This window comes from Chiloscyllium punctatum, chromosome 5 (assembly GCF_047496795.1).
Source record: "Chiloscyllium punctatum isolate Juve2018m chromosome 5, sChiPun1.3, whole genome shotgun sequence".
Lineage (NCBI taxonomy): Eukaryota > Metazoa > Chordata > Chondrichthyes > Orectolobiformes > Hemiscylliidae > Chiloscyllium > Chiloscyllium punctatum.
Genome location: NC_092743.1, coordinates 102,162,294 through 103,259,537, shown reverse-complemented (window position 1 = coordinate 103,259,537; position 1,097,244 = coordinate 102,162,294). Strand labels below are relative to the sequence as shown.

At 39.9% G+C, this 1,097,244-nt stretch overlaps 10 protein-coding genes, 2 long non-coding RNA genes and 2 pseudogenes across 29 annotated transcripts; 5 read left to right on the top strand and 9 right to left on the bottom strand.

Moving 5' to 3' along the window:
- Positions 1-17,488: 17,488 nt before the first annotated feature.
- fam83a (family with sequence similarity 83 member A) lies at positions 17,489-26,835 on the top strand. The gene is made up of 4 exons (XM_072570901.1): positions 17,489-18,047; positions 20,736-20,903; positions 23,057-23,181; positions 24,480-26,835. Exons 1-4 carry the CDS (start codon positions 17,529-17,531, stop codon positions 25,105-25,107), a joined length of 1,440 nt encoding a protein of 479 aa, XP_072427002.1. The 5' UTR covers positions 17,489-17,528; the 3' UTR covers positions 25,108-26,835.
- A 6,217-nt stretch (positions 26,836-33,052) lies between these two features.
- c5h8orf76 (chromosome 5 C8orf76 homolog) lies at positions 33,053-50,179 on the bottom strand. 2 transcript variants are annotated; one of them, XM_072570903.1, is made up of 6 exons: positions 50,012-50,179; positions 47,464-47,559; positions 46,961-47,104; positions 45,505-46,052; positions 42,696-42,823; positions 33,053-33,772 (listed from the first exon to the last, which is right to left on the bottom strand). In XM_072570903.1, the coding sequence occupies exons 1-6, from the start codon at positions 50,123-50,125 to the stop codon at positions 33,738-33,740; spliced, it is 1,065 nt and encodes a 354-aa protein (XP_072427004.1). In that variant the 5' UTR covers positions 50,126-50,179; the 3' UTR covers positions 33,053-33,737. The 2 variants fall into 2 exon arrangements, with proteins under 2 accessions (XP_072427004.1, XP_072427003.1); XM_072570902.1 differs by having other exon boundaries at positions 42,691-42,823; positions 50,012-50,178.
- Positions 50,180-53,285: 3,106 nt separating this feature from the next.
- LOC140477289 (zinc fingers and homeoboxes protein 1-like) lies at positions 53,286-79,219 on the bottom strand. Of its 7 annotated transcripts, XM_072570899.1 has the most exons (4): positions 75,326-75,344; positions 70,590-72,130; positions 62,719-65,560; positions 53,286-55,682 (listed from the first exon to the last, which is right to left on the bottom strand). In XM_072570899.1, exon 3 carries the CDS (start codon positions 65,433-65,435, stop codon positions 62,721-62,723), a length of 2,715 nt encoding a protein of 904 aa, XP_072427000.1. In that variant the 5' UTR covers positions 65,436-65,560; positions 70,590-72,130; positions 75,326-75,344; the 3' UTR covers positions 53,286-55,682; positions 62,719-62,720. The 7 variants fall into 7 exon arrangements, with proteins under 7 accessions (XP_072427000.1, XP_072426994.1, XP_072427001.1 ...); XM_072570893.1 differs by lacking the exons at positions 70,590-72,130; positions 75,326-75,344 and adding an exon at positions 79,102-79,219; XM_072570900.1 differs by lacking the exons at positions 70,590-72,130; positions 75,326-75,344 and adding an exon at positions 79,102-79,219 and having other exon boundaries at positions 62,820-65,560.
- A 7,373-nt stretch (positions 79,220-86,592) lies between these two features.
- LOC140477288 (ATPase family AAA domain-containing protein 2-like) lies at positions 86,593-157,024 on the bottom strand. 6 transcript variants are annotated; one of them, XM_072570887.1, is made up of 29 exons: positions 156,493-157,024; positions 148,431-148,570; positions 148,154-148,197; positions 146,776-146,944; positions 146,581-146,689; positions 142,462-142,552; positions 141,324-141,428; positions 140,417-140,531; positions 139,866-139,979; positions 133,066-133,174; positions 132,119-132,234; positions 125,152-125,326; positions 123,821-123,909; positions 122,718-122,877; positions 121,735-121,825; positions 121,229-121,540; positions 119,574-119,703; positions 109,058-109,244; positions 106,898-107,083; positions 106,237-106,372; positions 105,723-105,919; positions 104,312-104,471; positions 102,961-103,083; positions 102,556-102,705; positions 96,375-96,809; positions 89,265-89,395; positions 88,657-88,785; positions 87,705-87,785; positions 86,593-86,886 (listed from the first exon to the last, which is right to left on the bottom strand). In XM_072570887.1, the coding sequence occupies exons 1-28, from the start codon at positions 156,622-156,624 to the stop codon at positions 87,729-87,731; spliced, it is 4,092 nt and encodes a 1,363-aa protein (XP_072426988.1). In that variant the 5' UTR covers positions 156,625-157,024; the 3' UTR covers positions 86,593-86,886; positions 87,705-87,728. The 6 variants fall into 6 exon arrangements, with proteins under 6 accessions (XP_072426988.1, XP_072426992.1, XP_072426989.1 ...); XM_072570891.1 differs by having other exon boundaries at positions 87,705-87,771; XM_072570888.1 differs by having other exon boundaries at positions 96,375-96,806.
- Positions 157,025-166,202: 9,178 nt separating this feature from the next.
- ntaq1 (N-terminal glutamine amidase 1) lies at positions 166,203-197,864 on the top strand. Of its 2 annotated transcripts, none has more exons than XM_072570884.1 (6): positions 166,203-166,462; positions 170,033-170,132; positions 176,749-176,799; positions 183,040-183,188; positions 184,776-184,900; positions 197,756-197,864. In XM_072570884.1, the coding sequence occupies exons 1-6, from the start codon at positions 166,362-166,364 to the stop codon at positions 197,827-197,829; spliced, it is 600 nt and encodes a 199-aa protein (XP_072426985.1). In that variant the 5' UTR covers positions 166,203-166,361; the 3' UTR covers positions 197,830-197,864. The 2 variants fall into 2 exon arrangements, with proteins under 2 accessions (XP_072426985.1, XP_072426984.1); XM_072570883.1 differs by lacking the exon at positions 197,756-197,864 and adding an exon at positions 185,960-186,559.
- Positions 197,755-218,373, bottom strand: fbxo32 (F-box protein 32). Its single transcript, XM_072570882.1, has 9 exons — positions 217,315-218,373; positions 212,900-213,012; positions 206,060-206,109; positions 205,864-205,956; positions 201,919-202,012; positions 200,544-200,728; positions 198,835-199,017; positions 198,593-198,736; positions 197,755-197,870 (listed from the first exon to the last, which is right to left on the bottom strand). The coding sequence occupies exons 1-9, from the start codon at positions 217,425-217,427 to the stop codon at positions 197,781-197,783; spliced, it is 1,065 nt and encodes a 354-aa protein (XP_072426983.1). The 5' UTR covers positions 217,428-218,373; the 3' UTR covers positions 197,755-197,780.
- A 63,088-nt stretch (positions 218,374-281,461) lies between these two features.
- LOC140477285 (kelch-like protein 38) lies at positions 281,462-300,530 on the bottom strand. Its single transcript, XM_072570881.1, has 5 exons — positions 300,325-300,530; positions 294,812-296,168; positions 289,041-289,146; positions 287,843-288,128; positions 281,462-284,261 (listed from the first exon to the last, which is right to left on the bottom strand). Exons 1-5 carry the CDS (start codon positions 300,354-300,356, stop codon positions 284,258-284,260), a joined length of 1,785 nt encoding a protein of 594 aa, XP_072426982.1. The 5' UTR covers positions 300,357-300,530; the 3' UTR covers positions 281,462-284,257.
- Positions 300,531-314,621: 14,091 nt separating this feature from the next.
- LOC140477284 (annexin A13-like) lies at positions 314,622-371,055 on the bottom strand. Of its 2 annotated transcripts, none has more exons than XM_072570879.1 (11): positions 370,929-371,055; positions 338,854-338,929; positions 329,039-329,133; positions 328,319-328,489; positions 327,115-327,148; positions 324,456-324,535; positions 322,713-322,781; positions 322,171-322,272; positions 319,653-319,728; positions 316,595-316,707; positions 314,622-315,337 (listed from the first exon to the last, which is right to left on the bottom strand). In XM_072570879.1, exons 1-11 carry the CDS (start codon positions 370,956-370,958, stop codon positions 315,218-315,220), a joined length of 966 nt encoding a protein of 321 aa, XP_072426980.1. In that variant the 5' UTR covers positions 370,959-371,055; the 3' UTR covers positions 314,622-315,217. The 2 variants fall into 2 exon arrangements, with proteins under 2 accessions (XP_072426980.1, XP_072426981.1); XM_072570880.1 differs by lacking the exon at positions 370,929-371,055 and adding an exon at positions 344,975-345,013.
- Positions 371,056-371,207: 152 nt separating this feature from the next.
- Positions 371,208-422,911, top strand: fam91a1 (family with sequence similarity 91 member A1). Of its 2 annotated transcripts, none has more exons than XM_072570878.1 (24): positions 371,208-371,498; positions 378,236-378,320; positions 379,486-379,637; positions 380,914-380,971; positions 384,319-384,386; positions 385,123-385,236; positions 386,887-386,977; positions 390,593-390,655; positions 392,805-392,911; positions 395,394-395,432; positions 397,051-397,163; positions 399,072-399,184; positions 399,646-399,758; positions 400,177-400,263; positions 403,243-403,366; positions 407,286-407,434; positions 409,365-409,499; positions 409,624-409,737; positions 410,595-410,667; positions 410,787-410,939; positions 413,783-413,890; positions 414,971-415,094; positions 419,033-419,102; positions 420,484-422,911. In XM_072570878.1, the coding sequence occupies exons 1-24, from the start codon at positions 371,427-371,429 to the stop codon at positions 420,661-420,663; spliced, it is 2,505 nt and encodes an 834-aa protein (XP_072426979.1). In that variant the 5' UTR covers positions 371,208-371,426; the 3' UTR covers positions 420,664-422,911. The 2 variants fall into 2 exon arrangements, with proteins under 2 accessions (XP_072426979.1, XP_072426978.1); XM_072570877.1 differs by having other exon boundaries at positions 399,072-399,190.
- A 7,788-nt stretch (positions 422,912-430,699) lies between these two features.
- On the top strand, positions 430,700-457,518 carry LOC140476802 (cytosolic non-specific dipeptidase-like; annotated as a pseudogene).
- Positions 457,519-464,283: 6,765 nt separating this feature from the next.
- Positions 464,284-959,237, top strand: znf407 (zinc finger protein 407). The gene is made up of 10 exons (XM_072570875.1): positions 464,284-464,439; positions 466,655-468,513; positions 492,164-497,628; positions 524,618-524,732; positions 675,333-675,407; positions 763,123-763,289; positions 789,281-789,364; positions 791,768-791,888; positions 827,631-827,809; positions 956,316-959,237. Exons 3-10 carry the CDS (start codon positions 492,243-492,245, stop codon positions 957,680-957,682), a joined length of 7,494 nt encoding a protein of 2,497 aa, XP_072426976.1. The 5' UTR covers positions 464,284-464,439; positions 466,655-468,513; positions 492,164-492,242; the 3' UTR covers positions 957,683-959,237.
- On the bottom strand, positions 528,609-560,025 carry LOC140477282 (uncharacterized). 3 transcript variants are annotated; one of them, XR_011960700.1, is made up of 4 exons: positions 560,002-560,025; positions 534,844-534,880; positions 532,351-532,591; positions 528,609-529,248 (listed from the first exon to the last, which is right to left on the bottom strand). It is a non-coding gene; the product is annotated as an uncharacterized lncRNA (long non-coding RNA). The 3 variants fall into 3 exon arrangements; XR_011960702.1 differs by lacking the exon at positions 560,002-560,025 and adding an exon at positions 549,694-549,777; XR_011960701.1 differs by lacking the exon at positions 560,002-560,025 and adding an exon at positions 538,539-538,626.
- Positions 959,238-1,043,785: 84,548 nt separating the features above from the next.
- Positions 1,043,786-1,065,678, bottom strand: LOC140477279 (uncharacterized). The gene is made up of 3 exons (XR_011960698.1): positions 1,065,457-1,065,678; positions 1,054,576-1,054,702; positions 1,043,786-1,045,549 (listed from the first exon to the last, which is right to left on the bottom strand). It is a non-coding gene; the product is annotated as an uncharacterized lncRNA (long non-coding RNA).
- A 3,572-nt stretch (positions 1,065,679-1,069,250) lies between these two features.
- Positions 1,069,251-1,071,169, bottom strand: LOC140476801 (prostaglandin reductase 3-like; annotated as a pseudogene).
- Between the last annotated feature and the right edge of the window lie 26,075 nt (positions 1,071,170-1,097,244).

Here is a 1,097,244-nt window from a genome sequence, read left to right as displayed (position 1 = left end):
ATTCACAGTATAGATACATTTAAGGGAAGTTAGGTAAAACACAAGGGCGAAAGAAATAATATGATATGCTAATAAGTAGTTTTGCAGGAGGATTGCATAGGTGGTGAAGGTCAGATAGACAAGTTTGGCCAAATGGATGTTTCTGTAGCTGCACCAAAGGAAGAGGAGGAAGGAAAAATGATACTGAGGAGGAAGATCTGAAGCCTTTCATCCCCTATCCACCCCCATCTTGTACAAAGAGGAAGATAATTACCAACCCCGCTCCAAATATCATTTTACATAGCTTGGTGTTAATTTTTATGTGATTATTTGACTGAATCATCCTGGGATACTTGACAACGTTGTCATTTTTAAAGTTCCTTTACAAGTTAAATTTTATCTAGCATTCCAAGCGAAACTCCATCAATGAACACATCAATCTGGATCCCATCTATCAACCTCTGAGAAAAAGAACCGGAAATGACATCACCCACACCTGAAGAAACCAAGACCCATAAATAGAAAGTGGGACATTACACCATCGCTTCACCAGAGGCTCACTGATGATGTTACCTAGTATGGTGATGAAACATCTGAAAATGAACCTTCCAGCTCAGCGAGCAAACTTACATCCAGAACCTCAACCTGAGCTACAAATCTCAAAAATTGCTCAGTCAATTTTTTTTGAGACGCTGGAATGATTTACTGTGTTGATTTCTAAATTTATCAACCACTTTACATCCACATTTGTGATTAGGATTGGAATAGCATACTTTCATTATGTACTTGTCTCAAAAGTCCCTTATCCTATTTCATCCCAAATTAGAGGAGAAAGACGTCAAAAGGAATTGATTAAGTATGTGGAAGGAAACAAAGATGAAGTGAAATGGAGGAGAGTTGGACTAAATGGATTGATCTTTGGAAGAACTGGTGCAGACTCATAGATAAAATGGCCAATTCTGTGCTGTACTATTCTCTAAACCTAAAGACTCAATACACTGTATATGTGAGTTAACATCAGCTGGATCATAATGCTAATGTTATTTCTAGACCAGTTAGATCCCAGACAGAAACCTGGTTTGAGAGTCTTTTTTATTCATCATTTTGGTTTAACAAAGTGATTTCTCACTGAAACCTAAGCACTCAATGCTGCACATTCTAATTTAATAATAAAATAAAAGTTTATTTCCAAAAGAAATGAAGATTAAATGGAATAAACCAAATTACATAATTATAATTCAAAATTTTAAACACACAGTACATGTATACTCCTGTTAATCCCAAAACATTATGAGTTGAAAAGAAACAAAACAGATTTTGTATCCAAAACACCCGTAATACAATACTCATACCAGCAGGGTTCCTTTATCTAACAGCTTGGTAGGTTTAGTCCACTTGGTGACTTTTAACTTTGAGAATGGAACTGCAGACTGTTTTTCCCAGGAACTGTCATAAACCTGACCTTAAATGTTCTCAGCCTTAGTAACCTCTTTACGATTTTATCCTAATACTTCTGGCATGGGTCTAACACTAAGTCATCACTCTTAAGGTAACCTAGGTTACTATATATTTTCCCTTAAATATATCCGATACTGCCAATCCCCTGCCAAGGACTTCACAGGATTGCCCAAAAACACAAAAGTAAAACTGAAACTAAAAGGCTCCCTTTCTAAGTTGTTTGTTTAGATTACTTATAGTGTGGAAACAGGCCCTTCGGCCCAACAAGTCCACACCGCCCCGCCGAAGCGTAACCCACCCATACCCCTACATCTATATCTACCCCTTACCTAACACTAGGGGCAATTTAGCATGGCCAATTCACCTGACCTGCACATCTTTGGAGTGTGGGAGGAAACCGGAGCACCCGGAAGAAACCCACGCAGACACGGGGAGAACGTGCAAACTCCACACAGTCAGTCGCCTGAGGCAGGAATTGAACCCAGGTCTCTGGCGCTGTGAGGCAGCAGTGCTAACCACTGTGCCACCGTGCCGCCCTTGTTTCCCTTAAGCTTAAAAAATATATTGAAAAGTCTCCAGCAAACCTTGCTGAGTCACAAAACAATCTAAGGTAAAACACACAATCCATTTGTGGTGTACATAAACCCATCCACTCTAAAGCCAGGCCTCAAAAAGTATTTTAAAGTAACTCACCATGGCTAAAGAAATATTTGCAAGTTAATTATTAACTTAAGACACACAGAAAACCCATAGGTTACAAACTCAAATTTATAAATCCAAACTTAAGAATAAGTATAGTTAAATTTATGCATGTAAATCACACCATTGATATCATGCTACTTCTTTTGCAAATCACAGTGTACCTATGTCGTTTGGTTCTTGATTATTTTATGAGTGAGAATAATTTCTCCCATGTACTCTATTCAGACCCCTCATGATTTCAGAATCATTGATCAAATCCAATCTTCTCTAGCCCCCCCTCAACCAACTCTTCTACAAGGAAAGCATCCCCAACTTAGCTAACCTATCCTAATAGCTGAGATTTCCTATGCCTGGAGCTATGCCCATAAACCGCTTTAGCACTGTCCAAAACATGCACATCTTTCCTAAAGTATGGCACCCAGAACTGTATTCCAGCTGAGGTATAATCAGTGTCCCACATATGTTCCAAACAGCCTCCATGCTGTTATGCCTCTCTCTCTAGGTTCTGTCTGATTTTTCCTGCCAAGGTCATGTGCAGTAGCACCTTCTAAATTTGGATTAACCTGGTGAAAGTGAGGACGGCAGATGCCGGAGATTAGTGTCAAGAGTGTGGGGCTGGAAAAGCAGAGCAGGTCAGGCAGCATCCGAAGAGCAGGACAGTCAATGTTTCAGGCAAAAGCCCTTCATCAAGAATGAGGCTAGATTTGGAGTCAACTGATATGTGCAGACCTTCAAGTGGCTGCACATGTGAAGAATATTGGCCCCCTTCCTATTAATAAGGCTTAGAAGATTATATGCTTTCTTCAAAGAGCTCTTTCTACTTCTCATGCCTGCTTTAATTAATTATGCACCCAGGTCTTCTCTCTACTCCTGCACATCCTTTAGTATAGTACCCTTTATTAACTGCTTCTTCATGTTCTTTGTTTGTTACCTTATACTTTTCAGCATTAAAATTCATCTTCCACCTATCCACTCACTCCAATGTATCAAAACATTTTTGACGTTCTTCACTGTCCTCAGAGTTTACAATTCTTCCAAGTCTTGTGTTGTCTGCAAACTTTGAAGTTGTTCCATGTACACCAAGATCTAGACTCGTTAAATATCTCAAGAAAGAAACAGAGTTTCCCATACTGACCCCTGGATGAAAATCCCCTACAAACTTTACTCTAACCTAAAAAGTTATGATTTATTACTCTTTCCTATCTGAGACAATTTTAGATCCACCTTGCTGCTGTCCCTTTTATTCTATGACCTATAACTTTCCTCACAAGCCTGTTGTATGGGATTATATCAAGTGCCTTTTGAAAGCCCTTTGCACCAACAGCCTTGTCTTCAGCAGCCTTCTTTTTTAGGGGTTAAAAAGTACTAGCAAGTTCATTAAACACGATTTCCCTTCAACAAACCAATTCTGACTCTTCTGAATTAACCCACGTTTTTCTATGTGACTTTATTTTATCCCTCATAATCGTTTTGAGGAGTTTTCCCAATAATGAGTTAAACTGACTGGCCTGTAATTGTTGTGTTTATCTTTATAACCTTTTTTGAGCAAAGGTGTAACGTTTGTAATTCCTCAGTTTTCTACCACTACTCCCAAGTCTAGGGAGGATTGAAAGATGACTGACAGTGTGTCTGTACTTTCCACTCTTATTTCCTTTAATATCCTTGCTGCATCCCATCCAGTCCAAGCACCTTGTCATCTTTAAGTACTGATTTATCTAACTGAACCTCAATGCCTCATCCTTATCAATTTTAAATCCTTATAGGGACTGAGTTTTCTTCTCTGTTACCACAGCCTTGACAACATCTGCATTTAACAACTCAGCCATGCCTCTTGCTTTCATGTCTCAACTAGTTTCTGGTCTCTAAACAGCCCCACTCTTCCTTTAATCAATCTTTACTGTTGATGCACTTAGAGAAGAATTTGGGATTTCCCTTTATACTAGCTGCCAGCATTTTGCATAATCGTTTTTTTTTACTTGTTTTTTTTTCATTTCCCCTCTGAACCTTTTGGGTTCAACTTGGTTTTCAATGGTATTTATGACCTGACACCTGTCATCAGCATCCTTTTTCTTCTTTAATTTACTTTCTGTCCCCTTTTTCATCAGGGAACTGTGAATTTGTTTATCCCACCTTTCCCTTGGGAGGGAACATACCCCTTTGAAGATATCCCATTATTTAGCCATTGTTCTTCCTGCCAACTTATAGTTCCAGTCCAACCTTTCTTGTCCCGTTGGATTGGCTGTCCATTGTTTGATCGTTCTTACTCTGGATTGACCAATTCATTTTCTGCTGTCATCTAAACCTTATGATGCAATGATCACTGTCCCTGAAATTGTCCCTGTTTCACCACTGTCACTTGATCTACTTGACCCACTTCATTTCCAAGAACCAAGTCAACAGTGCTTCTTTTTTTGTTTGAAATATGCTGCTGTCGGAAATTCCCCGAGCATAATCTAAGAACACTAGCCTCTCACTCTTCCTTATACCATCACTATCGCAGTCTCGAGACAGGTTATTAAAGACAAAGGCCCTATTATAACTATGGCGTATACTCCTCTCTGTAAATTCTTACAAATTAGCTCCTCCACATCCTTCCCACTCTCTGGTGGTCTATAGATTGCACCAAGCAATGTAATTGCACACTCTTAATCCTTGGATCTAGCCAAATCAGTGCTGTTTCTGAATTTTAAACATTCTTTTTCTTCAGTATGGCAATGAGTTAATTAACCAAAATCCCCAACCTTCCTCATTTTTTTTCCCTTTTCTGTGTTTTTATAACCAGGAATATTTAACACACAAAGCTGCCTTTCCTTGGACTCGGTCTCTGTTTTTGTCACAACTAGTTTTGTTTTTACTCTAGTGATGGAGAGGGATAAGTGTGCACTGCAGGGCAAGAGTTATAGCTGGGGGCAGGGAAATTATGATGCGGTGAGGCACGACTTAGGATGCTTGGCTTGGAAAAGTAGGCTTCAAGGCAAGGGCGCAATTGATATGTGGAGCTTGTACAAGGAGCAGCTATTGAGTGTCCTTGATAAGTATGTACCTGTCAGGCAGGGAGGAAAGGGTTGTGTGAGGGAGCCGTGGTTTAATAAGGAATTGGAATCCCTTGTTAAAGGGAAGAGGGCGGCCTATGTAAAGATGAGGTGTGAAGGTTCAATTGGGGCGATTGAGAGTTATAAGGTAGCCAGGAAGGATCTGAAGAGAGAGCTAGGAGCAGCAAGGAGGGGACATGAAAAGTCCTTAGTTGGTAGGATTAGAGAAAACCCAAAGGCTTTCTATAGGTATGTCAGGAATAAAAGAATGACTAGGGTAGGAATAGGTCCAGTCAAGGACAGTAGTGGGAAGTTGTGTGTGGAGGCTGAAGAGATTGGGGAGACACTGAATGAATACTTTTCGTCAGTATTCACACAGGAACAGGACATTGTTGCCGATGTGAATACTGAGTCACAATTAATTAGAATGGACGGCTTTGAGGTATGTAGGGAAGAGGTGTTGGAAATTCTGGAAAGGGTGAAAATAGATTAGTCCCCTGGGCCTGATGGCATTTATCCTAGGATTCTCTGGGAAGCAAGGGAGGAGATTGCAGAGCCATTGGCCTTGATTTTTATGTCTTTGTTGTCTACAGAAATAGTGCCAGAAGACTGGAGGATAGCAAATGTGGTTCCCTTGTTCAAGGAGGGGAGTAGGGATAACCCTAGTAACTATAGACCAGTGAGCCTCACTTCTGTTGTGGGCAAAGTCTTAGAGAGAATTGTAAGGGATAGGGTTTATGAACATCTGGATAGGAATAATGTGATCAAGGATAGTCAGCATGGTTTTGTGAAGGGCAGATCGTGTCTCACAAACCTTATTGAATTCTTTGAGAAGGTGACTAAGGAGGTGGACGAGGCTAAAGCGGTAGATTTGGTGTATATGGATTTTAGTAAGGCGTTTGATAAGATTCCCCATGGTAGGCTGCTGCAAACAATATGGAGGTATGGCATTGAGGGTGAGTTGGAGGTTTGGATTAGGAATTGGCTGGCTGGAAGAAGACAGAGGATAGTAGTTGATGGTAAAGGTTCATCTTGGAGTGCAGTTACTAGCGGTGTTCCACAAGGATCTGTTTTGGGACCATTGCTGTTTGTCATTTTTATAAATGACCTGGAGGAGGGGCTAGAAGGTTGGGTGAGCAAGTTTGCGGATGATACGAAAGTCGGTGGAGTTGTTGACAGTGAGGAAGGATGTGTCAGGTTACAGCAGGATATACATAAGCTGCAGAGGTGGGCAGAAAGGTGGCAAATGGAGTTCAATGTAGGTAAGTGTGAGGTGCTTCACTTTGGTATGAGTAAGAAAAAGATGGGGTACTGGGCTAATGGTTGGATACTTGGTAGTGTGGATGAGCAGAGGGATCTTGGTGTCCATGTCCACAGATCTCTGAAAGTTGCCACCCAAGTAAATAGTGCGGTGAAGAAGACATATGGCGTACTGGCTTTTATTGGTAGAGGAATTGAGTTCCGGAGTCCTGAGGTCATGTTGCAGTTGTATAAGACTCTGGTGTGGCCGCATCTGGAGTATTGTGTGCAGTTTTGGTCACCATACTATAGGAAGGATGTGGAGGCACTAGAACAGGTGCAGAGAAGGTTTACCAGGATGTTGCCTGGTATGGTAGGAAGATTGTATGAGGAAAGGCTGAGGCACTTGGGGCTGTTTTCATTGGAGAAAAGAAGGTTTGGGGGTGACTTGATAGAGGTGTACAAGATGATTAGGGGTTTAGATAGGGTTGACCATGAGAACCTTTTTCCACGTATGGAGTCAGCTATTACGAGGGGGCACAGCTTTAAATTAAGGGGTGGTAGGTATAGGACAGATGTTAGGGGTAGATTCTTTACTCAGCGAGTCGTGAGTTCATGGAATGCCCTGCCAGTAACAGTGGTGGACTGTCCCTCTTTATGGGCATTTAAACGGGCATTGGATAGGCATATGGAGGATAGTGGGCTAGTGTAGGTTAGGTGGGCTTGGATCGGTGCAACATCGAGGGCCAAAGGGCCTGTACTGCACTGTATTTTTCTATATTCTATATTCTATCAACATTATACCCTGTGCTTATAACTTGTTGGTCTTATTTCCACATATGGATGGCTACATAATTAAAAGGGATATGGGCCAAATGCTGGTAAATGGGACTAGATCAGTTTAGTTCTATCTGATTGGCTCGGACAAGTTGGGCCAAAGGGTGTGTTTCCATGCTATGACTCTGACTATACACATTCACACACATGCACAGTAAACCTGATGTGGACGTCATTAGTCTCTCCCTTGACCCTCTCTTCACCTGTTACCTTTCAATTCTCAACTTTAGAGTTACCTGCCTCTCCCAGCAATCTGGTATTACATTATAATATTCTCTACTGGATCACAAACCCCTGCTGAGTTAGTTTAAACTCTCCCCTCCCCTTGAGCTAAATAGTCTCAAATAGAACAAACCAGTTACGTTCTTGCAGTTCTTTATTATATTTTGTGATGTTCAGTTCATGTGGTTCCTCACACCATCCCCATTTAGCTCACTGTTACTCAAGCATCTTACAATTCCACGGACGACAATGAGATGATTTGGGTAGTGATGTTGAGTACACTTTGACAACAAAAGCAGTGTCTGTCAGTCAGAGCTCTGCACAGGTGCTCCCTCCCGAGATTTCTATCCATCAGCTTCTTGGTGTGAAGCAGTGAAAGCATTTTTGATTTCAGGCTCGACTTCCCCATGGGCTTTGGGAGCATGAGGCTGGCACTTGTTAGAATTATGCCCAGAAAATGCAGTCTTCCCAGAAGATGCCTCTCAATTGGCCACCTCTACATTTGCCAACCAGTTAAGAACCGCACACTTCTATTGACAGGCTAATCAGAGAACTAGCAGTTCTAAAGCCTTGACACCTGCAACTGGTAGAGGCATACACTGCTGAGGCAAGTCAGACACTGTCAGATTGCAGAAACGTGGAGACACACACTAGAGATTTTAAACTCAGTGAAGTCACTTGCCCACAGCTACCAAGACCATCACTGCAGAGGTGGATACAGAGTCATCTGTAGATGCCTGTTTGTATTTGCAAAAGCATATTCCATCTGGAAAATGCATACATCTTGGGAACGGTTCCTTCAATTTGTGCTTTAACTGGCTTTTGCTGCTGATGGGCATGGAATTATCACCAACCTTCCCAACCAACCCCAGAGGCTGCATCCGTAAAAAAATAGATCAGAGGGCAGATCTACTAGTCACAAGAAATTATCACCACGTCAGCCACCCACCCCCAGTACCCACACCTGTCTATCGCACTTTAATCCACTGACTGGCTCTTGAATTTCAGCATTCATGCCAAAGTTGCGCAAGAGGATAAACATCGATGACAAGAATGTGAAGGAGATAATTTAAGATTAGTGTGTGTGTTTTTTTTAAGATCTCAATGTCAGCAAGTTGCACCATCAGAGCTATTTCTTTAATTCAGCCCTCATGCACTTTCAGCCTCAGTAACTCTTCCAAACCAATTGCTTCAGTTACATAATCTGCATTCCCATTCCAAAAGTCAACAGAAATTTAACAAAAATAATAGTAAAAGTTAATTGTGTGTCCTGTGGTTTCTCATCAGGTGAGCACTTGTGGTGCTGAGCTATTAAAAAGCCCAGGAAGGACCCAGATTTGAGCTCAATTGTGCTGACTTGGCTGGCTAATCTCATTGGAGTGACAGTCAGGTTCTTAGTGATATGGTGCCTGTAGGCATTAGTTGAGAGCACCATAAAATCTGGTTGTGGTGGTCTCCAAGCGTGAAATTCTGCGAACAATCGGGGCCTAGACTTGCTCAATAAGAGCAGCTTAGGCAAGGAACAAGGGTCGTTTGTAGCCCATTGGAATTGTACCCCTGCAAGAAAATGAGTGAGGAAAAATTAGATGTTGGAAAAGTAGAAATTGGTGCAAGTTAGGATTTAGACATCAAAGGTTTGAATGAACACAATTTTAAGAAGGATGCAAGATGGGAGCTGGCGAGAAGGTCAAGAGAATAGTTAAGTCTGGGGTTAAAAAGAATAGACAAAGGTTTCAGCAGCTCTTGAACTGAAGTAGTGGGTAAATAGAAAGTTAACATAACTCAATTTAAATATTGCAACATTTCTAAATAGTGTTCTGTTCCTTTTCATCTCAGTCAAGTGTCTAAAATGGAAATTTCACATGCAGAGTGTTAATTATACAGGAATAGCTTTAAAAGGAGAATTTTGGGAGCAGTTCACTGACTCAGAGTCTTAGCCCACGCAGATGAATGTTGAGAGGATGCCAATTAATACATTTTGTAGAGTTTGTATGATATCAAACTAACTAAATCCTTCTTTATATCCTTTATGACCTTGAGGCAAACTTTAAATACTACATAAAAAGTTTAAACCTGTCAGTACAGACATACGTCAGTTACATAAGTGATTGGCAAAGGAGTGGCTGTAATTAATTAAAGCTTCTTAGAGCAAGAATAGAGTGCTGTATGTAAACAGACATCTTCCCATTAAAGGAATGTAAAAGCAATTCGGATTTAATGGAGCAATCTTTCAGAACTGTTGAGACAAATATATTTTAATCCACAAATTCCTTTGTTTCCATAGAGAAGGACATTTTAATGAATAATTCATTTGTGTGATATTTTGCCCTGGAGCACCAGGTTTAAGAATAGCATTGTGAGCCACAGTAGATGACAATTGAATAATAATAAAACATAGTCTCCAGCTTGGCCTTGATATTTCCACTTCGGGGCATCACCCAATAATATGATGTCAGGTTACAAATGGAGACTTTTAGCAACAAGCTCTACCACTCTCGACCCCTCCAATGTCTCTAAATTATAAGATTGATTATTCAATGAGTCACAATGTTCTTCAATTAAACCTTGGGAAGTCATTATCTTAAACCCTCATCACAGATTCCAAACCCTCAGTACAAACACCCACATTTGCCAAACAGACTGTTCATGACCTTGTTGTCCTATATGACCTTGAGCCAATCACCCAGCTTCATATTCTCTTCATCACAAAGACCATATTTCAACCTCCATTACATCCCTGACTACAAGGGTGCCTCAATTTACCTGCTGTTGAAACTCATCCATACATTTTTAAATCTCCAAACTGAGCTATTCCAAAGTTCCCTCGCTGCCCTCCTATCTTTTACCATCCGAAACCTGAGCTCACTGAAACCTATTGCACAGATTACAACTCACACCAGGTGCTGTTCACTCATTGCCCCATGCTCACTGACCAACACTGGGTTCCAGTCAAAGAAAAGCTTGCATTTACATAGCATCTTTCACAATTTCAGGATATCCTGAAGCACTTTACAAACATTAATTTTATTTTTGATGTGCAGTCACTGTTTAGGGAATTTTGTAACCAATTTGAATATAGCAAGCTCCCACAAATAACAATATGATAATAATCAGCTAACAGGTTGATGTTTCCACAAATTCTGCCCAAACTGTGGCCCTTTTAAGAAATTATTTCTTTTTTCCAGTTTCTCAAATTCAATTTCGCATCATTGAATATATTACCCTGCTACAAGCCTATGAGACACTGCCATGTGATAGTTCTTTAGAAAGCAATTTTGAGAAATAATTTGTTTTAAGAAATATTCTTTGTTCCATTTGGTAAGACTGCTGAAAATAGAGTGATCAAAAATAACACATATTAATCAGAATGTTTAGTCTACCACCCACATATGGCTCAATTTTTAATAATACAAAATGACACTAACAAATGAGGCTGTAAATCGGTTTTCAGTTTTGTTGTTGTACTTTAGTTCTGCTGTAAATCAAGAAAAATGTTGAAAATGTTCCTTTTAAGCACTTTAGCTTAATTTTGGAGTCAGCTTAAAGGACTTACAAATGAGCATTACTAATGGTGATTACTTCATTCTGGGGATGGGCTAGAGGGATTAGTTTTGCCTGGGGCTTGATAAAATGGTCATTAAACCAATATAAAAGATTGTAGAAACTTGATTTGCACAGAATGTAACTTGCGCTCAGAATTCTGTGATAGCTTACACTCAGATACTACTAAGAAAAAGTGTCAATCTAAACATCCAGATCAATCTCTGTTTCAGTGATGTTGATTGAAGGATAAGAATATCTAGCAGTGAAGTGTCATCCCTATTACCTGCTGTGGGAGGTTACTTCTGCTATCCTGATAGTAGTTAACATCCCACCCCATGCGGAAGCGAAGAGCACACTTGATGAAATACACACCTCCACAAAAAGCCTTAAGATGGAATACCCCAAGGCTTTGTTCATTGTGGCCAGTGACTTCAACCAAGCCAACCTCAAGAGTATGCTATGAGGATACCACTAACACCTCTCCTGTCCCACCAGAGGCCCAAACACCCTGGACCATTGCTACATAACCATCAATGACGCCTACTGCTCCAATCCTCACCCACATTTTAGTTAATCAGATTATCAGGCATAGCTTGTTCTCCTAGTTTACAAATAGAAACTGAAGCGTGAAGATCTGGTACAGAAAGTTGTATTGTGCTGGTCTGAGAAAACGGATGAGCTCCTATGTGACTGCTTGGAGTCGATGGACTAGTCCATATTTAAGAATTCAGAAACCAACTTAAATGAGTGTGCCACTAACTCACAGGCTTCATCAGTAAGTGTGTAGAGTACTGCGTGCCAAAGAAGTTAATTCCAGTGTTCCCCAACTGGAAACCATGGATGAACCGAAAGATTCCTTTCTGAAGTCCCAGTCTGAGGCATTCAAATCAGGTGACCCTGATACATACAGGAAATCTAGGTACAATTTTCACAAAACAATCAGGCACTGGTTGACCAAGAGACAATGTTAGACTAAACTAGAGTCCCAGACTAACCACACAAACACATGTCGACTGTGGCAAGGCCTACAGGATTTAACAAGCTACAAAGTGAAGTCAAGCAGATCACTGACAATAACACATCCCTCCCCAATGAGCTCAACGCATTCTGTGCTCATTTTGAACAAAAGGTCAGTGAATTGGTGTCATCTGCCCTGACAGTCTTGGGTGTACCTGTACCCACAGTCACTGCCACAGACGTTAGATCAGCCTTCTTGAACCCACGGAAAGTGACTGGCCCAGATGGAGTCCATAGTGTTACAACACGGGGTAAACCCTCTTGCTTAATTTAAAACCAGCAACACAGAAAAGATTTATCCCGTGCAGTAATCTGTAAACATTTGAGTGGTCAAGAACTACTTAAAGTAAAAACTAACAACTTTATTTCTTAAAGTATAACAGAGAATAATTAACTAACAAGTATTTACAATTCTTTCCCTTACCCTAACTTGTACCTTCCCTTCTATAATACTAGTCCGATAAACCCCCCAATTAAGACTTACAGAAAAATTCAAATTTTAAAACTAGCCAGCGGTCGAATCTTCTCTTTATTTTTGTTGGTAAATTGGCTCTCCAGGACAGTGTTGAGGATTTTCTCTTTACAAACATCTTCTCTAGACAGGTACCTATCAGAGAGTTCTGACTAGCAATCTAGCTGTTGGCCTGGTGGCAGTTCTACTCCCAACTATTCAATTTTTCCCAGTCTTATACCCCAAAGCATCGGATTGTGTCATTGGCTTGTCACTATACTCAATTGAAACTTGATTGGAACTTGGTATTTTTCGGCGTGTAATTTAAATTGATTGGCGGAATTTGAATCTGTTCTGTCATTTCCAAGCAACTAGCTACCCCAGTTGCTGGAGCACATGTTACATTGTGTCTTATTGAGAACAGTTGGTGTTTTCACGGCTAGCTTTTATCTCTTAAAGGTACAGTACACCCACATCTACGTAACACCTCCCCCCTTAAGAAAAAAAATTAACCATCATAATGAAAAGATGGCTTCATTTCTTTTTCTCTACTTTTTAACACATTACCCTAACATACAGATAACTTTAATATAAGTTCACCTTAACATCTTCCCATAAACTGAGTAGATTCATTTGGGGCATCCCCTAATGGCAAACAATACGAAAGGATACGTTTATCCCAATCATTTGGGTAATCCTGACAATATGCTCTCAACATAGTCTTCAAGGTCTGATGCCACCTTTCTATACATATAAAACATTAAATGAAGACAAATTTAATCTAAACACGATTAGTTAAATCTGCGATAACACATCTGCGCTTACATTCTTCCAACCTACAACATGTATGATTTTTAAATTAAAAGTCTGTAACTTAATTCTCCAATGAAATAGTCTCATATTCTTGTCTTTAAAGCATTCCATGAAAGTAAGTGAATTGTGATCTGTGTACACAACTGTCTCTGACACATTGTGACACACACATTAAAATGTTGTAAAGCCAGTAACAAACTCAATAGTTCCTTGTCAATTGTGGAGTATTTCCTCTGCTGGATGTTGAGCTTCTTCAAAAAGTAACCAACTGACAGTTCAATCCTATCCTCATCTTCCAGTAGGAGTACAGCTCCAACTCCGATGTCACTAGCATCGATGGCAACTTTAAAAGGTTTTGAAAATTTTGGTGTAGCTAAAACTGGTTTTGGTGGTCAATACTGATTTCAAATGGTCAAATGCCTCCTGGCATGGTTCTGTCCACTGAAACTTTATGTTCTTCTTCAGCAAATCGGTTAATGGTGTCAGTATACTGCTAAAGTTTGGAACAAACTTCCGATAGAATCTGCTGAGTCCTAAGAATTGAAGCACCTCTTTCTTCGAGGTTGGTCGTAGAAATTCCTCAATGGCCTTTGTCTTTGTGTTCTGTGGGGTCAACCTTCCAAGACCGATATTATGTCCCAAGAAAGTCATCTCTGCTTTCGTGAATTCCGTTTTATTTAAGTTTATCACCAGTTTTGCTTCTCGTAGTCGTTTAAAGAGCTCTGCCAAATGCACCATGTGATGTTTCCAGGATTACCTAAAGATCACTACATCGTCCAAATAGACTGCACAGTTTTGTTAACCCAGCCACAACTCTGTTCATGAGTGTTTGGAATGTGCAGGTGCGCTCTTCATTCCAAAGGGCATCACTTTAAACTGATATAGCCCATTTGCAGTTACAAATGCAGAAATTTCTTTCACCGTCTCTGATAAAGGTCCCCGGCAGTAACCATGCATTAAGTCCAACTTGGTGATGCAACCAACTTTCTCAATACAGTCCTCCAATCTAGGAATTGGAAATCAGTCCGATTTTGTAATGGCGCTGACCTTCCGATAATCACCACAGAATAGTTGAGTCCCATCTAGTTTGGGAACTAAGACAATCGGCGAACTCCACTCACTCTGGCGTGCTTTGATGATGTCCTTGTCGAGCATGTGTCCACCTCCATCTGGACCTGTCTGGCTTTGAAAGGATTAAACTGATAAGGGTGTTGTTTTATCGGAGCAGTGTTCCCTTCTTCATGTACAATAGCATTAGTCCTTCCATTCTGATTCTTACATATGTCCTTATACTGCAGTAACAAATCTTTCAACTGCGTTCTATGCTCCTGAGACAGATAACTTACTAACCTATTCCATTCCTCAAGGACTTCTTCATTTTAAAATCTATTTTGAGACACATCAAAATCCACATCATCTGGATTTGATTCTTCACTCTGTGGGGTTGTAACTAACACCTAATTCTTTAGTTCTTTCTCTCTAGTATAATATGGTTTCAACATGTTCACATGACATACTCAATACCTTTTATACCCTATCTGATATTTTTATTAGATAGTTCACCTGATAGACTCAACTGTTTCTCAATCACTAAACCTGGCTTTGAAGGGTTGTCCTATCACTGGTAACAGTACTAACGTGTTTTCCCCTTGGGAAAATGTCCGAGTCTCAGAACTTTTATCTGCCACCTGCTTCATTCTGCACTGTGCCCTCTTTCGGTGCTGTTTCGCTAACTCACCTACTCGACTTAGTCTCTCCCTTACCTTTGATAGACAATCTAATTGTGAAATCTCCTACTTTAGTCCTGTCAATCTTTCTTTAATTAATTTCAAAGGGCCTCTCACTTCATGACCGAATATTAGCTCACAGGGAGTAAACTGAGTAGATGCATTTGGGGCATTCCCTAATGGCAAACAATACGAATAGGATATATTTATCCCAATCATTTGGGTAATCCTGACAATATGCTCTCAACATAGTCTTCAAGGTCTGATGCCACCTTTCTAAAGCTCCCTGGGATTCAGGATGATACACACTGGATTTAAAGTGCTGTATACCTAAGCTATCCATAACCTCCTTAAACAGCATAACAGTAAAATATGACCTTTGGTCCGCATGAATCTCTCTGGCTAGCCAATACCATGTGAAGAAAGCTGTTAACTCCTCTACCTCATTTTTTGCTCTGATACTCCGTAATGGAATTGCCTCCTGAAATCTGGTAGACAATTATGGTTAACAAGTACTGGTTTGCAGTTTTAGTTCTCGGGAGGGGACCTACACAAGCAATGATAACCGACATGAAAGGTTCTTCAAATGCAGGAATTCGCAACAAAGATGCTAGTTTTATTACCGCCTATGGCTTACCTACCATTTGGCATGTATGACACGTATAGCAAAAGTTAATCACATCCTTGTACATTCCAGGCCAATAAAATGTTTTTGTACCTTACCCTGAATCTTTCGTACCCCTAGGTGACCTCCTACGGGTAGCTCATGTGCTACCTGTAACACTTCCTGTCTGCACGCTACTGGCAACATAATCTGATGCACTTTGGCCCACTTCTCCTCTGCATTAACCTGCCGCGGTCTCCATTTCCACCTAAGGATTCTATCTTTCAGATAACAACTCTCCAGAATACTCTCTGCCTCCTTTTTGGAATACGCATCCACATATATATCTTTTATTGTCTTGTTTTGTTGTTGCAAGTCTCAGCCTTTCAGGACTAAACACTTCTGTCGGACCCTTGTCTGTTCAGGCTTTTCCTGCACCATTATGTCAAACAGGGTGTCCACCAACTGAACCTCAGCTCCTTCATCCTTCTCTTTACTTTTCACTTTGTGCTCTGATTTATGGTAGTGGGATCTGGTCACCACACAATCTGGGAAAATAGCAGGATATTTCTGTTTTAACTCCTCAGTTTCTTGGTCTTCCCTGGACTTCTCCACAGCAAGGGGTGTCACTACCATCTTGGATCCTAGCAAATCATTCCCATGAACAAACTGAATTCCTGGAACTGACATTCTGTCAATCACTCCCACAGTAGCTTCCCTAGTCTTGAGTTTCCAACCTGATCTTACATAGGGGAATGCTAAATTTCTGTCCATCTATCCCATATATTACCACATTCTCAAGTAACAGATCAGAAAGAATGCATATTTGCTCATCTCTTACGATCAGCGATTGGTTAGATCCTGTATCTCTCAAAATGATAACTTATTGTCCTTCTCCCCTGTTCTTTCTGAGTAAACTTTACCCACAGAGGTTAATTCTTCATAGAGAATGTAAAGAGGGACAACAAATACAAATGCACAGTGTGACAAATAAAACTTGATGCATAGAGATAGAGAGAGACAGAGAGATTGTATACAGTATACAAAAGGCATTAAAACGGACCTGAGGAAGGTGAAGAAACACATAGAGACTTAGGGATAGTAAATCACAAGTTCAAGCTGAGACATAAGTAACAATCATAGTTACAGCTACAGTCAATAGAAAAAAAACCCCTGCACCTATAAAGCACTTTTCTTGACCTCTGGGCATCCCAACATGCTTTATAGACATTTAAATACAATTGAAGCTTTGTCACTGTCATAATGAAGGAGACAGATCAACAAATTTTCACACATTAAAGTCCCCAAAAAACAATGTGATAACAATGAAATAATCTGTTTTTGTGATGTTGATTGAAAGATAAATATCGCACTGGATAGCAAGGCTAGCCCCCACTGCTCTTCTTCAAAACTATACCATGGGATCCCTTACATTCCTGATGAAGGGCCTATGCCCGAAATGTCAATTCTCCTGCACCTCGAATGCTGCCTGACCTGCTGTGCTTTTCAAGCACCACACTCTCAAACCTGAGTGGTCTTTGTTAAAGATCTCAACCAAGAGATGGCACCTCAGACAGTACAGAACTCTCTCAGAACTGCACAGAAAATATCTGAGAAGTCTGAGTGCACAAATAACCCAGAATTCCAACATAAATGTTGAAAAAAATGCCAGAGAAAGAAAGGTAACATAAGATGATTTGTTCTTATGAATTTATCCAAAGTGACAGCTACCCAGTGCTATCTTGAGCATGTAATTATCCTGATTCAGTACTTGCCTTAAGGTAAGGCAGCATAATTCTCTTGTTTACACATAATTGCATGCCTTAGCTTAATGACTACTCTCTTGCATTAATTCAGCATTTAGTATAGCTAGCAGAGAGCTGTGGACCCAGCCACAAGCATTAATGATGAATACACAAAGTTACCGGAAAACCAATTGGTATGAATCAAAAAAAGTTGGCAAGATCAAGAGGCGACTGGAAGCGGTTAAAAACCCCTGGATGTCTGCGCCTGAGTTTGACCTGAGCTACAATGAAAGCATAAGGTTGGCAACAGATGCCTTGCTGGACGCTGGCACTGAGGCTTATGATAGTGTGTTGGCTGAAGAAGGAGAGGTGAGCTTCCTATCTCCTTCTGAAATACAATACATTATGAGTAATCCTAAGGAGCCCCTCCAACCTGAGCTACCACCATTAGAAGGGGGACAAAGCAAACCTGGGGCACCAGATGCTTCTTCTGACCTGACTGGCACTTACTTTCCACTCAACTCGGACAGCAATGGACCAATGCTGGAACAAGGTTGGCCAATGGCAGACAAAAAATATTACCTGAAGGGACCCTCAAACATCAAAGTTTACTTTCAGACTGCAAAATCACAGAGCATCAAAAATATTTTACGCTTCTACATCAGTCAAGCTATTGAGGTAATTCCTGTACTACATTGCAATTCAGTAATGTTTGTTTATTGTGAATCAAGAATGGCTCAGAATGTGTTGGCTATATTGAAGATAAGTTAAATTGTCATGCTATTATTACTGCTTAAACATCCAGCAACTTGTGATAAGGAAGAGTAATTCTGACACTTATGAATGATTACAAGTAGCTGGTGGTTTGCTTTGCTTGACCTTGTGAATAGGGGATCATGTCCACAATCTCCGCTTGAGCATCACGAAATTGTAAAAGTACCTCAGAACGTTGGATCTGTCACCCAACAATGCAAGGACCCCCTCAATGATGAGGTTTACGTTTCTGTAGTGTCACTCAACAGCTCTCACCCTGAAAGGGTACAATTTTAATTGGAATCCCGTTCCACAGCCTGTAAATTGTTCTGTTTTAAAATGTATTATTTTAAAATAATCTTACTTTTCCTTTCAGTCTTTATTTCTGATATCACAACATAATGTCTCTTCCCTTTTAACCGAAGTAAAATATTATGGAAGCTGGAAATCTGAAACAAGTACAGAGAATGCTAGAGAAACTAAGAATGCATCTGTAGCGACAGAAAAATTGAGTTAACATTTCAAGACTAGTAAAACTAAAGAAACTTTCTCCCTTCAGAGATGCTGGCAGACATGTTGAGTTTCTCCAGTATTCTCTGTGTTTGTTTCTCTCCTTCCTTCTGTTCATTTATCTGCCTGTATCAGATTTGATCTGTATCTGATTCACATAATTTATTTTTTTCATTTTTTTTTTCTCTGTGTTGTTTCTGTGTTTCTTTCTCAATCCATAAGTCTCACCAGTTAAAGAGATGGGGCTGCTCTTCCCATCAGAGTGCTGAATGGACCTCTCTAACCTTAAGTAATGTTGATCTTGTTTTGTGTACCTCCTGTGCAGCTGTAATCTTGTATGCCTCACTCTGTCTAATCACTCTATGGTCTACATGTCCTTGTTTGCTATGATCTGCCTGTACTGCTCACAAATCAAAACTTTTCACTGTACTTAGGTACATGTGACTACAATAAATCTAATCAAATCAAATTCACTGAGATCCCAGAAGTCCTATTCCCCTATCCCTTTGCAGCTTGCACTTCTAGCAAGTTATCAAGTCCTCACCTTGATCCTAAATGGCATCCCAGCCTATTCTTAAATTGTGCTCCCTGATTCTAGGGGAAATATCTTCCCTGTGTCTACATCTCCTTTAAGTATAGGTTCCAGTGAGATCACATCCTATCTGTTGAAATTCTTGACAAAACAGCTTGCCCTATCTCTCTTCATAGGACAGTTCCACAATCCTAGGAACGTCTGGCAACCTTTATTGCACTTCCTCTATGACAATAATATATTTCTCAGATAAGGAGGCCAAAACTGTATACAGTACTACAGGTGCAATCTAACCAAGCTCTTGAATGTTTGAAACAAGACTTCACTGTTCTTGGACTCAATCCATTTGCGATAAAGACTAATATTCTATGAGCTTTCCTAATATCTTGCTGCACTTCCATGTAAACCCTCAATGACTTATTGACAAGGACAGAAAGGTCCCTTTGCACATCTACAGTCTCTAACTTCTCACCACTTAAAAATATTCTGCACATCTGTTCTTCCTACCAAAGTGAATAACCTCATATTTATCCATTGGATATCCAAGTGATTTGGGAAGATGAAGAGTTGAAGGAAATTATTCTTAATGAGGTTGTACTGGAGGAATTAGTGGGACTGTAAGTTGAAAAGTAAGGCTCTGGAACCTGAATGTCTACATCTCAGAATGTTGAAGGGGATGGCAAAAGAGACAGTCAATGGATTGGTAATGATTTTCCAAAATTTCATAGATTCTGGAATAATTCCTGCAGATGTATTTCTATTTCTATTTATTGAGCTTTGAGTGAGTTATTAGGTATTGAAAATATTGATGTTAACTAACAGTACTGTCTTTATCATGATTTCTTCACCATTCTCTGCTTTTCTACTCCACCAAAACTCTTCATAGTTTTGATAATCTCTATTAAATCTCCTCATAACAGCAATATCAGAACAAAAGTCTTAGAAACTGGAGTAGGTCATTCGGCCTTCAAGCCTGTACCACTATTCAGTAAGATCAGCTCCACCTTCCTGTTCTCCCACTCTCCCAAAACTCATAGTGCTTGATTCACTTTTCTATCAAAAATGTATTGAATTGAGCCTTCAACAAGTTTGATAATCCAATCTCCATTGCTTTCTATGAAAGAGATTCGCACAGACCAATGGCCAGATGATTGAAAAAGTTCTCCTCCTCTCCCTTTTAAAAAGATCTCTAAATTCTGAACTGTGTTAGTTTTACCAAAGAGAAAACATGTTCCAGATATCCATCCTATCCACTTTCGCCAAGATCTTATATATTTCAACAAGATCCCTCTCATTTTACTAAACTCCAATGAGTACAAGCCGGAACTGTTCTTCATAAGTTGAGCTTTTCTTCCCAGAAATGAACTAAGTGAACCTCTGAACTCCTTGCATTAAAGTCCAATGGTCCATTTGCCTTCCCAATCAATTGCTGCCACTATACGTTGACATTTTGTGGTTCGTATACCAGGGCACGTAGACCCCTTTGTACCACCACCCTCAGCTTTTCCAGTCTCTCGCCATAAGTGTGGAAGTTAAAGTATCAAATGAGATTCTAACTTCCTTTCCCCCAGCTAATAGCTATCGTGATGGACATATTCACTGATGTTGATATCTTCTGTGATGTCCTGGAAGCAGCCAACAAGCGGGATGTCATTGTTTACATTCTACTAGATCAACACTCTTTACAATACTTCATTGAAATGTGTGAAAAACTCCAGATAACAAGCAGTCACTTAACGGTAAGTGCTTTGTCAGCTTTATATTCAACAATAAAATAATCCAGTTGAATTCTACATAATCCATGTTTATATATGCTCATATGTGCATAATGGACACTTGGTTGTCTCTCTTTGTCCATCTGCTTCAGGTGGTGGAGGCGTGGTCAGGCCACAGCTTGGGATCGTCAGGCAGGTGGCTGGAGTACTGATTCTTATTGGGGGAGTGGGTTGTTAGTCCAAGGTGGGGTAAGGGTTGAGGGATGTTGGGTCTTATGTGTGGGAGAGAGTACCAATCCTGGGGATATTCAGACCATTGGATGGGAAGAGGAAGGGTTGCATCATTTCTGGTAGTGGGTTGAGGTCAGGCCAGAAATGGGGGTTATCAGTTCTGGGAGAGTCTGAGTTGTGAGGGCTTGGTGTTAGTCAGGATTAGTTCAGAGTGCTATGGGTGAAATTGGGCTTGATTGCAGGGGAGAGTGTTTGGTTGTGGGGTCTTGGATATGGGCTAAGAGCTGGGGGGGGGGGGGGGGGGGTGGGGATGGGGTATAGTTTGGGGAGTCATTGGTAATTTGGAACTTCAGTTTAATAGTTACCCAGGATTTAAGTAGCATCTTTAACCTCAATGTTTTCCCAGGTAACTATTAAATTACGTGAGTTGGATCCCTCCAAAGTTTACAACTTTAATGGTAGCTATGATGTGGAGGTGCCAGTGTTGAACTAGGGTGGACAAAATCAGAAGTCACACAACACCAGATTATAGTCGAACAGGTTTATTTGAAACCACACAAGCTTTCGAAGCACAATTTTGAATTACTTATTACGCGTTCTCATATACACACTCTTTCACACAAAGGCACACACACAAACACACCCACACAGACTCTCTCTCTCTCTCATATATACACACACACATACATGACACACACATCTATGGGCTGAATCATTTCATCCAAGATGTTTGTTTATTTGCAGGTACATTCTATTGTGTTCAAAAAGCACAAAATTCGGAGTCACTGTCAGTCAATGTGGCATCTTATAAATTCCAGCTTTCAGAATGAAACCAGCCTGCTTCTAGATTAAAACTCAGACAGATTATGAACAATGCCTCACAATGTCTAGGATGTGGCCTGAGATGTTACTGTATATTCCTATCGCTCTGCCTGATTGTCATGACAGCACAGCACTGATGTTGACTTTATAAACACTTTATACACTAACACTCTTGGTCACCTGCAGAGATATTATTTGACACCCCACTCATACCAGCTGTATGATCTCTTGATCTCTCTGCCTATAAACTCTGTGTCTGCCCTGCTTTCTCATAGAACCTGATGAAAGCTTGTGTGGTTTCAAATAAACCTGTTGGACTATAACCTGGTGTTGTGTGACTTCTGACTTTGTACAACTTTAACAGATTGATTGTTTTGGAAGGTTCTAGATGCAAGAGATTTGCCATTGGAAAACTGAATTTGTCAATTCCTAGAGCTTGCTGCATCTGGAATCCCAAAGTGTAACTTCAATCTGAGCTGCTCCAAAGACTTTCCATTATTGGAATTTTTGGACCGCTCTCTTTCTGTTGTTGTTTGACCTGCTAGTATTTCCAGTATTTTCTGTTTTAACAGAGGCTTCAATTGAGTAGCTTTTGAAAACACAGAGTAATTACAACAGCTAAAAATATGCATTTATATAATGTTTTTAATGCAATATACTATCCCATGGTGCTTCCTGAAGTATTATGATGCAAAATCTGACACTGAGCCACATAAGGTGGTGTTAGGACTAGTGACCAGGAGCTTAGTCAAGGCTTTACATATCTTAAATAAAGAAAGACAGAATGACATAGATGTTTAAGGAGGGATATCCAAGAGTAGTGGCCTCAGCAGCTGAAGATGTGACCACCCAATAGTGGAGTGACTAAAATCAGGGGATAATGAACAGAACAAAGTGGAGGAACACAGACATCTGAGAATGTATATACCAGAGGAGTCTACGGAGTGGAATAAACCACTCAAAAGCTAGCAAATAATTGAAATACGATGTGTCAACCACAGGTGTTACTTTCACAAACTTCTTGGTATATAGGGTTGACAATAATCCATTTCTTGTGTTGTTCAAATATAAACATTGCTGTCACCTTCTCTCGATGAATGAACTCTTTCTCTCTCGTGTTTCAGAATATAGAAATCAGGCATGTGTCTGGTGACCTCTACTGTTCAAAATCTGGAAAGAAATTTTCAGGCCAAGTTCAGGAAAAGTTTACCATTATTGACTGCTTACATGTGCTATCGGGGTCCTACAGGTGAGTGGGAAGATATTCAGCCACTACAGTCACTGTGTTTATAAACAGTGCATGTAGAACAAAGTAGGTATGATTAATATTTCAAACACTCCAGGACTGTCCGGGACTAAAAGAATTATTTCAGTTTGTAAACTCCTCTAAGCTGCAACTCTCCAAGACCTCAATGCTACCCTCAGTCTGTACTACAAGCAGCCTGGGTGAAAAATCATTGTAACGCTGGACAAAATTTTGTTGAATTTAATTTCTCAATATTTCTGTCTATTTGTTATTTGAGTTGGCAGAACAACTATGTTGGCTTCAGAGTTAAAAGTCAATACATGAGGTAACCACTCCCTGATTAGCAAACGAGGAGCAGGCCTTAGGTGGACAGACATGTCAAGTGACCAATACTTATTCTGGGGGGGGGGGGGGGGGGTGGGGTGGGGGGTTCAGGAGAGGGAATGTAGGAAGCAAGAGAGAGTCATATCCTGAGACCTCCAGGAATGTTTTCAACCAGAACTGGCAAACCAATATGGGGCTTTGTGACACAGTAAGTCAAGCCATTTTGGAAATGGTGACTCCAAATGGGTAATTCTTCAGAGTGTTGCAAGGTGCTGCTATTTGGTGAGGAGGCATTCATTTGTTAGTCTGTACATTTGCCCTCAAATGGCACTTTTTTTTATAGATGAAGCAAGTAATAAAAACTTGCTTCATCTGGCAGTATTTATTGGATTTTTTTCAATATTCTAAATCAAAAGTTTGGTCAAACAGACAAGTTTTTGAAAACATCCTAGAGGAGGAGCAACAGTTTGAGAGGTGGAGAGGTTTAGGGACAGAATTCCAGAGCAGTTGATGTCATGACAACCAATAGCTGAACAATGGAAATTAGGGATGCTCAAGAGGCAGGATTGGACGAGTGGAGATGCCTTTAGGGGTTATGGGGCAGTTTTTCCTTTAGGGATATTGGTTTGCCAGGGCTCTGGGGAGAGATTCCACACTGCCTTTCAAAATAAGGGTTTTGTCTTCTTGACAAAATGTCTTGCTGATGGTTTTATTTTGCCATCTCATACAAAAATACACTTCTGACAGTATAGCACTTCTTTAGCGTTGCACTGGAACAGCCAGCCTGGATCTTATGCTTAAGCCCTGGAGTGGGACTTGAACACACAACCTTTGAACTCAAAAGGAAAATGGAGAACCTATGCTGCAAAAATGATAAAGGAGCATATTTGCTTTAGATTTTTGTGTTAACAAATTGTAAGCATTTCATTTGAATCAATTTTTAAATTTATTTTTTCTCTCAATTTCTGCTTTTACAGTTTTACTTGGTTATCAGGGCAGGTGCACAGGAATTTCATCACTCTCTTTTCAGGACACATTGTTGAAAGTTTTGATGAAGAATTTCGCAGGCTCTTTTCTCAGTCTAAGCCAGTAAATGAATTCAGTTCAAAGCAAGCATTACCTCACAGCCTTCCAAGAAGCTCAGTGAAAACCAGCAGCGGACCAATAATCATGTGGCCAGGAAGTCACAACACCCTTTCAAATACTTTGAGCAGCCTATCCAGTTCCAGCCAGCGCTCAATCAACACCCTTCACTTCACCAAAGGTGAGAACCTTCACAACCAGAAACACAACAGCAGAGCTGCCGCTCAGTATAGGCTGTTGTACACACCGCTTCTCCAGGAAAGGAACTATCCCTTCCAAGTTGACTGCCACCTTAATGAAATACCAAAGCCAACTATGAATTCTAATCGCATCAACACACTAAGAGCTCAGAGGGAGGAACTACAGAGTGTATCACGACTATTATCTTTCAGGCAACATTACATGCTGACAGACACCAAACTCTTGTTCAACCTGGAGCAAACCCACAGAGGAAAATACTCAATGGAAGCCCCATTCAGACTGAATAATCTAGCTAATCCCAAGTATTTCAACAATAGATAGGACAAGCATTTTGACCGATGAAAATGATTGTTTGCAGATGTAGTTGAAGACAATCTAGTTTAATCTAAGAAAAATGATGGCCCAAATCTCCCAGCTGTTGGATTATCAGGAATCAGACACACAACCTACCATCTGGAACCCATGCAAGTTCCAATTTAATGACTCCATTGGCATTGTCCAACAAGTCTGAACTTCCAGTAAGAAAATCCCCTGCTCCCTGGGACCCTCTGCCTAGGTCTCTGAATCAGAGTTAGAATTGGAGACTTTGGATAGTCCTGACTGACCAAACTAAGCAATTACACAAGAGCTGTTCGGCAAAAAAAAATCCTAATTAAGTCCCTTTTCAATTATCTCAGTGTACATCTGTTTCCATCTCTGTCCTTATACAAGTCAGTTGTTTTCTCTCGTTCTACATCTGTGAAAATGGCTGTTTCTGATGCTGGTGTTTAGTTGCCTTGGGCACATGTTCCCAATGAGTGGTAGAGATCAGTGCCAGTCTTGTCTCAGTTTCACGAAGGCCAGAAGTTCAAGAGTTCAAATCCCATTCTAAAGACTTGAGCAGGAATGCTATCAGTCAAAGATGGTAAACCCTGCTTGTTGACCCAGCTAGATGTTAAGGATCCCACGACACTACATAAGAAGAAGTAAAGACATTATTCAGTGTCCTGGTCAACATTTATCATCAAAATGTACTGTCTGTGCATCATTACATTGTTTACTGCGTTGCATTTCTTAGAATAGCAACCACACTTCAAAAGGATTCTGCAATGTTACCACAAAAGCTGTCTTTCTCTCTATCCTTTACTAGTCCTTTGTGTATTATGATTTTCAGTACTTTTCACTCCATTTTTGGCAGCCAAAGTACTTCTATCTTGAGCTGTTTCTCTCTTTCTGACTATATTTACAATTTGCTTTCTGTATCCCAAATTCTATTTGTACATGATTCTCTTCCTTGTGTATTTTGCAAGTGATTGCGCTTCTGTCTGTAGCAAAGACTTTTAATGCATCGTGTATTTGTTTCTCTTTCTGCCCAGTGTTCAACCCACTCACTTTTTATACACAATGAACAACATATGACTAGGGATTAACATATTGGCCAATATCTGGTGTAGTAGATATCTACTAATTTAGGTATGAAATCTGAAGCAGCCTTGTTTCTTATGGCTTAATGTAGTTTGATTCATCTGCCTAGGGATTGGAATGAGAAAAGCAAGAACCAAAAATTTTGACCATGCTAATGCTCAAGTGAGGTACTAAAATATTACATCCAATCAGTAATGAATAATGGATATGAAGCTTGGTGCATTAAAATAATAATCAATGGCTTTGAAATTAGATGCTTAAGAAGGATTCTAAGTGTAAGCTGGGTGGAGAGAAGAACTAAAGAGCATCGAGAGAGGCTGGAAAAGCAAAAAAATTCTTAAATTATATCAACAGAAGTCAAATGTAGGTTTCCAAACATGCTTTCCATGCAGAAGAGTTGGAGCCTCATCACCACTAGGGGGCAAAGCAGTAGAAGATCAATTGGCCAACTGGGAAGCAAGTCACTAGACTGCATTAAAAATCCATGTAACCAGGACATCAAAAATATCAGCATCTGCTGTTGCTAAGATTAGAAAGTTTGGAAGACCCATGGCCACCTATGCCACTCAACATGCACTTCGATAATGACAATGAATCACCAATATCAAGTAGTCAAAGCAATTAATTGTGATTAAAATAACCAACTTTCTGGCTGTTTCTTCTGGTCTCTGTTGTGATTGTGATGAATTGTGAACATGTTTTATATCATGATAGAAGGTTAACAAAGAACTCCATTATTGCAGCACAAAACATTCATTAGAATCGTTATTTGATGGAGGTGAAGCAACTAAAATGTGATTCTTCAGCACAACATAAGATTATATCCCCACAATCAGTATCAGAATGTCTTATTGCAACTTCACTTCATGTATTGATCTGGTAAATCGATAGTGCATCTCGTTTTACAAATTATTGATATTTACTACTGTGTTTTCCATAAAAAACAAGGTTGCTTTCCTATTTTGAATTCATAACTTTTAAGTTTGTTGTTAGTTTCTCAGGTAAGGCAATTTGATATCAGGTACCTTCAATGAGTTCTGAGTCCAACTACAAGGAGACACATTAGAACAGATCAGACTGATCCAACTCTCTCCTCACACAAAAAGCTATTTAGTGCTTCCTGGGACTAAGAAAGAAAGAACTTGAATTTCCAAAGTGCCATTCATAATCTTGGGACATCCAAAAGCACTTTACACCTAATGAAGCACTTTTGAAGTGTGGTCAGCATCATAACGTAGGACACCTGCATTCCCTGGATATGCAACCTTAGAAACTTGAAGTATCCACCTGGCAGTGGACAGAGCTTTACACTTACTTGAAATACAACAGTGCAGCACTTGCTCAATTATTTGAGTAAATTTCTCAGGTGGGACTTGAGGTTGTGACACTCTCACCTTGATTCCAGTCCCCACTCCAGAAATGCAACCACACGATCCAGGCTCTAGTACTGAGGAAATGCTGCACTGTTAGACACATCATCTTTTGGATGAGATGTTGGAAGTGGGATTGCACTGGATGGTTACCTGTTACTCGATGGAATGAACTTCTTCCACACTTTAATTTCTAAATAAACTGAAGACCCAACTGTCTCATTGAGATAGATGCAAAAAACTCCTTGGCACTATTTTGAATAATATTGGGTTGGGGATTTCTACTCCCTGCTTTCTTACCTAATTTGAAACAGACCAACTTGACATTAACTCATTGATGTTTGTGAGAACTTGCTGTGTGCAAATTGTTTGCCGTACTTCCCCAGAACGGTGACTACACATTGTCTCAAAGTGCTTTCTGGACATACTGTGGTCGTGAAAGGCACTGAATAAATGTAACACTCTCCGTTTGGTAAACAACTGTCACCATACCCCGTCAGCATCTCACTCCCTACCCACATACTGCTGGAAATATCAGGAAACCGTGAGGTTACATAATAGGTTTATGTTTATAAGGAAAAAAAAAGAGATATTTTTCTAGAAATACAGTATATCACATCAAGTCAGATATCAGTTTAATTGAATGGGTCTGAGGAACAGGCACAGGGAATGATGACTATCATAAAACATATGCATCAGATACATATACAGGATTTACCATGGAAACAGTCCAATGAAGCTTTGTTAAATTGGTTTCTGAGAAGCTGAGTAAATTGGGTCTATATTCTGTAGAGCTTAGAAGAATGATGTGATCTCATTGGAATTATCAAAATTCTGAAAGAGCCAGACAGAGTAAACACCGAGAAGTTGTTTCCCCTGGCTAGGGAATCTAGAACATAGGGTCTAATGTTCAATATAAGAGGTTGATAATTTAGACACAGGAGAAAGGTTCTGTTGGAGGGTTGTGAGAACCTTTGGAATTTTCTATCCCAGAAGGTTGTGGACACCCCATTATTGAACATATTTAAGTCTGAGGTAGACAAGCATTTGGAAATCTTCAGGATATGGGAAGCAGGTGGGAAAAAGAAGATGAAGTAAACCATTAACCATGATCATACTGAAGGACAGATCAGGCTAGAGGGACTAAATTATCTACTCTTGCTCCTATTTCTTATGTGATGCTATTTCAAAGCTATTAAAAATACAGTGTTAAAAACCCCTATCCTAATTTGAAATGGGGGAAGAATCACTAGACTTAGCATTGGAAAACATGAAATATTTTATCCTACTTCAGTAGCATTTTTTGAACACAAGTATCTGTAACCCCAATATGAGGAATTCTCCATTTTACTGTACAATAAAGATTTTTGAAGACAGCTCATATTGGTACCTATACATCACTGTGCTTTAATATCCTAATTTCAGCATTTATGCACTGCACCACCACAAACCATAGGCCCTTTGACAATACTTTCCAAATTCTGGTCTCGATCACTGAGAAAGATAAGGCCAATAGATGTATGGAATATCACCACATGAAAGCCACTTACCATCCTGAATTGGAAATATATCATCATCCCTTTAGTGTTGCTGGGTTAAAGTCTTTGAACTCTCTCTCTAAAAGTACCTGGGGCACATGAACTGCAGTGGTTCAAAAAGGCAGTTCACCAGAAACACTATTTGGACTGGGGTGTACAAAGTTAAAAATCACACAACACCAGGTTATAGTCCAACAGGTTTAATTGGAAGCTCCTGGTGTTGTGTCCTTTTTAACTTTGTACACCAGAAACACAGTATTGTTATTTTGCAGGAGGAGGCCATTTGGTCCATCGTGCCTCCATCGGTTCTATCATCTAGTGTCAATCTCCTCGCTTTTCTCCATATGCTTGCACTCCATTTCTATCCAAATAATCATCCAAAACCCTCTTGAATGCCTCAACTGAAACTGCTTCCACACATTTCCAGACAGTGCATTTCATACTCTAATTATTTGCTGTAACACACTTTAAAAAAAATCACATCCTTGGTTTTGTTTGCATATCAATTTGAATCGCCGCCCTCCTCCTTTTTACTGTTACGAAAGGGAACAGCTTCTCCCTATCTACTGATCCAGCCCACTCATTATTTTGAAAACCTCTATCAAATCTGTTCACAGCCTTCTTTTTTCAAAGAAGAACAGTGTCAGCTTCTTTGATCTATCCTCATAACTGAAGTTTCCCATTCCTGGAACCATTCTTTTGTGCACTGTCCAATACATTCACATATTTCCTACAATGTAGCATCCACAAATATTCATTGATAAAAAATAATTATTTGTGGATTAAGTAATGACTATGGTAGTTTTTGTGGATTGTTGAGAATCATATTTCTTTCCTTGGAAATATCCGCAATCATGGGGAACCTTATCAAATGCCTTGCTAAAATCCATGTACACCACATCCACTGCTCTACATTCATCAATGTTTTTTGTCACATCCCCAAGGAATTCAATAAGGTTTGTGAGGCATGCCTGCCCCTCATAAAGCCATGCTGACTATCTCTAATCAAACTATGGTTTTCCAAGTAATCATAAATCCTGTCTCTCAGAATCCTCTCCAATAATTTGCCCACCAGAGATGTAAAACTGACTGGTCTGCAATTCCCAGGATTGTCCCAATTCCCTTTCTCCAACAAGAGAGTAACGTTTGCCACCCTCCAATCATCTGGCACTATTCCACTGGACAGTGAGGGCACAAAGATCACTGCCAAAAGTGCAGCAATCTCTTCCCTTGCTTACAGTTGTAACCTTGGGTATATTCTGATCGGCTCAGGGGACTTATATAACCTGATGTTTTTCAAAATTTTCAGCACATGTTCCTTCTTAACATCAACCTGTTTGAGCATATCAGCCTGTTTCATGCTGTCCTCACAAATGAAAGGGGCCCTCTCAGTCGTGAATACTGAAGCTAAGTATTCATAAAGGACCTTTTCTACCTCCTCTGACTCCAGGCACAAGTTCCCTCCATGATCCTTGACTTGCCCTACCCTCACTCTGGCCATACTCTGGTTCCTCATATAAGTGTAGAATGCCTTAGGATTTTCCTTAATCCTACCCGCTAAAACATTTTCATGCCCCCTTCTAGCTGTCCTAAGTCCAATCTTCAGTTCCTTCCGGACTACCTTGTAACCCTCTAGAGCCCTGTCTGATCCCTTGCCTCCTCAACTTAAGAAAGCTTCCTTCTTCTTGACCAGATGTCCCACATCCCTTATCACCCAAGGTTCCTTTATTCTACTATCCTTTCCTTGCCTCAGTGAGACAAACCTATCCAGCACTATCAGCAAGTGCTCCCTAAATAACCTCCACATTTCTGTCACGCATCTTCCCAAGAACATCTGTTCCCAGCTTATGCTCTACAGTTCCTACCTAATATCATTGTAATACCCCATCCCCCAATTAAATACTTTCCCATACTGTCTGCTCCTCTCCCTCGCCATGACTATAGTAAAGGTCTGGGAGTTGTGACCACTATCACCAAAATGCTCTCCCACAGAGATCTGACACCTAGCCTGGTTTATTGCCAAGCACCAAGTCCAATATTGCCTCCCCTTTAGTCAGCTTACCTACATATTGAGTCAGGAATCCTCCCTGGACATACCTGACAAAAATGCTCCATCCAAATTATTTGAACTAAGGAGAAGGGAAGTTAAGGTCACCCATGACAACAACCCAATTATTTCTGCACCTTTCCAAAATCAACCTTCCCTACCACCAGAATAATTTAAACCATCCTGAAGAGCTCTATCAAACCTCCTGCTGAGGACATTGGTGCCCTCCAGTTCAACAACCCATCCTTCTTGTACAGGTTACACCTTCCCCAGAAGGTATCCCAATGATCCACATATCTGAAACCCTCTCTCCTACACCAGACCTGCAGCCACATATTGATCTGTACTTCACATTCTTAAATCCCCTCTTTTTGGAAACATGTGCTGCATACAGTAATAAAAATACAAGCTATGGTTATGTGAGCAATAAATCTGGATTCTAATGACTCTTTCTAAAAAGAATATTGATAGCATCCAATTATTTACTTAAAATCATAGTCTCATAGAGATGTATAGCATGGAAACAGACTTTTCGGTCCAACTCATCCATGCCAATCAAATATCCGAACCTAATCTAGTCCCATTTGCCAGCACCTGCCCCATATCCCGCTAAATCCTTCCTATTCATATACATATCCAAATGCCTTTTAAATGCGGTAATTATACCAGCCTCCACCACTTATTCTGGCAGCTCATTCCATACACGCACCACCTTCTGCATGAAAAAGTTGCCCCTTAGGTCCCCTTTAAATTTTTCCCCTCTCACCCTAAACCTATGCCCTCTAGTGCTGGATTCCCCGATCCCAGGGAAAAGACTTTGTCTATTTATCCTATCCATGCCCCTCATAATTTTGTAAACCTCTATAAGGTCACCCCTCAGCCTCTGAGGCACCAGGGACAACAGCCGCAGCCTATTCAGCCTCTCCCTATAGCTCAAAGCCTCCAACTCTGGCAAGAAAATTAATTTTTCAAACATCTGGGTTACAGTCACAATATGAGCAGAGATACAATCATGTTTTTGTGGTATTGAAGTCGTCCTTATTTTTAGCATGATGGAAAATACATCAGGCTGGCTGATTTGGGTTGAATAACATCATTCAACAGTAACATGGGACTAAATTTCCCAAATAAATGCCCTATCTCTGAAATGCAATTACTGTGCAACTTAAATATCTATGAAGTACAATGTTGCAAATATTTCCACCATATGAAAGTAGATATATTTGACGTAATATATAGCACAGAAACAGACCCTTCAGTCCAATTCATACAGGCTGACCAGACATCTCAATCTGACCTAGTCCCATTTGTCAGCATTTGGTCCATATGCCTCCAAACCCCTCCCATTCACATACCCTCCCAGACGCCTTTTAAATATCATAATTGTACCCGTTTCCACCACCTCCTCCGACAGCTCAGACACCTTCTTTGTGAAACAATTATTTCTCAGGTCCTTTTTCAATCTTTCCCCTCTCACTGTAAACCTATATCCTCTAGTTTTCGAATCCCCCACCCTCAGAAAAAGACCTTCACCTATTCTCCTATCCATGCCTCTCGTGATTTTATAAACCTCTTTAAGTCATAGATTCTGCAAATCATACCTACAAGGGATTGCAGAAAGATATTTCTGAAAGTTCTTAACCTCACAACTCAGCTGTTCCAACACACTCCTGGCCAAGCCTCACCATTCCTAAACTTTAAGAATAGGGATGAAGTTTCACAAAGATTCTCTCCTCAAGGCTGAACTTACATTTGACAAAAAGAGATGAAAACAAGAATATTTGAAATGATTTTAGGAAACTCTCAGGACACTGGTACAGTTAACGAAAAACCAGGATATATGGTCACATTATCTACTGATGTACTTATGTTAAGATGACATAGATACAAATGAAATCATGAAGAAATACTAGAAAATGATAAAACAGCTTTAATTTAGAGAAACTAACTTTTCCTATAGTTAGAAAAATATGAATAAAACTAAAATTTTAAGAAGATAAAAATAGTGAAAGAGTAATGCTCTTCCAGCATATCTTAAATATAAAAGTTAACATCACAGATATGAACATTTCTCTGCACATTATTGTGAAGCCATAGTGCTTATATCAGAACTTCTACAGCTACAAAAATCACATCATAGCTGTCAGATGATTTCAGAAACTGGATTCCAATGTGGAAAAACAGAGGTATGTGAAACCAGCGAGATACAAGCGAGACGGGATATGGAACTCACTCCTAAAGTCTGCAGAGATAAGATGGCTTGTCGAGTTTTGTCAAATGTACGATTAGCATTTTCACCATTCTGTTGCAAGCAGGTCTGGTTTTCTTTCAGCCAAGTGGCCTCTGCTTGAGTTTCTTCATCATCCACTATAAACACAAGATCACTTTCGTAATCCTTGGCAGAGATCAATGTAATTCAGCGACATTTTTAAACTTCTCAGCCTGTTTTACTTCCACATGGGACAGCAGAAGGATTCATATCGGAGCTTTTTAAACCACCTCTGCTCAAAGTCGGAGCCTGACTCAATGGCAACACAGTTCAGTGAGGATGAACTGGAAAGTGATGCAGGCTTTTCAGTCTCTGCATCATTTTTAAACCTGTCCAGCAGCAGGTCCTCCGCCATCACCTGAGAGAGCAAACAAAGGATGAATATTTACATTAAAAACAAAATACTGTACTTACAATATAAATTTCATAGAATCATATTACAGAGGTGGGAGTATGGCTCATTGTCCTCACTATGGCTCTTTGAAAGAGCTTTCTAATTAGTCCTATCACAAGCCTTTTCCTCATAGCTCTGCAAATTTCCTTCTTTCAAGTATTTATCCAAATCCTTTATAGAAGTTGCAACTGAATCTGTTCTCCGTATCCTGCCTAATAGCACATTCCCAATCGTAACGATTGTACATTAGAACCAGTGCCTTTTGCTCTTTTTGCTAATTACCCTGAATGTGGGATCATGTTCAAAAGCAACTGAGATCAGTGAGTGGTGAAAACAGCCTCTTTATTGAGTGTCTGCAGTGGCTCAGTTCGAGGTGGCAATGGAATCCAAAATAGCTATACAGTAGCCTTTTTATACAGTTTTTACATATACTAAAATTTTAGCACTATGGTGTCACATAGTTAGTTGATTAGATTAGATTCCCTACAGTGTGGAGACAGGCTCTTTGGCCCAATAGTTGTATCTATTACACATACATTTGCATGACATCTGTCATGCGGATGCAGGAGTTATGCACTTGCTAAATGAAGGCTGTTACAACTGATGGGATTAGAATATCTGTCTGGTCTGGGCTTGCACAATTAAGAGGCATTCGGCCTTTTGTCTTCAAAGTTAGTAATGTTAGTAAAAATACTAGGCCTATATGATATAGGTAAGTAAAAAAATTATACGTGTACTAACAAAAGTATACAGGGTATAAAACTGATCTCCCATAGTTGGGGCATGAGATTTTATCTATTATTGCCGGTTTTTGACAGTTCCTACACATTCATGCACGCGGTTTCACGGAAGTGCTGTTTTGAAAGTAAGTTCCTTAAAAGGGGGTAGCGGCCCTATTTAATACATGTTTAAAAAGTATAAATCCGTACATTAGTATAAGATGGAAGCCCTAAGTAAAAGTTAGAAATAAAGGTACAGTGTTATAGAAATAGGTAGTGTATAAGGAAATTTTAAAGAGATAAAAAGCAGCAGGTTGTAGGGATAAGCTGGTGGAAACAATTTGATGTCCTGCAGCCTATTCAGGTCCTGAGAGATGGTTACTAAAGGGTAATTAATATTATAATCTTTCCATCGTTTCAACTGAGTTATGGAGTCACGATGATGAGAAAGTCATTGTTCTGAGTAGGTTACAATATTAGCATTTATTCAGGGGTCTTCTTTGACATAGGAACATGTCTAAACACTGCTTGCACCATGGGGCCAATAAGAAGTGAAAGGTGTAAAAAACAGTAATGGGTTGGCAGCCTAGGAAAGAAAGTTTAATTTATCTTGTAAGAGTAAAATGTACTAACAAAGCACAGTTTAATGAATGAAAGAATGGAAACGTGGTATTGTAAACAGTCAGCACTTGTGAGTGATTTAGTAAGCAGAATCATAATACAATATCTTATACTGAATAACAGACAGCAACATCTCAATTTTAAAATGTTTATCCTTGTTAACCAGGATCCTGTTGGCTTTTCCACTAGATCAAGACTGATTTTCTCTTGATATCAAAAGTCAATGATTGAGACTCTGCAGCCTTTTTGGAGTACAGAATTTCAAAGATTCACCACGTGAAGAAGTGCCACATTATCTCAGCCATAGATGTCTTACCCATTATTCTAAGAGTTGAAAAATGCCGTGCTGGAAAAACACAGCAGGCCAGGCAGCATCCTCGGATGCTGTCTGGCCTGCTGTGTTTTTCCAGCATCACATTTTTCAACTCTGGTACTCCAGCATCTGCAGTCCTCACTTTCTCTTCCATTATTCTAAGACTTTACGACTGGTCTGAACTCAGAGAAAACATCAGTCCTGCACTTACCATCAAGAATTTTTAATGATTTAATAAGATTGCTTCTTACTCTTAGGACATGATGAAGGAAATGAAGGAACAGAAGTGGAGATATGGATTTCAAAAGGAAATTGAATGAATATTGAGGGAAATAAGTTTATAGGGCTAGGGCAGAGTGATTGGAGGTGGGACAGGCATGGGGTGGGGGTGGTGGTGGGGAAGAATAGGACTGACCAGTTTGTACTACAGACAGCCAGTGTGGACTGGATGTACGGACTCTCTCAAATTGGCTCTTATACTTAACAGCAGTGTAATGTGTAAAATAAAGCAGTTGCCTCTCTAACCAACCACAGAATTGAACCACGTGAAATGTAGAAAAGGGTTTGAGGGAGGTGACATCCTACTGGTGTTGTTGTGGCTTATCAATCCAGAGAACCATGTAATGTTCTGAGGACCTGGGTTCAAATCCCACCACAGCAGGTGGTAGAATTTGAATTCAATAAAACATCTGCAATTAAGAGTCTAATGCCCTTTAGGGAAGGACAATTTTCCTTTAAGGAAAATGCCATTCTTACTTGGTCTAAAAGTGACTCCAGACCCACAGCAATGTGGCTGATTCTTAATTGCCCTCTAGACAATTATGGATAGGCAATAAATGCCAGCCTAGCCAGTGACACTGTAATTCTGATCACGAATAAAGCAACTCACTATATGTTGTTACCACCTGGTTTCAGCTGTGGATCACCCTTTGCAACATTTCCTATATAGCTGTGAACAGTATATTCTGTAACATTTCCCACATTCATGTCTCTCAAACTATAGCTCTGATTAGGGTTAACTAAAAATCACTGCTGCAAATGGGCAGAAGTTATCACTGTTGCAAAAGAAAAGCAGATTCAGAGAAATTTTGTCAGTGTGAAATCTGCGTCATTCCAGAGCTTAAAAGGTTTCATTTTGAGGTTGTATAACCTCAACTTACATTTCCTTTACTTGTAAGGCTCGAGATGTTCTAATTTGGTCTTTTACAATGATCAAGGGATTCAGCTGGGCTGATAAAAATACTACTTCCTCAGCCAGGGGCCGGGGGTGAAGTCCAGAACAAAGACGAATAATTTTAAAAGATGAGCTAATTATTTAGTGGTGAAATATCCATACACAGATTAGTGGGAACATGGAACTCATTCATCAAAAGGCTTAGCATTCAAAATTCTCTTGACTTCTGTCTTGAATATACTTAATTTACTGAACATCCCAGGGTAGGGAATTCTAACAGTCTACAACAACCGCAGCGATTTCAGTCCTAAATGGCTGATCCCTTATCTTGAGTTTATGATGCCTAGTGTAATGGATTTGACATAAAATATAATTGACAGCTGCAGAAAGAAATTGGCACAAATGACAAATGCTTCAAGGGAAACTATAAAGCTGTCCTAAAAGATCCTGTCAAGATAAGGCTGATCAGATCTCAGGCAAGTTTTTGAACTCTTGCTTGTACTTTGAAATAAACTGGACAGCAGTTTTCAACCATTTTAAAATTTTTAATGTATTTCAAGTGCAAAATTCTCAAAATGCCCTCTAGCAACAAGTTCTCGTCTTGCAAGAAGCTCACTGGTTTTTGATGAGATAGTCAAATCCTGAAGCCAGTAGTAAATCAATGGTGTTGTTCACTGCCTACATCTCTGACCCCCAACCGAAATGTTGTGTCATCATCACTGCACTGAAGCAACAGGAGGTCTTTGTGAGGGTGCTGTGAATTAAGGATGTTTTGTATTTAAAAAATGACAATGATATTCCTTTGACAAGGTTAAATCACAGAATTATTACATCGTCAAATCTGGTCATTTGTCCATGTATCTGCACCAGATCTTTGAATAAGCAACTCACTTAGTGCAATTCCCAGGCCTTCACACAATGAACCTGCATGTTTCCTTTCCAGGTTAACAGTCTAGTTCCCTACAGAATGCTTCATTTAAACCTGTCTCCACTGCACAGTCTTCAACAGTGCATTCAACATCTTAACAACTCATGGCATTGAAAGTCTTCTCAAAGTACTTTTGGTTCATCTGCCAATTATTTTAAATCTGTGCCTTCATATTCTCAATCCTTTTACAAGTGGGAAAAGTTTCTCCCTATCTATTCTATCTAGATGCCTCATTATTTTGAATACCTCTACCAATTTTCCCCTCAACCTCAACTCAATCTTCTTTTCTATACAGAAAACATTCCTAACTTCTCAAATCTACTTTCACAACTGAGGCTCCTCATCCCTGGAATTTTTCTCATGAATGTTTACATCCCATGCATAAAAATGGAGCTACTGTAATTGAAGTACAGAATAAACTCTTTTATTTAGAGATCAGGCCAAAGAAATTCCTGTCTCTTGCACAGGACAAACTTGAAGCTTTGCTAAACTGCACTATACTGTTTGCTAATACACTGTGCTCATATCCAAATTCCCTGGTGCATATTAGATCAAATTACATACACATGTTTTGGGGCCATGACAGTTTGATACGGTCTAAAAGGAATTGTACATTCTGTTCTCCAGCCTGAGCTTTAAACTATCCAACACAAAGAAACCACACCAAATGTGCACTACATGTCTTGACTATTCTATCCTTTAGAATTAATAGGATCTCCCAATGGATTTGACATAAAATATAATTAAACAAGAGAAACATTGGTTTTGTAGAAAATATCACAAAGATGGATTTGAATTCATCTAATATCTCTTCACATCCCGCAGAAACATCGCAAAGACTTAATGTACTATGACTCACTTTCAATAGCAAAGACTCATTATCTCAATAAATTTTGTATGCTGCAATTGCCCACAAGCAACAAATAAAATGGTTCGTCTGATGATATCAGGACAGGGAGGAAGAAAACACTACTTTGTAATAGATCTTAACATATGTCTAGAAATATCAACCAAATAACAGCATTTCTGACAGAGCAGCAAACCCTCAGTACAGCATGTTAATGTTAATCTCAGTCAATTGCCTGTACTTGTCTTTTCATTCATAGGATTTAGGCTTCACTTACTTGACCAGCATTTATTGACCATTCTTTATTACATTTGAGGAGGTGGTCAGGAGTGAATTCTCTTCTTTAACCACTGCAGTCCTTAGGATGTAGGGATATCATACTGCTATTAGGAAAAGGGTTCTATGATTTTGACCAGTATCAATGAAGGAACAGTGATATCATTTCAAGTCAGAATGGTGTGTGGATTGGAAGGGAACTTGACATGGTGATGTCAATGTGCATTTGTTGCCTTTATCATTCTAGGTGGTAGATGTTATGGATTTGGAAGGTGTTATCGAAGGTGAGTTTCTGCAGCATATTTTGTAGACAGTACACACTGCTGCAGAGGAAGCAAATGTAAAAGATGGCGGATGTGTTGCCAATCAAGCAGGCTGCTTTGTCTATTAGGATTCCATTACACTCCAATTTGTGCCTTGTGGATGGTGGACAGGCTATGAGGAGTTAGGACATGAGTTACTTGCTGCAGAATTATGAGCTTCTGACCTGCGCTAATAACAGTTTATAGTCCAGTTCAGTTTCTGATTATTGTTAACCCCCAGAATGTTGATAGTGGGAGATTCAGTTTTAGTAATGTCATAGAATGTCAAAGGTAAATGGATGAGTGAGTGAGCAAGATACACACGAATCATCTGACCCAGTGCCAAGTCAATCATGAGCTGAGCCAAGCTGAAGTGTAAAGGTGTGCAAAAATCTACAAAACATTTGCAATCTTTTCAAATGGTGGGCAAACCATGAGCCACTGTAAAACATTTGGCCACATGTAAGGGAGTTTTTATGACTTACCTGGCTCCAAGAACTTTACTTAGATTAGGCTGAGTGAAGTGGGGCTGGGGCTGTTTTCCCTGGAACGTCAGAGGCTGAGGGGTGATCTTATAGAGGTTTATAAAATCATGAGGGGCACGGATAGGGTAAATAGACAAAGTCTTTTCCCTAGGTTGGGGGAGTCCAGAACTAGAGGGCATGGGTTTAGGGTGAGGGGGAAAAAAAATTAAAAGGGACCTAAGTGGCAATTTTTTTCACATAGAGGGTGGTGCGTGCATGGAATGAGCTGCTAGAGGAAGTGGTGGAGGCTGGCACAATTACAACATTTATATCTGGATGGGTATATGAATAGGAAGGTGTTAGAGGGATATGGGCAAATGGGACTAGATTAGGTTAGGATATGTGGTCGGCATGGACGAGTTAGACTGAATGGCCTGTTTCCATGATGTCTATCTCTATGACTCTGGGCTATCTTCATTCTCAGGATGTGGTGTAATGGCAAGAGCAACACTTGCTAACTCTCCCTGGTTTCTCCGAGTCCACATGGGTAAGCATTGTAAGTTTCTTTGTGAATCATCACGGTGAGTTAGAATTTTTTTTAAGAATTCAAATTAGCAGGAGATAAAGGCTTTGTTTTCTCAATTATTCAGCAAAGCCTCTAAATTGCTCGCCCAGTAACATTACCACTAGGCTAACCTAATTCCTGATGAAGGGCTTTTGCCCAAAACGTCGACTCTCCTGCTGCCTGACCTGCTGGGCTTTTCCAACACCACACACATGCTGTCATATAATTTAGTACTTGGATAAATTAACTGACAGACGGTCACATGATTCCTTGTGGCCAGTCACACTTGCTTGACAATATTTGATCAGAGCTGGTCATAAAGAGGTGACCGAAAACTTAAACCTGTCAAGTATTTTCACCAGGGAGAAAAAAAGGTTCATGCAAAGACAAAATCACATTCCAGTGAGTCTCAGAGAGGCACTCTGATACTGTGACATACCCTCAGATGGTTACAGTTTTGAGCTCATTCCTCCACCTGTCAGTGAGGCAAGTTTGTAGTCAATGTGCATAAGTAACATATTCCACATCTTTGCAACCTCAACTCAAAACTAGGAAGTTTTAACAGTTTATCAATCAATTAAAAGATTATCCCATGTACTATTCTAGAATTGGTATGGAATCAACTAAAACTACTGGATTAAAGCAGACTTTAAACCCCACCACAACCATTAAAAACATGAAAATTTGGGTCCACAGCTAATGCATATCTGCTATTACTATTTACTGTCTTTCAACACAATAGTAGTATTAATCAATCAACATCTAATAGAGTCATAGAGATGTACAGCATGGAAACAGACCCTTCGGTCCAATCTGTTCATGCTGACCTGATATCCCAATCCAATCTAGTCCCACCTACCAGCACCCGGCCCATATCCCTCCAAACCCTTCCTATTCATATACCCATCCAAATGCCTCTTAAATGTTGCAACTGTACCAGCCTCCACCACATCCTCTGGCAGCTCATTCCATACACGTACCACCCTCTGCGTGAAAAAGTTGCCCCTTAGGCCTCTTTTATATCTTTCCCCTTTCACCCTAAACCTATGCCCTCTAGTTCTGGACTCCCCCACCCCAGGGAAAAGACTTTGTCTATTTATCCTATCTATGCCCCTCATAATTTTGTAAACCTCTATAAAAGGTTAACCCTCAGCCCCAGACACTCCAGGGAAAACAGCCCCAGCCTGTTCAGCCTCTCCCGAAAGCTCAAATCCTCCAACCTTGACAACATCCCTGTAAGTCTTATCTGAACCCTTTCAAGTGTCACAACATCTTTCCGGTAGGAAGGAGACCAGAATTGCATGTAATATTCCAACAGTGGCCTAACCAATGTCCTGTACAGCCACAACATGACCTCCCAACTCCTGTACTCAACACTCTGACCAATAAAGGAAAGCATACCAAACACCTTCTTCACTACCCTATCAATATGTTATTCAGCAACAAATACACAATAAAACATCAGAAATGCTTATCTAATTAAGAACATTACAGTTTTAAAGAACCGGACAAGGCAGGACTCCATTCAGTGCATCATGCCTATGCTGACACTTTCAAAGTGCTTTCCAATTAGTTCCACTCCCTTTGCTCTTTCCCTGTAACCTTGCAGGTTTGTTTTCTTCTTCAAACCTTATCTAATTCCCTTCCAAATATTACTATTGCATTTGCTTTTACTAACCTTTCAGGCAGTGCACTTTAGATCACAAAACACATTACATTAACAAAATTCTCATCTCCCTCCAGCTTACTTTGCCAATTATCTTATTCTGGTGACCCTGGTTACTGCTCCATTATGACAGGAAATAGTTTTTCACCATCTATTATATCAAAGCACCATTCAATTTTGAACAGCCCAGGTGGATCACATTTTAGCTTTTTCTGCTTTGCAGAGCGTAACTCTAACTTCTCGAGTTACTCCAAGTCAGTGCTGGCTAGTGTTTTAGAAACGTTTGACATCACTAATTTGTTTTTTGTACTCTCTACAAAAGCTTTGTTGAACTGTTCAGTATTTATTATCATAATTACAGTATCTTCTTCAATGTAGCACCAGATGAAGTTAACCTTTGCACAAAATGGGTTTGGATGAAGATTAATTTTGCTCCAGAAAACCAAGCCTATTATTTTCATATTACAACATTGAACAATTTCTTAATTTAATACAGTATCCTAGTCTCAACACTTAAATGCAATCTACCATGGTGCCTGTAGAAATCTGTCCTTGGGATTTTATCTTGAGGGTCTCAAAGCACTAATCTGGAAATAAATTTTTTCACTAAACCATTTTAAAAACGGATATTACACTGAATTTGTTGACCTGTTTTTAAGAAAGCACAGCTCAACAACTTGCATTTATACAAGTTATACATTATACTTTAATGTCGTAAATTTGTAATGTGTTATGTTGTTCCCAGATCTTTCATAAGTGTGATTATCAGACACCGAGGCCATTTAAAAGAGATGTTTGATCAAAAGGGATCAAATCTTTCGTCAAAAAGGTCGGTTTTAAAAAGCATCTGGGGGGCTAGAGGTTTAGAGAGAAAATGCCAGCGTTTAGTTTCGACATCTGTGGTTAATGAATAGGAATCCCAAGTCTCATGATGTGTCCAAACACAGGACATAGAAATTTACACAACTTACTTACACTGTTTATAGAAATATAAAACATCAAGCTACCTTACTTATTGCATTCAGCGCCTCTTCACTCAACTCCAGATTGCCAAGTTCCTGCTTGATCTCCTGTTGGACAGTTAGGTTCCTCTCTAAGACGAAGGAGGCCTGTTGTGCCTTTACCATCTGCAACAGAAGTCTGCACACAGATGGGTTTCACTGGTTAATTTTTCATATTGTAAAGCAAACTGCAGCATGTAGTTAATAACACCTAAAATTCACAGTTCAACCTCATTAGTACCAGAGAGAACTCATCTCAGAATGGCTAAAATTTGGTTTTGTCTTTGGACCCCTATTATAACCTTTAAGCCTTAGCTACTGAATCCATTCCTTTCCCTCCTGCCAATGGTGTTCAGACTGATGCAAACTGTTTTCCACCCTAGCTGTCCTTTGGATCAAGGTGAGCTTCCAACCATATTTCTGTGCCTTTGCTATGATCACCTGTTTCCATCTCCACAATACTGCCCATCTCCTCAGTTTATCAGCTGCTGAAACCCACACTACTGCCTTCACTACTTCTCGACTACTCCAACACAGCCTTAACCAGTCTCCTACATGCTATGCTTTGCAAACCTGAGGTTATCCTAAATGCTGCTTTTTAATGTCCTGATTTCCTGTTGACTATGCTCACTGACCTATTTACTCCAAGTCAAATAATGTCTTAATTTTAATACTTATATCCTTCCTTTTAAAACTTCTCACGGCTTTGCCTAGCCTTATCACTTAATCTTCTCCAGCCCTGCAAACCCTCCATAATGTCTGATCTTTGATTCCTTTGCACTACAAAAATCTACTTACCTTTGAATTAAAAATGCTCAAAGACCCCACCACCAGAGGCAGACAGAGCTGTGAGAAAACAATTTCCCCATTTCTGTCCTAAAAGCAGAAAAGGTGATCCCGAATTTTCATCTAGACCTACCTTCAAGCCTGTTACCTGCATTTTCCATGGCTAATCCACCTAATTTGCACATTCTTGGATCTATGGGCGATTTAGCCTGGCCAACCAACCTAACCTGCACATCTGTGGACCGTGGCAGAAACTGGAGCACTCAGAGGAAATCCAGGCAGGGGAGAATATGCAAACTTAACAAATTGCTCGAGGCTGGAATTTAACCAGAGTCCCTGGCACTGTGAAACAGTGGTGCTGACAACCACTGATCCACTGTGTCGCCCATGAAGAACTACACATTTTCATACTTAATACTCTATCTGCCAAATGTCTGCCCACTCACTTAACCTATCTATAATCAGGTTAATCTTTACAACATATTTTCCTACCTACGCTGGTAACTTCAGCCACCATGATTTTGACACTATACTTCCTGCTGCCTCAGGAAAGCAGCCAACATAATAAAAAACTCTGCCAACCCTGGTTATACTCTCTGCCATCTTCTTCTACTGGAAAGGGGATACAAAAGTTTAAAAACATGTACCAACAGGTTCAAGAATAGCTTCTTTCCCAATGTTATCAGACCTCTCATATATTAGGGATGGTTTTTCTTTGAACGTTCTCTACAGCTGTCACACTATACTCTGCATTCTATTACCCTTATGTATTAATGTAAGGCATGATTTGTCTGCATATTACGCTAAATCATACTTTTCATTGTACCTTGGTACATGTGACAATAATAAATCAAATTAAATCAAAAATCCCTCATGTAAATCACCAACATAAATTGAAAAAAGTTGACAGTCAGCATGTACACCCGGAGGACTGTACTCATCATATTCTGTCAATTTGAAAAAGACTGTCCACAAATACTTTGTTTTCTGCCAGCTAGCCAATTTTCACTCTTTGCTAATAAGTTAGCCCTGCACCCTGAGCTCTTAATTTATGGTGTAAGATCTTTGTTGGACCTTGTCAAATGCTTTTGGAAACCCAAATACAATAGATCAACACACTTCATTTTACTAACAGCACCTTGCTCCTTCAAAGAATTTAAATAAATTAGTTGGACATTACTGCCATTTCACAAAATCATGCTGATTTTTCCTGATTACTGAGTTTTTCAAACTGCCCAGTTATAATCTCAATGATTGATTCCATCATTTCCCTCATATATGACACGCTAATAGGTCTAAATTTTCACTCTTTCTACCTTCCTCCTTCCTTGAATAAAAGAGTCATATTAGTTATTTTCCGAGTGGAACCTTTCCAGAATCTACATTTAGATTAGATTACTTACAGTGTGGAAACAGGCCCTTCAGCCCAACAAGTCCACACCGACCCGCCGAAGCGCAACCCACCCATACCGCTACATTTACCCCTTACCTAACACTACGGGCAATTTAGCATGGCCAATTCACCTGACCTGCATATCTTTGGACTGTGGGAGGAAACCGGAGCACCCGGAGGAAACCCACGCAGACACGGGGAGAATGTGCAAACTCTACTCTGTGCAATCCCCTGAGGCGGGAATTGAACCCCGGTCTCTGGCACTGTGAGGCAGCAGTGCTAACCACTGTGCCACCGTGCCACCCATAAAGCCACTAATAACAAGATAATTGTTAATCCAAAGCAGTCAAGCTGAGCCAGAAAGAGGACAATTTTATTTATATAGTCAAATTGAAATATTCAAAAAATAAGCCCTGAAGAAGGGCTTATGCCCAAAACATTGATTCTCCTGCTCCTTGGATGCTGCCTGACCTACTGCACTTTTCCAGCAACACATTTTTCAGCTCTGATCTCCAGCAACTGCAGTCCTCACTTTCTCCAAATTGAAATATTTGACATTCGTTTCCTGCTTTTCTTTTTCATTTCTCAATTTTTCATTCACTGTTATTTTCTTTTAGCTCATTCGTCTGTTACATATTTACCTCGCTCTTACAAAGGAGGAACATGCGAACAGCCACAGATCCTTCAACTGCTGCCCTCTTTTGGAATCGACTTCAGTGCTATCACCAACAACTGAATAAACAGAGACTACATTGCCTCCTCCACATGACTGCTTTAAATTTCTTGTAGACGTTAGGCCAGAGTTTTCCACCTTGAATGCATTCCTGATGAGGTTTATTCGCCTTTCACAATTCACTTGCACGCAAGGGTTTTTGCTTAATGGTTCAGCTTGTGCACAGTCAGTTTTGGTTTTAGATGTTGCTGTTTCTATAGTTGACTTTTCTAATATTTTAAGGCAATATCCTTCCTTACAGACTGGGACAACTGACATTGTCGCAGACAGTAAGACTTGAGCATGACCAAGGTAACACTCAGCTAGCTTCTTCCAGTACCATGGATTGAGTGTGTGCACGGAAATTAACTGTTGTAAGCAGCTGAGCTCTTCAGACAGGTTTCCAGCATTATGATAGATGAGAATATCCAGGTTAAGAACTGTAGTGAGATGGTCTGTGTTGGTTATCTCAGATCTCTAGTAGACACAGAGTAAAAATAGCAACAGATTAGAATGAAGAAAATATCTAAGTTATTAATATATATAAAAACCACAAGTGGCTTAATGTTGAATTACATTTGCATTTATCTTCTATACAAAATGCCATTTAGCCTACTGTGCCATGCCAACACTCTGTAGAAGAGCTATCCAATTAGTCACAATCCCACTGCTTTCCCATAGCTAGGCAAGTTTCTTTTTTATTACACAATTATCACACATTTTGCCTAACTGCATTTACAATCCACTGAGTTTATTGTTGTAATGGAGGAAATGGAATTCAAGGTCGCACAAAAAGCAACAGAATACTGACCAGATAAATTTGGTACAGTCATGCTGGTTGAGAGTTAAATGTTGGCTTGGACACCAAAAATTGTCCTGCTCTTCCTGTATCCATGGGATACAAAAACAGAAATTGTTGAAAAAACTCAACTGGTCTGGCAGCATGTGTAGACAAAGTAGGGTTCTGAAGAAGGTCCCTAGACCGAAACTTTAACTCTATATTCTCTCCCCAGATGCTGCTACACCTGCTGCATTTTCTCAGACATTTCTGTTCTTGCTTCTGATTTTCATCATCCTCAGTATTTTTGTTTTATTTTGGCTATCCATGGGATATCTGACATTCACCTGAGGGGGTAGAAGGGGCTTTGGTCTAACAGCTCCAAAAGGTGAAGCTGAGAACAATGCATCAGTCTGAGTGTCAGCTTGGATTATATGCTCAAATCTCATCGTGGAACATGAAACCCAGATCTTCTGACTCAAAGGTGAGAAATGTTACCTGCTGAATTGCAGTTGACATTTCAGTGTTCTGTGATACAAACCCTGTATTTTTGATTACAAACACTGCTTCATAACACTGCGAAATTTAAAATGATGTTTAGACCAACCAATGTTTGTGCTATATCCAAGGCATCATCAGATCTGCCAAGAAAGCAAAGGCATCGAGCTCGGGCCTCCTGTAGATCTCTTCTGAGAGCAATATTTGATTCTGGAACAAGTGCCAGGCTACTGGAGTATTCACACAATGCTTTCTGGGAAAGAAAAGGTGCAGTAAAGTACGCATTTTACAGTATCTTGTGATCAAGTCGTTGTTTACAATTATCAATGCAACTGTTATTAAAAGCTGTCACAGCCAAACTCCATCTTCAACAAAAATCTACATATCCCCTAGAAACAAGTGTGCATTGTGCCCCACAATTAAAACTTTGTCGACAATGTTCTATGTAATGCACCACAGCCATCCCGATTATGGTAGCGAGATGACGGTGTACTTCCAACATTTCTGCACTCCACTGTTCTAAAGTTGAAATTGGCCTTTGAAAAAAATAGTAGTATTACAGGTTAACTGAACTTTCCTTGGTTAAGGCAAACTTTCCAGGTTCTTGGATACCTGATAATCCTGATGCTTGAATGCCAGATCGCCACGAAACTTCAGTGCAGTCAGCTTCTCCACATCATCAGCTATGCAGATTTCACCCCAGAACCACTACAAGATATCAGAGGCAATACACACTGAAACTGAAGCAGAGTTTTTTCTAAAATAAAGTCTACTGCAGAGTTATTAATTGATGGCAGTTTGTGACATAGACATTGCTGGTAGGTTTTCACATCAGCCAACTCAACTTTCAAAAATCAAAGAATATAAAAATTAATATAGTTTTAACATAACAAATGCTATATTAGCTGTTAGAAACATTGCTTGAGACTCAGGTGGATATCGAGTCTCATTCTAAATACATTCTTTAGGAAGGTCTTAAAGTGGGTGCAGGGGAGATTTATTAGCATGTTTAAGAGGGATGCTAGACATCAATTATATTCAGAGACATTAGAAACTAGGATCATTCTGCTTAGAACAGAATAATTTAATGGAAGCAGGCATTCCAAATTATTAAGAATTTTTGACAGGAGCAACTAAGGAAAATCTGTTTTCACTACCAGGAAGACATTTTTTATTTTTAGATTATGCGAAACTTGAAAGGGTTCAGAATACATTTACAAGGATATTGCCAGGTTTGGAGAGTTTGAGCTATAGGGAGTGGCTGAATAATTTGGATGCTGTTTTCCCTGGAACGCTGGAGGCTGAGGAGTGACCTTATAGAGGTTTATAAAATCATAAGGGGCATGGGTAGCATAAATAGACATGGTTTTTTTCCCCTGGGGTGGAGGAATCCAGAATTAGAGGGTGTAGTTTTAAGGCGAGAGGGGAAAGATTTAAAAGGGCATATGGAGCAAATTTTTCATGCAGAGGGTGGTGCGTGTATGGAATGAGCGGCCAGAGGAAGTAATGGAGACTGGTACAATTACAACATTTAAAAGGCATCTGGATGGGTATATGAATAGGAAGGGTTTAGAGGGACGCAGGCCAAAAGTTGGCAAATTGGACTAGTTTAATTTAGGATATCTAGTCAACATGGACAGGTTGGAGCAAAGGGTTTGTTTTCATGTTGTATGTCTCTATGTCTTGCAACTCTGTTAACTATGCTAAAACAAATGTCCTGTGTATCCACTCCAAGGTCCTCTTTAAGTATCATACCTATATTAGGAAACAATACCAGAGTTCCAAGTTGTGTTTTATAAAAGGGCAATTTTTATGTTAAAATGATAGTTGACAAATGGACCATTCTTTCTTTATGCAGCAAGTTGTTAAGATCTGAAATGTACCACTTGAAAGGGTAGTGAAAGCAAATTCAAGAATAACTTTAGAAAGAGAATGAGATAAATATTTCAAAGGAAATATTTGCCAAACTGTGGTGGAAAGTGCAGGGGAATAGAAGTAATTGTCAAGCTTCTTCAATAGCTAGCACATGCATGATGGACTGAATGGCCTCTTGTTTTACTGTTTGAGTTTTATGACTCATTTAGACAAACTACAGTAGAAATTATTGTATTCAAAGACATGAGGTCAAATGGATTTTTTTCAGTCAAATTTCTTCAAAAAGCACTAGTAATTAAAATAAAACCTAACAACCAGCCAAATTTGCATGCTATCAAACAGAATTTGTGCTGGAGAATATTACCTGGATAATCTGAACTTCTATTTGACAATTCCTCTGCTCCTCAGAACCCTCCAAATGCTCCAGGTCCTTTGACAAGAAATCCTACCTAACCTTTCTGTAACTAAAGAACCAAGCTCTAAGCATTCACACTGACAACTACCTCTCTTTGACCCACTAACCAGGTTTGTACCTCCTACAAACCACCTACCATCTCATCTATATCCCAATATTCCATAGGGAGTAGCTGGAGTGAATACTTGGGTGCATTTTAGAGGCAGCCAAATAACAACAATGGTGTTTTATTCAAGAAGCATATTCGCAGTCCGAAAACTGCGTTATAGTGTAGCTTACATCAAAGAGCCAATAAACAAGCATACAAACATGACAATCGCATGGTAATCAAAACAGACAAATGAATTCAGCGCGTAAAGGGAAGTGCAGAACAGAATGTTAACGGACAGAAATGTTGAATTTAAATTATGAATAGTCCTAAAATTACAGTCACTGAAACCCCCAGGAGGGAGCAGGGAATACTTGTTATTGCTGATTAATTTCAGAAATGACGCCTCTAGTAAGGTTTAAGAGTAGTGTGGCGTAAATTGATAAATGGGCTGTTCTTTGGTTATAACCTCTACTCACTGATGTCACATCTGACATTGACTTAAGGTTTAGAATTTGCTCCAGAATAGTTCGGAAAGATTGAAGGCATTTTGAGGAAGGCTATAATTTAGATCATTAATAGTTACGTTCCTGTAGTATCTGTTTGTTTGTCTCGTCACGACTGAACTAACACCCCCAGCCCTCCACAGCAGAAAGGTTTAAAGTTGTCTCCAGGGCTCGTTCCAATCTGGTTTCCAGTCGGACGACAATATGTGCAACGCACACTGCCTATGAACTCCCGCTCGGGGCAATAGGTCGCCAATTAAATTCGAAACTTCTCACCCGAGGCTCGCAGAGTTTGGCTTTGTATGTTCCGAGCTTTATCCCGGACACCATCTTCCTTTCCCGATACGATTCAAAGACGGAATCATCAAACTCGCAGCCGAAATCCTCCATCTTTCTCACCCAAATGTACCGAGGAACCGCTTCCCCCGCAGCAGAGCAGCACCCGGGTTCCGCTTCCTTTAATTCCCCTCCCCAGCTCAACCCCTCTTCAATCATTCCTGATGAAGCGTGTATGCTCGAAACAGACTCTTCTGCTCCGCGGACGCTGCCTGACCGGCTGTAGTTTTCCAGCGCCACACTTTTTTGACCTTGTTCAATCAAGTCCGCTTGACTTAAAGTTTATTCGGCCTGCAAAGCCCAGGAGACTCAAAACAATTTTGAACTGGCGCCCACTAGATCTTTACAGATTGTCAGGGACTGAACTTCTGACAGATTGCCCTGTTCACTGGGACCTGTCCAAAACCTCTCTAGTAGTCGAGATTCTAGATGGTTGCTTAAACAGAAAAAAATCCTTTCCGAACTTCCAAGTCACTAAAGAACTTAACCAATTACTGCCACTGACTTCCCTCACCCAAACATCCAACTGTCCCCCATGACCTCAGGCTCCCTCCAACCCAATCCTAACTACCTTTTAACGCACCTGCCAGTCTACCTGTTTACTTCACTCGCTCTATCCACTTCGGCACCTACTCATTCATGTAGCATCCTGAAAATCTTTGGAAGATTGGAATGCTTACTAGAATTAGGCAGTATCCTTGATGGAGATCAGAGCTGAAAATGTGTTGCTGGAAAAGCGCAGCAGGTCAGGCAACATACAAGGAACAGGAGAATCGACATTTCGGGCATAAGCCCTTCTTCAGGAATGAGGAAAGTGTGTCCAGCAGGCTAAGATAAAAGGTAGGGAGGAGGGACTTGGGGGAGGGGCGTTGGAAATGCGATAGGTGGAAAGAGGTCAAGGTGAGGGTGATAGGCCGGAGGGGGTGGGGACGGAGAGGTCAGGAAGAAGATTGCAGGTTAGGAAGGCGGTGCTGAGTTCAAGGGATTTGACTGAGACAAGGTGGGGGGGAGGGGAAGTGAGGAAACTGGAGAAATCAGAGTTCATCCCTTGTGGTTGGAGGGTTCCTAGGCGGAAGATGAGGTGCTCTTCCTCCAACCGTAGTGTTGCTATGGTCTGGCGATGGAGGAGTCCAAGGACCTGCGTGTCCTTGGTGGAGTGGGAGGGGGAGTTGAAGTGTTGAGCTACGGGGTGGTTGGTTGGTTCAGGTGTCCCAGAGGTGTTCTCTGAAACGTTCCGTAAGTAGGCGGCCTGTCTCCCCAATATAGAGGAGGCCACATCGGGTGCAGCGGATGCAGTAGATGATGTGTGTGGAAGTGCAGGTGAATTTATGGCGGAGATGGAAGTATCCCTTGGGGCCTTGGAGGGAAGTAAGGGGGGAGGTGTGGGTGCAGGTTTTGCATTTCTCGCGGTTGCAGGGTAAAGGTGCCGGGAGTGGAGGTTGGGTTGGTGGGGGGTGAGGACCTGACGAGGGAGTCACGGAGAGAGTGGTCTTTTTCTTGGACTAAGGGGGAACAGGACCGTGTTGAGGTATGCAGAGATGAGTTCGGTGGGGCAAGAGCACCTATGTTCGGGACACCACCCATGCCCTCCATCTCCTCCATGATTTACGCTTCCCCGATCCCCAACGCCTTATCTTCACCATGGACATCCAGTTCCTGTACACCTCCATCCCCCATCACGAAGGACTCAAAGCCCTCCACTTCTTCCTTTCCCGCCGTACCAACCGGTACCCTACCACTGACACCCTCTTTCGACTGACTGAACTGGTCCGCACCCTGAACAACTTCTCTTTCCAATCCTCCCACTTCCTCCAAACCAAAGGAGTAGCCATGGGCACCCGCATGGGCCCCACCTATGCCTGCCTCGTCGTAGGATATGTGGAACAGTCCATCTTCCGCAGCTACACTAGCACCACCCCCCACCTTTTCCTCCGCTACATCGATGACTGTATCGGCGCTGCCTCGTGCTCCCACGAGGAGGTTGAACAGTTCATCCACTTTACCAACACCTTCCACCCTGACCTCAAATTCACCTGGACCATCTCAGACTCCTCCCTCCCCTTCCTAGACCTTTCCATTTCTATCTCGGGCGACCGAATCAACACCAACATTTACTATAAACCGACTGACTCCCACAGCTACCTAGACTACACCTCCTCCCACTCTGCCTCCTGTAAAAACGCCATCCCATATTCCCAATTCCTTTGTCTCTGCCGCATCTGCTCCCAGGAGGACCAGTTCCAAAACCGTACAACCCAGATGGCTTCCTTCTTCAAGGACCGCAATTTCCCCCCAGACGTGGTCGACGATGCCCTCCACCGCATCTCTTCCACTTCACGCTCCTCCGCCCTTGAGCCCCACCCCTCCAACCGCCACCAGGACAGAAACCCACTGGTCCTCACCTACCACCCCACCAACCTCCATGTACAGCGTATCATCCGCCGTCATTTCCGCCACCTCCAAACGGACCCCACCACCAGGGATATATTTCCCTTCCCTCCCCTATCAGCGTTCCAAAAAGACCACTCCTTCCATGACTCCCTCGTCAGGTCCACACCCCCCACCAACCCAATCTCCACTCCCGGCACCTTCCTCTGCAACCGCAAGAAATGCAAAACCCGCGCCCACACCTTCCCCCTTACCTCCCTCCAAGGCCCCAAAGGAAACTTCCATATCCGCCACAAATTCACCTGCACCTCCACACACATCATCTCAGGAAAAGTCACATTAAATCTGATTTCTCTTCACAGGTGATGTTAGACCTGCTGAGCTTTTCCATCAATTTGTTTTTGTTGTTCTTTGCATTCTTTTCTCCAAAACAATCACTATTCAAAACAGGCCAGTACTGGTCTACAGAAATGCAAGCAGTTATCAGTTTACATTTCAAGGAAGTCTTATGAAAATAAATCTCGCTGACCATCGACTTTCCAACAACCTGTTTTAAAGAAACCACTCCAGGTATTTCTACAAATCTTGAAGTAAACCCATTTTCCCACAATTCTTCAAACCTCAAGTTGTCCAAGCAATATTAAATATAGAACATCTCTGTGACAATGGCTTAGCAAGCCTCAAAAAATGAATACATTACATGTAAAGGAAGAGTAAGTGTAAAGGAACATGTAAATGAGTTTTTTTTAGTCTTTTATCTTTGTTGCAGTTGAACAGAAGGCAAAAACAAAACTAAATCCAACAACACTTTAAAATGAAGATTTATTTTGAAATGTGTCAAGTTCACATAATACAATCATTGTAGTCAATGGAAAAGAACTTGTCAAACCTACATAAAACCTAAACATCAAGACAGTAGACAGCTAAATGATATCAATGTAAAAACATTAGCTGCAAGAATAACAGATTAAATAAGTTTGTATAAAAATCTCCAATGACCCAGATAACGGCACATTTAGGTTTCCTAGAAAGCTATCAATGGCATGGATGCTGGCTGATAATGTCAGATATTCATATTTTTTCAAAATTTGTTTCAAATCTTTGCTGATCATTTTTGATGTGATTGTTCTCAGAACCTTACAGACAATGTGGTTCAACAAACAAAATAGCACATAAGCCAAAATAAAAAGAGTGAAGTTGTTATTTATTAGATGTTGGCAATTTGCTGATTCACCTACATGCTGGTTAATTCTTGTTGGTGGAGCAGTTGTACATGGATTTTTGAGCAGTGTCAAAACTAAATGTACCTACATCACGAGGTTACCTATCAAGAAATTTGGATTAGAAGAAAAAAAAACATTAATTAATGATGTATGAAGGTTTCTAAAACATTGATTTAATATATAGTTGTGACCTGTAAAAACTTTCAAAATGCATTTTCTGTCAGTCTTATGGAGTACAGCTAGAAGGGAAAGTTCTGACATTGCCTCTATTCAACAATGCTTGGTCTTAAGATTTCACTGTTCAGAACCACAGTGACATTTATTAAAGTTTTTAAAAAATATAGGATACTAAACCATTACAATTTAGGCAACTAGCACTCTGCACAAATTAACAACTGTGATGCTAGCAAGCCCTAAATAACATCTGGCGCAGCATCTCCCAAACAGTGTTTGGAAAAGCTGTACAAATTGCACTAGTATTGTGCTAAATTAAGTCTTCACTACATTTAAAAACTCAAACATTGTTCATATATTTTAAATCTGAAAATTTGACCAAGACCAATGATTTTATCATGATGCATTTAAAGAATTCATGCTGTACTAGCATTCTTGGTGAATATTAAAAAAAGTAAATATAATGCTAAACCGCTTTGAAGAGTCACTTGTGCAGCTCCAAACTAACTTGATTGGGGGCTTGTATGTGCCTGTAGTAGTTGAACAACCAAAGTTCAAACAAATAATCAAGCTTTCAAAAATTTAACATCCAGTACTTGTATAATAAATGTGCAAATGATTCTTTAGCATTATAAAAATGCATATTCACCAGGACCAGCCAATACTGTAATCATGATCCAATTTTTTAAAAAAAAAGATCAATATTTCTACAGAAATAGAAAAACCATATCTAAATCTAAGTACACATGTTAACTGTTTTACCTTACCTAGTGCTGTAAATGTATCATTGTTAGTTTTGGAAAAAAATCTAAAACAAACATTATTGAAGTGGATGAAGCACAAATGGCAATTGTTTTCATAAGCCAAGATAAACTAAATGCAAATAACTATAGTGGTGATTTTCTAACACTATATAGATATTTTTATATATATATATATATATATATATATATATATAAAGCATAACCAATCTACTTGGATGCTCTCCTCACTGTACTCATACCATAAAGTACAATAAATAGCGTGAAAAATTAGAACTGGACATTGATTTATTCAAACCACAGCTTGCAACCCCCTTATTCAATGCTTACAATATTTAAATACTATATATTATATAAATGTAGTATTGTATATATAGAAGCAGCAATTTCCTAATTTCAGAATACAAAATCACTTTTGCAAAAGATACTGAAAAATGCTAGCGACTGTGCATATGGCTTCTGAAAATATTTGGGGAGAAACATATCGCTCACTTTGTCCATATGTACAATGTCTATGTAAATGTCAGTATCTACGAAAGCTCAAAACATGAAATTGAACAAATATGTTTTCCAAAGCATATACAAAAAGTACCATGCATAATTAAGTCAAATAAATCAGTTTGCATTTTTTTAAAAACTGATTAATGGTTGTTTTAAATTAATTCTGAAATGTCATTTGATTACTCAAAGCTTATTGAAACTGCCTAGTATCCTAGGAAGGCAGATACTATATGACACTTGAGCCAAATGTTGGGAAATGCAAAAGCTTGCTCGAAAAATGTGCAAATGTGATCAGGCACATCTCACTAAAAATGTAGTAAAATCCCAACTGTACAAATTTGTTTCAAAACAATGTACAAAAAACATTTCTGCTTCTTTATTAAAACTTTGGCACTATGGAAATTTAGAAAACCTTTATTATACTAAGAAATAAAATATGTGGTGCGTGGATATTTCTTTATGGAACTAATTTTGCAACTCAGAAAAGATAACTACAGCTGAGGATTCTCTGCTTTAATTCTTTGACTCAAGCAACCGATGGTGCCTTTCCCATGTCTGTGGTTCCTACAGAGAAGAAAACACAGTAGTTTAATAGGTTTTTGAGAAAACATTATTGACGCTATTTGTACATCCATCAATTAAAATGAACATGTAGACCGTAGCAGTCCCTTCTACAAGATTATAGATAACAACTAAGTTTTTGATGACAGGTTACAGTCATGCTCAAATTTGTAGTTATTAACATTTCTAAGATTCAGTTGGACAAGATTATTCAGTCTGCTGTGAAGAACTCCCTCCCACATACATTGTTTTCCCTTTCACATTCAGCCTACCCTATTATCTGTTGCTATTTAGCCTGCCAGTATACCTAGTTGTTGGGATATAACAGTGTAATATGCTTTCATATACATATTGATTAACATGGAACACCATTAGGAAACAGGGCTAGATTACTTCCACTGTACAATTAAATTCAGTTCCAATACTGATAATGCACACAAATTGCATAGCTTACTGGAGCCTGAGGGAGTCTTTAAGATTGCCATTCAAATGAGGAAAGACAATGCTGAATCTGTTACAAGCCTGATGGAAAAGTTGAATCCTGGGAGATACAGGTTCAAAAAAGTTGGAAAATATAGAAATTTGACACTGTCACAATCAGGGAGTGGGCTTCATTAAAAATATGAAAGAAGCTTCTTATGAAACATTTACGAAACAATGCTGGTTTTGAGTACAAAAACAAATTTGCTGGAAAAGCTCAGCATGTCTGGCAGCACCTGTGGAGAGAAATCAGAGTTAACGTTTTAGATTGGGTGACCCTTTCTCAGAATACATTGGCAAAATTCTATGAACTTAATCAATAACCATTACAGATTTTCACCATTAATTTTCATATTTATAGCTTATATCTAAGAATCAGAATTTGTGCAAACTGATTAACTAGGGAGAAAAAACAAATTTCAGAAATACCCTAGTTACCAGCGCATCGTGTAATTTTAAGATTGGTGAATACCTATTTTTTCAGCAAAGAACTTAGTTTCCAAGGACTGTTGTTCCCATTCCAGTAAAACACTGATAATTGAAACATATTTATACTACCTGTGAATTAGACTCCATTTATTTTGTCTGCATTCACACACAAAGTCACCAAGACACCTCTCTAACCACATCGAAAGCACTCAGAGCAATTATGGACACTAAAGTTTGTGAAGTATCATGATGAACATAGAGGGGATTTCAGACTACGTTTACGATAATTAATTGTGGACTCAAAGTTTTAAATTACAAGTAGGGATCACACACATTATATTCTTTTGAATGTTGAAGGTTATGGGTGATTTGATCATGATTTTCGTGTTATTAAAAAGGGGAACAGATAGGGTGGATGGAAGGAAATTTTTTCCACTGGTTGGGGAGTCTAGGACTATGGGCCAGAGCTAAAAATTAGAGCTAGATCTTTTTGGAGTGAAGTAAAGAAACACACTAAGAGTGGTAGATATTTGGAAAATGCTAAATTTATTTAAAATAGATTACATTGATAATCTATTTGGTTACAAAAATCTAAGTAAGGATGAAGTCAGTATATTCTGTTAGATCACAAATCACACATGATATAATTGAATGGGGTAACAAATTTAAGGAGGGGTTAAATGGCTCCATCCCTCCAGACAAGTCCATTCCAAGGTCTCTAAAAGTTGCGTCTACAATTGAAAACAATAGATCTTGCATAATATTTCAATCATGAGGAAAAATCTCAGTTAATGGATTAAATTATGACTTCCTACTAGATAACTACAAACAATAGTTAAATAAATAAAAAATTGTTTGTATAAACACAACCTATCAGCAGTATAATACAAAGACCACCAACCTTCACTTACATAAGTTACAAAAATAATTTTTATTTTGTTCAAACATAATGCAGCATTTCCATCAAACACACTATCTCCATTTTAAAAGAATGCAGGTCCCCCAAAACTCTTCCAAAATTCACAATTCACATAAGCCAGTTCTTTACAACATTTAAGACTACAGAATACAAGCTTTGACCTAAAAGTAGACTCTTACTTTCTTGGAAGTATTTACTGGATAAGAACTAGAAGTGAAATCCAAGCTGACAGTCTACCACCACAAGTATTTGTGTGTGTGGCAACCAGATATTATTGATGTTGTCTGAGATCTGCTAAGCCAACAGCTGAACCACAATCAAGGCTGACATTTTCTTGTCAGTTTTGTATATGTTCCAATTGATCCAATAGGAAGCAACTGTACAATGTATTAACAAGATAGCAGTCTCAGTTATCAAAATCTGTCACAACTTGAAATGTATGAGCCATATTAGTGATCTCCTTCTCTCCTGTCTTTGGATGGCAGACTGGATTGGGGGGCGGGGGAGGTGAGTAGAGAAGAAATGGCAACAATGACAAGTGATGAAGCCACTGCAAAACTAGGAGTTCAAATGATAACCAGGGAGGCTGGTTTTCAAATTTCAAATCAAAAATTGTGCAAGAACATTTGTTAAAAGTTTTAAGACAACTTTGTCTTGTGTATAGTATTATGAATTAAATCAGTATCTATAGTTATTTCTCACTGAAGAATATTTCAATGATAGATCTACAAAGTGTACGAATTTCAGGATATCAAAAACCCAACTTTAAGATCCACTTTCTGAAGTTAGCCAAGGATTAAAAAAATTAAAATAAAGCAACTTGCAAATTGCAATGTGTAAGAAAACCTCCTTCCAAATGCTCTAATGGTTACAAAATAAATTGAAAATTAATTTTTACCTCAAGTAATTTGCTAGAAATTCAAATTTGTTATTAAAGGGATTTTGAGGAATATTTAATGTGCTAAACTTGACCAAATGTTATCTGATGTCTTTTGGGCCCAAAACAAAAGCAATGCAAATCAGAGCCCAGAGACCCAAAAAGGTTATAGCAAGTCTATTTCAGATTTCATTTGCATGTTGCATCAGATGCCACATGGGTATGTAAGGCAGTACACCAACTTGAAGATGACCAATTTTGGGCTGACTACTTCACTGGCTGCAGTCTTCAAACATGTCAGAATGGAAGGCAAAGTAATATAAGAGAATGGACTGAACAATGCACGTTATGCTGAGCAGCTGGGAGAAATATACTGCTGATTCCCACAGGTTATTTATTGAAAAAGATTTTTTTTCACTAAGGCTCTCACAAACCCCTGAGATAGCAGTAGGATCCAAAATCCTGAATGGAGGCCATATATTGGTAGCTAATGAATTTCCAGGAGAGGTCCTTAAATGTTCTTCATTGACATATCAAAAAAGGACCTAAAGTCTATTTATATTTTAGATGACTAACTGAAATCCAGGTTCAGGTTCAAGATAGGACAGCCTGGTGGAATTGGTCTTCTCCATCCACAAAAAACTAATCAAGAAAGAGAAACAGAGGGGCAGAGAGAGATGGAGAGAGAAACAGACAGACAGAGAGAGAGACAAAGAGACAGGCAGAGAGAGAGAGAGAGAGAGAGAGAGAGAAAGAGACAGACAGGTTCAATAGGCCAAATGGTACTGTATCATACCAAAAGATTGACAGACAGATAGGAAGCAAGCGCATTTCTGATGCGCTGGATAGTAATGAAATGGGACCCATGTTTGCAGAACAAAATGAAATAAATTTATTGTTCCTTCCAAAAAAGAAGACATAAAGGTTGGTAAAGTTTCATTATTAGTGGTCAACATGCATATCCTCTACAAATGTACTCTCAACTGAAACAGAGATATAAAGATTTACAACTGTTAAAGCAGGTAATAAATGGGTTCTTTACATTTTTTTGTGTACGTGTTCCATCTATGTATTTTCATAGATATTTCTCATGTTTAGTGCCAAAGATCACACTGTAGGCAAGTCCTTGTTCTATGATACATCTAATATCCAGTCATGAAGGGAGCGCAAAGATTGAGGTTAGAGAATCTTGCTTCTTGGATATGTCACAGGGCTTCTTATGATCCGAACTTCAGAAAATAGCAAATGAAATGTCCTTATTTACAGTATACATGGCTCCAAACCACTAGTTTGGAAGAATTATTCAGCAGTAAAGGGAACCTTACTGTAAAATTACAGAACCAGTTAAGAGTCAACCACACTGCTGATCTGGAGTCACATGTCGGAAAGATCTGGTAGAAATGGCAGTTTCCTTCAAAACGGCCATTAGTTAACCAGATGAGTTTGTAAACTACAGTCAATATCAGTCATCATCATGATTAGAGATTTGCTTTATATCCCATACTTTAGGAACAGAATTCAATTTAAATTAGTCACCATGCCTCAAAGTATTCATCTGATCCACTGGATTTCTACTCTATCACCATCGTCACTGGCTCTCTGCAGTTTGGATTATTTTTAGATTTCTAATGCATACCTGACATTTCCCCCAACTTTATTTGGACCAACATGTATGTGTCTCAACATTATTTACGCATTGGGGCTTCTTGAGTCTCTTGGAGAGAGTATTCAGGAATATCCCAATGGTCTCAGAAATAATGCTGAATTGGGAAGCACAATCTTAAAATATACCCCCGGTATATCTTGAGGTTCAAACAGAAAAATTGAAATAAGTAGTGTAATATCTGATGGCCCACTTACATATACGTTTGTTTGGAGCAGCTACAAGTATTTGGCGAACAATCAAATAATTGGAGACTTGATAAATTTTTAGTTTACAATCATAGTACACAATTCTAAATTGATAGATATCAGTTCATATTTTCAAAATAAAATGTGTCTAATTGAATCCCATGATATGGATTCTATCCATAGTGGACGCTGCATGCCCATAAGCTGAACTGTAGAGTCAGAGATGTACAGCATGGAAACAGACCCTTCGGTCCAACCTGTCCACGCCAACCAGATATCCAAACCCAATCCCAAATGCCTCTTAAATGTTGCAATTGTACCAGCCTCCACCACATCCTCTGGCAGCTCATTCCATACACGTACCACCCTCTGCGTGAAAAAGTTGCCCCTTTGGTCTCTTTTATATCTTTCCCCTCTCACCCTAAACCTATGCCCTCTAGTTCTGGATTCCCCGACCCCAGGAAAAGACTTTGTCTATTTATCCTATCCATGCCCCTCATAATTTTGTAACCTTTATAAGGTCACCCCTCAGCCTCCGATGCTCCAGGGAAAGCAGCCCCAGCCTGTTCAGCCTCTCCCTATAGCTCAAATCCTCCAACCTTCGCAACATCCTTGTAAATCTTTTCTGAACCTTTTCAAGTTTCACAACATCTTTCTGATAGGAAGGAGACCAAAATTGCATGCAATATTCCAACAGTGGCCTAACCAATGTCCTGTACAGCCGCAACACGACCTCCCAACTCCTGTACTCAATACTCTGACCAATAAAGGAAAGCATATCAAAAGTGACAATGTTTATATTCAGTACATATAGATTAAAATTTTGATTGCACTCCTACCAAACACAAGATCAATAAAAAAAAACCACAGCAGCTGCAATTTTTGAGAAGATTTGTAGCTCAGCTTGTCAGTTTGCTCACTGAGTTGGTAGATTTGTTCTCAGACATTTTGTTACCATACTAGATATCATCAGTGAGCTGCTGACGAAGCACTGGTGTTCTATCCCACTTTCTATTTATGTGTTTTGGTCTGTTGTGGTGGTAATATCACCTCCAGTTCTGTTTTTGAGACGTTGGTAAATGGGATCCAAATCTATATATGTTTGATAATGGAGTTCCAGTTTGAATGCCAGACCTCTTGGAATACCCGTGCGTGTCTTTGTTTAGCTTGAACCAGTGTTGATGTATTATCCCAGCCGAACTGGTGTCCCTCTTCATCTGTGCGTATGGATACCAGTGATAGTTGGTGCTCCTGCTGGCTAGTGTTTTGCCGGTTTGTCCAATGTAATATTTGTTGCAGTCCTTGCAGTGTATTTTGTGTATGATGTTCGTTCTGCTGGTTGTTGGTACAGAGCCCTTTAAATTCATGCTGTGATGCATGCAACAAATATTACATTGGACAAACCGGCAAAAAACTAGCCAGCAGGATACGTGAGCACCAACTAGTCACCAAACGACATGACCAACTATCACTGGTATTCATACACACAGACGAAGAGGGACACCAGTTCGATTGGGACAATAAATCCATTCTGAGACAGCCTAAAGAAAGACATGCACAGGAATTCCAAGAGGCCTGGTATTCAAACCGGAACTCCATTAACAAACAGATTTTGCCATTTAGCAACCTCTCAGAAACAGAACTGCAAGTGATAGCACCCACCACAACAAACCCAAGACATAAAAATTGCAAGCAGGACAGAACACCAATGCTTCATCAGAGGCTCACTGATAATGTTACCTACTATTGTGACAAAATGTCGGAGAACAAATCAACCAGTTCAGCGAACAAACTTGTATCTCATACCACAAAGCAATTAACTGCACATGCTCTTCATTGTTTGCAGAATAGAAAAGATCTAATCATTTCCAGTATCTAGGTCCATTCAAACAGATGGAGTAAAAGCTATCCTCAGATCTGTTAAAAGTTCCAGGTGACACAAATTCTAAAAGGGTATGTAGTTGTAACTGATATGGTTTCTCAGACAAAACTATCCATGCGGTACAACATCTAAAAGTGGTGATATAATTCATTTTGCAAATCAGGAAGTGCAATGGAGTTGCAGGGACAGTTTTCGATAGTAACTTACACTTGTGCCCTCTTAATTCAACTGCGTGATCCCAAATTAAACATTATTTTAAATTCGATATGCAATATTACTTTAATATGCAGACACCCAAGTATCTGTCAAAAAATGTAAATGTAATATCAATTGGTTTACTCCATGAGATGCTTTAAGTCACTTATTCAAAAGCCATTCAATTGTAAAATGTTCTACTGTATTATATGTATTTCTATCCTGAATTAATATTTTGATAGAATAACACAGGAATTAATAAAGCAAATGATTCACTCAAAGTCGGCAGCATCAAAAGTGTTTAGATAAACATTCTCCTTTCAGTATTACACTGAAGTATAATTTCTAAATGCGGTTCTACATCGGTTTCAAGTGAACATAAAAAAAAGTTATTTCCATAACTCACATTCATATTTTTGAATTCTCTATAGAGAATTGATCATCTGCTTCCATTACTTGGTTGTGTTTTTGTGAAGGAGGCTTCCATGCATCACTGCTACCACTTACATCAGAGGCATCATCCTCATCTTCCTGGCTAGCATTCTCTTCCCCAGGCCAATCTTCATCCTCTTCAAGTGCTTCATTTTTCTCATCATCACCAGGGTACTGTCCATCTGAATTATTGCTCTCAGAAGCTCCACTTTCTGTTTGCCTTTGTACAAACCATTCCCTAATGCTCTCATAACTCATTGATGATCTTGCAACAAGATCGTCAAGGTCCTCTTCATTTAAATATTTGTGTTTCAAATAGTACTGTTCAAGAACATTTTTTCCTGAAGAAGCGTGGCTTGAAGATACTTTGCTGGTTGATATTGCGCTCCAGCTGTTTGCCCTTCCAGTACCTCTGAGCCTTCCTCTTCCTCGTGATCTACCTCTTGATCGACCTCTGCCTTTATACTTTTTGTAGTACACATGGGTTTGACCATTTTGGCTGTCCACATTTCCAGTTTGATAGTAGTAGTACCACTTCAGGTTTCCATTTTTCCAAGCATATCTGGTATCTCCAAACCAACTTACTATATCAGTTCTGGCCAGTCCACTCTCTGCTGCTAATCGGTCATATTCCTCTGGGGAGGGCCACTGTGTGCGAACAAATGCACTTTTAAGGAGATGTAGTTGCTCTGGAGTTTTCTTATATAACCTACTAGCTGCAGCAGCCATTACCCTTGGTATTGCTAGTCCACTTGCCAAAGATGTAGTATGAATTTGTCCATAACTGGATTTGGCAGATACCCCTTCAGACTCTTTGCCTTTAATGTCAACCTCACTTCCAACTGCTTTTCCATTCTCCTCGTTTTTGTCTTCGGAACTTTTAGCTTTCCTTCGTTCACAGAACCAGACATCAATCTCCCTCCTTGTGAGTTTTGTATCAGTCCTTAGCTTGTTAACCTCATCGTCAGTAGGAAACGGATTTAAAAGGAAACTTTCTTCGAGGAGATGAAGCTGCTCTACTGTTTTCTCTTTGAACTTTTGTGGAGTAAAATCAGGGAAAGCATTCCGCCCATGTTTGCGCTGTTGATTTATTACAAGGGATTCTGGTGTTGTTTCATCACCAGAATCTAAAACAATAGTACTACTGACCTCAGGAACATTGACATTTTGATTACATCTCGAGTTCCTGTGATTATATCTCGTGTCACTGAACCACTTCTTTATATCACCCCTTGAAAGGCCAGTTACTTGTATAATTCGAGCAATCTCTGCATCACTGGGAAATGCATTCCTATTGAAACTGGCTTTTAGTTCTGTCAGTTGCTCTTTTGTCTTCTTGAGGCGAACACCATATGGATCAGTGGCTGGGGCAGAAACAAGAGAACCTCCTTGTGTAGCAATCTGAGGAAACTGTGCATTGTTTGCCCGTTTTGCTTCTGGACCTGTGTCTCCTTCCTGTGCTCTGCGTTTTTGCCACTGAGGCATTTGATTTGCAACTCCTGCAACACTGACTGTAAGTGGAGAATTTCCAGCAATTGCATTTGTATTAGCAACCTGTGCTAAGACAATGCCCGGCTGGCCAACTATCTGACAAGGCTGAAGAATGTGTTGCAATCCATTAGCAGATGTTGAAATCTGTGCTGGTATGACAGTAATTGTTTGTGGTATAGTGTGCACACGTCCATTGAAAAGTTTCTTCTTGGCATCATCCACCTCCTCTGGGGTCCAACTGATGCCATGCTTGAGGCGCTGAGCCGTGAACCAGATTTTAATCTGTTCCTCTGCATATTTTGTCTGAGTCTTTAGTGTTGCAACTTCTGATGGTGTGGGATAAGGAAATTTGTTGAAGGAGTTCACAAGGTGAGTATTTACATCCATATTAGTGTTATAAGTTGGAATGCTATTTACAGGTATCATAACTTTTGGAACAAAATTAGTTGCTGGAGATGATATCACTTGACTTACACCTACTGAATCAAGTATTACTCCATTTGTTTCCTGGTTAATACAAATTCTACTGGTATTGGTCGATCCAGAGACTGAGTTGGTCCCCAGTGTCTCATTGTTTTCGTGATCAGCAGTAAATTCATCTACTAAACTAGAAGATAAAGAAATTCTTTTGGTCTCAGTTTTATTTTTAATCATTTTCATAATTGGAGTTTTACTTATTGAAATTCCTGTTGGGGTACTTTCAGTGTTTTCTGCCTGGTCTTCATTTGCAGAACCACTACTGCTACTTGATTCTTCAACAGTCTGTTCAAAGACAGTTTGATTATTGTGTTTTACCATTTTAAGCTTAAAGTTAATTTCACCTGAATGGTATCTGGCATTGTGATCATTTAGAGTATCATATCTTTTGGTTGTAAAATTACATTCCACACAGAAGTAGGATGGATTAAGAATGACATTTGGGTGCTTTGAGTCAACATGCAAAGTAAATTCATTCAAGTCCTGTGTTTCAAAAGTGCAATATTTACATTCATAGCCTCCTTCAAGTCTCTTAATTTGGATATCTTGCACTTCTTTTTCTGGAAGATTCTCATCATCGATTACTGCACCATCTGCTGTCAAGCTCTCATCAGAAATATCTGGAGGCAGATCAACTGTAATCATGTCCAATTCTGGGTCTTGGTCCAGGATCTCACTGGCAGGAACCATGCAAGGAATTTTAGATTTCCTTTTACTGGCCATGCTCAGTGGTAAAAAAATTGAATGTTTTTTCAACAACTACAGCACCACTGGAAATTGATCTATTTTCACTGATATTGTGCTGATGCACTTTCCCACAGGCAGTAGCTCTATCACATGGTATTCACCTGTAAATAAAAGTAAAGAAAACATAACTTTGGGATTATAAATAAAAATTGTTTAACTGTATTGAAATTCAAGACCATCATTTTGATGCATTACATAGGAATATAAATGCATTAAAGATTGAAGTTTCCTGATCTCAACAGCATTCATATGACACGAAAGATCACATATTTAGCTACAGAAAGGGAGGGCAATTTTAAAAGCTATTGTCAATGTATTCCATCAATTTCCTTGCAGGTTGCTTGTAGTACATCTACAAAAAAAAAATCACTGAAGCACATGGGAGACATTTAAGTCCAAATTCAAAGAAGAATCAAATGACTGACTCAGAGCATTTGAGGGTTTGAGATTTGAGGGGAAAGAGTACAGAAACGGAAGCTATGTAACCAAGGAAAATCATAAATTATTTAGGTTTTTTGCTCCTGGTTTTTTTTCACAAATAGAAGGAACACTGCAAGGCTGTTAGAGGACTTCAGTGGTTCAATGGCTGCCCTAATAAGTATACTTAGTCTTTTACTTGATTATACAACTACAAAACAATTCTTTTCAACATTTAAAAACAGCAAGCCCCTCAAAAATCAATGAGGTAAATGATATTCTTTTATGATATTGATTGAGGAATAAAGAATGACCAGGACAGATGAGAGAATAAAGTCACAGAAAAATCAGAGCACAGTAAGTAGTCATATGGTCAACGGATCCGATCCCAGCCTATGTAAGAGCAATTTAACTTGTCTCATTTTTGTTAATCCTACAAATGTTTCCCTTTAATGGCTTATCCAATTCCTTTTTGATAGCCACAACTCACCAGCCTTCATCAGTGTAAAGAACTGCATTCCAGATGTTAACCACTTGCTGTGCAAAAATGTTTCTCCCCCCAATACTGCATTTGATTCTTTTCACAACTGTTTTATGTTTGTCCCCTCTGATTGTTGGCCATTCTCCCAATCAGAACAGGTTCTCTTGCACAACTCTTTTTAGAACACAGAACATAGAACAGTACAGCACAGAACAGGCCCTTCAGCTCACAATGTTGTGCCGACCATTGATCCTCATGTAAGGTAAACCTGATGTACGAACCCTCAAATTTCGGTGACCATATTAATGTCCAGCAGTCCCTTAAATATCCCCAATGACCTCGCTTCCATAACTGCTGCTGGCAATGCATTCCATGCTTTCACAACTCTTTGCGTAAAGAACCCGCCTTTCCGCCAAACAGCTTAAAACTATGACCCCTCGTGTTAACAATTTCTGCCCTGGGAAAATGTCTCTGGCTATCAACTCTATCTATGCCTCTCATTACTCTACACCTCAATTAGGTCCCCTCTCTTCCTTCTTTTTTTCCAATGAAAAAGTCCGAGCTCAGTCAACCTCTCTTCGTAAGATAAGCCCTCCATTCCAGGCAGCATCCTGGTAAACCTCCTCGGAACCCTCTCCAAAGCATCCACATCTTTCTTATAATAGGGCGACCAGAACTGGACACAGTATTCCAAGTGCAGTCTAACCAAAGTTTTATAGAGTTATAGAACATAGAACATTACAGCGCAGTACAGACTCTTCAGCCCTCAGTGTTACGCTGCCCTGTCATACTAATCTGAAGCCCATCCCACATACACTATTCCATGTATGTCCATTTGCCTGTCCAATGATGACTTAAATGCACTTAAACTTGGCGAATCTACTACCGATGCAGGCAAAGCATTCCATACCCTTACTACTCTGAGTAAAGAAACTACCTCTGAAATCTGTCTTATACCTATCTCCCCTCACTTTAAAGTTGTGTCCCCTCATGTTTGCCGTCCCCATACTTGGAAAATGGCTCTCTCTGTCCACCCTATCTAACCCTCTGATTATCTTGTATGTCTCTAAGTCACCTCTCAAGCTTCTTCTCTCTAACGAGAACAGCCTCAAGGCCCTCAGCCTTTCCTCGCAAGACATTCCTTCCATACCAGGCAACATCCTAGTAAATCTCCTCTGCACCCTTTCCAAAGCTTCCACATCCTTCTTATAATGCGGTGACCAGAATTGTACACAATACTCCAAGTGTGGCGTACCAGAGCTTTGTACAGCTGCAGCATATCCTCCTGGTTCCGGAACTCAATCCCTCTATTAATAAAGGCCAAAAAACTGTATGCCTTCTTAACAACCGTGTCAATCTGGGTGGCAACTTTCAGGGATCTGTGTACATGGTCACAGAGATCTCTCTGCTCATCTGCACTCCCAAGAATCCTACCATTAGCCCAGTACTTTGCATTCCAATTACTCCCGCCAAAGTGTATCACCTCACACTTATCCACATGAAACTCCATTTGCTACCTCTCAGCCCAGCTCTGCATCCTATGTCTCTCTGCAACCCAATACATCCTTCGTCACTATCCACAACTCCACCGACCTTGGTGTCGTCCGCAAATTTATTAACCCACCCTTCTAAGTCCTCATCCAGGTCATTTATAAAAATGATGAACAGCAGTGGACCCAACACCGACCCTTGCGGTACGCCGCTAGTAACTGGACACCAAGATGAACATGTTCCATCAACCACAACCCTCTCTGTTTTCTTTCAGCAAGCCAATTACTGATCCAAACTGCTATGTCTCCCACAATCCCATTCCCCCGCATTTTGTATAATAGCCTACTGTGGGGAACCTTATCGAACGCCTTGCTGAAATCCATATACACCACATCAACCGGTTTACTCTCATCTACCTGTTTGGTCACTTTGTCAAAAAATTCAATAAGATTCGTTAGGCATGACCTACCCTTCACAAAACCTTGCTGACGGTCCCTGATCAGATGAATCTTTTCCAGATGGTTATAAATCCTTTTTCAAACACTTTACCAACAACTGAAGTGAGATTCATTGGCCTGTAGTTACCAGGGTTGTCTCTACTACCCTTTTTGAACAAGGAAACCACATTTGCTATCCTCCAGTCCTCAGGCACCATTCCTGTAGACAATAATGATTTGAAGATCAATGCCAAAGGCACTGCAATCTCTTCCCTTGCTTCCCAGAGGATCCTAGGATAGATCCCATCTGGCCCAGGGAACTTGTCTATTTTCACACTCTGTAGTATTTCTAATACCTCTTCCTTGTGAACCTCAATCTCTTCTAGTCTAGATAAAAGTATCTCTGCAACAAGATCTCACGGTTCTTAAGCTCAATCCCCCTGTTAATGAAAGCCAAAACACCATATGTTTTCTTAACAACCCTGTCCATTTGGGTGGCAATTTTAAGGGATCTATGTACCTGCACACCAAGATCCCACTGATTCTTCACACTGCCAAGAATCCTGTCTTTAATCCTGTACTCAACTTTCAAGTTCGACCTACCAAAATGCATCACTTCGCATTTATCCAGGTTGAACTCCATCTGCCACCTCTCAGCCCATCTCTGCATCCTGTCAACATCACGCTGCAACCTACAACAGTCCTCTATACTGTCAACGACACCTCCAACCTTTGCGTCATCTGCAAACTTGCTAACCCATCCTTCAATTTCCTCATCAAAGTCATTAATAAAAATTACAAAGCATAGAGGGCCAAGAACAGAGTCCTGTGGAACACCATTGACCACTGACTTCCAGGCAGAAAACTTTCCTTCCACCACCACTCGCTGTCTTCTGTCGACCAGCCAATTCTGTATCCCGACAGCTAAATTTCCCTGTATCCCATTCCTCCTTACCTTCTGAACGAGCCTACCATGGGAACCTTATCAAATGCCTTGCTGAAGTCCATATACACCACATCCACCGCTCGATCCTCATCAACTTGTCTAGTGACATCCTCAAAGAACTCAATAAGATTCGTGAGGCATGACCTGCCCCTCACAAAGCCGTGCTGACTGCATTTAATCCAGCCATGCTCTTCCAGATGGTCATAAATCCTATCCCTCAGAATCCTTTCTAACACCTTGCAGACGACAGACGTGAGTCTGACTGGTCTGTAATTGCCAGGGATTTTCCTACTTTCTTTCCGGAAGAGAGGAATTATATTTGCCTCCCTCCAGTCCTCAGGTATGACTCCAGTGGAGAGCGAGGATGCAAAGATCTTCGCAAGCGGCAAAGCAATCACATTTCTCGCTTCCCAAAGCAGCCAAGGACAAATCTGGTCTGGCCCTGGCGACTTGTTAATCTTAATGTTTGTCAAAATTTTCAGCACATCAGCTTCCTCAATCTCTATCTGTTCCAGCATGCTTACCTGCTCCTCAATGGTTTCATTCACTTCAAGGTCCTTTTCATTCGTAAAGACAGAAGCAAAACTCATTTAGGGCTTCCCCTACCTCCTCAGACTCTATACACAAGTTCCCTATGCTATCCCTGATCATAATTTTTGAGCTCATAAATTTTGTACACCTCTATCAAGACTCCTATCAAACTTTTTTTCTTAAAATGAGAATCCCCAGCTTTTTCCAATCTATCTACTTAACTAGAGTCTCTCATCCTCAAAACCATTATCAAAAAATCTTTCTAAACAACGACCAGGTTTTAACTGGATAATGTCAATAGATGTTTGGTTTAATGTTCTAAGTGTACAGAATGAGTCATGGATTAAACACCTCATCTGAAAAGGAAACACATCCAACATCTGTCTCTTACTAATGCATCGAAGTACTAGCCCAGATTATGTGGCCATGTCACTGGAACAGTCCTTGAATCTTTGTTTGACACTCTGAGTCAGAAGTGACAGTGGCAGTATTGAGCTGAGCTTCAAGAACACAAACAGAGCATCGAAGACAAGTCCCTATTTCCACAATGTTTCCAGAAAATGGGAGTCCTTTACTACTTTAAGAAAAGTTCTCTAATAAGAAAAATAACACAAGTGTGGCTTTAATTTGAATGCAACCTTAAAAATAAGATGAGAGCTCCATTTAGAGTTATCTATCAATGGTGTTAGCACACATCCTCGTCAACCACTGCAGCAAATAAAGTTGCAAAATATGTGATCCTTGCCAAAAAAAAGTTGATTCAAAATAATTACGGGAGTTTAGAAGTAATGCATAAAAGTCTAAGGATTAATTTAGCATAAATTTACCAATGTGCAAACCGAGTCAAATATATAGAGATTCTGGTATGACAGGTCACTTGATTTCATCCCCAGCTGAATATGACGTATTCAGATTACATACTGTTAGAAGTAAAAATTTATTGTCTTGTTAATCCATAATAAAAGAAAAACAAAGGTATAAACAAACTTTGCAGAAAAGTGAAAGACAAGGAGTAGGGTATTCATCCCATTGGGTCCAGTATACCGTTCGATATGATTAAGGCTGATCGACTATTTCAATGGCATACGTTGCTCTCTCACCATATCCCTCAATATGTTTAGTTTCTAAAACTCTATTTCTCCATTAAGCACAGAGATTTGACCTCCACAGCCTTCTATGATAGAGAATTCCAAAGGTTCATCACACTCACTGGAGAAATTTCTTTTCATCTCAGTCTGAAATGGCTCAACCCATATCCCGAGACTTTGATCCCTTGCTCTGGACCACTCTAGCCAGCGAAACCTCCTCCCTACAGCCTATTTAAATTGTGTGTCTCTCAATGGGATCCCCTCAAAGTAATAACAATTATAATAGTAATTGTATTTTGTAAAATACATATCAAGCTGATTTTTCCACTGGCCAGATCGTCATTATACCCGATTGGATTAGAAGTGTATATGGGAACGCTGTGGAATGCTGATCTTAGTAGACTCGGAATTAATTTCCTGCTAACTGAGTTTTGAATTTAAGTGATCTGAATACAATTCCCCGCAGTTTAACAAATACATAGAATAGTGATTAGGATATTGAACTAATCCAGTAGTGTAAAGGCTAAACTCATGATACACAGGCATCTGTGTGAAATTAAAATGTAGTTAATGAGTTAACTAAGTCTGGAATTAAAAAACTAGTATCAGTGACAGTGACCATAAAACTGATGTAAAAGCCCACCTGGATCACCAATATCCTGCACAGAAGGTGTGCCATCATTATCTTTGCTGCTCAACATGTGACTCCAGACTCACAGCAATGTGGTCAACTCTGAACTACTCTCTGGAACAGCTGAGGAATTCACTCAGTTGTCAAGAGTGTGGTTAACCAGTACTACTTCAATGATAATCAGGGATGGACAATAAATGCTGGCCTGACTAGTGACATCCACATCCTGTTAATTAATGAGAAATGTTTACTAATATCACAGAGATATGACTACACTTAGCTGCTCTATCAATTGTACAATGTTTTCATTTGGGACTATAACTAATTTATGAATTCAATGGATTAATTTAGGAGAATTTCTGAATGACACCAGAAGCAAGTTACTAATAAGTATGTACGTTTTAATTAGATATCTAGGAAGAAAGTGTTTAAGATATTTTTAAAGTAACACTATTGTGATTTTTGCAAACACAAAAACTCAACGGAACTTCAAAATTCCAAACAGCTAATTTTTGCTAAAGAACATTACACACCAGTGAGTCACAGACCTCAAAGTCAGAAAAACAGATTACTCACGACTTGTTAGATTCTTCATGAGAAATGGTACAAATTCTATATTCCATAGCCCCCCTTGAACTATTTCCCAGACCTTGAGAAACATGGTACAGATAAAAACACACTTATTCAATTTATGACCCAGTATGAAATACAGTTAACTTATAACTGAATGTATAGTGCAATAATTTCCTTGTTAAAAATCACAACACCAAGCTTGCAGAGATTACTCTCACAGACAAGTACACAATCATTCACAAAATAACAGCATACAAGTAAGCATCAAATTATTTGGAGCAGGGTCTCAATTTCATTCTTGCAAAAATGGTGACTTACCATAGGGTATGCACTTAAGAATAGTAAATTGGAGGATTGATAGTTACGTCAAATTTACAATTTCAGAAATTCAATAGTGTTTTCATTTCTTCCCTAGATACGAAGGATTTAAACACCTCTTGTAAGTATAGGTACCAGTATTTAGGTGCTGTACATGTAATTACTCCTTATATGACAATTCTGAGCAAGCAGTTAAAATTGGATGTGAGACTTAATCACCAAGGTTTCAACATCTTTCTGCAAGTTCATATTTTAACCCACTCTTCAGAGTGGGAAGATAATTGGCTTGAATTCAGGTGTGGTGATCATGACTTAACCCCTATTTGCCTTCAACAGAATGTGGTCTGCTCCCTTGTAATATGGAACCTAACAGGAGTTATATCTCAGCAGCCCTGCTTTGCGATTGTGTCACTTTGATGTATCTGCATGGCAGCAACTTTATGGCTTTCTTGCCAAACCATTTTGGCAGGAAGAAGTGTGGAGCCAGAACAGGTCCAAAATTGGATACAAAATTGGCTAGAAAGGCAGGACATAGAGAGTGGTGGAGGAGAATTGCATTTCAGACTGAAGGCTTGTAACCAGAAGTGTGCCGCAGGAATCGGTGCGAGGTCCACTGCCTTTTGTCATCTATATAAATGATTTGGATGTGAATGTAGGAAGTATGGTTAGTAAGTTTGCAGATGACACCAAAACTGGTGGTGTAATGCACAGCAAAGGTGGTCACCTCAGAGTACAACAGGACCTTGATGAGATGAGCCAATGGCCGAGGAGAGTCAGATGGAGTTTAATCCAGATAAACGTGAGGTGCTACATGTTGGTTGTGCAAATTAGGGCAGGACTTATACACTTAATGGTTAGGTCCTGGGAAATTTTGTTGAAGAAAGTGGAGTTGCTAGTGAAGGTGGCGTTTGGTACGCTTGCCATTACTGGTCAGCGCATTGACTATTGAAGTTGAGAGGTAATGTTGCAACTATACAGGACATTAATTAAGTGACTTTTCAAATGCTGCATGCAATTCTGGTCTTTGCTATAGGAAGAATGTTGTGAAACTTGAAACGGTTCAGAAACAATTTAGAAAAATGTTGCTAAGGTTGGAGGGCTTGAGCTATAAGGAGAGGCTGAATACACTGGGGCTATTTTCTCTATGGGGTTGGAGGCCAAGGGGTGACCTCATAGGGTTTATAAAATAATGAAAGGCATGAATAGGATGAATAGCCAAGGTCTTTTCCCCAGTGTAAGGGAGTCCAGTGTAGAGGGCATAGGTTTAAGGTGCGAGAGAAAAGATTTTTTTTAGATTAGATTAGATTAGATTAGATTAGATTAGATTAGATTAGATTACTTACAGTGTGGAAACAGGCCCTTCGGCCCAACAAGTCCACACCGCCCCGCCGAAGCGTACCCACCCCTTACCTAACACTACGGGCAATTTAGCATGGCCAATTCACCTGACCTGCACATCTTTGGACTGTGGGAGGAAGCCGGAGCACCCAGAGGAAACCCACGCAGACACGGGGAGAACGTGCAAACTCCACACAGTCAGTCGCCTGAGGTGGGAATTGAACCCAGGTCTCCGGCGCTGTGAGGCAGCAGTGCTAACCACTGTGCCACCGTGCCGCCCACCAAGGGACCTAAGGTGCATCTTTTTCATGCAAAGGATGGTGCGTGAATGAGCTGCCAGAGGAAGTGGTGGAGGCTGGTACAATTACAACATTTAAAAAGCATCTGGATAGGTATGTGAATAGGATGGGTTCAAAGGGATATGGGTCAAACGTTGGCAAATGGGACTAGATTAATTTAGGATATCTGGTCGTCATGGACGAGTTGGACAGAGGGGTCTGTTTCTGTTCTGTACATCTCTATGGCTCTAAAAGTCCAGGCTTTATTCAACCATAAAATTCTCTCAAACTCTTCATTGTACTTCCCTAACTCCTTCTGTCTCCAGTGGCGGCACTGTATCACTCAACATTTTGCTTTTGCTTCAGCTGCCAAATCTTATGCAGCGAGGCTCTTGAATATAGCTTGCCACAATCCCCATGATTTCAATTTAGTGTAAGTATTCTTGCACTTTACATGGCACGTGAATAATGCCACCAATTTTGGAAAGCCCTAAAACACACAAAGATATTCTCTGATGTTTAACCAAAATGTCTGAATGATTAGAACACACAAGCAGTCATCCAGTTTGGAAGCATCATTGCCCTGAAGCATAGTCTAAAACCAGCCAGTATTCTACAAAAACAAATCTTCAACTGGATCTTAAATTAATTGCTGTCAATGTATCTTGAGAGCATTGTCAGTTTCCACTTTCACTTCCCAGAGATACATCTGTACTAAAAAAACATAGTTATTCTAGCCATTAGACCACAGCTACATTGAGAGTGACGCTATCAAAACGCAGGCTGAGATACAACTCTTGTTAGGTCTCACATCACAAGAGAAATTAACCTTTTCTTCGAGAGAAAATTAGTGAGAGGTGAATATTTGGCTAGAGATTTAAATCTAGAATTTATTTGGACTTCAGGATCATCATTAGCACCACATAAAAAGTACAGCCAACACAACAACCAAAATACCAATATTCAATTTAACTTTCATCACCTCCCATCAAGTAATAAATGATCAGAGGTACAACAATATGTATTGTGCTTGCAAGTTCTAGCAAAACAAAGAGAAAAATGAATATGAGACAAAGATGAACACAGGATAAGGTGTTAAAGTCTCCAAACCATTGCAAAATTCTTGGCACCTCACAAAAGACACCATCTCATATTCAATGATCTGACTGAATTATTATTCTCCTGAAAGTTTCATTCATTTCCAAACATTTTTGTCCAGCTTTGAAAAGAAGCCATAAAATTGCAAGGCATTTTCAGAGAAAATAAAAATCAAAAATAAAGCTTCTACTCAGTACCTGCTCTTTGTGGAGTCAAGATTGTGCTGCTTGCTCTCTCACCTTTGAGGCCATTCTTGTCAGTCATGAGTTTCACAGCTGCTTTCAGTCCTTTGTTATGTTCTGACTAATGCTTACATTCTCTCTCTCCTTACTCAGTTCCAGTAGATAGTTTCTGCTTGCCTAATCCCAGACGACATTAGCTAGAGTCAGGGCAAGGCAAGCAATGCACTGATTTTCTTAACAGCACATTAACACCCCACCAACCCCTGTCCCAGAGGAATCACAATTCCAACATTCAATAAAGGATGAAGTGACCCTATAAAACAAAAGAAAAAAAAGGAGAAAAACACAAACAAACAGCCAGAGAACAATAAATCAATACAGAATTGTTGGACAATGGATAAGTATTCACTGCAGGAGGGAGGAACAAACCAGGTGGAAAAATATAGTACAGAAAACTGGGGGAATGCTCAGAAATCAGACACAACCTTGTTTTGGTACTTGACCATTTGGGTGTGATATGTGCTTTGTTCAAAATGGCTAGATTAGGATTACAAAAAACTCTCAAATTTCCTTTCATTTGATTTACACTTGTGTTTGGCTCTATTATTGGCTGTCTACACTGTCACAAAAATCTCAAATTCCTATCTGTCTGCTACATATTTTAAGTTTAAAAATGCTTGGAATTTGCAAGTTTGAAAATAAATCACCAAATTGAATGATCATACAAAATGTAGTCAAACATTCATGAGTAGACAAGGTCTTTTCCCTGGGGTGGGAGAGTCCAGAATTAGATGGCATAGGTTTAGGGTGACAGGGGAAAGATTTACCAGGGACCGAAGGGACAACTTTTTTCACACAGTGGGTGGTGAGTGTATGGAATGAGCTGCCAGATAAAGTGGAGGAGACTGGGACAATTACAACATTTAAAAGGCATGTGGATGGGTATATGAACAGGAAGGGTTTAGAGGGATATGGACCAAATGCTGGTAAATGGGACTAGATGAATTTAAGATATAAGGTGGACATGGACAAGTCGAACTGAAGAGTCAGTATCTATGCTGTATATCTCTGTGAATCCATAACTCTATTATATTCAGATTGGTGAGTTTGTGTCACTGCTCTGACTTTTCAACTTGATCAACTAAGCTCAAATGTCAAACAAAACATGCAGGTAAAAACAATGACTGCAGATGCTGGAAACCAGATTCTGCATTAGTGGTGCTGGAAGAGCACAGCAGTTCAGGCAGCATCCAAGGAGCAGCGAAATCGATGTTTCGGGCAAAAGCCCTTCATCAGGAATCTGATGAAGGGCTTTTGCCCAAAACGTCGATTTCGCTTCTCCTTGGATGCTGCCTGAACTGCTGTGCTCTTCCAGCACCACTAATCCAGAAACAAAACATGCAATTTGGTTCTGAAATCATTCTACCCTAATAAGAAGTCACAAAAACCATGACAAGGCTTCCATTTTTGCTGAATTGCATAGTTTTTTGGACAACTTCACATCAAAATTATAGATTGTTTATTTGCAAGTTCCAACACAAACCAATCTGAAACACCTTCAATCAACCCCACGTAAATGAAAATAAAATGGTGCTTCAATGATTTTCATTAGCACAATTCAGGTTCAAAAGACAAATGCTCAACATTCAAGAGATTGCATTTATATAGACAGATTGACACAACAGAATGTCCCAAGCTGCTTCAGAGGAATGCTATCAAGGACATTAGCATGTTCCTTCTAGAAAGTGCAAACCCTCCAAAATTTTGTTTGGCATTATAACATGATGCATTAATATAGTTCTTTTTAAAGTTAATTATCTTAAGATACTTCAGAGTCACATTATCTGAGGACTAAAATAAAGCGCGTAAGGCAACGAGTGCCCAACACCAGCCCCTTCAAATCATGACTACCATCGACACCACTAACTGCTGGCTCAAAGTGGAGAGGATCGCACATATCAAACCTGTTGGACAGAGCACAGTGAGTGAAGATTGGGGACAATATTTCATCCTCACTAACACTCGACACTGGAGCCCCCCATGGGTGTGTACTCAGCCCCCCACTGTACTCATTACAAACCCATGACTGTGTTGCCAAATATCAGACTAACGCCACTAACAAGTTCACTGATGACACCACCATAGTTGGTCGAATTTCAGATGGCGACAAAACAGACTACAGAAGGGAGGTGGAAGACCTGGAAAAATGATACACTGGGAACAACCTAGATCTCAATGCTGGCAAAACCAAGGAACTCATCAGTTACTTTTGGCAGGACGTAACTCATGCCCTCCTACACATTAACAGCACAGAGATAGAACAAGTGGAGAGTGTCAAGCTCCTGGGAGTGGTCATCCACAACAAACTTTCTTGGACTCTTCATGTGGATGCACTGGTTACAAAGGCCCAAAAATGTATTTTCTTCCTCAGGCAGCTGTGGAAATTTGGCATGATGGCAAATATCCTTGCCAACTTTTATAGGTGCGCCAGAGAGCATTCTGTCTGGATGTATCATTACCTGGTAATGGCAACTGTACCATTTAAGATCAGAGACAGTTACAGAGAGTGATGAACTCGGCCTCGACATTCATAAAGGCCAACCTCCCATCTATAGAATCCATCCACCAGGCCCGCTGTCAAGGAAAGGCCGCCAGCATTCTCAGAGATCCATTCCACGCTGGCAACGTTTTTCTACAACCTCTACCATCGGACAGAAAGTACAGAAGCATGAACACGCACCAGCCGATTTCAAAACAGTTTCTACCCTACTGTTGTTGAATACTGAATGGACTCGACCTCTTAACATTCACCTGTACCCGTGTTTTTGTTTTTGCTGCTGTTTACCTATCACTTACTTATCTATGCTCCTTAACTGTGATCTACCTGTATTGCTTGCAAGACAAAGCTTTTCACTATGCGTCAGTACACTTGACAATAAATTCAATTCAATAAAACCTGGTGATGTGTGATTCTTAACTTTGTATACACCAATCTAACACTGGCACCTCCAAATTAAGGCAATAAGGGTAGCTTGGTCAAGGAGGTTTACTTTACTGTACTGTACTATACTTTGTATACACAATTTGTAAACACAAATAACGATATGGCAAGAGAGACCGATCGGCCCGTCGTGTTCGTTCCAGCTCTTTAAAAAGTCCTACCTCCTTCCTTTAGCTCTTTTTGATGGAAAATTAAGCAGCTCCCGTTGCAACGTTCAAGTTTTTTTGGGGGGATCGAAAACACGATCCTCTGTCCAGCCCCTCCTCAGTGTAAGCAACTTGAAGGCGATAAACAGAGCGCACCCACACGAACAGGGAGACCGGCTGCAATGTGAACAGCCAGCACCGAGAAAGGACAAGGTGTGGGGAATGTTTTCCAGCCATAGGGCGGGGGTGGGGGGGGGTGTGTAGCTGCCTGTCAGGAATCGGGGTGGTGGAGGTGGTCCACTCATCCCCCGCCTCCCCCGAGTTTATTGTTCTTCTTATGATCGGCGTGGGGACCGTTCCACTGGCGGCTGCTCGAGTCGCGGCCAGTCGGCTTCCGCGAGCTGGTGGCAGTTGACGCTCGCGCGGGGCGGGCGGTTGTTACCCCCTCCCCGGCCGTCAATGAGCTCGAGCTCGAGCTCTCCCACCGCCAAACAAACCGTCAGAGCCTGACCGCGGGCCAGGCCAGCAAACCGACAACGGCCCTAACCGATGACATTTACCAGCTACGGGGAAAGCACCGACATCAACCTCCTGCCCATCTGCTACGACCGGCCTCTCCTTTTAACCCAATATATGTCGCGCCCAATTCTCTTCTCTCTCTCTGCCCGTTCGGTGTGGTAGCATACCTGACTCCCCGAAACCGTTTCAAATTCATTGTTCCCCTACCGGCCTTTCCGATTTATCGGTATCGCTCTTCCATTAAACGACTCATTAATTTTTATATATATATATCGGGGGAGCGGATAACGCAGACGCTCTGACGTCATCGGCGCGCGACTCGCATGTCGGCCGTAAATTGGATCGTGGTTTGGTTTTATCAACACATTCGCTTTTCCTCTGTAAAACATTCCTTTTTCCTCGACCGGATTGAAGAGGGGAACAAAGTGCCCACTGAAGCAGAGGACAGCACAATGAGATACTGTAATTCAACGATAATGGAATTAGTAGGAATTCCTTGTGATGACTTGTCGTGAACTATCAGCTGGAGCGCCGTCACCAGTACGGCAGCCGAGTGATGCGATCGTCAGTTTTTGTCTCTATTCCTTGTGCTTTAGCGCAACAGTGGTCGTTAGAGGGGGGAGGGGTTTAATAGAGTCTAAGTGTTTTCAAATGACTGGAAGATTGTAAGTTTTCATCTGTATTTTGATAACCAATGTAAAATATCGCAGAAAAGATATAGAACACGGAAACCGACCCCTCGATCTAACTCATTCATAACGACCAGATATCCTAAAGTAAGCTAGTCCCATTTGACCCATATCCACCCATCCACATGCCTTTTAAATGTTGCAATTGTACCAGCCTCCACCACTGCCTGAGACACCAAACTCTTCCAGTTACATTGATGACTACATTAGTGCAGCGTCCCAAACCTGGGCTGAATTGGAGCAACTAATCAACTTCGTCCACAACTTCCACCCCACCCTCAAATTCACTTCGTCCATCTTATACACCTCCCTCCCCCTTCTTGACCTGTCCATTTCTATCTCCAGGCTGATGTTTATCACAAACCCCGATTCCCATAAGTACCTGGACTACACCTCCTCCCACCCAGTATCCTGGAAAAACTCCATCTCATTCTCCCAATTCCTCTGCCACATCTGCTCAGACAAGGAAACATTCCACTCGCGAGCATCCAGATTTCTACCTATTTCGAATGTGCTTTTCCTCCCTGTCATTCAGACAGCCTTCCAACTCCATGCCCTGTTCCACTGCTCTAACCCCAACCCCCAACAACGCAATAAAGACAGAATCGCCCATGTCCTCACCTATCACTCCACCAGTCTCTGCATTATCCTTAAACAATTCCACCAACTCCAAGTAGACTCTGCCCCAAGAACATCTTCCCCTCCCCTCCCCTCCCCACCCCTTTCTGCCTTTGGCAAGGACTGTACCCTTCGCCAGTTCTTGGTTTGCACCACTCTCCCCACCGACTCCCCAGGTACCTTCCCCTGCAACCAGAAAAAACAAAACCTGCCAGTACGCCATCACCCCCTCACCTCCATCCAGGGGCCCAAAGAGTCCTTCCACATGAGACAGAGGTCCACCTGCCTCTCTTCCAAACTACTTTACAACATCAGGTGATCCCGACGTGGTCTTCTCCACATTGGGGAGACCAAACATAAACTTAGAGAACAGTTTGGTGAGCATCGCAGCCGGGCCCGCAGGGGCCAACCGGTCCTCCCAGTCACGGCCCATGTTAATTCCCCTTCCCACTCCCTTTCCAATATGACCATCCTTGGCCTCCTCCACTGCCACAACAAACCACACCACAAATTGGAGGAACAACACGTTCCACATTCTTCCGCCTGTTCAGCCTATAATGCAGAGGACTCAACATGGATTTCTCCAATTTCAAAAAAAAACCTCCCTTCGAATCCAGATTCCCTCCCACCAACTAGATTCATTCCTCCCATACCCTCTCTCTGCCTTCACTTATCCCCACTTCACTACTGTGCACCCACCACCCTCTATCTACAGCTCTCCCTACACCCACCCCCCGTCCTGAAGGGTTACATCCAGAACATAGACTTCCCCACCTCCTGATGTCACCTGGCTTGCTGTGTTCTTCCAGCCTGCTGTGTGCTACTTATGGATTTCATACATGTACCATCCTCTGCACGCAAAAGTTGCCCCTTAGGTCCCTTTTAAGTCTTTCCCTTCTCACCTTAGACCTATGTCTTCTAGTTTTGGACACCATTCTCTTCCCCCGCCCCCATCCAGGTAAAAGACCTTGTCTATTTACCCTATTCATGCCCCCGTGATTTTATAAATCTTTATAAAGTCACTTCTAGATTAGATTAGATTACAGTGTGGAAACCAGCCTCAGACACTCCAAGCAAAATAGCCAGTGTATTCAGTTTCTGCCTTTATAAATCTTTTCTCTTTCAAGTGTTGCAACATCATTCCAAAGGAGGGAGATCAGAATTGCACGTAGTATTCCAGTAATGGCCTAACCAATGTTTCGTTAAGTTGCAACATCACCTTCCAAGTCCTTGATGAAATTGCGCGGGTATCAGTTTTTGGCAAATACATTGTATAGGTGTTCTTCTTCCTCTTTTTGTAGTTCTGGTGTGCTGCAGTGTGTTGTGGCCCTTCTGAATAGTGTCTTGATGTGTGTTGGGGTGGTTGCTTTCATAGTTCAGAACTTGGTCTGTGTGTGTGGCTTTCCTGTATACCTTTGTGCTGAATTCTCCGTTCGGTGTTCTCTGTACCATCACGTATAGGAATGGGAGTCAGTTATTCTTTTCTTCCTCTCTCGTGAATTGGATTCCTGTGAGTGTGGCGTTGATGATCCGGTGTGTATTCTCTATTTCTGTGTTTTTAATGATTACAAAGGTGTCATCCACATATCTGACCCAGAGTTTGGGTTGAATTTGCGGTAAGACTGTTCTAATCTTTGCATTACCGCAAAGTCCAGAGATCGGTGAGCCCATGGGTGAGCCGTTGATTTGTTTGTATATCTGGTTGTTGAATATGAAGTGTATTGTGAGGCACAGGTCCAGTAGTTTAAGTATGCCATCTTTGTTGATAGGTTCAACATCCTGTTGTCTGTTCTGTATGTCCAGCAGGTTGGCTATTGTTTCTCTGACTAGGGTTTTGTCGATAGAGGTGAAATTTCATCAACAAATGCCTAAGGGAAAGACAACGGAACGAGGACATGCCGCAACCCAAAGGACTAGCCACACTACCATACATCAGGAGCATTTCCGAACTGACAGCCAGACTACTGCGACCACTAGGACTCATAACAGCACACAAACCAACAGCCACTCTCAGACAACAACTCACGAGAATGAAGGACCCGATACCCAGCATGAGCAAAACCAATGTAGTGTACAAAATCCCATGCAAGGACTGCACAAAACACTACATAGGACAAACAAGAAGACAGCTAATGATCCGCATCCATGAACACCAACTAGCCACAAAACAACACGACCAGCTATCCTTAGTAGCCACACATGCAGATGACAAGCAACATGCATTCGACTGGGACAACACTACTATTATAGGGCAAGCCAAACAGAGAACAGCCAGGGAATTCCTAGAGGCATGGCACTCATCCACAGATTCTGTCAACAAACACATCGACCTGGACCCAATATACCGGCCACTGCAGTGGACAGCTGGAAGTGACAACCGGAAGCGGCAGAGACAAACCACTATAAATGCCGGAGGAAACATCACAGAAGCGCTTCAGAGGAGGGTCCCAAGCATTAATTAAACTCCATCTGCCACTCCTCAGCCCATTGGCCCATCTCATCAATATATTGAAAATTCTGAAATAAAAACATGCTGGAGATGCTCAGTAGGTCAGTGGAAAGAGAGAAGGAGCCATTTTGGGTCCAATGTGTCATTAAAGACAGCCATACTGGACTCGAAACCTTAACCATTTCTCTCTCATGACTTTTCTCCAACACTTTTGTTTTTATGACAAATTTCAGAAATATGGCAAGGAACCCAGTAGGGTGTGGAGCAAGCATTTGTTTAAGCACAGTTATGATGAAATGGGTTACCTGAAAAAGGGTGAAAGATTAATGGAGGTTAAAACTTTGCAGGGCAAAGTGCAAAAACTAACAGGGTTGAGGCTGTAGGAGAAAGAGAGTAAAATTAATTGGGTAGCCGTTTCAAACAGCAAGCATAAGTGCCATGTTTTTCTTGTTTGTCATTGTATGATTCTATAAAAACTAGGAGCATTAATATGCCATTCCACCCTACTCTGCCATTCTGGATGACCATGCCTGATCCTTTGTCTCAAACCCCATATTCCCACTTTCTCTCCCTCACCATGATGCTCAAGTTTTCCTTTCATCCTTTGTATTCAATTGTCTTATTCTCCCATTTTCTTTTGCTGGAACTGAACAAATGGCAGATCTAACCTTTCTAAAAAAAACATTGTTATCGTGCTTTCATATTTAAAGGTTTATGTAAAGCTTTAAAATAAACTATTCAATGTAGAACTGGATTTTCTGCACAAGGAGTGATACATAATGCTATAGCTGCCCTCCATGCTTTACATATGTAAAAATCCTTACTTAATTAGTTTGCTTTGTTTCAGGTTGCACAGCACAACATTCTAAACAAGCCAAAGATAAGCACTGAATTTTGTCTCAATAGTGCTAAACAACATAATTAAGGCAAATGGAATGTTGTTTATTGCAAAGGGAGTAAAATGAATACCATCTCTGCAGCACAGTTTGTCCACATTTGAAAAATGATATAACTAATAGAAGCAGCTTGGAAAAAGTTAACGCAACTAAAAGACTTATCTTTGGAGGAAGCTTGGAACAGATTAGGCTTGTACCATTTGAGTTTAAAAGAATGAGAATAATCAAGGGAATTGGATTGGACAGATAATACCCAAAGGATATTTCTTCTTGTAGGCCAGACTAAAACTAGGGATATGGTTTAAGAATGAGGTTTCCCTTTTAAAGCAGCTGAAGAGGGTCGTTAAGACATCTAGAGGAAGCAGTATCTTAAATTTATTCAAGGTTGAGTTAGGTACACAAGGGAGTAGAGTTAAGGAGGGTAAATAGGAAGTAGAGATGAGACCATAACTAGATAAGCCATAGTTCGTGGAGTAGGCTCAAAGGATCAAATGCTGTACTCCTGAACTAAAGTCCTATGTAAAGGGATAGTTAGAAATTTATGTGAAATGACCATCACTTGCAAAATATCTCTGCACGTTCACCCAATTGGACAGGATAGGACTAGATATTTACTACTTGCTGTACTGTCATTTCTGTAGAGAGGTTTAAAGGACCAATGAGGGGAGAAAAACTAATTGTCCAAAGGGGATATTTTAAAAATATTATAAATTCAAAACTTGTTCAAATCTTTAATTTTTAAAAGCTATACACAAACTGGGCTTTAAGTATCAATTTCAGTTGCACTCAATACATACTGAAACTACTTCAGTTTATGCACTAAGTGTCTTGTGTAGTTGAGCACTAAAATCCAAGAACAATCTCATTCAAAGATCTGACCAAAGTTTTCAGATTTCATTTGTACTGATTCAATAAATAAAATTCATCATCCTATTCTCTGGATACATATACAATGAATAAGCAGTGAATAGACAATAAAACACTTTAAATGGTCTGCAACTAGAAATATGGAGACCTAAGCTCTGGAATGAAGTATGGAGAGGGATGCATTTCACTGGGCAAAGTCCAGAAACATTTCTGCAGCAACGCACAGTGCTTCCTTGAATTCATTTCCATTGCAAATCTGTTACAGCATTTTAGTTTTACTATTCTGACTTTAGTCAGTAAAGGGATCCAAAAATTTTACCCGAGCAAACAATGGAAGAAGGTTTACATACTAGTGTGCAAAACAGCCAAGAAAGAAACATTTTATCCCATATTACTGAAGTCACTTATAAAAGCAGATATATAAACGCATTTTTTTCTTAAGAAAATGTACCATACTTGCAGGAGAGACTTCTTGTTTGTGATGGTTCCACTGTGTTGCTGGTGATGTGCATTTAACATTAGAGTATGTTCCAATGTGCTTCAGTACATGAAAGTCTGATTCACTATTGACATCAAATGATTACTATTTCACCAATGACAAGTGTCATAATGAAGCTGCTTGATTCATGTTAATCGATCTTTTGTTATAGCAAAGGTTTTGTTAGAGCAATGTCTTACCCCAGATACAACCAATCAAATGTGTCAAATTTTGCTCCACGTGAGCATAGTTAACAGGATATAAACCATTTGAAATGTGGTAAATTGACCAGCAGTCTTGCTGTTTTGGTGGGCTGTAAAGGCAAGAAATTAGAATATAAAAAAACAACTCAAGCTCTTGCTTGAAAATAAAGCATTTCAGTGGCATGACTGTTCAATTCTTTAGGCCTGTTTTTCTGATTTGCATTGCGAATTTTATTCTTGCATAAGTTATGTGTCATCATTGCTGTCAACATTGATAAATCAATAAGGGAGTAGAAATACTGTTGACATGAATATTGAAATTCAAGAATACTAGAAATTCATCTGATGGTGAATGAAAGGCTTGGATAGCAAAAGATGAAGATTGCTCGGAAAGAAAATCATTGGTACAGTTTAAGGAAAGAAAGGACCAGACTATCAGGATTCTCAGAAGCAAGCCATTTAAACCCTGGCTTCTGTTAGTCTTTGAAACAGCTGTTAATTAGTCCCACTCACATTCTTTCTCTATAGTCCTGCACTGTTTACTTTATAATTTATGAAGTATTTATTCTTTATTTAGTTTTTTTTTAATTCACATGGGACTTGCTTCAATTGTTGGCCAGCATTTATTGACCATTTTTAGTTGTCCTTATTGATGGTGAGTGCTCTTGTTGAACAGCTGTCATTCATGTGCTGTAGGTACAGCCACAAATCTGTTAGGGAAGAATTATGGATTTTACCTCAGCGATAGTGAACGAATGGTAGCATATTTCCAAAGTCAGGATGGTGAGTGACTTGGAAGGAAACATGCAGGTGGTGGTATTCCCATGTATCTGCTGGCTTATTTTTCCAAATGGTCATGGGTTTAGAGGGTGCAAAGGATCTTTGGTGAATTTGTAGATAACACTGCTGCTGCTGAGTGTCAGTGATGGAGGAAGTGGATGTTTGTGAATATGGTGCCATTCAATCAATCCTATTTTAATTTTGCAAGTTATTTCAACTAGAGATGCTCAGTACTATACGTGCATGTTCAAATGGAAAAACTACCATTGGATAGTTCTCACCTGTACAAATCAAAGGAAATTAACTCCAGCTTCACAGATTTCCATGGGAACCCATCATTCACTTAAAGTTGCAATTTTCAGGAATGCAACTGCGAACACTTACTTTACCTAGTTTAGCATCTAATCACAAAGATAGAAGGTGTGAAGCATGAAATCGTTGCAGAGTTGTTGCCATAAATAACATCAGAAGGGAGGTAAAGATGAGGCACTTAAAGATTCTGGACAAAGCATGACAGCTCTTTCATAGAAGTAATTGTTTGAATGGTCTTATTTGTGCTGAAAGATTTGAAGTGAATACTCTTAAATAAATGAGCTATAAACAAGTATTAAATGTTGCACTAGATATATGTAAGAAAGAGAATATTGCAGTTTCTGTAGGTCTTGTAATGCATATAAATTCACAAATTTAAAATTTATTCTTTACATAAAATTACAAAAGATCAAGGTAATGTGGCAAAACATTTGTGTATAAACTTTTCATTTTCTTCTAGGATATGTACATTCAAACAAAAAAATCATCTGTCAACAAAAAAAATTGTTCAATTGAAAGACTGGTTTTACATTTTATGTTACAAACATTCAAAAATATAAAAATTGGAACAAAACAATTGGAAACTGGTACAATGAACAACATTATTTGCAAGCAGAAGATTCAAATTTGGCTTAGCTTCCTCACTTCTTTCTCCATTTCCTATAGGCAGTGAAAAAGAAAAAAAAAAATCACATCATTCAAAGTGCCCTAGATACCCATATCATCCAGGTAGGAGACACTTGAATGCATTACGCAAGAGGTTATAAAAAGACAGATTTCGCTCTTCAAGGTAACCTTTGCATCAAGGTTCAATATCTACAGATAACCAAATAAATTTTCCAAATATGTATCATTTACATATTAATTTTGATAGTGAGCATCATTAACTTAATTATCTGTATAGGATATCATAGTTGAGCCTGGTTTTGTGTCAATTCTAGTAGATTGCTGAGCAATGTTCAGGATTGGGAATCCTGCTCAATTTCTTTGCTAACCAAAGCCACTAAAAGTTGATTTCTGCACATTTACTACTGCGCAGCAGAGACTGATTGACTCATACAAAACCATGTATGAACCTGGGAGTTTTCTGGTCCAAGTGACTCTGACTAATGTTTTATTTTGAAATCGCCGGGGGCAGGGGGAAGCAAAAAGACATTTACACTATCTGGCTCAATTGGTGTTGCTAAAATTATTAAAACACTTGTGCATAATGAGATTCAAAAGTACTTCAGAATGAGGAAACAGGTGAAAAAAATTGATAAAAAAGGTGGGTGAGGCTTAGTTGGAAGGTTTAAGCATAGATAAATTTCCCAAACACTCACGTAAACATAATTAGATAACAGTTATCATCAAGGCAAATGCAAGAAAATATTATTGGAATAACTGAAAGTTTGATCTAAGAAATGATTTTGTAATTACTTAACAGATATAAATCAGATGATGCTGGTATCAGAAGGATGGATGACTGAAAATCTTACCAGTGAGTTCCACAGGTGTCTGTGCTAGGACCTCTTAATATTTTCATAAACTCTTTGGAGCAAGGGCCTGAAACACATTAGCTAAATCTAAAGTTGATATGATCTCCAATACTGAAAAACTTACATTCAACTTAATAACTACTTTTCACCAGTATCGACTGCTGAAATTCACTTTTCACAATTTGATTATTCCAATCCTAACTGAGTTAGGCTCACATCTTCTGTTAATTTGAGGTCATACAAACTCTACTATCCTATTTCCAAAATTGAGCCAAGTCCTACTCACCCACTACCTTGATACTCAATGATCTAAACTAGCTCAGCAAAATCTTGATTTCAAAAGTTCCTATCCATGCTCCCAAATCCCCCTCATGATTTCACCTCTTACTGTCTGTGCAATCTCCTCCAGCACTACAATCCTCAAAGCAAAAATTGGAATAAGAAACTTTGGCTCAATCCATTTTTCCATGGTAGCCATGGCTTCAGCTGTTTAAGAGTACCTAACTCAAATTTCCTCCGTCTCTGATCAAGCTTTGTGTCACCCATCCTAATGTCTCCTACTTCAACTCAGTAAATTTTCAGCATATATTGTTCCTGAAATGCAATTTAGGTGTCTAAAGTCATTACATCAATTATTGCATAGGATTATCTTAATTAGGACTTGAGTCTATTTGAATTCAGTTCATAGATAAGATATAACAGGTAGGCTCAAAAGAGTTGGCCTCTGAAAAAGCCACAGAAATAAATATTTGAATGAATACAAAGTTGGTTATTTATAGAGAGTAAGCATTTTCAAATGTATAAGAGTGAAGCAGAGTTTTGTCACTTGTGGCACTATGAAAATTCATCTTTGATTTCACACATACCATGTTAACACATCCAGGCTTATGTAGCTTTAATAGTTTTAAGTAGAGAAACTTTTTCTTCAAAGATGAAAGGTGTTGTGACTTACCTGTACCAGCAGAGTCTTGTCAAACTCTTTACGGTGGTTGTAGATGCATTGACTGAGCACGGCATACAATTTTTCAAGCTGATTTACAGTGAATCCCTCTGTTTTCTGAGTAACTTGTTTCCAGAGATTCTGCATACAAACCAGATTAAAGAAACATTTAAACAGTCAATGGCGAATTCATTACTCAAGAATATTTTGCAGCATTGACTGCATTTCTACATATGTTTGAACAATGGAATTAGAAGCACATTAACTTCCCCCAGCTACTAGCAGTATTGATATTACAAATATAAAGGAGCAATATATATATTACGAGTGATGGGAATAACAAATACTTGAAACTGCTAGACAAATGAATGAACAAGATAGCCAATACACTCCGCAGTAAACTCCACCATTTGAAAACATCTCTTGTAAGAAGTTTAAGTGTTTAACAGGAATCATTTTTTTAAAAGAAATTCTGTATTCATGAACAAATCCAAGCAATTAACATTCATTCATTTGAAGAGATGATGTCTCTAGAGACAAAGAACTACCCAAGGGATTAAAAGTTGAAATAGTAATTATTTTTAAAATGGAATGTTGAAATATTCCATACCACAATTTACCTTCAGCCTTTCGTGATCAACAATTACAGGTGGTATATGTTCAGAAAGAACCTCCATTGCTTTCTCCACATTAATATGCTGTTGCTGTTCCACCTGAGCATGTCTGCTGCGGGTCATATGTAACAGTGCATCTGTGTGGGGACATAATTATTAACACTTTGTAAAAGTGTTCCTCATTTATGTGGAATCTTGGCAATCATATTTATAACACTCAAACTCAACAACCAAAGCACTGGCCATCTTATATTCCTTACATTCTTCATTGTGAGAATGTTATAAAAATTGTGGGGTTAAGACACCAGATTCAGTCCCTTAGTTTCAATGTGATGGGGGGAAAAGTAACAACTACCCAGTAATTTCATATTGTGCATAATAAATTAACTTTTATGGGGAGGTGGACTGCAAGCACTGCTGGGCTGAAGGTCCCAATGAATTCTGGACCTTGGCAAATCCATGGCATTAGGCAGGGAGGATGGAGGAGTGAAATTTCAAGTCCAAAACAGGGAGGAAGAAATGGAGTTGCTGCTGTTTAGAAGGAACTGCCTCAAATACAGTATTCCCCTTGCCACCTTTTAAAATTATTTAAAAAAAAACAAACATTTGCGTATTCTTGGATGCAAAATGCTGGGGTTAAGTGAGGTTTAGTTTATCATGTATTTATCGATGGGGAGACAGTGGTAAAGTGGGAATGTCACTGGACTCGCAATTCAGACGCATAGGCTAATGCTCTGGGAACAGAGGTTTAAATCCCACCATGATATTGAGTGGAATTTGAATTCAATTAATAAATTTGAAAATGAAAGCTGGAAGTGATCATGAAATTATCATCAATTGTCATAAGTAGTCCAATTCACTAACGTCCTTTAGAGAAGGAAATCTGCTACTCTTTTCCATTCTATCCTACATCGGATTCTAGATCCACACTAAATGCTTGATTTTCAGAGTTGTGGATATGTTCACCGAGCTGGGAAGTTGATTCTTAACTGCCCTCTGAAATGGCATAAAAAGCCACTCAGTAAAGGGAAATGAGGGATGATTATAAAATTTGACTTTATCAGAAATGCTCATTTCCATGAAAGAAAAGATTACGTTTGTATTACAGAGGTAAACTGAGCGCTTATTCCGCTGCTGCCATTGCCAACCCCCACTAAACAGATGTTTAGCAGGAACATGTGAAATCGAGCCCAATTAAATGACACTAGAAGATTACCTCTAGCAAACCTTTCTGGTTGTAGGGAGGCAAAGAGGAAAAGAAAAAAAAAGAACACTTTTTAACCACCTCAAAAGGTAACTAATCATCTGCGATTGCAATATAAAATGGAAAATGACACCATTATAAAAGATTCTGGATTAGTGGTGCTGGAAGAGCACAGCAGTTCAGGCAGCATCCAAGTAGCTTCGAAATCGACGTTTCGGGCAAAAGCCCTTCATCAGGAATAAAGGCAGTGAGCCTGAAGCGTGGAGAGATAAGCTAGAGGAGGGTGGGGGTGGGGAGAAAGTAGCATAGAGTACAATGGGTGACTGGGGGAGGGGATGAAGGTGATAGGTCAAGGAGGAGAGGGTGGAGTGGATAGGTGGTAAAGAAGATAGGCAGGTAGGACAAGTCCGGACAAGTCATGGAGACAGTTACTGAGCTGGAAGTTTAGAACTAGGGTGAGGTGGGGGAAGGGGAAATGAGGAAACTGTTGAAGTCCATATTGATGCCTTGGGGTTGAAGTGTTCCGAGGCGGAAGATGAGGTGTTCTTCTACCAGGCATCTGGTGGTGGGGGAGCGGAGGCGGCCCAGGACCTCCGTGTCCTCGGCAGAGTGGGAGGGGGAGTTGAATTGTTGTGTCACGGGACGGTGTGGTTGATTGGTGCGGGTGTCCCGGAGATGTTCCCTAAAGCGCTCTGCTAGGAGGCGCCCAGTCTCCCCAATGTAGAGGAGACCGCATCGGGAGCAACGGATACAATAAATGATATTAGTGGATGTGCAAGTAAAACTTTGATGGATGTGGAAGGCTCCTTTAGGGCCTTGGATAGAGGTGAGGGAGGAGGTGTGGGCGCAGGTTTTACAGTTCCTGCGGTGGCAGGGGAAAGTGCCAAGATTGGAGGGTGGGTTGTTTGGGGGCGTGGACCTGACCAGGTAGTCGCGGAGGGAACGGTCTTTGGGGAAGGCGGAAAGGGGTGGGGAGGGAAATATATCCCTGGTAGTGGGGTCTGGAGGTGGTGGAAATGTCGGATGATTTGGTTTATGCGAAGGTTGGTGGGGTGGAAGGTGAGCACCAGGGGCGTTCTGTCAACCAGCAGAGTTCGGACTCGAACAGGACAAACAGTACAAACTACAGATTCAAAAACACCAGCAACAGTTCTCCTTCAAGATCCTCCGCTCCACGCTTGCAGCAATGCGCCGGCACCTCAGCTCTCTCCAGTCAGCCCTGCCTCAGCTGAGGGTCACACTCTCTCAGAATTGCAAAGGACCCACTCTGTACTACATCCTCAGGAGAATTCATACTCTCAACAAACAGTATTTCAATTCCATCTCAAACATCAAAAACTGTAAGTACAACAAACTTTTATCCACCTACCTCCATAACCAGCGCTCCTCAAACATTCCAGAACATTTCCCTGGCCTCGGAACCTATTCCACCATTAGCCATGTGGCTGATGCAGCTACCACCCCCATGCTGATTGATTATGTCACTTCCGCCCTCATCATGGCCACTCCCACAACCACTTCCACCCCACTGTCACTATCCCAACCCCCCAGACCCCAAGGGGAACACTACCCCTGCTCATGACTCAACCACCATTCCCCCCACCATCACACCCACTCCAGTTACAGGTTCCGCCCCCACTCCTAGCTCTACACCCACACCAGATCCCAGCTCCCAGCCCTGCCGAGTTTTCACCATACCCCCAGACCTCCCCCTCACGGAGGACGAACGATCAGTCCTCAGCAAAGGGCTCACCTTCATCCCCCTCCATCCACACATCAGTGAGTTTAATACACGCCATGATGTCGAACAATTCTTCCGTCGCCTCCACTTCCGAGCTTACTTTCACAATCAGGACTCCCGCCCCCTTCAGAGGACCCCTTCGCCCACCTCCAACACACTGCATCCACCCCGCTGGACACCCCACGCTGGCCGATTACCTGCCCTCGACCTCTTCATTTCCAACTGCCGCCGGGACATTAACCGCCTCAACCTGTCTACCTCCCTCCCCCACTCCAACCTCTCACCCTCAACGCGCAGCCATCCAATCCCTCTGCTCCAATCCCAACCTCACCATCAAGCCAGCGGATAAAGGGGGCGCAGTGGTAGTCTGGCGCACTGATCTCTACACCGCTGAAGCCAAACGTCAACTCGAGGACACCTCTTCCTACTGCCCCCTCGACCATGACCCCACCCTTCATCACCAAACCATCATCTCCCAGACCATACAGAACCTCATCACCTCAGGAGATCTCCCACCCACAGCTTCCAACCTCATAGTCCGGGAACCCCGCACTGCCCGGTTCTACCTCCTTCCCAAGATCCACAAGCCTGACCACCCTGGCCGACCCGTTGTCTCAGCATGCTCCTGCCCCACTGAACTCATCTCTACCTACCTTGACACTGTCCTATCCCCCCTAGTCCAGGAACTCCCCACATACGTTCGAGACACCACCCACGCCCTCCACCTCCTCCAAGACTTCCGTTTCCCAGGCCCCCAACGCCTCATCTTCACCATGGATATCCAATCGCTCTACACCTCTATCCGCCATGACCAGGGCCTCCAAGCCCCCCGTTTTTTCCTCTCCCGACGTCCCCAACAGTACCCTTCCACCGACACTCTCATTCGTTTGGCCGAACTGGTCCTCGCCCTTAACAATTTTTCCTTTGAATCCTCCCACTTCCTCCAGACCAAAGGGGTAGCCATGGGCACACGTATGGGCCCCAGCTATGCCTGTCTCTTTGGTGGCTACGTAGAGGAGTTGATCTTCCATAGTTACACCAGCACCACTCCCCACCTCTTCCTCCGCTACATTGATGACTGCATTGGCGCAACCTCGTGCTCCCGCGAGGAGGTTGAGCAATTCATCAACTTCACCAACACATTCCACCCTGACCTTAAATTTAACTGGACCATCTCTGACACCTCCCTCCCCTTCCCGGACCCCTCCATCTCCATTAGTGACGACCGACTTGACATTGACATTTTTTACAAACCCACCGACTCCCACAGCTACCTGGATTACACCTCTTCCCACCCTACCTCTTGCAAAAATGCCATCCCGTATTCCCAATTCCTCCGCCTCTGCCGGATCTGCTCCCAGGAGGACCAGTTCCACCACAGAACACAACAGATGGCCTCCTTCTTTAGAGACTGCAATTTCCCTTCCCACGTGGTTAAAGATGCCCTCCAATGCATTTCGGCTACATCCCGCACCTCCACCCTCAGACCCCACCCCTCCAACCATAACAAGGACAGAACGCCCCTGGTGCTCACCTTCCACCCCACCAACCTTCGCATAAACCTAATCATCCGCCGACATTTCCACCACCTCCAAACAGACCCCACCACCAGGGATATATTTCCCTCCCCACCCCTTTCCGCCTTCCCCAAAGACCGTTCCCTCCGCGACTACCTGGTCAGGTCCACGCCCCCAAACAACCCACCCTCCAATCTTGGCACTTTCCCCTGCCACCGCAGGAACTGTAAAACCTGCGCCCACACCTCCTCCCTCACCTCTATCCAAGGCCCTAAAGGAGCCTTCCACATCCATCAAAGTTTTACTTGCACATCCACTAATATCATTTATTGTATCCGTTGCTCCCGATGCGGTCTCCTCTACTTTGGGGAGACTGGGCGCCTCCTAGCAGAGCGCTTTAGGGAACATCTCCGGGACACCCGCACCAATCAACCACACCGTCCCGTGACACAACAATTCAACTCCCCCTCCCACTCTGCCGAGGACACGGAGGTCCTGGGCCTCCTTCGCCGCCGCTCCCTCACCACCAGATGCCTGGAGGAAGAACGCCTCATCTTCCGCCTCGGAACACTTCAACCCCAAGGCATCAATATGGACTTCAACAGTTTCCTCATTTCCCCTTCCCCCACCTCACCCTAGTTCTAAACTTCCAGCTCAGTAACTGTCTCCATGACTTGTCCGGACTTGTCCTACCTGCCTATCTTCTTTTCCACCTATCCACTCCACCCTCTCCTCCTTGACCTATCACCTTCATCCCCTCCCCCAGTCACCCATTGTACTCTATGCTACTTTCTCCCCACCCCCACCCTCCTCTAGCTTATCTCTCCACGCTTCAGGCTCACTGCCTTTATTCCTGATGAAGGGCTTTTGCCCGAAACGTCGATTTCGAAGCTACTTGGATGCTGCCTGAACTGCTGTGCTCTTCCAGCACCACTAATCCAGAATCTGGTTTCCAGCATCTGCAGTCATTGTTATTACCATTATAAAAGAGCTGTAATGTCTGCACAATATTGAAGAAAAAAGAAAATCTATACTTAAAAAGATTTTTAAAAAGGTGGCACAAAGTAGGATACCCATAATCCATTTACAAATATTTTAGCAAGATATTGCACAGCCGTATAGCTGTGCCTTGAGAGTTGCAGATCTCAGCAAAATCACACTGTTCAGCCTTGGGGAATGTGGGGAGGGGGAGAAATGTTGGCTTTAATTCTAGGATGCTCCACTGCTTCAACCTTGCTGCCTCCAAAGCTAAAAAGGAAATGAAAAGATAGGCCACATGGTTTCATTTTACCCCATTCATAGGTCACCCTGACTCTGGCTTCCCATTTCTTCCAGGTGCCTATGGCCTCACTAATTTCCCCAATTCGCCTGACTCAAGGGAGAAATCTGGAACTTTGATCACCCGGCAAAGAGACATTAAAGAGTAAGTAAGTAATCTGGAGCCAAGTACATTAGCAATCATAGAAACAGAAGAAGTTCCTGCCTTAGAAGTTCAGGTGCACTGACCTAGACAAATTAGGCATTGGAAATATTCAGAATAGTTAAGTCCATAGCCCAACAGATAGCATTCGAGTACATGTTGGAAATCCGCAGACAGCTTGTCAGTGAAGATGTCTGGAGTACTGGGCTTGGAAGTTATTCTTAATCAATGGCTGACAATGGCCTGTGGTTTCATTCAGTTAAGTCTATTTTATTAACTTTTTGATGGCTGCCAGAGGAAAAGATGTTAAATCCCTAATATGTGCTCAACAAGCCCAAAATAATGAGTCCTGAATTTCATTTCGGTGGAAATGCAAGAGGCTTAAAATGCAATTGTTACTCAAGAATACAATCAAACAACTCGAACTGAAACTCTGATTAAGATTGCAAAAATAAAATTATAAAAACAAATGACCTTGCAGCTACTTTGGTTCCTTTCACGACCTCAGTATGTCGCAGATAATATAACTTACTTCTGAAGCACTGTTACTTCAAGCTAGGTTTAAAAGGAAGAGGAGTGGCATAGTGGTAACATCACAGGTCTAGTAACCCAAAATCAAGCTAATGTTGGTGACAATTGAATTCAATAAAAAGCTGGAATAAGAGACTAATCGAACAGGGACACCTAAAAAAAAAGTGTCAATTGTCATCAAAATCCATTTGTTTACTAATGTCCATTAGGGAGGGATATTTGTCATTCATTTTTGTCTGATTTGAGATTCACAGCAGTGTGACTGTTTCTTAACTGCCTGTGGGAAATTAGGGATGGGCAACAAATACTAGCCTAGCCAAATAATGTCTAATTCCATGGATGGAAAACATCAGCAGCCAAGTTCTGAACAAAAGGCCCCACAAATACCAACGATTCGGTCTTGATGAATTATTTAAGGCATAAATATTGGCTTTGCCAGAAGTCTCCTGCTCTTTGAACAACGCCTTATGACTTTTTTAATTCGCTTTTAACATATTCACTCTTTTAGTACTTTGTGTGTATAGATGATATAGGGACACTACTTTTCAACATGCATGTCAGATTCGTAATGTCATTTTGCTATTTCCATACTTGAATTGTACCGACTATAAATGTGATTTAACTGGCTCTCTGTTGGAAGAAAAGCTCAAAAATAAATAAATACATATATATAACTCATACACAAACTATAAAAAACACAGACCTGCAGAACGTTGTTTATCAGTCTTCTTTTCCATGTATTCACTTGACTCAAGTTGCTGTTTTTTAACACAACTTCCTCCACCCAGTTCACTTACTTCCAATTTTGCTTCATTAGAAGAAAGCATTTTCTTCTTGTACATATTCACACCAACAGAGATCAGTTCACCATCAGACTGGACTTCAATAAATTCCTTTGTCATTGTTTTCATGCAGCCATTGTAGAGACTTTGGTCTTGCTGAGTTTCCCTGGAGCAATCTCCATTGTAGTCTGTTTGAGCTTTAACTGAATCATTGTCATTTTCTATTCTCTCAGTGGTGTTATCACCAATACCATCCTCTGCATTTTTGATATTTGGTGAAGACCTCTTGCACTTGTTGGCATGTACATCACAATCCCAGTGATTAGACCTACGAAGTTTCTTCTTCGACTGAACTGCTTAAACAATATATCATGATATGTCAGAACAACTCAGGTTCCCCCACGACAAATAGAACATATATACAATCATCCTTTACGTTTTATTGTAATTCATTCATGGGACAAAGGTACTGCTATATGGGACAGTATTTAATGCCCATCCCTCATTACCCTTCAGAATGTGATGTGCTGCCACCTTAAATCAGTGCAGTCCATTTGTTGCAATAATTTACAGACTCTGACCTGCTCTTGTTGCCAGAGTTTTATTTGGCAAGTCCAGTTCAGTTTCTGCTCAAGGGCAGCCCTCAATGTTATGTATTGTGATTTCTAAACATCACTCCATTTTTAACAGAGGCATATATAATGACCAAGTTTGAATGAAACTAAACGAATGAGTCTTTTCTTTATAAAGCATTTCTTATATCAAAATGAAAGGATGTTTTACTAGGTTGTACCTGCAGATGGACTTCTTTCTGGAATTTATAAAGTGTTTTCAATAAGTTGGGAAAGAAACTTTTTTTGGGGTTTAATGTTAATTCCAAATTTTACTTGTTATTTAAAAAGAATCTGAAGCTTTGCAAAAATCACTACACACTTCCTTGGTTTAGGTGTTTTCAATCAATCAGATTGAATTTTATTATTCTGGCCATCTTATGCACATACAGCATCATCTACAGTTTGGACTGCAGCCTTTCCTTTCTTCACAAATGACTGACTCATTGTCCATTCGTCACCCTTGAGTACTTGACCTAAAACAGTTTTGCTCATAACTGAGTTTAGACAGCATGGGGTTATCCAATCACAGAATAGTGAAAGGTAGGTCTTCCAAACTAGGGTCAGTAGTATATTGGTCAAAAAGCAGGAATTCTCACCAACCTTTCCTTGTATCAACATGTACTTGCGACAATTGTAGCAATGCTGCTGCCGCCCAGCTATGAAGAACTAAACTGGGACAGGTTACATGAATGAAAATCAAGATAGTTCAATTACACACTGCTTACCAACTAACGTCATTGTGGGACAGCACAACCTTGTATAATTTTATAGCCATATGTATTAACATCCAATAATTCACACTGAAGGATAGTGCTTTATTGCAATATTTGACTTTAGTGATTGGAATGACATAATCCAGGTGGACCTCAAAATTCGAATTCCTTGACTGGACCAGGTTAACAGCCCCAATCAGGAAGCCCTGGCTGACATATAAACAGGAGTGTCAGAGATTCTGTTCATTCTAGATGCAGGCTCTGAGTTAGTAGGGTCAGTGTCATGTAAATAAAGAGCGACTTGGTGACAGGATAACTGCCCTCTTGAATTATTTCAGTGGCTACAACAGAAAAACAAACCCCTGTAGAGATTCCTCACTTTGAGGTGGGGAAAGCATTTCTAACATTGTGCTGCTATTTGGGAAGCTAGACTCATTTGATCCTGTCGAAAACTGTGCCCAGTATATGGAAAGTATGCATCATTTTTTTTCCTGGAGAAATTACACTGGGGCAGATGAAAACCAACAAGTAATTATCCTGAAAAATTGTGGAGCCACAACATTTTTGGTTATTAGGAGCCTAACTTTCCCTAAGGCACTAGATATGAAAACCTGTTAAGTTGATGGATTTAGTTGAGGAATACCACAACCCCAAGCCTCCTCTAATTCTGAGATGCTATTGGTTTTACCTGGCAGTTAGGGAACATGGGGAATCTGTTTTGAGATATTTGACAAAGTTAAGATGACTGACAGAGGAAAGTGATCTGGGTTTAACCTTAACTAAGATGTTGGAGACTGTTAGTATTTGAATTAATGAAGTTATCATGCAAAAGCACCTATAGCTGAAGACCAACTGGACTTCAAACAAACACTATAACTGGCTTAGTCATTAAAATATTTGCAGGTTTGTTACAGGATATGCAGGTGGAAGTGGACACCCTCACTAGTTCAAGTGAGCTTGGGAAACTCCATTTTACTGAAGGAAATTACATTGCCTCACTCAGGACATATCCTGAACCAAAGGATTGTAGGCCAGCCCACAGTAAAACCCTAAAAACAAAGCTAAGCCTCAGTCAAACAGTTAGCATTTTCTTGAGGATCTGGGCCAGCAGGCCATTGTAATTGCTGCCAGTATGCGGGCCTGAGATAGGAAAAGAGTCCCACTAGGCCTGAATTGAGTAAAAGAACTCATAGGCTGGTATCCAGCAAAACGTACACCCTGGAAAGTCCACCTACAGCCTTTTGGTTCTGATTTGGATGTTGCTAAGCAATTTAACTGTTCCAATCAAAATACATGTCTGGTATAATGGTCATCCAGTTTTAATGGAAGTCTGTTATCAGCACAGCTGTATCAGTGATTGCAGAACCAGTCTAACAAAATTTGCTCTGACTCCAATCCTTAAGTTTACTCAAGACCTTGACCAGGCTGAGAACCTCTACTGGTGAACCCCTACACATTAAGGGTACAACTTCGGTTCTGGTCTCTTATGAGAAGCAGCTGATTCAGTTACCACTGATTATAATAAAAAGCTCGGGCCCAAGCTTGATGGGGTGAAATTGGTTGAGAAAGATTAATTTGATTGGCTGCCTAAGTGAAGTCCCAGTTAAATACTGGAAGTTTTTTTCAGGAAGGTTTAGGGAATATTAAAGGGCCCCGTGCCACTTTGCATGTTAACCAAGAAGCCATTCCACAATTCTGCAAGGAGTAGCCTTACATACAAAAATAGAGGCAGGAATCAGGAGGACGTGCTAATATTCAGGAGGCTGCAAACCAAAGAAATCATCAAACCAATACAGTCTGTGGAATGGGCAGCACCAGTCTCACCAACTGTGACGCCAGACAGTTCACCTTTGAGCGATTTCAAACGAATGAAGAACCACTTATTGCAGCTGGATAAATACCCAATCCCTTGCAAAATTAGTGGGGCTCCTCACAAAGCAGAGTAACTGCCATTCGTACCTGCAATTGCCAAAGTATGAGTACCTGTAAGGGTTTGTACTTATACACGATAACTGCCATTTAAGGTATCATCAACCTGTGCCATTTTCCAGCAGACGATGGAGAAGATTTTAACCAGGTCTATTCCAGGTCATCATTTAGCTGAATGACGTGCTTAGAGAACTTGGACATAGTGCTTAAACTTTTCTTCAAGGCAGGTGTACACCTTAGATGGGAAAAACATGTTCCAGGCAACACAAGTAACCTACTTGGGCTACAGAGTCGACAAAACCAGGTTACACCTATTAGAAGATAAAGTGAGGATTATCAAAGGTGTTCCAGCTCCCACATTTGTGCAGGAGCTTAAATCTTTCCTTGGGTTGGTGAATTATTACAGAAAATTCATACATAACTTAGTCTCCATCCTAGCACCCTTATATCTGCTATTGAGAAAGGGTCTGCTTTGGAAATGGTCATGTAGTCAAGATGTAGCCTTTAGGGAAGTGAAGAAGCAGCTGTCATCATCTAAGGTACTGACACTATACAATCCAAAGAGAAATGTGGTGCTGACATGTGATGCCTCCCCATACGTTATTGGGGTGGAATCAGCTCAGCTGTGGCCCTGCAGAGAGGAACGCTTGATAGCATATGCTTCCTGGATTTGGCCAAGGCTGAATGAAGATAAGCCCAGATTGAAAAGGAAAGTCTGGCAGTCATCTTTGCTGTGAGAAAGTTCCACCAGTACTTTTATGCACATAAATTTGTAATAGTAACAGACCATAAACCCCTGCTCGAGCTACCTAAAGAGGACAGGGCCTTGCTGCCCATAGCTCAGGTCCAATTTAGCAGGGCTTTTATTCAGAGTGTATACAAATACAATTCGAACATATCCAGGAAGCCAAGTGGCAAATGCAGATGCCTTAAGCTACCTACCACTGGCTGATTAACCACCAGTGGTGCTACTACTAGAGAAGTCCATACTAGTTGAGTCCATACTAGTTTTGAACTTTCTGGACACCCTTCCAGTCACTGCTGACAATGTCAGACTATGGATACAAAAAGATCCAATCCTGGCAAAACTAAAACAGCTGTTAGTGATAGAGGAAACAAAAGGGTCATCACAACCAGAATCAAAACCTTTCTGGATCATGTGAGACCAGGTCATCATAGAGGATGGCATATTATTATAGGGAGCAAGTGTGATTGTCCTGAGCAAAGTTCATCGCCAAATACTTGTTGAACTCCACTAGGGTCATCTAGGAGTTTCCAAAATGAAGATGTTGGTGAGAAGTTCACGAGGGGCCAGTATTAGATGCTGACATAGCCATGTTGGTGGGGCAATGCCAACATGGACAAAAGTTATCACCAGCAGCTCCCCCACATTCATGGCAATGACTGGGTAAACCTTGGATTCGATTACACATTGACTCTGCTGGATCTTTCATGGGCTCTATGTTCTTAATCCTCATGGAGACCTATTCAAAGTGGCTGGGCTTGCATAAAGTTTATTTGTCAAACACGAGGACAATGACTGAAAAGCTGAAAGCTTTTGCAATACAGACTCTGGGGTGGGTTGGTCACAGACAAGAGGCTATCATTTACCAGCAGTGAATTTGAGTATTTCCTCAAGTCGAATAGCATTTGGCATGGAAGGACAGTAACATATCATCCATCTTCCAATCTGGCAGAAAGAGCAGTCCAAGTTTTGAAGGCAGACTTAAAGAAACAGCCTACAGCTTCACTGGATACCAAACTGCCCCAGTTCTTTTTGATTATAAGATCACCCCTCTCAACTACAGAAATAGCTCCTGGATCTTCCTGGACCTGGGTGAAGGAGGGTGAAAGAACATCAGGAATGCCAATGCTGGACACACGACTCCTCTCAGCAAAAGAGACAGTTTATTTTAGGGGATGAAGATTGGTGTCCAAACCACAGAAATGCAGGCATGGGTAAGAGGCATTGTCAACACGAGGTCAAGTGACATACAAAAGTTAGAGTAGCAGAGATGGTCCTAAACAAGCATTTGGACCATATGAAAACTACCACCTCTCAAACAGGGCAGGAGCAAAACATACCCAGTCCCTCAGAATATTCAGTAAGCTGTCTGAACTATGGGTTCTCCCCCGCTGAATGAAGAAATATCGGATGATGAGATGGACATTGCAGACGTCACAATCTTGACACCATTACCGCCTAAGGATGATGAATTTCTTCAGAGATGTTCTAGGTGCACGATGGTCCCGCCAGTATCTGAGGCAGAGTCGGAGTCAGAGGAACTGAACCTGTTGCGAAAATGCCCCAGAAGCTTCAGGAAAAAAAGAATGGGCCTACATCCTAGGACTTAGAGGGGGAGAAGTGTTGTGACTGGAATGAGAACAGCTAAGTGGACCGCAGAATAAGTTCCTTGACTAAACCAGATTAACAGCCCCAATCAGGGAACCCCAGCTGACAGGTATAAACAGGAGTGTCAGGGATTCTGTTCACTTGAGCAGGCTCTGAGCTAGCAGCATCAGTGTCATGTACTAAGCGTGTGTAAATAAACAGTGACTTGGGACAGGATACTTGCCTTCATGGAGTTATTTCAATGACAAGTCATTTACTGAGATAAAAATTGCGTTTCCTATCAATTTAAAATGCTTCACTGAAATTCAGGTTTTCAAATACCTCAAGTGACCGCAACAGGTTTTCAAAATCACAAGGATTTAGTAAACTACAGATGCCTCAATCACAAACTTAAATTAGCAAGAGCCAGTAAGATTTGAAAATTACAGGAAAGGAAAACATTTAAAGAATGCAGGTTGATTTTAGCAGATTACCAAGAACTCCATGGACTTACCTCTAGGGACTGAAGGGGTGCTTGCAGCAACTGGTGTGGGCATTTCAACTCTTTGTTCAGAAGTTTCAAGGCAGTTTTTTTTATTTTCTGTTGTGGAATTCTTTGGTTGCACATGATAAAACGTGGGTGCAAATTTGGAAGAATAGCAACCTGTGAGAACAAAAGTATTAACATTTGGATATTATATGCAAGTTAAAATGCATTCTTTTTCAGTAAATGCATGGGTTTGCATTATAGATGCTGGCATACTATCAGCACTCAAATGTTAACAACCACGAGATTTACTTTACTGACAGGCTATTTCTTACGGCACAATGTGTCAACTGTTACACTTGCTGCTGCAAGCAATTGATGGAACATGACTAGCATTAAAGCAAAAGGGCTTAATAATAGAAAATGATGTACCTCTATTCTTTCGTGATTCTTGAATTTCTTCACAGAGCTTTTCAAATTCTTCATCAAGTTCTGATTTCATAATTGCATTGGCAGTGTCTTTCAAAGCACAGGCTCGGTGTCTAATCATACGATCTAGGACAACAATATTCCATTTATCATTTTGGAGAAGCAAAAGCAACCTACTTTTAATTTCTATTCCATTTTGATCGGAGGCAGAGATGGGGTAACAACAGTTATGTTATTAGAAATCCAGAGACCTGGACCGATAACGTTCCACAGCCATGTTATAAAATCCCAGTGTGGTAGCTGGGAAATTGATGATCAGTTACTTAAATAAACTAGGAACAAAAGCCAGTGCCAAATAACAGGATTCTTTTCATAAAACTTATCTGGTTTATTTATGCCCAGCAGGGAAGTAAATCTGCCATTCTTAACCCACCTACATGCGACTCCAGACTCTCTCAATGTGCGTGACTCTCAATGGTCCTCCAAAAATGATCTAAGTCAGCCAGGAAGTGGTTCTTTGTGACCTTAGAGGGAAATTAGCAACTAGCCAATAACTACAAACATTGTGAACAAAATGTCAGATTTGTGAATGAATTAAAGCAATTCTTCAAATACAGAAGTTTAATCAATTAAATATCAGTTTTAAGTAGTCCTCCAGACTATCCATTTGAACTGAAATTGATCTGCCAAGCAATAATGTACTGTTTAACAGCTACAAACTAGACAACCACAGAAAATGCATTGCCAATTAAAAGTTACAAAATGACTTTTATACTGCAGTAATATATTTTGCATTGCTGAAACTCATTACATTCCAGGCACAATTCCTACCCTACAGACAATTCAGGTGTGTACAATTTTCCTGCTCATATCATACTTTGCAGAAAGTGCAACCTATTCACTATGCTTCCATTTCACAGGCTCTCAGATCCATTTACTATGTTGATCTTTGCATTCAAATCCATTCAAAGCTTTTCTTGACTTTGTTGCTAAAATGGTTCAGCACTATAATCTTTCAGAATATTCAATTTCTTTGATTCTAGTCTACTGCATCACTGCCTAATCTTGCTGAACTAATGTTGTTATTGCTATTGCCAAGTCTTAGCATACACCACCCCTCTCCCATAGCCCCTCCCTGACTTCTTTCAAGGCCATCCTTAAAATCCATCTTTGACAATGCTTTGGTCACTCCTCCTGAAAACTCATCTTTGATTCAATGTCACAACTGCAGTTCCTCTAGCATTTTCATTTTTATTCCAGTTCCATTCTTGCCCGAAAGTAGAACTGCTCCCTTTAAACTGGACAACTTGGAATTTCTTTTCCAAAAGATTAGATTCTCTTATTTGTTTCTCACCTGAAGGGTCTCGATCAGGATTGTACTCCAGTGCATTATTGCAGATCAACTCTATGTCTTGAAGATATGCCTTTACAGTCATGTACCTGTGTAGGTCAATCTTTGACATAATAGTGGAAAGGTCCATTGGTTGTTTGATAACAGTGCAGTAATCTGAAACCTAACAGAGAAACAGAAAACTTTAACTAATTGTACACTTCAAGAGATAATATGCAAAATGTTTACACAATTTATTCTCGACTAAATTCAAGAGCTGACAATCAGACTGGACATACTCTGAACACAAAGCAACAAAGTCTCAACATTTGTGAGGGATGCATTCCTGGAGCATATCAGAGTGGGTGAATTTTGCAAACTACAAAAACAGCTAGCTGCACATGTGCAAGATGTGATCGATGACACGTGACAGTTTACTTCCAGAAAAGTGCGGATGAATAAATACTGAAGTCACAGTATGTTATAAAACGTACAGTATTACACATAAGCTAATTCCGAAGGGCAGAGGTAAACTATTTTTAAATCCTCTGTGGTACAGTCAAGCTAAATTATTCCCCTCCAAAATGATTCACAGTACTTTCATTCATCTTAGGTATTTAATGCGAATTTATTAAGTAGTTGAATTACCTTTTTTTCAAAATGGCAAGAGTGAACTCACTCTACCTCATTTCCAGAGAAAAGAGAATGACGATCACAAGGATGGCCTTGAAAGAAGTGAAGGAGGGGCTATGGGAGAGGGGTGATGTATTTTAAGACTTGGGCTTAGCAAGTCAATGTTAAGTATGGTCAGGAAAATTAAGACAAGATGTAGACAGTGGTGAGAGTACACAATTGCATGTTTCGAAGCTTGTTAATTCATAGATATATGGGACAAATGCAGGTTAGTTAAGGAATGCCAACTTTCATTAATGGATGATTCTCCAATTTGCAACGGTGTTCTCCAGGGGCCAGCATTGAGACTCTCGCTTTACCTGATCAATATTAATGACCTCTGTATGCTGGGTAAAACTTCCTTGTTTGCAGGTGATTCAAAACTTGAAGATATTGTGAAATGTTAGAGAGATCATATAAAAATCCCTCCAACTTGTCTGTCCTTGTGAATGTGGCAATGGTTTCAGGTGAAAGATAAAATTCAGAGAAATAGGAGGTGATTCATTTTGCTTGGAAGAATAAGAAGCAACAATATAAAACAAAGTGTAAATTTCTACTTTGGATATCTGGAGGTCAAGCAAAGCCCCTTGTGAATGCAACATCTGTTTTTTCAAGAAAGCCAAAATACTCCACCTTGCCTTAAATTCCACTGACAATGCGACAAAAAGTGAAAGAGAATTTTTTCAATTATACAAACTTGGAATTAATATTTGGTCAGTGTTTAATGGGAAAACATGCTCCACTGAATGTCAGTGATTTTTACCTCCTCGACATCAACAGGTTTTGTGAACACTTTGAAACGCTTGTCATTTGCCAGCCTATGAGTCACATCACGGAGGAAAAGCCTCAGCTCCCGTAGAGTGCCTTCTTCCTCCTCTTCTAGTTGTTTCACCTCTTCCTTGGAGAGGTGTCGTGGTTCTGATGGTGGTGCTAGTGGAAGGACCTCCAAAGCCTGAAGGACTAAAACAAAAGCAACTTCAAATTGATCTAATAGTATGATCAATTATACAAAGTGAATATTTATTTAATAGTAAGTAGAACAAAACAACTAGGAAACATTTTAAAATTGTACTTCAGGTTGTAAACTCAGTACATTGAATTTTCAAGCTTAGAAAGTGCCAAATTTAAAAAAATGTTGAGAAACAGTATCTGAAACATATTTTTAATTTGATTGAGGTACTTAGTAAAATAAAAATATGTTTCAGATACGAAGTACCTCAATCACGTGTGTACGAGTTATTCTAATTACTCCTTTAAGCAACACAACTCTGACTTACCAGCCTTTTGTTTGGAGGGTGGGGCTTTTGCAGCCTGTTTCAATATCAGCTCTTCAAAGAACTTCTTTCGTTCTTCACGGCTTGGAAGCCCAACATCAAAAACTTCTCCATAATGACAGACAAATATCTTTTTTACCTAAAAAGACAAAAGGATTATTTAAGAGATGAAATATTACATCTCAAACTCTAATCATGCCTAATCAAACAGACTTGAGGATCTGAGTGCAGTTGACCCACGAGACCAATATTCGTTAACCTAAGTGCAACAATTTAATCCAATCCTTCTTTCCACACTCATTACTGTCTTTACATAAAATGAATTTAATGGACCTAATCAAAATGCTGTTGAAAAATTTACTTCCTTGCAATAGTCAGGTTATGAAACTGGATAAAGTACAAATCAAGTATTGTGGTGAAATTACTTAGTAATATCATTAAACAAAGAAAAGCAAAACTAAAACCACGCTCAATAAACCCTAGATGAATATGTTAGAATAGCTAGAATACTATTCATTGTTCATCCATGAAGATAAAAACAAATTTCTCACAAAATATCAACCTGATTAAAGCTAAATTAACTAAGATATAGATCATAAACTATGTCAGATAAATAAAAGTTGTTCATGATTTTAAAAAAAAACACTATTATATAAGAACTCACGTCTTCTGCCAGTTCACTGTGCGGGACATCACATGTTGCCAGTAGCAAGATGGGGGTAAATGTGGGAATGTCCTGAAGTAATGTAATGAACGTGGCTCTCATGGTCTCTCCAACTGATTCCCACCACTGATCAACATGCGGAATATATACGATACTTGGGGCTGTTCTTCGGGCTTCTCTAAATAGCTAACAGAATTGAGGTAATACTATAAAATAAATTTACGTACAAGGACAACACACCGTACAATCTCTTAAAATCTAGAAATGCACTTGAGTTTCTGCAATAAAGGAGGACACACACACACAACAAAAAGAAAAAGGCTATCTCCAACTAGCAATACCTACATTTTCCTCCAGCAGCATCATATTTAGATTCTTTCAGAGCTTATTGAACCTTTCTTCTTTACCTATGTAACTGACAGGACCAGATGCCATTTAATAAAACTTCAAAGTTTGGTAGAAGATTTGTAGCTCGGGTGCTCGTTGTTGTGGTTCTGTTCTCCGAGCTGGGAATTTGTCTTGCAAATGTTTCGTCCCCTGTCTAGGTGACATCCTCAGTGCTTGGGAGCCTCCTGTGAAGCGCTTCTGTGCTGTTTTTTCCGGTATTTATAGTGGCCTGTCTCTGCCGCTTCCGGTTGTCAGTTTGAGCTGTCCACTGTAGTGGCCGGTATATTGGGTCCAGGTCGATGTGTTTGTTGACAGAATCTGTGGATGAGTGCCATGCCTCTAGGAATTCCCTGGCTGTTCTCTGTTTGGCTTGCCCTATAATGGTAGTGTTGTCCCAGTCGAATTCATGTTGCTTGTCGTCTGTGTGTGGGGCTACTAAGGATAGCTGGTCGTGTCGTTTCGTGGCTAGTTGGTGTTCGTGTATACGGATCGTTAACTGTCTTCCTGTTTGTCTGATGTCGTGTTTTCTGCAGTCCTTGCATGGGATTTTGTACACTACATTAGTTTTGCTCATGTTGGGTATCGGGTCCTTTGTTCTGGTGAGTTGTTGTCTGAGCGTGGCTGTTGGTTTGTGTGCTGTTATGAGTCCTAGTGGTCGCAGTAGTCTGGCTGTCAGTTCAGAAATGCTCCTGATGAATGGTAGTGTGGCTAGTCCTTTGGGTTGCGGCATGTCCTCGTAATACATACTTAAAAATACATTATTTCTTTAGCCCTTACTGAAATGCCAGAGAGAAATCAAAAAATCTTGACGAGACACATTAGTAGAAGATAAAGATGTTAGCATTCATATTGCATTGAATATGTTTGTTGTCAAATGCTACACCTGTTCAGTAAATAACGTACAAAGAGACTGGTCAAAACTTAGCTACTGTTCTGAATAACGATCAAAGCGACTGGCTAGAATTGAGAGAAAAATCTTGATCAACAATCTGCACCTGCAAATGCAGGTTACATATTCTTCTACAACACAGCTTCAGACGTTCACCTTCCACAGGAATCATGAGCATTTATAAAAATTTCTGAACATAAGAAATATAAATGAAACATTCGTTTTCAAAACTTTTTGAAGTTATTCTGCTAGCTTAGTACAAATTCCTCTACCAACTCCCTTCCCTCTCCTGGTCGACAAAGGTTTAAGTATTGCTGGTGGGGAAGATTTAAAAATGAAAACTTCTTGAAAAAACCTTCAATTTTGATCAGAATGAAGGCACTAACCTTAGAAGATATTTACTTCATTCAATTTGTACAAGTTTGCCAAATTGGGAAAATATTACTATGATTGGATATTTTCACACGAAGTTACACAACAAAGTATGTGGCAGGCTTATGAAGAACACATTTTGTCATTTGGAGACACAAACAATCGGTAATAGTAACTTTGAAAACAAAAAGCTCCAAGCAACGTTTATTTTGGATGATAAGTATCATCTTCACTGATCTAAAGAAAAGGATAAGACACCCAGAGAGGACAAAAAAAAAGCAATGTTACAAGATGAACGATTTCATAATTGTGACTTTATGAATTCATTCTACAAAGACTGAATTTAGTTCATAAAATAATTCAATTGAACAGTTTATAGCCACTTTACGAGAAGCATGCAATAACCTGAAATGTCTAATTTGTTTGATAACTTTATTTTTCCATGGTAAGCAAGAAACAACATCCCCACTAAAAACACGTATTCAGATTATTTCAACCATACAGAATCTTACCATTGCGCAGGTTTCCTCAGGTGATGTGGCACTGACGCCATACAATACTGGAAGGTCTAGCCGATGCACAGTGTATTTCTCCAAATTGTGAAGCAGTGCAGGGGCAAGATGTGAACTCTGACCTGAACCTGGTTTTCCAGACAGCAATAGCCTCGGTCTGTAGGAGGTTGGTTGGTGATAGGCACACCTAATAAAAAAATTTAAATACTGAAAAAAAGATCATATTTACTGCTCAACTGAAACTTTAAAATATTGTATAGTTTTGCATGATAAAGCTAAACGGTCTTTAAATTGTTTACAAGGAATCTTACAAAATGGCTACCAGAAGCCACATGACAGTTTTTGGTGATTGGAACCAGACTATTCTTTCTCAAGACCCACAAGAAACCTTTTGAAATTCAAATAAACATTTCTAAGAGTAAATAAACTCATTAACAATGGCTTCTCTGGAGATGTGAATAGCTATTTCTATCTCACCAAAACTTGAAAGAATGGCAACCATTCAAGTTAATGACTGGGACACTTAAAAGTTCATTTCTGTACTCCAGGCTAGCCTAATACCTAATATGGAAACACGAGTCAATAGTTTGAGATAACAGCCATTTTTGAACTGCATAAAATTTTCAGCTGTGAACAACCATTTTTGTGCAGAGATTGCATGAGAACTTGCGAAGATAGCTCTAGCCATCACTCTCAACAGAATCAGTGAACTTCATGTGAAAGTTTGGTTCTCTATGTGACACCAAGAGCAACAAACAAATGCATAGCATTCTTCCATGTTCTGCTAAAAAGAAGTTCAGGTTAGTTTAATAATCAAAGAACCAGAAAGGATAAAGGGCTTTCATTCACATCTTGATTTTGATCTACCTACTTATTCTACACACAAAGAAACAAAAATCCAACTATTCAACAACAAAAGCAATCACAGTGGCTAAATCAGATTTCATGTTTCAACCCTTGCCTCCAAGAAATTGCAAAGCACTTGACAATAAATGGATTAGTGTTGAAATGTAGTCCTCTTTTTGTTGGGAAACAGGGTCGGCAGTTTGCACACAGTAAGGTGCAACCAACAGAATGAGAAAAGTGCTTAGTTCATCTGTTTTTGGTGGGGTTCAGATAAACGCTGCCCAATGTGCCAAGAAAGATTTCCAACTCTATCTTGAGTAAAGATATTTCTGAGCAGACAGACAAAGCCTTGGTCGAATATCACAGCGGAAAGACATGAACTCCAAAACAAAGTACCACATTGGAATGGTTAAAGTGGACATACAAATTATAACAAATCAAATGTTCTCAGAAGATATGAATAAATACTAACAAAAAAGAATAAAAGGTCAGATTAATAAAATTCAGTAAATAATAAAATAAAATAAAATACCAAGTAAATTATTTAAATTTTGACAACATATTTCTTTAAAAAAAGGTTGGTTGGCTGGCTAGCATGGGGTTTAAAATAAGGCCAATAGCACAATACCTTTTGGAGCTGAGATGGACTTAGGACCTGCCTCTTTGCCCTACTCTTAAGAGAATGGCAATGGCAAACAACCACTGACAAGAAATAAAAAACTGCCAAAAAAATTTGTATAAATGTTTTGGATGTGAATGTAGGAGGGTTGGTTAGTAAGTTTGGAGATGACATTAAAAAAAATTAGTGTAGTGAACTCAAAAGAAAATTATCTCAGAGTACAACAGGACCATGATCAGATCGGCTCATGGGTCAAGCAATGAATGGCACATAGAGTTTAATTTAGACAAATGCAAGAGGTTGCCTTTTTGGTATGGCAAACCAGGGCAGGAGTTATCAAGTTAGTGGGAGGGCCTGGGGAGTGTTGCTGAACAAAGAATCCTAGGGGTACAGGTATACAGTTCCTTGAAAATAAAACTGCAAATAGACAGGGTGGTGAAGGTATTGTTTGGGACGCTTGCCTTCATTGAGAATAAGGGTCGAGACATTGTGACTGTACAGGACACTTGTTAGGCCACGTTTGGAATATTGCGTTCAATTCTGGTCTCCCTGCTATAGGAAGGATATTGTGAAACTTGAAAGGGTTCAGTAAAGATTTACAAGGATGCTGCCAGGGTGGAGGGCTGGAGCTATAGGGAGAGGCTGAATAGGCTATGCCTATTGTCCCCGCAGCATTGGAAGTTGAGGGGTGACTTTATAGGAGGTTTATAAACCTCCTGAGAGGCATGGATAGGGTAAATAGCCAAAGTCTTTTTCCTAGAGCGGGGAAAGTCCAAAACTAGAGGGCATAGGTTTGTTAGAGAGAAAAGATTCAAAAAGAACATTAGGAGTAACTTTTGCATGCAGTGGGTGGTAGGTGTACGAAAGAAGCTGCTGGAAGAACAACATTTAAAAGGCATCTTGATGGTATATGAATGGGAAGGTTTCAGAGGGATATGAGCCAAATGGGATTAGGTCAAATTAGGATGCCTGGTGCTGTGCTGTTTGACTCAAACAACTCAGAATGAAGGCTTATAGGTAATGAGCCATGGACAGAGTCATACATCAAGGAAATAGACCCTTCAGTCCAACTAGTCCACGACAAACATGTTTGCAAACTAAACTAGGCCCACCTGTCTGCATTTGGTCCATATCCTCGCTAATCATGTACTTATCCAAATGTCTTTTAAACACTAACTGTACCTGCATACAACAGTTCCTCTGAAAGTTCATTCCACTGTGGGAGAAAAAAGTTGCCCCTCATATCCTTTTTAAATTTTCTCCTCACCTTAAAAGTGTGCTCCCTTGTCTTAAACTCCCCCTGCTTAGGGAAAAGACCTTTGTTACTCACCTGATCCATGGTCTTCATGATTTTGTAAACCTCTTAAGCTCACACCAGAACCTCATATACCCCAGTGAATGAAGTCCTAACCCATCAGCCTCTTCGTTCTAACTCAAACCCTCCAGTCCCAGCAGCATCTTTGTAAAGCTTTTCTGAACTCTTTCAAGCTTAATAATATCTTTCATATAACCGGGCAACCCAGAACTGCAGAAAGTACTCCAGAAAAGGCCTCACCAACATCTTGTACAACCTTAACATAAACGTTCCAACTCCTAAAGTCAGAAGGCCTGAGTAAAGAAGTGTGCAAAACACCTTAACCACCCTATCTACCTGTGCCGCAAATTTCAAAAGAATTATATACCTAACCCTTGTTCAACAAAACTTCCCAAGGCCCTAACATTAACTACACAGTCCTGCCATTGTTTGCGTTACGACACAGGGTAAGTCCTCCTGCCTAAAGTTAAACCAGCAACACAGAAAAGATTTATCCCATGCAGTAATCTGTGAAAATTCAAGAGGCCAAAAACGATTTCAAGTAAAAATTAACAACTTTATTTCTTGAAATATAACTGAGAATAATTAACTATTAACAACTCCTTCCTCTAACCTACCTTTTATCTTCCCTTCTATAATACTAGTCCAATTAAATACCCCCGATTAAGATTTCCCAAAAATTCAAGTTTTCAAAACCAGCCAGCTGTCGAACCTTCTATTTGGATCTTCCGGTGTCTTACTTTCTTCTTCTTAGGGATTATGCTTCACAGGTCATGGATTGATAAAGGTACCTTTAAGACAGCTACTTTTAGGGCAGTCTCTATATGCTGCTGACTTGGCAGCTCTCCCAACTGTTCAATTTCCCACAGTGGTATACCTGCAAAGCATCAGATTGTGTCATTGGTTTTTAAGATTGTCAATGTACCAAATTCAAACTTGACTGGAATTTGGTATTGTTTGGGTATAATTTAAACTGATTGGCCTAATTCGAATCTGGTTTTGTCTCTAGGCAACCAGCGACACTAACTGTTGGACCACATGCTACATTGTATCTCGATGAGAACACTTGGTGTTGTCAGGTAATTCTGCTTCCTTTGAACTTTCTTAAAGATATAGTACATCCACATCTTCATAACACGTCTCCCCTTAAGAAAAAATGAACCATCATAATGAAAAGATGGCTTCATTATATATTCTATTTTATTAAACACATTATCCTAACATAGATAAATTTAATACAAATTCACCTTAACTTGTTTCCATATGATTATTAAATAAATAAAGATCTCATCTGAACTCAGTTAAATCTGCGATAACTTATATGTAATTACATTTTTACGACCCGCAACATGATTTTGAAATTAAAAGTCTGTAACATAAGATTTCAATGAAATAGTCTCATATTCTTGTTTTTAAAGCAATCTAAGACTGTAAGCAGATTGTGATTCATGTACACAACCGTGTGACACATTGAGTTTGGTACTGGCCTTACAACATTTTAATGTTTGTCGCGAGCATAGTTCTTTCTCAATCATGGAATATTTCCTCTGGTAGACGTTGATGATTTTTGAAAAATAACCAACTGGCAGTTCCATCCCAGCCTCATCTTCCAAGAGTACAGCTCCAACTCCAATGTCACTAGCATCGATGGCGACTTCAAAAGGTTTTGAAAAGTCTGGTGTAGCTAAAACTGGTTTTGGTGGTTAATACTGATTTCAAATGATCGAATGCTTCCTGGTATTGTTCTGTCCACCATAACTTTGTGCTCTTATTCAGCAAAAAATCAGTTAATGGTGTCAGTACACTGAAGAAGTTTGGAACAAACCTCCAATAGAATCCGCTGAGTCCCAAGAATTGAAGCACCTCTTTCTTAGAGGTTGATCATGGAAATTCCTCAATAGCTTTTGCCTTTGCTTTCCACAGGGTCTACTGGCATGACTGATGTTATGTCCCAAGAACATCACCTCTGCTTTCATAACTTCAGTTTTATTTAAGCTGATCAGCAGATTTGCCTGTATAGTTTGTTAACCCAGCCACAACTCTGTTCAAGAGTCTTTGGAATGTGGCGGATGAGTTCTTCATTCCAAAAGGGCATCACTTTAAACTGATATTGCCCATTTGTGGTTACAAATGTAGAAATTTGTTTCACCGTCTCTGATAAAGGTCCCCGGCAGTAACCATGCATTAAGTCCAACTTGGTGACAAAACTGGCTTTCAGACTTTCTTGATACAGTCCTCCAATCTAGAAATTGGATAAGAATCCGATTTTGTAATGGCGTTGACCTTCCGATAATCCATGCAGAATCGTTCAGTCCCATCAAGTTTGGGAGCTAAGACGATTGGCATACTCCACTTGCTCTGGCTTGGTTTGATGATGTCCTCGTCGAGCACGGCCTCCACCTCCATCTGGACCCGTCTGACTTTGAAAGAATTAAGCCGATAGGGTTGTTGTTTTATCGGAGCAGTATTTCTTACGTCTACTTCATGTACAATAGCATTAGTCCTCCCCATCGGATTCTTACATATGTCTTTATACTGCAGTCACAAATCTCTCAGCTGCGTTCTATGCTCCTGAGACAGATAACTTGCTAACCCATCCCACTCAAGGACTTCATTTTTTAATCTATTTTGAGGCACATCAAAATCCACATCATCTGGATTTGATTCCTCACTCTGTGGGGTAGTAACTAACACCTGTTTCTTTAGATCTTTCTCTCTAATGTAAGACGCTTTCAGCATGTTCACAAGACATACTCAATACCTTTTTTCCCCTATCTGGCATTTTTACTCGATAGTTCACCTGACTCAACTTTTCTCAATCACTAAAACTGGCTTTGAAGGGATCTCCCATGACTGGTGACAGTACTAATAAGTTATCCCCTCAAGGAAATGTCAGAGTCTCAGAGCTTTTATCTGCCACCTGCTTCATTCAATACTGTGCCTTCTTTAGGTGCTGTTTAGCTAACTCACCTACTCTATTTAGTTTCTTCCTCACCTCCGGTACATAATCTAACTGTGAGGTCTCAGACTTTGGTCCTGGCAACTTTAATTTCATAAGACCTCTCATTTCATGCCCAAAAATTTACTCAAAGGGAATGAACGGAGTAGATTTGTTTGGGGCATCCCTAATGGCAAACAATACAAATAGGATACCTTTATCCCAAACATTCGGTTAATCCTGACAGTATGTTCTCAACATGGTCTTCAAGGTCTGATGCCATCTTTTGAAAGCTCCCTGGGATTCAGGATAATACACACTGGATTTAAATTGCTGTGTACCTAAGCTATCCATAACCTTAAACAACCTAGTAGTAAATATTGACCCTTGGTCTGACTTTCTCTCTCTTGGTAGCCCATACCGCGTGAAGAGAGCTACTAACTCCTCTCCCACCTTTTTTGCCTTGACACTCCATCATGGAATTGCCTCCAGAAATCTGGTAGACACATCCATTATGGTTAACAAGTACTAGTTCCCACTTTTAGTTTTCAGGAGGGGACCTATACAATCAATTATAACCCACATGGAATGTTCTTCAAATGCGGGAATTGGCAACAAAGGTGCTGGTTGTATTACCGCCTGTGGCTTACCTACCATTTGGTATGTATGACACTTACGGCAAAAGTTAACCTCATCCTTGTGCATTCCAGGCCAATAAAAATGTTTTTGTACCTTAGCCTGAGTCTTTCGTACCCCTCAGTGACCTCCTATAGCTACCTGTAACACTTCCTGTCTGTATGCTAGCGGCAACACAATCTGGTGCACTTCGGCCCACTTCTCCTCTGCATTAACCTGTCACGGTTTCCATTTCCACCTTAGGATTCTATCTTTCATATAACTCTCCAGAATACTCTCTGCCTCCTTTGAAGAATACACATCCACACATATATCTTTTATTGTCTTGTCATGTTGTTGCAAGTGTCTTAGCCTTTCAGGACTAAACACTTCCGTCTGACCCTTGCCTGTTCAGGTTTTTCCTGCACTATTACATCAAACAAGGTGTCCTCTAACTGAACCTCACTTCCTTCACCTTTCCCTTTACTTTTCACTTCGTGCTGTGACTTACGATAGTGGCACCTGGTTACCACACAGTCTGGGAAAATACAGAATAGTTCTATTTTAACTCCTCGGTTTCTTGGTCTTCTCAACAACAAGGGTCGCTCCCACTTTGGCTCCTGCCAAATCATTGCCAAGAACAAACTGAGTTCCAATCACTCCCACTGTAACTTCCACAGTCTTGAGTTGCCACTTACATAGGGGAACGCTAAATTTCTGTCCATCTATCCCATAAATTATCACACTCTCAGGTAACAGATCAGAAAGAGTGCATGTTAGCTCACACCTTACTGTCAGCGACTAGTTAGACCTTGTATCTCTCAAAATTATAACTTCCGGTCCTCCTTCCCCGTTTTTTTGGGGAGTAAACTTTAGAAAGAATTTGCCTCTATGGATAGAGATCAGGTACTAACTCCATACCCAGCCCCTGCCTAGGCTGTGCACTCTCCTGCAGCTCCTCATCTCTTCTTGGGGTCTCCTTTTCTATCTTTACAGGTTTAGCTTCTTTTATCACATCTTTTCCCAAAGACCAGCAATGTGTCTGTTTGCCCCACCTTCTGGCAATGAAACCACATTTTCCCAGTGCCCTTGTGAAACCACCAGCATTGTAATTTTCCATGTCCCACCCCATTACAGTGAAAATACTTGACGCCTTTCACTTCCTCTACTGGCTCCTGTGGTAATTCTTATCAGTGCTCTCTACTCTTGGTTTCGTAGTGTAGGATCTCCCCTTCTCCCAACTTCTATCCCTCTCAGGACGAAATTCTGGCTGGAATCTTGTCTTATGCACCAACATGTACTCATCTGCTGCCCTTCTCACTTCCTGAACTTTCTGTTCCGCCACTCGAATTCTTACCATCTCTGGAAGTGAGGTTTTAAACTCCTCTAACAGAATAATCTCAGAGCCTCAAAGGTCTTATCTGTTTTCAAAGCACGCATCCAAATGACGTTTAATTCTTTCAAATTCAACAGAAGTCTGACCTGGTTCCTTTGTTTCTGAACTGCTGACTACATGCTTCTGGTACCAATTCATAAGCACTTAAAATAACCTGTTTAACCTCTTCATAATCTCTTGACACCTCATCTGAAAGCGAGGCAAATCCTTCACTAGCTCTGCGTCCCTGTTTAGTCTAAACTAGCATTTCCCATAAATCCTCGGACCACTCCAGCTGCCTAGTCAATTTTTCAAATGAAATAAAGGAGGCTTCAGTAGCTTTCTCATCAAAATGTGGCAGAGTTTTGACATATTTGCATACATCACTACCTTCTCTTTTAATCTCCATCTTGTTAACTTGACTTTGCTGATTAAGTCGCAACTTATCAAGTTCAAATTCTCGCTCATTTTGCTCAGCTAAGAGCGTTCTCTCTCTTTTTTTCTCCCTGTCTTTATCTTCTAAATTTTACTCAATTGTAATTTGTTTTTCTACCTCTACTGCACTTGTCTGTTTCTCTGACACACCCAAGTGTTTGAGTAACTCCATTACAATTTCAGCTTTACTTTTGTCCTTGGTTAAACAAATGTTGACGTCACCAAAATTAAACAAATAGTCTCACCTACGTTTTATTCAAAGATCTAGGACACTAAACTGCAAGTGTTTAAATCTGCAAGGATTTTTCATACCCTCCAAACTATTCAAATTTGTCTAAACCAATTCAAATCCCAAATCCAAGACCCAAACTGTTAAAGTTGTGGACAAAAGACCCCCAGCTGTTTAAATCCCAGCGACAAGCCCCTAAACTGTAATATGACACGGTGTAAACCCTTCAGCTTAATTTAAACCAGCAACACAGAAAAGATTTATCCCATGCAGTAATCTACGAAGATTCAAGAGGCCAAGTAAAAATTAACAAATTTCTCAAAGTATAACAGAATATTTAACAGCTATTTACAACTCCTTCCTTTAACCCATCTTTTAGCTTCCCTTCTCCATTACTAATCCAATAATGGTTTGGGGGGGTTAAGATTTCCCAAAAGTTCAAGTCTCCAAAACCAGCCAGCTATCGAATCTTCTATTTGGATCTTCCTGTGTCTTTTTTTCTTCTTAGGGATTATGCTTCACAGGTCATGGATGGATAAAGGTACGTCTACAAGAGCTATTTTGCAGGTAGTCTCTACTTGCTGGTGGCATGACAGTTCTCCTCCCAACTGTTCAGTTTTCCCTGGTCTTATACCTCCAAAGCATCGGATTGTGTCATTGGTTTTAAAGATTGTCAATATGCCAAATTCAAACTGGATTGGAATTTGGTATTTTTGGGGGTATAATTTAAACTGATGGGCCTAATTCAAATCTTTTTTCTCCAGGCAACCAGCTACATACCTGCTGGACCATATGCTACACTGTATCTTGTTAAGAACACTTGGTGCTGTCAGATAGATCTGCTAGCTTTTAACTTTCTTAAAAAGGTACAGTACGCCCACATCTTCATAACATTCGTTTTACCAAAATGCAATACCTTGCATTTATCCAAGTTACACACCATCTGCCACTCCTCAGCTCATTGACCCAATTGATCTTTGTATTGTTAGATAATCTTCTTCATCATCCACTGTACCACCATTTTTTTATGTCACCCTCAAACTTACTAACCATGCCTTCTAAATTCTTATCCCAATCATTTATATCAATGACAAACAAAAGTGGACCCAGTATCAATCCTTCTGGAACACTACTGGTGGACACAGGCCAGGGGATGATGGGAAACTGCAACTCACTGCCTGTAAGGGTGCTAGAGGCAGAAATCCCCATAACATTTATGAAGTATTTACATGTGCATGTGTGATGCACAAACAAACAAGACTGTGAGCCAACTGGAATATCAGATTAGAATAGTTTGCTGCTTTTCACAGTCAGTTTGCTTGAACACAGTTCATTCAATCTGTGTCAGACTAGGAAGCTTTCAAAACCAGAGGACAAAGACATAAAATGATGAAATTTGGGGTGAGTTAACGATCAAAGTGAAAGAAGATTGCAGAAGATTTTGTAGATATATTAAAAAAGGTAAGAGAGAAGCAAGGGTAGACATTTTACAGCAATTCAAATGAGGCTGGAGAAACAGAAATGGGGGACAAAGAAATGGCATCAATCTTCACAGCAAAAGACACCAGAAGCATGCCAGAACTTCAAGAGAGTCAAGGGCAGAGGTAAGTATAGTGACCGTCACTAAGGAGGTAGTGCTGGGAAAGCTGCAAGGTCTAAAGCTGCGTAAATTACCATCAGATGGACTACACCCCAGTGTTCTGAAGGAGATAACTGAGGAGATTGAGGCGGCATTGGTAGTGAACATTCAGCAATACTTGAGTCAGGGAAGGTCCCAGAGGATGTGTCTTCTGGCAAAGAACACCTACTGGATCACAAAGGTTAAGCACAAAACATTCTAAAACTATTAGATATATTTACCTTCATTATCTTAAACATAAATTCAGATCTCTCACTTTCTTACCAAGTCTCAAAATCAAGATCTGGGTGTGAAGGGGTGTTCTGTTCCTAGTTCTATGTTTGCACAAGTTTTGAGTCAACTCCTGAAAAAAAGTCTACAACTCTAAAGCCCATTTGTTTTGCCCCTATAAATGCTCTAAATTGGTTATAGCCAGAAAAGTTGATGACAAAAATCCACACATAATATTCATTTCTTATGGGTCAGTAAAGATAGGCTACAGAATGTAAATAGCGTAACAATATACCTGTTGTAACAGAGGAAATACCCATTATGGCCCTGCTTGTTAGGCGATTTCTGAAGTTGGCCATTTTCAAAAACAGATGGACCTTCATCATCACTGTAAATGCCATCATTTAGTATATGATTTAATCCATCTGTTGAAAGGAGAAACCACATCAGTGATGTTATTGATTTCAACAAACACATTTTCTCCTGTGTATCCCTCAAGCCCAAAACGTAATACAGTCATCAATCAATCTACCAGCTGAAAATAAACATTTTATAACATATCCCCTGCAGACACAGATCCTCTATTTTATAGTAATAACACCACACATACATGCTGCATCTTTAATAGATCATAGATTCCACAGCACTCCCGTGTGAGAGAGAGAGGGGGGGGGGGGGGAAGAGAGAGAGAGAGAGAGAGAGAGAGAGAGAGAGAGAGAGAGAGAGAGAGAGAGAGAGAGAGAGAGAGAGAGAGAGAGAGAGAGAGAGAGAGAGAGAGAGAGAGAGAGAGAGAGAGAGACTGAGGGAGAGATGGAGACTGAGGGAGAGATGGAGACTGAGGGAGAGATGGAGACTGAGGGAGAGATGGAGACTGAGGGAGAGATGGAGACTGAGGGAGAGATGGAGACTGAGGGAGAGATATCCAGAGCTTTGGAACTAGGCACTTAATGCCTTTTTCAAGTCTGAGTGTCTTGTTCAGCCATGACGGAGATCCAAGATCTTTGTGTGGGCCAACAGTTATGCTGGCTGGCTAATGGCAGTTAATTAGCAGTGTTTTTCGGACAATTTGATGGCTTCACCATTACTTGCATCAATACAATTTTTTATTCTCAAGTTTTGACTTTCTGAATTCAAATTCTTAAACAGCTGTAGAAGAAATTGAGACAAAGATATAATTTCCTGGAAAAGCTGAGTAGGCCTGGCAGCATCAGTGGAGGGAAATCAGAATTAAAGCTTCTTCAGAACAGTTCCGAGGAAGGTTCACTCAAGCCAAAAATGTTTATTTCAATTTCTCTCCACAGAGGCCGCCAGATCTGCTGAGCTTTCCAGCAATTTGTCTTCTTGTCTCCAATTTACAGCATGTGCATTTTTTTCATAAAGGAAACTGAGTTGGGTTCTCTGGGTTAGTTGTTCAATAGCATAACCACAACAACTAGAACAGAGTGGCAAAAGGAAACCCCATCAGTATTCAAAGAAGACTGAATAACTGGTGGTGAAAGCTTGTAGCTTCTGTGGGTTGAGGGAGAGTGGGTGGGCTACAGTGTAAAACAGTGTTCTCTTTTCCTACATACAACTTTATCATTATGCTTGTCTGTTTACAGTGATCCTGACACCAAGAGAAGTCTTAATTCAGACATATTTGCATTTATATTGTTAATCTGCCTAACTCTTTGCATTGCAAAGTTTGTGTCGAGAGAGGCATATATCAAACTCTTTAAAACCATACAAATATTAAAATAGGAAGAAGCCAGTTGGTGAAATATAAATGCTGCTGCAGGATGCAAGTTTGCTGCTGTGATAATGTGTTTTTAATCTTTGCTTCACTTTATGTTTGGACATGGAATTAATTTGCTGTCATTTCACTCGAACTCTGCATCTCAGTCCTACCAACAATGAGAAGACCACCTATGATAACATGTGGGCCAAATGATCTGGGTGTGTAATTCTCACCGATCCTGCCATTTTTAAAATCTTCCTCTGCATGTGGAAAAATCTTTTTCAAAGTTGCTAGAATTCGACTGCAGGTGTTTTCTAGGAGTGGCCTGATAACAAATGATAGCGCTTGTCCAGGCGAAGCCACCATCCGCTGAGAAGCAGGCACTATTTTTTGCATGGCCACTACAAAATCTTGCGCTTTTATGTTGATAGTAGATACATCTAGTTGCAATTTCTCATTGATGACATAGATCTGTGGATAACGACGACGCAAGGCACAGAGTGCTGCTTCAGCACATACAGATTTAATATCAGCACCACAATAACCTATGAACAAAATAGATTTGAGTTGACACCTGCAGGACTGATAATGTGAGATTACATAGATACATGAGACGAAACACTCCATAACATTGCTCACAAATGAAGCAGTACTGTTCATTAGGCAAATTTCAGCCAAGCACACAAACATTCAAGTGTGGATAAGTGCACCTCAAGTACATAGCCAGTTTATTACTCACCTACACACTTTTCAGCTAATTCTTGGAGAAATGCATCAGATGGCTTTGGATTCCAGTCCCTGGTATGAATCTTCAGTATCTCTTTACGAGCCTATGGATCAAATTGAAAAGAAAAACAGAATAATTTCATTTAAAAATTGATGGATTAATAAAACAGAAAATTCTGTTTCTAATGAAAACTGATTTCACATCTGTACAAATAACATTTTATTACATTCACAAGTAACTGAAAACAGTCTGTTCTGACATAACGCGATAGTTCCACTCCCATGCAATCCCATGTTATAAGAAAACCATGTAAGAGCAGCACCATTTAAACTAATGAGACGGTAATCAAGTTACAACCCATAAAGCTAAAGAAAGTTTGTGTTCTACAAATAATGGTCCAAATTCTTCAACTGTGCTATACCCAATTAGTGTTGAAGAAACACACTATAGCAGAACAGACCGTGAATTGCTTTGCATGCGCCGAAATGTTAAAACACTAAAATCCATGTCAGAAAATCAAGTGAACAGTGCCAACACGAGTAAAGCAATAAATGTACATGTAATCCAGGCAAAACAGAATTCACACTTTCTAACCATTGTAATCTCTCATCCACAATCAAGTGTCCTATGAATCCATTTGTAAAAAGCCACAAAGCTCCTGTATCTTAACCATGCTCTGAACATCAGGCAATCTTGAGCAGAATTTAGCTGCAAACGTTAAGTAAAGATTTTCTACTGATAACCAGAGTTATCTACCGGAACACCACCATAATCAAAACTTATCATTCATAACAGGACTGGGATATGTTTCTTGTTCATTGTTGCCCAGTTACATTTGAGGAATTCCAATAAAATGAAACAAACTTACAACAGTAACAAAAGTTACATGAGGCCAACTACAATCTTCAAATTTTAGTAAGCAAAATTATTAACTTGAAAATTAATCTAATCCATTAGTCATAAAAAGTTGCAAATAGAACAAGTTGTGCACATACATTTTTGTCAGGGAGGCCAAAAAGAAATTCTCTGTCAAATCGTCCAGGACGTCTTAAAGCAGGATCAATTGAATCCAGTCTATTTGTTGCCCCTATTACCACAATTTCACCTCTGCCATCCAATCCATCCATCAGTGCTAGCAAGGTTGAAACTATAGAACTGAAGAAAAATGAACATTAAAATTACATTACAGTAAAAATGTAAGAAATAGTTCAAGCTGAGATTTTAGTGCAAAAACATGTTGCAAGGGAATAAAGTTTTTGGATTTATTAAATAAAAACTACATTCAGAAAAATGTAGAATTTTTGGTCTTCTGTTGAAAGCACCAAAAAAAAAACCAAAATGCATCCCGTAATTGTGTGAAAAAAGTTCACAAATTTATGATCAAATGTGCCTTCATACCCCATATTAGTTTCTTAATAAATACGGAGGTCATGCTTCAGACCAGAGGAAAGAACAAAGCAAGCTAAGTTTAGTGAAATAAGGAGTGGACAAAATGGAAAAATAAACATCAAAATCTAAAAAAAATAAACTTAAATGACAACAGTTATGCCCATCCAAGTTAATTTTTCTTTGAATAGTACAAATAATACCAATCAAATTAATGTGAATAACAACCCCTCAAGTAAGCCCCTCCATTCAAGATGACCATAACTGATCAGTGAATTGCATTTTTCCACTTCTCTCTTATTCAACTCCCTTAGTGCATGAAAATCTAGGAGTCAGTTTTGAATGTACTTGACGAGTAAGCACGCACAGCTCACAGGATGGAGAATTTCTAATACACTCAAACCTTTGAATGAAAACCTTTCCTCTCCTCAGTTCTAAATGGCCAACCCCTAATTCTATGATTACAATCCTTGGAATCAGACTCTCCAGGTGGTGGAAAAACCTCACAACATCAACTCTGTCAAACCCAATAAGATTTCTATAGCGAAGATATACACAGCTTCAGCAATTCCACTCCAGTTCAGTCAAAAGACATTAAGTAACAAAATAGGTTTCATGCTGCATAACATTACGAAGGAATCGGATTACCATACTAACAATGGTGCTGATGATTTACAAACCGGTTGAAAGGACCAATCCTTAGTATCCTTACCTGTGTATCTGATCTTGCCTGCTGGAACGAACAGGGGCTAAGCCATCTACTTCATCAAAGAAAATAATTGAAGGACGCATAAGATAGGCCTTTAAAAAAAAGAAGTTACCAGATCAAACTTCAAGAAGATACGACAGAAAGGACTGTCTGAAAACAACTGTAATGGACAATGCAAATGCTTGGATTCGAGAAAATTTAGTAGTGATAATGCTCAAGGTCCAGTTGTGGATCAACTTTTATTCTAAAAATATTTATGATTTGAATCTGAACACAGAAAACGCAACAATTTGCTATTGATACAAAGATAGGGAGCTTGGCATAGATAAATAAGGCTAAACATGGGGTTTATACATAAATTTTATTATGCCTATTTAATGGTCAATGTTTACATCACTATTGTGCAGTTTTAGGCATGTAATTACAAATAACATGTAAGCCACAAAGAAAACTGTACAGACTTATCAGGATGATGCCAAAAGATAGGAAACTAGTTATTATGAGTGATGGACAATACCAGGACTATTTCCACAATAACTAAAAAAAAACTAAAAAATGAAAACTACTTTAAGTCAAACACCTTTATAAACAGGATACGAAAATTACAATGGGATCCTGAGCTTTATCAATTGGGGCACAGAGTACAAACGCAAGGAGGTTACGCTAAACCTGTTTAAAGGCAGTCACCCAACCTCAGCTGGAACACAGCATGCAATTTCAGACACCACATTTTAGGAAAGATGGGAGGGCATAAGAGAAGATGCAGCAAAAATTTCCCAAGTGAGTGATTTGGCTACATGAGCAAATTACAGCTGCTCATGTAGTTCTTCTAACAGAAGAAAGGGTAAAGCAAATTTGGTACAGGTGCTCAAAGTCATGATGATTTAAACAATGTAAACAGCGAGGAACTGTTTCAAACAGGGAACAAGGAGAATTATCCTTGCAATGAATTGGCACGGGCACCATGTGCCAAAAAGACAACTCCTGTGGTGTAACCATACTTTGGTTTTCAAGTGTATGAAGAAGGGAAAAAGATGGAATGGGAAGCCACTTGCACTCGGTTTCAGTAAGATTTCTGCCACTAACCGATACCTGTAACAGAAAGCTACAAGCCAGCCCAAAAACTGAGCCTTACCTCATCTAACCTGTGGAGGTGGGAAAGGAATTCTCCCTTTCGCAATATCAACAGATTTAAAGGCTACCTGCCCTACCAGCACAGGTCTTGGTTAAATTCTACATCAAATGCTGCATCGCAGCTCAAAAACAAATTAATCTTTTTTCAAATAATGTAAGCTTAATCATAATGTGGAAATAGGATCAAGATTTCTAATTACCTGATCAAAAAGTAATCGTAACTGTCGCTCAGATTCTCCTACCCATTTACTGAGACAGTCTGCACCCTTTCGCATGAAGAAAGATACCCTTCGGTCTCCCTGGCTACATTCATTGGCCAGAGCTCGGGCAACAAGGGTTTTCCCAGTTCCAGGCGGGCCATAGAATAAGCAGCCTCTACAAATTGAAACATAAGCAACTTGTAAAAGTAATATTTTTGTGCCTAGTGTTTACAAAAGAAAAAATATTAAAATGTTCTGATAGATCATTTTAGCCACTGCTGCATTCCTCTAGAAGTAACTTGGATAATTGCTGATAAGGAAACAGCATGACGCAAATAGCTTTACTACAAATCAAGAGTTACAGAAATTATAACAATCACTTCTCCATTTTTATTGCATTATTTTAAGTAGATTATTAAATGATTGTACTTAATTAGTTACTCTCAATATCCGTACACATGCACTTGTTTCTTTTATCACAGATTCCAATCAATGTTGTGGGAGCTCTATTACAATTATAGTGAAATGGACTATCAATATTCAACTTCCTTCATTTGGCTTCAATATCAGATTTTTACATATTAGAAACAGTTTTATAAAAGGACACTGCTCACTTAAAATTACTGCTTTAAACACCAGATTAGCTCCGGTAACACACGTGGAATATACAAAATAAGATGCAATGGAATTACAATTTTAAATTGAGGCACAAATTCAGAGGCAGCAATAAATTTGCATCTGTTGTTTTACACACACTTGCATGTTAACTTCACATGGAGATGAAAGGTTGCTTGCAGAGCAATTTTAAAAAGACAATGGAACTAGACTTGGAATAAACAAACAAACCATATTTCAGTAGCTAGCTTTGAATAACAAGGATGACAGCATGGACTGATAACAGGAAGGATACTGAAAGTGGCTTTCTCCTTCTCTCAAGCTCAAAACAAGCCGATGAAAAAAAAACTTTGGGAAAAAGAAAACACTGAGAAATCAAGGTTATCCACAGCCTTTACCACTCCTGAGGAAACAAGACGACAACTGAACTGTTCAGGACTCAAGCTTCACTCTTAATGGCAGTGACCACATCTACAGCAAGTGCTGGTTACTGGAAGAACTCTGGATCAGAATTGATGATCTGGAATCTGAGCTTCAAACACTGCAGTACATTTGGGAGGGGGAGATACCTGGATGTTTTGTTTCAGGAGGCAGTCACGCCTGGTAGATTAAGTGATTCAAAGTCAGTTAATGATCAGGGACAACAGGGTGTGACTGTGAGCGAGGCAGGTAGGGAATTCTGAGTTCAGGAGTGGAAGAGCCTCAGCTCTTGACCTTGTCATAGAGATGTCCAGACCTTTTGGTCCAACCTGACCAGATATCCCAACCCAACCTAGTCCCACCTGCAAGCACCCGGCCCATATCCCTCCAAACCCTTCCTATTCATATACCCATTCCAATTGCCTCTTAAATGTTGCAATTGTACCAGCCTCCACCACTTCCTCTGGCAGCTCATTCCATACACATACCACCCTCTGCGTGAAAAAGTTGCTCCTTAGGTCTCTTTTATATCTTTCCCCTCTCACCCTAAACCTATGCCCTCTAGTTCTGGACTCGCCAGCGCCAGGGAAAAGACTGTTTATTTATCCTATCCATACCCCTCATAATTGTGTAAACCTCTATAAGGTCACCCCTCAGCCTCTGACCCTCCAGGGAAAACAACCCCAGCCTGTTCAGCCTTTCCCAATAGCTCAAATCTTCCAATCCTGGCAACATCCTAGTAAATCTTTTCTGAACCCTTTCAAGTTTCACAATCTTCCAAAAGTAGCCTAACCACTGTCCTGTACAGCCGCAACATGACCTCCCAACTTCTGTACTCAATAGTCTGACCAAGAAAGGAAAATCATACCAAACGCCTTCTTCACTATCCTATCTACCTGCGACTCCACTTTCAAGGAGCTATGAACCTGCACTCCAAGGTCTCTTTGTTCAGCAACACTCCCTAGGACCTTACCATTAAGTGTACAAGTCCTGCTAAGATTTGCTTTCCAAAAATGCAGCACCTTGCATTTATTCGCGTTAAACGCCACCTGCCACTTATGACCAATCTGATCAAGATCCTGTTGTAATTGGAGGTAACCTTCTTCGCTGTCCACTACACCTCCAATTTTGGTGTCATCAGCAAGCTTACTAACTGTACCTCTTATGCTCACATCCAAATCATTTATGTAAATGACAAAAACTGGAGGACCCAGCACCGATCCTTGTGGTACTTCACTGGTCACAGGCCTACAGTCTGAAAAACAACCCTCCACCACCACCCTCTGTCTTCTACCTTTCAGCCAGTTCTGTATCCAAATGGCGAGTTCTCCCTTTATTCCATATGACCTAGCCTTGCTAACCAGTCTCCCATGGGAACCTTGTCGAACGCCTTACTGCAGTCCATATAGATCACATCTTCCGCTCTTCCCTCATCAATCCTCTTTGTTACTACTTCAAAAACTACATCAAGTTTGCGAGACATGATTTCCCACGCACAAAGCCATGTTGACTATCCCGAATCAGTCCTTGCCTTTCCAAATACATGTACATCCCTGTCCCTCAGGATTCCCTCCGACAACATGCCCACCACTGACATCAGGCTCGCTGGTCTATAGTTCCCTGGCTTGTCCTTACTACTCTTCTTAAAGAGTGGCAACCTCCAGTCTTCCAGCACCTCACCTGTGACTATCGATAACCCAACAGGTATGAGATTTTTACTCCCTGCACGGATGAGGAAAAGGGCTGTGGACAGGATGAGCCAGCTGACCATGGCATCATGGTGCAAAAGGCCAATCAAGAGGGGGGCGCAGAAAGACATGTTGTCATAGGGAACTCTATAATTAGGGGACAGATAATATCCTTTGCGAGCCAGATCGGGGGTCCCACACAGTGTGTTGCCTGCCCAGTGCCAGAGTGCAGGACATCTCCGACCTGCTTGAAAGTATATTGGAGAGGATCCAGTTGTTGTGGTCCTCGTTGGCACTAACTGCAATACTGAGGGAGGTTTGGACCATCTTTTGGTTGAGATATACAAGTCTCATTTGGATTAAAAAAATAATCCATAGCAGTATTTGAAAAAGAGCAGGGGTGGTTTTTCCCTCTATTCATAGCCATTACATGAGGAATGAGGACTTATTTGGAGATTATCAAGCACTAGGAAGGAAATTGAAGACCAGGTCCGCACGGGTCATAACCTCTGGATTACTGCCAAGTCACATGCTAATTGGCAAAGGGATAAGAAAATTAGGGAAGTAAACACATGGCTAAGAGATTGGTGTGGGAAAGAGGAATTCAATTTCATGGGATATTGGTCTCAATTTTGGAACTGGAGGGATCCACCTGAACCAGGTCTTCTGCCAAAGGATAAGTTGGGTGGTCACGAGGACTTTAAACTTGTGAGGTGGGGCGTGGGGTGGGTTAACAGAGTGTGGAGTCAAGTAGAAAGATAAGTAGCAGGTTACCATGTGTGCAGGGTTTAAGTTCAAGGCAGGCTAGAAATGAAGCAAAAAGGAATGATAACTTAGGAAATATTACTGGAAACCATGAGGATAAGAAAATTAGCATTAAGGCGCTTTATCTAAATGCTCATAGTATTCGTAACAAAGCAAATGAATTAATGGCACAAATCATCATGGGTGATTATGATGTGGTAGGCATCACAGATGTGGTTGCAGGGGGTTCAGGACTGGCAGTTTAACATTCAAGGATTTACAACTTATCAAAATGACAGGGAGACAGGCGGGGGGGGGGGGGGGTTGCCTTGTTAGTTAAGAATGAGATTAAATCTATGGCACTGAATGACATAGGGTCAGATGACATGGAGTCTGTGAGAATGGTGTTAAGGAACTGCAAAAGGGGGGGGGGAAAAACCATAATGGGAGTTACGTACATACCTCCCTGCAATGGTCAGAACCAGGGATGCAAGATGTACCAGGAAATAGATAGGGCATGTCAGAAAGGCAAAGTCACGGTGATCATGGGGGACTTCAATATGCAGGTGGACTGATGAATAACGTTGCCAGTAGTTCCAAAGAAGGGGAATTAATGGAATGTTTACAGGATAGCTTTTTGAAACAGCTCGTTATGGAGCCCACAAGGAAGTAGGCTTTTCCAGACTTAGTTCTACGTAATGAGCCAGACTTTATAAAAGATCTTAAAGTAAGGGAAAAGTTAGGAGGCAACAATCATAATATGGTAGCGTTCAGACTGCAGTTTGAAACAGTTAAATAAAGGTAATTACAGGGGCATGAGAGAGGACTGACGAAAATCGACTGGATGCATAGCCTCAAATGGTAAGAGTTTCTGGGTGTAACTGAGGACACAGTACAAAGGTTCATCCCAAAGAAAAAAACGATTAGCACTTGGAAATCAGAAGATTGGGAAGACTACAAAAACAAACAGAGGATAACAAAGAGAAATAAGGAAGGAGAGGATCAAATATGAAGGTAAGCTAACCAGTAATATTAGAAATGATAGTAAAAGTTTCTTTCAATGCATAAGAAACAAACGAGAGGCAGAAGCAGAAATTGGGCCACTTCAAATTGATACTGGAAGGCTAGTGCTGGGAGATAAGGAAACAGTTGAAGAACTTAATAAGTACTTTGTGTCCATCTTCACAGTGAAAGACAGCAATAATATTCCAACAGTTAAGGAGAGTCAGGGGGCAGAGTTGCGTATGGTAGCCATTACAAAAGAGAAAGTGCTAGAAAAGCTAAAAAGGTCTAAAAATCGATAAATCTCCTGGCCTCGATGGGCTACATCCAAGAGTTCAAAGGGAGGTGGCTGAGGAAGTAGCAGAGGTGTTAGTTGTGATCTTTCAAAAATCAATGGAGTCAGGGAAAGCCCCAGATTGGAAAATCGCTGTTGTAACCCCCCTTGCTCAAGAAAGGATCCAGACAAAAGATGGAAAGTCATAGGCCGATTAGCCTAACCTCGGTTGTGGGTAAAATTTTAGAATCCATCATTAAGGATGAGATTTCTAAATGCTTGGAAGTGCAGGGTCGGATTAGAACAAGTCAGCATGGATTTACTAAGGACAGGTCGTGCCTGACAAACTTGTTAGAATTCTTTGAAGAGGTAACAAATAAGGAAACCCAGTGGATGGTATCTACCTATACTTCCAAAAGGCCTTTGATAAGGTGCCTCATAGAAGGCTGCTGAGTAAGGGGAGGGGGCCCATGGTGTTTAAGGCAAGCTGCTGGCATGGATTGGGGATTGGCTATCTGACAGAAGGCAGAGAGTTGGAATAAAAGGTTCTTTTTCGGAATGACAGCTGGTGACAAGTAGGATCTCACAGGGTTCAGTGTTGGGGCTGCAGCAGTTCACTTTATATATTAATGATCTGGATGAAGGGACTGGGGACATTCTGGTGAAGTTAGATGGACAGGCAGGTAGTACTGAGGTGGTGGGGAGGCTGCCGAAAGATTTAAACAGTTTAGGAGAGTGGTCCAGAAACTGGCTGATGAAATCAACATGAGCAAGTGCGAGGTCTTGCACTTTGGGAAAAAAAGTATAGGCATAGACTATTTTTTAAACTGAGAAAATTCATAAAGCCAAAGTACAAAGGGATCTGGGAATGCTAGTTCAGGATTCCCTAAAGGTTGACATACAGGTTGAGTCCATGATTAAGAAAGCAAATGTAATGTTGTCATTTATCTCAACAGGGTTGGAATATAAAAGCAGCGATGTGCATCTGAGACTTTATAAAGCTCGAGTTAGGACCCATTTAGAATACAGGAAGGACATACTGGCACTGGAGCAGAGATTCACACAGATGATCCCTGGAATAGTAGGCCTAACATATGATGAATGGCTGAGGATCCTGGGATTGTATTCATTAGAGTTTAGACGGTTGAGGGGAGATCTAATAGAAACTTACAAGATAATGCATGGCTTAGAAAGGGTGGACGCCAGGAAATTGTTTCTGTTAGGCAGGGAGACTAGGACCCATCGGCACAGTCTTAAAATTAGAACTGGTCAATTTGGAACGGAAATGAGGAGACATTCCTTCAGCCAGAGTGTGGTGGGCCTGGGGAATTCATTGCTGCGGAGCGCAGTGGAGGCCGGGATGTTGGGTGTCTTCAAGGCAGAGGTTGATAATTCCTTGCAAGATCAAGAATTTAAGGGCTATGGGAAGAGTGCGGCTAAGTGGAATTGAAACGCCCATCAGCCATGATTAAATGGCGGAGTGGACTCGTTGGGCAGAATGGCCTTGCTTCCACTATGTCTTATGATCTTTACTTAATTCAAGAACTCTAAATAGCTTTTGCCTTTCCCTTCTTTGCCATATATGATACCGATCCCTTTTTTTTGAAAGCTTATCACCTGTGTTCATGTTGTAATTTCTGATTTTTCTCACATTCACATTGTAATGAAATTCCATTCTCTTTTACTCAAGAGAACATTGGAATTAGTTCTTTCATTTTGATATGGTTCACTCAGATTAATTGATGTGTGATAACTACATAATAAATAAAGAGAAATTAATATATTTGCTGAAACTGACCAAAAGTGGGTTAAAAACCAGAAGGCTGTTCACCTCTCCTCACCCTGTTTCACACAGTCACACAAAATATGATCAATCAGCTGGAATTTGGAATTGTGAACACAATTCTATATCAAGGGAAAATCAACAACAGTTCACTATCAGCTGGATTTGCCTATTTACAGCAACAGACTTACAAGGGACAAGTCATGTTAGTAGGTAAAATGACAATGTTTCCCAGATCATTGACTACCTGTGACTATTATCAAGTGGAAGATTAGAAAGTAATGCAGTTTAGCACAGCAAGATCAAGTATAAAATTAAAAAAATCGAAAATAATTTGTACCTTTCTTGTTCAACGTAGCAACTCCCAAATTTCAACTAACCATCTCAGTCCATATAAAACAGCATTAAAGACAGTGGGAGAGTAAACTGATATTTATGTACCTTGGAGGTTGAATTTTAAATCTCTCAAATACTTCAGGATAAAGCAATGGAAAAACCACCATCTCCTTCAGCGCAGCAATATGGCTTGAAAGTCCTCCCACACTACTGAAATGTACCTAAGAATATATAACAGAAACAAATACCACTTTTACTGGTAACAGTTGTCCTAAATGTGCTTTCTTCCCGCACTTTGGTCAACTAGAAGAAACTGATTGACCTTATCCAAAACATTCTTAGACATCTCCTGATTCATGCTTTAAAATTCAAAGCATAGCATACCAGCCTTCATGTGCTCATTTTGCACTTCCAAAATCAAGATAGTGTTCACAAAACTGCTATTTAATCAGTTTCTAATGTACATAGTTGTCCATTTTACACACTGGGCATTTAATTGATAATTGCAACTCAATTTGTTAGCATTGCATGACACTGGAAAACAGTATGGTCAGCATGGAATATTTTCCCAATTCAGCTCTCAAGGTTTTAATGTCTATAGCATTACAGTGGTGAGCTTTCATTGTAGATAAATCGGCAACAATCTGACTATTAACCATATAGAATCTTACAGTACAGGAGGCCACCATTTAATCCAGCTTGTACTAGCCCTTGTGCTCTCCAAACACACCATTCTTTATTGTCAATATATACATGACAAAGAACTGCAGATGTTAGAAATCAAACAAAACAGAAATTGCTGGGAAAAAATAATGAGCTGAGAGAAAACTGCAAGAAGTCTCAGCAAAAAAGATACACAACAACTAAAAGCCCGTTGTGTTCCTAGTACTTCAATGGAAATAAAGTGGCCAAAAATCAATGGATGAATACAAATTCCAATTCATACATATCATTTAATCTGACAACAGTTGGTGACTAACTTGCTAAGTTCGTGTGTAAGAAATGGAGTGATGGAAAGACTTAAGGAACTAATGAAACTTTTCTTCACTTACAGAAGTGTCAATTTGCATTGGATCCACATCTGCCAGGCTAGCACCGATTTTCATTCGATCTTTACGAATTCCTTTCAAATCATCTTTCCTAACATTTAGTGGAAGACATCTGGAAGTAAAAACAATTTTAAACAGGGGGGTGGTTGACAGAAAGTGTGCCTTCCCATGCTTGCACACGTAACTGTAAACAGTTACATTAGTGGGATAATCTTAGAAGGAAAAACACAAACCACATTGCATTGTGCACCACTTCATCTTAGGCAACTAACTGTACCGGCAGGAAGTGACAGTCGTTAGCAGTATTCCACAAAAACAGCCAGCAAAATTCAAACTTCTGGAAACCATTGGGAAATAGTTTTATCTCCATTTTAGCCGTGCTAATTCAGAAGTCAAAACTGTTGTCTAATTTCGCAAAGTTTTTAAATTAAATCTTTCTCATCTATGATGCATAAACAGAGAATTTCACCATCCTTCAAATACCATCACTGAATGTCCCACTGATAACATCCGGAGTTACTACTGACCTGAAAATGAACTCGACTCACTTACAAAACTGGTTTAGAAGCCTTTGAATTTTGCATTAACTCACTCCCCCACTCCCCAAAGCCTATCCATTATCTACAAGGCACAAGTCAGGACTATGATGGGATACTCCCTACTTGTCTGGAAGAGTGCAGCTCCAACAATACACAAGAAGCTTAACACTATCCGGGACAAAAGCAGCTTACTTGACTGAGTTCACATGTACACTCAGTCCCTCCACTACCTACATTCAATAGGAGCAATATGACCATTATCAAGGCCCCAAAATAATGGCCATCTAGGACAAGGAAAACAGACACACAGGAACACACCACTTGCAAGTTCCCCTCCATTCACCATTCTGACTTGGAAATACTTTATCATCGCAGAGTCAAACTCTTAGGTCTCCTTCCCAAGCAGTATTGTGGATCTGTAACAAATGGTTGGCAGCAGATAAAAACAGCTGTTCACCACCTAAGTCTCAAGGACAACAGAGGACTGGCAATAAATCGTGGGCCACCTAATGATTTCCTCATTCTGTGAATGAAAGCAAAACAAAAAAGTAGAAACTGCTGGAAATATTCAAGCTAGACAGCATCTGTGGAGACAGCAATAGAGTTACACAGCGGCCTTACACTTGTGCCAGACCTGAAGAATATGTTCAATTATGCTGCTTGTCTTGCTTAAAACTTCAGATTTACAACATTCATAACAATTTGCTTTTCATAAAGCATAAATGCCCTTTTATTCAAGAAAAATAAGTGTTGTGGATTGCCCCGATTTTGACAACGCTATAAAATGACGGAAGCCTCAAGTTCTCAAGTACTTAAAAGAATGAAATGATAAACCCAAAATGGATGAAGTGGATAAAATTTTCAGTTCTACGGTTTCCATTTTGAGAGCAAAGGCAAATGTAGCAGCATCATAATTGTACTGGTGATAAACAAACATTATGAACAGATGGACTCAGCAAGTCAGTAAGCCAATGTTTCATTTTCCACAGAAATCAGAAGGGGAGGGACTGGTGATTCTTACAGCAGATTTGAAATTTAAGACTTGTGCCATTCTGGACTTAGAGAACAGCAATGACTTATGTATACTATAGCTGGTGTGGTATTCAGAAGAATAAATTGCAGGATGGCATGTCTTAGAAGGCAGCCATTTGAGAATCCTTCAGATTACCAAATGATTTTAGCTAGGGAATAGGAATGGGTCACTGTGTGCATCAAGGGAGGTAAGGATTCTGGAATTGTCCAACACCCACAGGGTCTTAAAATGCAATGAGTACAGCAAGAGATCTGGGTGACAAAGGAAGGTTAATTCAAATCAACACTATGGCAAAAGATGCTATGCAAAAGATAGAACGGCTGAAAACAAAGAAACTGTAAAAGATGTTTGTGGGAGACTGTATAGAAACACTGGAGTCGATAGAAAACAGAAAAGAGATGGGGAGGAGGAGAGAAGAGAATCAAGCAGAATAAAAACAGGCTTCCCACTCGCTATTATCAATTTTACATTACCAACCAAAACATACTTGACCCATAATTTTGGTTGCATTGAAAAGGAAAAGCTCGTAAATATGCATGAGGGTAACGAATAAAGAACAAAAAAAAAGTCAATATGTAAGCCCATTACTGTTTCAAGCTTAATATCCAGTTCTAAGAGATCACCTTGCCCAACATTGCCACAGATGCCGGGAGACTTGTGCAAATCTAGGAATGCAATTTCTGTGGATAAAATGTTTTCCCTGATGCTTGTGGAATAAAGACTTTTTCCACAGGACCACTGGAGACATTTTCCATATTTTGCTTCAGGTAATGATGGGACAAAGACTGCCAAAAGACATCAAAGACAGATAATCTAACCAAGCACTGCTCCAGGAGATACTTTTCAATTGTCAATCAGCAATTACTCTGATTTAACAAAGCCATGCAAGCTAAGGCGGCTTCAATAGAATGAGATGAAATTAAGAGTACAAATCCAAAAGACTGCAACTTTGAAGACTAATGTGGAAGTAACAAGAGGACGATTTAAACTACAAGCTATTGGAGCAGAACACCGCCATTCAGTCCATCCAATCCACTTAAGTATAATATATTCAGTCCTGCAATGTCCTACCTTCTCAGATCCCTGCAGATTGTTCCTTTTCAAAACAACCCCCAATTCCATCTTGCATGTCTTAATTGAACCTACCTCTACCACACCCTCAGACAGTGTATTCCAGACCTAACTTGTTTTGTTCTTGCATGTTTTAATAATTTCTCTACATCTGGATTCTCTTGGTATTTGGAAGAATGGAAAGAGTAATCCAAGATGGGTGAAGAATATAGTAAAGCCATGGTAAGGTCCTACATGGGAGGCTGATAATGATGGTAAAAGCACATGGGATTCAAGGTATATAAACAAGTTAGATCCAAAATTGACTTTCTGGTTGGAATCAGAGGGTGGTAGTAGAAAGCTGTTTGTGTGACTGGAAGCCAATGCATAGTGACATACCCCAGGGAGCAGTTTTGGGTCCTTTATTATTTATGATATATAAAGGCTACATAGAAGAAAATATGGGGAATGATAAGCAATTAATTAGCTTGGTGGTTTACATTGTGGAAGGAGGCCTTAAGTTACAAGAGGATACAGATGGATTGTTCAGATGGGCAGATCAGTGGCAGAAGGAACTTGACTATGATCAGTGTGATAAAATGCACTTTTGAAGAAGCAACAAGACAAAGGAGCACTCAGTGAATAGCAGGACACAAGGAAGCTCAGAGGAAGTGGGACCTTAGGGTGTTTATCCACAATCCCTGAAGGTGGATATTACGGCAGTTAAGGTCGCATACAGGACACTTGCATTTAACAGTCATAGCATAGATTATTAGCACCGGGGGGTGATATTGCAGCTACACTAAACTTTGATTACACAACAGCTGAAGTACTGTATGCAGTTCTGGTCACTGCACTATAGCAAGAATGTGACTGCATTGGAGGAGTGCAGAGGTGATTTACCACTGGAGATAGAGCAATTTAGCTATGAAGAGGGGCTGCATAAAGCTCAAGTTGTTTTCTAAAGAGCAGAGAAAGCTGAATGGGGACCTAATTGAGGTGTACAAGATTATGACAGGCAGAGACATGGTGGATAGAAAGTAGCTACTTCCCTTAGCTGAAGGATGAATAACAAGACCACATAATTTCAAAAGGTGAAAGCAGGAGCTTGAGGTGATTTGAGGAGTTTTATTTCACCCAGAGGGTGGTGTAAGTCTGGAATGCATTGTTGGGGAGATTAGTTCAGGTTGGAAACTTCACAACCTTTAAAAGGTACTTGGATGAGTACTTGAAATTAGATTAGGTTAGATTCCCTACAGTGTGGAAACAGGCCCTTCGGCCCAACTAGTCCACACCGACCCTCTGAAGAGTAATGCACCCAGATCTATTTCTATAACACTATGGGCAATTTAGCATGGCCAATTCACCTGACCTGCACATCTTTGGATTGTGGGAGGAAACCGGAGCACCCGGAAGAAACCCACGCAGACATGGGGAGAATGCGTAAACTCCAAACAGACAGTTGTCAGAGGCTGGAATTTAACCTGGGACCCAGGTGCTGTGAGGCAGCAGTGCTAACCACTGTGCCACCGTGCCGCCTTGACTTCTCATTCAAAACTCTGGGCCAAATGCTGGAAAATGGGATGAATATAGATTTAGCATAGTTTTTGTCAATGCAGCTTCTATGAATCCAGGACAGCAGGAAAAGCAGGACAGGTTTTAAAAGTTGCCATTTTGAGAACAAAGGCAAATGGGTTTAATAACTTACCGAACATCCTAGACATTACAGTTGGTAAGCAAACACTATGAATAAGTGGACAGAACATAAGACAATATGCAAATGTTTTCTTTTCAACAGAAATTTTAAATGGAGGGATTGGTGACTCTTAGGAATTGTTTGGAATCTAAGCCATATGCCATTCTGATTTACACTTTCATGAATGGAAAGATTTTCTTCTTAATTATTCTGTCCAGACTTCTCATGATTATGAATACTTCAATCAGGCCTCCTCTCCAAGAGAAACAAGCCGAAACTTCTCTTAATTATCTTCATAACTGAAATCCCTCATCCTTGGAACAATTCTTGCATACCTTCCAAAGCGCAGAACGGAATACAACAGTTCGGATATGGCCTAAAACAGTGTTATACAAGTTCAATGCAACTACCTTTCTCTTGGTCTGTGTCACTGTTAATAAAGCCAAGGCACTGTATGTGTCAACTGGCTCAACCTACCATCTTTAATAACTTGAGCACATATACATCCAATTCTCATTGAGGTACATTTCTGAAGGGATGATGATCAATGTCCTCCCTACTAAAAAGGTAATGCCTCACATTTCTCCATATTGCACCTCACCTGCCAGCTATCAACCAGTGCAAATTGTCTATGTCCTTTTTAGGTTCTACACTATCCTTTGCACAGTTCACAACGCTTCCACATTTCATTTTGTCCTCGAATATAGAAATCATGCTCTGTACACCAAGGTCTTGATCATCACAAAAAGGAAGGGTGGAGTGGAACTCCACTCTAAATTTTTCCCAGGCTGAAAACATTGATTAAACATTACGGTGCTTTCTGGCACTCCGTCAATATCTGTGCCTACAAGAAAAAACATATCGGACTTCCAAATCATTAAGCAATTCAATCCACTTGCAAAAGGCATTGAAATTGTCTGGCACTCCTCCAAATGGATTTTGTACAGTTCACTGTCACAGGTCATTTGAACATGTGACGTACCAAGTTTCTGACACATTTTGGGACCAATGAATCTTGGTTTGTCTCCATGAAAAGGATGCTATATTGTCACTGTTACCTTAGAAATACAATTGCTTTGAAGTTTACAGCAATGTAAAAAGGTCTACATCGTGTTTTATAAAGTCTCCAGAACACGTTAAAGTAATTCACAAATGATTATATTGAATTTCAGTGACACATTTGCAAAGGTCAGTCACATCTGAATTCAACAGGAGTCAGATGCTAAGATTCTAATGTCATGGACCATGGAAGACAAACATGAAAAAACAAAGCCCATACAGCTTAATGCTCCAATGTGAGTGGAGTGAAGAAGTTTTAGCTTTTCATTCAGATAAATATGTGTCATACTTAATAAAATTGTATTGACAGCAACTTTGAAGGAATGGAAAAAAGATAGTGTTTCTCTATTAACCCAAAACTTCAAAGCATTTTAGTTCATTCAAAAGTTTTGAATTTTCTGTAAAGATTTCCTTTTGCTTCTCAACAAGGCATAAGTGAGTTTTTCTATGAGCTACGTCAGTACTTATGAAACATTATCTAATTTTTGTATATTTTTATCATTCCTCAAAGTAATACCTCAGAGCTATTTTTTCTCTGTTGAAATTCTTATTTGTCCTTTGATCCTAACACCTCCCTTCATTTGTCTTCCTGTGCCAACTTGAGCCAGTTGCAAGTGTACTTGTTTCTCACCATAAATACAGAAACTCACCCTATGAAAAAACCGTTCACAACAAATTCTGTTAAGTGATGCAGAATTATGAGCAAATTCATAGCATCAACTACTGCCAACTAAATTTCCAGACAAAACTCACCAGCAACAATCAGCCTCTTAGAATTCCAATGTATCCTTCAGTTACACAAAAAAACAAATCTTTTTAAAACTATTAACTTCACTGTATATCAACATTACTTCAACCCACTAACCATTTTTATATTTTTCAAGTGATCGCCAGCAGTAACAGGGATGATTTATATTCAAACACAAAGTGCTACAGTTATGATGATGCAAGGTTTTTTAAAATAAGAATCAAATGACATCATAAAATGAAATCTTTTAGTTCTAACTACATTTAAATATCAATCCAAAAAAGGTTACAACTAAAAAATGAAATTTCACACACGTTCTAATTAAAACCACATATGGATTGGTAGTGGTAAATCTACCCACATTTTCATTGGCAATAATTATAATCACAATGACACTGACCCTCATTATGGTTTGCACTTCAATGCATTACAGGCTGATAATTTGTCAACAAGTGCCAAGTGAACAAGCTGTTAGCAAAATAAAGTTTTTATCCCAAACTTATTCCAAACCATCTTTCTTCTGGCTCCACACTCAACTAACAATATGTTTGGAAAGACTGTACTTTATAAAATATCCAATTTACTGCTCTAAGAATTAAAGCAAAAGAAAAATTACTGATTTTGGAACAAAACAACTGTCCATTTTACATGTCTCTATTCCTAAAATGCACAACATACCTCAGAAGTGTTTTGTTCCTTGCTGGGTTCCTTCTTCTCTCAAAACACTCTTCCTCATCAGAGGAAGAGGAAGAGGAGGTGGTGGAATCACTGCTGTGTATTGCCTGTCTTCGTCTTCAATAACAAAAAAAAAAGTGTGTAAGCAGACTAAAATGTTTCATGCACAGCGGTTATATTCTTAAAAAAAATCCTGTATATCTTTGAACTTCTCGCCTACACCAACTAGTACAAGACCACGTGCAAGGGTAGCACTTCAGAGATCCTCAGACAGCTCTTTAGAATTTTTAAGATTAAAATCATATTGATCCCAATATTCATTGTTTCTTTCGTCATATGATAGAGCTGCACAATTTACAAAATAGAAATGCAAAGTCATATAGTCTTAATATACCACATTATATATTTTATTGGCAAGGTTATTCATTCAGGATCAAGCAGAGGACAAACAAAGTAATTATCTGCATTAAAAGGTAGCTTGAATCCAATTACTAGGACAGGCTGTTACCCAAAGACTGAAGTATTATATTGCAGATTTTAATTCCATTACAAACCTGTTCATTTTTCTCTTGCAGTAAGGACTTCGTGAACCAGAAGTACCAAAACGAAATCTTTGCCTTACAGGAGAAGCTGGACCACGATAAAATATTGTGCATTTTCTTTTAGGCTCTGGTACAAAACAAAAGTGAAACAATTGAATTTTAGTATGTGCACACTAAAGACTGAAGATTTTCCCAAACATTTATGTATAAGACAGATTGACATTACCTACTAGTTGGCAATTTCTATGCATACAACCAAAAGATAATTATTTTCAGGATTTCACTGCTTTTATTTAACAGAAAGATGTAATACAGATTAAATATATCAATCTTTCAAAAACAAGATCTAGCTGCACTGCTGTCAAGAAGAAAAAAAAGTACAAAAAGGTGATTTAATACTACTTACTTTTACAATCATTGGAGTCATTGAGAGAAAGCTATCTAAACTCGAGGACTTTTTATTCTCAATAGGTTCTCTGTTAGTCTTACACCACTCACAGGACTACAGTGACGGTTGTGTAATGTGTATACAGATGGTTTTTTTTGTATATGCATCAGAGTTGTTGAAACAATCTAATATAAAATCTATTTTATGATGTTCAGATCTATGACAGTAAAAACAGACTTAATAACAAAAGCACAAACTGTAAACATTCTGAAGATGCCAGCACGATAAAGCCATTCCAGCCCCTTCATCTGCAAAGTATGATGATGATGATGGCAAAAAGCTTATGGGCACCTAATTATTTCATTTGGAGGATGAGTAATGTCATTACTGTTGAAAGGTAAATTCCAGCAGCCTTCTGTAGATTGCATCAAGGAAGCACAAGAAGCCAAAAAGACTACTACGAAAAGAAAAATATTAAAATACTGTCTGTGGGAGAAGACAAAATAAAAATGGAGAAAAGCATATCTTCACCTGGAGCTTGGCACTGCACAACAGCCTTCCTCTGACGCAAATAGTAGCGCTTTGGCATGTCTTCCTCATCTTCTCTATCTTCAGTCTCCTCCTCTTCAGATAATTCTATTGCAACAGGTTTAGGGATTAATTATTTGTTAATTCAACATCTACCGTGAGGAAAGACAGACCACATATTAATTCCTCAATATCTCAGTTCATGACTCTCATCAGGCTTGTAACATCAAAAGATGGAAAAATACAATATCATGTTCCTAATGAGGATTGTCTGAAAGAAAACGCATACAAGAAATTCAGCCATTTAAGGATAGATTGTCCCCCTCCCACCAAAGTTAATTGCTCAAAATATCGTGCAAATCATAGTACAGGTAAAACTAAAGTTAGAAAAGATGGGAAAAGTGATTAATGAAGAATGCTTTGTTAAATGACTTTTATTCTCTTATTTTGTGTAAAATTTGATTTCACCTGGTCACTGAAACATACTTCAAATATTGATTTAAAAATTTTTATTTTTACATTTAAGCCTGCCAGGAAAGGTAAACCTACATTATTGTTTGCAATAATTAATTTAAGAAGGTACTAGAGAAATTAACAGGACTGAAAATTGATAAATCCCCTAGACATGACAGTCCACATCTGTGTTGAACGAAGTGGTTGGAGAGATAGTGTTTGGGTTGATGATCATCTTCCACAATTCTATAGATCCTGCAATGTTCCTCCAGATTGGAAGATAGCATATGTAACCCCACTATTTAAAGAAAGAAAGAAACTGGGAAACAACAGACCCATTCGCCCAACATCACTACTAAAGGAAATGCTAATATATTACAAAAGACATGACAACTAGATACTGGAAAAAAAAATTCGATAGGATGGTGTCAATATGGATTTATGAAATGGAACTCGTATTTCACAGAACATTGTCAAATTTATCTTCGTATAATTAAAATATAAACAATATACTGCAGATATTAGAACTCTGAAGTTGAAACAGAAAGTGCTGGAGAAACTCAATATGTTGGCAGCATTTGTGTAGAGAGAAACCACTGATACTGTTTTTCTCTCCACAAATACTGGAAGACCAGTTGAGTTTCTCCAACATTTTCTATTTTGTATAACAAAACCTGTGAACACCTACCTCCACTCCCATCCTCACGACCTTCTGTTGTTTCTTCATCTATTGTCTGAACGGTCCTCTTTTTCACACGTGAATACATATCCAGATTTTCCTTCAAAGCAAAAAAGACAGTATCAGATTCAAACCTTGAAAATATTTTACCCTTTGATAAGATAGTCTTGGTCTTCAGCTCAATGGTTTACTTTTGTAAGAGTAACTGAGTTTGGAAAATAAAAATCAATGTATGAAGCACTGCCGAAATTAAACAAAACTCATTCCATAGAGTACAACTGAGCTTCCAACTTCCAATGTTAAAAAAAACCCCTCAGCACAGCCAAGGCGACAAAAGATGGTCCAGATCAACTCTAGCATGCTTGCCAGTATACATGGGTATTTAAACCAGCGTGTACATGATTCAATACCAAGGCAGGTAGAAAAGTATATTATGGAGACGTCATAAGGAAGGTAGGGATACAGACAGGTTGAGTAACAGGGCAGATGAAGTTTTCATCTGAGGACTGTCAGATTACAGAGGAGGATGTGCTGGATGTCTTGAAATGGGTAACGGTGGATAAATCCCCAGGGCCTGATCAGGTGTACCTGAGAACTCTGTGGGAAGCTAGAGAAGTAATTGCTGGGCCTCTTGCTGAGATATTTGTATCACTGATAGTCACAGGTGAGGTGCCGGAAGACTGGAGGTTGGCAAACGTGGTGCCACTGTTTAAGAAGGGCGGTAAGGACAAGCCAGGGAACTATAAGCCAGTGAGCCTGACTTCGGTGGTGGGCAAGTTGTTGGAGGGAATCCTGAGGGACAGGATGTACATTTATTTGGAAAGGCAAGGACTGATTCGGGATAGTCAACATGGCTTCGTGCGTGGGAAATCATCTCTCACAAACTTGATGTAGTTTTTTGAAGTAGTAACAAAGAGGATCGATGAAGGCAGAACAGTAGATGCAATCTATATGGACTTCAGCAAGGCGTTCGACAAGGTTCCCAATGGGAGACTGATTTGCAAGGCTAGGTCACATGAAATAAAGGGAGAATGAGCCATTTGGATGCAGAACTGGCTCAAAGGTAGAAGACAGAGTGGTGGTGGAGGGTTGTTTTTCAGACTGTAGGCCTATGACCAGTGGAGTACCACAAAGATCGATGCTGGGTCCTCTACTTTTTGTCATTTACATAAATGTTTGGATGCTCGTGACCAGATGGGCCAATAGGCTGAGGAGTGGCAGATGGAGTTTAATTCAGATAAATGCGAGGTGCTGCATTTTGGGAAAGCAAATCTTAGCAGGACTTGTACACTTAATGGTAAGGTCCTAGGGAGCATAGCTGAACAAAAAGACCTTGGAGTGCAGGTTCATAGCTCCTTCAAAGTGGAGTCACAGGTAGATAGGATAGTGAAGAGGGCGTTTCGTATGCTCTCTTTTATTGGTCAGAGTATTGAGTACAAGAGTCGGGAGGTCATGTTGCAGCTGTACAGGACATTGGTTAGGCCACTGTTGGAACATTGCGTGCAATTCTGGTCTCCTTCCTATCAGAAAGATGTTGTGAAACTTGAAAGGGTTCAGAAAAGATTTACAAGGATGTTGCCAGGGTTGGAGGATTTGAGCTATGAGGAAGAGGCTGAACAGGCTGGGGCTGTTTTCCCTGGAGCATCAGAGGCTGAGGGGTGACCTTATAGAGGTTTATAAAAATTATGAGGGGCATGGATAGAGTAAATAGACAAAGTCTTTTCCCTGGGATCGGGAGTCCAGAACTAGAGGGCATTTGTTTAGGGTGAGAGGGGAAAAATATAAAAGAGACCTAAGGGCAACTTTTTCATGCAGAGGGTGGTACATGTATGAAATGTGCTGCCAGAGGATGTGGTGGAGGCTGGTACAATTGCAACATTTAAGAGGCATTTGGATGGATATATGAATAGGAAGGGTTTGAAGGAACATGGGCCGGGTGCTAGCAGGTGGGACTAGGTTGGGTTGGAATATCTGGTCGGACCGAAGGGTCTGTTTCTATGCTGTACATCTCTATGACTCTAAGTGTGCATTTTGGCAGGAAGAACAAAAAACACAGAGCATTACTTAAGCAGAGAATGTGCAACGATGTTATGCAGCCAGAGAGATTTAGGTATCCTGCTACATGAAAAACAAAAAGCATTAGGATGCAGGTACTGTATGTGAATTAAGACTAATTACAAGGAGAGTTGCAGTTTTGGTCTCCTTATTTAGTTTTATTTAAGTACATGAGACTCGGGTCAGAGGTTTACTAGATTAATATCCAGAACAAGAAGTTTGTCTTAGGAAGAAAAGTTTGGTAGGCTGGCTTGTTTCCATTAGAGTTTAGAAACGTGAGGGGTGACTTGATTGAAAATGTCAAAGATCTTGAATATCCTTTACAAGATGGGCATAAAATGATCACTTTAGAACAAAGGGAAAATAAATTACCCTTTCAGGACAGTGATGAGTAGAATGTTTTTCCTCTCAGAGGGCTGTGCAACTTCAGAACACTGCCTCAGAAGTCAGAGTCATTATCTATGTATGTATGGAAAATAGTTAAAGTCTTGTTAGGCAGGAGAATCAAGGTTTTTTTTGGAGTGTGGGGGTAGCAAAGGTAGGTGGGAATGTAAAATTTGAAAAACCAACCAGCATGAGCTTATATATCAGTGGAGCAGGCTGCAGAAGCCTAATTTTGTTCCTATTCCACACCTGTATGTTCCAAGTTTTTGTATGTGTCATGCAGTTGGTTCCCTTTCCCCCCTAAATAACTATCATGTCCAATTTATCAATACATCAATCAGGCAAAAGTTCAAAGTTTTTGAGAAGATTTGTAGCTCGAGTGCTCGTTGTTGTGGTTCTGTTCGTCGAGCTGGGAATTGGTGTTGCAGATGTTTCATCCCCTGTCTAGGTCACATCCTCAGTGCTTGGGAGTCTCCTGTGAAACGCTTCTGTGATGTTTCCTCCGGCATTTATAGTGGTTTGTCTCTGCTGCTTCCAGTTGTCAGTTCCAGCTGTCCACTGCAGTGGCCGGTATATTGGGTCCAGGTCGATGTGTTTGTTGACAGAATCTGTGGATGAGTGCCATGCCTCTAGGAATTCCCTGGCTGTTCTCTGTTTGGCTTGTCCTATAATAGTAGTGTTGCCCCAGTCGAATTCATGTTGCTTGTCATCTGCGTGTGTGGCTACTAAGGATAGTTGGTCATGTCGTTTCGTGGCTATTTGGTGTTCATGGATGCGGATCGTTAGCAGTCTTCCTGTTTGTCCTATGTAGTGTTTTGTGCAGACCTTGCATGGGATTTTGTACACTACGTTGATTTTGCTCATGCTGAGTATCGGGTCCTTCGTTCTGGTGAGTTGTTGTCTGAGAGTGGCTGTTGGTTTGTGTGCTGTTATGTGTCCTAGTGGTCGCACTAGCCTGGCTGTCAGTTCAGAAATGCTCTTGATGTATGGTGGTGTGGCTAGTCCTTTGGGTTGCAGTATGTCCTTGTTCCGTTGTCTTTCCATTAGGCATCTGTTGATGAAATTGCAGGGGTATCCGTTTTTGGCAAATACATTGTATAGGTATTCTTCTTCCTCTTTTTGTAGTTCTGGTGTACTGCAGTGTGTTGTGGCCCTTTTGAACAGTGTCTTGATGCAACTTCTTTTCATGCAAGGACTGCACAAAACACTACATAGGGAAGATAGCTAAAGATCCGCATCCATGAACACCAACTAGCCACAAAACGACACAACCAGCTATCCTTAGTAGCCACACACTCAGTTGACAAGCAACATGAGTTCGACTGGGACAACACTATTATAGGACAAGCCAAACAGAGAACAGCCAGGGAATTCCTAGAGGCATGGCACTCATCCACAGATTCAATCAAAAAGCACATCGACCTGGACCCAATATACCGACCATTGCAACAGACAGCTGGAACTGACAACCGGAAGCAGCAGAGACAAACTACTATAAATGCCGGAGGAAACGTCACAGAAGCACTTCACAGGAGGCTCCCAAGCACTGAGAATGTCACCTAGACAGGGGACGAAACATCTGCAACACAAATTCCCAGCTCGGCGAACAGATCCACAACAGGTAAAAGTTCAATCTGGTCTCATTCAGACAGTTACAAGTTACATTTCAAATACTTAAGTCAGGCTTACTTCATCATCTTCTGTATCATTAAGGTCTCTTAAATCATTTAATTCTCTCATTCTTTGACGACGCAGTTTCTTCATGTCATCCATTTTCTGCAAAACAGCTTCAGCAGTACTGTCCAACAAATGTTTCCAGGTTAGACTCCAGTAATGCGTTAGAGACATTAATTGTTGAATCATGATCCTTTCCCCCATACTTACTTTGTTATTAATTTATCAAAGAGTACAGATTGGTTTAGTGTACTGTAGCGATTTCTTCGAAGTCTACAACTACGGCGCACTTCTGTGTCAGCACCTTCACACACTCTGTCATCAACTTCCATTCCAACTCTGTTACCACGACGTGATCCTGCACATGCAGGTGCATTCACTAGAGAGGACATGACCATTATGTTACAAAGGAAAACATGACTACACAACTTAATTTCACACTTTGCTTCCCTGGTTGATTCAAGATGGCTTTGCAACATACATATAGTATTGATAGCATAGCAAATGGTCATTTTGATGTCAAGCTGATGTTTTACCCAAACACTATTCTTAACCATTAAAGAGGTTTCTCACAAATTCCCAGTTCATGGCCCCTTGATCTGGTCTCACCCAACAAATGGGAAATCTTTCTTATTGTACCCCATCACATTTTTTTCATAATCTGAAAGACTTCTACCAAGCCTCTTACCTGTCTGGTACAGAATAATAACCAATAAACAATGAGCAAATGGACTCCCAGTCGAACTGGTAACCTTGCATCTTCTCTCGAAAAGATGCTGTGATATTGGTCTCCTCTTCAATTTCTACCACTCATATCCTCAATCACATTTTGTGATCTCTAATTTTGCTATTTCAATTGTTTCTGACTGACCTCCTATCCATGAATTTAAACAAGCTCGCCTCATACAAAATTCTGTTGCCCAAATCCCAACCCAGAACAAGTTCTTTTCATTCATTTGCCTACATTGTTTGCTCGTCTACCAAAAGTAGACATTTAAAATTGAGTGTTCAAATCACTCTATGATCATGACTTGGCCCACTTGAAATATTTTCCAACCTTCTGCCAAATATGGCACTCCTACATTCACCCCATCTCATTTTGTGCTAGCAACAGCAGTTACCTAGGCTGTAAATGTTGGAAATTCCTCTATTTGCCTCACTTCTCCATTAAGGACATTCAGTGCTTTGAACAAGATATTAATCATCCAAACCTATCTGCTTCATTGGCTTACTGTCAAACATGGTCTGATTACACTGCTGTGAAATGGCTTTGGAATATTTCCTATGTTATAGACATTTAATAAATGCACACTGCTGTTGTTCTTTATGATCCAGACCTGACCCCAATTATTCAACAGTATCACGCAGTGTCTTTAGGATAGTAGATAGAATTTAATTGACAAAACAGTTGGCAGCAAGCCCAAACCCAATTACTAAATTTTCAGCATTATTTCTGCACAGTACATATTTCACACAAAGATTGCATTCTCCTAATAAGTTTTATTTTAGCAATGATCCCAGCAGAGTTAAAATACCTCCACCTGAGCAACACATTAGTGAAAGAAAATGATAAAAAAAATTGATGTACCTTCTTTGTCATTATTTTTGTTGACTTGCTGTCTAACAGATTGCCTGCAGAGAAGAGTGATTAAATAGAAGTGAAAAATTATACATTCTTGGGGTTTTCTGAACTTGAATAAATGCATTGTATATCAGTAGCAAAGAAACAAAATGGCGCTCTCTGGTGGCAACAAATACATTCCAAAAGTTGCAACACAAAAACAATTGAACTATAGAACAGTACAATGCACGTAAATCATAGTACCTCAAAAGCATAAACACAATGTATACAGCCAACATTTTACCTGGTAAAATGTCGTAATTTCATCCCATTGTCATTACAGCTCGAATCTAAGGTTGTGTCAGTTTGCAATCGACTTTTCCTTTTCAAAACAGGAGACAGATTACCATTGCAGTTTTCCTTCACACCATTGGACAAGTAACTCTAGAGTGAAAGAATTACATTGAATACCGGATGAAATTCACAAAACTTCGACAAATATCTGTTACCAGACAGGCTAATATATATCCTACGAATCTAAAATGGCTGGAAACTAAGAAATAATTCATGAACAGCAAGTCCAGAAAGTAGGGATGAGAGTTTTTACATTTTGTTCAGTTCTTTAAGTCTCTAGCACATGTAAAACCATGAGCTAGGGGAAATCACCCATTGCACAGAGATCCTGTAATTTTTACCATTACATCAGCATTGTCATGTTTCAGAACTATTTTTACAAAAAGCATTTGGGGAAATTTCTTTTTCTGACATTTGGCTCTGGGGAAAACAATTTTAAATCTTTTAAGAATGCACTGATTTGTAAACCAAAGCTTAACTTAATTGGACTCCTTAACCTTTCTGCCAATTTCATTTACTTTAACTCAACCAAACCTCAGTTTTCTGTAAAGCAGGCTGCACTGTTCAAGTCCTGTTCACCGACAATCCCGGCTTGCTTAACTACCTTGGCTCCAAGTCAAATAATATTGCAATTGAACATTTCTGACTTGTTTTCATACTCCTCCATTGCATCATATCATCTTACCGTTCATCTCCTATTGCCTCACAACCAAACATGTGGTTCTGTCTGTCTATGAAGTGTAAATGGAAAAGACAAAAATAATTCTTGTTTTTGAATGAGAATCTGTCACACCAAAAGATGTGACTGATCAGGTATTGTAGGAATATCCCTCGGCTGAGAAAATTAGTAAAAGGGAATTAATCAAATTAAGGAATCCACTAACCCAGGGTAGTACAGCATGCTCAATATTTACTTTGTTATGCAGAGATTTGGGCCTAGATATTAGGAACAATGGCAAAATCTTGAACCTGCTGCATGATTAAACTCATTTGTGCATGTGATGAGATAACCAGCAAAATATTAAAACTTCACAATCGTTCAATTTTTTGCTTGCAATCATGTTTAAAGGAAGTAACCAGAGACAAAACTTCAGATATTAATATTGGGTTCAATTCAGGGAAACGTTCCAAACTGTGATTCCATCAAAGCTACAAAAAGGCAATATTCAGTGGGCTCCTGTATGTTGATGCCTGTGTCCTGTGATCATACTACGACAGACCCAGACTATGGTGAATTAATTCTTAAGGGCTGACAAAAATCTTGGTCTTGAAATCAGTTTTTCGAAGACTGTGGTTAGATTTCATCTAGAGCCTGGCGAACACAAACACCAGACATAATCATTGACAGCACCTACTTCAAGGCTGTGGAAAAGTTTGCAAATTGGTAAAGCACTCTCTAGGGATGCTACTACTGAGGTTTTTGCATAAATTTGGAAAGGACATGTGGGGTTGGAGGCTTAGGGGTAACCTTGTAGAGGTTAATAAATCACAAGGGGCATGGATAGGGTAAAACGACAAGGATTAGGGCAAGAGGGGAAAGATATAAAAGGAACCTAAGGGGCAACTTTTTCACTCAGGGGGTGCACAGAATGAGCTGCCAGAGGAAGTGGTGGAGGCTGGTGCAATTACAATATTTAAAAAGATGTCTGAATGGGTATATGAATAGGAAGGGTTTAGAGGATATGGGCCAAGTAATAGCAAATGGAACTAGATTAATTCAGGATATCTGGTTGGCATGGACAAGTTGGACTGAAAAGTCTGTTTTCATACTGTATATCTTTCTAACTCTATGGCCTATGGCCAACTCCAATATTACACCTACAAGCTTCATAGTTTGGACTTTAGTTTTCAGTTTAATGCTATCAGGTCACTGTCCCCACCGTTGGGCTAAATGATACAGCATCTTGACTGCCCTATAAGTACCACAAATTTCTGGAATGCTTCCAAAGTCACCAGAGGCTGTCATAAGAATTTGATGACAGAGGAAAACCAGAAATGATTCATCATGCAGGACTCAACAGCATGGAGACCATCCTGCAGAAAATTCACTTGAAGGCAATATTTATTGCATGGATGAACACAGATTTTCATTGGGCAACGTCTCAGGACAAAATACTTCAGGTGCTTAGTATAAATATTACAAGACATAAGAAAAAAAAAATTCTTAAACTTCTGCATTGCAGACCACCTCACTTGAGTAACCTCCTACAGCTGTCTAGCCCATATGGCAGCCAGCACTGAAATTTGATTCTGTATGTTTTGAGAAGTGTCTGCACCAAAATTGCAGCATCCAACATGTCCAAGAAGATGATCAACGATGGCACAGATGCAGAAGTTCCTCCAAAGGACCAACAATAACAGTAAGAACTGGTCATCTCTGATGATCTCGCATCAAGCCCTTCAGTCATGAGGGTATCCACAGAAGATTAAAAAAAATTTACAGCTTAGAACTATTCAAACAATGAGGAGTCTACCACACTGAAGCTTCAGGTCTCATTTTTGAGACAGGCCAGGGTTGGGGCTTAGGAGCTGGCCTGCCTTCAGTTCCACATGCAAACATTTTTTTTCCAAAATACAATTTTGTTTGGTGTCACCACCTTGAAACACTGCTGCAAAGCCACTTATAGAATCATACAGTATGGAAACAGAACCATCGGACCAGTCAGTCCATGCCAACCGTAAACTCAAACTAAAGTAGCCCCACCTGCTAGCTTGTAGTCCATAGCCCTCGAAACCTTTTCTAATCATGTACTTATCTAAAGTAGCTTTTAAAAATTGTAACCGTATCTGCATCCACCACTTCATTCCACACTCAAACTATCCTTGGTGTAAAAATATTGCTCTTTATATCTTTTTTTAAAACCTCTCCCCTGAAGTAGTTGACCCCTAGTGTTGAAACTCCCCCATCCTCGAAAAAAAGACACCTCCCATTAACTCTATCTATACCCCTTGTGATTCTATAACCTCCTATATGGTCACCTCTCAATGTCTTATGCTCCAATTAAGAAAATCCCAGCCTTTCTTTATAACTCAAACCTTCCATTCCTGGCAACAGGCTGATAAACCTCTTCTGAACTCTCTCTCTCTCTCTCACTGAATAATATCCTTCCTATAACAGGGTGACCAGAACTGGACACAGTACTCCAGATGACGCCTCATCAACGACCTGTTCAACCTTGTAACTCACGCTACCTTGAATGCAACTGGCAGGCACTAAGATGCGTTTCGGGAATATCAAATTTGCAAAAAGGGCCTCAAACAGGAGTGTAGCTATTTGTTTGCAATACAACACAGAGGTATCAGTTGCAAGTGTCATCTTTCTCTAAATTTATCAAAACTTGGTGCACTTTCCACATGCATATGCTACTTCACATATTTAATGCCTTGTTGCCAGATTTATACATGATTAAATCCCAAGGAAAAGAAGTACAGCATCCAACGTCAAGGTAATAGTGCATTTTCAGAGCTGTGGGAATATAATTGTGCAGAGCAGCAGAAATATTCACCTCAGTAAAATAAAATCTAAATAACTCAAACTTACATCACTTGGTATTGACTCAGACTTATATATATAAATATATAAAAATCTAGATTGATGCCAGTACACAAGTACTACGTTATGTGCATGATGAAGTTGGGAACCGGAAATGGTGGGGTGGGAATGGGATGTTTGCACGGGCGGAGGTGCCACCATTCACATGAATTGTTAATGGAGACTCCACCCGCACTCTTAGATGGGTGTAAACACATTCAATTCGATTGTTTCAAAGAACAACTGGAGGGAGTATTCCATGTTCTGGCCTACATTTATCCTCAAACAGTATAACTAACAGATTACCAACATTAAATTTGATAATTTAGTTAATAATTGAGTCCAAGCCACAAAGAGAATTACAATTTTGCACCCTTGAACCTGCTATCATCCAAGGAGGTTTAGAGTAATCAAGATCTGCTTCAATAACAGATGCTCAGAGTCTTGCAGGAACAACTGCTGCCATGAATGGAAAGGTCATCGACAGCAGCCCCAAATTCAGAACAGGCATTTTCACTATAGACTAGCTCAAATTGCTTGCAGAGGTCAAGAATCAAAATCTCCAAATGTAGTAGAAAGCAGCTAGTACTGCCTTAAAGGACTGACTATTTTTTGATCTTGAAAATTAATTTGGAATGGTTTTTGTGAGTAAATCAAAAGTAGCAGATTAAAAAATACAAGAGCCACAGAAAAGACTTGTACTTACAGACCATATACCATGAAGACAATTGTGTAAGAGGAGATGAGAGCGAGTGGTCAACTATGGACTAGAGGGGCATCCTCTTCAGAATGTAGTTTAGATTAGATTCCCTACAGTGTGGAAACAGGCCACACCAACCCTCCAAAGTGTAACCCACCCAGGCCCATTCCCTACCCTTTATTTATCACTAATACATCCAAAACTATGGGCAATTTAGCATGGCCAATTCACCTGACCTGGACATAATTGGATTATGGGAGGAAACCGGAGCACCCAGAGAAAACCTACAGATACTGGAGAATGCGCAACCTCCATACAGACAGTCGCCCGAGGCTGGAATTGAACCCAGGTTCCTGGCACTGTGAGCTGTCCTTTGCTGGAAGTGGGCAAAACAGAGAAGGGACTTAGAAATACAGTGGAAATCAGATTATCTGAATAGGATAGGTGGGCACTACTTTGTTTGGATAGTCGATTGTTCAGAAAAATCAATTAAATGCCTTTCCTCTGGGGCTTGGAGTTTTAAAGTCTGCTCCCTATTCAAGAGACTGCAGCAGCACACATTGTGAGACACCCTGCTCCCAACCACCCTGCCCTGCAACCTAGTCCAAATCCCCCACACCCCATCCAACCCAGTTCAACACTGCCCCCGCCCCCCAGCACAAAGCGTGCAAGTCCCCACCCCCTCTCCGGGGCATCCGGCCTGCACACCAACAATAAGACTGCTGCTGCAACTGCCTTTATGGGGTAAGTCTCCAAATAACGCACAGACACAGCCACACACAACTTTTTACTGCAAATTTTTCACAGGTTCCACGTTTGCCCTGTACAGGACAATGTTGGAGAGACCCTCAAAAATCAATTGGTGGTATATCATTTTCCATACATACCTAAATCTAAAATCCAGCACCACCAATCATTTAGTACTATACTGAAATATCAACCTAGGTGCTAGAAAATTAGGAGAGTTAAGTTAGGAACTGCAACAGGCTATTGGATAACCTGAATAATGTACAGTACATAGCAGTGCAAAATATTACTGAAACAAAGTTTGTTTCAAAATGAAAGGAATGAAGTGTAATGGCAAAGTGTTACATATCATTACACAAACTCATGGAGATCAATAATTTAACTTTTTTTCATTGATGGGATATGGCCCAGCATTTACTGCCCATATCTAACTGCCCACGGATAGACGTGGAACCACCTCCTTGAACTGCTACTGTCCTTGGGGTGTAAGAACACACTGTTGTGAGGAAGGACGTTTAAGAATTTTGACTGAACTAAAACTAAGGAACAACAGTGCATATTCAAGACAGGACAGTGGGTGAGTTGGCTGACAAATCATGTATCTGCTATTCTTTTAGGTGGAAGAGGTCACAACTTTGGAAGGTATTTTCAAATGAGTCTTGGTGAATTGTTCCAGTGCACCTTTAGATAATACACTCTGCAGCCAGTGTGCCAATGGCAAAGCCACGAGTGTTCCAGATGGGAGGATAAATCTCTGAATAAGGGGCTGCACATTTAAGACACAGATGAGATGGAATTTTTATTTTGGCAGTGAACCTGTACAATTCTTTACCAGAGCTACCAAATCTGGGTCATTTTTAATTGGAATGGGAATCAACAGTTCTAGGGAAAAGGAAGAAAATAGAGTCGAAGATTATCAGATCATCCACGATCTCTTGAATGATGGAACAGACTCTATGTGCTCAATGGCCTACATCTACTCCTTCATGTTGTTATGAATTAAACCTAGATTCAGAAATGAAATAACAAATCAGCATTCCCTTTGGCTCTACCTAAATAGAGTGGAATGAAGTACAGATAGCTGCTGTAGGGCACTGGTCTGACAACATCTGGTATATGGCGCATAGTTTTCACATCCATAATATGGATGAACTACTTCCCTTGGCATCAGCACATCGAAGGTTCATCGGTTTGGTCCTTCTGGATTTAGAAGGATAAAAGCTACAAGATTCTGAAAGGGGTTAACCTGGTAGACAGAAATGTATTCTGGTCAGGGAACAACATGGACAAAACTAAAGATAAGTGGTCAACCATTTAAGTCAGATAAAAGAGAAAGATCAAAACAGAGGATTATGAATCTTTTAAATTCTCTATCCTAGGAGTTGCAATCATTCCATGACACAGCATATCATCTAGATGTATAAAATAATGACAGGGTGGACTTGAAGAAACTTTCCCCTTGATGGAGGAATTAATGACTGGGGGTAAGGGGCAAAAAAATGTTTAGAGGATCTAAAGATTTTCTTCTTTAGAGAAGAAAAACGTTTTCACCCAGAAAATAATGGGAATCTGGAACTCACTACCTGTAAAATCATAGAGGCAGAAATTCTGAGAACATTCCATGAGTATTCAGGTGTGCAATTGTGCTGCCAAGACATACAAGGCTATACACAAATGCAGGAAACAGGAATTACAATAGTTAGGTGGTTGTTTTTGACCAGCACAGACAAGTTGGGCCAAAGGGACTTTTTCTGTGTAGATGTCTAATGCTTATTTAGAGTTCATACTGAAAGCCAGCCAAATTCACATTAAACAGCAGAGCACGTCCATCTGTTTATCTGCTGCGCCTACTACTTATCTTACGGTCCATCTAAGAATGAAGAGTAGGCCATGCAAACCCTCAAGCCTGTGCCACCATCTGAAAAGATTATAGCTTATCCACATGAGGCCTGAACTCTACTTTCCAATCTACTCCCCTTTGGAACCTTGCAGTGCCTAGTCAAGAATCTGGATTAGTGGTGCTGGAAGAGCACAGCAGTTCAGGCAGCATCCAAGGATTTCGCTGCTCTTTGGATGCTGCCTGAACTGCTGTGCTCTTCCAGTACCACTAATCCAGAATGTGGTTTCCAGCATCTGCAGTCATTGTTTTTACCTAGTCAAGAATCTGTCTAGCTCAACTTAGAGAAAGTTAAACTAACCAGCCTCCACTGTGATTTTGTAAAGTGAGAGAAAAGTGTCAATGTGTTAAGTTGATCAGTTAGTGATCCTACTTAGTAAGTGATAGTATTTGAATAAGTACTTCGATAGTTGCAAAACACTTGAGATGCAGTGGCCATGATAAAATTTATACAAGTGTTTCTCGGCCGAGGGAAAAGAGTGAAATTCGAGGGTCTCTGCAGTTGGATAGAGGACTTTCTCAGGAGCTGAGAATGCTGGGACATCCGCACCTCCATTACCAACAAGAAAAATCATCGGGAGCAGCGGCACGGAAGAATGCAAAATGTCAAAAATAAACTCCGAGACGAGACAGACCGCAGGAGGAAGTGGACTAACAACGTAGGGAGATTCAGACACATGAAATAAAGAAGACTTGCAACCGATGAAATTCGGCCAACCCCCTTCGGTCCATGTGACAGACTCGTCGTTGTTATTAACCCAAAAAAGTGTGAAAAGCAAATACGTGTTTTAAAAAAAAAATCATCCCTCCCCCACCACCACCACCAGATTGTTGATTCGCTCGTTTTTGCCAAACAAGCGAGCTCGGTTATTATTTAGAAAGAAACATGTCTCTAATGAAATCATCAAATAAATAAATACAGCAAACTGCGCCACTGCCCCGCCCACCCACACCACCGTAAACTAGAGTGACTCATTCCGCCAACCACCCGCTCGCCCAGATATCATTTACAAGACAACCGCCGGTTGACAATCATTTATCCAGGGCCGGGGATGAGGGAAAAAAAACAGTCGGACGCTCCGGCCTCTCTTCACAGGCGCAGAGGTTTCCGTTTGGTGTCAGTCGGGCTCACTTACCGCCTCAGCCCGGCTCCGTTTGCTGCCAGGGGCCGGGGATGTGGGCGGCAGCGAGCTATCGCTCTTATCCAAGACGATGAACTCGGAGCTGGAATCCAGACTGAGCAACGCACCACTCCGCAGCATCACCATCCTGACGGTGTTTCACTTGCCCCTCAGCTGGACTCCGGGGAAGTAAAATGTGCGGCGGGACAGATGGCTCTCACTGGGTTTGCGCCTGCGCATCCCCCTCCGACCGTTACTCTCGCGCCCCGGCCGTTGGAAATTCTGGCGCCAAAACTTTCCCGCGCTGTCCACATACGCAGGCAGTAGCCACAGCGTCCTTCCACCAGCGAAATTAGTTTCCTTCTAATTCGGGCTGGCTATAGAAAGTCAAAGTAAAAATAAAACCGACGACAATTCAGTTATTTGATGCAGCTTATTAATGTATTTATTTCCCATCGAAAGGTTGAATCGCCTGCTCCTCTCTTAACGCGGATTGATTTGGTTTAGTTTAACTCGTCCGCCTGGCTTCCTTTTTTGCTAAAGAGACCGAGCCCCACCCCTTTCTCGCTCCCATTGGTCAGCGTCTCAGCCAATCGGAGCCTGGTAATGTTACGTGATCGCGACCGTTCCCAACGTCTCAGGATGAAGTTCTCCACAAATATCTTCTGTCACGCAGAAGCCCATTACATCAATGCAATGACAGTGAAGCATTCGCAAATACTTTTTCAGCCAGTATGGATCAATACTTTTGATCCATCTCCAACTCGTCATGAGGTCCCTAGTCTTCAGCTAATTAATGATTCATTCCATGTGATATCAAGAAGCAGCCGAAAACGTTGGCTACTGCAAAGGCTATAAGCATTGACAAAATTCCACCAATAGTACTCAAGACCTCTCTCCCAGAACAGGCAGCCTCTCTAGCCAAGTCCTTCCAGTGCAGTTAGTGCTGCCAACTGAAAACAAAAAAAATGCTGGAAATCACAGCATCAGTGGAGAGAGACAAAGCTAACTTTTGAGGCTAGATGAGCCCACATCTAGACTCAAAACATTACCTTGCTCTCCCTCCGTGGTGCTGCCTTACCCACTGATGTCAAGCATTTTTTTCAGTACAAATAACAGCATCTGCAGTACTTTGCTCCTAAATAGTACTAGCATCTACCTGACATCATGGAATATTTTCCAGATATATGCTCTCGATCACCAGTAGAATGATGGAAGATTAACAGAGATTTCAGATGACACTTATTCAACAATAACCTCCTCACTGATGCTCAGTTTGGGTTCCATCAGGGTCAACTGGTTCCTGCCTTCATTAGAGGGGGGTCTTGAATAAAAGGAACATTTGTTGGCTTGGAGAGAATGGAGTGTATGAATACAACACCATTTCAAATTGCACCAGGGTGACAGGAGGGCTTTATCCTTTCTTTCCAAAGTAGTAACCGCTACTCGTAAAAATATGTGTGCCCAATTGGATGTTAACAAGTAAAGCCCATTATGGACAATGCAAGCCATAGCAGGAAGACTTTTTTTATTTAACCTATTTTCTACTCAACCTGTTTAGAAATGTTATTACATAAAGTGTGGAACAAGTGGGACTTGAACCCAGGCCTCCTGGTCTAGGGGTAGGGACACTACCACTGCACCACAAGAGGGTCCAGACAGAAACGCACTTTTTAAAACAAAATTTCATTGATCCAAACAACAACTGTTCCAATATTGTAAAATTCCTTAAACCCCTTGGCAAAGACAAATTCAGTAAAATAGATTGTCTCATATGCAATTTGGCAGCAGAAAGAAATCCAGCATTATTCTTCCGAGAGAGTTACAATACTATGCCTTTAAGAGATGTATTTTGTCCTTTTTTTAAATGAAGAAAGGTTGAGAGAGATGTACCGAGAGTCTCGTCAAAGTCATTAAAGTAAACAGCATGTGAGGTCTTGGGGATTTTTTTTAAAAGTTGGAACAATAGCAGCAGCCTGAATGTGTGGAGTCAAACTCCCACACATCCAGGATTTTTAGTTTTAGTTTTCTGAAGTTGCTAGGGTCTTGAAGCTGGATGTGAAAGCGCTTATTCCACTCTCTGTTACGGTAAAAGCAGGGATTCTCTTCAGGCTACTAGAATTGCATGTGAGAATTTGCTTTTGCCAAGGGTGTGTTAATGGGATGTTAGCATAGAATAAAGAAAAGAACAAAGAAAATTTACAGCTCAGGAACAGGCCCTTCGGCCCTCCAAGCCTGAGCCAATCCAAATATACTGTCTAAACCTGTCACCCAATTCCTAAGCATCTGTATCCCTCTACTCCCCACCTACTCATGCATCTGTCCAGACGCATCTTAAATGAATCTACCATGCCTACCTCTACTACCTCTGCTGGCAACACGTTCCAGACACCCACCACCCTCTGTATAAAGTACTCGCTGTGTGTATGCTCCTTAAACATTTCACCTCTCACCTTGAAAGCGTGACCTCTCCTTATTGAAATCCTTCACCCTGGGAAAAAGCTTATCTCCATCTACCCTGTCTATACCCTTCATGATTTTGAAAACCTCAATCAGGTACCCCTACTCAACCTCTCTTCATAGCTAGCACCTTCCATACCAGCAATATCCTAGTAAACCTTCTCTGCACCCTCTCCAAAGCGTCCACATCCTTTTAGTAATGTGACGACCAGAACTGTACATAGTATTCTAAATGCAGCCGAACCAATGTCTTGTTCAATTTTAACATGACCTGCCAGCTCTTATACTCAATACCCCGTCCAATGAAGGCAAGCAAACCATATGCCTTCTTGACCACTCTATTCACCTGTGCAGCAACCTTCAGGGTACAATGGACCAGCACTCCCAGATCTCTCTGTTCATCGACTTTTCCCAAGGCTCCTCCGTTCATTGTATAATTCACTCCAGAATTCGACTTGCCTAAATGCATTACCTCCATCTGCCACTTTTCCACCCAATTCTCCAGTCTATCCATATTCTCCTGTATTCTTGGACAGTCCCTTATGCTTTCTGCTACTCCATCAATCTTCGTGTCATCTGCAAACTTGCTGATCATACCAACAGTGCTCTCTTCCAGATCATTTATGTATATCACAAACAACAGTGGCCCCAACACTGATCCCTGTGGAAGACCACTGGTCACCTTTCTCCATTTTGAGAAACTCCCTTCAACTACTACTCTCTAGCTCCTGTTGCTCAACCAGTTCTTTATCCACCTACCTAGAACACACTGCACACCATATGACTTCACTTTCTCTATTAGTTTACCATGGGGAACCTTATCAAATGCCTTACTAAAGTCCATGTGTATGACATCAACAGCCCTTCCTTCATCTATCAACTTGGTCACTTCCTCTGTAGTTACCCGGAATATCCCTACTACCTTTCTTGTACAAGGGGACAACATGACCAACCTTCCAGTCGTCCGGCACCTCACCTGTGTTTAAGGATGCCACAAAGATATCTGTTAGAGCCCCAGTTATTTCCTCTCTCGCCTCCATCAGCAACCTGGGATAGATCAGTAACTACAGATCAGTGGTGGGAAAATTGCTGGAGAAGGTACTGAGGGATAAGATCTATTTATATTTCGAAAAACATGCTTTTGTTCGGGAGAGATCATGCCTTACCAACTTAATAGAGTTCTTTGAGGAAGTGACCAAGTTGATAGATGAAGGAAGGGCTGTTGATGACATACACATGGACTTTAGTAAGGTGTTTGATAAGGCTGCTGACAACCCGCCCTCAACCTCTTCATTTTCAACTGCCGCCAAGACATTAACCACCTCAACCTGTCTACCCCACTCCAACCTCTCACCCTCACAACGCGCAGCCCTCTACTCCATCTGCTCCAATCCTAACCTCACCATCAAGCCAGCAGATAAAGGGGGTTCAGTGGTAGTCTGGTGCACTGACCTCTGCACCGCTGAAGCCAGACGCCAACTCGAGGACACCTCCTACCGCCCCCTCGACCATGACCCCACCCCCCATCACTAAATCATCATCTCCCAGACCATACAGAACCTCATCACCTCAGGAGATTTCCCACCCACAGCTTCCAACTCATAGTCTGGGAACGCCGCATTGCCCAGTTCTACCTCCTTCCCAAGATCCACAAGCCTGACAACCCTGGCCGACCCATTGTCTCAGCATGCTCCTGCCCCACTGAACTCATCTCTACCTACCTCGACACTGTCCTATCCCCCCAGTCCAGGAACTCGCCACATACATTCGAGACACCATCCATACCCTCCATCTTCTCCAAGACTTCTGTTTCCCCGGCCCACAACACCTCATCTTCGCCATGGATATCCAATCTCTCTACATCTCCATCCGCCCTCCGTTTCTTCCTCTCCCGACATCCCCAGCAGTACCCTTCCACCGTCATTCTCATTCGTTTGGTCAAACTGGTCCTCACCCTTAACAATTTCTCCTTCAAATCCTCCCATTTCCGCCAGACCAAAGGGTAGCCATGGACACTAGTATGGGCCCCAGCTATGTCTGTCTCTTTGTTGGCTACGTAGAACAGTCCATCTTCCATAGTTACACCAGCACCACTCCCCACCTCTTCCTCCGCTACATTGATGACTGCATTGGTGCCACCTCGTGCTCCCGCGAGGATGTTGAGCAATTCATCAACTTCACCAACACATTCCACCATGACCTTAAATTTACCTGGATCATCTCTGACACTTCCCTCCCCTTCCTGGACCTCTCCATCTCCATTAATGACGACCGACTTGACACCGACATTTTTTACAAACCCACCGACTCCCACAGCTACCTGGACTACACCTCTTCCCATCCTACCTCCTGCAAAAATGCCATCCCGTATTCCCAATTCCTCCGCCTCCACTGTATCTGCTCCCAGGAGGACCAGTTCCACCACAGAACACACCAGATGGCCTCCTTCTTTAGAGACCGCAATTTCCCTTCCCATGTGGTTAAAGATGCCCTCCAACGCATCTCGTCCACGTCCCACACCTCTGTCCTCAGACCCCGCCCCTCCAACCGTAACAAGGACAGAACCCTCCCTGGTGCTCACCTTCCACCCTACCAACCTTCGCAAAAACCAAATCATCCGCCAACATTTCCGCCACCTCCAAACGGACCCCACCACCAGGGATATATTTCCCTCCCACCTTCTGCAAAGACTGTTCCCTCTGTGACTACCTGGTCAGGTCCACTCCCCCCAACAACCCACCCTCCCATCCTGGCACCTTCCCCTGCCACTGCAGGAATTGCAAAACCTGCGCCCACACCTCCTCCCTCACCTCTATCCAAGGCCCTAAAGGAGCCTTCCACATCCAAAGTTTTACCTGCACATCCACCAATATCATTTATTGTGTCCGTTGCTCCCGATGCGGTCTTCTCTACATTGGGGAGACTGGACGCCTCCTGGCACAGTGCTTTAGGGAACATCTCTGGGACACCCACACCAATAAACCACACCGCCCTGTGACCCAACATTTCAACTCCCCCTCCCACTCAGCCGAGGACATGGAGGTCCTGGGCCTCCTTCAACGTCGCTCCCTCACCACCCAACGCCTGGAGGAAGAATGCCTCATCTTCTGCTTCGGAACACTTCAACCCCAGGGCATCAATGTGGACTTCATCAGTTTCCTCATTTCCCCTTCCCCCCAGTTCCAAACATCTGGCTCAGCACCGTCCCCATGTCCTACCTGCCTATCTTCTTTTCCACCTAACCATTCCACCCTCCTCTCTGACCTATCACCTTCATCCCCACCCCCACTCACCTATTGTACTCTATGCTACTTTCTCCCCACCCCCACCCCCACCCTCCTCTCATTTATCTCTCCACCCTTCAGGCACTCTGCCTGTATTTCTGATGAAGGGCTTTTGCCCGAAACGTTGATTTTCCTGCTCCTCGGATGCTGCTTGAACTGCTGTGCTTTTCCAGCACCACTCTACTCCAGAATGTGTAAATAAAGGGTGACTTGGTGACAGGATATCAGCTTTCATGGAATTATTTCAACTACCCATTTTGTTTGCATCAACCATACCTGCAAGGTCATCAGCCATTTCATTTGTTTCTCTACTTTCTCAAATGAAATGAGAAAGACTCTACATCCTTCTTAGAAATATTCCACAATTGAGAAGTTTGATGTTGCCACATTTCAACATTTATATTTCCAGTAATGTGGCTCAGACAATTGTACATAATGATCATAAATGCTGAACATTTTTGGAAAAATTTAAAGATAAAATACCAGACTGTCTACATGGAATTTGTTGTTACAGCCATTTAATTTAAAAATTATATATGTGGAAGGATGAGAGAATGTAATTGCTGACATATTGTCATGATTTTAACGAAGGGAGATGCAGATGTTTGGTGGTGGAAGAAACTGATCTAAATGGACTGAATGTTTGCATGTTCAGAGACAATAAAGTATTGTATTGTAGTTCTGTGGAAGCCTGATTCCATCCATTCATGCTGCTTCTATTGTTCCAACATTTTAGAAAACCTTAATCCTCACAAGCTATATACTTTATTAGCTTGGAAGAGACAGTTTGCCACCTTTTGGCTTAAAACCCCTTTTCAAAACAAGAGCAAAATACACAAATTTTATTGTCACAGTTTTCTAATCAACTCGTTGTTACACGTCTTTGGAGCAGGTGGGTCTTGAATCCAAGCCTCTCTGTCCAGGTGTAGGGACATGATGGCCCTCTAAATAAATATTAAGTAAAATACTTAAATGCGGAAAAAAACTGTCTGAATAATGGTGACCTTGGAACTATTTGATAGTTTTTAAAAAAATCTATTTTACTTTGTCCTTCAAAGAAGGAAATCTGCTATCATTGCCTGCCTGGGCTACATGTGACTTCAGATCCATAGTAATATGGTTGACTTTTAACTGGATTCTGAAACAGCTTCCATGCTACTCAGTCATCAAGAAGGCAGTTTACTATCAGCTTCTCAAGGGCATTTGAGAGGGACAATAAATACTGTTCTTGTCAGGGATCACATTTCCATAAATAGCATTATAGAATGGTACAGCACAGAAACAGACCCTTCGGTCCAACCAGTCCATGCCTGAACATAATCCCAAACTAAACTAGTCCCACCTCCCTATTCCTAACTCAAATCCCTTCAAACCTTTCCAATCCATGTACTTATCAAATGCCTTTTAAATGTTACAATTTTACCCATATCGACTACATCCTCAGGAATTCATTCCACACAAAAACCACCCTCTGTGTAAAAAGATTTGCCCCACGTCTTTTTTAAATCTCTCTCTTCTAACCTTAAAAATGTGCCCCCTTGTCTTGAAATTCCCCATCCAAGAGAAAATACAACTATCATCGACTCTACCTATACCCCATGTTATATTATATACTTATGTAAGGTCACCTCCCAACTTCTTATGCTCCTGTGAAAAATGTCCCAGCCTATTCATACTTTCTTTATAAGTTTATAATTTTAAAAAGATACACTGTAGATGCAATTTCACACAAATCCCGAACTGCTCTTTTAATGATTTTTTTATTTTCCTGCAAAGTTGGAATAGTGTGTAATGGTGGAATTCAATAGCTAATTTGACAAGGAATTGGATAATACTTGGAAGAGAAATGTGCAGAGCTGGGGGAACAGCTTAATGAGAATCATTTGGATAGCTCCTTCAAAGGGATTGCAATAGCAGGATGAGTTGAATAACCTCCTGTGTTGTATAATTTAATGCTACTGGATACCCAAAGCTGTGCAATTTTTAAGGAATTGACCAAGATCAGACCTTTCAATTCCTACCGCCAAAGTCTTTGACTGCCCTTTTTCACTATAATCAGGGTGGTGCTTTTTTTCCCCCAATAGCCATTATATTACAGCACACTTTGTTTTAACCAGCCCCTTATGAACCAGGACTCTCAATAAACCGCCACAAATTGCATGCCTCAAATATAGGAAGTTTACTGTCTTATCACAATCTCCGAGTAGACAGTTGAAGGTATAAGTGAGAGGACTCTCTGCCGATAAGTCTTTTTAAATACAAAATTGCATCATTATTTAAATGATTTATGCTGCAAATAAAGTATATATGTATACCCCCTGCATTACATTTCTTTAATTTAGTGTGTTTTTACATTGATTAAGTGGACCTCTTGATCAACCGTAATATTTAATCAACTAGCACATTCCTGGTCCCATAAATACCGGTTAATAAAAAGTTTGCTGTAATTAGTTTTTCATCCTGTCTAACTCAGTCCCACTGTAAGGTAATTAACATATAATCTAAATTAACCGGTGTAGTACTGTGGAGGTACTATTTTCAGAGGAGGCATCATAAGGGTCCCATCTATCCGAAATGTCAATTCTCCTGTTCCTCGGATGCTGCCTGACCTGCTGTGCTTTTCCAGCATCACATTCCCAACTCTGATTTCCAATGATTGCTTTTATTAAAAAAGTTCCACTGCTCTTCTTTCATTGAACTCTAAAAAATACACATTCAGAATTCTTCCAATTCAAGTCTGCAAAATTTATTACACATGAAGCCACCATAACACTAAGTATTTTGGGATATCCTGAGATTACAATATGCTCAGGGGTGACTGGTGTAGTGGTAATATCATAACTACTCCAGAAACCGTTTTAATGCACTGGAAACATAACTAAGTTTCACTCAATTCGTTTCATGAATACATAGGGAATTTAAAGCTAGTTTCAATAATAGTTATCATGTCAACTATCATTGTTTGAAAAAAAAACTCATTCTTTAGGGAAGGAAATTTGGTACCCTAACCTAGTTACCCACATGTGACTACACAGGTCCTCTGGAATGGCCTATTTTAAAGGCACCTGGGATAGGCAACAAATGCAAGCCTCAGTTCTGATACCCACATCCCATGACGGAATAAAATAATTTAAAGTATTCCATTGTTTTACCAAATAATCTTAGTTCCTCCTTTTCATTCAACCTCATATTTGTCAATAAACTTGCCAGTTTTCTTAAATACCCATGTTTATTCAGTTGTCCTCCTTTTTATTTGGCTCTACTTTCCCCTTTGATTTCAGTATCTTAGGAATCACTGCTTGGCGTCCAATTGTTTCTTAAATAGTCCTCATTCAGAAACTAATCTTCAACTGTAAAGTTCCAGGCATCAATAAGACAGTTTTTCAATCAACATATTTGCCGATCATTAAAGCACACCTCTGGGCCCAAAGGAAGGGCCACTACAAAACAAGACCCCTAATCCTGTATGTTCTCAAAATTTCTGAATGTCGTGGTTTGAACACGCAACCTTGTGACACTTTTCAAGCACACTACTATTGCCCCACGAACCTACATTTAAATTATGAATCTGCTTGCACATTTCCATGAACATCACATCTTGAAGTATGACTTGAGCCCGACCTTTCAATCCAGAGGTAGAGACATCACCACTACACCCACAGAATTGACTACAGCAACTGAGGGAAAACGTGAATAAATCCAAACCCTTGACCCCCCCAAAACAACCTAAGGCAATTCATATTGATAATTGATAAAAGTGCACGTTCGTTTAATACTGCAGAGGAGCGAATGCAAATACTGTTTTGCAAGGCTGACAGACTTTAACTCGAAAACAACAACTTTACGTCTGGAGACATCAACCGGCTTCATGCAAGTAACGAAAGCTGCGCGCGCAGCAAGCGTTCCGACTTTACGTCACTGGGTAGGCGGAGCGGTCTGTCGATGTGCACCTGCTATTCCACTCCGTCTTCCTGCTTTAATCCTAATCCCCGGTGAATAGTTCCTACGGCTGCAATCACGTTGATTCTTACCTTGAGCTAGATTGGTTTGAATGAATTCGCTGTTTAGTATATCGAATGAAAATTTAGGTGTCCTGCAGTTTAGCTTCTAAATTTCATTTGTTGTTGTTGCGAAGTTGTTATGAGTAGCCCAAACCCTAACCCTGAGAGGTTAGACCCAGGAGGTAAGAGCCAGATCCCAGCCATTCTAAAGGAAGACTGTGTCTACACCAGCTGTTATTGGTAAGCAGGCCTGTCAAATGTCACTGTGGAAAAATAGTTTCAATTATTCAATGTGGGTGTAGATCCCACAAATTGTGCGGCATTTTCTCTGAAATTAAACATAAGTTATGTTATCAGTGTATTTTGTAAGAGTAAAATTTGTTGTGATCTGAGGTCCACTGCCTGAGAGAGCAGAGGAAACAGATATGACTTTCAAAAGGCATTGGACAAATATTTGAAAGGAAAATTTTCAACGCTATGATAGAAGGAGGAAGTAGGATCGATCAGGTTATTTTTTACAAAATTGCCGGCCGAGCTGAATGGTCTCCTGCCTGTAATATTCCTGAAATGTTACCTCCAACCAATCACGCAGAAGTGTGTACTGCAGATGCTGGAGATTAGAGTCAAGATTCGAGTGTTGCTGGAAAAGCACAGCCGGTCAGGCAGCATCTGAGGAGCAGGAAAATAGACGTTTCGAGCAAAAGCGGAAAGCAAAAGCAAATACGTCGATTTTCCTGCTCCTCGGCTGCTGCCTGACCGGCTGTGCTTTTCCAGCACCTCACTAATCTTGACCTCCAACCAATCCCTTGACAGCTTTTGATTTATTTCTCCTTGTTGCGGGGAGGTCAGCTGTTTGGACCCTATGTTCTGGTATCTCCCCCCAAAACCGATATGCTTCTCTCCCTCTTTGATCATGTCTTCAGTGACATGTTCGATTTTTGTTTTTACTGGGTGGTCAATTTCAAATTTTACTTGATAATCACACCTTAAATTATTTTATTCTGTAAATGTAATATGTAACTACGTTTTGTTGTTGTAAGTTTTAAGGCCATACGACATAGAAGCAGAAATTAGGCCATTCAGCCCATCAAGTCTGCTCCACCATTCAATCATGGCTGATAAGTTTCTTCTTCCCATTCTACCGCATTCTCCCCATAACCTTTGATCCCCTTCATACTCAAGACCCTATCTATCTCAGTCTTAAATTTACTCAATGACCTGATCTCCACAGCCTTCTGTGGCAATGAATTCCATAGATTCACCACTGTCTGGCTGACATAGTTTCTCCTTATCTCCATTCTAAAAGGTCTCAGGCCCTCAGGTCCTAGACTCTCCTACCAAGGGAAACATCTTGTAACATCTATTCTGTCCAGGCCTTTCAGTATTCTGTATGTTTCAATTAGATACCAACTCCTTCTTCTAAACTCCAAGTATAAACTCAGAGTCCTCAAACATTTCTCATACGTTAAGCTTTTCATTTCTGGGACCATTCTCATGAACGTCCTCTGACATGCTCTCGGGCCAGTACATCCTCCCAGAGATATGTGGCTGAAAACTGCTCACAATACTCCAAATGTGGTCTGATCAGAACCTTGTAGAGATTCAGAAGTACATCCCTGCTTTTATATTCAAGTTGTTTCAAAATAAATGCCATCATTGCATCTGCCTTCCTAACTATTGACTCAACGTGCAGGTTTACATTGAGAGAATCCTGGACTAGAACTCCCAAGTCTCTTTGCACTTCAGACTTCTGAATTTTTTCATCATTTAGAAAATAGTTCACACCTCTATTCTTCCTATCAAAGTTCTTGACTTCAGCTTTCCCACGTTGTACTTCATCTGCCACTTCTTTGCCCACTCTCCTAATCTATCCAAATCCTTCTGCAGTCTCCTTGCCTACTCAATGTTACCTGTGCCTCTACCTATCTTTTGTATTGTCTGCAAACTTAGCCAAAAAGCCCTCATTTCCTTCATCTAGATCATTAATGTATAAAGTGAAAAGATGTCCCAACACTGAGTCTTGTGGAACATCACTTGTTACCAGCTGCCATTCTGAGAAGGACTCTTTTATCCCCACTCTGCTTTCTGCCAGACAGCCAGGCTTCTATCTCTGTATTTGTCTGCACCTGCCTTCCCTGATAGGGTTTCTCTCCAACCAAGCATGGAGGATTTTCACATGATTTTGTTCTTGCTGCTATGGCAGTTTAGGTCCTCCTGTTCAAATGTTCTGAGCTGAAATTAGGAATATGCAATATAATTGGATAAGTGTACTTTTTCTTTTGAAGGATTATTTATAATTTACTTTTAGGACTAAAAAATTGTTTACAGTCAATCTGGCCTTTAACACCACTAAAGTGTAATCAGCACTGAGCAAGCTATATTTGTTATGTTGTTAGTAGTTAAATTATGATTGAAAATATTTTAGCATTATTCTAGTAGATTGTAAATTCCATTTTGTAGTTTATTTGTATTTATTTTCTTTAGAGTCTCATTTCCAAAGCAGCATATTTCATTTTCATGTGGAAAAGACAGGTTCAGACTCACCTCTGATGTGACCCTTGGGTCCAGAGTAGGCTGCTAGCATCTTCTACCCTCATACAATTACCGGAAAATGAGGCACCAAAATAGCACCAGTACTTCCACAGACTGAGCCCAGCCATGAGAACAGCTTTCAAAAAACAAAGAGAAAGCAAAACCTACTTTGTACTTATGATTTGTAGAATATTACAGAACTGAAGGAGGCTGTTCAGCTTGTCATTGTCTGTGCTTGCTCTTTCAAAAAGTATTCTGCTTGGTGCTCCAGCCTTTTTTTGTCTGTAACCCTGTAAATTCCTCATTCTTGCGTATGTGTCCAAATCCTATTAAAAATTATTTTTGAACTCAGCTTCTACTACCTTTTCTGTGGTTGAGTATTACAGATTCTGACAGCTCTCAGAGTAGAAATATTTCCCTTCATGCCCCCCCCTGCCTCATTAACCAATAAGTTTAAATCTATAAACTCTGGCTAATGACTCATTTCTCAGAAGCAATTACACTTTTTATTGATCCTCTCAAAACCTCATCATCTTAGATTCCACTTTTAAATTGTTCATGGGGACAGCTGGCTAGGGCAGTATTTGTTGTCCATCCTTAATTTCCTGTTAAGAATGTGAAGGTGTGCCATGTTCTTGAACCGCTGCATCGCTTGTTTTGTGGGTACACCCATACTGCTGAAGTTCCAGTATTTTCATTCAGCAACATTGAAGAAACAGTGCTATGGTTTCATGTCAGGAAGGTAAGTGGCTTGGATTAGCACTTGCAGGTGGTAGTATTCCCAAGCATCTGTTGCCTTTATCCTTCCAGGTGGGAGAGGTTGGAAGGTGCTGTCAAAAGAGCTTGGTGATTTGTTGTAGTGCATTTGTAGGTGGTACACACTGCTACTGTGCATCAGGGGTGAAGAGAAGTAACTTTAAGTGTAATGGATATGATACTAATCAAGTGGGCTGCTTTGTTGTGGGTGGTGTCAAGCTTCTTGAGCATTTTTGGAGCTGCATCAAGCCAAGTAAATGGTGAGTGTTTCCTGATGTGCCATGTAGATGGTGGACAGGCTTTGAGCAGCTTGAAAGTGAGTAACTTGCTGCAAAATTTGCATTTAGTCATCTCTTAATCTTCTCTGTTCTAGAGAGACAGTCCTGACTTTTCCAACCCTACCTCACATCATACATAAGTCTTTCCTGATTGGTGCCCAGAATATTTCAAATTGTAGCATTTGATTTAGAATAAAATATTTTTGCAATGAATGTTAACATTTATATTAAAATACTTCCTTAGTGAAGAAAATATATGGAAACTTTGTGAATACATAAAGAACAGAAGACAACATCCTCTGGAAGAATGGTATACTGTTTTCATATCAAACGACCAAAAGATGGTAAGTGCAGTCCACAAATGAGTGTACATTTTCTCAGTCCAAGGTGCAAGATTTTCACCAAATTCCTCTTTTGCCTGTATCATAGAAACACAGAACTGTTGCAGCACCAAAGGACATCTTTTAGCCCAACATGTCTGCGCTCGCTGTCTGGTTAAACAGTACATTTCATGCTGCTCACCTACCTTCACCTTGTACTTGCACACTCTTCCTTTTCAGATAATAATCCGATTTCCTCTTGAGAGGCTCACTTGATCCTGCTTCCACCAAGCTGTCAGGCAGCACATTCCAGATCTTAACCACTCGATCTGTAACAGCGTTTCTCCTCATGTTTGAATTGTTGCTTTCTTTAATTTAAATCTGTGTCCTGTTGTTCTCACTCCTTCCACCAGTGGGAACAGTGTTATTTACCCCAATTTTCCCTGCATTAGCTCAATTATCAGCCGGAGTTAATCAAATTGCATGCATAAGAATAAATTATTCACAAAAAAGCAGTGCTCTCCTTCCAGATTTTGTGCTTCGGTGAATGCTGTAGAACTTGAACACGCACCATCCTGACTGCCAAGTTAAAATGCTGTCCACTTTAATCAAGGTTGATATCTAACTGGGTGCTTCAAAAAACTGAATAATTGAAATCATAATCAGAATAAATATTGTAAGCTGAACATTTTGTTAAAATAGCAATAATTCTTGAGGTAAATTCATTTTTGTTATCTTGTAAAATTAACCAGCACAATGAGGAAAATCTGCACACATCCAACAGAGTATTGTATGGTAAAATTTGAAATCATCCACTTGGGTGAGAAAAGTGGATTCATGTTTTAAAGTTGAAGTAGACATTTATAGATTAGGGAAACTTTGTGGTGAGGAGTACATGGAAAGAAGCCTGTAAACAAATTGCAAAAAGTTAACATGTAATTACAGCAAGCCAACAGGAAGGCAAATTGAATGTTTGCCTTTATAGCATGCAGGTTAGAGTAGAAGAGTAGAGAAGTCTTGCTGTAATTATGTAGTACTTTGTAAGATCACACTAGGTGCACTATGTATAGTTTGGTTTCTATACTGAAGGAAGAATATATTTGCCCCAGAGTTGGTATGGAGAAGCTGAACAGATTCATTCCTGGAATGGAGTCAATTCTTTGAGGAAACATTGAATAGAATGGGCCTGTATTATCTGGACTTTTGAAGACTGAGAGGTTATCTCATTGAAATGCATAAAATTCTGAGAGTTTAGCACTGTGGGTGCAGAAAAGCTGTTTTCTCATAGCTGTAGAATCAAGAATGAGGATAAGTCTCAGGATATGGAGTTGGCCATTTCAATCTGAGATAAGGAGGCATTTTCTTATCCAAAGGGTTGTGAATCTTTGAAACTTTCTACTTTAGAGATGTGGAAATTATCAGTCAAGGAGTATAGAGAGATGGAGAAAGATAGATTTTTAAAGAGGTTTGGGACCGCTTCAGGAAGGTGCAGTTGAAGTAGAACATTGATTATGATCATAATCTGATTATGGTGATGGTGAAGCACGTTCAAAGACCCAAATGGTCTATTCCTGCCCTTATTTCTTGTAAAGTTTTCCATCACGATGGGACAGAACAGCTATGAATTGGTTTCTACTCAGCAGCAAGGACAATTGGGACCAGTGTTTGACATAGCCTCTAGTTTTGTGTGATTTGGTGTCGATTTTGTTTTTGTTTTAAAATGATTCCATGAAGTGCTTTGAGGCATTTTGTTACAGTAAATCGACTACACGAACTCAAGTTGCTGCTATCACGAACACAAGTTGCTGCTATTCATCCTGGATCTTTTTTTTACATACAATAAAATACAAGAACAAGGAAGTTATGCAAAAGTCTACAAATGATTAGTTAGGTCCCAACTGGAATGTTTGTCTGCCTGATTCTGAAACCCACCTTCAGGAAGGATGGAAAGATATTAGAGATGGGGCAGTGAAAATTTATTGGATTTCTGTCACAGGATAAGAGCTTCACTGACATAGAGTGACTAGAGAAACACCATTGTTCTCCTTAGAGCAGAAAAAGCTCTGTGAAAGTGAACAGAAGGGTTAATAAATAGGAAGAGTTTTGGTAACATAAATGAGGAGAAATGTTTCACTGGCAGGAGGGTAAATAACAAGAGAAAAGTTTAATATAATTGACAATTTTTGCGGCAAGTTGTTGTGATCTGGAATGCACTGCATGAAAATTAGACTATCTACAGTGTGGAAACAGGCCATTCAGCCCAACAAGTCCACACCAACCCTCCGAAAGTAACCCACCCAGACCCATTTCCTTCTGACTGATGCACCTTTCACTATAGGTAATTTATCATGGCCAATTCAACTAACCTGCACATCTTTGGATTGTGGGAGGAAACTCACACAGACACTGGGATAATACGCAAATTCCACACACCTGAGGCAGGAATTGAACCCAGGTTCCTGGTGCTGTGAGGCAGCAGTGCTAACCACTGAGCCACCATGCTGCAGATGTAAAAAGTAGATTCAGTGAAAATTTTCAAAAGGTAATTGGCCAAAATCTTGAATGGTAAATCTTTGCAGGGCTATGGAGGAAAGGCAGTGGGTGTGAGACGAATTGAATTGCTGTTTCATAGAGATTGCACAGATATAATGACCTGAACAGCCACCTGTACTCTTTCATCTACAAACTTGTACATGACACATTCAGTGAACTCTCTGCTTATTCAGCACATTAAAAGGATCAAGTGCCCAAAATAACCACTTAATTTAAATACAAAACACTTCATTGTTAAACTTCATTGTTTGGAAATGGACAACGAGTCTGAGATAAGCGTGCTCTGAAAGACCTAATCTCACATTACACTGCAGTTCCCCACTAAACCAGCAGAGGGATTCCCATTTTAACTCCCCTCTCAATCAGATTAGTGAAAATATACAAGCCGGAAAGGAGGAGGTCTTGTGCAGTGGGTAGTGTCGCTGCCTCTGACTTAAAAATTCTGAGCACCCATCCATCCACAGGGCCTGGTGGCCAAGGAATGCACATTTATAATCTGAGTACCAACCTGCAATTCTTTCTAACACTGGATTGTATTATGTAATAGAGGGAAATTGAGAAACAAATTTGTAAGGGGATCTCAGTTATCTGTAAGAATAATAGGGTAGCTATGGTAGGGGATTTTAATTTTCCAAACATAGACTGGGACTGCCATACTATTAAGGGTTTAGATGGAGAGGAATTTGTTAAGTGTGTACAAGAAAATTTTCTCATTCAGTATGTGGATGTACCGATGAGAGAAGGTGCAAATCTTTACCTACTCTTGGGAAATGAGACAGGGCAGGTGACTGAGGTGTCAGTGGGGGAGCACTTTGGAGACAGCGACCATCAGTTTTAAAATAGTGATGGAAAAGGATAGACCAGATCTAAAATTGAAGTTCTAAATTGAAGGAAGGCTAATTTTGACGGTATTAGGCAAGAACTTTCAAAATCTGATTGGGGGCAGATGTTCACAGGTAAAGAGATGGCTGGAAAATGGGAAGCCTTCAGAAATGAGATAACAAGAGTCCAGAGACAGTATATTCCTATTAGGGTGAAAGGAAAGGCTGGTAGGTATAGGGAATGCTGGATGACTAAAGAAATTGAGGGTTTGGTTAAGAAAAAGAGGGAAGCATATGTCAGGTATAGACAGGATAGATCGAGTGAATCCTTAGAAGAGTACGAAGGCAGTAGAAGTATACTTAAGAGGGAAATCAGGAGGACAAAAAGGGGAAATGAGATAGCTTTCGCAAATAGAGTTAAGGAGAATTCAAAGGGTTTTTACAAATACATTAAGGACAAAAGGGTAACTAGGGAGAGAATGGGCCCTTCAAAAATCTGCAACGCAGCCTTTGTGTGGAGCCACAGAAGATGGGGGAGATATTAAACGAGTATTTTGCATCATTGTTTCCTTGGAAAAGGACATGGAAGATATAGAATGTAGGGAAATAGATGGTGACATCTTGAAAAATGTCCATATTACAGAAGAGGAAGTGTTGGATGTCTTGAAACACACAAAAGTGGATAAATCCCCAGGACCTGATCAGGTGTACCCTAGAACTGTGTGGGAAGCTAGGCAAGTGATTGCTGGGCCCTTTGCTGAGATATTTGTATCATCGATAGTCACAAGTGTGGTGCCGGAAGACTGGAGATTGGCTAACATCGTACCACTCTTTAAGAAAGGTGGTAAGGACAAGCCAGGGAACTATAAACTATAAACTATAAACCATTGAGCCTGACATTGATGGTGGGCAAGTTGTTGGAGGGAATGCTTAGGGACAGGATGTACATGTATTTGGAAAGGCAAGGGCTGATTAGGGACATCAGCATGACTTTGTGCATGGGAAATCATGTCTCACAAACTTGATTGAGTTTTTTGAAGAAGTAACAAAGAGGATTGGTGAGGGCAGAGCGGTAGATATGATCTATATGGACTTCAGTAAGGTGTTCGACAAGGTTCCTCGTGGGAGCAAAGTTAGATCTTATGGAATACAGAGATAACTTTCCTTTTGGATATAGACCTGGCTCAAAGGTAGAAGACAGAGGGTTGTTTTTCAGACTGGAGGCCTGTGACCAGTGGAGTGCCACAAGGATCAGTGCTGGGTCCACTACTTTTTGTCATTTATATAAATGATTTGGATGTGAGCCTAAGAGGTATAGTTAGTAAGTTTGCAGATGACACCAAAATTGGAGGTGTAGTGGACAGCGAAGAAGGTTACCTCAGATTACAATGGGATCTTGACCAGGTGGGCCAATGTCATAGAGTCATAGTCATAAAGATGTACAGCATGGAAACAGACCCTTTGGTCCAAATCGTCCATGCTGACTAGATATCCCAACCCATCTAGTCCCATCTGCCAGCACCTGGCCCCATATCCCTCCAAACCCTTCCTATTCATGTACCCATCAATATGCCTTTTAAATGTTGCAATTGTATTAGCCTCCACCACTTCCTCTGGCAGCTCATTACATACAAGTGCTACCCTCTGTGTGACCAGGTGAGAAGTGGCAGATGGAGTTTAATTTAGTTAAATGCGAGGTGCTGCGTTTTGGGAAAGCAAATCTTAGCTGGACTTATACACAATGGTAAGGTCCTGGGGAGTGTTGCTGAACAAAGAGACCTTGGAGTGCAGGTTCATAGCTCCTTGAAAGTGGAGTCCCAGGTAGATAGGATAGTGAAGAAGGCGTTTGGTATGCTTTCCTTTATTGATCAGAGTATTGAGTACAGGAGTTGGGAAGTCATGTTGCAGCTGTACAAAACATTGGTTAGGCCACTTTTGGAATATTGCATGCAATTCTGGTCTCCTTCCTATTGGAAGGATGTTGTGAAACTTGAAAGGGTTCAGAAAAGATTTACAAAGATGTTGCCAGGGTTGGAGGATTTGAGCTTTTGGGAGAGGCTGAATAGGTTGGGGCTGTTCTCCTTGGAGCGTCGGAGGCTGAGGGGTAACCTTATGGAGGTTTATAAAATCATGGGGAGCATGGATAGGATAAATAGACAAAGTCTTTTCCCTGGGTGCAGGAGTCCAGAACTAGAGGGCATAGATTTAGGGTGAGAGGGGAAAGATATAAAAGAGACCTAAGGGGCAACCTTTTCACACAGAGGGTAGCACTTGTATGTAATGAGCTGCCAGAGGAAGTGGTGGAGGCTAATACAATTGCAACATTTAAAAGGCATCTTGATGGGTACATGAATAGGAAGGGTTTGGAGGGATATGGACCAGGTGCTGGCAGATGGGACTAGATGGGTTGGGATATCTAGTCAGCATGGACGATTTGGACCAAAGGGTCTGTTTGCATGCTGTACATCTTTATGACTATGACTCTATGACATGCCAATGGCAGGCAGTAAAGTGGGAGAGATTCATAATCAACCATGAAATAAGATTATTGCAGCATCTTCCAGGATGGTGTTGGACCATGGCAACATTTTGCAAGCTGTCTCCAGCAGATCTTACTCTTACACATCTTTTATTCCCCTAAACCTTTTGTATGGTTTGATCTGCCTGTACTGCACGCAAAACAAAACATTTCACTGTACCTGCGTACATGAGACAATAATCAATCAAATCAAAAATTGCATGTGTTGCAGCCGCTTGAATGAGTTTCTTCTGTTCATTCTTTCATGGAAAGTGGGAGTTTTCTGATAAGACCAGCATTTGTTGCCCTTCTCTAATTGCACTTGAACTGAATTTAGAGGACAGTTAATATTTAGCAACGACATTGCTGTGATCTGGAGTCACATGTGGACCAGAAAGATGGCAGATTTCCTTTCCTAAAGAACATCAGTGAACCAGATGGGTTTTTAAAAATGAGAATTGACACTATTCCTCATGCTCATTGTTACAACACGAGCTTTATTTTCCAGAGTTTATTTATTGGTAGTAAATTCTACCAGCTGCCATGATGCGATTCGAAAGACATTAACATAGGCCTGTGGATTACTAGTTCAGTGACGTTACCACCATGCGACCATTATCCAAAATGATCTAATCAACATATTACTGGCATGATAGCGTGGTTACATAATTACCATGTCAAATCAAAGAATTGGATAATTGTTTTTGTCCAACTTGCAATTTGTTCTGTTTATTTCATTACTCCAAAGGTGCCCATCTGGAGTCAGCAGTCTGGCAGTGGAGATCAGCCTGTAATCTGGGTAAGTGATTCTTTTGTAAATCAATATTTATAGCTACACTTTCAATGGCATAAGAATTTTTCAGTCCTTTACTTTTAAAGTGTATTGGTCTTTTTCTGGCTTGTTCTATTACAGGAGTAGGCCATTGAGCCCATTGTACCTGTGCTGGCCCATTGAAAGACCTAGCCCCACACCCCAGCTCATTCCCCATTAACCTTGTAAATTAAATATTTTCAGGTAAATTTCCAAATGCTTTTTCAAAGTTTCAACGGAATCTGATTCCACCTAAGTTTAATCTTAATATCACATCTTAATATTCCTCTGAGTGAAGACATTTTCCTCATTTTCCTCTTTTGCCAATTAATTTAAATCTCGTCACTGATCCAGAGAAAATGGCTTCTCCCAACAGTTCTCACAATTGTTATACCTTCCTTTAATCTTCTCTAAGAAAAATATCCTAGCTCCTCCAAACTGTGCGAATAACTTTGCATAAGTTACATTCTTAAGCTCCGTTCTTGACTGTACAAGTGAATTTAAAAATGTGGTAATTATTAAAACTTTTTTTGTAAAAGCTCTTTTCTCTGATCACTCAATAGAAAGATGTACAAGAATCTGACTACTCCTTGGCCAAAAAATACCATACTGAAAGGCAAGGTTTTCTTTTAGGTATAAATTTATACAGCAGCGGTGACAGTGGTTTGTGTACATACAGTGTCTTTAGTGCAGGAAAAATGCCTCACAAAGTGTGGCCAAGCTGACGCAAGAGATATTGGAAGAGGTGATTTAAAGCTTGTTCAAAGAAATGGGCTTTAAGAATTGACTAAAAGAGAACAAGATAGAGAAGTTTAGGAAAAGAATTGCTGAGATCAAGTCTGAGACAGTTTAAAATAAGGCTCACAATGGAAGGTCAGGAGGAGTACTGGACTTACAGAAACCATCGTGAGAGGTTCGTAATGTTCCAGGAGGATTATGGAACTGGAGAAAGTTCCAGATGTAGGGAGGTCTTGCTATTAAAAGGTTGAAACAGACTCGTGGGACTTTTAAGTTTGAGGCTTGTGGTTTTAGGAGCAGTTGTACGTCAATACAGAGTGTTAAGTGAGAGGTAGTTGGTGTGGGATAGATTGTTGATAGCCTTAGGTGTGCTGAACTGTTTGGAGGATGTGAGAGGAAGTCAAGTTAATTGGATAGCTTGACAAAGGAATGAATGAAGGTTTTGGCAGCAGGTAGTCTAAAGCAAGGGAGGAGATGGGCAACGTCACAGCAATGGAAATGGACAGTTTTTGGTTTGAGCTAGAACAGTGATTTTGGAACTACAAACCTGCATATACAGAAAACCGACAAACACTGACCAAATACTTAACTATACCAGCAACCATCCCAACACACACAAACGAAGCTGTATCAGAACACTTATTCCAATGAGCCATCTCACACTGCAGCACAGACAAACTTCGGAAAACAGAGGAAAACCACCTATACAACGTATTCAAGAAGAATGGATACTCAAAAATACAGTGTGCAGATTCCTCAAGAACAAACCATGACAAGCAGACCAAACACAGCCAGAAATCCTAACCACCTTACCATACATCAAAGAAGTTTCAGAAATGACAGCCAGACTACTAAGACCCCTCGGAATCCTAGTAGCACACAAACCCACCAGCACTCTCCAATAAAAACTCACAAACTTAAAAGACCCAGTACAACCCATGGACAAAACCAACTTTGTCTACAAAATCCCATGCAAGGACAAACAGGAAGAAAGTTAGCCACCAGGATACACGAACACCAGCTAGCCACAAAAAGACACAACCTTCTCTCCCTCGTAGCCCTACACATGGATGAAAAAAAACACCATTTCGACTGGGACAACACATCTACCCTGGGACAGGCTAAACAAAGACATGCCAGAGAATTCCTAGAGGCCTGGCACTCCAACCACAAGGCCATAAACAAACACATAGATCTAGATACCATCTATCAACCCCTCAGAAAACGAACAGGAAATGACATCACCACAAACCCCAGGAACCACATCCAGGACAAACATATAAATAGAAAGCAGGAGACAACAGCTTCGCTTCACTTGGAGGTCGCCACTGATGATGTTACCTAGCCAGGTAATGAAATGTCTGGATATCAAACCTACAGCTCAGCGAGCAAACCTACACCCTAAAGTGATTATGGAATGGGTTGAAATTGGTGGAGAGCTACAGTTTGTGATGGGCTCCAAAGGCGAGCTTTTCGTTTTCCCAGTGTTTAAATGACTAAATTGCTGTGCTATCAAGACTGGATATCAGAAAATACAGGTTAATGAATGGGTTAAGACAAGTGGTGGAAGGATAAAGCTGAGCCAAAATGCATGTAATGTAGGAACATCAACAGGCAATTTGTGCACAGCAAGCTCCAACAAACAAAAATGTGATAATTACCAGACAATGTGAGTTACTGAAGAATAAGACTTGGAGCAGAAGGATTTGGCCGGTTGTCTGCTCAGTCATTCAGTGAGACCATGGCTAATCTGATAGTCCTGAATTCCACTTTACTCGTTTTACTCAATCTCTTGATTCCCCTAATGATTAAAAAAATCTGTCTCTCTCAACCTTGAATATATTTAATGACCCATCCTCATCAGCTCTCTGAGTAAAGACTCTTGAGAGAAGAAATTGCTCGTCGTCTGTGCTTTAAATGGGCAGCCCCTTACCCCTTACTTGCAGATGGTGATGTTTTCTGGTCCTAGCCTCTTCCACAAGGGAGAACAACCTCTCCAAATCTAACTTATCAAATTCTCTTAAACATCTTATTTATTTCAATAATGTTACCCTAGGCACCAGGGAGAACGCCACTATCCTTCTTCAAAATACATTATTGGAGCTGCTGTTTTTCAGCTAAGGCAGAACTGAGGGCATTTTGCCCTCTCAAGGAGACTCAACAAATCCTTTTGCACAATGTTACCGAGAAACAGAAAGTAGATGAGGATTAGATTACTATTAGATTAGATTAGATTACTTACAGTGTGGAAACAGGCCCTTCGGCCCAACAAGTCCACACCGCCCTGCCGAAGCGCAACCCAACCATACCCCTACATTTACCCTTTACCTAACACTACGGGCAATTTAGCGTGGTCAATTCACCTGACCCTGCACATCTTTGGACTGTGGGAGGAAACCGGAGCACCCGGAGGAAACCCACGCAGACACGGGGAGAACGTGCAAACTCCACACAGTCAGTCGCCTGAGTCGGGAATTGAACCCAGGTCTCTGGCGCTGTGAGGCAGCAGTGCTAACCACTGTGCCACCGTAGATTCCTCAGTGAAGGGAGTTCTGAGATATTTAAATTGGTAAATACCACTTAAGTTCAAATAAATGGTGCTAGAGTAGATGTTGCTCCAGCTCTTACAATATTAAATACTATAAGATCTAGGAGCAGATGTAGGCCATTCGCCCCATCAAGTCGGCTCTGCCATTCAATGAAATTATGACTGATCTGATAACCTTCGGAGCTACTTTCCTGCTTTTTCCTCAACCCTTGATTCTCTTACCGAAAGGAAATCTGTCTGTCTATTTCAGTCTTGAATAGTGCTAATGACCCAGTCTCTGCAGTAAAGAATTCTACAGATTCACTACCCTCTAAGAGAAGAAATTCCTTCTTATCTCTGTCTTACCTAGACAATGTATTACTTTGAGATTATGCCCTCTGATTCTAGACTCTTCAACCAAGAGGAAACAACCTCTCCACATGTACAATGTGAAGCCCCCTAAGAATTTTATATCTTTCAATAAAATCGCCTCTCATTCTTGTCAACACTAATGAGTATAAGCATGATCTACTCAACCTATCCTCATAAAATCCCTTCATACCTGGGATCAACTGAGTGAACCTCTCTGGAATGTCTCCACTGTCAGTATATCTTTATTTAGATAATGTCAATGCAGAATTGTAAAAAGAAGGGTTGTTGATAATACAGATGGTTAGGTAAGAGTGGAACCAAGTGAGGTCTGTCACACTCAGCTCTTCCACATTGAAGACACCGAGAAGCTGAGATTGATGAGAAGAGGAATAGACTATGCCTCCAGAGGATGCTAGAGGACAACTTTACAAAGGGTCGTTTCAGCACGCTGGCAGGGCAAAATTCATATTCAAGACATTCAACCATGAAAGTATGGAGAAAACAGACACAGATTTGGAAACTGACAATGTTTGTTGATTTTGGAGACAAAAGGGAAGTTGGAGTTAGAATAGTAGTTTGCTCAGATAAAAATAAACCAGAGCAAATAGCAATACAGTGCTCAAAAATGATTTAAGCTGTTTTCTGAAACAAAATAAGATTCTTTAAGGCCTTTTATCAGACTTCTAACTGTATCTGGGAGAAGTGTCTATCCTTAACTCCCTCCAACTGTTACCCTCTCTCAATAACACCATCCAAGACCATAGGATTCGTTTTACACTCCCCTGACAACATTCTGTACTACCCCACAATCATCTCTTTCAAATCCTCCAATTTTGCTCGATTATCAGATTGCTTTTTTGACATTCAATACCAAGAAGACTAAAGCCATTGATTCAGACTCTGCGCAAACCTCCATTTAATAGCTACTGACTCCATTGCTCTCACTGACAACAGTCAGAGCCAATCTGTTTGCAGCCCCTGTACAAATTTGCATCTGGTCCAATTAACCTATTATCCTTGTGTTCGCTGACCTACATTGTCTGTTCGTCAGACAAAATCTTTGAATTTTTCATTCTTATTGTCACCCCCTGCATGGCCTTATCCTCTCCCTGTCTTTCAAATCTCTTCCAACCCCGTGACACTCTTGGAAATCTGTGCTCTTCATCATTCCATCTTTGCTGATGTTTTCTTTATCATGCTTTGCAATTCCCTCTGAATATCTCTTCCTCTTGTTACCTTGCTTTTAAAGGTAGTCTTTAAGTCTCATCTTTTTGGCCCAGCTTAGGTCACCTAAGTGTGGCTTGGGGCCATACTTTGTTTTATAATGGTCCCGTGAAGAGCCTTGGGACATTTCATCACATTAAAGGTGTTTTATATGTATAAGTTGTTGTATAATTCATTGTAACACAAAATCGAATTCCACCTTATATATGACATAACTCTGGCAAAATTAATTGAGAACCCAGCCAGATTTCAGCCAATTTCAAGCCACAATTTAGACTGACACTTCCGTGTGGAATAGTAAATACAGCTTTGATTCTTCTTTGTCTACCTAATGTTTATGTGCACAGACAAAATATAGACATATTTCACAATATTAGTTTGTATAAATCTATGTACATCATATTGAGGTCCCATCTACCAGTTCAGGTGAATCTCTAAAGATTCCTAGGCAGTACTGAAAGCTAAGTGAGCATTTCTTATTACATCTTGGCAAACCTTCCACCCTCAACCAATAACATTTTTTTATAGCGCATTTAATATTGTAAAACTTCACTGTAGGGCTTATTAGCCAAAATTGGAAATGAGTGAGATAGGAAGATATTAGAACAGGGGATCAAAACATTTATCAAAGAGCAAGGTTGTTAGAAGCATCTTAGAGGAGGAGGGAGAAATCGAAGGATTTGCAGAGGAAATTTCAGAGATTAGGGCCTAGGTGCTGATGGCAAGGCCTCCAATGGTAGGACAGTTAAAATTAGAGAAGTGTAAGAGCCCAGATTGAATGCACACATACACCTCTGAGGAATGTAATACTGGAAGACAATAGAGATAGAGAGAAGATGAAGGGCTTTTGCCCTGAAACGTCGATTTTCCTGCTCCTCGGATGCTGCCTGACCTGCTGTACTTTTCCAGCACCACTCTAATCTAGACCCCATAGATAGAGAGAGGCAAGACTCTGGGGGCATGCAAACATAAGAACAGCACTGTGGATGTATCTATACCAGATGGACTGCAGCCATTTAAAATAGTGGCTTCTCAAAGGCAATGAGGGATGGGTAACGAATGCTGAGCTAGTGATGCTTACAGAACATGAAAGAATTTTTAAAAATAGAGTTTTAAAATCGAAGTATGCTGGGCCAAGTTTCTGAGTAGGTCAGGATGCAAAGCATTTCTTCCTGTAACAGTTATGACTTTTAATTCCGTAACTAATTGTGCAAATGCTATGGGATATTTTGATGACAGAAACACCTGGTAAGTATGTGTTACAGTAGTATATAATTCATAAATGTGTAATGCCAAATATAGAGTTTGTAATCTGATGTTCTGGTCGAGCAAACATCAATAATAATAATAATAATATTTTAAATTAGGATTACCATGTTATCCTACTTCATGATTGTGGAGGACAGCACTGTGAGATCTATGACCTGGATACAACACTTCCATTTCCATGTCCTTTCGATACTTACGTGAAAGAAGCCTTCAGATCTGAAGATCTCATCAGACCAGCTTTTAGAAGGTGAGATAAGCTGCTGTTTAAGAAGTGGTTCTCCGATTAGTTCTTCACAGTTTTTCAGTGTTCATAGTTGAAGATCTTATGACCATTACTAACCATGGAGACAATAAGCTGGAAAATGCAATTGACCTAAAGGATAAAGCTCAACCCTGCGGCCTGTATATTAGAGCCAAACCTCAAAGGAGTGAATTGAAAATGCTTCTACATGCAAAGGAAGAATTTTGAAACCAACTTCTACAAATGGCTAGCCAGATCAATGTAAATTTTAAATCTGAGATGATGTATTTTTGTGAATCGAAGCAAATAAGGAAAATGGGCAAAAGTGGGGTAGACAGTTTTTGATCACTGATCAGCTGTATCTCACTAAATTGTAAAATAGGCTTGAGGGGCTGAATGGCCTCTATCTGTTCCTGTGGTCTTGTAAGTGCGAAGTGAGTTGTGTTTGATGCAGATGATCCATGCCCAAATAACTAAATGTACAACTGTTTAAGCCCATGCGTGAAAGAGTGGCTATTTGGTAAGGGTACTGTAGGATACGTTTGCCATAGACCATCAAATCATATGGCAGCAAGGAATCATTAACTCAAAATGCAAACAAGCTCTTAATGATCAATTAATTACTTTTTAAAATGGACTCACTGCTGTAATATAGGAAATAAAGTAGTCAATTGATGCACAATAAGCACACCTGAACAGCAACACAATAATATCACTAGATAATCTGTTTTTAGCTCTCTTGGTTGAGGGACATCAAAAAGCCAGGGATAATGCTTATGTTTTTTAATCAATCTGTTCGGACATATTATCACACAGGTGGGACTTGAACTCATGCCTTCTTACCCAGAATTAGGGATGCTACCATTGCACCACCATCTTTTCTGATTTTCCTGAAATAGCAGAAGTTTTTTACACCTAAAGGAATAGACAAGACTTCTGCTTAAGACTGTCCTATTATACAGCACTCCTGGCAGCGTAGCACTCTCTCAGAACTTCAGTGGGACAGTCATCCTAAAACCTTGCTCTCTGGCGTGGGATTTGAACCCATAATTTCCAAACTCCGAGGGAAGTATGGAACCAGAACTGACAAGGGTTTGGGTGAATGCCAAGATGCTAAGAAAAATAATTCTGAATGGAGAGAAATGAGAAAAAGAAGGCAAATTTCCAACTAACAATAGCTTCTGCCATCTTTCCTTTATCTGACATTTTCATAGTCAGCTTTTTTTTCCTTATTTTGTTGCTTTCTTGGCTTTGCCCCAATTATTGCAACATTTTAGTCCTGTGACAGCTCTCTAGCATGTGAAGCCCCCTGTGGTCTAGATGAAAAATTATAATGAAAATTATCCTCCAGACCATATCAATGAATATTTGAAAGTGGAGACTACTTTGATTCAGATGAACTTAGTGGTGGTTTTTTCACCTCACTCCAATCTTCCACAGTGATCAATGCAAAAAAAAGCAGATTGTTTCCTTCTGTCTTGTGTTTTCGAAGCATTTCATCTGACAGAGAAAAATATTTGAGATTAAAAAAATCAATGTGACAAAAGACAATAAAATATAATTCAGCAAATGGTATTGTTGTTCTTGGTTCAGAAAAATGAGAGTGCTACGAGCAGATCTGTACCTGAAGACATTTGCTTCAGATCGATCTCATATGAAAGATGTTAATGGAACATGGCGCATGACTCCTCCACCATATCCTTGTATTCAAACGTCAGGTCAGTGAAATAAGATGTGTTTAAACCTTTATCACGATGCACCAAAATGGATAATGCATGCTTTCTAATGGAGTTTTCAAATGTTACCTGGCTTATAGTTGTCACTTAATCTTATTGGTTCATGGGATGTGGGTGTTGGCTATGACAGTATGTATTTTCTGTCTCTAACTACATTTGAGAAGATGGTGGCTTGTCTTCCTGAACTGCTGCAGTCTATGTATGTAGGGACACACGCAATGTTGTTGGGAAGGGATTCCCACAATTTTGACCCAGTGATAGTGAAGCAACAATGATGATTTTTCAAGGCAGGTAGTGTGTGCACTCAAAGGGAACTTGCGAGTGATGGTGTTCTCATGCATCTGCTGCTGTTTTCTTTCTAGATGGTAGATGTTCTGCTGGAGAATGAGTCTTGACTAATTGCTGCAATGCATCTTGTCTGTAGTACACATTGATGCCATTGTGCATTAGTGGTAAAAGGATCCAATTTTGATGGTGGTAGAAGAGGTGCTGCCAATCAGGCTACTTTATCTGGGCAAATATCAAGCTTTTCAACTGTTGTTAGAGCTGCTCCTATTCAAGCCCAGTATTCCATCACACTAGTGACTTGTGCACTGCCAACAGGCTTTTGGGGAATCAGGAGATGAATTACTCACCAAAGAATTCCCAGCCTCCAACCCACTTGTGTAGCAAATTGAAAAAATTGATGTGACCAGTCCATGGTCCAGTTAAGTTTCTGGTCAAAGGTGGACACTACCTTCAATATTTTGGGTGGCATTTTCTTGTTATGTTTCCTAATGTGATGTGACCATAGGGTCAGAATTCAGGTGTGTTCATGAGGATTGAAGAGTTGTGGACATTTTTATTTCTTACAGTAAAATGCTATTTGATTTTTGGTTACGGGCATATTTAGTAGAGGATTGCAAAAGCATAAAGGTTTATGATAAATAAGGAACATCTGTTCCAATGGCTGGAGGATCATTTTAATAGGTTGTTTACAATTTTGGTGCTTTGTCTTTTAAAACTTGCATCATTTAACCTGTAACTTTGGTTCATATTTAGAGTCAAAGATGAACTTGGATGATTTTATCAGTATGACTCCTACCATTGGATGGGGTGATGTCTATACCTTTCCAGAATTTGTCCAACAATTTGGAAGTTCAAAATTATAATATTTAAAAGAAAAAATCTTCAAAGATTCCAGTTTTTTAGACCTTGCCCTATGAGAAGACTGCATAAGAGAGACATTAATATTCCTCCAAAAAGCAGAATTCTTGGGTGTTTGAAGTTTCCAAAAGCCTCAAAATGGACAGTAAGGAGTACGAATAATGACAAAAAAAAATGAAGCTGAGTGAGAGGTGGATACAAAAGAAAATCAAATTCAAACTTGATACTGGAAATGATGATTCTGTCGACCTCATAAATCAGAAACATTGCTCAAGAATGAATCCTTAACATAACAAGGAGAGAATGTAATGAACTGTTTGCAATAGATACGTGCTTTATCTTTAACCGTAGAGCACATCATTGTGCAGACTGTTCCTTCTTACTTTAATATCGCAAGAGTAAAGAACACCAATAATATCTGATGATTGTGGAATCCTGCAAAATATTGTTGATCCACAAAGCAAAATAGTTCAATAAATCATTTTAAGGCTTAAAGATTGTTTTCTGTTATTTATACTGTTAATATTTATTAGATAGCATTTGTCGATGTTTTGTTACTAGGGTTGAGATGTCCAAGTTATTAGATGTGTTTCCCCATTGTAACCTGCTGTGAAGTTGCTGTTAGATCACAAACGTCTCCAGCATGAAAGCAGTACATTCATCCCATCAGGCCTGTGCTGTCAGAACGTCTCTCCTGCTATTTCCTTGAGCCCTGCAAATATCTTACCTTCAGGTACTTATCCAATTGACCTTAAAAAGCTGCAGTTGAACCTGCCATGACCACACTCTCAGGCAGCACGTTCCAAATTCTAACCATAACAATGTTTTTCCTCATATCACCTTTGATAAAACTTTTAAGTCGCTGTTGGCTTGTTCTCAATTCTTCTACCAATGGAAAGAGTTGCTCTATATCTACTCTGTCCAGATCCCTCATGAAACTCAAGTTGTTTGAAAAATTGGGTGGCACAGTGACTCAGTGATCAGCATTGCTGCTTCACAGTGCCAGGGATCCAGGTTTGATTCCAACCTCAGGCAACTGGCTGTATGGAGTTTGCGCATTCTCCCCGTGTCAGCATGGGTGTCCTCAGGGTGCTCCAGTTTCTTCCCACAGTGCAAAGATTAGATGGATTGGCCATGTTAAATTGCCTGTAGTGTTCAGGGATGTGCAAGCTAGGTGGATTAACCATGGCAAATGCAGGGTTACAGGGATAGGGTAGAGTTTGGTGGTCCTGGCTGGGACGCTGTTACGAGAGTCAGTGTAGACTTGAAGGGCTGAATGGCCTGCTTCCACCCTGTAGGGTTCTGTGAACTAAATGTATGGTTTTGGCCTGAAGATCTGAAGGACAGCTTCTCCAACGGCGGCATTCCCTCTGGTATGTCAATTTTGCTTTTTGAGAATTAAATGCACAACTATTTGACTTGAAGATGAGCCTGCTACCTACTAATCCACATGGGGGTAAAGGTGAAAGGGTGGCTGCATACACTGATACTGACAGAGAAATATTTGATGACTGACGAATGCGAAATGTAGGAGAATGAGTCTGGGTGGGATGTTCTCCAGAGGGTCGGTGAGGACTTATTGGGCGAAGTGGCCTGTTTCCACACTGTAGGCATTCTATTCTCTACAGTAATTTGTTCACATTTATAATCTGATATTAAATGTTGAAGAAAATTTCTTGAGGGCTTTCAAGTTATAATAGGTCTTTGAACTTGAAATTAAACATGAGTAGATATGCCAGTGTATTCCAAACAATATAGGTCATCTAATGTATACCAGAAAGGTGTCACCTGTGGTTGTGAGTAGAACTCTTTCTGTTTAGTCTAAACATTGTGGGTTCAAGTCCCATTGCTCAGACTTCAGCACAACAAAGTACACTGAAAATGTAGAGTAATACAGTACTGAGGGAGTATAGCTCTAATGGGTGAGGTGTTAAACTGTTACCGTCTTTGTTTGCAGGTAGATGTAAAAGATCGGTGAATATATTCACAGAAGGGCAGTGGGTATTCCTTATTGTCCTGGCTAATATTTATCTCTCAAACAAAAATCTCAGAAGCAGATTATCTGGTCAATATTACATTGCTACCTGGGAACTTGCTATATGCAAATTGTTGGCTGTATTTCCTACAGTATAATAGGAACTACATATTAGTGGTTGTAAGTTGTCATATAAATGCAAATCTTTCTTTAAAAGTCCCTCACATGGAGCATATGGCCAGACATATTGCTTATGCAGGAGAAAGTGAGGACTGCAGATGCTGGAGATCAGAGCTGAAAAATGTGTTGCTGGAAAAGCGCAGGGCTTATGCCTGAAACGTCGATTCTCCTACTCCTTGGATGCTGCCTGACCTGCTGCGCTTTTCCAGCAACACATTTTTCAGCATATTGCTTATGCATCCTGCTGAGGGCACTATAATCCCCTGGAAAATTCCCATTATCTCCATCCCTACCAGCCCCATCCCCCTCACTGTTATTCTGACTTCAAGGCATATGTGCCAGGTGAAAGCTAAGTGAACTGCACTTAGAACCTTTATTAAATAGCAGAGAGGAATTCTGGATTGTGCAGCTGTCTGCTATTTGAAGTTGTTCCATGTTCTGGAGATTTCACTTGTTGCTAGCCAGCCACTATCCCTTCAAGTAAACAGTTTATAAAACTGCAAACAGTATGACAAAAACAGCTTGCTTCTGTCTTCTGTTCACAGTGTGTCTCAGAATTAAAGGATAGTCTGGAATAACTTTGCAAATTGGGAGTCATTTTTTTATTTAATTATTCATTAATATAATGTGGGCATCACTGACTTGGCCAGTAGTTATTGCCCATCCCTAATTCCCTTGTCAAGAGGGTAGTGAGTCACTTACTTGAACCGCTTACATTGTAAAGTTATTTCCATGGTGGTGTTAAGAAGGCTGTTCCAGGACTTTGTCCCCGCATAATGCAGGCATGGTGGCATACTTCCAACTTGCAATTTTGTTCCCATAAATTTTCTTATTTGTTCATTCTTGGTATGCGAGCATTGCTGGTAAAGCTGACACTTATTATCCATCCCATGTTCCCCTTCTTAAAACATAACTGGGTGGCTTGAAAGTTCATTTCAGAGGGCTTCAGTAGTCGAATAAAGATTCAAAATTTCAAAGAACATATCTACTTTTGATTCTGTGCCTCAATACATGAACCTCACTGATTGTTTTGTATTTTATAAGCCCTGTTAAAATTTGCTACGACTTTTAACAACTTGTGAATCTGTACTCTCCTATCTTTGTTCCTCTAATCTCTTTAGACTCGTTTACCAAAAGATATTTGTTCTTATTTCTCCTACCAAACCATATCACACTTATCCATAATATAATTCATTTTTCTTTTACACACCTCTTCTGCAAATACCTACCAACTAAACCACACTGGAAACCCAGTTCAGGAAAATGTCTCAACGACAACTTCTCAATGGCAATTAAAAATGGGGAATAAATGCTGACCTGGCCAGTAATTTTTACATCCTATAAATTAATAATTGAACAAAGATGTCTTTTTTGTGAATTTTCTTGGATGAATCCTAATTTGCAACCTTATAAACTGGGAACAGTTGTGGTCTCCACATTGTAAAATATATTGAGAGTCACTGAGAAGGTCCATGAAAGACTAAAAGGATAATAATCAGAACCTAAAGGCTTACTAGGAAAGATTGAAAGCTGAGGGGAACTCTAAGCATAGAGCTTTAAAATTATGAAGAATTGATAAAGAATATGTAGAGCTTGAGGTCTAGACAGCTGAAAAAAAAGTCCCTCAGAATCTGGGCATTGTTCTATGGTCAACAGGCTAGAATTGGAGGGCAGATGATTTTTTTTAACATGGCCAGTTGCTTTGGTCTGTAATACACTATCTGAAAGGGTGATGGAAGCAAATTCAATAATGAACTTTAAAAGGAAAATAAATGAATAATTGAAAGAAATCAATTTACAGAGGGAGACTCTTTCAAAGTGCCAACACAAGCACTAAGAATGGATTGACCAACTCCTATACTTAAAGATTCTGTGGTTCTAACTTTGGGGGATTTTGATTCTGTCCATAACTTAAGAGATCTATTGACATGGATTTTGTCATCATCTGATGTCTATCAATAAACTGATAGGCCCATCACTTACTCAACTCTCTCTCTCATTCTAGATATAGTTATAGGTATCTGCTACTGTATGTTTATAATAAGAAAAGAATAATTCAAGTTAACAAGCATAGCTAACAAAAGCTTTGTGTTAGCAGTCCCAAAATTTCCACTGCTCCCTTCAACAGTCCTGTTCTAAGCCTTGGAATGTTTCACTTCCTAAAGACATTATGCAGATGTTTCTTTTCTGGCACACATCCTCAGCTTAGGCACTCACTATCACTGGTGATATTTGTTCATACTGAATGATCTCACACTCACGTGCCTTGCATTAGAAAACAGCACGCTTTGTGTCTCTGTCTTCTTAAACTGTCCTGTGCCACAGTTGGTTTGCAGATTTCTTTCAAGAAAGAAATGGTGAATTAATTGAGTGTTTTTTTTGTTACCAAGTTCATTCATTTTTGTTCTTGACAGTTCATGACACTAAAATATTACCTGGGACTTATTTGAGCAATAAGTTACCATTCCTTTAATTCAACTGCATCATTCTGTACTAGACTAGGAGATTTGGCAAACTGAGACTGGATAAGTGAGACAGAGGTCTTAAGTGTAGTAATAGTGTCCCTGGTCTCAGACAGAAGATCTGGGTTTGTGTCCCATTGTGGGATTGTTGAGCAAGGAAGGTGAGTTCATAATGTAGCCAAAATGGTTGAGCATCAACCTACCAAGAGTTTTAACACACACCAATGGCAGGTGGTAAGAACAGGCAAGATTCCTGGTCAGCCATGTGATGGATAGAAAATTGGATCCTCTATGTTCGCTAATCATCACTCTGAGATACAACATGTATATAAAAGTGGATAATGTTTCAACATCCCAGACTCCTTGTGATCTGTAATGCATCACCATTACAAGAGATGTGATTTTCTGAAACCTAGACTATCTTCTGTCAGGTGTTTCAAATCAGACTTAACAGCCCTCTTGTGGTGCAGTGGTAGTGTCCCTTGCAATGGACTAGGTCCTGGCCCAGGTTCAAGTCACATCAGCTCCAGAGGTGTTTAATAACATATATGAACAGATGGATTTCAAAAAAAAAGTTTAAATAAAAAAAGTGTTCAGTTGCATGTAAATTGATCAATTTGAGCCACTGTGTGGTTGATGAGGGAGCAGCTTGTGATTTAAAATAAATCTATTGGACTATAACCTGGTGTCGTGTGACTTCTAACTTTGATCACTTGGAGAACATGGATGATTTACAGATGGTGGTTAATAAATAAAAAAGAAATAGCATGATGATGGGGAAAGAATACATTCAGTTATGTGTGGGAGCACTTCTGGATATAAAAATAATGTGTTCAGAAGTGCAGTGGTAGTGTTCCTGTCTCTCAGCCAGGAGAGAAAGTGAGGATTGCAGATGCTGGAGATCAGAATCAAGAGTGTGTTGCTGGGAAAGCACAGCAGGTCAGGCTGCATCCGAGGAGCAGGTGAAGCCCTTCATCAGAAAACTGGGCCAGGAGACCCAGGTTCAAGTCCCACCTCCTCCAGTGGTATGTGATAATACATCTGAACATGCTGATTAGAAAATTAAAGAAAAATAATATGTTCAGAACACCAACCAGGATAATGCATCAACATTTCAAGTGCATCAGTCATAAAAGTGCCTGTGTATTGCCCTCCCTGAGCAGAAATAGCAGGATTTGAGGACATAAGTAAAGCAAGGCTGACATGGCAATGCATACTGAGGGGGTTCTTCGCCATTGGAGGTACTATTTTTGGGATGAGACCTAAAACTCAACCACTCACTCAGGTGGGTATAAAATATCCCATATTTGACAAGCAGAGGAGTTCATCTCCTGCCTCCTGACCAATATTTGTCCCTCATGTGATATCACTAAAGAGCATTTTGATCCTTATGCAGATTCCTGTATGCAAATTGACTGCCAGGTTTCCTATGACAGCAATCACACTTCAGAATCTTGTCCCCAGAAGGGCAGCACAGTGGTTAGCACTGCTGCCTCACAGTACCAGGAACCTGGGTTCAATTCCCACCTCAGGCAACTGTCTGTGTGGAGTTTGCACATTCTCCCAGTGTCTGTGTGGGTTTCCTGCAGGTGCTCTGGTTTCCTCCCACTGTCCAAATGCGTGAAGGTTAGGTGATTCGGCCATGCTAAATTGCCCATAGTGTTAGGTGCATTAATCAGGGGTGAATGTAGGGGAACGGGTCTGGGTGGTTTGCTCTTCGGAGGGGTGGTGTGGACTTGTTGGGCCGAAGGGTCTGTTCCAACACTGTAGGGAATCTAATCTAAAAATACTTTCTTGGGGGTGTGAATTGCTTTGGTTCATCCAATAGTCATGAAAAGTGCAGTATAAATGCAATGTATAAAAACATCTCAAGCTGCCTCTCAGGAGGAGCATTATTTAAATAAGATTTGACATTGCTTTGCAAAAGAAGGTGGCCAAAAGTTTGATCAAGGTACATTTAAAAGGAGGGTCTTAAAAGTGGAAAGGTTTAAGGAGAGAATTAGAGTTTTTACTTGAGTGGCTAAAGGCATGGCCATCAATGATGGTGCAATGGAAATCGGAATTGTGCGAGAAACTAAAGAGATAGTAAAACGTAGGGGCCTCAGTGGAAGGTTGTAGAGAGAGAGAGAGAGAGAGAGAGAGAGAGAGAGAGAGAGATTTAACAATCAAGATATTCCCAGCCAGGAATCAGTGTATGTCAACAGGCACAGAGGTGATAGATGAACAGGACTTGGTCAGTTTTAGGACACAGACTTAAACTCAGTTTTTAATGCCCTTTAATTTCAAGTACCTTCCCAGTCCATATTTATTATTTGCCTCCACCACATAGCAAGACCTTGGTATAGTCTTATATACCAGTGAGTTTCTAAAATTCTTTCAGCATATTGCATACATTTTGATGACTAACTTGACAATCCTGCAAAATCCAAAGGAGATTGTAAGCTTTTAGTCAAGAACTTCTGCAGCTGTCAGATACGTGAACTTATCACAAATATTTTTGCAAATGAAATTTCCCCCTTTAGTTTACACAATACTAGAATTAAATCTTTGTGAAACACCATGTTTAAATTTATTTTTGAAGCATGATGGAAGTTAATTTCAATCACAATTATAAACAAGTGTTCTCCATTCGAAACTTAACTCCGAATGATCAAATGTGCCATCACACAATTTGTAAAATTGTGCTCTGCAGCAAGGAGTTTACAAAATGCAGTATTGTTACTAGAGAGAGTGTTGCACCATCAGAAAAAGGCTGAAAGTGTGCAGACAGGAGCTAGTGGAATTAGAAGAATGTGAAAAACTCGTTAATGACTGCATAATATTACCCAGAAAAGTACAGCAGAGGCCAAATGGCTCAACATGTCCATGCTGATTTTTATGTTCCAAAACAGCCTTCTCCTACTCAAACTTATTTCATCTCACCTCATCGACTTCTAGTTCTTTCTCACTCATTTACTTATGTAACATCTTAAATACATCTGATATTTTCTTCAGCCAGTTCATTTAACACCATTCTCTGGTTAAGGTTGCTCCTCCTAAATTTCCCTGTCATATTGGAGACTCTTATATTTGTCACACTCAGGAGCATTTACACATTTGACAGCCCTACATGATTGCTGGAACAAATTAATCATTTGTCCGATAAGGGAAGCACCTTGTAAACTCAGTACTTGAGTTATTTCTCTGGGGATACTGTTGGTGTCTCACTGGAGGTTAAATCAAGTGTTGATCAGGCAAATGTCTAAAATTTCCAGACCGACATCGCTAGTTACAGAAATGTGTATGTAAATTTTGTAAAGATAATTCAAAACTCAGACCCACTAAATTTTGAAGATATCAATTTATTAAAAAGATATCAATTAAAAATTTACAAAAAAGTATTTTACATCAGAGTATAGTGCTACTAATTTACAGATGTTCAAAAGCTTACAATGTGTCTCTGCAGAGACTATATGTAAAGTCAACGCAAATGCATCATTGTTTAACATGCAAAAATACAAGTTATGCTTCAACTATACTAGAGGTTTGGGTAGAAAATTCCTGAGATTAAAAAAAACAGGAAGATTAACATCTGGAGCTGCATTCACCAACTCCATGTATAAAAATAGCATTGTAGTGATTAGATAGAAACTTGAACAAAGCAGCAAACTGCTATCTCTGAAAATCAGGAACAGGTTTCCTCTTAAAACAGAAATCACTGAAATCAAGTAACAGCACTGAACTTAAATGCATGTTTTAATCTTCGATTCATAAATCACCACTTAAAATCATTCCTTGCCATGGCCAAAAGAAATCCAGCAATTGCAGTGTGAAATCTTTTTTTCAGGAAAATTTCACCTGATGAGGGATTCAAGATTTACCAGCGCAATTGTAATATCTTGCTTTCTCAAACACTGACATCCACTACAGTGTTTCAGGATCACCATTATGTGACCTAATGACCTCCTACCACTTGGAGAACATGCTGATCATTATCTGAACTAAGTGGACTACCCACCCAAATGCAGTGTTGTATCGGAATCAGTGTAGTACAGGATACACAATAGAAAGCTTAGATTGTAAAGTAACAAATGCAATTTTTAAAACAAGACAACTCTGATGGAACTGAAACACACAGATCCAAAATTGGCTGTGAATTCCCTCCCATCTGATTTACACTATTACACAAAGTAAAGGCTTATAAAGGGGTTAAAGTTGGACATCAATCTCAACCAATATACCCCTAACCACATGTTTACACCAAATAAGCCATATTCCAATTAAACAAAGCAAAATACTGTTGATGAAAGATAATTGACCTAAAACTTGTCAACTGTGTTTCTCTGTCTGCAGCACTATCTAATCTGTTGATTACTTCCAGACAAAACAAGAGGAGCCATTTATCCTCCTGAGCCTGTTCCACCATTCGATGAGATCATGGCCGATCTACAACCTAGTTCCACGTACTGCCTTTTCCCCATATGTTTGGCCAACAAAATATTCTTCACCTCAGGATTAAGCTTAACAATTAAGCTAGCATCAACAGGCTTTTATGGAAGAGAGTTTTAAACTTCTATGACCTTGTGTGAACAAGTATTTCCCATTTTTGTTTCTGAAAGTTCTTGAAAGTTTTTAGACTATAGCCTTCGTTCTCGACTCGGCAACTAGTAGAAATAGTTGATCTTTATCTATCCCATGATTCTCAATATGTTGAAAACTTTAATCAGATCATCCGTTAAACTTGGAAAAGGTGAACTCAAAATTCACTTCCAGAATTTGGTTGGTGATGATTATTTTCAATCATAATACCAACTGTTAACTTGCTCAAAGTATAGCCAACACAGCTCTTGCATTCCAAATTGCAAATAGCACTCTGTGGATAGAAAAGTAAATAATGTCAATAGTTCCTGTTTGAATGTATTGCTGAACACAGGTTATATTTAAAAAAGAATGTAGCTTCAGTTTCCACTATTCAGCATGAACCTACAAGCAAGTCTTCCTCTTAGGCTTACTGCCATCAGTTTATATATAAACAAGCTGCGATTGCATAAAGCTTGACATAATTGAAGGTCAAATGTATATCTACATTTCATTTAATACAGTGAATTGTGTAAATAGGTTACGGTTATACAGTGGTCATCTATGGTTAGTAATAACAGTATGGTAAACTGTACAATAGTACCATTGTTGTCTTTACCAAAGCCAGTGTAACAAACTGAGAATGTGTAAACTAAATAATCACATTCCGTGAGCACCATTTTTCATAAAAGCTCTGACATTCTTCCAATGCCCATGTTATTCCGATATGCAGACTGGAACAATTTTATGCAGAAACTAACAAAAAGATGTCTTCAATTTAGTCTGTTGTCTACACTAACAGGAAGTGGGTTATGATGGTAGTTGATGGTGAGCGAAGTCTGTCCATTGTACCATTACTTTGGCATAGATGGAAGGGCTGCCAACTCTCTTTGGAACGTATTTTTAGAGATATCATATGACCACTAGCTGTCAAACACCCACCCTGACCCAACCAAACCATCATTATGGTATCATCACACAGCAAATCAGAAAACAAGTAGTCTCTTTGAACCCGGATTGGATAGCTCTTGACTGCCAGTCAGTCAATCTACCATTTTTACACCTATGATTTTTATCAAAAAGTTATCAGAAGTTTTCAAAGAAAACAGGGGTAAGAATACAACCATTTTCTGCCAGCAAAATTTGCCCGATGTAACATGCTGGAGTTTAGCCTTCAGTTCCTGGTGAGTTAACGACAATCCCAGTGAATTGGTGGACTATTAGTGGTTGAAAATGGAACTAAAGTGTTGTAGTCACTTGACTGGGCACAGCATTGTACACAGACTTGTTACCCAAGATTATTATCTTGCACACATCAGGACAGGTGCAAGAATGCCCAATTTCAAAGGGAGCAAGAATTTAAACTGGATGAAAAGAGGGCACTGATATTCTTATGCAGCATATATTGTTGTTCCCTTAGAAATTTCGTAATTTTGTGCCTGTCCGGATAAGTGTAAGATGAAAATCTTACAGTAGGTCTCTCATTTTCAGCAATAAATTGTGCCTAAGGTTCATCCAATTTCATCCTCTATTACTGATACTTCCTGGAGAGAAATATTTCCACCAGATCTCTATACCTGCTCCCCCTCCTTGATCAGGTCAGCTGGCAACCAACTGCTTACTGCATGTATTAAATAAAGATTGTCAGAAAGATGCATTGGACCTCCCGTATGAAATCATAATTACAATCACTCCCTTACTCACTTCTTGTTACTTCTCCATTATTGCACTATGTACAATTCCCTCACTCCAGACTGCCAACATCTTTAACAGTATACAGCATGGGAAGAAAATTATCAATCCAGCACCCACTTTACAATCTAACGTAACTATCAGATATTATAAAAAAAGTACAAAAACAAAATTGAAAGGATAACTGCGACGCTAACCACAATTTAAAAGTTCTTACAGCAGAACGGAGCACGACTCAAGTTGTTGTCAAGCAGTTGCCGCCCCCCCCCCCCCCCCCTCACTGCCAATACCAATAATCAAACAGAATTGCTTTCAGTTGCATTCATATTACTCAGTGATGTCTCCATACTAATTATGGGAAAGCGGAATACAATCAACTTGCAATTCGGAGGAAATAGTATCCCAAGCAGTGAGATAAGCATAAGCCAGTTTGAGTGTAAAATGGTTCCACACCTCAAATGGGTAGCACTGACCTGACTGGGCTTTCTGTGCATTACTCCCATTAAACCTGTCAATCCCATTTTAGAAGAAAATATATTCGAATGCTTGTTGCATTCCCGTGATGCTCTATAACCTATTTGACAGCATGATCTGACTTTATTGTTCAGGCAAAAAGCATTGTTTCAGTAACTTTCTGCTCAGGATATCCTATAGGATATTTACAAACTACAGATAATTTTATATTTAAAAAAAGACTTAATCCACCTCTGTCAGCTTCACTGTACAAAAGGAGGTATAAATATTAATGTACATTATTTACACATTTAAAAGCAAAGTACACAAAGTCAATAGATCTCAAATCCCAATGGAAATTTGTTTTCACAGTGGGAGTCCTCTGGAATCTCCATATTCAGAACTTGAAGAGACTGATGAAGTCAAGAGGTGAGACAGCAGTGTAAGAACCTTCTGGGTCATTGGATGTGCAAGGGTGATTTGTATCCTAGAATTGCAATGAGAGAGATAAACACTTTATAATATTTATAAATGAATGAAATGGAACAATGAAAAAAGATCATGGGATTGACAAATGAACAATCACATCAGTAATACTTGAATATGGCTTAAAAGAAGAAAGACTTTACCAAAGTGTTTTGGTTTGCACTCATCAAGAGAAATGCAAGAAGGACAAATTTCAAACATTTGGTGATTGGAAGAGATCCCAGTGAATTAATTTTAAAAGAGCAGGTGAATTCTCCCTGGCATTCTGGACAATATTCATTCCTCCAAGACCAAAGAAGCTAATCATCTGGTAATTATCACAATGCTGGTAGTGGAAGCTTATGGCACACAAACTGGCTACCACCTTGCCTAAACTACAGCAGTGACAACACTTCAAAAAGGTTCTTAATGGATGGTGAATCACATTGAGAAATTCTGAGATATGGAAATTGACAAAGAGATGCAAGACTTTTCTTGTGAGCAAACAGCCTGATAAAAATGAATACACCCTTCACATGTGCCCCAGGTTCTGCATGCAACTGTAATAAAGTAGGATAATTTATCCAGTAATCAGAATTTATAGTTTTGAATGTAAATGTGTCATTCTATAAAATGGGAATAAATGGATGCTATTTTGAAGTATAAGGGAATAACATGTTATACAAAAAAAACAATTCTTTTTCCTGGATTGGACCACAGGTGTTGACAAAGCCACCAACTTACCTTCCAAAAGAGGATGTGACAATGTCGACAGAACTGTAGTGTGTCCCCATACTGTTCCTTCCTTGGGTAGCATCTGCTGAGCTTAAAATACATCTTCTTCCAATCCAAGTGGCCTTTTTCAGATAAAATGAGTCGTTTGCGAATCTACAATTAACAAGACAGAAGCTTGGTCTCTCTGAAGCTTGCTGAAGGGTTGTGTTGAATTTAAATTGAAACTAGATTTTTGTTCATGCATTACCTACCTGACGTTCTGTGAAGTGATAGCGGCACAGTCTCTTCCAGAGAAGGCGATCTTCACTCAGCACTTGCAGGTTTGGAGACACCTGTCCCAGACTGACAATGTCTCTCCCATCAGCCAACCTTTCCATGATGTTCAACTGCAGACATATTGGTAGGTCTGTGAGGGTCAGTCCTGTATTCAAAGGCTGCAAAACAAGAAACATCAAATGTTAATTAGGGCTCGAGGGTATTATAGAAAAGGATTTTATCCCAGCATGTCCCATTCTTCTATCACCCCAACTCTGCTCACTGACCTAAACTGGTTCTGTAATCAGACAACACCTTGATCTTAAACATTCTCATTTTCATTTCCTAATCCCTCCACGGTACCCCACCCTCCAAAGCCCTCCATCTCTATCCAACCCCACAATCTTGGGGATCCTGGCACTCCAATCTCAGGCTCTTGAACATCCGCTATATTTATTATTTCATAATTGGTGTCCATGTCATCAGCTGCAATACCCATGTTCTTGAACACTATACAGGGTGCAAAGGAGGTTCACCAGGATGTTTCCTGATATGGAGGGCGCTAGCTATGAAGAGAGGTGGAGTAGATTAGGATTATTTTCATTAGAAAGACAGAGGATGAAGGGGGACCCGATTGAGATCTACAAAATCATGAGAGGTGTGGACAGAGTGGATAGCAAGACACCTTTCCCCAGGGTTGGGACTCAATTACTAGGGGTCATGAGTTCAAGGTGAGAGGGGAGAAGTTTAAGGAAATATTGTGGCAAGTTCTTCACAGAGGGTGATGGGTACCTAGAACGCGTTGCCAGTAGAGTTGGTAGAGGCAGACACGACAGCATCATTTAAGATGTATCTAGATAGATGAATGAGTGGGGAGTGGACAGATACAGATCCTTAGAAAATAGGTGACAGAGTTAGATAGAGGATCTGGATCGGTGTAGGCTTGGAGGGCTGAAAGACTTGTTCCTGTGCTGTAAGTTTCTTTGTTCATCTCCATCTATTCTCCTCCCTTTCAGTTGGTTCTTAAAAATGACCTCTTTGGCCGAGCTTTTATTAACCTGTTGTAATATCTCCTTATGTGGCTTGTTGTCAAATTTCAGTGATGGCATTCAAAAACAGGTCATTGGTATTAATGAAGTGATGCCAAACAAGACGAATTTCGAAAGATCCAACCCACTGTTCAACATGACAACAAGAAAATAGCATAAAAATGACAAAAATGATTCAAAGACTAGAGTTAAAATAGAATGCTTTGATAGAATACAGCCTTCAGCAGAGTGTCTTCAGTTGAGGGGTTGGAGCAGTCAATCACCCGCTTTCGGAAGGATCTGATAATGTCAGAGTCCCTGCCATGCTACAAAGTCACTCACCACTCTGACTTGGAAATCTATCCCTGTTCTTCCAGTTTTTCTGCATTAAAATCATGGAAAACCCTCCTTAACAACACAGTGGGTGTATCTACACTGAATAAACTGTCATGGTTCAAGGCAGTAGCTCATTACTTTCTCAAGGACAGCTAGGGATGGGCAATAAATGCTGCCCCAGCCCAGGACAGCTACGTTCCCATAATAAATTAAAAAGATTTATGCTTATTATTTAAAATCGCTACTTTAGTACAAATTACAAATGTCTAATAAGAGTCCAAATGGAATGGGCATGTTTTCCTTTATGGGCCTTGGAGTTGCTGTTTATGGCTACCACTTACCCTGATGATGTGAATATTGTTCAGTTGCTGCTGCCAGTGCATAATGACCTCCATTCTGTAGACCCAGGTGTTTATGTTTCCCACCAACACACACTTGCCCACACCATTCACCAGCGCGCAGAGAGTTGTGTACAGACTATTCAGCAGCTCTTTAATTAGTCGGATATCCTGCTGGTCTTCAAGCACTAAAAAAAAATGACCAAAATATTCTCAATATTAAAAATAGATGTTCTAACAATGAATAGTTAAGAGTGGAGATAAGAGGGGAAATTTGTAGAGATGAGGAGATTACAGAAAAAAAAAGTTAAAGGTGTTAAATAAATAATGAAACATCTGTTGTCACTGAATTACAACCAACTTGTATTTATATAGCACTTAAATGCAATAAAGTGCCTTATACTGATGCATTACAAAGCAAAATTTGACACCAAGTCACACAATGTTATGTTCGGAGACCAAAAGCTTGGCCAAAGAGGTAGATTTTAAGAAAATATTCAAAGGAAGTGACAGCATGGAGAGATTTAGGGAGAGAATCCCAGAGTACAGAATCCAGTCAGCTGAAGGGACAACTACCAATAGGAGAGTGATTTAAATCAGGAATATTCAAGAGCTCAAAATGAGGAAGACAAGAAATCTCAGGATAGTGGGACTACAAGGGGTGACAATTATAAAAAAGGGGATGAGAGGTCATGGAGATAGCTCAAAACAAAAATGAGAATCTTTAAATTGCGGTGCTTGAAATTGGCTGATCAGATTGTCATTTTGCTAGAAATTGGCAACTTTCCAAAATAAATGCACCCGGACAAGATATTCAAGTATGTTAATTGTGTCATCATGGCAGTGGTGAACAATGAATCACTTCCAACCAATTGATCCCATGTTCTAGGCTCTTCATCGGAATCACTAATAGGATTCATAATGATCACTTCAGTCCTAAAGACTCAACGATAGGCACACATATGCTGCAACTACTGGACATAAAAATTCTAATAGCACAAAAATAAAAGGTTTTGTTTTAAAAACTAACTATTCTCCCTCAAAATAAGCTTTCGCATTTTGATTCTCAAAGTACATATTTAATTCATGCAGTGCGTTTGGCTTGATTATCAAATGCAGACTGAAGTTGTAGTCTGCTTTGTATCCATATCATTTGCCAAGTGGATCAGCACAGAAGAATTTGCGAGAACTGCTCACTAATTTTCTAATGCCGTCTTAATGGATTCTTAACTCTACAAGAGTACAAACAAAGAATTTTCCTCTTGCTTTCAATCATTAGATCTATGAAATTCTAGTTAAATATGAAAGTGGAACAAAGAAACAACTAGAAGGTGATTTTATAGTATTGAGACCAGCACTGTTCACAGTTACTGCTCACCTTTCTGTACAACTTTCTCCAGAATGTTCATGTAGTTTTTCTGGGCAATCCCACTGAGGGATGTGAGCTGGGATTTTGCAATGAGCTCCAGCAACTGCAAATAGAAAATAACATTGGCATCATTTTAGCACAACAGAGCAATTCCATAAGTCACTCAGCTGTTCCAAATGTGATAACTTAGGCCATTGCAACTGTATAATTAGAGTTCATCTGCTCTATGTCAAGGGTGTGTATGTGTTTGTGTGTGTATTACTGAGAGCTGGATTTTCATGCACTCCTGCTGGTGAGGGGGGGGGGAGGGGGGAAACAAATAAAATAGTCAAGTGTATAGCTCACCATATTCCACCTCACACTGAAGTTGACCCCCCAGTAACAGGTGGGAGGAGGCAAATAACATAAATCAATAAATAAAAAAGGTCTGTGAGGCTACACTGCAAGCATATTGACCAGGTAATACACTGCCCATACCATTATATGACCGGAATGAGCAAGTGGGCAGGCTGTTTGTAAACAGCTAAGATGAACAAAGGCAGGAATTAAATTGGGGAGTGGGTGGGAAAAACAGAGTGAGAACATGAGACAGAGAGACGGGGGTTACCACGTGCTTTTCAGTGGCAACCACCCCACAATGTAATCATCTCTCAGACATGCACACCCAAGCTGCCTTCCAGACCCTCGCATCCAATATCACTCCTCCCCTAATCTGATAAACTAGCATTCCTCTTTGTCCTAAAGCCACAATGGATTTTTTTGGGCAACAGCCATAAACTTCTTTGCATTCCTTACTGCAGTCCAGACAGTGCCCACCATGGAGCTGATGACCTGCTGGAACTGATAGAGCTGCTGAAAGGGACTGACTCCCACATGGGAGAAAAGTTCTGCTCTCTCTTTTAACAAAACATTGCAGAAACTCAGCAAGTCTGGCAGCATTTATGGGAAGAAAACAGAGTTGATGTTTTGAGTCCAGAATGAGCCTCTTCATCAGAAGTCCTGCTCTCTAACATTTTGTTCTACCTGCAATGTATTTTATCAGTGGGGTTGGCTTCTTGCAGGTATGCTGACTTTGCTTCTAGGAGGTGGTGTACAGTCCATCTCTACCCCTATAAACTACAGGCAAAGGCAGATCAGGTTATGGCAGGAGGTGTTATTGAATAAAGTTTAATATTAGGAATTCTGGATGAACACTAACTCTAACTTGCAGCAACATTTCACTAAAGTTAATTTGTATGGTTTCTCAATTAGTACTGGGCCATTGAAAAATTGAGCAAAGTTCAAATCACTTGGAGTAATCAAATATTTCAGTTTTTAAAATTTTGCTGACAAAGGTTAAAATATAGAAGTAAGGAACAGGAATTCCCCATGAACAGACATGGTCAGGGTGAACCACTCTTCCCCTTCCTTTGCAGGAGTGCACATTATCGCCATTGGAGAACACTCAGTTCTTGAGCAGTTTGCAGTAATAAATTGTCTCAAATCAATTACCTGGTCCTCAGTGCACAAAGAATAGAAGAAAAAATTCAGCATAATTTTGCTCATTCATTTACACTGCTCATGTCACCCACGTACAGGCCATCACTAATGGCAAATGTTGTGGGTTAGTCTGTCTTTTGTATCTTTAATTTGTTTGTAGAGTAAAAACACTAAAGAAGTAGTGTAGAGAAATCAAAATGAATTTACCTAGTGCTTTGGTAGGGAAAGATAGTTAACCCTCTGGACCCGTTCCTATCCAGAACAGAAAGGATTTACATCCTGTTCACTTACCTTCAACTGCACTTCAAGACAATAATGAATCAGCCAGGAGGTTTAGCTGTACTGTCAAAAGGTGGCATCTTTCAGATGAGACATTAAACCAAGACACTGCCCTCTCAAGTGAAAGCAAAAGATACTATGGTATTTGTTGCCAAGAAGAGCAGAGCAGAGCAGAGTTATCCCTGGTATCCTGATCCTTCAGTCGTTATCACAGAAAGAAAATCTAGTCATTATCAGATTGTTGTTTCTGGCCGTTCATTATGTGCAGTCATGTTTTCGACACTTCAACAATGACTACATTTCTAAAAATACCTTAGTGACTGTGACCTGCTTTTTTTTTGGGGGGGGGGGTGGAAATTCCCCACAATTGGGAAGGGTGATACATAAATCCAAGCATTTTCTTTAGAGTCAAATTATAGCCCCTTCGCTCAAAAGGACACAATTTTGCTCTTTCTAAAGAAGAGTGAACTGTTAGTTCACTGTCTGAGCCTGAGTGTCATCTGTTAACGAACAAGAGTTGAGATGACACAAAATACTGGTTGGAGAGAATGGAGGGGCAGCAGAGAACATGGCAGGAATTCCAAACAGTTCCACTTCCGTCAGCACCTTTCTAGTCCCAGCAACAACACACTGGGATAGTGTATCAGCTGCTGGCTTTGTCACTCAGTATGATGATTTGACTTATGATTGATAGCTGGGGCTGCTATCCTTTATGACTCAAGCTAATGGATCCCTACTTGAACTGTATGGTGACCAGTGCAAGCAAATCATTTTCGGTGGGGGGAGGGGAAAGAGAGGAGGAGGTGGTGAGTCTGTGCATCAGCAAAAATTGCAAAGGTCCAACTGATACACATCTAAAAGGAAACTCTCCTTGGAGATGAGCAACCTTTCCTTTCCAGAAAACAAACTCTTCATAAAGTGACTCAGCAATTCATGGGATTACAAGCTGTAAGTCAAGAACTATATAGGATTTCCTGGTATGAACAACACAAAAACAGCCCACTGGCACAACTGATTTATGCTGGACTTTATGCTCCCACTTCTCTTCATCTCATCCTTTCATCATATCTTTATACTACTTTCTCTGACATATACATTTTCAGGGGAAAGCTGTATCTCCACTTTCACCTTAACTATTCCATGTGGTTATAATTTCCAGTCTCACTATTCTCTAGGCAAAGTGATTCACTGGAATTCCTTTAATAGACTTATTAGTGGCAATTTTATATATTTATGACCGTCTAATTCTGGTCTCCCTTACAGGTAGAAACATCATATCCACATCTATCTTCATCAAACCCCTTTCATAAGTTTAAAAGATCTCTATATGTCATCCTGGAGTTGACTCTCCGCACCCGCGATTAAATTAAAAAAAGAGCCCAAACCAGTCTATTCTTCTTTGTTTGTATGTCAGTTTCAGTTAGTAACAAATCAAAAATGCATTGAAAAAATCTGAATAGTCACTATAAAAGGATTCAGGAAGGGCAGCCATTTATGTGCACACTGTATGCTGCTGGACAAAGACAGTTTCCAATGTTGCCTTGTTTGATGCTTGACAAGCCGTTTCGATTTCAGAGCAGTACAATTTCCATCAGATGGAATTACTTCTCCTCCAGTCTGTACAATGAAGGATTCACTGTAATCCCCAATAGTCCTTTAGCGGTGTAAAATTGCAATTAATCATTAATGAGGTGGAAATAAAGGCAAAAATAAATTTAAAATACTTACATTTATATACCACCTTTCATGACAACCAGATGTCTCTTAGGGCTTCACAGTCAATGGAATATTTTTGATGGATAGTGGCTATTGCAACATGGGATATGTACCTGCCAACTGTGCACAGCAAGCTCCCACAAACAGTGGGACAGAAATCAGTTTGAGAAATATTAATTGGGGGATAAATACTCTCCAGGATACCAGGGGCAAGGGAGATTTGAAATAGTGCCACAGGATGTTTTGCACCCACCTGAGTAGGGTAGATGGGTTTAACCTCACACCTGAAAGATCAGACCTCCAATAGTGCAGCTCTCCCTCAGCACTGTACTGGAATGTCAGTATTCTTTTTTGTGCAACTTGAATCCACAATTTCTTTGGCTCAAAAAGGTGGGAGATCGCCCAACAGAGACATGGCTGCAACAACCCATAACAGTAAAATTTTCAACTGAACACAATAGAAATGTGAAGACCACCTACCCTCACAACATAGTGAAATCTTCTGGTATCTAATATTGCACTGGAAAAATCTAAACGGTTGAAAGCTTCACCCAAAGTGCAATATCCATGACGCTGGAAGAAAAACAAGAGACTATCAGTACTGTTGATGGAGATCTGATTAATATAGGATCAGTGAACTTGTGGCTGTTTATTGATATAACCCATTATTACTTACCTCCTTTGTACTTCCTTTGTGAACAGAAATCCAAGTCTCTTGGTGGAAGTCTGAAGGTAAACAAATGTAGTAAACATTATTTGTTGACTGCAAGAATTGCCTGAATAAATACACAGACAACTCAAATGATTTCAAAGCAACAAATATCTGAACATTTGACCCCAGATCTACTGAAGGCTACAGTGAGACATTACACATCTACCTACCACCATCATTTAGAAGCCCTGGCTGACATGGTTGCATTTTGATTAGGACTTATGGTGAAGCTCTGGAAAAAGTCACCTGATGATTTAAACCTCTCCAGGCACAAGTTTCGATGGGGCATGCTGCGTAATCGCACCCTCAACAACTTCTTTTGAATTGTGTCAGCTCATCAAGCCTATCGCTGAACCAGTCCATATTCAAATACAATATGATCTGGACAATGCCCAGACTTGGGCCAACAAGGGGCAAGTAACATTCACGCTACACAAATGCCAGGCATCTCTAATAAGAGACATTCTAACCACTGCTCCTTGACACACAACGGTATTTCCATCACTGAATCCCCAGCTATCAACATCCTCAGGATTATCATTGACCAGAAACTCAACTGGACTCGCAGCAGAAACTGTAGCCTCAAAGGCAAGTCAGAGGCTAGAAATATTGCATCAAGTAACTCATCTCCTGACCACCCAATGCCTATCCACCATCTACAAGGCACAAGTCAGAAATGTGATGGAATTCTCTCACTTGCTATGATGGGTGCAATTTCAATACTCATGAAACTTGACACCATCCAGGACAAAGCAGCCCACTTGATTGGCACCACATCCATAAACAACACCCTCCACCAATGCTCAGTGTGTACTATTCAGAAGATGCACTGCAGAAATTCACAAAGATCCTCAGACTGCACCTTCCAAATCCACAACCACTTCTATGTATAAGCAAAAGAGCAACAGATACATGGGAACACCACCACCTACAAGTTTCCCTCCAAGCCACTCGCTATCTGGACTGTTCCTTTAGGTCACTGTTCCTGGGTCAAAATCCTGGATTTCCCTCCCTAACATTATTGTGGGTCAACTTACAACACATGGATTGCTGTGGTTCAAGAAGGTAGCTCACCACCACCTTCTGAAGACAACTATGGGCGGGCAATAAATGCTGGCCAGCCAGCAACTCCCACACCCCATTAGTGAATAAAGAGAAAAATTCCTCCCATATACAATTCCTCAATCACAACCTGTGCACCTGAGATGAGGAGGTTGTCCTATGACGAGAGGCTGAGTGAAGGGAGTCTGTATTAGAAGAATGAGAGCTGATCTTATTGACACGTCAGATTCTGAAGGTAATTGATAGAGTGGATGGAGAGAGATCTTCCCTGCTAGTCAGAGAATCTAAATCAAGGGGACACAGTCTCAGGATAAGGGCTAATCATTAGAACTGAGAAGTGAAATTACTTCACTCAAAGGGTTGAAAATCTGTATAACTCTCTTCCTGGGAGCCTCCACCACTGAATACATTCAAGACTATGATAGATAGGTTTTTGTCTCTAAGGGAATTAAGTGAGATGGGGAGTAGGCAGGAAATGGGAGAGAAGCCCAAGATCAGTCATAAAATCATAGGATCCCTACAATTTGGAAACAGGCCATTTGGCCCAACAACTTCACACCGACCCTCCGAACAGTATTGCACCCAGGCCCATTCCCCTACCCTATTCACTTTTCCCCTGAGTAATGCACCTAACCCACACATCCCTGGACACTCTGGGCAATTTAGCATGGCCAATTCTCCTGTCCTGCATATCTTGGACTGAGAGGAAACCGGTGTAATAGACACAGAGACAATGTGCAAACTCCACACAGTCAGTTGCCAGAGGCTGAAATTGAACCCAGATCCCTAGCGTTGTGGAGCACAGTGCTTACCACTGAGTCATCATGCTGATCATGACCATATTGATTGGCAGAGTAGGCCCTAGGGATTATATCATCTCCTCCTGTTCCTATTTCTTGTTCACAACATGGCCCCATTCCCATGCTCAATTCACTTTCTTGAAGGAGGTCAATGACCAGAAGTAAGCCCTCAAAGGATGACAAAGGGTAACTAATCACAGAGCACCAAAGTATCCATTCCATCCACTGTGTCTGTGCCAACTCTTTGAAGAAGCTATCCAATCAGTCTCAAATCCTTCCCTGTTCTTTCCAAAAGTTCTTTATAACTCCAAAGTATTAAACATTGTAGAGATGTGCAAAGTGATGTAATTTAGTAGGAAGAATGATGAAAGGCAACATGGAATCTTTATTCTACGAGGTTGAGTCTATAGGGTTTCCTCCGGGTGCTCTGGTTTCCTCCCACAATCCAAAGATGTGCAGGTCAGGTGAACTGGCCATGCTAAATTGCTCAGAGTGTTCAGGGATATGTGGGTTAGCTGCATTAGTCAGGGGAAATGTGAAATAATAGGGTAGGGGAATGGGCCTGGACGATACTGTTCAGAGGGTCAGTTCATTTCTAAAGATGGGGATGAAAAAAGGGATCTAGGTACATGTGCATAAATTGAAGGTGTCCAGTCTCCTTCAAAGTGGTTCATAAAGTTGAAGTAATCCTGGACTTCGTAAAAAGAGGCAAAGGGTACAAAAGCAAAGATACAATGAATCTTGACAGATCATTTGGTTTGACTTCAAATGGAGTTGAATTCGGAATACTGCACTTTCAGAAAGGATTCAAAAGGCTCTTGAGAAGGTGCACTTAAGATTTAAGACAATAGTTCAAAGGCTGAGGAATTTCAGTTTGGAGAATAGTTTAGAGAAGCAGGGATTATTCTCCTCAGAGAAAATTAGGTTCAGAGAAGATTTGCTAGGAGGTGTCCAAAATCATGAGCACTTTGGGCAGAGTAGATAGGAAGGACCTGATGGATTCAATCATGACTTTCAAAAGTCAATTAGATAAGTATTGTTGGGAACAGAATGCAGGATTACATGGAAAAGGCTCAGGAGTGGGACAAGCATGTTGCTCTTGCTGAGAATTGACATGGCTTATATGGGCTGAATGATCACCTTGTCTGATGGAACCAAACCACAATTACTGCCCACCAACAGAACTCTGAACAACCATAACCCTCAAATAGTTCACAAGCCATGATCTTATTAAAATGATGGAGCAGCTGAAAGGGATAAATAGCCTAGTCCTGCTCCTATTTTATCTTATATTTATTTAACAATGATCCATATCCTTAGCCTAGTCAACTTCAATCCCCAGTACATATTTCTCAGTAATAGTTATTCAATAGAGGTGCATAAGGAAGAATTGAGGTACATAAGGAGGAGCTGTTAGCAATTCTGGAAATTGTAAAACTAGATAAGTCCCCTGGGCCAGATGGAATTTATCCTAAGATTCACTGGGAAGCCAGGGAGGAGATTGCCGAGCCTTTGGATTTGATCTTTATGTCGTTGTTGTCTACAGGAATAGTGCCAGAAGAATAGAGGATAGCAAATGTTGTTCTCTCATTCAAGATGGGGAGTAGAGACAACCCTGGAAATTATAGAGCTGTGAGCCTTACTTTGGTTGTGGGTAAAGTGTTGGAAAGGGTTATAAGAGATAGGATTTAGAATCATCTAGAGAGGAATAAGTTGATTAGGGATAGTCAACATGGTTTTGTGAAGGGTAGGTCGTGCCTCACAAAGCTTATTGAGTTCTTTGAGAAGGTAACCAAACAGGTGGATGAGGGTAAAGCAGTTGATGCGATGTATATGGATTTCAGTAACGTGTTTGATAAGGTTCCCCACAGTAGGCTATTGCTCAAAATATGCAGGTATGGAACAGAGGGTGATTTAGTGGTCTGGATCAGAAATTGGCTAGCTGATTATGAGGGTGGTGATTGGTGGGAAATACTCATCCTGGAGTTCAATTACTGGTAGGGTACCGCAAGGATCTGTTTTGGGTCCATTGTTTTGTCATTTTTATAAGTGACCTGGATGAAAGCATAGAAGGATGGTTAGTAAATGTGCAGATGACACTAAGGGTGGTAGAGTTGTGAATAGTGACAAAGAATGTTGTAGGTTACAGAGAGACATAGATAAGTTGCAGAGCTGAGCTGAGAGGTGGCAAATGGAGCTTAATGCAGTAAAGTGTGAGTTGAGTCACTTTGAAAGGAGTAACAGGAATGCAGAGTACTGGGCTAATGGGAAGATTCTTGGTAGCGTAGATGAGCAGAGAGATCTTAGTGTCCAGATCCTTGAAAGTTGCCACCCAGGTTGATAGGGTTGTGAAGAAGGCATATGGTGTGTTAGCTTTTATTGGTAGAGGGATTGAGTTTTGGAACAATGAGATCATGCTGCAGTTGTACAAACTCTGGTGCAGCCACATTTGGACTATTGCAGACAGTTCTGATCACCGCATTATAGGAAGGATGTGGAAGTTTGGAAAGGGTTCAGAGGATATTTACTAGGATGTTGCCTGGTGTGGAGGCAAGGTCTTACAAGGAAAGGCTGAGGGGCTGGAGGCTGTTTTCATTAGAGAGAAGAAGGTGGAGAGGTGACTTAATTGAGACATGAGATAATCACAGGATTAGATAGGTTGGATAGTGAGAGTCTTTTTCCTTGGATGGTGATAGCTAGCACAAGGGAAGAGTTTTAATTTGAGGGGTGATAGATATGGGTCAGAGGTAGTTTCTTTAGTCAGAGAGTAGTAGGGGCGTGGAGTGCACTGCCTGCAATAGTAATAGGCTCGCCAACTTTAAGGGCATTTAAATGGTCATTGGATAGACATCTGAACGAGAATGGAATAGTATAGGTTAGATGGGCTTCAGATTGGTTCCACAGGTTGGCGCAACATTGAGGGCTGAAGGGCCTGTACTGCACTGTAACGTTCTAATACTGCAGTAGCTGGGAGTTTATATCACATCTGCTATCTGCAGAGAAGAGTACATTTTGCTATTACTTGGGATTTATAGGCTACAATATAAAATAATTTAGCCTTATAAAAAGTCATTGTCATCTCATTTATTTTACTGCAGCCCCGAAAAAAATCTGAATCAAATATTTTAGCATATAAGGCCATGAGTGCTGATAGGTGAATCAGCTTGAGTTTTCATGGGTCATATTAACCCAGGCCACAAGAGGAAAAAGAAACAAACCAGCTTTAAGAAAAAAGTGGTGCTTAAATAAAGGAACAGCGAATGATACAGCTCAGAAAGAGACCTCTCAGGCCATCATGCCTCTGCTGGTTCTTTGAAACTGAAAGCAGTTTAACCAAAAACCACCTTAAATTATGTATCATTAGCACAGTCAAACATTTATATGGATGACATGAGAACTGAAGTTTTGATTTTGTACAAGCCAAATGGTCTGTGCGCTATGAATTCTATATGCGGCCTCAATAGTAAAATCACCACAACAGGAATGTCTTCAGAGTTCTAGATTGTCTCTTGGATCAGAATGTGGGCAGTCCCCATTTGTACGCCTAAACAGAGTTCTCAACACTTGCAGTTCAATTGGTAAGGTGGGAGCAACCCAGAGGAAGCAGGGCTGTGACCCAACAGCCTGTCGAAGGCCTGATAACTCTTCAACTTCTGACAGTGACCTGTTTATCGTCTCCCTCACCTCACACCAAACATGACAGAAGCAATGTTATCACAGGGTGGCACAGAGAAACCAGCAATGATATATTCGCATCAGTCTAATCTCTTGGGACATTTGAAACATTTCTAGTTAAGGTCAAGAGAATCAGTACTGCTCATCTGAGACAGATCTCAACCATACATATTTCACATGACAATTCTCAGGTGAAAACAGCAAAGAAATAATTTTCATTTACGTAGCACCTTTCAGGATATTACAAGTACTGTACAGGAAATAAAGTATATTTTGAAATGCTGAACTCATGTAATGTAGGAAAATACTGCAGCAGGTTTGTCCACAGCAAGCTCTCACAAACATCAACGGGATAATAACCAGAGAATAATATGCTTTCATGCATTGGTGCGGGAATAAACGTTGACCAGAACACCAGGGGGAACTCTGCTGCTTTTCTTTAAAACAGTCAGTTTGATATCTAACTCAAAAGGCAGCATCTCTAACTATGTGGCACTTTGAGGACTCCTCTAAGGTGTCAGTCTTGAAATTGTGTTTATGTATCTGGAGAAGACACTTACTTTTTAAAATGTGTTTACCAGTTCTAGATTCTCCTACGGGGAATATCCTTTTAAAATCTACCCTGCAAGTCTCCTCTGGATTTTATATGTTACAATGTCAAACAGAGGGAACAAGATTGGCTCAAGTTAGTTTGACTCACATATTCATGCTGTTTCCTTGGAGGGTGTTATGGAAGCATTTGCAGGCTAATCAACAAACCGACTGGCTGCATTGTGAACACTCCTTTAGGCATCAAGTCCTTGAGAGGGTCATGTACTCAGTGCCTTATGGTTCAGAGGTGGGAGTGCTACCAGCTAAGCTACAACATGCCACTGTTTGCATTGACTGACATGATGTCTTGATGGATAATGTTGGACAGTTAATTGGCAGCCACTTTTCCTACATTACAACATTGACTGCACTTCTCTGCTTACAGAACATTTGGATATATCCTGAAATGCTGTGTAAATGAAAGTTTCTTCTCAAAATGAAAAAAAAAGTAACAAAATTCTATTAGGCGCTCAACACTTTACTCATGTAGAATAAGCATTTTCAGCCAACTCCTTCCTGACTGATTGCCATTATGGGATAATTCATGGCTGGAACATTTCCCAAAACTAAACTTGCACAACAGTTTCAAATATTCAGTTTAGAAGATAAAAGTTATGGCCGAAAGAGACTAATCCTAAACATTTTGAAGTCTACTCAAAAGGTGATGAAAACTCACATTGGATTTTTGTGTTGTTGTTCAGCAGATCCTTCTTTCTCTTTTTTGTCATCATATCGCAACCAACACTCTTCAAAAGGTTCTCCTTGTTAAAATCCTCTTCATCACAGAAACTATGTAAAGACAAATGTGAAACATGAATTGTGCTGTAAGACATGAACAGTTCAATGCAAAAAGTGGCCAATTAAATCAGCAGGAAATATGCTTTGCGTCTAGACACTATGAGAAAGGGGAAATCCACCAGTATTTTCTCAAGTCTCACTATTCCAGGCTTCCAGTTGTAAAAGTATTGCAGAGGGCAGAAAAGTTTGTTTGACTGGCATTATAAAGTGAGCCAATTGGAATGTCTGTTTGCTTTCCAATGGACCTAGAAATGGTGCTACCCTAATGGATAACTTGGGTGACCAATGGTAGGAGTTTGGGGCTGGGTCACGTGATGAAACCTCCAAGACATAGTGCAGAGTGATACTGTTTGCACCCAAAACTGTGCTGGTACTTACATCTTACACAAACCTCCTTGGGCTCATATAGCAACTCCAGACTTTGCTCCAACTGATGTCAACTACTTTAAAACTAGTTTAACTACTAATCCATGCCATTCAATAGTTGTAAAATGTCATTTCCAAGAGCCCACTCTGGGAGCTAATTTTTTTCCCTCTAACCAGCCACATTTCAGAATCAGGCTTATTTCTGTTATTGTCTCAAAGGCTAACAAATTTCCAAGGCTCTTGTGCACTGATAAATAAAGTTGTTTTGACAAGTCTCAATTTCTACAAGTTAAATCTATTCTTACTTTAGAATCTGACACACAAAAATATACTGGAAGCCTGCAATGGTGCACTTTACAGATTTGAACTAGTTCTGCAAACTTTGTAGTAATGAAGCAAGGGCTCTACAATTACGTAAAATATGAGGGGGGGGGGGGGGGGAAGTGATAGGAAGGCCTGTTGCTGGGGCGAGGGTAGGAGGAGACTGGAGTGAAGCATAAATAGCAGCATGGATCAGTTCAGCTGAACTATGTAAATTCTAATTATTTCCGTGCAAAAGCAGAACCAGTTTCTAACTTCAAAACAATTTTTTTTACACTGACCAGAAAAGAAATGGCCTCTATAGCTGAAATAATCTTTAGGCCTTCTTTTGAATGGTTATTATTCAAGATAGAAGTGCAAGATTCTAAACAAACATGATCATTTTTAGGCCACAGATTACCATTCAGCAAGGGAAGTTGGTTGTGAACAGCCAACCACAAGTTATTTATAGCATTGATCTGTGACTTGATTTAGCCAGTCCCATGTCTGTAGAAAGAGCTCAATGGGATTTGAAAAAAAACAAACATCACCCTGAAGAGGAGGATGCAATAAAACTGCACACACAGGTTCTCCTGGCTCCAGCAAACTCTTCCAACAAAACTGGAAGCTGCTGCAAAAAACAGTTGAAAGATGTTACCCAGTGGTCTGTAAATTGGCTCCCTGGCAGACAGCCAGTGTCAATGAAGGCAACGGAGTCTGGCAAGCCCTGAGCCGGGGTTGGAGGTGAGGGGGGGGGGGGGGTGGAAGGGATAATGAAACAAACTAAGAGGAAGGGACCACTTTTAAAAAAGGTATTTTGATGACTTATTAGTTCACATCAATCTGAGAAGTGTTGCTTAGTACAGAGACTGCTGTATTCCCTCAACACAGGAAAAGCAGGAAGCCATTCAGCCCTTTCCATCATTTAATCAGATCATGGCTGATCCATATCTTAGCCCCATGTACCAATCTGTATTTGTTAAACTTTGATACTTTACCTAACAAAGATCTATCAATTAATCTGTCTTGGCGTTTTGTCAATTGACTTCAAGCCTTAGTAACATTGCAAAAAAGAGAGTTTCAACTTTCCACTCCCTTTTGTTTAAAGTGATACTTCCTGACATCATCCTGAACAATCCAACTCTAATCCTAAAGTTATGTCCTTTATATGTCTGTTATAAACTATGCACTCTCCCCACCATGTTCCCAAGAAAATCTGAATTTGATATAATTTTCCCAGTCTGCAATGCCTCAAAATATACAAACATTCTTGCTGTGCAGATTTGATATTTTTGCCAAAACAAATGGGGGGAAAAAATTAATCATCTTGAGTAAATGTTTTCATGTTTTGGCACAATGCGTTGTCCTGAATGAGAGGTTTCCACCCAATTCCTGTAAACCTTGATATCACTGATCCAGGAAAGAGAATGAACTTCAACACATTCTGCAAACAAAGTTTTAAACAATTCTAAATTGATAAAAAGCAACCATATTTCAAAAATAACATTTTAGAAATTTTAAAATCAACTTTAAAGGACATCATCTGCCATTATAACGTATCATTCTTTGGACGAGGGCATTGTCATCAAGGTCTGGAAGGTGGTGGTGTCAAACTGCCTTCTTGAACGACTGTAATCGATATGGTCAAAGTATAGCAAAGTGCTGTAAGGGAAGTAATTCCAAGATTTTGAAGCTCCGGAACATTGTTCCAAGTCAATTTAGTGTGTGACTTCGAGAGATCTCCTGGTCTTTCCAGGCCATAAAGGTTGCAGGATAAGAAGCCTTGGTAAGATACTGCAGTGATCTTGTACACGTACACATTGTTGCCACTATGTGACAACAGGGGAGGGGATGAATCTTTAATGTGATGGATGATGTGTCTGAACGAAACTAAAATTTTCTTGATGCAGTTACTTGTCCCTGTTGCTCACTGAGTAAGTGCAATAACAGTTGTGCTTCTAAAACCCTCCAATATTTCTTCACTCTTTTCAATTTTAGCCACGTGTGCACAAGTTTCATTGCCCATCTACTGACAATGGTACCTTCACCCTCCTCAGGGCGAAGATGTAGAATTTCCTCCTGCTCTGCCTCTCTCTCTTCCCTCAAGACACTCTTTAAAGCCTACTTGTTTAACCAAGCTCTAAATCCTCTGTTTTAATATCTCCTTTATATGTGCTCAGTGCACATATTTTGTTTGATAACACTCCCGTGAAGCAAACTGGGACATTTTTACCAAGATAAATGTAAGCTGTTGTTGCTTCACTGATGATTTTTTTTTCAAACCAAGAAAGGCCCAGATCTCTGGTCTGACCATTAAATGTCATAAGTCCTCATCCCTGCTTTGTGATCACAGTCAGAAGGAAAACATGTCTGGACATGGATCACAGTCAGGCTTGCCTGAAAAATACCACCCGCATCGAGAAGAGTCTGCTGATGCTGACCATCTGATCTCAGACTGGCAGAGTGCCAGACATCAGCAGTCTGACTAACACTCTTTCCCGTTCATCAAGAACCTTGTTACATACAACTTTCTCTTGAAAACCTGGAATGGCAAACATAAAACGTTGTTTTCAACGATAACTATCAATTGTCCTATTGTCCTAGCAGATCATCCACAAAGACGGCAGGAATTGTCAGGTCACAAGGCAAACTCAGGGGTAACAACAGGTTCCACAATAAAAGGCAACAGGTGTTTACTTGTACCTTACACAACAGCCCAGCAATCAGAAGGGACTTTTTCCTTCCTTGCACTGTGTGTCCGGGCAAACACAAACGTGTGTGAATTTGCATTAGTGTTTTTGTTTTGAAAAAGTTCCAAAAATATACCAAAGTGTTGAGTTTTCACAAGAATATTTTGCACTAAGTTTTTCAATCACTTTAATATATAACTCTTTGGTCTTTTCAAATTTCGATATTTACTAGGCAGTGCAGATGAGTAATGCTGTCAGCGGGATCTGTTTGTTTTCATCAGCTGTTCCAACTGTAACATTTTTAACAAGGAACGCTTATGTAAAGAAAATGATATTCTCAGTGTCCTCTCACGCCAAACCACAATCTCGATAAAATAAAAATCTGGTCGTCGAACGTCATGTCTCCAGAGCGAAAAAATTACCCTAATCTGTTGCAACATTCTTCCAATGTGTCCTTTAAGAGGACACAATGTACAATCACAATTTAGCCTAAGAATAGACACTTTGTTGACCCTCAAAATTATAAGACCCAGATTTCAAACAAAAAAAAGACACTTTTATTATTTTTCATCACTAGACTGTAAGACGCTGTTTGTGTTTACTTGTAGATAGATGCAATTAATGTAGCATTGCATACCATGTTTTGCTCCCTAACCATAAAACCAACTTGTTTCGCTTGACTTCCTTGCGGTGTTGCCTATACTGTCATGTTCGAAACTATTTCCTCTGTTTGTTAACTTTAACACATTAGTTCCCTTTTTGGGCCAATCTATTTCTTCTCCAATTACAATGGTATTTAAGCCTGAATTCAGTAAGAAAAGCACCTTTTTGAATACAGATTTACAAGAAACTTTTCTTTTAAAAAAAAGCACATAAATTCTTGCTGTGGTCACCGAGGTTTGCTGAGTTGTGAACACTGGAGCTAGAGGTAACTAACCTGTTCAGCGGTGTGACATTATTGTTTGTTTCATCGTTGGATCTTTTCCAGCCGTTGTCAGTTTTGATCCAACTCTGGCCGGGAGATCTCCAGTCCTGACCCAAAAACGGCATCTTTTCAGGCACTGAAACAGCCCTACCTCTGTTACCAAACAAATCAGTGATAACGTCACTTTCTACTGGCCAGAACTTCACTCCCCCGCTTCGGTTGCTGTTGCTGAAGAGTGGGAGAAATATTTATCTAACTCCTTGAAGATGCTCCTGTTTATTTTAGCAGAGATGCTTAGCTTGCATACTCCAAATTTCCTCTAAAGTGATCAGATCTTTTTCTTCCCCCTCTGTCATACAATTGCTGTCGCCGATATTTCCTTTGCTTCTTCTTGCCTTTACTTTCCGCTAAATCTTTATATTCTGGTCTGCGTTTCCGAGTTCCTTCAGCCTCCCGCTCCTTGTTTCTTTGGGGTCTGTAAAGTTGTTCCCGACTGCTTATTTATACAGCCCCTTTGTTGCCGGAAGAGATCGTAGCTCCGCCTCCCCTCCCATCCCCCAGGTCAAGTCGCATAGTGCCATCCCAAATCATGCAGCTTGTTCACATGACACATTGTTTTCCCTGTTCGGCTGCTGGAACAGCGTGATCCAGTGCGAGTTGCACAAGGGGGAAGGAGGAAAAGAGGGGAAGAAAGGGCACATTGACAACAAATGCAACACTCGCAGTTGCTACACGTTCAATCCCTCTTTCCTTGTAGCTGGTGGTTTCCACCACTTCTCATTGCTTTGACTACGTCAGTATGTACACTCAGACTGGCAACGTGTTTCATGAGATCCAGTTAAAGCTGAATCTAACTTGACAAGAATTTATGATCGACACAAGAAGTTGAGTTGAGAATAAAATACCCCTTTATGGCTGAACTTATTTGGCGCTTTTAACACCTAAAGTTCAGATACTTCACATGAGCAATATAAAACTAAAGTTGACAGGGATACGCATAAAGGCAGACTTTGGTCAAATTCTGTTCCTGTTTGGTTGCGCCGGGGAATGGGTTGGACAAAGATTGGAAGAGGCTTGATTACCATCAAAAACTGACCTTTTATTTCATACAGAAAATATTAACTCCTGGTACCTATAGAACAAAAGTTCACAGAAAACTTCTAGACACAACGCTCTGAGTCACGTGCTCTTACATCATTTCCCTGATGATGTGGACAAACCGATTTACATATTCACATTAACCCTTCGCATCACATCTCCAGCCCAAGTCTCTGGAGATAACTGCTGTGGCAATTTCACCTATCTACCCACCATGTTCTCAGCTCTCTAGGAGGAAATGAAGAATTTGAGTTCTCCATCTTTTCTCTCAAACTCTGTTGGGCAGATTGAGAACCAGAAGATGACGCCAGTTCACCATTCAGACCATCTTCCAGGTCCTCTGAACCATTGGTGAATTCTGTAAAAGGTCGTCTCTTTGTATAAAACACATGCATTTCTTGTCTCTCCTCACTATTCCACATCCAGTTTCAAGATAGTGTCCTGGATGCAATGTTTTCTTATGAATTTGGTCTCATGAGTCATGAACCACAGTGACTCTTGAAATTCGAGATCTGGTTGTGTGCACTGAAATGATGATTGTAATTCCTTGTTTGATTGAAACAGTACTCATGCCCCTTCTCCCTTACTCTGGGCACAAATCAAGATTTTCTCCTGCTAATGGATTGCACATGTGATGCAATTGGAAATCATCTCTTTCAATGATTTTGAGAGGCCAGGCCACAAGACAGAATTATGTGCATTCCACAATACTTCATGATACCCAGGTAATGCAGGTGTAACCCCTGAAGAACATCAAGTCTGAGGAATCTAGAAATGACCAATTTCTAATCACAAATCAGCATGTCATCCATGACACTAATTGTCTACATTAATTAAATATTGCATTAGAACAGGATTGTAAGAGTTATATTCCTTTGATACCATGCTCACATGTTTGAGTACATACTTCATCTGAATTTCATGCATTTCAGATCTCATTTGAACATTTACTGTTGAAGGTAGGTACGTGACTGTTAGTAAAAGAAAGGATTCCATGTCTTTACCAAAATTTAAATCCCCTTGTACAGACCTTGCTAAAGGAACACACGACAATGAGTCTGCTGTAGCATGTTTCTTCCCTTGCACCTATTCAGTTAAATCTCATCAATCTCAAATAAGATGTTTGCTCTCTTAGTGGCATCTTTGCTAATTCCTACTATTCGGAGAAAGTGAGGACTACAGATGGTGGATTCCTGATGAAGGGTTTATGCCTGAAACATCGATTCTCCTGCTCCTTGGTGGCTGTCTGACCTGCTGAGCTTTTCCAGTGCCACATTTTTCAATTCCTACCACTCAGTAGAGTAACCAAAGACTTGTGGTCCATCTCAGTTGTGAACTGAAAGTCCCCAGGTCATAGTCTGCAAACCCATCTTGCAAGCCCAGGTAGGATTGAATTTGTCTTTTTCAATAACTACATATTTTTACTCTGTTCCTATCAAAGATCAAGATACATAGTATACCAGTTTACGTTTCCCATCCCTTAAATCTGGAATAGTACAAGTTCAGTTGATGATGCATCTGTGGCAACAATAACACGCTGTTCTGGGTTAGAATGCGCAACACGTCCAGTGAAATTAATATTTCTTTGATCCTTTAAAGCAACATCTTGATCTTCTCCCCAGCACCAAAACTGGTTTGGCCTTAGCAACTGACTGAGTATTTCATTAACATGTTCTAAATTGGATATGAATATCCCTATTTGATTCATAATTCCACAAGTAGCTGACACTCTGTGACAATTCAAGGATTTGGAAATTCTTTGGTTTCCTGAGAATCTGTTCTGACCACTGATGCACATACATTATGCTCTAGGAATTTAATGATTGGTGACAAGAACACATATTTAGTATTGAGGTTAAGTCTAGCTTCTTGTAAATGTTGCAGGACAGATTTCACTGCATCATGATGCTGTGTTGTCATTATCACTTGAGTATGATTTGACCATCTAGAAAATTCCGTTTCACTGGTCATGGGTTCTTTGGGTCCTTGCATGGCTGATGAGTCCAATCCTAAAGCTGCGTCTCCGACCACACATTTGACCAGTGTTTCTAGGAGGTGGAATTGGTCCTTGGCCTTGAGATAGCTTACATTCCTCTCTCTGGTTCCTTTTTGTACTTCCTCATGTGCAGATGGATGTTCTCTACAATCTTCATACTGATGCAGCTTTTGCCTGCTACACTGAGACCACATGGTTATGGTGGCTATAACGCCCTCTTTGCACTTCCCCTCATTCAGTGCAATCACATCTCCACTCCCAAAATCCACAAACTTCACATTATTGGTCAGTTTTCACCAGTGGTCTCCCTTTCACCTCAAATGACTTCACAGTTCTGTTTTCTAACATCTGGCTGGCTGATTAACTGGGCAAAAGTGAGGACTGCAGATGCTAGAAACCAGAGTTTAGATCAGAGTGGTGCTGGAAAAGCACAGCAGGCCAGGCAGCATCCGAGGAGCAGGAAAATCGATGTTTTGGGCAAAAGCCCTTCATCAGAAATAGAGGCAGGGAGCCTCCAGGTTGGAGAGGAGAGATAAATGGTGGGGGGGGGGGTGGCTGGGGAGAAGGTAGCAATGAGGAGAAAGTGAGGACTGCAGATAGTGGAGATCAGAGCTTAAAAGTGTGTTGCTGGAAAAGCGCAGCAGGTCAGGCAGCTCCATTCCTGAAGAAGGGCTTATGCCCGAAACGTCAATTCTCCTTCTCCTTTGATGCTGCCTGACCTGCTGCGCCTTTCCAGCAATACATTTTTAAGAAAGTAGCAACGAGTCCAATAGGCGGATGGGGGTGGGGGTGAAGGTGATAGGTCAGAGAGGAGGGTGGAGTGGATAGGTGGGAAGGGAGATTGGCAGGTTCAACATGTCATGAGAACATGATTAACTGGATTACCTTTGACAATGTCAAACACCCTTTGCCTGCAAGAAGTTTGCTAATGCCTCATCTCAGATACCTACAACCATTCAGTCCTGGATTAATTCTTCTTTAAATTTACCATCTACCCATTATCTGCAATCCGGTATAAGTCATTAATAAAGGAGTTCTCATTCCCTGTTGGTCAGTGAATGTGCGTACTAAACTTTGGCTCCTTAATAACGGTGTTTCTCCTAGGACTGGAGAAAGTGTTGAATATTCTAACTACTTTGTCATATGAAGCTGGTTTCTCTTTAATCCCTTGTCTAATTAGGATGTTTCTTTCTAGGTTTTGTACCTAGTCGTAATGTCAATTGGACTTTTTCAAATCTGCAATGCTGCTTCAGGCCTGGGTTGACCCTGTAATATATTTGAAGCACTTGATAAGGTCAGTGTCTTTTCCATTGCTTGACTGTCCTGTTTCTGTGCTCCATAGTCTTTTACAAACATTGGCTATACGTATTATTCCACTCTTTCACTTTCTGCCCCCACCTGTTATTCTGTTGTTTTATTTTGATTTTGTCCTTGAGTAAGGCTGATAACGATTGTCGGAGGCTTGGCTGTCAGCAACTCATTAAATGCTGACCAAGTGTTGGTCAAGACTTCACTTGGGACTTCTAGAAAGAACTGTCTCCCAGTATTCATTCCATCACATTGTTTACAGATATATATTGATCAGCGATATCATAAAGGAGGAGAGAGACATGGAGGGAATTCCAGAGCTAGGGCTGAGACAAAAGAAGACAGAATCACTTTGCGCTTGACATGAAATGGTCAGCTGCCTCCTTCAACTATTATAGTTTATCTGGTAAAATGATAAAATGAAAAGGATATTGAAGGCACCAGAATTAGAGGAACCCAGCCATCTCAGAGGACTGTGGGGCTGAATGAGATTAGAGAGATGGATTGGAGGGGGTAGGTTTTTGGTGATTGAAGTGATTTGAAAATAAAGATGAGAATTTTAAAGTTGAGGCACTGCTTGTCACAATGATAACAAAATATGGATAATTAATTTTTGAATTTCATCATCTGGCTTTAGTACTTGGGGCTTTTGTGGACTGTAATGATGATAAACACTGACTTAAAAATGGCCACAGTGTTCATCTGATCACAGGTTTGTGCCAAGTTTGACTGGAGGGTGGCTAATTTTGTACCTTTGTTTAAGAACATAAGTACATAAGAAGTAGGAGCAGGAATAGGCCATCTGGCCCATCGAACCTGCTCCACTATTCAGTAAGATCATAACTGATCTTTTCATGGACTCACCTGCTTGCTCACCATAACTCTTAATTCCTGTACTGTTTAAAAGTCCAATTATCTTTGCCATAAATAAAAATTCAACGAAATAGCCTCAACTGCATTATTGAGCAGAGAATTTTACAGATTCACAACACTTTGAGTGACGAAGTTCCTCCTCAGCTCAATCCTTGATCTGCTCCCCATTATTTTGAGGCTATGCCCCCAAGTTCTAGTTTCACCCACCAGTGGAAACAACCTCCCTGCCTCTATCTTATCTATTCTCTTCATATTTTTATATATTCCTATAAGATCCCCACTCATTCTTCTAAATGCCAATGAGTATAGTACTAGTCTACTCAATCTCCCCTCATAAGCCAACCCAGTCAATTCCAGAATCAACCTAATGAACCTTCTCTGCACCCCTTCCAGTGTCAGTACAACATTTCTCGATCATGGAAACCAAAACTGTACACAGTACACCAGGTGTGGCCTCACCAGCACCTTACACAGCTGCAGCATAACCTCTATATTTTTAAACTCCATCCCTGTAGCAATGTAAAACAATATTCCGTTTGTCTTCTTAATTACCTGCTGCACCTGCAAACCAACTTCTTGCGATTCATGCACAAGGATACCTGTGTCCCTCTGCACAGCAGAATGCTGCAATTTTTCACTATTTAAATAATAATCTAATTTTCTCTTATTCCTGCCTAACCTCATATCTACCAACATTGTATTCAATCTGCTAGAAGCTTGCCCACTCATTTAACCTATCCTAATCTTCTGCAGACTTTCAGTGTTCTCTGCACACTTTGCTCTACCACTCACCTTAGTGTCATCTGCACACTTTGACACACTACACTTGGTCCTCAACTCAAAATCATTTATGTTAAGAAGAGTAGCAAGGAGAAACTGGAGAACTGCAGACCTGTGAGTCTGGCTTTGGTTGTGGGTAAGTTGTTGGAGGTGATTCTAAAAGATAGGATTTATAAACGTTCTGAGAGGCAAAAATTGATTAGGGATAGTCAGCATGATTTTGTGCAAAGAAAATCATGGCCTCACAAACTTGATTGAGTTTTTTTGAGGAAGTTACCAAAAAGATTGATCAGGACAGAGCAATAGACATTGTTTGCTTGGATTCTAGTAAAGCCTTTGACAAGGTTCCACACGGTAGACTAATTAGTAAAGTTAGGTCACATAGAATTCATGATCTTGCCAGTTGGGTACAAAATTGGCTTAACGGCAGGATTCAGAGCGGCAATGGAAGATTGCTTTTTCCACTGGAGGCCTGTCACCAGTGATGTCCCACAGGGATTGATTATGGGTTGTCGTTTGTTTGTTATTTATATAAATTATTTGAATGAGAATATAGAAGGTGCAGTTAGTAAGTTTGAAGATGATTCCAAAATTGGTGGCATAGTAGACAGTGAAGAAGGTTTTCTAAGATTGCAAAGGGATTTTGATCAAATGGGTCAATGGGCTGAAAAATGGTAGATGGAGTTCAATCTGGATAAATGCAAGGTATTGAATTTTCGTACAATAAACACGGGCAGACTTATTGAACTGATGGTGGGGCCTTGGCTTGTGTTATAGAACAGAGGAACCTAGAGGTTCAGGTACATAATTTTTTGAAGTTTGTGTCACATATAGACAGGGTGGTTAAAAAGGCTTTTGGCATACTTGCCTTCATTGCTCAGTCCTTTGAGTAAAGACGTTGGGAAATCATGTTGAGATTTTACAGGACATCAGCGAGGCCTCTGAACAAATTATTGCAGGTCATAGAGTCATAGAGATGTACAGCATGGAAACAGACCCTTCAATCCAACCTATCCATGCCGACCAGGTACCCCAATCCAATCTAGTCCCAACTACTAGCACCCGGCCCATATCCCTCCAAACCCTTCCTATTCATATACCCATCCAAATGCCTCTTAAATGTTGCAATTGTACCAGCCTCCACCACTTCCTCTGGCAGCTCATTCCATACACGTACCACCTTCTCTGTGAAAATGTTGTCCCTTAGGTCTCTTTTATATCTTTCCCCTCTCACCCTAAACCTATGCCCTCTAGTTCTGGACTCCCCAACCCCAAGGAAAAGACTTTGCCTATTTATCCTATCCATGCCCTTCATAATTTTGTAAACCTTAACAAGGTCATCCCTCAGCCTCCGACGCTCCAGGGAAAACAGCCCCAGCCTGTTCAGCCTCTCCCTATAGCTCAAATCCTGGCAACATCCTTGTAAATCTTTTCTGAACGCTTTCAAGTTTCACAACATCTTTCTGATAGGAAGGAGACCAGAAGTGCACACAATATTCCAACAGTGGCTTAACCAATGTCCTGTACAGCCACAACATGACCTCCCAACTCCTGTACTCAAAACTCTGACCAATAAAGGAAAGTATACCAAACACCTTCTTCACTATCCTATCTACTTGTGACTCCACTTTCAAGGAGCTATAAACCTACACTCCAAGGTCTCTTTGTTCAGCAACACTCCCTAGAACCTTACCACTGGAAACTGTACTGAAAACAACAAATGCTGGATATCACAGCAGACCGCACAACATCTATGGAGAGAGAGCAAGCTAGTGATAAACTCTGATGAAGAGTCATCTAGACTCGAAACATTAGCTTGCACTCTTTCCATGTGCATTGGTGAGGCCTCATCTGGAGTAGTGTGTCCATTTCTGATCACTCTGTTATAGGAAGGATATTGTTAAGCTAGAGAGGGTTCAGAAGAGATTTACCAGGATGTTGCCAGGTACAGAAGGTCTGAGGTAAGAAAAGCTGGATAGGCTGAGACTTTTTTTTCACTGGAGCATAGGAGATTGAGAGGTATCTTTACAGAGGTTTATAGAAATCATGAGGGATATAGATGGGTTTAATGGTAGGTGCCCTTTCACTAGGACGGGGGATTTCAAGACCAGGGATCATATTTTTAAGGCAAGAGGGGAAAAATTTCAAAAAGACATGGGGGCAAATGTTTTACACAGAGGGTGGTTCGCGTGTGAAATGAACTTGGTGAGAAAGTGGTGAATGAGGGCACAGTTAGAACATTTAAAGGTCACTTAGATAATTACATGAATGAGAAAGGTTTGGAGGGATATGGTGGCATAGTAGACAGTGAAGAAGGTTTTGGAGGGAAAAGGCAGGTGGCATTAGTTTGACATGAACTGGTTGGACTGAAGGGTTTGTTTCTGTGCTGTATGACTCCAGGAATCCAAAACAATTGCCATTCTGAACTGAAATTAACATTTTTATCAAGAGATTGACATCAATTAGGCATGAAGGAACCTATATTTCCTACATGATTTATACCTTTGAGAAGTTCACATGTTGGAATTAAAAATCTTCATCTGCAATTGTCTAACTCGGAGACAACAAACCCAAAATGGGAATACATGAATGAGTTGTATCTCAAAGATCTGCTTTGGCCGAATGGGAGAGATGGAGTTGTAAGTAGAATTGGAAAAAGCTTTATTGCTCTGTAAGGACAAAGCCCAGTGGCAAATCTAATTGTACACACCACGAACCAAAGATATCTGCAATATTCCTGGCCGTTTTTGATTCAATACACTGTGATTTCATATTAAAACCGTATACCTTCAGAACACCCTAAAAATGTTAAATTGCATATTCATTTATTTTCCTTTCTTAATGGATGTGATTTACTTTTAAAATTGCTACCTATATTTTTACCTGTTTTATGTCATGCCTTTTTTTTCCTTTGAGGTTGGCAAGTTTTAAAATTGCTCTTCCTTTCACTCAAGAAAACTTTATAATTTGCTCTTTATTGTTTCTGGTGAATGATTAACCACATTCTAATTTGGGAGAGGAATGGCTGCTTGTTGTAAAGAATTTAAACATTTATTTCATCCGACTGAGGAGGTTGAAAAGAATGGAACTGATTCATCTCATCTCACCTGATCATAAACCAGGAAATTATGTGGCTAATTGACCTGGGGTTAGATTGAAGGAAAGAGTGTGAGTGCGGGGTGAATGGGAGTTGGTGTGAGTTAAGAGACAGGCAGCAGAATGTTGGATAATGTCAAGTGTGCAATTAAATATTAATAAAACAGCACATGTAGTTGAATAACAGTGTGCAACTGAATATATAAAGCTTAGCTACCCAAAATAAACACAGCAATTAAGATGATTGTCAAAATGGCCAGAGGGGAGACGAGGTAATACATTTTACACAGTGACTTGTTGTGATCTGGAATTTGCTGCCTGAAAGCGGGGAGGAGGAAAATTGAATATTAGCTTCAGGAGTGTTGTTTTCCTGCTGTTATAAGTAGGTTGGAAATTCTCTGATCTCCATCATAGTCACACCAATGTGACTGCAACTGCAAGCAGCGCCAAGGTCATAGTTTGGTAGTGAATGGCATCATCACATTCTGACCTCTTCCACAATTCCCACAACCCTCTGAGAACACTGTGCGTCTTTAACTCTTGAGCATTTCCTGACTTTAATGACTATTATTGATGTCTGATGTCAAAGTCCTAACCAGTGGAATTCCCCTCCTGAACCACTCTACCACTCTCCCTCTCCTCCTTTAAGATACGGTTTAAGCCTACTTCATTGACCAAGCTTTTGGTCTCCTGTTCTAATATCTCTTTATATGGTTAAGTGTCAATTTTGTCTAATAATGCCTCTACAAAACACCTAACCATGTTTTACTGTATTAAATGATCTGTATAAGTACAACTTGTTTCAACTGTAAGTCTACCATTAAATGGTATGGTCTTACTATGGTAACAACTTGCAGGCTATAACAAATAATACAGAAAACAAGTTGGCCAAACTAATCACCTTGCTTGTAGATTATTTTAAATTAATGATCCCTTGACACTGACTTCGTAATAAAGATGAAGTAGTCTTTCTTTATTCATGTTTTATTATTTTAAAATTTCTTGTAATTTTATCAACTTCTGCAGAACACACCATCAACTAGGTCTGAAGATTGCCTTGGTCCCAGAGGGCCAGAAATTGTTCTCTCATTACAGAGAGCCTACTGATGGTGGGAATAACCTGAAGATCGGCACAATTCAGGTGTGAGGTGAGGTTGGGAAGGTAGGACCTTCGTGGTGACCTCAGCCAGAGGTTATTAAACCAGTGGTATTAGTGTCACCATGGCTCAGTGTGTAGCATGCTTGCCTCTGAGTCAGAATGTCAAGTCCCATTCCAGAATTTGATATCGAACTATAGGTTAATCCTCCCAGAATGAGTGCTTCACTGTTGGAAGTGCTGAGTTTCAGAAGAGATATTAAACTAAGGTTCCATACATTCCTTCAGGTAAATGTAAAAGATCCCATGGCACAATTTGCAGAAATGCAAAATGTTTCTTGGTGTCCCGGCCAGTATTTGTTCCTTAATCAACATTAATACAACAGAGAACCTGTTATTTAACACAATTGTTAGGGGACATTTGGTGAGTTCAAGTTAGTTTCTTCACTTTCTAAAAGACAAGTGACTGCAGTTCATAAAGTGCTTCATTTAACACACTGAAGGAAGCCAAGCAAGGTGTCAAATAAATTCATACATACGTAAGAAGTAGAAGCAGCAGAAAACCATATGGTTCACTGAGTCTGCTTCAATGTGCCCTTGGGTATCATCTTCACTTTCTGCCTGCTGTCCGCATCCCTTGATGGGATCACTGTCTTTTTCAGCACTAAATGTATTCAATTTGATCGAGATTTCTAAAGATTCGGATCCCTTTGAAAGAAGAAATTTCTTCTCATGTCAGTCCTTTGTTAATGGTTACTTATCCTGAAACTTTCATCCCTTGTCCTACATTCCCAGCCAGGGAAAACAACTTCTAAATGTCAGCCTTTTCAAAGTTTCCTCAAGATATTGTACCCTTTCAATGAAATCACCTCTCATTCTTCTAAACTCTAGATATTTAAATCCAATTTACTCATCCCATTATCGTAGGAACTCTTCCCATGTCAGGTTCCATGTGGTGAAACAAACACAGAGAATGCTGGAGAAATTCAGCAGGGCTTGCAGCATCTGTGGAGAGAGATTAAAACAGTAAATGCTTCAGTTTGGTATGATTCTTCAGAACTCAGCTAATGTCATGACCATTTGTTGTATTGCTTCAATGCAGTAACATCCTTCCAAAATTACATAAAATATTGTTGAAATAGTCTCACCTTGGCTCAGTGGGAAGCGTGAATTGTAGCAAGATTTCTTTATTCTTGTCCTCCAAATTTCTTTGCAATAAAGGCCAACATACCATTTGTCTTCTCCTTTGCATGCTGCACGTACATACTAACATTTCATGTCTTTGTTTTAGTGCAAACAATGTTGTTATCTCTACTTTCTCCCCTCTGGGTTTTCTTAATGTAGTTTTCTGTCTGTGTGGAAGATGGGACTCAATGGATCAAGAGAAGCCTTGTTGTGGTATTCAATGTACATTCTTTCTCATGCTGCTACACCAGATGTAAAGCAACTGTGAATCTGCTTATGAAACTCCATTTTAATTCCATTTACCATAAGTCGCATATCAACTCAGATCCTCATTCATTCTGGCCCCTTTTCATCTTTTGTTACACAACATGTACTTACTATTTGCACAAGACAACCACATCATTTGGACTAGATAGTCTAAACTGATGCTTATTCTCCACATTAGTCTCCTTCATTTTCTTTTATTATTTCAGAGGATCTGGGTGTAGCCCATGCACAGTTGCCCTTGGGAATGTAGTGATGAAATGCCTTCTTAAATCACTGCAGTCCTTGGGGTATAAGAATGCCCACATCACTGTCATGAAAGGTGGCCCAGCGACAGTAAAGTAATAGCAATATATTTTCAAGACAGAATGGTGTGTGGCTTGGAGGGGAGCTTATAAGTGGCAAAGTTCTTATACACCTACTGCATTTGTCATTCTGGGTGGAATGGTCTTCATCCAGTCCTATCAGTATATCCTTTTTCCATATGTATATATACTAATTTAATATGAACCGAGGAAAAATATCCAAGCCCCTTTACTTCTTTGAGGAGAAAGTGAGGACTGCAGATGCTGGAGATCAGAGCTGAAAATGTGTTGCTGGAAAAGCGCAGCAGGTCAGGCAGCATCCAAGGAGCAGGAGAATCGACGTTTCAGGCATAAGCCCTTCTTCAGGAATGAGGAAAGTGTGTCCAGCAGGCTAAGATAAAAGGTAGGGAAGAGGGACTTGGGGGAGGGGCGTTGGAAATGCGATAGGTGGAAGGAGGTCAAGGTGAGGGTGATAGGCCAGAGTGGGGGTGGGGGCGGAGAGGTCAGGAAGAAGTTTGCAGGTTAGGAAGGCGGTGCTGAGTTCGAGGTATTTGACTGAGATAAGGTGGGGGGAGGGGAAATGAGGAAACTGGAGAAATCTGAGTTCATCCCTTGTGGTTGGAGGGTTCTTAGGCGGAAGATGAGGCCCTCTTCCTCCAACCGTCGTGTTGCTATGGTCTGGCGATGGAGGAGTCCAAGGTCTTGCATGTCCTTGGTGGAGTAGGAGTGGGAGGGGGAGTTGAAGTGTTGAGCCACGGGGTGGTTGGGTTGGTTGGTCAGGGTGTCCCAGAGGTGTTCTCTGAAACGTTCCGCAAGTAGGCGGCCTGTCTCCCCAATATAGAGGAGGCCACATCGGGTGCAGTGGATGCAATAAATGATGTGTGTGGAGGTGCAGGTGAATTTGTGGTGGATATGGAAGGATCCCTTGGGGCCTTGGAGGGAAGTAAGAGGGGAGGTGTGGGCGCAAGTTTTGCATTGTGTGAGATGGCAAACAGGAGGGAAAGTGTACAGGATGAAATGTATACCATGTGGACAAGGGACTGGGAATGGGAGATGAGAAAGTAAATATATTTGAGCAACTGCTCAAGCTGCTCAAACCTCAGGTTGAGTCAAACTCAAAATTTCACTCTATGACCTATTTCTCCCCCATTTCTATCACTTCCTATAACTCTCTGAGATCTCTGTGCATTCTTAATTTTCATCACTCCATCTTGGTGGTCTTGCCTTAAACTACCTTGGCCCTAAACTCTAGAACATAACTGCACCCCCACCCCAACCCCAAAAAACCTCTTTCTGCCTCTGTCTCCTTCTTTTATTGCTCCTTAAAACCATTGTCCCAGTTACATGCTCCTCTGTAAACTTTTATCAAATAATCGCCCATACAAAGCAGCTTGGAATGTTTAACCACTTACATGATGTGCAAGTTGTTGTTCATTTTTATCAGAAGGTTACTTTGTAGAATAATGGACAGACAGAAAGGACATCAGGCAGAATGTGCAGTGGTTGAGGAATTAACTTGTAATGATTGTTTGATGGATGAGATTGAGTGCAATCCCCACTCTGTAGTACATGGCCGCTCTTGGGAAATCTGTAGCAAAAATGCACAATGCCCCTGACTCCAGTCTTATTCTCTATCAGGCGCAGAGACCTAGGATGCCAGATAGAGTTAAAAATAAAATATAAATAAAGGGCAAGTAATTATCAGGTCTTATAATAGACTTAAATTACAGTTATACTTTTTTTGTTTTTGAACTATAATTACTATAAAGGAATGTTGATTCAGTTGTTTTCTAATTAGCTCAGCAAATCAGCTTGTTATTGGAACTATTATGAAAGCCACAGAAGTATTTTTCTTTGGGTCTTATTTCTAGGTGAGGCAATCTGTTGCAAAGGGGCAGCTGTAAAAATACCCAAGCTTATTGGCATTACCACCTGTTGTTACAGATCTCACTGATTTCATCATTGCTTTGGGTGATGTGTGTATTCAAAGACTCGTATGAACTGCCAGTTAAAGAGGTTAAAATAATTCTCCAATAACAAGGCCTGCCCATGGTGGAGAATGTTAGCACCACTTCTGAAAAAGTGAAAAAAAATTGCAATTTCCTCCTCCCTATTTTATCAGGAATCAGGTTCATCCCCAGCTGTGACTCCTGTCAGGAATCTGGCCTCATTGATCGTGTTTCTTGAGGTCAGGTTACAACAGGAATCACAAGACAAACACACAGTCCCATCCTGTGACTCACTTCATTTCACTTTTCCTCCTGCACCTGCTGTCACGGATGCTATTTAAAACAGAAGCCCCGTGATTTATTCAAGGGTCTAATAAATAAATACATTTTAAAAACATCTTATTAACAACTTCAGCATTATTTAATTTGGTCTGTTCTCTCCACCACTGTTGGTGAGGTTATGTATTGATAATAGAGAGACATTAGGCAGCACGGTGGTTCAATGGTTAGCACCACTGTCTCACAGCACCAGGAACCCAGGTTTGATTCCAGCCTCGATCAACTGTCTGTTTGGAGTTTACACATTCTCCCCGTGTCTGTGCAGATATCCCCCCACAATCCAAACATGTGCAGGTTAGGCGGATTGGCCATGCTAAATTACCCATAGTGTCCAGGGATGTGCAAGTTAGGTGAATTAGCCGTGGGAAGTGCAGAGATAGAGTAGGGGGATGGGTCTGGGTGGGATGCTGTTTGGAGGGCTGGTTGGGCCAGATGGCCTGATTCCATACTACAGGGCTTCTATGATTGAACTTGTCTTCAGGTTTGCCACCTCCTGGTCCTCAAGTCTTCTAATGTAAAGAAGTTTTTAAAAAGAAAATCAAGATAGACAATGAGAAAAGAGTCTCCTCCTGTTTCTTTCAGTGCCACATTCCAAACCAAAGTGCAACATTTATGTATTGCCTTCATGATCACTGGGTCAGTATCCTGGAAGTCTCTACCGAACAACATCTTCACCTCAAGGGCCATCTTCGCAGGGCAATTAGGGATGTCAATAAGCCAGTATTTCATAAATTCCAAAAACAGTGGTGATCGAGAGTAACAGGGTAGGGTTAAGTGGCTGAATGGTTTAGTCCTATTCCTATGTTTCTAAAATAAGATTAAATTAAACAAGATTTTAGGAGACAAGATTATAGAAAAATTTGCATTCATACAGCAACATTCAGTAACTCAACACTTCCCAAAGCACTTTGCAGTCAATGAATACTCTTGTCACTGTTGTATTGTTGGAACCACAACAGCCAATTTGCACAGAGCAAACTCCTCCAAACAACATGTAACAGTAATCCAAAAAAAAGGTTTTTAACCTAGGTGTGTGTTTTATTAAGAAGCAAAGCGTAAGTCAGATGAGAACCAGGTATAAATAATTGATTCAGCCTTCATTGTAGTGAATTGAGTCATCAACTTTGTTAAATTTATCTCAGAATATTAACTCTAGATGCTGCCAGGCCAGCTGAGTTTCTCCAGCACTTTCAGTTTTAATTTCAGATCTCCAGCATCTCCGTTTTCATTTGAACCTTTTTGAGTCTTTGTTAAAAACAAAACTTCGTATAAAATATTAAAAATATCAGAGACATGGGAAAGGCTTTTATTTGACCAAAAGTCAAGGTTTGTCCAGTTAAATAATAAAGAGACTTTATGTTTGCCAATTAGCTTGGGATGGCAAGGCTCAAAAAAGTATAAACGTGCTGGGAAACCAATGGCATGGGGCAGTGCCTCCAAGTGGGGCCGACTGTTCTGTTACAAGTTGATGAGCTGAAAAGTTAAATCTGAGGTGCTACAGCAACATCTCTGGAGGGGAAGTTAGAGTCACGTTGTGACAACATTACATGATCATTGATGTAATCGTAGAAACAAAAGCATGATACACAAAATGCAGAAAACAACATCCATTTTATTTATACAGCACCTTTAATGTAATTGAATGTCTCAAGGTGCTTCACGGGGCATTGGCTAGTTGATCGAGTAACTATGGCCCAGAGTTGATGAGCTGGAGACTGAGCTTCGAACACTGTGACACATCAGAGAGGGTAAGAGTTACCCGGATGCTGTGTTTCAGGAGGCAGTCAATTTGGCCACTGGTCAGGGAATAGAGTATGTGACTACAAGTGAGGCAGGAAGAGGGATCCTGAGTTTAGCACTGAAGGAACCTCAACTCTTGACCATGTCCAACAGGTATTCCCTGTGTGAGGAAAAGGACTGTTAGGAGGATGAACGAACTGACCACAGCACCGTGGTATATTCAAGCAGGAGAGGCAATAAGAAAAATAGTAGTGGTAGGGGATTCTACAATCAGGAGTACAGATAGCATTCTGTGTAAATAGGATTGAGAATCTGGAATGGTGTATTGCCTGCCTGGTGCCAAGGTCAGGGACATCTCGATCCAGCTTGAAAGAATTTTGGAGTGGGAGGGGGAGGATCTAGTCGTTGTGGTCCATGCTGGTGCCAACGATATAGGCAAGGAGGTCCTCTTAGGGAAATATCAGGAAATAGGAACAAAATTAAAGAACAGCACCTCAATGGTTGTAATCTCTGGATTATTACCCGAGCCACATGCAAATTGATTTGAGATAGGAAAGTTAGGGAAGCAAATTAATGGCTGAAAGAGTGGTGCAGGAAGGAGGGATTCCATTTCATGGGCACTGGCATCACGATTGGGATAGGAGGAAACTGTTCTGTTGGGATACCATGTGAACTGATCTGGGACCAAGATCTAAGCAAAAAAGGTAAACAGGGTGATCACAAAGCCTTTCAACTCCAAGGAGGCACCTATTGAAATTGACAGGTACAATATTGCAGGCATCACACAGACATGACTGCAAGGAGATTAGAGCTGATAACTAAATATCAAAGGGTACGCATCCTAACAAATGGACAGGGAGATGGGCAAAGGGGGAATGAGATTGACTTGTTACAAAGAAATTAAGTTAAATCGATAGCAATAAGCAAAATAGGTTTGGAAGGTGTAGAATCTGTGTGGGTAGTGTTGAGGAACCACAAAAGAAAAAAATACTCTGATGGGAGTTATGTACAGGCAGTAGTCATGCTGTGTAGCAGATAAAAAAAATCAGGTGGTAGAAAAGACATGTAAGGAAGGCACTTTTACAATAATCATAGGGGACTTCAATATTCAGGGGGACTGGAAAATTAGGTTGGTAGTGGATCTCAAGGAAAGAAATTTGTGGAATGTCTACGAGATAGTTTTTTTTTCGAGTGGCTTGTGCTGGAGCCCTTGAGGGAACAGACAGTTCTGGATTTGGTAACATGTAATGATGCAAACTTGATTAGGGAGCTTAAGGTGAAGGAACCCCAAAGGAGCAGTGACTATAGTATGATAGAATTCACCCTGCAGTTTGAGGGGGAGAAGCTGGAATTAAATGTGCAAATATTACAATCAAGTAAAAGTAATTAGAAAGACATGAGGCAGGAACTGCTCAGAGTTGATTAGAAGGGGAGCCTAGCAGGAAAGATGATGGAGCAGCAATGGCAGGCATTTCCGGGGATAATTTAGGATGCACAGAAGAAATTCATCTCATGGAAGAAGAAACATACTGAAAGGAGGATGAGGCAACTATGGCTGTTACGGGAAGTTAGGAACGGCTGCAAAACAAAACAAAAAACAAACAATGTGGTGAAGATTAGTGGGCAGCCAAAGAATTGGGAAGCCTTTAAAAACCAAAGGAGCCTAGAAAAACAATGAGGAGGGGAAGAAGATGAAATATGAGGGTAAGCTAGCTAGTAGTATAAATGAAGATTGCAAGACCTTTTATCAGATATATAAAAGATAAGAGAGAGGCAAGAGTGGACATTGGGCCTTTGAAAAATGAGGCTGGAGAAGCAGTAATGGGATGGGGGAGCAGAACAAAGAATTGACAAACAAACTGAATAGGTACTTTGCATCTGTCTTCACGGTGGAAGATACCTACAGCGTACCAGAACTTCAAGAGTCAAAGGGTAGAAGTGAGTAGAGTGGCAATTATTAAGGAGAAGGTGTTGGGAAGCTGAAGATAGATAAAACACCCCGACCAGAATGACTACAGCGCCGAATTCTGAGCGGGATATCTGAAGAGATTATACAGGCATTAGTAGTGATCTTTCAGGAATTACTGGAGTAGGGAAGACTGGAAAATGGCTGATGTATCACCCCGTTTAGGGAAGAAGGGAAGCAGAAGACAGAAAATTATAGGCTTAATATCAGTAGTTGGTAAGATTTTCGAATTTATTATTAAGGATCAGACTGCAGCGCACTTGGAAGTACATGGTAGAATAAGGCTGAGTCAGCATGACTTCGTCAAGTGGATGATATGCCTGACAAATCTATTATATTTCTTTGAGGAGGTAACAAGCAAGTTGGACAAATGAGAGCCAGTGGACGTGATCTATTTAGGTTTCCAGAAGGCCTTTGACAAAGTGTTACACAGGCTGCTGTTAAATAAGATAAAGGGAACTTTTTCAGTATGGCAGCCAGTGACTGGTGGCATTCCACAGGAATTTGTGTTGGAACCACAACTATTTACACAATACATCAACAATTTAGACGAAGGAACTAAGGGCATTGTTGCTAAGTTTGCAGATAACACAAAGATAGGTGGAGGGACTGGTAATATTAAGGAAGTAGGGAGACTGCCAAAGGACCTGGACAGCCTAGGAGAGTGGGCAAAAAAGTGGCAGATGGAATACAATGTGGGCAAATATGAGCTTATGCACTTGGTAGGAAGAATAGAGGCATGGACTATTTTCAAATGCGATATTAGCGTTCATTTCAAGGGGGCTGGAATACAGGAGCAGGGATGGACTCTTGAAACTGTATAAGGCTCTGGTCAGACATTTGAAATATTTTGAGCATTTTTGGGCACCCATATCTAAAAAAAGGATGTGTGGCCTTGGAGAGAGTCCAAAGGAGTTTCACAAGAATGATCCCAGGAATGAGGGTCTTGTAACATCAGGAATGATGACGGTCTCTCGGCCTATATTTGATGGAGTTTAGAAGGATGAGGGATGATCTCATTGAAACTTACAGAATACTAAGAGGCCTGGATAGAGCAGATGTGGAATAATTATTTCATAGGAGAGACTAGTACCCAAGGGCATGCCTCAGAGTGAAGGAACAACTCTTTAGAACTGAATGTCTTCAGCGAGAGGGTGATGAATCTGTGGAACTCATTGCCACAGAAGGCCAACTCATTAAGTGTCTTTAAGATAGAGATAGATAGGTTCTTGGTTAGTAAGGGGATCAAGAGTTACAGTGAGAAGGCAGGAGAATGGGGTTGAGAAACCCAATAGCCATAATTGAATGGTGAAGCAGACTTTATGGACTGAATGGCCTAATTCTGCTTCTATATCTGATGGTCTTACCGTTATCTTGTGGTCAAAAAACACAACAGCCTGGTTTAGTCTTAGAGTGTTGTCAGGGAGAGGTAACTACGAAATAATTTGAAGAGGGAATCAAATTATGCGAGGATGGCTTCGGGGATGGTAGTTTGGAAGGATGGAAGTGTCAAGGACAAAGAGTCACTGCACTTGAAGTGCTAACTCTGTTTTTCTCTCCACAGATACTGCCAGTTTGTTGGGTTTCTCCAGCTTTTGTTGTCTGTTTTTGTATTGGCAGGATGAAGGGTTAGTTTATTGAGGGGAGGGGAGATTTAAAGCAGAAAGGGACAACATTTGAAATGAGACAATCAATGACAATAGCAGCTAACTTGGACACTGGACAGGAGGTGGTTGATCAGCAACATAACAGGAAAAGAATCAAGGGGACAGGAAGTTTCTTGAAATCAAAGAGTGCATGAGGGCAGATAAAACAGGAGCTAGAAAGATGTGAGTATAGGCCAGGGAAAGGGGAGAGTATGAATGGAAGATTGGCCAAGGGTACCAGTGGAAAGTATCATTAGGAGGAGATGGGAAGAGGGGTTTTAAAGGACAGTTTGTGAAGAGGAATAAAACTGGGATTATCTTTGCACTTCCAGCAAAGCAGCTTTGGCAGACAGGACCAGGACTTGTGCTTTATGTAATCCAACCAAATCTAATTTGGCAGAATATGTTTGTCCATTATATGCAAAAACCAGCATAATTTTTTATATAAATAGAAAGGATCAAAGATCACATTCTTCAAACAGACCATTATTGAATTGCATTATCACAGACTTTGAATTGATTGTGCTGTTTGTACTGAAATTTGACGAAACGCTTCTACGTTAATTGTTTACCTCATGATAATACCCTTTAAAGGGAATTGATGGGAACCTGACTTCCATAGCAACAGTGAGAACAAGACAGGACTAAACACTAGAGATGTACTGATGTCACATGTAGAGTGAATTGCGCCAGTCATGATATCAAATTTTCAGCATGGATAATACTAACCATGTTGCACACAAACCAAACAGAAAATTAAATATCCCAGCCTCCAAATTTAGACCCAATAATACAACAATCTGTACTTATATAGTGCCTTTAACATAAGTAAATGTTATTGAATGGATTTAATGGGCACGTTTAAAACTACTATGTATCACCAGACAGGCTGTGATGTGTTTCCTTATTGAATCATCAGGGAAGAGACAGAACCAGTTCTCCAGACCAATTGCTTCCCAGATATTAGTTTCATACCTCTTCTAATAACATAGTTCAAAATACTGGGTTATTAACTCTGCAGTTTGTGTGTGCAAGGTAGAAAACACAGCATTAGAAATGTGCCACGGTGCTTCATAAGTGCAATAGCAGATTAAAAATTGATGCTGAACCCCACAAAAAGACATAGATCTGGATTCTAAGTTTTAAGGAGCATCTTAGATTAGGGAGGAAATTCCAGAGTTTAGACAGTTTGTAGCTGAAGGAACAACTGCAGATGATGGTGTGGTAAAATCAGGGAAACACAAGAGTGCAGAATTGGAGGAGCACAGAGATTTTAGAGTGATGTAGGGTGGGCAGGGGTTCTAGAGATAGGGAGGCTTGAGGCCACAAAGGTGTTTGGGAAGGCATCATGTACCAGGAGTCAATGTAAATCGGCAAACAAAGGGCAAACTGGAATTGATGTGAGACAGAATATAGACAGCAGAGTTTTGAGATCGCCTGAAATTAACAGTGAATGGTAAAAGACGTGACTAGAAGCAGGTTATTTCAGAATCTGAAAGTAATGAAAACATGGATGAAGGTTTCAGCAACAGAAAGGTTGTGTAGGGGACGGAGACACATGCTTATATGAAGGAGGAAGCAGATGGTTGAAATGACTCCACAGTGGCCAGTATCCCACCACAAAGTCACCCTTTATTTACATGTGGAAAGTCCCTGACACTGATCCAGCTCCTTCACAGTCAACTCTAAGAGTGAACAGGATTCCTGACACTCCTGTTCTTTTTTTTTTCTTTTTTTTGGTGTATGTGCAGGTGTGAGACACAGTGAAACACTCCTTTTCTTTTACAGTGAAAGACACAAGGTGTACGAATCTTTATTCAAATTTCCACCACCAGGAAGAAAGGAAACACCCAAGTGGCCAGTGACAAGCAGTGCCCTTCACATCAAAGGGCAATGCTGTGTGATCAAAACAGTGAAGGGGAGGGTAGGGAATAAATCAAAATAAAGTTGGAGGGGGAAATAATGCACTCCACTCCCTGCGGCGCCCACCTCTCCCTGAACAACTCCAGGGTATTGGTGGACACCGCGTGCTCCTTCTCCAAGGACACCCGGGCCCTAACGTAACCGCGGAAGAGGGGCAGGCAGTCGGCCCTAACGACCCCCTTCACGGCCCGCTGCCTGACCTGTTTATGGCCAGTTTGGCCAGGCCCAGGAGCAGACCTACGAGGAGGTCTTCGGACCTGCCCTCCCTCCTCCGTAACACTCCTGTTCTTATCTGTCAGCCAGGTTAACAGCCCCAATCAGAGAACTCATATTCTATTGGTCCACCTGGCTGACCTCATTACAATCACTACATCTTGGTGATAGAGAGGTTTTGGAGGCTAGAAACTCTGCTCAGAATCAAGTACGACATCACAGGGAGCAGTTGGATGAGGCATAAACCTGAACCTAAGGGATTTTAGCTGCTAATAGAAAGAGCACAGCTGGAAAGAGACTAAGAAAGAAACCATTCTGCTGTGGTTAGTTTGCTAAACACGTTCAAAATTTTTGCAGTTTGACATTTAACCTACTCTTCACAAGATTGTTTTTTTTTCTCAGTAGTTCTGCTGTTTCTGAGCTTTTACTTGGCACCAGGATTATCAGTCCTTGTGAGCTGAAATTGTTTGTTCAGTTAAGAAACAAAATGGCTGTCACTCATACGAACAAGTATGTGGTTGAAGAACATTGCTATGAATCTTTGCATTTTCAAGCAATGAGTCATGGTTCTGTTATTATGTTTGGAGCTTGCAGTCAAGTGGCTTTGATCCAATGCCTTCCATCCCACATTACATACAAACCACTGAGCCTCAAGTTAACCCTAACATTTGCTGGTTTTTGCAATTAAGGCACTGCACTTAGCAGAATGAATATGTAGTCCCTGTAAAAACACGTGTATCCACTTCAGAGAATGCAGTGGAATGCCTTGTGCACAATAATGCAGCATTCTGGTGTAATGTTGACCGGGGATAATAAAAAGTAGAATAATTTTAATGGTGTGTTAATTAAATTGTTCAGATACACTGGTGAATGCGTTGTTCAATTGTGTAGAAAGCATGTAGAATATTGGAAAAATGAGAAAACGTAGAAAAAGTCTCGTGGTGCAGTGATGTTATCAATATCTCCAGGGCAGAAGATCCAAATTCAAGCCCCACTTGCCACACCAGTGTACCACCAAATGTGTCTAAACAGGTTGACTGAAAATGCTTAGCACATAGATAGTGAAAATCCAGAGTCTATGGATCTTGCCTACCCTGAGTGCCCAAGGCTATAGATATTTTAGTTAAAGAAGTGACCTAAAAATTTTGTTTGTACTTCAGCTCTATGCTTCTTCTGCTGTGGGGAGGAGCTAACAAGTCAGGGGATGTTGTCATGGTTCTGTTCCTGGGCCTACCAGTGGGCGCTGGAAGGGGCCATTAGAGTTGACAGTCTACCCCTCTTCCCTGGCTATGTCATATCCAGTTGTCCCTGGAGAGGGAGCTAATGGCATCTACTAGTGTATTAACTCCCAAAACCACATTTTAGTTTAAATGTTTAAGTTTCCTTTGAGATTCTGTCCTGTCGGGATCCCAGCTGATGGTGATACTGGACATGTTTGATCCTAGATTGCACCCTGGTTTGATTTTTCACATGAGATGGAATCTTGTAGGGCCTTGAATGATGTGGGCTATGGTGAGAAATCTGGGAGAAACACATTCAAAAACTGAAACAGTGGGTCATCCTTCACAGACAAATCTAGGATTTATGTCAAGAGGTCTAACAGTAACTATTCAGATAGAAGAACCTTGATGGAGACATGCAGTGTTTAAACCAAAAAAAATTAGAGGATTCAATTCAATATAAAATCGTGTACAGAAAATGAAATAGAGGGAAAAAGAAAGTTTAGGATTACAAGAGAGAGATAAAGATACAGAAGCAATTAAAATATTAAACCTACAACTGTAATTAAAATCTGAAGCAATGAAACCTCATACTTATATGTGTAAATTTTCAAAACAAGATATGTTAGGGTGAAGGGCAAGGATGGTAGGTGCAGGGAGTGCTGGATAACAAGAGAAATTGAGGTTTCGGACAGAAAAAAAAGCACATGTTCGGCATAGAGATAAAGTGAATCCCTAGAAAAATATAAAGGCAGTAGGAGTACACTTAAGAGGGAAATCATGAGGGCAAAAAGGGGAGATAGCTTTGGCAAGTTAGGGGTGCAGTGGAGAGCAAAGAAGGTTACCTCAGGGTACAACATGACTTTGATCAGATGGGCTAAGAGGTGTGGCAGATGGAGTTTAATTTAGCGAAATGTGAGGTGCTGCATTTTGGAAAGGCAAATCAGAGCAGGACTTATACATTTTTTAAAATAGATACTTTATTGGAAATTTAACATGATTTTCCAAGTTTACTAATAATAAAAACCCCAAGTATAAACATTAATATACAATTAAATCTTAAATAAATAATAGCCAAAATCTGTCAAAAAGAAGAGATACCGAAAAAAAAAGACAAAACTCAACTAACTACGAACCTACAACTAACCAGAGTGTATGATTAAATCTCTTATATTACTCAAGAAAAGAAAAAACAACAGATAACACAGAAATTGAGTAGTAAAGTACATGATCGGAATGTGTTAACATCAGATCCTAACAAAACCCGTATTCATGCGGGATTCCTCTCCCAAGGGGCCCCGGACCAGCCAGGGTCATTGTCTCAATTAGAAGCCCTTGATAGAATGGCCAAAATATCTGTATCTGTGTAATTCAAGAAGGGCTGCCATATTTTATAGAATAATTCAGTGTTTTGGTGCACCATGTTTGTAAGGAAGTCATGGGGAATACATTCCATGATTATTCTGTGCAAATTCGAAAGTCCAGGTGAGCCCTCAGCCACCCAGTTTACCAAAATATTTTTCCTTGCACAGAAAGAGAGAATGGTAATTAATCTCTTCCCGTGCACATCCAGGGAAGGCAAACTCGAAAAGCCCAAAAGGAGAGATACTGGATCCACTTTAATTTCCATTCGCAAGATTTCCCTCAGGGCATTTGCTACTTTAGTCCAATATTTATGGATCTTATGACAGTCCATAAGCAGTGTACAAGAGTGCTCACCTCTGTTTTACATTTGGGACATATTGGAGATGCTCCTGCCTTAAATTTTGCCAATTGGTCCGATGCTATATGGGCCCTGTGAAGTATCTTCAACTGAATGACCTGGCTTCTGTTGCAGATGAAGATTTTTCTGGCATTTTCCCAAATGTCATTCCACATTTCTATGGAGATTTCCAGCCCCAAATCCTGATCCCATGTTTTAAGCAAATTGTCCATATCTTCCGATACTTCATCATGTAATAAATGATAGAGTGCTGACTGAAGGTATCCCAATGGCCATAACACTCTACGTTCTCTGTTTGATTTATAAAGACTATCTAATAGCGTAGTCTTCTTCTGTATGTAATCTCGAATTTGTAAGTATCGAAAGAGATCACCATTAGGTAATCCAAATTTCTGATGCAGCTGTTCAAAAGACATCAGGACCCCTTCCTTAAACAGATCCCCTAAACAGGAGGTACCCCTGGATCTCCAGACTTTGAATGTGGCATCTGTAAGCCCCGGTTGAAACCCCCATGCCCCCACTATCTTCATATAGGGGGATGTTTTATGTCAATTGCCCTCATTTTTCCGCATTATATTCCAAGCTTTAATTGTGTTTAGTATTATAGGGTTTTTACAGTGGTCCGTAATGATTTTCCTCTTGTCTGAAAATAAGAGGTTATAAGTGGGCATTTTACTTGAGAAGCCTCGATGTCCAGCCAGATTGATTGTGGGTCAGACAAGACCCAATCGGCTATGTAGTTTAATAGGAAACTTAACTGATATTTCCTAAAATCTGGAAAATCCAGTCCTCCCCTTGCCTGTGGAAGCTGTAGCTTCTTCAGCTTAATGAGGGGCCGTCTATGATTCCAGATAAAGGAACCCAACCAGCCATACAATTTGCATAGTGCCAGCCTCGGCAGCATCACCGGGAGCATTCTCATGGGGTATAGGAGACAGGGCAGGACATTCATTTTAATTAGTGCTATTCTGCCTAACCAGTAAGTGCACAAAGTTAGCCTTGTATAGCTGGCCAAATACTGGGATGATAAAAATACCTAAATATAAGAAACCCTACAGGGACCACCAAAAGGGAAAGTGGGATCTGTCTGATAGATGGGATATACTAGCGAGGCCGCCCATTGGCATAGCCTCCAATTTTGAAAAATGAATTTTATAGCCTGAAAATGCAATAAATATATTAATAACTTGGATTGAGCGAGACACGGACATCAGGGGAATACTGAGGAATAAGAGAACATCATTTGCATTAAGGGTAATTTTATGTTTACCTGTACCATTCCTCGGGGCCATTCTATTAGGGTCAGCCTGTATAGCTTCTGCTAGTGGCTCGATTGTTAGCGTAAATAACAATGGTGAGAGAGGACATCCCTGACGGCAGCCCCTACCCACACTGAAGCTATCCAAGCCTAGTCCATTGGTAATCACAACTGCTTTGGGATCACTATACAATGTTGAGACCCATTTGGCAAACACCTTTCCAATGTGTAAAACAGGTATGACCATTCAACCCTGTCGAATGCCTTCTCTGCATCTAATGAGATTACTACTCCCGGTATTTTTCCCTGATGGCAGGCTTGAATCACATTCAAAACCCTTCTAACATTATTGGATGATCTATGGCCCTTAATAAACCCCATCTAATCCTCCTTTCTGATGTATGGCAATACCCTTTCTAGCCTCAATGCTAATGTTTTAGAAAGGATTTTAAAATCTACATTTAGCAAGGATATTGGGCTGTATGACGCACAATCTTCTGGGTCCTTTGCTTTTTTGAGAATAAGGGAAATATTTGCCTCTTTCAGCGAAGGTGGGAGACAGCCCTGACTGTGTGAGTAGTTATACATGTCCATAAGTGGGCCAGCCAATATTCCTGTAAATTCTTTATAGAATTCAGCTTGAAATCCATCTGGACCAGGTGCCTTACCACTCTGAAGTTGCCTGATTGCATCAAGTATTTCTTGGATTGTTAAGGGAACATTCAGGACCGATACCTCTTCCAGGGTTAGGTCTGGAAAGGTCAAGTTTTTAAAAAATGACTGCATCCTCCTAGCTCTATCTTCACAATCCTGCAATTTATATAAATCAGAATAAAATTTTCTGAAGATTGCGTTAATCCTTTTGTGATCATGAGTCAGAGTACCCGCACTTTCCTTGATAGATGTGATAGTTTGAGGGGCCTTTTTTCTTTGCAAGAAATGCTAAGTATCTACCAGATTTATCGCCAAATTCATATAACCTTTGTTTTGCAAATAATATTTCCCTCTTAGCCGATTGGTAAGTGTGGTGTTCAGAGCTGCCCTAAGGGCCGTAATCCTTCATAATTTGATAATAGAAGGTCTGTCAGCGTATGTTGTTTCAGTTGCTTTTAAGCGAGCTTCAAGCAAATGCTGTTGTTCTCCCTTTAATTTTTTCTGGGTTGCCGAGTATAAAATGATCAAACCTCGCGCGTAAGCTTTGATGGTGTCCCACATCATTGATGGGTTGCTAGCCGTACCTGAATTAATTTCCAAAAAAGTTTTAAATTCTTGAGAGAAGTACTTTACAAATTTACTATCCTTCATCAGGAAGGGATCCATACGCCAATGCTGAGGGGATGTCTCATTGTTCCTCGCCTTGACTTCCATATATACAGCAGCGTGATCAGAAATTGTTATACGACCTATTTTACAGGATGATATGGAATTTTAAAAAATTGAGGGGGCAAAAAAATATCAATTCTAGTGTGACATTTATGTGGATTGGAGTAAAAAGAAAAATCTCTGCCCTGTGGGTGAAGGCATCTCCACATATCTACTAGTCCTAATTCTTTTTCAAATCCACCAATTGTCTGGATCTGGGGGATACTCCTGCAGTACTCTTGGGAATCCTACCTATTTCCGGGTACATAATACAATTAAAGTCTCCCCCTATAATTGTATGACGAGCACCGAGAGCCATCAATTTGGAGAAGGCTTCCATTATAAATTTAAAAGGATGTGTCGAGGAACAATACAGATTTAAGATCCCATATTCCTCTCCACTTATAAGGGCTTTAATTAAAATATATCGTCCAGATTCGTCTTTGATCTGATTTAGGATTTTGAAAGGGAGATTCTTCCGAATAAGGATGACAACTCCCCTACTTTTTAAGCTGGAGGAAGAAAAGAAGGCCTGATCAAATCCACCCTGTCGTAATTTCAAGTGTTCTTTTTCCAATAAATGTGTCTCCTGTAGGAGAGCTATATCAATCCCTTCTTTCTTGAGGTTTGATAATATTTTCTTCCTTTTGACTGGTGAATTACTCCCCTTGACATTCCAGGCACACCATTTAATCGAATGACTAACCATAATCGTCCCGGCAAGTCCGAGGCCCCTCGGGGTAAGAAGCCCCATCCAAAACATCTCGAGCATAGAACATATAATAAAAAACTATTTCTAAATAGAAAAAACATAAAACATTGAAACAGAGATTTTCCCCCTTGTTCCCAGGGGGAATCACTTTCTTTCCAAAAGCCCATCATATCCTCTCCCAACCAGTGCACCCCATGATAGAATAAAGAAAATTCAAATATACTAAAAAGCTAAAGTTAACAGTGAGTAACCCCCCCCCCCCCACCCACACCAACACCTAGATATATTTGTTAATGTTAATACCATGTATGAACATATATAAGTATAAAATTACAGTCTCAGCAAATAATAATTAAATATAGTAATACAAAATAACAGGGGAAAACACCCCCTCTCTGAAAGACAGAGATAAAATAGGATAAGGTAACCACCTCCCCCACCTATATTGTCTAGACCGCCCGGCCTAAGAGGGGAAAATTGCGAAGTGAAGAACAAATAAATAAACCCCTCTCCCCACCCCCCGGAGATAATATTAAACAGTAAGGTAATTAAAGGAAAAAAAAGGATGAACCGGGGTGGGGGAGGGCAGAATAACATCATTCACCACTCGAATTAACTCTTACAATTTATCTAAGAGAGTCCAGAAATTCCTTGGCCTTCTCCAGTGATCCGAAGTTGTGCACGGACCCTTCATGGCTAAAACATAGTGTCGCTGGGTAGCGCAGGGAGTGCTGGATGTTTAAGTCCCTTAAACGCTTCTTTGCTTCATCAACCGCCTTCCTCTTTCAGACCAAAGCTGGGGAGAAGTCCTGGAATAGCATAATCTTGGATCCTTTGTAAATCATGGCTTGGGGATCTTTCCCAAGATTTCTGGAAGCTTCTAAGAGCATCTGCCTCATTGTGTAGCTCTGCAGCAGGAACAGGACCGGGTGGGGGCACTGGTTCGAGCCGGGCCTGCGCATTGTAACACGGTAGGCCCATTCCACTCTTACCTGGCCTGATCCAGCCTCCAAATTTAACAGCTGTGGAAGCCACTGCTCGAGGAATGCTGTAAGCTGGCCTTCCTCTTCCCGTTCGGGAAGGCCCAGCAAATGTATATTTTTTCAACAACCTCGTTTCTCAAGGTCGTCGATGTGATTTTCTAAGGTCCGGACTCGCTGTTCGAGATTCTGGACCCGACCCACGGCCGATTTGCGGTAGTCTTGACGGTTGTGGCCTTTAGCTCCGCCCCTCCAATTCGGTGCTTGATTTCCTCGATGTCTCGGTCGTACTTTTGTAGCACAACCGAGAGTAAATTCCATCTGCTCCGGGACATCTTCAATGAAGGAGTCAATCTTCGTGTCAAGTTTGGAAATTACTTCCACGAGGCTGGCCACCATAGGTAAGTCCCCCGGGGCGGCTGCGGACGCCTCTGCTGCAGCTGGGGGGGGGGAGGGGGGGGGGCGGTGGGGTGGGAGAGGGGTTCCTACCTGCTGAGAACTGCGGGCACCTTTCCCTTTAGTCATTTTCCCAGAAGACTAGACTGTTTAAATTTAGTACAGAGCAACTAATTATATTTTTTTATTTCAAAAATATACTTTATTCATAAAATATTTTGATGATCTGTAAAATTGGTCATGCCATACATCTGTAAACATTCCATTTCTTTGCAGAGACAGAGTAATCATTCATATATGCAGGGCTGTACGATTACTCTCCACATATTTAGCTGGGGGGGGGTCAGCGGAGCCCCCTAACTGTGTCGGCCCCCTGTGCTTAGGCAGGCAGATGTTACATGGTGGTCTTTCCCCACCGCGCCTTGGCGGCAGCTGGCCCAAGCTTCAGCGCGTCCCTCAACACCTAGTCCTGGACCTTGGAATGTGCCAGTCTGCAACACTCAGTCGGGGTCAACTCCATCAGCTGGAAGATCAACAGGTTTCGGACTGTCCAGAGAGCATTCTTCACCGAGTTGATGATCCTCCAGGCACAGTTGATGTTCGTCTCGGTGTGTGTCCCGGAGAACTGGCCAGAGAGTATAGAGTCCCGCATCATGGCTCTGCCCGGGACGAACCTCGACAAACACCACTGCATTCCTCTCCAGACTCCCTCTGCATTGGCACATTCCAGAAGGAGGTGTGTGACAGTCTCGTCCCCCCCACAGCCGCTCCGAGGGCAGTGTGTGTTGCGGCAGAGAGTTTGGGCGTGCATAAAGGATCTCACAAGACCTTCTTACCCTTCTCACCACCAGCCAAGTCATGTCTTGGTGTTTGTTGGAAAGTTCTGGCGATGAGGCATTCTGCCAAATGGCTTTGACAGTCTGCTCAGGGAACCACTCGATAGGATCCGCCCTCACCTTTTCCCAAAGGGTCTCAAGGACACTAGATGCTGATGGATATTGTGGTCAAAGTTGTTTTTCTTCATAAATTTCTCCATGAAGGACAGGTGGTACGGAACGCTCCAACTGCTCGGAGCATTCCGCAGCAGCGAGGCCAGGTCCATCCTTCGCAACACCAGGGACAGGTAGAACCTCAGTACGGAGTGACCCTTGGTGTTTGAGTACCGGGGATCCACGCACAGATTGATGCAGCCCCTGTGGCGTGTTTTTTCCCCCATTGCCCAGGTCTTTGTACATTGTGTCCCTTCGGATCGGTCCATCTTTGATCTCCACATGAATTGGAAAATGGCCCGGGTGACTGCAGCGGCACAGGTTCTGGGGGTAGGCCAGACCTGTGCCACATATAATAATACTGAGAGTACTTCACACCTGATGACCAGGTTTTTCCCGGCGATGGAGAGTGACCGTTGCTCCCATCTTCCTAGTTTCTGCCTCATTTTCCTGATCTGCTCCTCCCAGGTCTTGGCGCACACCCCAGCCCCACCAAACCAAATACCCAGCACCTTCAGGTGGTTAGTCCTGACGGTGAAGGCAATAGACGATTGGTCGGGCCAGTTCCCGAAGAGCATGGCCTCGCTCTTGCCTCGGATTACCTTGGCCCCCGAGGTCCGCTCGAACTGGTCACAGATGCACATAAGTCTGTGCACGGACAGCGGATCCGAGCAGAAAACGGCGACATCATCCATGTACAGGGAGGCCTTAATCTGCAGACCCCCACTGCCAGGAATGGTCACTCTCAGGCTCGCATCCTTCCCGATGGATTCTGCAAATGGCTCTATGCAGCACATAAACAAGGCAGGAGACAGAGGGCAGCTCTGCCTGACTCCAGATCTTACAGGGAAGCTATCTGATTCCCACTCATTGATTGAGACTGCACTGACAATGTTGGTGTAGAGCAGTCTGATCCAATTACCGATTCCCTCCCCAAAGCCCATCTTGGAGAGAACATCTCTCATATACATATGCGATATCCTGTCAAAGGCTTTCTCCTGGTCCAGGCTGATGAGGCAGGTGTCCACCCCCCTGTCCTGCACGTAGGCAATCGTATCTCTGAGGAGTGCAAGACTCTCAGCGATTTTCCTGCCTGGTACAGCACAGGTTTGGTCAGGGTAAATCACCGACCCCAGAGCAGACCTGACCCGGTTGGCGATGACCTTTGACAAGATTTTGTAGTCTGTGTTTAACAGTGAGATTGGTCTCCAATTTCTAATTTCCTCCCTCTCCCCCTTCTGCTTGTAGATGAGGGTGATGATGCCTTTCCTAATGGATTCACTCATGGTACCTGCCAGTAATATATTGACATACACCTCCAGCAGGTCCTGGCCATTCAAGTCCCACAGAGTGGAATAGAGCTCGACCGGTAAGCCGTCGCTTCCGGGAGTTTTATTCTTTTCAAAGGACTCGAGGACCTTGGTCAGCTCATCCAGAGATAGCGGCTGGTCCAGCCTCTCCCGTGTTCTGTCGTCTAAGACCTCCGTGATAGAGGACAGGAATGACTGGGAGGCTGCACTGTCGGTTGGCTTCGCGTCATACAGACTGGTATAGAAGGATTTGCTGATCCTCCTGACGTCAGCCTGAGATGACGTTATCGAGCCATCTTCTTCCTTCAGGCTGCTGAGCATGGAGCTTTCTTTGTGCACCTTCTGGAAGAAGAAACGTGAGCACATCTCATCCTGCTCCACCAAGCGGACCTTAGACCGGAAGATTATCCTGGAGGTCTCTGAGGCAAAGAGCGAGGCTTGCTGGCCCTTCACCTCCTAGAGGTCCTCCAGGACATCGACCCCCAACGTCTGCAGCAGGAGCAGGTTCTGCATACTTTCCTGGGGCTGGGACAGTTTTCCCCACCTCTCTCTCGCCTCCTGAACACCTTTGAGGATGAAGAACCTCTTGATGTTCCCTTTTACTGTTTCCCACCAGTCCGCTGGGGACTCAAAGAGTGGCTTCATGGTTCTCCAACCTGCGTAGTCCCTCTTGAGCTCCTCGATGTTTCCTGGGGTCAACAGCTTAGTGCTCAGCTTCCACGTTCCTTTACCAGCCCGCTGCTCATCCTGTAGTTGACAGTTGGCCAGCAGGAGGCAGTGGTCAGAGAAGAATACCGGCTTGACGTTGGTGGATCTGACCGAGAGTGATCGGGACAGAAACAGGTAATCTATCCTTGAGCGGAAAGACCCGTCTGCCCGTGACCAGGTGTATCTACACTGCGCTCCGTCTGCAGGGGTGCTGAAGACGTCATGCAGCTTGGCATCTTTTACCATGTCCATCAGGGCTCTGGTCATGGCGTCCAGTTTACTGTTCCCCCCCGCCGGATCGTACATCTGCATCAATGATACAGTTGAAGTCTCTGGCCAGAATGACCGGCCTGGACGTAGCCAGCAACAGTGGAAGCTGCTGCAGGACGGCCAACCATTCACCCTTACCCACTGGGGTGTACACATTAGTCAGTCTCAGGGGAGCATTCCTGTACATGACGTTGGTGACGAGGAGGCGCCCGCCCACCATCTCCTTGGTGAAGTTGCCTCCTCGCAACCGGATACCCAGGCTGGAGGCGTGGCTATCGTTGTCCCCCAACCAAACCGATGGCCCACGGGCCCACAAGCTCGACCATCGCCTGTAGCTGCTGAGGTGCGGTATCCCACAGTCCTGCAGAAACAGGACGTTGGCTTTAACATTGGCCACGAAGGCCATTGTAGAAACACATCACGTAGCCGATTTGATGCTATGCACATTGATGCTGGCAATTCTCATCCCCATTTTAATAGTTTACGAGGTTACCAGTGTCCATTTGCTGCTGGTCCTTGTCTCTCTGGGGTAGCTGTGTGCATCCCCATGGTGACGGCAAACTGCTGGACCCTCCCAGGGGTGAGGTAGCTGTCCGGCTCCACGCTGGGGCCATTTCCCCGCTCTGGTGTCTTCGGGTCGGGCCCAGGGTCTGCACAGTCCAGTTCTCCATCTGACAGCGGGGCTGTCATAGGACCGCTGCTCCCAGTTACCTGGATTTGTGGGCCAGTGGGTACCTCTTGGTTCTCACTGGGTGGGGGAAGGTCTTTACCCATCCCCTCAGAGGGATCGTCTTTTCCTGTTTGGATGGTGCTGCCCTCCTTTTTCCCAACGGCGCTCTGTCTCTTCCCCTGGTGATGACCTTCCTTGCGCCCGTCCTCACCGTCGGAAGAGCTGCCTGTATCCTTGTCGTGTATGTGTCGCTTCCCCCTTTGCTGGGTGACTTTGGGGGCCTTGTGAGGTTTCCTCCACTTGCTTTTGACAGTAATCCAATCCTCTGCCTCCTTTGTTCTCTCCTCTTCCATTTCCTTTGTCTGTCTTGAAGGAGCTTGGATCAGCTGCTGCACCTCCCCGCTGTCTGCAGTCTGCTCCGCTGCAGCCTGCCCTTCCTTCTGGGTGCCTCCAGACACCGTTCCCGTGCTGTTTTGTGGTACCTTGCTCATCTTAGGCAGTCCACAGCTCGTGTTGCCTCCTCCGGCCATCTGTGCATAGGTGGCGGCCCCTTGTCTTGGGCAGTCCTTGTACATGTGGCCCGCCTCTCCGCACAGATTACAGTTCTTGGCCTCTTTACTTTCCTTGGTTGGGTGACCTTCCTGCTTGCAGTTTCAACAGATGGTCACCTTACAATCCGCTGCCATGTGGCCTGACCTCCCGCAGGTTCGGCATACTCTCGGCTGCCCTGCATATGTCAGGTAACCTCTGCTTCCTCCGATGGCAAAGCTGGAGGGTGGGTGGAGGATGTTCCCACTGGCATCGACCCTCAGTGTTACCTTGACCTGTCGTTTGCTGGTCCGGATCCTGAAAGGATTGACCACATCGGTGCTTTCTCCCTCGACCTGGACGTAAGTTCTCAGGAAGGTCAGGACATCTGCTGCTGGGACATGGGGGTTGTACATCTGGATTGTTACAACCCGACTCCTTTGTGCAGGAAGCACACACAACAGGACCGGCGACAAGATGGAGAACAGAGGTTCCCCTTCCTTCTCCTTGAAGACCTTCAGGAGCTGCTCGCAATTCTTCACGCTCCTGAAGGTCACGTCGAAATAGCCTGCCGCAAGGAAATCCTGCAGGCAGTACACGTCCATTTTTTTAAATTTCAGAAATAAAGTGGGGTTCTGTCCTGGTGGCGATTGGATATGTTTACTATAAACCGACCGACTCCCACAACTACCTAGATTACACTTCCTCCCACCCTGCCCCCTGTAAAAACGCCATCCCATATTCCCAATTCCTTTGCCTCTGCTGCATCTGCTCCCAGGAGGACCAATTCCAATACTTCCTTCTTCAATGACCGCAATTTCCCCTCAGACATGGTTGACGATGCTCTCCACCGCATCTCCTCCACTTCCCGCTCCTCCACCCTTGAGCCCCGCCCCTCCGATCGCCACCAGGACAGAACCCCACTGGTCCTCACCTATCACCCCACCAACCTCCAAATACATCGTATCATCCTCGGTCATTTCCGCCACCTCCAAACAGACCCCACCACCAAGGATATATTTCCCTCCCCTCCCCTATCAGCATTCCAGAAAGATCACTCTCTCCGTGACTCCCTCATCAGGTCCACACCCTCCACCAACCCAACCTCCACTCCCGGCACCTTCCCCTGCAACCGCAAGAAATGCAAAACTTGCGCCCACACCTCCCCCCTCACTTCCCTCCAAGGCCCCAAGGGATACTTCCATATCCGTCACAAATTCACCTGCACCTCCACACACATCATTTACTACATCCGCTGCATCCGATGTGGCCTCCTCTACATTGGGGAGACAGGCCGCCTACTTGCGGAATGTTTCAGAGAACACCTCTGGGACACCCAGACCAACCAACCCAACCGCCCTGTGGCTGAACACTTTAACTCCCCATCCCACTCTGCCAAAGACATGCAGGTCCTTGGCCTCCTCCATCGCCAGACCATAGCAACACAACGCCTGGAGGAAGAGCGCCTCATCTTCCGCCTAGGAACCCTGCAACCACAAGGGATGAATGCAGATTTCTCCAGCTTCCTCATTTCCCCTCCCCCCACCTTATCTCAGTCCCAACCCTCGGACTCAGCACTGCCTTCTTGACCTGCAATCTTCTTCCCGACCTCTCTGCCCCCACCCCCTCTCCGGCCTATCACCCTCACCTTAACCTCCTTCCACCTATCGCATTCCCAACACCCCTCCCCCAAGTCCCTCCTCCCTACCTTTTATCTTAGCCTGCTTGGCACACCCTCCTCATTCCTTAAGAAGGGCTTATGCCCAAAACGTCGATTCTCCTGCTCCTTGGATGCTGCCTGACCTGCTGCGCTTATCCAGCAACACATTTTTCAGCTCTGATCTCCAGCATTTGCAGTCCTCACTTTCTCCCTATCCTGATAAGAACAGACACTTGATCTTAGCCAAAAGGCCAAGAACAGAGCAACTAATTATATTAAATAAAATCATTTAAATTATTTCAAATGATTTGGTAGGTGTGGTGGAGACTTTGCCCAAGTCTTGGAAGAAGTACTATAGACTCAGACTTGCTGGGTCGCTGCCATCTTGCATCTCTGACTTATACACTTAATGGTAAGTTCCTGGGAAGTGTTGCTTCCCAGGAGTGGAGGTAGATTCATAGTTTCTTAGAAGTGGAGTCACAGGTCGACAGGATAGTGAAGAAGGTGTTTTGTATGCTTGCCTTTATTGGTCAGTGTATTGAGTATATTGTGGCTGTACAGCACATTGTTTAGGTGACATTTGGAATACTGCACTCATTTCTGGTCTTTCAGCTGTAAGAAGGAGGTTGTGAAACTTGAAAAGGTTCAACAAAGATTTACAAGGATGTTGCCAGGGTTGGAGGGTTTGAGTTATAAGGAGAGGCTGAATAGACTGGGGCTATTTTCCTGGAGGGTTGGAGGCTGAGGGATGACCTTATAGAGATTTATAAAATCATGAGAGGCATGGATAGGATGGATAATCAAGGTCTTTTCCTCTGGGTAGGGAAATCCAAAACTAGAGGGCATAGATTTAAGGTGAAGAGGGAAAAAAAGTTAAAAGTGACCTAAGGGGCAACGTTTTCACACAGATAGTGGTGCTTTTGTGGAATGAGCTCCCAGAGGAAGTGGGAGAGGTTGGTACAATTACAACATTTAAAAGGCATCTCCGTGTATGAACAGGAAGGGTTTAGGAGGATCTGCGCCAAATGCTGGCAAATGGGACTAGATTAGTTTAGGATGGGTTTGGTATGGACAAGTTGGACTGAAGGGTCTGTTTACATGCTGTACAGTTTTGTGACTCAGTGACTCCAGGTTGTTTGACAACAAGGAAGACTTACAACTCTGGTAAAATCTTAATAACATTGAATGGATAAGCCCTTTTCTTCTCTGCTATGTTTGGTTGGTAATTAGTGGATAACAACATAACTTCATGCTATTGCATTAAAAATCACACAACACCAGGTTATAGTCCAACAGGTTTAATTGGAAGCACACTAGCTTTCGGAGCGATGCTCCTTCATCAGGTTTCTTAGGAAGGTAATAATGTAAAGAAGCTTCAGAAAGAAAACAGCAAATTCCTGTTTTCCATATTTAATGTTACATTTGTGGGTGTAAGAAGTTGGTGTTTTATCTATTTGTTAACAGTGGTGAACGTGTAAAATCCATGCTAATATGTTTAACTCAGTTGATCTGTTTTAATGGTTGTTTGATTTCACAAAAACATTCTTCATATCTTCATAGGACCTTGATCAGATGGGCTAAGGGACTGAGGAGTGGCATATGGAGTTTAATTTAGATAAATGTGAGGTGCTGCCTTATGGAAGGCAAATCTGAGCAGGACTTATATGCTTATACGTAAGGTCCTGGGGAGTGTTACTGAACAAGGAGACCTTGGAGTACAGGTTCATAGTTCCTTGAAAATGTAGTCTCAGGTAACTAGAATAGTGAAGCAGGTGTTTAGTATGCTTTTCTTTATTAGAGCATTTAGTGTAGGAGTCAGAGGTCATGTTGTGGCTGTACAGCACATTGGTTAGGCCACTTTTGGAATATTGTGTGCTATTCTGGTCTCCCTCCTATTGGATGGATGTTGTGGAACTTGAAAAGGTTCAAAAAAGATTTACAAGGATGTTGTCAGGGTTGGAGGATTTGAGCTATAGGGAGAGGCTGAACAGGCTGGGGCTGTTTTCCCTGGAGTGTCAGAAGCTGAGGGGTGACTTTATAGAGGTTTATAAAATCATTAGTGGCATGAATAGGGTAAATAGAAAAAGTCTTTTCCCTGGGTTGGGGGAGTCCATAACTAGAGGGCATAGGTTTGGGATGAGAGAGGAAAGATTTAAAAGAGATTTAAGGGGCAACCTTTTTCACGCAGAGGGTGGTGCATGTTTGGAATGAGCTGCCAGAGGAAGTAGTGGAGGCTGGCAAAATTACATTTAAAAGGCATTTGAATGGGTACATGAATAGGAAGGGCTTAGAGAGATATAGGCCAAGTGTTGGCAAATGGGAATAGATTAATTTAGGATAACTGGTCAGCATGAATGAGTTGGACTGAAGGGTGTACATGGTGTACATCTCTATGACTCTATGGCACTATGTCCACTATCTTGATAGAAACTATTTGAATGTGTTTTTCTTTTTGCAGCCAGATGGGACTAGTTTAGTTTAGGATTATGTTCAGAATGGACTGCTTGGACCAAAGGGTCTGTCTCTGTGCTGTATGACTCTATGACTTTAGTTATAATTAACTGCTGATTGCACAAACCTTTCAGTGGAATGATACTGAGCTAAAATAGTTAATTATATTAGAGGATAGATTATTTAGGTTTATATTCCCTCAAGTGTAAAAGATTAACTGTGATCTAATTGTTTAAAACAATGAAAGAGATTGGTAACTAAGACTAATTTATTTTGGTGGGGGCTGTGAGATTGGGGCCAGGGCCAGAACAAGGTGAGATAACCTTTAAATTAGCGTTTGCTAATTGTGACCTGATAACAGGAAAAACATCTTCATAAAAACATATGTAGTCATTTGGAACTCTCTCCTCCAAAATACTTTGAAATTGCAAGTCAATTGAAATAAATCAGAACTGAAATTAACATTTTTTTCAAGACAGTAATGGTCATGGAACAAATGTAGTGTAAATGGGTTTAAGGTGGAGATCACAGGGGGCAAATATCTCCTTTTGTCCCTATATTGCTGGTGGAATGCTTATCAATGTCTTCTAGTTGCTGAATTGCAGATTTTGTAGATTTAGCAGGTCAGAGACGTAGATCAGAATTTGCAAATATGACCTTTGTATGGCATTGACACAAACACTTAGAAAATGAAATAAGTTTTCTAATTTATATGTTTAGATAGGAACCTGAGGTGGAGACGCCTGTGTTGGACTGGGGTGGACAAGGTCTGAAGTAACACAACACCAGGTTATAGTCCAACAGGTTTATTTAAAATCTGTTCCTTTGTCAGTCGAAGTGAAGAGAAGCACATAGGCACAGAATCCATAGACAGACAGATCAAATGATCATACAATTTGTATAAATGGAGTGTTTACAAGCTGAATAACAAGTCTCTGCAGGTGATCAAATGTGTCAAATGGTGTGAGTAAAGTGTCAACAGCTGAATAGCAAGTGAAGGGATGACCAATGATCCAATTTATTGAGGCAGAGAGATAATCACAAAAAATTAAAATACAATGGTGCTGGAGAGCAACCAAATGGCCGGAATAACATGATAGGTATAAGAGTCACATGCTGAGGGTCTAAGCATGTAACAAGTAATCCAAAACTGTACAAATTAATTAAAGTACAGAGATCATAACAAGTTATCAAGCTGACAGTGTCAAAACAGGACAGTAAGGAAGATTTTACAAATACAGAACAATGTGGTAGGGTCACATGTAGCACAATATCAACCCAGGTCTATCACGGTTGAGGCCGTCTTCATGGGTATGGAACCTTTTTATCAGTTTTTGCGTGGTGATTCTGCATTGTTGTGTATCTCAAAGGCCACCTTAGAGAATGCTTACCCGAAGATCAGAAGCTGAACGTCTTTGACTGCTGAAGTGTTCCCCAACTGGGAGGGAACATTCCTGTCTGGTGATTGTTGCATGGTGTCCATTTATTCGTTGTCATAGCGTCTGCATTGGCAGAGTTCCATAAGTATCTGCCATGTACATGGTGGGTGAAGTTTCCATGTGTGATGGTAGTGTCCATGTCATTGATCTGGTAGGGTTGTGTGGTGTTGTGGTCAGTGTTGTCCCAAAGCCTTCAGGCAGATACTCAAAAAGATTAATGAGGGCAAAGCAGTAGACTTTGTTTAAGTGGACTCTAGTATTGTAGACTAAATCATAAAATTAGATCACATGGGTTTCAGGGTGAGCTTACCAAATGGATACAAAATTGGCTTGATGTTAGGAGTCAGAGGGTGGTGGTGGATTCAGACTGGAGACCTGTTCCACAGGGATTGGTACTGGATGCACTTTTGTTTGTCATTTATATAAACTATTGGGATGAGAATATAGGAGGCATGGTTAGTAAGCTTGTGGATGACGCCAAAATTGTTGGTATAGTTGACAGTGATAATGTTGTACATCTCTATGACTGTATAATTGGGTCAAAGGGCTGAGGTGTGACAATTTTAGTTTGGATAAATGCGAGGTATTGCATTTTAGTAAAACAAACAAGGGCAGGACTTACATAATTTCTGTGAGGGCGCTGGGTAGTGTTGTAGAACTGAGAGACCCAGGAGTTCAGGTACAAACTTCTTTGAAATTTGTGTCACAGGTTAGACAGAGTGGTTAAGAAGGTATTTAGCATGCTTGACTTTATTGCTCAGACCTCTGAGTATTGGAGGTGGAACATCATGTTGAGCATGTACAGAATATTGGTGAGACAGAATATTCTGGAGTAATGTGTCCAGTTCTGGTCATCCTGCTGAAGGAAGGATATTATTAAATTGCAGAGGGCTCAGAAAAGATTTCCTAGGATATTGCCGGAAGTGGAGGGTTCGAGTTATAAAAATAGGCTGAATAAGATGGCACTTTTTTCACTGCAGCATAGGAGGTTATGGGGTGACTTTAAAGAAATTAATAAACATGCTTGGCATAGATAAGGTGGCCCATGATAGTGTCTTGGCATCTTATGGTGGTCTCTCAACCCAGCATCCAAGGTGGCTGGCAGTGCGAGCAAGACTCACTGTGTACCTGGCGATCAGAGACTGCGAGCGGGTCCTGCCAGTAATATTCTGGAGGCAGCAGGAGGAGATTAGAGGTGACAGCTTCAGTGGTGGCAGCAGCAGTGATGACATGCCAGCCTAACACCCCCGTGGTGAGGAAGGTTCACCCGGTATCTATGGGAGAACAGGCAGCTGGGTCTCCCGGAGAGCGAGCTCAGAAGCAGAGACTGGGGCCCCAGCAGGCACTCATCACAGACTATTGAACTTTTAACTTGATTCCTTTATTATTCTAGTTTATATTAAGAAGGACTTTAATGTTAACCATTACTTTATTTCTTTAATTTTCTACTTATTCTACGAAGGTCTGTTATGCTTAACCTTTTAATTTTGCTTTGTTTTACTACTTTGTACCTGAGTTTTTTGTATCTAGGTACCTTTGTACCTAAAATGGCACTGTGTGTGTGGCAACGTTAGATACTTTTCACTGTACTCCTGTACTTCTGTACTTGGGTACGCGTGACAATAAAATCTAAATCTAAATTCCAATCTAAATCTTTTCCCTAAGGTGGGGGAGTTCAAAACTAAGAGGCATATTTTTAAGGTGAAGAGAAGAAGGTTTTAGAAAGGACATGAGGAGCAAAATTTTTGCAGAAAGAGTGGCTTGTGTGTGGAATTAACTGTCAGAAGAAATAATGGATGCAGGTACAGTTACAACACTTCAAAGTAATTTGGACAAGCACATGAATAGGAAAGGATTGGAGGGATATGGGCCAAATGCAGACAAGTGGGACTAGTTTAGTTTGGGAACATGGTCAGCAAGGGTCTGTTTCCATGCTGGGTGACTCTATGACTTTATAAAGGAACCTAAAATAAACCAAAGAATGCAAATCCTGGGAAGCAGAAACAATACAAACTGCTGCAGAAACTCAGCAGGTCTGGCAGCATCTCTGGATAGAAAACAAAATTAACTTTTTTATACTGACTCTTCTTTAGAACTGATTATAGAATCATAGAATTCCTATATTGTGTAAACAGGCCATTTGGCCCAACAGGTCCACCTTGAACCTCCAGAAAGCATCCCACCCGCACCCATCTCCCTTACCTTATCCCTGTAACCCTGCATTTCTCATGTCTAACCCACCTAACTTGCACATCCCTGAACACTGTGGGCAATTTAGTATTGCCAATCCACCTAACTTGCACACCTTTGGAGTGTGGAAGGCAACTGGAGTACCCAGCAGAAACCCACACAGACAGTCGGGAGAACGCGCAAACTCCACACAGTCACTCAAGAATGTAATCAAACTGGCTCCCCGATGCTGTGAGGCAGCAGTGCTCACCACTGAGCCATCGTGCTGCCCTGAGGAAACGAGGAAAAGGTTAAGTGAAGATGGAGCTCAGAGAGAGAGAAAAGAGCAGTTGGATAGATAAAGGAATGGGTAATGGTCTCTGGGAGAATCAATAGCTGCTAGTAGCTGACAACAGGTTGGTTGCAGTTCGTTGATGTCTTGTTATAATCCTGAAAACAATAACTTTTATAACGCTATGACCATGAACAAAGAATCATGACAGGATTTCACATTTTAAGATTTTTACTGAAACAAACCAATTAGAATCAACATTGATCAAACATTACTTAGTAGGCAACTATTAAAATAAATTACAGCAAAGCTATCCCTTTGTAGCCTTTTAACACAATGGAAAACCCATGGCATGTTTATTCATTACACAACACTCTCCACAGAGATGTAGTCTTAAGTTGAAAGCCAATTCCTCTCAACATTAAGAGGGTTCCTTCTCTTCAGTGTTCTATTAATCCAAGTCCTTTACACTCAGCCCTTTAAGCATAATTGAACCTTCCATTGTAAGGTTCCCTTTAGTTATTCCATGAGCTGTTTTTCACTATCCTTCTTTCCTCAAAGTTTACTTCCTCCCGGCTGTCTGTTTAGTGAGTAACCCAAGAAAAACCCTTTTCTTCTGTTTGACATTGAAGCAACTGTGGTGATTTCTCTTTTCCCAAAATCCTTCTGTTTGATTAGCTCTGATAGCTTGTGAATCTGAAGCAGTAAGGCCAGTTGCTTCTTTTTCATCCAGGTATCAATGCTTATAACTGACTTTGACTAAGATTTGATCTTGGTTCCTGACCTTGTGGCAGTCAGATCACATGGGCATATTGTCAGGAAGAGTTCAGCACAACTTCTCAAGGCATTCTGTTTTACCTTAAAGTGACAACTTAAAATGTAACTGTCTTAGAAAATACATCAGTGTTAACATCTTGCCCCCAAAATTAGAAGAACATTATGACAATACTATTTTTTCTCTAACATTACTAAACTATAACAATGTAAACTCCTCAACTAACTTAATACATATAATACAAGTGACATTATTCTCACTTTGTCTTGACAACACAAGTTTAATCCATAACAAGTATCAGTAAGTACTAGCTAGGGTTTAAAGTTCAGTATTGTCTTGTAAACCAGAATCTATGACTGGTGGATTTGTAGTTGTTACTGCATTTCTATGACTTGGACAGTGGCTGTCTCCCCAACGAGATGTTAACATGAAGCCTCAGCTAACCCCTTAACCAAATGTAAAAGATCCTAGGGTACTGTTCTGAGAAAGACCCAAGTGCCTGGACAATGTAAGCTCTCAACCAACACCATTAAGTCAGATTATTGGGTCATCAGCGTTGTCTGTGGGCTCTTGCTGTGTATATAATGATTGCTGGATCATGGCTGTGGTTCTGCTTCACAGGCACTTAACTAAGGTCTTGACGGATGGTACAGAAATGCAATTTATTTCTTTAGTTTTCACATGTCCATTAATGTATCTGCTGCACACGCCTCACTGTAACCACATCATCCGCCGACATTTCCACCATGTCCAAACGGACCCCACCACCAGAGATATATTTCCCTCCCCACCCCTTTCCGCAAAGACCATTCCCTCCGTGACTACCTGGTCAGGTCCACGCCCCCCAACAACCCACCCTCCCGTCCTGGCACCTTCCCCTGCCACTGCAGGTATTGCAAAACCTGCGCCCACACCTCCTTACTCATCTCTATCCAAGGCCGCAAAGGAGCCTTCCACATCCATCAAGGTTTCACCTGCACATCCACCAATGTCATTTATTGTATCTGTTGCTCCCGATGCAGTCTCCTCTACATTGGGGAGACTGGACGCCTCCTTGCAGAGCGCTTTAGGGAACATCTCCAGGACACCCGGACCAATCAACCCACCGCCCCGTGGCCCAACATTTCAACACCCCCTCCCACTCTGCCGAGGACATTCAGGTCCTGGGCCTCCTCCACCGCCGCTCCCTCACCACCCGATGCCTGGTGGAAGAACGCCTCATCTTCTGCCTCGGAACACTTCAACCCCAGGGTATGAATGTGGACTTGACCAGTTTCCTCATTTCCTCGCCCCCCCCCTACCTTACCCCAGTTCCAACCTTCCAGCTCAGCACTGTCCTCATGACCTGTCCTACCTGCCAATCTCCCTTCCCACCTATCCGCTCCACCCTCCTCCCTGACCTATCACTTTCATCCCCATCCCCATTTACCTATTGTACTCTTTGCTACCTTTCCCCAACCTCCTCTATGACCTATCACCTCCATCCCCACCCCCATTCACCTATTGTACTCTTTGCTCCCTTCTCCCCAGCAGCGCCACCCCCTGCCCCCCTCCCCCCCCTCACTTTATCTCTCCACCCTGGAAACTCTCTGTCTCCATTCCCGAGGAAGGGCTTTTGCCTGAAACATCGATTTCCTGCTCCTCGGATGCTGCCTGACCTGCTGTGCTTTTCCAGCACCACTCTAATCCAGAGCCCTTAGAAAATTGTACATTTACCTTGGTCAAGTTGACATTGTCAAGAACAATATTATCATTAAGGTGTTGGTCTTTTAATGCAATCCATGATCCACCCTGTTCAGGTTTTAACTTCAGTTTTGCTTTGACTTCCATGTCTGAATGAGGTTAAGTGGGATGAGATCAGAACAAAACTTAAAATGACCAAACTGCAAATAGGTAGCAAGCTAACAAAAACAACAAGAAGAGGGAATAGAAAAATGGCAGGAAAAGCACAGTGTTAATCAGAAATTATAACATTGTGGTTTCAGGCATGACTTTACAATGTACATTGGTTGACCCTGTTTCAGTGATTCTGTATTTTCTCCAACTCCAATCTATACAGAAATGAAAATGTATCTGTCAACCTTGATAACCTTCTCTACAACCCTTCAGTTTATTTCTGGAGGATTATTTAGAAATATTGCACTGATATTGTGCCTGATTAATTGTGCTTGGTGGTATTGCAGCATGCCATATGGTACTCCAACTGTTAGGGTTGTCACACTAATCATGTTGTTATGTTTCAAGGTAAGATGCAGGGATGTTATGAAACATATATTATACTTAACTGCTGATTGCTTGATTTGGCTTGCAAAAGAGTGGATGGGGAAGTATTTTTGGAAGAATTATTGACTGGGGTTCCTGGCTAATAAGCAAAAAATTCCTGATGGAAATTTGAACCCTTGCTTAGTGCAGTGCAACAAGCAATGACTTGTCTGGCCAGTAGAATATGGCACACTTTGTAATTGATAACCTGCTCTGAGGAAAGATCCATGACCTGGAGCAGTAACACTGTGCTTTTCTCTCTCTGCTGATGCTGCCTGACTCACTGAACATTTTCCACCATTTTCAATTTATGTTTCTGACCTTCTCAAGCTTGACCAAACAGTGTTGTAGTTGTATGATCTGTATGAGAATGTGTTCCGTGACTGCAAATAAGACAGAAAGGTTATTTCCTCAATAACCCCATAGAAGAGAGCTTTCCTTAACTCATGGAGTTATGACAGTAGAATACTTGTGATTTGATAACTTATAGGCTGCATGGACCTCAGTTATACTATTTACTCCATCCTATTTGCACCCCAAAGGCATTATAAAGGCAAGTTATGCCGGACTTATCATCTTGGTCATTGTGAGATTAACAGAGTTGAAATAGTTGATAGTCGAAGTGCTCAGATGTCAGTCAGATCCAGCTGTAGTGCAGGAGAGGTAAGCTATCTTGTGTTCTCTGATCTCATAGACGAGCAACTAAGACAACTATTTCTTCCTATATTGAATGTAAGAGAATGTTTCTGTTTGACTTTACTGGAGGTATGTGCTGGGGAACCATCAGCCATGGTTCAGTTGCCAGCACCCCACCTCTTGAGTCCAAAGGTTGTCAGAGTGTAATGGGATTAACATCAGAAACTTAGCTCATGATAACAATGATGTAGTAAGAGTGTTGAAAAATGTGGTGCTGGAAAAACACAGCAGACCAGGCAGCATCCAAGGAGCAGGAGAATCGATGTTTCAGGCATAAGCCCTTCTTCAGGAATGAGGCTGGTGTGCCAAGCAGGCTGAGATAAAGGGTAGGAGGGAGGGAATTTGGGAGAGGGGCACTGGGAATACGATAGGTGGAAGGAGGTGAGGGTGAGGGTGATAGGCCATAGAGGGGGTGGGAGCGGAGAGGTCGGGAAGAAGATTGCAGGTAAAATTGTAGTAAGAATGTCAGAGTCACGTGTTAAATCATGAGATCTAGAAAGAAACAAAAGATAGTGTGTGATTATCTTGGCCTTCAGCAGCATTCTTTTGGGAGCCTAAACAGTCCCAAAATCCCAGACACACAACAAAACAATTGCAGGTTCAAGTCCCACTCCAGAGACTACCAGTGCATTAATGAGACAGTGCGAAACATTAGAGGTGCTGAGTGATTTTCTTTGTTTTCAAAGGGCGATGAAAGATTTTGTAAAATATGATAAACATTCCAAAGAATGGTCACATCCTGAAAAGTTAACCTGTTGTTCATGTGCAGATTCTGGCCAAGATGTTGTAACAGTTCCAGCACATCCAATATTTTGTTTAAAAGAAATTCTCACATTTATTGACTCCAGTTGATTGTCAAGAGAGTCAAAGGTTGTGGTAGGCAGACGGAAATGTGGAGTTGAGACTACAACCATATTAACCTTGATCTTATTTGATGTGGGGCAGAATTGAAGGGCAAAATGGTCCACTTCTGCTTCTGAGTTCTAACTTTGCATATTGTTTGGATGAAATGTTAAATCAAGTTCCCACTCATCCCTGCCTAGACGAATAGCTAAAGATAGATAAACAAATCCTCACATTGTTGTTTACAAATTGCTGCCTTTCCTACATGACAATAATGCTTGTGTTTCCAGAGTACTTTATTAGCTGTAGAGTGCTTTGGAAGATGCTGAGAACATGAAAGATGCCATAGAAATACAAGCCCTTCCTTCCTGCATAACAAATTTCTTGAAAGTGTACTTCTCCATGTAGCCCCTGTGCATGTTGATATACTGTCATATGAGGTATGTGACTTTCTGATAAAATAATCTTCCAGTTATCCCTGTTCAAGTCAAAATTTTTCTAATCTTCTTGAATGATTAGCCTTATCTTTTCAGATGACAACTCTCTTTGTCTTTGTAGAGTGGTTATCTCTCCTGAACGCTTGACTTTATTGGTCAGTGCATTGAGTATAGGAGTTGGGAGGTCATATTACAGCTATACAGATCGTTGGTTAGGCCACTCTTGGAATACTGTGTGCAGTTCTGGTCTTCCTGCTATAGGAAGGATGTTGTGAAACTTGAAAGGGTTCAGAAAAGATTTACGAGGATGTTGCCAGGGATGGAGGGTTTGGGCTAAAGGGAGAGGCTAATAGACTGGGGTTATTTTCCTTTAACTGAGGAGTGACCTTATAGAGGTTTATAAAATCATGAGGGTCATGGAGAGGGTGAATAGACAAGATATTTTCCCTTTGGTGGGGTAGGCCAAAACTAGACAGCATAAGTTGAAGGTGAGAGGGGAATAGTTTAAAAGGGACCTTAGGGGCAACATTTTCATGCAGAAGGTGGTATGTATATGAAATCATCTGCCAGAGGTAGTGGTGGAGGTTGGTACAGCTACAACATTTAAAAGGCATCTGGATTGGTATATGAATAGGAAAGATTTAGAGGGATATGGGCCAAATGCTGGCAAATGGGACTAGATTAATTTAGGATATCTGTTTGGCATGGACGAGTTGGACCTAAGGGTCTGTGTCCGTGCTGTATATCTCTATGACTGACTCTAAAGAAAGGATGTAAATGCTACAAAATTTTTCAGAAATAATAAAGTTGCAGAAGGAAAGGCTTTCGAGTTTTAAAGAGGACATCAAGGCTGAACTCACATGTCACAGAATCACTGAATTGTTGTGGTGCAGAAGGAGGCAATTCAACCCATTGTGCCTGCAACAGCTCTTCGAACGAGGAACAGTAGCTAGTGCCAATCTCCTGCTTTCCCCATACCCTTGCACTATCTAACTAATTATCCAATGCCCTTTTGAATTGTTGTCTCACATGTCCAAATAGTGTGTTCTCTACCCTACCTGAAAAAGATTGTGCTGACATCACCCTTGCTTCATTGCATATCACTTTAAATCTGCACCACCTCACTCTTGTTTCTTTTGCAAGCGGGAAAAGCATCTCCCTATCTACTTTATCTAGCCCACTTATGATTTTGAAAACCTCATAGAACATAGAACAATACAGCACAGAACAGTCCCTTCTGCCCTCGAAGTTGTACTGACCTGTGAACTAATCTCAGCCCATCCCCCTACACTATTCCATCGTCATCCACCTACTTATCCAAGGATTGTTTAAATCTCCCTAATGTGGCTGAGTTAACTACATTGGCAGGCAGGGCATTCCATGCCATTATCACTGTCTGAGTGAAGAACCTACCTCTAATATCCGTCTTAAATCTATCACCCCTCAATTTGCAGCTACGCCCCCTCGTACAAGCAGATATCATCATCCTAGGGAAAAGACTGTCACTGACCACCCTATCTAATCCTCTGATCATCTTGTATGTCTTTATTAAATCACCTCTTAGCCGCCATCTCTCCAACGAGAACAGATCCAAGTCCCTCAGCCTTTCCTCATAAGACATTCGCTTCACTTCATAACAGGCAACATCCTGGTAAATCTCCTCTGCACCTTTTCCAATGCTTCCACATCCTTCCTGGGGTGATCAGAACTACAAACAATACTCCAAATGAGTCCACACTAGTGTTTTGTACAGTTGCAGCATGATATCACGGCTCTGAAACTCAATTCCCCCTACCAATAAAACTAAAAACACTCATATGTCTTCTTAACAGCATTATCAACCAGGTGGCAACTTTCAGGGATCTTTGTACATGGACACTGAGATCCCTCTGCACATCCACACTACCAAGAATCTTTCCATTGACCTAGTAATCTGCCTTCCTGTTATTCTTCCCAAAGTGAATCACCTCACATTTATCTGCATTGAACTTCATTTACCATCTTGCAGCCCAGTTCTGCAATTTATCTAAGTGCCCTGCAGCCTGCAATATTCTTCAACAGTGTCTACCACTCCACTGACTTTAGGGTCATCTGCAAACTTATTAACCAATCCACTGTGTCCCAGTCGTTTATAAAAATGACAAACAGCAATAGTCCCAAAACAGATCCTTGTGGAACACCACTAGCAACCAAGCTCCAGGCTGAATATTTCCCATCAACCACCACTCAATGCCTTCTTACAGGAAGCCAGTTTCTGATCCAAACTGCTAAATCACCTTCAATCTCATGACTCCGCATTTTCTCCAGTAGCCTGTCATAGGCTTCGCTGAAGTCCATGTACACCTTGTCAATTGCCCTACCCTTATCCACCTTCTCAAAAATCTCAATAAGGTTTGTGAGACATGACCTGTCCTTGACAAATCCATTTTGACTATTTCCAATTAAATTGTTGCTTGCTAGATGGATTATAAATCCAAGCTCTTAGAATCCTTTCCAAAACCTTTCCTACAACAGACATAAGGCTCACTGGTCTATAATTACCTGGGTTATCTCTACTGCCCTCTTGAACAAGGGCACAACATTTGCAATCCTCCAGCCCTCTGGTACGAAACCTGTCGATAACGACGACTCAAAGATCAAGGCCAAAGGCTCAGCCATCTCCTTCCTAGCTTCCCAGAGAATTCTTGGAAAAATCCCATCTGGCCCAGAGAATTTATCTACTTTCACACCTTCTAGAATTGGTAACACCTCCTCCTTACTAAACTCTCAATCCTTTCAAGCCTAATAGCCCGTATCTCAGTCTTCTTCTCTACAATATTCTCCTTTTCCTGAGTGAAAACAGATGAGAAATATTCATTTAGCACCTCTCCGATCTCCACAGGATCCACACACAGCTTCCCATTTCTGTCTTTGACTAGCATTATTCCTACCCTCATCATCCTTTTATTTCTCACATATCTGTAGAAGGCTTTAGGGTTCTCCTTTATTCTACCTGCTAAAGACTGCTCATGTCCCCATCTTGCTGTCTCTTTAAATCCTTCCTTGCTAATCTGTAACTCTCCATCGCCTCATCTGAACTATCTCGCCTCAACGTCACATAAGCCTCCCTCTTCCGCTAAACAAGAGATGCAATTTCTTTAGTAAACCACAGTTTCCTTATCTTACCACTTCCTCCTTGCCTAACAGGGACATACCTATCAAAGACATGCAATATCTGTTCCTTAAACCAGCTCTATATTTCAATTGTCCTTGTCCCTGCATTTTGCTGCCCCATTCTATGCCTCATAAGTCTTGCCTAATCATATAATTGTCTTCCCCCATCTATAACTCTTGCCCTGTCGCATGTGCCTGTCCCTTTAAATCACTAAACTGAATGTAACTGAATTATGGTCACTCTCTTCAAAGTGCTCACCTACCACTAAATCAAACATCTGGCCTGGTTCATTACCAGATCCAGTGTGGCCTCCCCTCTTGTCAGCCCTTCGATACACTGTGTCAGGAAACCCTCCTGTACACATTGGACAAAAACTGATCCATCTGACGTACTAGAGTTATACATTTCCAATCATTGTTGGGGAAGTTAAAAGCCCCCATAAAAACCACCCTGTTCCTTTCGCTCCTGCCCAGAATCGATTTGCCAGCTCTCCTTCACATCCCTGGAACTTTGCAGAGGCCTATAAAAAAACCCCAGCAGTGTGACCTCTCCTCTTCTGTTTCTAACCTCAGCCCATACCACCTCAGTAGACGAGTCCTCGTCAAATGTTATTTCAGCCACCGTTATACCATCCTTGACTAACAAAGCCACACCTCCCCCTCTTTTACCACCTTCCCTGATCTTAATGAAACCTCTAAACCCTGGAATCTGCAACATCCATTCCTGATCTTGCTCTATCCATGTCCCAATAATAGCAACAACATCGAAGTCCCAGGTACCTATCCATGCTGCAAGCTCATCTATCTTATTCCGGATTCTCCTGGCGTTGAAGTGGACACACTTCAAACCAGTTTGCTGTCTGCCAACACACTCCTGTGACCATGAAATCCTGTCCATGTCCTCCCTACTCTCATCCTCCTGTGCACTGCAACTGTAGCACAGGTTTCCAACTCCCTGCTGAGCTAGTTTAAACCCACCCGAATAGCACTAGCAAATTTTCAACCCAGGATATTAGTACCCCTCTGGTTCAAGTTTATAGAGGTCCCATTTTCCCCAGAATGAGCCCCAATTATCCATAAACCTGAAACCCTCCCTCCTGCACCATCCCCGCAGCCACGTGTTCAGCTGATATCTCTCCCTGTTCTTCGCCTCACTATCACGTGGCATGGTTAACAATCCAGAGATAACAACTCTGTTTGTTCTCACTCTCAGCTTCCACCCTAACTCCCTGAAATCCTGCCTTACATCCCTACTCCTCTTTCTACCTATGTCGTTGGTACCGATGTGGACCACAGCTTGGGGCTGGTCATCTCAAGCAAGTATCCTCTCAGTCTTTCTCTCTCCCAGGAGAGCAGTTCCAAATTCCTCAATCTATTCTCGTAACTGAAGTTCCTCATTTCAGGAACCATTCTGCATTCTCCAAATTGTTTCTGCATTCTGTCCAGTACATTGTGGCACAACGTATGTAATACATTGTATACAATACTTGAGCTGATCACTTGCCTTCCAGCCTCCTGCTCGTCTACTTTGGATTCCAGAATCTGCAGTTTTTTTGTCTGCCCCGCTTCCCCCAAAGACCACCCTCCCCCTCTTTATCTGCAGCTCCCCTTACAGCACTTCCATTTCTGAAGAAACATTATACCTGAAATGTTGACTTCTCCACATCCTGATGCTGTCTGGTTTGCTGTGTTCTTCCAGCCTCCTGCTTATCTACTGAAGGCTAACAAGTGTCTTGTACATATACAAAATCACCTCCCTGATCTTTTATTCTATGCCCCTATTAATAAAGCTGAGGATACTGTATGTTTTATTAACTGCTCTCTCCACCTGTTCTGCCTCCTTCAATGATATGTGTGTGTATTCACTCAGGTCCCTCTGTTCTTGCACCCCCTTTAGAAGTGTACCCCCTCTTTTATATTGACTTTCAATTTTCTTCCTATCCAAATGCAACACCTCACACTGCACTGAATACATTGAATGCACCTCAATGCATTGAACCTCATCTGCCACCCACTCAACCAATTTGTCAATGTCTTTTTGGAGTTCCACTCTGTCCTTACAGTTTATAATTCTTCCAAGTTTTATGTCATCTGCAAACTTTGAAATTACCCTCTACACATCAAAATCCAGATAATTAATGAAGCAAGGTCCTAATACCAACTTCTGGGGATCTCCACTACAATCCTTCTTCCAGCCCAAAAAATATCCATTGACCCATACTGTAAGTTTCCTATCATTCAGCCAGTTTCGTTTCCAATCCAGCTTTGTAACCACATGTGAGGTTTGGTAAGTTACCACATTTTGCTGCAGCTCTACATTTGTAATTGTAAGCTGTAAATAATGTAGTGAATAGATAGAGGAGGTAGAAGAAGAAACTGCAAAACAAAAACAAAATAGTATGATGAAATGAAAGAGGAAAATAATAAATGCTTATCACCAATTGTGGTGATAAAAATTTAGATGACGTTAAAAGGGCAGAGAGTTGGCAGAAATGGCATACAAATATAATACTGGTGGAATATAAAACTGCGAATCAAAATTCTGTGGAAAAATTGTTGAACTAAACAGTTAACCTTTATGACTATCCACTGTCTTATTGGCAGAGAGATGCAGAAATGCTGCTGGTATGGCTTCAGGACATCTAAAAGTGCTTTATAGCCAGCAAAATATTTTTGCAGTGTTGTCACCAGGAGAGCTCCTCTGCTGAACTTATATCCAACTGAGAGAGCAGGCAGGACCTTGTTTTAAAGATAGCATCTAACTGGATTTTGGACTGAAGTCTCCGGAGTACGGCTGTATCGAGTCCAAGACCCTGTGCCCAGAAGTGAGAATTTTAGTAACAGAGGTACAACTGACAAGCACTTACTCTGTTTTCCTGCAGTTCCTAGTCACTTCATTTCTGTGTACAGCAGAGCCTATTAAGCTTCACCCACACAGAATGAGATCATGGAAGAATTAATTGGCACTGCTCCTTCTGTGGTTATACTATGCAATCTTCTCCATTCCTACCTGACATCTGATTAGATTTCTAAACTGGTGTGTTCAATATAAAGAATAAGAATTTATACTGATGGACTTAAACCAAGTCAAATGGGAGAAGACTTGTTTTGACTGTAAATACTGACATAATTTGGGAATGCTTCATGCTACAGTGATCAGCAGCCCTGTGAAATAACTGCACAGAAGCCAGTGTCCTTTATCTACTGGTGCACTGTGCACTGTACACTGGCTGTGGTCGGCCAGCCAGCCTGGAGCCAGTCCTCAATTGAGGAGATTCTAATCTCCTGGTTCTATTGGTCAGCCAAGGCTTTCCTGATGAGCCCAGGTTAACAACCTCAATCAAGAACTTCATAGTTAACAAGGTCAATCTGGTCCCAATCACTACAACTCTCCCCCACCCCAAGTCCAGGGATGTTGGCTAGGTCTTTCACTTTAGCTTCTCTTTGTTGCTTTCGACCCAGGTCCGCTTCCTCCGACTCGGACTCAGATACAGGTGGCATGTACCAGACTGTGGCCCATCTCTTGCATTCGGAAAATCTCAGAAGAGTCTTCTCCTCTCCCTCCAGCGGCAACATTATCAAGGCTGCATCCATTTCAGACTCGGAGGTATCCTCGACACTCGATGGAGGGAGAGCACCTGCGGTTTCAGATGGGCCTTCGGGCTGTTCTGAGGGGTCAGGTATGTTTACCTCCTGCCCCATTTGTGAGATAACGGCTTTCAGGTGATCCATGTGTTTGTTCAGGCCTGTATCACCTACCCAAACTTTGTAAGTCACGGGACCTGACCTCACGTCAACCTCACCTCATACCCATACAGGGCCATTTCCATAGTTCTGGCACAAAACGTCATCCCCTGAATTAAATTGTTTCTCCTACTTCGACGAGGCTGGCATTGATGTTCTTGCTGCTGTTTCACCCTCTCCCCCATCTGGAAATATCAGGTTTAACCTGGTGCAGAGTCTTCTTTCTATTAGCAATTCTGCTGGACCTCTCCCTATTATTGTGTGTGTGGTGGCCCTATAATCAAACAGGAACTGGGACAGTTTCTTTAAACCTGCCTTCGATGTTTGGACTACTCTGTCCACGAGACTATTGGACTATGGATGGTACGGAGCTATTCTTATGTACCGAATGCCATTGGATTTCAGGACATATTTGAATTTCCTGCTGGTAAATAACGTCCCATTGTCCGTGATCAGCACGAGCGTACGTCCGTGTATCATGAATGATGCTCACAGCTTCTCAATCATCATCCCTGAGTTTGCTGTATGAACTTTATACACATCTAACCACTTTGAATGGGCATCCACAATGACCAGAAACACTGAGCCCATGAAAGGACTGGCATATTCGACATGTGACTGAGTCCAGGGTTTACCCAGCCATGCCCAATGAATATGGGGTGCTGTTGGCGGCAACTTTTGTCCTTGCTGGAACTCTGGGCACTATTTTTCTAATGCAGCTGTGTTGGCATCCTCCCTGACCACTAGCATTTTCTCGCCAGCATTTTCATCTTAGAAACCCCTGGATGTCCCTGATAAGTTCAACCAGTATCTGGCGGTGACCTTTACTTGGGACAATCACCCTGCTTCCCCCACACTAATATGTCATCTTCTACATGATCTGGTCTCGCCGGGTCCAAAAAGGTTTCAATCCTGGTTGCAATCCCCTACTCCCACCAGTTGTTTTAGTTTTGCTAGGACAAGATCTTTTTTGTGTCCACAGTTGGATATTGTTCACGGTGACTGGAAGGGTGTCCAGAAAGTTTAAACCAAACAGACACTTCCAGGAGAGAGACCGGTGGAGTATCTGCCAGTTGGAGGTGGCTCAACGTATCAGCATTAGCTTCCTGGACCGTTTTAAAACTTGTACTTGTACATGCTGAGAATAAGGGTGCAATGCTGAATTCTACTGGAAGCCTACCCACAGAGGAACAGTACAAAAGGAAAGGTACAGTTGACTCACAAAAGCTCAGTCCAAACACCAAAAAGTGAAAACACATGCAAAAAGGAAAGTACAGACGCTAAAAACAGAGTGCAAGGGCTAAGCCCTGCCACAAAATCAGTATAGTCCTTCTCTCAAAGTAAAACAACCAGTCAGTGAAACACTAGTTCCCTAATGAGAAGTGAAATACACCTGTAGCATATTGACTGTGAAGATCAGCCAATTCAAAAACCAGTCCTCCTAACAGGAGTACCAGTAACAAACTGGTTGTGTAGATCAGCCAGTTCAGGAATCAGGTCCCTGATAAACAAAAAGCAACAGCAGTACACACTGGCTGTAGCCAGCCAGCTCAGTGTCAGTCCTCAACTGAGGAGATTCTAATCTCTTGGCTGAATATTCTTTTCTCTCTGAACTGGGAAGATTCTAATCTCCTGTTTATATTTTTTTTCATTGCACTCCCCCCCCCGCCCCACCCCAGCACTACTGCCATACAGCAGTCGTACTCATATTCCTCAGCACCCATGTTTGTGTCTGTGCAGGTGCAAGATACAGTGAAAACACCAAGTGAAAATAACTTTATTAACATTCCACCACCAGAAAAGACACCTGTGCGGCCAATGAACCAGTGACAAGCAAAGCCCAGAGCGAGCAATAATCTCTTGGTTATATATTGTTTTTTTGTTTTTTAGGATTCTAAATCATTCCTTTTTTTTCTTCATATAAACATTACCGACTAACAGCAGTATTGCTTGTTTTTCCCCAGCATCCATGTCATGTGTGTACAGGTATAGGACACAGTGAAGAACAACAAGTGCAGTAATCTTTATTTATATTCTACCACCAGGAAGAAAGGAAACACACAAGTGGCCAGTGACAAGCAGTGCCCTTGTCATTAAAGGGCAATGCTTAAGTGATCAAAAGGTGAAGGGGAGGGCAGGGATCAAAATAGAACTGGAGGGGGAAATAAACACACCATGTGCCATGGTGCCCAAATCTTTTGGTTATATCAGTCAGCCAAGGCTTTTTTGATTGGCCCAGGTTAACAACCCTGATCAAGAACCTTGTAGTTAATGAGGTCAACCTGGTTCCAATCACTGCACCTGCTTGTGAGCCAGTAGCTTAGGGTACAAAATCTTACTCCAGGCCTTGATAACCAAGGAAGGTATCATCCTATGCAGTCCAACTGGCTATATATCAACTTGTAAATCCATCCAACATTCACCTGTGATAAAATGAAAGAGACCTCTCATCAGCGATCTTTAGAAGGCAATTTTAGTACCTCGCCAAGTATAGCCAGGGATAAACATGAAGTTCATGGTTACCAATGTCTGAATGAAACCAGTTATATCAAATGATCTGTTACTGTGCTGCACATTCAATGAAATTCTGCATTAGAACAGAACACCTCAAAAGTACGTCTCTTTTTAAATGATATGTGATGTCATATTTAATTAACATCAAACCACAACATTTTACAGCATAAAAGGAGGCTACTCGGCCCATTGTGTCCTTGTCGGCCAAAAGTGAATTATTCAGTCAAGTCCCACCTTCTAGATCTGGGCCCATAGCCCTGCAGATGATATCACTTCACTTTTTTGAAGTTATTTTTTGCTAATAATTATTTTTCTGAATTTCCTTTGTAAGTAGTGTTCTGTGTCCAATTATGTGAGTCTATTTAACCATTGATGCCCTTTGTACTTGATTGGTTAAACCTAGGTATGGCCTAGGCAAAAATAAATACACTGTGTAAGTTATTGGAAGCTAAAGTTGTAAGCATGGAGCAAATATTTTAAAATACTGTCATAAAACCTGCCAAATGCACTGAATCTATTATTATCTCTGCACATTTTGAGATATAAAGTACAGAATAAACCAACAGTGAGAATTACGAAGAAAAATGTAAACTTACTGGCATCTACATCTTTCATTTCTTTGCTGGGAAATTCACTCATACCGTACAATCAGTGGACTTTGAAGTTAATGACCTAATTATTTGAACCATAGAGCCATAGATCTACAGCACAGAAAATGGACCATCAATCCATTAAGTCCGTGCCGGTCAAAAATAACCACCTGACTATTCTAATTCTATTTTCCAGCACTTGGCCCATAGCCTTGCGTGCTTTGGCATCACAATTACACATCTAAATGTCCCTTAAATGTTATGAGGATTTCAAGGAAACCAACCCCAGTCTCTCCAATCTCTCTGCATAACTAAAGCTCTCCAGTCCTGGCAACATCCTGTTAAATCTCCTTTGCATCTTGTCCGATGCAATCATATTTCCTCTTATAATGTGGATTCTAGAACTGCACACAATACTCTAGCTGTAGTCTAATCAAATTTTTATGCAGGTTGAACATAATTTTCCTGCTCTTAAACTCTAGTCCTCATCTAACAAAGGCAAGTATTCCATTCTTGAACACTTTATTACTTGTCCTGGTACCCTAAGGGACAGTTGGGCATGCATATCAAAGGTCCTTCTGATCTTTGGTGCTTCCCAGCGTCCTACTGTTCATCATGTATTCATTTGCTTTATTTCTCCAGCCCAACTACATTACCTCACATTTATTCAGATCAAATTCCATATTCCTCTGATCAGCCTAGCTAACCTGCCCATCGAGGTAAAAATAATGACTGCAGATGCTGGAAACCAGATTCTAGATTAGAGGTGCTGGAAAAGCATAGCAGTTCAGGCAGCATCCGAGGAGCAGTAAAATCGATGTTTCGGGCAAAAGCCCTTCATCAGGAATACAGCTATATGCTGTATTCGGGCTTTTGCCCGAAACGTCGATTTTACTGCTCCTCCAATGCTGCCTGAACTGCTGTGCTTTTCCAGCACCTCTAATCCAGAACCTGCCCGTCTATATCCCCCTGTAATCTAAAATTACCCTCCTCACTATTTAACACACTACCAAATTTTGTACCATCCGCAATCCTATTACGTTCAAGTCTAAATCATTTATATATAGTATAAACTCCAAGGACTCTAATACTAATTCCTGTGAAACCCTAGTGGACAAAGTTTCCGGTCACAAAATCACTGCTCAACTATCACACTGTGCTTCGTGCAACTCAGCCAACACTGGATCCACTTAGCCAAATTTCCTTGGATCCCATGGGCTCTTACCTTTGCTTATCAAAAGCCTTGCTGAAGTCCAAATAGACGATGTTGAATGCATTGTCCTCATCTATGCATCTGATCACCTCTTTGAAAAATTCAATCGAGTTGGTCAGACACAACCTCTCTTTATCAAAACCATGCTGACTGTTTTTGACTAATCTCTGCCTCTACAATTAATTCCATCCCTCAGAATTGTATTCTCCCTGTTCCCTTCTTGAATGTGTCCCAATGCTGTGACACAGATTTACCCAAGAATATCTGCTCCCAGTCCACTCTGGCCAAATCATATTATTAAAATTGTCCTACCTCCAGTTTAGAAATGTGATTCAACAACATTTTGATAACAATTTTGAATCCAACAGAGTTATGAATACTATCTGTAAAGTACTCCCACTGATTTTTTTTTTGCCTATTTGTTCACAGGATGAGGGCATTGCTGGCTACTTCAGCATTTATTGCCCAGAGGATAGTTAATAGTCAACCACAATGCTATTGGCCTGGTTTCATAGTTAGGCCAGACAAGGTAATGATGACACTTTTTTTTCCTCAAGGACATTATTGAAACAGATGGGATTTCTTTTTTCCTGACAATTGATTAATGATTACCATTAGACTCTTAATTCCAAATTCTTAATTAAATTCAAATTCTACTATCTGCCATGGCAGGATTCAAACCCAGGTCCACAGAATGTTACCACAGGCTCTGGATTAACAGTCCAGTAATAATACCACTAAGCCATCACCTACCCTATTTCACCCACTTTCCCAACTTTATTCCCTTAAATTGAGTCCGGGTGGGGGGGGGGGGGGGGGGGGGGGTGGTGGAGTGGATAATTAGATGTAGCAGTAATCTGGAGGGACACAATATTTGTACATTATCTCAAGGCCATTGAATATTTAAGAAGCGTACAAGACAGCATATCTACTTTTGATATGGCAGTAAGTACTCCTGACAAATATTCTGGGCCAAAGAAAAGCAAGATGATTGAATGTTGTAGATTCCAACAGAGGTGTCAGTGAAATGGTGAGACTATTAAATTATGCGGAACAGTGTTGCAGCAAATGGTTTCCATCTTAAATTTGGCACACCAACCAACAAACTAATTCTTGATCAATTAATTGAAAAGACTACATTTACTTAAATTAGGGAATGTCTTTGCAATGACATGAATGATCAAACCAAGGTCCTGCCTGATCTCCCAAGTAGACATAAATGATCCCATGCCACTATTTCATGTTTTGAGGTAGTTCTAATCAACCTGTATGGACATATTATGACACACCTTTGGAGCAGGTGGGATCTGTAAATGTGACCCATAAATGAGTATTAACTTTCTGAAGTGTCCACACCAGACTTAGACAGATGGTAAGTCCCGGTTGTGTATCCTGCATGTTGTGATGACATTCATGATGCCTTAGACTGCACAATTACACTTACCAACTCAACAAATTAGTAATTAATGCAGGAGTGCTTAGTAGCTTGTCTTCACATGGTTTAATAATTATAAGATTGGACATACTTCAGTATAAGGTGTGCTTTTATCAAACTGGCATCCATTTTTGAAAGAGTTTGAAACAGTTGGATGGATCAAGAAGCTATAGCATTGTCTTTTATTGGGACCGTTAACCTCCATCTTTGAAACCACACATCCATTTCTGAAAAACAGCATTACTGATTCTAACTTGTTTAGTCTGTGTTATATATTCTTGTGAAGGGAAGTGCTTCCCAAGGAAGCGAAGAATGGGAAGAGAGCAGAGGAGCAGCACTAATGGATAGCACTTTCAAAGGATCAAACAAACACTAATGGGCTGAATGGCTGTTTTTGCTTTGTGACCCTTTGACTTGTGTGCATGAGCTTCTCACATGATGCTGTTGTGTCTTGCTAAAAATAATTCAGTTTGTAAACTGAGAGGTGTCATCAAACTGATCAGCTGTCATAGTCCCTGGCTGACTCTGATTGCTATAAATATCACAGCAGTTATGAAATGAAAACACTAATTTCATTAGTCAACAGCAGGTTTTCACTCCTATCCTCTTCTTGAACAATTATCTTTACCTTTGCTGCTTTGAATGTGATGAGTTTGGACATTCTGGAATGGGAGCAAGACAGTTTTGTTGAGCTCTACTTTGGCAGAGGTCAGATAAAAATATCTTTTCCCCTTGGACCAAACAACTTATAAATATCAGCAGAAATGTTGGATCCTTGGACTTACAAAAACAGAGATGTTTTCATCTCATTAGAAAGCCTCAGTATTTGAAATTCTCCTTCATTCAGTTCAATCTGGGGGAGCACTGATCCCTGTGGTACCCCATGAGTCACTGCCTGCCACTTGGCAAAAGACCTGTTTATTCTTGTTTCTTGTTTCCTGTCTGACACTTTATACATGTCAGTATGCTATCTCCATGCACTTTAATTTTACATACTAATCTGTAATGGGGGTCCTTATCAAAAGCCTTCTGAAAATCCAAATGTTGTAGTAAAATTAATAAAATTCAAATTTAGAAGCAAGTCAATCAAATTTATTAAATCAGAAGCTTTTGCGAGGGGCAGCGTGATTCTGACCCTAACAGCAGAACTTGACCACGCCATCTCTCCCCGAACAACAGATACAGCAGTTTTTATCGTCTGGATGACGTGTACAACAAAAGCCTGCAAAGACGGTTTCTTGAGTTCTGCGATTGCATGCAGAAATCGCTGGTTGTGTTCTGCACATGAATGTGCAAGATCGTTGTTCTTGGGAACGGGATACCACACTGTTGTTTTCTGCGCACGCGCAAGCAGAGATCACATTTCTGGGAGCGGCATACCATGACATTGTATTCTGTAAGTATTTCTTCTTTAGTTAGTTTCTGTTTTCACCAAATAAAGCACTGTTACTTAAATGGTGAGTCATTGCAGCATCATATGCAGAGAGATCTGTGTGTCCTTGTGCATGAATCACAAAATGTCGTTTTGCAAGTGCAGCAGGTAATAAATAAAGCAAATGGAATATTGTCTTTCATTGCTAGAGGAGGTTATGTTGCAGCTGTATTGGGTACTGGTGAGGCCACACCTGGAGTACTGTGTACAGTTTTGCTCTCTTTACTTGAGAAAGGATGTATTGGCACTGGATGGGGTGCAATGGAGGTTCACTAGGTTGATTCTGAAATTGAGAGTGTTGACTTCTGAGGAGAGATTGAATAGATTAGGACTATACTCTTTGGAATTTAGAAGAATGAGTGGGGATCTTATAGAAACATATGAAATTATGAAGGGAATAGACAAGATAAAAGCAGGGAGGTTGTTTCCACTGGTAGGTGAAACTAGAACTTGGGGGCATAGCCTCAAAATAAGTGGGAGCACATCTAGGACTGAGTTGAGGAGGAACTTCTTCACCCAAATGGATGTGAATCTGTGGAATTCCCTGCCCAGTGAAGCAGTTGAACTTACCTCAATGAATGTTTTCAAGGCAAAGAGAGATAGATTTTTGAACAGTAAAGGAATTCAGGGCTGTGCTGAGCGGGCGGGTAGGGGGACTGGAGTCCACGAAAGGATCAGCCACGATCTTATTGAATGGCAGAGTAGGCTTGCCAGGCCAGATGGCCTATGCCTGTTCCTATTCCTTATATACTTATCCATCAGCTCCCCCTTATCAACTCTTCTAGTTAATGCTTGAAAAACTTCAGTAGATTTGTCAAGCCTGATTTCTCCTTTCTAAATCCATGCTCTATCCAATTCTGACACTGTTTTCCAAGTGCTATTAATCTGCTGCTAAATCTTTTATCATAGATGCTAGCATTTTTCCTCCTAACAATGTTAGGTTAACCAGTCTGTAATTCCTTGTTTTCTCCCTGTCACCTGTTTTTTAAAGTGAGGGTCCATTAGCTACTAATCCATGAGAGTTGTTTCAAAGACTATAGAATCTTGGCAGATGACCATCAATACATCCACTATTTCTAGGGCTAATTCTTTAAATGCTCTGGGGTGTAGATTATCAATGTGTGGGAATTTATTGGCCTTTACCCTGTAAACCTCCCCTCACTATTTCCCTATTAATACTGGTTTCATTCAGTTTCTCGCTCTCACTAGACATAGACTCCTCAACATTTTTGGGACATTATTTATGTCTTTGCTTGTGAAGACAGCACTGAACTATGTATTTAATTGATCTGCCACATCTTTGTTGCCCATTATAACATCTCTGTTTCTCCCTTTAAATGGACCTACAATTGTCAATTTTTTTTCTCTTTGCCTAATTTCAGTGCTGGTTGTCTGAAGCCCTTGATTGGCCATTTGAGGATTTCATTTGATAGGAAGTAAAATTGACCATGTAACCTCCCACCCACAATTTACTTCTGGTGGAGGTGGTAAGGCCGTGTGGATCAGGTGCACTCATACCCTACCCATGTTCCCTCTGAGTTGTGCAGGCACTGTGAGCACACACACACACTCAGTCCCCAGCTTGCAGAAATCGGACACATTGTCTTTGGTTATCTGGGCAGAAACAAACTAAGTTAGAGAAAATATAGCACCATATCGTATTAAATGTCCCTCCTGCCTCCTGCTATGTCACCAACAGGGTCACAACATTTTGCTCTTTATGCACATGTACAGCAGATGTTATTAGAGTAAAAGAACAGTTTACTCAATGGAGTTGAATAGCCTCCTGCTGTCTTTATGTTCCTGAGGACACAGTGCTTGTTTGTACAGATCGTTCTGCTATAACGCGTGGATCATTTATGCAAATTCACTGTTTTGTGATTGACAAATTGGGGACACTGTTTCTATGGTTCAAACCTTTAATACGTGTTGCCCCTAATGTGATTACATCACCAATACTTTAGAAGCTGTTTCTAATTTTTCTATAAGCGGGGTTACACAAGAACGCAACCATTGCTTTATAGAAGAACTACCCGTGTGTTACAAATTTTCAAACAGGAGATGTCAATTCTTTTCCCTAACATAAACTGACATCAAACTATGAACAGTGAAAACGGCATTCTTCACAGAGTTAAAAACTAATCACTGTCTCACGTGGAAGGAGTGTCAAAATCTTGAAGGACCAGAAAATATGAGATAATATACAGACATTGCACTTCTTTCCCCTGCATGCAAAGGGACTATGGGAAGGGAGAGAATGGCATTGGGGTGGGTCAGAGGAGTGGACCGAGGTATCATGGTGGGAATGGTTCCTTCTTAATGCTGAAAGGGGAGATCAGGGGTAGTATGTTTGGTAGTGTCATACTAGGTGTGGCAGAAATGGTGGAGAATGATCCCTTGAATGTAAACCCCTGTTATTGGCCTTATTTCTCCAGAAAGCAGAACTTGTTGAGGAGAAGTCTAAATTACTTCTTTGAAATAGCAAATGATTATGATGGGGTAGATGTAGAGATGTTTCCGTTTGTGAGGGAGACCAGAACTTGGAGTGTAATACTGTGACCAAAAAATTCAAAAGAGCATTCAGAGAGACACCTTTACACAGACAGCGGTGAGAATTTGGAATTTGAAACTACGTGAAATAGTTGAGGAGAGTATAAATACATTTGTTGAGAAACCAGCCACATTCCTGAGGGTGAAGACCATAGAGGGATATGCAGATAATGTGAGATGACCTAGGGTAGGAAGAGGTTTATGTGAGGCATAAACATCCTCAGAGATCAGTTCAGCTGTTATGATCATGCAATAAATAAATTTATAAAATTAATCTAAATCTTATCCAGTGTAAGTGATCTTATATTGTCAGTACCACTGCCAAGTAGTATTTAATATTTGCAGAAGAAATAAACATTCAAATTCAAGATATAAACTTTGTCATCAACAGATTTCAAGTCTCTCAGAGATGAATATTATAATTTTTTTTATCAACTCTTAGAGTATCAGAATACTGGTTTGTATAGAAGATAGCAAAAAAAACCAAAATTAATCAAAATTCAACAAAATAAATGCAAATTAGAGTGAAAATTTAATACATCTCTTCAATAATCACGAAAACTTCCTTAAGTTAAATATATTTTTGAAGATTCAAGTACAATAAATTTTCAAACCATTATTTAATTCACAAAATATTAAAAACAGTTAACTAATGTGATGTCATTTATCACCCATCCCTAACTGCACTCAGTAAGGTGGTGGTGAGCTACCTTCCTGAAACCACTGCAGTCCATGTTGTAGGTACACTCAGAGTGCTGTTAAGGAGGGAGTTCCAGGATTGTGACCCAGCGACAATCAATGGGAATGTAGTTCCAAATGAGGGTAATGTGTGATTTGGATAGGGAACTTGCAGTTCCTATGCATCTGTTGACCTTATCCTCCAAGGTGTTTGTGGTAACAAGTTTGAAAAATCCTGTCAAAGGAGCCTTGGTGAATTGAAGCAGTGCATCTTACCAATGATGGAGGGAGTGAATGGTGATGGGTTGGAGCACCAATCAAGTAGCCCAGATTGTGCTGAACTTCTTGTGTTGTTGCAACTGCACAATACTGCACATTTACTGTCAAATACAATGCATTACCACATATTCTGTAAATAATGTAATTTTGTATCATTAATCTGAAATGACTAGTATTCCTTGACAAAAATGAAACAATTAGACAGAATGGTTCAACCCATTTGAATAAGTAAGGTTTGTTTTATACTGATTTTTTAAAATGACAATATCAAACCTTCTCTTTTTCTCCATGGGCTGTCAGCTGTGGCTTACTGGGTAGTGTTTTGTTCGACAGTCAAATCTCTGAGTCAGAAATTTGTGTTCAAGGCCTACTCCAGTGAATTGACCACAAGATTCAGGCGGAGAACCCATGTACAGTACTGAGGGCATCTGAACTATTGAAGGTGTCATCTTTATTTAACAGAATATGTTTAATAAGTATGTTTAATAATAAAGTATGTTTAATAAAGAGTATGTTTATTTGTCTTCTCAAGTGGACTTAAAAGATATTGTGTCATTTTTCAAAGAAGACAAACTTACTTGAATGTATTCAAGGTAGGGGACTTCAGCGTCCATCACAAACAGTGCTTTATAAGTAAAATTACTGAATGAGCTTGCTAATTCCGGAAGGGCATATTTTTCAGATTGGGCCTGCAGCAGATATTGAGGGACCCCATAAGATGAAAAAGCCTGCCAGACTTTATTCTCACCAGTCTAACTGATACATACACATCTGCACATGATAGCATTGGTAGGAGTGACCACTGCATAGTCCTTGTGAAAATGAAATCCCCTGTCTTTACCCAGGCATTCCCTCCATATTATTGTGTGGCACTACCAATGTGCCAAGTTGGATAGATTCAGAACAGATCTAACAGCTCAAAACCAGTAATCCATGAGACTTCGTGGGACATCAGCAGCCAGAGAATTCTACTCAATCCTGCTTTATTACAAGCCAAGGGATGAATCCTAGTTCAATGAAGAGTGCAGAAGGATATGCCAGAAATAATGCCAGGCATATCTAAAAATAACCAGGTGAATCTACAACACAGGACTACATGCATTAAAAATATCAGAAGCAATATGTAATAGACAGTAATAAGTAATCCCACAACCAATGGATTAGATAAAAGCTTGGTAAGTTCTGCCATACCCAGTTATGAATGGCAGTGGACAATTAAACTATTAACAGAAGGAGGTTCCACAAATATCACTATTTTCAATAATGGAGGAACAATCTCATCAGTGCAAAAGATAAGGCTGAAGCATTTGCAAAAATCTTCAAGCCAGAATGGTGAGTGGTGAATCCATCTCAGCCTCCTCCTGAGGTCCCCAGCATCACAGATCCCATTCTTCAGCCAATTTGATTCATTCCTCATGATATTAAGAAATGGCTCAAGGAACTGGGTATTGAACTGGGTTCTATTGAAGATGTTCTCCAGAACCCACTGTGCCCCTAGCCAAGCTGTCTTGTTCTGGTATGGCTACAACACTCAACAAAACCCAAACATTGCCCTGGTATGTCCTGACCACAAATATCAGGACAGATTCAACCTGCCCAATTAGTGTCCCGTCAGCCTCCTCTTTCTCATCCACAAAGTTGTCGAAGGGGTCATTGACAGTGCAATCAATAACACCTTCCAAACCTTTGAACTGGAAGAATAACAGCAGCTGATGCATGGGAACATCACCATCTGCAGGTCCACCTCTGAACCACACACCATCCTGACTTGGAACTATATCACAATTCCTTTACTGTCGTTCGACAGGATTCCTAACAGCATTTTGGGTCTACCTACTTCACAAGAACTGTAACATTTCATGTAGAACAATTACCAACGGGCAACAATCAATGACTTTACCAGTGATGCCCACATCTTATGACAGAAGTTTTAAAAACTTATCACATTGCTGTTTATGGAAGCTTGCTATGGCAAATTGGCTGCTATGTTTCCTATTATATCAGTGGCAACATTTCAAAAGTACTACATTGGCTTGAAAGCACTTTACGATGTCCTTAGGTTGTGAAAGGTGTAATACAAATGCAAATATTTCCCTTGTGACTCAGTGATCCACTCATTAAGGGAGCTTGGGTGAGTGACCTGAGTTTCTCTCTTCACTGTGAGAAGTACTTTGTAGAGTCTGGAAGGAAACATCTTGCTTCTCCTCATGCTGATGTCCCCAGGTTTTTCAGGGGAGACTTCCTGGAGACTCTTGCTATTAAGATAATTTCAAACTACTGTGTCTTATGCACTATTGATTGCTCCAATAGTTGACTGTGATGGGCTTTATCACTTGCAACTCGCCTTTACTGGGAATTGGTTGGGTTCTTTGACTTCTCATCAGAAACCAGAGCTATACCCACAGCAAAAGGAACATCAACTCTTCCATCGTTGAATGGATCAACTGTAAAGACATGAACATGAAAACAAACAATTCGCAACTTTGGAAACAGACACTCCACTACTTAAAAGATCCACATTTAAAATGGGCAGTAATTAATATTTACAAAGACTTACAAACAGCTCAATAACTGCACCAAATGCAAGAAAATTAGCCTTTATCAAGACAAATTTTACTTCCCTTGCACTTCAAGTCGAAGGTTTAGTTTCACCGAATACTGCTTCCAGATTACTATTTTGGGAATTTTATCCAGATTATTAAAACAAAAAGTTCAGCTTCAATTTTCTCCTGATGTCTTTCTCCAGCCAGTAATACAATGGGGAATAATACTACAATTGTCATTTTATCTTTAACATGTGACAAAATGTAGTTCATGATTCTTTTCAGTCATCTAAACAGAAACTTTTATTACAACAGAAACAGTGAGAAAAATGGCTCACTTTTCAGAAGGAAAATGGTTACAATTCGTTATCACCTTTCAAGAGTTCAGGATGTCCTAGTACTCTTTATAATCAATAAGTACATTTAAACTGTAGTCATTGCGGTAATGTCGGAAAATCAGCAGGCAATTTGTACACAGCAAGCTCCAACAAACATCAATGTGATAATGACCAGATAATCTGAGTTACCAAGGAATAAGACAGTAAGACTTGGAGCAGAAAGAGACCATTTGACCCATTAAGTCTGCTCAGTCATTCAATGAGACCATGGCTAATTTGATAGTCCTGAATTCTACAGCTTTTACCCAACCCCTTGATTCCCTTAGTGATTGAAATCTGTCTGTCTCAACCTTGAATATATTTAATGACCCAAACACATCAGCTCTCTGCAGGTTCTCTGAGAGAAGAAATTCCCCTTCATTTCTGCTTTAAATGGGCAGCCCCTTACCCCTTACTTGCAGATGATGATGTTTTCAGTCTGAGAGTCTTCCACATGGAGGAACAACCTCTCCAAATCAATCTTATCAAATTCTCCAAGAATCTTGTTTATTTTAATAATGTTACCCTGGGCACCAGGGATAACACCACTTGCCTTCTTCAAAATAATGTAACATGATTTTGTTGAGTCCACTTGAGAGGGCAAACTGCCCTCAATTTCTGCCTCACCTGAAAAAAATAGCACCCCCAATAATGTAGCACTCCCCTCTTATAGCAGAGTGTCAACCTGGATTGTGCATGTTGGGAATGAGACTTGAACCCACAATCTTCTGACTCAGAAGCAAGAAACACTGAGCCATTGCTCTAAACTCTTAAGATTTTAATAAGGACTTTAGGCTAATTGTAAACCTATATTTAATTAATAATTCAAAAGGAACAACTGCTCTGATGTTAAAACCTAGAAGGGTTTAACAACTAAACAGTGTGATTTTTTTCACCATTATCCCATTAGGCGAGGCATCATGAAGGCAGCCAAATTTCCCTCCATCAAATACACTTCCTATAAGCTCACATTAACTTTCCCTCTTTCGTTTCTCATTCATGTTCCTCATGTTACATGCAGTTTCCACAATGTTGATGGTAATGTCATTCAGCATGTCTTTTGAATTTGGTAGATGATTTTACAGCCAGATGTCTTGCCTGCCCCCAACCCTCCCCATTTATCCAGTCTGGAGACTGATACATGCTAGTTTGTGTGCACCAGAGTTTGGATAATATAACCTCACACTACACACTCCCTGCTTCAAAAGGATATTCAATTACAAAAGGTTTTAGGGAGATGGTGGATTACAGAACTTAAGGGAAAAACCCTGAGTTTTTTTCGCCCTTCCCAGATAAAGACAATGAAGCTATGGATGCTTAGAAATACAAAAATCTCAGACACATTGATGCAGAAATTCATCTTTGGCTGTTCTCCTGAAGGACAAATGTGAGGTTGTATTTTGGTAAGGCAAGTCAAGGCAGGATTTGGAAGGGTGAAGTTAATGGTAGGACCATGAGTAGTTTGGACAATCAGAGGGACTTGGGGTTGAAGTAGACAGGTGGTGATTAAGGCATTTGCCTTTATTGGTCAGTACATTGATTAAAGGAGTTGGGTTGTCATGTTGCAGTCGTACAGGACATTGGTTTGGCGACTTTTAGAATTCAATTCTGGTCTCCCTGCTATAGGAAAGATATTGTTAAACCTGAAAGAGTTCAGAAAAGATTTACAAGAATGTTGCTGGGCTTGGAGGGTTTGTGCTGCAGGGAGAGGCTGAACAGACTGGGGCTTTTTCCCCTCAAACTTCAGAGGCTGAGGGTTATAGAGATTTATAAAATGATAAAGAGCATGGATAGGGTGAATATCTAAAGTCTTTCTTCATAAAGTAGGGTAGTGAGATTTAAAAGGGATCTGAGGGGTAACTTTTTAATGCAGAGGATGGTGTATGTATGGAACAAACTACCAGAGGAAGTGGTGGAGGCTAGTAAAATTACAACATTTAAAAGGCATCTGGATGGGTACATGAAAGGGAAAGGTTTAGAGGGATAGGGGCCAAATGCTGGCAAATGGGACTAGATTAATTTGGGATAACTGGTCAGCATTGGTGAGTTGGTCCAAAGGGTCTGTATCTGTTCTGTATGATTCTGTTCATCTATGACCATTTGGTATGTATCCATGTTGATGTTATAGGGTTGGGGGTTACTGAATATTGATTATTGCTGATAAACAGCTCTATCAGAGCACATTTCTTCCACATTAGATTCTAGTGATGATTTCTTTTGTGTACAACAAATTGAATAAAAATGCATGACAAAAAAAGTAGTAAGTACAGAAAGGACAGTATCTTGAATAAAAGTGGCAAATGTATAGGATAGGCTCCTGGCGGCATTGATAGAGCAAGAAGTGAAAATGGAAACCAGTTTGGTCCTCATTGATAAGTTGGTTTCAGGATTATTAATATCAGCAACAAAGAAATCTTAATGAAGCGGCACTTTACACAAAACTCTGTTTTGTCTCTGCAGCTGCTGTGTTTCTCCAGGACTTTCTGTTTTTGTTGAAGAAATCCTGTACCTGGAGATGCTAGATGCAGCCAGAAGCCATTATTCCTTCACTGGTTTAATATGTAGCAGCACTGAGAACAAACACAGGAAAATAATGCTGGGCCTTTACAGACAGTCAGGAGGTTACAACTCTGAATAGTGTATCCAGTACTGGCCACAATGCTTTATGAAGAGTGTAGAGGACCTTGAGATTGACAGCAGAGTAACCAGAAAGGTTCCAGGGATGAGCAATTTTAGCTACAATATTAAATTGAAGCAAAGGGGATTGAGAGGTGTACAAGGCTATGTCAGGTTTGAATAAGATAGTCAAAGAAAAAATGTTCTCAGTAGTTAATGTTACAAGGAGTGAGAGGCAAGAGATACAGGTAGGATATGAGGAAGAACTCTTCTATGTAGTGGGCTGCCTAAAAGGGTGGTGAATATGACATTGAAGATAGTTTAGAAAGAAACTGGATAGACACTTGACAGAAATAAACTTGCAGGACTATAGGAATAGCACAGGGGATTGGGACTGACTGGATTGCTGTATAAGAGAGCTCGTATTGATCTGATAAGCCTCCTTCTGTATCATAACGTCTGTGACTTTATGATTGTTATACCACTTACTGCGTAGGGGGCTTGTAGGAGATGCTATGCAGTGTTAAACAGCCATGGTCAAACAGTTTATGTGGCAGCTTTCCTTTAGATATCCAGCTGTCTGTCTCTGGGTCATAACAATCTATTGCATCGCTGTCTTCAATAATGTTGTCCGAAGTGACAAACCGTCCACCAGTTACATAGATCTTGTTGTTTATAACTGTAGCTCCATGATGCATCTTCCTCTCTTTCATATCAGCACATTTTACAAATTGGCTTGACTTTGTATCAAAAGCAATCACTCTTCTTGTGTAGCCTGAGAGAATAAAAATCATATGTAAAAAATAAACAAAGCAAGAATGTTTTGAGCTGTTAAAATTATTGATTAAGGTATTGGGAAAGAAAATCTTGCTTTTTTATTAGCATGTCAAGGCCTCAGAACCTCCAAAAGTGTCTTCCAACTAGTGAAGTACTTTTTAACGGGCAGTCTTTGCTGAAATATAGGTAACACAGCTTCCAGAAATAGCATTAGGATGATGACCAGATACTTTGTTTTGGTGATGTGGATTAGGGGTTAGGTATGGACCAGGAAACCATGGAAAATTCTCCAACTTTTTTTTGGGATCTTTTACCTCCACCCATGTACAAAACTGGTGGATGAATTGAACTGTTCCACATGAACTTCATTCATTAGGGCGTCATCTCATGGGTTTCAGGAAGTTGCTGGATTTGCACTGTAAATATGAATTGAATTTGCTGCAAAAAGTTAAGGCTGTCACCTTTGTGTGAAGATTCTTTTAGTGAGATTAATGTTCCTCCATTGACTGTCAATCTCTCCCATTCAGAAAGAGGACAATTAGGAATGCTACACAGCACGTTTAAGGTAGCAAATTGTTCGTTGAGATTTTTAAAAATGTTATTTCTTTCCCCCTATGTTTCCTATCTATTTGTTTTTTCTATCAGAATATAGTCTTTCTTTCACACCATGGCTGTAATTTGACTCTAAATCACTCGATTAATTTTTAGGTTGTCCTTCCCTCAGTTTATTTCTTAAAGCTTAAAACTCTTTTCTTAGGACGATAAACTGTTGGCCCCATATTGATTAATGTGATGCCTTATCATTCCTCACTACATTGTTATTATCTATATTGTACTTAGTTCCAGCTAATTCTGGTCTAAAACATTATCTTTGAATCAATCCATTATTATTTCAGCTGTTCCATCTTACCTCCAATAATAATAATTCTGTCACCAATCACAGCTGCAGGTGCACAGATATTTTTAACCATCCTTGTCTCCATTCTGAACCACATATTCCTTGATATGTTGTAAACCTAAATAAAAATTCAGAATTAAAACTCTTCAAAAGTAATGCAGAAAATATAACTCCACCAAACATTCCCAGTGTTTGACTTTAACATTTCTGAACATATTTGTCGATATTGAACTATCCAGACTAAACTGGGTAAGACTTTCTCATTAAGAAAATGAATGCTGAGGGGTAACCAGATAAAGAAATTAATAGTTATGAGATGTATTAATAGAGCAGTCATTTTGTGCTGAAGACCCAAACTAGGAACCGTACATACAAGACCTGTCTTTGGAGCTCCCTGCTTAGAGATATTCCTTAGCAATTACTTGCTGAATTATGGTGAAGTGCCATTTTTTCCCCTTACTACAAGTAGAAAGTGGAAATAAACCATGAGCCTGTTTCAGTTGGAACAAGAGTTGAACCCCACATATTGTGAATCTAATCTAGACACTAGCTGTTTAACTAACTGAGCTAAGCAGCCTACCGGGTATGTAGGAGTCATTAATAATGGGGAATTCAGGAGAAACAGTTTTAGCCTTACTGACTGTGGAAACAGTTACTGCCAATAACAGATATATTTAAGAGGAAGCTATATATACACACACATAACAAAAAAAGATGTGCTGATGGGTTGAGATAATATAGCATAAGAAGAATAGACACTGGCATAGTTTGCACATTATAAATTCTGCACAGTTCCATGCAGAGATAGAGAAGCTATGGTAAATGTTTCTGAATCACTGTTTAGGTCGCAGCTAGAGTATTGTGTCCAATTCTAGGATCATCCTTCTAAGAACAATGTCATGGTCCTAAGGAAAGTTCAGAGGAGATTTGCAAGAATGGTTCCAAGGGTGAGAAACTTTCAACATGTGGAAAGATTGGAGTGGAGAAAGGTAAGAGGAGATTTAATAGACATGTTCAAAATGCTGAAGGCTTTTGATCATGTAAATGAGTAGGACCTTACCAGCAGCAGGAAGGATGTAGATTTACCATAAATGGAAGAAAGATATAGATATAGATATATATATATATATATTCTGGTGGGAGCCATAGCTTTGGAATCCTTGTGTACATGGTTATTAAATGGTTTTGTTTCTGTCAGACTCATTTGCATGCAAACGTAAAGAGGGGACAGGCTGAGCGGAGAGTGTAATTCTATTGTTCTGATATCCTGCAATCTGTGCAACTTAACTCTAAATTGAATTCATTATTTACAGTGTATTTTATACAACTGTCAGTTAATCACAATCTCATTAAAAATGATACAGCCAGTATCATATTTACCTCAATGATTTACAAGTCCTTTCTTTATTGAGTGCCCTAGTGTTGATTGTCTCGTGTTTTGATCTTGATGAACTTATTGGTTAATGTTAAGTTTAATCTAATAGATTAATAACTTGCATTTGATTAAGTGATGTGTGTATCATGTTGAGACCTATTTTCATAGGCCAATGTTAATCTTAATAAATCTTCCTTACTGGTTCTATACTCAAACTCCTAAATCTGAGTCTCAGTGCTTAATCCAAGGTCAATCAGCTTCATTTAGTAAACCCTGTCTCAATTAAAGCTCTTTTATTCCAAATCTCTTTGCTGCCAGTGCCTCATTAATCCCTAATGCATGCTTATGTTTATCACAGAAATCTGTGATTATCTGAGCAACTTCAGACTCATAAGACCTGACCCTGGCTGAACCTTGTGATATTTATACTTGCTGGAGTCTGATTAGCGACATAATTGATGGGTGAGTTGACATATAGTCTGAATTTTCTGTGAATAAATCAAAACTATAATTACAAATTTTATTTCAACAAAAAGGACCCGTAAAATAAATACCACGGTAACCAACTGGTTGAGTACATTTCCTTTCAACCATTTCCATTTATGACAAACAAGTTGATCCTGTGACATCAGATTTATATAATACCCTTGTACACGAAAGAGTGAGCCAGTTGGCTCAGATGGGTTAGTGTGTGGTTCATAATCATATCATCTGCACCAATTTGGTTCCTTTTCCAGCTGAGGCAGACTTGGCATCTGCCTTTTCACCAGGGCCTGGGATGGGATGGATGGAAGTACATCATGGCCCAGTACTGTGGACTGGGGCCTCTAGGCCCCATGCTCAAGTCATGGATGAGACATTGTACCCAGAGGGGACAAGGAGCCCAGACCAGAGCAGGACCACTCCTCACCCTACCCTGAAAGCAAAAGGCAATGGACAAATCACCATTGACAAAAAGTAAAGTACCAAGAAAACAGGACAGCATGAAGCATCTTCAGACATTGTAACAAAGGCCTTCCATTCACAGGGCACAATTGGAATAGAATAGGAAGTTAGAATATTAAGACAGTTCCTTAGGCAAGGGTAGCTCTTCACATAGAATGGGCATCACCTAAACTGAATAGACAGCAATGATTTTGTGATGAAGATGTGCAGGAAATAATTAAGAAGATATAAGGAAGAATTGTCGCCATTAGGCTACACAGAACCAAATATTGGATTAGACTTAACAAGAGTGAAAGGACAAAGCAGTTCAACACAACAAAACCAGGGGGAGGGGATATGCAGTGGTATATTCTGCATGACATCCTAAAAGACTGTATAGCTAGTGAAATACTTGCTTTTGAAGTGCAATCACTGTTGCATTGTAGGAAATGCATAAGCAAATTTATACACAGTAAGCTCCAACACACAGCAATGTGACAATAACCAAATGATTTTTTTTGTGATTTTGGCAGAGGGATGAACATTGGCCTGGGCAGTGAGGTCAGTCCTCCCACTATCCATCAAATTGTGCTATTGGATCCTTTCGTTCAGTTTAAATCATTTGTCTATCCTAAAGTATAAACAGAAGTCTCCTTAAAGAAGATAGAGGAAAGCGAGGAAGAGAGTTATAAATAGGTCAATGTCTTTTATAAAAGCAAAAAAAAACTAAGGATGCTGGGAACTTGCAATAAAAATAAAACAGAAAATGCTAGAAGAACTCATCAGATCTGGTAAGTTTGTGGAGAGAGAAACAGAGTTTGCAATTCAGGCCTGTGAGCTTCCATCAGAACAGAGGAAAGTCACTAATGTAAGTCATAGGTTTTGAACAAGTGAAATGGCATGAAGGAGGGAAAGCAGAATAAAAGAGAAGATTGTTGAAAAGAGGGGCATGTTGCTGAAGCTTTTGGTTTTACACTTATCAAATGCAAGAATGCCAAATTGAAGGTGATCACAATTACACACCAGGAGAAAAAGTGCTGATTGGTTGCCAACTTAAAGGAGATATTGTCGTCAAGACAGTAAGAGGAAGCTATAGGCTTCACAAGCTCCTGTGTAATTCAAAACAAAAGGTGACAGACATGAGTACATTTGTTTTATTTTTCAGAAAATGGGTCCTGGGCTATAAATTGATATTGCTCCGAGCAAGCAAAAATCAGCCATGTTACAAACAAAACAGAAAAATTGTGAGGAGAGCTTACTGACAAAATGAAGGGGTTTTGAACCATTAATTCTTTTGGCACTTAATCTCTCTGTCTTCCATCCTATTACAAACACCCTCTTTGGGTTTTCCTCTCCCTTCTTACCCTGTTGCCGTACTTATTTAAAAATTATGACATCTATTAACTTTTTCCAGTTCTGATGAAAAGGTCATCAACTTTAAATGCTAACTCTATTTTTCTCTCCACAGATGCTGCCTGGCCCACTGAGTATTTCTGATTTTATTGCTGTCTTTCACTGGAAAATATGCACACGTTCGGAAACAAAGGTTGGATAGAACTTGGATGGAAAGCTAATTCCAGTTGGGATAATTCCAGGGCGGCATGGTGACAGAGTGGTTAGCACATTATAAATTCTGCACAGTTCCATGCAGAGATAGAGAAGCTTTGGTAAATCTTTCTGAATCACTGTGGTATATTGCCTCACAGCGCTAGAGACCCGGGTTCAATTCCCGCCTCAGGCGACTGACTGTGTGGAGTTTGCACGTTCTCCCTGTGTCTGCGTGGGTTTCCTCCAGATGCTCTGGTTTCCTCCCACAGTCCAAAGATGTACAGGTCAGGTGAATTGGCCATGCTAAACTGCCCGTAGTGTTAGGTAAGGGGTAAATGTAGGGGTATGGGTGAGCTGCGCATTGGCGGGGCGGTGTGGACTTGTTAGGCCAAAAGGTCTGTTTCCACACTGTAAGTAATCTAATCTAATCTAAGATTGAGGAATAAATATTCTTGGCTGTAAAACTTTGAGAAAATAAAGAAAGAAAATAACAATGGCAGAAATGTGCTTATTATTTACAGCGTCGTTGCAAACATGGAAAGGTCAATGCTAATAAGTGGCATTTATGAGTTAACAAATAATAAAGAAACTATGACAGGTACAAGATCCCTGATCCAAAATGCTCGGGACCAGCTGTTTTTCAGAACTCGGAATTTTTCAGATTTGAGAATGTGACAGTTTGATGCTGAAATCTTTAAAAATCTTACTGGAGAAGCAAACTTCTAATTCAGAACATGCTTGGCCACGCACCCCACCCCCACGTCGCATTGCGTGACACACATCAAGTGGGTGTCAACTTGGGGGCACTCACAGAGAAACCCCAGGCCTGTCGGTACTTGGCCACACCCCCCATGTCACATCTGAGTGACACACATTGAGTGGGTGTCAACTTGGGTTAACTGTTTGTTCACCAAACAACCTTGTTAAAGAGAAAAAAACTTCACAACAAAACCTTCAGATTTTGGAGCTTTTCAGTTTTTGGATGTTCGGATAAAGGATCTTGTACCTGTACCACCTTGGAAATATGTTTTGAACTATCAATTGATGCAAAATACATAAGTTACTGACAGTAGTTTGTTATGCTGATAACTGGGGAGGGGGTTAATAAACCTTGCCCTATGCTTGTGGAATGGCGTCCCTCGTGTTATATATTTATTAAGTTTCTGTCTCTAATGGGCAACGGATAATTACAAATTAAGTGTGATTCAATTTTAATAGGAAGTGATATTGAATTTGTGTGTGAAGTTTGATTGGGCTATGGTTGCAATATTGTTCACAGTTCTGATTCGTGAATTAGAAGTCAGTTTAAATTACATTTTTCCCCAAAAGACTAGATTAAATAAATATGTAATAGAGGTTTTCAAATGCATGGAAGTTCTGGGATTATAAATAGTGAAAGATTGTTTCTGTTTATCGGTAAATCTCTAATAAGGGACATAAATTGAAAATTATTTGAGAAATGAAGAGGATGGTTAGAAGCATTTTTTCACCTTGAAAACTTTACTGAAGGCTCCAAACTGAACTTAATTTCTAAGATAGAACAAAAGCAAACTATTGAAGATGTCAGGAATTGGAACAAAATAAAGTAGATAATCTGAACACTTGACAAATCTGGCAGCATTTTTGGAGAGAAACAGAGTTACTGATGTTTCACTCTAATTAATAGCTCTTGTAACAAAGTGCCAGGCAATAACATTAGACCAGCAACAGCTGCTGAAGAACTAACAGTTGCATTGGTTTATTGGGTCTAATGTTGTCCCATTTTGTCCTTGTGAGGTCTGTGGCTGGCTGAAGATTTTGTGCAGGAATGTTCTTCTGATTAACTTATTCTAACTCTCTAAGTATTACCAGCTTGTTCCAAGCTGAGGATTGCCCAGTTTCTCGTAATTCCTCCCCACTTTTTAACACAAAAGATCAGTGAGCCTGATGGCTGTACCTGTATCAGACGAACGGCATTCTGTACAACATCTTCTCCACCGAAAACATAGAGCCTTTGGTTCTTGGCAGCAATGGCTGGATGTAGCACAGCAACTGGCATGGGTGCCATTGACTCCCAGATACCGAAAATGCTATCATATCTGTGCAAAGTATTTAGTATTTCTTGACTTGGCCCAACCCCTCCCAGGGAGAAAATATAATTCATATGTGCTATGGCCTGATTGGAGTAGCATGGCACCAACATATCTACTTCTGGCTTCCAATGGTTCATTTTCAAGGAGTAACTATAAACACATGCACTTATGGTGGTCTTCTTATTATGAACAACCAGTCCTCCAAGGATGTATATATTACTGTGTAAACATACTGAAGAAGCTTTGTAGAGGTGGACAGGAAGCTTAGAAAGAGCTACCCACTGTTTTGACCTGGAATCATAAAGCAATGCCTCCTTTGTTGTCTCTTGGTTACTTTTCCTACCTCCAACAATAACCAGGAACTCTTGAGAGGCATACCTGCGGGGGACACACCACATGGGCATGATATCCGGGCTGTTTGCAAGGCTTAAGGAAAATATCAGTCGGCTGACTGATTCCAAGATGTGTCTACAAACAGGTGACGACTGAATAAAGGGATTATTGGCAATAAAGTGAAAGAGGTAAGTAGGGTGGACATACTGGAGTCGGACTTTCTTGAAGAGCTCATGCATGTGTTTTTGCCTTGTCTTTGGGTCATGGTTGATCCAAGTTGTGACAGTATCGAAAACCTGCTCTTCTTCAGCACAGAGTCCATCATCCCCCAAGTAGTCTGCAAGTTCAGTGCAGGTAAGTTCTTTCAAGTCCTCACAGGATGCCACCTCTGGGAAATGTTGCAAAGCAACCGCCTTGGCCTTTTTCTCCAAACTTTTGCAGCTGAAGATTTGTGCCAGTCTCACCATGCCAAGGCAATTTGTAGCTGTCAATTGACTTTGCAAGTATAAGGAGCATGCCTCGAGCACTTTGGGGTACTGATAGATACCAGCAGCCTCCAACAGAGAAAAAACATTTGTTGCATTTATTGTAATCTCTCCTGTGTAGACATAATCCACAATCTGAGTAAGAATGTCCACTGGGACCCCCAACAAGTGGACATGGGTTAGGAAGCTCTCTTTGAAGTTGTTGCAGAACATTGCCCTGAAGTAAGGGCTACTTGATGCCAGTACGTTTCGATGGCAAGGAACTTCCTTGTCTCCAGCACAAAGAATGACATCAGTCAATATCGCCTTTTTCCGTTGGGCATTAAGCTGTTTTAATAATTGATGAGACAGGTCTGTTTCCTTGAAGTGAAAATAGTTATGGAGAACCATATCTTCATTCATGCTGAAAAAAAAAGGTTTTGTAAACACTGAAATTCACAGTGATCGTATTTTCTTGAACTAGTAATTCTATAAATTGGTTTCACTGACTTATTTGTGTGTAGATAAAGAAAAATTGGAAACTTAAACATGTAAGTGACATAAACACTCTCTAAGTGATCCTACAATCAATACAAGTTAATGGATATGTGTTAACCATAACTTAGTAGCGGATTATAGCGAGGTTAAATGTTATCACAATTCTCAACAGTAACTAACATGGTAGCCAAATCATGCTTTTTTATTCATTCTTGGGATGTGATCATAAGTTCATTAGATTTAGGAGCAGAATTAGGCCATTTATAGAGTCATAGAGATATACAGCATGGAACAGACCCTTCAGTCCAACCCGTCCATGCCGACCAGATATCCCAACCCAATCTAGTCCCACCTGCCAGCACCCGGCCCATATCCGTCCAAACCCTTCCTATTCATATACACATCCACATGCCTCTTAAATGTTGCAATTGTACCAGCCTCCACCACATCCTCTGGCAGCTCATTCCATACACATACTACCCTCTGCGTGAAAAAGTTGCCCCTTAGGTCTCTTTTATATCTTTCCCCTCTCACCCTAAACCTATGCCCTCTAGTTCTGGACTCCCTGACCCCAGGGAAAAGACTTTGTCTATTTATCCGATCCATGCCCCTCATAATTTTGTAAACCTCTATAAGGTCACCCCTCAGCCTCCGACGCTCCAGGGAAAACAGCCCCAGCCTGTTCAGCCTCTCCCTGTAGCTCAGATCCTCCAACCCTGGCAACATCCTTGTAAATCTTTTCTGAACCTTTTCAAGTTTTCCCATGTGAACGCATCGAAGTCTATCTGAATATCAGCACTGCCAAATTCTGTTTTTCTATTCTAATGACCTAAGTGAATAACCTATCACATCACATTCATCTACCATCTGGCTGCCCACTCACTTAGAGTCATAGAGATGTACAGCACCAAAACAGACCCTTTGGTCCAACTTGTCCTTGCCGACCAGATATCCTAACCCAATCTAGTCCCATTTTCCAGCATTTGGCCCATATCCCACAAAACCCGTATTCATATACCCATCCAGATGCCTTTTGAATGCTGCGATTGTACCAGCTCCCAACACTTCATCTGGCAGCTCATTCCGTACACACACTACTTTCTGTATGAAAAAGTTGCCCCTTAGGTCCCTTTTATATCTTTCCCCTCTCACCCTAAACCTATGTCCTCTAGTTCTGGACTCCCTCAGCCCAGGGAAATTACTTTGGTTAGAATGGTGCTGGAAAAGCATAGCAGGTCAGGCAGCATCCGAGGAGCAGGTAAATCGACATTTCAGGCAGGAGTCCTTCATCAGGTTCCTCCTGAAAAACATCGATTTTCCTGGTCCTCAGATGCTGCCTAACCTGCTGTGCTTTTCCAGCACCACTCTAATCTTGACTCTAATCTCCAGCATCTGCAGTCCTCACTTTAGCCAGGGAAAAGACTTTGTCTATTTATCCTATCCATGCCCCTCATGATTTTATAAACCTCTATTAAAGTCACCCCTCAGTGTCCAGCGCTCCAGGGAAAACAGCCCCAGCCTATACAGCCTCTCTCTATAGCTCAAATCTTCCTACTCTAGCAACATCCTTGTAAATCTTGACTGAACCCTTTCAAGTTTCACAACATCCTTCCGATAGGAAGGAGACCAGAATTGCATGCAATATTCCAAAAGTGACTTGTATCATCACCAAACTTGCATACATCACTATCTGTCCTTTTGCCCAAATCATTAATATGTAAATTAATATGGCTTGTAATTAGCTGCAGCTCCAGTACTGATCCTTGCAGTACTGCACTACTTAAAGTTTACCAACTTGCAAATATCTCAGTTATCCCTGCTCTCTGCTTCCTGTCCATTAAACAATACTTTATCCGTGAGTCCTTAACTTACACATTAACTTTTATGTGACACTTTCCTGAATGCCCTTTGGAACTCTAAGTATACTACATCTACCAGCTCCCTTTTATTTATCCAATTAGATATATCCTCAAAAAGCAGCACTGCCATCAGTGTAGCACTCCTTCTCTATGCACTGCTTTGTTAGCTTTGGAATGCTCAATTCCTGGAATGGAACTTGAACATGGAATCCTTATAATACAGAGAGGAACATGCTACAATCTGAGCCATGGTTGATACACTCCAACAAGTCTTCACAGGCATCCCTTCAACATCACTATGTTTGGCAGCCTCCAATCCAGTTGACAAAGCCACGTCCAACTACTTCTTTGTATTCCTTATCATCTTCCTACCCTTCCTCAACTCCACTTGTGTTTGCACTGTCTCTAAACCATCCCTTTCAAATGCTGCCTCAGTCTTCCAAATACCTACTGCTGGGATTGCCATTCAGCACAGCACTCCTAAAGCTGGTAATTTCTTCAACCACTCCCTGCCCCAGAAAGAAACAACAGTAAAAATTAGAAATTTTTATGGTCATACCAGAACAGCATTTTTGGGTCTGCAAGTCACATTGGACCAGTTGGTGTCACTTCAAAGTTTTACTGAGATTTCCTAATCTGTTTGATGGCCTCAATTTCAACCTAACCCTCTTCCCTTCAGTTCAACTTCTGTTCCCCTGCGTCAACCTGAAATTATGTTATTGATTTTCGTTACTTTCACCTAGTATTTAACCAGTGCTCATTTTGAGAATGGCTACACAGTCGTGGCACTGAACTTCTCTTCAAAAAGGTTGTGACAATATGGAATCTTCCTCTGTCACTGTAATTGGAGATGGAGGCACAGTGATAATGTTACTGAACTAATAGAGGTAAAGGCAAATGCACTGGAAACATGGGTTCAAGTCACACATTCAATTCATAAAATCTGGAATTCAAACCTGGTATCGCTAATGGTCATCATAAAAGCATCATCGATTGTTATTAAAAATCAACCTGCTTCATTAATGTCCTTTAAGGAGGTGAAATCTGCCATCCCTACCTAGTCTTCCTAGGTTTATCAGTGATCCTAGATCCACAGGAAAATGGCTAACTCTTAACTATGCCTCTGAAATGGCCTAGCAAACCATTCAGTTTTAGAGCAATTAGGGATGGGCAACAAATGTTGACTGTGCCATGCTAGAAAATAATAAATACCTTGGTGAGACAGGACCTCTACCTAATGAGCACTGGCTCAATATTCCTTAATGCAGTTCAGTGACCTGCCGATTGGGAGGCTAGGAGCTGGTGCTGGAGCAAGGCTATAACTATAAATAATGATCATCTCCTGGGTCAATCCAATGAGGCTACCAATGAAAGCAAGGGAGGAGACAATGGCCTTGTAGAATTGCCATTAGTCTATTACTCTAGAAATCCAGGTGATGTTCCCAATAAACCTGTGTTTGAATCCCACCATGGCAGATGGTAAAATTTGAATTCAATAATAATCTGGAAACAAGGGTCTAATGATGACAATGAAACCATTGTTGATTGTTAGGAAAAGCCCATCTGTTCACTAACGTCACTTAAGGAAGGAAATCTGCTGATGGCCTACATGTGACTGCAGACACACATCAATGTGGTTGATGCTTAACTGCCCTCTGGGCAATTAGGGATGGACAATAAAAGCTGTACAGCTTGTGACGCCCACATCCCATGCATGAAATGAACTGGACCTTAGGAAAATCTAGACAGTTGGCATACTGCACTAGTGCCATAAGTGCCAAGGACGCAATAGTTTAGAATGTTATCTGACACTTGTGTCATGTCAGTGCCACTCCTTTGTTTGCATTGAAAGCAAAGAGGAGAAGCCACTGGATCCATCCCACAGCAGGCAATAACTCTATATATGTTACCCAAATACTCTCCCACTTCCCTTGCCTGATTATTGCACCAACAATCCTGTCGGAGATTTGAGGTTAACATTTAAACTTTCTTTCAAAGTATATCAACTTTCTGTGGAATGCATCTTGTATGTAAACGCATCAGGAGCATGTTATTCATGACATGAATACATTTTATCAACCGAACCAAGGAATTCTAGTCAAGAGTAATATTAATTTGTGTAAGCAAGAGACAAACACACAAAGATTAAAAATTAGAGGAAAGCCACCATGCAGTCCATGGTTAGGGACTTGCTAACATATTTCTAACAGATTATTCAACTACCTGAATGGTGTTTGTTCGTGGAGTTGTGCCATTCAGAACACAGTCTTCAAAACTATGTTGAACGTTTCTTTTCTGATCTGATGCCACTCACAGGAACATCAAGGAAAAGTGGAGAACTTCAGAAGAACAGCAACAGTGAATTTCACTGAATTAATGTTTTCCAGATTTGTTAATGAGCAGTCAAACTTCCTTTGATACTTGTGTTTAGTTGAGCACTCCGGCACATAGCATTGTCTGCATTCCATGACTATTAATAGGCAGCTTGCAGCTGATAGCACATGTGACCATTCCAGTTGCTTGTTTGCACTAAGGGTAAATTAAGTCATGTAACTTGTTGTTGCCAGCTAGTAGGGGGTCATGCGTTTTAACTCTGTGCATAGGTAGAGGTGAATGTCGAGATGCACCCTCACCTAGTTTATGTAAGCAACACATCCAATGGAAACTGATACCAACTGTTGCTAATCTTACATTATCCTTTTGCACACCAGTTTCCATTAGGACACTAAAACTGCAATCTGTTGTTGTGGAGGTGTTATGCTGTTTTGCAAAATGTTTCAGAGATATTTGCACAGGAAGGAAAATCTGCAGATCAGTAGTTATTGCAATTTGAACAAAGGTTTAGTAAGTTTATCCCAGTAACCTCCTGAATCTCTCCCTGATTATTTGATTTTCTGCTGAACTTTCCTCAGGTACATTTGTCCTTCACTAAAATCGGTTATTTTGAAACTGAGCTTCATAAAAGTAATAAGCAGGTCAGCTGATGATTAATGAGAAGAGAAAGAGATTTGTGTGCAGCATTGCATTTGTTTGGCGCCTTTCAAGATGCTCCAAAGCGTTTTGCACCAATGAAGGGCTTTTGAAGTGTAGTCATTGTTGCAATGTTGGAACCATGACTGCCAATTTGCACATGGCAAACTCCCAAACCGTGATTAAAACTTAGGGGTAAATATTGGCTGAGTCATTTAGCAGGAAAAAGGGGTGGACTCATAGTCCCAGGCTCTTTTTCAAAATTACCCCACAAACATCAATGTGATAATGACTGGACAAGCTACAGAAATTCACCAAAACTCCTTCGACAGCACCTTCCAAATCCATGAGCACTACCATTTAGGTGAAGGGCAGCAGATACATGGATCATCATCACCTGCAAGTTTCCCTCTGAGTCACTCACACTCCTGACTTAGAAATATATCAATGTCACTATGTCAAAATCATAGAAATTCCTTCCTAAATGTACAGAGTTAAAAATCCCATATTACCAGGTTATAGTCCTACAGGTTTATTTGGAAGCACTAGCTTTTGGAGCGCTGCTCCTTCATCAGGCAACCACCTAATGAAGGAGCAACACTCCCAAAGCTAGTGCTTCCAATTAAACCTGTAGGACTATAACCTGGTAATATGGGATTTTTAACTTTGTATGCCCCAGCCCAACAATGGCACCTCCAAATCATTCCTAAAAGTACTTTGGGTATATCTATACCACAAGGACTCAGCAGATCAAGAAAGTGATTAGATTAGATTACTTACAGTGTGGAAACAGGCCCTTCGGCCCAACAAGTCCACACCGACCCGCCGAAGCATATCCCACCCAGACCCATACTCCTACATTTACCCCTTCACCTAACACTACAGACAATTTAGCATGGTCAATTCACCCAACCTGCACACCTTTTGGATTGTGGGAGGAAACCGGAGCACCCGGAGGAAACCCACGCAGACACGGGGAGAATGTGCAAACTCCACACAGAGAGTCGCCTGAGGCGGGAATTGAACCCAGGTCTCTGGCGCTGTGAGGCAGCAGTGCTAACCACTAAAGCTAAAGCTGCTCACAATGATGTCTCCAGGGCAATTGGAGATGGCCAATAAATGCTGGCCCAACCCGCTAGGTTCACATTCCCTGAATGAATAAAAAAAAGACCTGAGACTACAGACTTAGTCGTTTAACATCTCAAGCAAAACATGTGTCTCTGGCAGTGCTGCACTTCAAAGTGTACTGCAAGAATCAACTGACATTAATGTGGGATTAAATGCATGAGCTCCTCTGATTCAGAGGTGAAGTTACTACCCACTGAGCCATGGCTGAGTCTGGTACTGTTCCATTTTCTTTTGGGCAATTTCTTTAACGAGTGTCTGGGATGAGCTTACGAGGGTAATGAAGCATTCACAAGAGCATGATGTCTACTGGATGATCACCTCAAAGTCAACCATCCTTATTTAGCAATGATGTATTTTAGAAATATTTTCCAATTTCTATTTTCTTTCAGAAAAGTTACTCTATGTAATCATTAACCCTTTTGATAGTATTTATTTGCCCATCTTGCTTAGCTTGCTTTGTATTTTGTTCATAAATTTTCAATTTACAATTCTCAGCTCTGTCTTCTTGATAATGATGATGTCTAGTCAGTAATGGGATTCAGAAAGATGTATGAAATCATTTAAAATATAACAAAACTTTCCTAAACACCCAGATCTGAGAATTTGCTTTGAGTTAATATTTGAATTGCTTGTGCTGTGGATTTACTTTCACACTTGCTGAATGAAACATTATATTACTTCATTATGTTTTAATAGTTCCCACAGAATTTTGAACATTTGATATAAGGTTGAAAAGATTTTTTTAAGAAGTTTGTGAATGCAATTGTGTCATAGCCATCATAATTCATTAGGAAGATGTTTCTACATATGAGGGCGGGAGTCTAAAATTGGTAATCACAAGTGTATAATAGTCACTAACAAGTAGAACAGAGTATCTGTGAGAAACATTTTTACCCTGAGAGTGTTGAGAATGTGGAAGCAAGGTATATTTTAAGGGAAAAGGTATAAGGTAAAAGTGATGAAGGGCTTTTGCCCAAAACGTCGATTTTACTGCTCCTCCAATGCTGCCTGAACTGCTGTGCTTTTCCAGCACCACTCTACTCCAGAAATATTTTAAGGAAAGCCAGGAAACCACTCGGGAGAAAGGAATAGACAATGTGCACGATAGGGTGAGATGTAGTACTGCGGGAGGAGGCTCATGTGGAACATTAACACTAGCATGGACCAGTTGACCCAAGTGGCCTGTTTTTGTACAAGACAATTCTGGAATCTTCCAGATGCTTTCACCAGGAATCCCATTTGCTTGCTGAGGAATTGCCAAGCCATTTCACCTGACTTTTATGACCACGTCTTGCTGTTTCTTCCTCCAGTTGGGCAGTTTGGGAAGCAGTAGCAAGTTTCCCTGAAATTGTCCTTGGAGCAGAAATTCCATCCAGCATCTGACGGGCTGGACACTGCATGACCACGGCTGTTAATGAGTGGACATTTGACATCCCAATGACCAAGGTCTCAGGGAAGTGCTTTTGAGTGTGGGGGGCTAGTTTTTGGCGGAGGGAGACTCGGAGAGATTGGGGCAAAGGTGTTGGAAACAAGGGCAGGAGGATAGCTCTTATCAGTTCCTATCCTGATTCCAACCTCCCAACTAATGATAGCCTGCCCACCCTAGTTTACTAAAGGGTGGGGCATCTCTTTCGCATTCTGCATGGAGCTAAGATATTGCATCCAAATGGGAGTACACTCTTAAAGAGCCCTTAAATGACCATCTAAAGGACCTTAACTGGTGCCAAGATTGAAAGGTTGAGGTTGAGCCATCCTGCCCACAACTTAGTTAATGTGGTTTGGGGGAGGTAGAGGGGGTTCTGAAATGCCCCCAGGGGATTGAGTTTAAGAGCTTGAGGTTTTGCTGCAGCTTTACAAAACCCTGGTGAGACCACACTTGGAATATTGTGTCCAGTTCTGGACGCCCTATTATAGGAAAGATACGGAGGCTTGGGAGAGGGTACAAAGAAGGTTTACCAGGATGCTGCCTGGACTGGAGGGCTTGACTTACAAAGAGAGGCTGTCTAAGCTCAGACTATTCTGTCTGGACAGAAGGAGGAAGAGAGGTGACATGATTGAGGTATACAAGATAATGAGAGGCATGGATAGAGTCAATAGCCAGAGACTTTTCTCCAGGGCAGGATTGACTGCCACAAGAGGTCATAGTTTTAAGGTGTTAGAAGGAAGGTATAGAGGAGACATCAGAGGTAGGTTCTTTACACAGAGAGTTATGAATGCATGGAATGTGTTGCCGGGGTGGTGGTGGAAGCAGGGTCATTAGGGACACTTAAGCGACTGCTGGACATGTACATGGACAGCAGTGAATTGAGGGGTGTTGGGTAAGGTTATTTCATTTTAGATTAGGAAGAATCTTCGGCACAACAACATGGGCTGAAGGCCTGTTCTGTGCTGTACTTTTCTATGTTTTGTTCTATGCCACCAGCCTGCCTGATTAAGCTGTCTTCCCACCTCCAGGGCCAGAAGATTCCTCTGTTACTCCAGTACACACCATTAATCATTGGATGTTTGCAGAGAATCATTTTGATGATATTGCATTGAGGCTGATATGCTTTCAAGAAGTGGAAGAAAGGAACGTGGAACTTTATAAAATTGGGAGATGATGGGTTACAGGGAGCATAACAAATTGCCTAAGAACAAATTTTGCAGCAAAATAGCTGGAGAATTATATCAAGTCTCTGGTGGAATTTTCTGCTCTTTGGCCTCCAATGAAAATATGACATGTTTGGATAATTTCCAAACAGTCACACTGGAAAGTATTAAACAGGAGGCTAAAGTTAAATCAGCTGTTCTCCTGATTGCCATTGATGTTGGAGATTTTCTCATTAATTTTCTTTTAATGACATCAGCCCATAATGAGATCAGTTTGATTGCTGGTTGAAAATTCTGCTGATGGTATTGGGTCAGATATGTATTTGTGTGGTCCCAGTGCCAGGAAACTATTCGCATTGGCTGAGGCCAAGCATAGCAGAGGAGACATCATGGAAAATAACATAAGTCACTCTGTACCTGCACTGCAATTGACCCACATTAAGAGCAATTGGCAGCAAACGAACACTCTGGCCCTGGTCCATCTCACACTGTGATCGTCAACAACAACTTTTGGTTTGCAGCAACAGTATTTTTATCCATCTGATTATGTTTGGTGGTTACAAAAACCTATTTTGTTTTCTAACACACTCACTCCAACAGAGGAATACATAGTAAGGCTTGATTTGCAGTCTCCCCATAAAATGTCAGTTGTTTTTACTGATTTGAAGGTAATGATTCACTATGCCTGCTTTGTGTCCTTTTAAAATATTTTTGCAATTATGGTGCTCTTCAGAAAGCATACTGATTTAGTATGTAGCAATTCAGTCCTCTTCTGTGCATTATTAATTTAGAAGCAAATTCCAAATTGGTGCTGTGTAGAGTTTATGTATCGCAGAGTAGAGATGACACTTGTTTCTACTGTGCAACAAGTCTATTTACAAGAGTTTCAAAGTATCTCTGCAATCACAAAATGTCTTACTTGTACTATGCCAGCTAAAGTTTCTAGCTCTTTCTGTACTGCCTGTTTACTTTGCTCTCAGTTCACACACAGGTTGAACCAAGTAAGCACAGCGAGCAAAGATCATAGGGTCATAGAGTCATACAGCTTGGAACCAGGCCTTTCTGTCTGACCATAATCCCCAAACTAAATTATTTCCACCTGCCTGCTCCTGGCCCACATCCATCCAAACCTTTCCTTTTCAAATGTCTTTTAAACGTTGCAGTTGGACCTGCATTCCCCACTCCCTCGGGAAGTTCATTCCACACGTGAACCACCCTTTGTGTAAAAAATTTGCCTCTTTTTAAAATCTCTCTCCACTCACCTTAAAAATGTGCCCCGAGTCTTGAAATTTCCCCGTCCTAGGGAAAAAAAATCAGCTACCAATACCTCTATTATCTGTATATCTCATTATTTTAAAAACTTCTATAAGGTCACCTCTCAACAGCCTGCACGCCAGTGAAAAAGGTCCCAGTCTATCCAGCCTTCCTTTATAAATCAGTTGCTCGACTCATATAATCAGACAAAATAATTGAACCTTTGAACATTTCAGATGCTTTGATAGTCTTCCCCTAACATGGCTTTATAGATGTCCCATATTCTTCACTGATGGCTGAGGCAACATAATTATCCAAAGGTGGCAACCATTCATTAAATCTGAGAGATTGTTACTGTCCCAGAGAGTAGATTAGATTAGATTCCCTATAGTATGGAAACAGGCACTTCGGCCCAGCAAGTCCACACTGACCCTCTGAAGAGTAACCCACCCAGACCCATTCCCCTACCCAGCACTATGGGCAATTTAGCATGGCCAATTCACCTGTCCTGCATACCTTTGGATTGTGGGAGGAAACCGGAGCACCCGGAGGAAACCCACGCAGACACAGGGAGGATTAAAGCCCTCATTTCCTAGTGCATAAACTTTAGTAAACTGGATTGTTTTCAATGTCTGGATGCAGGTTATTAGCCAAGTCCTGATGTACCACCAAGGCCTCCAACCTGTAAACAGGGCTGCAACACAACTGCTGGAGCAGGGTCTCCTGGTATTTTCCTGATTAACAGATGCAGCCCATCGCTGTTGAATCTCTCCTGTGAGTGGTGAAGAGAAAAGCCTCTTAGCTTTTAGGTTTGCCAAATCCTCTTTTTTAGCGACTAAAATCTGGGGAGAGCTGGCGACATGCAATAGCTGAAGCCTCCTATTCTGGCCTTATCTCCAACTGGCAGGAAATAAATATTAAGGAGTAGCATGTCACATGTCATGACTTTTGTATATCTATCTAACATGCTGAAATTCCTTAAAATCCCTGGGGACTGTTTGGAGGAAGACCTTTGTGCACAGCTGTCTCTTTTGTACTATGGCTTGCTGAGGCCATCTTGGGTGAAATAAAGCTATTTTTCCTGTGAATCAATAGCTGGCCTCCATCATCAGTGATGTCACAGAGATATCATGTCACATGGTGCTGGGACCTGATGGAAGAAGACAGTTATGAGGACCCTTGCTGCTATTTTAGTTTATAATTAATAAATATTAATAGCTTACGCGAGCCTTAGGTTGAGTCCTTGTCTGTTCAGAGCTCCTAGAAGATGCTAATGATATTCATACATGGTGGTAAGTGTGAGCAGACCCCGAAAAATGGCAGTAAGTGCCAAGGAAAAGTCTAAAGAGAAGCTCAAGAGTAGCAGAGAGTAGCAGATAAATTTTTTGAAGCATACCAGATCAAGGACAGGTAAACTGCAAGGACAGCCAACAACCAGCAAAGAGAGCACCACAGGAGATATGATCCACAACTCAAACGAGCATTGAGCCATCATACCAGTGTGCTTCTCAAATATCTAAACCTCTGGAAGGATCAAGAATGGAAGTAAGCCATTTCAAGCTATTCACTTTTGAGAGTGCAGAACTAAATGTATGTTAGATCAGTAACAGGGGAAAGGCACCAACCATACGTTTTCCATTTATCCATCAAGGGTGTGTGCTATGCCTGATATAAATGAGGCCATTTTAAGGAGGTTTAGCCAAACAGCAGGACAGGATTTCCATCTACTGGATAGAAATTTAGGAACAGACCACTCTAGACTGTAACTGTCCAACAAATAGTGAATGCTGAATAACAAGATATGTTCTTTTGAGGCGATCTCTGATGCAGGTATCATAGTTAATTGTATGAAAACTAATTTTAAATTAGATATTGGTGCAGGTGTGTCCATTCATTCAGGCACAAATTGGAGAAGTCCTAATGCTTTTTAACAGAGAGCAATCAAAGAGGACCTAATGGTGATTGCATCACAAACAAACACCAGTGGAACTTAATTCTTTTCTACTGGTCACAGTATCTGAGAAGTTTTGGGTTATGGAGTTATAAAGAGACATTCTAAATCCATTCTCTTAATGTAAGCTGAATAGCACAATTGACAGATTGAGGAAGAGTGCATCTCTGTTGACTTTGTGAGCTTTTCAACCAATTCCTGTTTGGGAGTGAAAACGTGATGGCAGACTAACCACAAGCAACTTTGAATCAATTTTCTCAAGCCCCTTCTATCCACTCCAAAGCATCTGCAATGGATGTCACTCTACTTTCAGAAATATCATTTGGGCTTGAAGTTGAAGCAAGGGAAGTTGATATATCTCACCAACAAGCTGTCAAGGATTGTATTTTCTTGAAGTAAGTTAATGAAGTTACTCTTGATTGTGAAGAGTTCAAGATTCAATGAAAAATTTTGGCACAAATTTTACTTTGATAAAGTGGCCAAATTACTGCCAGCATTGAGATTTTAATAACTATTCTGATTACAATTACTCAATACACTTTATAAAGTTGTCACTTTGATCATAGAATCATAGGGTCATGGGGTTTTATAATGTGGAAAAGGGTCCTTCTACCTATCTGCATGAGTCATCAAGCATCTGTAGTGCCATTTTCTAGCACTTGGCCTGTAGCCATGTGTGTTGTGGCATTTTCAGTGTTCATCTAAATACTTCTTGATTATTGTGATGGTTCCTGCCTCTACCACCCTTTCAAGTTGTGGTATTCATGCCCATCACCCATTGGATGAAAACTTTCTTTCTTAAATCCCCTCTAGACCTCCTGGCCTTTGCTTTCAATCTATACTCCCCAGTTATTGATCCCTCTATGAAGGACAAAAGTCTCTTCTTACCTACTCTATCTATGCCCCTCATAACTTTACACCTCAATCAGGTTCACCTTCAACTTTCTACATTCAAAGAAAAACAACCTCAGCCTGTCTAAGAATAGGAACAAATTATTGCAAATGCTTTAATCTGTACCAAAAACTGCTGGAGATCACAACGGGTCAGACAGCAAACATGGAAACAGAACAAGCTAACATTTTGAATGTAGATAACTCTTCACCAGAGCTCATTTAATCTCTCTTCATAGCTGAAATGCTCTATCACAGGGACCATCCCAATAAATCTCCTCTGCACCCTCCCAAGAGCAATAGTACTATAGTGTGGTGAGCAGATTTGCCTTCATTACTCCAATTGTGACCTAATGCTCTATAGGTCTACATTGTAACCTCCTTGCCCTTGTATTCAGTGCCTTGACTAATAAAGGCAAGTATCCCATATGCCTTCTTAACTACCGTAATACCTATCCAGTTGCCTACAAGGATCTGTAGACATGTATGCTCCAAAGTCCTTCTGATCCTCACTCTTCCTCAGGTACAGCCATTCAATGTGTCTTCCCTTACCTTGTTAGTCCTCTCAAATACATCACTTTTCAGGATTAAGTGCCATTTGCTAATGTTCAGTCCATCTGACTAGCTTGTCTGCACCATTCTGTAGTCTAAGGCTTTCCTCCTCAGTATTGACCATACCAGTAATTTTCATGACTCTGCAAACTTATCAAACCTCCTACATTCACATCATTAACATGCACAAAAAAACCAGCAAGGAATCCAGCACCGAAACCTGCTCTATACCAATGGACACAAACTTCCAGTCACAAAAATAATCTGCAACCATCTCCCTCTGCCTCCTGCTAGTAAGTCAATTTTCGACCTAATTTGCCAAATTGCTCTGGATTCCATTGGTTCTTAGCTTCTTGACCAGCGACTCATGCAAGATCTTGTCAAAAGCCTTACGTAAACTCCATCCCATTGTATTATCCTAATCAACATATCTGGTCACCTCTTTGAAAAATTCAATTAAATGTGTTAAGCAGGATCTGCCCCCGACAAAGCCATGCAAATTATCCTTGATTAATCCTTACCTGGGTGAGTGGAGATTAATTCTCACAATTGCTTCCAATAATTTTTCTACCACTCATGTTAGATAATGGGTGGTCAGATCTATTGCAGCAAGTATGGATGCACAAATGTAACTGGAGAAGTTTCCAGTAGATAGCTGATGAGGCAGATCTGCTTTCACTAACTGAACAGGAATGGAGAGACCACCGGTTCCACCAACAGAGCATAAACAACACTTGCCATAGCAAGGACATTCCCTGGGAATACAGTGACACCCAGGTTTCAGCAGACACTCGACAAACAACCAGCAACTTGGGCTGCTTGGGTACTATAGAAAGCCTAAGCATATGCATGAGACAGACAAAAATATAGACAGATTAGAATGAAAAATGTTTTGTTTGCCATGATGAGTTTCTTTGTAGAATGTCTATGTAACTATCAACTGCAAATGAAAGTGCATGCATTTTTTTATGAAAAGGGAGAATGTTTGGAATAGTATCTATGCACTGCTGCCTTTTTGCCATGTACGACTCTGGTCATCTTGGATGCAACAAAGATCATAGACAGAAGCCATGTTTACTCACCACATCAAACAGGTATTGGCAGAAGTCTGGCTTAACAACAATGTATGTTTATGTTGTGCCTTTGCTACAGGAAAATGTCCCAAAAAATAATTTTAGAAAAGTGACCAAGGGCTTGGTCAAAGACATCTATTTAAAATAGCATCTTAAGAGAGACAGAGAGGTTAGGGAGGGAGTTCCAAAGTCAGTCATGCTGGAGTAACAACATTTGGCAATGCACAAGAGGATTAAACTAGAAGGACACAAGCATCACAGAGGGGTAATGTAGTCAATTAAGCTGACATGAAGCATCTCAGTACAGTGAGGAGCAAGAATAGACAAACTGTATATCACAATACAACACACCTATCATGCCTAGATGTCATGTGATCTCCAAGGAAAGGCAAAAAAGTCTGGTATAAAATAATGGCTGTGAAAGTATTAATATTGGAGACTACATTTAGCTCCCTGTAATCTGATGATATCACACAGTTTGGGACAGAGAGAAATCCTGAAATCTTGAAATCCTGATAGAGATGTGATATGCCATCAATGTCTCCTGGTAGTCTTAGATATTTTAACCAGTGTATTCAGACACATGATAACACATACTTGGGGTAGGTGGGAAAGACCCTATAGCCTCTGGCCCAGAGATAGGGATACATCCACTACATCACAAGACCCCCTTGCCTAATAGACTTAATTATTATGTTTAACTAGCCAATATAATCTTTACCTCTTGCTGTTATGTAATGAACTACATCTTAGGAAGACATTTTCTCTTTAAGACTCACAAGTGATCAATTCTGAACCGTTGTTAACTAAATAGACCCTTTACCAAGTTTAGGATTGAAACCATTATGGCAAATTTAAAAGAGTAGAAAGGAGGGTTGGTGACAGCATTCTATCCCTACCCTTAGCTATTGAGTTTACTTTTGCATCAAGTTCAACAAAAAAAGCTTAAAAAATTAATTTTGGCGGCCAGAAAGTCTGGAAAATTCATCTCTGTCATTCTTAGATGATCAAAACTAGATTTAGATCTCACTGTATAACCCTAACCACTTTAGGTATTACCTGGTTCTTGTACTGGGTGATCTCCCCTGCAGCCAGAAAGGGCCTGCACTCTTTGTTAAAGGAATTTAGTGCATTGGTGTCCATTGGACAAAATAACATCTATTTCCAGAAGCTTTGGAATTTTTGCACAAAACTAAAGAAAGCACTTGTTATAATCATCTCTGGATTGGCAGTCATACTGAACTGTGAATTCCTTTAAAATTATTTTTAGTTTTGCATATGCTTGTGTGTGTGTCAGGGTGGGGGATGTAGGCACAGCTACAAATCTGTTCTTATTAAATAGCGAAATGGACATGTAAGACGGAATGGTCTCCACTTGTTCCCATATTATTTTCTGATGTATCATAGTATCCTTGGTTTCCACTAACTTTCATTCTCAAAACATATAGCAGAAAACACAAAACAGTCACGAAGTGACAATCCATTAATTTATTATTTTTTGCCCTCTGTCCTTTGCCACCTGGCGAAGACACAGAAGAGCAAATAGGGAATAATCAACAAAGGGGAAACCTTGTGACCTGCTGTTTTGCTTCATATGATCTGTGTGTTATTTCTCTGCAATAAGTTTGCATAAATATTTAGACGTCCAACGCTTGTCTGGATTGCTCCATGGATTAAACAAGTCCAACTTATGTTTACATCACTAAATTTCAGATCAGGATAAGATTTTATGAAGCAAGTTTCTCACTGAGACAAGAAGCTGAACTGGTATTGAGCTGCAGTGAGAGCAAGTCACTCACAGGGCCCACTCAACAGGTGCATGAGGCTAAAACTGCAATGATGATGGAAAAATGTTATGGTTTGATGCAGAAAATCCATGAAAATAAAATAACTTATGCACACAATTTACTGACTGGCAATGATGCTGAACGAAATCTCTGATTTAGTTTGAATAAGCATATTTATGATATGATAAACATTAGATTGTTTATTAGAGTGGGTTTCATTCTTGTTTATACAATTTGTGACAAAATGAAACCATATTTTACAAGAGTACAATGGATCATCAAAACTATTTTTTAGTAAAACTGAATATTTTCTTAATCATTCATTGGGTGCAGGTGTCACTGACAAGGCTAACATTTATTGTTCATCCCTAATGTCTACCTAGAAGTTAGCAGTGAGCTGCCTTCTTGAACTGCTACAGCTGTTGAGGTGTAGGTACATCCATAGTGCTGTTACAAAAGGAGTTCTAGGATTTTGACCATGCGATAGTGAATGAATGGTGATATAGTTTCAAGTTGGAGTGGTTCATGACTTGTAGGGGATCTTGCAGTTCAACCTTGCACTTCTCATGTATCTGCTGCCCTTGTTCTTCTAGGTGGTAGACGTTATGGGTTAGGATGAGCCTTAGTGAGTTACTGCAAAACATCTTGCAGACAAAGCACACTATTGTCACTCAGTACGAACCAATAAGGGCAGCACAGTGGCTCAGTGGTTAGCACTGCTGTCTCATAGCACCAGGGACCCAGGTTTGATTCCAGCCTTGTGCTACTGTTTGTATGGATATGGGTTTCCACTGGGTTCGTCCCACAGTCCAACGATGTGCAGGTTAGATGGATTGGCATGGGAAATTTCCTCATAGTGTCCAGGAATGTGCAGGCTAAGTGGGTTAGCCATTCTAAAAATGGGGATAGATTGAGGGGAACTGAGTCTGGGTGAGATGCTCTCTGAAGGGGTTGGTGCAGAATCGATGGGCTAAATGACCTCTTTCCGCACTGTTGGGATTCAATTATTCTAATATTGGTGGTGAAGGGAATAAATATTGAAGATGGTGGACGAGGTGCCAATCAGATATGATGTTTACCACAGGATGATGTTGAGCTTTTTGTTGGAGATACACTCATTCAAGCATGTAGAGAACATTTCAACAAAGTCAAGAATCAAATTAAGTTTTAAAAATCTCCTAGCCATTCTGAGTTCTTGGGACCTGAACATTTAGGATGAAAGAATGGTATGCTTTTTACATTTTGGATAAGCACACTCAAATTTGTTCAGTCAGAGGCCAGAGATAAGAAAAAGACGAACAAAGAATAAAGCTTACTTTACTCCTTAGCCTCATAAGAATGCCCCTTACTGTGCCAATGTGTAACATTGACACAACCATCTTTCCCTCCTCTCATGATTAAGTTGTGTGGAAAAATTGAAAGTAGATTGAAGCTGGGCGCTATGTTTGGACTTCATATCCATTGTCGATGCACAAAACCACAGGACACCTGAAATCACTTTACAGCCAATAAATTTTGAAGCATGGCATCTGTTGTAATGTAAGATATGCGGCAGCAAATTTTCAGACTGCAAGATCCCACAACTAGCAGAGTAATAAAGACCACATCCTTTCTTTTTGCAATATTGACTAAAGGATAATATTAGCCAGGACCCCGTGGACACTTCTCCTGCTCGTCTTTGAAACAGCATCATTGGATCTTCTGTATCCATTTGAAAAGCCAACAGGACTGTGGCTTTATGTATTGGACTGGAATATCCACCTAGATATTGGTACTCCCTCGACTGGGACTTGAACGTACAAATAAATGTCTGACATAGGGATGAGCTTGTTACCAACTGGGCAGAAGATAGATTCCCTTTAAGCAGCAATCTGTCCTAGAACTGAACAGAGGTTTCAAAGATTTTCCAGAATTTCAAGGAAATCAAATTTACGGAACCAATATTGCATTGGACATTATGATTCTTATTGATGTACCATACAGTGTTGTATGTCTTTCTTAACACTGAGTTATACACAACGTTGAATTTCAAATTTTGAAATCATTACAATTAATGCTGTTATGATGGAAAGCAATTGGGTTAATGTACATTGCTTCTAAACAGAGGTCACGTAGTGCAGTGGATACTGTCCTTGCCCCTAAGTCAAAAGCTTTAGGATTCAGTCCTACCCAAGGACTGGATAGCTAAGGAAAGTGTTTTTATTACCTGGCTAAGCTGATGGAGTACCAACTTGCAATCAAAAACAGAAATTGCTGGAAAAGCTCAGCAGGCCTAATAGCATCTGTGGGGATAAATCGGAGTTAACATTTCAAATTACTGGACCTGAAATGTTAACTCTGATTTCTCTCCACAAATGCTGCCAGACCTGTTGAACATTTTCTGACAATTTCCATTTTTGTTCCTGATTTCCAGCATCCACAGTTCTTTCAGTTTTTACCAACTTGCAAATCGTTCCAATGCACACCAACGGCAGGTGGTAAGAATGGGAGAGATTCCTGGTCAGCCATAGAGCCTCTACCTTGCTATAACTCTCTAAAACTCTGGACGGCAATATGTATGATGCCACCACCAATCAGACTCCACGAATGATCTGTAATATCAGGTTCTAATCATAGAATGATACATAGAATGGAAGCCATTTGGCCCATTGTACCTGTGCTGGCTCTTTGGTACAGTAATCCACTTAGTATCCACCCCTCAGCTCTCTGTTCATTTCTCATGAAAGTAATCTAATCAGTTCATTATTTTTCCCCAAAAGAAATACCTTCACAATTTTTTTTAGAAAGCAATAATTTATGGTAGTATTACACAGGTGGCCATCTCAAATCTAACAACCAACATGGCTTTGTACATTGCATGTTACTGAAGATGGGACACCTAAAAATATTGATTAAAACGGTGTCACAGGATTGATTGCCTTTTATTTTATCAAGGCCAGCAGAACTTTCTGGAAATCGCCAGACGTCTCAGATTTGACTGCTTCTGCCAGAGATATCTTGTACATCTCCTGATACCTCTCCTTAATGGATGGAAGATCAACCTGTTTCAAATAAAAAATTAAATTCAATTTTTTTATACATAGTGGGTATGATCTAAGGCTACCAACATTGTTATAAATACCATCTGTGGTTAACTGAAGAAGTTTAAGAAAAGAGAAAACTTAAGCAAAAAGCACATCACTACATAAAGATAAGTGGTAGGTCAGATGATTGATCAGAATATAAAGTATTACAGAGAATGGCTAAAAGATTAATCAAGAGGAAGAAATCAGAGTGTGAGAAGAATCTCGCTAGGAATTTAAGAACAGGTAGCAAGAGTTTCCACAGGTAGTTATTAAGAAAAAGTGACAACAAGTAAATTTAATGGTTGTCCTCCAGAGCATGAACATGGGGAACAATTTGTATAGTTAATTTATAAACTCTGTCAAGTTAGATTTATATGAATTACTGGAATTCTTTTCATGTTTCAAACTGGTGACTATTCAATCCCATGCCAGTGCTTCAGTTTTACATTGACATGCTGACATCCACAAAACCTCTCTACATATAACTGAATAATTAACAGGTTTATCCAGCTCAGCATGAACATGATTTAGAATGAAACAGAAAATTCTGAAAATACTCAAGGTTGACAGTATCTATGGAGAGAGAATAATGGCATTAATAATTTTGGTTGATGACCTTTCATCAGAGCTGGAAAAACGTTAAGCGGTACAACAGATTTTTAACAAATACAGAGTCAAGGAAAGGAAAGAATATAATGTGTGAAGGTCTGTGGACTCAGGAGATAGTGCAAGGCAAAATGAGAAGGTAATGGACAAGTAACAAAATTAAAAGTTGTGACTAGAGCAAAAGCAGAAACATGACTAGCATCTGCTGTCTGAAACAGAAGGGGGCAGAAGGTATGATTTGAAATTTGTTCAAGTCAGTGTAGAATCCAGGATTCAAAGTGCCTAAATGAAAGATGAGGACTTGTTCTTGAAGCTTTTTTAGAGCTTCATCGGAACAGGGCAGAAGGCCGAAGGCAGCGAAATAAGTATAACTGTGAAGCAGAGAATTGAAATGACAGGCAACTGAAAGCTCAAGATAAAAACATTAGTTTCCATGAATCATAGGTTAATTTATGATTTTTTTAAGCATCTGCTCGGAGTTTGTTGTTGGTCATTTTCCTACTGACTAATTTAACTGGGTAATGGTTCACATGTTAATGAGGTTTCGCAAATGGGCCAGTGAAAGCTCTTCTCATGTATATTCCATATTTCTGCTATACAGTAAGCCAAGTTGTTTCTCCATGTTACCTCTGAGCGAGATACCACGATGCGAATCAGTGTGTCCTCATTGGTTCCTGCACCTTTCATTGCTTCATGTAACACCTCGGCAAAATATGCCTGACAGTCCTTTGTGCATTGAGCTGGTGGACATAAATGGAAAAATACGAAGTTAGGGATTTGTCAGTTCATATTTTTGTATATAGAATGTGGGCACCGAAGGCTGAGCAAGCATTTATTACCCATCCCTAATTGCCCAGAGGACAGTTAAGTGACAACCATATTTCTGTGAGGTCTGGGTTCACAAGTAGGCCACACCAGGTAAGGACAGCAGTTTTCCTTTCCTAAATAACATTAGTGGTTACATGGTTACTAGTAGGTTAGCTTTATATTCCAGCTTTTTAATCCAAACTTTTATTGAATTCAAATTTCACCATTTGCCATCGTGGGATTCAAACCCATGTCCCCCAGAACATTGACCAAGAGTTTGGGACTACTAGTTGAATGAGATAACCACCACACTACCACCTCCCCCAATTTAAACTCTCTGAAGACATTGGCTGTACACTAGATGTATTTTTTCTTAATCCTCTGTTGATACTCATTACCATCTGCAATTGCAGAAGGTAGATGGCATTTATATAGTGTGATTGTGATCCCTGGATATTCCAAAATAAAACTTAGGAATTGGATATGAAGTGATACGTTACAATGTAGAAAATGGGACAGCTGATTTATGCACAAAATCCCAGTAATGGCCAGGCAATAATGTTCAGATAGTCCTATCTTTAGGTTGTAATTGATGATCACCATTTACTAGGAGATGAGGGAGAACCCTGCTAATTTTGCGTCATAACGCTGCCATGGGAATGTTTCCATTCATCTGAGAGGGCTTCCTTATCACTTCCCTGCAATGAGATCATCAGCGTCTTGTATTTTCAGTCCATCAGCATATCCTTTTAGTCCTTTCTCTCGCATCTCACTTATGAATGTAACTAGCTTTTTATTGGAAGGAACATTCGCAAATCACTGCAGCTACTCATCAGAGGTGACTTTTACATTCTCGCAACTCTCCTGAAATACCTGTGAAATTTATAGGTGACTGTCTTATTTTATGACCTGCTGAAAAGAGATTAGTGTTGCCAAAGCTTATCATCTTGAACTTACTAGAACAGACACAAAAATGTCAAATTTCAAACACTATGGGAGTTGTATAAATCATTGTGGTGTTTGAAACTTGGCATTCTTGAGTTTGTCCTGATGAGTGCAAGACAAAATGTTTCAGCAATAATCAAGCCCTGTTATAAGCGATTACAGTTATGGTTCCTATTTTTGATTCACCCCCATTCCCCCCAAAACAAGTGAAAATGTCTATGTCTATTGTAACAAGCACTTCCATAACTTTAAAGGCCTCTATAAGGCCACCCTCAGTTTCTCTTTTCCAGAGAAAAGCCCCTCCAATTTATTATTGAATGTTTTGTCTTAGCTACAACTTATCATGCTCAGAAATCTTCTTAGTACTTTCTATATTGCCTCAATATCCTTTACAGAGTATGCTGTTGTCCCCATTCCTAATGGAAAGTGTCTCTGCACTCTTGACAAGATGATTACACAGTTGCTGATAATTGTGGATTAGCTATCTCTGCTTTTTGTGCCAGCACACTCTCCATCCGCTATTGGTTCAATGACGCATCACTATTGTATTGGCAGCTCCTCAGCCTGTATTGCAGAGGAGCTTCTCTGCCAAATAGTTTGCTTTTTAAGTACAATTTTTAAAATTCTGTCATAGGCTGTTGGTATTTTGGGCAAAACCAGCACCTAATGGCCATTCTAATTATCTTTGAGAAGGTGGTGGTGAGCTGCCTTCTTGAAGTGGGATAGTCCATGGGATTTCGATAAACCCATTTAGGGAGGAAGTTCCAGAAATTTGACTCTTTCCCAACTTTTAGTTAAATAATTTTGGCAGTCGTGCCTTTAACTTTATATACTTTAAATTTGAGAATTTCCTCTTCAGAAAAATATATATTTTTAACAAGTCTCTGGGTAAATAACACTCACAAGAACTCAAGAACTAAGAATAGGAGTAGGCCATTCAGCCATTGAAACCGGCCTGCTTTTGACAAGATCATGACTGATCTAATTATGGTCTCAGCTCCATTTTCCTACCTGTGCTTCATACCCTTGATTCTCTGATAAGAAAATTTATCCAACTCATCTGACTCTGCCTCCACTGCTTTGTGAAAGAGAATTCCACACACTAAACACCTTTTGAGAGAAACTTGCTGCCACAAGAAATAATTGTATTCAGTAGCACGCGTTTCAGAGGAAGTTAGATAAACACATGAGGGAGAAAGGAATAGTGTGTGATGAAGAAGGTGGGAGGAGACTCATGTGGAGCGTAAACACTTGCATGGATAAATGGGATGTTTATGTGCTTCTTTGTAAAATATCAGAATGGCGTAAAACCAACATTCCTTGCCAGTGAGTTTGATTTTAATCACAGAAATGAGTTTAAAATTACACACTACTTCTGAATATTTCATTTGTTCTTGACTATCCAAGTTAATGTTTGATAAATGATTTAGATAATTCTGGTACATCAAACAGCATCCTCTAAACTTTTGTCTGTGACAAAAATGCAAACAAATAAATTATTTCAAAATCAGAAGGAAAGCATCTAGTCATCCTTTAACATAACTGATGTTGCCTTAATATAAACTATATCTTAGGTGCTCAAATGGTCATGGTCAGCACACCACAGCCAAGCAGTAGTGAAGGTATAGATAGATTTTTGCTGATGAGTGCATTAAGGATTACAAAAACAAGACTTGCAAATGGAAAGACTCTACAGATCTGATTAAATGGATGTATTGTCTCAAAGGACTGAATAGTCTGCTTCTGTACTGTTGTGCTGCTGCATGATACGCTGCATCACTGAGCATTGATCTTTCAGTCTGTTTGCTCAATGTGATAATGCAGCAACAAATTTGAAAGATATTTAAGAAATAGAGAAAATTAAACTCATTTCTCAGCATGGTGTTTGAATTGTAAAGGCCCAAATTATTAGCATTGTTTAATAAAACCTCACCAATTGTTAGATAGGCCTTCTTCAAATCGCCTGATGTTTCTGTTTTGATCACTTCCTCAATGGCTGTACCATAGAGCTAAATAAGAGAAATAAGAGAATGAAAAAGTATAGTTGCAGCTTCTGTTAGATAATCTGTCAGTAGTTATACTATACTTCCAGCTGTTATTCAATACACAATCTCACAAAGTCAAAAGGGTACAGGTTCACATCCCTTTCTACAGACCCGAGCAATAATTCCAGCTTCGCTTTCTCGGTATGATATTGAGGGAGGGTTGCAATGGTGGAGGTGCTGTCTCTCAAATTAGGTACTCTCTCAGATGATGTAAGCAATCCCATAGCACTAAAAGGAAGGGACTTAAGTTGTTCATCCTGCACAATATTTTTCCCTCAATCAGTGTCACTGAAACAAGTTGTCATTGTTGTGGTTGTGACAAAGTCAGCCAGGTGGACCCTATAGAGTATGAGTTCCCTGAGTGGGGCTGTTAATCTGGTCTAATCAGGGAGCCCTGGCTGACAGGAGTGCTAGAGGTTCTGTTAACTCAGAGCTAGCTCTGGGCAAGCTGGATTAATGTCAAGGACTCTCCATCTTAAGTAAAGGGTGACTTGTTGATGGGATATTGGCCTCTGTGGAGTTATTTCAGTCATCTTCTCATTATTGTTTGTGGAAGCTTCCTGTGTGCAAATTGCTGCCCCATTTTCTACAGTACAACAGTTACAGTAAAAGCAATGGAGAAGGTTAACATTTGATAAGATTATAAACCTTGCACTATCTCTTTTGTTATTTAATCATCTCTGTCTTCTACCCTATCACAGATGTTCCTTTTTGTTCCAAACCCAGGACAGAAATTGCTTGCGAAACTCAGCGGGTCTGGCAGCATCTGTGGGAAGAAAGCAGGGAAGGGTCCAATGATTCTTCATCAGAACTCCTTTTGGATTCTGTTTTTAGCTTCCCCCTTTTATGTGCCTCAACCTATTACATTGTTTAACTTTTCTAAGTTCTGATGAAAGGCCACTGACACAATACAATTAGGAAATTTTTCTTGACCCTAGAGTGATTTGGCATGGGCAATGGTGAGAAAGCCAAGAAAATACATCAAGGATGAAAAATCAGAATCTCAACATCAAGTAACTAGTAGTTACCTAGTGGCAGCAGTCTTGGCCCGGCCATTATTGCTCTCCTCTCCACTACTCCAGCTATCAGCACCTGAAACGCAAAGTGTGGAGCCAACCTGCCTTTTCTGGCCATGTCCTCAGTGATAATGACCAAGTACCACAGTGTGATGGGCAAGTTCTTATCATGCAGACTCTAAAGTGGTGAGCAGTTTGACTTTAAACATGGAGCCAATATTGTGCTTCTGTCACTTGATTGCTCAGGTAGGGTACTGAAGAACCTGGTTGCATAATTAATGAGGTGAAGAATGGAAGATTGCATATGCAAAGTCACTCTGAACCATGGAAAATCGGGTGCCAAGAATCTCAGTCAACCAAACACTTGAACTGAAAATAGGAAAATTCTACTCATTTGCTTTGTTTCTCTCACCACAATATTGCCCAACCTTCCAGAAACTTCCAGCATTTTTTATCTTTAGTTCAGATTCACACCAGTCAGAATGTTTGTCATTCTAACATTCTCAAAGTTATATAATAATTATTGAAGTCAAATAATGGATAATAAATGGATAAAATAAAAGGAAGACTTACATTTATATAGCACTTTCCAAAACCACCTGGTGTCTCATAGTATTTTATAGACAAATAAATATTTATGAAGGTTAGGCATTGTGGAAGCCATAACAGCCATTTGGTCACAGCAAGCTCCCATGAACAAGGATGTGATATTGACCAGATGATCTGTTTTTCAGACGTTGATTGAGGGATAAATATTGGCCAAGGACACTAGGGACAACTCTTCTGCTCTTCTTTGAAATAGTGCCCTAGGATATTTTACATCCACCAAAAAAGGTAACCAGGGATCTAGTTTAACATCGCATCCAAACACCACACCTCTGGCAGAGGTAGTGTAATGGCATGTAAGCAAAGGTTTTTATGCTTAAACACTTATGAGCAATCAGAAAAAAATATGACTAACAGGGCTACCATGACAGGAACTTGATCCCAGCAGCAATTTCTCATTGAATATTCCAATTTTCATTTTGGTCAGGCACTTCAAAGCTAAGACAGCAATAAATATTTCTAGTGGGACTAACTGTTGAGCATAAATTTCTTGTGCAAGAGATGAACTTCACAGTCACATGACCTGGAAACAAACAGCAGACATTCAGGAGGGAGGGGTTGATACAGTGGTAATTATAAAAAGTTATTAACTGAGTATCTGTTACTTTTTGTATCTATTACTTTTTGTATCACACCTACTGACTCGTTTAGTGTGAAGAAATGTTAATTAACTTCCCTCCTAAATGGCCTGGCTCTGAATTTAAGGTAGTGTTCCTTCATTCTAAACTCATCTGATTTTATACAAAGGTAAGTTGGAACAACTGACACAGCAAATTATACTTACTGTTTCATAGGCTTTAAAAGTAGCTCTTAACTGCAAACAGTTCCTTTTTGTTAAAACGGTATTAAATGCCAGTTCATCTGTGCCCCAGCGATTTTCGCCAGCCTGTGAATAGTAATAAGCTTTTAATTTGAAAGTGATAGCTAATAATATCTTACCATAGATAGGGAGCTATAGTTTTAGTGTTAATATCATTTGCCTAGTAATCCAGAACTAAGGCTGACACTGTGGGCACATGAGCTCAAATTCCACATGAGAGCCAATGGAATTTAAATTCAATTATTCAATTGGAACTATAGTGTTAGTCTCAGTACTGTTGGTCATGGCAACTATTTTCAATTGTTGTAACAAACAAGTCTGGTTCATCTGTGTCCACTGCAATTCCTTCCAGATCTAAGTACTGACCTACAGCATCCTGATTGACTCTTACTGCATTCTTGAGGGTAATTATGGACAGACAACAACTTCTGCACTTGCCAGTGATACCCATATCCATGTAAAAAAGAAAGTCCATAAATTGTTTGGATTGTATTATGTTTAGTTACCTCATATAACTCTTTTGCATCTCGTTCAGCCAGGTTTACGTTGACTTCAATTCCTTCATCTCTGTTAGCCTACATTTAGACAATTATCAACAATGTTAGCCAAGTTAATACTTTATATTAGCATATTTTTAAATGCACAATGCAGCTTTACTCTGTACAGTTGGAATGATATGCAGATAAGGGTTGTTATATTGAATAATACAAGAAACATGTGGTCCAAGCAAATGGAACCAAAACATAAGAACCATTGTCTAATCTTCTTGCTGTGTCAGCAGGAACATTGATTTCAACAACCTCAAGCCTTAATCATATCTTTTAATTACTGGCTGATTATCCAAGTATTATTCACATTCCAATTTGAATTGTCTCCTGTACCTTTTGATAGTGTCAGCCGTAACAATTTTACTGATAAGTAACTGATAAGTAACAATTTTACTTATCAGTCACAAAGTTCCAGTTTCAAGTCCTACTCTAGCAGTTAAGCAGAAAAGTGAGAGCTGATACAGTACTGAGGGAATGCTGTATTGTCAGAGGTATTACTGTTTGGCTGAGAAGTTAAACTAAGGCCCTGCCACCAATTCAGGTGGATGTAGAAGATTTTATGCCATTATTCTGAAGGAGAGCAGGGGAATTACCCCTAGTACTCTGGTCAATATTCATCCATAAAGAAACATTGTAGTGCTAAGATGTTTTCAGAATCATTAAGTGACCTTTGGTGAAACTTTCACAAATTTCAACTCGATCAATCAATATTGTTTTCATCCTGTGGCCCCATTACCTTGGAATAATTCTGTTCTCAATTTTATTGGTTGTCTTACACACAAATTTTGAATATATTTTCCCCTTTGAAATGTTGTTTTAAACTTCTAATCTCTGTTGTTTTCATTAGCTGTTTTCAGCCTTGGCACCTCTATATGTACAGTTTGGCAAAACAACCACAAAGAGCGATGAGGGAATGTGTTTTCTGGAGGTTGATGTTACAATTGGAATAATGTGATAGCCTCCTTAAGGCCCATGGGATTCACTAGTTAATGGCCTTGTGGAGCTTGTTGAGTATGTTCCCTTGGTAACAGGCAATGGCCTGCCCAATTGAAACTCATCAACTGAGTCCTAAGCAGATGTAGCAAGCATGATGGTACTGTCCCTACCCTCAGTCCAGAAGGCCTATTTTCAAGTCTCACCTGTTCCAAATGTTGGTTAAAAAAAAATTAACTGACTAGCCTACGTATGCCTTGAGTATTGGTTCTATTTTAATGTTCAACAATAAATTATGCTCCTTTCCAGTCAGGTTTCCTGGCTTATTGTAAATATGCAGTCAAAAAATGTGATGAAAATAGCTCAGTGGTAATTTTCAAAGGGGAATTGCATAAATATTTGAAAAGGGGAAAGAGCTACAGTGTTGTTGGTTAGGAGCAGTGGGATTAATCGAATAGCGACATCAAATAGCTGGCATAAATATAATTGACTGAATGGCCTCCTTTGTGCAGCATAATTTCATGATTCTATATTATTGCTCTATATTCATGTTTGTAGTGAAATTTCAGGGGTTCATTTTGATGGACCATTTTTGAATAAAACAATTTATTTTAAAAAAGACAAATCTCTTTAATTTTATAGATTATTGTATTAGTTGAATCTTTAGCTTGTCAATTCTTTTACTATCAATTTGCACATTGAATGGAGCATTTATGACTTGAAATATCTTTGTCAGAGCAGTGAGTTAGAAATGCTGTTTATACATACCTCAAGCAATGACAGCAGCAATTTCCTCAGCGTGCCACTGGTGTCACCTTGAACATCAATTGTTAGATCATTTGAAAACACTGCCAGGACAAAGGAGAAAGGGTTACCATGTGCAATACTGTTAAATATGATGTGAAATGATTAGAGTCACGGAGTCGTACAGCATGGAAACAGACCTGTCAGTCCAACTCATCGATGCTGACCAGACATCCCAATCTCATGTAGTCCCATTTGTCAGCATTTGGCCCATATCCCTCTAAACCCCTCCTATTCATATACCCATCTCAATGCCAATTTGAAATGGAAGAAAAGGAATTGTTGGTGCCCTTTCATCAGTAGATTCCCCCAAGCCATACCTAAGCTGAAATTGCTTCCTTTCTTGAATTTGTTTTTCCTCCCCTTATCATTACCTCCATCTTCTTCCTTCTGGTACTTTAACGGCTTCCACTTTTGTGGCCTAGTCCTTTAGTTTACACTATAGATGTCTAATTCCTCTAAATCCGTATTTCCCACTAGGATGGTCTGACGGCTTTCCAATACTTCTTTAAAAGAGGTCCAACGGTCCTCACCCACTATCATCCTCCTCTATCTGCAAGAAATTGTTCTCACGTTGAACAAGTTCTCCTTGAACTCCACTTGCATCCTCCAAATAAAGGTATTGCTCTGGAAACCTAGCTGGATGACTGCCTTTTTGTGAGACATTCAGAACATTTTTTTTTCCGGTCTTGCTCAGGTGCACTCCCTCTTCTCTTTTTCCAGTATATTAATGACTATATCACTGCCATTTCCTGCTGAAACCTGGATCCGGAAAATTTACTTCATTTCAAATTTACCCTCTTTCCTCCCTTTCACATGGTTCATCTCTGACTCCTCCTTTCCCTTCCTCAACTTCTCTGTCTCCATTTCTGGGGGTAGGCTATTGATCAATATCTACTATAATTCCACTGTTAACCACAATCATTTTAACTATACTTCCTTACCACCCCATTTCCTGTAGACTCCGTTCTATTCTCCCAGTTTCTCTGTCCACATTGATATGGCTTTCTTTTCCCTGTATTGAAGATTTCTTGCATCACGGTTGTCAAAACTCTAGAATATATTTGTCCCATTTCACACTGTTCTCTTCTCACCCCTTTCCGCCCCCCCACTCAGATATATTAGCACAAGAAACCAAACATTTATCATAAGGTGAGTTTAAAGATGTTTCTCAGATGTGATGTTAAACTGAGTCCCTGTCTGCCTTTTTAGATGAATGTAAACAACTCTATGGCACGACTTTGAAGATTCTCCGTTGACCATTGCTTGCCCCTCAATGATCACACTCCAACTGGAGGTTGTGTTGTAAAATTACAAGTAGTCAATCACTTAAATAGCATCGTCGCTATCACTGATATGAAACTTTTAATTCCATAATTACTCAATTAATTGAATCTGATTTGCAAACTGCTATGGTGGAATTGTGAATGCACATCTACAGATGTCAATGATTCACTAATCCAGCAATGTAACTATTGTACTATCACACTCAAATGCCCAGGGTACTGAAGGTATGCAGTGAACAGCTCAGACAATTAGACTTCTGCACTGAAACAGTGAAAATCCTTGGCTGTGGTTTAGCTCTGGTTTACTAAAAGTTAGATGGTAAATGAAATATTGATGCAAGAACTCATGCCATGATAGATACTCCAGAACTCCAAACCAGGAATATGCAGAGATCATTTGGCTGGAATTCCTCTTTAAATCAATGAGAAATGTAATTAGGCAATCATGTAAAGCAGTCATTTTGTTCATTTTCACCCACCCACCAACTTTCCTAACATCCTGCTCCCAATCTGTTAGCATTCCCTTCAAATCTAGAATACAGTAAAGAATCAAAAATTGGACATAGAACAGCATATCTGACTTCCAGAATCATCAAATGGTTACAGCATAGAAGACGATACCAATTCTCAAAAAGTGCAATTGTCTCACCTCCAAACTTTCCCATTAGCCCTGCAAGTATTTTCCATTAAAATAATTATCCAATTCTGTTTTTAAAATCATATTGACGCTGTCTCTCAGGTATTCCACATGCTACCCAGTCACTGCATGGTCGCCTTTGGTTCTTTTGTCATTCATCTTAAAAAGGTATCCTCTGTTTCTCAAGCCTTCTCTCAATGGGAACAGTTTCTTCCTCAACCTCAAATTACTTTGAACACTTCTATTAAATATATTCTGAACCTTCTCTCCTCAAGATATCCTTGTAAGAGACAGGGATAGAAATAATGGAACAAGAATAAACTATCTTGCCCCATAAATGATGTGAAGTTTGGAGCCATTTGAACTTGTTTGCCCTTGTGCAGTAATACTGTTATTTGAAAGATGCAGGCAGCCTTGGCATTGGAAGCTTTGTGATTGCCAGAAATTCATTACATTTGATACAGCCTTACATGCATTTAGGGAAAAGATAGACAGCAGGCCATAGGATAATTGTGCACTATTATATACATAATATCCATTGAATCGAATAAAAAGAGTATCTTTCCCCTATGCACTGAACAAGAAGAGATCAAAATTTGAAATTTTAATATCATTTTAACAGAATTACATATATTTCATTCTAATGTTATTACTTAATTAGTAAATGTAAGTGGCTTTCTTTTTTGAAATTAACACTTACTTTGCTTGTATGCTTCTTTGATGGCTGTAATTTGCTGAAAAGGAATAATAATAGACTAATAATTATATCTTATAAGAGGTTTTGATTTCATGTAGCGTTTTTGATGAACAAAATAAAGGCAGAAAATGTTGGAAACACACGGTAGGTCAGACAGTGTCTTGGAGTGCAGGAAAAGGAGCGATTAGCCCTTGAGCCTGTCCCATACCATTCAATGAAACCGTGGCTGAACTGTTTGTAAACTCCAGCCAGCCACCTCTCTGAAGAGAGAAGCAAAGTTAAAATTTCAGGTTGATGCCTGAACAAGATCTGTTTGAAGTTAGAAGTGACCAGCTTTTGAGTTGATGCAAAGTCAGGGAAAGTTTGTTGGGTTTGGGGAATGGTGGTGTCCATGTTTGGGGAGAGGGACATTGGTGCAGGAGAGGAAACAAGATGCATGCAGGGAAAATACAAAATGGTCTGTGATAAAGTAGAGGATGAGAGTAACAAAGCAGAAAAAGGGATGATGGTGCAAGGCAGAAGGAGGTGACAAAATTAACAAGAAAAAAAAGGCTCCAGAAAAGCAGTTACTGAAGAGCGAATAGATGCTATGGTTAAGAGCTGAAGGTATTAAATTCAGTGTTAAGTTGGATGGCTGTAAAGTGCCTAATTGAAAGATGTGGTCCTGTTTCTTGTGCTTACATTGAGCTAAAGACATAGAAGTCAGAATTGTAGTAAGGAGGAGAACTAAAAGGACAAACAATGTGAAGTTTTCAAACTGAACATGATATTCAACAAAGGGCTTATGAATGTGAGGTTCTGTTTAGCGTTATTCATCTGATGGATTAGACTAGCAAAACACTGTAGATGCTGGGAGTCATACATAAGAACAGAAACTAGAAACTCTACACGGTTAGCAGTATCGCTGGTGAGATAATGAGCTTAAATTTCAAGTTCTACTGAATTCATTAAGGTAAGGTGGTGTTGGACGTGGGGTGTGGGGCTGTGTACTGGAATGGAAAAGTTGCAAACTTATAGGTTTAAGAGCCAGGGAGTCCAAATTCAATTGCTTGCCAAGGAGCCAGCACAGGAAAAATGGACTGAATGATGCTCTGCTATGCTATATGATACTGTGTTGCAGGTCTTCATCTTTCCTGAAGTTTAATTGGAGTCACAATATATTCATAAATAAATATAACTTATCGATATAGTTCAAATTTAAGCATACTGAGTTGGCCCGTGTGCAAAGAATCTCAATGAGCAATTCTTCATTAGTTCCAGCTCCTTTCATTGCCTCCTTCAGCAACTTGGCATCGAATTCACAGGGACGGTCTAGCATGGCCAAAATTGTCTTTTCTAAGCACCCGCTCAGATCTCCTTTTAGCACTTTTTCCATATCCTAGAGAAAAACAGGAAGAAAAATAGATATTCCACTGTGATTTTCCTCCTTCCAGGTTTCTTTGGGGAATATTAAATCACATTATTAACTTCCTAGTCCACCAGGTTATAACCATCATCTATGGATACATGAGTATGTGGGCAATAAGCACTTGGACCTCCTCAGTTGGAAAGCAAATTTTTAAATTCATTAATGGGATGTGTGATGTCCACTCACAAAGATCTTAAGAAGATGGTGGTGAGAGACCTTTCTATACTGGAGCAACCCATCTGCTTTAGGTACACCAATAGTGCTTTTAGGAAGTAAGTTTGAGGATTTGACCCAGCAATGAAAAAGTTTCAAATGCAATGAATGAACAAATTTGAATGAAATAGATTTTGACTTTGCACCATTTACTTCAATTGTGTGAAAATCTCCCCTTTAGATTTGGGCATTAAATGTGTGAAACAGGAGTGCACAGTTTAATGTGAAATTGCATTGGTTTAGCATCCATTTATCATGCTAGCAGTGTATTAAATTTCATTTCAGCCTTGTCACAAGTGTACTTACTTTTCCATACAAAGCTCTGTATTTCTCTTTTATCTTTTGTCTCTGTGCTGTTGTACGATTTGCAAGGATTTTGATGATAGCAACTTCATCTGTTCCTAAAAGTAAAATAGCAAATCATGTGGATGAGTTAAACAGGGACACTAATTATAAATTATGTCATTCCACAGAACTAAGATTCAGGGATTGTACAATTGAGATGATTAAGGGATTTTATAGGGTAGAGAACACAAAACTTAAGAACGGTGGGGCGGCACTGTGGTTCAGTGGTTAGCACTGCTGCCTCACAGCGCCAGTGACCCAGGGATGATTCCAGCCTTGGGCGACTGTCTGTGTGGAGTTTGTACATGCTCCCCATGTCTGTGTGGGTTTCCTTCAGGTGTTCTGGTTTCCTCCCATAGTCCAAAGATGTGCAAGTTAGGTGAATTGGCCACACTAAATTGCCCATAGTTTTCGGGGTGTGTAGGTTAGGTGCATTGTCAGGAGAAATGTAAAGTAATAATGTAGGGGAATGGGTCTGGGTGGGTTACTCTATGGAGGGTCGGTGTGGACTTGTTGAGCCAAATGACCTGTTTCCACACTTAGAGGATTTGAAATTCTAAACATACGAAATAGGAGCAAGATTAGGTCATTCAGCACTATAAACCTGCTCAAACATGTAACAACTTAATGGTTGATCATATATCCAACTATACCTCCTCATATTATCTCCATATCCTTTAATTCCCCCAGTTACAAGCTTCTGAGTTGAATATACTCAGTTACTGAGAATCCATAGCTCTATGGGATAAAGCATTCCAAGTATTCATAACCCTCTGAGTGAAGAAATTTCTCTTCCTCACAGTCCTAAATGATTGACCTTTTATCCGGTGACTGCCCTTGTGTTCTAGATTCCTCAACTTCGGGACATTTCCTCAACATCTACCCCTTCAAACCTCTTAAGATTTCTTTTTGTTTCAGTTAGATAACTTCACATTCTTCTAAATTCCAGGGCACATTGACCTAGTTTACTCAAGAGTGAGAGAGTCTATTGCCTCAACTGAGAAGAGTCCACTACAAGAAGTCAAATTCTTAAGATTAAATCCAGACCCAGGAGTGACACCAGAAAGTATCTCTTTCATTCTATGAGTTATGGAAATCTCGAACTGTCTCCCCAAAAAAGTATTGAGGCTGGGAATGAACTGAAATTTTAAAAACGGTGAGTGATAGATCTTGTTAAGTAAGTGTATTAAGAGTTACAAAGCCAAGGTGGCTAAGTGGAGTTAAGACTAGCCATGACCTCATAAATAGTAGAACAGAATTGAGAGGCAGAATGACATCCTCCTATTTCTGAACTCCTAATTACTCTGTTTTATAGCTTTACAAAATAAAATATTCAGCTTCCAACCTGTCAGGATATTCTGCACCAACCAATACACAAAATTTATTATCAAAATAAATATTTATATTTAAGATTTTTGTGGCTGATTGACATACAGTACATTAATTAACAGAGCATGATCATTGAGAATAGTCTTGATGAATTCAGTAACCTTAAATTTTATGCTAATGTACAGTACGCTAAGAGTATTCTGAAGACATTTACATCCATCAGAATCCACTACAGCTTCACTTACATCATCAGTGTAGTGAGCTGTTGAGGAAAGGGACAAACAGAGAGATGGGGGTGCTCTGTACCAGGGAGATGAGGAGGATTGCAGTCAAAACACTGACACCATGGCTGCTTATGTTTTGGGTCAGATATCTTGGCTAGGGAAGAGATGTTCAGGCCCATAGAGATGATGCGCAGAGATGTGTAGATGGGCATATTGAAGTTTTGAGGGGGAGAGACAGACATTCACAAAATGGATGAACAAACATCACATAACTTAAGATTATGAAAATTCATGTTTCAAGACTTCCAGAGACTGGGATGAATGTAACATGGTACTGCACTGTGGTGACATGCTGTTTTACATTGATCACTGTTTGAGTTCAATTTCTTCAGGGTTTTATTTTTTGATCAGTGCCAAATTTCAGTGATTATGTAATTTTTCATTTTCATTGTTAATTATTCACTTGTATGTAACTTTTGATGCACAGGCAATGTATCCACAACAAATTTCCAAATAGGCAATAAATTATAAGTTGAATGGAACTAAAATTAAAGGTAAGTAAGTTTAGAATATTTTGTAAGGGCACTTTATTCAATCAAGATCGATAAATTGTGAAATACACTGACAACAACAACTTAAAATTATACAGTGCCTTTAACACAGCAAAACATCCTGAGATGTCGAGCAACTGTGTAACGAAACAGAATTGATGCTGAGCCAAAAAAAAGGAGAAATTAATTCGAACCATTGATCAAAATCTTGGTCAAAGACTGTCTTAAATGAGGAGACAGAGGTAGAGAATCAGAAATATTCAACACCAACAACATGCATTATATAGCACCTTCAATGTAGCAAATAATTTTAGGGTCAATGCTGTATAAACATTTGACACTAATCCATGTATAATCTAACAGTAACATTTTGAGAGTGTTTTCAAAGAAGACAGGAAAGCTGAGATGTCAAGAGGTTTGGGAGGAGCCGAGGGTTGTGAAGGGGTCAGATTCCAGATCTTAGGGCCTTGATAGCTAGAGGCATGAAATTCATGATAGAACAATGAACATTAGTGATATACAGGAGGCCAGAATTAGAGGAATTCACCAAAGAAGATAACAGAGACAGAAAATATTGGTATTATTCAGAATGTGTTTATTCTTCCCAGTGAGACCTTACAGGAAGCAAGTGACAGGGACCATGATAGAATGGATAATAAAAGCATGTTTCTGGACATGAGAGGCTTGTACTAGGGGTACAATCTGAAAATCAGGAACGTATAATATGAAACAGAGGAAGATTTTTTTTCCCTTAGACAGTCATGATTCTTTGAATTTCTCATCCACATAGAGCATTGGAGGCAGATTCATTGAATGATTTTAAGACAGAGATAGATAGATTTTTGATTATCAAAGGAGTAAATGGTATTCAGAACAGGCAGAATGTGAAGTTGAGGCTGCAGTCATACCAGTTATGCTGTTGTTGAAAGACTGAGCAGTCTAGTTCAGTTTAATGGCCTACTCTTGCTCTTAAATTATAGCAATGTCATTGGAAGGGAAACCAGAAGTATTGTTTTTAAACTTTTATAAATGGCTTTCAGGTTCCCAAATATTTTAGGAAGTGACTGAAGAAGGGAATGGAAACAGAGAGTGTTGGAGAAACACAGTAGCTCTGGCAGCATCCACACTGTGGAAAAAAAAGTTAATCTTTTGAGGTCAATGACCCTTCATCAGGTGACGAAATATATTTCAGATTTCCAGCATCCAAGGCTCTTTGTGTTTGTTTTAGGAAATGTAAAGTTTATTTCCGTTTAGGACTTTGTTAAACAAAAACTCTAACTGTAAGGAGACTTGTTTGATAGCCTCATGATATTGATAAACCACAGCTTTTATCTAAGTTATTCCAACTAAGGTGCTTATGTACCGATAGTCAAGAAAGATGCATATATTTTTGCATGGTTTAGGAAGATATGAAAATATATTTGCAATAAACTGGATTAGCAACACGCACCATTGCTGACCTCTATTGTTCATTAAGCAAAGTACAACTGCGGTTTCTTCCTCAAGCTGTCTTGACATTGTGTAACAACGAACTTGTGTAATACCATTGCGGACGTATGAACTATGTCTGCTAATGTTGAGAGGGGTTTGGCTTTTGTTTCAATTCAATAAATGAAATAGTTGCATTTATATAGCATTTTTCATGATCTCATATTGTCCAAAGTGTTTTATAGCCAATGACACATATTTGAATTACACTCATTGTTATAATACAGGAAGTTTGCTGGTCAATTTGTTCACAGCAAGATTCCTCAAACAGCAATGAAATAAATGATAATCTGCTGTGGTGACGTTAGTTCAGGGATAAAAATTAGTCAGAACAGCAGGAAGAACTCTGCTTTAAATATTGAATCCTATAAACTAAAGCCCTCTCAGGTGGTTTTAACACCAGGTCCAACAAAGGGCAACTCTTAGAGCACAGCACTTCATCAATACTGCACCCCAGATATGCTAGCCTAGGTAATATGCTCAAATCTCTGGAATGTTATTACAAACCCATCTCCTTCTAAATCAGAGGCAAGAGTGCTCCCACTGAACCATGACTGACACCTTTCATAAGTGGCAAGGTTGAAAATATATAGTTGAAAATATATGTCTCCTTGTAAGCGTTAGTTTCGACAATTGTTCTTTTTGCTATTGTAGCGAGTGATATAGGTTTAGAGTTGAGAATACTGGGGTGGCCTTTTATCACCTTAAACAGTCAGGAAATTACAATACAGATCGCTGTTTGTTTTTAACAGGGCATATGTAAAATGGATTAGTGGTGCTGGAAGAGCACAGCAGTTCAGGCAGCATCCAACAAGCAGCGAGATCGACGTTTCGGGCAAAAGCCGATTTCGCTGCTCGTTGGATGCTGCCTGAACTGCTGTGCTCTTCCAGCACCACTAATCCAGTATTCGGTTTTCAGCATCTGCAGTCATTGTTTTTACCTTGTTGATATGTAAAATGGGTCAGGTTAGGGTTAGGATTAGTTAAACCACTCCAGGGCTGACCACTCCCACACCAGGTGGGTGGGTGCTGAACTCAGCTGCTTTCAACTGCTGTAGATCTTACAGGGACAATATTATAAATATTTATTTTGATTACACACTGTGTGATGTGAAGAGGAGGCTGGAAATAATGCAGTGTGACCCCATTTTAATGCCTCAATCTAGATGTCACTCCAGAGTCAAAGAGTCATAGAGTCATACAGCACGGAAACATACCCTTTGGTCTAACATATCCATGCTGACCAGATATCCTAAACTAATCTAACCCCATTTGCCAGCATTTGGCCCATGTGCCTCTGAACCATTTCTATTCATATACCCATCCAGATGCTTATTAAATGTCGTAATTGTACCAGCCTCCACTACCTCCTCTGGCAGCTCATTCCCACACGTACTCCCCTCGGTGTGAAAATGTTGCCTCTTAGGTCCCTTTTAAATCTTCCCCTCTCACCTTAAATCGATGCTCTCCAATTTTGGACTCACCACCATGACGAAAAGACCTTATCTATTTACCCTATTCATGCCCCTCATGATTTTATAAACCTCTATAAGGTCACCCCTCAGCTTCCGACACTCCAGGGAAAACAGCCCCAGCCTGTTCAGCCCCCCCGTATAGCTCAAACCCTCCAAATCTGGCAACATCTTTGTAAATCATTTCCGAATACTTACAAGTTTCACAATACCCTTACTGTAGCAGGGAGTCCAGAAATAAATGGAGTACTCCAAAAGTGGCCGAAACAATATCATGTACAGCTATAACATGACCTCCCATATCCTAGACTCAATGCACTGACTAATAAAAGCAAGCATACCAAACACCTTTGTCACTATCCTATCTACCTGCGACTCCACTTTCAAGGAGCTATGAACCTGCACTCCAAGGTCTCTTTGTTCAGGAACAGTCCCGAGGACCTTACCAATAAGTGCATAAGTTCTGCCCTGTTTTGCCTTTCCAAAATGCAGGACCTCAAAATTTACTAATTTAAACTCCATTTGCCACTCCTTGTCCCATTGGCTCATCTGATCAAGATCCCGTTGTACTCTGAGGTAACCTTCTTTGCTGTCTACTACATCTCCAAATTTGGTGTCATCTGCAAACTTACTAACTATACTTCCTGCGTTCACATTCAAATCATTTATATAAATTACAAAAAGCAGTCGACCCAGCAGTGATTGAGTAAAAATTTGGACAGGTAAGAGAGTTGGTGAGAGCTGGGAGATGAGCGGCTTCAGTTGTTGAGCAGGAGGGGCAGGAGGACAAACTAAAATGAGCACCTGTCAATTACAGGCTCTTGATGCAACCAATCATACCTCAAAGTGTAGTACATTGGGCTGTATCCAACAACAATGATATAGAGATGCTGGTGTTGCACTGGTGTGGACAAAGTCAGATGTCACATGACATCAGGTTATCATCCATCAGGCTTATTTAAAATCACAAGCTTTTGGAGCGCTGCTCCTTCGTCAGGTGAAGACTATAACCTGGTGGCATGTAACATCTGTTTTTGTCTACCAACAAAAGCAAAGCAAGGATTTAAAAGAGCTTCACAACATGTCAGAAATCAGACTGATCAACACTGCAGACATTGCTGCTTCAGAGTTCATGATGGCATCAGTGGTGGACAAGTTGTTGGAGGGAATCCTGAGGGACAGGATTTACATGTATTTAGAAAAGCATGGACTGATTATGGATAGTCAACGTGGCTTTGTGCGTGGGAAATGTATCTCATAAACTTGAACTGAGTTTTTTGATGGAGTAATGAAGAGGACTGATGAGAGCAGAGAGGTGAATGTGAACTATATGGACTTCAGTAAGGCACTCGAAAAAATTCCTCATGGTAGACCGGTTAGCAAGGTTGGATCACATGGAATACAGGGAGAACTAGCCATTTGGATACAGAACGAGCTTGAAGGTGGAAAACAGAGGGTGGTGGTGGAGCGTTCAGACTGGAGGCCTGTGACTAATGGTGTGCCACAAGGATCGGTCCACTACTTTTCATTATTTATGTAAATGATTTAAATGTGAATTTAGGAGGTATAATTAGTAAGTTTGCAGATGACACCAAAATTGGAAGTGTAGTCAACAGTGAAGAAGGTTACCTCAGAATATAATGGGATCTTGATCAGATGGGCCAAGGGGCCGAGGAGTAGCAGATGGAGTTTAATTTAGTCAAACGTGAGGTGCTGCATTTTGGAAAGGCAATTCAGACCTTACCATCCTACACTTAATGGTAAGGTCCGAGGGTGTTGCTGAACAAAGAATCCTTGGAGTTCAGGTTCATAGTTCCTTGGAAGTGGAATCGCAGGTAGATAAGATAGTGAAGAAGGCTTTTGGTATGCTTTCCTTTATTGATCAGAGCATTGAGGATAGGAGTTGGGAGGTCATGTTGCGGCTATACAGGACATTGTTTAGGCCACCTTTGGAATATTGTGTGCAATTCTGGTCTCTGTTCTGTCGGAAGGATGTTGTGAAACTTAAAAGTGTTCAGAAAAGTTCTACAGGGATATTGCTAGGTTTGAAAGGTTTGAGCTATAGAGAGAGGCTGAAATGGCTGGAGCAGTTTTGCCTGGAGTGTCGGAGGCTGAGGGGTGACCTTATAGAGGTTTATAAAATCATGAGGGGTATGGATAAAGTAAATAGACAAGGTCTTTTCTGTGGGGTGGGGGAGTCCAGAACTAGAGGGCATAGGTTTACAGTGACAGGGGGGAAAAAATTAAAAGGGACCTGAGGGGCAACTTTTTTCACGCAGAGGGTGGTGCTTGTATGGAATGAGCTGCCAAAGGAGTGAGTGGAGGCTGGTACAATTGTTACATTTGAAAGGCATCTGGATGGGTATATGAATAGGGAGTGTTTAAGGGGAAATTGTTGGCATATGGGACTAGATTAATTTAGGATATCTGGTCAGCATGGACAAGTTGGACCAAAGAGTCTGCTTCCATTCTGTTCATCTCTATGACTTTATGTCTCTATCCCAAAATCTTATCTTGTGATTCGTGGGAAACCCTGTCATAAGATCTCTTGGCACAGAAGGAGGCCATTTAGCCTATGTACCCATGCTTGCTCTTTGAAACTACAAGTCATGTAATCCCATGCCCCCCAATCTTTCCCCATATAACCCTGCAAATTAATCCTCAAGTAGGTGTCTGATGATTCTATTCAAGTACCATGTTACAAATCTTAACAGCCCTCAAAATGAAGGAACTTCTCCTCTGTTCCCCTTAAATTCTTTTGTCAGTTATTTAAACTATGACATCCAGTTCCACGCCAACTTGCTGACAGAAACAGACAGTCCCCATTCACTCCTTATATCAACTCCCTTATCTTTGATACCAATGTTAAACCGTCACCTGGAATTTCTTCCACTGAGATCATTAAACAAAAATCTGTGGTCTCTGTTTTTAATATTTTTTATCTGGTTCTTCTGCAATGAGATTTGGAATTGGAGGCATCTGCTCGAAGTGCCTCAACAAGTTTTGCAATGATTCTCTGCGTGTGCATTCCTATCAAGTGAGACATTTGGTTTTAACTGCCAGGGTGAAAGGAAGTCCACTGATGATTGATGTAACAATGGACTACAAATATGACATATTCAAGCATAAATTTGATGCTGTAGCCAATACAACCCAAAGAAATGTTGGCTGGAAAGTGGAACTGTTTTTTTGGGCATGCTTTGGTCTGTTTGCCTGCAATGCCTCAATCTCATGAAGTGTAACCCAGTTCCATACTGCAGCTCTCCAAATTACTAGCAACAAAGTACTGGTGATGAGATCCTTATCCACTCCCAGTAAAACAAAGCTCGAGTGCTGGAGAAATCTGCTTGCCTGCCATGTTTCCTAATTAAGAACAATTGCTTCATTACCTGTATGGTGATTGGAGTTATTCTAAACACAGTGACATAGGGAGAGGAGGGGGCTATTTAGTCTTTCCAAACTGTTCCATCATTCAATGACAGCACGGGTGATCTATACCTTAACTCCAGACAACTGCAATGTCTCAGACTTCACAAAAATCTATCAATCTCGATTTAAAATGAAAATTGATCAAGCATCACTTGCTGTTGGAGGAAGATAGTTCCAAATTTCTCACAGTTACTTTATGTGGAGAAATGTTTCCTCTGGTTGAATTTCATGGCTTGAGGTGGGGAAAGGGAGAGATTGAGGTGGGGGTGGGGGTAGCATGTTGCTTGTGCCACTGTTGCAAGAGTTGGCCAATAGCTGACAGACCTAAGAAGTGCCCATCCAGAAGCAATAATGCATTGTCAGCCGGCTAAATGGGCAGAGAGTGGCATCCACCTCCCTCGGTTTGAACAAGTCTTGCCCTTGACAGCCACCAGCTCTAGCAGTCCCCAAGAGTGGTGGGTGTTGTTGGGACTGTATCCAAGATAATGTATGCAGAGTTTTGTTGGACTTCAGAGCAGGATTAGTCAAAGGCAATTAAGGTAGGGCAGGGTCATGCAGTCAAAGGAGGCAGGATGATGGCAGCTGGGAGGAAAATGGCATGGAGGCCAGGTGATGAGGATCAAAGAGATTCCTAGAGGTACCCTTCTCAATGCTGTGAGTCCTTCCATCCTGCCTTTCCAAAACAATTTTTCACAAACAGGCTCCCTCCCACCTGCCCGTGTCCACCACGTAATGGCATGAGAAGCATAGGACTGGAGTCAATGGTTTGGCTCAAGCTCAATTGCCCATTCATTTATTTTTAGAAAATGGTAGACAGGCTGTCAATTTCAATCATATTATCGCCACTGTATTATGGGGATGAGTGGGGAAGCAACGGGCTTATTATCCCTTGTATTATCTGTTCTACCACCTGCCAAAAACATGCCTTGCACATTTAGGATGCAAAACCTAGCCCCTAATTTCATTCCTGAAAGAATTGGCTGTAAATTAGAGAACTGTGTCACTTTATTGTAGATTCGGCACTTGAATTGGGGGGGTTGGGGGGAGCAGATAGTTCTTGGAATTATGTTTCTTCTTTCTACAGAATCAGAAATGCCATATCTCTTTATTAGTGTACCTCTAGCTGAAAGTCTTTAATCCCAATAGAGCCTCAATAAAGACCCTCCACAGTTAAACTTCAGCGTTTTTTAAAAATAAAATTCTAATCTGTACATGATCACAAAGCATTAGATGTCAGCTAAATTCAATAAAAGTTTAATGTCCTATTTTAAAGGGTTGATTACCTGCTCCCTTGCAAGCTTTTTTTATCTTCTTGGCATCTCCCTCTTCACTGAAATGCACATGATATTGAATACCTGGCTGCGTAATGAAATATACATTATTAATAATTGAACACAGATTTTACTTAGACACAAGGCATGGTATAATTATAGCTCAAAGGATAACTTTCAATCACCCCACTATTTCCTAATTCGCACAAACTTTCATTCATTCATCATCTCCCTATGTGTGTGAACCTACATTGACTCACAATCTGGCAATGCTTTAATTTTAAATTGTTAGTGCGTGTTTTTAAATCTGTTTATGGCCCCCTGTCTCCACTACACTGTAATCTCCTCCTGCCCATAATCCTATAATTCATCATTTGCTACTGCTCCCAATTCAATTCCCTTAAAATGTTCAACATGGAAACTCTGTTACATTATTCCCCATTCACACTAGAATGGTACAAACAGGTAAAATGGAAATTACTGAACATCAACAGATAAGGACAGAATGGCATTAATTTTTCAGTTATTGTACATTAAATTTACAGCACAGGACCAGGCCATTTTTTCCAAGCAGCCATGCTTTACTTGACTCACCTCTCTTCCCAAATACATTTCACCCCATCAGTATATCCTTGTATTAATTTCTCCCTCAATATATTTATCTAATTTCTCCATAAAGACATCTATATTATTTGATTCAAGCAGGCCTAGTAGTTTCAAGTTCCATGTTCTCACTGCTCTTTGCATATAGGTGTTTTTCTTGAATTCGTTGTTGAATTTATTGGTAACAGTCTTATACTTATTAACCCTAGTTTTGCAGGAGGAAACATAGGTCTAGAAATTTGGGTCCGTGTTTTTGCAGAGGCCACCACTTGTACCATGTATGTGCTTGTTTGGATCAAGCTGGTTGTGTGCACGTTTGGTGCACCCATCTCACCTGATTGATTGGAGCAGGGCTGAGCATGTCTCTCACTGTTGTTTTCTTCTTAATACTGTTGGCTGTCTTTGCATTCAGCTGAGCCCAAATGGTTCACATTCCCATGATGCAGAATCCTGCTCTACATAAGTCAAGTGCCAGGGACTGATGCCAGCTGAGTGATAAGAACGTAGTGCATTCAGTACTGTGACAGCTGTGTAGTAGGTTAGATATGCTGCATGAAGATGTATTCGTTGACCTTGACTATCCATGTGAGGTAATTGGATTTCTTGTAGCACTGCTGCAGTTCCCTTCCACGTGTGATTTTTGAGCACTTTCTGGCCCGCAGTGGAAACTGGGTGTTAATCCTCTTGCCCACTTCAATCTCTGCTTGCCTTCTCTTTTAGCACAGACTGATAGCCAAGCAGCTTCTCATGTTTCACAGCAAAGGACAGTCAAAAGGGAAAATGGACTGGCCCATAATTGATCAGGAAAGATGGTGAGAAATCCCATATGAGTAAGTAGGAAGCAGAAGAGCAAGAAAGATTAGCAGTCTGGGGGAATGGGGATGAGGGAAGATGCTGCAGACAATACAGAAAATGGTAGGCCACCACCATGATGGGAAATGGGTTCAATAGTAGAGCTACAGTGAGTTTGAGGTCACAGAGAGAATATGGTGACACTTACCTTTGCAGACTGCAGAAGATCATTAACCTGCCCATTCACCAGAGTCTGGACACTATACTGATCTGGGTGGCTATTCAGAATAGGCTAGCAATGTTTGTCGCAATGCAGTTACTGCTTCTGAACATACATTAGTCAAAAGCAGCACTGTGGAGGCATAGTACATAGTTTATGAAGTGAGCTGTGTGAACCTCAGTGAGAAAAATCTGGACAGCCTTTGGAAGGAAACCATCCATAAAAATCCCTGAAGTTGACAGTCAAATTCTGGGAAAAATTCAGCACCTCATTTCTGAACAAAAGCTACTGGATTCTCTGATGAATGTAGAAGCAGCCAGTAGTCTCAAAAAGAGGACCACAGCATGGGACCCTCTTAATCAGGCTTTGAAGCCATTCAGATGAGGTAGGTGCCCCAGATTTGTATGGATCTTTGACCTCTGCACCCAGAAAAAATTGGCACCTGAATTTCCATTCTCTGTTTATCAGCCATTGACCTATATCAATAATAATGAGGTCCTTGTAATTTTTTGCACTTCTTCCAGGCCTCCAGATCCATATCCTTTATGTACGATGGAGCCCAGAACCGTGCACAGTCCAGAAAAAAATACAAATAGTTGGACATCCTCTTTGAACCCAATTGTACTGATAATGATCACATTTCCAAACCATAGTCTAAAATATGAACATGAGTGCACAACCTTTAATTGCTTAATAATATAGTCAGCTCCTTATCTTTACTGTTTTATAACATTTCATTGACAAATACGTCCAAGGGGCCTTTTCTGTAATTAGGTTGTAAGGTTGTTTTATGGTCTTGTACCATTCAGTGTCAAACATGCTGAAAAAAACATACTGATCTGGCTGACTCATACATCCTGATTTCCTATATTGACTGCTAATGTTTTGCAGTACCAATATTTTCCACCATATGGGCTCATGGAGTTTATAATTGGACTATATTTGAACCATTTCTGCTGTTATTGGTTTTATGGTAGCTTATTTGGAATCATACTAGCACAGAAATGATGGATGTGGTTGTTGGAGATCAATCATCTCAGTCTCTGGGATATCTCTGCAGGACTTCCCCAGAGTAGTGTCCTAGGCCAACACATCTTCAGCTGCTTCATCAATGACCTTCCCTCCATCATAAGGTCAGGAGTGGAGATGTTCACTAATAATTGTACAATCATCCACACCATTCATAACTCCTCAGATACTGAAGTAATCCATGGCCATATGCAGGATTAGTGGTGCTGGAAGAGCACAGCAGTTCAGGCAGCATCCAACGAGCAGCTAAATCGACGTTTCGGGCAAAAGCCCTTCATCAGGAATAAAGCATATGCAGCAAGGCCTGGACATTCAAGTTTGAGATGGAAAATTGCACATTGCATTTATGCCACACAAGTGTCAGCCCATGATCATCTCCAACAAAAATGAACTTTGCCCTTTGACATTCAATGACATTACAATCATTGAATTCCTCACTGATAACATTCCCAAGAAGCTCTTTGGGAAGTTTGACTGCATACATGGTGCCATAAAAGTACAAGTTGTTGTTGTTGAAGACAAAGGAAGCATGTAAAAAAGTGGATTTTGCATCGATGCCCCCATGCCCACCTCACCTTGCATTCATGATGGTCAGAAAGATTTTCACATCAGCTAGAAGACTCTGATGCCTGTGTACATAATGGAATTGCAGGCTGATTTCTTCCAAAAATTTCAGGTTGGAGATCAACCCTTACCAGGCTTCACCTGCCATTCCCCTGGGCCAAGCAGATAGGAACATAAGAAACAGGAGCAGACGAAGAGCATTCGACCATGGGAGCCTATTTTGCTATTCAATTATCCTGACTGACTTTGATCTCAGTTTCAACTTCACTTTCCTGCCTGTTCCCATATATCCTTGATTCCCCAAGTCATTCAAAAATATGCCTAGTCCCGTCTTGAATATATTCAATGGCTCATCCTACACTGTGCTCTGGGATAGAAAATTCCAAAGAGTCGTGATCTAGCAAGAAAGAAAATTCCTTCTCATTTCCATCCTTGAATGGGTGACCCTCTAATTTTGAAACCAAGCCCCCTTATTCTAGTTTTCCCCAGTGAGGATAAAAACCATATTGGAATCTATCCCAGGAAGGTCAGTGCAGAGACTGGTACTGGTGAACGAAAATCTGCCTTCGCAATTGAGTACTGGGCTGCATCTGTCTCAGAAGTACAAAAAAAAGAAGTATCTGACATCTTAAAAAAAAGAAACTGAAAATATTTAAACAGAATGAAATTTTTAATTTGCAATGGTTTACTTTTGTCTATCAATATCTGTGACTACAGGTTGAGAATTATGACTGGGGAATAACACAATTCATCCTGTTTACAGTTCTATAAATATTAAGCCCTAACATGATTGGGGTGTTCTGAATGTTCTGAATTTTGATTGTAATTTTAATGTTTAGCTCCTATAAGTCTATTTAATTTTCTGGTAAAATGTTGCATAATTTCATAAAAATATAAAGTTGATGGAAGTCTTGCCAATAAAACTTACATTGCTGGATCCTGGATCCACTTACTGATTAAAAGTCTGCCTTTCTCAGTCTTGAATATACTTAATAATGCCACTGTCAAGGCTGGGTCATTATATTTATTCAATGCTGAGATTGACAGGTTTTTAACCAGTAAGTGAATTGAATATTAATGGGTAAAGGCAGGAAAGTGATAACTATCAGAGCAGCCATGATCTCAATGAATGATAGAACAGATTCAATGGGCTGAATGGTCTACATCTGGTCCAACATCTTATGGTCTTACATACCACATCCTGTCTCTTACAAGGATAGATTGGAGGATCTGGGGCTGTTCTTCTTCGAGGGCAGAAGGGTGAAAGTATATTTTATTGAAGTGTTCAAAGTCATTTAATTAGATAGGAAGAAACTGTTCCCATTGATGAAAGAGTTGAGAAACAGAGGATAATTTTTTAAGCTGAATAGCAAAAGAACCAAAAGCAACCATGTAGAGAGTGTTTAGCATATAGAATACACTGCCCAAAGAGGCAAAATCTGTTCTGAATTTCAAAAAGGAATGGATATTTATCTGAATGGAAAAAACTTGCAGGGCTATTTGGAAAGGTTGGAAGTGTGGGAATGAATTAGTTGCATTTTCTGAGAATTGGTCTTTTTCTATGTTGGAACCATTCTTGATTCTGGAAATCAATGGTTCTGTCTTATGTCCAATTTTTGATTTTCCATTGAACTCCAGACTTGATATGTCCAATTGTCAAGGTTGGATTATTATGGATATTCAGTGCTGAGATAGACAGAGTTTTAATCTGTAAGGGAATCAAGGATTAAAGGGAAAAAGCAGAAAAGTGGAGTTGCCAATTATCAGATCAGCCATGATCTCAATGAATAGTGTAACAGAGTCAATGGACTGAATGATCTATTTCTGCTCCTATGTTTTGTGGACTGACATAGTTCCTTTAATGCAATAAATGAGGCTTCACATGAGCTTTATCAAACAAAGATTTACCCTGAACTACATAAGGAAATATTGGGACAATTCAATCAATCAGATAGCTTTCAACTGGAAGATAGAATTTTGAGAGGTTTAGTGAGGGATTCCAGAGGTTAGAGCCCAGGCAGCTGAAGATGGCCAGTGAACCAATTAAAATCAGGGTGTGGTAAAGAGGAATGTTGGAGGAACACAGATACCTCAGATAGCGTTTGTGCTGCAGACTGTTACAGAGATAGGGAAGGGTATAGGGATTTGGGCAGGTTGAAAAAAAAACTAAAAAACTAATCTCAGTAAGAACAGCATAATATCCTATGCCTCAATGAGCCTCATAATGATATGCTTGTCCTTCAGCTCCAATACACTTAAAAAAACTTGTTGCATTCAGGAAAAGCTGCTTGTCTGACCAAGACCACTTCCTTCACCACTGATGTGCTTTGGTAACAGTTATGTACTATATCCAACTACAGCAACTCACCAAGGCTCCTTGAGCAGCATCTTCTGAACCCATGATCATGTCTACCTTGAAGAACAAAGGCAGCAGATGCATGGGAACACTACCACTTGCCATTTCCCCTCCAAGGCACACACCATCCTGACTTGGAACTATATCACCATTCCTTCACTGTAAAATCCTGGAAAATCTTGCCTTAACAGCATTGTGATGTACCTACAACATATTAACTGCAGCGGTTCAAGAAAGCAGCTCACTGCCACCTTTTTGAGAGCAGTTAGGAATGGGTAAGAAATGCTGTCCCAGTCAGCAACACTTCCACAATTAATTAATAGAAAGAAATGTTTCAAACAAGTGGTTTAGTTAAAATATGTGCACAAAAGAACAAGTGATAGGACCAATAAAATATTTTAAGTCAATACTTATTCATCAGTTATAATATGAAATGTTAAGAACTAGGTTTTTACAAGTTCCCTCGAACTGCCTTCATCTACACAATTAACTGAGTTAATTTAAAAGTCACAAAGTTCAGATATTGTAGATAATTTGCACTTTACACAGGACTGATCGACTTTACTTACATGAGAGTTGCCCATTTGTTCACAGCTGTGTATCCTATCCTGAGACACTGACACAGTAAGATATCTGTGGTGCAATATTTATATGACGAGCAATAAAATCTATCCATGTGTTGATTGGTTATGGCTTCACCATCAGAGAGATAGGATCCAGAGATAAAAAGTTTAATAAGTAATATCTGATACATTGCCCTGACTTTGCCATGCACAGAAACCTGGAGGCAGAGTTCAGATTATTGAGTTTTGCATTCAAAGATAAATGAATCATTGTTTGAGTCAAAGATGGGTGGTGATAAAGTCATGACCCTGGATATTATTATTAACAGGGCAAAATAGTGAAGTGCATCAGTACAAATTCACCCACCACATCTATACTCACAGACTGATATTGAATTCCATTCTGGAAATGACTCAATTTTAAAATTCTCATCTCTGTTTTTTGAATTCTTCCATGGCCTCGACTGTCCCTATCTCTGCAATCTCTCTCAGCCTTACTACTTTCCAAAATCTGCATGCTCCTCCAATTCTGGCCTGTTGCATATCCCCAATTTCCACTGGTCCATTAGTAGATGTACCTTCAGATGTTTAGTCCCAAGCTCTGGAATTTGCTCTTAAAACTTTCTCCTGCTCTTTCACCAAGGTGCTCTTTAAACCCTATCTCTTTAACAAAGCTTTTGGCTGTCAAGCTCAAAGGTTCCTCTGTGGCTTGGTGCCAAAGTAGGCTTGATAATAATCCTGTAACATTTTACCACATTACAAATACTATATAAATACTCATTATAATTGGCATTGGTGTGTTGCTGGACTAGTAATTCAGAGGTGTGCATGGAAAGTCCAGGGAATGTGATTTCAAATTTGACCAGGCCAGTTTAAGAACTGAATTCAGGTTTAGGAGAATATCCATGAAGCTATCAGATGGTTGTAAAACACAACTGGATGCCAATGGGACAGAAACCTACTGTTCTTACCATTGTTGATCTATGAAAAAGGGTAACTAGAGAGATAATAGGAGCCCTCAAAGATCAACAAAGCAGCCTATACATGGAACCACAGGGGGAGAGACTAAATGAGTATTTTGCATCAGTGTTTACTGTGGAGAAGGACATGGAAAATATGGAATGTAGGAAATAGATGGTGACATTTTAAAAATGTCCATATTACTGAGGAGGAAGTCCTGGATGTCTTAAAATACATAAAAGTGGATAAATACCCAGGACCTAATCAGATGTATCCTCGAACTCTGTGGGAAACTAGGAAAGTGATTGCTGAGATAGTTGTATCATCAATAGTCACAGGTGAGGTGCCAGAAGACTGGAGGTTGTCTAATGTGGTGCCACTATTTAAGAAAGGAGGTAAGGACAAGCCAGGGAACTATAGACCAGTGAGCCTGACATCAGTGGTGGGAAATTTGTTGGAGGGAATCCTAAGGGACAGGATTTACATGCATTTAGAAAGGCAAGGACTGATTAGGGATAGTCAACATGGCTTTTTGCATGGGAAATCATGTCTCATGAACTTGATTGAGTTTTGTGAAGAAGGAACAAAAAGGATTGATGAGGGCAAAGTGGTGCCCGTGATCTATATGGACTTCAGTAAGGCGTTCGACATGGTTCCCCATGCGAGACTGGTTAGCAAGGTTATATCTCATGGAATACAGGGAGAACTGATTATTTAGATACAGAACTGGCTTGAAGGTGGAAGACAGAGGGTGGTGGTGGAGGGTTGCTTTTCAGACAGGAGGCCTGTGACGATTGGTGTGGCACAAGGATTGGTGCTGCGCCCACTGATTTTCGTCATTTATATAAATAGTTTGGATGTGAACATAGGAGGTTTGGTTCGTAAGTTTACAGATAACACCAAAATTGGAGGTGTAGTCAACAGCAAAGAACGTTCCCTTAGAGTACAATGGGATCTTGATCAGATGGGCCAATGGGCTGAGGAATGGCAGATGGAGTTTAATTTAGATAAATGTGACGTGCTGAATTTTGGGAAAGCAAATCAAAGCAGGGCTTATACACATAATGGTAAGGTCCTGGGGAATGTTGCTAAACAAAGAGACTTTGGAGTGCAGCTTCATAGTTCATTGAAAGTGGAGTCACAGGTGGATAGGATAGTGAAGAACGTGTTTGGTATGCTTTCCTTTATTGGACAGAGGGGTCTACAGGACATTGTTGTAGAATATTGTGTGCATTCTGGTCCCCCTCCTATCGGAAGGATGTTGTGAAACTTGAAAGGATTCAGAAAAGATTTGCTAGGATGTTGCCAGAGGGTTTGAGCTATGGGGGAGGCTGAATAGGCCGGGGCAGTTTTCCCAGGAAGCGTCAGAGGCTGAGGGGTGACCTTATAGAGGTTTATAAAATCATGAAGAGCATGGATGAGGAAATAGGTCTTTTCTGTGGGGTAGGGAGTCCAGAACTAGAGGGCATAGGTTTAGGATTGGGGGGAAAATTTTAAAAGTGACCTGAGGGGCAACCTTTTCACGCAGAAGACGGTACATTTAAAAGACATCTGGATGGGTATATGAATAGGAAGGGTTTAGAGGGATATGGGCCACATTATGGCAAATGGGACTAGATTAGGTTGGAATATCTGGTCAGCATGGATGAGTTGGAACAAAGGGTCTGTTTCCGTGCTGTACATCTCTGACTCTATGTCTGGCTCCAATCCCATTTCAGCGTGGTTCACCATTCTGAAGAGGCCCATCAAATCACAATGGTCCACTATTGCTTTCCAATGTGCTCTGAGGGATCAATCAGCTTTACCAGAAATACCCAACTCTCAAATAAAAAGAGAAAAAATATGATCAGCTCAGCGATTACATTTGTTTTTTCAGTAAAAGGAGAATACTGGAGTGAGAAATAAGTGGTTGGCTTCTCACACTGTCACCATTTTTTCCTTTGACCTTCAACTATAGGCAAGAACTTTATTAATGTATGAAAACCAGGTGAAGCAAAGAACAGAAGTTGTGGGTTCAATTTGCTTGGGCTTGGATTTTATACCCATATGCTCCCAGTTTCAGAAGCAGGCTGGGAAAAGGAAAGGCATTAAATGCCAGTGGGATAGCAGTGCGAATTAATTTATGATTCTCTTCTTGCTACTGTTGGTAAGATGCCAGCAATTCATAACCACTTCTTTGTGTGGGGAGACAGCAGAAAAACTTGTTCCTTGTGGTGGGCTCAGTGAGCTTGGGCAGCCCTCCTGAATCAGGTAGCCTGTGTGCATAATTGCTGGTAGACTCTTGACTTGCCTTTGGGATCACACCCCTTTTCCCCATCACATGAACCTGCCTATTGGCTCTGTGAACTCCAAATCCAGGTCTTCTCAATCGTCAATGGTCTAGAGCCTGCTGCATTCCAGCAGTATCCACTTCTTTGAATGACATTGCTGGGACAGACTGCTGCTACTTATATTTTATCTTTGATCCTGACTCAAAAGTGCCACAAATTGAATTAGTTATTAATATTTTACTTATAAAGATGTGAATTATCAAGGTGAGCCATGGCTCTTTCAGGCATGACTGTACAGGGCAGATTGAAAGGAGTGACAATAGAGTACAGAACTGGGGTGTTGCCAGTCAGGTGTGGCTCATTGACTTGTTCCATAAAGCATACATCAACATCACATTGCTGGATTTTGGACCATTTTTCATGTTCTGGCCAATGTTCATCCCTCAGTGAACATTAAGAAAACAGTTAAAGCATTGAGCAGAAACCTGTTGCAGCTTAGGGAGCCTTGCCAGCCTGCTAGAGAACCTGCACTCCTTCTTCCAGGGAAGGCCCACTCAACCACAAGCCTGTCAGGCAGTGGTGAGGTAAAAACAATGACTGCAGATGCTGGAAACCAGATTCTGGATTAGTGGTGCTGGAAGGACACAGCAGTTCAGGCAACATCAGGCAGTGGTGAATCCACTGTTGGCCTTTCATAAAATCAAGATCCAGGGGAGAGAGTTTCAAGTCTGCAAGAGTTGCCAGTCAAACACAGCCTTGCAACACTTGCACTCAGCAACGCTGGGGAAAGCCATGGCTCCTGCAGGAAGTACACACCCTCACAATCCCAGGATCATGAGGCACCCAGGACAGAGTTAAACAATATAGGGGATGGAGTGTATTGGGTTGGGGCTCACAGAGCGAGGACAGCAAGGGTTTCAGAAGCAAGGACAGGAGATGGCTCCCAGCGAAGACACCACCTGATGTTCTGTCCATTGATCAGGCACTGATCACCTTCCCCCGCTGATGTGACAATCTTAACACAGTGTAAAGGCTGTTATTATTGAGTTTTTACGGCACAGGGAAAACACCCTTCAGCCCATCATGTCCACATCAGTCATCAATCATCTATTTTAATCCCATTTCCTAATATACTGTCGCTAGATTAATATCAGCAGTCCCAAGATTAGGTTTTTAAATGATTCCTAATTTTTCACACATAGGCCTCAGTTGGTAATGGAGCAGAAAGATCAAGCATGAGGCTGCTTGAGCAGAACATATTTCTGTGGGAGCCAGGAAGTGGCAGGATTTAGGAAGGCCACCATCCTGCATCATTAAGTACCATTAGCTCTTCCAAGCTTGCCTTTTCAGGGAATAGAAGATTCCATTCATTTTTACATTGCTGTTTGAGGGACCTCCCTACATGCAAATTGGTGGCTATGATTCAGAAGCTACAACAGTAACTATGTCTCAAGCCACCTCAATGGGTATAAAGCAGTTTGGGACATCCTCTGGTCATAAACAATGCTCTATCAAATTTAACTTCTTTCTTTTCAAGAGACAGCAAGTTGAAAACCTGGATACAAATCAGTTGTACAGTCTCCTCCCATGAAAGCCGAAAGCAGTATTTCTGAAGTGACAGCTCACACCTCACCACTGCCTTATTCTCTAACACTGAAAATATTCAGCCAACGTTTCCTTCAATGACTATTGGCAAGGCAAACACATAAACAGCTTTACAAAGACTCTTGAGGCCCAAGTACCAGCAGCAATGAAGATTTTAATGTGTCCACACCCAGCAATAAGATCAAATCATAAATTTCCTGTGTGTGAGAACTTGCATTTCTATGGCACCTTTCACACTTTCAGGATGTCCCAAAGAGTTTACAGCCATTGAATTACTTCTTGAAGTATAATTCTTGCTACAATGTTGAAAATATAACTGCCAAGTCCAGCACAGAAACCTTCCACAACAGCAATGCGATAAATGATCAGATTACTTGTCTTTCGTGATGTTGTGCAATGGATGACTATTTCAGAGCACTTTCTGAAACAGCACAGCTCTCCTTATGATTTTGAAGCTTAATATCAAATCACTGTCAACTAGAGGTTGATGGGAGTTTCATTTCCATTGGCGATCAAGCATTATTACAAATTCTTTGTTATCAGGGGATCTCCAGTATATTGTATGAATGTACATATATTTGTTCGTGAAATACCTAATTAGTGTGCAAAATATGCTTCAAAGAATATGACAGATTACAGTTATAGATTAAAGTCACCTAACAATTTAAGTAAAACAATCCATATGCTGGAAACCAAAAAATAATGAAAACTGTTGGCAACACACAGCATATCAGTAATATCCTAACTGAATGGCAGAACAGATAAGGAGCTGAATGGGCTCCTCCTGTTTCTGTGTGTCAACACCTTGTATGGAGAAAATATTAGTAAAATTTTGAAGTCAGCAGGGGGAAATACAGAGAAGCCTACACAGGAATCTTAAGTAGAATGCTGCAGATAATCAGAAAAGTATTATACAGAGGTTAGACCACAGAAACTATTCATTCAGTCCAACTAGTTTGTGTTGGTGTTGATGCACCACATGAGTTTTCTTCTGCTCCTCCTCAGTCCTAGGGGTAGAAGATAGAATAGCTAATGTTCTGGGGACGTGTGTTTGAATTCCACCATGACAGATTGTGAAATGTGAACTCAATAAAAGTCTGGAATAAAAGGTTGCACTGTTGATTGTTGCAAATTTATTGATAGGTTGGCACAGACCTACAGAGTTCACATCATTTTCTGTTCAAAAAATAACCAAATATCAATACAGTACACCAAAATTGTAATATGCTTACAGCATGAGTCTGTTCAGCCCATCCTTGTTGACTCTCTGTGACAGTAATTTAGCCAATCTCACTCCCAAACTCTTTGCCCCAACCCTGGAATGTTTTTTTCAGATGTTAATCAAATTCTCTTATGCAATAAATTCCAAGTTTTAATCAGTTGCTGCATTAAAATATTCTTTGTCATGTCCTGGTTGGTTCTTTCATTCGTGAACGTAAATCTGTGTCCTCTGTTTTTAATTTTTTTCGCCATTGGAACAAGCAGGTTCACTAACGTCCTTTTGGGAAGTAAATCAATCATCTGACCTACATGTGACTCCAGACCCAGGGAATGTGATTGATTCTTAACTGCCTTCCGAGCCTTAAATACTGGGCTAGCCAGCAATATGCATATTTCATGAATGAATAAAAAAAACTTACCCTCAGCATATTCTTCTCTTTCTTTTTCTCTCCATGCTTAACTGTATCTTGCTAGTCTCTTTAACAGCTTTTTGTGATACTTATTTTCACATTTTCACCACCCCCCTTACCAGCACTTTACTGGTTGGGCAATGTGGTGGCTCAGTGGTTAGCACTGCTGCTTCTCAGCAATAGGGACCTGGGTTCAGTCCCACCCTTGGGTCACTGCCTGTGTGAAGTTTGCATGTCTGTGTGGGTTTCTTTTGGGTGTTCCAGTTTCCTCCCACAGTCACAAAGATGTACAGTGAGGTGAATAAGCTATGCTAAATTGCCAATAGTGTGCAGACTGGGTGGATTAGCCATGGGAAATGCAGTGTTATAGGGTGGGGGTGGGATGCTCTTTGGAGGATCAATATGGACTTGATGAGCCAAATGGCCTGCTTCCATTTAGTACTGACTATCTAGCATTTATGGTCCTCTCGACAAGTAGAAATATCTTCTCTATGTGTATCCTATTAAACCCTTTCACAACTTTAAAGAATTCTATGAGATCACCCTTCAGCCTCCTCTTTTCAAGAGGAAACAGCTCATGTTTGTTCAGTCTTTCCTGATATATTTATCTTCTCATTTGAGTCATGTAAAACCAGTTCCTGTATGTGACCCATGACCTGGAAGCTACGAAATATTTATTTAAAAAATGACAAAACATTGTCTCTCTGAAATCCTACTACCCTGTGTATAGTGTCTATCAAATTTCCTCTCACCCTTTTTTTTTCAGACAAGAACAGACATTTTCAGACAAGAACAGCCACAGATTTCCCCATCTATCTGCAAAGCTGAAAGCCCTGAAATATTCTTGTATTTCTTTTCAGCGTAGAGGTTTTGGTAGGTCAAATTTGTAAATTGACTGTGTCCAAGGAACTCCAGGAATGTGAAAGTTTATTCATTGTAACTTTCAAAAGGGAATTGGATAAATATTTGAAACAGAAACAATTGTAGGTCTGCGAGGCAAGAGCAAATGAACTGGACTCTAAACATTAATTCTGTCCTCTGTACATAGATGCTGCCAGACCTGCTGAGTTTCTCCAGCAATTTCTATTTTTGTTTGTCTAAGGGACTTAAATGAAATATCTGGCAAAGAATGGCTTCCTTCTGTGCTGTAGTGAGAAAGCTTATGGTCTTACATCTGACACATCTTCTACAGGATATGCAAGAAAGCGCTTGACCACGGTGGTAGCCCATTTGCTCTTAGTGTCAATAGATCGATGTAAATAAGGTGATAACATTTGTTCACTTGTGGAATGTGTCTCAGGACTTCCTTTTGACCCCAAGGGCTGAGTACTGAACATATTTTACAGTTGGAGGTTGGATAACTAAATTTCTGCTTTATATTGAAGACTCTTAACAAACTCATACTCAGTAGGAAAATAACTTGTAATTTAATAAGCTAAGTGGAATACGCATGTAATAGAACAATCCTGATACATTTTCATGTATACCACACTGAGAAGATTTAATTTTATGAAGTTCAGCTCCCTAATCTTGACTATTCTGGAATGTGAATGTCTCATTACCATTACAAGCTAGGAAAACACAAAGGCTGAAACTGAGATAGTAAAACAGTTGGAATTGCATGCACTTCTGGTCTCCTTCCTATCGGAAAGATGTTGTGAAACTTGAAAGAGTTCAGAAAAGATTTACAAGGATGTTGCCAGGGTTGGACGATTTGAGCTATAGGGAGAGGCTGAACAGGCTGGGGCTGTTTTCCCTGGAGCGTCGGAAGATGAGGGGTGACCTTATAGAGGTTTACAAAATTATGAGGGGCATGGATAGGGTAAATAGGCAAAGTCTTTTCCTTGGGGTTGGGGAATCTAGAACTAGAGGGCATTGGTTTAGGGTGAGAGGGGAAAGATATAAAAGACACTGAAGGGGCAACTTTTTCACACAGAGGATAGTTCGTATATGGAATGAGCTGCCAGAGGAAGTGGTGGAGGCTGGTACAATTGCAACATTTAAGAGGCATTTGGATAGGTATATGAATAGGAAGGGTTTGGAGGGATATGGGCCGGGTGCTGACAGGTGGGACTAGATTGAGTTATGATATCTGGTCGGCATGGATGGGTTGGACCAAAGGGTCTGTTTCTATGCTGTACATCTCTATGACTTTATGTTAATAGGTGTGTGTGTGTGTGTGTGTGTGTGAGAGAGAGAGACATTCTTCTCTAAATTATATTCACTGACCTCAGGTTACAAGAGACACTGAGACGGAGAGACAGGATGGAAACTGGTGAAAAGGTTAACTCTTTATGATCTGATTTGAGTGTACACTTGCTTGTCATGGATTGAATGTTTGTGTGTTGTTCCCTGGAGTTCAAGATCTGGGAATGTTATGAATTTAAGTTGTATTTTGGGAATCTAAGATGATTTTAAAAAAAGCCATTTTGTAGGACAATGATACTGGGCATGTTAGCTGAGCGAGGTCACCTCATGACCTTTTCCACATAGGTTAGACTAGTCTCTCATCATGATGTACTGTTAAAAGGGAAGATTATCTAGCCAAAGCAATTGGCCATTTGACCTGGCTTGATCAGGGTTTGCCACTTTGATGTGCATGTAGCTTAATTAGTCAAGTGTATTCAGATCTGTCAATTAGTTTCTTTTCCTCTACAAGCTTTTACCATTTTATTGCTGCTTATCTGATTAAGGACATGTGGTAATTTCCGTACCAATTTCTGTACAAAGACAGCTTGTTTGCAGCAATAAGGGGAGTGGCCTGAGAGAACTCTTAGGGGTAAGAGCTTGCGCCGCTACTATGCTAATGGTTTTAGAATCTTAGCTTAAGCCTGGTTTGTAGGTATTTATATTATAGTGTAACACCATTGGTAAATAAAGGTAATAATTTAAACTAAACTGTCTGTAAGAGTTTTATATTCCAGACTGCCAGAGAGCACAATCTCCAGGATGAACCAAGAGAGGCTTACAGGTCAAGTCCATTAGGGATTCCCTGAGCCGTCTCAAATAAGTACTTTAACAGTAGGATTTTGATTTTTTTCAAACCTAGTCACTTAAAAGGAATTAAAATTGAATCTGATACAAATCAAAGTTTGAAACAATGGGCAGAATCTTCTCTTTTAAAATGTTCAGGTATCAAAACTATTTCCAGACCCTGACTCCACTTGGTTCAAAAGTATGTTGATAGGAGGATTCATTCAGGAAATTCTAGTCAAGGATGTCAGGCAGGTTCCTGTGGTCAAGGTGTTGGATGTACATGAGCCAGTTCAATGGAGTTTGACAGCCGTGCTGTTTTTTAAATTATCTTGCAAAGAGCATCTCTGGCAAGGCTAGCATTTTTATCCCATTCCTTCATCTGACTGTCTTGCTTAGCCATTCTAAAAGGCAGTTAACAGTCAACCACTTTGCTATGGGCCTGGAGTCACATGTAGCCCAAATTTGACATATCCAGGTCTGGGGGAAAGGGTGTGGCAGTGAGATAGTGATAGCGAAGTCACATATAAAACTGTACAAAAATGGCAGATTTCCCACCCCAATGGCATTAGGAAGTGATTATTAATGAGAGTTTCATCGTCACCATTTCAGAGACTAAAACTAGTCAGAATTATCCATAACTATTCATTAATTATTATTTATTAAATTATTTCAAATTCCACTATCAGCTGTAGGGTTTGAACTCATGTCCCTAGGGAATTAGCCCAGTGACATTAAGACTAACACCCTGTTGGCTGAGGAAAACAATGAGGCCTGACTGTAAGGAGGCAGCCGCATTAGCATGCATGCAATATGCACAGAATATAACCTTCACAGACATTCATCTCCAGGATTTCTTTCCTCAAATGTATGACTGCCAGATGGGCAAGAGCAGCCTAGCCATTCACTGCTGATTAGCTCTTCAATAGCCTCAAAAGTAAAGAGAGTTTTGAAGAAGAGCCACATTAAATTGAAATACAGACCTGCTGGGTATTTTCAGCACTCCCTACGTTTATTTCAGTATTTAGATTAGATTACTTACAATGTGGAAACAGGCCCTTCAGCCCAACAAGTCCACACCGCCCCGCCGAAGCGCAACCCACCCATACCCTTACATCTACCCCTTACCTAACACTACGGGCAATTTAGCATGGCCAATTCACCTGACCTGCACATCTTTGGAGTGTGGGAGGAAACCGGAGCACCCGGAGAAAACCCACGCAGACACGGGGAGAATGTGCAAACTCCACACAGAGAGTCACCTGAGGCGGGAATTGAACCCGGGTCTCTGGCGCTGTGAGGCAGCAGTGCTAACTGCTGTGCCACCGTGCCGCCCACAAATCTCCAGCATCTGTATAGACAGTTTTATTAAACGTAAACAGGCTTTGAACTTTCTCTGTGAGATAGCTTTGTGGCACCTTGTACAGAGTTATCAGGGTGAGGGGGGGGGGAGATAAGCGTGACATGATGGGGGACCTGAGTCACACTTACAAGATTCCAGTTGTGTCCAAAGATAAGAGCTAATTGACATTTAAAGCAGTTTGGTTGGAGACCTGCCTCGACAAGGTTTGTTGCCATTTCTCATCTCTGGGAAGGTTTCCTGAAGCTGAGGTGCGCAATGTTCCAATTTTGTACATGCTCCTCCTTCCTATATTATCTTCAGGGATTGGAATGAATCCACCTGCTGATCCTATTAAGTCAGAATGCAAGAGTCTGATTTTCAGAAATGTGATTATTTGGAAGTAATGAATTTCATGGATACATTTTAAAGTATGGGTAAGTTGAATTCTTGCAGACCCCAAGAATGAATGCCCATGTTAAAACAGCATCAAAACTCTATAATTAGGTAAGTGAATTTAACTGGTTCAGAGTTAGTTACAGCAAAATTACTAATCATAAAATAAACTTTTAACAACTTGTTTAATTAAGGATTACATTTCTTTGTTTTTAAGGTTCCCCATTCTTTACAGCAAGATAAGCCTCACTGGGCTCAGCATTATTAATATCCAACTTTAACCATCTATCCTAACAATGGTGGGAAGTGGTTCAATGTTATCACTCCTTCTGCATGTTTGAAGACATCATAGATACATGGGGAAGTCTAGATTAAGAGTGTTGGTGTAAAATTACAAAACTCAGTCAAGTATTATATTAAGTTACAACAAAAAACAGGACCAACTGGTCTGTGCCATTGTTTATACTTGAGACGAGCCTCCTCCCACATGAATTCATATCATTCTGTCAACATCTTCATCTATTCCTGGTGTTTACCTGGCTTCCCCTAAGTGCATCTATACATTTGCATTGAATATTCCTGTGATAATAAGTTCCACAATCTAATCCTCTTCACATTTCTGCTACGTTCTCCAATGAATTTATTTGTGACTATCTTATACTTATGGCGCAGGATTTGTAAAATACAAATAGTGAAAAGTAAATAAGGTAATGAATAATACAGGTAACAATTAGTAAATGTAATTTGAACACTATATAAATTAATACTAATGAATCCCGAGCATTGGTTGTGAGTAGTGTTGCAATAAGGTTTTTGTGTTTAGTTTCTGGCAATTATTACGCAAGGAATAGAATATAAACGTAGGGAAGTGTTCCTGCTACTGTACAATGCATTGTTAAGACTGTACCTGGAGTCTTTTGCTCCCTTTACTTGAGGACAGACTTAGTTGTGTTGGAGGAAATTCAGAGGAGGTTCACTAGATTGATTCCAGAGATGAGGGGATTTTCTTATGAAGACTTTTGACTTCTCCAGTCTGGAGTTTAAAAGATTGAGAGAATATCTAATTGAGGTATATAAGATTCTAAAGGGGATTGACAAAGTAAATGTGAAAAGGGTGTCTCTTTATGTGAGGCAATCTAGAATAAGAGGTCTTAGTTTTAGGATAATGGGTGGCAGATTCAAATTAGATGTAAGGAGAAGTTAGGGTCATGAATCTGTGGAAGAAACAACTTCAGAGCATGGTGGATTCTGGGACATTGAGTAAATTTAAGGAGGAGAAAGACATTGTTATTTAGTAACAGTTTGAAAGGCTACAGATAGCAAACAGGAAAGTGGATTCGAGGCTGAGATGAGGTTGACCATGATGGTACCAAATGGCAATACAGGCTTGAGGGGCAGAATTGCTAATTAATACATTTTTATGTTACATTCTTTAAATGGTAGTTTAAGTACTCCCTGTGTTGTTAATGCTTGTACACTGCTAGGATAACTTTTGGGCATTCATTTGTGGTTGTATCATATCAATTTAAAACATAACATTCTTCTGATGCACTCTGGTTTAAAAAGAACTCAAGCCCTACAAATGCAAACCATTTTTGAACTTTATTTCTTTTCTCTTTTATTGTCTAGGAAAAGCTGTCAGTGAAAGCATTTAGTGGGATCCCATACTTTCGGGAAATACATAGCTGCTAATCCCTGGCTCAAGGGGCTGGATGTTATATCCATAAATCAGCTGGGGCCACTGCCCCGCATAAATGTAAAACAGGGTGGAATAATGTCCGATGAGTAGTAAAATGCCATGGTGCTCGTCCCAAATTGTGGCAGGTGGAGGGGTTGATTTCAGATGTCACTCTATATTTTGAAAATACAGACAGATAAGCTATTGAATTTGTCAAATGACACAATAATCCACAGTTAGTTGTTTTCTACTGCATTTATTTTGGTGCCAGATATTAAAGATTTTGGGATGTTTGATGGCAGATATGCAGAAGCAGCCTAACAGTGGTGGAAAAGACCTACCACCTGATAACAACAGATTCTGCTGGAGAAGGCTGTAGCATCTTTGGAATTCTTTTAAATTCATTTTTAAATAATTTTATATTCTTCAGTTAAAAAGAGAGAGAGAGGTTTAGAGAGGAAGTCTTTGATTTCATTTTTATTCATAGCATTACCCCTCTGTCCCCTGACTCCTGGCCTAAAGTGGTGATTGGGCATGGAACTACTCCTTTTGCTTTACTCATTCTACCTGAATGGCCACTAATTGATCATCTGACATTTAATGATCTGATGGCAAGGGAGGAAGAGAGCAGACTGCTCAGTTTCCACTCTATACCCCACATCCCTCCCAAAAAAATGTAAAATACAGCCCTATATTACAGAAACATTCTCAAAGATCTCCAATAGTATGTATTTATCCCATCTTCTGTCTGGGTTTCCTGCAGACTAATTGAGAGAGATTGGTTGGTAATGATGAGTCAGATATTCCATATTGCTATATCAGAAAACTACCATACTAGCAGAAGAAAGAACAGATGCATTTCTGTGGGTAATACTGTAAGTTCTGAGTCAGGAGATCATGGGCTCAAATCCTGTTCCAGAGACTTGAGTACAAGCTGACATTGAGAAAATGCTATAACGTTGGAATTGCTAGCTCTCTGATGAGGCATTAAGTCTGTCCTTGCAAGTGAATTCAAAAATCTTATTGCATTGTATGGAAGCAATACAGGGGAGTTTTTCTTGTTGTCCTGGGTCAATACATTTCTCTCAAGCAGCATAATTCAAATCAGATCAGTCAGTCATTACCTTCTTGCTGTTGCTTATGGGATCTTGCTGTATGCAAATTGGCTGACACATTTTGCACATTATAAAACTACTTCATTGACTGTAAATCACAGATGTCCAGTGGTTGTGAAAAGCAAAATATAAGTGTAAATATTTCTTGCATGGTCCTTTATGTCTAGTAATCTTGGTTTCCAAACAGTCTAATTATGCGTTCATACTTAGTTACACAGAGAGCACTTAAAATGATATGTGTGGTTAATCTTCCTTTGTGAAAAACAATCATTTTAATCTATTATTATTTTACTTTCTAAATTTATTAGGTGATTCAAATTGAAAGATGTCTATGCAGAAGATTAAGTGATAGAATGTAAAAAATAGCTTTTTTAATTTTAAATCATGTCAAATTCCAGTACTCAACTTTAAAAAGAGATGGGAATGTCAGGAATATTCTTCTATTTTGCTTGTTTTTCAAAAGGATCTGTGTCAAAAGAAACAACTGACATGTATATTGTACCTTTACCTTGGTAAAGTGTCCTGAGTTGCTTTATATGTGGTTTATAAAATAAAATTTGACACCAAGTTACATAAGATTATATTATTTCAAGTCACGAAAAGTTTAGGTCAAAATAGTCATTTTACAGAAGGAACTTAAACAAGAGAGAGGTAGTAAGGTGGAGAGGGTAGAAACAGGTATTGAGCAAGATATAAGAAAAGTGCAGTATTATACTTTGCAACTGTGTTCTCTGAAACTGATCCTACTGCCAATTATATTTTAGGGTCTGTTGTGCAGTAGTTCTGCTTTCAGAGCAAACAGGGGTATTTATAAAATTGCTGCTGTTTAAAACAACACTGTCGGATGATAAGCAACAGATAGTTGTTATTACCCATATCTCTGAAAAAGAACTTCAGTCCACTTTTAAACTTCCTGCTCAGGATGACAGCAATGCTTTCAGGTTTCAGCTGAGGGTCACTGAGTGTCATTCCTCTGCTAAATCAGAAGGTTTGGGTTCATATTCCACTCTAGGAGTGGAGTACAAAAAAATCAATGCTGCAGAAACTCCCGGTGTAGTGCTGAAGGAGTGCTAGATTGATGGAGCTGCCAACTTTCAGATGTGACATTATGCCAATGCACTTAAATGAATGTGAAAAAACCCACAGACTTACTTTAAAATCAAAAACAAGCGAGTTTGCTCAGTGTTCTGGCCAACAACTATCCTTCAATCAATGCTGCAAAAAAACAGGTCACTTGTTTATTTTCACTTTAATGTTTGTGGGAACTACTGTGTTTCCTACATTACAACAGCAGCTACATTTGTAAGGTAAATTACTAATTGTATGATTATTATTAAAATGCTTTGACCCATTGTGAAAGACACCATATAAATGCAAACCTTTGTTTCTTTAACATTTGTACTGTCTGCTAGAGGACAACTATCTTCCTGTTTTAATGTCGGCAGCATTTGCACTATGTAGCATAGTTTTTTGCATTCTGAAACCATAAAGATGGTTAGTATTAGTAAATGTGTAACTAAGGTAAAATCAACTTATTGATTCCAACAACATACACATACACGAGGAGTGTTTGGCCAACATTAATTATCTTTGTTATCTTTGTAATAAGTCAATTCTGCTATCAGTGGTGAACAGTCAGTACCAACTCACTGTTGCTCCACCCAATGATTTCTATGACACTACTGATGTAATGTGTACTCTGTTTCAGAAGTTCTGGCTAGGTTACACTAAAATTAACTGCTCTAAAATAATTTTATTTTAGGTTGAGATACAATTGCTTGGTAGCATGGAATCATAAACACCAGCACAGACCAATTGGGCTGAATGGTCTGATTCTGTTCTATAAATTCTATGTAGTTGCAGCAAATTATTCCAAAATAAAATTCTCATGCTTATTTTCGAATTCCTCCATGGCATTGTCCCTCTTGATTTCTGTATGTTTTCCAGTTCTGCAACCCTCTGAGATCCTCTGGAGTGCAAAGAAGTCAAAGGGTTATAGGACTGGAAGTTTCTAAGTTGTCTGGCAAGCTTAAAAGTAGATAAATCTCCAGGCCTGGATGAAATGTATCACATATTATTGAGTGACGCTCAGAAGGAAATAGCAGGGCACTTGCAAAAGTTTTCAATTTCTCCCTGGCCACATGAGAAGTGCCAGAGGACTGGAGGACAGCCAATGTAGTACCATTACTCAAGAAGGTAGCAAGGGATAAAGCAGGAAACTGCAGGCCAGTCAGTCTAACCTTGGTGGAGGAAAAACCATTGAAAGCAATTCTGAGGGACAGAACTAACCTGAATTTGGAGGGGCAGGGATTAATTAAAAACAGTCAGCACAGTTTTTTAAGAGCAGGTCATGCTGACCAACTTGATTGAATTTTTCAAAGAGGTGACCGGGTGTGCAGATGAGGACAATTCATGTGATGTGGTATACTGGGATTTTAATAAGGATTTTGATAGGGTTCGACAAATAGGAGTGATAGAATCCATGGGATTCAAGGACATTTGGCAAACTGAATCCACAATTGGCTGATTGGCAAAACTAGAGGGGTGTTTTTCCAACTGGAAGTCTGTGACCAGTGGGGTCCCACAGGAATCAGCCCTTGCTGTTTGTGGCTTATGTAAATGATTTAGATTTGAATGTAGGAGGGATGATCAGTAAGTTCACAGATGATACAAAAATTGGTAGTGCAGTAAATAATGATAAGGATAGCCTCTGATTACAAGAGGATATAGATGGGTTGAATGGTGGTGAATGGAATTCAATCAGGACAAAAGTGAGGTGATAAACTTGGGTAGGTCAAACAAGGCAAGGGAACACATTCTCAATGGTAGAACTCTGGACAGCACCAAAGACCAGTGGGACCTTGGTGTGCATGTGCACTGGTTCCTTGAAGTATCAGGTGGATGATGTGGTTAAGAAGGCATATGAGATACTTACCATCATTAGCCAAGGAATAGATTTTAAGAGCAGGAAGTTATGCTGGAACTGTATAAAGTATTGGTGAGGCCACAACTAGAGTATTGTGAGTAGTTGAGGAATTCACACCGTAGGAGAGACGTGATAGCACGAGAGAGGGTGCAGAGGAGATTTACCAGGATGTTGCCTGTGCTGGCGAGGTTCAGTTATGAAAAGAGAGTTGATTTCCTCGAAGTAGAGGAACCTCTCATTAAATGTTTAAAATTATAGACAGGGAAAAAAGGAACATTCCCCCTTGATTGAGAGACCAATGAGCAGGGGGTAGAAGGCTTGTCAGAGATATGAGGGAAAGCTTTTAACCCAAATGGTGGTGAGAAACTGGAGCTTACTACTTGTAAGGATGGTAGAGGAAGAAACCCTCATAACATTTAATAAGTATCTAGATGTGTACTTGCAATGCCCAGGCACACAAGGTTACAGGCTAAGAGCTGAAAAATGGAATTACAATATTTCGATGGTTGTTTTTGACTAGCAAAGATGGGATGGGCCAAAGGGCCTTTTTCTGTGCTGTAGGTATCTCTCACTCCTACAGTTCTAGCCACGTGCGCATCCCTCTTTTCATTACCACAACAATGCCTTCTATTTTAGAATTTTCTCCAAAATCACTGACTCTCTTTTATCTTACTTAGACCACTCCTTAAAATCTACGTTATTATGCTAAGCCTTTGGTCCCCTGTCTTCATATTCCTTTTGGCATCAAAAACATAATCTGTTTAAAATTTGGTATTTGTCCTATTCGGATACTTATGTCATTATTTAATTGAATAACAAAATAGGCTTGAGGCCATGAAGGGTCTACACTTGTTTCTAGTTTCTCTAATCTCTGAATTCTAGGCTGAGAGGGCTGTGTTCAGTGGCAGTAACAAGACGTTACAGATTTATAATAATGGGGAAATGAACCAGGGGAGGTAAGGAGAATATTTTTGACAAAGTAAGTTGTTGTGGACTGGAATTTGCTGCTGAAAAAGCACTGGAAGCAGATTCAGTAAGATCATTCAAAGGGAAATTGGATATCTACCTGAAAAGGATAAATCTGCAGGGCGAACAGGAAAGAGAAAGGAATTGTGAGCATTATGGATCAAAGAGTCTCATGCTGTGCTATGCACTTCATAATTATATGTCAAACAAAGGCCCTCATTTTGGGTTTCAATCTGGTAAATCTCAGCATCATTAGCAATCCATATAGGTGTTTCATGGACCAACAATGTTCAGAAGTAACATAAGTTGGTTTAGCTTAAGGTAGTCAGTAAGCTTTGCACAGTCAGCAAGGAGAGATCACATCCAAAGTAGATACAGACTGAGTGAATAAATAGTTCAGGGAATTTGGCAGCTGAAAATAACTCCATGAAGGCTGGTATCCCATAATCAAATCACCCTTTATTTACACATGCATAGAACATGACATTGACCCATCTGGAATAGAGAGTGAGCAGAACTCTAACATTCCTGTTTATGTCTGTCAGCCAGGATTCCCTGATGGAACTTGGATAACAGTGCCAATTAGCGAACTCATATTCTTTGAGGTCCACCTGGCTTACATCATCGCAATCATTACAACTCTCCCCTTCCAAGTCCCGGGACATAGGTCATTATTTTTCCTGTAGCTTCTCCTGGGATGCTTTTGCACTGCGCCCAGTTCCTCATAATCTGCCTCAGATACTGGCACCGCATACCAGACTATAGCCCACCTCTTATACCTGGAGTGTCTTGGCCTAAACTTATCTTCTTCAGGTTGTAATGGCATTGAAGCTCCACATCTGCTGTGTCCATCTCATCCTCAGAGGTTTCTTTGATGCTAGGTGAAGGGGGAGAACATTTAGCTTCTGACAGCCTTGCTGGATGTTCTGAGGGGTCGGGTATGGTTTATTACTGCCCTCTTTGCAAAGTTGCAGCTTTCATGTGGTCCATGTGTTGTTAGGACTGCCGCATCTACCCGAATGTTGTATGTCACGGGACCAGACCTCGCGTCGACCATGCCTCTAACCCATGCAAGGCCATTGCTGTGGTTGCAATACCAAACTTCATCGCCTGAAGTAAATTGCTTCACTTGCTTAGAGGAGTCTTGTGTCCGGCCTTGGCATTCCTGATGCCGTTTTACCCTCCCCCCTCAGTTTGGGGAACTACACAGGTGATTTAACTTGGTGCGGAGTCTTCTCCCCACAAGCAATTCTGCTGGAGCTATCCCTGTAGTTGTGTGTGGGATTGATCAATAATCAAACAGGATTTGGGACAATTAGGTATTGAGTGAAGCTGTAGGCTGTTTCTTTAAGCTTGCCTTCAAAGTTTGAACTGCTCTTCTGCCAGACCATTGGATGCTGGATGGTATGGAGCTGTCCTTACATGCCCAATACCATTTGACTTCAGGAAATAATGTAATTCCCTGATGGTAAACAATGGCCTGAGACCAAAATCTCCAGAAGTCTATGTATTGCAAAACATGCTCGTGACTTTTTAATCGTCATTCCTGCGTTTGAGCAAATGAACTCTATAAATATCCAACCACTTTGAATGGGTGTTCACAAAACCTAAAAACATACAGCCCATGAAAGGACCAGAAAGTCGATGTGTAATCAAGTCGAGGGTTTACCCAGCCATTCCCATGAAAGTGTGGGAGCTGCTTTTGCCTTGTTGACACACTGGGCACTGCCCCGCCAATGCAGCTATGTCTGAATCCAATTCTGGCCACCAGACATAACTTCTTGCCAACATCTTCATTTTGGAAATTCCTGGATGACTCTGATGGAGTTCAGCCAGTATCTGGCGGTGACCTTGGCTCAGAGCAATCACCCTTGCTCCGCATAATAATACGCCATCCCCTAGTGTGATCTGGTCTCTCCAGGTTCAAAATGGTTTCACTTCTAGTTGTGACGACCCTTTGGTTTCCCCCATCATCACCAGCTGTTTTAGCTTTGGCAGGACCAGATCTTTCTGCATTCAAAATCTAATGTCAGCTGTGAATAAAACTGTCCAGAAAATTTAAGACCATTACGTATGTCTCCAGTGGTGTGTCTGTCAGAAGGAGGGGCTCAATTAATTTGCATTTACTACTTGGCCTCCTAGATGGCGATCCAACTTGTAATTATACTCCTTTATATTAGAGCGCATCGCTGAATTCAGCCTGAAGTTATAGGCGCTCTGCCTTTGCTTCTTTAAGTAGACCCAGCAGCAGTTTGTGGTCCTTTATTTTTATAAATTTACATTCGTAACGGCATTGGTGGAACTTCCTGACTCCAGATAAGACCACTAAATGTTCCTTCTCTATCCAGGGTATTTAAATCAGCATTAGCCAAAGTTCTGAATGTATATGATATTGGGTGTTCCTCTCCATTGGGTCACATATGAGATAATAGTAACCTGATCCAGTTGGAGAAGGCATCACATGTCAATACCAGATCTCACTTGGGATTAGTGTCCCAAAATCTTGGAGGATGATAGCTATTTCTTCACTTTCTTAAAGGCTATGACTTGGGTGTGCGACCATTTTCAAGACTGGCCCTGTTTTAAGAGTTCATACAAAGCTGCCAGAATGGTGGCTAGGTTAAGTATTAACTTTCCATAATGGTTCAACAACCCAAGGAAAGACCTAAGCTTTGGTACAGTTGTGGGAGCTGTAGTGCCTTTGGTCATGCTCATTTCATCGTCTGATGGGTGTAACATGGTCTTGTTGACTCTGTAGCCAAAGTGGGTCACTTGGGGTGCCTGGAACACATATTTTTTCCCATCTAAGGCTGTGCCTGCCTGGGAGAAACGTCTAAGGCCTAGGTCTAAGTTCCCTGTTATTAGTGTTCACCTAGATAAATAGCAATCTGGGGTAGACCTTGTAAAATGCTCTGCATTGTCCGCTGAAAAATTGCACAGGATCACAATACCCCAAATGGCAGTTTCGTATATCGGCTAAAATCCTTATGGATATTAATTGTAACATGCTTCTGGGAATCCTCATTCAACTGCATTGTTAGTGTGCATGGCTCATGTTCTCAGCTTCATGAAGGACAGCCTCTCCTGACAGCTGTGCATATAAATCTTCTATGTAAGGGATTGAGTATTTATCCAGTTGCAAAAAGCAGTTTACCATTTGTTTAAAATACGCACAAAGGCAAACTGACCCATTGGGTTTCACAATCGGTACAACGGGTGCTGCCACTGGCATTGATTGATGATTCCTTTGCTTTCCAGCCTCCTGATTTCTGCCTCTATTTTTGCCCACAAGGCAAATGGCATTCTATTTTAGTCTGGTGGGACTGTCACTGTCTTGAGTCTGCATGCCGACAGCACCTGGCCGGCCTAAATCCTGAAAAAAATTTAACTGTTTGACCAAGGCTTGGTTTTGTTTTGGAATTTTGCTGTGGGCTGACCTAGAGTCCCTCTCTTCAGGATATGTCCTTAGTGAGGCTATTACAATTGCCTTCACTCAAGTGGTATTCCCCAAGCTCAGTTGGACTGGCAAGGGTGTCCGCTTCCATTGGAATTCCCTGAAACTCATAATCTCCACTTATTGCATTTTTCAACAATAAAGCCAGTTGTAGCATCTGTTTGAAGTCCAGTTGGAATTCCGCCAATTGGTGCCTTTGCATGGTTACATAACTAATCCCACATACTAAAAGGTCTCTCAGAATCTCATTCGGGGTGAAAGCAAAGTCTCTGGCAGTCATCATAACCTTGTCAAAAATCTCATTACAAATTCCTCTGATTGTCAAATTGCTGAGTAAAACTCATAGCATCTCATAATTAGAGGAGACTTGGAATTGTATTATTCCTCAACTAAGTCCATCAACTCTTGTAAGGTTTTCATATCTGTTGCCTCTAGCAAAGTTAGGCTCCTAAGAACCAAAAAAACCTGCGGGTCAACAAGCTGTCAGATGAATTATTCATTGCTCTTCATCTGCCCCAATATCATTTGCCTGGAAAAAATAACACATTCTTTCCACATACTAGGTCCTCGTTTTGATGGCAGGATTGAATTGGTCAAGCTTCCCAAATGCCATGATGCCAGAAATGCTTATGCCAACTCAAACATGACTGTCGTGAGTGAATTTCTTCAGCACTGTGCTTTTCTGTCATTGCCATTGAAATAACTCCACAGAGACCAGTACCAAGTCATCCTTTATTTACACGTGGAGAGTCCTTGACACTGATCCAGCTCTCAGAGTGAACAGAAGCTCTGACATTGCTGTGTTTTTTTTAGTGCTTATTTTTCCCCAGCACCCATGTCATGTGTGTGCAGGTGCCAAACACTGTGAAAAACAACAAGTGTGTAAATTTTTATTTATATTCCACCATCAGGAAGAAAGGAAACACCCGAATGGCCAGGGATAAACAGTGCCCTTCTCAGAGGGCATTGCTGCTTGATCAAACAGTGAAGGGGAGGGCAGGGATTAAACCAAAATCAAGTTGGAGGGGGAAATAATACACTCCCCTCCCTGCGGTGCCCACCTTTCCCTGAAAATCTCAATGGTGTTGGTGAACACCGCATGCTCCTTCTCCAGAGACACCTGAGCTCTGACATAACCAGTGGGTGGCACGGTGGCAAGCACTGCTGCCTCACAGCGCCAGAGACCCGGGTTCAATTCCCGGCTCAGGCGACTGACTGTGTGGAGTTTGCACGTTCTCCCTGTGTCTGCGTGGGTTTCCTCCGGGTGCTCTGGTTTCCTCCCACAGTCCAAAAGATGTGCAGGTCAGGTGAATTGGCTATGCTAAATTGCCGTAGTATTAGGTAAGGGGTAAATGTAGGAGTATGGGTGGGTTGCGCTTTGGCGGGGCGGTGTGGACTTGTTGGGTCAAAGGGCCTGTTTCCACACTGTAAGTAATCTAAGTAACCACAGAAGAGGGGCAGGCAATTGGTCCTAATGGCCCCCTCCCTGGACCTATGTTTGGCCAGGGACATTGCTATTTATAAGTGTCAGCCAGGGTTCCCTGATGGACCAAATTAACAACCACAATCAGTGAACTCATTTTCCACGAGGTCTACCTGGCTGACCTTATTCTAATTACTACAGGTCACTGGACCTGAAGCGTTAACGCTGATCTCTCTCTGCAGGTGCTGCCAGACCTACTGAGGTTTTCCTGCAATTTCTGTTTTTGTTTCTGATTTCCAGCATGCACACTTCTTTCGTTTTTTTTAATCAGTGAGCAGGTTATTATCACATAAGTGCCAATTGATAGAAATGTTGTTGACATTTTCTATCCTTTTACTGATGATCAAGAGTAGCCTGATAAGACAGTTAATGAATGGTTTGGATTTCATCTGCATTTAAGTACGGGGCATACCTGGGAATTTTGAAACAATGTTGGGTCAGTACTTGTATTGTGCCTATAAGAACAGTTTTGTGTGAAGAATATCTGGAGCACACACCTTGAGTGCTATTTCAGGAATGTCATAGCCTTTACTGTTTCTTGATAGAATGTGGAGTGAATCAAATAAGCTGAATGTTGACATGTGTTCTGGGAATCTGTGGAATAGGCTGAGATGGATCATCTATTTGGCATTTCCAGCTTTAGCCTTCTCTTCTGCACTGATGTGCTCTGCTACCCAAACATTGTGATTTGGATACTTATGAAGCCTCCTCCTCTACTGTTTATTTGTCCACTGGACATGGCAGGACCGCAGAGCTTATCTATTAATTGCTAAAGCGCTTAGCCCTGTCTATCACTTGATGGTTTTATGACAAGTGGTCCTGTTTTGTATCTTCACCAGGTTTGCCTGGTGCTGCTCCCAGCATGCCCTTCTGCTATCTTGAACAGAGTTAATTTCCTGGCTTGATAGTAATGGTAAGATTGGGGAATATACTGGGCTATGAAGTCTCCTCAAGGATGTGTGGTGGGCACTCCTACTGATATCATTATGGAACAGATGCAAATTGGTGTATATGAGGTCAAGTAGAGCACGGTGGCTCAGTGGTCAGCACTGCTGCCTCACAGCACTAGGGTCCCAGGTTCGATTCCAGCCTTAGGCTGTGTGGAGTTTGCACATTCTCCCTGTGTCTACGTGGGTTTCCTCCCACAGTCCAAAGATGTGCAAGTTAGGTGAACTGACCATGCTAAATTGCCCATAGCATTAGTCAGAGAGAAATGGGTCAGGGTTGGTTACTCTTCAGAGGGTTGGTAGGCCTGTTTCCACACTGTAGAGAATCTAATCTAGATAATTCCCTCTTGTTGATTCTCTCATCACCTGCTTCAGACATGTGCCACTGTGCCCTCTTTATGACTGAAAATAAAATGTCCCAGCCAGAGTAGATTCCACACTCTTGCTGCCCGTCAGTGCTTCCTATAATTGGTGTTCAACATGTTGGAGTACTGATTCATCAGCTGAATGGTGGGATAGCTGTGGGGTGGGAGAATAGTAAGTGGTAACGAGCAGGTTTCCGTACTTATGTTTGACCTAATGTTTTTCCGTGCAGTGGGAGAGTCCGGAACTAGAGTGCATAAATTTAGGATGAGAGGGGAAAGATATAGAAGGGACCTAAGGGGCAACATTAAGGGTGGTGTGTGTATAGAATGAGCTGCCAGAGGAAGAGGTGGAGACTGGTACAATTACAGCATTTAAAAGGCATCTGAATGGATATGTGAATGGGAAGAGCTTAGAGAGATATGACAAGTAGTTCTGTTTTGGGTAAATGAATGGGAATATGAATGGGAAGAGCTTAGAGGGATATGGTAAAATCAAGGACTGTAGATGCTGGAAACCAGAGTCTAGATTAGAGGTGGTGCTGGAAAAGCACAGCAAGTCAGGCAGCATTTGATGTGCAGGAAAATCGACGTTTTGGGCAAAAGCCTGACCTGCTGTGCTTTTCCAGCACCACTCTAATCTCTTAGAGGGATATGGGCCAAACGCTGGCAAATGGGATGAGATTAGGTTATGATATCTGGTCAGCATGGACGGGTTGGATCAAAGGGTCTGTTTCCGTGCTGAACATCTCCATGGCTCTGATGCCACGAAACTTCACATGGGCACAGAGTCAATGTTGAGGACTCCCAGGCCAACTCCTCCTGGCCATAAAAAAACTGTGCCACCAGTCCTGCTGGGTCTGTCTTGCCTGTAGGGGACAGAACATACTCAAGGATGATAATGGTATTTCCTGGGACATTGTATATAAAGTATAACTCCACGTGTGTCTATTTCAGACTATTGGTTAACTAGTCTCAAGAAAGCTCTTTCCAATTTTGGCACTAATCTTCAGACATTGGTTAGGATTTACTTGCACGATCCACAGGGCTGATTTTGCCATTGTCATTTCAGGTGCTTGCATCACCCGCCCTCAGTCAAAGCAAAACGCTCAGAGACACAGTGTAGTTTTACCTCCTTCATCTTTATTCTGGGCCCTGGAGGGAGAGAGTACAATCGCCCATATGCACAGAGACATGGGGGTTCGCTGTCTTTTCTGGCACAGTAGTTTCTCAATGAACTATATAGTCATTTTACAGGGAGGAACATCCATATAAGGCAACATACATATTGATTGGATGACCGTTACAATCAGCGAGTTGTCAATAGCAGAGATTAAGCCATCTGCTGTTACGCAATGAATAACTGACTTCATATAATAAATACTTTTCACCTTGTTAAACTGACCTCAAATACTGAATGTTTCCAGTATTGTTAAATGGCTCTACATAATGAATGCTTTTACACTTTGTTAACCCATTACCTTTGCCTCCAGCACCCCACTGTTAACTGTAAGTTGTTATCTGATCAGAGTCATGCTCAGCTGAACCTCATTTAAGAAACATTTAGGCTGGTGCATGGATGGGACAGGTGGAGGGATGTGGTCCAAACACAGGCAAATAGGACTAGTTTAAATTGTGGAGACTGGGCTACATGGGCAAGTTTGTCCGAAGTGCCTGGTTCCATGCTGTAGGCCTCTTCGACTCTATTACCGTCCTGATGCGTGTCAAGTTGAAATGCTAAGATTTTGCGTCTCTAACTGAAAAATAAATTCCATATTGCCAACCAATTGATTTGTGTGACTATTTGCTGCTCAACGTTATTCTGCATCGCGTACGCAACGCCATACCTCCTTACCGGTAACTTTAGAGACGCTTTCATAAACATAGATTTTGCCAGAAAACCATGCGCTGAAATTCGAAAGCTGCGGGACAGTGCGCATGAGTCCGAGTGCGGGCCGTAACACACATGCGCGACCAGTCCGTCTCCGACGATGAGCGCAAACGTATTCCCCACTGGATCGTTGCAGGAACGGGGAGGGAAGCATGCGCAAACACGGCATTGGCGGGGTGGGAATACGCATGCGCAGCTTTAGGCTTTTGTTGACAGCGCATGCTCAAAAATGAGCACGCACACGCCTACGTTTACGTCTTACGTTCTGGTGTCCGTAGGTAACGGCGCTCTGGTGGAGCGCAGGGGACTCGGCGTTTGGGCCCGCTATGTGTGTGGGGGAGAGAGCGAACACTGAAGCCCAACATCTTCCCCACCTCACACACTCGCTGCTGTCCGCTATGGGCTAGGGTCAAAGGAGTAAAACAAATCCGCTGACCGGCAGCTCGGGCCCATCCGCCTGCCATGAATATCGACGTGGAGTTTCATATACGCCAGAACTACCCGTGGTCTAAACTCCCGGGGAATGTCAGGCAGGTCAGTGCTACACTGTCAGAGGGACAGCGCAAAAGGGAGTGCTGCACTGTCAGAGGGACAGCTCTAAAGGGAGTGCTACACTGTCAGAGGGACAGCGCTAAAGGGAGTGCTGCACTGTCAGAGGAACAGCGCTAAAGGGAGTGCTGCACTGTCAGAGGAACAGCGCTAAAGGGAGTGCTGCACTGTCAGAGGGACAGCTCTAAAGGGAGTGCTGCACTGTCAGAGGGACAGGGCTAAAGGGAGTGCTGCACTGTCAGAGGGACAGCTCTAAAGGGAGTGCTACACTGTCAGAGGGACAGCTCTAAAGGGAGTGCTGCACTGTCAGAGGGACAGCTCTAAAGGATGTGCTGCACTGTCAGAGGGACAGCTCTAAAGGATGTGCTGCACTGTCAGAGGGACAGCGCTAAAGGATGTGCTGCACTGTCAGAGGGACAGCGCTAAAGGATGTGCTGCACTGTCAGAGGGACAGCGCTAAAGGATGTGCTGCACTGTCAGAGGGACAGCGCTAAAGGATGTGCTGCACTGTCAGAGGGACAGCGCTAAAGGATGTGCTGCACTGTCAGGGACAGCGCTAAAGGATGTGCTGCACTGTCAGAGGGACAGCGCTAAAGGATGTGCTGCACTGTCAGAGGGACAGCGCTAAAGGATGTGCTGCACTGTCAGAGGGACAGCGCTAAAGGATGTGCTGCACTGTCAGAGGGACAGCGCTAAAGGGAGTGCTGCACTGTCAGAGGGACAGCGCTAAAGGGAGTGCTGCACTGTCAGAGGAACAGCGCTAAAGGGAGTGCTGCACTGTCAGAGGAACAGCGGTAAAGGGAGTGCTGCACTGTCAGAGGAACAGCGGTAAAGGGAGTGCTGCACTGTCAGAGGAACAGCGGTAAAGGGAGTGCTGCACTGTCAGAGGAACAGCGGTAAAGGGAGTGCTGCACTGTCAGAGGAACAGCGCTAAAGGGAGTGCTGCACTGTCAGAGGGACAGGGCTAAAGGGAGTGCTGCACTGTCAGAGGGACAGGGCTAAAGGGAGTGCTGCACTGTCAGAGGGACAGGGCTAAAGGGAGTGCTGCACTGTCAGAGGGACAGGGCTAAAGGGAGTGCTGCACTGTCAGAGGGACAGGGCTAAAGGGAGTGCTGCACTGTCAGAGGGACAGGGCTAAAGGGAGTGCTGCGCCGTGCCGTCAGAGGGCCAGCGCCGTGCCGTCAGAGGGCCACGGGCATTGCTGGCAAGGCCAGCACTTGTTGCGGATCTTTAGATTAGATTAGATTACATTACATTACAATGTGGAAACAGGCCCTTTGGCCCAACCAGTCCACACCGACCCGCCGAAGCGTAACCCACCCATGCCCCTACATTTACCCCTTATCTAACACTACGGGCAATTTAGCACGGCCAATTCACCTGACCTGCACATGTTTGGATTGTGGGAGGAAACCGGTGCACCCGGAGGAAACCCACGCAGACACGGGGAGAATGTGCAAACTCCACACAGTTAGTCGCCTGAAGCGGGAATTGAACCCGGGTCTCAGGCGCTGTAAGGCAGCAGTGCTAACCACTGTGCCACCATGCTGCCCTTTAGTTGCTCTTGAGAAATTAGTGATGAGTCGTCTTGAATTTCTGCAGTCCATTTGCTGTAGGTAGACTCGCAAAGCCTTTATGGAGATGGTTCCTGGATTTTGAGCCAGTAACATTTGAGCTATGATATATTTCCAACTATGGATGATCGATGTCTTGGAGGGGAACCTGCATTGGTGGTGTCCCCCTGAATCTGCTGGATTTGGAAATTGATATCTAAAGAGCCTTTGGTGAATTTCTGTCGTGCACCTTGTAGATTGTACAGACTGCTGCTCCTGAGTATCAATCATGGAGGGAGTGAATGGTACCACATTCACAAACAATGAGGCACGCTAGTTATATTTTTTCTTTTTTTAAACACACTCACTACCGCCATGTGTGTGTGCAGGTGTGAACCACAGTGAAAGACAACAGGTGTACAAATCTTTATTCAGTTTCCACCACCAGGACGAAAGGAAGCATCAGGGTGGCCAGTGACAAGCAGTGCCCTTCTCAGAGGGCACGGACCAACGCTATATTGAGTTCAGGAGCTGAATAACCATGGCAGAACCCAAATTGAGCATCAGTGAGCAAGTGCTATTTGTTAGTAATTTGCTGACAATTTCCATCGCTTTACTGTTGATTGAGAGTGGATTGACTGGCTTAATATTTGTTCAGTTTGGACAATAGCTTTTTGTGCACAGGAAATATGAAAAATTTTCCATATTGTTGGGTAGCTGTCAGTGTGTTGGAACTGTTTGTCTTGGAGCACAGTAAGTTTGGAGTTAGAGTCTTCAGTACTGTTGCATGAATGTTGTAAAAGCCCATAGTTTTTGCAGTCTCCAGCCTTTTGCTGTGTTATTCATTATGTAAAATGAATTCATTATGCTGGCTTAAGACCAGCATCTGTGAAGCCTGGATCTCTGGAGGAGGCTGCAATAGGTTATCCACAAGGCACTTCTGACTAAAAATTATTGCAAATGCTTTAGTCTTATCTTTTGCACTGATGTGCTGGGCCACCCCATTATTGAGGTTAGGAGTGTTTGTGAAGTCACCTTCTCCAGTTGAATTGTCCTCCACCATTCATGACTAGATGCAGTAGAGCTTAGCCATGGGCATCCAAGTGGGCCCCAGTTATGCCTATCTCTTCTGGTACATGGAAAAGTCCATTTTCTGCAGCTACACAGACACTATTTCCCAGCTTTTTTCTCCGCTACATCGATGATTGTTATGGTGCCACCTCCTGCTCCCACGAGGAGGTTGAATAGTTCATCAGTTCCACCCTGACCTTGAGTTCATCTGGACCATCTCGGCCACCTTCCTCCCCTTCCTGGCCCTTTCCACCTCCATTAACGGTGACTGACTCAACACAGACATCTACTACAAACTCACCGACTTCCACAGCTCCTTGGTCTACACTTCCTTCCCCCCTGCCTCCTGTCAAAATGCTATCCCTTATTTCCAATTCCTCTGCCTCATCTGCTCCCAGAAGGACCAGATCTACCACAGAACATACCAGATGGCTTCCTTCTTCAAAGACCGCAATTTCTCCTCCCAAGTGATCGATGATGCCCTCCAGCGCATCTCATCCACTTCCTGCACCTCTGTCCTCGAACCCCACCTCCAATCGCAACAAGGACAGAACCTCCTGGTCCTCACTTTGCATCCCACCAATCTCCGTATAATCGCATCATCCTCCGCCATTTCTATCACCTACAAACAGAGCCCACCATAAAGGATATATTTCCCTCCAACCCCTATCCAAGTTCTGTAAAGACCATTCCCTCCTCGACTCTCTTGTCAGGACCTCCCCTGCCGACAAGATAAATTTTCATAGCAAGTTTAACACCTATACCTCCGCGCCCCCCCCCCCTCTTATCTCTGTCATAGGCCCCAAAGGAGCCTTCCACATCCATCAGAGATTTACCTGCATTTCCACACATATCACTTACTATCTCTGTTGTTCCCGATGTGATCTTCTCTACATTGGGGAGACAGGATAACTACTTGTGGAATGCTAAAAGTCCTGATGAAGCGCTTATGTTTGAACTGTGGCTTCTCCTGCTCCTCGGATGCTGCCTGACTGGCTGTGCTTTTCCGGTACCACACTCTCAACTCTGATCTCCAGCATCTGCAATCCTCACTTTGTTGCAGTAGAGCTTAGCTCGAAGCTCTTGGTTGTGGAATTAAGGTCTCTTTATCACTTACTGGGTATGCTATTTGACATGCAGATAGTCCAGGGTGATGCCCTTATTCTTAGGTATGCCTGATGCTGCTCCTGGCATGTTCTCTTGCATTTTCATTGAACCTGGCTTGATGGTAAAGGTGGAGTGGGGGGATATACTGGGCCATGAGGTATGCAGATTGTGATGGAGTATGGTTCTGCTGATGGCCCACAGCGTCATTTGGAAGCCTAGTCATGAATTGCTACATCTGTTCAAAGTTGAACCTATTCAGTGTGTGGTGTTAGTGTTGTGCATCATTATATAAGATAATCTCGATGTGATGACTGGACTTTGTCTCCACGAGGACTGTGCAGTAGTCACTGCTATGGTCAGCTTCATCTGCAGCAGGCATGTTGCTGAGAATAAGGTCAAGTATATTTGTTCCACTTGTTGGTTTCCTCACCACCTGCTGCTGACAGTCTTATAACAATATAATTTAGGACTTGACCTATTCGAACCATAGCTGATGTTGACGTTTCCTTGTCCATGTTTGACCTGGTACCATGATGTTTTGTGGTGTTTGGAGTCAATATTGCATATTCTCAGGGCACTTCTGTCCTGCATGTATACTTCTGGGCCTAATCTGCCAGTGGGACAGGATATGTACAGTGATGGTGTCTGGGACATTTGTAAAGTATGATTCCATGAGTATTGCTGTCAGGTTATTATTTCAGTATTCTGTGAAACAGCTGTGTGAAGACACACACACCTGTCCCACCCCGATGATTTTGAGCCAACATGGCTGTTTTTGCCAGAGTTGTTTATGGTTCCTAGGTTGATGTGAGTTGTTCTGTGCAGTATCATTTTTTTTTAGAGTTTCTAGTGATTGTTACAACTTGTTAAGCCATTTCAGAGGTTGGTAAAAGAGTCAACTGTATTTCTGTAGGACATACCAGATAAGGATGGTAGTTTTTTTCCTTAAAGGGTTCTGGTGATCTTGCCATGCATGCTCGCACAATTTTTCACAGTCAGCACTATACTTTTAAGTCCAGATTTTTATTGAATTCTACCATCAGCTGATGGCAGGATTTGAACCCAGGTTCCGCTAGATCATCCCCTTAGATCACTCCTTAAATTGCCAGGTCAAATGTTTGATCATTTGTCCTAATATCTGATATGATTAAATGTTGAATTCTGTTTGCTAATTTACCTTGGGAGATTTTACCATGTTAAAGATGCTATGAAAATCTATCTTGTCACTCTTGAATGATTATAGTGGATCAAGTAACTGATGGGCTCCTGGCCCTCTGTGGTCTGTGGCCTGTTTTGGACTGTAGCTGTGCCTGACCTTGGGCTGGTTGCCCCATCTTATTGTTTCCTTACAGTAAGTATGCAGCTCTTGACCCAACTGCCTTAGTTCTTCTTTCTCAAAATTGCAAACTGAAACCTGCAGCTGTATCAGCTCATAACACCCTACCCACCTTACAATTGATGTTGTATTCATTTCTTGATGTCACAATACTATTAACATACTAATTCTGTTTCTAATTGATTGATTTTTGTTTTGTTTGCTTTGCAATTTATTAATTCGCTGCTGCTCGACTAATCTATTAATTCGATGCGCCTGTTCCAAATTTATTAACTTGGCATGCTTCATTAGTGTTATGTGTCTACTTTACCATGAACTTTGATTTATATTTGCTGTTTTGAGATGTCTTTTTCATTGAGTTGTTAATTTGCTGTTACATGATTTGTTAATTTTCCCAGTTTTCCCTGGTCTCCTCACAGCTTAACTAATCAACTTATTCTCATTACATTTTTCCCTTTGGCAGTGCTCAATCTCTTTGTGATTTGTTGGTGTGACTGGTATGCTGTGAATTTATTAATTTGGTACCGAATATGCCTGTTTGTGCTTTTTGCTGCTGACTGCTTCTACCTGTTGCTGCTTCACCAGTGTTTGCTACTCTATATGTTAATTACTCGTAGCCCAGCTACCTTCTGCAGTTTCATTTCATTTGTGTTTTAATGATGATGGTTGAGGGATGTTTGGCCAGGACACTGGGAATGGTGTTCCTACTCTTATGGAAATATTATCACAGGATTTTATTTTATGTGGCCTGAAGGGTGGACACAAAAGCCTCAGCGGAAGAACCACTTGTGACAATGCAGCACATACTCTGTATTCCTCTGTTATGCCAGGCTGAGCCTTGTGTTTTAACATCCTTACCTAGAGTGAGACTTGAACCCATAAACTTCTGACTCTGAGGGCAAATTCATCTAATATTCTTTTTTTTTCCTTTTAATAAATAGCACAATCTTTGGGTTATCCATCTCATTCCAATTAAAACTATTGTGCAGATGGTTAAAGTATTATGAGAAGGTTTTAAACCTCTAAGCACAATTCTGCATAGGAGAATGAAATAATATTTACATGCAGTAATAAAAATCATCATCTTATTTTGAATGGGGAAAGCATCTTGCTTCAAAAGCATCAATAGTTAAATATTTAAGTATGTTATTTTGTGCAAGTTTCACTTTTGGGTTATTTTGATGGTAGAGCTGATTCAAAGCAGATAATGCCCAGAATAAGCATGAAACTATGTAGAGTGCCACAGTTCATTTGTTGACATTATCTCTTCTGAGTCAGAAGGCTGGTGTTCAAGACCCACTCCAGAGCCATAGCACATTAATCCATATTAACCTTCCCAGAAGAAAGGTCCATTGTCTTTAAGTTCTATCTTTCAGATGAGAGGTTAGCTTCAGTCCCAGCTGTCCTTTCAAGTGGACATCTGATGGCGAGGCAGTATTTTGACAAACAGGAATTAACCTTGCTGTCCTGGTCACTTTATTCTGCAATCAAACTCACTGAAAGAACACATTGTCACAGTGTAACCTCGTCATTATTAGCTGAAAAATCACTCTGAATTGAAATTTTTTTTTGTAAATGTGCAGAGGCTATGACATCACTCTTATGAAACTCAAACGATGAGGAAGATGATAACCACTTTCTGATGTCTTTTGCAGAGTCTGGGGAACTCTCCACGCGAGTATGAGAAACAAGTTCTGCTTTACAGCATCCGCAATCAGTTGCGGTACAGAAACAACTTGGGTAAATGAAACTTTAATGTTTTATCGGTGAAGTCTAACATATAGTATTTTCATTGTCTGGAGTTAGGTTAGCTTAGTTGGCTAGATGATTTGCTCACAATACAGAGGGACAGCAGTTGTACGGGTTAAATTTTCATGCCAAATGAAGTTGCGTGGAAATTTCTCCTTCTCAACTTCTTCCCTTGCCTGAAGTGTGGTGACCTTCAGGACCGAAAAGTCGGTGCTCTCTCGTCAGGCAGCAGCTCTATGGCCCTTTTGGACCATGGGGACCATTTTATTTACTCCATTTATCAGATCCCATTAGATTATGAGAGGATAAATGCTAACTTCTACGTAATATCCCCAATGTATTGAAAATATATAATGTGTGTTAATCAGTTGGCATGTTTCCCCAAGCAGCAACTAGATTTGTTTCCTCTATCACTATGACTGGACGGTGTGTTGTCCACAAGATGCACTGTAGGTGGTCAACAATGGCTCTTTCAACAGCACCTTTCAAACCTTGGACTACTGCCACCAAAAGGCAGCAGCATCTGAAAGCCACATAGCATCCTGACTTGGATCAAAGCTACTGCAAATTTATAGTCATTGGGTGCAATTGCAATATTTAGAATACAAAGCTTCAAGAAAGTGGCTCACTATGATCTTCTCAAGGGCAATTAGAAAGGACCAGAATGTGATGGCCTTACCAGCAATGCTCATATCATGAGAATGAATAAAAATTGTACTTTTTTTTTCCAATCGATGCTTGCAAGAAATTAGGTTTAGAGTCATGGAGATGTACATGAATTGTACTATTTCATGTACAGGGTTTCTTTTACAAAACACTAATTTGACTTGTTTCAAACTGCTCTACATTGAAAGATGGTCAAACAGTTGATCAGTCTGGCACACTCTCCTGTGGCTTTATGGCCTGGCTGTCAATTGCCTCACCACAAAGCTCTGAAGTTCTCTCTCTATCCCTCTCTCTGCATTTTAAGATACTGGTTTAAAACCTGATTCTGACCAAAGTTTAACCACCTGTGGTTTTGTGTCAGATTTTGGCTGTGGGTGCTCCAGTACAATGTGCTAGTATGTTTCATCCCAATAAAAGTAGGATAGAAGTGAAAGTTATTTTTGTCATAGTTCCAATATATGAACTGACTATGTGCCTTTTACTTTTTCAGTGAGATATATCAAGAAAGATGAACGCAAGTACTATGAAGAGCTGTTTAGATATAGCAGAGAACATCTCATGCTGTATCCATATCATTTATCTGACATTATGGTGAAGGGACTACGGGTTACACCTTTTTCCTATTATATAGGAATTATGGAGGTGAGTTTAGCGTTCAAGAGCTTTAAACTGTCAAGTAAAATTCTGAATACATAATCTGTGTAAATTTGTATCTTTAAACTTAATCCAGTATATTTAATGAAGTCAAACCAAATTTATCTCTGCTGTAGTCAGTATTGTTGCCATCCATTGGAACCAATTTTCCAACAATACAAATCCTGTTTTGCTTGTTAAATATACCCACTACAGAATCAGAATCACCTGTATTTGATAACGAGTTCAAGTGACATTCTAGCTTGAGATTACACCTAATATAAATCTATACGTATCTCATAAATAGAAGTACAATAATGTGTAAATATATATTTTTTAATTCACTCATGAGCGTCACTGGCTCGGCCAGCATTTATTGTCCATTTTAATTATGCTTGAGAAAGTGGTGGTGAGCTGCCTTCTTGAACCACTGTAATCTGTTTGATATAGGTAATGCCATTAGGAAGGGAGTTCTAAGACTTTGACACACTGACGCTGAAGGGACGATAATTATATCCAGTTCTGGATGGTTTGACACTTAGTGATGTTCCACTTATCTGCTGCCTTTATCCTTCTAGGTGGTATATATAAACATATATTAAGTTAGTGTTATATGTAACTTTAAAATTTACTGGATTGTAGCAATTGGAACTAATTAGACAGCTTTACCAAAAAAACCACAATAGTCTGAATGGCCACCTTATGTATTTTGTGTCTGATTCTATGTCACATTATTACACAGACATTAACCATACAGGTCAAAAGTCTATGCTCCAGACAAGCCTTCTTCCACTCCCCTTTTCATTAATGCAGAAGTGTAATCTTCTAAATCCATGATTACTAACCCCTGTAAGTTCATGTGTGTTTATCCAAGTGCTCAATGCCTTAACCTATCATATAAAACTGCTTGTTGAAGAAGTCTGAACTGTATTATCCACAATTCACTAATTCTCAGTTCTGGCTGGTGGAAAAATTGACAAAAGGAGTCAAAAGCCAGAATTGCAGAAAGAAATAATTTTCGTCCTAAAATGTAACTGTTCCCCTTGGCACCAGGCACACTATAATCAAACCCGAGCTTCTACATTTTAAATCGGTGAATACGATGACAATTTGCCAGTTGTCGATCATATTATCTAATAGCTGTGTGGATGGATTTATAGACTTGTGTAGAGATAGAATTACAAAGCCAACAACAAAATCTCTCTGGTTTTGGACTCCAGTGGAGCTATCATTTATTTCATAGAACTAAAGTTTTTTTTTAAAAGCACTTTTTTTTTCTTTTTAGGATATCATGAACAGTGAAAAAAGTTATGATTCGTTACCAAACTTCACAGCTGCTGATTGTAAGTTTTCTACACTTTTTTGCTTCTGAATAAAATGGACTTTTTTTTGCACATGATATGCAAATGTTCTCCACCCCAGCTTGAAAGAACATTGCTTGCTGAGCTTCCAAGTGACAAAACAACAATATACTTTTATTTTCCACTTTTTATGTGAAATATGCCAAGGTATCAAATTTGATAATGAACCAATTCGCAGACAGTAGAGCAGCAGGTGAAAATCTTGGTCAAAGCAGTAAGGTTTCTGGAGTAACTAAAAGAAAGGGAGACAGGTTTAGCCAAAGGTTTGGGGCCTTTGCAGCTGAATGGTCAACTGCCAATAACAGAATGATTAAAACTTGGGGTGAGCAAGAGGCCAACTCAGAAATGCACAGATGTTTATTGACTTTCTTAAGTGACTTTGCATGGATCTGCCTTTATTGTAAATGACTGCACATTTGAAACTGTTGAGTTTTTTAAAATTTTAAATGTTATGGTTTTAATACATAATACACAAATCTATGAATAATTCATCTGGATTGTTCTAATCTCATTATTATACTGCAGATACTCCTAACTTAGTGGCTTTTTTTGACTCTAATTCTGCATTCTAGAAACTGAGGCAGTGAAGAGCAAATTGTAAATGCAAGTCTTTTTTCCACAGCTTCCATTGAGACAGTTTTGCTTCTTAATTTTATCTGTACTGTATATCAAAGCTAATGAACTGGAGTGGAAACAATGAATTGAGACCAATTTTCTCCAATTTGAATGATTTATGTTGAGGTTTCTAATGTGCCCTTGGTACTGTACTGTTACAGGGAGGCAGTATAATAGTTGTAATGTTACTGGACTAGTAATTCAGAGGCCCAGGCTGATGCTCAAGAAACAGGTTAAACTTCCACCACAGCAGATCAATTTGAATTAATAAATCTGGAGGAAAAATAGACTTAGTATTGCTGATCATGAAACTATCCTGGTGAACCAGATAGGTTTTTACAACAATGTCCTTTAGGAAATCTGCTATCCTTACATGGTTTGATGTATACATGACTTCAAACCATAGCAATGTGGTTGACTCTTAACTGTCCTCTGAACTGGTGTGCCAAACCATTCAATTTGAGGACAGTTAGAATATGTAGTAAATGCTGCCCTTGCCAGTGATGCCACATTTCCATTGAAGAGCAAATAAAGTTCGGAAGCTGTTGATGGGGACCTCGAATCAGGAACTTCTTACAGCGGTGGATACTTAGAATAAGGTAATATGCCTACTGCTGTTGTATAAAACAAGTTTGTAAAAATCGATTATTTTTTTTTTGGAAGGGAATCAGTGTAAAAAATACTGATTTTCTTTCTTAGAAAAAGAGATGCCAGAACTTAGTGTTTTATTCAGTATTAGAAAAAAGTTTGTTTGTAAGAACTAGAAAACCAAGTCTGTAAACTGTTGGCTATGTTGATATTGATTTCTTTCAGAAACAGCTTGTCCAAAATGCATACTTATTTTGTTAGCTCTTCCCAGCCATATAACCCTCCAAAACCTCTAAATGCATCCTTGAAAATCCCCAGTTTTTATCCATGCATCATTGGCAACTGTGCCTTCAGCTGCCTGGGCCCTGAGCTCTGGAATACCTTTGCCTAAACTTCACTGCTTTTTTCCGTCCTGTAAACTTTGTAAAATCTGCTTCTTTTCAAGCTTTTGGGTACTTGTCTTGATTTCCTTGTACAGCTTTGGCAATTTTATGAAATACTGTGGGGAATTTTTAGCTGTTGTTAAAAGATAAAAAGAAAAAAAATCTGTGTTTCTATTACACCATTTTGACAACAATGCTAAGAACTTTACAGCTAATCAAGTACTTTTTAAATTTAATTTAACCTGGTTCTGCAAGAATCAAAATGATTGGGCAATATTGATTTTCAGTGATGTAGTTGCAGAATGGATATTAGCTAGGACACTGAAAAGAACCACCTCTTCTTTGAAATAATGCCAAGTGTTATCGTCCTAGATGATACTGGACAAGTCTGATTCCAGAGTGAGACCTGGTTTAATAGGCCAAAAGTTTTATATTCCTTTGGGTTACCATAGAGGTCAGTCACTGAATGTATTCACAAGAGGCTGCTAATGTACTTTTACCAAAAGAAAATAATATAAACTATATTGCACTAGATATGAATTATCAGAAAGATCTCCAACATTTTCTAAAAAACCCTTAACTTCAGTGAACAGTCATTCCTATCTTCATACTAAAGCTTGTAGGACAGCTGGCACCTCCATAATCTTTTAATTTTTGACAAATTGTTACATATTCACTTGATGCAATTTTATTCTGTTTATTTCTCTCCCATGACCCTTAAAGCAAAGTACTAACCCAACTCATTGTCACTTAACATGAGTCCCCTAAAATTGGGTCTTCGACTACCTTTATAGGATCTCTCCCTTGCTGACTCCTCCACAGCCAGTTTTTGGAGCCTTTCTACTTACTGACTTATAAGCAACTTAGGATATCTCCCGAGCCTGACTGTGTTTGAGAGCTGACAATGACAACCCCTTTTAGTGGTGAAAACCAGTAATATTGGCGAATGACTCATACATGTCCAGCTCATCTTTTAGATTCCAAAATGGAGCTCCAGTGTGAGCAGTATTATTTCAAAATATTACTGCTTTTCTTTACTGTTTTTTCTCTCTCTGGGATGCCTCGCTCCACCTGAACCTGCTTCTAGCTCCACTCTGTCTCCCTCTCGTGGTCATAAAGTTCATCAGCAAAAACCTTAGGGGCAAAAACCCTAGTAGGTAATTGCTGTGGATGCTTTACTGGTGATTTAGCTGAAATAATCTTATTGTCATAGTTTTAGTAAATGCTATTTTGAACTCAATGATTAAAATGACTTTCTGATCTTGTTTTTAAAAGAAGCCAGGTTTTTACAGAATTGAAAAACTCAAATTCATTTTCCTTCCTCTTTAGAAACCAACTTCCCAAATAATAATGTTATGAATCTTCATGAATTAGTGAAATTTTTACATGCAGCAAAGAGAGAAGGCAGGGCTCTGTTTGAATATCTAATCTGAAAACAGGCATCTCCAAGAGTGCATCAGTCTCAGTTATCCTGGAGTTTTATACTTGTGTCTCTGGAGTTGGACTTGAACGCTTAGTCTCTTGGCTCAGATATAAGACAGTATCGCCCAGCCATAGCTGACGCTTAAAAGCCATGCTTTACTTTAAAGAATATGGTGAACCTTTTACAACTGCGTTAGTGATGAAGCCACAGCAGTTTGAGCTATCAAAAGGGAAGAAAGTACAGCCATCTATTGAAGATATCTTCAAACTGCATATTATTAAGCATTTCTTGTGTGATCGTAAGTTTTTTTTTATACACAGGTCTAAGGCTCCTGGGCATTGGCAGGAACCAGTACATTGACCTCATGAACCAGTGTCGATCATCAAAAGTGGGTTTATTTTTTGTTATTTGAAGGATTAAGAAGTTGTTTACTGATTGAAGTGGTGTGATTTTTGTATTGGAAAACTAGACACCTTGCCTCAGAATTGTTTTCTAGGGTAAAAAGTGACAAATGCAATGTTTCTTAACAGCAGTGTGAATATTTCCATTGGATTTGAACTTGAGTATCAGCTGAAATGTGTACGATATACATTGTCATGTTTTGCATTTTCATTATTGGTGAGCTAAAATTAGTAAATGCAGCTTCTTGGAGACTATAATTTGGGTAGTGTTGGATAGTCTGTTACTGAACAGTCATTTTTAGATTTCATTTTCACATGTGGGCTCTGTTATAATCCTAATATTAGTAATATTAGTTCTAATATTTGTGTTTTATGATCAAATCTGGAAGAGCAAATTGTCCCATTCTAAACCAGGGTATGCAATAAAAATGTGAAGGAAATTAATTCCTATGCACTCAACTAATTACGTAGTTTACATTTGCTATCCAATGAATATTGGATGTTGTAAAGAGAACAGGGTTCCACCATATACTGATGGGTTCAACCTAACAAGCACACTATCTACTAAGAAATTCTATATTTGCTGTAGAATCATGGCTGCATATGCAATAAATTTATTAATATTGGAACCTGCTGAAACTTGAGTTTTTATGCATAACCTATTAGTAACAACCCTTGTAAATTATGTTGGCTATTAACTATGCAAAATATCCAATATTCCAGAAATTCTTTCGGCGGAAAACAGCTCGTGACCTGTTACCAGTGAAACCTGTGGAGATTAGTATTGAGCCATGGTGGGTGGTTCAGGCTGGTTTTATCACAGAGGATGATATCAAGGTAATGCAAAACTAACTAACTAAAGTATCATTTATTATGAAAGTTGAGTTTTTATGTTCTATTATGGCTGTTTTATTCACAATAATTCCTGAACCCACAATACAAACTGACATACTACTGCAGTTTGTTTTTGAACACCTGAGGTAAGAGTAAAGTAGTTTAGTGAGACAGCGGTAGGTTAAAATGCTTGTTCAGGACTGTCAAGTACATCTGTCTTGTACAGGAGTTTAAAAAATGCTGAAAGTTGGTGACTGGGATGTGCGGAGAAAGATGAAGTTTGGGAAATGACTGAAAGGTTTTCAGCAGTTGTGTTGTGGAGCAGCAGATGACCACATTCGTAGAATTGCTAGTCAGCAATGACAAGTGACAAGATCTTTTCCCAATACATAACAAAAATATCCCCATTGTCAGTGGGTTTGCTGGCATCTGAAATGGACTAGGAGAATAAAATAGTGTAGGACTTGATTGATAATTTGGAGCGTGAACTAGAAAGGAGAGACTGACCTTTTTTTAATCTCGATGATTTGGTGTGTGCAGGTGGATCAACAAAGCTGATTCAAACAGAGGCTGAGGTTTATTGATTGAATGGCTGACTTTTTTTTAAAAGAAAGGAAATGAAAACGAGAAAGCTCAATATCATGCTACGTGTGGAATTTAAGATGGAGTTGATGCACAAATTGAGGGCACAGTGAAAATATGACATTGCCTATGAAGGAAAGGTTGAAATGAAGTGAAGAAGAGATCTGGAGATTAACTTTCTGGTGCCAGTCTCTGAAGCTTAGGTTTTGGCCTGAAACAAAGATCAATATTTTGTAGTTTAAATTACCAAATGAGAGAGAGCTTGACATTATAGGTCAGTTCCAGCTCACTATTGCTTGTTATCAGCATGGTGCAAGGTGTGGGTTTGGCAAAATTTGAGTAGAGTGCTTTAGAGAATATGAAATATTGCAACCATATCATGGGTTGCTCTGAAATGGGGAAATTCAAGATAGATCTTCTGAGGAGAAAGTTGGCAGGTAAACAAGTACTAATATCTGAAGTAATATAAGTAGATCTCAGTACATAAATGTCTTGCAGATACTGCAAGATCATCAAACTACACTCCTCCCCCACATACACCTCGCCCCACCACACCGACTGCTGAAGTGTTTTGAGCATTGTTGGATATCTTTTGGTAATACTTTTTAATAGCAACATTCTTTAACCAATTTATTAAAGGAAATATGTTCATGTTATACTGAACTAATGCATCTGAGGACTCTGGAAATAAGCTACATAAAAACATGAATTACTGACAAAACTCAGCAGGTCTGGTAACATCTGTGGGAAGATGTTTGTAAACTTAAAGTATTGACACTGCTTTCTCCCCACCAATGCTGCTAGACCTGCTGAGTTTCACAAGCAGCCCCTGCAGTTCTTTGTTTGACTTGTATTGGAAATAACTTAATCCTGCCAATTCTAGTTCTGAATTTACTTTCAATAAGGCCAGATTGTAAAGAGACCTGCTTGCACATCTGAAAGTATGACTGTGTGGCATGCAGACACTCAGGACAAATCTTTATAATCAAAACTTTGTAGTGTTCTAAATACTCTTTCTGTATGAGAGAATTGATGAGATCTTGTTGAGAATTGCTGTATTATTGTCTCCAGATTTGTTCAGGACCTGAGAAGAGTGCTATTGATAAAATCATTGATTCGGGACCTCAGCTGGCTGGAATTTTGGAACACAATGTGGTTCTCAGTGAGTATATCCTTTGCAATGAAATCTATCTTGTCAAGCCCTATCACTTCTAAGTTTTACTAATGGCCCGATCATCCCAAATGCATGCTGGACAAAACTGGTATATTTCAATGCAGGTAAATGTGAGGTTATTTGTTTTGGACCAAATAAAGGGATGGATCAGAGGTTTTAATGTGGGGGAAAAAAAAGGCAAAAAGCTAGAAACAGTGACAGTTCTGAGAGATTTAGAGGTCTATGTTCACCATTGAGATGTAGTGCTCAAGTACAAAACTTGAATTCATATTGAATGTGCCATTACTTAACGGCAGCAGAAAATTCCTACGAAGATTATCCTCATAACCAACAGTCTATGTGTCTTGCAGATGAAACTGTCCATTTTGCCTTTCTGTTCACCCTCCCATCCCAGCACGTTCGTGTTCCTCCAGCCTTCAGAGTCATGTATACTGCAAAAGTCTCAGAAAGAATGCAAGCAGTCAGTTGTTGTCATTTGTATTCCATACAAGTATGTAGGGAAAACTGGAGTGCAAAAGAATGCTATTGCTGTTTACAACCACATTCTCTGAGTTATCCTCACCTGACATCAAAGTTGTAGTACTGTTAATCACGCACAGTAAGGTTAGGTCTATGAACTCTTGTCTGGCATGTACAGCAGTAAAGTTGCCTTGGCCCAATTATCAAGAGTTACAATAGATGTCAGAGGGTAGTGCAAGTTCATGCGTATATTTAGGGAGACCTGGAATACTGAACTATTTTCCAGCTAAAATGTCGAGCCAGGAATAAGTTAAGATTAATTTCAAATACCCAGATGATGAAAAACTGAAAGTAGATATATACTTTGTTGCTGTGGAATGTTGTCAGTGCTTTGTACAGTTCAACAGTTATTTCAGTTCATGTTGCTAAATATTCATAGGCCAGATGCATGCCATTCAGCCCAACCTCTTAGTGTTTATGCTTTGCTTGTGTTATCTCCCACCCATCCCGCTTCATTCAGGTCCAACAGCATATTCTTCAATAGCTTTGTTCCTTGTGTATATCTAGCTTCTCCCATCTACTGGTGCTGTTTGCCTCAGCTGCTCCCTTCAGTAGCTTACGCACTTTCTGAATAAAGTTTCTCTTAAATTCCTTATTGGAATTATTTCTGTCTTCAACTATTAAATTTATGATTTCTAGTTTTGATCTAGCCTGCAGATTGAACATCATCTTTATGCCGGTGCTCTCAATTGTTTTCATAATCTTGAAGATCACTACTCATAACATTGCTGTTTTCCATTTTCAAGAGAAAAGGGATCTAACCTGTTCAATCTTTCTTGAAATGTATCATCTCATTTCTGGTATTATCTTTTTTGTGAATGTTTTTTGCATCATCTTCTCAGGTACTTCTATATCTCTATCTATAACAAGAACTATGAACTGTTCTCCAAGTAAGATGTATTTAACATTTCATACAAGCTTTACATGTCATCTTTGCTTTTCAGTTGTCATACTGAACAAATGTCATACCTCACTGGGGTAGAGTGCTGGAAGTAAAGTCTCACTATTCCCAATATCACCACAAAAGATAACAATTCTAGTCAGCAGGTGTGTAAATTTGCCCAACCTTCCTATATTTTAGACCCAGGTTAACAGCACAGATTAGGTTTCTGTATCTACAAGAAATATTACAAATACAAGAAAAATTACAAATAAATAGGTTCTAGTTACAAGTAAGTAATTATGAACTGCCAGCATTTAACTCTACGAGTCAAACCTCTAAACCCCTTATAAAACTGCACGCACACACACACACAAAACGGTGTGTTATGAACAGAGGGGGAAAAATGGGGAGGCAGTTCAAAGGTTCCCTGTTCACAGTTTGTTGAGTTGATCTTTGGTCTTGTCAGGACTTGGTGCACCTCAATCTCTGTACTTTCACTTGCTTACAGGAGGTATAGAGCAACTGGTTACACATAGTGTTTGACTTATTGGTTAAAAGCCATAGCTTAGAGCAACTGACGAGGGGATACTTTAAGTTTTTTGTTTTACTTTGGAGGAATGGACATCTACTTCTTTATTTCTGGAGATCCAATTGCTTTTGAGCAAACATTCACATTCACAAGCTATATTAGAGCCAATCACTTAGTAGTTGGTAGGCAGAAGGATTCAGCACTTAAAATGTGTATTGGTAACCTGTCCTTAGTTCAGTAAATGTTTCCACAATCCTTGATTTTTCAAATAGTGCTTGGCAGGGAAGTGGAATAGTTTTCCTCTCATGCATTCCTGAATTGTAAATCTCTAAGTTCAAGGTGTTTGGACTGCCACTTACTGAGAAGCCATCTTTTATGACCATAAGTCTTTGTCATCCGGTGCAACCTAGCTCATCTTTTGTTGCTGGAAATCTGATCTGCACCTTGTGTGGCTTACAATATGGTCCAGATGCTTTGGAAACTTTTCTAAACAATGTGCTTTTACCCACAACTAAATCTTAGTTTTTATTTCCTTACATTGTCCCTGTATCATTTCTGATTTAAAATTGCCAAATTATGTAGAACTGTGGTGTATTTTGTGTCTATTACGTGCTGGATGCCTCTCACTGTACATAGAATACTTGCATTTAGCTGGCGTTGCAAGGAAACTATCTTCCCAGTACACACACCCTGCCTTTTATTTTCTTGTGTTGAATTTTTGTGTAATCAGATTGTAGGATAAAAATTTGTTTTTTTGCCTGTTGGCTACAGGAATCCTATTAAAAATACACTTCACATTTTCAGTTGAACTGCATAGCACTTCCAGCATAGAAACCAGCCATTTATGGGCGGCATGGTGGCACAGTGGTTAGCACTGCTGCCTCACAGCGCCAGAGACCCGGGTTTGATTCCCATCTCAGGCGACTGACTGTGTGGAGTTTGCACATTCTCCCCGTGTCTGCGTGGGTTTCCTCCAGGCGCTCCGGTTTTCTTTCGCAGTCAAAAAATGTGCAGGTTAGGTAAATTAGCCTTGCTAAATTACCCAAAGGGGTAAATATAGGGGAATTGGTCTTGGTGGGTACACTTCAGCGGGTTGGTGTGGACCTGTTGGGCCGAAGGGCCTGTTTCCACACTGTAATGTAATGTAATCTAATCTTAACAGGATTATTATCAGTGTTTATGCACCATGGGTCTCCTTCTACCCAACTTCAGCCATCCTTATCAATACAGCCTTCCATTTATTTCTTCCTCATATATCTGATCAGGTATAATGGGACAAATGGCCATTTCCTCTCCTGTTTATTTTAAAAAAAGTTTTCCTCATAGTGACTATGTGCTAATGAGCAAATGGGTTTCCCTCTCTGTAGTGATTGGTATTAATTAATCTGTTTATTGAGGTCAGAAGATTAACTGCTGGAGATGGAAAATTGTTGTGCTGATCCTCCAAGGAGTGTTCATGTGTCTGGAACCAAGGCAGAATGTCGGGGGGGGGGGGGGGGCGCGTATAGGTTGCTTGAGTGCATGCCTAATCAGGCTATCCAAAAACCTGGGTGTGTTCAGTTTCTTGTATTATAAGTAAGAAACAGACACGCAAACATGCACATGCAATAGGTAGGGCTATTAACATTTTTTAATGGTAGTTAATTGACTTGTTTTCCTTCTTGCATTGCAGGTTTATATAACAAAGGCTTTATTTATCTTGATGTACCAATATCCGATGACAGCTGCATAGCAGGTGAAAAGTTTATTTGAAATGTAATTTCATAATTCTGATTTGAGTATGATCTTAGTTGATACAAGAATGAATTAATCCCTAATTCTAAACCATTCTATCAGCATGGATGTTTTTCCTTTGGATCATGGAACTCTAAGAGAAATGTTGATCAAAATATTCAAAATCTAGAGGGTTTTGATAAGAATACGTGATGAGATGTTGTTTTTAGTAGTATATTGGTCAATAACGAGAAGTCTCCGATACATTGACAAAAGAACCAGCGGCAACATGAAGTGAAAACAAACCTCCTGAATAAGTGAGTTTTTGTAACCTGGAGTGCACTGCCTGAAAGAGTCCTGGAGGGAGTTTCAGTTGTATCTTTTTGAAAAGGACTTGATAAATATTAGGGAGGGTAAGGGGAGGTTTGCTGGCTGTACGGAAATAGAAGTGGAATGAAACTGATTGGACAACCTTTTCAAACAGCACAGACATGGAGTTTTGAATGATCTTCGTTTTTGTGTTACCATTTGACTGAGTGTTTTTCTTTATTTCTAATAATTTGTAAAAACCATTATAGGAAGTGAGTAATTTATTATAAATTAAGCTGGATTTTGAGATGATGGATTTTTTGTTTATGGAGTCGTCTCAGCAGACTTCTTGAGTTCCTTTATCGATGTGTTTTTAAAAAAAGAAGTAACTTTATTAAGAATATATATTTTTAATTGACATAACATGATTTCATACCAAGCTCTTTCTTTGATCTTAAATGTCAGCTTGGTTCAGTTGACTTGAATTCTAAGTCTTTTGGTTGAAGCCTTACTCTTGTACATGAACTTTATAATCTAACCTGATTCTTTGGTACAGTTCTAAAGAAGTTCTACATTGGTAGAGGGTTGAGAAATGGGTATATCTTTCAGATCCACTGTTGAACTGAGGTTCTGTCGTAATGCTTGTGTGGATGTGCAAAGTTGGATAGCTATGTTTGCAAAGGAGCTGAACGTTTCTGTACAGTGGCTGACATTTATCCCTTGGTGTACACCACCATTGCTGGAAAATATTAAGTGTCTGGCAGCGTCAATGAATAAGAAAGAACATTTGAATTGTTTCATGTTGACAGTTCAACACTAGTGCAAGACAAAACGGGGTGGTAATGGGACAAAAGTAAAATAAAAAATATGAACAGAGGCTATATTGACTGGTTAAAGCAGAAGGCTTCTGGAAATGTCTGGGGGAAAAAATGTGTAGATTGCTGAGATGGGGACAACTCCACTGGCCTTGTCAATAAGGAATCACCACACTTTCTCCAATTTCGTTGATGCTCGTGCATATATCTATCTGCAGGTATAGCATCTGCCCTTTCAATATTTCCTTATCTTCCTTCCAGGATGGCAATCTCTCCTCGGTGAAACACTGATTTACTTGGTGGTATTTCTAATGCAGTGTATTTGCCACACTCAGTGCACCCTCTCCTGTACATAATGCAGATTGGGTGATTATTTGCCCCTACTGAGGCTGCAAACATGATAATGAACTATAGCTTTGTCACTGAGTGAAGTGAAATGTCTTTACTTTTGAGAATTGTTGAATGCTTTTCTGTAGATTGGGATAGCAGCAGACACTATCTTCATCCGTTAAGGGAAAATTAGTAAACATTACATGATGACAAGAATAAAAGGTGAAATATTATTGGTAGCAGATAAATTAATTGCTTATTGAGAAGTCTGTTGTGATGTTGCTGTGGATAGGGAGGGATGACTATGAAAGCTCTTTTCCTGAGTGGAACATTTGATTGTTTTTAATTGCTGATTTCAAATTGAGCATTTTAGTTTTGAAAAGGAGACATTCTGTTGAAATTTACTGCAGTGCATGCATCAGGACTGATACGTGAATGCCAAATTTTAAAGTTTATATGGCATGATGAAGAAAACATGCTGATTGGTTGGGTCATTGACCTAGAGAATGCACCATGGAATTAAGTAATATAAATTATTGCTGTCTTTTAAGTATGAATTTATCATCTTACACTCATCAGGACAAACACAAAAATGTTCCACAGCATGTCTTTTTTTCCTACAATGCTGAAGTCCGAAACTACAAATTGACTTTTATAATGTTTTATATCATGCGGATAGTGTGTTTTTTTAAACTTTTTCTTTCCTTTGGTGTTTAGTTCCCCCTTTAGAGGGCTTTGTGATGAACCGGGTCCAAGGTGATTACTTTGAAACGCTTCTCTACAAGATTTTTGTTTCTATCGATGAGCAAACCAATGTTGCAGAGGTAGGGGGGCAAACAAAATAAATTTTGTTCTTTTCTTCTGACCCAGTGCAAGCAAGCAACCATTTCACAGTATTTGTTTGTTTGAAAGCACAGACAAGTTTAATATAAAAGGAATCCTGCACTGTCAAAGGTGTTTTATTTAGATTAAGCTGAGGCCTTGTCTGCCTCTTAAGGTGGATATAAAAAATCCCCAAGGTACTATTTAAAGCCCAAAGTGTTATTTCTAGTGTGCTCTTGACAATACTTATCCTCTGACCAATATCACTTTAGAGCAAAAATAGATTGCAATGCTGTTTGTGGGAGTTTGATGCAGTCAAATTGGCTGCTGCTTTTCCTACCTTCCAATGGTGACTTTACTTCAAAATTGTTTCAGTGACTGAAACACTTTTTGGAATGGCCTTTTATAAATAGTTTCTTTCTTGCTTTCTTTCCTGAAATTTTCATATAACCCGTTTGCATTTAGTGTGAGCAACATTTTCATTTGAAGTCATACACTGAAATCTAAATTATGTTTGTGACATTGGAAAGGCAGAAATTAGTAAAATATTCTGTACAGACTTTTAAACCAGACCATGTACTTATTTATTTTATTCTTTAAAAAATGAATTGAGTACAAGAGTTTAAAAATATTTAAATTATACAAAGCTTTTAATAGGCAGTCAGTGATGTTTTAAGTTTTTTGAATTTTTTGAATTCATTTGTGGAACATAGCTATCGCTGGCCAGCCAGCATTTATTGCCCGTCCCTAGTTGCCTTTGAGAAGGTGGTGGTGAGCTGTTTTTGAACCACTGCAGTCCACATGCTGTAGGTTGACCCACAATGGCCTTGGGGAATTATAACTTATTATTCTTGAAAAGTTTGGCTTTATTTGTTGATGCACTCCGACATTTGTATGCCCTATCTGTTCCATCAGATGCTGCTCATCATAATTATGTATGTTATTGTCCTGTTCTATTCTCACCCTTTTTAATTTTCTCATGTAATATACAATCAGTTAGTAGCCCAGAATTGAGGATTCGTATTTTTAAGTCCACTTTAATCTTTTCCCCTTGGTTGATCCAAAGGAAGACATAAAAATGCACACGAGATAATTTCAAATGAGACAAACATAAAAGCTTTTCAGAAATGAATCCAAGTTGTAAATCTTAAGCTTTCAGCAGCTAACAAAATTCCAGTTTACTTTGGAAAATTTGTTCACTCATTCCAAGCTCAGTACTCTGTTTAAGAAGCAGCAAATGAGAAACAGATACCTTTAAAGCTCCTTACTCTTCAAAATACTTCTAAAATGTGTGTACTACAGATTTGTGCTTAGTTTTGGGGAGGATGGGGGCCAAGATGGAAGAGGAGAGACAAAGGAAGCATAGGAGCAGGAACATTAAAAGAGAATCTGGTGATAAACATGGCCAGCACACAGTCTGCACACTGAATGTACCACATCTCAAATATTATACCCCCTCAGTCAAGTGCTGGTATTGGCAAAACTCTCTCACATTCAGGCCATACTCCCAGAAACAACCATTTTATTATAATGTTACAGATATTAAAATATCCAGAACTGATTTTCCTTCAGAGTCATGCTGCTGTTTATAAGATCTGTCAAGAGATTTTGAGACGCCACATATTTTAAAACTAGCAACAATGTGCAACTCCCAAATCTCCCCAATAACGAAATCCTATTTTTTTCCAGAAGTGTAAATTGAGCATTAACAGTTTATACATTCCATCTGGCAAAAAGTGACTGGCAAAATGCCAAGTAGCCAGAATCTCATTCTAAAGGCACTTTGTTGTTTACTCCCACAACTATTACGGAAAAAGACCTAACAAAAATCTGAACACTAACAAAATCAGAACTGGATGAGATTCAATATTGAATTATATTGTACTGTATTAAAGTTTTGGAAAATTACAAAGAAGTTAACTTCATCTGAATTTCGAAAGCTATGTATCTTGTAATAGCATCAAGGTTTGCTCCCATAACCGTGAGGCAGGATTGGTTTTATTTGCATATTCACCCCAGAGACAAGCCTCTCGACCAACTGCCAACTTTTTCTGTGCTGCAGTTCCTGTTAGTTTTGAAGAAGCATTAGGTAAATGGCACAGATAAATGTGCATAGTGACAGACGTAATAGGAGATTGTGGTCTTGACTTGAGATGGGCTTTGCAGAGATTTGGTTGAGGTCTTTTAATAAATTTTTCTAAAGGGGCTCGGCAGTTTGAACTAGGGAAGTGTAATTTGCCAGTGACTTGAGGGCCAGACATGTTTGGAAAGGGCTTGATTTGGTGGATGAATGCACTCAGGATGGATACAAGAAAACAGTGGCAGATGATCTTATCACGATACAGAATGGTGAGATTGAGGAATGGTTGTCAATACATTGTGGGAACAAACATTTGAAAAGTTTAGAAGCCTATATTTTACTGACTTCTGTGATTTTAGAAAGTGTCTTTATGAAGGAAGTAATGGCTTTTTAATGTTTTTCAGCTAGCAAACGTGCTGGAAATAGATTTGTCTCTTGTGAAGGTACGTATGTTTTACAAATTTGCAATTTAACATTCAGATACCATGTAATAAAAGTTAAGTGTACTTTTTTTTTGGATTGTGACGTTTTAAGTTGCATTTTCTGACAGAATGCTTGAGATTTTGAAGTGCTGCATGAAACTAAAGTGTAGATGCGAGAACATTTGAATTTTTAATTGTATTATCTCTTTACCATATTTACTGAATAATGAGCACAGTTGTAAACTTGAATTCCAAAATACTAGTAAAAATTCCAGAATGTGGTGTAATTGAATGGAATGTTGCTAATTCATGCAGAATTAGTGACCCTGATGAGAGAGACTTTACTATAAAATACTGAAAATGCTCATTCGCTCACAAAGTCTTGGAGATGATTTAGTAATGTATCAAAATCTTAAATCTGACTATTTCCAGTCACTTAACAATTACATATTTCTGAACCTACATTTGTACTAGAAACTACTTGTGTAAAACTTGCTAGGCTATAATTATACTAACGGATGACCAGAGGGAGATGTAATTGTAGTTTAGCAGATCCATATTGGCAATTTCTAAACGCATGACACTATGCCCTGGATTTTGTATGGACACAATAATACTCCGTAACTAACAGAAACCTTTAGCACCCACACATGTAGTTCAACCCAGAAGTTGCTGTCTCTGACACCTTGCTCCCCCACAGGGTGTGCTGTTAAAACCCTCAGATGGAAATCAACTAGAATTCACTGGGTTGATGTGAAATCCCACCCATATGTTCTTTATTCTTATTGTATCTAATGTGAATAAGTTATCATTCGTTGAATTAGGTGCAAGTAGGTTTTGATGAACATTACAACATAAATTCTGGTGAAAATTTATCTAACTGACAATCTGATTCATTTATCAAATGTCAAATGTCAAATTTCCAAACGCTTCCAATTAACATTTCTGGAAAAATTTAATATTTAAGCTTTTCTGTTAGTCCTATGTGTATGTCATGATCACTATTTCATTTTCTGTACATTATAAGATGGCTTGGTATCTGAGAGAATTCTTTTAATATGGCTTCTTGCCCTGCTCAATGTCATCACTGTAGCTGAATGCTTGAGGCCTCTTTGGCTAGCATTAGAATTAGATTTAAACTGGAAAGGTGAAGTCCATGCCATAGAGCTTGTTATATGTTAGTGAGTGGCTGCCTTAGTGGTCAGATTTTTTAAAAATATGTTCAGTTTTAGTATGAGGGCATCATGAGTTAGGGTCAACCACATTGCTCCAGGTAAGGATAATAGTCTCTTTCCCAAAAGGACATTAGTGAATCAGATGGGTTTCCCCTGACAATCGACACAATAGTTTTGTGGTCATCATTAGACTCTAATTCTAGATTTTTATTTAATTAAAATTCTACCATCTGCCATTGTGGGAATTGAATCCGAATCCCTGGTATACTAACTGGGTCTATGGACTAATAGTCCAGCGATTATTACCACTTGACCATTGCCTATCACTTTGTCACTTTATTTTGTGCACTGAAAAGTCTGGGCCTACGTAGCCTCACATGTCCTTTTCAACATATTTGTTGCTAATTCTCTTTTAACTTCATTGTTTGATGACATCATTTTGTAAGTGTTCATTTTCTGTTCAGAATGCAGTATCAGTGTATTGTCGACTAGGTTTTGCACACAGAAAAGGACAAGTGATAAATGCAGAGCAGCTTCACCCAACCTGGAGGAATGTTCCATCGGTCAACAGATTAAAGTAAGGGGAGGCTTTTGCACTAATTATTTATCCATTGTAGCCATCAATTGTGATTTTTTTTCTTAGTGTTGTTGGTGAGAAACAATTTGCTTTACAAGTACAAGCTGGGGTAATTTGAGACAGTGACATGTTGATTCATTGAAGGAAAGTTTAATTTGTTACTAATTTAAAATGTAGATGTTATTAAAAATGAGTTACAACATTGCACCTAAGGTTGTATTGAAGACTGATGGTGTATGGTCATAAATGACAACTCTCATGATATGAAAGCCAACCCTCACCCATAGCACTTGTTATACCTGTAGATGAAGTGTCCTTGACAATGTTAATGGCCCTCAAGCTAATATCAGTCCTTTGGTTGTTTTCTATTTTTATATGAAACCATTTGATGGAAGACCATGAATTCAAATTGTCAGTATAACCTAGCTTATGCTACTAGTCTTAAAACTACTGTCTTTGAGAATTTGTTCCCACTGATTGCGGTCTGTAAATGGAGATCATGATTTTCTCCCTCTCAAATTTGAGAAAATTCCTGTTTTTCCTGACCACAGAATGAAAAGGGAAAATTGGATTTCTGAAGATAGAAATTGTACTTTTTTTTAAAGTTTCCTAAAATTATAGTCATTGCATTTTCACCATCTACACCACTTACTGCTAACATCAAATTCAATGCACCGAAGCTAACTATTCTCACTATTTTGTTTGTGCCAGTATTTATATCGCACAAAAATTTTGTTTGTTTAATTTGTTTTATCTCATTCTATTAACATACTGTGGCAAAGAGGTGGGAGGGGTCGTGGCTTCCTTTTTTAATAACCCTCTCTAGGTCAGTTGCAACAATTCTTTTTGCTTATTTGTAGTTTAGCTTGTAGCTGTCACACTTCAATTAGATCTCGTTAACCATATTAAAAATGTTAATTTCAACATTTCTCCTGTGTGCCTCTGTGTGTCTCTGTCTCACACATACCTGTACTGATGAAGAACTCTACTGTATATTGTAGACCACGTATTGCAATATTGTTGAATTCAAATGGTTACCATTACACACAAAAACAAATAAGACCAAGGAAGACATACAGCAATTGGCTTCAGATAGAATAGCCGTTGGTGAAAGCTATTTTACATTAAACATTTTTTTTTGTTTTTATAGCCTTTAGGATCATGCTTCTCTTTCATTGTTTTAAATTATCCTCTTATGTAGCACTTGAAGCTTATTCTGTTTTTGTTTTACTTGCACAAATACGGATCTGACTAAGGAAAACCTGGTAAGTGCTGATTTCGTATGTTCTGTTCACCAATCAGACTTTGCTTTATCTTGTATCTTCATGAGAGTGCCCTAAACTTTTGAAACTTACAACAGAGTGCTGTGTGAATGTATATATGTAATGTAGCAACTAATGTTTTTCAAACATGTTTGAAAAATGGATTTAATGTATTGTTGGAACCTAGTTCTAGTTTTTTAAAAAAAATCCTGTATTTTTGATTTGTTGCCTGGGATGTCATGTTTTCCCATTCTTTCTTTCTTTTGTATTTTTCAAAACTTGTATTGCACCCCATGTGTTGAGCTCTACTGGTGTTTGTTAGACTGTTGTTTTAGAGCATGAAGTGTTGAGCACATGAACAACTTCAGTTTTAAATGGGTATGTTTTAAACCAATGTTTTGTTTTTGCTGCTTTTATTCCCATTGGAAATGGGATATGAAAAAGAGTGTAAGATTTCTAATGACAAATTACTACAGGAACATCTGTAAAAACAGTCGATGTAGTTTCCATCATGTATTTTCACCAAGGAAGTAAATGTTCTTTAAAGTTGTGTTAAATTCTAAATATGCAACTTTGTAGTTGTTTAATTAACACTCCTCTGCCCAAGGTTGTGCTAATGTCAGTGTTGCTTCATTGCTTTACTCAGGTGTGCAATGGATCCACAAAAGATGCTGCTGTCATGGGAGGGGACTGAAAATCGAAGTCCTGTGCATGATGTATCATCAACAGATGTGGATGCAGCCAGTCAAGATGATGCAGGTGAATGTATGCTTCTTCATTTTGGTCAAATTCAGAGTGTGTGATGTTGAATAATGTTTATACATTCAGGTAACTAATTAGATAACTGCCAAAAAACAAGTGGGCTGTGACTTGATCTTTAAAAAAAAACTTCTGTAATGAAAAGTATGAACATTGTTCTGTGAAGACTGTTGTAATCCTACCTACACCACATGGACTGCAGTGGTTCAAGAAAGTTGGCCCATTACTATTTGCTTCAGAGCCTTTTGGGGCAGTTGATAAATGCTACCCTTGCCATCAACATTTGCATCCCTCAGGTTAATAAAAAAAAGTGAGTTTTAACCTTGTAGGTTGTTTCAAACTTTCAACCTTTATGGAATTTTTTCATTCTTCGTGATAATGTGAATTTTTTTTTGTGGATTGTACAATTGGAAGTTAATTACGGTAGCATTGTGGTTACATAAAGTTGTCTTAATTTTTAGCGGACTCTGCCAGTGTGAACAGTCTGAGCATGCCCAGTGGACACACTAAGCGAATTGCCTTCCTGTTCGATTCGACCCTTACGGCGTTCCTTATGATGGGAAATCTTTCACCGGTGAAGTATTCTAAAATCTATCTAACTTAGTTTATCGTGATTGAGGTGTAGATATTGGCCAGAGCAGCAGAAAGAATTACTTGGTTTTTCTCCAACATGAGGCATTTTCTGGAGAAGAATGGGTAATTGATATGGCATCATCTGTACATGACATTTCAACACAAATGTCATTCAAATCAAAAGTGAGGAAAAAAAGTAACAAATCACATTTATTGTACAGTGCAACTATTGCATTAAAAGTAAAGTAGATGCTGAATTAGATGATCTCATTTTCACTAAATTAGTAGAGCTGTTGACTGTAAAATATATTTTGAACCAGTTACTGAGGGGCACAAATGCTAACGTTTGATTTTTTAAAAATGTTTGTCTCTGTTTAAGTGTTAGTTTTGTTCATGCTTCATTGTTTTGTTTTCTACAGAACCTCAAGAGCCATGCTGTGACAATGTTTGAAGTTGGAAAACTATCAGATGAGTCATTGGACAGCTTCCTTACGGAACTTGAAAAGGTAGGCTGTTGGGGTGAGTTTTACTTTTTGAGGGAACGGTTACTGCAGTTTGCTTTGAAGCATTGTTTAGATTACTGGATGTTCAGAATAATGCAATATATTAAGATTGCGGAGGTTGAGTACAGCAAATAAGGAGAGACTGTTTCTTGTGACAGGAGAATCATAGCATCTTCTATTTAAGATAATTAGCAAGAAAGCAAATATTAAAATATGGAATGTGCTGCTTAAAGGTGGAAGCATCTTGTATATTAACTGTTTTATTGTATTAATTGTGGGGATTTATTATAAATAAACACAAATGAAACTCTGTGGGTATTGCGGTAAGGAGTTGTGTTCTTGCAGTGTGCTCTCTTTTTAAATATAATGAAAAGGTTGGCTCCAGTTGTGTCATTCAATTCATTTCCCAGATTGAAACAACTGTGGAGAGAAAATTGAATAAATACTTGGAAAGGAAATATTACATGGCCCCAGAGAAACACAAGGGAGTGGAATTGATAGGGTAGCTCTTTGTAAGAGCAGGTACAGACACAGCTGGCTGAAAAGTCTTTTTGCGTGATGCTATGATATGTTGCAATGTACTTGATGTTTTAATACAATTAATCTCAGAATATGTCAGAAGGTTTTCCTTTTGGAAAAAAAAATTACTGGTATGTTTGATTTGGGAGGAAAGAAATGTTCTGAATTTTGAGTTCAGTAGGATTAAAGTTTCTATAAAGTGGTACATTAAAGGCATGTAAGGGTCTAGGAAAAATAGCATTTGGATCATAGGCAGTACAGCTTTGGTTTGCTAGATGGTGGTTAGTTAAATGTTGTTTGTGGGTTTACATCTCACCAGTGTAATGTAAGCTCTTTTCTCGTAAGGAATTTTTAGAATGTAGCACCTCCTTGCAGACTTCTATTATGAGCTATGTAATACCCTGTACAACTTAAATTCTGCAACAGTTTCTGCTGCTTTTTTAGGGGTTTATTTACTCTCAGTGCAGTTTTAGAACAATGCATAATGTGGTCAAATTGAGATGCTGAATAAGGAATAAGCTGTGGTGCTCAGCCCAAATTTGCACTGTGGTGCATTTTGCAAGCTCACCTCACTTACATAGAAGTGAACGACGGCAACTTGCACGAATATAACCTGTGTAACATTGTAGAGTATCCCAAAGAGCTAAGAATTCCAGAGTTGAGAAGCTGAAGGTGCATCATCTATTGGTGGAGTGAAGTGGGTGTACAAAATTATCAAGTTTGAGGAATGCAAAGCCATGGAGGGTCACTATGTCCTATTTGGGAGAGGCAAGACTGGAAGAACGAGGCCTAAAATGAGTAAATGAATATGATCACAGCACTGTCCTGCTAACTCCCCCTCGTTCTATTTTCAGATAGTGACAATCTGATTGTGCTGCATTGCTGTGTCACTCTGCTCTTGTATATGAGGTAAACTTTCTAGTAGAATCTGAAAGTCATTTAAGAAACATTTTCCACTGCCTGGAATCCATTAACACTTCTCAAAGAGAGGATCAAGTAATTCAGCTAATGTTGATTTTTGAAGGCAGGGTGGCTTATTGAATTGGCCACAAACTGGCTTATTTAATGTGTTTTAAATAAAACCTTGTAATTCATGCCCTTGGAAAAGGGAGGTTGCCTTGTGCATACACTTGCCCACCACAGTAGACTAAATAGCAGCACCTGTGTTTGAGATTTTATAATGTGTTTATATTTATCTAAACACAGGTTTCCAATTTTCAAAAAGTGGAAGGACTGATTATGATTTGCAACCTGTAACAGATTGGTTTTCTTTTAAACATGCAAATTCTTGTAATTAAGATTTGAACTTGATTTTGTTGAAGCATAAGGGATTTTGAGGTGGTTTGACAGGATAGATGCTGAAAGGAAGATTCATTTTCAGATGTTTCATCACCATACTAGGTAACGTCTTCAGTGAGCCACCGAATGAAGCACTGGTGATGTAGTCCACTTTCTGTTTATATGTTTGAGTTTCCTAGGTGTGGTGACATCATTTCCTATGGTGATGTCATTTCCTGTTCTTTTTCTCAGGGGGTGGTAAATGGGATCCAAGTCAATGTGTTTGTTGATAGAGTTCCAGTTGGAATGCCATGCTTCTAGGAATTCTCGTGCGTTTCTCTGTTTGGCTTGTTCTAGGATGGATGTGTTGTCCCAGTCAAAGTGGTGTTCTTCCTTATCCGTATGTAAGGATACTAGTGGGAGTGGGTCATGTCGTTTTATGGCTAGTTGATGTTCATATATCCTACTGCGAGTTTTCTGCCTGTTTGTCCAATGTAGTGTTTGTTACAGTTCTTGCAAGGTATTTTGTAATTGACATTAGTTTTGCTTGTCTGTATAGGGTCTTTCAAGTTTATTAGCTGCTGTTTTAGTGGAAACTCAAACATATAAATAGAAAGCGGGCTACATCACCAATGCTTCATTTGGAGGCTCACCGAAGATATTACCTAATATGGTGACGAAATGTCTGAATACGAACCTTCCAGCTCAGTGAGCAAACCTACATCCAGAACCTCAATCTGATCTACAAATCTTCTCAAACCTCGCCATGCTGATTCCTGCACGAGGACTGAAGAATTTAGAAATAAAATAAGGGATCTTCCATTTAAGATTTATTTTTTTTCTCTAAGGTTTGTTAGTCTAAGGAATTCTTTTACCCAGTGAGTGGTGGTGGTCTTATATTCCAGGCTGAGTTAGATAGATTTTGATTGACAAGGGAGTCGAGGATTATACATGGGGTTTTGAGTAGGAAATTGGCATTACAGCCATAATTAAATCACCATGATACTATTAAATATTGAAGCAGGTTGTAGGGGCCGAATGGCCTACTGCTTAAAATTTTTCTTCCTATTCTACTGCTGGTACCCAAGGTTTCTGATAGTTACCATATTTTTACTATTTAATTTTGGAGGTTTTGCTGAAGCATAATTTAGACACATAAAGTAATCAGAGTATTTTATATTATAGGTTCAAAATACTGGTGAGGGGGAGGCCCAGAGATATTTTGATCATGCACTAACTTTGAGAAACACTATACTCTTCCTGCGTCACAATAAGGAGCTGGTTACAGATGAAGAGCAACCAAACAATGGTAGGAATTATAATTTGAAAATACAAATATCCCTTTGTATGTGCAAGGTACCTTTTTTTTGACCACCTCCGCGAATGATGAAATTTTAGAGTGCAGAGCCATTTAAAAATACATTTTAAAAATAGGTTAAAAATCGTAGATGTACACATTTGTCCCCAATTTAGAGTTTTGTTACTGTTTAGCTTTTTGGCATGAATAAGCAAAATCATGAATTCATGGATGCAGAGGATTTATGGTAATTATTCAAGGCCTAATTTTTTAAAAAATTATGCCAAACTGTGATGTAGGGGAGATACTGATATAATGATTAGTAATCCAGAGACCCAGGCTAATGCTATACAGACATGGGTTCAAATCCCACAATGGCAGATGGTGAAATTTGATTCAAATGAAAATCTGGACTTAAAGCTGAGCATCTGGTTCAGTACAGTCCTTCTTAGGGAAATAAATCTTCATTCTTGCTTGGTCTGGCCTACATGTGACTCCAAATCCACAGCAAAGTAGTTTACTCTTAGAGGCCCTGGCAATACATTCAGCTCAAGTGGCAGTTAGGGATGGTCAACAAATGGCCATCCAGTGACACCCACATCCCATGAATGAATAAAAAATACTAAGACACCATTGTCATAGGTTCATTTCCCATGACGTTACCTGTGTCATTTCTAGAAGGATAGGGGAGGTAAAGAGAATCCGAAGGGTTTTTATAAAAACATTTAAGGACAAAAGAGTAACTAGGGAGAGAATAGAGCCTCTACAACATCAGCAAGGCAGTCTTTATGTGGAGCCACAGGAGATGGGGGAGGTACTAAACAAGTATTTTGCATCAGTCCATGTGGAGAAGGACATGAAAGATGTAGAATGTGAGGAAATAGATGGCAACCTCCTGAAAAATATACATATTACAGAGGAGGAGGTACTGGATGTCTTGAAACAAATAAAACTGACTAGATCCTTGGGAACTGATCAGGTGTACCTGGAACTTTGAGAAGCTAGGGAAGTGATTGCTGGGCCTTTTGCTGACATATTTGTATCATCAATAGACAAAGGTGAGGTGCCAGAAGACTGGAAGTTGCCTAACGTGGTGCCACTATTTAAGAAAGGTGGTAAGGACAAGCCAGGGAACTATAGACCAGTGAGCCTGACCTTGGTGGTGGGCAAGTTGTTGGAGGGAATCCTGAGGGACAGGATTTACATGAATTTGGAAAGGCAAGTACTGATTAGGGGCTCGTCAGCATGGCTTTGTGCATGGGAAATCATGTCTCACAAACTTGACTACGTTTTTTGAAGAAGTAACAAAGAGGATTAATGAGGGCAAAGCAGTAGACGTGATCTATCTGGCATTTGACAAGGTTCCTCGTGGGAGACTGGTTAGCAAGGTTAAAATCATGGAGTACAGAGAGAACTAGCCATTTGGATACAGAACTGGCTCAAAGGTAGAAGACAGGGTGATGGAGGGTTGTTTTTCAGACTGGAGGCCTGCGACCCGTGGTGTGCCACAAGGATTGGTGCTGTGTCCTCTACTCATTTATATAAATGATTCGAATGTGAACGTAGGAGGTATGGTTGGTAAGTTTGCAGGTGACCCCAAAATTGGAGGTTAGTGGACAGCGAAGAAGGTTACCTCAGAGTGCAACGGGATCTTGACCAGATGGGCCAAAGGACTGAAGTGACAGATGGAGTTTAATTTAGATAAATGTGAGGTGCTGCATTTTGGAAAAGCAAATTTAGAAGGACTTGTACACTTAATGGTAAGGCCCTGGGGAGTGTTGCTGAACAAAGAGACCTTGGAGGGCAACTTTTTCACTCCTTGAAAGTGGAGTCACAGGTAGATAGGATAGTGGAGAAGGTGTTTGATATGCTTTCCCTTATTGGTCAGAGTATTGAGTACAGGAGTTGGGAGATCATGATGCAGCTGTGCAGGACATTGGTTAGGCCACTTTTGGAATATTGCGTGAAATTCTGGTCTCCTTATCGGAAAGATGTTGTGAAATTTGAAAGCATTCAGAAAAGATTTACAAGGCTGTTGCCAGGATTGGAGGAGTTGAGCTATCGGGAGAGGCTGAATAGACAGAGGCTATTTTTTTCCTGGAGCATCAGAGGCTGAGGAGTGACCTTTATAGAGGTTTATAAAATCATGAGGGGCTTTGATAGGATAAATAGACAAGGTCTTTTCCCTGGGTGGGGGAGTCCAGAACTAGAGGGCATAGGTTTATGGTGAGAGGGGAAAGATATAAAAGAGACCTAAGGGTGGTGTCTGTATGGAATGAGCTCTGAGAGGAAGTGGTGGAGGCTGGTACAATTACAGTATTTAAAAGGCATCTGGGTGGGTATATGAATACGAAGGGCTTAGAGAGATATGGGCCAAGTGCTGGAAAATGGGACTAGATTAGGTTAGGATATCTGTTCGGCATTAGATTATTCCCTACACTATGGAAATGGGCTGTTCAGCCCAACAAGTTCACACCAACCCTCTGAAGAGCAACCCACCTCGTCCCATTCCTCCACCCTACATATACCCCTGACTAATGCACCGAACACTATGGGCAATTGAGCATGGCCAATTCACCTGATCTGCACATTTTTAGACTGTGGGAGGAAACCGGAGCACTCGGAGGAAACCCACGCAGACATTAGGAGAATGTGCAAACTCCACACAGCCAGCCACCCAAGATTGGAATCGAACCCGGGTCCCTGGTGCTGTGATGCAGCAGTGCTAACCACTGAGCTACCGTGTCAAGTTGGACTGAAGGGTCTGTTTCCATGCTGTACATCTCTTTAACTCTAAAACTAGATTGAATATTATGCAAAAGTAATCATTTAAATGTTCGAATCCCTTGCAGCACGTCTTAAAATTGAGATTGGCATGACTTATTCCAGGCAATTAATTTAACTTATTTAAATAACACTGCTTAGATTGGTAAAATTTTGTTTTCTTTCAGAGCAAAGAATGTATGGATATTAAGTTACGGAGAAAGATTAGGGTCGTGAGGGGTTTTGATTGCTATTTTTGAAATCTGGGAAGGCAAAGTCTGGTGAGGTTCTGGGGTCAGGGTTTGACAGCAGGATCATAGTAGCTTAAAAAGGTGGTGCCTGATTAGTGAAAGGGTGGATTACTGTTTGTTTGAACGAAGGGTTCGAGTTGGGGAGAGTGGTTGAAGGAGGCCATGTGGTTGGGGTTGCATGCAGTGGTAAAGATAGGAACGTATTAAAGGTACTAAAATTGATCCTCTTTAGCAAGGTGAACTGTCAGAGCCTGACAGGGAGAGGGCAGCTTTGTGAGCAAGAATGTGAATGTGGTACTTTGAATGAGATGCAATTTATGGAGAATTAAATGTGGCTGAGCATGATTTCCACATTCGTTCATCTGTTAATCTACTAAAATATGAACAAATGTGATCAGGTCCAGAAGTCTAGGGGGTCACCACTTGGACTGGCATAAATTTAACCAGTTTTCAACTGCAAACATACCAGCATTTTGATCATAAAGTGATCCTTGATTGAAGGCAGTATTTTAAAAAATTACTTTTCTGACTGTTGATAGTTTCATTCACCCCTGGTCAAAGTTGGGAAAGTTAAGCTCTATTGTTTCTCATTATTGCTAAACCTTTCTGGATGTATAACTGGTCATTTGAAGAAAAGGTTGTATGATTGGTATGCTGGATGTATGTATTAAAATGGCAACAATTCATTTAAATGCTTTGGAACTGATCTTTTCTGGAACCAGTGGAGAATGTCTAGATTCTTGTTAGGTAAGGGAATCAGCAGTTATCAGGGTAGATGGGAATGTGGAATTCAAAACAAACTGATCAGCCATGAACTTAGTGAATGGCAGGGCAAGCTGAAAGGGTTGATAGTTGACTTCTGTTGCGATGTTCTTTATGTTCAAAGAATAGTTCTGTTATTCTTTGTTCTGTTTCAGGATTTCCATTAGATCTGTTACGTTGTGAAAGCTTATTAGGATTGGATCCTGCAACATGCAGCAGAGTCCTGAACAAAAATTATACACTGTTAGTCTCAATGGCGCCGCTCAGCAATGAAATCCGGCCAGTAAGCAGCTGTACACCACAGGTAAGTGCAGGAGTTGCAGAATGATCATCCAGTACAGCTTTTTTGAAACTTCTAGATCTTCTCAGGAAGACTGAAAATTAGATTGCTCTTTCAAAAGAGCCAGCACAGATACTGCAGGCTGAGCAGTCTTCTTCTGGAGAGCATCATTGCATCACAGCTGTAAAAGTGCAAGATTGGAAAGTAGTATTCAACAACTTTAAGTAATAAGAGCAATAGAACTAATTTGATAGCTGTTTCAAAGAGCTGACATGGGCATAATGAGCTGAATAGTTACTTCCTATGCTGTTTGGTTCTAGACTTCTGTCAGTTGCTGATTAGCATCGACAACTGGTCACAATTCAATGAACCCCAAAAGTCTTTTTCATGACTGTCTGTTTCTTGGTTAGCTGAAGTGTGTGTGTGTGTGTGTATATATACACATACACTGAGGAGCTCTCTGACCTCTGGAAGGGGAGATGGTGTCTTCCTAATAAGATTCCTGAAGTCAAAAAAAAGCTTTTATCCCACCACTAGCTTTAAGCTATTGCATTTAACCAACAAGTCAATGACTTTATAATTTGTGAAACTTACTTCTTCATAGGAGCACAAAGTAGAAAAAATCCCAAAGTTGGAGAATGAAAGGACTTGGGCAAACAAAAGAGACACCCTATCAAATCCTGACAACTAGTGATTAAATAACTCCACAGCGGCTGGTATCCCGTCACCCTTCTTTTACACATGGAGAGTCCTAGACTCTGGTACAGCCTCATCAGAGTCAACTCCCAGACTGACAGGACATTTGACACTTCTGTTTTTTATTTTTTTTTTAAGGAGGACAGTCCTTGCACACACACACTGATCCAGTTCCCTCCGAGCAAACGGAGCCTCTGACATTCCTTTTTTTTGAGTGAGTAGGATGTCTGATGCTCCTATTACCCTTCTGTTTTTTTTTTACCCCCACACTACCGCCTAACTGCGGTAGTGCTTATTTTTTTCCCCAGTACCCATAGTGTGTGTGTGTGCAGGTGTGAGACACAGTGAGAGCCACAAAGTGCATGAATCTTTATTCAGTTTCCACCACCAGGAAGATAGGAAAAGACCCGAGTGGCCAGTGACAAGCACTGCCCTTCACATCAAAGGGCAATGCTGTGCACTTCTGTTTTTAATATGTCAGCCAGGGCTGTCTGATTGAGGCTGTTAATTGGACCAATCAGGAAGCTTGTACTCTATAACGTCCACCTGGCTGACCTCGTTACAGTCACTACAGGTGACATTGAACTATTTCCATAGTGCTTGTTTGTCCTCCATCCATAATATCAATTTGTTTTTGTGTGTATGTGTCTAGTGTGGTTGGGGGAGGGGTGGAGGAGTGAGTTAGAGTTTCTACGAGTAGACTTGTTTCAGTTAATTTTTTTTGTAGTAAATGATGGTTCATGTTAAGTATGGAAACCTTGTCTGTGTTTTTTTTTGTTAACCCAAGTCTATCAGGCAGATAAATTGGTGGTATTTATGTACTTTGATAAAATGTTTAACTTTGTGACAACTCTGGGAATAGAGGGGCTTGATTTCTAGCTGCTTACCTGGTGAGGTGTAACAGAATCGGTCTTAATGTTTTATATTTATAAATATCTATCTTTACTAAGAATTCATAACTAGTTAGATTAGTTTATTAGGCCTATTAATATACAGTTGAATAAAACCTATATAATTAACCATAGCTTGCTAAAATTGAAATGAATGCTATATGATGATCCTCATTAATATTTTATACAGGGATCTCACCTTAAGTTTAAAAATAACTACAGTGTGAGAGTTTGCTGGAAACACAATAATGTATTATTCTGCATCTGATTGGAAAAGGCACATTTGGTTTATGTTTTCTATGATATGTCTAATTTAGTATACATCATTCTTGCATTAAATCAATAACTTTTTTTGTTCAAACAATTAGCACATAGGACCAGCTATCCCAGAGGTTAGTTCAATCTGGTTTAAACTATACATCTATCATATTACTGGACAAGGACCCCCATCATTGCTACTTTCAAAAGGATCAAGGCTCAGAAAACTTCCAGATATTTTTCAGGTATTTGGAGAAAGCAATCATTCATATATTTCCTGTTTAAATGCACAAAGTTTGTTCATTCCTATAGTGCATCAGAATAATTGATTAAATATACATTGTTGTTTTTCTTTTTTTATTTTCTCAGGGCTATGACCGATTGCTTATAACCTCTTGGGGACATGATCCTGGGGTTGTTCCCACTTCAAATGTGCTGAGCATGTTGAATGATGCACTGACCCATTCTGCTGTATTAATACAGGTGAAAGTTATTTGACTCTAACTGAGAAATCTTCTATTAATTGAACATCTTGTCTGCTGGTGCAGAATGTAAGAAAATTTGTACTGTGACCCAGAGAGTGATGTGAGTTTTATTTTTATATAATCAGTTAAATAAAGTAATCAACAATTACAGTAACAAAAACAACATTCCCTAATGTGTACTTGCAGTAGATATAACTGTACAGAGAGCTTTTCTAAGGGTTTCTGTCAATCTCATGAATAGACTTGTGTGCATGTTAAAAATGATTGAATATTGCACCCAGTTGAAGCAAAATTTGTGAAGACTTGCTGGTAATCTGGTAATGTATTTTTAAAAGTCCAGTCTTTCCAATAAAAACATGCTTTAGAGCATATTAGTTTTCTTTTAATGCAAACATCTGGAGACCTTGGCATAGAACTAAAGTCAAGGGACAAGTAATCCAGAGGCCCAAGTTAACCCCAGAGGTTTACAGGTTCAAATCCTGTCTCAGTAGTTGGTGGAATTTAATTAAATTTAATTTAGTAGTTCTGGAATTGAAAACTAGTTTCCATAGTGATGGCTATGGAACTACTGGCCATGGAACTACTACCTATTACCATAAAATTCCCAAGGACGTCTGCCATCCTTACCTGATCTGGTTGATATGTGACTCTGGAGCCACAGTAATATGGTTGACTTGTATTTGTTCCCTGAAATACCCTAGTAATTCACTCAGAGAAATTCAGGTTGGATATTAAATATGATCTCCATGTTCTGTGAAAGAGTAAATAATTCAGTTTAAGTTACTTGAAGTGGATTGCTGTGCTGCCACTATTGTACGATTTTAATAAAATAAATAAATACATTGTTATTTATAGGGTTATGGCATCCATGGTGATGGCGAAACAACTTATGTTCCGTTCCCTTTTGATGAAGCAGAAATGAAAGGAGGTGAATATTTAAATTCTGACCATTTGCATTTTCTTAAATTCTTCAGATCTACTTCTGTGCATGATAGTGTTTTAAGATGCAACTTAGCTGAATAATACTTTGTCTTGGGTCTGCTGCAGAATTCTCCCGGAATAACATGTGTGCTCATCGAGCTTTGAAAGTGTTGAGGGCAAAAATGGATCTGGACCATTTCTGTGGCTTTGTGACTATGTTGAACCCTTATGTGCAGTGCATCAGTGGCAGGCATCCCATTGAAGAACTAGAGGAGAAAGGTACTCTAAAGACCACCTTAGCATTATTAAAACTGCATTGGAAATAAACCTGTAAACCAACTTGTCCTAAGTCAGAATGCAATAATTTATATTTCATAAATTTCAAAGGTTTGTGATATTGTTGCAATAGTACATTGTTGAAAAGTTGAGTGGTTGAAGTGCAGAACCTGCTACTGCATTGCATAGAATTGACAGCACATACATAAACCATTCATCCAGTAAATGGACCAACTGGCATTTGCTTAAAGTCCACATGAGCTATCTCCCTCACTCTTCCTCTCATCATTGCTGCATATTTTCTTTTTCCTTTTAAACTTATACTTAGCTAGCTTCCCCCTTAAGGAAAGAGTCCTGTTGGTAAAGAGCCCTTCATGAACCAGGACATCACACAGGTTTCTATTATTGCTGAGGTGCTCGTAACCAATGTGTACACAGTAAATTCTCAGAGAAGAGATAATAACCAGTTAAGCTAACTTGCATGTCAGTTGAGGAATAAATGTTGGCCTGAACATGAGATAATTTGTTATTTGAACAAAATACTATTCTTTAAAGTATGCTGTGTTAATTTTTAAATCCACTTGATAGGGGTCTTGGCTTAATGTCTTATTCGAGAAACAGCACCTCTGATTGTTCAGGACGTCTTCAGTATTGCACTGGGAGTGTCAGTGAATATTTTTGCACCCAAAGTATCTGGAGTGAAACTTGAATCTACAGCACTCTGACTTGAAGTGAAAGAGTTGCCTTTGGGGCTAAAGCACATTCTTAAATACATCAGAACTCTACATCTCAACCACTCTCATGAAGTAGCAAATTTCAGATACTTACCACTGTCTCAGTAAAGAGTGAAATAGTTAAGGTGAAAAGTGAGGATGCATTTGAGAGGAAGCTAGTCAGTACATAAAGAAATTTAGAAGGGTGTGTTGAAGGGATTAGATAAATGGGCATAGATTTGTGTGGAGCCTAATCTCTCATCACAACTTTAGCCTAACTGGGCTGAGTTGTACTGTAATTGTGTCGGATCATTTAAACCATAAGCTATGGGAGCAGAATCAGACTACTCAGCCCATCCTGTCTGTTCTGCCATTTGATCATGGCTGATATGTTTTTGGACCCCATTTTCCTGTTCTCACCCTGTAATCCTTGATCCCCTTGCAATTAAATTTATTGCATTGCTACTGTCAATGTGAACTCCTCTACATTGGAAAGATGAAACACAGACTGGGCGCACACTGCTGTGTCCACAAAATAATGCAGATTTTCCAGCTGTCTGCCACTTCAACGTTCCCTCGCCAACATTTCTGTCTCGGGCCTGCTGCAGACTCATTGCAAACTTTGCATTTGCTGCTTGGGAACCCTGCAGACTTCAGCTCTCAATATTGAGTTCAAGAATTTTAAAACTTAAATATCACCTTCTAGGTCCTTTATTGCCCACCCTCACACCCTCACACCCCAGGCCCTGACATTACAAGAGCCTTTTTCAGTGCAGCCAACCCATTTTCACCTACTTATGGTCCCCATTACCAGCTTTTCTTTTTTCCTGGCATACTGTCATCCATCCCTTTTGCTTGCCTAACTGTTGTTCTCCCTGTTGGCTCCATCTCTTCCTATCCACTCGCTCCTTGTCCTCTTTCTTCCTCCCCCAATCCCCCATCTTTGACACCTATACCATTTTTTTTTAATATTAGCTACCATGAGTTCTGAAGAAGGATCACTGGACTCAGAACATTAAGTCTGCTTTCTACAGATGCTGCCAGACGTGCTGGGTTTCTCCAGCAATTTCTGTTCTTTTTAGATTTTGCACTTCTCTTTAATTTTATAATTTTAAAGTGTGTTGATTTATCGTTGGGTGTTGTGGTTAGATGCTGCAGTCATAGCCAACCAATGTCAATCTGGCTATAACTAAATTATGAAAGAAATTCACAGCTCAAAATAAAACCCAAATTACAAAACTCTTGAGATGGCTATGTAAACTATTTGAGCTTGCTTGCCAGAGATTTTTAATTCTATAAATTACTTCAATAAATTACCACTGTGTTTTAATTATTTAATGTAATTACATGAGCTCAATTAAACAGGGCTCTCAACTAACCAGTTTACTGCCAAGGCACACTGAAGATGTGGTAAGTAATCATTGGCATTTTGAAGATACTAGGATCATCTGTTGAGTAGAGGACTAATAAGCAGTCTGTGTCATCTTAATATTGTAAAGTTGCTGATGAGCAACATTTCCCTACATACTAATCTATTATTTTGAAATCTGGTTTTGACTGTATTATATGCCATTTGTCTTAATGATATTACCTGTAGCATTGTGGGTGGTACTTGTGCCTCTGAGTCAGGAGATTTCTGAGTAATGTTCCGTCTCAGGGATCTAGGTGTAACATTGCGGACACTCCCAGTGTGTGCTACATTGTCAGTGGTGCTGTGCTTTGCAATGAGACGTTGAACCATCAGGCCTTTCGGATGGATGTAAAAAGTCCTTGGGCTGCTATTTCAAAGAAGAAGAGGAGATTTCTATTCATCCTGGCCAATACTTATCCCTCAGTCAGTACACCAGAAACAAATTAGTCATTATCATTTGCAATTTGTGGGAATTTACATAGATTTGCTGCTTTGGGGTGTAAAAGAAGGTTTTTCTAAATTACTTTTTAAACAGTTAAACAAAAATCTAATGATTTAGCTTTGATTTAAATGGAATCTTAACTCTCCCACACTGCACACTACTGTATGTTCACATCTAAAAATATATTTGCTTTCCAGTGGTGTTCTGCAGATTTTTAATTGAGCTAGAAATTATCTTAAATAATGTTTCTGTCAATTATGTGAACTTAAATGTTTTGTAGAAGAATTTGATTCTCCACCTGGATCTGATGCTCAAGGCAGCACAGAATCATTTGAGTTGGTAACTGATGAGCCCATGGCCGATGCTGTGTCTAAAAGAATTTCTGAAGGTAAATGCAATTATTGTAATGTTAGTTTTGTGCACCTAAATAAAATACTGCATTTCCCAAACCTGTGACTTTTCACCTGGAATTATAAGGACAGCCAATTGCATGGGAACATTACCACTTCTAGGCTTCCTTCCGATGTCTCAAGTGATTCCAATTTGGATATTTTGGAACATAGAAATTAAGAGTAGATATAAGCCATTCAGCTCCTCAAACCTGTCCTGCCATTCAGTAAGACCATGGCTGATCGGTTTGTGTTTTGAAGTCCACATTCCCATCTACCTCTGATAACCATTGCTTCCCTTGCCTAACAAGAATCTGGACATTGTCTATTATATCTGCTTTCCATCCTTGCTGGATCAAAACCTTGGTGCTCCATAACTTTATAGCACTTTGGGGAATGTTGCCACCCCATGGATAACAGTTCAAGGGAGGGGCCTTGTCATCAGTTTTTCAAGGGTCACTCAGCATGGGCAATAAGTATGGGTCTTGCCCACAATATCCATATTATAAGAAAACTTCATCTGAGCTTCCTGATGCTCAATGGATATATGCATCCAGTGATCGTCTTGATACAGACATTTCAAAATGTCCTACCTTGATGCCTGGTATTCTAATTTCTGTCCAGTTACTAATGTCTGTCTCCCTGTCTCTATCATCCTCCAATTCAGGTTTGTTGTACCTCCTCTATTTTCATTGCTGCAGCATTGACAAACATGTCTTTGGCTGTTTAGAGTCCAAGGTCTACAAATTCCCTTCTTAAATCTCTCCAGATCTCCACCTCTTCCAGTTTGAAGACATCCCATTGAAACCTATATTTTTGACCAATATTTTGTCATCTTATCTTGCAATGCTATAAACAGTCGAGGTTTGTCTAATAATTCATTCCTATGAAATTCCTTGGGACATTTTTGGAGATATCAAAGATGGTACACAAATGCAAATTGTTATTGTTTGAATTGTAGCGATGCCCCAAAAGTAAATTAATCCTAGTTGCTTTATAGTCAAAACTTTGTGTGACAAATGAAAGAGGGAACGGGGGTATTTTGCTGTGCTGACTTGTACAATGTTTTGATTTTCCAGTCTCTGGAGTGGAACAGGACTGGACTCCTTTGGAGCTGTGCTTTGGGATCCCACTCTTCATCTCAGAACTAAATAGGAGTGTCTGTCAGAAAATTGCCACACATCAGTTATGTGGGAAGGAAAGGTAGATTTTGTTTTGGGCTTTGCATATGATGGCTATTATTTGATTTTGCAAGTATAAAATTTTAGTTGCTTTTTCATAGAATCATGCAGCACAGGATATGGCTGTTTAGCTCCTTGTGTCTGTGTCGCCTCTCCAAAGACCTAGGAGATTACTCCCACTCACTTGATTCTACCACGTAACCCTGAAATTTTTTTTTGTTTGAGTAGAGATTCAGTCGCCCTTTTAAAAGTTATGATTCAGACTGGTACCACCATTTTTTTTTCTCTTTAAGGCTTCACATTCCAAATTATTTGTTGTGCATTTAGTAGCACTATATGCATCTGAGTCAGAAGGATGTGTGTTTAAGTTCTGTTTTAGATTTGAGTGCACAGATCAAAGTTGATACTGCAGTTTAGTAATGGGGGACTGCTGGACTGTCTTTGGATGCAATGTTAAACTGAGGCCCTGTCTGTCCTGAAAAATACCCCATCATTTACTTTTTAAGAAGAGTTATTCCTGGTGTCTTTATTAATAGTTATCCTCACTCAACATCACAGAAGTCTGGACAATATCACATGTTGTAGGAATTTACTATGTGCAAATTGCCTGCCACGTTTTCTACATCATAACAAGTGACTACACTTCAAAGTATTTCATTGGCTTTCCAGAACTTTGGGATATTCATTGGTCCTATACTACGAAAAGTTAAAAACTACCTTTTATTGTCACAACAGAGTGGTGGAAAAAATGTTCATCATTCATCTCCCTTGGCTTTTTTTAACCAAGTATTTTATATCCTCTGATTATTGATCATCATCCTAATGGAAACAGTGTCACCTCCTTTATCAAAATCTCAATTTTGAATATCTCCATTATTTCTTAATCTTCTCTCTCTTCTAAGGTGAACAATCCCAATTTCTTTAGTTGTATGTAACTGAAGCCCTGAATTCCAGAACTAATTGATATGCATTATAGATTTTTTTTGTCAAACATACATATACTTGAACTGATGATTTGCAGTTGTTATATTCATGAAGTTCTCTTGATTATGCATTCTTAAAGAATCATAGAGTCATACAGCACAGAAACAGATCCTTTGGTCCAACTCGTCCATCCCGACCCAGTTTCCCAAACTAAACTAGGCCCATTTTCTTGTGTTTGGACCATATCCTCTGAATCTTTCCTATTCATGTACCTGTCCAAATGCCACTTAAATTTGGTAACTGTACCTGAATCTACCACTCTTTTTCTTTCTGGCAGTTCATTTCATATATGCACCACCCTCTGTATGAAATAATGCCCCTCAAGCCCTTTTTTAAATCTTTCCCCTCTTGCTTTAAGCCAATGCCCTCCAGTTTTGAACTCCCCTTTCCTAGCAAAAAAAACCTTGGTTGTTCACCTTATCTGTTCCCCTTCTGATTTTATATACGCCTATACATCACCCCTCAATCTTATGCTCTAAGGAAAAAGGTCCCAGCCTATCCAGCCTCTCCTCTTTCATATTTCAAAGGTAAGTTTGAGCTGCTGTGTTCAAGTAGTTTGACCAATTGAATTGCATCTGGAAGTTAAGTAAAACGCACTCTATTCGTACACTTATAGTTAAATACAAATGAAATAAAGAAGAATTTGAAGAACTTAATTGGAAAATTCAACACAACAATAGATTATTACTGCTAAACAGTAACTATTCCAATACAATAGCATCCCATAAGTACACCCCTTGGCAAAGGCAAATTCAGAAAACAGATTGTCTGACACACAGGTCCAGTCAGCAAGAATGAGATAAATGCAGCAGCAGCATCCAGAGAGAGAGAAAAGTAAGTTTTTCCTGCCACAATCTGCGTTGACACCCACTAGCTAACTAAAGCAAAACCTGCAAAATCCTTTGTTTGTGTATGTCTCCACCCACTCCTGTTTCTCTTGTTCTAACTTTAAAAAAAAAACCCAATGCTTCATAAGTTGATAATCTTCTCATAGATTGCTCATCATCCTTCCCCAATCTCTCTCCAAAAGAAACCAGGACAAAATACACTTCTCAAAGCTATAATATCATCACACAGGGTTGCGTTAAAATTGAATAAAATACTGGTTCAACCTTAACTACAGCGTTGCGTCTAGTTCTAGCACCACAATTTAGCAATTGATGTTAAATGATGCATGGGAAATAATCATAGAGCATGGAAGCAGATCTTTCTGTACAACTAGTCCATGTTGACCATGTTCCCAAAGTTGCCCCATTTGCCTGTGTTTGGCCCATATCTTCTCTAATTTCAAATCTAATGTTGATCTTTTGTGCACTTCCTGTGCAGCTGTAACCTTGTATGCCTCACTCTGTCTAAGCACCCTTTGATCTGTATGTCCTAGTTTGCTATGACTTGCCTGTACTGTTCTCAAAACAAAACTTTTCACTGTACTTGGGTATGTGTGATTACAATTAATCAAATCAAATATCCCTTCGAAGCTTTCCTAGATTCCAGAGAGTGGTTACAGGGATGATAAACTTCAGTTTTTTGGATGGATTGGAGACGACATTGGGCAACTTTTTCTCAGAGGGTCGAGCATGTATGGAATGAGCTGCCAAAGGAAGTGGTAGAGATGGGACAATTACAACATTTTAAAAGACATCTGGATCGGTATATGAAGAGGAAGGGTTTTGTGGGATATGGGCCAAGTGCTGGCAAATGGGACTAGATTAATTTAGGATAGCTGGCTGGTACAGGCTGAATAGTCTACTGCCTCTCATATTTACAGTTTTTACAGCACAGAAAAGGTCCAATATGTCCACACTAGTCATCAAACAGCTACCTCCTTCGATCCCGTTTCCAAGCAATTGACCAAGTAGGCTGTGACTTTTCTAGTGCTCATCAAATACTTAAATGTCTTGAAGATTCCTGCCTGCCTTTTGGCAGCAAAGTTTTGAATACTACTAAATTCTGGGTGAGAATTCTTTTACCGTCACAATGTACTCCACCCCAATTATCGGTCCCTCAGAGGTGAAAAGTCTTCCCTCATAATTCAAAGTTGGCCAAACGTTACCGGACCACAGAGCTGCGCTGTCATTACAGAGAGGACCAGGTGGCAATTTTAATCTGAGGATCACCAAGAAGTTGAGAAGGAAGATCTGTGGGGTTGCTCAGTGGTTAGCATTGCTGCATCAGAGTACCAGGGGCCTGGGTTGTTGGACCCTTGCACCGAATATGAATTGGAAGATAAAGTCAATGCATTGATGACCTTTTTTTTAATCAAATCTTGTTTGACCAAACATATAAATTCAGTCCTTTCATGCCAGAATGATGCATGGGTTACAAATAGAGCTCGAATCCTGCAGGCTAACTTCACTAATTTGTATTGCCTTTGGATATAGTTGAGACACTGGAGTCACCTAAGATTAATCTAAGATTAAATGCAAATTGTCATTGAAGGACCTTGTTTTGTTCTATTCATACTATACTTTTGACCTACTTCCACTTAATGGTTTTAAGCCTAATGATTTGATATCCTTTTTTGGACATTTCAGACCTGAAAAAGCATGCATTGTTGGTATAAGTAGAGGATGCAGATGATGCAAAAGAAATAAACCTACATTATTAAGGTTTCAGGACTGAAATCCACTTCCAAGGGAAGAACAGCAAAGCTGTGGAAAAGGAATAATGTTGCATTGGAGACAATGCTGTATTGGGCCTATGGGTTTACTATTTGTAGCATTGTTTTCATGGTTAATGGATTGGTAGGAACCTGTTTTGAACATTCAACATGATCGAAACTCACAATGATTTGAAAATTTAAAAGCTGTGAATTTTCTTGGCTGAAACCTGTTTGTTTACACTTTTACATTTTGTCATTGTAAACAGCATTTTGTTATTTAATTTCTTTTCGTGTTTATCTTCCTGTCCAATGCAAATGAATTGATGAATGTATTTGCATATTATTAATCGACTGTGTATTGTTCTCCTTTATAGCCTTCAAAAACTTTTGCATTCCAGTAGGAAATTATCTCTGCAAGTCCTCAGCTTTGTACAGTCATTCCAGGTATAAACTATCTAAAATACTAGTGTTGAAATTGATTTATTTTGAAAAATGTGATTGAAATTTGATAAGCATGGATGAGACCAAGTGAATGAAACAATATCCCTTCAGAGTTCAAATTCAAATCTACCCTGTTGGCTTCAACAATCTGAAATCACTTTAGTTTGTTAGTCGAAATTCAGCTCATAGCATCCATAATTGGTTCTGAATGAGTAGTAATTGGGATTAAATAAGTAATATCCTAAATTAGCTGTGGAAATAGTGCAGGATGTTAGAGTTAAAGTTTAGTACAGAGAGAGCTTTATTCAGCGTCTAATTATTGATGGGCTGGTCTGGGGATGTGATATTGAGTCCCTGAAATTAAATTGAGTTTCATTATCCATTCTGAATATCTCTACTTCAATATAACAAAGTCAATCATACAAAAATAGTGCATGTAGAACAAAGTATTGCAAGCACAGAAACAGGCCGTTTAGCCCAACTGGTCTATGCCCGGTGTTTGTTCCACATCAGCATCCTCCCTCACCTCTCCATGTATCTCAATCAACATATCCTTCTATTCCTTTTTCTGTTATACTTCTCCAGCTTCCCCTTAAACACATTGATGTTATTTGCCTCAACCATTCCCTGAGGTATTGAGTTCTTCTCTGGGACAACTGTTTGGTCCTGAATTCTTAAAACTCTTAATTTCGACCACTTCCATGTTGACTCTTCTTCGTAACTTTAAAGATCTTTATCACGGTGTTCCTCATCTTTTTCTGGAGAAAATAACTCGTGTTATATAATAAACTTTGTATAACAAGCTGAAAACACTATGGGATATTAAACCATGACTATAAAGTCAACTATTGAAACTGCACATTCTTGTTTCCCATAACTCCACTATGTTCAATCAATCTGTTGTTTCCTATTCTGGTGCCTGATTTTCATCCTTCAATCAAAGGTTTTAAAACCAGTCTCACAATTGGTTCATCTTGATTCTGAACAACTCTTTGTAAAAGATTGCTTGTCTCTTCTGCTATTACTGTTGGAAGTTTATAAGAAGCCAGCAATAAGAGATAACATTTAGTTTCTCAAAAGCTGTTTGGTCATTCAGTGAGATTTTCTTTGTTTTGTAATGTTCTTGTGAAACACCCAGGAATATTTCATTACTTTTTAAGATGCTGTATAAGTGAATTGTTGCTGGTGTATTTGTGTTGCCAGTTGCACAATGCAATAAATGTCAGCAACTATCCAGCAGAAACCAAACACTTGAAATAAGTATAAATATTAAGAAAATAACAGGCAAGATAGATGTGGAACTACCAAGTATAATCCATATGTTTTTGGAAAAACTCTTCTTTGAGAACCTTTTTAATAACTGGTGTTTTTTTTGTGTGTTCAGGAAACTGGTGACTCAGATAATAGTATTACATCTTTATTCACTCAATCATCATCCATTGATGTCGGAGTTCCACTTCCAGCTAAGAATCTGATCTTCAAAGATGGTGTTTTATCTGAGTGGGTTGGAAAGTCTCCATCATCTCTACATATTGCTAGATTGCAGAAGGACCAAACTAAATGAACATAATTTTGATCTTCTAACACTGCTCATCACAAGCAGGACTCACAATAACATATGTCTGTTTACTTTGATCATTTTCCTTTCTCACTTCTTTCGCTCACTCTCTTGCTCTCTCTCTTGTTCTTTCGTTCTTCCCCTTCTCCACTAAGTTTCCTGTCTTTTTCTCCTTGCTTTTAGCTTTTCTTTTGCCTTCCTCTCACTCTTTCTTTCCCTGACACTCCATTCCTAAAGGACAGCCGGATTTTACATGCTGATCCAAATTGATATGGTTATATAGCACCTTAATAATGTTTTAATTCAAAAAGTAGACTCATGTGATTTAAATTTCTTGTGAAAACTGCTGAATAAGATAACCTCTTGAATAACTTTAAATAAACTGGATGCTTGATTTGGTTTGTAGAATTATATGGTAACTTCCCCATGAAATACGACTTCTTTATTTTAAACAAGGTTGGCAGACCCACTCCACCATGTTAAATCAATGAAATGAGAAAGTGAGCTTTAATATCTACTTTAGCCCTGTGGAATGGTGGTCATCATCTTGCTGCCACTGTTTGTGTCCATTTGCTACGTTGCCTTTTGCCCAAAGATTTGGTAACCCATTTAGAAATTGGTGACCAGTTAGTTGGTCACCAGTGTGAGCCATTATCAGGATCTAATCCCATTAAACATAAGTGGAGGATTTTTAGTTATTTAAGCTACTGAATGACAGGTATTTAGGTACAAAAATGTATACTAGCGTCCCTCAAATCCTAGACTGAAATTAAAACAAGTCCATTAACTAAGTTTTTAAAAAAATGCATGTCACTTAAGGATTAGTGTTGAACTGCATTTTGAGCTCCAATTGTGTGAATGTTTTGCATAAGCACAGTTTGAGAACAAAGTTGATGTGGTACTGAATCAGTATATTATCACATTCACTGGTGTATTATATGCTACAAATCTATCACATGCGAGCTTACAAATCCAGTTGAATGGCGAAAGATTTTTTTATGCAGGTTTCATTGAAAACACATTTATTTTACCTAAGCTGATATGAGAATCTATCTACACCACACCATTAAGCTTTAATAATTGCTACATCTGCCATGATCTTGTGATTTCTGAAAGATAACAGACTATATATTTCAGTATCAAGTATGTTTGTTCGATATAACAATTTAACTGTATTTCGGTCTGTGTAAAACTGGAGATATCTGGAAGAAGGTCCAATTAAGTAAAGTGTACCTTTTTATGGTAGAAATTTTGTCTAATGCAAGGGTCTATTTTTGCAGAACAGTAAGTGGTTTTTAAACTATTGATCTGTTGTAACTCTGGCTTCAATAATAGTTGCAGTGATTATTTTGTACATTTTTTTTCAGATTCCACTGCTGAAGTTGATTGGGGAGGGAGGGTGATTCTGAGCTAAATAGTTTCTGTGTTAAGTTTTATTCATTTTTTCTAAAATTGGGAAATGGTTTGGGGTAATGAAGTGACCAATAAAGGTTTTCTTGCAACCTACAAACCATGTACAAATGACAGGTCTTTTTTTCTTTGTAAATCCATTGCAAAACTGCTTACTCTGTAATTTGAGTTGCTGCTTGAAGTCAATTTCATTTACAACAAAGTATTTAAGTTACCTGAAATGTGCAATTGGAAGATTCATTATCCAAGTGTCCTTGACTCGTTCACTCTATATTACCCTCATCATCTCAGTTACAAAGATCTGTATCCTAGATTGTACATTGTTGTACCTTGGTGGTCTGTTTTGGGAGCAGTGATGCTGTACAGATAATACTGAAAGATAGTGAATCAGTTAAGTCACTACGTACTTTCTACTTGTTGTCTTTTGTCATTCAAATGCTATTGAAATTTCAGAAGTATTTCTTGTCTCAGTTTCATTCTGTGATGCCCTTCGGCCTCAAAGTGCAATACGTGCGCGAGTTATTCTCTTTGCAAAAAGATTTATGAAGTGTAAGATTAGTAACCATGAATATTAATATAGGCATCGGGTGTGTATATTCACTGTCTTTAATGGACCATAATGTCAGGCAGTGACCATTCATCTGTTCCTTACACTGCACAGTCCAACTGATTTCCATCTTGATTTGCAAAAGAAAAGTCTTTACTTCGTTGAGTGAGATGTGACCTTTTTAAAATTGCATTTTTTTTGGAATGGTGAGACTGTTGATTCATGTTAAAGGATCTTTGGACATTTTTGTTATACATATTATCTTGGAAGAATATAGCCAATAAATGTTGACAAGATTTTCATGTTTTTTCAATATTTATTTTCATGTCTAATGTGTTAATATCTGGTCCACAGAACTACACTGCTTGACTAAGGCCTCACAATAAATATTATTGCTGTGACTAGCTTCCTATTTTGAAAGTTTAATTTTCTTGCCACCTTCATGGGACTTCATAATTGGCTGCTTTTAATTCATTTATTGATTGCATATTCTGAATGCTGAACTTTAATAACTACATAGAGGGGGTTACTCATTGGTTCTCCTTCATGTGTTTTGAGTGCTTTCTCAATTTCGAAGGCAACCCTGCTTTCCTACAGATTGGTCGTAATATCCGATATGTCTTCAATGTTTTGCCAGATCATGACTGAAAATTCAACACACTGGAAAAATCTGACTCTGGGGATGCCCATATGTCTCCCCGTCACCCTGTCTCCCCGTCTGTGTCCGTTTTGTAACATAGCCTTATAAAAGGCATTTGGAGCTTTCAACTGTAAGGTAGGGAACTCCATGCAGTCAACTCCTCTGTGGAGTTTCTGAGCTTATCCAATGAGCTTGCAAAAGTTATCTTTTTTCTTCTTCAGAGAGTCATCTGAAATGAAGAATTTTGGCCCCAAGCATCAGCCTATCCATTGGCCAGTTCACTCCTCCAGGTTGTTCCACTGATCAATGAAATTATAGTTGATCCATAATCTAACTTCATATATAGTTTCTCTTTTCTCCCATATCTCTTAGGACATAAATTGATAGGTTAACAAATATCTATCAACCACCTTTTACAGAACATTTGGTCCAGTGCCATCTAGTTGTGCATTCTCCAAAATAGAGCATTTCTGTCCACCTATGGGTACAATGGCTATTTAGGCCATCATAATGACATGCTATACAAATGCTTCAAATGACTGACCGAAATTATAGTATCAAATTAAATAGCTAGAGAGCTGGTGAAAGCTGGTTTCTGCCCTTAAATCTTAAATGTCAATCTATTCATTGCTTCAGTGTCTATACTTCAAAGATTCCAACTCTAACTTGATGTAGTTTCTTATAATTCATGAATTTCATACATTAACAGTTGAATCATTTTTATCTGGTGTTTTAATTGACATGCTCCCCTACTCTAAAAACCAGTGTATTATACTTCGTAATAATCTGAGTTAAACACTTTACAAGTTAGTAGAAAAACAGAATGGTCCCCAAATGAATGAGAAGAACAGAATTAGAGTTTAAGGAAGCCAGCAAAGTAAATTGGAAAGCTGATAACACAGGCACATTCAACAACACTACAGCTGGGTAAAGTCAAAACACCAGATTTTCCTTTGATTGTTATTAAGGTTGCATAGAAGTGAAAAATGATAGAGAGCTGGTGAAATGAATTCTCTAACTATTTAATTTGATGCTATAATTTGTCATTTGAAGTGTTTACATAGCATAGATTTAAATGTCACTGTGATGGCCTAATTAGCCCTTATATCAACAATCACCAGCTATGAAGCATTGCGTTATGAAGCTTGTTTAATTGACAGTGCTTCACAGGACCATATATTTTCAATTTGTTTCACATCAAATCAAGAAAGAAATGTATAGGTGAACAAAAGATTGATTAGAGACAGGGGATTTAATGTATTCCTGAAAGTGAGCAGTGTTAAAATTTGCACTCCAGAGCTTGCGGCCTATTCAACTGAAGGTATGGTTGCCATTGGTGGAATAATGAGAACTGGGGACACTTGGGAGTCTAAAACTAGGTGGGAGAGAGGTGGTTGTGGTGCGGGATGTTGTACCAGATGTTAACGTTATCATGCTCATTGGCAATTATGCCCATGCAAATTGCAATTCTACAACTTTCCACCTGCCTCTCTCTGGACTTCTTAATGGAATCATAAAATGGCTTCAGCTTAGAAGAAGGCCATTGAGCTGGTATTGCAATCCCTACAGGATCACTTTAGCTACTGTGTCTCTCCTGTCCTTATCCTGGAGTCTTACATTTTTCCATTCATTTGCATATACAAAACCCTTTTGAACGCCATGATTGAACTGCTTCGACCACAAACTGAGGCTGTACATTTCATAGGATCAAAGCATTCAAAACCCTAATTTTTCAGGACATTAGATACCATTGTAATCATTTTGTGTGTAATTGGATTGTTGAAAACCACAGTACAAATGCATGAAATAAAGTGTTAAAAGTTTGGGTTGAGGAGTTTGTACTGTAAAATTTTGTTTTAGCAAGCTCTCATCATGGGGACTCTTGAAGGAAGGTACCCTATGGGGCAGTAAGTGATTTAATTAAGGGGCAACAACATCTTGAGTGTCTGCACACCAACCTATGGATTGCTGCAAATTACACTTGCGCTACTTTCATGGGAGGAATCTCTTCATTTCTATTATCAGATTAACAGTTTTGCTCCCCTCCTCATTCCTAGGCTTCCCGTCTATGCCAATGTACAAAGAAGCCCTCTTTCGCAGCACCACTCAATGTTTCAGTGAGCGTCTTGGGACTGTGGCGATTGTAATTTACTAATAACTAATTTAAAGATGAACTTATTTCTGCACTCCTTCCACTGTAGTAGGGATAATCTTGCCCTGCCTCCATCTAGGACAAAATGATATAAATAAACTTGCACCCACACCTCCCCCCTCACTTCCCTCCAAGGCCCCAAGGGATCCTTCCATATCCGCCACAAATTCACCTGCACCTCCACACACATCATTTATTACATCCGCTGCACCCGATGTGACCTCGTCTATATTGGGGAGACAGGCCGCCTACTTGCGGAACGTTTCAGAGAACACCTCTGGGACACCTGGACCAACCAACCCAACCACCCTGTGGCTCAACACTTCAACTCCCCCTCCCACTCCACCAAGGACATGCAGGTCCTTGGACTCCTTCATCACCAGACCATAGCAACACAACGGTTGGAGGAAGAGTGCCTCATCTTCCGCCTAGGAACCCTCCACCCACAAGGGATGAACTCAGATTTCTCCAGTTTCCTCATTTCCCCTCCCCCCACCTTGTCTCAGTCAAATCCCTCAAACTCAGCACCGCCTTCCTAACCTGCAATCTTCTTCCTGACCTCTCTGCCCCCACCCCCACTCCAGCCTATCACCCTCACCTTGACCTCCTTCCACACCTCGCATTTCCAATGCCCCTCCCCCACGTCCCTCCTCCCTACCTTTTATCTTCGCCTGCTGGACACACTTTCCACATTCCTGAAGAAGGGCTCATGCCGAAACGTCGATTCTCCTGCTCCTTGGATGCTGCCTGACCTGCTGTGCTTTTCCAGCAACACATTTTCAGCCCTGCCTCCATCTACTCCACATTCAGGCAAAGAACATTTGTTGACAGAGCAAGTGAGCAAGACGAGACCATACATTCTTGGAAGATGTGATTAGTAGGGAGAGAAGTTTTTGGATATTTTGAGCCAAACCGCCAACTTGCGTGTAATGGGCTAAAGTGTTCCTTCTGGTCTGTAAATGATTAAGTCTCTGCATCTGCCTGACTTGTTAGGTCATTATTCATCTTCACAGTGTTCCATGGCTGTGTGCCACATGTAAGAATTGATGTCAACACATTACTGATCTTGATCACATAATAGTTTGCTGGTGCTTGTTTGAGGCAAAAAAAGTAATTCTTTATTGGCCCTGTGCTTCACCATGAGGACTTTTCGTAGGCAGGGTGAACTTGGCTTCATACTTAATATTCTACATCATGAGGTGCATTTTTATTAAGAACTCCTTAACTCACATCTTTATTTCTTCCTTGTGTCATCTGCATTATGAACCATTAACGCTCTTTCTTTGCCAAATTGAGTCTGCCAAATATTGGTCATGGGTATATTTGAAGCTGGCTTGGTCAGTAATCAAAATGTTGCATAGTCAACCACCTCAAAGATGTGGTATGCAGGACACAGTGCCTTAAAACATAAACTTCGGTTTTTACAACTGCTTGTTCAACTTATATTAACATATGTTGGTTTCCAAATGTTGCTGCTAAAATTTGGAACATACAATGAGAATGTTACTCCACATGTGTACAACAAAATTAACACAATGTAAGCACTGTTTGGAATCCATCAAGATGCAGGTCAAGATGGAGGTGGAATTGTTTAATCCAGAAATATGCAACATTTGATGCAAGTCTGCATATATATACACATTTCCATGATGTTCCTCTTCCATGGGCTGTAAATGTATGATAGTCACCAATAAATCCCACAGTGGATTCAGAAGGAAAATGGACTTCGCTACCACTGAGACCAATGAAACAGATTGCATGGGTGGTTTTAAGGTGATGCTGAATAAGCATGGGAGAGAAAAGGGAATAATAGGGAATGATGATGGAGTTTGTGTTTGGGTGGGATGTGTGAGGCTCATGGAGCATTTGGACCAAATTGCCTGTTTCTGTCCTGAAATCTTATGTAATTTTCCTATAAATAATTGCTGTTTTACTCTTGTCAGATTTATTTTTGCCTTTCTGCTTTCCGCTTGCATTCCTTTCTCTTCCTCTTTCTATCCCTTTACTTTCCCTTTTCATGAATCTTTTTAACATCATGGTCAGAGATCTTCTGATGTTCAGACAATCCAAGACTGGATGTACCCTGAGTGGGATTCTGCAAGTTCTTATGCAATAATTGCCCCGGAAGTATAAACTTCTGAATAGCAATTATCCAGTGTCTGGAACCCTTCAGCCCACAATTCTGAGTTAGAATTGGAGGGTTTCAACTCCCTTAAAAGTTACTCATGAAAGTGGAGGCAGGTGGGGTTGAAATCTTACTCCTGAAAATATTACTCATGTAAATGTTAATCTCTACTTTTTGACTAAAAATTTAGTCTCAGAAACCCCATTTTTCCAGAGGTATACATGGTCATTCTTTTCTCTCTTGTCTTTTATCTCAAAGAACTGACCCGAACATTCTTTACCCTAACTACAAAAAATGTAAAATGTTTGTGAAATGCATATTTAGCTTAAAAAAATTAACAATCTCATTTTCCTGTGTATCATAAGTTAAAATGCCACTATGGGATGCAAGAGAAGAGATTGCTGAGGCCCTGGTAGATATATTTAATAATTCACTGGCTACAGGTGAAGTGCCAGAAACTGAAGGATGGCTGATCTTTTGTTGAAGAGCAACAAGGAGTAGGGCAGGTAGTTACAGACCAGTTAGTCTCATATAAGTGAGAGGGAAATTCTTGGAAAAAGCTCTGAGGCATAGACCTACTAAACACTTGGAAGGGCAAAGATTGGTGAGGGATAGTCAGCATGGATGTGTCAGAGGGAGATTCTATCAGAGTAATTGAGCTTTTTGAAAGGTGACTGAATATATTGATGAGGGTAATGGGGTTGATGTGGTTTCTATGGACTTTGGTAAAGCCTTTGACAAGCTCCCATATGGAAGGCTGATCTAAAAGCTAAAAGCCCATAGGATCCAAGGCAAATTGGCAAACTTGATCCAAAATTGGCTTCAAACAGGAGGCAAAGGTGGTGGTTTATTTTTTGTGACTGGACCCCAAAACCAGAGGTGCACCTCAGGGATTGGTTCTGGGACCCTTGTTTATTATGTGTATTACCAACTTGGATGTGAATATAGAAGGAATAATTAGTAAGCTTGCAGATGACATGAAAATTAGTGGTGTTTTTGATAGTGAGGAGGATGGCTTGGGGATATTGATCAGCTGGTAAATTGGACACGGCAATCCAGATGGAGTTTAATCCTGATAAGTGTGAGGGGTTGCATTTTGGGAGGTCTAATAATCAAAGGATATTTGAATGAATGGCAGGTCCATAGGAACAAAGAAATCTTGGTATACAAGTCCACGCATCTCTGAAAGTCAGTACAGATAGACAGGTTGGTGAAGAAGTCATACGGGATGATTGTTTTCATTAGCCCAGATGTAGAATATAGAAGCAAGGAAGTTATTACAACCTTACAAAATATTGGTAAGGTCATAGATGGAATACTGTATGCAGTTCTGGTCATCACACCATTAGCAGGATATGATTGCACTGGAAATGGTGCAGAGAAATTCAACAAGGTGTTGCTTGGGATGATAAGTCTCAGTTGCAAGGAGAGACTGGATAGGCTGGGTTTGTTTTCCTTGGAGAGCAGAGGAAGCTGGGGAACGTGGTGGTGGAGGGGGGGAGGGATCTGACTGAAGTTTCCAAAATTATGAGAGACATAGACAAAGTAGATTGTGAGCATCTTTTCCCCATGACAAACATATCTAAAACCAGAAGGCATACATTTAAGGTAGTTTAGAGTTTAGAGTAGTTTAAGTAATTTAGAGGAAATCGTAGAAAAATATTTTTTCACCCTGAGGGTAGTTGAAAAATAGAACATGCTGCCTGAGAGGGTGGAGGAGGTAGGTACTGTCGCAACATTTAAAAGGCGTTTTAAGTGTTCATCTAGATGGTTAGGAATAGGAGGTTATGGACCAAGTGCACGTGAATGGGATTAGTGTAGTTTGGTGTTTGCTGGTTGACATAGACATGGTGGGTTGAAGGGCCTGTTTCTATGGGTAAAAGCAATGACTGCAGAGGCTGGAAACCAGATTCTGGATTAGAGGTGCTGGAAAAGCACAGCAGTTCAGGCAGCATCCGAGGAGCAGTAACATCGATGTTTCGGGCAAAAGCCCTTTTTCAGGATGAAGGGCTTTTGCCCGAAACGTCGAATTTCCTGCTCCTCGGATGCTGCCTGAACTGCTGCGCTTTTCCAGCACCTCTAATCCAGGGCCTGTTTCTATGTTGTCTCACTCTGTAGTATGTTGTGAGCAAATAGTGAAAGGGAAAATGGAGTTACAAAAGGATGATCATATCTAATGCAAAGGAAGAGGCGGGGAGAAGTTGCTGAAGCTGAATGCAAAATCAGTTTCTTGGATCCTTAAACAAAAACAGAAATTGCTAGAAAAGCTCAGCAGGTCTAGAAACGTGTGGAGAGAAATCAGAGTTACCATTTCAGGTTGAGTGACCTTTCCTCAGAACTCAGATTCCTAATGTCATTTGTTACTACTGAAAGTGGCTGTTTGTCCACATCAGTGTAGTAGGGGACACCTAGGGCAGAGAATAATGAATTTAGCCTTATTAAAACAGAATATGCAATCCTTCTACAAGATAAACACTTTTCAAGAATATCTCAACCCATGAGGGCAAGATCAGCTTTGATTTATGAGCTAGAGTATCACAGTGCTTAGAAAGGACTGATGACATCAACTTGTAATCATATAGTACCTTTATATAACAAAGCATCCCAAGATGCATCATGGGTATTGTACATTAAAAGTAGATGCTAGGTCACATGAGATATTAGAGAAAGATATGGATTAATAAGGGGGATCTCAAAGTACAATGGAGAATTGGAGAGATTTAAGGAGGGAATTCGATAGCTTAGCACTTGTGAAGGTGAAGGCATGGTATGACAATTAAACTCAGGCAGGCATAAACTTGGGCACTTGGCGTATTGCGTACAGTTCTGGTTCCCGCATTATAGGAAGGATGTGGAAGCATTGGAAAGGGTGCAGAAGAGATTTTCCAGGATGTTGCCTGGTTTGGAGGGAAGGTCTTATGACGAAAGGCTGAGGGACTTGAAGCTGTTTTTGTTAGAAGGAGGTTAAGAGGTTACTTAACAAGATTATCACAGGATTAATGGTGTGGACAGTGAGAACCATTTTTCCTCGGATGGTGATGGCTAGCACAAGGGGACATAGCTTTAAATGGGGGGGGGGGGGGGGGATACATAGAGGTTAGATGGGCTTTAGATTGGTTTCACAGGTTGGTGCAACATTGAGGGCTGAAGGGCTTGTACTAAACTGTAATGTTTTATGCTCGAGGTCAGAATGAGAGGAATGGAGAGTTCTCAAAGGACTGTCAGGCTGGAGAAAATGACAGGGAGGGAGAGACAGACATGGAAGAATATGAAGATGTAGGTCAGTAAAAACAGGGAAATCTACTTTGAATATATAGTTGAATATAATGTTGAGTGCAAATACTTTAACAAAGCACATGGTATTCTAGGCTTCATTAATAAGGTCACAGAGTACAAGAGCACGGAGATAATGCTGAAACTATGCTGGACACTGATTATACCTCAGCTTGAGTGTTGTACACCATTCTAAACTTTTGGCATGACGTGAATACATTTAGGAGAGTGAAGATGTTTACCAGAATGGTTCCAGGGATGAGAATTTTCAGTGATGAAGACAGATTGGAGAAGGTGGGACATTTTCATTGCAGAGAAGGCGGCTAAGAGGAGACCTGATGGAAGGTTCCAAAATGATGAAGGGTTTGATAGGAGAAAGCTTCTCATCCTTAAGAGGGTCAAGAACCAGAGGAGACGGATTTGGAGTATTTTGCAAAAGAAGGACAGCATGAGGTGAGAAAGTTTTTTTTGATATAGTCAGTAATTAGGATCTGAAATGTACTGCTTGGAAGAGTGATGTAGGCAGGCTTAGTTGAAGCATTCAAGGGCTGATTGTTTATAAATTAAATAATGCACAGGTTTTTCAGAGAAGATTTGCACAGAAAGTTGGTGCAGTATGGGCCGAATGGTCTCATTTTACTCATTTAAAAGATCTGTGACAAAAACAAATTACTGGAGAAACTCGGCCGATCTGTTGGAATGTTGTGATTATGTTTTTTAAAAAACAAAAATGAAAGCTTTTTTCCATGTGACTTCAGTCAGTTACATGGTATCCAGTGACACCAACTGGAAACAACATGTAACTTCACGTTTTGTGAAGTAACATTTCTTACCAGATAAAAATAGCAAGAACATTTCATGTGATGTAATAAATCACATTAAGGCTTATAATTCCCAACAGTCACACACAGAATAATTAAAACAATATGACTGACCTTCTATCTCTCAAAATAACATGCTTTTCATAAACCCTCCTCTGGGCCCCTTTAAATGTTATTATTCACACAAAGCTGCCTCCTGTGTTTGTTTTCCTTGGCAATATTTTGACTGTTTAGTACTTGCACAATAACTGGCAGTAAATATTTGAATATTTCTGAAGTGCCTGGCCTCAGGGAACGAACTTGGCTTCAGGTGTCCGAAGAAAGACAGAAAAACTGCATTCTAACTGTGACTGCGTGGTGTATTTTGCAGAGGCGAAGCTTGATCTTACGTTTCATTGACTTTATTAACAACTTAACACGTGAACATGGTAAGTTATTTTTTAATTTCCCAATTCATACATTTTTATCAGTTAAGATTAACAGGAGTCGCCTTTTGTATTCAACTTCCATGACACATTTTACATACTTTGGAATACTTAAATGTAACCCCAATCTGTGACAACGCAATAGTTTTCTATGCTAGTTCTCTACAAGGTGTTTATATTCCTAAGGTAAGAAATATTAGACAAATCCTGCTTTTTTACAAGTGGATGTTTAGGTGGAAATCTCAGTAATTGTAACTTCAAACTCTGACAGAATTACTCAATTCATCAGAACCTGGATATTTGCATTGTGTGTGAGTATTGTGTTCCAGCTTATTCCCACTTGCTGCATAAAATTTCTCCCTTAAATCAGCTTATTCTGTCAGTAGATTTTCCCCAAAATCTTTAATATGTCTTCTGTAATCCTTTTATGCTCAGCTGATGAGTGTATGTTTTAACATGCTAATGTATATCTTTGATAAACACCTTTATCAACAACGACTCAATTTCTTTAACTTTCAAGGAGTACAATCTCAGTTTCTCCAAACACCTGATTCCTCACCTCATCTGGATTGTGTTGGAACATTCCCTACTTGCCTGCATTTGTGCAGCCCCTAACAATATTAAAGAAATTGTGACTACGTGGTGTCCCATTCACCATTCCCCCTCTGCACCACTGAGGCACATTGCCATCACTGTGTAAAAGGTAAAGTCACCATTGTCCTCCCTGACCACAGGGCTGCTCTCTCAGGAAAGATGTGTGAGGCAAGCTTTTCAAAAAGGATGGTGAGTGCCTGGAACACCTTCCCAGAGGATGTGGTGGAAGCAGATACAATGCAGCATTCAAGAAGTATCTGGACGAATATATGAATAGGAATAGGAAGGGAATAAAGGGGTACGGATCTTGTAAGTGAAGACAGTTTTAGTTTGGAAGGGAAAAATGTGTCAGCGTAGGATTGAAAGGCTGAAGGACCTGTTCCTCTGCTGTATTGTTCTTTTTAGAATGAGAATTTACCTTTTTTTTAACCAAAGGATCAATTTAATTTGTTCGCTCTTAAAAACATACAGCTCTGCAAACTGCTGCAAGATTTGGTTGACTGTGTTGTGATAAAGATGTTAAACTTTGCTTCCTTTCTGAGTGATACTAGAGGAAACATTCTCAATGGGATAAAGGTTAACTTAGTCCATTTCGATTGCAAGGTTTTCACTTTATTTACCTAGTAAGAAAATTGTAATAAAAAAGTCTTGGTGCAATTGTATTTTTTCATGGGAGGTTGCATTTCATAAAATCTTTTAGTTGAGATTTTTAAAAATTGCATTCTATTAACAGTGCAAAATAAACCAGAGCAGATAAAAAGTGCTGGAGAAATGCAGCAGGTCTGACAGCTTCAGGGAAGAGGAACAGTTAATCTTTAACGCTGGAAATGGACTTGAAACATCAACTGTTTCTCTTTCCACAGATGCTGCCAGATCTGCTTAATTTCTCCAGCACTTCGTGTCTTTATTTCAGATTTGCAGCATCCATGGTACTTTACATTTTTTATGCAGAATTACAATTATTGACTTGTGCAGTTTGGGTTTTATAATATTTTGCAGGAGCCTGTCATGGATAAAATTGATTTATGGACAATAGCATTGAATTTGAAACAATAACAAATCTAGACTATGTGAGAAATTTATTACATCCATTGTTAGAGCACAGATACAGACTATTATAGTCTGTACTAGTTTTTATGGTTAACAGGAGCTTTCTTCCACTCTTCATTTCATGTCAGTACATTCCTTCTGTTCCTTCCTCCCACATATACTCAGCTAGTTGAACCTTAATGTATGCTGTTGCTTGTGATACTGAAGCAATGTTGTTAAACACATATTTTACAAGATTTTTTTACTTTAATAAACATGCTTCCATTTTGCTCCATTTTGATCATTTATTAGCTGTTGAAATCTGATTTCTGACAATGGAAATATATGAAATACCTTAACAAAAGCCATTGCAGCTTTACCATGCATCTTGATTCTCCAGTGCATCATTTTTTTACAGCCTACATTCACTGTTCTCAGTTTGTTTTTGCACTTTGCATTGGAAGCGTCATCTCCTCTTGATCAAGTGTTGCAGTATATTGATGAACACCAGGATGACTATATCCAGGTAAGGCCTCCACAAAGAAGTAGTCATCAGAATTGGGCTAGAATAGATTACATTACTGTTTTTTTTTGGTACGTGCTACTTTGTAAGTTTTCTCTCTACAGTCTTCACTCATGAATTTTCGTGGGAGATCCACAATGAGTGCAATTGCAGATTTGTTAAAAATATTCAATGGGTTTTCATTAAAAGAGTCCCTAAGGAGTATGGCGATTAAACTTTGTCCTCGGGGAAAGAAAGGGATTCACAAACAAAGCATGTTGACTTATGGACAAAGTGAAGACTTTGGACATTGTGTCATTTAGATAACATTTTATCTACTGGTGTGAGCATGTTGCTCCAAAGTTTAGTTGAATGTGATGTAATGGATGGCTGGGGAACTCTGATTATATTTATAAAGATGTAATGAATAGACATCACTCCTATTTGGGAGGATTCCTGTTGGAGCCAAGAACAAGGACAATGGATGTCCAGCTGGAACAGTTAGAATGGGAAAAAATTTAAAACATAGTGTTATGACAAGGTGGTGAACCCCTCTGTTAATTAAACTAAACACCCAGAAAACCACACCTTGCCTTGTAATCTGTTAAAATATGAGTGACAGAGAACTCCCACATTCCACTATTTAAAGAAAATAATATCAATTTATTCTTTAACTCTTTAACCGGGGCAGGTATCAGATCTTGTGGTGGGAGAGCATTTTGGTGATAGTGACCACAACTGCCTCACATTCTACAGAGCTATGGAGAAGGAGAGAAGCAGGCACAATGGGAGGATATTTAATTGGGGAAAAGGAAACTATGATGCTACCAGACGTGAGTTGGGAAGCATGGACTGGGAGCAATTATTCCATGGAAAGGGCACTGTAGACATGTGGAGACTGTTTAAGGAACAGTTACTGCAAGTGATGCATAAATTTGCTCCTCTGAGACAGGCAAGAAGGGGTAAGATAAAGGAACCTTGGAGGACGAGAGCGGAGGAGCTTCTCGTCTAAAGAAAGAAGGCAGCTTACATAAGGTGGAGGAAGCAAGGGTCAAGCTCAGCTCTAGAGGATTACAGGCAGGCAAGGAAGGAGCTCAAAAAAGGTCTGAGGAGAGCCAGGAGGGGGCACGAAAAAGGCTTGACAGGAAAAATTAGGGAGAATCCAAAGGCATTTTACACGTATGTGAGGAATAAGAGAATGATCAAAGAAAGAGTAGGGCCAATCAGGGATCGCATAGGGAACTTGTGTATAGAGTCTGAGGAGGTAGTGGAAGCCCTAAATGAGTTTTTTGCTTCTGTCTTTACTAAAGAAAAGGACCTTCTAGTGAATGAAACCATTGAGGAGCAAAGCATGCTGGAACGGATAGAGATTGAGGAAGCTGATGTGCTGAAAATTTTGACAAACATTAAGATTGACAAGTCGCCAGGGCCAGACCAGATTTGTCCTTGGCTGCTTTGGGAAGCGAGAAATGTGATTGCTTCGCCGCTTGCGAAGATCTTTGCATCCTCGCTCTCCACTGGAGTCATACCTGAGGACTGGAGGGAGGCAAATGTAATTCCTCTCTTCAGGAAAGAAAGTAGGGAAATCCCTGGCAATTACAGACCAGTCAGACTCACGTCTGTCGTCTGCAAGGTGTTAGAATTCTGAGGGATAGGATTTATGACCATCTGGAAGAGTATGGCTTGATTAAATGCAGTCAGCACAGCTTTGTGAGGGGCAGGTCATGCCTCACAAATCTTATTGAGTTCTTTGAGGATTTTACTAGACAAATTGATGAGGGTCGAGCGGTGGATGTGGTGTATATGGACTTTAGCAAGGCATTTGATAAGGTCCCCCATGGTAGGCTCATTCAGAAAGTCAGGAGGAATGGGATACAGGGAAATTTAGCTGTCTAGATACAGAATTGGCTGGGCGACAGAAGACAGCGAGTGGTAGTGGAAGGAAAGTATTCTGCCTGGAAGTCAGTGGGGAGTGGTGTTCCACAGGGCTCTGTTCTTGGGCCTCTACTCTTTGTAATTTTTATTAATAACTTGGATGAGATTGAAGGATGGGTTAGCAAGTTTGCAGACGACACAAAGATTGGAGGTGGTGTTGTCAGTATAGAGGATTGTTGTAGGCTGCAGCGTGACATTGACAGGATGCAGAGATGGGCTGAGAGGTGGCAGATGGAGTTCAACCTGGATAAATGCAAAGTGATGCATTTTGGTAGGTCGAACTTGAAAGTTGAATACAGGATTAAAGACAGGATTCTTGGCAGTGTGAAGAATCAGTGGGATCTTGGTGTGCACGTACATAGATCCCTTAAAATTGCCATCCAAGTGGACAGGGTTGTTAAGAAATCAATATGGTGTTTTGGCTTTCATTAACAGGGGGATTGAGTTTAAGAGCCGTGAGATCTTGTTGCAGCTCTGTAAAACTTTCGTTAGACCGCACTTGGAATACTGTGTCCAGTTCTGGTCACCCTATTATAGGAAAGATGTGGATGCTTTGGAGAGGGTTCGAGGAGGTTTACCAGGATGCTGCCTGGAATGGAGGGCTTATCTTATGAAGAGAGGTTGACTGAGCTCTGACATTTTTCATTTGAAAAAAGAAGGAAGAGAGGGGACCTAATTGAGGTGTACAAGATAATGAGAGGCATCGATAGAGTTGATAGCCAGAGACTTTTTCACAGGGCAGAAATTGCTAACACCAGGGGTCATAGTTTTAAGCTGTTTGGCGGAAAGTATAAAGGGGATGTCAGAGGCGGGCTCTTTACACAGAGAGTTGTGAGAACATGGAATGCATTGCCAGCAGCAGCTGTGGAAGCGAGGTCATTGGGGATATTTAAGAGACTGCTGGACATGCATATGGTCACAGAAATTTGAGGGTTCGTACATTAGGTTTACCTTACATGAGGATCAGTGGTTGGCACAACATCATGGGCAGAAGGGCTTGTTCTGTGCTGTACTGTTCTATGTTCTAAAAGTGAGCATTAAGCAACTATTCACAACTCTAAGCCGCCCTTTCTCTTAACTGCTTATTACCTGCCTCCAACTCTATAACAATATGCTGTTCGAATAAAACATTTATTGAAATTACATCAACTTAATTTCAAAACCACACAGTGGCTGTTGTTGTCGGTGTCTTTCTTCTTCCGGCTAAAGTTGTCTCTGGGTCGTGTCTTTCTTTTTACTGTGAAGATGTTTCACGTGAGTTAGGTACCTTTGATAGAGAGTGTTTCAAATGGCAGCTGCTCTCTCGATGGCTGGTACTCTGTCTTACTTTCAAACAATCTGCCTTTTTTATACCCCAACCTCGGATCGTCTCATTAGTTTGAGGTTGGCAAAACAATAAATTCAAACTCGATTGGGTTTTAGTATCCTGAGTCATAATTTAAACTGGTTAAATTTGAATTGTTGTCAAACAGCAACCAACTTAGGTATCTCCGGTATCTATTTCACATCCAAATGTTACATAATTTTAATTTTCCAGTACACTCTGGGACTGCTAGTTAGTCATATCACAGGTGCTTGTAAGCTCTCAGTGCAAAACATCATTCACGTTGTCTTAAAGGTATACTACGCCTTCAACTTCATAACAATAGTTGCCAATTCTCTGGTTTTTTGACTAAAGTTGTGTTCAGTTTCAAAACTTGCACTTGTACAATTAATCGCATGACGCCAGGATATTCCAGATTGCTTTACAGTAATGAAATAATTTTGAACTGCAGTCATTCTTGTGTGATTTACACACTGCAAAAGTTCCGCAATAATAATATGTTAATGACCAAATAACGTGATCTGGTGATTTTGATTGGGGAACTAAATATTTGCCAGCCTATCAGGATTACCTCCTTTGCTCATTTTCAAAATGGGGCTATTTGCCTGGCACTTGACATGCCCTCAATTTAATGTTGCATTACAAAGTTAAGTGCAACACTTTATGATGTTCAAGTGTCTGGTTTGAGGAACCTTGCTAAAATTCCACATGGAGTGACTGGTTTGGGCTTTGGTAGGGACGGATATACTGGTCTTGCAGGGGTGAGCGCAGCAGAGGTTTATCAGAAACTGGATTAAAAGGGCTAACTTCAAAGGAAAGGCTGCATAGACCTAGACTTATATTCCCTTGAATATAGATCATGGTATTTAAAATATTAAAGGTTAGATACAGAAATAGTGTTTATCTCTGATAGTGGAAATTAAAAATAAAAGGGCATACATTATTAATGTGTGCAATTAGTTTTTTTTTTCTTCTGAATAAAGCTGTCAAGGAATATGAAATTAAGGCAGATAAATATTAGACACCATCTAATTAAATGGTGGAAAAGCTTCTGGGGCTGTATGGACACAGGAATAGTTGTGCTTGTAATGGATAAAAAATTTACATGCTTACAAGAGGAGGGAAATGGAACTTAGTTGTTATCTTTTTCAAAGAGCTGTCTCTGACATGAAGGGCTGAATGGCTCTCTTTTGCTGTAGAGTCCTATGATTTTATGAATTTGTGCAAAGGTGAAAAGCCATGCCACCTTTTTCTCCATTAATTCTTTATAATTTGTTGCTGTTTATCAACTCTTTTGGGAATAGTATTCCTGGCCCACCAGTTTCAAGTTAGCAGTCTATGTCTTTGTTGCCTGGGAGAATAGCACAATCCAGGTAATTGCCATATTTAACTGCTTGCCTTTTTTTCTCTTTGATTGAGGAAACATGTTTGGTTGTGTTAAGTGCATAATAATGCAGCAGTTTCAATTTGCAGCATCTGAAAGAATGGGTGACAATCCAGAGTGAATCAGGCACTCCAACAAAAAAGAAATGAGATGATTCGAATGCTGCATGTTGTGGGTGAGGCGATTGAAAATCTGGGAGGAACTGTTGAACTAATAGATTTAGGCAATGAGGAGGTACAGTATAACTCAACCTGATGAATTCTTTTTTGATCTGAAACATAATGGAAGGAAATTGTTTTTGATCTGTTTAATAGTATAGGTAGAAGATCCTTCATCTGAAATGCTTGGGATCAGCTGTTTTTCGGAATTCGGAATTTTTCGGTTTTCAGAATAGTGACAGTTTGAAGGTGAATTGTTTTAAAATCTTAATGGAGGAGTAGACTTCTAAGTAAGAATGTGCTTGGCCATGCCACCCCCCCATGTCTCATCTGAGTGAGATGCATTGAGTGGGTGTCGTCTCGGGGCGTTCACAGAGAAACCTCAGTCAGTGCTTGGCCACACACCCTGTGCGTCCCACCCCCCAACATTGCATCTGAGTGATACGCATCGAGTGGGTGTCAACTTGGGTCAACTGTTTGCTTGCAAAACAACCTTGTTAATGAGAAAAAAAACTTCACAAAAAACCCTTCAGATTTTGGAGCTTTTCTGTTTTTGGATTTTCTACCTGTATTACAAATTTATAAAACTGTAAAGCACATAATTTTCTCCTGTATCTATCTGATTTCAGTCCCATGTATAAGGTGGTATAAAGGTTATATCACTGGAATGGCAATCTACAGTAATGTGGGCTGTACACTCCTGTGAATGAACTGTGACAGGCTTTATTAAATGGAACTATTTACATCGGATGGTAAGAGAGGACATCTTACCCACAGCCCCACGGACCTGGACTACAGTTCATTGTGATCTGATGTCACTGAAAACATTCCTTTGCACATGCTCAGTAATTATGTGGAGAACAAAGAACAGTACAGAACAGGAACAGGCCCTTCACCCCAACATGATGCCTTTGTAAACTAAAAACCTTTTCCCACTACGCAAGCCATACACTTCTATTTCCTGCCTACCAATGTTTTTTAATTCACTGGAGGGATGTGGGCATCACTGGCTGGCCAGCATATATTACCTGTTCCCAGTTGTCATTGAGAAGGTGGTGGTAGTTCACATGTTGTAGATTGACCCACAATGCCTTTAGGGAGTGATTTCCCTTTGGTGAAGTTTTGCCGTGCAAAATACAAATAGTACATCCTGCTACTATTGAGCATCAGTGGTGGATGGAGTGGATACTTATGAATGAGGTGCCCATCAAGTGGGTTGGATTGATGTCAAGCTTCTTGAGTGTTGTTAGAACTGCACGCATCCAGGCAAGTGGGGAATATTCCGTCACACTCTTGACTTGTGCCTTGTAGATAGTGAACGGGTTTTAGGAAGTAAAGAGGTGAGTTATTCAATGCGGTATTCCTTGCCTCTGACCTGCTTTTATAACCACAGTGTTTATGTGATGAGTCCAGGTTGAGTTTCTGGTCACTAGTAACCCAGTAACACTGATAGAGGGGGATTGAGTGATGGTAACACTACTGAAAGTCAAGAGGCAGTAGTTAGAATATTTCTTATTGGAGATGGTCATTGCCTGGCATTTGTGTGGTCTGAATATTACTTGCTACTTGTCAACCCAAGTCTAGATATTGTCCAGATCTTGTTGCATTTGAACATGGACTATTTCAGTGTTTGAGGAGTTGTGAATGGTACTGAACATTGTGCAATCATTAGCAAACATGCCCACTTCTGATCTTGTGATGAAGGGAAGGTTATTGATGAAGCTGCTGAAGATGGTTGGGCCTAGAAGATAGAACTGAGGAACTCCTGCAGAGACGTCCTGGAGCTGAGATGACTGATCTCCAACAACAACAACCATCTTCTTATGTGATAGGTATGACTCCAAAAATTGGAGAGTTTTCCCCATTTATTTCAGTTTTGTTAGGGGTACTTGATGTCACACTTGTTCGAATGCAGCCTTGATGCTAAGGGCGAACACTCTCACCTCATCTCTGGAATTCAGCTCTTTTTGTCCATCTTTGAATTAAGACTGTAATGAGGTCAGGAACTGAGTGGTCCTGACAGAACCCAAACTGAGCAACACTGAGCAGGATATTGCTGAGCAGGTGCTGCTTTATAGTACTGTTGATGACACCTTCCATCACTTTACTAATGATTGAGAATAGACTGATGGGGTGGTAATTGATGAGGTTGGATTTGTCTTGCTTATTGTGTACAGGACATACCTTAGCAATTTCTCACATTGTTGGGTAGATGCCAGTGTTGTAACTGTACTGGAATGGCTTGGCTAGGTGAGTTCTGGAGCACAAGTCTTCAGTACTATTGCTGGAGTATTGTCAGGTCCATAGCCTTTGCAGTATCCAGTACCTCCAACTGGTTACTGATATCAAATGTGAATTGGTTAAAGATTGGTATGTGTAATGCTGGGGACCACTGGAGAAGGCTGAGATAGATCATCCACTTGGCAATTCCGGCTGAAGATTGCTTTGAATGCTTTAGCCTTATCTTTTACACTGATAAGCTGGGCTTCTCCATCATTAAGGATGGGGATATTTGTGGAGCCGCCTCCTCCAGTGGGTTGTTTAATTGTCCATTTTCTTCCATGACTGGATGTAGCAGAACTGCAGAGCTTAGTTCTGATATGTTGGGATTACTTAGCTCTGTCTTTCACTTACTGCTTATCCTGTTTGTCATGCAAGTAGTCCTGTTTGGCAGCTTCACCAGTTCTTTTGCGCTCTCTATTGAACCAAGGTCAATCCCTGTCTTAATCTTAATAGTTGAGAGGAGACTATGCTGGGCTATGAGTTTACAGATTGTATTGGAGTAAAATTCTGCTGCTGTTGATTGCCCACAGCGCCTTATGGGGATGCCCAGTCTTGATCTGTTTAGCACAGTGATGGTGCTACACAGTGCAGTGAAGGCTATTCTCAATGTGAAGGCAAGATTTTGTCTCCACAAGGACTGTGTGGTGGTCACTCTTACTAATACTGTCATGAACAGATGAATCTGTAGCCAGCAGATTGGTAAGGGTGAGATCATGTTTCTCCCTCTTGTTGGTTCCCTCACTACCTGCTCCAACCTAGCAGCTATGTCCTTGAGAAACCGACTATCTCAAACAGTAGTATCACTACCAAACCACTCTTGACATTTAAAACCCCCAGCCCAGAGTAAATTTTGCATCTGTGGCCACCCTCCATGCTTCATCAACTTGGAGGAATAGTTGAGAGAGGACAATACATGGTAGCCAGCAAGATGTTTCGTTGCCCATATTTTACCTCTGGAGTCAGTGTTAAGAACTCTGAAGGTAACTCCTTCCTGATTGTATACCACTGTGCCATCACCTCTGATGGGTCCTGCTGGTGGGAGAGGACGTATCTAGGAATGGTGATGGTTACGTCTGGGACATTGCCTGTCAGGTATGATTCTGTGAGTATGACTATATCAGGCTTTTGTTTGTCTAATCTGTGAGACAGCTCTCCCAATTTTGGCACTAGCCCTCAGATGTTAGTAAAGAGGACTTAGCAGATCGACCTGGCTGTTTCAGCCATTTTCTATGCCAAATTCAGGTGGTTCATTTAGTTTCATTTATTTCTTGAGACTTCTTAGTTCTTGATACAACTGGGTGGCTTACTAGGACATTTCAGAGAGCAGTTGAAACTCAACCACATTGCTGAGGTTCTGGAGTCACTCAGACCAAGTGAGGATGGTAGATTTGCTTCCCTGAAGGACAATGGTGAGTCAGATGTTTTTTTGATATTCGATGATTCTATGGTCATCACTAAGTTCTTAATTTCAGACTTTTAAAAGTGAACTAAAATTTCAGCATCTGCCATGGTGTGAATCAAATCAAGGTCCCTAGAACATTAGCTGAGTTTCTTGATTTATATCTAGCAATAATACTAATAAGTCATTGCCTCCCTATCTGTAAAGTTATATCCATCAAGCTGTCTGTTAAATGTTGCTTTGTATCTGCTTCTACCACTCCATTGGCAGCACATTCCAAGCACTAAACGCTAGGTGTAACAAAAAAGCCTTTCACATTTTCTACTTTAAACTTAGCCACTTTTTCCTTAAGCCCTATGGTTTGTAGTAATTGACATTTCTACCCTGGGAAAAAGACTCCAACTATGTATTTTACCCATGTCTCTCATATGTTTGTAAACTTCTATCAGATCGCCCCTCATCCTTTGACATTTGTTATTGGGAGAAATATCAAAGAGGAGTCTTGAGTTCTGTGTTCAGTAAACCTTTATTCTTTTACCACATTTGGGAGCGACCAGAGATTGCTCTGAACCTGGCTTTCACATGGGGTCCGGTTGCTCACTTAATTACAGTGCAGAGTGGAGGAGAGGTCAATGACTCACTTTCTGCAGTCAAATGCAACATATTTATACCTTTCATGTTACAATAATTACATGCAACATTGATGTCATTGTTAGTCATTTCCCTGTACTCCAGCAAACAGACAAACAATGATGGATACCTCTATACACAGCCCAAAGTCCTCCCATAATCTCATGATGTTTACCAGATAGCTCTATCATCTATCTTTGGGACCTTACAATTCATCTGACAGTTATATGCCTTCCAGACATTTCCCAATAACCCAAATACTTATCACTGTGGACTCTTCCAAATTTTCTACTAACTCTCGTACAAAAGATGAGGAAGCATATTAATTTCTACCAGTTGTTATAAAGTCTTTAAAATTAATGCTAATATAATGTGACAAATTGGGAACAATCCCTCTCTCTCACTTCAACCTGAGAGATCAAACAAACAGTCATTCTGACCTGCAGTTGCAATTACAATACCTGTTACTATCATAAGTGAATTTTAAACCAGAGTTTAATTCTTGAATGACTCTTTTATTGTTTCTACTCTAAATACTTTCCATTATTAATTTTCTTAACAGAAAGCATCTATTCAAATTCCACTGACTTTACCAAGTCTTTAAATGAAACATGTTTAGATTCCACAAATCTCTAGAGGACATAACCACATCTACACTCTACTTTGTAATCTGTCTCTGTCACTCTTTCCTTGATGTTTAAATGTAAGAATTTATTCAAATTATCTACATTGCACTTACGTTTCAATTGTTTATGTGTCCCTAGCCCTGATCTTGCTTTTATAACTTTCCCTTGGCTCCCTGCTGTATTGGTGGTCTTCTAGAGGTTGTCTACAGCAATTGTTGCTCCATCTTCCCTGCCATTGAGGGGGACTCTTCTTCTGCCTATGGTTAGCTGCTCAGAAAAATTCAACTAAATCTCTGCATAGCTGCTCATGGGTTGCATTTCACAGTAGTCATGTGGATATGTTTAATATGTAATGAAAATTATGCAAAGAGTCTAGATTATTGTGGGAACGTACTTTTCTTTTGATTCTTGCTAAACTACAAACTGGTTGTTACTAGATGTCTCTTATCTAGGTTTTTCAAGGGTGCTTCATTATAAAAATGTTGTGTGCTTAAAGCTTCAGACCCCAATTAAATTCCCCTGCCTTTACCCAACAGGACTCTGACCCCTGCACGACCTTTCATTATCTTATCCAGTAACTCTGGCTGAAGACCACACATCTGACTGTGAACATCTGTTATATGTAGTTGCTAACCCAATTTGGCCATTTTGTGTCAGTTTAAAAGGCTCCAGGTGACCATCTTGTCAACTTTAGTCATGAACCACTACAACAACGTTCAAATGGAAACAAACTGACTTTTTCCAATCTCTCTGCATAGCTAATACCCTTCAAACCAGAAACATCCTGGTAAACAATTTTTGTACCCTTCCAAAGCCTCCATAACCTTCTCGTAGTGTGACAATAGAACTGTATACAATATCTTTAAAGTGATGGTATAATTTATTTTACTTTACACAGCGGGTTGGAGTCATTATCCATGATACAAAGCCTACTGTGTAGTTGTGGAATTCAGAAATCAAAAGCTTGAGTCAGTAAAATAACCAATTCTGTCATATTAAGGTTAATTCTTAACTGTTTTCCTGAAGCGGTCCTACAAGCCTCTTTGTGATATCAAACTGTCACATTAGAAGAAGTAATTGATAGACAATAATTGTTGACCTTAACAGTCATGCCATTAATGAATTATGCCTGAGAATGAATCAGAAAATACATTACTGAAAATTCAGTCTCTCAAACTCTTAACCTCTTTCAAGATCTCTGTTAATGTTGCTCAAAACCATCACTGAAGGCAAGGCAGGATGGGCTGAGATGGCTCATCTGATTTTCTTTCTCCCTGCATTGATGTTAATGAAGGCATTACCTCCAAAACAGATCAACAACTCATGACCAGGGATCATCCTAATTGTCTAACACTTGTGATGAAGCTGCTCCTTTAACAAGGTTATGCTGTCCTTGACTTTTAGTTTCGGAGAGATCATAAATGACACAGAAAAGTCTGGGGTTGAAGGGTTTTAGGGCCAGATTGATAATAGCTAACATGCACTGCCTTGGATAGAAAGCTTTCAAGTTTAAAAAAAACACAACTTGCACAATGAAAGGGGAGTGGCCAGTTCTCCCCACTCAGCGTTTCTCTGGTTCAGTTTGGTTTGTAAAGTAGAGTGGAAAAAAAACGGCTGGACCCAAACAAGCAGGTCCATGCTGGTACTATCTCTCTGACTTCTCTTCTGTAAGACCCTGTGTTTGATTTCACCTTTTGTGCCAAGGGGTGTTTATGGGGATTGTAGCAAGTATTTGGAACAGATCACTAAGTTGGGATGGTCTATTGGGTTTTCGGAGAAATTAAGTTATTTAGTATTATTGTTTGTGTTTCAGTCAGTAATATTGTAAATAAATTCTGTTTAAAACTAAATGGTTTGACCAGAAGCATTTCTTATGAAATATCCACTTTACACCTGCTTAAAACAACTAGCAAAATTAGGGTCTGGGCTACCTTCTTGAAATGTTTTGAGGGGCTGGCCTGGTCCATAACACATAATATGATAACATAGTACAGGGACTGTTTGAGATGAAGCAGAGAATTACAAATTAGAAACCAAACAGATATACAGTTGGAGAAAGGTTAAATGTTATGCTGATAACTTAAGATTAAGAAGTGGAAGAAAACACTTGTGGGGCATAAACACTAGCATGAATAAATTAGGTCCAAGCTGCTCATGCTCTAGACTATGTAATTGATTAACAGTGCACCAATTTTAGTCTCTAGATTTGAGAATTAAGTAATGGTAGAATAAATATTGCTCTTTGTATGAAAGGCATAATACTTCAGCCCTCGCAATCAAAAAAAGGGCCGCTAAAATTGCAAGTCTATGGAGATAGAACAGTGGAAGTGGATTGATTGGAGTGCTTCGCAGAGACCTCGTGGACTGGAAGGGTTGAATTTTATTCTTCTATATCTTAATGACTCTGTTTTGTCGGTTACTGCTTTGCCTTCTGTAATATGTGCTTCCTGTCTAAAGCTTTCTGATGGAAATATCATTCCATTACCCCAGTGGTTGTGGGCAAATTGGGAAAAGACCCAAATAAAACTACAATTTGCATTTATGGACATGTTGATGTCCAACCTGCAAGAATCGAAGATGGATGGACTACAGATCCATATGTGTTAACAGAGAAGGATGGTCAGTATCGTGAAAGTGTGATATCGTTTAACTCTTACCTCAACTTACTTTAGTTTGAGTCACCTTGCTTATTTTTGTATTTCTTCAAGATAACTCAATGCTTATGTTATTTTCTTCCTCAGAATTATCACCCTCTCACGTCCTTTATCACTGTCTTGCTAAACTCGTCCTCTTACATATCCTCACTTTTCATTGCTCCATCAGTGGCAGTTCTACCTTCACCTGACTGCACCTTAAGATTTGAAGTTTCCTTCCACCTTGTAACGTCTCTGTCTTCCTTTAAGACCCTCTTTAAAACCTACCTCTTGGATCAAGCTTTTAGACGCATGTTCTTATATCTCCTAATAGTGCAACACATATGATTCAGTAATTTGGTAGAAATGTAAAAGATTATTTCTGGTTTAGATAGAGTAGACAAAGAAAATGATTTTGAAAAGTTGGTGTTGAAAGCTAGTCTTAGTAAAGGTGTCCATGAAACTATTATTGATTGTCATAAAGATCCTAATGTCCTTTTTGAAATAATTTGTCATCTCCACTTCCACCACCCTTGTGTGGAGAGATTTAGGGGACATTACCACTTAGAGTCCTGGAGTCAAAGAGACGTACAGTATGGAAACAGACCCTTTGGTCCAACTTGTCCATGCCAACCAGATATCCCAACCTAATCGAGTCCCATTTGCCAGCACCCGGCCCACATCCCTCCAAACTCTTTCTGTTCACTTACCCATCCAAATGCCTTTTAAATTTTACTATCACTTCACCACTTCCTTTGGCAGCTGGTTCCATACGTGTACCACCGTCTGCATTATAAGGTTGCCCCTTAGGTCTCTTTTATATCTTTCCCCTCTCATCCTAAACCTATGCCCTCTAGTTCTGGATGCCCCACGCAAGGGAAAATACCTTGTCTATTTATCCTATCCATGTCCCTCATGATTTTATAAACCTCTATAAGATTACCCCTCAGCCTCCAATGCTCCAGGGAAAACAGCCACAGCCTATTTAACCTCTCCCTGTAGCTCAAATCTCCAACCCTGGCAACATCCTTGTAAATCTTTTCTGAACCCTTTCAAGTTTCACAACATCTTTCCGATTGGAAGGAGACCAAAATTGCAGGCAATATTCCAATAGTGGCCTAACCAATGTCGTGTACAGGCACAATATGATCCCCCAACTCCTGTACTCAATACTCTGACCAATAAAAGAAAGCATACCAAACGCCGCCTTCACTATCCTATCTACCTGCGACTCCACTTTCAAGGAGCTATGAACCTGCACTCCAAGGTGTCTTTGTTCAGTAAGACTCCCGAGGGCCTTATCATTAAGTTATAAGTCCTGCTAAGATTTGCTTTCCCAAAATGCAGCACCTCACATTTATCGAAACTAAACTCCATCTGCCACACCTCAGCCCATTGGCCCATCTGATCAAGATCTCATTGTAATCTGAGGTAACCTCAGATTTCCAATTTTGGTGTCATTTGCAAACTTACTAACTATACCTCTTGTGCTCACATCCAAATCCTTTATATAAATGATGTAAAGTTGTGGACCCAGCACCGATCCTTGTGGCACTCCACTGGTCACAGGCCTCCAGTCTGAAAAACAACCCTCCACCACCACCCTCTGTCTTCTACCTTTGAGCCAGTTCTGTATCCAAATGGCTAGTTCTCCCTGTATTCCATGAGACCTAACCTTACTAACCAGTCTCCTATGGGGAACCTTTGTCGAACCCCTGACTGATGTCCATATAGATCACGTCGACCACTTTGCCCTCATCAATCCTCTTTGTTACTTCTTCAAAAAACTCAACCAAGTTCATGAGACATGATTTCACAAGAATAAAGCCATGATGACTATCCCAAATTAGTTCTTGCCTTCCCAAATACATGTGCATCCTGTCTCTCAGGATTCCCTCCAACACCTTGCCCACCACCGACATCAGGCTCACTGGTCAAGAGTTCCCTGGCTTGTCCTTACCATCTTTCTTAAAAGGTGGCACCATGTTAGCCAATCTCCAGTCTTCTGGCACCTCATCTGTGACTATCAGTAATACAAATATGTCAGCAAGGGGCCCAGCAATCACTTCTCTAGCTTCCCACAGAATTCTAGGGTACACCTGATCTGGTCCAGGGAATGTATCCACCTTTATGCATTTCAAGACATCCAGCACTTCCTCCTCAGTAATATCGACATTTTTCAAGATGTCACCATCTATTTTCCTACATTCTATATCTTCCATGTCCTTTTTCACAGTAAATACTGATGCAAAATACTCGTTTGGTATCTCCCCTATTTTTTGTGGCTCCACACAAAGGCTGCCTTGCTGATCTTTGAGGGGCCCTATTCTCTCCCCAGTTACCCTTTTGTCCTTAATGTATTTGTAAAAACCCTTTGGATTCTCCTTAATCCTATTTCCCAAAGCCATCTCATGTCCCCTTTTTGCCATCCTGATTTCCCTCTTAAGTACACTCCTACTGCCTTTATACTCTTCCAATGATTCACTCGATCTATTCTGTCTATACCTGACATATGCTTCCTTTTTCTTAACCAAACCCACAATTTCTCTCATCATCCAACATCCCCTACACATACCAGCCTTTCCTTTCACCCTAACAGAAATATGCTACCTCTGGACTCTCGTTATCTCATTTCTGAAAGCTTCCCATTTTCCAGCTGTCCCTTAACATCTTCCCCCAATCAACTTTTAAAAGTTCTTGCCTAATACCGTCAAAATTGGCCTTCCTCAAGTGTAGAACTTCAACTTTTTGATCTGGTTTATCCTTTTCCATCACTATTTTAAAACTAATAGAATTATGGTCACTGGCCCCAAAGTGTTCCCCCACTGACACCTCAGTCACCTGCCCTGCCTTATTTCCCAAGAGTAGGTCAAATTTTGCATACTCTCTAGTGGGTACATCTGCATAGTGAATCAGAAAATTTTCTTGGACACATTTAACAGATTCCTCTCCATCTAAACCCTCTACACTATGGCAGTCCCAGTCTATGTTTGGAAAGTTAAAATCCCCTACCAGAACCTTCCTGTTATTCTTACAGATAACTAAAATCTCCTTACAAATTTGTTTCTCAATTTCTCTCTGGGTATTAGGGTGTCTATATTACAATCCCAATAACGTGATCCTCCCTTTCTTATTTCTCAGCTCCACCCAAATAAATTCCCTGGATGTATTTCTGGGAACATCCTCCCTCAGTGCAGCTGTAATGCTATCCCTTATCAAAAACTCCACTCCCCCTCCTCTCTTGCCTCCCTTTCTGTCCTTCCTGTAGCATTAGTATCCTGGAACGTTAACTGCCAGTCCTGCCCATCCCTGAGCCATGTTCCTGTAATTGCTATGATATCCCAGTTCCATGTTCCTAACCATGCCCTGAGTTCATCTGCCTTCTCTGTTAGGCCGATTGCATTAAAATAAATGCAGTTTAATTTATTTGTCCTGCATTGTTCACTGCTTTGTCCCTGCCTACCCTGAGTGTTTGACTTGCTTTTTTTCAACAACACCAGTCTCAGATTGATCTCTTTCCTCACTATCTCCCTGGGTCCTCTTACCCTCCCCCCCACCTTACTAATTTAAATTCTCCTGGGCAGCTCTAGTAAATCTCCCTGCCAGTATATTTGTCCCCTTCCAATTCAGGTGCAATCTGTTCTTCTTGTTCACGTCATTTCCAATGATTCCAGGGATTCCAATGATCCAAAAATGTGAGCCCTTCTCCCATACACCAGCTCCTCAGCCAAGGACTTCCTTTTTAAATTCCTGCATAACTCTCTATATTCTCCCTTCAGAATCTCGTCCTTTTCCCTTCCTATGTCATAACTTCCAATGTGTACAATGATCTCCTGCTGGGCCCTCTCCCCCTTGAGAGCATTCTGCACCCTCTCTGAGACATCCTTGATCCTGACATCAGGAAGACAACAACCATTCTGATTTCTCGCTGCTGGCCACAGAAACATCTGTCTGTGCCTCAGACTAGAAAGTCCCCTAACACAATCAATCACTAGGAAGCCGACGTACCCCTCGTTGCATTGGAGCCATTCTCGATACCAGAAACTCGACTGTTTGTGCTACATTCCCCTGAGAATCCATCACTCCCTACATTTTCTTGTTGTGTAATAAAATTCTTTCTCACAGCCCACTGCATCTCTTGCCTAAAACATTAAATCTACATTCTGTAGTTCTTGTACCGTCATTTCTTGAGAACAGTTTTTCTTTTGATAACTTTCTAAACCTTAGACATCTTTATCAGATTAGATTGCTCCACCAAATAGCCAACACAGGAAGGGTGTGCTGAATGACCTGCTACTATGTTGGATCATCCTCTGATTCATGCTGTCATTGCTATGTGGCTTGGTGTCAAACGTTATTTGATAACAGCCCTGTGAAGGAGCTTGTGACCTTTCATTGCCTCAAAGGCGTTGTATAAATAAATGTTGTTGTTGGTATAGTTGTAATGCAATCTGCTGTCACCAGGTAGTGCAACTTTTGGGTCACCATTTGGAATTTGTTTTCCTGGTTTTAATAGTAATTCTTCTATTTGAATCTCTTGAAGGCAATCTTTATGGACGTGGATGTTCAGATGACAAAGGTCCTATTTTAGCTTGGCTACATGCCATTGAAGCATATCAAAAACTGAAGCAAGTAGTTAATAGTTACAATAATGTCCTGCATTTATATAGCATGTTTCATCTACTAATGTGCTATACAAGAGTATGATCAGATAGAATTTGACACTAAGCCTTGTGAGGAGATACCAGGACAGATGGACAAAAACTTAACCAAAGATATAAGTTTCAAAGAGTGTCTTGTGTATCACTGTACTGGATAATGCCAAAGGTTAGATTATTGATTAGTGTTACCATTCATGATGCAAAACTGGGCTGAAAGCCAACTGAGTTTTAATTATCAAATAGACAGAAAGGTGGTCTGCCTTCATACTTTAAATAATTGGTATTAACCAATTTGTAAAGTGTAAAAGTTTGTGATCTCCCATTTTCTAATATCAGCAAGACTCCAGATGAGCAATCCAACATGCTGCAACAGATTCAAAGGAGATAATGTGGCAGGGGTTTGGTGGGGTGGAAGGGGCCTTGATTTATTGGTGAGGTGCAAATTGAAATTGCTGGGAAGTCTTGAAGTATTTACTGCTCAGAAATATAACTCTGCTTTCATTTCAGGAGCTGCCAGTGAACGTAAATTTTATTTTTGAAGGTATGGAGGAATCTGAATCCAGTGGGCTAGATAATCTCTTAACTAAGAAAAATGAGACCTTTCTTTTCCAGTGTAGAATTCATTGTTATGTCAGACAGTTCGTGGCTAAGCAAGGAGCCAGTTCTGAGCTATGGAACACGAGGACTGTGCTACTTCAGTATGGAGGTACAAATGGAAATTAATCATTGTGATCAACAGAATATACTTTTGATGGTAAACAGTGAATTAATGCCAAGTTGTTTGGGTTAACTAAAGAGCTTTTGATCATTCACTTAAAGTCAAGGGAGTTTTTTTTTAAATACTCTGCTTCCATTGTTCATAAATACAAAGACATCCAGAATCTTATGGCTCATGCTTTCTTATGCCACATCTCCATCACTATTGCCATGTCAAACTCCAAGGCCTCTCATCCTGAAGAAGCAATGTCAAGACTGTCGTCTTCACCTTCAAATCCCTCAGAAGCCTCATTTCTTCCCACCTCCACAGCTGTCTTTTCCTAAGCTTGCACTAATCCTCCCATCACCAGTCACCTCCTCATTGCCCATTACCTATGCTACACTGTCTACACATGTTCTTCCAGTTAATTTTCTATGTCTCTTGGCCTTCATCACTCCATGTTATTGTTGTATATTGTATGGAGATTATGTCTATATGGAGAAGACTAAGTCTCTGTTCCCTTAAAGAGAGAAGGTTTAGAGGTGATCCAGTAGTCTTTAGATTACAAATGTTGTTCATTATGCACTCTCATACTTATTTTACTCCAGGGAATGCAAAACTAAAGGCTGTCTATAAAAGATAGTCACCAACAAATCAAATAGGGAATTTAGACTAAATTCCTTTATCAAGAGAATAATGATAAAATAAAACTTGCTATCACACGGAGTGTTGAAGCATATAGCATTTAGCAGGAGCCAAGTTAAGCACAAAAGAGAAAAAGAAATAAAGGGTCATGCTTATTGAATGACATAAGGGAAGATGGGAGGATGTGCTACTGGAGTACAATTGCTGGCATGAATTGATTGAGCTCAGTTGTCTGTTTTTGTGTTGTGGACTCTATACAATTCTATGTTGATTTGGAAAACATTGGTGTTTCCACTGCTAATGTATATCCTGTACAATATCTGTCCCGCAGATAGAAGGTGCAAATCAAAATTTGCTCTCTGGTTCATATAGGGGAACAGTACATGAGGCACTGACTGACTTGATAGCTCTCTTGGGTAAGAATTAATTTTATTTATGATCAAAGTGAGGGTGTAAGGTTTTCAGACAAAGAATTTGACCAGTTAGAAGTTGAAAACACAACAATGTGCCTTTAAGTTTTGGCTGATGGAATATAAAGTTGTGCAAGTTATGCTAAAGTTATATAAAACTCTGACCAGACTTCATCCAGAGCAGAATGATCAGTTTTGGATTTGACATCCCAGCAGACTTACAGTTGGACTGAAAGGGGTAATTTATACAGATAGATTGCATAGACAAGATTTACCTTGAGTATGGAAGAGGAAGAGGTGATTTTATTGGTGTGTTTAATATCATTAAAAGGATCAATAGCTAGAGAGATGAGAAAAGTCCAGACTAAGGCAGGGTAACCTCAGAATTAGAACCATGCCATTAATGGGTGCTGTCGTGAAACACTCCTTTACACAAAGGCTAGTGGAAATTTGGAACTCTGAATACTAAAAGCGTTCAGAGTTCCAAATTTCATAAATACACCACCCTCTGCATGAAAACGTTGACCTTAGGTCCCTTTTAAATCTTTCCCCTTTCAACTTAAACCTATGTCCTATAGCTTTGGACCCACTTACCCTTGGGAAAAGACATTAACTATTTAGCCTATCCATGCCCCTCATGATTTTATAAACCTCATAAGGTCACCTCTTCAGCCTCCAATACTCCAGAAAAAATTGTTCCAGCCTATTCAGCCTCTCCCCGTAGCTCAAGTGCTCCAACCGTCTTTGTAAATCTTTTCAAGTTTAACAACATCCTTCCTATAGGAGGAAGGCCAGAATTGAATGGAATATTCCAAACGTGGCTTCACCAATGTCATATACAGCTGTAACATGAACTCCCAACTCTTATACTCAGTACTCTGACCAATAAAGGCAAGCATACTCAACAACTTCTTCACTACCCTGTCTACCTGTGACTCCACTGTCAAGGAACTACAAACCCACACTCCAAGGTCTCTTTGTTCGGTAAAACTCCCTCAGACCTTACCATTAAGTGTATAAGTTCTGTCCTGATTTATCCTACCAAAATGTAGCACCTCATATTTATCTAAATTAAACTCCATCTGCCACTTCTTGGCCCATCTGATCAAGATCCCATTGTACTCTGAGGTAACCTTCTTCGCTGTCCACTATGCCACCAATTTTGGTGTCATCTGCAAATTTACTAACCATACCTCCTATATTTACTTCCAAATCATTTATATAAATGACAAAAAGCAGTGGACCGAGCACTGATCCCTGTGGCACACTGCTGCTCACACTATTGAATCTAAAAAGCAACCCTCCCCCACCACCCTCTGTCTCCTACCTTTGAGCATTTTGTATCCAAATGGCTAGTCACTTGACTTGAAACGTGAACTCTGCTTTCTCTCCCCAGATGTTACCAGACCTCTGAGTTTCTTCAGCAATTTTTGTTTGTGTAATGGGATTGATGGGTTAATTCTACTAAGTAGGCACAATGGGCTGAATTGCCTCCTTCTCTGCTGTGCTATTCTATGATTCCACATTGCCATTGAACCGATGATGGTATTAAATTATTACATTTGGACTCTGTCTTTAATTTGTGTGCTTTCATCATGGTCGAAAGGTAGGAGAAGGAAAACTATGCTGAATCTTGTGTATTTAAGAAAGCATGCTACTTCATTTGAACCATTTCAGGTTCCTTTATTAGGAAAGCTTGTATCTTCTGGAGTTTAGAAGAGTAAGAGGTGACTTGATTGAAACATATTAGATACTGAGGGGTCATGACAGAGTACATGAGGGAAGGATATTTACTCTTCTTGGAAAATTTAGAATAATGGGTCTCTGTTTAAAAATAATATGTCATCTATTTAAGGCAGCGATGTGGAGATTATTTTTTTCCCAGCAGAGTTTTGAGAATATTAGGAATGCGTTCCCTGAAAAGATGATGAAAGCAGATTCTTTGAATATTATTAAGACACAGGTAGATAGATTCTTGGTAAGCACGAGGATGAAAAGTTATCAGGAATAGGTGAGAATGTGCAGTAATCAGATCGGCCATGATTTTATTTAATGGCTTAGCAGGTCAAGGGGCTAAGTGGACTATTCTGGCTCCTATTTTATATATTCATATCTTCTATATTATAAATCTTACACAGAAATTAATAATAAATATCTGGCAAAAATTGTGTGCTCGTACTGGAGGATGGGATGGGCTAAAATGTTTCATGAACAGGTTAGGAAAGCAGGTGATAGATGCAGGTTAGTTTTGGAAGATGAGAATGTACATTTAAGGGAAGAGACTGGACAAACAGAAGATTATAGCATTTCAAATGTTTATTTCCTTGAAGGTTTATTTCCTGTGCAGGTGGACAAAACATTTAAAAAATCATAATATGTGAATTTACAAATAAAAATGTAAACCTATAAGAGGTAATAAACAATATTTTTGAACGGTCACAGTTAATGTCCTGCGTGTCACTTTAGAAGTTACAGTGCAACAAGCAGATGAGAGCTAAAGAGTGTGCTGAGCCTCAATACACCAGGGAGAAACCAATGCTGGATGATCATAGCCAGAGGAGAGACTTAGTACATTGGAACTACTTCCACAGCTATGTTTTAAATTATGAATAATTTGGACAGAGTGAGAAGGGGATGAGCATTTCTGTTGTTCAGTGGATCACTGGAACTGATCAATTTAATTACAAACATCAGTCTTGAGAGAAATTTATAACTTTTGAAGGATGGATGGATAAATATTTTGAAGTGGACGGGAATAGGCTATTTAGTCCCTTGAGTCGAGAGTGTGGTGCTGGAAAAGCACAGCACGTCAGGCAGCATATGAGGAGCAGGGGAATTAACATTTCGGGCAAGCCCTTTTAGCCCCTTGAGCTTTTTCTGCCATTCAGTATTTGCTCTTCTGTCTCAACTCCATTTTCCTTCCTTATCTGCATATTCCTGTATTCCCTTAATGTCCAGAATATATTGAATGTATGGATACAGAGTAGGGGAGTGGAATGATTTAAGTTTCGACACTTTGCAGTTATGATGAGCTGAAGAAAGACTCGCTGTTCTATAAACTATTATGATTTTAAATTCATTAATCCAATTTCAGACAGTCTTGTGAATTCATCTGGTCATATTCTGATTCCTGGCATCGATTCAGATGTTGTGTCCCTAACAGATGAGGAGCGTCTTCTGTATGAACCAATTGAATTTAATCTTGAAGCCTTCAAGCATACTATTGGTACAACAGAACTCCTTCATAAAACCAAGGTATTTTTAATATTAAAAATATCTGTCAACTCAAAGTCTTTGGAAACATTAATAAAATACAAACATTGAGTTAGTTTTGGGTAAATGTCATTTCTCTATTTGGCCATTTGTAGCTCAGTGGGTGGAAATCTCACCTCTGAATCAAAAGATCATGGACTTGAGTTCAACTCAGACAGTTAATTAAAAATCCTAGGCTAACACTACAGATGTCAGTACTGAGGTACAACACTGCTGCCTGTCTTTCCACTGAGATATTAAACTGAAGCCTTGCCTGCCCTTTCTAGTGAATGTAAAAGATCTGTTATTTTGAAGAAAATCAGGAAAATTCTCCCCATTGTCCTCAACCAAAACTATGTGGTCATATTATGTGGTCATTAACACACTGTTATTTATAGCAGTCAATTTGCACAAAGCAGATCCTTATGTTCCCTACATTAGAAAAGTGACTAATTTCAAAATTACTTTGTTGGCTGTGGAGTTATTTGTAATATTCTGAGGTCATAAAAGGTGCTGCATAAATATAAGCTCTCTTAAATTTTGACAATATTCTCAAATCATGCAGCACAAGTTGTTTCAGCCATGAACTCCATATGTAGTGGAATCCAAAGCTTGTGCAGATTGGGCATAGTTCCTGTATTAATATGTTCTAATATGACTTGGTGCCAAATTTGTCAGATTATCACTGTGAAATACCTTTTGTTTCACTGTGTTAAAAGAGCTTTATAAATGCAAGTTGCAGTAATGGCTTGGACAGAGTAAATGTTGGGAAGATGTTTCCATTGGTAGGAGAGACTAGGACCCAAAGGAAGACCTTTTAGAATGGAGATAAGGAGAAGCTTCTTCAGCCAGAGAGTGGTGAATTTATGGAATTCATTGCCACAGAAGACTTTTGAGATCAGGTCATTGACTATATATAAGACTGAGGTAGATAGGTTCTTGAGGATCAAGGGTTATAGGGAGAAAGTGGGAGAATGGGGTTGAGAAACTTATCAACCATGATTGAATGACAGAGCAGACTCAATGGTCTGAAAGGCCTAATTTCTGTTCCTATGTCTTATGGTCTTCTGGTCTAATTGCTGCTGCAAAGTGGGCCAGTGGAGTCCTAAGGACAGTATTTTTAATAACTCTTTGTGTTATCTTACGTAGGTGGATGGCAATTCATCGATGGCAATTTCCATCACTTTCTATTCATGGGATTGAAGGAGCTTTTTCAGGACCAGGAACTAAAACTGTTATCCCAGCCAAAGTGAAGGGAAAATTCTCCATACGCTTAGTGCCAAACATGGATCCTGAAAAGCTGAGAAATCAGGTAAATATTGATCAGGAATGTTGATTTATCTTCAGCAAGAATTGAAGGGGAAATTCTATCCAAGTTGCATCTGGGAAAGTGGAAATAGAAAGGAGGAGATGAGAGAATGGAGGAGAAGGAGGCAGAAATTTAAAAAAAGGTGTAATGAATATTATAAATCTTGGATCTGTTAAGACGTGACTTCAGTTTCTAAATTTAACAGGTTTTATTTGCAATGCTTTCAAAATGTTTATTGTATGCTTCAACTATGTGTTCTTCTCTGTTTTGCTTTTCTGAGTCCATATCTAGGCTTAACCATCAAGCACAGTGAGCAACAATAGTTAACAGATTTGCATAATCAAAATTGAACAATTGAATACCACAACAAAGAGACAAATCAAAGCATGAAACATTTTTAATCCATGTCTGTGTTGCATTTATATCTGCCCCAGCAAGAAGACCTTCCTCAGTTGCATTGCAGCAACATGTATGTCTATTCCCTTTCCTCAGAATACATCACCAATTCTGTTATCATTCCCTGATGGTTGAATTTGCCATCTTAGCAAGGTTGCCAGTTTTTCACTGAAGCTGCATTTTATTATAATTTTGAAGGTCTATGTTTATTGGTTCAAGTTTTTGATATCCTTCCATTCATGTAACAACTTCAGCTTGTAACTCTAACACCTCAAGTGGAATTGTTGCCTGCTTGGAATATTCTAATGACTTCTTTCCCTCCTCTAACCTAGGATTTGGGGCAGCAAAAAACAGCAGGATGAAATTGTGTTCCTTCATACAATCCATACAATCTGAGAGTTCAGATAGCATACAATTATAGAAAAATGATGGCCTAAAACAAAACACTTGGCCCAACAAGTCCAAACTAGTAGTTACGTTGTACATGAACATCCCCCAACCGTCTCCATCTTGCCCTATCAATGTGTTCCTCTAGTAATTTCTCCTTCATGTACTTAACCCCCTTCCCCATCTTGCCTCAACGTCAGGGGAGAAGATGTGGAATAGTAATGCCACTTGACTAGTAAACCAGAGGCCTAGTCTATAATGCTGCTGGGACATGGGTTTAATTCCTACCATAGCAGATAATGGAATTTAAATTCAATTAATAAAAATCTGTCAGAAAAAGCTAGTTTCAGTTCTGGTACCATTCTGTTTTTACCCCATCTGTCCGTATGTATGTCCGTGAAAACCAGCACAGAACAGAGCCCCATGTGTGATCTAACTAACAAATTCACCAATTTTAAATTCGACTCCACTGGTACTGAACTGTGAGTGCTTGTTATACTACTTAAAACCATTTTTGGCCTTGATAACCTGTGATACTAGTTTGTTGATCTCAGTTACCAATGAGATATTGTGTTGTGACGGACTATTGTATCTTACAGTGTTGCTGTTTTTGTTGCTAATTTATTCAAATATTCTTTATAGGTGAAGACATATCTTAATGGAGTGTTTGCAGAACGTAGAAGTCCCAACGAACAACGAGTCACTTTACAATCTGGATCAAAAGCTTGGCTTGCTGATGTCACTGACAAACAATATAATGTAAGACAAAGAGCCATCAGAAAAAGTTAGTGAATATATGGTGAATTGTAAGTAATAAAATGTGAAATCTTACAGAATCTGTTGCTGAGTCATGAAGCAACAGTCAAACCACATCTCTGCTCTTGTAAGTGCAATTAAAGCCACAGCCATATCCACTATTCAAGTGGAATTTTACCTCTATGTTCAGGCCAATGTTTATCCTTCCAGAGGTACCACTAAATATATGCTCATTTTTTTATGCAATCAGTGATCATGAATGCAGAAATTAGGAGCAGGTTTGCGATTAGGATCTGGTCCACACTGGCTGAAAGTATGGTGGAAGCAGACTTTTTATTTATTCAGCCATGATTGAATGGTAGAGCAGACTCAGTGGGCTGAATGGCCTAATTTCTACTCCTATGTCTTATGGTCTTACGGTCTAATGACTGGTGCTGAGCAAACAGAGACGTTGCTAGACCAGCATTTGTCACCCATCCCAGATGGTAGTTCAGAGTCAACCGTGTTACTGTAGGTCTGGAGTCACATGTAGGCCAGACCAGATAAGGTGGCCGTTCCCCTCCCTAAAGACATTAGTGAACCAGAAGGATTTTTCCATTAATCGACAATGGTCATCATTGGACTCTTAATTCAGGGTTTTGTTAAATGTGAATTCCACCATCTGCCTTGGTGAGATTCAAACCTGAGTCTCCAGAACATGACCTGGGTCTCTTGATTAACAGTCCAACAATAATATCACTAGACCATCACACAACTGTGGCTTTTAAAAGTTAATTGGTTAATTATTTTAAAAGAGAACGTTTCAGGGCCTTTGGGAAAAGGCTGGTGAAGTGGGATCAGCTGGGTTACTCTCGCAGAGAGCCACCCCAGCCAAAGTGGGCTGATGGTCGAACAGCACTTTTATCATTTTACCATTCTATGATTCTACACTATTTGTGGAAGCCTACTGTCTACAAATGCGTTGCCGTTTATCCCCACATCATGGTGGTGACTACACTTCAGCAAAACAGCACTTTGGGGCATTTTACTAGGTTAGTGGTGTTTTATGAATGCAATTTGTTGTTCTTGTAAACCAGAAAACAAAATTGCATATGTCAATTTGTATTGTGCAATTACCTACAGAGCGCAAACAAACGTGTTCCTGGGACTGAACAGATTGATTCAATCCTGATTTCCCTTATGTTTCATGTGATTCAAAAAAGGATTTTTGAAGAAAATGATGATTCTGAAGAATGGAATGAAAATTACACTGGGCAGTGTTAGCTCTAGTTCAAGGCATATTCTGACCTGATAGTTTTTCTATGACCACATCCATTGAGAGAGTGCTGTGCCATTATTTGGAGTTATTTTGTATGCAAATATAAAAGAACAAAAGAAAGAACCTGCATTTCTATAGCACCTTTTTATAATCTCACTTACAATCTCACAAAATTCCAAATACTTTGCAGCCATTTAAACGTAGTCACCGTTCTAATATAGGAAATGCAACAGCCAACTTTCACACAACAGGCTTCCAAAAATACCAATTTGATAATTGCCAGGTCTTTCAAACAGTGACTAGAGGATTTTTACATTACCTTTAGTGGGTCTTTGTTTAATGTGTCACTCACAAAACAGCACATTCAACAGTGCAGCATTCTGTCTGTACTTACTGTATTATGAGTATCAGCCTAGATATTATGTTTAAGGCTCTGCAGCAGGATTTGAGCCTCCAACCTTTATAACGCAAGAGGCAAGAGTGTGACTGATTGATCCATAGCTGACACTATCAATAAAATCACGGTACTGGCTGTAGTGCTACCATTGTGTCGCAAGACCTGGATGATAATTTGTTATATTTTTAAACCACAATGGCAACCCCATTAAACCTTTCGGTTTAATTCTTGCTTGCACAAAATACTAATACTAAGTAGATTTCATAAATAGTTAACTATTGCTCACTTTGCACTTATTTTCGTTGTTGCTAAGTTTTTGGAATTGAAGCTGACCTGATCCGTGCAGGAGGAACGATTCCCATTGCCAGGACATTCCAACATACAATGCAGAAAAGTGTGATGATGCTGCCAATTGGTGGAGCTGACAATGGTATACATTCTAAGAATGAGAAACTCAGCAGGTAAAACATACATAATTATATATAATGGACCATACAGAAACATGCCATTTGACCCAACTAGTGCTGGTGTTAACACTGTCTATCATAAAGGGGAGATAACTGAACACTTAAAAATAAAGCTCAATTTACTAGTGTCAGCTCAATTACATGAAGGGCAAGTCGTACTTTGAGGAGGTAAGCAGCAAGGTGGATAATGGGGATCTGGTGGATGTGGTATATCTAGATTTCCGAAGGCATTTGACAAGGTGCCACATGAAAGACTGATCCAGAAAGTTCAATCCTAAGGATTATGGGTGGAGTACTGGCCTGGATAGAGGATTAGCTGACTGACAGGAAGCAGGGAGTCAGGATAAATGGTCCTTCTCTGGATGGCGAACTGTACCTGGTAGGATGCTGCAGGGTTCAGGTTTCAACTCTCAACTCATTGTAATCTATGATCTGCAAAACAGAGACAGAGTGCAACGTAGTAAAATTTGTGGATGATACCTAGAGTAAGTGGGAAGGCAAACTGTGATGTGGAGTTCCCTGATTGGGGATTTTAATCAGACATCCTGACGCTCTGACAGCGGGATCGACATCAAGGAGTTTCCATGTGTAAATAAAGGGTGGCGTGGCAGAAGAATCTGGGTGTCCTTGTCCTTGTTCATGAATTGTGGAAAGTGGGTATATAGTTGCAGCACATAATAAGAAAGAGAAATGGAATCTTGGCATTTATTGCAAAAGGACTGGATTATCAAAGTAAAGAAGTGTTGTCACAATCATATAAGGCATTGATGAGATCACACCTGGAGCACTGTGTCCAGTTTTGGTGTCCTCACTTGAGGAAGGTTGTAGTGGCACTGGAGGCAGTTCAGTGGAAATTCATCAGATTGATTCCAGGGCTGAAAGGGCTGTCATAGATGGAGTAGTTGAATAACTTGGACTTGCATGAGTTGGACTTCAGCAGAATGAGAGGTGGGTGTGGAATCTGTTTGAGGTATATAAAATACTAAAGGGGATTGATAAGGTGCATGTTGAATGGATGTTCCCCTTTCTGGAACAGCTTTAAACAAGAGGTCATAGATATAGAGTGAGAGGAGATAGGTTCAAAACTGAGATGAGGAGAAACCACTTCTTTCAGAGGGTTCTGAATCTGTGGGATTCAGTGCCCCAGAATGCAGTGGAGGTAGAATCAATCAACCGATTTAAGAAAAAAGTTTCTGATAAAAAGTGGGTTAGCGAGCTATGGGAAGCAGACATGAAAGTGGAGTTGAGACCAGGATAAGATCAGGAATGATCATGTTGAATGGCGGAGTGGGCTCGAAGGGCTGAATTATTTACTCTTGCTTTTAATTCCTCATGGTCTTCTCTTCACTTCACTCAAGTCTCCTCTGATTAATTCACTCCACTTCATCTCAACCTATCACCATATTCTATTCCCTTTTCTCTGAAATATTTTCATCTTGGTTCACTTAAGCTATTTGTCTCAACCAATCTATAGTTTTCTAATGTCTGTTTGTATGATGTTACATTTTTCCTCAGTGTTACTTTAGTAATAGCACTCTTTCTTAGCTGCTAACATGATATTACAAAAAGTCTTTGAACCAGTTTTAAAAACAATATCATGTGGAATGTGTCATCTGAAAGGCTGGTAGAGGAGATTCTAGGTACAGGAGTAGGGATATCTTGCTGCAACTATACAGGACATTGGTAAGATCACACCTAGAATATTGTTTGCAGGTTTGGTCTCCTTATCTGAGGAAGGATATTTTAGTTATTGAGAGAGTGCAAAGAAGGTTTACTAGACTGATTCTGGGGATGGTTGGACTGATCTACAGGCAGAGATTGGATTGGTTAGGACTACATTCATTAGAAGAATCAGAGGAGGGTCTCTTGCAAGCCAATAAAATTCCAACAGAATTAGACATGGGAGATACAGGAATTATGTTCTTGATGACTAAGGAGTCCAGGACCATGGGTCATGGTTTAAGGATCAGTGGGTAGGCCTTTTAGGACAAAGGTGAGGAAGTTCTCAACAGATATTGGTGGGCCTCTAGAACATGAACATTTACAATAAACCGACCGACTCCCACGGCTACCTAGACTACACCTCCTCCCACCCTGCCCCCTGTAAAAACGCCATCCCATATTCCCAATTCCTTCGTCTCTGCCGCATCTGCTCCCAGGAGGACCAGTTCCAATACCGTACAACCCAGATGGCCTCCTTCTTCAAAGACCGCAATTTCCCCCCAGACGTGGTCGACGATGCCCTCCACTGCATCTCCTCCACTTCCCGCACCTCCACCCTTGAGCCCCGCCCCTCCAATCACCACCAGGACAGAACCCCACTGGTCCTCACCTACCACCCCACCAACCTCCATCTATATAGTATCATCCGTCGTCATTTCCGCCACTTCCAAATGGACCCCACCACCAGGGATATATTTCCCTCCCCTCCCCTATCAGCGTTCCGAAAAGACCACTCCCACTGTGACTCCCTCGTCAGGTCCACATCCCCCACCAACCCAACCTCCACTCCCGGCACCTTCCCCTGCAACCGCAAAAAATGCAAAACTTGCGCCCACACCTCCCCCCTTACTTCCCTCCAAGGCCCCAAGGGATCCGCCACAAATTCACCTGCACCTCCACACACATCAGTTACTGCATCCGCTGCACCCGATGTGGCCTCCTCTACATTGGGGAGACAGGCCGACTACTTGCGGAACGTTTCAGAGAACACCTCTGGGACACCCGGACCAACCAACCCAACCACCCTGTGGCTCAACACTTCAAGCCCCCCTCCCACTCCACCAAGGACATGCAGGTCCTTGGACTCCTCCATCGCCAGACCATAGCAACACTACGGTTGGAGGAAGAGGGCCTCATCTTCTACCTAGAAACCTCCAACCACAAGGGATGAACTCAGATTTCTCCAGTTTCCTCATTTCCCCTCCCCCCACCTTGTCTCAGTCCCAACCCTCGAACTCAGCACCGCCTTCCTAACCTGCAATCTTCTTCCTGACCTCTCCGCCCCCACCCCCACTCCAGCCTATCACCCTCACCTTGACCTCCTTCCACCTATCGCATTTCCAACGCCCCTCCCCCAAGTCCCTCCTCCCTACCTTTTATCTTAGCCTGCTGGACACACTTTCCTCATTCCTGAAGAAGGGCTCATGCCCGAAATGTCGATTCTCCTGCTCCTTGGATGCTGCCTGACCTGCTGCGCTTTTCCAGCAACACATTTTCAGGGCCTCTAGAATTGTCTGCCACAGGACACTGTCAAGGTAAAAACATTAAAGACTTGCAAGAAGTTCATAGATATAGTTCTTCGACCTAACAGGACTAAATAAGATAGAGAGAAAGCAGGAACGGGATACTAAGTTGGATGATCAGCCAAACTGAACGGCAGAGCAGGCTGAAAGGGCTAAATGGCCTCATCCTGCTTCTATATTCTATGTTCCTATCATAACTTGCAAAAGAGAATTGAAAAACAAAACATTTGTGCTGCTGGGGAAAGAGCAGAGGAGTGGAAATAATTAAATAGTTCCATTAAAGAGCTAACTAAGCAAGATGGCTATGTGTTTGATTTGGGATTAAGTCCTCTTTAAACCAAATATGGGGAAATGACAATTTTATCTTACTTTTTCAATAAATTATTTGAATGAAAAATTAATAACATTTGAAAGGAGAGACAAGAATAGAAATCACAACCATGAAATCCAATCCCCAGACTGATACCCAAATACTCGTAGGACTAAGCATCTGACAGACCATGGTCACACTGGATTGAGATTCGATAAGCTTAGTGTACTTGACTTATTGTAGTGGTATCTCCTTACTGACCATAGTTACCCTCATTTCACTAAGGATTGATCCCCTTTCACTTTGAGAAATAGTCATTTGGTTGAAGCCCATGCAGTATATTTGCCATGTCAGTTGGGACTAGTTGAGTTTAGGAAACCTGCTAAGCATGGATGAGTTGGACCAAAGAGCCTGTTTCCATGCTGTATGGTGCTATGACACTATGAAATTGATCTGGGAATTGGTTCAGTGTTGTAACTTGGCAACCTCCAGGGTAGATGCTTTGACTGTGACTCAGTGGGTAGCACACTTGCCCTTAACTCAGAAGGAGAGATTCAAATTCCACTCCAGATGCTTGAACACTTAAACTAGGTTGACTTTCCACTGTGGCCATGAAGAAGTGCTGAACTGTTGGAGGTAAGTCTTCTAGATCTACCCTCTTAGGTAGATGCAAAATATCCTACAACATAATGAAAGTAAGATCGGGGAGTTATCCTTCATGTCCTGACCAATAGACCTCGACTGATTTCACTAGAAAAAGCTTATTCTGTCGTAATTCTGTGCTAATTTGCTGTGTGTAATTCAGTTGCCACTTTCCTACATTACAACAGTGATTGCACTTCAAGAAAATATGCATTTAGCTGTAAAGTGCTTTGGAATACCTGAGGTAGTGAAAGGGACCATATAAGTACAAATGTCTCTTCTGTCTCTCGTATTTCTTATCAATGGGCACAAACCTTAATAGAATATTTCCACTGGTCGATTTGAATATCTAATGAACTATATAAATCCATCCTGAGGAATAGGATCTCCTGGATTTTTTTGAACAAATTTGTTTGTGCTGTCTTAATTTCTCCAAGATGCTTCTCTAAATTGGACAATGAAATTGGAGTTAACTTTACATTTCATGATACTGATGAGATACTTCAGATGCTGGCATCCATAAAACTGTCAGCATCCTTTTACTGAGCCTGAGAATAGAGGAATTTAGAATGTAGGTGGTCTCATTCCTTGCTGATGGTGGTACAATGAAAACCAGGGATGTTCAAGAGACCAGAACAGGGTGGAATGCAAGATTATATTAGAGTGGTGCTGGAAAAGCACAGCAGGTCAGGCAGCATCCGTGGAGTAGGAAAATCGACATTTTGGGCAAAAGTCCTTCATCAGGAATGAAGGCAGGGAGCCTCCAGGGTGGATAAATAAGTTGGGGGAGGAGGTAGCAAAGAGTACAATAGGTGAATGGGGGTGGGGATGGAGATGATAGGTCAGAGAGGAGTGTGGGGGAAGGTTGCAAAGAGTACAATAGGTGAATGGAGATGAGGATAGAGGTCAGAGGGGGAGGTGGGCGGATAGCCGGGAAGGGAGATTGGCAGGTAGGACAGGTCAGGAGGCCAGTGCAGAGCTGGAAGGCTGGAACTGAGGTAAGGTGGGGGGAGGGGAAATGAGGAAACTGGTGAAGTCCACATTGATGCCCTGGGGTTGAAGATTGTCAGGCTAGAGGTTACAGACTTCAGAACGGGTGAGGTCACAGAGGGATTTGGAAACAAGAGTGAAAATTTTAATTTCTGGGCAATACCAGGCCAGGAGCAATGTAAGTCTGCAATCACTGGGATAATGAATGAATGAATGGGAGTTAGGATATTCAATTGATCACCTATATTCTATTTGTAATTAAATATTCTTTTGCCTTTTCTTTAGGGAAAACTATATAAATGGGACAAAGTTGTTTGCAGCATTTATGATTGAGACTTCACAGCTTTAAGAAGAATGGTCCACATCATTATATATAGATGTAACTTTTTTTTGCAATAATTAGTAAAACATATTGTAATAAAGTGACATGGGATTGAGAAAGAGACTTTGTTCAGAACTTTAAAAAAAGGGCTAACAGGAATTGAAATTATATGTATCTAAAATTAATCCTCCAATATTAATCATGCAAATTTTATCTGCATCTTTTCAAGTGTAATGGGCAAAAAAGTCCATGCATCATGTTAATATGTTTTAATTTGTAATATTTTAGCTTTGCAGGGCCTGTAATTCATAAGTTTTCCAATTACACAGTAGGAATTGAGTTTATGAACACCAATCTGATTTTTTTTTCATGTATTAATGTTAACCTATTTATTTTAAACATTTAATCAATACCCTGCACTGGACTAGTGGAAACTAAGTTTGCTAGTGTCCTATTTTATCCATGTTTGTGGTATTTCGATCGTCTTTAGAATCCAACCTGATGACTGACTTATAATGTGAAGAATGTCACCAAGCCTCTTGCTCTAAGTTAAAGTGTTGCAGTGCGTGCCCGGGGTCATATTACAGGGTTCCAGTAAGATACTGGTAGTGCATTATAATAGGCTAGTTAAGTCACTGGTAGATGAGCTAATTCTGAAGATGATGCTGGGGTAATGTGATAAGTGTCATGTAGGGAACCAGTCTGGCAGACTATGATTAGTTTAGAAAGATAAAGCGAGCCCTTATGATTGGTTATGCTAATGTTATCTGATAAATGTGGGAACAACACCTGTATAAACTATAGGACAAACAGATTGTGGGCAGTTAGGGAAGATGTTTTGCTAGATGCCACAGCTTTGATTTTGCAAGATTATAGTTTAATTTTATGAAGGATTTTCTGCATCACTTGCTAACTGTTTTTATAGAACATTGATTGATTCTTCCACAACAGAAGCTTGTAACTTTCAAGAGAATGATAATTTTTTGAAAAAAAATAACATGGCAAGATTCCAGGGAAAGAGCAAAGAAAACAGTTCTAGTTGGATAGTTCTTTTAAAGAGATGTTCCTGGGATGATGGGCCAATTTTGTGCTGTGTGATCCTATATGGCTGTACTTTCTGCTTAGAAATGTTGATTAAAAATAAAATAACTGAATCACAACGAAGTCATGTTCTGTGGAAGAATAGCTTTATAAATGTAATGAGTGTCACCATGATTAAAGTATTTGAAGGTTCTATCAAAATAAAACTGCTCCAAATGTCAGAACCTGACTTCAAAACAGGAATTACTGGGTATGCATAAATCACCAAATATTCAGAAAACTGTTTTCTTCATTTTCTTGTTGGTCTACACCTAAAGATTGGTGACACCTTAAGCTTTGGGCATTGTCAGCTGTGGTTCAGTGGCTAGAACACTGTGTCAGAAGGGTTCAAGCCTAATTTCAGGGGCAAAATATTCAATTATATAATCTAGGTTCGAGCAAGCACTGACTGGCTTTTCTTGGGTGATTGTGATTCTCAGTTCACTAGATGTGCTCAGCAAATCCAGTAGAGTGGGCCAGCCACCTGAAACCCTAATGGATGAAAAGTCTTGGCATCTAAAATTCGGCCATAGTTGGTCTGCCCACAGAGGCAGTGGCCATTGACTATTTACAGCTCGCAGCAAAACTCAAACATCAATGACACGTGCTCTCGGTCACGTGGAATCCGACGAATCATGTGACTTTCACCGTCAGCCTCGTTCTCAGCCACGCCGACTTGCTGCTACGGCAGGCCACTTGTGACTAAGTACATGGTGAACGGTCACTTCGTTTTCGCGTACAGGTACGTCCAACTAACAAAACGATCCCGTATCCCGTTTCCCTCGTTGGGCTACGGAGGCGGTCAGGAGCGCCGTCGGCTCCGCGTTCTGCCTTTGCGTGGTGCCGGAGTGGAGAGGGTGAGCGCTGTTCGCTCAAGGCTTTTTGGGCCTCCGCGCTGCCGTCGTTTTAACGGCCGAGAGAGTGGCAGTTGCTCCGAACAGTCTCGTATTGTGGGTGGGGTCTGACAGCTGTTACCAACCCCCCCCTCCACCTCCTGATTGGCTAATGCTCATCTGCCGGGCGGGGTTTGTAGATTTGAGTTTCGATTGGCCGTATTCCCCTGCCACTCGCGTATAGCGTCACAATGCCTTCTGCCCAATGGGAAAGAGAAATAGGCAGGAGACTTGAAATGAGGAAGAAGGAATGATGTTAGGTTACTCGCTAATAGGGTATAGCCTTTCAACGACCGAAAATAAGAACATGGTTTTTAACAAGTGTATTTATGTTTATCAGTCTTTATACATTCTTAGTTTTTAACAAGTGTATTTATGTTTATCAGTCTTTATACATTCATTTGTACAAACTTTTCGACATCAGAGAAAATATTTTGTGTGCAATATATGTGAAATAATATTGTGTCCATCTTTCATATAAAACCACATTTTTAAAACTGAATTTTGGCTTGTTTCCATATCTTAAAACAGCCTTTTTTTTAATCTTTGGTAATTTTTAAATGTAATCAACAGCTGTTTCTACTTTTTATACAATCAAAGCTAACTTAAAATTTTCTGTACTAATATCATTTATGCTACATTGTTAAAAGCTGTTGGAACTTGTGTGAGGTTTGGCAGCTATATTAATACGCACACTTTTGAAAGGTCTATGAGCGTTGGGAAGTGTCTTTGTTTTTACAAAACGTTAACTCCCTCCATGATACACTAATTTTAGTATGATGCAGGGATGTAAGTTTGAAGGAAGAAACAGAATTTCAAGATTTAGAATTTGAAATGTGGAACTGACAATGTGAATAACCTTCAGCAAAAACAAAGTATGAGTCACTTTCAAGTTTTTTTGGAATTGCAACCCTGTTATGAACAATGTACCAGTGTTCCAAAATTTGTTTGGAGATTAAAAATAAGCGGAGCAGTATGATTTAAGTTATGTGACAGGATTAGAGAAGCTCACAGTGGTGTTCTTGCAGCAGATAAAATCAAAGGAAGTTTGTGTAAGCAATAAGGACTTAGATAAATTGAGAAACTTTCCACTGGCAGATTTGGTGACCAGAGAAAACTGCTTTGGAGGTGCTGTTTTTGGATTGGGGTCTATAAAATTAAAAATCACACAACACCAGGCTTAGTCCAACAAGTTTATTTGGAAGTCCTAGCTTTCAGAGCGCTGCTCCTTCATCAGGTAGACAACCAACTGATGAAGGAGCAGCACTCCTAAAGTTAGTGCTTCCAAATAAACTTGTTGGACTAAACCTGCTGTTGTGTGATTTTTAATGGAGAAAACTAAGTTTAGGTAATTAGTAAAGGAAGTAGATGAGATTTTAAAAAAATCTTATGTTATAATCTAGAACATACAATTCGTGGAAGTAGGTTTAACAGTAACTTTCAGATGGGAATTCAATAAATATTTGCATGTGTCAAGGTTCGTTTGGGTGTGGAGCACACAAATGGCACTATTTGGATTACTCTTGTGATGAACTGGCAAAGAAGCAGTCAGTCTAAAAGTCTCCTTCTGTGCCATGTCATTAGCGCACACGTGAAAATGCAGTAAGGGTTTGGAGGAAAAATTTTAAAATCCTGTAGGTGTGATCTACAAATGAATTGTTTTTCTTTCCCTGAAAGCTTGATTCCTTTGTCATAGAAATGTACAGCATGGAAACAGACCCTTCGGTCCAACTTGTCCATGCTGACCAGATATCCCAACCCAATCTAGTCCTACCTGCCAGCACCTGGCTCATATCCCTCTAAACCTTTCCGAATCATATACGCATCCAAATGCCTTTTAAATGTTGCAATTGGAGTAGCTTCCACCATTTGCTCTGGCAGCTCATTCCATATACGTATCACCCTCTGTGTGAAAAAGTTGTCCCTTAGGTCTCTCTTATATCTTTCCTCTCTCACCCTAAACCTATGCCCTCTAGTCCTGGACTCCCACGCCCCAGGGAAAGGACTTTGTCTATTTATCCTATCCATGCTCCTCATGATTTTATAAACCTCTATAAGGTCACCCTTCAACCTCCGACGCTCCAGGGAAAACAGCCCCAGCCTGTTGAGCCTCTCCCTCTAGCTCAAATCCTCCAACCCTTGCAATATCCTTATAAATCTTTTCTGAACCCTTTCATGTTTTACAACATGTTTCTGAAAGGAAGGAGACCAGAATTGCACGCAATATTCCAATGGTGGCCTAACCGGTGGCCTAACCAATGTTCTGTACAGCTGCAACATGACCTCCCAACTCCTGTACTCAGTACTCTGACCAATATAGGAAAGCATACTAAATGCCTTCTTCACTATCCTATCTACCTGTGATTCCACTTTGAAGGAGCTATGAACCTGCACTCCAAGGTCTGTTTGTTCAGCAACACTCCCTAAGACCTTACAATTAAGTGTATAAGTCCTGCTAAGATTTGCTTTCCCAAGATGCAGCATCTCACATTTATCTAAATTAAACTCCATTTGCCACTTCTCAGTCCATTGGCCCATCTGATAAAGATCCTGTTGTAATCTGAGGTAACCTTCGGTGTCATCTGCAAGTGCTGATACAAATGTAATTTTTGTAAGAAGACTTTTTTTTAAAAAAAACTTCAGCCACCCAGGTTTTACCTCAGATTTTAAGAGATACATTAGAACCTGCAATGTTAAGCCATCAGTTTCAGTTTCTTTCTAGTTGAATGTAGAATTTTTTAGGAACATTTGACGTTCTGAATGTTGGTTGCATCAAAATAAAAGCTGAAATAAATTTTGCAGTTTATTTGCAGATGGTTATCAGATAGAAATGAACAGTATCTTGGAAGAGCATTTCAAGATATTTTTGCAGTTGAAGGCTTCAGGTGCTCAACCAGTTAGAACAAAAGTTGGATGCCTTAATATACTTTGTGAATTGAGGTTTCTCTAGAATCGTTAGTTCTTCAGTTAGTTGATACATTTTTGATGCATTGAATCTGATATCAAAACGGTCAGTGCTGTCAAACAGTTTTGAGTGAATCTTGGAAATGTGTTGGCTTTTGTAAAGAACTAGTAATCCAGAATCACAGGCTAATGTTCTGGCTACATTGGCTTGATTCGGCAGATGGCGAAATTTGAATTAAATAAAATGTTGACCTAAAGGTGACCCATGTAACTATTGCTGTAGAGGCCCGTCTAATTCACAAATGTTCTTAGGAAAGCAAATCTGCTATTTATACCTAGTCTGCCCTATATGTGACACCTGACTCTCAACTGCCATCTAGCAATAAGTGCTAGCCTTATCAGTGATGTCCTCATTCCCATGAATGAATAATAAGAAAAAACAAACTGTCTGCAAATGCAATCCAGGAGATTGCAGGGAAAGAAATTGAAGAATTCAGAATGTACAGAATTAAAATTTTACTTCAGTATTACTTAAATATCTCATTCATATTTTCACAGCCATCATTCAGGCCTTTATGGTGAGTTAAAGGTATCAGTACTTTGTGTTCTGCTACTCCTTACTTCAAGTTTCTTAGCTTTGCTTATGGTAGCTTGGTATAGACGTTTCTCCTGATTTTTCATAATGGATTAATTAGTGATTTATCTTAATGATATGTAGGTTTAGACTCCACATCCACGTGGAAATATCTTCTCTTACAAATGTTATCAAAAGCTTTTGAAATTTTAAAGATCTCTATCAGAATTTTTTTGAAAAGATGGAATAGTCCCAGCCTTTTGATCTTTATTGATAGTTATTAGCTTGATCATTGTCACTAGGTAGGGGGGTAATTCTGGCAACACAGCAAAAGAACTGACCATGAGTCTGTGTAATATGTTGTTATTAGGAATGTAATGCGAGGATGTACTTTCTTTCTCTTTTTACAATGCCACATTTTTGAAGATTACATATCCACAGAATATGATATCCATTGTGGGTAAAGCTATTGCCTGCATATCCATGAAACTTGTTTTGTTAATCTGCTGATCTGCTTTCAACGTGGGAGAGAAGAATATGAGGCATCATGCATCACACTTGCTTCACCCTTGTCGAAGTCTGAAGTTAAGGCTACAGCCACATAATTCTCAGCCATAGAACACTCTTTGCTTTCCATTAAACTTGACTAACAACAGCCTGCATTTCTGTAACACCTCTCTACCATGGTAAAAATGGCTTAAACTGCTTCAATGTCATAAATTAGACAAATTGGACAATGTGCTACATATAATGCTATTGATCAAAAAATTGGTTAAAAAATTAGGTTTCCATCAACATCAGTATGATGTACCGCATTCTGAAGAAAAGGTTTCACAAATAAAAGGTCAGTGTTGTATCAGTGTCATAATTATATTTGTATATCGTGACAATACCAGGACATTCCAAAGTCTTATATAACCTGTGAAGTACTTTTGAAGTGTGGCCATTTTTACAAGTCAGGAAATGATGCAGCTAATTTGCTTAGTTCAAGTTCCCAAAAAAATGTAATGGATAATCAGATAATCTGTTACAATGATTTTGATTAATGGAGAAATATTATCAGGGTACTGGGAAGAACTTTTTTTGGATGGATGCCACGAGATCTTTTTACAACCACTTGAGAAGATAGTGAGGCCTTGGTTTAATGCCTCATCCAAAAGACGACAGATTTGACAATGCAGCATTCCTGCAGTACTGTTCTGAGAGTGTCAATCTAACTTTGTGCTCAATTCTCTGGACCAAGATTTAACCCTTTGTCATTCTGAGGTGAGAGTGCAACTCACTGGACCAGGCTGTCAAGTAATTTACACTTGGGCAGAAAAATAATTCTCTCATTGTTGATGTCCATGTTAAAGATTGTATCATTGCTGAAATTCTAATATTCACTCTATAATAAACGTGTTAACAGGAGGTTTGTCCGTTGACAATGCTGTCAGGTAATGAGTTGGAGGCGAGACAAGGTTTGATGGATTCAGCACACAGTACATTTTATGGCAGAGTTAGTTTACCTGAACAGCAAAATATGCTGTTTCAACCCCATTTAATGAGTCTCATTGAACTGCTACAAATAGAACTCATGATTGAAAGCATTGTAATATCCACGCTAAAACTGGTTGATTTCAACAGAAACATGCAGTGAATAGAGGAAAGTTAGACAATCTAACTGATGCACGCAAACTCAATCCTCGGTTTTCTTATGGCAGTATGAACTCTGTGAGATTGTGGGGGGATTCATCTCCATCCCATCTCTGACACCGATTGTAGCACTTGCCTTGAAAAGTATTGCATAATTTCATCAGCACTGTCGGAAATTTTTGCTCCAATGCATATTCTTCATTACTCAACTTGTTGGAGTTTGAAATTAATTTCACCATTTTCCCAAACGACTAGAAAATGTACTGGTGAGTTTTAAACTATTGATTGTCAAACTGCAACATCAGCCCAAGTTCCAAGTTTAATTTCTTTAGTAGTCATACACTAAAGCAAAGGAAGTGACAAGCAGGAAGCATGTGGTAAATGTTGTACAGTTTGTATCAAAACATTCTTAAAATTAGCAACGGCTGCAGAATTCTGAATATTTTCTAAATGGATGGTGCTAGAAAGAGAATAAAGCATCAGAGAAGAGAACTGAGTAGATAGAAGTTTTCACTTACTTATGTAATATAGTATGAGAAATAATTTTGCTATTTTAAGTGCTGCCCTAAAAGTTTGACATAAAGTAGAGTCCATAAAAAATTGTGATGTCCCAAAGTCTTTCATATTGAAGTAAATGATTTTTGAATTATGTCACTATAGGATGATAATATAGGATGATATGGAGCAAACGTCCACAAACACAGTATGTTAAATAGCAGATAATCCTCTCTGTTGGTGTTGGTTGAAAGCTAAATATTGGTCACTATTCCAGACAGCATTCTCCTATTCTTCTTCAGAATAGTGGTGAGGCATCTTTTATGAAGTGGGCAAATATTTTAATATTTCATCTGAGATATTGCATCTCTGGCAGTGCAGCATGCCTTCAGTTCTGGCACAGTGAGAGTCCTTCTAGACAGTGGACAGTTTCTGGACCAAGACTTGAACATGGATCTTCTGACTCAAAAGTGATTGTTGTGATTTAAAACTTCTGAATCCCTTTTTAGGGTCACCTACACCCTGTTCGCCAGCACTGTTTGGGGGACACATTGAGGGTGGCAAAGACACAATGTCCTCTGGGTGGATGGCTTCCATAATCATCACCAAAAGTGGTTCAGTAGCAGCATTGTTGATTGAGCTGGCTGAGTCCTAAAGGACAAAGCTGCTAGACTGGGCCTGTGGCAACATAAGGGAAGAAGTTTTTAACTTTGTCCTTATCAGTCTATGTTTAGCATCTACATCTATCCATGATGGTATCTGTAAAAGTGACCACATGTTGGACAACATTCCGACTTGGGCTGATACAACAAATAGCATTCACACCAAACAAGTGCCAGGAAATTACCATTTCAAACAAAAGATAATCCAATTATTTTGATATTCAATGCCATTCCCATTACTGAATCCTCTACTATCGCTATTCTGGGGGCTACCATTAATCAGAAACTGAACTGGATCAGTCACGTAAGAACTGTGGCTGATACAGGTCAGAAGCTAGGAATTCTTCACTCTTCAATGTCTGTTCACCATACACAAGGAACAAGTCAGGAACATAATGGAATAGCCCACTTGGCCAGACGTGTACAGCTCCAACAACATGCAAGAAACTTGACATCATCCAAGATGAAGCAACCCACGTTTTTCTTTCTCACAATTTAGCTTCTGGAATATTTACTCTGGCAGCAGTTTGTATCACTTTCAAGATGCATTGCAATATCTTAGTAAGTCTGTTCTGACAGCACCTTCCAAACTTGACACACCGACCATTGAGAAGAACAATTGCAAGAAAGTACCACCATCTGCAAATATCTGTCCACGACACACACTATCCTGATTTGGAACTATGTCACTATTCCTTCACTGTTGTTAGGTCAAAATTGTGGAACTCCTTCCTGAACTGCACTGTGGGTGCATCTACATTTCCATGGACTGTGTTGGTTGAAGAAGGCAGCTCAATATCCATTCTCAGTGGCAATTAAGTTGGGCAGTAAATGCTGGCTTACCCAGCGATTCCCACATTCCATAATGATTTTTAAAAAAAAATGGTCCTTAGGAAATGGGTTCAGGCTTGTAGTGGAATTGGGGTCAGGCCCCTGAATAGTTTAGGTAGGGTGTTACTTTTTCGATTTAAGTCTCAGCACATAATATCAAACAGATTGAAATATGAATCAGAAGCAACTGTAACAGTGTGGTAAATTTGAATCGCCTCGCTTATTTTCTGTTACTTAGCTCAGACTAGTTGTCTTGGCAACTTTTTTGGTTGTATGCTGCCATTTATTGTTGAAGATTATCAGAGATCTATGAAGAGACTAATTGGTATTACAGTCTTGATTAGTCATAGCAAAATTATATGGTTATCAGCGTCCCCAAGATGGTTAGAAGCATTTTGAGCTTGGAACGATATGGTCTTGGGCAGTATAACATTTAAAAAGAAAATATAGATTGCATTGACTTAGTTGCAGGATATTTCATATCCTATTGTATTACAAGTTTTGAAGTTTTAACTGGTAGGGTAGATACCACTGAACATGGTATTTTTGGACTATAAAATACTTTCAGCCAGTTGCCATTTTAGAGGTTTTTGCAACTTAAATGCTCACAATACCTTCTGATCGTATTCTATCTAGGTTTGCTGACATTATTCAGCTGTTGGAAAAGTAAGCTGTGGGCAGGATGCCCACAGAGATATAAAATAGTTAAAAATTGGGATAGAAGGTGGCAGAGGAGGTAGAGAGAGGAGAAATGTGAAATTATCCATCTTGGTAGGAAGAACAGAAAGCAGACTATATTCTTAAAAAGAAACTAGAAAATGTTGTTCAGAGGACTTTGGGGTGCTCTGTCCAGGAATCACAGAAAATTAGCATAGTACAGAAGTAAATAAGAAAGTAAATGTACATTAGCCTTGATTGCAATGACTTGGGTTATTGTGTACAATAACCCAAGTACAGTGTTATTGCTGTAAGTATAAAAGTTATTGATGGGACCAGACCTTGAAGAAATGTACAAAGTTTGTGTCTCCTAACCAAAGGCAATTTGGTATGTAATTGTCTTGAAAGGAATGCAACCAACTTATCCAGATTGTTTCCTGGAGTGAGAGGACTGTGCTACGAAGATAATGACATAGGTATTCAGTTCTGGCAGCATCTCTGGAAAAAAAGCAGAATCAATGTTTTGAGTCCATTGACCCTTCTTCTGATGTTGAATCTGTTCAAGACAGTGATCAATAGATTCTGGGGACTCAACGTACAGGTGAATAGCGCCGAAAAGTGGAGATGAGGCCACAAAATCAGCTATGGTCTTATTGAATGGTGGAGCAGACTCAAACAGCTATATGGCCTACACCTTGCTCCTATTTCTTATGTTAACAGTATCCAGGAAGAAAATAGTCTCAGTGTAGTATGGCTTTCTCTTCCTTCTCCTTCACTTCAATAGTGATCTTTTGTAAATGCAGTCAAAAGATTTGAGTTACCAGCTTTGAGATTCATACAAATCCATTAGAAAGTATTTTCATGTCATGGATTTTTGGCACTCCATCAAAGATTTCCTGGAAAATGAAATTTTGGGATTGTAATAATTGTAAGATTTCAACCTCTGTGCTGGTTGACTGTAGATGCTATAACATTGTAGTGATTGCTACTAGGCTAATAATCCAGAGATCTGGGTTTTTTAAAAAATGAGAAGCCCGAGAATTGATGACAGCTTGAGAATTTGAATTCAAGTTTTCAATAAAAACCTGGAAACCAAAATCTCTTATCTTAAAAGTGATCCTTAAGCTGTGGTTTGTTATAAAATTCTGGCTCAGTGATATCTTCTGGGAAGGAAACCTGTCATTTTTACCCGAACTGACTGTGACACCTGTCGCACACGAACCATAACTTTTATTTATATACCATTACTAATGTAATAAAGCATTATAAAGTGTTTAAGAAGAGTATTATAAAACATAATTAGACACTTAAGCATGTAAGGTGGACAGAAGCTTAGAAGAATCAATATTGAGGAGTATTTTAAAAGATGAGAGAGAGATGAAAAGATGGAGAAGTTGAGGAAGCAATTTCTAGACTTGGGCCTGAGGCAATTTAAGGTGTGACTTCCAAAGGTTAAATGATGCACCAGAGTCCAGACTGGAAAACTGCAGAATTCCAGAAGGCTTATAGGATTGGAGGGTGTTATAGAGATGTGGTGGGGAATTTGTTCATGGGTCCCTCAGCTGAGTTTACCTATTTGATAATTAGCATTGATTCTGAGGAACACGTTTAAAAGAAGAGAGAGATGGAGAGGCAATGGGAGGGAATTACAGAGCTGAGGGTCTGGGCAACTGAAACATTGACCATCATTAGAGGAATGAGTAAAATTGAGAAGCGCAAGAAGCCTGAATTAGAGGAACAAAGAAATTGTGGAGGTTATGGGTTTGAAGAGATCATGGAGGGAGAATTAGAACAAGGATGAGACTTTTAAAATTGAAGCACTTAGAACAGGGCTCAGCAATAATGACCTGATTTATTCTTGACTGGCCTCTGAATAATGAACCTTACATGTTGCTCTCATGTTGAGAGCTGCAAATGTACAATAAATGCTGATCCAGTTGGCTAACGTGGTGCCACTATTTAAGAAAGGTACTAAGGAAAAGACGGGAGCTATAGTCTGGTGAGCTTGACATCAGTGGTGGGCAAGTTCTTGGAGAGAATCCTGAGGGATAGAATTCACATGTATTTGGAAAGGCAAGAACTGATTAGGGAGAAGTCAACATGGCTTTGTGTGTGGGGAATAGTGTCTCACTAACTTGATTGAGTTTCTTGAAGAAGTAACGAAGAGGATTGATGAGGGCAGAGGAGTGGACATGATGTATTTGGACTTCAGTAAGGTGTTCAACAAGGTTCCTCATGATAGACTGGTTAGCAAGGTTAGGTCACATGCAATACAGGGAGAACTAGCCATTTGTATTCAGAACTGGCTTGAAGATAGAAGACAGAAGATGGTGATGAGAGTTGCTTTTCAGACTGGAGGCCTGTGACTAACGGTATGCCACAGGGATTGGTGCTGGGTCCACTGCTTTTCATCATTTATAAAAATGATTTGGATGTCAACATAGGAGGTATGGTTAGTAAGTTTGCAGATGACACCAAAATTGGAGGTGTAGTGGACAGTGAATCGTACCTCAGAGTATTATGGGACCTTGATCAGTTGGGCCAGTGGGCCAAGAAGTGGCGCATGGAGTTTAATTTAGTTAACTGTGAGATGAATTGAATTTAATTGAATTTATTGTCATGTGTACCTAGGTACAGTAAAATACTTTGTTTTGCAAGCAATACAGGCAGATCTCAGAGTTAAGTAGCATATATAAGCAAATACTAAATAAACAGCGGTAAAAACAAAAACACAAGTACAGGCAAATGTTAAGAGTTTGTGAGCCCATTCAGTGCCCTAACGACAGTAGGGTAGAAACTGTTTTGAAATCGGCTGGTGCGGGTTCAGGCTTCTGTACCTTCTGTCCGATGGTAGAGGTTGTAGAAAAACATTGCCAGGGTGGGATGGATCTTTGAGAATGCTGGTGGCATTTCCTTGACAGTGGGCCTGGTAGATGGATTCTATATGTGGGAGGTTGGCCTTTGTGAATGTCCAGGTCAAGTTAATCACTTTCTGTAACCATACCAGGTAGTGATACATCCAGACAGAATGCTCTCGATGGCACACCTATAAAAGTTGGCAAGGGTATTCGCCTCATGCCAAATTTCCTCAGCTGCCTGAGGAAGAAGAGACGTCGTTGGGTCTTTGTAACCAGTGCATCCACATGAAGAGTCCAAGAAAGCTTGTTGTGGATGACCACTCCCAGGAGCTTGACACTCTCCACTCATTCCACCTGTGTGCTGTTAATGTGTGTGGACATGAGTAACATCCCGCCGAAAGTCAATAATGAATTCCTTGGTTTTGCCGGCATTGAGAGCTAGGTTGTTCTCAATGCACCATTATTCCCGGTCTTCTACCTCCTGTCTAAAGTCTGTTTCCTGGCCATCTGAGATTCGACCGAATATGGGGGTGTTATCAGCGAACTTGTAAATGACATTAGTCTGGTATTTGGCGATGCAGTCATGAGTATACAGTGAGTACAGTAGGATGCTGCATTTTAGTAAGGCAAATAAGGGCAGGATTTATACAGTGAATGGTAAAGTCCTGGGTAATATTGCTGAATTAAGAGACCTTGGAGTGCAGGTTCATTGTTCCTTGAGAGTAGAGTCACAGGTAGATAGATAGTGAAGAAGGAGTTTGGTATACTTGCCTTTATGTGTCAATGCATTGAATATAGGAGTTGGGAGGTGATGTTGCACCTGTGCTGGATATTGGTTCGGCCATGTTTGGAATACTGCATGCAGTTCTGGTCTCCCTCCGACAGGAAGGATGTCGTGAAACTTGAAAGGGTTCAGAAAAGATTTACAAGGATAGGGTGGCACGGTGGCAGTGGTTAGCACTGCTGCCTCACAGCGCCAGAGACCTGGGTTCAATTCCCGCCTCAGGTGACTGTCTGTGTGGAGTTTGCGCATTCTCCTTGTGTCTGCGTGAGTTTCCTCCGGGTGCTCCGGTTTCCTCCTACAATCCAAAAATGTGCAGGTTAGGTGAATTGGCCATGCTAAATTGCCCGTAGTATTAGGTGAAGGGGTAAATGTAGGGGAATGGGTCTGGGTGAGTCGCTCTTCGGAGGGTCAGTGTGGACTTGTTGGGCCGAAGGGCCTGCTTTCACACTGTAAGTAATGTAGATATTGCCAGGATTCAAGGGCTTGTGCTGTAGAAAGAGGCTGAGGGGTGACCTTATGGAGCTGTATAAAATGTTGCGGGGCATAGATAGGGTGAATAGTCAAGGTATTTTCCTTGGGTTGGTGGAGTCCAAAACTAGAGGGCATCGGGGTTTAAGGTGAGAGAGGAAAGATTTAAAAGGTACCTCATGTGGCACCTTTTTCATGCAGAGGGTGGTGCATGTATGGAATGAGCTGCCAGAGGAAGTGGTGAAGACTGGTACAACTACAACATTGAAAAGGCACCTGGATGGCTATATAAATAGGAAGGGTTTAAAGGGGTATGAGCTAAATGTTGGCAAATGGGACTAGATTAATTTAGGATATCTGGTCTGTCTTGCTGAGGGAAGTCTTGTGTCCTCATGCCATTTCACCCCCTCCTCCCCCAGGTCTGGGAAGATCATATTTAACCTGGTCTGGAGTCTTCTTCCTGTTAGGAACTCTGCTAGGGCTATCCCTTTAGTTGGCCCCATAATCAAATAGGAACAGGGACAGTTTGGTGTGTAGTGAAGCTGTAGGGGATGGGAATGACCCTACATGGGTAAGAAGTATGGTCAACGCAAGGTCAGGTCCAGTGATGCATAAAGTTCAGGTAGGTATCGCAGTCCTGAACAAGAATTTAGATAATATGAAAGCTTCAAACTTGCAAACTGCACAGGAGGAGAATGTGCCCGGCTCCTTGAAAGCCTCTCTGACTGTTCTGGAACCCATGGTTTCTCCGTCTCTGTCAAGTGTTAAAGATACCTCAGAATCTGAGGTGAACACGGTGGATATTACCAATGATGCCTGAAGAGTCAGAGGGGGAGGGATGTAGCAATGTAATGAAATCAGACAGGTGGACCACATGGAATATGAATTTCCTGACTGAGGCTGTTAATTTGGTCCATCTGGCTGACAGATAAGACCAGGAGTGTTGGGGTTCTGTGCTCTGAGAGCTGACTCTGCCGGAACTGCATCAGTGTCCAGGACGGTAAATAAAGGGTGACTTGGTAATGGGATACCAGCCTCTGTGGAGTTATTTCAAATAATTTCAGAAAGCCGCAAACAATTTTAAATCTGAGCATCACAAAAGTTTCAAATAAAATTCCAGTGATTTTAAAATATTAGATTCTCAAGCTATGGGTATCACTGACTAGAATCATAGAGTCGTACAGCACTGAAAAAGCCTCTTTGGTCCAACTCATCCATGCTGAATTTTATTTGCCTTATGGCCAAGTTGGTTCATGCTGCTGTTTCTTTTCCATGTAAGCTTCCTCTCACCTCGCTCCCTTGTACTTCAGTGAGCTTCCCTAGAAACACATCTATGCTATTATAAACACAGAAAAAACTTCAGGACCGAAGGAAGGCATTCTCACAACCACTCCATATTTCAATTCAAAGATGAACGAAACATTCAAGGTCATAAAGAAATAGTGGCTGACCTGGAACTTCTACTCTTTTCTCACATGGAAGCAGCATAGATTTTGTTAAGCAGAAAAAACACAAGGTGTTGTACAAATAGTTGGAATGGGCATAAGCTTAGGCAATCAGGGATTGAAGGAAGATACTCTCACCTGTCTTAATCAGTTTTACTTTATTTTCTTTACTTTCTTTGTGATTTGGTTCATGCTGGCTTCTAGATTTTTTTAATAAAAGGGAAAAGAATTGATGATGTAGGAGTTCACTTTGTACTGGTGTGGAGAAAAGCTACTCTTCTATTAAAGTTTTGCTTTGCACCTACAGAATGGAACCAGTATATAGAGGAAAATAAATTGCACTTTGAAGTCCTTCTGTTGAACTAACAAGTTAATGCCCTGGAGACATGGGTTCGAAGCCCTTCTACAGCAGTTGATGGAATTTAAAATTCAATTCATGATTCAGATGTATGGAGCTAATTTGAATAACGTTGCCATGAAATTGTTGTAAAATCCAATCTGGTTCACTCATGTCCCTTAAGAAAGGAAATGTGCCATCCTTGCCTGGTTTGTCCTGTGTGTGTCTCCAGATCCACAGTGATTGACTTTTAATGGCCCTCTGAAATGGCCGAGCAAGCCAAATGGATCGAGGGCAATTAGGGATGGACAAGAAAGAATTTTATAAAATTTACTGAAGATGACTCAGTTATGGCTTTATGTTCTATTTAGTTTGAAGTGGGATTTTACTGTTAGCCATGTTAAATCTAATTATTGGCCACAAGATGTCAGGCATGTACCGTATTTGCAAACATGCAAATTTTAAAAATTTATTCATTTTGTGGAAGTGGACATCGCTGGCTGGCCATTATTTAATGCCTGTTCCTGGTTGCCCTTGAGGTGGTGGTGAGCAGCCTTCTTGAACCAGTGCAGTCCACCTGCTGAAGGTTGACTCAGAATGCCATAAGGGAGGGAATTACAGGATTTTGACCCAGCGACAGTGAAGGCATGGCAATATATTCCCAAGTTAGGATGGTGAGTGACTTGGAGGGGAACTTTGAAAGTGGTGGTGTTCTCATTAATCTGCTGCCCTTGTCCTTCTAGATGGAAGTGATTGTGGGTTTGCAAGGTGTTGTGTGAGGATCTTTGGCGAATTTCTGCAGTGCATCTTCAAGTACACACTGCTGCTACTGAGTGATGGTGGTGGAGGGAATGCTTGTGAATGTGGTGCCAATCTAGCGGGCTGCTTTGTCCTAGATGGTGTCAAGCATCTTGAATATTGAAGCCGCATCCATCCAGGCAAGTGAGGAGTATTCTATCACACTTGTGACTTGTGCCATGTAGATGGTGGACAGGCTTTGAGGAAGCAGGAGGTGGATTATTAGCCACAGTATTCCTAGGCTCTGACCTGCTCTTGTAGCCACTGTGTTTATGCACTGAGACCAATTGAGTTTCTACTCAATGATAACTTCCAGGATGTTGTTAGTGTGGTATTCAGTGATGGTAACACAATTGAATATTAAAGGGCAGTGGTTAGATTTTCTCTTATTGGTGATGGGCATAAAAATGTGTGTCACAAAAATTACTTGACACTTGTCAGCTCAATCCTGGATATTGACCAGATTTTGTTGCATTTGGACACGGACAGCTTAGACGACTCTGAGTAGTCATGAAAGGTGCTGAACATTGTGCAATCATCGGCAAACATCCCCATTTCTGATCTTATGATGGATGGAAGGTCATTGATAAAGCATCTGAAAATGTCGGGCCTAAGACACTACCCTAAGGGACTCTTGCAGAACTGTCCTGGATCTGAAATGAGTAACCTCCAACCTCAACCATCTTCCTGTGTGTTAGGTATGACTTTAACCACTGGAGAATTTATCCCATAATATTCATTGATTCCAGTTTTGCTACAGGTCCTTAATGCCACACTTGGTTGAATGCAGCCTTGATGTCAAGGCTGTCACTCTCACCTCATCTCTGAAATTCAGCTCTTTTGTCCATGTTTGAACCAAGGTTGTAATGAGATCAGGAGCTGAGTGGCTCTGACAGAACCCAAACTGTGCATGTTATTGCTGAGCAAGTGCTGCTTGATAGCACTGTTGATGACATGTTCCATCATATTACTGATGATTGACATTAGACTAATTGGCCAGGTTGGACTTATCACTCTTACCAATTAATGTTGTGGACAGATGCATCTGCAGCTGGCAAATTGGTAAAGATGAGGTCGAGTATATTTTGCCCCCATGTGGTTCTCCCACCACCTACTGCAGACTCCGTCTGGAGCTATATCCTTTAGGACCCAACCGGCTCAATCAGTAGGACTGCAGCTGAGTCACTCTTGCTGGTGGACATTGAAATCCCTCACCCATTTTGTGGCCTTACCAGCTTCAGTGCTTTTCAACATGGAGGAGTACTGATTCGCCAGCTGAGGTAGGATGGTACATGGTAATCAGCAGGTTTCCTTCCCCTTGTTTAACTTGAAGCCATGCGACTTCAGGGTCCGGAATCAATGTTGAGCTCTTCTAGAGCAATGCCTTCCTGACTATATACCACTGTGTTGTCATCTCTGCTGGCTCTGTCCTACTGGTGAGGCAGGACATATCCAGGGATGGTGATGATGGCATCTGGGATATTGTCTGTCAGTTATGATTCTGAGAGTATGGCTCTGTCAGGCTGTTGCTTGACTAGTCTGTAACATGTCTTCCAATTTTGGCACTCACCCCCAGATGTTAGTGAGGAGGACTATGCAGGTCGACAGGGCAGTTTCTACCATTGTCTATTTCTGATGCCTAGATAGATGCCAGGTGATCCGTCTGCTTTCGTTTCATTGAGATTTTGTAGTGAAAGGTTTGCTAGGGCAACCACATTGCTGTGGGCCTGAAGTCACATGTAGGCCAGACCAGGTGAGGATGGCAGATTTTTTTTTCCCTGAAGGACATTAGTGAACCAGATGTTTTTCTGATAATCGTCAATGATTTCATGGTCATCAGTAGATTCTTAATTCCAGATTTCAGTGAACTACTACATTGTAATACTGAAACTGTACAGTAGAGAACTAGCTTGAAGGTATAAGACAAGGTGGTGGTGAAGGGTTGCATTTCAGACAGGAGGCCTGTGACCAGTGATATGCCACAATGATCGATGCTGGGTCCACTGCTTTTTGTTATTTATATAAATGATTTGGATGTGAACGTAGAACGTATAGTTAGTAAGTTTGCAGATGACACTAAAATTAAAGGTGTAGTGGACAGCGAAGAAGGTTACCTCCAATTACAATGGGATCATAATTAGATGGGCTAGTAGGCTGAGAAGTGGCAGATGGAGTTTAGTTTAGATGTGAAGTGCTGCATTTTGGAAAGGCAAATCAGGGCAGGACTTGTACGTGCAATGATAAGGTCCTAGGGAGTGTTGCTGAACAAGGAGCCTTGGAGTGCAAGCTTCTAGTACGTTGAAAGCGGAGTCACAGGTAGATAGGATAGTGAAGACGACATGTGGTATGTTTTCCTTTATTAGTATTGAGTATAGGAGTTGGGAGGTCATGTGGCTGTACAGGACATTGGTTCAGCCACTTTTGGAATATTGTGTATAATTCTGGTCTCCCTCCTATTGGAAGGATGTTGTGCAACTTGAAAAGGTTCAGAAAAGATTTATAAGGATGTAGAGGATTTGAGCTAGGGGAAGAGGTTGAATAGACGAGGAGTTTTTTCCCTGCAGCATCAGAGGCTAAGGGGTGACCTTATAAATGTTTATAAAATCATGAGTGGCATGGATAGGGTAAATAGACAAGGTCTTTTCCCTGGAATGGGGGAGCCCAAAACTAGGGGGCATAGATTTTGGGTGGGAGGAGAAAGATATAAAAGGGACCTAAGGTGCAACTTTTTCACGTAGAAGGTGGTGTGTGTATGGAATGAGCTGCCAGAGGAAGTGGTGGAGGCTGGTACAATTACAGCATTTAAAAGGCATCTGGATGGGTATATGATTAGGAAGTGTTGAGAGGGATTTGGGCCAAGTGTTGGCAAATGGGTCTAGATGAGGTTAGAAAAGTTGGTTGGCATGGATGAGTTGGACCGAAGGATCTGTTTCCATGCTGTTCATCCCTCTGACTCTCTGACAATGCTGTTACCTGTCTCTGCTAAATCTTGAATTAGTGTAATATCTTAATAAGCTTAGGTTGACAAATAAAATCAAGAACTGTGGATGGGCTGGAAACCGGAAATGGAAACAGAAATTGCAGGAGAAACTCAGCAGATCTGGCAGCATTTGCAGAGAGAAAACACACAACATTTCATGTCCAGTGAAGGGCGATTTAGGTTGTCTGGGATTATAAATTGCTCATAGTTAAATGTGTTATTCTGTGGTCCTGACATATTCACTGCGTACACACATATAATCACACAGAAGCCACATTGCATTTGTTTCCCACCTGTTAGCTTTGCCTTTTCTGATACACATTGCCTATAAAGTTTTCATGTAACTGGTTTAAGTTGTCAGTGTCATGAAAATGTCCCTGGAATTTGTCAATCTGTGGATATCAATATGGAAATTTGTCTGTAAAGGATTCAGTTTTTTAAAAATATATTTGTGTGTTTGCCTTGTTGCATTTCAAAATTGATGTTGAATTTCAGTCAAGTCTTTACAATCTCAAAGAATTTTACAGGCAAAAAGAGCTTTTGAAATATAATCACTGTTGTAATGGAGAAAAAAACTGCCTACTATCTGACAGGAAGAAATAGAAACGGTGTTCAAAAGTCATCTGTCCATCAATACAGGTTTCTTTAAATGTATTTTACATTAACCTTTTAGAAATTATTTCACCTGATTTACAAGAATGGCTCCAGCTATGAGGAACTGGAGTTATATGGATGTTGATGGGAGAAGCTGGGGCTGTACTTGTTTGAGAAAGCTCACAGGAGCTTTGATCGAGGTATTCAAAATCATGAACGAACTAAGAATCAGGTGGTGTGAGAAAGAGAGGAGCTCGGAAAGCTAGTGCTTCCAAATAAACCTGTTGGACTATAGCCTGGTGTTGTGTGATTTTTAACTTTGTACACCCCAGTCCAACACCGGCATCTCCAAATCATGAACAAACTAGTCAGAGTTGAGAGGAAGAAATGTCCTATCCTTGAAAGGATCGAGAACTTAGATGCGCAAATTGGGAAAAGAGGCAATAGCAATCCGGAGGGAGAAAACATTTGACAAAATGAGTGGATTGCTTGCCTAAGAGCCTGGCTTTCAAAGGATAATTTAATTATAATGTCAAGATGAAGATTTGCAGAGCTATAGCCAAAACATTGGGCAGTAGGATTAAGTGAATTGCTCTTACAGAGATCCAGCAGACTTGCTTCAGTGCTATATTCATGTTAGGACTGAAGCCAGATTTTTTTTCTCCTTCCCGAAATGGGAACTGGGAATCTTAGATGCCTATGCACAGACTGCGGCACGTGTCCCTAAGTGCTGAGCAGGTCATATCCCCTCACTCTCTCTGTCACCTGGGGTGTCACTGATAGGTTTCATAGTAATAATGATGTTACCAACAGCGTGTGATGGGATAGAGTCACTGGGAGCACGTAACTGTAATGCTTATGGGAAAGCTGTTGTGCAAAACCTTTTAAATTGCCCGCAGAACTCCCAAGTCGATGGCCAGAACAGATTTTAATGATTGTGAGAGCTCTGAAAGTTGCTTCACAGCCCCACCAAGTGGGCAGAGTCTCTATAACTCAGGAATAAAAAAAATCAACGGTAAATACTGCCTGAAATGTTACCAATAAGGGGGAGTGCACATGTTTTGCAGATGAAGGAACTTGTGCCAGATGCAATTCTTTTTAAAAAAGTGATTTTTATATATTCAAATGTAATAGCTGGAACCTTGCGAAAGTCAAGTTAGCCCGTCTTTCTTCCCACCCCAGCCCCGAACATTTTTGCGCTTCAACTTTCAGGAAATTTGAGCTGATAAACAGTAGGCAAGGGAACATTTGGCACCTTCGCCGACGAATGACGGGACAGTCTGTCCCTTAATCGTCAGGTTTAGTGGAGAGAGGCGAGGAAAAGAAAAAAAAAATGGAGAAGGAAGATTGAATTCAGAGATATGGAAATTACATAGGAATATTAATGTAATATTTTGCATCTCTAAGAAATTAGTACATATCAGAAAGAGACACAGCAATTTAAATTCAGTTTCTGGGTCTGAATTCGATTGGCGTTATACAAACATTTTCCCCATCATTAATGTTAAATGCCGGCCTTAATTTCCTGCAGTTTGTTTTAATGATCATTTAACATACACATCCAACAGGTTCTTGAGAGGAACGGGAGACTGAGCATGAGGTGGTAGAGTGGCAGAAATCGACCAGCAAATTCTGGTGATTTTGTTACTCCAGACGTTTCTCTTTATCCGTTGTTTTTTTTGGACGATTGAAACCTTAGTTTGTCCTTAGCACTCCATTCATTTTCCATTTTTATTGTGATAGTGAAACTTGAACTTCTCAGGAAATGTAAACAGGATGGGCTCTCTCGTCCTCTTTAACCGTACTGAAGCGTTTAAACTTAGGCTGATTATAATGTTTTGTTTCTCAGCTCCAGAGCCTGAGATATCTGATATGCCAGAATCTGAAAAAGATGACCTCCGTTTTCAGACACACATTTGAGTTATAGCATTGGTCAGGTTTGTTGGATTTGATTTTGGACAATTGTTCAATATCGGTGTGAATCTGTACAACTAAAATCATTGTTTAATAGATAGTTCATGCTCACTGTAACATTGGTGGGACAGGATGGTTAAGAAATTCTTTGAATGAGACATAATTTCAAACATGCTTGCATTTACATTATCTCCCAAAACAGAAAGCTTGATATTTATTTTTAACATAACAGTGAAAGGACAGCGAATATAAATGCGCTCCTCACTTTCAAAAACCTAATAAATGTGCACTTAAGAAAATTCAAGGCTGTGGGGGAAGAAGTAGCAGTGAGACTAATACACTTCAGATTATATTAACAATGGATCAGTTGATGGCACTCCCATATCTGAGTTAAAGTGATCTGAGTTCAAGTCCCATCCAGGACATCTCACAGTCTTAGTTTCTGTTTTGGACTGCTGCACTGTCTGAAATGCTGTCTTTGGGATGAGATGTTAAACTCGAGGCTACAGCAGATGGATATACAACTGCCATTGGATCTATTTTGAAGGGCACGGGAGTTCTTCCTGTTGTCCTGACCAATATTTATCATTTAATCAACATCACGAAACAGCTGATCTGGTTGATATCACATTACTGTTTACCCGAGCTTGCTGTGCAAACACTGACTGCCATATTCCCTACGTTGCAACAGTGACTACAGTTAAAATAGTACTTCATTGACTTTAAACTGCTTTGAGGTATTGGCAGTCAAGAATGGCACTACAAAACTGCAAGTTTTTTTCTGCTTATTTAGAGTTTTGTGTCCACAAACTAATAAACTTCTTTTGGAAGTGCAAATTGAATGGTGCCTCTTATCCAAATTAACCATTATGAAATTTTTAAATTTATGAACACTCATTTTAGCATTTTATTTCTCAGTACCAGAGTGCTAGATCTCTGAAAAGAGTTACCTGCTTTTGAGCAAAACACTTCTGACTCATGTAATTGGTCTGGTATAGCTTTCCACAACTTTTTTTTGTGACAGGGATATAACAGCAAGGCCTTCTGTAGAATCAAAGTTGCCTACCCTTACTTTTCATTCAAGAATATTCCTTTTTAACCAATACAAGCCTCGGTCTCAGCTACTCTTTTCTTTCCTCCCCCTATCATCACAATGACATGGAAAACATTAACATTACAAGTGGCTGTGTGTATTTTTTTAAAAAGGTTCTCTTAAAGTTTTTATTAAATTTTAAATCGCAGACAGTATTTCCCAAGAAATCTGGAAAAAGATTGCTCAGCAATGTTCTCTTATTTGTCACAGGTTGAATAGATTTGATCAAAAAAGTCCATGCATTTACATGGCACTTATCAAGACTCAGGATGTGCCATGGAGCTTTGTAGCCAAAGCAGCACTTTTGAAATGTGGTCAATATTGTAATGTACAGCAGCAGCTAACACGTACAAGGCAAGCATTCTTGAACAGCAGAGAGATTAAGTAATCCTATAATCTGCATTAGTCATGTTGTTTGTGAGATAGTTGTTGACCTAGAACCCAGAAGGCCCAATTTTTCTTGTGTTTGGGAAATACAACCACACATTATTTCTGTCAATATGTCAACCACTTGTTGATTATAAATATGTTCTGAATTTTTCTATTAAAAAAGTTACCAGTTAATATTGTTGGTATAATTGGCAACATATTTAGTCTTGAAATTATAAGATTGGCAATGATATCTTACTTCCCTTTGAAATGATACTTTAGTGTTCCTTTCAACTATGAGCTTTTGAGACAGCATCATAAAGGAAACATTCAGCAGTACTCTTGCATCTCTTTTTATTCATGCAAATATAAGCTTTTACATTGATTGATGTCTGCTTTCTCTGCTTATCCAACTTGCTTTATTTGATGAATCCATTTATTAAATACATTTTTTCTTTAAAATATTGTTAACTACTGGTGATAATTTAAAATTGTTAAAAGCTTGTCAAAGTGAATGATGAACAGCAATCATAGAGTCCATTCATTTTTAAGCTTTTTGCATTGTGGAGTTCTTCTATGAGAAAATTGATGTTGATTTGTTGCAACTTAATCATGCCAACATCGTTGATTATATTTCCTTCCCTCATAGCTCACCAATCCAACTGTGACAATCATAAAGTGCTTTTTATGAGATTGTAGAGGGGACATCAACAATTCCTTAATATATAATTTTTCTTACTGTCATGTTCTGAAAGCAATGTAAAGTACATATTTAGTCACATAACTGGAAAACATGAAACCTTTGTAGTGTTAGAAGTAAGTATATGCTGCCGCATGTAAGAAACATATTTCTTCTTTGTATTTGAGTATTAAATGGAAGTACAATGCAGGTGTTGACATTTAAATAATGCCATTATGCCAAGTGGCCTATGGAAAAATCAAAGACCATCATGGACCTTACCTTTAGACCTGATGTTTACTTTCTATGTGTTGCCACTGGGTGGGGGTGGGGGTGGGAGGGGATTAAATTAATTAGTATCAGTTTCATTTGTCTTCAGACAGCATAATTAAATAAATAAACATCACCAATTTGTGTTTACACTGTATGATGCCTTTAGTGTTATAATATACAACAAGGCATTTTACAGAGGTTGCAAACCAAAACATAATATCTAGCCAAGGAAGATGATAACAGGGTAGTTGAGTGAAAGTTTGGTTAAAGATGTAGGTTTTCAACAGGTAGCAAAGTTTAGAAAAGAATTCCAGGGCTGAGGCATTTTAAAACATGGCCAATAATGCTGGAACCATTAAAATCAGGAATGCTAAAGAGACTGGAGTTAAAGGAGTGCAGCTATCTTGAAGAGTTTATGGGATTGGAGGAGATTATAAAATAGAGAAGTTAAAGGCCAGGAAGGAAATATTCAGGTGATTACACAATCACTTTGTATACTGTAACTGGTGAAAGGTAAAATGGAGTGACATCACACATGGTGCTTATTGAGCAGTCTTTTTCCTCCTTTTTGTAATAGCATAGGCTAGGTCAAATTGTAAGGGTGCGCTATACTGGACATTCTCATTGCAGTTGGGCTCACAAGAATAAATATCGTATAGGTAGCCAGGGAGTAACCAGCTCCTTTCTCTTCTGTTGTTGGATTCCCTTTTTGAATTTTTTGACAACCTATAATTTTTTACTTCAGAATTTAACAATTATATACTTTGCAATAATTATACACTATTGCACTATATGTGAAGACACATATGAGCAAAAGGATACACACTGAAGCCCATTTATTGTCATTTCCTACCAAAATGCATTAATATTTTTCTTTTGAGTGTGGTGTCCAATATTATATGGTATAATAAAGATTCAAAGCATTTTTTTCTGCATATCTCAAATGGAGGAGTAGAGTAATGATAAAGATTACTGAGAGAAGGTGATGCTTCGTTACTTTAAAATGCCTCCATCACATTTATAAAGGGACTTCCTCTTAAATTTACTATTTCAATTTTTTCTCATTGTTAGGGTAACCTGTACATTGTTATTTTTCTTCATTGAATCACTTTGAATTATAATAGTCTTTTTTTTTCTGTCATCTTTAAGGTCAAAGAGAATAAAGGGATCTGTTGTACTGATGCTGCCTTGTCAATGACATGAAATACCTTGATCATAAACTGCAACAATGGATGTAAGTGAAGAATCCATAGACTCTGAATGCAATTTATTTGAGTTGCCAGCCAATGAAGAAAAAATTGGGAAAACCAGAGCAAAATCTGCACTTGGACAAAATACACACACTGGTTTGATCCGACGTTGCAGACGCAAAGCAAACCCACAGCCAGAGATTGCCAAGGACCTGAATGCAAATGCTACCCTGGAAGGAAAGGTGACCCATGGCAGACCTAAGGGTGGTAAGGCCCCCTGTGGGGAGGTCCCTCCGGCCAAAAAACAGAAGCTAGACACTTTAGAACAAACTCAAGACAGTGGGAGTATTGAGACTGCTAAAGGTTCAGCTTTAACCTGTGAGGGAGAGCCAGCAAGCTCAAAAACCAAGCATGTAGAAAATGATATTGTGATGGACAATGTGCAGTTTGAAGGGCAAACTGGAAACTGTCAGCATAGAAGTAAGAAGATCAAAGTTGAAGCAACTTCACTATCCCCTTCTTATAAACATATATGGAAAAATGACACTTCACTAAAATCTAATGTAAACCAGTGTCATTTCAATGAAAACTGTTTCGTTTGTAATATTTGTAATGTTACTAGCCCATCCAAGGAGAGTTACAAAAAGCACATATCTTCAGTTCGCCATAAAAAGCAAGCTATAAGCACAAGTCAAGATACAATTACGAAGGAAGGATTTAACTGCAGGCTATGTGGCCACTTATTGCCTTCACGGTATGACTTAGACAAACACATTAAGGAGAATCATTCCAAACGATCCAAGGCACACATTTGTCCTCAGTGCAAATTCAAGGCAGAGAGTGCAGCCTTGTTGCAAGCTCATCTCAAGCACAAACACTTCCAGAAAGAAAGACTAAGTTGTGATCTGTGTGGTTATCAATGTTACGATGAAAACATGCTGAAAACCCACTGTCGTGGGAAGACTCATCTTCGCCGCAAGAACCTCGCTGCTAGGGGTGGGTACATACATTTGCTTTCCAAAAAGGGTCTTTCTGGTGAATGTGGTGCAAAAGACAAAGTAAGAAATGCAAAACTCTTAAATAAGAGACCCGGAAATTTGAGAAAGACCAGGAACAGATGTTTAGTCCAGAAGGATGCTAAGCAAAGCACTGAGTGTTTGGACAAGTCAACAAGAATTGGCAATAATCTCTGCATGGAAGAAGGAAACAATAATAAAATGCCAATGGCAAATGATCAAATAGAGCTTAATGATTGTCATGCTGGAAAGGCATCTCCCAGAAGAACTTTGAGAAGTATAAAAGAACCAAGTAACCTTCTGCAAGAACGTGGTGTTAATCAAAGACTAAGGCACTCTGGAAATGGTAATGTCAGCTTGAGATTGCGCAGTGCACGTTGCAAAGTCAATTCTGAACACAGTCAGAGTACAAGAAGCAGGCTTTGCAAGGAAGAAGTGGCAAACCGAAAGTCTCCAAGAAAGCTTCAAAGAAGAGCTAACCTTTCGACAAAGAATAATAGTCGAAGTCAAGGCCAGTTCCCCCTCAAGAGAGAGGTTTTCCCTGAAGCACAGCAGAAAAGTGGCAGTGTTGCTGGAAGTAAGAATGGTGATGTAAAAGAAACAAGTAAACCAATTAGCCAGGAATCAAACCAACTTGAAGGAAAACCTCAGAACCAGAGTAAAAGTACTGATATGACATTGACTGATGCAAACCTAGAGGATGAGAATGCATTTCAAATAAGTTGCTCAAGTGATAATCAAGAAGGAGCATCAACCCCATCAGAAGTTCCAAATTCATTAACATTGGTTGAAAACAACATTGAAAGTATTTCAGAGGATCAAACTCTTGAGTCCCCATCTGCCAATCCAACAAATACCAAAGCCTCCAAAGTTGAAAATACTGAATCAAAGCTAAGCCCTGCTGATCGTAAAGCCCTCCGCACTTGCTCGTACTGTGGTCATCTATTTCAGAACCGAAAAGGCCTAGAGGTGCATATCAAGAGACGACACACAAAGGAAATGGTGTTTCATTGTCAACCATGTGGCTATGCTTGTGTTACAAAAGGTGACTTTGAAAAGCATTGTCAAAGCAACAGACATCAGCTTAACTTCTCCAAGATTGACTGCTGGCTCTGCACCTTTGTGACCTCAGATGAAGAAACTCTCAAGAATCACATGAACCAAAAACACAAAATAGTTGCTTACTGTCGACATTGCAAAGTGCACTTTGTATCAGAGGATGACCTAGTGGATCATGTTGGTACTGAACAGCATGCAAGAAACATGTTCCCACAGCAGAAAGAGACCACAACTGAGCAAACTGAAAAACTGCAACCGAGAGAACTGGAGCTAAATAAAACCTCCTCTTCTTCAGATACAAACGAAGAATCTACTGTACAGAAAGCAAACCCTTTAATAGATCCTCAAAAGCCTTCTATCACAAGAGTAGTTGCAGGGAATATACTAAAACGATCAACACATAGCAGGCCCCAATTACAGTGTAAACACTGCTTTTATAAAGCTAGATCTGCCTCAGTCCTTTTGAAACACATAAGACTTAGACATGCACAGGAGTATCGCTTTTATTGTAAAGTGTGTAGTCTCTATACTATTAGCAAGGAAGCTATGGAGAAGCATATTAAACGAACTAGGCACATTATGAATGCCAAGAAACAAAGTCTTGGCCCATCAGTGGAGGAGTGTATTGAAGAAGTATCTGTTGGTGTTTGGGATATTCAAAAGACCATGAAGACCCCAGAGGCTTTAGGGAATGTCAATACTGAAATAGATAAAGGTTATGTTCAGGTTCTTGAGCCATCAAAACCCAAAGAGGAATTTGTTGTCACTTGGGAAATACCAGAAGGTGATACAGGCAATGTAGAAGATGCTCAAAAAAGCAGTGATCTTCAGTCAACAGGAAGTGTTAAAAGAGGACGCCCTAAAGGGAATATTTCTAGAACTTGCCTTTATTGTGGTCTATTGGCTTCCAGTGTAACAAATCTGAACATTCACATAAGGCGGAAACACAGTCATCAATATAGCTACTTCTGCAAGACCTGTAACTATTACACTGTCACCAAAGGAGACATGGATCGTCACTGCAACACCAAGAAACACAAAAATCAGGTTGATGTCTCTAAGACCAAACTTTGCAGAAAAATTGCTACATCTCCTGATAAGGATCATCCACAAGTGATTGGGAATGATGTTGCGTCAGTTTCCATGGTTGAAGATGTTCAAAACAGCAGCAAAGGTTTGAAACCAGAGACCCCTGGTGTGAAGAACCAGTCTGGGAATACTGAGAACTGTACTCGTGTGAATTTAGAGAGTTTTCCTTCAACTCAAGTTCAACAGAAAGTGGAAAATCAAAATGAGATCGTTGTAGTTCTCGATGTGGAATCAAATGATATGGGACAAAATGGTAGTTCGTCCAATTCAAAGCCAAGGAAAGAAAACCACACTACTACTTGTGTGTACTGTGGCTTTATGGCGTACTCTCTTGCTACCCTTGAGATGCATGTGAAACGTAAACACACAAAAGATTTTGACTACTATTGTATGGCGTGTGCTTATTATGCTGTCACACGACGTGAAATGATGAGACATGCGATCACAGAGAAACATAAACTTAAAAGTCGGTCCTACCTAAAATTAAATCCAAATAAAGGGAGTGATTCCAGTACCGTGTTAACTGTTGCACCAGAGAATGAACACCAGAAAGAAGGAAATGAACATCAAATGGATGAAGGGAGCTGGAATGAAGAGGGGGGCATATCAAAGGCTTCTCAAGATGCCATCCAAAAGTCTGTGTCAAATATTATTGAAACCGAGAAAGCAGTAGAAGACAGTGAAGTGGTCAGTGCAGCTAAAGAGACAGCAGCAGTGTCCAAGATGGCAGAAAATCAGGTAAAATACTTACAAAATGAAGTGGCTGAAGAGGAAGATAATATTCAAACTCTGTCGGCTGTATGTTACTCAGAAATTTCCTCTGAAACTTATTCTGGAATATTGGAAGCAAATACTGCGTGCTCGAATGCACCTCTTGACACTGAAAGTCATGCTGCAGAATTGAAATCTGTATCATTGGAGTCGGCGGTGTTGGAAACGATCCAAAATCAAATTTCTCAGTCACCCAGTGAGCAAGATTCAAGTAGTTTTTATAAAGATATTGTCACGTCACAGAAAACTATTGTGAAGAACAATGATATTGATTTATGTGTTGAAGCTTCTCAGACAGAAGAGGATGATTTTCAACAGCTTTCTGAGGCAGGTGAGAGCGGGGAAGATGAACAGAATGTTAAACCAGCTGAAGTGGCTAAAGAGATAAGTTCTAGTTTGGATAGCAGACCAAACGAAATGGTCGATCCAGGTCAAAACCACCCTAATAACTGTGACATTGAAGAAGAAGAAAATATGGAAGAAGGACTTTTGGCTTCCACAAAAGATGTTGAAGGCAGTTCTGTACAAGATGAATGCCATTTGCAACCTGGGAAGAATTCAGAACATATCCATGTTAACCGTGTACAACAAATTGATAGCAACTATCAAAACATAGAGACGGTCAGCGAGGAGATGTCTGTGCAAGGTGACATCAATCCTCCACATGATTTAGGAGGGAGTGAAAATCTTTTGGATGATCAAAATAAAGGGGAAGCAGATTTAAAGGAAAAGGCTGGGGATATGAAAAGTGCAAATGAGAATAGTCAAGAATTAGAAATAACTGAAAGTACTGGTGACAACCTGAAGCTGGATTTGCAAGGTAAGGGATTCCAAAAATATTTTGAGTTTGATGCATCTATAGTAAGATTAAAGAACAAGTTTGGGAGTGAAAAGTCTGAATGCACTGATAACAGTGAAGACAGCCAGGGAGCTGATGGTGTCTCGCCAGATGAATGGGCAGTTGCAGTCTTTAAGACAGATACTTCCCAAGTTATGAAGAAGAGAAAGAATAAAGGCTCTTTATTTCAGTATCCTAAACGTATTCGCTGTGAGGACTGTGGGTTCCTGGCTGATGGTGTAAATGGGCTGAATGTTCACATTGCCATGAAACATCCTTCTGCGGAAAAGCATTTCCACTGCTTCCTGTGTGGCAAATCATTTTATACAGAGAGTAACTTGCACCAGCATTTGGCCAGCATGGGCCACCAACGAATGGAGCAAGAAAGCATTGAAGAGTTGCCAGAAGGTGGTGCTACCTTCAAGTGCGTCAAGTGCAACACAGCTTTCGATTTAGAGGAGTACCTCTTTGTGCACATCAAGCAGAAGCATGGGGAAATGCTGAGGGAAGTGAACAAATACATTGTGGAAGACACAGAACAGATAAACTGTGAGCGACAGGAGAATCAAGGCAATGTCTGCAAGTATTGTGGGAAGGTCTGCAAGAGCAGCAATTCACTAGCATTTCTTGCTCATATCCGCACACATACTGGTATGTATGTATATATTTGGTATTGCTGACTCGAATTTAACTCTAGCTCTTAATTTTTGTTAAAAGTCAAAGAACCCCAAGAAGCAAAATCATAGATTTTGGTGGCCTGAAACAAACAAAAACAGAAAGTGCTGGAGAACTTTTGGCAAAGTTCTGACAAAGGGTCATTGACTCAAAACGATAACTGTTTTTCTCTCTATGTATGCTGCTACTGCCAGACCTGCTGAGTTTCTCCATCACTTTCTGTTTTTGTTCATTGACTTTTATAGTTGATTTCTAGAAAATTGATCACAGCACTGGGTCTACTCTGAAGGATGGTCTGTACAAAATCTGGGCATTGTTTTCTATTTGGGCACAAAGTTTTGTTCAGGTTCTCAATGTTGGAATGATGTGTAACATTGACTTCAAGAAGCTACTTACAATTGGAATGAGGCCACAGAATATTCTCACAACATTCATTTTTAAATTGATAGTTACTTTTAGCAGTCTTAGATCTCAGAGACCCAGGATTAAGTGTTAATATTATTTGATGCTTATTGATAAGTCTGCTCAAGTGGTGAGCATGTTGCAGTTCTTTATGCAGTTGTCCAGTTAAGGCACGTTACCCATAACTGATGTGTCTATTACCTGAATTGCCTTGTAATTATGGTCCATAAGTCTTGTAAATGTGCTAAAGCTCACTAAAAGCATACCAAATCTAGAAGAGAGTCAAAGATGTTTTATGTTCTCAGCTCAATAATTTAAAATAATCAATGCAGGCTTCTCAGCACTTAATTTCCCTTGTGTTTTGATAGCTAATCATTCTTTATCCATTAAGATTTGTTCTATAATTCAAAACGTAAATTCTATTTGCAGTAGATACATTTAAAATCAGGCTATGTCCAGTAGGTTAAATATTGCTGAATGCAGTTGACCTTTTTTCTGTTTGACTATATGTACTAATTCTATTCACAATCAAATTAATATGATCAGTAAAGTAATGTAACTACTTGTAAATGACCCTTTGCCAAAAGTTATTCTTTTTCCAGCACTCAGTATGTAAATTTGTCTAAATCTTCCAGGGTGGGTGTATTTGAATAGGTAAGAGCATTGCTGGCGGCTCGAGAAGCCAGGGGAAATCCTTCAAAAACACCAAAAAGGGTGACAATAAAGAACTCTGAATAGTCATACTACAGTGAAAATGGAAACTTTATAGATTTAATTTTTGGAATTATTGTGCAAATGTTTTTCCCTCATAGGATGTTATATTGCAGCGCTTTATCAGTGACCTTTGGAGACTAGCACTTCCAACGTCTCCATCTTTTAACTCTAGGCTTCATTGTCCTTTGTTCAAAATCTTCAGCTCCTTGAAAGGGGTCAGGTCCTTTTTTTTTATGAAGGCTTTCCATCCTTCCTGATGTTCAGTGCTATTCTTCATGACCTGCTTTTACTTTTTAAAAATTAAAACAGATGTTTGGCTTGTATTACACTGAAAAGTAGCTTTTAAGAATTCTTCATGTTTTAAAATTATTTCATTACATGTGGGCATTGTTGACAAGATCAGTATGTTTTGCTTATGATGGCAGAATATTAAAAGAAAATAGTTTGAAGTGGATAATCAGACTTTCAAACTTGGAAGTCTTTACCAATGGATCTGGCACTATCAGAATAAATTATTAGCAATAGAAAATTAAGCTTTGGCAACTGAAAGAAAGAAAGCCAGTATTGGAAAACTGAAAATCGGGGATGTGTAAAAAGCAGTTTGATGGATACTGAAACAGCCCATGTCCAAATGCAGCAGACACGGACAACATCCAGTTTGTGGTTGATAAGCGATAAGCAATATTTGTGCTACATGTATACTGGGTAATGACCATCCCCTTGGTGTTCAATTGAATCATCAATGTTGAATCCCCCATTATCAGCATTTTAGAGGGCCTACTAAGACCATAAATGGAATTGGGCTAGCTAGACTAATACTGTGTCTGCAAGAGCAGGTCAGAGATCAGGAATTCTATGGCAATTAACTAACATCCTGTCTATCTGATTGATGCTCATCATTTATAAGGCACCAATGAAGGTATAATGGAATATTCTTCACTTACCTGGAGGGATACAGTTCCAATTACAATCAGTAAGCTTGACCATATTCAGGACAAAGCAGCTGGTCTGATTGCGATCCACTCCACCACCTTCAACATTCACTTCCTCTGCCACAAGTAACACACAGTGATGTCAGTATGTACTATCTGCAAGCTAATGCATCAATTCACCTAGGCACCTATAACAGTACTTTGCAAACCTGTGACCTTTGAAACCTAGAAAGACAAGGACAGCAGATTATTAGGAACTGAAGGTTCCATGCCATACAGCATCTTGAATTGGAATTCTGTTGTCATTACTTCAGTGTTACTGGGTCAAACTCCTGGAACTCCTCCTATTAGTAGGTGGAACCTACTGCAGTCGTTAGGACTGCAGTAGTTCAAGAATGTAGCTCACCGCCACCTTTTTGAGGGCAGTTAGGGATGGGTAGTAAATGACGTAACCAATATCCCATAAAGGAATAAAAATAAATCACCTTGTTTGCAATGATCTGGAACTTTGCTTGGATTTTTTTTGCCAGATTAATGCCTTATTTGTTGCTAGCCAGAAAAAAATATGTGCAGTCATTAGCAATCTATGCACATTTTAAATAAGCATATATCTGAGTGCCTTTATAAACGATGAATATTTCACCAGCAGCTGCCAGGAAACACTCAGTAGAAGGTTTTCGGCTTAAACCTTGCTTTTCGTAGTCCTATTAAAATACATTTTTGTTGGCAGTGAATATGAAGTTAAATCCCTAACAAACAAATTGCTTGTCAGGTTAGGCATGCAATAAGTGTCACCTTTTATCGTAATTTTGTTCTAGGTAAATAATTTGCAATGTAAAAAGAACTGATTGATGAGTATAAATGCTATAGGCATTTTGAGGAGTTGTACTGGGGCTTGGGAGGAGTTGGGAAAAATGTATTAAGTGGAATGAATTAGGAATTGATAGTTATTTTAATCAATCTGCAGTTAGAAAAGCTTGTGATGCTCAATTATTTAGCCAAAGCAATGATATACAAGTCAAAGGAAAGACTCTTGTGACTCAGTGGTACCGTCCCTACCTCTGAGTCAGGAGGTCCAGGTTCAAGTCCCATTTGCTTTGGAGGTGTGTCATAACCTGTACTAACAAGGTGATTGAAATAATAACATTTCAGAGGATATCATCGTATATAACCTTGTGACTTAGTCAGGTAACACCTCGACTGGCTGGTCAGGCTATAGATGAAACATGATGGTTCCAGCACCAAATGTAGCTAAGTCAAACGCATAAGGCAAATTTTTGATTGACAAGAGAGTCCAGGATTTTGAGATGTCAGCAAGAATGTGGAGTTATGGGCACTATTAGATTAGCTGTGATCTTGTTTGAATGATGGAGTTGACTAGAGGGGTAGAATGGCTTACTTCTGCTCCTACTTCTCATAATTTTATGCCTTTTCCAGGAGGTCTTAACTATAAAAAAAGACTTGAGAAACATAATGTAGTTTTTACAACTTGGAAGGAAGAGATGAAGGACAGAATTTTGCCTTTCCTCATATGATATGAACAGTGATCAGGAAGGTAGGGTAGCACAAAGAGAATAGAAAAATCAAAATCTCAAAGTTGATTAACATTTTTCTGATCTCCCCCTTGAGCCTTAAATAGTTTCTTCAGAATTTTGCCTTTGAGTGCAACTAACTTATTTCCATGTAAGTTCTTCTCTGTAAATCCCCAAATCATCTTATTTATGTGCTATTTCCAATTCTGATTTTTTTCCCGAGAAACTAGAAGGTGTAAATGCTGGAAAATTTCAGCAGGTCTGGCCGCATCTGTAAGCAGAGAAAAGAGCTGACGTTTCGAGTCTAACTGACCCTTTGTCAAAGCAGCTTTGACAAAGGGTCAGTTAGACTCGAAACGTCAGCTCTTTTCTCTGCTTACAGATGCTGCCAGACCTGCTGAGATTTTCCAGCATTTTCTCTTTTGGTTTCAGATTCCAGCATCCGCAGTAATTTGCTTCTATAAAGAAGGCATAGATTCCTGTTATGCAAGTCAGAGTGGGTAGCTGGTGGGTGTAGTTTGCCATCCTTCAACTGCTTTATTACTATCCAAAGGGGTTTTACAAATATATTAAGGACAAAAGGGTAACTAGGGAGAGAATAGGGCCCCTCAAAGATCAGCAAGGAGGCCTTTGTGTGGAGCCACAGAAATTGGGGAGATACTAAATGAATATTTTGCATCAGTATTTACTGTGGAAAAGGATATGGAAGATGTAGACTGTAGGGAAATAGATGGTGACATCTTGCAAAATGTCCAGATTACAGAGGAGGAAGTGCTGGATGTCTTGAAATGGTTAACGGTGGATAAATCCCCAGGACCTGATCAGGTGTACCCGAGAACTCTGTGCAAAGCTAGAGAAGTGATTGCTGGGCCTCTTGCTGAGATATTTGTACCATCGATAGTCACAGGAGACTGGAAGTTGGCAAACGTGGTGCCACTATTTAAGAAGGGCGGTAAAGACAAGCCAGGGAACTATAGACCGGTGAGCCTGATGTCGGTGGTGGGCAAGTTGTAGGAGGGAATCCTGAGGGACAGGATGTACATGTATTTGGAAAGGCAAGGACTGATTAGGGATAGTCAACATGGCTTTGTGCGTGGGAAATCATGTTTCACAAACTTGATTGAGTTTTTTGAAGAGGTAACAAAGAAGATTGATAAGGGCAGAGCAGTAGATGGGATCTATTTGGACTTCAGTAAGGCGTTCGACAAGGTTCCCCATGGGAGACTGATTAGCAAGGTTATATCTCACGGAATACAGGGAGAACTAGCCATTTGGATACAGAACTGGCTCAAAGGTAGAAGACAGAGGGTGGTGGTGGAGGGTTGTTTTTCAGACTGGAGGCCTGTGACCAGTGGAGTGCCACAAGGATCGGTGCTGGGCCCTCTACTTTTTTCTCATTTACATAAATGATTTGGATGCGAGCATAAGAGGTACAGTTAGTAAGTTTGCATATGACACCAAAATTGGAGATGTAGTGGACAGCGAAGAGGGTTACCTCAGATTACAACATGATCTGGATCAGATGGGCCCATGGGCTGAGAAGTGACAGATGGAATTTAATTCACATAAATGTGAGGTGCTGCATTTTGGGAAAGCAAATCTTAGCAGGATTTATACACTTAATGGTAAAGTACTAGAGAGTGTTGCTGAACAAAGAGACCTTGGAGTGCAGGTTCATAGCTCCTTGAAAGTGGAGCCGCAGGTAGATAGGATAGTGAAGAAGGCTTTTGGTATGCTTTCCTTTATTGGTCAGAATATTGAGTACAGGAGTTGGGAGGTCATGTTGTGGCTGTACGGGACATTGGTTAGGCCACTGTTGGAATATTGCATGCAATTCTGGTCTCCTTCCTATTGGAAGAATGTTGTGAAACTTGAAAGGGTTCAGAAAAGATTGACAAGGATGTTGCCAGGGTTGGAGGATCTGAACTACAGGGAGAAGCTGAACAGGCTGGGGCTGTTTTCCCTGGAGTGTCGGAGGCTGAGGGGTGACCTTATAGAGGTTTACAAAATTATGAGGGCCATGGATAGAATAAATAGACAAAGTCTTTTCCTTAGGGTGGGAGAGTCCAGAACTGAGGACATAGGTTTAGGGTGAGAGGGGAAAGATAGAAAAGAGACCTAAGGGGCAACGTTTTCACACAGAGGGTGGTACGTGTATGGAATGAGCTGCCAGAGGATGTGGTGGAGACTGGTACAATTGCAACATTTAAGAGGCATTTGGATGGGTATATGAATAGGAAGGGTTTGGAGGGATATGGGGCGGGTGCTGGCAGATGGGACTAGATTGGGTTGGGATATCTGGTCGGCATGGACGGTTTGGACCGAAGGATCTGTTTCCATGCTGTACATCTCTATGACTCTTTGACTTCCCAGTAATGTTTCATTGCCGCCACCTTCATCGAATCTTTGTTCACACAAGTCAGCATTAGCTGACCAGTCTCACCATGTTCTCATATCTGCTGTTGGACCATTCAACACACCAATTCAGCCTTTTAACAATTTACTTTGGAGCTCAGTGATATGCATGACTTGCATGCTTTTGCAGATCTCTTGGCACACATCTCATGCATTTGCACAGGGTGCATCTTGTTGCTCCCTGCTTGCTTTCTTAGCACACAGTTTTTAATGCTTTGTTACAGATTGCCAGCCTCTGCGGCTTGCATTGCTTTTTAGCAAAGAAGGAGAGGTAGGTAGTGTGTCACAGTGATGAGCACTGATCAGTGAAGGGAATGAACACATTGAAGTATGGCAATATGCTGTGTGAAAGTCACACTTGTAGTACATGCAAGCAGCTTACATGGCAAACATACTGCATGGGCCAATAGCAATGGCTACATGTGTGCAAATGGGGAAAAAGGGGGTTAATTGTCAATCAGGGTTACCACCATAGTCAGTCAAGGGCTTTTACCAATTTCAGTCCAGAGGTTGGCCACTGTCAGTCAATCACTTGGTCCTACCAGAGTCGAGATATCTGTGTCCTACAGTCTGGTTTGTATTGTACTGTGATACCAAAGGCATGAAAGCTGTAGCGTCCTGGCATTGCAAATGCTTCCACCTCTCTGCCTATGTGATATCATGAGAAAAATACCCAAGAGCCTGGTTGCATAAATAATTCGGTGAAGAGTGGAACATTGCATGAGAAAAGTTACTCTGAGCTTTGGCAGACTGAGTGTTAGGCAGCCAATTTGGGAAATTAACTGGTTACTCATCTAACAGTGTTAGCTCAGAGATAGTAAATGCACTGGTAGTAATCTTCCAAGGATCTGTAGATTTTGGATAAGTTCTAGAGGATTCAAAAACTGTCAAGGTAACATCCTTAATCAAAAAGAGAAGGAAATTAAAAATAATGTAACTATAGGCCAGCTAGGTGGACGTGTTATTTGAGGGAATGTTAGAATCTATTATAAACAATGTAATAGAACATTCAGAAACACACAATATGATCAAGCAGAGTCAGCATAGTTTTGTAAAAGGAGAAATCATGCCTGACAAATTTACTAGAATTCTTTTGAAGAAGTCCCAGGCACAATTGATATACAGGAAGCAGTGGATGTAATATATTTGGATTTTCAGAAGACGTTTGGTAAGATACCACACATTAGGCGACTTCATATTTTAAGAGTTTATGGTGTTGGGGCTAGTGTATTCGCAAGGATGAGGGTTGTCCAATGAATAGAAGGCAGAGTATTGGGATAAGTGGAGTAATTTTGAAAATGACAGCCTGTGACTAGTGGAATGCCACAGGGATCAGTCCTTGGGCTACTGTTATTTACAGATATTAAAATGTTAATGGCTTGTAACAGGGAAGTGAGTGTACTTCAGCCAAGTTTGCAAATTACATTGAAGTAGGTAGGGAGGCAAATGATGAGGATGACACAAGGTATCTATGGAGGGATGAAGTGAGATAAAGTGAATAGGTAAAATCAGGAAATGAAATATAATGTGGGGAAAGTGTGAGATTATGCATTATGGCAGGAAGAAGAGAGAAGTTGAATATTATTTAAATGGAGAAAGACTGCAGAAAGATATTGCACATAGGAATTTGGGAACCCTCATGCATGAATCCTAAAAGACTAGCATCCAGGTTCATCAGGGAATAAGGAAAGCAAATGGAATGTTGACCATTATTTCAAATGGAATGGCGTATAAATGGGATACATTCCAGGTGTGGAATACTTATCACAGGGAGAGGTTGCGTAGGTTGGCCTTGCTCTCGCTGGAGTTTACAAGAATGAGAGATGACATTATTGAAACTTATAAGATTTTTAGAGATGACAGGCAGTTGCTGGGTGCTGTGGGAGAGTCTAGGATCAAAAAAACATAATTTCAGAGTAAGGGGTCACCCAGTTAGGACAGAGATGAGGAGGAATGTCATCTCGCCGTATTTGTGGAATTTTTACTGGTGAGAACTGTCGAGGTTGGGTCATTTAGTATATTCAAGGCTGAGATAAACAGATTTTTAGTATGAGAGGGAATCTTGGGTTTCGGGGAACTATCAACATCCTGGAGATTACCATTGACCCGAAATTCAACTGAACTTGCCATATAAATACAGTGGCTAAAAGAGCAGGTCAGAAGCTCAGAATAAGTTCATTTCACATGTGGACCTTCCTCTTTGTAAAAGGTTTGCCCCTGATGTTTTTCTTAAATTTCTCTCCTCTCACCTTAAAAAATGTGCCCCCTAGTCTTGAAAACCTGCCATCCTAGGGAAAAGACAACTACCATTAACTCTATCTATACCCCTCATTATTTTATAAACTTCTATAAGGTTACCTCTCAACCTCCTACACTTCAGTTAAACAGATCCCAGCCTAACCAGCATTTCTTTATAACTCGAACCTCCCATACCCAGCAACATCCTGGTATGTCTGTTCTGAACCCTCCCCAGCGTAATAATGTCTTTCCTATAACTGGGCGACAAGAACTGGGGCCTTTGCCCCTCTAATTTACTGCTTCCATTTGTGCAATTTAGTATGCCATCAAACGTGATGTCACCAGCAAATCTGGATATGCAATTCTCCTTTCCTTCATCCAAATCTGATGCATGTGTGGTGAAAAGTTGAAGCTCCAGTACAGCACTATTTGTTACATGCTGCCAATCAGCACATATTCACTTTATTATCCCATCAAACAATTACCAACTCACACATTTGAAATTTACTGAGGTTAGACAAAGCTCATGAAACACAAATCAGCAAAACTGTGAATGCCCAACCACCACCCAACCAAATAATGCCCCATTGTACTCCTCTGGAGATAAACCAATGAAAATAAAATGTGGTTGATGAATAGATAGGAATAGGATGGCTGAGAAAATATACACGTTACAATCTAGGCTTCCTTGATAGTGAGGTCAATGAAATTAAAGTGGCCTAGAGATGGATGATACAAATTTGAACTTTACTTTGCATTTTTAGCTTTTTGATATGATTAGGGAAATGATCAATGCCTAAGCCCAGCTAAGTTTATTTTCTTACAGATATCATTCCCTGGTTTGCGTCAAGAGATTCACATATTGACTTGACTGATTTTATTTAAAATTTTCTTTACTAATTGTCCTTTTAATCTCTGGGTGTGTGCCTTTTTCATTGATTGGCTTCCTCAATGTTTCCCATGATATAGTATTTTAAAGCTAACCATTTTCTAGGTATAGTATGTGCTGTATGAAGGCTTCAAAGATCCAATCCTTAGTGTTTAATTTTACTGCACAGCTTCTCTCTTTGAATTCAGCATCTTTTCAGTTAACTATAAGTACTCCTTCCCTACATACAGATTTGTCGAATATTCAGTTTAACGTTTGTAATTCATTGAATTATATGTACAACTGGTTACACTTTTCAGGCAGGAATCCATCTGATTTCATGTTTGGTTTAGATATCTGTGCCATCACTGTGACTGCCTTTTTCAACCTCTGTGATATTACCCAACTTGAATCCTGCCTACATTTCCTATTTATTTAATCATGTTGTGGGTGTTGCTGGCTATGCCAGTTTTGTAGTCAATCTGCAGTTACCCTTGTGAAGTTGGTTGTAACTGTCTTCTTTAACTGCTGCAGTCCATCTGGTATAGGTACCCTCAGATTGCTATTAGGAAGGGAGTTCCAGATTTTTGACCCAGGGACAGCAAGGAACTGTGTTATAGTTCCAAGTCAGATGGTCGTATGGCCTGGAGGGAAACTTGCAGGTAGAGATGTCTCCATGTATCAGCTGCCCATGTCCTAGGTGGTGAAGGTCTCTTACTGCTGTTGCTGTGTATCAGTGGTTGTGGGACTGAGTGCTTCAACTGATGAATGGGGTATCATTCAAGTAGGCAGCCTTGTCCTGGATGGTGTCAAGGTTCTTGAGTGTCATTGGAGGTGCACTCATCCAGGCAAGTGAAGAATATTCCATCACATTCTCTATTTGTACTTAGTAGATGATCAACAGACTTTGGAGAGACAGGAGGTGAGTTCTTATCATAGAATTCCAAGCCTTTAATTTGCTTTTGTAGCCACAGTATTTTAATAGGTAGTTCCAGATCATTTTCTGATCAATGGAAACCCCCTAGGATGTTTATAGTGGGGACTTCAGAAATGGTAATGCCATCAAATGCTAAGGGGTGATGGTTAGATTTTCTCTTGTTGGAAATTGTCATTGCCTGACATTTGTTTGTCGTGAACGTTACAGGCTACTCATCAGGCGGAAACCTGGATGTTGTTCAGAATTTGCTGGATATGAGCATGGACTGCTTCAGTATTTGAGGAGTTGTGCATGGTATTTGATCTTGTATTAGAGAAAAGTTTGTTGTGGTTCTGTTTGCCGAGCTGGGAATTTATCTGGCAAATGTTTCGTCCCCTGTCTAGGTGACATCCTCAGTGCTTGGGAGCCTCCTGTGAAGCGCTTCTGTGCTGTTTCCTCCGGCATTTATAGTGGCCTGTCTCTGCCGCTTCCGGTTGTCAGTTCGAGCTGTCCGCTGTAGTGGCCGGTATATTGGGTCCAGGTCGATGTGTTTGTTGATTGAATCTGTGGATGAGTGCCATGCCTCTAGGAATTCCTTGGCTGTTCTCTGTTTGGCTTGCCCTAAAATGGTAGTGTTGTCCCAGTCGAATTCATGTTGCTTTTCGTCTGTGTGTGTGGCTATTAAGCATAGCTGGTCGTGTCATTTCTTGGCTAGTTGGTGTTCATGTATACGGATCGTTAACTGTCTTCCTGTTTGTCCTATGTAGTGTTTTGTACAGTCCTTGCATGGGATTTTGTACACTACATTAGCTTTGCTCATGTTGGGTATCGGTTCCTTTGTTCTGGTGAGTTGTTGTCTGAGCGTGGCTGTTGGTTTGTGTGCTGTTATGAGTCCTAGTGGTCGCAGTAGTCTGGCTGTCAGTTCAGAAATGCTCCTGATGTATGGTAGTGTGGCTAGTCCTTTGGGTTGCGGTATGTCCGCGTTCCGTTGTCTCTCCCTGAGGCATCTGTTGATGAAATTGCGAGGGTATCCGTTTTTGGCGAATACCTTGTAAAGGTGTTCCTCTTCCTCTTTTTGTAGTTCTGGTGTGCTGCAGTGTGTTGTGGCCCTTTTGAATAGTGTCCTGATGCAACTTCGTTTGTGTGTGTTGGGGTGGTTGCTTTCATAGTTTAGGACTTGGTCTGTGTGTGTGGCTTTCCTGTAAACCTTTGTGGTGAATTCTCCGTTCGGTGTTCTCTGTACCATCACGTCTAGGAATGGGAGTTGGTTGTCCTTTTCTTCCTCTCTAGTGAATCGGATTCCTGTGAGTGTGGCGTTGATGCTCTGGTGTGTGTTCTCTATTTCTATGTTTTTAATAATTACAAAAGGTGTCATCCACATATCTGACCCAGAGTTTGGGTTGAATTTGTGGTAAGACTGTTTGTTCTAACCTTTGCATTACTGCTTCTGCTATGAGTCCAGAGATCGGTGAGCCCATGGGTGTTCCATTGATTTGTTCGTATATTTGGTTGTTGAATGTGAAGTGTTTTGTGAGGCACAAGTCCGGTAGTTTGTGCACTTTGGGTAGATAACCAGGTCTGACCTACAAAGAATGAAACCTGAAAGCAACAACACTCCCAGATTCTATGGACTACCCAAAGTGCACAAACCAGACATCCCACTCAGACCCATAGTATCACTACCAGGGACACCATCACACAAACTAGCCAAAGAACTACAGCAGAAACTGAAACACCTGATCAGCTGATCCAGACAATCTATACAATTGACACAGGAATTCTTGGACATCATCAGAAATATACACATAGACAAGGAAGAAACTATGGTCTCATTTGATGTAATGGCACTGTTCACCTCCATCGACAAAACCCTAGCCAAAGAAACAATAGTCAACCTGCTGGACAGACATAGGTTCAACGTCCTGTTGTCTGTCTGTTATGCCACACACACAGACCAAGTCCTAAACTATGAAAGCAACCACCCCAACACACACAAACGAAGTTGCATCAGGACACTATTCAAAAGGGCCACAACACACTGCAGCACACCAGAACTACAAAAAAGAGGAAGAGGAACACCTTTACAAGGTATTCGCCAAAAACGGATACCCTCGCAATTTCATCAACAGATGCCTAAGGGAGAGACAACGGAACGAGGACATGCCGCAACCAAAGGACTAGCCACGCTACCATACATCAGGAGCATTTCTGAACTGACAGTCAGACTACTGCGACCACTAGGACTCATAACAGCACACAAACCAACAGCCACGCTCAGACAACAACTCACCAGAATGAAGGACCCGATACCCAACATGAGCAAAACTAATGTAGTGTACAAAATCCAATGTAAGGACTGCACAAAACACTACATCGGACAAACAGGAAGACAGTATACACGAACACCAACTAGCCACGAAACGACACGACCAGCTATTCTTATTAGCCACACACACAGACGAAAAGCAACATGAATTCGACTGGGACAACACTACCATTTTAGGGCAAGCCAACAGAGAACAGCCAGGGAATTCCTAGAGGCATGGCACTCATCCACAGATTCAATCAACAAACACATCGACCTGGACCCAATATACCAGCCCCGTCAGCAGACAGCTGGAACTGACAACCGGAAGCGGCAGAGACAGGCCACTATAAATGCCGGAGAAAACAGCACCGAAGCGCTTCACTGGAGGCTCCCAAGCACTGAGGATGTCACCTAGACAGGGGATGAAATGTTTGCAAGACAAATTCCCAGCTCGGCGAACAGAACCACAACAACAAGCACCCGAGCTACAAATCTTCTCCCAAACTTCGAGAAAAGGTAATTGAAGCAGTTGAAGATGTTTTGGTCTAGAAAATTAACGTGGGACTGAGGCCCTCTAGTGTTCTTTACCCCTGGACTGGGAGGCGTGGGTTCAAGTCCCGCCTGCTCCAGAGGTGTGTAATATCATCTCTGAACAGATTGATTAGAAAGAAGAAACCTGGGACTGTCAGACTCAGTTGCCAACAACCTGTGCGCTAGGTATGACTCCAACCAGTGGAGAGCTTCCCCCAATTTCATTGACCAGTTTTGCTAGGGCGCCTTCATACCACACTCTGCCAAATGCTTCTTAAAATCAAGTTTAAATCACTGTCATCACCTCCAGAGTTCATCTGTTTTGACCATGTCTGAATTGAGGCTCCAGTGAGGTAACAAGCTGCGCAGCAGAAGCCAAACTGAGTATCAATTAGCAGGTTAATACTGAGCAAATACATCTTGATTGTTCTGTTGATAATGGCTCCCTGCAATTGCTGATGATTTAGTTAAGTTGTTGAGCTGGTAATTAGGTTGGATTTGGCCTGTGTTATGCCTGGGTAATTTTACACATTATTGCCTGTGTACTTGCTGTACTGAAACAGCTTGGCTAGGGGCATGGCTAATTCTGGAGCACTCTTCTTGAATACTATTACCAGAATGTTGTCAGGACCTATAGTCTTTGCATTATTCAGGGCCTTCACCACTACTTGATATCATTTGACATGAATTCAATTGGCTGAAGACTGTCACCTATAGTCCTGTGAACCTCTGGAGGAATTGCAGATGGAACAAGTGAGATTTTAAACTGGGCCTCCTGGCTTAGACGTAGGGATATTAATACTGCAACGCAGAACTTTTCCAGGTGGTCTTGATGACTATGCTTTCATGGTCATCATTAGGCAAGTTTTTAGTTTCTTATTTATCAATTGAATTCAAATTCAACAATCTACCTTGATGGGATTTGAAGCCTCAGCACTAACTGAGCCTCTAGATTACCAGTCCAGTGACATTACATCTAACCCAATGCCTCCCAATCATCTCATCTGCTATTGAAAGCTTTCAATGCTTTTTAAATATCTAGATTTGACTCTTAGAACTTCCTTCTATCTGGGCATCCATTGTCTCAATGAACAACAGCTCATCCAAAGCTGTTACCCTTATCCTAACCTGTATAAGATTCTGTTTTCTTGTTGTACATGCATTGGCTGCCTACTAAGGAATGCCTTGACTTTAAAAAACATTCTCATCCTTGCTTTTAGTTACCTTTTTAGCTTGCTTGCCCCTTCCTATTTCTGTGACCTCCTCCAGGCATTTGTCTGTCCGAGATATATTTAGTCCTTCAATTCTGACTATCTAATTACTCCAAACTTTAATTGATTGCTACTGTGGCTGTGCCTTTGTTTGCTTATGTTAAGCTCTATAGTTTTCTCTCTGAACCTCTCAGACTTTTTTCCCTCACTTTCCTTGTTTAAATGAAACTCTTCAACTAAACTTTTGGTTATCAGCCCTATTGTCTCCAGTGTGGCTTGGTATCACATTTTTTTTGTTAACATTACTGTAAAATGTCTTGGTACATTTTACCATATCAAAAGTGTAATTTAGTAATTTATCTTGCAGCTAGGCTTGCCCACTGAAGATCTGAGTAAACTTACTGGCTTCTCGCTTTTTTGCAAGTAACTAGGTGTACTTGTTTTGTAGTGACTATGGCTGCCTTGCCAGCCTTATGTTCACTCGTCCTCAGCAAGATAAGGAGCCATCATTCGCGTTTTACCCATTGCATGAATCAGACAGGAAGCAACTGGGCCAAGCACAACACATGAAATGATTTGTGTTTTGGGATGATGTGAAGCAGAGCAAAAGCACAGGCCCAAGTCAGTACTAGCCCTACATGCAATGCCATGTCAGTCTAAAAGATGGAGTAAGTGTCATTTATTTGTTTATCTACTTATTTTTTTCTGCTGCAGTACTTTCACTTTTCTGGATTAACCATTTTGAATATTGAGCTTCCCTGACATTTAATGGAATAGAATAAATTTATCATTACTGTTGTACTTGTTGCTTGCTGTAATTAGAATGCTGTATTTATTCAGGAGTGCGAGCAGTTTAGAATGCTGTTGTGTTATTCATTAGTAACATAGTGCTTGTCACTTGAGAGTTTTAAAAAGAGCTCATGTCTATCTAAATTTTTTGAGGGGTGTACTGTGGTTCATTGGTTAGCACTGCTACCTTACAGCACCCAGGTTCGATTCCAGCTTCAGGCAATTGTCTGTGTGGAGTTTGCACATTCTCTGTGTCTGTGTGGGTTTCTTCTACATGCTCTAGTTTCTTCCCACAGTCCAAAGACGTGCAGATTAGATGGATTGGCTGTGCTAAACTGCCCATATTGTTCACGGATGTGCAGGCTAATTGGGTTAGCTATGGGAAATGCAGGGTTACAGGGGTAGGGGTTGGGTCTAGGTGGGATGCTATTCAGATGGTCGTTGTGGACTTGATAATGGCCTGTTTCCACACTGTAGAGTCCTATGATTCTAAACTGAAAATATACACTAAGAAATCTGAATTACTTAGTAAAAGGTTCTTCATGAAAAATTTAGAAAGTTATCTCCAGCAGGACAAATCTTGTTTCTTTGTTAGCATGCTGCGAAGTAAAATTATGCAGTTGAAATGAATGGTGAAATAGTTCACTAAGCTATTTGTATAGGTTATATTTCTTTCCTCTTAAACCACTGTGGATTATCAGTCACTTCACACTGCTCTCTGAACATTTACTCCATCCCAAATTAAGCCATCACAATCCTTGGCTTCTTTGAAAGATAGGTCAATGTGTTGCTACCTTTGCAGTAAAAGGTATTTTTATTGGCTTTTCATGATCTCATGATGTTCTAAAGCACTTTATATGCCTAAAACTATTTCATTGGCTATGGTAACTATTGCAGTGTAGGACATATAGCAGTCAAGATTAGAGTGGTGCTGGAAAGGCACAGCAGGTCAGGCAGCATCTGAGGAGCAGGGAAAATCAATGTTTAGGGCACAAGCCCTTTATCAGGCTTTTGCCCGAAACATTGAATTTTCCTACTCCTTGGATGCTGCCTGACCTGCTGCGCTTTCCCAGCACCACTCTAATCTTGAATCTAATCTCCAACATCTGCAGTGCCCACTTCTGCCTAGAACATATAGCAACCAATTTATAGACAGCAAACTTCCAAAAACAGTAATTTAATAATGCTACCTGTAACTTTCTGTTTAGTTTGTAGCCTTTAATATTCAGTGTCATTCGTTTTTTTACATAGCCATGTTTGTGCCATATCTTGCATAACATGTGAGCAATCCACCTGAAACATTTTCTGAAAATTTGTTTTGGTAAAGTTGGCTGAGGGATTAAATATTGGTCAGGGTACTGGGGATAATACACCTAGTCTTAGTTTGTTCATGTAAGCAATTTTCTACTTTTTTTGGCTAATTTGCATGACAAAAGTTTCATCTCTAAGCTTTGGTTTATAGATTTAAAAAAAATTAAATTAAGGGCTCCTCTCTTCTCATGCCAATATATCAGTTCAAAAGGATTGAATCCTCTGAACCCATTAAGGGCACGTCTGATGACAAATAGTAACAAGGGAATGCCTTTTTCCAAATCTTTAGGACATTCCTGACAATGTTCTAACCCTGGTCTTTAAAGTTGAATGCCATCTTTCCAAGGCTCCTTGTGATTATGAATAATAAGTTGAAGTTTATTCATAATCTATTCATTTTTTCCTTGACTATTTGTGACATAAAATTTGAATCTTGATCTGGTTGTATTTCCTTGACTACCTCTTTTGTCATGATTTACCTCCAAAGCACTGCTAAAGATGTTCTGTTGTAACATTCATAATTGTTAAAAGATACTGATTCCCATTTTAGGTCAGACCCTAAAGTCTTTTAGGAAAGGCAATCTGCTATTCTTCCCTGGTCTGACCTACAGGTGAGTCTAAACACCAGCAATATCGTTGACTCTCACTGCTTCGCTGTAAAGACATTCAGTCACAAGGCAAATGCTGGTTTAACCAGTGGCACCCATGTCTTTTAAATGCAGTACTATACCTGACTCAGTTAATGCCATTTGGCACGATCTTTCCTTGTCTCACTTGAAACTCCCAGATTTTCAAGTTACAGCCTTTCCTTGTGCTGCATCACTGTCTGAACTCTTCACCAGGGAACCACAAACCACCAACTGGGCTCTCTCACTATGCTGCAGCTGCTGCCTGACAGCTTTCCCCTTGACAGGGTGTGCAGATGTGCTGGAACTGTTCCTCCTGACCTATAAGGCACTAGCTACGTGTGGGCCCAATATCCTCTCTCCCACACCCACCCTGGCCTGCTGAAGGCTTGCTCGAACCACTTTCGGCAGCAACGCCTCCTTCAGAAGCAGCGGTGTAGACTGCAGTGCCCCAGAGCAGACTGTCTTCCATAGCCTGCAAAATTCTGCAGTAGTGCCACTCATGTGCGATGGGAGTTTGGCAGCAATGTCCTGGTTGTCAGAAGGTGTGCTCGAAGGCCAAGGCCTTGTAGTCAGCCAAGAAGCACAGATCCACTGAGTGGTTTGAGCAAATCATGGGTGCATTGCCTGCAAGCAAGAAAGGTGGTTAATGACTCTGAAAGAGATGCCATCAGAAATTGGCCACAAAGCAGGTAGTAACCAGCAACAGCCTCAGAAGGTGGTCCCCTGATATAGACCTTGGACAGTGGCCTCCCTGGCTCTGCACATCAATGTGGGAATTTAATCACTGAAAATTCAGGTGGTACTGTGTTTCAACTTCGAAGGCTTTGACATATTGTTTTAAATTTTAATTTTTTTTCTGGTATAGAAGGCACTATGAGCCCTCATTCCACTTTTAACATTGATTCCCATGCTTCAATTAAAATGTTGACATCAATTTTCAGGAATGCATCCTAATTATATCTTTTGTTGGAGGAAGAAAGGAACAGTTAAAATGTCTAGAGCTTCCATTACTTTTACTTAACCAATAATTAAGGAAGACTTCTCTAGACTATCCTGAGCCATCTCTTCGTTATTAGTTAGTACTGAAGGAAAACACTGTTCCTTCAGTATTCTTGGTGCAACCTTTCTGAAGATTCTTTTAAGTGTTAGCTACTACTGCAATAGGTCTCCCACTAATTCCAATAATTAGCTGAAGTATGTTCAATAGCTTTAGTGTGCTCAATCTTACTCTGATGGAAGCATATTATTTTCCTTGCAGCTTTAGGTTCTAGCCTTTCTCCTTTTGTTTATTCCTAAAATCAATATCTTTTCAATCCCCAGATTTTCTATTCCTTCAATTTCTTCTGAATCCACCAGAATAGCTGCTCCTTAGATCTTTGATATTGACGCTTATCTAAATAACTTGAGGGTCAGTGGAATACTACTGTAGAATTCTTCCATTATTATGACTTTCCTCATATTTCCAAAATTGCTCTCTAACCTCTCTTGCAAATTCTACAGATGTCTGATTAAAGTTATTTCTTAAGTTCTAAACTTACCAACTTTGGAGACAACCTCTGAGTTCTACTTTGCTGGATGCACCCTAACTTTGTTTTGCTTTTAAACGTGGAAATCAGTTACTGAACACATCAACAAGAGACAGTTAGTATACTTTTATCACCAAGTAAAATATCTATGAAATAAAAATGTGAACTATATTACACTAGACAGCCAGTTTAGAAAGATTTTAAATTCAATTAATTCCTTTTGTTCTAGCAATATGCCAAAATGCCAAACACCAAAATGCTTGTGAATATTTACTGCTGACTGCACACTGTTTTCTTGCTAAGACCAGCACAGCTGCACCTGGTTTCCTTCTGGTGAATTACTGCACATGCGTTCAATGCTTTTTCTTCAGCTGCTTCTGAATCACACTGCAAATTAAATGCACTAACTTTGACTAAATAGCACTTTCACTAAAATTAGGTTGGAGCTGTCCTTCTCTGGCACACACCCCAATTGATTTTTCTTTCCCTCGTGTGTCCCTGGACTCTTGTCTCTCAGCAACAGGACCTTTTTCTAAATGTATCATCTTTTTAATGCAATGAACTGCAAACAGCCTATTCTCTTCATTGCTGAATTGTAAAACCTCATTAAAAACACATGCAACCAAACAGGCCCTTGCTCTCTTATACTAAGACTACAAGAACAACTTGTTTTAAAAATGAAATTAAACCATGTCTCTGTCTTCTTAACACACAAAATACTAAATAAAATTTATACTTAGTTATATATTGTTTCTGACAGATTAGATTGTGGAATCTGATTCACCTCTGTATTTGCTGATGAGACATCTCAGATCTTGCAGTTTTCAGAATGAGCATTCACTTTTTTGTCAGTAGCTTAGTGGATATGCGGAAAATCTTAGAGAATTAATAATTCCATACCTATGTACCCTCTCATTCATAATTTTGAACAATATTATAAAGGAAATCATGTTGGTTCAACTTATGTTTTCCTCATTTTACATCATTTTACATTTTGGATACTTCATGCAATATTTCTCTTGGGTTTGTGACAAAATCGCTCTGGATTTGAAAAATGCATTGTGATTAGCTGATGGCCTCATAATGATTTGTAATTAGCAAAGGACAACTGGGAATGATCTGTAAGTGGAGCTTTTAAATTGAATGCCACAAGATTGTACTCTGATTTGGGCAGTGAGAGATGGGGATGGGTGTTTAGAAAGGGTAGGAGGTGGTTGCATGACGTGTTTAATTGTATTTTGTGGAATAAATGAAATTAATAGTCCTTATTTGTTTAATAATCAATTAGTAAACATTAAACTCACTTGACAATAGCTCAATGGAATGCATGTACAGCCTTGGAACTATGACAGTTGTAATAACCTACTTTTCATCAAAATGTTTAGCACCATTTTGTTTTCTCAAATACAAGATAATTGGACATCTAAAAATCACTTAAAATTACTGAAACAATTGTGAGCATTTCTATCTGGGTAATTAGCATTGTCATTCCTAAAATGTAATTGTATGCTGTTTATTCTTATCTATAATTGGTTCTGTAAACACTTTCATATACAGTGGAATTGGTAGGCAATCAATGTAGGAGTGTTAAAATGTGCTGAGATATCCATTACTTAAAGATAAATTATCTTTTTTTTTCACGGGAGTATTATTTATAGTTCATGATATAAACAGAGACCTTTTCATAATGCTGCAAAACTGTAGCATATTTGTCTGATATAAAGAAGACTTGTGAATTTTTATTGATTTTTTTTTAATGAGCTATGCATGGTAACATTTTCTTCTAAGTGCCAAATTAACCCTTCTGAACTTGTGGAATTTTTGGTTAATACATAATTTGTGACTGGTTTTAACCTGCATTCCAACAAATAAATAAAGATCTGGCATTTCTAAAGCACCCTAGTCAATCTCAGGATATCCCAAGGTGCTTTGCAAACAGTTGAAGCACTCTTGAAGTGTTGTCATTGTAATGTTGGAAACGCTGCAGTTAATTCGCATGTAGTAAGATTCCAGCAGCAGTCCAGATGATTCTATTTTAGTTCTTGGTTGAGGGATAAATATTGGCCAAGATACAAGTGATATATCTCCTTTTGTTCTTCGAAATCATGCTAAGGGATCTTTTACATTCACCTGAGAGGGCAAATGAGGTCTTGGTTTAGTGTCTCTGTCTGAAGATGACAAAAGTGCAGCACTCCCTCAGTACTGCAGTAGAATGTCATCTTAAAGTTTTGTGTTTAAGGCTTTGGAGTGAGATTTGCATCCAGGACCTTCTCACTTAAAGGGAAGGTTGGTACCTTTTGAGAAAAAGCATAATCTCATTAGCTTGTATTGTATAGGGAGAGCTAAGGCTACAGCAAATTAATAATAGAATTAGTATGTGAGTGCCATTTTGTTTTAGAATGTTTCCTTAATTAGTTGGCAAGATTCAATGCCTTTGGCATTTGGACTGTGACCCTTGGCGCTCTGAGATTTATTTCATCTGAGAAATGCTAAAAATGCATAACATTAGGGACTTTTTAAAATATATGGACTTCACAGGCTGAGGCAGCATTTATTGCTCATCTCTATTTTCCTTTGAGAAAACGTTTCTTAATTTTTCTTTGTGCCTCCTATTAATTTCCTACATTTGTACTTTCACTGCCTTATTCCTGTATTTCTCCTCTCTGTCCCTTCCTCAAAAGAACACACAAATTAGGAGCAGGAGAAACTTAACAGTCCTGGCAGCTGTGGAGAAAGAAGTTTTGAACAGTTCTGAAGAGTTATGTTGGGCTCGAAATCTTAACTCTGCTTCTTTCTCCACGGATACTGCCAGTCCTGCTAAGTTTCTCCAGCATTTTCTGTGTTTGTTTCAGATTTCTAGCATCCACAGTATTTTGAATTTAATTGGGTGCAGGAGTAAGCCTTGACCCCACAAGCCTGCTCTGCTATTCAGTAAGACAATGGCTGATCTGAATTAGTCCATGTTCTCACTGGCACCCGGTAACCTTTCACCCCTTACAGCAAGAATTTATCTACTTCTGCCTTAAAAATATTCAAAAACTTTGCTTCCACCACCTTTTCAGGAACAGAGACTTCCAAAGAGTCCTGACCCTTTGAGATAAAAGCAGTTTCCTTATCTCTGTCTTAAATAGCTGACCCCTCATTTTAAACAGTGACCCATATTTCTAGATTCATCCATAAGAGGAAATATCCTATTCACATGCGCTTTGTCAAGGTCCCTCATGACCTTCTAAATATTTTCACTAAATCTCTTCAGCGATGTTATGGCACAACAATTAAGCAGCTGGGACCGGAAGAAAGTGAGGACTGCAGGTGCTGGAGATCAGAGTGTGGTGCTGGAAAAGCATAGCAGGTCAGGCAGCATCTGCGAAGCAGGAGAATTAATGTTTCGGGCATTCCTAATGAAGGGCTTATGCCTGAAACGTCGATTTTTCCTGCTGTTCGGATGCTGCCTGACCTGCTGTGCTTTTCCAGTACCACACTCCCGACAGTTGGGACTAGAACCCAGCCCTTTTGACTCAGAGATCGGACATTAAGACTGTGCCACAAGAACCTTGAAAATACACCACTGCAGATGGGAACAGCACTTGGGTATTTTTGATCAACCGATTTGGACACACTGTGACTCATCTGTGGCAGGTGAGAGTCAGCTGGACTTTCTGGCCCAGAGGCAGGCACAATGGGGAGGTGATGGTCTCGTGGTATTAATGCTGGACTGTTAATCCAAAGACCCAGTTAATGTTCTGGGAACATGGGGGTTCAAATCCAACCACTACAGATGGTGGAATTTGAATTCAATAAAAATCTGGAATTAAGAGTCTAATGATAACTTGTTGATTGTTGAAAAACTAACTCTGATTCACAAATGTCCTTTAGGAGAGGAAACTGCCATCTTTACCTGGTCTGGCCTTAATGTGACTGCAGACCTACAGCAATGTGATTGACTTTTAACTGCCCTCTAGGGATGAGCAGTAAATGCTGACCTAGCCAGCTATGCTCTCAATGCGTGAATGAATTAAAATAAAAACTACCACTGTGCTGGTTGGTTGATGCACTACCACTCTCCACTCTATCAGATGAGGTCTGGAAAGAGAATCTTCAATCTTATCGTATATGTTTCAGTCAAGATCCTTCACTCTTCTAAACACCAGCTGATACAAATCTAGTGTGTTCAAACTTTTCTCTTAAAAGAACCCACCTATTCCCAGTATTTTTCTTGTGAACCTTCTTTGACCTGTTTTGAATACCTTTACATCCTTAAATAAGGAAACCATATTGTACACATATGGCCGGTATAATTGAAATATAACCTCGTCCTTTTGTAGTCAATTCCTCTCGCAATAAATGATAACATTCTATTAGCTTTCCTCATTCCATGTTTTCATTGTTCCATGTGTCTTTGATATAATCCTTTATAACCGCTCTGATTTCCTCAGTAAGATAGTGCTGCCAGTACCTGCTCTGGCAGCTAAACAATGATTCATTGAATGAACCTTTGAAATAAGATTTACTCTTTATCATCTTGCTAACACTGGTGTGTTATCTCTGGGATTGGTTCCAGTTGCTGAATTCTTCAGAATACACTAATATACCCTTAATTATGATGGCAAACTGAACACCAAGGAAGCTAAATTGAGATCCATATCAGGCAAGTAATGTTGTACAGAATTATGTCTGGAGTGATTGCAAGGAAGGCAAAAACATGCCTCATGCATTTCATGTCACTTCAGAAACTGGTGATATATCTGTAACTAGTAGCCACCTGCCAATATGATGTTTGTATGTAGGCAATTTGACAATAAAAGATGTAGGAGTGGAGGTTCACTATTTGGCTGATAGAGTTTCACATTTTTCAAAACCACAATAGAACTTTGGTTTAAAGTGATTTGTTCTCCTACCTTTCCTTGTGTTTCTTTCTTTCACTGTACTTGCTCTTGATTTCCCTGGATCTGCATTCACCTCTGATATGGCAACGCCTCCCTCTAAGGACTTCCCCTTCCCCCTATTTTAAAACCTTTAGATCTTTGCATTCCATTCGTCATGAACATTTCTGATTTTAATTCGTGGCCATACCTTCACTTGATGAGGTCCTAATATCTAGAGTTCGCTTCCTATACTCCACTTCTGTAGGAAATTAGTATGAAATAAATTCTATCTAACAAGAAAATAACAAGCTGCTCCTTTTGTATATTTCTTGTGAAGTAGCCAGTTTGATAGTTTACATTTTGGTGGCACCACGGTTAGCACTGCTGCATCATTGCGCCAGGGACCCAGGTTCGATTCTGCCCTTGGTTGACTGTCTGCGTGGAGTTTGCACATTCCCTCTATATCTGCGTGGGTTTCCGCTGGGTGCTGTGGTTTCCTCCCATAGTCTAATGATGTGCAGGTTAGGTAAATTAGAGATGCTAAATTGCCCATATTGTAAGTTAGGTGGATTAGCCATGGGAAATGCAGGGTTACAGAGATAGGGAAGATTGGGTGTGTGGGGGGGGGGGGGGGGGATGCTCGGTGTGACTTGATGGGCTGAATCACCTGTTTCCACAGTGTAGGGATTCTATGATTCTATTTTGCAGCATCTTAGTAGAATGCACATGAGTTTACTGATAGGAGAATTGTACATGATGGTAGGATCTCTGAATTCAGGGTCCAGCTGTTCAAGGACTGGCAATCTACTCTGATACAGCTCAGTAGTAAAGGCACCCTGGGGTCAGAGCTCCTTTTTGTCACCTTGACTGGTGATTTCAAATTGGAGAGAGTAGCTAACGAAAACCTCAAATTATTAATTTGGCCTAAAAAATCAAAATGTAATTTTAAAAAAATCAACGTGTGTAGATATATTATGATACAACTCTGAGATAGGTTGGTCTTGAACCTAGATCCTCTGGCTCAGAGGTAGAGACACTGCTACTGCACTTCTAGACCCTTAAGATGAAAACATAAGCTTGTTTTTTTTGAAAGTATCTTTGTATTCAAAAATGGTTAATTTTTCAAATTGTATTTATGGTTTGAAAACTATATAATGCAGAATGCCAACAAGTTTGAAGGTTGTGGGGCCATGGAAAATACAGTGAGTGAACTCTGCGATGCGCACTCACTCACTTACTTCTTACCTTTCTGAAATCTTACAGGTTGGGGACACATGGGTGGGATGGGAGGAGATGTTGAGCGTCCCAGACTTATGCCTAGGAGTCACACAGCACAGAAACAGACCTGTCGGCCCAAGTTGTCCATCCTGGCCAAGTTTTCTAAACTGACCATATCCTTTTAGACCTTTCGTATCTATGTACCTGTCCTAATGTCTTTTAATTGTTGGAATTGTACTCATGTCTACCAATTCCTCTGGCAACCTTTCCCATACATGCACCACCTCTGGGTGAAAAAGTTGCCCCTCAGGTCCCTTTTAAATCTTTTCCCCTCTCACCTTAAACCTATGCCCATTAGTCACTAATTAATAGCAAATTAAGGGCCTCAATTCCCACCACCATTGATTTTTTACCATGGCAGGAAAGTCCCTTTGCCATGCAGGAATCTTGACAGATTTATCTGTACGATCTGATGTCAGGCAATGATGCCGCCTTCTTCTGTGGGTCTACAGAGCCCTTTGGAGGCACTCCCTAATCCTCAAGGTCATCTTTCACTCGTCACTGCCCACTTTTTACCCTCTACGTAGGCTCTAGAACTCAACCTCATTCCTGATGAAGGGCTTTTGCCTGAAAAGTTGATTTTCCTGCTCCTTGAATGCTGCCTGACCTGCTGTGCTTTTCCAGCACTACTCTGATCTTGACTCTGATCTCTAGCATCTGCAATCCTCACTTTTGTCTAGAACCCAACCTAGGCAAGAAGGAAAAGCTTATAGTCACAGTAGTATTCACCACTTCCAGATGGCAATGTTGGGATCACAAAACTGCTGGTGAATCACTTGGTTGCCAGCTGTCCAAGATAGACTTCCAACAGCATCAGGGATTGCCTTAAAGCAAATAACACTGTTCCCACTGTTCTATGACAGAGGGACAGCAACTATAGGCAGGCTTCTTCTTATGTTTTAATGGGGGATGAAGGTACATGTAGAATTCAGTCCTTTAATCATTCTCACTTAATAAATTTTGCATTACTTCTCCTTTATAATGTTTGGTGACCAGGACAAGTTTCCTCTTTAACAAAGTCGCAAATCAGTTCGAAAGCAACATGTTTACACAGTGGTTATGCACAGAGGAATGTCAAGATTTCACGCCAATACTTTAGAACAATCTGATTTACATGATAGAGAAAATAGGTTAGAAAACTGCTTTTGACTATATATTGAAATTACAAAATAGTTTGTAGCAATGAGACATTTCTTGTTTTCTAAAGCACAATATTTTCTTTTCCCAGTTCCACCCCCTCAGTCCTGACCTACATTTGGAAGTTTAAGTGCAAACTTTTTCTCAATTAACACAAATATCGAGTTTTGTGCAAATATGCAATCAATGCTGAGACTTTCGAAGATGTTTTACTGCAGTTGGTTAAAGTGTTTCTTCTACATTGCGCAAGTGAAGCTCCATATGGTGCTTGGGCTTTCCAATTACTTATACAGTTATAATTTTTTCTTTGCAAGACTAATATCCATGTTATTTCTGAAATACTATGACATCTTAAAAAATATTTTGGAGTAGTTTGTGTGATAGCTAAGGTGTAAACTGTTGGGAATGGAGCATTTTAATGCGCTCTCATAGATCAGAAAGAAATACTGCACAATATGGAGAAAGAATGAGAGATTCATACTGCAGTATCATTATTTTAAAATGATCTGTTCATTGTAAGGCTTAAAATAGTACGTAGGACTCCCAAGGCAGGCTCTGTAACTTATTAGAGGAAGACTAAAGGTATATTTTGTTGTCCCTTAGGTTGAATTGACTCTAAAATAATAATATTTTTTTTCTTTTTTTTACAACTCCAGGGTGTTGGTGGAGAGATGCCCATTCTTTTTTAAAAATAATTAATTATTAATGACCATGGTCCATCCTCTGATTCAATTGATGATTAAGTTAATTTAAAGGATGTGATCTCACATCGACCCCCCCCCCAAAAAAGTTGAGTTTGGAGCCCTACTCATCCTTTTGTTAATTAAGAATCATTCTACTCCTTTTCTGAGTGCTTCAACAAAACTTTGCTCTCGATGCAGTAGTTGTGGGACTCTGACAAAAATCAGCAACCTTAATGGTCAGGTAATTAGTTTTTTGTCATGCTTGGCTTGTGATTTTGCATTCTCTTGGCTCAGTGCAAAAAGAATCTCCAACATTTACCTCAGAAGATTCCCCTTGTGAATTTAGAATCTTGGGATTATATTTGTCTGACCATCGTTCGAGAGTTCTTGTCTTTCTCCTTATTATTATTGACCCTGTACTAACGAAAAGGTTGAACAGTTTTCCCATATTAATCATCCTCTCCAATAGATACTGTTAATCTTACCAAAAATTGTTGGTACTTTATGCTGCAGGTTAATAGCCACTATAAAGAAAAGGTTTTGGCCAATTCATCTGGGCTGAATTAAAATTCAGCTCCCAAAGGTAAAGTGCAAAAGGACAAACCAACTGTGCTGAGCAGTCCAATATTAAGGTTTTATCTGCTGGTGCTTGTAATTTTATAATTTTGTTTCAATTTCAGGATCAAAACCTTTCCGATGTACTCTCTGCAACTTTGCAACAGCACAGTTAGGAGATGCTCGTAATCATGTCAAACGGCACCTTGGAGTTCGCGAGTATAAGTGCCACATATGTGGGTAAGTACTCTAATAATGTATCCTGTTTTCCAAAAGGAATGTCATGGATACCATTTTTCTGAAATAATGATTATAAACCCGGAAGTTTCAGAAAACTTTGAAAATATTCTGTTTGTTAGTATATAGCTTTTATTATAGACAAGAAATAGTCCTCGTTTTATCTGAAGTGCTGCAGACTGTCCTTTACTTTGATAGCTTTAGTACATTTACAAAAGGCAGCTTCTAGCTTTATAGCAGATTGAGAACGAGAGCATTTCGATATGAGTTTTATTTCAACCTGCACTGTTTGAAATACCTGAATAAAATAGCAGTTAATAGAGCAAATTATTATTTTATTTTACAATAATATTATTTGGATTAAAGGAAAATAATGGTAAATAGTGAGAAACAGTGCTAGGTTCAGAACTAAAGGCACAAGATCTGTTTAAGAAAAGACTAAAAAATAAGACTATCTAATTTGGATAGCAGTGTAAATTAAGAAGATATAGATTTCTGAAAGATTGTTGATGTTACTATTAACACCTTGCGGATATTAGTAAGTGAGGGACCTCACTCACATAAAGGGAACATGAATTAAAAGAATATGATATACTTGGTGAAGTTTGTTTCCTATTAATTAAAATGTGATGAGTGTAAAATGCTTTCCTGAACCCGTTTATTTCCTGCTTTCAGCTAATCAAACAGTTACAGAACTTGGAGGAGTGGAAATAGTATGTTAAGATCTCCAAGATAAACCCAACTGAAAGAATGTTTTAAAATTAGTTGATTTATTTATAAACGATGTTTTGAGTCTGTTTATTGCCTGTTGTAAATGGAATAATGAGTGGTGAGTAGGTTCAACAAACACATTTTTGTGTCTGTGTCACATCTGTTAACCATTTAGATGATTACAGGTTTAGGATTTCTTCTATGAAAAGCAAACCTAATAAAAGGATCCTCCTTGCGCTCATACACTGTGACTGTCTGAATTCATGCTAATAACTACCACCTTAGGCATTTGGACAAAGGTAGCAATTTGAAATCAATACAGAATCGATGTTTGAATTCTGCTACTTTACATGCTAAATTGTTGGCAGTGCACACATCTGCAGAGATCTGAGTAACGAGCATGAACATCCGACTGCTCTTGTTTTCAGCATCCAGAATAAAGACAAAGCCATTTTACAAATTAAAGAGCTGCAGCTTTGGGGGAATGTCTCATCGTAAAGGATTTGCCAGCAATGGCAGTCTTAAATTTAATGAGTTTATGTGCAATACATTGAGTTTCCAGCATATTGCTGTTAAATTGAATTAAATGTTTAATTGCGTACATGTGAGATCAGTGGTCAATGTCTGTTTTTAGTTGTAAAGCTTATATAATATTTTTGTTTTGAAACATGCTGCTGTTTTTGTTACTTTATAAACTTTAACCCTTATCTTTGTAAAATTCATAAATGAAATACCGCATTATCCAAAAAGGGTCAGCAGCTATGTCTGTGCAGCTGTAGAAATGGTTGAACCATTGCATATCTGTTGGTTAATTAACGAAGAATTGCTGAAAAGTAATTGGATGGGAGAAAGTATCTTTGTTTTTCTGTGTTTAGTGTTTCACGTTTGTTTCTCAAAAAGAACGTGGTAGATGATGTTGATATTTTAATGTGACGAATACCATTAATTATGCTTTGTTTAACTTACATTACAATTGTTTTTAATCAATCTGTTTGGACTTGTTATGACACACTTTCATGGCTGGTGGGACTTGAACTTGGACCTTCTAGCCCAAAGGTAGGGATACTACCACTGCTACACAGAAGCCCTGAAATTATAAGTTGATGGCTTAACTCTTTTTAACCTACATTTCTAATCAACCCTCTTCAGACTTGTTATTACACACCTTTGGAACAGATGGGACTTGAACCTGGGCCTACTGGTTTAGGAGTAGGGGCATTACCACTGCTACAAAAGAGCCCTGAAATTATTATTTGATAGCTTAACTCTTTAGATGATTGTGCAGTGATGTAACAGCTGAATAAATATTAGATGATGGGAGAATACTTGTGATCAGTATATTTTAATCGAACTTGCTATAATGGCTATATTTTACAGATGTTTTAAAAATTCAAGGTTTATAAGCCTTTTAATGCAAATATATTTTGTTGATTTACTTTGTGCTTAATTGCCTTTTTCTCCATACATTCATAATTCCTCCCCAAAGTGATGCAGATTTTGTTTAGAATTACCTCTATTTCAACAGATTATATTAAAGATGGTTAAGGAGTCTTATTCTCACTTTGCATAAGGATAAAAGTTTCACGGAATCTTTTCAGCCTAGATAATTTTAAAGGGGGGACATGTGTGACAATAAAAATGCTTATCAGTTTAAAGTGAATACATTTGAGTTTACAGAGAAAAAGATATCTGCATTTCTGTGGTACCTCTGTATCATCAGACTGCATCTAAGCACTTTAAAACTAATGAAGTGCAGTCACTGCTGTAGTGAGGTAGGAAGTTTGACAGCCGATCTACACATAGTAAGTTCCTTTGAAAAGCAATGTGAGTAATGAACTTGCCTCTTTTAGGGATGCGAGTTGGGAAATAAATAATGGCCTATGAAACTTATGATTCTTGATGTGGGAGCTATTACTCAGGCTTAATTTCTTATCAGTTGGATGTCTGGTTCAATCTGTAGCAAATTCTAGGAGAAAACATATTGGTAACAAAAACTGAAGTAGTTATAGTAGTAGTTACAAAATACCAGTCAGGAACTGGAAATATGTTAAATTGGCCTGCCAGGTAGATGTAAAATATACCATTTATCAACGTGTTACTATATAAGCAACACCTGTTGATATTGAATTAAATAAGTGATAAATTGCTGCTTAAGAAGAAGTTGCTCTCAATGAATAATTAACCTTGTTGAATTCTGTTCCTGTCATGTTCAAGGAAAATGATAGGACAATTAATTTGTTTGTTTAAAAACATTCAGCATGCACTATCCAAATTGACAAGGTTTTCTTGTATTTCTTAAGTTTGACTCTTTTTCATCCATTGTCCTGTTGCATTTTCTACTGTAAAAATTTGTACTGTCTTTTTCTAATTGGCAAATCTGTGAAATTTGATCAGACGAAAGATCAGTATAATTATTTTACCTAATTCCTGTAGCAAAGCATCAGTTTACATTGATTGCAGTAATTTTGTTTAAAATGTACGATGCTTACTTATTCTAGTACAACCTCTGACTCTCCAGCCTGTGTTTCCTGTTAGCCTGGTTTACATTAACCTCAACTATTAAGTGTGTTAAATACACTTAAATACAGAGGAGAAAGTGCCCTGGTAAATCTTGAAAATGGCTTCCAGTGTACAAGTTCTGGCTTGTAATGATTAATAATTGTAGTGTTGGGTTGAGCTGGTTATGATAGAAAGCACTGATGTTTAAACTGGCCAGTAAGCAACTGTGGGGAAGGGTAAAGAGGCCTGTGGTGCAGAGACTACATGAGTAGGAAACAACATGATGCTTAGAGAACTGACCCCTTCAGAATTTAAGATTTAGCATTAATTAAGTGAAAATGTAAATTAAGTGCCAGTATCAGCTTAATGGTTAAAATGATGCAACATTTTACATTAACACGATGACAATGTCAATTCATTATCATCAATGACTAAATAATTTAGGAAATGCTCAATGGACCCATTAGTTCCTCAACATAAGCAGCTCATGCTGCATTCCTTCATTACCATAATTTTTTTTGGATTATATTTTAAAGGGTGAAGTGATCTTTCAGCAACATTAACTATGTAGTCAAAAACAGCAATCCAGCTTGCAGTCTTTGCTTTGCTGCAATGGTTGATATTTTATTAGTACAATGGAACAACTACATTTAAATGGATTGTGTGGAAAAGAACTTTATTTTAAATACAACTTTTTAAATGTTGTTCTTAGCATTGAACATTTGCATCATCAAGATACTTTAATGGCTTTTTCTATAGACAGGTAATGTACCTGTGTTGATACAGGCAGGTTAATGTATATTTTTCTTATGACTGTTACCCTGTAGATAAAATACAGCTGTAAACAGTTACAATTGCAGTAAAATTGTTGTTAGTTGCATTACCTTGTTTAGAGGATGTGAGGGGATCTCTTTGAAGATGATTATAATGTCACTTTCTGACCTTTGCAGCTTGAATAATTGTAAATCATTGCTTCATAATGTGTCAAAGAATGTCTGAACTAGGCAATTAAATGGTAGAATATAATAGACCAAATTATTGCCTGTCATGTTTTCAACAACACAGTTAGTATTTGAGTTACACTTAATCATTACATGCATTAACAACTTCATTGGAATCTGGCACCAGGCTGGGCATGAAATGCGTTGCATTATTTAAATCTTCAATGGTTTAAGTCACTTATTTCTGGTGAACTGTTCCAACACAGAGATTTTCATGAAGTGGGCAGTCCCAAAGGGCATAATTCATTTACATCAAAGTTTCAGTACCATATTACTGTGCCCTGTTTTTGTAGTCAGATATCACAGACCTAAAAGAGCCAGAAGTTCAAAAAAAATTATTCAGCACCAATTAACTTGGAAGCAGAAATATGAAACTGTTTTGTGGACTGACATACAGCGATATATCAATTCAACTATCTGTATTAATAGCACTTGAGTTTGGGTTACATGTTATTTGCTGAAGTTCCTCCTTGTCTGCGTGTCTTTGGCCTTTTGCATGCCTTTCCTATTATTAGGAACAGTAGTAGGCCATTCGGTCCCTTGGGCATGTGCAGTTAGATCTTGGCTGGCCTATATCTTATTGTGTCTACGCACTTTGTTTCCATAGCCCTAAATACCTTTACTTGAAAAACACACAATCGATCTTAATTTTAAAGTTTTCACTTGATACATGGCCTCAACAGCTTGTTGGTTGTTATTTTGAATAACTAAAGATTTTTAATGAGTAATATATTGGGATAAATGTTAAGTAATACATTTAGTGCTTTCAATATTACATTTATATTTCACCTTCCATTATCTCAATGTCCCAAAGTACTTTGAAGCAATTAAGTATTTTTTGTTGCATAACGAGGGTTGTAATGAGGAAGCACAGCAGTCAATTTGTGCACAGTAAGCTTCCACAGACAACAATGTGATAATGACAAGATAATTTGTTTTTAGTAAGATGTGGATGGAAATCTCTTTATGGTGTATTTTCAGTCTTAGAATGCTAGCAATTAGAGAGGGAAAGTGGAGGTCATATCATAGAATCATAGAATCCCTACAGTTTGGAAGCAGGCCATTTGGTCCATCAAATCTACACCGATGCTCCAAAGAGCATCCCTCCCGGACCAAGCCCCCTAGCTAATACCTCCATTTCCCATGGCCAATCCATCTATCCTGCACATCCAGACATTATGGGACAATTTAACATGGCCTATCAACCTAACCTTCACATCTTTGGACTGTGGGAGGAAACCCATGCAGACATGAGGAGAATGTGTGAACTCCACACAGAGTGGAATAGACTCCAGGTCCCTGCTGTGAGGCAGTAATGCTAACCACTGAGCCACCATGCTGCCCTTATTCTCCTCAAGGTAAGGGTGCAAAGGGGAAATTTATTGGATATAAATTTATGTGTTCTCATCCACTTTTGATTGACATGAAGAAAAGCCTTCATAAAGTGATGCAAACACGTTACTTGATCACTCATTTGCTGTCAGAATACTCATGACTGGGAATTTAGAGGAAGCAAGAAAATAAAATGAAGGAGATGTAGAGGTTGTAAATTATGCTCCAGCATGAGTTGAGAAGTCCTTTCCAGTCACTAGTTTTGTACCATTTGTGCTTTAAATTTATTACAGCTTCAGTTTATTGGAAAACTGCATTTTTAAAGTGGTTATAATGTCATCTTGATCATCTGGCAAGCTTATAAACTCGCTTTTAACTCTTGCTGAAGCTATGAACTCAAGGGCTACTCATGCTTGTGCTATCAAAAGCACACTGCTTAGGTTCATCCAAGATGCATGTATCCAGTCTGCCTCATGATTAGATTACGAACATTATTATGATTAGATTACTTACAGTGTGGAAACAGGCCTTTTGGCCCAACAAGTCCACACCAACTCTCCGAAAAGCAACCCACCCAGACCCATTCCCCTACATTTACCCCTTCACCTAACACTATGGGCAATTTTGCATTCCCAATTCACCTGACCTGCACATTTTTGGACTGAGAGAGGAAACTGGAGCACCTGGAGGAAATCCACGCAGATACGGGGAGAATGTGCAGACTCCACACAGACAGTTGCCTGAGGTGAGAATTGAACCCGGGTTTCTGGCGCTGTGAGGCAGCAGTGCTAACCACTGTGCCACCGTGCCGCCCCTTCATTGTGAGGAGTAGTCAGCCTGAATATATTGACAGAATGTTATACTTTTAGAGGTTTTATCTAACCTCTGTCCAGTGTTCATGTTCAAACTTGACCATAGCCAGGCAAGATTGTGGTTTTCAGTAGCAGCTCAGATGCTTCAAGAGTGCAGAAAAGATATTTGAATATGAGAAATGTGCAAGAACTGTACAGTAAGTGAGTTTTGAATGATCACGATTATTGTTGAAGGCCTTTGGACAGTTGACAGAATGATCACCAATAAGAAATTGGACCAGGAGTAGGCCATTTAGCCCCTACAGAGGTACTGTAATTCAGTAAGGTCCAGTTGTAAACATAAGTTGTATGGATTTTGGAACAGGGATCAAATTGAAGTTAGAAAGTAGCAAACAAAGACTGGGGAAATAGTAGAGATATAATAATACATAAGTCAGAAAAAGACTGAGGGGTTTGAAATTGATCCATAGAACCATAAGAGTTTGGTAAGTGATGGAGATCTTCTTTGTGCTGAAGGGGCTCTGGTGTATCGAGTAAATGATTGCTTAACTTTTGGAAATTGTGAGATTAAAATGGCCAAAGAGGAGGGTTTTGCAGTCTTTGAATGGATAGAAGTGTTGTTGATAGTTTTCCCACTCCAATGGCAAAACAAAGCGAGCAACATGCTGTGAAGGTATTAGGAAAAGGTCTTGAATGCGCTGTGTGAAGCTTTAATTTGAGTCAAAAGTAAGACCGGGTCTCCACACCTCTGGGTTTTTCCTGAGGCAGTAGTGGATGTGAGATTATAATAACTTTGGGAAAGGCATTGTCTGGAAATAGTCACCAATGCATTTAGTTTCCGCATTATACAGAATCACGTTGAGTTTACAGCAGTTCAACTATGTCGGTGTTTATACGTTGCTTGAGCTTGTATAGAGTCATTTAGATCTTTCAGTTAAACTTGTCCACGCCAACCAGATTTCCTAAATTGATCTAGTCCCATTTGCCAGCATTTGGCCCATATCCCACTGAACCCTGCTTGTTCATGTATGGGTCTAGATCCCTTTTATATATTGTAATTGCACTCATCTTCACCACTGCCTTTGGAAGCTTGTTCTATACTTGCTCCATCGTCTGCCTGAAAAAGGTTGCCCCCTCAAGTCCCTTTTGAATCTTTCGCCTCTCACCTTAAACCTCTGCCCTGTAGTTTTGTACTTCTTTACCTTGTAGAAAATACTTTGGCTATTCACTCATGCCCCTCATGATTCTATAAATCTCAAGACATACCTGCAATTTCTATGAAATGATAGGGGAGTACTTCATTTTCTTCGGATGGGTAATCTCTCCAGTTTTCTTTTTCAGAATGTTTTGCTGATGTTCTTGTTTTAGTTTCAGCTTTTTAATTAGTTGCTGATTTCTTTGAATCTCATTTTCCAGTTTTTTTCTCACTTTCTTCATGTAGTTTCTTCTGAAGCAGCTGTTGCTGTTGTTTCATGTTTAGTCTTCCATTCTTTTTAACTTCCTGCAGCTTCCCCGAACATAATTTTAAAAAAATATTAATGCCTTTATTTTTCTGTCCATTTGGTAATGTCACTGGCTGTACAATAACTGCACCTTTGGTGCCAAACTGCAGTGAGGCCAATGATTCTATTAAGTGGCATCTTTGTGACAAATTGTACAATCTGTACTTCATCCCATCAAAATCTAACTGAGGTTATGAACTAGTTTCAGAGAGACATTTCCCAGATGTTATTCTCCTCCATTTTCAAATTGCCCCTTGAGGTGTTGTGGTTACGAATTCACTTCACACCACTTTATGCTGTCATATCTGTTACATCTTGAATCAAATAAGGGGCTTGCATTTATATAATTAAAAAAAACTGTGACTTTGGAGATCTGAACACAAACAAATTGTCGGAGAAACTCAACAGGTCTGGCAGCATCTGGGCAGAAAATAGAGTTAGTGTTTCGAGTCCTCTGACTCTTGACATATGTTTTGATGAAGAGTCACCAAACTCAAGATATTAACACTCTTTCCTCCCAACAGATGCTGCCAGAACTGATGAGTTTCTCCAGTGCTTATATTTATATCGTGCCTTTAACAACTTCAGGATATCTCAAACACTTTAGAGCCAGTAAAGTATGACTTTTGGAATTTAGGATAACAGGTAAGTCAGTTTGCACACAAGAACCTCTCATGTCAGAATGTGTTAATATGTAGCTCGTGTTGCAGTGATATTAACTGCACGATAAATATTAGTCAAGACACTGTGCAGAACTTCACTGTTCTTTTTAGAAATAGCACCATGGGATATTTTACATTGTCTTACTCATTGGACATACATATAGCTAATAATAGAACGGTGTAGGTTAGTTGGGCATCAGATTATTTTCACAGGTCAGCGCAACATCGAGGGCCGAAGAGACTGTACTGCACTGTAATGTTTTATGTTCTATGTTCTACCTGCAAAAGAAGCCATGAGGTCTTGGCTTGACACCTTTTCCAAAAGGCAACATCTCTATCAAAAATACACTGGCAGTGTCAGCCTGTATTATGTCCTCAAAAATCTAGAATGGACTTAGCACCCAACTTTTTGTAGCAGAGGCAAGAATACTACTCACTTAATTACAGTTTACAGCCCCCTATTTCCAGCATCTGAATTATCTTGCTTTGTTTAGTTACAAATTTGATGTTTGCTGACTGAAGGAGCATTATCTGAGTAAATCCTTTTAATGAAGCAAGTAATCTCTGTTCCACACGAATATATAAAAAAGATAACATTAGTGTTTGAAGTCATAATGTTCTTCACCCCTCTTGTAAAGTTTGTGACTTGTGTTATATAATTTCATGAACAGCTCTGATCTCTAATTTCTGTATGGGTCTTCCAGTACTTGTTCAATTTTCATACGATTTAAGAGTTGAAAAAGACCTTTTGGCCTCATGAGCCTGCTCTGTCATTCAAGATGGTCGTGGCTGATCTAACTGTGACCTCAACACCATTTCCTGCCTGCCTACCCTGATACCCTTTGACTTCCTTGTTAGTTGAGAACGTATCTGCTTCTGCCTTATAAATTTTCAATGCGTATGCCTCCACTACTCTCTGGGTAAGAGAGCTCCATAGGCTTATGACCCTCTTGGAAAAGAAAATCCTCCTTTTAAATGGACTCTCTTCGTTTTTAAATTGTATCCTCTTTTCTACAAGGGGATACGTTCTTTTAGCTTTATCTATCACTTTTCTTCAGGTTGTTATATCTTTCAATAAGATCCCCTCTCATTTTTCAAAACTCCAATGAGTGCAGGCCCAACCTGTCTGACTTTCATTCAAAAAAAGCCCTTAAACGAAAAATCAGTCATCAATAGGTATATTGAACCTGAACACCCTTATTTCATCATTCAATTATATTATGAAATACAAAATGGCTATCAGAAGCAGAAACTCTTTTCAAAAATAATCTGTCCTTTTTGCTCCTGAGTCCATTGTAGTGTGTGAATCAGATGACAAGAATGAACTAGTGCAACACCAACTTAAAGATAAGAGCAAGAGCCCTTTCTTCTGTTTTTAGCTCAGTATCATTTCTATATTATTCATTCATTTAATGTGGGCATTGCTGGCTAAGCCATCATTTATTGCCCAGCTTTCAATTGGCCTTAAGAAGATCATGGCAAGCTACCTACTTGAATTGTTGTTGCAGATATTGCAGTAGCATTCTATTAGATAAAAATTATGATTTTAAAACAAGGTTATGAATATGCACTTTAGAAGGCAGGATGATCATTACCTTCCATTCTCTTGCAAGTTAAAGTGGGTGACCAAAGCTGCAAATTGTAATGAGAGAAACATTAAATTGATTTCATAACATTTTGAAGCAGTAACAGTCAACTCTTTAATGTAAACACTAGTGTTTTTGATGCCTATTATGGTGCTTCTACTGCTCTTAGTAGTTGTGCAGCGATGTTTCCAGTCTGTTCTCACTGTCCCTCAATTTGAAAATTGGTTGCCAGGTGTCCTCAATCAGATGACTGGGTTCTGATAAGGTATAATCAAATTTAAATTTTCCCAGACTCTTGCATTTGTGTTATACAGTGAAACATGCTTATTATCACATCATTGTATATCATAATCTGATTATCATAGAACTCCAAAATGGCAAACCATTTTCAATTAATTTCCCTATAATTTAACCCAATTTATGTTATGATAGAGCATATTCAAAGCTGCACGACCCCTCTCAGTTTTTTTTATTATTTTGAAAGTGTTCCTGAAAATAATTGACTCCTGCAAAAAGCTAGAATTCTTTTGAAGTTGGACAAATCATATAATAACATGTCATGTTGTTTTGTGTCTGGATTGATTGAGCGCATTTACAATGAACAGGAGGAAGCTTAGCATTTATATCAGGTATATCAGTTTGAAGCTCTATCTATTTGGATGGCTTTCCTTTTAGGTGAGTTAATATGCTACACTTTTCCATGTTTGATCATGAGGGAACTCAATTATATGAAGGAGAGGTAATCACGTTTATGAAAATATAATTGCACTTTATTCTGTACAAATATAATTTAAATTATGGTTCCCCCTGCTAACATCCCCTCCCAACCACCAGCACCACGATGTCAGTGCAACTTTTGCAAGTGATGTTTTGGCAGCAACATGAGTCTTGCAAAAGCATCAAGGGTATATTAACGCATCAAAATGAATGGATTTCGAATGGCTAGAAAACATGTAATTTGGAAGAGCTCAATAATTTTGGGATCAATCAAAAATGAAGAAACTTTAGTAACTCTGCAACTTTGCTAAATACAGCTTTATTGAAGCCTTGGCAGATGCTGAATTAACCCATTAACTGTATGGTCTTTTCAAAGAAATCCGTGTTTCAGGAGAAAATATACCGTTACTTAACAAGCAATTCTGTGAATACATTGGAATTATTTGACGTTTAAAGGTGACCCTTTTAAAATAAAACTTATGTAAAAGCAAAACCTCAGCAGGTTGATGTGAAATGGTCAGTCATAAAAACTGAAATTGTTTTTGTGATTGAATTTTAAAATATATTTGACTTCTCTACACCAATCTTATTTAAAGATTTTTCAGTTCAAGAAAAGCATATGTCATTTTCGAGTGCTAATACTTTTGTGTTTATTGTAGCTACGTTGAATCTGGATTGATACATGCAAGATGTTGCTGATTGTGATTCTGCCAGTATAGGCATTCAGGTGAATACGGAACAAAATTCCATCATGTTAATTAGTAGTGTTGTATTAGAACTGTAACATTGTGTCAAAAGAAATTATTATTTAATAAAACATAGCCAAAATCTGTGTATGATCAGAATGAATTTGTTTCTCAATCTGGAATTATTCTGGGATCTATATTTTGCCTGAGCCACTTCTTAAAAAAAAATCTATATTCTGTGGTAATTAAGCACAATATCCATGAAGACATGAAACTCTGGATAATAAGTCATCTATACCTTTTTGGTTTTTTTCATGTGTTGTCAGTACAGTTTACTGCAGCTTGACATACTAAGGGACATCTTAATATTAAATGTTTTGTATGAAGGCTTAATATTCTTCCAGTGTTTAATTGGAAGTTTAGATAGCTTACCTTTGAAAAATTAATTCATTTGTCTTTATCTACTGAAAAAAAAATTCACAATTTCTGCTATGGGTTGAGAAAGACAATCTGTGGAAGTTATGATTAAAAATGTCTGTACTGTCATCTTTAAAGGACAGATCTAAAATACCATGTTTTGAAAATGACATTATTAAAATAGTGGAAATTACACGTTGGTTATGAAAAAATGTTTTGAGAAGATCCGTGAATCTTGTACTTGCAGTTTTTCAGGAGATGAAGTTAATGACTGATTAACAACAGCAATTAAAAGATGAGAAAAAGGCATATAATTAAAATTGCAGCACTTGCTTTGTCAAGTAAGCGTGTCATCTATTGTATAGTTGTTAAAAGCAAAAGGAAAGAAACCAGCATTTAATTTAGTCTCGTTTTAAACAGGAGACTGATAATTTGCCTGTAGATGCATGCTTGAAGGTTGTAACTCATGTTTAACTGAGGCTGTGTCATTAGAAGTTCACAGCCATGTATTTTCTGTTGACAGTCATCGACAGTGAATATTTGGCAGTCAGAAGTAATTTAACTTAATTAATGGGATGCATATTTGATGGAGGAATAAAATATTCAAGCTCAGCAAAGTGGAAAAAGGAAAGATTTAGTGGGAGTAAAAGGTTGAAGAATGTAATTTGTGCATTCATTTTGCTGCTCAGAATTATGAATTGTCTAATGGTGATATAAAGCCTAGCTGATTCTTAGATGGAAATGTGCTATCCCTTAACAAATAAAGCCATCAGAGTGACAGTCTATGATTAAATTTATAGTGGGGGTAAGTTCACTGTAAGAAATGTTACACTGTATTTGAAAGCTGTTCTGAAAAAAGTTGACCCCCAAGATTTGGAACATTCAGTATATATTTTTAATAGTATTATTATTCTGCTGTTGAACCAGAGTACTGTAAGTTAATGCAATGCCCTTAATCTCCCATGGCACAATTTAATTGGCTTCCCGTGGAAATAGATTATTCCATGATGAAATTGCTTCATAATTTGATAGTAGAGAAAGTGACACCTGCTTTTAACACCTTGAACAGTTGAACTTGGAGCTATACTGACAACTATGAATAAATTCGAGAAAGTGGGAGCCAAAGCGGATTTTTGTTGATTTGTATATGCTGAACAGTGCGTGCAAATTGAATGATGAATGCAATACTATGTAGACTTCTTTGTGCAACCCTTTCTGTTTTTGTATTATACTTACCAGGGATGAAATTTACAATTTAACCAATGTATCAAAAGAAAAGCTTGCATTTATGTAGAGCCTGTCACATCTCAGAACATCAAGAAATACTTTTGAAGTGTCATTGCAGTTTAATGGAAGAAATGTGACAGTTAATCTGCACACTCCTACATTCAGCAATGTAATTATGACCAGATAATTTCTTAACCCTGATGGTTGAGGGATAAATGTTGGCTGGAAGGATGGGGAGAACGCTCTTTTGGATAGTGCCTAGGGATCGTTTACCACAAGAGCAGATGGAGCTCAGAATTGACGTCTCACCTGGGAGACAGTGCAGCACTCCATCAGCACTCCCTGACTGACTGAAATGTCAGTCTGTTCTATAAGAATGTTAGAAATTTGACAATAGCCAGCTCTGATAGGAACTTAACTTCTGTTAATTAAATAAATCTGTAATTAGAAAGCCAGCATTGGTAATGGTGAGCATGTAACTATCAGATTGTCATTAAAACAAGTATAGCTGATGTTCTTTAGTGATGGAAATCTGCCATTCTTACGCAGCGTCACCTGTATATGATTCCAGACTCCCATCCAGCAGTGTGTTTGACTCTTAACTGCTCAATGAAATGGCTTAACATCAATTCAGTTGTATTCTAGAAGGCAACTCACCACCACTTCTTAAGGACAGTTGGGGAAAGGCAGTAAATGCTGGTCTTGTCAGTGATGGCCACATCTCAACAATAAATAAAGTAAAAAAGCAAATTACTGCGGCTGCTGGAACCTGAAACCAAAAGAGAAAATGCTGGAAAATCTCAGCAGGTCTGGCAGCATCTGTAAGGAGAGAAAAGAGCTGACATTTCGAGTCTAACCGACCCTTTGTCAAAGCTCATAGCTTTGACAAAGGGTCAGCTAGACTCGAAATGTCAGCTCTTTTCTCTCCTAATAAATAAAGTAAGTTTGGGAAGATCTCTTGACTATTGTTTTTGTTTCACCTTCACCACCCACCTCATTGAGTTCTTTGAGACATCTCTCTTTATGTGAAAAGACCTGTAGAAGTGCTAGTGTTCAACAAAGAATCTCAAGCTCAGTATTTAGTCTGCATTCAGCTGATACTATCTGTAAGAAAAATATTGGGCAATGTTTTTGGCCTCTCTATACACAGTCAGGATTAGGTTTTAGGAAGTAAAGTGTGTAACCAATGTTGAGGCTATACCATTTGGGAAAGACTGAACAGACTGGGACTCTATTCTTCAGAAAATGAAGGTTCAGGGTTGACCCGATAGAGGTCTTTAAAATTATGATGTGGTTTGATAGGGTAGACACAGAGAAAATGTTTGTACTTGTGGGCGAAGTTCAAAACTAGAGTCGATAAGTATAAGTTAGTCACTAACAAATCCAATAGAGAATTCACGAGAAACTTCTTTACACAGTGAGTGGTTAGAATGTGGACCTCACCGTTATATGGAGTGTTTGAGGCAAATGGTATTGACGCATTAAGGGGAAACCATATAAATGCATGAAGAAGAAAGCAATTAGATGATACATATGTAAAGTTAGGTGACTCATCAGAGAAGGCTTACGTGAAGCTAAAAATCATAGATCAGTGAGGCCAAACAGTTAGTTTCTATGCTCTAAATATTTTATATTTTTCGATTGTTTTTGGGATTGCTTAATTGTCATTTACATAAATGATTTGGATGTGAGCATAAGAGGTATAGTTAGTAAGTTTGCAGATGACCCCAAAATTGGAGGTGTAGTGGACAGCGAAGGTGGTTATCTCCGATTACAACGGGATCTTGATCAAATGGGCCAATGGGCTGAGAAGTGGCAGATGGAGTTTAATTTAGATAAATGCGAGGTGCTACGTTTTGGGAAAGCAAATCTTAGCAGGACTTACACACTTAATGGTAAGGTCCTAGGGAGTGTTGCTGAACAAAGAGACCTTGGAGTGCAGGTTCATAGCTCCTTGAAAGTGGAGTTGCAAGTAGATAGGATAGTGAAGAAGGCGTTTGGTATGCTTTCCTTTCTTGGTCAGAGTATTGAGTACAGGAGTTGGGAGGTCATGTTGCGGCTGTATGGGACATTGGTTAGGCCACTCTTGCAATATTGCATGCAATTCAGGTCTCCTTCCTATCGGAAAGATGTTGTGAAACTTGAAAAGGTTCAGAAAAGATTTACAAGGATGTTGCCAGGGTTGGAGGATTTGAGCTACAGGGAGAGATTGAATAGGCAGGGGCTGTTTTTCCTGGAGCATCAGAAGCTGTGGGGTTATAAACCTTATAGAGGTTTATAAAATCATGAGGGGCATGTATAGGATAAATAGACAAAGTCATTTCGATAGGGTGGGGGAGTCCAGAACTAGAGGGCATAGGTTTAGGATGAGAGGGGAAAGATATAAAAGAGACCTAAGGCGCAACTTTTTCACACAGTGGGTGGAACATGCATGGAATGAGCTGCCCAAATCTGGAGGCTAGTACAATTGCAAATTTTAAAAGGCATCTGGATGGGTGTATGAGTAGGAAGGGTTTGGAGGGATATGGGCCGAGTGCAAGCAAGTGAGACTCGATTGGGTTGGAATATCTGTTTGGGATGGATGAGTTGGACTAACTGGTCTGTTTCCGTGCTGTACATCTCTATGACTCTATGTATATGATTTAAGGAGGGAAAGAGCCCAACATAGTGCACATGTGGATTTTGGGTGGGAATAAGTTTTTATTTATTTTGTCACAATATATAGGTGACATTTGTTATGACATTCAATACCCATCCCTAATTGCCTTTGAGAAGGTGGCAATTGTGACCCACCTTTTAGAGTCACGAGCGTCCATGGATTATAGGCAAACCTACAGGTTTTTATTTTTAGATTAGATTACTTACAGTATGGAAACAGGCCCTTTGGCCCAACAAGTCCACACCAACCCTCCGAAGAGCAACCCACCCAGACCCATTCCCCTACATTTACCCCTTCACCTAACACTACGGGCAATTTAGCATAGCCAATTCACCTAACCTGCACATTTTTGGACTGTGGGAGAAAACTGGAGCACCCGAAGGAAACCCACGCAGATACGGGGAGAATGTGCAAACTCCACACAGACAGTTGCCTGAGGTGGGAATTGAACCCAGGTCTCTGGCGCTGTGAGACAGCAGTGCTAACCACTGTGCCACCATGCCGCCTGTACAGTGTCAATTTTGTGAAGCTTTTTGCGATCAATAGATCTGTTTACCTTTGTGTCTCAATATCTACCTTGCTTGAGTCCTCTGCATTTCCAAAGGGACAGTCACTGATATGAGTGTTTTATCTGGTCAGATAATTAACATCTCTTGGACTAATTCCCAATGAGATTTATTTCTTTCCATTGGCACAAAATATCAACTAATAGTCTATGTGGAGACAGATGGATCTGTGCAAGAAATAGCAATGTTGTAATATATTGAAGTAGAGTTAATGGACCTTGTTATATCTGATGTTGCTTGATTAATACTGACAAAATTCCATGATTAACCCTGAACTGAACTTGTATTCTGTTTGGAGCATGCATTGGAAAAGTGGACAGAGTGGTCAGTGTGTCACTGATTTGCAGGTTCCTGCTTCTTACTGCCATTATCTTCAATGCTGTTTATAAAGTGTTCAGTATTACTAAGGTGTTGATGGCATAAAATATTCATATATACATCAAAATATGTACGTCATTGCCTAAACTGAAAATTTGGTTGAGTGCTTTGCCTACGTTTCTATTGGAAATACCAGTGGGCTAGAAAATGGACATAATTTTGGTGGATACATTATCACCCTGATTTCCTGTCCTTTTTTTTTGCTTGATTAATGATGCCAAAGCAGAGAAAATGGCAATGAAACTTGTGTCTTCATTGCCTATGCCAAAATACTACAAATAGACATAGTTCCAGGAGGATGCCGGCCAGTTCATGTTCGACTGCACTTCAGTTTTGAAAAAATAGGAGCAGTTTCATATCAATTAGGAATTTTCTAGAAAGCTGCTTTCTTTTTTAAAATTGCAGAACTGATTTTGGCGTAGCAGATGTAACATTCAAAAGGAAATTCAACATCAGTTTGAAAATGAACATAATTTTAGGAAAAAAAAGGAAGTTGTGAACTTCACAGTCCTCTTATTGTATAGTATGACTCAACATTAAAAAAAATATAAAGTGAGCTCTTATTTAATTAGTTGTCAACACAAACATTTGTGTTTATGTAGTCACTGTTATAATGTAGTAAACATGGCAGGCAGTTTACACAAAGCAAGTTCCTACAAACGCCAATAGGATAAAGACCAAATAATGTGTTTTTTGGACATTGATTGAGGAATGAATATTCGCCAGGGCTCAGGAAAAAGTTGTCACATCTTTGAAATAGTCACCACCTGAGTTAGCAGAATGGTCTTTGATTTTACCTTCTCATGTGAAAGATGACATCTTCAGCAATGCAGCACTCCAATAGAGCTGCACTGGGATTGTCAAACGAGATGTGCCTCAGAGCCTGGACTGTGATTTGAATCCAGAGCCTCTAATTCAGAGACAGGATTGCTAGCCACTGAGCCACAGTTGATATTGAAAGGAATAGTCAGCTAATTTTGTGTCTTTCAGCACTCCCTCTAGAATTCCACCGAGTTTCTGTGTAATTGTGCAGAACATTTCTTTTAAAATTTGTTTATGAATATGATAACCTTGAAAAACTGAGCAGAGTTACAAAACTCTGAGCCATATTTCCAGGATGCTTAATATATTATCAAGTCCAATTTAAAAGAAACTGCCTGCTTTGAACAAATATTTTGGTAGCTGATTTAAATAAAAATCTGAAAAAATGGTTAAAGTTCATTAATATGTGAGTGATGAAAAGCAAATCTTTTAAAAAAAACTAAGTCACCAAAAATCTTTGAAATCCTTATCTTTGTTGAACTTGCTGTTTAGGCTGACAGTGTTTAATTGACCAGGTTTGGATTTAGTTACACTGATATCAAAGCCGGTTTATTAATCCATAATTTAAACTCTTTGAAAAGAAACAGTAATTTTGATCCCAATTTTATAAATCCTGTCCAAAAGGAATTTCCATATACAGCACTTCCATGCATTAAGACGTTTCTGTTATAATCATTGTGTTACTGCATCCACAATGAAAAGTTCACTTTCTGAAACTCAGTGCATAAAGAATTAAGTTTCCTGTACTGTAGGATTGTATTCTGAGCTGTATTTTGAATTATGATCTTTTTTCTTTCTCGATGATGAGATTTTCCAACAAGTAAAAATGACCTTGGCTGTGCACAGGACATAGCCTTTCTGAAACTTGATTGTGAATTAGTCACTGCATAATTGCTTCTTTCTCTTTATCATCGAGAGCATATTGACACAAATCAACAAGTTTTTCAACACAGTGGTTGAAAACAATAATTTGATATGGTTTTTAGGTGTTTAGATGTGTTATGATGATATACTGTTGGACGCTTATCCTTTTCAGTATGTTAGCACTTTAAAAAAAAACCTTATCTGTTGATCATTGCATATGATTACACAGTAAATTCATTGCATGTTGCATTGTTATTAAAGTCCTAGGTTAGTAAGAGAGTGCCAAGCTAATTACATTCACCTACTGCCTATATGCTTTAGTTACTCACATAGAATTGTTTTAACAGGAGTTTAAGAACACCAACTATAACATGCATTTATATGGCACCTTTAATGTTGTAAAACCTCCCATGGCACTTGACAGATGTGACCAATTCTTAGCCTATGAAATTATGTTAGGAAGCTTGGCCAAGGGCATACATTTTGGGAGGCTCTTGGAAGGCTGACAGAGAAATAAAGGAATTATGAGGATTCTGGACTGAATTCCGGAAATTAGGGCCCAGGCAGTTAAAAGCATGGCTGTTAATGACAGATCATTTGAAATTGGTGATTTGTAAGATGTCAGAATTGGAACAACATAGATATTGAGAGTTATGAGGCTGGAGGAGATTATAGAAATTCTGTGGCGGGATTGAAAGCAGGGTTGAAAATTTTAAATTTGAATGTTGCCAATTAAGCCAAGCCAGATTCAATAAGCTAAAAGGATATAGATTAAGTTTTCAGGTGCCTGGACACTAAGTGTTAGAATTCCCTCCCTAAACCCCTTCACCTCTCTATCTCTCTAATCTAGTCATGGGAAAGGGTTTAGAATTATTGTTGAATGCAAACTTTACCTGCAAAGGTGCAGTTCTTCAACCTCAACTGTATGTTTCGTTAAATTCCCTTTCTTCAACTTCTTTTAGTCAGATATATAGACTTAAAATTCCATATTCAATATATGATGCATGTATAATTTTACATTGAAGTGGAAATTACAATCCAGCTATTGTCATTTTTCATGTGAAATTATCAAAACAATTCTGAATTGAGCATGATCTGATAAGTAGCAACTTCTAATATTACAATGCTGTGCTATTGGAATCCCCACTGTGCCTCCACTGTCGAGAGAGACAGAACATTAGAAGTCAGTAGCCTTAATAGCCACAGAAGGATAAGCTCCTTGTGTAAGTTATTTAAAATTATTGATATTAAAGATTGTGGATTACTTCAGCTATGTTGGTTGAAAGTTTGGAATTGAAATGATATTAAAACTGCTAACATTTTCCATTATTACTCAGTGAAAATAAAGGCAATTTGTAGTATCAATATATATTCCATTAAAGTTTAAAGTTGCTTTTAGTGTATTCATCACTATTCCATAGCATTTGCTGTTCAAGTCTAATTGATAATCAATTATAAATCACTGAATTGATATATATTTGCACTTCTACACCTGAAATAATATTAAAAAAATCATTGAACGTTACACATTGAGGTGGAAACTTCATAATTACTCTTAAACAATTTCCTGGTTCTAAAATAATCAAACTTTCTTAGTTGTAGAATGTCAAATTTCTCATCTTCATGATTTTTATAGATTTTAAAATTTGAGTATTGCTAATTGTGAATCAGGCTAATTAACAAAAATTAATAGAAAAACAACATTTATACTGTGAGAAGGGACAGTGCTGACTAGTTGACAAGTGGATTCTGATTGGTAGAGGCGTTGCTGTGAACAATGCACAAGATAAATGATAACAAAAGATAACTGCAAAGCTTTGTTTAAATTATAAACAAGGCAGGTATAATACGCACAGCCTTTTTTTTTAAACAGACAGCAATAGTATACACACATTGCACCTGTTTCAAATCAACTACCTAGGTGGTGCTCATTCTTTGGTTTATTCCTCAGGTAATCCCTTGATCAATCAGAAAGTGGACCTACCTAGTTTAAAACTTAAATAAAACTTGGCAGTTAACTGTTAGTCATCTTTTTGGTGCATTCTCCATGGCAATGTTTCTAACAATCCAAGTCCACTTATTCACCAATCAGCATAATCATACAATGTAATTATAATTTCCCTTTACATTGGTAATTCTTGCGAATTGACTTGAATGCAAAGTGAAAAGTTTTGACAAAAATATCTTTTTTAAACACTCAGGAGGTTTGTGCTACCTAATGATTATTTTAAAAATATTAAAACAAAATTACTTTTAATGCTTGACATTTCAGCAACTACCTTAATGTCATTTTTATGACCCAATCTTTATTTCACTTTCTGCTTCAAAAAACTTTTTAAAAAGTGAATGATAAAACCTGCTTGATACTTGATAGGATAAATAGACAAAGTCTTTTCCCTGGGGTTGGGGAGTCCAGAATTAGATAGGTTTAGGGTGAAAGGGGAAAGATATAAAAGAGACCTAAGGGGCAACTTTTTCATGCAGAGGGTGGTATGTGTATGGAATGAGCTGCCAGAGGATGTGGTGGAGGCTGGTACAATTGCAACATTTAAGAGGCATTTGGATAGGTGTATGAATAGGAAGGGTTTGGAGGGATATGGGGCGGGTGCTGGCAGGTGGGACTAGATATGGGTTGGGATATCTGGTCGGCATGGACAGGTTGGGCCGAAGGGTCTGCTTCCATGCTGTACATCTCTATGACTTCATGGTCTGCTATCTGTCAGAGTTCTTTAATTTGCATCCAAGAATAGCTGTTTGCCTTGCTAGATAACTTCTCTGCTGTGCACCAAGCATTCCCCTGTAGTTAGCACCTGATCCATACTATGGCTGGGAAAGTTGAAATCCAGGCCACAGAGATTACGGAATCACTGGGCAGTTTTCTTTGAGATCAGCAATGAGTCCTGTTATATCACCCCTGACTGCAAAATCCTTTCTTGGATTTGGATTAAAGTTTGCAATAGTTCTCACTGATTGTGATACTAACTCTGCAAACTCCATTATTTTAAATAAAAGGGAAAGTCACAGCGTGCATGTCTGCACCTGTAGAAGGATACAACCCTATTTTAAATGGATGCCAACCATTGTCAAAATTGAAATCATTTGATTGTCCTCCCTTTTTTAGATGTTGTACTTATTAACAATATTTTGCTTTCAGATTTTTGTGGTATTGCAGTTTTCTGTTTTTCTAAACCAGTTGTTAAATCACAGTTTTGTAGTTGTCTTTTCACAATTTTCCTTATGTTTCAAATATTTAGTATATATTTTTAAAACAAAAATCATGATTTTCCTCTGTTTTGGCTAGCTTTACAGTCAGTTAACCATTCCACTTCTATTTTTGGGAAGTGTTTAGCCTGGAAGTGAACTGCCTGATTCTCAAATCTTTCTCACTTAGTTTGCCATCAGTAAAACCTCCACAGAATTATGGGAAATGTGAGGGAGCTATAAATATTTTGCTGCCTTTTAACTATTGAGCACAATCCATTTATGAGAATTATTTTAAAAATCAAATATCATCCATAAATTATTAACTCATGCCAAAAGAAAATATTGAACTTTTCAGATTCTACACATTAAATTACACAAAATCACATTTATTTTGAATATCCAACTTTGAATGAGTAGCAGCCCACTTGGCACCTTGAGTGTACTCTGCTATTCAATAACATATACTAATCCAATTACCTTCAATAATTTTTCATCCCTTTGTTCATCGAGAATCTATCTACTAGGTAAAAACAAGGACTGCAGATGCTGGAAACCAGAGACTAGATTAGAGTGGTGCTGGAAAAGCACCTAATCAAGAATCTATCTACGTCTACCTTAAAATATTCAAGGAGTCTGCTTTCAACACCTTTTCAGGAAGAGCATTCTAAATACTGTTGACCTGCTGTGAGAAAAAAGAAACTTTATTTTAAATAGATAAACTGTTATTTTTAAACACTGGCCCCAGTTCTGAAATCTCCCTCAAGAGGATACATCATTTCCACTTGTGTCCTGTCAAGTCTCCTTTGGATCTTGTATGTTTCACTAAAGTCACTTCTTACTCTTCTAAACTCCAGTAGAGACGAACCATCCCTGTCCGACCTTTCCTTATAAGCATTACTCTTATAAACCTTTTCTGAACTGCTTCCAATCCATTCACATTTTTTTCTTAATTAAGGATCAATACTCTACAGAATAGTCTGAACTGAGTTTCACCAATGTCTATATAGCTGAAAGAGAACCTCCCTACTTTAGTACACCATTTCCCTTTGAAGAAATGATAATATTCTATTAACTTGCCTAATTACAAAAGTTTAGTTTACAGGCACAGCTCGACATACAGTTGATCCTCCAAATCACTGTGCATTTTAGAGCTCTGCAATCTCTTACAATTTAAATAATGTGTTTTACCATTCTTCCTGCAAAAATGAATAATTTCATACTTTTTTTCATTTGCCAGATATTTGCCCACTCTCTCAAACTATCTATATTCCTTTTGTAGCTTCCTTATACTTTTTTTTCATAACTTACATTTCTACCTGTTCTTGAATCATCAGCAATTTAAGAACTATACTTTTGGCCTTTCATTCCAAGAAACAGGTTGGACAGACTAGACAATTATATAAATTGTAAAACATTGAGGGATTAGCACTGTATAAAACTTGTTATATCATATCAACCCAAAAAAAGACCCATTTATGCTAGCACTGCTTCCTGTTAGTTACACGAATCCTGTAACTTACTTCTTACCGATGTGGCACCTTGTTAAATTAAACATTCCAATGTGTGTTATGTAATAAACACAGAAATCTTTTTGAATATTGCTGAAGAAAAGAGATATGTTGCCAAAGCATTGTTTTTGCACTCATCTGGTCAAATACTAAATTTCAAATGATTGTAATAATTTATAAGGGTTGCTGATTGATCGACAGTAATCATCTTCTGAGAAAATAATACTTACATTGCATCTATAATAAAATAAACCAACAATAACAAATCTTGCTTATTAAGCTACATTTAGAGTCTATCTTGACGTGTAACCTTGTGCGAACGGTGCAGATGAGGACTTTTCCCTTCTTCCTTGGATGTTTTCAGCTGTGAGACTATGCTTCATTACTTTGTATTTTGAACTAGATCATGGACTGCCTGAAGAACACTTGAAGACCACCAATGTACCACACTTTGATTTCGCTAGCAAGCCTAGTGCTTTTTTGCGAATAAAGCAATAACCACCAGGTGGCAGCTGGTCATTGTTCTTCAACATAACCATATTCTCTTTTCCTGAAATGACCAACTTGATTTATAGATAGTATATGCTTTTTAGTTAATTTATTAGGAATTCTCCTCATAACTTGTGGTCCTTGTTATGCTGCAGCAATAGAGAAATAATAGTTCAAAGTTTATTCTTTCCTAATGCAAATTAAATTGAATGCACTGTAGAATTGTTTTTGTTTTGTAAAGGATACATGATCAATACTGTGTTAATTATGCTAATCTAATCTTTTTATGTATTTAATTTTCATAATCAGTAATATGAATAATAAAATGGTTAAGTATAAGGTCAATACGAGCTCAGTCCTTTTGGACACTTACCAATACAATTACCTCATTGTGTATAAAACTAGTTTTCAAAGATAAAGAAGATTGTGCATTACTAATCTTACTCTTAAGAATCCGGGAATATCATGGAGTTGTCTTACGCTTACTGAATGTGCATGGAGTGCACCAAATAACAGCCTGTGTCATTATATTCTGTGTTTTATTTTTCACCCCACAAAAAGTGACGTTTTATTCATTTTTGATAAATATTTAGAAAGAACTAGCAGGCACTGTTGATTATAGAGGATTTACTACAAAGAAACTGTTATTCGACCAGTGTTAATGTTACACGAGTTATGGAGTATTTATGAAACAGAAGGGGGCCTTTAAGTCCATCAAATCCATGCCAACTTTGGAGCAATCTCACTTGCCCACTCTATTCATGTACCCCTGCAAATTTATTTCTCTGAACTTACACAATCAATTCCCTTTTGAAATCAGTTTCCAACATCTTCGGTAGACAGACAGATCCAAGTAATTGCTACTGTCTGCATATCAAGATCAAAAGTTCTTCCTCCTTTCTCACCACGGCCTGCTCCTCCATTCACTAACCCAGATACAGACTTACCTCTTGCCTAAACTTTTATGTCTCTGTCCTGTAGTACTTGTGCCTACTAATAAAAGCATCTTTTCCTTAGCCTCTTCCTATTCTTTTTTATCTCTCCGTTCATATTGCTTTGTCTTGTAGATTCTCCTTTTTGATGACTGCAAGGGACCAGTATGAATGAACTTGGGCGGACTTGATAGTGGATTTTTAAAAATAGTGTCTCTGAGTCATCTTCAACTCTCCAGAAGCTCTGCACTCCTCCATTTTGGGCATTTCCTGTTTGAATTTTTTGACACCTGCTCATGTATTGTTTTGTGGCTCGATGTCAAATTTTGATTGATAATGTTTCTGTGAAGCCAGATAGGCTTTGTAACATTAGTAATACAATATACTTACAAATTTTTGTTGTTCAGCCTGTAGCAAAAAAACTGCTTCTCATTTGGAGATAGTTAGCAATCTCATGGACTGCAGGGTTGAACCAAGGGTGTGTCTCCCCTTCCAGGTGATGTGAAAGATTCTATAGCTGCTGTTTTGAGTAAGAACATGAGAATTCTTCAAGGTTTTCCATGACCAGTATTTCTCTGTCAACAAGCATGTTTCTTCATTTGGGGAATGATTTGGTTATTATCACATTGCTGCTTATGACAGCTTGCTGTGAAGGAATTGGCTGCTGCCTTTCTCATACATCTCAAAAGAACCTCAATGGCTGGAACAAGTTTTGGGGCATATGAAGTTGTGAGGAGTGCTACGTAAATACAAATCTCTATGGTGGAGCAGAGCTTCACAATTGAGCAGAGGTATGTATGTAACCTTTCAATTGACAAGATATAAGAATCAGGAGTAAGGCAATTATGTCTAAACCTTATTAATCAGGTAGGGTTCAAACAATCTGAGTCTTCAGTCTGCCTAAAGAAAATATCATTCATAGGAAGTTGTTGAAATTGCAGTGTTTTAGAGGGAATCAAATCATCAGCTTAAACAATAGTAATATTAAGATAAATACTGTCCACATAGCTTTCACTTCAATACTGTGAAATTATTTAATGACCAAAAAAACTTTCATTTACAAAGCATCTTTCATGACTATGAGATATCTTGTAGGATTAAGTACTAAAGTGGAATACAATATGGGAAAGTGTGAGGTTTAACACTTTGGTGGGAAGAATAGAGGCATAAGACTATTTTCTAAATAGGAAAGGGCTTTGGAAATCTGAAGCACAAAGAGACATAGGAGTCAGAGTTCAAGATGTTGTTAAAGTTCACATGCAGATTCATTTGGCAGTTTGGAAGGCAAATGCAACATTAGCGTTAATTTTGAGAAGGCTAGAATATCAGACCAGGCCTCTACTGATGACCCTCTATAAGGCTCTGATCAGACTACACTCAGAATATTGTGAATAGTTCTGGGTCAAATACCTATTGGAAGGATGTGCTGATATTAGAGGGAATCCGGAAGACTTTTACAAGAATGATCCTAGGGATGATAAGCTTATATGAGGAATGGTTAAGGACTCTGGAAATTTACACAATGGCATTAGAAGGATGGGGAAGTGCAATCTAACCGAAACTTACAGAATGCTGAGAGGCCTGGATAGAGTGGAAGTCGAGAAGAGGTTTCCACTAGTAGGAGACTACGAGTCGGGTACACAGCCTCAGAGTGAAGGGACAGCCCTTTAGAACTGAGATGAGGAGGAACTTCTTCAGCCAGAAGGTAATTAATCTGTGGACCTGTGTCACAGAGGGCTATGGAGGCCAAGTCATTGAGTGTACTTAAGATAGAGATAGGTTCTTGATTGGTATGGGGATCAAGAGTTGTGGGGAGAAGGCAGGAGAATGGGACTGAGAAACATATCAGCCATGACTGAATAGCAGAACAGACTGTAACTATATCTAATGGTCTTATTTGATAAGTCGCCACAATTATGATATAGTAGGTAGTTTGCACACAGTAAATAGCATTTGATAATGTCTAGGTAATCAGTTTGCTTGTGGATTAAGGAAAAAAATCATTGACCAGGACAGCAGGGAAGACTGTATGGAATAGAACCATACGTGCTTTTACATCGACTCAAGAGTGGCAACTTGATTTCATGTCTTGTCTGAAAGACAAAATCTTCAACACTGTGATGTTCCTTTGGAGCAGCACTGAATTCTGTACAGCTTAGGTTTTGTGCTGAAGTCTTTGGAATGGGTCTTGAACCTATAAACTTTTGACACTGAGAGGAGAGCATTACCCACTGAGTCATAGCTGACACTTCAGCTACCAATATCTTTTACATGTGAAAAACATGGTGTTGGGTTTTTTCTTTAAATTAAAACCTTAGAGCAAGTGCTATGAATGTTTGTATCTACTTTTGTTGGTCTTCTGTAATATCATCTGTAAATAGCGTCCCTGTCAGTTTGAATTCCTCAATGAAGGTTGGAAGTAAAACTTTCTTTTGAAAGCAACAGTTTATTCACCAGGCCTGTGACATTCTACTATTTTGCCCCCTTTTATCCCATTTTACCATCATCTCAACTAGTAGATTTGTGGGAATCCTTTATAAAGGGCTCTAATGAGAAACTAATGTTGGTTCTGTGGTTGTGAAAGGGTAAAATAACACGTGTCAAGATTATAGTGAATCTTCAGGTGCCAGAACACCAGCAAACAATCAAAACATATGTAATAGGTGTTGGCAGGTTATATGAGCAAGGAAACACTTGGAAATCCCTTATTTTCCAATGAGGTATTGGGTTTTTGTAATCTGTTTCTGGCTCCATCTTACATATTGGGTGAAATCTGTCACTAGTAAGTGCACATGTCATAAATGGGTTGTATAGCTTGTAAAGGTGAAAGAAAATATGCAAAGATTTTGTTGTGTTGGCTGAGGTTTTGCAGCAGCACTCATCGTCAGCATTCTGAAAACAAAGTTTTTATAACATGCAATAAGAACATGGTCTGATCATCTAATACTTTGCAAATTGAATGAATTATTCATTTTTTGTCCCCTTGATGTATATGTTGTTAAGAAATGATCTCATTGAAACATATAATACTTCTAAATGTCCTTGATAAAGTAGGTATTCATAGATTTTTCCCCACAGCTAGGACAACAGTCGCAATACCAGGGATCACCCATTCAGGGCTGAGATGAACTGGTATTTCTTCACACAGAGACTGTTATGGATCTTTGGAATTCTACACCTGAGAGAGCTATGCATGCTTTTTGCAAAGTATATTCGGAGATGTTAAGGAATGTGGAAAGAGTACTGGAAAGTATAAATGAGGTAGAACAACCACGATTTAATTGAATGGTAGTACAGGGTTGAAGGGCTGAATGGCCTCTTTTATTCTTGTATCTTACATCCTTATACATAAAAACAAACAGATGAAGTATACTTTTTACAGTGCACACTTATCAGCCACTCCTGTTGAACAGAGATATCTTTATTAAATTTTAAGAGATTTGTTGTGTTACTAAGATGCAATCTTTGCTACACAAAGAAGTTTGCAAATTGATTCTATACTGCTTGCATTGACTGAAGAGCTTTCAAGATGAATGGAGCATCTTTTTGCTGCACATCCCATGTGTATACACCAGGGGCCACCAGAACATGGATCTGGGTTTTTCTTTTTAAAAAGTATTTTGTTCCTTCTACCTTTTTTCTGACTAGTCTCCTTTTGACCGTGTTCCAAAGGGGTGGTGTGGTGGGAGGAATTGATTTTTAAAGTGGAAAATATTCATTTTAAAAAGAGCAGCAAAAAAAGGAACATTTATAAATGGGGAGAGAAAGAATTGGAAATTCTTAAGGAGTAAAAACATAAATCATGAGGGATAAAGTAGAAATATTACAGCTAAGTAATAAAGGAAAACAAAACAAAGAGAAATTAAATGGGAAGGTTACAGTAGAAAGACAACAAAAGATGGTGAGAGAGTGAAAAGACAATCTGCAATTGGAGAAATTGTAAAATAATATTAAGTGGTAAAGGGGTTTAAATCATCACATCTGACCATGAGATGCTTAGATTTTTTGGCTGCCTTGATTTTATATGCCATCAGTCATTTTCAGGAGCTGAATTGGCTTGCCCATAATAATTGCTTTGATATGGATGTGTCTAATTAAGTAATTTAATTGTTTTCTTGCCTTCACGATGGTACCATCTTAAGTTGCAATTTTCAAAATAATTGCAGCTGAAATAAAAGAGAGGTGAAGACATGAAGCATTTATCTTGCACTGATAATTCATGTTGTACTTTCTCAATTTTGTTGTTCACTGCAGCAAAATGTCTTCACTACTGCATACCTTTACAGAAGTTTATTTAATACTGCTGATGACTGTACACTGCTACAGTCACTGTGTTAATGGGGTTTGTGGATGTTCAACTGAAAATTTCAGAACTTGAATTTGTATTGAAATTCAAGTTTCTTTACTTTTTTTAATGGAAGAATTTCCTTAAAAGAACATTATCAATGTAGCATAATGACTGATGCTTATCAATGAGCGCTCAAAATGCAAATGTAATTTAAGAAGATGGATTCTTGAATGTTGTCTTTGGAATGTGATCAGCAAATGGCAAATGTACAAGGTTGTGTAAGATTCTGACTAGAAAGAGATGGGGAGTCATTATAGTCATGACATTGGACTATCCCATCTCTCTCTAGTATTGATGTACAAAGATCTTGTGTTATTTGTGAGGTTTTATGAGAAATAACATAACCAAGTTGGAAATGTAAGTGGGAAGAGGCATCTTCAATACTCAGCGAGTTCAGAATTTCAAAACATCTGCCTAGGCTCCATGGGCAATACTCTAACTTCAGAGTCAGGATTGCCAGTTCAAGTCTCACTCCAGAGATTTTGGCACAAAATATAGTCTGTTACAGCCAGTCCACCGCTGAGGAAGTGCCGTGTTTTGAGGGAAAGCACTGGCATAAAGATAATGTTATTGAACTAGCAATCCAAAGACTTAGGCAAATACTCTGGGGACATAGGTACACCACAGCTGATGGAATTTAAATGCAGTAAATAAATCTGGAACAATAATCTAGTGTCACTAATGACAACCATGTCAGGTATCTTCAAGTGATGTAAAGACCCATCTGGTTCATTAATGACTTTTAGGGAAGGAAATCTTCTATGCCCTACCAGTTCTGGCTTATCTGTGATTCCAAATCCATAGTAATGTAGTTGACTTAAGTGGCTTTTAAAGTGATCTAAGAAACCACTCCACTTAAGATTTATTTGGGATGGATATCAAATTATATCCACATATCCAGTGAAAACAAAGCCATTGCAGATCAGGATAGTCCTGAATTTGATCCATTCCCTGGGGGGAGTTCACTGATTTCAGCAGAAGTGATAATTGGGGTGACAATTGCCATAGCAACTACATCCAGAAAGGGAAAGAATTGGTGATGTAGAGACCTAGCTCCTGAATGGCCCTGAACTTTAGCCAATTTTCTTTTGACATGTCTTTGGGAGTGACTATTTCATATCTGGGCTGGGGAGGGAGGTATGTGTGTGATATAACTTTATTGGGCCCTGTCCTAATCTGATTTCAACAGGGGTACATTGGTTGTAAGAATTAATGGTTTGTCTGTTGTGTTCAAAATATATGTGTGCTGGACATTATTTGATTGTGGACTGGGATCAAATATTGAGAGTCGGCTGGGTTATTGGGACAATAGGCGGCAGAGATCTGAAAGGCTGTGTTCTGTGAATAAGCCCACCATTATGAAAATGATTTGTTGTTTTGTGCTTCACAGTCTGACTTGGATCCATTTTAACAGCGAGGATCCCTGAACAATGATCAAGAGCAGAATCTTTGGTTGATTTCTCCCCTAATGTCAGACTGTTGTGGTCAATTCTACAGCTTTAACTATCACTAGGGCTGGAATCAATAACTGGAGGTTGAATCTAAACTCTTGTTCTGTATGCCTTGCCTATTTGATTGTACTAAATGAGTAAGCGTTCAAACACAGACTTAAAGACCAATTTTATTTTTAATTTAATTGTAGAACACAAGTTTAGCAAAAAGAAATGCCTTTGGAATGTTTGAGTTTATTAGTAATCTCAAATTTTAGTGCAGTTGCTTATTTGCATGTTTGCAATGCTTCTTTTTACCTTATTAATTTAATAGTTAACTATTTGCAGAAGTTCAGTTCAGAGTAACCCTACTCAAAAAAAAAAAGATGATGCTTCTCTTTGGAATTAGAACATAAATTGTTAGTTTCATTGATAAACATTGTACTTGGTACTTTTGGCTGAATTAACTGCTTTTCTTTTGTTGTATTACAGTATGACCTATGGTTAGTAGAGGACAGAAAATCAAGCACAAAACAGTCTGTCATATTAAGTCTGGATATTTGAGAACAGTTACCTATATTTCACAAATGCTCGAAACAAAACCAAAAGCAGCACTGCTTGTGGAACATCTGCTTGGGTAGTTTAAAATCTTCAAATTATACATGACTCAATCACTATGTTGAAATTTGTAAAATCTAAAGAAAAGCAAACTAATATTGAAAGCAATAGATGTTAAACACGGAGTCTGCTTCAGATAAAACCTGGGCTATAGCACTCAACCTTCATTTAGCTCCCAGTACTACAGCTATTACGTTTCAGCTCACAACTTATCAATGCTGTCCTTTCTTTGTGTTTTAAAATATCCTTTAACTCAGGGTTTACTTGCTGATCTTCAATTCTCTACTAGTTAAAATTTGACTCTATTTTCTGTGTTTCCACTTTTTAAACTTCTTTTAAAAAATTCCAGCACAATTTGAAATTGTTCATGGTCTTTACAGGAAACTTTGTAAACAGCAGCTCTGGTAATTTCATGCAAAATGTTCAGACCTTTTTTGTAAATTGCCCCGATTTAAGGTAAATTTTGGTAGCTATTTTGAGTTCTGTTGTTTACCTATTTCAGAGATTTAACTTCTATTTTATATTTAGCTTGAGGATGATTCAATTCAAATATATAATTTTTAACACTTGAACATTCACAGGATTGTTCCTTTTAGCAGTTTTTTTAAAAAAAGGAGTACACACATGAAGATTTCTGATTTCAAATAGCTGGGCCATCCTGTTGGTACCTGGTTTCACTACATTAGCCTTGATGTGGCTAGTACCAGATGAGCAATTTGGTAGTGAGTAAGGAACACACAGCTATGAGTGCCTGTAACACCTTAATGAACAGTCATAAGACCGAACAACAAAATAAAACAAATAACAATTACTACTAGATGGAAGGTTTGACAACCAAAAGCAGCTTGCTTCTATGCTTTTCATCTTTAACTACAAAGATATGTATGTGCTACCTTAGATTCTTTCTAACAATTCTGAACAATTCTAATAAATTCAAATAATTTGTTATCAGTACCATTAATTCTTCATTTTTTTAAACTAGCGAAGCATATTTTAAATGGTATTGTTTTATTGCTGCTGGCTACACATGATATGATTGTGTCTAGTAACAAAGTTTTTGGAATATTTTCTGTGAATTGCTTCAGTGTATAGTCATAGAATGGTGCTAACTCTTGACAAGTATATTGGAGGCTGAAATTCTGAATTCTGTTGATTTAAGTCTTTTATGCCTCTTTTGCCTGGGGTGGTCTTATAAAAATAGCTGAAACCACCATACACAGTAACTGCTTTCAGTTTACATTTGTTTAGGTCACAGAGCCTCATGAATAAAGGATTTTCTTTGATCAAGGTTTATAAACAAGACACTAAAATATTATTTCGTTTAGCTTTGAGTTAACAAATGATAGTCCCCCCAAATATTTTCACCTTTGACTGCAAATGGATGTTTTTTGAGGCATAGCCATATTTGCAGGAACAAGTAAAATAGTGTAAAATTTGAGGCTGGTTTATGCCACATGGGCAACTGTGCTTTAAGGCGGCATCTGCCACCCCTTCAAAATGAATAACGTCTTGACTGTTACAACTTTGTTGCTGATTTAAGTGAATAATAAATGTGTGCCTAGTAACATTGCATCCTGTTTTGTGTGTGAGAGAATCTAATTTAAATGATACATTTTTTTTTCTTGAATCTACAGCTTCTTTATTAGATAAAGCAAACATTTTGGATGGGGTTAACAGGAGACGTGTTTGATGGTTGTTTGCAGACCAAAGTCGGCACAAGAAATCACAGTGAAGGATCTTTAATGATTACAGTTCTTGATAGTTTTCGTAAGAGTGCACATAATTTATGACAAACCCAATAAGAAGAAATGGCAGCCAAACTTTGCAAGTTAGCGGCAAAGCAAATGGGGCAGTCTTTGCATTTTGAACACAAATTTTATGAACTGTGATTGAATTTGTCGTGAAAGTGTGTCAGAATTAATAACGTATTTATACGCAAGGTTGTCGGGCTTTGCAGCATGTTTTAGGGCTGAAGATTGGACCATAGGAAAAGCCTCTTCTCTGTGTTTTGTATCAGATTGTAAGGGCCAAATGTGAATACTCCTTACATTTTAGACTCTGGTATTCCTGATATTCAGTCAATTTTTTTTGTCAAAATACCCAGCATGAAACAATGATGCTTTGAGGACATAATTAAAGATACCCTTTCAAAGAACAACTTTTTGCATATTTGAATTATTACTGTCGTGAAAAGCATACAAATATGGAAATATGATTGCCAGAAGCATATAAATCAATGATCAGCATGGCCCTGAAATCCAATAAATATGTAGTTAAATACTTTAAAATGCAAATAGTGCCTAAAATTTACATATTGTAGAATTTTAAGGGAATTCTCATCGTCTTACAACCTCCAAGGTAGTGGTAAATGTTGTCGGTAAACATAGAATTTTATTCATCACAGATCAAGTCATGGGTTTGATAAATGATAGGAGACTGTTTTCCTGGGTAAAAATGACTGCACTCTTTAGTGAATTCTGAAACTGCCTCGAAGTCATCTGAATAATTAAGAGTTAATTATTCTTCATCCATCTAAATCACAAAAGGACAGATTTAGGGAAGGAATTTATAATTTTTGCCTAGCATCCTGTCACAGAGTAATATGATAAACTAAACTGACTCTGTGTAATACCTAGTGACCTTATTAGTAAATCTTAATATGTTGCTGTTTGTTTAATTTTTAAAAATAATCATTTCCATTTTGAAATTTTTATTTTAATAGTATATATGTTTGAAAGGTCTGAAGTCAGAGTTTTTGACTGATGAAACTTTCCCTTAGTCAAAAACTGTTGAGTTGATATAACAAGTAGTAACCCTTGCTTATCTATTTTATAATTTGCATATATTCATACTTGAAACAAAATTTCAAACTACATAAATATACTTTAAATAGGCATGGGTACATTTTTGTTGGAATAAGAAACCAAAGCACTTTTTTTTCCCGTAAAAGCAGAGGAAAATTGCTCAGCGATCATGGTGTACACAAATCTGTTCTGTTTCGAAGGCATTGGTGTCTGGTATTCCCATTAAATCAACTTGTGCAATACTTTTCCCACTTAATTTAGACAGAATTGCATTAAATCTGGGCTCCATTATTCAGCTAGAATAATTTTATTGCGTGTTAGAGGACTGTGATCCCAATATTTTTACCTGCAATATAAACAGGCGTGATCCCTGCAAGTGATAAGACTACTCACTACAGTTGCTGATCAAAATTACAATTTGGCATTATTTATCATTTTTCTTTTAGACTTGCAGATGGGAAGGAGTTAATCTCATCTCTGTTATGGATTACAGTTAAGCAACTGAACCAATTGCGTACCAGACATTGCACAAATTTTAACTGTATGACTTTTCAAAAGAAAAAGAAATCCTGTAATTTGGTTGACGTGTAGTCTTTATAAATGTTTGCTGTTCGTGCAGAATTGAAACAAGAAATGGTCGTCAGAAAGAAAAAAAATCAATGTACATGATGTTTCTCATGTAGTACAGCAGGGTTACATTGTTAGGTTAAACACAAGCTATAGAATGAGCTGCTATTCCATAAAATCAATTTGTTTTAAAGTCTACAGCTCCTACTTTATCCTCAAAGAGTCATTTTACATACTGCTCACATTATTGACTACTGCATTAGCTGTTTCAATTTGTAATGAATAGTTGGAGACCTCCAAACACAGAAACACGATTCAGTTAAAAGTACTACTGTAAATTCCATTTGGAAAAATGTTCTGATTATTCAGCTCCAACCTTTGAATTAATTTTTTTGCTTTGAAATCTGATTTTTCACTGTGTTTAACGAAGGAACAACTTTAATTAAAAACATTGTTCAATCTTTAATTCTTGTTTTTCTTTCCCCACTGTCTTGCTGTTGTGCAAGAATATAGATTAAACAGTATTAGAACAGCTACGCAAAAAAGTCTTTTCTTTCGTTTTAAGCTAAATATTTAGGCCTTCTATTTATTTTAAAAATGTCATGAATTAGTCAGAAACAAAATTCAAAACTAACCTTAAATATAAGCATGTTATTGTAATTTGTTTCTGGTTTCCTCCTACTTTTGACAATTTTATTTTGCACCAATTGCAGCTAAGGGTTGTGCTTCCAAAGCTTTTATCAACCCAGACAAGAAAATACATTGTAAAGACTCATACATTTTATTCAAATATATAAAAGACCAAATACACTTGGTTTTTGTCCCCAATTTAGAGAAAATACTTCTAATAAAAAATCCTAATTTCTTTTCTTAAAATGTTATGACTGTCTTTGGTGAAATGGTTAAATTGTGGAGACAATCTTTTGCTTACCTCGTGCTTTTCACTGCATGCATCATGACTGACTCTGACTTTGCTTTTTATTTCTGTCAAATCAATTATGACATACCTTGACCTTACTTGTTTATTTGTGGAATATGCTTGTACAGTCTAGGGAGTAAACATAGCTGATCAGAGTTTAGTTAGATGCTAGTTTTACAGCGATGTAGTCTGCAGTAGCATTTCGTATGAACTCGGCAAAACAGTAACAGATAGCTCTGCTGAACAATAAAATGCTTTTAATAACAACCTGCTTTTTCATCGTTTAAGCGGAGAAAACATTTTGTGAGAAGATTATGGATTACAGTTATTGCAAATTATCAGTCTTGTGCAAAACCTTTTAGTTGAATGAAGCCTACTCTAATCAGCCAACCAGTTCTTGCTGAAATTTAAATTACCAAGTACAACTGGCATAGAGAAAATCATTTATATCATTTGGTTTTAAGTGTAGTAATAGTGTTTGATAGGGCACATATATAATAGGGGGCTGTGCGGTAGTAACATTCGTGTTGGTGTCTCATAACATTTTTTTAAAAAGTCTGAAATTAATTATACGTCGTGAAATGCACTTGTTTCAGGATGACAATATAAACCAAATTCTATGTACCTGTAGATGGGAAAGATTATATTTTCCTGTGAGACATGAAGTCGTATTTGATTCAAATAACTTAAATTGTTCTAAGCGATACTGGCAACTTGAAGGCTTGTTTCTATGTCTACTTGTCAGTCAGTTGTTAGTGTGGAAAGTGTCTGATTGCCACTCTTGTCAGTCAATGGAAATGCAAACTGCCAACTTAATGGGTTTCTTTACATCTTTGTCTTTGCAGCAATGGAAGTAAAATCAATGTGTTGTCATGTGTAGTTCAGCTGAGCTAAATACCCGTTGGAGACAGTAATGTGACGCTGTAATATTTATATTTGAATGTTTTTATGCAAAAAAGTGACAACTTTGTTTCCAAACATATTTGCAGCATGGTTACAGTGAGAAAGACATGTTTGTCAGATCTCAGTTTCCCATTGTCAATGGTTCCCAAAAAAACAAAATAAATAAATTCATGATCTCACACTTTTCACAGTGCTCTGAAAATTGCCTGTGAAAATCTTTAAGGTGTCATTAAATAAATAGTAAAATGATGTTCTCTAGTATGGCGGACTGTATTTTTCCTACAGAGTGGTTTTGCCATCTGAATTCTCACCTATTGTAGATATGCGTGCAGTCAATTTGCCCTGGAGCATGCTTTCTTAGTTCTTCCTTTATTAACTTTTGATTTTTTTTCTCTTTTGCGTGTCATTAAATTTTTTTTGGGCAATAAAGTAAGAACTAGCTGAAATAAAATCAGAAAGAAAATGATTATACTTGTGTCAGAATTGTTAGTAAATGTAGCAAACTCTGAAACAAATGTAGGATCTACAAAAGCACCACGATTTATTTATTTTAGGTTTTCAAAATAGTTAGGGAATCATAAGAGGTGTCAATGAAAACCAACTGATTACACTTTCAATAAACCTGTTTGCAAAAATGATTTGCTTTCACACCAACTGTGCAATGATTCCCCCGCCCCCTTCACACCACCTGCTGCCCATATAGACTATGGAACAAATCCACAGTTGGAGAATGTGGAGAACTGGTGCTGGGAATAAGCAGCACCTGATGAGAACAAGTACATTATGTTTGCATCCTTGGTCAGCGAGGTTACTTCAATTCTGACTAGGGATCTTGCCCTGAAACTCCTCCTTTTAGATGTTCCCAGTGTGGTATGTATTTAAACAACTCCAATTTGCATTTATATAGCAGTTTTAAAGTGGTAAAATGTCCCACTGTACTTTGAGAGTGCTTATCATCAAAGATTTGACATCAAGTCACAAGAGGAGAAATTAGGACAAGTGGAGGTAAGTTTTGAAAGAGGGAAGACAGAGGCAGACAGATTTCTAGAAATCTCTGGTTGGATGGCTGAAGGCACAGTTGTCAATGGGGAAGAAGGGAAATTGGAAATCTCAAGAAGGCAGAAATGGAAGAGCACTGAAATTAGAGAGAGTTATAAAGTTCCAGGAGGTTGAGATGTGATTGGATAAGGCCTTGGAGAGATTTGAATGCTTACAATTTAAATGGGAGGCATTGCTGGACCAGAAGTCAGTTTAGGTGAGCAAGCACAGGGATGTGATGGGTGCTTGTGACTTGATATTAGGTAGAATATAGGCAGCAGAGCCTTAGCTGTGCTGAAATTTATGCCAGTGGCTGTTTTTATTTCAACTTAGTGTTCACAATCCTTTATAGGAAGATGTGGCTAGTTATTTGATAGAAGTTGTCTGTGATTATCTGATGTTCTTTGCAATATCTTGATGACTGATGGTTTTGTATAAGGAACAGAACAAGGAAAAGTGACTGATATCTTTAAATTCATTAAACTTTTCATTTTAGCATTTCAAAATATCAAAGGACCAGTATTGTTACAGTAGTTTCTTTGAGTGCATAGGGTAAAGATTGAATCCCAGTGTCAAAGAAAATAACACATTTCAATCTTGTTCTTTTTTCACCACTTCCGCTCAACTTTTTCCCCTCTGTTGTTTATCGTTTCTTTATCATGAATGAGGAATAAATGAAATGGTGCCCCAAATGAGGAAACCTTGACACATGCTTACCTAGGCTATGTAGAATCACCTGGTTCTGTTCAGGGAAGTCTATGTAATACATGTGTTTGTTTCTGTGACATGCAATTTCTACTATCTTAACAGGCCACTTCCTCTGCTCCGAACCGTTGTCTATTTTTGAGTTAAACCAGACCTCTGGAAGAAAAAAAAATCAAATGATTTCATCATGTTAAAAATGAAAAGCTGTAATTACTTACAATTAAGCTTCAGTTCCATCCCCCCACACCACTGAAGTTACAATTTTTTTTTTCCAAAGCTCCGAGTCTTGTTCTAAATCAGTAGAGTTTGAAAAGTAGGAAATAATTTTCTGTTCAGTTGAAAATTGATTTAATTTGTAATGCTGACTAGAGCTTGTGTGTTTTAGTTTAAAAGAGAAAGGAGTTACTGCATGAAATAATACATTCATTAAAGCTCACTATTAGGATTTATTTATAGAAATATGATTTTCCTAATTTTTTTCTGGGCAGCAATGGATTAAAACATGAAATACTTATAACATTGAGTAATCAGAAATAATAAATGTCAGGTTTGGAGAGACTGGTACATTTTAATTGATAGTCATCTCAAAATTAATTCCAAGCCATACCATTGCAGGAAGTTACTCAAGCACCTTTTATTTAGTGACCTTAAAGGAAAAAAAGCAGAGGACACCAAAATCAACATTTGCAAGCAAGCAATAGCGATTGTAATAACAGTGGCTACCTTGTGTCTGTGAGCCTTCCAACTCCTGAACAATACTTTGGCAAAGGGACAATGTGAACATGGTGCAGTTATTGGAGGCTCAGCTTGGCAATTATCAAACTTGTGTTATAAGTACGGCTGCAAGGGATATTGCTTGGGTAGTTGCCTTATTGGTTTTCTGGAGTCTACTCAAAGCAAGTGATCTCCCCCCACTCTGGTATGATCCATTAAGAGTAGAGTTCCATATGTTACAGCTTGCTGGTGGCCTGATAATGTCACTGGTGCACTGCAATCATGTTCCAGGCAGGAGTTGTCGCTGAAATTGTCACAGCTCCACAGCTTTTCTTGGCAACAATCTTTACATAATGATAACCTTGCAAAGTGTTGCGTGAGATTTTTTTTAAAAAAACACTGACCTAATGAGTGTTTTTATAATTATTGTGGGGGGAGGGGTAGAGGAAAAAGTGTAATCTTGCACTTAATGAAAGGTTTACGAACTATCAATTTTGCTGGAGAATTCTAAAGCACAATACATTAGCACATAGGCTTGCGTGTTGGAAGATTTCTGACTTTCTAGTGTACAGGCTTTGTATATTCTGTAAACAAATATCAAAGCTGGCTTCAGATATGCTATAATATTTAAAATTGTGACTCTTAAGTAGTAGTATAGTTACAATATTAAAGCATTTATTGTACTTTGGAATCACTTCTTTTAAAAGCTTTTTCAAATATATATTTTTCACTGCTTGTTCCCTTCTCCACTACATCTTTTTATACTCGTCATTTAACTGATTTGTATCTACTGTTTTTGTGCATGTTGATTTAACAGTAACTTCTGCTGACCATGGCAATTTAATCAGAATACAGCAATAGTTTTGAGCATTGCTTTGTGCAAATGTCCTTTTATGTTAAGAGCTTGGAACTGTTTAAAGCAACATGTGTAGAAAATCATCTCTTTCTTACTCGATGGGTGATTGTTCTTTCTTGTTCCCCAGTATTGCAGTAATTGTGCATTATCATACCAAACGGTTAATAGTCTTGCGCTAAAATGACTAGATTATAAATCAAAATTGTGCAACAATGACATTATAACTACTGCAAAATAGCCTCAACCTATGTTCTTGTTATATTTAGGAAAAAAAGTTTTCATTTCTTTAATAAATATAATTGGTTTTGACGCAAAGCCAGACTATTCACTACAAAGTACAAATTAGGAGGGTGACTGAATACTCTCAACTTTTCTGGATGAGTGCAGCTTGAAGTTGAAAAAGCAACCTGCTTGATCAGCACCCCATCCACCACCTTAAACCTACAAATCCCAACACTGATGCACAGTGGCAAAATGTGTGCACCATCTGCAGTATGGATCACAGCAACTCACTAAAGCTCCTTCAATAGCATTTCCAAATCCACAACCTCTGCTATATAGAAGAATAAAGGTGAAAAATGGACAGGAACATGGTCACTTCTGAGTCATGCACCATCTTGACTTGGAAATTTTCATTATTTCTTCACTGTGACCAGATCAAAATTCTGGAACTTCCTTCATAATAGCACAGAAAATGTACCTACACAACATGAATTGTACAGGTTCATGAAGGTGGCTCAACAGCAGCGAGGACAATAATTGATGGGCAATAAATGCTGGCTTTGCCAGTGTGGGAAGGGAAGGATGTTTTTAAAAAAAGGTCACTGTCCTTGCTCAGGAGGAAATATATTCTTAACTTTTAATTTTGTTTTGTTGTGAGCTGACTCATGTTAATGAGAAATCTTACGTGCTTGTGAATTAAAATTGGGCAAGGATTATATTGAGTATTTATTATCTGAGAAAAGGAATGGTGATCTTATTCCCAACTGTGAAGTTCATTCATGCTTTTGTTCAATTATTTACTTCGCTGCACATGGAATACCATTATGCTGAATCATTCGGGACATCAGTAATTTTCCATGCACTGTCTCTCCCCATGAACCTGTCAGAAATTTCATTCTTGTTTATTTCTGATTAGGTAATACATGCCTTCCTAATTTTCCTGTACCATAAGCTATCTATGGTCAGGAAGAAATGTAGGGTGTGAGAAAGAGAAAAGAATTACCTGCCCTGGACCTCCATTAGGACTTTGTTGCACAGTATATTGGTCCATTTGTTATGGTTAAAGAGTCTATTTGGACACCTGTCTTCAGAGCTCATAACTGGAATGACATAGTGAATTCATTTAAAACACAAATTTCTCTCATGTTCTGTGGAAAGAATATTTTTACAGTATATTACAGTTTTAGTCTGTCTCTCTCTCTCTCTCTCTCTCTCTTTCTTTTATTTTGTCCATTTTTATCTTCCTGTTCTCTTTTTACTTGTGGATGGTCTCTCTTGCTCTGTGTCTTTATCATCCCCCCCAACAAGCAACCATCACTGTATCTGCCTCTGTCTCCAAACCCTGTCTGTCTGTCAGTCTCCCTCAGTCTTTCTGTCTCCCTTGTCTCTTCACTCTGTTACTCTTCTCTGTTTCTCATTCCACTTTTCTTTCCTTTTTGTGCAAATGTCTGGAATTAGTACATTCTATCCACTTTACAAGCTGAAGTAACCTTCAGGAAAAGGAAAGTTTTATGATAGAAATCATTTTGAATGAAGCTGCATGTAATGTGTCTGCTTCGTATTCTATTGGGGTGTTTGTTATCTTGACTCTATGTTGCTGCTCTTCTTTCCTTGTTTCCCCTCTTTTTCCTGTCCATCTTTCACTTTGTGTGTCTGTTAAATTGATGCGCTGTATAAATGTTAATCTTCTTTATAAAATATGTTTCAGACTCCACAGAGTTTTATGTAAGATAAGGTGTGAGCAAAGCTGAACAACTGATCCAAATCAGAGATATTGCACATTTGTCATAAATTCAACTGACTATAAAACATACACTGTATACACAATTTGCTTTCTCTATATTCTCCTTGGCTCAAGCTGCATTCAGTCTAATCCTACAAATGAAGTGTTTTCTTCCTACAAAATAAAAATTCTATATTTTATTAAAATGGCTCTAAATCTTCAATCTTGATTGTAATAGTCCTGCCACACTTTTCAACTAAACATTGCTTGGATTTTGTTGTCAAAATTCATTGTTTTAAAGAATTTAACAGGAAGGAACAATGGTTTTAATGCCAGTCTTCATTGTACATTACTTTGACCAGTTCTTTTAGAGCAGTTTTAATAGCATTGACCAGAGCTCTTACATTAGTTAAAGATACATCCAGCATTTTTTTTTTGCAACTTTGTCTCGAAGCACTCTACAGTCAATGTAAAACTTAATATGTAGCCACTATTCTAATGTCAGAAAATGTGGTAGTCAATCCTGAGACAGCAAGGTAATATGAATAGTAAATGGGTAATGACTGGGTTTTCCAATATTGTCTGTGGCATAAACACCGACCAGAAGATTTTCACTGCTCCACTGCCCTTCAATGGTGCTATGGCTTTTTTTTGCATCCACCTGAGAGTGTAGAGTTGACCTTGGTCTAAAGTCTCAGCTAGAAGATGACACTCCCAATAGTGTTGTCATCCTCCTCGTAAGCTTGTGTTTTTTGTCAAAATGGTTGTACATTTTTTTTTTAAAGTTTTGAACTCCTTTTAGCATTTATGTCCGTCACTCGTTTTTTTGCATGCTCAAAATATTTATTGTGTCAATTAAATTTATGCAAACTTTTGTAAACTCAAAGCATGCCTTTTTCTATCAAAAATATTTGCATTTCCTGCTGTTCTTGTAGGAGACCACTCTTTTCCACAGCTCCTTTAAAGCAATCACAGAAATATTTTTAGTGCAAACCTAAGTAACAGTTACTTCGGCTGACAGTTTATCCTCTCAGTTTAAGGTAAAGGCACCATTGTGTTATGAGACCATATGGCTGCTCTCTCATTAGTCTAGACTAGAGTGGTGCTGGAAAAGCACAGCAGGTCATGCAGCATCTGAGGAGTAGGAAAATCAATGTTTCGGGCAAAAGCCCTTCATCAGGACTGAAGGCAGGGAGCCTCCAGGGTGGAGAGATAAATGGGAGGGGGGTAGTGTGGTGAGAAGTTAGCAAAGAGTACAATAGGTGAATTGGAGTGGGGATGAAGGTGGTGGGTCAGGGAGGAGGCTGGAGCAGATAGATGGGAAGGAAGATTGGCAGGTAGGACAGGTCATGAGGATGGAAGAGCTTCAGGACAGAGGAGATGAGTTGGGGTTGCAGTGAGAGAAAGAGACTCACTGAGATTCTTGTGGAGAGAGGAGGAGAAACTTCTGCTCTCTCATTAGGAAGACTATAGTTTAACCAGAGGGTCACCATACCTCAGTTGCGGGGTGAGATTGAGAAGTAGAGTTCTTCCAGTCAATTCGAGCCAGTGTTGGAATTATACCCATCCTATTGGCATTACTCCACATTACAAACCAACTGACGTACCTATTTGCAGAATAAATTGGGCTGTTAAGTGAGTATCTGGTTTATCTGGGATGGAGGTTTTCTGATCAGACATAAGGCACCCTAAATGGAGATGATCCAAAACTAAAAGTGCACTGTAATTGCAAGATGTAAAGTTCCTGTGGGGAGTGCTAAAGTTAGCACCTGTCACATGTGATGTATTTCTGTTGAAATAAGTTGTTGTTTTCAGATGCAAGCAACACATGTAGTGCCTTTGTGTGGTGTTACATGTTGACGCTTATAGTTATGGAGAGTTGGTCAAATTTTATAACAAGATTGTAAGATAAATAACATTCCCCAAATGTTATGTTGACTCTTCAATAAAAAAAAAATTACGGTGACCCACCCCTTTTGTTTGATCTACAATTCAAAATCTCTGATTTGACTTAACATGCAAAAACAGGTGTGCTCCAGTTGCCGGCATATTCTAGCAACTATAGACGTAAGCCAGAGAAATTGACTTTTTTCTAGATCTCACACAGTGTCGGCATACGGCCTTTTCAAAGAAACTCCTTGACCTTAATACTCCTGAATAGTGGTTATATTTGTCTCACTGCCCTAGAAACAAAGAGAACTGACATACTGCCTGAAGAGATTTGCCAATACATTTCCATACTTGTCGTTGTACATCAGAGAACTGATATCTGTGTAAAATGAAAAACAAAACAGGAAATACTGGAGAAAACTTGGCAGATTTGGCAACATCTGTGTATATAGAGCAAATCCAGGTTAATGTTTTGACTCTGACCTTCAAAACGGAGACAAGTTAATGATGTGACAAATTTTAAGCAAGGCGTGGTTGGGACAAGGACAAAAGAAAGGCCTGTAATTGGGTGGAGAATTAAAGAAATTGAATGACAGAAAAGTTGGTCTTCTGGAGCCAAAGGGAATGGGATGGGCGAAGAAATGTTTATGGTCTGAAATTATTAAACTCCCTTGAGGTGGAAGACTGTAAAGTGCCTATTTGAAAGATGAGGTGCTATTCCTCCAGTTTGCATTAAGTTTCATTGAATCATTGCTGCAGGTGGAGGACAGAAAAGTCAGCCTGAAAGCAATATGGAGAATTAAAATGATAGGCCACTGGAACCATGCTTGTGGACAGAACAGTCATGTCTGCAAAAAGATTACACTATTTGAATTTGGTCTCCTTATGTAAAAAAAGAAAACACTATGAGCAGCAAATATAGTAGATTAGATTGAAAGCAGTATGCATAAGTCATTGCTTTACCTGGCAGGGGAGGTAAAAGTGTAGACATTACATCTGCATTTCCTAAAAAAGGTGCTAGTGAAGGTGATGAGGTTTTGGGGACTGTGGAGTGAATCAAGGTATTATGGAGGGATTGGAGGGGAAAATTTGTTTGGTGTACCATCATGCTGAAGCTAGTAAAAATGCCAAAAAATGTTCCATTGAATATGGAGACTGTTGGTGTGGAAGACAAGGACAAGGGAATTAACAGAAGGGTGAGAGCAAAAGTGTGGGAAATGTGGTAGATATAGTCAAGGGCCTGGTTGACCACGATGAGATAAATCCTCATTTTAGTAATAAAGATATCTCAGAAACATTGTTATTTAATGCTGCATCATTAGGATAGATACTCTAATGGAGACAGAGAAACTAGGAGAATGGAGTACGGTCCCACCGAGAGTTGGGTGTGATTTAGTGTATGATATCCATGTGTGTTTTTATCCCTTACAAGGGAGTGGAGGAGCTGGCAATAGTGTTACAAAATGAGCAATATGTGTGTGCTTGTTCAGCTTCTTCCTTTTGTTTCATGAGGCAATGTTGTGCATCTCTAAGAATTTTCCTTGTGTCCTTATGATACTTATGATTTATTTTATGACAAATGTTCTTGGTTTTGAGGATTATTACTTTAGTTCTCTTCTGACTAGAAGCCGGTAGACATGGGAATGATGGGTGAATTTGACTTGCCGACCATGCCCTTACTCACATCAAAGTTTTTGATTACATCAATTCACATGTAGAACATGAGAAACTTGCTCAGAGTGCATTGGAGTAATCAAGTCTAGAAGATAAAGGCATAGCTGAGTGGTTCAGCAGCCAATGAACTGAAATAGGTATGGAGTCTAGTGTTGTCAATGGTTGGGGGGTGAATATTGGTCATGACACTACAAAGATCCTCTTTCTCTTTTGAAGCTGCTAAACTGGACTTTGATTGAATGATATTTTGAGCAAATTGGAGTTGAGCGCTTGTAAGTGTAATTTAGAGGGGAAGATGAGTTAGCTTGCCAATATTTGAAACGGATAGACAGCATTAGATGTCTGGTCTGTGTGTTAATGCTCCCGTGAAAATTAAAGTAATTGAACTTGGAGAAATGGGCTGTTAGTTTTTTTTAATGTACGCCTTAGCCATGACTTAGTGGGTAGCACTCATCTCTGAGTGCTCATCTCTGGGTTCATGAATGGCACCCATGGCTTGAGTAAAAAATCAAGGCTAACATTTCAATGAAGCAGTGAGAGCATGTTTGCACACTGAGGTGCCAACGTACAGAAAATAATTGGGCAAATACTGCAAAAGGGAAAGTTTGGAGGCCTATGGAAAGAACTAGACAAAGAGAAGAGGAGTAAATGACTGATTAAATGAGCAGTATGAATGTAACCTGTGCTTTGCTCATCTCAGTTGTGTTCTGCACCTCATGGTTCACAACAAGAAGTGAGATGTTCTTATTTGATCTATCCATCAATGTTTTATAACAAAACCTTATTTCCTCAAATTTCTTTTGTCCTGCCAAAACTTCAAATGTCAATTTTAATGTCTATATTTTTCTAATTGATTTGCAGGAATAGTTGTTAATGGCACTATGAAATACAGTAATTTTGTTTTATTAAACGGGAGCCTTCCTGAAAGGCCAACAGAAAACCTGACTCTAACACTTGTTAAAAATCTCAATAGTTATTCTTACGTAGAGACACCTTGTCCAAGCCACAGATAATACCTTATTTATGCAGCAATCGCTTGATTCTTTTAAAGAAAAAGCTAGCGTTTGTTCATCGCAGGTTCTGATCCATAGTTTGTAGTCAGGATCAGTGATTTCATCCTAGAGTGTAATTTTATCCCAGCAAAGAATTTTATCCTCTGTAGGCAGTGGGGAGTTTGAGAATAATTATGTCAGTAAATACCTTGGGTTCAGACCGAATGCCTGAGCGTATATTTTTCAGTTATACAAATTGAAATTCCAAATGTACAGGAAGTCAGGGTAAGTGGACAGTCTGTTGCTGTGATTGTTGTAATTTATTTATTACCCACTGAGAGCACAATTGACTGATCTCAAAGTGGTGCTAGACATGGAAGGACAGTCAAAAGTATCAGCATCAGCACCACAGTGTTCTAGCTGTACCTCTGATCTGCACTCCCATTGGCCATCCCAGTCTGCTAGGACTGTAGACTTCTATGTCTTAATATTTCTTCTAATGACCACTCCAGGGGCCTCACAAGCTCCTGTATCATTTTCGCTCTTTCTTAGTCTCCCATTCTGCTATGCTGAATCAAATCCAAATATTAAAATAGTAAAATTAATGTGAGAAGGTTTATTATTGTAATCTAAACCCTAAACAACTCAATGAAGTGCTCGTGAGCAGCTTTGAATTTTTTAAAAAAAAGTTTCTATGACACACTGTGCCATTTGGAGTCTTCTCATATTAAGGCAACAATCAGATTGTCGTGCTGAACTCAAGTGCTAGTTTGCTGCATCATTAAATGGTTCTTGCAGGGGATTTCCGAAGTAATGCCCATCAATTTTTGGGCGGCACGGTGGCTCAGTGATTGGCACTATTGCCTCGCAGCACCAGAGACCCAGGTTTGATTCCAGCCTCAGGCGACTGTGTGCAGTTAGCACATTCTCTCCGCGTCTGCATGAGTTTCCTCTGGGTGCTCCAGTTTCCTTCCACAATCCAAAGATGTGCAGGTTTGGTGAACTGGACATGCTAAATTGCCCATAGTTTTCAGGGATGTGTAGGTTTGGTGCATTAGTCAGGGGTAAACATAGGGTAGGGGAATGGGTCTGTGTGGGTTACTGTTCAGAGGATCGGTGTGGACTTGTTGGGCCAAAGGGCCTGTTTCCACATTATAGGGATTCTAATATTTGCAATTTCTGAAAATGCTGGAATAGTATCAATTCCAGCGGGATCTATTTATTTTACTGAGTGTTTGAGGAAGAAGGGACAACATGAAAATCTGTCCTGATAAATGGATAGCTGACCTGAAATGTACGGACATTCACAAAATTCATCTCAGGATAACAATGAAGGTGAAGGTTGAATTTTCTATCCGCTAGGTTATAGTGCCATTGTCCAGCATGATTGTCACGTTGTTTGGGTGCATCCAGGGCAAAGGGACATAATCTTAAAATCAGAGCCAGGCCATTTGGGACAAGGGTTAGGAAGCACTTCTTCTCACTAAGGATGAATAAGTGTGAAACTCTGTCCCTCAATTGTAAATCATAGCTCAATTAATGCTTTTAAACTGGAATCAGTATATATTTCTTGATAGGTTTAGTAAGGGTTAAACTGAGTTGGTATATAGATCAGCCATGATTTAATTGAACAATAGAACATGCTCTTGGGATCAAAGGCCTACTCATGTTCTTATTTTCAAAACATCACTATGAGGGAATGTTAACTCATCACAACTTAATGTCTTAATGACAGTCCAACAGCACCATTGGGCCTGGAGAAGTGTTGCAGAAGTGCAGCTAATGTCATGAGTGTACATGTAGAACTCAACCACCTGCTTGTGGGTGCTGTCACAGAGTGATTTACATAATATCCCTTTGCTACGTATTGTTTCAATTAAACTGAGCTGAAGGATGAGCATTAATCAAGAAAACATGCCTCAAAGAAGAAAAATTTTACTGATGCGTTCTTTGTGTAATAGCTTACTAGGCAACACTGGTATCTTTTGTACCAGATGGTTGTGGATTCAACTTTTGCTCCAGAGTCTGCCTTTTAAAGTGGAAAGAGATCCCACAGCAGTATTTCAAAGAAGAGCTGGTAATTCTCACCAGTGTCCAAACCAATATTTATCTCTCAATCAACTCAACTAAAATGAGAGGGATTATCTGGTTATTATTTGTAGAAACTTGCTATGTGCAAATTTGATGTCATGTGAAAAAGACAGAAGATGTGTGCTTTCTGATTACCCATAATCAGTATATTTTTTAAGGAAAGAGGCTAAAGCAAATATATCCTTTCCTAGGTAGGGAGACCAAAACTGCATGCAGTACTCCAGATTTGATTTCACCAAGTCCCTGTATAATCGCAGTAAGACATTTTTACTTTGAAATTTTTGTGCAACAAAGGTCAATAATATATCACTTACCTTCCTAATTGCTTGTCGCATCTGCTTTCCACTTCCACTGACTGATGTACATGAACACCCAGATCTCCTTGTACATAGACACTTTGTAATATTAAAATAATCATTTAAATAATACTCTACCTCTGTTTTTCTCACTGAAGTACATAACTTTACATGTAGTCATGTTGTATTACATCTGTCATGTGTTTGCCTACTCACTTAACATGTCTGAATCACCTTGAAGCCTCCTTGCATTTTCCTACGATTCACAATCCTGCCCAGTTTTGCATCATCAGTGTGTCAGCAATTTTTGATCCATGTCAATATGTTAGATTCTCTCTACCCAGCTCAATCCAGTCCCATGGACTTTATTTTTCCCACTAGCCTCTTATGACCAACCTTACCAAAAGTTTCTGAAAATCCAAATGCACAACATCGACTCATTATCCCTTATCAATTCTACTAGTTACATAATCAAAATGCATCAGTAGATTTGTTAAGCATGTTTGCCTTTCATAAAACCCTTAGGTTTAATGGTTTTGTTCAGTCCTGTGAGAAAGCTTGACCTGGGTAAGAGACTAAATTAAGTACAAAAAATGAAATAGATTTAGCAAATAAAGATTTGACTATTCTAGTAATTTTTGTTGAGAAGTTGAGAAAAGTTATAATGAGAGAGGGTCATTTATGGCATTGTGACTGTTGTTTCCAGTATTTGATAATTTGAAAATACTGCTCACCATTTTACTGCAGTATCTGCCAAGAACAGCATGAGTGATTCTGCTAATTCATACAGTTCAGCACTTTTCACCCAATTCTATTTATAATCAAGGAAAATAAGGATAAGGAATCAAAACTCTTGTACTTTGAGAATTATTGCGAGTGTTTAATTAGCACAAACAAAATGAACTGAGGAACCTTGTGTAAAACAAAATACATAGGATGGAATGGTAGGAAAGTGGGATGGTGGTTATTTTTCCCTGTTTCTACAGACAATAATCAGTCATGTAGCTAATGTTTGAGAGTAGGTTCGTGTTAATTTACACTGTTCCATTACAAATGCACATTTGTGTCTTGTCAATTGGAACCAATTTAAGTTAATTTGTCAAGATTTATTTCCCCTTAAGATTATTGTTATTTTTAAAACAATATCTTCATTACTCAGGAGCAAAGTTTTTTTTCATCCTTTACCATGTGACCTTTAGGATATAATGCAAGCATTTGTTGGTTCCTGATTGATATAAAGGTGAAATCATTATTTTTGTTGCCTGAATTCTATTCTCCACTCCCACCCCCCACACCCCAGTTCCCTACAGCCATTCTTTCTTCCTTACCTGAGCATAATGATGTGTATTAAATCTGCCAGTTTTACTGCCACTTATATTATGTGACCATTGGAATCTGGAATTATTAATTCTAATGCATCGCAACAGGCACAGAAGACTGTTTATACTATGGGTTTCAATAGGACACAGATTCCAACAGGAGTTATTAGCAGCAAGTTAAATATCCAAACTACTATTGAAGCACAGTCACTGCTGTAAAGTAAGAAAAGATGCTGAATCTACAATTTATTGGTGTAGTGGAATTACCAATAGAATTAAATATGCATAACAAAAATAAGTTTAACAATAGTGGCACAGACTGTTTAAGAAAAACAGGGCTGTGTATAAAAGGAAGTGGTCAACCTGTATTTGTCAGGAGCGCCTGAGAGGTTAATGAACTTTTGAGAAAGTTGCTTGTTGTAGAATTAGACTTTGCAAAAAAAAACCAAATCACAACGAAAGTGGAGTATGCATTGGAGACTAGGGTGGCATAAAAAAATGGTAGTTTGCTCCATAAAGAACTCAATTGCATATGAATGCTATTTTAAGGGGACACTTCAATCAACCTATAGCAAGCTAAAAAAAAAAATTGTGTGGTTTAGAGCCAGACTAGGCAGCACATAATGGATGGCTACTGCTCGATGTACTTATGAAAATAAAACCCTAAGAGGCAATGTTCATTTTAATTTGGTATTCATAAAACACTCAGAAACTAACACAAAGTGGAAGTTGTAGCACCCCTAGGTGACAGCAAATACAATGATAAAATCTAGCATCAGGGAACTTGGTGCTGAGTGTCAGGATCAGCTCAGTAAAATGCAGAAGCAGATAATTTCAGAATGGATTTAAGGATATTCTTCTTATACAAACAGTAAGCAATGTATTGTTGTATCGACATTCAAATAGACTTGAAGAGGGTTTGAATTAGGTTTTATATGTTACAGCAGTGATACTACTTCATTGGCTGTAATACACTTTGGGATTTCCCATGATTGTGGAAAGCGTGATATGAATATTAGAACATTATCTTTCTCATTCTTTAAAGGAGATGTGGAAAAGCAAAGGAAGTGAGTTCAGGGACTTGGTGACCATGTGCCTGAAGGTGCAGCCACCAGTGTTGGATCAAAGGGTGTGGGGAAATACTATAGAAAGCAGACGTAGAAGACACAGACCTCCTGTGGGAGGGATGGAGTAATTTGCAAAAAAGGAAGGACATACACCATGGAGGGATTTGCACTACAGAATGAGGATTTTTTACAAATTGAGACATAGGCTATTTGATGGAAGACCTGGGTTAGCATAATGAACTGGCAAAGAGGTAAGCAGCTGCTGAAGAATGTCAGCAACTCTGATCAGCCCTCTTCTGTGAGCTGTGATGTGAATTAATGCTGTGCCTAGGGGAATGGTGACAGTGCTTCCTCACAGCTTGGGGTCAGCTGTGGTGGTCACTATCTGTTCAACTGGCAGTGGCGTTTGTGAAGAAGCTCCTAGTGGTTACTATCCACTTAGGCCCCGAGCCTGTGGTTGTCAGTTGCCTGATGGTTGATGTGGGACTCTCCTCAAGAAGCAGCAACATCAACAACAAGTTGCATTTATATGCCACTTTCTATTTATTAATACCCCAAAAAATATTTCACCGGGCATTATCAAAAAAGGATGGACAATAGGCCTCTTTAGGAGATGACCCAAAGTTTTTTCAAAATGATAGCTCTTAAAGAGCATCTTAATAACGAGAGAGAGAGAGAGAGAGAGAGAGAGAGAGAGAAGGGTTTCTAGGGTTTAAGAATGGAATTTCAGAACATGGCTGCTGAAGGCGCAGCTTCCATGAAGGAGCATTTGAAAATCAGGGATGTGGAAGAAACTAGAATTGGAGAAGTACATTCATCAAAAAGGGTCATAGGGTTAGTGGAGTCTAGCAAACTAATAGTTGAATCAGATGCATATATGATACTGCATGGCAAACAGTGATGGTTTGATCAGGCAGTCAGAAATGAAGCTATTAGGGTAGAACTGTGGCCAAAGGTTCTTCCTGCTTGGGGTAACAATACATGTAAATTACCAACCATTTATCCCAAATTTCATCAGTCAGGCAGTGTTTGCTTTAGCCATAGCAGTCATTCCATCCATTTTTAATTGAGAAAAACAACCTTAGAACTGTGAAACATCATTATTATTGAGAACAAATTCTCTTCAAAACTGATTCAGGAAGGAAACCATAAGTGTTGCAAATATGATTAGCAAGAGCAAATGGGAGAAAGTTTTATTTGAAAAGCAATTTCAAACATTACTTGAAATTTCATGTACCTGACATCTATTTCTTGTATAAAAGCTTTGTGCAGAAGCTGCTTTCTTTAGTTCAAAAAACCTTAATTAAGCATTTATTTAAAAGGCTGGTTTGCAAAAACATGGTTTAATGTATTAAGGCAGAAATTTGTCTGGGCAGTGGAGTGCTCTAAAGCCATTGCTTTAATTCAAACTTCTCACATTGAGTGGCTATAACCAGTGTGATACTGATTTGATCTGTTAGGTGAGCCATGAAAAAGCCATACCGAAAGAACGTGTAATAAATATTTGCAGCCTAGATTAATAGCTTAATGAAGAAAGAAAGCTTCTCTGCTGTATTTTCTGTTCTGATGATTTGTAATAGAAATGTTCATGATACTGTCTTAAAGAGACATGTAGCTTGTGGATATTGGAAAGTTGACAACTGGAAAGTGATCTTTTGTTTCTTTACCGTGTGGCTGCTGCAGAACTGGGTGCAGAGTGTTGATTCACTAATATTAGTTCCATGCTGTGCAGGACATTTCTACGATAACGATGACTTTTGCTCGCCACAGCTATTTTTGTTTTTCTTTAGCTAAAGAAGCATGTCCCTTCAGGTCTACTATCCAAGCTTGCAAAGAATCAAACCATCTTGGCCAATCAAAGATCTGCCTGATGACCTTTATCTCTTATCTCATCGTGATACATCTTGAAAGCGAGAGCTGGTTCGAGTCAGGATCAGGGGGGCCCCACCGTGGTGTGATGGAAGGTTCGAATCAAAGCAAATAGTGGCTCTTTGTACTTTTTTTCCACATGTCCTGCCAGTTTGCTGTATGGCTGCCACAATGGTAACACAGAGAGCAGCTTGATTTGCAGGGATTTACATGTGTGCTAATTAGAGTGGAATAAATGATTGGCTGCTCACTGCATTGCTGTAAAGGGTGCCCAGATGTACACACTATGTGAACATAATGTGCACGGGCATGGCGCATCAATGTTTGTCAGCTGCATTACCTCAGCAGGCTTAGGGCCTGTCGGAGAGGATTTGCTGATAATCATCCCTGTGTTTCAGTACTTGACTTGGGGTGCGGGGGGAGGTGAATAAAACCACCAAAGTTGTCAGCCACTATCCCGAAAATAAAACAGTTTTATAAGTTATTGTTAAATCTATGCAAAATGACTGAGAAATGTAAATTGGCAGTTAAATACAAGATTTACAGGAAAAAGGAATATTAAATTACTTATTGACCATGATATTTCCAATTCTTCAATACGATATTTGTCAACTACAAGCCCTCATGTGTCCAACTTACATTTGCAAAGAACACGGCACAAATTTTTGGCTTAACTACGTAACTTCTCTATGTGTATGCTGGTTGCTGTTTGATAGCATTTCAAATATGACAGCCATAGCATATTGTTTATCTCTCAGTTTATAAGTACTCTGGATTTTATTTTAAGTGGACATTGCAATTGCTATTTTTCAGGCAAGTGCCTATCATGTACTGACTTTATAAATGCATGATCATTATCTCCTTTTAAAATAATAGAAAGAAAATATGTAGTCAAATCAATAACATACTTTTAAAACAAACTGAGATTGCATTTTTCTGTTGTATTATTTGTTAAACACATATTTTCTGTTTAATTTCCTCTTTTTATTCATAACAAGCAGTATTCTAAAGCTGGTGTAGGTTTATTTTTAATGGTGTCAACATGCCTATTCCAGTTGATCTGGAAGAGGTAAAGGCTTACAGCTTTGCTAAAGAATTCCGTATAATTGGTTCAGCTGCTTTGCTGACTAATACATCTCTTTTAGGTCCTACGTTATGACAATGATAATACTTCCAAAGTACTTCATTGGTTGAAAAAAAGCTTTGGGATATCCTGAGGCTGTAAAAGCTGTTATATAAATGCAAGTTAATTAATCCACATTTGAAAGATGCCCTTCAGAATATCATCATATTCTTTGGTACAAATACAATAAGATTTGTTTTGGTTTCCATTTTGTTGTGTGTCAGCCAAGGCTGAATCGGCAGTTATTTAAAAAGCTGTAGGTTCAAGTCCTTATCCAGGACTTAATGCTTGACAATCTAAGCAGTCACTCCAATGTAATGCTGTACTGTCATTGGTGCTGTCTTTCAGTTGACATTTTAAATTGAGGCCTCTGTCTGCCATCTTGAAAAATGTCAAAGGTATAAAAGATTATTATAAAGAAGATCAGGAGAGTTATCTCCAATGTCCTACTCAAAATTTATCCCTCAATCAACATCACAAAAACAGACTTTCTCGTCATTGTTCCTGTTAGTGGGAGATTGCAGTGTGTAAGTGTGCAGCTACACTTCCTACATTACAAACATGTGAACACTTCAAAATTTCTTCATTGGCCATAAAACAGTTTGTGGTACCCAATGATTATGAAATAAGCTGTATAAATGCAGGTTTTGTTTTAACTAAATGCCAAGATCGATTATCTCTGTTTCAATACAAAAGTTTTCCAAATTAACTTTTAATAGGTCTTTAACAAGCCTATGTTTCCGACAATGTAGAATATGCAATAACCAAGTTCAGATTTGTTCTTGATGGAAATATGACTTCTGTTATTTGCAACTATATTGACTATAAGCAGTTCTTGTTCATCTAAATTTATTCCAAAGAAAATTGCTTGCATTTTAATTGAGGAATGTGCAATAATTTTAAGGAGATGAGTTTATGCTTACTGACATCAAGTTGTACATAAAATTCTTGTTTGCTGCAATCTGATCCATGGAAATCATATATGAGCAATAAATCTTTCATATGATTTGCTTATGCTAACTGCCTCAGTTCATCTTATACTGAAATCCTCATCTGTGTCTTTGGTACATCTGGAGATAACTATTCTAATATTGTCTTGGCTGGCTTCCTATCTCCCACCTTACTTAAACATGGGCTCATTGAAAATCTTGCTCTCTACCATCCCCTTTGTTCCCCTATATCTTGATACTAACCATTGTTCAACTGTCATCTCTCTCTTCTCACTGGCTTAACACTGGTTCTTGGTCCAGCAATGCCTTGGTTTTATAGCTCTAAATTGTAGTTTTGAAATCTCTCCATGGTCTCACTTCCTTCCTATCTCTATAACCTGCTTTAGTTTTGCAAACTGTGGAAATATGTCTAGTCCTCTAATTTTAAGACCTGTGCGCACAAAATATTAATCTATTACTGGGGCTATACCTTCAGCTACTTTTAGCTCTAGCTATACAATTCCCTCCCTAATTCTCTCAACCTCTCCACTACTTTCTTTAAGATGCTTTTAAAAACAATTTCTCTGACCAGATGTTTTGGTCTTCTGGTTCAATATGTTCTTTGGTAGCTCAGTTCAAACATTGTTTGATAATATTCATGTGAAGTACTTTGAAATTTATTCACACGTTAGAGATGCTATATAAATGCAAAATGTTGTTTGATGTCATTGCTATCAAACCCTGGCATTAGACAGCCTCGCAGTCCCTATAGCCGACTCATTTTATTCTTTTCCCAACACCTCTGAGCCTCTCCAGGCTTTGCTCCACAACCTGTTTCTAGGAGAAAGTGAGGACTGCAGATGCTGGAGATCAGAGCTGAAAATGTGTTGCTGGAAAAGCGCAGCAGGTCAGGCAGAATCCAAGGAGCAGGAGAATCAATGTTTCGGGCAGGAGCCCTTCTTCCAAAGCCCCTCCCCCAAGTCCCTCCTCACTACCTTTTTATCTTAGTCCCCTCCCCTATCAGCATTCCAAAAAGACCACTCCCTCCGTGACTCCCTCATCAGATCCACACCCCCCCACCAACCCAACCTCCACTCCTGGCACCTTGCCCTGCAACCGCAAGAAATGCAAAACTTGCGTCCACACCTCCCCCCTTACTTCCCTCCAAGGTCCCAAGGGATCCTTCCATATCCGCCACAAATTCACCTGCACCTCCATACACATCATTTACGGCATCCGCTGCACCCAATGTGGCCTCCTCTATATTGGGGAGACAGGCCGCCTACTTGCGGAACGTTTCAGAGAACACCTCTGGGACACCCGGACCAACCAACCCAACCACCCTGTGGCTCAACACTTCAACTCCCCCTCCCACTCCACCAAGGACATGCAGGTCCTTGGACTCCTCCATCGCCAGACCATTAGCAACATGTCGGCTGGAGAAAGAGCGCCTCATCTTCCACCTAGGAACCCTCCAACCACAAGGGATGAACTCAGATTTCTCCAGTTTCCTCATTTCCCCTCCCCCCATCTTGTCTCAGTCCAAACCCTCAAACTCAGCACTACCTTCCTAACCTGCAATCATCTTCCTGACCTCTCTGCCCCCACCCCCACTCCGGCCTATCACCCTCACCTTGACCTCCTTCCACCTATCGCATTTCCAAAGCCCCTCCCCAAGTCCCTCCTCCCTACCTTTTGTCTTAGCCTGCTGGGCACACTTTCCTCATTCCTGAAGAAGGGCTCATGCCTGAAACGTCGACTCTCCTGCTCCTTGGATGCTGCCTGACCTGCTGCAATTTTCCAGCAACACATTTTCAGCCCACAGCCTGTTTCTCCCAAACAACCTCAGCTCACTGCTACTTTTTGGTTCCAGTTGTTGGTTGCAAACCTCTCTTCCTAAGCTAGTATTCTGCTCACCTATTTTCTCATACTAAAAAAGACATGCTCAGATGTTCAATATTGTATTAGTTGAAGGACAATACAATATTTCTGTAGCTGTTAATGACAACATTTACTATCAGTTATATGACAGTTTAACATAGCCAGTTCACAGGAGCATTCATAGGGTCATAGAGTCATAAAGCATAGAATTGGGCCCATCAGTACAACTTATCCATTTGCATGTGTATGACCCATATCCCTCTAAACTTTCCTAACCATGTATCTGCCAACTGTCTTTTAAATGTTGAAATTACACTTTCTTTAGCAGCTAATTCCATACATATATACACCACCAATTGTGTGAAAAGGTTGCCCCTCAGGTTCCTTTTAAATCTTTTCCCCCTCTCCCTTTGATTTTGGATTCCCATACTCTGGAGAAAGGACTTTTGCTATTCACCTTATCTATGCCCCTCATCATTTTATAAACCTCTATAAGGCCACCTCTCAGGCTCCTTCATTCCAGGGAAAATAGTCCCAGTCTATCTAGCCTATCCTTAAAACACTCAAACCTTCCAGTCTCAGTAATATCCTTGTAAATCTTTTTTGCACCCTTCCCAATTCAATGATGTCCTACTTATTAGCAGGGCAACCAGAATTGTATGCAGTACTTCAAATGTGGATTTAACAAAAGTGGTTTTGCACAGTTGTAATGCTACATCCCAACTTTTGTACTCAAAGCTCTGATCAATGAAGGCAAGCTTGCCAAATGCCTTCTTCACCACCCTATTGACCATTTTCAAGGAACTATGTACCTGCACTCCTAGATCTTGCTGCTCACTAACACTCCCCAAAAATCTACCATTAACTGTGTAAGTCCTGCCCTGGTTTGTCTTCTAAAATGCAATAAATCATTTTTATCTGAATTAAACTTCATCTATCATTCCTCAGCCCACTGGCCCAGTTGATCCAGATCCATTGTACTCTTAGATAACCTCCTTCATTGTCCACTACACACTAATTTTGGTGTCATCCACAAACTTATTAACCACCCTTCCTATATTCTCATCTGAATTGTTTATATAAATGATGAACAACTGTGAACCCAGCACTAATCCTTGCGGCATACCACTCATCATAGGCCTCCAACCTGAACAGCAACCCTGTACTACCATCCCCTGTTTCCTACTGTCAAGCTAATTTTGTATCCAATTGGCTAGCTCTCCCTAGATCCCATGTGATCTAACCTTACTAATCAGCTTACCAGACAGAACCTTGCCGAATGCCCAGCTGAGGTCCATATAGACAATGCCTACTGCTCTGCCTTCATCTAGCTTCTTGATCACTTTTTCAAAAAACCCAATCAAATTTGTGAGATATGATTTCCCATGCACAAAGTCATGCTGACTATCCCTAACCAGTCCTTGCCTTTCCAAATGCACATCGATCCTGTCACTCAGAATCCCTTCCAACAACTTTTCTCACCACTGACATAAGGCTCACTGTGGTTCTCAAACCCAATTTGACTTAGCTCAAGGAGCTATTAAGACAGGTGACCATAGCTTGTTGAAAAGTAGATTTTGAGAAATGTTTGCGAGGAGGAGAGAGAAGTATGGAGTCAGAATGGATTAGTGTGGAAATTCTGGAGCATAAAGACTGGCAGCTGAAGCACAGCTACTTATGGTAGGGAAATCAAAATCAGGATTTCAAAAAAAAATTCACTCATGGGATGTGGGTGTCACTGGCTAGGATAAATTATTGTCCATCCTTAATTGTCATTGATAAGGTGGTGGTGAGCTGCCTTCTTGAACCACAGAAGTCCTTAGGATGTAGGACATCCACAGTTCTATTAGGAAGTTCTAGTTGTTGTGTCCGAACGAATGGTGTGTAACTTGGAGGGAACTTCCAGGTGGTGGTGCTCCCATGGATCGACTTCCTTTATCTTTCCAGCTGACAGAGTTTGTGGATTTGGAAGATGCTTTCTTAGGAGTCTTAGTGATTACTGCAGTGCATCTTGTAAAAGGTACACACTGCTGTTACTGTGATGGTGGTGAAGGGAATGAATATTGAAGGAGTTGGATAGGCTGCTGGATAGTTATAGAGTCATAGAGATGTACAGCACGGAAATAGACCCTTTGGTCCAACTCATCCATGCTGACCAGATATCCTAAATTAATCTAGTTCCATTTGTCAGCACTTGGCCCATATACCTCTAAACCCTTCTTATTCATATACCTATCCAGATGCCTTTTAAATTATAGTGTCAAGCTTTTGAATGTTAGAGCTGCAATATGCAGGCAAGTGTGGAGCATTCCATCACATTGCTGACTTGTGTGTTGGAGATAGTGGACATGCTTTGAGGAGACTGGAGGTGAGTTACTTGGTGCAGGATTCCTAGCTTCTGACCTGCTGTTGTTGGCACTGTGTTTACATGGCTAGTCTAGTTCAGTTTCTGGTCATGGTACTCCTAAAGTGTGGAAAATGAAGTATTCCTCAATGGTAATTCTATTGAAGGTCAAGGGCTGATTGTTAAATTCTCTCATTCGAGATGGTCATTGTCTTGCACCTGTATGAATCTATGCTATTTGACAAGCCAGAATATTGACCATGTTTGGGCATGGACTGCTTCAGCATTTGAGGAGTTATTGATGTAGCTGAAAATGATTGGAGCCAGGACCCTCTTCTGAGGATTCCTGTAGAAAAGAGGTGATTGACCTCTAACAACAACAAACATTTTCCTGTGTGCCAGGCATGACTCCAAAAGGCAGAGAGTTTTCCCCTGATCCCATTCACTTTAGTTTACTTCTTGAGGCCACACTCGATCAAATGTTACATTGATGTTAAGGGCAGTCACTCTAACCTCCCATCTAGCGTTCCTCTCTTTTGTCCATTTTGAAGTTAGGAGCTGAGTAATCCTAAAAGTCAGTGAGCATGCCATTACCAAGCAAATGCTACTTGATAGCATGGTTTACATGTAGCTTAACCAGGTTGGCATTTCATTTTTTTTTTAGGGAATGCTTGGTGCTACTCTTAGCATGCCCTCCTGCATGCTTCATTGCACCAGTTTGATCCCCTGGTTTGATTGTAACGATAGAGTGGGGGTATGGTTTGTCATAAGGTTGCAGGTTATATTTTAGCACACTTCATTTCCCGATGACTCATGAATGCCCATTCTTGAGCTGCTGGATCTGTTTCAGATTATTTAGCCTGATAGTAGTGCTTTACCACATGGAGGATGTAGTCATTGTGGGCATCATTTCCATAACGATTGTGCAGTGATCAATCCTACTGCAGACCACGTGCAGCTGGGTGGCAGGGTGAACTGTGAGGAGGATGCAGAGATGTTTCAGTTTGATTTGGATATTATGAGTGAGTGGGCAAATACATGGCAGATGAACTATAATGGTCATAAATGTGAGGTTGTCCACTTTGGTCACAGAAACAGGAAGGCAGGTTATTATATGAATTGTGATCATTTAGGAAATGGATAGATACAACAAAATCTAGGTGTCCTTGTAATCACTAAAAGTAAGCATGCAGGTGTAGCAGTGAAGAAGGCAAATTATACGTTGGCCTTCACAGTGAGGGGATTCAAATGCAGGAACAAGGATGTCTTGCTGCAGTTGTTCTGTGCCATGGTGAGACCACACCTGGAGTAGTCTGTGGTTTTGATCTTATCTGAGGAAGGATGCTCCAGCTATGGGGAGAGTGGAATGAAGGTTTACCAGACTGATTCCTATGATGGAAGAAGTGATGTATGAAGAGAAACTGGATCTCTTAACTGAGTTAACAATGAGGGGGGGATCTTATGAAAACCTATAAGCAGGACTGGACAGTGTAAATTCAGGAAGGATGTTTCCGATGACTGGGGGAGTCCAGAACCAGGGGTGACAGTTTAGGGATATGGGTTAGACCGTTTAGGACTGAGTTGAGGGGAAATTTATTGTCATACACAGTGGTGAATGTGTAAAATGCTCTGCCACACAAAGCGGTTGAGGCCAAAACATTGAATATTTTCAAAGAGATGTTAGATATACTCTTGGGGTTAAAAGGATTAAGGGTATAGGGAAAAACAAGACGGTACTGAGTTGAATGATCAGCCATGATCATAATTAATGGTAGTGCAGGCCGTAGAGCCAAATGGCCTAATCCTGTGATTCTGTGTCTGCTGATACTGTCATGGACAAATGCATTTGTGGCAAGCAGGTTGGTGAGGATGAGGTCAGATATAGGCTTTTCTTCTTTCTATCACTTCACTACTTGCGCAGACCCAGTCAAGCAACTATGTCCTTTAAGACTTGATCAAGTTCCCCAGTAGCTTTGCTGCCAAGTCATTGTGATGGACATTAAGGTCTGCCATCCAGAGTCATTCTGTTTCCTTGCCAGCCGTCATGCTTTCCTCCAAGAGCTGTTCAATGTGCAAGTGTAATGATACATGAACCAGGGGCTGATGAGCAGAAAACAGACAATGGGCAAAGGTTTTAAACTCCCATCATATTCATCCATATGCAGTTAGAACTGGGCTCGTTTTTTTTTTAACTGTTGTCTGTCTGCTATGCCAGTGAAATTACTTATATTAAAATTGTTGATAAAGTGTTGGTTATGATCATTAAATTTTTTCTAGTTTATAATTAAACTCTTCGTGGAATTATTTAAGTGTTTTAATTTTATTTTTATTGATCATTTGCGTGTTTTGCCTTTTATGTGTGATTAAGTATAACATTTTGTTACTGTTATATTTTGTAAGAATACCGTTAGTTTTGGTATGTGTAATGCTAGACCCTGTTCTTGCACCATATACAGTACTTACATCAGTTTATGACCACCACATTATTCGCGCAATTATTTGCAATATAATGGCTTGATTGTATAGCTCTTGCCATAATGACTTAAAACTAGACTTGGAAATCAATTAAAATTGCTTCATAAAACAATCTAATTCTCTATTATACTGCATAATTTCTTTTCTCCCTCTTCTGATAATTAGATTTAATTACATTATCACCACAAGTGGTTAAGATATTTTCTACGGATAAGTTTACATCAATTTAATCATCTTTGCCATATATCATCCAGTTTTATGTTTAACCCTGGTTTAAAAGCACACAAATGAATTGCAGTTTAGTTGAACACAAAGTAATAAAAATTTAAATGAAATGAATATGTTTGTGAAAACTGCAGACTCAATTATCAACTACATCTGTACAGCAATGCAAAGTTTTGAATAAAACAATAATTAGGTTGAAGATGGTGCAGCATTGAACTTAAGTAAGGTGAAGCGCTAAGATACTCTGTTGAATCATTTTATTTCGGTTGCCATGGGACCCTTTGAAATTTCTTGGTGAGGGAACTTGATATTAGGGAAGATAATATCGTCCAAACAATCATCTGTGATGACAACATTTGATGTGGGGGCAGGAATTTTGTTATTTCTGCATGGATATATCCTTCATGTCCAAATATTCCTTGTTGCCAACACTTAATATTGTTGTATATTTAACCTAGCCAATCTGTTTGTCAGTTATTTTCCCCTCCTCTGCCTTCCTGAAGGCAGAGACCAAGATTGAGTGGGAACTTTGCTCATTTTGTAAAATGCGTTTGTTTCTAACCTAGGTGTTACAACATCAAGTAACCCATAGGAAGCGTTGTCACCCAGATTTTCTTACATTTGCTGTCTTTGAGCAAAGGTCCATAATGAGAAAATGGCTGAATTTAAGCAGCATGAGATACGTCAGAATTTGTACAGTCAAATATTCTCATTTTTAAATCTTTCAACAGAAATTATTTGGATAGGATTATTAAAAAGCAAAATCAACTGGCATGTTATATAGCGGAATTCTGATTTTCAAAATCCTTCATGCACATTCTTCAGTAATGGGTTCCTGCTTTAAAAAAAAATCTTCAATAATGTTGCAATTCAACAGGTTACCATTGTCGGCTATGAGTCAGAGAGTTGGTGATACAAGTTCCACTCCATAGCCTTGAACACAAAATACAGATTTACACTGCAGAGAGATACTGCTGCAACGTCTGAGGTGCTGTCTTTCAAAATATGGTCTCATAAACTGTCAGACTACTCAGCATTCCCAACCTTGAACCGGTTTTGCCTTCATTAGCATTCTATGAATACTCATTAAAACCTCAATCTGCTGGAATTATGTTGACAGATGCAATTTAATAGTCTTTAAATGGGCTGTATGTGTCTTGCAGGGTAGACTGCACCCTCCCACACCTGGTAAATACAGTGCTTTATCAGCTTCTCAAACAAGCTGACTTGTTGCATTAATGGCAGAACACTTTTGATTAAGTTCCTCACCATCTAGGTTTACTATATATCAGGCTTCCACATTTGGATTCATTTCAGAGCTCAAGGTGAAGGCTGACTGGTCTATTAGTCTGCCACATCGATGCAGTGTGTTGGCTTATTTAAGCACTGCTGTTTCAAGGCAGGCATGTATGCCTCAAATAAAAAGCAGAATCAACCTAAAGGAGTCGTTAAATAAATGGGGGGGGGGGGTGTGCAATTTAAAAGGGGGATAAACAGCAGAGGTAACGAAAAAAGGTATGCAGAATACAAACTTAATCTGGTGAAAGCAAGTCAAGGAGCAGCAGAGCAGTGGAACTCCTAACATCCAGTTCCACTGCTTATTGTCTCTGTTCCCCATCTGTCTTGGGCTCTCCCCTGAGCAATTAAATTTACATCCTCTCTTGCTCTGGATGGTTCCACTACACTGCTGCTCCTTAACTTGCTTTCCCCAGATTAACTTTGTATTCTGCACACCTTTTTCTTTACCACTCAGTAGTTTACAAGTGTATTTGTGAATTCATGGATGCTATTTGTTTGAAAGTTATTCAGTTTGTGAAGTTTGTGATGAGTCAGACTACCCAGCTGCTAGATCCTGGAACATTATGTTGTACATTCAACGGGATCTGGTGAAGTGTAATGTGCCAGAGTAAATACATTGTGTCAGAATAAAATATTCCCTACAACATTCTGTAATGTTAAATTTGAGAATGAGAAACTTGAGTCAGAAACAACTGCTGCTTACTTAAATAAGGGTAATTAAATAGGAATTAGGACTGAGTTGGTTGGGGTGGACTTTGAAGGGATTTAGCAAAAATGTCAGTTGATGAACAATGGCAGATGTTTAAAAAAAATGTTCATAACACATGAAACGATAGATCCCTGTGAGGGAGAAAGATTTTAGAAAGGGAAAAAAACTGAACATGGTTAATGAGTGAAGTTAAGGACAGTATCAAATTGAACAAAAAAGCATATAATGGGAGAGATTAGTCGTAAATCAGAGGATTAGGAAAGTATTTAAAGCCAACAAAAAACAAGCAAAAAATAATAAAGAAGCAAAAAATAAACTGAGGACAAATTGGCAAGTAACATAAAAACAAGCAATAATTTCTTCAAATCTAAAAGAAGGAAGAGACAACAGTGAACTTAGCAACCTAAGAGAATGTGACCAGGGAAATAATGATGAGTCAGCAATTGGCAAAGGACTTGAACAAATATTTTGCACGGTTTTCACTGTCGAGGATACTAATAGTATTCAAAAACACTAAATAATCAAGGTGTTAAAGGGGAGGAGGAAATAAACACAAAACCATCGCTGGAGAAAGATTACTAGGAAAACTAATAGGGCTAAAGGCTGATAAGTTCCTAGACCTGATGGATTGCATCCATTGGATTTTAAAGATAGTAACTGCAGAGCTGGTACACGCAGTCATAATCTTCCAAGAATCCTTAGAATCTAGAAAATCCCAGACGATTGGAAAGTTGCCAATGTAACAGACTTATTCAAAAGGGGAGGGAAAAGCAAAAAGCAAAATAGGTTACTATAGGCCAATTAGCAGACCATCTATCATTGGGAAAATGTTAACATCTATTACAAAAAGATGTAATAACAGAGTCTTTAGAAATACCTTGTAATCTAGAAGAGTCAGCATGGCTTCATGAATGCAAAATCATGCCTGACAAGTTTATTGCAGATCTTTTGAAGAGGTATGTTCGGGTGGTATAGAAACCATGAGTAGCCAATTTGGCTCTTCGAGCCTGCTCTCCCATTTAATATGATCATGTCTGAATCTCTATCTCAATCCCATTTCCCCACTTTCTCACCATACCTCTTGATGCCTTTAACATCTGAAAATGTATCCATCTCTCATTCTTGTTTATACTCAGTTAGCCAGCCTCCACAGCCTTCTGTGGTTAAGAATTCTACAGGTTGACCACTCTTTGAGTGAAGAAATGTTTCCTCATCTCAGTCCTAAATGACTCCTTCCCTGTCCTGAGACTGTGACCCCCAGTTGTATACTTAACAACCAGGGGAATTTCCTCCCTGGTCTGTTCAACCCTGTTAGAATTTTATAAGTTTGAATCAGGCCCCCTCCCATCCCTCTAAACTTCAGTGAACACAGGGCCATTTGAAACAATCTCTCCTCATACAACAGGTCTACTATCCTTGCATCAGCCTAATGAACTTCTGCTGCACTCACTCTGTGATGAGTATATCTTCTTTTAGATAGGGAAACCAAAATGGCACACGATACTCTGGGTATGTCTATGTTACAGCAGTAATACATCACATTTCTGAACTCTTATTGTCTTGCAATGAAGACCAACATAACATCTGGCTATTGCTTGTTGCACCTGGCTGTTTACATTAATTGATGTATACAAAGATATCCAGACTCAATTTTACAAACACATTTCTTGATATATTACCATTTAACTTCTACTTGGCCTTTCTTTTCACTCCAAAAAGTATAACTTGGCATGTATCCAAGTTTATTAGCAAGACTAGAGGATTGGCTCACAAATAGAAAACAGAGTTGGGATCAAGGGGGCATTTTCAGATTTAACCTGTAACTAATGGAGTACCATAGGGATCAGTGCTAGGTCCACAAATATTTATAATTTGTATTAATGACTTGGATGACGGAAGAGAGTGTGCAATTGCCAAGTTTGTGGATAACCAAATTAGGTAGGAAGGTAATTAGTGAGAGTGTCACAAGGAATGTATAGAGCAAATGGACAGATTTCGTGAGTGGGCAAAAACTTGGCCAGTAGAATGTAACATGGGAAAATGTTAGGTTATACACTTTGGCAATAACAACAGAAGAGCTGAATACTGTTTAAATAGGGGGATACTGCAGAAAGCTGCAGCACAGAGGGATTTGTATTAGATCAAGTATATGGACATTAGAAGAATGAGAGGAGACCTTATTGAAATATAGGGTTAGGTTTAGAGTTAGTCTTCAATCGATCCTCATTACAGAAGTTTCTCATTCCTGGAATCGTGCTTGTAAATTGCTTCTGCACTATCTCCAATGCATACACATGTTTTCTATAATGTGGCACCACAGTTATACAAAATATTTGAGCTACCCCTTGTGGTATAGTATAGGATATAATCTCAGAGAAAAGGGTCATCCTCTATCGACTGAAGAATTTTTTTTTCTGTGGCTGTGGCTCTTCATTTTTCACAGGTCTGTGTTTGTGATTTAGGGGTTCAGAGAGAATTGTGCTGGTGTTGTTACCAAAGGTGAGGATTCCGATATTGTGTCAACCCCTGTCTTGGCATGTTATGCGAGTGGCCTGCATAAAGGTAGAGGCATTAAGCAATATTACAAAAGATTTATGAATAGTTTTCCTGTACTGATAGGTAGTGATACAGATGTACACCATGAGAGCTTCAATTGTTTGTGTGTATTCCAAGTAAGAAGAAATTGGCCTGGGGCTAGTTCTTACTGAGAGGGACCTGAACAAAAGATGTCCATGTGTGGCAAAAGTACTGGAGTTAATGGATTTCAATAAGTCTTTAAATGATGCATATGCCCAATATTTGTCAGAGCTATTGATACTCAAGCCATCTTTTGTGGAAGTGTCCTTGTACCATTCAAGGCTAAGTGAGAAAGAATGGTGATATGTAGGTTGTCTGCGATGTGGTGAAAGCTGAGTGAGCTGGTGTTGTATCTGTTGCTGAGTTTTGCAGATCTCTTTCTATTTAAAATGTGAGCAATAACAGATATGCAGAATAGCTGTATTCTTCGGAGTCTAATATGGATTGGTGCAATAAAGAGAGAGACATTGATTAGATATGATACATGTGTTTAAAATGCCTGTCATAGAACATAGAACATTACAGCACAGTAAGAAATGTTGTCGCCTTACACTTGACACATCTGCTACACACACTAGAATTTAACAGGATATGCAGGAAAGCGCTTGACCACAGAGGGGGAGCCCATTTGTTCACAAGAATTAAAGATATCTGTTCTTAGTGTCAGTGGATTGGTATAAATAAGGCAGTAACATTTGTTTACTTGTGGAATATGTGGCAGTACTTCCTTTTGACCCCAAGGGCTGGAAGGTGCTCATATTTTACAGGTGGATGTTGGATAACTGAATTTCTGGTTTATATTGAAAACTCTTAACAAAATTCATATTCAATAGGAAAAGAACTTGTAATTTAATAAGCTGAGTGGAATATGCATGTCATAGAACCATCCTGATACATTTTCATGTAAACCACACTGAGCAGATTTCAATCTATGAAGCTTAACTCCCTAATCTTGACTGTTCTGGAATGTGAATGTCTCATTACTCTTACAAGCTAGGAAAACCCAAAGGCTGAAACTGAGATAGTAAAAAAAGTTGGAAGATGTTCAAACGTCTGTGTCTGTGTCTGTGTCTGTGTCTGTGTCTATGTGTGTCTGTGTGTGTGTGTGTGTGAGACAGAGGATGGAAAGATTAATTCTTTGTGGTCTGATTTGAGTGTACACTTGCTTATTGTGAATTGAATGTTTGTGCGTTGTTCCCTGGAGCTTGAGATCTGGGAATGTTATGAATTTAATTTGCATTTTGGGACTCTAAGATGATTTTTAAAAGAAGCCATATTGTAGGACAATGATACTAGACATGTTAGCTGAGTGAGGTTACCTCATGACCTTTTCCACATAGTTTAGACTAGTCACTTGTTATGATGTACTATTAAAAGGGAGGTTTATCGAGCTAAGGCATTTGGCCATTTGGCCTGGCTTGATCAGGATTTCCCACTTTGATATGTGCATGTAGCTTAATTAGTCAAGCGTACTCAGACCTGTCAATTAGTTTCTCTTCCTCAACAAACTTTTGCCATTTTATTTATGCTTATCTGATTAATGACATATGGTGTTTTTTGTAAGGAGAGTATTGAGTACAGGAGTTGGAAGGTCATGTTGCGGTGTACAGGACTTTGGTTAGACCACTGTTGGAATATTGCATGCAATTCTAGTCTCCTTCCTATTGGAAAGATGTTGTGAAACTTGAAAGGGTTCAGAAAAGAGTTACAAGGATGTTGCCAGTGTTGGAGGATTTGAGCTATAGAGAGAGGTTGAACAGGCTGGGGCTATTTTCCCTGGCACGTCGGAGGGGTGACCTTATAGAGGTTTACAAAATCATGAGGGGCATGGATAGGGTAAATAGACAAAGTCTTTCCCTGGGGTGGGGGATTCCAGAACTAGAGGGCACAGCTTTAGGGTGAAAGGGGAAAGATATAAAAAAGACCTAAGGGGCAACGTTTTCACACAGAGTGTGGTACATGTATTGAATGAGCTGCCAGAGGAAGTGGTGGAGGCTGGTACAATTGTGACATTTAAGAGGCATTTGGATGGGTATACGAAGAGGAAGGGTTTGGAGGGATATGGAACTGGTGCTGGCAGGTGTGACTCGATCAGGTTGGCATAGATGGGTCAGACTGAAGGGTCTGTTTCCGTGCTGTACATCTCTATGACTCCATGACACTCTGTATTTCCTTGTCATGCTTTTTCCTGCCCAGTGCATGCCTTACATTTATCTGGATTGAATTTCATTTCTCACTGATCACTCCATCTGTGACCAGCCTGCCTAAGCCCTCCTGTAGTTCAAGACATTGCTCCTCACTATTTAATTATAGGGCATGAAGAATTTTGTAGAGAGATTGATTTAGTCTGGCACACCACAGCTGATCATTCCTCCTTTGCATCCAGTCATGCTTCCAGAATGATTGCACACTGACTGCCTCAGCCACCTTCACCCACCCTGCCTGACATGGCATCTTGTTGCCATTCCAGTGGAATTGAATATCCTTGAACTCTCCAACATCTTCCAGCAGCAACTCTAGGGATTGGCCACTAAATTTTGTGGCTGATGTCTGCCTCTTCTCTGCCATCTCCAGTGCCAATATACAACATCCACTAATGGTCCTAGGGTTCAGAGACTGTAGTTCAGCTGAGGTGCCTTTTAAATATAATGTCGGGAATTTGGAGTTGGACATGTCTTGGTGTTGTGTCCATATATGCATATGTCGTGAACTTTAAAGAATATACTTGCACAAGAATACCCGTCACCTTCCACTGCCAAAAAAAAGTGGAAGTACTTCCCTTTTTCATACCTGCCATAACAGAACTCCCTCAGAAGATACAATTCTGTCTTAAAGTGCTACTTCACGGATGAACCGGGGAGTTACCCCAATGTACTTGCCAATGTGTAGCCCCAAAAAAGTCAGCATGACTAAAACAGGTGATCTGTTAGCACATTTTTTGATTATAGGAGCTTTCTATGCATAATTGGCTAATATGTTTCTGACATTACAACAATGCCTATACATCACAGGTTCTTCATTGGCTGTAAAAGACTTTAATGTGCTCTGCCTCTGTAAAAGGTAATTTACAAATGCAAGTCTTTTTCTTTCAGTACAGTATTTCAATGCTAACTTGGCTTTATATTTCTCAGTGTCTCCCTATGATTGTCCATCGCTGAACAAGGGAAATCTTCTTACTGTAGCATGCATGATAACAGATCAAATAAAAATCTGTGGATAATAGTTCATCCATTTCAACAAGTAGGAGGAGGCAAATCACATTTTGGATTGTATATCTAAGAATTTTAGATTGTGTATTCAAGATGATGGCAGAGTAACAAGGCTGTGTGTGGTCTCTTGCCTGGGGCTCATCTGCTCCCCTACGCTTGCTTGCTTTCTTTATCTCTCTGTTCTTTTTCTTTCTTTTTTTTCCTGTTTTTTTTCTTTTCGTTGGAGCCTTTTGTGATGGGAAAGTGGTGAAATTGGTGTGGCAGCTAGAGTGGGCCATGCATGGAATGGTGAATGTCAGAGTAAGGCAGCAACAGCAGCAGGGACAACTTCCCAGTGTTACGGTTTGGCAGCAACAGTGGCGGCAAAGCGCCTACACACACCACACACCACACTGACATTTGGAGACGATGCAGAGGAAGGCACGTCAGCAGATGATCAGCATTTCACAGCTATCTGCTCTGAGAGTGGCCTTCAAGGCTTTAGAGTTTATTCAGAGAAATATTAGTTTAGAGTTGCAAATAGTGTACGTAAGGAAAAAATTGCATAGAAATTTAACATATTAATCGAACGAGCAAACAGTGATAAATGATTTCAATATAGGTAAAAAAAAGTCTTCCAAATTGGAACTAAAATGGATAGAACTGTCCATAGTGAGAAGTCAGAAACATTGGAAATCCAAAGAAACTTAGGTATCTTCTTGAATATTGTGTCCTTTTCTGGTCGCCTAGTTTTAGGAAGGAAATTATTTTCACTGGGGAGTTGAGAGGCAACTTTATAGAAGTTTATAAACATAATGAGGGATATAGGGTCGAGTTAATGGCAGTTGTCTTTTCCCGAGGATGGATTTCAATATTAGGGATCACATTTTTAGGTGAAAGGGGAGAAATTTAAAAAACATATGAGCAATTTTTTCACATAAAGGGTGGTTCATGTGTGGAATGAACTTGCTGCGGAAGTGTTCAATGTGAGTACAATTCCGATGTTTAAAAGACTTTTCGATAGATACATCAACAGGAAAGGTTTGGCGAGATATGGGCCAGGAGCATGAAGGTGGGACTAGTTTAGTTTGGGATTATGTTTGGCGTGGACTGATTGGACTGAAGGGTCCGTTTCTGTGCAGTATGACTGTGTGCAGAGGTCAATAAAATATGTGGACAAGCATAAAAGTAATCAAAAAGATTAATGGAATGCTGACCTTTATACATGGAGGACTAGAATAAAAGGGGTTTATAAGTTATGCTTCAGCTATAGAAAACCTGGGTTAGACCTGACTTGGAGTACTGAGAGTTGTTCTGGACACCATGGCTTTGGAAGGATATACTGCCCTTGGACTGAGTGTATTGTAGATTTGTCAGAATGATACAGGACCCGAAAGGTGAAATTACAAGGAGCGTTTTCTTACATTAAGTTTGTGTTTGCTGTAGTTAAAGGTTAAGTGTAATCTGATGGAAGTTTTCAGGATATTAAGGAGAGTTGACAGAGTGGGTCAGAGAAACTGTTGATTGGGAATCTTGGACAAGGGGCAAAAGTTGGAGTCACATGTTTTCAGAGTGAATTTAGAAAACAATACTGCACAATAAGGGTGGTAGCTGTTTGGAACTTTTTTTTCTTAAACAGCAAACAGGATCAAAATGAATTTTGAACTTGAGATCAATGGACTTCTGTTAAGCAAAGATAATAAATCACATGGGGTAAAAGGCAGGTCATAGATCAGTCATGTTCTCATTAAATGGCAGAGGCTAAATGGCTGTCTCCTGCTCCTGTGTTTCTTGAAAAGATGATTGAAGTTTAGAAAATGGAAGCAATGGATCCAGTTCAATTATATAAATTAAGATTGACAAGGATGGTGGAACTACAATGTAGACTGCATTCAAAATCCTTAGGCAACAAACCAGATTAAATTTCAAAAACATTTATTTTTATTGAAAGCTGTTTCATTCTGGACCAGGCCAATAAAATATGCAATGGGTATGAATTTGTTACCACCATTTTAGAAAGGAATTCAATCATCTTTAGTGGAGATGGTGGCATAGTGGTAATGTCAGTAGACTAATAATCTGGACACTCAGCTAATGCACTTGGGATGCAGCTTTACATCCCATCTTGACAGAATTTAAATTGAATTAATTAATAAAGTATGGAATTGAAAGTGAGCCTCAGTAAATGGTAACAATAAAACCATAATTAATTTCACTAATTTCACTGATTTCACTAATGTCCTTTTAGTGTGGGAAATCTGCAATCCTTACGGAGTCTGAACTACATGTGACTCCAGACCTAAAGCAATGTTCCTGACTTTTTAGCTACCTTTGGAATGGCTTAACAAGCTATTCAGTTTTAGCCATTAGGTATGAGCAACCAATGCTTGTCTTGTCAGTGAAATAATTTTATTTTAAAAATGCGGCTTCTGGCTATGAAGGGTAAATGACTAATTATCTAGGTATGTGAAAAATTATTTATGGGTTACATAGAATGCTGGGCCCTGATTGATTACACTGGAGAACTTTCAAAGTATTTCCTGACTTTGTTCCTGAATTACAGGTTTTATTAATTTGTTTTCTTACCTCCCTCAACAGAAGCTTCATAGTGAATGCTATACAGTGCATTTTTTCATGGGATGTAGATATCACTGACAAGGCCAGTTCCTCCCCTAACTGTGGTGCTGAACCTTTTTCATGAAATGCTGCAGTCTGAGTGATGTTGGTACATTCACAGTGCTTTTAGGATATGAGCTGCATGATTTTGATTCAGTGACAGTTAGGGATTGTGATATATCTCATGTTGTTTGAAGGGGACTTGAATGTGGTGATGTTCCAATACATCTACTGCCCTTGTTCTTCTAGGCAACTTATACTGCATTTTTGGAAGACGCTGTTGAAGTCTTATGTAGATACTTTACACCTTGTGGTTGGTACACAGTACTTACATAGACTGCTGGTGATGCGAGGATGGAAGTTTTAGATAGTGGATGAGTTAGCAGTTAATTTGGCTGTTTTGCCTTGGGAAATAGTACACTATACTCCTGATTTGTGCGTTGTAGATGATGGAGAGGCTAGAAAATTTACAATGCTGCTGTCACCTCTAGTTGTAGCTGCTCCTACCAGGAAATCTGCAGTCATGGTATTTCATGCTTGTCCATCTTGTGCCAACCTTAAACTTCCCCTGTGGCAAATTTGCAGCCACCTCTGTGATGTTTATCAACCAACTATCCCTGGGTCTCCTTTATTTGTATTTTGCACCCATATTACTTTCACAGAACTACCACAGAGTCATAGAGTCAGCACAGTCAGAATATCTCAAGGTTGTGGTGCCTGCATATACATTGTCACTGATGCTGTTTGCTCCTTATCTCCAAATAAGGCTCTTCAACTTCTGATGCATTATACTAATCCTTTATTTACCTCTGAAAATAAATTACTAAATACTGCTCTTCAGTGCAGAGGCTATGATCTCTCACAACATGCTCATTCTAGGCTGATCGTTTTTCTGCTGATATGAGGATTATATCATCCGCTATGTCATTGTCACCAGTCTGTTTCGAAAAGTGAATGTTGCCATAGTCTTAGGGGAGAAAGTGAGGACTGCAGATGCTGGAGATCAGAGCTGAAAATGTGTTGCTGGAAAAGTGCAGGATTCCTGAAGAAGGGCTTATGCCCGAAACATCGATTCTCCTGTTCCTTGGATGCTGCCTGACCTGCTGCGCTTTTCATAGTCTTAAGGGACCAGAGGCTACCTTCCCATGTGAGAGACACACCTATTGGTCAGTTTAACTTGAGGGTCACTACGTCTCGGGTGAGGGACAAAGTAGACAAGGTGTGGTTTTCATTGTGACCTCAGCTGGTGTGAGAATTGAACTCCTGCTACTGGCATCACTTTACATCGCAAATCAACTATCTAGATAACAGAGCTAACCAATCCCCTGAAAACGTTATATTACAAGGTGGACCCTTTTTCTGCTGGCCTCCACTTTAACCTTCAGAACAGCTCTCTGTAACTTTTCAATTCTGGTCGAATGGCTGTAATGCTCACATTTTGTCGTCTGAAATTTAGTTTTGAATACCTTACAATTTCAAGCATATCTACATTTATCTTCTCATTTGTATTTGGAATTTTAAATCTTAAGCAGGTTTTTACATTCTTTCCTACCTCCTCCTAACTAAATGAGAAAGGCACTTTGCATGTGAGTGTTATACACTGATCACACTGATGGTCTTGATTTGGCAGGCTGAAATTTAAAATAATTCCCCTTTGTCTCATTTTGGAGAATTGAGTCATGTTAGATGTTTGACCAGAAGATCAAAATCTTTCTCAAAGAAGAATTTTAAGGAGCATCTTAAAGGAGGAGGCAGATGTAGGGGTGTGGTCGTGAAGAGGTTGGAGACCAGTTCCTTGTATTAAATTAAAGTGTTGACTGACTGGGAGACAATCTAAGCCAGCAAACATTGTGGGTTATGGACTTTGTGCAAGATTGGACACTAATAGTGGAAATATAATTTAGAATCAGTGCAGTCATGAATTACCTATTTTTTTGTAACAATTCTGTGATTCCATGGGAAGGTGGAAGGCCAGCTAGGTTGCCATTAGAATGGTTGAATTTCGAGGCAAAGCAAAGATGAAGGTTTCAGCATAGATTTACTGAAAGGGATGGTGGGTGCTTTACTTGTTGTAAAGATGTGAAGACCTTCACCTTAATTTTAAGTTGCTTTAGTGCAATAAATCCTCACAAAAACTGCTTAATTCCGTCAAAGAAAACTTTGCAATCTTAATTTTATTGTGGAAGTAGCACGATGGCAAAAAAATTAACTTGTCAAATTCTCTATCCTAGAAAGCTAACTGGAATACAAGTATATGGTCACAGTATGTTATTTTTTTTCTGTTTGGCAGCAGGCACTGTGGGAAACTGATAGCTTCTATGAAGAAAAGTACTGCAGTGAGCAATTACATGCAAAATGACAGAATGAAATTATTACAGTTGTTCAGAGACAGCATTTGAGTTTTTGCAGATGACTGTCATTTGATCTTAGTATTTTTCATTTGCTTTGATAACTTAATGTCTTAAATATGATTTCTGTGAAGTAAGGTAGAAAATTGACTTCATTCTTTTAACATTCTTTGTACCCTTTTTATGTGTTCATGTAACCAGTATTATCTGCAATGGGTAAAATGTTAGTTTAATATAATCAGAGGTGAATAAATATATTTTTGCAGCCATAACAAAGGTTAGACATCAACAGAAATGGAATAAAAATTTAGTCTAGTGGAAGAATGGAATCCAGCATTCTTTTTTCAAAAGTACAGAGTATGAAAAATTAAGGAAATAATTGCAAGTATTCTATGAAATTTTTAAAATTTTACTCAGTCAAATTTTCTCATTTAATGATTCTATTTAAAATGTAGGAGATGAGCTTAGATATTTCATTAATCCAGCAGAGGGAAAAATATAACTTTTCATAAAGGGACATGTGGTACACTGCTCAAAGCATCGAGAGTGTACAGGACCCTCCTTCTTAAAAAAAATCATTTAATATTCTGCAAGGCTGCATGTTATTTGTAAACCCTTGTTGTCTTTTTTGCAATTTCCCATTGGAAAGATTGGGGAGCACTGTCCCCATGCCAGTGTGTCTTAGTTGATATTGCATTGAGCGTCAAGAGGGATTACAAAGGGATTGCTTTCCCAGGAGGAGCACCCAAACATGATAAATAAACATGAAGCTGGGAACGATACTAACCCATTGATTCTCATCATTGAACGAGCTCTGATTTCATGCAGGCTGTGTTGTCAGTGTAAAAATTATTCTGTAATTATCTGGCCTCTTCTCTCTGTGCCACCTTTCTGCAGCACTCTAGGCTTGGCTAAACTGGCAGATTGCAGCACTTGTTTTGAGTGAGCGAAGCACTTTGATGCCGGATGAGAGGAAGCCTGGCATTGATTAAGCAACTAGTCTTTTGAGTTCTATTTACCATGATTAATTCAAGCTCTCGCTGGGTATGTTTGCTTTGAGTTGGAATGTTTAACAGGAAAATAATTCACTTATTGCTCATAATGATGATTATCTATACTTTTGTTGTCTGTCAGGTCCCCTGATATTTTTCTTAAAAGCAAAAGTTAAATAAAGCAAAGAAAAAGTTGAATTGTTATATATTTCTATATAATGTCAGATTAAAATTTGTTAAGTGGTAGTGACAAAGTAATATTTTGCAGAACACCAATTATTTAGCAGAATGTGATACCATTTTTAAAAAAAGAAATTTTGTCCATGTTTGCCTTCAAAACACTTAAAATATATTTGGCATATTAGATTGCGTGCTTTATGTAATTTTGTTTTACAGATATGACCAGGCTCAAGTTACCATCCTTTGCAATATGTCGCTAGCTTGTTTTAATGGGGATTCTATAGATATCCAATTTTATGTCTTTCTAGACTGTATTTACCATGTCTCCTATTAATGACTCCACTAGTCTGTGTCCTGTGCAAAATGATAGAATTACTTTAGAAATCAATATTAGAATGCCTGTATTGCCCACCTTTTTTCTGCAGGACAGATAAGATGACAAATCACTTAACACACATACATGCACTCACACTTACACTAACACCCACACCCTGAGATTTCTTCTTAATTCTATTTTGTTAACCTCATTTGTGGTTGAATTTGCTCGTACCTCCTCTTTCCACTGTCACTAGTAATGGACCTTTTCTCATGTCCCATATTGCTGTTCTAGCCCAACATTGATTATATGTAATAGAATGTAACCATTATTTTGGTTTCAAGTGGTATTATTCTCAAGTGGCTACAGCCTGCTGTAACCTTTGACTTGAGATTATTATTAGGCTCTAAGACCATTATAAATTCATTCACTTTTTCGCCCCACATACAAAGTGTCCTTCAGGAATAGCATAGAATGATATATGGGGCCAAGAGTTTTTACAACAAAGACACATTTTGAGTAGAAGGTTTAATTGAAGGTTGGTAGCTATTTGTCATTAAAGGAACATGGTAGACAAATACAGCACCTTGAATTTCCCTGGAGATCATGTAGTGTATGTTGGCTATAGACCCTTATATCTTTTGCTTCTGCTGAATATTTTAAAGTGTATAGCACACACTAAAACACTTACCAGTTTGGAGCATAGCAAATAGGTTTCATGATTTTTTTTTCATGTTTGTCCATCTCTCAAACTTGATAGCTGTTGATATAAATTTTGTTTCAGTTTGCAAAATTTGCAAACTATTACCTCGTGGGCTATGATCATACTTATTGCTTGCTAAAATAAAACAGAAATAGTTCTAATACATATGAATGTAGCTACTGATCTTTGTACAGACCAGACCCAAAATGGTTAATCTTTCATTCAGTTGAATTTAGACATTTGCTTTAAAACCTGTGCAGTTGTACCAGTGGCACATCACTTGTATTACTGCATCATGTTACAGTGCAGAAAGTAATGTCACAAATCTTAAAAGATGGTTGATGCATGGATGTCTTCTGTCACAAGCAATCATGCTTTTACTTGAGAGCCAGGCCTATCGAAACTGAACTCTGCTGCTTTGCTGCAGGTCACCTTTCATGCACAATTAGTGTTGTAACAGCACTTCGGTCACAAGTTGTCGTGAATGTTTATCATAAGAGCATCATTTCATGGAAGTGCAGCAGTGATTAGTCCAGTTTCTTCTACTTTCAGCATATCGGTGGGAGATGGCACTTGGATCGGAGTCAGAAAAACTGTTCCATAAGGCTCTTTCCATTGATTCTCTGTGGTTTAACTGTAAGGAGCCTCAGGCTTTTAGAATGCATTTGGAAGGACTTTATTCTCTCTCTTCCACCTCCTGCCCCTCCATGCTCATGTTCTTTCATGTCTTTCCCCTCTCAGTAACTGTCACTGACTCCTGTCACAGCACACTTTGACAAGAATGAAAAGAGCCATCTTCCTGCTGTTTGGCCCCATGTCAATATCGACAAGTTGCACGTGTGACACCATACTCACTGGCCCATTCCAGCACTACTGAGAAAAAACAGCAATAAATCTATTGTGTCATTAAAGTTTCATTTCATTGATTAGGTAATGAATAGGGTTTAATACATTGAATAATTTATTTTTAAAAAATTCTCTTTGTTTCTCTTAGTTTAATTAATGCCCCATTAAAGTAATGCAACTGTTCTGAATTTAAGCTTTTTATTAAAATACATTAATGGGATTCAAAAGTGATGAATGATCATTTTATATTGTTATTGTTAACATTTTATTTTATCAAAGTGATTTTTCCTGGTAAACATATCTTTCACAAGAAAAAATGTAAATGTTGCGACACCACTGCCAGAAAGTAACAACTAATATTGATTCTGTTTATAGCTTTGGACCTATTAGTTCCCTTGATAATAAAGGTTGTTACTCATTAATTCAGTGAGCACCTAACATCAAGTCTCTTAGACCACTATGCCTAAGGCTTTGACGCTATAGACTGTGAAATAAAATTCTTAGGAAAATTGCTACAAATTCTTCACTCTACATGCAAGTTAAATGTTCCTACTGCCCCACCTTCAGAGAAAAGTTGCTGAAATAGGGTAACTTTTAGTAATTTCACAAAATCATAGTGTAGAGGAAGGCTATTTGGTCCATGTGCTGGTTTCTTCAAAAAGCTATTCAATTAGTTCTACATTGTTTCGTTGTCACCCTATAAAATTCTCAATATCAAGAATAAGTCTAATTCTTTATGAAAGTTATGATTGAATCTGCTTCCATCACCCTTTCAAACAAATTCAAAAACCATCATAATTCACAGTGTAAACTAAAACAACAGTCTAATCATTCCTCCCCTGGAATATGCTTTGTAATTTATGAAGAATTTGCTGCAAAATTAATTTTAAACAATGATAAGTACAAGTCTCAGTTAAAAAAGGCTAACCAGTAATAAAGAATAATGTACAAAATTGAAATATATTGTAGCTTCTTTTGAGTCCAGAGTTATATTTGCATAAAGTACCTCCAATGGTTTCAGGTTGAGATCAGTCATGGAATTCTTCCCTCTGGGTCAGAGTTGCAGATTAAGGCTCCATTAGATAAGCAGGTTCATAAAATCACATTGCAGAATTAACTGCTGCACTGTTGGAGGCAATGCTAATCAAATGTGCTGTTAAACCGAAGTCCTGTCTACCCTCCTGAAGGTCATAAAGGGTCACCGTTTTTTAGGATTTAGTAGGGGACAGCAGGATGTCAATTACCTCATTAGTGACCCACATGAAACCAATTACCCCTGAGCCCACTGGGATAAAATGGTGGAGTTGGGCTTTAATGAGATTTGCATGTGTCTTTTGTGTCTCCTGAAGGTTGCCAAGCAAACCTTGTTGTAGTTCCCTGTGGCCTAACCTGGGCCTCACCTGTGATGGATACTTTGTGTCCAATTGAGGTACCTAGCATTGGGAAATAGTGCAGGACTTCTACTCTCCTGAATGTCTAGTTGCACTTAAATAGCTTTAGACCCCCAGGACAGAAATGAAATGGGACTCCCGTCATTCTCCAGTGGCTCCTAGTTGGAGGAGCTAAATTTCTTTCAGTTTTTCAGTTGTTTTTTTTTATGAAGCATCAGCTTGTGTTGATGGTGAACCTCCTCCTTAGGTTTCATTCCTGTTAACAGCATTAGAAACTGTGTATCCATGTATTGCTTTGATTTATTTCTACACAGCTGAAAATGAAGACACGTCAGAAAAATCAGGAAATGCCCTCCAATTTATTGCTAATGAATTCAAAAGTTGAAAAGTGTAAACAAAGAGTTTACATTTCTGTAGCACATTTCATTAACTTAAGATGTCTAAGTGCTTTACAAGCAGCCTGTAAAGTACTTCTGAAGTGTAGCCACTTTCAATATAGGTATACCTACTTCAAGTAAGGAGAGGCCATAATGTGGTAAAAGATAGGGATGCTATTCTCTGGTCGATGGCGACAGGGAGGTGAGAAATATTGTATCAGTCTGCAGGAAGTCTTTAGAAACACCTACCGTGACTTGATAGTGCAGAATGCCATTAATACAAAGAAGGTAAATGTTCCATTTCCTCATGCAGTTCTATCATAAAAGCAGAAGAAACTCCAGGGATAGAAAAAGACTGTTCAGCCATTGAAGCTCATCATTCTAGTACATTAACTTGTGCATCATGGCATCTAATTGTATTTTGAATAAACCCAATGATTCTTTCCTCTGAAACCTTGCTTGGTGTATTATTAAAAGGGTGATAAATATCTGGAATAAATACATTTTTTGAATGCTATCTCTAATCCTGCTTTTCAATTTTCTCCATCCAAAACACCATGGGCCTCATTCATTTGTGTGCTTCAAGTTATATCAAACTTTGTGTTCAAAACTTGCATACATGCACAAAGCATTAAGTTTTTGCCTTGCTGTTGTCTCATTAAGATGAACGAACTGCAAAAGCACTGACAGAATTAATCTTCTGTGTGGATTAATAATAGGGGGCCACCATATTAATTACATTGCTGCAAAACTGAAAATTATTTGTAAATCACTATACAATATGTGGCTTTTAAAAGTGCAGTATATTCATTTGCGGGTGGGTGGAGGAATCCAACTCTGATCTGTGTATTTTCCCACTTTGCATTGATGGTTCATAATATCTGATTGAGCATTTTGCAGAATTTTGTGATATTGTGTAGAACTCAACTTCAGGCATGCCATAGCTGCGAGCTGAATGGTAGAAGCTTAGGTCAATGGTAGTTCTGTAATTTATTGAACAGAATAATTTCTATACTATTTTGAGGCTTGATTTGAGTGAGTAAAATGTAGTCTAAAAGGAATATGAGAGCTATTGATGCTGAATTGCGAACAATTAATTTTCTGCTGTGCCCGAAATCTCAGGCCCAGCATGCACAGCAGGGGATTTGTGAATTGTGCATTAATTCTGCTAAATTATTAAATAGATACTTTAAGTACTCCTATCCTGTACTTTTCTTTTTCTAACTGAATTTAGAATTCATTCTTTATAAACTGCTTATTCCACTAATTTGAATTTGTAGGATCAAATTCAGCTGTGATCCTTTTAATTTTTTCAGGTTACTTTTCTAGAGGTCAACCTTGGGACATTATGCTTTAATGTAAGAATGTAAGACATATGAATAAGAGTAAGCCATATGATCCTTTTTTGCTGCTCAGGCACCCAAATAAGATCATGGTTGATCTGATCTTAGCTTCAACTCAATTTTTCTGCCAGTTCTCCATTACTCTCGAGTCCTCATAGTTCAAGAATCTCTCAATCTTAACTTTGAATGAATTTAGTGACCCAGCCTTTCAGTTCTCTGGTGTGAATTTCAAAGATTTATCATGTTCTGAAACAAGAAATTCATCCTCATCTCCATTTTAAGTGCGCAACCCCTTGGATTTAAACTGTCCCCCCATGTCTAGATATTCTCACAAGGGAAACATCCCGAATCATTTACCATGTTAAACTCCCTCAGAGTAGATATACATTAAAGTCACCTCTCATTCTTGTAAAATCTAAGTTTTGGCCAACCTGCTCTATGTTTCCTTATAAGTTGACCCCTTCATTCCAAGAAGTAACCTAGTGAACCTTCTCCGAATTGGTTCCAATGCAAACATATCCCTCCTTAACTAAGGAGACTAATTATGTACAAAGTAATCTAGATGTGATGTTGCTAATGCTTGCAGGGTTGTAGAAAGACTTTCCTACTTTTACACTCCATCACCCTTGTCTTTACTATTACTTGCTGTACCTGCATGCTAACCTTCTGTGATTTATATACGTGAATGTCCTCTGTACCTCTACATCTTGTAGTTTTTCTCCATTTAAACAAACCATTTGACTTGCACAAGAATGTTAAACTTCATTTCCCTCTTTCCAAAATGAATTGGATCATGGATGATGTTTCAATAGGTATGTGTAAACATTTGATGCACTTTTATTGCAGAAGTAGCAATAGGACACAGTTTCAGAGAAGAATTAAAATTAGCAAAACTGAAGTGAGAGGAAAAGAGAAATTTCTGTTATAGGGTATTAAGCAAAGGTTTGCACTAAGTGTATAATTCATTCCAGATTGGGAGTGAAAACTGAGTTTGTGATAAATGGTTTCTCCCGAAGAAAAATCCCCATCCAAACGACAGTATTAGTTTTACTTTAATTACCTGCTCTAGTAATGTCTCCTATCCATTACTGTCTGCAAAATAGACTGTTACCAAGCAGAGAGTATGGCCTGTTTACTCATCCATTGTCAAGTGCACCTAAGTTTTGCCTCGTCTTGCTGATATTCACAGCTTCCTCTTGGGAGAAATTCATGTATTTGAATACTTAAATATTAATGTTTCTCTTTACATTTAGAACAACTGAACAGCCTGGGCAACAAAATATATTGTCTTTTTGTTTTGAATGTTGACAAACACACATTAATTTCAAATTTACACTAGTTAGATAGACCCCATGTGCTGCCATTTTGCAAGAACCGACAGGCTTTGAGATTGTGTTTTTTCTCCTTGCAGCCCGATGAAAGATAAGCTATCTGAGCTGGGTCTCTTCAAAATGTTTCAACTGACATTAGCTGCAAATGAGCAGAGAGACACTAACTACTAATTGATTACTGTAATTACGCGGTCTTTGGCTAGTTTGTATTGGCAAACTATATATACTCCTTGCATAAATTTGAACTTGCAGAATACACAGAAAAGGTCAGTCTAATTTGCATGATAGGCTTCATTAGAATATGCTAAGGACAGGACCTAGTGGTTTATGATTCCAGGTGATGAATAGCTACTATAATACAGCAATAGCTGAAAGCATGTTTCAGTCTCCTTAATTTGCATGCTGCTTTTTTTCAGTACTAAGGAAAATTTGTTGCCTGTTAGGAGATCAACAGATGACATTGCAGGGTAATTTTAGCTTGGTGTTTTTCATTATGGGAATGAAAGCAGCAGATTTTGTGGGAGCAAAAATCATTGTACTGAACCTTGATATGACCTTCCCAAGTCAAAGTCCTAACAATCACAGATATGGCTGTGAAAGAAGATGGGAGTTCGCTGCTGATGTTGTACAATTCAGTTATATTTAACTAAAAAGTGTTCATCTTAATGTTATCTAGTTGATTATCAGCTCAGGTGGTGAAATATGGTTAAAGTACATTGAGTGTGTATGGAGTGGCATGTAAACAATGCAGTATGTGTATCTTGGCAAACGCAACGGTCATATAAGATGTCTGCATGTCACTTACTGTTGAAGGAAGTCAATAATCTCTAAATATTTTTAGTTTATGTACACTTTTAAACAAGCTACCAACAAGTGCATGATGTCACCATGACAATCAGTCATCAGACATGATAAAGAAGTGTAAGCTTATGCTTCTGTGTCTCTTTGAAAATAAGCAATTTATAATTGGACTGTTACTAAACAGTGATGTGCAGTAAGTGTTACATTTGTCACTGCAGGTAAGCAAGCAAAGATTAATCGTTAGGTTGAGGAGTTATTGTTTTATTCTCCTTTCAGTTTTAAAAAAATGGAAAGGCAAATAAAATAATCTGTGTCTAATTATGGTCTATTAAAAAAGGTCACAACAATTGCTGATGATTTGAGGGTGTTTTTACAATTCCTATATGTCTTGAGGAGGATGGTATTGGCCTTGGGAAAGGTTGCAGTCACTCTCTCCAAAGAAGATGTTGCTGCTTCGAGCAGCTTTGTTATGGCTTGAGGGACTGGCAGTGCAAGGATGGGATTGGATGTGAGTGGATGTGTTGGAGGATGTTATAGTCTGATCCAATTAAACTCATCTTTTTCCCCAGTTCTTTTTAGAAATGCAATTCTAAACCCTGGTGGTTCAATATTGTACACTTGTACAGTTTTTATATTTTATTTGAAGCAATCAATCCTTCATCAGATCAACATATTCTCCCATGTTCTTGTATTTTATTGATATCAATTGACATGATTCCCAGTTTTCCAAGACTACTTGAAAAATCTCCACATTATAAGGCAGTAATTTCATCTTGAATATTGCTGAAAAGAGATACGTATTTCTGAAGATTTTCATTTTGCACTTATCAAGACGAATGCAAGACTAACAAATTTCAAACAATTACACAATTAGTAGTACTAAAGGAAAGGGGTGCTGATTGGTTTGCATGGTGACTGTATTTGGCTAAAGTGTTTTCATGGAGAAAGAAATGGGGATTTATAAGGGTCCCATGCTTCTGAGTAATTTTTTAAAAGCGTAAAGTTTGAACATATTCCTTTTGCTTGCAAAGAATGGGTCCCTGTGCCAGATTGGATGTTGCTTCTTGTAGGTGTAAGTGAATCACATTACAATTTTGACTGATTATCTTAAATTGGTTGTTGGTGCAGACACTAACATATGCAGGATTGATCAGCAAGTGCTGTCAGTTATGGTATCATATCTAATTCTAGACGTTTTGTATGGGGTTTTATAAGCATGGGCTCGTAAAGTATGTCCATACTCTGCCTACTAAGAGGAGCTGGAGGAACATACAATCACTCAATTATATGGTAGATAGAACGTCTGCTGTTAGATATTTTCCATGACTTTACAGCATAGAAATAGGCTATTTGGCCCAATGGATCGATGCCAGTATTTATATTATATATGAACCTTCTAAATCTCATATCATTTCACTGTATCAGCAAAACCTTCTATTCCTTTCTCTCTCATGTATGTATGTAGCTTCCAGTTAGAGATATGCATGTTATTCACTTGAACTACTCCATGCAAATTCCACATTCTCATTGCTGTCTGGATAAATAAGTTTCTCTTGAATATCTTACTGGATTCATTATTAATTATCATATGTTTATGTCTCTGCATTTGATCATTCCTGAGTGAAAACATCTTCTCTTCATTTGACCTATTGAATGTTGTCATAATCTGAAAGACCTTTATTGGGTAGCTCAAAGGCCTTCACTTCTCGACAGTTTGTTCAGTTTCTCCTGAAAGATCTTGACAAAAGCTGAATCTTATGTTTTTTAAAATTCCAAGTTGTGATGAGGTTTTTAGAGGAATTTCTGCTGCGAGTCTTCATGGGGTATCTTACTAAACTTGCCTTATTCACTACCTACTCATCCATCCCTTTGGTACCTCTCACTTCTGATTCTGCCCCATTCTTCCATATTCCGTTCCTGGATTAACTCGCCAGTCAATGGATATCCTGGAATCTACCAGCATCCTTTGCACCTGTACCATCTTTAAAAGCCTGTTGTGTACCCAGCCAAGTACTGTCAATCTGAAGCTGCTTTGCACAATTCCTGACATTTTCCCCCAGATATGGCAAGCAGGGGAAAGATCTTTGTGGGCATGGACCTTGAGTCCAGGGATGTCTTCCTCATCCACGAGAACCAACAGTGATTACCATGACACCAAACCATGTAGGCCTGGTCAGAGTTTACCTCCTGAGTTAAAGCAATTTTAACCATTTGGAGGAATGCCCAGTTGGAAGAAGGCGAGTGACCTCCACTACACTAACATAAGTAACACCATTTGTTTTCAATATCTTGCATGCACTTTATCTTTGCTACTGTCCCCATCCTAACCAAATCTCATGCTCTATTGCTCTCACTATTGCATGCAACATCTTTCCTCACTTGTAATCGCCCACCTCAGTCCCTGACACCATTAACCATTCTATGCTGCAGAAAGAGCCAAAAACCCCAGCATTCGGCTCCTTACCCATTATGTGGAGAGAGTCCTGACTCTGATCACCCCAAGCAGACTGACTGGACTGTGTCCAAGCCCCTGATATACTTACTGTGCTAGGACCCCATGTCTAAAGGCTATCTGCTTTGAGTTGACTGAGGCCTGCTGACAACTATGACAAGCTTCCTGACTTTGTGTTTGCATTAAACAGAAAGACAAGGCAGCAGTAATATGAGGCTAGTAACTCTAGCTAAGGGGGCAAAGTGAAAAAAAAACAAGACAATGCAAGGCTGTGAGCATTCAGCTTGGATCAAAATGAGTGAGTGCTATGACATTGAACAAAAATGTATAGAGTTACAGTCTGGTTCAGTCCTGAGTGCACAGTGTTCTTGCTGCAGCAATACAATGATAGTTGCTGATCCAACCACAGGTGCAGCACTGAAGTACATCTTGCAAGTGGATTGGAAGTATGCCATGAGGTTTCTTCGAGACTGGCACATATTGAATGCAAATTTTCATGGGCATGAAGTGCACATAGCTGACGTCTATGAAGAGTGCCTCAGATGTTCATGCCCAGTGTCCAACATTGAGGTCGTTTTAAGCAAGTGGCGAGCTGAATCCGTCAGTTATTTGCTCTGATTTCCATGTTGAGTTTTCTCAATATCAGCTTGTTTGATGCATATGATAACATGGAAAGGTGAATATTAATGAGGAGAATGGGGACTCCGTTTAACAGGCAAAAATCCCCTTTAATTAAGAACTCTCTGCTCCACTTGTCAAAAACATAGAAGATGGAGTGAGATGTTCCTGACCTCGAGATTGGCCTTGACAGAGTTCTTGCTGATTCTGCCACAAGTCCCACCATAGCCCATGTCACTCATAAAATGGTACTCTTTATATCTAACATGTTAAAATCACAAAGATTGCTCTGAATTAAACAGAATCAGCGTTTCATACCATTGAATTAAACCAGAATATATTAATGATTAGCTGCACTATGAAAGGAAATGACATAATAGAGCAAATCCTTACAAAAATCTAGCATGTGACAAATTGATGTGATGATCAGTAACAATATGCTCATGATCACATCAAGAATGTGAGTAATAATGAAAAGGAATGAAGAATATTAAATCAACTGGCATTTATGAAAGACCCTTCATGATCTTAGTGTGTCTCAAACTGCTTAACAGGTAAGGAATTTTTTTTTAATTGTAGCCTCTGTTATGTTTTAAGGAAATTAAAATGTTGTTAGTATGTGGAGAAGTCATAATGTAGAAAATATCATAAATCTTTAAGAGTGAGTTATCTTGAAGAAAAATTATAAGCTAAAGAAATTTCTAATTAAGCATTACACAAGGAACAATGAGTTACAGTTTAGAATTTATTCAGAGGAAAAGCTGCAATACATAGCCTGATAAACGTGCACATGAAACTTCCAACAGAAAGAAATAGGCCACATCCTAATTCAGGGTACAGTAGATCAGTATGAGACATGCACCAAAGACACAACTAGTGATATGTTGTGAACCAGCTCTATGCATCGATTTAAAACACTTCAGCCATTCCCCCCCACCCCGCCCCAGGTTGCTTTAAATACTCCTTATTTTCATTTTTTGGCTTTCTGTCTCGGTAAATCTAATGACTTGTTTTGAAACTTGATGGCTGAAAGTGTCAAACAGAGTAACAGAAAAAAGAACCTTGTGACCATCACATAAATGCATTTTGAAAAACATACCATTGAATGCCTGCAAGAAAATATTGTCAAACTACTGTAGCAAGAAAGAAAGAATTGTGGCAAATTGCAGCCTGTTTAACATTAGAGTGTACTATTTTTAAGCTGCTTTTGATTCTGAAGATTGGATATTTTACTTCTTTGGCCTGTGTGAAAATGTGTTAAATAAATTAGTTCAAGGAGTATACATTTTGTGTTTATAGCAGCATTTACATATCCCTATTTTGTTTTCCTCGTGCCAGAAAAATTTTGGGTTTTTATTGACTTTCAAAATCTTCTCTATCAAGCATTGTTCACATTTCTAGTTTTAACATTTACTTTTTTTTGTTGTAAAGGGCAATGATGTCCAGCTGACATGATCTGTTTTAACAGCACAATGCTTTCAGGTTTATATTTCTGGACTTGTAAGTTCTAGTCAGCCTTGCAGGCTGCAAAACAATTCACACAACATTTGGTTCTTTGATCCCTCTATTTTTTCTCACTTGGTTTGAGGTGGTTTTGGCATACTTTGCCCTTGTTTCTTTTTGGTGTATACTAGCCATTAAAAATAGCCAAATTGAGAACTTCACCAGACAAGAAAAGCTTCTAAAGCAATGAGAATTTTAAATTTGCTTTAAGACCTTGAAGTCAAACATGCTCAGTCTTCTGATATATGGTACTATTGTGTGACCATGAGCAATTGCGTCACTTTGTTAAACTAAAACCTCCATTTGCTTTCACAAAATTGCAAATACAATAGTCACAGGACAATGGATACTGTTTGACATTTGAATCCTAGAAGTCTCTGGTTGGCCTACCTATTAACAGAACTATAAGAGACTGTATATCATTTTATTCCTCATATTTCAGCCAAATGTAATAGTTATTGGCTTATCAATTATTTTATATATGAGAAAAAGCTTTATCAAATTCATGGCTTAAATTTTAAAAATCTTAAAATTTAAAAAAAAATCACAACTAAAGCGGACACCATTTACTTGCTCCACCTGTACAACTGTAAATCGAGATGCAGCCTTTGAAACACTTGAAAATGCACTCAGAAATGAGATTTTCACTGGAACATTTCCCATCAGTTTCCCGCATAGCTTTCTGGAATGTTAATATATTAAACTTAAGGAGCGAATCAAATTATCAGGGCCATTGTTTTAAACACAGGCTGTGTCAAATAATTCCGTTTATCCTTTTTTTACTGTACGGGTTTGTTGGTCCTGTCCACTTTAGTTGTGATTTTATTTTAAATTTTAAGATTTTTAATATTTAAGCAATGAATTTGATAAAGCTTTCAAGCCATTACATAAAGGGATTACTCCAGGTATAACATACATGCAGTTGTTATGAACGGATGTTAATGCAGCTGACTTTCACTGTCAGAATATACTATGAGAACAAACAAAACTGGCTTCCCTAGTGGCTCAGCAATAAAATTTGGTATAGAGACATATAAGATATTAGATGTTTGCTGCTTTAATTGACCTCAACCAGAGTTCAAGTGAGAGCGCTACATCTGACCTTGATCTTTTGGAAAGGGAGGTATTGGTCAGAGTACCCATTTGGCATTACTGTCCATTGTTTTTCAAATTGATTGTAATTCTTTGTGATGATTATTAATTTTATAGATAAAAATATTAACCCTGGTCTTGAAACTCCATCGATGTGAAGCATAAATGGATATTTTAGTAAGCTTTGTGTCAGCAAGAACATTACTAATTTCAATATTTGGAAAGCAAACATGTATACAGATTTAACAAGAGGGAGCATGACATGACCTCTGAGAAATCATATGAAACTGGCTTAAAACTATGGGGGTGTAAATGCTTATGTAGGAGTTTGTCTAAGTTCTAACAAACAAAAGCAACATGCTTTTCTTTTCTTTTTTCTTTATCTTTCTTCTTTATCTACAGTATGGAAACAGGCCCTTCAGCCCAACAAGTCCACACCAACCCTCCAAAGAGTAACCCTCCCAGACCCATTCCCCCGACTAATGCACCGAACACTACAGGCAATTTAGCATGCCAAAATACCTGACCTGCACATCTTTGGATTGTGGGAGGAAACCGGTGCACCCGGAGGAAACCCACGCAGACACGGGGAGAACATGCAAACTCCACACAGACAGCTGCCTAAGGCCGGAATTGAACTTGGGGTCCCTGGCGCTATGAGGCAGCAGTGCTAACCACTGAGCCACCCTGCCACCCATAGGCCTTTCTTGGCCGAGGGTAGACAATCTTATATAAATAAAAGCAGCTTACTGCAGGTCTAATAACTTGTTCAGCAACTCCATCAATGGACATTTCTCATTATGTTGGTTGTCACTCTTTCTTATCCAATGTACCATCAATGTGGTTCTTTATTAAAGTTCAGTAACTGGGACTAAAAATATTGCCAAATTCTGTTGAGGTTTCTCATTTTACTCTCAGCATTTCTACTTGTTTTCTTAAAAGTTGTCAGCTTCTTCATAATCTGTTTTCATGGAAATCCTCATGTGTGCCCATATAGAGCTGCAATGGTAAATGGCATTGAAGAACAATTATCTCACTGAAGGACAGATATGATTAGAGGAGACAATGGCCTATTCCTTTTCTTTGTTTCTACTCTTTGTTTGGTGCTTTGCCTTTCGTAGTTGTTGACCACAGGAGCACTAAGGTTGACTCCAATCTCTTTTCTCTGACTGCCACAAGCACACTTTTCAATGCAAATCTCTATCAGAATTAAGATTCAGAGCTTCATGACTCTGACTCAAACATGTGCAACACTCCAGTCATTGCCCAGTTGAGGTTAGTCAACTCAGTGCAGAGTGGGAACATAGTCGAGGATATGTCTGGACCAGTGGAGAGGGTGTTAGTGAACCTCTCATGAGCATTGGATGGCATAAATCAGTCAGTGCTCGTGAGCTGTAAAATAATGAGAGCCACATGCATTGGTGGAGTGAGAAATAATTGTAATGCTCGAGCAGAATTCCTGTGAATCTGACGTTTGGAGCATGTTTAGAATTGATTTGGCTCCATGATGACATCTCCTGGTGTTATCAGATGCAGACTCAGTAATCCAATAACCGAGACACTAGGTCTACAGTACTCCAGAGCATTGATTCAGATTGACCATTCAACTTGGCTCTGAATGGAATCGGAGGGGACTCCTGAGTGCACTATGTATTCGCTAAATAACAATTCTATCACTTAAATTTCTCAGTAGCTTGTATTAGGTACACTAGAGTGGGATACTTCATGTCATATAACTTGATTAATCCAAAACTCCAAATGACAATAAAATTTTAAGACACTGTTATGTTTACATGTGACATAATTTAAATAAATCCCTCCACACACTTTGAAACATATTCAAATTTTAGCAAAACTGCAGAAGCCATTTCCTCTTGCCCTAACCCAGATAGGTGTCAGATATGTGTGAAAGCTTTCAAATTGTCTGATCACTTGTCTGACATCATGTTTCACATGAATTTTGTGTTATGTTACAAATTGCTGAACAATTACAGCTACTAAAAAGTGAGCATCTTACAAAGTGCCCAGGTCTGAAAACAGTAGAGATGTCTTGTAGTAAAACTAATTTATGTTGGTGCAGTTGCTTTGAACATCAGTCTGTTTTAGTTTAGCCTGACATTTTCATGTTTGTGCGCACTTTCTTTTCATGATATTTTGACTGCTTTTGAATGATATCCACAGCCTTCTTGATCACATTTCCCCAAGGAGATATTTGTGAGCATTGCTAACATTGCTTGTTTGCCAGGATATACATACAGTATATTACATTAATGTCCATAAAGCACAGCTTGAGAACAAAAATATGCAATCCACTTTCACAAAATATCATTGCTGACAGTGCACAACATATAATTTATTTATTTTCACTCCTAGAGACCTTCTAATTTGAACAAGTTTTGTTAACCAAATTAATGAAGGTAGGATATGTCAGATAAAATATTTAATCAGTTAATCTTATTAAAATAACTCTTTACTTTGAAAAGAAATTAAGACAACTTTGTGCATTTTAACATTGTACTGAAGAGCCAGTGCTTTTAAGCGATAACACTTTAAATTGTTGGAATTTGCAAATCAAAACCTTTTTAAAAATAATAGTAATTTAAGAAAGATAAATTTGAAGATTTAGTCTTCTAAAAAATCTTTGGTATATGGACATTGCTGACTAATCCCAAAATTTGCTGCCCTCCCTGATATCCCTTTAGAAAATGATGTAGAGTCACTTCCCTTGAACCTCTGACAATCCATGTGGTGTGTGTCCCTCCACAGTTCCATTGGGAAAGGAATACCAGGTGTGGATTGTAAAATGGCTTAGCCACAGTAAGTGGTGTTGATTGATTGTAAAGAATTTTGTCTCTGAGTTAGATGAAGGGTTTACATGTACTGTAGGAGGTCTGTTCTGGGTGTTTAGGAAAAGGATATGATCTGCCATACAAACATTTGCTGATAACATCAGAATAATAACATACTTAGGTGAGATCAGTAGCATTAAGAAAATTTATTTGAAGATCTGTTTCTGTGAAGACACAGAGGGGTGTGATGCACATTAGAATGAAATGTCAATGTATATGTGCTTATGAGGAAAGATAAAACATTATAAGGCACTTCATACAGTTCTTGTAAAATAAGATTAACATTGAGCTACAAAGTGCATTAGGATGGGGACAAAATGTTTGGCCAAAGAGGGCAGACTTGTGGAATATTTAATAGGAGAGCAAGGTAGGGACACAATTCTATGATAAGTTGTTCCAGAACCTTGGTAGCTGAAGATATAGTTGCCAATGGTGTAGCAATTAAAATATTTATAAGACCAGAATTAGATAAGCGCAGGATCATGTGGGTTGTGGTCAGGAGGAGGTCATTGAGATATGTAAATGTGAAGCTATAGAATAATTTGAAAAAAAATGCATGAACTTTTTAAAATCTAGGTATTTTTTAACCAGAAGTCAGTGTAAGTCTGTAAGCACTAGGCTGATAGCTAACCAGGATTTTGTCTGTTTTGGGATTTAGGTAGAGTTTTGGATGGTCTTGAATCTTCGTAGCTGCAAGATGGGTAGCTGGCTAGGAATGCTTTTTAACAGTCAAGAATAGAGGTAACAAAGGCATGCTGGATGGTTTCAGGAGCTGATCAGTTGAGGAAGTCTTATTAATCGTTGTTTTCCCAAGCTCATCCATATGTGGCTGGGCCTTTGGATGTCTAAGCTTTTGAACTCTGGAATTCTGTTCAAAATTAAGTAATTCAGTCCAGAAAATCTGCTCTGTTAAGGCTGAGCAACCTCATTCTCCTCCCTTCTCCCCATAATGATTGAACCCCTTACTAATCAAGAAACAGTCTATCTTAAATGCACTCACTTGGCCTCCACAGTCTTCTGTGGCAATGACTTCCACAGATTCACCACTCTGTCTGAAGAAATTTCTTCTCATCTTTGTTCTAAAGGATCATTCCTTCACTTTGAGGCTGTACCCTCCTAGACTCTTCTACTGGTAGACACATCTTTTCAGTATCTACTATATCCAGGCCTGGCGGTATTCTATAAGTTTTAATGAGATCCCCCTCATCCTTTTAAATGTTGCATATAGTTGCAGAGTCCTCAACCGCTCCTCATATGACAAACCCTTCATCCCCGGGATCATTTTTGTATGACTCCTTTGAACATATTTCCACTTTTCCGTCTAAATTATTTACCATGCCTCTTTAAAACCTACTTCCACCTATTCTAACACAACCTCATAGCTTGAAGTCCAACTTTGGTTGGTAACATTTCTGTAAAGTTCTTGGAGATGTTTAATTTTGTTGAAAGGATTACACAGTACGAATTGTTAATTTCAAATTTGCTTGAACCACTCCCCTGAGGTGATTAGTGTTAGTATGATTTATCTTACAAACTGTAAGTATATATTTTCCTAATTGCTGTTTTTTTTATGCTTAGAAAAAACTATGCTGATAGTTTCTTTGACAGCTGAGATTTAGAGATTTTAAAATATGTTTTACTGGAAATGGTATATGATAACTTGGTTTTCAAATGCCAAAAGACCTGTAACTTGAAACAAAAAGAAAATTTAGCACATCATGTTGACTTAGGTACCAAGTTCCTTTTTTTGAAGGAGAAAATGTTTCTTCTCTATTCTATTCTTTTCTGTTCTGTGTTCGCTCTCTTGATAAACCCCTCCTGTTGTTGGAATAGCAGGAAAATTTCAAGGGCTGATGCTACTCTGCACTCTTCAAGGCTGGTAGCCAATGCGTGGACAAGAAGCTTACTGAACTGTTTCTGTCTGTGTGAGGCAGGCAACCATTCCACATAAATACGTTGCCATGGTCCATCTTTACAAGCAGAAAAGAACTTGCCTATCTTGAGATATTCCTAGACGAATTTTGCTCTTCTTTATCAGCAGTAAAATCTTTACCACAAGTGTTCTGAATGACTTAGTGCAAGGTCTCACTCAGGATCTGCTGACATGGAGACAGTGCTATTTCAGAAAAGGCTGAGGAACACACATATGGTTTATGCAGTTAGAGACGTCCAGGAAAATTGCTGAGAACAGAACATGAATGTCTACACCATGCTTATAGTCATAATCCCCAGGCCATTATACAGTTAGCTGTGAAGATCTTTGATTTACAGGAAAATAATCATCTGTGGTTCAACAACTTCATGTATCATTTTTATACTTGCTGGTTGATGGTGAATATTTTGAATCATTCCCATTGCTAATGAAACTATAAACAGGTTGCAAACTAGCACCAACACCCTTCAATACATTTTTCTCTGTCATTCTGTTCAGTGCCTGTCATAGTGGTTATCCTAGCATTGAAGTTAGGTAGCAGATGGGTGGAGAAACTCCTCAATTTAAGACCAGCTAAGACAAGATGCAAGGTCTCTAAGTGTTTATTAGATTAGATTAGATTAGATTACTTTTAGATTAGATTAGATTACTTACAGTGTGGAAACAGGCCCTTCGGCCCAACAAGTCCACACCGCCCCGCCGAAGCGTAACCCACCCATACCCCTACATCTACATTTACCCCTTACCTAACACTATGGGCAATGTAGCATGGCCAATTCACCTGGCCTGCACATCTTTGGACTGTGGGAGGAAACCAGAGCACCCGGAGGAAACCCACGCAGACACGGGGAGAACGTGCAAACTCCACACAGTCAGTCGCCTGAGGCAGGAATTGAACCCGGGTCTCAGGCGCTGTGAGGCAGCAGTGCTAACCACTGTGCCACCGTGCCGCCCACGGTGTTTACCATGTTTACCAATGACTATGCAGTAGGTGCTGATTGAGGTCTGGACATGGAATGCAGCATGGGCTACTCTTTAGAACAGAATTCCTCTGAAGAAGAATCACATTGGACTCGGAACATTAATTCTATTTTACTCTTCATAGATGCATTTTCTGTTTTTGTTTATGGAAAAGGCAGAGGGATTGAATAAATACTTTGCATAAATCTTCATAGTAGACAACTTTAATCACATTCCAAAAAAACTAAATCTAGGGTGCAAAAGATGGACAGCAAATATATATATAATAACTATCACAGGAGAAAATATACTAAGGAAACTAATGGGGCTAAAGGTCAAGAAAACTCCTGGACCTGATTGGATACTAAAGGAAGTAACTATAGAGATAGTCGGTGCATAAGGTTCCAAGAATACTGCAAAAATGGGTTTGGTTTGGGGGAAGATAGATTTTACTAAAATAATATAGAAACTGGCCAAAGTAATTGGGGATAGCTGTTTGAGGGTAAATCCACAGCAGAGCAGTGGATGGTATTCAAAAGGAATTGGGGAGAATACATGCCCAACATGTTCCCTCTAGGGTGAAATGTAGGAGTAATAAGCCCAGAGAACTGAGTATCTAGGAACATTTAGAATTGGATAAAAAGAGAGGTGCATGACAGGTACAAAGGGAGCAAATCAATGGAGGCCCTAATGGAGTATAGAATGTGTAGAGGGGAACTTAAGAAAGCAAATAGGAGAGCAAAGAAGGGGCATGAGAAAACACTGGCAGGCAATATTAGGGAGAATTTGGAGATATTCTACAAGTACATCAGAGGGAAGCGAATAACCAGGGAAAGAGAGTGGCCCTTTAGTGACCAAGGGGGAAATCTGTGTGTGGAGCTGGAGGACAGTGGTTACATATTAAACAAGTGCTTCACATCTCACTTCATATGGGAGACAGAAAATGTAGATATAGAATTCGGGAAAGTAGGCTGTGAAGTTGTTGAATCAGTTGAACTGGTATGAGAAGTTTTGGTGGATTAAAAAGTGGACAAAGCCCTAGGTCTAAATGAATTGTATTCCGGTTGCTGTGGGGATAAGATAGGAAATTACAGATGCCTGATCCAGATTTTTAATTCCTGTCTGGTCACAGCAAGTGCCAGAGGACTGGAGGATAGCTAATGGAGTTCAGTTTTTCAAGAAGGGTGGTATAAATAAATTTGGGAATTTTAAACCAATAAATCTCACATCAGTGGTAGGGAAACTGTGAGACAAAGTTTCGTAGGAGAGAATTAATCTCCAATTAGAGAGGCAAGGTGTAAACAGGCATAGTCAGCATTGCTTTATCAAAGGAGGTCATGCCTAATAAATCTAGTTGAATTTTTGAGAAGATAACCAAGTATATAGATGAGGGTGGTACAGTTGATGTAGTCTGTATCGATTTCAGCAAGGCCTTTGACAAGTAACCACATGGAAGACTGATTAAAAAAAGTAAAAGCATGTGACATCCAGGGTAACCTGGCAAGTTTAATTGGCTTAGCAGCAGGACGTAATGTGGATAAAGAGGATCCTGATGTATTTCTGGGCATTCCAGAAAGCATTTAATAAGGTGCCACACAGTAGGTTAATAGACAAGGGAAGATCACTTGAAATTAGAGGTAATTTGTTAGCTTGAATAGAGGATTGGCTAACCAGCATAAGACCATAAGACATAGGAGTGGAAGTAAGGCCATTTGGCCCATTGAGTCCACTCCACCATTCAATCATGGCTGATGGGCATTTCAACTCCACTTACCTGTATTCTCCCTGTAGCCCTTAATTCCTCGAGACAACAAGAATGTATCAATCTCTGCCTTGAAGACATTTAGTGTCCCAGCCTCCACTGCACTCTGCGGCAATGAATTCCACAGGCCCACCACTCTCTGGCTGAAGAAATGTCTCCGCATTTCTGTTCTGAATTTACCCCCTCTAATTCTAAGGCTGTGTCCACGGGTCCTAGTCTCCTCACCTAACGGAAACAATTTCCTAGCGTCCACCCTTTCCAAGCCATGTATTATCTTGTACGTCTCTATTAAGTCTCCCCTTAATCTTCTAAACTCCAATGTATACAATCCCAGGATCCTCAGCCGTTCCTCATATGTTAGACCAACCATTCCAGGGATCATCCGTGTGAATCTCCGCTGGACACATTCCAGTGCCAGTATGTCCTTCCTGAGGTGTGGGGACAAAAACTGGACACAGTACTCCAAATGGGGCCTAACCAGAGCTTTATAAAGTCTAAGTAGCACACCGGTGCTTTTATATTCCAACCCTCTTGAGATAAGTGACAACATTGCATTCGCTTTCTTAATCATGGATTCAACCTGCATGTTGACCTTGTAGAGAATCCTCGACTAGCACTCCCAGATCCCTTTGTACTTTGGTTTTACGAATTTTCTCATCATTTAGAAAGTAGTCTGTGCTTTTATTCTTTTTTCCAAAGTGCAAGACCTCGCATTTGTTCACATTGAATTCCATCAGCCATTTCCTGGACCACTCTCCCAAACTGTCTAGATCCTTCTGTAGCCTCCCCACTTCCTCAGTACTACCTGCCTGTCCACCTAACTTCGTATCATCTGCAAACTTCGCTAGAATGCCCCCAGTCCCTTCATCCAGATCATTAATATATAATGCAAAAGCTGTGGCCCCAACACTGAACCCTGCGGGACACTGCTCGTCACCGGCTGCCATTCCGAAAAAGAACCTTTCATCCCAACTCTCTGCCTTCTGTCAGACAGCCAATCCTCAATCCATACCAGTAGCTCACCTCGAACACCATGGGCCCTCACCTTGCTCAGCAGCCTCCCGTGTGGCACCTTACCAAAGGCCTTTTGGAAGTCTAGATAGACCACATCCACTGGGTTTCCCTGGTCTAACCTACTTGTCACCTCTTCAAAGAATACCAACAGATTTGTCAGGCATGGCCTCCCCTTACTAAATCCATGTTGACTTGTTCTAATCAGACTCTGCTCTTCTAAGAATTTAGAAACCTCATCCTTAATGATGGATTCTAGAATTTTACCAACAACCGAGGTTAGGCTAATTGGCCTATAATTTTCCATCTTTTGTCTTGATCCTTTCTTGAACAAGGGGGTTACAACCGCGATCTTCCAATCATCCGGGATTTTCCCTGACTCCAGTGACTCTTGAAAGATCTCAACCAATGCCTCCGCTATTTCCTCAGCCACCTCTCTCAGAATTCTAGGATGTATCCCATCGGGGCCAAGAGATTTATCAATTTTAAGACTTTTTAGCTTTTAGAACATAGAACATAGAACATAGAACAATACAGCACAGAACAGGCCCTTCGGCCCACGATGTTGTGCCGAACTTCTATCCTAGATTAAGCACCCATCCATGTACCTATCCAAATGCCGCTTAAAGGTCGCCAATGAATCTGACTCTACCACTCCCTCGGGCAGCGCATTCCATGCCCCCACCACTCTCTGGGTAAAGAACCCACCCCTGACATCTCCCCTATACCTTCCACCCTTCACCTTAAATTTATGTCCCCTTGTAACACTCTGTTGTACCCGGGGAAAAAGTTTCTGACTGTCTACTCTATCTATTCCTCTGATCATCTTATAAACCTCTATCAAGTCACCCCTCATCCTTCGCCGTTCCAACGAGAAAAGGCAGAGAACTCTCAACCTATCCTCGTACGACCTACTCTCCATTCCAGGCAACATCCTGGTAAATCTTCTCTGCACCCTCTCCAAAGCTTCCACATCTTTCCTAAAGTGAGGCGACCAGAACTGCACACAGTACTCCAAATGTGGCCTAACCAAAGTCCTGTACAGCTGCAACATCACTTCACGACTCTTGAATTCAATCCCTCTGCTAATGAACGATAATACTCCATAGGCCTTCTTACAAACTCTATCCACCTGAGTGGCAACCTTCAAAGATCTATGTACATAGACCCCAAGATCCCTCTGTTCCTCCACCTGACCAAGAACCCTACCATTAACCCTGTATTCCGCATTCTTATTTGTTCTTCCAAAATGGACAACCTCACACTTGGCAGGGTTGAACTCCATCTGCCACTCCTCAGCCCAGCTCTGCATCCTATCTAAGTCCCTCTGCAGCCGACAACAGCCCTCCTCACTGTCCACAACTCCACCTATCTTTGTATCATCTGCAAATTTACTGACCCACCCTTCGACTCCCTCCTCTAAGTCATTAATAAAAATTACAAACAGCAGAGGACCCAGAACTGATCCCTGCGGAACTCCACTTGTAACTGGACTCCATGCTGAATATTTACCATCTACCACCACTCTCTGACTTCGACCGGTTAGCCAGTTTTCTATCCAATTGGCCAAATTTCCCTCTATCCCATGCCTCCTGACTTTCCGCATAAGCCTACCATGGGGAACCTTATCAAATGCCTTACTAAAATCCATGTACACTACATCCACTGCTCTACCCTCATCCACATGCTTGGTCACCTCCTCGAAGAATTCAATAAGACTTGTAAGGCAAGACCTACCCTTCACAAATCCGTGCTGGCTGTCCCTAATCAAGCAGTGTTTTTCCAGATACTTGTAAATCCTATCCCTCAGTACCCTTTCCATTACTTTGCCTACCACAGAAGTAAGACTAACTGGCCTGTAATTCCCGGGGTTATCCCTATTCCCTTTTTTGAACAGGGGCACAACTTTCGCTACTCTCCAGTCCCCTGGTACCACCCCAGTTGCCAGTGAAGACGAGAAGATCATTGCCAACGGTACTGCAATTTCCTCTCTTGCTTCCCACATAATCCTAGGATATATCCCGTCAGGCCCGGGGGACTTGTCTATCCTCAAGTTGTTCAAAATGTCCAACACATCTTCCTTCCTAACAGGTATCTCTTCTAGCTTATCAGTCCGTTTCACACTCTCCTCTTCAACAATACGGTCCCTCTCGTTCGTAAATACTGAAGAGAAGTACTTGTTCAAGACCTCTCCTATCTCTTCCGACTCAATACACAGTCTCCCACCACTGTCCTTGATCGGACCTACCCTCGTTCTCGTCATTCTCAGGTTTCTCACATACGCATAGAATGCCTTGGGGTTATCCTTGATCCTATCCGCCAGGGATTTTTCATGCCCTCTCTTAGCTCTCCTAATTCCTTTCTTGAGGTCCCTTCTGGCTATCCTGTATCCCTCCACTGCTCTGTCTGAACCTTGTTTCCTCAACCTTATGTAAGCCTCCTCCTTCCTCTTTACTAGACATTCAACCTCCCTCGTCAACCAAGGCTCCCTCACACGACCATTTCTTTCCTGCCTGATCGGTACATACATATCAAGGACACGTCGTATCTGCTCCTTGAAAAAGTCCCACATTTCCACCACATCCTTCCCTGACAGCCTAGCACTATCTCTTTTGTAATGGCAACCATACTCAACTCAGCCCCCTGACTCCCTTTAATTGTTGGGATATTACTCATGTCTTCTACTGTGAAAACTGACGCAAAGTACTTGTTAAGTTCTTCTGCTATTTCCTTATCTCCCATCACTAGGCTTCCAGCATCAGTTTGAAGTGGCCCAATGTCTACTTTTGCCTGTCGTTTGTTTCTTATGTATTGAAAGAAATTTTTACGTCATTTCTAATATTACTGGCTAGCCTACCTTCATATTTGATCCTCTCCTTTCTTATTACTCTCTTTGTTATCCTCTGTTTGTTTTTGTAGCCTTCCCAATCTTCTGATTTCCCACTGCTCTTGGCCACTTTATAGGATCTCTCTTTTTCTTTAATACATTTCCTGACTTCCTTTGTCAGCCATGGCTGTCTAAAACCTCCCCGGATAGTCTTTCTTTTCTTGGGGACGAACCTCTGTACAGTGTCCTCAATTATACCCACAAACTCCTGCCATTTTTGCTCTACGGTCTTCCCCGCTAGCCTCTGCTTCCAGTCTATTTTTGTCAGTTCCTCTCTCATGCCCTCATAATTACTTTTATTTAACTGTAACACCATTACATCCGATTTTGCCTTCTCTCTTTCAAACTCCAGACTGAACTCTACCATATTATGATCACTGCTTCCTAAGGGTTCCCTTACTTTAAGATCTTTTATAAAGTCTGGTTCATTGCAGAGCACTAGGTCCAGAATAGCCTGCTTCCTTGTGGGCTCCATGTCAAGCTGTTCCAAAAAGCCATCCTGTAAGCATTCCATGAATTCCCTTTCTTTGGATCCACTGGCAACATTATTTACCCAGTCCACCTGCATATTGAAGTCTCCCATGATCACTGTGACCTTGCCTTTCTGACATGCCTTCTCTATTTCCCGGTACATGTTGCGTCCCTGGTCCTGACCACTGTTAGGAGGTCTGTACACAACTCCAATTGTGGTTTTTTTGCCTTTGTGGTTCCTCAATTCCACCCACACAGACTCCACATCATCTGACGCTATGTCATTCAGTGCCATAGATTTAATTTTGTTCTTAACTAACAAGGCAACCCCACCCCCTCTGCCGACGTCCCTGTCTTTTCGATAAGTTGAAAATCCTTGGAGGTTTAACTGCCAGTCCTGACCCCCCACTGTAACCAAGTCTCTGTGATGCCTACCACATCATAATCATTCACTATGATCTGTGCCATTAGTTCATCTGCTTTGTTATGAATGCTACGAGCATTCAGGTAAAGTGCCTTAATCCTAACTTTCTTATCATTAGAGATATTGAAAGTCATATGATGTCCTAAGTTATCCTTGCTTTTTTCTGCATTCCCAGTCTGCCTCAATTTTAAATCCACGTGGACACATGCTATCCTGCTGCTTATCTTTCCATTTAATGCCATACTCCCTGTCACTTTCACTTTCCCTTCCCCCCAACTCAGAAGTTTAAAGTCCTACTGACCACCCTATTTATCCTCTTCGCTAGAACATTGGTACCTGATCGGTTCAGGTGGAGACTGTCCCAACGGTACAGATCCCCCCCCCCCCGCATTCCAAAACTGATGCCAATGCCCCATGAAGTGGAATCCCTCTTTTCCACACCAATCCCTTAGCCACGTGTTTACTTGCCTAATTTTCTTGTCCCTATGCCAATTGGCACGTGGCTCGGGCAGTAATCCGGAGATTATGACCCTTGAGGACCTGTGCTTCAATTTCCTGCCTAGTGCTTCGTAATCCCCAAACAGGTCCTCCACCCTAGTCTTGCCTATGTTGTTAGTACCAACGTGGGCCACAACAACTGGATCCTCTCCCTCCCGCTCCACTATCCTTTCAAGCCGGTCGGAGATGTCCCGCACCCTGGCACCGGGCAGCCAACACACCATGCGAGACTCCCGATCCGGCTTGCAAAGGAATACTATCTGTCCCCCTAATTATAGAATCCCCTATAACCACTACTTGTCTATTAACTCCCCCCTCTTGAATGGCCTTCTGCACCATGGTGCCTTGGTCAGTTGGCTCATCCTGTCCAGAGCCCTTTTCCTAATCCAAACAGGGAGCAAGAATTTCGTACCTGTTGGACAAGGCAAAATGGGATAAATGGGTATTTTTCTAGTTTCCAAGGTCTAACTATTGGGTGCCACAGGATTCAGCCCTCAGGCTCCAAATATTTACAATAAAGAACAATGCAGCACAGGAACAGGCCCTTTGGCTCTCCAAGCCTGCGCCGACACATTTTGCCCTTTCATATTAAAACTGTCTTTACTTACAGGATACATATCCCTCTAATCCTTTCCTCTTCATGTATTCATCCAGGTGCTTCTTGAATGCTGCTATTGTGTCTGCTTCCACAACCTCCTGGCAGCGTGTTTTAGACACTCACCACCCTTTGTGTGAAAAGCTTGCCTTGCACATATCTTTTCAACTTCCCAACCACATTTGAACCTGTGTCCCCCTGTAATTGACTCCTCCACCCTGGGAAAAAGCCTTATACTTTCTACTCTATCCATGTCATTCACAATCTTACAGTCTAAAAGATTGCTCTTCCACCTTCTGCATTCTGGTGAAAACGAACACAGTTCATCCAACCTTTCTTTGTAACTGAAATTGCCCATACCAGGCAACATCCTACTAAACCTTTTCTGTACCCTGTCCAAAGCAAGGACTTCCTTCTGATAGTGTAGAGACCAGAATTGTATGCAATATTCCAAGTGTGGCCTTGAACTAAAGTTCTTTAAAGCAGCACATAACTTGCCTTTCCTTCCACTCAATGCCCCTTCCAATGAAGACAAGAATGCCATCGATCTTCTTTTACTACCTTATCTACCTGCGCTGCCACCTTCAGTGATCCATGAACAAGCACATCCTCTGCACATCAATATTGCTGAAGGTTCTGCCATTCACTGTATAATTTCCACCTGTAATTGATCTTTCAAAATGCATCACCTCACATTTATCTGGATTAAACTCCATGTGCCATTTTTCCCACCCATGCCTCCAACTGATCTATATCCTGCTGTATCCTCTGACAATCCTCCTCCATTTCTGCAACACCACCAATCTGAAAACCACATTTTCCTCCAAATAAGTTTATGGAGACTACAAACAGCAGAGGTCCCAGCAATGATCTCTGTGGAACACTAGTCACAACCCTATATTCTGATAAGCATCCTTCTCCTGCTACCCTCTGTTTCCTATGACTAAGCCAGTTCTATACCAATCTTGTCAGCTCACCCCTGATAATGTGACATCACTTTTTGTACCAGTCTACCATGAGAGACCTTATCAAAGGTTTTACTGAAGTCCATGCAGTCAACATCAACCACTTTTCCTTCATCAATCACCTTCTTCACTTCCTCAAAACACTCAATGAAGTTAGCGAGGCACAACCTCTGCTGCATAAAACCATGCTGTCTATCACTAATTAGTCAGCTCGCTTCTAAATACGAATAGATCTTGTCTTTGAGAATCTTTTCCAATAATTTTCCTACCACTGACATGAGGCTCACAGGCTTGTAATTTACTGGATTATCTCTACCAGCCTTCTTAAACAATGGGACAAACATTGACTATTCTTCCATCCTCTGGGGCTTCACCTGTGGCCAAAGAAGATAGAAAGATGACCGTCAATGCTTCAGCAATTTGTTCTCTTGCCTCCCTGAATATTCTGAGTTAAATCTCATCAGGACTGAGGGACTTATTTACCTTAATAATTTGTAAGACGCACAGCATCTCTTCCTTTTAATAGCAACATGGCTTAGAAATTCAGCACTCCCTTCCCTGAGATCATCCTCCATCAATTCTTTCTCTGTGGTGAAAACTGACCCACAGTATTCATTCAGGACCACATCTACCTCCTCTGGTTCCACACGTAGATTCCTTCCTTTCTCCTGAGTGGGCCAACCCTTTTCCTGGCTACCCTCTTTCTTTCTATATGTGTATGAAAAGCCTTGGGATCCTCCAATCCTGTTTGTGAACAACTTTTCATGACCTTTTTTAGCCCTTTTAATTCCTTGTTAAGTTATTTCCTACTTTCCTTATATACTTCAAGGGCTTTGTCAGTTCCCATCTTCCTTGACCTTATGTATGCTTCCTTTTTCTTTTGTGACAAAGGTCATTACATCCCTGGTTATCCAAGATTCATGTAACTTGCTATACCTGTCCTTCATTCTTGCAGGAATGTGCCACTCCTGAACTCTCTTCAACTGCAGTTTGAAATACTGCCACATATCCAATGTGGATTTACCCTCATGGCCACATTGAATCAAAAGTTTCCAGTTCCTGTCTAATATTCTTATAGTCTGCTTCTCCAATTTAACAGCTTTGCCTGACGACTGCTGTTATCCCTACCTATCTTAAAACTCACAGTATTATGGCTGCTACACCTGAAATGCTCCCCCACTAAAACTTCACTCATCTGGCCAAAAGTTCACTCATTAACCCCTTTCATGGTTGGACTGTTTATGCATTATTGCCAAGAAACTCTTCTGAATGGTCCTTACAAATTCAGCCCCATCCAAATTCCTTGCACGAAGTGAATCCCAGTCAACATAGGGGAAGTTAAAATCACCCACCATAACAATCCTGCTTTTTTTTACATCTTGCATCTGCAAAAGTGCCGGCAAAGTGGCTTTAACCTATATGCTTTCCTAATGGTCACACTCCTTATTCAAAAATCTTCAGAGTGCATTCCTGCACTTACACTTACACTTGCAGTTAGTTTCAATTTAGCAGTATCTTAAAGGCATTAATGTAGGACTGCTTTACGTAGGGTCAACAACATAGAAATAGATGAATTATTGAATCTTAGAGTCCCTACAGTGTGGAAACTGGCCATTTGACTCAACAAATCCACGCTGACCCTCTGAAGACTATCCCACCCAAACCTATTCCCCTACCTGTTACTCTACATTTCCTCTGACTAATGCACATAACCTACACATCCCTGAACACTATAGGCAATTTAGCTTGGCCAATTCGCCTAACCTGCATATGTTTGGACTGTGGGAGGAAATCGGAGCACCCGGAGTCATTTGACTCAGTTCATTTTCATTGTCTGCACAAACCTTCCTTATTAAATCCCATGGCCATATCTTCCTGAAGGCATTATCTTTCTCATGCAGGGTTCCCGATTCTGTGAGGCATGTCTCTTGGAGCATTGTGATGTCCACTTGGAGCCTCAGCAGTTCATTGTTAACCGCTGTTGTCTTGTGTGTGTTGCTGATCTACCGTAGGTCATCTGATATACCAGTGGTCATGGCCCGCATATTCCAGCAACCTACCCTGAGCGCTGGCTTCTTTCTTTGTTTTCTTCTTGTGCTTGGTGCAGTGTTTATAGTTCCTCAGTTTTGGCTACTTGTATCATTAAGCCCCACGCACCCAGTGGAGCAGGCGGACTGTGATGGGACAGCATCTAATTGGCTGGGGGCTGCCCAGTTGAGGCACGTGGTAGCTGTCCAGTGAGACACAATGGCCTTTCCCTCTGTCGAAGGCAACCCTTGGCGCTTTGCTGTATGCCAATCAAGCACAGGCTTATAACTGGTTGACTGCTGCTTTCCGTGACACTGGAGTGTACTTCCCAGGGCACAGGCCTGGGCAATGTTATATGTGCTTTCCCTCACACTGTTCGGCATCTTCTTCACAGTATTGCTGAAGTACGCCTTTGGAACATCCAGTGATGGTGTCTACCTCCACACCAGATTGGACAGGAGGCTGTTCAGTCTGTCCCGGCTGAGGGCGAAAACCAAGGTTCGTGAAGTACTCCTCATAGACATGTTGTTTGCAGATGATGCGGCACTGGCACCACACTTGGAAGAGCAACTGCAAAGCCTCATGGAAAGCTTCTCGAGCCTTCCAGGACTTCAGCTTGACCATCAGCTTGCAGACCAACATGTTGGGTCAGGATGTTGAGCAATCCCCCAGCCATTACCATCAACAGTCAAGAGCTGGAAGTAGTCCACAAGTTTACATACCTTGGCTCCACCATCACGGACAGTCTCCCCCTAGACTCTGAGAACAACAGACAATCGGACAAGCAGTCTCAACATTTGTCAGGCTGACAAAGAGAGCCTGGGAGAACAGACTGCTGATGACGCATACCAAGGTTGCATTCTACATGCCCTGCTTTATGGAGGTAAGACCTGGAGCTTTTACTCCAGATAAGAGCGCCTTCCATCTTTACAGCCTGAGATGCATCCTGGACATCAAGTGGATTGACTGAGTCACCAACAATGAGATCATGGCCTGCACCCAGATACCCAGCATCTTCACCCTGCTCCAACAGCGCCATCTCTGCTGGCTGGGCCATGTGCACCACGTCAGACAGGAGGAACTGGCCGCCGGCAAGAGAGCACAAGGGCAGCCCCATCTTTGTTTCAAGGATGTCTGCAAGACAGACATGAAGTCGCTGAACACGAACATTGAGAGGTGGGAGGACATTGCAAGGATTGTTCTTGCTGGCGGCTGAAATTACACAGAGGTCTGAAAAGAGGAGAAGAGAAGCTGAGGTGTGCTGCTGAAGAAAAGCGCACCCGTCGATAAAACAGCACTGAGGCAACACCGGAGGACAGTGCCTTCAAGTGCAGTCTCTCGGCTGAGACTGTCACTCCTGTGTGGGCCTCTACATCCACAAACAGTCCCTATGATAGCAAGTTCCCCACTCTAACTGCAGCTTGAGTAGCTAACTTGTAATATGTCACATCAATCAAGATCTATACTTTATTTCTTGTACCATTGTAATTTTTCCCCTATCTTTCTCATGATCACACATTAGTTTATAGCAAGTTCCCAACAAATTGACTAATGTCATTCAAAGAACCTGTCACAGGCATGATGGGATAAATGGCCTCCCCCTGTAACTTTCAGCCCGTTCCCAGAATATGAAAACATATTAATAATGACCAACATTTATGGCATGGAGAAAAATAGATTTTGACCTCTCCCTTAGTTTGACTAATAATGATGCATTTCCTTGTACGGCCTGTGAATTTGTGGCAATGGCACCTGTGAAGTGATCAAGGATCAATGGTTCACTGTTTTTAATTAATCTCCTTGAAACACAATGTAAATGAATGCAAGATATATTTGCAATCTCTTGTTATTTAGCTAAAATTAATCTTTTATTTGAAAGTGCTTAAAACAAGTGCAACATTTTAACAAAACAAATTGATTATGACTAATCAACTCATGATTTTACAATCTTAAGTATACACATTCACAACTTTGGCTTTTAAGTGAAGCAGTACTTTATAATGACATGAGCATGGGCTACTTCATGTCAGGGATGGGCAGTCGGATCACTACACAATGAATATTAAAAATATCTCACTATGTTATGCACTTGGCAATTGCCTACAGGCACCAGCAGATCAAATGTTATTTATAGATTCTCAACTGGTGATGGAATTATAATTAATGACATTCATTTATTCCAATTCCATTTGTATCCATCATCAGCTATTGTGGAAGTGAAAAATGTTTCCTTGCCCACTGTACTGTATGACTGTAGGAAAAAGGGGTGCATAACAAAACGACTGGTACTTTTTCCCATTGATTGGATAGAATTTCTATATTTCACTTTGTTATAAGTGTGTGAGTAATCGTGCATACAGGCTATTCAGTTTCCATTTCAGGGCAAAACATATGTGGAAAATCTGTACTTCCATACTGTGCCTTTCTAATATATTATGGCAATTAAGATGAGTTTATTCTTAAATGTTCTAAAGTTGTTAAGTTATTCAAGTTATGTTTTGAATCTCAAAACTGAAGTAGTGCTGATGTTTTTACCCAGTGGTATAACCTTGGCTGCAAAATGACTTAAATACAGGAACATTTGAATTTCATTTGTTTGTGCAGTATTAGGTGCTTTGTTTATGAATTCAGGAACTTGTGCACAAGATTAAACTGCTTAGCCCATTGAGCCTGCCCAACAATTCAATTAGATCGTGACAGATCTTCTACCTCAATGCCACTTTTCCGTACTATCTCCATATCTCTTAAGGTCATTTGTGTTCAGAGACCTCTCGATTTCTATATTGAACGTACTCAGTGATTGAGCTTCCACAAGTCTCACTGGTAGAGAATTCAAAGATTCACAAGTCTGAGTGGGAAAAGAAAAATCTTCTTCATCTGTCTCAAATGTCCTGCCCTTTATCTTGAGATTATGTCCCTTGGTTCTAAAGTCAGCAACCAGAAACATCCTCTTTACAATCCACTCTGTCATGCCCTGAAAGAATTGTACTAGTTTCAATGAGAACACTTCTCATTCTTCACAACTATGGGGATTACAGATTCGGTATCCTCAATTCGTCTTCCTAAAGCAAATCAGCTGTCCCAGGGATTAATCTGGTGAACTTTCATTGAATTCTCTCTGTGCCAAGTATGGTGTGTGATGGTGTCCCTACCTCTGAGACAGGGGATTGCTATTCAAGGCCCACCTGCTGCAGAGGTGTATATAAAATCTCTGTGCAGGTTGATTAGAAAATGCCTATAAATCAAAATTCTGAGCCATGAGGCCTGGGTTCAAGTCCCACCTGTTCCTGGGGTGTGTAATGTCATTTCTGAGCAGGTTGATTAGAAATATTATAAAAAATGGCTCTTATTACACAGTGATTGTGTCACTATATCTGAGTCAGGTGGCCTGGTTTCAAGGCAGAGGTAATAAGTAGGTGCGGAGGTGCAATTTCAAAGACCGCAATTTCCCCTCAGTCGTGGTGGACGATGCTCTCCATCACACTCCTCCACTTCCCACTCCTCCGGCCTTGAACCCCACCCCTCCAATCGCCACCAGGACAGAACCCCATTGATCCTCACCTACCACCCCACCAACCTCCAGATGCATCGTATCATCCTTCATCATTTCTGCCACCTCCAAACAGACCCTACCACCAAGGATATATTTCCTTCCCCTCCCCTATCAGCGTTCCGGAAAGACCACTCCCTCCGTGACTCCCTCGTCAGGTCCACACCCCCCACCACCCCAACCTCCACTCCCGGCACCTTCCCCTGAAACTGCAAGAAATGCAAAATTTGCGCCCACACCTTCCCCCTTACTTCCCTCCAAGACCCCAAGGGATCCTTCCATATCTGTCACAAATTCGCCTGCACCTCCACACACATCATTTACTGCATCCACTGCACCCGATGTGGTCTCCTCTACATTGGGGAGACAGGCTGCCTACTTGCGGAACGTTTCAGAGAACACCTCTGGGACACATGCACCAACCAACCCAACTGCTTTGTGGCTGAATACTTTAACTCCCCCTCCCACTCCGCCAAGGACATGCAGGTCCTTGGCCTCCTCCATCGCCAGACCATGGACGCCTGGAGGAAGAGCGCCTCATCTTCCGCCTAGGAACCCTCCGACCACAAGGGATGAATGCAGATTTCTCCAGCTTCCTCATTTCCCCTCCCCTCACCTTATCGCAGTCTCAACCCTCGGACTCAGCACCGCCTTCTTGACCTGCAATCTTCTTCCCGACCTCTCCGACCTATCACCCTCACCTTAACCTCCTTCCACCTATTGCATTCCCAACGCCCCTCCCCCAAGTCCTTCCTCCCTACCTTTTATCTTAGCCTGCTTGGCACACCCTCCTCATTCCTGAAGAAGGGCTTATGCCTGAAACGTCGATTCTCCTGCTTCTTGGATGCTGCCTGACATGCTGCGCTTTTCCAGCAATACGTTTTTCAGGCCTGGTTTCAAGACCCACCTGCTCTGACCATCTCTGATCAGATTGATTAGGAAAGTATCTATCCTTCCTTAGATAAGGAGACTAACATTGTGTACACCAATCTAGAGATGGTACACCAAGTCTCTGTCCAACTCGCAACTCTGTACACAAACCACTTTGTGATGAAGATCACCATCACCATATTATTTGCCTTCCAATTTGATTGCTGCACCTGCATGCTAGCTTTTAGTGACTCATGGACAAGAACTCTCAGACTCTTTAAGGCACCCAAACTCCCCAACCTCTCACCATTGAAGAAATATTCTGATATTCTGAGTTTTCTGTTGCAGTGGATAACTTTATACTTATTCCACCTGCCATATTCTAGCACAGATTCTAGTTCAATTACTCTTCAAGTCTTACATTCTCCTCACCTTCCCAGCTCGGTGTCATCAGTCAATTTGGTAATATTGTAATTAGTTCCTGCATTCAAATAATTACATAAACAATCGTGGAATGATCCTGACACTTGCACTACTCCTTTACAAACAGCTTGTCATTCCAAGAATGATCTGTGTATTCCTATTCTCTGCTTTCTGTCTGATAACCAATTCTCAATGCATTCCAATTTATTCCCCTCCAAACCCATGTGCTTTAATTTTATATACTAACTTTGTGTGATAGCTTGTCAAAAGCCTTCTGAAAACAGAAATACGTTACATCCACTAGTTCTCCTTTTGCTATGATAAAAGTAACATGCTCAAAACATTTCAATTTTGTCAAATTTGTATGAGTTCCCATTCATAAATCTATGTTCACTCTGTGCAATTTTACAATTCTTTTCAAAATGTCCAAAATCACATTCTTAATAATCGATTCTAATATTTTCCCTACTCTTGACATCAAGCTAATAGGTCTGTCGTTCTCTCTTCCTCCTTTCTTAAATAGTGGGCTACATTTGATACCTTTCAACAGGAACCTTTCCAGAAACTACACAATTGTGAATGATGACCACAATCTCTGATGCTACTTCCTTCAACACTGTGGAATGAAGTTCATCTAGTCTAAGAGATTTATCCATCTTTAAACCAGTTAATTTTTCAAAACCTATCTTTTCAATAATGGTAATTTTTTTAGTTCCTCAGTTACACAAGTCTCTTGGTCACCTAATATTTCTGGGAGATTTTATATAACTTCTTCCTTGACGTCAGACAGTCACAAATTTTGTGTTTGGTTTCTCTGTCATTTCTCTCTTCAGTATAAATTGCCTTGTTCCACCCAAAATGGACTCCTGTTGATTCTTACTGATCCATTTTCATCCAAGAGTTGACAGCTTTGTTTCAGTTACATTGTGATCTCATGATTTTAAACAGAAGGATTTTCTTGGTAGTCACTCCTATTGGTCTACTTTTACAGTCTTACTTGTTTATTTTACATTTTTGAGATCAGTAGAATGATAGTTTGATTACAAGATGATAGTTTAGAGGTCTGAACTAATGATCTGGAATTAGAGTAGAGTAGCTTTCAATTTGTAATTTCTACCATATACAACTGATACAGTAAAAATGATTCAGCGTTCCTCCAGTACTGAGGGTGCTATATGGAAGCACAAACTACACAATTATACACAGCATAAAGTGCAAAGCACGCAAGTTACAGTGTAACAGAAGAATGATGAATTTTTCCAGCAGCAGTACAAAAGAATTTCAGATGGGAAAGAGTCCAATTATACTGTGTTAAGGAACCTGATGGCTTGGGGGAAGAAACTGTTGCACAGTCTGGCCGTGAGAGACCATATACTCTGGTATCTTCTGCCACATGGCAGGAAGGAGAAGAGTTTGAGTGAGGGGTGTGTAGGGTTTCCCACAATGCTCTTAGTGTTTCGGATACAGTGTGTGAAATAAATGTCTGTAATGGAGGGAAGAGAGAACGACGATTATCCTCAGCTGTCCTCACTATCCGTTGTAGGGTCTTATGATCCGAGACGGTGCAATTCCCGAACCAGACGTGATGCAACAGCTCGGGGTACTCTCAATGAATTACAAATTTCAATATAAATCCTACCGCATCAGCTGAACAAGATCTTTTTCTAATCAACATGTTCAAAGATATTGTTACACACTTTTGGAGCAGATGGGATTTATAAGTGGGTCTCCCATCCAGACGTAGGGACACTACTACTGTACCGCAAGCAAATGGGAAATTTAAATTCAGACAATTAAATACATTTGGAATAAAATGAAATTTGATATTGGATTGGATTGCCTGTAAAAGCCCATCTGGTTCACTTATGTTCTTTTGAGAAGGAAACCTGTCTGTCCCAACTGTCTGGAGTTTATTTGATTGTCAACACAAGCAGGAAATCTCGTTGGGTGAGGGGAGGGGTCAACACTATCTTAGCTGTTTGTAGTATCCTTAGGCACATTGTTTTTCGCCATCTGTCAACTTTTTAGTTGTCGGCAGGGCTGTAGAGCCTTTAAAAAATGAGCTATCGGGAGTGGTGGCCTCACCTGAGATTGACCTACCATATTAAGGTGTCATGGAACTAATAAATTGGTTCTAGAGGTCACTGGTGCTAGTCATGTAGGCCACAGCTGGCGGGTAGGAAGTTAGGCTGGTGAGGGCAGGTAATTTTGCTGATGGGAGCAGGGTAAGGTCCTGCAACAGGCCATTTCCCTTTCCCATCACAGTGAAGGGACACTGCCAAGCTGTAACTTGGCTCTCCTCATTGCCAGGTGATCAACAGTCTACTGGCTGTTGGTAAAATGTCAGCAGGGGAGGGGAGAATTATTTAATTGTCCAATTGGCATCTGGGTGGGAATGCTATCCTCCACTTTCCCTGCTCCTGATAAAATGCCATGATAGTAGGAATGTGATGTGCATTCTGCTGCATCTTTCCCTCATCCACTGTATCTACAATGCTCACCCCCCAAGCTTGACTCTAAACACTGGTAACAATCTAGTCCACTGTGTAACACTTCATCTGTAACTTTTTGACAACATACAGTTTTTTTTTAATGGGAGTTACCATATTGCAGATGGATGCTACTAAGATTGTTGGATAACCAAAAGAGATGGGCTGGTAATTGTTATAATCCCTAAATATATGAACGAAAGCACTTATTAGAGTGCAGGGAGCTGGTACAGGCTGAATTGACTGATAGGCTAAAAATATGCCATCAGATTCTATAAAGTCTGCCATTGTTTAATTGCAATGGCAGAGCTAAGGAATTTCAAATTCTGAGAATTCAACATAAAACAATCACTAGAAATATGTGTTTTATCTAAACCTTTTCTTCTTCTAAACTTACCATGTGTGCAGCAGCAGATGGGAGGTAAATTATTTTGTTCATAGTATTGGCTCCAGTTTACCCGCAATAAATAAATTATTAATATGGCACATAGTATACACTTCACATTACATTCAAATTTTTGACATTAATTGCAAAATTATACAAGAAAATCTGGCCATTAAGTATTTTAGATTTAGTATAGATTGTAAGCTGATGCTATTTCCTAATCATCGTTTTCCAAATTGTCATGGAGATGATAACATACATTTTTATTACTGAGGATTATTTTCTTCCTTTTGAGGATCAGTTTCTACAACATTATGCTAATTGATGTTTCCAAAAATATAATGTTTGGCGTGAAACTGTGGAAAAGATATTCAAATTATTTCACTGGAACCTGTCTGCATGGGAATGGTCAAAAATACAACTTATGACAATAGAATTAAACTTATTGTTTTTATTTCTACGCAGGATAGAAATGAAATATGAGAGACTGAACCTTTCTCACTCATAAACTATAAGCCCATAATATGCATGTGGTGATCTTTTTTGGTGGGGTTCGGAGTGCCAGTGGAATGATAGGCTGGTACTCTTTCAACAGTGTTGTAAATTGTTTTAAAAACGTATACAAGCAAGCTTTCTAAATCTTTGCTTTTTTGACAGTCTGTCAGCATAAATAGGTCACTGTCATGATGTGCAGTACATGTTGAGCTTTGTGACCCGTCAAACCATTGTGCTGCTCTTTACATATGTCTGTGTACCTGTTGGAGTGTACACTTCCCCAAAAGGAAAACAAGACACGTAGCAGATGCTGTGACTCTGTAAAGGTTACATTTCTTTTGAATTAAATATTGTGGAGGTGCAAAAAGAAAGCTAGAATAATAAAAGGGATATTGAAGTCCATATTATGTTTCTTGCCTTGAAGAAAGGCCTATTGATCAATGGAAACTAATTATCCTTTGGTGCATTACCAAATAAAAGATTTTTAAAAAGGCTTGCATTTCAGTAGAACCTTATGTTTAACCACCCGATTTACCAAAACATATTACCAATTAAGTACTTTTGTAGTGTAGTCATTTTATAATGCAGAAGATATGGCAGTCAATTTATGCACATCAAACTTGCACAAATTATATTGTGATAATGACCTGGACTTGTGCTTATGACATTGATTAAGGAATAAATATTGGACGGGACACTGAGCACAAGTCCCATGGCCTTCTTTGAAATAATGCCTTTTTATATCCAATTGAGAGGGGAAATAGGGTCTTGCTTCTATATCTTATTTGAAACATAACAGATAACATAATGGGGTAGTGCCCTTTCTGAGTGTAAGTCGACATTTGCAAATAAAAATCATGTTCTGTTTAAAATTAAGTCGTACAATCTATGGATTGAACTTAATGTTTACTGAAATGTTAATAAAAAAAGTAATGGTTATGAGTTGTGAAAGCTGGTTTTCAGTTAACTAAAATTACTTATGAAAATGATTTCAAACCCACTTAATTGAGATAATCTTATAAGGTACCTCCCAAGACTAAGGTTGAGAGTCCTCATATTGGTTTTTTAATTTCTAAGGGCTAATTTCAACATACCATATATTCTCATGTAAAAGTCAAATTTTTTAGACTATTTTAAAAGTTCAATTTATAGGGTTGGCTAATAGACGGATACTAGTTTTGAGGGGCTGAACTTCTTGCTGCAGTTCGAAATATCTTATTACTAGCAAAAGTCGATTTGATACCACAACTAATCCCAGGTAAAGAAGAAAAACACAATCAAAAGGTAATTACCGGATAAAAGCAAGAGAAACAAGAATAAATTACTGCTAGGAAGTTTTATTTATACATTCCAATATGAAAATTTAACATGTCAAAAATTCATTGAAATCTTACAAAATCACACTGTTCAACATTGTCATGCCTGGTATAATGGCACACTTAAAATTAAACATTTATTAAATTCTGAATGTGTAAGCATCTTGAACTTTCCCGCCAACTTCTTCCGTTTCCCTCCCATTTACTCTCGTATGTTATGAACCTCGGCAGCATTAACAAAGTTGTCAAAGAATTAAAGATATATGTTGCTAACATAATCTCACTTTTATTCAGATATAATGGCACAATTAAAATAATTAACTTTTTAACAGTCATGACTTTTGGATGTATAGTGAACAAAGTGCAATAAATACTGATGGACTTAATTCCGATCTGAATGAATCAAAACATGCTGTAGTAAACCAATTGGCTAAGTTGAGTTATGAATGAATGAATGAATGAATGAAGACACAATATAGTAAACAAAGAGCGATGGGTAGAATTACCGGTATGAATGAATGAATGCAATTTCATTTAAGTGGGTTTTTGGCAACATCCAGTTTCCTTTGTAAGAGGTTTATAATTCAATATAGTAGGGTTAGCTTTTACATGAGATATGTGGAAAATCCAAGATTTTTTTGGCCAAAAATAAGTGGCCGACCTTTACATGCGATCGACTTTTACACAAGTATTTATGGTAGAATGAATGTATAAAATGAATGATTTTGGTTCAGATACATGCTATGGATTTCTGACTATTTTAATTTCCATTAGTTTCAAATAATAAATTAGCAATACTGATTACGCTGATGTTTCATTTCCTTTAAATAATAAGCTTGCTTTCATATCACCAGAGTGGTAAACAAAGTGCATACTCTTTCCTGACTAATCAACATGCTGTCTTCAATACAGAAAATTAACATGTAATAGTCATCTACTTCAATTGAGTTCCAGAAGAAACAGTGTAGCATGTTGACATATTTATAAAACAGGAGAAAGTGAGGACTACAGATGCTGGAGATCAGAGCTGAAAAATGTGTTGCTGGAAAAGTGCAGCAGGTCAGGCAGCATCCAAGGAGCAGGAGAATCGATGTTTCGGGCATGAAGAAGGGCTTATGCCGGTCGTGTAATTTTGACTCAGTAAAATCTGGAAGTAAAAGTCTAATGATGACTATATCAGTTGTTGGGAAAACTCATCTGGTCTACAAGTGCCTTTTAGGGAAGGAATCTACCATCCTTACCATGTCTGGCCTACCTATGACTTCAGACCCACAGCAATGGTTGACTCTTAACTGCCCTCTGGGCAATTAGAAATGGGCAATAAATGCTGGCTTGGCTAGTGGTGCCCTCATCCCATGAATGAATTTTAAAAAAGTAATTCCACAGAGAATGTAAATGTCAATGAGCTTTTATATCACTATGACAACAAACTTCTGTTGGAAATTATACTCAGTCTTATTAATTAAATGCTGTAATTTAGTGCAGAAAAAAAATCCTTCAAAAATTGAGGGTTTTTTGACAATGCCTCACAACTGTTTTGTTATTATTGAATGTTTTGTTTTAGTGGAAGGTGGATGATAAATTTCTGTTTTGTATGGGCAATATTTGGTAACAAAAGGGCAGCTCATCTTTCAATCTGAAGTTGTTGAGAAGCAATGGCTGGAGTGTATATTGAGAGAATGGCCTACCAATTTACTGAAGGCATGCACCCAAACGCTGTCTTAATGCTAATTTTCACTGGAGACAATCAAGACAATTTATGATTTACACTTGTTTTTATATTCTCCTTGAATTTCCTTCATATTTCTTTTAAAATACTGTGAACCCCTCTACTGCTTGTTAACTTGGCTCCACACTTGTGCAATAATGTGAGCTGTTCAAATTTCTCTACTCTGCATCAACTCTGTATGCAAATCTTTAGCAACAAATGCAAACCAGATTTTGAGGGAATTTTGGCATAAGTTTTAAGTATGATATTCAGCATAAATTATGGAGTAACTTGCCAGGAATTTTGTCATAGCTGATACTTGCCTCTAATTCTTCGGTTTGCTATTCCATTTGTAGTTACTTCTGGCTAAGAAGTGCAGAAATGCTAAGCCAATGCTTTTTCTTGAATGTTATCATTGCTATTCAATTTTTAGCCATTAGAAAAAGGAACTTGTAATTGTTTTGCAACCATAGGACATCCTAAAACACTTCACTGGACAAGAAGGAGTGATGGTAAGCCAGCATAATATTTACATGGTGCTATTACTTGTGGAAGCACTGATATTTAATTTTTTTTTACAGATAGCTGACTTCCCAGTAATAAACAAAAGCAACTACTTTGGATGTTAAAAGTAGTAAAGGCTGGAAATAATCAGCAGGTCAGGCAGCACCTGTTAGGAGAGAAAAGAGTCTAAGGAATGAATTTTGTTGGTGTGTCACAGTCCTGACATTGGACTTAAATGTGGATTCGAAACACAGAAGCGAATTGTGGGTTGTCATCTATGATGGTTCCACAGAGATATTCAATTAAGAAACTGATTCTGGCAAATCTCGATTGAGAATGGCAGTCTGATTCCAAAATTTGAGGCAGCCATTCACTGCAACCCTATAGTTAGTGCCAAAGACCTCTGTATCTGTGTGGACACTGCACAAGCCTGTTCGTGGTACCAAAGAAGTACCTCAGTAGAAGGGCAGTGAATACCAATGTAGCAGGAGCTAAATTAGTGAACACATTTGTCTCCATAAACTGATTGCAATGGCATGCCTTCTGTTTGAGGGGGTCAAGCACTGCTACATGATAGTGACAAATGAGTGAGAGGCATCGGTTGTTTCACAGCTTGTTCTTCTGCATGGAAATCACTCATTTCCATGCTCCTGACAAAACTGGGGCCCGTGTGCTGTTCGAAAAATTATGATGCAATTTATTAATTGGGGTATCTTGTCCCAACAAGTGTCCTAATTGGCTACCCATCAGTAGTGGGTTTTACATCCAGGAAAAGTGCACAGCTGATCCAAAAAAATCAGTTGTGCATTCTTAACTGAAACTGTCTTCGCTGAGCTGGGAAGATTTAGCCCCACATTTCAGGTCAATAGAGCTTTGTTAGAATTATTATTTACAAATGATAGTTTGTGTAATTTGGTTGAGTTATACTGAAATCCTAACCTTTGAACCATCATTTAGTTTGTTACATACTTTTCTGTCAAGCTATACAGTAATAGGATGCACAGTGGTAAACAAAATTTGAGACAAATTCATAATTGTCCTTAAACTGAAAAAGATGTCCACAAATATATATAGAGGCAACATTTTTTGAATACTTTGCCTTTCTATGTAGCAGTTGTTTGAATTTAATGTTAGTTACATTAATTAATTAATTAATTAACACCCAGAATAAAACAGATTGTCTGAAATTATACCTGTTGAGGGAGGTTTGTACACTCAGATTGCAGTTGCACACTGATGGCTTTCTCTCGTAATTGTCACATAGCAACTGCCTAAGTGCCAGTTTACATCATCACCTCAGCATAGCTCTTAGAACTCCCCTGAAGCTAGTAGAGGTTGTACAGTCCTAGATGAAGTCTTCATGGGTGCTGACCATAAAAAGTTCATCAAAGTAATGAGCCGAGAAGAGAGATTGCTGCTCATGGGCAGAACTCGGCACTGGGAAGTGTGAACCTGCTCCAGCTGTGACAATAAAACAGCAGGTGGCTGCAGTCATGAGGGGCGGCAGATGAGGTAGAGGACTGACATCCAGCCTCCAGAACTCTCATTTGTTAGCCATAGTCATTGTTCCATGCAAAATAGCTTCCATCTCAGTCAATTTACGTTCTGCAAAATAATGCATAATGAAAGAGAGCAATAAATTCTAGGGTGTGAGATTCCAAAGCTTTCTGGTTATTGGATGATTACATCTTACAGTGAATGTGACTCATTTATGCCTCCTCTCGATCTTGATTTTTAATGTTATTGCGGAAGATATTTACTTTGCTGCGTTTGAAATTCTAGCGCAGAATATTTTCATGCCATCTCTTCCTGCTCTTTTTCTCTCTCTCTCTCTCTCTCTCTCTCTCTCTCTCCCTCCCTCTCTCCAGCTTGCAAACACACATGAAGTACCTCTTTATCATTTCATTAGGGGAATTGTAACTTTAATAGTATTTGAAAGAGACTTAACAAATAGGCATGGCAGCTCTGTAAATCTGTACACACTGATATGCATTTATAGAAATTTTAACTATTACATTAATATTACTTTGTTACAATTATAGATTCTTAAATGATGTATATTTTTGGTAATGTCAGAATGAAAGACAAAGCCAACTAGCCTCAATTAACTGGTTAAAGTTCAAAAGTATTAATTAAAAGCGCATGTTGGAAATTAATTCGTGACTTCTAAGGTTTTATTCCTTGACTTTGTAACAGTGGTTTAAATAGGTATTGAATGGATATAAGCATAGCATCACGTTTATAATATAACTTTTATACAACTGTAGATAATGGTTGAATGATATCTCTTGATGTTGAAATCTAATTATTTTAATAAACATATAATAAAGGCCACAATGTAGAGAATGTGTTGCAGCTGTAGCATTTGGAGGAACGTAGACAATAATGTAATACACAGCAATACCTTTGCAGTAATGTCTGCAGTTTGAGAAACTTCACCTCAGTCTGAATGAACTGGAGTCAGAACTCTGGACACTGTGGTGATGAGGGTACAGGGGTGGTATTTGGGCATTTCGTTCCAAGATGCAGTCACATTATTTAGGCTCAATAATTCTTATTTGGTCTATGATCAGTGACATGAAGGTGTGTTTGAGTGAGGCAGATGCAGGGCTCAGAAGAGAGCATCAGGGAACCTCAACTCCTGAAATGTCCAACATTGGAGAGTAGCGAAACAGATAACTAAAGTGTGACAGGAAGGGCTAGAGTGTACAAACGTAAAAGTGTACCAGTATCCCCAGTTTTAATTGTTCCACTTTTATGGTTGTGCTTTTGGCTGCTTGGGCCTTAACTCTGCAGTTTCCTCTTTGAATACGTTTTTTTAAATCCACTTATAGGATGCGGGCATCAGTGGCTGGGCCAGGTTTATTGCTTGTTTCTAATTGCCCTTGAGGCGGTGCTAGTGAACTGCCTTCTTGAACCACTGCAATCCAAGTAAGGATGGTGAGTCAATGGGAATTTTCAGTTGGTGGATTTCCCATGTATTTGCTGCCATTGTCCTTCTGGATACCAGTTGTTGTTGGTTCTTGGTGAATTCTTGCAATGCAACCTGTAGATAGTACACACTGCTGTTACTGAGCATTGGTGGTGGAGGGAATGGATGTTTGTAGATATGGTGCCAGTGAAACAGGCTGCTTTGTCCTTGATCTGTCCAGCTTCTTGAATGTTGTAGAAGCTGCACTCGTCCATCATACTCCTGATTTGTGCCTTGTAGATGGTAGACAAGCTTTCCAAAATCAGGAGCTGAGTTCCTTGCTGCAATATATCTAACCTCTGATCTGCTCTTGTAGCCTCAGTATTTATGTAGTGAGTCCAGTTCAGTTTTGTTTCAGTGGTAACCTCAAGATTGTTGATAGTGGGGTATTCAGTGATGGTAACACCATTGAATGTCAGGGTGCAGTGATTTGATTGTCTTTTACTAGAAATGGTCATTGCCTGACATTTGTGTGGCACGTTACCTTGCTACATTTCAGCCCAAGTTATTCTTCAGGTCTTACTACATTTGGACATGGACTGCTTCAGTATCTAATGAGTTGACGATGGTGCTGAATATTGCAATTATTGGTGAACATTCTCATTTCACACACTAAAATTAATCTAAGGTCATTGATGAAGCAACTCAATATGGTTGGGTCTAGGTCACTACCCTTAGGAACTCCTGCAGAAATGTCACAGAGCTGAGATGACTGACCTCCAACAGCTACAACCATCTCCCTATGTGTCACGTATGATTCCAACCAGTGGAGAATATTTCTCTGGTTCCCATTGACTCCAGTTTTACGAGAGCTCCTTGATGCCATACAGTGTCAAATGAGGACTTGATGTTAAGGGCACTCCCTCTCGCCTTACCTCTGGAATTCAGCTGTTTGTCAACATTTGAACCAAGGTTGAATAGCTGAGTGGCTCATTACCTTTGCAGTTTCCCGGTGCTTCCAGTCATTTATTGATATCACATGGAGTGAATTGAATTAGCTGAGAGTTTGGCATCTGTGATGTTGGTGACCTCTGGAGGTGCCTGAGGTGGATCATCCAATCAATACTTCTGACTGAAAATTGTTGTGAATGCTTCAGTCTTATCTTTTGCAGTGATGTACTAGCCTCCCCCATCCTTGAGGATGGGGATATTAGTGAAGCTGCCTCTTCCAGTGAGTTGTTTAATTGTCCATCATCACTTGAAATAGGATGTTGCAGGACTGTAGAGCTTAGATCCAATATATTAGATGTGGGATTACTTAGCTCTGTCTGTCATTTGCTGTGTATGCTGTTTGGTATGTAGGCAAGTAGGTATGTAGCATCAGCAGATTGACATCTCATTTTTTAAGGTGCTTCTCCTGCCATACTGTCCTGCACTCTTCATTGAACTGGGGTTGATCCCTTTGCTTGATGAAAATAGTAGAGTGGGGTTATACTGTGCCATGAGGTTGCGAATTGTGTTGGAATACAATTCTGCTGCTAATGGCTCATAGCTCATAGATGCCCAGTCTTGATTTGCTAGATCTGTTTGAAGCCTGTCCCATTTAGCACATGATGTAAGCTATTATTAACGTGTAAGTGGGATTTCATTTCCACAAGCACTATGGATCTATCCCTTTTACCAATACTGTCATGGACTGGTGAATCTGTGGTAGGCAGATTGGCGAGGATAAGGTCAAGTATTTTTATCCACCTTATTGATTCCCTCGCCACCTCCTGCAGTCCCAGTTTAGCAGCGATGTCCTTTACAACTTGACCAGCTCAATCAGTGGTGCTGAATGGTTTGCTATGCCATTTCAGTAGGCAGTTAAAAGTCAATCACATCGCTGTAGATCTGCAGTCCTATGTAGGCTAGTCCAGTTAAAGATGGCAGTTTCCTCCTCTAAAGGACATTTGTGATATGGATTTTTCCTGATCATTGACATGGTTTCATTGTCATCAGTATTTTCTGATTTTTATTGAATTCAAGTTCGCCACCTTTAACACTTCTTAAAACTTATAACTCTGGGTTTTTGGCCATCTGCCCGACTCACAGCTTCTTTGCTCAAGCATCTAATTTTGCTTTCTAATGAAGTACTTTTGAAGTTTTAGAACATAGAACGTTACAGCGCAGTACAGGCCCTTCGGCCCTTGATGTTGTGCCGACCAGTCATACCAATCTGAAGCCCATCTAACCTACACTATTTCATGTACGTCCATATGCTTGTCCAATGACGAGTTAAATGCACTTAAAGTTGGCGAATCTACTACCGTTGCAGCCAAAGCATTCCATACCCTTACTACTCTCTGAGTAAAGAAACTACCTTTGACATCTGTCCTATATCTATTACCCCTCCATTTAAAGCTATGTCCCCTTGTGCTCGCCGTCACCATACTTGGAAAAAGGCTCTCCCTGTTCATCCTATCTCACCCTCTGATTATCTTATATGTCTCTATTAAGTCACCTCTCAACCTTCTTCTCTCCAACAAAAACAGCCTCAAGTCCCTCAGCCTTTCCTCGTAAGACCTTCCCTCCATACCAGGCGACATCCCAGTAAATCTCCTCTGCACCCTTTCCAAAGCTTCCACATCCTCCTTGTAATGTGGTGACCAGAACTGTACACAATACTCCAAGTGCGGAGTTTTGTACAGCTATAGCATAACCTCTTGGTTCCAGAACTTGATCCCTCTATTAATAAAAGCTAAAACACTGTATGCCTTCTTAACAACCCTGTCAACCTGGGTGGCAACTTCCAAGGATCTGTGTACCTGGACACCGAGATCTCTCTGCTCATCTACACTCCCAAGAATCTTGCTATTAACCCAGTACTTTGCATTGCTAAGTTAAAGGTAATATTAGGTATGTTGAATGTCATGTGAAGCCATAAAGTCTCATAACATGTGTGAGCAGATATGCCGCATTAGATAAAAATTCAGGATGGCCAACTCTTCTTATCTCAGAAACCAAGACATTAGGATTGCCCCTCTTGTGTTTACACAGCATGTAACTTCCCACCTTGTGGAAATTTGGGCACAGATTTTCTGATGATGAGATAATTGTTTCTGAAGCGCAGGTGCGAGTTTTCATGAAGAACTTGCAAAATCCCCACTGTAGCAGACTCTGAAGAAATTGCCTGGGATCTTGAGGATTCTACTGGACAATTCCCTTGCACCTGAAACCTTCCAAAAGTATCCATTTAACAGGGAGAATTGGACAATTCTGCTTCAAGGTAAGTAAATAATTACTCAGGAAAAGTTAGACTACTAAAGCCTGCTCTAGCTCCTCAGTAATCATTAAACTGATCCTCCTATTGCCCAACATCTATTGTCCTTCCCTCAGGTGCTTTACACCCTCAATACTCTAGCACAACAGCTCACCATGCCACCTGGGACCTAGTAACCTCAGAACCCAATATCCCCTGCCACAGGAATTGACACCACCTCTATGCTCAGGACCTGACACTCACTTCTTCCCCAGGAACCTGATATCTCTTCACCCCCCCCCCCCCACCACCACCACCACCACTATGACCCTAACCATCAGACTTGACACCATCTCCTGGGCCTGACACCCAACGATCCTTATCTCCCCCACCCCACAGCGCTCCCCACCATACTCAATAACTTCCACCCACATTGATCTATCCTAAACACTTCTTCACTCATGTGATCCCCTTTACATCCTATCTTGTGTCATGTCACCCTACCCACCTGGCACCTAACCTCCTGCCCTTATGTACTTAGCCTTTCACAGGAAATGTCAAAATGGTTGAGTCTGATGCTGGATCTTTAAATCACAGAGCACATCAACAGACTGCTATACAAAAGGGATATTGCATTGCCTTCTTCCAATTATCCTGTATCATGAGGGATGTGTCAGATTTAAAGTATGGTTCTGCACAATTGAAGGACCTGATCGAATTTTGTTAGGAATGTGGAGCTCTTTCATTGTCACTTCATTCCTTTTCTATGCAATCTTAATGTAAAGCCACTCCTCAGAATATTCATCTCAATATTTCCAAAATATATTCCATGTCAAATTTATCACCTGAGGGCAAATCATTTCAAGTTGGAGACTTTAAAAACTGGAATAGATATAAAATTTTCCTTTCTACAACATGTTCCACTCCTGGGTGCCTCAGTACATTTTCAATGCTCCTGATTTGCAATGTAGTTTTTTGTAAGGTGCGCAACCCAAGTCTGACTATAAACACATTGAATGGGACATGCTTTAAGAGGACAAGTTAAGTATTATTAAAGATATTGTTAAGTTGGAATATTTCAGTAATTTGTTTGAACATATTATGTATGGGGTAGGGGAATAGGGCAGTGGGTTCCCTCACAAATATCTGACTTAGGAACACTTATATTTACAGGTGCAATCTCATACAAGGGTGTATTAATATTAATTTTAAAGATGTGACAAATTAACATTTTTTGGCTTTCATTGCTAGAGAGATTGAATTTGCGAGCAGGGAGGTTCTGCTACAATTGTACAAAGTGTTGGTGAGGCCGCACCGAGAGTATTGCACACAGTTCTGGTCTCCTTACTTGAGGAAGGATATACTGGCTTTGGAGGTGGTGCAGTGGAGGTTCACCAGGTTGATTCTGGAGCTGAGGGGGTTACCCTATGTGGAGAGGTTGAGCTGCCTGGAACTGTACTCACTAGAATTTAGAACAATGAGAGGGGATCTTATAGAAACATATAAAATTATGAAAGGCATTGATAAGATAGAGGCAGGCAAGTTCTATGCAGTGGTGGGTGAGACTAGGACTAAGGGACATGGCCTCATGACTAGGGGGAGTACAATTAGGACAGAGATGAGGAGGAACTGCTTTTTCCCAGAGAGTCAATCTATGGAATTCTCTGCCCAAGGAAGTAGTAGAGGCAGCCTCGTTAAATATATTCACAACACATTTGGGTGATTTTTTGCATAGTAGGAGAATTAAGGGTTATGGGAGTAATGCAGGTAGGAGGAGCTGCAATGATGGATAGATCAGCCATGATCTTAATGAATGGCTTCTATTACCATGAAACTATGAAACGTTTCCTCATACTTACAAATGGCTATTTATATTGTCCTGCATTATGTTCCGACTTGAGAATGGAACCGTTTTGCAACCCAGGGACTGCCTGTGTATTTTTAAAAAAGAAGTCAATGCACTATGCCTGGAAAATTATAAACACAGTAAAAGCCACTTTGCAGTCTTCTCAAAACTTGTTTGTCTTCAAGTTGTAATTTGTCCTCAACTGAATGTTGTAGAAAGGTACATTTCAATGCCCAGGATTACATAGTAAATCTCAGGGCAGCAGCTGCAGAGGTACAATGGGGAGTGACCTTTGCTGTGGATTTTCCAGCGATAGTACACTGAGGGGCCAGAAGTGGAAACTTTGATGCTGATGCTGATGTTAATGCAGATGGGCAATGGTCAGCACTTACTTTATATAACTATACTAGGAGAAAGTGAGGACTATAGATGCTGGAGGTCAAAGTTGAAGAGTGCGGTGCTGGAAAAGCACAGACAGTCAGGCAGCATCTGAGAAGCAGGAGAGTCAATGTTTCGGGCATAAGTAGGGTACCATAAAATGAGGACTGATGGTCGTTCATCTTTACATCTTAGCAAGCATTCATACAATACTTATATCTGAACAAGCTTCTTTCTGAACTGTCCTTGTTTCTTTCATAACCTGGAGTCAGAATCATGTTCAGGGTCTACAATTACAGGTTCTGGCATATGCAATCAAACTTTGCTCCACAAGAACAATTCAGTCATTCATATTAATGCCAGGGAAATGATTTGTGTTAAGATTAAATAAATGGATTGGGGGTGGGGGGTGGTGGTACTTGTGTGGAGCATAAGCTGCAATGTAGACCTGATGGGCCAAATAGCCTATAACTGCTCTGTAATATTGTGTATGTAATCTTAGATTTCTATGATATGAACTAGGATGCTACTGTTGGGTAAAGGTTTTTGAAAGGGGACTATTTTTGATATGGGTTGGAGTGAAATTCATAGCATTTAAATACTTATTTTACAATCTGAAGCTTTAAATTTTCCAATGATACTGTATGCCCATGATTTCTCAATATTTCTTCTGTTATTTCAATTATTTTGCAAAAGGGAATAGTTTTATTTCTCATTGATCATTTCTGTACCCTATTTCTTTGTTTGCTTTTCAGATTTATGTGATGTTTTGCCTGACATCACATTATGCTGCATGTATGTTTTATGTTATGTCTGGGACATCTTATCTTGTCGTGTCACACATGATCAATGCAAGTTGCTTGTAGCTGATTGGCTTAGTCTTTATATTCATAAAACAGCAAGAAATTACCATTCACTAGGTTGCAAGGGAAGCTGGTAGGTAAGATTTCAATGACAAACTATTAGGTATGTATGAAAAAACAAATCAAGCATGAACAATCAGCAAAGTTCAGCAATTAAAAGTGAAAGGCAACTCATCATATTGTTCCAAATATTTTGCAAAGTCCCATCAGCCACTCAGTTTTTATATTAATCTGTGTTACGAGCACCAATATGTTTTGAAGCAAAATAACTGCAGGTATTTGTAGGAAAACGATTAAATTAGACAATAGCATTCTATATTTCTGATGTCAAACCATGAAGCCAAATCTTTTAGGTTAACATAGTTTCCAAGATATTAAATAAAGATCCAACAGAGGTAACCAGCTATAACTTGCAATGTTACACCAGTGGATTCATATTTGGTGATTTTAATGAATGTCGGTTACCCTGTAAGTCATCCCACCATAGTGTATGCCAGCTCCTTCTAAACTCTACAAATCCCCTAGAAAATTATCCTCTCATCTCTAGCAAGACACAACATTGAAAATATCTTAAATTTATTTTTCTTCAAAACTTTAGATGAAGGTGTTGAATAAAAGATGTTCTACTTTTACTGGAGTATCTTTGCAAACAGATATGTGAATTGCATATCATCTGAACGCTAGAAAAAAAATTCACACAATCATCAATATATCTGACTGTTAAGATCACTATTACAAGAGCTGTCATGAACAAAGAAGTTCTGATACTACAGATTTTTGTAAAACAAAAGAAACAACACATGGCTGCTTAAGCTCAAAATGGATTATAAACAGAAATATCCATCCATGTAAAGACTTCTGAAACATCTGATGTTTGCAAACAGACAATGGAAGTGTGAGAATTCAAGCTTTAGAGAGGAACAACAGATGGAAGAAAGAACGTCGAAAGAACCTGGGTGTATTTGACTTCCTTACTCTGTGGACCTTTGATTCCTCACAATTAATATGCCATAATTTTTAACTTTAAATTGTAGATTTTACAAAATTGGCAGAGAGTAACCAATGTGCATATCTCCATGAAAAAGGTTTTAAGAACTGTACTCTGAGGGGAAGTTTTGAACAGGGAGGACAAAGAGGACATGCATACAGAAATCAAATACTGTTCTATTCATTGAAAGGTAGTAAATATGAAAATGCTGAAATCACAAAATTAGTAAAGGAAAAAGAACTTCTCCCCCCCTCTCTTTATTAAGTAAAGTTGGTATGTGAGGGAAATGGTTTTGTTTATCTGTATGCAGCAAGATGGAAATTACAACATTTTTACTTGCTTCCATTATCAATGGTACAAGCAAATTTGTGTCTCCAATAAACATCTTTCTAAACTAATTTTGTGGAAATGTGATGCTCAATATTCCTATTCATACTAAGCACCACGCTTCATCTCATCACCTCCTTCCCAGCAATGTGACTTTATAAGTAATACCATGGTAGACATACGTGCATCATAAGTACATGTGCCATGCATTACTTTGAGTTGTGTGTGCAAATCTTTGTTCACTTTGTTTTCATCTCTCATCTGTCTCTAGTAGAGTTATAGAGTTATACAGCACGGAAACAGGCTCTTTGATCCAATTTGTCCATGTCGATCAGGACTCCTAAACTGAACTAGTCCCATTTGCCTGCTTTTGGCCCATTTCCTCTAAACCTTTCCAATTCGTGTACCCACCCAAATGTTTTTTAAATGCTGTAATTGTACATGCTCCTCCCACTTCCATTGGTAGCTTGTCCATACACATATTAGCCTCTGTGTGAAAAAGTTGTCCCTTAGGACCCTTTGCCCTCACACAATAAACCTATGCCATCTAGTTTTTGATACCTCTGTGCGTGGCCAGCATTGACAGTAAGAGCGGCGAGATAACCATTGACAGACATGAGCTCTTGGAGATTGAATGATTGTTTGGAAGGACACTGGAAGTAGTGAGCAATGCAGCTGGCCAAGAAGAAGGTCCTTTGAAATAAGGGGTTAGCAGATTGTGCACTTCCTCAGATCACCGTCTTCCTCGGCAGCAGCTGGGACCAAGCCTGCCATGCTGGAGCAGGGTTCCTGAGCTCCACCTGCTGCTGCTCCAATTTATTGCTACCAGGAGATCTGCTGTCATGGTACGCTACCCATACCATGGTCTGTCTCAAACCCCCCCACATCTCCACTGTTGCTCATCTGTAACTGCTCATATGTCATCCCAGACAGTACTTTACATGCAGCATGCTCCAGTTCCAAATAAGTCAAACTGGACTTGCAGGTGGCTCAGTGGCTAGCACTACTTCCTCACAACACCAGGGACCTGGGTTTGATTCCATCCCTGGGTGACTGTCCGTGTGGAGCCTGCACATGCCCCCCGTGTCCGTGTGGCTCCCCCGGGTGCTCCAAGTCTCTGCCACAGTCCAAAGGTGTGCAAGCTAGGTAGATTGGCAGTGCCAAAAGTGTCTAGTGATGTCAGGCAATGTGAGAAAGGGTAGGGGACAGGGTCTGGGTGAGACTTTCTTCAGAGGGTCAATGCAGACCTGATGGGCCAAATAGCTTCCTTTCGCACTGCAGGGAATTTATGACTTACAACATTAACTGTGTTTGTTTCTTTCTGTCTCACACAGTTGATGCTGCCAGTCTTGCTAAGTTTCTTCAACATTTTCTGTTTTGATATTTGCTTGGTTGCATAGCACTTTGGGAACATTCTGAGATTACGAATCTGATATAAATGAAGCTGTTCTCTTTTCCCTAAGTGAAAAGGGATTCCCTCCTAAGTATCCCTCGGGGGTGGGGTGGGGTACAGTGGTAATTGTCCTGGACCAGTAATCTGGAGTGCTAGACTCACACCCAATGATATGATGAAATTTAAATTCAATCAATAAGGTGTGGGATGCTTTGGAATAATGATGACCATGAAACTCACTGGTTGGTGCAAAAAGCCCTCCGATTTACGAATTCCCTCCAGAAACATCAATAACCCACTTGACAGTCCCACTTGTAAATGATTTGTAAACGGTGGAATAATGGGTTAGCAAATGGTGGCTCTATCAACATCCATATTCCACAAAACAATGAACATTAAACCTCTCTCTTTTGACTAGGCTGCTAATCAGCTGGCCTTTGTTTTAGTTTTCCCTGATTACAATTTAATCACTCACTTTGAGACAGTCCACTTACACGAAAGACATTTTAATTGCACTCATATTTTAGAAAACCAAGAATTTTGGAGGCACTAATTTGAATAGAAGTGGAGGGGGGAAGGATCAAACTATTCTTAAAGCTAAACAAAACCCTATAAAAATACTGCCTGATCAATGACTCTGAGAGGAAATGATCTTTATGGTACTGTCCTTGGCTTCAGCACAGCAGCAATTGAATTGGCAATATTGTACACTTTGTCAGGGTCTCCCGGTCCTTAGATGGCACCTTTTTCAGGAGATTGCGTGTATCTCCTGGCTTTTATGCAAAGCTCTTCCCACCAATCCCATTGAGCTGAGAGAAAGCTTTCCAAAAAGGCTGACATCAGGAGTTAATGGTTGTGCCACTTTTTAAGATGTAGGAATGGTCAGGACCAATCTTTTCCCAAGTTCAGGGATCGCCTATAAATGGAGGACATTGGAACTTGCCCGTAATTAATATTGAGTTAAAATAAGACTGCAAGAAGATTGTGAAGAGCATGAAATGGTCCAAATGACTCCTAATTCTGTTTAATTCACCTAGGGTCTACAAAACAAAACCTTCAAATGGAATTTGTGGTCTCACTTTTACAGAGGAAGAATTGGGAAATCTTTCTTGGCCTCTAATTAACCTGCAAATCTGCTAGTTCCACTCATCTATATGAGGCACAACAAGTATCCTTTGTCTTAAGAGGACAGGCAGGAGTTGGAGAAGTCGACATTTTGGGTGTATCCCTTCTCCAGGGTCTTTCCCCCACACCCCCACCCCCATACCGCCACGATTTGGTTCCCAGCCCAGCCCACGCTCGCGCTGGCCACTCCATTCCCTCCAGGTAGGTATTTCAAGAAGTTAAAGCTGGCAGAAAGGGTAAGAAAAACTGCAGCAAGAGGGGAAAAAAAGAGAAAGGAAAAGAATCTGTCAATCAGAGGAGCTCCAGCTAAAGGATCTCACTCTGTTGCCTAACTGGAGTGATAGTACACTGTTAAGAATCTAACTGAACTTTATTCAACACTTATAACCTTCATAAAGTCCTCATCAATTTGACTGATTTGCACATATTTGCTGTTGGGAGCAGGATGCACCATCCATGGTCAACTAAGGAAGCTAATGCTACAATTTCTAACATAGAAAGGGAGAATGGCCTCCCAGTTGTAGGAGGATTGAGATCCAGTTGGCACAGTTTAAAGTTTTAAACAGGAGTAGGCTATGAAGGGTCCTGCAAGGTCCTGAAAAAGGATTACACCTGAAACGTCGACTTCTGCAGCTCCTGATGCTGCCTGGCTTGCTGTGTTCTTCCAGCCTCCTGCCTGTCTACTTTGGATTCCAGCATCTGCAATTTTTTTTGTCTTAAGAGGAGACAGTTATAATTCAGCAGCAGAATAATACGTTCTTATATTGTAAAGTATACCTGTTCTTATAAAATGGTAAAATAATCGAGAGCCTACTGCAATGAGTGCCACGGAGGATTTACTGTTCATCTTTTATCTGCTGTGTATATTTCACAGTCCAGAGATTAGTACTTTGTAACAGATGTAAAACAGTCTTTTTCTTTTAAATGAGCCAGTGATCTGTTTCTATCCTGTAGTTTCTTTGTGATTCCATGTAAATATAGCTAAGAAATTTCAAAAATTTGTTTGAAACCAGATAGTGTTCTCTTAAGGTTATATACACACAATACTCAAATTGGTCTCAGGCCAGTATCTTTGAAGTATCATGTTCAGTTGGCAGATTTGATTTCTAATGTTGACTATGACTTGTTCTCAGCTCTGGACATGCATGTGCAAAAGGCCTGCCATTCAAATGCTTATTTTCAATACGAGGTGAATACGAGCAGGAACAGGAGTGCAAAATGATTAGAAGAATCAATTTGTAAAATTCCATGAGGTAAGTGTGATTGGCTTTCCTGCCCTGGAGCCAATTGAGGTTCCCCACCTGCTGAGGCAACTGACCACAAACTTTTATGGGAGCTCCTTAGTGTGGTGGGACTGCATGTAGGTTGACCAGCAGCCACAGTTCTTGGCTGGCACTGCAAATCTGCCTGACATCTGACCTCATGAGATAGATAGAGGTCACACCATCAATCATTTAATGTTACTTCCAAAGTTCAGTTCCTTCAAGGCATGCTTTGTTGTTGTGGCTGAATTTTTCACTGGAGGCACAGAGACTGAGGTATGTTGCAAAATTTAACCTGTTGCCTTTCATGAAAAGCATTAAAATCCAATATGACCTCTCAGTTGGATGTTAAAGAAAAATTCCCCAAGATCGCTATTTTGAAGAAGTGGTATCTTGACTAATATTGGTCTCTCAATCGACACAATTTAAAAACTCCAATTACCCAATTCATAGCACATCGCTGCATGCTTATTGGGTGGTGCATTTTGCATCTTGAAATTAGTGTTCACTCTACAAAAGTCAAGCACTTGGAGAGCTGCAAAGGTTGTGATGGGCAAGAAAAAGAATTGAGATAAATCTAGGGCAAATGAAGGGTTTTAAGATAAAATGGAATTAAATTTAAATCAGCACCAGAATTAGAGTATCAAAGTATATTGCCACCTTGATTATCACTTTGAAGAAACACTTTAGAATCCATCAGCTGAAATTTTCAAGTCATTCATTATTCATATTCAGAACCTACTGCAACCAGTGCCAAGGTTGCTGTTTAAACCCAATTAAGGGCTTTTGCCCAAAACGTCGATTTTCCTGCTTCTCGGATGCTGCTGTGCTTTTCCAGCACCACTCTAATCTAGACTCTGATTTTCAGCATCTGCAATACCCACTTCTGCTTGTTTAAACCTTTTGTCCATTGCATGTATATCATACTTCAGATATCTGTTCTTGTAACAAATGGAAAACAGTCTCTTTTTAAAACCGAAGGGAATGCTGAATTACTTGTGATCTGGAACAATTTGTGGAACTCTAATTGACAATTTCCATGGAGCTGAAATTACTGGATTCCCAAAGACCATATAAGGGATTAGGCTTGGTGGATAAGCATGACAACTGTGTTCTAGACCCACACTACTTATGATCACCACTATAGGAGATAAGGTAATATACTCTTAGAAATGAACAATTTAATTTTATGAAATTAAATTAAAGGAAAGGTGATTGCAGTTGTTTTCAAATATTTGACAAAAATTATGATTTATAAATCTAAAATCTGGCTTTACCTCAGGAAATTGTAAGTAGTTTATTTTCAGCTAACCGAAATGGGAAAAAGAAAAGTTTTAAAGCTAAGGATTGCTAATGGTTTATAGCATGACATTCAGCGTTAGTACTGTTACGCTTGGCTTTGGCACAGATAGTAGTTCTAAAAGGTGAAGATAACTGTGTACAAATGGGGATTCAGATCGCAACAAAAAGCTGATTGGTCTATGGACTGGTGGCCAACTACTGATGACAATGGCCTCCTACCATGTGATAGTTTTCCAGATAGCTGTACAGGCTGTGAACAAGATAGAGAAAATCTGATCTTCACCAGCACAAGTAGTCTTTTCTCTGCAGTAAAAGCTGCTTTAAGCCTGAAGAAAACCAGTTTAATCTTATTTCTTATATCCATTGATATAAGCTGTGACGTTTCAGTAATAAGTCCCAGGCCTTTATAAATGTGAACCAAACACCCTATGCCTCCCAAAAAAAGTGAAAGCATCTGGAGAATTCAGATTGAGAATCAGCATTCTAATCAGCACAAGAACCATCTCAACAAATGCTATGCACTGCCTTCCCAGTTTCCTTCTGCCTGTAACACGCATGTTTTATTTTCCTGTCTGTTTCTGTCTGATTGTTCATAACTATTCCCTTGTAACTAGAAACTTTTTACTTGTGATAAATGGTAATTCTTGTTCAGTGTGGAAAACCTGGTCATAAAAGCCAAAGAACTGCAGATGCTGGAAATCAGAAACAAAGACAGAAATTACTGGAGATACTCAGCATGTCTGGCAGTATCTGTGGAGAGAAAGCAGAGTCAACACTTCAGATCTAGTGAAATGCTGACTCTGCTTTGTCTCCATGAAAACTTGGTCCATGCATTCTCTAAACCTTCGGTCTGAATATCAGGTCAATTGGGGAATTCTGCATACATTTTAGAATCTTTATCTTTTGTGATGACCCTGGGAATAGGGCTTGGTTTCTAGCTCAGTACATCGATGAGATGCAAGAAAGGAGTAAAGAAAGATTTTTGTTTCTCATTTCTATCAGCAAAAATAACACACATAATAAGATGGAAGCAGGGATTCTCATCTAAGATTGCTGAACTTGATCATGAGTCCATAAGACTTAGAATGCTCTGTCAAAAAATGAGGTGCTGTTTCTATGGATTTGCAGTTCATGTTAAGCGCGTGTATTTTGTAGACGTACAAAATGTTGATCTTTTTCTCCGTCCAATGTATTACTCAATCTGCTATTTTGTTACTGTTGAAGTTGACTTAGAGGGTGTCCTTCATGCATGTAAAATGTGGATTTTTCAATGCTGCTGACTATCTCATAACATCTGAAATTGGTTTCTTTTGCAGCCAGCAATAATAAATCTACCTTTCGCTGCAGTGAAGAATTGTATGTGTTGAGGCAGTTGTAGAAATGGGTGTCCAACTGATGTTTATGATTTATTGACTGGAGAAGGGTCTGTGGCCATGTATTCCTAGAAATTGTTTGTTCCATCATCTAAGAGTAGATTATTTGTAAATCTCTAATTACCAAAAAGCACATAAAGCACATTGAATTTAACAGGAAATTATTGTTGAATCATGCAGATTCTGGAAATGTTAACAAAATAATCTTGTGCCTTGATTCATTCTTGCGTTTTTCTCATGGTATACCTTGATACCTTTTTGAGTTTAGAAGTTATTTTTAGTAATATTAGCCAATGAATGCCTATACCACCTGTATTAAAACAGTACACAGAGTAACCTTTTTATTTCAATGGGATAAGGTCTTAACTACAATATTAGAGAGAGGCATTTCATTCTAATTCATTAAATGTACAGCAATACTATTTGTTTTAATAATGATTCTCACTTAGAGGTGTGCTGAAGTCAAAGGGAACAAAGGTGTAAGCATTGAGGTGTAATGGACAAATCATAGAGGTATTTTGAGGACACTTTCAAAGCGGTGTAGCCTGGTTGAGGAAAACATAGTGGTAAATAAATTGTCACTAAAGGTGGAATGGAGCAATGCAAGGCATAAACTAGCTCAATGTGTTAGAATGAAACAGTTGTATTTCTATCACTCATTTCACAACCTCACAAAGAACTTTATAGCCAATGAAGTAGCTTTTAACAGTAGTCACAAATAGCAATGTGATAACAGAGGATCATCAGTTTTTGTGACACTGACAGAAGCATAAATATTGGCCTGGACTCTGGGGAGAACTCAGATGATGTTCAATGTAATGCCTTGGATCTTTATGTTCATCTGAAGGGGTAGTGACTCGGTTTAACGTTTCATCTGAAACAGGCATCTTGCGTAATGTCTTAGTTATTGGAACGCTTGTGAGGAAAAGGATGAGAAAAATGAATGCACTATAGGCAAGTTTGCAGATGACACAAATTATCAGGATGGCAAGAGGTGAGGATGATACAAAGAGTCTGCAGAGAAATATAGATATGTTAAAAGTGTACACAAAAAACTACATTAAAGAAGAGCAAAAAAATGTATTAATACAAAAAAAAACTTTCTCATTTTCCCACGTTATGGTCAATCTGCCAAAGTTTTATCAAGTTTTTTTGTATTAATACATTTTGTTGCTCTTCTTTAATATAGTTTTTCCTTGAATTGTCACAAAAGATTGAGTCACAGTGTGTACTTGTGTTGTACATTTTGGAGTCACTGACTTTGCACAATATCTCTGCAGACTTCATACTATTTGGTAGGTGATCTGGCTACTTATAGCCCATTATACGCTTCACATGACAAATATCCCTGCCTCTATAGGCCCCTCCAATTTAAAAAAAATCCTTAAATTCACTACCATCTCAGAGAAGAAATTCCTCTTCATCTCTATCTTACATGGATGACCCCTAATTCTGAGATTATGTCCTCTGATCCTAAACTCTCCTAGAAGGGGAATCAAACCTTCTAGATCTACCAGGCCACATCCCCTAAGAATCTTTTATGTTTCAATTTGGTTGCCTCACATTGTTCTAAACTCAATTAACACCGGCTCAAACTACACAAACGTAAGACAGTCCCTGCATACTGGGATCAACCTAGTGAACCTTCTTTGGACTATCTTCAATCCTAATATATTTTTCTTGAGAGAAGGGGACTAAAAGTGTTTACAGTATGCTAGGTGTGCTCCAAATAGTGTTGTGTATAGTTTTAGCAAGACCTTCTTATTTCTGTACTTTTATCTCTTTGAAATAAAGGCTAACATTTGATTTGCCCTCCCTTTTACCTGATGAACATGTATGCGAGCTTTTTATGATATATGCATGAAGCCTTCGGAATTCCTCTCTGCTGTAGCTTTCTGTGGTTTTGTTCCATTTAAATAATATTCATCTCCTCCATTCTACCTGCCAAAGTGCACCACCTCAGATTTTCCCACATTATGGTCAATCTTCCAAGGTTTTATCAACACTTTTAACATACCTATATTTCTCTGCAGACTCTTTGTATCATCCTCACCAGTTGCCGTCCTGCTAACTTTTGTGTCATCTGCAAACTTGCCTACATTCATTTTCTTCATCCACATCATAAATATATATTGTATACAACAGCAAACCCAGCTGTGATCCCTGTGGCATTCCACCAGTTGCAGATTGTCATGCTGACTCTTCCTGATTACCTTAAGTTTTTCGAAGTGCATAATTGTAACCTTTTAAACAAAGTGGTGGAGGCAAGTACAATTGCAACATTTAAAAAGCATCTGGATGAGTATATGAATAGGAAGGGTTTGGAGGGATATGGGCCAGGTGCTGGAAGGTGGGATTAGATTGGGTTGGAATATATGGTCGGCATGGACGAGTTGGACCAAAGGTACTGTTTTCATGCTGTACATCTCTATGACTCTATTACTCTATATTTCTGAGGGCCTTCTTGTGGTATAGTGGTAGTGTCCCTACACCTGGCTGTGAATAATATATTACTTTGTAATTCACAAATAAAGTACTTTATTTTAATAACCACGACTTATACACCTGTTGTCCAGTATTTTGAGGGCAGTGTGGTCAACATTTGCTGCTGATTTCAAAAAAAGCTTCCAGTGAAGATTTAGTGTGATCTACAATGTGGATGTCCTTGGCTTTGATGTGACTTATAGTATAATGTTAACTCTAGAGCATTTGTGGCATCCAGCAACAGCATTCAGACAGCATTGAGACTGATCAGCCAATCAGATTAAATAATTTCCACCGACAGCAAGGCAGGAAGTAATAATCAGATTATAGTTCATATTAACAACTGGACAGAAAGCAAAATAAAGATCAGCATGTATATATAAGGAAGTAAATTAAATATCACAATCAATTGTGTAATCTGCACAAATGTACAGTGATGTACTTGGGTAGGACAAACAAAGCAAAGGAATGCAAGATGAATGGTAGGTCCCTGGAAAGTACCAAGGATCCAAGGTCTTTGATATGCATATCTGCCAATCCCTTAAGATGACAGAATTGGTGCCATCTGCTGTAGCTGGATTTGAACCTGGGTCCACAGAACATCACCTGGGTCTATGGATTAACAGTCCAGCAATAATACCACTAGGCTATCGCCTCCCCTTTAAAGAAGTATGTTTTTAAAGTGGTGCAGGTTTGTAAAGTTCTTCTGAAGAAATAAGGCTCTACATTTAACCCAAACTTACGGGATGCAAATAAATGTGCAAAGATGGCAGGTCAATGATTGCTCAGAATACAATGCACGGCAAAGAAGAACTAAAAGATTAATCACAAAAGAATCAAGTTAAACTGAGGAGAAGCTAGCTACGATTGTAAACACAATTTTTTTACTGGTACTTAACAAGGAAAAGAGTATGTAAAATTGAGTATCGATTCTCTAGAGAATGAGAAGTTAATAGTGGATAATAAGGAAATAGCAGAAGAAATAAGCAAATGTTTGGCTTCTCTCTTCACTGTAGAGGGTACAAGGAACATTCCAATAAAAGTTTCAAATCAGCATTGCAAGGGAGATAGGAACGTAGTGAAATTACAGTCACGAGGGAAGTGGTACCAGTAACCTCATGGAGCTGCGAGCTGATAAGTCTCTGGATACAGATGGACCTCTTACTAATGTCTTAAAAGAGGTGGATAATGTAATAGTGTTATTTTGATTTTTGGTTTTCTTCTTCATTTCTCTTTTGTTTCAAAGTTCACATTTTCTTCTTTTATATGGCTTCAGCCACGGCATCCTGTAGCCACTCCAGAATTTCGGGAGCTGTTGGAAGGAACAAAAGATGAACTTTATCTGAACTTTGTCTCAATTATTTCTGTTTATAACTTCTGTAATTAAAATGGCATCTAATCGTGATGCCTTATACACATTTCATTGTATTTTCATAAATACAAGTGACCATAAATTGCTGTTCTATTCTGTTCTGTTATATTTTATTCTAGTGTTAACCTTCAAAAATCCATTAGATTCAGGAACAGTTCCATCAGCATGGAAAGTAAAAATGTAACTCCTTTATTTAAGAAGGGAAGGAGGCAGAAAACTGTACGCCACTTAGATTGATGCCTGTATGGGAATGACTGAATATGAGGTTGGAGTTAAGCCTGTTGAGAAAATGTAACTAATATAGACAGAAATACCTCTTGTCATGGATATCTTTTGTTTTGATAACATTGATATCTAAGCTTTTGATCACAAAATATGTTCACTGATCATGTAACTACTTCTTTAAGTTAATTCTTCATTGTAGTCTCTGATGTGCATCTTTGAATCCCGATCTTTGAATGATGATCTGTTCATGTTCACAATGAGATTCATTCAAGATTTGTTCACGATGATAGCTTAGATTTTCTCATGAATGTTACATTATCCCTGGTGATTAGTTTCAGCAAGGTTACTGTCAATGTTGAGTGTCATCAGTTGGAAAATTCAGGTTGAGGTGTGTTGCTATGTTGACCCAGATTTTGTGGTAAGCAACAATATTTATTATTGAGCACAGAGACCCACAGCAAACAGCGGGATTCTTTAACAAATTGAAATGACAATTTGCACTTGTATTTCACCTTTATTTTGTGTAGTAAAAACATATCTTGGTTCTTCACAGGATTGTGTCAAACAAAATTTGACTTGAGCCATATAAGGAGGTATTAAAACTTGATGGAAGAAAGTAGGTTTTAAGAAGCTTTTTAAATAGGGAGACAATAGTAGTTTATGAAAGGAATTTCAGAATTTAGGGAAAACATGGCCACTAATAGTGGAGTATTAGTATTTTTAAAAAAAACTTGCATCTGAATGCACCAGTTCTAACTTTCTCTGGGACATTTAATGGTTAATTATAGTGACTTCAAGACATTGCATGTGTTCAAAAGCAAGTATCAATGAGATTCTGTAAGAATTCAGCCTGTAGCGTAGCAGGGCATCTCCACAACAATTTCCATGTTCAACTGGGTATGTGTCGACCTACTCTGAAGTTGCTGTTCAATTTTATTCCATTAGAGCTTGGTAGCTTTATTGTTTGGTTGGATAATGTAGAGAAAATGCCTCCATTTGTGGGCTAAGACCAGAACAAGTGTAAGGAAATTGCAGCTTTAATAATAAAGTTAGAAAAAAAGAGAAATATTAAAAATATTACATGAAAATGCGAGAACTGATTGTTTTAAAGGAAATGCAGAGGTTGTGGTTTCTTAGCAATAACATTTCTCTCTGTCTCAGGTTAGGGAGATAACAAAGACATAACCCAGTTAATTGTTTATTGTTCTTAAAAAGGGTGTAGAAGGATTGCAATAACAGCTCCTTCAGACACAGGCTTTCATATAGACATTCCTAACCCTGATAACATTAAGACTTATATTCATTAACTGGATGAAATATTGTTACAAAGAAGAAGCACTAAGGTTGGGAGGCAGGAGGGGATGAGCTTTGGTACCTTGTGCATTGTTCCTCAGTAATTGTACATTTGAATGGGAGCACATAGTGGATTGATTGAGTGATTGATATGGAGAAATTAGCAAAGAAGGAAAAATAACAGCAGACAGAAAAGTGTGCTTCTCAGTGGGTCCAAGCTCGTTATGGCTTAACACTTGTATGCTGTAATCAGGCTGTGAGCAAAAGAGACTGACATGACTTCTGTTGCCTTTGCCCTTTTGTAAAATTCAGGAGTAGTAAACCATCTCATTTGTTATGAGCTAAATGTCTTAACCCTCTATTCAACATATATGATGTCTCTCAACTGCTGCTTAATAAATAGCTTGGACCTACTTCCTCTGACCTCAACTGCTTTTTGGGGAATCTGATGCCTGAACCAATTCTTACGTTAGACGCAACAACATACGATCATCATTGACGAATCCATTGCCCAATGTTTTTTCCCTATTCAGTGCCTGAAAGCATCAGAAGATTGATGAGCATTGATACCAGTCCAGAGTAGCTTTAAGTTAGAAAGTGGAACTTGATGTCAAGTGGTTTTACAAAAATTGCTTGTGGATTGTGGGCATTGCTGGCTGGGCCACCGTTTATTTCTCATCCGTAATAGCCCTTGAAAATATGGTTGTAAGCTGCTGTCTTGGCCTGCTGCAGTCCATGTTGTATAGGGATATTCACAGTGTTACTAGTGATGGATTTCCAGCAGTTAGATACAGCAACAATAAAAGAACACAGATATTCTAAGTCAAGATGATGTATGACTTGCAATAGGTTGCAATAGGGCATTCCATTGATTGATTTGATTTATTTAAGGGAAAGTGAGATAAACGCAACAGGAGAAAAGGAAAAGGATATGTTAATGCATAAGATGGAGAAGGATGACAGGAGGCTTGTATAGAATTTTGTGTAAGCAAAGATTACTTGTCCACAATGGCATGACTAAGTCAAGAAACTTATAAAATTTTGAAAGCACACTAGACTCCGTACTGTTGGAGTGTGATAGAGTCACACAGTGATAGAACATAGAACAGTACAGCACAATACAGGCCCTTCAGCCTTCGATGTTGTGCCAGCTTTTTATCCCATGTAATAGATCCTCAAGAAAAAACAATTTTGAAGAAGAGTGGGACAGTTTTCTTTGGTATGTGGGCTAATATATATTCCTCAATTGACACAAATTAGCTGGCCATTATCATGTTGCTGTTTTGGTATGAGTTGCATGCCCGTTGGCTGTTACATTTTGTACACTACAATAAATGACCATGGTACAAAAGTCAAGCTTTTTGGGAGTCTTCTGAGGCTGTAACAGATGGGGAAAAATTGAGACAAATTGAGCAAGTGAAGGTGTTTTAAAATTAAATTGAATTAAATAAAATCAGCACTTGCACTGCTATTTAAAGAAAAAAAAATCACCTTAATTATTATTTGAAAAAACACCTTGAGAATCTTTACAGCTGAAGTTTTCAAGCCATTCTTAGATTCATTAGACAATTTTGAAGAGATTACAGTCCTGACAAAAGGTTAACATCAGATTTTATTTCCAATTTCCAGCATCAATAATATTTTTGCTTGTGTTTTCATGTCAAAGTAATTTAGATCTTTGATAAAACAAGTGTGATATATCAATGACCAAATTAGAAGAAAAGGGCTTTCCAGTAACAAAAGGTAGAAAAGTTACATAAAATCAGTACTGAACCTTAATCAGACCACATAGAGTACAATGTGCAGTTTTGACGACCACATTGTGAAAATGTTATACAGGCAATGGAGAGGGTGCTCAGAATGTTTATGAGGAAGGTGCCTGAAATGCATTGGTTACATATTAGGAAAGTATGAAAAGGTTGGTTCTCTATTTTGTCATCCCTCATCTCCAGATGATGGGGAGAACAGAGGGGTGATATAATAGAGATCGTTATGAAAGGACTTGATCGAGTGCATACAGAGAGAATGTTTTCTCTTCTGTGGGGAAAAAGACATAACTAGAGGCATTCGTTCTAAGATAGTCACCAAAAAAATCCAATAGGGAATTCAATAAAAAGTTCATCATCCAGAAAGTGACTGAACTGTGAAACTCAACACCACAGTCAGTGGTTGAGGTAGATAGCGTAGATGTGTTGAAGTTGGTCAAACGTATGAGGAGGAAGGGAACAGAATATTACTATGATCAATTTAAATAAGGAAATATCGGATTAGGCTCAAGGAGAACATAAATTCCACCACAGACTGGTTGGGCTAAACGGTCTTTTGTGCCCTATGTCCTAAATAATAGGGACAATGAAGAAAGCTGTTCAGATTTTTGGAAGAATGAAATTGTCAGATTCACTGTTGACAATTTAGCAAACCTCATCAATTTTCTGATGGCTCTGAGACATTTACTGCGAAATCTGTTGTCTCTGGAAGCATTTTATGATCCTTAACAGCTGCAGGAAGTCACTCAAAGCAACCTATATGCAAATGATCATTTCACACTATAGAAAAGAAATGAACCACATGAAACAACTTATTCTTTATGTAAATAATGTGTTGCAATTAGATACCTGATTTTTTTTCCCCCTTCCGGGTAGTGGAAGCTTTGCATTCATTACAGGATTTCTTCCAAAGATCCAAAATACAAGCTCAAAATTTAGCAGTAGACTGTTGGTTTCATTGTAAAAGTACTTTATGCAGCTTTTAAATCAATTGAGCTAAAGAAATTAATGCAAAGGAAACATGCATAATTGTTGGAGTGTTAAATATTAACATGAATCGTGAAAGCAGTTGACAAAATTGTTATAAACCCTCTCCCTTAGTGTCTCTTTCAGTTAACAGATTCTGAACATCTATTAATTAATTATCAGTGACTGTTTGATAACATCTGTATAAAGTCACCTCTAGCAGGTGCCTCACAGCTCTACAGCTGTAAGTGTCAGTCAAAGGGAGAGTGTTTTGAAGTAATAGTTTGCTTGCTACACAGATGACACAAATCAGCAGCGTCAACCATTTTCGATCTTTTTGAAGGAAGCTTTATTAATACATTTCGCTGGAGTAAATGAAGCCTTCTCATTAGAGTGCAACCACAGTGGTATGATTACAACGAAAGCAGTATGCCTTTATATAACACTCTGTCACAGAATGCCCAAAGGCATTTTATAGGAGTGTTATCAAATGTTATCTGACATTATCCATATAAGGATGTACTTGGAGAAGTGACCACAAACTTGATAAGAGGTAGGTTTTAAGATTTGTCTGAAATCAAGGCAGAGAATAATGAGGCAACCAAATTTAGTTGGGGGGGGGGGAGGTGGTAGTGGAGTCCCAGAGCTTAGGTGTAAGGCAATTGTGGGCTCCAGAAGGGCTTATGACCGAAATGTCGATTCTCTGCTCCTGGGATGCTGCCTGACCTGCTGCGCTTTTCCAGCAACACATTTTTCAGCTCTGATCTCCAGCATCTGCAGTCCTCACTTTCTCCTAATTGTGGGCACAGGCCTTGGTAAAATTTGAGGAGAACCAAGAGGCCTGTATTACAGTAGTATCTGTATCTTGTAGAGTTGTAGAACTGGAGGAAGTTACAGTTATAAGGTGGTAGAGGATTGGGAGCCATAGTATGTGAACCAAGTTTGTGAGGGTAATGTAGTGTTGGATTAGATATAGACAGTAGTGTTTTAAATGACCTCTGGTTTATAGGTTTTTGTTTTAAAGGTTTTGGCTGGAAGAGAACTGATGTGGAAGATGCAGTGGATGTTGTAAGTAGATAAGGATGGTTTCATTATAGGTGGGCTGAGATGCAATTGGAAGCAAGTGAAATTACAGATTTACCATTGAGCTTCACCAGTTATGAGCATAGCAACTAACAATTTGCACAATATGTTCACATAACCGCTCTGGAAGTGGGATCGAGGGCACACAAGATTACACTGTATGTGGATGATGTCCTTCTGTTTTTATCGAACCCGATGATCTCTGTACCCCATTTGATACAATGTATCAATTCATTTGGGGGCTATCTCCGGATATAAGATTAACTTTGCAAAATCAGAAGCTATGTCTTTGGGGAACCTTAAGGCTGTGCCAGAAGTTGAAGGTGGCCCTAAGTTCCCTTTAAGTGGTCACAGGCAGGATTTCAATACTTAGGCATTTTTATTACCCCCAAGTTTGATCCGTTATTTCGGACTAACTTTGCTCACTTGCTCGACAATATTAAGCATGATCTTCAGAGATGGGAGGCTCTTCCAAATTCATGGCTGAGCCGAATATCTCTCATTAAGATGAATGTTCTTCTACATTTGCTTTATCCCATGCATATGTTCCCCATAATGTTTCCCAGGTCAACGCTGTGGAAGCTTGTGGGATGGTTTGGTTCCTTTGTCTGGCATCGTGGGTGGCCCCTCATCAAACTTACTAAATTTCAGTTATCTCAAGGAGGGGGAGGAGTTGATTTCCCAGACATCAGGAGGTATCAATTGAGTTTCCTGCTGTTCTTTGTGTGCGATTGGGTAGGTAATGATCCAAACTCAATATGGCTGGATATCGAGGTCTCCCAGGCAGAGTGCCCTCTTATTAACCTGTTGTTCATGGATAAGATGAGGACAGTTATGGACCATTGCCATTGTCATTAGTACATGGAGGGCGATGTGTCAGAGTGAGAGTTGCTTATCCAAGGCTTTGCCACTTTTGCCTATAGTTGGCATGCTAGGGTTCTGACCAGAGATGATTTACTCAGGGTTTAAACTATGGGCAGCGACACAAGTTTCTAGTTTGGGAGATTTGTTTGAGGGTGAGGTTATGATGTCTTTTGAGCAACTGAGCCACAAATACGGGTTGCCCAGCAGAGACCTTTTCCAATTTTTCAGGTTAGGGATTTCATCCAGAAGAAGACTATTCTTCTCACTAAGCCCTATAAGCCTGATACAGAGAGGTTGTTGCTACGTTCCACAAGCACCCTTTCGGTTAGTGCCCTCTATCGCCTGTTGGGTTGCAGGGCCTGGCAGGATATTAACCGGTTATGAGAGATCTGGGAGCTAGTGCTCAGAGTGGAGATCTCTTCTGAAACATGGGAGAACATTTGGGAGAATGCTCGAAAGATCTCAATCTGTAATAGGACATGCGCTCGCAGTTAAAAGTTCTGCACAGTGTTCATCTGGCACCAGACCGTCTGGCGAAGTTTTAAAAAGGGGCATCTTTAGTGTGCCCCAAATGTAAAATAAGTGTAGGTACTCTTACCCATTGCTTCTGGACATGCCACAGGCTCCGTGTTTATTGGAGTGCTGTGGTGGGAGAGATAGGGAGGGTATTGAGGACTGAAGTCAAAGTAGACCCAATATCTCTCCTCTTAGGTCTACTGAATTTACCATCTTTAGCCAGTATGGGAAGAAACTATTTAATATTCTTGCATACTGTGCACGGAGGGATATTCTAATGAACTGGGTGTCTGAGAACCCGCTGGGCATGCTGGGATGGCAGAAGTTAATTATGGAGCACATTCCCTTGGACTTTTTAACAAACATGGTGCATCACACTACAGACCATTTTTATAAGACATGGCGGCCCTGCGTGAGTTATTTGGATATTGATTTGTCAGTTATCCTAACTAGGGTATTTGTTTAAGCAGGATGGTTAGGTTTGTCAAGCCCTTGGCCCTAGATGGGGTTTCCTGAGTTAATTCGGGCATATATGCAATGCTCCTGTTCCTTTGTTTGGGAGCTTTGCGCCGAGCATAACTGTTCTGTATTCTGTGTCTTTTTTTTGTTTTTTTTGCGTTTCTTTCTTTTTTTGATCTATTAGTTATTTACTTATTTATTGGTGTTGCTTTGCACAATGATAGGGTTTGTTTTGTATTATAGGGTAGGTTAGTAGTTAGTGGACAATAGTTGTCTTATAATTTTTGTTTTTTTATTTCTTTTTATTATACTGATATTTGTTATTGATTGTATTTTTCAATAATTTTATATGTTTGTACGGTTAAAAAAAATTTGCTAATAAATATATTTACAAAAAAAAACAATTTGTACAATAATTTGTGTTGTTAATTCTTTGCTGGACCAATCTAAAACTGATTACATTGCCCCACGCTGTCCCAATATTAATGCAACCTTTGCTCATCAGTGTTTGCTTTAGGAGTATATAGGAGATATAGGAGTAATGCAGCCTTTGTAATGGAGAGGTTATAGGATGTGATCTCAATTTGGGTAATAATGTTGTGCAGTTTGAGGTGCTGGCCAGGTTGCAGTCAGTGAGTTCCATATTATTAGCCCAGATTTGGTTTTATATCAGAAGAGCAGAAGTAAAGTAGTTGGCTCATTGAGTTTTCTCCACCATAAAATGGAACTCCTACAGAGTGGAAACAGACCCTTCGGCCCAACAGGTCCACGCCAACCCTCCAGGGAGTAACCCACGCAGACCCATTCCCCTAACCAATTACTTTACATTTACCCCTGACTAATGCACCTAACCTACACATCCCTGAACACTGTGGGCAATTTAGCATGGCCAATTCACCTAATCTGCACATCTTTGGATTGTGGGAGGAAACTGAGCCACTGTGCCACCCTAAACTGAGATCATGGGTGATATGATTATCCTCAACCCCACTTTCCTGTCTTTTCCCCATGACCCTTATTTTCCTTAATGAAAGAGAAAATGCAAACACTGCCAAAAAGTATTGGTTTCAGAAGATGAGAGAGATTAGTTAACACAAAAGTCAAAGAAATGAAGCAAGTCCCAAGCTCATTGCCCCACCAGAGGTCAAAGTTCAAAGGAAATTGACACCCTTTGTGATCCTTAGACTGCCTCCAGAATTTTGTAAAAGCAGGTTGAATCTTTTTCCAAAACCATTCCGAGTTTTGCTATTTATGCTTTTGATAAGCTACATCCCATTTTGACAGCACCCATCTTTATATCCTGAATAAGCTTGTTTTTTATTTTGCCCTGTCCTGCTTCCAAACACTTCAGTTTTTTGCTGTTTGAATAACTAGAAAAGCTTCACAGTCAAAACAACGCTTCCAATAAGCTACAAATTGAACTCTTTGAATAAACTTGCATATCTACTGAGTTGCATATGGCTGCAAGCATAATAAACCCATATTCAATATCCAGTGACAACATTTATCGATCATCTTGTCAAGAGAGCTGACTATAATATTGGTCATCCAGTTTTACTTTGCCAGGATAGTTAAGCTAATTACAAATATGTTTAGCTTTTGCATCTAGTCCTGTATCAGTATAAACATGTGATAAAGATTGTTGGAAAAAATTGGAGAGAATTTGGAAAGCTTGCATTATTCATAAACATCAGTAATGTTGTTCATCTATCTATTGGCCTATATAAGCCTCATACTTTTTCAACAGAAGCTGCTGCTCAGTCTTCAAAGGTCACCTTTCAGATCTCAGCTCCCAGTTCAAAGCTTCAAACCAAAAATGATAGAAGAAAATAAAAATAATGAAAAATTAACAAAGATTATGACCGTTTTAACTTTTGGAACAAGTGAATAATGCTAAGTTACAGGACAACGCCACATTAAGAACTTGGATTTACATCATGCTTTTTACTGCAACAGCAATAATAACTTATATTGATAAATCACCATTAGAATACTGAAATGTGCTGAACTACTTCAGGAACATTTTAAAACAAAGTATAACACTAAATCTTGTTAGATCATATGAGCTAAAGCTTGACCAAAGGGATGAATTTCAGAATCCCAACAGTGGACTTTATGAAGTGTCTAAAAATGGGAAGATGAGGTAGAGAAGTGATGAGATTTGAGGAACTTGCAGAGCTTGGGATCTTGCCACCAATGATATAATAATTAGTGGGAGTGTGGAAGCGGCCAGATTTGGAGGAGTCTGGAAGATTCTGGGGTGAGATTATTAGACGGGTGAGACCACAAAAGTATTTGAAAATACGAAGATGAAAATTTTTAAATTGAAGCATTGCTTAACCTGGAGCCCAGATCAACAAGCATAGGGGTAAAGTAAATGAACCTGGTCCAAGGTAGAACATAGGCAACATAATTTTGAATGACGTCAGACTTATGGAGGTTAGAATGTTGAAAGCTAGCCAGGTGTGCATTAGAAAGCCTTGTAAAAAACATTTATATTTCATAAACAAGTTAAAATGCTATATTTGTTTGGGTGCTTAAGCTAAAATTTGATTTTTTTATGCTCATTTTGACAATGAAACTCTGCTCTTTACAGCAAGTGCCACAAAGATAGCTTCATAACACTGTTAATAACATTACATGAAATCTTGCTCACCATGGTTAGTTTTGTACTAAAAGTAAATCAAATACTGAATGCTATTTAAAGGTTTCTTCCGTCACACTCTATGCATTTCGGGGTGAATGTATAATATAATGACTACTGTCTTTTAGCACATGATAGTTATGTAAATGAAGAACAACTGCGTTTCAAATGATAACAGGATCTTTTTAAACTCACACCTTGATGAATTTCAACATACTTTTTTGATTGATGAATTCAACTGTTTCCATTTGTTCTTTTTGATGTTTAAAAACCAGAACTTTTCAAACTTCTATTGGACTTATAATTTCATTTCACTATAATGTTCAGTGTAACACAGATATTTTGTTTACTATTACAATGCAGATGTTTGATAGCAACAATGAAGTTTATTTCATACATATTCGTATTTCAGTATTTAATGGAATAGGTTAATGTATAATATAACTTTTTAAGTGACCTTTCCATTTGCAGGCGAATGGTTAGTTAATTTAGCCATTGCAATTGAAATATTTATGTCTTGAAATATAGCACAGTTGAAGTGTATCTTGGAGGACTAATTGCTGTTGAGTAGGTGGATGATTTCTGATCCTCCCACTCTACTTAAAGCTTTATAATTGTAACCAATAAAAACTATTGGTAAAAGCATACAGTACCTGCCATAGTGCATCGTTGATTATGATATTGTGTGATCTGTCAAATGCACATTGACAAATATTTACAGAAAGTTGCTAATTGACTAATTTTGTGAATCAACTTGACTTCTGTCCTCTGAAATGAAGGGATTCAATGGATTAAGATGAATTATTTGTTAATTAATAGTTAATGCACATTGATAACTAATCAATCAGAAAACCAGATGTGAAAATCTGTCAGCCAAAGAAAATAGCTGCTTCAGTTTACAGACCAACGAACTAGTTAGTCAATAGATGTACAATGTTTTGTTTGTGACAATCCTGTTCTATAGGGTCCCTGCGTTCATGCATACTTTATGATTCATTTCAAAATCTCAGACTTCTGGACACATTAAATGTTGTGTCAACTTGCAACTTGACTGCAAGGTATTGATTTAAAGTAAGCATGTTAGTTTAGAGATTTTGACAACTTCTGCCATTTTTGTTCCCTCTTTTTGAATGCCACTAAAATCACAAATTGATCTTTTTTTGGTTTGTATTCATGTCAATCTAATACCTGGAGCAGAATGACTCCTTGCTGTACTGACTGAAGTAGGAATTCTCTGTAGTGGTAACATTATGAAATGTGATGGCATGGAGTTGCTGCAACAATAATGGTGAAAACTGACACAATTTGCTGCTGTTCTACAAAAACTGACAGAAACTTTGGACATGGAAATCTAGTGTTTGCAATCAGTGAGCCTATACTCTTCCATAAGTGTGTTATCAAGGTTCCCACAGGCTGCAGTGTCCCTAGCAATCATGAGTTGGAAATAAAGCTCCACTTCTACACTGGTGGCCTTGAAAAAGTTCCACATTATTGGATGTGGTTTAACTGAGCTTTTAGTGCACTGAATTCATAATCATTGCTGAATACCCACACTGGCCTGAAAAAAGTTGTTTTTTTATACTTATACAATATTGATTTTCACCACAATTATTAAATTGTTAGCTGAAAACGTAAACTAATAATGTAAATTGACGACACCTAGCTCTCATTCCACCATCTCTCTCAACTTTTGCATTATTGCTAAATTATTAATGTACTTGTCTGATTTCACGTACTGGATAAACAGAAATTTCCTCCATTTCAATATTGAAAAGACCAATGCCTTTCTCTGGTCCCAGCTTGCAAACTGCATTCACTACTTTTTGAATGCTACAATCTTCTTTGTGCCAACTATCTAAGACTAAAGCAGATTGTATGCAATGTTAGGATCATAATTGATACTAAGATGATCTTCTGGCCCATTGCTAAGGTCTCCTTAAGAGTGCTCCTCTCTATTCGGACTCAACCCAAACAGAAACCCTCATTCTTGTGTTTGTTAATTCTAGACCTGGCAATTCCAATGCCCTCTGGGTTGCATTTTTACATTCTAACCTTCAAACTTGAGGCTACCAAAATCTCTGCTGCCCAAGTTCTAACTTTCACAACATTTTGCTCGCACATCACCCTTGTGTTCATTGTGTACACTTGCCCCCAGTGAACCAAAGGTCTAGATTTTAACATTCCCATCCTTGCTTTCAAATGTCTTTCCCGTCCCTATCTCTGTAACTTCCTCTAACCCTGTAAATCCTTTGAAATTCCTGCACTCATTCAATTTTGGTCTTTTATGTGACCTGATTTTAATTGCTCCACTATTGGTGACCATGTCTTCAGCGACCTAAGATAACTTTCAAAACCTGTCTATCTCTCTGTCATCCTTTCAGATGTTCCTTAAAATTTACTTTGCTGACCAAGATTTTATTGCCTCATATGACTCAGTGAAAAATATTGTTTTAAGACTCTCCCATGAAACAACTTGGGAGGTTATATTATGTTAAAGTTGCTGTATGATTCAAGTTTTCATTGTAGTATTTTGAAAGCATTTCACTACTTCTTGCTTTCTGGTTTGCTGGTGTGAATGCTTCTGTTTGATTTGTTGCTGTGCACTTGTGATGTCATTGCTGCATGCTAAGCCTTTCACTTGAGTTATTTTTGGCAACAAAAGAGGCCATTCAGTCTGTGTCAATTCCTTGTAGACCTGTCAGTCAATTCCATTCTCCTGTTCTTTCCACACAGCTCTGCAAGTTTCTTTCCTTCAAGTGACCATCCAATTTTCTTTTAAAATCATCGATGCTCTCTGCATCCACCATCCTCTTAGGTCACAAGATCCAGGTCATCGCCACTTGCTGTGTACAAAACGTTCTTCCCCACATCCCCTCTTCAGTTATTGTCTAATATCTTAAATCTTTATCCACTTGTCCTTGTTTCATCAGCTAATTAGGGAACATTTTGCTTCTTGTCTGTCTTATCCAAACCTGCTGTAATATTGTTCATGTTCATTTAACATAACATGTCATGGAAAGTTTCATGCGGAAAGAGGAATTTCTTGCTTCAGGGATTGCTAGATCCTTATAGGCAGTTTTCTTTTGAGGTTAACAATGAACACCCTCTACTTGTTACTGACCACAAAATCTGGCCCATTGTTTCTTTGGCACATTACATTGTAGTCCACCCTGGATATCATTAAAACTTGGCTGTTGAACAGCAAGATACTTGAGAGATCGGGAATTCAATTACTTTCTGCTTGTGTTTGTTTTGTTGTTTGTGTAATTACAACAGCACCACATGGAGGAACATTAAGCAAGCAACCAGTGAGATCTAAGGTCACAGACTACCAGTATGCTTATCTGTATCCATGTCACTTGTAATCCGTTGGTTTGAGAATTAAACGGAAAAGGGATGTAATGAGCGTTTCATTACTTATGAGTTTGTAAGCCTTGTTCCTACTTTTATAATGTGCAAAGTACTTTCCTCTATGGTATTTTAGAAATGAGTAAAATGTCTGATCTTGTTTTCTTTTCCAGATGGGCCTTTGTTATGAAGAAACATCTTAGCACCCATTTATTGGGCAAACATGGCATCGGAACTCCAAAGGAACGGTAGGAGAATCAGCTAATAATATTGAGTCATTTATTTTCTGTTGTGATGCAACTCAGAGCAGTATCCAAAGGTCAAATATAGAATATAGCTCAATATTTTGGCAGAAAACACATGGAGTCAAGTGGATGGCGAGTTCTATTGCACATTGACCCACCCAATTTCATGATTTGTTTCAAAATCTGAGACTTGTTAAAAATTATGTCACTTTGAAACTTGATCGCAGTGAAGATTAAATTCAAACTGTGTAATACCAGTGTTGCATGCAATTTTGCCAGATTAACATTGTCCCCTTTCATAGGGGTGGTGTATTCCACATCGAGCTTCAAATGTTCAAATCTGACCATTTGATATCAAATATTTAGTAGCAAATTGGCCTTTCCGGCTGCAATAACATGTGATTTATACAAGTGTCGCTTAATGATTCTACTAACAATGCTAATCTGTTTAAATATCTCATACTTGTGACCTGCCACATAGTTTATTTGGGCATAGTAGGTTTAAATGCAATTAGATGGCTAATGGTTTATTGTGTTTGTAAATTCACTTCAAAATTACAATTCTGACCAATTTGCTTCTAATAGTGTGTTGTCCCAGTGAGCTTCAATAAAGGGAAATAGGAAGGAATATTTTATTTACAGTCAAATAACCTAACGTGAAAATTGTCAATTATTTGGTTTACCTTGACTGCATGGTTTTCACACATGTTTTGAATACAATAGTTTTGGTACTGCAGTGGATTCTTCTGGGAAAATGAAGGATAAAGAAATTTGACATGTTTGTGCAATCTGTTATGCAGTATCGAAAATACGTGCAGTAAACAAACAGGTTAACGTGGTTAACTAACACTATGATATTTCTATTGAACTACAAGTTAAGATGATGCTTTCAATAGATTTCAGCAAAAACGAGCTAAGGCAGGAATGTAAACACCAGATATCTCTCTTCAATCAAAGTGAACAAAGTCAGATTTGAGAAGTAGAGCATTTGCATCATTGAAGCACCCTCTAACACAGCATCTTGTAGAATGTATTCAAACACGATTAGGTCTGGCTGAAAGATATTGCTTTCTGTCCAGCTACCTCAGGATTACCCATCCCATGTGATGCATGTTTGATCTGTATAGAGTTGCAGGACCAAGATTTCAACCGAGTTGAGTTTTTATTTTCCTGCCTGGCTGTGAGAGTGTTCTCTAAGCCATTGATCTCAAGTGGTTTAGGTTGAAAGTCTCCTTTTCTAATGGATTAGTTATAATAGATCCCTCACATACATTAAAGCACCATTCATTCTGTACAAGAAGTAGCACTTATGTACTTGGGTATCAACAAGTTTTAAGGAAAGTAGCAATGCGGGCAAACTTGTATTTAGATTAGATTAGATTAGATTACTTACAGCGTGGAAACAGGCCCTTCGGCCCAACAAGTCCACACCGACCTGCCGAAGTGTTCCCACCCAGACCCATTACCCCACATTTGCCCCTGCACCTAACAGTACGGGCAATTTAGCGTGGCCAATTCACCTAACCTGCACATTTTTGGACTGTGGGCACACCCGGAGGAAACCCACGCAGACACTGGGCGAACGTGAAAACTCCACACAGTCAGTTGCCTGAGGCGGGAAATGAACCTGGGTCTCTGGTGCTGTGAGGCAGCAGTGCTAACCACTGTGCCGCCAAAAATAATAAATCAAAGAACCGTGGATGTTAGAAGTCTGAAACAGAGTTCTGAAGAAGTGTCACTGGACTCAAACTGTTAACTCTGTTCCTCTCCATGGATGCTGCCAGACCTGCTGAGGTTTTCCATAAATTCTCCTCTGTATTTTTGTGGCTGTGTTTTGAGTTTAAGTATGTGGCACTTAAATATTTCGGGAGTTGGTTAGCTCAGTGGGCTGGATGGCTAAAAAGGGATGCCAACAGCGTGGGTTCAATTCCTGTACTGATGTTACCATGGAGGACTTTCCTTCTCAATCTCTCCCTTTGCCTGAATCATGGTGACCCTTAGGTTAAACCATTGCTGTACGTCTCTCTCATGAGAGAGCAGCTATATGGTCTGGAAGGACTATGGCGACTTATAAAGCTGTCCTCTCTTGAACTAGGCTGAGCTCATCTGGCAATCTGACAAAATTCCTGCTGCTCTGTGCGCTCCAACATGCAGCTTGCCTCTGAAGCGACTCGGCAAACCACCCTGCAGTGCATGTGGTGGTTCAACCCCTCTCTCAGCCTCTTGGCTTGTACCGGCCCACTGTTATCCCCTAAAATTTGTATACTCTTGACCACAGTGCCCTGAATGGTCACCTACCCATAACGCCAGCCCTGCTCATTAGCGTGCATGTATTATCTTTTAGATCTTCAGGAAAGTTTCTGATGACTTCCAGTGATTTGTGTATCCTCAGTTTGAAAATCAATCCTCTAAGCTTCCTGTATCGCATAGATCTTGTAGAGGGCATGCACGGACCATGGAAAACTCATCACCCAGGAATCTTGGTGATATTGACATTGAGCAAAACAATATTTCTTGATGACCAAGGGTAGGACATGATGCTGCAGTAGCAAATCAAATTTCATACCTAACGTTGCTGAAATAGAAGATTTTTGAATCAACTTATAAAGCAAGGTCTTCCCTCATTGCGGGTAGGGAGCCTGATCAGTTTGAAATAAACTTCTTATCTAGATGCAAAGAGAACAAAGAACCTTACAGCACAGGAACAGGCCCTTCAGCCCTCCAAGCCTGCGTTGATCCAGATCCTCCATCTAAACCTGCCACCTATTTTCTAAAGATCTCTATCCCTTTGCTTCCTGCCCATTCATGTATCTGTCTAGATACATCTTAAATGATGCTATCATTCTCACCCTACCATCTCCTCTGGCAACACCTTACCAGGCACCCACCACCCTCTGTGTGAAGAACTTTCCATGTATATCTCCCCTAAATGTATCCCCTCTTACTTTGAACTTGTGACCCCTAGTAATTGAGTCTTCCACTCTGTCGATACCTGTCATGATTTTGTAGGCCTCAATCAGGACCTCCTCAACCTCCTTCTTTCCAATGATAATAATCCTAATCTACTCAACCTCTCCTCACTGCTTGCACCCTCCATACCAGGCAACATCCTGGTGAACCTCCCCTGCATCCTCTGCAAAGCATCCACATCCTTTTGGTAATGTACGTAGTATTCCAAATATGGCTAAACCAAAGTCTTATACCACTGTAACATGAACTGCCAACTCTTGTACTCAATATCCTGTCTGATGAAGGCAAGCATGCCGTATGCCTTCTTGACCACTCTACTGACCTGCATTGCCACCTTCAGGGAACAATGGACTTGAACACCCAGATCTCTCTGTACGTCAATTTTCCCCAGGATCTTTACATTTACTGTATAGTTCACTCTTGAATTGCATTTTCCAAAATGCATTACCTCACATTTGTCCGGATTGAACTCCATTTGCCATTTCTCTGCCCAACCCTCCAATCTGTCTATATTCTGCTGTATTCTCTGACACTCCCCTTCACTACCTACTACTCCACCAATTTCTGTGTGATCTACAAACTTGCTAATGAGGCAACCTCCACCTTCCTCCAAATCATTTGTGTATATCACAAACACCAGTAGTCCTAGCACAGATCCCTATGTGACACCACTGATCTCCATTTTGAGAAGCTCCCTTCCACTATTACTATTTGTCTCCTGTTGCCCAACCAGCTCTCTACCCATCTAGCTCGAACACCCTGGACCCCATGCGGCTTCACATTCTTCATTAGCCTGCCATGGGGAACCTTATCGAACGCCTTACTAAAGTCCGTGTATATGACATCTACATCCCTTCTTTCATCAATCAACTTTGTCACCTCTTCAAAGAATTCTACTAGATTTGTAAGATAGGACCTTCCCTGCAAAAAAACCATTCTGCTTATCATTGATAAACCCATTTTCTTCCAAGTGGGTATATATCCTATCCCTTACTATCTGCTTCAGTAGCTTTGTTACCACTGACGTCAGGCTCACAGGTTTGTAATCACCTGGATTATCCTTGCTACCCTTCTTAAACAAGGGGACAACATTAGCAATTGTCCTGTCCTCTGGGACCTCCCCCATGTTCAAGGATGCTGCAAAGATATCTGTTAAAGTCCCAGCTATTTCCTCTCTAGCTTCCCTCAGTAACCTGGGATAGGTCCACCTTAATGCCTTTCAGAATACACAACACTTCCTCCCTCTTTATGCCGAGAGTAATTAAAGATCTTGACCGAGAGTAACTAAAGATCTATCCCTAACCTCAACATCTGCCATGTCCCTCTCCTCGGTGAATACCAATGCAAAGTACTCATTAAGAATCTCACCCATTTTCTCTGACTCCACGCATATCTCTCCGCCTTTGTCCTTGAGTGGACCAACCCTTTCCCTAGTTACGCTCTTGCTCCTTGTATATAAATAAAAGGCTTTTGGAGTTTTCCTTAACCTTGCTCGTAAGGATATCTCATGACCCTTTTTAGCCTTCTTATTTCCTCATTTCAGATTGGTCCTACATTTCCAATGTTTTTCCAAAGCTTTGTCTGTCTTTAGTCACCTAGACCTTATGTATGCATCCTTTTTCCTCTTAGCGAGTCTCACAATTTCATCTGTCTTCCATGGTTCCCTAATCTTGCCATTTCTATCCTTCATTTTCACAGAACATATCTCTCCTGAACTCTTTAAAAGCCTCCCACATATCAAATGTGGAATTACCTTCAAACAGCAGCTCCCAATCTACATTCCCCAGCTCCTGCCGAATTTTGGTATAATTAGCCTTCTCCCAATTTAGCACTCTTATGGAATTGTGATCACTATTCCCTAAGTAATACTCTACTGAAACTTCAACCACCTGGCTGGGCTCATTTCCCAACAGCAGGTCCAGTATGGCCCCTTCCTGTGTTGGACTATTTACATACTGCTCTAGAACATCCTCCTGGATGCTCCTTACAAATTCTGTTCCATCCAGACCTCTAATACTAAGTGAATCCCAGTCAATGTTAGGAAAATTAAAATCTCGTATCACCACCGCCCTGTTGCTCCTACACCTTTCTATGATCTCTCTACATATTTGTACCTTTATTTCACGTTCACTGTGGGAGCCCCAACATTGTTACTGCACCCTTCCTATTTCTAAGCTCTGCCCATATTGCCTCACTGCTCAAGCCTTCCATAGTGCTCTCCTTCAGCGCAGCTGTTATATCTTCTTTGACCAACTCCTCCACCCCTTTTTCCTCCCTCTCTATCCCACCTGAGACATTGATATCTTGGGATATTTAGTTGCCAATCATGCCCTTCCCTCAACCAAGTCTCAGTAATAGCCGTAACCTCATACTTCCAGATACTAATCTAGGCCCTAAGTTCATCTGCCTTACCTACTATACTTCTTGCATTAAAAAAAAATGCACCTCAGACCACCATTCCCTTTGTGTTCATCCTCCACTTCCTGCCTACTCTTCCTGTCAAGCAGTACATATTTTTGCTTTGACATGAAGTTCATTCTCTGTGCAATATATGAGATGCATAGTTTGTGGACTATTTCCAGCATTTGACTGATTTGTTTCCAAAGCGCAGTTCTGTTCTACCAGGTAGTACTACCAGTTTGACTGCTCATGGAGACCACTGTGATAGGTTCTTACTTACTCTATGCCCGTTTGCTCAGTCCTTGGCATCTAGGGTGGTTCAAGGGAAAAGGGTGAACAATTGTGGTAGGAGATTAACTATTTAGAGGAACAGAGATTGTAGATGTGACTCCAGGATGGTATGTTGTTACCTAGTGCCAGAGTCAAGTATATCACTGAGAGGCAGAAATCATTTTTTTTAAGGAGGATGAACAGCTAGAGGTTATGATCCGAAAACAGAAATCACTGGAAAATCTCAGCAGGTCTGACAGCACCTGTGGAGAGAAATCAGAGTTAGCATGTCAGGTCCAGTGACCCTTCTTCAGAACTGATGGTAGCTTGGAAAGGGATTTTTATTTCAGAAGATGGAGTGAGGAGAGGGGGCAGAGTAAGCATTAGGTGGAAGTAGAGCCCAAAGAGAGAGAAAAACAGTTGGACAGATAAAGGAATAGTTAAAGGAGAAAGTGTGGACTGCAGTCACTGAAGATCAGAGTCAAAAAGTGTGGCATTGGAAAAGCATTGCCGTTAAGCAGCATCTGAGGAGCAGGAGAGTCAGTGTTTCAAGCATAAGCTCTTCATCAGGAGTGGTTAAAGGCCAATCTGGGGGAATGAATAGCCATTAATGGAGACAATTAGTGAGTGACAATAGGTAGTGTGTGTTGGCAGTCCATGTGGTGCCAAGGCCTGGTGTATGGGGTTGAGGGAAGGTTTGGGGAAAGCCATTAAATTGTTGTACTCAGTATTAAGTCAAGAAGGCTGCAGAGTTCCTAAGTGTAAAATGAGGTGCTTGTCTTCCAGTTTGCGTTGAACTTCTGCAAGCCAGAGATGTTGGTCACGTAACACTGGTGTGTTTAAGTGACCAGCAACTGGAAGCCCAGGGTCTGTCAGTCAGGGTCATTGTACTGATAATCAAGATAGTCTGATGGTCATTGGCATGGAAAGAATATACTGCCAACACTACAGGAGTTCCAGGCAGATAGGCACGATACTCCTTTACTCTCTCACTAGTCATGTTGCGGCTGTACAGGACATTGGTTAGGCCACTGTTGGAATATTGCGTGCAATTCTGATCTTCCTATCGGAAAGATGTTGTGAAACTTGAAAGGGTTCAGAAAAGATTTACAAGGATGTTGCCAGGGTTGGAGGATTTGAGCTTTAGGGAGAGGCTGAACAGGCTGGGGCTGTTTTCCCTGGAGCATCGTAGGCTGAGGGGTGATCTTATAGAAGTTTACAAAATTGAGGGGCATGGATAGGGTAAGGAGGCAAAGTCTTTTCTCTGGGGTCGGGGAGTCCAGAACTTGAGGGCATAGGTTTAGAGTGAGAAGGGAAAGATAGGAAAGAGACCTAAGGGACAACTTTCTCACACAGAGGGTGGTATGTGTATGGAATGAACTGCCAGAGGATGTGGTGGAGGCTGGTACAATTGCAACATTTAACAAGCATTTGGATGGGTATATGAATAGGAAGGGTTTGGAGGGATATGGGCTGGGTGCTGGCAGGTGGGTTGGGATTGCGTTGGGATATCTGGTCGGCATGGACAGGTTGGACCAAAGGGGTTGTTACCATTCTTACATCTCTATGACTCTGGTTTCCTGGTTAGGATTTTTTGAGAGGTTTTTTATTCTCAGAGTAATACGACCAGGGGCACCTTATGTGGTAAATGTTACTTGCCACTTTTCAAGCCTGAATATTTTCCAAGGCTTGTTGTACTTGATCATGGACTGCATTAGTATCTGAGGAGTTGTGAATAGTGCCGAACATTATACAAACATGGTTGAATATTCTGAATTATGATGGGAAGTGTGTCCTTGATGAAACAGCTGAAGATGGTTGGGCCTAGGATACTACCCTGAGGAACTCCTGCAGAGGTAAGAGAGCTGAGATGACTGACGTCCAACAACCACAACTATCTTTGTATTTTCAAGAAATGACTCCGGTCATTTGAGAGTTTGCCCGATTCTCATCAGTTTTGCTTGGGCTCCTTATGTTACATTTGTTGAAAAGTGTAGCGCTGGAAAAGCACAGCATGTCAGGCTTATGCCCGAAATGTTGACTCTGCTCCTTGGATGCTGCCTGACCTGCTGTGCTTTACCAGCACTGCACTTTTTGACTCTGACGTCTAGCATCTACAGGCCTCACTTTTCCCTTATGTTACACTTGGTCAAATGTGAGGAAAGTGAGAATTGCAGATGCTGGAGGTCAGAGTCGAAGATTGTGGTCTTGGTAAAGCATAGCCGGTCAGGCAGCATCCGAGGAGCAGGAGGATCGAGCATAAGCCCTTCATCAGGAATGAGGCTTCTGGCCCAAAGGGGCTGAGAGATAAGTGGGAGGGGGTGGGATTGGGGGGAAGGTAGCTGGGAATGCAATAGGTAGATGAAGGTGGGGGTGAAGGTGCTAGGTCGGAGAGGAGGGTGGAGCAGATAGGTAGGAAGGAAGATGGACAGATAGAACCGATCAAGTGGGGGGTGCTGAGTTGTAATGTTGGATCTGGGATATGATGGTGGGGTGGGTAGGGAATGAAGAAACTGGTGAAATCCACATTGGTCCAGAGTGGTTGGAGGGTCCCAAGGCGATCCAACCACATGGGTTCAATGTCGATTTCACCAGTTTCCTCATTTCCTCTCCCCCACCTTATCCCAGATCCAAACTTCCAACTCAGACTGTCCTCTTGAACTGTCCTACCTGTCCATCTTCCTTCCCACCTATCTGCTCCACCCTCCTCTCTGACCTATCACCTTCACCCCCACCTTCATTGACCTATCACATTTCCAACTCCCTTACCCCATTAGCCCCAACCCCTCCCATTTATCTCTCAGCTCCTTTGGGCCACCATCCACATTCCTGATGAAGGGTTATCTTCGAAACATTGATTCTCCTGCTCCTCGGATGCTGCCTGACCGGCTGTGCTTGGTCAAATGTGGCCTTCATATTAAGGCTATCACTCTTATTTCACCTCTGGAATTCAGCTCTTTTGTCCATGTTTGAAGGCTGCAATGAGGTCAGGAGCTGAGCGTCCCTGGTGGAATCCAAAACTAGTCACCAGGTTATTGCTAGGTAAGTACTGCTTGATAGCATTGTCGATGACTCCTTCTATTATTTTACTAATGGTCAAGAATAGAGTGGTAAATGGCTGGGTTGGATTTATCGTGTATATAGCGTATCTGGGCAATTTTTCATGGCAGGTAGATGCCCATGTTGTAGCTGTACTGGAACAGCTTGCCTACGAGTGCAGCAAGTTCTGGAGCACAAATACTCAGGACTATTGCTGAAAAGTTGTCAGGGCCCATAACCTTTGCGGTATCTGATACCTCCATTGGAATGAATTGAATTGGCTGAACATCGACCTCTGGGGGAGGCTGTAATGGATTATACATTTGACACTTTTGGGTTAAGATTGTTGTAAATGCTTCAGCCCTATCTTTTGCACTGATGTTCCATCATTGAGGATTGGAAGGAGTCCAGTGTTTCCTTGATGATATTTTGGTTATGGCGAGAAATGAAAAAGATTATGACCTAAAATTGAAGAAACGCAAATGTGAATTTTTAAAAATCTTTCATTGAATACTTATGTCATTGATGCGAAGGGACCACACAAGTCACCCTCAAATGTAAAAGCCACAACTGAGGCAATCTGCATGTAAAAATGTAATCAGCTGTGACCATTTTTGGGCTGGCTTAATTATTTTGGCAGTTGCATAATTAATTATGCCAAACAAGAGTTCGAAATGGGAAGATCATTGTGAAAGAACCTTTACACTAACCAAAGTGGCATTGTTGACCCAAAGATTTGATTACAACTAGCATGTGATACCTCATCATATGGAGTGTGAGCTGTTGTTCTGTACAGGGTACCCATTGTTGAAGAGAAGCCAATAGATTTTGCATCAAGATTATTTGCACACATAGAGAAAGAAGCTCTAGGAATCATTTTTGGCATTAGACGATTCTACCAATACCTGTAACGCCGGAAATTTATCCTACTATCAGATCAAAGACCATTAACCACTATGTTTGGACCTGATAAAGGATACCTTCTCTCGCAGAGATTGGTATTATTACTATCAGCTTGCACTTATATAATTAAGTATCAGTAATGCGACTTTGATGCGAATGCTGATGAGCTCTCTAGACATTAGTCCTTACGTAGACATTTTCTGCTTCAATGTAGAGAACATTCAAGTAATGGCAGATAAATTAAGAAGTACACTGAAAATGAGCCAGTATTATCATGCGAAGATCACAGGAACAAATCCAGAATGAAAGCCATAAGTTTCATGAAAGCTAGAACTGTCTATTCATGTGTCTTACGAGGCTTGACATTCCACCAAAGCAAAGGAAATATGTGCTAAATCAACAATACGATGATCACTGTGGCAATGTCTGAATGAAGAAGATAGCTAGAAGCTATTTTTAATGACAGTTGTGCAACCTACCTCATGAGAGGCATAACACCCATTAGATTGGCCAGAAAGACCTTGGCAAAGAATACATGTTGACTACGCTGACCTTTTCAAGTGTGAATGTTTTGTGAAGTGGTTAACACACATGCTAAATGGCCTGAAGCTAGTGTCATGAGCACAATATCTTCAGAGAAAACCATTCAAAGATAGAGGGAGATATTTGTGAGATTTGGCTATCCAAAATACTTGTTAGTGATTCAACATATCCGATCAACTCATTGTCACAACCAGAAAAGGTTTGTTCAGACAATAAAGCATTCCTTAATGGTAACTCAAGAACACTGATTACTATCCAAAAGACAGGTTAACAAAAATTAACTCTATCAGAACACAACCAACTTGACAACTCAGACTTTTCCAGCATTGCTCACAGTCAAGCATCAACTGCATGCAGCATTTGAGTTGCTGAGAACGCCTATGACCAAGACGTTGTTGACAGGAAATAACAGAAACAAGGTTTCCTAGAACAGACGAGGCCAAATGACATTTTTCCAAAAGGGTCAAGAAGTATGATGGAGAGAAATTACACCACTGGTGAGAAGTGGATACCAGCCATCATTATTACAGAGATTGGACTAGCTTCCTACACCATGGAGACAAGAGATGGTATAGTATGGAGAAGATGTGCCAGGGTCCTCATTAATTGAAGATCTACAAATGACTGTGCCGAATGAGACCTGGGTTTACCTTGCGGATAGAACAGTATTTGGAGCATCAGAGGGAGACAGTACTATATGTTGTGCAAAGCTCTGACCATTTAGTCATCTCTAGGCAGATGATGTTTCCAGTACACCTAAAATGCTAGAGGTTAAATCTTATCAAAAAATAATTAGTTGCTGAAGTGTACTGACAGCCATACAGGAATTGTTTTTCTCTGAAACACTGTGCATATAAATATTATAAATGTTTTCATTGAGGTAAGGAGGAGGGATGTTGTGGAAGTATGGTGGATTGCCAGTTTAAGAGTCTGATAAGTGACTTGATGATGCCATCAGTCATTTTGGCCGGGAAACAGTTCTCTCTAATCTTGCTGCCATAGAGTACACAGTTCCTTAGTAAGCTTCTGCTGTTTCCATGTTGGAATTGAACACTTGCCAATCAGTGATTGCAGTTTGCAGACTGATACCTGGGATGGCAGGGCTGCCCTAGGAGCAGAGTCACAGAGTCATAGAGATGTACAGCATGGAAACAGCCCCTTTGATCCAACCCGTCCATGCCGACCAGATATCCCAACCCAATCTAGTTCCACCTGCCAGCACCTGGCCCATAATCCCTCCAAATCCTTCCTATTCATTTATCCATCCAAATGCCTTTTAAATGTTGCAATTGTACCAGCCTCCACCACTTCCTCTGGCAGCTCATTCCATACATGTACCACCCTCTGTGTGAAAAAGTTGCCCCTTAGGTCTCTTTTATATCTTTCCCCTCTCACCCAAAACCAATGCCCTCAAGTTCTAGACTCCCCGAGCCCACTGAAAAAACTTTATCTATTTATCCTATCTATGCCTCTCTCATAATTTTGTATACTTCTATTAGGTCACCCCTCAGCCTCCAACACTCCAGAGAAAAAAGCCCCAGCCTGTTCAGCCTTTCCCAATAGCTCAAATCCTCCAACCCTGGCAACATCTTTGTAATCTTTTCTGAACCCTGTCAAATTTCACGGGGCGGCACGGTGGCAGAGTAGTTAGCACTGCTGCCTCATAGCGCCAGAGACCTGGGTTCAATTCCCACCTCAGGCAACTGTCTGTGTGGAGTTTGCACATTCTCCCCGTGTCTGCGTGGGAGGTGTTAGGTGAAGGGGTAAATGTAGGGGAATGGGTCTGGGTGGGTTGCTCTTCCGAGGGTCGGTGTGGACTTGTTGGGCCGAAGGGCTTTAAGTGTATAAATCCTGCTAAGATTTGCTTTCCCAAACTGCAGCATCTCACATTTATCGGAATTAAACTCCATCTGCCACTTGTCAGCCCATTGGCCCATCTGGTCAAGATCCTGTTGTATTCTGAGGTAATCTTCTTTGTTGTCCACTAAACTTCCAATTTTGGTGTCATCTGCAAACTTACTAACTGTACCACTTATGCTCACATCCAAATCATTTATGTAAATGACAAAAAGTAGAGGGCCCAGCACCGATCCATGTGGCACTCCACTGGTCACTGGCATCCAGTGAAAAACAAACCTCGACCACCACCCTCTGTCTTCTACCTTTGAGCCAGTTCTGTATCCAAATGGCTAGTTCTCCCTGTATTCATGAGATATAACCTTGCTAACTAGTCTCCCATGGGGAACCTTGTCGAATGCCTTACTGAAGTCCATATAGATCACATCTACCACTCTGTCCTCATCAGTCTTCTTTGTTACTTCAAAAAACTCAATCAAGTTTGTGAGACATAATTTCCCATGCACAAAACCATGTTGACTATCCCTAATAAGTCCTTGCCTTTCCAAATACATGTACACTCTGTCCCTCAGGATTCCCTCCAACAACTTACCTACCACCGATGTCACGCTCACTGGTCTATAGTTCCCTGGCTTGTCCTTACCACCTTTCTTAAACAGTGGCGCCATGTTAGCCAACCTCCAGTCTTCCGGCACCTCATCGATGATACGAATACCTCAGCAAGAGGCCCAGCAATCACTTCTCCAGCTTCCCACAGAGTTCTAGGGTACACCTGATCAGGTCCTGGGGATTTATCCGCCTTTATGCGTTTCAAGACATCCAGCACTTCCTCCTCTGTAATATGGACATTTTGCAAGGTGTCACCAGCTACATTCTATATCTTCCATATCCTTTTCCATAGTTAATACTGATGCAAAATACTCATTTGTATCTCCCCCATTTTCTGTGGCTCCACACAAAGGCCGCCTTGCTGATCTTTGAGAGTCCCTATTCTCTCCCTGGTTATCCTTTTGTCCTTAATGTATTTGTAAAAACCCTTTGGATTCTCCTTAACTCTATTTGCCAAAGCTATCTCACGTCCCCTTTTTGCCCTCCTGATTTCCCTCTTAAGTATACTCCTACTGTCTTTATACTCCTCTAAGGATTCATTCAATCTATCTTTTCCTTCTTTTTCTTAACCAAACCCACAATTTCTTTAGTCAACCAGCATTCCCTATACCTACCAGCCTTTCCTTTCACCCTAACAGGAATACACTTTCTCTGGATTCTTGTTCTCTCATTTCTGAAGGCTTCCCATTTGCCAGCCATCCATTTACCTTCGAACATCTGCCTCCAATCAGCTTTTGAAAGTTCCTGCTTAATACCGTCAAATTTGGCCTTTCTCCAATTTAGAACTTCAACTTTTAGATCTGGTCTATCCTTTTCCATCACTGTTTTAAATCGAATAGAATTATGTCACTGGCCGCAAAGTGCTCCCCCACTGACGCCTCAGTCACCTGCCCTGCCTTATTTCCTAAGAGTAGATCAAGTTTTGCACCTTCTCTAGTAGGTACATCCACATACTGAATCAGAAAATTTTCTTGGACACACTTAACAAATTCCTCTCCATCTAAACCCTTAACACTATGGCAGTCCCAGTCTATGTTTAGAAAGTTAAAATCCCCTATCATAACCACTCTATTATTCTAACAGATAGCTGAGATCTCCTTACAAGTTTGTTTCTCAATTTCCCTTTTACTATTAGGGGGCTATAATACAATTCCAATAAGGTGATCATCCCTTTCTTATTTCTCAGTTCTGTTCAACTAACATCCCTGGATGTATTTCCAGAAATATTCTCCCTCAGCCCAGCTATAATGTTATCCTTGATCAAAAGCGCCACTCCCCCTCCTCTCTTGCCTCCTTTTCTATCCTTCCTGTAGCATTTGTATCCTGGAACATTAAGCTGCCAGTCTTGCCCATCTCTGAGCCATGTTTCTGTGATTGTTATGATATTCCAGTCCCATGTTCCTAACCATGCCCTGGGTTCATCTGCTTTCCCTGTTAGGCCCCTTACATTGAAATAAATGCAGTTTAATTTATTAGTCCTACCTTCTCCCTGCCTGCCCTGACTGTTTCACTCGCTTCTGTTCTCAAATGTACCAGTCTCAGATTGACCTCTTTCCTTACTATCTCCCTGGGTCCCACCTCCCCCACCTTACTCGTTTAAATCCTCCCGAGCAGCTCTTGCAAATTTCCCTGCCAGTATATTAGTCCCCTTCTAATTTAGGTGCAATCTGTCCTTGTACAGGTCACTTCTACCCCAAAAGAGATTTCCAATGATCCAAAAATGTGAATCCTTCTCCCATACATGCTCCTCAGCCATGCATTCATCTGCTCTATCCTCCTATTCTTGCCCTCACTAGCTCTTAGCACCGGGAGTAATCCAATATTACTACTCTTGAGGACCTCCTTTTTAAATTCCTGCCTAACTCTCTCTAATCTCCTTTCAGAATCTGAACCTTTTCCCTTCCTATGTCGTTGGTTCCAACATGTACAATGACCTCTTGCTGGCCCCTCTCCCCCTTGAGTACATTCTGCACCCTCTCTGAGACATCCTTGATCCTGGCACCAGGGAAGCAACACACCATTCTGATTTTTTGCTGCTGGCCACAGAAACGTCTGTCTGTACCTCTGACTAGAAAATCCCCTAACACAATTGATCTCTTGGAACCCGACGTACCCTTCATTGCATTAGAGCCAGTCTCAATACCAGAAACTTGGCTGTTTGTGCTACGTTCCCCTAAGAATCCATCATCCCCTACATTTTCCAAATCTGCACACTTGTTTGAAATGGGTATAGCCACAGAAGACTCCTGCACTAGCTGCCTACCTCTCTTACCTTTCCTGGAGTTCACCCATCTATGTGACTGTATCTCAGACTTTCCCTCCTTCCTATAACTGCCATCCATCACATACTGTTGCTGTTCCAAATTCCTTATTGATTCTAATTGTGTCTCCAATTGATCCATTTGATCTGATAAGATTTGCAAGCAACAGCATTTATTGCAGATATAATTCGCAGTAACCCTTAAACTCTCTTTAAACTCCCACCTTGGATTTAGGCTGCAGGTCCCATATTCACTAGATTTTAGAAGAACAAAAGGTGATCTCATTGAATAATATAAAATTCTTACCGTGCTCAAGGGGCTAGATTCAAGAAGGATTTTTCTTCTTTGGTTTGGTGGTCTAGAATGAGGAACAGAGTCTCAGGATAAAGGGTAGGCAATTTAGGAGTAAGGTGAAGAGGAATTTATATATTTAGGTGAATCTTTGGAATTCTGTTCCCCATTGGGTCAAGATTGATGGATTTCTAAATATTGAAGACATTAAGGGATATGCAGATAGTGTTGGAAAATGATGTTAAGGTAGAAGATCATCAATGTTCTGGTTGAATGTTAGAACCAGCCCAAGAGCCCAAACAGCCCAGTTTTGTTCCTATTTCTTATCTTTCTATGATATTAGGGAAGGAATTCCCAGATTATGAACCAGCAACAATGTAGGAACATTGGAGCATATTCAATACAGGAACGTGTTTAACTTAGGGAGGTGGAAAATTGAATATGATACTGTTCCCTTGTTGCTGCTATTCTTGACTTTTCATTGGTATAGATAGCAGGTATGGACTGTGTGGCAATTCAACTTGGCAAGTCATAGTAAGGCATCCTGTAAATTGTATAATCCTGTAGTACACATTGTATTTATTATTGAAATGGGGATTGATTGGCTCAGTTGATTGGATGAATGGCTTGTGTTGCAGATTGATGCCAATGGCTTCAGCTGAGGTTACCATGAAGGATTTTCATTTTCAACCATTGATTTTGCCTGAGGGGTGATGACCCTCCGATTGAGCCACCACCAGTTGTCTCTTTCCAATGAGATGGCAGCATGATCCAATCAGACTATGGTGACTTTACCATACTTGCTTAACTAATGTACTTCTTGAATTTTTAAAACCAATTTTTTCAGCCCAAAAGTCATTGAGTTGACTTGTAATGATTAATAGTCACAACATGGTTTCTCATTCATAATTCTCTCACTTCAATAATTTAAATGAAGTAGCTTATTGAATCAGTACAGTGCAGAAAGAGGCCGTTTGGCCCACTGAATCTGTACTGACCCTCTGACAAGAGTCCCATCCAGACCAAACATCCATCCTATCCCTGTAACCCTGCATTTAGCATGGCCAATCTAATTAACCTGCGTATCTTTGGATCTACGCAGACAGTCACCTCAGGCTGGAATTGAATGTGAATTCCTGGTGCTGTGAGGCTGCAGTGCTAACCACTGAGCCACCGTGCCACCCGATATAAATCTATTTGTGTACTAATATTCATTTTCATTAGTTATGAATTTACAATAAAATTGAATCCTTAATGTTTTCAGCATTATACTTTGGTGTGGCCATTTTTGGCCTTTGATCCATGATTTATTAGGATTAACTTTTACACAAGTAGCATGAAAAATTACATTTTGTTTTGAGCCAAAATTCATGTGATCAACTTTTGCATGATATCGAATTTTACATGAGTAAATGTATTCAATAGCAGGGGAACCTATACTACTACTTCCTGAAAGGTTGAACTTCGCAAGTGTTGCTGTAGTCCAGGTGAATGGTGAGCATTCTATCACACTCAAGGCTGAGATAATTGGCATTCAAGAACCACACCCATTTCCCTTTGTGTCAGGTATGACTCCAGCCCACTGTACTCCTCAATTTTTAGATGCTAAAAATGCTCCAAATCTATTCCATTCAGCACAGTACTAATGAAAACATACAATGGAGCCTGTGTTTCTTGTGAAAATACTACATTTCCCTAAAGTTTGTACTCCTATCAATACTGTCACAGTTAGATTTTTCTGTGACAAGTAGAATGGTTAGCATGATGTCAAACAGGTTATTCCCTTGTGTTGGTTCCTTTGCCTTTGACATTGGTCAATCTGCCAGCTTTGACTTTCAGTACTGAATAGACTCAGTCATTGTTGACACGGAAATTATATTTTGGATTGGGAATTTTGTTCAATGCATTGCTATGCTTAGTGTTTCCTCCAAGAGCTGTTCAAAATGGAAAAGCACTGACTCTTTAGCTGAGCAAGAGTGGTAAGTTGTAAACAGCTATTAGTAGGAATTGAAGATTTACCATTTCAACTTCCAACTTTGGCATTTGTCATTGATTAGATTAGATTCCCTACAGTGTGGAAACAGGCCCTTCGGGCCAACAGGTCCCACACCGACCCTCCCAGAACCATTTCCCTCAGACTAATCCACCTAATGCTATGGGCAATTTAGTATGGCCAGTTCACCTGGCCTACACATTTTTGGATTGTGGAAGGAAACTGGAGCGCCCGGAGGAAACCCACGCAGACACAGGGAGGCTGCACAAACTCCACACAGACAGTCGCCCGAGGCTGGAATTGAATCTGGGACCCTGGTGCTGTGAGGCAGCAGTGCTAACCACTGAGTCACCGTGCCGAGTCATTGATATGAGGACTTGCCCGCATTGACTAGACTAGATTTACATTTATTGTGTCTTGATTCAAAGTCAATCTAAAATCAATGGAACATGAAAACAGGTAGCTGATCTTATTTTGTCAGTTCTTTATGGTGTGGATTAGGTTAAAATTACCCCCTAATTGAGAAGAAAAAGCTATAATGGAAAATGCTAGAAAAATATTTCATTAAGGTATCTAACTGATCTATTTCAGAAATAAGGCACATTGCAAATAATAAGACTACACAGTCTAAATTCAACTCACTCTCCTCCAGTTCTGACTAAAATATCAAGATCAAGCTTTGGCTTTGAGCATTCTGCTGAGATCAATGACAATTTGATCAATACACGTAATCACGGTGTGGTTTGCTGTGCAATTATTTAAAAATATTGTTCCAACATTTTTGTGTTCGATATTAGGAATGCCAGTCGCTGAAGTGGAGTAAAAGTAGTCACAAAAATCTTTTAAAGTATTTTGAATACTTTGCAGGAACCCAGTGATCAGATTGTGCAATCATAGGGTGACACATTCTCGCAAAAATAAATCTATTGTGGGTCATGTAGCATGAAAATTTTTAGCACTGGGAAAGCACTCCATGGGTATTTGTGTTAGACATTGAATGAAATGCTAAAATGGAGGGAAAGCTTTAATGATCCAAGAAAGTACTGATATGTACCTTTACACAGGCTTTAAACTGACTTTCAATTGTTTATACCACCCTATTTGACTCTCCCAAAGATAGTTAAAATAGTTTTCAACTGGTTAATTCATTTCTAAGTCTCACTACTTTTTTCAATGGAAGAATCAAATAGTTCTCTGAAGAGCACCATAATTTTAATTGCTGTTACTTCCTTATTAACCACAGTGGTTAATAAGGAAGTATCTTACCTGTGAGTCATAAAATTATGGGTTCAAGTTCCACTCTAAAGACTGAGGGAGTGCTGCATTGTTAGGAATACAATCTTTCTGATCTGTTAAAATTAGACCTGTTCTGAGGTCTTTGGTGGATGTAGAAGCCTTCATGGAGCTATTTTCACAAAGAACTAGGGAATTATTCCTGCTGACCTAGCCAATAGCAACACTTCTCAAACATCAGTAAAACAGATCATCTAGTCGTTATCGCATTTGATTTGATTTATTATTGTCACATGTATCTAGATACAGTGAAAAGTATTGTTTTGCTTACTAACCAGACAAATCATGTCTGACTTGAGCATATCAGGATAGTAGAACAGAATGCAGAATATAGTGTTACAGCTACAGAGAAGGTGCAGAGAAAGATCAACTAAAAATATGAGAGGTCTGTTCATAAGTCTGATAACAGTGGGAAAAAGCTGGTCTTCTTAAATCTGTTGGTATGCGTTTTCAAACTTTTGTATCTTCTGCCCAAAGGAAGAGGATGGAAGAGAGTATAACTTGAGTGGGAGAAGTCTTTGATTATGTTGGCTGATTTCCTGAGGCAACTGGAAGTATGGACAGAGTCAATAAATGGAAAGCTGTTTTTTGTGATATACAGAGAAACCTCGATTATCTGTACGACAAGGGCAGTGAGTATTTTGTTTGGATAATCGAATGCTGGATAGCACAGTTTAGCCAAGCATCAGGGCCTTGCGATCTTGCCTGATGATCCGAAATTCGGATAATCGAATGCCAGCTAATCGAGCTTCCTCTGTACTGGACTGTGTTAATAATTTTCTGTAATTTCTTGCAGCCTTGGGTAGAGCAGTTACTATCACCAAGTGTGATGCATCCAGATTGGATGCTTTCTGTGGTATATCTATAAAAATCAACAAGAGTCATTGTGGACATGCCAAATTTCCTTAGACTTCTAAGAAAGTAGACGCGTTGATTTGCTTCCTTAACTGAGCATCGACGTGGATGTACCAGGATAGATCGTTAGTGGTATTTACTCCTAGGAACCTGAAGCCCTCGACCACCTCACCTCAGCTCATTAATACAGATAAGAGCATGTCCTCCACACTGCGTCCTTCTGTCGATGACCAGTTCCTTCATTTTACTGACATTGAGGGAAAAATTGTTGTCCTTAAACATGCCACTAAGCTGTCTATCTCCTTTTTATACTCTGTCTCACTTTGAGATCCAACCCACTACAGTGACATCATCAGCGCAGTTTATGGGAGTTTTGTGTGTGGTACAGATTGGCTGCTGTATTTCCCACTTAACAACAGTGATTTCACCTCAGATGTACTGACTTCATTGATGTAAAGTGACTTTTGCACATCCTGTGGTTTCATAAGGTATGGACACCCTTTTTAAAAAAATAGTATTAATTCGTGTCCTGTGGAACTATTGGTAAGAGGAGCCGACATTTAATTTTCTGTGCAGGGCAATCCAAGTTGATGCCACGCAAGTGAGAGGATCTATGGGTAAAAGAAATGTTCGGATATGCTTCTAATGACTTCATCTGAAGCCTGAAAAAAGTGACACAAAATATTTAGTAATTCTTGTAATATAGACATGCAACTTCTGATTTTTGAAATCCTGTGCAGTTGTTTCTCAAGAAAAATTAAAAATGCTAATTATGTGTGTGTGTCAGTGGGCTAAGTCAATTTCAAATATTTCTGATATAGTTTGTTCTAAATCTCATCAAATTAAACAAGCATTTATTTACTTCCAAGTAAAATAGTCTTATGAAAATGCCAAATGCTGAACTCCAGTTCCATGAGTGAAAGATTGTAGGGAGTTGTATTACAGTAAACTTTGTGTTGTAGATAAAAATAACCACCAAGTAATATTTTTCTCCCCAATTCCAAATAAAACTTGTAGAGATGCATAGCTCTACTTTGCTTAGAGACCCTATTTACCTCAAGATGATTCGTTCTCAGCCTTATGTTATCAATTTGAATAAATGAAATCATATCATACCTTCAACGGTTGTGACTTTTCAGTAAATTCTTCTACACTCCCTTTGTCAACTTAATTCAGGGGGTGTATCCAAAACCATATTGTCAAGCACTTTTGCAATACACTCATTTAGAATACTGTACACTGTATTTCACTAGGAATTATGATGATTTGATTTCAGTTTGTGTGATATTTTTAAAGAATTTTAAAACTATGCAAATCTAAACTGTAGTTCAGGCTCTATCAGCTTCCACCTGGAATTTGCCATCGCATGAGTGCACAATTAAGTATTCTTCACTGGAATTGAATTGTGATTCTTCCTAAACCATAAAAATTGGTGTCATCATTTTCTGCCAGTCCTTGAGATGGAATTTATCTCATCATTAATTAACGTTCATATTTCTTCTATTGCTGTTCTTAATTAGAATAAGGTCATTTGGGAGGGCTTATTAAGTGGAACAAATTCAGCAAATGTTAAGAAAGTACTGGTGCCAGAGGTTCAGCAAGTTTGACAAGGCCTGCTAGGTGATTGATAACTACACCAGTTTGAAATCCAGACCTCAAGGAATGCAATGGTAACTGGGGACGAGGAGAAGCAATTGCAAACATATGCCTGCTTGTAGGCAGGGAAGAGATAGATTACAGTGCATGTAGTGTCAGAAGGCTTTTTTATCATGAATTCCACCTCTCTTACTCACCTGTTATTTTTAGAACATTGGATCTGTTTGTCAAAAGATGAAGTTTGAATAGATTCAGTCTGCGTGGCCTTCAAAAGGCTCAAAAGCTGAAAGCTCTCTGATATGTGAAGTGACACTGTTTTATATTAACATAATCTGAAAAGACAGAATTGGTTTGCTTGTCGTTAAATAACAGCTGTTTGCTCTGGCTGACATTGTTGCCAAATTTCAATTTAGCAGCAACAGATATCTAAGTCTAGTTGTGTGTGACCTGCCTCAGTTTGGCAACCAATGAATGGTAACTCTGGGTTGATGATAAACTCCAGCAGATGACAGCTTGTCGACAGAGAGTGAAACTGAATCTGAAAATCTTATAATTTGACACATCTGGTATTGAATTGTATGCGTTCTGCTAAGCTTTAGATTTGTATTCTAGCTGTATAAGAATGTGTAATCTGTTAAATGACGATTCATTTCTTTAAAAAAATACTATATTGTTTGATGGACCTGGTGTGCATGCATACACGTATGGTATCTAGACTATTGTGCAACTTTCTAGGAATGGATATGCACATTCTTTGATGGCCTTTAGTAACTGAATTCTATTAATGTTATGCAGGTAAGCTGGAAGCCACAGCAGCATCAATTTTGAACGAGATTGGAAGCCTCTTAATTGAGATGTCAAAGTGCAAACTAAATCATGGCCATATCTTAGAACTTCTTGTATTACCAAGTTCATCACTACTGTTTGGAAGGCATTAAGAATTGATGTCAATTATAAAACAATGACCCTATTAGCTACTTGCTTGTTAGCTGACAGCGAATGAATTCCTTGAAATGAGTTGCTACTATGCAAGTAGATTTGAGGGGGATGGGGGGGCATTTTTGGGTTGTCTCAATCCCACTGGGGAAAATTAATTGCTAAAACGCTAATCAGAGGATGTTAACTGGATCCCAAGCCAGAGGGAAGCATGAATTTAGAAATAAATCCTTTTCTTGTTAGAAGATTTATTTACAATAGTTAACATTACATATCTCTGCTTCCTTCCTACTCACTTAGCCAGTCTCTTTTGAATAATGAAATGATCTAGTAAACAAATTAGCATATGATCAGTCTTTTTAAAGGTCACTAACAAACATGTAACTTGAACAGGAAACTGTTGAATTAAAATTAAATTTGTGGACTGATAATGTTCTTCATCCTTGTTGCACCCATTGACCATATAAGGCCTCAAACGTACCTTTGGACATTGCACATTTTTTCTCAGGGCCAGCCGGGCACAGACATAACACATGGAAGAAGAGTATGCAGTTGCGTCTAATAACCCCCTCTCGGGCCTCCAATCTAGATATACTTATGACTTTAAGGACCTTTTTTTAGGTGTTCTTTGAAAAGTCAGCTTCTTCAAGTATGTTATAACACCTCTCCATGGTAGGTGGTCCAGAGGTAGGGTCATTGCCAGTCTGCACCTCCTGCTATTTTTATATGTATTCAAGATACTTAATCAGTCACTCTCTCCATCTGTTTATTCTTGACCTTACCAATACAATTAACATAACATTGACAGAGAGTTGTACTTTAATACAATTATCATTTTACATTTTATCTCTGCTACAAAATAATTGGCTTTGAAGTGTTTTGGTACAGCCTGGTGATGATGTGCAATGTTGTATGAATCTTAAAAATTGGAAACTAATGCTGTCATAGATTTAAAAACAAATAGGATAGGCACTTGAAGGATATAGTGAGGTAAAAACAGTAACTGCAGATGCTGGAAACCAAATTCTGGATTAGTGGTGCTGGAAGAGCACAGCAGTTCAGGCAGCATCCAACGAGCAGCGAAATCGACATTTCGGGCAAAAGCCCTTCATCAGGAATAAAGGCAGTGAGCCTGAAGCGTGGAAAGATAAGCTAGAGGAGGGTGGGGGTGGGGAGAGAGTAGCATAGAGTACAATGGGTGAGTGGGGGAGGAGATGAAGGTGATAGGTCAGGGAGGGGAGGGTGGAGTTAATAGGTGGAAAAGGAATTAGGCAGGTCGGACAAGTCCGGACAAGTCTAGGGGACAGTGCTGAACTGGAAGTTTGAAACTAGGATAAGGTGGGGGAAGAGGAAATGAGGAAGTTGTTGAAGTCCACATTGATGCCCTGGGGTTGAAGTGTTCCGAGGCAGAAGATGAGGCGTTCTTCCTCCAGGCATCTGGTGGTGAGGGAGCGGCGGTGAAGGAGGCCCAGGACCTCCATGTCCTCGGCAGAGTGGGAGAGGGAGTTGAAATGTTGGGCCACGGGGCGGTTTGGTTGATTGGTGCGGGTGTCTCGGAGATGTTCCCTAAAGCGCTCTGCTAGGAGGCGCCCAGTCTCCCCAATGTAGAGGAGACCACATCGGGAGCAACGGATACAATAAATGATGTTAGTGGATGTGCAGGTAAAACTTAGGATGTGGAAGGCTCCTTTAGGGCCTTGGACAGAGGTAAGGGAGGAGGTGTGGGCACAGGTTTTACAGTTCCTGCGGTGGCAGGGGAAAGTGCCAGAATGGGAGGGTGGGTCGTAGGGGGGTGTGGACCTGACCAGGTAGTCATGGAGGGAACGGTCTTTGCGGAAGGCGGAAAAGGGTGGGGAGGGAAATATATCCCTGGTGGTGGGGTCTTTTTGGAGGTGGCAGAACTGTCGGCGGATGAATTGGTTTATGCGAAGGTTTGTAGGGTGGAAGGTGAGCACCAAGGGCGTTCTGTCCTGGTTATGGTTGGAGGGGTGAGGTCTGAGGGCGGAGGTGCAGGATGTGGACGAGATGCGAAGGAGGGCATCTTTAACCACGTGGGAAGGGAAATTGCGGTCTCTAAAGAAGGAGGTCATCTGGTGTGTTCTATGGTGGAACTGGTCCTCCTGGGAGCAGATACGGCGGAGGCGGAGAAATTGGGAATACGGGATGGCATTTTTGCAAGAGATAGGGTGGGAAGAGGTGTAATCCAGGTAGCTGTGGGAATCGGTGGGTTTGTAAAAAATGTCAGTGTCAAGTCGGTCGTCACTAATGGAGATGGAGAGGTCCAGGAAGGGGAGGGAGGTGTCAGAGATGGTCCAGGTAAATTTGAGGTCAGGGTGGAATGTGTTGGTGAACCTGACCTGAACCTGACCCAGGGCATCAATGTGGACTTCAACAGCTTCCTCATTTCCCCTTCCCCCACCTCATCCTAGTTTCAAACTTCCAGTTCAGCACTGTCCCCTAGACTTGTCCGGACTTGTCCGACCTGCCTAGTTCCTTTCCACCTATCCACTTCACCCTCCCCTCCCTGACCTATCACCTTCATCTCTTCCTCCACTCACCCATTGTACTCTATGCTACTCTCTCCCCACCCCCACCCTCCTCTAGCTTATCTCTCCACGCTTCAGGCTCACTGCCTTTATTCCTGATGAAGGGCTTTTGCCCGAAACGTCGATTTCGCTGCTCGTTGGATGCTGCCTGAACTCCTGTGCTCTTCCAGCACCACTAATCCAGAACTTGAAGGATATAAACTTGCAGGGCTACTGGCACCCAATGGAATATTGGGACTTAATGAATTGCATTCAGAGACAGTGGACATCAACTCAGTGGGCAGAATGGTTGCCTTCTATTGCTCTGTGGCCCAGTTCTTTACAGTCACCAGCTAAAAGAAAGTTGGTAAAGCAAGAGAGTGCTTGCTGTCATGGATCTGTTTATTAGGCAATTAGCCGTCAATAGACTGGAGTCAGGATTTCTGCGCCTCAGGGACAGGCAGTTCTGCCTTGGTGCTAGTACCCAGACAAAGGTTACATCTTTCGGTGCTGAGCATGCAGCATTGGATCACTTGGGTGTGGTTAGAGTGCTTTCCAAATGACAAGGGGGCATGGGATGAGACACCCTGAGTCAAGGGGGTAGTAAAATCTGTGTGGCAGGCCCTCCAATGAGCTCAGGGACCTGTTAAGGAGTTACCTCTCTCCAAAAGCACTTGCACTTCACACAGAGAAACCTGCTGAGCTAGTTACTTGGCATTTGTCTTACCTGCCACTGGGTAAATGCAGTGATGGTGGGGGTGAGCCTCCGTTGGCAATAATTTCCCACTTTTAAAAGCATAAAACGGCTCACTGGCAGACAGGCCACCTGACCTCTCCCCTGCCACTGATAAAATTATGCTGGGAGCAGGATTGGTGATTGGACAGCAAGATGCCTCCCCATCTTAATATATATTCTATCTACAGTGCTTAAAGCAGGTAGTATAGTTCCATTTTCTGAATCTGCAGCTGCTACATTGGGATGGGAGTCCTTGATTAACATTAAGGAAACTTTTATCAAGAGAACATTAATAAGCTTACAAAATGTGTTCGCAAATTAGTTAGCAAATGAATGTCAGTTTAGGTAAGAGTAAACTGGTGCATTTTAGTAGGAAGAATAAGGAGGCCATGAACTCCTTGCAAAATAAGAGTTTAAGAGGAGCTGGGGAATCCTAGAAAATGGGTGCACAGATACTGAAACTGGCAATGCAACTCAATATGGCTATTTTTTAAAAAAAAAATCAAACACTGGGGTTATTGTAGAGGAACAGAATTGAAAAAAGACATTATTTTAAATTGTATTAATTTAACCACACTTGGAATATTGTCCACTGTTCTGACCTCTTTCTAAATGAAAAGGATATAGAGCACTGGAAAGGTTGGGCCAAAAAAATAAGAATGATACCAGAACAGAGAGGCAAAAACTATCGGGAAAGACTGAACATGCTTGGACTCTTTTCTCTCAAAGACAACGGTCAGAAGTTACTGAGGTGATAATAAAAATGATGAAGGGACTTTATAGAATAAATAAAGCTGAATTGATTATGGAATCATACAATCAGACAGCCCCTTTGTTTCAACTCGTCCGTGCTGACCAAGTTTCCCAAAGTACTAATGTTTATCTGCATTTGGCCCATATCCTTCTAAACCTTTTCTCTTCATATACCTGTCCAAATGTCTTTTAAAAAGAACAGGTGCTGCAAATATATGACTGTTATTAATACATCTAGTAGAAATTCAAGAGCAACTTCTTTACCCCAAAGGGAGGTAGAGGTGAATAGCATAGATGCATTTGAGGAGAAAATAGATAAATATATAAGCTCAGAAGGTGAGATGAAGTAATGTGGGATGAGACTTTTCTGAAGCATAAACACCAGCATGATCTGTTTGGGCTGTATGGCCTGATTCTGTACAATAGATTCTATCTGGTATGAAATTGAATCTATTCTGACATAACTAGATTTTTCAAGAATTTGCAACTCCAAACTAAATATGAAATTCAAGGAGGAAATTCAAGACAAAATATGGCTTTCTAGATTACTTTTACAGTGAAAAATTAGCTTGTCTTTTCCCATAATTATATTCTATGGAATATATATTGATTTACAAATTGATAATTAAACATCTACTTTGTACGTGGATACACACATGCACATATAAATATATTGATGTATGCACATATGTATATATAAATCTCCAATATCTACTGGAGGATTTGTAATATATGAGAAGGTAAAACCATAAACATTTGTGATACAGTTATAAGATCAATAAGTGCATGCTTGTTTTAACTTTTATTTTTGGTTTCTTTTAGCATTCATAATCCTAATTTTTCTTCTTAAATTTAGTCTTTGAAGAGCTTGGCTTGCGCGCTATTTCGCTGATTGAATGACTTTCTCCGGAAAGCTGAAAGGGTTGTTTCCAATGTTATTTAGGGAAAAGAAAACCTTTTCACAATTGAAAATGTCAGCATTGATTTACAATAATACTAAGCATGAGTTAAGCCGCTGAATATTATCCTCCTCACCCCACTCAAAACCACCCTGTTGAGGATCTGAGTGTGACATTTTGATTAGATCATCAATCCTTACTGTTAACAGCATTTTTCCTGAACACCTGGGTTGCGAGGTCACATCTGGCTTTCAGCTACTGTTGTTTCAATGACCCAACATACATTCTGCAAAAGTGATGCACATTAAGCTGAATTGAAATTAAGTTATTTTAATATGCGCAGGAGAACTTTCTTGATCAATATGTCTCCAGTTCAACAAGGAAGGAAACTATGTTGGGTCTCCTTCTGGGAAATGATGTGGGGCAAGCAAAGTCTATTTGAGTTGGTAATTTTCTACCTAATTGTGACCATGACCTAACTTGGTTTGAAAACAGACGATAAAATATGGAAGATAAAATGCTTAACGATGGAAGAGCTAATTTTAGTATTGTTGAGAAAGGTATCTAGCACAGATGTATTGGATAGGGTGGTTGCAGTGGATCAATGGAAGGCATTCGATGATGAGAAAGTTCAGGCACAAACTACACATTTTCTTATGAGAGTGAAAGGCAGATTGTCCACAGTCAATGTACCCTGGGTGAAAAAGGAGATTTAGTTTTAAACAAAAATAGAGATAGGAGACTTGTGATAAACATCAGGAGTCACATTTTTTGCATAACAATGGGGAATTATGGGAAGTGCAAGAAGAAATTGGAAAAGCTAATGCAGGAGGCTGGCAGAGTTTACAAGAACAATTTCAGGAAATATTGAAATTAATCCTAAAACATTTTATAATGTATAAAATTTTAAGCAGTTAGCTAGGGAAAAGATTAGCCTTTGAGGATGTGAAGGGAGCAAAGCTGAGTTTTGACAGAGTACATTATATTTATGTTCACAATGGAAAGGATGATGTTATTTAAAAGACACAAAGACAGTTAAACACTGGATAATAATGGGTAGGGAGGATGTACTATACTAAGAAGATTATGATTACTGAAAATTGATAAATTACCTGAACGAGGTGGCTTCCATCCTCGGTTACAGAAATAAATAACGTTACAAATAGCAACGGTCTTGCTCAGAATTTAAAGTAAGAGTTAAGTTAGAGGGTTATTAAAGTTAGTTTACTCTGCAAGAAATAGCAGAAGGATAAATTAGGAAGCAACAGACCAATTAATGTAACATTGTTGATGGGGTTGGTATTAGAAAGCAATATCAAGAGAAAATAAACTCTGGAATAACGTGGGTTAGTTGAGGAGAGCTGGCATGATCAGTAAAGGTAAATCATGTCTGATTCACCTGATTGAATCCTTTGAGGTAACATATAGGTTGACCAAAGCAGTGCAGTAGACCTATATGTGGACCAGTAGCTCCTTTAATTTTTTCATTTCTAATCCATTTAAATATGTGTTTTTATTTTATTGTATGGCCAACCATGTTTGTTATCTTAAAGGAGACAATTTGTCTGTGGTCTGCAGGGTAACTTTATGATTGCATGTGCACAGCTTAGCAGGAACACTGGAATGGACTTTTAAAAGGTTTTGACAAAGTAACACTGAAGCTTCTTAAGAGGAGGATGGTGAAATGGACAGAAGTATGGGAGCTGGTCTTCAATGTGAAAAACTATTATATCATACTGTTCCAAAACTCTAAAATGTGATTTAAGTTTTGAAACGTAAAGATATGCAGATAAACCTTGGTGTGTGTCTCTATGAAACCTTAAAAGTGACAAGGCATGTCAATGAGATAGTTCAAACAGAACATGGGTTTATAAATAGATGTATAGACTATGAAAGCCAAGAGGTGAGACTAAAATTTATGTCATTTGTTAGGGTGTGGCACTTGTAATACTTGTAATACTGGAAGACAGACTGAAGGAAGGATTAAAAAAGTACTGGAGACATGTTGCATAACAAGACAGAGTTTGGTTTGTATTTTCACATAATTTTCACGCTTTGGACAATTGTGCAGAGTGATGGAAGGATTAATAAATTGATTATCAGTCTGTTGAGCTGCATCACAAGTGCTCCTTCTGTGTTAACAAGTTTTAGGGTAGGAATTGAATCCTGGGTTTATAGCTCAGAAACACAAAAATTTAGCCCCACTGGATTTTGGGTGTTAGGAATCATGAAAAAATGTGAGCATAGCTAAAAATCTGAATTAATCCTTTAGTTTCACGTGTGAACAAGAAAAGGATAACTCAAGGCTGTAGCAATGTTGCTACTCCAATGTATTGGGTATGAGTTGTGTAATACAATTAAAAGTACACTAGAGCTGTTGATTAGCAGTTGAATAAGATCTAAGTGATCAACCCATTGGGAAGGTAGGTATGTGCTAACTTCTGGCACTAATATTTAGGAATTTCATAACTGAACGTTTGGTGCCACAGAGCTGGAGAGTGTAAAATGTACAGAGCTAGAATTGCTTCCCTTTCGTGTCACTCACAGTGGCTCAATAGAAACCTTGTGTTGCTCTCTCTCTCTGTTCTCCTAAATGCTGCTGCCACTTCCTGTGCAGCCTATGCACCATTCCTTGACAATATGGATGTGTGCGCCCCTGTGACCAGTGGACAATAATTTATAGTATATTTAAATGGAGCTTTACCATTTTTAAAAAAGTCCCAAAGTGTACCCAGGAGCATTATAAAATAAAATATTCAACCAAACTGCATAAGGAGATACTAGTTCAGATCAAAAGCCTGGTCAAAAGTAGGTTTTAAGGAGAACCTTAAAGGAGGAAAGTGAGATAGTAAGATGGAGAGGGAGGAAATTCAAAACTTGAGATCTAGGCAATTGAAAGCATGGTCACCAATCATGGAGCAGTTACAATCGGAGAATCATAAGAGGCTAGAATTAGAATTTTCATTATAGCAAATCTTTTGTGAAATTTCTCTTTAAGGGATAGTTTGCTTTTAAACAGAGCATTACCTCTCTCTACCATGTGAAAGGCAAACAACATTACTGGGACCTCTTATTGTGTGCAGAGATCCCAGACAGCATTCTGGAGCTGAATGTAATGTTAGTGGTGTACTAGCTAAATTATAAGTAATTGAACTCATGACTCATCTCTTATATTCCTAACTCTAAGATGTGCTTGAACCCATCTGGGTGCAGAAAATGATCAGTACTCACAGCTCTTTTTTAGTTTCTTGTACCATTATAAACTTGCAAGTGTCAATTCCCTGATTCTCTTTTAAGTTATATCGACATCATACTCCCAAACTCTCCGTAACATTTGAATTCCACCCACATTCTTAACCCTTGGATTGATGCGGCTAACAAGTTGTAGTTTTGGTTCCTTTACTCCTCCTATTTTAATCTTTTTCAATTTTCTTATTAAACATATTTTCTTGAGACTGTATATTGTGCTGTGTTGCCACTGCTGCTCCCTTTTCTCTTGACTGTTTGGCTACTATTGGTCTTAATACTAAAACAAACATTTCATTCATAAATCACAACTGTGACAAAGTATTAATTTTAAATACCTAGTTTCTCCTCTGTAATCATGGGTTGAGTAAAGTCTACTTCACTGTTTTAACAAAAAATACAAAATATTCACTTAATACCTCAGCCACGACCCTATGCCCCACCTCCAAGTGTAAATTTCCTTTTTGTTTCCCGTTTCTCCATACTTCTCCTTTTCCACCCTTTTATTATCCATGTGAATATAGAATTTATGTTTGCTGCCAATGTTTTTTATAATTTCTGTTTATTTCTCTAATTTGCTTTTCTACCTCCCTTCTGAACACCTTGTATTCAGCTTGTTTCTCAATTTTATTTTCTTTCTGAAACTTCTTATAAGTACACATTTTCTTCTTTATCATAACTTTTGACTTCGTTTTCATTCAGGAAGCTCTGGATTTATTTGCCGTTCCTTTCTTTTTTGAGGGAATAAAACTTGACTATGTCCTATCCACAGAAAGCAGGACAAACCTGCCTGACCAATTACTGCCCATCAGTCTACTTTCGGTCATCAAATAATGAAGGGGTCATTATCTGCTCATTGAGGCTTAGTGGATTCCGTCAGAGCTATTCAGCTCTGACCCCATTACAGCCTTTGTCCATTGCCATCAATCCTGTAAATTCCATTATTGACCAGAAACTGACATGGACCAGTTACTGTGCCTCTAAGAGCAGATGAGAGGCTAGGAATTCTGAGATGGTAACTCAATTCCTGACTCCCCAGTGCTTGTCCAGCCAAGTGGCTCAAGTCAGAAATATGATTGAATACTTTCCACTTGTCTGGATTGGTACAGTTCCAACAGTATTGACGTTGAATCCATCTAAAGGACAAAACAATCTGCTTGATTGACACCTGAACATCAGTGCCAACATCATTACTTCCACCAACACTGCAGTGGCAGTAGTGTGTACCATTTATAGGACGAACTTTAACAGCTCACCATGGGTCCTTATGCAGCACCTAAAGCTGTGACCTCCACTATCTAGAAGGATAAGGCAGCAGATACATGGGAACTCTACCAACTTCAAGTTCCTTTCAAGCCACTCAGGATCTTGACTTGAAAATATATATTAAGGGACGATGGTTGGATTCTCTTTTGTTGCTGATGATCATTGCTTGGCACTTGTGTGGGAATGTTACTTGTCGTTTGTCAGCCTAAGCCGAGATATTATTCATGTCTTAGTGCATTTAAATATGGATTGATTCAGTACCTGAGAAGTGGTGAATGATACAAAATATTGAGAAATAATCACGGAACAACCTCACTTTTGAACTATGACGACCATATTAAAGAGGTGCAGAATTAGGCCATTCAACCAAACACTAGTATGTTTCTCAGTCCTATTTTCCTGCCTTCTCTCTGTAATTCTTGATCCCCTTAACAATCACAAACCTATCTATCTCTGTCTTAAATAGACTAGTGATTTGGCCTCTATAGCCCATTGCAGCAAAGAGTTCCACAGATTTACCACCCTCTGGCTGAAAATATTCTTCCTCATCTCAGTTCTAAGGGCTATCACTTCACCGTGAAGTTGTGTCCTCTGGTCCCAGTCTCCTCGACTAGTGGAAACATCTTATCAATAAGTTTCAATGAAATATTCTCCCCTCTCTATCCTTCTAAACTCCATAGTGTGTAGATCCAGATTCCTCAACCACTCCTCCTATGACAAGTGTTCATCCCTGGGATCATTCTTGTAAACCTTCTCTGGACTCCCTCCAAGGCCAGCACATCCTTCCTTTGGCACGGAGCCTAAAATTGCTCACAATATTCCAAATCCAGACCCTTGTACTGCCTCAGCAGTACATCTCTCCTCTTGTATTCTAGCCCTCTTGAAATGAATACTAACACTGCATTTGCTTTCCTAACTGCCAGCTGAACCTCCATGTTAACATTAAAAGAATGTTGAATGAGGACTCCCAAGTCCCTTTGTGCTTCAGATTTCTGAAGCCTTTTCTCATTTAGAAAATAATTTACGCCTCTCGTCTTATTATCAAAGTGCATAACCTCTCACTTTCCCAAATTGTATTCCATCTGCCACTTATTTGTCTGTTTGTCCAGCCTGTGCAAGTCCTTCTGGAGCATCCTCCCCACTTTCTCAACACTATCTGTCCCTGCAGCTATCTTTGTGTTAGCTGTAAATTTAGCATCAATGCCCTCAGTTCCTTTGTCTAGATAGTTGTAAATAGTGGTAGTCCCAATACAGATGCCTGTGGAACTCCACTAGTCACTGGCTGCCATCCTGAAAAAGACTCCTTTATTCCTACTATCTGCTTTCTGCCAGTCAGCCAATCCTCCATAACATTATGGGCTCTTATCTTATTTAGCAGCCTCCTGTGCGAAACTTTGTTAAAGGCCTTCTGGAAATCCAAATAGATCACATCCATTGGCTCTCCTTCATCTACCTTACTTGTTACCTCCTCAAAGAATTCTAACAAATTTGTCAGGCATATCCTCCTCTTGACGAAACCACACAACTCAGTTCTATTTTACCATGCACTTGCAAATACTTTGCAATCTAATCCTTAATAATGGAGTCTTAAAATCTTACCAACGACCGAGGTCAGGATAGCCAGTCTATAGTTTCCTGTCTTCTGCCTTCCTCCTTTCTTAAATGGAGATATTACATTATCAATTTTCCAGTTCTCTGGAAATTTCCCTGACTCCAGTGATTCCTAAAACATCATGAACAATCTCCTCAGTTTCCTTCTTCAGAACTTTTGGCTGCAGTCCATCCGGACCCGGCAATTTATCCACCTTCAGATCTTTCAGCCTCTCTAGCACCTTTATCTCCACTACACACTCATCCGCCTGCTGGTTCTTTTGAAGTCCTGGTATGCTGCTAATGGCTTCTATTGTGGAAACTGACGCAAAGCACCTTTTCAATTCCTCTGCAGTTTCTTTGTTCTCCATTACTACTTCTCCAGCTTCATTTTCCAGTGGTCCAATATCCACTCTTGCCTCTCCCTTACCTTTTAGCTATTCAAAAAAATACTCTTCCAATCTTCTTTTATATTACTAGCTATCTTACTCTCATATTTCATCTTCTCCCCCTTATTGCTTTTTTTTAGTTATCCTTTGCTTGTTTTTAAAGGCTTTCCTGTCCTCTAGCTTCCCACGAATTATCACCACATTGTATGCTTTTTTCTTTTTTTATGCTGTCCTGACTACCCTTATCAGCTATGGTTGCCTCATCCTCCCCTTAGAATGCTTTTTCTTCCTTGGGATCAATTTCTGATGAGCCTCCGGAGTTATCCTTAGAAACTCCTGCCATTGCTTCTCCTGCTAGGCTCCCCTTCCAATCAACACTGACCAGCCCTTCCCTCATGCCTTCCTAGTTATTTTTATTCAATTGTAATATTTCTACATCTGATTCCAGGTTTCCTTCTCACACTGTAGGGTGATTTCTATCATATTATGATCCCTGTTCCCAAGGGGTTATTTTATCTTAAGCTCCCTATTCAAGTCTGCCTGATTTGTTTATCACCAAATCCAGAATTGCCTATTCCCTACTGGGCTCTAGCTCAATCTGCCCCCAAGAAACCATCTATTAGGCATTCCACAAATTCCTTTTCTTGAGATCTGCTACCAACCTAATTTTCCCAATTCATATGCACAGTGAAGTCCCCAGTTGCAATAGTGACTTTTTTACATGCCTTTTTACCCTCCTGATTTATTTTCTTCCTAACATCCTGATTACTGCTAGGAAGCCCGTACACAATGCCCGTCAGGATCTTTTCTCCTTTGCGGTTCCTCAACTCTATCCTCACAGATTCTATGCCTTCTGACTCTATACCACTTATTGCTATCAATTTAATTTACTTTCTCCCTAGGAAGGCAACCCTGTCCCTCCTAGAGGGACCGCATCTGCCTGTCATAGATTCATAGAGATCAATTGGATATTTAGAACCTCTTTGTCTTTCCCCATGTCAGTGGTACCTACGTGGATCTTTCCCATTCCACATCAGGTGATGGAGGAAAGGTTGTGGAATTGTCTATTATGAACAGCTTTTTTTGATGCTTTTCAAATATTGTATTCTTTCTGTACTTTTGTTGAACTTGTTTGCATTCTGCAATAAGCCGGATGAATTTTGTGCCTTTATCTGAATGGATGTGAGCATTTTCTCCCATTCTCCCATTCAACTCCCATGCCTGAAAATCAGGACAGTACAATTTGTAGCCCAATAACTTTGTATTTTCTCATGGTGCAGAGCAGATTGACCAAGGTATATTACTTGACACAATCTAGGTTTCTACAGAAGTGACATTGTGCACTTGGGGAGGTTACAATGAAGGAGCAGAATGACAGTATTTATAATACAACAATGGATATGGGACAAAAGTGTCTTTGAACTAATGCCTAACTTGTAACATTATTCTAAAGCCATGGCTTGACCCAGTTCAAGTCATAACAAATTGAGGTTCTATGGATGGTGTTTTTACCCTCCTCCATTTGATACTGTGTGGAACTTAAAGCTAGTGCAGGAAGTACAGTGTGGCTAACTTTATTTTTCAGAACTGTAATTAATTTAAATACTTATAGAATGAAGATACTTCTATATAATTACATTTAACTGCAGATCTTTATGCATGACTGTAAGTGTAGAGCCCTCTCCTGGGTAACAGAATATCTAGTTTCAGCTAAAACTGAAACTACCATTCTGAGCCTGACCAGTAGCTACCATGTAATTACACCCCATTTCACAACTGCAATTCAGTAACCAATTCATGAAAAAGCAAATGAAACTAGAAACATTTATATTTCAGAGAACGCATGGGGATATCTAATTGAAGTTTTCCAATTCCAAAGAAGGGTATAAACAAAGAAACCTAGTAAATGCAAATTGAATGTGGATTTAAACATTATTTACGTTATGGCTTTTGGGTTTAAGTTCAGTTACTTTATATGAAATATTGCGAGTGTGATGAGGTAGGTTGTGTTGATAAATTCTAGTGGTGTTGGATAGATATTTGCCAGGAAAAATAATTAATATGATGTATAATATTTTGAGTATGTTCTAGCAGAGTGTCCTAGTTATCCAATCATGTACAATTGTATGCTTTTATTTTTGGATTTAGCTTTTTGGATAAAGCTAAATATTTTTAGCTTTATTACATGCTTGACAATCACTATGCTGATTGTGTGTACATTAACTGCTTGTACTTTCTGTATCCTGGAAATTGCTATTCTCTGTTTTACTGTGTAACCACAACATATTCTCATTACGTGCTACCCTCTTTACTCCACCACTGAAGGCCATGTTTTATGACTAAAGCTGTTGGATCCTGTCTGTAAGCCTACTCGTCTCTCTAATACTGTCCTACTATTTTTGGATTTTTCCTAAAAGCTACATAATACACCTGTCCTGCAGTCTCTTTATTTGGTTTGGTGGCCAATTTAATTTGAGAATGCTCTGTTTCTTGAGATGATTTACTACATTAAAGTCATAATTTAAATGCAAGCTATTATTTTAGTTTAAGAGTTTGGTCCATTCATGCATATTTTAGCAAACGGTGCACCTGTGTCTTATTAACTTAGAGTGCAGTTAAAAATGGAGGCCATTTGACATGATATTTGTAATGGCTGTTACTGTTACATAAGGTAAATTCTCTGAACTGCCAAGAACCCTGAAATTTATCAGACATTCACAGCAGACTCCAAAGTGAGCAGTTACAGTATGTGACAAAAGAAAAGTCAGATCTTGGTATAAGGGACATGCTGTTCATAATTGTTACGTGCAGCCTAAATAAAGGCTTGATGTGGTGAAATCTATAAATCATAGTGGGCTATAATTTGTACCATCAGTTCTGAGTAGTGCATCAAGTTGATGACGTTCTTAGTCAAAGAATATACCAATTATAGGTTCACTGTCCTATTGTAGGTACAGTGATACTATTCTTAAAAGACCACCTATCTACATTGTTCCAAAAGAACAATAGTTGAGTTTTGAGCATATAAGGACCGCCTCTCTGTGAAGACCACCTGAAGTCTGTCCTAAGGTTTTTTTTTAAGTTCTGTGTTAGATGTTTATTTAAAGATGCCACTTTCCCGCAGTCATGTTAATTCTAATGCCAAAAGCTTTAAATGAACGAAGGAACGTTTCCACTTCCTTTAGATGACCTGAAAATACTTTTGTTGATCTTATTAAGAGCATAATAATGATAATGGGAACACATCATTGTAATGTCTGTATTGCTAGGTGAAATGGTTTTTAAATGGAACTTCTGGAACTTGTAAACACATGTAATTAAGAGGAAGAACAAAATCTTAAATGTGAAGCCTAGATGTAGTTTTGGGTTCAGAAATGCAACAACACAAGTACAATCCCAAATGTTGGAAGTGGGCAAACTTTTGGAAACTCTACATTCCAGAAGTTAAGTGTGTGTGTGTTTGTGTACAGATTTGCGGTATAGAAACAGGCCCAAATGGTCCATGCTATTTTTATACTAAATATAAGCCTCCTCTCACCCTGTTTCATCACTTTCTATCAGAATATGCTTCTGTTGCTTTGTACTTAAGGTACTTAATTCATTTTCCATTAAATGTATCTATTCCATGTTAATTGCCTCAATTGTATGTAGTATTCAGTTCCCTAATCACACCACTCTACAAACAACTCCCTATTGAATTTTTTAGAGCCTGTCTTTTATTTAAGACCCCTAGTTCTGGTCTTTCCTATGAGTGAGAGCATTTTCCCTATGTTTATCCTATCAAATACTTCCATAATCTTCTTGCTTAGGCCACTCCTTAGCATTTTGTTCACTAGAGGAAAGTGGAAACCATTCATCTAGGTGAATATGACTAAAGCACATTGCTTAGTGGTATGCAGTGCATAAGAGGTATCCTTGGCTGTGTTAATTTCTTTATGTTAATCACCATTTCCAAGTATTATGATCATACAATGTTTCAAAAAGGAAATCTGAAAAATATTTTTTATTAGCCAACTAATATATAGTATTTAAATGTGAAAATGCTAGGAATACTCAGTAGATACTCAAACAGTATCGATGGAGAGAGAAATAGAATGAACATTTCAGGTTGATGACCTTTCATCAGAATAGGCCTGAAATGCTAGCTTTGTTCCTCACTCTACAGATGTTTGTAGACCTGTTGAGGATATCTGACCCTTACTGTGTTGATTTTATATTTGTTGAAATATGGAGCTGTATCCTCTGGAACTGGGCATGCAATAGAAAATGCCAAAGCTAAGATTGGTGAGTATGCGCTTAGCTAGAAAACTAAGGATTCCAGAATTAAGCCATATATGGAAGTAGGATAAAGATCAACCATGGTCTTCTGGGTGGTGGAACATGACTGAAGGCCATGCAGCAGGTATGAAATATCAGCAGAGGAGATTTGCTGGTACCTGAGTACACTCCATTGATTGCGTCACTTCCCGTGCATGAGCACTGACATGCAACTCATAAAGCGAAATGGTGAACTCATGAAGACCTTATCAGCTTTTTAACCTGGTTTCAGTTTAATGGATTTGTAGGCTTGCAAAGGGCTCATCATTCTGTCGTTATTTCACTGCTTTATAGAATATATCTATTCTTGCAATAGAGTTGTCAGCAATTAAAGACTGAGATACACAAAAATTGATGGAGAGAAGGATTTAAAATCATGTGTGCTCTGATGCATTTAAGTGGACCATGAATGAAAAACTTTGGACATTATCAGTTTATGAAAAATAAATGTTTCAGCTGCATATGAAAGGAATTAAGATGCAAGTGAAATGGAATTGTCTAAGGATTCAAAAATTAGAAAAATTTATGATGGGAAGCAACAATATATTTCAATGTGGTTTTTGCCCTTATAAAAATAAGTAGGAATAGGTGGGTAATTTTCAATTGGTTGTGAAACAAGACAATGAGGAAACTCAACTTTTACTCCTATTGTCTTAACAATACTGATAAAATTTGTATCAATTTAATCTCACACATGGTAATTTAGAAATTGAATTTAATCTGTTCAGTAAGATATACACATTTTGGCAACACCACAGTTCAGAAGTCAGCTCCTAATTCATTCAACAGGTGACTAGATTTTACTGCCAAAGGAACACCTCAATAGAAATTATAGGATAAAAGCCCCTCTCTATGGAAATACTGATTTAAAATTTGCTGAGGGTAAATTGACTGCTGTGTTTCCTACATTATGGCAATGGCTACACTTGAAGATTGCTGTATTTAATTGGTTGCAAAGTGTTTTAAGATGTTGAGTACTTATGGAAGGTACTAATGTATTCCTACTATAAATAGTGTAGTGTGGTTGGGATTAAAGCTACCTGTTAGTTGCAGCATTAAGGACCGAGATTTCACAGGATGTAGATCCTTTTAGCTCGTCTAGTTGGGTAAAAAATATCCACTCCATCAGATCAGTATGTAGGAACTTAAACTGTAAGATTTATCTGCCGGTTGAATAATACATGAAAGCAATGTAACACATTGAGATACTGAGAGCAAAATACTTAAAAGGAATAAAGGTAGATTCAGTTCACAGCAGTTAAATTATCTTTTCTCAAACTTATTTCTTACATGACTTAAATAAATGACCAAACCGAGGAATGAAATAGTTTTCTGTCGATCTTTAATATGGATGTTATGAACTTTTGAAATGAGGGGACTTGACAGGGTATGGGGGAGAGGATGTTTCCTCTTTTAGGACAGTCTAGAATTAGGGATCACTGCTTTAAAAAGGCCGAGATGAGGAGAAAGTTTTCTCAGAGAGTTGTATGATTTTGCGAATCTGTTCCTCAAAATGTGGTGGAAGCAGAGTCCTTAAATATGTTAATGGCAGAAGTAGATTGATCCTTGATAAGCAAGGGGATGAAAAGTTATTGGCAGTAGGTAGAAATCTGGAAGTAATCAGATTAATCATAATCTTATTGATTGGCTGAGCAGACTCAAGGGGCAAGTTAGCTTATTCCTTCATATGCTTCAATTCGTATGTTTGTATTGTGTTCAGATCTTTATCATAGATGAAGGTGAGAAGCCTGTTATATGATTTACACTATGAAATTTTTTTTCATTCTACAGCCAGTTTTATTTTATGCTAGCTGTCATTGTTTGTGGGGCAGGGTTTTAATAGTTCAATACTGCTGTGTTCCTGCAAACATTTTCTTTTTCTTATGAAATAAATTAAATTTCTCTACTTTTGCCTCTGTTCTTTTGCTTATGTTAACATTTTTAAATAGTTTCTTAAAAATCCACCAGTAATTGGGACCACAACTTCTTCAGAATGACAGATGTTTGATATATGATATCTGCTATCCTTCAAAGAACCAATAAATTGATTGACTTTAACTGAAAGTGTACTAGGGCTTTGGTGAAGCACCCCTTTGTAAAGTCTTCCATGCTGCCTTTTAGGAAAGGATGCTGGCTCTCATTTTAACTCTAGCTAATTTGATTAAAAGAAAAGGACTTTCATAACTAGAAGTTTTCAAAGTGCTTTACAGCCAAACTCTTTACAGTGCAGTCTCTATTGTATCTTATGAACTGTAGCACCCAATTTGAATGCATCCAGCTCCTAGAGACAGTAATGTATGAAAATTTACAATCATCTGTTTCTCAATGATGTTTTTGAGGGATAGATATTGGGTGAAACAGTGGGACAACAGACAACTCCTCTCCCCATCTCTCATCCTCTATTTCTAAAGCACTATTATTAGATATTTTACCTCCACCTAATGTTAAGGTCTCATCCTAAAGCCATGTGAAGTAGAGACCACTGTTAGGATTGAAATAGTCAAAAATCTTTTCTGACTTGTCATAGTCATATGACATCTACCATGAGACTCATAAACCTTAGGTAGCCATTTTACAAACCCTTCATTTCAGAGACTGTAGGGACAAGGCCTGCTTTCTTATGAGTTCAGAGCATGGTGCCAGAAGTGGACCTGTGATTGAGTCTTGGAGAACTGTTAAAAAAAAAAACCAGAGGGCACGAATGGGAAAAGGTACTCAAAGCAATTCAAAGAAACTGAAAATGAAATCACAAGAAACAGGTCACAGATGAAAGACTAAGACACATTGGCTGCAGTTTTACCTTTTCTAGCTCCGGTTGGAATTAAAGGTGATATAAAGCAAAACTGGCAGTTTCTTTTTACATGTAATGGAAAAATGACAAAATAGTAATAGATCTGTTTAACAAACCAGTACTGCTAAGAATAGTTATATTCATCACTGTTGGATAGAGTGCTAATTCTCTCTAAAGATCATAAGAAACAGATTGCAGGAATTTTGAAAGACTTTAAAGGCCCACTTTGAACCCCAAGTGAACATAACTTATTTATGGCATACGTTTAATGTTAGAGACCAAGGTGAAAAATAATCCATTGATCGGTATGTGCCTTAATTAATTCAGCTCACAGAATCCTGTGAGTTTGCACAATTAAAAGGTAATCTAAAGACATGGTTGAATGAGACAATAGAGATCCTCCAGTGACAGCACATCTACTGAGAAAGGCAAAACTTACTCTGATTCCACAGCTAGCATTTCTTCCAAATAGGCACCATGGAAGACTTCACAAAATAATTCCTGAAATGCCCTCCTGCAATTTTTCCTGGCCTGATTTTAATGGTAGATCAGAGGGTAGGTAATACCTTGAGATTGCAGACTGTGTTTGAGTGTAGCTGTACTGCTGATAGCCCACAGCATCTCACTGATGCCCAGTCTTGAGTTGCTAGATCTGTTTTCAACTGTATCCTAATTAGCATGTTGTAGTGCCACACATCGTCTTTTTTCATTCAGAGTACTTTAGTTCTCATGGCGCTTTCTGTAAAACCTTTTCACTGCTTAATGGTGGTGGTAGATTCAGTCATGGCTTTCAAAATTGAATTTGATAATTACCCGAGGAGAAATGTTTTGTAGGGCTAAAGGGAAGAAATAGGAGAGTGGACTAGATAAATTGGTCCAGCAGAGAGCGAACATATACAAGGTGGGCTGAATGGGTTTCTGTCCTTGAACCATTTTAGGATTTCATTATATCAAGTAGATATTCATTTTAGTGCAGGAGAGTGTATGAGGAGCAGCATTAAGCATAACTAAAAATTAAGTATCGACCTGAGAAGTTGAAACACAGGATTACTTGCATGTCAAACAGCATAACAGCAAGTGATAGAAAGAGTTAAGTGATTCCACAAACAACAGATCAGATGTAAGCTCAGCAGTGCTGCCACATCCAGTCATGAATGGTGGTGAACAAATATTTTCCACAAATATCCTTGTCCTCTACAAAAGAGGAACTGGTTTGTTGGTGCAAAAGATAAGACTGAAGGCCACAATCCAGTTTTTGCAGTGGAAGTCGAGTTCACAAGTTCTTAATTCAGAGGCGAGAGTGCTACCTGCTAAGATAGGGCTGACACTTGGCATTGTGAAGATCAAGAAGAGATTTATATCGAGTTAGTGACTGCCTGCAACCCCAGGTGGTGAGATATAAACGTGCATAAGAAACTAACTTGCATTTTGCGCCTTACTGCAAATATTGCATGAGTAGTCCTGCATTATTCAGTATCATAACAATGTATAATCTGTATGCCTAATTTCAGTCAGATGATATCCCACTTAGTGAGTTAGTTGTGTCAAGTGATGAATGAAATGTCAGAATGTTTCCGCTGTGGCATGAGTGCAATGAACCCCAAAACCTTGTATTCCTCAGTAGCACCATAGGAAAAGTAGTCCTAGAATTATGAATAACTGCAAATTCAGGTCTGGCATGGATGATGCAATCTCTGCTGCCCAAACTAGATGTGGTTCTATGGACTTTTCAGAAAACAAAATCATCAAGGGACCAACATGAGCAAAAGCCTACACTGTAAATAAACTAAATGTAACCTTTTTCAGAAACCGGGTTTCCTGAACATATTTATTTGTGAGAAGAACTTGGTTTTGATTTGTAGGAACCACCTAACTAGCATGTTATTAGCTTGCACTACCATTCTGTATCGCTTCAGACGAACATTCCACTAAGTTAGTAGATTTTTTCCTGCAGTTGAAGATCCACAGTATTTTAAAAATATTCCAAAATGACATTGAGGACTCCAGAAATTATGGAGCACTGTCCCCCTGCAATATTCTTGTTAGGAAATCATTGATTCATATGGTATAATCATTGCACTGTACAGTAACAGTTGTAGTCACAAAGGATCATCACCTGCAGAAAGAAACTGAAATTGAGAGAATGTTGTATAGCTGAACAATATTGTCCCTGTTGTTTTATCCAAATCTTTATTCGAGTGTAGCCAATGGAGATGAATCTCCTCCTACAGGTGAACATAAATATTTGTGCATAGAAAGCTTCTCATAAACTATTTCTTGCAGCCTGCCCTGTGATTTATTACCCAAATGTATGTTGTCGGTTAATATACCAGGATATGTATTTTACATGTTCCCTTTCAAACCTATGCTTATCATAACCACATGCTAAGCAGTTAGATAACGTGATGCTGTATTACAATGAGTATACCCTTAACTGTAGATTTTCTGATTAGAGATCTTGCTTGTGTTGCTGATCCTAATGTAACAGTGGGGAGAGCACTTATATTCTCTGCACTGCAGAATGTAATGAAGGCATAACATTACCTGCAAATCCTATCAGAAACACAAGGACACCCAAATATGACTGAGGCGTGGTTAAGCATCAGTGGAATGATCGGACCCATTGACCAAGATTAATGAAACTCAGATGGGTTTTAATTAGTGCAGCTGTGGTCATAAATTATCTACAGAATACAAATATTGTTATATTTGGGAAATCCTTGATTTATTTTTTTCTGTTGCCCAGTAGATTTAGATGAATGAGTTCTAATCATAAACATTCTAAAAGAGCGCCTCAGGCAGCGATTTATTATTTAGCAAATGCAAGACACCATCAGCAAATGTGAGTGCTACCCAAACACTGAGCAGTAAACTTGTTCTCGACATTAATTTTAAAATGTCGCTGAAATGTGTGGCCTTGTACGAGTCGTCAAAAACATTAGGGTGTCTAGTACAAAACACAAAGCAGTCTGTCAGGCGAAGAATGTACAAGAATTATTGTCCAGCAGATGATCCATAACAGAATGCCACTGTGCATGCACTTCCAGCATATATCAACTACATTTATTCTGACACATAATGTGATCTTTTCATATTATACTTTAAGTGCATTTTTCAGTAAACAGAATGGCAAACAAGTTTCTGTGTGAAAGCGTTAAGATTTGACAACTCTTGTTGTGATTATGAAAGATTCATGATACACGAAAAGCTTTGTGGAATCATGTAGATATCGTGGGAATTCAATACCCTGGATCAGCTAAAAATGTCATAGCTTCCCAATAAAACAAATAAGAAAATGATTGAATCTCTCCCCTTACTCTACAAAAAATTTGTTAAATTCCTTATAGCACAAGCTTGGGCTCAAACTACACTGCTTAAGGGACTGTAAACAAAAGATAACAAGAGATATATTAAGTGGCAGCTTAACAACTGCTCACTACAAGAATGATAAAAGAAAGCAGAATGTTCACGTTAACAGATGACTGTCCTCTGTGGTTTGAGCTTTGGAGCAGATTTGTAATGTTTTGTATTGTTTGACATATTTTGAAATTGCATTGTGAAGTTAATAATGAGTCAACAGCCACTCTCTGCTAAGCAATGCTGGTCATAATATTTGTTGGTACTGCAGTATTCAGTCGTAAATATATTAAATCACTGTTCAAAAATATTCAATCAAATCAGGAATGATCCTGCACACTAATTCAATTTGAATTAAAACCTTATTGTTATGGGAAGAATTAACAAGTAAATCCATTACTTGGAAATTAAATATTGTCATTAAGATGAACAAAAGGAATTCCTTGGTTGCCAAGGATATCTCCTGGTAGAGTTTTGGAATGCATAACAAGAAGATTACAAGCTTGGAATCCCAACTTTCTCTGATATTTTACTTTTCTTTGCAATTTTCTCTCAATCAGGGGCAAGTTGTGGACAAGGGGTAAATAACAATTCCATATTAAAGGAAAGGATTATGATTGCCCCAGCCATCTGATCAAAGAATGACACTTAAGGCAACTCTGAGGAAGTTAGTACAGTAATCTTTTCAGTTTATCAGTTGTTCATCAGGTATAGGAAGAGACTGTGCAAGCACTTCACCATAACTTGAGGAGGCCCCATTAAAAACTAATTTTTCTTTAAATTAAAACATAGAATTTTAGTGAATTTGAATTATGTTTGAGGTTTTCAGTGAGCTTTAATTTGTCAGTCTTCATGAAAGGTCAAATAAGCTCATTATAATCTACATGTTTATGGAGTCCCATTCCTTGATTTCTCTCTCTAATAAAACATCCAGTATAACTAAATGCACAATTTTAGAGATGGTCTATGAACAGACACTCTGAGAAAGTTGGGCTGTTGCATAAATGCATCTTTGAACGTTGCAGGTTAGTAAAGCAATTTCGAAAAAAAAAGCATGATCCTTAGCCCAATGAATAGTAGCATAGAATATGAGGCTAAACAATGATGTTAATCCTTCATAAATCACTGGTCATAGCTCAGCAATATGTCCATTTCTACTCCGCACACTTCAGGAAGGATGTTAAAATGTTGGAGAGGTGGTGATGAGAGTGTACAGTTATCTGGAAAGACTAAAGACGCTTGCTAATAAAGAAGCAACTAGGCCTTGAAAATTATATTAGATGGCATAAATAAAGATAAGTTTTTCCAGCAGCAGGAAAGTTGACAACTAGAAGAAGCAGATTTGGTGTCATTGGTAAATGAACCAGTGGAGAAGAGGGTTCTTTTTATGCACAGCAAGTTACGACCTGGAATGCAATGAATGAAAGGTGGTGAAAGTGGCTTCAATCGTATCTGACCTGCAAAATGAATGAATACTTAAGACACCCAGGGTGTGGGGTTAATTGTGCAGCTGTTTCAAAGGGTGGCACACATATGATGGACCAAATGGCCTGTGATTCTGATTAAATCACTGATTCTACAGCAAATATGGCAAAATGCCATTTGGCTTAAAAAGTGCTAAATAAGTCAAAACTATTTATTTTTACTGGGCTTAATTTCTCGTATGTGGAGAATAATGTTGATTATTGCTAAACCAGTAGTTTTAAACCTTTTTCAGGTGAAGTAATCTTGTAATGAGAACTTCAGTGGAATGCTAACCCTTTGTCCCTTCCCCCTTCCATCATAAATATGCCAGGAAGCAAAAACTAAAACAAACTAAAGCATATGAAAACAATGCAAATATAAATTACGTTGTTTAAATTAGATTAGATTAGATTCCCTACAGTGTGGAAACAGGCCCTTTGGCCCAACCAGTCCACACCGACCCTCCAAAGAGTAACCCACCTAGACCTATTTCTCTCTGACTAATGCACCTAGCACTATGGACAATTTAGCATGGCCAATTCACCTGACCTGCACATCTTTGGACTGTGGAAGGAAACCCATGCAGACACTAGGAGAATGTGCAAACTCCACACAGACAGTCGCCCAAGGCTGGGATCGAACCCGGGACCCTGTTGCTGTGAGGCAGCAGTGCTAACCACTGAGCCACTGTGCCACCCCACATACTTGTAATAAATGATTGTGGATTGTAGAGTGTTAGCATATTGCAGTTATTTCAGTTTTTATGCAATGTTTTAAAAAATATTTTCTGTATTTGGTAAAATTCTCAAATGACCTTTAAAATTAAGTGGAACCCTTTAGGGCTGTTCGTGGAGCGTTTGGGTTCTGGGCAACTCGAGTTAAATTGAAGGTAAGGAATCCATATAATTGAGGGTGTGGGTGTTCACAACCTTTGTAATAAGAGGAACTATACTAGATTCGAAGTTGTCTGAAATCTCACTTTTTTTTTAGATTAGGTTACTTACAGTGTGGAAACAGGCCCTTCGGCCCAGCAAGTCCACACCACCCCGCTGAAGCGCAACCCACCCATACCCCTACATTTACCCCTTACCTAACACTACGGGCAATTTAGCATGGCCAATTTACCTGGCCTGCACATCTTTGGACTGTGGGAGGAAACCGGAGCACCCGGAGGAAACCCACGCCGACACGGGGAGAACGTGCAAACTCCACACAGTCAGTCGCCTAAGGTGGGAATTGAACCCAGGTCTCTGGTGCTGTGAGGCAGCAGTGCTAACCACCGTGCCACTGTGCCGCCTGAGAATTAACTAAGACTGTGGAAGTTTCTCTCTAACAAAGTGTTAATTGGCATTGCTCGAAACAGACTGCCCGTATTTCATTATTTATTAAGTGCTTTGAGCGTCCTGAGGTCATGAAAATTACTATATCAACAAAAGATTTTCTTATGTTCTTATGTATTTTTCATTTTGACCAACAATGTTTTTAAAATTAAACTTACACATCCAAATTCCCTTCATTAAAAGCCCACTTCCTCAAGACTCCTGTTACTGTTAGTACTAATCAAGCTGACATATTAGCATCATTGCTTAATCTATTGGATAAAACTATAGTACATGAAAACTTTAAAATTTCCTGAACTTCATTGCCAGTAATCTCCTTAGCCCAATCATTGACTGTAGATTGCAATTTTTAACCTTGTTGAAAGAAGGAGATATTTGCATTTGAGTAGCACTTCTGATGATCTCAGGACATCATGAAGTGCTTTACGGCTGCTGAAGTACTTTTGAAACAATGTTATAATGTAGGAATCAGAGAAGCCAGTTTGTATGCAGCAAGTTAAAAAGACCAGTCCATCTGATGTTAGGTGTTCTTAAGAATAACTTTATTAAAAATGAATTTGACCAGGATACTGGGGAAACTCCACTGTTGTTCTTCAAAATATCAGTCTAAGGTCTTATGTACTCATAAAGCAGTGTTCAGTCAGGCCATATTTTCCTGGCATGGGGCTTGAACTCATGATATTCTGGTTAAAGGTGACAGAGTACCGACCATTGTATAATGGTGTAAAGATAATACTGAGAAAATTTGATCAACTCCAAAGATGTGTCTGAATAAAGTTGTGAAATGACTGTTTCATGCAGATAGTGATTATATATTTGCCATGCTATGTTGCTAGGGCATTGTGAGATCAAAAAAGTAGTGGTGTTGGGTCTCCTGAAGAGCATTAAGGTGGATAAATCCCCAGAGCCTGATGGTATCTACCCTAGGTTTTGAGAGAAGTAAGAGAGGAGATTGCTGGGGCCTTGACCAAGACCTTTGTATCCTCGCGAGGCACTGGAGGGGTCCCAGAGGACTGGTGAGTAGCTAATGTTGTTCCTCTGTACAAGAATGGAAATAGGGGTAATCTGGTAAACTATAGACCAGTGAGTCTCACATCAGTAATTTGAAAGCTACTGGAGAGAATTTTCAGGGATAGGATTTATGCACATTTGGAAAAGCATAGCCTAATTAGGGAAGTCAGCATGGTTTAGTGCAGGGCAGGTCATGTCTTACTAACTTGATAGAATGTTTCGCAAAGTTGACAATGGTAATCAAAGAGGATAGAGCAGGGGATGCTAGTCTACTTGGATTTTAGTCAAATGTGTGGTGCTGGAAATGCACAGCAGGTCAAGCAGCATCCGAGGAGCAGGAGAATCGACATTTCGGGCAGAAGTCTTTTATCAGGAATGAGGCTTGTGGGCTGGGGAGGTGAGAGTTAAATGGGAGGGGGGGGGTGGGGTTTGGGGGGGAAGTAGCTGAGAAAGTGATAGTTAGATGAAGGTGAGGGAGAAGGAGATAGGTTGGTGGAAGGTAGAGCGCTCTGCCACCCCCCAACCTATCACCTTCTCCCCCACCTTCTTCAACCTATCACTTTTTCAGCTACCTTTCCCCTAACCTACCCATACCCCCCATTTATCTCTCAGCTCCTCCAGCCCACAAGCCTCATTCCTGATGAAAGGCTTATGCCTCCAATGTCGATTCTCCTCCTCGGATGCTGCCTGACCTGTGTGCTTTTTCAGTACCACACTCATGACTCTGCAGTCCTCACTTTCTCCTACTTGGATTTTAGTAAGGCTTTCATGATAGGCTCATCCAGAAGATTAAGATGCATGGGATCCATGATGACTTGGCCACATGGATTCAGAATTGGCTTGCCCATAGAAGGCAAAGTTTAGTAGTGGAAGGGTATGCTTCTGGCTGGAGGTCTGTGACTAGTGGCATTCCACAGGAATCCATATTGAGACAACTGCTGTTTGTGACATAAATAAATGATTTGGATGATAATGTAGATGAGTGACGTAGTAAGTTTGGAAATGATACAAAGATCAATAGAGTTGTAGATATTGTAGAAGATGGTCAAAAAATACAACTGGATATAGATCAGTTACATGTGGGTGGAGAAATGGCATGTGGAGTTGAATCCAAGTAAGTGTGAAGTGCTGTACTTTAGGAGATCAAATGTTAAGAAAATGTATACAGTTAACGGCAGGAGCCTGAACAGCATTGATGTACAGAGGGATCTTGGGGTTCAAGTCCATAGCTCCCTGTAAGTGGCCATGCAAGTAGATAGGGTGATAAAGAAGGCATGTGGCATGCTTGCCTTTATTGGTCAGAAAATTGAGTATGTGAGTCAGGATGTCGTGTTGCAGCTTTATAATACTTTGCTTAAGGCCACACTTCGAGTATTGCATTCAATTCTGGTCGCCACGTGCCGTGGGCGGCACGGTGGCACAGTGTTTAGCACTGCTGCCTCACAGCGCCAGAGACCTGGGTTCAATTCCCGCCTCAGGCGACTGACTGTGTGGAGTTTGCACGTTCTCCCCGTGTCTGTGTAGGTTTCCTCTGGGTGTTCTGGTTTCCTCCCACAGTCCAAAGATGTGCAGGTTAGGTAAATTGGCCGTGCTAAATTGCCTGTAGTGTTAGGTAAGGGGTAAATGTAGGGGTATGGGTGGGTTGCGTTTCGGCGGGGCGGTGTGGACTTGTTGGGCTGAAAGGCCTGTTTCCACACTGTAAGTAATCTAATCTAATCTAAGACGGATGTGGAGACTTTGGAGAGGGTGCAGAAAAGTTATACCAGGATTCTGCTTGGATTAGAGGATATGAGCTATAAGGACTGACTAGAAAAATTGTGGTTATTTTCTCTGGAGCAACGGAAGCTGAGGGGAAACTTGATAGCATTCTATAAAATTATGAGATGTAGAGATAGAGTTGACAGTCAGAATATGTTTTTTTCCCACAGCTGAAGTGACTAAAATTAAGGGGCATGCAGTTGAGAGGGGGAAAGTTCAAAGAGTGTGAGGGGCAAGTTTTTTTTTTACACAGTGTGGTGGGAGTTTTTAACTCGCTGCTGGGGTGGTGGTGGAGGCAAATATGATATGGGCATTTAAGGAACTGTTAGATGAACATGTGAATATACAAGAAATGGAGGGATATTGGCCCAAGGGCAGGCAGAAAGGATCAATTTAATTTGGCGTCATGTTCAGCACAACATCGTGGGCCTTAGGGCCCACTCCTGTGCTGTACAGTTCTATGTTCTGTGCAGATTTAAAGATTGACCAGTCAGCTGTTTTGTTCATTGTACATCTGGTAGAATTCCATTTGATTGTTAGGAAACTTCCAAATGTTTTTGGCCTGAGCAAACTGTACATGCTGTTTTCTGTTACAACATCAATAATTGTTTCTTTTGCTTGTTAGCATCACTGATAGAAATTGCAGACTCAGTCTGTTCAAGTAATCCTCATTTATGTTGCAGTTTATGAGCATATGGAAGCAGTAAATTCTCTTGGTGAAATCTCCTGGTTTATGTTTCACTGGAATGAGGGAGATAAAAGGGCCATGGTAGTAAAAGTATGGCTGTTGACAACCTGTTGTCTGCTTCCCACCTGCATCTGTCTTGATGTAAGCATATGGTTAAGAAACAGGGGAATATCGATACACAGAGAGTGGTGAAATTTTGTTTTTGTGTTTGTTTTTAATTTGTGGGCATCACAAGGCCAGTGTTTATTGCCAACTCTATTTGCACTTGAAAAAGTGGTGGCGAGCCCACCTTTTCAAACATCCTTATGCTACAAGTATTCTACAGTGCAGTTAGGAAGGGAGTTCCAGGACTTTAGGGATTGTGAAGGAATGGTGATATATTTTCAAGTCAGAGTTAGGGTATGATGATGTTGATGGTATGCATGCTGCCTTTATCCTTCCAGGTTGTGACGGTCTCAGGTTTGGAAGGATGTGGAGGCCAGTGTCAGTAGTGATTGTGGTGGATAGCATAGTTGCATTTGAGAATAAGTTAGATAAGTAAATGAGAATGTTAAATCAGGTTAATGAATTTGTTTTGTAAAGGTTTGTGGAAACTTGTTTCTTATTACTGTATTTTTGAAGCTTTTTCTACATGGCATCGAGACAAAATTATTTTGAGGTTTCATCCCTTTAATTCTGCTATTACACACACGATTGATCCTGAACTGCCTAACTATATAACTATATAAATCCAGTGAAGTTGTGTAAATAGGGCCCTTGCAATGCTTTTTTTTTATTGTGAAATGTTTTGAGTAAGTGGCTGAGAAATTGACTGGATTTGGTCACAAAGCCAGCAACAACAGTCATAAGCACTGAAACTAATAGGATGAGAATAATGTGAACTTGATCCTACAATAACAACAACAAATTTCATCTGAAACAAAACCAGAAATTTCTGGAAAATCTCAGCAGGTCTGGCAGCATCTGTGGAGAGAAAGCAGAGTCAATGTTTTGGGTCTAGTGACCCTTCTTCAGAACCTTTGTCGCAAGTTTAAAGATTCTTAACCAATCTGGTATGCCATACCCTCATAGCTTGGATTGAGTGTACATATAGACATTTTGGACTCATCACCATCTCCTTTACCCCTCAAAGTGCAAACCAACACAATCCAATTTAATTGCAGACCTCAGTAATTCAACGCACTTTACTACCATTCTTTTGTAGGTTAATCACTGTATCTATTAAACATTTTAAGTCTGGCAGACCACAAAGTGATACCGGATGATCTGCTTTCATCATAGTGATTGAAAGATAAATGTTATTCTCAAGATACTGCAGATAACTACACTTCCCTTTGAAATGTTGATGTGGCACCTTTTATATGTGTCTGAAGAGTGGAGAGAGGGCCTTGACTTAATCTGTGATGCAAAAGTTGGCGCCTCCCATTAGTCTAACATTCACTGAGTATTACACTGGTGTGCCAGGTTATATGAAGTAGAGCAGAAAATATTGTCAACATCTGTCAGAGAGAAATGGACTGAACATTTCACCAGTGAGTTAAAGTTGACATCAGGCTCTACAGTATTGTCCACTGGTCATTCATAACCCTGCAGGAGCAGGTAATACAATCCCTGTATGCCTGCTTAGACAGTGAGACCAAACTATTTGTGCACGACCAATCTGCAACTCCTGTGCCCATTGAAATTGATGAGGAATAAATTGGAGGCTGGCAAGTGCACAAATGAAAACCTCCATTTTGAGTATCGATTGACTGATCACATGTGGCAGTCATAGAGTCATGCAGCCATACAGCATGAAAACAGACCCTTTAATCCAACCAACTCACTCTGACCATGTTCCCAAACTAAACCAGCCCCATTTGCCTTGCTTGACCCATATCCCTCAACCTTTCCTATTTATGCACTTATCAAAATGACTTTTAAATGTTGTAACTGTACCTGCAACCACACTTCATCTGGCAGTTCATTCCACACAAGTTTAAAAAAATTGTGACTCATGTCTTTTTTAAAACTTCCTCCTCTCATCTTAGAAATTGCCCTCTAGTTTTGAACTTCCCCCATCCTAGGGAAAAGACACTTGCTATTCACTTTATCTATGCCTCTCATGATTTTATAAACCTCTATAAGATCACCTCTCAACCTCCTGTGCTCCAGTGAAAAATGCCCCAGCCTATCTAGCCTATTTTTATATCTCAAACCCTTCATTCTCAGCAACGTCCTGGTAATTCTTTCCTGAATCCTCTCCATTTTAATAATATGTTTCCTATAGCAGGGCCACTAGAACTGCACACAGTATTCCAGAAGAGGCTTCACCAACATCTTGTACAACCTCAACATGACATCTCAACTCCTATACTCATATGGTCTGAGCAATGACAGCAAACTAAATGCCTTATTAACCACCTTGTCTATCTGAAATGCAAATTTTGAAGAATTATGTACCTGAACTTCTGGGTCTCTCTGTTTGACAACACTATCTAGGGCACCACCATTAATAGTATAAATCTATGTTACCATAATACAATACCTTGCATTTGTCCAAATTAAACTCCATCTGTCGCTCGTCACTCATTGACCTAATTAATCACGATCTCTTTGTAATCTTAGAGATTCTTCACTATCCACTCTACCACCAATTTTAGTATCATCTGCAAACTTACTAACCATGCCTCCTATATTCTCGTCACAATCATTTATATAAATGACAAAAGTGAACTCAGTACTGATCTCTGAGGAACACAGAACTGAATCAGTCAAGAAATCCAAACAGAACTTTGTTCCAACTTAGCAATGTAAGCACTTAGTAAAGTAACTGCATGGAATGATGCTTTTTTTTAATGGTTTTTTTAAAAATCAAGATTGCAATGTCAACACTGTGGGTAGAATTTAATGCACTCTTCTGTGGTAGGCTTGAAGTCAGGGAGGCATTTAGTCAGATGGGAAGCTACTGGGTGTGGGCTTTAACACCTTTGTATCTCTGCCCTTTCTATGTTCAGGGTGGGAAGGCATGTAGATGATATTCTGGCCTAATGCCAATTAGGAAACAGAATGACAGTCTTATGGCTCTATTCTTGCTGCCGCTTGATTTCAACTAGTAGTGGAAAGGGCAGTTGCCACATGGGAAACTAAAAATGCGAATTCTTTGAAGTTTGCATGAAGGCACTGGGGCTGCTGGGGGGCAGTGAGGATTACCTCCAAGTTCAAAAATACCTAGTACCTGATTGAGGGACCTGGCACTTGCACCCACCAGCATGCCTTGCATCCACATCTTTGAGACCCTGTTATATACAGTCTGAAGCCGTTCCTGACATTTGCCCCAGTCATGACATAGGGGAGAGTAGTCATCACAGCTTTGCAGGTAGGGACCTGAGGTTCTGCTGGATGGGGTGTTGCAGAAGTGTGACTTTCTCTTTCTCCAGGACTAGCAGTGGAGGCCATAACAGCAGACCATGCCAGCCTGGCCCAAGACTGGCACCTGGGTTAAAGTACTCAGTCATTTGGAGGAATGCCCAGTAGTGTAGGAAGAAGATCAATGCCATTTTTCACTCTGCCAGAAGTGTCACCATCTTCTGACTTGATACCTTATATTCAGGCTGTCTGACTGTACCCACCTCCCACAGCAGCTCGATCCCTACCACTCTCACTTTTGCCTCATTGATAGTCACTTATCCCCATCTCCAACATCACTAACTCCAGTGTGCTTTGTGCTGCCTATTCACTCACTCGGGATACCTTCCTAGTTCTGCCAAAGTTAATAACTGTGCCACCTATGTTCATCTCCCTTAACATATCTCTCTCTCTCTCTTTTTCCCCCCCCCCCAACCCTTTCTTTTCCTCTCTCTCTCTCTCTCTCTCATTTCATGGGTAGAAAAGGCAACATAGGCAGAAAGATGCAAGATCGGGAGTGTGCTGCCGAACATTTGGCTCCTTACCCATTACGTGCATAACATCCTGATTCTGATTGTCCTGAGTGGCTGACTGTGTCTAAGCCCCTGGGCCAGTATTAGAGGCTGCCCTTTACTGACTGTGCAGGTATCTTCTGAGTGAAAGCTATTCCTCTTGACTTGACTGAGGCCTGATGACTGCTGTGACAAGTTTCCTATCTTCCGTGTCTACACTAAACAGCAACCAAGTCAGAAGTAATACATGGTATTTCTAGCTGAGACTGCAAAGCACAAAATGGCAAGGCAGGTATGCTGTGAGTATCCTGGTGGGCTGAGATTGAGTGGGTGCTTTGATTGCATGTGCAAGACTCAAAGACGCAGCCTGGTCCAGTCCATGAACTCAGTGTATGTCTCTAAGTGCACAGTGTCCCTGCTGCAGCATTAATATGATGGTTGATAGTTCAGTCCAAGGCACAGCATTGAAATGTCGAAGCATCTTATAAGTGGATCGGAAATGTGTCATCAGGGTTCAAAGAGGCTGCACATGTTGGATGTCTGTGAACATGGAGTGTTTGTGGCCAATGCCCATGAAGCTTGCCCTCAGATGTTGGTGCCTAATCTCCAACTTGGAGTTCTTTCAAAATGAAGGTGAGCTGGATTCGTCAATTACCAGCTATGATTTTCATGTTGAGGTTTCTTGATATCTAGCTTGTCTGGAATGTTTGTAAAATAGGAAGCTGAATATTAATGCAATGAGTTGGACTGTTAACAAGAAATAATCATTCTTAATTAGCAGTTCACCACTGCCTGAAAAGAAACTCACCATGCTGCTTGTCAAAAGCATAAAAGATAGCTTGTGATGCTCTTGAATTCAAACTTAACTGATTCTGCAATAAGACTCACCATAGCCCATCTTAAATAGACTCCTTTAAGATTCTGCCTATTAGTAGTAAGATATTGCCAGTATTTGTAATTTCCTGTCTTGAGGTGGAAATAGCTGAAAATGTGTTGCTGGAAAAGCGCAGCAGGTCAGGCAGCATCCAAGGAGCAGGAGAATCGACGTTTTGTGCATGAGCTCTTCTTCAGCCCTTTTCGGGCATCAGCCCTTCTCCAGCATCTGCAGTCCCCACTTTCTCCTTGAGGTTGAAATAATCAAGACTACCACCAGCACCATTTGTTTCCTGCTACTATACATGGTGTGTAAACCAGACTACAATGTAGGACAATCCTCACCCAGAACTTGACACGAGTAAACATTATCTTTTTTGTTGTTTCTCTCAGATCAAGACAAATCTGAGCTTTATTTCTACAACCTTAATGCTCTGAAGATTCAAGAATAATCTAGACTCACACTCCAGTCCAGTACTTGGGGAGGTACCATCTTTGACATGACCTGTTAAGCTGTCTTAGCTGGATCTTCTGGCTATTATTTTGAAGGAGAACAAAGAAGTTCATCCTGGTCTCTAGGCTAATTTTTATCCCTTGATAATCTTTCTAAAGCGTTTGATCTGGTCATTATCATTCTGCTACTTGGAGGGGTTTGCTGTGCACAGATTGCCTGCCACACTTCCTACATTACAACAAAGACAACATTTCAAATGTACTTCATTGGCTGTACAGTGCTTTAGGACAACCCAAAGCTATGATCGATGTTATATAAATGCAAGTTTTTCTTTGAGGGTGGTGCAAAAGGACTTTCTTTCTTAACTGAAACTTTTTGGGGCCATTTTGTTCATGTTGCTAACTTTGATTGTAAACTTTTAATTTTTCCACCACTTTGATCATTGGTAATGTCTGGTTCATGCATTTAAAGTACAAGTTGTTCTTTACAATGTTGTACAATCTTAATATCTTAAAGCAAAGCTACAGCTTTAAATATCAGAATTGTGCAATTTTTCTGGTAAAACTGATCTTCAGTTGCAATAAAACATGCATTTCATAAAGTCTGAATGAAAGTAAAGCTCTCACTAAATTATAAATGCAATTCACTAACATTGCAAAAAGAATATTTAAACCAAAACATTTATCAGAAAACATCTCTACAAAATTGTACATTCCGTGTAATTTATAGCACAGAAACACTCAGCTCAGCTGGTTTGTGCTGTTGATTCTAAGTTTGCTACTTCACTCCACCCTCAGCAATATTAACAACAGCAACTTTTACATAGTAGGTTTGTTCCAAGGTGCTCTTAAGGGCAGTATAAGGAACTGCAAAATGAGATATTAGAGTAGGTAACTAAAAGCTTAGTCAAAGAGATCATGTGTAAGCTGTATCATCCGTGTGAGGTCTTGAGCTGGAGAGGCTTAGAGAAGGCATTCCTGAGCTTAGGGCTCAGGCTGCTGAAGGCATGGTCAATAATGGAATTATGCCAAAATAGTAGAGCGCAGACGTCTCTTATAAAGTGTGCCTATCTAACTTCCTGTTAGAAGCATCTGCAATATCATACATCTCAGTTACTGTGTGTATAAGTATTATGTTCTTACCACTGTCGGGAACAAAGTTCCTGCAGGTTTTGTTATTGGATATATCATTGACTATTTATGTTTGTAGCCTGCTAATTTTGGATTCCTACGCAAGTGGAAATTTTATTTCCTACATCCATCATAGATCTACTAATATATTGAATCCATGCATGCATCAGAATTGTAAACTTTGCCAGAATAGATTGACCTTACATAGGTTTATAAAATCATAAGGGGCGTAGATAAGCATAGTAAAGTTCTTTTCCCTACAATAGGGGGGGTTTAAAACTAGATGGCATATGTTTAAGGTGAGGAGGAAATATTTAAAAGGAGCCTGAGGGGAAACATTTTCATAGAGGGCGGTGTGTATATGGAATGAACCAGAGGAAGTGGTAGATGCAGGTACAGTTACAGAATTTAAAAGATATTTGGACTGGTACATGAATAGGAAAGGTGTAGAGGGGTATGGGCCAAATGCAGGCAAATTAGACTGGTTTTGTTTAGGAAATCTAGTTGGCATGGATAATTTAGACCGAAGGGTCTGTTTCTATGCTTATGACTCTATGCTTGTCAAACCAAGAGTTGGCCTGTGGCAGTGTCACATCTTCCTTTGCCTATGTTCTGTACTGAACCCATTCAACTCATGATGCAGGAGATTTATTTACAAGTTGGCTGAAAAAAAGCCAACATTTTAAAATGTTCCAATCAAAGTTAATTTGATTTGTAGTAGGGACTGCTTCAAGTAGAAAAAGGCCATGAAAATGAGCATCGCTGCTTTTATGAGAAAGCAGTGTGAGCTCTGTTTCTTTGTTCTCCTTAATTGTCCTGTTCCTCGACTTGTTTAGTATTTTCACACGTCCTTCAGCCAGGACATTGGGATTGTTGTGTCCCTGGCCCCTTCATGTACGGCTTCATATTTCTTTGTCATGAATTGTAATTTTGTGAGCCGAGGCTCGTTCACCCTTGATTTTTCGTCTCCCTAAGATTGAATGCTGTGTGTGTGCAGTCTTTCATCTTTGCTGGCCTAACCAAGTGCTGCCAAAGCTTTCCTAATGAGGGTAGACAACAGAAAATGACAGCTTATATTGGACTCAAACAGCTTGTCCAAGAGTCTTCCTTGCCTTTGCCTCCTATTTGAAATTTTTCTCTTTATTTCGGACACCAGAGTGTATCTGTAGGTTTCTATGCAACTGAGATTTCTTTGTGTCTTTCCATTTGCACTTAGGTTATCTGAAGCTAGAGCATTCAGTGGTGATTATAAAATAGTAAAATTATCAAAGATTTTGAAGTTTGTGCATTCTATTATTCATGAAAATAAATTAATTGAGGCCTATTCAACACCGAAATCTGTTTTACACTTTATAAGGAAACGTAACAATCTCAACTTTTAGGAGTGATAAACCTCTTTTAATTACAGGGGTGGTGTTTTTATTTTTAAGAGCAATGAATTTCTCCAAGTTATTTTATTTTAACATGCATGAAGCTGATCTGCCTAGTCAAAGTGATAGTAAGAAATCTTTAGTATGGATCTTTAGTGCACTGAATTCCAGTTGTTATTTGTTTGGATTTTGGCCACAAATTCAAACAATGTTGAACTGCAACATTAACAAAATAGATTCTCCCCTGTTTGATTGAGTTTCCCTGTAAGAAGTGCTGAAAGTAATTGTTTTTCTTTCTTGAGATATTTCTAAAACACTGAACTGATGTGCTGTTGTAGTCTTTGCAATTTTGAGGGGTTTTTGCTCTCATTGTTCATTTGTAAAGAAGTGAAGAGTTTGCACTAGCCTGGGTATGAGGATAACACAATGAAACTATGGCTGAAATTTTAGTTCAGAAAAGGAAACTTTAATCTATGCACCACTGGCAGCTGTCTTTTAGCTGTTCAGGCATTAAGTTCTGAAATTCCCTCCCTAATACTCTCCATCTCGCTTCTCTTTTATCCTCTTTTAAGACACAAGAATGTACCTCTGTGGCCAAGCTTTTGACCACCTGGTTTTAACATCATTTCTGTGTGGCATACTGTCATATATAATTTGCTAATAGTTCTGCAAATATCCCTTAACTGTTTATTTTAGCAGCAATAGAGGTGTTGTATATGGATCAACGCTGTTGGTTGCAACTGAAACAGTGTAATTCCACTGGAAAAGGGAAAAGACAAAATAGGGTAACATGAGTAACTAAGAGATAGTAAAGGGCCTGCACATTATGCTGGTTGGTATAGTGGGGCTAAAATATTTCACATGCCAAAATTTACCTCCATATATGTACCTACATTGCTAAGAATGGAAGGAGCTTAACTAGAATCGGTGCTGAGTCCACTGCTTTGCATCATTTAAATAAATGATTTAAATGTGAACATAAGAGGTATAGTTAGTAATGTTGCAGATGACACCAAAATTGAAGGTATAGTAAACAGCAAAGAAGGTTACCTCAGAATACAATGGAATCTTGATCAGATGGGCCAACGGGCCGAGGAGTGGCAGATGGAGTTTAATTTATATAAATGTGAGGTGCTGCATTTTGGAATGGCAAATCAGGGCTGGACTTATACATTTAATGGTAAGGTCCTAGGGACTGTTGCTGAACAAAGAGACCTTGGAGTGTGAGTTCATAGTCCCTTGAAAGTGGAGTTGCAAGTAGATAGGATAGTGAAGAAGGTGTTTGGTATACTTTCCTTTATTGGTCAGAGTATTGAGTACAGGAGTTGGAAGGTCATGTTGTGGCTGTACAGGACTTTGGTTAGACCACTGTTGGAATATTGCATGCAATTCTGGTCTCCTTCCTTTCGGAAAGATGTTGTGAAACTTGAAAGTGCTCAGAAAAGAGCACTATGGTGCTATGGTGGAAGGTTTGAGCTATAAGGAGAGGCTGAATAGTCTAGGGCTGTTTTCCCTGGACGATTGGAGGCTGAGAGATGACATTATGAAATCATGAGGGGCATGGATCGGGTAAATAGACAAAGTCTTTTCCCTGGGGTCGGGGAGTCCAGAACTAGAGAGCATAGGTTTAATGTTCAGAGGGGAAAAATTTAAATGGGACCTAAGGGCCAACTTTTTCACACACACACAGTGGTGCATGTATGGAATGAGCTGCCAGAGAACGCGGTGGAGGCTGGTACAACTACAACATTTAAAAGGCATCTGGATGGGTATATGATTAGGAAGGGTTTAGAGGGATATGGGCCATCTGCTGCCAAATGGGACTAGATTAGTTTAGGTTATCTGGTCGAAGAGTCTGTTGGACCAAAGGGTCTGTTTCTGTGCTGCACGTCTCTATGACTCTATGGTTGTTTTGGGGCCAAAAGGAGAAACATGACTGGTCAAGTTGATATGAGGCACCTGAAGCTGCTACAATGCTACATGAAGTGTAGACATGACTCATTTACTCCCTCCAGTGCTTCATAAACTGTTGATGTACCTCCAAATCAAGTAAAGCTATTGAATGATGGAAAATCTTTAAGAAAATGAGCAGAGGTGGAAATGATTCTTCACTGGACCAACAATCTGATCCAGTCTTGTATGTGATATGCTTCTTTGATGTGATGCCACCTTTAAAAGTGATTACTTTAGGGGGCTGCACAGCTGAACTAAGCATTGCTAGGTTAAAGAGGAGAAATAAATTTTAAAATTGTTCTTGGTCCTAAACACTGTGTTGGAAAATGTAGATACATCAGGCTGCATTGTGATTGCCCACTATGTGGAAGTATGTCAATGGTCCAATGTCTAATAGACTTATCTGAAGAGGAGCGACTTTGCTGAAGGGCTAATTAGTGACCATTTACCAGTACTGCCTTCAAAAAAGGACAGAAAATTGCAAGGAGACCTGTACTTTTAAGCATTAGGCATAAGCAAAGTATGTCAAACTGCCTACGTTTATATAACACCTTTTACTGAAAACAACATTTTGTTCTGTTGAAGACTTGAACATCTATCTTTAACAAATTGTTATTAATTCAACCTTATCGTTCCTTCCACGATATAAAAAAAAGTAGATAAAAATTTGCAGAAATGTTTGTGGTGCTCATATTTTTGATTCTTTCATCACAAACTTGTGGGGAATCACTTTATTTGTAAATCTCAGAAAAGTGTAGCTAAACACAAGAGATACAAAATTGTTTCTTAAAAAGGTATAATTATTATTCATTTAAATATGTTTTGACTAAGTCAACTTTTAAATCATTTTTAGTTTTAGATTATTGTTGGTATAGAGAAATCTTTGTCACTAATTTTGCATACTAGCGAACCCTATCATATTGTAGAAAGACTACACAACAGAATTTGAATGGTTCAGTGTAATTTCTAGCACTGCACTCATACAATGAAATGTAACTTAAATTGAGAAGTGTTTATTTGTTTAGGATGTTGCATTTGCTATTCAAAAAAACTAAAAATGAGGAGATAACATTCTTGTGTCCTATGGTGTCGTTTATGTTATTTAGCAATGGGCACACGTTGATAGGTCAATGATATTTTAAGAACAAAAATTGCATTCCTACTATTTGAAATCAAATTATTATAGATATCAAAGTAAATATTTTTTTGTCATTTAATCCATGGGTATTAGGCATTTGCAATAGCTTAAAATTATTCGTTTGCACAAATTGGTCAGAAAATTAATTTCAGTATCAGCATAAATAAAAACAGAAAATGCTGGAGAAATTCAGATCTAATAATATCAACGAAGAGGGAAACCGAATTAACAGTTCAAGTTCAATGACAACTCTTTACTCCCTTTTGCTTTTATTTTAGTTTCAACATATCTACTAATCAAATTACTATCTGATCATATGGGATAGAAACACTTGCAATGTGTCTAGTATAGGCAGGGGCACATATGTTATTTTTATTACTTAAGTAATGAAGAAAAATTTAACAAAACCTGAACAAATGTAGTCAAATTGTTTCCAGATGCTAACCTAATTTTCAGTAATAATCTATAAAATGCTGACTTGATGCAGGTTAAATGTGATGACGTGTTTTCTTGGAAATGGTAAGGTTTGAAAGAATTTAACTTTTCTCCCTCCCTTTTCTGGTATTTTAAAAAAAATTCTCCTCTGCCTTGTTTTTCTGAAACAAGAGAGAACTCACCCGCTGCCTAATAATTTTCTGCTGGTTTTGTCCTATTCTTTGACTCATCACCAGGAAGTAATCAGAGCATCCTGTGATAATTTGCTGAGAGTCTATTTATGCCTTTTCTTCCCTTCTTTCCCCGTGGCATTCTACAAGGAATCCCAGAAACAAACCTAACTGTCAGTATTTTCACTTTGATGAATGCAATCAAATGCGGATCAAAAGTTAACTTTGGTTTAAAAAAATTCACAGCAAAATTTCATTCCTAGAAGTGTCAATTTTGAATGCATTTAAGACTGCTCTAAGCAAACTACTCATTGTGGACTGCTATACCTAATCCTTACCACTTTGAAGTAAATGAAACAATGTTTGTGTTGATAGTTACAGAAATATAATAAGAACATGATTTTTATTTCTAAAGATCAATAACCCGTCAAAATATGTCCCTAACAAGAATATGCTATTAATTTAGTACTTAATGTATCAACTGCACAAGTAACTTCAGCAGTCTTAGGTATTGCATATGCTTTTTTTTTCCTAAAACAACTTAAATCTCATACGGAACATTTAAATTTTTTTTAGTTGTTGGAGCATGCACGTCAGAAATGTAGCGTGTATGGTTGAAAAAAGAGGCAGTTTGGATTATTGAAAATAAAGCCATATTGGTCATCAAACCCCCACACACAAAATACACCAGCAGCTTTTTGCTGCATCAATCTCTTTCTGTTTTGATTTCAAGTTTGGATTTGTGAATCAAGCAAGGGTGTGGGTTGCCATTTGCAACCAATGCTGTCTCACTCAGGATTTCAATGCAGTATTTCAGTTTTTTTATGAAGATTATTTGAGTCTATAAAACCACAAACAGAAATAATGTCTTAAATGCAATCATTGTCAAGCCTGAACAATGTAATTTATCAAGAGAGCATTTCAGACTATATAATAAGTTTTATATATTAATACAATTTTTCATCATATGTCAGACTCTGATTTATGAATAGCTTGTGTTCTAAGGTAATCATTGAATTATAATTCAGTAATAAGAGACAAAGAACAAGAGGCTGGAACTGCTGCCTTGCATTAGTTTACAAACCACAGAGCCAAATTACTAAATAACCAACGGCTAAATTATACAGTATTTGTTTTCTAATTTGAAGGAAAGCACTAGTTAATTGGATAAAAACTAAAGTCCTTCATATTTTTAAATGATTTAAGAAATTTGGTCCTGCAATTACTGTGCATCCAGCCTGCTTCCCATTATGTCTTTATTTTTCCCTCTATCTCTTTGCAACTAAATGAATTTTTAAAACTTTCCTCGTTTTTTTGCCAGTTAACATTCTATAGGTTGATGATGTAGGATTTAAAGAATAGTGTCAGAGCAAATATCTTGACGCTAACATCCCACAATTCAAACTAAAGGGCCCTACTCTTTGATCAATTGTTGGGCAGTCTATTTGTGGAAGAAGTGATGTATGGAGGTCATCACTGTATTTTGTATTGTCTAGTTGTAAAAAACTTTGATGAAGTAAATGTCAGTCAATGATCAACATGTTCTGCTTAGTGCTACTTTTCTTAGTATCTTTAAGTTCCCACCTCAAAACACCACTCCTGGACTAGTTCCCAAAAACATCACATGAAATACTCGCACCGGAATCCTTGTACCTAACACCTTGGTAGATTTAAGTCACTTGCAACTTTAACTTTTAGACTAGAAGTGCGATAGCTTATTCCTGGAGCTACCACTGATACACCTGTGCTTCAGTGCACTCAGCTTAATAAACCACTTCTGCATTTTTATCCCATCACTTCCTGTCAGGGACTAACACTAAACTTTTCAGTCCAAGTAAATCTAATTTACTAAATCTGCCATTCCCTTTTCAGGATCATTGCTCTAAATAGCCAACTTCATTAGACTAACTCAGTATTTAATGTTAAAATTGAAACTAAAAGTCTTAAAGCTTTTGCATTTCCCTAAGTTTCAACCTTCCCTACTTCTATCTCAGATTCTAGCATTCTCTAACAATCTTTTGATTGAGGCCTCATCATTTATCATGCTGGGTCACAAACAACTGAAATAAATAAGTCAATTAGTTGACAAACCCATTCATTCTATAGCCAAACTTCAAAAACTGTTTATTTAAAAAATCACCAACACAGAGAAAAGAACCCACCAGTTACGAACTCAAAAACCAGACCCAGACTCTCACCAAATATCATTAAAAATTACAACTATAAATCCCATAATTTACATTAGAGTCCTGATGATCTTTCTTCTCCAGCCAAAGAATATCTTCTCACCTGCATTCTACCTTTTGCTGTTCACAGCAGATATTCCTGTTTTCTCTTCCATGTCTCTTCAGACTTTAGTTTGCAATAGCAAAAACACCTGCCTCTGCTATTGTGTTCAGGTATTAAAACCATTTGCCATTAGACAGAACTTGTATGTAATCACATGACTCTTTATATTCCATTTCAGTTAATATAAAATACCATTTTATAAAAGCTTGCATTTCTAACAAAGCTTAGGAATATGTGGGGCCTATACAGCTGAAGATATGGCTTCCAGTGTTCGAGGGATTACCATCTGAAAACCCAAGAGGTGAAAACTGGGGAATCATGGAGATCTTAGAGGGTATATTTTATTTGAAAAAATGCAAAGAGAGATTTGGATGCACAGAATTTTAAATTTGTGACATTACCAGAACAAGAACCAAACACAACAGTGAAGGGAACTTGAATTTGAAGTATGGACAGCAGTATTTGGATGAATGCAACTTTACAAAGACCTCAGCTGGGTTCTCTCTCTTAAACAGGTCGGTTTCATTTCTTTATGACCATTCCAAAAGATGTGATTTGTATCCACATGTACACATGATTATTATTGTATTGAGAAAATAATGGTGTAGTGATAATGTCACTGGATGTGTAATTCAGCTTGCCAGATTAATGCTCTGGGGGCATATGTTTATAAGGCAACATGGTGTGTGGTGTAATTTGAATTCAATAAAAATCTAAAATGTAGCTAGTCCTTTTGTAACCATTGTCGATTGTCATGCTCTTAGTTATTTATGTCCTCTAAGGAAGGAAATCTGTTTTCTTCACCTGGTTTGGCTGATGCATGACCCCAGATCCACAACAATGTGGTTGACTCTGGGCAATTAAGGATGGGTGGTAAAAGCTGACCTAGGCAATCACACCCACATCTTGTGAATGAAAAAAAAATCCAAGATCAAAATGTTAGTATTTGATTAATAACTCTTAAGATATGATGCTTTTTGTATCATACTTTGAGTGTCTGATCGGAAAAAATATTTATTTGCCAAAGGCTGTAGCTCCAGTGGGAGTTAGAAGCTCAAAGCTGGATTTCCAAATATCTATCAAGATATATCCTGATAAAATTTGAATGGATTCCAGTGAAAAATCTCCAATAGGAAACCTGAGGGCCCAACACTCTTTTCAAGTGATATCCCTTGTGTACATAGATGATTAGTTATACATAAATAAGCTGTGGAGACCGAAATTGGATGCTGTGTATCTATAGGGAAACAAATCAAGAATACATAGTATGAACATGGTTAAGCTTTGTGAAATGGTGTGAAACAAGTGATGGTGAGTTGATGCTCATTTTACATCTCATTGCCTTGTCTTCAACAGGAATAAAAATGGGAAGCGATATAAAATGGGTTGTGAATTTGCTATCAAACATTTAACAGTAATGCAAATGTCTTCCCTTTGCACTTGAACACAACTGAAAGCGTACAAAAGTGTTTGTTCAGTATAATTTATGGGCAGAGAGCAGAATGTAAAGATTATTTAAATATATTAATTGTAAATTCGAATCTGTGAAGGAGCATTCATCTGACTCTATCTGAGCATAGTGCATTGTATATAAAATACCAGAAGAGGTAGCTCCTATTGTTGATACTTTGGCTCAAGCCAAGTCTATATCCTACTGATGCTCCCGGGATGTCTTGGAATGTCCATCATTTATTATTCATACCATGCTCCTGGCATTCAGTCTGCCTACTGATTAAATGCACTTTCACAAAATGTGTGTGCATTCTAAGTATTGTTCTGATTCTTAACACTCAAATTGGGCTCAATGACAGAGGAGCAGGCAAGAAAGAACCCTGTGTCAGGCAGCCAGAGACTGCTAGATTCATTGGCACTAATTAGAATTGGTTCCTACCAAACTATGGAGAGAGGAACTAGCTGTTTATTGAGTCTCTCAAGTGGTTAAGTCTTTTCAATTCTTAAATTTTAGCATAATAAACAAATTTATTGTAAAGTTAATAAAGTACATAAGTAGTAACAAATGTAAGTGAATCATGAATTAAATAAGGAAAATTCGTTATGGATCATAGTTCAGATGATGTGTCCAGGCTGCTTCATGTGGGAGCTCTGGGATATGACAGCGATCTTTGCAAATATACCCTCAGCAAATACTTAAAGTTGAAGCAGTTTGCCCTGGATTTTTGCACTGGATGCAAAGCTACTGACCTTGTAATGTATCAGGGAGAGGGAAAGTTACTTAGATTTTTTGTACTGGGAGTTGGTCGCATCACTTAGGATAGGGTCTTCTCACTTGGTCACTGGTCAGGAACAGGTGGGTGTGACTGTGAGTTAGACACGTATGGGGATGCAGAGGGCAAAAATGTCAGCCTCTGCAATTGTTCAATAGGATTGAGGTTCTTGCAGCCTCTTTGGTTGAGAGCAGGAGCTACAGTGTGGCAAATTGACTGTGACATTGTGGGCTTGGAAGCAGTATGCAGTAGTAGGAGGTGATTGTCGACAAAGGTGGTGTGGGTGAAATTGACGCTGTTCTCTGCAAGCAAAGAGTGTAGGTGGCTGTATTGGCTGCTCCATGCTAGAGTTGGGAACATCTGCTCAAAGCTGGAAAGGAATTTGTGGTGTGAGGGGAGGATCCAATGGTCATGGCACATATAGGTAGCAACAACATTGGTAGAACTACAAAACAGCATCTGAGCAGAGAGTAAGAGGAGCTCGGCACCAAATTAGAAAGCAGAATTTCACAGTTTATAATTTCTGGATTTTTACCTGAACTGTGTGCAAATTGGCTTAGAGTTCATAAAATTAGAGAGATGAAAATGTTACTCAAAGACTTTTGTGGGAGAGGTGGGTTCTGCTTCATGGGCTAATGCAACAAGCAATGGGAAAAGTGGGGACTGTATTCTTGAGAACTGCTCAACTAAGGAAGCAGAGAGAGTTTTAAACTAAAGTCAAGGGATCAAATGTGGAAAGATGTGGCATATCAAAGAGCAGAAACAAAGTAAGTGAGGACAATTAGTAACATAGGATGGCAGGAAGGAATAAATGTTATGAAGCTAACAAAGAGACAGAACTAAAGGGTCTGTATGCAAATGTATATGGAATTCACAACAAAGTGGATGAATTGATAGCACACATTGCCATAATAAATATAACCTGATGGCTATTGTACATGGCTGCAGGATGACAAGCATTCGGTCCTGCCTATACTTGGGTATGTGACATTCAAGAAAAATAAGCTGGGTAAAAATGAAGGAATAGTACTGTTAATCAAGGATTACATTTGTATAATAGTTAGAAATGATCCTGGTCTAGGACATGAAATTATAGAATCAGTTTAGGTGGAGATGAGGAAGCGGAGGGGAAAGAGGCCACTGATGGGGGTGGTCTATATGTCCCTAACAATACCCATAATGCGGGGCAAGTATACGAGATGAAATGTTGCATGCTTGTGACTAACAGTAAAAATATTAATGGATGACTTTAAATTGCGTATCAACTGGAAAAATCAGATTGGTAGCAGCAGCCTGGATGAGAATTTCATAGAATGCTGTCTAGGTAGTTTCTTTGAGTTGCATATTTTAGAACTGACCAAAGAGCTGTTTATATTAAACCTGATATGTGCGATGTGACAGCATTAAATAATAGCCTCAGAGTTAAGGCATTCCTAAGCAGCAACAATATGATAACTGACTTTTACATCCAGTTTGGAAGGTAGGAGATTGGGTCTGAGACTAGTATTTTAAAACTATATAATGATAACTATGTGGGCATCAAGCTTAGCTAACTGAAGTAGACTGGCATAGGAGCTATGAGATAGATCAATAGAGACACAGTGGAAGAATGGCAGTTATTTAGAATGCTGAGAATAAGTATATCAGTACAAAGAAAAATGCTAAAAGAAGGACCTATTATCTGTGATTACGTAAGAAGTTAGAGAAAGCAACAAACTTGAGAGATAAATATGCAATTGCACAGATGATTGGCAGGCTATATGATTTGTCAGAATATAAAGAATGGCAGAGAGTGCATAAAAGATTAATAATGAGGAAAATATTAGTGTATGAGAGGAAGCTAGCTAGGAATGTGGAAATGGATAACAAGTTTCTACAGGTATTTAAAAAGGAAATGAGTGAGCAAAGTGAGTGTTGGTCCTCCAGAGAGTGAAAATGAGGAATTAGTAATTGGTAATAAGAAACTAGTAGATGAACAAATAGCTTGCTTCAGTATTCATTACAGATGATTCAAAAAACTCTGGCAATAGTTATAAATCAGGAGGTGGAAAGGAGAATGGAACTTGGCAAAATTACAATGGCAACTGTACTGAGCAAATGCATGGAGCTGTGGCTGCTAACTCCCCTGGATGAACTTTAGCAACTGCTTTTAAGACCTTAAGATAATGAGGTAGTGGATGTGTTGGTGTTAATTTTCCAAACTTCTGTAGATTCAGGAAATGTTCCATTGTACTGGAAAGTAGTAAATATAACCTGTCTGTTCCAAAAAAGGAAAGAAATAGAAAATAGGAAACTATATGCCAGTTCGCTTGATGTATGTCCTGGGGAATGTGTTAGATTTGATCATTAAAGGGATTATTGTTGCATTTCAAGAAAACTCCTAAGCAATCAGGAAGAGTCAGCATGGTTATGTGAAAGGAAAATTGTGTTGAGCCAATTTATTGAAGTTGTTTGAAGGAGTAACATGTGCTATCAATAAAGGGGGACCTGTAGAAGTAATGTACTTGGATTTCCAGAAGGTATTGATAAGGTGCCACATCAAAGGTTGTTGTGGAAAATAAAAACTTGTGGTGTCGGGAATAAGATATTAGTATGGAAAGAAGATTGGCTGGACAGCAGATAGCAAGACATAGGCATAAATGGATTTGTTAGATTGGGAGAATGTGATAAATGGAACCCTGCAAAAATTAGACCTGGGGCCTGAAATCTTTACACTTTGCACCAATGCTTTAGATGAGAGGGTGAAGCGATGATAGCTAAATTGCAAAATGATAGCAAGATAAGTAGGAAAGTATGTTGTGATGATGACATAAAGAAGTTACAGATGGACATAGTTTGGATAAAGATTTGGCAAATGGAGTATAATGTGGGAAAATGTGAAGTTTTTCAATCTGTCAGGAAGGGTAAAAAATAGTTTCACTCAAATGCAGAACATCTGAAGTGCAGAGATTTAGATGTTCTGGTGCCAGATTAACAGTTAGTATGGATGTAATTAAAAAGGCTAATGGAATGATATCTTTTATTGCTAGATAATTTGAACATAGAATTAAGGATGTTAAGATTCAGACATTCATGAGACCATGTCTCAAATATTATGTGCATTTTTGGTTCGTTATTTAAGAAAGGATAAACTTCATTGGTAGCAGTTCAGAGGGGATTTACTACATTAATTTGAAAGGAAAACTTTGCAGATGCTGGAAATCTGAAATAAAAACACAAAATGCTGGATAACCTCAGTACGTCTGGTAGCATCTGTAGGGAGAGAAACAGAGTGAAACATATAAACATAGCAAATGAGAGCAGGAGTAGTGCATTTGGCTCTTTGATAATTTCAAATCCAATATAACTTGCGAACTTCAGGAAAGAGAGATGGCTGTGAAAGCACAAATGCTTCCAGACTTGCTGAGTTTCTTAAGCATTTTGGTTTTGATGTACTAAATCGATACCTGGAATGAGCAGGTTGTCTTATAAGGATAGGTTGGACAGAATGGGCTTGTTTCCACTGGAGTTTGGGAGTGTGATGTGTGACTTGGTTGAGGTTTGAGAGATCCTGAATGATCTTGACAAGCTGGATTTGGAAATGATATTTCCTGTTGTGGGTCAATCTAGAACTGGGGGATACTTTTGAAATTGCAGAGTTTTCCTTTTAGGTCAGAAGTGAGGAGAACTTTTTTTTTCTCAGTAGAGTTGTGCAACTTTAGATTTCTGCCTCAGCAGGTGGTGAAAGTGAGATCATTGAATAATTTTAAGGCAATTTTTTGTTAGGCAAGTGATTCTATGTTTATCGGAGATGGAAGAAAGTGTGGAATTTGAAACACAAAACAGATCAGCCCTGATATCCTTGAATGGCAGAGCAGGTTCAAGGGATTGAATGGTCTACTTTGCTCCAATTTCATTTGTTTGTATGTTTATATGATCATACTTAATTACTAAGTAGTGGGTTCATGCCCTGCCATGGCATATTATTTCCTGATGAAGGGCTTTTGCCCGAAATACCAATTCTCCTGCTCCTCGGATGCTGCCTGACCTGCAAGTGCTTTTCCAGCATCACATTCTCGACTCTGATCCCCAGTATCCGCAGTCCTCACTTTCTCCTCTGGGTGGCATATTATTTGTCCTGTTCTGGTCACTTCTGAAAGTGACTTCAGCAGTGCTGTATCAGGAAAGAAAAATGAATCCAGAGTGGGGACTTTAATTCGGTGTGCAAGACTGACCTGTGCAGTGATTTCTGCCAGAGTGGAATATTCTTCGGTTCTCAGTGCCTGCACACGTACATTTAGATCAGCTTTGATAAGATGTCTGAGAACCAGTAGCTGGTTTAGAATAATGCCCTCATGCATTTGAGGGGAGGGTAGAGGGCAAAGAAGAGTTCTGAAACTTACAATGTTTAGCAAACAACTCCTGCATGTCTCTGTTGCTGGTGAAGGGCTGGTGGCCTTGTGATTTATGGTTCTTTCATGCTTGTGAAGGAACTTCAGCATTCATAAAGTTTTTGTAGATTGCATTTTAGTGCATCTATAGGATATGGAGAATCAGTGAAATTTTTAAAATTTGCATTATATATGTATATTCTCTTGTCTATTTTATTATACATGGAAGTTAAATGTTACAAGAATTAATTTCTGGGTTTGGATTAATGAAGGAAAGAGAAGCTTCAGCAGACTGCTGGTATTCAGTAATGTATAATGTACTTATTAAAGAGACATTTTAAGAAGGTAGTGAAATTGCCACTTATGATGTTTATGTGGCATCATTGAAAGATTTAACAAATAATGCGACTGTAATGATGTTTAGAATATCAGAAACTTAGCATTTCCACACAATTGATGAAATATTAAGTTCTTGTTTCAAGACTCTTATCCGTTTTGGGAATTTTTAAAGTCATAAATTTAAGATAGATATTTTGCCCTCAAAATTATTTTGCATATCAGTTTAGAAGATCAGACAGGTGATTCTGTGTTGTGTTGAATGTGTTTCTTGTTGCAAAAATTAGGACAGTTGTTTCATGGTCGTACTATGTGCTTCTGACATCAAGTATTCTTATTAATTCATTTTATAGCATCTTGGATGGAGCTGATGTTTGAAGGGGTTGCCTTGCGATTTATTGGTGGCCTATATCAATATGGGATATCAATATCCAATTACAGTACACCACCCCATAGATGCTTTGAGTAAATAAAACTCTGTCAGTTGAAATAAATGAAAGCAACAATGTGAATATTTCAGATACAACTGTCACAGCAGACCCATAGCAACATATTTCATCTTGATTGTTCTGGCATACAGATCTGAGGTTAAAATCATAAAGAAGAATGCAGGAGGTAATCATTGAGTTTTTTTTATTAATTGTAATGGAAAATTCTAAAACTGTTCCATTTAGCAGCAGCTGTACTTTGAAATATAAAAGCACATAAATTGTGTTTTTGCACCTATCTTTTGAAATAAAACCTTCAACATAAATTAGCTTGTAGTGTAGAGGTCAGTGCACTCATTTTATGCCATGTTGATTACAGGTTTGTGTCTAGATGTGGATTAACCAATTTGTATCTCTAATGAGTGTTGTCCATTTTCAGCCAAGCTGATGTCTGATATGACCAACCTTGAGGTGATATTCCAGACATTGAACGTACTGACGTGTGGTAAAGTGCAATATCTCATTTGGATGGTTGGGAATGCTGGTGTCCTTTTTTTTAAGATTTGATTTAAATTGGTTTCTAGCTAGAGGTTTAACAACAGATTGTTATTGGATACATGGGCCCAAAAACTGTTGTCCTGTTGTTTATTAATGTGCATGGATAAGTTACATTTAAAGCAGGAGATTTTGGACAACAAGAACTAAGGCAAGCATATTGCAAAATGATAGCAACATTAGATGATCCCAGTGGTTCATTGTTGTTCTTGACAACACATTGTTGAGGGTAAGTGCTACTTTTAAGTTTGTAACATGATTTCTCTGTGTACCAAAATGCGTAGTTTTCCCATCAGTGTATCTGGACTTTCACTCATCTAGCTTCCTATCAAGAGATTACTTTTGTACTTAATAAAGTCGAAAGAACTGCGGATGCTGTGAATCAGAAATGAAAACAGAGGTTTCTGGTAAAGCTCAGCAGGTCTGGCAGCATCTGTGAAGAGAAATCAGAGTTAACCTTTCTGGTCCAGTGACTCTTTCCTCAGAACTTCCTGAGGAAGGATCATCAGACTTGAAACATTAACTCTGATTTTTCTTCACAAATGCTGCCAGACCTGCTGAGCAGGTTTTTATGAAGCAAGAGGCCTGGTATTGTGCAGCATCCACAACACATGAGTTCTGCTTTTGAGGAAGAGGTGAAGAAAATTGGTAAAGTAATCGTAATATGGAGAAAGGTTAAAATGATGACCAGCTTTCTAACTGCCAGATCAGAAGAACTTATGATATGATATCGCAGATACCTCTGTAATAAGATGGCACTTCAATGCTAATAAAGTGTATAGCCTGCTGATGTTCACCTTAAATGGTGCTAATTTCCAGTCTCTCTGCAAAAGAGTCAGTTTACTCATCTGTATTTAAAAATTGCTATGATTACTGTGAGAGGCTTGAGTACTGCATGAACAGAATAGTGACCAAGAATGGATAGGTATTGAGTGGCAACCTCATGAGTATCAGTGAAAAACGTACTTTGGGTTTGGGAGTAACTCTAGTGCACAAACTATTATAAACACCATTGTTCAAAACAGGACGTAAGTTTAATAGTGATGGAGTTGGACATTGCTTTTATTTGGTTTCTTTGCTCCACATCTTGGATAGCAACTCCTTCAACATGAAAACATTTACCTGCACTGCTTTGTTGAGTGATTGTTTGAAGTCTTTATGCCTCATGAATTGTTAGGTTCTTATAATCTTCGAGTAAATTTTTTCTGCTGTTTCACAGTTAGTTCTGTGTTCTTTTTTCTGAATCTCCATTTCTAATACAATCTGCATAGCCCTTTTCAGTGTGAGATCGTCTTCAATCGCTAAAGGTCTGAAAGTGACAAATCAGGAATTCCACTGAAAATTCTGTCTCTAATTAATTCTGGTTGTAATGCTGCATATTTACAGCATTCAGATAATGCATAAAGATAATTAATGATAGCAGATTTTCCTGGAAATTGTATTCTTTGAATGAATTTTGCTCTTTCCATTGGTTCTTAAAGTAAAATAATTGTTAATATTGCTAATACGGTATCAAAGGTACCTTCTTAACATTCTGTCTGTTAATAACTTAGTCAGCTAATGGTGCCAAGAATAAAGCTGCATGTTAACTTGTTCAGCTTCCGATTTGGTGTGTAGACCTGAAGCAATGTATCTCATACTTTTTTTTCATACTGATTTAATTCTCTGTGCTGTAATCTTGGGTCTGCCTTGACCTTCTCAAACAAATGTCATCTTTGTTTGACTTAACTTGTTTACAAATTCTGAAAGCTTTTTAAAGTTTTTTTCACTTTAACTGAATATTAAACTTTTCTTCTCTAGGTTTGAATAATGGTTTTCATTTAATTGCTATAAAATTGTTGAAAATTATTTCAAAATTGTAATTAGGTTCCACTTGCTGATAAAGGTCACCTTTCAAAAAAAAACTTTAAATTGGAATTGATTGTTATTTCAGAGCTTTAGTGAAAGGCTGCCATGATGTCAGAGCTCTTCCAGGTTGAATTCGTTGGCTGCTATCTCTGCTGCTGCAGCTGTTGGAGGGCTTGTTGCTCCTTTCTTAAATTGGTTGTGTTCTTACTACTTTATGCATCATTTTTACTGTCTCTTGCTTTGAATTAACGTGGATTCTTTGCACTACTGCTATTTTCTTACTTTTAGACATCAATCTGGCACCATGCAGAGATATCTGCATCTTGTGCAATATGACCATCTTTGGGTAGAACTGTCACCAACTCTGTTTGTAACAATAAAACATGAGGCTTATTGCCTCAAACTCTAGACCTGTGCCTCACAACCTACTTCACCTTCAATGACAAGATCTACAAAGAAATCAATGAGACGCCCACGGGATCACCAACATCAGCACTTATAGCAGAAGCACTTATGCAGAGATTAAAACAAACAGCCCTTCCCACGACCCACCCGTGGTGTGAATGACACCTTTGTCATCACGAAACGCAACTGACTTCACGAAACCCACAAGCACATAAACAACATCCTGACTGGTATAAAATTCACCAAAGAGGAAGAGAACAATAACTGACTCCCCTTCCGAGACGTCACAGTAGAACGAAAAGTCAATGGAGAACTGCGGACCAGCGTTTACAGGAAAGTCACGCACACTGACCAGATACTCAACTACAGGAGCAACCATCCCAATACCCACAAACGGAGCTGCGTCAGGACATTTTTTAAACAGGCCACAATACACTGCAGCACCCAGGATCTACGAGAAGCTGAGGAAAAAACACCTATACAATGTATTCAGGAATAATGGTTACCCGATAAAAGCAGTCCACTGATTCCTGCACAACAGACATAAACAGGAAGACACAACATGCCCAGAGACTCTAGCCACCCTACCATGCATTAAAGACATTTCAGAGATGACTACACTGGCTCCTAGGCATTATGGTGGCCCAAAAACCTACCACCATACTGAAGCAGTTCCTGATTAATTTAAAGGACCCTGTACCCACAGCCAGCAGAGCGAATGTCATATACAAAATACCCTGCAAGGACTGCTCCAAACATTACCTTGGACAGACAGACAGGAAACTAGCCACAAGGCTAGATGAACACCAACTAGCCACCAAACGATATGGTCAACTATCACTGGTATCCATACACACAGATGAAGAGGGACACCAGTTTGACTGGGACAATACATCCATTCTGGAACAGGGTAAATAAAGACATGCACGGGAATTCATAGAAGCCTGGCATTCAAACCAGAACTTCATTAACAAACGTTTGGATGTGTACCCCATTTATCATCCTATCAGAATCAGAGGTTGTGGTATCACCTACCACAACAAACCAAGACACATAAACAGCAAGTGGGACAGAACGCCAACACTTCACCAGAGTATCAAGCAGTCGTTTCTCACATAGTAAAATAAAAGATCACATTGGTTTAGGACTGGTTAACAACACTAATACTAAATAAAATTGTTATCTTGTAAGATAGATTAACTATGCCATATGACTGTAGAATTGACTGACTAACTACTAACTACAAAACTGACTAGCTTAGAACTGACCAGCTGCTCTCGGATTGTTATTTATATATCAATTAGTGAGCTATTCAAAAGCTTCCTCCTTTAACCCTTTCAGACTAACTGCAATTTGCAACATAGGTAAATCCAGCAATTAAAATAGTCTAACCTCGAGGTAGGGAAGTTTCTAAGAATAATTATTCCGGATGAAAATGGTAACCATTTAGGCAAATGTGGGCTAATTGAGAAAAACTGACGTAGATTTGTAATACACAATTGTATTTCACCAACTTGCTTGAGTTTGCTAATGAATTAATAGAAAGAAGTGATGAAGGTAATGCTGTCGATGTGATACACGTGGACTTCCAATTTAAAGTGCTGCAGTTAAAATAGTAAAGATAATTTGTTGAAAGACACAAGTTGATGAAATGGACAGACAAATGGCAGATTAAATTCAATGCACGGAAGTGTAAGTTGATCTATTTTAGTTGAAAGAATGCAGATAGACAATTTTAAATAAAAGGTACAATTCTAAAAGAGATGTAGGAACAGAGAAACCTGCATGTAAACGCACATCAGTCATTGAAGATGACAGGGAATATTGAAAGTGAGGTTAATAAAACATGCAATATCCGAGGATTTATTGATTGGGGCTTACAGTACGAAAGTAAGGAAGTTGTGTTGTTTGCAATTTCTGTGCAGACAAAGATTTTTGGAAGGTTGTGCATATTGGTTGCAGGCTCTTCAGACTTGGCAGGCTGACTTGCACTCTCTCACAGCAGATACATGTGTAAATGTAATTCCCACTGAAAGCAATTGGATCTATCCTCCTTTTCGTTTTCATGTTGACCCTTCACTCAGTCTTCAAGTTATTTGTAGCACACTCAATGTAACATCTCCAGGCATCATGATCTACAGCCTGCATTTGCCACTGGTAATGAGATACGGCACACAGAAAAGAATGTCTTCATGGAATCTTTGAAAAATTTGCAGGAACCTCTGTGAACCATTTACTAGTTGTCAGTTCACAGGCAACATGAGGATAGCCCCAGTGCTGGTGATGTTGGCCGTTTCTAGGATTTTGATGTTTTTGTTGCAGTCCTGTGAGGAGAACTTGAGGATGCTTTGGAAGTGCTCCAGGAGACCTATATGATAGCAATGCAGGATCTATGAATTGGCACCATATAGAAGGATGGTAAGGATTATAACATTGTACACTATGAATTTGGTCTGTGCTCTGAGGCTGTGTACATGGCAATATCTTTATTGTAGCAAAGGAAGTCTGCATTATCTTTCAACTAAGACGTTAACTAATACCCAGGCTGTTCTCTCCGGTGGATGAAAAGATCCCATGTTACTATGATGAGTAGAGCAAGAGAAATCTCCTTGTTCTCCTAGTTCAATACTTAGACTTCAAATTTTCTGTGCTGCTGAGTTTTAATTAATAAATGTTAAAAAGTACTCTATTGGCTACAACACATGAGATGTTTTGAGGTAATTAACAATACAATATAAAAACAGATCTTTCTTTCTAGTCACCATAATAATTTCCATCTGATGTGGAAATTTCTGCACAGTTCCAAATAAAAATGTATGATAAGGTGAGATTGGGCTACACTGGACTCACAAAACATGTTTTAGCAAATCAAGTAAAAGGTTTGACAAGATTAGGATACAAGTCTCCAAGCAGAATTTGAAATATTGTTTGGTGAATTTCAGCGGCCAGCAGATTGAGCATTGTGAAAATTTATGAGCTCGAAACATGTCACTGCTTCGACCAATTTCACCCCTTTAATGACAGCATCAGACACAATGATTGTCTCAGTTCTACATTCAAGAGTCCAGTTGGGAGAAAAATAGCTATTGAATCTCTATTCATCTGTTGTTTCAATCCATTGAACTGCAGTTCTAAAATACATATGGTATATAAAAAGTACAGTAGTGTTCAATCTATTATGTGTCAATGTTTGTACCATATCAGTAAAGTTACATTTAATCAAGAATGTCATGATTTACAATTCGTGCGTTATCTCAGCCCAGTCATATGTACCTGCAATCACCTGATTTACAGCGTGCATGTTGTATCTGTATTCTTCCTTTTAACCTTTCTAGTGGTGCAAGAGGAAAATCGTATCACAGTGTGCCAGCTTTTACTGTATAACCTTTTAAACCTTAGCAGAATAACTTGCCATTTTTCGCAAGAGGTGCAGCACTGATCATCTAGTACGGTTTGGTGCTCATTGCAGTTACTCAGTTGCAGTGGATATGCAGCTGTTCTCAGTGGAGTTCTGCATTCACCAAATCCAGAAAAGAACTGATTGATGCTTTATGATGACATTCATTAGCCTTTATTGGCAGTATCAGGTTCAAGTATGAATTATGGATTTTTTAATATATAAGCAAAAATGGATTTGAGTTTCAGTTGAGTGCTGCTTGTTTTTAACTGCATAATGATGTTTATGTTTATTTGTTATTTAAATTAAAAACAAATGTTCCACAAGATCCTGCAAACTAAACTACTAATTAACCTCCAATTTCCCCCAAAAAAGTGAAGCTGCCTGGGTGCTGCCATTAATGAAAATGATTGTGAGCCAAAACAGGACATCATTCTTCAGTAAAGGTGTAGTAATGGTCCAATGAAGTCGCCTGATATCAAAAGCTGGGAAAAGCTGCCAGGCATATCCGTGTTTCGTAAGCAGCAGGCAAGCAGCGTTTTATCTAACAGACAGCGTGTAAATCTGTTCCCAGAGTGTCCAGATGTTTCGTTTCAAACAGTCACTATAATAATCTCCTTATTCTCTTCAGTTAGAACGATAACATCACTTAGCAGAATGCACGACTGACTGGCAGAATATACGCGGGCGATGCTTTTGGACTGTAAATGTAGTTGACACAGGAGAAAATGTAAATAGAAATGTTGGCATATGATCAGTGATATTTAAATGATTTTTGTAATTGTATGGTGTTTTTGCCCATTTATGATGGAGGAATGGAAACACACGTCAGCCAGGAAATTGCCAAAAATTCTTCAACTGATTGTTATGGCTTTTAGTTTACCTTCTGTTGAGCTACAGTAGGTTGATGATTTTTATTTCAAAGTGGCAAAAAGCCTGTAGTACACTGAGCTCACATTGTTTTGTATCATGCCTCACTCGATGTACTGTTATGTTCTGTCAGTCACTTTAGAAACACATTGTAGGGCATGAGAAGGGTTGAAAATGTTACAAGTATTTTGAAATGAATCACCAAAGAACACAGTGCAGCGGAAAGCCATTTCACCCAACAGTTCTACAGGTTATATCAATCTATTTTCCTACTCTTTGCCCATGTTTGTAATATTTTCCTCCTCCTAATATTTATCCAATTCCCTTTTGAAATGTACTGTTGAATGTATTACCACCATCCTAAAAGGCAGCGTGTTCTAGATTCTAACCACTCTTTTACTCTCTGCTTATCAATCCTTCAACTCATGTAAAATTTCTCTTCTTTTTCCTGTTTGACTCTTCATGATTTTAAAAATCTTTGCCACATCTTCTCCTAGACCTTCGTGTTCTAAGGAGAACAATCCCAGCTTTCCTATCTCTCTACCTATCTGTAATCATTCACCTCTGGAAACTGTCTAATTTCTTTTTACCCTCTTTAAAATCTTCATGTCCTGTCTCTGCTGCTTTCCATTTTTATCACGTAAACGTGCAGATATAGAAAAATGGTATAAATGTCTTGTTAAAATAGCTTTTATAACTCTTTCAGGTTGTATGTACATATAGTGATAGAGCAGCTGATAAGATTGCTGAAGGGAGCACTAGCTGATAATATAAACATTAGCTGACTCCTGCTCTGGTCAGATGTAAAGTCGAAGTCTCTTGCAGCAGTGAGATGTTGGTCATTCAATATTAAACAGGTGTTTTGGAGTAAAATTCCATTCGGTGCTTCCCTAGTTATAATGTATTCATCCAGCCATGGAGACCATTCAGCCCATTGTGCCAATACTGTCACATTGAAAGAGCTACACAATTGGTCTTTCTCCCTTAACTAAAAGCAAAATACTGCCGATGCTGGAAATCTGAAACAAATACAAGAAATGCTGGAGGAACTGAACAGGTTTGGCAGCATCTGTAGAGAGATAAAACAGCATTAAATTTTCAAAACATGTATAACTCTTCATCAGAACCCTGCTTCTTTTGCTTTTCCTTCGTTTTTTTTCCTTTCAGGAATACATCTACTTTCTGTTTGAAAGCATTAATTGCATTCTACTTCTACTGACCTCTGAGGAGGTACATTTCTGAAGATCAAATATGCTGCATTAATCAAAAAAAAACTTCAGTTACTTTTAAGGGACTAAATATTTTTCCTATCAGACGATATACTGGAAAATGGAAATTGGAGACCGCTGTATAGCCAAGAAGCAGGAGAATTTTTTTTCTACAACTTGAAAATCAGATGGGTTTGTGTGCTGTATACTTGAGCTATATTGACTATTTGGAGCAGTGCGATGTAGCTTTATGAGACAGAATTACACCAGGACCATTGCGTTTTTCCTAACTGCTTCATGATAGCCTTTGGATTGGTCCAGATGCAGTTTGTTACAGCCTTATGAGTACAGTGTATTCAGAGACATTTAGAAGCCTGCAAACAAGATGCATCTTTTACCATTTGAGAGAAAAAAGAAAGCAAAAACATAGGGACTCCAAAGAAATACTGAGAATGCAAGAAAAGATTTGGATTGACCAAATGAACTATTGAATCTAAGATTGATTATCACACTGCAGCCAATATTAAGCACTCCTTCCCCCTCTCTTTCTTGCATTCTTCTCCTCTGACCCCTCTTTCTGCTACTCCCTGCCTCTCACCTGTTCTATGTCTTGCACCATCTCTCTCTCTCTCTTCCTGCTGCATTATCCCTGTTCCATGTTTTCCCTCTCCTGTGCTTTCTCTCTCCTGTTCTCTCATTCACATACTCCCAGGTTCTCTCACTCTCATGCTCACGCTCTCCCAAGTGTTCTCTTTCCCCAGCTCTCACTTCTGTTCCTGTTTCCTGTGCTCTTTCCGACTGTCTCTCCCTCACTTATTCTCTCCTATACTTGCTTTCTACTGTGTTCCCCTTTTCCCAAGTTGTTCTTTTTCACTCTTGTTTCGTGCACTCTCCAACCCTGTCTCTCTTACCCATTCTCATTCTCTCTCTCGTCTATTCTCTCTCCCACCAATTCTTTCTCACCCACTTGCTATTTGTTCTTCTACCGCTTTCTCTCTTACTCTCCCCCTCCCGTGCCCCTCATTCCACTTTCACTTTTATAGAGTCATAGAGATGTACAGCATGGAAACAGACCCTTCGGTCCAACCTGTCCATGCTGACCAGATATCCCAAACCAATCTTGTCCCACCTGTCAGCACCCGGCCCATATCCCTCCAAACCCTTCCTATTCATATACCCATCCAAATGCCTTTCAAATGTTGCAATTGTACCAGCCTCCACCACTTTCTCTGGCAGCTCATTCCATACACGTACCACCCTCTGTGTGAAAAAGTTGCCCCTTAGGTCTCTTTTATATCTTTCCCCTCTCACCCTAAACCTCTGCCCTCTCGTTCTGGACTCCCCCAACCCAGGGAAAAGACTTTGTCTATTTATCCTATCCATGCCCGTCATAATTTTGTAAACCTCTATAAGGTCACCCCTCAGCCTCCAATGCTTGCTTCCATTCTGTTTCTTCTGCTCTCTTTCCTGCTTTCTGTCTCTCCTGTCTTTGTCTGTCTGTCTGTCTGTCTCTCTCTCTCTCTCATACTTGCTCTCTCACTCTCTCTTTCATGCCCTTTCTCTCTCCCACTCTCTCTCTGCTCTCCTACTCTCTCTCTGCTCTCCTACTCCTGCTCTGCCTCCCCACCTTTCTCTCTTTCCCATGCTCTTTTTGTCCTTCCCTTGCTCTCTCAACCACTCTCACTGCTCTCCCCGCCCACCAGTCTCTTCCTCTTTCCTTCTCTCTCTTTATCTCTCTTCCACCTTCTGTCTCACACCCTGTCTCTCGCTTACGCATCTGCTCTCTCTCACCTGCAATCTCTCACCCACTCATGCCCATTCTCTCACACTCTGTCACATACACTCACTCTCATTCTCTCTCTTTCTCTCTTTCTTTCTCTTTCTCTCTCTCACCCTCCTCTCTCTCACCCCCCTCTCTCTCACCCCCACATTCTCTCTCACCCCCCACATTCTCTCTCACCCCCCACATTCTCTCTCACCCCCCACATTCTCTCTCACCCCCCACATTCTCTCTCACCCCCCACACTCTCTCTCACCCCCTACACTCTCTCTCACCCCCTACACTCTCTCTCACCCCCCACACTCTCTCTCACCCCCCACACTCTCTCTCACCCCCCACACTCTCTCTCACCCCCCACACTCTCTCTCACCCCCCACACACTCTCTCACCCCCCACACTCTCTCTCACCCCCCACACTCTCTCTCACCCCCCACACTCTCTCTCACCCTGTCTCTCTACCTCACCCGCTCTCACTTACTCACTCTCTCTCTATTTCACCTACTCTCACTGTCTCTGACCCTCTCTGTCACTCACCCATGCTGTCTCTCATACCGACACTCGGGGAAAATGTTGTCATTACCATCTTGGGACATTGTTGAGAGGAGTGATGGGAGAATTGTAAAGTAGTTTGGGAAGGTTGGAGGGGAAGATTAGCCACTCCGAGGCACCATCAAAAGGAGACTGAGGAAGGATTTCAGGTCAGGTGGAGGATTCAGAGGTTGGGGGTGTAGGGGAAGGAGCCATGGGACACATTGAGAGTGACGAAAGAGGCAAGGCCACCCATTCAGAACAGCTGGGGCCAGGGCACAGTCTCACACACACCATCAAGTAAGCCTTTCCAGGGTAGATGTAAAGCACTACCAGGCATTTCAGTTCACTTAACATGAACTTTGGCAACCTCCAGGCAGGTGAGACAGAACAGTCACCACATAGGCTAAGAAAGAAAGGAAAGATGGTGTAATCTCGCAGATATTACTCAAACAATGAATGCAGTTGTTCAGAACAACAACAATCATTGGCCAAGTAGCCTATCAGTTGTTATGGCATTCGCACCACATTAGCCAATCTGGTGCAAAGACCATTTCAATTGACAGGCTGCTTGTAAAACTAGCATGGGATAGCAGTGGGGATGTTGCTAACCATAGAGGAGAAATACACACTCATTTTTCAAGTACTTTGTCAATTGAAATGATCTTCGTACCAGATTGGCTTCTTTAGAGACTGACCATTTCAATTGTGACAGGCTGTTTGAAAAATGAGTCTGTGTCCCTCATTCTTTGGTTATCACCATTTCCACTGCTGTCCCATGCTCTCCTTTTACCAGTGACAGCAGTTTTTCCTTACTTGATTCTTCATAGTTTTGAACGCCTTTATGAACTATTTCCTTTAGACTTCTTTGCTCTGAGGAGAATACTCAGAGAATTCTCTCTTCCTTCCAAAAAACTGAAGTACATTGAACCCATGTTAACTACTTAAATATCTGACAACAATTTACAAATTAATGACTTCTACTTGAATCTTTTCCCTGTTACTAAAAGAGTTAGTCTCCCAAGAACAAATATTAATATTACCATAAATAATCTAGAGACATATACAAAGTATTCTATTGCTTCCTCTGCTGCATTCCATTCTCACTACTAATTCCACTAAATTGTCTGAAACATCATAAAATGGTGAACATTATCCTATCTCATTGTGGCTTAGCTTAATGTACTTTCTGAACTTCATTGAATACAAAGATTCCAACAGACGTACGACCATAAAACTTGTTTCCACTGTCTTTCTCTACTGCATACACCCTTTCTTTCATGGTCACGTTTATGTAAAAATCTTTGATATATGTTTACTTATTGTGAACACCTAAATGCTCTGATGTTCACTTTTGCACGGCACGTGGACATTGTTTTCTTTGATGTTGAGGAATACAGAATCGCTTCTCCAAATAATTCTCCCTCAATCATTGTGTTGTTGCAAATTACCACTCAGTTCCCACCTTCCTTTTGCATCAATTTCTTAAGCATGATACATTCTCCTAAGTTAATGCAATGTCACTTTTCAATCCTTTTAGTCAAAATCCCATTTCCGCTTTAATACAAAGCAAGCACTAACCAAAATCATAAATGACATCTGTTTGATGATCACAGTTAACATTTGATGCTCAAAACTATCCAGAGCAGCCTGGTTGATTGATGCTCCCATTTCCATTTTAAACATTCACTGTGGTAGCAATGTGTACTATGTTGATTGACTTTGATTTGATTTATTGTCACGTGTACCTAAGTACAGTGAAACATTTTGTTTGCAATCAGTGCAGGCAGATCAATGTGTGAAAAAAACTTGAAGTGAAATAAGGCATATAGGTTACAGTGCACAGGATGTGCAATAGACAAGATCTACATTACCAAGATCAGCATTATTTGAAGTTAAAGAAGCCATTCATCAGTCTAATAACGGCAGAGAAGAAGCTGTTCTTGAACCTTTTGGTGTATGTGTTCAAGTTTCTGTATCTTCTGCCTGATGGTCTTTGATAATGTTGGCAAATTTACGACAGCAACGAGAGTCCATGGAGGATAAGTGGAGTCCATGGATGGGAGGTTGGCTTCTGAGATGGTCTGGTCTGTGCACACAACCTTTCTGGGCAGAACAGCTGCCGTGCCAGGCCGTTATGCACTCAGATGGTGTGCTTTCTACGGCGCATCTATAAAAGTTGGTGCGGGTCCTTGTGGACATGCCAAAATTCCTGAGCTACCTGAGGAAGAAGAGGCATTGTTGTGCCACCTTGATAGTCAAATTTACGTAGGAAGTTCAGGATAGTTTGTTGGTTATTGTCATTCCTAGGAGCTTGACACTCTCAACCCTCTCAACCTCTGCTCCATTAATGTTGATTGGGGTGTCAGTGATCAGTTCTTTAGTTTTGACAATATTGCGAAAGATGTTACTATCATTGTATCATGTTACCAAACCTCTATCTCCTTTCTGTATTCTGACTCATTGCTGTTAGATATCCATCCCACCACAGTGATGTCGTCAGCAAACTTGTAGATGGCGTTTGTTCAGAATTTGGAACACAGTTGTGGGTATACAGGGAAACAGTAGGGGCTAAGAGCGCATCCTTGGGAGACTCCCATTTTGAGGGTTACAGTGGAGGAGGTATAGTTGTCTATCTTTACTGATTGCGGTCTACAGGTCAGGAAGCTGATGATCTAGTTGTAGAGGGCAGAGCCAAGACCTAGGTCTCAGAGTTTTGAGATCAGTCTGGAGAGGATAATGTCGTTGAAGGCGGAGCTGTAGTCATTGAGCAGGGGTCTGGCATAGGTGTCTTTGTTGTCTAGATGTTCCAGGGATGAGTACAGAATGAGGGAAATGGTGTCCTTTATGGACCAGTTACGTTGGTAGGCAAATTGCTCAGAACTGAAGCAGACTGGGTGACTGGAGTTAATGTGGGCCATGATCAGCCACTTGATGCACTTCATGTTTATGGAGGTCACAGCCACTGGGCGGTAATTATTAAGAAACATTTCATGTGCTTTCTTAGGTACTGGGATGATGGTGGTCTTCTTGAAGCAGGTGGGGACTTCAGCTTGTAGAAGGGGGAGGCGCACTCCAGCATCTCAATAAGGGTGCTTCGATATGACCTTCCAAACCTTCAACTTCTATGAAGGCAGCAGGTGAATGGGAGCTCCCCTGCCTCCAAATTTCCTTCCAAGCCACACATCATTCTGACTCAAAACTGTTGCTCAGTTCATTCACTGGATGAATTTGTGCAGCTCAAAATGACACTTAATCCCTTCTCACAGGTAGTTAGAGATGTGCAACAAATGTTGGCCTTGGTAGTGACATGCAAATCCCCCATGAAATAATACAAAAGGGAGCATTTTGAAGTTGGTCTACTCCCAATAACAGCAGCAGAGGCAAAAATATTGAAATTGTATATGAGTCTTAGTATTGACCGCAGAGAGATCAGAAGTAGTCAGTTAACCTAAGCATCACAGAAGTGATCAGGAATCTGAAAGCCAATACAAAGGGCGTTATTTTATGCTGAAGGTCATTTTTGTAACTTGAGGGAGTAATCGTTTACCTTCCAGCTCAAAACTTGGCAATCGATATTTGTTTTATTTTACCCTTAGAGTCAATTTATTTCAAAATCTAAAAGATTTTACCCATTTTCCACAGGCCACAGGCTGTCGTCTGTCACATCAGTGGCTGGTAGTTTTAGTGCTTGTTGACATGAATCACTGATATATGTGCGTGCAGATATAATTGGTTTCTTCATTGGAAATGAGATATGATGCTCCAGTTAAATGTACAGAATAGGTCCTGAACTGAGCTGTTGAATATTTTGTTAGTTCTTTACGTTCATTAAACTGTAATTTTGTAATAATACATTGCAATGGCAGATGCTGGTGAAACATAACTTTAAAATATGTAAGTCAGGGGAAAAAAAACTTTTATTTTTTTCTAAGACTAAGAATCCAAATGAATTTTTTGTTAATGCAGGCTTTTTGCAGGACTTACTTGTGTGTATGTGTTTTTACTCTCAATACCTTTATCGTGTTATTAGTGCGTTAAGAGGTATCTTCATTGGCATTTCTTTAAATTTTGTGCAATTTTGGAGCATGCTTAATCTCCTGAATGTTGTTCTGATCATCTAAAGTATTCAGATGGGAATCTTTTGTTTTTCATTTCTCCCTACTAACATTTCCCCTATTTTTAGTCCCAGGAGATCTCATGGCTTGATTTGGGTGGTGAATGTCTATAATTTGATGCATGAGGAATCAAAAATGTGTGGAACCAGTTGCACGAAGCAGTGTGTCAATGTCTGTTCATTATTCTTCAAACGTAGTCTTCCACATCTCTCATTCCATAAATTTCAGGACATCCAAAACTATACTGCCCATTTCCAAACTCAGATGAAGTTCCATTCACTCATGACCATTGCACTTGTCAACTTATGCTAGTCCCAAGTGAAACAACACCTTGGTTTTAACATTTTCATAATTGTTTTCAATTCTTCCATGAATTTGCCCTTCCCTATCTCTGAAAGTCCCTTGAATTGTACAAATTCTCATTGTGGCCTCGGGCATTCCTGATTTTAATGATACACAATTTGTGGACATGAATTTGGTTGCCTGGGGCCTGAGTTCTGGAATTCTCTTACTCAGCATTCTCATTCTCTGTATTTCCCTTTTCTCCTAAAAGATGGTCCTTAAATCTTTTATAGAGCTTTAGTAATATGACCTAATATGTGGATCTGTGTAATTTCTTTGCTTAATAACACTCTTATGAGACATCCAATTACGTTAAAACACTATGTAAGTATAAGTTGTTATTTATATAGCTTCAAAAGATTTTGAGATGAGATATTTGTTTCTCAAAATGTTTGTAATTCTGATTAAGTTAACTTTAGTTCTTTGGTTTTTACTGTCCTTTTAATAGGGCTTGCTGTGTTCCAAAGTTATGTAGACAGCTGTATTGTCGGAGTTAGCAGATTCTGGAATCCATGGCTATGAAAGCAATCAGTAAAACTGCAAACGCTTGCCAGACCAGTGAACATCTTTAAGAGAAAATATCTTGATATCTTGAGTACAAATCTTCCAAAAACTATGCTATTCTTATACTGATCAAACTGTTGAGAAATTTTAGGATTTTCATTTATTATAATATTGGTAGATGGTAGTTTATTTTAATCAGCTGTTTGGTGCTGACCTTTTAGAAGATATTTTCAGTGCCCATTTCTTCTTGGGTAGCTGGGCAGAATCATAAATTCATCTTTGCTTACTGCCAGTGCTGAACAGGCAGAAGAATTGCATTTGACAACCCTATAGGAAATGGAATATTGTACAGTTGATTGTTTCCAAATCTATTTGTTTTTGATATAAATTACATGTTTAGATTATTTTATATAAGAAAACATGTGATGAAAATTATCTTTAATTACATTATCTGCAGTGCTCCGCTAGAAGGAAGATTTACAGATTATAACAAATATGTATACTGCCTAGTCTGCAACAAGCCGTGGCTCTGACTCTTGTTACTTCAGTCTGTTAAATCTCGGAGGGGTTTAGGACAGCCAATCTGGCAACAGTACCAAGTTAATCAATGCCTCTTACCACATTGGAGTCAAACCTTTTGAGGGATGTTTCATCATCCTACAAGGAAGTGGAAATGGGATACGATTGAGCAGAGAATGTAATTCAGTCTTAATTTGTAAAGTGCAAATGTGTGCGCTTTGGCAGTGGTTAAGTTCATGCTGGTGTGATTGGTTGAGTAATCTTGTATGTATGGCTTTCCATTTAGCCTTTGCTCTGACAGCATGTGCCCTGGATAAGTGAGGGGATTGTACAGGTGAAATCTATTCTCACATTTGCCTTAGGGGCAACTGGACTGTAACAGAATTTTTCAAACCCTTTGGGTCCAACCGCAGAGCAGAGAATAAATGGACGAAGTACCAGGTCTCGACAGAAAAATCAATGCCTGGTTATATAGACGTGACAGGCCTAGCCTGCAATGCTGTCTGCACAAAGTCTGTACAGTTGCTGCAGTTCATTTTTTAAAACGCTGTGGCAGTGTTATGTGTGTGCAATTTTTTTTTCCTGCTCCTTATGTTTTATATCTCTCCCTTTTTGTTTTTTGCAACAGGAAGTTTGTGTGTGAAATTTGTGACCGGACTTTCACAGAGAAGTGGGCCCTGACCAATCACAAGAAGCTGCACATGGGCCAGAAACCATTCAAGTGCACTTGGCTGACATGTCACTATTCCTTCCTCACAGCGTCTGCCATGAGAGATCACTTCAGGACTCACACAGGTTTGTTTTTATAACTGGCTGTGAAAAAATCCAGTCATTAAATCTGTAAGCAGTGTCCATTTAGAAAAGGAAAATACTAATATACTTTGAATTTGTTGGCTTCACCAACAAGTTGCCTTTAGTTTAGTGAAAATGACCCAAGGTGCTTCACCGGCGTGTCCTCAGACAAAATCTGACAACCAGTCACATGAGATACTCAGGTGTGTGGCCTACAGCTTGGTCAAAGAGAGAGAGTTCAAGGAGAGTTGTAAAAAAGCAGAGATAGACAGGGAAGCTTAAAGAGTGAATTACAGAACTTGAGTACTAAGCAAGTGGAGCAACTAAAATTAAAGATGCATAGGGGGTCAGAGTTGGGAAACTGCAGGAATCTAGGGGAAAGTGAGGAATGCAGATGCTGGAGATCAGAGCTGAAAATGAGTTGCTGGAAAAGCGCAGCAGGTCAGGCAGCATCCAAGGAGCAGGAGAATCGACGTTTCGGGCATGAGCCCTTCTTCAGGAATGAGGAAAGTGTGCCAAGCGGGTTAAGATAAAAGGTAGGGGGGAGGGGAGTTGGAAATGTGATAGGTGGAAGGAGGTTAAGGTGAGGGTGATAGGCCGGAGTGGGGGTGGGGGCAGAGAGATCAGGAAGAAGATTGCAGGTTAGGAAGACCTGCAATCTTCTTCCTGACCTCTCCGCCCCCAACCCCACTCCGGCCTATCACCCTCACCTTAACCTCCTTCCACCTATCACATTTCCAACGCCTCTCCCCCAACACCCCTCCCCCCTACCTTTTATCTTAGCCCGCTTGGCACACTTTCCTCATTCCTGAAGAAGGTCTCATGCCCGAAACATCGATTCTCCTGCTCCTTGGATTCTGCCTGACCTGCTGCGCTTTTCCAGCAAACTGCAGGAATCCCAGAGAGTTGTACGGCCAGAGTAAGCTCCAAAAATAGTGAGGCATGAGCGTACGGAGGAACTTGAACAGAAGGATGCTGCCAATAACCAGTGCCATAGTGGGCACAGGAGTGATGGGTGCCTGGGACTTGCTGCAAGTCAGGATGCAGTAGCAAACTTTTGGATCACTTCATGTTTACAGAACGAAACATATGGGCAGCTAATTCCAAGAATACTATTAGCTGCAACCCGCCTGCAGAATTGCTGTGACACTACATAATCTGCCTTGTTTACATTGATTGGGCAGATTCCACAGCATGGGACCACCACAAAAACAACTCTGCTTTTTTCAACTTGACGTGCAGAGTTGTTTTTAGTTTTACTGTTCACAGAAATTGTTCCTGTCCTCTTCAATGGATGAGGCAAAAGCACAACAAGCTGGCAGGCGATAAAAACACATTCTTGATCTACAAAGGCAGCTGAGCTTCTCAGATCCATCAGATGTGAGAAACGAAGATAGATCTGCGGTGCAGAAGTACTCAATATTTCGACTGAAAGTGCATCTTCTTCAGAATTCCCAAGGTACCCACTGTTTTAGAAACACCATGAAGACCCTGAAAATAGTAAAAATGTTAAACATCCTTTACAGCATTTCAGCAATTTTTGGGACTGCCATTGGGGGTAGCACCATAAAGTAACTAGGATATGGGGTAGAATCTTGTGTCCTCTTTCCTGCCCACTTCCTGCTTCCACCCAGATTGATTCAAGACCATCATGGTCGTTGAACAGATTTCTTGCTGCAACCCATCGATGGAGCCCTTAATTGATGCCCAGTTGAGGGCGTCTGCCTTTTTAAAATGTATTCACGGGAGGAGGGTGTTGCTGACTAAGCTGGCATTCATTGCCCATTTCTAAATACCCAGAGAGTCAACCATTTTGCTGTGAATCTAGAGTCACATGTAGACCAGACCAGATGAGGATGACAGTTTCCTTCCCCAAAGGGCATTAGTGAACGAAATGGGCTTTTTCAACAATCAACATGGTCACAATTAGACTCATAATTCCAGATTTGCTTTTGTTAAATTCAAATTCAACTCTCTGCCAACGCAGGATTTGAACCCAGGTCCCCAGAAATTTCCTGGGTCTCTGGCTTCACCATCCAGCGATAATACCACTAGGCTGTCACCTCCCCTGCCATGTTCTACTTAACCCAAAAGTAGAAAGGACTCTGGTGATGCAAGGCGCACATCAAACAAGCCCATACAAAACAGGTGACACAAAGCTCTCACTGGCTGTCCAGCTGGCAGCCAAGATCTCCACAAGGTTGCATCATTAATAAACATTTTTTATTGCCATTACACCTAAACACTTCACTAATTCAACTGAGTCCAGAACAGCCGATCATTGTCTGAGAACTATGCAACAGCTAACTCACCACCTGATTCCCCAAAGCTTGTCCATCTAAACACATGTCAGGGGTGCAGTGGGGCACCCTCTACATCCCTGGAAGTGTGTTGCTCCAGTAACATTTATGTGCTTGACTGATATCCCTTCCACCACTTCTAACATTCACTCCCTCCACCACCAAAGCACAGTGGAGAAGTGTGTACTATCTACAAGATGCACTGCAATGGCCTTCCCAGGCTTCTTATGCAACACCATCCAAGCCCGTGACCCCAACCATCTATAAAGACAAGGGTAGCAGATGTATGGAAACTCCACCATCTCCAAGTTTACCTCAGTATGCACACCATTCTGTCTTTGAACTATATTCCCATCCCGTCACTATTACTGGATCAAAATCCTGGAGTGACCTCCTTCAAGTCAACATGGGTTTAACTACACAATGTGGGTTGCAGCAACTCGAATAGGCAGATCACTGACAGGTTTCAGGACAATTAGAAATTGGCAACAATAGCCAATGACACGCACATCCTGTGCATTAGATAAAACTTAATGCTTAGTGTCATTAAAACTGTGCTTTTAATGTTCTCTAGATTTACTGGACTTCCAGTAGTTTCAGCTTAACCTAAAAGAGGCAGGAGGCTCCCTTCTTAATTAATTCAGCAATATTTCTATTAAATATTGAAACACCATTCTTTTTTGATATTGGAGCTAAAATGGTTAAATTCATTCGTTTGAATGCTTAATAGTGCTGTACAGGCTTTGAGTTATTCTTGTTATCACCTCAAATCACACCCCTGTGGAAACAACTTTGACACTTCATTTATACAGGTGTGTTTCATCATTTATTTATTCTGAAGTTAAGTACGATTGGGTCATGATTTGTTGTGACAGGGTGTCCTAAGGCCATATACCGTTAGTTAGATTTTGCTTCATATGTTCTAGTTTTTGAGTGACAGGTTGCTAAAATTCTGAGCTATAACATTGCAGCAAGTGGGAAACAGGGCATACGGTCCTGAGGGAACCTGGCAAGTGATTGGTTAAAGAGATGCGCAATCAGTTTAAAGGATTGTGAAATTAATAGCATACGTGATGAGAAGGAAGGTGGATTACAGTAAATTAAAGTAAATTCAATGTCAAATGTGATATAGAAAAAGAATAGATGAAAAGAAATGTAGAATTGAGAGAAAGAAGAGACAGAAAAGACACTGTTAAAAAGAAATTTTAATTTTTAATTTGATGTTTTAAAGATTGATATCTTAAAGATCTCTGACATTTATCATCAGAAAGAATGAAATTCAGTATCTTTAATACTTAGTGCCTTAGAGGTTGTTTGGGGAGTATTTATACAACCAAATCATTATAAAGTGTACTTAAATTTGGAATAATAAGACTTAACTTTTTGTGGAAAGTTTAATTTACTTTTGTGACCTAAATGCAGCAACGTCATGCCATTCAATGTCGTTCAGTGTTGAGCTAGACTGCAGGATGCCATGTTTGCAAGCTAATGGCAAAGTGGCGCAATTTGGAAAGGCTCAAGGGGCTAAATGATCTAGTCTTGTTCATATGTCACCACTCAAAATCCCTGAGAAGTTTGTTAACCTTGTCCTTATGTTGACAATAAAATCTGGGCCATTAAGTTACAAACATTGCTATAAATATTGCTTTGTTCTGACTGACTGATGAGTGGCCATGGTTTTGAACTCATTTGAGACTCCCCAGTTTTGCAAGTTGGGTATGACAGGGCAAAGTTTCATTCTGAAATGCTGTTCTTAAATGTATAAGCAGCATTGGCATTTTACTAAAAACAGTAATTGCTTTGTTCTTTGGAGTGGTAGAATAGTAATCATGTCCTTGTATGTGCACTGTAACATGAATAGAGAATATTCAAGTTAATTGAAGGATTGTGTCCATTTCTAGTCACCACATTTTTGGAAAGATGTTAAAAGAATACAGAGGAAATTTATTGGAATACTACCAGATATGGGTCGTGTAGAAAGACTAAAGAAGCTGGCCTATTGAATGGACATGTTCAAAAAAAGGCTTTGGTAAGATGTGTCTGGAATTCAGCATCTCTGAAAGTGCAACACTCTCTTGGTAATGCACTGGAGTGTAAGTCTGTGTAGTATACAGAGGAGAAAGAGGAATGGACCACAGATTAATCCTTTGGAATGGGGAAGGAGTGCTCAGTGTGAGGTCAGATTGGAACCAATTGAACACCATCCCAACAAGATAGACTACAAATGAAAGACATTGGAAAAAGGATACAGTGACAATATAAAAGAAGTATAACCCATTATTGTCACATAACATAAGAACATAGGATAAGAAATAGGAGAGGATTTGGAGCAGACATTTCACCCCTTAAACTTTCCCTGCCACTCAGCATAATCATGCCTAATCTGCTGCAGGCCTCAATTCCTCTTTCATGCCAGCTCAGCATATAGAAAATGTGACTTTACTGTGCGCACTTTCCACGCTTTAACGATGTGCAAATCTAATTGGAGAGACTTGAGCAGAGTGTCTCAGGAGTTGATGAAGGAACCAACTAATTGGATTTATTCACAACATCAAGTACGGTTAGGAAATACAGTGAATTAGGGTAACCTTGGAGTATGAGATAAGTATGATCTATAACATACAGTAATCAGAGCTTTTAGGAGAGAGGGCTCTCAGTAATTCCCATTGGTTCAGTTCAATGTACTCGCGTCTTTTGGGAAGCTGTCACGCTAAGCCATACCTTTTGGTGTAAATACTAGAGCCAAATGGCGACCCTGATAGGCATCTTTATCCAGAAAAGGCTTCGAATTCACATGCAGACCTGACTTAATGTGTTTGAAGAACACCAGCAGATGATTTAAACGATATTACCAAGCAAAGATTATTAATAGGTTCGTCCATTTCGCTGTTATTCATATTTGTTTGCATCTGAATCTGACATTTCACAATTATGTCACTTGAGCTAAAAAAAGGGCTGGGGGGGGTGAATCTTACACAATAAAATAAATAAAACCAGAAATTGCTGGAGAAACTCAGCAGGTCTGGCAGCCTGTGTGGAGCGAAAACAGAGTTAACATTTTGAGTCCAGTGACCCTTTATCAGAACTGATAGCATCTGGGGAAAAAGTAGTATTTATCTTGATGACAAGGGGTGGCATGAAAAAGGAGTGAACTGATACGTGGAAACAAAGCACAGAGCGAGAGAGCAAGTTGAACAAAGGGATGATTGATAGTAAGCCAGCAGAGAAGAAAAGCTGGATAGGTGATAATGGGGACTGTGAGTGGGTGAAAATGAGTCGGCTGTGCTGAACTACCCATGTCATGTCAGGACCTGAGGTGTGGGGGTGGATAAGAGACATGGAAGGAGGTGTTCAGGCTTTAAAATTATTGAACTTGATACTGAGTCCTGAAGGCTGCAAGGTCCCCAAGCAGAAAATGAGATGCTGTTCTTTAGTTTGCACTGAGCTTCACTGAAGTACTGCAACAGAACTGAGACAGCTAGGGAGCATGGTGGTGTGTAAAAGTGGCAGGCAACTGGAACCTCTGCGTAATTTTTACAGACAGAATGTAGGTGTTCCACAAAGCAGTCACCAAGTTTGTGTTTTGTCCCCCCAATGTAGAAGAGACTGCATTGTGAGCAGTGAATGCAGTAGACAAGATTTATGATTCACTGGCATTTCACTCAATTCACCTGGAAGTTGTGTCTGGGGACTTGGATAGTGAGAACGGAGAAAGGAAACAAACAAGCATTGCACATTCTGCAATTGTGTGGGTAGTTGTTGGGAATGGAAGAGGAGTAGGATAGGGTGTCCTGGAGGGAATGGTACTTGTGGAAGGCAGATAAGGGATGGAAAAGGAATATGTGCCTGGCGGTGGTATCCTTTGAATTCAGAGGCTGGTGGGTCGGTAATTGAGGACCAAGGTCCCTATTGTGTGGGAGGGAAGAGATGGGGTGAGGGGAGAAATTCAGGAGCTGGTTCAGAAATGGCTAAGGGCCTTATCACCCATGAATGTTGGGGAAACCTTGATTAAGGAAAGAAGATTCAGGAATATTCAGGAATATCCTCCCTAAGTACAGTCATAATGCTATCACTTATCAAAAACACCGCTCCCCCTCCTCTCTTGTCCCCCTTTCTGTCCTTCCTGTAGAATTTGTATCCTGGAGCCTTAAGTTGCCCGTCCTGTCCATCCCTGAGCCATGTCTCTGTAATTGCTATGATATCCCAGTCCCATGTTCCTAACCATGCCCTGAGTTCATCTGCCTTCTCTGTTAGGCTCTTGCATTGAAATAATTGCAGTTTAATTTTTCAATCCTACCTTGTTCTCTGCTTTGTTCCTGTCTTCTCTGAGTATTTGACTCACTCCTTTTCCCAACTGTACCAGTCTCAGATTTCTTTCCTCACTATTTCCCCCTACTCCCTCACCTTACTAGTTTAAATCCTCCCAAGCAGCTCTAGCAAATCTCCCTGCTTATATTAGTCCCTTTCCAATTCAGGTGCAATCCGTTCTTCTTGTACAGGTCACTTCTACCAATGATCCAAAAATGTGAATCCTTCTTCCCTGCACCAGCTCCTCAGCCACACACTCATCTGCTCTGTTCTCCTATTCCTACCCTCACTAGCTCATAACACTGGCAGTAATCTCGATATTATTATCCTAAAGGAACTATTTTTAAAATTCCTGCCTAACTTTCTATATTCTCCCTTCAGAACCTCCTCCTATTCCCTTTCTATATCATTCGTTTCAATGTGTACAACAACCTCCTGCTTGTACCTCTCCCCTTTGAGAACATTCTGCATCCTCTCTGAAATATCCTTGATCCTGGCACCAGGTGCGACAGAGATGGAAAAACTGGGAGAATGGAATGGAGTCCCTAAAGGAAATAGGATGTGTGTATATTGTGTATATGTCTGGGTAACTGTGGAAGTTGTTGGGTTTGTAGTGGATATCATGGCATGCCTAGCCCCAGGAATGGAAACAGATGTTAAGGAAGGGAAAGGAGTTATCAGAGATGGACCAAGTGAAGGTTAGAGTAGGGTGGAAACTAGAAGCAAAATTAATAATTTTTTCCAATTCCAAATGAGAGAGAGAAGCAGCACTAATGAGATTCTCACCATGAGGCTCAGCGAGTATTCTTATTAACTCTTCTCAAACTTGCTGCATTAATTATTGTTCCTGTCCCTATGACATGTGTCACATTAGATTTTGCCCCTGTCTTAGCATATGCTGTTCCCAGAACAATTTGTCACTCAGCAGATATCCTGGAACTGACTAGCATCTCTGATGCCAGCACTATACGTAATAGGCTGTTGTGCACCTGAACAAGCACTGTTAGCCTTGTCTGATCTGCATGATTCCTGACATTTGCCCGGACCTGGAAGGCAGGGGTTGGATGCAGGGTTGGGGGCTAGATGGGTGGAGTGGCTAGTGAAGAAGGCAAGATTCAGTATCCTACTTTGCAGAAAGGCTCCTGGAGCTCCTACTGTACAGGGTGGTGCACAGGGTGGGACTTCCTTACTCCTCAGATTCAGCAGTGGAGGCTACAACACCAGACTATGTCAGCCTGGTTCAATTGCCACCCAGGTTAAAGCAGTCTCAGCTAGAACCGTAGGTAGAAGGTCAATAACAAAAAGGCAAGGCAATGCAAGGCAGTGAGGTTGTGAACGTCCAGCTTGACTTAGAGAGAGTGAGCACTGTGACACTGGTTGAAGAGCTTGGAGATGCAGTCCAGTTTAGTCCATGAGCTGGGTGCCTGTCCCTGAATTTTCAGCAACATTAAAGTGATATCTGCTCGTGCAGCCCAAGTTGCAGTATTGAAGTGCAAAAGCATCCTGTAAATGGATCAGAAATGTTAAATGAGTGTTCTTAGAGGCTTGCATATGTCAAATGCAAGTGTGAGGTTCTTGTGGCTGGTGTTGATGGATTGTGCCCTGAAATGTTAGTGTTAGGTATTTAATATGCGTATTAAACCTATCCATATTAGGTGTTTAATGTGGAGATCATTGGGAGCAAGTGACAAGGTTAGTGCTCCAAACATTTACCCTGCAAATTTGATATCAGGAAAACCTGAAATGGAAAATAGTGTAAGTTGGTAAGATCGCAACAGGAACATTGATGAGGACAGCTGGACAATCAGCAAGAACTTAAATTTTAATCACCATCAGTTAGCAACTTGCTGCTATCCAGCAAGAATCTTGCCACGGCACTAATGAAAAGCATAAAAGATGGGGCGAGATGATCTCGACGTAGAGATGGGCTTAGCCAGTCTTCTCACTCAATTCTGCCACATATCTTGCCAAAGCCCACGTCACTTAACCTCCTATTGTATTCCACTTATAAAATCCACCTGGCATTCAATTCAGATTAACTGTGGTTTTCCAAGTGCAGAAGACAGCAATCTTTGATTGAAAACTCAGACCAGGATTCTGTATCAAAGAAGAACTATATCATGATGGTTGTGTTCTTGTGCAAATCCACATTAAAAAAAAATCGTTCTTTAGAAACGGTGCTTAAAGTGTTGATGATGTAATCGCATTACAATCAACACATATTTTAAAAGTTTGCGCTTTAGAAATAGTGTCCCCAGTTCATAAGTTTATAAGATATAGCAGCAGAATTGGGCCAATCGGCCCAAGAGTCTACTCCACCATTTGATCATGGCTGATATGCTCCTTACCCCCATTTTCCTGCCTTCTGTCCATATCCCTTTAACCCATTACCAATTACAAATCTGTCTAATTCCTCAATTTTACTCACTGCCCCAGTATCGATCGTACTTTGGGGTAGCGAATTCCACAAATTCACAGCCCTTTGGGAGAAGTAGTTTCTCCTCAACTCTGTTTTAAATTTGCTATTCCTTATCCTAAGGTTAGATTAGATTAGATTCCCTGCAGTGTGGAAACAGGCCCTTCAGACCAACAAGTCAAGTCCACACTGACCCTCCGAAGAATAACCCACCCAGACCCATTTGATTAACACTATGGGCAATTTAGCATGGCCAATTTTCCTGATCTGCACATCTTTGGACTGTGGGAGGAAACCGGAGCACCCGGAGGAAACCCACGCAGACACAGGGAGAATGTGCAAACTCCACACAGACTGTTGCCCAAGGCAGGAATTGAACCTGGCATCCTGGTGCTGTGAGGCAGCAGTGCTAACCACTGAGCCATCGTGCCGCCCCTATGACCTCTCATCCTAGAATGCCCGACAAGGGAAAGCATCCACTTCACATCTATTTTATCCACACTTTTTATCATCTTGAATACCTCAATTTGATCTCCGCTCATTCTTCTAAATTCCAAAGGTTATAGGCCTAAACTGTTCAATCTCTCTTATACGTCAAATCCCTCATCTCTGGGATCAATCTAGTCAATCATCAATCAATTCGTCAATTGGCTTACTGTGAATATGGGTTAACAATATGCAAGTTATAGCGGAACGACTTGTATTGCAAATAAATACAAGCTACTCAGGAGCCAAGCAGACCATTGTTGTCAAGCCTTTGGCATCTACAACTAGTCACAATTCCACCGATCAATCAGAAAACTGTTTCCAGCCAAACCTCTCACTATTTCCTGCCCACACTGGTGCTGGCCCATCTACAAGCAGCTTCCCCCATTCATCCCCCCCACTGCTTGAACAAAGCAGCAGTGTAAAAATGACTTACAACAAATTTCAATATTCTACTTTTTAGAAGTGCAGCAATTGCTTTCACAATCTTTGGTCTTAAAACTGTCCCTTTTCTGTTTCAGTCCACAAAATACCGACAAGAAAAGTTAATGTCTTTGCAATGTGGCTGTCTTTCACATTTATAAGAAGATAAATCCATTGGAATTTTGCAATTCATGGCAACTCCATTGGTAGAATCACCACTTTTAGTTATGCACTACAATGGATTGAGAACAAGCTTGCTTGATTAAAGTGGCGGACTTCGAAATGTTAGAATGATCAGCTTTATGGGAAGAGAACTTTATCTGTCTTTTATAACAAAAAATATAATGTGTACATAAAATTATTTTGCAACTGGAGACATCAGTTAAATTATTGTGCTTAAAATAGAAAAATGGATGTTGCAAATGTGAGGTCATTAATATCTTAGAATCTAATTGCTACAATATATGCAAGCTAAGGATACACAGCACAATTACACTGAGATAAAACTAATATACATCCATCATGCAACAACAATTTGTATTTGCATTGTGCAATAATTCCAGTGGGGCTGGTACCTCATCACCAAGCCACCTGTTATTTACATTGCAATGTACTTTAAACTGGTCTAGCTTCCTCAGAGCCACTTTCAGAGTGAACAGTACCTCTGACATTCCTATTTATGTGCGCAGCACGGTGGCTCAGTGGTTAGCACTGCTGCCTCACAGCGCCAGGTTTGATTCCAGCCTTGGGTGACTGTCTGTGTGGAATTTGCACATTCTCCCCGTGTCTGTGTGGGTTTCCTCTGGGAACTCCAGTTTCCTCCCACAGTCCAAAGATGTGCAGGCCAACTAAATTGGCCACTTTAAATTGCCCCTAGTGTAAGGTGCATTAGTCGGAGGGAAATGGGTCGGGTGGGTTACTCTGCAGAGGGTCAGTGTGGACTTGTTGGGCCGAAGGGACTGTTTCCAAACTGTAAGGAATCTAATCTAATCTGTCAGCCAGGGCTCCCTGACTGGACCAGGTTAACAGTCCAAATCAGGGAACTCATACTCTGAGGTCTACCTGAGTGACTTCATCACAATCACTCCATTCCTCCCCCTCTGAGTCTAGAGATGTAAGCCTGTTCTTTTTCTTGTAGCCTCTCCTGAGGGTTTTAGCACTGGGTCTGGTCATCTAACTCAGCCTCGGACATAGGCAGTGTGTACTGAACTGTAGCCTGCCTCTTGCACTCAGTGCATCTCAGAAGAAATTCATCCTTTTCTTCGGGTAGTAAAGGCATGTTGGGTACATCATCAGTCATGTCCATCTTAGACTCTGAGGTTTCTTCGACACTATAAGGGGGGAGAACCCACAAATTCCGTCAATATTTTTGGCTGTTTGGAGCGGCTGAGTATGTTTTGTTCCTGACCAGTTTGAGGCTTTCATTTGGCCATGTGTTTGTTCAGGACTGCCTCACTGACCTGAACTCATCATGGGACCTGGTATTTGTATCATCGATAGACATGGGTGAGGTGCCAGAAGACTGGAGGTTGGCTAACGTGGTGCCACTATTTAAAAAAGGTGGTAAGGAAAAGCCAGGGAACTATAGGCCGGTGAGCCCGACCTCAGTGGTGGGCAAGTCGTTGGAGGGAATCCTGAGGGACAGGATGTACATATATTTGGAAAGGCAAGGACTGATTAGGGATAGTCAGCATGGCTTTGTGCATGGGAAATCATGTCTCACAAACTTGATTGAGTTTTTTGAACAAGCAACAAGGAGGATTGATGAGGGCAGAGCGGTAGATGTGATCTATAAGGACTTCAGTAAGGCGTTCGATTTGGAGACTGATTTGCAAGGTTAGATCTCACGGAATACAGGGAGAATAGCTATTTAGATACAGAACTGGCTCAAAGGTAGAAGACAGAGGGTGATGGTGGAGGGTTGTTTTTCAGATTGGAGGCCAGTGACCAGTGCAGGGCCACAATAATTGGTGCTGGGTTGACTGCTTTTCATCACTTATATAAGGAATTTGGATGTGAGTATAAGAGGTATAGCTAGTAAGTTTATAAATGACATCAAAATTGGAGATGTAGTGGAGAGGGAAGAAGGTTACCTCAGAGTACAACAGGAACTTTATCAGATGGTCCAACGGGCTGAGGAGTGGAAGATGGGGTTTAATTTAGATAAATACGAGGTGCTGCATTTTGGGAAAGCAAATCTTAGCAGGACTTGTTCACTTAATGCTAAGGTCCTAGGAAATGTTGCTGAACAAAGAGACCTTGGAGTGCAGGTTCATATTTCCTTGAAAGTAGAGTTGCAGGTAGGTAGGATAGTGAAGAAGGAGTTTGATATGCTTTCCTTTATTTGTCAGAGCATTGAGTATAGGAGATGGAAAGTCATATTGCGGTGTACAAGACATTGGTGAGACCACTTTGGAATGTTGTGTGCAATCCTGGTCTCCTTTCTATTGGAAGGAGGTTGTGAAACTTGAAAGGGTTCAGAAAATGTTTGCAAGAATGTTCCCAGGGTTGGAGGATTTGACCTACAGGGAGAGGCTGAATAGGCTTAAGCTATTTCCCCTGGAGAATCGGAGGCTGAGGGGTGACCTTGTAGATGTTTATAAAATCATGAGGGGCGTGGATAGGATAAATAGACAAAGTATTTCCCCTGGGGTAAGGGAGTCCAGAACTAGAGGGCATAGGATTAGGGTGAGAGGGGAAAGATATAAAAGGGTTGGGAGTGTGGTGCTTGAAAAGCACAGCAAGTCAGGCAGCATCTGAGGAACAGGAGAATCAACAGTTTGGGCTTCAGGGCATTCAGGGCACACTTTTCTCCTGTCCGGGAGCAGCGGGAAACAGAGCGGAGGTGACGTTGAGACAAGGAGATTGCTGGGAAGGTAAAGACTTAGTATATATTTGGGCAGTGGCTAAACCTGAGATACTGCACGCGTAGCATTTCAGGATTGCTACCAGTGCCATGTGCCAGCCAGGGTAGAAATGAAAGAATGGGCAGGATGAACACGATGGTGTAGGAGGGAGGGGTTCGGCTTTGTAGGACATTGCGACCTGGAAAATATTGGACTATTACAAATTGGATGATCTACACCTTAACCAGAGTGGAACTAATGTCCTTGGGGGAGTTTATGCTACTGCTGTTGGGGAGAGTTTAAACTAATGTGGCAGGGGGCTGAGAACCAGAAGAGAAGACTAGTAGACAGTGAGGTGGAAACTAGAGACTGTAAGGAACAGGATCATGAAGTTTGCATTACCAAGGGGAAAGAGTAGGCAGAGAGCAGATGAATGCAAATGAACTGGTGGTCTGAACTGCATATGCTTTAATGCAAGGAGCATAGCGGGTAGGGCAGACAAACTTAGGGCTTTGATTGGTGCCTTGGAGTATGATGTTATTGCAATCACAGAGACTTGGTTGAAGGAAGGGCATGATTGGCAACTAAATGTTCCAAGATATAAATGCTTCCGACGAGACAGGGAGGGAAGTAAAAGGGGAAAAGGAGTTGCATTGCTGGTCAGGGATGATATCACGGCTGTGCTAAAGAAGGACTCTATGGAGGGCTAGAGGAGTGAGGCATTATGGGTAGAGCTGAGAAATAAGAAGGGTGCAGTTACATTGTTGGGGCTGTACTACAGGCCTCCCAACACTAAGCGTGAGGTAGAAGAAAAAATAGGTAAACAGATTATGGAAAGATGTAGAGGCGACAGCGTGGTGGTGATGGGAGATTTTAATTTTCCCAACATTGATTGGGATACACTTCGTGTTAGAGGTCTGGATGGGGCAGAATTTATAAGGAGCATCCAGGAATGTTTTCTGGAGCAGGATGTCAATAGTCCAACTAGGGAAGGGGCCATATTGGACTTGGTGTTGGGAATGAGCCAGACCAGGTGGTAGAAGTTGCAATTGGGGATTTCTTTGGGAATAGTGACCACAATTCTGTAAGTTTTAGAATACTCGTAGACAAAGAGAGTGGTCCTAAGAGAAGAGGACTAAACTGGGCCAAGGCCAATTTTTATCAAAATTTGTCAGGTGCTGGGAAATGTGGACTGGGGGCAGCTATTTAAAGGAAGTCCACATTTGATGTGTGGAATGCTTTCAGAGATAGGTTGAAGATAGTACAGGATAGGCATGTCTCTTTGAAAACAAGGGATAGGAAAGGCAAGATTCGTGAACTGTGAATGACAGGAGAAATTATGTGACTAGCCAGGATGAAAAGGGAAGCGTACATAAGGTTTGGCAGCTAAGAACAGAACAGGCTTTGGAGGAATATCGGGAGAGTAGGACCAATCTTAAATGAAGAATCAAACTGGCTAAAAAGGGTTGTGAAATAACTTTAGTGAGCAGAATTAAGGAGAATGCCAAGGCCTTTTATTCATATATAAGAGGGAAGAGGGGAACTAGAGAAAGGGTTGGTCCACTAAAGGATAAGGAAGGAAGGTTGTGTGTCGAACCTGAGAAAATGGGTGCAATTCACAATAATTACTTTGCATCAGTGTTCACTGAGGAGAGGGACATGATGAATGTTGAGATTAGAGATAGAAGTTTGGTTACTCTGGACCACGTTGACATAAGGAGGAGGATGTGTTGGGTAGGCTAAAGGACATTAAGGTGGACAAAGTAAGGTCCTAGTGAGTGTTGCTGAACAAAGAAACCTTAAGTGCAGGTTCATAGCTCCTTGAAAGTGGTGTCGCAAGTAGATAGAATAGTTAAAAAGGCGTTTGGTATGCTTTCCTTTATTGGTCAGAGTATTGAGTACAGGAGTTGGGAGGTCATGTTACAGATGTACAGGTCATTGATTAGGCCACTGTTGGAATATTGTATGCAATTCTGGTCTCCTTCCTATCGGAAAGATGTTGTGAAACTTGAAAGGGTTCAGAAAATATTTACAAGGATGTTGCCAGGGTTGGAGGATTTGAGCAATGGGGAGAGGCTGAACAGGCTGGGGCTGTTTTCCCTGGAGTGTCGGAGGCTGAGGGGTGACCTTATCGAGGTTTACAAAATTATGAGGGGCATGGATAGGGTAAATAGACAAAGTCTTTTCCCTGGGGTGGGGGAGTCCAGAACTAGAGGGCATAGGTTTAGGGTGAGAGGGGAAAGATATAAAAGAGACCTAAGGGGCAACTTTTTCACTCAGAGGGTGGTACGTGTATGGAATGAGCTGCCAGAGGAAGTGGTGGAGGCTGGTACAATTGCAACATTTAAGAGGCATTTGAATGGGTATATGAATAGGAAGGGTTTGGAGGGATATGGCAGGTGGGACTAGATTGGATTGGGATATCTAGTCGGCATGGACAGGTTGGACTGAAGGGTTTGTTTCCATGCTGTATATCTCTATGACTGTATAAAGCCCGAGGACCAGATGGGATCTATCCCAGGTTGTTGGGGAAGGCGAGAGAGGAAATAGCTGGGGCCTTGACAGATATCTTTGTAGCATCCTTAAACACGTGTGAAGTGCCAGAGGACTGGAGAGTTGCTAACGTTGTCCCCCTGTTCAAGGAGAGTAGTAGGGATATTCCAGGTAACTACAGACCAGTAATCCTGACGTTAGTGGTGGGAAAGTTGCTGGAAGAGGTACTGAGGGATAAGATCTATTTATATTTGGAAGTAAATGGGCTTATCAGTGATAGGCAACATGGTTTTGTGGGGGTGGAGATGGTGCCTTATCAACTTGGAGTTCTTTGAGGAAGTGACCAAGTTGATCGATGAAGGAAAGGCTGTGGATGTCACATACATGGACTTTAGTAAGGCGTTTTATAAGGTTCCCCATGGTAAACTAATGGAGAAAGTGAAGTCACATGGTGTGCAGGGTGTTCTAGCTTGGTGGATAAAGAACTGGTTGAGCAACAGGAGACAGAGTAGTGGTTGAAGAGCGTTTCTCGAAATGGAGAAAGGTGACCAGTGGTGTTCCACAGGGATCAGTGCTGGGGCCACTGTTGTTTGTGATATACATAGCTGATCCGGCAGAGGGCATTGGTGGTCTTATCAGCAAGTTTGCAGAAGACACGAAGATTAGCAGAAAGCATAGGCGACTGTCAAAGAATACAGGAGAGTTGGGAGAAGAAGTGGCAGATGTAGTTCAATCCGGACAAATATAAGGTGACGCATTTTGGAAGGTCTAATCATAGAGCAAACTATACTGTAAATGGAAGAGCCTTGGGAAATGTTGATGAGCAGAGAGATCTGGAAGTTCAGATCTACTGTACCCTGAAGTTGGCTGCATAGGTGAATAGAGTGGGCTAGAAGGCATATGGTATGCTTGCCTTCGTTGGGTGGGGTATTGAGTATAAGAGCTGTCAGGTCATGTTAAAATTGTACTAGACTTTGGTTCAGCTGCATTTAGAATACTGGATGCAATTCTGGTTGCCTCATTACCAAAAGGATTTGGACGCTTCTCTGGTTTACGAGGATGTTGCCTGGTATGGAAGGTGCCAGCTATGAAGAGAGGTTGAGTAGGTTAGGATTGTTTTCATTCGAAAACAGGAGATTGAAGGGGGACCTGATTGAGGTCTACAAAATCATGAATGTATAGACAGGGTGGATAGAGATAAGCTTTTTCCCAGGGTAAGGGATTCAATAGCAGGAGGTCACGCGTTCAAGGTGAGAGGAGAAAAGTTTAAGAGGGATACATGCGGCAAGTACTTTACACAGAGGGTGGTGGGTGTCTGGAACGCATTGCCAGCAGGGGTAGTAGAGGCAGGCACGTAGATTAATTTAAGTTGCGTCTGGACAGATGCACGAGTAGGTGGGAAGCAGAGGGTTACAGATGCTTAGGAATTGGGCGATACGTTTAGACAGTGGATTTGGACTGGCACAGGCTTGGAGGGCCAAAAGGCCTGTTCCTAGGCTGTAAATTTTCTTTGTTCTTTGTTGACTCTAATCTCCAGCATCTGCAGTCCTCACTTTCACCCAAAGATATAAAAGTGACCTAAGGAGCAACTTTTTCACACAGATGGTGATGTGTGTATGGAATGAGCTGCCAGAGGAAGTGGTGGAGGCTGGTACAATTACAACCTTTAAAAGGCATCTGGATGGGTATATGAATAGGAAGTGTTTAGAGGGATATAGGCCAAGAGCTGGCAAATGGGACTAGATTAGGTTAGAATATCCGCTTGGCATGGATGAGTTGGACCGAAGGGTCTCTTTCTGTGCTGTACATCTCTATGACTATGACTCTATGACTATGACCTCGCATCGACGATGCCTCTTGCCCATACAGGGCCATTTCCATGGTTTTAACACAAAACTTTGTTCCCCCAAAGCAAACGGTCTGTCTGGCTTAGAGGAGTCTTTTGTCCAGCATTAGTGCTCCTGATAACATTTCACCCTCCCCGTTAGGTCAGGGCAGATCATATTTAAACTGGTGCAGAGTCTTTTCCCCATTAGCAACTCTGCTGCAGCTATTCCTGTAGTTGCATGGGTGTGGTCTTATAATCAAACAGAAACCAGGACACCTTGTGAAACTGTAGGCTGTTTCCTTAAGTCTGTCTTCGAAGTTTGTACTGCTCTTTCCAGCAGATCATTGAATGATGGGTGGTATGGAACTGTTCTTATATGCTAAATGCCATTTGACTTTAGGAAATACTCAAATTCGCTGCTGATAAATGATGGCTTGTTGTCTGTGACCAACGTTTATGTATTGCAAAAGATGCTCACAGCTTTTCTATTGCTGTTCTTGTGTTTGATGAATGAACTCGAGGCACATCCAACTGCTTTGAGTCGGTGTCCACATTGACTAAGATCATTGAGTCCATGAATGAGCACAGTTGGCGTGTAACCAAGTCCAGAGTTTACCTAGCCATTCCCATGATGTTGAGGGAGCTTCTTATGGTAACTTTTGTACTTATTTGGACTCTGGACACTGTCCCACCAGAGGTTATGTCTGCATCCAGTACTGACCACCTGAGATAACACCTTAATTTTGGACATTGCTGGATGACCCTGGAGGAGTTCAGCCAGTATCTGGGGGCAACCTTTACTTAGGACAATCACTCTTGCTCCTCATAGTGAAGTGGTTGGCCTCTATGGTGATCTGGTCTTGCTGATTCCAGAAAGGTTTCAGTTCTGGTTGTAATGACTCTTTTGTTTCCATCATCACCACCAGCTATTTTAGTTTTGCCAGGATTGGATCTTTCTGCATCCACAGTCTGATATTGTCAGCGATGACTGGAGAGGTGTCCAGAAAGTTTAAAACCAAACAGATGCTTCCAGTGGCGGCACCACCGGTGTTGTATCTGCCGGTGAGAAATGGTTTGAGGCATCTAGATTTGCTACTTGGCCTCCTGGTTGGTGTTCCAACTTGCAATTATACCTATTAAATATTAGAGCTGAATTCAGCCTGAAGCTATTCATGGCACTGCTTTGTCCTCTTTAAGTAGACCTAGCAGGGGTTTGTGATCCATTATTAACACAAATTACATGTCTTGAAACGCATAAAGGTTGATAAATTCCCAGGACCTGATCAGGTGTACCCTAGAACTCTGTGGGAAGCTAGGGAGTGATTGCTGGGCCTCTTGCTAAGATATTTGTATCATCGATAGTTACAGGCGAGGTGCCAGAAGACTGGAGGTTGGCAAATGTGGTGCCACTCTTTAAGAAGGATAGTAAGGACAAGCCATGGAACTATAGACCAGTGAGCCTGACATCAGAGGTGGGCAAGTTGTTGGAGGGAATCCTGAGGGACAGGATGTACATGTATTTGGAAAGGCAAGGACTGATTAGGGATAAATCAACATGGCTTTGTGCGTGGGAAATCATGTCTCACAAACTTGATGGAGTTTTTTGAAGAAGTAACAAAGAGGATTGATGAGAGCAGAGCAGTAGATGTGATCTTTATAGACTTCAGTAAGGCGTTCGACAAGGTTCCCTACAGGAGACTGGTAAGCAAAGTTAGATCTCATGGAATAAAGGGAGAACTAGCCATTTGGATACAGAACTGGCTCAAAGGTAGAAGACAGAGGGTGGTGGTGGAGGGTTGTTTTTCAGACTGGAGGCCTGTGACCAGTGGAGTGTCACAAGGACCGTTGCTGGGTCCTCTACCTTTTGTCATTTACATAAATGATTTGGATGCGAGCATAAGAGGTACAGTTAGTAAGATTGCAGATGACACCAAAATTGGAGGTGTAGTGGACAGCGAAGAAGATTACCTCAGATTACAACAGGATCTTGATCAAATGGGCCAATGGGCCGAGACGTGGCAGATGGAGCTTAATTCAGGAAAGTAAACCTTAGCAGGACTTATACACTTAGTGGTAAAGTCCTGGAGAGTGTTGCTGAACAAAGAGACCTTGGAGTGCAGGTTCATAGCTTCTTGAAAGTGGAGTCGCAGGTAAATAGGATAGTGAAGAAGGTGTTTGGTATGCTTTCTTTTATTGGTCAGAGTATTGAGTACAGGAGTTGGGAGGTCATGCTGCTGCTGTACAGGACATTGGTTGGAATAACTGTTGGAATATTGCATGCAATTTTGGTCTCCTTCCTGTCGGAAAGATGTTGTGAAATTTGAAAGGGTTCAGAAAAGATTTACAAGGATGTTGACAGGGTTGGAGGATTTGAGCTATGGGGAGAGGCTGAACAAGCTGGGGCTGTTTTCCCTGGAGCGTTGAAGGCTGAGGGGTGACCTTATAGAGGTTTACAAAATTATGAGGGGCATGGATAGGATAAAAAGACAAAGTCTTTTCCCTGGGGCCGGGGAGTCCAGAACTAGAGGGCATGAGTTTAGGGTGAGAGGGGAAAGATATAAAAGGGATCTGAGGGGCAACGTTTTCATGCAGTGGATGGTATGTGTGTGGAATGAGCTGCCAGAGGAAGTGGTGGAGGCTGGTACAATTGCAACATTTAAGAGCTACTTGGATGGGTATATGAATAGGAAGGGTTTGGAGGGATATGAGCCGGGTGCTGGCATGTGGCACTAGATTAGATTGGGATATCTGGTTGGCATGGATGGGTTGAACAGAAGGGTCTGTTTCCATGCTGTACATCTCTATGACTCTATGACTCTATAAAGGTATTGGTGGAACTTTCTCACACCAAAGATGACCACCAAACCTACCTTCTCTATCTGGGTGTATTTGTGCTCTGCATCAGCCAAAGTCTCAGAAGCAAGTGTTGTTGGGAATTCCTCTCCATTGTGCCATCTGTGAGTCAACACTACCCTGATACTATACAGGCAGGCATCGTGTGTTAGCACCAGAGCTTGCTTGGGATCTTTCTGTGCCAAGACCTTAAATGATGATAGTTGCTTCACTTCCCTAAAGGCTACATATTGGCTACATGATCATTTCCAAGGCTGACCCTTTTTCAATAGCAGATGTAAGGGTGCCAGGATGAAAGCCAGGTAATAATTCACCAACCCAAGCAAAGACCTAAGCTCCAGTACAAATGTGGGAGCCGGGGCACCTTTGATCATCCTCACTTTACCTTCAAACGGGTGTAACCGGGTCTTGTTCACTCTGTAGCCCAAGTAGGGGTGCCTGGAGCACACATGTTTCTCTTCTCAGTCATATGTCAGCTTTGAAGAAACATCTAAGGACTATGCCCAAGTTCTCTAAATGCTCTTTATTGGTCTTCCCTGTTATTAGCATGGCATCCAACTAAATGGTTACCTGAGATAGACCTTGTAAAATGTGCTCCATCATCCATGAAAAATGGCTCAGGCTAATGATACCCCAAATGTCAGTCTTGTATATTGGTACAAACTCTCTACTGGATATTAATTGTAGCTTATTTCTGGGAATCCTGATCTAATCACATGGCTCATGTCCAGCATAGTGAAAGACAACCCCCCCCCCCACCTCCCCAAGCTTTGTGTGGGAGATTGGTTATTTATCCATCTACGAGAAGCAGTTTACCATTGGTTTAAAATCCCCACAAAGGCAAACCAACCTGTTGGGCTTCACAATCGGTGCTGCTCATTCTGCAAACTGTAGTGGTTTGATGATTCCTTTACTTTCCAGCCTCCTGATTTCTATTATTGCATATATGGCAAACGGAACTGATTAGACCGGTTTAACAGCCCCAATCAGGGAGCTCTTATTCTATGAGGTCCACTTGGCTGACCTCACTACAATGACAACATATTGTGCCTTTCGTATAATAAAACTGTCCCAAGGTAACTCACAGCAAAGGTATCAGATAAGGTTTGATAGTGTCAGGAAATATTTGAACAACTAAACTGAAGCTCGTTAATCTGATAGGTTTGAAAAAGCCATTATAAAGGAAGAGAGAAAAATATAGAGTTTAATGGAGAAATCTTCTGAGTTTAGGCCCTAGACTGCTGAAAGAATGATCATCAATGTGTTATATTCCTCATAACAATTTTGGTATAGGAAGAAACTTGGGTCAGTGTTTGCTTGAAATAACTCCACTCTGAATGAAATGTTCCAAATGTATATCTCCTGTCTGCTCTCAACTCCTGTATCAGTGTCTTTTTGAAATTAGTCAATATATTTTCGAATCAAGTTATTCAGAGATGTTATTACATCCTTCTGGTGGAACTTGAAGCCAGTCCTCCTGGCTCAAAGGTAGGGATATTACCATTTTGCCACTTGAGCCATTAGAAGTCCCTTAACCCTCCATTCTCATTCTCATTAACAATGCATTCTACCTATACATACTTAAATTGATAAAATTAATATAATGTTCCCATCTCTCGGTCAGGAGGCACAGGTTCAAGTCCCATTTACTCCAGAAAAATGTGATAACATCTCTGAACAGGTTGAGTTGAAAATATCTACAGTTTATATAATGGCATGTTGATAAGTCAGAATGTGCAGGAGGCCAGAATTGGTGAGCTCAGATATCTGGTGGGTTGTAGAGCTGGAACAGATTAGAAAGAGTGGGAAGGAACAAGGCCCTGCAGGAATTTATACTCTAAAAGGATTTTTTTTAAAGCCATACGCTTGCTGGAGAAACAAAAGTTTTGGTGAGTGGGAAGGTGGATTTTGAGGTAGCAGGAAGGGGGAGACTTTTTTAAAATTGATCTTAGTCCTGAAATTCACAACCACCTTCTCATCTGAAGGCTGAAATTAAAGCTGAAAATGCTATTCAGGCAGCATCGGTGGAGAGAAAAACTGACTTCGGCTAATTCTGGAGAGTTGACAGCCTATGTTGATTCCATATTTACTTAACATGTTTGACTAGAAAACTCAAAGCCCCACCTTATTGGTCAAATTGTGCACTGCCCATCACATAACAGAAAACATCCATTCATAGCTGACTTGAATATGTAAGGAAACTGAATTATGAAACGTCATTAACATATAAAAGAGTTATGATGGGAATTTAATGAGTTTATTTGAGCACTGAATGTTGAACATGTTCATTTGTTTTTCCATCAAAAGGCATATTTTTGGGACTCTCTTTAGGTTTATGTCTGGGAGGCTAAAACCTCCTTAGCTTCACTGACAAGGGTGTTGACGATTTAAAGTCTCTAGACTGCCCTCAAAGATCACTGGTATCGAACACCAGATGAAAAGCCAGTGCAGATGTAATTTATCGTCAGTGTTTCCTTCTAAAGAATAATTGTGGAGACTTGGTTCAATCAATATTATAGATTTTTGTTGTTAGATTTTGTAGTCTGCACCATAATGAGAGATATGGGACAGTGTCTGTTTCCTAATAGAAAATAAGGGATGTGTTTCCATGTCATTCTGCGTTTAAATTCAGAAGAAAATGCTCAGGGAAAAATACTTGTTGTTTGCATTACATTAACATTGAAAAAAATTGTTCCTGCAGTGGTACTCTGTGAGAATGCAATTCTTCTCACATTGTTCTTCAATTAAAATATGCCATTTTAACTTGTAAAATCAATAGTTGTACACTTGTTAAACTAAGCAAGTTGAGTCCTTGTTTCTCCAGTACGTTGAGATTTAAAGTATATTCTTCTTAAGATTGTAGGTGAGCTGGATCATTTTGCTTCATGCAACTAAGTTTCCAATTCTTTGTGTGGAAATAGCACAGATTGGAGAGAAAATTTAGGGACTTTTTAGAAATGGTTTATTCTCCGATGCTCCAAGTGGAGGAGGTCATGGAGTAGATTGCCCCACAGGCCATTGCACACAAGAAACACATGAAGAGGCATAGACAAGATGCAATGTGATAAATATAAATCAGTTTATACCAACATGTACGAGGAATCTTGGTCAAAAACTGACTCAGACTCCTATAATGTATTTTGCTGTCACTAAAAGTAACCTGTGGTAGTACATTTCAGACCAATTTGCTAGCATTTAGTGATATTGAATCCAATTTAGTGCTATTTAAGCTTGAATTTTGAGTCTAGATTTTTACTTTGGCAACAGATTATTGCTTGTTGAAATAATTAATATTCAGATGCATTTAGTCCTTCATGAGACTATTCGTCCATTTTTAAAGGGGAAAAATAACTCGTTTAGTTGACTGAATTATTTGCTAAGCCCTATGGAGACTTGATTACCAGTTCAGTAGGTAAACAGCAGAGCTACAAGACTGGGCTGTTGCAGCTAAGGAGGTCTCCCTCAGTGGACTGCTCTACTGTTTGTGGTGTGGAGTCATTTTCCACAGGCCCCAATGACCAAGTAACCAAACAAAAAAGATTTTCTCTTGATATTTCTTTTAACTGGTAAACTAAAATGTAGACATCTAAGGATTAGCATAACGTAATAGTGTAAGTCAAAATGTTAATTTGTAATAATCGTCTGAAGCCTGAAATGTAATTATTCTCTGATAATTACTTCCATGAACCTGTTGCTTTTAATCATTTATTCTGGGAGAGCTAATGGAGAATTTGTTTTTGCACTTCTGTTGGTCATTGTCTTTGCACTCAATATTAATAATCCAGGCATACTATGATGCAGGGGCAGTGTCTATAGTTGCACAACTAACAACTGTGACTCAATGTTGCAATGCTCATTGGGTTGTAATCCAAGTTAAATACTAGTATAATGGCTATCAAAACAGCTAGGTAATAGTAATTTGAAATACATTCGATACTTAAAGAATGGATAAAGAAGAAACTAAACTAATGAACTGAACAAAAATATCACATTAAACTAGTATAGACAAATATAAATAAAACGCCAAATATGCTTCGTATAAACATTGTCAGACAAATTTGGCATGGAGCTACACAAGACAAAATTGAGACAAGTGACCAAAACTTGGCCAAAAAGTGTTCTAAAGGAGGCAAGAGTGATTGAAAGACAGGGAGGTTTAGGAAGAGAAATACCGAGCAAACGACTTATCCAGATAAAGGCAAGGCCACCTTGGCCTTGGAGCAGTGAAAATCAGCATGAATTGGAATTGGAGGATGAAAAGATCTTCAAGGTCTGTAAGGCTAGACAAGGTTGGAGAAATTTAAAAATAAGGATGCAAATTACGAAATCAAGGTATTGCTAGACTGGAATCTAGTTTTGGCTAAAGAACAGAAGACTTAGTCCATTAATTGCATTAGTTGTACTCACATTAGTCTGCTTGTCAAAGGCTCACATTTTGTTTATACTTAGTTTAGTTTGTGGATAGGTTCCAGAATTTTGCTAAAAAAGAAACTCTGAAGACAAACCAGCACCTGTTGGCGTTAGACCAGTAAATTATATTGTGTCAAACTCTATGAAGCCAAATATTTTTTTAAATAAATATTTATAATCTGAGTTATTAATAGAAAGAAGAAGTAGCTTATTTTAAATTTTTCAGAGCAAGAACATGAGCTGCTAATGTATGGAAATGGCACATTCTTTCCAACCCCCTGTTTTTCAACAGATATTTTGGCTGAAAATATTATTTTTGAGGATAATCATTGCAGCTTTGTAATTTATTCAACATGTTTTGATTTCAGATGAATTTATGACATGTTTGTTAAAATAAGTTCTGCGATTGTTCACGTTTTACTGCTTTACACTGTCCATAATTTTAAGGTTTTGCAAACAGCCCACGGTGAAGAAACATGTTTAGATGCAGGAGATATGTTTTAATGTATCTAAGAAAAACTAACATAGCCAGTATTTATACAGAGGGCAAGAGGAATGGTGTAATTTCATTAAGAAAAACTTCAGGTAAAAAAAATCAGGGAATCGCATTAGTTTTGAGACTACGCCTTTATGTGCTCATTGGTATGAGACTTTGATGCAGAAAATGCTGGAAATAATCAACAGGTCAGCAGTGTCTGTGGAGATAGAAACGGAGGTCATGCCTCAGGTCATTAATCTTTTCCGCCTCTGAGGAACGGTTCATTATCGACCAGTTTTGGAAGCTTTGCACCAGCATTTTGTTTTTGTCATTTAATCTGTCCTGCCTTTTAGTCTAGTGCAGATCTTCCCTTTCCCAAACCTCAGTCTTTTTTTCCCCTGTCTCAGAACTTTTGTTACATCTTTAACTTGTTCCAGTTATAATGAAAGATCATCAACCTGAAATATTAATTCATTTTCTGTTTTTGCGGACATTGCACGACCTACCGAATGTTTCCAGAGTTTTCTGAATTTCCTTCAGATTTTCAGCAACCACTGTATTTTGCTTTTGATGTATAGACCAAGGATAGTATTGTCGAATGACTTCAGTGTGCACTCTGCAGCTGCAGTTTATTATTGCATTAGTTATAGTTGCAATGCTGTCAAAGGTACCATTGTTATTGTCCAGTGGCTTCAGGTAAATGTTGAAGGCTTTATTTCATTCAGCGTTTAGACAGCTTTTGGTAACTGCTGCTGAAGAAAATTTCCTGCTCCTTCGTTGTAGGAAGGCGAGTCAACATTGAGTGACTGGGTTTGTAGAAATTGAGGGGAGGATAAGCAGAGTATGTATAAAAATTATTCAAGTGCAAAAAGCAGCCCCATCTGGAAGACATCTAACTGAAATGAAGTTGTACAGAACCATTCCATTGATATTAAAGCTAATTTTTATGGTTCTGACAAGTATGTAATTATGTTCAGTGGTGCTTTTCAGATTTTATCACAGTCAATAAACCGCAGTGGTAATTTCATTCCCATTTGACATATTTACATGGAAACATTTGATTGGAGGAATTAGTAACCCTGAAAGCCTTGATAGATATATTTTAATGATCTGTGACCTGCGCGGTCCCTTTATCTGTTTGTTGTTGCAATAGGGGAGAAGTCGTTCCTGTGTGACCTCTGCGGATTTGCTGGTGGAACACGCCACGCTCTCACCAAACACAGGCGACAGCACACAGGTCAGTCAAACTGATCAATTCACCTTTTTAGATAGAACCTACCAGACAAACAAAGAAGTGCATGTGACCTACCTTGGTAGAGAAAAAAAAGGGATTTCTGCACAATCTGACTGATAATCACTTTGATGTGAAAGGAAATACACTCTGCCTATGATTTATATGATTAAGAAAGGTAACTGATGGGAAAGTGAGAGGATGTGGGAATAAGTATTATAATGCTGGTATTCTTTTTTTCTGCACAGATGTGTGACAGAGACATTGATAATACTGTAATAAAGTTAATGGACACTTCTCCTTATGTACGTAATTTTCACTGCAACTCTTTTGTTAGCAACTTTTGTGTTGTGGTCAGATGATACTCCACAGATGCCTAACCTTTATAAAGTGACTTGAGCAATGTAATATGAGGCACATGTTAGTATGTTGCTTGTTGTATTTTCCTGCTTGTCGGCAGTTCTAAACATGGTATTACTGGAATAAGTCATGTGATACCTACTTTTAATGTCTTTTTTTTCTTTCCCTGCAAATGTGCAAAGTCAACTTTTTAAAATGTCTCTCTGTCCATTACACGCTGAGTGCAGATTACGCTGTTGACAAGCAACCCACTGTAAAATTGTGACCGGCATATGTTTGTGCAGGCCAACACAAAGTGTGCAAGATTGATTTGGGCACATACAATAACCATCCTCCGTTTGCCTCCAACCCTGATACCCTCCCCTATTCTCTGCAACCTACCATTGTGTTTTGAACACTTCAAGATTGACCTGGAATCTCACCCGTGAATAGTAGATTGATCTCTGGAACACTGCTGAGACCAGGCACTGAGGAAAAAAATCTTCAGGCTTTTTAAAAAAAAATTGTGCCATTTTTTAAAAATTCCAACACTTTCATTTATTCATAAATTAAAATCTTGGAGGTGGAGAAAAGGGCAATTTAGCTAAAGGCGAGAAGCATTAAGTTGAGCAATGAAGGGCCTGTTCATTTCCCTCATTTCTTTGTTTGTCAAGGAAGGGTGTGTGAGCCTGCGCATGTTGGGCAACAATGGAGCCAAAACAAATTGTGAAGTATGAAACTAAACAGAGAACCTCCACTTCACAGGAGGTTCCACAGCATTGAGGATGTCACCTAGAAAGGGGTCGAAATGTCTGCAAACCAAGTTCCCAGCTCGGTGAACATACTCCCAGCAACTGCAGAGATCCTTTCCTTAATAGTAGGTTTATTTACTGACTGCAGCATCACACATCTCTGCCTTCTGCCTACCAACTCCAATGTCCCAGCTGTCCAGTTTTCTAGATGTTCATGACACTTATTCAATAAATACTGTAACAGTACAATCAATGTAACATTAACAAACCAGTGATGGGATATGAGAGGTAATTTGACGAAACCTCCAGACTATTCTTAACTGGAGGTCCTACTCTCCCCTCCTCATGGCACAACAGAGATTTCAAGCTTAATAGAATGTATGAATTTAAACCTGTGTCCCTAATGTTCTTGCAGTATGAGCACATTGTCCTTCCCTTACTGTCCTTCCTCTTAATTCACATCGAACAATATCATCTCCCTGTATAGTAATCGAACAGCACTAGTGAGGAACCCAAACTGTTGCTGTTGAACCCAAAATCACTTTGACCTGCATAAATAATAAATATTGTAGAAATACCAATGCTAGAATGGTCTTCTGGACAAATTTTGATTTCACTAATGACTGGGAAGGAATTTCCCATCATTTTTCACCCCAAGATGATGTGTGCTTTTACTTGATTCTTACACTCTAGTAAGGTAGAGTGTTAATATATTGTGAGATACAAAGCATCTCAATTGTGTGCGACAAGCTGAATGGATCGGGGAATCTTTTCCTGCCTGTCATTGTTCAAATGTTTGTATTACCACCGACGGTATAAATGAATGGCAATTCAACCCAGTCTTTGAACTGTGGTGTGCTGGCCATCTTCTAAACCAATCAAGTTTTACTCTTTAGTTTGAACCTCTTGATTCTTGTTATTTCTTTCAAATAATTTTTCTTCTTTATAAAGAAGATTGAAAGATGGAAGGATCTGAAATGTGTTCATTTTAAGATGTGAAACTTAACTAACCAGGACTGATAAAAAGGTTAATCCAGTCGTGACCATTTAATTGAGAGCTGGTACTATATTATGGTGAAAGATGCAAAAATATGCAATCTGTGACTTTTAAAACTTCACGCCTTATAATACAAATATCAAAGGATTTTTGAGATTGTGAACGTGTACTTTATTTTAAGTACATATGATTGGTCTTCAGATTTGGTCAGTAGGTAAATGCGTCAGAAATTAAAACTTTGGTAGCATGGTTTTCTAACCCTTACACTCTGATAATTATCAGAGCCTGTCAGATAAAATATAATGAGCGTTTCTTTTGTAGGTGAAAAGCCATTCAAATGTGACCAGTGCAACTTCGCTTCCACAACACAATCCCATCTGACCCGTCACAGACGTGTCCACACAGGAGAGAAACCTTATAAGTGTCCTTGGTGTGATTACAGGTAACAGTTCATTAAACATTAGTTGATGTGAAAAAGATTAAAAGTGATGAGAAAAGGTTTATACAAATTAAAAATACATTGCTATTTAAGTACATAACCAGCATCAGTAATTATACATTTAATTAGGAATTGCATTTCTCAAATATTGCATCTTTAAGGGTGTATGGCAGCCAGTTCATGTCTGTTTAATTTCATTATTTGTTTTCAGAAGATGGTTAAGAGTATTTTTTTCATTGCATGTCAAAGGCTGATATTTAAATGTGGAAGTTTAATTACATGAATGCCGCTCTTATTCTTATTTAGCAGAAGTTACACGTACTTTTGAGAGAATTTCCTGAACAAGATACAAATGCTGTTTATGCTAAATTTGATAAATTCTAAGCTTATTAAATGCATAATCTTAAAAAGCAACTGCATTAAGTTGATCCTTGAGTATGTTTTACTCAATTCAGTCAGCATGTGAATTAGAGAAACAACTTAACAGATATTAACTGTATCTCTTTGAAATGCTTCCGATCTATTACATATTTCTAAATTTCCCTGTTTTGTTTCAAATATCAAACACATTCTGTTTTTCTTTTCCTAGTTTACCTCTTATACATTTATTGTTTTCTAGTGATCGTCTGTGCCTAATAATATCATCAATATTTGATAACCATGTTTCAATTAAATATCAATATAAATATACTGCCACAGCCTTGATTTAAGTATGTACTCTGTCTTTAAAAATGCAATTACTCTTTTCAGTGTGTTGGTATTGTTTCTGATCAGAAATCCACTGGAACTAGATCCCAGTTTGGATAAGTTAGCTAGAAGATCTGGATTGTTCTCTTATGAGCAGACAAGAGACTTAAAAGATATATTCAAATTTTTGAAAGGTTTGGTAGAGTAAATAATGAAGAACTGTTTCCACTGGCAGAAAGGTTGATAACTAGAGGACACAGACTTCAGGTAACAGAGGGAAGTTGAGAAGAAATTATTTCAGTTATGAAATTCATGAACAGCAGTGATGCTGGATGCAGATTCAGTTATAACTTTCAAAAGAAAGGAAAAAAGTTTGCAAAGCTTTGGGAGCAAGGACAGGTCATGTGCAACTAATTGGAGAGCTGGCACCAAAATGAAGGGCTGAATGATCTCCATTTGTTTTGTATGATTGTACATGCAGGTTCAGTATAGATCAAATTAGAACAACATTTCAAAATCAATGCTTTTTCCTATTTATTAGCAGTAGCACTTATTTAGTAAATTCAGAAATGCCAAAATGCTAATTTCACTTTTCCTTTTTGAGAACAGCTTTGAAGTACAGACAAGATGGTTTTCCTTTACAACAAGAGAGCAGAAAACTGCAAATGTTGGAAATGACAAAAAGGGAAAAGAAAACTTTCATTATATAGCACTTATTGTGGCCACTTCTCAGAATGCTTTATACCCAATAAATTACGTTTAAAGTGTAGTCACAGTTGTAAGGTAGGAAACACAGCAGTCAGTATGTGGTCAACATGCTCCCAGAAATACCAGCATGTCAATCTATATTTTTGTGATGCTGGTTGTGCACTAACGGCCAGGCCGCTGGATATATCTCCTCTGTTTTACTTTGGAATAGTGCGGTCTATGTCATCCACCTAAGCAAACATATGATTTAATGTCTCATTGGAAAGGCAGCACCTGCTACAGAAGTGTAAACCTTGATTTTTGTGATGAAACTCCAGAGTGGGACTTGAACACGGAACTGTGTTCAAGAGGTGAGTGAACTGAGCCTTACCACACAATATCTAAAATATAAAGAAACATGTTGACAGTATCTGCAAAGGGAAAAGACAGAATATTGTATTTTGGGTTTACATGCTGGTTCTGAACTTGAAATTGGAGGATTAGCAAGTTGTTAATGGGACTGAACTAAACAAAAAGGTGTAGGGAAGAGAACAGCAAGTAGACATCATGAATCAGGAATACTGATGGATGAGTTCAAGCAAATTGCTTGAAAACCTGAAAGGGATGAAACTGATGGATAATATCTAAGGAGCATTTCAGAAAGGCAGTGAAGAGGCAATAAAGAACAAAATAACATGAAAATAGCTGAGCCAGTGAACATGAGAGGGCAAGATGCACAACAGAAAACGGGCAATAATGTGTAATGGTGAGGAGAAGGGAAAATAAAAGCATTAAGATGGAAAATGCAAAATATTGTTGAAGACCACTGCAGATCCACCTGCATGAGGGAAGAGACCAGTAATCTGAAATAAATTTGGAAAAATTGGAAATGAATAAAAGTTTTGAGCATTTGAAAAGGTGCGGAATAGAACAGAGGGGAAGGTGTTTTACAAGGCAGAGAGTAGGTGAGGTTAAATGATAAATATTGAATAATCATAGTGTAATCTCAGTGTAGCTCCTCCCACCCTCACAAGAATGCTGTTCTAATTAAATGTCATATATCTCCCACCCTCATCCACCGCTGCTTTTCCTCAAATACTGACAGATTTGTTGGGTCGACACATTTATAGGCTTTTGAGAAACTGAAGAAGAAACCAAAGGCCCAAAGTGGGCCAATTCAATCTTCAAACTCTGTAACTGTCAAGTTCCCAGGAGAAAAGTACAATGCTTATTCCAAAAGCTTTCTTTGAGTTTGATTATAACAGCTTAGAATGTCAAAAACAGACTATGCACTGGAAATGAAAGAGAGAAGTGAAGTCGTGAACCGTAGAAGTATCAGATTGTTCTCACTGAATTACTCAATTCTGTTCGAGACATTTGCCACCTAATCTGCATTTAACTATACCTATATAGGGTGCGATGATGCTACTCCTTTAACAAGGTTATGCTATCCTTGGCTTTTTTTCCTAGAGATGTCGTAAAAGCAGTGATTCCAAAAGGTCTAGGTTTGAAGTGTTTTATGGCCAGTTTGATTATAGCTAACATATATTGCCGCAGGGAAAGGGCTTTCAAGTTTTTTAAAAAAGTACAATGAAAGGGGAGTGGCCAGTTCTCCCAGCTCAGCTTTTCTCTGGTTTGGTTTGGTATTTAGCAGTCTGGCTGTTCACTGAAAGCAGTCAGTCACTTTTGAGGCTACTGGTCCAAGAAGCAGCTACATGGAAGAAGGTGCTCCATGCTGAATCCCTCTACCATCTCTCTCTTCCTCCCTGTTAGTCTATGTGTTTGATTTTACCTTTTTTGCCAAGGAATGTTTATGGGGATTGTTGCAGGAATTTGGAATGACATCATTAAGTTGGGATAATCTGTTGGGTTTTCACATAGGTTAAGTTATTTTATATTCTGTTGTCATTTGTTTGTGTTTCATTCAATAATATTGCAAATAAATTACATTTTGCTTAAAACTAAGTGGTTGGGCCAGCTGCATCATTCTTGGAATATCTGCTCAACACTTGCTTAAAACAGTGGCACGGTGGCACAGTGGTTAGCACTGCTGCCTCACAGCGCCAGAGATCCGGGTTCAGTTCCTGCCTCAGGCAACTGACTGTGTGGAGTTTACATGTTCTCCCCGTGTCTGCGTGGGTTTCCTCCGGGTGCTCCGGTTTCCTCCCACAGTCCAAAGATGTGCAGGTCAGGTGAATTGGCCATGCTCAATTGCCCGTAGTGTTAGGTAAGGGGTAAATGTAGGGGTATGGGTGGGTTACGCTTCGGCGGGTCGGTGTGGACTTGTTGGGCCGAAGGGCCTGTTTCCACACTGTAAGTAATCTAATCTAATCTAACTAGCAAAGTTAGGTCCAAGCTACTTTCTTGAAATGTTTTGAGGGGATCTGGCCTGATCCATAACAAGTGGCCTATAAAGAAAGAAAGCTTTCATTTTTGTAGCAATTTTTATGATCTCAGGACTTCCCAAAGGGGGTTACAAACACGAAGTAGTTTTTTTTCATAATATCACACCTAGAAGATGACACCTCTAACATTGTTGCACTGTCTCATTATGGGAATTTGCAACAGAGGGACAAATGACAAATGGCACATGAAGGCATTTACCAACCTTAAAAGGAAGGTGCATGGAAGGTGCAAATTTACAGAACATTATCAGTATGTCATCAAAGTAATATTTCTAAAAATTGATACATAATCATGAAATGGGAATATGTAATAAGGTACCATTGTAGTTGGAGATATTTTCCTGATTTAAAAATGATTTGGATTGAAATTGGTTTAAATTAGATTTAGGTATTTGCTTATGAAATTACAGAATACAGTGTCATGAAGATATTAACTTGCAGAATTTGTTCACTGAAGTAAATGATATTCTGTCGGGGAATGCTTAGTTCAGTCACACAGGTTTGGTTAACACTTTCAGACTGAAACTCCAGTAATTAAAGTCTGTCTGTGTGTGACCGTGTGAATGCAGCAAATCGAATGTAAAATGAGACAAGTTATTGCACATTTCAGAAGGATCTTGTTACATGTTTTCCAGAGCTCAGTCCTTACAGCATAGACCTGTGCTCTTGAATTGAATTGTTGTAGGAGAGCGATTTTGTTTCCAACATAAAAAAAACTTGCATCTATCTGGAAGGGGGTATTTCTGCATAATATGTTATAACAGCTAGTGGGCATTCGCCATATGTAATATTTACTTGTGTTTTATTGTTTATAACCTCGCTAACCAGTGGTTTATATTTTAAGCATCATTCTCGACCCAACACCACAAGGTACTCCAGTGGTTTAAAGATAAAACCAACCACCATCACCACATTGTCAAAACAGCAGGCAGTAAATGCCACCTTGATAATGGTTGTCTGCATTCTATGAACAATGTATTTTTTTTTAGCCACTAAGTTATCAACTTAGATTACCAACTTAGAGGTTTTGGCAGCATTAATATTGAGGCCAGTAATCTTAAAAGTAAATCTGCATTTTTGCTTGCCACTTATTGAATGTAAATGCTTGCACTAATTCTTCAGAGTCCTATTCAGTTTTTATTAATCCTGAAGCTGTGAGGTTAAAACACAGGTCAGGTGTCTGATGGAGCCCTATTAACTGGAAGTGACTATACACAAATGGCTACTAAACAATGCTCCTTGCATCATGTTTAGTTTATAATTTAAAATACATAGCTTTTGAGTTGGCATAAAATATTCATGTCTAGGATTTTAAAGACCTACATGAACAAAACATAAGTTTAAGTAATCTAAATTACAAATGAATTATATGAGCAGAGTTTTTACGTGAGCCAAGGAAGTGTTCTTACAGAAGACAATGTTAAAAGCAGAATATTGTGCCAGGAGTGATGCAACACTGGGTTTGTTTTGCAAGTGAGGAAGACCCATAATTTATTCACGACACAGGGCGCATTAATTATTATGTCTTTATCAGAAATGAAAAATTTTCAGTATGGCACAATTATCAGTCTCCAATCTTCTGTTTGTTCCTTGGACCTTAATTGTTTCTTTTTGGAGCATGATGGGAATTGATTTTTTTTTAAAACGTTTGATTATTTTCTACATCTAAAAGGTTAAATTTCCTACTTCAACCTTGAGTTCTTTTTTGAAGAGTTTGTAATTATACATGAAATGCTACTATATTGTTTGTGTTAAATATAGAAGTAATAGAAGATATTTTCATAAGTGTGTAAAGTAATAGACTAGTGTCAAAAATGTACAGCAGCGTTAATGGTTATGTGCACAGATTGGAAAAGCATTTATCAGCATCTTAATATCTAATATGCCTTTTAGAAAGGGAGATATCATTGCTCAGTTATGCAAAATGCAAATAGGTTGTATTGTTTAAAATAACAGTTTATCTTTTCCTTTCAAGAGGTTGATTTCAACAGTGATTGCTGCTAGGAAGCAGGAGACTTAATTGTTCTCTGTCATATTATGTGATGTGCTTCATTCTAGAGACACAAATCAGGATGTAACAGCATCTTTTCAATGAACTGCATTTATGAAGAAACCTGTCTATAAATGAATAAGTAAACAGTTGTTACAACATGCTTTTTAGGAGTAAGACAAATTGGCCATTTATAATATGTATGGGTTGGAGTTTTATTCTTTTCCTCTCAACTTTCTGAAACAAAGATTGTCTGGCATGGAGAAATATTTCTAAGCGCTCTATTTGGTGTTGTACCGTTTCCTGTATTATGCACCGTTGCGTAGTTTAATCTTGATAATTTCACATTTTACTTCGTTCTGTTTGTTGTTACTGTAGGACAATGGGGCTGTTGAGCAGAGATCCCAATTTACAGTGGGACTTGATCTTGCATCCTGTAGATTCAGAGAGTGCAGAAGATGAAAGATTGGCTGAGATCTGTTTTGTCACTGATATAATCCTTAGAATGTTAAGTTAATTTTTACTCTGCTGCTACTTTGATAAGTAACCACATCTGCACCTAAATGCCTTCAATCTCAACTTCAACATGTATCATGTGAAAGCAATCAGTTATCCTAGTGGATCTGTTTTATTCCCCATTCTCAGCGGGTCCATCCACTCTTGAACAAATCTGTCTTAAGATGCACATTTGCGGTTATTCCCCCACTCTTCTATGCTAATTTGGGAAAGACAGCATGCTTCAAATCATCAAAGAAAATGGAAAACAATTTAAACATGCCCTCAGGGTTTAAATTCTGTTAAGTGCCCCTCTCAGCGGCTGAAGGCTACAACAACACTCTCCTGCCTTTTGTCAAAGCATGGTGTGGCTTCCTGCCAGCTATGTTTAGGATTCTTGGCAATGAGTACAGAAGACCATCTGGAAGAATGAAAAGATAACTTAAAGGATGGTAGAAATGAGCCCAGGAACCTTTAGATGGATGTGATATAGCCAGGAAGCTCAGTGCAGCCATTAACAGTCAGCACGCTTTTGTTCAACTTTATCTGCACTGCCATAATAGAGCAGTTCTTTTAAGGTTGGTGTATGATTATGATTGTTGCCTCCTCAGCTTTATGAGAATAGACTGTATGTTTTTGGGATTACATCCCCTGAGGACGTATTTCACTGGTAAATATTCGAAGTAACTTTGAAGAGAAGGGAGACAGTGACATTCTGTCAATGTCACTGGACGAGCAATCCAGCACCCAGTTAATATTCTGGGTGCACAGTTTCAGTCAAATTTGTGGCTGGTGGAATAAAAATCTAGAATTGAAGGCAATTGCAGCAATATGTTTTTAGAGAAAGATATCTGTCATGCTTACCTGACTGGCCTACCTGTGACTAAAGCCGCACAACAATGTGATTGACTCTTAACTGCCCTTTGCCATGGTCCAGCAAACCACTTCGTTCAAATCAATTAGGGATGTCAACAATTGCCCATATCCCATGCCACACTAAATGTGTAAAATATGCCATTTGGTATCTTTTATGATTAGTTCATGGTTTCTGTATTGGGCTTTAGGTATCATAGTAATGATTCAATCTGTGTCCATGCCTGCACTATTATGTGCAGTTTTTATCTCCTTATCTGAGACAAGGTGTTCTGGCTATGGATGGAGTGCAACAAAAGTTTGCCACACCTGGAATGACAGAACTGACATATGAAGAGAGACTGGATCAGTTAGGATTGTATTCACTGGAGTTTAGAAGAATTAAGGAGGAATCTCATGGTAACCTATAAAGTTCTATCAGGACTAGACAGGGTAAATGCAGGAAGGATGTTCCTGATGACTGGGGAGTCTAGAGCCAGGGGTTACAGGTTAAGGAAATGAGGTAAACCATTCAAACTGAAATAAGGAAAACTTTCTTCACCCAGAGAGCAGTAAGCCTGTGGAATTTGCTGCCACAGAAAGTGATTAAGTCAAAATATAATGTTTTAAGAAGGAATTAGATATAGTCCTTAAGGCAAAAGGGATCAAAGGGATGGGATAAAGCAGGAACAGGGTACTGAGTAGGATGATCAGCCATGATTGTATTGAATGATAGAGCACGTTTAAGGGCTAAATGCCCCTGTTCCTATCTTTTATGTTTCTATGCAGCAAGACTTGGACACAATCAGATTGGGCTGTGGCAACTTAAAATATGTGCCACATTTACATTGGACAATGAGCATTTCTAAGAGAGGATCTAGCCACCTTAAATGAATTTTTTTCAAGAATATTAAAGTTTGGGAAGAAACGGGCTGGTTTCCTGTTGCAGTATCAGCATGGAAACAGTGGGCCTAATAGGCTACTTCTATGTTGTAATCGTGCTATGATTCAATGGCATTGCTGTTGCACAGTTCCCAGAATCAATGTATTAAGGGGTTGCCATTGATCAGAACCTTAACTGGATCAGCTACACACTACAGATCAGGAAAGGCTAGGTAACCTGCACACTGACTCCTTAAAACTTGTCCACAAGTCTTAAGGCACAAGTCAGAAGTGTGATGGAATACTCCCACTTGCCTGAATGTGCAATTATAACACTCATGAACTTTCAGCACATCTGGGATAAAGCAGTCTGCTTGATTAGTGCCCTCATCTGCCATGTTTATAAATAGCCATCCTTTCTACCACCAATGCACCTGACTGTTTTGTTTACCATCTAGAAAGTACACTGTAGAAGCTCACCAGGGTTTCCTTATCAGCGCCTTTTCTTAATTTATTTATGGGATGTGGGCATCTCTGGCTCGGCAACTATTTACTGCTGTTCCAGTGTCAAATCTGTCAGTGAGATATCAATATGGCACAACTTGGGAGGAATCGAGCAACCTGGACAGCAAGTCTCTGATTTCCATGTTCACTGTGTATGTGCAGACACTGGACATTTGTTGTCCAGTTTATTCACTGATAATCCCACTGCTATTTCCAGTGCAAAACTCTGGGCCCACTATTTCTCCATATATTCCCTCTGATTACCATTATGTGTTATAAAATGAAAATATTTCTGAGACATCTTAATGTCCCAGTGTTAATCCATTCTCCCTGTCCCTCCAGAAGGTACCTGATGTTTCAATTTTAAGGTTTCATTTCTGGTTTGAAAGCCTTCTCGTTAGCACCTGACTGTTGACAGGTGGATAGCTTATTGACTTCAAAGGAACTTTGCACAAAATGTATAATACAGAACAAAGTAAGTTTCTTGTCTCCTTTTCATACCCCAAACCTGACCCTTTAATGAACAAACCTTTTTACAGTTTCAAGTATTGGAAAAGCATGCAGACATGACTCCTGAAACTAGATTTTATTCATGCTGTAGTTATTGCTGTTTTCTCTCAGAAACATAATCTTTGGAAGATCTTTTCTTTTATTCAATTTCAAAAAAAGAGACTTTAAAATTCAGTGTAATTCACTTCTCCCATGAGTTTGTGTATCGTATTTACAGGTGCCATATTCAAATCAACTGTTCCTGGAGTGGCATTAGATTCAGCCAGAATAGTTGGGGCGGCATGGTGGCACAGTGGTTAGCACTGCTGCCTCACAGCGCCAGAGACCCGGGTTCAATTCCCGCCTCAGGCGACTGACTGTGTGGAGTTTGCACATTCTCCCTATGTCTGCGTGGGTTTCCTCCGGGTGCTCCGGTTTCCTCCCACAGTCCAAAGATGTGCAAGTCAGGTGAATTGGCCATGCTAAATTGCCCGTAGTGTTAGGTTAGGGGTATGGGTGGGATGTGCTTCGGCGGGGCGGTGTGGACTTGTTCGGCTGAAGGGCCTGTTTCCACACTGTAAGTAATCTAATCTAATCTAATATATCCAGGAGAACTCTGGTTTTAGTAATTAAACATGTGTATTTGATATAGCATGCCAACTAATCTGCTTGCAGACCTCTCAAAATATTCCTTGAGGGGATTTTTGAAAATCTTTTGCAGTCAAAAGTTATCATTCCTTTTGTTTCTTTTTCCAGCTAGTTCAGACCTTTGACTCAGTTATTTGATACCATTGGATGTAGATTGGACAAGCTTTTTGTTTGTAACAAACATTCAGGAACATTTTTAGAGGTGCATTCAGACGAGAATAGCTTTATTTTCCTTCACTAAAAAGCTCATGGCTTTACTGTGACTTATTATTGGTATGAGAGGAGAGTATTTTACTGTATTCATGCCCAGAATTTCAGCATTAAATAGGTTGTTTCATGGAATTAAGATGTTGACTGCTATTTACAGTTTGTAAAATTTTTACGGAGGCAAAAATGCTGAAGTTGTTGGAAACCTGAAATTTAACCAGAAAGTGCTAACTGCTCAGCAGGTCAGGCACCATCCATGCAGAGAGAAATAGGGTTAACATTTCAGATCACTGACTTTTCTTTTGAATTAGAACATATTGTTCTACTTGTTCTAGATGTTACAGATTTTAAACAGTTGCTGATCCAGGTTAAAAAAGGGGAGTGAAAGAAATAAATAAACAGATTGGAAAAAGACAGTTGATTAAATAGCTGATGATCTAAGGTAAAAGGAGGCAGCACTGTGACAAGTGAAGAAACAAAAGAGAGACCGAGAAGAAGTGTAAAGAGAAACAGAATTATTACCATCAATTGCTGACTGAAAGCATGAGAGCAGTGGTTATGATATGAAATTGTTAAATTCACTGTTGTGTACAGCTGCCTGTAAAGTGTTTAATCAAAAGTTGAGTTGCTATTCCTCAAAATAGTGTCAGAGGCCGAGGGCTGAGATAGCAGATTGGGACAGGGGCAGAGAATTCAAATGGCACGAAACCTGAATTTCAAGGTCACTCTTGCTTTCTGAACAAAGACGTTCAGTCAAGCAGTATATGTTTGGTATCCAGTAAAGAGCAAACAGCATTGTAACCAGTGACTATAATTTGCTAAATTGCAACAAATAGAAATAAATTGACTGGAATGAATGATTAAGGCCCTGAATGATGATTGAGAAGGAGATGAGGTGTAGGCGTTGCCAACTCTTGCACTTGCAAGGGAAAATGCCGTTGGAAGAGGAGGAGATGTTGGTGGTAATTGAGGAGTAGCGAAAATTTCATAGAGGGTAGGTTCGCTCGACATGCTGAAAGAGGAGGGAAAGATGTGTTTGTTGTTTGTATCACACTAGAGAGGCATGGGTGGTCTCTTAAATGTGAAGGATGGTGAAGAGGAAGGGGATACAGGGGGAACCCTAGCATGGTTCTGTGAGAGAGAGAGAGAGAGAGAGAGCAAGAAATTATACAGACATAGCTGAAGGACTGCCAACCATTTTGGTGAGTGAATCCTCAGCTGAGGTAAAAAGTCAAGTTTTCAGAAGTCCTGTTTATGGACCATTGCATTATCAGAACAGCTGTAACAGAGATAAGGAAGCTGTAAAAACAGAATCAGGTCCTTACAGAAAGTGAGGTGGAAGGACGTATAGTTAAGGTAGCTTTCGTGGTCAGCGGCATATTGTAAAAACTAGTTCACAGCCTGTTCTCAGAAACAAAGACACAGAAGTCAAGGAAGAGTTGAAGGAGGACCATGTGAATTTGAAATAAGGGTGTGAAATTGGAATCAAACGTAGATGTTATAGTTCAGGACATGAGCAGGAAGCAACACTTATATGATTATCAATATAGGAAAGAAGAATTTGAGGAAGAGGAACCTTAGTAGAACTGGAACAAAGAATATTTCACAGAAAGGTAGCTATAGTACAGATTCCCATAGTTACACGTTTTGCTTAGACAAGTGAGCAGTGTAAAAAGAGTTGTTAAATAATAGAACAAGTTCAGTCAGACATATTAAGATGGTGGTGGACGGAGATTGCTGGACTTCCACTCAAGCAAGAAGCAGAGAGCTGTCTGACCTTCCTGGTGGCATGGAGATGTAGAGAAATTGAATGAAAAGGAAGTGCTTCGGGAGAGTAAACATTTTCATGATGAGGCTATTGTAAGGTGGCCTCATCAGGCAGTACCCTCAAAGCAAGCATTTTTTGATTATCTTGAGAATTACGGCCATATTTTGAGCAGGTCACCTATGCATTTTTTCATGTTCATGGAATTCTAGCCAATCAACTTGCCCATTAATCTTATGTAATTTATGTATGAGGGTAGACAGGTCCTTATAAATACCAAGTTTCATGATCTCTCCCCACTCCCTCCCAAAGTGGATATTCACCTTTCGCCACACTATATTGTATCTGCATTTTGCCCACTGGCTGGATCTGTCCATATCTCTTGACAACATCTTTAGGTCCTTTTCTCAGTTTACAGTCCTATCTAATGTTATCCTGTCAGCAAAATTGGGTGCATTATACTTTGCCGCTCAGCTGAGTCATTGATAAGTGTTGCAAGTAGTATTTTTTCATATGTATTTACATTTTTAGGCTTTAATTAAAAATTATTTCGAAAGATAGAAATGTCTAAAAACTTCCAAGCAAAGCTTGAGTTACGATCTTTGTCAACCTTCATGTTTTGTTGGAAGGTTTAATGCACAAAGTGATCAGATTCTGGGTCAAATATAACATAGTCAGAATATAAGAGCAAATTACTGCAGATGCTAGAATCTGTCCTGAGAACAAGAAGATGTTGGAGATCATTAGTAGGAGGCTGGAAGAACACAGCAAGCCAGGCAGAATCAGATGGTGGAGAAGTTGACGTTTCATGTGTAACCCTTCTTCAGGACTCAGGGTGGGTGTAGGGGGAGCTGCAGATAAAGGGGGTGGTGTGAACAGGGTGGTGAAGTGGGGATAAGTGAAGACAGGTAAAGGTTGGTCAATGGGAGGAATGAATCTGATTGGTGGAAGGGAGGGGGGAGGGACTGGAAAGGGATTCGGAGGATGGGAAGGGAGGTTATTTGAAATTGTCAACATTGAGGCTGCCCAGGCGGAAGATGACAGATGACAGCAGATCAGACAGTATCCATGGAGAAAAAGCAAGCTAACGTTTCGAGTCTAGATGATTCAGAGCTGTAGTCAGAATATAGTCATCGTCATATGGTCCACCTGGTGTCAAGATTGGTCATGATTTAGATACATTCTGATTAGATTTTTTAAAATTGAAGTCTGTTGGACAAAACATGAAATAAAAATGTGTTCAGTTCTCAATAAAACCATTGCACCACATCTTGGCAAGAAAAAGCACATGGAAACACTTAACTTAATATTTGAGTGATATATTAAACAAACAAACTTATGAACCCATGACATGTACACATATCCTTTCACATTAGATATCTTGAAAGCAATGAGTGAAATTGTACTCTGCTTATCAGTAACAAACATAACAACATGTAAAATTCCTCTGTCTGCTATTAATGATTGTAACAGGCAAAGATATTGCATATTAATGCCTGAGTTACTAACACTGTAAAGTAGAATCCAAAACATTGGTTTTATTTTATTAGTCTTGAAGCTTGCTTGTGACAATCCAATTATGTCTCATTGCCTGTGCCATCATTTTCAGAATTGTAACAGTTTAAAAAAATTGATATTCATATAGCATCTTGTTTGAGTTTGCACAATTGCTCACTATGGGATTAGTTGCTGCCACCACCCTCATTTAGGGCGGTAGTCTATAGGGTTCACTTGGTCTGATATGGTAGAGGAATGTCACTGGCTAATCTAATGAGAAGAGTCTGTTATCTTAAACAAGATGCAGCTTATTGTATTTTAGCAACTGAGTGCAAGTTACCCTGTTTTGGTAATCATTGTGAGAGTCTGAGGACCTAGAACTTGATCCTTTGAGATCCTAATCCATTCTCTCATTAATCCGATATGATGTCTATACTGAGTCAATACCAAGGTACTCCTCAGTATTAACTCTTTCAGACACTTACACTCATTTTCAACATCTGCCCACCAAGCTTTTCTCCCTATTACTATTGCACATTTTTAAAGACCAAATTAGGAAAATCAACAAAAGAATTAGATTCTCCAGAAAGTTAAACTCCCAGTAAAGCCCAAGTTTGTCTGAAAGTGCATTGGACCAAAGGCCTTGCCAGTGTTCACTTTACAGTATATTTACGCAATGAGACATTTCCATGATTGAACTTACTTTTACACAAGATGAGCTAGAACACCTTGGTAGCTGGGTTTGTATTCTATCATTCTCTATACTGTGCTTGGTCCGAGCATGTTTCTTCCCTTGTCTCAATAGATAACTGCATCAAAGGCAATATTGGTTTGAAAAACATCAGTAAAATAAATCTGGCTAAACATAAGTAGTCAAGTAGCACAGCTAAGGATGCTACTAAACACATGATAAATCTCTCCAAACCTGTACTCTCTGAAAACTTAGTTGTTCTCACACTGATGAGTTCTAACTCCTTCATTACTGGGTATTTCACCACAAAAAAGTATTCAATAAGGATGATGTGGAGGTGCCAGTGTTGGACTGGGGGGGTTTGACATTTAAAAATCACACAACACCAGGTTATATCCAACAGGTTTATTTGGAAGTACAAACTTTTGGAGTGGTGATCCTTTATCAGTTAGCTAGTGCAGAGTTATAGTAAAAGATCAAAGTATCATACAATTGATGAAATGTATTGGAAAATCTAGATTGCTGCATCAGTTGTATAATACGTTGATCTTTTACTATAAATTCTGTCCTCTGATCATGGCCACTTGCCACCTGATGAAGGAGCAGCACTCTGAAAGCCTGCACTTCCAAATAAACCTGTTGAACTATAACCTGGGTTGTGTGATTTTTAACTTCAATAAGGATGTTAGAGGACCATCAAAGCTTACACGCGAGGTTTGATCATCTCCTACTCAGCGACCCAGAAAAAATTAAAGGGAGAACAACAGCGTCTGCTCGAAGCTCGCTTAAAAGCAGCTGAAACTGCATACGCTGATAGACCTTCTATTATTAAATTGCAAAGGATTACGGCCCTTAGGACAGCTCTAAACACTACACTTACCCAAATGGCTAAGTGGGAAATATTATTTGCAAAACAAAGGTTATATGAATTTGGCGACAAACCGGGTAGATGCTTAGCATTTCTTGCAAAGAAAAAAAAAGGCCCCTCAAACTATCACATCTATCAAGGAAAGTACGGGTATTTTGACTCATGATCATAAAAAGATTAATGCAATCTTTAGAAAATTTTATTCCGATTTATATAAATCACAGGATTGTGAAGACAGGACTAGGAGGATGCAATCATTTTTTAAAAATTTGACCTTTCCGGGCCTAACTCCGGAATAGGTATCGGTCTTAAATGCTCCCCTAACAGTCCAAGAAATACTTGACGCAATCAGGCAACTTTAGAGAGGTAAGGCACCTGGCCCAGATGGTTTTCAAGCTGAATTCTATAAAGAATTTACAGAAATATTGGCTGGTCCACTTATGGACATGTATAACTATGCATCTCGTCAGGGCTGTTTCCCGCCTTCCCTGAAAGAGGCAAATATCTCTCTTATCCTTAAAAAAGGAAAGGATCCAGAAGATTGTATGTCATACAGACCAATATCCTTGCTAAATGTAGATTTTAAAATCCTTTCTAAAACGTTAGCATTGAGATTAGAAAGGGTACTGCCATATATCATAAAGGAGGATCAGACAGGGTTTATTAAGGGCCGTAGATCATCCAATAATATTAGAAGGGTTTTGAATATGATTCAAGCCTGCCATCAGGGTAAGATACCAGGAGTAGTAGTTTCATTAGACGCGGAAAAGGCATTTGATAGGGTTGAATGGTCATATTTGTTATACACATTGGAAAGGTTTGGCATTGGACCAAATAGGTCTCAACATTGTATAGTGATCCCAAAGCAGTTGTGGTTACCAATGGATTAGGTTCGGATAGCTTCAGTGTGGATAGGGGCTGCCGTCAGGAATGTCCCCTCTTGCCATTGTTATTTACATTAATAATTGAGCCACTAGCAGAAGCTATACGGGCTGATCCTAATATAACGGCCCTGAGGATTGGTACAGGTAAACATAAAATTACCCTGTATGCAGATGATGTTCCTTTATTCCTCAGTAATCCTCTAATGTCCGTACCTCGCTTAATCCAAGTTATTAATACATTTAGCACATTCTCAGGCTATAAAATTAATTTCTCAAAATCGGACACTATGCCAATGGGTGGCCTTGCTATGATACCCCATTTAGTGGATGGATCCCATTTTCCCTTTCGTTGGTCCCTGGAGGGTTTCTTATATTTAGGCATTTTTATTGCCCCAGTGTTTGGTCAGTTATACAAGGCTAACTTTGTGCATTTACTGGAAAGGATAAGGCAGGACCTCCAGCGATGGGGAGACCTTCCAATTTCCTGGCTGGGTAGAATAGCACTAATTAAATTGAATGTCCTGCCCCGTCTCCTATACCCTATGAGAATGCTTCCGGTGATGCTGCCGAGGCTGGCAATACGTAAATTATATGGTTGGTTGGGCTCCTTTATCTGGAATCATAGACAGCCCCTCATTAAGCTGAAGAAGCTACAGCTTCCACAGGCAAGGGGAGGATTGGACTTCCCAGATTTTAGGAAATATCAGTTAAGTTCCTTATTAAGTTACATAGCTGATTGGGTCTTGTTTGATCCACAATCAATCTGGCTGGACGTCGAGGCTTCTCAAGTAAAATGCCCACTTATTAACCTTTTATTTTCAGACAAGAGGAAAATCATTACGGATTACTGTAAAAACCCTATAATACTAAATACAATTAAAGCTTGGAATATAATGCGGCAAAATGAGGACAACTCACATAAAACATCCCCCTATGCGCCGATAGTGGGAGCATGGGCATTCCAACCGGGGTTTACAGATGCCACTTTTAAACTCTGGAGATCCAGGGGTATGTCATGTCTAGGGGACCTTTTTAAAGATGGGGTCTTGATGTCTTTTGAACAGCTGCGTCAGAATTTCGGATTACCTAATAAAGACCTCTATCGATACTTCCAAATTCGAGACTATATACAGAAGAAGACTACATTATTAGATAGTCTTTATAAATCAGATAGAGGATGTAGAGTACTACAACCAATGGGGGTATCCTCCATCAGTACCCTTTATCATTTACTACATGATGAAGTATCGGGAGATATGGACAATCTGCTTAAAACATGGGATCACGAATTGGGACTAGAAATCTCTATAGAAACATGGAATGACATTTGGGAAAACGCCAGAAGATTCACCATCTGTAACAGAACTCAGGCTATCCAGCTGAAGACACTTCATAGGCCCATATAGCACCGGATCGATTGGCAAAATTTAAGGCAGGGGCATCTCCAATGTGTCCCAAATGTAAAATAGAGGTGGGCACTCTTGTACATTGTCTGTGGACCTGTCATAAGATCCGTAGATACTGGACTAAAGTAGCAGAAATTTTAGGAACGGAAATTAAAGTGGACCCTGTATCTCTCCTTTTGGGCTTTTCGAACTTTCCCTCCCTGGACATGCACGGGAAGAGACTATTTTCTATTCTCTCTGTGCAAGGAAAAATATTTTGGTAAACTGGGTGGCTGAGGGCCCCCCTGGACTTTCAAATTGGCACAGATTAATTATGGAATGTATTCCCCTGACTTCCTTACAAATATAGTGCACCGAAAGACCGAATTATTTTATAAAATATGGCAGCCCTTCTTGAATTATATGAATACAGATATTTCGGTTATCCTAACAAGGGCTTTTATTTAATTGAGATCACAAACCTGGCTGGTCCGGGGCCCCTTGGGAGAGGAATCCCGCACGAATACGGGTTTTGTTACATTTGATGTTAACAAATTCCGAGCATGTATCTCACTACTCAATTTCTATGTTATCCGCTGTTTTTTTTCTCTTTATCTTATTTGAATAATGTAAGAGACTTAAATATACACTCTGGTTAGTTATAGGTTAGATTAGTAGTTAGTTGAGTTTTGTTTATTTTTCTTGGTATTTTTCTTTTGTTAAATTTTGGTTATTGTATATTTAAGATTTAATTGTATATCAATGTTTGTACTTGAGAGTTTTGTTTATTTTTGTAAACTTGTAAAAATGTTAAATTTCTAATAAAAATATCTAAAAAAAAGGATGTTAGAGGCCCTGAATCCATGCCTAGCAGATCTGGTACACATGTATGTGAAATACCTAATAACTTGACTGATTTTCATCTGCAATGTGAATACCCTGTCATATTGCATAATCTGAAGGCAAACTCTGGTATCGATATATGTAAATTACAACAAAGGAGGCTGGAATAATGATATTCAACAAATGTGCCTGCAACAGAAAAATCCACACTGCCCAAGGATAGTTCCTTGTTCATAACTATCAGACCTGTCATTCCATGGGATCACACAGCAACACTGTGGCAAGTTGCAGAGGTGCTTGTTGGACTTGCATAAAGGTTGTAACTAACCTGGTGATATATATGATAAGATTTGTCTTCGTGGCTTACCTTGTTCACAAGTGTCTGGGTCACCCAAAACGCACAAAAATGATGTCTCTTTTGAGCCCAATTTTGTCTGTCACTGGCTGTGCACAACATGAAATGTCCACATGGTTGAGTTAGCTGCTGAAACCAGTTTTAAATGGGTTTTCTGTGTTTCCTTGTGTGAAAACCATGTAAGACTGACATATTAAGAGCAAAATGTGTTCATGGGTTCCTTTGATATTGCTAGCTCATTTACCAATGTACCACTCTCAGAAGCCATTTACATGATGTCAATATGTCATGGCAAACTAGAGTGTCTGTCTGAATCTGTCTTAATCAAACTCAAGAACTTAGCAGCTCATACATGCGAGTTCAGATTTATTGGTATCGTGTACATCCAAAAAATGGCATTGCCATTGCATTCCTCTAGGCCCAGCATTTATAAAATCTTTGTTAGTTCCAAGAGAAGTATATTTTTGATGGCATGACCACAAACCTCCTAGCCCTTATTCTTTGATAGGTGGATGATGCATTTCTGGTTTTTGAATCCACAGCTGCATCAAGGAATTTCTTTATACAGCTTAATAAACTCTGTCCTGCACTTTAACTTGCCATTAAAATGGAGCAATCAAACAAGCTCCTTTTCATCAATGTATTAGTTGAGAAATCTGGCAGCGAGTTCTCTACTATGACCAAAAGCCTACATTCACTGATCACTATTGGTGACCTCATGAATCGGTTCCTAGCTATCTGCTCATGGTATAAACTTGATGCTGAGATAGGGTGTACCAAAACTATTCTGTGAGAGAGTGGCTATCCTGATCAAATTATCACTTGCTATATATCATACAAACTTATGAAAGGGGCTATGTCCACTACCTTTGGCCCTGAATATGCCCAGCGTACCTCAGATTATCCTAGAAGGGGAACTTGTCTCAAAAGTTTGAACAATAGGTGAAACTAACAGTCTCAAGCTATTCCTTTTCAACATACCCATTAGTACTTCTCTCCACTACCAGGATGCTGCCATCAAACCAAAAAAAAAAGTTTGCCTAGATGAGTAATGCTCGATATGAGGGATGGCGATAGCCTTGTTATATTATTGCTGGACTGTTAATCCAGATACCCAGATAATGTTCTGGGGACCCAGGTTGAATCCCGCCATGGTAGATGGTGGAATTTGAATTCAGCAAAAAACTGGAATTAAGAATCTAACAATGATCGATTGTTGATTGTTGGAAAAACCCATCTGGTTCACTAATGTCATTTAGGGAAGGAAACTGCCAATCTTACCTGTCCTGGCCTATCTGTGACTCCAGACCCACAGCAATGTGGTTGACTCTTAACTGCCCTCTGGACAATTAGAGATGGGCAATAAATGCTGGCTTAGCCAATGACATTCTCATCCCATGAATGAATTAAAAAAAAAGTTTCAGTGCTGATGCCATACCAGTTGTATAGGCTGTATGCCCCAATGATTGGTGGGCCGTATCAAAGAACACACCTCATTGATGATTTGCAATGAACAGCGAGCTGATCATGCTGAACTAGCCTGTGCTTGCAAGCATAAAAACACTTTCCAAAATTAGACATGATTTTTCTCTGCATCAATGTTCATTAAATAATCTGGAGTCGCCTAGGAATTACAACAATCAGTCGGGAAGCAAGGTAATGCATTTGTGCATGCTAGAAGCTATATATACATTGACATGCAAAACCCAATTATATGTAGACAAAACAAATTTGTACATTAATTTCATATTTTTTAGAAGTGGTAATGGAGATAGCCAATCTCTGTTGCATCATCATGGCAGCACCCTGACCAATCAGAATCTGCCCACTTGATTTGAGAAGCAAGATTCAAAGTTAAATGTTCCTGCTGCATCTCCATTCCACCAATGAGCAAGGCACCCTCTTCTCATGATGTCTAAATTGGTGGCCCTTTCTTCAAGTCTCTTTCTTGCATCCGACTCCTGATGAACGCAAGATGAAAAGCGTCAACTTCTGACCTTCTGTTAGCAATGTTTATACATTTGTGATTGCTTCTTGCATGGCGTCATTTCTGTCACTGCTACTGAGGATTCTTTGTGGGAAGATGAGGAAATGAAATTCCCTGTTTGAATTTGCATCTTCTGAATCACGTCAGTATCTTACATCAGACTTAACTCTCTCTTTATTACTTGTACACCAATTGATATTACACTCTGTGTTACCTCTGTTGAAGTTGCATAAAAGCTCAAGTGTGGTGTACTACTCATTGGCTTTCTGGTTTCTATTACTTGCTTACAAACCTTGTTGACCCTTGAATTCTGCACTCTCTTCAGTGTTGATCGCAGTGGAAAACATTTCTGCAAAACCTGTATTGGCCATCTTCTTTACAGCATGAAACAAATTTCTTATGCCAACATAGCTAATCTCTTTTGGATTCTGTCTTTTGTTTTGATTTGTCTTGCGTTCAGGGAGTCCTGCAAAATGTCCTGCCTGTTCTTTAACTTGTTGTTCCATGACTGGCTGTTCCTGTACCAGTTTTTTTTAAAACTGTATTTAGTTTGACTATTTCCGTCATTTGAAACAGACTGAGGTCAAGGCATACATTCATACACAGGAGTAAGAATTATTAATTGTGAAGTATGTATAAGTTTTCTATTGTCTGATACCCCAAATTTTGGAGACTTGCTTGGAGCATGCTTTTAACTTCTGTACTGTTGTTGGCTGTCAACAATGCATTTTCAACTATGGTTCACTATGTGGTAATACACTGACATGCACCCTTGTATCAAGACTACCTGTACCTCCTCGATTTCCATGCTCCTCAGTACTGACAAAAATCTTTAGTAACTATTATCTGGACTACTCACTACTAGTTTCTCTTTTGTGCTTTTATGCCTTTCAAACTGAAGAAACTGGTTCTGTTGATCTTCTTTTAGGATTGATCTGTGCTGCTTCTGGACTTCAACTTCACAAACCATTTTAATGATTCTTTTTAGAGTCAATTCGTCTTTAGACTGTGATAAACCTGTCAGAAACTCAGCAGCAATTCTAACAACAATTCTGCTTCTTATAAAGTCTGACTTTAAGTCACCACTTTTGCATTTGCCCATTCATCTGTATAGGTTTAATGAAATTATCTAAGGATTTCTCCACTTGTCTGTTAAATCATTCTGTTCAAAAATTTTATTTCTTCTAAAGTAATTGTCAAAGGTTTTTGGTACGTCGTCAAAAGTCTCTATTGGTTCTTTAGCATTTTGGCAGGTTTTAACATCAATAGCTTTGCTCTCAATTGTATATGGAAATGTTCACCTCCTCGCTTATTATCTAATTTGGAAGTAATTCTGTATCTTAAGATTTGTTTTATCCAAGCTGTCCAATGCTTCAATGCTTAACTTTTATTTGGTAATTTCTGAAATTAAATTTTCCTGGCAATATTATTTCTGATATCCTGTCTTCTAATGTGAGCATTTATTTTCCTTGCTTAAAAAGTGTTTTAATTTTGCAATAGTGGCAATGCTGCTGCTTTTGGAGGTGTTCCTTTTTAATTTGTGCTCAAAATTAAGGATCCCATATTTCTGTGGCTGTTTTAGACAATACACACCCTTTTTTGCAGATTTTATGATTTAATTTTGTTATTTGTGGCCTAAATAAATTATTCCCACTTCCTTAGCTGCTTTTCTGAATGTATCCCACTGTTTGTGGATTTAATAATGATGTCTACTCTCATGGGCTTTCTTTTCTGGCGGATTCCTCCTGTTCATGATGCCAACAATTTTCTTGGTCCTTGATTTCCATTTTAAGCTATACTGTGTGCTGTCTGCCTGATATGGTGATGATGTTCAATATGATTTGTAAGTACTTCTCTTTACTTTTAATATTTCCTACCTGTACTCTGCCATTTTCAAATGTTTTCCTTTGCCCACTAAGGATTTAAACTTTACTTGCAGAGCTTCTGATGTCCATTCACGCTCCAGCTTAGCTATAACTTGGGATTTCTCAATACAATCTGTAAGAAGGATCACAGAACAAGAAACATTAACTTTGCCTTCTCTCTGCAGATGCTGTCAGACCTGCTGACTTTCTCCATCAATTTTTGTTTTTTTGTTTCAGATTCCCTGCATCTGTAGTCTTTTGATGTTTTTTATTGCAAACTGTTGTTTCCTTGGAATGACTAAGACTCCAAATGCAAGGACTGCCTAATTCTCCTTTTACCAGGTCTGGAATGTGTTTTCCATATCTTGTAGTGAGGTTCTCTTCTGTTGTGCAAGTGGTGCTGGAAAAGCACAGCAGGTCAGGCAGCATCTGAGGAACAGCAGAATTGATGTTTCAGGCAGGCGGATGAGGGTGTCAGTGGAAGAGTACTAGTTGGGACGGTGTGAGAGGAAGAAATGGAGGGCTTGGAGGCCTTCATCGTGGCGGATGGATGTATACAGGGACTGGTTGTCCATGGTGAAGATAGGGGTTGGGGGATGGGGAAACAAAAATATTGGAGAAGGTGAAGGGCGTGGGTGGTGTCCCAAATGTAGGTGGGGAATTCCTGGACTAAGGAGGATAGGATGGTGTCAAGGTAGGCAGAAATGAGTTTAGTGGGACAGGAGCAGGCAGAGACAATGGGTCGACCGGAGAAGTCAGGTTTGTGAATCATCGGTAGGAGGTAGAATCGGGCAGTGCAGGGTTCACAGACAATGAGGTTGGAGGCTGTGGATGGGAGATCCCCAGAGGTGATGAGATTGTGGATGGCCCAAAAGGATCTTTCCACATCCGACAGAAATATATCTGTACCTCCACTAATGTCATCTACTGTGTCTGTTGCACCTGCTATGGTTTCCTCTACATTGTGGAGACAAGACGCCTACTTGTGGATCGTTTTAGAGAACATCTCTGGTACACCCGCACCAACCACACCCACCGCCCCGTGGCTGAACACTTCAACTCCACCTCCCACTGCATCAAGGACATACAGGTCCTGGGCCTCCTCCATCGCCAAACCATTACCACCCAATACCTGGAAGAAGAACGCCTCATATTCCGCCTTGGGACACTTCAACTACACGGGATTAATGTGGATTTCAACAGTTTCCTCATTTCTCCTCTCCCCCCACATTATCCCAGTCCCAGGCCTCCAACTTGGCACTGCCCTCCTGATCTGTCCATCACCTTTCCTATCTATCCGCTGCACCCCCCTTCTCTGAACTATAACCTTCTCCTCACCTTCATCTACCTATTGTATTCTCAGCTATCTTCCCCCGCCCCCCCCCCCCCATCCCACCCTCCTCCCATTTATCTCTCAGTCCCCTGGCCCACAAGCCTCATTCCTGATGGAGGGCTTATACCCGGGGAAACGTCGATTCTGCTGCTCCTCAGATGCTGCCGACCTGCTGTGCTTTTCCAGCACCACACTCTGATCTCTGATCTCCAGCATCTACAGTCCTCACTTTCTCCTCTGTGAGGTTCTCTTCTGAACACTTCTTCTTCAATGTTTATCTCTTTCTGCTGCTGACCATCTGCATAAGCAAGATTCTTTCAGCCTTATCTGAAGAAATTTTCAGACCTTCGCTACTCCCAGCATGTGTGTGAAGCAGCTAAATTGAATTTACACTGCCACATATCATGAATAGTTCTCACTGCAGGCCATTTTGTTTTATGAGGTTATCTGTTGTATTGCTGATCATGGAGTAGGTACATTGCCACCATCCTTTTTTTGGGATAGGAGTTTGAAGGGTCCATTTGGTCTGACATGGGTAGAAGAAATCTATTTTCTACTCTAATGGGAAGAAGCTCTTGTCTTAAATAAGATGCAGTGAGCAACTAAGTACAAGTTACACTGACATGATGGACATTGTCACAGAGACTTGAGGATGGTAGGTCTTACTCCTTTGAGGTTCTAAGTTGTTCTTCCTCCAAATCTGCATGACATCATATTCTGAGTAGTGATTAAGGCACTCTTCAATATGAACTCTTTCAGACACTTGCACCTTTACAGTCTGCACCAGATGCGTTCAACAGCCAATGTAGTACTTTTGAAGTGTCACCATTGTTGTAGAAAAAACAACAGATAAATTGTGTATATCATGTTGTCACAAACGGTAATGAGCAGATAATCTGTTTTTATTAAATGTTGTTTGAGGGATAAATATTGGTCAGGATACCAGGGATAACTAGCCTACTCTTCTTTCAAATTAGACCATGGGATCTTTTGCATGCATCTTTTTGAGAGGGAGATATAATATTTCCACTAAAAGGTTGTAATTCTGCCAGTGCAGTGCACTCTTTGTAATGCATTGGAGTGTTAGCCGAGATTTCTCTGTTTAAATTCTGAAACTTTCAGGTACCAGTACTACCCATTAGGGCACAGCAGGTAAATGCCATAACAATCAAAGCAACTTCCTCAAAAAATTAACAAGGTAACTACAGTGAACTTAACTTCAAAATGGTCAATCTAAATGTGATTTTTTTTAGAAAGAGGTTTTGGACTTGTAATTTTGAAAGAAATTTCTGTGCAAAATTCCACACAATATACAGATTTTTTTTGATAGCACTCATGGGAATGGTGTTCTCACCCTAAAACTTGTGGAACAATGATTTCAGTTTCCAATAAGCATGAGCCACAGCACAAAACTGTATGTATAAACTGACCGTCTCACCCAGGTAAACTGTAGGGACTGTTAGTCAGGAAAATGACTAGTATGGAAATCAGAAATGTCACATTGATACAGTTGACTGTATTTTACCAAGGTTTGGCTTTGAAGTTTTATGCAACTTCTACTTTTCCCCAACTCAATCATTTTTAATACTATTTTAACTGCAAAAATGGGGATAAATGTTTAATCTTTTCACACTAGTTTCTGTCTAGGCAGCAGGTTTGTTTTTATGAGTGTTGAATAACTTTATTAATGTTCTATATTTCTCTTCATGTTTCTTCTGTTGGAACGAGCTTATGTGTATCTGCACATTTGGTAGGAATTTCTGAAAGACTTGAGATCTGTTAAGCCCTCTCAGCCCAGCATGAGCTTAATATCTCAGATGCACATAACTCCACTTTGTAATATTTGAATGCTCACCAAAGCTCTTACCTTTCAAACAGTGAGCCCTGTCACTGAGAAGAACAGGAGCCACAGATTCCTGAGAACACCAGAACTTGCAGCTTCTCCTCCAAGCCAAACTATATCGACCTATAGCACTATTTTTTCACCATTGCTGGGGAAAATACTGGAACTCCCTTACTAATAGCACTGTCAGTGTATCTGCATCAGATGGATTGCAGCAGTTCAGGAAGGTGGCTCATCACCATAAGACCATAAGATGTGAGAGTAAAATTAGGCCGTTTGGCCCATCAAGTCTGTTTCACCATTCGGTGATGGCTGACATATTTCTTAACACCATTCTCCCATCTTCTCCCTGTAACCCTTGATCCAATTACCAGTCAAGAACCTATCTATCTTTGTTTTAAATACACTCACTGACTTGGCCTTCACAGTGCTCTGTGGCAATGAGTTTCACAGAATCACTACCCTCTGGTTGAAGAAATTCCTCCTTATCTCAGTTCTAAAGTATCACTACCTTCTCAAGAGCAATACATTTTAGTGTTGCCATGAAGCCCAAATCCTACGGAATAATTTTTAAAAAGGATTTGATCCTGGAATTTTTGCAAATCAAAAGTACAAGCTAATTCTTACCCATGCTTATTTCTTTTGTAGTCATTGAATATAAAAGCTTAGATTTTAATATTAAGATATTAAGAAGTTGAAGTTCAATTCTCATGAAAAAATTAATTCTGCAAAGCTAGTCACTTGAGATAAGATCATGGAATGTTTAACTCAATGTGGCAGTGACATTGAATTAGACTCATGAACACCCGTCTCATGTTCTGAGGATATATTTTCAAATCCCACCATGGCAGTTGGTGAAGTTTGAATTGAATAAAAATCTGGAGTTAAACCTAGCCTAATAATGACCATGTAAGCACTGTCCATTGTTTTAAAATCTTATCTGGTTCACTTATGTCCTTTAAGAGAGGAATTCTGCAATCCTGAAACAGTCTGGCCTACATGTGACTCCAGACACATTGTTTTGTCAGACTTTTGTCAGTGTTAAATTCTGACTTTTCAGTGATGCCACGTTCCATGATTTAATATTTTAAAAAATGAAAGAGAGGCTTGTGTTTATGTTGCATCTTTCATGGCTCAAGAATGTTGCAAAGCACTTTTCATTAACCTTTTAAGTGTAGTCATTGCTATATTGTTGGAAACATGGCAGGCAATTTGTGTACAGCAAGATACTTCAAACAGCATTGTGATAATGACCAGATCAACTGTTTTTTTTCCCAATAATGTTGACAGAGTGATAAACGTTGGCCAGGAGATGGAACTGAACTGGCCTATCATCTTTGAAATAGTGCTATGAATCTTTAACTTGAGAGGAGATGGGTCCTGGATTAATGACTCATTTGAAAATCTACATTTCTGATGCACATTATGCATCTCAACTACTCTCTGTAATATTGAGTTCAACATTCTTACCACTGTTTGGGCAAAGAGGTTTTGTCTGAACTTCCTGTTGAATTTAAATGTAACTATTAGATTGACGGCTTTCAGGGCTGTCTTGGGGATGGCCTGTCGAGAATGAGTCTTGAACCCACGATCATTTAACATAGCAGCGAGTATGCTATGGTTTAATGTAAAAAAAAACTGAAATGAAAACTGGTTCCTTCACAGATTGGATAGGGGACAGAGATTACCAGTCCATACGTGGCACCAAACAGCATGTTTATTCATTAATGGTATCTTGGGATAGGTAATAAGTGCTGTATTGTCAGTGTTACCCCCATCAAAAGGACACAATTAAACAAAAAGTCCTCCTCTCCAACTTGACCCTCTTGCTGTTGTATAAACAAGTCCAGTTTACCTGATTATGTGCTTGGGTGTGCCATTAAGCCATTGCCTCTCTTAGACACACACATTGCTGTCTATTTTCTTTCACCTCCTAACATATTTGCCTATTATTTGCACACAAGAATGGTATATTTCATTTCATTTTACTAGAGATAATATGCCCAAGTAGGCTATCTTTTATATAACACCACACATTTTCATTGTCCATTGATAGTACCACAACTTGTCAAATTCCAAAATGCTTCTGGCACATTACTTATGGTAGCACACAAGAACACTTGATGTATTAATAAATCAAAAGATGCAACTCATGACACCAATTTAAATGAATGAAGTTTTGTTTTTGATTTCCCTTTCTGTCTGCTTGCTTTCTTCCACATAAATAGATCTTTAATTTTGGGTTGAAATGAACAATATGATAAAGTTGATCATGTGAACAGAAGAATTTAATTACTGTAAATTTTTACACATGTTTAAGATCTTGCATCAAATATAAAGCACAAAAACAGTCCAGCATTTATGCTCTGCTTGATGCCCTTGCTGTCTTTCGTTATCTACATCTATTACAATATTCCTTTCTTCTCCATATGTCTATCTAGATATCCTTAAATGCATCCGTATCCAAGTATTCTCAAATTTAGCGCTGATGCAGAAGACTGAGAGAACTTCAGTGGAACAGGTTACAAGATTAAAAGTAGCAATGAAATAGTGAGTTCCACATTCTCACCACTCTTTGGGTAAAGAGAAATTCTTTTGGGTTTCCTATTGAGTTTATTAGTGACTATGTTATATTGACAGCCTGCAATTTTCAGCCCACAAGTTGAACCACTTTGTCTATGTTTATCTATATAAATTTAAAGACCTCTATCGGGTTATCTGTTCGGTTTATATTTTCTCATGGATCTCATCCTTGACTTTTTTGTTTAGTCATGCAAAAACAGAACTGAAATATATTTTATGTATGTTTCCCAGCCCAGTTCTGAAGTGGATGGCAATACTATGTGATAAATTATGTTATGCAACTACTTTGAGTAATTTGGCAGGAAAAGTTCAATGAGCTGCATTGTCAGCAGGTCAGCAGTAAGTGAGGTAGTCAGGAGAAATATTTCAGACTTTTCTTTTAATTCATTGTGGATTAACACCATGCAGCCAGGAATGAATTTACAGAAGAGACTTATAAATAGCGAGTTAATTTCAACACACATAAATGTGAGACATTGTATTTTGGTAGGAAAATTAAGGAAATCACATATTTCACAGAAAATAATAACTTAACTAGGGTCTGGGAGTGCAAATACATAAAGCATTAAAAGTAACGATGCAGGCTACCTAGACCTTTTTTTAAATTATGAATTAAGCCCTAGGATTTATTTAATTGAAAAGTAAGGAAGATGCTAAACTTGTATTATGTCCTGCTTACACAAGCTTAGTTATTATAAAAATAATGTGGAGTTACTTGAGAAGATAGGGGGAAAAAAATTACAATTTGGCATTCAAACTGCATGTTTATTTCTGCACAGTTTAGTAGGGAAATTGCTTCCCTGTGAATCCATTTTGATTGTCCACATTCATCGACTTTCTCTTGTAACCTGTTCCATTGAAGTCATCCCAGTCTTCTGTATCAGAACTAAATGTGTTTCTACCCAGCCAGTTGTGTCCATATTTCACCATATGCAGGTCTAGACTCTGTATTGGCCTCTAAATTACATGCAGTATTCAGTATCTAAGTTGATGGCTGCAAGTATTAGAATGAATGACAGGCTGTGTCTCCATCACCACTCACTTTTTGTTGTTCCTCCAGTTTGGCCAGGTTGCACTTGCATGTCTGGAAGGAGAAATGTGTAAGGGGCCAGTTGTGGTGAGGGAAGTGACAGAAATTAAAAGGCGGATGGTTACACCATCTGTAGCTTCTAAATCAGTATAGAATATGGGATGGAGGGCAGGTTGGCATGGCCATCTTTGTTGACCATCTTTAATTGAGCTTAAATTGAGTCTTTGCTAGCTGATTTCAAAGGCTGGTTGAGAATCAATCACATTGCAGTTGATTTGGGGTCACATGTAGGCTAAACCAGGTTAAGGATGACAGATTTGCTTCCTTAAAAATGGGTGTACTTGATGGATTGTATAACAATAAATGATTTGTTTCATGGCCACAATTTCTCAGGTTAGCTTTATATTCTAAACTTTATGAACTAAATATAATTTTCACCAACTGTCATGATGCAATTTGAGCCTGTGCCAAATGGGCCTCTTAGTTGCTAGTCCTGTGACATTCACACTATGCCATTGTCTCCTCCAAAAAAAGTGAGGATAAGGATTAAGTATGAGGATGTAACCTTCAATCCCACCACTGGCAGTGGGGTTAGCAATTGATCATTCTGTAATGGCCAGTACTAACTCTTCCATGAGCTCCTGCTGTCTCTGATTTTGTGCTACCTTTCCTCCAAGATACACATTAGTGTGTCACTATCATGTGATCTGTCTGAATCATGTGACTATCATCGCCTTATAGCTGTCAGTGTGCGCAGGCTGTGGGGTGAGAGTGTGGTGGAATTGATGTTAGTTATGATTGATGTACAATTTTCGGCAGGAGGATATTGTGTGTATGGGAGTAAAGGGTGTATGAATCTGGTGTTATGGTGGTATGATCTGATAATCAATGATGCATTTGCTAGTCTTGAATGCAGAATGTTTCAGAGTTGACTTAACATTCTCAAAACTGGGGTCTTGATATTGACCTTGATGGCTGTCTGCTCCACAGGCTTTTGGGTATGTGACTGGAGAATCTTCTTGCTTCCTATGGATAAAGGACAACTCTTCCACCATGCCTCCAGTACAAATTTCAACAATCCTGCTGTGTGCTCTCTACCTTGTTTTTCCATTCTTTATTGTTTCTTATTTCAGATCACTTCCTGCATGACTGCCCAAACTGGACTCAACACACATCTTTAAGAGGACCTGGCGAAATTTAAGTGGTGCTCAGAATTTACCATTTTTGGGCTATTGCTAATACATACTACAAGTGAACAGTGCTGATTGCATAGAGCCATCACTTCAGTGATGAGCATAACATGAAGTTGCTGTGTTGCCTGCAGTTCAAACAATGGACGTGGGTTAATCGTCTATTGGGATCTCCACAGCCATTTTATTGTTTAAATAATAGCAATTAGGTCAACCACATCCCCTCAGCTATTATTGGAACACGTTTTGGAGACGCTTTATGGACTTTCTTCCCACTAGATGGCATTTCACATTCATCAGTATTTGAGTGCTTTATGTGGGATTAGTTGGTTGGGAGTGATGCGCTTGGCTGATTGCCCCACAGTGATTTATGTTAAACTGTTATTATTCTCAGCTGCTGCTTTGTGTAATGTAACCAATTTCTTCCTCTTCAGTAATCTATCATTCTTAAAGAAACCAAAATATGATCTACCTTGCCTGCATTTAAAATCAAAATTATCAACAGGATCAGAATTCTTTAAATTGATCCTTAAATTTTGACTGATACAAGTATGTTGCCCAAATAATCAAGGGATGCTAGTTTTTTGCCATGCCAGGCGAGTTGTTGCTTTGCAGTGAAAACTAATTTTGCTTTTTCTCATATGAGCTATTGTAGCCTGTTTTTATTTCATGCCAGGAAAGGTGATGAGGACTAGTAATTGTATGTTATATTGTCCATGAACATCTGCCTGAAGACTGTTGCAGCAATTCATCTATCACATAGGTACTGTATTTTTCTGTTTTCTTCCCCTCCACCTCCCCACCCCCCCCTCCCCACCCCACTTTCCACCTTAATCCATCCCTAGCGCTGTCCTGTGGTAAGGTTTAGATGGGACTATCCCTGGGCAGGGGCTCACATTAATCAGCCCCCTTGTTCAACACTCCGGCTGACATAATTACAACCTGCGTACAGCAGTTATTCAAGTCGAGTCCTTGTCACTCGTGGTGCAAAAACTACACAGCTCAGGTCCCCAAGGAGATTTCCTTATCACAGAACAAGGGCTCACAGGAGTTGAAGAGAATAGAAATGGGGAAATGTCTGTTGGGAACATGGTACAATCTGTTAAAAAAAAGACATTTGTACGAGGTCCAAGGGACAAAAGATGAGCGTTGTGCAAGTTTCTGAAATTGTACGGGACATTTTAAAATGACTGCATTCGATTTTTGTGAAGCAGCCATGTATTATTAAGCTGTATTTCAAAAAGCCAGGTAGCCTCTTTTATTTCTCTGCAATCATTTCACAGAATCTTTTCTAAAAATTATGAAGTGGTACTCTTCTGAATTTCTGTAGATGGGTGCATGCTTCGTGGCAAAGATTATATGAAAGAATACACAAAGATAAAAGAAAAATACTGATTACAAGTTGGCCACAAATAAGTCAATGCTTCAAGACTTTAAAAGAAAATCACAATGAAGGCACAAAGCAATTTTATTATCATGTTAATTCCAATGGTGTATCAGGAAATAACGCTTTTGCATCTCCCAGGTTCATAATTTGCATCCGATGTGTTTTACAAATCATGAGATCAATTTGTTTTCTTGCCAGTCTGTACGTTGTGGATATATTTCTTATTATGTTGAACAAGTGCAGCTGACAATATTGCCCCAAATTGTTTTGTGATTTTCGAACAAAATCAACTACCATATGATAGTTTACTGGGTGAAATGAGCCATGGAATCCAGTTGTGCTTTTTTAAAATGTCTGGTATGTTACTACTGGTTACATCCAATGTTTACATTCATGAGTTTTTTTTTGTTTTGTAGTTATATTGTCATTTTAATACTGTTTTTCTCCCATTTTATCGTCTGAATCCATTTTAGTGTGTCTTCATTTCACTAATCTACTTACTGTTCTGCGTTACCAATCTGCCACAGGCTATTGTACTGCTGTATTCAAGGTCTCTGAGCATGAATGAAAATCAACCACTTTTTAAAACTCATTTTATTTCTGATGAGAAAGAAGCTGAGTAAGCTTTCTTGCAGTCCTTTCCAACTAGAATATCTCACTGAAGACTGAAGCTGTAAAGTTCCCAGTGGGCTAGTCTCATGCAGCTTACAATGTTGCTAAGGAGAGTGTCTGTGTTTGCTTCTTGTTCAATCTGCAGCATCACCTTTGCTGACCTTCGTCCTCTCCTACAGTTATCAACATCAAGTTGCTGCTTTAGGTAACAAAAGCAGCAGCAGTTTTTCTCTTTCTGGTTTTGGGTGTGCAAGATAACAAAATTATCCACTCTTCCACGCATATCTTTTTTTTAAACAAAAGTGCAGTTTCATTGTATGCCTTTAACATGCTAATGCATATGAAAATATAAGTATGGCAGATTTAAGTGATCAATATCAGACATGAAGTTTCCTCTTATTATGTGAGCAAGAGGAGGCCGTTTAGCCCCTTGAGCCTTTTCTATCATCTAGTGAAATTGTGGCTGACCTACAATCTAACTCCACATATCCACCTCTGCACCACATTCCTTAATGTCTTTGGGCATTAGATTAGATTACCTATAGTGTGGAAATAGCCTTTCGGCCCAGTCAGTCCACACCGACCCTCTGAAGAGCAACCCACCCAGATCCGTTCCCCTACATTTACCCCTTCACCTAACACTTCACGCAATTTAGCATGACCAATTCACCTAACCTGCACATTTTTGGACTGTGGGAGGAAAGCGGAGCAAACCCACACAGACACGGGGAGAATGTGCAAACTCCACACAGACAGTTGCCTGAGGCGGGAATCGAACCCGGGTCTCTGGCTCTGTGAGGCAGCAGTGCTAACCACTGTGCCACCGTGCAGGAAATGATCTGAATTAAGAAACAATAAAGAATGCAAATGCAAGACAAAATTTGTCAACTTCGGGCAGCAAAATTTACAATGGATCTAGCATCATTTGTCATTTGTAGAAAGGAGTTCTTAATTTCTGCCAACCTTTATGGAATTGTTCCTTAATTTCACTCCTGAAAAGTTGGACCATGATTTTTAGACATTGCCTCCTATTGCTGGAAGTTTCTCTCTATCTACCCTGTCTTCTCCTCTTCACATCTGAGGAAGTTTTATCAAATCATTCCTTAACTTTCTAAATTCCAGAGAATACAGCTCTCTTTTGTGTAATTTCTTCTCATAATCTAGCCTAGGAGGCTTCTGTTAAATCTACGTGCAATCCCTCAAAGGCTACAGTATCCTTCCTACAGTCTGGTGCCTAGAATTAATCACAATACCTTGTCTACTTCGCATTGCAACAAATGTAATTTATGTTTCGGGGGAAAGATTCAACTTTTGCACTGTCTTGGATTTCATCAAAGCCAAATTTTGCATTTCCCTTTCCTTCCAATGATTTTCGGATATTGCCATTAATTAGGCATAGTTCAAGTATTCTATAAATTTAACTTACCCAAAATTCTGATTTCTCGTTCTCACCAAGCTCTGTTCACCTATCAACTCTCTGCTCTTGTACCTAAACAGGCTCCTAAACTGTGGCAAGGTTTCAATTTTAAAATTGGCCTGCATGTGTTCAAATCGCTTCATAGTCTTGCTCTTTGTCACCACCCTGATTGAGTACTTTAAGACTTGGAAATTGGGGCAGCCTGCCTGCTGAGTTCATGTGTGGGCAGAAGCTCTATTTGCCCCCAGTCTAGAGGAAATTGGGGACATATATGGGGAGCAAGGAGGTGGCTGGTGAAAGCTACCACTCTGCCCTTACCTCCACCCTTTGGCATCCCCCTCCCTGTCACTACACCTTCTTGTATAGCCTAGTGGCTGCCAACCAGCCATGGATCCTAATTAGTTGATAAGCCTGCTCCTCACCACTGAAGTGCCTGATTGACACTTAATCCGTGGGATTTTCTCTCTGGTGGGGGCAGCATCCTTAAAGATACCCATGCCCAAACCTTGCTGAAAAAAATTTGGAACTTCCTGTGGTTACCTCTGTATTAGTCAATGCACAACCTCCAGACCTACTGAGTATTTCCAGCAATATTTTTTGTTAATTCTGTTTTCTGCCTTTAGAATATCATCAGAGCTCTGTTCAAAGCTTTACTTGTTAAAATATATAAACATTCATTTAATTACCCCTTTCCTCCCCCATCCCATCCATACATGCTGTGTTGTCTGTCACACGCATGATCTTTGAAGTTCTCTCCTTCGCCTTTTTTACCTCTGTCCTTTTATGTGCTTTGTTACATTTTTGCTTGGTAACATGCCTTGAATTGCTTTGGGACAATTTTGCAAGTCTTGGCTAACTCAGCAGATGGAAGGGAACAGTGAAACAAAATATTGTCATGATTGTGATAGTGAAACAAAAACAAAAATTACTGAATAGGCTGAGCAGAAACTGAGGAAATTCTGAGGAATGGTCATTGAGCCCAAACATTAAATCTGACTTCTCTCCACAGCTGCTGCCAGACCTGCTGAGTCTTAACAGCAATTTTGGTTTATATTGTAATAGTGAAAGTTGGGTTGGAAGGGAGGCGGGGCTATCTTCTTATATGGCTGGAAAAAAGTAGAGCAACATATCTGCAAGTTTACATTGCCATACCCTACCATTTGAGGGAGGGTATTTGACACAGAGGTTTTTATGTTTACAGAGCCAAAAGACTGAACAAGGCAAAAGCATAAAAACATTAGAGACTTAACAATGCAATTTAATCACTTTCATACAAGATTATCCCAGGGATGCAACAAAATACCTACTTTGATGGTCTGTGCATGAATATCATTAAAGCGAAATTTTTATTTGTTATTACTCCTTTAAAATTTATAATATATTGTTTCTACTATGCTTCAGATTTAGAAAAAGAAAACAGAATTTATAAGTGCTGTTGTCTCAGTTCTGTTTTTACTGAAGTTTTAAATATTGTAGCATGTAATATTTGGTTGTTTATTTTTAAAACACTAAAAACAGTATTTTCTTTCATTTTTAAAAAGGACATTTATTTTGAAAAATGTAATTGTCGTCTTGAATTTGTTTAACTTGTATTTAGATCTGTAATTAAGTGTAGTGTTCCAACAAAGCATGTAGATGAATTAATAGCTTGAAATGGTCTCAGTAGATCAAAAGGTCAAGTATTTGTGACTTCAGATTCAGAACGGTGAATCTCAGGAGTACCTGACATGTCAGGTTGCCTACTATATTGGATAGTTCCCAACTTAGCCACTGGGTGGAGGTTCAGACATTAACGGTGACTCACAGCATCCTCATATTTTGGACAGAGAAATTGTCTGGTGAGAGAACAAAATTGGAATGTAGGATTAAAGCAGAACTATGTTTAAACATTCAATCATTCTTCGTATTTTTTTCTCTTTAAAAGAGGAGCCCTCCTTTTTATAGTTTTACATTCAATGATTATTCTTGAAGCATATGTTGACATGCAAATTGTTACTTTCATTGCCAATGTTTCATTCACTCTTTAATGACCTCTTTTATGAGGCTTTCAGATTCTATATGATATATGCAAACCTAATCATGCCTAATTGTTGCAATACCACTAACCTCATAGTCAACATGATGGTTATTTAGGTAACGTTAAGTACAATAATTGCATTCTTTCATTTTGCTTCAGTTTTTAGTGCCTCATTTCTTATTGGATTTTCTTGGTTGAATTGCTGTAGTTTATACTTTAATTTTAATGGACTTTATTTGAAAGAATATAAATGCTGAATCATCTTAAGTTGGAAATTAAAACATTAAGGCTACAGTTTTAAAAGTGCTGAAAGTAATGAAATATTCTTTTTTTGGAAAAAAAACTAGGTCAAACTGTGCAGAGAACATCCGCAAGCATATCCTACACACTGGTAAACACGAGGGAGTACAAATGTACAACTGTCCAAAATGTGATTATGGAACCAATATCCCCTTGGAATTCCGCAATCATCTCAAAGAACTTCATCCAGATATTGAGAATCCAGATTTGGCATATTTGCATGCAGGTAGGACTCGATATTATTTACTCTTCAAATTCTCTCTTTTGCTCTGGACTTCTTTATTGATACTCACAATACAGAACGATAGGGTTGCCTATTCTGATTAGACATGTTCCTCCTGGAGGTTTTCATTATGTGACCTTCTTATAGCTATCTCAGTCCACCTAATAAACAGAAATACTCACAGGAAAATGAGGAGAAGAAAACATACTTGCACATTCAGAATTTCACATTTGTTTTTTCTTCTTTTGGGTTTTGAAATAATTCTGTAGCGGCCAGTAACCCGTCACCAAGTCACCATCTATTACACGTGGAATGTCCTTGACATTGATCTAGCTCCTTCAGAGTGAACAGAACCATGGCACTCCTGTTTATATTTATCAGCTAGGTCTCCCTGATTGGACCAGAGTAACTGCCACAATCAAGGAACTCATATTCCATAAGGTCCACCTTGTTGCAACCACAACAGGTTTATTTGGAGCAATTCAGGAAGTTAACATCACTTCCTGTAGACTCCAGGACATGCCTGGTGAATTGGCAACCCTGCAAAAGTAGCACGCATGCAACATATTAGATTAGGTTATGATTTTAAAGCAGACTGAGATGGTCATGAATTCTATAGCTTTCTATAGGTATGTGAGGAATAAAAGAGTGACTACAGTAAGATTACAGCCAGTCAAGGACAGTAGTGGGACATTGTGTGTGGAGGCTGAGGAGATGGGAGAGGTGCTGAATGAATAGTTTTCATCAGTATTCACACAGGAAAATGACAATGTTGTTGAGGGGAATACTGAGATACAGGCTATTAGACTAGACAGGATTGAGGTTCATAAGGAGGAGGTGTTAGGCATTTCTGGAAAGTAAATAATAGATAAGTGAAAATAGATAAGTCCCCTGGGCCAGATAGGATTTATCCTAGGATTCTCTGGGGAGGAGATTGCAGAGCTTTTGGCTTTGATCTTTATGTCATCATTGTCTACAGGAATAGTGCCAGAAGACTGAAGGATAGCGAACATTATCCCCATGTTCAAGAAGGGGAGTTGAGACGACCTTGGTAATTATAGATCAGTAAGCTTTACTTCAGTTGTGGGTAAAGTGTTGGAAAAGGTTATAAGAGATAGGATTTATAATAATCTAGAATGGAATCATTTGATTAGGGATAGTCAACATGATTTTGTGAAGGGTAGGTCATGCCTCACAGACCTTAGTGAGCTTTTTGAGAAGTTGACCAAATAGGTGGATGAGGGTAAAGTGGTTGATGTGGTGTATATGAACTTCAGTAAAGGGTTCCTCGCGGTAGGCATTTGCATAAAATACGGAGGCATGGGATTCAGGGTGAATTATTAATTTGGATCAGAAATTGGCTAGCTGAAAGAAGACAGAGGGTGGTAGTTGATGGGAAATATTCATCCTGAAGTTCAGTTACTAGTGGTGTATCACAAGGATCTGATTTGGGTTTGTCATTTTTATAAATGACCTGAATGAAGGCGTAGTAGGATGGGTTAGAAAAATTTGTGGATGACACTAAGGTCATTGGAGTTGTTGACAGTGCAGAAGGATGTTGCAGGTTACAGAGGGAAATAGATACGCTGTAGAGCCAGGCTGAGAGGTGGCAAATGGAGTTTAATGTGGAAAAGTGTGAGGTGATTCACTTTGGAAGGAGTAACAGGAAAACAGAATACTGGGTAATGGTAAAATTCTTGGTAGTGTGAATGAACAGAGAGATCTTGGTGTTCCATGTACATAGATCCCTGAAAGTTGCCACCCAGTTTAATAGGGTTGTTAAGAAGGCACACGTTGTGTCAGCTTTTATTGTTAAAGGGATTGAGTTTCGGGGCCATGAGGTCATGTTGCAGCTGTACAAAACTCTGGTGTGGCCACAGGAAGGATGTGGAAGCATTGGAAAGGGTGCAGAGAGATTTACCAGGATGTTGCCTGATATGGAAGGGAAGGTCTTCTGAGGAAAGGCTGAGGGACTTGAAGCTGTTTTCATTAGAGAGAAGAAGGTTGAGAGGTGATTTAATTGAGATATACAAGATGATCAGAGGATTATATAGTGTGAACAGTGAAAACCTTTTTCCTCGGATGGTGATGGCTAGCATGAAGGGACATAACTTTAAATTGAGGGGTGATAGATATATGACAGATGTCAGGGTAGTTTCTTTACTCAGAGAATAGTAAGGGCATGGAATGCCTTGCTTGCAATAGTAGTAGACTTGCCAACTTTAACGGCATTTAAATGGTCATTGGGTAAACATATGGATGATAATGGAATAGTGTCAGTTAGATGGGCTTCAGATTAGTTTCACAGGTCGGCACAACATCAAGGGCTGAAGGGCCTCTACTGCACTATAATGTTCTATGTTCTAATTTATAAAATGATTCCACCAGATGCACTGTGTACTCCTGCTTACAATCTACTAAACCTAGGGAAAAACCTTGTGATCCAATTATGTTGACTTGTATTAATTTTCAAGTCCAGTATTTCCGTATGCTTTCTTCTTCGTCTTTATTTACATTCTGTGTATTGTCATGACAGCAAAGGACATTTTATATTGGCAAAATTAGCAGAAGAGTTTAGTCCTCTCAATGCAACATGTGATGAATTTCATACTGACAAGCAATAATTGTAATTTTTTTCACAAAGGGAAAGAATATACTTATCCTTTGAAAGCAAATCTTAAGCTTTTCTTCCTAACTGACCAGAGCTTAACTGGAGGTTAAAGATTAAAAAAGGTGTTTATATTTTATGAAAAAAGCAAATGTGAGCTTAAGAAGGGCTTCTAATTTAATAGAACATGTGAAAAACTATTCAAGAGCATTAACAAACAGCAATTTATGAAGTGAACAACACTGGGAGAATATGTCAGAGTTCAGAACTCCAAGTGTTCTTTCTGTCTCTGTTTCTCCCATTCTCTCTCTGTCTGTCTCCCATATTCTTTCCCTCCTATTATCTGAGTTTCAGGATAAAAGCTTGAACTAGCTATCATCTCATTTCACAGTTTTCTAGCTGTGAAATTAACCATAGTCCATGAAATAACTTCAAACCTGTTATTTGTATTGGATTTGTCCCCACAGTTCTACTTCCAAATGTCTGAGATCAAAAATTGTGGCTATAATCTACCAATGTCTGCCATCCGGTAGGTTGGGGCAGGGAACCCACACTGTGTCACGTCTGGAGGTCTTCTCATATCAAGGCAACAATCAGGTTGTCATGCTGCACTGAAGTGCTAGTTTGCTGCATCATTAAATGGTTCTTGCAAGGGATTTCCCAAATAATGACCATCAGTCATTGGACGGCACTGTGGCACAGTGGTTAGCACTGCTGCCTCACAGCGCCAGAGACCCGGGTTCAATTCCCACCTCGGGCGACTGACTGTGTGGAGTTTGCACGTTCGCCCCGTGTCTGCGTGGGTTTCCTCCGGGTGCTCCGGTTTCCTCCACAGTCCAAAGATGTGCAGGGTCAGGTGAATTGGCCATGCTAAATTGCCCGTAGTGTTAGGTAAGGGGTAAATGTAGGGGAATGGGTGGGCTGCGCTTCGGCGGGTCGGTGTGGACTTGTTGGGCCGAAGGGCCTGTTTCCACACTGTAAATCTAATCTAATCTAATCTAATCTAATCTAATCTAATCTCATCTAATCGAAATTGCCCATGGTGTGCAGGGATGTGTAGATTAGGTGCATCACTCAGGGGAAATGTAAAGTAGTTAGGTGGGAAAATGGGTCTGGCTGGGATACTCTTTGGAGGGTTGGTGTGACTATGTTGGGCCAAATGGCCTGTTTCCACATGGTAGAGGTTCTATGTACTATGGTAAAGTGTGGGCTAGCAGCTAGCCACTTCTCTATAGAAAAAACATGTAGTAGAAGAAAGAAAGAACCTCTATTCTTGCAGTGCCTGGTACAGTCTCAATGCATCTCATAATGCTTTTCAGTCAATTAAGTGCTTCTAATGTGTAGTGATTGTTGTAATGTAGGGAAATGTGGCAGTCAGTACGGCACACAAAGCCCCCACAAGCAGTTAGAAAATAATGATCAGGCAATCAGTTTCAGATCTGTTTGTGAATTGTGGTGGAATACTTACTCCTTTAATCATTAGATAGAGCAGTCTTTCACTTGTGATATCCCATCCCAATAGTAAACTATTTGCAAGTGCGTATTTACTCTCTAGCCTGGAAACTAAAGGTAGAATCACCAATATCTAGAGAACAGTATCACAGCCATTATCTATGTTCTTCAGATGAACAGTAAATGTGCAATAAGGTGAATAAAGAAGAGCAGAAAGTAATAGTCACAACAATGACAAGTAATTAAAGCAAGAAGTAACTTGAAGGATCTGTTCATGGAATACATCAGAGGCAATTTTCTCTAACAAATGTAAAGAGGATAGGTTTGTTTAATGAAACAGGCTTAATTAGTATGATGGTAAAGGTTTGTCTGGGTGGGGAAAAGTGATCATAATATATACAGTAATAACAAGTTTAAAAGTGCTATGGTTAAGTCTGAAACTAGCCTTTTAAATTTAAACAAAGCCATTTAGAAAATATGAAGTGTGAATTGGCTGAGGTAGTTTGGGAAATTTGGACATGAGGAAAGTTGGATCAGCCATGATCCTACTGAATGACAGAGCAGGATCAATGACCAACCCTTGTACCTATCTCTTGTGGTCTGATAGACTTGACTTAGTTTAAAAGATATGATCACAATACAGTCACAAACATTTAAATAGTTCATGCTTCTCAGTAAATGAACCTTCTTTTAAGGCTTTAAAACTCCACTAGGGAAATGGCTCAATCATGGTTAATTGGTGAAAATGCTAATAAATTTGTAATGTTGTCAAAAAAATACAAAGTCTAGAGATTGGGAGGGTTTTACAAATTTACAAAGGATGTCCCAAGAAATTGATAGAGGAATAAAATAGCATTGGAGTCAACCTGCAACAAGTATAAAAACAAATTGTAAAAGCTTTTCCAAGTACATAAAAAAGGAAGGGAGTGATAAAAGTAAATGTGAGTCCCTTAGGAACAAAAATTGGGGAACTTAATATGATAACTAAGGAAATTGTAGAGATTTTAAATAAATGTTTTTCTGAGGACACAATAACAGAGCAAGTGGGGAATATAAAGCCAAATGGAGATGAAGTTAAAGTAATTAACATTAGCATGGAAAAGCATTGGTAAAAATAATAGCATTAAATGATGTGAAATCCTATTGATTTGATGGCCGATAACGTAGTTATTGGCCCTATATTCCCTGGACATTTGCAAAAGGTGACTACACAGATACTAGTTGCATTGTATTGAGTATCCAGACTGCCCCCGATTCTAGAATAGCACCCATGGATTGGAAGATAGCAAACGTAATACTATTCTTCAAAACAGGAGGGAGAAAAACACCATGAACTATAAGCTGGTTAACTTGACATCAATTAACAGGAAAATGCTGGACTCTATTATGAAGACTCTTGGAGAATTATTGATTAAATCTATTAGAGATTTTTTGAAGGTTTCACAGGGAGAATAGGTAAGGAGAAGCAAGTATATAGTATATTTTTTTGTTCAGAAGATATTCAATGAGATGTCACAGAGGAGTTTGTTACACAAGATTAGGGTCTTTGGGTTGAGAGGTAATATGTTGTGATGAATTGAAAATGGGTTAACAGTGGAAAATAGAGGGTAGGAATGAATAAACAGGTTATTTTTAGATGTCAGACTAAAATTAGTAGCTTTGCAAGGATCAAGACGAAGATATTTACAATCTTTACAAATGCCTTAAATAAGGTAACTGAATTTATTCTATCCAAAATTGCTGATGGGTCAAAGCTAGGTAGGAAGGGAAGCTGTGAAAACCAGACAAAAAGGCTGTAAAGTGTTAGAAATTGGTTAATGATTGGACAATAGGTGGCAAATTGAGTGTAATGTGGGGTTGACATTGTACACATTGGCGGAAAGAATGAGAGAACAGAATTTTTAATGGAATATTCAAGATGGTTCCTTGTTAATATTCAGTAGGATTTGGGTGTCTTTTTACACAAATCATAAGTATAGCAAGCAATTAAGAATGCATGTGGTTTGTAAATATGTAAGGGCCTTGAAGTATCAGAAAAAGGAAATTTTGCTTCAATTGTGTCAGACTTTGGTGAGACCACTTGTAACTATGCACTGTTTGGTTGTTGTTACCTAAGGAAGCATATACTTTTGAGGGGGTTACAACAGAGTTCACTTGATTGAGTCATGAATGAGAAGTCTGTCCTCTGGGAGAAACTGAGCAGAATGGCCTTACATTCCCTGGAATTTAGAAGAATAGAAAGTGATCTCACAAAAATGTCTAAAATTCTTAGAGGCCTTAAAGTCTGTTTCCCTCAACTGCAGAGTTTACAGGGATTGTAATATAAGGGACCAGCCACTTTGGTCAGGGAAGAGGAGACATTTCTTTGATCATGACAATGTGTATTTTTGTAATATTCTACTCCAAAAGGTTATGGATGCTCATTTGATGAGTTTATTCAAAACTGGGAATGATTGATTTTTGGACACTAAAGGAAGCAAGAATTAAGACTGGAAAATGTAGTTAATACAGAAATTATGATCTTATTCAATGGTGGAGTGGTCCTGATAGACCATGCGACTTTCTATGCCTTTTGCTAATGTCCTTAATCTATGCTATATATCTTCCCCCTTTACATATTGTACTCCCATTTCTGACAAATATTCAGCCAAAAATATTTCCTTCAAACTCCAACTTTATTAGTTTATACCTATATTGTCAATTGAGACAGGTTAGTTCCTTTATAGATAAAAAATCAGTTTTCTCTTTGAGTATCAGTTGGTTGCACATATCTGTTAAGAAAAATCAGTTTATAGTATGTGCCTTAGTTAAAATATGTACCTAGAAAAACGTTTTGAACTCTTGGGGTGATAAAAGGAAGGGCTAGTGTTGCACCATCTACTTGCCTTTGTGTATATAGTGAAATAAAGCTTTAGAGTTATTGCAAGAAAACTGGTTAAAGCCACAAAGTTAGAATGTGTGTCATAGAGGGCAAACTTACAATCACTTTTTTAATCTCATGTTTTCTCTTGTAATCTTTATTCTAGCACATTCTCCTTTCCATTCAGGTGCCCCCAAACACCCCCCCACAGATCTGCCCTTGGTATTTTCTCCAATACCTGCCCCCGGCCTCTCCATCAAATTTAACAGCAAAAGAAAGGTGCTTTCGTGTGAAGGGAATGTAATATTACAAATTCCTTCATCCTGTTTACAGAGCTATAATAAATTTGCAATACACTGGAGGGGGTGCTGAAAGAACAGTATTTGCATATATCAGTATTGACACTGGAGTATGATTTGACAAATTAACACTAGGGCAGTATTTTTCAGATGGTGAGGAATGCATCCCTATGAATCTCGGTAAAGCCACGCTGAAGGGTGCTAATTAATTGGGGATGAGATTTGGATGTGCTGCCTCAGAGATCTGGTCAATCAAATTGCCTGTCTGCTCTCTAATTCCAATAGCAACCCTGGCCAGGGTTGGGACCATGTGAAGTCCTCAGATTCTAATTCCTAGAATCCAGGACCAGTTAGGTACAGGAACAGTGATCTTGCTGGGGATGGAAGGTGAAACCAGAGGGAATGTAGTGGATCTTGATGGGAAATCTGCAGGTGGGGAATAGGAGGGAATACTTTCAAGTATAGATCTGTGGTGGGGCACCTAAGTGGAAAGGAGAAGGTACTAAAGAAAAAAAGTACACCAGTCCATTCGGTTTTCCTTCATAGGAGTTTTCAGTTGTTTGAGAGCTCTAACAGATTACATTGCAAGGATTGCTCTGAATTGATATGTGAAATTAAATCTTCATAACCCAAGATAAACTGTGGACAAAGGACTGACCTTTTCTGGTGAAGTTGTGCTATGACTTTCACTCCTATCATTGAAAGTGTTGTGAACACATAGTAACAGTCAGAGATTAATTAGTGGCTCAATTTTGACTCTGCAAGAGAATGGGTTTAAATTAGTTTAAATCAGACCTTCACTTGTAAATGTATAACTCATTGCAGAAATGTAGTGGTTATGTTGTACTTAAGTTGTTGGAGTGTAGACCATGATTTTTTAAAATTCACTCATGATATGGGCATCACTAGACAGCTCAACATGCATTGCCCATTCCTAGATACCCTTGAGAAAGTGGGGGTGAGCTGTCTTCTTGAACTGCTGCAGTTCATGTGCTGTAGTTAGACCACAATGATGTCAGGGATGGAATTCCAGGATTTTGACCTAGTGACATTAAAGGGATGGCAATATATTTCCAAGTCAGAATGGTGAGTGGCTTGAAGGATAACTTGCAGGTGGTGATGTTCCCAGTTGAGGGAGGATGGAAAGCAGTAATTAACAGGAGACTTGCTTGCCCATGTTTGACGAGCGCCATTAGATTTTATTGTATCTGGAGACAAATTGAGGGCAACTCCATCCCCACTGGATACCAAGATGCTGCCACCTCTGCTGGGCCTGGCCTGCCAATGAGACAGGACGTAGCTAGTGACTGTGGTATCAGGGACATTGTCGGGTATGATTCTATGAGTATGACCGTCAGTCTGTTGCTTGACTAATCTGTGAGACAGCTCTCCTAGTTTTGGTATTAGCACCAAAATGTTAGTAAGGAGGACTTGACAGGGTCAACAGGGCTGGTATTACCATTGTCATTTCCAATATCTAAGTCAATATTAGGGTGGTCTGTTTGCTTTCATTTCTTCTTTGAGACTTTGTAGCAAGTAACTGAGTGGCAGTTGAGAGTCAACCACATTGCTACTGGTCTGGAGTGACATATAGGCCACAGTAGGTAAGGATGGGAGATTTTCTTCCCTTGAGGGTTATTTGTGAAACCGGACGGGTTTTTCTGACAATCACCATGAGAATGTTAATTCCAGTTATTTATTGAATTCCCCCATCTGCTATGGTGAGTTGGGTTCCCAGAACATAATGGGGTGTCTGGATTAACAGTCTAGTGATAATACAACTAGATTATCACCTTCCCTGAACCCCAGGCTCATTCTAGAAGTACATGCAAGAATTTACTCAGCATTCCTGAGATGGCTGAACATGTTGGGAGAAAATGCATCCCCTTTGCAGTTGGCAGCCCCACTGTCAACATGAATTGGCTGGAGGCAGGACTTCTGTCCCTCACTCTGGAGGAAGCTCTACCTCAGACATTCGAACAATTTTATTGGCCAGCAGGTCTGTAGACCCAAAAGTGCCATCAGGAGCATGGCTACTATCGGCATTAAATACAACCCAATGTGCATCCCTGGATGTTCTTGACATCAGCTTCTCCTCTTCAGAACTAAGATTGTGAAGAAGCAACCCTTAAGTGATCATTAATTAGGTTATTAGTAGCAAGGTAAGAAGGGAGAAGTCAATATAGTGTGGAGTTGGAAAAAGCACAGCAGGTCAAACAGCATAAGAGGAGCAGTGGAGTCGATCTTTCAGCTCGGAACCTTTCATCAGGACTCTGGGGAAGTGAGAATGCTACCTCAAAGATTACACCAACTCTTCACCTTCAAAGTCCCTTGAAGGTGCCCTGTAAAATTATGCCCCAGGCTCCATTGCTTTGATCAGCAAAACCCCCAAGTTAAAATGCTACATAGATTGTTACCGTTATGTTTCCAGATTACAAGGATCTGGCTGACCTGCCGTTGAATGTAAACTCAAATGATCAGCATCTTCTATAAATTTTGAATAGAAACAATGCTTCCCTTCGATGATTTTTTCAAGTTATGAAGTCAACTGCGCTTCCATTGTATTGATACCGTGGACCTAAAGAAATAATTTGCATTTACATAACACCTTTCATGTCCTAAGGACATTCTAAACTGCTTTCAGTCCATGACATTTACTGTTTAAGTATAGTCATTGCTGTATCATGGGAAACTAATGTAGTTCTGCATTAACCTACTTAAAAGACATTGGCAAAATTCCAGAGTGCATGCTGATAGTAACGTTTTCCCTCATGTGTGTATCTTTTTGTAACTTTAAATGTAATCCTGAAATATTAATGTAAAAGTGGGCAATTTGATTAATGCCTGAACACTGAGACAGTTTTATCATGCAGCTGAAATTCTTCTTGCGTGTCATGCATTGCCATTTTTGTAAAAAGTAATTAATATTGAATCTTTGCTAATCTGCATTGATTATCTAATCTATCATTGATTCTTAGTTTAAAAAATGCAATGTATCACTGGCTTTTTATTGTATAAGTTGACAGGAGTTGATAAAGTATCAGTATAGGAAGTGTCAGAAAAGGTTAATATTTATTGATTTTGCTTGCATTAAAACCATTGTGGGTTTTGCTATTGGAGATGTATGGCTAGAAACTTTGGAGTATAATGCAGTTTCCCGCGTGATGGTTATGCAAGCAGCAGTTTTCTTGTGACTTATTGCAGCACTGAAGCTAGGGAAGTAAAGAAAAAGGATGACAGATCCTTAATAATAAAAAAAAAGGTTATGAAATCCAGACCACCTGGGAACTGATTTTAACATGCTGAAATGAAGCACAAGTGTACCATTTAAAAGCCGAATAACCCCTGGCATTGCAAGCGAGAGTCACATTTAGCCTTTTCATCCACTTAACTAGGTGCTATTGATCTGCTGAGGAGGGTAAGCAGGTGATAGCTTGAGTTGTGCACAGTAAAGGACTGTTCCTTCAACAAAGAAAAATTGGTAATAGAATTAGCAAGCCAGCTCCATTGGATATCAAGATTGAAAAGAATTTCTGTTAGCTAAAATGAACATTGGTGTGCAGGGTTTTTTAAGATATGCAGTCTTCTGCCTGGAAGAGTGAACCTCTTGCTTTAACTGCAAAGTGCAGATGGGACAATGAGGTGAGCACTGCAGCCTTTTCATTTATCTCTATCACCATACAGTTGTCAAAAGGGCGCAGCCAGTAACTAATGTCAAGGTTTGCATACAGTAACAAAGATGCGCATGCACACATACAACCACCTCCACCCCTAAAAGGTACACACAAAAGAAACAATCAAGCCCTTCGCATTTTTTTTGCTGTAAGGACATGGGCTAAAAGACGTCAGCAAATATACAGAATGAAATTTCACCTTCTCTGACTATTGGACCGGTGTAATGTCTCACCATAAGAATTACAACAGCACCTCTGTCAAAGTCGTCCTCTCACACAGTATGTCACGGGGGAGAAATGTTCCAACATCATTTTGTCTAAATCAAATAATTATGAAGAATTGCAATATTGTTATCTTCATATTGTCAGGAGCTGTGCAGGTTCAGTCTGTGATGATAAGAGTTGAGGGGTGAAAATAGATATAAACATGTGCAATTAAAATCATTGGTAATAAAATCATGCTTAGAATTCATATAAATCTATGATTCCATATTTTGTACCTGCAAGCACGGCACACATCCAGTTGGATTGCAAAATGAAATTTTACTTTCTCAAAAAAATTGTCTTGTACAATTTTCTATTGTCTTAACTGCTGTTATGTGTGTAATTTAATGTAAATAATTTAATAGTCCATTTCAATTGTTATCTATAAAATACATTCAATTTCTGATTGCTAATTTTCAGCCTCCCAACTTCCACAAACAAAGCATTGCATTGGATGTAGCAACTTTAACACAGTGAAACACCCAAAGGTACCATACCAAATAAAGTCTCACAGAATTTCATTCATCATTGTGCTAAATGCCACTTTGTCTACCTGTGATGCAAATTTCAAAGAATTATGTACCTGAACCCCTAGGGGGGTCTCTGTTCTACAACACTATTCAGGGCCCTACCATTAGCAGTATAAATCCTGTCCTTGTTTGTATTACCAAAATGCAAAATCTCGCATTAATCCAAGTTAATCTCCACCTGCTGTCCTCAGCCCATTGTCCCAGTTGTTCAAGATCTCTTTGTAATATTCAATAATCTTTACTGTTTACTCTTCCACCAATTTTGCTGATTTCTGCAAATTTACGAACTATGCCTCCTATATTCTCATTCAAATCATTAATATGAATGACAAACAAAAGTGGACTCAGTACCAATTCCTGTAGGTCACAGCTGGTCACAGGCCTCCAATCTGAAAAATAATCCCCCACTACCGCCCTCTGTCTCCTATCATAAAGCTACTTTTGTATCCATTTGGCAAGCTCACCTTGAATCCCAAGTGATTTAATTTTATCAATTAGTCTAACATGCAGAGTCTTTTCAAAGGCCTTTTAGAGTCCAAGTAAATGTCTACTACTCTGTCCTCATTAATCTTTTTGATTACTTTATTAAAATACTCAATAAAGTTTGCGTGACACTATTTTCTTTGCACAAACCCTTGCTGATTATCTCTAATCAATCCTTGCCTCTCCAAATGTATGTAAATCCTTTCTTTCAGAATCACTTCCAACAATTTACCTATTACTGATGTCTGACGCACAGGTGTACAGTTTCCAAGCTTCCCCTTCCAGCATTTCTTAAACAGTGGCACAACGTTAGCCACCCACCAGTCCTTCCTTTCCTCCCCAACTTCCAACAACATCCTTGATCAGGTCCTGGAGGTTTATATACCATTATGTTTTCTAAGACCTCCAGCACTTCCTCTTTTGAAATGTGGACTATTTTCAAAACATCAGTATTTATTTCCCAGAGTCCTCGAGGCTCCATTTCTTTCTCAACAGCAAAAACTGACATAAAATATTCATTTAATAACTCTCCCATCTCCTGAGGTTCAATGCATTGATAGTTAAAGGGTTCTATTCATTCTTTAGTTGCTGTATTACTCTTAAGTTATTTGTAGAATTTTGTTGGATTATCTTGGACTATCTCATTTCCCCTCTTTGCCTTCCTGATTTCCTCCTTAAGAATGGCCCTACCCTCTTAATACTCCTCAAGAGATTCAGTTGAACCCAGCTGTCTCTATCAATTTTATGATTCTTTTTTATTTCTTGACTAGAACCTCAAAAACTTTATTCATCTATTGTTCCCTAATCTTACCAGCCTTGCCTTTCGCTCTGGCAGGAACATAATGTCTCTGAAGTCTTGTTATCACACTTTCAGAGGGCTCCCACTGGCTGGTCATCCCTTTACCTGCAAACTGTCTACTCCAATCAACTTTTGAAAGTTCTTGTTTCATACCCTTAAGAGTTGCCTGACTCCAATTAAGAACTCAAGGTGGAGGATGGGAAAAATTTCTGGCTGCTCCTTTTTTGATGGATTTTAGGTGTTGGAGGTGATTTCCTCAAATTCCAGGAGCAGCAATTACAGTTTTATATGCTATTGCATTGTTTTCAAACTTTGGAGAAAAAAAAGTCAAAACAACAGCACTTTTAAAAGGGAGAGGAACAGACAAAGAAAGCATTTTGTGAGGTCAGTGCAGGAGAGAGAGAGACAGAAAGAAAGAAAGAAACCCACACTGCTAACTGACACAGCAGTGAACCTGCGCAGTGACTGCCTTTGCTTTTTGAATTCATGTATTGCTGGACATTGGTGTGCACCTGGGAAAATTAATAAACAGTGAAAATCACAACTAATCTTGGAGGAACCTGTTTGGGAGAGGTCACAGCAGAGAATCAGATAAATGAATATTTTAAGTGTGGCATTACACTAAATCTGCAGTAGTGAGTAAAGTGGTTTCTTTCTTGATTATATATTATATTGAGATATGTCTCTTGCTTAAACTTAAAAATATAAGACAGAAGTATTAATGTAACCTGGAGCAGTATTTTGTAGAGGAATAAGACAGTGCTATTTTCTGGGTCTTTAGATTGAAAGAAGCAAAATGGCCTAGAGTGAAATGCTCTTCTTGTCTGATATGGGAGTTCAGGGAGAGTTTACATGTTCCTGAGGATTATATCTGCAATAAATGCCGTTGGTTGCGAATCCTATCAGATCAAATGGATCTGCCGGAGAGACAGTTAGAGGCAATGAGGAATTTACAAGGGCAAGGGGATGTGATGGGTGGCAGTTATAGGAAGGGGAAAAAGTCACAGATACAGTCACATAGATGGATTAACTCCAGGAAGGGGAAGCGAGGTAGGCAAGTAGTGCAGGGGTCTTCTGTGGCTATCCCCATTTCAAAACTTATTCTGTTTTGGAAAATATAGGGGGTGATAGATTCTCAGGGGAATGTAGCATGAACAGCCGGTTTTCTGGTATTTAAACTGGTTCTAATGCAATGAGGGTTACATCGGGTTCCAAGAGATCAACTGTATTAGGGGACTCTCTAGTCCGAGGTACAGACAGACGTTTCTATGGCCAGCAGCGAAATATCAGAACAGTGTGCTGATTCCCTGGTACCAGGATCAAGGATGTCTTAGAGAGGGTGCAGAATGTTCTCAAGGGGGAGAGGGGCCAGCAGGAGGTCATTGTACACATTAGAACCAACAACATAGGAAGGGAAAAGTTTGAGATTCTGAAGGGAGATAACAGAGTTAGGCAGGAATTTAAAAAGGAGGTCCGTGAGAGTAGTAATATCTGATTTACTCCCAGTGCTGTGAGCTAGTGAGGGCAGGGAAATGAGGATAGAGCAGATGAATGCATGGCTGAGAAGCTCATATAAGGGAGAAGGATTCACATTTTTGGATCATTGGAAGCTGTTTTGGGGGAGAAGTGACCTATACAAGATGGACGGATTGCATCTAATTGGAAAGGAATGAATATACTGGCAGGGAGATTTGCTAGAGCTGCTCACGAAGATTTAAACTAGTAAGGTGGAGGGAGTGGGACCAGGGAGATCGTGAGGAAAGTGATCAATCTGAGACTGGTACAGTCGAGAACAGAAGCGAATCAAACAGTCAGGGCAAGCAGGGACAAAGCAGAGAACAAGGTAGGACTTATAAATTAAACTGCATTTATTTTAATGTAAGAGACCTAACAGGGAAGGCAGATGACCTCGGCTTGTTAAGGAACATGGGACTGGGATATCATAGCAATTACAGAAACATGGCTCAGGGATGAACAGGACTGGCAGCTTAATGTTCCAGGATACAAATGCTACAGGAAGGACAGAAAGGGAGGCAAGAGAGGAGGGGGAGTAGCGTTTTTCATAAGGGATAGCATTACAGCTGTACTGAGGGGGGATATTCCCGGAAATATATCCAGGGAAGTTATTTGGCTGGACCTGAGAAATAAGAAAGGGATGATCACCTGTCTGGGATTGTATTATAGACCCCTAATAGCTAGAGGGGAATTGAGAAACAAATTTATAAGGCGATCTCAGTTATCTGTCAGAATAATACAGTGGTTATGGTAGGGATTTTAACTTTCTAAACATAGACTGGGACTGCCATAGCGTTAAGGGTTTAGATGGAGAGGAATTTGTTAAGTGTGTACAAGAACATTTTCTGAGTCAGTCTGTGAATGTACCTACTAGAGAAGGTGCAAAACCTGACCTACTCCTGGGAAATGAGGCAGGGCAGGTGACTGAGGTATCAGTGGGGGAGCACTTTGGGGCCAGCGACCATAAATCTATTAGTTCTTAAATAGTGATGGAAAAGGATAGACCAGATCTAAAAGTTGAAATTCTAAATTGGAGAAAGGCCAATTTTGATGGTATTAGGCAAGAACTTTCAAAAGCAGATTGGGGGCAGATATTTACAGGTAAATGGATGGATGGCAAATATGAAGCCTTCAGAAATCAGATAATGAGAGTCTGGAGAAAGTTTAATCCTATTAGGATGAATGGAAAGGCTGGTAGGTATAGGGAATGCTGGATGACTAAAGAAATTGAGGGTTTGGTTAAGAAAAAGAAGGAAGCATATGTCAGGTATAGACAGGATAGATTGAGTGAATCCTTAGAAGAGTATAAAGGAAGTAGGAGTATACTTAAGAGGGAAATCAGGAGGGTAAAAAGGGGACATGAGATGGCTTTGGTAAGTAAAGTTAAGGAGACTCCAAAGGTCTTTTACAAATATATTAAGGACAAAAGGGTAACTAGGGAGAGAATAGGGCTCCTCAAAGATCAGCAAGGCGGCCTTTGTTTGATGCTGCAGGAGATGGGGGAGATACTAGATGAGTATTTTACATCAGTGTTTACTGTGGAAAAGGACATGGAAGATATAGAATGTAGGGAAATATATGGTGACATCTTGAAAAATGTCCATATTACAGAGGAGGAAGTGCTGGATGTGTTGAGGCACATAAAAGTGGACAAATTCCCAGGACCTGATTAGGTGCACCCTAGAACTCTGTGGGAAGCTAGGGAAGTGATTGCTGGTCCTCTTGCTGAGATATTTGTATCATCAATAGTCACAGGTGAGGTGCCAGAAGACTGGAGGTTGGCTAACTTGGTGCCACTGTTTCAGGAAGGTGGTAAGGACAGCCAGGGAACTATAGACCGGTGAGCCTGACGTCAGTGGTGGGCAAGTTATTCGAGATAATCCTGAGGGACAGGATGTACATGTATTTGGAAAGGCAGGGACTGATTAGGGATAGTCAACATGGCTTTGTGCGTGGGAAATCACATCTCACAAACTTGAGTTTTTTTTGAAGCAGTAACAAAGAGGATTGATGAGGGCAAAGCGGTAGACGTGATCTATATGGACTTCAGTAAGGCGTTCGACACGGTTCCCCATGGGAGACTGGTTAGCAAGGTTAGATCTCATGGAATACATGGAGACCTAGCGATTTTGATACAGTACTAGCTCAAAGGTAGAAGACAGAGAGTGGTGGTGGAGGGTTGTTTTTCAGACTGGAGCCTGTGACCAGTGGAGTGCCACAAGGATCCACTACTTTTCATCATTTATATAAATGATTTGGATATGAGCACAAGAGGGGTATGTTAGTAAGTTTGCAGATGACACCAAAATAAGGTTACCTTGGATTACAACAGGATGGAGTTTAATTTAGATAAATGCAAGGTGCTGCATTTTGGGAAAGCAAATCTTAGCAGGACTTATACACCTAATGGTAAGGTCCTAGGGAGTGTTGCTGAACAAAAAGACCTTGGAGTGCAGGTTCATAGCTCCTTGAAAGTGGAGTTGCAGATAGATAGGATAGTGACGGAGGCATTTGGTGTGCTTTCCTTTATTGGTCAGAGTATTGAGTACTGGAGTTGGGAGGTCATGTTGTGGCTGTAAAGGACATTGGTTAGGCCACTGTTGGAATATTGCATGCAACTCTGGTCTCCTTCCTATCAGAAAAATGTTGTGAAACTTGACAGGGTTCAGAAAAGATTTACAAGGATGTTGCCAGGGTTGGAGGATATGAGCTATAAGGAGAGGTTGAATAGGCTAGGGCTGTTTTCCCTGGAGTGTTGGAGGCTGAGTGGTGACCTTATAGAGGTTTATAAAATCATAAGGGGCATGGATAGGATAAATAGACAAAGTCTTTTCCATGGAGTTGGGAAGTCTAGAAGTAGAGAGCATAGGTTTAAGGTGAGAGGGGAAAGATATAAAAGGGACCTAAGGGGCAATTATTTCACACAGAGCATGGTACATGTATGGAATGAACTACGAGAGGAAGTGGTGGAGGCTGGTACAATTGCAACATTTAAAATGCATCTGGATGGGTATATGAATAGGAAGAGTTTGGAGGGATATGGGCTGGGTGCTGGCAGGTGGGACTAGATTGGGTTGGGATGGACAAGTTGGACCAAAGGGTTTGTTTCCATGCTGTAACTTATTTCTCAAGGGAAGGTCAAGTTTTGCTCCTTCTATAGTAGGAATATTTGCATATTGATAAAGAAAATTTTCTTGAACACATTTAACAAACCATCCAACCCTTTAACATTTTGGCAGTTCCTGTCAATGTTTGGAAATTTAAAATCTCCTACTATTACAACCTTATTCTTATATATATATTTGAGATATATATCATATTTGCTTCTCAATTTCCCTCTGACTACTGGGGGTTGGGGTAGGCGGGGTGCTTTGTTCAATCCAATCAAGGTGATCATCCCTTTCTTATTTCTAATTTCAACCAATATATTTTCATGAAATGATTTCTCAGAAATATTTTCTCTAGTTGCAGAAGTAATGTTCTCCTTAATCAAAAATGCAGCTCTCACTCTTCCATCTTTTTCTATCCTTCATATAACATTGAAAATGCAGACATTCAACTGCCAGTCCTGTCATTCCATCTGCCAAGTTTCTGTAATAGCTACAACATTCCAGTGCCATGATCCCATACATGCCCTGAGTTCATCAACCTTACCTGTAAAACCTCTTGCAGTTTAATTCTTCAGAATTATTTTGGTCTCTGACTAACTGTTTGTATTTTCTAATTATCCTTGCTCTTTTCTGATTCAGAATCATACTAATCTTTCTTTCTATTTTCACTGTTATATAGGAAGGCCCCCACAACTAAATGTTAACAGGTTTTTGAAATAGAACTAGGAACTCTCCTCATTAGGATATTGGTCCCTTTCCACTCTAGGTGAAGCCCATCCTTTTTGAACAGGTCTCTTCTGTCCCAGACGTGATCCCAATGATCCAAGACACTGAATTCCTGCACATTGCACCACATCTTCATCTGTTGATTTTTCTCCCCTATCCTTTAATTCCTTCCTTCATTAATACTTGGCACTGGAAGTAAACCAGAGAATACTACTTTTGCTGTTCAGTGTTTTTTAGCCTAACTAACCTTTGATATTCATTTTGCAAAGCCTTAACTCTTTCCCTAACTACATAATTCCCTCCAATGTGTATGACAACATCCCACTTCTCACTCTCCCATTTGACAATATGCTTCAAGTGTTTTGAGATGTCCTTAACCCTAGCACCAGAAAAGCAATATACTGTCCTAGATTCACACTCACTGGCACAGGATCTCCTGTCTCCTGAGAGTCCCCTATAACAATTATTCTTATAAATCTTGACAAATCCTGTTTAACGTAAGATTCATTCTTAGTGCCCAAGATCTAGCTACCACTTCTCTTTTCCTCTAACTCTTTCTACTGTACCCAGAAAGGATTATCTGTTTGAGAGAGGAATAGCTGAGACCTCTGAACCACCTTCTTACCTTTCCTGACAGTCAACCATCTATCTGACTGATCCTGCTGTGTAATCACTTCTCTAAATCTACTATAGTCAACACACTCTGTGTCTCATGTACGCCGTCAGTGACAATCTTAACCTCATCTACGCACAAAGGTAACGCACAATACAAAGGTGCTTGCTTTGCTAAATACACATTGCAGAAAGCTTTACAATTTTAAGTTAGCATGATTCTATTAGTCCTTTATATACCATATGAGCTAAAGCACAGATTTCTGAAATTTATTTTAAATAGGGTATTTTATAAAGTGCTGCAAAATGCAAATTATTGTTGTCGTCGTCTCCCCTAATTTTTAAAGGATTTGGAAATGTTATTTTCCAGCAGACTTTGAAACGGACTGGAGAGTAAACTCTTAAAGCCTTATTTCACAAAGTTTAAAATTTAAGATAGTATTTCATTACTGTTTTTTGAGATCTTGCTGTGTACAAATTGGATTGTGCCTTTTAACTGTTACAACAGTGGTATTGCTTCAGAAGGTATTCCATTGAGTTTAAAATGTTTTGGATGTTTCAAGGTACCATATAAATACAAAGCTATCTCTTTTCTTTTTTTTTTCTAATCTGATCCCATCATCAGTTTTTGCCTCAGAGAATTGGCTATCACCTGTGAAGAGCAGTGTGCCTGCTTTTTGTAGGAAGCACAGCAAATATTATTTATGCACGGACTTTTAATTTTCATAAAAGGTAAGTAGCCTTAATCACATTTGTCTGCCACTCAGAAAATACACTGAGAAAAACATATTCATCCCATTAAACTTAAAATCTCATGAGCACTAACATTATTGTGTACAACTGTACCATTAAAATAAAGAACAAGGCTAAGTCACTTGCCCTTCAAGCTTGCTCTGCCATTCAATAAGGTCATGGCTGATACGATTTTAACCACAATTCTACATTTATGCGTATCCCAATGATCTTACATCCTGTTGGTAATCAAGAATCTATCTACCTCTGCCTTAAAAATATTCAAAGATTCTGTATCCACTGCAATGTCAGTGAAATAAATATATTTCCAACATCATGTAAAAAAACTTGAAGTTTCAGGACATTATCCAGCAATGAGATTACCTGGTTCCCCTTATTGACCAATGCGGTCAATGGTATTTAGAATAATCTCAAGTGTATTCTGCTTTAAAATATGTGCAATGAAAAATGAACACCGTTCCATCAGTTTAAATAATTTGTGATGTTGCTCTTTTTGATCATAAATCTCTAACATTCCCCAGTATTGACAGCTCCAAGGATATGCAATGAATCACAATTAAGTTTGCTCTCCACCCTTCAATTGCGATTTCCACAGGCTTGTTTAAAAATTGAGAATGGATTTCTTTTCTCATTTGAAAAATTGAAGAGATTATAGTTTGTTCTTTGCTAAGTGAAAATGAATTTGAAATGAAGCATTCATTCCGATTGGGTGCAGAGTATTATAAGTTATTGTAAGTCCTCTCTTTGTCACATTGACCCCAAACTCAGTTAAAATTTTGCCATAGTAAAATACTGTTGATGCAAAAACTCTGAAATAAAAGCAGAAAATGCTGAACAGGTACACTCTGACAGCTGGTCACCAACATGAAATGTTAACTTTATTTTTTTCCCCATTGATCCTGTTTGACCTTCTAGGTGTTTCTAACATTTTCTGTTTTTGTTTTTAGTTGACATGATACTCTTCTAAGAAAAATACTTGAAGGTTTTCAGGTTCTAAAGGTATATTGTGGACTAAATTTTAAAACTTTGAGAGCAATATTTAGCATCTTAAGTACAGAAAGGACTTCGAGTGTAAAAGATTAAGGGGTGATCTTCTTAAGGTGTCCAAAATGAGTAAAAGAGTTGACAGCATAGATGGGGAGCAACTATTTCCCTTGGCTTCCTATATAAGGAGGCTTAAACTTAAAATTAGAGCGACTATTCAGAGGTGATGTCAAGATATACAAAGGGACCATACAAATCTAATTACAATTGGGGTTTTGCATCAGATGAAAGTTTCAAACCAGAGACTGACTGTTATGCAACGGTATTGAAGAGTACAGATGAAAGCAAGTAAACATAGCTAAAATAGAGGTAAAAACAATGACTACAGATGCTGAAAACCAAATACTGGATTAGTGGTGCTGGAAGAGCACAGCAGTTCAGGCAGCATCCAACGAGCAGCGAAATCGATGTTTCGGGCAAAAGCCCTTCATCAGGAATAAAGGCAGTGAGCCTGAGGCATGGAGCGATAATCTAGAGGAGGGTGGGGGTGGGGAGAGAGTAGCATAGAGTACAATGGGTGAGTGGGGGAGGAGATGAAGGTGATAGGTCAAGGAGGAGAGGGTGGAGTGGATAGGTGGAAAAGAAGATAGGCAGTTCGGACAAGTCAAGGAGACAGTAACTGAGCTGGAAGTTTGAAACTAGGATGAGGTGGGGGAAGGGGAAATGAGGAAGCTGTTGAAGTCCACATTGATGCCCTGGGGTTGAAGTGTTTCGAGGCGGAAGATGAGGCGTTCTTCCTCCAGGCGCCTGGTGGTGAGGGAGCGGCGGTGAAGGAGGCCCAGGACCTCCAAGTCCTCGGCAGAGTGGGAGGGGGAGTTGAAATGTTGGGCCACGGGGCGGTTTGGTTGATTGGTGCGGGTGTCTCGGAGATGTTCCCTAAAGCGCTCTGCTAGGAGGCGCCCAGTCTCCCCAATGTAGAGGAGACCACATCGGGAGCAACGGATACAATAAATGATATTGGTGGATGTGCAGGTGAAACTTTGATGGATGTGGAAGGCTCCTTTAGGGCCTTGGATAGCGGTGAGGGAGGAGGTGTGGGCACAGGTTTTACAGTTCCTGCGGTGGCAGGGGAAAGTGCCAGAATGGGAGGGTGGGTCGTACGGGGGTGTGGACCTGACCAGGTAGTCACAGAGGGAACGGTCTTTGCGGAAGGTGGAAAGGGGTGGGAAGGGAAATATATCCCTGGTGGTGGGGTCTTTTTGGAGGTGGCGGAAATGATGCCCTCCAACGCATCTCGTCCACATCCCGCACCTCCGCCCTCAGACCCTACCCCTCCAACCGTAACAAGGACAGAACGCCCCTGGTGCTCACCTTCCACCCTACAAACCTTCGCATCAACCAAATCATCCACCGACATTTCCGTCACCTCCAAAAAGACCCCACCACCAGGGATATATTTCCCTCCCCACCCCTTTCCACCTTCCGCAAAGACCGTTCCCTCTGTGACTACCTGGTCAGGTCCACACCCCCCTACGACCTACCCTCCCATTCTGGCACTTTCCCCTGCCACCGCAGGAACTGTAAAACCTGTGCCCACACCTCCTCCCTTACCTCTATCCAAGGCCCTAAAGGAGCCTTCCACATCCAACAAAGTTTCACCTGCACATCTACCAATATCATTTATTGTATCCGTTGCTCCCGATGTGGTCTCCTCTACATTGGGGAGACTGGGCGCCTCCTAGCAGAGCGCTTTAGGGAACATCTCCGAGACACCCGCACCAATCAACCAAACCGCCCCGTGGCCCAACATTTCAACTCCCTCTCCCACTCTGCCGAGGACATGGAGGTCCTGGGCCTCCTTCACCGCCGCTCTCTCACCACCAGACGCCTGGAGGAAGAACGCCTCATCTTCCGCCTCGGAACACTTCAACCCCAGGGCATCAATGTGGACTTCAACAGCTTCCTCATTTCCCCTTCCCCCACCTCATCCTAGTTTCAAACTTCCAGCTCAGTTACTGTCTCCTTGACTTGTCCTACCTGCCTATCTCCTTTTCCACCTATCCACTCCACCCTCTCCTCCTTGACCTATCACCTTCATCTCCTCCCCCACTCACCCATTGTACTCCATGCTACTCTGTCCCCACCTCCACCCTCCTCTAGCTTATCTCTCCATGCTTCAGGCTCACTGCCTTTATTCCTGATGAAGGGCTTTTGCCCGAAACGTCGATTTCGCTGCTCGTTGGATGCTGCCTGAACTGCTGTGCTCTTCCAGCACCACTAATCCAGTAGCTAAAATAGAGACTAACCATGATCCATTTAAATGGCAGAATAGACTTGAGGGTTTCATCCTCTCCCTATACTCCTAATCCAAGATACTAAAAGTAGGCTGGATAAACAATGGACTTCATAGCATATTCTAAGGCAATTTCTGTTCTGCTGTGAAGATTTATGTTTATATAGTGTGCTTAATATCTTGAAATCATTACTTGAAATCAGGAACTTGTTATTGATAGAGAAAGTAGAGAAGGAGAATTACTTCATCGTCTAAAATATGAAGTGAGTTAGTTGGAAAGGAAAGGTGGCACTATGTTGGTGGGAACGTGTGTGCTGTTGTCAACTGAGGCTAAAGGCAGTCCATTCCAGACCAACGTAGAGCATCTCGGCCCTCCCTTCCAAATATCTGGTCTCCTACTAATATACTATGACAAGATCTTCTCCAAGAAACTTTTTTCACATCCTGGTGACCAAGATCCTAGTCCAGAACATGAAATCTCATTCCCTGTGCTTTTAAACTCTTGTTCATGCTCCTAGGCTGTGGTACAACAACAGTGCAATGAAAACGTGGATGTCTCTCTTGAATCCTCCCTAAAGACTCTCCCCTATTGCTGCCAGATATATGATATGGCTCTACAAATGGTATTGCTAGATTCCATCACCCTTTTTCAAGCGATTTTTAAACCCTATCATCTACTCCATATCTCCTATACATCCATATAGAGTGCTCCTGAAGTATCTAGAACACACTCCCAGTGCATTGGATCCTCAGAATTTCTGGGTTATTTTGGATCCTGAGGCCTCCTGGAGGTGTTTCCCATTGTTCACAGGTATCAGAGAGACTTACAATGCTAATGAATTGCTGTCTCTGATAATATTTGGTATAGTTTTCTAAAACTATGATTCACTATGAGATGTGCCTTGGCGTATCTGCATGCTTATGATGGTGATATCTTTATTTGTCTGTTCTCTTAATATTCTTCAAAACATTTTACTGTGCTATAGGTATAATAGTGTGAACGGAATAACTTTTTTTTAAGAAAATCCATCCTTCAGCTTCCCATCCTCATTACACTATTCAATTCAATGATGATTGTCCTTTATCTCAACAACATTTACTTACCTTTGCAACACACCTGATGTTACCTTCCCCAATAAAAATATACCACGTCATGTAAAATTTCAAATCTACTGATGTTTTGGGACCCTGTTTCAATTACCATTGCCTTTGCATGAACACGTGAATCCTAATTTCAATCAGTTTTTGTATTAATTTACTGCTTATGCCTTCTCTTTCTAGGTATCTCAACCAGAGGAAATAGCTCCTCATTGCCATACCAATTGCACTGCACAAGTATTTTGAACCCCAGGATTTGGTCAGCACTTATTTGACTGAACTCAAAAGAATACAAACCTGTTTATGTAGCTAGTTTTCATAATTCAGCACTTCTACCCTGATGTAATTTTAGTTTAATAAGACCCTTCTGGAGCTGATGTAGCATCCCTACCTCTGAGCCAAAAGGTCTGGATTTAAATCTCACTTGCAGAGGTGTGTTGAAAAGTATGGTGCTGGAAAAGCACAGCAGGTCAGGCAGCATCCGAGGAGCAGGAGAATTGATGTTTCAGGCATAAGACCTTCAGCAGGAATGTGAGGCAGGGGAAGGCGGCTGAGGGATAAATAGGAAGGTAAGGGTGGGGCTTAGGGAAAAGGTTATTGGGAAAGCGATAGGTAGATGGAGGTGGGGAGTGATGGTGACAGGTCGGAGAGGAGGGTGGAGCATTTAGTGGGAAGGAAGATGGACAGGTAGGACAGTTCAAGAGGGCAATGCCGAGTTGGAGGGTTAGGTCAGGAATGAGGTGGGGAGAAGGGGGGATGTAGAAACTAATGAAATCGATGTTGATGCCAAGTGGTTGGTGAGTTTCAAAGCGGAAAGTCAGTCGCTCTTCCTCCAGGCATTGGGTGGCTTGGATTTGGTGGTGGAGGAGATTCAGGACTTGCATGTTCTTGGCGAAGTGGATCAATGTCGATTTCACCAGTTTCCTCATCTCCGCTCCCCCTCACCTCATCCCAGACCCAACCCTGCAACTCAGCACCGTCCTCTTGAACTGTCCTACCCATCCATCTTCCTCCCACCTAAATGCTCCAACCTCCCTATCTCCATCCACCTACCACCTTCCCAGCTACCTTCTGATGAAGGCCTTATGTGTGATATGTTGTTTCTCCTGCACCTCGGATGCTGCCTGACCTGCTGTGTTTTTCCATCACCACACCTTTTGACTCTGACTCTCCAGCACTTGCAGTCTTCATTTTCTGCTGTTCCTGCTCCAGAGGTGTGCAAAACATGTATGGACAGGTTCATTAAAAATTTGTTCAATTCTGGTTGATTTGCACTACATTGTACCCAATCAAAGGTCAATATCTCTTTCCTGAGGCTTATTATCCTATACTGTTGATAGAGAGCAGGAGTTAGATATCTCTTTCAAAGTACCAGCTTGGGCTCATGATTGGCCTCCTACTGTGCTAAGAACAAACAATGAACAATATAGCACAAGAACAGGTCCTTTGGCCCCCAAGACTGCATTGATACCTTTTGCCATTGCATACTAAAACTGTCTGCGCTTACAGGACCTGTATCTCTCTATTCCCTTCCTACTCATCTATTCATTCAGGTGCCTCTTGAATGCTACCACTGATTCTGCTTCCATGCTAGAAGATTCTGTAGGGTGTGGCCAAGGATTTGTACAACTGAATCATCATTTTTCACTTTGAATTCCAGTACTCTTGGGGGTAAAGACCAATATCCCATTAATCAACATACTCCCATAGGCCTTATGGTGAGTACATGAAGTTATGAAATGTAAACAGAAACAGTGAGAAATGCACAACAAACCCCTTAACTTCTGACATATGTGACAGGTTAACATAACTTCACTTCAATGACTTGTGATTTTGATCCTAAACACTCATTTTGCTCTGCCTTCTATCAGTGTTGTTCTCTCAACTGTGCCGTTAGTTGAAGAAAATAACTTGTCTGAATTGACACCACAGCAAGAACTATTTACAATTGCACTTACTAAAGTGGTCAAGACAGGATGTTCAGTGTGAAAGCTGAATGGATTCTGCAGGTTCACACAAAAACCTTTCTTTAAAAAACATTATATATTAAATGTGGAATCTTTTACAGCCTCAAAATGCTTCACAGCCAATGAAATATGTTTGAATTATCATACAAGAATCCCGCTTGACAATTTGTTGACAGCCGGCTCCCTTAAATAACAATGTGATAATGATCAGATCGGGCTTTTTGGGACTAAGCATAAGGATGAGCTTGTTAAATGCCAAATACCTGTAACCATTTCTTCCCCCCCCCTCCCCATAACAAAGTTAACTCACTCACTTATGCACATGTTAAGAACCAACAGGCGAGTGTGGACAAATTTCTCTGTCTACTGGAGGCCACAACAGCAGGGTCCTGGGTCACCAATATTTTTACCTCAGTTAACACCACTGGAAAAGAAAAGGTGATTTTTTTTTTCCCTTTAGGAGGTGGTAGTAGGGGGAAATAATTAGAAAATTTGGCCCCAGAGAGATACCCGTTCCCTTCTCACCATCTTGCCAATTAAGTTCTGAGTAAGAACTTTCTCAATATACCAATTAAGCCTTTAACTAGTCAATTAATGGCCACTTAAGGGCCTCAAAATGCCACCCTGCCTGTGGGATCATTTATGTGCATCTGTAGTGACAACAGGGCTTCAGCATAATGTCTCATCTGAGCACCTGCAATACGCAGTATGCTGTCAGGACTGCGCTGGGAGTGTCAGCCTAGATTTTTGTGCTCTAGTCTCTGGAGTGGGATTTGAATCCACATCCTCCTCCTTCAAAGGCAAGAGTGCTACCTGCTAAGTGATAGTTGACATTTCAGCATAGCAATCACGAGTTTAGTTAATCTTGTGATGGGCTTTTGAAGATTTCAAGCAAATGGTTAAAGCAGGAATTTACAGTTGCAGTTGGTTAACATTTTCAAAAGCCTTGTTTCAGCCAGTTTTCCTTCAGTTATATTTTCTTTTACTCTCAAACCGCTTCCATAATCCTAAAACTGAACAGTTTCTGAGAAACTACATTGCTTGCAGTGATAAGACTGTTACAGATTCCCAAGTCGCTAAATAAGTGTGGAACAAATTGCTTATGAAATTTGCCATTGCAATCTATCAGTGGACTAATTTTACTTTATTCAAGTGGGGCTCGCTGACTGGCCAAATTTTTGTCCATCCCTAGTTGCACTTGAGAAGGTGGTGGTGAACTGCCTTCTTGAACTGTGCTGGAGATAGACCCATAATGCTCTTAGGGAGGGAATTCCAGAATTTTGACCCAGCGACAGTGAAGGAACAGCGATATACTTTCACGTTATGATGGTGAATAATTTGGAAGGGAACTCACAAGTGATGGTTTTGCCATGTATCTGCTGCCCTTGTCCTTCTAGAAGGAAGTGGTGATGGGTTTGGAAGGTACTGTCTAAGGATCTTTTCTGCACTATTTCATGTACATAGTACACACTGCTGCTATTGAGCATCAGTGGTGAAAGGAGTGGATGCTTGTAGATGTGGTGCCAAATCAAAGGGCTGCTTTGTCCCAGATGGTGTCAAGAGTGGTGTTAGAGCTGTACTCATCCAGGAACGTAGTGAACACTCCATCATGTGGAATCAACTCACAAGTTGAGATGCAGGTAGATAGAATTTTGAAGAAGGCATATGGTATGCTTGCCTTTACTGGTCAGTGCATTGAATATAGGAGTTGGGAGATCATGTTGCTGTTGTACAGGACATTGGTTAGGCCACTTTTAAAATACTGTGTGCAATTCTGGTTGCCCTGCTATAGGAACAATGTTCAGAAAAGATTTACAAGAATGTTGCCAGGGTTGAAAGTTTTGAGCTATCAGGCTATAGGCTGAATAAGCTGGGGTTGTTTTCCCTAGAGCTGAGGGGTGACCTTGTAGATGTTTATAAAATCATGAAGGGCATGGATAGTGTAATTAGACAAAGTCTTTTCTCTGGGGTGGGAGAGTCCAAAACTAGAGGCCATAGGTTTAAGGTGAGGGGAAAAATTTAAAAGGGACCTAAGGGACAACTCTTTCATACAGAGAGTGGTGTGTGTATGGAATGAGCTGCCAGAGTAGCTGGTGGAGGCTGGTACAATTACAATGTTTAAAAGGCATCTGGATGGGTATATGAATAGGAAAGGTTTAGAGGGGATGTGGGCCAAATTCTGGCAAATGGGACTAAATTTATCAAGGATATCTTGTTAACATGAATGAGTTGGACCAAAGGGTCTGTTTCTGTGCTGTTCAATTCTGTAATTCTATAACTGTATTCACTACAATATTCCTAACTTTTGACCGGCTTTTGTAGCCACTCTATTTGTATGTAGAGTTCAGTTGAGTTTCTGATCAATGTAATCCCCAGGACATTGATTGTCTGGGATTCAGTAATAGTGATATTATTAAAAAGTATGGTGGTTAGATTGTCTCTTATTGGAGATGGTCATTGCCTGGCATTTGTTTGGTATGAATATTACTTGGCACTTGTCAAGCCAAGCCTAGATATTGTCCAGGTCTTTTTGCATTTGAACAAGAACTGCTTCAGTATCTGAGGAGTCATGAATGGTGTTGACCATTGTGCAATTATCAGCAAACATCCTCACTTCTGACTTTATGATAGAGGTTGGATCATTGATGAAGCAGCTGAAGATGATTAAGCCGAGGATGCCACCCTGAGGAACTCCTATAGAGATGGCCTGGAGTTGAGATAGTTGGGCAGCAGCAACAATTAACATATGGAGAATACATACCAGAAATTTGTGCAAACAGAAAGACTCAAGTAAAGTAAATCATAGAACATAGAACATAGAACAAAGAAGAATACAGCGCAGTACAGGCCCTTAGGCCCTCGATGTTGCGCCGATCCAAGCCCACCTAACCTACACTAGCCCACTATCCTCCATATGCCTATCCAATGCCCGTTTAAATGCCCATAAAGAGGAGAGTCCACCACTGATACTGGCAGGGCATTCCATGAACTCACGACTCACTGAGTAAAGAATCTACCCCTAACATCCCTTAATTTAAAGCTATGCCCCCTTGTAATAGCTGACTCCATCCGTGGAAAAAGGTTCTCATGGTCAACCCTATCTAAACCCCTAATCATCTTGTACACCTCTATCAAGTCACCCCTAAACCTTCTTTTCTCCAATGAAAACAGCCCCAAGTGCCTCAGCCTTTCTTCATACGATCTTCCTACCATACCAGGCAACATCCTGGTAAACCTCCTCTGCACCTGTTCCAGTGCCTCCACATCCTTCCTATAGTATGGCGACCAGAACTGCACACAATACTCCAGATACGGCCGCACCACAGTCTTATACAACTGTAACATGACCTCAGGACTCCGGAACTCAATTCCTCTACCAATAAAAGCCAGTACGCCATATGCCTTCTTCGTCGCACTATTTACCTGGGTGGCACCTTTCAAAGATCTGTGTACATGGACACCAAGATCCCTCTGCTCATCCACACTACCAAGTATCCGACCATTAGCCCAGTACCCCATCTTTTTGTTACTTTTACCAAAGTGAATCACCTCACACTTAGCTACATTGAACTCCATTTTACCACCTTTCTGCTCAGCTCTGCAGCTTATCTATATCCCGCTGTAACCTGACACATCCTTCCTCACTGTCAACAACTCCACCGACTTTCGTATCATCCATAAACTTGCTCACCCAACCTTCTAGCCCCTCCTCCAGGTCATTTATAAAAATGACAAACAGCAATGGTCCCAAAACAGATCCTTGCGGAACACCGCTAGTAACTGCACTCCAAGATGAACCTTTACCATCAACTACTACCCTCTGTCTTCTTCCAGCCAGCCAATTCCTAATTCAAACCTCCAACTCACCTTCAATGCCATACCTCCGTATTTTTTGCAGTAGCCTACCATGGGGAACCTTATCAAACGCCTTACTAAAATCCATATACACCACATCTACCGCTTTCCCTTCGTTCACCTCCTTAGTCACCTTCTCGAAGAATTCAATAAGGTTTGTGAGGCACGACCTGCCCTTCACAAAACCATGCCGACTATCCCTGATCACATTATTCCTATCCAGATGTTCATAAACCCTATCCCTTACAATTCTCTCTAAGACTTTGCCCACAACAGAAGTGAGACTCACCGGCCTATAGTTACTAGGGTTATCCCTACTCCCCTCCTTGAACAAGGGAACCACATTTGCTATCCTCCAGTCTTCTGGCACTATTCCTGTAGACAACAAGGACATAAAAATCAAGGCCAATGGCTCTGCAATCTCCTCCCTTGCTTCCCAGAGAATCCTGGGATAAATGCCATCAGGCCCAGGGGACTTATCTATTTTCACCCTTTCCAGAATTTCCAACACCTCTTCCCTACATACTTCAAAGCCGTCCATTCTAATTAATTGTGACTCAGTATTCACATCGGCAACAATATCCTGTTCCTGAGTGAATACTGACGAAAAGTATTCATTCAGTATCTCCCCAATCTCTTCAGTCTCCACACACAACTTCCCACTACTATCCTTGACTGGACCTATTCCTACCCTAGTCATTCTTTTATTCCTGACATACCTATAGAAAGCCTTTGGGTTTTCCCTAATCCTACCAACTAAGGACTTTTCATGTCCCCTCCTTGCTGCTCTTAGCTCTCTCTTCAGAACCTTCCTGGCTACCTTATAACACTCAATCGCCCCAATTGAATCTTCACGCCTCATCTTTACATAGGCCGCCCTCTTCCCTTTAACAAGGGATTCCAATTCCTTATTAAACCACGGCTCCCTCACACGACCCTTTCCTCCCTGTCTGACAGGTACATACTTATCTAGGACACTCAATAGTTGCTCCTTGAACAAGCTCCACATATCAATTACGCCCTTGCCTTGAAGCCTACTTTTCCAAGCCACGTATCCAAAGTCATGCCTCACCGCATCATAATTTCCCTGCCCCCAGCTATAACTCTTGCCCTGCAGTGCACACTTATCCCTCTCCATCACTAGAGTAAAAGTCACTGAATTGTGGTCACTGTCCCCAAAGTGCTCACCTACCTCTAATTCTAACACCTGGCCTGGTTCGTTACCCAGAACCAAATCCAGTATGGCCTCACCTCTTGTTGGCCTGTCTACATATTGTGTCAGGAAACCCTCCTGCATACATTGGACAAACACCGACCCATCTAACGAACTCGAGCTATAGCTTTCCCAATCAATATCAGGAAAGTTAAAATCCCCCATAACAACCACCCTATTACTTTCACTCTTCTCCTGAATCATCCTTGCAATCCTTTCTTCTACATTTCTAGGACTATTAGGAGACCTGTAAAAAACTCCTAACAGGGTGACTTCACCTTTCCTATTCCTAACCTCAGCCCAAACTACCTCAGATGGCGAGTCTTCATCCATCGTCCTTTCCACCGCTGTAATACTATCTTTGACAAGCAATGCCACACCTCCCCCTCTTTTACCCCCACCTCTGACCCAACTAAAACATTTAAACCCTGGAACCTGCAACAGCCAATCCTGTCCCTGTTCTACCCATGTCTCTGTAATAGCCACAACATCGAAATCCCAGGTACCAACCCACACTGCAAGTTCACCTACCTTATTTCGTATACTTCTTGCATTGAAGTATACACACTTCAAGCCATTTTCCTGTTTACAGGCACCCTTCTTTGAGATTGATGCCATGTTCCTAACCTCCCTACACTCCAGGTCCTGCACCCTAAAGCTACAGTTTAGGTTCCCATGCCCCTGCAGAGTTAGTTTAAACCACCCCCCCCCCCCAAGAGCACTAGCAAACCTCCCGCCAAGGATACTGGTGCTCCTCAGGTTCAGGTGTAGACCATCCTGTTTATAGAGGTCCCATCTTCCCCAGAAAGAACCCCAGTTATCCAGATACTGGAATCCCTCCCTCCTGCACCATCCCTGTAGCCACGCATTTAACTGTTCTCTTTCCCTATTCCGCGACTCTCTATCACATGGCACGGGTAACAAACTAGAGACAACAAATCTGTTTGTTCTAACTCTGAGCTTCCAACCTAGCTCCCTGAAAGCCTGCCTAATATCCTCAGCCTCCTCCTATCTATGTCGTTGGTGCCAATGTGGACCACGACTTCGGGCTGCTCCCCCTCCCCCTTAAGGACCCGGAAAACACGATCAGAGACATCACGTACCCTTACACCTGGGAGGCAACATACCAAACGTGAGTCTCTCTCACCCATCTCATTGCAGTGGGAAGGTATCATTTAAGAAAGGCTGCAAGGAATTGTAGACTCGTGAGCCTTACATCAATCATTTCTCACTAACTTGATTGAGTTTTTAAGAGGAGACAACGAAGATTAATAAGGGCTGAGCAGTTGACGGCACAATACATGGACTTCTGCAAACCGTTTGACAAGGTTCCACATGGTAGACTGGTTAGTAAGGTTAGATTGCATGGGATCCAGGTGGAGCTAGCCAATTGGATACAACATTGGCTTCAAGGTAGGTTTCAGAGAGTGATGGTAGAGGGCTGCTTTTTGCCCTGGAGGCCTGTGACTAGTGGTGTGCCATGGGGGTCAGTGCCCCCTGCCTTAAAAACGAGAGAGATGGTGAAAGGTTAAGGAGTATATTTCAGAGCTTGGTAACTCAGCAGTTACTAATTAAAATTGGATCTGCTCAAGAAGTTGGAATTGGGGGAGTGCAGATATCTTGGAGAGTTGTGAGCAGGAGGAGATTTTGGAGATGGAGAGGGGTAAAATATTGGAGGGATTTGAAAACAACAATGAGAATTTTAAGGTTGGGGACTTACTTGACCAGCAACCAATCTCAAATTTTGAAGAATATGTAACTTGGACTGAAGAAATTTGACAGATTGCTAGATTTTGAAGTGACTCTATTCCGTCTGTATCCATAAAAGCAATTGTCTTTAATGTGTAATTGATTTCTGGTATGCTGCATCCTCATACAGGGAGCTTTTCAATAAGTCCAAGCCAGCAGGTTGATTGCACACTTATTACCTGTAATTCAATACCCAAACACTCTATTTACAAAGCTTGGATTTCCTGCACTGTCAGTTAAAGCAATCAGCAAAAAGCTGGAACCTCAGAACTAAATAAACAATGAGAGAATGTTCAGTGCTGCCAGTAACCCTTCACAGGTAATTTAACAGCCTTTGACTGTAAGGCATCACTTGTTGTAGGTATCTGCTCAGTGCAGAATCTGACATTCTCTCTGTCATGTTCTGACAATAGCTTCATGCATACCTTCTGCAATGGTTCATTGAATTTCTGTGTATTAACAGTTAAGTTCAGTGTTGCCATTTTTCCAGATGTCCACACACGCATTCTTGTCACACACAAATCATAACTCCCACTGATGAGTTCCTTTGGATCATCTTAAAATCTATGAGATTCCCGACTGGATATTTTCATGCTGGCTCTGAAACAATACTAACTGTATGATAGGCTTGGGTTTCACAAGTGATACTGAATTGTACAACACATAAACGGGATTGATCCAACTGGTTTGTGCTGGTGTTAATAGTCCACACCTATTTCATCTTGCCTTATCAGAATATCTTTCTATTCCTTTCTTTCTCATGTACTTATCTAGCTTTCCCCTGAAATAGCTTTATGATTTTGGGAAAGTCTTTGCTGTGCAAATCTTTACTGAGCAAAATGAGGTATGGCCAGTAGAACAGGATGTAATTATATTTTTAAAACATGTACAGACTGCTGTCAAAATATTGTTTGTTTACTAGTCCATGTGCAGGAAAAACCACTGAGGATTTTTGGTTGAAAATAATGGGACATATCTGTCTCTTGCGCAATTTGTGCATATGCAACACTTATGATAAACCATGATTTTAAAAAAACTAAAAAAAATTGAACTGAAATTTTTAACATAGGTTATTCATATCATAGTGAACCCAGTCAGTTAGTTGGTTGAGCTCAGTTCTTCTATATCAATATTCTTTATCCTTGCCAATTCCACAACTCAATTTTAATAGTCAGGTGTACATGACGATAGGTGGCAGCATGTTAGATTTAGCTCTTGTCTCATTGACAATCACGCAAAATTGGAGTTAGATCTAATTTTTTGCATGTTTTCGTTTATAGGTATAAAAAAAACTGGTATTTTTCTCCCTCAGATAAGATTTAATATAGGTGTTCAAAATTATGAAGGTTTTGATATTTAGGGAAGAACTGTTTCTGTTGGTAGGAGGGACAGTCATGAGCGAATACAGATTTAAGAGAATTGGTAAATGTGCAAGAGGAGAGATGAAGAGTTTATTTTATACAATGAAGTATTATGATCTGCAAAGCCATTTCATTATGAAGGTTCAGAAAGGAATGGGACACTTACTTGCAAACGCAAAATTTGCAGGGCTTGGAGAAATGGGGGGGGGGGGGGGGGCAGTCGGGTGAATTAAACAGTTATTTCAAAGTGTTGTCACAGGCACAATGAACCAAATGGTTGCCTCCTAAGCATCACTATTCTGTGCCACTCAGCTAAGACTGTTAAGCTCATGTACATCTAATGAGTGACACACTATACAATTGCAATTTTTGCATCATAGATACAAGGTTATTAAAACATTTGTTTCACCACCAAAAGCCACTCAGGCAGATGCTACAGCATGATTTGAGAATTGAATAAGTGTTTGAAGAGGATAAACTTGGGGTAAGGACAGGCAAGTGGGATGAAAGTAAACGCTTTAGCTGAAAGGCTTGAAAAGCTGGATAATGCAGTCAAACAGAGTACCTTCTGTGCAGCACCTTCTCACGTATCGCTGTACTGCACAATTGATGTTTTTTTGCTTTTTTGACTTAGCTATGTGAAAAACTAGTTGAGAGAGAGCCAACATATTTAAAGATACTTGTAGAAGAAACCTCTTCTGGAATTCCTAATTGAATTACAAACATGCATGTAATAACTAAAATTGCTAAACATTAGTTATTTGGTATTATACTAGTTTGATAGCTTTTATTATCCGAACAACACGGACAGGGAGTATTTTGTTCAGATAATCGAATGTTCGGACAATCAAATGCTGGATAACACAGTTTAGCCTTGCGATCTTGTCCGGATAATTGACGTTAGGATAATCATGGTTCCTCTGTACATTCAGTTTTCCTGATTTCTCCTAGTATTGTCACTACTTCAAAATACGAATGTCAAAGGCTGTGCCATAATACATTCATTGTTGGGCAGGATATTTTGTATATTTTTCAATTATGGTTCCAAACATGGCTCCGTTGGTAGCACCCTTTCTTCTGAGTCGAAAGAATGTGGGTTCAAGTCTCAATCAACAAACAAGAGCACAAAGTCCAGGTTTATGTTTCCAGTGCAGTCCTGAGTATAAACTGTCAGAGGATCAAATGACACCTTGCACCAAGGATCTGTTCAACTTTGTGGTCATAAAATGTCCCCTGGCACTCTTTTGAGGAGGAATATGAGGTTGCCTCTAGTCCTGACAACAAATTATGCTTCAAGTAGCATCACAGTAAGCAGATGATCTAGTCGTTAATGAAATAACCTTATTGTCATACCATGTAAAGTTTTGCTCTGCTTAAGAGTGTTTGTTACTTTTAGAAGACTTTCTTGGAAGAACTAATATCCCTCAATGTTTTAGGAAGCTTTCTCTGCTCATTTCTGAAGGAAATACCAAGGCCTATCAGTTTACAGCCAAATGTTACATGGTGCAACCATAAAGTTGCCTTCCTCAATGAAACAGTTTTGATGGTGGAAGACATCAAACAAGTTTTGATCTTGTCATTATTGTTTGTTATTGCTTTGCTGTTTGTGGGAACTTTCTGTCTCCGTATTGACTTCCCCAGAACAGAATTCACAACAGTACTTGCACTACAGAAAATTACTTACAAATTACTTACTAATCTGTACAGCACATACTGGAGTTACAAACAAAAACAGAAATTGCTGGAAAAACTCAACATGTGTGACAGCATCTATGGAAGGAAAGCAGAGTTAATGTTTCAGGTCTGGTCACCCTTCTTCAGAACTAATGGTAGCTGGGGAAAAAGTACATATGTATGCTAGAGAAGGGATGGGGGAAGGTATAAATGATCGGTGGAAATGGAGCCCAGAGAGAGAGAGAAACACAGTTGAGTAGACAAAGGAATGAGTAAAGATCAGCCTGGGAGAATGAATAACTGCTAACGGGAACCAGTAATTGCTGTCAATGGGTTGATTGTGATAGCAGCATACATGATGATGAGGCCTGGTATGTGGGGGTTGAGGTAAGGACACTCCAATCCAAACCCTAAAATTTTTTGAACTCAAGATTGAGTCTAGAAGCTGCAAGGTTCCAAAGCAGAAAATGAGATGTTGTTCTTCCAAATTGCATTGTGCTTCACTGGAGCATTGCAGCAAAGCTGAGACAGATATTGTCCAGAGAACATAGTGGTGTGTTGAAATTACAGACAACTGGAAGCTCAGGGTCATTTTTGCAGAGAGAATGTAGGTACTCTGCAAAGCAGTTGCCTAGTCTGCGCTTCAACTCTCCAACATAGAGGAAACCACATTGTGAGCAATGAATGCAGTAGTCTATATTGATGTAATTCACTGCTTCAGTGAGAAGGTACATCAGGTACCTTGGATAGTGAGGAGGATGAAGTAAATGGGCATGTGTTACACTTCTGCAATTGCATGGATAGATGCTGTGGGGAATGTGTTGGGAGTGGAGGAGGAGTGGACCAATGTATCCCAGAGGGAAGGTCCTGAAGAAGGCTGACAAGGGAGGGGAAAATGTGTCTGGTGGTGGCATCCTTCTGGAAGTGGTGGAAATAGTGATTAGTAATTCTTTGGATGTGTATACTGGTGGGATGATGGATGAGGATGTGGAGGATCTTGCTGCTGTTGTGGGAGGGGAGTGATGGGGTGGGGGCTGAAGTAAAGGAAATGGGTCAGACATGGCTGAGGGCCCTGTCAACCACTATGGTGGGGAATCCTTGGTTAAGGATGAGGATGGACATTCAGAGGCCCCATTGTTGAAGTTGGCATCATTGGAAAAGGTGTGATGGAGACTGAGGAGTTGAGAGAATAGAATAGAATATTTTCAAGAAACCAGGTGTGAGAATGTATAGTCAAGAGAGTTGGTGGGTTTTCACTTTTCTAGCTATAATCAGTTCTGAAGAAGGATCACTAGACCAAAAATGTTAACTCTCTACTTTCTCTCCAAAGATTCTGCCAGACCCGCTCATTTTTTTTTCAACAATTTTTGTTTTCATTTATGATTTCTAGCATCTGTAGTTCTTTGTTTTTTTTGGTTTCCTAGAGCCATGAAAGTTGTAAGATATTGCAAGACTCTTTTCATTTTTTGTTAGTCCCCGAGACCTGGATTTTTAGCCGCAGTGAAATGTGCTCTCAATGTGCCCTCTTGGGGCAGATTTCCAGGGTGAGAGTTATCCCAAAGAAGCAGCAGCTTCTGCAAAAAAATAGGTTCTAGGGGTGACAACCCTCCAGGATTGTTCTCTTGCATTTCTGGGCATTAAAGATTAATCTCCTGGGTGCTGCTTACAGCAGCCCTAGTGAAAAATTCCAAGAGCAGTAAATAAAGTACTTCTTACCTTACATTGGCTTTGAACACTTGCTTTTCTCAGTCATAAAAGTATTGGTGACTGGAGGAAGAGAAAAGAATGCAATATCTCTCTGTCAAGAGGCAACCATTTGGCTTTCAAAGATTCTTTGCTTTCCAATGGGCTCCACAATGATGCATGTATGAGGCTAGCACTGATTTGAGGCAGAAGGATCATGTGACAATACTTCCAGGTATACAGGGTACATCAAACCAGCATTATGGACAGGTGTACCTGTGTGAAACCTTTTTGTTCTTTGTGCAATATATTGCCAATTGCTGCACTGTCACATATTCATGCAGCTTAGAAGGAAAATTGATTTTGTGTAAAGCCAAAAGCTTGAAATATGTGCTCTAATTGTTTAACATATACTATGGATCACATGACTGCATTATCGATACATGTTGAAGTTTAAGACTATACCACTCCTGCCCCATACCATAATGCACGGATACTAGGGAATGTGCCAATCTTTCTTAATGCCCAGCAAATTATATTAAACCTCTGAAAGCAATTTGTCACCAACCTTTGGATAAGCGGTTTAAGACTTGTGATGTATCACTTCAGTCAGAATTGCTGCTAATGACAGTGGTGAGCAGGGTTGGGTGTGTGGTTGATTTGTATAGACAAAAAATACCCCAATGATCTTCATTAAAGTTTGGCATGGGAACAGCTGTTAAAATCTAGGCTTGAGTTGATGAAAATAAATCTCACTGTTCAAAGATACCACCAGGTAAGTAATGCAATGATTCCTTTAACATATAACATTATGGCTATACTTCGGGAGGATATTCCTGGGAATATGTCTAGGGAACTGAGAAATAAGAAAGGGATGATCACCTTATTGGAAGAGAAACAAATTTGAAAGGATATCTCTGTTATCTATAAGAATAAAAGGGTAGTTTTGGTAGGGGATTTTAACTTTCCAAACATGGACTGGGACTGCCATAATGTTAAGGGCTTTGATCGAATGGAATTTGTTAAGTGTGTACAAGAAAATTTTCTGATGCAGTATATGGTTGTACCTACTAGAGAAGGTTCAAGACTTGACCTACTATTGGGAAATAAGGCAGGGAGATGACTGAGGTGTCAGTGTGGGAGCATTTTGGGGCCAGTGACCAAAGTTCTATTGGTTTTAAAATAATGATAGAAAAGTATAGACCAGATCTAAAAGTTAAAGTTTTAAATTGGTGGAAGGCTAATTTTGATGGTATTACGCAAAAACTTTCAGAAGTTGCTTGGGGCCGGATGTTTGCAGATAAAGGGATGGCTAGAAAATGGGAAGCCTTCAAAAATGCGATAGTGTCCAGAGACGATATGTTCTTATTAGGGTGAAAGGCAAGGCTGGTCGGTGTAGGGAATGCTGGATGACGAGAGAAATTGAGGTTTTGGTCAAGAGAAAGAAGGAAGCATATGTCAGGTATAGACAGCAAGGATCAAGTGAATCCCTAGAAGAGTATAAAAGCAGTAGGAGTATACTTGAGGGAAACCAGGAGGGCAAAAAGGGGACATGAGATAGCTTTGGCAAATTTGGTTAAGGAGAATCCAAAGGGACTCTGCAACTACATGAAAGATGAAAGAGAAACCTGGAAGTGGATAGGGTCCCTTAAAGATCAGCAAGGTCATCAATGTGTGGGACCATAGGAGATGGCTGAGTTAATAAATGTGTGTTTTGCATCAGTGTTTACTATGGAGAGAATGTGGGGAAATACACAGCATCTGCTAGAAAAATTTCCATATTGCACAGGAAGAGATGTTGGTTGTCTTAAAATACATAAAGATGGTTAAATCCCTGGGACCTGATCCGGTGAACCCTAGAACTCTGTGGGAAGCTAGGGAAGTGATTGTGGTTCAATTGCTGAGATATTTGTATCATTGATAACCACTGGTGAGGGACCGGAAGACTGGAGGTTGGCTAATGTGGTACCACTATTTTAAAAAGGTGGTAAGGAAAATCCAGGGAACTATAGACCAGTGAGCCTGACACCAGTGGTGGACAACTTGTTGGAGGGAATCCTGAGGGATAGGACTTATATATTCTTGGAAGGGAAGACTGATTAGGAATAGTCAACATGGCATTGTCTGTGGGAAATAGTGTCCCACCTACTTGGTTAAGGCTTTTGAAGAAGTAACAAAGAGGATTGATGAGGTCAGAGTGGTGGACTTGATCTATATGGTCTTCAGTAAGGCATTTGAGGAGGTTCCTCATGGTAGACTGGTTAGCAAGGTTAGCTCTCATGGAATACAGGGAGAGCTAGCCATTTGCTTACAGAACTGGCTCAAAGGGAGAAGACAGGGAGGATTGCTTTTCAGACTGAAGGCCTGTGACCAGTGGTGTGCCCCAAGGATTAGTGCTGGGTCCACTGCTTTGTGTCATTTATATAAATAATTTGGATGTGAACATAGGAGGAATGGTTAGTAAGTTTGCAGATGACAACAAAATTGGAGGTGTAGTGGACAGCTAAGAAGGTTTTCTCAGTTACAAAGGGATCTTGATCAGATATGCCAATGGGCTGAGGAGTGGCAGATGAAGTTTGATTTAGATAAATGTGAGGAGCTGAATTTTGGAAAAGCAAATCAGAACAGGACTTATAACCTTAATGGTAAGGTCCTGGGGAGTGTTGCTGGACAGAAAATCTTGGAGTGCAGGTTCATTGTTCCTTGAAAGTGGAGTCGCAGGTGGACAGAATAGTGAAGAAAGCTTTTGATATGCTTTCCTTTATTGGTCAGTACATTGAGTATAGATGTTGGGAGATCATGTTGCGCTGTACAGGACATTGGTACGGCCACCTTTCGAATACTCTGTGCAGTTCTGGTCTCCCTGCTATAGGAAGGATGTTGTGAAACTTGAAAGGGTTCAGAAAAGATTTACAAGCATGTAGCCAGGGTTGGAAGATTTGAGCTATCAGGAGATGCTCAATAAGTTGGGGTTATTTTCCCTGGAGCACTGGAGGCTGAGCACCCGATAGAATCTTATATAAATTTATAAAATCATGAGGGGCATGGGTAGAGTGAATAGCCAATGTCTTTTTCCTGAGGAGGGGAAGTCCAAACCTAGAGGGCATAGGTTTAGGGTGACAGCGGAAAGATTTAAAAGGGCCTAAGGGGCAACGTTTTCATGCAGAGGGTGGTGTGTGTATGGAATGAGCTGCTGGAGGAAGTGGTGGAGGCTGATATAATTACAACATTTAAAAGGCATCTTGATAGGTATTTGAATAGAAGGGGCTTAAAGCAATATGGGCCAAATGCTGCAATTGGGACTAGATTAATTTAGGATATCTGGTCCGAATGGACAAGTTGGACTGAAGGATCTGTTTCCATGCTGTACAGCTCTGTGGCTATGTAAACAACCTTTATTTCAGCCACATTATCAAATGTAGTTATTTTTTGACATGTAGATATTTCACTTCTATATTCTGTTAAATAAGTGTCACCAAGATCTGTTAGTGTTGGAGATACCTGTAAGTGGAATGATGCTTATGCAGATACTAGTGAGTAACTGGTGTATAACTTGGAGTTCATTCATATGATGCATCCAAATGCAAAGCAAAGCAAGGTTAGCAGATCAGTAGTGGTGTTATATTTCTTATGGCAACCAGCAAAGTACCACATTTGGAAAAAGGATTATAAGAGACTAGAGACTTGTTCTTTTTCCTATCAAGGAATAAACAGACCTATCAATCCCAGTGTATCACAAAGACTACAGTGAAACAGTAGTCATTTGTATAGTGTGATTATTGCACAGTAACTGATTAGAATTCAGAATGAACTCCTTGTTAAGGTGGTAAGTGCAAATTCAGAAGCAACCTTTAAAAAAGGTTGTTTAAATATTTGAAGGAGAAAATTTTTGAACAGTAAAGGGCAATAACAGTAAAGGGACCTGGGCGAACTGGATGTCTTGAAAAATCTAACAGAGACTCAGTAGACAGATTGGTCTCCTTCTGTGCTGTGCTGCAATAGAGATATCACACTATGATTTTAGAGGCACCTTGGATAGTTTCTCTGTTAAAGATGCAATGTAAACGGAAGTTGTTGATGGTGATGACATTAGCACATAATTATTTAACCTGACCATGCGACTTTTGTGGTTTAAGGTATTCATCAAGATTAACCTAAAATTGATATTGGAATCCATTAATCATGTTTGTTTGTTGCTGTGTGGATAAAAGTGGACGTTTTCCCTACGTTTCATGCACTACTTTCCTCTGCTGATTTCCTTACATCATTCTGCTATTGTTGCCAGGTAAAGTTTTCTCTAAGACTGCTCATGAGTATGATTGATTGAGACTCATTGGACAAAATTGTCTTCATTTGAGAAATCAAGCAACTTCTTGAGTGCCTTCACTACAATGCTAAAGCATAGTAACTCAAAAAAATCATCCAACCTCTTCATCTCTCCAATCCACAGGAACCGATCCTGAATCGATAGAACATTGGTAATGATTTTCCAATGTTCTATCGATTCAAGATCAGTTCCTGTGGATTGGAGGGTGGCTAATGTTGTCCCACTTTTCAAGAAGGGAGGGAGAGAGAAAACAGGAAATGATAGACCAGTTAGCCTAACATCAGTGGTGGGAAGGATGCTGGAGTCAATTATAAAAGATGGAATTATGACTCATTTGGATAGCAGTAATGGGATAGGTCAGAGTCAGCATGGATTTACAAAGGGTAAATTGTGTGTGACTAATCTTCTGGAATTTTTTTTAGGATTAACTATGTAGATGGACATGGGAGAGCCATTGGATATAGTGTACCTGAACTTTCTGAAAGCTTTTGATAAAATCTCACACAGGAGATTAGTGAGCAAAATTAGGGCACATGGTATTGGGGGTAAAATACTGAACTTGGACTGAAAATTGATTGACTGACAGGAAGCAAAGAGTAGTGATAAACAGGTCCCTTTCGGAATGGTAGGCAGTGACCAGTGGGGTACCACAAGGTTCAGTGCTGGGACCGCAGCTGTTTACAATGCATATTAATGATATAGATGAAGGCATTAAAAGTAATTTTAGCAAATTTGCTGATGACACAAAGCTGGGTAGCAGGGTGAAATGTGAGGAGGATGTTATGAGAATACAGGGTGACTTGGACAGGCTAGGTGAGTGGACCTGTGCATGGCTGATGCAGTTTAATGTGGATAAATGTGTGGTTATCCACTTTGGTGGCAAGAACAGGAACGCAGATTACTATCTAAATGGAGTCAAGTTAGGTAAAGGGGAAGTACAACGAGATCTAGATGTTATTGTACATCAGTCAATGTAAGCAAGCATGCAGGTACGGCAAGCAGTGAAGAAACCTAATGGCACGCTGGCCTTCATAACAAGAGGAATTGAGTATAGAAGCAAAGAGGTCCTTCTGCAGCTGTACAGGGCCCTGGTGAGACTGCACTGGAGATTGTGTGCAGTTTTGATTTCCAAATTTGAAGAAGGACATCTGGCTATTGAGGGAGTGCAGCGTAGGTTCATGAGGTCAATCCCTGGAATGGCAGGACTATCGTATGTTGAAAGATTGGAGAGACTGGGCTTGTATACCCTTGAATTTAGAAGGATGAGAGGTGATCTGATTGAGATGTATAAGATTATTAAAGGATTGGACACTGTGGAGGCAGGAAGCATGTTTCCGCTGATGGGTAAGTCCAGAACCAGAGAATACAGTTTAAAAATAAGGGGTAGGCCATTTACAACAGAGTTGAGGCAAACTTCTTCACCCAGAGAGTGGTAGTTATATGAAATGCTCTGCCCCAGAAGGCAGTGGAGGCCCAGTCTCTGGATACTTTCAAGAAAGAGATGGATAGAGCTCTTAACGATAGTGGAATCAAGGGTTATGGGGATAAGACAGGAACAGGATACTGATTGTGGATGATCAGCCATGATCATAATGAATGGTGGTGCTGGCTCAAAGGGTTGAATGGCCTACTCCTGCACCTATTATCTATTTTCTGTGGTATTGAAATTACCTTAGAATCTCATACCTCTTCATTATGTTCCATCCTTACAGCATCCTGGTGGATCTGTATTGTACCTGCTCTGTGACTTTAATGCCCTTTTTATAACAAAGACATCCAAAACTACACATCATACTCTTCAATGTAGTCATTATCCTAGTCTCTATTTATATAGTGCTTTTCACAAAGTTAAGACAACTGATGGCAGTTTACAGTTAAATGGCTACTTTTGAAATATAGTACGTTATAATGCAGGAAACATAGCTGGTTTCCACAAGGGAGACTCCTGCAAACAGCAATGTCATAATGACCATATTGCCTGTCTTTATAATATTGGTTAAAGGATTAATATTAACCAGGGCACCAGAGAAAACTCCTCAGAACAGTGCCTTAAGAACCTTTACAGCCATCTAAGAGGACAGGCAGTAGTATGAGATAGCACAAATACTTTAAAGTTTAATTGAAATAGCTAAAACCAAATTTCCTTTTTTATATCAAGTGTGAAGTATTGCACTGTATGCTGGGTGACCATTTTGTTAATAATGTAACTGTAATCGTTACCAAAGCTGTCAGAAATGCTTTACATTTAGCTTCAGAACCTATCATCATTCACAGTGTAAAAGCTCTTAATAGACATACATCTTGATACTTACTTCCATTCCTTCCTTGTGCTGTCTTCATTATAAGCCATAAATGCTCTTACTACACTTAATTGAGTCTGTGCGATGTTTATCAGTGGGGTACTTCATGCTATTGCTTGTGTGGTCAGTAATCAGAGTACTAAACCTGTTACATTTTGTCATAATACTTCTTCCAAGCACAACCTTCATTTTCCTATGGACACAGCAGTTTGGAAGGGGGCAAGCATAAGAAAACACTTAGAACTGGGGATTAAGTAGAATGATTTAGGAATTAGGGACAACGGTATAGATCCACAGCGGTCAGAGGGATTGCGTTTAATGAAACAAGCTGTTAATGAAACATAAATCTGAAATATTGTGAAGCCCTTTTAATAGCTCAGCTAGGTACTGTGATTTAAATAAGAGAGAAAACTGTTTAAAATGGGTAAGTAGGCATTCCTTGCAGGCACAACTTGGAAGAGGACATTAAGGTATACCTTGTCGGACATATATAGACTTTGTATCAAGCATAGTTGCCTTCAGGTCTGCTGTGTTACTAATACAGAAGAACATTGCAACACATGTATTTGTGCTGAATTATGTGTTTATAATATGTGAAAATGCATTAAGTCAAAATAATGACTTCATATAACTTTCATTTAGCATAGAATAATTATTAAAGCAATTAAAATTATTTTTTATAGACTTGAAGTGCTTTCCCTTATTGTTTGTACTTTGTATGTCCCCTATTTTCATTGTTCCATTATTTGTGGCCAAATCATCCAGCTGTCTAAGTACTAAACAAAAACACAAAATTGAATTTTTTTAAAGCACTTTCTCCAGATTTTCTCGAGCACTTTTTTTCTTTTTGGGGACTTCCTTTATGCTATTCAGGTGCTCCTTTTTCAAATTCTCATTATCTGGTTTATTAGGTGATGCAGTCAATTATAACATACCTTCTGTATTTGTGTTACTGTTTTTCGTTTATTCATAGAATGTGGGGTGTCGCTGGTTAGGCTAGGAATTGTCACCCACTAGGCAGTTAAGGGTTAACCACCTTTCTATGGGCCTGGAGTCGCATGTAGGTCAGACCAGGAAAAGATGGCAAATTTCCTTCCCGAAAGGACATTAGCAAAGAAGATGGGTTTTTACAGAAATCAACTGTGGTTACACAAACGCTATGAGGCTACCTTTTAACTCCATATTTTTAGTTGGATTAATATTTCACCATCTGCCATGTTGGGATTTGAACCCATTTCCCTTGAGCATTAGCCTGGGTTTCTGGATTACAAACTAGTGATATTACCAAGGTGCCACCACCACCCCCATTGGCACCATTTGGATATACAAAAAAAGCATAAATGGTAGAATTCATCTATATCTTCCATAATTATCAACACTTTGATATTAAACTGAAAGACGAAATACATGAGGAAAGCATTAACTTTACAGACAATATAGCATTGGCACGGATGTGGGAACCAAGGGAGAATAGTAGAGGAGAAGACCAGGATTCATAAAATATGTGAGTTGCAACTGGCACCAGCAGAAACCGTGCCAACTTAGTGGGTGAAGTCAAAGTAAGGAATAAAAAGAATTGGAGTCTAAATCAGGGTTACTGCACCTGTATGTGAATGTCTGGAGTCTTATAAATGTGACTAAGGTGTTGCAAGTGCAGCTTGCCTTGTGAAGTTTTGATGTTGTGATAACAGAGACCTGGATCAAGGAAGAGCAAGACTGGGTGTTAAATATTCCTTAGTACAAGGTATTCATAAAAGATAGAAAAGGAAGGAGTGGAGGAGGGTAGTAGTATTGGTCAAAGAGTGCAATGAAGTGCTGGAGGAAAAGATGATGTCTCAGAAGTTCCAAGCACAGAACCAATTTGGCTAGTTCTAAGGAATAAAACGGGTACAATTATATTGTTAGATGTAGTCTATCGACCATCAACTGGTGTGAAGTATTAGGAACAAATTTGCAACGTAATTACATAGATATGCCACCATTACAGTATATTTATGATGGGAGACTTTAATTATCCAAACATAGACTAGGGTACTTGTAATGAATAGGGCAGCAAGAGGCAAGTAGGACCGATTAGAGACTAAGAAGAGAATTTGTACCTTGAGGAAGGGAGCATGACTGAGATGTTAAATGAATACTTTACATCTGTCTTCAGCAAAGAGAGAGAGATAATACCCAGACATGATGACAGAGGAATGAACACAGTTACTAAAAGGGTTCAGAATTGATAAGATAGAAGTGTTGGGTAGACTGTTCATGCTTAAAGTTGACAAGACACCAGGGCTGGATGAATCCAAGGATTTTGAAGGAAGTAAGCATGGGGCTTGCAAGGGACACTGGCCATAACCTTTGAATTTGACTAGACTCGGGGATGGTGCCTGAAGACTGGAAGAAAGAACAAAGTTAAATTTAAATATTGCAGAAATTATAGCAAAGCATAAAACATATGAAATGAGGTTAAAAGTTATACATAGCAGACCTTCTTAGGTTTAAGGAGAAAAAAAAGAAATAAAACTAAAAGTTCAAACATTACAGTCTTTCTTCTGTGGTTAGCCACAGTAGGACCGCACTTCGAGGCATCACCTCGAGACCAGAGGTCCATGCTGAGGCCACGCCGGGCTGAGAGACTGCCACGTACCACAAAAGATCACCATGCTGGGTTGAGAGACTGCCATGCTGGCCCATTTAAAGAAATTGCAAACATTATGGTCTTACTCAAGAAAGATTGTAAGATAGGTTCAGCAAATACAGACCAGTCAGTTATTCAGGATAGATTTAGTTATGTGGAAAAAAGTGGCTTGATTAGAAAGGGTCAGCATGGATTTCTAAAGGGGACATCATGTTCAATTAACTTTCTGGAGTTTTTTGAAGAAGTCACAGACAGATTCAATGAGGGTAACTTTGTTGACGTGAAGTACATGAACCTTTAGAAGGTGTTTGATACAATGCCACCTTTGAAGAAAATTCTAGGCCACAGAATAAAAGAGTCAGTAGCAGCATGAATACAAAATGGGCTGAATGATAGGAAACAGAGAGTAATGGTCAATGGATATTTTTCAAGCTGTACAAAAGTTTGTGGTGGAGCTCACCAGGGGGTCGGCATTGAGACTTTTGCTTTTTCTGATATATATTAATGACCTAGATCTTGATGTGCAAGGATGAATTTCAAGTTTGCAAATGACACAAAATTAGAACTCTGGTACGACATAGACAAGTTGGAGTGGGCAATGAAGTTCAATACAGAGAAGTGTGAGGTGATGCATCCTGTTAGGAAGAACATTGAAAAACACTATAAAATAAGGGGTAAAATTCTAAGAGGGCTGCAGGAGCAGAGGGGCCCAGGTGTATGTTTTATATATATATATTATATATATAGATCATTGAAGGTGGCAGGATAGGTAGAGAGAGCAGTACGTAAGGCATAAAGTATCCTTGACCATATTATTAGGGCATAAAGTACAGGAGCAAGGAGGAATGCTGAACTTGTATAAGACACTTGTTAGACATTGCTGAAATACTATATACAGTTCTGGGTGCCACATTATAGCAAGGATGTGAACACATTAGTGAGAGCGCAGAAGTGGTTTACAAGAATAGTTCCAGAGATGAGGAACTTTAGTTAAAAGGATAGATTGAAGAGTTTGGACTCTTCTCTTTGCGAGAAGGTAAAAGGAAATATGACAGAGGTTTTCAAAATTTGAGTGGGCTTGTTGCCCATTTTTGTGAGACAACAGTATATACATAGACGAAGATATAGTAGAGACACTTCGAGCTTTATAGAAATTAATTTAGTAAATACTTAAGTAAATGATACATATGTTTAACTACTAGAGGTATCTCGACCACTAACCTTTACTACTCTGGGTTCTATAACTAACCCCAAACATTGTTATCTGGGAGAGTTGGTAGCTGGCCAGGTTAGAACTCTTCTCAACATCTTCACCATCCTTCTTAATGTAAGGTTCCTCTTGAAGTATTATTCTCAAGTCCTGCTAAAATCAGTAGTTTCTGGGTTGCTTTTTATATAGTTCAGACCTGCCAGGTTAGTGTTCCAATTTCTTTATTTGGAATTGCTTGTGAAAATTGTCCAATTCAAAATGGTTTTACCATACATTGCAAGCATTCCATTGGTTTTTGCAAATCATTCTCCCTTTTACGGTCTTAACCGTAACTTAGCCCCCTAATTGGTCTTCACAGCAGCTAGAAGGTCAATATTTTCATTCCTTCTAACTGCAGCTTGAACATGGTAACCTATTGGAGAACCGTTTTCTCCAATGTCTTTCGTCAAGCTTGCAGTTAACTTGTTCCAGTCCACTGTAAAATTTCATACTGAATCTCATATCTTCCGCCTTACCCAATAGGCTAGATAGAGTAGATAGGGAGAAACTGTTCCTGATGTAGTTTCTGTTTGGTAATGCTACTTTGATGGATCTCAATATATTTTAATGCCTTCTAAAGATGTGTAAAGGAAGTCTTATAGTACTGTAGTAGTAACCTTGACTCCATGATCAAGTTAAATATCAACCTGCAAATCCTTTCAATATATGCCAATGGTAGGTGGTAATAGCAGGAGAGATTTGTGGTCTGCTTTGTGATCACATACATTTGATGGAAAGAAAATGGGAGCCTTGATGATCACTATTCATATGTGTAGCATTACAACATACATGTATAAGTGTATGTTGTCACAGCATCTCAGACTGCTAGATCACTGGTTGGCTCAGTTGGCTGGACCACCATGTGCTTCAGATTGTCGCCAACAGCACAGAGGTCGATCCATGTTGCAGACAAGGTGGATCCAGGGCCTGTCTGCTTTCCATAACTATGGTACAGGTTGTGGCACACTGGGTCGGACCTGTCTTCAGGTAGAGAACTGGGGAAAAAAAATCAAATTGTTGTAGTTCAAATTCCCACAAGTGAACAGAGGGGGTTTGGACAGTTACAGTACATTTATTGAATACTTCCCGTAACAGAATTACTATGGCCATGTTTGGGAATTTAGTATATTCATAATTATAACCAAAATTGTTCTAAGCATTAAGAAGAGATAAGCTGGATTTGGAAAATGTTTTGACCCCATAATCTGAAGATATTTTTCATATTTTGTCATGACAATTGCTGAAACAATAGATCTGAAATTTCTCCTCTTGTTCGATGACCTGAGGAAAATGTAACACATTTTTATAGTCATACTCTACTTTGGATCAGTAGTTCAACTGATAGACAGTGAGCTGAAGAAAGAAATGAACATTTTCCTTATTTCTAAATTTCAAACGGGACACTAGCAACCAACCATATATAATCCTACATAAACCTCAAGAGTTTTTACCAGTAAGGTGCAAGCTAAAATTATACTGTGGAAATGCTATCAACCTCGAAATATTTGCAGAAGGTATATTTAATGGGACCAATGAAGTGCAGTATTAAATCCGGAATCCCTGGTTGCATGATACCATTAGATAAAAATCTCTTGCTTCAACTGGTACTTAAATTTTAATCAAGAGCATAGTTAAAGTCCCACTGCTTAGTCTTCTCCGTCTGCTCGAAAGTGGAAAGAATTGTCAGCTGGTACATTAAACAGCAGATCATACACCAAATGATGTAAGAAGTAAAAACACAGAAGCATGCCATTTGGCCCAAACAATCTGATTTCCAGTTCTGGCCTCCTCACAAGCAAATGGTACTAATCACATCTTTTGCCCGCTATGTTCCTTATTCCTCTATCCACTTTTAACTTCAACTGTGGCTCAGTTGATAACAATTTGGACGTTGTGGCAGTAGGTTGCCCTAATTCAGAGCACAGCATCCAAGCTAACACACCCAGTGCACTCCCATTTGTTCAATGAACAATTAAGTCAATGTTCTCTTATTTTCTAATGTGGAAATAAAAGATTCCTATGGAACTATTCAAGTAAACAGAGGAAGTCCACCTGGAGAACTATCCAATATTTAGCTCTTGACCATCATCATAACAAGATTTTCACATTTTGATTGTTGATATATTGTGATTTGTTGGAGCTTACTGTGTCTAAATCAGCTGCCACATTTCTTACATTACATCAGTGATCTTGCTTCTATTTTTTTTAATTGACATAATGAACTATGTTACAGAAATGCAACTCTTTTTTTCAAAAACTATCCAATCTGATCTTGAGTTTTGACATTGTTTTCTGCCTGATTCATTAACCCTGGAAGTTACTGTATCAACTTGTTACAAATTTTACTCTCAGCCAGGAAATAGCAGCATTACCAGCATTTTAAACAAAATCTCAGTTCAAATTAAAATGTTAGAGAGGGGTGAGATATTGTGATATAAATACCACTAAGTTTGCACGTTCTCAGGTGTGATATATTTACATGAGAAAGGGAGACATGCATTACTGGGAAAATTATATCTGCAACTTAAATCATTTTATAATGGCCAAGGGAAAAAAATTGTAAGTAGGGAAATTTTAAAGCCTTTTGTAAAAACAATTACACAATCTCATAAATTAATTTCTACTTCTAGAAGCATTCTGGAAAGTCCACATTGTATTGAGTTTAGTACAAAACCAACATATCTTTCCTGATGTGTAGTGTCCTGAAGTTCAGGAATATGAGGAAACAAAGAAGTGTATTTTCGAGTTCATTTCTGTTACTGGGGGAAATAAAAACTGGTCAGGTGGTGCTGAATAAATGATTGCCTGGTACCATTTAGCCATAGTTGGCTATCTAGTAGAGTCTAAAATATCAACTCTTAAAGATGTGGCTTAGTAAAACCTCATTGTAATCAGGAACAATTCATGTTGCAAACTAGGGTGAGCAAGTAACCTCAAAATCCAGGGGACCTATCAAAGTGTTCCAGGTTATTGATAGCAGCAGAGGTATTGACAGTCTGTGCTTGGAAGGAAAATAAGGAGTTTGATATGACATATTGTGTGTCTCAGCAAGCCTCATAAATAATTTTGACAAGTTTTTGTATGCATGGGAAAGTCCTTGATTCAGCCTACCATAAAAATAAACTTCTATTATGGAATGTATTTGTCAAGTGGTGGTGTGATGGATGGAGCTGTATTTACCCCTTGGCAGTTCGATGAGTTTTAGATGCACAGTATTACTGGGGAGGGTTTTCAGGATTATATATATATAAAAAATTGTATGGTGCAAAAAAATATAATATTTAAACCAGAATTTTATTCTAAAAGATTTTGTTGAGTTGTGTAGCAGTTTATGTTGTCATCCAAATCAACCTTCTCCTGCTCTGATTTATTGGGTTTCTCTGTGGTGCTTTGAGTTTTTCAGATTTAACCAAATCAAGGGCTCAATTGCTGCTGCTGGATATATTTTTCCACTGTAAATGTTTATAACCTCAAAAGTGGAAAGGTTTTTTTTAACCACATTATCTACGTTTTTCATTCTCAAACAGGCTAGACATGTATTGTTAATAGATCTTTTTTCTTGTGAAATCTCTGTAGGGGATGATTCACAGCACCCTGATGGTATAGTTTATGTGGTTAGTTATTACAGACAGATTAGCTACTGCAATTTGAATTTAAAACTATTTGTTTTTATTTTTTAATGCTATTTAACATCAGGTTTCAAGTTCTTATTAAGAAGGTAGATTTTCAATTTGATTACAAAGCGAAAATTGCATATATCATTTTAGTTTTAGAAACACAGGTGTGTCATGGAAAATCCCAAACACCTGTAGCCTTAACAGTTAAGGCATGATTTCCTTCTCATAATTCATTGCAGATGCAGCTTAACTACTGCTTTTTTTGAGTGGATGTGATAAAGAACAAAGCATTTGCCACAGCAGATTAAGTGATTTGCATCATGTCATTGTGTTTGCAATAGATGACAATAAAAAGCTCATTGGTCGCGATAGTGTGAAGTCCGGAAAGATAAGAGAAGGTCAATAATTGCCTATGTTAAGGTGAAGGAAGGATGATAATTGAAAATTATTGTTAATAAAACTTTCAAAATCAGAGAAATAGCAAGAAGGAACATTCATTTAGGCTTCCATGTAATGGAAAATGATATGTGGGAGGCAGTCTAAGCAGGAGTCAGTTGTCCAAAAGCATTTCACCCAGAAAGGTAAACTGCCACTATTCTCAAATATCAAGAGTTAAGTACATGAGCGATGTGCATGGGTTTGATGGTTATGTAAATGTGGCAGGTACACCTGAAAGTTTGGGCTGAATGGGTAGAAGAATTACCATGTAGCTCTAGAAAATTTTACTTGTTGACCATCTAACATTATTTGAATAGGGAAGCCAGATTACCTACTTGATAACATTTCTATCCCCGCCTTCAAACTATCTGCACAGACTGATCTTGGACTTGTTCCAGATTGGATCTGTTCCAGACCTGTTCATTCGGATGAGAACTGAAAAATTAAAAGCAGTGTTTAAATATAAAGTTGAATGTCTTTAACTTGGGATAATCATAAGTCATTGCTAGTTTAAGGTATTCAGCACAGAATTCAAATGTTTGAACTAAATATTGTTCTATAACAATATAATTCTGACTTTTGTAAAATAGTACTAAATAGTAAATGAGCTCAAATGTGAAAACATGGTCTGCTGTTTGATAAGGCTGAATGCCAGTGGTTTTTTTGTGTTGGTATGCTTTGGAACAGTAACATCCCATCAAGCTTTCACCTTAATCCTGAACTGAAAAATATTCCAATTTTGTGTTCACAGGTTTGTCGTGTTTCCATTTTTCTCCCTCCTATCCATTTCACTTTGCTGTTGCCCTTTTACGTTCTGGTCCCTACATAACACTGTCCCATTCCTCCAATCTGCCATTCAATCGACCTCTCCCCATGTTTAAGCAGGTTTATTCCCATGTATTCCCTATAAATGCATTTAGCATTTTGATGTAGGCATTTGCTCCACTGTCTGTCATGATCTCTTGCTGTCTTTCAGGTATTACTGACTCAGCTCAAGACCAAATGAGGCATGGCATTGAGTACAATAATTCAGGTCATACTTAGTCATGGAGTCATAGAGATGTACAGCACAGAAACAGACACTTCGGTCCAACCCGTCCATGCCGACCAGATATCCCACCCCGATCTAGTCCCACCTGCCAGCACCCAGCCCATATCCCTCCAAACCCTTCCTATTCATATACCCATCCAGATGCCTTTTAAATGTTGCAATTGTACTAGCCTCCACCACTTCCTCTGGCAGCTCATTCCATACACGTACCACCCTCTGTGTGAAAAAGTTGCCCCTTAGGTCTTTTTTTTTAATCTTTCTCCTCTCACCCTAAACCTATGCTCTCTAGTTTTGGACTCCCCCACCCCAGGGAGAAGACTTTGCCTAGTGATCCTATCCGTACATCTCAAGATTTTGTAAACCTCTATAAGGTCATCCCTCAGCCTCCAATGCTCCAGGGAAAGCAGCCCCAGCCTGTTCAGCCTCACCTTCTAGCTCAAATACTCCTGGCAACATCCTTGTAAATCTTTTCTGAACCCTTTCAAGTTTCACAACATCTTTCCGGTAGGAAGGAGACCAGAACTGCATGCAATATTCCAAAAGTGGCCTAACCAACATCCTGTACAACCGCAACATTACCTCCCTACTTCTGTACTCAATACTCTGACCAATAAAGGAAAGCACACCAAACGCTTTCTTCACTATCTTATCTACCTGCAACTCCACTTTCAAGGAGCTCTGAACCTGCACTCCAAGGTCTCTTTGTTCAGCAACACTCCCTAGGACCTTACCGTTACTTGATATAAGTTCTTCCTGTTCTTGTTAATCCAAAAGTGCTGAGACTCAGAAATATTTTGATAGAAAAATTGATGACTTTTTCGGCTTGAGAGGTATAAAACCACAATAATGTGCATTGTCGATAGTGTGAAATTCATTGCATCAATCTGGAGTATCAGTATCTTTGGAATCCCGTGTTTTAATGTTTTCTCCATTTTCATGTAGTATTCCATAATCTGCTTTGATGTACTGTAGTGCAAATTGTGAACATCACAGACCAAGTCAAACACTACTAATGTTATAAATTTGTGTGACTCTTCCTTCAATCAACTGCATTGCTGTGTCAAAGGCTGCATTTCAAAAGTTCATTTTAAGGTTTTAAGTGGAGTCCTGAATACTTAATTATCTGTGAACTTCATATGTGAACTGCTTCCTCTTCCTCCAACTACAGACCGAATCTAGTTCTAAGTGTCTCCAAATCTGCAGCAAGTCCAGGTGCATCCAACAGTGCTTATTGAAACCCTTTGTCATTCCTTCAGTCCATAACATACTTCTTGGTTTTTGTCAGTTACTTGTTGTGTCATGTATGCCAAAATCCTTTACGTGAAGCTGAAGTTTCATTTGAATTGAATTGAATTGAATTAGATTTATTGTCACATGTACTCGCATGAGAACAGTGAAAAGTTTACAAGTCACCACCTATGATGCCATCTTGGATATAAAGATGCCTCGGTACAGAATCTTAGTTACAAAGAAAATAAGAAAAACAATGTTTAAAAAGTTAGATGTTAAAGTCCTTCTTACTAAAAAGCAGAAAAACAAAGAAACACAGTTAACAGTTCAACACCAAAGACCATAAGCCCCTAGCTATCCTGGACTTGCATTCCACACAAGGGCTGAACCTCGACCCTACCGCTGCACTGGGCTGCTTGCTCTTGCTGCATTGAAACCTACTCCCACTCTCGCTCTGGGCTGTCTGCTCCCACTCTCTCCACTGACCACCTCAGGCTGCCTGCTCCTGCTCTCACCGCAGGCTATCCTGGGCTGCCTGCTCCTACTCTCAACGCCAGCAACCTCAGGCTGCCTGCTCACGTCCTCGCTGTGCACAAGAGACGTAATCTTAAAGAGAGAGTCATACCACACAACAAGAGAAACCACAAACTTGAAATTATAGAAGTGCCTTTTACAAGAGTTTTTGCATCTGCTCATGAAGCATTCCTGTTAGGAGTATCATCAGAATTTTCAGTTATTGGATCATGGATATCATCCAGCCTATAGCAAAGAGCTATCAAGGCATCATTTTGACTCTTGATTCACTCGGTGGTTTCACTAAGATGGGCGTATGATGCGTCAACAATGTATTGAAGATGAGAAATCCACATAAATATGTTGGACCCGGTCAAAGATAGCTGTTCTGAACATAACTATTAGGCTATCATTGACTGCAGTGTAGGGGATTGTACAGACAGAGTATGAGTGCTGATGGTGGATAGTTGCTTACTTATTGATCCACAATTTGAGTTTTTTGAGGGAGCATCTGGAACTGGTGGCTCTGGAAACGTGTCAGTTGCAAAGCTAGAGAATAATTTCAGACAGAAAACACATGATGGAGTTCCTAGCAGCTGCCGTTTTGTCACTTTGCAATGATGTGGCACTGCAACCTGTGTAACGGCATATGTTCAGGCACTCTGCCACTTAGTGGGGGCATTCACAATAAACACAGCCTTCTTTATTGAAGTGTATGCAAAATGGCTGCCTGCAAAATGTGTGTCTCATGATAAAGGTCACATAACTACATCAGACCAAGAAGGGCATTTATCCTTGATTGCATTTCAGTCCAAACAAAAGCTAGTACCTCAAAGTGACAATTGGCAGCATCATTAAAAATCACATTCAAAGAATATGCATTGCATGGAACAGAAGGCAAGGTTCACAGAATATCATCTAGAATTCTACGTTGCTCATGATATTTTCCCCTTCTGTTGCTACCAATATAGTAGCCCTGCTCATGTAAGTTTTCGGTGTTAAACTCTTCCAACTGGAAGATGCTTCAGAAAAGAATCTGCTTGCTTTGCTTGTTCTTTTCCTTTTCAGCCTTCCATTTATCATCGTGCCAATGCCAGTTGTCTCCTTTAGTGGCATAAATTACAAGCGATGTTCCTTTCTTCAGACAGGTCTGTAGCTACATCCATGAATCTAGATCTGGTGTACAATATACAGTGTTGGAAAAGTTGTTGGCAGCATGAGCAGTTGTTAGAATTTTTTCTTTAGTACTAGATAAGAATTGAATCAGTTGATTTTCTCCTAAGGTAGCATACTGTGTCTCATTGTCTTTTAGCTTGGGAAGATGCTCATCCATAACTGGGTCAAAACAGCTAAATATTCGACAGATTTCATTAAGTGTGTAATTTTTTGTTTTTGTTCCCTGAGGGCATGATTTTCCATACAGAGAACTCTCAATAAAACAATCACAAGATTTTTCTAAGATTTCCTGCCAATAGTTTCTTCTTGTTTAATGAGGTGCAGACTTTCTTCATCAATGGTTTTCAATTGAAGTTCAATTCTTTCCATTTTTGATAATTTTCTAAACGTAACTACATCTCTTTTCTGCTATGAGAATTGTTAGCAAGTTTTTCCAGTCGTTTGAACCTTTATCACAAAAAAGAGAGATGATACACCACTGATAACCAGTTTTCTGGAGAAACAAAAACAAAGTCCTTTCGCATGGATTTTTTTTCCTCAGTCATGGGACATGGATGTTGCTGGCTGGACCAGCATTTATTGCCCATTTTTAGTTACCTTCAAGAATGTAGTGGTAAGCTGTCTACTTCAGCTGTTGTAGTCCATGTAGGCAGCTCACCACTACCTTCTCAATGGCAACTAGGTTAGGTGATAAATGCTGGCCCATCCAGCGCTGTTTACATCCTTTGAGTGAATAAGATAAAATATTGTAGCCATAGTGCATTTCATCTCCATTGGCAAGTATTATTTTGTAATGATTCATTGAAAAACTTCTATGATTATGGGCCTTGGGGAAATTGAACTGCTGAACTCGTTCTGGCACATTTTGCACCAAATCTGTTATACACAGTTGCCATACACTGGTGACAGGCCCACATGCTTTCACATTTTGAACCTCCAAGCAGATTTCTTCATTTGGTTCAATTTCTTCAGCATTCAGATGTTTCTCAAGAACTACTTAAACTTGTGAGACTGTAGGCAAAACTATCATCTCAGCTTCAGTCTCTGCTGGTTGATCCTTTGAGCTGCAACTACCTTCATCATCTTGATGTTGTGGATAAAGAAATTTCAGAAAAGAATCTTATTTTGCTTGTGCTTTTTCATCTTCCTGCCTTTCATTTATTCTATCGTGGCCCAGTCAATTATGTTCGCACTCTATCTGATGTGATAGCCCATGTCACATGTGACCTTCATGTTCCCTGGATACTATTTGAGGAAGCTGAAGCTCCTAACGTTAACACAATCTCAATCTCAGTATCTCTTCATTCCAGTTTCACTGACTCTGGCAGCCTAGAAAATCTATTTCTCTGCCTGCTCAACCTTGCCTTTCTTTAATTTGCAGATAATAAGATCTCCAACTTAAATGATGTTGTTGCCTGAAAGCATTTATTTTGAGTCTAATTGAGCTTCCTGCAGAAGAGCAGAGAAATACAAAGTCCTTCTGCTGCCAGAGACCTTGAATCACTTTGGGCGGCTGCAGGCTGAAAAAGAAGCAGCCATGAGCCAAGAAGATGAGTCACAAGTTGGGTAGCAAAACTAACATTTCATAATATTTTGTTGGGATTGCAGAAAACTGGGAAAACAACTGGATGGAATGTGCGCAAGCCATTCTGTGAGGGAAATGGCCAGAAGGCTTTGAGCATGTGCAGGATAGCGATGTTCAAAACTATTTGAACTTTCACTAATTAAAGTTTTTTTTTTAAACATATGAAATCAATATTTGCTACTTAGAGTTCCATTTTATTTCATCTCAGCATAGATCCATGGTGGTACCCATGGTAAATACTGGGTAAGAAAGCATGATGGGTATAAAGGCAAAGGCTAGTGTTTGAGGGGCTTGGATTGGCATGTGGCTATAAGAGGCCATTAAATGAGTGGAGGATTGTCAATTGGCATGAGGAATCATTGGATGGACAAGTGGGTTTGTGAAATGAAGCTAGAGGACCTAACATTAAAGAAAACAATTGGGCCAAGTCCCAGAGGACCGAGATAGCCTTTTCAAACCAGGAACCTCTGTGGTTTCTTTAGGTGCACCAAACTGGGAGATTCCTCAACTGAAGCTTCCTGCATTTAAGTTAAAATCCAGCTTTTATTCTTCAAAATAAGAAGAGCCTTTTACTGAAGATAACATCTACTTTACATGCTGCAAATTTCTAATTATTAATTTAACAGTGCATACAGATTATAGAACATGCTTTCACTTTATTCCTCTATCAACATTATTAATATAAAGCAATTCTTGTTATAATTTAGATTGTACCAACAAGACTATTGTGATCCCTACACATTAACTATTGCTGAATGCTGTTTAATGAGCTATTGCTGATTTTGGACATGTGCAAATAGTTGCATGAAGAGGTAGCAGGTTCCCCACAAGAGTACAAAGACCTGGAAAAAACTTATATTGTATTCAGTAAGTAAGGCCCAGTGACTTCCTAATGGAAGTTGCCAAAATCCTACAGAGTGTTGTTTATTTACTGCGTAGATTTGAACCATTTTAAAGAGGAAACCTTTAGTGTACTGTATATGCATAAGAGTTTTTTTTTCAAACTTAAATAACCTGTTACTGAAGATTCTACTGAGATTATTTTTTATTTATTAATGGGATATGGGAATCACTGGCTGAGTCACCACAAGTTGCCATTGAGAAGATAGTGCTGAGCTGCCACTTTGAACTGCTGTAGTTCAGTTGGTTTAGGTAAACGCATAATGCATTAGGGAGGGATTTTTTTCCTTAATGACACTGAAGGAATAGGTATATATTTCCAAGTCAGGATAGTGTGTGGCTTGCAGCTGATGATGTTATCATGTATCTGTTACCCTTATCTATCCACCTAGCAGTGTTAGAGAGTTTGGAAAGTGCTCTGTAAGGACCCTGAGTGAATTTCTGGACTGCATCTGTTGCAGTACTACCTCAAAGAAATGTAGCTGGTGGAGGAATGATGTTTGTGAATATGGTACTAATCAAGTGGGCTGCTTTTTCGCCAAATGGTATCAAGCTTGTTGAGGTTTGTCGGAGCTGCACTCATTCAAGCAAGTGAGAGGTATTCCATCAGACACCTGGCTTGTGGTTTGAATATGATAGACAGGCATTGAGGAGTCAGAGTTTGAATTATTTGCTGTACGATTCCTAGCTTCTGATCTACTCCTTGAAGGCACAGTATTAGTATGGCTTATCAAGTTTAGTTTCTGGTCAGTGATAACCCCCAGATTGTTGATAATGAACATAAAGGGGCAATGGTTAAATTCCATCTTGAAGGAGATAGTTATTGCCCTGGCACTTGTAAAATACAGATATCACTTCACACATGTCAGCTCAGATCTGGATATTGACCAGATTTGCTACATTTGGACAGGGAGAAAGTGAGGACTGCAGGTGATGGAGATCAGAGCTGAAAAATGTGTTGTTGGAAAAGCGCAGCAGGTCAGGCAGCATCAAAGGAGCAGGAGAATCGACGTTTCGGCATAAGCCCTTCTTCAGGACTGAGGAAGGTGTGCCAAGCAGGCTAAGATAAAATGTAGGGAGGAGGGACTTGGGGGAGGGGCGTTGGGAATACGATAGGTGGGAGGAGGTTAAAGTGAGGGTGATAGGCCGGAGAGGGGGTGGGGATTGGAGGTCAAGAAGGCAGTGCTGAGTCCGAGGGTTGGGACTGAGATAAAGTGGGGGGAGGGGAAATGAAGAAGCTGGAGGAATCTGCATTCATCCCCTGTGGTTGGAGGGTCCCTGGGCGGAAGATGAGGCGCTCTTCCTCCAGGCGTCGTGTTGCCATGGTCTGGCGATGGAGGAGGCCAAGGACCTGCACGTCATTGGCAGAGTGGGAGCGGTAGTTAAAGTGTTCAGCCACGGTGCGGTTGGGTTGGTTGGTGCGGGTGTCCCAGAGGTGTTCTCTGAAACGTTCTGCAAGTAGGCGGCCTGTCTCCCCAATGTAGAGGAGGCCACATCGGGTGCAGCGGATGCTATAAATGATCTGTATGGAGGTGCAGGTGAATTTGTGGTGGATATGGAAGGATCCCTTGGGGCCTTGGAGGGGCGTGAGGGGGGAGGTGTGGGCGCAAGTTTTGCATTTCTTGCGGTTGAAGGGGAAAGTGCCGGGAGTGGAGGTTGGGTTGGTGGGGGGTGTGGACCTGACGAGGGAGTCGTGGAGGGAGTGGTCTTTCCGGAAAGACCACTCCCTCCGCGACTCCCTCGTCAGGTCCACATCCCCCACCAACCCAACTTCCACTCCCGGCACCTTCCCCTGCAACCGCAAGAAATGCAAAACTTGCGCCCACACCTCCCCCCTCACTTCCCTCCAGGGACCCAAGGGATCCTTCCATATCCATCACAAATTCACCTGCACCTCCACACAGATCATTTATTTCATCCGCTGCACCCGATATGGCCTCCTCTACATTGGGGAGACAGGCCGCCTACTTGCAGAACGTTTCAGAGAACACCTCTGGGACACCCGCACCAACCAACCCAACCGCCCCGTGGCTGAACACTTTAACTCCCCTCCCAATCCGCCAATGACGTGCAGGTCCTTGGCCTCCTCCATCGCCTGACCATGGCTACATGATGCCTGGAGGAAGAGCGCCTCATCTTCCGTCCAGGGGACCCTCCAACCACAAGGGATGAATGCAGATTTCTCCAGCTTCCTCATTTCCCCTCCCCCCACCTTGTCTCAGTCCCAACCCTCGGACTCAGCACTGCCTTCTTGACCTCCAATCTTCTTCCCGACCTCTCTGCCCCGAACCCCTCTCCGGCCTATCACCCTCACCTTAACCTTCTCCCACCTATCGTATTCCCAACGCCCCTCCCCAAGTCCCTCCTCCCTACATTTTATCTTCGCCTGCTTGGCACACCTTCCTCATTCCTGAAGAAGGGCTTATGCCGAAACGTCGATTCTCCTGCTCCTTGGATGCTGCCTGACCTGCTGCGCTTTTCCAGCAACACATTTTTCAGCTACATTTGGACAGGGACTGCTTCTGTATCTGAGTCATCGTGATTTGTCCAGAACATTATGCAATCAGTAGTAAACGTTCCCGTTTTCCGACAATCATTTGTCCAGGTATGACTGCAACCACTGGAGTGTTTTTCTCCCTGATTGCCAGTAATTTTAGTTCTGCTAAGGGTCCTTGATGCCACACTCTATGATGGTCCTGATGTAATTCTCATCTCAACTCTGGATTTCAGCTCTTTTACTCATATTTTAGCCAAGGCTGAAATGAGATCATGAACTAATTGTCCTGGTAGAACCCCAGCTGAGCATCTGTGAGCAGGATACTGTTACACAAGTGTTGCTTGATAGCACTGTTGGCTAACAACCAGTCCATGGTAACATCCATGTTCCGCTGAAGCCTCCTCCCAGCTTCCCTTATTTAAAACTTTAAGTAAAACTCGATTTCTTTTTCTGTTATATGCTTACCTGGTTTCTCTTTAAATGTATCAATAACTTGTCTTTCTTGTTTCCTGTGCTAGTACCCCATTCTCACCTCTCTCTAGGTAAAATATTTCTTCTGAATTCGACATTTGATTTCTTAGTGACTAATTTGCATTGATGATCTCGAATTTTAGTTCTTCCTGCAAGAGGAAACACACCCTCTTGAGCCTGTTTCATCAGTCCCTTTCATAACTTTGAAAAACTATATTTGGTCATCTCTCAGCGTTTTCAAGGTGGGTTTTGACCAGAATCTTAAAGGATGATAAAAAAGCAAAGAAGTGTAGGTTTAAGAGATGGAATGATAACCTGGAGCTATAAACTGAAAGTGACCTTACTGTCAGTGTTCTTCACAAATTTTCAGGTTTTGAATCATTCTTTTCCATTAAGGAGCTATGAGTCACAGTAGCGCTGAGCTTTTGGATGCCTCAATAAATTTTCTCAATCCATATTGTGATTTCTTTGATTGAACTAATTTCTATCTTAATTAAGTTCTTAGATAATGAACTGGCTGCATGAAAATGTCTAAGTCAAAACAAGGTTTTTTTTGTGATTTTGAAAGAAAGTTGTACAGGTCCTTATTTTAAATGTGACAATTTAATATTTTACTTATGGCATCCAAAAGTAAATTATTTCTTCAGCTTTAATTTTCCAGTGCTGATTATTTATGGCTGAGTCTGAACAGACTGACAGCCGTTTTAAAGCGATGAGCAGTAACTTCATTAAGTCTCTAATACATATGATAAAATAAAAATAAGGTGCTGAGAAACTTGGTGTGTCTGACAATATTTTTAGGGAGAGTCAATATTTTGAGTCTGATGTGACTCCCCTTTAGAACTGAAGAGGGTTGGTTACGTGATGAGTTTATATAAAAGATGGGGAAGAACAAGTGGAACAGAAGGAGAAGTCAAGGAAAGATGCCACCAAATAACAGCATAAGGGAATGGTAATGGATGTAGAGAAGAGCCATGAATCCAGAGTAGGTGTTAATAGCAGGTGTAATTGGCGTAATATATGTCCACACTGCTGAAAGCAGAACCAAACAATATGCTTGCATTAAAAAAAACACACGGATGATGATGAAACTCAGCAGGTATTGGAGCATTGGTGAAGAAAGAAAGGGTTAACAGTTTAAGTCCAGCGTGACTCTTCTTCAGAACTGAAAGGTGTTACACATTTTTTGTTATTCTTTTGACAAGAGGCAGAGGCCTGGTGCAAAAGACAAAGGTTTTTTTAGACATGGGTGTTGGGCATGGGTGGACAGTAGGTAGGTGGAGGTGTATGAAGGACAGAATTCTAAGTCTGATGTTCTTGAATTCAAAAGGCTGTGAAGTGCCTAAGCCAATAAAATGCAGCTTTAATATTTATTCTGTGCCAAGGCTTTGCATCTGGTGCGAAAACAAAAGTGCAAAGTATACCCAGTGCCGACAGAGCTGCTGTTGCTGTTGCACTTGGTATCATCTGTGTGATAGTTGCTAGATAACCCCCTGAATGACACATACAGATTGGTGCATGGAGCACAAACATAGCACCCCACTCACATCACTGAAACACTATCTGCACTGCCCTACTGCAATTGTTTTCACAGTTGGATTGCTAATCACAGAGAAGAACACCAAGGCAAATAGATGATCCATTGAGAGACTGCTCTCACTACTTGTAATTACACAATGGTTGACAAAGGATTGGGAGCTGCATGCCACCCACTCCCTTATTCAGGGGAAGAGGAAAATATGCAAAACCAAAACTATCAGGATAATATCTATATTGAAAGTAAAAACAGAATGTGCTGAAAATACTCAGGCAGCTTGGCAGTATTTGTGGAGAGAAAAACTCTAAATGAAAAAGACACTTCTGAACTGTCCTGATTCCAGAATTAAGTTATAAATATCAGGAGAAGTTGAACTAAAAGACAGTAAAGATAAAGCTAATAGGTAACTTAATCAAGCTTTTTGAAAATTATGACATACTGGATGCAGAAGAACTCTTTCCATCCTTGGAAGGACAAACCTCAGAATCATAAATCATAAAAGGTCAAAAGAAGTATAAAATCAAAAGAAGTATGAAACACCACCAAGTCACATGAGATATTAAGTCAGATGACCAAAGCCTTGTCAAAGAGGTGCAATTTAAGGATTGTATAAAAGGAGGAGAGAGAGGCAGAAAGGTTAAGGGAGGGAATTCCAGAGTTTATGTCCTTGGCATCTGAAGGTCACCAATGATGGTGCAATTAAAGTTAGAGATGCACAAGAGGCCAGAATTTGAGGAGGATAGCTATCTCACAGCATTGGGGCTGGAGGAGTTAACATAGTTGAGAGGGGCAAGGCCTTGGAGTGATTTGTGAACAATGATAAGAACTTTAATATTCGGACATTGCTTGATTAGGAGCCAATGTGTGCATAGTGTGCATAGGAGGAATAGGTGAATTTGATTTAGTGCAAATGTGTATGTGGGAAGCGGAACTTCAGATAGCTTTGAGAATCGTAGTTTCAAATACATGTGGCTGTCCAGCAGGCATTGAAATAGTCAACTTGGTGTAACAAGGGCACTAATGATCCCCAGAGATAAAATTTGAATGGAAGTCTTTTTGTGCTTAACTCATTTGTGAGAAGGCCATTAATGTTGACTTTGGCAGGGTGCTGCTGCAGGTGAGCTACGTGTTACAGGGTATAGTTATGGTGGGTTGGGGTTTTGGGTTGAAGGAGTGAATTTTTTATTCAGGAAAGTGTATGAAGTACTGTGCTGAGAAGACTATTACATATTCCACTGTTCTGTACATGTCTCTGTTTCTGTCAAGATGTTCAGGGTTATAAATTCACTGAAAATCATTCTGACAGATGTTAATGTCAAACCAAACTGCATATTTTGAAAGCTGTCAAAGATGTTTGGTATAGGAACAGTTAAAAGGTGAAGACATGAAATAGGAGAAAATGTCAGATTTGACAAAAGACTTAAACTTCTAAGCAATCAAAATTTGAAAGGTAGAGCTTGAAAGATTTGGCTAAAATCAATAACATAAATGGAATAATTAAGAGGACTGCAAGTCACAAAGTATTGCAGGGGCAGGAGTTTTCTGTAGCAGCTGTTTGCCAAAACTTGGTGTAAAAATGATTGAAATATTTTAAGAAAGCTGAAATACTGTCAGTTGCATCATTTATTTCAGAGTGCAGATGTACGGCATCGAGTTCTCAAAATGATGGCAGGGAGAAAAAAAACACCATATGGTTTAACAATTGTCTGAAATCTTGTGTAACCAGCGACACTATTTGAATCACACTTCATTTAGTTCAACTAAATGTCAAAGTTTGTTCTCAGAAATCCTTCTTTTAAAACACATTGCCCAATAAGGTGATGATAAATTGAAAATTGTTTGCCCTTGTGTAAATACAGTACCGTTGCATTGTTAAGAAACAAGAAAATAATTTGCCATGTGTCACATTGCAGATCATTCGCAACTCTGACACTTCTAACAGCTGCCTTGAGAAATTTATACTTTTTGCATCCACATGTGTTTTGCTTGATGAAAGCTGAAATTAAAAAACAATTTTCTATATTGGAGGCACAAATTAACACTCAAAAATACGTCATAATATGCAATCACTTAAAAGAAAAAAAGTGAAAGCAGCGTAATTATATTTTAAAAATGCTTGTTATTGCACAAACCTAACCAATATAACTGCCCTCATAATATTGCCATTTCAAGTGAGATAAAGTCAAAGAGACTTTAAAAATTATGGTTTTTTTTAACCATAATGTGTAATTTATAAGGTCACTCTTCTCTGCTTGTAGCTAACAATATAAGTATTACAGTACATAGAACACAGCTGTTAATCTATCTGTTTATTCTATGCTATTATTATTCAGGTCAGTTTGAACCAGTTGATAAGCAATATAGTCTGTTCACCTAGCTAGGTTTCCTAAAGCAAACTATTAAGAAGGATGTTTCATTCCAAACTAATAATTTTGGTTACATTGATATTGCTTTGTTAATTGACGGTTTTTACTAAATTGTTCTGTTGTTGGGAAATGGTCTTATCTCAACAATGGCTAATTGGTAGCCCACTCACCACTGATTCAGAAGGTTGTAAGTGGAAGACCCCTCTCCTCGGCCTAAGCACAAAAATCATGCCTGACACTTCAATATGTTACCAAGGAAGTCTTGAGGTACCAAAGGTTCTGTATGTTGGATAAAATGTTAAACTGAAGCCCGATGCACGTTCTCAGGTGGATGTTCAAGATCACAATTTCAAAAGAGAGCAGGGGCATTCTCCCTGATGTGCTGATCAGTATTTATCCCTTAATCAACATTGTTTAGAAAATGAACTGTTCATTATTACTTTGTTGTCTGTGCAATTTTGCTGTGTGCAAATTGGCTGTATGTAACCTACATTACAACAGTGATTACACTTCAAAAGTATTTTCTTTTTTGCATGGTACTTTCTTATTCTTATTGTGACTTTTCAGTTCTAACTTCATCTTTCATGTGCCAATCAATTGTTCTCTCATTCATGTTCTTTTCCAATGGACTGCACACTGCAGACCATGAACCCCTGTACCCAACAACTAAGTGTGCGTGTTGGTAGAGGGATACCCACCTATTAATTGCCCGCAACAGTCTTGTGTAATCAGTAGTGTTAATTGTGTTAAGGAGGTACTTCTGTTCATATTTCAGGAGGAAGTCCTGCCTCAGAGAGTTGTGGTTACAGCAGCATCATTCAAGAACAGTGCAATCACAATGAGGAGCCGAGTTATATTCAGGGCAGAGTTGGAGAGTAGGGAATGCCAGTAGGGTTGTCAACTGTAGTTAAATATATTCTGAGAGGTTTCATCAATTTGCTTGCTCCCTGTTTCTAGCAATCCACCAAAACATTTATCCTTGTGACGCCTTGCCTTCCTCCACCAATTGGGACGTAAAAGACTCATTGCCTAATGAATTAATGCTTGGCCATTAGCCAAGCGGCATTTGGCCACCCACTTGCAATATTTTAACATCTAGTAAAGAGAAAATTCAAAGAAACAGCCAAAACAAAATCTTGTTTAATCTCCTTACGATACCTTTTCTCCAGGGTTGCATATAGTGTCCTGGAGATTGATGTTTAATTCCTGAACTCAGGTCAATCCTAGAGAATTGGCGTTTGATAGGCGTCAGGAATCTGCAAGCACTGACAGGCTTCCCACATTGCATATTACTTTTTCCTCACTGTGGATAAAATACTAGCACGGGCAGGATGAGGGCCTTTGAGTTGTCTTTACTTGACCACAAATAGGTTTCAACGAGGTACAAGGGCAGACTGGCTGCTCAAGGCCTCCCTGTCCCCTATAAAATATCAGACAGGTTGTGCCAGATAGAGTCCACTGTAATTCTACATGCCCATCCACCTTCAAACCCACTTGCGTGGAAGAGTAAAATCTAACCCTATTGCTCTAGTTTGCAGATAATTGGTATTAAATAACCCCCATTTCCTCAACTATGTGAAGGTTTTGCATTAATTCTTTGTATGAACATTTACTTTTTTCAAAAAGTGACACAACCCAGATCATAAATAATTCATACATGTACAGTAATTTCAACCTTGACCCTAATCAGAAGTGATAGAGTTTTATAACTGCCAAAATCATGCCCAGTGGGATAACCTCTCAACATTCCATTCATTGCACTCTAAACGTGGGCAGGTAAACTAGTAGCTTTGAATAGCTGAAATGAACAATGAAACTTTTTTTTTCTCAGTCACCATAATAATGATTCCTAGAATCAAATTGTGACCTTAGTTAAGCATTTCCATCAAGGAATATTTTAATTTCTAAGTCCAAATCCAAAAAAAAGTTGCATCCTTTTTTGTTTCTGTAAAAATGTCCTGCCACAATCCAGAACTAGTATTATGCAGAAAGGCGCTGCATAAGGGCGACACGTTACCGTACTCCAGAACACTGTATCGTAATTTTCAGTTAAAGAAAATTGTAGTATGAATGGAGTCAAGTGAATTGTTTCTACTTAACTAATACTTGCACTTTACAAAAGTGAGTGATATATAAATGTTCTCCCCAAATATCGTGGATAAGGTAATTTATCCAGTTGACAAGGAGATGGGAATCTGTCTTGACAAGCTTCATTGAAATCCTTATTAAATGAAATGAAAATTTTTTACTTAAAATGAGTGGCCCAAATACTCAAGTTTTAATCTGCTGTTTGGAAATCTAGTTTTAAGGTCACAATCAATTTTGTGTTCTGCTCAATGCACATTTTGTCTGATTCAGAGTCCAACTGATAAATTTACACCAGATATACACATTCGCCCCATTTCTGTTCCATTTAAGCCCAGTAAAATGTAGTATAAAACAGATGAGGGTGTAAGTAGGCTGGAGTGTAAATTGGAAGGGGTGCAAATAGGACAGCAGTATAAATGTGATGAGGTTCAAATGAGGTGAGGTGTAAACCTGGTGCATATAAATCTGTGTATGTCAATCAGTCAAGATAACATTTACTACCCATCTCTGATTGCCTGAGAGTAGTAAGAGTTAAATATGTAAGGTAAAACTGTACAATTTCACAACTTGCCTTAGTAGTACCTTGGTGCCCTGGACTTTGTACCCTGTGTTGCCTGGCATCATATCGCTGGTCTTTAGTGCATTATTAGCAATTTTGAAAGAATTTCACTGTTTCCTTACACAGATGATATTGTATCGGGAATCAGTTGAGCTCAGTTGGCTGGATTGCTGGTTTGCAGAGCAGTGTGATGCCAACAGTGTGGGTTCAGTTCCTATCACTGGTTTGAGGTTACCATGGAGGACTCTCCTTCTCAACCTCTTCCCTCACCTGAGGTCTGGTGGCCGTCAGGTTAAATCACCACCAGTCACATCTCTCTCATAAAGGAGCAGCTCCTATGGTCTGACACAACAATGATATTGTATCAATGAGAAAATCAACTTGGAATCTAGTATTCCATACACATTAAGATTAGATTAGATTACTTACAGTGTGGAAACAGCCCTTCGGCCCAACAAGTCCACACCGACCCTACGAAGAGCAACCCACCCAGACCCATCCCTCACATTTACCCCTTCACCTAACACTACGGGCAATTTAGCATGGCCAATTCACCTAACCTGCACATCTTTGGACTGTGGGAGGAAACCAGAGTACCCGGAGGAAACCCACGCAGACACTGGGAGAAGTGTGCAAACTCCACACAGTCAGTTGCCTGAGGCAGGAATTGAACCCAGATCTCTGGAGCTGTGAGGTAGCGGTGCTAACCACTGTGCCGCCAAACTTGAACCTAAAGCTGGTTAGGGCTAGTGGCATGTGTGCAAAAACCCTCGAGTCATATTGTGGAGTTCCACAGCTTCAAAAAGGATCTCCAAAGTGTGAGGGCTTTCTACCTGGATTGTCAGTTCATTTTGGTATTTTTAAAACTTGGGTGTTAGCTTCAGCTTGGATATTTTCTTTAGGTCTATAGCAAGAAGGGAGGAAAATTGGAATTTTAATCAAGAAGTTCATTTCACAGAGAGGCACATGTGTTATGTCTCACATGTGTTATATCATCAATGTATTCTAGCATGTGACCTGCAGGTATAAATATCTCACACACCACCTTACTTGGAATCATTTGAAACATGTCATGGTATTGAAACCATGTTGCTCTATTGGAACCAAAGACCTTCATTAAAAACAGAAAGTTCTGGAACACACAGCAGAGGTTTGGCAGCAACTGTGGGGAAGGAAATAGAATTAACCACATTTCAAATCTAATGTGATTGTTTTTCAGAATTCTGAATTGTTTAATACTAAACCAGACACTGAAGACAATGTAATGTGAGCTGTAATAAATGTCTATTGGAATCTTCATTACCATGTTATCTACATCTAGTGTATGACATTATGAGGAATAACATTAGTGTCAGGTAAAATATCATACTGAAGGTGAAACCAGTGTCAGCATATCAATTGTTTTTTAATGGGCACATTTCAGTTATATAATGACATTGGTCAATAATTAACTTGATCTTCTGTGTATTATGAATAATGTGAGGACATGTGACATCTGTCCTGCTGTTGCTTTCAACAAAACCCATATGATGTCACTAACTTTACAAAGACGTAATTGTTTTCAGTAAGCGATACAAGAAAATTAAATGTGATTCTTCTGCAGTTACTTGTTTAAGACACTTTAAAACCCTGTCTGTGCCAATAAAAAGCACCCATTGTCTTGTGAGAGAGCAGGTAAATTACCTTGTAGAGGCAAAATCCAAATCATGATTAAACATGATGGCTGATTTTAAAACTAAATTTCAAAGATTTCAATGGTAGATATTCAGAAAACTGCTTGAAGACCATCAGCAGAGATAATAGCTCTCAACATCAAACAATTTAGACAGTCAACAACATCAACTTCTGTGAGCAAAGACATACAGACTATAGATGGGGCATTGAGCAGCCTCAAGGCAATTAATTTTGTTGTACTTAAAGTTTAAGTTTGTTCAAGATGCTATAAATTCCTAACTGTCCTTTTATTGAAAGATTTAAAAAGGCTGAAGTTACCAATACAAACATAAGCAAATATCATAGACCTGTGCCAATACTTTCTGTGTCTATCAGTCTTTTCAAAGAAAAGAGCCTGAATTTCCAGTTTTAAAAACACATTTAAATAAATCTCCTAAAAGGAAAAAAGCAATTTTAAAAGTTGTTAGAAGTTTCCTGCACCAAGTAGGCTAACATCTGTCCAGACTTTACTTGATTCCACAATGTTCTTTCACCAAATCTTCACCTAAATAACGCATGTAATATCATTGGTCTTTATTTGGAATGAGCATCATCAAGAGGTAGAAACATTTAACTACAAACCTGCAATGTTAATTACAAGCCAACTGTCCTTAAAGCAACATTTTTATAGAGACTAAGGCCTGTACAGGAGCAGCAACAAGAAAAGTAAAAGGGAGAGTGAGAGAAGAAAGGTTGCAATAAAAGGAGAAAAACAAAATTGGGTAAAATTGCACTGCGCCCTACCTTTTTTTTAGAAAAACGGCAAAGACATCTGAAGAGAAATGGAACACTTAATTATTCATTGGCCATACAGCAACATCTTTGCTGAATTGCAACTAAGCCAGCAAGGAATGCAATCTAACTTACAAGACAAATTAGAGGCAGGCCTTTATTCCTGATGAAGGGCTTTTGCCCGAAACGTTGATTTCGCTGCTCGTTGGATGCTGCCTGAACTGCTGTGCTCTTCCAGCACCACTAATCCAGTATTTGATTTTCAGCATCTGCAGTCACTGTTTTTACCCTAAATTAGAGGCAGTCTCAAGCAGAGAACTCTGAAAATCTTGAATGCTCTCATGGGTTTGATTGTTAGTGTGCTGTGAAGGTCACATTCAAAGAGCCATCTCCTGGTTATCCCTGTGCTGCAGGTGAAGACTTTCCATCAATTTGGCTGTTGCAAACCAGTTAAAACAAGGAATCAGTCAGTGTACAAAACCAAGAGTCTCAAGAAAATAACTGTCAATTACGAACCACAGTGCTAACTAGTAATTACTATTATAATGGCCACAATGCTCAGCTATCTGCTCTTCACAAATAATTTAGAGACGGAACTTTTTTTTTTGTAACTGTTATCTTTTTGGACTTACCTCTTATTTGTGTGTATTTGTCTTGTATTACTAATTCTCCTGCATTTAGTAACTAATAACCCAAATCTTTTTGATCATTCAAGAAAGCTTGCTTCTTTTAAAACATTAGTTTATTTGGGTTTGGGAGAATGGTGCCCTAAAAGAATGCAATTGTTTTAAAAATAAGCTTGTTGCAACCTGCAACCTGAAGTAAAATCATATGCAGTGTGGAAGCAGGCCATTCGACCCTCCATAGAGCATCCCACTTAGATCCACCCCCCTTCCTTATCCTTGTAATCCATGGCTAATTCACTTAGACACACTGGGCAATTTAGCATGGCCAATCCATCTAACCTGCACATCTTTGGACTGTGAGAGAAAGCCAGAGTACCTGGAGGAAACCCATACAGATAATGTGCAAACTCCACACAGACATTCACCTGAGGGTGGAATTAAAGCCTGATCCCTGGTGCTGAGCCACTGTGCTGCCCATGGGTAGGACAATAAAGAAGGGCAGGAAGTTCGACCTCCTCAGTGGGGAGCTTAGCAGTTTGAGTATCCAGTCATAACAATTTGCGAAACATCACCTAGGGTCTGGTCATAACAACCCAAAAGCTATTTAGCTTTATTTGATATTTGTGGCATGTGGCACCTAAAGCAGGCCTTTACAGGAAATCTAGCTTGAAATTAAAGCCAGACCCCATAACACAGATGATCAACAAAATGGTCCAACATTATGACTATAGCAACAAGAAAAGTGTCAAGAAGATACGTAAATGCAAACAAATTGAGGTTTGGAGTCAACCAGTATAAAGGCAAATGCTTTTCATATTCTTAACTCTTCATATAATGTCAAAGGTATGCGATCACCAGAGTGTTTATAACCATTAGCTTCATATGTTGTGACAAGGTTATACAATACACATTGAAGGTCAATATTGACACAGGAACTAGTACCAACATGTTTACCACCATTTACCTCAGCAATTGGCACTATATGGTTCAGATACACAATCCTTTATCTGAAATCCTCAGGGCCAGTTGTTTTTCGGAATTTGGAATTTTTCAGATTTCAGAATAAATTACATTTTCACAGTGAAATAAAAAAAAATATCTAATAGCAGACCCTCATGTAACTAGCATGAGCGCTAAGACACAATTGACGGCTGCCAGCGCTGGGCCACACTGTCACATCACATCTGAACGACATAGTTCAAGTGGGTTTGGAGTTGGGTCACCTGTTTGCACACCAAAATGACACTCTACACTCCATGAAAAACATTTCAGATTTTGGAGCTTTTCAGATTTTGGAATTTCAGATAAAGAATTGTGTACCTGTACAACCTATGAGAGACAGTGTCTCTGTGTAGAACAGATCACCAATTCTGTGCATTGGCAGAATCACACTGCAGAGCCAATTTGCAAACTCATCTTATTTTCCTGAAATCTTCTACATTCTAACATACAGCTAACAATGATTCAGCAATGGCTGAACCACGGATGCACAAATCTTATGTAGTCACAAAACATGAAATTCACACCGTACCCACTATGGTGAACCAGATCAGGTATGACACAACTGAATCAATCAATAGTCTCAAATATCTGTACCCAGACATAATTGGCAGTTTTAAGGGCAATGCAACATGGTATCACAAGAATGACAGAAACATGCTTATTGATCCTGTAAGGAAGTGCAGTGTATGGATCTAGGAGTTTCATGCAGAACTGAACAATATGGAGAGAAATAGAAGGTCAACTACCACACAAATCGTTGTTGCTCCATCATGTGAGTTGTAAAGAAAGATGCATCATAAGAATATGTCTGGATCCAAGCTGCCTCACGCGTTCATTTAAACAGTGAACACATAAAATACCAATGCTGGACAAGTTAAACCTAATTTTTCTAGAGCAAGATTGTTTTTCTGTGCTAGATGAAACTGCATAGTTTCATTAAAAGCAGAAAGTATTGCAGAGACTCAGCAGATCGGGCAACATTTGTGGAGAGACAAAGTTAACATTTTGAGTCCAATATGGTTCTGCTTTGCAATTGCAAATGACTTAATACTAGCCCAGGCACTGATGTGAATGCAATGTGAGCTGTACTAAATAGCTACTGTGTCCACACCTAATTTCTTAAGTTATGAGGGATAAAATAAGCATCACCACAGTACAGCACTTTTTTTGTCATTGGCATTATAAATGTCAAAGTCATTGTTGTGCAGTTACTGTAATTCCTTTTTTAAGATAGTTAAATAATCTTGTTATTTGCCTGTGAAAAACACTAATTTTCAGTCCAACAGTATGCTGGCATGTTCATGTTGCTAAAGCTGGCTTACAGAGACCATGTATCTACAGCAGTCACAGTCACCATCTACAAACTGCATAACATGCCAGTAACTGTCACTTTGACATTCAGTGACCATATCATACAATGTCTACCCATCAAAACAGATTGTGGTGTTTTGCAGTCCTGCCAGATGGTCCTTGCATGTAACCAGTGATCAGGAATTTGATGAAACATCCAGTTAGAGCCAGTTCAAATCTGCATACCTGTCTATAAAAAAGCTAATAACAGGCTTACAGTCAGCTGTGGTTCAATTGGTAGCATTCCTGCTTCAGACACAGGAAGTTGCTTGTGCAAATCTAATTTCAGAGACTTGAGCATGAAATCTAGGCTCACAATCCAATGCTGAATTCTTGAAGTTGCTACCTTATAGACAAACATTCAACTGAAGCCTTTTCCCTCTCAATCAGATGTACAAGATCCCATGGCACGCTTTCAAGAAAACATCAGTTGAGTTCTCCCTAGAGCCTTAGCTACAATAGAGACAGTTTTTCATGTGCTTCATTGTTGTAAAAACCTTTGTGACATTCAGTGGTCATGAAAGGCACTGTATAAATGCAACTATTGCATATAAACAAGGTGCAAGGGTAGGCCACTTAGCCCCTCAAGCCTGCTCTGCTATTCAAAATGATCAAGTTGATCTGATTGTAACCTCAAATCCACTTATGACCCTCTGAGTGAAAAGTAAATTCACTTCATCTCTGTTTTAATTAGACAGTAACCCAAGTTCCAGCCCTCCCTAAAAGAGGAAACATCCTCTTCACATCTAACATTTCAATACTCTTATCAAATTGATATGTATTCTTCTAAACCCAGTGAATGCAATGCTAGCCTGTCCAACCTTTCGTTGTAAGGTAACCTTCTCATTTTTAGTATTAACATGGTAAATCTTTTTTGAACTGATTCCAAAGCATTTGCGTCCTTCCTTTAAAGAGGTGACCAAAACTGTGCACTCGTATTTATTTTCATTGTAAGTTTTTCCATTTTCCACATCAATGACAGCAGTGGTCTCTTGAAGTAAAGAGGTTATCATCTGTAATGGGCTCCACATAAATTGACCTCCCTCATACCTCTCCTAATAAGTAATGTCACTTTTCTTTGAAATTTAACATGTCCCAATACATTCACTTTATTGGGGTGAATCTTATATTTATGTCCCTTCCCCCACAGTTTGTGTATTCGCAGGTGGGGAGAGCATGTACATTAAATCAGGAGTCTAGCCATTGCCGCCTTGCCAATCTGAGCTGTCCGCCATTTTGATGGTGGGTGGGTAATGCATCAGTCAGCTCACTGACCCTTAGCTTTTTTGAATCCCTTAATTTTCTAACTAAAGGCCTTTCAAGGGTAATTTATCACCTTGTCATCATAATATAATGAATAGATGGTCTTACGGCACAGTAATAATGTCCCTATCTCTGATCCAGAAGGTCCAGATTCAAATCTTACCTGTCGCTGAAGGTGTGTCGTAGCATGTCCAAGCAGCTGATTATAAGTACTTGCAGTAGACCAGGGGAATGCAGAAGGAACATGGCCAGCCAACTATTTTCAGAACTCAGAATAAAAGGCATGAAGGGAAGGTTACATATTTTGAAGGGTCCTTAGTGCCCATTGAGGGCACATACTGATTCTCCATAATGCTACCTTTTCTGGTGCCTCCCTCCAACCTCTGGAACCTAACACCACTCTTCCTCTGCCTTGCTGAGTTAAATGGGCCCTCTCCATCCAAAAATACTACATTTAACTTGAAGTCCTCTTTACTTTGTTGGGGTTGCTAACCCATTAAGCAACACACCACCACAACCAACACTCAGCCCCTTGGTAAAATTAATTCCATTGTATTTCTATGCTGTGTTGACCAGAGAAAGCTGGATTACTATACTTGTAAGTGAATCTTCTGATTCATGATTCTAAATCACAACTTGAAGAATCATACAGCACAGAGGAGATCATTCAGGCTATCATACCTATACCAATTATCAAAACATCTTTTCAATTAGTTTTACTCTACTACTCATTTACCAATTTTTTTCATTTTCAAGAATGATCCAATTTCCTTTTGAAAGCTAATAATAAAGCTGCTCCAAATGCTCTTTTGGATGGCTCATTCAAGATCGAAACAACTAGCTAAATTAGTGAGTTCTTCTATTTACGCCTCTGGTTTTCCTGCTTTAAATCTGTGTCCTCTGTTTATTGAACCTACTACCAATGGAAACAGTTTCACTCTGTTCACTCTATCTACATTTTTAACACACATTAAGTCACTTCTTAACAGTTTTTTTTGCTCTGTACAGTACATTAATGATAAGTTCTGTTGTCAATATCATGGAACAATTGATTCTTGAGATGTTATATTGGAATCAGGACATCCCCACTCCAGCTTAGAGATACTGTATTATGTACACAGCTAGAAACAAACTGTTAAAATTAATGTAATTTAACTTTACACAAGGAACTGCATACTAGTTTTGGCATGATTTATTTTAATTCAGCACATTCACACCAAATTGAGAATTATTTGCAAAAACAGGACCATATTCAATTGGAACTGGCTTGAATTCTGTCCAGTTCAGATCTTCACAATAGTTTAAAGAAAAAGGGTTTGGCTGTACTGTAGTTTCTAGAATTGGGCAGCTAACATTGGGAGTACATGTGGAAACTTGATAGCTCTCATTACCAACAATCTGGTGTTGTGCATATGTCAGTCAGGTAGGCAGGAACTGTGCTATTTCTGTACTTGTGAACAAGTCCAGCTGGATGAAATGCACTGAAACAATGTGACAATTATTGGATCACATCTGAACATTCAATTTGTTTTGATATTTTTTAACTTTTAAAACATGCTGGTATTTTGTGGAGAAAGATCTCTAATTGTGAAATCCCATAAATCTAACAAGCTCATTTTTTCAAAGTCTGATGATTATAATCTGTTCTGTATCTTTAGTTCTCACTTCATCTTTCATCTTGAAACAATGTTTCTTGATACAATGGTGATTAAATGTAGTTTGGTTACTGCACTAATCCAGTCCTCAGTCTTTCTGAAAATTCACACAAAACGTTTTGACTCATTGCCTTGTGTCATCCTCAGCTTCCAACTAATTAATTATCAATAAACATTTATATGTAGAGTTATAATCCAAATAGACACCTTTCGCATAATGTGTTCCATTCTCTTTTAAAGTGCGCTACTCTAGAAGTAAGTGTAAAATATGTTTTCTTTATTACTTGAAAAATATGTTAACTTTTTGACAATATCAAAATCCATAGCATGTTTTATTCAGTGATGACTGCATGTTTTAATATCAAAAAAATCGTTGTTGCATAATATATTTTAATTGTTTTTATTTTGTTTTCCTGTTTGTTTTTTGTAATTTTCTTTGTTTATTCGGATGGAGATGTCTGTGCTTTAAATGGAAGGCATTTTCCACTCTGGAATATAAGAGTTAAATTGCTCTCTCCCTAAGCTCAGACAACAATTTATAGTTAGAATGTGCTCCTAACATGATAAGATATCCAAAGGCACTTTTCTAGAGCAACATAAAACTAAATTTGACATTGAGCCATGTATGGAGGTAACCAAGAACTTGGTCGAATAGGTAGACCAAAAGGAACACCTTCAAAGGGGAAAGATAGAAAAGAGACAGACACTGGAGATGCACAAGAGGATAGATATGGAGGAGCACTGACAGTTTGGAGGGTTGTAGGTCTTTTCATTGGAGGCATTTCAGAGAAGGTTCATTGGGATGATGGCCAGTATGGAGGGATTGTCTTGCAAGCAAAGACTAAATGGGTTGGAGCTCTATTGAAATTTAGAAGAATGAGAGGTTACCTTATTAAAACAAATATAATTCTTAAGGGGCTTGACAGGGTAAATGCTGAGAAGACGTTTTCCCTCATGGTAGAGTCTCAGACCAGAGGGCATAGTCTCAGAATAAAAGGGTGCCAATGTAAGATGATGAGGAGTTTCTTCTTTTAGAGGGTTGAGAATCTTTGGAAGTCCTTGCCAGAGGTGTGTGTGTGTGTGTGTGTGTGTGTGTGTGTTCTTAACTCTATCTCTTTCCTCAGAGTATAGACTGTGAAATTGGTAAATCAGGTATCACAGATATGGATTTGTGTCCCACCTCTGCCCCCATCTTCTGCACAGCAGGCTACATGGGTGTCAGCATGCAGGGATGAGTATAGTTAATTTGAAGCATTTTTAACATTATAATTATACATCCACTAAAAGCTGAATGAGTCTATTCTTACACCACGCAAAACAATGAGGAAGTAGCATCCATTTCTTTCAACAACCTCCATATTCACTCTTGAAATATTTCACCTGTATTGTGCTATAGAATGCAAGCCAGAATTAACAATTTCATTATAAACATTTAAAACAATTCCATTTCAACTCACTGCTTTTACATTTTCACCAGAAATGGATAGAGATCTGAAGCACATTCAATTATAAAATTGTTTGCATTCTGCAATGTCATTATTAACACAATAGTAGCTTTCACCAGTTGGTAATTATTGGCATAATTGAACACTGATTAAGAAACAAGTATTTATCATTCATTAAACTGAAATTTAAAAAAATTAATCTCTGTAGAGTGCAGATTAGGCTCTAATTGGATCACCACCTTTTAAACTAACAGTGACATTGTGTGATGACAAAAATGTTTTGATATTTGACACTGATTGTTCAGATGTTAAGAAATTATGTAATTGTTTGTGATTTAAGAAGTAGTGAAATTTGTTAGAATAAATGAAAGCACACCTCCCAGATCTATTGTACCTCCTTATTTTTGTCAGAAGTAGGAGTCTTCAGAGCAAACATTCAGGAATTCATAAGCTAATGATGTGCATTATATGTTATTCCACCTTGCACCTGTTGCACAGTTGCATAGAGATTATAAAATGACCCAATGAGCCATACAGTGCATCAGTCTGCAAATGCTACAAGTTCATGCAAAAAAAGTGGTAAAATGTGGGAATAAATGGTTGTTGACATGCGATGTACTATGTCAAACAAAGCATGTAATGAATGTTTGGATATTAAATGACCGTTTCTTAAGGAACAATATGACATGTTACGGACATAATATAACAAAAATATAGTTGCAATGAGTGTAATTGTCATTAAAATAAAACTACAGCAATGAAGAAACAGCAAAAAGCAAATTAAAACTCCTGAAGCTGTTGTTGCAACATGCATCCCAGTAATTTGAATACAAATAAATCCGAAACTAGTTAACCCCTAGTGAGTGTGTTCAGATTCTTACTCTAAGCTAGTATTTTCAGAACTCTTAACGATCAGCTCCAGTAAAAACCCAGAAGTAAAACTTGAAAAAAAATTAAGGGAGATTTCCTTTGTTTGAATTTTACAGCCATATTTACATACTTTTGCATCAGAAATCTCATCTGCTTTTAAAAGCCACCTTTAAATTATTTATCAACATTTCTGCAGTGAGGTTTTATATGTGTTGTTGTACTTAGAACACCAAGTTATATCTGGTAAATATCACAGTGGTTTGCCTTTTTGTGACTGACAACATTCAAAATGAGATTTATGCTCACTTTATACCCACTTGCGCATTATCCTAAGCTAAATTTATTATGTGTTATCTTTATCGAGAGATTGCAACAAAAAAATGAATTTATATAGTATCTTTAATGTAGTAAAACATTGCAAGGTTCTTTCACATGAATCTTGTCAACCCTGCAAAGTCCGCTTAGTGGCTAGTGGCTAGGTTGATGCCACATGACCCATCCTATTTCATTCCTTTTCTGAGACTTTTTAGTGGTTTGATACAACAGATTGCTCCGCCGTTTGAGAGGCACTTATGGGTCAATCACATTGCTATCACATGGAGTGACATGTAGATGCGACCAGGTAAGGACAGCGGTTTGTCAGGGACATTAGTGAACCAGATAGGTTTTTACAATAATCATAGAAACATTGAAAACTGGAGCAGGAAAAGCCTGCTTCGCCATTTAGTATAATTATGGCATTTCTTCAGCCAGAGAGTGGTGGGCCTGTGGAATTCATTGCCGCAGATTGCAGTGGAGGCAGGGACGCTAAATGTCTTCAAGGCAGAGATTGATAGATTCTTGTTGTCTCGGGGAATTAAGGGCTATGGGGAGAATGCGGGTAAGTGGAGTTGAAGTGCCCAGCAGCCATGATTGAATGGCGGAGTGGACTCGATGGGCCGAATGGCCTTACTTCCACTCCTATGTCTTATGGTCTTATGGTCATCCAACTCAGCATCCTTTTCCTTCTATTTTTTCCATACCCTTTGATCCCTTTAGCCTTAAGAACTATATCTAACCTGCAATGTTTTCCTCAAATGGGTTCTGTGCAGAGGATTCCACAAACTCACCTCTGTCTGAAATGGCCTCACCCATGTCCTTGAACTGTGACCCCGGTTCTGGACTCCCCAGTCATTGGGAATATTCTTCCTGCATTTGACCTGTCCAGTCCTGTTAGAATTTTATAAGGCTTCAATGAGATATCCTTCTCAGTCTTCTAAAATCCATTGAATATAGTCCTAATCGATCCAGTCTGTCTTCATACATCAGTCCTACCATCCAAATAATCAGTGTGGTAAAACTTAGTTGTACTCCCTCCTTAATCAGAAAATCCTTCCCCAGGTAAAACCAAAACTGTGCACAATTCTCCGGGTGTGGTCTATACAAGTGCAACAAAATTCTCTGCTCCTGTACTCAAATTCTCTTGCTTTGAAGGCCAATTTGCCTTCTTCACAAATTGTTGCACCTGCATGTCTACTTTCAGTGACTAGCTATACACCCAGGACTCTTGTACCACCTCCTTTCCCAAACTATTGCCATTCAGGTAATAGTCTGACTCCGTATTTTTGCTACCAAAGTGGGTAATCACATTTATCCGTATTCTACTTCATCTGCCATGAATTTGCCATTCACCAACTTATCCAAATTAGACTGAAACATATCTGCATCCTCCTCACAGATCACCCTCCCACTTAGCTTTATCAACTATAGAAGTGACATCCTTGAAAAATTCCAGTAAATTTGTCCAGCATGATTTCTCTTTTGTAAATTCTTGCTGACTCTATCCAATTCTGTCACTGAGTGTTGTGATAATAAATCAGGTATAATTGAGTCCAGCATTCTCTCTATTAATGATGTCAGGCTAATTAGTCTATATTTCTTGTTTCTGTCTACCTCCTTCTTTTAAATAGTGGGGTTACATTAGCTACTGTCCAAATCACAGAAACTCTTCCAGAATCTATAGAATCTTTGAAGCTGACCATAAATGCTTCAACTATTTCTATGACCACTTCCTTAATTACTCAGGGATGTAGATTATTGGTCCCTAGGGAGTTACTGGCCTTTAATCCTATCAATTTACCAACACCATTTCCCTACTAATATTGATTTCCTTCCTCTCAATAGACCTTGTGTTCCCCAACAAGTTTGAGATATTATTTGTATCCTCCTCTGTCAAGACAGAATCAAAATATGTACTTAATTTGTCTCTTTGTTCCCCATTATAACTTGCCCTGTTTCTGATTGTAAGGTACCTACATTTGTCTTCACTAATCTTTTTCCCTTCATAAACCTATAGAAGCTTTTGCAGTCAGTTTGCATGCTCTTCGCAAGCTTCATCTCATGCTCTATTTCCCCTCTCTTAATCAATCCCTTTGTCCTCCCTTGATGAAATCTTCTCCCAATCATCAAAACTTTTTTTTTTGGTCAATTTCATCATTGAATCCCTACAGTGTTGGAGTAGGCCATTCAGCCCAACAAGTCCGCATCGACTCTCCGAAGAACATCTTACCCAGACCCATTCTCCTACATTTCCTCTGACTAATGCACCTAACCTACACATCTCTGAACACTATGGGCAATTTGGCATAGTCAGTTCACCTAATGTGCACATCTTTGGAATGTGGGAGGAAACCTATGCAGACACGGGGAAAATGTGCAAATACACACAGACAGTCGCCCGAGACTGGAATCAAACCAGGGTGCCTGGTAATGTGAGGCAGCAGTACTAACCAATGAGCCACTGTGCCGCCCCTTCCTTGTATGCCCCTTCCTTGTATCTAGTACTATTGCTATCGAATACAGTCAACAATGGTTACATGGAGACCATTAGATTTTAATTTCTGATGTAGTTTAAATTTCATTGTCTTCCTTGGTGGGGTTCAGACCCGTATCTCCAGAGCATTGCCTGGGTCTTTGGATTACTTATTCAAGGTAGCGGCAGTAGATTAGGATGGGATGGGGTTGTCTTCTTCGTCTGCAATTTTTTTTCCTTCTTCCCCTTTTTTCTCAAACATACCTGATAAAGAGAGCTCTTCAGCAGGAGGTGGCTTTGATGGGCTCTGAAGCCGTGGTGGCATCTACAGCAGCAGCATGGCTACAGATTTGTTTAGTCGCCCAGGGGCTTTCACATGGAGTGGGCCCCTGGCAGTAGCATGGGAATTCGTGAGCATATCATTCTCAATGGAATAATGGGAATGGTAGCAGCAGATAAGGAAACGTTGGGCTCTCTTTAAGTTATCTTTTTAAAATTTTATTCCAACTTATTGTGAATGGCGCCACTGTAAGGCGACGGTATACACTTTTCACTGTATTTTACATTGAGTGCCTTTGACAATAAAGTATATTATATTGTATTCTAGTCCAGCAACAAATACCATTGTACCATCACTTCCCAACTTGAATTGAATAAGTGCAAGACTCGAAAGAAAGCCCAAACTCATCTGACTCATCTGGAGCTAGTCTGAAACTTCTGAAATGCAATAACTTTCTAGCCATATTTTGGATTCTGAGAGCTGTCACAGACATGTTGGACTGAGTGGTTCATCTGAATGCTATATGAATTTATGAAAATTTATACAATGATTTGTGAATAAGTCAAAATTTCTGATTGATTTGCAGTTAACTTTATTGACAAGGATTTAGATACCTTGTTATCTGTAAATTGATCTTGAAAGGGTAATAGTTTAATTCCATAAACTACAAATCAATATTGCTCCTATTTCACTGCCACTTCAAGTGAAATCGCTCCAATCTTTACAAACCATGAAAAGCTATGTGTATTTACAACGAATTGAAAACAACACAGTGAAGGTCTGTTGATACTACATGCTGCTAGTCTTGGCTTGTATTCAGCAACTTTGTTTTTTGTGTTTCCTCTTGGGCAAAAAAAAATTACTGTATCAGTGGTTTTTGTGTCATATGAATGAATTGAATTCACCCTTTTTAATCCAAATAGCAATAGACAGAGTGGTAACCTAGTGGAAAACAAATAGACACACCATCCCTTTTGGGGATTTACAGCTTCTCAGAAAGATGGAGCTGATGGTGGAGAGTTGGCAGATAAAAACCGTCTGAAACTAAGAAGATTTCTGTGGTCATTTATTACAATGCCACGCTCATAGTGTTTGCTGAACCAAGGTTCGGAGTAATGATTCAGACAAATGATGTTAATAATAATAGCTGCCCCTTTGGCAAAAGCAGGATGCCTAACAGTGTAGCACAAGAACTAATCAGATATTTCAGCACCTGGTTCAAAAGGGCAGCGTTATCTTGGCAATAATTGTTCACTTCTGCAATCTATGCTTCTTAACCATCGCAAACTGTTTAGAAACCTTTTTACAACATTACTCTTTGTGTTAAAATATCTTAAAGTTAAGACTACTGTGGCTGTTTTTTTAAAAAAAAGTCTAGTCTAATCATATCACTAGATACAACGAGTTCTCAAACCCAAGTGTCTAGCATGAACATCTGTTTGGAATGTATTTTGTAAAGTTCTGTATTGCCTCTTCTTCAAGCTGTTTAATGTTAGAATGACTGTAAGATGGGTGAGGGTATTACAAATGCAAAATCTTCTTGGAAAGTAGCAAACTATTAACAATGCACAAGGATCTAGTGGCACAGTGGTAGTGTCTCTACCTCTGTACCAGAAAGTCCAGATTCAAGTCCTACCTGTCCTGAAGGTGTGTCTTACTGTGTCTGAATTGGCTGATTTAATTTTTTTTAAGTTATTATTAACAGTGTGTACCATTGCGAATGCACATTTTGGGGATTGCAAGCTATGCCATAAATTGGAATTCTGTTGAATTTCCTGGTCAGTTTACATAACTCTGCAATTTGCTCTTCATAAATAGCATCTCATCCTCAGTCTTCAATTTTTTTTTAACAATTTTCTTGGATTTGCATGTTATTTGGCAACTAAGAATGTACAGAAAGTTCGGAGCTGGAACTTAAAATAATTTTTAGTTGTTAATGCAATACTAATCAACTTGGGCACAACAAGGAAACAACTTAAACTGTATAATCTTATTTATGCTTGTTATAAATTATTGTTAGAATCTCGGCATTATAAAAATAATCTTTTTGTTTTATATCCCTTTAATAACTCTTTCTTAAACCAGCCTCTCTTCCCCTCTGTTTCTTTTTCTGTATTTAAGTTAACTTTAATTGGCCCAATTTCCTACCCCTTCTGTTTCTTAATTCGTATATATTACTGGTTAAGGGGATAGACTGTTGGTCCCCCTGTTCAGTGAGATCCTAAATCCAACTGCTCTTGCCATGCCATTATTAGCTGTCACCTCCAGCATGTACAGCAGAAAAAGCATTATGAGCTGAAATATGAGGAAAATAATCTGTTTAGCCAGACATGACATGAGGTATCCCACTCCAACAACATCCAGTCTTTTGTATTCTGGGAATTTGACCATTTGTTGATCAAACTGGAAGATGCTGAAATTAACTCCTTTTCATTCAGTGTCGAAATCAAGTATTTCATTGTACTGTACAGCTTGCAAAATAAATCACCCTCTAATACTACTCCAGGAAGTTGCCTTGAAATGGCTTTACAGCCTCAACAGTACTGAATCTCCTTATCCTATATCAGCCTAAATTGAACTCAAAGCTAGATTCCAAAGGCAAAAGAACAGAGTGCCAAATCACTTCGTAATCTAACTGTTTAATTGGAAGATCCCCAGTATTCAGTGAATCATTTCTGGAAATATAAAGTCCTTAATAAATTATATGCAATGAAAATGCAACATCAATGGCTTCTACAAGTGCTACCAGTTGTCATTTTTGATGGCTTCAAGGCAAAGGCAACATGTGCTTATTTTGCATGCAACAAAGCATATGGATCTATGAATACAATGAGGCCTTTCAATCTCTTGAGACTGTCCCGCTAATCATTGAGCTCATGACTGCTCTAAATCTAAAGTCTATATCTTGGTAGTGTATTTCTTAATAGTCTTACCCAACAATAAACAGAAAACCTCAGTTTTTAGACTTTTAAACCCAGGGTCAAAAGCTTGTTGCCGGAGAATGTTCCAGATTTCTGCCACCCTTTGTGTGTAGTGCTTCCTTTTATTATTTCGGAGTGGCTGAGCTCTAATTTTAAGATTACACCCCTGGTTCTGTACTCCACTAGAGGAAATAGTTTGTTGCTATTGAACTCTGATGAAATGATGAGGTGGGGATTTGTTAGGGTCAGACTAAATACTTCCATGATAATAATCATTAAAAGTATTTTGCTACCTTAATTAAGAAATGGCAATTAATTGCTCAGTTTTTTTTAAGAGCAAAAAGCCATCTTTTTAAACTCACTTGATTGATTTAATTGTTTTTCTATACCAGTTCCTAAATCTAGTGGGAACTTGGGGAGTGGTGAGGTGGTGAACTTAATTTATTTGAATTGCTGAACCATGTATGTTTTTCATACTAGTTAATAAGACTGTAAACCCAAAATTAGTTGTATCATACATATCTTTATGACATGCAAAATTTCAGCGAGGTTTTTTAAAAAATATTTGTAATCAAGGCCAATACTTCCATTTCAATTTATGCAATCCTAATTTTCAGTTTTAATTTTTTTGACTTCAGTGTCATTTGTGAATAACATTTTTGTAATTTTTTTTACATGAAGAAAATAGGAAACAAATGAAATCTAACTTTAGTTGCAAAAAAAACTGCAAAGTAGCCAGTTTCAATATTAACACTGAAATTGCAAAGGTATATAGGTACATTACAATGGTGACATTTCAAAGATGCTTCATTGGCTGTGAAACACTGTGGAGCATCTTGAATTTGTGAAGGTGCTGCAGAAATGCAAGTTAATCCTTAACATTTTTATGCCATAAGACATAATCTGTTTGTTTCCGTCTTTAGGTGTGCCCATCCATGTACCTCTTTGCAAACATGTGCAATGTATGTATGCACATATGTTTATAAAACTTTGAAACTGGGGAAAAAAACCTAGGTATTGCTGTTGCCTTTGTTTGCAATCTGCATAGACAACAGCTACATAAGGATAATATTGAGCTGTCTTTTTATTTTTCATATTGTACCTACATTAATCATTACACTTTTGCATGCTGTGATTATGACTATTATTTGACAGAAAACATTAATGTCCAGCACAAACTGCTCTGTGTTGAAGCAGCTGAAATTCAATATTCTGTGAAAAATAATTTCACAATCAATATAATTATTTTCATCTCTCATAAAAGAATTTGTTACCAATTTCAGATTGTTTGATATTCTATGCTGTTTTCCTTTGTAGATTCAGGTAAACAGTTTATGCTGCCATTTAATGCTCAAGTTAAGTGTAGTTCCCGGCTATTATACATCATTAGGGTAAGTAATATTCAGCCATGAAGGAAAGATGGAAACTTTTCACTTGTGGCTGCTCAGACATTTCATCTGTCATTTAGCGCAGCACAGCAAAAATTAGTTATGGCAGCTCTGATATAATTTACAGTCTGGCATCTTGAAATTAAGCAATGAATCAAACCATTTTCACTGATTAGAGTTAATACATTTTTTTCCTGATGACATATTTTGTGAAACAATGCAGCTTATTTGAAACTTTGCCCATCAAGTTCAGTAATTTTTCACTCATTTTTGTGTATGTAAGCCCAGCCCTATAGTGTGTGTGTATATTGTCTGAAATCTGTCATCACTCATAAAAATTAATCATCTGTACCTGCTGTTTTTGCTATTTTTCCCGTTCTTTGGGTTACAAGGAAGTAGCGCAGTGACTGTCAGTAATTGGGTCTGTACAGGCTGATGGATTGAGGGTACAGCACATAATAATCAAGTGAATCGAGGTCATTGGATTAAGCCCGAGGGCCACACACTCTATATCTGGTCAATAGCAAATTTATTACTATTCAAATCCAATAAAAGGAAAACGCTCCCTGAATGGAATACATTTATTTCTTACTTATTTATTTCCATCTCTTTCTCCCCTCACCAAAAATACTGCACAAAAAGTGAGGGTTGTTACTGTGTCAGATGGAGCAGTTGAATCACATCTCAAGTGTAGCTAAAGTCACTGAACTAAGGGGAACTCACTACAGCTAAATCTCCATGAGCCACAGCTGCAGTAGAATGCCTTTTTTCGTAGATCTATATGGGACAGAATTGTACAACAAACAGACATCATTCCTTTACTTGTCAGAAAACCCCATTCTATTTGTTTTAAAGACTTTATGTTGTCAGTGCTCTTAAGTATTTTATGGACCCTGGAGCCAAACAGGGCAATACTTTTTCAGTGTTCTTATCTATAACTAATTTACAAAGGTTGAAAAATTGCTGAGAATGCTGTATAGTGACTGGAAATTCTGTTCAAGGCAGGTTTCGTCTAACATTTTTTTTTGATTGGTGCAAAATTAGCCTCTGTAGACTTTCTGAAAGAGAAGCAATATTGCAGCTTTAAGCACAAATATCTAGCATTATTTGTATTATGAAGCTAATAGCATATGCCAGTTTCTTCAAAAGAAAACACTGATACATGGAACGTCTGCAGTTAGACTGTAATTTAATTCCATTTCTGTATCTGTGGAAATCCAAGTTTACATCTAATGCAATAATTGACATTAAAAGCTCAAATATGATTGATGCAACGTCCTTTCTTTGGTGTGCAAATTTTATTATTGATGAAATACTTTCAAAATTCAAAGAATGAAATCATTAGTATACTTAACCCTTTTGAGACCTCCAGTAGAATTTTGCTATTGGCTTAAAAATCAGCAAAATTCTGGATTTTCCTTTGGTTTACTTCTAGAATCTGTTGATTTACAATGTTTCATAAATTGATGTTGAGCATTTCAAGATAAATAACTACATTAGACATTATTATTTGGATGTGTTTTGTTGGAATATACCCATTTCTGTAATGTTTTCAACTTTATCTCCATAGTTTCAGCTGATAAAATGCAAATCTGTTAATATTTAAAAATGTTTTAAGTTTAATTTATTCCTGTGAAGAAGCAGTAACTGCTAAAGGAATTTTTCACTATTTAAGACACTTTAGAGTGTTTGCTATCAGCTGTCTAATTGCCGCCAGTGAAATAAGAGGGGAAGAAAACACTTTGTATAACTGCACAAATCATCTTTGGCACTGTCAAACTGGGACATCAATCAGTCCATCTGGGTAAAATCACAAGCTGACTCACATATTACTAAATATTTATACTGTCAAATATATACAGACATACAGATGAAAGAAGGCATTCATTAGGAATTCTACAGCTTGTCAGTTTAAAGATGTAGATCAGAACAAACCTCCCACTATGGTGGTGCTTGCACTCTGTAGAGGACTATATTTAGCAATTTTTAAGAGTAAATATCGTCCTATAACCTCATTTAGGTAAATATAGCATAAATATTGTTACCACAATCTTGTGGTAATTTAAACAAAACCCTGTTTGGAGTGCTTCTTTGTAAGGTATATTCTAATAAATTGATGTACTTTATAATTTATTTGACCCTTTCATTGACCTCCTCCACCCACTGTAATTGAATGTGAACTGGAATTCATTTCAGACTGCAGGACTAATGTAAGGTTTATTCACTATATAGCAGTTTTTATTGTTTCAACTTGCTTTCTTCCTTTTGGAAGGCCTTAGCATTATTTAAAAGAATTGGAGCATCTCTCATCTCAGTAGGTTTATAATGTGTGGTTCTGAACAGACAAGCAAAGAAGGCATAGTTCTTAATAACCTGTCCTCAATCTCTTCCTTTTCTTCCTTGAGTTGTTAATTTGGTCGTCATGTAACAGGTTTTCCAGAAGGAGTATTGACAATATTCTCTATATTTGCAAAACAAATTGTGCAGGAGAAAGTGAGGACTGCAGATGCTGGAGATCAGAGCTGAAAAACGTGTTGTTGGAAAAGCGCAGCAGGTCAGGCAGCATCAAAGAAGCAGGAGAATCGACGTTTCGGGCATAAACCCTTCTTCAGGAATGAGGAGGGTGTGCCAAGCAGGCTAAGATAAAAGGTAGGGAGGAGGGACTTGGGGGAGGGGCGTTGGGAATGCGATAGGTGGAAGGAGGTTAAGGTGAGGGTGATAGGCCGGAGAGGGGGTGGGGGCGGAGAGGTCGGGAAGAAGATTGCAGGTCAAGAAGGCGGTGCTGAGTCTGAGAGCTGGGACTGCGAAAAGGTGGGGGGAGGGGAAATGAGGAAGGTGGAGAAATCCGCATTCATCCCCTGTGGCTGGAGGGTTCCTAGGCGGAAGATGAGTCGCTCTTCCTCCAGGCGTCGTGTTGCCATGGTCTGGCGATGGAGGAGGCCAAGGACCTGCATGTCCTTGGAGGAGTGGGAGGGGGAGTTAAAGTGTTCAGCCACGGGGCGGTTAGGTTGGTTGGTGAGGGTGTCCCAGAGGTGTTCTCTGAAACGTTCCGCAAGTAGGCGGCCTGTCTCCCCAATGTAGAGGAGGCCACATCAGGTGCAGCGGATGCAGTAAATGATGTGTGTGGAGGTGCAGGTGAATTTGTGACTGATATGGAAGGATCCCTTGGGGCCTTGGAGGGAAGTGAGGGGGGAGATGTGGTGCAAGTTTTGCATTTTTTGCGGTTGCAGAGGAAGGTGCCGGGAGTGGAGGTTGGGCTGGTGGGGGGTGTGGACCTGACGAGGGAATGGTCTTTCCGGAATGCTGATAGGGGAGGGGAGGGAAATATATCCTTGGTGGTGGGGTCTGTTTGGAGGTGGCGGAAAAGACGAAGGATGATATGATGTATCTGGAGGTTGGTGGGTGGTAGGTGAGGACCAGTGGGGTTCAGTCCTTTTGGCGATTGGAGGGGTGGGGTTCAAGGGCGGAGGAGCGGGAAGTGGAGGAGATGCGGTGGATAGCATCATCAACCACGTATGAGGGGAAATTGTGGTCCGCAAGAAATGCAAAACTTGCGCCCACACCTCCCCCCTCATGCCCCTCCAAGGCCCCAAGGGATCCTTCCATATCCGTCACAAATTCACCTGCACCTCCACACACATCATTTATTGCACCCGCTGCACCCGATGTGGCTGCTTCGGAACCCTCTAACCACAAGGGATGAATGCAGATTTCTCCAGTTTCCTCATTTCCCCTCCCCCCACCTTATCTCAGTCCCAACCCTCGGACTCAGCACCGCCTGCTTGACCTGCAATCTTCTTCCTGACCTCTGTGGCCTACCACCCTCACCTTAACCTCCTTCCACCTATTGTATTCCCAACCCCCCTCCCCCAAGTCCCTCCTCCCTACCTTTTATCTCTAGCCTGCTTGGCACACCCTCCTCATTCCTGAAGAAGGGCTTATGCCTGAAACGTCGATTCTCCTGCTCCTTTGATACTGCCTGACCTGCTGCGCTTTTCCAGCAACACATCAAACAAATTGTGCAGCCTGGTTAAATAGATCTTAACAAGTCAAAACCTATGCAAGTTATTTCAAAATGGCATTAACCTTTATATTCTTCAAATAAAATATTGCACAAAGTATGGATTTAAAAATATAAAACATTGTACTGAATGAATTTCAAAGTTATACTCTGCATCATGGAAACATGTGGTTTGACTTAAAATGATCAGTCCATCAACCTTGTACTTAGATTTTGAAATCTGGTTTGCCAAACTAATCAACTTCATTGAATGCTGAGTTCTTCATAGATGCAGTTATGCACAGAATTAAGTCTATAAACCTCGAAGCAGTGCCTGCAGTGGGTGAGTATGTGGTGGTAAAGCATACTGGCATTTCTAAGAATGATTGTGCTCGATTCTGGCACTTTTAATCTGGGGGCATAGTTGGTGTGTACATATACTGCCACTTTTGCTAATGTTATTTTTACCTTGACTCTGAACCCTGCTGATAGTTACATGGAGGAGTTCCTTCATTCAAAGACTTTTAATGTCTGCTAGCATGCTAAACTATCCACTCTGTCCGGCATATATTTGTAAGATATTAAAATATTTTTAATATTCAGCAAGAATAACTTGCATTCACATGGTGCTTCCTACATAATAGAGTGCCTTAGAATGCTTTCTGAAACAGCTTCAGATCTCTTTATTTTTAATTAAATGAAGCTGACTTAAAACAAATAACACTGAATGTTTGCTGCCTGACTACCTTTTGTCAAAGGAAAATTTAGACAATGCTCTTGATTTTTATTCAGTTTTAACAACTTCATTTTTTAAATTTGTTCCTGGGATATGAGAATCACTGAATGGGCCAGCATTTATTACCTTCTCCAATTGCTCCTTGATTGGAGTAGCCGCTGGACTATTTCTGAGGGCAGTTAAGAGTCAACCACATTACTGTGGGCCTGGGGTAACACGTAGGCTAGACCAGGTAAAGGTGACAATTTTTCTTCCCTAAATAACATGAGCAAATCAGATGGGGTTTTATTATAATCAACAGTAATATGATTGCTATTAGGCTAGCTTTTTTTCTTTTAATTCTAGATTTATCTTTCAGACTTCACCATCTGCCTTGGTGGAATTCAAACCTATATCCCTAGAGCACTGGATTACTAGTCCAATGACGTTACCACCATGCCTTTGCCTCACTAACTACCTATCATTTTTGCTGCATAAAGATTAATTTGACATTCTTATTGAATTCCAGTGTTACAGTTGTAGCTCAGTGGTTGGCACCCTTGCCTCTGATTCTGAAGATTGTAGGTTGGTAGGATTACAGGAATAGGAGTAAGTCATTGAGCCCCTTGAGTCTGCTCTGCCATTCTAAATCATTGCTGATCATCTACCCTGACACCATTTTCCCATGCTACTCCTGTATCCCTAATGTCAATAGTATCCAGAAAGCTACCAGACCTTACCTTGAACATACTCAATTTCCACAGCCCTGTGAGGTAAAGAATACCAAAGAGTCATCACCCTTCAAGTGAAGAAATTCCCCCTAAGTATCTCAATACTAAATGGTTTGCCCCTTAATCAGAGTCTATGTCGTAGAGTTCTTGATTCAAAGCCAGGAAAAAAGTATTTTTGCATGTACCCTGTAAGTATTTTATAAGGTCCAATAAGATCAGTCCTCTGAGTTAACTTTTCATGTCCCACCCCAGACAGTTGATCATGAAATCTAAGGTGACACTCCTAGTACAGTACTGAGAAGTCCTGAACAGTCAGAGGGGCCATTTTTTCAATGAGGCATTAAACTGAGGCTCTCTACCGTGGGCAAAATGATCCCATAGTACTATTTCCAAGATGATCAGGATACTTATTCCCAGGGACATGGCTAATATTTATTCTACTGCTACTACCATCACTAAAAATGGTCACAGAAACGCAACATACCATGCATGATGAAAATCTTAAATAAAAACTAGTAAAATGTTGGAAATATTCAGCTGACATGGCAGCATCTATGGAGAGAAAGAGTTAACATTTTAGGTTGTGACTTTTCAGCATTCAGAATTGTTCTAAAGAAACATTATCATTCTGAACTGTTAACTCTATTTCTGTCCGAACAAATGCTTTTCAGCCATAAGATGTCGGAGCAAAAGAAGGCCATTCTTTCCAATGAGTTTGCTCCAACATTCGATGGGATCATGGCTGACCTGATAATCCTCAACTCAACTTTCCTACCTTTTCTCCATAATCCTTGATTCCCTTATTGATTAAAAATCTATCCATCTCAACTTTGAATATACTTAATGATCCAGCTTCTTCAGCCTTCTGCAGTAAAGAATTCTACAGATTCACCACCCTCTTAGAGAAGAAATTTATCCTCAACTCTGTCCAAATGGGACAACCCTTTCTGTGAGATTGTCCTCTGGTTCTAAACTCTGTAACAAGGACAAACAACGCTTCAGCACCTATCCCCTAAGAATCTTTGAGAGAATGTTTAAATTAGTTTCCCTCTCATTCTTCTAAACTCCAATGAAGGGTTGTAGTTTCTTCCAATCTATTCAACCTTTTGTGATAAGAAAAACCCTCCTTCTCCAGGACCAACCTAGTGAAAATTCTCTTGATTGCTTTCAATGCCTGTATAACTTGCCTTAGTTAAGGAGACTAAAATTGTTCACATTAGTGAACTACACTAGGTTTAGTCTGACTAGTGCCTCATACAATTTTAGCAAGATTTCCGTACATTTATATATCATTCCTTTATTTCACGGTCCATTTGTATTCCTTATTACCTGCTGAACCTTGATGCTAGTATTTTGTGATTAATGCACAAAGGCTTCCTATAAAAACCTCTATTGCAGCTTTCTCCAGTCTTTAACCATTTAAATAATATTCAGCACCTCTGTTCTTCCTCCCAGAGTGTGTTGCCTCACATTTTCCCACCTTATATTTTGTGTGCCATGTTTTTACTCATCCTTGTGTCATCCTTCCATTTGCCTTCCCACCTATTTTTGTTTCATCTGCAAACTTGGCAGTAGTACATCAATTTCTCTTTTATTTCAACTCTACCATCAATAAATTAGCAAATCTTCTATCTGTATTAATAAAAACTGAAAGAATCACAGATTCTAGAAATCAGAAACAAACCAGAAATTGCTGGAAAAGCTCAGCAGGTCAGGCAGCATGTGTGGAGAAAAATCAAAAATTAATGTTTCCGGTCCAGTGACCCTTCCTCAAGAAGGGTTAATATACTACTCCCAATGTCAAGGACTGATTGAATAGTCTGATGTGCAGTACTTTTTCTCAAACCCATTTTGGAAATTATATTACATCTACTGGTACCCTTTTTTCTATCCTTGTTACCTCCTCATCAAGTTCTAATAAATTTGTCAGGCATAACGTCTCAATTTGTGAAGCTTTCCTGATCTATCTTCAGCATTTTCTCTATTATGTTTCACTGTTAACAGATTATCTTTTCATTATCGTGTTGTTTATGAGACCTTGCTGAATGCACATTGCCAGAAAATAGGGAAATGTAGCAGACAATGTCAGTACTTCAAGGGTGTGGCCTCACTTGTACATTTTAGGACATCCGGAAGTTGTGACAAGTGTATCAATATAACATTCTTTCTTTTTCTTATCAGAATTTCCTTTGCACAGAATGCTGTACTTTTTTAGAAAATAAAAGTTTAGAGATTGTTACAGATTCAGGCAGTGCATAAAAGACCCTTTTGCACCAACATAACTATAACTAAAATTGTGCTAAGCCCAATTTCTTGCACTTGTCCCATATCCTCGAATGTTATGATAAGTTATGATGTTATTATAAAGGAAAAATATCAGCTTGGCTCAGTGGTATTACGAGGCAAAAGTGAGGACTGCAGATGTTGGAAACCAGAGTCTAGATTAGAGTGGTGCTGGAAAAGCACAGCAGGTCACGGAGCATCCGAGGAGCAGGAAAATCGACGTTTTGGGCAAAAGCCCTTCATCAGGAATGGAGGCAGGGAGCCTCCAGGGGGGAGAGATAAATGGCGGGGGGAGCTGGGGAGAAGGTAGCAAAGAATACATTAGGAGAATGGGGTGGGGATGGAGGTGATAGGTCAGAGAGAAGGGTGGGGGAAGGTAGCAAAGAGTACAATGGGTGGATGGAGGTGAGGATGAAGGTGATAGATCAGAAGGGAGGGTGGAGAGGATCGATGGGAAGGGAGAGCTGAAAGACACTAAAGCACACATCAGTCGGTTAGCTCAGGTGGTTAAAGCCTAAGTGAATAAAGTCAGTAGTAATACTGTCTACTCTAAGACAGAAAGTTTATTATTTAAGACCCACTCCTGGGACAGAACACGTAGACTGGGCCATCACTTCAGAACAGATGCTACATGTACACAAAATGGCTTCTTTTGAGCTAGAGATTAAACCGTCGGCCTGCTCATAAGAGTTTGTGGCTGTATTCGAAAGAGAGCAGGAGAGCTCTCTCTGTATTTTGAGTAATGTTCATCCATGAACTAACATCACCATAAACAGAATAACTTTGTTATCTCAATGCTGTAAAACCTTCCTGGTCACAAATTGATTGCTGTATTTGCCAACAGAATGATAGCAAAAAAAATGAAGATGCTTTAAGACACCTTGAGGATGTGTAAAATGTGCTGCATTAATGTAAACACATGTTCTTATTCCTCAATATTAGTTACTGTTTGCAGTGTCATGAGGATTTTTGTTGATATACACATGTTTGACCACAACTATCTCTAATGATTGCAAGAGGAAGTTGGCACAAGGATAGTGTATATAACTAGATACGTTAAATAAAATGGCAACAAAGTCAGTACTTTATTTATCGCTTGAGTGACTGCCCAAGTTTTTGTCAAATATTCAGATAATATAAAGACAAAACAAGCTGATGCATCAGAAGTAAGTGTTCAGATCATAAAACTTGCCAAAATGTGGCTACACAATAAATATGCAGAATTGTAATTCCTCATGCAAGTTATGTAGTTATTCACTGAAAGATGAATCCAGCATGATATCAGCCGATCCAATATTGCAACTAAGCCATCAGAATAAGTGGATTCAAAACAATGTTTGAGTTTGTTCCTGAAATGTACTTCTGTGCTCTATTGAATGCAGAGTTGCTTGGATGCTATACACAAACCATTCTGTGGCCAGTAACAAAGTTCATTCATCTCTGCATCACTTATGAGCAAATCCTACAAGACTATCTTGAAATCTTCAGCAATGGACATTAATTCTCAAGATGCTGCAAGCAACCTAGGTGAAAATTCAGAGGGGCTTTCGAAAGAATTGTTTCTTTTTTTCCATGTTCTGAAAAGTTCTTCATTTATTAGATATTTAAATATTGGAGGTGGTGAAGGTCAGTGGTCAGTGGGCAGATCGGTAGAAACAAGCTGTTTCACATACAGTCAAGATTATTATAATTTGATAAGAAAAGACCTGGTGCAGGATAACTTGGAAAATAAGGGGGAACCTCAGCTGGACTTCTGTCTGATACATTCCTGCCACTGTTTGGAAGTTGAAAATGTGTTGCTGGAAAAGCGCAGCAGGTCAGGCAGCATCCAAGGAACAGGAGAATCGACGTTTCGGAATTCCTGAAGAAGGGCTTATGCCCGAAATGTCGATTCTCCTGTTCCTTGGATGCTGCCTGACCTGCTGCGCTTTTCCAGCAACACATTTTCAGCTCTGATATCCAGCATCTGCAGTCCTTACTTTCTCCACTGTTTGGAAGTTTCCCAGGGAGGTTGGAAGCTGATGGAGAGTCGATTTAGCTGATTGCAGTCCCAATTAGGGCCATGCCAACATATTGCCAGCACAGCATGCTCCCTCCTGACCCTGCAGAAGCTACCTGTGCAATGGAGGAGGCCTGTGACCCATGCAATTCCTCCTGAGGAGTATGCCCTCAGTTTTGAGGTGGGCTGTCTCCATCCTTATTTGATCATTTGTGGATTTCAACAATGGAGAACTTGCTGTGAAGCCCCCTCCTCTCCCAGGGAGTCTTCAAAGCTTCCAGATCTCTGAGTGGACACCTGGTGCATCAGGAACCTACCAGCTATACTTACTGCTTACCTTCACACACACTAACACATTCAGGCCACAACCCCAGAGGTCTATGACATCAAATTTGCTGCCAGAAAATACTGACTCAGGTTCTCTATTCAATTCAAACTCCCATCGAAATGTCTACTCCAAAGTGTGTGCTCCTTTTTGAAGAGGTGTGAGAAGTCAGTGTAGTCTGAGACTGAAGAATGAATTAGTGACAGGAATGTTGGAGCAGAGCGGACTGAGGTATTGATCATAAGATGCTGCAGCCTCCAGGAATACTTGGTGTTCAGGTGTGCAAGTAGATCCTTGAAGGCAGCAGGCCAGGTAAATAAGATGGTGAAGAAAACAGATGGAATATTTGAACAGGTGCAGCATCTGTGGAGAGAAATCAGTTCTGAGGAAGGATCACTCAACCTGAAATGTTAACTGTCTCAGACCTGCTGAGCTTTTTCAGCAATTTCTGCTTTTGTTTCTGATTTACAGCATCCACAGTTCTATTGGTTTTTAGAGGAAACTTGCATTTATTGACTAAGGCATCGAATATAAGAACAGGGAGGTCATGATTGAGTTGTAGATAACATTAGTTTGGTCACAACTGGAATACAATGTACAGGTGTGATCAGTACACTTTTAGAAGGATTTGATTGCATAGAGAAGGTGCAGAGAAGGTTGCCAGGGCTGGAGCGATCCAGATATGAAGAAAGACAGATAGGCTGGAACTCCTTTCATTAGATTAGAAAAAGCTGAGGAAGTACCAGATTGAGGTGTACACCGGTATGAGGGGTATAGATAGGATAAATGGGGCAAAAGTTTCTCCTTAGTAGAGGGATCAGTAACCAGGGGCCACAGTTTTAGGGTGAGAGGCAGGAAGTTCAGAGGGGGTTTTGAGAAAAGGAAATTTCACCCAGTAGGTGGTGGGTATCTGGAATTTACTGCTTAAAAAGTTTGGGGTGGAAAGGCAGGAAACATACAACATTGAAGATAAATTTAGACAAGCAATTGAAATTCCATAGCATGTAATGCTGTGGGCCAAGTGCTAAAAATTGGATTAGAATAGATAGATGTTTGATGACTGGGCACAGACACGTTGGGCCATGGCCTCTTTCCATACCGTAAAAACTCTCTGACTCAAACACACCCAAAGAGGAGTTGGCTACCTTCCCCATGGGTTAGGTTGTGGACAACACTTAGCTAGCTTTTTTCTTTAAGTTGCTGATACTCTGTGTCACGTGTATTTAATACAGCAATTACGACAACAAATATTTACTCTTTCTTGATACTTGATGCATGATATGAAAAATCTAATGCATATTCAGTAAGCAATGGTGTTTCACCTTAATAATTTTACAGCATTGGATGGACTACACAAGATGTTGCCATTGAATTCTCATCTCGGTAACAGTTCATACAGACATTGTAATGAGGCTTGCATGCCTCAGGTCAACTAAGGATAACTTGGAGTACAATTTTTTTCTTGGAAGATTTGAGTGGGATGGCAGATGGTGGTCGAGAGAAGGCTGTAAACAGCACAGCCCCAATAAAAAAAACAGATCAATACTGTGTCGGTCTCAGAAGGGCTGTGGATAAGTTGATAGCTCAGACCTTTCTGTTCTGTCAATTGTAGGAGGAATAGCAAAGACAGTGAGGGATCTTTAACAAACAAAGGGAAAGAATAGAAGGATTTTAAAAATCTACCAATAATTACAGTACTTGAATGCTGAAACAAAAATGGTGTGAAACAAAAATGGTGTTAAACAAAAATTGATGTAACCAAGAGCAAAAAGACATGTTATTCCAAACATTAAGGCATCACCTTTTTTGTTGGCATTGAGTAAAGCATCATCAGTTGTCAGGCAAACATTTTCAAAAATATCGCCGAGTTAACAGGAACACTTACACTTGGGCTTAATTCACATTTACACTGCTGGGTTACTCACTGGCAATCAAGAACTCGTCAACACTTCAACTAATGGGTTTTAATCAGAAACTGTTTGTAATAGCAAGCTTAGAGTATTTGAATATGAAGATTTCTATAATTTTGTTGTCAGCTTGTGATGTATTCTGATGCTAATTATTAGGAACAATTATGGTTTCCTAATAACAAAAGAAGAAGCCATAAATTAAATCTGCTTACCTTCAGCCCTCTTTGTAACCTTTATGACGTTGTTGGTATAAAAGAATATATTTTTCCACATACTATGCTAATTATTATTGGTGATCATTCTTTCATGTCTACTTTTTAAAAATCTTTTGCAATGTGTCAGTGTGTGTTGATGAGTTCTGTACCCAGTATTTTCTCAATCGTTGAGATTTGTGCCTGTACCTCCCATAGACTGCTTGCTTCATCTGGATATTCAGGAACCATAATTAGTGCTGTAATTAGCATGTGGAGCCATCAAACGAGGACTGCTAGAATCATGGGACATCTCTCATCACTCCTACTGATGTACATGTGATAAAGAACCTTTAGCTGAAGCATTGAACTGATCCTTATTGTTGCACAGACACCTTGCTGCTGAGAATAGTGATCAATCACATTGTTAATTTTCATAGAAAAGTAATTTTGTACGATAATTTTCTAATATACATGTGTTAGACCTGTTAGTGGCTTCAATATGTGCACTGCTAAAAGAGTTTTAAATGCAATAAATTTCAGAAAGTTTTTAGATGTCTTCACAAGTCACAAATACAAATACAAATATCTTTTGTTTTTTTTCTGCTATTTCTATAGAAGCAATTTTAAGTTGCCTATTGTCAGATTGTTGCCAGCCACCCATATAGAGACATTATGCAGTTTAGCTCTTTTATAGAAGTTGTAATGATTGTGGAGTTTAGACTGACCAATACTTCCATGTAAATAAAAGAAAAAATTTTTCTATTTGTTATAGGAAAATAATACGTAAACAAAGGAACACAATACAAAAGAAGCTTCAGTGGCTTAGGAAATAAACTTGAGAAAATCTTTATAGGTCAAAGGGTTATCTTTTGGTGATCATAAGTTACACAACTAATTTCAGTAATTGGTTGTAAGTGCACTGTCACAGCTCCCCTGACACAGCTTTGCTTGAATGATTCTCATAGTAGTTCAATAGTCACCAGGGAGCACAGTGAGCACCTGATCAATAACTCCTTCAGTGCGTTTTTCATCTCTATCTCGCCTTTGCTACTTGGTGGAAAAAGCAAGGCAAGCATTAGAATTCTTACAGGGCATAATATTTCATTCCACAGTCACCATCTCAAAAGTATTTTGGAATTCCAAATACTATTTAATGGATCCACTGTGGTGAGTTGGGATTATCCACTTAACGTGTTTACACTCACACTTATTGCCCTTTTATTGTCTTTTATTTCCATTCTTTCTTTCTTCTATCCTTCATTATGTGTTTCATATCTATTTTTGCTTAAATATCCTTTCTTCATTAATTAATTAACAAACAGATGCTGTTAAGTAAGTAGCTCAGGTTTTCAGTGGAGGGAAAATGATACTATCACGGCCACTTTAAGACTTTTTTTGACATCACTATTATGTCTCCTGACCGTTCCTGTGGCGTATCTAACTCCATCCCTCAGGTTACTCCCTGTAGTTCTTTTCTTCCCACTGGCAATAAGCCACTGCCTGCTTGCCAACAATCACAGATTAATTGTTTTTCATGTTAGCAAAGGTTTAAAGTTTTGTTCTGAATTGATGGTTGATTCCACTCCCCCATGAAACCATTGCAACTATTAATGACGCAGGCTGCTTGCTTAATTTGGACCTACCTTTGTTGCAAACCATAACATGTTTGGTGCCCTCTGTTTGAACTCTCCTGCATTCCGATTCATGCCCCCCACCCCCTCTTCCGGAGGGCTTCAGAGTCTGTGCTTTCTGCCATCAGGCATTTTATCTGTCAAGCGTACACACACCAGTTTTCATTGCCTACAAACAAACTGCAATTTTACTATTTGTCACACAACTTTCTCAACTCACCTTTCAAAATCAGCATATAAAAAGGTGGAAAGATATTTAAAGTTATTGTAAGCAGATTGAGAAGACATCACCTACAGGAGATGGACTCATAGACAGACTGCAGATTTTTTTTTGATAACACATAAATCACCCCTGTATATATCATTCTTGTCGGGTTCATTAATGCCAAAAACAAACTATGCCAAATGATCATAAAAAGTTCTCAGTTGATCTGGAGCATTAATTTATATGTTACCCCCTTGTACATAACAAGGTATGGCCTATCTAACCCTTGTCTGAATGAGAACATTTGTATCAAGATAGAATTTACATTCATAAAGTGCCTTTCCTGACCTCAGGAAGTCCAAAAGCATTTTACAAGTCATGAAGTACTTTTGAAATCCAGTCACTGCTGTAATATGGAAAACATGGCAGCTAATTTGAGTAAGACAGGTTCCCTCAAATAGTAGTGTAATTATGATCAGGTCACCTACTTTAGTGATGTCGACTGGGGAGAAATATTGGCCAGGACACAGTGGATAATTTTCCTTTTCCTCTTTGAAATAGTACTATGGCACCTTTGACATCCACTCAAGAGGCACACAGGTCCTCAGTTTTACATTGATCCAAATGGTGTACAAAGTTAAAAACCACACAACACCAGGTTATAGTCCAACAGATTTAATTGGAAGCACTTGCTTTCGGGGTGCTGCTTCTTCATCAGGTGGTTGTGGAGTATCCAAATGGAGAGATCCAAATGATAATGCCTCTGCGTACAACTATGACCAGGATTTTCTAGATCTCTAGCCTTAACCAACCCTTTCTCCATGAAGCTGAATTCTTGTCATTTTGACAATGCACTGTAAATACATTGTTGAGAGAGAAGTAATTTCAAAATATTTGTGCCTTTTTATCCTCAATATTTATATACGTGGTTTGTTTGTGTGTCGGCACAAAGAGCTGATTTAGTGTAACATCACATGAAAGTTGGGTTGTGAAATTCACTTTTAGCAAAAATGTGAAGTTTTTGCTGCTGTCAATGTGAGTGACTAGTCTAGCAAAAGGCATATATTGCAGTATATTTAATTCTGTCCTAAATAATGGAATATATTTTAGTTGCACACCATTGGGATGATGAAGACATAATTTCCAAAATCTGGTCAAACATTCAAATAGATTTAATTTAGATTCTTTTTTGTGAATAATCCAGAATTCCATTGAAGATTCCACAGTGTTCAACAATATTCACAATTTTTCTGGATAACAGCAGATCTAGCTTACAGCAGATAATATCCAAGTTCAGGCAGACAATTGGCAGATAATGATTACACCAATCAACAGAAACTCCAAACATCACTCCACCTTTCAGGACTGCCACCAATTCTCTCATTCTGCTTGTGCAATATTGAGCTACAGTTGAACAGGACCAGCCATCTCAACAGTCTGGCTACAAGAGCAAGACAGAGGCTAAGTAGTCTGATGAGTAATGCAGTCCCTTACTTCTCAAAGTCTCTGTAACAGCTACTTTAAACAAGGTAAAATTTTAACTTGTGTAGCACCAATCATAGACTCATTGCATCTCAGAGTCTTGCTGTCAGCTGCGGCTCAGTAGGTAGGACTGTCAGCTCTGACTCAGAAAGTAGTAGTAACTGTCCAGCCCCAGAGATCTGAGTACAAAATCGAGGCTGACTTTCCCAGTGCAGTTCTGATAAGACATTAAACCTTGATCCTTTCTGCCCTCTGAGTGAATTTAAAAGAAGGAAAACTGGGCAGGGATGGAGGGATCTCCTCAGTCATTTGACGAATATTTATTTTTAAACTAACATTACCAAAACCTTTCTTTGGTTGCTAGCATGTTGATGTTTGTGGAACCTTATTATTAACAGATTGGCTGCAATATTTCTTACTTTATAATAGTGAGTACACTTCAAAACATACTTTATTAACTTTAAGACAGAAACACTTTTAGATGCCCCAAGGGAGTGAAAACAGCTATATAAAATGATGTGTGTTTTACCCTCACCAATTGTAGCATTGCTTTTGACATTGTTCATCTGGATGCAGGTAGAACTTGGCCTCAAAATGAATTTGGAGCTCCCAGTTGGCCCCAATTTGTGAAATAATGAGCTAACATGACCAGTTTGGCACACATCTGTGACAACCCCAAAAGTTTTCAAAAATGCAGAGGAATGGTCATGGTTCTGTCTTTTTTTTGATGTATCAACAACGGTCTGTGCATTCTGGAAGTGTATTAAAGACGGGGGTAAGAATTGACTCATGCTATTCCTCTTAACAGGAACCCCGGCAATTCCTGAGAGCAATACAGTAAACCTGTTTCAATATCAAGTCCCATTGCAGATCATAGATTAAGTGGGAAAGAGGGCAATTCAGCAGGAAAGACTAAAGTACCCAGTAATAACATCAGCAAAATAAGTCGGACTCTGATTCTGATTTTTCCTATTAGATTGCCTGACACACCAATAACTTTTGGAGGATGCATTTATTTTAAGATTTATTACCTACCTAAATCTACCCTTTATAATTTCCATTCAGTCTCAAACTGCTTCTAACATGCTGAAAGCAATTTTGATTACTCGAGTTGAATATCAATTATGAAAGACCAGTGCTACTTTATGCCTAATGAAATGAAACAGTATCACTGATTTGGGACTTGGCATAGTTACATTTTTAAATCAAAATTTAGAATAGAGATAGGAAAAGAAGCCCACAAAATGTCTATATGCTGATTTATTTTCAATAAATATACCTTGGAGATAGACAGCAGATAATGATTTAGTGAAAGTTTATATCTGAAGTACTCGTTTTCCTACTCTGTCCACTTTGATTGTCCACTATGCACTTCTAACGTCTTCATTACAAACGTAATGTTTTAATAAAAATCTGTTACTTAATTACCTATACAATTTGAGGATTGTCAACTCTGCTGGAAATAATCATGAAGATTTCATTACATGATCTCCTCCCCCCAAATTGTCCCTCACCTAAGTTCCCAAATTTATCCACCCCATTGGATCACAAATGTTTCAATTCTCTTGTCATAAATGTGACTACCTCCGTTAAATCTCTTCTTAACCTTGTCTATTCTAATGAGAATAACTCCAGCTTCTGTGGGCTCTCTATGATTACAATCCTTTCATTCCCAGCAGCAATCTAGTAAAACCTGCATCCTATCCGCGACCTTCACATTGTGATGCTCAGAACTGAACACACCACTTTAGCTGTGTCTCAACCAGTCTAAAAAAGATATTTTTTATACTCCGATCCTCTATTTAAAAAGCCAAGGATTCAATAGCATTTTTTAACACCATGCTTAATTTTCATTGCCCCCCTCAAGCGGATTATGCTCAAACATCCCCTCATATCTTGTTTTCTGGACTTGGTTTAAATTGAATCATTTTTAGTTTATATTTCCTCTCCTCATTCTGCCTACTGCAGTGTATTAATTTACACTCCCTTCCAATAAACTCCATCTGTCCATTTCACCATCCTATGCTGTTTGTTAATTTCAACCCTCACTCTTTACCATCTTCTGACCTTTGCATATTCTGCAAACTTAGAAATTATAGCCTGAATTTTCAAGTCCAAGTTGTTAATATATATCAAGAAGAGTTGTATAACTTAAAATAGTTGATATATTCAGTACTGTCTCCCTTACGTTTTATACTGAGAGAAAACAAAGAAACTGCTGTCCTGATTTCTATGGTAGACCTATTGATTCAAGCTGTGCTGTGACATTAAAACTATAATCGGTGACAGTGTGACCATTTAGTTCACATGTCATCCTGGGACTTTCCCCATGACTCAAAGCTTGGCTTGTGTACTCCAAAGAGTGGTAATCATGGTCAGATTGCCACTCTGCTAGTTTTTAATGTTAGAGCTGAGCTTTACCTTTCTATCTGTGAATTCCTATCCTGGCTCCTGCAGAAATGCAGAGCCTATCTAAAAAAGCACAGTTTTCCACAGTGCTGGATAATCAAGAGAAGTCAAAAAATACTCCTTTTTGCAGCAGCCAACGTGTGGTACTCTGAGTTTTAAATATTCAGCACCAGTCAGACACTCTGACATCTGCTGTGTCAAGGTTGTTTGTAAGGTGACTGTTGGGGTGGCAGCTGGTGAAGGGATAAGGATGCTAGGTGGGTAAGGTACCAGTTAAGTAGATTGTCAGTAACAAATGGTGCCACCTGGGTAATGTGCTGGCTAATTGATGAAATGCTTAGGGTAGATTGGAGGAAGAATGGGTATATTAGCATGGGGGAGTTGCTGTTGCAGATGGTGGGAGAGAAATGTATCAGGGATGGTGGGTGCATGCTGTTAAGGCTGGTAGACGATGGGGCTTGTTGGGGCTAGCATTAGGGTATGCAGTTGTGGTCTGTTGAGTCTCGAGGTTCAGACCAGCAGTGGGGTCTATGTTAGATTCCCGGGGCAGCAGAATATAATTTTATGGGATTGGCAAGGTCTGGTTGGAGGATGTAGTTTGCTGTCAGGGGTGTGAGGTACTGTTGTTCAGCATGTTAGAGAGTCAATTCAATAATTACTCAGGAATGGGACTGGGATTTTAATTGTCTAACTTTTCCTGGGTTTTCCTTGTTAACTTAAGTGAAGAGAATTCTCCAACATTAAGAGATGTATCGAGTTTCCAGATGCAGGGGAACCGTCCACTAAAATATTCAATTTCTTCTGTGACTGGGATTTTGCAGGGTCCCAACTCACAAGCCCAGCTTGTGCTGCTCAATGGTTGTATGTCCATCGGAATAACCAGACTGTTATTTATCAAGCAGTTGAGGCATGTGATTGAAAACGTATCAAGCTTGACCATATGTCCATGGTGAGCTGGCCGATTTCAACAGGGGAGCAGTAGAGATGCCAAAGTTAGCCTCAGTGTCCCTTGGTTGGTGAGAAGGAATTGTTTCTATTCCTGACCTGTATCCAACAATCTGCCATTTGCAAAGATTCAGAAGGATGTTGACTTTGCCTGTGATAGTGGAGTGGCTTGCCAGTGCCGTTGTCAAGAATAATTTTTGAAAAGTGCCTTGGATGGAAGACCAGGGAGAAGTCATACCTTTTCTCAGCAAAGAGCTAAAGAGGAAACCATGATATGGAGGTGCTGGTTTTGGACTGGGCTGAAAAGTCAGAAGTCACATGACACCAGGTTATAGTCCAACAGGTTTATGTGAAATCACAAGCTTTCGGAGTGCTGCTTCTTCGTCAGGTGCAGTGAAGGAAAGCACACAGGCACAGAAGTTATACACCATCAGCTTGCCATTATCTCTCTGTAAATACATTCTGTGCCTGTGTGCTTCCCTCCACTTCACCTGACGAAGGAACAGCACCCCAAAAGATTGTGCTTTCAAATAAACCTGTTGGACTATAACTTGCTGTCTTTTGCCTTCTGACTTTAAAAAGGAAAGACAAGGGAGAAAACCAGACCATGGTATTAAAAGTGTTCTTTTGTGAATTTCATCAATAACCCAGCACCTTAACATATTTGTAGATGTGGTGATCAATTACAAATGAAGAGTGAGAAATTACAAATGAACAGAAGAGACTGGAAGTTAATACTGAGTCATTCACAATATGAAGGAAAAACAGCAATTATCATTTTACTCATGACCATGCATCAAGACATACTGATAAAGTACTGAGATGTTGACCAAGCCTTGTCTTTCAGTTACTTAACAGCATTTCCAACTTTTTCTGTTCTTTACTTTGGATTTTTTTAGCATTTGTGTTTATCTTTATAGTTGCAGTTTGTATTGTGAATGCTATTTGCAGTCAACATAAGGGAAGTATGTAACCCCAACTGAGAAAGGAAGATGATCATATTTATTATTTTGTGAAGTATAGAAAGAGTCAGATAAGAAATCACATTGATTCTTTTTAAGATTTGGAGGTCTGCCTTTACTATGGATTTTGTCTTTTATAATAACTCATTTCTTTCAGTAACATAACTCTAAAAAGGAACTCAAGTCTAAAGTGACAATAAATAACTTCAGTGTGATGATACGTGCAGGACTATGCATAGAAAGCTATGAAGTATAATTTGTTAAGGAAACTGGTAGAATGCCCATGAATCATCTATGTCTCTGCTGCAAGCAATCAACAACATTGCTCCAAGAGTTGAGAGTGTGGTCCTAGAAAAGCGCAGCAGGTCAGGCAGCATCTGAGGAGCAGGAGAATCGACGTTTTGGGTGTAAGTACTTCATCAGGAATTGCTACAAGAGTCCAATATATTTCATTAAAACATCAAATAGGCCACAGTGCTTGTCTATCATTCAATCTGATCACTCCTGATCTACAGATAAAGTTCACGTACCCACCTTAGTTCCACAACCTTTAGTACCCTTGCCTAATTAAAATCTATCATTTTATAAATTTATAGTTGATCACCAACCCCTCTGCCTTTTCTCCTTGCCTTTGGTCTCAACAGCTTTTGTGTGAGGAAGTACATTTCCACAACTCTTTGTATGAAATGTTTCCTGGCAGTACCTCTAGACAGCCAGTTCTAATTTTAAGGCTATGTCTCTTTGTACTGGACTTCCTCCATCAGAGAAAGTAGGTTATTATGCTCTACTCATCTCTTTGTCTCTCTTGTCATTCTTTTAATCATAAATCACCCCTTAATTTTCTGCACTCAAGGTAACACAATTGTCCTCATATATTCACCCTTTTGCAGTTCCATGTTCATAATATTTAGTTAAATTTGTAACTCTAGACAGCTGGAAAAATTTTGACTTTTTGCTGGTCTCTTTTCTTGCACGGATTGAATTGTTGTGAAGTTGGACAGTGATTAGGCGTAAGTTGCTATGGTTACAGATAGCACTCACTAGAGCTGAGTGGCACACGCAGCTGTTCTTCAGATTATTTTACAGCTGTCGGTACCTTGTTGAAAATAGTTCTGGGCAGGTTGTTATCTCACAACAGCTGAATAAATTTTGTATCTCACATAGAGTATGACTATCCTGTGGTGTTGGTATAAATGATAAATAATATGTGTTTCTGAATATCTTGTCAGCGTATGAGAGGTCAGTAGGAAGACAGGAAGGCATTTGAAATATTTCAAGTGAATATTGACACCTGGTAGAAATTGAACATAAGAACGATGTATTGCATCTATCTCTGAACACTTCATCTGCAGTGAAATAGTTTGAAATGAAATGACTTGTTAGGTAGGCAAACGTGACAATGATTTTTGAACAGGAAGGTCCCACAGGTGGTGCAGAAATGATTGACCAGTTTCTCAACCAAGGGATAGAATTTATCAGGAGCAAAGAGGAAAAATTCCTTGTAGAAAAAAAAGTTTGCTTGGGAGAAAAGTACTTTGTACTAATTGCATTTCACAACAAATATGTGTGATGAAAATTAATTTTCAAGCACTGCAATCAGTGTAACTGAAAATATTTGAATGAATTAGCAAACACCGTGCGTTCATTAAAGTTTCTTCCCAATCAGCTCACTCCACATGTTTGAAAAATAATCACTGTTTTACAGTTTGAGAAATCTTGGCCCCATTGGTTTGATGTTGAGCTGAGGTTGGTGCATTTGGTGGGATCACCAAGCTTCCTGCCTCCCCATGTCTGGATACACGGGTTTGGCTGCTCTGTGCTCAATAAGCTGTTGATCTCAGCTGTAGTATTGTGCAAGCAGTGGGGCCTAGCAGTAATCCCCAGGGTAAGACAGCAAGGAGAATCACCAGACTGGTCAGCATCACATTATGGGGCTTCTACAAGTACATCATTTGGTCTTTGCTGACTCAGTGATGAATAACTGAAGGCTGCTGAAGAGAAAATAGAAGCATTTGATACCCCAGCCAAAAGAAAATCTCATTGGGAGAGGTTTTCCAATGAAAGCACTTTGTCTCAAAAGAATAATTGCAGAAAAGGTGATGCTGTGATGTTGCAAAGTCTCATTAGTATTGGTTTAATTTTATTGGCATTGGTATTGGCATTAAGGTCGCTTCTAAACAAAGAATAAAATATTCGCTCGGTAACCAGTAACCTTGATCATTTCTGATCTTGAACAATGTTCTGCTTTATTAAATAGGAGCATCATAATAATGTGTGCATTATGCAATGCTGTTTCCATTATTCAACTCCTGAGTCCATATAAAGTTTGAGAGAATGAATCAATGTCTTTTTTCACATCTTTGTGTTCTTCTTGTTGCTCTTTCTCTGCTTCCTCTTCTTTCTCTTCCCTTTCCTGTCTTCTTTCCATCTCCCTGTCCCTCTTGTGGTTTTGCCCTCATTTGCTTTCCTCCTCCTCCTCCTCCTGCTAACCTTTCATTTCCATTCCCATTATATTGTTCGATAATGCTCCTGTGAAGGACCTTAGGAGGTTTAACTGAGTTGAAGGCACTATTAAAATGTTGTTGTTGCCTCTTCCTCAGCTTTGTCTCCCTTGATCCCATCTTCCCACTCTCCTTCCCTCTTCAAAAAATGATTTCAAGGCAGGAATGTTCACACAATATTGGATATGAATTTTAATCTCTCTCAATATATTTCCATATATTAATAAATACTACCCACACAGAAATGCTTTGACCAATGGCATGTATTCCATTATGCCAATAGAGTACTACTTCAAATTTAGGGCATTGTCTGTAAGAAAATGGGATGATTGGATGTGATGTAAGGAGCTCAAAAAAAGTTATTTTAGAAATTTAAATATTGCACAGCCAGCTTATTAAGTTGTAAAACATACATTTTACAGAGGAAAAATTTTCCGATACAGTCTAGCGGCTTCCCATTAAATGTATATGAGCAGCTGCCATTATTTGGGGAACAGCAGCTGGCAGTACTGTATTCGAACTGCATAGCTGATAATTAAAATCTTACAGTTAATGTTTACACCATGTTTGTGTGCTGCTCATTTATTGCACAACTTGTAAATAGTGCCAAAATTCAAAATACTTTAACTGAATTGTAAGTGTAAATTATTACATACCTTAATACAGTCACATGGGATATAAGGAACTTACCCAGTGGCTGGAATGTTGACAAGAGCTCTGCATTACCTCCTTCAGGGAAGGCACACTGAATTAAAGGCTTCTCAGGCACTTGAGTGTTGAATGGTGGTTCTTCCCTGGATCAAGGAGATGGACATCCTGCCCCCCGAGAACAGGGGAACAATCTAGAGGCTGGCAGCTGTGCACTGCAGGCAAGCCCATCAAGAGAGCAGTGGTCACAGATCACACCAACCAGAGGCTTTGGGTCACTGAAATGTACAGTTTGTGAGTGAAGATGGGATAGGGATCACAGGAGATGGGGAGGAGTTTCAGCAGCAAGGGTTGATGGGGGAGCCTCTCAGCGATTCCACCCTCCTCCTTGCCAGGCTCGTTGATCACGTACTCATATACTAAATGCTTTTGGAGGAGGCCAGCACCCCCTATCCATCATAGAGCCCATGTTTCATTAGAGTTTCTGTATGCCTCACTAGTGATAGTAGGATGGACCCTCAATTGAAGGCTGGGCAGGAGGTCCATTCACAAGTCTTCCTGGCCTGAACTTAATTTAGGGCAGAAACAGCATGATCTCTGATTGAGACCATTTCATCCAATTACCATGCCTACTCACCACCCTCAGAATTTCCCAGCGAGCACTAAATTCCACCCAGTGTGTGCCAATACTAGCAGTGACACTGATATCTAGAATCATAGAATCCCTACAGTGTGAAAGCAGACAATTTGGCCCATCGAGTCCACACCACCCCTCTGAACAGCATCTCATCCAGACCCACCCCATTTACCCTAACCCTGCATTTCCCATGTCTCATTCACCTGACCTGCATATCCCTGGATACTGGGCAATTTGGCATGGCCAGTTCACCTAACCTTCATATGTGGGAGAAAACTCAAGTACCCAGAGGAATTCCACGCAGACATGGGGAGAATTTGCAACTATCTGCACACAGACAGTTGCCCAAGGGTGCAGTTGAACCTGGGTTCCTGGTGCTGTGAGGCAGCAGTACTAACCACTGAGCCATTGTAAATCAATGTAAAGTCATTTTACAAAGGACTACATTTACAACGGATGCATCTCCGATATTGTATCAACAGCTCCTGTTTTATTATTACTTTTGCTATACTTGTACTCTCTGCTGTATTCTATATACCCATCCATTTAATAGATAGTGAAGGTTTTTCACTCTATTTCTCTCTATAACGAAAAAGAAAGGAGATACCTCTCAATTTCACCAACTTGTAATGTAGAGCAATATTTGTCCACTCATTATAGAACCAACTTGATTTTCATGAAGCTAATTTAATTACGATGGACCATCAGACAGGCTGAACAATGGATCATCAAAACATATATTGCAATGTCTTGGTAAAGGTTACAGACATCAGGATCTGGTTTGTTTTCAGATTTTGTTGATTGGGTCTTGTTAAGAATTTCATAGGTCGTTCTTTCTTGAGTGAGAGTTTCATCGCTCAGTGCTACAAATTAATATCATTCATTACCACAAAAGTTAAGTCTGAGTCCTATTCTGCTCTTTTTCTGGTCTCGTTGTCATGAGAAGAGCTGCACAACTCTTGTCTGTACATGGTGAAAAATCAAGAGGGAATGAATTTGCCTTTTTTTTCCCTGTGCTCTGGTACAAAGATTAAAAGTTGTAACCTAGTAGTAACATTGACTGTGATCCATGAGTAACATTGGCAGTAATATGATAGACACACTGTGGTCAGTTTTAAGCCCAGATAGATATTGTTCTAGGCTGTTCAGTTTTAGAGAGAATTCTAGGTCTTTGCATAATAGAATAGTGTGTGCATATATCAGACTTCTGACAGGCAGTGAAGGGTAAATGTTGTTGGAACGTATTCAGGAGAACTTCCTGCAGCAGTGTGCATCCAGTCAAACTAAAAAGGAGACACTGCTAGGTCTAGTTCTTGGGAATAGGGCGGGCCACGTAAATCAAGTGTCAGTGAGAGCTCACTTAAGTGATAATTATGTTATAAGGATTTGTTAGGATGTTAGGATTTTGGTCGCAAATGACCGTGAACCATCTAGAGTAAGAATAATCACCAGGTGGAGAACAGACTTCTCTAGGTCGGGAACCGAGCTGAGTTGGATAAGTTGGAACCAGAAGTTGGCAGGAGAAAAAGTAGTCGAGAGTGTGGTGCTGGAAAAGCAAAGCAGGTCAGGCAGCATCCAAGGAGCAGGAGAGTCGACATTTCGGGCATAAGCCCTTCATCAGGAATGAGGTTTGTGGGCCAGTTGGGGTCTGAGAAATAAATGGGAGGGGGTGGGGCTGGGGGAAGGTAGCTGAGAAAGCGATGGGTAAATGAAGATGGGGGAGAAGGTGATCGGTTGGAGCGGGTAGATGTGAAATACTAAGGACAGAAGGGGCGGCACGGTGGCTCAGTGGTTAGCACTGCTGCCTCACATAAATGGGAGGGAAATATTTCCCTCATAGGGAGGTCTGTTTGTAGATGGCAGAAGATGATGCGATGTATGCAGAGGTTGGTGGAGTGGAAGGTGAGGACTAGAGGGGTTCTCTCCTTGTTGCTTTGGGAGGGGTGGGATTCAAGGGCAAAGTGGAGGGGATCGCTGGAGGGTATCGTCGACCACATGGAGGGAAATTGCGTCCTTTGAAGAAGGAGGCCACCTGGGATTTTCTAAGGTGGAATTGGTCATCCTGGGAACAGGTGCAGCAGAGGCAGAGGATTTGGGAATAAGGGATGGCATTTTTACAGGAGGCAGAGTGGGAAGAGGTGTAGTCCAGGTGGCTATGGGAGTTGGTGGATTTACAGTAGTTGTCCGTGTTTAGTCAGTCACTGGAGATGGAGATGGAGAGATCCAGGAAATGGAGGGAGGTGTCTGAGATGGTCCAGGTGAATTTGAAGTCAGAGTGAAAGGTGTTAGTGAAGTTGATGAACTGTTCAACCTCCTCGTGGGAGCATGAGGTAGCGCCGATACAGTCATTGATATAGTGGAGGAAAAGGTGGACAGTGGTGCTGGTGTAGCATCGGAGGATGGACTGTTCCACATACCCGACAAAGGTGGGCATATCTGGGGCCCATGGCTCCACCTTTGGTTTGGAGGAGTGGGAGGATTAGAAGGAGAAGTTATTAAGGATGAGGACCAGTTCAGCCAGGCAATGAGAGTGTTAGTGGAAGGGTACTGGTTGGGACAACGTGAGAGGAAGAAACTGAGGGCTTGGAGGCCTTCATTGTGGCTGATAGATGTGTGCAGGGACTGGTTGTCCATGGTGAAGATAAGGCATGGGGGGCCGGGGAAATGAAAGTTTTGGAGGAGATGAAGTGCGTGTGTGGTGTCCCAAATGTAGATGGGGAGTTCCTGAACTAAAGGGGACAGGACAGTGTCAAGGTAGGCAGAGATGAGTTCAGAAGGACAGGAGCAGGCAGAGACAATGGGTCAACCGGGGCAGTCAGGTTTGTGAATCTTTGGTAGGAAGTAGAATCGAGCGGTGCTGGGTTCTCAGACCATGAGGTTGGAGGCTGTGGATGGGAGATCCCCAGAGGTGATGAGGTTGTGGATGATGGTTTGGTGTTGGGAGGTGAGGTCATGGTCGATGGGAGAGTAGGAGGAGGTGTCTGTGAGTTGGCGCTTGGCTTCAGCAGTGTAGAAGTTGGTGTGCCAAACTACCACATTGCCCCCCCCCCCTTGTCTGCTGGTTTGCTGGTGATGTTGGGGTTGGAGCACAAGGAGTGGAGGGCTGCGCGTTGCAAGGGGCAGGAGGTTGGAGTTGGTGATGGGGTGGTTAGGAGAAACAGTAACCAAGCAATGGGCCATCTTCAAAGAGGCGATAGATTAGGGCACAGTCAAAGTATATTCCTTGAGCAGTCAAAAGTAGAACAACAAATCCAGAGCTCCCTGGATGATGAAGGAGATAAGTTAAAGAAGAAAATGTATGCTCATGATGTGTCAGGTAGAAAATACAATTGAGAACTTAGCTGAATACAGAAGTAGAAAACAAATAAGAGAAGTGAAGAGAAATTATGAAAATAAAAGATCAGTCGTCAATATAAAGGCAAATCCCAAGTTTCTGTAAGTACTACAATAGTAAGAGTGGTAAAGGAGGAAGAAAGACTAGAGATCAAAAAGGGGATTTATACAGGGAGACGTAGCTGAGGTGTCAAATTTGCAACTGAGTTTACCAAGGAAGCAGATGCTGCTGCAGACATGGTGATAGAGAAGGAAACTCAGTGACTACAATGGTTTAAAACTGATAAGGGGGAGGTAGTAAATAAGCTGTCAATATTTAAAGTTGATGTTGCACCAGGACAAGATGAAATGTATCCAAGCATTTTGAAAGAAAGTGAGAGTGGAAATGGCAGAAACACTGACGATATCTTTCAATTTTCCTTGGGGTCAGAGGTGATGACAGGGAACTGGAGAATTGCAAACATTATGCCCTTGTTTAAACAATGTAATAAAGATAAGCCAAGCAATTATAGACCAGTCAGTTTAACTTCAATAGTGGTGAAACTTCTAGAAACGCGGCATGGTTAGCACCAGGGTCCCAGGTTCGATTCTAGCCTTTGGTGACTGTCTGTGTGGAGTTTGCACATTCTCCCCGTGTCTGCGTGGGTTTCCTCCGGGTGCTCCAGTTTCCTCCCACAGTCCAAAGATGTGCAGGTCAGGTGAATTGACCATGCTAAATTGCCCATAGTGTTAGGTGCATTAGTCAGATGGAAATGGGTCTGGGTGAGTTGCTGTTCGGAGGGTCGGTGTGGACTTGTTGGGCCGAAGAGCCTGTATTCACACTGTAGGGAATATAATCTAATCTAAACTATTCTAGATAGAATTCATAGTTGCATGGAAAAACATGAATTAATTCAGAAGAGCCATACAGATTTAAGAAAAGTATCGTGTCTAACTAATCTGCTGGAGTTTTTTTCAACAGGAAACAAGGGGTTGATCAGGATGATGTTGTGATACACATGGACTTGCAAACGGTATTTAACACAGTGCCACATAAACTTGTGAGAAGTGTTATAGCCCAGTGAATAAAAGGAACAGTATCGATATAGCTGAGGAACAGGAAACAAGAGTAATGTTTAATAGGTATTTGTAAAGCTGGTAGAATGTTTGTAATGAACTTCCCCAGAATTCAATATGGAGGAGATTGAATAGACAATGTTTTTTTCATGAGGTTGCAGCAATGACAATCTTTAGTTGAGGATACCTGGGATAAGTTAGAATTGTTTTCCTTGGAAAGGAGAAGACAAACAGGAGATGTGATACAAGCTTTCAAAATCATGATTGCCCTTTGAGACTGTCAATCTAGAGTTCATTCCCTCCTTGATGCAGTTCCTGGCACTGCTAATTTTATTTCCGTCGCAAATATCATTGCAATGCAAATGCGGCATTGGTAGACACCTTGAGTTGATGTGTTATCTTCAATTCTATCTGACCAGAGTAGATAGGGAGAATCTTTTTCCATTCATAAGCTTATTAAGAGCACGTTTAAAGTGACTTGCAAAAGAAGGAAACCGTTTTACATAGTGATTCAGGTTTGGAATCGACTGCCTGGAAGTGTGGCAGAGGCAGTTCATTCAAGGCATTCAAGAGTGTATTAGCTGATTACTTAAATAGAGACAAGGTGCAGAGTGACAGGGAAAAGGCAAGAAGTTGGCATTCAGCAAAGGTGCCCAAACACAATGGGTCAAATATCTGCTTCCTGCACCATAGTAAGTCTGTGATGTGTGCTGGACAGGAAATGTACAGACACTTGGTTACACTTATTTCTTCAGTACGTTTCATCCAAAGTTGACTAATTGGCACAAAAAAACACGGAATTTTAAGTTCAAATTACAATCAGTGTAACTCAAGTGGTTGTGATAGGTTCCACTACTTTTAATATCACTGTGTTAAAAAGTGGGGACCCCACCAACAAGCCAGGTGCCCAGCGTCAATTCATCAGTATTGGGAGGTTCTGCTAACTGAGCTCATGTATAAACTCTCAGGCTTGGTATTTTGGGCACAAGAATGGTAATAGTTACATTTTTGTAAGGTTATTTTAATTAAAAAGTAGTTCACATTTTTTTAATTCACTCAATAATTTAAAGTCTGATATTGATTTGAAATGTTTATCTTTTGATAAAGCTGTTTTAGCTGTCTTAATCCAACTATGTCTACTTACCACTCTTAAATATAAGTCTGTGATGAAAGGGGTATAATTTATTAATGCTAATATTATTTTTGGAATTTGGGTTTTAAAGTAGAGACAGATGGGAGTTGGTTGTTTCTACAGAAAGCAACTGACTGCAGATCCCTGAGATCATAGAGTCATAGAGATGCACAGCTTGGAATCAGACCCTTTGGTCCACTCATCCTTGCTGACCATATATCCTAAATTAATCTCGTCCCATTTGCCAGCACTTGGCCCATATCCTTCTAAACCCTTCCTATTCATGTATCCATTCAGATGCCTTTTAAATGTTGTAATTGTACCAGCCTCCAACACTTCCTCTGGCATCTCATTGCATACACGCACCACCCTTTGTGTGAAAAAGTTGCCCCTTTGGGCCTTTTTAAATCTTTCCCATCTATACCCTGTAATTCTGGACTCCTCCATCCCAGGGAAAAGACCTAGCACCCATCCTTGTGGCACACCACTAGTCACCGTGTTAATAAATAGAGGTTATATTCTTGGGCTTATGACAGGTAAAGAAAACATTTAAGATATTCTGATTTAAGATGATTTAACATTTTACACTTAAGATTTAAGCTTTGTTTTCCGTTCAGCAGAATCTAGGATTGAGCAAGTTTGGTAATTCAGTTCCAAAAGCGCTAAGATATTGTTCTGAAACAAGCTTAGTTTCTGCCCTAAAGGGAGTTGATAACAGTTCAAAGAGCAAGTCACCTTAACAGAATGGTTTATTTTGTAAAGCTTCCAAACCAGGAAGAGTTTGCTTGGAAATCCGCAAGTCAGTAGAACTGAGAAATTTAGGCAGTCTGATTTCAGAGGGCTTGTGTCAGCAACTCTGAAAGGACTCATCAATTGTTGGTTCCAACCAAGGCAAAGTATTTGTAAACAGTCCATAAAATAGACTTAAGGAATGGAAATGAGAGTGTAATTTTCTTGGACTTGAGTTTTTGTAATTAAAATTGTCTGAACACAGATTGCAACTTCGTTTCACTTTGCAATTAAAGATATTCTAACTGCTTTCTATATTTAGCTAGTTTTGGTTTAGTTTATTCTTCTTTTGTGTAATAAACATTGGTTGGTAAAGAAAAGTAGGAAACCTAGTGTGAATGTGTTCCAGTGGCTAACTAGTACGTTGAGTAACAGAAAAGATCTATCAAGCTAGGATTCATTCTATGATATGACCTGCCTGGCAGTACCATCAGCTGGGATCATAACCATATCAAGTGTTTTTTGAAGTTGCACTTTTTTGAAAAATATTAAAGCCATCACAATTTGTGAATTATTTGCAAAATCAGCAGTTAAGCCTGCAGTGGAAATTCCATCTTGTAAATTTTTAGTACCAGTAGGGAGATCTTAAATATATTCTTTCGAAAGAAACAATGTTTTGTGCCATTTTATATGAATGGAACAGAGGGCATGGCAGGTAGGGGAAAGGGAAAGAATTTCTCCTTTTAACTGAATAATTAGAGATATTTTTCTAGGAATTAAATGTAATTAAACATTTTTCCAATCAGTCACTTTGAGGAGAAACGTTTTCACCCAGAGGATGGTGAAAATTTGGATCTCAAGGCCTGAAAGGTTGGTTGCAGAATACGTATTTTCTGACTTCAAATTTGAGCAAAATTGAAAAAAGTTCTGTCTGTGTACATAAAATATTAAAATAAAATCTATATTTACATTATGCTGTGTGTTGGTTAATTAATATGCTATTAATTTGAAAGGAACGTTTATTTAATCGCAATGTATTTCCATGTAATCTGCAATGTTTGTTTAAAGGAAATGTTCTGCTCATAATTGGATGTTCCTGTTGACGTACTTCTGCTATACACAGATAATTCACTTTTCCTTCAATTTAAAACTACATTATGATGTTTTATGAACCTGGGTAGCAGAAAAAAATAAAAATTGAAAGAGAACTAATAAAGCTCCATTATCTAAGACTGAGGTCAGTTTGTAGGATCAAATATACTCATGTTCTTCTATAAACCAAGGGAAGCCTCAAAGCACAAGCAAATAAGATAATACTATCAGGTTATATTGTTACAGAATAGTACACTGTAAGAAGTTCCATCTTTCAAATGAGATGTTAAACCAAAGACTTGACTGTTTTCTCAGGTGAAACCATAAAACGTAGGAACAGGACTAGGCCATTCAGCCCATCGAGTCTGCTTTGCTATCCTGTGCGAGCATGGCTGCTCTGATAATGCTCAATTGCACTTGCTTGCATTTTCTCCATTCCCCATCATTAATTTATAGATGAAAACTCTGTCTACCTTAGCCTTGAATATAATTAATAACCCAATTGTACAGCCTTTTGCAGAGTTCTGCAGAACTCTTAGAGAAGAAATTCCTGTTTGTTTGTTTCTTAAATGGGCAGTCCCTTATTCTGAGCTTATGCCCTCTGGTCCTAGAGCCTCACACAAGGGAAAACAGCCTGTCCATATCAAGCTCCTAACGATATTTCAATAAGGTCACCTTTCATTCTTCTGAACTCCAGTGAGTACAGGCCCAACCTACTCAATTTCTGCGCTTAAGAAAATCACTCCAAACTCATGATCATTCTAGTGAACCTTCTCTGGGCTGCGTCCAATGTAAATGTAATAAAATAGTGATTGAAACCATTATAATTGCAAAATCCTCATAGCTGTCACCAACTTTTAACATCAAGTGCTCGAGCTGCCAGCATAATATGATGACTGCAAAGCCTTGGATAGATTTACTGCCATCGATCCTTCTTATTGGTATTACTTTAACCTACTGATCACCAAGCAAGGAACAATGCTCTTACAGCATCTTCAGCAGAAGATAGGCCCAATTATTATTTAGTTACATTGCCTCTAAGACACATGATTGTCTCTTGTGAGATATCATGCTCAACAAAAGTAGGTGGACATTACTGTTAATTACATTGACTTAATGCTGATAAAGCTGATACAATACACTCAGGGTTGTCTCAGGCACAGACCTTTAAATCCTAATGAGTGGAACTTGTTGTGTGATGTCTGTTAATGCTTTCAGGTACTAACTATACTTACACAATTGAAACCATAAAGGCACATAACGAATAGCCTTGCATCCCCACGATTTAAAAAAAACACTCGATTCTTTCTTCTCTTGACTTAAGGGCTTTTTTTGTAGACCTCAGTACAATCCAACTGAAAGAAGTTAGGAGCCATGTGTGAAATGTTAGCAAGATGAACCCTGTATTAATGTATCTTCAGATGTGGAATAGAAATTTATTGTTGCATGTATTTTTACATGAAAAATACAGTGAAAGGTTTTATAAGTTGCCCCACTCCAGTGTATCAATGACAGAAGTCACACATAATAATAAAAAAAATCAAATTAAGACTAAGTTCATTGCAATTCAGTTAAGAGTGCCTGGGCACAGGGAAAGTGATTAAGAAACAATGGAGTACCCTGAGGATGCAGCCAGGAAGAGACCGCTAATGCAGGATGGGACTATCATTCTGGGATAAGACCGCCATTCCAGGCCACTGAAATATTGGGCTGGAAGCCTCCACAAAGGAAGACCACTACGCTGGGCCAAAACCACCACTCTTGGACAAGACTACCTGCCAGGATAGTCTTGCTGCTGAAACATCTGGAAACTGAACATGAAAAAGACTTCACATAAGGAAGAGACCTCCACACTGGGACAAGACCACCATGCCAGGACAAAACCACCACACGAGGACAAGACCATCATGCGAGAACAAGTTTGCCACACCAGGAGACCGTCACACTGCGCCAAGACCACCACCTCTCCTTCAGGCGGATGGTCTCAGCTGCAGCCCCAGGGCCTCAGCCTAGCCTGTGACTCAGGGCCAGGGAAATCAGCCTGGGACCTGCTCCTTACTCGCCAGGGGACCCTAGGCTGGGGTGGAGCCATGTCTGGCTCATCCCGGTGTTGCCACTGCTGCACCACTGCTAGAAGCCTCCTCCCTCATCCAACCCTCTCCAGAAAAGTTAAGAAAAAAGAAAAGGAAAAAGAGCCCAAAAAAAAGAGAGAGAAAGCCAACAGGAGCCGTGGACTCAGTGCATCTACTCTGCCGCCCTCTTGTTTAGATATTGTGCTTGAAAATTAAGTCATTGTCAAAGTGGTGCTGTTGGAGTGTGCTGAAAAAGCAACTAGCATTGTTCTTGTCCCTGAAAATATTTGTGTTTATTTTCTTGTTCATTGTTATCTGTTGCTGCCTTTCTTTGGACAGCTATCCAGGAGCTTGAGGTGTCAACATTTCTCTTTTGAAATATTCAGTAATTTTCATAACATTCAATAAGCACAGCCCTGCTGAATTGATGATGTGCACTTACTAGTATTTTTATTTTAATTACTTTGTTGAGTTTTTTTTTAAAGTTTGCAGCACCCTTGTTCATATGCTACAACCTGCACAGAACTGTGCAGCATAGGAACAGGCCCTTCAGCCTACTGTATCTATGCTGATCATGATGTCACTCTAAACAAATACATCTACCATCATGTAGGGGACACTTATTTTTTTCTGAGAAATTAATCAGATTTTCCTGACGTTCAGCATTCAATGTGAAAACTAGCGAAAGGAATCATGCTGCAAGTTTTATATTGTCACCCGGCACGCTGCTAAACACAATTAAAAAAAAGATGCTGAATGAGAAGAGTTGCATCAGCACAAATTTTATCTGCTAAGGTGATATGTGAAATATAGAACCCAATGCGGCATTAGAATCAGCCCCTTGACCTCTAGCACAGATGCAGGGTGACCTTTCATCTGCCAGCAGTCTTGTTTCTTCAGCAAACTCCATGAATTTTTATTACAAGTTTCTTGCACCTAAGCTAAGCTTTCAACAAATTGCCTGACACAGATGAGATGAAGTTGTTGAAGTAGCTCAATGTGTTTTACTAGTCTGCTGGTGAATGACACAAACCTCGTGTCCTACAATGTCATACGCCATTGACCACTAACGTCTCGGCATTGATAAAGACATCATTTTCTGGAACATTGATTGTTCTACACACCCAGCTGACTATTAAGTTCTATCATCAAACCATTTAGATCATACAGTTTTCAAAATTATATGGGACCTTAATAGAATAGATAAAGAGAAATTGTTTCCACTGGCAAGCAGGTCAGTAACAAGAGGACACAGATTTAAAATAATTGGTACAGAAAGCCAGGGAGAAGTGAGGAGGTTTTGTTTTTAAATTCTGCACATTGTTATGATCTGGAATGCACTGTCTGAAAGGATGAGGGAAACAGATTCAGGAATGACTTTCAAAGAAGAATTTGTTCTCTGCTTAAAAAGGAAAACGTTGCAGGGCAGTGGGGAAATTGCAGGTGAGTGAGACTAGTTGGATTGCTGTTTCCAGAGAGCTAGTACATATGTGTTGAATGGTCTCTTGTATGGTTGTGTGTAGTATCTTGAAAATACTACACTACCTGGTAGTGCATATCTTTTCTTATTACTGTCATGATGGTGAAACGTCCTTTTGTAGGCTTTTGTGGTTTAAACATTAAATAATTTGAAAGTACCTGAAATGTGTAATTTTATGTTGGAATTCTTTAGGGTTGTGCACTTTCTTGCTACCTGTATTGGAAATTAACCACTATATCTACCAAAATTCCTTTCGGATGAGGTTAGCCACCCCTCACTGCCCTGGCCAAGGAGTTTCCAATTGGAATCTAGTGTTTTCCATATGATTTTGTTCCATATGATTCTGAGTGTTAGCCTAAAATGGCCAGTCTTTCCTTGTAGTTAGAATATTATTTTCTGTAGGGACATACTGGACAATTCTCAACCATTTGCTTATAAGGCTTTTTGAAATAATTCAGTTTTCTTATTTTTGTAAATTGCATTTGTTGCAATGTGTACGAAATGATTCCACACTCTCAGACTTCACTTTCCCAAGCTGGGAGATTGAAAAGTTAGTTTTGGCAGAAAGCACAGCAGTATTTATATGCTGAGATCTGCAGAAAGAATCCTGTCCACTCCAATAATATAGATATGCCTTCTGGAATCCAGTAGCACAGAAGGAGAGCATTCAGCCCATCATAGCTGTGTTGACACCTTTAAAGACTCTTTTTGTTTTTTTCCTGACTGCTCAGCATGTTTTCTTTTCAAGCATCTATTCATTAGCAATAGCATATTTTCAGATAAACAGCTGACAAACAATTGTAATGTCCCTTTGCTTAAACACAGTATTGTCATGTAACCCCTACCCTCAAGTGTGTTCTTGTCATATCATGTCAAGCCCCCACACTGGGTCAATTGAATAACACTTCACCAAGAATAAATCTTGATCATATTATTGTATAATTTCAGTTTATCATAGGCCAAAAACTCCCTTTTCAATTGCAGTTACACTACTGAGTTACATTAGTTGTAATGCCACTTGAACTTCTGCATAGCTCAACATTAATTCATTTAGTTTGAAATGAACGAATCTTCAGTGGGTGAATCTTTACAATCTGATTGAGGTCATTACATTTTATAGGAGCCATTTTTCAAAGCTGTACTGACAGCACTCCAAGTTATTAAATTGCAGAATCAAAAGATGGACCTGCAATCACATTTATGAACTGAGATAGAAAAGCTTGAGTCATGTGCAGTGCAAAGGTTAAGATCCTGGTGCAGTTAAGCTTCATCACCCCCTTAGTGATGGCAGTATTTACATGAACATCTTTGTTTAATGGTCAGAGAAGTGATTTAGTCCACCTCTGGATTCAGAATAGATTAAATCAGCAGGTTGGGTGCCATAATTATCTGGCAGTGAAAAGGCTTCACCAGATATATCTACACCCTAGGGACTTTATATTAAATCGTGGCATGTTGAATGGAGATATACAGACCCTTAAAAGACCTGTAGTGAACATGTGATTATGAGGCTATGAGAATTTTAACTGTAAGCTATTACTTTAAATAATTATTCACAATATTTAAATTGCAAAATTTAAGGTCACATAATACTTTGTGAAAGATTAACTCTCAAAGTGGAGATCAAGAGCTAAACAAATTCTTTTTGTCATTTGTGGCCTCCAAGCAGCCACTTTATGTTCTTTGTTCATTGTGGTAAACTGATGTTGTCAATCAGCAAATCTTTGGACCCAGTCATTAACAAACCTCTCTTTTCTTTCAACTGGCTGAAACTGAACAAAATTTATAAGAACTGACTTCTTTTTAACCTCCTCCCATAAGCCAGTGACCCCAATTCCCCAATCATACTGGAAAACCACAAAAATACATGCCAGTTAAGATGAGAAAAAAAGTCATTCTCCTTTCATTTGCTCTGTCAAATGTGTTGACACTTTGCCAAAATTCAGTTGCATAAGAATGGTGACTTTTTAACACAAATCATTCTTCATATATGAAGGTTGACACTGAATATTGATCCAGTTTTGACCAAAGGGATCACCTGATCCTACTTTCAAGTGATATCCATGTTCTTCCAGGTGTATTTCAATGTGTGAAACTCTCAGCCTCTGATTTAGAAGATTGTAGGTTCAAGTCTGATTCCTGAGACTTAAGCACCAAATCTAGGCTGGGACTCCCATTGCTTCCCAGTGAGGAATTTCTCCATGTCTGAGATGCCATGTTTCCAATGCAATATCAATGTGTGTCAAATTTGTCTATTTAACCAGAGGTTCCCAAGGCATTATTTCAAAGAATAATGTGGTAAAATGTGATCTTTCCCATTTCAGCAGGAAGAACAGAAAAGCAGCATATTATTTAAAAGGAATCAATTATAGAGCTCTTTGGTGCAGAGAGATCTGAGTTTCTTGGAACATGAATCACAAAAGGCTAATATGCAGGTACAGCAAGTTATGAGGAAGGCAAGTGAAATATTATCATTTCTTACAAGGGAAATGGAACATAAAAATAGGGAAGTTTTGTTACAGTTGTACAGTGTCTTGGTAAGACCACACTTACGGACTATATGCAGCTTTTGTCTCTTTATCGAAGAAAGGACACAATTTTATTTGAAACAGTTTAGACAAAATTCACTCAACTGATTACTAGGTTATAGGGGAGAATGGGTTTGACAGATTGCACCTGTATGCATTGGAGTTTCAAAGAATGAGAAGTAAGCTTATTGAAACATTTAAGATATTGAGGGGATCTCATAAGGAGGCTACTGAGAGAGTGCTTCCCATTATGACAGAGACTAGAACTAGGGGTCATTGTTTAAAAACAAAGGTCTCCCATTTAAGATGGCAGTGAGCAGATATTCTTTCTCTCAGGATTGCGATTCTGTATAATTCTCTTCCCCAGAGAGTTGTGCAGGGGTGGTCATTGAACATTATTAAGGCAAAGTTCAATGAGATCCTTGATTTGATTAACAAGGGAGTCAAAGGCCATAGGGAATAGGAAGGAAGATGGAGCTTAGCCCACAATCAGATCAGTTACGATTTTATTGAATGGCAGAGCAGGCACAAGGGGCTGAATTCTGCACTGTTCTGAATTCTTAATTTTGTTTGCCATTTTTGAACTCAGTAACCATATTATATAGAATTTATGAATTCTTACATTTGTTTTACAATCTATCCATGACCTTTCTGATAATGTCTCTGATAATGTCGTCCAACCTCTCAACCCTGTGAGATCTCTCTGCTTCTTTGGTTCCATCCCCTTGCACTTTTCTTTGCTGTATTATTGGTGACTGGTCCGTCAGCTTTTGTGGCCCAAAGGTCTGGAATTCTTAGCCTGAAACTATCTGACCATGCCCCAGCCTTCACTCCACCTCTCACTCCTCCTTTGTAAAATCTCCCTAAAACTGACCTGTTTGACCAAGTTTAAAGTTGTCTTTCATAATATCTTCTAATGTGGCTCAGTATAAAACTTTGGTTGAACATTCCTTCTGTGCAGTGCCTCATGGCATTTTACTATTTTCAAGGTGCTGTATGAATGCAATCTGTTCTTGTTTACGTTTGTTTTGGTTTGAACTGTACTAGTGTTCTAATGGCTTTTTGTAGATGAACATGGCAATTGACGTGAAACTAAGCCATTTGTATCAGTCTCCCCTTGCTTAATTTGTGGTCTGACCATGCGAATCAAGCTTTACCTATGGAACGAAAGTCCTGCTGCCACAATGTCTTTGGAGCAGGAGGAAAAAATAAAGGGATGCAGAGTAGTGGGATAAGAATCAATTATGCTGATGTCAAGAATTCCATCCCATGACTTCTATTTCCTCTATTTAGCCAATATTGTATGCATTGGAAATGGCTCAAGTCTAATCAATTCCTTAAGATTTTGAAATCATTTGAGAAGTAATTCTTTCAAGTTAACATTGAAAGAAATGATTACATCCTTATACGCCTTACTTTCCCCATTTGGAAAGTTGCATGTTTGCATTGTTGGTTTACAAATTAGTTGTGGACCCCTCATTGATTTCCAGCTGTGAGCCCTGGAGTGATGTGAGCAATATGGACAATGAGCCATGTTTTTAGTTTAGAGTGGTTATAAGCAATGATGCAATTACTTAATTGAGAACAACTTTAAAACCTAAGGGATTTTCTTCTGGCATGCCTCAAAGTTCTTAACACCCATCATTCCTAAAGTTGAATTTCCTTTGTTCCAAATTTAAAGTTGTTAATTCAGGAGAGTGAATTCCTTCCACTTAATTTTCTAGCACCAGTTGGTCCAACATTTTTGCAGCTGCTATCAATTTTAGTCAATTATGTAGAAATAGACGGCAAACCTTTCCATCGTAGCGTTTATGCTCTTAATGAATAATGCCACCTTCTCACCTCTCTCCAACTAACCTGCTCCATCCAACAATTGAGTTACTGTAAGCAGTGGAGATTGAAGTATAGGAATTAAAAATTGCTCTAATTCGTGACTAACTATAAAATTGAAACCCTCCTGCACAATCACTCAGACTGATCCCCTCATCTGTCCAGATACCTGATCCCAAAGCCCCCTGGACACACAGCCACAGCGCCAGTACACTAGATACCCAACAGCCAGCTGCTCTCTCCATCTCCCCAAACATCAGACCAACCTACTTCTTGATCTACCTGCCAATGAAAACGCCATTCCTCAGAATAACCAGCACAATATTATTTGTCTGAATAGAAGTTTGGGACAATAACACTCATTTGGGTAGAATTCTTTGTGTTAAATTAATTATTTGAAAATGACTATGAATCGTTCCTTTTTTCTGAAGAGGTTGCCCAAATATATGTATATGTATAATTAAGAACAAAGATGACATTTGGTAATGGTAAAAATCTACGTGTGGTGTTTTTTTAATATGGGAGGATGTTGTAACCAACATATGTGGAGGTCTGGCTAAATAGGAAATGCTCAAACTCTTACTGCCTGACATAGACTTATCAGAATGATTTACAGATTGGCCACGTTACGACACACTATCTGTAGCCGTGAAGTCCTAATGTGGGATTGAGTCCAGAGCTTCTGTGCAAGAGAAAACAAGGCAAGCACAGCACCAAAGACCTCCTTGCTCACATATACAGAGAAGAACAAGAATGATTATAGAATCATGCAGTACAGAAGATACCCTTTGGCCCATTGACTCTGTATAATCAAAAACACTACTACCTACACTAGTCTAATTTCCCGACACTAGGCCTATAACCTTGAATGTTATGGCACTTAATGTGCTCATCATAATATTGTATAAAGTTGTGAGGTTACCCGCTTCAACTACCATACCAGACAGTGCATTCCAGACCACCACAATGTTCTTGGTAAAAAAACATTTCCTTCCAATCCCCACGAAACATCTTGCCTTTCACTCTAAAACCATGTTCCATTCTTATTGACCCTTTAACTAAGAAAGGTTTCTATCCTGTCTATATCCTGCATAATATTATACCACTTGACCTTCCCTGTTCCAAAGAAAACAATCTCAACATATCCAGCCTCGCTTCATAGCTGAAATGCTGCATTCCAGAAAATGTCCTGATGAACCTGCTCTGATTTCCCTCCAGTGCAATCACATCCTCCCTATAGTGTGTTGACCAGAACTGCACACAGTACTCTAGCTGTGGCCTAAACAAAGTTTTGTACAGCTCGAACATAACCTCCCTATTCTTATAATCCTATGCTTCAACTCACAAACCCTATTAACCTGTCCAACATTCAGAGATCTGAGAAAAAGCACCCCGAGATTTCTGAGCTTCCTAGGTTCTGCCATTCATTGTGTATATCTTTGTCTTATTACTTCTTAAAAAGTGCATTACCTCATATTTATCAGAATTGAATTCCTTCTGTCATTGATCTGCCCATCTGACCATTCCATTTTTATAATCCAACACCTTCCTACTCACTGTCAACCACCCGACTAATCTTTGTGTAATTTGCAAATTTACTTATCAACCCTCCCCATTCTCATCTACATCATTTAAGATTATCACAAACAATAAAGGACCTAGCAGTGATCCCTGTGGTATGCCACAGCACACCAGGCTCCAGCCACACAAACAGCCTTCTACCATCACCCACTGTCTCCTTTCATTAAATGTATTTTGGATCCAACTTGCTAAGATAACCTGGATCCCTTGAGACTCTTTATCAGTTTCTTGTATGGGACCTTGTCAAATGCCTTGCTGAAATCCAAACTGAATCACCAATTACATGCATTGAATGATTAAAATGGGCTTTCTATTGATATTTTCATTCTTTTGTGGAATCTCAAGACTTTAAACCTATCAAGGGCATTGATATCAATGATAGGTTGTTCAGGGTGACAGTCGGATTAGCAACCAACTATTTACATTTTGAAGCCAAGAGTGGGGTTAGGTATGTTTCTGAAATGTGCCAGAGTGGTGATGAGATTGAATTTGTACTGTCCTTTGAGAAGACATGAAGTGAAGTTTGTAAAAAATCCATGAGACCACAACAAATCAGAGGGAGGTTTTTAATCAATGTCTCCTGAATTTACAACAGGCCAGTTCTGTTTTGAGAAGTACTTTTAGAAACTCCACTGTCACTATGACGAGAGGATTACGAGTGCTACCCACTTATATTGTGTTCTAATTGCTTCCTCCCCATCCACTAACTTGCTTCCACTTTCCCCAGGCATAACTTATGCGCTGCAATAACAAGATAAGGTTCCTGACATTCCTTCTCTTCAAGTAGCTGAGCTTGTATAAGCACGACAAGCCATTAGCAGCTTGCTCAATTAATCCTGATGAGTCCAAAGGCATTGTTTTGAGTCTGATCCCCATGCTGAAGCCTTTGGACTCCGACCTCTAGATTTGAATGTTCTGCCTCCATTCTCTCTGGCCAAAGGTTCTGTCACATTGGCACCTCTCTGTCTATAAGTTAAAAACAATGACTGCAGATGCTGAAAACCAAATACTGAATTAGTGGTGCTGGAAGAGCACAGCAGTTCAGGCAGCATCCAACGAGCAGCGAAATCGACGTTTCGGGCAAAAGCCCTTCATCAGGAATAAAGGCAGTGAGCCTGAAGCGTGGAGAGATAAGCTAGCTGCCAACAAATATCTGCTATATGATGCACAAAGGTGAACAGTATTTCAGCAGGTTGTGCTACATCTTCTGGAACTTTCAGTTTGAAGTCAATCATTTCAGAAATACTACTAATGATTTAAAAAAAATACAGTTATATAGCACACTTAAGAATGTCCCAAAGTCCTTTCCAGCCAATGAAATACTTTTGGAATGAGGTCACTCTTATGATAAAGGAAGCACAACACCAAGTCTAACTGCAGTAAGCTCTCACAAACAGTAATATGATAATGACCAAATAGTAGAAGGTTTTAATGATGTTTAATAAGGGATAAATATTGCCAGGACATCAGGGATAATCCTCCTGATCGTCTTCAGAATACAACTGTGGGATCTTTTACTTCCATCTGACAGGGCAATCAAATTTAGTGTCATCTGAAGAGCAACACTTCTGATAATACAAGACTGCAATTGAATGTCAGCCTTGACTATGTGCTCAAACATATGGAGTGGGCCGTTAGCCCAAGACCATCTGGGTAGGAGGCAATTGTGTTACTGTTAGAGCCATGGCTAACACCACAGTTAAAGAGATAAACCTTTTCTTGTGAGGTAATTAAGCTTCATTATCATAAGGTACAAACAAATCTTCAATTTCCATATTGTTGTACATATCTGACAAATGGAAAGACATTTCTGGGGCAGCATTTTATGACATTTAATCAGTACCTACATCAAAAGAGTTTGTTAATTGTAATGACAAGACTTAGTGATATCAGTATTAGATAAAGAAATTTTTCTTCTCACCTTTTTTTTCAAACATAACTAATATTTTTATTTTATCTGACTTTCAGGGATAGTTTCCAAGGCATATGAATGTAGACTTAAAGGCCAAGGAGCACAGTTTGTCGAAACGGCTGTTCCAGTAAATCCACCTCGAGTAGTTTCTACTGAAATTACAGGTGATTCACTCGGTGGCTGCATTGAACAGCAGGAATCAGCTGACTCCATCGGGCAGGTGTTTATAATTCAAGGCTACCAAGTTGGATGTGGTGAGGAGATTTCCATTGATACTTCAGTTGAAGCTACTGCAGCAGCAACTCTCCAGACTCTAGCAATGGTGGGTCAAATGACTCAGGTGGCGAAAGTGATGCACATTACTGAAGATGGCCAGATCATAGACACAACTCAGACTACTGCCCATGTAAGCAACATGGTTCCTGAGCAAACTGTCACGCAACAGCCAATATCAGATGCCACCCAGGAGGCAGCAGGCAAGGAGCCAACTGAAAAAGGGAGTGCTACAGAAGCAGCCATTACCATGGAAACCCTGACAGATTCCAATCAAGTTGAACAAGTAGTGACACAAGAAGATGAGGCAAAGCCTACTTCAGAGAGGCCCACAGCACTGGTTGCACTTCTGTGTGCTGTCACAGAAGTGGGTGCGATAGAGGCAAGATCAGCCGAGCAGGAAGGGAGTGAGTCTACACAAGAGGAGTCAAACTCAGTGAATTCTGCCATTGAGAATGTCATTTCAACCCAAAAGGAGTCAGTACACGAAGGAACAGAGACATTTCACAAAGACCAAACTGTCCAAGAAACCACGGAGGCTGAGGGAACGGTGTCAAACATTGAACAGCAAATATCTGTGACCACCACACAAGAAGGATCCCAAGTTGCTTTCAGTGATGTGGTGCAGGAGGTACTGCAGTTCACTATGTGTGATATGAGGACAACAAGCCATATTGTGAAAGATGGAGTTACACGTGTCATAGTTGCTAAGGAAGGGACCACACATGTGGTTGAGGGGGCATCTCAGATCATAGTGCAAGAAGGCGAAGAACAAACTATAGCTACCAATGGACATCCAATGCGCCTGGTAGATTCGTCTGGTGAAATATCACAGATAATAATTACAGAGGAAGTACTACAAGCTATGGTTCAAGAGACCACAGGTCATTTGTCTGAAGAAGCAACTCATGTGATTGTGACAGAAGTACCACACAGTATTGTGAATGGTGATCACTCAAGGGCAGTAACTGAAGTTTATCCACAGCGTGTGATGGAGCTGGTGAATGAGGACATGTCATCATCCAGTCAGTCAGTGGCAACAGTTGCTTTGGCGGAGTGTTACACTGAGGACAGGTCAGAAGTAGTTATGATTGAGCTGCCAGCTAAAGAAGAACAGGAAATGGAAATTGATGGAATCCAAGAAGCATGACTTGATATTAATTGGGTAGGAAGTTCTGTCAAAAAATAACCATTTGCTGATATTCCATCAGATGTACAGTTCAAAGCATGTCATGCTTAGTATGGCAAATGCATTCCCTGTGTCTGAGATTGGGGATCAGAACCACGATCTAATGGATTGAGAACAAACTGATTGTATTGATTTCACTGGAACAAAGGAATTTAAAGAATTTTGTTGCTCATAACTATATTATCCAAGTTAACTTAATGCATCCATTTATACCATCCATTTATGGTTTTGAAAGCAGTATAGTGGAGTTATACATTGATCTGTTTGTTGGTGTATATTCCAATTCTATTGCACAAAATTTCTAATCTCAGTTATGACAGTAAAGTGATTTAGGAGAACATTGACACACATTCAAGAACAATCTGAATAGTTGTTTTCAGAGGGGGTTCACCTTAGTCTCAGGGAGTGATCAGGGGAACCACCAAGTGGGGTAAGAAACGTAGCCTGATATTAGATTGGATGACCCAGTAAATTTCTCTTTGTTTCCTGACTTAAGCTCTAAAGCCTGAGGGTCCAGCAGCTGAATTGCATTAGTGAACAAAACTGAAAGTGTAGAATGTAGCTTTCATTCTTTCATTTTCTTCTTTATATCAGCAATGTCAAGAAGCAAAGTGAAAGTCAGCCAGATGGCAAGAGGGTCAGGATGGAATGACAAGATGGGGGGGTGGGTTCGGTGGGTGACAGTTGTATTGCGCGCATTTTTCCTAACTTTGTTTTAAATTCTATCAGCAGAGAAATTAAAATGAATTCAGGCACATTGCATAAGTTCAACAACCATGAAATTCTAGATGTTGTTAGCTGTCTCTTTTTGTTGTTGAAATGCTGATTTTCCCAGACTTAGAAATTCAGAAGCATGCATTGAACTTGCTGCGGGTTTTCTTTTGCTTTTTTTTGGGAAGTAGGAGGTAATATCAAAAGGTGAGATGATTGAAATTTAAAAATATAAGTTTTATTCAGCTCAGGTGGTCTGTTTAACTATATAACAAACGCAATATAATATAATAATGTACAATTTTATGTTTGACAATCATTAACATGGCTTTAAAAGAAAAGTTTCTCTGTTTTTCTTTTTGTTAACTGCTTGTACCAATAAATTGTTCTGTTGTTTAAAAAAAAGGACAACTGTATAATTCGTGGATTTCTCTTGGAAAATAATTCAACAAAACTGACTTTAACTTTTTTTAAAAAAAGAGAATTAGGTGCTTGGCTGGTACCCAGTATTCTAAGTGATTCATATGTTTACCAATTATGAAAATAAGCCCTGTTTTAATGTACAATTAGTGAATAACAATTTAATTATATGATGTGCTTTACACATGGAGCAGCAGCCAATACACTACTAAATCTGTCAAATGCATATAAATATTATTTTATACATTCTTAACAATTTACTATGTTCACGTCTACTTGTTTTTGTGTGTCCACTTAACATCCTTGAATTTTCATTCTGTCGCAGAAACATTAATTGCAATCACTGAAGAATCAGAATCAGAATAATGTGGAAAATGATTGTTCTATAAAGGAAATAAAGTGACCAATATATTCAACCAATAGTTGCACCATCCATGAGTTTCTGTGGCTGCCATGCTGCTCCCATACCTTCCAGACTGGGACCTGGATAACTACATTTGTTGAATTCCAGATGCTAAGAATGGAATAAGAGGACTCCAGGATGATCAGGACTCTCTTTTTTTGTGTGTCACATATTCAGTGGAGTAGGAATGGTTTAATTCTGTATCCCTGCTCAAATGTGAAGGAAAACTGGAACAGGAGAATTTCATTTTAAGCAGCAATTCAGGTTGTCTGCTGTTGATGCATTATTGTTGCTTCTCTTGAAATGATGCTACATTGATGATTATTGTGACACATAACAGCATTCTAATTTATCAAATCTCACAGTACATTGGTGCTATGCCATCAAATTGTTTCCTAATCTTGTGCTTTACATTATTTAGGTAAGACCATTGCTGAACTAATCTAAATTTACTTTGCTAAAGTTTTCTTTGAAAGATAAGTTATAACTGCATAGTAGTTCAGTTTGGTTCCATTTTTAAAGATTCCCTTCTATTTAATCAGGAATATAAATTGTTATAGAAGTTTCCATTTCTGAGAAATTGTAAGTACAGTTCCAAGTCTGAATAATTGTATAGCAAAACTCAAACTTGTGTCTAAATGCACCCAACATCATAACTTTGGAAAGGTGGTGGATAGCAGACCATTTTACATAAATGTTTAGATTTTAATCTGGAATTTTTGTGGATGCAACTTGTCACTGCTTAAAAGGGTAAAGACAGCTCTGGAGGAAATGGCTTTTCTCAACAATGCCTGCACGTCTTACCTGACTGAAATGGGGAGCAGGAGAGATGGACTCTTTAGAGACTCTTGTAAGAAATCATTGAAGTCACTTTCTGAAGGTCACCATCTTCTTTCAATGCTATGGTTTTGCCTGCCTGGAACTTTACTGCAGTTTAAGATGATGTTCATGGGCTAAGCATAAGATTACTCCTCCCCATGACTCTTCAAAGTGGTTTATTTATGTGAGCAGATTCCTCAATAGCTTACCTTCACTATGATCAAGCTGTCCACCAAAACCTAAGCACAAGAATCCAGGTTGGCAATTCCAGTTTCAGTGCAAAGTGTCTGGCTGCACTGCTAGAGGTGTCAGCTTTCAGGTGAGGTATTAATTTGAGGTGCCAAATTACCTTTAGGTGAATGTAAATGATTCCATCACACTATTTTGAAAAACAGTGGCATTCTGATCATTTAGTTATACCTTGACTAACGTCACTGAAGCACATTATCTGGCCATTTCACCTTGCTGTGCACATATTGATTGCTGAATTTTCTACATCACAACTGGCTATACTTCTGAAGTATTTTATGGCTATAAAGTGCTTTGGGAGATCCTGTGATCATGAAAGGTGCTTCATGAGAAGTAAGCAAGTTCTTTCTTTGTTCTCTCCTCCACTCATCCCTGTCCCCGCCCTGTTCCACCTGCAATCTAGGTACATACCTTTGTTAGTAGACAGCAGCATAATCATTAGTCTAGTAATCCATAGTCCCAAGCTAATGCTCTAGCAATATGGATTCAATTCCCATGGCAGCTGGTGAAGTTAAACTAAATTAATAAATATGGTGACCATCAAACTGTCATTGATCATTGTAAAAAAAACTTATCTGCATACACTAATGTCCTTTAGGGAAGTAAATTGCTATTCTTCTCTGACTTGACCTACATGACAACAATACTGTGTTTAACTCTGAAATAGCTTAGTAAAACCACTTAGTTCAAAGGCAATTAAGGATAGGCAATAAATAGACCTTGCCAATAATGCCTATATCCCATGAAAGATTAATAGGACACATCCCAGTTATTAATGGAATAACTCTGAAGCTATGAAGCAAAATGATGTATTTTTATGCTGAATTTTGATTGCAGTTCACTCATGTAACTTTTCATTCTCGATAGTGAATGGAAGCAAAAACAATTGAATGAAGGATCTGTTGAGGCTTTGCACTACTCAAATTAAAGATCATGATCTGTAGATCTTGCCATAGTCACTGGAGTAGTGCGCTGGGTATGAGGACCCATCATTGCCAGATTCATCAAAAAAGTTAACTATTATGAAATAACTACTGAAATTTCTGAATTTACCCAACTTTCAGACTCAGGTTGATAGAAGACATGAACCGGGCTCCATACTTAACAAGAATGACTATTTACTACATTTAATTAAAATCTAATTACAGGTAAACAGTTACAAACTGAATCATAGAATTGTGAGAGTGGAAAGAGGCCTTTCGGCCCATTGTCTCTGTATTGGTTCTATTATCTAGTGTCAATTTCTTGCTTTTCCCAGCGCACTATTTCTACCCAAATAATGATCCAATGTTCTCTTGAATGCCTCAGATGAACCTTCCTATACCACATTCGGGTGCATTCCATGCCAGAACTAGTTACCTTGCTATGTGTAAAGTTTTTTTTTATTTCCCATCAATGATGCCTCATTTGCATATCTCTTTAAATGCATGTCCTATCATTCTTTTCTCTTTTACAAGCAGGAACAGCTTCTCCCTATTTACTCTATTTAGCTTGTTCATGATCTTGAAAACATCTAACAAATCTCCCATCAGTCATCTTATCTTCAATCTACTCTCATAACAAAAGTTTCTCATTCCTGGAATCATTCTCATTGCTTCAGTATTCTCTCCAATTGCTATAACGTAGTCCCCACAACTGTACTCAGTACTTCAGCTGAGGTCTAACAAGTATTTTATACAAGTTCAGCATCATCTACCTGCTCTTTTACTCTATGCCCCTATTAATAAAGCTGAAAACACTGCTTTATTAACTGTTCTTTCCACCTCTCCTGTCACTACTATTGTATTTAGTAGTGAGAAATTTTCTTAAGGTTGATTGTCTCTGTGAATAAATTTCCTTAGACATTTTAAGGACTTTCAGGGACAGATTCGCCTTTCATCCCTGTGTATTTTTCTTTCTCTTCTGTTTCTCTTTCTCTTGGTTCTAAATTTTCCAGGTATTTTTTGTTCCAGTGCACAAAGAGTGCTCGTAATGCCATTTGTGGGTTTGCCCACAACTGTGAGGAATTGGAGTTGGGAGGACAAAGAATGCAATTTGTACTATTTCTGCATTTGATGTGGGATTATTGTCAGGAAGGTGAAAACAGGACCAATGCCATCACTTATGAGTATTCCTATCTCTTATGTATTTCCTCTGTATTCCAGTTCTCACTTGTCCTGGTTCATTCCCTCAGTTTTCTGATTTCCTTTTCCTTTCTTTCTTGAATGCCCCCTTCCCCTCTTCCAGGTCACAGTTGCTCTCTTTTTCATTCTCTCTATCTTTTACAGGTTTACCTAACTTCCTCTTGCTCATCTCTTGTTTCTTCTCTTCCGATTCTCCTTTTTCTCTCTTTTCTACTTTTATCTCCATTTCCTCCTCCCACAGCACCCTTGTCCACTCACCATTGCCACTTTCTCCATCTCACTTTTTTTATTTATTCATGGATAGAAATTAAAATCAGGTTTGTCAGTTGAAATACTTTGAACAAGTTGGGTCATGTTGGCTTATATCATAAAACCTAATTCTAAGGAGCAGAGTTAGCCCATTCAGACCATCAAGCCTGCATCATCATTCAATGAGATCATGGCTGATCTGATCATCCTCAACTCCATTTGCCTGCCCAATCCCCATAACCATGATTCCCTTATTGATTAAAAATCCATCTGTCTCAGCCTTGAATATACCTAATGATCCACCCTCTGTAGCCCTTTGCAGTAAAAAATATCCACAGATTCACAACCTTCTATGGGAAGAAAGTGCATAACTTCACACTTTCCCATGTTATATTCCATCTGCCCACTTACAAAACCTGTCTGTATCCCTCTGTAGATTGTGTGTCATCCTCATACTCCCTTTCCACTTTTCTTTATGCCATCTGTAAATTTGGTGTTAGTACATTCACTTCCATCATTAATATATATTTTAAATAATTGTGGCCCAGCACTGACCATTGTGGCACACCGCTAGTTATAGACTGCCATCTTGTAAATGCCTCCTTTACCCTATCTCTGTCTTCTATTAGTTAATCAAACATCTCTCCATGCTGGTATTACCACCCCCACCACCATGGGCTCTTATTAGGCAGCCTTGCATGTAGTACCTTATCAAATCCTTTTTGGAAATCTAAATATATTACATCTATTCACATCCCTTTATTTCTGCTTCATGTTACTCCTCAAAAAACAATAATAAATGTGTCTGATGTGATTTCTCCTTCATCTAGCTGTGTTGATCTGGCTTGATTTTATTATATACTTCTAAAATGCTCTGCTGTTACATCCTTTATAATTGACTGTCACATTTTCAGATGACAGATATTAAGCTATCTGGCTAACAGTTGCCTGAATTTATTTGACTCTTTTTGAATAAAGGTGTTAGATTGGCAGTTTTGCAATCCTCTGAAACTTTTTCCAGAATCTAAGGATTCTGAAAAGATTTCTATTAGTGTATCCACTATCTCTGTAGCTATTTCCTTTAAAATCCTCGGGTGCACTCAATCAGGTCAGGGAGCTTGAATTGAATTGAATTTATTGTCATGTGTACCGAGGCACAGTGAACAGCTTTGTCTTGTGAGCAATACAGGCAGATCACATAGTTAAGTAGCATAGATAAGTAAATGCTAACTAAACAGCGGCAAAACCACAAACACAGGTACGGGCAAATGCTAAGAGTTTGTGAGTCCATTCAGTATTTTAACAACAGTAGGATAGAAGCTGTTACGAAACCGGCTGATGTGTGTGTTCAGGCTTCTGTACCTTCTCCCCAATGGTAGAGGTTATAGAAAAACATTTCCAGGATGGGATGGATCTTTGAGAATGCTAGCGACCTTTCCTTGACAGCGAGCATGGTAGATGGATTCTATAGATGGGAGGTTAGCCTTTGTGAATGTCCGGGCCGTTCACCGTTCTCTGTAACCGTCTCCAATCTTGAATGGTACAGTTGCCATCCCAGGTAGTGATACATCCGGACAGAATGCTTTCGGTGGAGCACCTATAAAAGTTGACAAGGGTATTCGCCGTCATGCCAAATTTCCTCAGCTGCCTGAGGAAGAAGAGACATTGTTGGGCCTTTGTAACCAGTGCGTCCACGTGAAGAGTCCAAGAAAGCTTGTGGTGGAGGACCACTTTATCGGCCAACAGTCCTGATAGTTTTCTCAGAATGTTTTCACCAGTGATAGTTACCGTCTTTATTTCCTTTGTCCCTCCCCAACCACCTTTTAACCCTTGATTATTTAGTATTTTTAGAATGCTTTTAATGTCCACTACTGTGAAGTCTGATGCAACTCCTCTGCCATTCCCTAGTTCCCTATTATTGTTTACCAGGCTTATTCTCTAAGGGGCCTAAGTACACTTTGGCTTCTATCTTCATTTTTATATATTTAAAGAAGTTTTACTGCCTATTTATATATTACTTGCCAGTTTGCCATCACAGTTTATTTTCTCCCTTTTTTGTGGTCATATATTGTTGACTTTTAAAACATTACTAATCTTGTCGGACATTGCTAATCATTGCTACATTGTATATTTTTTCTTTCATGTTAATATTATCCTTAATCTTCTTGGTCAACCACGGCTGGTTTATCCTCTTCCAAGAATCCTACTGAAATGCATTTTTGCTGTGGCTGACAAACTGTTTCCTTAAATGTCTGTCTGCCATTGATCTTCAATCATATTTTCTGTTAAATTCCTCTCCAAGTCCAATCCAGCCAACTCTGCAATTACCTTTATTTAAGTTTGATATAGTTATTTCTGATTCACTTTTTTTTTACCCTCAAACTGATGCTAAATTCTGTTACATTATGGTCACCGTTCCCTGGGGAATCTTTTACTCAGATCATTTATCAAACCTATCTTACTACTTTCTATCAGATACAGGATTGTTGGATCCACAACATATTATTCCAGGATATGTCCTAAACGCGTTCTATGAATTCCTTCTCGTGGATATCTTTGCCAATTTGACATTTCCAATCTATGTGAAAATTAAAGTCATGCATGATCAGGGTTTGGCCTTTTTAATGCCCTCATTATCCAATTTATTTTCTCTCTGTCCGACAGAATAACTATTGTTAGGTGTGTATAGATTACAATAACTGATTTTTTTCTTCCCCTTGTTATTTCTTAACTCCAGCCAAGTGGATTCTACACTATGCAATCCTCGATCATTTACTGGTCATGAACTTATTCCATCTTGTACTAACAATTTGAGCACACCACCTTTCCCTTCCTTCCTTCTTGACCTTTTGAAAAGCCACTTACCTGTGAATATTTAGTTCCCAGATTTGTTATCCTTGTAACCTTATCTCCATAATGACTGCAAGTTTGCAGATATTAATCTCTATTTTTGCTGTTAACTAATTAATGTTGTTTTGAATGCTACACACATTTATCTAAAGAGCCACTAGTGTTGCTTTTAATACTTTTCCTCCTTTTATTCCATTTTCTGATTATGGTTCTAAACTCTGTCTTTGCCTGTCCGACTGAGGATATCATTGCCGAAATAGGTGCCCTGTAATGCCACCACATCCTTTTGCTTTTTAAGTGTCCAAATCCCCCTCATGATCCCTCTCCCCATAACTATCTTAAAGCCCACTCTATATCTCCAAGTTGGCTACTTGTATATCCACCCAACCAAAATGGCTGAGAGGATTCTGTTAAAGAGGGTCCAAATTCAGCCAGTTCTTAATTAAGTTGCTATTTCATTGCTCCCAATTAAAAATAAACTTCCTGAAAGCTCACAGTGACAGAATTTTAAATGTGGAATTTCATAAATTAAAATATTAGGCATTTTCTAACCCTTACCCAGAAATACATGCACTCAACCCTTGTTTTCTGTCATTACATGGTAACTAATTCATGTGCCATATGTTACCCACCCATGTTCCTGCTTTGTCTCTCAAGACAAACTAGCCTGAAGTACCTGCAATTAGTTAACACAATTTTAAGACCATTCACCCATACGTTAAGACATACTGTAGATATTATTGGGATCAGTGAAGTAGGATTGACAGTTGAAGTTGTGGGCTGCTGGATTATGTGATACTTAAAATTATAGCAGTCTGGAAATAGAAACACATCAACAACCTTGTGATGCCTTCATTTTCTCTTCCTCCTGGAGAATCAAAGAGAAAATGCTGCTGAGAAATATATGCAAAGATGTTCAATGTTTGCAAGGTCTTCTGCTTCCATCACCCTTGTCTTCATTCATCCTTTCTGTCATACTCTACATATGCACTCAGTGGGATATAGGTATATAGAAAAACTTCAACATTTACAGTACAGAAACATGACCATTTGACACCAAGGTCCATGCCATTGCATATGCAGCTGAAATAGTTCAGGTTAACTAGAACCAAGAGTACAAAAATTAGGTCAGAAGTAGGCAATTTCGTTTGATTTTACTATTGTCACATATACTGAAGTACAGTGAAAAGTATTGTTTTGCATGCACTCCAGGCAAATTATACCATACATAAGTGCATCGGAATAATAGAATAGAATGCAGAATATAGTGTTACAGCTACAGAGAAGATGAAGAGAAAGACCAAGTTTCTTTAGAGTTCCATTCAAAAGTCTGATAACAGCAGGGAAGAAGCTATTCTTCACGTTGTTGATACGTGTTTTCAAATGTGTTTATCTTCTGTCCAATAGAAGAGAGTGGAAAAGAGTACAACTGGGATGGGAGGGGAGCTTTGATTATCTTGGTTGCTTTCCTGAGGCAGTGAAATATAGGTGGAGTCAATGGATGGAAGGCTGGTTTGTGTGATGGACGAAGACTATTCTACCATTGAGTAAGTTCATAGTTGATCAGATTGTGGCCTGAACTCCACTTTCCTGACAGCCCCATATATCTCTTGACTGCTCTGTTCAAGCATTTATCTAACTCAGCCATTAATTTTTCATTGATGCAGCCTCCCCTGCTCTCTGGAGGACAGCATTTCACAGACTAATGACCCCCTGAGAAACATATTTTCAGGACAGTGTTGAATATTTATTTCTATCTGTTTTTAAGAATTAAATGTTAATGAAAATTTCTCAATGCACAGTAAACATTGCTTACTTCTGGTACTGTAAAGATTTTGTGCATCTCACAATGAGCTCCTGTATACTTTGCATGTGAGCCTTCTCCCATCTTATTTCATTCATCCTGTCAGCTAATCTTCCATTCCTTTGTCCATGATGTGTTCATCTAGCTTCCCCTTAAATGTATTTAAGTGTTTTGACCCAAATCCTCCTTGTGTAGTGACAAGCTTTTATCACAGACCAGAAGGATGCAAGACGATACAAAAGTGGAAGTCAAGTTTGATGTCAACAAGAAGATATTTAGGAAATATTGAGCTCCAGCAGAATCTGTACATTTAACTCCTAGAATTATAGAGCCCTCAAGAAAGAAGAATGCTTCATGATTATCTCACCTCATTGTATACTCTGAAGAGCATTTACGATGACAAGGCAAGTGACATTGACCATGCCAATGTCCAACTTTCATCTGCTGTGTGAATCATCCTCATGACTTTTCGTGATGCAACATTTTATTTGGAGCAACTGGTATCTTTACAAGCATGCATTGTCAGTTATGGATTTCCATAACAGTGCAGAGAATTTTACAACTGACTTTCAGTTTTTGGGGGACCCATAGGCTATAGCAAATGTTAACTAGATTTGGACAACATAGGAATAGCCCATGTGGCTCAACTGATCTATGGTGGCATTTAAGCACCACATAAACCTCCTAGTTCTCAGTTCTATTTCATATAAGATTCATGTACTTAACTGGTTTCTTTAAATGTGTCAATACCTTTCACCTCAACCACTTACTGTGGAAGTGAGTGTCATATCCCATCAATCTCTGCCAAATAAGTTGACCTTATCTGTTTGGGTGGAAAAGAGCTGGGTGTTACAGTTTGTCAGAACCACAGACTATGTGAATATTTAAGGAATGAACCCCATTCTACTTGGAAAATGTCAGCAAAGAAGGCCTGGATGATAATATAATTGCAATTTATTCTTTCTTGGCACTCAATAAGGTAGCAATATTATGAAAACATCAAGCTTTCTGTGTAATGCCTTTATTAAAGGGGGAATCATATTTAACCATGGGCTAAATGGAAGTGATTTAGGACATTTTGTACAGTGAAGGTTGAATCTGTGGAATGTGCTACCAGATTTGGCAGTTGGAATTCAGATGGCTGGATTTTTGTGGAACTGGAAATACTGAACACCTTTAAAAATATTAGATGGTCCCTCCATGTGGATGTCCCACCTACCTTGCCTAATAGATCACATCTTTACTAGTAGAGGAAAGGTAACAGCACACAAATCAAACAGGAGGAAAACTTGAACTCAGTACAACAATTTTAACAAATTGCTGAGTGCAAACCTACCCCATTTTGGCTATTGCAGGGCCTTAAATCTCAATGTGAGACTCACAAGCTGGTGTAGACATCAGCACTCTTCAAGGGTGGATAAGATCTGTTTAACAGTCATGTTCTGCAGTTTTTTAATGGTAAATACAAAAACTGGCTGAAACTGTCAATGATTGCTGGATTGTTTTGATTGACTGGCTAGCTTGTATAGCATCTGTTCAAGCAGTTCGGTTAAGAATCTGTCTGCATGATCAAACCCTTTTATAATTTTAAGAACTTCCATTGGGTCCCTTCTCCGTCATCTTTATTTCAAAAATAGCCTCTAGTTTGTTCAACCTTGCCTCGAAATTATATCCTTTCCATTCCGGTATCTGATATACTACACATGGAACTGTTATAAGACAGACAGTGGTCATTGCTAAACAGATTCAGGACAAACCCAGGACCCTACCACAGCTAACCTCCACTGACTGAATCTCAATAAAAATTCTTTGTGGTCTTCCAGAAAAAGTTTGAGGGAGCAAAATTGTGCATCGAACTTCATTGTTGGCAAAATGCTGACTGGAGTCAAAGGAAGAACTTCATAGCGAAAAATGCAACTGCAATTAGACAAAGATACACAGCTTACAGCAAAATGGCAATGTTCAGTTTTTGCATTATGTTTTCGTGTTTACCAGTACATTTAAATAGTGCTGCACATTGCTGAGGAGTGATGCCTCTACAGACTAGGTAGCAGACTTAAAACTTAAGCTCAACAAATGAAGAGACTATTGCTTGGTTTCCAGATTTGCATTCACTAAATAATGAAACATAATAAGTTCTGGTATTGCCTTGATATATCTATTTTAATCAGACAAGATTATCAAACCATTAGCCATTTGGTTCAGAAGTATTCTTCCTGATTTGATGAGAAAACCTCATATGAGAATCAGGAGCCTACAGCAGTTGTTTTATATATGTATTCTTTCATGAGATGTCAATATTGCTTATAAGGCTTACATTTGTTGTCCGCTTCTAATTGCTTTTAGACTCAATGGTTAACTAGACCAATTCAGGTTACCAGTATATTTAAGAATCAACTACATTGCCGTGGAAGAAAAGGATACCAGATTTTATTTTTCCTAAAGGACATTAGTAAACCACATCGAGCTTTATGCTAAATGGCTTTCATGGTCATCATTGTTGAATCCTGTTTTCAATTCCATATTAATTAATTAATTAATTTACTTCAAATATATAGTTACTTGGTAATACAGAACTTGAATATTGATGAAAAAAATACATGAAATACAAAGATTTTCATCTTACATTCATCTTGTTCCAGAGAATAGGTAGTTGAAGGAATGGTCACTAATGGTAATGAAAGAGGCGTGAATTGGAGGATTGGAAGACTGGAGGAGGTCCGAGGTAGCAAGTGTGAGTGCAGAGAAGGAAACAGTCCCTTTTTCAACATCTCCTATCACTTCAACTTTTGTCTGCTATCTTTATTATTCATCCTCTCCGGGTTCTTTTGCTGATCCAAGTGCACACTATTTGTAAAATCATATTCAGATATCTTAGTTTGCTTTTTGAAACTTGAATCTATCTTGGTTTTATATGTATTAGTACACTGAAAAGTAATAATTAATTAATAATGTACTGGTAAAAACAAAAACATAATGCAAAAACTGAACATTGCCATTTTGCTGTAAGCTGTGTATCTTTGTTCTAATTGCAGTTGCATTTTTCGCTGTTAAGTTCTTCCTTTGACTCCAGTCGGCATTTTGCCAACAATGAAGTTCGACCCACGATCTTGCTCCCTCAACCTTTTTCCGAGTTGTGCTGGCCACTGACATTGACACGTGGCAATTTGCCATTTCTGATTTATGTATGATAAACATGTGTGAGCTGGCATTTAATCATTCATAAGACTAGTGTAGCTTACAGTGTCAAATCAGCACATCTGATTGAATGCATGATGAGCCAAAAAGGAGATGAAGAGGACTGAGAACAAAGGTTATATGCAAGGTGTATTGTGCAGGCCTAGAGAAACCAAATGAGAAATATATCGTAATGGCTGTAGCCTTTGACGGGAGCAGGCTGCTAAGGGACTCGGAGAGGAATTCAACTGCAAGTTTTCCTTTATTTTACGATGTAATATTAGCCTGTAATTTAAGATAGAACACAGTTCACTCAAACAGCCGATCCTTGTTGCATCGTGTTGAGGGGAATATAGTCTTTTTTAAACTCTCTGGGGATGATATCATTTTATATTTTTTTAAAAAGCTCAGATGGCAGTTTTGCTTTTCTGAAGCACCTTCTAATCAGGGATTGGTGATTCATTATTAGCTTCAGTAGACAATCCATCTGACATGAAAGGAGAAAAAATTAGCAGCTGCCACAATGTGATGAGTTAATTTCCTGACAGGACTGACACTGAAAAGCCATTTGGAGACATGGAGATGGCTGATGAAAAACTCGTGGTGGTTTATAATTGGAGAGAATGAAAGGCCACAAGAAAAAGGAGGGGGGAGGTACCACAACTAAGCTACAAGTGTTGTGAACCGGGTCTATGCATACATTCACCTACAAGTATATGGTATGCTACATATTGATTTGTCATAACAAAGTACAGTACTCTCATAACATTTAAGTAAGGAGCAGATGTTCAAGAAAATGGCAGTTAAATTGTGATAATATATTCAAATTGCTATTGTTTTCCATAGCCCTTAAATGACAAAAAATTGCATTTACATAGCATCTTTAATATAACAGAACACTCCAGGAGTTACATAGCAGCAATTATGAGCAAAATTTTTCACCAGTCACATAGGCTATATTGGCTCTGGTGACCAAAAGCTTAGTGTAAGAGATACTTTTAAGGAGTATCTTCCAAGCAGGAGACAGAGTTAGAGAACTAGAGAAGTTTATGGATGGGATGCCAGAAATTAGGGCGTAGACAGCTGAGGCACGGCTACCAATAGGAAGCAATTAAATTTGGGAAATGTGCAAGAGGCCAGAATTGGAGGAACACAGAGATCTTGGAAGTTTGTCAGATTGGAAAAGGCAGATAGAAAAAGACAAACATTTCACTGGTATTAATAAAGTCCTATTGTATTGCAGAACTATACAGTGAATCTTGGATTACCTATTTTTAGTCACAGCCTATTAAAAACTAGCCTCTGGCGAATCTTTATTTTAAAATATTGAATGTGTTGCTACATTCACATTTATGCATGTTGCCATGTAACAGTAAATAAAGTACAGCACTATATTTTTCAACAGGTAATTATGAAATAGGTCATGGTCTGGGTTCTGGCACAAATCTTTATGAATCTAAGACAAAACCTACATCAGTCGTTCAAACAAATAACAAACCCAACTAGCAGTACCTCAGTTCCTTTTAGATAATCACAAAATTGAGTTAAAGTAGGTAGTTCTCATTCAAAGGAAAGGATTAAAACATGCACCATGGGCTAAGTGACCTCTTGTGTTTTATTTTCTACTATCCTATGAAAATCACAATATGTTGCAGGTTTGAAAGCATATAGTTTAAATGTATTCTCAAGAAACATAGGTTTTCCTTTTAAAGCATGTGTCAACCCAATGACATTCAAATGGATGTAAAACGTCATTGCAGACAAAAAAACATCATTTCAAAATGTCTTATCCAAACTACTTTCTGTATCTCTTTCTTCCCTATCCCTACATCTATGTTTATAGGACGACTATTTTTGTAGAAATTTAAAGGTTCTGAACATCATTCTTTGTTACAGGCATTAACTTTGAAGCTATTATCAATACAACCAAATGAGCCTTGCTTTCCTAGATGTGTTCTGGAAAATGACCCCATTATCTTCAACTTGATGGGGAGAATGTGATTTGCAAGAAGGTTATCCAAGTCAGCAAGAACTTGGCACCAGAATAAATCTATTAATGTCCCTAGAGATAATGATCCTCTGCCAACTACAGAGTGAAATTCTATCATCATATGGTAGCCCAAATAGATAGGTACCATTGATAAAGAAGTTGTGGGTTTCTATCCATGTTATTAGTTTTAGGTTCATAACACAATCAATACAGTTTTATCACCAATGCATTAGTCTTGTTTTGCATGCCTTTTTATTTTATTTTGTAAAATCTTTATCATGCTTAATTTTATTCCTTACTCTTATATGTCGTGTGTGGCTCATTGGGTAACATGCTCACCTTTGAGTCAGAAGACTGTAAGACTTAGCTAAAGGATGGCATGGTGGCTCAGTGGTTAGCACTGCTGCCTCACAATGCCAGGGATCTTGGTTCGATTCCAGCCTTGGGTGACTGCCTGTGCGGGTTTCCTCCGGATGCTCTGGTTTTCTCCCACAAATCAAAGATGTGCAGGTTACTTGAATTGACCATGCTAAATTGCCCATATTGTTCAGGAATGTGTTGGTAAGACACATTAATCAGGGGTAAATGTAGAGGAATGGGTTTGGGTGGGATACTCTTCAGAGGGTTGGTGTGGACTTGAGCTGAAGGGCCTGCTTCCACACTGTAATTATTCTATGATGTAAAGCACAAAATCGAGCCTGACTCTTGAGTGCAGTAATGTGGGAGTGTCGAAGGTGCCATGTTTTGGATGAGACATTAAATCAAGGCTTCCCCTGCCCTATTACTGAACCCATGCAACTATTTGAAAGAAGTGCAGGGGAGTTTTCTGTGGTGCTCTGACCAATTTATTTTCATCAACAGCATCAATTAAGAACAGATTATCTGTCATCCAATGACCATGATTATGATTGCATTATTGGATGTGCATGGGAGATTCCGACAAATCAGCTGCTATGGTTTCTACATTGTGTGACGTAAACTGTAGGATTTCTTTATATAATCATATTTAATGCAATCTACTGTAAATTTTGGCTTGTAGATTGAGTTATTAATCTGTGGTTTGTTTGAGTGGCAGAAATTAATTAACTTGTATTTCTGTAAAACAGTTTTGAGGCCTGTCTTTAAAGGGAATGGGGTTGTGTTAACCACAATTGGAAGTTTTGTTTTTCTTAGATTGTTTTACGGCCTAGCAAAGTCAATAATGGGGCCTCAGGTTTGTTAGAAACTTGTGGAATCTGAAGTTTTGTTATGCTGCAGGGAAACATCCAAAGCTTAAAAAAGGAGACAGTGGATCCAATTTTACTTTAAATTTTAAGCAATCCTAAGAAGTCCTTGGAATAGGATAGCTGTATAGACCCTGTTCCTGAGAAGGAAGGATATATAATGAACTGGGTTACCTTAGAGTGAAGAGTTAGTCGTTGCCCCAGACAGGACGTACTAGGATGAACCCCTAAATAGTTTACTTAAAGCTGAATACATTTAAGGTTAGGTATATGATAGATCCAGGAAGAAACTAGCTGCAGTTCCAGTCCAAACATTAAATTCCAAGTGGATTAAGCACACTTAAGTGTTGGATGCAGGGCTGATGTTGGTATGGTAGGAATGGTGTTTAAAGTGCCATAGAAGACCTGTTTTATTTCTTTTCAGTTAATAAAAGCATTTTTTTAAAAGTCTGTTTAAAAAAAATCTTTGACTTCATTTAATATGTAGATGGCTTGGTTCATTCTATTTTATCTTCATTTCTTTTGTTAATAAACATCTGTTTTATCATTAAAGTAAAATCTGCAGCATTGTGTGCTTATATTTCCGTAAGAGACCACTTTGTTAAATCAAAACAAGTAGAAAATGTGATCTCTGAAGCCATGTTCCTGACTTGTCCACCAATAAGATGAATCCCCACCACAGATCCTCATGGTGTAAGACTAATATACTAGATTTGATGTCACCATCCTCTTTCCTGGTGGAGATCTGTTGGGTCTAGTGTAGTAGATGAAAACCAGTTGGTAGTCAAATGAGAAGGAGGCCCTTGTCTTAAACAAGATGTGGATCATTGGTATGGTGAGTACATCTGCTGTTGTCTGTAGTTTTCCATGTACATATACCATTTCATAGGTAAGTCTCACAGGGCAGAATAGCAACCTCTGTATTCCTGGAGGCATCCCTGTTAACTATTTCTCAACTAACAAGAAACCAGTGGTTTATGGTCTGTCTCTGTAAATACCTCCACGGCAAGGAGGGAGACAAAAAAGCTCTTAGGTGTAAGCAAGAGAGCCTCCTCTATTACTGCATGACAATATCTATGAAGCATAATAAACCAGGATTCTGACAGCCATTTGGTTGTTCCTGAAAGTCCACCACTATCAAGCTTGGGGCTGATAGTTGGAAAGGGTGTATTGTCCACTTATGGGCCAGGACATAAGTGACATCAACTTGTCCATGACCTTTCGGAAAGCATCCTCCTGCTATGCGTCCCAACACCATCCTGCATCTTCTCAAGGAATTACCTCCAGGGTTCAGATATCATTCAGTTGCCAAATGAGACAAATATTTCACACAATTGGTTTATCATCTCTAAATGTTTTTTGCCAGTCATGAACTGATTTCGGAATGGGGAACCCATTAACAGTGTTTGTTTTCTGTCTGCTATTATTCCATCAAAATAGGCAATGTGTCAATAAAAAAGCAAATAGTTTCCTGGAGAATTTGCAGTTGTCGTTAACAGACAGCCATTCAGCCTGCAATTGTACTTAAACTGCAGTCACTCTCTGATCATGCTCCCTGACTGTTTTCCAGTGTATCAATGTGTGGCACATGACACCTTGTGAATCTTGTAGAATGTTGGACATAGATGAAATATCTCTGAGGCTTAGTCAATCCCAAATGATAGTCTGTCAAAGTAAAATGTCCTGAATTGAATCATAAATATGGTAAGCAATCTTAATTCTAAAATTCTATTTTGAGATGGTGCATGCTGCCATTCAAGGTATGATCATGGCTGATCTGATAATCCTCAATTCCACTTTCCTGCCTTTACCCAGTAACCTTTGATTTGCTTAACAATTAGAAATCTGTCTATCGACGATTAATGTCTCAGCTTTGACAGCTCTCTGCGGTAAAGAATTCTACAGATTCACTACCCACTGATAGAAAAGATCTTCTTCACCTCTGTCTGAAATGGCTGACTCTTTTATTTTGAAATCATACCCCAGTCCTAGGTAATCCCACCACTCTTTGCATCTACCCTGTGAGGTCCCCTAAGAATTCATAAGATTGCCTCTCATTCTTCTAAACTCAAAATAGGAGAGGCTCAACCTCTCCTTACAAGAAAATCCCTCTTTATCTGGGATCAACGTATTCAACCTACTTTTGACCACCTCTAATGCCAACATTTCTTTCCTTAGATAACGGGACCAAAACAATTTATGATATTCCATGAGGTCTGACTGGAGCCTTGTATCATTTTAGTACGACCTTCCTTATATAGAAGCATAGGATCAGATATAGGCTATTTGACCATCAAGCCTACTCCACCATTCAATATGATTGTGGCTGATCATCAAGCTTAATATCCTAATCCCACTCTCCTCCATATCCCTAGATCCCTTTAGGCAAAAGAGCTATATCTCTCTCCTTCCTGAAAATGCAAGGTTTTGAGATCAATCGCTTTTTGTGGTAGTGAATTCCACAGGCTCACAACTCTCTTGGCAAAGAGATTTCTCCTCATCTCAGTCCTAAAAGGTTTACCCCTTATCCTTAAACCATGACCCCTGGTCTGGACTTCTTCACCATTGGGAAGATCCTTCCTGCATCTAACCTCTCTAGTCCTGTTGGAATTTTATAGGTTTCTATGTGAACACAATTGTGGCCCAGCACTGATCCCTGTGAAACTTTACTGGTTATGGGTCGCTATCCTGAAAATACTCCCCAGTCCCAGTTCTCTTCTATTAGTTAGCCAATCCTCTATGTATGTTAATATAACAGATATCATTATGTGCAGTACCTTAATGAATGTTTTTTTGGAAATCCAAATATTCTACATCTACTAGTTCCCCTTTATCTATCCCCCAATAGATTGGTCAGGCATGATTTCCCCTTCATGAAGCCATGCTGATTATATCATGTATTTCTAAAAGTTCTGCTATAGTATTTTTTATGATGGACTCTAACATTTTCCCAACAACATGTAGTAAGCTAATTGGTCTTTAGTTACCCTTTTTCTTTGTTTCTTTAATAATCTTCTTCCATGCAACAACCCTTCTAAATCATTGCATTATTCTAATATTGCCCTTTGCATGTCATTGCTTTTGGTTGCCTGCGATTAATAAACATGCCTTCAGCAGCGTAAACATAACCTCTGCAATTTCCTCTAAACTTTTCCAACTGTCCTTCAATTACATCTACTAATATTTATTTGCAATGGCTTAGTGTCAAATTATTTTTGCTCTAGCAAGACAATGATTTCCACTGTGAATGTATAAGTCACATGTCCCATTGAAAGTATCATCATACAAATTGGTACCTGTTCCCAGGCTACAAAGAAGGGACAAATTTGATATTTGCTGTTACTTTAAATTCTGCTCAAACACCCATTAGGCTGCCTTTCTACCCCAGTTGGACTGTCCCCATAATTCTGCTCTAGATTTGGCTGGGATTGCAATGCAGTGAACCAGAAGATGGCACAGAAAAGGAGTTAAATGGATGCAACATGACATCAAACAAGTCAGTAACCAATAATATATTTCATTAGTCACAGTTGGTCCTAATGTTGTTTATAGTGGCATTAAGATAATGGTTTATGAACTTCCAATTAAAATAAGTTTGTATCCTTGAAAAGAAAACAGTTATATTTACATGGCACTTATACCAATCACTGGATATTCCAATGTATTGTACAGACAATGTAGTTCGTTCTGAAGTGTTGTAGGAAACATAACAGTCTATCTGCGCACAACAAACATTGACAACTGGTATTGTGACATGACCAGATCATCTGTTTTTGTGGTACTGATTGCAGGATAAATATTGAAGAGTATAGTGGTGAAATCACTCCTGTTCATCTTTGAAATAATGCCACGGGATCTTTTACAACCATTCGATCAAGCTGACTGGTAGTTGGGATTATCGAAAAGAGCACAGAAGAAGGCTGTTTCACCCATCCTATTTGTGCTGGCTCCCAAAATGAGTGGCCAATTAGTTCTACTCTACTGTTAATTCCTTGAAGTGACTTTTCTTTTCAAATATATATCCAGTGTCCTTTTGAAAATAACTATCCAACCTGCTTTCTGGCAGTGGATTCCAGATTATTACATGCTTCATATAATAATAAAAAATGGCACGAGGTACCTCGACTTCCTCAAGATTTTTGCAAGTGTTCAACTGGAATGATCACTAATTTAAGGTGAAATACAAGAATGACAAGGTGTAGGGATGGAACGTTTGATATCACTCAGGATTGTGAAACCCGCAAACAAGGTTCTCTTAAATTGAGTTCCTACTACTTTCACAGAATATAGTACATAGAACATTAAAGCACAGTACAGACCCTTTGGCCCTTGATGTTGCGCCGAACTGTGAAAACAATCTGAAGCCCATTTAACCTACACTATTCCATTCTTGTCCATATGTTAACCAATGACCATTTAAATGCCTTTAAAGTTGGTGAATCTTCTACAGTTGCAGACTCTGAGTAAAGAAACTACCTCTGACTTCTGTCTTATATCTATCACCCATCAATCTAAAACTATGTCCCCTCATACTAGCTATCACCATCTGAGAAAAAAAGGATCTCACTGTCCACCTGCCTAACCCTCTGATTATCTTATATGTCTCGATTAGTCAGAATCTGTCAGAATTGATGCTGCAGGTGAACCATTGCCATTCTCACCTATGGTAAACTGTGCTCTCTATCACAATGGCCAACACCATATCTTATGACCTATGACCCCAGTCCTAGATGCTTCAGAGAGGGGTGGCAGCATTTCAGCACTCACTCTAACAAACGCTGTAAGAACTTTATGTATTGCAATGAGTTTACCTCTTATTCTAAAATGGAACCTCCTTGCAATAAAGGCTAACTTATCTTTCATCTACTTAATTGCATTTGTACCTGAAAGTTACTTTCTCTTATCCATGTAATTCATCTTCCGTTAGTATCATTTCAAATACCAGCATTTACTAATTGTCCAATTCTTATAAATTGGTATAATTTTCCATTCTTCAGGAAAATGGGATAATTTCACACTTCCCCACAATGTCAGTCACCTTCTCACTTAACCAGCAAATATCCCTTTATAGGCTTTTCATACACTCATAGTTTACTTTCCCACTCAACTTTGCATCCTCATTGAGAAGATTGTAAATAACTGAGGCACAAGCATTGATCCTCACAACACTCCATTAGTTACAACAAGCCAGCCTGAAAATGGACTTGCTTATTCCTTTACTGTTTTCAATCCATTAACCAACCATCTACCAATGCTTGTCTATGACCTCCGTAATTGTTTCTGCTTTATGCCTCTGAAGTGGCTTGTTGAATCCTGATTGAATGAGCCAGCCCACCCTGCTCAATCGTGATGTTTCAACTTTTTCTTGCTCCTTTGCCAAAGAATGACTCTCCAATCCATTTGCCTCATGCTGTGCCTTGGTAAGGTTCCTTTCATGGCCATGCCTCTTCTGCTGAAAAAGGAATAGAAATGTTTTCTCCAGAGAATTGTGACCATGTGGAACTCACTGCCACATGGAGTAGTTGAAAGTGAATAGAATGGATGCATTAAAGGAGAAGGAATACAAACACATGAGGAAGAACAGAATAGAGAACAGATTGATAGGAAATGTTGAAATAGGCCAGGTAACAGGTAGATTTGGACATTAACTGGCAAAGTCCAGTTGAGACTAATGTAAATTTGATCAAGTGTATAAAAAAGTGCTGATTTTCTATGACAACGACTTTGTATAGCATATATTTATATAGCACCATTAACATAATATAAAAATCTCAAGGCACTTCACAATAGTAGTATAAAGCAGAATGACCAAAGTACATAACAATATATTGGGGCAGGTACCAAACAATAGGTTTTAAGGAGTGTCTAAAAGAAAAAAGTGAGATAGGTTAGTGTAGACAAGAAATTCCAGAGCTTAGAGTTTGAAAACATGGACATCCATGGTGAATTGAATAAAATCAGGGATCCTCATCAAAGTAGAATTGGAGGAGTGTGTGGATCTTAAACAGTTGTGAAGCTGGACAATATTTTAAGGAAGTGAAGGTACATTTGGTATGAGGTGTTGAATGGATTTGGAAACAAGGATGCAATTTTAATGTTGAGACGTGTTTTGATTAGGAGTCAATGTGGTCTAATATGTAAGCAGAACAATTTCCGTAAATGCATATTGCATTTAGTAGAGCTCACCTTGTGTTCTTTTATCAGTAAGTAACACTTAACAATGAAGTGTACATTGAAGTAGCACAATCATTACTATGGTATGTTGTTCCCATGCTAATGAAACATACTAACAGTGCTGTCACCCTGCCTTACCCCCTCCTTTAATTTCATTGCTTTGGATTCATTAGATGTATCTAGTGGATCAATGCACTACTCCAGATGTGACAGTTGGATTAGTCAGTTACGTGAATGTCTTCAATTAGGAAGCAGCTGTTCTTTTTTGTCACTCCTGATGGAAGCTAATTCCCTCTGTTGGGGGGAGTGTGCAGATTTATTGCAGAGTGATTTACTCTTCATTTCACTACTATGTTAGCATGTAGGCAGGTAGTGGAAGTAAAGCTGCTTTATGAGAATGTTTTTCAATAGATAACTAGGAGATAGATCCTTGCTTCGTTTTGCAAACTCCATTTGTAAATGGAGAATCCAAATCATGACAATCATTGAATTGAATTGATAAAATTCTTCCCAAAAATGATTTGATAATTAATCGCGATATATTTTTAAATTTTGCATACATTGAAAACATTTTATGCTCTTGTAGCTTTGTCTCTGTAAGCAGTTTTTGTTTTAAATACATTTACAACAAAAAAACAAAAGATTGCATTTAAATGGCACCTTTCATGATTTTAGGATTCCCCAAATAATTTTACAGCTAATGAACTGTTTGTTGCAATGCAAGAAATGCGCAGGCAGTTTGTGCACAAGAACAGTTTTTTGATAATGACCAGACTTGACAGTTTTTGCGATATAAGTCCCATCTGCTCCAGAGGTGTAATAACATCTCTGAATGGGTTGATTCCATAATATCTATAAATATTGGCCAGAACACTGTTAACACCACCTTTTCTCCAAAGTAGTGTAACAGAAAATTTTAAATTTGCCTCAGAAAGTAGATTTGGGGCTTTGGTTTAGAGTTTCATCTGGAGGAGTGCTCTTCCAGGAGTGCAGCGCTCCCAAAGCACTGGGACTGTTGGTCTAGATCAGACCTGGGCATTTTACTGACCGCAGGCCATATCCGGCCTTTTGGTCATTCCTGTCCGGACCGCATGAGGTCAATCTTAAATTAGAACATAAATGAAAAGGTATTTACGCCATGCACACAATACAACTGTGTTGCTTTTGTTTTGAAAAGGATGCTTTTTTAAAATTTATGTATGGCTAGCCCTCAAAATGTCAGCTTACGCCAAGACAAGTTATGTCATATCCCCCAAAATCGCCAGAAACAGTAAACCGTTTTCTGATGGAGAGTTTATTAAGGAGTGCTTGTTGGACTTTGCAGAACTAATATGCCCAGAGAAAAAGGGAGGCATTTGAGAAAGTTCCCCTCTCCCGACACACTGTAATGAGAAGGATTAGGGACATCGTGAGAAATCTGGAGGCTCAGCTGCAGCTTAGAGCGGTCAACTTTGACTTTTTTTCCTTGGCTTTGGATGAGAGCTGCGACGTACATGACACAGCCCAGCTACTCATCTTCGTACGTGGGGTAACTACAGACTTTAAAATCATGGGGGAGCTGGCAGCCATGCAGTCGATGAAAGGTAATGATTTGTTCACTGAGGTAAGTGCATGTTTGAACATGTTGGGACTAAAATGGGACAAGCTGGCAGGTGTGACAACGGATGGTTGTCCAAATCTAACAGGAAAAATGTTGGACTCTTAAAGAGAATGCAGGATAAAGTGACAGAAATTGACCCTGAAAGGAAATTGGTATTTTTGCATTGTATTATACATCAGAAAGTGTTGTGTAAGTCAGTGTTACAACATCAACCACATGGTTAATTTTTAACTAAAATAGTTAACTTCTTCAGGGTAAGAGCTTTGAATCACAGGCAGTTTGTTGCACTTTTGGAGGAAAATGAGACTGAACATTGTGACATAGGCTACCACACAGCTGTCAGGTGGCTCAGCCTGGGCAAAATGCTGAAAAGTGTATGGGACCTGAGAGAAGAGATTCAAGATTTCTTTGTGAAGAAAGGAAATGGCATTCCACAGCTTTCAGATGCAGACTGGATTGCAGACCTTTGGTTTTGTTTTTGATGTGACTGCACTTATGAATGAACTAAATGTGAAACTGCAGTGCAAGGGCTTTTTTTGTGCATGAAATGTACAACTTGGTGAAGGCTTTTATGAGAAAGTTGCAGCTTCTCTCAAGCCAAATGGACAAAAACATTCTCACCCACTTGCCAACACTGAAGGAAGCTGCACCTTCAGCTGATCACCTCCCATGGTACTCATCTATGTTAGAAGTACTGCGTGGTGAATTTTCAAGGTGATTTCAAGACCTTAAAAAACGGTTGGGAATGAAATGCACATGATTTTTTCCCCATTTACATGCAATGTGGAGAATGCACCTAGTGATATTCAGCTTGAACTCATTGACCTGCAGTCTGACACACTTCTGGCAGAGTACTTTAGGTCAGTGTCACTGCTTGATTTTTATTCTCCCCTCAAAGAGGAGAACTTTCCCCACATGAGGAGGCATGCTCAGAAGATTCTAGTCCTCTTTGGATCTACCTATATATGTGAACAGACATTCTCAGTGATGAAATTCAACAAATCCAAATCCTGATCCTCTATCACTGATGATCACCTCTCAGCTGTCCTTTGCATATCCACCTCAGACATTCACCCAGATTTCAGTCACATGTTCAAGCCCAAAACAGACTGGAGTTTTCTCACGAAACAAGTAAAGTGAACTGAAAAACATCAAAAGCACTTATTGCTTTTTGTATAGAGTTGTTTGTAATACTGAACAATAACGAAACAACTTTTCATTATTGGTTTGTGAGATTAACATGTTAAAAATAAAATGAAATACTGAAGTTATTGTTTTTACTGTTTATTTCTTCTATATTTGACCTACTCCACAATTTCATATCTTTATTGTAACAGAATATCCTTATTCTTTTGATTATAAGTTTCAGTGCAAAACTATATAATTTAGTACTTCTTACAATGGGAGAAAATTAATACTGAGCAGAATTATGTTCAAGTTATTGTTGGTTCGGCTCTCCAGCACAACTCCGGTTTCTCATGTGGCCCCTTAGAAGAATTAATTGCCCACCCCTGGTCTAGATGTTTGTATTCAACTCTCTAGAATGGTAAGTGAACCCACATCCTTCTGAATCAGACCAACTGTACCACAGCTGACACTGTAATGTGCAGAGTTGTGTTGGTTCACCTAGCATGAGGTAACAACATGTTAATGCCATGAATATCCAAGCCCAATATTTCAAAGACAAAGGTCCAACAGTGTTCATACTCATATGTACAATATGAGGCTACAGCTTTGGAACATTTTGTATTTTCAGCACTAAAGGATGCTGTAATTATTTAAGAACTACTGGAGATGAGAATGCTTTTTGGCAGGCAAGTAAACAAGTTGTAGTAAATTATTGTATGCACACTGAGTTTACTTTCGCAATAGCATTGACACCTCCCAACATTGATTCCAGATTCCGAGGAATTTGATTATCTTGGATCAAACAAGGTGAAGGAAGCCTCCTGTTTAATTGCCATCGGTCACCCATACAGCTTTTTAATATTTAACACTTTTTCTTACTTCTTCCCTTGGTGTGGGCATTGCCAGATTTTGTTCTTAAAATGAGTGACTCGTGAGGGTGCAAGGCTCTGACTGCAGTTATCGTCAACCATATTGCACTGAATCTAGAATCATAAATTGGCCCAGACTAGGTAAGAACAACCAATTTCCTTCCCAAAATGACATTAGCAAATTGAGTTGTTTTGTCGAAGGTGATTCCTCTGAAAAAGTTAATATTGAAGCCGCAGCAAGCTCCACTCAATTTGGCCATTGTCTTACAGGCTTGCCTGGGGATAAGGCAGAACATCTTAAGATCCTGGGGAGTGAACACACATATTTACAGGTCTTCTCATAGTCTTGGTAGTAATGTTAATCTTACTAATGTAACCTGCACATGATTGCGACCATATAATAAACTATAACTTGTTCAAGACAAGGACATTTTCTTGTGAAGACACCGTTTGTAAGAAAAAATTGCCTCTACTATGAGCTGGCAATCGTTGATATCCCAAAATCAGACATGAAATTGTGATCATCATTGTTGTTACATCATGGTATTAATCAGTGAGAATTCCAGTGTTCCCAAGAGCAGGGAATTCCAGTATAGCGAGGAACAGTATTGGATGTTTGAAAGACATGACAGATTTAAGAATTACTCTTAATGTCAGTCAGTAGTTACACCAATTGAATACTAAAGCAGTTTAACAATGAAACAACCCGAACAGAAACTTGTCAGTGATCAATAAAGGAGAAGGAACATTTAATAGTAAATGCCTTTTATTTCAGACTTTGTAAAATGTATAGAAACAAGTGTGAGCTAGAAGCTAGTTATACCTGGGAGTCACAGATTTGTCGAGCAGTGAGAATCTGTAAGAGCAGTCTTGATTTGAAATTCAGCTAGAAAACAGGCATTTGAGCTCCATAGGTAAAGTTTAGAAAGTCCCTGTTGGCAGAAAGAAAACTTTGTTGCTGTAGAATGGGCCAAAGGGGCTAGAAGTTAAAAAAAAGGAGTATTTACAGTCACATTGAACATTTGTTGGCATAATGAGCAGACATTGTGAAGCATTACTGTAGTAGGGAAATCTAGGGCACAGAAATGACTACTGATGCCGCAATAAAAGTGGTGGTACGAACAGTTCAGCGGGGAAGAATCTACTAAAGCTACAGACACCAGGCTTTATTGGGGAAACTTGTGTAAAGAATTTGCAAATTTTATTCTGACTGGAAACGCCAGAAATCATTTACTTTGCCCATGAAAAAGCACAAAATCTCTACTTTGACAGTAGAAATGACAGAAAATCTCCAATAAGCAGTATAGAGATGCAACATTGCTGTATAACAGCAGTTAATGCTTTAAAAGAAGGAAACTAAACAAGCATTGCTCTACTACAAAATTTAAAAGTCTTTTAAAATAAGGGAAATAATAGAGCAATATTTAAAAGTCTATCAGGTAATGAAAATAAAGTGGCATAGGTATATCAGTGCTCAGCAGGTCAGGTAGCATCCATGGATAGAAAGAAAGCTAATATTTCAGCTCTGATGAACAGTCATCTAGACTCGGAACGCCAGCTTGCTTTCTCTCCCTGGATGCTGGCTGACCCACTGTGATCTCCAGGATTCTTTTTTTTCAGTTCAGATTGCAGCATTTGCAGTAATTTGTTCCCTCAAAGAATTCAGCCTTGGAAACAATTCTGTATCATAACAAACATTTTCTCTAAATTGTCCAATCCTGTATTCTATTTAACCCATCTCTGCTCGCCATATTATTTCTTCTCAATGTGTTTATTTATTATTTTAGCTTTTCAATTTACATTATACCTATGTGAGGAACAAAGCCGAAGTCAATGGGAATCAGGAAGTAAATTCTCCACAGTGTTGTGGTGGTTCAAGATCAATTATCTCAGCCACAGGACATCACTGCAGGTGTTCCTCAAGATAATGTCTGAGACATAACCATCTTCTGCTGCTTCACCATTTACTCTCTGTCAGCCCTGATTTTATTTACTCTAACAGTGATGGGCACTGACAGAACTGCTAGCAGCCTTGATTGACACCTGGAATCCAGGGCTGAATTTCAGAGGTGGCAAACTATATGAATGTGTTGTGCAAGCAATCGTGGCCCTCAGGTGCCCAGGTGGAAATGAAATGTATGAATGTTGTCATCAAGACACACAGGAAGATGGTCATAGTTGTTGCAGGCCCAGGGAAGCATGGCATCATCACCATCAGAGCTTAATCCAAGCATCCTCAGTTGCTTCATCATTGAACATCTTTCCATCATATAGTCAGGAATGAATCTCTTAGCTGTAGGCTTAAGGGCTCTGCTTCGGTCTCAGTGGTTGAAAATGAAGCCTATTTCATCCCCAATACTGCCTGGAGTCCAAAACTTGACATTTTGTCTATTATTAAACAGCAACAATGTGTCTTCACAGAACATCTATTGCATGGTAAAATCCTCCTCGAAATTGGAGTCACAGGCAGATAGGATAGTGAAGAAGGCTTTTGGCATGCTTTCCTTTATTGGTGAGTGTATTGAGTATCGGAGTTGGGAGGTCATATTGAGATTGTTCAGGACACTGGTTAGGCCTCTTCAGGAATTTTGCATTCAGTTCTCTTCATCCTATCAGAAGCATGTTGTGAATTTTGAAAGGGTTCAGAAAAGATTTACATGGATTTGGCTAAGGTTGGAGGATTATGAGCTGTAGGGAGAGGCTGAATAGGCTGGGGCTACTTTCTCTGGAGTGTTAGAGGTTTATGAAATCTTGAGGGGTATGGATACGATAAAGAGACAAGGTATTTTCCCTGGGGTGGAGGAGTCCAGAACTAGAGGGCATAGGTTCAGGGTGAGAGGGGAAAGATATAAAACGGACCTAAGGGGCAACTTTTTCACGCAGAGGGTGGTGTATGTATGGAATGAGCTGCCAGAGGAAGTGGTGGAGGCTGGTACAATTATGGCATTTAAAAGGTATCTGGATGGAAATATGGTAGGTTTTAGAGGGATATGGGTCAAGTGCTGGCAAATAGGACTAGATTAGGTTGGGATATCTGGTCAGCGTGGACGAGTTGGACGAGTGTCTGTTTCGTTGTTAGACTTCTCTATGACTCTATATCATAAGTCACTTTACAGAGATTTTATAAGAATAAGAATCAAAAAAGAACATTGATCCATATAAGGAGATATTTGGTAGATGGTCAAAAGACTTTGTCAAAGAAGTAGATTTTAAAGGACGTCTTGAAGTATAGAAGTAAGAAAGAGAAATGTCGAGGTGTAGGATGGGTATTCCAGAGCTTGGAGCAAGGCAGCTGCAGGCATGGCCACTACGATGTTTAAAATCAGGGATGATCAAGGGGCCAGAATTGGAGCTTTGTAGGGCTGGGGGAGATGTGAAAAGGTGATGTCATTGATGAAATTGAGAACAAAGATTTGAATACTGAGGTGTTCAACTGAAAGCCAGTATAGTTCATCTGACACAGGCTTGATTGACCAGATGTTGGTGTAAATTTGGATACAGACAGCAAAATTTACAATGACCTCCAGTTTACAAAGGTAGAAATTGCCCAATCTTTTATTTAACCAATGTCTGAAATTAAATATACTAAGCATATTATTTCTTCTGTAACTTCTTCTTAATGTGATTATTTATTCTTCTAACTTTAAAGCTTTTCAAGTTTACATTATACCTATGTGTGGAGCAAAACCAGAGTCAATGGGAATTAGGAGGTAAATTCTGCACAGGTTGTGGTGATTTGAGGTCAATGATCTCAGCCACAGCACGTCACAGCAGGGGTTCCTCAGAATAATATTCTCAGACACAACCACCTTCAGCTGCTTCATCATTGTCCTCCCCTCCATTATAATGATGTTTCTCTCTCTCAGCCAGACCGACTGATTTTCTCCAGCATGTTTAGTATTCATTTAATTTCTATAGTATCCATGGTATCTTGCTTGTATTTAACTAAGAGTATTGGACAGAAATTGAGAAACTGATTCGACTTTTCAATATGACTCCTCTTCAAAACTGTTCTGAAACCCTGTTGAATTTCTGCAACAGAAAATACCAAAGAACTGGAAATCAGAAACAATAACAGAAATTGCTGTGAAAACTCAACAGGTGAGACAGTGCTCCATTCTGAAGAAAGGACACCGGACTCAAAACATTAACTCTGTTTTCTCTCCACAGATGCTGCCTCACCTGCTGAATTTCACCTGTACTCTGCTTTTATTGCACAATACTCTAGCCGTGGTCTAAACAGAGCGAGATAAGGGTCCAGCATAACATTCCAGCTTTTGCACCCAATATCTCTATTCATAAAACCCAAAATTCCCTATGCCTAGTTAACTACTCTCTTGTTCTATGATACCAACTTCAAGGCTCTATGCACATGAACCCCGGGTCCCTTTGCTCCTGCTCACTTTTGAAAACCATGCCATTGTTTATATCTCTTCTCACTATCCCATTTGTCAGAATGTGTTCTAGATTAGTAAGGCTGAGGTGAGTTCAAATCACACCATGGTACTCTGAAACATCTGGAAATCAATAGTGCTCATGAGTAAATGTGACTATGAAGCTGTCAATACTAATGTCCTTTAGGGTGAAATTCCTGCCATCCGTAGTGAAATGACTCCACAGAGGCAGTATCCTGTCACCAAGCCAACCTTTAATTACATGTGGACAGAACTTGACACTGATCCAGCTCCCTAAGAGTCAGCTTTCAGAATTAACAGGATGTCAGCCAAGGCTCCCTGATTGGATCAGATGAACAGCCGCAATCAGGGAACTCAAATTCTATGAGGTCCACCTAGCTGACCTTGACGCAATCACTACACTTACATTAACTGTCATATAGTTGACTGCAGGCCCACGCCAAACGTTGAATTAGTAAATACCCATTGGAGTGGCTTCACAAGCTAAATGTGCTAAATGGCACTCTTGACTGTGATGCCCACATCCCAAAAATGCAAAATGTACAACACTCACTGGGGGGAATTGAATACAAAAGCTTAATCTATATCCCACAAATAAAGGATAAAGTAAAATTCTTAAAACGTTTAGACTCTAAAAATTGATATTGGACAAATACAAAGTCAGCCATATTTCAGCCATTTGTACAGAACTGAAAAGTAACGGAGATCCTGTTAGAGAGCAAATGGAGAGTAGCAGAAGGAGGAGTCAACCTGGGTACGGTTATATGATGGATGTCATGAGCAATTACAGATGAACTGCTGTCAATGGGTGAGAATGGTATGGAACAGACAAGCCTGGCAGACCATGATAGCAGATCTCATAGCAGGAGGATCTGCAAGCAGCAGCAGCAACAGCAACAAATAAAGGGGCTGTGTTAGGGTTTAGTCCACCTTGCTGAATATTAGATGTGGTAAGCATCAAGGATATCAGTAAATATGCAGGAAGAGGTTAATCAACTTAGTTAAGGGCCTATTATCAGAGGTCAATTTGAACTTACCAGTTAGCCTTGGAGACCTAGATAAGAAGACAGGGGATAGTTTAGCTGTCTGAAGCCAGCCTTGGTACCAGACCAGAGTTTTGGTGTGGGAGTACTTTTCTGAAGGAAAGACCAGAAAACCCCACAGAAAAACTCATACTGGTCTGATCCATTTTGCACACTTCAAAATGGAGCATCCTATGACCAGTACTTGTGTTTCCAAGAATCACTGATGTCTAACAAGCTTTTCCCTCTAGGTTGGGGTGGAGTGTATTAAACAGGTTTAAAGGCTCACAAGCTAAATGTGCTAAATGGCACTCTTAACTGTGATGCCCACATCCCGAAAATGCAAAACGTACAACTCAGAGGTTACAGTCAGTAACTCAGGATTCAAGCCTGCAGCTGGTGAAATTGTACTGGTGGGGGAAACAAAGAGAAGGAATATGAAGGGCCTTCTTACCCTCGAGACAAAATGTACAACACTCACTCGGGGTACGTGTAGCTGCAGGCCATCAACTACCACCACCACAACCTTGACTAAATTTTCCTCTTTACAGTTCGCTAAAACTGATATGAAATTTGGTTTATGAGTGAGACTAAGATGTAACTGAAATCATTATTCACAAGAAATATTTAAACTGCTTTATAGACTGTTCATCCTACCAGCCTAGAAGCCAGTTCTCAAGACTTGATGCATGAGGAATTGAAGGAGACAGCCCAGGATGTCTGATGACAAGTATGCTGAAGATGAGGTAGGTGTACAAACTGGTCCATAGGAAGGTCTGAGTGACTGTGAGACAACGAAACCTCTGACACTTAGAGACCAGAGTATCACTAGCTCATTAACACCTGTCACAGACATCAGGACCCCCTAAGAGCAATGTGAGTTACCAAATTAAGTGGAGCAGAAGGTTCAGAATTATCGCAAAGTCCCATAATAGCAGCAAAACAGTCCAATTCAAGTTTATCTCAACGCACAAGAATTACAATATCTCAAGAATTACATGAAAGCAAAATTTACCTATGTTCACAATAAACCAAAGCAATATTCAAACCTCAGCAGGCAAACCCAGTATTCCATCAATGAGCTGCTGGATTTGGTCCTCCATGACATTCATCAGTGTCTCAATTAGAGAAAGTCACATGTTTTGAAGAGTAGGAGATTGCAGTACCATGGCTTAGATGGACTCTTCCATTGTTCGTGCCAGTACATGCAACTCCTTTAGTTTATCCAACACATCTCTATGTTCCTTGATGGGCAATGTCAAAATCTTGCGTTCAGCCTGGGGCTCAGTATCTTGATCTCCAACATCACTCCTCCAACTGCCAATGGTCTGTTCTAACTTACTCTCAACCAACTATTCCTACAACTATGATTCTCACCATTATGTCTGTCTCTTGTACCTGAACTGTACATGTCCATCATTGTGCTAGATGTAGAACAAGGACATGATGTTTTGTCCTCTCAAACCTCCACTTTCTACTCAGAGGTTACAGTCAGTAACTCAGGATTCAAGCCTGCAGCTGGCGAAATTGTGCTGGTGGGGGAAACAAAGAGAAGGAATATGAAGGGCCTTCTTACCCTCGAGACAAGCTTCCTTGAGGCAAACCCAAGAACCATTGGGAGGTATTAATCAGTGTTTGAACCACAGACTCTTCAACATAGAGGACCACCTTCCTCCCTGAATTCTCCAAGCTTCCAAAATCACAAACCACCTATCCATGCCAGCTTCCCCAATTTCCAACTCCGCTCCAGCAGTTGTTTTCAGGAACTATTGACATGAGTCCTTGGAACTCAATACCCCAGGTCCATCATCGAACTCACCTCAACCTATAACTCAGCTCCAATCAATGGTATCCAACTCCAGGAATACCTCCTCAATTACTGTTAAGATGGCTAGGATTGACCCACTTCATATGGCCCTCTTTCTTTCTCTCTCTGGCATTGTGTGATCTCTTCATCTGTAATTAAAGAAGGAAAGTGTAATGATGCTCTTGTACAACAATCATGATTTTAAATTATACATTTTGCTGGCTGTACACATTTCTGAATGCACTTTACCAACTAACAGGCATTGCAATTAACCCCCTATCCATAAGGATTATTGCCATACAGTGGAACATGTCTAAATCATGCCATCTTACACCACAGATAACAGTCTCCTAATTGCTTCATCTGTCACATTACTATGAATCTATACAGACACCCTATGGATCTCAAAAGGTTGCATGCTTTCCCACACCACAGCCAGGTATGCTGGATAGTCTCAAAGCTGCTAACTTCTGCGGTGATCTCTGTCCAGACAATTTCTGTCCACAGGCATTGGGACTTCATCCTTATGACCCAGAGTGACCAGGATGACTGGCAAAGAATCATCATCCATCCTTGGGCTGTCCTTGATCTGGGGACCTCCCCAGCTCCTGGTTCCTTCCTATCAGCCATCATTGGGTGGCAAAGTGGCTTAGTGCTGCTTCACAACACCAGGGACGCAGGTTCAATTCCAAACTCGGAATGTGGAGTTTGCACATTCTCCATGTGCTTGTTTTTCTCCAGGTGCTCCAGTTTCTTCCCACAGTCCAAAGATATGCAGGTTAGGTGGACTGGCCTTGCTAAATTGCCCATATTGTCCAGGAATGTATAGATTAAGTGGATTCCCCATGGAATATGCGGGATTACAGAGATAGAGTAGGGGGTGGGTCTGGGTGAAATGCTCTTCAGAGAGTCAGTGTGGACTTGATGGGCTGAATGGCTCCACATATGCATTCTGGTGCAGCTGCCACAGTGCCAAGAAATTAAAGGAGTGTCTCAAATGGGATGCCATACTCAACTTACAATCCATGGTCAGCCAAACGTCTTGCCTTCCTGCACATAGTCAGTGACCACTATACAGATTACCTGATATCTTTCAAATGTTGGGAGTCAGTGATCCATGCATTTTCCAGTTGGACACCCATCTATGATTAAGAATGTAAAATATCAGCCTTGAGAATCTTCCTGTAGGATTTATGAGCAGGGTGACTTCTTCAACATCTGGATGAAGGCATGGATGAGAGGAAATTGGAAAGCAAACAGCCTGGGCCAATTTCACACAGCTTCTGAAGTTTAATTCAGGGCTATCTTTGACAAAGCCCTGTAAACCGGTTGCTTGTCTGCCCTCTAGAGCAGGAAACAGTGCAAAACACAAGAGGGAATGAGTGGGGCGTTGAATAGGAAGAAGTGGCATAAAATGAGGGATGTCCCAATTCTTAAAACTTCAGAATGAGAAAAACAGACAATGTTATACGTTACGCAATCCTCAGATCCTTGACCTGATCTGACCTTCATGTGATGCCCCGGCCCAGATTCAAAACTGGTCCAATTTGTTGCTGGTTATTTGAGAGGTAGAAATATTATTAACTTAGGGTGGCCTTGGAAGATAACCCTTTCACCATCTCTTTCTGGCTCAGTTACTCAATGCTTTTTGGTTTATACAGAATCTCTCCATATAATCATACTGATTCTCAAAGTTACTGTTCTCTCTCTCAATCTCCTACACACTCTCTTTCTTGTGTTCTTCTCCCTCTCTCTTTCCTACCCTGTGACACCCCAATTCCCTCTCCCCTTTCTTTCTTCTCACTCCTCCTGTTATATATTCTGGTTCCATATGTTGAAAGTAGTGACAGCTTCAGACTCAAAATGCTGAAGCTTCATTGAGTCTATGTTTTACTGCTCTCCACATGGCTGATGGACAGATACATTTTTTGCTCAGAACATGACTGTAGTGCAACAGTGAATGTCACAACCTGGGCTGTATAACAAGTAGTTCTTATATCTTTATGAATAATATAACAATAATATTGCTCTTTCTTTAAAAAAACGTCTCTACATCAATTTAACTGTTCAAGTAATTAACTTTCTTTTCCAATGTATTTAACTGAAGAAAATTAAAAATCAACTTTTATAATTATACTCAAATATAAGTTCTCAAAAAGCGTCATATCAAACTTGAAATGTTATTCTGTTTCTCAGTCTGCAGAAGCTGCCAGACCTGTTGAGTTTTGCCCGCAATCTCTTTTATAATTAAACTGATCTCTTGCAAATTCTGTCAGAATTTTTTAAATTATTCATAGTATTACTTAGGTGATGTTAGGATGTTATATCTCCAACTTGTAGGTTTGGTATTCATCACTCAGTGTTGAGTTGGCATGCTGCACATATTGACATGTGTATTTCTCTTGGGGGGTATCGGAATCCTGCTTGATGTTTGTAATGCTTTGTTACTGGCTGGTAATGTTATTGATGTTGCACCATTTGTTTGTGATTTTGTCTTACTGGTTAGGGACATTGCTAGTCTTGTTGGCAATTTTTCTGCTTTTCCTACTCAGATGAAGGTCAAATGTTCCTTCTGATTGGCTTAACACTCTTGGTCATGTTTGACCTTGTTTGACCTTGGAATCTCAGCTTCACCAATTTGCTGGAATCTAGCGTTTCATAATTGAATTTTGCACATGTGTAGTTTGTCCTTTCAACAAAGCATGCAGCAATTTAACACGCTACTTAAAATGTTGACCTCCTTCTACCAGCAAATTGGTGAGTTCTTGCTTTCCTTCTATGACAAAACTATTCGTTTGTCAAGGTTAGATGTTCCTGGAGTCATAGAGATGTACAGCACGGAAACAGACCCTTCAGTCCAACTCGTCCATGCCGCCCAGATATCCCAACCCAATTTAGTCCCACTTGCCAGCACCCGTCGCATATCCCTCCCAACCCTTCCTATTCATATGCCCATGTTGCAATTGTACACCAGTCAATGAAGGTAAGCATGCAGGTACAGCAGTTAGTGAAGAAGGCTAATAGTATGCTGGTCTTCATAACAAAAGGGATTGAGTATAGAAGCAAAGAGGTTCTTCTGCAGCTGTACAGGGCCCTGGTAAGACCACACCTGGTGTATTGTGTGCAGTTCTGGTTTCCAAATTTGAGGAAAGACATTCTGGCTATTGAGGGAGTGCAGCGTAGGTTCACGAGGTCAATTTATGGAATGGCGGGACTACCTTACACTGAAAGACCAGAGCAACTGGGCTTGTATACCCTTGAGTTTAGAAGACTGAGAGGGGATCTGATTGAGACATATAAGATAATGAAAGGATTGGACACTCTGGCAGCAGGAAACATGTTTCCGCTGATGGGTGAGTGCCGAACCAGAGGACACAGCTTAAAAATACGGGGTAGACCATTTAGGACAGAGATGAGGAGAAACTTCTTCACCCAGAGAGTGGTGGCTGTGTGGAATGCTCTGCCACAGAGGGCAGTGGAAGCCCAGTCTCTGGATTTATTTAAGAAAGAGTTGGATAGAGATCTCAAGGATAATGGAATCAAGGGCTGAGGAGATAAGGCAGGAACAGGATACTGATTAAGGATGATCAGCCATGATTATATTGAATGGTGGTGCAGGCTCGAAGGGCTGAATGGCCTACTCCTGCACCTATTGTCTATTGTCCATTGTACCAGCTTCCACCACTACCTCTGGCAGCTCATTCCATACACTTATCATACTCTATATAAAAAAGTTGCTCCTTAGGTCTCTTTTATATCTTGCCCCTCTCACCCTAAACCTATGCCCTATAGTTCTGGACTCCCAAATCCCAGGGAAAAGACTTTGTCTATTTATCCTATCCATGCGCCTCATGATTTTATAAACCTCTCTCACGTTACCTCTCAGCCTCTGACACTCCAGCAAAAACAGCCCAAGCCTATTCAACCTGTCCCTATAGCTCAAATCCTCAAACCCTGGCAACATTCCTGTAAATCCTTTTTGAACCCTTTCAAGTTTCACAACATCCTTCCAATAGGAAGGAGACCAGAAATGCACACAATATTCCAAATGCCCCATCCAGGTGCAACATGACCTCCCAACTCCTATACTCAATACTCTGACCAATAAAGGAAAGCATACCAAATACCTTCTTCACTATCCTACCTACTTGCAACTCTACTTTCAAGGAACTATGAACATGCACTCCAAGGTGTCTTTGTTCAGCAACATTTCCCAGGACCTTACCATTAAGAGGATACGTCCTGTTAAGATTTGTTTTTTCCAAAGTGCAGCACCTCACATTTATCTATATTAATCTCCATCTGCCACTCCTCAGCCCATTGGCCTACCTGATCAAGATCCCTTTGTAATCTGAGATAACCTTCTTTGCTGTCCACTACACCTCCAATTTTGGTGTCACCTGCAAACTTACTTACTGTACCTCTTATGCTCATATTGCTTATCATTTATATAAATCATTTATATAAATGATGAAATGCAGTGGACCCAGCACCGATCCGTATGGCACACCTCTGGTCACAGGCTTCCAGTCTGAAAAACAACCCTCCAGCACCATCCCCTGTCTTGTACCTTTGAGCCAGTTACGTATCCAAATGGCTAGTTCTCCCTGTGTTCTATGAAATCTAACCTTGCTGACCAGTGTCCCATGGGGAACCTTGTCGAATGCCTTATTGTCCTTGGTTTTTTTAAGAGACAGTCTAAATGACCCAAGGTTCCATCATTTCTGAAGTTTGAATGGTTCATTGGTTCCTTTTTGTTTACCCCTAACAGATAATGCCTCAGGCCTAAGCCTTTCATATCTTAAAAAAATGGTATAATCAAAGGGGAGTGACCTGCTAGCTGTGTAGCCAGCCTTCATTTAGATTAGAGTTAGTCGCAGCAGGGAATGTGTGAAAAAGGCTGCTGAACTCTCTCCTCTGACTTGAAATGTGTCATTTTTAATTTTTGTGCTGAAGGGTCTGTTTATGGGGATTATTGCAAGTATCTTTGGAACAGCATCATTAAGTTTGGATAGATGTTGGTTTTTGCATAGGATAAGCTATCTGGTATTCTGTTTTCTGTTCTTTGTGTTTCATTTCGTAATTTTGTAAATAAATTCTGTTTGTTTAAAACTTGGCAGTCAGACTAGCTGACTCACTCCTGGAATATCCACTTATCAAAAACAAATTGCAAAGTTATAGTCTGGACTACCTGCTTAAAAACGCTTTAAGGGGTCGGGCCTGGTCCATAACACTTCCTCCTGGATACTTGAGGGAAATATCTTGCTTGGCAGAGTTGCCTCATACTTTCCATTCAATAGCTCTACAGCCTTGGGATATGTAAATTGGAGTGACAGTGAAATAAGGTTTGGATCTTCCTTTGTCTCTTGACATTTTATGTCAGTTTGCTTGACCAGCTGGACATGCATTTGTATAAACTCATGTCTCCTTGCATAATATTGGGAAGATGTTGAACTTAAACTGTTCAGTGAATTCCTTAAATTTTGTAGAGGTGCATTGGTTCCAATTCATGAATTCCTTGCTCAGCAAACAGAAACTGATGCTGCTAAGATGATTGTTATAACACTCAAATTATTTGGATTAAAACCAGCTTTGTGTAGTTTATAACTATGCCATACTATTCTTGATAATATGTGAATATATCAATTCCCACAGCTTGTTATTATCTGGGTGATACTTTATTAGATATTCTCTCCTCTTTCTACCATGTATTTTTGTACTTTGAGCAAACATTTACATTTAGTCACCATTTTATCAATGTCGGTATCGATGCCTATCCAGTACATAGCTGGTCTGGCTCTGAGTTTACACTTCTCCATTCCCATGTCGTCTTCATGTCTTTTCTGAAGTAGTTCTTCCTATGTTGTATTGGATAAGATTATTCTAGATCTGAACACTTTTCATGACTCTTTCCTTTGGTTGATGTTGATGGTGGTGGTTGTTTTTATCTACACAATAGATCTGGAGACCATTAGCTATGCCAACTGTTCCTTTACACCCTATGTATGTCCCATCTACTTTTTGCCAGAACATGTCCTGGATCACTTATGGCCAAAAAGATAAGAAGCAGGAACTTGTACCAACCAACCAAAGGGTATGTTGAATGTTATTAACAATAAAGATTACACATGAAGCTTCATCAAGCCTGCTGAAAATATTTGTTCCTTCCAGTGCATGTATGATCTCTTCTGCTCTGGTATTTTCCCACATGACTATTTTTCATACCTTAATATATTTGTCACCTCTACCAGTACCTGGGACAGGGTAAGGACTGTTTTGAAGTAGCTCACTGCCACCAATCCTCCTTTGTCATTGTCTTATCTTGCGCCTTGTTTTGATTCATTCATGGGACCTGAGCACCTCTGGCTGATCAGCATTTCTATTGCCCACCTCTTGTTGCCCTTGTGAAGGTGGTGATGAGCTGTCTTCTTGAACTCCTGTAATCCATACGCTGTAGGTATGCCCACGACATAGTGATTATCGGTAGAGGATACACCACTGTGGAATATCTACACAAGAGTAATTATTCTTCAATAACAAGAATATTCTTTGCATGCTACAAATAACTACAACAACTTTTGGTCAGGCATAATTATCTTGGATACTAGAGAGTTGGTGCAGATGCATTAACAGAACTTCTTCCATGCAAAGTGTCTCACATTAATTGAGTTGACGGAACACAAAGTAACCAAAGTAACACCTTCAGAACTATTATCTTGTATGACACCTTCTAGTGTTGGAATAGCAACATGATTCCTCTTTATTACTTGATTATGATCTTTGCAAAGCAGGTAAGATCTTAACTGTCCATTTGGCCTCTCCCTCACCACATTGAGTAAATTCCAATCTGTAGGCTTTGTCACTCTGGCGATCACTTTCTTTTCTTCCATTTCTATGTCTCTCTTTAAGCTTTCCTTTTAGGTCTATTGGTACTTGACACGGGATGATGGTGGGAGGGATGGAATCGTTGATTTCTTCAATGGATACTCAAAATCTTCAAAACATCCAACCATCTCATCAAAACTCTCTGGATGTATTTATAGTAGATCTTCCTTGCTTTGTTTTTCAGGGTATTTTTAAATGGGTACACCATCTTTGACCCTTTGTGCTGCCTCTGTCCTTCCTGGTTTACTGAAATAAGCTGCAGTTCTTCATAACTGCTGAACTCCAGGATATCAAGACATTTTGTTTCAGTAACCTAGGGCAAACATTTATTTTCTTTGTGGGACTGTGATTTGGCTTGTTCCCAGCTGGGATTACCCACTTAAAACAGAGATGAGGAACAATATTTTTCTATTGGAAGCTTTGGAATTCCCTTCCTCAAGACAAAGGATGCAGAATCTCTAAATATTTTTAAGGCAGAGGGAGATAGATTCTAGATTACCAAGGATGAAAGGTTTAAAGTCAGATCAGCCATGATTTTATTGCAGAGAAGGCTTGAAGGACTGAGTATAGATCAGAGTGGTGCTGGAAAAGTACAGCAGGTCAGGCAGCATCCGAGGAGCAGGAAAATCGACATTTCGGGCAAACGTCCTTCATCAGGAATAGAGGCAGGAAGCCTCCAAGGTGGAGAGATAAATTGGGGGGGAGTGGGAGTTGCTAGGGAGAAATATTGAAGGGCTGAGTAGCCTATATTTGTTCCTTGTTCAATGTTTGTATGTCAAATCTCAGCTGCCTATAACACAGCATCGTGATACTTGGTTTCGGAGCAACTTTCCAAAGGCTCTTTCAATGTTTTTGGTAAAGATCTGCTGATATACTCTGAGCAGGATGATGTTGCTCTGTGCTGTTATGTCAAGCTTCAGTTTCAAATCTCTGATTATAGTCTTCTTTCTCACCCTCTCTAAGCTATTAATAATCAATTAATGTGCAAATTTCCTTTCTCTGGGAGCCATTAAATTCAGCTACTTCATGCAAATATGTGGTTCATGTGCCTTTTGTGTCCTCAAATCTGTCTTCACCTTCTAACATATAGATTTTTTGATTACTTCTCTTTTTTATTCAGTGTCTCTCTCCGTCTCTGATATTGTGTTTATCATGTTCCTTTGAGCTTTCCATCCTTTCCTACAGATTAGGATTTCCACAAGTTCTACGGTTTGATCCAGATACAGGATATTTCTTTCTGCTCATGAACTAATGGTAGTGCACAGCTCTTGCACACCTTCTCTCTGGTATACATTCTTACATTCTTTTGTTGCTGTCTCACTACATCTATCCTGCTGCTTTTGTCTTAATATAATTGCTGGCTTGCTGTTTGAATAGTCTGTGTCTTTATTTGCCTGCCTGAGTACATGAATCCTGCAAAGTTATAAGCTTGCCATTTCCAAGCAATTCCTATTGTACATCAGGGTATGCAGAGTCCCCAGTGAACTGATCTAGAAGCCCTTTGTCTACCTTGTCTACATCTTCTGGCAGCATTTTGGACTGTTGTTTAAAAAAAATATCCACAGTCTCAGCCTTTGAAACTTATAGTGACTTGACTTTAGCTGGAGATATGATAAATTTTCAAAAGAATTGCCTGGGTTTTTTATTGTCATTCTCACTCAGCTCTCATCTATCAAACAAATTTAACTTATAAGTTGGCAGTTTTATGCTCTGGCTCAGTTCTCAGTGGGTCTAAATTAATCACAGTGACCATTTGTTAATGCCATGAACAGTTGATACCTCCGGAATGAACTCTAGATTACTTAGCTGATCAAAACTATAAAACTGAAGTGATTGCCAATCACCTTGTCTTCTAAGTAGTAATACAACTGACGAGATTGGCTGTGTCATGTTTAATCAGTATTTGGAGTTCTTTGAGGAAGAAACATAAGCTGTTGATGAATGGTAACTTAGGTTTCCAGTAGGGATTTGATAGCGTACCACATCAAAAGTAATTGCAGAAAATGAAAGTTCATGATGTTGGGGGAAATATATAGGCTTGGAAGATTATTTAGCCAACAGGAAACAAAGAGTAGGCATAAATGGATAATTTTCTGATTAGCAAAATATTACAAGTGATGTGTCACAGGGATCAGTGCCAGGGCCTCAACTTTTTACAGCATATATGTGTGTGTGTATAAAATACACAAGTGACTTGGATGTAGGGATTGAAGCTAAATTTGCTGACAATAGAAGGATAGGTGGGAAAGTAAATTCGAAAGAGGTTATAGGAAGCTATAATGTGTTGTGGACAGGTTAAGTGTTTGGTCAAAGATGTGGCAAATGGAATATAATGTGAGAAAAAGTGATATAGTACATTTTGGCAGGAAGAATTAAAAAGTGAGATGTTATATTTTTCTGAGTTTCAAAAGAATCTGGGTGTCCAAATGCACAAATCACAAAGCTTAGGTGCTGCAGTAATTAGAAATGCTCATTGAATGTTATTGGTTACCGCAAGGGAGGGGAGGTTTAGCTTCAGTTATACAGGGCATTAGTGAGACCATATATGGAGTACAATGTACAGAATTGATCTCCTAATTTAAAGAAGGATGTAAAAGGGTTGAAAGAGGTTCAGAGAGATTTTACTAAGCTAATACCTGGAATGAATGGTTTGTCTCATGAGGAAAGGTTGGACAGGCATGACCTTACTGAATGGCAAAGCAAGCTCAAGGTGTCTACTCCTGCTTCTAGTTAGTATGTATGTTGATGAATTCAACTTTCTTATGAGGCACATAATATTCTGGAAGATCAAGTAACCACACATTATTCTCATCCACTAATTTCTGACTATAACTGAAATAATTAGAATATATGTTGGTAAGCACTAACTCATGAACTCATGCTGATCTGGAATTCTTTCTTTGCTTCTGTCAAACATACTTGAATTATTTATTTTGTAATAGCCTTCAGTATTCTGCAACTATAGATCTCAGCATCACAGAATTATCATGGTGCAGAAGCAGGTTATTTGGCCCTTGTGCCTGCAACAGCTCTTTAAAGGAGCATTGTTTCCTCTTGCCAATCTCCTGCTTTACCCCCATGCTCTTGCACATTATTTTAATCCAAATAATCACCCATTGCCTTCTTGAATGCTTCGATTGAAACTGCCTCCACCACATTTCCAGGTGATACATTTCCAGCTGTATATCAAGATTTCAAGCTATCTGTCAGGATGCCATTCCTATGTTAAAAATAATCTGGAACATTATCATTTTATACCAGTTAACTTGTACTTGACCTGTCCTGCAGCCCTTTGCTTCTCCTGTTGCTCCTCTCCACCTTTACTATCACTCACATTTCCTTAAGAGTTGAGTACATTCCATTAGATTTGTATTAACTTATAAGCACATTAGAAATAGGAGCAGAGAAGACCACTCACCCTTTGAGCCTGTTCCACCAGCCAATAAGATCATGACCCAAAACCTCCAGCCTCTGGATCGTTAAAGGCCAGACATACGACCCAAGAGGCAGGTGTCCTGATGTGCTGACCTCCATGGGAACTATCCAGGAAGGTTAGACTTATGATGAACAATTTTTCCTGCTCCTTGTGACTCTCCACAAAAGTCTCCAACACTGAGTTAGTATTAGACTTTGTATGGATGTGGATGTTTACCCAGGAAATCTCAGTCAGAAAATCTCTTGTCTAACTCTCGAATATCTATTCAGCTAACCTTCCAATCACTCATGCAGGCCCCTACCCAACCCCCCTATCCCGACTCCCTCTGATTCCTGTGACAAGCCCTCCTGACCACTAAAGACCCTTTCCCTCACTGAAAACCCTCCAATGCAACCCTAACTCACTACCCCACTAACCTGACTGGACTCCCCTTCTCAATCCACCCACCACTTACCTGCCTCACCCAACTGCCTCCATGCACCCACCTACCTACTTACCTCACACATCTTACTCACTTACCTCACACCTCCTCACTTACCCATTTGCCTCACCCACCTACACATTTACACACCTACACATTCATCCATCTATCCATTCACTCACTGACACACTAAAAAGCTTTGGGACCTTTCAACGCTTACTAGAATATGGCAACTACTGGTGTAAAATGGGGACATGGATCCTATGCAGATTCTCTTCACCATTCCCTTCTTACATTGGTTCTTCAGGACCTTGCATCAATAATTTGGACAGGAAAATTGGGTTCAGGTAACTGGGTATTTTTTATATGATCAGTGTGGGATCTAGTGGTTCCAATTCTGCTGTAGGATTTGGGACTATGGGTTATTTGTTATGGACTTAACTCCTCTTATTTGCCTTTCTGCCTTTGTCCTTGACTCTCTTGTTGATCAAATTCTATCCAACACAGCCTTGAAACAATAACTCATCCTCTGCTACTCTCCACATAAAGAATCCCAAACACAAATAATCCCCTCCGTCTTAAATGGAAGATCCCTTGTTTTGAAACTGCGCCCTCTAGTACTCGATTCTCCTATGAGGAAAAACATCCTCTCAACATCCATCATGTCAAGCTCCCTTACAATCTTAGAAGTTTCAATAAGATCACATCTCATTATTTTAAAGTCACAGAGTCATGCAGCTTGGAAACAGACCCTTTGGTCCAACTCATCCATGCTGACCAAGTGTCCCAAACTAAACTAGTCCCATTTGCCTGCATTTGGCCTATATTCCTCTAAACCCTTCCTTTTCATGTGACTGCCCAATAGTCTTTTAAATGTTGTAACTGCACCCGCATCTACCACCTCCCCTGGCAATTCATTCCACACATGAACCATCCTCTGTGTGAACATGTTGCCCCTTGAGTCCCTTTTAAATCTTTCTCCTCTCACCTTAAAATTATGCCCTCAAGTTTTGAACTCCCCAGTCCTAGGGAAAATATCTTACCTATGCCCCTTTTGATTTTATAAATCTCTGTGAGGTCACCCCTCAACTTCCTATGCTCCAGTGAAAATAGTCCCAATTTAACCAGCCTCCTTACAACTCAAACTCTCCAGTTCCAGTAACATCCTTGTAGCTCAGCATGCTCAACCTTGCCTCTGAAGATAACCTTTTCATCCCAGGAATTAACCAAGTCAATCTTCTCTGAAATTTCTCCAATGAAATTGTATCCTGCCTTAGGTTAGGAGACCTAAACTGCACCAATTGCATGAACATATGCATGTTAAAGGCCATCATGTTGTTAACGTAATATGTTTTTCTAGGCTTGGAACCAAATTTTGAGTTTATGCAATTTTTCCATTAAAAAGTAACAAATTCCATTGCAGATGGTGTGAGATTTGTAGTGCTGCCATCAAGATATTACTATAGTTCACATGGACTCCTTGGGCTGAATTTTCAGGGAAGCTAGTTGTGTGTTGATTGCCCTCAATGGATGTCAAGGGGCAATATTTAGATTGTCTCTTGTTGGAAACATAGAGGTCCACAATACAGAAAAAGGCCTCTCAGCCCATTGTTTTTGACTCAATCTCCTCACTGTATTAATCCCATTTTCCAGCACTGGATATATAGCCCCATATGTCTTAGCAATGAAAGTGCACATCTAAATACATCTAAAACATTATGAGGACTTCTGCCTCTACACCAGAGTTCCTCTGGTGAAAAAGCTTTCTTCACATCCCTTAATAAACCATCTGCTTTTTTTTCCTAAATCTATGCATCCTGGCCATTGATCCCTGAACGAATGGAAAAAGTTCTTTCCTATCTACCCTGTCCATGGCCTTCATAATTTTAAACATTTCAATCATGTCAGTCTTCTCTCCACCAAAGAAAACAACCGCAGTCTGAAGACCTCATGTTCAAAAGAATGGTCAAAACATTAACTCTGCTTTCTCTTCACAGTTGCTGTCACACCAGCTGAGTTTCTCCATAAGACCAAAAGACATAAGAGCAGAAATTAGGCCATTCAGCCCATCAAGTCTGCTCCACCTTTCAATCATGGCTGATAAGTTTCTCAACCCAATTCTCCGTCTTCTCCCCGGGACCCTTGATCCCCTCTTCCCGTAACCCCTGGTCCTTTCTCCATCAATTCCTGTTTTTGTTTCAGATTTCCAACATCCGCTCTCTTTATTTTTTCCAAGTCTATCTCATCTTTCTTCATAAATAAAACTCTCCAGCCCAAGCAACATTTTGAAAACTCTCATTTGCACTGTCAGTATCACAACATGGTTTCAAATGTAAATCATATTCCTCCTATAATATGGATTCCAGAACTGCACACAATACTTAAGCTGTGGCCCAGTCAATGTTTTATACAGTTCCAGCATACCCTCCATGCTCTTAAACCCTGTACCTCAGATATCCCACAGACCTTCTTAACCACTTTATCTACTCTTTACACTCCCTTAAGGGAGATGGCCAATCACTTGGCACAAGCCTGGATGTTGTCCAGGTCCGGGTGGGTTGGACATGGACTGGTTCAGTATCTGAAGTGTCATGAAAGGTGCTGATTATTATACAATCATTAGCGAACACTCTTACCTCTGACCTTATGATGGAGGGAAGGTTGTTGATGAGGCATGATTGGGTTTATTGCTGTACAGCCATGCTTCCTGAAGTTGCTATAGTTGTAGTGCCTGCTGTATTTTCGCTGACATCCCTTTAGGAATTGCTATATTGGAATCATCGGCAATCCACCAATCTTGCCTTCTGCTCATGGATCAAAATGACATTCAGTCAGTGTCAGAGTCTAGATTAGAATGGTGCTGGAAAAGCACAGCAGGTCAGGCAGCATCCGAGGAGCCGGAAAATCGATGTTTCAGGCAAAAGCCCTTCATCAGGAATAGAGGCAGGGTGCCTGCAGGGTGGAGAGATAAATAAGAGGGGAGTGGGGGTGGGGAGAAAGTAGCATAGAGTACAATAGATGAATGGGGATGGGGATGGAGGTGATAGGTCAGAGAGGAGGGTGGAGTGGATAGGTGGAAAGGAAGATAGGTAGGTAGGACATGTCATGGGGACGGTGCTGAGCTGGAAAGTTGAAATTAGGCGGGGGAAGGGGAAATGAGGAAACTGGTGAAGTCCACATTGATGCCCTGGGGTTGAAGTGTTCCGAGGACACTTATTCAGTCAGTATCAGCAGATTATGAACTCTAGAGTCCAACACCATGGCATTGTCTTTCCATTTAAATATGAACAATAAGGTCCAACAAATCCTCTGTTGACAGGAAACTACTCTGAGGAACTTGTGCTGAGATATCCTGGAACTGAGATGTCTGACCTCCAACAACCACAACATATTCAGTGGCTCCAAACAATGGAGAATTTATCCCAATTCCCATTGACTTTAGTTTTGCAAGGAGTCTCTAATGCCGTATTCAGTCAAATACAGACTTGTATTGTCAAGAACAGTCATTATCATCTCAACTCTGGAATTCAATTCATTTGAAGAGAAAGTAAGGACTGCAGATGCTGAAGATCAGAGCTGAAAATGTGTTGCTGGAAAAGCGCAGCAGGTCAGGCTGCATCCAAGGAACAGGAGAATCGACGTTTCGGGCATAAGCCTGAAGATTCCTGAAGAAGGGCTTATGCCCGAAACATCAATTCTCCTGTTCCTTGGATGCTACCTGACCTGCTGCGCTTTTCCAGCAACACATTTTCAATTCAATTCATTTTCCACATTTAAGGTAAAGCTATATTGTGCTCAGAAGATGTGTGGCCCTGGTAGAATCCAACCTGGGCTTCAGTGAGTACGTTATTGCTGAGCAGGTGCTGCTTGGTAACACTGTATCATGAGCCCTTCCATCATTTTACTGATGATTGAGAGCAGACTGATGGGGCTAGGTTGGGTGTGTCCTGCTCCTTCTGTGTAGGGCATGCCTAGACAACTTTCGATGTTGAGTAATTGAGTATAGAAGCAAAGAGGCGCTTCTGCAGCTGTACAGGGCCCTGGTGAGACCACACCTGGAGTACTGTGTGCAGTTCTGGTCTCCAAATTTGAGGAAAGACATTCTGGCTATTGAGGGAGTGCAGCGTAGGTTCACGAGGTCAATTCCTGGAATGGCGGGATTACCTTACACTGAAAGACTGAAGCGACTGGGCTTGTATACCCTTGAGTTTAGAAGACTGAGAGGGGATCTGATTGCGACATATAAGATTATGAAAGGATTGGACACACGGGCAGCAGGAAACATGTTTCTGCTGATGGGTGAGTGCCGAACCAGAGGACACAGCTTAAAAATATGGGGTAGACCATTTAGGACAGAGATGAGGAGAAACTTCTTCACCCAGAGAGTGGTGGCTGTGTGGAATGCTCTGTCCCAGAGGGCAGTGGAAGCCCAGTCTCTGGATTCATTTAAGAAAGAGTTGGATAGAGCTCTCAAAGATAGTGGAATCAAGGGTTATGGAGATAAGGCAGGAAGAGGATACTGATTAGGAATGATCAGCCATGATCATATTGAATGGCGGTGCAGGCTCGAAGGGCTGAATGGCCTACTCCTGCACCTATTGTCTATTGTCTGTCTATTGTCTATTGTTGCCAGATAGATGTGTTTTAACTGTGATAGAACAGCTTGTCGATGGGTGCAGTGTGTCTTTGGCCAAATCTTTGGCTGTCTAACTTAATCTCTCTATCGTTGACCTGGTGTCTAGTTGTCTGATAATAACGTCACTGTGTCGAACATTTTACTAAATTAACAGTGGTACATAAATGACATTTTGGCTGAGAACACATACTTTTACTTTTACGTGATTGACAGAGGGAGATTATTCTTAATTCATTTTGCTTTCTGGGGAAGATAACAAGCTTGATTTTTTTTTTGCAGTTGAAACTGTTTGCAATTGAACATTTGTTTGACCTTTTCCTTCCCACATTCTTCTCTGAAAATACTGAACTATCCCTTCATTTATATGGAGACTGTTGCTGATTGTTAGTACGGACTGCAGACACAGCTTCCCATTGAAGGAAGAGTGACCCATATGACGATGAGGAAAATACCCTTGATTTATCACAGCTCCTTAGCCTTGATAATAATGTACAGGACTGGTGTAAAGAAACAGAAATTGAGCAGCACAGACAAGGAAAAACGATAAGAGAGAATGACCTGTCAACAGAGGATTTGTTGGGCCTTATTGTTCATATTTAAATAGAAGAACAATGCTGTTGTGTCAGACTCCAGAGTTCATAATCTGCTGATACTGACCAAATGTCATTTTGATCCATGAGCAGAAGGCAAGATTGGTGTATTGCCGATGATTCCAATATAGCAATTCCTAAAGGGACGTCAGCGAAAATACAGCAGGCACTACAACTATAGCAACTTCATGAAGCATGGCTGTACAGCAATAAAGAAAATCACATCACCTCCAAACAGCTTCCCTTGAGAGGACTGAATCAGAAATGAACACGTGTCAGCCATGGCTGAGTTGGTAGCACTCTCCCTGGGTTCACGTCTCAGTCCAAGGTTCAAGCACCTAAGCACCAAGGCTGACAGAGATGCTGTCTTTTGCAACTTTAAACCGAGGTCTTTGAGTTGAGTATACAAGCTTCCATAGCACTACTTCAAAGGAGATCAAGGGAGTTATCCCCCTCGTTCTGACCAATGTCTATCCCTTGATCAATACCAAAATAAACAGATGATCTGGTCATTATCAAATTGTTAACAACATTAATCATTTCTTTTAAAATATTGCTTGAATATCTATGTTATTTGGTGATATTGATATAACCAAAGCAGAAAATTTTGACTCATTCAAAGCCCTTTAATTTGGGCACAATAAAACTGCCATAATTGCCCAACCTTTCAGTCTTTTTAGCTTTCAATCTTTTTATTATCTTAATGTGACATGTTAGTCTGCAAAACTGAGACTGAGAGAGCAGGCAAGAATTTCAGGGAACAGTGTATTTTCTTTTGGATGTTTGATAAGGCATTGATGAAACAACTGTATGTGGCAGCGGGTTCTGGGGCGGGGGGTGGGGGGATGTGTGGTTGCTGAATGGAGAACAGCCTTTGGGGAAATATTACGTGGCCTTAACTAAGATAATCAGCAAAAGGAAAAAAAAACTTTGTCTTTTTGCATTAGCAGTGGTCCTCAGAGTGGCAGCTTCTATTGCAATCCCACTCGGCTTTTAATGAGGCTATAGCATGTTAGTGTACCACTCTAATTAATCCCATATTTTCACACAGTGTAATTACTGCACCATGGCTGCTTAGTTGGAAGAGAGAAGTGAATTTCATGCTACTCTTTCTCCACCAACAATTTATTACACTGTTCACAGGGCAGTGCTGAATCTCTTACCATAAACCTATCTGTCATCCATACATTATCAGTAAAATATACCACCTTCCATATTGTGTTACAAGCGCTTTCTCAAATTGCTATTTTTAAGGGACACGATAAAGGAATTGCTGCTATAGCTTCACATTTTTTAATGTCAAGAAGTTAGAGCACTCCAACTTGCAGGCTGTATGCTATATTTTGTTTGACGAACTCCTCAAATATATATTTTTTAAAATGCCATGAAAGAGCTGATGAGAAATGTAAAAGCAGCATTTATATATATATATATTATATATACATATATATGATATCTATTCCCTCCTCCAATGTGTCTTCATTAATTCATATAACAGCAACTTATTATGGTTAGACTGTGTCATTTGAAGGGAAATTGAAATGTGTCTGAGGCCGTGCATTAGTTAAAGGTCATTTATGGTTAGGATACCTGTTATGTTGAGCTCTGCAATGCTGTTAATTACAAAAACTGTGCATGTGCCAGCTTCTAATGTGCTGGATGCAGTTGCGGTGGCTTCTTGAATAATGGCTAGACGTTTACGGGCCAGAAACCTTGCTGCTTGCTTGCTCCCAGACCAAAAAGAAACTTCCTGTTGCTAGAATATAAGGACTTCCTCTCCAAGTATCTAATAAAACAACTGGTGAATCAGCAAAAGGCCGATTCATTAAATCATCATTATTTTTGTGTGTGCTTCCCCCCCCCCCCCCCCCCCCCCTCCAATTCCCACATACCCATTACTGTGCACCCCTTAAGAAAATAATCTGCTATTGTTCACTTAAGCTATTACAGTGATAGGAACTCAAAAAGTATAGCTCTCACTTTCCATGCAATCTATTTCCCAGTGATTCATTAATGACAAGGGGATCTGAAGTGATGCTCTATAATAGAACGGCTGGTTACCAAATTAAAGAATTTGTGGGAGGTATCAAGTGTTCTGTAAGCGTGAGGAATATTTTTGATGAGCATCTCATCTCCCCTCCTTCAACCTGCCCAGCAAAGAATCTTCTCTCTGTTTGACAGATACTGTAAGACCAGAACTGACAGGTCCTCAAAAAACCTTCTGAAGAAACCTAGCATTAATTAAGTCATTGCTGGACTGTAATTTCCTTGAGAAGTAAAAAATTCTAACACAAGAAAAGGTTACAGAGACCTTTTCTGTGTCAAAATTACCATGCTGCATGAATATTAATGCTCTTAATGAAGACAACCTTTGCTTCATCAAGAATGTTCTTGTGCAGGTGCCAAGCTGAAACCTTACTCTACGGATTTTTATTCCACAAAAGTCGGCACAAAGCAATTTTTCCATTAAAATCAACATTCCCCATATGATTTCACATTTTACATGGATAATGAAAAATTTGTTTTGAAATTTAACATTTAAAGAGCCTTTTCAGGTTAAAATGTGTCGGTCGTTAGGAGAAAAGTAGGCACCGGTCTCATATCTGTTTTTCTCTCTCTTTCTATCCCTCTGAATGTTTGTCTCTCTCACACTCTTTCAAACACCCACACTACCTTCCTTTCTTACAAAACAACAACATGGTTATAGCAACATTAGAATTGCAATTAGTATTGCTATCTGATTTTGTATTTAGTGTGTAAATGGCCATCACCATTCCACACAATATGCATCATGTATAAACTGGGTATTTGCATCATGGAAAATGTGTCACTCTATTTACTGTCTCTATCCCTCTGTTTCTTTAATAGCACATAGTCTGTGCACACTCTGTTTCCTCTGTATGTATACAATGTTTCTGAACTATAATTATTTTTCGTCAAAGCAGTTGAACAAACTGGAGGGATCTCTTAACTCTGTATTTTTTTTGTTAAGTTGAATCTTTTTGTAAACAGTGGGAAGTCTAAGAGAGAATTGACCATTTTATTGGTGTGAATATTTTAATATTATTCAACTGATATGGCCTTTGTTAACCAAAGCAAAGATTGCCACTATTTTAACAGCCATTCATGAACAGAACTACATTTTCTTTTCCCAAAGACACCCATTCACAAAACTGCACCACAATCAGCACTTAAAAGCTGGTCACCTCGTCAACAGACTGAATCTTTGCAAATTCTGATATTGTCCTTTGAATTTGTTTCAAATAGAGTATTACAGTTCTGCAATGCATGGGTTTCCAAAACAAAGCATCTGGATTCTTGTACAATAATAATTTTGGCTTTGCATTTTTGTAGTTTCTCCACATGGACCCTGAACAAACAGAAACGCCTGACTACAGACATTTGGTTCAGGTTCTTCATTCAGGTTTGTGTCATGGGAACATAGCATCACATAGGATTACATCGGATATATGGCACAGAAACTAGCTATTCAGCCCAAACCCGTGATTTATTTTTATCTTTCACTCAGGCCTTCTCCCAACTCTCCTTATCTTAATCTACCACTGTAATTATGTATTCCCTTCTCTCTCAAATGCTTGTCTAACTACTCCTGAAATGCATCAATACCATTCACTTCAGCAACTTCCTATGTTAATAAGTCCCACATTCTGATTGCTGTCTGGGTAAAGAAATTTCTTTTGAATTCCCAACTGGATTTCTTGGTGACTTGGCTTGCGTATGGAATATGCTGTAAGAATTATTTGCATTAAAACGATTTCTTTCTGCGTCTTGACAATCAGCATTTATTTTGTGTGGTGTTTCACTTATGAGGATAGATTGGCTAGAAGAAGCCTGAAGGAGATCTGGAAGAAGTTTTCAAATCAGTGATGGGGGATTGGATGGAGTAGAGAAAGAGAAAAATGTTCCTGCTCCTAAAAGTATCAAGAATGAGAAGGCACAGATTTAAAATAATTGCAAAAGAAACAAATGTGATGGGAGAAAAAATATTTTCACACGCATTTGGACCTGGAATGCACTGCTTGGAAGTGTGGTGAAGGGAAGTTCAATTGAAGCATTCAAAAGGGTATTGAATGAATATTTAAATAGAAACAATGTACAAAGGCATGGGGGGAAGGCACTTGGAGATCTGATACAAACACAATGGACTGAATGGCTTTCTTCAACACCATAACACTTCTATGATTCTTTCATTTCTCAAGGAAAGCTGGGATATATAAATAATTTGGAAAACAAACCCTCATAAATGTGTCAATTATAATGATAATGAACTCTACTAAACATTATGAGTTTTGCTAACTTGCCTTCTTTTCTCAGAAAAATAGAATTTGCATTTATAAAGTGTATCATCACCAGTTTCGTAGCCAATTCAAAGTCTACTCCCTATTACAATGTAAGTAAAATGGCAACTAAATTTGTGCGCAGGAGGTTCCTGCAAACAACAATGATGAGATCATCTATTTCTGGGATGGAGATTGAAGGATAAATATTGGCCACGATGCCAGGAAGAACTCCTTTCTTCAAACTTATGCAATCAGCTTGTTGATAGCCTGATTGGGTTGATAGAACCATAGGCACAGCAGGAAGCCAATCAGCTCCTCAAGCATGTTCCATCATCTGATGATGTCATTGCAGATCTGCTTCCTGATTACATCCATCAAGCCTGGCTCCACATCTTTTACTACACTTGGCACATATGACTAGGGTTTTCAGATTTTAGATTATTAATTGAGTTAGCACCTGAAGCTTTTGGTGGGAGAAAGTTTCATGCATCCTTTGCCAGAAGAAGTGTGTGATTTCTGCTAAATTTTAATGGTATTTTCCCTTGTACTAGACTCTTTTGCTCAGCAGAAAAAAAGAAGTTTCTCCCTATATAACGAATCAATTCATTTTAAAATAATACAAACCTCAATCAGATCACCTTTTAGCCTTCCAAATCCCAAATTGGAAACTAATTATGGAAGCAGAATACATGTTCTACAGTTCACTCCTGGAAAAACTAATATGATATTTTTCTCAACTGAACATATTTTAAAACTCCTGCCCGTTTCCCACAAGATTGAATGTAAAGAGGTTTGCTGGAAATGTTGAAGGGTTTGAGTTAGGCAAACACTCTCCGCCCTGACGTAAAAACCTCAATTGTATGTGCCAGGCCTTTCATTTTCACAAACAGTCCTGTCAACACCTTTTACTGAGGACGTTTTGTGACTGTTCTCTCACATTATCAACTTTGCAAGTCCTATTTGTAATGCGTCTCTCCTATAGGTGAGTTAGCAGTGAAATAAGCATATCTCTTTCACACAAAATCTGCTGCATATAATCCTTTCTATCATAGTTCATAACCACAAGAAACTTAACATTTATAAAGTGGACTGTGGCAAAGTTAAAAGAGGCACAGAAAATTCAGTTTGGAATGTTATCTTTTCTTTATAGTCAACTTGAAGTGTATTTTTTTAATCAAGTTATAAGTCTCATACTAGGGTAATTTAGCAGTACAAACTGTACAAAATATCCTAAAGATGTTCATGGATGTTTTGAAAAATCCACTTATGTTAATTTGTATTATAAGCAGCAGCTGGAGTAAAGGGAATTCTTTATTATTCACGAAAGTGAAAATTGGACACTGAATTGCTGAGAACATATTTTAGAATCACTACAATTGGAGAATTTGTTCAGTGCCCTGTAAAGGGCCAGGAATGTATCATAGGATGTTGCAGCACAAAATGAGATTATTCAGCCCATCAAGCCAATGTGGAATGTTTTCATGCTTCATTGTTAAAACAATTTTATTTTGAAAAAGAATCACTTGATAGCATCAGATTTATGATAAAGGGAGGTGTTGGCCTAGTGGTATTGTCATGAGACTACTAATCCGGAGATGCCAGTTAAAGTTTTTGGGCCTTGGGTTTGAATCCTGTCAGGATAGATGGTGAAATTTGAATTCAATAAAACTTTGGAATTAAGGATCTAATGATGATCATGAAGCCATTGTTAACTGTTATGGGAAAAATCCATCTCTTTCACTAGTGATCTTTATGAAAGCTAATTTGCCATCTTTGCCCAATTTGGCCTACATGTGATACCAAACCGATAACGATGTAGTTGACTTTTAACTACCCTTTGGGCAGTTAGGGATGGGCAATAAATGGCCTGACCTCCTGCAGCCACATCCAGATGCATCAAGCATTCAGGGAGGCAAATTGTGTGTTGACATTAGTTGTTAAAGGGTTTGAGTAGGAGATCAAGAATGTCTTGCTGTGCAGGGCCTTGGCAAGGTCACAGTTCAAGTATTGAGTACAATTTTGGTCTCTTTACCTAAGAGAAGTTCTATTTGGCATAGATGGAGTTCAACAAAAGTCCACTAGGTGGTCCTTGGGATAGCAGGTTTGTTAGATGAGGAGAGGTCAGTTTGACTAGGTCTATATTCACTAGGATTTAGAAGGGGCAGAGAAGATTGTATTGAAATGTATAAAGTTCTGACAGGGCTGCAAAGACTGGATGCCTACAAAAACAGAAATCGCTGGAAAAGCTCAGCAGGTGTGACAACATCGATGGAGAAATCAGAGTTAACGTTTCAGGTCCCGTGTCCCTTCATCAGAATCTACCCTCAGACTGGATGCCTACTTTTGCTTCTGTTTTCTACATGTTTGTGTCTATGACTGAGAAAGGGGAAGGTATTCATTCAGAGGCTGGTGGATCTTTGAAATTCCCTAGCCCAGAGACTGCGAGGCTGACTCATTAAGTATGTTTAAGAAAATGATGGATAGGTTTCTGATGTTTATGGTTTACTTCATGCTTTTGTTACCCTGTAAGTTCTAAACTGAGGCAAGGCAAATTTTGATGAAATTAGACAAGAGCTTGCAGGGGTAGATTGGAATAATTTATTTGCAGGCAAAGGAACCTCTGGCAAGCTGGAGGCTTTTAAAAGTGAGATAGCTAGAGTTCAAGGTTTATATGTTCCTGTGAGGGTGAAGGGCAAGGTTGGCAGGAATAAGGAACCCTGGATGACAAGAGAGATTGTGGCTTTGACCAGAAAAAAGGAGGAGTGGCTCAGGTACAGGCAGCTGGGATCAAAGGAATCCCTGGAGGTATACAGGGCTTTACTTAAGAAGAAAATTAGGACAGTGAAAAGGGGGCATGAGATAGCCTTGACTGAGAAGATTAGGGTGAATGCAAAGAGGTACTTTAAGTATATGAAAGGAAAACAATTACTAGAGAAAGAATAGGGGCCCTCAGGGACCAAAATAGACATATATGTGTAGAAACGCAAGAGATGGGTGAGGTTCTCAATGAATATTACTCCTCTATGTTAATCATGGAGAAAGACATGAAGACTTGGGAACTTGGGGAAGTTAGTGGTGATATCCTGGGGACAATCCATATCACAGTATGAAGGTGGATAAATCTTCTGGTCCTGACCAGATGTATCCAAGAACATTACAAGAAGCTACAGGAGAAATTGTGGGGACCCTCGCTGATATTTTTGTATCATCGTTAGCCATGGGTGAGGTCCTGGAAGACTGTAGGGTACAAATGTTGTGCTATTATTCAAGAAAGGCTGCAAAAAAAAGCCTGGGAACTATAGACCAGTAAGCTTAACATCTGTGGTGGGTAAGTTACTTGAGAAGATTCTGAGGGATAAGATATACATGTATTAGGAACAGCCAGCATGAATTTGATTGGAAGATCGCGCCTCACAAATTTGTTAGAGTTCTTTGACGAAGTGACCAGGAAGGTTGACGAGGGCAGGGAGGTGGACATAATCATATATGGATTTCAGTAAAGCCTTTGATAAGGTTTCACACGGCAGGCTGCTCTCGAAGGTTAGATCGTAGGAATTCAGGGTGAACTGGCAAATTGGATACAAAATTTGCTTGATGGTAGGAAAAAGAGGGTAATCGTGGAAGGATGCTTGTCAGACTGGAGGCCTGTGACGAGTGGAGTGCCTCAGAGGTCGGTGCTGGGCCCATTTCTGTTTGTTATCTATATCAATGCTTTGACTAAGAATGTACAAGGCATGATTAGTAAATTTGTTGATGACACTAAAATAGGAGGTATCATAGACAGTGAGGAAGCTTATCAGAAATTGCAGCACGACCTTGATCAGCTAGGGGAGTGGGCTGAGAAATGGCAAATAGAGTTTAATATAGTTAGGTGTGAGGTCTTGCATTTTGGAAAGGCAAATCAAGGTCAGAGTTTCATGGTGAATAGTAGGGCCTTAAGGAGTGCAGTGAACAGAGGGACCTTGGAGTTCAGGTGCACGGTTCTCTGAAAGTGGAGTCAGAGGTAGACAGGGCAGTGAAGGAGGTTTTTGGCACACTGGCCTTCGTCAGTCAAGACACTGAGTTCAGACGTTAGGAAGTTATGTTGTAGTTGTACAGGATGTTGGTGAGGCTGCACTTAGAGTCTTGTGTACAGTTTTGGTTGCCTTGCTATTGGAAGGATATTATTAAACTGGAAAGAATGCAGAAGAAATTTACAAGGATGTTACCTGAACTCTGAGTTAAAGGGAAAGGTTGGACAAGCTAGGACTTGTTTTCTTCAGGGCATAGGAGACTGATGGAGACATTATAGAGGTGTGTAAGATCATGAGAGGCATGGATGGGGTGAATGCACTCAGTCTTTTTCCCAGAGATGGGGAATCAAGGACTAGGGGGCGTGTGCGCGTGTGTTCATTTTCCTGTCTGACTGGTGTTTGTAAACTGTGACATTGTGGTTGCCTCTTAGACCTCATTGAGAGGACTGTGTGCCATGAGTGGAACTTGGAAACTGCTTTGATTCTGTTCCTTAGTTGGCTCTTCTTCGTGTGCTGCTGTGCAGCATTGTGTTGTGCATTGGGCTATTCTTGGCGAGTGGACTTCCAATAAATTTTAGCCCAATGTCTTCTTGTGTAACATAGCTTGCATATGTTACAAATTACTGGAGACTGTCTTGGTTAATGAGCAAGCTACATTGAATACAAGATTTGTATGTTTCACTGAACCAGTTGATGACTGCAGTATTTGTTCCAGAGTCAAGTATTGCAGATACTGCTGGCCTGTTACAATTGCTTTTGAACTTGTGTCCTCTGTTTAGTAGTGTGTCAAGTGTATATTCTTCTCATTTGTCCAGAAATATCTTTCAGAATGATTTGCTGAGTGTTGAGATGATGGTCTAGTGGCATTATTGCTGGACTGTAGATCCAGATAATGTTTTGGGGACCTGGGTTCAAATCCTGCCACAGCAGACGGTAGAATTTGAATTCAATAATATCTGGAATTAAGAATTTAAGAATGACCATGAGTCCACTGTCAATGGTTGGAAAACCTCATCTGGTTCACTAATGTCCTTTAGGGAAGGAAACTGCTATCCTTACCTAATCTAGCCTACATGTGACTCCAGACCCACAGCAATGTGGATGACTCTTAACTGCCCTCTGGGCAATTAGGGATTGACAATAAATGCTGCAACACCTTAATCCCATGAATGAATAAAGAAACAAAAAAGCAATGCACAGTTGTGTAAACCTTTCAGCTAAGTTAGCTTCACATTCCTCAGAATTGGTTCATCATTTCACCTGGCAATTTGAAGTATGACATGAAACCACGCCTTGGGTATCATGAAATTAACTCAAAATTTACGTTGGTCTTCTAAAATCAAAAATATTTTGTCAGGAAATTTGTAGTCATTGTCAGAAAACCCAGAGAATTTTATTCTACTTAGCTCTTCGGTGTCGAAAGCAAATAAAAACTAAAATACTGCTTCATGATACTTTTTCAGAACTGAATGAAGAGTCATATTAGAGTTGCAACGTTAACTCAGTTGCTCTCTCCACAGATGCTGCCATATGTGTTGAGTTTCTCCAGCATTTTCTTTTTTATTATGTAAGTTCTGACACGAAGGTTAAAGGTGTGCCAATCTGTGTTTAGATGGTTGCTTTCCATTTTTCTTTTGTGGCCTTATGCTCTTTAAAATGCCAGTATAAGATTGGCAGTGTGTTTTTTTGTGCTTTTGTTGGCTTATCAGCTTTTATTTTAATTATTTATTGTTGTCCCTTTTAAGAAATGCAGGCCTATAGTGACAGGTTTTTCCTGTAGGTGGCATTTGTGCCCAAAAAGAATGATGTTATCACATGGCTTTCATATCACGCTGGCCTTAACATCTAAAGGGCTGGAATATAATGATGCAGACCTCATGTTGCAGTTATACTCTAGTTAAACCCCACTTAGAGACTATTATGAGCAGATCTGGGGCCCCACACCTTAGGAAGGAAGTTTTCGCCCTGGATGTAGTTCAATGCAGGTTTACAAGGATGATATCTGGACTTCAGAGGTTGAGTTATGAGGAGAGATTAGACAAATTAGGCCTTTATTCTCTAAAAGTTAGAAGTTTAAGGGGTGATCTCATTGAGGTTTTCAGAATACTTACAGGGAAGCACAGGGTAAATAAAGATAAACTATTTCCACTAGTTGAAGATTCTAGAACCATGAACATAAACCATGAATTGGGCCAGGCCATTCAGGAGGGATGCTAGAAAGCATTTCTACACATGATGTGTAATGGAGGTCTGGAACTCTCTTCCTCAAATAGTGGTCACTACTAATTCAATTGTTAAATTTACATCTGAGATAGACAAATTCTTATGAAGCAAGGGTATCAAGGGATATTGGCTCAAGGCAGGCATTTGAAGTTAGGCCACAGGTCAGGAAATGACCGAGTAGGCCTACTCCTCCTCTCATCATCTTATGTTGTTTCCTATTTTGTGTCAATTTGGGAAAAGAAAATTGTGAAATAAAATGATCACTGTACGCAAGTAAACCTTTTAATGTAGTAAAACACTTTATAAATTTTTAAGCTGTATTTTCTTCTACATATGCTTTGGAGTTATCTTTTCAGGATCATTTAAATTGCCTTTTCTAAAGTCAAGTCAGCAGCAGCCAGTGTTTTCTTTGTAAGGAGAGATACAGTTGGGTGCTTCAGCATAGATTTGTAGCCTTTAGATTTCATTGTAGCCCTTTAGTTTTTGTTGTAATTGTAATCTCTGGTCTGAATTTAGATGGATTGATATCTGTCAGACTGTTAGTAAAATAATTTAGCACCCACGTATGGTAACTAACTAACCGTTATAACTGGATGTAGTGCCCACTTTTTACAACCAGCTTCTAAAGTATGCTTGCTTTCATCATCTAGTATGCATGTGGAGTTAATATAATGCTTTTGTGTGATTTGCTGTATATTAGACCTCACCACATAAATGGCCAGGTTTTTCTTTATCAAAATAGCTTACGTTTATTGACGAGGCTTCCATATTACAGGCTTAAAGGCATAGTCTGCTTATTGATACTGTACACATGCAAATAGATGACTGGCTACATAGACTCCACTACACACACAGACACTGATTCCACCACATACATAGAGACACTGAAGGCTTTATACTGGAACAGTACATGTCATAATGTCATGCAACTATTTTAAAGGGACAGCTCTGTCTAGTGTGGGATCTATGTCATAATGCCACAATTTCTGGGTATGAAGCACATCAAGGAATATGGGATAGTGTGGGGAAATTGTGTTAAGGTAGAATAACAAAGCCTTAAGGGACCAAATGGATTACTCCTGCTCCAATTTCCTACAATCCTATATACCATTTTAAGCACCAATCTACATATATTTGGAAAGGCAAGGACTGATTAGGGATAGTCAGCATGGCTTTGTGCATGGGAAATCATGTCTCATGAGCTTGATTGAGTTTTTTGAAGCAGGGACAAAGAGGATTGATGAGGCAGAGTGGTGAACGTGATCTATATGGACTTCAGCAAGGTTCCTCATTGGAGACTGGTTAGCAAGGTTAGATCTCATAGAATACAGGGAGTCCTAGCCATGAGTACTATTCATTTGGATACAGAACTGGCTCAAAGGTAGAAGACAGAGGGTGGTGGTGGACAGTTGCTTTTCAGACTGGAGGCCTGTGATCAGTGGTGTGCCACAAGGATTGGTGCTTTTTGTCATTTATATAATGATTTGGATGTGAGCATAAGAGGTACAGTTAGTAAGTTTGCATATGACACCAAAATTGGAGGTGTAGTGGACAGCGAAGAAGGTTACCTCAGATTACAACAGGATCTTGATCGGATGAGCCAATGGGCTAAGGAGTGGCAGATGGAGTTTAATTTAGAGAAATGTGAGGAGCTGCATTTTGGGAAAGCAAACCTTAGCAGGACTTATACACTCATCGGTAAGGTCCTAAGTAGTGTTGCTGAATAAAGAGACCTTAGAGTGCAGGTTCACTCCAAATAAGTAGAGTTGCAGGTAGATAGGAGAGTGAAGAAGGCATTTGGAATACTTTCCTTTATCGGTCAGAGCATTGAGTAAAGGAGTTGGGAGATCATGTTGCAGCTGTACAGAACATTGGTTAGGCCACTTATGGAATATTGCATGCAAGTCTGGTCTCCTTCCTATCCTTTCTCTCTTGTGAAACTTAAAAGGGTTCAGAAAAGATCGACAAGGATGTTGCCTGGGTTGGAGGATTTGAGCGAAAGGGAGAGGCTGAATAGGCTGGGGCTGTTTTCCCTGGAGCATCGAAGGCTGAGGGGTGTCCTTAAAGAGATTTATAAAATCATAAGGGGCATGGATAGAATAAAAAGACAATATCTTTTCCCTGGGGTGTGGGGGAGTTCAGAACTAGAAGGCATAGGTTTAGGGTGAGAGGGGAAAGATATAAAAGGGACCTAACGGGCAATTTTTTTTTGCAGAGGGTGATGTGTTTATGGAATAAGCTGCCAGAAGATGTGGTGGAGGCTGGTACAATTACAACATTTAAAAGGCATCTGACCCCGTATATGAATAGGAAGGGTTTGGAGGGATATGGGCCAAGTGCTTGCAAATGGGATTAGATTAGGTTGGGATATCTGGTCGGCATGAACAAGTTGGACCGAAGGGTTTGTTTCCATGTTGTACATCTCTATGACTCTAAGACACTCCCAGTCTTTTTTTTTGAGACTTTGTCAATACCAACAGCAAATAAGATGTTGTAAATTATACAAAGATAGCATTCAGAAAGTATTCACACAAATGTTTCTCCTCCAAATGAACCTCCTCCCACTCTTCTTCATCTGACCTCATTATCATACCTCATTATTTCTTTCTTCCTAATGTATTTATCTAGCTTCCTCTTAAATGTATTCATACTACTGATCCTAACCATGACCTTTGCTAACAAGTTCTATATCTTTGGTAAAGATGGGATACCTAAATTCCCTATTCTATTTATTAGTGATTGCTTTTATTTATGACACATAGTTTGATCATTTTCACGTGGAAACATTTTGCTCATGTTGACTGTCAAACCCTTTCATAATTTTGCATAATTTAGATCAGGTCATTTTTAAAAATCTTATAATTTCTAAGAAAAGAGTTCTTGTCCACACTTTCTTGATAGAACTGATAAGATATCATTTTTTAATAACTATGCTAACATAAGTCTTTATAAGCTCTGTCAGCCACAAAGAAATGAAAGCAGGCAATAGAACAGAAGAATAGGCTACTGTCTAAATGCATCAACTATCTGCCTACAACCCCAACAAGAGTTCTGCTCTCTGCCAATGCTGAGCTCCAGTACATCCTCAGTTGTAATTGCTTCCCCATTAGCAGCCTTACCTTCAGCTACCTAGGTCCTAAGCTCTGCAATTCCCTTCCAAATTTTTTTGCCTTTCTCTCCTGTTTTGAGAATCTCTTTAAACCTCCCTCCTGGACCAAGCCTTTCATCACCTTGTATCCTTAAGTGGCTTGTTCATCTTTATGGGATAATTGCTCCTGGAATGGTTTACCACTTTACATATCAGAGCAAGTTGTTGTGAACATGACAGGAAAGGGGATAACAGAGACTTTGAAAGTAAATCTTCTTTCTACTCCTTTATTTTATGGTCAGAGAATTATTTGCAGTGTTAGGGAACCTGTGGAAAGGAGATGGGGCATGATATACGAAGATACTATTTACAATAAAATCTGTACAAAGTTTTTCATTTAGTTAATTATTATTTTCCCCATCAGCGCAGACCAGAAATAAATAACACCAACATCTTGTATTTTCATACAGCACCTTTAACACAATAAAATGTCCCAAGACATTTCATAAGAGCATTGCCAAACAAAATGAAAGCCAAAGATGATGGAAATATTCTCTAGAGACATTGACAGACCTGCTGAATTTTTACAGAATTTTACACCATTAGACATAGGAGCAGATTTTTGTCATTCATCCCATTGAGTATGCTGTACTCTTCAATGGGATCATGACTAATCTAATAATGCCCAATATATATGAAGGACTTTTGCCTGAAACATCGACTTTCCTGCTCCTCGGGTGCTGCCTGACCTGCTGTGCTTTTTCAGCACCACACTCTCGACTCTAATCTCCAGCATCTGCACTCCTCACTTTTGTCTAATAATCCCAAGTCCATTTCCCATTGATTCCCTCACAAATTAAAAATCCATTTATCTTTGTCTTGAATATACATAAAACCCAATATCTCCAGCTCTCTACAGTGAAGAATTTCATAGACTCCACTTCCTTCTGAGAGATGAAATTTCTCCTTATCTCTGTTTAATTGTGCCCTATATTCTAAGATTTGCACTTTGGTCCTAGACTCTTCTACAAGTGAAAACAATCTTTCCACATCTACTTTTTTAAATCCCCTGGGAATTTAGTATATTTCAATAAGGTCACCTCACATTCTTCTAAATTCAAATGAGAATTGGCCCAACCTACTCTACCTCTCTTCATTAGACAGTCCCTCCACATCTGCTATTAGTCAAGTTGGCCTTCTCTGAACTCTCTGCCATACCTGTACATCTATCCTTAAATAATGGGACCAAGACTGTTCACAGTATTCTAGGTGTGGTCTGACTAGTGCCTTGTATAGTTTTAGCAAAACTTCACTGCTTTTATACTCCATTCCATTTAATTTCCCTATTACTCACTGAATTTTTGTGATTCATGGATGAGGACTCCCAAATCCCTTTGTCCTGTAGCATTCTACAGTCTTTCTCCATTTCAATAATATGTTCATTTTGTCAAAGTATATAATGCCATCTTTTCCCATGCTACGTTCCATCTGCCAAGTGAGGGTAGCATGGTGGCTAAGTGGTTTGCACTGCTGCTAACAGTGCCAGGGACCCAGGTTCAATTCTAGCCTCAGGCGACTGTCTGTATGGAGTTTGCGCATTCTCCCTGTGTCTACATGGGTTTCCTCTGGGTGCTCTGGTTTCCTCCCACAGTCCAAAGATGTGCAGGTGTTAGGTGAATTGGCTGTGCTAAATTACCCATAGTGTTCAGGGATGTGTAGTTTAGGTGCATGAGTCAAGGGTTAATATAGGGGAATGGGTCTGGGTGGGTTACCCTTCATAGGAACGGATTTGTTGGGCCAAAGGGCATGTTTCCACACTGTTGGATTCTATGATTTTGCCCATTTACTTACCCTGTCTATATTCCTCTGAAGACTTTTTGTGTTGCCCTCATCACTTGCCTTCCCACCTATTTTTGTGTCATCCAAAAACTTGATGATGATATATTCACTTTCCACCTCCAAGTCAAGAATATTTATTGTCAATAATTTTGGCCCTACTGTGTTCCTTGTTGCACTCCACTGGTTTCAGGTTGCCAATCTGAAAATGCCCCCCTCTTCCCAACTCTCTGTCTTCTATTAATTAGCCAATCTTCTATTTATGCTAATATACTACCTCCAACACCATTGGCTCTTACCTTATTAAGCAGCCTAATGTGTAGTAAGTTATCAAATGCTCTCTGAAAATCCGAATACATTACATCTGCTGCTTACTTTTCATCAATCCTGCTTGTTACCTCCTCAAAGAATTCCAGTAAAATTGTCAGGCAAGATATCCCCCTCATGATACCAGGCTGACTCTGCTTGATCATATTATATATTTCTAAATGCTCTGCTATTATATCCTTTATAATAGACTCTAACATTTTCCCAATAATAGATATTAAGCTAAATGGTCTAGGGTCGCCTGGCTTTTTTAGATGCATCCCATTTTTAAATAAATGTGTTGTATTGACAGTTTCCCAATCTTCTGGGATCTTTCCAAAGTCTAAGGATTCTTAAAAGATTACTACCAGTGCACCCAATATCTCTATGGTTTCTTTCTTTAATATCATAGGATGCACTCCATCACGGGATTTGTCCAGGGGACATTAGTTTCCCTGACACTTTTTCTTTAGTGATAGTTATTGTATTTACTTCCTCTCCTCTATTTGCTCCTTGTTTATTTAGTAATTTTGGAATGCTATCCAATATGAAGACTGGCAGCAAAGTATTTATTTAATTCCTTTGCCATCTCCTACTTCTCAATTATTATTTCTGCAGCCTCATTCTCTAAGGGGGCTCTATTCAATTTGACTTTGCTCTGCCTTTTTATATCCTTAAAAAGGCTCTTGCAGTCCATCTTTATATTACTTACATCTTTATCCTCAAAGTTTATTTTCTCCATCATTATTATGTTTTGTTTGCATTTTGTTGTTTTTTTCTAAAAAGTCTTTTCCAATTATCTGGCTTGGTATTAATCATTACTACATTGTATTTTTTTCTTTCAATTTTATGCTATCTTTAGTACCCTTGGTTAACCATGATTGGATTATCTCCTTCCTGGAATCCTTTTTCTTCACTGGAATATATCTTTGCTGAGATCAAGGAACTATTTCCTTAAGTATCCTTAAGATTAGAAAGAAATGGCTAAAAAATGCCAAAAAAAATTAATGTTTTATCCACTCAGATTAAATTGTACTGATTATAGACTTAATCTCAAGATGAGCTTCACCATCATCAAGACTAGTTTTTCCAGCTGCCTCCATAACATTACCCGAATCTACTCATCTCAGTCTACCTGCTGCATATAATCTCACTGTTACATTTGCAACCTCTGGACTGGACTATTTCAATACACCCCTGTTTGGACTCCCATGTTCTACCTTTCACAAACTTGAGCTCATTCAAAAAATCTGCTGTCCCATATCCTAAATCCCATTCAAGCATCATCCCTGTATCATCCCTATACATGTACATTCACTCCCTGTGAAGCAATTCCTTCAATTTAAAAGTCTCATCTTTGTTTTAAGATCCATGACCTTGGCCCCTCCACCTCCACTCCTTGCCTCTATAACCTCTAATATTACAGTCCTAACACATCTTCACATTCTCCAATCTGGCATCTTGAGCAATCAGATGTAAATTGCTCGACCATTAGCAGCTGTGTCTTCAGCTGGCAAGACATTAAACTATTGAATCACCTCCCTAAATATCTCTTCACCTCTCCTCCTTTAAGATGCTCCTTCAATGAAGCTTTTGGTGACTTCTCTAATATTGCCTTATGTTCTTTATTTTCCAAATTCTATTTATAAATAACAACAAAATACAGCAGATGCAGGAAATCTGAAATGAAAGGAGAAATACATTAATCATGGGTAAATTAATCTTCATGTAGACTGGGATCATCAGATTGGTAGAGGTAACCAATATGTAAGGATTCATATAACGCTTTGGAATAGTTTCTGAGAACAGTACTTTATGGATCCAACCAGGAAACATGCCATTTTGGATCTTGTGATGTGTAAGGAGGAAAGTTAAGTAAATGATATCAGAATGAAAGATCCCCCAGGAAGCAGTGGTCATAATGTGGTAGACTTTAATGATCAGTTTGAGAGGGGTGAACAGAGGGCAGAACTGGCTGGGGTGGACTGGGAAAGGTGTCTTGTATAGTTGAGGACCAATGTTCCTTCTGTCCTCCAGGCTGACACTGAAATTCCCATAGCACTATTTCAAGGGAGTTCTCCCTGTTGTCCAAATCAATATTTAGAACCCAACCATTATTATGAAAAAAAATGAATTTTCTTTCGTTATCTCATTATTGTTTGTAGGAACTTGCTGAGTGCAGATTGACTACCACCTTTCCTATAATACATCAGTGACTACATCTCAAAATCCACTTAGTTAGCCGGAAAAAACGTGAGGTTGTGAATAAATGTAAGTTCTTCTCTGTTTGTTTAGAGGGATTGAGATTAAAGCTATACATGGCACAGTTGTCGACTGAAACTTGCTTATCCATCAAAGAAAGACCATTTTTTTAATGATTCGGTCATATCCTCAATCTTATTGTCACCTTGGGAAATTCAAATGTAATTCCTGGCCCTATGAGTTGCAGGTTCCAGTTTAGCAGTATTGTATGGAGTTGCAAAAGTGATGTGAATGCCCAAACATTACGCTGAAATATATCACTATGCAAGCAGAATTATTTAGAAATAGGCACTTTGGGAATCCACTACGGCCAATCCCTAACCTGGTTGAAAAAAGGAGAGTTAGGCACACTTGCTTTGCAAAAGCCTATCAACATCACAGAGACAGTAAGAATTGTAGAAAAACTGCAAGAAACTGAGATATTTGTATCATCGATAGTCACAAATCAGGTGCTGGAAGACTGGAGGGTGGCTAACATGGTGCCACTTTTTAAGAAAGGTGGTAAGGACAAGCCAGGGAACTGTAGACTGGTGAACCTGACATTGGCAGTGGGCAAGTTGTTGGAGGGAATCCTGAGGGATAGGATTTACATGTATTTGGAAAGGCAAGGACTGATTAGGGATAGTCAGCATGGCTTTGTGCTTGGGAAATCATGTCTCACGAACTTGATTGAGTTCTTTGAAGAAGTAGCAAAGAGGATTGATGAGGGCAGAGCAGTAGATGTGTTCTATATGGACTTCAGTAAGGCATTCAACAAGTTTCCCCGTGGGAGACTGGTTAGCAAGGTTAAATCTCATGGAATAGAAGGAGAACTAGTCATTTGTATACAGAACTGTCTTGAAGGTAACAGAAGGCGATGGTGGAGGGTTGCTTTTCAGACTGGAGTTCTGTGACCAGTGGTGTGCCCAAGCATCGGTGCTGGGTCGACAGCTTTCCATCATTTATATAACAAAGGAGGTATAGTAGTAAGTTTGCAGATTACACCAAAATTGGAGATGTAGTGGACAGTGAAGAAGGTTACCTAAGAATATAATGGGATTTTGATCAGATGGGCCAATAGGCTGAGGAGTGGCAGATGGAGTTTAATTTAGGTAAAAGTGAAGAGCTGCATTTTGGAAAAGCCAATCAGAGCAGGACTTATACACTTAATGGTAAGGTCCTGTGGAGTGTTGCTGAACAAACAGACCTTGGAGTATAGGTTCATAGCTCCTTGAAAGTAGAGTCACAGGCAGATTGGATAGTGAAGAAGGCATTTGGTATGCTTTCCTTTCTTGGTCAGAGCATTGAGTACAGGAGTTGGGAGGTCATGTTGCGGCTGTTCAGGACATTGGTTAGGCTACTTTTGGAATAGTGAGTGCAATTCTAGTCTCCTTGCTATTGGAAGGATATTGTGCAACTTGAAAGGGTTCAGAAAAGATTGGCAAGGATGTTGCCAGGGCTGGAAGATTTGAGCTATAGGGAAAGGCTGAATAGACTGGGGCTAGAAAAGGCTGAATAGGCTGGGGCTGTTTTTCCTGGAGCATCAGAGGCTGAGAGGTGACCTTATTGAGGTTTATAAAATCATGAGGGAACATGGATAGGGTAAAGTCTTTTCCCTGGGGTGGTGGAGTTGAGAACTAGATGGCTTAAGTTCAGGGTAAGATGGGAAAGATATAAAAGGTGGTGTGAATATGGAATGAGTTGCAAGAGGAAGTTGTGGAGGCTGGTACAATTACAGCACTTAAAAGGCAAATGGACAGGTGTATGAACAGGAAAAGTTTAGAGGGATATTGGCCAAGTGCTGGCAAATGATTAGGTTAAGATATCTGGTTGGCATGGACAAGTTGGATCTGTTTCCGTACTGTACACCTCTATGACTCTAAGTCTGATTTTTTTTTTCACTTATGGGACACGGACATCATTGTCTGTGCCATGAGCTGTCTTGAGATCCACAATGCCCTTAGGGAGGGAATTTCAGAACTGTGACCAATTCCTTGTCCTTCTAGTTGGAAGAGGTCATGGGTTTGGAAGGTGCTGTCCAAGAGTCTTTGGTAAATGTTTACAGGGCGTATTGCAGATGACACACACTGTGGCCACTGAGTGTCAGTGATGGAAATAGTGAATCCTGTGGATGCATGCCCATCAAATGGACTGCTTTGTCCCAGATGGTGTCAAGTTTCTTGTTGTTGGAGCTGCAACTATCCAGGCAAGTGTGGAGTATTCCATCACACTCCTGACTTGTACTTTATAGATGATGGATAGGCTTTAGAGAGTTAGGAGGTGAGTTTCTCGCTATATAATTCCTAACCTCTGACCTGCTTTTGTAGCCACTTTGTGCATGCAGTGAGTCCAGTTGAGTTTCCGGTCAATGGTAATCTCCCAGGATGTTGATAGTGGGTGATTTTCAGTGATGTTAACACCATTGATTGTTAAATGATGATGGTTAGATTGTCTCTTGTTGAAGATGGTCATTACCTGACATTTGTGTGGCGCAAATGTTACTTGCCACTTGTCAGCCCAAGCCTGGATGTTGTCCAGATCTTGTTACGTTTGAACATGGATTGCTTCAGTATCAGTGGAGTATTGTGCAACCATCAGCAAACATTCCCAATTCTGACATATTTTTCATTCATGGGATGTGGACATCACTGGCTAGGTCAGTATTTATTATTCATCTGTAATTACCCAGAGGCCAGCTAAGAGTCAACCACATTTCCATGGGTCTGGAGTCACATGTAGACCAGATCAGGCAAGGGTACCAGTTTCCCTCCCTAAAAGACATTAGTGATGGAGGGAAGGTCATTGATAAAGCAGCTGAAGATGGTTGGATCTAGGACACTACCCTGAGGAAATCCTGCAGAGATGTCCTGGAGCTGAAATGACTGACCTCCAACAACCATGACCATCTTCCTATATGTCTGGTATGACTTCAACCACTGGAGAACTTGCCTGCAATTCTCATTGATTCTTGTTTTGCTAGGGCTCCAAGATGTCTCACTCTGTTGAATGTGGCCTTGGTGTCAAGGGCTGTCATTCTCACTTCATCTCTGAAATTCACCCCATTTGTCTATGTTCAAACAAAAGCTGCAATGAGGGCAGGAACTAATTGGCCCCGGTATTACCCAAAGTGGGCGTCACTGAGCAGGTTATTGCTGAGAAGGTGCTGCTTGATAGCACTGTTGATAACCCCTTCCATCACTGTACTTCATCGAGAGTAGATGATGGGGCCATAATTGGTCAGGTTGGATTTGTCTGTTTTTTGTGTTTATGACACATTTGTGCAATTTTCCACATTGTCAGGCAGATGCCAGTGTTGTAACTGTACTGGAAGAGCTTGGCCAGGAGAGGGCAAGTTCTGGAGCACAGGCCTTCAGTACTATTTCCAAAATATTGTCAGGGCCCATATTCTTAGCGGTATCCAGTGCCTCCAACCGTTTCCTGATATCATGTGGAGTAAATCGAATTGGCTGAAGACTAGCATCAGTGTTGCTGGGGACCACTGGAGCAGGCCGAGATGGATCATCCCCTTGGCAATTCTGGCTGAAGTTTGATGCAACTGCTTCAGCCTTATCTTTTGCACTGATGTATTGGGCTCTTCCATCATTAAGAATTGGGAAATTTGTAGAACCTCCTCCTCCAATGAGTTGTTTGATTGTTCACCATCATTACATCCCTCTAAAGCCTTGCTATTCATGTACCCATCCAGCTGCCTTTTAAATGTTGTAATTATACCAGCTTGATCCCCTGACTCAATGGCAATGGTTGAGTGGGTGAATATGCTGGGCCATGAGGTTGCACATTGTGCCACAGCACAATGTTCTACTACTGTTGATGGCCCACACAGTCTTCAGTTTCTAGATCTGGTTAGTCTGTCCCATTTAGCACTGTGATAGTGCCACACAACATGATGAAAGGTATTTTCAACGTGAAGGCAAGACTTTTTCTCCACAAGAACTGCGCAGTGAAATGGACAGGTGTATCTGCAGCGAGATGAGGTCAAGTATGTTTTCCCTTTTGTTGGTTCCCTCACTACCTGGCACAGACCCAGTCTAGCAGTGATGTTCTTTAAGACTCAACCAGCTCAGTCAGTAGTGTTGCTGTCGAGCCACTCTTGGTGGTGGACATTGAAATCACCCACCCAGAGTACATTTTGTGCTCTTGCCATCTTCAGTGCTTCCTCCAAATGTTGTACATCATGGTGGAGTACTGATTCATCAGCTGAGGGAGGATGGTACAAGGTTTCTTTCTCCATGCTTAACCTGAAGCCATGAGTCAGAAGTCAATGTTGAGAACTCCCAGGGCAAGTCCCTCCTGACTGTAAACACTGTGCCAACACTTCTGCAGGTGGGACAGGATACAGCCAGGGATGGTGATGGTGGTGTCTGGGACATTGTGAATGATTCCATGGGTATGACTATGTCAGTCTGTTACTTGACTGGTTTGTAAGACATCTCTCTCAATTTTGGCATGACCCCCAAATGTTAGTAAGTAGATCATTGTAGGATTGGCAGGGCTGTTAGACTGTTGTCTTTTCTGGTGCCTAGGTCAATGCCAGGTAATCCAGACAGTTGCCTTTCTTTGATGAGACTTGGTAGCAATTGACACAACTGACTGTCTTGCTAGGCCATTTCAGAGGGCGCTTAAGAGTTAACCATGTTGCTGTGGATCTGGAGTCACATGTAGGCCAAACCAGTTGAGGATGGCAGATCTCCATCCCTGAATGTCATTAGTGAACCAGATGGGTTTTTCTGACAATCAATAATTCTTTCATTGTCTTAGTAGTCTCTTAACTCCCAATATTTTTATTGAATTCAAATTCTACCATCTGCCGTGATGAGATTCGAACCTGGATGCCAAGAACAAATAAAACCTTCCATTCCAACACCAGTAGCGGCATCAGTGCTTGGAACATCCAAATATTTTCCAATGTTGGCAGGAAGATTTTCTAGGTGATGCAATACATGAGAACTTATTCACTTGAAATCTTAGGCATCAGAGAGAAATGGAGGGCAGGTCAAGGGAAAATCAGCACGGAAGGTGGGAAGACCCCATACTTTATAAAAGAAGTCACAGAGTTACCCCGCGCCCCCCCCCCCCCCCCCCCCCATACTTAGCAATTGCTCAGCAAAAACATTAGTTGGGTGAAAGACAATAAATCATTGTGTCATCACCACCAAGGTCTTTGTTGTGCATTTTACATGGCAACAGAAAGAAAGATGAGGCACATCACCCAATTCCAGGATTGCCTTTAAGAGAGTTCATTTTAAGGACTCCTTGTGTTATGTTTACAATGTTGTGACTCTGCCCGACAGTGAGCCAGCTGTCGGTGTGCGAACTGTGCACATCAGTCAGTTGTTGTGACATCTGCTTCATAACTTGTATGGCATTCCTGTTTCAAATAAACTCATCCTCTGACAAATAAATTAATCATTCAAGTTATTCCCTGATGAGCGATGGATTATTAATGATTATCATTCAAATGGCTGATGGTACCCTTCATGGAAAATCAGGCTGGCTCTGGAGTGGCAGAACATATGGTGAGCAGGTCTTTATGTGCAGAAACATCATAGAGTTTCTTACCTGGGTGGTAAGAAACCATTTGTTATCAAGTGTATTGACTTCAAGAAGGGTTTTGGTAGCAACCGTTGGCATTCAACGAGACAAGACAATACAGCATGCCAGAGAGACACATTAATCTGTTTAAACCTGTATACCACAATTCAAGATGTTGCATCAAGACTAACACAGGTAGCACAGGATCCTTCAATCTCATCTCAAGAACACAACATTTTCTCCCCATTCCTTTTTCTCTTTGTTACTGGCTACAGACTGCAGCATCCCATGGCAGTATCACCAGTCAATAGACTTGAATACCTTGTTGACATCACCTTGCTATTAAAGGATCATACACACTGCAGGACATGATCTCCAGCCTTAAGGGTAGCAGCATTAAGGTAATTCAGGGTAATCCAAGATGGAGGACAGGAAAAATTTCTGGCTGTAACAGATGCTCCTTTTTTGAGGTATTTTAGGTGCTGGAAGTGATTTCCTTGAATTCCAGGAGTTTTATATGCTGTTGCATTGTTTTGGAACTTTGGGGAAAACAAAGTCAAAACAACAGCAGTTTTAAAAGGGAGAAGAATAGACAAAGGAAGCACATAGTGAGATCAGAGCAGGAGAGAGCGAGAGAGAGAAAGAAATTGATGGAGTAGTGAACCTGCACAGTTACTGCCTTTGCTGTCTGAATTCATGTATCGCTGGACATCGGTGTGTGTCTGGGAAAATTAACAAATAGTGAAATTCACAAATGATCTTGGAGGAACTGTTGGGCGAAGGTTACAGCACAGAATCAGATAAGTGTATTTTGTTTCAAGTGTAGCCTACAGAAAGTCTGCAGTAATGGGTAGAGTGGGTTCTTTCTTGATTATGTGTTTTTCGAGATACGTCTCTTGATTAAACTTAAAATATAAGCCATAACTATTCATTTAACCTGGGGCAGTGTTTGTAGAGGAATAAGACAGTGTTATGTTCTGGGTTTGTAGATTGTGAAGGAACAAAAATAGAGTGATATATGCTTCTTGTCAGATGTGGGAGTTTAAAGAGAGTTTAAGGGTTACTGTGGATTATATCTGCCATAAATGCTGTTGGTTGCGAATCTTATCAGATCAAATGGATCGGTTGGAGAGACAGTTAAAAGCAATGAGGAATTTGCAACAGCAACAGTATGTGATGGATGGCAGTTGTAGGAAGGGAGGAAAGTCTCACATACAGCCACATAGATGGGTTAACTCCAGGAAGGTTAAAAGAGGTAGGCAGCTAGTGCAGGAGCCTCTTGTGGCTGTACCCATTTCAAATAGGTATGCTATTTTCGAAAAGGTAGGGAGTGATGGATTCTCAGGGGAACTTAGCACAAACAGCCAAGTTTCTGGTATTGAGACTGGCTGTAGTGCAATGAGGGGTACATCGGGTTCCAAGAGATCAGTTGTGTTAGGGGATTCTCTAGTACGAGGTACGGACTGACGTTTCTGTGGCCAGCAGCGAAAAATCAGGATGGTGTGTTGCGTCCCTGGTGCCAGGGTCAAGGATGTTTCAGAGAGGGTACAGAATGTTCTCAAGGGGGAGAGGGGCCAGCAAGAGGTCATTGTCCACATTGGAACCAATGACATAGGAAGGGAAAAGGTTGAGATTCTGAAAGGAGATTACAGAGAATTAGGCAGGAATTTATAAAGGAGGTCCTCAAGAGTAGTAATATCTGGATTACTCCCGGTGCTATGAGCTAGTGAAGGTAAGAATAGGAGGATAGATCAGATGAACGCATGGCTGAGGAGCTGGTGTATGGGAGAAGGATTCACATTTTTGGATCATTAGAATTTCTTTTGGGGTAGAAGTGACCTGTATAAGAAAGATAAATTGGAAGTGGATTAATATACTGGCAGGGAAATTTGCTAGAGATGCTCGGGAGGACTTAAACTAGTAAAGTGGGGTTGTGGGACCCAGGGAGGTAGTGAGGAAAGAGGTCAATCTGAGACTGTTACAGTTGAGAACAGAAGCGAGTCAAACAGTCAGGGTCGGCAGGGACAAGGTAATACTAATACATTAAACTGCATTTATTTCAATGCAAGGGCCTAACAGAGAAGGCAGGTGAGCTCAATGCATGGTTAGGAACATGGGACTGGGATATCATAGCAATTACAGAAACATGGCTCAGGGATGGGCAGGACTGGCAACTTAATGCTCCAGGATTCAAATGCTACAGGAAGGACAGAAAGGGAGGAAAGAGAGGAGGAGGATTGACGTTTTTGATCAGGGATAACATTATAGCTGTGCTGAGGGAGGATATTCCCGAAATACATCCATGGAGGTTATTTGGCTGGAACTGAGAAATAAGAAAGGGATGATCACCTTATTGGGATTGTAGTATAGACCCCCTAATAGTCGGGGGAAATTGAGAAACAAACTTGTAAGGAGGTCTCAACTGTCTGTTAGAATAATATGATGGTTATGGTAGGGGATTTCAACTTTCCAAACATCGACTGGGACTGCCATAGCATTAAGGGTTTAGATGGAGAGGAATTTGTTAAGTGTGTACCAGAAAATTTTCTGATTCATTATGTGGATGCACCTAGGAGAGAAGGTGCAAAACTTGGCCTACTCTTGGGAAATAAGGCAGGGCAGGTGACTGAGGTGTCAGTGGGGGAGCACTTTGGGGCCAGCGACCATAATTCTATTAGATTTTAAATAGTGATGGAAAAGGATAGACGAGATCTAAAAGTTGAAGTTCTAAATTGGAGAAAGGCCAATTTTGATGGTATTAGGCAAGAAATTTTGAAAGCTGACTGGGGGCAGATGTTCGCAGGTAAAGGGAAGGCTAGAAAATGGGAAGCCTTCAGAAATGAGACAACGAGAATCCAGAGAATGTATATTCCCATCAGGGTGAAAGGAAAGAGCTGAAAATGTGTTGCTGGAAAAGCGCAGCAGGTCAGGCAGCATCCAAGGAGCAGGAGAATGGAGAATCGATGTTTCGGGCATGAGCCCTTCTTCAGGAATGAGGAAAGTGTGTCCAGCAGGCTAAGATAAAAGGTAGGGAGGAGGGACTTGGGGGAGGGGCGTTGGAAATGCAATAGGTGGAAGGAGGTCAAGGTGAGTGTGATAGGCCGGAGTGGGGGTGGGGGCGGAGAGGTCAGGAAGAAGATTGCAGGTTAGGAAGGCAGTGATGAGTTCGAGGGATTTGACTGAGACAAGGTGGGGAGAGGGGAAATGAGGAAACTGGAGAAATCTGAGTTCATCCCTTGTGGTTGGAGGGTTCCTAGGTGGAAGATGAGGTGCTCTTCCTCCAACCATAGTGTTGCTATGGTCTGGCGATGGAGGAGTCGAAGGACCTGCATGTCTTTGGTGGAGTGGGAGGGGGAGTTGAAGTGTGTGTGACATGCAGGTCCTTGGACTCCTCCATCGCCAAACCATAGCAACACGATGGTTGGAAGAAGAGCGCCTCATCTTCCGCCTAGGAACCCTCCACCACAAGGGATGAACTCAGATTTCTCCAGTTTCCTCATTTCCCCTCCCCCAGTCAAATCCCTCGAACTCAGCACCGCCTTCCTAACCTGCAATCTTCTTCCTGACCTCGCCACCCCCACCCCCACTCTGGCCTATCACCCTCACCTTGATCTCCTTCCACCTATCGCATTTCCAACGCCCCTCCCCCAAGTCCCTCCTCCCTCCCTTTTATCTTAGCCAGCTGGACACACTTTCCTCATTCCTGAAGAAGGGCTCATACCCGAAACGTCGATTCTCCTGCTCCTTGGATGCTGCCTGACCTGCTGCGCTTTTCCAGCAACACATTTTCAGCTCTGATCTCCAGCATCTGCAGTCCTCACTTTCTCCAGGGTGAAAGGAAAGGCTGGTAAGCATAGAGAATGCTGAATGACTAAAGAAATTGAGGGTTTGGTATGGAAAAAGAAGGAAGCATATGTAAAGACCAGTCAGTCTTAGGTCTGTGGTCAGCAAAGTTTTGGAAAGAATTCTGAGGGATAGGATTTATGAGTATTTGGTAAACCATAGTCTAATTAAAGGCAGTCAGCATGCCTCACAAATCTTATTGAGTTCTTTGAGGAGGTATCAAGACAAGTTGATGACGGTCGAGCAGTAGATGTAGTGTATATGGACTTCAGCAAGGCATTTGACAGGGTTCCCCTTGGTAGGCTCATTCATAAAATCGGTAAGTATGGAATACAGGGAGATTTGGCTATCTGGATTCAGAATTGCCTGGCTGACAGAAGGCAGAGTGTGGTTGTAGATGGAAAGTATTCTGCCTGGAGATCACTGTTGAGTGGGGTCACGCAGGGCTCTGTTCTTGGGCCTCTGCTCTTTGTAGTTTTTATAAATGACTTGGATAAGGAGGTTGAGGGGTGGGTTAGTAAATTTGCAGGTGACACAAAGGTTGGAGGTGTCGTAGATAGTATAGAGGGCTACTGCAATCTGCAGCACGACATAGACAGGGTACAGAGCTGGGCTGAGAAATGGCAGATGGAGTTCAACCTGGTTAAATACGAAGTGATGCATTTTGGAAGGTCAAACTCGAATGCTGAATACAGGATTAAAGACAGGATTCTTGGTAGTGTGGAGAAACAGAGGGATCTGGGTGTGCAAGTACATAGATCCCTCAAAGTTGACACCCAAATGGAGAGGGTTGTTCAGAAAGCATATGGTGTTTTAACTTTCATTAACAGGCGTATTGAGTTTAAGAGCTGCGAGGTTTAAGAACTGCAGCTCTACAAGTCCCTGGTGAGACCACACTTGGAATATTGTGTCCAGTTCTGGTCGCCCTACTATAGGAAAGATACAGAGGCTTTGGAGAGGGTGCAAAGAAGGTTTACCAGGATGCTGCCTGGTCTGGAGGGCTTGCCTTATGAAGAAAGGTTGAATAAGCTCAGACTTTTCTCTTTGGAAAGAAGGAGGAAGAGAGGTGACCTGATCAAGGTGTACAAAATAATGAGAGGAATAGATGGAGTCAATAGCCAAAGACTTTTCCCCAGGGCAGGATTGACTGGTACAAGAAGTCATAGTTTGAAGATATTAGGAGGAAAGTATAAAGGAGACGTCAGAGGTAGGTTCTTTATGCACAGAGTTATGAATGCATGGAATGTGTTGCCAGCTGTGGTGGTGGAAGCAGAGTCATTGGAGACATTTAAGTGACTGCTGGACATGCACATGGAGAGCAGTGAGTTGAGGGGTGCGTAGGTTAAGTTACTATATTTTACATTACGATTAAATCTCAGCACAACATCGTGGGCCAAAGGGCCTGTTCTGTGCTGTACTTTTCTATGTTCTATCTATGTTCTATAAAGTGTAGACAGGATAGATCGAGTGAATCCTGAGCAGAGTATAAAGGCAGTAGGAGTATACTTGAGAGAAATCAGAAGGGCAAAAAGGGGACATGAGATAGGTTTGACAAATAGAATTAAGGAGAATCCAAAGGGTTTTTACAAATACATTAACGACAAAAGGGTAACTAGGGAGAGAATAGGGCCCCTCAAAGATCAGCAAGGTGGCCTTTGTGTGGAGTCGCAGAAAATGGGGAACATACTAAATGAATATTTTGCATCAGTATTTACTGTGGGAAAGAATATGGAAGATATAAAATGTAGGGAAATAGATGGTGACATCTTGAAAAATGTCCATATTACAGAGGAGGATGTGCTGGATGTCTTGAAATGCATAAAGGTGGATAAATCCCCAAGACCTGATCAGGTGTACCCGAGAACTCTGTGGGAAGCCAGGGAAGTGATTGCTGGGCCTCTTGCTGAGATATTTGTTTCATCGATAGACACAGGTGAGGTGCCGGAAGATTGGAGGGTGACTAACGTGGTGCCACTGCTTAAGAAGGGTGGTAAGGACAAGCCAGGGAACTATAGACCAGTGAGCCTGATGTTGGTGGTGGGCAAGTTGTTGGAGGGAATCCTGAGGGACAGGATGTACATTTTTTTGGAAAGGCAAGGACTGATTAGGGATAGTCAACATGGCTTTGTGCTTGGGAAATCATGTCTCACAAACTTGATTGAGTTTTTTGAAGAAGTAACAAAGCGGATTGATGAGGGCAGAGTGGTAGATGTGATCTATATGGACTTCAGTAAGGCGTTCGATAAGGATTCCCAAGGGAGACTGCTTAGCAAGGTTAGAACTCACGGAATACAGGGAGAACTAGCCATTTGGATACAGAACTGACTCAAAGGTAGAAGACAGAGGGTGGTGGAGGAGGGTTGTTTTTCAAACTGGAGGCCTGTGACCAGTGGAGTGCCACAAGGATCAGTGCTGGGTCTTCTACTCTTTGTCATTTACATAAATGATTTGGATGCGAGCATAAGAGTTACAGTTAGTAAGTTTGCAGATGACACCAAAATTGGAGGTGTAGTGGACAGCAAAGAAGATTACCTCAGATTACAACAAGATGTTGACCAGATGGGCCAATGGGCTGAGAAGTGGCAAAGGGAGTTTAATTCAGATAAATGTGAGGTGCTGCATTTTCGGAAAGCAAATCTTACCAGGACTTATGCAATTAATGGTAATGTCCTAGGGAGTGTTGCTGAACAAAGAGACCTTGGAGTGGAGGTTCATAGCTTCTTGAAAGTAGAGTCACAGGTAGATAGGATAGTGAAGAAGGTATGTGGTATGCTTTCCTTTATCAGACAGAGTATTGAGTACAGGAGTTGGGAGATCATGTTGCGGCTGTACAGGACATTGGTTAGGCCACTGTTGGAATATGGCATGCAATTCTGGCCTCCTTTCTATCGGAAAGATGTTGTGAAACTTGAAAGGGTTCAGAAAAGATTTACAAGGATGTTACCAGGGTTGGAGGATTTGAGCTTTATGGGGAGAGACTGAACAGGCTGGGGCTCTTTTCCCTGAAGCATTGGAGGCTGAGGGGTGACCTTATAGACGTTTATAAAATCAAGAGGGGCATGGATAGGGTAGATAGACAAAGTCTTTTCCCTGGGGTGGGGGAGTCCAGAACTAGAGGGTATAGGTTTAGGGTGAGAGAGGAAAGATATAAAAGAGACCTAAGGGGCAACTTTTTCACACAGAGGGTGGTGTGTGATTGGAATGAGCTGCCAGAGGTAGTGGTAGAGGCGAGTACAATTGCAACATTTAAGAGGCATTTGGATGGGTATGTGAATAGGAAGGGTTTGGAGGGATATGGGCCGGGTGCTGGCAGGTAGGACTAGATTGGGTTGGGATATCTGGTCGGCATGAACGGTTTGGACTGAAGGGTCTGTTTCTATGCTGTACATCTCTATGACTCTATTAGCATTGGGAAGTAATGGCCTGAATTGTCCAATCTGTGTCGTGGTCCTTATTTCTGCCCCAGCCCAGACCAAACTTTGCCCACTTTCCTATAGTGCTGTTTCTTGAACGAACATCTGGACTTGGATCCTTTCCCAACTTCTCATGATTTTGAACACCTCTACCAAAATACCAATGCTGTTTTCATTTCAGATTTTCAGGAAGTGCAGTATATTATTTTTATGTTAATTTCTAAAGTTCTCTCATCACTGTGGTGGAAAATATATACAGCTTGAGTGTTTTTTTAACTTCAGTGAAGGCATGTTCTGTATTAATGTTAATTAATGTTAATTGTTCAGTTGCATGGTAGTTATGCAACCAACTGATGACAGAAACTGCAAGGTTCAATCTTTTGGAATGTTAGCTAACCTTTGCTAATTGATTAACTGACTCTGAGATGTAAGAGAACCTTCAACTGATACCATAAAGCCCTTTATGTTGGAACATATTATCCAATGTTTTTTATATGGTGAAAATTCAAGATTTTATTAGGATGCTACTAGAGGATGTCATCAAAAAGTGTGGTGCTGGATAAGCACAGCCGGTCAGGCAACATCTGAGGAGCAGGAGACTTGATGTTTCGAGTGTAAGTTCTTCATCAGAAATAGGAATGGAACATCCCTGATGAAGAGCTTGTGCTTGAAACGTCAATTCTCCTGCTCCTCGGATGCTGCCTGACTGGCTGTGCTTTTCCAGTACCACACTCTTCAACTCTGATCTCCAGCAACTGCAGTCCTCACTTTTTCCTATGCTGCTAGAGGATACCTTCAATCATTTGTGTGTCAAGAACTCATTTGTTCCTTGATTTTCTTCCCTTTGTTGTAGTTGTGTTCCAATTCATCACTGCTCAGTGTTGAAAGATACTGGAGTGATCAGAAGAAGGCCATTCAGCTCTTCAAGCCAGTTCCATCATCTCATTACAAAATGTGCCCCAAAATGTATATTGCCATCTTAGTATTCAAGAATTGCCTGCAAAGTGCATCAATTGTTACAGGCAGAAGTTTTCAGGAACCATGTTACATTGCTTAATGAGCCATGTAGAGAGAATTGGTCATCAACACATGGAACAACTGTTGTATACAACTTAGTGCCGCAGGTAAAGTTGGGATAGGCAAATCAAATCACTTGCCGAACCTACCAACCTCTGTCAAACAAAGAGTTGAGCTTTTTAATGAGTAGTTAAAAAAAATTAATGTTGGTGATAAGGGAACTGAAAATATAATATTCAAATTTTGAAATTCATGTAATAAATTGTCCCCAGGGTACATTAACCATCATGCAATTGGTAGCCACATTGTCTTTGAATTAATTGCTTATAGGTTCTTGTCTTACACCACCTACTTGAACACAGCCAGTGATGCCCATGTCCCACAAATCAATAAAGAAAGCTTTTTGCTTTGGGAATAGTCAAAACAATAAAGTTATCTTGGCTGACAGTACTGTGTGATGCTGCTCTGTTGGAAGTGCTTCTCTGAGGTGAAACATTGCCCTCTCCTTGCCCTCTTATGGAGATGTAAAAGATCCATTGTCGTCACGTTGAAGAACAGCAGGGGAGTTATCCAAGGTTTTCTGACCATAAGATGTAGGAGTGTAGGTAGGCCATACAGCCTGTCATGTCTGCTCTGCCATTCAATGAGATCATATCTGACATGATGATCCTTAATTCCACTGTCCTGTCTTATCCCCATAACCTTTGATTCTCTTAATAATTAGAAATCTGTCTATCTCAGCCATGAAAATACTTCATGACCCAAACTCAACAGCCTCTGCAGAAAAGAATTCTCTAAGAACAAAAGATCCTTCTCATCTCTGTCTTAAATAAGTGACCATTTACACTTATGCCCTCTGGTCCTAGATTCTCCTCCAAGGAGAAACAACCACTCAACATCTACCTTCTTAAGCCCCTAATAATCTTACATGTTTCAATAAGATTGCTCCTCATTCTTCTCAACTCAGTTGGTTATTGTCACACTGATGTTTATGGGAGCTTTCTGTGTACAAATTGGTTCCTATGTTTCCTACATTCCTAACAATGACTACATCTCAAAAGTATTTCATTGGCTGTAAAGCACTTTGAGACCACCTGAGATTATAAAAGGTTATATATATAGATTATTTTTGCTTTCATATAATCTTAGAATCCTTACAGTTTTACAGACACTTGTTTTCAAACTGTGATGACTACACCATTTTTTTGTCCCGAAAGTCATGATGACAAATGTACTTGCTGTTACTTGCAGCAGTACATAAAACAAAGGAGACTGTTATTTGGAAATAAGGACATTAGAAATAGGAGCTGGGATAAACCATTTGGTCCTTTGGGCTTGCCCCTCCCTATTCAAAATGATCATGGCTGATCTCCTAATTCAATTCCATGTTCTTGCACTACCTCTTAATTCACATATTTTGCAAAAATCTAACAATCTGTTTCAGCACATTCATTGCTCCCTAAGGTAGGGAATTTGAAAAGTCCACAGCAATTTGAACAATGATTATTTTCCTTATCTTAATCTCAGAATAAGATGTTGGCCATTTAAAACTGTGACCTGACTTCCCAGCCAACAGGAAAGCCCTCCAGCTTCTACCATGTCGAACTCCTTAAGAGTTGTGTACGTATCAAAGAGATCACCTCTCAGTCTTCTGAACTCCAAGGAATACAGGCTTCCTCTGCTTGATACCTCCTCATTGGACAGTTCTGTCATCTCTGGATTGATTTCAAATTGAGAGGATTGGTTTATGAGGAGAGACTGAGTAGACTTTCATTGGATTACATTCATTGGAATTTGGAAGAAAGAGGGGGGGATCTTATTGAAACATATAAAATTATGAAGGGAATAGATAAGATAGAAGCAAGGAGATTGTTTCCATGGGCGAGTGAAGCTAGAACTAGAAGGCATAGCCTCCAATAAGGGGGAGCAGATTTATAACTGAGTTGAGGGGGAACATCTTCACCCAAAGAATTAGAAATCTGTGGAATTCCCTGCCCAGTGAAGCAGTTGAGTCTACTCCTTTGAATGTTTTTAAGGCAAAGGTAGATTTTTGAACAGTAAAGGAATTAAGGATATGGTGAGCGGGCAGGTAAATGAGCTGAGTCCACGAAAATCTCAGCAATGATCTTATTGAATGGCAGAGCAGGCTCAAAGGGCCAGATGGCCTACTCCTGCTCTGTTTCTTATGTTCTTTTCAACTAGTCTACTGAAATAAAAACAAATTATTGTGCATATTGGAAGTCTGACATAAAAGTAGAAAATACTGCAGAAGCTTTTCTGATTGAGTAGTGGAAGCAGACGACTGTTAATAAATCCAACGTGACTCTCCTGCAGAACTGGAGAACGTTAATTCTGAGGAAGTCATATCAAATTTTTTGAAACATTAACGCTGTCTCTCTGTTCACAGATGCCACCAGACCTGCTGAGCTTCTTCAGCATTCTCTGTCCTTATGCCAGTTTAGTGTGTCTTCGTTACATTCCCTCCAAGGCTGGTATGTAATTCCACGAAGGAGATCAAAACTATATACGATATTTCAGTTGATTTGGCTATTCTGAAAGCAGAGAATGGAGGTGATGCCAGATTAATGTTGTAACTAAATAACAAAAATAAGATTCTAGCCCTCCAGCCACAAAAGACATTGCTTCTTGAACCCAGGCTTTTCTAATTAGATACAAACAAAAGCTGACTAATTGTCTTTACAATTTATCCACTATTACAAGAAAGATGGCAATACCAACAGAAGGGTCAGGAATAAGTTTGTAACAGACACAAATAGCTTGGAAATGAAAATGATCTGGTATCAGCTCTGCTTAATATTTTCTTTTAAATATCCCTGCCTTCTCATAAATCTAAGTGGATTGGAAATTCATTTCATTGGATGAGATACAACAAAGCCAGCAACAAGAAAAGATTAATCTTTACAACAATTCTGCATCCCGAGTATGATTTTGGGGATGTGAGTAATCACAAATTCCATCATAGGGCAATGTGTATGAGTCTTGGGAATGGCAGCCATTGCAGAATGGATTCCTTCATATTGCAATGCAACATTTTGGTTATGGTAACAATGTTACATATTCATTTGGTTGAAGAAATTAGTTAGTCCATTAAAGTAAGTGCACTTCTTTATAAATGCACAGCTTGTATCACCAGTAGTGAAATGATTAACATTGAGGTGTACCAGGGGTCATTAATTGGATGAAAGCAGATACCTCAGAAGGTTTTGAGACTAATACAGGAATAGATTGGTGAAAGTCCAGGCAGGGATTTAAACCAAGGATGTGAATTTTACTGAAGTCAAGGTATTGCTGGACTGGCAACAATATATAGGGATGATTGGTGAATGGGAGAGTTTTAAATGACGTTATGCTTACAGAGGTTAGAATGTAGGAAACCATCGAGGAGCATTAACAAACGCATAAATGAAGGTTTCTATAGCAATATGTGCTGAGAAAAGGGTGAAGTCAGATGATGTTTCAGAGTTAAGATACTGATTAACAATAATCTGTTGATTGGAGGAACAGGTTTAAAGGGCTGAATGGCTTGCTCCTGTTCTTGAGTGGCTGTCATGTTGCTATTCTTTTCAACAAATACTGACACTACGCTTTCTCTCCACACCACACTGAGCAGGTTAAACAATTACACTGCACTAATTGGCCCATGTCAAGACTGATGATAAGGTAAACAAGTAAAAACTGAGACAAATGTTAGATAATTAAATTGAAGGGGACAGTGGGGAGCTGAGGGGGAGGGGTGAAGAAAATGACAAAAAATATTTAAAATGCATTCATGTGCTTCTGAAGTCACATTGCATAACTCAAAGTAAAACAACTGTACTCATTATATTCTACTGCACTATGTACTGTGTAACAAATTAGACACCTCACATACATTTCTAATCCTGTTCTCCCTCCTAAAATTATTCAACATGTTTTTACATCTGAGAATATACTATGGCACAGAAAATCTAATTAGCTGCAGGCGAAGAAAATAATTTCTTCAATTTGCAGCTAAAGGGTGAGCCACAAATGCATCTTTATCAATGCTGCTTTTTTTTTCCTTGATCCTGGTATTTTACTTTAAAAAAAGAATTCTCTGAAGCCAGGAGCATATGATGAATTCTTAAGCAGATCATACTGATAATTGTATTTCATAACTGTCAGAGTTGCAAAGATTGTCCATAGAGGTGCCTTAGCTCTGTTCAGCTATTTGTGCCATTGCTCTTCCATAGAACTCAGCTCTCAATAAAACTGAAATCACCAGGGATATTGTTAGTCTTCAGGAAGGATTATTAAATTGAAGGAAAATTTATGGATGGCACTCTGTAACAATTAATCAGGAACTGTTGATTAATAAAGTTATTCCCTTATTCTCATGAAATGAGCATCAGTGTATGAGTTGTCAGAATGCCCATTTTTGTCATTTTCCTCTTGATTAATGTACCTGTTTGAATCCCCAAAAACCTTACAAGTAGTACACTAAAGATCATAAATATTGAATAAGCATACAGTACAGTTAACCTTGGGTACCTTTTCGTTGGAAATTTTCACGGGAAAATCTTAGATATTCAGAAAATAAATTGCTGTGGGGATTTAAAAAAACATAAAGTGTGGATTTTTTTTGTGGGGGGTGGGTTACTGCAGAATGTCACCTTGCCAAATCTTGTCATTTTGAACGGGTTGCTGTGATTAATTAGTTTAGTTAGATCTGCAATTAGGTCGGAGAATGCTGGAAAGCCATGTGCACGCCCACATCAGCAGTGGGCAGCGCCAGGAACATTCTGGTGACTTAATATCCTCATAAAGAGAGCCGTCTTGTTCACTAGTTACATTATATGTAAGTGGCTCCAAATCCAGCCAGACCTACTAATGGTATCAAGGGGCTTACACAGGATGCACAGTGAAGAAGCATATTCCCAAAGTATGCAGCCTTGTCTGCGGTCTCAAAATCCCGCGTGTGGGTGAAGGCAATCCCACAATATGCAGCTTGGAATTGAAGAAGTTGTTCCCCGGTCACAGAATCCTTTTAAAGGAAGTCGTGATTTGGTTGATCAAATTGATTTTGACTGGAGTTAGGTTTGTCAGTACTTAGTGTCGTGAAATCACACGCATACAGAAATCCCTCGAAAAGTAACCAAAATAAAAGCACGTTTTCTTAACATAGTTTTGGTGCTTCTTAAAAAGAAAAAAAAATCATTACAACTGAAGCCCTGAGGTTTTCGATCCAGAATATTTTATTACGATGCTTTTGAATACATCTAACGCAAGCCAGAGAGAATTGTAACCCCACCCCTTGTATCACTTTGTTTTCATCAAGAGTGAGTCTACAATTGCAGTGAAGCAACACACACAGAAGCACAACACACGCTCTTCTCCCTGAAACATTCAGGCCATGACTATTTTCCCGCCACCATCCGAGCCTGCCAAGGAGAGAGGCACGATTACAGATGTTTTGCATTTAAGGAAGTAGGTAAGTACATTATTCTTCTGCTCAGTAAACATTTTAAATAAACCAGACAAAAATATTCACAATCCACAACTGTTATATTCAGGCTCAAATACACATTTGCCTTTGATAACACTTATCATCCTGATTGGTTTGTTGTCTATTGCATCTCAAATTGCAAAGGAAAAGAAAAAAAAATCCCCTAAAAGGTTATACATTCGGTTCTTTTCCTGAGGTTGCAATTTTTTGTTGTGGCTGCAAAAATTTGTGGAAAAACGAGGATATTATAAGGCTTGTGACAGTCTGCTCTACTACCTCATGCAAATAAATGGAAACATCTTAAGTCAGCCATATAATAGTGCAGGCTGTGACTTAATTTACAACGGAGTACTCGCAAACCGTCTGAGGAATCTTCCCCGAGGTGTCATAAGACCGAATTTTCAAAGGAAGAAACTGATATTTCAGCAGAGGAAGTCCCCAAACCAACTGTATAATGAAATACATAGATCATCCAGTGGAATACACATATAATGCACTTTAGGGAAATGTATGTTGCAACATGAGGGTACACGCACATATACATTTTCAACTGTATTAATGTAGAAAGGTTACACTGCAAAATACATAATGTAACTTGATTTAAACAAATATGAAGTGGTCCAAATGGAGTCTGTACCAGTAATGCCTCCACATTCAACCGCGTTAAGGCTCTCCTACTTCATGAGCACATCTGTGATCGGGTAGCAAAATTTCAAATGACTCAGCACGTAGCTGTTGGCACCATGGCCAGTGAAATAAAAACGGAAAATACTGGTAAACACTAGGCAGGTCAAACAACTTATATGGAGAGAGAAACAGGTATCAGGTTGGTGACTTTTCTTCAATACTGGGAAAGGTTAAAGATTCAGTAGTTTCTAGGCAAATATAGATTCATGGGTAGGTTTCTTTTGGGAGGGAGACGCAATAACATTGTGACAGTGCGGATGAAAAGGAAGAGAGAAACTGAACATTGTCAAAGTGAGCATTCCTGGAAGAGAAAGGCAATAAAGTAATCTGTAAACAAAAAGAGGCATTTACAACATTTCCTGTTCTTATTTCCTTTTTGGATTTCAGGCATACACTATTTTGCTTTCAGGTTACACACAAACTTTTTTTTAAAACCTTTTTCTTAATTTGTTTTCTTAATTCTAATGGGAGAGCTTGCTACTCGCATGAAACACTCTTGGCTTGGGTATAGAATATGTTCGATGCATCAGAAAGGTCTCCTGTCTGTGCTTTGCTTTATCATTTTGTCCCAAGGGGCAGATTTTGAATTCAGATAATTCGTTCTTTTATAATGTTGATTGATGGATAAATATTGGCCAGCACACTGGGGAGAACTCCCCTGTTCTTCTTTACAGTGCTACAGGACCTCTAACATCTATCTGAGGGGACAGATGATGCTTCAGTTTATACTTTCCTCCAAGAGGTGGTTCCTTTGACAAATCCATTATGCTTAGTCGTGCTAGCCTTCAGGACATTGGCTGATCCTTTGATCTGTAGATGAACTGAGATACAGAACTTTATTACAAATGTTAATCAAAATATTAGTTACTTACAGGATGGAGTATCATAAATATTGACTGAGGTTCAACCCAAGGCTGTATATTTGATTGTTGGAAAGTGTTATATGAAGGAAGCAAATCAATGAATTTTTTTGAACCTTAAATGACTGAACTAATCAGGCGCTTTATTCTAAAAGGATTTTAAATTATATTTTTAAGATGTTACATGTTCTAGAGGAAAGTGATAGCATAAAGTAATGGGTAAAATCATTGGCTAGAGTCCAGAGGCCCAGGCTAAAACTTTGGCACAAAGTTTTGAAATCCACTACTGCAGTTGGTAGAATTTGAATTCAGTTAACTACTAATTTTTTTTTTGTTCATTCACTGGATGTGGGTGTCAGCATTTATTGACGGAGAGTGCAGTTAAGAGTCACATGTAGATCAGACCAGGTAAGGACAGAAGTTTCCTTTTCTAAAGGACTTTAATGAATCAGATCTTCTTTTTCTGATCATCAATCGTCTACATTACAGATTCTTTTATTGAATTCAAATTCCACCATCTGTCATGGCAGGATTCAAACCTAAATTTGAAACTATTGATGACTGTTGTAAAAACCTGGCTGGTTCACTAATAGCCATTAGAGAAAGATATATATCATCCTTACCTGGTCTGACCTATACGTAACCACAAACCTACAACAATTCTCTCGATTCTGGAAAGGTCCCATTAGATTGTTCAAGTAAGTAGATGGAGATAGAAAGCAAAAAAATTAAAGATGAATATATCTTAATATTTGTCGTTGAAAATATGCTGGTAACTTTTACTAAAGAGGATAAAATGGACCATTCAGAAAATCAAAATGCAATCAAACTGAATCAACATTGTTTCGTGAAAAGGAAATCATGTTTGACTAGTTTACTGAAGTTTTTGAGAAAGTGTCAAGAAGTATGAATAGAGGTGAGCATGTGGATGTGCTGTCTAAAGATTTCCAGAAAGCATTTGACAAGATGCCACAACAAAGATTTCTATGTAAAATAAGAATTCATGGTGTAGCAGCAACATAACAATAGATACAGAACAATGGTAAGCCCAGACCTGTTGGCCTGTAGAGATGTCCGCATTAACATGTAGGGGCTTGTGCCAAAATTAGGAGAGATCTCTCCCATAGAGATACTCAAAGTCATATCTTTCAATGTCGCAGACACATCACCATCCGTGAGTATGACTTTTCTGACTGGTGGGCAGAACCACCAGAAGTGATAGCTCAGTGCCATACAGTTTTTTAAAAATTCATTGACAGGATGAGGGCATCACTGGCTGGGTCAGCATTTATTGTCCAGACAGCAGTTAAGAGTCAACCACATTGCTGTGGGTCTTGGGACACATGTAGGCCAGACTAGGTAAGGATGGAAGTTTCCTTCCTTAAAGGACATTAGTTTTTCCTGACAATCAACAATGGATTCATGGTCATCATTAGACCCTTAATTATACCAACATCTGCCATTGTGGGATTTGAAACCATGTTTCCAGAACACTGGGGTCTCTGGATTAACAGTCCAGTGATAATACCACTAGGCCGTTGCCTTCCCCTTTCAATAAACTGAAAGACCTGTCTCAAGACTTAGACAGGTAACTGTTCAGTCAGTATGAAAATAGAGTCATAGAGTCACACAGCACAGAAACAGACCCTTCAGTCCAACTTGTCCATGCCAACCAGAATTCCTAAACTGAACTAGTCCCATTTGCCTGCATTTGGCCCATATATCTGTATTCATGTACTGTCCAAATTAATTTTTCACAGTGTATTTGTAATCACCTCTACCACTTCCTCTGGAGTCCTGAACATTGACTCTAGATCCCATGAAGTGTATGGTATCAGATCACACATGGACAAGGTTTTCTGATTACCACCCTCTCGTCACCCTTCCTCATTAAGCTACCAGTCACAGATGCTGCTATGACAACACTGTTAAGACCAACAACTGCACTGTCCTCATGGACTTGAAGACCTGACCTGAGTTGAGGATACCTTCCATTATGTTGTGCAGCACTACCACCACACCAAATTAAATACTTTCAAACAGATTGAGCAACTCAAAATTCAGTATTCATGAAGTGATGTGGACCATCCGGAGCAGCGGAATTGTATGCAGCACACAATCTGTAACTTCATGACCAGGCACACTCCACTCTACCATTAAGAAGTGAGGGGACCAATATTGAATCAATTAGAAGTGCAGATAGGAATGTTAGCAGCAGTACCAGCCATAGTCTGTCAAGCTGGTGCAGCTACAACACAAAAAAAAAGCACGTCAAACAGTGGAAGAAACATGCAATGGTTAAAGCTAAGTGATTCCATAACCATAGAATCAGATCTAAATTCTACAGTCCCGGTATATCCAGCCAGAATGGCGGAAAACAATTAAACAACTAACAGGAAGAGAAAGATCCACAAATCTTCAATGATGTGGAAGCCAAACATGTCATTACAAAAGACAAGGATGAAGCATTTGCTTCAGATGTCGACTGGTCAATCCATCTTGGCTTCTTCCTGAGGTCCCCAGTTTCAGAGATGCCAGTCTTCAGCCAATTCATTTTACTCAAAGAGATATACAGCATGGAAACAGACCCTTCGGTCCAACTCGTCCATTGTGCCTAGATATTCTAACCTAATCTAGACTCTATGTAATATCAAGAAATAGCTGAAGGTAGTGGTACTGCAAAGTCAATGGGCCCTGATAACATTTCAGTAATGTTGAAAACTTGTGCTCCAGAATTAGCCAGGTAACAACCAAACTGTTCCAACACAGCAACAACATTTGCATATACCCAGCCAATGGTGAAAGTATTGATTCCCTTATCTAAGAAAATATATCAGCTTGGAGGCAGTTGAGAGAAGGTTCACTCGGTTGATCCTTGATATTGAGGCATTGTCTTAAGAGGAAAGGTTGACATTTACTCATCGGAGTTTAAAACAGTGAGAGGTAACTTTACTGTGACATAAATGTTTTTAGGGGGGTTTAACATGATAGCTGCTGAAAGCTGGTTTCCCCTTGTGGGAGGACCAGACAGCATAATCCCAGAATAAGGAGTCACCCATAAAAAACACCAATGATGTGGAGCTGTCGGTGTTGGACTGGGGTTGACAATGTCAGAAAGTGACATGACACCAGGTTATAGACCTACAAGTTTATTTGAAATCACAAGCTTCCATAATGCTGCTCCTTCATCAGGTGAAGTCAAATAAATCGGTTGGACTGTAACCTGGTGTCATGTGATTTCTGACCATATAAAACAAAGATGAGGAGGAATTTATTCTCTCATTGGGGAGTGATTCTATGGAATTCTTTACCACAGAGGGCTGTTGAAGCTGGATTGTTAAGTGCATTCAAGGCTGAGTTAGACAGAAGTTTAATAAGTAATGGAATTAAGGGTTATGGGGAAAGGTGTGAAAGTGAAGTTGAGGATTATCAGATCAGACCTAATCTCACTGACTCAATGTGCCAGATGTCCTCTTCCTGTTTCCTAAATCTTTTGGTCTAATGCAGAAAACTTCTAGATATGTGCCGTTCACAACAAAAAGACAGATTCAACTTAGCAAATTAGTGTCCCATTAGTCTACTCAGTAATTTTCAGGAAAGTGATTGAAGGGTTGTCAACAGAGTAATCAAGCTGCATTTACTCAGCAATAACCTGTTTGTTGATACTCACTTTGGATTTTGCCAGGGTCATTCAGCTCCTGAACTCATTAAAGCCTTGGATCAAACATAGGCAAAAGAGGTGAACTCCAGAGGTGACATGAAAATGACTGTCTACAATCAAGGTAATAGAACATAGAACATGGAACATTACAGCAGAGTACAGGCCCTTTGGTCCTCGATGTTGAAACCAATCTGAAGCCAATCTAACAGGTGCCACAGTAGCTCAGTGGTTAGCACTGCTGCCTCACAGTGCCAGGGATCCACGTTCAATTCCAGCCTTGCGCAACTGTCTGTGTGGAGTTTGCACATTCTCCCCATGTCTGTGCGGGTTTCCTGTGGGTGCTGTGGTTTCCTACCACAGTCCAAAAGATATGCAGGTCAGGTGAATGGGCCATGCTAAATTGCCCATTGTGTCAGGTGCATTAGTCAAAGGGAAATTGGTCTGGGTGGATTGCTCTTCAGAAGGTCGATGTGGACTTGTTGGGCCAAATGGCCTGTTTCCACACTGTAGGTAATCTAATCCAATCTAACCTACACTATTCCATTATCATCCATATGTTTATCCAATGGCAACGTAAATGTCCTTAAAGTTGGCAAGTCTACTACTGTCACAGGCAGGGCATTCCACGCCCTTACTACTCTGAGTAAAGAACCTACCTCTGATATCTGCCCTATAGCTATCACCCTCATTTTAAGGCTGTGTCCACTCATGCTAGCCATCACATCCAAGGAAAAAGGCTCTCATTGTCCACCCTATCTAATCCTCCAATCATCTTGACCGGCTCTATTAAGTCACCTCTCAACCTTCATCTCTCTAATGAAACAGCCTCAAGTCCTTCAGCCTTTCCTCATAAGACCTTCCCTCCATACCAGGCAACATCCTGGTAAATCTCCTCTGCATCCTTTCCAATACTTCCACATCCTTCCTATAATGCGGCAACCAGAACTGTACACAAAACTCCCAAGTGCGGCAACACCAGAGTTTTGTACAGCTGCAACATGATCTCATGGCTCCAAAATTCAATCCCTCTACCAGAAAAGCTAATACACATATGCCTTCTTAACAATCCTATCAACCTGTGTGACAATTTTCAGGGATCCATGTACATGGACACCAAGATCTCTCTGCTCATCCACACTACCAAGAATTTTACCATTAGCCCAGTGCTCTGCATTCCAAAGTGAATCACCTCACACTTTTCCACATTAAACTCCATTTGCCACCTCTCAGCCCAGTTCTTTAGCTTATCTATGTCCCTCTGTAACCTGCAACATCCTTCGGCACTATCCACAGCTCCACCAACCTTAGTGTCATCTGCAAATTTATGAACCTACCCTTCTACGCCCTCATCTAGATCATTTATAAAAAAGACAAACAGCAGTGGCTGCAGAACAGATCCTTGCAGTACCCCACTAGTAACTGAACTCCAGGATGAACATTTCCCATCAACCATCACCTTTTGTCTTCTTTCAGCTAGCCAATTTCTGATCCAAGCCACTAAATCACCCTCAATCCCATGCTGCCATATTTTATGCAATAGCCTACCGGGGGGAACCTTATCAAAGGCTTTACTGAAATCCATATACACCACATTAACCGCTTTACCCTCATCCACTGTTTGGTCACCTTCTCAAAGAACTCAATAAGGTTTGTGAGGTATGACCTACCCTTCACAAAACTGTGTTGACTATCCCTAATCAAATTATTCCTTTCTAGATGATTAAAAATCCTATCTCTTTCCTTTCCAACACTTCACCCACAACCGAAATAAGGCTCACTGGTCCACAATTACCAGGGTTGTCTCTAGTCCCCTACTTGAACAAGGGGACAACATTTGCTATCCTCCAGTCTTCTGGCACTATTCCTCTAGACAATGATGACATAAAGATCAAGACCAAAGGTTCTGCAATGTCCTCCCTAGTTTCCCAGGGAATCTGAGGATAAATCCCATCCAGCCCAGGAGACTTATCTATTTTCACACTCTCCAGAATTGCTAACATCTCCTCCTTATGAATTTAATCCCATCTAGTCTAATTGCCTGAACCTCAGTATTCTCCTTGACAACATAGTCTTTTGCCAGTGTGAATACTGTCAAAAAATATTCATTTAGCACATCTGCTATCTCCCCGAACTCCATGCACAGCTTCCCACTACTGTCCCTGACTGGTCCAAATCTTACTCTCGTCATTCTTTTATTCCTGACATACCTATAGAAAGCTTTAGGGTTTTCCTTGATCCTGTCTACCAAAGAGTTCTCATGTCCCCTCCTGACTCTTCTTAGCTCACCTTTTAGGTCCTTCCTGGCTAACTTGTAACTCTCAAGCACCCTAACTGAGCCTTCACGTCCCATCTTTACATAAGCCTCTTTTTTCCTCTTGACAAGAGATTCAACTTCATTAGTAAACCACAGTTCCCACACTTGACAACTTCCTCCCTGCCTGACAGGTACATACTGATCAAGTATGTAGCTGTTCCTTGAACAAGCTCCACATTTCAATTGTGCCCACCCCCTGCAGTTTCCTTCCCCATCCTATGCATCCTAAATCTTGTCTAATCCCATCATAATTGCCTTTCCCCCAGCTATTACTCTTGGCCTGCGGTATATACCTATCCCTTTCCATCGCTAAAGTAAATGCAACTGAATTGTGGTCACTACCACCAAAGTGCTCACCTACCTCCAAATCTAACGCCTGGCCTGGTTCATTAACCTGTTCCAAATCCAATGTGGCCTCGCCACTTGTTGGCTTGTCTACATACTGTGTCAGGAAATCATCCTGCACACATTGGACAAAACTGACCCATCTAAAATACTCGAACTATAGCATTTCCAGTCAATACTTGGAAAATTAAAGTCCCCCATAACAACCACCTTGTTACTTTCGCTCCAATCCAGAATCATCTTTGCTATCCTTTCTTCGACATTTCTGGAAGTTTTTGGAGGCCTATAGAAAACTCCCAATAGGGTGACCTCTCCTTTCCTGTTTCTAACCTCAGCCCATACTAGCTCAGTAGATGAGTCCTCGTCAAACATCCTTTCTGCCATCGTAATACTATCCTTGACCAACAATGCCATATCTTCCCCTCTTTTGCCACCTTCCCTGTTCTTCTTGAAGCATCCAATCCCCGGAACCTGCAACAACCAATCCTGTCCCTGCTCTATCCGTGTCTCCAAAATGGCCACAACATTGTAGTCCCAAGTACCAACCCATGCTACAAGTCCACCCATCTTATTCTGGTGTTGAAGTAGACACACTTCAAACCATCTTCCTGCTTGCCAGTATACTCTTGCAACCTTGAAACCTTATTTATAACCTCATTACTCTCAACCTCCTGTAAACTGGAGCTACAATTCAGCTTCCCACGCTCCTGCTGAATTAGTTTAAACCCTCCCAAACAACATTAGCAAATCTCCCTCCACAGGATATTTGTACCGCTCTGTTTCAGGTGTAGACCATCCCATTTGTAGAGGTCCCACCTCCCTCAGAATGAGCCCCAATTATCCAGGTATCTGAATTCCTCCCTCCTGCACCAAAACTCTAGCCATGTGTTTAACTGCTCTCTCTCTCCTTATTTCTCACTTCACTAGCACATGGCATGGATAACAAACCAGAGGTAACAGTTGTTATCAACAGTTGATAACAATTGTTCTGGCTCTAAGCTTCCACCCTAGCTTCCTGAATTTCTGCCTTACATCCCCATCTCTTTTCCTACCCATGTCGTTGGTGCCTAAGTGGACCCAGCCTGGGGCTGCTCTCCCTCCCCCTTAAGGATCCTGAAAACACGATCTGAGATATAATGAACCCTGACACCTGGGAGACAACACACCAACTGTGGGTATCTCTCATTCCCACAGTACCTCCTATCTGTCACCCTAATTATGGAGTCCCCATTGATGAATGCTCTGCTCCTTTCCCCTCTTTCCTTCTGAGCAACAGGGACAGAATTTGTGCCAGAGACCTTTCCCACATGGCTTACCCCTAGTTAGTCGTCTCACCCCCCGCCCCACCCAACAGTATCTAAAACAGATCCAATCCAATATTTGACTAAGTATGACATTAAAGATCCCTCGCAAAAATTGAGTCAATATGAAGTGGTTGGGGGGAAGGAATGTCTGTATTAGTTGGCGTTGTACCTAGTACAAATGAAGATAGATTTGGCTTTTGGAGGTCAATCATCTCAGTCCTCGGAGACCAGAATGGAATTTCCTTAGCCTGGTGGTCTGGGCTTAGCCGTTTTTAGCTGCTACATCAATTACCTTCCTTTCCATTGTAAAGTCAGAGTGGGAATGTTTGTTCATGATTGCACAATGTTCAGCACATTCAGTCTTCAGGCACCATTCTTTTCTCCTCAGATAGTGAAACAGTCCATGGCCAATTGCAGGAAAGCCTGGAGCATCCAAGGAACAGGAGAATCGACGTTTTGGGCATCAGCCCTTCTTCAGGAATCCTGAATAAGGGCTGATGCCCGAAACGTCGATTCTCCTGTTCCTTGGATGCTGCCTGACCTGCTGCGCTTTTCCAGCAACACATTTTCAGCTCTGATCTCCAGCATCTGCAGTCCTCACTTTCTCCCTGCAGGAAAGCCTGGACAACTTCCATGTTTGGGCTGATAGGTGGCACGTAACACTCATGCAGGACAAATTCCAGACAAAGGTCATCTCCAACAAGAGATTCTGTTAACTACATTAAATAGAGCTATAAAGTCATAGATGTGTACAGCACGGAAACAGATCCTTTGGTCCAACTCGTCCATGCCGACCAGATATCCTAATTTAATCCAGTCCCATTTGCAGCACTTGTCCCATGTTCCTTTACATCCCTCCTGTTGTAATTGTCCCAACATCCACCACTTCCTCTGGCAGCTCATTCCATACACACACCACCTCTATGTGAAAAATTTGCTCCTTAAGTCCCTTTTAAATCTTTCCCCGCTCACCCTAAATCTGTGCTCTCTAATTCTGGACTTCCCCACCCCAGGGAAAATCCATGCCTCTCATGATTTTATAAACCTCTATAAGGGTACCCCTTAGCCTCTGAAACAGTCCCAGCCTATTCAGCCTCACCCTGTAACTCAAACCTTCCAACACAGGCAACATCCAATATGTGATGGAGATTTGTGGAATCAATCTTCCATATCCACTCCTCATGTAAACCGTATTGAATCAAGCTAAATATATTGCAAATTGTCTCTCATGTGTTCCATATGTCTAGTTATTTGCTACCGATTTCATTTTTGTGTGTTTCTTCACTTGTGTATATTATTACTTGTCAATAAATTCTGGCCTCAGTCTCAACTTTGCACATTATTCTCATCTTATGGTACTCACCACTTTGTGGAATAGGCAGGAAAATCCTTTGGCATCGAATGTGACCTCCAATTTGATGTTCAAGAAGTTAAATTTAGTCTCATGACAAGCTAATCCTTCCTCTACACAGGTTCACTGGAAACGTACTCTGTTTGTAGAAAGAGAAAGAGCTTGTATTTAGGTGCCACCTTTCACAACCTCAGGTTAGACATGCCTAGAAACCAGTGATGGAATTTTGGAAGCAGGAGCTCAAGCAATGTAGTCTTCAGGTGTAGTATATGTTAATCTAATATTTTGCTGCTACCGCATCATATGTGTGTGTGTGTGTGTGTGTGTGTGTGTGTGTGTGTGTGTGTGTGTGGAGACAGCAGATCTCTGTGGGGAAAGTAATTCTGCTCATGGAAACTGCGCTTTAGTGAACACAAAAGGTTTTGGAGGAAGGCCAAGCCAAAACAGAGATAAAAACAGAAAATGCCGAAAACACTCAGCAGGTCATGAGCATCTGTGCTGTGCAAGAGAAACAGTGAACATTACAGGTCAATGACCTTTCATTGAAATTGTTTTGTAATCCAGTAAAGATACTGCCCTGTGCTTCCTTGGAGTCCAAGCACGTTGTTGTGGTAACTTAACAGAACAAAAAAAAAACTTGTGTTTTTATAGCCTTTAAGATAAACAAATGTGCAAAGCATAACACAAGAATGTTATCAAGCAACAGTTGACACTGAGTCATATTGGGTGATATTAGAACAAAAGGTATTCAATAAAGCTAGGCTTTGTGAAATGTCTTGAGGGTGAAGGTTAGGTGGAAAAGTGGAGAGATTTAGAGAAGGAGTTCCAGACCAAATTGCCCTCCCAGCTGAAGCCACAGATGGTAGTGTTAGGGTAATAGAAATTGGGGTTGCCCAAGAGACCAAAATTTGAAGAAAAGCAGAGATTTTGGAAATTGTAAAGCTAGTGAGGGAGGTAGATTTGTAAAACCCAAGTATATAAAGGCACTAAAAACAAAGAGACAGTATTTTCCATTATGCAAATTGTACAGTGAATTTGTCATCTAGATAAAACAATGCAAGAAGGAAGCAAACCAGAATATTAACAAGGAATATCAACTTCTATACAGGGTTACTCAAGCTGCAAATAAAAAAAAACAATGTCTTTGCGTGCTGACAACCCATAACAGTATGTTCTAAATAGGAAATAATGGTGTCTCAAATTGGGAATCACACTTCAGATCAAACCACAAAGCACTCATGACAGAACTGCCAAGCCACGTTCTCTTGCTGGAAGAATGACTTTGGAAGCATGCTACCTTTCAGCTTCAGTACTCAATAGAAATGTTACATTTTCCAGAGCAATTTAGTAAAAGCATTGATTGTTTTAAACACCAATTTTTCATCACAATTTTATGAAGGATCTAAAAAGGATTTCCAGCTACAGAGACGAATGCACTATTAATATAATTGACAGTAATAGTGTATATTGCCCACATATTTAAACAAATGGTTTTCAATATATAATCATTGACTGAATCACGCATGATGGGAAGTCAAAAAACTGAAAATCCACAATATTTTATAACAAAGTTCTTTATTTTTAAATTATCATCAAAAATGCTAGGAAACAAACATCAAGTAATGGGGCTGTCCACAATAGACAAGTTTTTAAGAAGTGATTTCCAATGCTATCCTGAAAATTATAAAATGGGTTCTACCTTTTGCATGCTAATTTGAACCCAATTCTCAATGTGGAGAAACCAATTATTTCTAGTTAGAATTCAAGTGTCGGATTGTAAATGTTTTTATTTTGAAGTCCAAACTCTTATGCAGTCTTAGAATATTCCTCTTTCTCTTCTCTTTGAATTTTAGAAGTCCTTACTCAGTGCAATATTTCAGCATCACTAATCTCATTGTATTGTGTACAGGTTCTGTCACTATGGAGCATGTGTTTCACAGTATAATACATATTTTTTGTTACAATTTGCATGGCTCAATATGTGATGTGGACATTACATCGATTCAATGAACAAGTTTTTTGGTTTGCCAGAATATTACTGATCTTCCAGTGTAAAAAGTTGTCCATGACTGAATGTGACAAACTGGGACATTCCAAAGTTTGAACAAAATGCTGAGGAATGCACTAAAGCTTGAGGCAGCCACTGCAGCAATGGAATGGGGAATGGCCACCTCTAAGACCTTTCTTCCATAGCACACTGAAGGCTGGAAATGTGTAACATAGAATGCAAATTCTAAATATCAACAGTATTGTAATTGTATTGCAGTACCTCAGAGTGAAACAATGCTGTATGGAGAAATGATTGAATTTTATTGCATCTGCTGTAAATTTCAATTTGGAATGTTTTGCCATATATTTTTAAGAATTTTGTGAATAAAGTATATTTCTGAAAAAACGTGATGTGCTCATTTGAGTACGCAATGTAGAGAATTTCATTTCATAATGTGCAACTGTGACTAAGGATATAAAAGTACCCATTGAATTGCTTGTGTGTCTGTCTCCTTAACAGTTACTTTGAAAGTTAAACAGTCAAAAATCCAAACCATTCTGAGACAGAAAATATTTTCAACGGGCAGATAATGGGTGGAGATGTCTTTCAATTTTTGTCAAGAGTTGCAATTATGATACAAAAATAGGTGGAAAAGCAAGTGGTGAGGATGACATGGAATCTACAGAGGGATATAGACAGGTTAAGTGAGTGGGCAAAAAACTTGGTAGATGGATTATAATGTGGAAAAATGTGAGGTTATGCACTTTTGACATGAAGAATGGAAGAGTTGAATATTATTTAAATGATAAAACACAGCAAAAAGCTGAAGCGCAGAGGGATTTGGGAGTGCTTGTGCATCTATTATAAGAAGTTTGCATACAAAGTTCCGTATATAAGGAAAGCAAGTAGACTGTTGGACATTATTTCAAAGTGATGGAGGATAAAAATAAGAATGTTTTGCTAAAACTACACCTGTAATACTGTGAACAGTTTTGATTTCCATAATTAATGGAAAGCTATATTGGCGCTGGAGGCAGTTGAGAGAAGGTTCATTCGACTGAGAGAGTGTGCAAAGACTTTCTTATGAAGAGAGGTTGAGTAGGTTAGGTTTGTACTCATTGGAGATGAGAAGAATGAAAGCCTTATTGAAACATGTACGTTTATTAAGGAGCTTGACAGGGGAGGTGCAGAGAGGTTGTTTCCCTTTGTGGGAGAGGCTAGGATCAAAGGGTATAATCTCAGAATAAGAGGTTGCCCATTTAAGGCAGAGATCAGGAGGAATTGTTTTCTCTCAGAAGATAGTAAATCTGTGGCATTCTTTACCATAGAGGCTATCGAGGCTGGGCCATAAAGTGTATTCAAGGCTGAGACAGAAAGATTTTTAATTATGAAGGGAATCAGGGATTATGGGGATAGAGTAGGATAATGGAGATGAGGCTGATCAGATCAGCCATAGCTCATTGACTGACATGGCAGAATATGCTGAATGGCCTACCACTGTTTCTAAATCTTACGGTTTTACAATCTTAAGGTAATTCCTGATATCCTGACTGCACATAGTCACCTAGGAGAAAGTGAGGACTGCAGATGCTGGAGATCAGAGTCGAAGAGTCTGGTGCTGGAAAAGCACAGCAGGTCAGGCAGCATCTGAGGAGCAGGAGAATTGATGTTTCATGCATAAGCCCTTCCTCAGGAATGAGGGAGTCGTCCAAGGAGGTTGAGAGATAAATGGGAGGGGGTGGGGATGGTTGGGAGGGGTGGGGGGGGGGGGGAGCGGTGAAGATAGCTGAATGTGTACCAACCAAACCACCCTTCACTCCCGGCACCTTTCCCTGCCACCGCATGAAGTGCAAAACCTGTGCCCACACCACTCCCTTCACCTTCATCTAAGACCCCAAAGGATCCTTCTGCATCCGACAGAGATTTACCCTGTACTTCCACACACGTCATCTACTGTGTCCATTGCTCTTGATGTGGTCGCCTCTACATTGGGGAGACATGACACCAACTTGCAGAACTTTTCAGAGAACATCTCTGGGACACACGCAATAAACAACCCACCACCCTGTGGCCGATCACTTCAACTCCCTTCACACTCTGTCAAGGGCATGCAAGTCCTGGACCTCCTCCACTGCCAAAATCTAGCCACCCAACACCTGGAGGAAGAACACTTCATCTTCTGCCTTGGGACCCTCCAACCACATGTGATCAATGTGGATTTCACCAATTTCCTCATTTGCCAGGCCCCCACCTTATCCCAGATCCAATCCTTCAACTCAGTATCACCCTCTTGAAATGTCCTACCTGTCCATCTTCCTTCCCACCTATGTACTCCACCCTCCTCTCCAACCTATCACCTTCACCCCTATCTTCATTACCGGCCCCACCACCTCCCGTTTATCTCTTAGGCTTCTTGGGCCACCCCCTCTTTCCTGATGAAGAGCTTATGCTCGAAACGTTGACTCTCCTGCTCATCAGATGCTGTCTGACTGGCTGTGCTTTTCCAGTAACACACTCTTCAATTCTGAAGATAGTCACCATCTTGGAAATTTATCAAATGTGCATGTGATGGAATTGGAAACCTTAGATGTCATTAAGAATTTACAGCAATTAGAATGTTGTACAATTTTACATTTATTTTCCTGGAAACAATTTGCATTTATCAATGAAATTGGTAGAGAGCATAATCCATTTTTTTCTATCTTGGTGAAACAGGAGTCAGGACAGTATATAACTCTCATGGAGATGACGTCATCTTGCAGATGTATTTCAGCACCATTTCTGTCAGCCTGTCCCATGTCTTTAAATCAATAGGCAGCACTCCTGCTTCTAAGTCATAAAGTAGTGGTTCAAGATCTACTCCAGGGCTTGAGTGCAAATTTTACGCTGTTGCTCCCAGTGGAGTGTTGGAGGAGTGCTGTGGTGTCAGAGGTGTCATGTGTTGGATAAAGGTATTAAACTGACAATTTGGCTTCTCAGGTAGACTTAAAAGTTCCTACGGCAGTATTTTAAAGAAGAACAAGTTATTCTTCCCCATTGTCCTGGTAATATTTATGTCTCAACCAACATGACTAATGAAGATTATCAAACACATGATAATATTGTTGTACTTTGCTGTGCATAAATTAGCTGCCAGATTAATGAGGTTACAGTAGTGTCTACATTTTAAAAAGTATTTCATTGGCTGTAGACCACTTTAGGCTGTCCTAAAGTTGAGAAAGGAGCTATATGAGTGCAAATCATTCCTTTTTGAGCACCTTTCCATGAAGAAGAATGGTGTCCCATTATGAGATGGGATTTGACTTATAATATTTATCTGCCCTTCCATCACACTGCACTGGATAAGTCCAGATATGAATTGTCATTTACCAAATAACCTGTAATTATTCCTTAGGAGGACTGGTAAGGTTCAAATTTTGCTGTGCGGACACAAATTATAAAGTCAGTCTTCCAGATGAAAACATGTTATCTGTTTGGTGTCCTGGAATGCATTTGATTGTAGTTTATAAGGAGTGTATTTTTGGCCATATGACAAACAGGCTTCTCATTGACATTTAAGACCTTCTATTATTATTAGTTATTGTATTTCCTGGTGTTTGTAATTATGTAAGGAGTATGGAGAGTTGAATCTGCTCAGCAATGAATCATAGAAGATTGGCTAATTTATAGAGAAAGGATTTTCAGTCAAAAACTCATAAGCAACAGTTTGAAATGAGGAGAAAGTTTGCTTAAAGGCAAAGAAAGCACATCACAGTATATAGTTCTCTGAACTACCAGAGGAAGTGGTAGATGCAGGTACAGTTACAACATTTAAAACACATTTGGATAAGTACATGAATAGGAAAGGTTTGGAAGGATATGGACCAAACACAAGTGGGACTAGTTTAGTTTGAGAACATTGTTGGTGTACACTAATCAGACCGAAGGGACTGTTTCCATGCTGTATGACTCTGTGACTCTATGGCAAAAAAAAAGTTAAAATATTTAGTATGGAATAAGTGTATTAGTGTAGATGTGATAATTATGGACTCCAGCAAATTATAAATAAACTGAAAACAAGAAAATGTATAACATCGATTCAGAATGAATATGAGGAAGACCAAATCAGCAATGAAAAGCAGAGATCCACACGCAGAAGTGAATATTTAAGTAAATGGACAAGATCTAGAACAACTGAAAAAATTTATATGTCTTGGATAGATTGTCACAGATGATAAAAGATGTGACTTGTAATCTGAAGGAGAATTAAAATAGCCAAGAACAGCTTTGTCAGAATGAAGGATGCATTAGCATCAAAGATACTGAGCCTGTATCTTTGGAAATGAATGCTGAGGTGTTACATTTTGTCATCAATGTTATACACTTTGCAGACATTAGAATAAGTAGAGATTACTGATAAACAAAATGCATTCAAGATATGGATAAATAGGAAGATGTTCTACATTCATACACAGACAGAAAGACTAGCAAAGAAGTACTGGAAAAGAGGAATTTAGTGCAAACGTCAAAAGGAGATAGTACAATCTTTTGCTCACATCAATAGAGCAGACATAGACAGAGTAATTAATGGGACAGATAATTCAATGGCAAACAGGTGAAGGAAGCAGAGGAGAAAATGGATCACTTGTATAACGGACTGGATGTAGATGACTGATATGGAATATATAAAGGCAGCACAGGATAGACAGTGATGGAGACCAATGACAGTCAAGACTTTGGGAAGAAGGTAGCAAAAGCAAATCCACAATCTATAATTATTATGTAGCTTCAATAGAGTTCTGAGCTTTCCCATAACACCTTTTCTCTTGATTGCTGATTCAAATGTGATTTCTCATTTTATAGAATTCCTGTCTTAAAGTCAGTACTTAGAATCATAGGATCCACACAGTGTGGAAGCAGACCATTTAGCCTATTGAGTCCACATCAACCCTCTTAAGAGCATCCATCTCCCAACCCCTGTAACCCTGCATTTTCCATGGCAAATCCACCTAGCTTGCACATCCCTAGACACAATGGGCAATTTAGCAGGGCCAATTCACCTAATCTGCACATTTTAGAACTATGGAAGAAAATCCAGACAGATACAAGGAGAATGTGCAAACTCCACAGACAGTCTGAGGATGAAATTCAACCAGGCGCTTTGAGGCAGCAGTGCTAACCACTGAGTCACTGACCTGCATCCAACTCAAATGGCACTCAAGTCTGGTACTGATGGAATCTTTTGAATGAATAAGAAAGCTGAAGCATTCCTTCTCAGCTGCACTTTCAGATGGATGTAGAATTGCATGGCACTATTACGAAGAAGAGCAAGAGAATTATCTCTGTGCCCTGAGTAACATTTTTTGTTGAAGTGACAGAAGCACCTTGTTGCATCATATTGCTAGTTGTGGGAGCCTTCGGTGTGCAAATGGGCTGTAATGATGCCTACATTCAAAAGTATATTTTTGGCTGTAAAGCATGTTTAGGCTGTCCTGAGATCTTGAAAGATGCTATATATTTTTCTTCTTTCTCTGTTGTACATCCCTTAGAAAGTGTTGTGTATTAATACAATTCTCATCAGTAAATTCTTAATTATATAATGTAATGCTAATATTTAAAATTTGATTTTTGCTCAATTCCCTGTGAGAGAGGAATTAACTAAATAATACAAATTGCTTGCGATTTACTATTTAATCATTCTTTAACAAAATAAATAAAATTACATCTAAATACAAATAGATATGGTCTAGGAGACAAATGTTGAATTCAATTAGTAAGGGTATCACTGAAAACCTGGAGCACCTGCAACATATAGTAGTTACGTAAATTCGGAAACAGTGGAGCAGAAGCAGTAAAGGACATTTCACATTTACACTGCCTGCTCCTTTTAGCATTAGAAATGAAAACATATTAAGAGAAAGCATTTTAGTTTTGGGCAAGCATATTAAACAGATTATATTGAAATAACAGTCCATTATACCATAAGTTTCATCCTACTTTATGCTGAAGTTTTGGCGGATAAATTTTGAGTGCAGTATTTTGCTGGTTTGTTGATGCCATTCACACCATCACCCCAATTTACAATTACACCTATCGTTTCATATATCAAAATGAACTTTTCGATTCTGGTATTATCCTGCGTTAGTTACACTGCTCACATAAAGGATGTTCCCTTCTGAGCATTCTAACTATATCACTGTTCCTTCACTCTTTCTGGCTCAAAAACCTAGAAGTCCCTTCCTAACAGCACTGTAGATGTTTCTACACCACGTGGATCACAGCAGCTCAAGAAATCAGCTTACCATCACTTTCTGAAAGGCAATGATAGATGGGCAAGAAATGCTGATCTTGACAGCATCACCGACCTCCCATGAAATAATAAATTTGAAAAGGGGATATTACATTTGTATAGCTCCTTCCCTGAGTTCAGTGATTTACAGTCAATAAATTACCATTTTGCAGTCTAATCACTGTCAACATTTGTGCACAATAATCTGCCAGAAAGAACAACATAATCTTTTTCAGTGATGCTGGCCGAGGAATATCACATCAAGTTAAGCAGATTTATGCATGCTCTCTGCTCTCACAATTTTTTTTGGCTACTTGGAGATTGTACACCAGCCTAGCCCTTCCCTGAGCCACACCTTCGGTTTGTGGCAGTGTTAATATCACCATTTCACCTATTACAGTTGAGCTTTCTAATTGTTGCCAAAACTAACTGCTGACATGCAGAGTTAATATTTCAGGTTGATGACCCTTTATTAGAACTGGACAACATTACAAGCATATCCTTCTTGCCTTGCACATCATCCCTTTTTGTCAAATAATTACTCTTGCCCTCTGCTCTAACATCGAACCTTTTGTTCTTTCAACCTATGGACTTTTCCCTGGCTCAGTATTTACTTAAAATATCCAACATCTTCCAGTTTGGCTTGTAAAGTACTTCTTAAAAATTTAAGCACTGTTATTGTGTAGAAATATGGCAACCAGAAGCACACAGCAAGATCCTATGGACAGCAATGACCAGATAATCTATTTTTGTGAAATTCATTGTGGGACAATTTTTGGCCTGGACAGTGGGAAAACATACCCATTATTTTTCAAAATAGTGCCACAGGATCTCTCACATCCATGCAAGAGGACAGGCAGGCTTCAATTTAAAGTTTAACATGAAAGACCATGTCCAACAATGCCTCATTCCCTTAGTGTTGCACTGAAGTATCAGCATCCATTTTTTGTGCTAAAGTGCTGGAGTAGGCCTTGAATCTAGAACTTTCTGACACAGGGGTGAGAATTTTACTAACCAAGCCACTGCAAAAAAGTACACTACATCATTAACAATTTCTTTGTTTTATTGTTAGGGCACCTAAAAAAATGAACAGAACCTTTATTCAAAACATGTTTTAGCTAGGTACTATTTGTTTTTCTTTCTATGATGCTGAACAAAGTGACCTCCCATTTACATATTTGTCACAGAATTTTGGTTTCAGACTTTTACATTACAAAAGCAAGTGCATCATGGTCCCTCAATGTCTTTTGTACCAATTTTTTCTGACACTGAGGAATTAAAATAAAAATCTGAAAATACAATTTAGTATTTCTCAGGTGTTGGGATGTAACTTTTTAAATGCAAATAACATGGGAGTCAAGAAATGTTATAACTTTGTCACTCTACCTAACAACCGAGTTGGGGAAGGTGGGGGGGAGGGGGGGTGGGGTGCGTTAATCAAGTTCAAGGAGGAGTTAAAATCATCAAGTGCTTACCTCATAAATTGGGCTGAAAGCAAATATAATGCTCTTAATATTAACATTTACTGAGTTTTATTAACTTTTATGCTGTCAAATGAACAGCTAAATAAGAATCAACTAGGAGAAGGTGAGGACTGCAGATGCTGGAGATCAGAGTCGAGAGTGTGGTGCTGGAAAAGCACAGCAAGTCAGGCAGTATCTGAGGAGCAGGAGAATCAACTTAAACGTTGATTCTCCTGCTCCTCGGATGCTGCCTGACTTGCTGTGCTTTTCCAGCACCACACTCTCGACTCTAAATAAGAATCAACTAAGGTTGCAACATTTCAAACCAGACAAAAAGAGAAAGATGGAACTTGGATTTACACAGCACCTTTCGGAACCTCAAGATGTCTCAAAGCACTTTACTGCCAGTGAAGTGATCTGGCATTAGGAAAGGGCAGGGTGCTGCACCACACCATATCCTTGCAGCTGAAGACCATTCCCTCCTCTCAGAGTGATGGGCCTCAGGTGGGTAAAGTACTGGCATCAGCCACCACCTAACCAGGAAAAGCACTGGTCTCTGATTGGTGGGACGTCAGCACATCAGATCTTTAATCCTGGGGAAGGCCCACTGTTCAGTTAGGTGTCCAATTGATCCTGCCTAGCATTCACTGTTGCTTCCATAAATCCAGCTCATTATGTTTTAATTTCCCATGACTTTTCTCCTGGAGAATCCTGGAGCATTGGCAATTGGATCTTATTTGTCTTTATATTGTATTTGGTTAAAATTTTATGTTTGCAAAGTAGAATCAGAATAGTTAGAGCACAGAAGCACACAGTCCCTTATGTCTCTGCCAGATGTCTGTAGGGGCAACTCACTATTTCCATTCTTCCATCTTTTTCCCAGAGCTCTGCAAATCTTTTTCCTTTATAAAATTCTGTTTTGAAGGCCTCAAATGTACCTACCGCCACCACATTTCAGACACTACCTCGAAGATCCTAACTACTTGCATTTAAAAAAAAGTTTTCTTCATGTCTCAATTGTTTATTTTGTCAACAGTTTCTCCCTATCTCATCTTTCCAGTACTCTGATGATTTTGAATATCTCTATCAAATCTCCTCTCAACCTTCTGCAGGAAGAACAGTCTGAACATATTAAAACAGCCATCCCCTATGGACAAGCCCGACCCGCACACCTGATCTGTTCAGATGAGGAGGAACGTGATGGGCATCTGGAAGTGCTCAGGATGCCCTCATAAGAGTGGGGAATGATGCTCAACTCATCGACTGCCAGTTCTGGCGTGCCACAGCAAGGAACCGTAATGACCTCCTCAGGAGGCAGACGCACGCTGCAACCGATAGGGTACCCTTTGTTGTCCAGTACTTCCCTGGAGCCGAAAAACTATGCCATGTTCTTTACGGCCTGAAACACATTATCAATGAGGATAAGCACCTTGCCAAGACCTTCCCCACACCTCCACTGCTCGCGTTTAAACAACCACCAAACCTCAAACAGATCATTGTTCATAGCAAACTGTCTGGCTTTCAGGACAACTCCATACAACCCTTTCATAGTAGGTGCTGCAAGACACGTCAGATTGTAGACATGGATACCACCATTATGTGTGGGGACACCTCCCACCATGTACATGGCAGGTCCTCATGTAACTCAGCCAACGTTGTCTATTTCACACACTGCAGGCAAGGATGCCTAACGCATGGTACGTTAGTGAAACCAAGCAGAGGCTATGGCAACAGATGAATGAGCACTGCACGACAATTAACAGACTGAAGTGTTGGAGAACACTTCAGCGATCCAGGACATTCGGCCTCGGACCTTCAGGTGACCATCGTCCAAGGCAGATTTCGGGATAGGAGCAGCGAGAAGTGGCCGAGCAGAGGCTGATCGTTCGGTACCCTTAGGGAGGGCCTCAACCGGGACCTTGTGTTCATGTCACACTACAGGTGACCACCATTGCACTATTTACACATACACACACACTCCTATACACACACATATACACACACATAGACACTCTCACACATTCCTACAGGCACACACCTTCCCACACTCACACATGCACCCTCTCACAGACTTAGACCCCTTTTCACTCACACACACATATACATTCTCTCTCATAGACACTCACAAATAACTCCCCGCCCATACACACAAACCCACATGCACACATACACGTATACATTTGTGGGGTGAACTTGTACTTGCAGAGTTGCATTGTACTTTGCTCAAAAACTGCACGAATCCATGTAAGATTCTGTTAATTCATTTTTTAGATTTGAATCAATCTAAACATTATGGCACAGACAGTAGCACACAGGGGGCTAACACCTTCAACACGTTATCTGGGCTGACACCAATTGTTACAGTTAACCTGAGAATGTAACTTTTAAAAAAAGTTTTGTGATTTACATATGAAAGAAGTGAAACTAACACGGTCATTCTAACAGATGAGAGACTTAACAAACAAGGTATTTTTAAATGTATAATTTCAGTTATATCAGATTATAAACTTTTGCTATAAATTCTGTGTCTTACAATTGTGTACTCCATAACCACCCGATTAAGGAGCAGTGCTCTGAAAGCTAGTGCTTCCAATTAAACCTGTTGGATTGTAACCTGGTGTTTTGTGACTTTTAAAAATGTTTAATGATTTAGAGTCATAGAGTGTTACAGCATAGAAACAGACCCTTCAGTCCAACTAGTTCACACCGACCATGTTCCCAGACTAAACTATTCCACACGCCTGCATTTGGCCCATAACCTTCCAAAAATCACCTGTTCATTGTATTTATCCAAATATCTTTTAAACATTGAAACTGTACCTGCATCCATCACTTTCCCTGGCAGTTCATTCCACATTCTAACCACAGTTTGTGGAAAAACATTGCCCCCATGTCCTTTTTAAATCTTTCCCCTCTCACCTTAAAAATATGCCCTCTAGTTTTGAACTTCCCTACCCCTGGGAAAAGACTTTTGCTATTCACCTTGTCCATGCCCCTCATGATTTTATAAACCTCTATAAGTTCACCCGTCTACCTCCTACACGCCAGTGAAAGAAGTCCTGGTCATTTTTATAACTCAAACCCTCCATTCTTGGCAATATCATGGTGAATCTTTTCTAAACCATCTCAATTATTAAATTGTACATATGCCCCCATTCTTCCCGCCAAAATAAATTACTTCACACTTCTCTACATTACATTCCATTTGCCTCTTGTCCATCTCTTCCACCAGCTAATCTATATCCTTTTGAACCTTAACACGATCTTTCTTCAAGTTCACAATACTTTGGAGGTTTGTGTTAGCTTCAAATTCTGAAATTTTGTCCACTACACACATATAATGCATATCAAAGAAAATCAAGATTTGGAGATGCCGGTGTTGGACTGGGTTATACAAAGTTAAAAATCACACAACACCAAGTTATAGTCCAACAGGTTTAATTGGAAACACACTAGCTTTCGGAGCATCGCTCCTTCATCAGGTGATAGTGGTACTAAGGTACTAAGATTGATTCCTGGAGGAACCCTACTTAAAACTTTTGTTTCCTGTCAGTTGGCCAATTTTTTTCTTCAGATACTGCCCTGTGAGGGTGTAAAATGACATTAAAATATATTGTTGTAACAGAAAAATTGTAATTGTATCATTTCCAGCGATGCAACTGCATATGAATATTTTATTGGCTGCCTCCCTCTCCAGGTGTAACTACAATAATGTCCTTTTAAAATCTATTGAATTTTATGTTTTGATTTAGAAAGGTTTAAGGTGTAGCTACCCTCTCCAGGTGGAAAGATAATACCCTTTTAAGTAAAATCTATTGCATTTTACATTTTGATTTAGACAGGATTAAGGCGTAGCACTAAATTTAACTCAGAGATACATACTTTGTTGCGACAATGTATTCTGCATTCTGAAAGCCTATGATGGACTTTTAGTAACGAGGTTGTATCAGACTCCACACAGAATAACATCGAGGCATAACATCCAGTTTCCATGTTGCACATATCTGCTTTATATATCGGGCCCAAACACTAACCCTCCTTTATAATAAGAGTACAAAGAGCATCACATCACACTGCTCCTCTTCTCTATAACTCATTGGTGTCATGCTGGGTGCTGGCAGTAGCCTGTTGTGCTATTTGTCTTTAGCGCAGTTGTGACACTACAGCACAGTCCATAATTTGGCAGCTATTTACCGTGACATTCCCTTTCAATGCAGCCATAACACTCACTAGAACCATTATTTGGTACAATTTACCATATAAATTGCGTTGTCGCGCATCAAAGTTAGCAGCTAGCTACACGCCAGCTCCGTGAAAGAAATATGTCTACCAGTTTTATTTAGACTCTATTCTGTAAGCAGAGTTTTAAAATTGACTGAACTAATAGGAATTAATTGATAATTTAAAATGTTGCTGGTTTATCCTTTTGGTATTGGATATTTCATCCACTGTTTATTGGGTTTCTGTCCAAATAATGTAGCATAGCATAGATTTTATTTTAAAATAAAATCAAAGAATTTACATTTTTTCTGGTAACTTATATTAGACAATATTTCACCTACATGTGAAAAGAGCCAGATGTACTGTATCTGTGGATATTTTTCCTGCAGACGTGCATGAAATCAGTAAAAATGAAGCTAATTTAAAAGCACAACAGAGATTCACACACACAAAGCTTCTCCTTTTTGTCAAATCTCGTCATGATGTACTTCACTCTTTTATTCATATTATGCCAACATAAATCCACTTTACCAAAACTGCATGAACACTTTCAATGCAATAACGTGGCTGATTTATCTTCCCACTATATCAGCAGAACTCAGGTTCAGATTGAGCTATTGCTGTGCATTATCAAATCTCAGAAAAGGCCCTCTGTTGTACTTTCTGCAGGAGGTTTCATTAATTTTTGCTCTTCAATTTTTTTTACAAGCAGGCATGATTGAAATAATGGATGGATAGTTGATAAATGTGTTTAAAGAAGCATTGGAAGTGTTATATGAAAAAGAGTGTATAATTTGTGAAGAGGCAGACATCTACCATTTGCTGGCAAAACATCTTGGTCCTGCAATGCATCATTCCCGAACTGTGAAAGGCCCTTTATGCTAATTATGCCACTATTTTTGGAATGCACTCCTCATGCATTAACATTTCATTATAGCTTTGCATTCACTGACTGAGATAGCTCAGTCACAATCTTTCCAATGTTCTAAAGGTAGTCAGCAGCTCTGTAAATGGATTCCAAGCCTAAAAATGTACCCTTTGGAGTCTGATCTCCAGATCCATCTGAGGGACCAGTTCATCTTTCTCATAAAAGCTCAACAAGAACCTCAAATAAGCTTGATGATGTGAGGAATGATGGGCTGGAGAGAACCCACAGTCATCATCTGATCTCAGGAGTGGCTGTTTGCCTCCACTTGGACTTGCCAATTTAAGGGAGCTCTGATTAGACAAAACTAATCCAATGATGAGAAGTCCCTTGACTGCCAGTTGGTTCATAGTCAGTTTGAAGATGTCCCACTGATTCATAAACCTTGTCCATCCCTTTTGGTGCTCCCTTCAAAGCACAGCATTTGTGTTCCCAGATTTGTAAATAATGGGCAATCACAGCCAATTGATTTCAGGAAGTGAACTTTCTCCTCCAAGCAGCAGGTGCCAACTACATGGCACCCAGTTGCCTTGGCTTGCTGGACAGCCAACTAGTCACTTGGCTGCCATCACCAAAACCTTCTCCAGCCCTGAGAGAACTCTCATACTCCCAGAGACTATTGCAGATTGTAGCACCATGGTTGAGCAGTGTAAGGAACAGGGGCTTGACAGATTACACCAGGATTGCTTTCTTATTTGGCGCAAACGTATTCAGAAAAAGAACTTCATTTTCTGTACAGGTCACAAATTGACCAACACCACACTGGAACTTGAATCCAGAATGATTACTTCCAAAATCCCTTCAAAGCCAATGTTAAACAGAGGTTAAGATGAGTATTGTATTAGCCAGTACTAAAACTGATGTCCAGTGTAGTGCTGCTTACATATCTGGACCAAAATGAAAGGCAAAACTATTAGTTGTTTTTGACTTTAATACCATAAGTTCTCTCAATGCCATACAATTTTGCCCATACAAAAATAATTACCAATATATTTTGAACAAAAACTATACACATATGTATACATGATATTATATTGTGGTTTGCATGAGAACATATCGTGGCTTGATTTTGATTTGATACAATTTATTATTGTCGCATAAACCTAAGTACAGTGAAACATTTTGTTTTGCTGTAGTACAGCAGACCATAACATACAAAAACACTAAGATCATAGGGTGATTGAACATAGGGTGGTTGGGCCACATAATGTACATGCTGGGCAGAAGACTCCCAAAACAAATTCTCTGCTCTGAGCTTTGCCAGGGCGAGAGGTTACCAGGAGGACAGAGAAAACATTTCAATGGCTTTCTCAAAGTGTCTATGAAAAAATGCAAGATTCTCACTGACTTACTGGAATCTTGACCAAACTGCAGAAGAACTATCCACAAAGATGCCAACTATTTTGAACATCTCTGACAAATGAAGACTAGTGAAGACTAAGTTCAAACAGCAGAGATAGTGTATTAAAATCCAGGTAACACACTCACCCAACTCATTGAACATGAAATGCCCCACTGTGACTTGGTGTGTGGAGCCAGCATGGGATTTCCAGGACACACAACTCCAGAGTGGAAGAAAGTAATCCTTGATACTGAGGGACTGCCAAAGAAGAAATAAAAGATGATGCTACATTAGATTACATGCAAAGCAAAACTCCAGTTCAATACTTCACCATTGGCAGCCATGCCTTCAGCTGCCAAAGCTCTGGAATTCTCTCCTGAAGCGTCTCCACCTCCATTTTAAGTTCTCCATAATACATATCACTGTGATCAAAACTTTGGTCACCTCTCCTAATAGGTCCGTCAGTTGTTCAGTGTCAAATAATGTACTGTGAAGTACTCTCAGGCATTTTGATATATAATTGTTTGTTGTTGTAGCACACATGACACTGAATTCCTGCAAAATAAAATGGAATATTAGGCAGTAATGTCACAATAGATTGCTATCACTTCCTAATATTGCCTTTCCAGGATCAGTGTTTATTTTCTTAAACAACAACAACTTGCATTTATGTAGCACATTCTACATGTCTCAAGACACTTCGTGATGGAGTTCTCAAATATGTTTGGGGCTGATGTATATTAATGATCTAGATCTTAGTGTGCAGGGGGAAATTTAAAATTTGCAGATAACACAAAACTTGGATGAATTGTAAATTGTGAGGACAGTGTGGAACTCCAAAAGGACAAATTGGTGGAGTGGGCAGACAGGTGGCAGATGAGGTTCAATGAAAATAAGAGTCATTGATGCATTTTGATAGAAAGAACATTGAAAAACAACATAAAATAGGGTGTATAACTCTAAAGAAGGAAGAGGAACGGAGGAACCTGTGCACAGATCATTGAAAGTCCAGGACAGAGAGAGAGAGAGAGCAGTTGTTATGCATATAGTTACGCATATAGCAGTTGTTACGCATCCTTGGCTTTATTAATAAGGGCATGGAGTACAAGAGCAAGGAGGTCATATTGAAACATTCTGAAGAAGTGTCACTGAACCCAAAACTTTAACTCTGCTTTCTCTCCACAGATGCTGCCAGACCTGCTAAGTTTCTCCAGCAATTTATTTTTTTTTGATTTCCAGCATCACATATCTTTGTTTCATGTTGCAGTAACATTGAACTTGTATAAGACACTTATTAGACCTCAACTGGAGCATCTGAACAGTTGTGGGTGCCACATTATAGGAAGGAGGTGAATGCATTGGACAAAGTGCAGAGACAATTTACAAGTATGGTTCCAGGGATTAAGAACATCAATTGTGAGGATAGATTGAAGAAGTTGGAACTGATCTCCTTGGAGAGAGGAAGGCTAAGAGACGATCTAATAGAGGTTTTTAAAGATGATGCACGGGTTGGATAGAGTAGACAGGAAGAAAATTTCCACTTGTAAAATAAACAAGAACGAGAGGGCATAGATTTAAAGTGATCTGCAAAAGATGCAAGGGTGAAGGTTGGAAAATCTTTTGCACTCAGCAAGTAGTGAAGGAATGAAACGCACTGCCTGGAAGTGCAGTGGATGCACATACAATTGGGGCATTCAAGAGGATATTGAACAATTATTTGGATAAAAAATAATGTGCAAGGCTGTGACGAAGAAACAAGGAGCTGACACTAGGTAATGATGCTCACTTAACAAGCCAGTGCAAGCACGATGAGCTGAATGGGTTCCTTTTGCATCATAACAATTCTGTGATTCTGTGAACCACATAAGGAAACAATAGAAAAGATGCCCAAATGTTTGGTCAAAGAGGTAGATTTTAATAAGTGCTGTAAAGAAGGGTTGATATTTGAAGGTGTTTAAAGAGGGAATGAAAGAGTTTCGGGTCTAGGTAACTGAAGACAGGACTACCATGGGTGGAGTCATTAAGATTGGGGAAGAGGCTAGGAAGGGTGGAGTACAGAGATGTCAGAAGTTTGAGGAGCTGAAGAGGTTACAGAGTTAGGAAGGGACAAGTCCACAGAGAGATTTAAAAGTAAGGAATAGAATTTTAAAATTAAGGAGTTAACATAGTGTAAACCAATGTGGGTCAGTGAACACAGTAAAACTTTGAAGCAAATCAGATTGTTTATTTAGAGTAAATACCGAAGGTGGATTGATTTATGATAAAGAATCCCTATCAAAACTAAATTATCTTATGTTACAATATTTATGTTGTTCAGAAGAGAATGAGGAATTCTTACCCACTTCCATGTATAAAATGAAGTCCAACGTATTGATGTACTACAAGTGAGGGCTCACAACTTTCAGTGACTCAAAAATAATAATTAGCAGATTGCATTTGCTGTTCATGTCTTGCAGATTACTAAACTTACTAAAATATATCTAGATCTGAAGGCAAAGATATTTATTACTGAAAGGTAAGTTGTGAAGCTTTTCATTCAACAGGACAAATTCAAAATTTTCAATCACATTAATTAACACTACAGGAGAAAAGGACCCTGTTTGGTTGGCAAGTTGACTTTGATTGATACAGTGCCATGGAGAAAAGAACAGGGAAATTTTGACATTCTTGCATTTGTCCTGATGAGTGCAAGATGAAATGTTTTGGCAACTTGCCTTTCTTTTCAGAAATACTGAAGTTCTGTATTAGTGAGTGACTGCAAGAATAGATAATCTCAGGGGGAACAGATTTGGAATTCACCATGAGAATAGTCTAAACTCCGTGAGTGGAAATGGTCATGGGAGTGAAGGTAATGAAGAATGGGGAAAATACTAAAGTCATGTTATTAAGGAAATGTGAATATTCCAATTACTGCTTATGGACAGTCCATTTGGAGCAATAGGTTTTAGAGTGTACCTCTGGAGATCATTATTCAATGCCTGGTGGCAAGGACTTCTCCCTTAGGAGGGTAGTTTGGCCTGTGCACATTGGAGTTTGGAGAAGAATGAGGGGAGCCCTTGTTGAATCATATAAACTTCTCAGCGGGCTTGATAGGATAGATAACAAAAAGTTGTTTCTCCTCTGAGAAAGTATACAACCAGAAAGCTTAATCTCAGAATAAAGGGTTGCACATTTAAGACAGAGATGAGGAGGAATTTCTTCTCTCAGAGGATAGTGAATCTGTGAAATCCTCTATTGCAAAGAGCTGTTGGGACTGGATTGTTAAAATTATTCAAGACTGAAACAGAACAGATTTTAATGAAAAGGAGATAAGAGTTATGGGGGAAAGGCTGGAAAGTGAAGTTGAAGATTATGATTAGCCATGATCTCATTGAATGGCAGAGCAGACTCAGTGGGCTGGATAGAGTCATGAAGTCATAGAGATGTACAGCATGGAAACAGACCCTTTGGTCCAACCTGTCCATGCCGACCAGATATCCTAACCCAATCTAGTCCCACCTGCCAGCACCCGACCCATATCCCTCCAAACCCTTCCTATTCATACACCCATCCAAATGCCTCTTAAATGTTGCAATTATACCAGCCTCCACCACATCCTCAGGCAGCTCATTCCATACACGTACCACCCTCTGCGTGAAAAAGTTGCCCCTTAGGTCTCTTTTATATCTTTCCCCTTTCACCCTAAACCTATGCCCTCTAGTTCTGGATTCCCCGGGGAAAAGATTTTGTCTATTTATCCTATCCATGTCCCTCATAATTTTGTAAACCTCTATAAGGTCACCCTTCAGCCTCCGATGCTCCAGGGAAAACAGCCCCAGCCTGTTCAGCCTCTCCCTAAAGCTCAAATCCTCCAACCCTGGCAACATCCTTGTAAACTTTTTCTGAACCCTGTCAAGTTTCACAACATCTTTCCGATAGGAAGGAAACTAGAATTGTATGCAATATTCCAACAGTGGCCTAACCAATGTCCTATATAGCGCAACATGACCTCTCAACTCCTGTACTCAATACTCTAACCAATAAAGGAACACATACCAAACGCCTTCTTCACTATCCTATCTACCTGCGACTCCACTTTCAAGGAGCTATGAACCTGCACTCCAAGATCTCTTTGTTCAGCAATACTTCCTAGGACCTTACCATTAAGTGTATAAGTCCTGCAAAGATTTCACAAAATGCAGCACCTCACATTTATCTGAATTAAACTCCATCTGCCACTTATCAGCCCATTGGCCCATCTGGTCCAGATCCTGATGTTGGATGGCCTACTTCAGTTCCTATGTCTTATGGTATCATGGGAACTAAGTTGTGTGACCTATAGGAGGTTACTACTAATTTGGAATAATGCCCTGGCAAGTTTGGAGACGGACCCAACAGTGACTTAAAATGCAGAATCATTGATCTGGAAGGTCAAAGGTTTGTACCAGAATTCTCTTTCTCATAGAATGGCTCTTGTCATACAGGCACCACCTATTATTGGTCACACAGTGAAAAGGTGCCATGAACCAGATACAGAGTGGGTAACCTCTGATCATTTCAGCAGAAATATATTGGGATTGGATGATGCTGGAAAAAGGGGCTTCTGCCAGAAAAACAAGCAGGCACTGACAGGATACTTGTGCATGGTCGCACTCCAACTGCACATTAAAGTGAGTGGCACCCCTTTAGCTTTTGGTGTATCTCCCCGTTGAGAGGTCCAACCACACAGTCAGTTACAAGTGATAGATCCCTGCACCCTGGGAAGCCTGCTCCCTTGACAAACTAACATGACCCTTTCTTCCTTATCTCAGACAAAAGAGAATGCAATGAAGTCCCTCTTCTAGTGGATGGGGCTTCCAGATGGCACTAATTGTGGGTGAACTGAGAGATGTTTGCCAAGTTGCTAGCTCCAGCCCGGAAGATGCTCTTGATACTTCTACAATACCAATTTTACATGCTCAATTTTAGTTGCCAAATTTTTAAAACAGCACGATTTATGAGGAACATCAATTCACAGATGCAACAAATATAATCAAGCAAATTTATTCCACAAGCTAAAAAGCTGAAGCATCTGATGAAATCATTAGCTATTTTAGCTGATTGCTTCCTTAAGACTCTTAAATCAGCGCCCGTTGAGGGTCTGAGTTCTGAGGTCTTCTTAGTGTTGTTCCCAATCTGCAACACAATGTTAAAGATGCTCTCCAACGAGCTACACAGAGAACTTTTTTTTTATTTCTGAAATCTCAGAATTTTGAGAAACCTGCCTGTCTGTCATCCTGGTGTTTTAAGAAGGTGAGATCATATAAAATTGGTATGGATGAAATGGCCTTATTTCACTTGGAAAGCTACAAGGTTTCCACACACTCCTGTCCTAATAATTCTTCAGATGACTGTAGTCATTGTAACGAGGTCAGCCAAGTGGACCTCATAGAATATCAGTTCCCTGATTGAGGCTGTTAAACCAGCCCAATCAGAGAGTCCTCACTGACAGGTATTAACAGGAGTGTCCCCCTCTTCCGGGGTTACGTTAGAGCCCGGGTGTCCTTGGAGAAGGAGTACGCGGTGTCCACCAACACCCTGGAGTCGTTCAGGGAGAGGTGGGCGCCGCAGGGAGTGGAGTGCATCATTTCTCCCTCCAACTCTATTTTGATTTAGTCCCTACCCTCCCCTTCACTGTTTTGATCACACAGCATTGCCCTGTGGTTTGAAGGGCAGTGCTTGTCACTGGCCACTCGGGTGTTTTTCATATCTTCCTGGTGGTGGAAATTGAATAAAGATTCGTGCACTTTGTGTCTTTTCACTGTGTCTCACACCTACACACACACACCATGGGTGCTGGGGAAAAAATAAGCACTACCGCAGTTAGGCGGTAGTGTGAAAAAAAAGAAAAAAGAAAAAAAAAATAAACAGGAGTGTCCCCCTTCACTGTTTTAAAAAAAAAGAGAAAAAAAAATTAACAGGAGTGTCAGAGGTTCTGTTCACTCTAAGAGCTGGCTCTGAGGGAACCAGAATAGTGTTAAGTACAATGCACGTGTAAGTAAAGGGTGACTTGGTGATGTGTTACCAGCCTCTATGGAGTTATTTCAATATCTTGGTGCCAAATTATGTCTGATAGCACTCCTATTAAGCACTGTCCAAAAGGTGCTATATGAATGCAAGCTGTTGTCCCCATGTTTGAGTAACCTAGTTCTGAATACTTTCCTGAAACTACCTTTCCATACTGACTCCCATCTTACAAACATCCTCATTCAGTGCCTTTCAAGGTTAAAAGGCGAAGGTTTCCCCATTCCTTTTTGCTGTCTCATGTTCTAATAGTCTTCTCTTATAATATCGGCTCCAGATAGCATTCTCACCTTTGAGGTGCAGGGTTGTGGCCTCAAGTCCCACTCCAAGGCTCAGTTACGAGAATCAATGCTGATGCCCCAGTGCAGTACTGAATAGTGTTACACAAATATTTGTTACACAAATTTCAGATGTTAAGCTGAAGCCCAGTCTGTCTTCTATGGTGGATGAAAAAATTAACATCGCATGATTTCAAGGAAGGGCAGGGACATGAGTGATCTCTGATATCCTTGTCAACATTCATCACTACCTTCAGATTATCTAGTGATTATCACATTGTAGTTTGTGGAAGTTTACTATGCATCATTTGCCTGTGACATTAACCACACTTCAAACATGCTTCATTGGCTATTTTGCTATTCTATGATTGTGAAAAGTGCTGTACAAATATAGGGTTCTTTTTTCTCAACTGTTTCCAGCATCATATACCTCCCGATGAATCTTGGTGGTTTGAACTGAATACAGTTTTACCCTGATGAGAATTCTCCATTGCATGAGAACGGTGTAACGTTCTCAACTTCGGAATATATTGTTTAGAGTTTGGTGTGGATTGCTGTTTTGGAGTGGTTGGACAAATTGATTTCAGGTCTACCAGGACAATTGGATCTTTCATTATTTCAGTTCAATTCATGGTATGTGTGTACGCTGCCTATTTTTCTTCCTATGTACAATATGTTGCACTAGTCCATAGTAAATTATATTGATCATAAACTTAAATCTAATTGTCACACCCAGTCTGGTAGCATCAGCAGTGGGAGTCATAAAACAAAGGAAAATAAGGAATAAAGATTTTAAAACAAACAGAGCAAAAAAGGGAAATGAAAGGGAAGTAGGGAAGAACATGAGGATAAGTGTTTTTAAAAGAGTTAAGAAAGGGATAAAGAAATGATACAGTGGAGTCAAGTTCAAATAAATGGGGAATCCTACAAAATAAATTACTTGATGTAATTTAATGAGGTTCCTGTTGTACCTTGCCCATTGCAAACTTACAAATGTTAAATTTCAGCTTTTGTCCAATAGGAAAATCCCCTTACTAAAACCTCTAGGGCTTCCTGAAACCTGAGAAACAAAATGGGGACATATATCAGGGGCAGAGGATTGTTGAGAGCAGTGAAATTCTCATCCTGAGTAGTCTCTCAACTCCTTGTTGCTTGCAATGGCAGATCAGTGGACTTTGACTCTCCTCTAAAACGTACTGTGATCTTGGGGGAGCTATCAGACCATCAGAAAGCTGCATAAATCAAAAAGCTGATGAGGCATATGGCCTTGTTTCGACAGAACCTGACAAAAAACAGAAACAGGATTGCAGAGTTGGAGGAGTGGCTGTCTGGCACAGAAAACTGATTAACTGCCTTGAAGGGAAATTGATGTGCTGAAAAAAAGAGAAGACAGCAGTGGTTTGATAACAATATAGATGATTTGAAGAATTATTCTGGCAGGAGCAGTTTCCTTTTAATAAGCATACAGAGTGGGCAAAATGCTGAGACCTTACCTTCAGGATATCTTCACTGGGCTGCTGGTTTTGTTAGGATATCCAAAACAAGAATGCAAGTAAATTAACATAACCCATAAAACATATGTACAAAATGAGGCCATTTGGCCCCTTGAGCCTGCTCCTTCATTCAATGTGGCTGTTTTGTGATTTAGCTTCCTGTATCTGCTTCCCCCCCCCCACCTCCCCCATTACCCTGAGTGCCTTTGGCAAACAAAATAAATGTTTCAACCTTAGATATGAAATGAACAATTAATTCAGCACTCTGTATTTGGAACAGAATCATACATTTCTACCAGCTTTTGTGTGTTGGAGTGTTTCCTAGTTCCTGAGAAGTCTGGCTCTAATAATTAGATTTTGCCTCCTAGTCCTCAACACCCCCCCCCCCACCTCCTGCCAACCAATGGCAGTAATCGCCCTCTTCAGTGCCATCTGCTCTCCTTTATTTGTTGAAAATGTTTATTAAGTTACCATTTAACTTGGTAAATTCCAGCAAATGCAACTATAGTTTGTGCAATCTAGCTTCTTAGTTTAACCTTTAGAGTCTAGGTACATTCTGGTACATCTATACTACCCTTCAAGGCCAAATATAAACATGCAATGTGATAGTAATCTTAAAGGGAACATAAAGGGAAATCTCTCTCTCAATGTCAGCCAAATAAAATAACTAATCATTGACTTCAGGAATACAGGAGAGGACATGCCCCTACCTACATCAACGGAGCAGAGGTGGAGAGGGTTGAGAACGTCAAGTTCCTAGGAGTGACGATAACCAACAATCTGTTGTGGATCTCCCATTTAGATGTGATGGTCAAGAAGACACAACTACTTCTTCCTTAGGTAGCTAAGGAAATTTGGCATTTCCATAAGAATCCTCACCAACCTTTACAGATGCACCATGGAAAGCATTCTATCTGGGTGCATAATGGATTAGTATGGCAACTGCTCTGCCTAAGACCATAAGAAACTACAGAAAGCTGTGTACACAGCCCAGACCTTCATCGAAGCCAACCTTCCATCCATGGTCTCCATCTACACTTCTTGTTGCCACAGAAAAAGCTGCCAACATCATCAAAGACCCCTCCCATACTGTAATACTCTCTTCCATCAGGCAGAAGATACAGAAGGTTAAACACACACACCAACAGGTTTAAGAACAGCTTCTTCTCTGCTGTTATTAGACTGCTGAATGGACGTCACTAACTTCAAAACTAATGTTGATCTTGCTTTGTGTACTTCCTGTGCAGTTGTAATCTTGAACGCCTCACTCTGTCTAAGCACCATATGATCCATATGTCCTTGTTTGCTATGATCTGCCTGTATCGCTCGCAAAACAAAAATTTTCACTGTACTTAGGTACATGTGACTACAAAAAATCAAATCAAATCAAATAAAGGCAAGTTTTGTTTTAAACAAAAATAAGAAAGACTTAAGCTTTGGTCAAATATCTGATAATGGTAATATGAAATTATGAAGGTTGTGTTAATGTTGCTGGCAATGTAGTGTTTTGAACATCCTTACAAAATGGCAGTTTGATTTTAGAGTATTCATCAAGTACTGTATGATGTCAGATAGTCAATGTCTATGGCAGTAAGTACATTATGAAACCGTGAGAGATAGGAGTGAGGGGTTGGGATGGAATTCAGGGTGATTATGCTCCAGATAAGCTTCCTTTAACCCCTCTTCACCTCCCCCTGTCAGCATATCTCTCTATTCCTTTCTCCTGTGCTGATTGAACTTCCTCTTAACTTACCATTTGTTGCTTGTCCCTCCCAGGTTTGGGATGGAACTCAGGTTTGGTGATCAGATGCTTCCTGTTGAAATCAGAATCCTCCAGAATACACAGGAGCAGGGGAAGCCTATTTAATCTTAGAATCCATTTACCTGCCTTGGTTATATTTTCCTTTATATTTTTGCCAAATTAAAATCAAACCTTGAAATTTTTAATTGACCACCACACAATCCTCAGATTGTGAGCGGGTCTGTTCCAGATTTTCAGCGCCCTTTGTGTGAAGAATTGTTTTCTGACATTAGATCTGAACCACCTAGCTCTAATACTGAGTTACCACAGCCCTACCCCACCTTGTTCTGAACTCCTTCACCAGAGGAAACATTTTTTTCTCTAACTATCCTATCAGCTTCTTCAATGACCATAAGCACTTCAATTAGATCACTCACCACATTTCTACTTGCAAGCCTAGCCCAGCCAACTTGGCTTCATAATGATCATTGGGGTGTGGTCAGGTATTGGGGTTGCCAATTCTGGCTGCACACATTCCTTGAAGGTTCCTCGCATGACCTCCTGTCTCTGCTTCCACCATTAAATCCTTCAACACACTCATGTTTGTGGTGCCTTGCCTTTTCAAAAGCCAACCTGAGAGTGTACAGAGTCTTATAACTTGATTGGCTCCTGCTTAGGTGTCAGCTCAATAGTCCTTTCCAATATTAATTGTAACCATTAAATTATCACATTCAAAGAAAATGAAGAAAGTCAAACACAATTTTCTTTAATGTACTTTATGATTTTTTCTCTAGGTCTTTCCTCCTGGCAGTGTACAGGAGATAACATTTTACTCCTAGTAACTCCAGGACAATAGTGGAGAGTTGGTAACCCTGGTCAATTCTTGATGTTGTCTGCAGTTTGCCTCTTTGCTATTTCCAGTTTGTGATCATGCCCACAAATTGAAGAATTGGAAATGGTAAGAATTGGAAGGCAGCCATAATGTGCATCCTTCAGGGTGACTGGAAGTTGGAGGGATGCTGTTTTTTTTAACCAGTGTTGCTTAAGAATTTTGAGCCGTGAAATCACTTAGTACTTAGTCTCCTCATGCTGTAGTGGCTGAAGACTGCATGTCCATCATAACAAACGTTTTCATTTATGATGCTTGAATCCCCTGTCCTTCAAAATGCTGCAACAGGCCTATCAAAATTTGACATCTTACTAAATATCCCACTATCTAGATCAGCGAGCTTTCTCCAAAGTTTCATTCTGGCCAACAACAAAGGTTGCCTCCTTCAAATGGTCAGAGTGCTTAGCCATGCTCACCTTCCAATCCAATTTATGTTGTGTGAAAATCACCCTATGTATTGCTTTGAAACCACCCCTATCATTAACCTATACACATAAATAATATCTCATTCCATGGGGCCTAACTGTTTCTACTTGCTGCAGGACCAGAAATAAACAGGCACACATTTAGTCTAATTGGCAGTAAGAAAGGACAGGAGATTTTTTTTTTAGACAATGCTTTGTTATGATCTGGAATGTGCTGTCTGAACAGGTGGTGGAAGAAGATTCAATGCTAACTTTCAGCAGGGAATTGGATACATTCTTGAAAAAGGAGAAATTTAAGGCATATGGGGAAAGAGCAATGGCAGTGGGTGTGGGGGAGATGGTTAAGTACGAATAGCTCTTTGAAAGTGCTGGCACAGTCACGTTAGGCTGAAGGGGCTCCTTCTGTGTTGTATAAAATCTCTGCATTGTCAGAATATGCATTAGAATGTGGTTGATTCAATGAAGAGTGATAATTACCTCCTGAAAGATGAATCTCAAAATTAGGCATGAATCCAATAGAACTCACAGACATTAATATCAGTACACTGCAGTTCTGATGTAATACATTCAGTCATTCTCCCTGTTTACCCTGAGGAAATACTTCAGCCTCTGTGCTCACCAACAGGCAGCAGTGATGTAGATAAAGTCCAACACTTGCATCACATCATGGGCATGTGGACGTTAACCCAGAGGCCTGGATTGTTAATCTAGGAGAACATGAGTTCAAAGCCCACCATGGGCAGTTTGAGAATTTGATTTTTTTAAAATCTGAAAATAATAAAGCTGTCAGATTGTTATAAAAACCCAACTGGTTCACTATTTCCGGCAGGAAATAACATCTGCTGTCCTTTAACTTGTCTCTTGGAGGGGCTCATGTGAGTGATTGAGCAGTGGACCAGAGTGTTACATAGGGAACAGTTCCTTTGACATACTGAAAGTGAGGGGTGGGTAAAATGTACCTGGTGCTGAAACCTACTCCCTCCCCTTCCCATGCAAGCACAAGAAATGCAACTCCAGCCTTTTTAGCTACTCTCTTTAATTGTACTTCTTTCAATTTAATATACTGTATTCACTGTTTGCGGTCGTCAACTCTACATCAGATGATCGAAAGTAGGTTGATAATTGCTTTGCACTCTGACCAGTCAGCAACTATGACTGTATTTACAGTCGCTGTCATCTTAATTCTCTATTCGACTCCCATTCTGACCTCTGCATTCTTGGTCTGTGATACAGTTCCAATTAAGTTCAATGGAAACTCGCTTCCTCGTGGTTTGATTAGGCATATTACACCTTTAAGGTTCAACCATGAGTTCAGAAATTTCAGATCATACCTTTTGCCCACGTTACGTATATTTTTAAAACTGTTTTCGGATGGTGATTGTTGATAAGAATTGTGCTTTTTCTCATTCAGCCCACCTGTAGGCCCTTCTTTTCTTTCTTTACTAGTTCTACTACTATCTTCTTTTGCCTTGCATCATTGTTCCTTTCTAACTTAATCCTCTTAGTCTTCCAAACTGTCTTAGACCTTCACTCATGTTCATTACCCCATCCGCCTTTCCCAGCTTCCTCATGTCTCCTTTTGTTTCCCAGTTCAGATGAAAGGTCATTGAACTGAAATATTTATTCTGGTTTTTTTTTTCACTAACTGGTCTGCGGAATACTCCCAGTATTTATTTTTAATATGATACAAACCTTTGAATATCCACAATTGGAATAAATTATACATTGGTTTCTGTTTTTATTTAATCCATTCACAGGATGTGAGCATTCCCTGGCAAAGGCAGCTAAAGTTGCCCATCCCTAATTGCCCTTGAGCAGCCTCTTGAATACAGCTCAGTGACTTGCCAGATTATTTCTGAGGGCATTTATGAGTCAGCCACATATCAGTCAGACCAGGTAAAGCACACCAAATGTTTTTATTTCAGTTTTCCTTGTGAATGCAAGCTTTTTATCACAGATTTATTGAATTGTAGATAAACAGTCATTTGGTGGTACATACCTGAATATTCCTGGAGAGAGAAACAAGTTGCTGAAGTTTTTCATCTTAGAGTCTTAGAATCATAGAGATGTACAGCATGGAAACAGACATTTCATTCCAATTCGTCCATACCAACTAGATATCCTAACCTAACTTAGTCCCATTTGCCAGCACTTGGCTCATACTTCTCTAAACCCTTCCTATTCATATACCCATCCAGATGCCCTTTAAATGTTGTAATTGTACTATCTCCACCACTTCCTCTGGCAGATCATTCCATACACGCACCACCCTTTATGTGAAAAAGTTGTCCCTTAGGTCCCTTGTAAATCTTTCCCCTCTCAGCCTAAACCTATGCTCTCTAGTTCTGGACTTCCCCAACCCAGGAAAAGGCCCTTGTCTGTTTTCCATATCCATGCCACTCATGATTTTATAAGCCTCTATAAGGTCACCCCTCAGCCTCTGACACTCCAGGGAAAACAGACCCAGCCTATTCAGCTACTCCCTATAGCTCAAACCTTTCAACTCAGGCAACATTATTGTAAATCTTTTCTGAACCTTTTCAAGTTTCACAACATCGTGCCTATAGGAAAGAGAACAAAATTGAACACCATATTCCAAAAGCAGCCTAACTAATGTAATGTACAGCCATAACATGACTTCCCAACTCCTATGCTCAATACTCTGACCAATAAAGGAAAGCATACATCTTCACTATCCTATCTACTGTTCATTTGTCATTTATATAAAGAACTTGGATGAGAATTTAGGAGGCATGGTTCATATGTGTATGACACCAAAATTGGTGGTATAGTCAACAGTGAAGAAGGTTGTCTAAGATTATATAGAGTTCTTGATCAGTTGGGCCAATGAGCTGAAAAGTGGCAGAATGAGTTTAATATGGATAAATGCAAGGTATTGCATTTTGGTAAAACCAGCAAGGGCAGGAGCTCTGGGTAAAAATACTCATCATCATCATAGAATCTCTACAGTGTGCAAACAGGCCATTTGTCCCAACAAGTCCACACTGACTCTTCAAAGAACATTCCACCCAGACTCACCCTATTCCTGCAGCCCTGCATTTCCCATGGTTAATCCGCCTAACCTACACATCCCTGGACACAATGGGCAACTTAGCATGACCAATCCATTTAACGTGCATGTCTTTAGATTGTGAGAGGAACCCAGAAAATCTGGAAGAAATCCATGCAGACACAGGGAGAATGTGCAAACTCCACACAGACAGTTGCCCAAGGCTGGGTAGTGTTATCAAACAGAGAGACCCTCGGGGTTCAGGTACATAGTTCATTGAAAGTTGTGTCACAGAGGTAGACAGGGTGATTAAGAAGGTGTTTAGCATGCTTGCCTTCATTGCCAAGACCACTGAGTATAGGAACTGGGACATTATATTGAGGTTGTACAGAATGTTAGTGAGGCCACTTCTGGAGTACTGCATACAGTTCTGGTCACCCTGCTATAGGAAGGATATTATTAATTTGGAGAGAGTTCAGAAAAGATTTACCAGGATGTTGCTGGGACTGGAGGGTTTGAGTAATTAGGATAGGTTGGGATCTTTTTCACTGGAATGTAGTAGGTTGATGTGATGTTATAGAGGTTTATAAAATCATGAGGGGCATAAATAAAGTGGTCAAGGTTAAAAATCACACAACAACAGGTTATGATCCAACAGGTTTATTTGGGAGCACTAGCTTTTGGAGCACTGCTCCTTCATCAGGTAGTTGCGGAGTATAAGATCATAAAACACAGAACTTATAGCAAAAGATTACAGTGTCATGCAACTGAAATGATATATTAAACAAACCTGGACTTAACAATCCAGGGATATGGGCCAAGTGCAGGCAAGTGGGATTTGGGAAATGTTGTTGGCATGGACATGTTGGACTGAAGGGTCTGTTTCTGTGCTGTATGACTCTATGACTATCTTACACCCATGAGGACAAATGCAAGAATACTAAATTTCAAATGATTATAAAAATTTATACTACAGACGGAATGTGTGCTGATTGGTTGGCAATTCACTTTTTTTAAAATGTCAGGGAACTTTGGAGCTTTTAGTTCCCCCATTGCCATCACCATGACAACACTCCAGCCAATCAGCATTCAGTTGAAATTGAGCTTGTTTGTAATTTGACATTCTTACATTTTACCTCATGAGTGCAACAGGGAGAGCTCCAGTAATGCATCTTTCTGTTTCAGCAATGTCTGAATTTAAATTCCCCAGCTGCAGTAATTGTGGGATTTGAAATCAAGTTCTCTGCATTGCTAATCCAGGCCTCTGGATTACTCTTCCACTATCATAATCATTCTGCTACTATATCCACTGATATGAAATATTCTTCCTGAATTCAAACTGTATTTTGTGTAATTCTCAACTGTAGCAGTAATGCTGGTATGTTCCTTGGGCCTATACTGTATCTGTGGACTTGTATTTAAAATCAGACTTTCATTGCCACTGAGTTAAAAAATTAAGATGTCTCCTAGTTCTGTGAACAAAGTAGAGAAAAGCAAGGCATGATTTCATGGTATGTTTTACGTCATGTCAATATTATGTCTTATGCATTATCTAATTATATTATTTTATGTATTTTTAACACTGGCCTTGTTTATTTTAATATTTTGCTGATGCAAATGAGGAACATACACATACATGTGAAATGTCTCCTTGAACTAGGAAGCTTTGGTTTTAGGCTGTCTCAACCCGGACCCTGGAGGGGGTGAGTGTTCATATTTAATGTAAGGGAAAATATTCAACCTTTCCAACACAGAAATTCAGTTCTGAAGGACAGAATCCTAAACTTGCATAATCTAAATATTAAACACTGTCCACCAATATTTCTGCTCTTGAAAATAACAGTCTTCTACCCAAATGTAGTGGTGTTAATCAAACATTGTGATGTTCCACATGTAGGCTCTGAAAGTGTAAATTTTGTGTTTCTCATCTGAGATTTATGCTATGTATAATTAAACTAATATGTTTATTTTATGTGGTTAAGGTAAAAACAAAATGAACAAAATGACTGAATCACAACCCTCGGACTCATTCATGCACGAGTGAAGAGGGCATGGTGGAGGAACAGGGGGCAAAGAGGAAGTCTTTAGTTTTGATACTTCAAACATGTGAAGGTACAGACTCTATGAACTACCTATTCCTGACCATCAATATTCTTGATTTCTGCATAATTTAGTGCAACTGAGATGTTGTATCCATAATATATGGGTCCGTTTAAAGGAGCTAAGTTAAGATCAGTGTCATAGAATGTTATCACTGTCTCAAACATCCTCAGACTCAGCTTTATGTTCATTATAAAAAGTAATCAAAAGGTATATGGAATATTGTTATCTGAAAGAGGCAAAGGGGAAAAATTGATGCTTCAGTTGGGCAGACCTTTAGACCATCAGCAGTACTATATTCCATTCCTGGCACCACACCTCAGGAAGCATACACTGAGATTTGAGTTTCCTGGGATGAGTGGCTGTTCTTATGGTGACTGCCTGAATAATCTTCACCTATATTCTCTTGAGTTTACAAGACTGAGTGGTGATCTCACGAATCTTGAAGGGGTTTTTGACAGAGTGGACACTGAAAGTTTGTATTCTCTAGCTGGGGAACTGGAACACGGGGACACACTCTCAGGATGATTGGTGATTATTTAAAACTAAAACAAGCAGAAACTTTTTCACTCACAGGTTGTGAATTTTTCGAATTCTCTTCCCAAGTGGGCTTGCGATGCTTCATTGTTGATGATATTAGAGACTAAATTGAAGGATTTTGATCATATTTCCAATAGCTGAAGGATCCCTAACTAAAGTTCAGAAATTTAAGGTGATGGGCAAAGAGCTAGAGGGGACATAAGGATTTTTTTTCTTCATCAGTGAGAGGCTAGGATTTGGAATGCACTGTCTGAAAAGGCAGTGGATGCAGATTCAATAATTTGCTTCAAAGGTGAATTGGATGAATACTTGAAGGACTAAGCTTGCAGAATGTTGCTCCTCAAATTAGATGGTGTGAAATTGATGGGCAGAATGGTTGCCCTCTGTGCTGTAATATTCTATGATTCTATGTAGACATATAGAGATATATGTATCCACCCTCTTTTTCTGTCACTGCTTCACCCTCTTTGTCTGTCTCTCTCACACTGTGGAAATGTGTCTAATTATTATCAACGTAACACAGGTGATAATTAGAGCTTTCAAAATCCAACTTAAGGAACTATACACTGTGTATTTATCTGGCTCTTGCACCTCAAAACCACATAGGGAATTGCAGTGCAGTCTAAGTATTGAATATACTTAAGCCAAGCATTCCCTGCAATCCTTGACAAAATACCCCTTTGTTTAAGCGGGTGCTATCTTCATTTCTGTATCCTTGGTGTAGATGGAAGCATGATCGGTATTGACACATTGGGGGTACCAGCTGTGGCAGCTGGGCCAGAATGTCTGATAGAAATCTTGTTGGAGTGGTGGGTTGGGAAGGGAGGGTGAAGGACAGAGGGTGAAGGAGTACTTAAATATATAAAGAACAAAGCATGCTAAATCTTCAGCAGTCCATGTCATCATTTAACTTAAACCTCTAGTGATCCGATATCCACTGTCAATTAACCAGTGGGAAGGGATTATGGAGATGGGCCAGATTACATGTTGGTTCCATGGAAATTCTTAACATCTTCTTCAGCCAAACTAAACTTACCAGGTTTACCAATTGATGGGTGTCCCAGATATATGGTACTCATTAATTATTGGTAATGAAGCTAACAAGCCTCATAGTGCCAGGGACCTGGGGTCAATTCCAGCCTTGGGTGACTGCCTGTGTGGAGTTTGCACATTCTCCCAGTGTCTGCACAGGTTTCCTCCAGATGCTCCTGTTTCCTCCCACAGTCTGAAGGCTGTGCAGATTAGGTGGATTGTCCATGCTAAGTTGTCCAAAGTGACTAAGGATATGCAAGCTAGATGGATTAGCCATGGAAAATGTAGGGTTACAGGGATAGGGTAGATGGGTGAGTCTGGGTGGGATGCTCTTCAGACAGTTGATTTAGACTCGATGGGCTGAATAGCCTTCTTCCACAGTGTAGGGATTCTATGATTGTAAGAGAGTCAATGACTATAGAGGATAGTTGTGTATGAAGAGATAAGACCATAGTCAGATAGATAAGAAGTTACTGAATGGCCTGCTTTTGCTCCTAATTTGTTCCTTCATGTCTTAATTATAGGAATAAAATGAGTGTGAAAACTGTAGTGTAGCTTTTAATTGGAATAAAAGACAACTCAATTGATAAATATTGTTTCAAAATAAGTGAAAAAAATTTTTTGAAAACTTTATTTTGAACATTAAATATTTCAGCGACTAACAAGTTCTTTGGACTGAGAACATCGTTAGAAAGTATCTTGGATGATTTCTGTGAAGTCTACTGTCAGCTGCACAGGATAATGGATTTATTTGGAAAACCCACTATAAATGTGGACAGAACTTGATAATGGAGCAAAGATGTGCCAGAATGACAAAATCAAGTTGTGCAGATAGAAGATTTACAAATAATTTAAAAGTATAATTTGAAATTACATTAACATGCAAGGAAACTGAACTGATCAAATCAACCAACTTGTTTTATATTTCAAACAAAATCAACTCAACAGGTCTGGCAGCATCTGTAAGGAGAAAGCAGAGTTAACGTTTCCGAGTTCAGTGACTCTTCGTCAGAGCTAGATCTCCAGCATCTGCAATTCTTTGTTTTATTTTATTGTTTTGTTTGATACCTCACCTGAAGTTTACATTTTGATGGTTTCAGTGGTTAGCAAATCATTCTGTCCAAAATTAGCTATTGTCTGTGAAGGATTGTCAGCATTTTTCACTGCTCAAGAGGGACAAATAGATACAACTTAAAGGCAGGGCTATGCATTGATTATGAGTGAACAAAGTTAAAAATCACACAACACCAGGTAATAGTCCAACATGTTTATTTGGAAGTACTTGTTTTCAGAATGCTGTTCCTTCATCAGCTCACTGTGGAGTAGGATCATAAGACACAGTGTGGTGTTGTATGATTTTTAACGTTGTCCACCTAAGTCCAACAGCAACATCTCCTCATCTTGATTAGGGGTGAGCAGGAATCTCTCACTCTTATCACCTGTCATGGGTATGTTGGAAAGATTAAGATGTTGAATATCCACCTGTTTGCCTGCATCATGAATGATCTTTCGGGCATAAGCCCTTCTTCAGGAATGAGGAAGGTGTGTCAAGCAGGCAAAGATAAAAGGTAGGGAGGAAGGACTTGGGAGAGGGGCGTTGGGATGCGATAGGTGAAAGGAGGTTAAGGTGAGGGTGATAGGCTGGAGAGGGAGTAGGGGTGGAGAGGTCGGGAAGAAGATTGCAGGTCAAGAAGGCAGTGCTGAGTCCAAGGGTTGGGACTGAGATAAGGTGGGGGGGAGGAGAAATGAGGTAGCTGGAGAAATCTGCATTCATCCCTTGTGGTTGGAAGGTTCCTAGGCGGAAGATGAGGTGCTTTTCCTCCAGGCGTCGTGTTGCCATGGTCTGGCGATGGAGGAGGCCAAGGACCTGCATGTCCTTGGCAGAGTGGGAGGGGGAGTTAAAGTGTTCAGCCACGCAGTGGTTGGGTTGGTTGGTGCGGGTGTCCCAGAGGTGTTCTCTGAAATGTTCTGCAGGTAGGTGGCCTGTCTCCCCAATGTAGAGGAGGCCACATCAGGTGCAGCGGATGCAGTAAATGATGTGTGTGGAGGTGCAGGTGAATTTGTGACAGATATGGAAGGATCCCTTGGGGCCTTGGAGGGAAGTGAGGGGGTAGGTGTGGGTGCAAGTTTTGCATTTCTTGTGGTTGCAGGGGGAAGGTGCCAGAAATGGAGGTTGGATTGGTGGGGGGTGTGGACCTGACGAGGGAGTTGCGGAGGGAGTGGCCTTTCCGGAACGCTGATAGGGGATGGGAGGGAAATATATCCTTGGTGGTAGGGTCTGTTTGGAGGTGGCGGAAATGACGAAGGATAATACGATGTATCTGGAGATTGGTGGGGTGGTAGGTGAGGACCAGTGGGGTTCTGTCCTGGTGGCGATTGGAGGGGCGGGGTTCAAGGGCGGAGGAGCGGGAAGTGGAGGAGATGCGGTGGAGAGCTTCGTCAACCATGTCTGAGGGGAAATTGTGGTCTTTGAAGAAGGAGGCCATTTGGGTTGTTCGGTATTGGAATTGGTCCTCCTGGGAGCAGATGCGGCGGGGGCGAAGGAATTGGGAATATGGGATGGCGTTTTTACAGGGGGCAGGGTGGGAGGAGGTGTAATTTAGGAAGCTGTGGGAGTCAGTCGATTTATAGTAAATGTCCGTGTTGAGTCGGTCGCCCGAGATAGAAATGGAGAGGTCTAGGAAGGGGAGGGAGGAGTCTGAGACGGTCTAGGTAAATTTGAGGTCGGGGTGGAAGGTGTTAGTAAAGTGGATGAACTGTTCAACCTCCTCATGGGAGCACGAGGTAGCGCCAATACAATCATCGATGTCGCGGAGGAAAAGGTGGGGGGTGGTGCCAGTGTAGCTGCGGAAGATGAACTGTTCCACATATCCTACGAAGGATATATTTCCCTCCCCTCCCCTATCAATGTTCCGGCAAGACCACTCTCTCCACGACTCCCTCGTCAGGTCCACACCCCTCACCAACCTAACCTCCACTTCCGGCACCTTCCCCTGCAACCGCAAGAAATGCAAAACTTGCGCCCACACCTCCCCCCCCCTCACTTCCCTCCAAGGCCCCAAGGGATCCTTCCATATCTGTCACAAATTCACCTGCACCTCCACACACATCATTTACTGCATCCGCTGCACCCGATGTGGCCTCCTCTATATTGGGGAGACAGGCCGCCTGCTTGTGGAATGTTTTAGAGAACACCTCTGGGACACCTGCACCAACCAACCCAACCGTCCCGTGGCTGAGCACTTTAAGTCTCCCTCCCACTCCACCAAGGACATGCAGGTCCTTGGCCTCCTCCATCGCCAGACCATGGCAACACGACGCCTGGAGGAAGAGCGCCTCATCATCCGCCTAGGAACCCTCCAACCACAAGGGATGAATGCAGATTTCTCCAGCTTCCTCATTTCCCCTCCCCCCACCTTATCTCAGTCCCAACCCTTGGACTCAGCACTGCCTTCTTGACCTGCAATCTTCTTCCTGACCTCTCCCCTATCACCCCCACCTTAACCTCCTTCCCCTATCGCATTCCCAACGCCCCTCCCCCAAGTCCCTCCTCCCTACCTTTTATCTTAGCCTGCTTGGCACACCTTCCTCATTCCTGAAGAAGGGCTTATGCCCGAAACGTCGATTCTCCTGCACCTTGGATACTGCCTGACCTGCTGCGCTTTTCCAGCAACACATTTTTCAGCTCTGATCTCCAGCGTCTGCAGTCCTCACCTTTCTCCTCATGAATGTTCTTGCCATGGCCAATGATTCCTTAACTGAGACTTTAACCCAGAGCTTCTGGTTCAGAAGCAAGGTGTTACTTACTACGCTGTAGAGTTTTTCATCCCAAAAAGATAATTAATTTTGTCTAAAATTGCTCCCACAAACCTTACTGCAAAGTTTTTACTCTCTAGATATCTTGATCTGTTATTGCTGCAAACATAATGTAGACTTTTGAACTTAGAACCTAACACATAGAAAATAGAATGGTTACAGTACAGAAGGAGGCCATTTGACTCATCCTTTCTGCGCCAGCTCTCCATCAGAGTAACTCAACTAGTTGTACCTATGTGACTCTTTACCTGTAGCCCTGCAAATATTTTCCCTCTCAGTGCTTATGCAATTTTCTTTTGAAAACCAAGATTGAGTCTGCCTTTACCACATTCTAGCATTCCAGATCCTATAAACTCAGTGCACAAGCAAACCTTTCCTCACAATGTCAATTGATTCTTTTACCAATTATCATAAATTAATATCCGCTGGTTCTTGACTTTTCAACAATGGAAAGTGTTTCGCTCTATTCAAAGCGTTCATACTTTTGAACACCTCTTTCCAAATCCCTTCTCAACCATGTCTTTTCTAAGCAATTTATGTTCTGTAACTGACGTGAGGACTTTACAACCTCCTACAATTGTGTGCAATCCAATTTGAAGCACTTGAGCAGTGTCTTATAGATTAGCAGTCAAACATCACATTCATGCTCCGAGCCCCAGATTATACATGACATTTTCTGAACTAATACTGTGAAGAGTGTACTAGAAAAGGTTTCCTTTCAGGAATGAAATTAGGAAACACGGTCTTCACAAAAGAAAGGTTAGAGAACTTTGAAGCAAATGGGAATTGATTCGAGATCAATTGTCAATTTTACAATTGAGATTGACAGATATTTGATAAATAATGATATTAAGGCATTTGAGGTAAGGTGGGTATTGAAATTAGATTGCAGATCAGCATTGAGGGTCTAAATAGCCTACTCCTATTTTTGTCAGCATCAATCATGCATCTCCAGTTTTGAGGTGATTCCATTGGTAACACAATTGCCTCTGAGACACAAGAGCCTAGTTTTAAATCCCAGTCCAGGATTGAGCACAGATATCAAGGCTGATATCTAATTCTGTTACAATACTGAGAGACTGCTGCACTGCAGTGGTACTGTGTTTCAGATGGGATATTAAACCAAGGCCCTGTCTGGTCTGTCAGGTGGATGTGAGACATCCCAATGTACCATTCAGAAGACAAGCAAGGACATTATCTCCTGTGCCTGGCTATAGTTTATCCATCAGTGCTACAGAGTTATACTTCAAAAGAATTTCATTTGCTGGAGAGCCCTTTAAGATGTCCAGTGTCTGTGCAAGTGGCTTTGGAAAACCAAAGCTTTCTTTTCTGATTTTTAGACTTTGGTTTGAGTTTAGTCCTGATGAAGTGAACATTTTCTCTCCGTGCATGTTGGTTCTCAAGGTTAAAAACTTTGAGTTCCATTCTAAAAGTTCCCAACTGATGTAAAATTTCAGAGTCATCCCAAAATATTTGATCCAAGTATGTGAAGTGTATATTTTAACCAGGACACTGAGAATAGTGAAAGAGGCAAGGCAGGTTTGCTTTGCATCTAGGAATGTCTGATGTGGATACTGGGTCCTGAGAAGTCAAAAAAGCTTCCATTTTTAGTAATGAATAGGCACAAAAAATAATACCACCCATTAAGAAAGGTAACAGCATAATTTTTGTTTCCTCAGCCATTTGACTGGATCCGGGTTAAATAAATCCAAGTGGTTCAAAAATTCAGTGTCTGCTGGTTGCAAACCACTCAAGTTCTAGATTCAAAGCTTATGTCATCAACTAAACTCTTTCATGAACTTACCATCTTGAACTCACTTGCATTGTGGAAGTTTTGTCTGTAGGATAATGAGAATGGTCATGATGCAGTTATCAAAGAGAATGCCAAGAGTAAAGCTAAGGCAGAATTCTATCCACAAAGGCTTAAATTATAGAATGAAGTTGTTACTTTGAATATGCTGCTACTAATTGGTATCTTCTGCTTAACCTTGATGGGAAGGGTTTTTTTCATGTTTTGTAGTGGGAAGGTAAAGATCGTCATGGCAGCAGATGTCAATGTAGGCATTAGTACTACTATAGTTCCATGTCCTTGGGGATCAGTAACACTCCCACAAGTGGTTTAATGGTTGTTATGTAATTTTTTTTAGATTAGATTACTTACAGTGTGGAAACAGGCCCTTCGGCCCAACAAGTCCACACCGTCCCGCCGAAGCGCAACCCACCCCTACCCCTACATTTACCCCTTACCTAATCCTACAGACAAGTTAGCATGGGCAATTCACCTGACCTGCACATCTTTGGACTGTGGGAGGAAACCGGAGCACCCGGAGGAAACACAAGCAGACACGGGGAGAACGTATAAACTCCACACAGTCAGTCGCCTGAGGCGGGAATTGAAACCCGGGTCTCTGGCGCTGTGAGGCAGCAGTGCTAACCACTGTGCCACCGTGCCGCCCACTATTCCTAAATGTTTGAGAACAAATATGCAATCCTCTGAAATTCTTAATCCAGAATAAAACTTCCAAGCACTCTTCAATTTATTTCTTTTGATATGTGCACTACTTTATGTTTCATAGCATGGAATAATTTAAAGGGGCTCAGTGCTTTATTTAAAACAGAATGTCAAATGACAATTTGTTTCACAATTCTGGATGGACCTGCTTGCCTCCATCCTGTCTCTTGGACTGATAAGATAAGATTGTTGTCAAGATTACAGTAGTGCTGGAAAAGCACAGCAAGTCAGGCAGCATCTGAAGAGCGGGAAAATCAATGTTTCGGGCAAAAGCCCTTCATCAGGAATGAGGATAAGATAAGAATGAGATAAGATTGTTGTTATAACATGCAGGTCTTGAATGAAATTCAAGAGAATGAAATCAAACTGTCATCCAGCAGAGAAAAAAAAACTCTCGTATTTTCAATCCTATCAACATAGGAAATGGACAACTTAGTAAGGTAGAAGCGTGATTTATAGAATGAAATTAATAGGGTTAAATGTTCCAGGAATGCCTTAGAGACACATTATCAGACAAAAATTGACACCAAACCAATGTCAAGGAGTATTAGGGCAGTTTACAAAAAAAGTTATTCAAAAAGGTAGGTTTTAAAGTGCACTTTTATGGAGGAAATAGAGGTAGTGATGCAGAAATTTTTTGGAATGATACTTCAGAGCAGGTAGCTTCCAACACAGCTCTCCATGGCAGAACACTCACTGTCTAAGTTGGAAAGGAGCTGTGATCTTGAAGAATTGTAGGGCTGAATGTTACCTGAAGAAATAGAGAGGGTGCAAAGCCTCAGAATTGTAAAATATGCTGAGAATTCTAAAGTTAAGGTGGAATCAATGGGCATCATGGATGTTCAGAAGTGATAAGTGGAAGTGAGCTGGTGCATGATGGGATTCCAACAATATTGACTTGGATCAATTTGAGTTTGTGGAATGATGTGCACTAAGTATCTGGCCAGGAAAGTGTCAGAGAAGTTGAGGCTTGAAGAAACATAGTCATGGTTTAGATTTGAGAAACAGGTGAGTTTAAAAGGGGCAGGATTAGGTGATATTATCGAGGTGCAAATAGGAGGAGTCTTGGTTTAGAAGTTCATCTCCATCAAAATGTCCTGCTATTGCACAAGTATCTTGGTTCGCTCGTCTCTCAAACAAGGTGTGCAGGATGTAAATACCTCCCTTCAATCTGCCACTGAGCAATGCCTCCTATCACTTCTTCAGCATTTCAATGTGCAAACAGAAACCATCTCTGATACTTCGTATGTGAGATCAGAGGCTGTCAATTAATCTTTTGATTACTCAGCCTGAGGCTTGGAAATGTGGGCTCTTTAATCAAGAAAGAAAGAAAGACATTTATACATTTACACATTCTTACTGATACTGAAGCAGTCTGTATCCATATGCAGCAATATGTGGACAACCTCCAGACTTGGGGTGATAACTGGCAAGAAACATTCATGGGAACATAGGGAAAGGAATAGGCCATTTGGCCCTTCAATTCTGCTCCACCATTTGATAAAAATAAGAGTAATCTTTTTGTGGTCTTATGTCCATTTTCCCAGTTGTACCCCATTATCCTTGATTCCCTTGCCTTATCAAAAATCTCCCTAACTCAGCTTTGAATAAATTTAAAGACCCAGCCTTAACTGCCTTCTGGAATACTCTCCATTTGCCTGGATGACAGCACCTCCAACAATATTCACAAAGCTTGACATAAACCAGTACAAGGCAGCGAACTTGTGCAGCGCCCCATCTACCTATTTAAATACTCACTCCTCCACACTGACACAAAGTGGCAGCAGTGTGTACAACTTCCAAGATGTACTACAGCATCTCATCAAGTTGTCATGCAATAGCTCCTTCGACAGCACCTTCGAAACCTGTAACCTTTATTGCCTTGAAGGACAAGGGCAATAGGTACATGGAAACACCATCAACAGCAAGATCCCTTGCAAGCCGCACACAATCCTGACTTGGAAATATGTCATTAATCCTTCACTGCAGCTGGGCAACAATCCTAGAACTCTCTCCCTAATGATACTGTGGGAGTACCTACACCACATGGTCTGCAGCAGTTTGAGAAATGACCGTTTGTCACAACGTTCTCCAGCTCAATTAGTGATGGATGACAAATGCTGGTTTAATCAGCGACAGAGGATCCTGTGAAAGAATGAAAGAAGTAAATCCCTTTCAAGACCTCAGGATGTCTCAAAACACTTTACTGCCAATGAAGTACTTGCTGAAATGTAATCATTGTGGTAATGTAGGAAGCAGGTTAGCCAGTTTATAATGCACCAAAGTCTCCAATCTGTTTTAACAATGTTGGTTGTGGAGTAAGCATTGGTCAGGACACTGGGGGGAGCTTCTCTGTGCATGAAGGAACCATGTGATGTTTTATAACCAGCTGATAGGACATTCAGGGTCTTGATTTAATGTCTTATCTGAGAATCAGCACTTCACACAGTGTAGCGTTCTACCTGTGCAAATCAGAATCCTTAATTCAGTAAAATTATTTAAAGTTATACATGGAAAGCAAAATAAATTTTAGAAATAGACGTGCATTGCTACACTGCCATTCAGGATCACTGGACATCTCCAAATGCTGTAGA

What these genes read in the sequence shown, in the direction of transcription:
- fam83a (XM_072570901.1), top strand. Translation starts at nt 17,529, where the DNA reads ATGATGAATACACAAAGTTACCGGAAAACCAATTGGTATGAATCAAAA. An exon ending in TAACAAGCAGTCACTTAACG is followed by an intron (nt 20,904 to 23,056) that starts GTAAGTGCTTTG and finishes CTCGTGTTTCAG; the next exon opens with AATATAGAAATCAGGCATGT. An exon ending in GTGCTATCGGGGTCCTACAG is followed by an intron (nt 23,182 to 24,479) that starts GTGAGTGGGAAG and finishes CTGCTTTTACAG; the next exon opens with TTTTACTTGGTTATCAGGGC.
- c5h8orf76 (XM_072570902.1), bottom strand. Translation starts at nt 50,125, where the DNA reads ATGGAGGATTTCGGCTGCGAGTTTGATGATTCCGTCTTTGAATCGTAT. An exon ending in TCAAGCATCAGGATTATCAG is followed by an intron (nt 47,105 to 47,463) that starts GTATCCAAGAAC and finishes TTTCTTTCCCAG; the next exon opens with AAAGCATTGTGTGAATACTC. An exon ending in CGCTGAATGCAATAAGTAAG is followed by an intron (nt 33,773 to 42,690) that starts GTAGCTTGATGT and finishes TTGCTCTCTCAG; the next exon opens with GTGATGGCGGAGGACCTGCT.
- LOC140477289 (XM_072570893.1), bottom strand. Translation starts at nt 65,435, where the DNA reads ATGGCCAGTAAAAGGAAATCTAAAATTCCTTGCATGGTTCCTGCCAGT.
- LOC140477288 (XM_072570887.1), bottom strand. Translation starts at nt 156,624, where the DNA reads ATGGTGATGCTGCGGAGTGGTGCGTTGCTCAGTCTGGATTCCAGCTCC. An exon ending in AGGCAAGATCAGATACACAG is followed by an intron (nt 122,878 to 123,820) that starts GTAAGGATACTA and finishes ATTTTTCTTCAG; the next exon opens with TTCTATAGTTTCAACCTTGC. An exon ending in ACCCTCCAAACAAAAGGCTG is followed by an intron (nt 105,920 to 106,236) that starts GTAAGTCAGAGT and finishes CTTTTGTTTTAG; the next exon opens with TCCTTCAGGCTTTGGAGGTC.
- ntaq1 (XM_072570883.1), top strand. Translation starts at nt 166,362, where the DNA reads ATGAGTAGCCCAAACCCTAACCCTGAGAGGTTAGACCCAGGAGGTAAG. An exon ending in TATCAAACGACCAAAAGATG is followed by an intron (nt 170,133 to 176,748) that starts GTAAGTGCAGTC and finishes ATTACTCCAAAG; the next exon opens with GTGCCCATCTGGAGTCAGCA. An exon ending in GAGATCAGCCTGTAATCTGG is followed by an intron (nt 176,800 to 183,039) that starts GTAAGTGATTCT and finishes ATTTTAAATTAG; the next exon opens with GATTACCATGTTATCCTACT.
- fbxo32 (XM_072570882.1), bottom strand. Translation starts at nt 217,427, where the DNA reads ATGCCGTTTTTGGGTCAGGACTGGAGATCTCCCGGCCAGAGTTGGATC. An exon ending in GATTTCACTATGTTGTGAGG is followed by an intron (nt 202,013 to 205,863) that starts GTAGGTGGTCTT and finishes TTCTATTTGCAG; the next exon opens with TTGCTGGAGCTCATTGCAAA. An exon ending in ATCACTTCACAGAACGTCAG is followed by an intron (nt 198,737 to 198,834) that starts GTAGGTAATGCA and finishes TGTTAATTGTAG; the next exon opens with ATTCGCAAACGACTCATTTT.
- LOC140477285 (XM_072570881.1), bottom strand. Translation starts at nt 300,356, where the DNA reads ATGGCACAACTCCACGAACAAACACCATTCAG. An exon ending in CACGAACAAACACCATTCAG is followed by an intron (nt 296,169 to 300,324) that starts GTAGTTGAATAA and finishes TTTTTTTTTCAG; the next exon opens with CATGAATGAAGATATGGTTC. An exon ending in ATGCCGTTCGTCTGATACAG is followed by an intron (nt 289,147 to 294,811) that starts GTACAGCCATCA and finishes ATTTTTATTTAG; the next exon opens with GTTTACAACATATCAAGGAA.
- LOC140477284 (XM_072570879.1), bottom strand. Translation starts at nt 370,958, where the DNA reads ATGTTTATGAAAGCGTCTCTAAAGTTACCG. An exon ending in AAGCGTCTCTAAAGTTACCG is followed by an intron (nt 338,930 to 370,928) that starts GTAAGGAGGTAT and finishes TTCATTACGCAG; the next exon opens with CCAGGTATTCAATATCATGT. An exon ending in TTTGCACACGGGCCAACTCA is followed by an intron (nt 327,149 to 328,318) that starts GTATGCTTAAAT and finishes ATTCCTTTTCAG; the next exon opens with CAAATTACAGCCATCAAAGA.
- fam91a1 (XM_072570877.1), top strand. Translation starts at nt 371,427, where the DNA reads ATGAATATCGACGTGGAGTTTCATATACGCCAGAACTACCCGTGGTCT. An exon ending in TCCCGGGGAATGTCAGGCAG is followed by an intron (nt 371,499 to 378,235) that starts GTCAGTGCTACA and finishes TGTCTTTTGCAG; the next exon opens with AGTCTGGGGAACTCTCCACG. An exon ending in ATTCTGCTGTATTAATACAG is followed by an intron (nt 409,738 to 410,594) that starts GTGAAAGTTATT and finishes TGTTATTTATAG; the next exon opens with GGTTATGGCATCCATGGTGA.
- znf407 (XM_072570875.1), top strand. Translation starts at nt 492,243, where the DNA reads ATGGATGTAAGTGAAGAATCCATAGACTCTGAATGCAATTTATTTGAG. An exon ending in TCACTTCAGGACTCACACAG is followed by an intron (nt 763,290 to 789,280) that starts GTTTGTTTTTAT and finishes TTGTTGCAATAG; the next exon opens with GGGAGAAGTCGTTCCTGTGT. An exon ending in TTTGGCATATTTGCATGCAG is followed by an intron (nt 827,810 to 956,315) that starts GTAGGACTCGAT and finishes TCTGACTTTCAG; the next exon opens with GGATAGTTTCCAAGGCATAT.